Source organism: Mirounga angustirostris, unplaced genomic scaffold (assembly GCF_029215605.1).
Source record: "Mirounga angustirostris isolate CCGP_5_RB_7025 unplaced genomic scaffold, mMirAng1.0.hap1 SCAF_3, whole genome shotgun sequence".
NCBI classification, from domain to species: Eukaryota; Metazoa; Chordata; class Mammalia; order Carnivora; family Phocidae; genus Mirounga; species Mirounga angustirostris.
Genome location: NW_026991711.1, coordinates 64,097,128 through 65,163,133, shown reverse-complemented (window position 1 = coordinate 65,163,133; position 1,066,006 = coordinate 64,097,128). Strand labels below are relative to the sequence as shown.

The 1,066,006-nt window shown below is 37.5% G+C and overlaps 7 protein-coding genes, 2 long non-coding RNA genes and 3 pseudogenes across 47 annotated transcripts; 6 read left to right on the top strand and 6 right to left on the bottom strand.

The window, feature by feature from the left end:
• Window positions 1–211,424: 211,424 nt before the first annotated feature.
• Window positions 211,425–312,452, bottom strand: LOC135363843 (uncharacterized). Its single transcript, XR_010410030.1, has 3 exons — window positions 312,359–312,452; window positions 215,707–215,948; window positions 211,425–213,050 (listed from the first exon to the last, which is right to left on the bottom strand). It is a non-coding gene; the product is annotated as an uncharacterized LOC135363843 (long non-coding RNA).
• Window positions 216,325–216,952, top strand: SERTM1 (serine rich and transmembrane domain containing 1). The gene has a single exon (XM_045867526.2). It carries the CDS (start codon window positions 216,325–216,327, stop codon window positions 216,646–216,648), a length of 324 nt encoding a protein of 107 aa, XP_045723482.1. The 3' UTR covers window positions 216,649–216,952.
• Window positions 312,453–312,574: 122 nt separating the features above from the next.
• RFXAP (regulatory factor X associated protein) lies at window positions 312,575–321,054 on the top strand. The gene is made up of 3 exons (XM_045868535.2): window positions 312,575–313,316; window positions 317,735–317,842; window positions 320,042–321,054. The coding sequence occupies exons 1-3, from the start codon at window positions 312,834–312,836 to the stop codon at window positions 320,150–320,152; spliced, it is 702 nt and encodes a 233-aa protein (XP_045724491.2). The 5' UTR covers window positions 312,575–312,833; the 3' UTR covers window positions 320,153–321,054.
• Window positions 321,055–332,030: 10,976 nt separating this feature from the next.
• SMAD9 (SMAD family member 9) lies at window positions 332,031–407,321 on the bottom strand. 10 transcript variants are annotated; one of them, XM_064586180.1, is made up of 8 exons: window positions 407,184–407,321; window positions 397,617–397,829; window positions 357,806–358,442; window positions 352,945–353,208; window positions 349,205–349,315; window positions 347,258–347,479; window positions 340,381–340,637; window positions 332,031–335,600 (listed from the first exon to the last, which is right to left on the bottom strand). In XM_064586180.1, exons 3-8 carry the CDS (start codon window positions 358,215–358,217, stop codon window positions 335,457–335,459), a joined length of 1,410 nt encoding a protein of 469 aa, XP_064442250.1. In that variant the 5' UTR covers window positions 358,218–358,442; window positions 397,617–397,829; window positions 407,184–407,321; the 3' UTR covers window positions 332,031–335,456. The 10 variants fall into 10 exon arrangements, with proteins under 10 accessions (XP_064442250.1, XP_045725278.1, XP_064442251.1 ...); XM_045869322.3 differs by having other exon boundaries at window positions 397,617–397,822; window positions 407,184–407,314; XM_064586181.1 differs by lacking the exon at window positions 407,184–407,321 and adding an exon at window positions 407,082–407,097.
• A 15,563-nt stretch (window positions 407,322–422,884) lies between these two features.
• On the bottom strand, window positions 422,885–459,507 carry ALG5 (ALG5 dolichyl-phosphate beta-glucosyltransferase). Of its 3 annotated transcripts, XM_045869326.3 has the most exons (10): window positions 459,351–459,507; window positions 455,617–455,788; window positions 455,173–455,219; window positions 453,591–453,659; window positions 451,815–451,907; window positions 447,294–447,407; window positions 436,826–436,885; window positions 430,947–431,098; window positions 425,320–425,405; window positions 422,885–423,075 (listed from the first exon to the last, which is right to left on the bottom strand). In XM_045869326.3, exons 1-10 carry the CDS (start codon window positions 459,414–459,416, stop codon window positions 422,960–422,962), a joined length of 975 nt encoding a protein of 324 aa, XP_045725282.1. In that variant the 5' UTR covers window positions 459,417–459,507; the 3' UTR covers window positions 422,885–422,959. The 3 variants fall into 3 exon arrangements, with proteins under 3 accessions (XP_045725282.1, XP_045725283.1, XP_054362282.1); XM_045869327.3 differs by lacking the exon at window positions 451,815–451,907; XM_054506307.1 differs by lacking the exon at window positions 459,351–459,507 and having other exon boundaries at window positions 455,619–455,759.
• A 1,068-nt stretch (window positions 459,508–460,575) lies between these two features.
• Window positions 460,576–467,850, top strand: EXOSC8 (exosome component 8). Its single transcript, XM_045869355.3, has 11 exons — window positions 460,576–460,745; window positions 461,886–461,922; window positions 462,075–462,138; window positions 462,706–462,779; window positions 463,984–464,029; window positions 464,797–464,902; window positions 464,984–465,029; window positions 465,813–465,909; window positions 466,399–466,519; window positions 466,960–467,066; window positions 467,637–467,850. The coding sequence occupies exons 1-11, from the start codon at window positions 460,729–460,731 to the stop codon at window positions 467,750–467,752; spliced, it is 831 nt and encodes a 276-aa protein (XP_045725311.1). The 5' UTR covers window positions 460,576–460,728; the 3' UTR covers window positions 467,753–467,850.
• Window positions 467,762–507,597, bottom strand: SUPT20H (SPT20 homolog, SAGA complex component). 20 transcript variants are annotated; one of them, XM_064586177.1, is made up of 27 exons: window positions 507,353–507,493; window positions 507,093–507,235; window positions 505,175–505,271; window positions 502,256–502,291; window positions 501,527–501,585; window positions 501,192–501,258; window positions 498,018–498,147; window positions 496,939–497,042; window positions 493,801–493,917; window positions 493,523–493,576; window positions 490,434–490,573; window positions 488,585–488,741; window positions 488,434–488,490; window positions 486,510–486,581; window positions 485,712–485,869; window positions 484,365–484,391; window positions 483,775–483,807; window positions 483,106–483,223; window positions 482,496–482,598; window positions 482,191–482,349; window positions 480,187–480,493; window positions 479,496–479,650; window positions 476,566–476,621; window positions 473,406–473,525; window positions 470,610–470,715; window positions 469,039–469,142; window positions 467,762–468,269 (listed from the first exon to the last, which is right to left on the bottom strand). In XM_064586177.1, the coding sequence occupies exons 3-27, from the start codon at window positions 505,175–505,177 to the stop codon at window positions 468,132–468,134; spliced, it is 2,580 nt and encodes an 859-aa protein (XP_064442247.1). In that variant the 5' UTR covers window positions 505,178–505,271; window positions 507,093–507,235; window positions 507,353–507,493; the 3' UTR covers window positions 467,762–468,131. The 20 variants fall into 20 exon arrangements, 19 of the variants coding, with proteins under 19 accessions (XP_064442247.1, XP_045725286.2, XP_064442240.1 ...); XR_010410026.1 differs by lacking the exon at window positions 507,093–507,235 and having other exon boundaries at window positions 473,406–473,518; window positions 507,280–507,597; XM_045869330.2 differs by lacking the exon at window positions 507,093–507,235 and having other exon boundaries at window positions 507,280–507,597.
• Window positions 507,318–985,397, top strand: LOC135363842 (uncharacterized). 3 transcript variants are annotated; one of them, XR_010410028.1, is made up of 11 exons: window positions 507,579–507,718; window positions 509,729–509,847; window positions 540,121–540,147; window positions 561,299–561,401; window positions 564,149–564,328; window positions 570,457–570,526; window positions 762,876–762,924; window positions 867,046–867,186; window positions 961,395–961,476; window positions 970,403–970,778; window positions 982,243–985,397. It is a non-coding gene; the product is annotated as an uncharacterized LOC135363842 (long non-coding RNA). The 3 variants fall into 3 exon arrangements; XR_010410029.1 differs by lacking the exons at window positions 507,579–507,718; window positions 540,121–540,147; window positions 561,299–561,401; window positions 970,403–970,778; window positions 982,243–985,397 and adding exons at window positions 507,318–507,446; window positions 965,449–969,260; XR_010410027.1 differs by lacking the exons at window positions 540,121–540,147; window positions 561,299–561,401; window positions 970,403–970,778; window positions 982,243–985,397 and adding an exon at window positions 965,449–969,260.
• Window positions 603,654–612,381, top strand: LOC129045645 (elongation factor 1-alpha 1-like; annotated as a pseudogene).
• On the top strand, window positions 873,558–873,689 carry LOC123839946 (U4 spliceosomal RNA; annotated as a pseudogene).
• On the bottom strand, window positions 877,041–878,204 carry LOC123839661 (hsc70-interacting protein-like; annotated as a pseudogene).
• A 26,235-nt stretch (window positions 985,398–1,011,632) lies between the features above and the next one.
• POSTN (periostin) lies at window positions 1,011,633–1,045,767 on the bottom strand. Of its 7 annotated transcripts, none has more exons than XM_045869345.1 (23): window positions 1,045,412–1,045,767; window positions 1,043,965–1,044,063; window positions 1,039,344–1,039,408; window positions 1,037,481–1,037,638; window positions 1,035,547–1,035,711; window positions 1,034,509–1,034,655; window positions 1,033,854–1,033,995; window positions 1,032,487–1,032,699; window positions 1,031,782–1,031,916; window positions 1,030,513–1,030,661; window positions 1,029,284–1,029,420; window positions 1,028,352–1,028,482; window positions 1,027,717–1,027,847; window positions 1,027,509–1,027,611; window positions 1,027,335–1,027,402; window positions 1,026,633–1,026,678; window positions 1,023,121–1,023,201; window positions 1,020,087–1,020,176; window positions 1,019,269–1,019,358; window positions 1,018,475–1,018,552; window positions 1,018,013–1,018,096; window positions 1,013,431–1,013,472; window positions 1,011,633–1,012,396 (listed from the first exon to the last, which is right to left on the bottom strand). In XM_045869345.1, the coding sequence occupies exons 1-23, from the start codon at window positions 1,045,528–1,045,530 to the stop codon at window positions 1,012,359–1,012,361; spliced, it is 2,511 nt and encodes an 836-aa protein (XP_045725301.1). In that variant the 5' UTR covers window positions 1,045,531–1,045,767; the 3' UTR covers window positions 1,011,633–1,012,358. The 7 variants fall into 7 exon arrangements, with proteins under 7 accessions (XP_045725301.1, XP_045725307.1, XP_045725303.1 ...); XM_045869351.2 differs by lacking the exon at window positions 1,045,412–1,045,767 and adding an exon at window positions 1,044,448–1,044,590; XM_045869347.3 differs by lacking the exon at window positions 1,018,013–1,018,096.
• Between the last annotated feature and the right edge of the window lie 20,239 nt (window positions 1,045,768–1,066,006).

The window sequence follows — 1,066,006 nt, the reverse complement described above, 5'->3', positions numbered from 1 at the left end:
TTTAATGGAATGATTTATTCTTTGATCCCTTAAAGAAAAGAAAAGCTTTGGCTCTGTGGCAGAGTGGTAAGGGGGCACCTTCATCAAGGCTCACCAGAAACAGAGTGACTGATGCAGGGTTATTTGTGCTTATGGAACAGTTAAGTAGCAAAGGCCAAAGCCACCAGAATGAGCTCAGCCTAGGGAGCAAAGGTGGAGAGGACAGTGATTTAGTGGGTAGGGGATAGGGGGTGGGCAGGAAATAGGTACAGAGAAAGGGGCTTTTGAGTTGTAAGGAAGACTCTTCTAGGGCTCATTCATCATGGAAGATACCCCTTCTTCCCTAAATTTTGGGGGATGGAGACAGACCTTCTTGCCGTAACAGCATAGAGCTAAGCTTTTAGGTTTTTGAAAGAAGCTTTGCAGAATTCACACCTTCCTAGGACTCCTGTATTGTATGGATTGTTATGTTAGTCAGTTTAGGCTAAGCTATGCTGAAATAACAAATAAGGCTCAAATTCCAGTGGCTTAAAACAAGTTGGCCAGCTTGCCTATATACTTGCTTTACACCATGACTCAGAGCCCCAAGTAGTTTCCATCTTTCAGCTCTGCCAGCCTGGAGACCTCTGTTTTCAGATGCATCCGTGGATAAGAGAACATGGAGAGAGGCGCCTGGGTGGTTCAGTCATTAAGCGTCTGCCTTCGGCTCAGGTCATGATCCCAGGGTCCTGGGATCAAGCCCCGCATCAGGCTCCCTGCTCCATGGGAAGCCTGCTTCTCCCTCTCCCACTCCCCCTGCTTGTGTTCCCTCTCTCACTGTGTCTCTCTCTGTCAAATAAATAAATAAAATCTTTAAAAAAAGAGAGAGAACATGGAGAAAACACACAGGAACATATCTGCCCTCAGGCTGGAACTGCACATATTTCTGCTGACAGAGGGGCTGGAAAAAGTAGCTTAACTTTTCCCCCCCGGGAAAAGGAAATGGTTAGAGGAACACATACCAAGGGCTGCAATAGTTAACATCTCTATAGATTCTCTGTTGAATTGGAGAGTTGGGAATTAGAAACAGAAATAGCCTGGGCAGTAAAACTGCATTCTGAACTGCAATGAAAGCAAAAATGTTATTCTTCAAGCATTGAAGTTTGACCAATTACAGTCAAGGGTGGTGGACAAGAACAACAAAAGAATCAGAACAAGAATGGTATTATTACCCTGGCGTAGTGTTGCCCAGGCTGTGTTCTGGGGGACCCGAGTGCTCCTTGAGATGCTGATGAGTGCTCTTTCATGGAGGCCGGCAGGGGAAGCATGTGCATGTGAGTAGTGGTGAGGCATTTTGCAGTCAGATAAGCCTGGTGGTTAAATAGTTTCCACGATTTCTTTATTATTGGAATTAAGCTTTAACTGGCTAATGAGCTGTGGTGGCCATGATGTGTTCCCTTCAAAAGGCGATGTGAGGAGAACATAACTGATGGCGCGCGCAGCTGTTGCGCTCCGCGGTCCCTTGCTGTGTTTGCGCGGAGGAGGCCCACTTCCCTCTAGCGGCTCCTGACGACTGGGCAGAGCAGGGATACTAATGGAAGACCACTGCAAAGAGGTGTGGGATTCTGACTGGTGACTTTGGCTCCAGGACTCATAACAAACAGTCTCCTGAATACTTTCTTTCCTTTTTTTTTTTTTTTTAAAGATTTTTAAAATCAGCAGACAGGGAATACAAGCAGGGGGAGGGCAGAGGGAGAAGCAGGCTCCCCGCTGAGCAGGGAGCCGGATGCGGGGCTCGATCCCAGGACCCTGGGGTCATGACCTGAGCCGAAGGCAGATGAGTAACGACGGAGCCACCCAGGCGCCCCTCCTGAATACTTTCTTAGCACTGTACCAGAGTCTGAGTCTCTTCATCTCCAACCCTCACTTCTCCCTTCTCTCCTTCACGGGGGGGGGGGTGGGGGGGGTGCTGCATTGTGGTCCGAAGGCTCCCCCTGCCTCCCTCCAGCTCCATCCCCTTTTTCGTCTCCCAGGCAATTTCCCCAATAAATCTCTTGCGCATCTACCATCTTGGTGTCTGCTTTTCAGAGGCCCCGGACTAGCACAGAAGTCTCGTAAACCTGAAAAGGGGGGATAGACAGTGTTTCCCAAATGTACTTGGCCAGAGAAAATGTTCTTTACACAAACCCGCCATGTAAAAAAGGACACTAATATTTCAAGGAACACGGATTGGCAATGCTGCCCTAGAGAAAAGGGATTAATTAATGATTAACTAAGCCAATCTACATGTTAATTTGTATGTTATTTATCATTTGATTTGTACACATATGTTTAAATTCTCTGTTAATTAGTGTGATTCTTTCATCAACTTACCTAATTACTTCAGTTTTCTGGATTAAAACAATCCTTCAGATGTTACTAAGGACCCAACACCACTCTAGTTATTGCCCTGGGCATAGGGCAGGACAATGCTGCAGCCTTCTACCTCCTGTTCCCTGGGGGTATTCTGTTGAATGCTGGTCACGCAAATCACCAAGTTAGTGACCATATATTAAGTATTGATGCAAGAGGGATTTCTGGAATCCTTAAGAATGTTATTAGGCATTTAGAGATTTTATTATAATGTCTCATTCAGGAGGAACTAAAGTTTTGGTTTCTAACATTTGACAGTATGGAATGCTAAACATTTACAACTCCAGGGCATTGGCTTTTTTTTTTTTTTTTTTTTTTTTTACAGATTTTATTTATTTATTCATGAGAGAGAGAGGCAGAGTGAGAAGCAGGCTCCCAAGGAGCAGGGAGCCCGACGCGGGACTCGATCCCAGGACCCTGAGATCATGACCTGAGCCGAAGGCAGACGCCCAACCATCTGAGCCACCCAGGCGCCCCGGGCATTGGCTTTTTTAAAAGAATTGAGCCCCCACAGCACATACTAATATTGCATCTAGGAGAATCCTTCCGGTGTTACGTTTTGAAAATTATTCAAATATTCTTACAATCATCTATAAAGCAGCATCCTGAAGAATTATTTATACGTGCATATTGATAGTAGCATTATTCATAGTAGCAAGAGGTGGAAGCAATCCAAGTGTCAATCAGTGGAAAATGGGTAAACAAAATGTGGTATATACATACAATGCAGTATTATTCAGCCTTAAAAAGGAAGAAAATTCTAACACAGGCTACAACATGGATTAACTTTGAGAACATTATGCAAAGTGAAATAAGCTAGTCTCAAGAAGACAAAGACTGCATGATTCCAATTTTGAGGCATCTACAGTAGTCAAACTCATAGAAACAGAAAGTAGAATGGTGGTTGCCAGGGGCTGGGTGAAGGGAAAACAGGGAGTTGTTTAATGGATATAGTTTCAGTTTTGCAAGATGAAAAAGTTCTAAGAATTGGTTGCACACAACGATGTGAATATAGTTAACATTAATTGTACACTTAAAAATGGTTAAGATGGTAAATTTTACATGTGTATTTTCCTACAATTAAAAAGTAATCTGAGAATCAGCTTTACACTGATTCTTTTAAGCAATAATGTAAGATTAGTCTGTCTTGTGGCAAAATGCAAGCTTGTTAAGAGCAGAAATACTATTTCATCTATTTTATTTATCTTTGCATCCCCTACAGCTTCACTGCTCAAAGTGTGGTCCATGGGTCACAACATCAGCATTGTCTGGGTGCTTGTTAGAAATGTACAAGCACCCCAGATTTACTGAGTCTACACATGCTTTTAATAAGACACCTGGGTGATTCACGTGCACTTTATAAAGTTTGAGAAGCACTGTTCTACAGCACCTAACTCAGAAATATCAGAGAATATTAAAGTTTGGCTGTTGTTCATGGATTAGAATCTTCTATTGATAGCTGCATTTAACTTCTTTGTTCTAGGGTTGCTGTGAACTTTAGATTTCACCAATACACATCTGCTAGAAATAAACAGTGAGCCAAGATTTACATAAATTTAAAGTGGGATTTTTAATCACCTTCTATTTGATTCTCCATCCTGCACTTGGAACAAGACACTTAACTTGAAGATGGAACCATCTCTGCCACCCTCCCATTTTCTGTGACCACGTAATGACCTCTATGTGGCAGTATAACTCTGAGAAATGTGCAGAAAAGTCAGCATTTAGACTCCAGTTACCATTTCTCAGCTCTGAGGTGTCTGTCCCACACCCATGTAGGGGGAAAAGACCATGGGTGAAACCTCTGATTACAGTTGGTAGGCCCTCAAAGCTTTTCAGTCCTCCTTTCCTTCTTCTTCCCTCATCATTAAATTTCAGAGGCCAAGCTTGCCAGATCTGGCCATTATCACAGTCCTATGTACCCAACCAGCTCCTCTACCTCAACCTAGGATGCTTAACTAGAAAGGAATCAAGTTCACATCCAGGACTCCTAGCTCCTCCTCCTAGGACAGCACCCGGCTCGGGTCTGAGGGAGATAGTGGATGAATAGCCCTCATATGGAATCCTCCAGCAAGACTTCTCTTGAGCAACCCCTCGTGGTGTTTCCTGAGACTCACATGAGCTCCAGGTATCACAATATTGAGAGTGGAGGATCTAGGCAAGAATGGTTTGTATCCATGGATATGTGTCCCATGGTTGGAGAAGTCAACAATTAGTATGTCCTCTGCATGTTCAACATGCTATACTGTCACACGGAGCTTTTGTAGCTCTGGGCTGGGGAAAATAGTCATTGCCTGTGCTGACAGGACAACAGGACATGGTAATTCAATGCTACAGTGGCTGGAAAAAGAATTCATATCTTGTATGTTATTGGACCTACACTTGTCAAAGCACTTTACATTATCTCATTTGATCCTCAAAAGACTTTGCAACATCAAATAGGACAGGCGTGATTAGCCCCATTTTATAGAAAACTAACCCAAGTCTTGGCAAGTTTAGAGTTTGTAGTGGTAGTTGACAGCAGTGGCTTAAATTCACTCACTTGACTCATTCCTTAACCATGAGCAAGTAACTTAATGTCTCTGGGATGCAGTTTCCTCATCTGCAAATGGGAAGGAAAATAATTGGGTCTCGCCCACAAGGTACATGGTGCATGTGAAGACTATAGCATAGTGGTTTCCTGAACACAGTAAGAGGTGACACCTACAAGCTACTATGATTACAGACAGATCACACAGCTAATGTGTGATCATATTAGACCTAGGACTCAAACCATCTTCTTCAGGTTCTAAGTCCAATGGTCTTTTCACTTTGCAGCAGTGTGTGTGATTTTAGACACATTTGCAGCATCATCTCCTTCAGGAAGCATTTTCCGATCCCATCCCATTCCTGGCCAAGTGCCCCAACACTCTTCCTAGTTGCATTCTGTACATCACTAGCTCTCCACACTGTGTATGAATCCACTGATTGTAAGCTCCCTCAGAGCTGGGATCATGCCTCCTTATTGGTCTTGGTATCACCAGGGCTCGATCATTGCCAGCACATAGTAAGCACAGTAAGTGTTTGTTAACCTGAACTCCAGTATGGCTTAGTGATGTGGATTTTGATAGGAAGCAGTCTTGCATTCAATCTTTGCAGCCGAGATCACACTGTATCCCCCTCTGCCTGTGTTTCTTTGCCCTTTTGTCTTTTTAGCTCTTCTCCTAGAGGCCTATTTATTATCTATGTCTATAATTCTCCAGTTCTCATGCAGAGTTTGAATAAAATCACAGTTTAGCGCCAGCTGTGTAGATTTCTACAACCCAATATGAAGCTCCTGCTTGCTGCTGAGAAAACACACAGATGCAATTTATAATCAGATTTCAGGGGAATGCGGCACGTTGTTAAGGTTTCATTTCTGGCCCAACAGGAGGGAGGAACTAAAAATGGGACTGCTAGAACAAGATGAAAATGTCAGGTGCTTAAAAGGAAGTGCGAAACTCAGACTTCAAACAACTAGATGATGCCACAACGGCCTTTTATTTATTTTTGCTTTGTCTGTCTAATTCGGGGGAAGTGAATTATGTTTGAGCAAATCAGATTCACTGCAGATTATACGTATATGAATACACAAAGATATACACACACATATGGATATAGATGTACGTATGCCTTTGTTTTCTGGAATTAGAAATGTTCATCCTAGGGTGCCTGGGTGGCTCAGTTGGTTAAGCGACTGCCTTCGGCTCAGGTCATGATCCTGGAGTCCTGGGATCGAGTCCCGCATCAGGCTCCCTGCTCGGCGGGGGGTCTGCTTCTCCCTCTGACCATCTTCCCTCTCGTGCTCTCTGTCTCTCATTCTCTCTCTCTCAAATAAATAAATAAAATCTTTAAAAAAAAAAAAAAAGAAATGTTCATCCTATGTAGCAAAGCCTCGACATATAAGCCCATCGTGTCATTTAATTGGTGTTATTACTACAAATAAATTATTCAAATTTCTTACTGTGATATAGTAAAAGTCATAATCACAACCCATTGTCAAGCATTAGCTACTGCTATTGTACACAACACATTGAAAGATGTGTCCATTAGTCATTTATGAAATGGATCTCCATTCTAATAAATTAAACAGTTTTAAGGAGGAATTTCATAAGTTTAGGGCAGTATTTCAGGGCAACAATTCATTAAACAAGTATCAGCAATCTTTTTCTTCCATACTAGAAATCTTGTTGCTTTGGACAATATATTGAAAAAATAGCTTCTACTATTTTTGCAAGTCATCCATGAGAAGAAGAAGAAAAAAAAACAGCGATTGCTCAATTTGAAACTTCTAAAAGGATGGAATATAATATTTAGAGCTAATTTAATATATGAAATACAAATAAAGGCTTTCTGGATTGGTACAACTATTTTTAAGTTCTTCTATCCTTATGAGAATAACAATCTTGCTTAATTTAAAACATCACACCCCCTGAATTTCCTTAGTTTGAGAAAATATAAGCAGATTTGACTTCATATTATTTGGCAAGAGCATGGTTAGCTGATGAAAGGTGGGATGTGACATGTTAGTCAATGACAGCCAAGATAACCATGAGATCATCAGAGTAGTTTTTAAAATCAATTGGTAACACAGTCCCACTGCGAAGTCAAGGGATAATTTTCTCAGACACCTAATGTTTCAAAAATTGTTACGCTATTAATTTTGATGATGGTCGTAATTTAAACTGGCTCTCCATTTTAAAAATGATTACATAAAAGCATTAATTTGGTGCCTGAGACACATTTCCTCAGAAAGCACATTGAGGTGAAATGAGCAGTTTTTAAATGCGCAGTATACATTGTCTTCACTTTAGGAAACAGCTAGGTTAATACATTCTTCTCTAATGGATTCTAGCAACCCAAAGCTTTATTACATTTGTGTTTATATTAATATTATTATCACCTAATTTCTGATACTGGATTAGCTGCAGTATGAGAAAAAAGAAAAAAAAGTTGTTTATTTTCTGTGAGTGACTCCAACAACCCTCAGTCTCAAAAAGAGAAATGCTGAAAACACTAACACCCGAGTTGTGCCATCGGGCCTTGAACATGCTCTTCTTTGACTGTGTGGTTAGAGAAATTTGCAATGAGAACAAGAACTGCTTGACATCCTTCTGGTGGTCTTTTACCTAATGTTTGCCCAGAGGCCAGATTTAATTTGAGTGATAGCTCCTGGGGTCTCAGTTTATGTAATTTTCATTGAGGTAAGAGAAAGATGGAGGAAGCACTCCACATTTAAGAGATGTCCAAGCTTTTAAGTCACCTGGGAGACTATCAAAAGAGTTCCATGTTTCAGGGGTTCTGGAAGGCAGGATTCCAGTCCAATTTGGAGAAAGGAGAACAAAGAATGAAAAAAAGAAATCCAAATGAAAATAATTGAAGCCAAAACTCGGTTGAGAATTCAAGACTACAGTTCAGGAAATCTGTTTGAAGTATGAATAATAGGTTGTTGTTAAGCCTAGACTTAAAGACTCTCAGAGGAGCCCCGATCCAATCTTCATTTTAGACTCACCTTGTCCCTGGACTCTTTACTTGTTGTCACTGTAGAATACCTGACTGATAATTGCTACAGCTCACTGAATCAACTGGGATTTTCCCACTATTTCTTAGGAGAGGTAAGAATGTGAGGAGGTGAAAAAAGGACCTTAGTCAGTGATGTGCTATTAAGTGTTTAACAACTGGCTCCGTGAGATGGGGTTGGGGGTGGGGGAGTATGCCTATGTTGACATACATAAGTTTACTATAAACCATACTGGTGTAAAGGATATGTAGCACACAATTTATTAATAATAATAAAATACATAATACTCTTTGTTGTAAATCCCATGCAGTTAATTGATTCTTACAGAATATTTTTGTTGATTTGTGCCAAACTGTTATACCTATAGCCAATCTATAGTTGCAGTTGAGAACCAGATATGGTTCTTACATGAATGTTAGTGGATGTTTTCATTTAAGTCAGTGAGTAAGACTAAGTAAAACAAGAAAGATGTATGTTGGAACTCACTTGTCAATGATTTGAGTACTGGAGGAATACTGGAAGAATATCTCCTCAATTTTTTATTCACAATGTAATAACCAGACATGACACGTTTAAAAAATTTAATCTGTATTATTTAAGTTTTCTCTACCACTTTCTTCAGTCCAAACCAGGGATTGGCCAACGTTTTCTGCAAAGGGCCAGATAGTAACATTTTAGGTTTCTTAGGCCATAAGGTCTCTATCTTAACTATCTCTATCTGTACAACCCGGCCATCACAGTATGAAAGGAGCCAGAAGCTGCATGTAAGCAGATAAGCATGGCTGTATTCCAGCCAAACTTTATTTGTGGACACTAAACTTTGAATTTAATGTAATTTTCATATATCCGGAAATATTTTTCTTCTTTTGATTTTTTTCAACAATTAAAAATATAAAAGCCATTTTTAGCTCATAAGCCATACAAAAACAGGCAGTGGGCTAGATTTGGTTTATGAGCTGTAGTTTGTCATTCCCTTAATCTTGTCCAGCCACAAAACAGTAAATTAAGCTCTGATTTGCAGCATTTGCCAATCCCGTGGTATAAAGATTACCACTATGGCTGATTTCAAGCTACCAATGTGACACCATTGAATGTTGGGAAGAGATGAGAAGTAGCACAACATTATATTGTATTTCCACCCCATAGATACAATGGGTAAGAATAACCTCAAGACCTCTCATGCTCTCTGTCTCTCATTCTCTCTCTCTCAAATAAATAAATAAATAATCTTTAAAAAAAAAAAAAAAAAAAAAAGAATAACCTCAAGAGCATAGGTAATAGTAAAATAATTAGAAATTCCAAGTTTTGGGTATTTATTACCTTTTATATTATTCACTTATTTGTAAGATTATATGATTTCATTTTTAATAATGGCAACAACCAACTTGCAAAATTCTCAAAAACTTAACTATTGGCTTCTGCAAGTTGGTACAAGCTGGTTTCCCAAACCACTACCTTTAGCACTTATTCTAGGGGATACTGCAACTCTTCACTCTGATATTCCCCCACCAACACTGATTCATCTTCTTTTTTTTTTTTAAAGATGTTATTTATTTATTTGAGGGAGACAGAGAGAGAGAGAGGGAGAGAGACAGAACAAGCCGGGGGGAGGAGCAGAGGGACAAACAGACTCCCCGCCGAGCAGGGAGCCCGATGTGGGGCTCGATCCCAGGACCCTGAGATCACGACCTGAGCCGAGGCAGACGCTTAACCGACTGAGCCATCCAGGCGCCTCAACACTGATTCTTCTACCATAGAAGCAGAATTACCTTTTAGAACTGCCCGCAAAGTAGAGAGCGTGCAAGGAATCCTAGGCCTTGAGTCCATCTAAGAAGCTTTTGCTGATTCTGCCTTCCACGTAGAAATGAAATGATGGAAACCTTCACGGCCAGAGGTACAGTGGGTCTTGACTTATCTCCCAAATGGAAGAATTGTTATAATAATCATAATAGCTCGCATTCCTTGAGTATTTACTCTGGACCAGGCACTGTTCTCAACTTTTACCTGTTCCAATTCATTGGATTGTCACCCAACCCCAAGACGGAGTTTCCATCATCATCATTTACATTCAAGGATAATGAGACACAGAAATGTGAGGCTCCTTGCCAAGGTTACAGATGTGGAAAATAAAAAGTTCCAACTTCCTTAAACGCTAGCTCATTTTCTCTCTAAGTTGTACTTGTGGAGATCATGTATCTGTATTTTATTATTCACTTATTTATCAATCCAATAAAAGGTTATCAGTAAAATTCAGTAGGTCCCAGGGCACCTGGGTGGCTCAGTTGGTTGAGCGACTGCCTTCGGCTCAGGTCATGGTCCCGGGGTCCTGGGATCGAGTCCCACATCGGGCTCCCTGCTCTGCGGGGAGCCTGCTTCTCTCTCTCCCACTCCCCCTGCTTGTGTTCCCTCTCTTGCTGTGTCTCTCTCTGTCAGTCAAATAAATAAATAAAATCTTTAAAAAAAAAAAAATTCAGTAGGTCCCAAACTGGACCATCATCTTTCCTCCCCAAATCTGTTTCCTCTGTTCTCTTTTCCATGTGCTTGCTGTTCCTGGTACCGACATGACACTAGGCACCCTGGCATCTTGGACTCTTACCTCCTCATTCTACACAGCTGCCAATCCTGTCAATAGAACCTCTAATATTACTTCTTGGGCCTTCTCCTTTTTATTTCCATTCTCCTTCTAGTTCATGACTTTGGTACCTCTCACTCAGATGATTACAGAAGTACCCTCACCATCTTGAAGTATTTGTTCCAAATGACATACTGTGTTGCTAGAACATGGTATCAGTCTCTTGCTCATAAGCTATAATGATTGCCCACTGCCTACTCCTCAAAGCTTTCCCCTTCCTCCTCCTCTTCACTCATTTTAAGCTGCAAGCTTACAGAACTTTTCACCATTTTTCGCAGACACTCCATGCTTGACCCACCTCCACGCCTTTGCTCAAGCTGTTTCTTTTGCTTGCAGTGCCCTTCTCCATAACTCTGTATGCCTGCTCTCTATTCTTTTTTTTTTTTTTCCAGTTTAAATGACCCAAAATTTCCTTGGTCTCCCAGCCAGAAAGAGCCTCTCCCTCTGCTGAAGTCCCATAGCATTTTATCTACCTGTGCTTTTCTTGTGGCACTTTTAGCTCTCCCCATCCTAATTATTCTTTTTTTTTTAAGATTGTATCTATTTATTTATTTTAGAGGGGGTGGAAGGAGGAGTAGAGGGAGAAGGATAAGCAAACTCCACACTGAGCATAGAGCCCAACACAGGACTCAATCCCACGACCCCGAGATCATGACCTGAGTTGAAATCAAACTGACTGAGCCACCCAGAAGCCCCCAATTATTCTTATTTGTTGTTTCTCTTATCTCTCCTGCTCGACTCTGAATTCCCTGAAAGCATGATTAGTTTTCCATCTATCCCCTATGGTTGCTTGTGCACTAGGTGCTTAGCCAATATCAGATGGTTGAATGAATAAAATACAGCAAAGGCAACTTCTCACCACTTACTATTAATATTGTTTAATATTCCTTTTGTGCAACTGATCATGCACAATATAGAGCTGCATTGCCCAACATGGCAACCACTAACCACATGTGTCTGTGGAGCACTTGAAATGTGGTCTAAGTCCAAAATGTACACTGGTCCAAATTGAAATGTGCAATACGTATAAAATATATACTGTACTTTGAAGTCTTAGGATGAAAAAAAATCTCAGTAGTTGTTTTACATGTTGAAATTAAAATGTCTGTAATACACTGGGTTAAATAAAATATAAAAATTCCACCTGTTCATTTTTATTTTTAAAAATGTGACTACTGGGGCGCTTGGGTGGCTCAGTTGGTTAAGCAGCTGCCTTCAGCTCAGGTCATGATCTCAGGGTCTTGGGATCGAGCCCCGCATCGGGCTCCCTGTTCGGCGGGAAGCCTGCTTCTCCCTCTCCCACTCCCCCTGCTTGTGTTCCCTCTCTCGCTGTGTCTCTCTCTGTCAAATAAATAAATAAAATCTTAAAAAAAAAAAGAAATTATTAAAAATAAATAAATAAAAATGTGACTACTGGAAAGTTTACAGTTACATACATGGCTTGCATTGTATCTCTATTGGAAGCTCTGTTATTGAGTGTACTCATGATCCCCTTGAAACATCTCTGCTTTCTAGACTGACAGTGTGTTGTCATGGAAAGGGGTCTGGGAGCTTGTCCCAGTTCCTTAAACTTTTGGAGGCTTTGTTTCCTTGATTTTAAATTAGGGGTAACTGTGCCTTCCTGACAGGTAGTTTAATAAGGTAATATGCATTAAGCTGCCGGACATTTTGTAGATACTTGGTAAGTACGGGTTTCTTCGACTTTCTGAGCCAGCACAAACATACCACATGCATCATCCCCACTCATCATTGTCAGTATATTAGTATCACTGCACTGACCAGTACTAACCATTGTTGTAGGTCAGCTCTATATATCTTTCTATTATCTCTTACTGTTGCTTTAAGTCTCATACACCTAGCAAGAATACATGGTAAATGCGACTGTTAACCTGAAAACAAGGAGAATTTGGAGACCTTATCCTGCTTACATTGTCAGGGTCTCGTTCCAAATTACCATGTAAGCAGCCTGAGGCTCACCTCTCTGGAGGAAAGAGATATCCACATCTGCCACGTTGCTCAATTTGAGGGGGTCGGTTCACATTATACAGTATCCTATGTTGTACACCAACAGTACAGTGTGAATGGTCCTTTCTGGAACTGTGCAACACTGGAATATTGAATAACTTGCTGTTCTCATTGGTATTATATGATCAATGGCGGGGGAGTAGGGAGATATGTACAAATTGTTCTTCATTTTAGGCAAGACCACGAACCTAGGTTTTGAGGTCCTTAAAGATTATGAGGTAATTATCAAAAAAATGAAAGGATTATCAATGCTATATATAAGTGTCAACATTATTTTCAGAACAGATATTACCATTATAATATACTGATATTAATACTAATCAAGGATTTCTGGGAAAATTTTCCTTCATCAATAAAGGATAGAGTTGTCATTGCTGTCATGTTCTATGGGGATGCATGTCCTGCATCTGCTTGTCTCCTTCACAAAAGGGCTTATATATCTAGAGAAGGTGAGGTCTTCACTATGGGAAGAGGAAGATTTTAAGTCTTCATTATCAATGTAGGACAAGTAATTTTAGATCCCAAAATAACCTAACAATAGAGTGATGATGTTGTTTATCATCTTGGGCTGTTGGTGCATGAATATTATTAATCATCAACTTAATCCTGAATATCTTGGGGCTGCAGCAGAGTTCCAGGATTTCATTTCTTAATGTCTTCGTTACAGCTGTAAATCTCAAAATAAATACAATAATTACAAGGAAGCATCAGCAGCTGGGGTAATTAAATATTACTTGCCTTCTGCTATGCAGAGACTTGCATTAAGCAAAATGTATGCTCTTCATTACAAAAGAATTCTTTACAGGTAAATGTTCCACAGTAGAAATGTCACTCCTTCTGCCAAAGGGAGCAACTTATCAGGGAGGGTGCCATCCCTGGGGTCCCTGGATATCCAAATAGAGATGCTCAAGCTCAAATGCAAAAGAGAAATGGGACATGAAATCTTCAGGCCCCTGGGGCTCCACTAATCAGATGATTGGGCACAAAGATGGGTTTTCTCTTTTCAGAATGAAAATGTATTTGCCATGGAAAATCAACCAAGTAATCAACAAATATTTACTGAAGACAAACCATCATTGTCCTTGTCATCAACTACAAAAACTTATTTTGTGTGTAACACACACATTACCCGGATTAGACCACAGAAGAGCAAAACTCTAGATTGTAATAGGGGAAACTAAATATGATACAAAGATAATAACACATAAATTTCAACAGAAAGTACTATACAGTAAGAGATATAGGGTAAGAGATACAGGGATAGCCACTTTAGTGGGCATTATTCTAGAGTCATGATACATTTAATAAGAAATATAAGAACTGATCCCTGTGCTTAAGAAATTGCTGTTTAATTGGGGGATGAACTAAACATAAAACTATAAGAAAGCAATAGGATATAAAGAGCTAAGTTACAGATGCAGAATGAAAACCTGTGAAGATTGGAAAGAAAAAAAGAGAGCAGGCTCTATGGTGTCAATAGTCAAGGGTGGCTCCATGGAGGGGAGAGAGTGCTTTAGAAATCCTTTAAAGTCAGAGACAGTTTGGATAAATGAAGGGGAGAAGGGAGAGTTCAAGGCTTCAGGTGAAAATATCTTCAATTTTGGTAAACTTTGGAGAGTTGGTCAGCACAATATTTATTCAACATCAGCGTTCTGATGGAGGAACTGGACTATTTTGAATGGGAAATGAAAAACAGGTCCTTATGTCTGTAACTGCAGGTTCTACTGATGGGCACACTCTTGGGTTTGGAAGTCATCCTTCTGTTCGTTCAGTAAACACTGACTGAGGACCTGGTATACACTACGATTATACTAGGCTATATCAGGCAAGACAAGATACACATCAAGGATATGGAAAAGTTAACAGGTTTAATTACATACAATGTGGTCCATGCTCTTAGAAGGACAAACACAGAGTTTTAGAGGAGAACCCCCAAACTCAGGCTTGGGAAGTCAGGAAAAGTTGAGATGTGTAGGATAAATAGGGGTTATCCTGGCAAGGGACATGGGATTGTAGGAAGCATATCCAGGTTGCATGAATAATTTGGGTAAAAAGCTGACCTGGCTAGGTTTAAGAACCCAAAGTTGTTCTGTTTGGCTGGAATGAAGAGGCAAGAGTTGAGGCCAGGCATATAGGCCAATGCCAAATGGTAAAATACTTTCAAGCAGTGATAAAGAATTTGGACTTTGTCCTGAGGACTGTGGAGAGTCAGTGAGTAATTTTAAACTAGGGATGGACATGATTGCATCTGTTCTGAAACCTCATCCAGGCTGCAGTATGGAGAATGGATTGGATGCTCCAGGGTCAAAGCTGATATTATCATATAGCATTTTCATAACCACATTAAATGAGAAAGGGAAAAATGTGTGTAGTCTAGTCTCCTCTGCCCATGCCTATCGTCTGGTTCTTGACTCAAGATTGCAGTCTTTATCCTTAGTGGCATGGGATTCTGATCCTCAATATCTACAAGAAGGTTTTCCTGATTCTACCTGGTTCTACCCCAGCAATGGATAGATGACTGCTCAAATTTCTATCTGCTCAAGTCCTAGCCTGATCCGAAAGGAGGCCACTTGCTAACACATGTAACAATCATACAATTCAGCACAATTATGTTGTGGAGGACAAAGCATCAGGGAATTATAGTGATTCAATTTAATATCTGCTGAAAGCTTTGATAAAGGTTTATGTGGCTGTTCAGAGAAATTGCATGTGGTAAGAAAGCCATTGCCATAACCACTGAAGAACACTTGGTATTTTGACAAAATTTAAAATGCCCTCTCAGGAAAGATTCTATTCTTCCCTTGAATAACTTTTTAGATCTTGAGGTAAAGGCAAGGGATATGTGTGGTAAGGAATTATGTTCATATTATACACAGCTCTCAGCTTGAATTCCAGGAGCTCCAAATTTCTTTTTTCTTTTCTTTTTTTGTTTCAGTCAGTATAAGAGCAAAATTGATCTGACTTCACAAATTGTGCTTCTAGCAAATTTTAAAAGTACTTAAAATGTTATCTTTGAAAATCAGATAATAAAATGAGACATCTGTGCATTCTTTTTATTCTGGGCATCCCAGCAGCCTTCCAGGTAAATAGAATCTATGTGTGATTGCAGATGTTTAATATGCATAATTAATTAAACGCTGATCCCAATCATCATGCTGCCAGATATAAATACTATCTGGGAAGGGCTGTTTCATAAGATGACAAGTCTAATAGTGCAAATGTTGCAACACCATTCAGAGGAGGAAGGAAGCCATTCTGGAGTTTTACTAAAAATAAGATGCTTGTACCGAAAAAGGAAATTATAAGTGCACGTTCTACCCACCTAAGTTGGCCATCTATTCCATTCCAAAGAGTAGCACTCACTTCCAAACCACTCTCTGAGATAAAAGGAGCTGCAATTGAGGAAGAGTAAGAAATTGACAGATCTTCTGTTATTTGGATAAATGATCCTTTCTCCTTTCCTTTCATATAATTGCACTCCTTGAATTGAATAAACAAGAAGTTAGTGGATTAAATAAACATTAATAAGAGGGCCTAAGCATAGAAACAAAGGTTGCATCCTATAATATTTAATATGTGCTTCTTAAAACAGATATACACATTTAATTTTACTTTATGGACAGATTATTTTTCAGTTGCATTTTGGGAGCTGTATTATTGTTTTGATCCATTACTTTTAGGTTCTTACCCTAACTGCATGGAACTATTTAAACATGAGAAAAAGCAGTTTATTGGAGAGTATATCCCATTGAAAAGCAATTTATTTCTAGCATGGCAAGGATACTAAACTTCCTTATTGTTGGCACATTTAATCCATTTTTAGAATCCTAATTTTTGAAGCTGAACCGAAAATGGACTATTTTCAGGGGAACAAGAATTGAAATGGATAAATCACTTCTGAGAATTCTGCAGCAATCCAGGTGAGAGATGGTGGCAGGAGAATAGCAGATGGTGAGGAGTAGGTTGACTCCAGATACACTTAGAAGGAAATGGTGCAAGAAAAAGAGAGGACTGAAGGATGATTCCAGCATTCCTTTGAGCTGCTGGATGGTGGTGGTGCTAATAAAAGAGATGGGGAGGGGCGCCTGGGTGGCTCAATTGGTTAAGCGTCAGACTCTTGATTTTGGCTCAGGTCGTGATCTCAGGGTCTGTGAAATTGAGCCCAGGTCAGGCTCCACACTCAGTGGGGAGTCTGCTTGAGATTCTCTCTCTCCCTCTGCCCCTCCCCCACTCATACAAGCGCATGCAAACACGCTTCGCTCTCTCTCTTCTCTCCCTCTCTAAAATAAATTTTTAAAAAAAGAGAGAGAGAGATGGGGAATATTTGCAGATGGGACAAAGGTTGAGGAGAGAGCGGTTGAATTCTGCCTTGCCCTCCCTGCCTCTCTCCCTCTTTTCCTCGCTAGCTCCCTTTTAGCCTTCCTTCCTTTTTTTCCTTTCAAGCAAGGCGGGAAGGTGACTGGACAGAGGCTGGAACTCTCATGGCTGAGTATTTTAGGGGTCGGGGGCCCTTGGGGGGCTGGTGTCGACACAAGGAGATTGTGAAGAGGCAGCCTGGTAGCAAGAGACTGGCTCCATGAGGGGGATTAAGCAAATGAGTAAATAAACTGGTGGCACCTGGAGCCAGGTTTGTTATTGTTGGAGAAGGTACAGATATGGAAAGGGGGAGAGCTAGAGTGAACCCGATGGTGTTGGAGGGCAATCAGATGTATCTGTGTGAACTCATGGCGCGCGTGTATACACACACACATATATACACACATCATATGTATACACCTAAATGTGTACATGTATATGTATTCACATATGTGTGTGTATATATATGTACATATATTTCCTAGATCTGGCCGACATCCATAGTAAAAAAATACAAACAAAAGGCAAACATTTCCCCACATAAAGCTATATTGTGTAGTAACTAGAATACTGTTCAGAGCTGCAGCTAGAATTAAACAGTACAACAATACACAAAAAAGAACCCGGTAGCAGTGAATGCCCTGGTAGCAATGGACGCATCTTGGTTTCTAAATAGCACTCTCCGCTAAAACAGTGAAAGGAAACGCTCCTTAAAGAATTGGCTGACTCCAGGCCTGGGCAGGGAAAAGAACAAGACGAACTTAGAACACCTTTTTGTATCAGAAAGTAAGGAAGTGCTCACAGAATGATGGGGCTATGTAAAAAAGACACAAAGCCTTCTTGAAGGGCTTCCTCTGATAAGTCTGGGTCAACCTGAGCATCAAAATAAGTAATGACAGCAGTGGATTATAATTCATTAAGCAATAGAGGAATATATGAATTTACACTGATCTAAGTAAATGGCTAAAAAAGGAGAAACCTTCTTCACAAGGGAATGCCAATTAATAAATGTAAAAGTAATGACAGGATTAAAGAAACCCCATGTGTTAACCATCATAATAATAATTGATTCAGGCAAAAAAAAACATTGATGATGCTAAAGCTAGTGGTGAAAATGGGATGGGGAAGGGAATTTTATTATGGTCTCAAAATATCTCCCTATGATATATAATTACTAAGGGAGAAGTATAACTTCACAGTGGGGAAAACTGCCAGAACCTTCTTCATCAATTCACCAAAGTTAAAATATGAGGAAATGTCAGACAGACTCCCACTGAAGGTCATTCTACAAAATAACCTACCTGCAACCTTACAGGTCAGGAAGTGAGGAAGGTCAGAGTCACTGAGAAGAAGACAGAAATGCGGCAATTGAATTCAACGTGTGATCTCAGTTTGGGTCCTTCTGTTATCAGATGCTAGCAACATCACTGGGATAGTTGGGAGAAATCTGAATGAGATTTTTGGTGAAGTTTATTCAGTTCCTTACACCCTTCAACTATTCTTTAAGTTTGAAATTATTTCCAAATTAAAAGTAAAAAAAAGTTCCGTTTTGATAGGGTATGTGTGCAGTAGATACATGTGAGTGCGAAATATTTTTTCTTTTTAAAAAATTTTTATTTCTAGATTTTTTTTAGACCTCACATATTTTTATACAAGACAATCTAAAAGTGGATGGTGTTTTCTCAGTTTATTTTCCCTCAACACCACTAAATGAGATCTGCAGACCAGAAGCAAGGCCATCACCTGGGAACCTGTGAGAAATGAAAATCAGGGGCCCCAGTCCACTCCTGCTGGCTGAGATTCTCTAGGGACTGATTGGGATCTGTATTTCATCAAGCTCTCCAGGTCACTGATGCTTACTGCAATTTGAGAAGCCCTGCTTAACACTGGATAGTGATCAGCTTTTCATTAAAAAAAACCAAACTTACAGCTTTATTTACTTATTCTTATTTTCAAGCTGATACCTACATACAGAAAAATATACAAATCCTAAGGGATATTTTTATTTTAATAGTTTTACACATATAAAAAATAGTTTGACATATATTTCCTCCTAATACACATTAAAATAAATAGCACACCAAACCTGCAATTTCACAGATATAACTGATTAAAGTAATTATTTACATTTAAAAGTGAGTCCATTTGGGGTGCCTGGGTGGCTCATTTGGTTAATCGACTGCCTTCGGCTCAGGTCATGATCCCGGAGTCCTGGGATCGAGTCTCACATCGGGCTCCCCCTTCTCTGTGGGGAGCCTGCTTGTCCCTCTCCCTCTGCCTGCCACTCCCCCTGCTTGTGCTCACTCTCTCTCTCTGTCAAATAAATAAATAAAATAAAATCTTAAAAAGAAACGAACTCCTGCTCTCTAAAAGAAATAAAAATAAAAAAATAAGTGAGTCCATTTAAATAAAAATAATAGGTAAATAACAGGGCAGGTGGTTCACAGACAGGGTGGCTGTCACATGACAAAAGCTTGGGAGATACCAATTTTACTGATCAGATTAACTAGTTACTTGAAAGAGAAAATATGTAAGAAAGACATGTTAGCATGATAGTGGGAGCAGAGCTGGGGAGACAGGATTATGGGGGGTGCCATTGAGTCCTGCGTCCCTGAAATTTGATAAAACATGTCAGCACATGTTTAAGGGTTGTAGTAAGGGAGGGGGGATAGAAGATGAGGAGGGCCACAACACACAGACGTGGAAGAAACCATCTTTCTTCATGAAGTTGTGCAGGGCTGGCCTGGCGATGGTGAGACAGTGAATGGCAAGCTTTTTTCTGGGTGGTGAATGTCCAGCTTACATGAGCAAAGAATAGGTCCTTGCATATGTCTTTGCAGTTAAGACAGACACTCATTAGACGGGATTGATTTAGGTACCTGCCTATTGCAAATGCTGCCCAGGCATCCCCGAGGGCATTTCGGCAGACTGATGGATGAGAATTCAATGACAAGCAGGGTAGGTGAGTAGGAATTTTGTTTTTGCGCAATAATAGCTTGGGGACTTAGCTGGCAATAGCATTTCCCTGGCTGCCGTTTTACATCATAAATGTTCATAACATCTTTGGAAATGAAATGCCCCAAGTTCGGAAAGGGTGCTGGTCCCTCCTGGAAGCAGCTGCTGACCGTGCCTTTGCAGCCCTGCCTTATGATTCGGGGTTTCCTGCAAACCAACGCTTTCCTAAAGTTCTGCCAAGCCACCCTGGGGCCGTCCTTATTACTCTGTGTGCCGAAAAATAATCTCAGCCTGGAAAGCAATCTTCGGTTTCTCACCGCCAAGGTTCAGCAGGCTGAGGCAGGAAAAGCTCAGTCACGAGTGCCTCGGAGCTCCAGGCAGAGCTGGGGGACTTCCGACCTCCCAGTGCAATGTTCTGAAGTGTGGATTGAATATAGGAAAAAGAGAGTTCATGACTTGACTGTTCTAAGGCCAGTTGGTTGTAAGGTTCAGATGTTTCCCCCGGTAAGAAGACCCGAAAACCAAAGCTGCTCACTTGCAAATTAACTGCTACAATTTGGCTAATGTATCTAAATGCCCTTTAGAGGAGTGGCATTTTTATTCCTCAAGGTCAGCAGAACTGTGTAATTAAGAGTTTCAGTTTTGTGACTACACAGAGAACTGCCAGGCTGGGTCAGGCATGGCCATTAACTAGCTGCAGGCCTTGGGTGGATGCTATCCTCTCTGGGCCTTGGTTTCCTCATTTTAAAGTTAGAAGTTTCGAGGAGATAATTGATAACTGCCCTCCCACTGTAACAAGCTGTATGCCAGCACCTTTCCAAAGGTGCTTGTCAATTTGTTCTGATGTGTCAGGGGCAGGAAACTGGGGCTCAGGGAAGGAAATGGAGAAGATATTTATGTCTCACACACACAGAGGAAGGCTTTGTGCATGTCTGGCGGTAACTGGCCAAGGTCAAAACTGTATAGTCATCTGATATAGCAGGCACTTCCTTGTGGGCAATGAATAAATGAATGTTAACAGAATGGAAGAACAAGTCTGGGCATAGAAATGGCCTCTGACAATGGCACAGGTGGATAATTGCATCTTATATGCAATGAATACCCCTTGGGTAAGGCATTATTCAAAATAGTAACCTAAAAGCTTTTCTGTTTTGTTTTGCTTCTTAAAGCTTCTTTGATTTGTCCTTGTGTCTAAAAAGACTCAGCCATTATCTGCCTGTTTACTCTGAGTAAATTTGTACCCTAAGGAAATGTTTGTGTTCATTCTGCTCGAACACATGGACATTCTGTGTTTGCTGACTGCCCATTCTCATGGACATTTTGTGTTTGCTGACTGCCCATTCTCATGAGGGGTCAACCCGTAGGGCAGTCTTTAAGGAGTCAGATGCAAGCCCTCCTTCTCCGAAAGAACTTGGAGCCTGAGTAAGAAACACAAATCCTGTTTGTAAGCTTTTTCTACAATTTCAAGAATTGATCTCCTACTGCCTATTATTTTGGAATTTTTATTCCCTGCTTTTAGGTCTTCAAAGACTATATATTTATTCATCTATCCATTTATTTGTAAATAATTAATTCCAGTTTGGTGCCAGCCCCTCTGCAGTACCAGAGGTGGAAAAGTGAACCTGCCACAGTCCCCAACGCTGAGAACTCAGCCTTGAGTTTGGGAGGAAGTCATGTAAACAGCTCATTAAAGAACTATATTAGTCAGGACTCTCGGTTTGCTTGTGACAGAAACTCAACTTCAAACAGCTCAGGCATACGGAGGAATTTATTACATCAAGAAAAGAAAGAGGGGCAGCCAACGTTCAGATTTTTTTTTTTACATAGAAGTCTGAATTTTTTATCTTTTTTTTTTTTTTTTTTTAAATAAGGTATTCTAGGAAGACTGGTCTGCATTTCTGGAAGAAAACTATAAGCTATAGCTGAGGAATGGGTCCCCTTATATACGGCACAAGTGCTTTCTTCTTGGCCCCAACCCACTATTCGCACTGTGTTTGCATATATAATTATACTCAGCCCTCTGGTCATTCATTTGTGTTTCTTTTTCTTCTTCATAAGCATCTGAATTATTAGACCCTTGGATCAGAAGAAGGTCAAACTGGAGGTGGGACAACCAGTTGGTAAGTTATTGCAACACTGTCTTCAAGAAGAGATGATAGCAAAGCAGATGGAGAGTCAAGAATAGTGGCAAGATATTTTGGTCATGGTGACAGAACTTGGTCACTGGAGGATTACATATTTTTACTTCTTCAAAAATATTTTTGGAATCTTCTGGATTTATTTCCTTTATGTATTTATTTCACACCGTTTAGAGAAATCGTTCAGACATTATGTATTATTTTTTCTCAAGGAATAAACCAGGACCCTGGAGAAAATAAGTCACAGGTGGTCCAGAGGGGGACTGGCTAAGTAAGCATCCTTCAAACAGTAAGCTGGTCTAGGCCCAGGTCCAGTCCGGGGAGACTTGCTAAGGGAGGTGTAGGCAGCTTTTTTGACTTAGGGAAGCAAAGTAAGATCCAGAGACTCAGATGTCAGGCACAGTATCAGGGGTTCAGGCCATAAGAATCTGAGGCGTTGGCTTTAGGGTCAGTAACAGGTCAGAATCTGTTGAAGAGTCTGAGTAACTACCAGTCATGGTGTGTGTGTGTGTGTGTGTGTGTGTGTGTGTGTGTTTGAACTGAACTAACTTCCCTTTTTACCTATTCCTGCTCCCATTGACATTTTGGTCCCCTGTTCCTACTTCTGTACTTCTCATAGGACTATCTAATACAGACTTTGGCATTCCTGCTATTTGGTTTCTAGAGACTATTTTCTCTTGATTTCTCTGTTCTTGCCAGATTGGGGCCCATGGATTCCCACTATTTTGTACATATTCTGTTTCCCTCTGGTATATTGTCTCTTGGGATCTTGGCTGGATCTTGGACCCATAGGGTTCCTAAATGTGGATGTGAGTAACTTTGCCTTGAGCAGGCAGAAAAGACTTCATTCACATAGGTTGAGGTGACATAAGAGGGGGGGCTTTGAAGATGAGAAAAATTCAAGGTAGAGATGAGAGAGGACAAAAGGTATTTTAAGGAAAGAAAAAAGTATAGGGCATGGTTTATTTAGGTAATTTTGAGAAGCTTAATGTCAGTGAAGCAAATGGTGAGTAAAAGGTGAGGTCCAAATTTATTCTTCAGTGAGGCAATTTCTCTTTTTCTATCAGTTGTTTAGCATGAGCCAATGGAAGGTAAAAATAACTCCCCTGGTTGATGTCCAGAACCACTGGAAGATAACTATAGTATTAGAAGAGAATATCTCAGTTCTGATACAACCAGATGGAAGAGTTTGTGTATTTCCTGAAGAGCTCTGGGAATAGAGGAGGGTTCCCCAAGATTTTTTTGGGGGGCGGGGTAGAGGGAGACAGAGGCAGAGGGAGAGGGAGAGAGAGAATCTTAAGCAGGCTCCACACCCAGCACAGAGCCTGATGCAAGGCTTGATCTCATAACCCTGAGATCATGACCTGAGCCGAAATCAAGAGTTGGACGCTTAACTGAATGAGCCACCCAGGTGCCCCAAGACCAAGACTTTTTATAATTCTTTCCAACTATTTTCTGAATCTGTTGGTCAAAAGCTTCTTCTTCTTTCCAACTAATATCTGATTTAAAAAAAACATTTTAGGTAGAGTTAAAAAAGTTTCCAAAAAGCTTAAATTGTCTTTTAGGTGTTTAAATATTTTAAACTTATTTTAAATGTATACTTTAATTTCAAAACATTGGGAAATTACCAATAGTCCCACCATCTTAATATACTGATTAAGGTTGTAGAGTATTTCCAGTCTTTTTCGTATGCTCAATGATTTTTTTTCTGAATTAAAATGAAATAGTTTTCTATATGCAATATTTTTATCACTTGCATTCTTAATTTTTTTTAAAAGATTTTATTTATTTATTTGACAGAGACAGAGACAGCGAGAGCAGGAACACAAGCAGGGGGAGTGGGAGGGGGAGAAGCAGGCTTCCTGCTGAGCCGGGAACCCGATGTGGGACTCGATCCCAGGACCCCGGGATCATGACCTGAGCCGAAGGCAGTCGCCTAACCAACTAAGCCACCCAGGCGCCCTTGCATTCTTAATTTTTTTAAGTGCGAGTAATGTAAATATCTGAGAAAAAAAACTTTGTCTCTATTGTGCATTTTTTCTCAAGTATTTGGAGAAAAAAATACTTGGATTTTTAAAACTGGACTTCAGATAAGTCATGGGAAATGATGTAATGTTCCAAGTGGTTCAGAATAAAATATACCTGAAGCTTAATACCAATTTTTGTCAATTTTGGATTTTTAGTAGAGATTAACTAGCACTAGAATTTAATTTATCCTGGCTCTATTACCCACTATCTGTGTGACTTTGGACAAGTCATTTAACCTGTTGTGCCTCAGTTTTCTCATTATTGAAATGAAAATATAATAACTTAGTAAATTAATATAAAGTCTTTAGAACAATGCCTAGCACTTGATAATTATTCAATAAATGTTAGTTACACATATTTTAAAAAATTTTACCTCAGACATCTCAGGAATTATTATGTGTGTTATGCTATAGCTGAAAGTAGTAAAGTCACAGAGTAAAAATTTGAAACTACTTTTCAGTGTAATAAGATTCAGAAATACTCTGAGTATTAAAATTTTAAATAAATTTGTTTAAAATATATTAAGGTTTTCGGGCGCCTGGGTGGCTCAGTCGTTAAGCGTCTGCCTTCGGCTCAGGTCAAGGTCCCAGGGTCCTGGGATCGAGCCCCGCATCGGGCTCCCTGCTCGGCGGGAAGCCTGCTTCTCCCTCTGACCCTCCCCCTGCTTGTGTCCCTTTCTTGCTATGTATCTCTCTGTCAAATAAATAAAATCTTTAAAAAAATAAAAAAAATAAAAATAAAATAAAATATATTAAGGTTTTCCTAATGTCTCCCTGCTAGGGAGAAAGCTTTCACCTCAGTTGACAGGGTCAAAGAATGTTCTCCCTTCCATTAATATGCAGGCAAGTTTCCAACATTCTAATCGATTCTGAAGAGACAAGGAATGCATTCATATTCTCTCACATTCACATTCCCAAGAAATGAAATGTAGCAAAATCTAGCACCATTAGCCTCTCCTCATTAAATTTAAGAACAGAACTCATCCTTTAATTGAATTCTTATCTAATGACTCAGAGCTTTAAGTCAACCTGAGAACTTTAATTCTGAAGTTTATTATCTCTCTTAATTAGGACAGAAATCAGTATTATCTAATTCTTGTCTACCTCCTTTCACCTTGGCCCTTCTATACCATATCACTTCTCACATCCAAATATGTTTATTGTTGATTAATGAGAGTGAGCATCTTTTCTGAGAAGGACATATTAGAACTACAGGTATCATTTATCCTTCCTTCTGTCTCAAAGGATTGGTGATTTAGCTCTTGGGCTGATTGGGTTGAGAACAGAAGCCATGGTAAGGTAAACAGCAGTGATTTGGGGGTTCTAAAGGCTAGTGTTCAGGGAGAAGGTTGCACTCTGAAAGGGAATAAATAAATAAACGAATTTACATGACCCACTCAGGCCTTAGGTAATAACAGGAAGACCTTAAGTAGCCATGTTGCAGTGAAACTTTACATAGTTGGGTCTAATGGGAAAACATACTGACAAGCAGGAAGTATATCTGTACAAGGGACTGAAGAGAGGAAGCAAACTATACACCAAAATAAGTCTGCAGCCCAGAAATTCAGATTTATCACTTATACATCGAAAGGTTGAGCTCTTCCTGGTCTTTCAGCATGTGAGTTTAATGCTAAGTGCCACCTGGCAAAATGTCTGTGAAACTTGGGAATTTTGTTTAGTCAAAGTATATAAGTGTTTTCTTGCCAGTATACATTTACAGTGCTAATGGCAACAGTGTTTCTTAAGCTGTGTCTCCTAAGACTATTAATTTGTGGAGTTTAATTCTTTCCTTAGATCTCAGGATCTCACATTCTTCCTGTATTCATCTTACAACCTCTGAAGTAATGGAGTTTTCCCCAAATAATTCTTTCCTAGTTCTGCAGTGGTTGTGATAGCTGTGCTTTTAGCTACTTGAGAGACCAAGAGTATTTGGTAGATATGCTGATTTGTGGGTTCTGAGAAGTTATAGAAGGAACCAGAAGTCTTGAAGCTGACTTACTGTAACTCATGTTACTCAGCTTCATTATAAGATTGCCAAGCTGCACAACCTTTGTTTGTAGATATGGGGTTCCCTCTTCTCAGGTTCCCTTCTTCACCTGCTCCACTCTGTTCCCAAGACCCTAGGGCAGCACTGTTCAACTGAAGCTTCTGTGGCAGTGAAAACATCCTATATCAGCATTGTCCAATACGGAAACCACTAGCTACATGTGACTACTGAGAACTTGCAATGTGGGTAGTGTGACTGAGGAACTAATTTTTATTGAAGTATAATAGGCACACAATAAATGACACATACTTAAATGTATAATTTGGTAAGTTTTGACATATGAATACACACATGAAAACATGACCTAATTAAGATAATGAATATACCCATCACCCCTAAAAGTTTCCTTGTAAACTTTTTAAATCCTTCTGTCCCCTTCCCCATCTTCAGGCCACCACTAATCTGTTTAATAAACTAAGAGTTAGTTTATGTCTTTTAGAATTTTATGTAAATGGAATAATAAAGGGTGTACTCTCTCTCTTTTTTTTTTTTTGCCTGTTTTTTTTTTTTTTTTTAAATTTTATCCATGTTGTAACATGTATCAAGGGTTAATTTATTTTTATGGCAGAGGAGTATTCCATTGTATGGACATACCACAGTCTGTCTATTCACCTGTTGATGGACACCTGGACTTTTTCCAGTGTCTGACTATTACATAGAAATCCATGAACATTCATGTACAAGTTGTTGAATGGACAGATGTTTTCATTTCTCTTGAGTAAAAGCCTAGGACTGGAATAGCTACACCATATAGTAGATGTATGTTTAAATTTCAAAGAAATCGGCAACCTGTTTTTTACCTGCTGTTTATGAGACTTCCAGTGTCTTCACATTCTCACCTTAGTTGGTGTGTCTAATCTTTTTAACTTTGGCCATTCTAACAGATATGTACTGGTATCTCATTGTGGCTTTAATTTGCTTTTAACCTAGTGACTGATTGTGTTGAGCACCTTTTCATGTGTTTACTTGCCATTTGTATATTTTTGGTGAAGTGTCTGTTTGGATCTTTTCCCCATTATTTCTGGGTTGTTTTCTTATTAAGTTTTGAGAGTTCTTTTTTCTGGATATAAGTACTTTATCAGATATGCTCTTCAACAGTTTATCTTAGTTGCACATCTTTTCATTTCTTAATGCATCTTTTGAAGAACAGAAGTTCTTAATTTGCAGAAAGCCCAATTGAAAAATTTTTTAATGGATTGTTTTTACTGTTCTAAGAAATCTTTGCCTAACTTATAGTTGCAAAGATTTTCTCCTATGCATTTTCTAGAAAGTTTCAAGTTTTAGATTTTACATTTATGTCTATAACCTATTTTGTGTTAATTTTTGTATATGGTGCAAGATACAGATCCAAGTCTTTTTTTTTTAATTTGGATATCCAATTTTCCCAGCACCATTTGTTGAAAGACTATTCATTCTCTACTGCATTGCTTTTGAAACTTTGTAAAAAGTCTCTTTTACATATATGTGTGGATTTATTTCTGGCTTCTATTTTGTTTCATTGATCCATTTGCCTATTATGCCAAAACCATCCTGTTCTGATTACTATAGCTTTATAATAATTCTTGAAATCATGTACTGTTGCTCTCCAACTTTGCTCTTCTTTTTCAACATTGTTGATTATTCTAGGTTATTTGCATTTCCACATGAATTTTAGAAAGTATATCAATTTCTATTTTTAGAAAGCCTCCTGAGATTTTTATTGTAATTGTATTGAGTTTATATATCAATCAACTCAATATATCAATATATATAATTATTATTAAGACTTTACATCTTAAAATTTAGCCTCCTGATACACAGATACAGTATCATTCCATTTATTTGGCTTTTCTTTATTTTCTTCTAGCAACACTTTGTAGTTCTCAGTGTCATTCATATCTTTTGCCAGATTTATCTTTAATATTTTTTGATGCAATTGTAAATAGCTTTGTATTTTTATTTCAATTTTGGATTATTCATTGCTAGACTAGAAATATATTTAGTTTTTGTAAATTAATCTTATATCCTGCAACAGTCTTTAGATATTCCATTAGGTTTTCTACGTATTCATGCTTCAGCAAACCAAGATAGTTTAATTCTTCCTTTCCAACTTTGATGCCTTTTCTTTCTTTCTTTCTTTTTTTAAAGATTTTATTTATTTATTTGACAGAGAGAGAGATAGCAAGAGCAGGAACACAAGCAGGGGGAGTGGGAGAGGGAGAAGCAGGCTTCCTGCCAAGCAGGGAGCCGGATGCGGGACTCAATCCCAGGACGCTGGGATCATGACCTGAGCTGAAGGCAAACAATTAACGACTGAGCCACCCAGGCGCCTGATGCCTTTTATTTCTTTTTCTTGTGTTATTGCAATGACTAGAACCTTCAGTTCGTTGTAGAAGTAATGAGAGTACAATGCTTGTCTTGTTCCTAATTTTAAGGGGAAAGTGCTCAGTTTTTCTCCATTAAATATGATACTAGTTGTAAATTTTTCACGGATGCCCCTTATAATGAGAAAATTCCTTTCTATTCTGTTTCCTAAGAGTTTTATCTGGAATGGATGTTGGATTTTGTCAAATGGTTTATATGCATGTACTGAGATCATCATGTGCTTTTTTAAAGTTTATTTATTTATTATTATTTTTTAGAGGTGGGGGTGAGGGGCAGAGGGAGAGGGAAAGAGAGAATCTTAAGCAGGCTCCATGCACAGTGTAGAGTCCAAAGCAAGGCTTGATCTCACAACCCTGAGATCATGACCTGAGCCGAAATCAGGAGTCAGACACTCAAACTACTGAGTCACTCAGGCACCCCTAGTTTATTAATATATGAATTACATTGATTTTGAATGTTAGAATAAACCTCACTTGGTCATAGTGTTTTTTTAATAAATTTTACTTGCTAAATTTTGTTTAGAATTTTTGTATCTGTGTTCATGAGGGGTTCCCCTCCAGCCCCCCAGTTTTTCTTCTCTCTCTCTTTTTTTTTTTTTTTAATAATGTCTTTGCCTGGTTTTGGTATCAGCGTAATGCTGGCCTCATAGAATGAGTTGGGAAGTATTTCCTTCTCAAATTTGAAAAATAAAATTGTGTAGAATTGGTATTATTTCTTCCTTAAAGGTTTGGTAGAATTTACGAGTGATGCTATCAAGGCCTGAGTTTTCTTTGTGGAGAGGTTTTAGCTTATAAATTTAATTTCTTCAATAGGTCTTGAGCTTTCATGTTTATTCTTGAATAAACTTTGAAGGTTTGTATCTTTCAAGGAATTTGTCCATTTTATCTAAGTTGTCAAATTTATTGGCATAAATTTGTACAAAATAGTCTTCTAGTTGAGTCACTATATTGTACACCTGAAACTAATGTAATACTGTATGTTCATTGGAATTAAAATAAAATTATTTAAAAAATTTAAAATTCCAAATATTCTTCTAGTAACCTTTTAATATCTGTAGAATCTATAGTGACATCACCATTCTTATTCTTATGTTAGTAATCTTTTTCATGATCAGTTTGGCTAAACATTCATCAATTTTATTGATCTTTGAAAAGAATCTTTTGGTTTTGTTGATTTATTTCTTGTTTTGTTGCTGTCATCTCCAACTGTAACTGTGAGTTTCTTCAGTTCTCCTTCCAATTCTATCAGTAGTTCATGTATTTTGGAGCTCTATTATTAGGTGCATAGACATTTAGGAATTTTATGTCATCTTAATAAATTGACCATTTGTTTTTTATGAAGAGACCATCTTTATCTCTGATAATGTTCTTTGTTCTAAAATCTACTTTATCTGATATTAATGTAGCCACCCTAAGGTTTCATTTGGTTAGTATAAAATAATATATCTTTTCACATTCTTTTACTTTTAACCTATCTGTGTCTATATATTTAAAGTGTTTTTCTTATAGACAGCATATAGTGATATGGTATCTTTTTTTTTTTTTTTTTTGTAATTTTGGTAGCTTAGTTGGGATGTTCAGACCATTTCCATTTAATCTAATTACAGATTTGATTATCAGTGTATCTATTATTTTGCTATTTATTTTCTATTTGTCTTATTTGCTGTTTCCTTTTTTCTCTTTTTCTTTGGATTAATTGTATATATTTTTATTATTTCATTTTCTCTCCATTGTTGTCTTAATAGTGGTTACTCTTTGTTTTGTTTTGTTTTCTTCAGTTGTTGCCTTGTAATCTATAGTACACATAGTTTGTCACATTCTAGCCTCAAGTAAGATTATATGATTTATCACAATAGTAAAAAAGACATACAATATATACTTCCTTCCCTTCACTCCCATACTTTGTGCTATTGTTGTCACACATTTCCAAATTATATATATTAACCCTGCACTGCCTCCTTATTATTTTTATTTAGAAAGCCAATTATCTTAAAGGATATTTAAATAATAAGAAAAAAACATATATTTACCCCGGTAGTTACCATTTCTAGTGTTCTTCATTCCTTTGTGTACATTTATATTTCAATCTGATATCATTTTCCTTCTGAATAACTTGCTTTAAAATTTAATTCCTTTTCGGGGTGCCTGGGTGGCTCAGTTGGTTGGGCATCTGCTTTCAGCTCAGGTAATGATCTTGGGGTCCTGGGATCAAGCCGCATCAGGCTCCCTGCTCAGTGGTGGGTCTGCTTCTCCCTCTCTGCTCCTCCCCACTGCACGAGCTCTCTCTCTCTCTCAAATAAATAAATAGAAAAACTTTAAAAAAAAATTTCCTTCCTTTGCATTTCTAACAGTGTGGGTGTGCCAAGGATGAATTCATTCATCTTTTGTATGTTTGAAAAAGACTTTATTTTGCCTTCATTTCTTGAAAGGTATTCTTGCTGGGTATAAAACTCTATGTTGGCCATTTTCTTCTTTCAGCACTTTAAAGATGTTACTTTGCTGTCTTCTCACTTGAATTTTCCAGTGTCTTAAAAATCATTGTTTCATACATTTTGTTCATTGTATGTTTCTAATGGGGCAATAAATCAACTTTCCTGTTATTTCATGTTGTGCAGAAACATGTCTGGAAGTAGACTTTTAATTTAATTTAATTTATTTAAATTTAAATAGTCACATATGGTGAGTGGCTCCCATATTGAACAAGACAGCCTAGGGAATGAGGGGAAGTGAACTGCTTGAAGTGAAACAAGCCTGTGGTTTGGTTTCATGAGACATACCAAGAGATGGTACATTAGACAATGACCTCTGTGGGAGCACTCAAGAAGTGTTTCCAATTGACTGACAGGTCAGTGCAATGTTGCCATGATTTTATGTTTATGAAATGAAAGTTCATCTCTTCCCACATGTTAAGGAGTTAAGAATTGATGCTAGTAAATGAGATACTGATATACACTCACAAAGATTACTAGTCCCAGACAACTTAAAACTTAAAAAAGAGAGCGAGAGAGAGGGAGAGAGGCTTGGTTTTATTTCTCAAATCAAGTAGCACTTGCCTGCTTAATTCATTTCAATTAAGACAGTTCAGATTGTTTACTTATTCATACTGTTGAGTCTCAGTCTACTGTCTAGTATTAAAAGGATATCATGTGCTTTGATGTGGTAGCTTCTCCGAATCATAAGTCTGGCAATAGATTTTTATTACAGTTGAGTATACTGGAAGGACTAATTCTATTTTGATGCCTCCATCAAAATAGAAGACATGTTTGAGATTGATCCATTCATCCAAAAACTATTTATTAATTCTTTACTATGTTCCAGACATTGGAGATAAAATAATGAACCAAACAAATGAAAATCCCTCACTTCATAAAGATAATATTCTAATTGGAGAAAATGGTCAATAAACAAATAAATAAAATATATATGATGTGAGATTTTAATAAGTGCTATGAAATAGAATAAAGCAGAGGGGGAAGTAGAGAGTTCCAGATGGCTGCAAATTTTAACAGTGTAGTCTAGAAAGGTCCACTGAGGAGGTGATATTTGAATAGAGGACTGAAGGGGGTGAAGGAGTGAGCCATTCAGGTATTAGGGGAAGAACAACTCAGGTAGAAGGAATAGCAAAAGTAAATGTTCTCAAGCAGGAATGTATATGGCAGGGGTATGTGCAAGCCACAGCAAGGGAATATTTCAGACAAAGGGGCACACCTTGGATTTTCCAAATGTGTAACAACAGACTCTGATGATAACCTCATCATTCATCCTCTTACTATTATCATATATGCATGTACAAAGTCTTTAACTTATGCATAACTTTAGGTATTATGGATTTACTTTTTATACTTTTTATTCTAAAAATGTCTATGTAATTTGTAGCTAGACCTTTTGTCTTCTGTTTCTTTTCCCTTGAACACAACCATTAATTTTCCTAAAACATTGTTTTAATCGTGTTCCTCTCTTTCTGAGAAACCTAAAACTTCTTCTTGAATCAAATCCAAAATTTTAATTTTGTTGATCAAAGTCCTATGTCACCTGGTACCATTCATCTTCACACAGTCAGCCTATCCCTGTATTACCTTTCTATATGTCATATTTATTCCCACCCACACATACAATCATGCTGGTCCCCTTGCCTTGAGATCCTCCATTTCTTATTGCCAATTCATTTTCCACATATCCTTGCAATCAAAACTCAAATATACCTCACTTATTTATTCAACAAAGCGTTTATTGATTATCTTCCATACACCAGGCATAATGAAACTTCATGTGATTAACATCAGCCCTAAATGATTATTTTTTTCCTGGACTACTACAGCAGTCTAAGCTATACAAAAGCACACTGTATTTCATGAAATACAATTTCTTGTTAAGTTTCTATTTTCAATGCATCTGTTCTCTACAGGTAAGTTGTAAATTCTTCAAGGGAAGTAGCTTTGTCTTTTGTTACTTTGCATTTTCCACAGTGCATAGTATAGTAGAAACAAATATTTATTCATAGACTGATTTAATTCCAAAAGGTTTTTAGAAACTGTCACAGCAATCCTCTGAAGGTCTTCTTTTTAAATTATATTTAATTACTCTTCTATCTTACTGATTAAGTAAAAATTGCACCTTATGCAAAACTTTGATAAATGGAGACTATTTCATTGGCCAGAGAGATCATCCAAGTCTCTTATAACAGTGAATGAAAGATGTATCCACTTTCTCTTTTCAGTTGATGCTATTTTGATCTGTACAGAAAATACAGGACATCAACTACTTTAACAGTGATAAATGTGGGCTAAAGAAGATAATGTAGAGTGCTGTGCTCCAGATGAACCCATTCATCACATGTCCATCTCTGTGGGTGGGTGAACAAATCCCCAGGTCCCCTTTGTTCATGATGGGACAAAACAAACATTTCTGTGTCTTTCACAGTGCAGTATGACTGCTGTTTGAATTTTCATGGCAAACTGTGCCTTACAAGATGATTATATGCTGCAACTAGACTCCAGCCACACTGGGCTCCCTTCTTTTTCTCAACTATGTGCAGTCCTTTTCTATCCTCATGCCTTCTAACTTTGCTGTTCTCTCTGCCTGAAATGCCCTACTCTCAGTTCTGCAAAGGCTCATGTTCATTCTTCAGCTCTCAGCTCAAATATTGCCTCTTCTAGGCAGCCTCCCCTGACCACTTTTATTAAAAGAAGATGTCCTCCCCTGACCTCTACCAACACCCTGCACTGTTATGTCACCTCTTTACTTTTTTCACAGTGTTTATCCCCATATAGTCTAGCAGAGGTCCAGTGCTTAGAAGATCCTCAGTAAAAATTTGTTGAGTGAAAGAAAAACCAACTTGTAAAAATAGCCACATGTTATCTACCAGCATTGTAGTGATTGAACTAAGATTGAACTACTTACAAAATGTAAGTGATTGAACTAAGGTCACATGGGTAGAAAATGGGAGCGAAGGCACAGATGGGGCAAATGAAGCTCTTGCTGCATCCAGAAGTGTGATCTCATGGCACTCTGAAAACCTTATTGTCTGTGTCTTCCTGGATGGTGACAGAACAGACCACCAAGAAAAGGAGCTCCTATATTGTGTGAACAAAATCATCAGCCTCCACGCTTGTCATGATCACAGAACTGCGATGGTTAGTTTAGAAAAGCAGATCTGTTTCCATGCTGTCTGCTATGTCTGTTTGGTTTTCTGTCCTTCCCCAGCTGCCTTCTATTCCTTTTGTCAGTTGGCTTCTATTTCTCTTAAGTTATTTTGGGCATTCTGCCATCAGCCTATCTTTCTGGATGTTCATTATTAATTTAAGAGTACATAATATTATATCAAAAGTTGTGCTTCCATATGGAAACAAAATTTAACTCCCCCCCCCCAAAAAAAACTTCCAAAGTACAATTTTCCTCAATAATGTTTTTGAGATTTTTTCTAAAGCAGAATTACCTAAAAGAAAGAGAGAAGGGGGCCGGGGGAGTCTAAAAGCACGTCCTAGTTAAAAAAAAATTATATATATATAAAAATCTATTAGGCTCACCAGGAAGATGAATTATGTCTGTGATTGCATGGACATGGACATCCACATTTTCTTGTTCTGGTATATGGATGTCAACACTGGAGGTGTTATTGAAAGAATGCTGAGTAGGATTGAAAGGAATCCTCTAAGCCTGCTGAGCCTGCCAGGAAAGGGATCCTTTGGCTTCTTTAATGCCTACCTGACATTTGGGGGGGGGGGGCTCTGCCTCTCGGGCCATGTAACTGCTGTGCCCAGAAATCACACGGGGTGTGGCTAGCCCCAGCCCCTCACTGACTGGGTTCTTGAGTCAGTCACCTTTCCTTTCTCCGTCTCAGTTTCCTCTCCTGAGGCAATATCATCACTGCCTACACTGTTTGCCACAGTGGGAGAATCAAGTGAGAAACATATGAGAGACAGAATTTTGGCATTCATTAAAATGTGCACAGGAACAGGTTTTCTTCATGTTATTAATTCAGATATAGGTTACTTCCTGCTAGTTCTGCTAATGACTTCAAAACGTCCTTTTGGCATTTCTTCAGCTCTGCCTTTTAATGGTCACTTTATTTCAGCTCAGAATATGAAAGCTGCTTAAGGATCCTGCTCTCATCTGTTCTTTCCTATGTCTGGACTGGTGAGGCAGACTTGTATTAAATATAATTTTGGTACTGGCAGTCCAGCTGCTGTCGAGGATATCATGCAATGAGACCTTACATTGCCTACAGATGTTAAATACTGCTTGCAGGTGACCCAGCAATTCTGTCCATGTCTCTAGTCTGCGTACTAAGTCTCTCCATCCCTCAGAAGCAAGCATGTAGGGTAATCTGTTTTGCTAAGGGTCCCATAGGAATTTGCTGTTATTGCTGACATAAGAAAAAGGCAAAAGGCCAATTTATTTCCAGGCTTTTGCAAAGTAGCAGATGTTTCCTGTGCAAAAGTAATATAGCAGCATGTGATATCTGCAAAGGATCATATGGTTTTAAAAAATAACTTTAATAATTATACAGGGAATCATGAATATATTCTCATTGAAAAAAATTCAAACAATATAGAAATATATAGAGGAAATGGCTTTTTCTGGGAAAAGAAGAGGAATTTCAGGTGATGTGGGAGGTACTGTTTGAAGGAGGCTCTCTATTTTGCCTTTATACTGAAATTTTGGCATGTATCCTTTTATAGTTTTTATAAGCATCTGTATACATATATGTACAGATAAAAATATATGAAGAAAAATCTTTAACATAAATGGAATAATACTAAACATATTGTTCAGCAGTGTTTTTTACTTGGTATGACTTGAAGAGCTTTCTAATTCATTACAAGTGCATTTGCTGCATTAAAAAATGCATAGCTAAATGGTATTCCCAAGATATGCCATTAATTAATAATTATAATATGCCATTAATCACTTTCTTATATACGGAAATTTATTTTGAATTTTTGATATAATAATGTTGCCATAAATATCCTTGTGCATACATCTTTCTGCACATGTACCAGTATTTCTCTTGGTAGGACAGGAAACTGGAAGCAAAATTGCTGAGTCAGACTTCAGTCAAGTTAACTCTCAGAGACTCGGTTTCTTTTTTTGTAAAATCGGTTTACTATAACCTACCCCAAGGGTGATTTTGAGGATAAAACATTAAAATTAAATGTTTAAATTATAAATGCAAGTTCATTCTCTTTATTGAAGTCTTTTTAAAAAAAATAATTTAAAATCCCCCCCTACTTTTTTCAGGATCATTTTTATTCCTCTTTATTTGTTCTTATATACTAAGATGTTTGATGTGCCGAAGAATAAATTGAACAACTACTGATGCTTCTCTCCTCCACCTTCAATTCCATTCTGTTTCTCTTGGGAAGGTACAGAGTACTCTGAAGAATGGTGGGGTTCTGTATTAGTCTGCCCTCCCTTTTCCAGTTCTTGTATGTTATCCTGTTTTGCAATATTCCAATATGCTAACCTGTTTAAAGTCCCCTGTTCAATGTAAGCATGTATAACACAGATTTTCCCCTTAAACCTTTTTCTCTCCCTTGAAATTCATCATATTCTCTATAGATCATTTCTTAGCATCTTATGTATGTTTTGAAGGGAAGGATTAAAACAAAGCTGCAGCCTGTAGTCTCAGGCCACCTCCGATTAAATGAGAACATTTTCATTGACGTTATAACTAGAGGTATGGATTTGAAATAGCTCAGAAAGCTAACCTCTAATTCCAGGGCTTGGCATAGGCCTGAGGCAATATATGTTAGCCAGCAGGTTAAAATAGGTCCTGGTCCTTTTCCTTGTGGCACTCAGTGCTCTACATATGGATGCCCCTTAACCGCTGAGATGGGGAGGAAGCAGGGCCCTCCAGTGAGGCCTTTAAAGAGAGATGATCTAAGCTGCCACTAAGGACTTTAGATGCTAGCTCCCACTCTGAGCCTTGTGTCTTCATATGACCGCATGGTTTTCTCTTCATTCATCTGTTCTATTGTCTGAGTAGGCTAGTGTCATCTCTATAGACTGGAAGTCCAGAGGGAAGGACTTCATGGGGTCACTTTGCCTTGCCTCCACCCTAACAAGCACTTGATATGTTTACTAAACCTTTTCAGTATAAACAGTGAGGAAGGGGAAACGTGGCAGACCCAGAGTTAGCCCTTTGATCTCTCAATTCTTCCCTGAGAACCTCTGCAAATGAATCCGTGCTGTTCATTATGCTCCCCCAAGGAACATGATGAGCTGTTCTTTGAGGCCAGATTTTCAACCTACGATTCTCTGAGAATAGTTCCCATATTGTGGAAGAGATGACTATCTGGTCCAATGAGTCAAGGAGGATAAAAGCACAATCCATTTGAAAAAAAGACATGGTTTGGTGGCTAAAGAATGAGAATCCAGCTTTTATCCTGGATATGACATTTAACTCAGTGCCTTAGGCACACCATTTTATCTTATGTTACAGAAAACTGAGGAAATGTCACAGCTGCCTAGGTGCTGGGTTGTTCCCAAGAGTTATGGCTTCAATATGCTTTAGATTTTAATTCAGAGAACGGAATCACAGAGCCACAAATGCTAATGTAAGTTTTTGGCTTTTCGATTGAATTTAGGAAACTTGAGACTTCCTTATATTTTGTTTCTAGGCTATCCTTAGAATCACATGCTACTCCTCTGCATCTTGTTCTGATCACACAAAGAATTCTCTTGACATTATCTCTGACTCTTTTTGCCTCTTTTGTCCCAGGAGAACAAAGTTTTGAGTCCCTGCTTCTGTCTCCTCCTTCTTGTCTTCTTTCTTTCTTGCTTTTCTCAAGATTTTTTATTTATTTATTTGACAGAGAGAGAGAGAAAGCACACAAGCAGGGGGAGTGGCAGGCAGAGGGAGAGGGAGAAGCAGGCTCACTGAGCAGGGAGCCCGATGTGGGGCTCGATCCTCGGACTCTGGGATCAAGACCTGAGCCAGAGGCAGACGCTTAACGACTGAGCCACCCAGGCGCCCTTGTCTTCTTTCAATATCTGTGAAAACACCAGTCTTTATACCCCGAGAATTCTCCCACTTTCCCCCCAGTAATAACTCCTCTTACCTCTAATCATCCTATCTTACTCCACTTTACAAATTTCCTTCACTCATTTAAAATCATTTACAACATTTACATTAATGGACTTAGGCAAGAGTTCTTTCACCAGCCATGACAAAAACATCTCCCTTTGCTTTCAGTACTTAGCACATTGCCGACCATATACTACATGCTCTGTAAATATTGCTTGAATAAATTAATGAATACCTGTCCCTTCACCAAAAGAACTTGATTATAAAATGTGGAATCTGAATGGCAGCTGCATGCCTGCTTACTGGGACAATAATGATATCACATCCAAGTGGCATAGGACTCTCTGCTGTGCAAGAAGCATATTGTTGCTTCTGTCTGGAATGCCCTCACCTCACTCAGGGGCTCCCCAATTCCTCACCCCTGAGCACTTCTTACCAGTCTTTCAAAACTTGGTTTAGGGTGTCCTTCAGAAAGCTTTCCCCAGCCGCCAAGGCTGAGTGAGGATTTCTCCTATGTACTTCCAGAACATACACTGCACATCTCTATTTAGCCCTTATCTCCTGGGACTTCTGTTAACTTTTGTCTCTTTCCCCTCATCCCAGTAGAACAACTTATTCTTTCTTCACTGAATCCCCAGTGCCTAGCAAGTGTCCTGGAACACAGAAACAAGCAATGAAATTTTGTGGAATAGATAAATGAAGCTGGTGGGGATGACTTTTGAGAAGTGGGGGTGAGTAAGAAGGGAGACTGGAAGCCTTTTAGAAGAGGAAAAGGAGATGGGGAAATGCTTATTAGGGTGGGAATGAGACCACATCTGAAGGCCTCAAGAATTTTCAGGAGATGAGGAGGCTCTCTCAAACAGTCAGAGACTGAGAGGTGAGGGCTGAAGACAGCACAGCCCATTTCTTCAGATTACACTAAAGTATGCTACCTTAGTGTTTCTTCTCTACTGGGTTTTCTGTCCCCACGGTATACTGCAGTGTGGAATTGTCTTCTCTTTTCCTGCTTGTGAACGATCCACAGGCAGGAAAGAACAATGTCCCGGAGTTGTGTTATACATGGTTCTGCGGGCCAAGTGACTGCTTTCTCCTTGACCAGTGTTTCTTGATTGGCTTCCTTTAGGGAGAAGGGGACATCTTTTGTCGGCACAGAACCTACATTCCAGAGGTAAATTTTTCTGGCAAATGATTTTTACGATTATGTTTGTCATGGGTATTTTATAATTAAAGCCCACAATTCTGTTCTCTAATTGGTGAAGGTTCAGGTGGCATGGCTTACATATACCCTGACTGGGCTGCCCCCTGACTCCTTTCTTTTACCCTTATTTTCTTTCTTTTTGAGTCAAAGAACCCCCAGTAGCTGCTCAGGACCAAGGATGCTGTCAGGTGTCCACACTGGTTTCACAAAATATTTGCTTCATCCATCAGGGAGAGAGGCTGTATTTGGCCACGTAAGAACTCCATCACTTTAATATTCAGAGTGTACCTTCCTTTGAGTTAATGAATAATTTAAAATTTTCATCTCATCTGTTTATTAATTAGCTGCCTGTTTTCAAAAGCTTTAAATGACACCAGCTCAGGCATCTTGTCCTTCGTGGTAGGGCTCTGAGAGAGTGTATGTCGGAGAAGCTTGGTTTGGAACCCCACTGACTTTTCTGACATTTAAAATAACAACAACCCCCCCCCACACACACACGCACACACACACACACCTCTTCTCCAGTTTTGTTTTGTTTTTTTAAGTTCAGGGAACTTGAAATGCTAAAAGCAGATGCCCAGAGACACATAGACTATAGGACTTAGAATTTTAAGAGGCATTCCAAAGCTTCCAAGAGACAAATCTGGCTTTAGAGTAGATGATTCTTACTTTTCATAAACCATGTATCCAGTCCCTAGTCACAGTCAAAAATAATTTGTATTAAAAAATACAAAGTCAAATATGAAGTCATGAAATAATCAATTCCCTTTCAGCCTGTATTCTTGCTTCCGGTGTGAGACTCTGGGCTGTATTCCTAGCACTGCTCTAGTCACTGTGGTCTTGATAACTCAGAATGAAAATTTCTCTGGGGTTTATCCTTACTGCCCTAAGACTCTACTTACACCATGAAAAGCCAATGGTGCAGAATGTTTGAGCTTGCATTTCTTGACTTTGCTGCTATGTAGAGAATTTGTATGTTTGGACATAAATTTGGATTCATCTAGATCAGTAGTTCCCTGGGACGTACAATGATGGTAGCTCTGTGTGTGTGTGTGTGTGTGTGTGTGTTTTAGGGAGTGGTATGAGTATTATTTTCAAGACTTCAAAAAGCTTGAAGGAAACAGCTCATGTGTGTGAAATCAAATTATACAGTCTAACTAAACAATGTGTTTCTTGGCTGTGGACTAGAATTCTATTTGGAGAAGCAGGATATAGAAAGAATGGATACATTTTAAAGCCAGAAAGATTTGGGTTCAACTTGCAGCTCAGTCATTTTCCCACTGTGTGACCTTATGCAAGTTATTAACCTCTCTGATTCTAAGTTTTCCCACTGGGAAAGTGGGAATAATACCCACCAGGCTGAACTGTTGTGAGATTAAGTAGAATTCTATTTGTAGAATGTCCAGTACACATTAGCCACTAAACAAGTGGGAGTTATGGTTATTTTGATCCTTGTTCCAAAAAGTACAGTAATGCATCACATTTTGGTCAGAAACTTCAATAACATATAGCACTACCTTTTATTGTTCTCTCTGTTCTAGGTCCCATGGTAAGAGATTTTCATAAATTATCTCATTAAATCCTCATAACAACTCCACAAGATAGCCACCATTATTATCCTCATTTTCTAGAAAACAGAGGCTTATGAAGATTTATAATTTTCCCATCACAAAGGTAGTAAATAGTATAGTCAATATTCAAATCCAGCTGGTCTGACTTCAGAACCCTTACTCTTAACTAGTGTGATTAACTGATGCTAGAAAATTACCCAAAATGAAGGGGAGAGGGAGCTATTGTTTCTTAAGATGTACAGTTTGCTATTTAAATTCTTTTAGGGGCAGCTGGGTGGCTCAGTTGGTTAATCATCCAACTCTAGATTTCGGCTCAGGTCATGATCTCAGGGTTGTGAGATTGAGCCCCACGTCGGGCTCTGCATTGGGCACTTAAGAATCTCTTCCTCTCTCTCCTTCTGCCCCTCCCCCCACTCAATCTCTCTCTTTCTCTCTAAAATAAATACTTTTTTTTCCCCCCAGAGAGGGAGAGATTGAAAAAGAGAGATTGAGAGACTGAGAGAGAGAATCTTAAGCAGTCTCTACACCCAGCCAGGATCCCAACATGGGGCTCAATCTCATGACCCTGAGATCATGACCTGAGCTGAAATCAAGAGTCGGATGCTTAACCAACTGAGCCACCTGGGCACTCCAATAAATAAATCTTTTTAAAAATTTTATTTTAAAACATGAGGGCCACAGGTAAAAAATAATGCAGTGGGTCTTAGGTGATGAAAAGGTTGTGAATGGCTGCTTTAATAGAGCAGAAATGCTCTTGCCTCTAGAATAGTTTGAAATAGGCTATGAAAGAAAAACCCAGGGCATAAAATGGGTTCAGATCAAGTTTTCTGAAGGAGAGAAAAACAAGAGCAACAGAGCCTCCGATGTAAAACATGTTCCTAGGAAATGTAAAACCTGAGCCTGGAGGAACTTGATGTGAAAATTCTCTATGACGTGGAAAGTGGGGCATCTTCTAAAACCAAAGCCCAGGATGTTCACTTACAATAGTCAACTGTTAGTCGGGCTCTTTACAAGCCACACATAAAATTACTAGATGTTAAAGAAGCATCGTGAAATTATTATTTATTACTCTGCGGCCTGAAATGTATGGGTAATTAATGTACAGACAACTAAACATTTGGGGAAAGGAATTACTAATTGTTACCTTCTATATTCCTGAATGATTCAGTGGACTTCAAGGTCACCGGGTCTCTCTCAGTGTGACAAGCCACTGTTCAGGCTGTTGCATATTACAGATCTATAGCATTAGGTCATTGCAACTGACATGCAAAGAGGTGGGCATTATTATTAATTTAAAATCTACTGAGGTTTTATGTACAGTAGGTGGCATTCAAGTGTAGATTTGATGGTTCTTAATATCTGTACACACCATCAAATTATTGTCACAATGAAGGTACAGAACATTTCCATCACTCCCAGAAGATTTCTTGTGCCCCTTTGTGGCCCTTCTGTCTCTCCACTCCTGGCCATGGGTGACCACTGATCTACTTTCTGTCACTCAGGTGAGTTTGCATTTTCTAAAGTTTTATGTAAATAGAATAATACAATATGCATTCTTTTTTCTCTGGCTTTTTTTACCCAACCTAATTATTCTGAGATTTATTTATGTTTATTGCTTATACTAAGAATTCATTCCTTTTTATTTTTGAGTAGTATTTCATCTATCAATATACTTTGTTGTTATGAACATTCATGTATAAGTCTTTGCGTGGACATTTGTTTTCATTTCTCTTGGGTAAATACCATAGGAGTGGTCATATGATAGGTGTATGTATAACATTTTAAGAGACTGGGGGATGCCTGTGTGGCTCAGTAGATTGGGCGTCTGCCTTCGGCTCAGGTCATGATCCCAGGGTCCTGGAATCGAGTCTCGTGATGGGCTCCTTGCTCAGCGGGGAGACTGCTTCTCCCTCTGCCTGCTCCGCCTGCTCTCCCTGCCTCTCCCCCTGTTTGTGCTCTCTCTCTGACAAATAAATACATTAAAAAATCTTAAAGAAAAAAAAAGAGACTGTCAAATGGCTTTGTAGTGTTACCTTTTCTCTTCCTAACAGTTGTGTCTGAGACTTCCAGTTGCTTCACATCTCACCAATACTTGATATCATCAGTCTTTTAAATTTTAGCCAGTCTAGTAAGAATGAGAGGTCTCTTGTGGTTTAAGTTTACATTTCCTCAATAACTGATGATGTTGAGAACTTTTTATGTGCTTGTTAGCTACTTATATATCTTCTTTGTAAAATGTCTGTTCAAATCTTTTGCATATTTAATGTTCATGGATTGGAAGAACAAATATTGTTAAAATGTCTATGCTACCCAAAGCAATCTACACATTCAATGCAATCCCTACCAAAAGACCATCAAGGTTTTTCACAGAGCTGGAACAAACAATCCTAAAATTTGTATGGAACCAGAAAAGATTCCGAATAGCCAAGGGAATGTTGAAATGTTGAAAACGAAAATCAGAGCATCACAAATCTGGACTTTAAGTTGTATTACAAAGCTGTGATTATCAAGACAGTATGGTACTGACACAAAAACAGACACAAAGATCAGTGGAACAGAATCGAGAACCCAGAAATGAACCCTCAACTATATGGTCAACTAATCTTCAACAAAGCAGGAAAGAATATCCAATGGGAAAAAAGTCTCTTCAACAAATGGTGTTGGGAAAATTGGACAGCAATATGAAGAAGAATGAAACTGGACCACTTTCTTACACCACACACAAAAATAAATTCAAAATGGATGAAAGACCTAAAAGTGAGACAGGAACCCATCAAAATCCTAGAGGAGACTCTAGAGGAGGTTGCTAGAGGTTCTCTGAGAGGAGAACACAGGTAGGAACCTCTTTGACTTCAGCCACAGCAACTTCTTACTAGACATGTCTCTGGAGACAAGGGAAACAAAAGCAAAAATGAACTATTGGGACTTCATCCAGATAAAAAGCTTAAAAAGCTTTTGAACAGCAAAGGAAACAGTCGACAAAACCAAAAGTCAACCTACAGAATGGGAGAAGATATTTGCAAATGTCTTATCAGATAAAGGGCTAGTATCCAAAAATCTATAAAGAACCTATCAAACTCACCACCCAAAAAGCAAATCATCCAGTCAAGAAATGGGCAGAAGACATGAACAGACATTTCTCCAAAAGAAGACATACAAATGGCCAACAGACACATGAAAAAATACTCAACATCACTCATCATCAGGGAAATACAAATCAAAACCACAATGAGATACCACCTCATACAGAATGGCTAAAATTAACAACTCAGAAAACACCAGATGTTGGCAAAGATGTGGAGAAAGGGGAACCCTCTTATACTGGTAGTGGGAGTGCAAACTGGTGTAGCCACTCTAGAAAACAGTATGGAGGTGTCTCAAAAAGTTAAAAATAGAACTACACTAAGACCCAGCAATTACTAGGTATTTATCCAAGGGATACAAACATAGTGATTTGAGGGGGCACATGCACCCCAATGTTTATAGCAGCAACGCCCACAATAGCCAAAATATGGAAAGAGCCCAGATCCCCATTGATAGATGAATGGATAAAGATGTGATATATATATGAATAAATATGAATATTACTCAGCCATAAAAAGATAGAAATCTTGCCATTTGCAACAACATGGATGGAACTAGAAGGTATTATGCTAAGTGAAATAAGTCAGTCAGAGAAAGACAAATATCATATGATTTCACTCATATGTGGAATTTAAGAAAAAAACACAGATGAACACGGGGAAGGGAAGGAAAAATAAAATAAGATGAAAAAGAGAGGGAGACAAACCATAAGAGACTCTTAACTATAGGAAACAGAGGGTTGCTGGAGGTGAGGTGGGTGGTGGGATGGAGTAACTGGGTGGTGGGCATTAAGGAGGGCACTTGATGGAATGAGCACTGGGTGTTATATGCAACTGACAAATCACTAAATTCTACATCTGAAACTAATCATACAGTATACGTTAATTAAGTTGAATTTAAATAAAAAAATTTTTTAAATTGAGATGTTTTATTACTGAGTTGTAAGAGTTATTTATTCTAGATACAAGCCCTTAAAAATATATATATATTATATTTTTGAAAAAAATACATAATATTTAATCCTAATATGTGGCTTGTCTTTTAATGGTGTCTTTTCAGGAGCATATGTTATTATTTTGTTATATGTTATTAATTTTAATAAAGCCCAATTTATGAAAGTTTTCATTTATAGTTCATGTTTTCTGTATTCTAAGAAATCTTTGCCTACTCCAAGATTACAAAGATTTTCTCCTTTGTTTTCTTCTGTCTTACAGTTTTAACTTTTACATATCAGTTTATGATTCATTTTGATTTTTTAAAATGTATATTATGAGGTGTATTAGTTATCTATGTATTGCTGCATAACAAATTACTCTAAAATTTAGCAGCTAAAACAATAAACATCTACTATCTCACACAGTTTCTAAGAGTCAGAAATCTGGGCCTGGCTGTTCTACCATCATTTGTTGAAAAGATTCTCTTTTCCCTATGGTTGGCATTATTAGTCCTACTTTATTTTCTAGATGAATATCATTAATGGTTATAATTCAAAAGTAAACTGAATTTTTAAAAAAGTCAAACCTATAGCAAAAATGATTAAAAATAAAGTTTATATATATATAAGGTTTATATATATAGATGGAAAAATTCAAATGATGGCATTAATTTCTAATAATGTAATTTCTACAAGTTTGTATTTTCACTCTGCAATTGCAGTAATTAGTACAATCTTGGGATATTAATGTTGGAAGACCTCAGAGACATTAGCTAATTTATCTCAATTGTTTTATGGATATAGAAGCAGGAGTGCTGGGAGATGAAATGCATGACTGAGCACACAATACAACACAGAGGCAAATCTGAAGAGTATTAGCTATTTTGTCTCCAGGACCAGTAATCTTTCTGATACAGCAAAAGCTGAAAAGTCCTTGACATGAAAAGTCAAAGCCTTAGGCTCTGAAACTATCACATCAAAATCCATAAGAGGCACATTTAACCTCACTTTATTAATTACATACCTATGAGGGTCAGTCTTATTCCTTCCATTCCTTCCCTTATTCATTTGGTTTCACCCTTCCACCCATCCAGCCAGCCACTCACTTACTGATTGTTTAATTCATAAATATTTGTTGAATATCTTCTATGGGCCAAGCATTAATTCAAATACTCGGGATCCAAATACTGTAAGCACACCATCTTTGCCCTCAAGAAAAACAGAGTCTAGCTTTCTCCTGTGAGCACCAATGTATCATTTCTCTCTGTGGGATCAGCTTTTAGACTCCAGCGTCATTTGTCTGTCAAGTTACCACTTAGTGTATTAGTCTGCTTGGGCTGCCATAGCAAAATACCATCGACTGGATGGCTTAAACAATAAAAATGTATTTTCTCACAGCTCTGGAGGCTGGAAGTCCAAGATCAGGGTGTTGGCATGGTTGAGTTCTGGTGAGGGTCCTCTTCCTGACTAGCAGATGGCTGCCTTCTCACCGTGCTCTCATGCGACAGAGAGAGGGATCTCTTTTTCTCTCCTGATAAGGCCACTAATCCCATCAGGAAGGCTCAACCTTCATAAACTAATCTAACCATAATTACTTCCCCAAGGCCCCATCTCCAAATACCATTGGCGGGGGGCGGGTTAAGGCTTCCACATGTGAATTTCAGAGTGATATAAACATTTAGTCCATAATACCCAGCAACCAAAACCTCTGAGAAAAATAGTTTCCTAGAATTATGAAGATTGCAAATGCTTGCCAATACTCTATGTGAAGGAACTACAGAAGGACAGAAGCCTTCTGTCATCAGAGCACATTTTCCCCCAGCTTTTACCAAACTTCCTAAAGAAATCTGCAAAAGAAAAAGCTAGGACTTTGGGGGATTAGTCCCAGAATATATCACTTGTAGTTGGCATAACCGGGGTATCATCTGTGCTGAGTGCTTGAGTATGTGTTAGATATTTGAGTTACAAATCAGCGATTCACGCTGACACTGGAATTAAGGGGCTTTGGTGGGGTGCAAGCATAAAAATTGCCCCTATTCATGATGAAACTCTGCTTTCCCAGGGAAATTGTACTTTGTGAAGCTTTATTCCATGCCTTTTATGATTCAGCCATCATCAAAGCATGGTTGGAGGAAGGCTTTGAGGTATACCATAGAATGGTAGCTTCCCTCTGAACTCCTTCACCTCAGGCTGCTGTTCATAATTACCCTGGATGGGTATCCACTAACAGAATCCTCAGGAAGCAGTTAGAGTTCTTCTTTCTCCCAGCTAATGTGAATACAGAATATTAGTAAATCCCACCCATCGTTTTGGAAGAGAGGTCTATTTCCACAGTTGGTACAGTCCAGTCATGGTACAAGTTGACCTAATGGGGCTGTTCTTTTGAGGATATAGCCACTCTGTGATTAATACGAGGGACAGCTCAGGGGCGCCTGGGTGCCTCAGTCATTGAGTGTCTGCCTTTGGCTCAGGTCGTGGTCCTGGGGTCCTGGGATCGAGCCCTGCGTTGGGCTCCCTGCTCAGCGGGAAGCCTGCTTCTCCCTCTCCTGCTCCCCCTGCTTGTGTCCCCTCTCTCGCTGTGTCTCTCTCTGTCAAATAAATAAATAAAATCTTTTTTTTTATTTTTTTAAAGATTTTATTTATTTATTTGAGAGAGAGAGAATGAGAGAGCACATGAGAGGGGGGAGGGTCAGAGGGAGAAGCAGGCTCCCCGCCGAGCAGGGAGCCCGATGCGGAACTCGATCCAGGGACTCCAGGATCATGACCTGAGCCGAAGGCAGTCGCTTAACCAACTGAGCCACCCAGGCGCCCAATAAATAAAATCTTAAAAAAAAAAACAAACAAAAAAAAAACGAGGGACAGCTCAGTGGAGGGAACAGAGGCATAGATAGGCCACCCTAGGGGAGGCTTAACCTGAGTTCTACTACTGATAGAGAATAAAAATGAAAGTTAATTGGCCATACTGTCTATTCCTTAGAACTGGAAGGAAAAAATGGAAATTAAGTGAATGGAAGTAGAAAGTTTCAAACCCGATCTCTGGACTTGTATCAGAAGGCGAGGGAGTACAACTTTCATTCTAAAGGACGTGACTTTTCCTCTGAGAATAGTTTGTGACATCCCTTATGGAAGGACAAGAGGGTTCTTAGTTATAAACAGAGACTAACTCTGGAAAGGAATTTGTCAAAGGGGTACTACATGCTCACAGAATCTTGGAGAGAACCAGGCTTGGGAATGCAGCCATGAAAGAGACTGGAAGTCACACTGTGGAACAGGCTAGTGAGAACCCTGTCCTGCAGGTGCCACGCATTGGATGGAGCAGCTTGCGTCCTGTTACCACTGGCCCCGGACTTTGGGTACCTACTCCTATTATCACCAAAAGATCCTGAGTCCTTCCTCCTTTGCCTTAATGGCTCCCAAATCAAAGGCTAGGGTCTGACTGATGAAGCACCCAAGTCAAAGGCTAGGGTCTGACTGATGAAGCACCTGACTGTGCTTGACCACAAGGGAGGCTGGGAAAATGAGTATAGTATATAGCATTTCAGCTTCCATGTGGAAGGTAAGCCCTGATTCTCTAAAATTTATATGGGATAGACGAGTGGGGATTCACCAAACATAGGTATAGTGTTCAGAAACTGGGCAACTCCCTTAAGAAAAAAGTCACCTGGGGCACCTGGGTGGCTCAGTCGTTAAGCATCTGCCTTCAGCTCAGGTCATGATCCCAGGGTCCTGGGATCCAGCCCCGCATCGGGATCCCTGCTCGGCAGGAAGCCTGCTTCTCCCTCTCCCCCTCCCCCTGCTTGTGTTCCCTCTCTCGCTGTGTCTTTCTCTGTCAAATAAATAAAATCTTTAAAAAAAAAAAAAGTCATATAGATTTGAAAAGTTCTAGTTTCTGATGAGGAAGAAGAGGGTAGTGGTGGCGTCTAAGTGTAGCTGATGACTTGGCGGGCGGGGGGTGGGGGGTGGGGGGGCAGCTCAGTAGAAGAAAGTTCCGTGTCCCAGGAAAGGATTTGGGAAGGATACCGTTCAGTGGTTATCAACCCTGGTCTCAATTAGGATCACTTGGAAAGCTCTTAAAAACTACTATTGCCAGGGCTCCTTTCTAGACCAACTGAGTCAAAATTCCTGAAAGTGAATTATGTTTTAAAATCTCCCTAGTGATTCTAATGTGTGGGCAGGGTTGAGAATCACTGAATTACACCTAAGGCACCTGGGAAGAGAAACAGATGGACTTTACAAGATCATGGTGGGCAGATGCCATGAGGTGCCCCTTTCAGCAAGTTTGGTATTTTTGTGATCTCGTGCTGCTGAGTAACAGAGGGAAGCATCTTGTAACTCACCCGCATTTTTAAAGGCCTAACATGACGCAGGCATGTGAGGCTTTTTCAAATCGCAAAACATTGTTGCATGCTTAATAAAAGCTCTCTTCTCTAGGCAGTGGAGGAGGGGGTAGCTGTGTAGGTTGAATCCCAGCTCTGCGGAGCTGTGGGCTTGGAAACCAGAGCCAGAGCCCACCACCCAAACTCTTCTTCATTTGTCCCAGAATGACTCATTCTACTTGAAGGAGGTGCGTGGGTGCAGAGCGAGCAAAACCTGGGTTTGGGCCTTACAAGAGATGCCCCAGTGTGCACCGCTGGGCAAAATCCTCCAAGCAGCCCAGGTAGCCTGTTCAAGAAATTCAGAGGGAGGCAACAGCAGGGGAAGCCATCTCTAGGCTGAATGCCTTTGTGAATCACACAGACTTCCTGGCCCAGTGCAGCCTTTGCCTCAGCCAGGAAAGCTCTGGAATACCAAATGCCTCCAGATTTATTTAAGAACATTACCTGGGTAAGAGGGAGCTTTGGAATCAAAGTGAATTTCCACAATGCTAAATTTGCTCCCTAATTTCAGATGGAAGATGAAGGAAAGTAATTAAGCAAAGAATGTATATCAAGGAGCCAAGCATTTAATGAAAAAGCCAGTGGCAGCAAGGATCAATATTTGCTTTCCAAAGCAAATAGCTCAGAGGAGATGTCTGGAGCAAGATGGGAGAGGTACTGAGCACAGCAAGCCGACTGTGAACAGCCCTGCCCTATGCGCTGAGATCCCTCATCAGTCTCTATTTGCTGGTTAGGAGTGTGATGGATGAAGCCACTGTGTGAAAAGCTGCAGTCTCTGCCCTTTGCGCTGCCCCATTAAGGTGGTTTGGATGTAACCTCGGAGGGTAGATTCTAAAGGGCACCGTGGTGATCGATGCTCCCAATTCAGCTACCTGACAGCCACCACCAGGGAAACCACTCAACTGCTCACATGTCCATGCCTGCTTGCGTCCTCTTTTGAAATGTAACAGTGGTGCTGGAATTAATAACGACAACAGAAGCCTTCTGAGTGCTGGTTTATGTTTTTGGAACAAACTATTGGCTGCAAGAGGAAATTGGAAAAAAAAAAGACCATTAGGAAGACAAGTGGAAATGCATGGGAATAATTAGGCTGTGGTAGTATAGAGCACTGAGAATTTCTAGCCCTTTTATATACTTCTAACTTGACAGTGACATTATTTAACTTCATGAATTTGAGAAGGAGAAATAGTCCTTCAAAGGGTGGGTGGTTTTCTTTGATATTTATGGTAAGGTTTGGGTTTGGCACATAATTTAACAAATATTTATTGATTGTCTACTATGCTATGTACTGTTGGTACAGAATGAACACTTCAAAGTCCCTGTTCTTGGAAAACTAATATTCTATTATGAAAGAGAGAAGCATAAAAAGTTAATTTCAATCAAATAGAGTTAGTGATAGGATTGAGGAAGCAGTGAGAGATTGTGGAGGCAGGGCGCAGGTGATATATAAGCAGAAATCTAACCTGATAACTTCTTTGAAGAAGGAAGGGAATGACATCTGGACAGTGTGTGTGCGCGTGTGCGTGCATGTACACACACGTAGGGGGTAGGTCTACTGCAAGCAGTCTGTTACTTATGCAGCCTAAAGTGCAAGTCAGGAAGTAGTAAGGTTAGGAGATGAAGATCTAGGAAGGGGTGCGTCTCTGAGGGCTCTCCGTGACACGCGAAGCAGCTTGAATCTTTTGTGGTACATCAGAGGATCTTAAAATTTATTTTCATTAGAATCGTTTAGAATCTGACAAACACTACCACAGCCATGTGATCAAGGTCAACATCAATAGTGAGAAATCATGTTGGTAGTGTGTACCCTTGGTATGATGTGATGAAAAGGGCACGTTGTCTATGGTCTTCCTCCCTAAAACCCATAACCTCCGTCTAATCATGAGGAAACACCAGACAAATCCAAATTGAGAGACATTCTGCAAAACACCTGACCAGTACACCTCTAAACTGTAAAGGTCATCAAAAACAAGGAAAAAAAAAAAAAAGAATTACTTAGGATTTTGCCACTCAGAGTGTGGTTGCCAGAGCAAGAAACCATTAGAAATGCAGAATCTCACCCCAAATAGCCACACAAGCAGAATATGCATTTTAATAAAGTGATCCCGTATGTTTAAGAAATGTTCACTGAAACAGCTTCTTGGAAAAGGAAGATTCTGTTATTCTCAGAGTTTTGTTCACTGGACTTAGGGTATGGCCTGGAGCCTGCATTTCTAAAGTGCATCCCAAGTGATCCAGCTGCAGGTGGCCCAGGATTTTAATGACCCATACTCAGGCCTTACCTAACCAATTAAATCAGGACCTCAGATTGGTGAAATCTAAGAATTAGTATTTTTTAAAGCTCCCCGGGTGAGGTATAGGTAAAATTGAGGACCACCAAATTAAAAGGTTGTAAGCAAGGATGTGACAGGGCCAGATTTTCATTTTTGATAATGTTTAAAAACAAAATTCAATTGAGTAAATTTAAAGATCTAATTGGTTTTGTTCAATGATTCATGAATAGGGGCAAAATCCCATCTAACAAGTAAAAGGAGCTCTGAGAAGCTATATAAACTGAAAGGTTTTAGAGAGGAAGACAGGTGAGAGGAGGAAGTTATTAACAAAAGAAAAGAAGGGATTAATTTCAGACAAGGTCACTTTCCCTTAGGAGAAGGCAGGGGGTCTTAACACAGACTACTTCACTAGTGATGATCAAAAAATTCCAGACTGGCGCCTGGGTGGCTCAGTCGTTAAGCGTCTGCCTTCGGCTCAGGTCGTGATCCCAGGGTCCTGGGATCGAGCCCCCCATCAGGCTCCCTGCTCTGCGGGAAGCCTGCTCCTCCCTCTCCCACTCCACCTGCTTGGCTCGCTGTGTTTCTCTCTGTCAAATAAATAAATAAAATCTTCAAAAAAAAAAAAAATCCAGACTGATTGGTTTAAGATTTCACTCGCTGGAGAGGTTGAGGTTAGTATTAAGTCTTGGTGGGGCTTAACATAAATGACTCAGTTTTGGTCCTTTTCTTTTTAACAATAGATGTCTTTCGTTTTTCCAACCTTTCACATCTATTATCTCAATATTCCTTAATGCTCTGCATATGTGATATTGTGATATTATTTATTTATTTGTTTGTTTGTTTGTTTAAGATTTTATTTGACAGAGAGACACAGTGAGAGAGGGAATACAAGCAGGAGAAGTGAGAGAGGGAGAAGCAAGCTTCCCGCAGAGCAGGAAGCCTGATGCGGGTCTTGATCCCAGGACCCTGAGATCATGACCTGAGCCCAAGGCAGATGCTTAACGACTGAGCCACACAGGTGCCCCGATATTGTGATTTCTAACAAGATGTGTATATTTGATCTTTATTCACAGTCTCTAGCACACTGCTCCTAAAACCCTTGCAATTTCCTATATAGGAGCAACAGGGGCATCTTTGGTATAATTTAGTTTTGTTCCTAGTTCCTGAAATAGCTCCAGAGAGATGAAAGTGAAATGGGAATCTTGTTATTCATAGCAAGTCCCTTTCAACCACACCTGAGTTTCTGTCAGCTAGGTGACTTTTGGAAAGCCCCTAGGGATGAGGGAGTGGTGGTTGCCAGGGGAACCAACCAAATGATTAGAGGAGGATTGGAACTTTCGGCCTACCTCTGACCTCTAGGGATGGGAGAAGTACTGGAGTTCAACTTAATCACCAATGGCTAGTAAATTAATCAATCATACCATTGTCATGACACCTCTGTAAAAATCTCAAAAGGAGAGTGTCCAGGATGGTGAACAGGAGGATGTGCCGGGAGAGTGGTGCCCCCAGACAATATATGGAAACTCCATGCCATTCCTCACATGCTTTGCCTTATGCATCTCTTCCATTTGGCTGTTCCTGAATTATGTTCTTTTATAATAAACTAGTGTGGGGGTTCAGAAAGAGTCAACTGAAGATGTGCTATTTTGATATGCCAGTTATTTTGAGCTGAGAACAATCAAGGCCCCAAAGACTCAGGAAGAAACTTGAACCTTCCACCTAACTGCCTAAAAGTATTTAGATAGAGGACCTGCTCCAGGAAAAGAGCCATCACTGTAGATAACTACATTATGATATGAACTAGGTGTGTACACAGGAGAAACCTAGTAAGGTCTGTTTGATAAAAGTCCTCTCTATGTCCCATTGTTTCTGTATGGCCTAGCAAATATTTGTTTTCTAAACATTTACTCTTTCCATTTTTCCTGTGAATTGTCTTCCTTTCCTTTGAAGCTCCCCCCTACACCCTTCTCCTTAGTTGAGGATGACCTATATATTTTATTTTGCCCTTCTATAGAGTCTCATTGTTTATGGGGATTCCCTGTATGTTTATAATTAAATTTGATTTTCTCCTGTTAATCTATCTCATGTCAATTTAATTCTTAGACTAGCCAGAAGAATCTTGAAGGGTAGAGAAAACCTCCCCCCACCCCAACATTGTAATCTAGTAAGTAAAATACCTTAGTTCTGTGACCCCCATCTAACAAATTAATCAAACCTCAGGAGGGGTTTGTGGGAACCTCCAATTTATAGTCAGTTGCCCAGGTGACAACCTGGACTTGCCACTGGAATCTAAAGTGTGTGTATATGGGCGGCGGTGGGGGGGTGGTGGTGAGGTCTTGTAGGTCTGAGCCCTCAACCTAGAGTCTATACTAATTTCATGTAGATAGTGTCAGAATTGAGTTACATTGCTGGACACTTAGCTAGTGTCACACAATTGCTTGGTGGAGAAAAACTCCCACACGTTTGGGATCCAGAAGTGTCAGAAGTAAAGTAGTGTTATAGTAGAGTACTGAGAAAACACACAGGGACACACAGGAAATGTTTTCCTTAATAATGTGGAAATAATTCTATCATGCTGCAAAACCTTGCCAAGAAGACTTATCAGTTATAAGGACATTAATTATCTTCAAAAGTTGATTTCATATACCACCATCATCTGCAGTGATTCTAATTCTAAATAAAGATACAGGGGATAGCTCTGGGGACAATTAAAAGGTATTTCTAGGTCTCCTATTACACAAATGTTAGACCACTTGTCTTTTATACTCTCCAACTGAGGTATTGTTACAGGATTTCTTTTCCCTTAATTCCTGTGGTTTTTGGTCACGCTGCTTCAAAGAATGAAGAGGTAGACCAGACAAGAGTGGTGGGCAGCAAAGCAAAGTTTATTGAGAATACAAAGTTCCCAAAGAGGGAGGGGACCCAAAAGAGTTGCCACCAGTTTCTAAGTCTAGGGCTTTTTATGGGCTTGTTGGCAGGCTGGTTGAATCTGCTTAACCCTCCCTTGTTCCTGTTACCCAATCAGATTTTTGTCATCTACCTATCACTTTGGGGGGAGGCAGGGAGGAACGCAAAGGGTGGAGGTGCCTTGTAAAATCCTTTTAAGGGTAGTTTCCTCTTAGGGCGGGGGGGGGGGGGCAGAGGGGGGTTGTCCCTGCCTGCCTTTTTTCTGACTATCCGGCATTAGTATCATGAGTAGAATTCAGCGAGCCTCAGGACCAGTCCCATCTCTGCCAAGTCTGTGTGACTGGGGATGGGGTAAGCTCCTGACTTCAGCTAATTCATTTCTTTTCTTTTTTTTTTTTTTTAAAGATTTTATTTATTTATTCATGAGAGATAGAGAGAGAGAGGCAGAGGCAGAGGGAGAAGCAGGTTCCCCGTGGAGCAGGGAGCCCGATGTGGGACTCGATCCCAGGACCCTGGGATCATGACCTGAGCTGAAGGCAGACGCTTAACCGACTGAGCCACCCAGGCGTCCCTCAGCTAATTCATTTCTAAGATGAGAATAATAAAACTTTACCACATTGTGCAGTTGTGAGAACAAAATATTATTATACACGAGAAAATATATTATTAACTGTACAGTTCTCATAAAAGCAAGAATTCTGAGAATTATTGTATGAAATAGGCAAAGTTCAAAAATACTATACAAAGGTCCTAACTCTAACAAAAATAATTTTGATATTAAGAATTAGGATAACCACAAAGGCTTATAATGTGTCTGGAACTGGGTTAAGAATTTTTACTCTCTTTACCTCATTTAGTCCTTGGAATGACCTAATAAGGCGGTTTTTTTCATTATTCCAATTTTACTGAGAATATGAGTAACTTACCCATGCTCACACAATTAGGAATGATGAAACAAGGATTTGAATCCAACTCTATTTGATTCCAAATCCTACATGTTTAAGCAATTTGCTAGAATGTCTCTTTGAGTTTTATTTGAATTTAAGCTTTATGTTTGGGATGTGCATATAACACCATATGATCCTTCACTTAGGATAGAATGGTAGTCCCACTTAGTATTGGCTAAAACAAAAGCTTAGTCCATAAACTCTATACCCAAGGACCTGAAAGGCAGCTCTGACTATGGAAAGTCTGGCTAGGACCTGAGACCCAAAAGTTAATGGGAACAAGCAGAAAAGTGAGTCTAGACCCACATTACCTCACACTCCAGCTGATTACAAGTAATCTAAAAGCAGTGACTATGATATTTAATTTATCCAGGTACATTTATGGACAGACTTACTGGTGTACTCTGAATGTTGGCAGGGAAACTAGAGTTTCAAGTAGTAGAGGCCCATTAGCAGCCCAGGATCATGTCCCGAGAGCCAGAAGTCAGCCAGGAACAGCTCAGTGAGGATGGAGAGGGTCTTCCCAAGGAGCCTGCAGACACTCTGACAGTAGGCCTGGAGAAAAATAGCAGGATTCTAGGGACTGCCCAAGAGGAAGGTAGAGGTAATCAGCCAGACAAATAGCACTAACACTCTCATGTTGGGGGAAATGGATTATTCAGTTTGTACACTCCTTCAGACTTCAGCCAGACTGATGCTTAGGCAACTCAGTTTCCATCTCTGGAGCAACACTACAGTATATAAGGACTATACCTATGGTTCTGGGGATAATAGATGGGGTACCTGGGCATCTTTGTTATGGTAATATCACATATGCTATGCCCGTGGCCACCCAGGAAAGCAAACAGGGCAGCTGCTTTTTCCATGTTAATTAATTAGTCAGCAAATCGTTGAAGAGTTAAGATGACAGAATAGTAGGGGGACCCTATGCTTGCCTCTTCCTTTGAACATAGCTAGATAAATATCAAATCATTCCAAATACCCAACAAATCGATCTGAGGATTGAAAGAACAAACTGCACAACTAGAGGGTGAAAAGAGGCCACATTGTGGAAGGTAGGAGGTGAGAGAAAGAGAGAGAGAGAGTAGCACACATGGGATCACATAAGAAAAACACTTCCCCCAAACCATTGGCTGGGAAAACAAGAGCGGCTGATTATTGTGAGCTTTTACGGCCAGCAGAACACAAAGACTGAAGTTATAGAAATCTGCACTGTGGCTTGCATGGAGCCCAGTGGGCGTAGCAGTGCTCCTGTGGGAAAGGAGGGCAGAGGTCTGGGAGCAGATAGTATGGTGTGAGGATCCCCTGGGTCACACTGGGGGGAGACAGTTCCCCTTCTTGGAGTGTATTTGGGAGAGGTGGCACTGCCTCTCAGGGGACAAAAGAGCCAGTGGTCACCATTGCGCTACCCCATTCATTAGCATAGGGACAAAGACACCTGCTGAGGGCAGTTAACCTGGATGCTGGCTTTTTGCTGTGTTTTATTCTAAACTCCAAGCTCCTGCACCTTCATGTGACTTCCCTTCTGGGACAAAACAGCACCAGCCCCAGCATGGCAAGACCCTCCCCCAAAGGATCAGCATGGGTCTGTGCTGCACTAGGTCCCTAAAACTTGGAGTTTTGAAACTCATTCGGCGTGCTGCTGGGTGGGCAGACAGCCCAGACACAGACAGGGTGAAGGCAGAGATCGGAGGGATGCGTGGGACACATGAAGGGAGATTGTACACTCTTCTGTGAGGGCTTCCTGGACAGTGGCGGGCATGAACTCCCCTCTCCAAGGAGGAGAGAGAGGGCTGGTGCCATTTTTATCCACCCACCAGCATAAAGGGACTTCAGTAAGCAGCAGAGCACCCAGTGCAGGCTTGAGCCACTTATACCAAGCCCTATCCCCCTGCACTCTGCAGGTGCTTTTTTACTGGGGGAGGAGTGCCTGAGAAGCAGAGCAGTGACAAGACTCTCCCCCAGAAGACCAGCTCAAACAACCCCCCCCCCCGACATACACCGAGTCTACTAACCATAAAGTGCCATGAAGCTTCAGCTCTAGTGGAAATAGGATCAGGCTTATTTTAACAGGCAGACCAAAGCACACCTAGTTAAAATTTGCCACACACTGGACAAGGTCCAAACACTCTCCATTGCAGGCAAGGAGAAACTCTGCAGAGGACTGACTTGAGGGAAAGAGCCGCCAAAACACAACAGCAGAGTGCACATGGCGTACACCAGAAACACTTCCTGAAGCACAAGGCCCTGGACAGTATAGGACTTCATCTTAATAAAGTCATTACTCTCAGGAGCAGGAAACATAACAGGCTTTCATAACACAGAGTAGAAGACAGAGACCTAGACAAAATGCCGAGTCAGAGCAATTCATCACAAAAGAGAGAACAAGAAAAAGTCATGGTCAGGGCTCTAATTGAAACAGATCTAAGTAATATGCCTGACCCAGAATTTAAAACAACAATCATAAGGATACTAGCTGGGCTTGAGAAAAGCAGAGAAAACACCAGGGAGTCATTTACCACAGAGATAAAAGACCTAAAATCCAGTCAGGCTGAAATAAAAAAGGCTGTAACTGAGATGCAAAACCAACTGGATGTAATGACCACACAGATGGAAGAAGCAGAGGAATGAATCAGTAATATAAAAGCTAAAATTATGGAAAATAATGAAGCTGAAAAGAAGAGGGAAAGAAAAATACTGGATCACAAATTTAGATTAGGGAACTCAGCAACTCTATAAAGCATAATATTTCTAGCAAAGGAGTCCCAGAAAAAGAGAGGGAAAAAGGGGCAGAGGGTTTATTTGATCAAATTATAGCTGAAAACTTCCCCAGTCTGGAGAAAGAAACAGACATCCAAATCCAGGAAGCACAGAGAATTTCCATAAAAATTTAAAAAGCAGGCCAATACCAAGGCATATTGTAGTAAAAATCACAAAATACAGAAATGAGGAAAAAATCCTAAGAGCAGCAAGGGAAAAGAAATCCCTAACTAGGGGCACCTGGGTGGCTCAGCCGTTTAGCGTCTGCCTTCGGCTCAGGTCATGATCCCAGGGTCCTGGGATCGAGCCCCGCATCGGGCTCCTTGCTCAGCAGGGAAGCCTGCTTCTCCCTCTCCCACTCCCCCTGCTTGTGTTCCCTCTCTCGCTGTCTCTCTCTGTCAAAAAATAAATAAAAATTAAAAAAAAAAAAAAAAGAAATCCCTAACTAACAAGGGAAGACAAATAAGGTTACCAGCAGACCTATCATAATAAAGGGGTCTATCCAAAAGAAGATCTAACAACTGTAAGTATTTATACTTCCAACTTGGGGGCACCTAAATATATAAATCAATTAATAACAAACATAAAGAAACTCACTGGTAATAATACAATAATAGTAGAAGACTTTAACACCCCACTTACAGCAATGGGCAGATCATCTAAGCAGAAAATCAACAAGGAAATAACGGCTTTGAATGGCACACTGGACGAGATGGACTTAATAGATATATTCAGAGCATTTCATCCTAAATCAGCAGAATACACATTCTTTCCGTGTGCACATGGAACATTCTCCAGAATAGATCACATACTGGGTCACAAATCAGGCCTCAACAAATACAAAAAGATTGAAATCATACCATACATATTTTCCAACCACAATGCTATGAAACTTGAGGTCAGCCACAAGAAAAAATTTAGAAAGACCACAAATACCTGGAGATTAAAGAACATCCTACTAAAGAATGAATGGGTCAAACAGGAAATTAAAGAAGAAATTAAAAAAAAAAATACATGGAGGGGTGCCTGGGCAGCTCAATCGTTAGGCACTGGCCTTTGGCTTAGGTCATGATCTCCAGGTCCTGGGATCGAGACCTGCACTGGGCTCCCTGCTCGGCGAGAAGTCTGTTTCTCCCTCTCCCACTCCCCCTGCTTGTGTTGTCTCTCTGTCAAATAAATAAATAAAATCTTAAAAAAAATAAAAATAAAAAAATACACGGAAACAAATAAAAATGAAAACAGGACAGTCCAAAGTCTTTGGGTTGCTGCAAAAGTGGTCATAAGAAGGAAGTATATAGCAGTACAGACCTACCTCAAGAAGCAAGACAAATCTTAAATACACAACCTAACCTTACACCTAAAGGAGCTAGAAAAAGAACAATAAAGAAAGCCTAAACCCAGCAGCAGAAGGGAAATAATAAACATTAGAGCAGAAATAAATGATATAGAAACAAACAAACAAAAAACCAGTAGAGTGGATCAATAAAACTAGAAGTTGTTTCTTTCAAAGAGTTAATAAAATTGATAAACCCCTAGCCAGACTTACCAAAAAGAGAAAGGACCCAAATAAATAAAATCATGAATGGAAGAGGAGAGATCACAACCAACACTACAGAAACACAAACAATTATATGAGAATATTATGAAAAATCATATGCCAATAAATTGAACAACCCAGAAGAAATAGATAAATTTCTAGAAACATATGAACTACCAAAACTGAAACAGGAAAAAATAGAAAATTTGAATAGACCCATAACCAACAAAGAAATTGAATGAGTAATCAAAAATCTCCCAACAAACAAATCCCAGGGCCAGATGGCTTCCCAGGGGAATTCTACTAGACATTTAAAGAGGAGTTAATACTTATTCTTCTCAAACTGTTCCCAAAAATAGAAATGGAAGGAAAAGTTCCAAATTCATTCTATGAGGCCAGCAATTACCTTGATTCCAAAATCAGACAAAGACCTCACTAAAAAGGAGAATTACAAGCCAATATCCTGTATGAACATGGATGAACATGGATGCAAAAATTCTCAACAAGATAATAGCAAAGTAAATCCAACAGTACATTAAAAGAATTATTTACCAGGATCAAGTGGGATTTATTCCTGGGCTGCAAGGGTGGTTCAATATTTGCAAATCAATCAACGTGCCATACCACATTAATAAAAGAATGGATAAGAACCATATGATCCTCTCCACAGATGCAGAAAAAGCACTTGACAAAGTACAGCATCCATTCTTGATAAAAACTCTCAACAAAGTAGGATAGAGGAAACATACCTCAACATCATAAAGGCCATATATGAAAGACCCACGGCTAATATAATCCTCAATGGGGAAACACTGAGAGCTTTTCCTGTATGGTCAGGAACAAGACAGGGATGTCCACTCTCACCATTGTTATTTAACATAGTAATGGAAGTCCTCAGCAATTGGACAACAAAAAGATATAAAAGGCATCCAAATCGGCAAGAAAGAAGTCAAACTTGCACTATTTGCAGATGACATGATACTCTATGTAGAAAACCTGAAAGACTCCACCAAAAAATTCCTAGAACTGATACATGAATTTATTAAAGTCACAGGACACAAAATCGATGTATAGAAATCTGTTGCATTTCTATATACCAATAATGAAGCAGCAGAAAGAAATCAAGGAATCAATCCTATTTACAATAGCACCAAAACCCGTAAGATACCTAGGAATAAACCTACCAAAAAGGTAAAAGATCTGTACCCTGAAAATTATAGAACACTGATGAAAATTGAAGATGACACAAAGAAATGGAAAAACATTCTATGCTCATGGATTGGAAGAACAAATATTGTAAAAATGTCTATACTACCCAAAGCAATCTGCACATGTAATGCAATTCCTATCAAAATACTACCAGCATTTTTCACAGAACTAGAACAAACAATCCTAAAATTTGTATGGAACCAGAAAAGACCCAGAATAGCCAAAGTGATCTTGAAAAAGCAAAGCAAAGCTGGGGGCATCACAATTCTGGACTTCAAGTTACATAACAAAGCTGTAGTGATCAAGACAGCATGGTACTGGCACAAAAACAGACACATAGATCAATGGAACAGAATAGAGAGCCCAGAAATGGACCTGCAACTATATGGTCAAATAATCTTCAACAAAGCCGGAAAGAATATCCAATGGGAAAAAGATGACCTCTTCAACAAATGGTGTTGGGAAAATTGGACAGCAACATGCAGAAGAATGAAACTGGACCACTTTCTTACACCATACACAAAAATAAATTCAAAATGGATGGAAGACCTAAAAGTGAGACAGAAAACCATCAAAATCCTAGGGGAGAACACAGACAGTAACCTCTTTGACCTTGGCCCTAGCACTTCTTACTAGATATGTCTTCTGAGGCAAGGGGAAAAAAAGCAAAAATAAACTATTGGGACTCCAACAAAATAAAAAGCTTCTGTACAGTGAAGGAAACCATCAACAAAACTAAAAGGCAACCCACAGAATGGGAGAAGATATTTGCAAATGTTTTATCTGATAAAGGGCTAGTATCCAAAACATATAAGGAACTTATAAAACTGAATGTACAAAAAACAAATAATTCAGTTAAAAAATGGGCAGAAGACATGAATAGAGATTTTTCCAAAGAAGACATATAAATGGCTAACAGACACATGAAAAGATGCTCAACATCACTCACCATCAGGGAAGTATAAATCAAAGCCCCAGTGAGATACCACCCCACACCAGTCAGAATGGCTAAAATTAACAAGACAGAAAACGAGAGGTGGTGGCGAAGATGCAGAGAAAGGGGAACCCTCTTACACTGTTGGTGGGAATGGAAACAGGTGCAGTCACTCTGGAAAACAGTAGGGAGATTCCTCAAAAAGTTAAAAATAGGACTACCCTATAATCCAGCAATTGCAGTACTAGGTATTTACCCAAAGGATACAAAAGTATTGATTTGAAGGGATACATGCACCCTGATGTTTATAGCAGCATTATCAACAATAGCCAAATTATGGAAAGGGCTGAAATGTCCATCAATAGATGAATGGATAAAGAAGATGTGGTATATATACACAATGGAATATTACTCCTCCATAAAAAAGAATGAAATCTTGCCATTAGCAATGATGTGTATGGAGCTACAGAGTATTATGCTAAGCTAAACAAGTCAGTCGGAGAAAGAGAAATAGCATATGATTTCACTCATATGTGGAATTTAAGAAACAAAAAAGGTGGACATATAAAAAAAGAGAGAGGCAAAGCAAGAAACAGACTCTTAACTATAGAGAACAAACAGGGTTGTTAGAGGAGAGGTGGGTGGGGGTGATGGGTTTTAAAGAGGGTTTTGTTGTGATGAGCATTGGGTGTTATATGTAAGTGATGAATCGCTAAATTCTACTCCAGCTGATGGGGATGCTCCTGACTGCAGCGGTCAGCCCCTCTATGAATTGCCCATAGATGAAAAAGCTCCCTTGCCTAAAGTCATGCCCCTCCCCTGGGGAGGCTGCATACAAGGATGGATACATGCAGGCCCCCCTCACCTCAGGGTGAAGACTCAGAAGGGCCATCCTAGTGTCAGAGTCCCTGAGTGGTTAACTACAGCCCTTTTCATAAGTGCACTGAAACTCAACTTTTCCCTGGGCTCATATCTCTGGTCACATAGGAGCTCTCTCACAACCACCATTAAGAAAAGACAAGAAACTGGGGCGCCTGGGTGGCTCAGTCATTAAACGTCTGCCTTCAGCTCAGGTCATGATCCCAGGGTCCTGGGATCGAGCCCCACATCGGGCTCCCTGCTCAGCAGGAAGCCTGCTTCTCCCTCTCCCACTCCCCCTGCTTGTGTTCCCTCTCTCGCTGACTCTCTCTGTCAAATAAATAAATAAAATCTAAAAAAAAAAAAAAAAAAGGACAAAAAACTGACATTGGTTCATGGATGGTGTTAAAAGATAAAATGAGGCATATTAAAAAATTATTAAGTTTATTTGAGCAAAAATTGACCTAAATTAGGCAGAGCCAAACAGAGTCATCAGAACTCTACCAATAAGAGCTAGGGGAAAGACTTATACAGAGAAGATGCAGAAATAATGAAAGGAAATTGTTTGATTGGTGCTAGCTTAAAGCCTAGTTCCTGTTTGTAATTAGTTTTCCTTAGGTTTCAGTTTTTTTTTTCTTTTTTTCTATAGAGAGAGAGTGTGTGCCTCGAGGGGGTGGGATGTGAGGGTGTGGGGTGGGGAGAGGCAGATGGAGAGGGAGAGAGAATCTTAAATCTTAAGCAGGCTCTACACCCAGTGAGGAGCCAGAGGCAGGGCTCGATCTGACGACGCTGAGATCAGGACCTGAGCCGAAATCAACAGGTAGACTCATAACTGACTGAGCCACCCAGGTCCCCAGGTTTCAGTGTTTTAACTTTAAGTAATTTACAGGCTTAGGTTTTGGTTTGCTTATGTAGGCCACCAGAGCATTAGAGCTACTTCAGTCTAATGGACTCCTTTTTAAATTAATTTAATAATGTGTTTACTTGGTGGGAGGGAGCAAGACAACAGTCAAGCATAGGTTCAGGACTCCCACTCAGGGTTTACCTTGGAACATGGTGGCAAGGGGAAATCCCCCCCATGAGCAGAACCCATTGACAAAAGCGAGTCACATAGCTAAGCCCCAAGTCAATGGGGCACAGCTGTAGACTCTGCTTCTATGGGAGGCAGTAAAAGCTACACAGCAGAGTCAGGTGTATGATTTTATTACAGGAAAGTAGTGAAGAATTGGGAACAACCTAATCTATCACAGGTTGGGTGGACAGTACAGATACATAAATATTTTTTAATAGTGTACGGGAAGCATGATGATGTAGATTTGTAGAGGGTATTACAGGGATATGGGCATCTACCCCAGTCTGAGCTGAGTAGCAGAATAAGGAAAGCTTCTGCTAGGAAGGCATGTCTGAAATAAAACAATAAGATAACTCCAGGCAAATTACAGTGGAGGATGGAGATCTAGAGAGGTCAGAGATGAGGTTAGAAAAATAGGGAGATGACTAGGTCACGCTGTATTCTGAAGGCCTCACAAAGGAATTCGAAATTTGTTCCAAGACATTGGAGAGCTACTGAGAGGTGTTAAGCAAGGTTCATGATTAGATATAGGCTTAGAAGTAATTTTTCTGGCAGTGAGGTAGGGAATAGATTGAAGAAGAAAGCCTGGTAAAGAAATAGAGAAACAAATTTGCAAGTTCTGGCAATGGTCCAGGCAAGAGATAGAGCAATAGGCCATCCATCACCCTTAAGAGCTCAGGCTTCCTGAGACAGACTGGCCTGAAACCCAGCTCTGCCATCAGGGTTGTGGGACCATGGATGAGCTAGCCACCAAGCTAAACCTTGGTTTCCTCTTCTTTAAAATCAGTATAGTAACAGCCCCTATTGATAGAGCTTTTGTGATGATTAAACCAGCAAATGTCTAGAAGGGGATTAGTTCAGTGTCTGAAACTAATATGCCCTTCCATGTTAACTGTCATCAGAATTCCTGGAGGGTGTGAGCTAGTATAGAAGTCAAAGGGCTTGAGAGGAGGGAAACTGCCACTCTCCAAGAATGTACACAGTGTATGGAAAAAGGAGGTTAAAGGATCGTCCAGAGCATGAGTAAGGAAGTACAGTTGGTTCAGGCCCATAACCTGGCTCTGCTCTTAGGAACATCCATCCCTTGATTCAGTAAATATTCCCTGAGCATTTATACTGTGCCATGCAGTGGGTTGGAGTCGTGACATGTACATGAACAGAAGACTCTTGTGCTAAGTGTTCTCCCCTCAGGGAGGGACTATGGCCTTGTAAACATCTCTAGACTGACAGTACTTGTTTAGCAATGTCTTCATTTCCATCAAGTGGGAGCTTTACTATCCCAATTCATGTTTTCTTGACAATTAACAGAGAAAAGATAAATATATTTTTTCCTCCTTTAAAAATCACCTGTGGGCGGGTTGTTAACTATTTGAGGATGCAAAGGTGTTGCTTGGAATTCAAAGCCTTTCAGCTGTTTGCACTGACAGATAATTAAAAATCTTAAAAGCAACTGTGGAAGTAATTGCAATGAAGTGATTTGCTCCTGATCTACAAGCATTTACAAAGTCCAATCCGTTTAAATTGCTCATGGTTCACCCAGTGTAATTCCAAGTGGTTTTGCATTCTGTATATGCAGGTACATTGTCGTTTCTTGGCTGTTGGGACTTGTAGAAAATAGATAGGCTGACAAGATCTATAGCAAAATCTTTATTTTAGGATGGTTTCTTATTATATTGGTTCTGTAATCTTTCCTCAAGAGCCAAGTATTGCTCTCTGCTGGCGTAAGTATGGGCTCCTTCATCTGTACTACAGGAATCTATGAGATGTTAATGATATCAAATTTAATTGTAGGTATTAAAACCCTTCAATTACCATGTTTCTTGCCTGTGACAATACATTATTTTACAACAATTCTGTAACCAGTAAGCTTGCTGGAAATGTGTAAAGTAGATTATACACTTAGCCCAGCTTTCTTTCCCAGTGAGGAAAGGGTTTGGAAGACTAAGGGCACATAGAAGGTTTTAGCCTCTGCACACACCATTCTGTCTGTCTGTGTGGTCATCCCAGCTTCCTACCCAGTTTTTTTTTTTTAAAGATTTTATTTATTTATTTGACAGAGACATAGAGAGAGAGCACAAGTAGGCAGAGCCGCAAGTAGAGCGAGAGGGAGAAGCAGGCTCCCCGCGGAGCAGAGAGCCCGACATGGGCAGAGCCCCAGGATCCTGGGATCATGACCTGAACCAAAGGCAGACGCTTAAACGACTGAGCCACCCAGGCAGGCACCCCCACCCAGCTTTTTAAATCCTGCTTACCTGCAAAGCACAGCTCAGATTCCATCATCCTTGTGCAGACTGCTGTGCTTCTTTCTCTTCCTGCAATACTATGGTAGACTATCTCTATGCTAGAGAGGGAACGTATGGAGGCACACAGGTCAATGTGAAATAAACAAAGACCAACCAAAAAAGAACAGGCAATGGCTATTTATTCAGAGCTTGTTCTAGCAAGAGAGTCAGCCATCACTCTCTGCAGACACAAAGGCAGGCAGAAGAGTGGGAAAGCTTTATAGTGAAAAAAAAGGGAGGGCTTCACTTATGCCCTTATTGGAGGCTATTGGCATGGGAAGCTGTAGGTGGGCTAACTGGAAGTGGGGCATCCTGTGTGACTGGGTAGAGGGTGCATATTTGGCTTTCTCTGGTTGGTTCTAAGTTGGAAATGGGACAAAAATTAGGGAAACTTTCAGTTATTAATCAAGTCTTGGCTGTTTGGGGCCAATTGTTACAGAAGTTATTGTTGGGCTTCCTGGAATGCTGCTAGAGATAATGTTTTGACTTCCTACAAGTCTGACTTGCAGATAGTAGACCATCTTCCTGGGCTGGTTACTGAAAATCATGGGTTGCTTTTCTGGACTGACTGTTGCAGACTGTGAGTCAGCGTTCTGTCTTTACATATGGTCTGGCCATTTTCTGTTTGTATATTTAGTCTCTCACCTGGCAGGAAGCTCATATAATGGCCCAAGTGAGTTACTGAGATCAGTGGGAATACAGGGGAAGAAATAAAAGGACAGGTGAGGGTAAGGGAAGAATTCAAAGACCAGAATAGTGGTTAAAACTCTATTGCTACCAGATTGCCTGGATGTAAATCTCAGCTCTGCCAGTCACCTATTGAATGTGAAGATAATAATACTACCTAATGCATAGTGTACTATTAGTGCTGAATATAAATTAAGTTAGCTATTATATGTAAAGGGATTAGAACAGTTCTGACCCAAGGTAAGTGTTAGCTGTTCTTAATACCCTGGAACAAATCATTAGCTAACAACCTATCAGGAGGAAGAGCAGTCTTTGAAGCAAACTTTTTTTTTCTTTTTTAAAGATTTTATTTATTTATTTGACGCAGAGAGAGAGAGAGATCACGAGTAGGCAGGCAGGCAGGCAGGCAGGCAGGCAGAGGGAGAGAGAGAAGCAGGCTCCCTGCTGGGCATGGAGCCTGATGTGAGGCTCCATCCCAGGACCCTGGGATCATGACCTGAGCCGAAGGCAGACGCTTAACCAAGTGAGCCACCCAGGTGCCCCGAAGAAAACTTTTGAAATGGTTAAACCTCCAGGTGATATTCAGGAGTGAGACTGTTTTTTTTCCAGGATCTTATATGTTCCCAACATCACAGAGTGTGTGTTTGCTAAGGACTAAATGTTTGTTTCCCCTCAATATTCATATGTTGAAGTCCCAATTCACAGTGTAATGGTATTTAGAGGAGAGGCCTTTGGGAGTTAATTAGGCCCTCATGGTGGGATTAGTGCTTTTGGAGACCAGAGAGCAAGCTTTCTCTCTCTGAGCGTACACACCAAGGAAAGCCCATATGAGGACTTAACAAGAAGGCGGCTAGCTGTAAACCAGGAAGTGGGTTTTCACCAGACATCAGAATCTGCCAGTACCTTGATCTTGGATTTCCCTGCTTCCAGAACTATGAGAAGGAAATGTTTGTTGCTGAAGTCACCCAGAATATGGTATTTTGTTATAGTAGTTTGTAGTACGACAGTATTTTCTTCTGTTTTGGTTAAGCTGTCTCCTTTAATTGTAATGGTTACTGTAGGGTCTGTGGTTTTTGTTTTTTTGTTTTTTGGGGTTTTTTTTCCTTCCCCCAAGGAATTAGTGATATTACTCCTCAGGCAAACAGAATTATTGGCCTGAAAACTAAATTGAGAGAATAATGAGTAAAATGTAAAATGAATGAAAAAAATTAAAAGATTGATAATTTTAATCATAAAGATATCTTACATGTGTTTAGTGCTTTACCATGTACCAATCATTTTCTGTTAGTGATCTCAGGCAAATAAAAATAATTATTTTTGACTGCTAAGCATGCAACACATAGATACTAAATTACAAATTCAGTCAACTCCCTCTGATACTTGGTTTTCAGTTAATTAGCATCCTAGCACTTCAAATTTACACTGGTGTTCTTGACTGCCATTTCTAGATAGAAACGGATTTACTTTTCAAGTATGACTCATAAGCATATATTAATGCTAACAAGTTATTTACTAGCCTTGCATCTTATTAAAACACCTTGTCTCACCTATATTTATTTGTTTACATAAGTTTTACTTTGATGAAGTGAAAGGGAAAGATTCTGTGTAAACATGTACTTTGTTAAAGTATTATCTTCCACATGTGCTGAAGGGGCAGGGATTTTTAGGAGACTTCTCCAAGAACAAAAGAGCTGGTGGTTGCCATTTCTCCACCCCACAAACCTAGAGAGCCAGACACCTGTTGGAACCAATGGGAATGCTGTTAAACATACCTTGCTAACACAACATACCCTAAGCCTGCATTCTTCTGCAGATCCTTCTCATCCAACCTGCCCTACTTGGCATGAGTCTCTTCAAAGTGGCTCCTGCCACATCTCCTCCTGCAAGCAGCCCCAGCAGACACCAGCACCACTCCAAGTCATTCCTGCCCTGGGAAGAGGGGACTATAACCACACACACTAGTACACTAGCAGTTCCAGTAGCCAAACCTTATAATTGGCAGTGCAGAGAGAGTGCTCTGCTGATCAGTGTGTCTGCAACCCCAGCAAAATGACTGGGAGCAGGCATCTGGTGTGACTGCTGGCCCCACCCACCAAGGAAAGCCTCTCAGAGGACAATGCAGGAAGAGCACTCAGCAGTTCAGTGTAAACAAAGCTCCAAAAAATGGGCTAAGGACAGGCATGTGGTCTGACTACTGACTCTGCCCAACTACAATGGCCCACAATGGCCCCAGACTGGCCCCTTAACAGCATAAGGACCAAACCTAACGCACAACAGTGGGTCGTTCCAGCCAACTGAACTGAAGGCAAATGAGGCTCAGCCACAATAGTAGGGTACATGCAATGCACATAGGAGACACCCCTGAAATGCTCATTCTAGTGAACAGGGAATACTGCTCTACAGGACACCATAGGACCTATTCTTCATAAGTCAACTACTTTCAAGTTCAGGAGACATAATAGATTTTCCTGATACATAGAAACAAACACAGAGAGTTAGATAAAATGAGGAAATAGAGGAATATGTTCTAAGTGAAAGAACAGGACAAAACCATAGCAAAAGAGCTAAGTGAAATAAGTCAGTCAGAAGAAGACAAATATTATATGACTTCACTTATATGTGGAATTTAAGAAACAAATGAGCAACCAAACAAAAAAAGAGACAAAAAACCCAAAAAAACAGAGCCTTAAATACAGAGAACAAACTGGTGGTTGCCAGGGAAGAGACTGGTGAAGGGATGGGTGAAATAGATAAAGGGAATTAAGATTACATTTATCTTTTTTTTTTTTTTAAGATTTTATTTATTTATTTGACAGAGAGAGACACAGCGAGAGCAGGAACACAAGCAGGGGTAGTGGGAGAGGGAGAAGCAGGCTTCCTGCTGAGCAGGAAGCCCCATGCGGGGCTTGATCCCAGGACCCTGGGATCATGACCTGAGCCGAAGGCTGACGCTTAACAACTAAGCTACCCAGGTGCCCCAAGAGTACATTTACCTTGATGAGCACTGAGAAATTTATAAAATTGTTGAATCAGTGTATTACACACATGAAACTAATACAACACTATATGTTAATTATACTTGAATAAATAAATATGTAAAATTAAAGAGTAAAAAAAAGTACTATGTTCTATCCTTCCATCATTTTACTGTAGATGAGGAAAAGGAAAGGATGTAGTAAAACTCTGAGAATCTTAAAATTCAAACCTCTTTGTATCCATGTGAATTGCAGCCTTTTATATAAAAGAGATTCAAGAAGCCTGATAATTTATTCTATGCATGTAAGGTTGAATTATCATCCATAGTATGGATAGCCCTGCTCAGAAAATAAACAAACATTAAGTACTAGCTGGTGTTATTAATTTTCCCAACAGCCATAAACATACATTAAAGATGTAATGAGCAAGAATTTGTTTTACCATCATTATATAAAACAAGAAAGACCATTTAAAGAGGAATTTAAATACTGGATAAAGGCCAAAAATAGGCTCTGTTTTTCCTCTGGAATTTCTATGTTAGGCTAAAGACACATGGCAACTAACCATTCAATTTGCTTTGCTACCAATGAGAGGGAAGCAAGGAAAATTCCCCCCAAAATTTTTATGGTGACTTAATAGATGTGCAGAAATACATCTCGTTCTTACATGTCTTACAAAATAATCCAATGCACCTGTGGTTTGTAAGTGCTATATTTTCCAGAATGTTAGCCAATAATGCAATTAACTTGCCAGGCTATTTCACTAAGGAGTTTGATAACATCTGTTTCTGGACCCTTACCCAACCATTTAGAGCCACTGTTTCTGTGATTATAACCATTCAGCAAAGATAATTTCGCAATTAAAAAGAAATTTCCTGTGAAATGAGTTTTTTTTTAATTTACTAATGTCACTAAACCCTTATTAGATGGTAGCCTGTATGTGCAGGTATTTTAATAACAAGGCAAATAAATATTACTTGAATCACCAGCTGATTAAATGAATCTGCCTCAATCCTGTTGCTCCTTTCATGGCTACTAGTAAAATTAGCTGGTTTCTAGATGGATTTAAATTTCCAGCCAACAATCTTCAGGGTGCCTTTACTTTGCTTAACAATATGAGAAACACTAATTTTGATGGGGTGGCTAAGTCTGGATAAAAGGAACAGCTTAGCTTTGTCACCCTTTGGGATTTTGCCCAAATTTGTAATGTTTGCCCTTTTATTTCAAAAGATGATTGGCTTACCAAAACTCACTCAAGTCGTTGATTAAACCCCATAAATATTTGCAGTTTCCAAGGACCCGCAGCACCTTCTTCGTGTGTTTCCAGACTTGGTTCTTTCCCTTCCTGTGAATTTTTTCTGTCTTTGGCCCACAGTGGATGAGACTGAATATTTGTGTCCCTCCAAAATGCATATGTTGAAATCCTCACCGCCTAGATGATGATCTAGGAGGGGAGCTTTTGGGAGGTGATTAGGTCTTGAGAGTGGAGCCCTTATGCTGGGACGAGTGTCCTCATAAAAGAAGCCCTACAGGACCCCCTTGTCTCATCTGCCATGTGACGTTGTAGTGAAGACAGTGGTCTAGGAAGTGCGCTCTCACCAGACACTGAATTGGCCAAATCTGCTAGTGCCTTGGTGTCCCAGCCTCTGAACTGTGAGAAACAAAAATTTTTAAAAGATTTTATTTATTTATTTGAGATAGAGCGCGCGCGAGAGAGCACAAGCAGAGGGAGAAGCAGGCTCCCTGCTGAGCAAGGAGCCTGATGCGGGGCTCAATCCCAGGACTCCGGGATCATGACCTGAGCCGAAGGCAAATGCTTAACCAACTGAGCTACTCAGGTGCCCCAAGAAATAAATTTCTATCATTTCTAAGCCACCCAGTCTCTGGTATTTTGTTATAGCAGCCCAGATGAACTAAGACATGGGTTGAGAAGAGCTCTGGTAAAGACAGAATGAAGGCAGTTGACACGGTCATCTTAGCTAAGTTTCCTGAGCCGCTTGAGTTTTACATTTCCAGTCTTTCCAGCTCCAGGATTCCATGAAAAATGAGAGAGCTTATCATACACGGGAAGGAGTTTATCATACACTAGAATTTAATGAGTGTGCACAGCTTTATCCGACTTTCTATTAGACGTGTTTGGCCAAGCTTGACTTCAATAGCAGAGTTTCTGATACAGTCTGATGGCCAACTGAATTTTAGAAAACTTAAGCTTCACAAAAGTGATGGCACAGGACCTAATTTTACAAAATGAACACTAATAACTGATAGTAGCTCTGACTATAAATTTTGTAAGCCATGGAACTGAACTTCCATCTAAGCGTATCTTCTCATGACTGTTATTTTACATAGATTAGGTAGATAGATAGGGGGACAGACCAATAGGTAGATAGAGATAGAGAGAGTGTATGTACATGCAATCCAAAAGAATAACATTCAACCTCATCGGGATCCTTTGCCTTTATCAAGAAGAGATAAAAACTGTCAATAATCTGGGTACGTGGTAGGGACTCTGGATTCATGAAATTAGTGGATTAGTGATGACATTTTATTCTCCCATATCAGTAAACAACAGCTTGGTGCAAATACCTTTCTCTTGCTGTTAGAAGAGGCAGCTTGTTCAGGTAGCAAGCAAGAACAAGACCCTGAAACAGTATGACAAAGTGGTCACACAGGCTCTACCCACAGCAGACCAGAGTTTGAATCCAACTGCAGCCTCATATTAGCTGTCGGGTACTTGGCCCAGCAACTTAACCTTGCCATGCTTCAGTTTTTTTTTTTATCTTATCTGGAAAATGTAGATATAAAAATACCCATCTATAGGATAGTTCTGAGTGTTAAAAGAGATATTACTGTGTAAGTAAGCAACCTTAGCCTGGTGATGGGTATTAAAGAGGGCACGTTCTGCATGGAGCACTGGGTGTTATATGCAAACAATGAATCATGGAACACTACATCAAAAACTAATGATGTAATGTATGGGGATTAACATGACATAATAAAAAAATAAAAAAGAATTAAAAAAAAGATACTTGTTTTTAAAAGGTGAATTACAATCCTTACCTTTCAAAACACACCTATCTTATAAACAGCTTATAATTGTTACATCTTCTCTTGCCTGGTAGTCTGGGTAAGAGGGTACCCACACTTGCTACAAGGGTAGCATGAGAGCCCCAGCAGAGGAATTGGAATTTGGAGGGTGTGTATTATTCGTGCATGAACATTATTTCCCAGGGAGCAACAAGCCAGGCAGCACTGGCTGATTCCTTAGCTTCCCTGGAAAAGGAGAAACATACAAAGGAAGGTCTTTTTGGTCAGTTTTCTGGTAGGAGGACCTCACCAGAAGTCTCACAGACATGGAGAATCAAACTGAGCAGAGACCAACAAAACGCGAGGCCACCCGATTTTCTTCCAATTGCCTTACCAGTCCATGCATAATGAATTAGTCCAACTAATGATAATGTCTCCCTTCTTAAGTTGCAAAATAATGCTGAAATTTTAAAAAGGAGAAAAGCAGATAGCAACTCTCAGGCTCTTCAACTTGCAGCAGCTGTTACAGCTTTCTAAATACTTTCCAAATGTTAATTTATTAATCACTCTTACTTATTTATCATCTTTCCAAGCAATCTTGAAGTCAATAAATAGTGAAGTTGTACTCCTTTGATCTAATACATGAAGATACAGATACAGCACAATCAGAGTAAATTTGTGGCAGAGAGAAGAATATGTTTTGCTTTCCAGTCCTTTCTGGTAAGCACCAAAGACTGCTTCCCATGGGATAGACAATATCTATCTACTCTCATATTTGGAAATAAGAAGATTGCATTTAGACCACTTGATAACAGTGCTTTCAGCACTCATACACACTCCCACTTGCCACTCTGGAGACTCATAACTCATCTGGATTATTTGTTCTTGGAAGAAACTAAGCACAAAAACGCAGAAGACATATCACAGGGACATGGACAAATATACCTAATTATAGACTGTGCTATTAGCATGACATGAATTGCTGTTTCTGAAAATGATGTGACAGCCAGCAAAAGCTCCCCTGTCACTGGCTAGCCTGTCTGTTAGCAAACGGGGCTCTGCAAAGAGCAGTCACTGCTATGACACTCTCCCCAGCTGGCTCTGTGGTTCTGTGCATCAGGGTCTTTTTCCCTTTGCTTTGCTCATGAAAATCAGTTCCATATTTCAAGTTAGTTCTTTTTTTTTTTAATGGATTAAACATAGCTGTAGGCATCCTCATGCTTTCCTAGGTATTGTTGATGTTTCTCAGTTTATTTAATCAACAGTTAAAACCCACGTAGACACAGAGTAAAGGCAGAGTTCCATATATTTAAGGCCTTTGGTTCACCCTGCATGGAGAATTTGCAAATGCACTCTGCAGCACCTCCTGCATAGGGAGACCTCTTTGTCCTTTATTTGTTTGACCCTCACAATTCATTTAGATCAAATCACACACTAGTTTATGCAAAATTCCCTGTGTTTAGTGACTACCAAGTGAACATTTATTTGTCTTCTTTGGGTTCTATTTTTTTTTTTTAAGATTTATTTATTTATTTGTCAGAGAGAGAGAGAGAACAAGTAGGGGAATGGCAGGCAGAGGGAGAAGCAGACTCCCCACTGAGCAAGGAGCCCAATGCAGGACTCAATCCCAGGACCCTGGGATCATGACCTGAGCCCAAGGCAGACGCTTAACTGACTGAGCCACCCAGGTGTCCCTTTGGATTCTTTTTTATAACACTGAGATCAGTGATAAAATTTCCCTCCTCTGTTTACAAAGTACCAACCCCATTCAGGAAAAGAGGTAAATGATTTTGGTGCTTGGTCTAAGACCTGTTGTGTGTTAACAGATGTACCTGGCATACAGGAAATGTGCAAAGGATTCTCAGCCTCTGGCTGAGTTTACTTGGGAAAGAGACTCTCTTAAAATATTCAGGTATAATTTTAAAAACAAATATGGAGCATGTTGAATCATTGGTGGGGGGAGGATTCCATCTGCAACAAGGATAAGTATTTAAAATTTGTTAATGTGTTTTCTTTTTGCCTGCCTGAGTTCTTCACCTTGGTCTTGGTTGGCCAAAGGTACCTATCTGTATGCAGGGATGGGGAAGGGTTTGGGAACTCTTACAGAAAGACTGCAGAGAGAAAGCTGGATATAATATTTACTGCTCCCATGCAAATTAGGATTTTGCAGCAGAGCAATAGCCCTGAAAGCCAGGTGACTGTCATGATAGAATATTTGCTAAATGCATTTACACATTTACTCTCATCCACCTTCACGATGTCAATAGCCATGCCTGAAAGACTCATATTATTGGGTTTTCTTCTAGAAAGGAGACAGCAGAGCCAGGAGGCCCAAAAGCTAATGACATAAAACCTTCTTAGAATTTGGGCTTGGAGAGGGACAGGTTCACTGGATAAGAGATGATACCATCAACAACTCAGGAAAGAGGACCTCTTAGGATGCCCTACTTACCAACAACAACTTACAGGCCACAGGGTCAGACAGAACAGAGCTCTCAGGTTTAGCTTACCCAGCTACTGCCAGTGCTCATAGGCCATGGGTACCAAATTGATAGCCAGTGGAACTGCCAGTCAGCCTGCCGTGACTACAAGGTAGCTCTGTAGCAGAGTCTGGGAGGGACCAAAGTTGTAGCAGACACTCAGGGGTCTACAGATAGCTGGAGTCAAGGAGAGTGACTTCCTCCATGGAGAGCTTCTGGGCCTTTGCCAAGTTAAAGAGATCATGTCATAAGCTAATTCAGCCAGTCTGAGGGCCAGCAGTACCCATGAGGGACAGGAACAGCACTCTGGAGAAGGGAGACACCAGCTAGCACATAATCAAGGACTGCACAAGGCCAGGGAGTCTCTTATCCAAAGCGACTGAAAAAGAAGTAAGACTCTTTTACACAAAATTGCACTCTATCTATTGTAGGTAGAGAAGCAGGGAAAGGGGAGGAGGAGGGCTATCTAAGGGACTAAGTATTTTTCCTAAAGTGCCCAAAGATTATCTGAAGGGATGCACATGCACACACAACGGATCAGATTAAATTTAAACTGGATTGGACATTTAGTTAACAACGTTCTTGCCAACTAGTGGGTAGAAGCTTGGAAGAAATGCTGGTTCAGAGTTCTGCTAAAGGGTTTGGCAAACAGGCAGAATTACACTTCTCATTTGCAAAAAAGATGCCACTATCTTTGGGACGAGCTGAGACATTCTACCTCTTTGCCAAATTTGAGTACCTCTGAAAGTGATTTTCTTTTCTTTTTCTGATTTGCTTTTCATTACTTTTCAACCTGTCTTTAAATTTTATTTACTTATTTATGTTTAAGGATTCATCCTAAATCTTTTCAAGGAAAAAGAAAGCTCATATATAGCCAAATTAAGCTTTATTATAAATATCCCAGGATGTTCTATCAAGTTAGACAAGGGCAATTGTTTGCAATTATTTGGGTTGTCACTTGGTTTGCTCAGAAGAAGCTTTGGGCTGGGTTTATTTGGGAAAGAGGTTCTCCTGAAATTTTCTAGAAATGATTTTGGAAACAAATACAGAATATGTGAAATGGGTGCTTAGTTATGGAGCTTCCACAAGTAATCTCATACAATTTGTTGAAAGATGAGAGTGACATGTTTCCCTGATGCCTGAGAGCATGATCTTGAGGTCCCATGGGTTCTGGTTCTCAGGTACTCCTTCCCATGGAAGGAGGCAGTTACCAGTTCAGAGTCAAAGGGACCTAGTTTAATTATTAGCCCCTCGTCTCATTGCACTGATACATTAAATGAGATAATGCACATAGAATCAAACCTTCTACAAATGGAAGCTGTTATAATTGTGACAATTTTTTTTTTAATGTGGCACCTTAAGGCCACATTGTTTATTATGAAAGGTTATTTGAGTTTTACCCAAACAGTGAAAGCTGAAACAAGCAAATTTCTCTAGCCAACTTACTTTCAAGCTTCCATCCTATCCTAGGGATAGGAAGTCCAGGAAAATGGCAGACTTTATATCCATACATAAGATAAAGTGATGACAGAAGAACCATAATTGCTAGTGTTATTGGGTACTTAGTATGTGTGAATGTCTAAGCACTTTACAAGACTATCCCATTTAAGCCCCAGAGTGACTCTATGAGTCAGGTGCTCTTTATCACTCCCATTTTATAAATTAGAAAACAGATTTGGAAATATCAAATAACGTGCTCAGGATCAGCAGCTCAAAAACCCAGGAGACTGGAGTGACAGCTGAGTCTGACACCCATACAGCCAGCAATCCCAGGAAAGTCAAGGCCACAGTCTTCTGTCTCACATGGGGCAGAAACCTGTTGTCCTGTCCCCTCCACCACCTTACATTCAACAGGACCCTGTATTTAACTCTGCTACAGATTAGATGTGCAGAGAAAATATAATGTCCTCATTGTGTCTACAATCTGGTCTTCCCACTGGTGAGCAAGGACACAATAAATTAAGGGTTCCATCCAGAAAAGCTATCACAAAAAAGTAGATTGGCCAGAAGGAAGGAGAACATAGATTTGGAGGGTCTCCTGGAAAACAGGAGGACTTCTGAGTTGCCAGACAAAAAGCCTATGAATCCCACGTACCTATCAGGAGAAGGAGAGAATCCTGCAGAATGGATGAGGGCCAGAGAGAGAAAGTGATAGGTTTAAGAGCTTCCCTCACGTAATCTAGAGATGCCTGCCTGTGTGCATTTGTGCTGTAAGTAAAGGCTACGCAATCACAGAGAGAGGAGAGATCCAAGAGGGAAGGGGCATGCAGGGTAGTTTCTATTATTACTATAACCACTCACATTTGTATACCACTGAACAGTCTGCACTTTACAGTCTGTAATACACTTTCATATACATAATCTCACCAGCTACTCCAGTAATAGGTGTTCCAACCTATAGGTCTTTTCTGTGTGTGGTGTCAGTGGAAAGCAATTAGCATGTGCATGAAACTAACACTGTTTACACTTCGTGCTTCAAAGCTAATAATCTCCTAGTAGTTTTATTGGTTCATTCATGTTAATGTAAACTGTTCATTGTGAATAGAATTGGGGACAACAAGGGTTACAGCATATCAAAATGTCCTCAATTACTTGAAAATGCCGATACTTGTCCTCTGGGTAGGCCCTGCCTGAGACAGCACTTACATGTGCCAAAGCTTGTAAGTGAGTCACAAGACCCTACTTTAACACGTCATTCACTTTGATAAGGGAAGCACAAATAGACCCCAGTTGAGAGTTTTCTCACTGTTCTTTCAAGCGGTTTACAAATTCTAACAGGTTTTGGTCATGGATGGTACTGGGTAGCTGTAACATATGCTATTCTGCGAAGAGCGGGTATAGTTAACCACCAACTGTCCACACATGCATTACCCAGATGGCAAGGATCATGCTTTCATTTCCATCTGCTGGATCACCCTGAAGGCAGGGATGTGTGGTTCTCCCAGCTTCGCTCCTCCACCCCAAACCAGCAGGAAGATTATCTGGTTCTCAGTTACTCGCTAAAATGCTTCCTTCCTTGGGAATTGTCTGCTTATATCCCTCCAACTCATCCCTCATATCAGATTAATGACAAGGCAAAAAAAGATGTGAAACAGTGATTATTTCACTGAGATTCAAAGGGAACAGCAGACACCGAGCACCACTTCATTTAAATTGTCAGATTTCCACTTGGGGCTTCATTTGCCAAATGTTGACATGGACAGCGTTGGCTGCCAGTGTGAGCTGAGTTCCCATCATGGTTGACTGGTGGTGGTGGCACCTCCCAGAGGAGACTCCAGATGAGGCCGACTGTATGCTTCCTGCTGGGGCAGACCATGGGCTTTCAGAGAGCAGGTGGGCCCCTCATGGGACCTAATGCAATGCCACCTTTCCCACTTTTTCCAAACTCCCCCACGAGTGCAGTGAGGTGTTAGGGGTTCTCCCACCTCTGTGCACAATTGTCCTGATTGATGTTTAAAAACAATATATGCAAATGTATATCTATCTAGCTATATGAATATATGCATAAATACATGTATGAATCACAAAAACAATCTTGTCAAAAGTGAGACTATGAGCCATAATTAAAATCTCATCTTAAAAATTGTTGGTGTTGTTATTCTATTTTGGTTCCTAGCGAATTAAATATTTGTTCTTCCTACTTTTGCCCATTTCCACTTGAGCAAACATATACCTCTTCCCAGGGGACCAGAAAGATAGCCTCTTAGATTCACCCCTGTAGGTGGTAAGATTTTCTCAAAGAGGAGGTAGAGGTACTGCGTGGTACTTGCCAGGGACTTGGAGGAAAGCAATTGTAAAGCAAAATTGTTCATGCAAACTAGTTTCAATGTATTGGGAGGGGACATAAAACCACCAGATCTAAAAGCTGATTTACATGTATTTATTCATTTGTTCACTCAATGCATATTTATTGAGAGGCTCTCTATTCCCTCTGAGGACACAGACAAATCAATGTGAGACATTTCCTCCCAAGTAACTTAGGATATACACAGAGGAAAGAATTCCTCTAGTACCACCTTAAATCACCCACTTGGTGTTTTCCAGAGCATTTTCACATACCTTGTCCCCCTTGATCTCATGAAAACGGGCAAGACTGGCATTATTCTCCTCTGACTGGTGAGAAGACCAAGGCCCATCTACCCGAGGGTTTGCTGTAGTTGTTGCGGAGCCAGCCCCAGAACACTCACTAATTTGTGACTCAGGGCAAGTTTTCGGACTGCTCTGAGCCTCAGTTTACTTATCTGTGAGAGGGCATGAATAATACATACCAACTTAACAAAATAATGTTTGTAAGATATTTGGCACCATGCCCAATACATAACAGGGGCTCAATAAACAGTAGCTGTTCTTAGAAATCACAGCTATTCTAAGATAGACTCTTAATTATTGCTGTTGTTATAAAGGTACTCTTATGAAGATGATGGTGCCACATGGGGCTGGCTCTCCAGATATTTTCTGAAGCAATGGGTAGCTCACTTTTCGCCTCGGGAGTCACCAATGGGTCTTAGTTGAGAGATGGTAAAGCAGGGTTAGTGGGCAGGATTCTCACTCCCTTTTTTCAATCCACCCACAAACATACACACACATGTGTGTATGTGTGCATGCACACTCATACTCAGGGCCATCTCTAGCCTCATATCACTTTGACCCTTTTCAGGCTGTGGTAAAAACAGGGTCTGGTAACTCCAAGGAGAAGGTGCTGCACTGCCAGAGGCCTGCAGGGATCTGAGTGGTTGCTAGGTTACCATCCCTGGAGACTGGTCTGCTTCAGCCGGCCAGGAGACTCCAGAGATTCAAGCTGATGCACAGTAATCCCTGCCGGTCAGCCCCCAGTCCTGAGGTCTTTGCTTTAAGGTCTCCCAGGAACATGTATCCCCATAAAAGCTGATTTGCCATAAATGTATGTAGGAGGCCTACTGAACCTGATTCCTGTGGCCAGGCTGACTCGAGGTGGGAGCAAGGAGGACAGGGGCAGGAGTCCCTGCATCTGCCTTTGTTTCTTGGCTCCCAGAAAAAGGCTGGAGATTAGTGGGCTGTGCTTTGTGGAAGAAAGAATTTCAGGGTTTTTTAAAGTGAAAAGGTGTGAGTGTGGATTGATAGGGGAAGGGGAAGGCCTTTGGGAGTTGTTCTTAAGTAGCTTCTGTGGAAATCATGGTGATGAACGTGGTCGTGCCCTTCATCAGGAAGCCTTAGAGATGGTAGGACAGAATTCTTGATGCAGCTTGAGTCAGTTGCTCGACTCTGAACCTAGCAGCTATTTTTCACTCATTTGCTCAGAATTCGGCAAAGAAGTCATTTTCAGTTCCCCTCAACAAATATTTACAGAGCACTTAGCTCTATGCCAGATGTGGTGTTAGTTATAAGGATACAGTGGTGAGTGATGCACACAGGGCCCTGTTCTCATGGAGCTCATAGTCTAGAGGAAGATAGAAACTGAACCATAACGAAAGTATGATGAGTGTTAGAAAAGGCAAGTATGTAGAAACACACACCCAGGAGCAGGTGGAGAGACAGTATAGCCTGCTGTTTCGAGTGTGAGCTCTAAAGCCAGATAGTCCCCATGTGAACCCCACTCTGCCATTTACTAATTATATACTTAGCCTTGCTTAGACTCATCTGTAAAATGCAATGTTAATAATAACACTTACTTCATAGGGTGCTGTGAGAGCTAAATGGGTTAATATATATATAAAACAATTCAATCAGTGTGTGGCATGTAGTAAATACCTAACTGATATGAATTATTATATGAGTTCTTCCTCATAGGAAGATGTAAATCACTGTGTAAGAATCATATCCTATTATCTCTTTGCAGGGTGGGTGTTAACTTTAGGAGAGAAGGATAAACTGCTTTCTGCCTCAGCTATAGCTAATTTTATCCTTGACAATCTTCTTGAGGAATGGATTTGGGTTGAGGTTGGAACAAAATCCCCAATTGCTATCTTTTATGCAGAAATGAAGCAAAGGACATCCAGTTTTCTGAGGGTCAAGAAAGAAGTAGGTCTGTGAGTGTTGTCACTAGCTGGTGACCTAAGGCCAGCCCCCAGGTGGAAATACAAACAGATAACTGGAGAGAAGAGGTATGAAGTCATTAAAATGAACGAGTGTGATGAGTGAGACTAGAAATTGGCCTCAAGGGTAGCACTGATTATAAATTCTCATCTTAAATGTGACTGAAGGCATTTTCCAGAGAGAATAAGGGTCAATTAAGAAAGATTGACTGTTGTTCCTGGCAATGAGAGTATTAGGGCACTTGCTGGGGGAAAACAAAGTGATATGGAGTCAGACTTAAAGCCAGATGTTGACGGGGCACAGGACCATCCATACAGCACAAGCACTTTCCTATCCTTTCCCTATCAATGGAGAGAGCACATATCTGCCAACATTTTATTCAAAGATCTTGCAAGACTTTAAAAGGGCACATCAGAAATGTTTCTGATGATGATGCAGCACCTGCGAACAAGGAATTCAAGTGTGTTTCCTGGTCACTCACAGAACCTCACACCAACCAGGAGAGCTGTCATTGAGGTGAGAGACTAAGTCTCAACCCTTGAACTCAAAGACCTTTCTCCTCCTTTTGTTTCCATAAAATAAACATTCTGATGCTGTCTTAGTCAGTTCAGACTGCTGTAACAAAGTGTCATAGACTGGGTGTCTTACACGACAAACATATATTTCTCACAGTTCTGGAGGCTAGGAAGTCCACGATCAAGCAGATCTGGTATCTGGCATTACCAAAAAGGGATTAAGCTAAAGGATATCTTAAGTTCTACTTCCTATTTCGTAGATGCTGTTTTCTGCTTGTATCCTCACCTGGTGAAGAGAGGGGAACAGCAAGCTACCTGAATGACTTGACTCTTACTAGGGCACTAATCCCATTCATGAGGACTCCACCCTATGATCTCATCTAAACCTAATTTCCTCCCAAAGGCCTACCTCCAAGAGGTTAGGGTTTCAACATGAATTTTGAGGAGACACAAACATTTAGCCTGTAACAGATATATTCATTTAGAGGTCATCCAGAGTTCCAGTTTGGGAGGACCTTAGGAATACCATTAATTCAAACCCTCTGTTTTATGGAGGAGGCAACTGAGGTCCAGAGAGGGGGTGACTTGTCCAGAGCTCCACCTGGTAATGCCAAGGCAAAGACTAGGACCCAGATGCCATTAATGGTCCACACCCACTTCTGACATTTTGGGTTTTATTTGCCATCTGTGGGCTGGTTCTCTGGCCATTGCCAGGCTCCATGTTGTTTATAAGCAACTGCAAGGCAAGGATGATGCCATGGGGTGATGTTTGCCATCAACTGATGGTGTCAGATTCACAGAGTTAGCACTCTCTGGGTGGTTTATTATTTTTTTTAGCTGCTTGATGGCTAATGGTGGACAATGTCTAAGACTGCACGGTTTTAATAATTAGGCTTTCCTCTGGGAGAGTTTTCCCCCTTCTCACATGTGGTTCCTCACCCTGTAGCACTCTTCCCCAGAATGGCTGCTTCTCCTTCAGGTCAACTCAAATGCAGAGGCTGCCTTGATCCTCCATCTAGATAGACCCAGTGCTCCTTCTTTTGGGCTTTGTCTACTGTTTAGATCTGTCCCTCAGGAAGCATGAATCTCATTATCATATTTTTTTACTTGCATGTTTTCCCATTAGATCATATCCTCCATGGGATCAGAGGCCACAACTTTTAATTTTGTTTCCCTGGAGCCTGGCCTGTTGGCTGAAGGACAGTCCATCCATCAGAGCAGGAGGAGAGACAAAGAGTCTGGCCACTGGCTCAGAAAAGCAGATGAGATGCTAGGAACATATGAATGTTCTCTCCTGGTTTCCTCTGTTCGCTCTGTGAAATAGAAAGCAGCTATCCCCACCTGAGAGTGAAGATGGAATAGGGGGAGGTCTGGAGGTCAGGAAAGAGAAGGTGTGAGGCAGGACAGGGACTAGACCAGGGAAATATAACAGTGTCTCTAAGCAGCACAAGGGCCCACTTGAGGATAAAAGTCAAAAGTTTCAAGTGAGACCACAGACAAGGCTGGATGTGTTTTCCAGATGCATTCATTTGTGCAGATGGGATTCAGAAATGATAGAGGGGTGTACTTAACAAGGGTCAGGGTTTTGCCAAGCGAGAGCCACAGTGGGGAGAGAGGTAAGGATGCAGTGGAGTAACGTCAATGAATCATTATAGTGATGGACCACACAATCTCAGCTGAGTGGGAAACAAGGTAAGACACGAGCGGGTGGGAACAATGGTTAGTCCATATGAGGGTCAAACAATTATTGAGATCAGTCTGCTACTGGGGAGACAGAGCAGACACCTGTGAGGAAACTGGAGAATGGCTGGAGGATTCACTCCATGAAGGCTGAAGAGGAAACAAATTCTCCTCTTTAAATGCTGTCATCGAAGGCAATTCAAATGCTTTGGGGTGGCCATATTTCAGGGAGCAGGAGAATGACTCCCATAGGTACTTGCCTAAAGAGTATGGGGTTCTCCTTTCTATATTATTTGTTCACTCCTTTATTCATTCCACAAATACCTATTAAGACCTAGTAAGTCAAAGTCTTGAGATGTGTTAGGGTAGATGAGTTACAGCAGGCAGGAGCGCCACCCTAGGGCAGAGGGTGGGGAAGCTCACAAGGAGCCAAGCATTGTTCCCTCACTTTCCTTTAGGGTATTATTCACCCTATTTTACAGATGAGGAAACTGAGGTTCAAGGAAGTTATATTACATGCCAAAGTTCACACAGCAAGTATATGAGCAGGGTGCTTGGCCTCATACCCACTTCTGTCAGGCTCTTGGTGTTAGGCTAGAGAGAACTGGGCCACTGCACAGATAGCCCTATTCCACTTGAAATGCATTTATCTCATACATTCTTTCAAGTTGGAATTTTTTTGTTATCTCCCAAGATTCTGAAAGATGGCAGATCTGAATGGTTTAGAGAGATATAGATCACTGGTTTCCAAAAGCTTGGCTGTAGCACTGGTTTGTGACAAAACTCAAAAATAGAGAAAATGTAATGTTGATGTATATAGGACAGGAATGACTGCCTCTTGTGCTGAGCTTGTTCTTTGACTTTATAACACTTTGGGATTAAGATATCCTTTAGCTTAATCCCTTTTTGGTATTAAAACATCCTTCTTGTTATGATATGCAGGCAACGAGTACATAGGCTTTTGTCGATTTGCTTGTTTTAATGTCCATACTAGGAAGAAGAAAAAGTTGGAACTAGATTAGTCCTATGTTTTCAGCCATTTTGCCAGCCCACGAAATTAGAAGTCTGGGAAGCTCTTGTTTAGAGCAAGCAGAGCTTCTGAGCCTGTCCTGAAGTGACCCAGCACCAGCGTCTGCAGGGCAAGGACGTTCTTTGCCTTGTGGCTTCTCTGTCTTCTTTGAGCTGATAGAAGTCATGGAGACACTCATAGGCTTGAGGACCATTCAGTTTTCCTCAGTGTGTGTACAAATCCATGCCTGAGTTCACTTTCTGTATCATTTACCCTACAAGCAGATTTGAAGTTAGGTGTCCTCTCTTTAGTACCTGAGTACTCTGAGGATGAAGTGTCCAACACAGCCTGACATCAGGACCAAATCTCTCAGGCTGGGGCTGCCAGGAAGCTTCAGGGGAGGGCTGTGGAAATCAGAGCTCACAATAGCTGCTGCCTGGGGGACAGTGAACGCTGGCCCTCCTCTCCTGTCAGCGGTTTGTTTCCTGATAGTGCCACATTGGATATGCTGGCAAATGTTTCCTCGGTCCTGTGGTAACCAGCAAGCAGACCCATTGCAACTAGTACTCGGACAGCGAGTAGCTCAAGGTCAAGGAGACAATGCTTTCTTGGATCAGCTGTGGCACATTACCTTAGTTTTGCTTGTTTGCGCTCAGGGAGGGCTATCCATCACATCCTAATGGGAAAAGATGAAAAGATCAGAGGACAACAAATGACTTCTGCTCAGAAATGGCCACTGAGTAATGGCTGTCATGATGGTTTCCCTAACCCAAGTTGCAACTTGGACACATAAATTGCTAAGCTTGAAAGAAAAGGCTTTGTCGTATTTCAGTTTCATCCTTTGTTTCTCTCACATTCCCTCCTTCACTAAAATCAATGTCATCTTCTCCTCCTTCCTTGTTTAATTGATAAACCTCTTTTCATCTAAGCTGGTCATCATACACAGCACAGTGTGGTGGCCCTGAGAATAGGATCTGGATTTCTGGGATTTTCATACTGTTGCTAACACATACCCATGTTTTGATATTGGGCATATTATTTAATCTCCCAGGGCACATTTCCTCATCTGTAAAAGGGGATAACAAGAGCATTCATTTCTCTGGTGTTGATGTGGGTATTAAATAAAAAAAATGCCTGCAAAGCCCTACAAGTGCCTACCATAGAATAAGCATGCGATGAATGTAAGCCATTATGATTCTCTCTAAAAGTACAGAATATATGAGGAATGGGTTGTACAGACTCATATCAACAAGCATTTACTGAACACATACAATTGTCTTGGTGTTTTGGGGAGTATAGTAGAACTGCAGATGTAGTTCTCGCTCCCTATGTCATGCTATCTGTCCCACTGGTTTTTGGTTATTCTTTAAGATATGACTTACTGTCTCCCTAGAGTCCTTCCTTGGGTTCTCAGTTGTGGGGACAACCTCTAGATTATTATCCCCTCTTGCTTCCTGGTCCTAAACCCTCAGCCAGGCAGGTTTCTAGTTTTAGTACCAAATTGGAGCTTTTGGGAAACCACTTTATACATCCAAGTAAAAAGTATCCAAGGTACATGAAAAGAAATCAGTGTAGCTTTCAAAACTCTCTACTTTGTTCTATTGATAAAAGCAGAAAATCTGACTAAGTTCTTTTTTTTTCTAAAATGCATGAGCCTATCTTATAGAATAATTCGGTTCTCAGTTTAGACCTAGCAGCACTGCTTCCATTGGGACAGAAATAGGTGTAGTTAGAAGGGATGATATATTTGCTAAAACAGTAAACACTGCTCTAACTCCAGTAGCACGTGAAGCCTAAGACACTAGAGAGTATATACCATGCTGGCTCTGTGAGGTGTTCAAGGGCTGAGATGAAATAGGTTTGGAAAGCTTCAGTGTATTGGGTGACCCTGAGCAGGGACTGCATTCCTAATGCGCATCCTCATTAACAGAATGGCTTACTAATTTGGAAACACTTCATTGCTGCCATTTCATCTACAGATTTTACCAGGAGAGTTCATGTCGCATTTCATTAATTTAAAAACATAACATTTGTTCACAAATGCAAAAGGAGTCAAAATTTTAATTTATCCTCAAGTGCTCAGTAGCACGTCCATCTTTGAATAAATTGATTTTAACTTTGTTTTAAAGCAAGATGATTTTGCTCTCATAAAATCATTGGAGATGTGGTGCTCTGATCGATAAGCTTTTGACATGAAGAAACACTTTCATTCCAAATACAGTGCAACAACTGCATTTCAGTGAAGCCCCAATAGAACAGCCCTTTCAACTGATACAAACTTTAGACTTGTTCTTTGATTTGAAAAACCTTTACAAGAAAAGAAAACCAAGTGAAAAGATCAAGTAAACAAAATTTCAAATATTTTATCTTGAATTCTATATGGTTAAAGGCTCTGTTTGTGATCCACAGGGAAGAATATAGGGCTTTTTTGATCAACCATGAGAATGAAACTCAACAAACCATGTGTTCTTTCAGGGTTTAAAAAAACCCTGGGAACTCTGTAGAAAGTGGTAGAATTTTAATTATGGTATACAAAAAGTCTAAGTTTTGTGAATTCTGTACCATGTATTTTTATTTATTTATAATTACATAAAAATTAACATAACCTAAGTATCCTAACTTGTTTTTCTTAATTTTTACTATTTTGACAAGCATCCGCCTTCCTCACCCTGCAAAAATGCCTGAGGCTTCATAAACAAGGATCTTTTTTTAAAACTTATTTTTTAAGTTTCATGTAGTGAAATGTACTCTTTGTGGTGTACAGTTTTATGGGTGTTTAATAATGTACAGAGTCATGTATCCAACATGATAGAGATCAGTTTCATCACCTCCAAAAATTCTCTTTGCTGTCCCTTGGTGGTCAACTTCCCAAGGCAACAACAGATCTGTTTGCTGTCTGTATAGTTTTGCCTTTTCCAGAATGTCACTTAAAGGGAATCACATAGTATATAGCATTTTGGGTCTGGACTCTTTCACTTAGCAAAATGCATGTGAGACTCATCCATGTTGTTCCATGTATGAAGATTTCATATTTCACCATTGCTAAGTAGTATTCCATTACATGTACATATCACAATTTGATTTTCTGTTCACCTGTTGGTGGAAATTTGGGTTGTTTTCTGTTTTAGTAAACAATGAATAAAGCTAATTATAAACACTCGCATATGGGTTTTTATGTGGACCTAAGTTTTCATTTCCTTTAGGTAAATGCCTCTAAGTAAGGACTACTGGATTACTTGGCAATTGCATGTTTAATATTGTAAGAAACTGCCAAACTATTTTCCAAGAAAGCTGTACAATTTTGCATTTCCTCCAATTACATATGAGAATTCTATTTGCTCTGCATTCTTGTCTGGACTTGGCAATGTCAGTTTCTTTATACTTTAGCCTTTCTGACTGGAGTATAGTGTATCTCATTGTGGTTTTACTTTTTATTTCCCTATGGCTAACAATAATTGAGCATCTTTCCATGTGTTTATGTGCCTTCTGTAGATCTTCTTTGGTGAAATATCTGTTCAGATTTTTTGTCTATTTTTTTAATTGGATTGTTGTTCTCTTACTGTTGAGTTTTGAGGGTTCTTTATATATTCTGGATCCAAGACTTGTCAGATATGTGATGAGTAAATATTTTCTCCCAGTCTGTAGCTTTTTTCATTTTATTAAAAGTATCCTTTACAGAGAAAAAAGTTTTAATTTTGGTAAAGTCCAATTTGTTGCTTTTTCCCTCTTTGATGTACAGATCATGTTTTTGGTGTTGCATGAAAACTTTTTCTAACTCAAGGCAAGAATTTCTTTTTAATGCCAAAAACTTTCACAACCCTTCAGAGAATTGCAGTTGAACTCTTTAGTATCCATTAATTTAAAAAATACATAATGACAATTTCATTAATCACTACAGGCTCTCTATGCTTTTGAAAAAAAAAAAGATTATCTCTCCACCTCTCATAGATTTGAACCTTCAGTTTCATATGCAAATCCAGAACCCTCATTATTCTAATTGTGAATTCCCCACTTGACCTCCTCCTGTCTCCTTGCATCAGTTAGGACTCTCGGGTAGCAACAGAATCAGGCTCTGGTCTAACTTAACTTTATCAGGAGTTCATAGGATCAGTGAAAAGAATAGAGAACAATGCTTGAAAATAGGCAGGAATTAAGGTGGTTCTAGGATTTTTAGGAAGCTATAACTACCAGCTGATAAAACAGCCTATTAGTCTTGCTCTGCCGCTGTACGCTCAGGCCACTATGGTTTTCATTAATTAACTCCTGCCATTTTTAGATTTTTTGCTCATTGACTCAATATTCAAATTCCAGGCTGGAATGTGACAAATTGCCCTTGTAGCTGTCCCTTTATTAGAATGTGGCACTCAACTATAGATGCCCAGGTACTAGTCTTATGTTGTAAAGTGGGGTCCTGGTATCAGACACTATGGAAACAGAAACATCTTTTGTTCATTGAAGCAGGAAGCTGGAAAGTCCTATCAATATTCAATTCAACAAACATTGATCAAAGGTCTACCACTGTCTGAGCAGGGATAATATAAGTACTATACAGTTGGTATATACCACAAAAATGCTCAAAATGTGTTTAGGGCACTGTGACTCTTCCTAGGAAAGTCAGGGTAGAATTCATAGATGATGTGACATTTGGAAGGAAAGTAGGCATTACCAGGGGCAGAAGAGAAAGAAAAGGTCTTTCAAGAAGAGAAGGATGAATAAGTTGCTGTAGCATGAGGAGAGGGTTGGGGGGACTGGATGGTTGGGGAGAAGGCTGAAACAATAGGACAGAGCTAATTGTAAGGGGTCCAAGTCTGGACTTGCTGCTATCAACAAGATGGAGCAAAACCCCAACCTGTCCACTTGGGAGTTACACAGAAATTGCTATAGCAATAAGGAAGCCTAAATTTTCTTATGTGTTGTCCTTGAAATGTAAAGATGCTATTGTTTTGATAATGTCTTCCTGTCAAAGTTCAGGATGGAAATATCACAGAACTACAAAATAGATGTGACTTTAGATACTGTCTAGAGGGATCTAACTTCTTTTTGTTTCAAAAAGAGGAATTGAACCCCAGAGAGGTGCAGGGATTCACCCAATGTCATCTATGGTAATGATGCCGGGTCTGTTCTGTGGCCCCAGCTCACAAGGCCCTGCATCACTCCCAGTGGCAGAGCTGGGTTCATATGAGAATGCATGACTTGATGCTCCTGATTCCCACTTTCCAGGAAATCCTAAAGTGGGCTATGAAGGACATTATTTCTAAGAGATATCTGCAAGGCAGGGGTTCTGAGGTCACATGAGTTGGGAAATGCTGTGCACCCACTCTCCAGAGTACACTAACATATTAGAGATTCCAAGGAGGTCCACAACAAAGATACTTGTTTAGCTTGAGCAAGATTTCCCATGTTTATTTGCCTGTAGGATCAGTCTGTCTAACACCTATTAATATAAAAAATGACCAGTCACAGTCCAGAATTGGGAGATGGTGAATCTTCAAGCAGAAGTCCTAGGTGGTTACCAATCCTGGAGGAAGAATGAAGCTCTCGAAGGCTTACATTCATCAGCCTCTAAAAATGAACAAAATTCCTGTTTCTTCAAAATCCCAAACATAACTGATTAGTTTTCTTTTCTTTTTATGAAACAGATGGAAGATAAATTATCAATAGAGTTAATATTGAATATATATTTATGAATTAATCAGGGCATAACCTTATAATTATACAAGATATTATTTGAGGCCATACTCCATATGTACTTATGGCATATGGGCTTTGCTCCTGTCACTTCATGTTGGAGATGACTATGAGTAAGATATGGTGCCCCCAATGAGGATCTCAGAGCCTGATATGCTCAGGATCAACGGAGAGAGGGTCGTCATTTTCTTGGTTCTAATGTCCATCTAATGCCCAGAATCCAAGTTTCTGAAGAGCCCAGGGCTCCTCTCCTTGCAAACATACTAGTCACAAGGTATGAAAGAAACATCTAATATCAAGCAAAAAGCAATGATAGAGTCTGATGCCTTTCTTTCAAGGTTTTCAACGTCCTCTCATTTCTGGCTCAGGCTCTCCTGCTGCCATCTGTGGGTCTCTCCTGGGGATTCTGCTGCCCATTCCTCTGGCAGGAACTTCTCTCAGGTGGGTCTCTGGGCATAGCTTCCTGCCAGCATGCTTCCTGGCTTGCTGCCTTCTTCATGCTGAGCAGCAGTCTGGAACTCTTCCCGGACATTACCAAAAGAGTCTCACTTCTAATGGAGTCACTGCCAAGCTTGTTCAGAGAAATAAATGGCTAGATTGATGGCCTTCTCTTCCCATATCTGTTTGATTGAAAATCTGCCAGGCCCTATGCTAGGTGGTAGATACAAAGGTAGATAAAACACTGTTCCTGCCCTTGAGGAATTTATGGTCTATGGGGAAGTAAGTCGTACTCACATATCACTTAAATTATCTGGCATGTACTACAGTAGAGATATAAACAGTATTATGGCCACTGGACCTAGTGTGGAGTTGTAGAGGGATGCCTCCTGCCTCCCATGCAATTTCCTCTGCTGGAACATGGCCGTGCACCTGGCATACAGATGGTCACTGAAAGGTAAGATGTGTTTCCTTAAAGAGAAATAATGTCAGATTTGGATTTCCTTTTTCTCTGATTTCACTGTCACAGACTCCATCCCCATTAATGGTATCTCCTCCTCTAGAGGACTGGTGTTCTTTGAAACCCTAGAATTCTGGCTTCAAAGGATCACATCTAGCTGTGTCTGAGGGTTGGCTCTGCTCTCCTGGTGCTTATCTGTTCCTTCCCTTGAGGCACTAAGACAAAAACACTCACTCTCAAATCCACCATTGTTTATATTGCAAAAAAGATTAAATAACATTCAGTGTAATTGCAGTGTAAATGTCAGGTTTATACTGTGCTCTAAGTCTGTAAAACAGTCATCAGAATAAAGTCTTCAAGATACTATTAAAGTAATGACTTTTTAAAAACAAACATCAGAAGCTACATATGCAAATAATTGTCACTCTTTTTAAGATAGTTATGCAGAGCAGTTATAGTCATTAAAATTATGCTATCATAGTTTTATATAAATCTCACAGAAAAATCAGTTTTATAAAATTTTTATCCTGTTTATTGATGCAATGTTACTTACTATGATCATGCAAATTATTTCTGTCTTTGATTCTAAATGACTTTTCATTTTTTCTAAAAATAAAGACTAATCTTAACAGATAAAGTGATAACTCTTGTGCTTAATATTCACCTGAAGCTGACTTTTCACTGTTTTTCAGATAAGGGTTAAAATCCTTAGCATTCTTAAGTAGATTGTATTATTGTTACCAAACATTTGCTATTCCTCCCATCCCATTGACATTAGGCTCAGCCATGAAACTTGCTTTGTCCAATGCAGTGTGTGTGGAAGTGAATATGTCAGTTCCAGACAGATGATTTGAAAGCTATTTGGTAGCTCACCAAGGTTCTTTCCCTTCTGCCATAAGGCTTGTATGTTCCAGTTAGGAGTTATTCCTTCGGTCCTGAATGAAGATGTGGAGAGGGTCATAGTCGCCTTCCTATGAATATGTGACATGAGCAGGGAATAACCTTTTACTGTTCTGAGCCACTGTGATTTGGGGAGTATTTGTTACCACAGCATAATGTAGCTTAATGCTGACTGAGACACATGCTTAGAAGGCTTTGTATCATCTGCTGCCCTCATTCTTCCCAAGCACCTTTCTCTCTTCCTCTCTTCATAATTCCAACCCATTCCATACATTCTGACCTTCTCTATATATCTTGAAAATTCCAAACTCCTTTCTGCTTGAGGGCCTTTACACATGGTATTTATTCTGCCTGGGATCTGACTTTTTTTTTTTTGGCTGCATTCTACTGCTCTCCTACCTCCCTCACATGGCAAATATTTACTCATTCTTTAGGTCTCAGGGAAGCTGTCTTTACCTTCTCCAGAAAAAGTGTGAAAATAGTTATTATATATTCCATATGTTCAAAAACTGAGAGACATATAGAAAAAAGACCCACATAGAATTTCAAGAAATGTAAGCTACAATGTCTGAAGTGAAGTGAAAATATACCAAATAGCATCGAATGGATTATCTATTGAAGAATAAAAGGTTATTGAACAAAGCAGAAAATCAGCAAGGATATAGATGAATTAAGCAATACTATCAACAAACTTAACCTAATTCATAGAACACTCTACCCAACAACAGCAGAATACACATTCTTTTCAAGTGCACACAGAACATTTATAAGATAGACAACATTCTGGGCCACAGAACAAGTTAATCAATTTAAAATAATTCAAGTCATACAAAATATGTACACTAACACAGCAATTAAGTTAGAAATCAAAACAGGAAAATTCTGGAAAATTCCAGAATATTTGAAAACTAAATAACATATTTCTGAATAACCCATAGGTCAAAGAAGAAATCAAGAAGGAAATTAGAAAGCATTTTGAATTGAATGAACACGAAAACACATCAGATTTTGTGGAGTGCTACTAAAGCAGTACTCAAGGGGTATTTAGTACCAAATACTTGGAAAAGAAGAAATGCCTCAGATCAATGACTTCAGCTTCCACTTTAAGAAACAAGGAAAGGAAGAGCAATTGAGAATCTAAGTAAGCAAAAGAAGGAAATAATAAAGGTTGGGGGAAAATCAGTGAAATAAAAAATAGAAAAACCATAGAGAAGATCAATAGAATCAAATGTAGAATGAAGGAATTCTACAGATATCTGGACTACAAGTTCTACAGATATTAAAAGCATAATAAAGGAATATAATGGACAACCTTATGCCAATAAATGTGAAAACCCAGAGGAAATTAACAAATTCTGGAAAGATAAAAATTAACAGAACTCTAACAAGAAGAAATATATAACCTAATTAGCCCTATTATATACTGAAGACACTGAATTTTTAATTAACCTACCACAAAAAAGAGCAGTCCATGTGATAATACTGATGAATTCTACCAAAAATTTAAGGAAGAAAAAAATATCAATTCTATACAATATTTTTAAAAAATTGAACAAGATGGAATAATTCCCAACTCATTCTTTGAGGTCAGCATTACTCTGATACCAAAACTAGATAAATGGCTCACAAAAAAGCAAACTACAGACCAATATCCCTCATGAACAAAGATATAACAATTATTCAAAATTTTTAACAAATCAAATCCAACAAAATATAAAAACAAATATACACCATGACCAAGTGGGGTTTATGCCAGGCATGCAAGGTTGACTTATACAAAAACAATTGATATAATTCACCATATCAACTAAGAAACAAAACAAAACTGTATGATCAGTTAGACATAGAAAAAGCATTTGACAAAAATCAAATGTGGAATAGAAATGAACTTCCTGACCCTATAAAGGTCATCTATGAAAAACACAAATGGGGCACCTGAGTGGCTCAGTCTGTTAAGCATCTGACTCTTTGATCAGGTCATGATCTCAGGATCGTGAGATCCAACCCCATGTTAGTCTCTGCACTCAGCACAGAGTCTATTTAAGATTCTCTTTCTCCCTCTCCCTCTGCCCCTCCCCTCTCTCTCTCAAATAAATAACTAAATGAATAAATAAATAAAATCTTTAAATAAAAAAAAACACAGCAAACACACACACACAAAACAACATACAAGTAATATACTTAATGGTGAAAGACAATATTTTCCCACTAAGATCAGGAATAAGGAAAGGATGGCCACTGTCACCATTTCTATTTAACATTGAATTCAACATTAAGCTGGAGGTTCTGGCCAGTACAATTATGCAGGGATAAAAAAACAAAAGGCATCCCAATGGGAAAGGAAGAAGTAAAACTCTCTGCAGCTAAAATGATCATCTATATGAAATTCCAACGGAATTGACCAAAAAAGCTGCTAAATTAGTAAATGGGTTTAGCATGATTACAAGATATGAGATCAATATACAGAAATCAATTATATTTCTATAGGATAGCAATAAAATACTGGAAATTAAAATTTAAAATATCATTTATAATAGCATCAATCAATATGAAATACTTAAGGATAAATCTGAAAAAAATGAATGTGAATAATCTGCACACTGAAAAATACAAAACATTGCAGAGAGAAATTAAAGAAATGAATTGTAAACAAATTGTAGTACATCCACACAAAGACTACTACTCAGCAAGAAAAATGAATTAACTATTGATACATGCAATAACATAGATAAATCTCAAAATAATTATAATGAGTTAAAGAAATTATGATGAGTTAAACAAAAAATGTACATTATTCCATTGATATAAAACTTGAGAAAATGCAAACTACTCTATAGTGACATTAAGCAGATCATTGGTTTCTCAGAGGGCTCAGAAAAGAAGCCAGCAGGAGGAAAGAAAATAGAGAAACTAAGTTTCATAAAGTGAGAATTCTGTTTATCTTTTTAATTTTTTGCATTTCCAGTGCCTAGTATTATGTCTAGCACAGAGTGTGTGTGCATTATATATGAATATAATAAATTTTTGAGAGAACAAATATTCATGTGCAGAAATATTCTTTGATTGGCATAATGATTAGGAGTGTAGATTCTAAAATCAGATGCATGGGGCGCTTGGGTGGCTCAGTCGTTAAGCGTCTGCCTTCGGCTCAGGTCATGATCCCAAGGTCCTGGGATCGAGTCCCATATCGGGCTCCCTGCTCCGCGGGAAGCCTGCTTCTCCCTCTGCTACTCCCCCTGCTTGTGTTCCTGCTCTCACTATCTCTCTCTCTGTCAAATAAATAAAATCTTTAAAAAAATAAAAATAAAATAAAATCAGATGCACGATTCTGGCCTACAAGCTGTGCAAAATTGGGAGTGTAATTTAACCATACCATACTTAAAAAAAAACCCTGATTATTAAACAGGAGAAAAGTATTACCCATCTCTCATAGGTAATTATGATGATTAGATGTGATAATTCGTTTATAAGTGCTTGGCACAGGGTGGTTCAACAGAAGGAAAATCAACCAATATAATACATCACAGTAATAGAAGAAAGGAAAAAATTATATGATCTCAATTCTCAGAGAAAAGGCACTTGATGAAATTCAATAGCTTTCATGATAAAAATATTCATAAAACAAATTCCTACCTCACACTATATACAAAAATTAATTCAAAATGAATCAACAACAAAAATATAAGAGATGGGGTACCTGGGTGACTCAGTCAGTTAAGCATCCGATTCTTGATTTTGGCTCAGGTCATGATCTCAGGGTTGTGAGATGGAGCCCCGTGTTGGGTGCGCACTTGTTCTCTCTAAAATAAATAAATAAATCTTAAAAAAATATAAGAGCTAAAACTATTAGAAGAAAAGATAGGAGTAAATCTTTATTACTTTGGGTTTGGTTATGGATTCTTAGATATGACAACAAAAGTGTAAGTGAGCAATAAAAGAAAAAAAAATTGGACATTGTCTAAATTAAAAACGTTTGCATCAAAGGACATTATAAAGAAAGTGAAAAGACAATCTACAGAATTGAGAAAATATTTGCAAATCATATAGCTGATAAGATCTCGCATCCAGAATATGTAAAAAACTCTTATAACTCAGTAATAAAACACAGATAAATAACCTAATTACAAAATGGGAAAGGGACTTAGACATTTCTCCAGAGAATATATACAAATGGCCAACAAGTACATGAAAAGATATTCCGCATCATTAGTCATTAGGGAAATGCAAATCAAACAAGATACCACTTCATACCCACTGGGGTGGCAACAGCCAAAGAGAGAAAAAGAGAGAGAGAGAGAGGGAGGAAGAATAACTAGCGTTATCAAGGATATGGAGAAACTGGAACACTAATACATCACTGGTAGGGATGTAACATGTTCCAGCTGCTATGGAAAGCAGTTACCTTAAAAAGTTAAATGTAGAATTACCATATGACCCAATATGAACCAACACTTCTGCGAGGCATATACCCAAGAGAACTGAAAACAAATGCACAAACAAGCACAAGTACATGCAAGTTCATAATAGTACAATTTCCAATAGCCGGAAGCTGGAAAAAAACCCCAGAGTCCACCAGTAGATGAATGAATAAACAAATCATTGTATATACATACAATAGAATATTGTTTAGCCATAAAAAGGAATGAAGTACTAATACATGCTACAACATGGATGAATCTTAAAACATTATGCTAAGTAGAAGAAGCCAGACATGGAAGGCAGACTCCTATTGTATGATTCCATTTATGTGAAAAATTCAGAATTGGTAAGTCCATCAATAGAATGCAGATTTGTGGCTGTCAGGAGCTGGGGGAGGGAATTAGGATTAACTGCTCAATGGGTACAGTTTTGTTTTGAGGCAATTAAATTTTTTTTAAGATTTTATTTATTTATTTGAGATAGAAAGAGCGAGAGAGAGAGCATGAGGGGGGGCAGAGGGAAAGGGAGAAGCAGACTCCCCACTGAGCAGGGAGCACAACGTGGGGCTCGATCCTAGGACCCTGGGATCATGACCTGAGCTGAAGGCAGACACTTAACTGACTGAGCCACCCAGGCACCCCAATTAAACTGTTTTGAACTGCATTAGAACTAAACAGAGCTGGTGGATGCACAACATTGTGAATACGCTAAATGTCACTGAATTGTTTATTTTGAAACAGTTAATTTTATGCTACATTTTATGCTACCTCAATTTTTTAAAAACAGGAAATTTAAAAAATTAAGGTACATCCACATGTTGAAATATTTTGCAGTCATTCAAAAACATGTAAAGGATATTTAGCGATAATGGAAAATACTCAGTTCAATATTTGTAACCAGAAAACCTCAGTAAGTATTATGTTTAAAAGCTTGTTCACCATGCTTTACATTCATCTCAAGTTTGATTTTTAACTTTCCAAAAAAGCCAAAATATTCAGTTTCACAAAGTAGAACACTCAGAATCCACATCAATTGAAGATTAAATGTATTTTTTGATCTTAGATTGGATTCAAGTCCAGAAGCCAAGACTTGGCATCTGATTTCCAGTTTGTACCTGGCCTTGCCTCTCAAGCTTTATTTCCTAGAATCTCTACTCCTTTTTATGTACCATTCTGTGTCCTGCCCACTCTCAACTGAACCAGTTCTTCCTCTCCCTTACCAGAAATATCCTTACTTACAGTGCTATCACTTCCTGGAGGAACCCTCTTTAACCCCAGCTGCCAGCAGTCTCTATATGTCCAAGGCTCTCTAGAGATCATGCAAACTTCTCATTGTGTCAGGCATTGTGATTACTCCTGCACACGCTTTAATTCCCCTGACAGGCCAGGGCTGTGACTTACTCATATTTATAATGACTAAGGCATCTGGCAGAGCACTCTGCTTTGATCGTAGTAGGTGTTCAATAAATGTTTATGAAATTGAATGGAATTTCTGGAACAGATGGGTAACGATTTTGATGTCAGGATATAAAACAAACTGTTTCCTATAGCGCCCGTGTTTAAACAGATAGTGCTCTGCTCTCTGCATTGTAAATGCTGCCACATGCTTATTCATTATAACATTCATCAACACTAAGCGATAATGTCACAGAGACATGTAATGGACCAACCGGGGATGATTTATATAATTTATAGACAAATCACCATTAGCATTTACCACTTTTCACGTCAAATCACCATCAAGATCCCCCTTCCTCTTTCATGCTCATGCATACAGAAGGCTCTTCTCATGGTCACATAAGCTACCCACTAGATTACTAGACACACTGATCAAGTTACCTTCCTATGTATGGAATATAGAGGCTGCAATCCACAAATTCAAAATTAGTAACGCTTGTTGGTTTGCTTTGTTGGTTTTTCAGATTGACATTGGAAGAATGAAAGGTCTCATTAGGGACTAGAAAGCTGAATTTTTTTCTAATTATTCTATAATTAGAATTCTATAATTAGAATAATTTCTAATTTCTTGTTAAATTTGTGCAAAGCTAGATTAAGACCTGTGGGGTAGGTTTGCTGGGGTGCCAAAACATTACTGTGTTTTAAAATGGTGCCTGTTAACTCATGTTTCTGGTGAGCTCCAGCTTATCTTGTTCCCTCTGAACCATCCCATTTCATGTAGATGAAATAATAATAGAAATAATAATAATAAATAGGATAATAGTAGTAGAGTTAGCAATAATGCAGTAGAAGTGATGATATTCCTCTTCCTCTGCTGACCTACTTCTGTGCAAGGCGACCCCACCAGCGGGGATGCCAGCACATTGACAATTGATTCATATGGCAACTGTGGTCACCAGAATTCTGAAGCCAAATAGTACCTAACTTAATGCTGTTTACTGGACATGAGGTATTTATTTTAATATCTAAAGAGAAAACACTTTTAATATGCCTCCCAAGACACTCTTTGGTTCCAAAGCTAGCAAAAGAAAACTGAAAAGAGTTGTACTGGCAAGAGAGCCAGAAAGAATGTTCAAACATAATTTGAATTAGACTTTTTAGCTATAATCATGTAACCGCTACACTTCATGAACATAAGGGACCTACTGCTACAATGAGGGAGGGGTTCTAGGGAGGAAGTGTGTGGGCTCTGAAGTCAGACCAGCATCAATCAAATCCCATTTCTACCACTTGGTAGAAGCTGTGTGTCTTTCGGCATGTTATAAACCCTAGGTCTCAGTTTCATCATTTGGAAATTGGGGATTTCCAAATGATGGTACCTACCACACAGGGCTGTTGTGATTATGAAATGAGATAAATCGTATAAAGGAATCAGTACTCAGCAAATAATAAGCACTCAGAAAATATTAGTCTCTTATTATTCAATTACGTTTTTTGTTTTGTTTTGTTTTTTTAAAAAGATTTTATTTATTTATTTCAGAGAGAGAGAGAGCATGCACACAAGCATGAGGGGGGGGGGAAGGAAGGGGAGAGAGAGGAGCAGACTCCTTGCTGAGCAGAGAGCCCGGATGCAGGCCTTGATCCCAGGACCCTGGGAGATGCTTAACTGACTGAGCCACCCAGGCACCCATCTTATTATTCAATTACAAACTGAAAACTTATGAAATGAAAGATAACTACAAATAAGTTAAAGAGTTATGTTCTGCATATTTAATGTAGCTTTTTCTTCTATTATAGAAAAGCAGTTTCTTTCTGCTTCTCTAAATAAGTGTTCATCAAACACTTGAAGGATTTAGGTTTTTGTAAAGGTACCAAATTATTAGCTTTCCTGAGGTACACACAATGCCTCAGTCCAACCCTGAATGTGGGCAATATGGCTCATTGAAAAGTAAATATTAAAGGAAATGAACTCTAAAGAAAATAATTTGCCAAACAAAACAACAGTTCTGAACAATTTTGTATATTAAATCAACAGGACCCCCAGCTGACTAAATCTCCAGCAGGTCATGCCATTTCGTCTGCTGGAAATGACTAAATCCTAACAAAACAGTTCCTGTTTCACATTATAGATTCATCATTTTTCACTTCAGTTCTTAACCTGTTTATGACAACGGATCTGTATAGACCAAGGATCTCAAGCCCAGGCAATCCAGGAAGATGGCTTTTTGTTGTTATAGATCTCAAGTGCTATCTAAGGTAATTCTCATGAGACCTGCACAGAAGAGGATACAAACTAGACCATACTGGCTCATTCCTCAATACGTGCCTATGCCATCCTGGAGATGATTCATGGGTACCCAGGTTTGTTTTAAAAGCCTGGGGGAGCAGAGGGTAAGGTGGAAGGACACTTCCAACACTGCCTATGTGATCTTGGACCAATTACAATTGTTCAGTTTTCTCACCTGTCAAACCTGGATAACAATTTTCATTTACATACTAAATTTGGCATGAGGTTTAACTAAAATAAAGTATATGAAATGTTTCTGAAACTGTTAAACTCATGAGTGTTAGTTACTCCTGGAGAGAGAATAGCTCTCTGCCCCTTTTCTCCCTCTCACCCTCCAACATCCACACCCACACATACACACAAACTAGCTCCAAACTTTCTCTCAAGGCTATGAATCTTTCACCAGCACCCACATGACTTGGTCTTCTGCCATATTTAGAGCAGTCAGAATCCAAGATGGATGCATAAGAAGGAGCTGAGTTCATCTTCAGTTATCCTGGTCAAGATTTCTGGTATAAAAAGAAACCTAGTCCTTGGGTGTTTTGTTTGGATGATTTAAAAGAAGGATTTATTGTGCCTGCCACCACCCTTCTTTTTCAGGGTTATGGTCAATAATGTACCACTCCAGAGAACAAATAATAAATGGGATCCAAAGCATTTATGTTATTTATCACATAATCTCTTATAATCTCCAAAGAACTCTGCAAAAAAGCAGGAGACATGGCTTGAGACCTGAAGTCATATTGGAGCTTCCTACTTCCTCCTCCACAGAATGGAAGTCCCCGAAGCTCATGAAGTAGGTCTAACCTGTCTAACCACTCAGGCACAATGGCTGCCAGCCTATTGCATGAGGAACACACAGAGGTATTCTGTGCTTTCAACATAGGGTGAGACAACATAGGAAAACCCAATTTTCCCATCAGGAAGGCATAGGTCTTTGTGTATTTTTCCAGAACGGAATGGATATGGGTTATGGCTGGCCACTCCATCTCCATTCTCCTCCCTGACACCTCTATGAGCAAGGGCACTGGCAGGATAAATGCTGGAACCATGTTTATAATCTGTGGCCATGGGACAAAGAAGCCCAGTAGATAACCACTGCTTTATCACATATAATTAAAGGAAAAGTAAGGCTTTGAGAGTCTGTCTTTAAATCCTCTTCATTGAGTATGAGTATTTGAAAACAAAATCTTTTTTTTTTTTTAAAGATTTTATTTATTTATTTGACAGAGAGAGACACAGCGAGAGAGGGAACACAAGCAGGGGGAGTGGGAGAGGGAGAAGCAGGCTTCCCGTGGAGCAGGGAGCCCGATGCGGGGCTCGATCCCAGGACCCTGGGATCATGACCTGAGCCGAAGGCAGACGCTTGACGACTGAGCCACCCAGGTGCCCCGAAAACAAAATCTTTTTAGTTTTAATTCTAAATTTCAAATTTTTCCCTTTGGATGAAAGGTACTGTATTAGTCAGGGTTCTCCAAGAAAAACAGAACCAATCGGAGATTTTGGCAATTTCGAGCAATTCCCAAGATTGGCAGGGCGAATTGGCAAACTAGGGACCCAAGAGAGTCAATGATTTAGTTCCAGTCTGAATCTGAAGGCATGAGAACCAGGAGAGCCAGTGGTGTAGTTCTAGTCCAAAGGCTAGAAGGCTTAAGACCCAGGAAGAACTGATATCTCAGTTCAAAGACCACCAGGTACGAAGAATTCTCTTACTCCAGGGAGGTCAGCCTTATTATCCTATTTGGACCTTCAACTGATTGGATGATACCCATCCACACTAAGAAGACCAAGAATGAAGGGAGGGAAATTGGAGGGGGAGACGAACCATGAGAGATGATGGACTCTGAAAAACAAACTGAGGGTTCTAGAGAGGAGAGGGGTGGGAGGATGGGTTAGCCTGGTGATGGGTATTAAAGAGGGCATGTATTGAATGGAGCACTGGGTGTTATATGCAAACAATGAATCATGGAACACTACATCAAAAACTAATGATGTAATGTATGGTGATTAACATAACATAATAATAATAATAAAAAGAAGACCAACTGTTTTGCTCAGTCTACCAATTCAAACATTAATCTCATCTAGAAACACCCTCACAGACACATCCAGAATAATGTTTGGTGAAATGTCTGGACAACTGATGGCCCAGTCAACCTAACATATAAAATTAACTATCACAGATAATAATTAATATTTACAACTTAAATTTCTTATCTAAGAGCCTTAAGTACTAGCCCTACAAGTTTCTTACTATTCATATTTTCTTATTACAAAATTGAGGAGAAACTACTTGACTGTCTACTTTTTAAATTGTTAAATGATCAAAGTAACTTTCTCCTATTTTAATTACAGAAGAAGTTTTTACATTTGCACTTTCTTACTTTTCCACCCTGCTGACTCTGTTTCCTTCAGAGAACGCCTCTCACAGGAACTGATGACTGAGTATTCGAGCTTTTTTTATACTTTCTGCTCTGGGTAATATTTCAATGGAAGACCTGCAAATACATAAAGTTATTGCCCAAAAGCCTCATCAAAATTCTGGATACAATAAACTCTTTTCAATGGGCTCTCAAGAGGTGATAATTAGCTTTTGTTAAACATAATAAATATTAATGCTAGCCAGAAACAAAATACCGACAGACTCATACTATACACATTAATAATGCAAAGATTCAGTCTTTGGACTACATGGAGCTCCCTGGGAACAATAGGTAGTCTAAGACAACAGTGAAGATCACTGATTTACACGAAGAACGTTCCCTTTTCATGTGACAGCACTGAAGACTGACTTTGAGGTTTGAATTCAAAAGTAATTGAGGTATGCACATATTATTTTTTAAGTTCTTCTTTAGCTCTGGTTCTACAGCACTGTTTTGTTTTGTTTTTTTTTTTCTTAAAAAAAGAAAAAAAGTCTATAGCAAGACATCAGGGACTTGTATCAATTAATATCAATATATACTTAAATAACAACGTATAAGAATGCATTGAGGGGTGCCTGGGTGGCTCAGTTGTTAAGCGTCTGCCTTCGGCTCAGGTCATGATCCCAGGGTCCCGGAATCGAGCCCCGCATCGGGCTCCCTGCTCAGCGGGAAGCCTGCTTCTCCCTCTCCCACTCCCCCTGCTTGTGTTCCGTCTCTCGCTGTCTCTCTCTGTCAAACAAATACAATCTTAAAATAAATAAATAAATAAATAAATAAATAAATAAATAAATAAATAAAGTTGATTTTTTTTTTTTTATAAATTTATCTTTTGTAAATTGGCTAATGACTTGAACAGGCACTTAACAAAAGAAGATATCCAAATGGCCAATGAGCATATGAAAATATGCTCAATATTATTACTCATCAAGGAAATTCAAATTAAAACCACAATGAGATGCTACTACATACCCACCAAAATGGCCAAAATTTAAGTTTTGACAAATTTTGGCAAAGATGTGAAGTAACTGGGATGCACATACATTGCTAGTGGGAGTAAAATGGCACAACTACTTTGAAAAACTGTTTGTGGAGATTTCCACTAACACTGCCCACCCTATGAACCAGCAATTCCACCAGTAGAGACGTGTACAAGAGAAATGAATGCCATCGTCCACCACAAGGCGGACACAAGAATGTTCACAGTAGCTTTATTCATAATAACCCAAAACTGGAAACAGCCCAAATGCAAATCAACAGAATGAATAAATAAGTTGTGGTATATTCTTACAATGAAATACTATACAATAATACAAATGAGTGCACTACTGCTTAGCCACATGGATGAATCTCACAAATACTATGTTGAATAACAGAACCTGACACCACAACCTCTGTATGGTTCCATTTAGTTCAAGACCAGGCAAAATTAAAATTCTTGTCCAGGATGAGAAGTGAGAAGCTAATTTTTATGATAGAAATCAGAATAGGGGTTACCTCTGGAGCGGTTTAGACTGGGAAAGGACAGAGAAAAAAAAATTCTGGGGTACTGAAAAAGTCCTATATCTTGCTCTAGGTAGGGTTAGAGGACTGTATGCATATTTAAAAATATCATCAAACTAAAAAAAATCATCAAACTGTACATTTAACATTAGTGCACTTTACCATATGCATATATAGACATCAATTTAAAAAAACCCATTGGGACCTCCTAATACTTGGGCATCTTCTGAAGTAAGAGTAAAGATACCACTGGTGATATCAAGAAAGGTCAAACACTGCATTTGTTAATATGAGACTCCTTTTTACTAAAGTGACACACAGTGCACAAGAATATACAATAAAAATTTATTTTTTTTAATGAAACAAAGTTTTATCTCAAATTCAGGTAGAAAGATTCCGAAGTAATATTTGGACTCCAAAAGTCCCTTGCAGTGATTAAAATTGTTAAATATTTTCTTATGACAACCACCTTGTTCCACTCATGCTCCTGCAATACTCTTCCTTTATTTTTTTTCCTTGATAGGTTTAAGATATTTTCTTCAAGGTGACAGGCACCTTGCCCTGAGATAACTCGCTTCTCTGCGGGGAGGTGAAAGATCATTTGGTAAACAAAGGCTGACAGATGTGAAGAGCAATATTAACCTACAAAAAGATCATGGATATTTGGGAATTCAATCTCCAGTCTTGTTAAAACCTGACAGAGCCTGGGGAAGGAATGCAGATTGGACGAGAACAGATTTCTGCCGATCAAGAAAACCAAAGGAAGAGCTCATGAATATTGATTCTGGGCCTGCCTTCTCTCTACGGAGAGAAATGCAGACACGGTGCAATCCATATTGCAGTGCCTAGATCAAGTTCAACAGCACACTGCTGCTAGGTTATAAACAACTCATCAAACTGCAATCTAGACGCATTTCTTTACTTTCATATCATGTTTCTGAGGATAGAATCCATTTCACAAAATTGTTGATGGGCCCTATTCTGGGAACTTTAAGTTAGAGCCCAAGCAAATTAGAGTCTGCTACATACAAAGTGCTCAAAAAATGCTTACTACAAAAACACCAACAGGGCAGAATCTCCGATCCAATCTATTTTGCAGGTGGACGATGGTGGATGGAAATGATTCAGGAAGAAATAAATGGAAAGGGGGCAGAGCAAAGAGTTGTTGGCTGGTTATGAAACACATTTTTAAGAGCCTTTTAACTTTTTCATCATGTATCAGAGTTCTTTTGTGGAAGATGTAATCTGTCCCTAAAGAAAATGGCAGATCTCATAAATTTGGATTTTTTTTTCTTGTTCTTCCCAGGAAATGTACAATCTAATTGGTACTATATCCAGTTTACCAAGGACTGAGTTGGACATTTCTCTTTAAAAATGCCTGCTGAATAGAAGCCAGGATTCAAACAGTACACATGGTGAGTGTTTCAAGGCATACTGTTGGTAATGAGTTATTAGCACTTACCATGTTGAAAAAATTCAATTGATTCACATCAAAAAGAAAGAAACCCTAGATGGAGATTTTTACCATTATAAACAAAAATAGTCTTTTAGTCTTCTTTGCTCAAAAACTGCCATTTGTTATTCCCTGTATTTAAGCAACCATAGTGTTTCAGAAGGTAAAGGGACAGAGAGCAAATCTTGTCTTTTTTTGTACATAATTGCCTCTCAAGTATTTGAAGGCAGCTAACGTGTCTCCCCTTAAAACTTCTTCAGGTCAAAGATCCCCGGTTCTTTGAATTGTCTCTTGAAGAACACGTCCGTTCTTGGCCATCTTTTTCCTGGAGGCTTTCAGTTTGTCAGTATCCAGCTTAAATTGGGTGTCCAAAATTGAAAGCAATATTCCACCTTTAATTACACCAGTGAGAAACCCAGTGGGATTATATTGTTTGTGATTTGGACACACCAGCAGCCTATTAATGCAATTGGGATTTTCAAAATTTTAGCAGCTACATCTAATTGTTGGCTTATGCTATGGACAAGCAGAATCCTCAAATCTTTTTTCACATAAACTGCTGCCAAACCACATCTCCCCGTTTTGTACTTAGGCAGTTGAGTTTTAAAAGGTAAATACGATAACATTTGGATTTTGCCTATCACTCCAACCTGTCAAGACTATTTTGAATCTTTATTTTATCATCAATCATATTCACTCCCTTTTCCAGCTTTCTGTCATCTTCTAACTTGATAAGCACGTCTTCTATGACTTCAACAAGTCACTGATAAAAAGTCTCTAACAGTACAGAACTCCATAGTTTGGCTCTAGAGATTTCTCTCCAAATTAATGAGCTTTTCCACCAAATATTTCTGAGCACCTACTATGTACCAGAAACCATGTCAAAAAAATTCTAAAAAATATATAAAATAAGGTTTCTGAAAAAAAATATGATCTCTGAGTTTAGAGAATTTTTTTCATTTAATAGATTGTACAGTGCTATCAATATTTTTAGGGCAAAGATTTTTAAGCAACAATTATTCTATGAAATTTTGATGTTTTTCCATTATATCACACATAAGAATACCCTGAGAGACATGGTCAAGCACCTAACTAAACCAGATACATTAGATCTCTATACTTAGAATATTATCAAAAGATAAAGTAAAATTATTTTGGCCAACATTATCTTAGTAAAACTGTATGGACCCTTACTGATGCCCACATTTTTTGTAAAATGGGCAGCAAGTATAGGATTAGAATTCTAGTTCCAGCATCTACCAGCTGTGTGACCTTGAACAAGGACTGATTCTCAGACACAAAGTTTCTTCATCTGCATTGTGGTAAGAGCAATGAATACGTCACACAATTGTTATGGGGATCAAATTACAAAAATACGTAAATTATCATGAAAAATTAGCTTTCTTGGGGGGCCTCAGTGGCTCATCTGTTTAAGCATCCAACTCTTGATTTCAGCTCAGGTCATGATCTCAGGGTTGTGAGATAGAGCCCAGCGGCAGGCTCTGCGATTAGCGGGGAGTCTGCTGGAGATTCTCTCTCCCTCTCCCCCCCCACTCCATCTCTCTCTCCCTCAAATAAATAAATAAATCTTTTTAAAAAATTAGTTTTCTTTCTCCTAAAAGTTCATTCACCATTTGATAGTCTTTTCAAGAATTTTTCCAGACCTCAAACTTGTTAGTTTATATTCTGAATTCAACCACTTCTGAATTCATCCATCTTCTGCAAAGTAGGACAACATTTATCCATCTTCAGTGTTTTGGCCTTTCCCCATTCTCCATGATTTTGCTATAAGATCTTGGATGGCTGAGATCACATCTGTGGTTCCCTCTGGGCTCTGGGATGTTCTTGTCTGGCTCTAAAAATGAGAATGCTTCTTCTAAGTAACCTTTCTACAACTCCTCAGTTTTGTTGGGTGACAGTTGCATGCTTTTTCCACTTTTCTATTTGAATTCCTCTCTCCTCTCTGAAAACCATGAAAGTAAAAACAGGAACTAAGTGGTTCAACCTTCTTTCTGAGATCAACTAACTCAGAATGGCCATGTTAACTTTAAAAGCTTATGGATCTGTTAGCCTCTATAACTCTAAAAGCTTATGGATCTGTTAGCCTTGTTAACTCCAAAAGCAAATGGATCTATACTTATGGATTTGATTTCCAGCTGCTTGTCAGGGAGTAAAGTCTCACCATTGGTGCCACCCAATGCTTTTCAAAAGTTTGGTTGAGAGAAATAATATTTGTAATGTTTTGCCTGAATGGTTTGCAATCCATCCATTCCTCTAATACCCAATACTTCCATCTCCCTGCCCCTCTCTGGAATTTTGTTTGTATATTCTTATTTAACATTGTTCAGGTTAATAATACTTACATTCTATTCAGAAAATATAATTTCCATAGTGATCAGTAATCATTCAACAACTAAACAAATTCATTGCTCATTATGAGCCCCCTTCCCCTATCCCTCTATTCCTGAGTTCTTCATTTTGAGTCTTTTCATTGTCTGGATTTCTTGTCTAGCTGTTTTTCTAAGAAAATCCTCATGTACTAAACTCTGAGCTTCTCTCCTGAGAAGGCCTGTTTCCTTTATACTTGAATGACATCTTCACTTCATATGATATTCTTTGGTTATACCACTTTTCACATGTCTTACTATAAACTCTTCCACTGTCTTCACTACAGAAAAATCTAAGGCCAGCCTGATTTATTTCTTCCTATAGAATAATCTTCCTTCCTTCCTTCCTTCCTCCCCTCTTTCCTTCTTTCTTTCTTCTTTCTCCTTCCTTCCTTCCTTCCTTCCTTCCTTCCTTCCTTCCTTCTTCCCCCCTTTCCTTCTTTCTTTCTTTTTTCTTTTTTGTTGTTAAAGATTTTATTTATTTATTTGACAGAGAGACAGACAGAAGAGCACAAGCAGAGGGAGTGGCAGAGGGAGAGGGAGAAGCAGGTTCTGCATCGAGCAGGGAGCCTGATGCAGGACTCGATCCCAGGACCCTGGGATCATGACCTGAGCCAAAGGCAGATGCTTAACCATCTGAGCCACCCAGGAGCCCTTTCTTTCTTTTTTCTTTCTCCTTCCTTCCTTCCCTCTCCCATCCTCCCTTCCTTTATTTCTCTCTTTCACACTTCTCTCTCTCACCCTTAATGAATGTGTTAAGAATTCTTTCTTTATCCTTAAATTTTAGTAGTTTAGCTATGATATGTATCACTGCTGAACATGCTGTATTGAAGTTTCTAGAATCTAGTAATATTCTGATCTATAAATTTTTTGGTTGGGGAAATTATCTTGCATTTTATCCTTGAATACATTTTTTGTTCCATTTTTTTTGGCTGCTCTACTTCAAAGTTATCAATTATCTTTATGTAAGGCCCTCTTGTCTGTATATTATATCTATCAGCTTCTTACTTGGTTTATTCTGTGTATTTTTCATCTTAATTTATTGTGATATCTCAAGCCTCTCTTCTAATTGTCAGAATTTAATTTTAATGGAGTCTATTCTCTCTCGGTGTTTTAATTTCATTTATTAGTCATTTTAATACTCTATTTCCTTAGTTTTACAATATTTTCTTAATCTCGGTTCAACATCCTTGTTTTTCAGCTTATTAATGTTTTTATTAAGTTATTCTACAGTATGAAGCAATTATGTTACATTTCCTCCTGTACCTTGACTTGTGTTTTCTTCTAGGTCTAGTGTTGTCTTTTGTGTTTATATATATCATATATATATGATTTAGCCATTGATATTGCAGTTTTGCATATTTGCTTTGCTGTTCCTTTCCATCCAATTCATTTTAGAGTGATTCTGTCTAGGCATTCTTTTGCTCTTGTCTCTCTTCCTACTCAATCCAACTAGAATGTTTTCTACTTTTTGTACTTCTAACCTTGTTAAGGACTCAACGAATCATATCCTAACTACTTTTCTATAGCCTGAGGAAATGGGGGAAGAAGATAAACTGTTGTCTGCATTCTCCTTTGAGATTTTGTTAGAAGTCCTATACCTGAGTTTGCTGCACTTAATCTGAGAATGTATCTGATTGCCAAGGAGAATATCCTCAAACTTTTCATGCTGTGGGGCTCCAGTGCCTTTCTTTCCCGGTTTCTCTTTAGCTATTATTCCCATTATTCCTCATTCAGGAAAGTAAAAAGATAAAAGATAAGAATACACGCTCATTCTTCTTCTCTCCAGATTGGAGGGTATTTGTGTGTACTCTCAGCATTCTCTCAACATGTCAATTGCCATCTGGAAAAAAGGGGCAAGTTAGGAATCTAGCTGTACTGCCCTTCTACACTGTACTCCAAAATCTGTATCTTTCCTTAGCTTCCAGGTCTTAAAGTTTATTGCATTAGGTTTTCCCACTCCTTGTTAGGATGCTGTTGGGGAATTTTGTTGTTGTTAGTTTTACTATATGTTGTTCATTATATTAGATATTGAGGAAGGAAAAATCTGGGGTGTCATTTCAGCCCTGCATTTACTTGAAAGCCCTCAATGCTGTCATTTTGAAAATGCATAGCAGAGATTTCTCTCCAGCCACAGGACAGGGAGAGCTGCACTTCTAAGCAAAGGGTTTGTCTTTATCTCATGGATTTGGAGAAACTGAGTAACCAGTTATGTTTGTCACTTAGAAACTAATTTGAGACCCATTTTTAGCAAAGTGAATAAGATCATAGCACATGCGATCTGAAGAGAAATGTATTTTAATACTTTCTGTATACCTGACTTCACCTTATTTCCTTATCCTTATTTCCCTTTATTTTCTCACTTCTTAAAAGATCTTGCTTTACTCTAGGTGTCTCTGTTTTTGTTTGTTTGTTTGTTTGTTTTGAGAGAGAGAGAGAGAGAGAGCAGGGGAAGGGCAGAGGGAGAGGGAGAGAGAATCTTAAGGAGGCTCCACGCCCAGCCCCAGCGTGGAGCCTTACTTGGGCTCAATTTCATGACCCTGACTGAGATCACGACTTGAGCCGAAATCAAGAGTTGATGGTTCATCCACTGAGCCACCCAGACACCCCAACTCTAAATGTCTTTGTAAATAACCTTAGATCCTTTGTGGAAGAATGTGAAGTATAAGTATATAAATAAACAGTTTGCACCAACATTCTCTCCAAGGTGACAGATCTATTTCCTTGTTTTTTGACAAAATTCTTTGACAAAATTCAAAAACAAATGCTTTGTTATCAGTACCCATTGGGAACCGGGGTTACTTTAGCTCTCCTGACATTAGTCTTAAGGCTGATGCCAAAATTATGTTTCTTCTTGGTTATGTGCCCTTTCTTCCATCTGCATTGAAATACAATTTGCTTCTACTTTTCTTAAAATATCTGGTTCTCTTTGCATCCTAATACCGCTTAAAGATCCATAAGCAGCTTAGGCATAGGGTGGATAAGATACCTGGATATTAATAAACTATCTAAAAATATTTGTAGCACAAAATTTTGAGACTTGAAATTATTGGTCTTTAAGATGGAAAGCTATATAAGTGTTTGATATGCCATCTGAAACCTTGGTAATAAACAGGACCAGAAAAATATTTTAGAATTCTAACATGTTTTATCTTTTAAAAATAAAATAAAACATTGCAGAAAAAGTTGAAATCCCCTTGACCCTACCCTTACCCCAGTCCCATCCTTGCTTCAGACTCTGATTATCATGAATTTGATGAATTTATTTGTGTCAATGTTTAACAGTTTTGTACACGTAAATGTGTCCCTAAATAATACAAACCCACACACTAGGGTTTCCTTTCTGTTACTATGGATAGATTATTGTGCTCCAACTTAGGGCCAGTCCTCACCCTGAGCACTGGATCCATCCAGTCTTGTTTTATCCAGGGACGCCTGGATGGCTCAGTCAGTTAAGTGTCTGTCTTCGGCTCATGATCCCAAGGTCCTGGGATCAAGTCCTGCATTGAGCTCTTGCTCAGCGGGAAGCCTGTTTCTCCCTCTGTCTGCTGCTCACCCTGTGTGTGCTCTCTCTCTCTGACAAATAAATAAATAAAATCTTAAAAAAAAAGAATATCACTCCACCAATTATTCCTTTGTCTTCAGTATCATAAAAATTTCCCCTCTCTATTGAATCATTACCAATGGCATACAAATGTGCTTAAAAATTTCTAGGGGCACCTGGGTGGCTCAGTCACTTAAGCGGCTGCCTTCGGCTCAGGTCATGATCCCAGGATCCTGGGATCGAGCCCCCGCATCGGGCTCTCTGCTCAGCGGGGAGCCTGCTTCTCCTTCTCCCTCTGCCTGCCACTCTGCCTACTTGTGATTCCTCTCACTCTGTCAAATAAATAAATAAAAAAAATCTTAAAAAAAAATTCTATCTTAAAACAAGCCTCCTCTAACCCACATCCCTCCCCCAGCTCCCATCATGTTCCTCTGTTCTCATTTACAGCTCCTTAAGTTATATAGACACATCTATCTAATTCCTCTTCTTTCTCACATACCCACTGTAGGTTTTCCTACTCACCCCTCCACCAAAACAGCTCTCATCAGTGGCAGCTCCCTGTTGCCAGATCCAGCCATCAGTTATCAGTCCTGATATTACTAATTGATCTGAATAATTTTACAAAGCTAATTAGTCTTTGCTTCTTAAATATCTTCTTCACTTGGCTTTCAAAACTCCACTCACTCTTGACTCTCTTGTTTTACTGGCCTTGCTTTCTGTGTTTCCTCAACCTCTAAACAATGGAACTCTCAGGACTCATTTTCTTCTCTTCTTTCTCCATACGTATTCCCTAAGTGATCCCACACAATTTCTTGGCATTGTTACCATCAACACACCAATAACTCTCCAAATTTGCACTTAACTGTCCATTTCCCACCCACTCCCCTTTTTTTTTCTGCTGGAAGTGAAAATCTCCTCTCAAAACAATCCATCACACCAGATATCTAATAAGTTTCTTCTGGAAGATAGTCCTCTTGTACTGGTCTTTTTGTTCTGGCCATATTTTTCCCTAATCCACTGCATATTTTCACTCCAAGATCTCCTTTCATCTCTCTTCTGTCTTGGATTTCTTGTTTCATGGACCACAAAGATTTCACTTTCATGTTTTATCTTCCTACTTGCATAGAGCATAGTCCCCAGCTGCACTTGTAGAAGGGAGGTAAAATGTTTGAGATCTTTGCATGCCTGAATATACCTCCATTCTGACCTCACCTGGTTTGAATTTTTGACTTAGCATTGATTTTAGTTTAAAAAGTATGTTCATCAGGGCACCTGGGTGGCTCAGCTGGTTAAGCGTGTGACTTCAGCTCAGGTCATGAACCCAGGGTCCTGGGATTGAGTCCCGCGTCAGGCTCCTTGCTCTGTGGAGAATCTGTTTTTCCCTCTGCCTCTCCCCCCACTGGTTCTCTCAATCTCTCTCTCTCTCTCTATTTTCTCTCACTCTCGCTCTCAAATAAATAAATAAAATCTTTTAAAAATTTTTTTAAAAGTATGTTCATCAGAATGTTTTAAAAATTACTTATTCTTAAAGTGTCCAGTGTAGCTATTTTCCTTTGTATATGACCTGGGGGGGGGGGGGGGGGCGGGTTAGTGGTTTTTTATAGGTGTTTTTTTTTTTTTTTTTCCTCTTTAGAAGTCTTAAAATTTCTCCTTGAGCCCAGTTCTAAAATTTTATGATGATGTGTCCTGGTGTGGATCTTCGTTCTGCCATTACTCTGGGCACTAGTTGGGCTCTGCCAATCTGAGGACATGTGTCTTCTGGTTCTGAAGAATGCTCTTTAATTATAATAATTAATTTCCTCCTCCTTCATTTTCTTTCCTTCTATTTCTGGTACTCAGGTGTTGGGCCTTCTAGATTGGCCTCTCATTTTATCTTTTATATTTTTCATCTTTTTAACTATTTTCTACTTTCTTAGTGATTCTTCTTCATTTTCCAAACCTTCTATTTGACTTTTCATTTGTCATATTATTAATTTCCAAGTGTTCTTTTTTGGTCTCCAAATATTGTTTTTAAAGGAATTCTGATTCTGCTTCATTGCTGCAATATCTTATATACTTTTCGTTTTTATTTTTTTTAAACATTTCTTCACCAATATTGCCTCTATCTTCTTTAATCCTTTTCTAGTTTTTGTTAGTTATTTGGGGGAGGAGAGAATTTCTGTTTTTCATGTTGGAAACTTTCCTCTGCTGGTGGTCAGTGGCTCTCCAATCATATTCAAGAGTAGTGCAGTCAAAAGCTGATTAGAGCTTTTGAATAAATTAGTGAGTCTGTAGGTGATTTGACCAGGCTGTTTTACTCTGGGACACACCACTGTCAGTATCTTTAGATCTTTACTCTCGGCAAGTCAGAACTCCTAGGGAAGAATTCCAATTTCTGCTTTAAAGATGTAAATATGGCTGATTTAAGCAAAGGAGGAAAGGGGCCACTCTTGTTTCAGAATGTGAATTTCTTCCCATTTCCAGTATTGTATCTTTTCCTGCCAATGGGCCTTGTGTCCCCTAGTCCAGCATCCTTTTGGTTTACCTTCTTCAGACGGTCAAACCTCCAGTCTTCTTCCGGGGTGAGGAAAGGGCCTTCTCCCAGTTACTAATAAGGAATGGATTATAAAGATCTATGAGCTCCCTTAGACTTTCAACAATCTCACCTTTGGGCCCCCAAGTTTCCTTCTTTTTTTCAGTATCTGGTGCTACCAATTCCTGAGCCTGTGATATCAAAATATTGTTGCTATGTCCTTCTCTCCTTATTTCTTTGTCCGTGTGAGGTTTCTACATTTTTTATCCTTAAAATGTTATTTAGTGAGATTTAGAGAGGTAGTAGAGGTAAACATGTGCTTTCATTCTGTTGTCTTATTGCTTATTAATTTTTTAATGATCCCTCGTATAGATCTTTGTAATTTTGATATAGAAAAATGTTTTTAATATTTTCTTCTGTGAATTTTTGTCTTATTTAAGAAACACTACCCATCTCAGGTATATAAAGATTTTTGTTTGTTTTCTTTAAATAGTTAAAGTATTTTCACAGGTAGATTTTCTAATCCTCTGGAATTATTATTTAAATAGGGTGTATTTAAAAATACTTTTTTCCGTATGAGAATGTAGTTGTCCCAATACCAACAACTGAATGATTCCCCTTTCTTTCATTGATTTTTAACACTACTTCTATTATATTCAAAGTGTTCCCACATATGATTGGCTCTGTTTCTGACCTTTCTGAACACTTACTTTGATCTGTTTGTTTCTACATCACTATCACACTGTTTTATTTACTATAGTTATGCAATGAATTTGATATCTGGCAGAGCAAAGCTTATTCTTTGCTTTGATTTTAGAATCAGATGTCAAAAAAGTGCCATATGATTTTTCTGGAGTGATAGGGACTTGAATTAGTAAATCAATTTGTGAAAAACTCATATCTTTATGATACCAAGTTTTTGTATCTATAAAGAATAACTGCCCCCCATTTATTTAGGTTTCCTTATTTCCTTCAATATATTCGATTGAACCATACGAAGTTGCCATACTTGATGATTTTCGATCTACCAAAAGGGAATTTCATATAGTTTGATCTAATAGTTTAAAAATATTCCAGAAGGCTCTTATACTACTTGAGATAGATCCTTTTGTGTTACTTTTTCCACCTTGCTATTGGGAATAGGGTTTTTCTTATTATGTATTCTAATTATTTACTAGGAGAGCTACTGATTTTTTTTTTAATTGATCTTATAGCAAGCAACATGAACTATCTTGTTAGTTTTAATAACTGGCTCAGAGATGGAGAGCTTTCTTACTTTATTCTTTATTTTCTGGAAGAGTTTTATAAAAGAGGAATAATCATTGCAGGCTTAATAAAATTCACCCATAAAATCATCTGATATGAGTGTAATTTTATAGAAGAGATTCTAAAAATCAGAGTTTTTTTTTACTTGAATAAATAGATTTTCTATTTCTTGAATGAATATTTAAGAATTCATATTTTTCTAAATGTTTTACATTTTATTAAAGTTTACAAAATCATTGCCATTAATTTGTTTATAATAGTCATAATTTTAAGCCCATTGTATTGTAGTTCTGTTACTTCATTGCTCTAAATTATTTAACTTCTCTCTACTTTTCTTTTTTTTTTTTAAAGATTTTATTTATTTATTTGACAGAGAGAGAGAGAGAGAGCACAGATAGAGTGGCAGGCAGAGGGAGAGGGAGAAGCAGGCTCTCCGCTGAGCAGTGAGCCCGATGCGGGGCTTGATCCCAGGGCCCTGGGATCATGACCTGAGCTGAAGGCAGACGCTTAACCAACTGAGCCGCTCAGGCACCCCTCTCTCTACTTTTCTTAATCAGTCTTGACAAAACTCTATTCTATTTTTCAAAGAACTGGCTTTTATTATGTTGTACTTGATTTTCTTTTTTTTTTTAATTAAATGCATTTCTGCTTTTAATTTTCTAATTCTTTTATTTTACTTTATTTGGGTTTAATTATTAATTACCTCTAATTCCTTGAGTTGAACATATAGATGATTTCTTTTCAAGCTTTCTCTTTTTAAAATAAATACATGTACATATAAAAATTCTCATTTATCTGCATTCCATGAATCATTAATATGCATTTTTGTTGTTCACTTCTAAATATTTCATATTTAATCAATGAATTGATTACTAGAGTTCTGAGCCTTCTCTTTAAAGCTGGTATCTAATTTTATTGTATTTTTTTTTTAAGATTTTATTTATCCACTTGGTGGGTGGAGGGAGAAGCAGATTCCCCGCTGAACGGGGAGTCTGACCTGGGACTTGATCTCAGGACCCTGAGATTATGACCTGAGCTGAAGGCAGACACTTAACTGACAGAGCCACCCAGACACCCCTGATTTTATTGTATTGTTATCCTTTTTCCCTATGAATGCAATCTGCTTTGAGTTCTACTTGGACAAGTATTAACTTCATTACACCAGTTTTCTTTTGTTAGTCTTTCCCTGCTATTATCTTTTTCATCCTTTAATTTTCTTTCTTTTTTTTTTTTTTAAGATTTTATTTATTTGAGAGAGAGAGACACAGCGAGAGAGGGAACACAAGCAGGGGGAGTGGGAGAGGGAGAAGCAGGCTTCCCACGGAGCAGGGAGCCCAATGCGGGGCTGGATCCCAGGACCCCGAGATCATGACCTGAGCTGAAGGCAGATGTTTAACGACTGAGCCACCCAGGCGTCCCTTCCTCCTTTAATTTTCAACCTTTTCTTTGGTATCATTGTGTTTCATAAAGCTAGAGTTTGTTCATTCATCAAATTGAGTCTTTTAAGAGGTGAGTTTAACTCTTTTGTATTAGTTTTAGTTACTGAAATGTTTAGACTCATTTTATCATTTTACCTTCACATAGTGACCATGAGTTCTCTTTGCTTTTCCTGATTTCCTCCAGTCATTGAATTGTTACAATCAAGTAACATACCTTTTTTTCAATTATGGATAATTTTCAGACTTTATCTCTTCAAAAGCTTCCTTTTTGCATATTCATCTTTACCTATTTCTAAGTTTCTTATTAATTATGCTAGATCTTGCAATCTATCCACCATCTCTCTTAATTTATCGTCAATATTTTCTATCACTTAACTCCTCTCTGTTGTGTTCTTTTGTTTTGTATTAGTAGGTTGATTTTCTCTTCAACTGTATTAAATCCACTGTTCATTATGTATCTTCTCTTTTTAAAAATTTTATTGAAATTTTCAAGATTTCCAATGTCATTTTTTGTTTATACCTGCATGTTTGTGTTAATAATCTTTCTTTTTCATTGGAAGGATGCTAGTAGCTTTAAAAAAAAAAATCTCTACACACAGTCTCAGCATACAGATTTTATAATCCTTTTTAACTTTATTATTTCTATCTCCTTGGGTATGATTTCTTCCATTTGTTACATCAACTGACTACGTCTCTTAATGATGCATTTCCTCATGTGTTTATCACTTTTGTCTGAGATCTCTTACAGAGCAAGTTACAGAGAAGTTTTTCCTCTCATGCAAACTCCTCATTTCATGTGTTTTTTTTCAGTTGCCTCAGGAAGGCCCTCCAGGTTGAACAAACAAATCTTTAGCTTGAGGTTTGTATGCTTTTTCTACATGTGCAAAACTAGTTTGGATGTCATGCCCACATACCATCTTGGCTAAGGTGTTCTTGTGGCTGCTTTTCTTTTCTTTCAAGATCACAGGAAAGTGGCATATTGTTGCCATGTCCTAGGGCTTCAGATAAAATTAATTCAGGCCATCTCACTATTAGTAGAGCTATCTGGCACCCAGCTCCATTCTGCTCTTTGGCCATAAAAAGGTTATGGCCATCAACCATTTTGGTATGAACCTTTTAGCTTTCAAATCCATTTTCTGCATCTATTCACTCTTCTCTGTGGGGTCCCATCTTTAATCTCCACTATGCCCTCTTTAGTGTTCCTTGAACACGGAAATTCCTCTACTGTTCCTTTTAAACAGAGCTATTTATTTTAAATATTTTAATGTATTTCATATTTAATTTGGGTATTAATAAAATATTAAGTATATTTTAATATTTTAAAAATACATTTCATTCAAATTTCTGTTCTTTGAGAGCAAAAAAGGGATGATTTTGTAGTTGCTCATTCAGCCATATCAACTGATGTCCAAATCCACTTAACAAATATCTTTCCTTTAAGAGTATTATAGGTACCAAATTGTTCCTGTTTACAATGATAAGAAAAAAGAAGCCAATAAAGCAACTTTGGAATAAGAACCAAGTTCCCACAAAACAAAAGTAAAAACAAACAAAAAGAAAGATCTGAAGAATCACTATTATACTTTTGTTTTTATGAAATTTTGAAATATCATAAGACCATATGCATCACATAAAAATAAGAATAGCGATTTCTTTTTTTCCCACTTGGACATTATTAAATATAGATTTGTGTTTTTTCATGAATATTTTCATATATCTTTCTTTATAGTAAACTGTCAAAGTAATTAAAGCAATGGATATAATTCTAATATTTTGAAATTATTCTTCACTTAATAATAACTGGAGATAGATCTATAGTTATTTGGCTGATTAATTATTTGATTAATTTTTCTTAAGAATATTTTCCCTCTGCTCTAAAACTTCACATACATGTACCCAGGGAAGTTTTACTTGGAACATTACAACTCCTTCCTGCAATAAAGGTTTTGTTACAGAATGTGTTTAGTGTACACACATACAATTCTCCCATGAACTTTTTTGAACTTTACAGTGGATGATAGTGCATAAGATAACTCTGATCTTAATGAAGAATAGGATGAAAAATCTTAATTTTCTTTCTTTATGACTTGCTTACCTAAAAATAAAAAATAAGATCTCCTCGCTCCCTTAAAATCTAGGTATTATAGTTTAGATACATTTATAATTTAGTTTCATAGTTTAAATTTTAAGCACATAGCAGAATAAAAATCTTATGACTCAAAAAGGATTTATAGAGTAATCCTTATTTGTTTTACTAAATATTACCTATTTCTATTTATGAGTTCCCAGATACAAAATGAGATTCTAAAAATGGTTTGAGGCCTTTCACTTATTATCTTTTTAGTCTGTAGACTCTGAAGTAATAACCTGTCTTTCATTTCTTGTATCGATGATTAGTGTTCTCTCTCTTTTCTCCTGATTGGTCTAGCTAAGTGTTTGTTGAAATTAATCTTTTCAAAGAACTATTATCTGACTTTGTTAATTTTCTCTGTTGCTTATTTTTACTACTTTTTTTTAAGTTTTGTCCTTATCTTTATTATTTCCTCCTTTTGGTTTACTTTTGGTTTAATTTATCCTTCTCTAACTTCTTTTTTTTTTCTTTAAGATTTTTATTTATTTATTTGTCAGAGAGAGAGAGAGAGCACAAGCAGGGGGAGCAGCAGAGGGAGAGGGAGAAGCAGGCTCCTCACCGAGCAAGGAGCCCAATGCGGGACTCGATCCCAGGACCCTGGGATCATGACCTGAGCCGAAGGCAGACGCTTAACGACTGAGCCACCCAGGCATCCCCTTCTCTAACTTCTTAAGGTAAAACCTTAGGTGACTGATTTTATGTTTTTCTTTTTTTAAAAATAGAGGCACTTAAAACTATTTTTCCTTCTACTCACATATTTTGATAGGTCACATTATCATTCAATTCAAAATATTTTCTAATTTCTCTTACATTTCTCCTTTGACCTATGAATGATTTAGAAGGGTTCTTTTTAACTTCCAAATATTTATAATTTCCTCTGAAATAAGATTATTCCTACTGATTTATTTTCAATTTGTTTCAGATAATATACTTTGTATGATTTTAACTTTTTTAAACTTACTGAAATTTGTTTTATGGTCCAATATATAGTTGGTATTGAAGAATGTACTTTGAAAATAAGTTTATTTTGCAGTTCTATAAATGGTGTTCTATAAATTTCAATTAGATCATGGGAATTGATACTGTTGCTAAAATCTTCTATGTCTACTGATACTCTTTTGTTTTTGTTAGATTTGATTTATTTGACAGAGAGAGACACAGCGAGAAAGGGAACACAAGCAAGGGGAGTGGGAGAGAGAGAAGCAGGCTACCCACTGAGCAGGGAGCCCGATGTGGGGCTCGATCCCAGGACTCTGGGATCATGACCTGAGCTGAAGGCAGACGCTTAACGACTGAGCCACCCAGGCACCCCTGTCAACTGATATTCTTAAAGTCCAGAGGCTGTGTTAATTGCTAAGAAAGGAGTCTTAAATATAATACTATGTGGAGTTGTCTATTTTCCCTTTTATTCTGTCCACTTTTGCTTTATGTATTGTGAAGTTCTGTTATTATGCCCATGCACATTATAATGTCTACTGATGATTTATCCCTTTTCTTATAATGAAATATCCCTTATCTCTGCTAATATTCTTTGTCTAGAAGTTTATTTCATCTGATATGAACACAGCCACTCCAGCTTTCTTATGCTTACTTTGTGCAGAGTATATTTCTTTCCATCCAACTATTTTCAACCTAGCTGTGTGTTCTATTTAAAGTACTTCTCTTATGAGCAGCACATATTAGAGTCTTGCTTCTGTCCATTCTGATAATCTCTGTCTTTTAATTATAGTGTTTTAGATCACTAACATTTAATGTAATTATTGATATGGCTTGGATTTAGGTCTACTACTTTATTATTTGTTTTCTGTTTGTCCCTTCTCTTTTTCTTCCCTTTCTTTTGGATTATTTGAAATTTTTTTTTTAAAGATTATTTATTTATTTATTTGAGAGAGAGAGAATGAGAGACAGAGAGCATGAAAGGGAGGAGGGTCAGAGGGAGAAGCAGACTCCCTGCCGAGCAGGGAGCCTGATGCGGGACTCGATCCCGGGACTCCAGGATCATGACCTGAGCCGAAGGCAGTCGCTTAACCAACTGAGCCACCCAGGCGCCCCTATTTGAATATTTTTAAATATTTCTGCTATGAAGTAAATGTGTTCTCCTAAAATTCTTATGTTGAAGCCTTGATCCTCAATGTGATAGTATTTAGAGACAAGGCCTTTGGGAGGTAATTAGGTCATGAGAGTGGAGCCCTTATGATGGGATAAGTGCCCTTATACGAGGCACTAGAGAGATGACCTCTGTCTTGGCTGAGACAGGTGTTTATAAAATAGGAAGAGTGCTCTCACAAGACACCAAATCTGCTGGCACCTTGATCTTGGACTTTCCAGCCTCCAGAACTATAAGAAATAAATGTTTCTTGCTTAAGCCACCCCATCTATGTTATTTTTGTTTGTGACCTGAACTAAGACAATATTATACTTTACCTATTGGGGCTGTATACTTCTTTAACTTTTTTATTATTGTTTCTTTTAGTGTTTGTCTGGGGATTATAATATACATGCCAAACCATTCATACTAAGAACATGGTTCCACTTCTTACAGTATGCAGAAATCCTGCAACTACATAAGGCCCTTTAATCTTCCCATCCCAGATGTCTTTTATGAGTCTACTGTAATAGGCATCATATCTACAAACACTAAAAACCCCATAAGACAATGTTATAACTTTTTGTTTTAAACAGTCATATGTATTTTTAGAGAATTCAAGAAAAAAAAGTCACATATTTAATTTCTGACGTTCTTCATTCATTTCTAAAGATCCAGATTTACTTCTGGTACTGTTTTGCTTCAGCCTGAAGAATTCCTTTAGCATTTCTATTAGAGTAAGTTTGCTGTTCTTCATTTTAAGATTCCAATGGGTGATTCACAATGGAAAGCAAAAATTGATGTTAGAGATTTTTTTTTCTTCTAAAATGTATTAAGTGTAAGTAAAATGCTAAACACAGTGCTATGGTTATTTTAATGTTATGTGATTGATTGCCTTTAGGAGATGATACATAATGAAGACACATGTACAATCACCTGAAACAGGAAAATTTGAAGCTCAATCCATGCACAGGTAGCATTTTTTTTTTCCTAATAAGTGTCTATTTAAGATTTAATTAACAGTAAATAAAACTTAAAATTCAGTTTGTCTATCTCATTAGTCTCATGTTAAGTGTTCAATAGCCACATGTGGCCAGTAGCTGCCATAATGGAAAGTGCAGACGTGGAACAGTTTCCTCATGGCAGAAAGTTGTATTAGACAGCATCACATAGAGGCTGCACCATCAAGGGCTACAGTTCTTTAGGAACAAAGATATGGGACACCCTACTGGATAAGGAGTACCAATTAGATGAGGTATTAGCTTTCATCCTGGAATGATTCAGTGCCTGAAGTGTTGATAATAAAAGCCTGTTTCATGCTCATGAGTAAAGTATCCACCAGTGTCTATTGTCACTTTCAAAATCACCCACTGGGATTTATCAATAGCAAAGACATAAATGAGAAACTTGCTCCTAGAGGCCTGATGGGTCTGTCATGAAGCTTTTCTTCTCCTTTCTATGCTTTGCTTTTGTGCTGTTAAATCCTTTCCTCGGGCGTCTTCTTTCCTGGAATCCCAAAATGGATGGCTCTGGCAATTCTCAAGGCTCTAGGCTTCTTTCTTCAAGTCAAGATGGGAAGACGGCATCCGTACCCCAGCATTCCAAGCAAAAGTCTTGAGACTCTAACAAGACTTACAGGTTTTCTTTTTTTTTTTTTTAAGATCTTGTTTATTTGAGATAGAGAGAGCGAGCACAAGCAGGGGGCGAGAGAGAGAGAGAAGGAGGCTCCCCATTGAGCAGAGAGCCTGATGTAGGGCTTGATCCCAGGACTCTGGGATCATGATCTGAGCTAAAAGCAAACGTTTAACCTACTGAGCCACCCAGGTACCCCAAGACTTACAGGTTTTCAAGTTCTCATTCCAAGCCCATTCCCTGTGAAAAGATGTAATTTAATGTGCAGATTGGCTTAAACTATTCAAGGTCATCTCCAGGAGCTGAGTGTGGTATCAATCTCATAACCATAACTTTGACACATGTCTATGATACATTTTCTAATGCAACTCTAATGCAAAGGTACACTGACTTCTAAGTGGTATTTTGTCAGTATATTAAAATGTGAAAGAGTTAAGAAAGTTGGGGAAACAACAGGTTACAGGTTATAGTTGGGCTTACACCAGGTTATACCAAAAGACAAGGTGCTGTAAAAGCCAAAATTATGGGCTCTGAAAATTAATGTAAGACAAACCTTAATATATCATTCATGATGCTATCAATATCCCCCGAATATGCCTCGCTTTCTCAGCTCAGCTGAGAATTAAGAAAGAATAAGCATATGTCCACACAAAGACTTTTCATATATATTTTTAGCAACTTTACTTGTAATAGCCAGAAACTGGAAATGACCCAATTGTACAAACCATACATACTGTATATCAGGTGAATGGGTAACAAATTGTGGTACATATATTATATAGAATATTTACATATAATATTAACATATTATATTCTAAAATATATAATACATATTATATGGAATATTACTCAACAATGCTTTTTTAGTGAACAACTTTTATTTAGTCTTTTCCAAGCATTTAGTTTAGTTTTCATAGAAAAAACTTTTTATTCACTCTCATATGAAATAGTGGCTTATATATTATTCAATTAAATCATGAATAACATGACCAGAAACATCACCATGAACAGATTTTGGAAGAAACGTAACTGACTTATGTTGAGCATAGAATTCAACAAGTGGAAGTGAGAATATGCAAGCAGACCAGGGAATAGCCTCCTACGTGCTCTGCACAAGGTAGGCATCAGTCAGGAGGTTTTACAGAAGAAAGAGGATGGCTAATCTGGCAAGGTGGTTAAATGGTGGTCAGTTGAGAGAGCCTTTGCTATATTGCTAAACTGCCCTTCAGAAAGTGGTATAATACAATTTACACCTTCACAATGAGATTAAGAAAGTTCTCATTTCTTATAACCACTAAGTGTTTTTAAATCTTTGGTTATTTTAAAATAGTTAAAAAAATAATATCCCACTGTTATTTCACTTTGCATTACTTAGATTCCTAGTGGTCATCTGTAGTACTTGTCAGCCATTTCCCATACAATTGGGACACGGAGATTGTTCACAGCAAGGCATCTTGCTGTCTTCTGCACTTCCTGGTGGGGCTGTAGGCAGTGGCAGCCATACAAAATATAGGGGTGGGAAGAGGCCTGGAGTCTCTCTGTGACTTGGGCATTGTAAAGCTCAGTAGTTAGTCGTGTAGTTTTGTATAACTTTCTTTTACTTTATAATGAAGTATTAGCTCTAGTACAGCTGATAAAAAAAAATCATTAAACTTGGACTCTACTAATTTTTAAGTTCTGAACTAAAAGAAAAAAAAAATCAGGTCCCTCACATGTTCCAGTTTTCTTATCCTGAAGCCTGTCATTATTCTATTATTATGAGTGTTTGCAGAGGAGAGGAGAAAAAATAGATTATAGTTATCTCACATTTATTCCTTATAAACCTTAATTAGAGAGGTTTCATGGTAATGTTTTCAGCTTACCTAATCCATTTCTTCCTCATAAAGCTTTTAAACTTTGCACAGTCAGGAATGTTTTTTATCTGGTGCACAAATAAAATCAAAATAAAAATGCAGATTGAGCTATCAGCTACTTAATACCAATAATCCTAGTAGTGCAGAGCAGCAGGTGAATAATGATAGACCCCAAAACTGGCCGAAAAGGAAAAACAAGCTGTATGCATTCACCAAACTCCCCAGGATTCTTGACAACAAATCAGTTCACTCTCTGAAATATTTTCTTTCTTTCTTTTTTTTTTTTTAAGATTTTATTTATTTATTTGACAGGGAGAGAGAGAGAGCACAAGCAGGGGCAGCAGCAGGCAGAGGGAGAAGCAGGCCTCCCGCGGAGCAGGGAGCCCCATGCAGGACTCGATCCCAGGACCCTGGGATCATGACCCAAGCCGGAGGCAGCCACTCAACCGACTGAGCCACCCAGGCTTCCCTCTGAAATATTTTCTTGAGGGCTTATTTTATTGACGTCACTGAGGAATTAAAAAAATATCCTGTTCTTAAGTATACAATTTAGATTTTCATACTGTGTGTAAAGACAGATACAACATTATCTAGTAGCATCTTGGAGGTACAACAACAGTACCATACAGTATATGGGTATTGGTGGGTGTTTTAAAATGTAGTGTATTAATAGAAAAATTGAGGTATAGTAAGGCTAACAGATCAGAAGATGCTTGCCATTGAAAACACAGTTTGTTACTCAAAGTTCTCAAGAGAAGGGGGCATGCCACACCATGGTGGGCCCCACAGGGAAGCTCTGGAGTTGGTCAGGAGACAGAGAGAGGGAGGGACTGTGGATAAGAGCCTTTACTGCAGTTTCCATGAGAAGGAACAGGTGAGGCAGGGCAAGCAGTTTAAGATTGGCTAGTTTGAGTAATTTCAGCAGGTTCTGAGGTGTCCCTAGTTGCCTGGTACCTGGCCCTGGGGTGACAGGAGAAGGGAGGTACTGACCCAGTGTGAGAGCCAAGAGAGGAGATGGTTGGGGTGTGCGCTCTGGATTGGTTAGTTTGTATTTGGCAAGCGTGCTTTAGGGCCAGTTGTTCACTGTCTCCAGGAACAGGCTCACCCTGGGAGGGGCAGCCCCTCCAGGGTCAGCAAAATCCCATATGTCTAAACATCAGAATACAGAAAATAAAAGACATAGCTAATACAGTGGGTGTTCAATATTCATAATCCCACTCATCTGTGTATCACTTTGCAATTCAGTTATTCTAAGCACAAGCTAGATTTCTACATTTCAGCGTATGCAGTATTTACTCAGCGCTCTGGGTCTCAGAGAGGCAAACAAGGAAAGCTTTCTGTTTACTTAAGCTGGATAAAAAACAATAGCAGCTCTGGAAAAAAAGTTAATTCTCTACATTTTCATGATACTATACTTGCTGTAGAGAGTAGAAATTGCATAAAATAGAGCATCATTGACATGAAGGCTTGAAATACATCCAGAAAATCACAATTACACACAACAGAAAAGAGATGAGAGAATTTTCACATTATCTATCATCTGCTTCCAAGATCAAGAGCAGCTACATCTTCTCACCACCAAATTGAAACATTTCAAGAAATACACAGGAATAGTCATCTCAGGACTCACATGGCCCATGGAAGATACATGGTACTACAGAGAATCTGAACATCTAAGAGATAAACTTGACAATTCCCCTTTCACCTCAGACCAAATACATGTCACTTGGGTCACAACCTATTTCCAAGAGTGGTGTCTAAAACCCCGCCTTGTGGGGAAGGGAGCCAGGGTGGGGATGGGGTGGGGTGGCCCAAGCAAGCATACTGCCTCATTAGTAGCCGGGCCCTCAGAATGGAGTCTCAACAACATAATAAGCTCTGGTTTAGTAGCCAGGCTTCAGGAGTTTCGAAGTATGTCTTGACGTTTCAGTCGCGCTTTTACACTACAGGAGATAAAGAAAAAAAAAAGCTGGGATTTAGAAGAGGAGTGGCACTGGGCACCTTCCCCAAAGGCTCATGGAGCTGACACGTGACCAGTGGCTTTTTGAAATCCCTGACTGACAGTATTATGAATGCCAACCAGATCCAAATGTGGCTCTGGTAACTGTGGTTACAGGGTTGGGAGAAATGGAAAAAAAAGAAAATACTGTGACAAGACAAACTAGGCTGCCTTATTCAAGTGAGAAAGAGAATTATAAATTTCCTGTAATTTGCAACATCATGATGTTGGGCTGCTCCTGTGCAATCAGAAGGGGAAATCTGACATATTGGGGAGGTTGGAAACACGGTTCCTCCCTTCTCTGAGTGACATGGTACAGTTTGCAAACTGGGGAAAACCTGTCTAGTAAATAGAAACTAAGACCTGGCTGATGTCCTCCTTATTTGCTAACTTCCCAACAGTAGGCAGAATGCTACCATCTCCATCATGTGGAGGGAACAGAGGCTCATGGAGGTTAATGACAGATTCAAGGTCAAGTGTGTAACAAGGAAGTCAAACAGATCTCATTTCATATCACAGATTCTTTTCACTAGACCCTAGCTGTCTTTCTGGCCATCAGTTAACCTATTACAAATACCATTTCATCAGAAAACAGGGGGTAGTATCAACTGAGTAATTTAACACCCAAAGCAAATACCTTAGAAATTATGAAATAATTTCTATACTGGTGAAAGGACAAGACTTAAGAAACATTTAACAAGAAATATGGAACTTTGGCTTCTACTGCCAAACTTCTGTTACCAAAGGATTTAAAATATTTATGGGGGATTTAAAAATACACCAGATAGAATGAAAACTCAGACAGCTCTTTGAATAAAGGGTCTCTTTATATAATAATATGGCAGTAATTATTTAGCTTTCAATTTTTGTTCCAACACAATTCCTCCTCTTTATAGATTTTACAAAAGGCAAGAAAAATACCAGTAAAATCAATTATTGGCCATAAAGTTGATAGGCTCTCTCTTTTATCTTTAGTCTTATAAAATAGTGAACAGAATGGCAAAATACATACTTGAGGTTTGATGTCTGAGTTTTACAAACTCCTTTTACATTTTTTTTCCTCCTAATCTCTTCTTGTTTCAGCCACCAAGATATTCTTTTTGCAATACCCTCACTATCTTGAGAACCTAAAATTCTTGTGTCTAAGAAAAATCTACACAGCCCATCAAAATGGAAGAGGAGGCACAAGTGTGGGTCAGAGATAAATTTTGAAATGCACACACATTTTGAAATGCACAATCTACCTCCTCCACTCATCCAGGCGCCTCCAGCCACATCACAGGCAAGCAACACTGTTCTCTTAGGTCACCATTTGAAATCCCAATACAAAAGGCAAAATACAACTTGGAAATGTTTTCTGCATTTTCTCTGCTTTTCTTTCCCCACAATTTTTGAGGATTTAATTCTGACGGGAATGTAATGAAAGAACTGATTATGGTTGAACATATCTAGGAAATATATTTTGCAGAATCCAATTTTCTCAGAGATTGCACAACTCAATTCTTTTTCATCAATCATCTTACTATCTAAAAAAATTTCTAAATTGCCATATTTATTTGTCTTATTTTTACTGTAAACTACTCTAAAATTCCCAAGTTTTAAATACTCATAATAGCATTTCTGTTCTCATATTCAAAATATGAAGTAGTCTCAAGATCTCTTACAGGAAAAAAATTGGTAAAAGCTAGACAGTACACAAAGATACTACCACAGAATGCAGACTCATACCCAGAAAAAGTCTGCGATGGCTCAAAAATACATTATTTAATCTTCTTATACTTAAAAAAAAAAAATCTCTTGTTATTTGAAGCCAGTCTTTAAAGGGCTCAGAAATCAAGAAAGAAAATTGATAAATTAAGGCTGTCAAAAAAGGGGCCCTTAAAAATATGGTTAAAATTTTGGGGAGAAAGTATATACTCAATGTCAAGGAAGATGCCCTAGCTCCCTCAGATTATTATAGAATTACTTAACAGGATGGCTAGAGGTTTTTGCAGCTAGAATAGATTTCCGGACAGTATGTTGTAAGAAACCATGCTATTCTGGCACATACAAGGACCAGATGATCTGTTAAGTCTTCCCACCATCTCACATCTCTAATATCATGATGTGCAGGTGTATAAAACCCTTATATAAACTTCTGGGCATCGCAAAGTATTCTGAAAGGAGAAGATAGAAGCACTCCATTGATCTTAAGGAAACTCATGTCTGCACATATTTCAACACCAAAGCAATTTCTAGCTTTATGCCAAAATGGATTAGGTTTTAGTCACATCTATAAATTCTCTGAAGAAGCTAGGGATTACAGTGGTTTAGAGTCCTTTAAAATTACTGAGAGCAGAAACAGATGGGGTGGGGGGAAGTAGATAGTTCTAGGAAAAGGGTCTTTGGCCACCACAGGCCCTGGGGTTCTGAATCAGTCCCGCTAGTCAGGCAGGTGATGAAATTGGAGCTGAAAATTAATTCGACATTATTCCATACACAGATTTTGATCTCATGTGTATTTTTTACTGCATTTGTGGAAGAAAGACATAATTTTCCGAAAAACAAAAAACAAAAAACAAAAAAAACCCCTAACAACAAAAAAACCTGTTTACAGCAAATCAAGAGTAATCCGAATACATTTTTAAATTATATATATAAAAGTAATCAGATTCACCCTAATACCCCAAATCATTTTGGGCTCTCTAAGAAGACGAAGGCCTTATCCTTTTCAGGGCTGTACTTCAGCTTGCTGGCTCGTTGTAAATCCTCTTGTGATGTCCCAACCAGAAATCACTTCTCCATCTGAAATCTCAGGACTTGGGTTTATTCTTCTACGGTCATCAGGCTATTGGTAAGCTCTTTAACTGTCTCAGCATTTAGCTTTTGAAAACCACTTTTAAATCACCATCACCACTTATTATGAAGGAACAAAGAAAGGGGACTGACCTGACCTCAGGTCAGCATCAAAGCTGTAAGGGGTCAGGTCAGGCCAATGGCCCTGCAGACTCTAATCCCAGAAGGTTATTTCTTTAAGGCCAATTCCACAGATATTATTTTGGACAGATCTTGAGTTCCCTCATCTCTAATTTTTTGAACAGACTTTTGGGGTTTAAATGTAAAGCAGTTAAATTCTTGACTTGTATTGGGATATATCAATGGATATAGCTAAATAGATGATTATTCCAAACTAAGGTCTTTTTTCCAAGGGCATAATTTAAAAACAATAACAAATATGTTTTAGGGTTTGTCCTGTGGTTCTAAAGTAATGTATTATGAATGTATTTCAGAAGAGTCATGAACCCCCTGAAATTGTACTCAAAATTTTATACATATCAACTATGTGCAATTTTCATCAGAAACTCAAAGAGTTCTCTGGCCTGTAACAGAGTTAAGAACCACTGCTCTGGGGCACCTGGGTGGCTCAGTTGGTTAAGCATCTGCCTCCGGCTCAGGTCATGATCCCAGGGTCCTGGGATCAAGCCCCAGCCCAGGGAGCCTGCTGCTCCCTCTCCCTCTGTTGCTCCCCCTGCTTGTTTGCTCTCTTTCGCTCACTCTCTCTCAAATAAATAAAATCTTAAAAAAAAAAAAAGAACCATTTCTCTGAGGGAATATTAGCTTCCCAAACAAATAATGATATCATTTAATTCAATTCTGCAAATAATACCTAAGTCATCTCTTTGCTGGATACTTTGCTACCTAGTGGAGATAACAAACATGAATAGGAAGGGAAAGTAGTTTATTAAACTGCTACTGTGTGTCACACCCAGGTCCATGGCATTTCTCATCTCCTTTAGTACTCACATAAGTCTTGGGATTGATTATAATTATATGGAATTTACAGATATGGAAGTCACCTGCCCAAAGTCACAAAGTATAAGAAGGGGAAAGAGGATTAAAAATTAACTTGATCTGAATCATCCATGCTTGCTCGTGCCATATTACCTTCCTGATGATGTGATACAAGGTAGAATGGATGCACTAAGTGCTGAATAAATGCAAGCAAAATGCTACTTCCAAGAAGATCTCTCTTTTCTCTACCCCTTTCCATCTCTGCTTCACCACCCTAATTGGAGTCATTATATCTTTCCCCAGGATGAAGGCAGCAGTGCTTTTATGTGGTTTCCCTGCTTCCACCCTTGATGGGTCTAGGGTCGTTCTCCACACAGCAGCCAGGGTGATAACAGATCATGTCACATCCTGGCTTAAAACCTGAGGATAGCGGTGATCATTTATTATATACCATACCACCCTTAGACCAGGCAAGTGAGCTCCTCAGAGGACCCCTACACTTTGGGGTGTCTTCCCTGAAAGTTTCTAAGAACCCCCAAGTTCCCGAGACCAGTGGAGGCCAAAAGAGATGTCAGGGTGGGGTGGTCTTAGCCCGGAGAACTATGTGGGCACTGGTCTCATTTTCTCTCCCTTGGGAGTACTCTCCAACATGCCTATATGATTATCCTGAGCTGGTGCTGACCAGATTCCAGGAGGGGGAACCTGGGGTGAGAAGATTCTCCCACTGGCCAGGATGATATTTCTTCTAAGAGACCTTGCCAGACTGGACTGCCAGAATGGTGCTGGCATGCTGATTTGGGGTGACACTCACATGGAACAAAGGACAAGTCTAGGGCTTTGTGGCTGAAAAACAACACAAATTTATTATCTTGCAGTTCTGTAAGTCATAAGTCTAAACTGGGTTCACAGGATTGCACTCCTTTGGAGGCTCCAGGAAAGAATTTGCTTCCTTGCTTTTTTGGGCTTCTAGACTCTGCCTATATTACTTGACATGAGGTGTTTTCCTCCATCTTCAAAACCTCAAAACCTCTCCTCTCTGATCTTCTCCTTCCCTCTTTTAGGACTTTGTGATTACTTCAGGTCTGCTTGGATAATCCAGGATCATCTCCATATCTCAAGATCCTTAACTTATTTACATCAGCAAAGTCCCTTTTGCTATATAAAGCAACAGTCACAGATTCTGGGGATTAGGGTGTGGACATCTGTGAGAGGCTGTTATGAAACTTACACAGCTCTGGACTACCTATAGTCTACTGCTCACCCCTGTGCTTGGGATGGTGTTGGAGGGTTGGCCCTTGCCTATTTGTGTTCCCACCAAGGTACTGCCTCTTGTCTATAGCACCTGGGGGCAGCAGGCATGTGGCAGTCGTCCTTTGCCCTGTCAGTCACTCTAAAGATAATAGCTTAGTCATCAACCTCCAACCTATCTCTGCCCAAGAACTATACATGTGGCTCTGACACAGCTCTATGGTGGCATCCTCTTGGGCTGCTTCAATAAAGTGAATTGTTTTGAAACCTACCAGATTACCTGCTCATACCCCTCCCAAATCTAATAATAATTATTCCTAGTGTTTTTTTTAGATTTTATTTTATTTATTTGACAGAGAGAGATAGCAAAAGAGGGAACACAAGCAGGCGGAGTGGGAGAGGGAGAAGCAGGCTTCCCACTGAGCAGGGAGCCCAATGCAGGGCTTGATCCTGGGACCCTGGGATCATGACCCAGGCCAAAGGCAGATGCTTAATGACTGAGCCACCCAGGCACTCTATAATTATTCCTAGTTTTAAAAAGCTAATGTGAAAAGAAAAATCATAAAGCTTTTTGGAAGAGACTATAAGATATATCTTTATGACTTTGAGATAGGGAGGAATTTCTTACATAAGATACAAAATCACTCACTGTAGAAGGAAAGGCTGCTCAATTTGACATAAGAACATTTCCTCATTGAGACACTATAAAAAGAGTGAAACAATAAACCATAGAGTAGGAGAAGATACTTGCAGCATATATAATAGATGAAGGATTAGTATGCAGAATACATAAAGAATTCCTATAATAATAATTATAATTTAAAAAAGAACAGATGACCCAATTTTTTAAATATCCAAAATTCTTGAACTGCTCTTCACATGAAAGGAATCTCAATAATCTTTTACAAAGAAATGTACTCAACTTCATTAGTAATCAGGTAAATGCAAATTAATCCCACAAGGAGACACCAAAACATACAAAATTAGTAAATATAAAAAAAAATCTGAAATTATTTGATGTTTGCGTTTGTGTGAATGTAGACCATCAGATACTCTTATTTACTGCTGGTGGGAAAGTAATGGGAACCACCACTTTGGAAAACAGAGTGGTGTTATCTAGTAAACTGCAAGATATAAATATAATATAACCCAGTTATTCCATGTTAGGTTTATTCTCTGGAGTACATGCATTTATGTGCAGGACAATACATGCATTAAGTATGCTTACAGCAGCATAGTTTGTAATTTCTCCAAACAGGAAACAACCCAAATGTCCATTAATAGAAAGGACATATAATAATACACACAGTGGGACACCATACAACAATGAAAATCAAGAAACCCAATGCTCAGTCACTCACTCCATTCAACATTTATTGAACTTCTTTATTCTAGGCACTGAGGCAGCAAGTCAAAATAAGTTAAAACAGACCCTCTCCTAGAAGAAATCTCAGGGGAGGGGGGGAAGCAAACAAAAACATATAATTCAGTGTGATATTATTATTATTATTATTATTTAAGTTTTTAATTATTTATTTGACAGAGAGAGACACAGAGAGAGAAGGAACACAAGCAGGGGAAGTGGGAGAGGGAGAAGTATGCTTCCTGCCTAGCAGGGAGCCCAATGTGGGGCTCAATCCCAGGACCCTGGGATCATGACCTGAGCCGAAGGCAGATGTTTAACAAATGAGCTACCCAGGCACCCCTCAGTGTGATATTAGTGAAGCACTACAGTCAAAAAGAATGCTTTGTAGATTTACCACACTATATCTTTTCCTCCCTCTTCTAGCTAAAAATAAATAAACAAACAAAATTGTTTTTCTCTTTATTTTTCTCTTTGAAATTAAAACAGAAGCAAGCAGAGGATACTATATATATATATAGTATATTAGGGAAAGAAAATGGCAAATTACAACACAAGAACAAATGTTAATGGCTTAAATACCATGGACTTTCAGGGTAATTTCTGTTGTCTAATGATCAGACATAACCATGCCTCTCTGGAGCAATTGCTTGGCATTTAATATTATGGGTTCTATGAATTGTGACACTAACCAGGTCTCTTATGAAATGGCTTCTAGATGATTAGAATCGAATTTCTGTCCACCCGACAAGCATAGATGATGCATTTTTATAAGTCACATTCCTTGACCTCTGTTTTTCCCTTTTCCTTCTCATCTGCTTCTAATGTATCTTATTGCATTGTATTACTTACATTTTATGTAGAAAGGCCAGAATAAATCCTTTCTAGACAAGCTAGGGGATGTATGAATGAGGAGGACAGGATATAAGATAGGATAGGATAGGATACTGTCTCATCCCCCTTAAAGGACCAGCAAGTGTTTTGAGGGAGGAGACTGTGTATTATTCATCTTTATCTCCCAGCCCAAAGCCAGACGCAAAGTTGGTGTTTTAGTCAGCTTTCCCTAGATTATGCTACAGGATAAACAAGCTCAAAATCTCAGTAGTTTAAACAACAAATATTTATTTCTTGTTCATGGTAAATGTTGTCTGCAAGTCAGTTGGGCTCTGCTAGGCTTGGCACCACACATCTCATTCTGGAATCTTGGCTGAAGAAGTCAAGACTAAGACACAGTACTGGGGGCCAGCTGTAGCCATACCATGCAATGGCATTTAAATCTTCTGTTCAATCATGGCAAAGGTCATGGTAACTGGTAACTGGTAATTCCCACTGGTGAAAGCATGCCAGTGGAGAGAGATTGTGAACTGCTGGTGTTCAATAAATGTTTGCTAAATGAATATTGCCATCATTACTGTGGTAGTTTCGTTATGACACATGGTGAGATTCCTGCGCTATGAGCAATTGCTTTCAGGTAAACACCCCCTCCCCTGCCCTGGAGAGTTGCCTTACAGAATATGAGTCCCAAAAGAAGGACGATTCCAGACAGTTGGAGTGAAGTATTTTCTCTATTTCCTCATAGCTCAATGAGCAGCACCAGTGAAAAGTGAGATAGAAGAGTTCATTGGCTAATTAATTCTTCATCTCTTAGAACAAACTTCAGTGTGGACAAGAATCACCTGGGGAGCTTGTTAAAAAATATAGAGTTCCCCTGAAATTGAATCTATGAGACCAATTGTTTATATTTATAGGCTCTCCATGTATTTCTGAAGCATAGCATGGTATGGGAGGCCTGCTTAGGAGCCAGGGGCAACTTGGGCCTTGGATGCATAGAAATTCTCAGTGCCCTGCCACTCTTGAACCTCAGGAAGGAGCAGCCTTATCTTTCCCAGCCCTCACTGCCCTCTACTGCAAAGAGGTGTGTGGAGAAGAACCAGCTCCCAACTCCTCTGGGCCACCCTCACATCTGAGCATGCCTCTGTCATCCTGAAATTGTATGACTGTGTGTGTCCAGGTCGGTGAGCAACTGCCTGAGTGCTGGGAATTTGTCTTGTTTGCCTGTGCATGCCCAGTGCCCACCCCAGACTTAAACTCAGTAAATCCTTGTTGGATAAATTAATCAATCTCATTAGTGATCCCTATCTATCACAACAGTAGTTCTCAACATTTAGCACATGAAGAATCAGCTGGAGGACTTGTTAACAATCACTGGCTTTACCCCCAGAGTTCCTGGTTCACAAGATCTGGGGAGGAGTCATGAACTTGCACTTCTAACAAGTTCCAGGTAATGGCTACTGGTGCTACAGGCTCCTACTGGAGAAACCCTGCATCAGAGTTCTTTACTTCAGCTTTTCTGGTTTATAAAATTAGAAAAACAGGACCAGCTCAAAAGGCTAAACAATAGCTTTCAGAATCATAAAACACTCTGCCAAGGCTCTAAGTGTCCAATCACAACAGTCCACGAACTTCTATGTGACAAAATCCATCTTTGATACTCTATTACTGAATTCATTCTAGTTCAAAAGTTCCCCAAGGGCAGGAATCTCTGGTCCTTGCTGTATCCCAAGAACAGTCTTGACACATAGTTGGTTCCCTTATAAAAGTTCGTTGAATGAATGAACAAGTGATGTGGGCCATATCCTCTGGTCTTCGTGCCTGGCTTGTTCTAGGGGTCAGGCTATACCCTGCTGCTCCTGTCACCAATGACCTTGGAGGGTGAGATTTCTGATATATTCTTTTGGCAAGGGTGAGACCTCAACCTGGCACACAGCCCTCAGTAGAAAGATGTTGGTTCTCTACTCTTAGAGGTCATAGTGAAAAATCTCTAATTCATTGGAAAATAAATAAATAAATAAATAAATAAATAAATAAATAAAGTACAACTCTTACAAATCAAAAGCCTTTGGCTTTTGATTCATTGTTTTAGCTTTGAATTTCATGCACCTAATTTGGAACTCAAAGCCAAAACTTGGCCCTTTGTTAACAATAGGTATTTTTCTATCCTTGTACAGCAAGGAGTCTCAGGCTTACTTTTATAAGTAAATGGACTTAGGCCTGTTTAAGAGCTATAATAAGTAAAAGGAATAAAAGAAAAATGCATCAATTAGTATTTCAAAATATTATCCAACTCTACTTTATTTTGCTTATATTATATAAGCACATAAGATATAGTATCATCATCATGTTATATGATCATATTATCATCATTACAACAAAACAAAATTCCATAGAAAATTTTTTTGTGTACATACCTTACACACCTTTTGGTTTTGAGGTTTGTTTTTTTTAAAGATTTTATTTGTTTGTCAGAGAGAGAGAGAGAGCATAAGCAGGGGGAGCAGCAGAGGGAGAAGGAGAAGCAGGCTCCCTGCTGAGCAAGGAGCCTGATGCGGAACTTGATCCCAGGACCCTGGGATCATGACCTGAGCTGAAGGCAGATTGACTGAACCACCCAGGCGTCCCCCTTACACACTTTTTTTTTTAAAGATTTTATTTATTTATTTGAGAGAGAGAGAATGAGAGAGAGCACATGAGAGTGGGGAGGGTCAGAGGGAGAAGCAGACTCCCCGCCGAGCAGGGAGCCCGATGCGGGATTCGATCCCGGGACTCCAGGATCATGACCTGAGCCAAAAGCAGTCGCTTAACCAACTGAGCCACCCAGGCGCCCCCCTTTACACACTTTTGAAAGGATATGGTAACAGCATCTAGCACCAGAGGGGATCAATCCATCCATTCTCTGCCAAGCTTTCCTGGTGGAGCCTGAGGCTTGGAAGGAAAGCTCACAAACTCATTAATGGTGCAAACAATTCATTTCTCCTCAAGGAATTTCTCAAGGGAACATTCTCTCAGGAAGCCCTCCAGCCACAACCTGCTCTGTGGCAGTTCATCACAAGTAACATGGTCAAAAATACAGGTTTGCTCTGATGTCAGGAAAAATGAAAACTGGCAACAATAGCACTTGCAAAGGAACATACCTCCGGTTACCATCTCTGTCCTGCTATTATTAACTCAGACAAAAGAAATTCAGGGCATAGACCAGGAGAGCTTGAAAGAAACGGAACGAAAGAGGTGCTCTGAACTATGGGTACGCTGGTGTGGCTGGCTTCTGCTCATCCCCCAGAACACCCAAACTGCAGGTTTTGGGGGCACTGGGCAGCTCTGTAAACACTGATGGAAGATGATGGAAGAAGGAAGAGACTATTTAGTGTCTATCACATACCAGAATTATTTAAGCACTCTGCAGACATTCTCCTATTTAATCATTAAAGCAGCTCAAATGCGAAACCAGTGTTGCAGGGACACATTTTACAGATGAGAAAACAGAAGTTTGTGGAGATTCTGTAAATTGCCCCAGACTACACAAAGCAAAATTTAAGCTCTGGTTTGCAACGTCAAGCCTGTGCTTTCCATGACGGTGTGAGGTTTCTGCCTTCAGTGGTCAGAGTTTGGTTCAGATGAAAGAGCACAGAGCAGCCAAGGAGACCAGGCCCTTGTCAGAGGCCACAGTTTGTGCTGGGCTTCCTGTGTGATGCTGTGTCTGGTTTTTCTTCCCTGTGATGCAACTGAGTGCAGGACGAGGAGGGGGATCCTGGGCATAGTCAGAGAAAGAACCAGGATTCAGTTCTGTGGTGGCCTTCTCTGTCAGAGGTGGGAGGAAAGGGCAGAACGTTAAGGAGAGGAGGCCACACTGAGGGAGAAAAACCAGCAAAGGAGCTCTCCTTGGTACCTCTTTCAGAGAATTTCGGAGATTGGCTTTATACCACTCCCACCTACCCCCAACCCTGCTACTCCCCAAGCATGGAGATCTTTACATTGAGTTCAACATTGTTGATTCTCCAGGTATGGGAATGAGAGGAGGGCAGGATGTCCTTTTTCTATGCAGCAGTAGAAGGGAGTTTCCTACGGCACTGAAAAAAGCAAACTAGAACAAAACTCATGGGTTTATTTGGAGAGACTCGTCCGAGTGAGCAGGGACAGCTTAAGCATAAACATTCTTTAAATTTCATTTGAGAAAATGTACTCCTTCAGTCTCTCCATACTGTGACCTCAGGTGACCTCCCTGACTTGGGTGGGTTTCACAAAGAACCCATTTCGGAGTGGTGACAGCCTTGAAAAATCTTGCCCAAGCTCTGAGGCAGTCTGACTGAGAGCTTCCCAAACTTTCTTCCTTGATCTTCACTATGCGTCCCTAGGTCAGCCTGTGCAAGGAGAGGTGGGCTCACCTACGGACAGGTCAGGAAACTGCAAAGTCTTTCAGCTGGTGTGGGGGCAGCTGATGCTCCTGCAACATCCTTCTTAAAAGAGGTACTCACCCTCAGAATGGTGCCCCTTCTAATGGCAACCTCTGCTCTCAGATGTCTTTTCTGTTCCTACTGCTCTGTTTTATGCCAGCCTGGCCTGCATCTTTCCACATCCGCACTTCATCAGGTTCATCTCTGTTGGATTTACTTGTGAGAGAGCCCTCACACATTGCTTGCATTCCTCCAAAATAACCTGAAGATCATATTGTTTTTAGTTGTTCTTTTTCTTTCCTTCGTGGAACATTAATCTCTCTTACCAGACTTCATAATAATAAACTCTGCTGTTATTTGTTAAATAATCTGTTTAGTAACTATCTGTTATTAGTCTGTTTCTCTTGAGGTTAAGTATGATGACGTTAACATTCTCTTTCCCAACTTCTGGTAATGCAATGTGGTAGAAACAGAATGGCTATTAAATCAAAACATTTATTAACCAGATGAGTTTGTGAAAATTCCACAACCTTCCTGAGACTCTATTTCCTCATCTTCAAAATGGGTGTATGAATAGTTAGTTTATATGGTTGTAGGAAAGATTAAATGAGATAAAATGCTTATCACAGTGCTAGGTTAGCAGGTATAGAGGGTAAACATAAATGTTATGCCCTTTTCTTTTCCTCTTTAAAATATATACATTCCATCTCCTAATGTCCTCCATGCTATTCCTTATGTTCCACAAATAAGTGAAACCATATGATAATTGACTTTCTCTGCTTGACTTATTTCACTTAGCATAATCACCTCCAGTCCCATCCATGTTGATGTAAAAGTTGGGGATTCATCCTTTCTGATGGCTGAGTAATAATCCATTGTTTATATGGACCACATCTTCTTTATCCATTCGTCTATTGAAGGGCAGCTCGGCTCTTTCCACAGTTTGGCTATTGTGGACATTGCTGCTATGAACATTGGGGTGCATATGGCCCTCTTTTCACTACATCTGTGTCTTTGGGGTAAATACCCAGGAGTGCAATTGCTGGGTCATAGGGTAGCTCTATTTTTAATTTTTTGAGGCACCTCCACACTGTTTTCCAAAATGGCTGTACCAGCTTGCATTCCCACCAACAGTGTAAGAGGGTTCCCCTTTCTCCACAACCTCTCCAACACTTGTTGTTTCTTGCCTTGTCAATTTTTGCCATTCTAACTGGTGTAAGGTGGTATCTCAATGTGGTTTTGATTTGAATTTCCCTGATGGCTAATGATGATGAACATTTTTTCATGTGTCTGTTAGTCATTTGTATGTCTTCTTTGGAGAAGTGTCTGTTCATATCTTCTGCCCATTTTCTGATTTGATTATTTGTTTTTTGGGTGTTGAGTTTGAGTTCTTTTTTTTTTTTTAGAGATTTATTTATTTGACAGAGAGAGACACAGCGAGAGAGAGAACACAAGCAGGGGGAGTGGGAGAGGGAGAAGCAGGCTTCCCGTGGAGCAGGGAGCCCGATGCGGGGCTTGATCCCAGGACTCTGGGATCATGACCTGAGCCTAAGGCAGACGCTTAACGACTGAGCCACCCAGTCGCCCCTGAGAAGTTCTTTATAGATCTTGGATACCAGCCCTTTATCTGTAGTGTCATTTGCAAATATCTTCTCCCATTCTGTGGGTTGCCTCTTTGTTTTGTTGACTGTTTCCTTTGTTGTGCAGAAGCTTTTTGGGAGAAGGAAGGGAAAAATGAAGGGGGGGAAAACGGAGGGAGAGATGAACCATAAGAGACTCTGCACTCTGAGACACAAACTGAGGGTTTTAGAGGGGAAGGGGGTGGGGGGATGGGTTAGCCCGGTGATGGGTATTAAGGAGGGCATGTACTGCATGGAGCACTGGGTGTTGTACGAAAACAATGAACCATGGATCACTACATCAAAAACTAATGATGGGGGCGCCTGGGTGGCTCAGTTGGTTAAGCGACTGCCTTCAGTTAGGTCATGATCCTGGAGTCCCGGGATTGAGTCCCACATCGGGCTCCCTGCTCGGCAGGGAGTCTGCTTCTCCCTCTGACCCTCCTCCCTCTCATGCTCTCTGTCTCTCATTCTCTCTCTCACAAATAAATAAATAAAATCTTTAAAAAAAAAAAAAAAAACCCAAAAACTAATGATGTATTGTATGGTGACTAACATAACATAATGAAATAAAATTAAATATATTTATTTAATTTTAAATATATTTTAAATATATTTAAATATATTCCAGAAAATGTCATGGTTCTTTCCCTGAAATCTGTCTTTACAACCCAACAACTCATACCACATTGCTATCAAGTAGAGTTTGCAAAGCTTGCCTTCCCAAAGAACTCTGTGCAGACTCCATGTTCAGGAAGCATAAACTCTTCAATTTATCTCTTCCTGGGCCTGCATATCTGAGAGCCACGAGAGAAAAATTTCAATGGCCGGTCTGTCAATAAAGCCTTTTCTAAAGAAAAATCCTATTAAAATAACAGTTATTGGTTTTTCAAATGGGTTTAATCAATGGGGTAAAACCACAAACACTTTTACATTTGCACTTTCAAATATCCTGTCCCCACCCATCCCTTCATAATAGCTGATATAGTGCCCACAGCTTTCCTATCACTTCCAGCTATTTTAAAGGAAGAAAAAGTCCTATTCAGTGCCTAACTGACTTTTGAAAATTAAAAGATCTGATCCCATCTTGTATCAAACTTGAACCTCATAGCCATTTCAAGGCTTCTCCCCTCCATCCCCACCAGCTCAGGGCTTACCCTTGGCTGAGAACTTCACAGTGGGGAAGAGCTGATGCAAGAATTTTTGTTCTTTCTCCATCTAATCTCCTGGCTCTTTCAAATTTGGGAAAGGGACGGGGTTAGAGAAAAGCAGGCAGAAGGCTAATGTCCTTAGTGCTCTCTCCTGGCTAGTTGTCTGTCATCTCTCTCATCTGGCAGGCACACAAATGCTGATTTTGTCATGGCACCATTTAGAGTTCCTTGGAGTCCTCCCCTTGGCCCTACCCCATACCTCCAATACATTCGTGTTCTCTGCCATAGATAATAAACTCTTCAGCAGATCTTTAGAGACCTCTTTCTCTCTTAACTCCAGCCCCTGGCAGCCCACCCTAACCCTTCTCAGGGCCACAGCTGCTCAGCTCAGCAGTCAGCCCTTTGAGCAAGGCCCATCAAGACAGCTGGAGCCTGGTAATGGTCAGTAACTGTCACATTCTTTTGGACTTGAGGAACTCTTGCATCTTTTCACAAGAAATGGGGGAAAGCCTAGCTCTCTCCTTGCCCTACGCCCATGGGTTAAAGTGCTTCTCAGGCTGTCTTCCAACTGTCAGAGCATTCTAGGCAGAAATCAGTAGTCTTTATATTTATGCCCCTAGTCCATGGGAAACACATGCTAACCTCTTATTGCAACCTACTTCCTCCACTCCAGGGCACCTGGTGGGCTTGAGAGTGCCTGCAACTCAGTGAATGTAAAGCCAGGAGTGAGATGCTAAATGTCTCTCCTTTCAGTACCCCACTCTTGGTGAGCATATCTCTCAGACCCTATCACTTGGCTTGGAGGGTTGGAAATGCTGCTTTGCTAATCCTGCAAGGCCAAGAGTTCTCTTTTCTTGGTGACCATCTTTTCTTACATAGGCTGATGATGGCTGGAGGTGGGGGATAGTTCCTATGGTTACCAGACCAGACCTAATATCATCGAGTAGTTCTGGCCTAGATGTACTCACTTCATTTAGAATACAGAGGCATCTTTTGCCTAGTTTCTCTGCTTTAGGGCTTTAACTAAAATTCCAAGAAAATAGAAAGAACATTCCCACTCCCCCACATCTCATTATAAATTCAAATAATAAATGACATCATAATTACTACTTATATACAATATACAAACCATATTTTGTTTTAGGATACAACGAAGGAAAGATTTTAAAACAGAACCCAACCATCTCTCTCAATTCAATCTTTTAAAATCACTGCTTTATGAAAACTTGTCTTTAACTTCTACTTTAAAGAATTTAAAGCTTCCGCAATATATGTTAAGGAAAAAAAAAAAGAAGATAGCGGGAGGGGAAGAATGAAGGGGGGGAAATCGGAGGAGTAGATGAACCATGAGAGACGATGGACTCTGAGAAACAAACTGAGGGTTCTAGAGGGGAGGGGGGTGGGAGGATGGGTTAGCCTGGTGGTGGGTATTGAGGAGTGCACGTTCTGCATGGAGCACTGGGTGTTATGCACAAACAATGAATCATGGAACACTATATCTAAAACTAATGATGTAATGTATGGGGATTAACATAAGAATAAAAATATTTTTTAAAAAAGAATTTAAAGCTTCCTGTATATGGTGCCAGGAATGAGTCATCTAGCTGCTAGCAGCAAGCCAATCATGATAGTAACCCTTTTTATTCAGCACCACATGTTAAGCATATATTAGATGCTTGACTGATATGTCCAATTTTTAAAAACAATCTTGCAAAATGGGATTTTCCCTCCATTTATTTCATTTCACAGATGAGGAAAATGAGACTAAGAGTAAATAACTGGATCAAGGGCGCAGAACTGGAATTCTGCTTATCTGACTCTAACAGGTATAGTCTTTCCATGTCAATGTTAGAGCCCAAATAGCTGCTTACAGCTCTGCCTACAGAATAATAGCTTTTAAAGAGTTTTCCCAAACTGCAATGCACCAAGCACTATTCAACAAGAGGTAAAAAAGGGTACTGGGGAGAGGGGAGGGTATTCCAGGACCAGATAAGTTTGAGAAATGGTGGGTTAATAAAATTAAATTATTTATTTATTCATTTATTTTTTGAAAGATCTATCCATTTATTTGAGAGAGAGACAGTGCAGTGGGGAGGAGCAGAGGGAGAGGGAGAGAGAAACTCAAGCAGACTCTTGTGGAGCCTGATGCAGCACTTGGTCCACAACCCTGAGATCACGACCTGAGCTGAAACCAAGAGTCAGACATTCAACTGACTGTGCCACCCAGTTGCCCCAATTAAATAAATTTTTTAATTGTACCATTTCTTAGAGGATTTTTTTTTTAACAACTTTACTGAAATATCTTGAGATATCTTTGACATATAATAATTGTATATATTGGGGCACCTGGGTGGCTCAGTCACTTGAGCAACCAACTCTTGGTTTTGGCTCAGGTCATGATCTCTTGGGTTGTGAGACTGAGCCCCAGTTGGGCTCTGCACTCAGCACAGAGTCTACTTGAAGATTCTCTCCCTCCCCCACTCATGTGCACTCTCTCTCTCTCTCTCAAATAAATAAATAAATCTTTAAAAATGTATATATTTAAGGTATACACTTGGTATTTTTATATACGTATACATTTTTTTTTAAAGATTTTATTTATTTATTTAACTGACAGAGAGAGCGAGAGAGGGAACACAAGCAGGGGGAGTGGGAGAGGGAGAAGCAGGCTTCCCGCCGAGCAGGGAGCCCGATGTGGGACTCCATCCCAGGACCCTGGGATCATGACCCGAGCCGAAGGCAGACGCTTAACGACTGAGCCACCCAGGCGCCCCTATACGTATACATTTTGAAAAGATCACCACAGTCAAGCTAAATAACTTATCCATGTGTGTGTGTTGAGAAACTTAAGATCCATCCTCTTAGCAAATTTCAAGTGTACAATACAGTACTATTAACTATAGTCACCATGCTGTACATTAGATCTCCAAAACTCATTCATCCTGCATAACTGAAATTTTGTACCCTTTAAACAACATCTCCTTATTTCCCTCTCCCCCTACTTAGAGACTTGTTTCTTTAAAAAAGAGAATTTATTTATTTGAGAGAGAGTGGGGGGAGCAGGAGAGGGAGAAAGAAATGTAAGCAGCCTCCCCACTGAGCACGGAGCCCAATGCAGGGCTTAATCTCATGACCCTGAGATCAAGATCTGCGGCAAAACCAAAAGTCTGACACTTAACCGACTGTGCCACCCAGGTGCCCCTAGACTTTAATATACAGATAAATATTTTGTCTGGTTGCAAGGGGTGAGGGGGAGATAAGCAGCAAGTTACATTTTTAGGACAATCTTGTTGACCTCTCCAGGAATAGAACTCTGGCTCAGTGACCACTGGATCTGTGTAGAAGTGGTCAGTGGCAGACAGAGAGTTGAGTTGGGCAGGCTCTTCCATGTAGCTCCAATGATAAGCCATGTTTTGTCATTTGCTTTTTGGTGAGGTCTCCCTCAAAATCTCCTTCCCCTGAAACCTCTATTCTTTAACCTTACTTCTTCCAGATCACTGACAAAAGACAGAAAGAGCATAGCTTCTCTTTCTTCCCAGCACATCCTTTCATGTTGTCTTCTGCTCTATATATGGTCACTTAGGCACCTCTTTTGCCATCTTGGTGAAATTAAAGATTTCTTTAATTTAAAGTAAATTTGATAATCTGGTTTTCATTCAGACCTTACTTTTTTCTTTTCTCTTTGTGTATATTTGGGGACATTTTTCTGACATGCAGAACAGAATAGTTCTAAAGCATAATTATATAAGCATTTTTTTACTCTGATCTACCACAGCATATTGACCACAGTGCTCACCTGCCATCCTCTCCTTCTGGGAATCTACCCTACTCACTCCTGTGGCCCTAGGCTACCCTCTTTAGAGGCCAGTAACTTGAACTGCATCAGTTGACTTACAATTCATGATACTCAAATTTGTTTTTATTTTTACTTGTTTATTTTTTTAAATATTTTATTTATTTATTTGACAGAGAGAGAGAACACAAGTAGGCAGAGCGGCAGGCAGAGAGAGAGGGAAAAGCAGGATCCCTGCTGAGCAGGGAGCCCGATGCGGGGCTCGATCCCAGGACCCTGGGATCATGACTTGAGCCAAAGGCAGACTCCTAACTGACTGAGCCACCCAGGCGCCCCTCAAATTTGTTTTTATTTATTTAATTTTATTTTTTTTAAAGATTTTATTTATTTATTTGACAGAGAGAGAGATAGCGAGAGCAGGAACACAAGCAGGGGGAGTGGGAGAGCGAGAAGCAGGCTTCCTGCCGAGCAGGGAGCCCGATGTGGGACTCGATCCCAGGACCCTGGGATCATGACCTGAGCCGAAGGCAGACGCTTAACGACTGAGCCACCCAGGTGCCCCAAATTTGTTTTTAAATAGACTTCTTAATTTATTTTTTAAAGATTTTATTGATTGACTGATTCATTCATTCCTTCGAGAGAGAGAGAGTGCGTGCACCTGAGCAGGGGGAGCAGCAGAAGGAAAGGGAGAGAAAGAATCTCAAGCAGACTCCCCACTGAGTGCAGAGCCCTACATGGGGCTCAGTCTCACGACTCTGAGATCATAACCAGAACAGAAATCAAGAGTCAGATGCTTAACCAACTGAGCCATCCAGGTGCCCCAAATAAACTTTCTATTTTAGAATAGTTTTAGATTGACAGAGAAGCTGTGAGAATAGTACAGAGTTCTCATATACTCCACACCTACTAGTGTCCCCTACTGTTATCTTACATTAGGATGGTATATTTGTCACAATTAATGAACCAACACTGCATCATTATTATTAACAGAAGTCCCTATGTCAGACTTCCTCAGTTTTTACTTAATGTCATTTCTCCACCCCAGGATCCCACATTACATTTAGTCATCATGTCTCCTCAGGTTCCTCTTGGCTGTGTCTTTCCTTGTGTTTGATGACTTTGACAGTTTTGAGGAGTACTGTTCAGGTGTTTTGTAAAATGTCCCTCAATTGGAATTTGTATGATGTTTTTCTCATTATAAGACAGGAGTTATGAGTTTTTTAGAGTAATATCATGGAGAAAAAGTACTATTTTCACCATAACATATCAAGGATATGAAAGGACAATAGTACTAAAAAATGACTCATTACTGTTGATGTTGACTTTGACAATCTGGCTGAGGTGTTTGTCAGTCTTCTCCACCAGAACATTTCCTTTCTCTCCTTTCTATACAATATTCTTTGAAAGGAAATCACTATGTGCAGCCCACACTTATGGAGCAAGAGTTATGCTCCACTTGCTTGAGAGAAAAGCATCTACACAAATTATTTGGAATTCTTCTGCATGGGCAATGTGTCTCTTCTCTCCTATTTATTTATTCATCACTTATATCAATATGGACTTATTTTATACTTTGATCGGTAAATCCAATACTACTTCCATTTATTTGTTGCTCAAATTGTTCTAGCTTTGCCCATTAGGAGCTCTTTCAGTTGGCTCCTGTTTGTCTCTTTTATAAACTCCATCATTCTGTGTTTTTTCTTTTTCTCTTCCTTTCTTCCTTCCTCCCTTCCTCCTTTTCTTCCTCTGAGTGCTTCCTTACTTTCTGACACTACAAGTTGCTCCAAACCCATCTTCTGTATTCCCTGATGCCATGCTCTAGTTTGCTCTGTCACTTTTCTCCAGATTTTGTGCCCCCATCTCATAGTGCTTAAGTTAGAAACACAAATCCTGCAGTAATTAGTATGTTTTTGAATTAGTACAATGATTTGATACGACAGACTGCTCCGGTAATCTTTAATGTTAATGAAACTGCATTTAGAGAAGATAACAATTAGATTCATTATGAATTATTTACTTATACAGCCAATTATGAACAGTATACGCATGAATGGAGGGAAGAGAAGATAATGGAAAAAAAGAGACATGCAGAAGAAATTTCTGTTTCACTTGAAATAGTCAGATGCCCACAAGTAGATGCCTGCCTAATCCCTCCCTGAAAACTTCAACCAAGTGGTGGGTCCACTTATCTCTATCCTGAGATCTGGCTGAACAGAAATTGAGGAAGGCCTCAGTTTCTCCAAAGACTATATAAAATAAACATTCAAGAATTGCTAAGAAATGACACATCAAAAAATAAGGCTATTGTAAAAATATTGCATATTTTATCTGGTTTATTTTAAAACATCTGGTGTCAAGCCAGGGACTCTAGTTTGATGCATAATTTTACAATGGACCATTCCTTACTGTCTCTACCCCAATCCAAAACCTTCCCATTCAAACCCAATTTTCATAAAATGGTTAATGATGATGGTGAACAAAGGAGTTCTCAGTATCAGGAAATCTGATGATCAACAATTAAAAGTTAAAAGACTGGAATTGTTTTGGTGAATTGATACATGTGGCAAATTAAGAAAATGTTAATTGCTAAGTTATATTGCAAGAAAAGAAATAAAAGATTTTCTTAAATATTTTCATTTTCTAAGAAAGCAGAATTATATGTAATATTGTGCCTCTGCTAGAAAGAGCCAATATGACAATATGGAGTAGTCTCTAAAGAAAAATGGTCAGCTCACTAACTATGGTCTGAAAAACAAATGAGTTAATCTCAACTCTTAAAAAACCATAGACATTATTGTAAGCAGATACTCCCCCACATTTAATTAGTTTATAGGATTGTTACCTATGCCCAGTTAATACTTTTAGTTTCTCGGGACTACATTTTACAACTAATTGATACTGTCTGGATCATCAGGGAGCTCCTTATGCTTTAAACAAGATTGTCTTGGCAGAATCACAAAGCAACTTAATTTTGCTCACTATCACTTCAATTTTATTTACCTGAGATGGTTTTTTCCCTCTTTATGAAGTCTCTAGCAATATCACAACATTCTGGTTACTCTCAATATTACAAAGTCCTATAATCCCTCTAAGGGGCAAAACAAAATTTCAAATCAGAAATTAGAAAGTTCACACTCATGTATTAATCAAAACTTCCAACTTCATTAGAGTAACAACAGTTTCCCCTCCCCACATTGAATCATGTTCTGGGAGAAGATGTTACCAGCTTCCTCTCTCTTACTAGCTACTGTTTCAGAACCCCCTGAGCCTAGAGGGAAGAGAGAAGATTAGGGGAACAGAAAAGTTCCTTCTTGATTGGTGCTGTCTTAGCTGGCCTTAACATTTTGAGTCTGGCTGATGTTTGAGGGCAGTGCATTTCTTCTGGATGCTTTTGTGGGTTCTTGGGCTCCTTGTGCCTCGTTCACTGGAGATTTCTCATCTGCACTTGCTTAAGGCCAGTAATACACTCTGCTCCAGCTCACCTTTACTCTTGAGCATCTAGCAGTCTGTCTCTAGCTACTTTCCTTTGAGGTTCTATCACTTCTCGCCCTAGTAGACAGGGCCTAAAATAACCACAATGGAGCATGAAAAATACTCATGCTTTCTTTCCTCTCACAAACTTGGAGTCCAAGCTTATCCCTTTGGTTGCCATCTCTTCTTCAGCTCTGTTGTCATCAGCTAACTAGCCCATCATTATCTATGGGTTTCTCAGTAAAGAGTTAGTCACCATTATACCATGACCTTCCAATTTCAGGGAACACATACATATCAAGCTCTGTAAGTGATCCCTCTGCAGGCCTTTCCTCTTGATTTGCAATGAAGAGATAAATACTTCCCACACCCTCCTCTGATGGGGGAATAGGACCATGCCACAACTCTCTCCAAAGAAACTTATTAAAAACTGTTCTTTATCTCCAACTGCTCAACTCTTTGATACCCTCAATGTGGATGAGGGTTTTATTTAAGATTTTTTATTTATTCATTTGAGAAAGAGAGAGAGAGAGAAAGAGCACACAAGCAGGGAGAGAGGCAGAGGGAGAGGGAGAAGCAGAATCCCCGCTGAGCTGGAAGCTGACGTGGGGCTGGGTCCCAGGACCTGGAGATTATGACCCGAGCTGAAGGCAGACGCTTAATCATCTGAGCCACCCAGGTGCCCCAGAATGAGGGTTTTAATAGTGTGAAATATTTTGATATAAATCCTTCTTGCAAGTTCTACTTGGTGGTCTGGCTCTCAATTCACTTTGGATTTCTAACATCTGACAACTGTCTGAGCCAAAGCTACTATCTCAACATCTCTAAAGCACACTTGCCTAAACTCATATAGTCCATGAAATATTTAATGCTAATTTTCTTCAGCCACCTTGGCTTACTGGGAATTTATATTCCTACAAATTTTCAAAATAAATAGAATGTTAGCTGGGATGTAAACCCAAACTTTTGTCTGAGCAGGAATGGGAAGTGGGTGCAGTTTCAGGAACTCACCAACATTTAAACTCTAGCTCTGTCCTTTAAATTCTCCTGTCTTATCTGTTGGTTGACCATGTTTCTCTTTAGGGATGGGCAGCTGTTCTCACATCATCATTCATTATATCCTACACTTGGTCTTGGTATAAACTCTATCTCCAATCTCATTCAAGGTCTCAGCTTCAATAAAACCTTTATCTTTCACAAATTTCGGTATAAAGAGACTTGTTATTTTGATTATTGTTTTTACTGTAGGATTATAAAAATTTATAATTTGAAATTCAAAGATAACCAATGGCTTTCTTACTCTGGCTGCATTTTCTTATTCTCTAAAGGCAGTGGGCATGGAAATATGGTTACTCACCCTAGATTTAGGGAAGAAGCATAGTGGTTACAAGGATGCCAAAGAGAAGAAAGATTGGTTAATATTTCAAATTAATTTAGATGTTTTTTATAAGCTGACCTCAAATTTTAGAGGATATGTATTATATAAACATATACATTAATAAGCCAAGAACCAAATAAATAATGTATTTTAATTTCCTGGTATCAAGTTGAAAGAAACTTCCTACTCAAGTTTGTAAGAATATGGAAAAATTATTTCAATTTATTGACTCAACAATTAAAATTAAAGAACAGACTGGGATTTTCTTTTTTTTTTTTTAAAGATTTTATTTATTTATTTGACAGATAGAGACACAGCGAGAGAGGGAACACAAGCAGGTGGAGTGGGAGAGGGAGAAGCAGGCTTCCCACTGAGCAGGGAGCCCAATGCGGGGCTCAATCCCAGGACCCTGGGTTCATGACCTGAGCCGAAGGCAGACGCTTACGACTGAGCCACCCAGGTACCCCTGGGATTTTCAATGAGAAGACCTGGTATCAAATTCTGGTTTCACAATTTGCTGGCTATATATTCTTAAGCAAAGTACTTAATGTCTCTGAGACTCAGTTATTTCATCTGTAAAATAGATGTTATAAAAAAAGTAGTCCATAGTGTTTCCATGAATATTAAATTACTCTTCAGCATTGTTATTATTACTATAAAAATACCAAGATTTAAAGGAGATGTGGCGGGGTGCCTGGGCGGCTCCATCGGTTAAGCGTCTGCCTTTGGCTGAGGTCATGATCCTGGAGTTCTGAGATCGAGCCCCACAGTGGGCTCCCTGCTCAGTAGGGAGTCTGCTTCTCCCTCTGCCCCTCACCCTGCTCATGCTCTCTCTCTTTCAAATAAATAAATAAAATAAATAAATAAAATAAAGGAGATGAAGCTATCTTCCGAATTACACTATGAGAGGCCATGTAGGAGGCATAGGAAATGTGCTGGAGGCTGGGGGGTTATATGTTAAATTACTTTTAATATAATAATAAAATAGTATAATAGTAAATTATTTCTAATAAAATAGTAAAACTCAGATAGGTAGTTGGAACAAAAGAAAGGGAGCACAAAATTTGGGGAAAGGTGAGTAGAGGTGTGTCCAGGACTTGGTTTGATGGGTAAGATAGAATTCTGGTGGGTAAGATATAAATGATGAGGCAGGCAGGTCAAATAAGACAACAGCATCCTCCAGCCCTAGAAGCTAAGGGAGTACAGGGTGTGGATATACCACAGTCAGATTCAGATGGCTCGTTAATTTCCCATATCATTTAGAATGCTTTTGGCTACAAGTAACAGAAAGTCTCCATGCAACTGACTTGAACCATGTGGAATTTATAATCTCAGAGGACAAGATGTGTGTGTGTTTGGGGAAAGGTAGATCATCTCCAGAGGTGACTAATACAGCAGTGCAATGATTTAAACAAAGTTTCAACCATTCCTAGTCTATCAGCTCATCTTCTGATGGACATCCTTATGACAACATCCAGAGGTAGAAAGAAGAACCTTTTCTCCCTTGGGTCTCCTTTTTTTTTTTTTAGATTTACTTATTTACTTTGAGAGAGAACATAAGAGAGCATAAGCAGGGGGAGGGGCAGAGGGAGAGGGAAAGACTCTCTAGCAGACTCCCTGCAGAGTCCAATACTTAACTGACTGAGCCACCCAGATGCCCCTCCCTTAGGTCTCCTTTTAAGATCCAAAAGGAAATGTTTCTCAGAAGCTACCTGTGCAACTCCCTTTCCTGTGTATCACATTCTCAAGCTTTGGCCGATCACTGGCAAGAATTATTACTGCTCTGGGGCTAGTGATGGGACTCAATTCCAGAAAACAACTGGCCACTCAGAGAAAGGCAGAAACCTGAGCAAAGTCTGAATTCTGTTAGGAAGAGGAAGAGAGTTGTCAGGCAAGCAGTGTTGCCTTCCCCTGATTGTGGAGATGGGGCTGAGAGTTCTGGAGAAACCCTTCTAAGGCATTCCCACCCCAAAGTTGTCTTCAAGTATCAAGGCAAATTGAGTAGGCATCATCTTTCAGAGGTCTCTAGGAGAAAGTCCCATACACTCAGAAAATCTCCCAACCAGAAAAATTTTTCTTGTTTTCTCTAGACATATTCTTTTAAATAAGAGCAGAGCCTTAAATTTCTCATAAATGTTCATTGCATTCTACATGGATGTCATCCCCTGGAGCACAACATGGAATTCAGTAGTGATGCGGTTCCCTGGAATTACTTGTTAAGAAAACCATAAAACACAAATCTTAGAGGATATATGTTGACTAAGGTAGTACTCTAGGATAAATAAATTTCCATCAACATATATAAAAACATCATATTGTATCCATAACAATTTTGACAGTGGGAAGAAGGTAAAAGAACAATAGGTCACTGGTAGGGTCACTGCCAGCCTTTGTGTACTTAGAAAAAGGCACCTCTTCTTCCTGGGTGGCAACCCCATGTGAGTACACGGAACACAGCTTGCCTAAGACCTGTGGCCCTGGTTATGGAATGCCCTTGAGGGAAGGTAATTTCCACTGAAAGAAGGAAAAGGTATTTAAAGGAAGACTAGGAATGGAGAAAGTATTTTGTTTAGAGTTAATCCTGTTTCCTTCCATTGTAGTGATACATTCTCATCATCTAGCTGCACTGAGGTCAGACTTTTATGAAGCCTGGGGCTTGTACATATCTTTTTCACCCACATGACTATCTTAGGGCTACATCCTAGACCTTCTTTTCCTCTCAACCCACATATTCTCCCTGGGTTAATTCACCAACTCTCCCATCTTCAATTCCCATGTATCCACTGGGGACTACCGATTTGTATATCCAGCCAACCCAGGCCTCTCTCCTGGAATCCAGACTCATCTATCCAACTATCTCCTGATGGCTTCACTGGAGGATAGAAAGGTGGTTATAATGATTTCATTATATTTTTCTGTATTTTCTAAATTGTCTAAAATGAGCATGTGTTTCCACGATAATCATAAAAAAAATAATGTTATTAAAAGGTACAGCATACAGAATATAGTCATTGGTATTGTAATAGCATTGTCTGGTGACAGATGGTAGCTATACTTGTGGTGAGCCCAGCATAGCGTATAGACTTGGAAATCACTATGTTGTACAGCTGAAACTAATGTAACATGGGTATCAACCACACTTCAATTAAAAAAAAGAATATACTTCAAAAAGGAATGTGATTATACTGGGGATATAATGTAGAACACTGTTAACAGTAGTTAGCACTGCTGTATGGTATATTTGAAAGTTGTTGAGTGTAGATCCTAAGAGTTCTCATCACACACACACACACAGAAACCCTACATTTTTTTTCTTTTGTATCTGTATCAGGTGATGGATATTAACTTATTGTGGTAATCATTTTCACAATATATGTAGGTCAAGTCACTATGCTGTACACCTTAAATTTATACAATGCTGTATGTCAATTATATATCAATAAAACTGGAAAAATTTTTTAAAAACTAAAAGAATGAACTAAATGATTTAAGGTAATGTGATAAGAACTGTTCTGTCCCTTACCGCAAAAACAACATGTTATTAATTGAAAAATAAAATAGACATGAGAGGATGTTAAGTTACTCTTTATTGTCTGGCTGTTCTACAACAGCTGTAGTGCTAAAGTGTGTTTATTCTGGCATGTAATCCCCTCTACAACTGTATTACCTGGGAATTATTATCTTCATGTAACAGAAGAAGAAACTGAGGCTTGGAGAAGCCATGGACACAGCTAACAAATTACGGAGCTTGAATTGGAACCTAGAATTGTCTGGCTTCAAAAGCTTTGCTCTTTCTAGTGCATGTCCTTTCTCAGCAACAGTGCAGACTCAGTGGGGAAGAAAACAAAAACAAAATTTAAAAAAATCCAAATTATGCACATTTGTCTAAAGTCTTTTACTTAACAGAACCTCATATTTACTATCCTTCTTTGATTTTTATTCTCAAGTGTTAGTCTTCTAAGCTCCTCCAAATAGTTGACAAAATGATCTGGACGACTGTACCTCCTTGCTCTTTTCTAAGCAACAGCCATGGACTATTAATCTTTACTGTTCAATCTGAAATTCTATGTCTTTTATTTTTAACTTAAAAATAATTTATCCTATCATTCGAATGCATGGATTACTTTCATGAAACTGTACTACTGATCAAGCAGCTATAAACCCCCATAACAGTTCAAAAACATTCACTGAGCATCTGCTTTATGTCAGGCACAGAGCATGGGGTGGGGTTACAAAGATGAATAAGACAAAGCACATGTTCTTTGCCATGGAATGGGGCACAGAAGTGAATAATTGTGATATAACTCAGTAAGTGATTAAACCAAGGTAAGCCCTGAGGAAAAGACACCTAGATCCCTGATGGTCAGTGAAACTTTTGTAGGAAATGACAGCCAAGCCAAGTCCTGAAAGATGAGCAAACTAGGATGTACATTTGGGAGCCATCAGCAGACAGGCCGTGAATAGATGAGGTGGCCCAAAAAGGCTATGTGAATAGGTAAGTCCAGCAGTTGAGGAAGGAGCTCTGGGGAGATCAAGAAATTGGGGATGGCCAGGAGAACAGGAACTATGAAGGAGAGATTAAAGAAGAGTAAGAGAGGTAGAAGAAGAATTGATAAGAGATTTTCCCCAGAGGCATGGGAGTAGAAAATTCTAGGGAAGTAGGGAATAGCCAACAGTATCAAAGACAGCAAAGACATTTAATAACAAAACTGAAAATTATTGTTCAGATTGGATATTATGACATTCATTCATGGTCTTTGCCAAAGACATTTTAGTCAGGAGGTACAGACAAGAGGCAGATTACAGACAGTGTAATGCAGAGCTCAAGAAGTAGACATAGCCATTGTAGATTAACCTTTCAAGAAGCTTAGTTGAAGGGAAGGAGAGGTGGGGGCAGTAAAGGGACAATGCAAGCCCAAGGGGAGAGTTTTTTGGGTTTGAGAAACTTTACTTCAATCTATTTTTATAGATTTTGTTTTAAAAAAAAAAGCCAATGATGAGAAAAGTTTGAAACTATAAGCTCCAAAAAGGTAATTGATGGAGGAACAATGGCATTTGGAGAGCAAATGGTGGGGGCTGGCCTTGTACAGGAGTAGGGAGAGATCCTTTGAAATTAGAATGCAAGGATGAATACAGGTACAGTAGGTAAGTTTGTAGATGGGAATGGGGGCAACAAGTAGGAAGTAGGATAATACATGGAGAATGAGAAGTTTGAAGGTCAGGGAGTAGGGAGGGAGCTGGAGGACTGTGGAGGTTTGTGACAGGTGTCAAGGGGAATGAGTGGGAGAACAAGATTGACTCTGGGGAAAACTCCAGATGTATGGGGCAACAATCTCCAAAGTTCAGTGATTTATTATTATTTTTATTTTTATTTTTTAGCTTTGTTCAGTTGTCCCAGGGTAAGAGTAGAAGATTGTGGGAATGATCTGGGGCTGGTGGTGTACCTCAGAAAAGAGGCTGGTGTGAGCGAGGGACATGAATGAGGCTAGATGGGGCTGATGACCAGTTATCACGTGATTATCCACAGGGAATTTAATCAAGAACGAGACACAATGTATCTATGATACTTAAACCTTATCGCAACAATCACTCTCCTTAATTAATTGTTAAAGCCACCAGAAATCCCCCAAGGTCAATCTTAATCAACCCTAAACATACTTCAGAATCACCTTGGGAACTTCTAAAAAATATAATATATAGATTCCAATGACAATCATCTGGGATGAGGCCAGGGTAAAGGCATTTTTCAAAACATCCCAATGTTTCTAATGTATATCCAGAATTTAGAGCCAATGGTTTGGATAGCCAGTCTTCAGTTATCCCTGTCAAGGGCAAGAGGGGAGAGAATTGCAGGGTCTGAGAAGAATGCAGATAACTGAATTCTATAGACATCCTCAAATCTCATTTTCACTAATGGCTTCAGCCTTTTTATTTTTTAACTAGGTGGTAATTAGTACCAAAAATTGACTATCATGATTTTCTTCCTTTATTTCTATCATTCATGATAAGACAGAGGTGCTAATCAATAGTGAAATGGCCTGAAGGCAGACAAAAGGCAAGAGAGAAAAAGGAAAAGAGAAAGCGTGTAGTCCCATAAATTGGATCTTCTTCACTGTAATAGCAGGGTTAACATGCATATGGAACTCACTATAAGCCAGGTTCCATCCCTGGAATTCTACAAATAACTCAGTTCTCACAACAACTCTATGAGGCAGATTCTTTTACTGTGCCCGTCTTACAGCTGAGAGAACTGTAGCCCAGAGATGATACTGCACAAAGTCATAAAACTAGCCAGTGGTGGGGATGAAACTGCGCCCAGCTTCTCTGATTCCACAGTCCTCCCTTAATTACTGCACATATGTGTTCAAGAATCTAGTAAACTCATTGAGAAAAAGAGGTGAATATATTTAAGAAAGGAAAAAGTGAGAGAATGATGTAGTTATTGTTCAGAAATCTAAGAAATATATTTCTTAATGGATCTTGAGTGCTAATGTTTTTCCGGCCATATTGCCAATTCACAACATAGCATTAGCACCTGAACTAACACTTTAAAGAAATCACTTTTTCCAATGCAAAGCTAGTTTTTTAATTAAATATTTCAGTCCCCGGAAAGGTAACACAATACACCTTAAAACTAAATTCCTGGGTAAAGTGGTTGATAGATTATTCCAACTATACTAAACATACCTGCTTAAATGAACAGATTAAAAGTAATCATTCCACACCCCCCACTTGTACAGTTTTCCTCAATAATAAAAATCCATCTCACCTACCTCATTTGTATTCATTGTACCTATCAGGTAACATAACCTTGATTCAATTAGGGTTTTATTAAACCCTCATCATGTAGTTAATTCTATCTCTCAAAATGTCAAAATCTACCATCTCATTGTGAGTTTATTAGTGACCTAGGTGTTCATGGTGTGCTTTGCTTTCCTTCATGTTAATTATTGCAGATTGTATAAATTATTGCAGATTGTCCCAGATGATAGAGATCTGGCAAATGTCAGAATGCTCATTAATACTTTTTCAACACTTAGGAGAAGAAAAGCATTGATATTTTGTCCATGGTCCTCTCTTTCTCTTAAGTGGTGCTCTACCTTGAAGCACAACAGAATTGCCTATAGAGTTTAAAAAAAAATAGTGATATCTGGGTCCCCCCTCCCTTCCACCCTTGCACAGAGATTCTGGTATCATTGATTTGAGCATAATCCTGGGCATAAGCATTTTTTTTATTCTTATGTTAATCCCCATACATTACATCATTAGTTTTAGATGAAGTGTTCCATGATTCATTGTTTGTGCATAACACCCAGTGCTCCATGCAGAATGTGCCCTCCTCAATACCCACCACCAGGCTAACCCATCCTCCCACCCCCCTCCCCTCTAGAACCCTCAGTTTGTTTTTCAGAGTCCATCGTCTCTCATGGTTCGTCTACCCCTCCGATTTCCCCCGCTTCATTCTTCCCCTCCCGCTACCTTCTTCTTCTTTTTTTTTTCTTAACATATATTGCATTATTTGTTTCAGAGGTACAGATCTGAGATTCAACAGTCTTGCACAATTCACAGCGCTTACCAGAGCACATACCCTCCCCAGTGTCTATCACCCAGTCACCCCATCCCTCCCACCCCACCCCCCACTCCAACAACACTCAGTTTGTTTGGGCATAAGGATTTTAAGAGCTCTCTGGTGATTCTAGTGTGTAACCTGGATTAGGAATCCATTGTTCAAGAGCCACTAAAACTGTAGGTAAAAGTAATAAATGAGACTAGGTATATCTTCCAAAGTCACCCACATTTTCTTTTTACATTACCTGGGCCTGTCAAAAATCTCTGGACCTGCCACCCAGAGGTGACAAACTTTTTTTTTTTAATGGGTATGACCTTAGTATTTTATTTGTATTTAGTTCCCTCGGGTAATCGTACTGCTTACTTATAAAATAATTCAACATTTCACTTGAGTCACTGAGATATCATGTAAACCTAAATTCTTTAGGATTAGCTTGTGTATGCTAGAAGCTCTGAAGCATTTTGACTGGGAGATTTTGCTTATGGTCCTCGTGGTTCAAACGTCAGAGAAGCACACTGACAAGCAGACAGGCTGCCATGAGTGCTCTTGAAATGATGTGAGGTTATATACCTGTGCATATCCATTTTACTTATCCTAAGTAACTGATTCAACAAGATTTTGTAGAGCAAAAATCAAGCGTGTTTACCTCAAACAATGACTAAAAGACATGCATGTGTTCCTTCTCTAGTTTCCACAGTCCACTTTCAGGGAAATGACACAGTGTCCAGGAGACTGTTTATTGTCACAGACTATAAGGTCTTTTCACATTCAAACTACCCTCCCTGCACCCCACCCCCCATGACTTTAATAGTTGTGTGACCACCAACTAACAGATGGGCACAGTAGCCCATCTGTGCCTCAGTTTTCTCATCTGAGAATGGAATAATAGTAGTCCCTATATCATAGGCTGCTGTGGGTTAAGTAAATTGATACATGTAAAGTTCTTAAAACATATCTGGACACATGGTCAGCACTTAATAAATGTCAGTTAAAATAATACATTTTTTTTCAAGGCCACAGTATTGGAAGCCATCAATTTCACCCAACAATTTAGCTGCCTCTACTTAAAGCAGAGCTCTAGAAAAGGTTGCAGAACTGGCCCTGGTAAACATAAGGGGCAGGAGATCCAAAGACCCCCAGCAGGAGACCTTGGCCTCCTTCCTACTGATATTTAAAGGGATCAAAGGGGCATCTTCTCCACCTACTAGTCCCATTCCATTTCTTGAAACTCATGTACCTCACTCTTCAGAACTGTAAGGTCCATGAAAGCGGAGATAATGTGTGTTGTATTCACCAATATGCACTCATAGTAATTAGCCCAAGGTCTGGTGCCCAAGAAGTGAGCAACAAAATACTGGTTAATCTGGAAGTCCCAGGGGAGGGGTAACATATTATCAGCTATTAACACTGTAGCTTAAATTAGACCATCCAGGGGGCACCTGGGTGGCTCAGTCGTTAAGCGTCCACCTTCGGCTCAGGTTATGATCCCAGAGTCCTGGGATCGAGCCCCGCATCAGGCTCCCTGCTTGGCGGGAAGCCTGCTTCTCCCTCTCCCCCTCCCCCTGCTTGTGTTCCTCTCTCGCTGTGTCTCTCTGTCAAATAAATAAAATCTAAAAAAAAACAAAATTAGACCATCCAGTTTAGTTCTCTCACCTAGTTGTTCTCAGTTGTGTATAGAGAATGAAGGAATTGTGATGAGGGCACAGGAGACATAGGGACAAGAATAAGCTTGGGGGCTACCTGGTGTCCCATCCACAGGACAAGCAGCTTTCCATAAAAACAAAAGATAGCATGGGGCTATGGGTCACCCAGGAGCAGCCAAAGGAGTAGAAACCCAATCAAAAGACTATAAATGCCCAGAAAAGGAAGGCAACCAAGACAGGAGAGTCTGCGAGAAGCACAGTGGAGACAAAGAGGTGAGATCAGTGTGTCAGTTGTGGAGAAGCTGAAAGAGAAGAGTGCAGAAAATAGAAGAAAAATACATCATCAATTAACCAAAAATTTCATTAACCAGGTTTATTAGTTTGCCCAGGCTTCCATAACAAAATATCACAAACTAGGTGGCTTAAGAACAGAAATTTATTTTCTCACAGTTCTGGAGGCTGGAAGCCCAAGATCAAGGTGTCAGCAGAGTTGGTTTCTCCTGAGGCCTCTCTCTCTGGTTTGGAGATGGCCACCTTCTCTGTGTCCTCACATGGCCTATTCTCTCTGTGAGCACATCTCTGGTATCAATCTCTCATTTTGTAAAGACACCATTCTCATTGGATTAGGCCCCCAATTCACTAGGACCTCATTTAACCTTAATTGCCTCCTTAAAATCCCTAACTCCAAATACAGTCACACTGGGGGTTAAGGCTTCCACATATGGATTGGGGCAGGAACACAACTCAGCCCATAACACTGTGTCTATGTGGAAACAAGCTCCAGAGTAGCCGCTCTCAAAGTCTGGTCTCCTGTCTAACAGCAACAACATCACTTGGGAACTTGTTAGACATACAAATTTTGGGGTCTGCCCCACATCTAATGAATCAGAAACTCAGAATGGGGCCCAACAACTTGTTTCAACAAACCTTCTAGGTGATTCTGTTAGTATCAAGACTAAAGCTTGAATACTACTGATCTAGAGTAAAATACCTACTCAAAAGCATGGGCACAATGAAATTGGTCCTATATCCTAGTGAATGTGATGTGGTAGGAAAAGGTACTGAAAAAAAATCTTCACAACAACCATGGAAGAGATGATATTTTGAAATCTGATTTACATATGAAGAAACACAGGAACAGTTCCATAACCGAGTTACCCAAGGCCATACGTTCTTGTACCATGGAGGCAGCAGTAGGACTCAGGTCTTCTGATTTGGTGGCAAGACAGTCAACGCTTCCTACCCATCTCCTCTGATACATCCGCTTCTACAAATCGCCAATTAGTGGTCTCCCTAGGGCAGCTCTTTTGACAGTTTTGAGTGTGACCAAGCCTACTCACACAACAATTATCAATCAAATTATTATCTTTTTTCAAATGAAAATTTCTATCTATCTAGCCATGACTTCATGATCAAAATAGTAATTAATAAATAGAGCACACAAGTCTCACTAAAATTAATTTAGGATTTCATGTTTACAGTTGAGAATTGGATGCAGAGAATTTTGACTACATCCTTAGAACACTGTGGAAGAAATCAGTGAACACAAATTTAGCACAACAAAGGTAGTATTAGAACTATGGGGTGAATTTTGAGAAATAAGAGAGAGACAGGACATTTGAAGACTGTTAGTCAGCACTTTAAAAAGATGCATTTAGGGCGCCTGGGTGGCTCAGGTTTAAGCGACTGCCTTCGGCTCAGGTCATGATCCTGGAGTCCCGGGATCAAGTCCCGCATCGGGCTCCCTGCTCGGCGGGGAGTCTGCTTCTCCCTCTGACCCTCCTCCCTCTTGTGCTCTCTGTCTCTCATTCTCTCTCTCTCAAATAAATAAATAAAATCTTTAAAAAAAAAAATTTAAAAAGATGCATTTAAATCTGGTCCTTCTCTACTGGGAGCATCATTTGGCTTTTGTTTTCTTCTGAGAAAATCTCCACCTCCATCAGCCTGCTCCAGGAAGTCTATAATATGCGAGAACTGAATTCAAACCCTGGGGAAATGAACATTTGGGGAAGCCAAACGTTGTCTTGAAAACTGGCAAGGGTAAGAAAATTTGGGGGCAGCGCGAAACAGTAAAACCATTTCCCAACTGCTTCCAAGTCCTTCCCATATGATGCCTTTTTGGCATGCCAGGGGTTGTGCTGGCAAACAAACAAAACAAAACAAACTGTAAAATGCACTTCTGTGCCCAGAATTTTCACAGAGATTAAATGCTCATCCCCTAAATTTCTGCCACTGACTTGCTGACTTACTTAAAGTAGAATAAATCATCTATTTTTACATATGTCAGTTTAAATATACTTTAAGGTGGTGGTTATCAACCTTTACTGCACATCTGAATCAAGTGAGGAGTTTTTAATAATCCAGTGCTCAGGCTGCACCCCAGGCTAATCAGTTCAGAGTTTCTGGGGTGAGCTCCAGGAATTGGTATTTTGTAAACTTTCTAGGTGATTCCAGTGCACAGCCAAAGTCTAGAACCACTGCTCAAAAGTAATATTTATTTTTCTTCATCTCTCTCACAACAATTACAAAAAAGAAACAAGAAAGGAATTTAATCAACAAAGAAAAAATTAGAAAAATTCACCCTATAGAGAATACAAAGAAACAGTAGTAATTATATCATTTTCAGCCCTTACCAGATTAATGACTATGTCAAATCCAACTTCTTTAACTAGTACAGCCCTTACTGTTTTATTCCCTGGCAGCTGGCTAGAATCTAATCTAGAAAAAAAAAAGAAAGAAAAATTATAGAAATCTTTCCATAAGATGCATCTCCTAGCCTAGGGGGAGGAGCACTGATCAATTATACCTTAAGAAGAAAATTGAGCAGACTTCAATGTAGCTGGAAGGGTTTCCTATAGACATGCACTCTCATTTGGTCTCAAAGTCTTCATTCTAATCATCAGTCAGTTTTGATCATTCCTAAAATACTGCTTTTTTCCAGGCCAATGAGAAACAAAAATCCTGGCTAGTTTTACTGTCTCATTCTTCTACATCCTCCTGAAGAAAGACCAGCATCATGTGGGAGGTTATGCAGGAGAATCCTGGAGGAGGAGAGGACGTGGGGGTAATGTTACTGGAAGCAGGGAGACCTGAAGGAGATTCCATGAGTTCCTTCTGCTCCCGTACTGGAAAAGGAAATTGGATGGGGAAGAGTTGGCAAATCCCTCCACTCCCTTGTAGAGATGCTAACAGGTACCAGAACTTCTAATGGGGGTAGATCAGGAATGCTGTGGATGGTTTCTGCTGTGGCCATGGAGGTGTGACTAAAGACCCAGTGCTTGGCCTTGGCCCAGAGCAGCAGAGCTGCCCACCCTCTGGGACCATGTGGCCTGGGACACAGTACAGTCAGAAATGAGAGAGGCTCTTTCCTAGATGCTGAAACACTCTGTCCACCTAGACATAAAGGAAGGGGACTCCATTATAACTGAGATGGAATTTGCTGCTATCCTGGTGGGATAGGGGCCTGAGGAAGATTAATCTTGACTTAGGGTTTTTAAAAAATGTGAAATTTTTACACTCAAAATTGTAGAGCAAAATTCACACTGCTATCTTGGTACTTCAAAGACTGACCTAGTTTTAAGAGTTGAGGGCTGTACCCATCAAAGCATATCTGAATTCTAGTTCCATGATGAAATTGCCGACATAAAGGGAATGGACTCCTACACAGCCACAGTTGCCCACTTTTGGAGACACTGTCGGATTTTTCAGGATAGGCCTGAGACACAAAGATTAATCACCAAACCCAGAAATGCTGTATCTTCTTGATAGACATAGTTCCACTTTCACCTCTGGCAGTTTCTCTGGGAACTACTATGCACAGCTAAGTAGGGAATGTGGACAAAACTTGTAGCTTCCTCTCTACAAGCAGTTCTCACTTACTCATCCAGTAAACTTTTCTGGGTATCTACTAGAGGCCAGGGGCTGGGGAATAAAACCAAGAGCTATACTGGCTAAAGAAGTGGGATTTAACACAGGTCTTCCCATCTGTTCCCTCTTTAATTCCCACTAATGACAGCTAATGACATAAACCACAAGAGCAAAGAGCATTGTTGCTGAGGGACAGTAATGAAGACATGGAGGCTAAAAAGCAAATGGAGAAGCACCTGATACTTTTGACCTTAGACAGCTGAAATCTATGCTAGCAGAAGTGAGAACTAGGAAGCAATGTGATCTGTACCACAAATCAGGAATTGACAGTACCAGCTACCTCTAAAAAGAGGGGTAAAAGTAAGGCTAAAAAGGGCAAAATTGGTTACAAGAGTATTTAAGAAGCAGCTTAAACAAAGACTAGAGGTTTACTCTCGGGAAGGGCAGTATTCTGGACTGGGGCACAGTATAGCTGACAGTGGGTGGGGTTATCACAGTGAGAAGAGGAATTAGGTGTAAGTGTACTAAATGGCAAGACCCCCTCCCAGCTCATATCCTCCACAGGCCTCCTAGGCCACTGGGAGCCAAGCCCCAGGTAGGAGAGTGGAAGATAGTTCTGGGGGAAGAATCTGACCAGCCCAAGTGAGAAGGATTGGGGGTTCCCAGTGAAAGGGGACCAACAAGGTCACTCAGACCCTGGAGTCAAGCCCAATAGGCTACAAACCCTTACCTCACATTTAGAACTTTCAACTGACAACTGGATAGCCTCATTCCTTAAATATGACCAGACAACTAAATCTTTGCAATTTGGATGTTTGAAATACAAAGCAAATAAATAGGGGGAAGAAGGTACTGAGAAGAAATAGGAACAACACAAAGAGAAGGTAATTTAAAAAGAAAGTCTGGGGGTGCCCGGGAGGCTCAGTCATTAAGTGTCTGCCTTCGGCTCAGGTCATGATCCCAGAGTCCTGGGATGGAGCCCCGCATTGGGCTCCCTGCTCCGTGGGAGGCCTGCTTCTCCCTCTCCCATTCCCCCTGCTTGTGTTCCCTCTCTCGCTATGTCTCTGTCAAATAAACAAATAAAATCTTAAAAAAAAAACCCATAAAAATAAAAAGAAAGTCTGTCATTAATATCTCAGAGACATAAGAGATTGCACTGATGAAGTAAGAACAGAAAGAAATATTGAGAACTAAAAATAAAATTTTAATAAAAAATAAATGCAGAGAGAGTGCTTTTAAAAAATAAAAAAAATGATAGTAGGAATGAAAACTTGACTAGTAGGGATGCAAAATAAAATTCTGAAACTCTCCAAGAAATAGAACAAAATCAAGAGAAGGAAAATAGGAAAGAAAGGATAACAACAACTAGAGCCCATCCAAATAATAAAAGTTCCAAAAAGATAAACAGAATGAAGGCAAATACAAAAATTTTCCCGCAAGAGGAATATGAATTTGCAGAGTATTTGCTACTCACAGTGGATTAATGCAGACCCAAACCAAGACACAGCATTATAAAATTTCTGAATATTGGGCTCAAAGAGAAAATTCTAATGCTTTTCAGAAAAAGAAAAAAGAACAGGAAACATACAAAGCAGTGGGAATCATACTGACATCAGGTTTCTCAACAACAACACTGGGAGCTGGAAGATAGTGAGGCTTGCCTTTAAAAACTAAGGGGGAAATATTTCCTTCCAGAGTTCTATACCCTGAAAAACTTTAATCAAGTGGTGGTCTAAAATATTTTATTACCATGTGCCCTTTACTCAGGAAACAATCGAAGGGTATGGTACTACAAAATGGAATAATAGACCAAAAAAAAAAAAAAAAAAAAAGGACAAGTGAGTAGAAAAGAACATGGACTCCAGGAAATGGGGCATCCTAGAAGGGCAAAGGGAATCTCCAGAATGTTAGTGAAGCGGGGGCCAAGCCTAGGACAGGCTGAGCAAGAGACCAGTTCAAGTTGGAATAAGACAATAGAAAGAAGCCATGTCTTCAGGAAGGTGGAATCAAAAAATATATGGTTATTTTGGGGGAGATGGGGGCAAGAGAAGTGGTTAGAGGGGAATGAAAGAACTAAATCCTTATCTCCCAGAAAGGAGAGTCAATAGAGAAAAATCTAAAATGTAAAAATCAAGACAAAGAAGTGTAAGCACAAAGTAACTGCAAAAAAGAAACAGCCAAGGCTTTAAAGTGATTGCCTGCTAGGGTGGAGAAGGAGATGGGAAGGGTGGGGGAGACAGGACACTTCTCTCTTACTCAGTACAGTTAGACTGACAGAAATTTTAGAAAATTCCACTCCTACCTCAGACATCTCTGTCCCTTTGTCTTTGCAGAGGTGCGTTCAGTGGTGCACAAAATTACTCCTCAGCATTATCAGAGCGATCAGAAACAATCAATACATACTAAATATGATGGATTACTGTCAAAGAGGCACAGATATGCAACATGCTCTGTTTTAAAGTTAGAAGGTACATTACTTTTTGGATGAGAAGCTAAGGCAGTAACCTTAAGAACAACACTGAGAAACTCTGTGTTCTAGACCTAATTTAACTAGCATGTGGTATAACCTGGGGCAAATCATTCTTCTTGCTCAGAAACCAGAGTTCTAAAATAAGGACTATAATAATATTGACTCTGTTCATAGGAAGGTTATTAGGATTAACTTAGAAATAATTATAAAATGGCTTTGCAAATACTGTATTAGATCAGAATACCTAACCCCAGGCAACATATCTGTGCAGTTGAAATAAAGTTGAAATATCTTTGACTGTCCATTATGGCCATAAAAGAGAATGGAATACAAAGAAATTAGCAAATATTAAAGTTGCCCCTATTGAGTTCATTTGTATTAATGGATTACATTGTTCATGGCAGCTATACAAATCAACAAAATTTCAGTTGAGTGTACCAGGTCAACGGCCAAATTCAGACAATTTTTTAAAAGATAGTTGATGGTTTTTGTCAAATAAATTAACATTGATTTTAGAATAGATCTGAATAGACAGAGTTCTGGAAGAAAACACAGAATCCAACTTGGGTGGCTTAAGGAACTTTCCTTAAAATGTGGGCCAAGATAAGGAACTGACCTAAGGTGTTGATGCCTCTGGAAACTAGCCACAGGGGCAAGGGTAGGTAAGCCATGTCGGGAACTCGGGGAGAACTGAGCTGTGGGAGAGCGTGTGGGAAGGAGCACAGTTGACAAATCCAGACCTTGCCAGATAACTCTGCTCAAAGTGGGAGAGAGAAGGGAAGACTCGGCCCAACTTCACTCTCCCACCACTTATCACATTTCATTCAGTATTTCTATTGAGTTGTAAAATCTTTGCTGATGCAGATCACAAAATCCTAGCCCTGCTGCCTTTGCAAGACAATGAGTAGATCAGGTCTTACAGAGTTGATGCACAATTAGGTATGTTTGGGAACTAAACACACATTCAAGCTAACAGCATAATTGGGCTAACTTTGAGAAGCAAATATACTAGTATTAAACTGTACTGACTCTAGTCACTGGATTCAGAAACACAAAATAGTTATTCTAAAAAGGAAAATCTAGTTCTTGAGTTAATATATTACTTGCTGTACCTCCCAACCTCCATTCTCCTACTGGTGCTTCTCACTTGTTGAACCCAAATAGAAGCCAGAGGGTCAGGGGATACAATTCATAGGTCAGCCTCTTAGGGCACAGAGGAGGCCTGAGGGGACAGAGAATGTATCTGAGAGGCAGTAATGGAGAATAACCAGCATAAATAAATTCAACTCCCAGAATTCTGAATATACCCTATCAGCCCAGCTTTAAAAATAAGGTTTGTGTTCTGGTGCCGCCACTCTGGAAAACAGTATGGAAGTTTCTCAGAAAGCTGAAAATAGAACTACCCTACAACTCAGCAACTGACTACTAGGTATTTATCCAAAGCATACAAAAATGCTGATTTGAATTGGTACATGCACCCAGTGTTTATAGCAGCATTATCAACAATAGCCAAATTATGGAAAGAGTCCAAATGTCCATCAACTGATGAATGGGTAAAGAAGATATGGTATAGACACACACACACACACACACACACACACACACACACACTGGAATATTATTCAGCCATCAAAAAGAATGAAATCTTGCCATTTGCAATGACGTAGATGGAGCTAGAGGGTATTATGCTAAGCTAAATAAGTCAGTCAGAGAAAGACAAATACCACATGATTTCACTCATATGTGGAATTTAAGAAACAAAACAGATGAACAGAGGGGAAGGGGAGGAAAAATAAAATAAGATAAAAACAGAGAGGGAGGCAAACCATAAAAGACTCTTAACTACAGAGAACAAACTGAGGGTTGCTTGAGGGGAGGTGGGTGGGGGGATGGGATAACTGGTGATGGGCATTAAGGAGGGCACTTGTGATGAGCACTGGGTGTTATATATAAGTGCTGAATCACTAAATTCTACTCCTGAAACCAACACTACACTATGCGTTAACTAACTTGACTTTAAATAAAATAAAAAGACTGAAAAAAATAAGGTTTGGCCTTCCTTTTAACTTATTCATCATTATTCATCAGCCACTTCAGTATTCTACTCTACATTATTCTTGGCAGTTAGCAACAAATTCTGTATGAGCCTGGGTTTTGATTAGGCATGCACTTTGATTAGGGATTGGTACACGACTAAGTAACAGAAGACCCAATTCCAGTGACTTAAATTAAGTGGGAGTCACCCATAAGAAGCTTGAAGGCAGTGGGCTACTGGCATTGTCAGCACTCAAAGACATCAGGGCCAGACTCAGCTATTCTCTGAGCTTTTACCTTATGCATTTCACCTCAGAGTTGCAAGATAGCTGCTGCCGCTTCAGACATCAAGGCTTCAAGGAAGGAAAAAGGCCGAATGGAACAGAAAGCAATGCCTGCTGCATCTGTCTATTTTTATCGGAGAACAAATGCTTTCTTAGAAAACTCAGCCAAATTCCACCTTTGTTTCATTGACCACAACTTCAACACACTTCTAACTGCAAAAGAGGCTTTGTAAGCATGGATTTAGGTGAATGTTCCTACCCTTAATAAAATCTGGGTTCTGGCAGCAAGGAGGAAGTGGGGAGCTATTTAATAGGTGCCTAAAAGTATCTGCCACAGTTAAATATCATTTATGTATTTTATAATTCATTACATTAGATACTCAAAAGAAGCTTATTAATACTGATAACTCAAAAGAAGCCCATTGAAAACTCATTAAACATTAGATAAGAAAAAGCAATGTCCACTTACTCTTTTGCTTCTCTAATGAATGAACCAAAGGGGTAGGGAGTCTGTCGTTTGAAAGTGGTTAGGCTGTCCACCGCCATCAACCCATTTCTTATAGCCGCTAGGAGAGAATGGATTTAAAAGAAGTAGCTCAACTCAAGAACCATGATTCTGTTGTTTTTAGGTTATTTTGTGTTCCTGTATCCTAGTCATTGCTAGGGCTTATATTTAGCACTCATAGTACTAATATATTTGCTCCTCAAAATTAGCCCAATTATGCTATTATAAAATCTTAATAGTTCCCAAATACACCCAATCTTGCATCAGTTCTGTAAGACTGTGGTCTGCTGATTGCCATGAAAAGGCAGCAGCACAAAATTTACAAATCTGAATTGGCAGAGGTTTTATTATAATTAAAAATATTGAGTAAGATGTCCTTTGATACAGCATTTTGATCAGTTACAAAGGATAACATGCCATAGACCAAGAGATATTACACTTCAATTATTGCCTTATATCCAGTGATCCTACTGCTTGTGATAAGGAATAGCTGCCAAATAATAGTTATTTAACAGAGCAGGGGGACACAGAAACTACATTTCAGACTTATGGCAGTAATTTATCCTACTTGTACATCCCCAGTGTGATGTGTGACCTTGAGGTGCTATCATTTCAGTGGGTTTTTAATTTTTTTGAACATTATTTTATTCTGTATTACATTGCATCTATTATTCATGTGAATCTTGGAACAAAGCTAATCTTCCTGCCACATCACCTTGTTTTTTGTCATACTTCCTTTCTGGCCACTTCTGCCCCAGAGCACTCCTGATGCAAGCATTTGTTATACAATCTGACTACAATGTAAACCTCGCCCTATGGGCTTAAGTCGGCACTGACTTGCAAAGGGGAAGGAAAACCATATTTTGGAGTGAAGACTAAAATCTGAACAATTCTGATACACCCATAACACTGACACAACAATGTTTCAAGGGTAGCTTCATGCAAAACACTGAGTGATAGTCAATTTAGTGATATTGTTCTGTGTTTTAGTTAATCAGTATTGTTGAATTATAACAGAAAAAGAGGATTTCATAATCATAGCAAGCCATAGTAGACTATAGGCTATAACTCTTGTGATGCTTGAAAAATTAAAAGTTTAAAATGGAGTTGTGTGGGGGCGCCTGGGTGGCTCAGATGGTTAACCGTCTGCCTTTGGCTCAGGTCATGATCCCAGCGTCCTGGGATCAAGCCCCGCATAGGGCTCCCTGCTCAGCAGGGAGCCTGCTTCTCCCTCTCCCTCTGCCTCTCTCCCTCCTCATGCTCTCTCTCTCTCTCTCTCTGTATCTGTGTCTCAAATGAATAAATAAAATCTTTTAAAAAAATAAAATAAAATAAAATGGAGTTGTGTGATAATGAAAGTCAGTCCTGTATTTATTATGGACAAAATTACCTCAGGCATCTCCTGAGATGTTTCCCTAAAAGACAGCCAATAGGACATGCCACTATTTTGCTCTTTTTTTTTTTTTATTTCCACTAGTCTGCCGAGGAGAACATGGCTGGAGCTCTTGGCACCATCTTGGATCATGAGGAGGAAGGTCACACCTTAGGAATGGTGGAGTAGTGAACTGGAGGAGTCTGGGTCCCTGAGGACCTTGAAGACCAGCTCTGGGTTTTCTACTTGAAGATCTCTATGTGAAAGAGAAATACGCTTCTATCTTGTTTAAGCCGTTCCTGTTGTGGGTCTTTAGTATTCACAAACACATTGCTAACAGATAATAGCTCAAGTAATAACACTAACTTTGTCAGATACCATGCTAAGCACTTTATTTGCACTATCATCTTTAATCTGCATAACACTCCTGTGAGGCAGGTACTATTATTTTACAAAGGAGAAAATGAGAATTTGAGGAAGTTTACTAACTTCCTTACAAGGTGATGCAACCAGTAAGTGGTAGAAATGGGATTGAAGCTCAGGCACCTGACTCCAGCACGCATGCTTGAAACACTAACCATGGTGGGAAATATCTTTGTGACTGAGTCATGGCCCCTCTATATAGCTCACCTATATCATTTCAAGCACTATTTTGTTTCAGCTTTTGATCCTTTCCTCTTTCCAAATGCCCTACCTATTAAGCAAATACTTTAATAGGTTACAATACTCTATGTTATCTAAGGTTAAGGAAGGGAGGCATGGCATTTATTCTGATAAAGCATATATATAATTGGCTTGTGCTTTGCAGCAAAAGACAATTTAATTTTTCTTACTGCTGTACAAGGGGGAAAATTAGTAGAAGATAGAGAAAACATCTTGAAGAGTGAATCAGTAAGGAGGGATACGGTCAGAGAACAATCTGTAGCCAGTGATGTTTCAATACAATCCTCTACAACATAATATTTAAAGTACCTTGTAGGTCAGAAGCTAGAGAAAGAAAGAAAAAATAAGCTGAAAAATGCAGAAAGAGAAGTGTCTTGACAAAAAAAAAGTTAACCAGAACAAGCTTTGGTAGACTAGACCACAATTTCTTTTTTTTTCTCCATTATTGTAATGAATTCATTACAGTGGCTAGACTGGGATAAATTTCTTTCAGCCTCTTCCTGGATTTTTGACAAAAGTTTGAAAGATGTTCTGGTTTCTACCAATGGTATGTTTTCCCTTCATTCATTATTTTTAGTAAATATTTATTGGCCCCCCCATAAAGTGCCAGGCATTGTGTCGGGCTCAAAGATGAGTATGGAAATAAAGAAGACGTTGCCAATGCTCTACTCTGTCTGGGGAGACAGACAAGGAGAACATAGCGTGGGCTGGTGGCCAAGAAAGGGTATAACACGCAGGGGCTAGAACACAGTGGGCTATTCTGACTGGCTGAGAGGTCTGGACACCATCAAATGTCATGGAGAGCCACCAAAGGATTGTAGGCAGAAGATTAACAACAGTTTTGTTTTAAAACTCTAATTCCACACAGGAGCATGAAAGATGGATTAAACGAGATTAGAATGGAGGCAGACATTCCAGTTAGGAAGCAAAACTACAATAATCCAGGAGAAAGATGATTAGGGCCCAAACCAAGGCAAGTGAAATAGGATAAAAAGGGGACTGAATGCAGAGAGATCTCATAGAGAAAATTAAAAGGTTAGTGTGTGAAGAGATGAGAGAGGGGACTGGAGAGGGAGAGGAAGGAGTCTCTGAAGATTTTCAGATGTATGGCTTGCTGGATTGATTTTGATATTTTATAGGTAGCTGAGGTAGAAGATACTGCACCTACCAACTGTGGCTGCAGAGAATTTTTTCCCTTGACTCTGTCTTTTAGCAGCAGCTTAGACCTCTGTTTACTCATCTGTAAAATGAGAATATTTTTTCTTAGGATTTTAAAAATGAGAATTAAATAAGATAATATAAGAAAAGAACAAACAAAATAGGCCCTGGAATGAAATAGGACCTCTGTCAGTCAAGATTCAGTTCAGGAAAGAGAAACCACACAAGGTATATCAAGCATAAAGGTATTTAGTAAAGGAAATGAGACGTCTGCAAAATAATTACAAAGACTGGAGGAATGACTGACAGCCAATAGGCTTTCAGGTACACCACTACAACTATAATCTGGAAGTCAGAAAGCTGGTGTTGCCACCACCCAGAAGTCAGGAGGTTTCAACAGCTGTCAATGTCACATGTGCTGTGTCACCACCAAACTAATAATTGGCAGTGAAATGTAAAGCCCAGTCACTGCGTACATCTGCCAAGGGCCATGTGTCAACCACCACTGCATCTGGAGGGAGAATGGCTCTCCCTCTCTTTCACCTCCCAAACACGTGCATTTGTTTGATAGAAGATCAACTGCATCTAGAACCCTACATGCAATTCCCAGGTTTCTGGGTCCTCAAATACAAGGCAAAGTATAGAAGAGAGTGGAACTGAAAAATTACCAACAAACAATACCTGGCTCAGTTTGAGAATGACTGGCATTACTTCTTTAAATATTTGGTAGGGGCGCCTGGGTGGCTCAGTCGTTAAGCGTCTGCCTTTGGCTCAGGTCATGATCCCAGGGTCCTGGGATCGAGTCCCACATCGGGCTCCCTGCTCGGCGGGAAGCCTGCTTCTCTCTCTCCCACTCCCCCTGCTTGTGTTCCCTCTCTCGCTGTGTCTCTCTCTGTCAAATAAATAAATAAAATCTTAAAATAAATAAATAAATAAATAAATATTTGGTAAAATTCACTGTAGAAGCCATCTGGTCCTGGGCTTTTCTTTGTTGGGAGGTTTTTGATTACTGATTTAACCTCTTTACTCATTATTACTCTTCACTCAGATTATCTATTTCTTCATGATTCAGTCTTGATAGGTTGTATATATCTAGGAATTTATCCCTTCTTCCAGGTTGTCCAGTTTGTTGGCATATAATTATTCCTAGTAGTCTCTCATGAGAGACTTCTCTCCATTTATAATTCTCTTCCACTTATAATTTTATTTATTTGAGCCCTCCCTTTGTTCTTGGTAAATCTAGCAGAGGTTTGCCGATTTTATCTTTTCAAAATACAACTGTTTTGTGAATCTTTGTTATTGTTTCTCTATTCTTTATTTTATTACTTCTCTGATCTTCATTATCTCCTTCCTTCTATTAACTTTGGGCTTAGTTTGTTCTTCTTTTTCTAGTTCCTTGAGGTATAAAGTTTGGTTATTTATTTGAGATCCTTCTTTTTTGTTAATATAGGCGATTATGATTATAAACTTCCCTCTTAGAACTGCTTTGGTAGCATCTCCATGCTTTTGATATTTTGTGTTTCTGTTTTCATTTTTTTTCAGATTTTTTTTTAAATTTCATTTTCATTTCTCCTTTGACCCACTGATTGTTCAGGAGTGTGTGGTTTAATTTAGATGTATCTATGAATCTTACAGTTTTTCTCCTGTTATTGATTTCTAGTTTCATGCCATTATAGTCAGAAAAGATACTTGGTATTACTTCAATCTTTTTAAATTTGCTAAGATTTGTTTTGTGACTTACTATGTGATCTATCCTAGAGAATGTTCCATATGCACTTGAGAAGAATGTGTATTCTGATGCTGTCACAGATGGAATGTTCTGTATATGTCTGTTAGGTCCATTTGTTCTAGCTTGTAATTCAAATCTAATGCTTCTTTATTGCTTTTCTGTGTGGATGTCTGTCCATTGTTGAAACTAGGGCACTAAAGTCCTACCATTGTATTGTTGTCTACTCTTCCCCTTAGACCTGTTAGTATTTGCTTAATATATCTAGGAGCCCACTGCTGGCTGCATATACATTTACAATTTTTATATCCTCTTGGTGAATTGAACTCTTTATCATCATGTGATGAACTTTGTCTCTTGTTGCTTTGACTAAAAGTCTTTCCTGCCTTTATATAACTATATAAAGACAAAGTATATGAGTTTAAGTATGTAAGTATAGCTACTCCCACTTTCTTTTGGTTTCCATTTGCACGGAATATCTTTTTCCATCCCTTCAGTTTGAGCCTATCTGTGTCATTAAAGCGGAATTGAGTTTCTTGTAGGCAGCATGTAGTTAGGTCTTGTTTTTTAATTCATTCAGCCACTCTGTGCTTTTTGATTGCCAAAGCAATTAGGCAAGACAAAAAAATAAAAGTATCCAAATCAGTAATAAAGAAGTAAAATTATCCCTACTTACAGATATTATATTACATATAGAAAATCCTAAAGACTCCACCAAAAAGCCATGAGAATTAAGAAACAAATTCAGTGAAGTTGCAGGACATAAAATCAACATACAAAAATCAGTTGCATTTCTATACACTAACAATGAACTATCTGAACAAGAAATAAAACAATACAATTTACAATATCAGCAAAAACAATAAAATATGAATAAATTAATTTAACTGAGGAAATAAAAGATCTGCACATAGAAAACTGTAAGACATTGATTAAAGAAATCGAAGAAGACACAAATAAATGGAAAATATCCTGTGTTCATGACTCAGAATATATATATAGATATAGATAAGGTATTGACATAAAAACAGATACATAGGCCATTGTAGAAGCAAGAGTCCAGAAATAAGTCCAAGCATATACAGTCAATTAGTATTTGATGAAGAAGACAAGAATACCAAATGGGGAGAAGATAGTTTCTTATATAAATGATGTTGGGAAAACTGGATATCCATACTCAAAAGAATAAAACTGGGTGGGAGAAATGGGTGAAGGTGCTCAAAAGATACAAACTTCTAGTTATGAGATAAATACGTTCTAGGGATGTAGTGTTCAGCAATGTTGACTATAGATAACAATACTGTATTGCAATTTAGACTTAAATCATTATGTTGTACACCTTAAACTAATACAATATTACTGTCAGTTATATGTTAATAGAACTCAGGGTGGGGGGTAAGCACATCAATTAACACCCACACATGCACACATATATACACACAAACAAAAGGAAAGAAACTGCACCCCTCTCTTACACCACTCACCAAAATGAACTCAAAATGTATTAAGAATTTAAATATAAGACCTGAAACTCTAAAACTCCCAGAAGGAAACTTAGGGACAAAATCTTTGACATTGGTCCTGTCAATGATTTTTTGGATCTGACACCAAAAGCACAAGCAACAAAAGCAAAGATAGACAAGTGGGACTACATCAAACTAAAAAGCTTCTGTACAGCAAAAGAAACAATCAACAAAATGAAAAAGCAACATATGAGATGGGAAGAAAATATTGACAAATCCTACATCTGATAATGGATTATATCCAAAATATATAAGGAACTCATAAAATTCAATAGCAAACAAATAAATAATCCAATTTAAAAATGGGTGAAGGACCTAAACAGACATTTTTCCAAAGAAGACATACAAATGGCCAATGGATACATGAAAAGGTGCTCAACGTCAATAATCATCAGGGAAATGCAAAGCAAAACCACAACGACATACCACCTCATACCTGTTAGAATGGCTAGTATCACAAAGACAAGAGATAACAAATGCTGGTGAGGAAGTGGAGAAAAGGGACCCCTTGTGCACTGCTGGTGGGAATATAAATTGGTGAAACTTGAGGTCATTATGCTAAGTGAAATAAGTCAGACAGAGAGAGACAAACACTGTATGATCTCACTTAATGTGGAATAAAAAAGCAAACTCAAAGAAACAGTAGATTGGTGATTGCCAGGGGCTATAGGATAGGGGAAATGAGGAGATGTTTGTCAAAGGGTGCAAACTTACAGTTATATGATAAATAAGTTCTGGGGATGTAATGTATAGCATGGTGACTACAGTTAACAACACTATATTGTATACTTGAAATTTACTGAGTAGATCTTAAATCTTCTCACCATGACAACAGCAATAACAAAAAGATGGTAATTATGTGAGGTGGAGAATGGGTTGACTACCTTTATTACAGAAATCATTTTGCAATATATACACATATCAAATCTGTACATTGTACATCTTAAGCTTACACAATGTTATGTCAATTTTATCTCAATAAAGCTGGGAAAAAAGTGCTAACCAATAGTCAAACAAAGAAAAGAACTAAAAAATTTTCATTAGCTTTATCAACATGATGTCATCTTTACCTTGGCAGGTTAAGTGTCAGTGACAGAAGCAAAGTTAGGTTTCCATGTTGTGAGGACTGGGAGTCTTTGATATAGACTCCTTCAAGAAGCATAGCCATGGAGGAAAGAGATGGGACAGGGAGAAAAAATGTGTTTTTTAAAAAATGGCTCTACATCATAAAATGAACTACTAAGATGTTAATAAAGTTCTTTTGCCTTCCAACTATCTTTGGTAGCTATGTTTCTGTGTTATGTATTCTAAAAATACTTCCTTAAGTCTAGGATGATGATCGCCAGCATTATCATGGCTATTGATATCATTTTTTTCACTTTTTTTCTTAGCTTGAATTTTTTATAATGAGCATAAACTGTTTAAACAAAAGCAAGTGTCATTATCCCCTAAAGAAAAATAAATTTTCTCCATACCGAGGGTGAGTTGGTACTTAAGGTCATTTTATACAAATGGTATTTTTGTTGATAAAGCCTAGGACAAGGAAACCCAGTTTCTATGTAGGTATCAAACTTTTTCCTGGACTCGGGGTTTTTAAAGGTAATTATGCTATTGGAATATCTAAAGAGAAATACAGCATGAAGGAAACTGGAAATTAATCCTAAAACTTATTCCACATGGCTAGAACCTTTTATTGAATACTAGCTTCACAAATTAAGATTCAGAATTTTGAGATGGAAGGAAATAAAGAGACCATAATCCAGTGCCTTAAAGTACAAATGGAAATTGAGCCCAGGAAGGACCGGGCCAAAACCACGCAGCTGGAACGATGAGAAGTCAAAAAAAAAAAGAATGAGAGGTCAGACCCTCGAGCCTCTGACAGACTTCACACGTTAGGCCAAAGGCTCATGAGTGATGCAGAGAATTTGGAGAGCCTCAGGAAGGGCCGAGGACTAGAAAACAGATGTAGAATGAAAGGTTGGAGAATTTGGGATTATTTATATTGGAAAAGAAAAAACTGAAGAAATGCTTAGTAATTTCCCAGTACAAAAGGAACATTTTTTTTATCTCTCCTAGTGAAATAGATAATAAAGTTTTCTCCACACTTTGTCCATGCTGTTCTTTCCATTTAAAATAATGCTTTCCTTAAATATATATTATATATAAATATATTTAATATATATAAATATTATATATACATACATATATAGAGAGAGAGAGAGCTGTATATAGCTTTCCTTTACTCCCCACCTACCTAAATACAACCATCCCCACCCCAATGCTGCCCAATGTCATTAGATGAGTCCCACTCTTTCTGAGCCTTCCCCAGATGAACTCTATCTTCTCAGGTCTCCTCCTTTAGCACCCACAGCTGGGATGGGACCACAAAGACTGACACATGCATTGACATTATGCCTAACTGTTTCACTAGAGTGTTTCTTTCTCCTTCTGAAAGATCTATCCCAATCCTTCAATCTGTAACCCTCCTGACTTCTGTCATGGCCTAATAGAACACTGAACTTACGGTAGATAATTAATATTTGTAGAATTTAATTAGATCATGGTTTGTAATTTATATTAAATACAAAATATAGTCTTCTAACGGCAAATATTATTATTAAGTAGGATACAAACACTCTGCCCACTACTTTTTTTATTTTATGTTTTTATTATGTTATGTTAGTCACCATACAGTACATCATTAGTTTTTGATGCAGTGTTCCATGATTCATTGTTTGCATATAACACCCAGTGCTCCACGCAATACGTGCCCTCCTTAATACCCATCACCAGGCTAACCCACTACTTAAAAAAAAAAAAAGATGGGGGCACCTGGGTGGCTCAGTCGTTAAGCGTCTGCCTTTGGCTCAGGTCATGATCCCGGGGTCCTGGGATGGAGCCCCACATCGGGCTCCCTGCTCAGCGGGAAGCCTGCTTCTCCCTCTCCCACTCCCCCTGCTGTGTTCCCTCTCTCACTGTGTCTCTCTCTGTCAAATAAATAAAATCTTTAAAAAAAAAAAAGATGTATTATCTAGCTAGGAAATTTAAGGAACAGAAGCACAAGGTTGCACAGATGAACTGCAATCCTTTTTCAAGTTTGAACCTTATGATTCTGTCAATATCTATGTTGAATTACAAAGTATGTTTATCTCAAATATACTTCATCAAGAGATGAATGCAGACGTTTCAGCTCTCTGTAAGGCTGATTCAAACTATTGCAAAATCAAACTGATGAATCACTCAGTTGATGAGATATTTGTAATGATTTTCCATAACATATAAATAAAATAAATAAATCATCTGAATGATGGATTCAATGATCATATGATCAGAATGTTCTAGCTCTAGCCCAGTAATGAGAACCACATGTGAAAGCCACCTGTATTGCTCTAATGTTACAAAAGATGATGAACTATAGATGTGCTCACTGTTTATGAATGGCTAATCTATTTATTACCTCTAATATTTATAAAATGTAATTTTTTCACCAATTTTTCTGTAGCCTATTTTTTTTTTTTACATTTTCTTATTTCTACTCATGCATTTACTGAATTCGGCGATATACTGGAGAAGACAGGCTATCACTAAATAACCTTGGCAGATGGAAAGAAAAAATCACTTATAAGATACTGCATTACTGCATATTTTAAATGATTACTCTTAAGGATCTTTACTATTGTTTTAACTAAAACCACTCTAATTTCGTGCTTCTAAGATTTTACTTTCACTATAAAAACATATGCCTGGGGCTTGCTCTTTTACTAGAATGTAAATCTATTAATATTATAAACATGATATTTGGGATAATGAATTACCTGCTCTCCAGTAGAGCTTACTAAAATGTTGTCTATAAAATTGCCTTCCTGAGAGGCAGACCTCTTTAAAAAATTAATGGGAGTCATGAATTGAGTTTGTGAAATTTGTAGCATTTCCTTTTAGTAATAGCTACGCCTTTCCTATAGACAAAGATGGCATTTCGTGCCCTCTGGGATGTTTCCATGTCTAATGATATTAAATATAATATAATTTTGGAATAAGTAGAGCTTTTAAATGTCATTTGAAGTATGACACAGCTTAATGAAAGGAAACAACCAAAGTGTCTTTGTCACTTCAACATATTTCAGGCTTCTACTTTGCATGACTTAAGGTCACTTAAAAAATAGCCATGCTGTACAGCAGGATTTGAGAGGTGACCATGTTATTTAACAGAAAGTTCTCCCAACATAGAGATGTATCTACAGTGAAGCTAATGAAGCTGACCCCTCAGGGACCTCCTTTGCACAGTGATGTGAATACCACAGCTGCTGTGTTAGAGTGCCCTAGAAGGGAGTGTAAGCCAGCTTCTACTCAGGAAACATTCCTATGTGCTCATTTCTGCTAAGTTGCCTAAAGAGATCTCTGAATCTTCAAGCCTTCCATAATTTGTTGTGATTTATTTTCTCATTTTAACTCAGATCACTTTTGTAACTTCATATATTTTTTCCTAGAGGGATCCCCAAATTATGTCACTTTCAGGCCCTATAAAATAACAAGCAGGATTTTTTGCAAAGAAAATTTATTTTAAAGAATCTTTTCAGTTGACATTTTCTGAGTTTCATTAGCTTCACCAAAGCCCCCACTGTAATTTCTGTGAATGTAGGTAGGCAAATAGTCTGCATAAATCATTACTAGGATATCAGCAGTTAAACCCGAATTTCCAGGGTGCCTGGGTGGCTCGACTGGAAGTCTGCCTTCGGCTCAGGTCACGATCCCAGGGTCCTGGGATCAAGTACTGCATCGGACTCCCTGCTCAGCAGGGAGTCAGCTTCTCCCTCTGCTCCCCGCTGCGAATGCTCTCTCTCTCTCTCGCTCGCTCTCAAATAAATAAAATCTTAAAAAAAATAATAAACCCCAATTGCCAAAGGCAACTAAGTTGCAGAGGCAAATGAAAGCCCTACTTTAGATGTAGCAGCACAGACCCTTATAACAACAGGTTAATCAGTGCAGAAGTGACCCAGCAGGATGTTAATTCCAACCTTACTAATAGGTAGGGTATTGTCACAGGGTCCGCATGAAGTTCTGAAGCATCAAGTAAAAGTCAGGGGGCATGCCAATGTTTATAACAGCAATGTCCACAAGAGCCAAACTATGGCAACAGCTAAGATGTCCATCGACAGATGAATGGATGAAGAAGATGTGGTGTATATATATACAATGGAATACTACTCAGCCATCACAAAGGATGAATACTTACCATTTACATCGACATGGATGGAACTGGAGAGTATTAGGCTGAGCAAAATAAGTCAATCAGAGAGAGATAATTATCATAAGGTTTCACTCATATGTGGAATATAAGAAACAGCCCAGGGGATCATAGGACAAAGGAGGGAAAATGGAATGGAAAGAAATCAGAGAGGAAGACAAACCATAAGAGACTCTTAACTACAGGAAACAAACTGAGGGTTGCTGGAGGGGAGGGGGTGACGGGATAGGGTAACTGGGTGATGGGCATTAAGGAGGGCACATGATGTGATGAGCACTGGGTGTTACATGCAACTGATGAATTAATGAACTCTACATCTGAAACTAATGATGTACTATATGCTGGCTAATTGAATTTAAAAAAATAAATAAGTAAATAAATAAAAGTCAGGGTAAAAAGCATGATCTACCCTGAAATCTGTCAGCAAAAACTGAATTCAGTGATACAGAAAGCACAGTGCACACCATAATGAATAATGTGACACAGAGATTCAAACCAGTATGAGAAAAAATATATCAAAGAATTGCAGGGGCCTCTGAACATCTATCATACTGACTCTATTCTCCTGAGCTGAAGCATCACAACTTGAACATGGATCCACTTCTGGCGTACTGATATTTCTCAATTATCCTGTAAGAGGTGGGCTAAGAACACATAAACAGTTAGCACCCAATAAGGAAAAAAAAAATTTCTTTTACTTTTAATTTCATGGCTTACTAGCATGTCTTAAACTGCAGTTAAGATAAAGTAGTTACTTTTAAAAATAAATTATTTTAAAGTAATTTATATCATCTGCATGAAATAAACTTTCAATATTTAAAATAAATCAGTTTTCTAAAATTTTCCACAAAACCAAAGTCAGAAGATAATCTCTCCAAAGAAAAAAAGTTATAATTGCTCAGTCTAATCCTTAAAAGACATTGGTGGTGGGAGATGTTAAGGGTGGGAATAGGGGAGCAAGAATGGGAAGGGGAGGGTATGGAGATGGGAGATAAAGATTAAGGTTAAATCTTGTGAGAAGACTTTTTCAGGAGAAATTGCCTTCTGGCCAATGCTTTAGGGCAGCAGTATTCCACATAAAGCCCACAGAACTCTGAGGGTCTCTGAGACACTTTCAGAGAATTTAAAAACTCAGAACTATTTTTATAATAATGCTAAGACATTACTTGCCTTTTTCATTGTGTTGTTTTGCATCAGTGGTGCCAAAGCCACAGTGGGTAGAACTCTTGGTGGCTTAGCACAAGCAAGGCAGTGGCCCCAAACTGTAACTAGTAAAAGGTACTAGTTTAATGTTAAATTACTGTACTAGTATAATATACATTATACTTCACTGACACTCACTGGCAGGGGAAAAAAAAGAATAGAAAAGAGTTTCACTTTAAATAAGTCAAACAGAGAAAGACATGTGTCATATGACCTCACTGATATGAGGAATTCTTAATCGCAGGAAACAAACTGAGGGTTGCTGGAGTGGGGGGTGGGGTGGGAGGGATGGGGTGACTGGGTGATAGACACTGGGGAGGGTATGTGCTCTGGTAAGCGCTGTGAATTGGGCAAGACTGTTGAATCTCAGATCTGTACCTCTGAAACAAATAATGCAATATATGTTAAGAAAAAAAAAAGAAGAAGAAGGTAGCGGGAGGGGAAGAATGAAGCGGGGGAAATCGGAGGGGTAGACGAACCATGAGAGACGATGGACTCTGAAAAACAAACTGAGGGTTCTAGAGGGGAGGGGGGTGGGAGGATGGGTTAGCCTGGTGGTGGGTATTGAGGAGGGCACATTCTGCATGGAGCACTGGGTGTTATGCACAAACAATGAATCATGGAACGCTTCATCTAAAACTAATGATGTAATGTATGGGGATTAACATAAGAATAAAAAAAAAGTAAAAGAAAAGAGTTTCACTTTAAATGTCTCTTATAAAGCAATACAAATTATTAATTTGTATAAATATCAGAACTTTAGTATATATATATTTTTTATTTCTATTTTTTTTAAAGATTTTATTTATTTATTTTATTTCAGAGAGAGAGAATGAGAGAGAGCACATGAGAGGGGGAGGGTCAGAGGGAGAAGCAGACTCCCCGCCGAGCAGGGAGCCCGATGCGGGACTCGATCCAGGGACTCCAGGATCATGACCTGAGCCGAAGGCAGTCGCTTAACCAACTGAGCCACCCAGGCGCCCTATATATATATTTTTAAAGATTTTATTTATTTATTTGACAGAGAGAGACACAGCGAGAGAGGGAACACAAGCAGGGGGAGTGGGAGAGGGAAGCTGGCCTCCCGCGGAGCAGGAGCCCGACGCGGGGCTCGATCCCAGGACCCCGGGATCATGACCTGAGCCGAAGGCAGACGCTTAACGACTGAGCCACCCAGGCTCCCCAGTGTATATCTTTTTAATATTCTATTTGATGAAATGGGAAGTATGCAAAAAAACACTTTTACTACATACTGAAGTATGATAACTCTCTCAAAGAAAAGCAGTTGTAAGATTGAGTTGCATGCTGAACTAGCCACTTTTTTGAGAGAATATCATTTTACTTGAAGAACATGTTTATTTAGACTTGGGTATTTGGTAGACATTTTCTTAACAATGAGCCAAGTAAGACTATCACTTCAAGGAAAACAACTGATGGCTTTGTTGTCAATGATAAAATTCAAGCTTCAAACTAAAAATTAGAATTTTAAACAAACTGTATCTGCCAGTGTAAGCTTGACAGCTTTCCAATGTTCAAAGACTTTACTGATGACATAGTAGTGATATTAACAAATATAAGATTTTATATTGTATGGTGAAATATACCAGCATTTGAAAGATCTATACAACTCAGTGAATCAATATTACAAACGACCAATGTATCATGTTACAAAATCATACATGGGTAAAAACATCCATTCAAAGTATAAGATAAACCAATAAATTCTGATATACCTTCAAGGTTCAACTACTTCCCAATACGGCATTAGGCTTCTTGTGGGTCACAGACCATGTATCACATCAGAATTTGGCTAAATCTGCCCCACTGCCTAAATAAAGTTTTACTGGAACACAGCCAGGCCTATCTGTTACACATTGTCTGGGGCTGCTTTAGGCTACAATAGCACAAGTTAAAGTTGTCACAGAAACTGTATGACATATGACCCAAAAAATTTTAAATAGGTACTATTTGACCATTTACAGAATAAGTTTGCTTACCCCCATATTAAATTTTTAAGATTTTATTTATTTATTTGAGAGAGAGAGAATGAGAGAGAGAGCACATGAGAGGGGGGAGGGTCAGAGGGAGAAGCAGGCTCCCCGCCGAGCAGGGAGCCCGATGCGGGACTCGATCCAGGGACTCCAGGACCATGACCTGAGCCGAAGGCAGTCACTTAACCAACTGAGCCACCCAGGCGCCCACCCCAATATTAAATTAACATTCTACCCTTCTTATAAGGACACCAGCGTACTGGATTAAGGGCCTACCCTATTCTAGTATGACCTCATCTTAAATCTTGATTACATCTGCAATAAACCTATTTCCAAATAAAGTCACATTCTCAGGTACTAGGGGTTAGGACTTCAACATATCTTTTTGAAAGATGTAACTGAACCCATACATTCATAAATTTAAAAATTATCTCTAAAAGAAAAACTGAAATGAAAGGAAGAAGTATGAACAGAGAAGTTTGTAAACATGTGAGTAAAACTAAAGAAAAATTTGACTACATAGGATCATGAAGAAATATCTAAATTGAGTGTTAAAACTAAAATAGGAAAAAAATTAAATATAAGATAGGGTAGCTATCTAAGGTATTTAGGAGAAGAATAAGGATTTCAAATAGTTTTAGACTTTCAGTCAAATATCTAGTTTAAGATTTTAAGAGTAACCTCTGAGAGAATAGAAATTGAGAGTATATCGCCCAGTGATTGAGAAAAAGTGTCATTTTAAAAAAAAATCAGGGGCGCCTGGGTGGCTCAGTTGGTTAAGCGACTGCCTTCGGCTCAGGTCATGATCCTGGAGTCCCAGGATCGAGTCCCACATCAGGCTCCCTGCTCGGCAGGGAGTCTGCTTCTCCCTCTGACCCTCCCCCCCTCATGCTCTCTCTCTCTATCTCATTCTCTCTCTCAAATAAATAAATAAAATCTTTAAAAAAAATAAAAATTAAAATTAAAAAGTTAAAAAAAAATCATTCCAGGGGCTCCTGGGTAGCTCAGCTGGTTAAGTGTCTGCCTTTGGCTCAGGTCTTGATCCCGGGGTCCTGGGATTGAGCCCCATGTCAGGCTCTCTGCTCAGCAAGGAGTCCTAGCAACAGTAATCAGACAACAAAAAGAAATAAAAGGTATTCAAATTGGCAAAGAAGAAGTCAAACTCTTTCTCTTTGCAGATGACATAATACTTTATGTGGAAAACCCCAAAGACTCCACCCCCAAATTACTAGAACTCATACAGCAATTCAGTAATGTGGCAGGATACAAAATCAATGCACAGAAATCAGTTGCTTTCTTATACACTAACAATGCAACTGTAGAAAGAGAAATGAGAGAAACGATTCCATTTACAATAGCACTAAAAACCTTAAGATACCTCGGAATAACCTAACCAAAGAGGTAAAGGATCTATACTCTAGGAACTACAGAACACTCATGAAAGAAATTGAAGAAGACACAAAAAGATGGAAAAACATTCCATGCTCATGGATCGGAAGAATAAACATTGTTAAAATGTCTATGGTTGAGGGGCACCTGGGTGGCTCAGATGGTTAAGCGTCTGCCTTCAGCTCAGGTCATGATCCCAGGGTCCTGGGATCGAGTCCCACATCGGGCTCCCTGCTCCGCGGGGAGCCTGCTTCTCCCTCTGCCTCTCTCTCTCTCTGTCTCTCATGAATAAATAAATAAAATCTTTAAAAGAAAAAAAAGTCTATGGTCGAAACAAACTGAGGGTTTTAGAGGGGATGGGGGTGGGGGGATGGGTTAGCCTGGTGATGGATATTAAGGAGGGCACATATTACATGGAGCACTGGATGTTATACGCAAACAAGGAATCATGGAACACTACATCAAAAACTAATGATGTACTCTATGGTGACTAACATAGCGAACTATAATATAACATGATAAAATTAAATTAAATTAAAAAAAGAAGAATAATTTTGAAAAACTGTGTATCCTCCACACATTTTTTAAGGTAACATCTAAATTTCACATTATAAGTTGAAATATGACATACTTTTTGACATATAATGCATTTTGACATCTCACTTTTTAGAAAATATAACCGTCAGAGGCCATTGGTAATGCTATAACAGAATAGTACAGACTGGATGGCTTATAAACAACAGCATTTATTTCCTCATAGTTATGGAAGCTAGGAAGTCCAAGATCAAGGCATTGGTAGATTCAGTGTTTGGTGAGAGTCCACTTCTTGGTTCAGGGATGGCCATCTACTTGATGTGTCCTCACACAGAGGAAGGATTTGGGAGCTCTCTGCATCTCTTTTCTAAGAACACTAATCCCACTCATTAAAGCTCCACCCTTATGACCTAATCACCTCTTAAAGGCCCCACCTTCTAATGTCATTACACTGAGAACTAGGTTTCAGCTTATGAATTTTAAGAGGACGAAACATTCAGCTTATAGCAGTAACCAATGAATTTTAATACCATATAAATTTGGTGCTCACCATCATTAAAAATACATTTAGAAGTGCTTCCTAAATTGAAATTTCACATCATTTTCCTTCTACTTGAACTTATACTTCCAGTATACTTACTCTCCCTGACAACTGAATTTTATAACATATTTTTATACTCACAAGTTTTTTATTTATCACCTTCACACATTTCTCTGCAACAAACATGTATATAAACTGAAGCTTAATGTAATTTTTTAATCTTCTTTGAGCGTAAGCTTCTAAGTGTTGAAATTTTTATTCCAGATTATCATTATAATTATTATTAATATACAATGAACTAAAATAATTTTCATATATTAAAACTTTTTACCAAAACATAAATATATTTTAAAATTTGATAAATAACTATTAGACATAAAAACTAACATTTTATTGAAAGTTCTTCTCTTAAGGTAAATGAGGACACTTTTTGCCAATTATTTCACCCATTAGTAAATGTCACTTATTTTTAGATTAAATTGTAGAAAATATAGGCCATTTATTATATTTTTATTTTTCATTGTTATACATATGCACTGAGAAACTTTTTTCTCATAACTAAGTAGCTAGAAAGGGAAGAGTTTATAGCAATGCCACTCATCTCTTTGAAATCCTTCTGAGTTGAAAAGCAAAAAAAAAAGGTCATACAAAGATCTATCATAAGAAACATAATAATCTATCATCTGACAAGTCAATTTATTGAAAGCAAAGAACTGGAAACCCCCAAACTTGCAAAGGGGTTTGTTATCTAGTTATTAGAAGCATTTTCCCCCCTCAATTTCTGGTAGTATACCAAAAAAGCTTTGCTAAGTCTTATCTAAATATAAATTATACTTGCTACTCTTTCACTTAGAGGCACTTTGTTTAATCCAAAATACTCAGAAAGAAATTTAGAAAAGTGAACATTATTAATTTCATTGCTCTTTTGTCAATGCAGCATGTTTGATGAAATGCTACTTAATTATGCTTTTCTCATTAAACTTCTTATTTTAATGTAACTGTAGTTTCACATGTAGTTGTAAAAAATAATACAAGAAGTTCCCCTATTTTCTTTATTTGGTTTCTCCTGTAATCACATTTTTTAATATATTTTCATCAGTACATCCAAGCTGCAGATCTAGCTTATTGAGTATATGGAAAGTCTTTCACACAATCCAACTGACAAAGCCAGTACTCAATGTCAAATCAAGCAGCAATATCAGAATTAAATGCTTTCAGAAAGAGGTTGACTTCACTTTAAAATCATGCCACATATGCATTTTTAGGATTTTAAAATAGTGAGAAAAAATTGCAGAATATGTTTTGTCAACTAGATTACTTGCTTCTGCAGATAAGGTTTAAATGATGTAGAATTAATATAATTATTTCATAATCATTTTATAATCAGCTATAATAAAAACAAGACAATAATATTGTTTCTTGATACTTATTTTGTAATAATGCAGTGTAATGGCTAGCTGAAATGGTAATTTTTTATGATATGAGGAATTTGATAAAAACACACAGCCCTACTTTGATAAGTAAATTGTATATGTGTGTCAAGCTTTGTTTTTTTATCCTTTTGGAGTGTTTAAAGGAAAATTAATATAAAATCAGAAATAACTATTAATTTTGTTAGACACAGTGATCTTAAATATAAATTCAGACCTTTTTTCTGAATTTATTAAAGGAAAAATATACTAAAACCTTACCAGTCCAGCAGTCAACATATAGTATTATTTTTTGTTCATAGGAGGTAGAAATTATTGAATATTTTATAAGATGAAATAAGATGAATATTAACAGTAATTGAACACATATTTCATGACTTAGCAAAACAATTATTTTTAGCTATCTTATTGAAAAGTGCACATGGGCTTATATCGCAATTTTTTTTACCATAAATATCTTGAAAAATCAGTAGTCTTGGAAAGCATTCCACTGATATTTATATGAATCAACATCATGAACCTATTCTCCTTGGGCAGTTTAAAGGTTCTTTTTGTTTCAGCTAATAAAAAGTCCCAGAAGTGGGGGAAAAGAGTAACTTTATAGGGGAGAGACCTGACAAACACTACCTGAGCCAGGTGATCAGGTCGATTTTTTGTACCCTGGATATGTGTTGAAAATGACATTTTACCCCTACAGCCTTCCTCCCCAAATCCTATAATTCCAGTCTAATTACGAGAAAAATATCAGACTATTCCCAGCTGAGACACATTCTACAAAATAGCTGACCAGTCTTCTCAAAACTGTCAAGACATCAAAATCTCCAAAGAAAGTTGGAGAAGCTGTCATAGCCAAGAGGAGACTAAGGAGACATGATGATTAAATGTAATGTGGGATCCAGGAACAGAAAAAAAATATTAGGTAAAACTAAGAAAATATGAATAAAATATGGGTTTTAGTTAATAATATTGCATCAATATCGGTTCACTAATTATAAAAATATACCATAATAATGTAAGATGTTAATAACAGGGAAAACTAGGTGTGGAGTTTATGAGAATCCTGTACTGTCTTTGCAATTTTTCTGTAAATCTAAAATTGTTTTAAAATTTAAAAACTTTAGTTCTTGAATACCTAAAGTAAAAAAATTTAAGTATATTTTTAATTTTCAGCATTTTTTCCCCTTGCTTTGCTCTCATACAATTCTCCTTCCAGACTGATAACAGACCTGAGGTAAAAGAGGCAGAATCATTAAATGAAAATTGTTAATGCCACCATTCCATTTCCATCCAATATCTGAATTCAGAACATCCCAACATGGCATATTGTTCATACTTATATTGTTTATAAGATCATGTTTCCCCTTAACCAAAATATACAGAAGACAGGGAAACCAGGAAAATCTTAAGTGTTTTAATTATTTTTTTAGCTTTCCCAAAATTAATATTTTGATTTATTATTTTATTTGGCACCCTGAGGTTTTACAGTCCAGTTGAACACACCCTAGTAAGGTTTGGGTAGGGTGTGTAGCAGGAGAAGTACTATAAATGCTTCTCATGTGTAGCAGGAGAAGTACTATAAATGCTTGTGAGTTCTCAGGTAGATCAATTTAAGAAAAATAATCGATATGAAGATTGAGGGTTTCCTTAAAACCATCCCTGCACAAGTCCTCCCTTGGAAAGTCTTCCTGTACCTTATGGCCACCTAGTTTGAAGACCACTGGAATGATGAACTGTGGAACCTCAGATGGGTAAGGAGGGAAATGGGGATAAGAGGGGGATGATCACTTGTGAAAACCAGTAGGGCCACTGGTTTGGAAGGTTTGATGGAATCAAAGTGGAATTCTTGGCAAGGTAGGAAGAGAAAACAAAACAAGAGCAAGATGATGGGAAACCAAATTTGTTTTAAAAAAGAGAGAGAGAGAGAGAATACAAGAAAAATCAAGCTGGGAGTGTTTGAATGCTATCTGGTGGGGGAAAGTACCAGGACCAGCAGCATGTTCTGGAAGGTCTGTTTTCTCAGACATTCCCATGATGGACCAAGTCCACTCCTGCTCAAGTCTCTCTTGTTCGTGACTGTGTACAAGTTCCTGGCACATGAAAAACACTCAGTAATTATTTGCCAATTAATTGAATGTATTTAGGAAGTTCAGACTGCAAGGCACTATTCACGGAAAATTTTCTCTACCTATATGTCTTGCATATTCATGCTAGAAGTGAAAATAAGATTACCATATTTATAGTTTTATAGCACCATTTCCCAAAACATTTTAATTACATGTACTTTGTATAGAAGTGCCTCCTTGAGTTTTTCTTTCTTTCTTTTTTTTTGGTGGGGGGGACTTTCTTGGCAGAAAGTAGATGCTTTCGCCTACTGAGAGGTCTGAGTCCCCATAATTTGAGAGAGAGAGACAGCAAGGAGTGCACATGCGTGGAGGAAGGGGAGGAGGGGGCAAAGGGAGAGGGAGAAGGAGAGAGAATCTTTTTTTTTTTTTTTTTTAAGATTTTATTTATTTGTGAGAGAGAGAATGAGAGACAGAGAGCATGAGAGGGAGGAGGGTCAGAGGGAGAAGCAGACTCCCTGCTGAGCAGGGAGCCTGATGTGGGACTCGATCCTGGGACTCCAGGATCACGACCTGAGCCGAAGGCAGTCGCTTAACCAACTGAGCCACCCAGGCGCCCCAAGGAGAGAGAATCTTATGCAGACTTCCCACTGAGTGGAGAGCCTGGCTGGGCTTGATCCCATGACCCTGAAATCACAAACTGAGCCGAAACCAAGAGCCAGTTGCTCAATTGACTGAATCACCCAGGCACCCCTCCTTGAGCTTTTCTAAAATGCATCTTTAAGATATGAGAAAAATAGTTCACTCCGCAATAGTAACCCTATTGGTTCTGCTGCTCTTCCTCCCCTTTTCCCCGAGGGACTTGTGGAAGTCTCATGCTTCCTAATTCTGCACACGTAATACTCTGCTCATACTTACTGTACTGAAAGAACCAAGGTCCAATTCTGTTTTCTTTTCTTGACTTTAGAGCACATTTGCTCACGATGCATATTTTTCCAGGCTACTGATTGTTGATTCATTTTCACCTGGATGTCTGGGGAGGAGGTGCCTGCACACCAGCTCTCCACCTGACAGTCAGTGCCATTCATACACAACACTCCTGATAAGAATCCCTTTGAGTAAAGCCACAAAATAAGGCAAAGGACATAGCAGATGTGTTCAGCTTGGAAACATCTCAGTAACAATTTTCTATTTTCTTACAGATGATCAACTCTAGAATTGTTAAACCATACTGCTGTTTCTGTTCTTGTTTTAAGTAGGCTCCACACCCAATGTGGGGTTTGAACTCATGACTCCAAGATCAAGAGTCGCATGTTCTACTGACTGAGCCATCCAGACACCCCCATACTGCTGGGTTTTTAATAGTTTTTCCTCAAGAGCAAACATATTTTAGTCATGCTGAAGGCTCCTGCCTAAGTAGATTTTCCCCATAGTATTTGAGGACTACCCTGAGAATGGATAGAAAAACGATCTTGCCAGGCACTGGGAATTCCCACCCAGTGCCAGATATTATGAGGTAGAATTTAGCCTAAATATTTCACACCCCTTTAACTCCTCCCCAACTCAGCATTCCCCTCCCCACCACCACTGCCCAGTTTGTTAATTCCTCCAAAGTTAGCTTTTCTATCCTAATACCTCCAGTTGCCATTTTGCTGTTATGAAATTCTAATCCATGTCAAGGAAAACCTATCTTTGAGAAGTACCTAAGTGGCACATTATGAACTGCAAAGCTCCCGCAGAGCAATTTAAAATGATGAATATCCTTTTCAAACATCCTTTTCAAAATTGCACATGGACTTCAGCCAGTCACAAGACAGAGATGTGGAGGATGCATTAAACTCCCCATCTGCTCTTCACATTGCTCATCATTGATTTATAACCCACAGTAAGTCATCTGGCCACACCAACAGAGCTGACGGGCAAGTACAGCACCCAGCGGCTGAGGTGCATACCCTATGAAAAGATGTGTCCGTGGCATTAATATTTCTCTCCTCCCTGCACCCTGATGTGACTCACTACCATTCCAAGTACAGTTCTACCCACTATTCTCAGAAAAACACACAAACTCTGAGGTACGTTTTAGACTTCAAGAAAATAAAGCTCTTTAGGGATAACTTCAGACTTCTGCTTTCATTAAAACAGCTTTGATGCATTTTCTCTCTTTTCAAACACAGCAGCATGTGTAAATTCCTTCCTACCTGGGTCATGTCCTATTAACAGAATCACTTTTTTGCTTTCCAGACTATGTGCCATTCACTGATTAGGTGCGACATTAAGATATTTCCCTTCTCACAAGCCATGAGAGGGCACTGTGTGTTGTGAGAGATAAAATAAAGGCCACGGACTCGATAGCCATCTTCCTCTGCCACTTCAGCCCAGCCCCATCTCCTATAAAAGCTGAAGGATAACAAAAATTATACAAGGTCATACTCTGGAACTGGCAGAAGGCAGACTGTGAAGTGAGAATGTTTGGTGTTAGTGTCCTCCTTGTTGCAAGGCTGCCATTTTGGCCCTACTGTCCCCTGGCACTCTACACTGGCTGCCACCAGCCTTCCCTAATGGGAATATTCCATAGGACAGTCCTTTAGAATGTTCCAGGGACTCTCACTGCCATTTTCTATTATCTATACTCCACTCTTCCCTCCCGGTGCCCAATTTTTCTGCTCTATACCTAGCTGAAACCCTAACTATCAGACCTCTAAGAGTTCAAATTTAAGAATGAACTCATATGATCTGCTCAGATGTTAATGGCTAATGTAGAGAGAAATACCTCTGGCTTTTCACTCCCACAAGAAACTAGAGTACATTTTAAACAGGGGCTTCTGATAAACCATTAATTTTTCAGCCCAGAGGAAGGTTCATCTGCTGGAGATTTCAAGTAAGATAGGAAAAAAAGAAAGTACATTTTTAGAGAGGAAGATCAGTGACTTCTGAGATATACTATTTGACTGTTGTTTCCTGGGTCCTAGCCATACCATGCCCATAATCTTTGGAACCCTCTGGTCATATAAAATACAGTCTTATCCTGGTTACCTCAAGGAATAAGGGAGTTACTATAAAGAATAAAGATATACATCGCAATAAGAGCAACTGGAATTTCAAAGGAGCCCAGAAATAGCCAGGGTTACTCAGGTTCACAGAAATGGAAACGTAGTTTGGAAATTGGAAAATAGTTGAGGATTCAAGGCAAATCCAGGGACTGGGTTAGCCTGGAGTCCCCTTGAGAGCAGGGGTTCACCTATTCCCTCACCATCATTGGGTCTCAGTTTCTCTTGTTTCTGTTTCCTTGCTGCTCTCAGCCAACCACCTCTTCCTCTCCTCTGCATGTATGTAGATTTCTGCTAACTCATAACTTTTGCTTATTCATAACTTCTGCTTACTCATAATTTCAGCCTACACACAGTCCTTGCTGTCTCATAGTCCATGGGTTGTGTTTTTAGCTTCTGCTTTGGATTCCAATTGACCAACTCTAATATTTCCAATTTGAATGTCCTAGCCGGACATTAGTTAATTAGCATTCTTCTTGTTGAGGTAGAGCCTTTATACCAAGCCTCAGCCAAAGTATTCTTAGTAGCTAAGAATCAATTTGGCTGGTTTAAGCAAAAAAAGAATTAAATCAAAAAATATTGTATCAGAGAGATGCTCAGAAAATGAACAGAAACAGGGAGTACGCAGAATCCCAGCCAACCATATCTCCAAATGAGACAAGTGAGAACACTATTACCATCAATGAGGACTAGGAGCCATAACTTGCAACTGACACCTGGGCACTGGAAACCCAGTTTCACTGCTTGTCCCCCTGCTGGCCCTGGAAACTGGACATTGTTGCAGTCACTGGCACAGTGAGTCTCCCACACTGGCACTGGTTGAGTCTCATCTCAGCTCCCTTGAATGACTTGCAACTGACACCTGGGCACTGGAAACCCAGTTTCACTGCTTGTCCCCCTGCTGGCCCTGGAAACTGGACATTGTTGCAGTCACTGGCACAGTGAGTCCCCCACACAGGCACTGGTTGAGTCTCATCTCAGCTCCCTTGAATGACCAATTCCCAATTCTAGGTGTAAAAAAGGTACATTTGATTAGCCAAATCGAGGTCACATGCACATGCTCTCACCTTAGCGGCAGCGGGGGTTCGGGTGGACATGGGAAAAATAAGAATGTGTATATGGCCCTTTTTGGCTTCATCAACTAAGCCCATCCTGAGTCAGTGAGCTCTGCTCAGGAGACAGAACATGGCCCCTCACTCAGCAGAGGACTGTGGCCAGGATGGGCATTTTGATTGGCTGGTCCAACACAACCCCATAACTGAAAAAGTAAAGGAAATTCTTTCATGTGCAGTATTGGCTTGAAGCCCCACAAGGCACACTTATATTCAGTTTAGGTATTTATATGTCTGCCTGTCTGATTGGACGTAAACATTTTAGGGCAGAGACTTTGTCTTTATTTTTATCTCCCTAGTGCCTGGGGCACTGCTTGGCATATAGCAGATGCTCCAAAAATGTCTGTTGAATTTAATAGTATTTGTGGTCCAGGAATTTTTCCTTGGCATTAGATAACATAAATTTTTCCATGTTTTCAGGAAGACCATGATTTAAACAAACAAACAAACAAAAAGGACTTATTGACACATCATGAAAATGCAAAAGAAGTAAGAATTTTTATGACCTACCCTCTCTCAGAGTTATCGCAGTTCCTCTACAGGGCACAGAGCTCTGAGATTGTGGCAGGTGGAAGGTGAGAACTGCTTGAAAGAAGAGAGATTAAGGCAGGAGAGAGAGGATCGAGTTTGGGGAGGGAACATCAAAAGGGGGGCAGAGATGAAGGAATCAAGGAAAGGGAGCAGAGAATTAGTCAAGGGAGTATTAGAAACAGAACACAAGTTTCCTGATAACCTAGAAGGAAATTAGAGAATGGACAAAGTAATTCTGAATGTTGCTTTGATGACAGCAAAGAAGGAAAGACAGAGCTAATATTTTTATGCAAGATAATAGCTAGGAACTCTGGGTGTGTGTATGTGTGTGCGTGCGCGCATGTGTGTGTGTATTTAAACTTCACAACAACCTATTAAGGTGATACTATTATTGCCATTTTATAGATAAGGAAAATGAGACTCAGAGAGATTAAGTGACTGGCTTAATCAAAGTGACAACATCAGAATTTAATGATTCTCCATCTGACTCTAAATTCCTCACTTAAAAACAACAACAACAGAAAAAACCAATCCATCCATCTCTGAGTAAGACAGAAAAGGACTGGGGGTTAAGGTGGGATGATCATGCTCACTAGAAGCTAGGACCATGTCTCCAAATTGCCTGTGAACTCCCAGGAACTTGAGTGGTGCCTGACCTACTTTTGAAGATTTTCTATGTAAGTAAATTTTACAATTAACATTTTCTAGGTCATTTATACATGAAATTAAAAAAATAAAGACAAGAGAAGGTTTGCCTCTCCTATTAGTTTTTTAATAGTTCATGATCATTTGTTACACCAGTTCTAGGCAAATAAGCTCAGGAAATGTCAAGAAAAGACTTACAGATTACTTATTTATTATGAACTTATTTTGTATTGAAATACAATTGGTATATGACAAACCAATGATTTCATGGATATTACTACTTACAATGAGGCTAAGTAAAAATTTAAGGTAAAAGATTGAGTAGAAGCATCCTTTCTTGATCAAAACTCTTCAGAGTATAGGGATAGAGGGTACATACCTCAATATCATAAAAGCCATCTATGAAAAACCTACAGCAAATATTATTCTCAATGGGGAAAAACTGAGAGCTTTCCCCCTAAGGTCAGGAACGCGGCAGGGATGTCCACTATCACCACTGCTATTCAACATAGTATTGGAAGTCCTAGCCACAGCAATCAGACAACAAAAAGAAATCAAAGGCATCCAAATTGGCAAAGAAGAAGTCAAACTCTCACTCTTTGCAGATGATATGATACTTTATGTGGAAAACCCAAAAGACTCCACCCCAAAACTGCTAGAACTCATACAGGAATTCAGTCAAGTGGCAGGATATAAAATCAATGCACAGAAGTCAGTGGCATTCCTATACACCAACAACAAGACAGAAGAAAGAGAAATTAAGGAGTCGATCCCATTTACAATTGCACCCAAAACCATAAGATACCTAGGAATAAATCTAACCAAAGAGACAAAGGATCTGTACCCAGAAAACTATAAAATACTCATGAAAGAAATTGAGGAAGACACAAAGAAATGGAAAAACGTTCCATGCTCATGGATTGGAAGAACAAATATTGTGAAGATGTCAATGCTACCTAGAGCAATCTACACATTCAATGCAATCCCCATCAAAATACCATCCACTTTTTTCAAAGAAATGGAACAAATAATCCTAAAATTTGTATGGAACCAGAAAAGACCCCGCATAGCCAGAGGAATATTGAAAAAGAAAAGCAAAGCCGGTGGCATCACAATTCCGGACTTCAAGCTCTATTACAAAGCTGTCATCATCAAGACAGCATGGTACTGGCACAAAAACAGACACATAGATCAATGGAACAGAATAGAGAGCCCAGAAATGGACCCTCAACTCTATGGTCAACTAATCTTCGACAAAGCAGGAAAGAATGTCCAATGGAACAAAGACAGTCTCTTCAACAAATGGTGTTGGGAAAATTGGATAGACACATGCAGAAGAATGAAACTGGACCACTTCCCTACACCACACACAAAAATAGACTCCAAATGGTTGAAAGACCTCAATGTGAGACAGGAGTCCATCAAAATCCTAAAGGAGAACACAGGCAACAACCTCTTTGACCTCAGCCGAAGCAACTTCTTCCTAGAAACATCGCCAAAGGCAAGGGAAGCAAGGGCAAAAATGAACTATTGGGACTTCATCAAGATAAAAAGCTTTTGCAAAGCAAAGGAAACAGTTAACAAAACCAAAAGACAACCAACAGAATGGGAGAAGATATTTGCAAATGACATATCAGATAAAGGGCTAGTATCCAAAATCTATAAAGAACTCATCAAACTCAACACCCAAAGAACAAAGAATCCAATCAAGAAATGGGCAGAAGACATGAACAGACATTTTTCCAAAGAAGCCATCCAAATGGCCAACAGACACATGAAAAAGTGCTCAATATCGCTCAGCATCAGGGAAATCCAAATCAAAACCTCCATGAGATACCACCTCACACCAGTCAGAATGGCTAAAATTAACAAGTCAGGAAACGACAGATGTTGGCGGGGATGCAGAGAAAGGGGAACCCTCCTACACTGTTGGTGGGAATGCAAACTGGTGCAGCCACTCTGGAAAACTGTATGGAGGTTCCTCAAAAAGTTGAAAATAGAGCTACCATATGATCCAGCAATTGCACTACTGGGTATTTACCCCAAAGATACAAAAGTAGGGATCCGAAGGGGTACGTGCACCCCGATGTTTATAGCAGCAATGTCCACAATAGCCAAACTGTGGAAAAAGCCAAGATGTCCATCGACAGATGAATGGGTAAAGAAGATGTGGTATATATATACAATGGAATATTATGCAGCCATCAAAAGGAATGAGATCTTGCCATTTGCAACGACGTGGATAGAACTGGAGGGTATTATGTTGAGTGAAATAAGTCAAACAGAGAAAGACATGTATCATATGATCTCACTGATATGAGGAATTCTTAATCGCAGGAAACAAACTGAGTGTTGTTGGAGTGGGGGTTGGGGTGGGAGGGATGGGGGGACTGGGTGATAGACACTGGGGAGGGTATGTGCTCTGGTAAGTGCTGTGAATTGTGCAAGACTGTTGAATCTCAGATCTGTACCTCTGAAACAAATAGTGCAATATATGTTAAGAAAAAAAAAAAGAAGAAGAAGAAGAAGAAGAAGGTAGCGGGAGGGGAAGAATGAAGCGGGGGAAATCGGAGGGGTAGACGAACCATGAGAGACGATGGACTCTGAAAAACAAACAGGGTTCTAGAGGGGAGGGGGGTGGGAGGATGGGTTAGCCTGGTGGTGGGTATTGAGGAGGGCACATTCTGCATGGAGCACTGGGTGTTGTGCACAAACAATGAATCATGGAACACTTCATCTAAAACTAATGTTGTAATGTATGGGGATTAACATAAGAATAAAAAAATGAAAAAAAAAAAAGATTGAGTAGAGGGATAGACAGATGTAACAAAACTCATGAAAGTGACATATGAACGAGTCAAATTTAGAATGCAAGCGGAAATGTGTTGGGAGAGAAGCAGGTCTCTGAATTCCCCCCCCCCCCCCGTTTTTCCATGCAGCTCATTCCACCGCCCTGCATTTTAGATGATACAAAAAGATTCACATAGAAAAGATGAACACAAACCCATAATTCCTCTGGAGGAGGAAGAGGGAGCGAGAGAGCCTTTGCTCACTTACCAAGGGGGCCTAAGAGTCTCTGGAGAACTACTGACCATGGGCACAACTAGCATAATCCCAGGAGATGGGCACTGGTAAGTAGGAGTATTTGTACAAGTTTAAATGGTCACTAAGACTTGGGCATCATTCTTCTATATTGATTTGCATGATTAATTTTCCTAGCCACAGGTGGACCGGGCTCGGGGTGAATGCAGCAAGACAGGAGGGAGCAGGGGGTAGAGGAAAAGGAGCCATACCAACACTTCACAGGGGCTCAGCCCTTCACCAGGCAAACAGGCCAGAGAGCCAATTGGATTGTTGAATGTCAGAGTAGAAGAGACCGAAGACATCAAATGATCAGTTGAGAAACAGGAATCCAGAGTCTTTAAGTGAAGATCACGGGTCTGATTGGTAACCGAAGTTAGTTTTGTCAGTTAAAGGCTCCCTTCTCAGAGTTCTTTTAAGGTCTGTGACTCTCTCTAAGCCAGTTACCCAGTAAGGACTTCTTTGGTTGCCTGTTTCCCTGGCAGTGATGGAACTCCAATCCTATTCATTTCATCTGATGATTTGGCAGAGGATTCAGAGGGGAAAGAAGAGAAAAGCTTGTAAGGAAAGACGTGTGAGGCCAAGCTCAACAGAGGATGGGGCGATGCCCTCAGGCAGCTCAGAGCCGAACTTGATGTGATGGACCGGAGCTCCAGGTTTGGAGTGGGGGCTGAGCGGGACTCGTAATAGATGTTTAAGAGGGGAAGAGACTTGGCAGAAAGTAGATGCTTTCGCCTGCTGAGAGGTCTGAGTCCCCAAAGAAACTGCACCCCCATGCCCCCCCCCCACAAAAGTTAACGGCACCACACCTGCCTTCCCCAGATGGGGCTCCCTGTGCGAACGCCTCTTCGTCCTCCAGATTTTCCAACACTGGCTCAAGCTCCTCCCTCGCCCGAGAGGGGCTGCTGTCCTAGAGCCAAGCACCAGCCAGAGCAGCGGCTGGGGGGCGGCGGGGAGTGGGCCCGGCTCTTCGCCATTGGTTGTGCGGACCAGAGGGGCGGGGGAAGACCCACGGTCCCGCTGATTCCGCGGCCCGGGGCTCACACCCCAGCTGCGCCCGCTGCCCGCCAGTGCGCTTCGACCCCGCGCCGCACGCTGAGCCCGACATTCCCGCGGACGGCTTCACGGGCGCGCATCGCCGAGACAGGGGCGCCTACGAGGAGCTCAGCGCGGCCCAAACCCCACCCGGGGTGCCGAAGCGCGGCCGGGGAGGTCCGCGCGTCCGGACCCGCAGGTCAGTGAGAGGCTCCCGAAGCCTCCCTCGAGCGGAGGCAGAGGAGTGGGGAGCCGGGGACGCGCGAGGTGCCGAGCTCAGGAGGAGGGCTCGTCCTCTGCGTGGAGCGCCCAGACTCCTCTCCTGGGGCGGCCTCGAGTTCTAGAGCTTCCACTCCCTCCGGAACCGCACCCCCCCCCCCCCCCCCGCCCCAGACTCTCCCCGGCTCCCAGAGGTTTGGCTCCTTCTCTGGACTCCCCTGAATCTATCCCCTTTGTGGCCGGCCGCTCCCTTTATGATCCCCAGCAACCTCCGCAGGTCGGCTTTCCCGATGGTCGGGATGACTTCGCTGGGCTACGCAGTGCCCGTGGCCCCGGGATGACCCGCTTCAGTCCCGGACACAGAGCCGGGAGGATTTGCCCTCGCGTCCGCCGTTGCAAAGATTGATTCCTCCGTGCAAGTGTAGACAGGTCTACACTTTGCAGAACGTGTTTCTAGGTGCATTCTGTTTGCTTTTGCCTTTGTGGTATGTGCGGTCATTTCTGTTTTGCGCCTATCTGGGCACTCGCCACGCGCACACTGCCTGCTTTGCAGCTTAATGGTGATGCAGGAGTCTTTCCACCCATCTTAGTGGCTTCAAATCCAGGGAAGTTTTTACCTGGCGCTGAACACTTGCGTTCCCCAGCGGTGGTTTCCGAATCCCCGAAAAACCTACTAGAAAACCGCACCAGCTCCTGGAATCCTGTGTTTCCCTGTCGAGGTGCGTGGATTATGGGCAAATTGAGTTCTGATTTAGGAGGGAGGTGTGTGATGGGGCCCGCTCTGGGTAGCAGAAGGATCCCTGCACTCACAGAAACATCTGGTTAAGGACCAGGTTGGCGGGCTGTACCTGCGCGCTTTCTGCCGCTGGATGCCTGGGGCCGCCCAGGCTGGTTTGGTGTCAGACTCCGGAGGCAGGGTCTGTTTCTTAACCTTCATTTCCTCTGCCTGTTAAATTTCCTTTGGAAAATTTTTTGCGAGAGTGTTGAAGTACTTAGGTGGTTCTTTGTGGTGGATAGTAGGATCCGATGGCTCTGGACATTCTCAAAGTCATCGCATTTGGTCGGGTCCACGGTACTGGTGCAAAGGGCACGGAATGGGTGGTGATTACGTCCCAGGGCCAACCCGAGGGACCACCGCTCAAGATAGTTCTCCTAGGGAGCTTTTTGCTTTAGATTTTTCTAGATTCATTGTCAGCAGCCGATCAACAGGAAAAAAGATAAGTGATACTCCTTTCTAAAAAGGTTTGCCTCTTAATGCAGTCTTGCTGCCCAATGCACCCCCTTTTTTTTTTAAAAGGTATTTAATTAGCTTATGGTATGCAACTAATCTGTGTTTTAGCTTATTTGTAACCTATCTCCTACAGATTCTTAAATCTATTTTGTGACTAAAATGCTTCATTTCGCTTAGAGGCATCTTGCCCCTACCCCCCACAGTCTCACACACTTTATAATCAGCACCTAGTTGATCCCTTAATGCACATTGCTTTTTGAAGTGTATATTAGTGAGTCTGCCTTGTAACTGAGTTACACTGACACCACTCCCACAGGACATGTCCTTCAAATGCTGGGCATTGTGGGGATGGAGAACCATCTGCCAACCTCCGAAGTATTCTGAGAATACTGAGTTCCAGAAAATGGGTGGGGTATTACATTTTTGTGATTTGATTTTGAGGCTTATTATTTGGCTTATGTATTTATTTTTTGGCTTATTATTTGGCTTATGTATTTATTTTTGATTCCTTTACATAAGGCAGAGTGCTCTGAAGAGCTTGACACGGGTTCATGGTTCTCTTAAAGAAGCTTCATGTAAGGTAAGATCCATTCCCTTTTCCCTGCTGTTATTTCAATTCAACAGATTTTATTGGAGGTCTATGATTAAGAGATAAATAATGGTGTGATGACACGTGGCATCAAATCCATCAGAGGATTTATTTGCAGGTTTCCTAAGAGTTTTTTTTTTTTTTAATCAGGGCAGATGAAGGATGACAGTTGATTGGTAAGAATGATTAATCATACTAATCATTAAGTAATGTGGAGTCACACACTTATTCTGAGAATGAAAGAGTAACCCATCACAAGCAAAACTCTCTGATTTGGCCTCTATTCAGATCTGGTCTCAGCCCATTTGCTAATAATATTCCTTCTTCTCTAGGCTTGCTCTTCTCCCTGCACTTGTATTTTAAGGTTTTTTTTTTAAGCTGTAGACTTTATTTAAATAATTTTGTATTTAATTTGTTATTAGGGAGAAGCAAAATGTAAAATTATGACTGAATTTCTGTGTTTTGTTCATTTGGGTTTTTTAAATAGTAATTTAAGAACCTGGAAAAATACATTCCTAAAAGGCCCTGACGTCAGGCAGTGGGTAGGTCCCACTTGTCTGGCTCTTGGCACCCATGAGCCATTCAGTAAACATCTGTTAAATGAAACTAGAAGCCAAAAAGTAGTGTTGCAGAAGAATGCCATTTTCTTCAAATAGACATGTGTGGAGCTTATTGTATTATCATATTACTATGTCAATATAAATCATCACAGGCTTAACTTTTATTATTATATATTATTATTCTTAATGACAGCTAAAAAATAAAAAGCCTTTAAGTTAGTTAATGGAATAGGGAACCTAATAAAGAAGAAGCTCAAACTAAGTGCATGAGTTGGCGGGATTCCTTTTAGCTAACAGAGGTACCTAGAGAAATCAAGCCACAGGCTTAGGTGCAGAAGTCCATGATACATGCACATGTGGACCAGCCTTTGATTTAGAACTAAGGAAGTCTATCTGTGCATTCACTGACCATTTCAGATACACGGTAGGAGGAGAATGAGCCAAGTTCTGGGACCCCTTCAGTTCTGATTCTCATTTGTGGCAGATGGGTCCATGGTATATAGTGTTCTGAGTTGCTCAGGCTCAAGACACAGAATGCCTCCTTCAGGAGTTCCTAACGTATAGGATCCATGCTCCTGTACACATTTGGAACCAGGAAATAATCACTGTTTAGTCTAAGTTTTTTTGGCAACAACAATAACAAAAAATGGAGATTCTGAATATCCAAGTAGCCCTATGCAAGTTATAGTATCTCTAAGCATGAAATGGCACAACCTGGCCAAAACAGTGACAATATTTCAAAGCTCTGAATTCATATCAGGAACAGGATAGACTATCATTAATATTTCCTGAGTTCCTGGCTTCTAAATTCTCATCTATTAAGTTATATGGGAAATCAGTCAATCCAGATTTATAATTTGCATTATGAGCTTGATTGTTGATGCCACTGATGTTGATATTGTTGATTGTTTGATATTGTTATAGACAATAGTGAGAGGGTATGGAAGTTGTAAGCCTCTAATACTTGTTAAACAGGGTAACTTATGGTAACAGACCTGAATACCATTTTTGATGGGAAACAAAAGGATAAGATGGCTTAAGAACCTGTTTCAAATTCAGAAAGACAGGAAGATGACTTACACCACAGTTAAAACATTAAGACAATTCATTCAACACATAGATTCACTCCTCAGGGAAAGCCAAAATAGCAGCTTTCCTGATTAATTTGACACATTAGTCTGGTACTGATTAGAACTGCCTGGTAATCTATTAACTATTGTCAATTAAACTGGTTTGGTTCTTACTGAGTTTCAATTTCCCTGTGCCCAGGATTATAGCAGCTGGATCTACTCTTCTCTTTTCTTAAAGAAAACATTCACAATAGCCCATAAAATGCAACTATAATACAAAGAGCAGTTAAGCCCTACTGGGCAGATTGACTTTATCTCAGCCAGAGTCTTTTTTTTTTTTTTTTAAGATTTTATTTATTTATTTGACAGAGAGAGAGAGCACAAGCAGTGGGAACAGTAGAGGGAGAAGCAGGCTTCCCGCCCAGCAGGGAGTCCGATGAGGGGCTCAATCCCAGGACCCTAGCTGGGATCATCACCTGAGCTGAAGGCAGATGCTTAACCATCTGAGCCACCCAGGTGCCCCTCAGCCAGACAGTCTTAAACTTTGAAACAGGAGGTATATATGAACCATTTCAAAGGTTTTGTTAAGTATATGCAGTACAAAAAAAGGAGGAGGAGGAGGAGGAGGAGTGGGGATGGGGGAGGGAAGGAAGAGGGGGAGGAGAAAGAATTCTGGGCTTAAAAACCAGTTGCATTTTCACTACATATGCTCTTATTAAATTTTATTTCTATTTTTTCTTTTTTTTTTTAAGATTATTTATTTGACAGAGAGAGAGACAAGCGAGAGCGGGAACACAAGCAGGAGGAGGGGGAGAGGGAGAAGCAGGCTTCCCACTGAGCAGGGAGCCCAATGTGGGGCTGGATCCCAGGACCCTGGGATCATGACCTGACCCAAAGGCAGCTGCTTAACGACTGAGCCACCCAGGCACCCCCTTATTTCTATTTTTTCTAATGAAAACACCTTTATTGTTTTTTTTTCTGATTATAAAACAATATATTTTCTTTGTATCAAAATTCAGATACATGCACAAAATAGGATGTAAACAAACCTACCCACATCACCTGCTAACAAAAACTGTTAACTTGGTGCATAACCTTGTTTAGTTTAGTTTTCTTTTTCATGCCTCTAAAATTGTATATGTGTGCCTAGTAGTAGTAGCAGTGCTATAGTAGTTGTTTTACAAAAATGGAATCATACTATGCACTATTCTGAAGCTTACTTTTTGACTTAGCCATACATGTCCAGCATCTTTCCATATTAGAAAATGTCGTCTTTTTTATTATATCAGAATCCTCCATTGCATGACTCTTCTACCATTTAACCAATCCTTGACTCATGGACATCTTGGTAGCTCCAATGTTTAGCTACAGAACACATCTTTGTGCATGTGCCTTTTAAACTTGTCTAATTTTCTCCCATGGGGTAAATTATCAGAATGTAAATAATATTGTTAGCCTACAGTACCATACATTTTTGGATGAAAAGGGAAGCACTCAAATAATTCATCCAACAAGTAGTAGACATTCCTCGCTATGACCCAGAATATCTTTTATATGCCTGGCACATATTTTCTTCCCTTAAAAAAAACCATTTTTTATTGATGTTTAACATTCTTTTAGAGAAGTACACAGTCATAAGTATATAATTTATGATTCATGTGTTCAATTTGAAAACACCCTTGTAAATGGAACCCAGTTCAAAAAATATGTATTTACTAATACTCTCCTTGATGGCCTTCATATACCTTGGCAACCTGTCATTCTAACTATTCCTCAAGAGAAGGTCCTTGGTGAACTTGTTGACCTCAATTTCCATCAATCAAGTGCATGATTAAGGGCACTGTGACTTTTAGAGTGACAGAGGAATACTGACAGGTTCTCAGACCTTCAAAAGGACTACTTGTCAACAAAGTTGGTCTGCTTCACTGGAATCAATTTCTGAGATCTCTCCTTCTGTCCCCTGTCTCTTTATTAACCTTATCAGTTTTGGTCTCAGATTTGGACCCTGTGTGGCACATATTTTGATTCATATGATGAATTAACCTCTGGAAAACAAACGAAACCGAATAACATGTCTTTCATCTAATTTCTTCTTGTTGGCCACCCAGCTCAGCTCTGAGTATAAAGTGGATTTGGAGCCAGAAAAGGATCCTGAGCTCCTGATTTGTGGTTTCAGTCACCAGCTATCTCCTTCTGCTATCCTTTTCCAGAAGGCGTATAAACAATGACCTTCAAAATTTAATTTACTTAACTTTTAGAGACTTCAGTTTCCTGGTTTTTAAGGACTTCTAGCTACCCAATTCTATGAAAAAATGTTTTCCTTTTATGATTGCTTATTTAATTTTTGTTTTGGTATCTTTTGATTTTTTTTTAATAGTGGAAAGTTAATATTTAGAGAGACCATAGGGAAAGAAGGAATAACTTAAATACATGATAAATGTTTTAAGTCAGTTCCAGAATGAATGAAAAGGAAAAAAAAATTGCTTCTTTTGTGCTCATGTGCTTTCATTCCTTTTATTATTTTTCTAAGAAGCTGAGGTCTGGATTAATTTCCTAGCACAATACTGCTTAGGATATCACCGTTCACATCATCATGGCCATGATCTAGATGAAGTGCTATTCAAAGTATGGTCCATGCACTAATGCCAGCCCTTGAACTGTTAGTTACTCACGCACCATGAGATACAGAACTTGAGCCAGAATATAAATCAAATAAGGCACTAAGCACACTTTGTAGTTTAGCTGACTTTTTTTTTTTTTTAAGCAAGATATTCTGGGTACGGGAAGCAGTGCTTTACAAGTTCCTCATCTCACAAGGACTCATAACCCACATATTCCTGAGGGAGGCAAATGGCTACTTTGAGTAGCAATGATCTCCAGTGTGGGGCTTTGTAATTAAATTGTGAAATTTATAAAAATGTAAACATTTTCCTTTTCTATGCTGATTTTCTATTGAATTTTGTTTCGTTCTGTTTCGGTTTCTTTGGAGGGGAGGGTGAGTTAATCCTCGAGATAGAGTGACTAACATTAGAGTACCATGGCATAGAATGTTCCTGAATATCATAAATTATAATAGCCTGTGGTGATTGGAAAGCAGTATTGTCCTTGACCCTTTTTATCTCTACAGATGAGCACAGTGCCAAGGACTGTGATTATAAGGGACTTAGTAATTTTCAAAGGAGGGATTATCATGAAGTTTAACTTAAAGAACAATTTAAATTAAAAACAACAAATTCTGGGGTGCCTGGGTGGCTCAGTCAGTTGAGCGTCCAACTCTTGATTCAGGCTCAGGTCATGATCTCAGGGTCCAGAGATTGAACCCCGTGTCAGGCTCTGGGCTCAGCACAGAGTCTGCTTGTCCCTCTCCTTACCCCCGCTTGCAGTCTCTCTCTCCCTCTCTCTCTCAAATAAATAAATAAATAAAATCTTAAAAAACAAAAAACAATGTATTCTGTCTCACATCTAGTCAGGTCTTCATTGACTATGGTAAATAAACTCTTATAATTTTTGTTGTGCTCTTCAAAATACATTTGCAACAACTCCTCAGCTATGTTCACAGTAATGAATTTCAATATTTATAGTGGATTCCTCCATTCTTTCCTTGGTTATCCCAGTGGATACTTGACTAAATAAAATTTTTGTTGAAAGACACAGTTGCTTGATAAAAAGTATGCTTAGAGTTTGCTCTGGAATCTGAAACTATAAATTTTATTGCCATAACTAAAATACTTATAAAATTTAGGGTATGTTCATCATTATTCTTTAATACTGAGTACTTACCCTTTGAGTAATTGATATGATTTTATACGAGATCATTTATTCATTCATTCAATAATTATTGTGCATCCCAAAATAGAACAAATATGGAATACCTCTCCAAGAAGCTTCAAATTTCTTCATTCCTTTACTCTTTTATTCATGAAACCATCCAACAAATGCTTATTGAACATGTCACTTTTCCCAAATTTCACTGGCCAAAACAAGTCATCTGGCCACCCTAAATTCAGAGGGAATGGGAACATGTAATCCTACAACATGCCTGGAAGAAGAAGGAACAGCAGAAACATGCAAACAGCATGGAATGACCACAAGTCTTGAAATTATCCCTCTTTTACCCTCAGGCTCCCTGGAGAGAAGGAACGTAATGAACATAGAGCATTTGGAGACATAGGGATATAGATTTGAATTCCAGTCCTGCCTCTAAGTGGCTGGGTGACCTTGGAGTAAGCTTTTAAATTCTCTGATCCTTAATTTTCTCATCTGTTAAAGAAAGATCTGTTAAAGAAAAATAATAACTACCTTAAAGAGCTGTGAAGATTAGAGAAAATACACATGCACCATGTGTACACATGAACACACATACAAAACTAGTATATGTTTTTATTTAATAAATACTGGCTACTGTCGTTCATGTTGTTACTACTGTTTCCCCAAACTGTTGTGCTGGACATTCTTTCTCCTACATAACATCCTGGGCATACTACTGCCTATCATGTTCTGAAGATATTACCATTCCACAATGATGTGGGGATGCTCCTGTCACCTTTCTTTCCGCTCTACTTCCCACAACTTTTCTGGCATGATATGGCCCCTACATCCCAGCCCACACCATTAAAATAAAAGAGAATTAAAGACTAGATATAAGAGTAGTGGGTGACATGTGAACATGTGTTTCTGACCAAAGCTAAGTGAATAAAAAACACAGAGCCTACAACCTTAAGGGTAAGGTAGAGAGCTCCACTCTGATAAAGGACAAAGTCAGTTAAATCTCATATAAGAGATACTCATGGTTTCCTTGAATAAAACTATATTTATTTATATTTTTAAAAGAATATATAACTATTTCAGTAGTCTGTTTACTATAAGTAATTCCTAATTATTTCTCAATTTCACCTCCTTATATTTTTTAAAAGATTCTATTTATTTTATTTTAGAGAGAGAGAGGGAGGGAGGGGGAGTGTATCGGGGGGAGGAGGAGAAGGGGAAGCAAGAATCTCAAGCAGACTCCCCACTGAGCACAGGGCCAGACTGACGTGGGGCTTGATCTCATGACCCTGAGATCATGATCTGAGCTGAAACCAAGAGTCAGACGCTTAACCCACTGAGCTACCCAGGCACCCCCACCTCCTTACATTTTTAAATTTACCACATTCTGGGAGAATTTGAGCCCACACTTGTTTATTGCTTCCCTTTTGTCTTTGACAGATTCTCGTCTTGAGTTGTTATCTAAAATGACAACAAGCTGCTGAGGACTTGATTTCCTCCCACACTTGATAGCCTGCCATATCATTTTGTTCCATGTTACAAGGAACATGTAGACATTCTCTTTGTTAGCCAGACTTTTGAGTTTACTGTATCGCCTGAGAGAGAGAGACAAACAGAAAAAGAGAGAGATAGAGAGCCTTAAGGCAAGCTCTGCTATTTGATTCACACCAAGAATTAGCAGGACCATGGGAAATCCCACATGGGAACATGCTTTCCTGATGAAGGACATAATGTCCTGTTCTGTCCCCTGCCCTCCCTGGTATACCTGGAAATCCTGGTAGATGAGTAATTTCAGAGCCGTAAGAGAGCACTTTGTCTCCTTATAGGATTGGTGTTTTACGTAACCTCTGTCTAAAATCTGACTCATCTGGTACTCATCATTTTAGGGTACCTACCTATATTTGCAGCCATATAATTGTTGATGACTGGCAAAAGCACTATTAGTATCAGTGTCCTCCATTTTTTCATTTGTAGATGCATTTTGCACGATGATTCAATTTCTAAATTGTTCATTGGCCCCTATTTCATAAAATATGGACCCTGGACTATAATAGAGTTCTTGTGGTCAGGCTTAGCATCTTGCCACACTAGAGGACTCACCCAAACTAGGATGATCAGGGAGGTGGCTGCTGGTTTAAGAGATGTAAAGGACTGTAAGTTCTTTGATGTGCGGAACTTACTGTTTGAAGCCTGTTTGACACTTGCTGCCTAAATAGTCTCCCACTTGTACTTTAGTTTATTTGCTGCTATTGTTTCCTGCAGTCCGCGTGTAAAATCTGGGCCTCACTGACTACTGTGGGCTCCCACTGGGCTTCCCTGGAGTCCAACTGATTTGTTCTGTTAGAAAACTACTCGTGTGCCTGAGGGCATTATGCTAGATAAAATAAGGCAGAGAAATACAAATACCATAGGATCTCACTTATATGTGGAATCTAAACAAAACAAAACAAACCTGAAGTCAGATATAGGGAACAGACCAGTGGTTGCTGGAAGCCGGTGATGAGGGCCTGGGTGAAATATGTGAAGGTGTTTAAAAAGTACAAACTTCCCGTTACATACTAAGTAAGTCATGGGGATGTAGTGTACAGCATGGTGACTGTAGTCAATAATACTGTATTATTTATTTGAAAGTTGCTAAGAGAGTAGATCTTAAAATTTCAAATCACAAGAAAAAAATTGTAACTATGTGAGGTGATAGATATTAACTAGACTTATTGTGGTGATCATTTTGCAATATACACAAATATCAAATCGTTATATTGTGCACCTGTGTGATAATTGTGATTTTATAATAAATATATATTCCGTCTTCCTCTCTGTTTTTGGCACCCTAGGAATTTCCTGCCTGATGAATGGCACAATGTGTCTTTTGTTATGTTAATGAGGTGACTTTGAACCACACCTAATGGTGGGGGCTCATTGTTAGAGGAACCCACCTTGTGATTAGAGGGTTGGAACTTTAAGTTCAACAGGAAGGGGAGGAGAGAACGGAAGGAGGTTGAATCAATCTCCAGTGATTGATGATTTAATCAATTATGTCTATGTAATGAAACATTAATAAAAACCCAAAAAGACAGGGTTCAGAGAGCTTCCGGGTAGGCCAACACAGGGACATGGTGGGAGAGCGACACACTTAGCATGGAATCTCCGTGCCCTTTTCCCATAGCTTGCCTTATGCATCTCCTCTGTCTGGATATTCCTGAGTTATATCCTTTTATAATATACTGGTAACCTAGTAAGTAAGATGTTTCTCGGAGTTCTGTGAGCTGCTCTAGCAAATTAATTGAACTGGAGGAGAGGGGCTTGGGAACCTTTGATTTATCCCCAGTCAGAAACACAGGTAACAACCTGGGGCTTAGGACTGGTGTCTGAAGTGTGTATGTTGAGAGGCAGGGTCTTGTAGGATTGAACCCTCAACCTGTGGCATCTGATGCTATCTCCCAATAGATAGTGTTAGATTTGAGTTGAATTGTAGAACACTCAGCTAGTGTCCCTAGAATTGCTTGTTGGTGTAGAGAATGGCTCCTAGTCCCGCCTCACAAATTGAAATTGCTATCAGAACCTATATAACCTGAAACTAATATAATGTTATATGTCAATTATATCTCAATTAAAAACAAAAACAAAAAGAAAAGAAGACTATTCTCTCTTGACCCAAGATGTCTCCAAAGTCCTTATCTTTGGGTATTTCCACTATAGGACAGATGCCCATGGCCACTTCTGAAGATGACTGATGATATAAGATGAACATAATTGGATTCCATGATTCTGGAGGTCCATATTGAGATTCAGACCAGTGAGTGATAGCAGCAGTGAAGTCATGAGTAAGGCTGGCTAGTGAGTCACCATTCCTGGTCTTTAGGTAGCATCTCCCACAACCATGGATCCAGTTTCCTGGATATATTAAACTTCCTCTAACTCATCCTCTCATGCTTCACCTCTGGTACCCATGGCTTAGTGGGCATAATGAGCTGATGGTAGCAGCAAATAGTTGAGCTTTTCCAATGCTGTTGGAAAGATTCCTCTGAAGAATCAGGCTTCTATCATTGTGTTTCTTTAGAAGCTTCCAACATTTTAGCTGATTTACTGCAGATTATGCCAAGCATATTTTTTCTTTTTTTTAGATTTATTTATTTATGTATTTGAGAGAGAGTGTGTGCGTGGGGGCAGAGAGAGAGAAAGAGAGAGTCTTAAGCAGACTCCACACTGAGCGCAGAGCCCAATACAGGGCTCGATCTCATGACCCTGAGATCACGACCTGAGCCAAAACCAAGAGTCAGACATTTAACTGACTGCACCACCCAAGCACCCAAGCATATTTTCTTAACATCCTTGGGGATAAGTCATTTTTTCCCCAACTTATATGTTGAGAAATTCCAAATCTACTGAAAAGTTGCAAGAATAATAACAACAGACACCTATATATTCTTTAACCAGAGTAACCAATTGTTAACATTTTGACATATTTGCTTTATCATCTTTCTGTATCTGAGGAATCTGCTTAGATTTAGAGTGGACTTCATCAAATGGCTGCTGAGAAACCAAATTTCCGGGCTCTACCCTGTTCTCTTACAGCAGTTTTAGAGGAATCCAAAGTTCCCTGGCACCTGAGAGTAGACTAGAGATACCTAGTGGTCTACATGTAAAGGTTTAAAGAAAATTGTAGTAATCACAAAATTAAGTTTATAAGAACAAAATCTTTCCCAGTGTCATACTCTATGAGCAATTTCTGATTAGACAAAAAGTATATTGAATATAAATTATTTTAACTGCAGAGGGAGAATGAGAGACAATGGAAAAGGAGAAAACACCATTCCATTCTTCTACCTGAGCAGGGTTTAATGAGAATTTTTAAAAAATGTGTCTAGCCTTATTAAAAATAAGTAAGATTTTTTGTATACTAGTGCTATGATTTAACCAATTCTAGCTGCTCCAAGAATAACAAATGTTTTTCTTACTACACTTGTAACATACTGGAAATGATCAGATCCTAGTGGAGGGAGGGAAATGACCTGAAAGCCCTTACTAAAAATACTGTAACATCTTGAAAGGCTAGTCTTGCTTCTTACCTTCTTTCTTCCACACTGATTCATTTTGACCTTGCCTATGTTCTTCAAGTCATTATTTCTCTGGCTATTTGCTTTTTATTTAAATGAAGTGTTTAAACCAGTGACCTTTTCTCCCGCTCCCTAAAAGAGATTTTTATTGTTCTGCTGCTTCTTAAACAGCTTGTGTTTCCTTCAACCCTCAAGTTGATACTTTTCTCATTTTGATTCAGACTCATAGTGTTAGCCAAGAGGGGCCCAATATCCCCAAAAGGTAGGACAGAGCCCTTCCTGGTCTTTTCTAAACATCATAAAAGAATCATGAAAATGCTGTGCCTACACCTGGCTTTGTATTTGACCTGTTTTTTTAAACAGAACATCATCCATTTAAAGTATCTTATTCTAAAACAGTGTTATTCTTAAATAATTATCCTTCCTAAGGCAGTGTTTTGGACATAAAATCTTCACATTGAATATAAATGTAACATAAATTTATTAAGACTAATACTTTGATTTTTCCAGAAAAGCAGTGATATATAAATGCAAGGGAGGTTATATCTACAGTTACATTTGAGGTTGTACAAGATGGATGGCCAGTCATTTTCATATCTCCTTTTGAAATACTTTCTTGTGTTTGAGACTTTTTTTTAACTTCACTCAGTACACCATTTTGTGTATTAAGAAAGGAATATTCTGAATATTTTGTGAATTAATAGCTTATGTGGATAACTAATTTTTAAAGAATTAAGACCAAGTAATTGATCTAGCATAAAAGCATTCTGAGTATAATTTAGTTATTTTGCTAAGGAAATCTTTTACTGGGCCTGAGGGTAATCCAGATAGACAAAAGTCATCACAAGGGTAGAAAGATATAGGAGACTGGTCTGAATCCAAAGCAACGTAATGACCTATCCTAGAAATGGATTTTTAAAATATTTTAAGATAATTTTTTAGCTGATACTAAGCTATTACTTTGTCATTTTTAAAATTTTCACCAAAATACAATGAAAAAACTCTGAACTTATTTTCTGATCATTCATTTGTGAACAGTGGGTAAAGAGAAGTGTTAATTTTAATTTTTTGTCTTACATTATCCAGTTTAGATCCATGACTTCCAGTGTATTATTCAGACTCTTCATCTTCTGCATGTCTTCTCATAAGATGGTACTCAATTCAATATTTAATAACAGATAGACTCAGTTTATTTCCTTACTTGATTTTATTTTTTATTGGACTGTTACAGGGAATCAGAAACAGAATTCACATACAATTCTACTCTCCTAAAACATTATACTGATAAGTAAGAGCAGTTCTCAAATATATGGATGGCTGAATCATCTTTGAATAAGGATAGCACATAAGATAATAAACTTTATTTTCATTATTGCAAGCCCAATGGGTAAGTGTTTGCCATTGACCGCAAGTGACAATTTACATTTAGAAATTGTGGGAAGTATGTATGTCAGCACCAACCTTCTCTCATCAGCCAAAGAAAAAGCATTAAGAGAGAAGGTAATTGTGTAAATGCTAAAGGAGTGGCTTGAGATCTCATATAAAGCATACTATTTTCTAAGTAGAACTAAAAACAACTTTACTTAAATGTGATAAGGTCCCTACTAGATTTTGGAAATGGTAATCTCTACGTGTCCTACAGAGAAAGAGATCCAATATATCATTATAATATCAAATTTTATATTTGTAGACAGAAACAAGCATTTTACCATGTCATATTAATACTTTATCTGTCAAATCATTACTAATGGTTTGGGAGGACAGCCTTTTGGAGAATGACAGCAGGACTTGATAATGATAAAATGTTGATTCGACATCCTAACAGCCAGGGCACAAGGCAACAAAGCGGCTTATCCCAGTTTTCCACAACAAAAAAAACCTTTCAGATAGTTGTTATTCACATAGACACGTATTTGAAAAAAGGTCAAAGTCAGAAATTGCTGTGCCAGATTTGAGGCTGACTGTAGGCTTAGTTTCATACACCATTATTTTACAGACGACAAAGCCATGGCATAGGCCCCACGCACTCACTGGCCACCAGAGGTCTTGCAGTGCCTGTGTGAGCAGACTCAGAGATGGGGGTCTGTCAGCTCTTTTTCCTTTTACCAGGCATGAAGGTACACGTCAGAGAGTACGCTTTTGTTCTTCTAAAGCTTTACAGTTCTCATCATCACCCCATGGGAAGGAAAGCTTCCATTCTCAGGCATGGCGCAGAGTGTCGTGGAATCAGAGACCCCCAGGTTTGCCTCTAAACTGTCTCTTCATCTCCCCACCTCACTGGGCTCATGGAGACCTTCCATGTCCACTCTTCCTCACTTCAGTGCCTGCCTTTTGTAGATTTCTTCCCAGCATGGGTTTTTATTCCGAGAGACAAAGGGAAAGCAGCTGACCGTGAACCACAACATTTACACAGATCTTCATTTATAATGTTGTGATCCAGCTGTCTCATTTTCCTTTCTCAAAAATCACTTTCGGAGGATGGCTCAGAAAAAAGCATCATCATGCCCATGTGGTTTTAGGTGCCATCGAAATGGCAGTACTCTGGTGCTGCCCTGACACAGGTCAAGGCTATGCATTTAAGGTGAAGTCTCTCTCTTCTTTTCTTCAAACCTAATCTGTTTGGAGAAACAGCCCAAGAAGCATCATCTTGAAACATACTTGTTTGATTTCATTTTCACTGCGCCATTTTTGGCCCCATTCACATGGTCACAAGTCCTGAACACGTACAACTGGCCTCATCCTGAACATTATACAGACTGTCAAAACGTTCAGCAGAGAGAAAGAGGATTTATCAGTTTTTAAAAATTCAGTAAGAAAGTGAGAATCAATGGCATCAAATTAAAATGATCTCTAACAGTGCATATATTCTGTTGTTTCAAAGTAGAACAGTGAAATGAAATTTGCGTATCTGTCATTTAGAATTACAACATATTCTGGAAATGATATTAAATCTGAAATACTGGGAGGAGAATATTTAAAGAAGAAAATATTTAACTGAGAAATGTCAAATAATGACACGAGCTTTCATTTGTTCATTTCCACCATTCTTCCAAGACCACTTGGAAGATCAGATGCTTTCCCCAAATCTACCTAAGTCTCATTTCCATAGACCACTGAGGCTCAACAGTGGGCCTTTTGTTTGAAAGAAGGAGATCCTCAGGATATGAAAAGTATTCTCGGAATATTTACATGTAAAGAAATGCCTTTGTTTTAACAAGGCGTCTGGTAGCCAGTTGTGAGTTCTGCCACTAAATTGCTGATACTCTCGTGACACTGTCTGTGCCTCCAGCCACACCCCCAGAAAATGACAGATTTGGGTAGTGAATCCAATTCCAGCTGAATCTGTGACCTGCACATGCCAGAACTGTAGGACTAGCAGAGACTTGGAAAGTTCCTCAAGCCTTTCTAAGCGTTCAGAAGGAGCTGTCTACTGGGATGGCCTTTTATAATTTTCTAAGGATGCTTATGGAAATGTTCTTATAGCCTAGCTCAGGACCTCTTAGCGAGGTAGGAAAGGTAAGTGTTATTGCATAAATGGGAAGACTGAAAAATCAAGACTAAACTGTGAGCTAGCCCAGAGTAAGTAGCAGATAGGAACTAATGACGCAAGTCTTCGTAATTTTCCTCTTCCCATTACAGTTGACAAAACTAAGAACACAGTTCAGGCGTGGAGTCTAGTCCCTCCTCTGTCACTGTCTAGATGTGTACCCTGAGTAAATCATGTCTTTGTGGCTCAGTTTCCTCAAGTGAGAATAATAATTCCTGCTCCACCAAGGAGCTGTGAGGAACACACAAAATGCATAGTCCCTTCTTCACCCATGCTAGGAAAAGAGGATGTAAAATCCTTACTACTCAAATGATAGGAAAATTGAGACCAGACGGTACAAGGAGTTAGGATGAGCAGAAGCCCAAAGTCCTGGGCTATCTTCTAATAAGATATTTCTTTTGTCAAATCAGTTAGCTTCTTTGTCTCTCAGTGTCCTCAGCTAGACTTAGGAGGTCTTTCCAGAATAAAGAATATTTCTTTCTATTCAGCCCATAAGGTTTCCATCCTAGTTTTCTCTCCTATACATCATGCTGCCTCTGAAACTCTATTTTCCCTAAAGATGAATGGCTGAGACATTTACATGCTATAAAAAGGCAAGGGATTGCCAAATCAGTGTGACACATTTGAGTCCCACTGTGATTCTCTCTCTCTTTTTTTTAAGGATCGTTAGGAGCCTGTAGCAGCCTAATGGAATTAAAATCACCAAGCAAAGCATAATGAGGAGTAGGAGTCAAATTATTTTAGGAACTACTAAGACACTGTATGTGGCCTACTCAGAGGAATTCACTAAGATCATTAGCCTGCATGACACCCAGCAGGGACAGCCATCTCAGAAGTGTCCCCTCCTTCCCAGGGATCATTAATGCTGCTCAGCTCAGACCACAGCGGCCAGTGTCAGCCCCTCAAAGAATCAGCCACTTAATTAGATCTGGAGAACAGAAGGGAAAGGCAAGTTTTCAAGGTAAAATGCAGGGCAGAGTTTAGGAAAAGGGAAAGCCAGGGGCAGAGTGGATCTTTTCACATTAGCATTTTACTACATCTGACACAAGGAGATATAAAATTTTACAACAAATGGATTGAATGCCATAAGGAGCTAGGAAGAGCATCTTTTCTGGACTTGGAAGAGTCATCTGCCCGGAGGGATCATCCTCCCTCAGGCTGCATTCCTCGCCCCCGTGTGGACTTTGTGGGCTGGAGGCCCAGGCAGAAACTGGCTGTGACTTTTCCAGTGATGGAGGAGAGGGTGTCTGAGACACACTGCACCCACACTTGGAGCCTGGGGAATCATGTGGTATCCCGCTTGCTACCTGCCTGTCAGTCTGCTTTGCTTCTGGTGTTCCTCACAGGGACCACATTAGGAGGGAGAATATGGTGAAGAGTATTCTTTGCCTCCTGGCTGAGAGAAAATTATTCCTTCTCCACACCCATTAACACACATACACACACCATAACCTTATTTTGGCCCAACCCTTTATAATTCACAAAGTGCTTCCATGCCTATTTTCTTGATCCCTGAATAACACAGAGAGGGGATGGGGCAAGTGCTATACATTTCACAGATGAGAAAAGTGAAACTCAGAATAATGTAGGCCATTTGCCCAACATCCCAAAGGTAAAGGGGAATTCAGGCCTCCTTCAAAATTACATCTCATGACAGCAAACCTTGTACTTTCTACCATTCAAAAGGAATCCAACCTTTTTTCTTCTAAATTAATCTGAAGTTTTTTGTTCAGTACTAAAGTATGCAGAACAAGGTACACAGGTAGATCGAAAAGAAGAAACATGAAGAAATGGCCCCACATTTCAAGAAAATGAATTTTTATAAACAAATTGAATTATAAATGTTCAACAAAAAGCAAACTTACATGTGCGGCGTGATTCTTCAAAAGTGTGGTTAGAGATAAATACTGGCTGGGAAGGTGCTAGTGGGCTGGAGGTGCGCAGAGTTAATTTTCTGGAGAAGGGAGGTTTGGCGCTGATTTTTGGGTCCTATTCTCAGAGCATCTACTTGGAGCATCTGTTGAAATCACAGCAGATGGAGCACATCAAAATTGTGTTTTCCTTTTTATTTATTTTAGTTCCTTGGAGAAGCCTGGCACCTTAGGTACTGTGGAGGTAAAATAAAAGTTCATTTTTATATCATCATTTGTAATATAATGATATAAACATTATCTATTTCTGGAAAAGTAATTCTGTTCCCTTCCCTTCTTGAAGTGAAAACTAGAAATGAGATTTAAATGTGTTATTTTGCGAATAATGCACTCAGCTGTTTTTTTGTTGTTTGTTTGTTTTTGCAGTGCCAAGGGACACCTGATCCCCTGCTGCCTTTGAAAACCAAGAAGTTTTGTTGTGCTGATTTAACTGCCTACAATCTTTGCTGATGCTATCATAAAAAAAAAAAAAAAATGCTGATTCTGTCCTTTTTAACCCCTGTGTGAAACTGACTTTTAACATACTTGTGCATTCTTTGACCCTCCATAAAGATGTCTGAACCTGACTCTTCATCTGTATTTTCGGGTAACGTGGAGAATGGAACTTTCCTTGAGCTATTTCCCACATCCCTGTCCACATCAGTGGACCCTTCCTCAGGCCACCTGTCAAATGTCTACATCTATGTGTCCATATTCCTCAGCCTTTTAGCATTTCTGCTTCTGCTTTTAATAATTGCCCTCCAGAGGCTCAAAAATATCATCTCCTCCAGTTCCTCCTACCCGGAGTATCCAAGTGATGCTGGAAGTTCTTTCACCAATTTGGAAGTCTGTAGTATTTCCTCTCAAAGGTCCACTTTCTCAAACCTTTCCTCATGAAGAAGATGGAAGAATTCCTGAATGCTGCAGCAGCCTAGGTTTTCCCTTGCAGGAAGTGTCACATGAACCAGCTGCTTCATGAAAGAAATAACCCCTTTCTTTTGCAACCAATTAGACCTGTTTCTCCTCCTTCACCCCTCATTTCTTGTTCCATTCATGATGCTTTTCATTTGTGAATGTAGGAGTTGATGCTGACTCAGAGAAATGTGTGCAAACCTCGAGGGGCAGAATTTCACACAAACCACCTGACAAATTGGAGCGGACCTCTTCAAGGTGGATCAGTTCATTTCACTCTGTGGGACACCTGAGGCAGAACTTATCTGAGGTTGCCTCACAGTGGGTGCTGGATATGGACTCTTGTACTTCATTTCTCTTTCAAAACCGTGAAACCAACTGAGCTAGCAGAAACTGGCAAAATTAAGTCTGAGCTACTCAGAAGATATTCTCCATATTTAAAAGATAAAGTGGAAATACCAAATTAAAAAAAAAAGTCAATTTAGATTTAATGTATAACATTCCTAAAACTGGAGGCAAAATATGCTAAATGTTTTATTTTCACTTTAACAAATGAAAATCATATTAATTGATGAATTAAGTCATCATGGAGAAGTTTTGGAAGAGTTTAACTTTTAATAGCAAGACAAATACGTGTTATGATGCAGACTGTAATGTATTTTTGCCTCTTGGGTTTTTTTTTCTATCTACGTTATAGTCATAATACCCCTACTGTTGTGGAATTCTTTGTGATAATTGCTGTTACTAAGCGACACGCCCTAAGAGACAGCAAGAAGTTTTTATTTTATATTTATACTTTCCATTAGTGGAAATGAAGCATATGGAAAATAGTCACTTAGTTCTGTTTTCTGCAGTAATAACTCCTAGCAGTCATGTTAAGCATGTTCCTTTATTCAGTTTCATAGTCTTATAATTTTAGTGCAGAATTCTGTTAAGGCTCCCAGATGTCAGATGTTTGCTCACTCACATTAGGTTGCAAAACCTAAGTGACTGAATTGCTAATATATATGTTGTTATATGCTCCATGAATGTTACAGGTCTCTGATAATTAGTTGTTCTATGTTAACATAATACTTTGCATTAGAATTCCAGGATGTGGGTTTTTATTAAAAATTGTAGACATTCAAGTTACATCGCTGCTGGGAGCTTAGTGATCCTGGGAGCCACGATACTGTGGTCACCCAAGCACTGAACTTGGGGGCTTTGTCCATGAAATGAGGCATACATGTGAGCACAGACTTGGAATATGGAAGAAATCAAGCTCCCCCTAAAAACAAAACAAAGCAAATAAACTACAGCTTCTTCAGAGTAAGAATTTTAATTTAATTTTAAAAACAAATGGCCCACAGCATAAACACTGAACTTCGTCAGCCTACAGAGCCCACTGCATCAACATGCTCTGTCTTCCCATGGCAACTGGATCATTTCTTGTTCAAAACATTTTCTAGTCTTAAATAGTGGAGCTTCAGTACATGCTTTGGATTGATTGTGCAGGCGATACCCTCTAGTAACTCACATGGGATAAAGAATCGACCATTTTTACAAGGTATATATTTGTCATTCTAAAATGCTAAGAGAGATGATGAGGACTGGTAATGAGGATCTGAAGGTTTCTTTCCTTTTTTTTTTTTTAAATCCATAAGCTTCACTTAAATCAGACCACATTGACCTATTTATATCAAAAATGTCCCCAGACACTGTAAGACCTACACAGAGTTGCTGTCCTAAAATGTGTAATTAGTGAAAAATTTGCCTCTGCTGCCATTTAAAGCATGGCAGTATGTTGCAGTGTTATATGTAGTGTAAATGTTGGACTAGAAGAACTCCACTATTTTAGATCATTATCAGCAGTCTCTCAATATGTGTGTGTATGTGTGTGTACTAATGTATATATATATTTTCACACACTCCCAATTAAAAGTTGTGTGAAAGCTACAGGATTACAGAGGCACTTGTGTTATCACTTTTGTTTTTTGATTAATTTTGTGCTACTTTGGTTATTGGGGAAGAAAGGATATGGATACAGTGATTTAAAAAATAATAATAAAGGAGCAAGTTTGCCATACAATAGGACAATCTCAGTATGATCTGTTCTAAGGGGTAACTTTATACTCTATCCTTCTGAAAGTAAAACTGCTTTTTAAAAAAATCTGCAGGCCTACCCCTGCCCACCCCCACTGCTGCAATGGTTCTTGCTCTCCAGGTTAAGTAAAGTAATTAGAACCAACATTCACGAATGAAAATTAGGACTTGTCAGTTTTGCCAGGATAGCAGATTATACAATTTGAGATGAATTGGTGTTGTCTAAGAAGTTCAGAAAGGTTGGAAGACTGGTTTATAAATAAAGAAGTAGAGCCCATTGAAAGCCTGGTTCTTCTCTTACTGTTTTCAGTGAGGTGGTACAGTCTTCTCTCCTAGGAAGGCTTTTCCACCACTCTTTTTCTACACATCCTCTCTGAAGCAGGGTCAATAATGAGTGACCCCAATGTTAGCCTCCCTCCACCCCTGCAAGAGTCCCCTAGCCTTGGGGCACTGAGTTCCACACTTCCCTGATCAGAAGATTCACTTGGATGTTTGGAAAATATCCTGGTTCCCAGGCCACAGCCCAGACGTGAGGAGTGGAGCCAGAGAACTGGTATTTGTAACAAGGACGCTGGGTGATGCTCGTGATCAGTGGGACACATGGTGGCAAAGGAAGGGTCACATATATTGCTCTAGTGTATTTGTGGAGATAAGAGGTCTTACCTCTCATCCACTGCCTAAGCAACTGCTGTTTCTCCAAGCTAAGTTCCCCATCCATGCACAGCTCACAGCACCCCCACCCCAAAACTACTCACTTTCCTGCAAAGGTCTGAACTTCAGGCCCCCTTCTCAGTGGAAAACTGCTGCTATCATACTGGGCTCAGTATAATAAGGACATGAGGAAGGTCGCATCCCTTCTTCCCCATAATACCACTTTCATAAGACCATGTGCAAATAACGGATGAGGACTGGGGGCTAACTGAGGGATTTATAAAATGAGAGAAAATATTTTACACTGTATTAGTATACCAGACTATTCTCACAATCCAAACAAAACAGTAGCACGACTAAAAAATGAATCATTCTTGGGGCGCCTGGGTGGCTCAGTCGGTTAAGCCTCTGACTCTTGGCTTCAGCTCAGGTCATGATCTCAAGGTCGTGAGATCGAGCCCAGTGTTGGGCTCCATGCTCAGCATGGAGTCTACTTGAGATTCTTTCCACTCCTCCCTCTCCCTCCCCCTTCTGCTCTCCCCCTGCTACTCATGGTCTCTCTCAAATAAATAAATAAATAAATAAAATCTTGGGGGAAAAAAAAAAAAGAAACATTTTCAGGGAGAACTGCCAGTTTCTAGAATTGACTCTGCCTGAAGTCTGCCTTTCCCTGTTGGAGGCTGCCACTTCAAGTCAATGCCAGGTCTCACTCTGCTTTCGAAAGTCCTCTAGGATCCATCCCAGTTGATACAACATACAGACCCAAGTCTTCAGTACCGCATTTCCCAGAGCCTGAGTTACTCAGGATAGAATGCTCAAAGGGTGTGTGTGGAGGGGGTGAGTGTGGGTGGGTACTGGAGGGGAGGCTGTGGGGGAAGCTCAGAGTCTCCTAGGCCAGCTCTCTTCAGAATCTCTCCATCTGTGAGAGAACAATCGTGCTTCTCTTTCTTCTGGTTATCCAGTGGGCAGCTCTTAAATCCCACATGTGTCTGTGTTCGTGTACACAGACTCATACACGCAGAAACTCACACACATACACTTTCTTCCACACACATATAGCCCTCCCATTGAACAACAGTGTTCAATGTTTAGAGACCACACCTCAATTTTCAAAGTCCATTTACCTCAATTTAACCCTGCCTTCAATGGCAAGCAGAGTACAGTAGTTCCCCCATGTTCATCCTTCTACTCCAAAACTGTGCCTACACACCTTTTTAAAGAGACAATTACTAGTAATACTCCTTTTTATTGCAAAAGAGCTCACTGACCCCCTCCCCTAGTCACATCTGATTATATGAAGACCTCATCAAACCACTGCAAGCACTGACTGCTTTTCTTATCTCTGATAAGATCCATTCTGAAGTAGGGTCTTCTCCACCCTGAACACTGTAAGGAGACCTAAGTCCCTTGTCACTAGACATAGCAAGCAGATATGGTTCCTGCCCTCATAAAGCTTACAATCTAGTGAAAAAGACACAAAACAAATGAACAAACAAGATGCATAATTACACTTACCATTAGCACTATGAAGAGAATAAAATGGTGAAACGATAGACAACAAGGCAAAGTCACCTAAGATAGGGTGGTTGGGGAGGGCCTTTTTGAAGTGTGTTGGGAAGAATATTCTCTCAAAAGGAGTAGCATGTACAAAGGCCTGGGCAAGAAAGCTCAGCTTATGGGAGTAGAGAAGTCAGAGTGTTGTGGTGCAGAGAACGGAGTTAGAGGTGTGCAGGGACGGATTATGTAGGGATTGGTAGGTTATAATAAGAGTTTGGGTTTTATTCTGAGTGCAGTGGGAATCCACAGAGGATTTTAAGCAGAGCCATTAAATAATTGAATTTATGTTTAAGAAATATTACTCTAGCTGTTTTGTGGAAGATAGGCTAGAGATGGACAAAAAGCCCTATTCAGATCCAACCTGGGTGGAGTATGGGAGTGGGTGGAGAGTTGTTCTCCCTGCTACAAATATCATATCTGTTCATCTTCTAGCCATGGAAACGGTCTTAGCTTAGAATTAGTGTTAGCATGCAACTCTCTTCCTCTCCTCCTCCACCACACACTCACCTCCCTTCTTCCCTCCCTCCGTCTCTCCGTCTCTTACACACACACACACACACACACACACACACACACACACACACACACCTACCTCCCATTCCCCCTCCTCTCCTCTCCTTACTTGTCCCCATTTGGCCCTTGATACACTCTTTCAATCGTTTTCAGTCCATGGTAACTCTTTTTCCAGCATTTTCAACATGATGTGTGACTAATATTCCAATAAAACTCTAATATTGGAGCAAAGTTAAAGCATTAAAGCATTTAAAATTTTGCTCCTTTAAAAATTCCATTCCCAAAAAAGCTATCATTTTTTATGCACTATATGGCTTATCCCTCATGATTCTAGCCTCTTGTGAATGGTTGACATTTTTGAATAGTTTCTCCTCAATTACCTGCCTGCCCTATTTAACTAAGTCTACGTGCCAGAGGACACAGGGTGTGGATTCAGACAGACCTTTGTTCAAATCCCTAAGCTCTAAATATTACCTCTGTGACCACAGGCAACCTCTCTGAGCCTCCAGATTTTAGTAACCTAAAGAGAATAGTTATTTCCTTATAGGTTGTAGAGGATTAAGTAGAAATTGTATGTAAACTATCTAATACTACATTGCTTATTACGTGGTAACTAATATTGTATATGCAAACATGAAGCAAACATCATTTAGAACTTTTGGCCCCGAAGGTTCAAATTTTCCCATTTTTTTCTGCTTACCATCTACTCTTCCTTGCCTCCATGAATTTAATCCCTCTTCCATTCTTCTTTATTCAACCTCTACTGTTCTGCTTTTACCTAACCCCTATCTGAGTCTCCCATGACCTCAGTGAAGACCCATGAAGGGAAGAACTCACACAGCTGTTTCCCTCAACAGCAGTATTTACTTATTTCAGCCTATCCCCTTCCCAAGGACTGTGCATGTTAGAGACAGTGTAATGTGTCATAATGAGAGCCATAATGGTGGAGAGACAGATCAAGAACCAAGACTGCTGGTGAGCACCGTTTGATTTATGAAGCATCATAAATATGCTGGAGGGATTTGGGGTTACAATCAAACGAATGATTTAGGAAAGTCAGATTGGGATGTGTCAAGCAACACTGAGGCCTCTGTATATTTGCCCAAATCATCCAGTGTTGGCCCAATTAACAAGCACTTCTGGACTCCCAGTATGAGCTGCTTGGCTGCACAGCATATTGTTGGTCTCCAAACTGTCTTTATTTCCTTATATTTGGAGTAGTCTTTGTACTACTTATCCCTTGCATTCAAGAATATAAACTTATTGACGCATTTTTGCACATTGCTACTTCTAGATTACTACATTTAACAAAAGTAGCTTCTAGTTTGTTTTTATAATAAAATTCACTCAACCCCAGAGCTGTAGTAACCCTGATAATTCAGAAGATAATTCAAGATCTCCCAGTGACCCAGACATATCATTATAAACATCATTTTTGTGGTCTACATGCATAAATTCCAGTCCAGAGGGAATACTGGTTAATAAAATGCCAAATTCATTTACTATAATATCAGTTGCAATAACATTAAAAGTATCTAAACATATTTACCACTAGTAATAAAAGTAAATTCGTTTAGCTCAAGACCATTATTCAAGCAGGAATAATAATAAACAGTATTAATTGCCAACACTTAGAGAGTCATTGTGTGTCAGACAATCTTTTAAGTGCTTTATGTATTCACTCATAGCACTCCACAAGGTAGGTACCATTATTATTCCCATTTTACAGATAAGGAAACTGAGAAAGGTCACAAAGTGAGTGGCAGAATCAGGGCTTCAACTAAAAAGAAATCAGGCTTTAAGTTCTACAACCTCATTATTATGCTTTACTCCTCTCTTCCTTTCATTCAGAAATAGTCACTTTTAATAGAAATTGGGAAAATGTTTACTCACAAAGGCAGGTTGAGGAATAAATAAATAACCAAGGGTTTAAACTTTATAGTACACCCCAGACCAGTATAAACATGTACTTACTGAAATGGAGAAAAGAGCATAAGTTATTGCTCTTTTACCTATGGACCCCGGTTCCACACAGCCCCTTTGTCACTGACCTGCCTGAGGCTGAACCTGTGCATACTGAGCAAGGGCCTGTTTCTGGAGTGTGGACACAAAGACATCTCAGCCCCGTGGACAGCCTGGGAGCATGGGGACATATATGCAAGATGCACAGGGAACCCCTTCTTGCAGCAGATTCATTTCTGATGAAAAGACAAGGTGTTCATTCATTAAACAAACATTTATTGAGCACCCATTATATATACCAGGCATTGTTTTTTGCTCTTGGGATCCAAGAGTAAACAAAGCACAAAAATCTTTCAAGAAGTTTACATTGTAGTGAAGGACAGACAATAACAAGATAAATAAGTAAAATAGATAGTAGGTTTGATAATTTAAGTGAATAGGAGAAAAAATAAAATAGGAAAAGGAGACAGAAAGAATTAAATGTGACTGAAAGTTTAGACAGGGGTAGAAAGGGAGATTTTTCTGAGAAGATGCTATTTGAGTTGCAAAGAGCAACTTTTTTGTGCCCTTCTTCCCCCAAATTAAATTATAACCCAAAGGATGATCATCTCAAGATTACAGAGTAAAAATGGTTATTGAACCTCTATTATTTCAATCACTCAGAGTCAGCCAACATAAACCTATAAACCAAACAAAGCTTTCATAGATTTATGTGGGGCGGCGGGGAGAACAGAAAAAAAAAAAAAAAGATTTCTTACACATTGAATTGACTTCTTGCTCTGTCTTCCATCTACTGATGTGGTCTATGTGCCCTGCTTACTCACACAAAGGATGTATGTATGAAAACAACTGGTTGGCAAATTAAAAATAATATTAACCATTTGCTTTTGCTATCCAATTTCAAATGTTTTGGTGATTATTTTCACTTAATAGAAATAAATGCACACTTTGGTGTAATGCCAACCCAGCCTCAGCTAAATGACTAGAAGTGGGAACAAACTGCTATTAGCATTTACTAGCTATAAAACTAGCTCTAATGGAAGTCAAAAGGAAGTCTGTTCCCAAGTGGAGGATGCTTAAGCCAGCTGTTTGCTATATGTGTGGGTGCTGAAGAAAGCATTCCAGTAACAACACCAAGTCCAAAGGCATGGAGGTCTGAGAGGGCTTATTAGCAAGTCTGGGGAACTGTATAGTGTTCCACATCATTAGCACATAAACACAGGCATGAAGACAGACCACCAAAAGACCACCTTTCAAAATGTCTCAGCCTTCCATTCCTGGTGTGACATCTTAATTCTTGGTGTCCTGGTGTCTGAACAGCACCTCAGAACCTGTAGCTAGATACCCTCTGGGGCACTTTTACAGTGGAGACAGGGAACCTGAAATCCAAGATCAAGGACAAAGAGTTTATGTGAGGAGGTCACTCCTCCTTTCCATCTTACCCCATACACCTCCATCTCTGAGGATGTGAGAGTAAACTTCTACTGATGACCCTGGGACAACAAAATTGCTAGTTATGGCTCTTCCAGGGGCTGGTGGGAGACGGTCCCAGACAGCCAGGGCTTAAACCTAATGACACATTCAGGCATTATCCTATAGCTGGGGATTGCTGCTGAGCGTTCATAAGCAGGGGAATGACATGATCATATGCTTCACACATTTATTTTAAAGTTGGAATAATAATATATTTGAAAGTACTTTGCAAATCTTAAAATTTTATTTTTTTCCCCAGTTCTTGGCACATAGGATGGCTTAGTAACATTTGTAGAATGAATGAGGGAGGGGCACCTGGGTGGCTCAGTTGTTAAGCGTCTGTCTTCGGCTCAGGTCATGATCTCAGGGTCCTGGGATCTAGCCCCGCATCGGGCTCCCTGCTCAGCAGGAAGCCTGCTTCTCCCTCTGCTGCTCCCCTTGCTTGTGTTCCCTCTCTCCCTGCCTCTCTCTCTGTCAAATAAATAAATAAAATCTTTAAAAAAAAAAAAAAAAAGAATGAAGGAGGGAGTGAAAGACAGACCAACCACGCAGAAACAAATTCCCTATACTCCCAGAAGAACAGCTTTAGAGCCCTTAAACCTGTGAGCAAAACTGATCCACAGTGATTTCATGGGCACCATCTAAAAACTTGATGGAAACTACTTGAATTGGAGAGCTTCTAAGGATCTTTCCAATGTTCTATTTCATCATGGAAACTGTAACAAATATTCTCTTGCTTAGAAAAGTGAGCGGAAAGAAGTCAGACTGAAAGATATGTAACCACTGCTTGGATCACTGACTTTTTGAATTGAGAAATAGTTTGATAAAGCAGGGCATACCATATGCCAAGAAAATGTTCATGAGGACACGAGGAAAGTAGGAATAAGCCAAAGAACCCAATAAATTGTGGAACAGGAAAAAGGATCCTATTCGGTTCAATAAACCTGGCATTTTTGGAACTTTAAACTTTTCTTTCTGTCTGTACTATTGCAGCTCTCAATCAGTCATTCCATATAAATATCAAAGTATTTCAAGCTTATTTGTACTCTTTGCTTCAGTGACCATGCAGACAATTTATGTTTACAAGGCTGAATGAAATCCACAGTTCTGCCTGAATTCCTTTTCCCCTTTAGAGATTTTGCTGCCTTCTGGTTTGGGTTCCCTCCAATTTGTGAGAATAATGTGTTCTACCACATCCTCTCTCCCCCTTCCTTCTGATGCTATCCTTCATTAACTGCAAAGTTTCCTCTCCTCCATGGATTCCACTGGCTTCTTCAACTTTTCCCAGGGACAAACAGCCCTCTCACTTAGGGACTTGTCTACCTTGTGCTCAGAATCAGCAACATCTGCTAGCTTGTTCTCCTACACCCTGGGCTACTTACAACTGTCCTGACTTGTAATCCCAGCAGAACTAAGGTCCAAGGGGACATTTATGCCCCAATCTACAAAAAGCTTCTCCATAGGATTTGATTTACAATTACACTGACATGAGAAAGCACTGATGGAAAAAATTGACTTATGAAATCAGTATGCACGCTCCAATCATTTGTGACAGAGCTCACTATCTCAAGATAAAAAAAATTTAGAATGATCAGGTTTGCTTTGGTGACGGAATGGCTTTGTCTTACTCTTAGTACTACTTCTGTTCTAAAATATAACTAAAATATGATCTTAATAACACTCTTTCTTCCTACATTAATGCCACATTCAGTATCTCAGATTTGACACAATAGCTTAACCAAAGAATGTCATCATCTATGAAGAGTAGTATTTTTAAAAAGTGCTCATTTCCTTATAATACACTGTTATTCTCTGGATGGGCCTCCTTGTCCTAATTTAACTTGGGAAGGAGAGAGCAGGTAGGAAAAATGATGAGACCTTGGGAGCATAACTCAGGAGGTAGGGGGAGACCAAGTTTGCCATGAAGAGGCAGAGCAGTTGTGGAGGGAAATTATCCAGTCGATAAAAGCTGGTCCTTAGGAAGGCACTTGAGTGAGTTAATGCAAGTTGTCCAAGGCAGCAATGGGGATCTTAGCTCTCACTCTCTCTCCTCCTCTTGCCATCTAGACTTTATGAAAGAGTTGCCTCCCCTTTCTTGGCTTTATTCACTCCTCAATCTACCACACTCTGTTTTTTGCATACACATACACCTTTGACTGAAATTGTTGTGCTCTTTGACAGTCACCAACTTTTTTGTTGTTAAATCCAGCAGACATGTCTCAGTTGCTCCATTGTCTGAATTCCCTGCAGCATGAGACACACTGTTGAACATCCCCCCTCAAAACTCTCTCATCCTCTTGCTTTATAACCCCTTTTTCCCCAGGTATTCCTCTGGCCACTGTTTTCCAATACCTTTCTCTGCATCTTTTTTTCTTTTTTGACTCTTCTTTTAAATATCAGTGTCCCCCAGATATTTGCCATTGGTCTTTTTTCTTTTCATTCTATGTACTTATACCTACTCACATGGAATTCGTTTCCATTTTCTTGCTGATGACTCTCAGCCAACCTATAATCCAACTTTCCCCTGACCTAAACTCAGCAATCTAAAACTAAATTCCTCATCTTCCTGCCAATGCCCCCCAACCTGTCCCATCTCTTGTCTCTACCTACTGACTCTTCCTACTGCCTCACTGGCACTCAGTCACAAAATCCTGACCATCAGGCCTATAGGTTCTAGAATTCAGCCACTTCTCCCTTAATTCCATGTTTTCTTTCAGGCTACTTTTCCCCACTGGGTCTTCCAACTTCCACTCTCATTCCCCTTCAATCCATTCTACAGTCTGCAGCCAAAGTACTCTTAAGAAAATGCAAATCTAATCCATCATTTACCATTCTTAAGTGACTTTCCATTAAACTCAGAATAAAGATAAATTTTCTCTACTGGTTATAAGGCCTTCAGGCATGGTCCTTCCGTTCCTTATCTCTTACTATCCCAGCCTTCTTCTGGGTCCTCCCACTCAGTCCTGCCCACGTGTTCCACCCACCTGAATATGGAAGGAAGGAAGGACTTGCAATTTCAATCAATCTCAATTGATCAATCTCTCTGTCTCTCTCTTTCTTTTCTCTCTCTTCCCTAGATCATTGCACATGCTGCTCCTTACGTCTGGAAACACCAATTCCTCTCCCTATCCCTGATGTCAGTCAGTCAGATAGATTGATAGATAGATAGATAGATATAGATATCCTTTACCTTTTCACTTAGATGTCAGTTCCTCCAGGGGTCTTCTGTGACCCTCCCAGGAGGGGTCAGGCATCCCTTATAGGTTTTATACCTCCCCTTGTTGGAATACACAGCACTCATCACTGTGTTGGTTCATGTGTCTCCTCTCACACATGATACGTGGAGCTCCTTGCAGGCAAAGCTGCAGTTTATCCTCACAGCCCTAGGCCTAGCATATAAGATACCTTCAATCAAGGGTCCACAAATAAACAAGTGCTAATCTAAGAAAAACAGAATTAAATTTTCCTCATGCACATTAATATTTCAATACTGAATTTAGAGTAACAAAACCAAATACAATTTACTTCTACATGTTTTTTTTTTATAAGCTACACAATACCTCATAAAACAAGTGAAAACAAGAAAAAAGGTCTAAGTTTAAATGGCTTTTCCAAATCATTTAACTGCATAAAGCTCAGGGTAGCCTTTCTCAGTGTTTCAGCTCTTCTGACCTGTAAGCTACCCAAGGCTTTGGATCTATTCCTTTTAGCTTCTTTTGAGGCTAGAGAGCTATTAAACACTTCACTCCATGCCCTTGCTATTGACTGTGTGTGCCCCCAACTGTCGCTAATTCTCTTTTGGACCTACTTTCTCTTTGTCAAAGGAAGCTCTGTGACTCACCAGCTTACAACCTGGCTTCTTAAGCTAGTACACCTGTTTGCTCAAAGAAGATGAACATAATTAACCACTACACACCACACAATTAAATTAGGAAAACACTGAATAGACAGATCTCTGCAGAATCAGAAAATATCTGCTTAGGAGCTGCAGGTATCTAGAATCATTATTTTTTCTCAGCATGAGGTCACAATTCAGCCACACTTGTCCACATTGTCATAGTGAATACTAAAATACAACAAATAATTGCTCATGAGGGAACTATGCTCTTAGTGCTCAGTGCTTTTTTCCCCGCACAGGAAAATGATATTTTACCAAAAATAATTTATACCTTGGCATCTGAAGTAATGCAAATTGATGAAAATATAAGACTCCATTAAAATTAAGGATAAGAAATACTTTGGCTTGCACAATGGGCAGATTGAGAACTCTGGTGAATGTTAGAAATGTGGGCCGCACATTGTGTTCTAAATGCACTAATAGAGGTTAGTCTGTTCCCAATACATGTGAAAACACACCCTACATAAAAACCTTAATGTATATTTACTGCAACAACTGTATAGAATTTATCCTAAATTTGTACTTCTTTGTACTTCTGAAAGTAGGAATACAAAAGGCTAAAAGATTGGCAGCCTCAAAGATTTTTATTTTAAGATTTTATTTATTTATGTTTGTGTGTCAGAGAGAGAGCAAGCAAGCACGAGTGGGGGAGGAGGGGCAGAGGGAGAAGCAGACTCCCCACTGAGCGGGGAACCCCATGTGGGATTTGATCCCAGGATCCTGGGATTATGACCTGAGCTGAAGGCAGATGTACCACCCAGGTACCCTAGCCTCAAAGATTTTTAAACACAGATTTAGAGGGTCTATTTTTTAGGTCCTTGTTATACAGGTTCTATGATTCACTAAATAATTACATAGGTGTAGACCCTATCCTCAGGTTGCTCACAGTGTGATGAGGAGAGGAGGAGAAGGAAAGGAAAAAAGAAAAAGAAGAAACAAACATTTGCTGAGTATCAGCTATGGGCCAGGAACTATATAAAATGTTATATATAATTTCATTTAATCTTCATGAAAACTCCATGTGGTTGGGATTATTAGCTCTGTCTGTCACAGAAAGAGATGTTCAGTGAGATCTGCTTTCAAAGATTATCTTGGTGGGAACTTGCTGAAGAGCAAGGTGATAAGAACTGTACAAGCTACAGAAGGAGGCAGGCCTGTGTAACCCAATGGATGATAAGAAATAAGAGTGTGGGAAGGAGATTTGCATGGTTAGACCTTAAGAATTTGGAGATCCCCATTTTAATGTCTCTGTTCTGAGAAGACAGCTAGAAATATGGGTCTGGAGTTCAGGGGAATTCAGGGCTGAAGGCATGAATGAGATCCTTAGGGATTAGGTACAAATCCAGCAGAGAAAAGGCTGAGGACTAAACTTTGGGTTTAAAAACAAAACAACACAACAACAACAAAAACACCACTTAAGAAAGAAGAGGAATTCACCAAAAAGGCTAAGATGGAATTGTCTGAAATGCAAAAAAAGGAACAGGAGAACACGGTGTCATGGAACAAGGACTGCAAAGTAGAAGCAGATGTCCAAGGAGGGCTGCATAGACGTTTATGTCTCATATGGGGCGGGGTGGGGGGTGGGGGAGGCTGGTTGAGTGATGGGCTGAGGAGAAGTCTGCTGAGATGGAGGGGCAGAAGATGGACCAGAAAGCAGATAACTTATTGGTTTACAAACTGGCCCCCATGCAGGGAGGTCAAGGAAAGACCAAAGAAAGAGGCAGACCATTCCAGACTGGTAGGTAGCAGCTTTCATAAGCAATAAGAAGTAAGTAAGGGAACATAGGAGTCTTGTCCTGGAGGCTGCAAGATGAGTAGATCTCCACATCTGCCTGCTGGAAGTTTATACAGAGGCCTTAGCTGGGTTCAGTCATGTACCGTCCAGATGGTCTCAACAATACCTTACTATCTTAAGGCTGTGTCCCTGAGGCAGCATCTAGTGCGGGGAAGGCAGGTGGAATGCACACCCCAAGGACAGGTGAAGACGCTGGGGTCCTCTGATTACCTGGGTCCAACTCTCAGGCAACCAAAGGTCACATCCTCCTCTCGATGACCTCCTCCAACACAGTTTTCTCCCAATGGGTGGCACACTCCAAACCTAGCAGAGGGCTGTGTATAGAGTCTCAGAAATGTTTGTTTAATGCCTGAATGAAGGATTTAATTAATTAATCCTTGAAGGACCCCAGAGAAAATGGGAGGAAATGAGATCAAGTGCTGAGATTCAGCCCTGTACAAGAGGGACGTCACCTCTTCCTTTGAAGCTGGCATCACCAACAATAAGCATGTTGTTGAACAGAAGAGACACTCAACTGTTTGTGGAAAAAGGAAAGAAATTATATTAAGGGTGTTATCAAAATATAGGTCATCAGTGTTCCTTAATTTCAGTTAGAAAATCTTATTTTAAAAAATTTCTATCAGTGCTTGCTTCGGCAGCACATATACTAAAAAAATTTCTATCAGGGACACCTGAGTGGCTCAGTCAGTTGAGCGTCTGCCTTTGGCTCAGGTCAGGATCCCAGGGCCCTGGGATGGAGTCCCCATCGGGCTCCTTGCTCAGTGGGGAGTCTGCTACTCCCTCTGCCTGCTGCTCCCCCTGCTTGTTCTCATTCTCTCTCTCTCTCTCTCCCATAAATAAATAAATAAATAAATCTTAAAAAATAATATTTATCATTTATTTATTTAAATAAATAAATGAAGCCAGCAATGGAAGTTGAATTTTGGTAATCAACGACAATTTTGTAGTAGGCATGCTAAAATGGCCTTCTCTTGATTCTTCACCATAAATGGCACAAGCCTTTCACTGTTGATAGTTTAATACTATGCTTAAAAGGAAATAGATTATTGAGCATTATAGAAATTAAGTTATTTTAAAATATGGTGATGATTCTCATGCTGCTATAATATAGGATATGTTCATGGATAAAAAAAAGATGAGATGCATAAAAATAAGAATGAAATGTGGAAATTTGTTCTTCTAACTTGGTGTTTATCCAATGAGTAAGGACAGAGCCATAGGAAGAAAAGATGTTAAGAAACTCTTTAAAAAATATAACCATACAATGGGCTTAAAATCCTATGGCTATGTCAAAAGAAATGTAAACCTGTAGAAAATTTAGATATTGCTTAGCAGGGTTTACCTGTTCTATTCATGTCCTACAAGTGCCATCTGAGACAGCACTGGGAGTCCAGCCCCAGGTAAGAGCAAATTCTGCAAGACGTAGCTCTCTGTCACAGAAACGCCAGCTACCTCATTTCCCTCTTCTCTGACTTGGAAAGTCTGCATTCCACACGTATTGGCTTCTATGCTCCCTGTCTAGGCTTCCACTGACAGGAATGAAAAGCCAGACATTTTTAAATGATGCAGGTTATGGAACACTGGAAAATCGTGTTGTATTCCCAAATGTTCAGAGGATAAACTTTTTTAATTATTCTGAGATTCCTAATGAAACACCAATTTTCTCCAATCCCCCCCCCCACCAATGTTTTCAAGGAGTGATATCTGGATAATGAGAGGTAATAAACTAATTTCCTTTTCCTCCCCATTCTCATTGTTACCACATGATCAACTGGAATTGAATAACTACAATAATTTCAAAAACTGCTACAATCTGCAAACTGCTTTCTTCCATGTCTCGTTTATTCTCTACTGTGCTGCCAGATCAATCTTCCAAACACATGCATAATTTACCATGTTGAGGCCCTGTTGAAGAACCTACAATGGCTCCTATTGTCTGCTACATTAAGTCTTAATTCCTTGTGCAGCTTCAGATTTTGGCTCCATTCCTACTTATATTTATACTACTTATACTCCTGCACTCCAAGGCACTCTCCTCTTGAACATAACCATCTCCTTTCTGTTCAGGGCCATTCTCATCTTTGACCCGTGCCTATCCTGTCCTGTCGCCATTTCCATACCAGTTGGAATGCCTTCTTTTCCCCTCCAACCCCCTCCCAACTCCTTTTCCACCCCTCCAAGGCCAGGGTAAGCTCTACACCTTCCAGAGTGTTCTCTAACTCTTCCAGTCCCAGTTGGGCACCCTTCCTGCCAGTGGCAAACAAAGTCAAAACTAGGTAGTATTTGGGAAGGAGATAGATAGTATACTTAATTGTTCTTTGTTGGGGCCTCTTTGGAAATACATCTTAAATTTCTTTCTGATTCCCTACATAATCTAGGAAAGGGCAAAGCAAGTAGGAGACCTAAATACTTACTGAGGCCTTGAGTGTAGAGTATGTACCTGTCCTTTAGCTCTGAGGTCACAATGGTTTATCTCTGGCTAAATGTCAGCAGCTGGAGAACCAGTTACTAGCATTCTTACTACAAACCCAATTCTCACATTGTATCTTTAGCAAATGCAAATCTATAACTGGTTCAGTCAAAGAGAAGCATTTAGAACTGCATTCAATTTTAACCAAAATGAAATGTTTGCCTCTGGCTGGTTTTCACTGTTTTTTCAGAAAAGTACTGTTGGTTTGGAATTTGTGCCCTAATTTAAGTGTGATAAGAAGCTAAAGAGAAGAAATTATGTGGGAGCTTATGGCTGTGGAAACTTTAAGCCTTGGTCATCCCCAACTCTTTTATGTCATTTGTTAGCCTGGGCTCAATTCCTGTGGTCATGTTGCCTGCAAGAATTTCCATTACTTCAGATGGCACCCTTTCAGGGCTACTGACATTTAGTGCCTGTTTTAATACTTTTGACTCATTTAGGAAAGACATGGCTGATGTGGAATGAAATGGAACTTGGGATTCTTGGTTGAACTCTTAGAGTCCTGTTCATCAGATACTTAAAGAAGACATAGGCCTTCCCTAGACTCTCCTCAATCTATTTCCTCAATCATTTCAAATATTAGAATTAGCTCCCCCCTGAATTTTTATTTTAAATGTTAATTATATATTAACAAAAGAACCAGAATAAATAGCATTTATATTTTTGGTTTTCTGTGATTATTTATGTCTCTGCCTTCAGAATGAAATCATTTCCTTCCTGACTAATCAGAAGGCTGAATTTAGGTAACAGAGTATAGTTGTGGACTGAAACTAGATTTCTAAAAAGAAAAATAATTTCATAGCTGACTATGCATGTCTTAATTGAATGCCATCCTACACTGCCTGGCAACCACATAGTCATTCTTCAAGACCAAGTTCAAATGTCTTTCTCTCTGTGAAGCCTTCTCTAGCTTCCCCAAGCAGAGTTTGGCATCTTTCCTTCATATCCTAACAGCACTTTTTTTTTTTTTTGTGAAGTCACAAATATTTACTGAGCACCTACTTTCCATTAGTCAGTGTCTTATACCCTTGCCATAATATACTTTATGGAGGTTATCAGCTCGCCCATCTGTCTCGCCCTCCCACTCAACTTCCAGAGGGTGAGTACTACGTTTTACTCATTTACCTATCCTTCTGCACAATGCTTGCACACAGTACATGCTCAATGGAATGATTTATACCATAAACTACAGGAGGCAGTGGTTCCTGAGCAGCTACATGAGTAACATCAGAGACAGGGAGACCAATTCATCAAGTCTGTGGTTTTGAGGTGGAAGAGTTTGTCTGGGCTTCTAGCCTTGGGCACCTGAGGTGAAGGTTGGGAAGATGGAGTTTAGGCCTGAAAGTCTGAGCTGTCAACAGAAATCATCTAAATAGCTCCTGGATTTGCCTCCTATTACCTATTACCACTGCTTCTAACTTCTTAAGACATTCCTCATTTCTTGCCTGAATTTACTGATGACCTCTAAATTGGTCTCTCTAACTCCATAGTATTCTTTTCCTCCCTAGTTTCTTCTAATCCATCTTTAACATAACCATTAGCCTGATCTAAAAACAAATACTTGTTTGCCTAAAATCCTTTCAACCCTTAAAATCTTTCAGTGATTATACATACACATACACACAGGTCTGTGTGTATTGCCTTCAATTTGAAATCCAGATGCCTTGTTGTGATGTTCAACTCCATCCATGGTCCAGTCCTTCCTTCCTCATCACTGTTACTCCTCCACACATACCCTTTTCTCCAATTATACTAAGCTACTGGAAGTTCCCTGAAAGTTCCAAACCATCATACCTTTACTCCTTGGCATATGATGCTTCCTTTTCCTGGATTGAAATCTTTCATATCCTTTGTCTTACTCAACTCACTCTAGCTCAACTTTTCAGGTTGGTGGTACCTCATCTGAGATGCTTTCCTTAACCATCCCCCCACATCCCAACTGGGTTAGGTGCCCAGTGCATGAGCTCCCATACCAATGGATGCATTCCCCTAATACAGAAGGTCTTACAATGGTACAGCACTTGTCTGACTTGTCCAGGACACTGAGCTTCTTTTTTTTAAAGATTTTATTTATTTATTTGACAGAGAGAGACATAGCGAGAGAGGGAACACAAGCAGGGGGAGTGGGAGAGGGAGAAGCAGGCTTCCCGCCAAGCAGGGAGCCCGATGCGGGGCTCAATCCCAGGACCCTGAGATCACAACCTGAGCTGAAGGCAGACGCCTAATGACTGAGCCACCCAGGCACCCTGACACTGAGCTTCTTGAAGATAGGCACACTTTCTTATTTGCATCTGTCACTGTCTCAGTGGGTTGTTCCCTGATCAGCCCACTTAATACACACACACACACACACACACAGGTTTCCTATTTGCATTCCCTGCTTTATATTTCTCTCTGTAACACTTATCACATTCTAACAAACTATATAATGTACTGACTTATTTTATCATATATTTATGCACTAGAGGTAAATTGCACGAGAGCAAGAATTTGAAAGTCTGTATTTTATAAAACTCTTTTGAATTTCCCTGGTCTCATGGATGGCTTTTCCCTTCTACCTGGCTTTATGTTATGGTCACGTTATTAAGAAATAACCACTTACACCTTTCTGAGGGAAATTGCTGGAGTCCTTTTTTTTTTTTTTTTTTTTAAGATTTTATTTATTTATTTGACAGAGAAAGACACAGCGAGAGCGGGAACACAAACGGGGAGTGGGAGAGGGAGAAGCAGACTCCCTGCCCAGCAGGGAGCCCGATGCGGGACTCGATCCCGGGACTCCAGGATCATGACCTGAGCCGAAGGCAGTCGCTTAACCAACTGAGCCACCCAGGTGCCCTGGAGTCCTTTTGTTCTTGCATGTGCCCACATACATCACTAATATCCTGTTTTGCTAACGTTTGAATGCCAAGATGCTTGAAACTGTGCTCTAGTTTTTATTGTCAGAATTTCTGTTACCTCTTCATAGATTGACTCCTTCTAACAATATAAAATTCTGTCCCTGCTTAGTTACTTCAAAGCAGCTGCTTTAGAAGGCATCTCCCCTGCTGCCAGTCAAGTTAATAAAGAGAAACATTTATTTCTCCATTTTGTTTGTGTATTTTTTTTTTTTGCTTGTCTCAAAAGATTTTGTCAGTTTCCTTCATTGTTAAATTCTGAGAGTCTAGAACAGTGCTTGACATAGAGCAGGTGCCCATGAAATATTTGTTAAATAAAGAATTTGTATCTTCCGTGTTTGGTATGACACCTGGCACATAATAGACCCTCAATACATGTTAATAAGCTAATGGAGGATTTTAAGAAACAGGGATGCAAAATCAATCAAAGACAAAGTGGATAAAAATGCCATTCTAGACTTCTCCTTCTTCCCCATGTTCTGTATCTAATCAATTGCCACATTATGGTTTACTTCTTAAAAACCTTCCTAATATTTTCTATTCTTTTCCTGCCACTTCCACTATTTCATTCATGTCCCTGTCATCTCCATTATAGACTATTACAGTATTCTTCTAGTTAGTTTCCATGCCTTCAGTCTTGTTCTCCTCCAGTCAATCTGACTCTAAGTGATGTTTCTAAAATGTGTGCAGGAGCATTATTCCCCTGACTGGTGAATCCCATTATCTGAGGGATCACATTTAGATTCCTCTGTAAGAATGAGGTCCTTCATGACCTGGCTCCTTCCCATCCTTACCTTCTACCCCACTCTACCCTACCCCACATGTACTCTGAACTCCTGCCTTTCCAAACAATTGTAATTTTTAAAGCACTTCTTTCAGATTTCTGTGCCTCTGTTCTCTTTGCTTGGGGCAGCCCTCATCTACTTTGTACACCTGATGAACTTTATCTTCCAAAAATTAACTTAATGTTGCTTCCTCTTTGAAGTCCTCTTTGACCCGCGAGTAAAACTGTTGCTCCTTCCTATGCTTCCTAAAGCACTCATCAGCCTGTAAACCGTCACAGCCCATTCATTATCACTCTTGGCTGTGACACCTGAACTCATATGTCTTGAGAAAAAGCTCTTGTTTGGATCCATCAAAGGCTTCCTTCTCCATGAGTAAAACCATCTAAGCGATCCATTTAAAGTTTTCAACATGAATTAGGAATTCTTTCTCAGAAGGCACAAAGAAACTGAAGAGATTTCTTACCTGAGTGAACCTTATTGAAACTGGCAAGAGAAAATGATGCCTTGCTTTGAGATTGTGGAAGTTTCTTATTTAACTGCCCAGAGCAGTTATCAAAGAGTTTAAGAAACATGTCAAGAAGTCCAGTGTAATATGAGTGACTGAGTGAGAACTCTGATTATAAAACTGGGAAGAATTTCTTTTCCTGAGCCACTCAATATAAAAGTATTTAAGTAATCACTTCAAAGAACAAATTATAATGGCATAAATAAATTGTAACAGCAGTAAGCATATAGTAGTAGTATTTTGGCACTTCATTTTTTTTTTTTTTTAACTGAACACTACCTATTCCTATAGATGGCCTTAGAAAATACAAATAAATATGGACTCTCTTTCTAGCACAATCACTATCAGGGAGAACATATTGTGCACCTCCAAAAGAATCTCAGTATTTTTCCTCACTTCCTTTTAAACCAATACTGTTGCTAAAGTTTGGTGAATAAAGAAAATATGTCCTATTTGGTAACCATTTGCAAATAGTGTACTTTCTTCTCTTAAAACTGTTAAGTGGAATCTATTTATACACCATAATTAGGCTTTCATATGATGAAGTGATTATTTGGGCTTGGATTCTCAAGAAATTCCATTGCTGTGCTGAATAGTGGCTGGTCAAGAGATGAAAGGGTGGGTTTTAAAAAAATTATCATATCTCTTTATTCCCAGGGTTAAAAAAAATGACTAGAATAGAAAATTATATCCTGATTCCCAGATCAAGAAATGCCAGTGTAACCAACATCACTATGTTAATGGCAAGTAAGAACCCACTATGAACAGAGAAGGGCATAGTGGTAGGACACAAAGAGATTTAAGGGATGGGAAATGTCATCAGGGAGTTTACAACTTCTTCCTATCACTAGCTCTTTCCTGCCTCTAGACCTTTGCCCAGGCCATTGCTTTTATCTTCAATAGCTTTCCCAGACCTCTGACCTGGCAAACTCCAATCTGTCACTGTCAGTTTAACACCACTTTATCAGAGTAGGGGACGAGGGTTGGGGTTATTCCCCATCTCTCTAAGACAAGATCCTTCATATCTAGCACCCTGTGCATTACTTCATTGCATCTTCATAATTGTTATTATATATAGATATTTGTAAGATTTTTTTAACTGGTGTCATTTAATGATTATCTCTCCAGATAGACTGCAAAGTCCATGAAGATAAATGATCTTGCTCACTCCTCTACCCTCAGCCCTAACACCACTATGTGGTACATAGTGGGGGCTCAGTGAATATCTGTAGAGTGAGTAGCTTTATTAATGACATGAATACAAATTGCCAAAAAGCACTTCATGGTAGCATGACTGAGGTCCAGATGATAGCTGCCTTGTGAGATTAAGGGAGGGAATCCAACCTGAAGCTGAAACGGTCACTATCAAGAGAAAAGCTGAGATGGATCTATAAGAAAGAAAATGATTTGTTCAGAGAAGATCTGGGAAAGTGTCTCTGGCTGTAGAAAGAGAATAGTGTGTATGGCAAATTGAGGAGTGGGGGAACATGAGAACACTAGGTATGGTTGAATAGGAGGGTCTATAGGAAAGTGGTGGGATTAAGAAGTTGATTAAATTTAGGCAAATCTAGGCAATGATGGTCCCATTAAAGGTTTTGAGCAAAGTAATTACTATATAAATCTAATGTTTTGACATCTAAATTACAAAGCAGATAAAATAAAGGGTTTAATTTCCATTATAAAGATCTCTTGGCTTTACTAAAAGATTATGGAAGTATTATTTTAGACAACATCACTTTGGATAGATTAAAATATTTGTTTACAACTAAAATAGAGATAGAGTTGTGAGAGATTAATAATTAATGAGCAGAGTGGCTAAGTTAGTAACCACTGCTAATTAAAGATCATTTAAAAATTAAGGTAACACTTCAATTCTAATCATGAAAATTGACATTTGTGATTTAATTTACAAAATTTTAATTTATGTAAAACTTCAAAACCACATCTACTGCATTTGGCAAAGTATCTTTCAGATTCTAAAATACCACTTGCTGAAGAAGATTTCAGAATATTTTCTATTTGACTATTTTTAATAGTCAATTAGTTACTCTGCTAATTATAGAAAAATAGAAATGCAGCTCAGATGCCAGCTGAGGCACCTTGCCTTCAAATAAAATTACAGAAAAATACCTGACTTCTTCTTGGCTTCCCTGGGGATGATGGGGGACAGCTTTTGCCTAGAAACTTCTCTCAAGAGAGAAAGTAAGAAAGTAAGTCTTATTTTCTTACAATAAGCTGTCTATTTTAAAAAATACATTTCTCCAAATGTGGAACATGTGACACCAACTTGTTTTAGGGACTGATCACTATAAAATAAATGAAACTATGTAAAGGAAATAAATGATTAACATCCACCCAAACTCTTGATTCTTAGACCAATTCCCCCTGAAGTACAGTTCCCCCTTTCAACCTCCATAGAACATGTCTCCACCCACCACTGGAGAATAGTAGTTTCATACTGTTCAGTTTCATATTGTCTTTCCCTGATGAGCCATGTATCTGAAAAATGACTTGATGTGGTCAGAGGTTTCGGTAGAGAAAGTCAGAGACACATTACATGTCATGTCTTATTCTCAACTAAAGGCATAACTTCAGTGATCCCATAGCAAATCCAAAACATCTGACATTAAAATATACTCTATGAAATATACTTCTGAAATATAGTCACCTTTTCAAAAGGGATTTCAGTAGGATTCAAAAACTTAAAAAGCACAACTATTCTGTTATAGAACCTAAATACTTGGCGGTGGAGAGACAAAATGAAAATGATTTTCAAGCTGAGATGTTTACAAAGGTAATGTATCATGGGGTAAGGACTACTTGAGCAGAAATGAATATAATTGACTAAAAGAAGTTTCAGTGTTGTCTGACTACAAATTGTGAATTTAGACCGAGCATCTTCATTAATTTAGTACTCAACCACATCCACTGTGGAAATCTCTAGGGTTGGGAGCCTTTTTCATCCCAGGTACTGCCTTCCTAGGTATGAGCACTAGAGCCTGCGTATGGGAAAAAGCTGAGTTGGAAGATGGTGACTCTCATTTACACACATGGAAATTTGCCTGGAGATCTCTATTCAAAATGGTCTCCTAGAGTCCCTCCTAGGAAGAAGGAAAAGCAGCTAATTCATCACTCCTAGAATTGACTAGAATATCAGATTGATGTGTATACTGTGAATTTAACTTCAAGGAAGAAAAGCTTAATATTGGAAATGTGAATATTTTAAAAGCATCATAACAGATCCCTAAGGATGGTTTCTTTGCCTGGAGAAACACGTGACTTTCTATTACAATATCCCAGACCCAGGACTTCCACTGTCTCACAAAATGGCACCTGGCCTTTTGAGGGGTTGTGCTACTCTTATAACAGAAGAATATGTAACACAAAGAGCCCAGTACACTCTAAGAACACGTATAAGACAATCTGGATCTCTCCCACTCACAAATACTCTAAAACTGTGCCATCCAGTGCAGCAGCCACTAGCCACATGTGGCTACTGAGCACCTGAAATGCAGCTAGTCTGAACTGAGATGTGCTGGAAATGTAAAACACACACCAGATTTCTAAGGCTTGTACAAAAAAAAAAGTCTCAATTTTTTACACCAATACATGTTACCATGACAATATTTTATCATATGATGATATTTTAGTTTAAATTAAATATACTACTAAAATTAGTTTCACCTTTTCAAAAAGGTGGTTACTAGAAAATTTCAAATTATATATGTGTCATGCATTATATTTCTACTAGACAGTATTCCTTGTAAACTGTGAAAAACCATCTTCTTCCTAACTACTAGGGCTGGATGGAACCCAGCAGGCATGCCAGCTTTGAAAGTCTGAGCTGTAACTTTTGAAGCTAGATGATGTAATGAAGGCTTGTGCAACAGTGCAACAGAATTTACTCTGGTAAGAAGGTGATGGGCGAAGAAATGGTCTAATGACTGTTTCCATGACTGTTTCAGAAGGGAAGCTGTGGTTCTCGAATTGTGGTCCTCAGACTAGCAGCAGCATCAGCATCACCTTGGAACCTGTTAGATACGCAATTCCTCAGGCCTGTCTTTGACCTACTGAATCAGAAACTCTGGGGATAGGACCCAGTAATTTTTGTTTTAACAATCCCTCCCAGGTGATTGCACTCTCAAATTTAGAACTAATGTTGTATCTCATTTAACATCCCACATGCTTTGGCAGTTGCAATTAGTTACCATCCCACTTAATGAGTAAACTGTGTGACAAAGAAGTTAAGAAATGTACCCTAGTTACATAGCTATTAAGTGGCAAAAAAAAAAAAAAAAAATCAGGCTTTCAATTCCTGTGTTTCTAATCCTAGAGTGGATGATCTTAATCAGATGTCAAATTGGGATGGGGAGAGGGTGGAAGAGGAGAAGAGAAATAGGGAATCTAGATCAGTGGTGGTTAAACTTTTTGGAGTAATCAACCTAAGAATCTGATGAAACTATGGTGAGTCTTCCACAAAAATGCACTTTTACACAACACTGATACAAATTCAGGTCTGACCCTTGAGGGCTCTGCCTGCATCAAGTTTTATAACCCCTCATCTAGAGCCCCAAATTGGATGATGAGTCATTATTCATAGTAAACAAGTCTCCCTTTATAGGAATAGGGTTTGGATATATAATGCTTCCTACTAAAGATACAGCGAAGGGAAAATTTGGTCTTAGATGTTGAATGAATAAGAACTATGTTTCTTAACATAGGCATTAATCTCTTGGACATCAGCCTTAGCAACATATATACAGATATATTTCCTCAGGCAAAAGAAACAAAAGCAAAAATAAACTATTGGGGCTATACCAAAATAAAAAGCTTTTGCACAGCAAATGAAACTATCAGCAAAACAAAAAGGCAACTTAGTGAATGAAAAAAGATCTGCAAATGACATATCTGATAAGGGATTAATATCTAAAATATATAAAGAACTTATACGACTCAACACCAAAAAACAAACAATTCAATTAAAAAAATGGGCAGGTGACCTGAATAGACATTTTTCCAAAGAAGACATACAGATGACCAACAGATGCATGAAAAGATACTCAACATCACCCATCATCAGGGAAATGCAAATCAAAACCACAATGAAATGTCACCTCACACCTGTCAGAATGGCTAAAATAAAAAACACAAGAAACAACAAGTGTTGGCAAGAATGTAGAGAAAAGAGAACCCTCGTGCACTGTTGGTAGGAATACAAATTGGTGCAACCACTATGGAAAACAGTATGGAGGTTCCTCAAAAAATTAGAAAATAGAAATATCATATGATCCAGTAATTGCACCACTGGGTACTTACCCAAAGGAAACAAAAACACTAATTCGAAAAGATATACTAGCTATGTTTATTGTGGCATTATTTACAATAGCCAAGATATAGAAGCAACTCAAGTGTCCATTGATAGATGAATGGATAAATAAGAGGACACACACACAAACACAGAGGAGTTATTACTCAGCCATAAAAAGGAAAGAAATCTCTCCATCTATAACAACATGGATGGATCTAGAGGGTATTATGTTAAGTGAAATAAGTCAGACAGAGTAAGACAAATACCATATTATTTCACTTATATGTAGAATTTTAAAAACCCAGAACAAATGAACAAACAGTTTAAATAGAGAACAAACTGGTAATTGCCAGAGGGGAGATGGGTAGGGAGAATGAGCAAAATAGATGAAGGGGATTAAGAGGTACAAACTTCCAATCAGAAAATAAATAAATTATAGAAATGAAAAGTAGAGCATAGAGAGTAGTCAATAATAATAACTTTGTATGGTGACAGATGGTGACTACATTTATCATGGTAAGCAATGAGTAATGCAGAACTGTCAAATCACAACGCCATTACCTGAGACTGATATAATATAGTATGTCAATTGTACTTCGATAAAACAAACAGTGTTTACTCCATTGGTGTAACTAGGTACACAATGTTCATTAGTGGTTTTAGCTTTTAGCAGAGAGAGTAGCAAGCACTGATCTTGAAATCTGAGAGGGGCAGGGTCTTGAGGTGAGAAGGAGGGCCATAGGCCTTGATCACATTTGGCTGTAATGTCAGAGCACTGCTACAAGACAGGTAAAAAAACCTTGCTAATAGTGTCTGTCTTTCCCACTTGAAGATAATGTTAATGACAGGAATTTCTACCTGTGTTGGCTTTGGGAACAAATTAGGCTGAAAATATGGATGTATAATGAATGTGCCTTTCTGTTTGTGATGCAGAGGGTATTTGCAGAGTCTGAGGCTCTTTGATAAGCACAGTACAGCTCATTTTTAACCTGACCTGGAAATTTTATAATTTATTTCCAGACAATGGTGATCAAGTGCTTGGAGATGGTAAGGGAGGGGAGGCTGGTCTCTTTCTGTCAACCTGCAAAAATAAAGCTGAACATTTTATTCTTTCATAAAAGGGAAAGTAGGTTATCTTGAACTGTATTGGTAAATCCTTAATGTTTCTTTAATAAGTAATCCTACATTTCAGAAGATAGGAAAATATTAAGGGTGAATACATACCTCTGTTCATTTGGCATTTATTTAATGCCTTGAAGTAACAGGCCATCACTGATTTAAATGAATTGAGTGCTGAAAGTTTGTACTGGGGAGAATTTTCCATAAAAATTATAAATACTGGGCGCCTGGGTGGCTCAGTTGGTTAAGCGACTGCCTTCGGCTCAGGTCATGATCCTGGAGTCCCAGGATCGAGTCCCGCATCGGGCTCCCTGCTCGGCAGGGAGTCTGTTTCTCCCTCTCCCACTCCCCGTTTGTGTTCCCTCTCTCGCTGTGTCTTTCTCTGTCAAATAAATAAATAAAATCTTAAAAAAAAAAATTATAAATACTATTATAATTACATATATATACACATTATTATAATCATATATAATTATAATTATATATAATTACATTAATAATGGCTTATATTTGTTTTTCTAACTACATCAAAAATTAGTTAAAATATATGCTTTTGGAATCAACCTGCAAAATCTAACCATTATTTATGGCACTATTTCCGTGGGGAAATACAATTAATGTTAGAAACCTATTTAAACCTACCATTGGCAAAAGGAGGGACTTTTAATACCTTCTGTGACTCTGGAAAACAGATCAGGGATTTTTCTTTTGACTGGCTCTGGTGGAAGCACTTTCTCCTCTTTGGCAGCTAGTTTTGCAAAAGGAAAGGAATTCGCCCCCTGGTGGTGATCACATACATGCATGAAATATTCATAAACAGGTGTATATTACAAACTGCCTATGCATTCCTTTTCTCCCCCACCATGAGATTTTTAAGTACATCTTTAATTTTCACTGCCCCCCCCACTGCCTTTACTTACAGTTTTCCTTTGGCCCTACTGCCTAGGAAGGGATTCCCTTTTTCTTTTATACTGTATTAAATCTCATGGTCTAACACTCCTACCCTCTGGCAATATGAATAGTCATTCTTTTCTTTCCTGAATATTGAAAACCTAGAACATGCAATGCTAGGGACTGTGATCCCTCCTGTATTAAAAAACAAAAACAAAAAACAAATAAAAAAAAACTTTCTGTCTGAATTACCCTACCTGGACTATATAATTAGCACCTTCTTATATATTACCTTATCTCTAATTTTTTCCCCACACAATTCAAAACTTTATTATGTCATGGTCAGATGTTTCTAAATTAGATTATAACCTCCTGGGTAGAAAACTTTCTTATACTTCTACATTTATTCATTCACTTCAAAAATTATCACATTTGTTCATTCATTCACAACATAATCCACTCATTTGAATAATGAATAAATAGGACACATGAATGAGATGCTTTTCTTTTACCTTACATTTTTAAAAAAAATTTTTTATTGTTATGTTAATCAGCATACATTACATCATTAGTTTTTGATGTAGTGTTCCATGATTCATTGTTTGTGCATAACATCCAGTGCTCCATGCAGAACGTGCCCTCTTTAAATCCCATCACTAGGCTAACCCATCCTCCCGCCCTCCTCCCCTCTAGAACCCTCAGTTTGTTTTTCAGAGTCCATCTTCTCTCATGGTTCATCTCCCCCTCCGATTTCCCCCCCTTCATTCTTCCCCTCCTGCTATCATCTTCTTTTTTTTTTTTAACATATATTGCATTATTTGTTTCAGAGGTACAGATTTGTGATTCAACAGTCTTGCACAATTCACAGCACTCACCATAGCACATACCCTCTCCAATGTCTATCACCCAGCCATCCCATCTCTCCCAGCCCCCCCCCCACTCCAGCAAACCTCAGTTTGTTTCCTGAGATTAAGAATTCCTCATATCAGTGAGGTCATATGATACATGTCTTTCTCTGACTGACTTATTTCGCTCAGCATAACACCCTCTAGTTCCATCCACATCGTTGCAAATGGCAAGATCTCATTCCTTTTGATGGCTGCATAATATTCCATTGTATATATATACCACATCTTCTTTATCCATTCATCTGTCAATGGACGTCTTGGCTCTTTCCACAGTTTGGCTATTGTGGACATTGCTGCTATAAACATCAGGGTGCACGTACCCCTTTGGATCCCTAGATTTCTATCTTTGGAGTAAATACCTAGTAGTGCAATTGCTGGATTGTATGGTAGCTCTATTTTCAACTTTTTGAGGAACCTCCATACTGTTTTCCAGAGTGGTTGCACCAGCTTGCATTCCCACCAACAGTGTAGGAGGGTTCCCCTTTCTCCGCATCCCCGCCAACATCTGTCGTTTCCTGACTTGTTAATTTTAGCCATCCTGACTGGTGTGAGGTGGTATCTCATTGAAGTTTTGATTTGGATTTCCCTGATGCTGAGCGATGTTGAGCACTTTTTCATGTGTCTGTTGGCCATTTGGATGTCTTCTTTGGAAAAATGTCTGTTCCTGTCTTCTGCCCATTCCTTGATTGGATTATTTTTCTTTGGGTGTTGAGTTTGATAAGTTCTTTATAGATTTTGGATACTAGCCCTTTATCTGATATGTCATTTGCAAATATCTTCTCCCATTCTGTTGGTTGTCTTTTGGTTTTGTTGACTGTTTCTTTTGCTGTGCAAAAGCTTTTTATCTTGATGAAGTCCCAATAGTTCATTTTTGCCCTTGCTTCCCTTGCCTTTGGCGATGTTTCTAGGAAGAAGTTGCTGCAGCTGAGGTCGAAGAGGTTGCTGCCTGTGTTCTCCTTTAGGATTTTGATGGACTCCTGTCTCACACTGAGGTCTTTCAACCATTTTGAGTCTATTTTTGTGTGTGGTGTAAGGAAATGGTCCAGTTTCATTCTTCTGCATGCGGCTGTCCAATTTCCCAACACCATTTGTTGAAGAGACTGTCTTTTTTCCATTGGACATTCTTTCCTGCTTTGTCGAAGATTAGTTGACCATAGAGTTGAGGGTCCGTTTCTGGGCTCTCTATTCTGTTCCATTGATCTATGTGTCTGTTTTTGTGCCAGTACCATACTGTCTTGATGATCACACCTTTGTAATAGAGCTGGAAATCCGGAATTGTGATGCCACCAGCTTTTCTTTTCTTTTTCAACATTTCTCTGGCTATTCGGGGTCTTTTCTGGTTCCATACAAATTTTAGGATTATTTGTTCCATTTCTTTGAAAAAAGTGGATGGTATTTTGATGGGGATTGCTTTGAATGTCTAGATTGCTCTAGGTAGCATTGACATCTTCACAATATTTGTTCTTCCAATCCATGAGCATGGAACGTTTTTCCATTTCTTTGTGTCTTCCTCAATTTCTTTCATGAGTATTTTATAGTTTTCTGAGTACAGATTCTTTGCCTCTTTGGTTAGATTTATTCCTAGGTATCTTATGGTTTTGAGTGCAATTGTAAATGGGATCGACTCCTTAATTTCTCTTTCTTCTGTCTTTTTGTTGGTGTATAGGAATGCCACTGATTTCTGTGCATTGATTTTATATCCTGCCACTTGACTGAATTCCTGTATGAGTTCTAGCAGTTTTGGGGTGGGGTCTTTTGGGTTTTCCACACAAAGTATCATATCATCTGCAAAGAGTGAGAGTTTGACTTCTTTGCAGATTTGGATGCCTTTGATTTCTTTTTGTTGTCTGATTGCTGTGGCTAGGACTTCTAATACTATGTTGAATAGCAGTGGTGATAGTGGACATCCCTGCTGCGTTCCTGACCTTAGGGGGAAAGCTCTCAGTTTTCCCCTATTGAGAATGACACTCGCTGTAGGTTTTTCATAGATGGCTTTTATGATATTGAGGTACCCTCTATCCCTATTCTCTGAAGAGTTTTGATCAAGAAAGGGTGCTGTACTTTGTCAAATGCTTTTTCTGCATCTATTGAGAGGATCATATGATTCTTGTTCTTTCTTTTGTTAATGTATTGTATCACACTAATTGATTTGCGGATGTTGTACCAACCTTGCAGCCCAGGGAGAAATCCCACTTGGTCGTGGTGAATAATCCTTTTAATGTACTGTTGGATCCTATTGGCTAGTATTTTGGTGAGAATTTTTGCATCCATGTTCATCAAGGATATTGGTCTGTAATTCTCCTTTTTGATGGGGTCTTTGGTTTGGGGATCAAGGTAATGGTGGCCTCATAAAACGAGTTTGGAAATTTTCCTTCCATTTCTATTTTTTGGAACAGTTTCCGAAGAATAGGTATTAATTCTTCTTTAAATGTTTGGTAGAATTCTGCTGGGAAGCCATCTGGCCCTGGGCTTTTGTTTTTTGGGAGATTTTTGATGACTGCTTCAATTTCCTTAGTGGTTATAGGTCTGTTCAGGGAATGAGACACTTTTGATGATGTCATCTTCCCAAGTAATAACCTTGTACTCCTATGCCTCAGCTACATCCCCAACTCCATACTTGTTCCTCTGACAAACTCTCCTCCTCATCTATCACATACCAATGAAGTCATCATTGTGAGTAACTTCATGGAGCACATAAACTACGTCCTATGCATACAAAATTAAAAATCTCTAGGGGCGCCTGGGTGGCTCAGATGGTTATGCCTCTGCCTTCGGCACAGGTCGTGTTCCCAGGGTCCTGGAATCGAGTCCCACATCTGGCTCCCTGCTCAGTGGAGAGCCTGCTTCTCCCTCTGCCTCTGCACCTTCCCCTGCTCATGCTCTCTCTCTGTATCTCTCTGTCTCAAATGAATAAATAAAAAAAACTTTAAAAAAAAATCTCTATCAGGCCTCACCCGCACCAACATGAAGTGGGGTGATGTTGGTGTAAAGTCCCTTGGTATCTTTACTGTCTTTGAGAAGGCTGACGTTCACTTGAAGGAACGTCAAAAATCCTCATCTTTGTCCCTTCTGTTGATTCCCCCATGTGTGCAATGGGAATTCCCATGTGCAATGAGAAACATGAGAACTCTCTCAAGATTGCCATCTGAGCTACCAATCTCATGGCCCTCCTGCCCAAGATTATCCATAAAACTTTCAAATCGTGAAGGAACTCATATTCACAGTCCATGCCATCAATCCACCCAGAGACTGTGGGTGTCCCCTCTGGCGTACCATGATGTGATGGTCATGATGCTGCCCAGAGTATCATCCTTGTAACCAATGGCACTGCCAAGAGTCTGTCATGGATCTGACCTACCATCTAAAGAAAGCTGCTAAGTTCTACATCAAGAATGTGGTAGAACAGATGATGGAGGGTTCCATAAGAGAATCCTGAGCAACACCGAAGACTAGATTGTCTCCCATGACTTTAACAGAGTCACCCACTCCTCTACCTTGATGCAGGGCCTGGCATTGCCCTCAATGACCACTTGGGTAAGCTTATTTGTAGGTATGAATTTGACTACAGCAACCAGGTGGTAGATGACTCATGGTCCACATGGTTCCATAGAGTGAGATTCCCCTGGACAACAAGCCCAAAAGCCTTGAGGTAGAGAGCTCCTCTCAGCTTCTGGGAAGTCCTTGCCTTACCTCTAGCCCCCAACATGCTGAGAAACTCCCAACCATTCATGGTTCCCATTCCAAGCCCCTGAAGAACCCTACCTTGTCATGTACCATCAGCACAATCAATACCATACACTGTGCCCATAGAAGGAAAATCTACACGAGTTCCCCATTGAGAATCACATCCAAGCTCTTTAGTATGGCCTTTTGCTTCCTTACTAAGCTCTCAGATTACTTTTCTGTGCTCACCTCTAATCATTCATCCAACCCAATATCCTGTACTTCAACCATACTGGCCTTTATGTTGCCTTTTACTAACTCTGTTTTAGTGAATACTGTTTCCTTTTCTTGAATGTTCTTTTTATGATCCTTGTTTACCTGACAAGATATAGATAATCTTGAGGTAACTGGTGTAACAGTGTCAAAGAAAAGTCAGAAGGGGCTATGGAGAAAGGTCTTGATAATGAAGAGTTAGCAGCATGTTATTACTTATTGATGAAGCAAATCCCTGATGACTGTTGGTTGTGAAATAGCTAGACACATGACGCTACGAAAGAGGGATGACCCAAATGTCACCTCTTCTCCATTGCTTTCCTTAGCCCTACTCCCCACCTCCCAATAAAATACCTTCTTGCTAGAATTATTTTCCCCTCTACTTTTTTGTATTTTTTATTTTTTGAACTTTTAAAATCCTCTTTATTTGCTTTTTTTATTATGTTCAATTAGCTGACATATAATGAATCATTAGTTTTTGATGTAGTGTTTAACAATTCATTAGTTGCGTATAACACCCAGTGCCCCTCACCACATGTGCCCTCCTTAATACATCCCCTCTACTTTAATGAGAAAACCATTTATGAGTGCCTTCATTTCTAAGGTTCTAATGAAGAAATAAAGTTTCTTCATTTCTAAGATTTACTTAAAAAAATTCCATGTTCTCTGAGTCGTTCTTGTAACATTATAGTCATCTTTACCCTCTTTATTGGGGTCTTCCAGTCTATCCACAAATATGCACAGGTGCCTATACCCCAATCACTTGACATTAGTGTCAATGATGACAACGATGACAAAAAAATCAAGATACCAAATGCAGTGCCTTATTTTCAGTTTTCATTCAACCTAGGTGATCTATCCTAGCTCTTGAAATGCTCTCCTCTTAGGCTTTCAGGGCACCACAACTCCTTTGCTTTTCTCCTACCTTTCTAAGCATCGCCTTTCAGACTCTCACATGGGTTTCCCCTCTTCCTCCTCCTTCACCCTAGATATGTCCTTGATTCTCTTCTCATTCATCAGATATTTCACTTTCACAACCTTAACCACTATATTCCTGCACGGACTAGTCCTATATACAAGTCTTGACCTCTCTACTAAGCTCTGGTTCTGATTTCTGTCTGCTTATGGACATGACCACCTACAGATACCATCAATACCTGGGACAACATCCCTACAACTAATTTTCATCATCTCTTTCCAAAGATACCTTTATGTCTATCTCTTACATTTCCCTTCCAGCAGAACCACATTAAAACCATAAACAAGAGATAAAATGTCTCTTCTACTTAAAAGGTTTCCAGAAATTATAATTTCCTAAAACTTCTTTGGCAAACAAACTTTATAAACCAGGCTACAGAGAACTAAAAGGAAAATGATGTTTTTATACCTCAAGCTAGATACAGTTCTGCAATTTAAGGCTATAGATCAAAAAAGTCTCATTTTACAAAGAAAATCACTTCTAGGGAAGCACATAAAGAGGGTTAGATGGATTCTTAAAAGACTAGAGAGGCTTAGGAGTGCTTATGGTAGAGGAATCGCTTGTTTAAGATATAAGGCAAAAAGAGATCTTAGAAAAAATAAGATGCTGTATGAATGCAAAGATTGTTTCTATTCTAATTATGTTAACTTAATTCATTTACTCCATGGGGATTATGCCACTCAAGAGTTCAGAAGATTTAGTCATCTTCTTCTGTTACAGATTTACTTTAAATCTTTATTCTTTCAGCTGTCTACCTTTTGGTCTAGTGGCCTTTTGTACAAAATATTCCCATTAGAAGAAATATTTCTGACTAACACTTTAAAATATGAACAAAACAGCATCTTTTCTGGATTGCTAGCTGCTCTTTGAATAATAAGTCTTCCTACAGTTAAAAACGGATAATTAAGGCCTGTTTTAGAGACTTGATTTCAAAGAAAGGAAGCTCAGTAATTAAAGTAAAAATGAAAATGGAAACTGATCAGGAGTGAATAATAATTTTCCATTTAACAGAATCTCTCAGGCACTACGTTTTATTCAAATTACCCAGGAGGCTACTCCAACTATTTGCTTCCCAAATAACCTCAGATTTTGCATAAAGAAAATGTAAGCCATGTTATTTTGGTTCTATAACAGAAATAGGAATGAAATGCAATTCAAAGTTCATGCTTGCAGCGGAGGTTGAAAAAGATGAAAAAAAATTAAAAAAAGAGCAAAGGTGTGTTGATCAGGAGTAACTGGCCAAGCCTCTCTGCTCCCTCCCCACGATAGCCTCTTCCTGGGAGAATCCCAGCAGGAAAGGTCACCAAGCAGTTTTCAGGTTGCTGTGCCTTCAAAGCCCATTTGCCTTTCAACCTCCACAGCTGGCAAGGAACTGCTGACCATTAAGGGGCTGCTGCAGTTCTCCAGGATGGCCTCTTCTGGCTGAGGGCCACAGATATAACTAGCCTCAAAGATGTCCTTTATCTACTTTCATGGTGTGACGGTCAAATATGTTCAAAATCATGGTGCTTTCAGTTCAGCCCCAACAACAGATGAGAAGCACTGAACACCACAGGCCTGGGAGAGAAACCCAAAACACCCGAACCATCCTCTCCAAGAAAATCTCAGAATCTCATAGAAATGAACAGGAGAGGACCACAAGATGAAAGTAAATCTCACTTCTTTTTTTCTAGACTAATAATGTTTACATTTCTAATTACAATCCATAACATTCACACCAAACTAAAGTGATTAATTTATCTTACTTGTCACCTTCATAAAATTTATGTCATCTCTCTACCTGAGATGGAGAACAGCTTTCAAAAATCAAACAAACAAAAACCAAAAACACTAATTGCCCAGTATTATTTGAAGGAATTTCACTTTTCATATAACCTTTACTTCCAAAATTCTGTTTAATGAAGAAACTAAAGTATTACAGACATCAATCCCTGTAGGCTTCAGATACTGTGAAAAATCTAGAGAAAACCAGAAAGGCCTATTATTAAAGGTCATGCATGGGAGAGTTGGTAGGAGTGGGGGTGGAGTCTCCAAACAGCATTTGGCTTACATGTATGTGCAAGTGTTCAATCTGTTTGATGATCTTGCACACTCTATGTTAACCATTGTCTTTGTATTAACCTTTTTTCTCCCCAGATAGCTTTGAGTGTTATAAAGAGGTATCTTTCCAAATGATTTTCATATAATAGAAAAACTGTACCCAAAATATCAGATGGTTTATTTTTGTTCCATTATTTTCCCCCATATATGCACAAACTCAATTGGATTAACATACTTGAAACTTCTCATAGTAACAATGCATTTTTAAAGATATCGTAGCATTGTACATTACAGAACAGTATAGTGTGACAAGTAGAAGGCACAGTCCCTGATGTGAACAAAGTTTTATTTGGATAGACAACCAGTCTTGAGCAAAGCAAACAATTAGGAGATAACTACACAATTATGAAATATATGTCTTAACATAAGCAAGTATATTATGACTTAATTTGAACATTCTAAGGTCACTGTCATGTTTTGTTGGATTTACTTCTAATTCTTCGTATTTTTTGCTATTCTAAATGGCATGTTTTATTTAACCATATGTGTTAAATATTTATTTCTTATATGGAATGCAATTTATTTTTTATAGAATGTGTATCTAGTGAACTTGCTGATGTCCCTTACTAATTTTTTCCCCATTATCTTTGCAAAGCTTTATTGAAACCTGTATGTCACGGTGACAGTAATTCAGCGTCTGGAAAACAGTGACAAAAAACGGGTATCCCAGACCTAATAAATACTGAAAAACAGGGAGCTCCTTCCTCCATCTCCCAGCAGGAACATAGGGCATAACAATAGCTTCTGCTGACTTGGGGACAGGAACCTGCACTAACGTGGTGTCCCTTATCAATGATAATAATGTGCTATTACTTTTTTTTTTAATGTAGACAATCATTATCTATAATTACAACTTGATTCTTTCTTTCTTATCTTTATATCTTTATATCATTTTCTCTTTTCTTATTTATTAACTGGGGCCTCCAATTCAATGTTGACTTGATGCTTCTGTAGCAGGCATCCTTGTCTCATGGATTTTAAAAGAGATGATGTTTTTAACAATGTAACAGTACGGATGATATTTGCTGTAAGTTTTTGGTAGATACATTTTATTTTTAAGTTATTCATCATATTTTTTATTCACTGATACTTTTTAGAAACTTAATATTTATAGATAGTTTAAAGTCAAGGCTAAGCGTCTGCTTTCGGCTGGGGTCATGATCGAGCCCTGCATCGGGCTCCCTGCTCAGCGGGAGGTCTGCTTCTCCCTCTCCCACTCCCCCTGCTTGTGTTCCTTCTCTCACTTCATCTCTCTCTGTCAAATAAATAAATAAAATCGTAAAAAAAAATCAAAGTTAATATGTCCACCCTTATCTAACAAAAAGATCTTAGAAAGCTTTACCTAAACTCATTCAACTCACCAGATATTCTTACCCCATTTCTAATTCTCTCTTAACTTTGTTACCTGCAAAATTAAATATTTTTGTCATAGACACATTTTAGAGTTATCAATGTTAAACTGTGCTCATCATTCCTTCTTGCGTTTCACACACATCTTTCTTTCTTCTTCTTCCTAAAGTCCTTTAGAAGCTCCCTTAAAGAGGGTCTATTGGTAATAAATACTCAATATTTGTTTGTTGAAAATATCTTTATTTTGTCCTTTATACTCATTTCTTGAATGAAATTTTAACTAGGTATGTATTGCCATATAGACAATTCTTTTGTTTCAGCATTTTGAAAATAATTTTCTCCATCTTAGTACCTCTCTCCACTGTTGATGTTGAAAAGTCAGCCCTCTCACTAATTAATAGTGCCACCCAGAAGTGTGGTCTATGGAACTTGTTAGAAATGTAGATCTCAGGGGCGCCTGGGTGGCTCAGTTGGTTAAGCGACTGCCTTCGGCTCAGGTCATGATCCTGGAGTCCCGGGATCGAGTCCCGCATCGGGTTCCCTGCTCGGCGGGGAGTCTGCTTCTCCCTCTGACCTTCCTCCCTCTCATGCTCTCTGTCTCTCATTCTCTCTCTCTCAAATAAATAAATAAAATCTTAAAAAAAAAAAAAAAAGAAATGTAGATCTCAGATCCCATCCTAGACCAATTGAATCAGAACCTTAAAATAGTGGGGACATGCCTATATGCTTATTTACTAACTTTGCAGATGATTCTGAGGCTCATTGGAAGTTGAGAACCTAAGAGTAACTTGTGTATAGGCAACTTTAACTCTTCCTACTTTTAAGATCTTCAAGACATTATGATATGACTAGATGTAGACTTATTTTATTTATTGTGCTTGGGAATTTTTATTATTCTTGCATCTAAAGATTCATGCCTTTCATTAATTCTGGGAAATCATCAGCCATTATCTCACCAAATATTACCTTTCCTACATTTTTCTCCTTCGGTAACTCCAGTAACGTGTTCTAAACATTTTCATTTTTCCTTCCCTATAGTTTCTAATGTAGATCTCTATATATTAATATTCCTGTTGTTTTCAAAGGAAAACAATTTCTGAATAGGGGTATCTGTAAATGACTACCTCTGCAGAAATTTAATTCAACAATTACCCAATGGATACTGAGTGGCCTGCACACACACTTCTAATCCCAGAGTTAGGAAAGAACTTTCCACTAAAATAGTATAGTACTGCAGTACCTTAGAGCTTAACCAGAAGAGCATTACCAAAAAATATACTGTAAAATGGAATAACTGACCCTTCTAGTGTATATTTGTGAAGTAAAATCTTAGAAGACATTCAAGACAAGTTTATATTATTTATATTTTCACATCTCAATGTGGTCTTTTACAAAAATGTCCCTATGTATCATATCTTTGTCAAAATGCAGTAACTTATTATTAAAATACTTCTCAGTGAAGAAACAGTCAAGCTGAAAAGAATCCAAGATATTTTCCTTTGACTTTAAAATTCATTTTGTTAATAGCTGTATTCATAGACTTTACAGAAAATCTGTTTTCTGATTATTTCGGGGAACTTTCATCAAATTTGGTGATTCAATTATTTTCACAGAAAAGAATGTCAGCAGTTTTAGAATGCTGGAACAATAGCTTCATCTGAACCTCTGGGTGCTTCCCCTCCACTTGAAAACATGAGAAGGACAAAGAGCTTGAGCAGAAATGGGGGAAGGGGCATATTTTTCCTTAACATGCTGATGGATGAATGAGAGATTTAAAACTTGATTGTTTTAAAAACTAATGCTTTTGAGACTAATTATCTGTAATGATAATATGTCTGTGTGCTATGTAAATAAGAGCCTACAATGAGACACATCTGTCATAATGAAATGTGACTAAAGAGATTAGACTAAAGCTTTCCTTACAGTGAGTTTTTAGGTAAACTTTTTCTCTGATTAATAAAATGTCTGTCCCATTGTTTGAGACATTGGCAGTGAGACCTGGAAGAAATAGGACTGGATTGTTACAGGAATTTTTTATGGATGAGTTATGCAGATTCAACCTGATTATTTCATTTATGCTCAGCAGAGGCCATGATTTCTCCAACTGAGTCAGACATTGCCATGTTCTTTGTAGACGCACAGGATCCTCTAGGAACTGAAGACTGGTACCTGACATTAATGTATGAGTTTATTTACATCAAGAAGCTCATTCAGAAGAAATTCTTTTTCTCTCTCTCTCTCTCATCATCTAGAGACTGTCATAAAACAGACAGAAATTTATTATCTGAGCCCTACCTTGTCTTACTCTCTTCCCTCACCTGTAACTTCCACGTGTCCATTTCTGCTGACTCTTTCCCATTAGTCTAGAAATGTGCACATGTCTCAGTCATCTTAAAAAAATAAATTAACAGAAAACAAAGAAAGCCCTCTTTGAATTCTGCCTATCCACTTCCCACTCGACTCACTGAAAGAATAGCACATTTCTCCATCTTTGCTTTTATACTTTCTTTCCATTCTCAAATCCCTTTGTCATCTGGCTCCTGCCTGGATTAGAAATCTTGTTAAGACCTCTAATAGGAACAAGTGCCTATTTTTCAGTCTTTACCTTGTTTGACTGCTTCAGTGTACCCAACACTATTGATGACTCCTTCTCTTCATGAGGTTCTTTACACCCTTGGCATCTAGAACTCCAGTTTTCCTGCTATATCTCAGTTCTACTCTCTTCCCTGGTCTCCTCACCATCAATCCTTCCACTAAACATTGATGAGCCCCAGACTTCCATCATGAGGCCCCTTCTCTTCACATTCTGCCTGGGCAATTTCACCCTTGCCCAGCTTCTCCTTAAGGCTGAGAATTCCAAAATCTGCATCTGCTATTCAAACTCTCTCCTTAGCTCCTGAGCTCCAAATCTATACATCCCACAGCTAACATGGATGGTAAATAGACAACTCTACTCAGTGTAACCAGAAAAGCTTTACTTTAAAAAAAGAAAGGGTTTTTTCCTATTGTATTCTTTACCTCTCAGTTCTTCAACCAGGAGCTGAAGAATCAGCTTTGTCTCTTCTCTTTCCCCCTTGTCTGACCTCAATATCACTAAGTCCCTATCCCCTTCTTCCATTCTCAATGCCTTACCTATCCCCTTATCTTCCTTTTCAATGTCACTACCAGAGTTCACACACTCATTATCCCTTGCCTAGAATATTGTCTCCTAACCAGTCTCCCTATCATTATATTTGCTCCTTTCCAGTCCATTCAATTCACTGTCAAAGTGATCTGCCTAAAATTGTAAATCTCATTCTGCTGTTGAAAACCCTCTACACTGGACATATCTTATGCACCCCCCCAGATCTTTCAGCCTCCCTGTCTTCCAGGCCTCTGCAGCCTGCTCTGCCTTAACTACAACTACTTCAAACATCTTAATGCATGCCTATAGATACCTTCTGCCTGAGGCCAAGGCCTGGAGCTTCTAGCTCCCCTCCACCACTTCCTGGCTCAGATGAAGCACCACATGCTAGTCCAGGTTCTCCAAGAAGCAAATACCAAGATTCAATTAAACATGTGTTGCAGATCTGATCCTGACTGAAGGAGAGAAAGAAGGAAGGAAGGTTGTATAGAAACGTCTTAGACTCCAGTGCAATTCTAAGGAAATGCTGGCAGGGCCACCAGAAGTCCTCAAGCTAAAATCTCCTCTTAGAGGAATCCCTGTCTCCTAGGAATAGACCTGCCTTACTATCTCTGCTATGATCAATCACTGGGGCAGACTGAGGAAGTGTGGACTCTGTACAACACAGCAGGCTCTCAGATCCACCAAATTATACTGTTGGATAGACACAGCAGCAATCTACCGTATGATGGAAGTGGCACGTTTGTGATGGGGCTGGAGCAGGTCCAAAATTATGAGTAAATTACTGTCAGCTCAGACTCCCTGCCACCCACTTATACTACATCAATGCTTCTCCTTCAACCCATGCATTTCTAGGCTGACTAAGTCTCAGAGGAAGAAGACACAGGACTGGCTCATAGTGTGTCAGAGTGCTATGTTGGTATAGCTGGAAATGGACAGTTACCATATTATAGCCCCAAATGTGGGTGACTCTGAAAGATGGTCTGACATCATGACCCTGAATAGTCTCCTTGACCAGCCCAGTGCTTGTGCAATAAGCCACAGAGTAGATGGGGTAGCAGGGATGAAGACTGGGCATGGGCCTAATAACAAGGTCTTCTTGTCATCATGACCAATCTAGCTACTGCCACTTAGGAGTGGCCAATGTGCCAGCATCAGAGACTAAAGATGTACCCTCAGCATATCATCATCCCTGTAGATGTCATCCAACCTACCTAGCAGCAAGTTAATTTTTCCACGTTGGAAGGACAGTAATTATTAACCCATACCAAAACTGATACATACTCTGGATATGTGGTTGCCTTTCCTACCTGCAGTGCCTCTATTAACATCACCATCATAGCACTTATAGAATGCTTTATCCTTCAACATGTTTTCCACACAATGTTAGCTCCATTGTGGGATGTTTTTCTACAGCCAAAGAGGTGTAAAAGTGGACTTATTACCAGGAGACTCAAAGATAATACTATGTACCCCACCATCTAGAAGCAGCCAGACTAAAAGAATGACAAACAGACTGTAGAAGGCTAAACTATGGATCCAATATCTTGTGGGGTTTGAGTGATGTCTTCCAAGAAGTGGTATACTGGCCAAATCAATAGCTGATATATAGTACCATATAACAATAAGAATACATGGGTTCAGGAAGCAAGAGAAGTTCAAGTTGCCCCCTCATCATCAAACACAGGGGTCCATTGATAGTATTTGTGCTTCTACTCCCTGCAATCTAAGGTCCTTCCCAATTAATATTCCCAGAAAAGGGATACTTCTGCTACTGTATATAATAAGAGTCCCATTGAACTTAAAGTTATGACTACCACCTGACCGTTTTGAGCTTTAATGCCAATAGTCCAACAGGTAAGGAAAGGATTTACTGTCTTACTGAATTAATTAAAGAGTTGGTATTACCACCACAGAATGGCTTCAAAGGGGATAATGTCTGAAATCCAAGGGATCCACTGGGTCTCTCTCAGTACTTACATACCCACTGCTAGTGGTTAATGGAAAAATGCAGCAACCATGACCTAAAAAGTACAGGGCAAACAAAGGGTCAGACCACTTGAAGTTCTAGGTCACCTCACCAAGAAAGCAACATAGACCAGCTAAAGTTGGCCCAGGATGAGGGAAGTATAAAATGTGTGACAGAGGAGAGAGATGATAAATATCAATAGAGCCTCAGAACCAGCCCCAGTACAGAGATTATAGCTTATTTCACTAACCTACTTGCCTTCTTTCTGGAAATCACAAGTTACCTTCCTGGGGGGAATTCTGTGACTGACTGATTTGTTCTTCCTTTCTGTGGGGAAGCAGTAAGAGCAATTTGTTCTCACAACAATGGAAGCCCAATATTATATCAAAGAAGCTACATATAGTGGAAGGTCACAAGCATATCTGAGGAGCGCAAAAGGTCATCTGTACTGGGCATATCTTAGGTACTGCTTCAGATTCTCTCAGCCTCACCTGTCAATTAGCCCTTGGCTATTTGTTCTGTCTCAACCACTGCCACAATGACCAATTCCAGACTCAGATGGAGCACCATACTGCAAGGCATACAATCTGGCTCTCTAGAAGGTCCCAATGATGCATTCCAAAAGTAGAAGTTAGTTAATACCCCATGGATTAGCTCTGTTCAACGGGAGACAAGAGAGAAGAAGATTCTAGCAGAAAAATTCTCTTTCCATACACCCTCTGATGGAATGCTCTGAGGCACAACTCTTCTATAAAGCCTATTTGGAGCTGTTTCATGTGGCTGAGAAACTGGCTCTGTTTGTGAAGTGATGGCCAGCTTCATAATGAAGACCTTGTGTTACCTCCCATCCTTCCCTGACTTATTGCACTTTCCCTCAGACTCACTGCCCTCATATTACCTCTCCAGGAAAGCATTAGCATTTAATCCTCACCTAGGTTCTGTTTGATAAAGAACCTGGGCTAAGTTTCATTTTCATTGCACGCTCCACCTAAAGAAAACCTCAGATCTGGCTCCTGCTGTCATTTTCAATCTCATCACCTATGGTACCCTCATGCTCATCTTTTGGTGATCAAGCAGAGTTATTCACAGGTTTCCAAGCTGCCCACCTTTTTCACAGAATCATAGTTCTGCATCTGCTCCTTCCTCTGCTTGGGGAGTGCTCTCCTACCCACTCCTTCTAGTGAACTCCCCACAATGCCATGGGTGAAGTCAGACAACAGTCAATCCAGCACTTCACAAAACTTCACTACAATTAATGAAAATGTTTAGAAGCCTCTTTTGAGTCTCCTTGCCTAATACTGAAAGATTAAAAATTTTTAAAAAGCCATCTATGATTGGGTAAATACTTATTCTTCCTATTATGGTAAAAAAAAATACTTGAAATACAAGAAAATCACTATGGAGGCAAACTGAAATGCATTCCTTTATCAGCAAATGTAACTGAAAGATTCTCAGCAAACATTGCTGAAGATGTAAAGAAATAAGCATTAAAATAAGTTATATACTACACGTTTTCTGTATAGACAGAAAAAAGTAAAGATATTGCTAAGAAATCAGCTTATGATATTATTAGCCTGGTTTAAAAAAGAAATACAAAATTACTCATTTTCTTATGAACAACTAAAGGAAAACATACGCCAAAGAAGATATATTCTCAATGTAACTTCTTTAATAGAAACAATGATTTATGAAAATTTTTGCTTAATGGAACGGAATGGCTACTCTAAGTGGAAGAAAAAATATTCTGGGATGAAGTCATAGAAACATTTTCACATATGAAATCCTGCACTAAATCATTCATGGTCAAGATGTTCCGGCAAAGAAGTTGAAGCCAGAAGTGCACCAAGTGCTAGAGATGTCAAAAATGTAGTTAACTTTCCATGAAGACAAGATCTTTAAAATAAAGACTCTTGTACAATACTTTGTAATGACATGAGAAATAACCACGGTAATCTTTTGAATGACAAAGAGGGTTTTTTTTCTCTATTTGTGACAAAATACATCAAAGATTTGTTAAATATAAAGGCATTACATATCTTTTTTATATAAAGTACCATGCTCCAAATTTGCCATCTCTTTTGGGATGACAAATAGCTGTAAGAATATGGTGTTTGGAAGATACTTTCAAAGACGTAAATACCCTTAATCACTTCTTTCAAGGTAAAGCTGCCATTTTGATAATGAGAAAATAACAGTTTCTTGAAATAAACATACTCTGGGGAGAGTATTTTGAACAATGGATGTTTGAAATTATTTCCATTATTAAATGATCATATAACTGACAATAATGTATGCCACCTGTAACAACTCTCTCATGTGCTCACATTTTAAAAGTTGACAATAAATTTTTCAAAACTGTTTCAAATCGTCCACATGTGGAATTTCAGTGAATCTATACCCACTTACAAAAATACATAAAATTCAGGACCTTTGAATGAGTTTGCATAAACAACTGATTGATATCATGGAAGATGGACATCTCATGGGTGCTTATAACTAAAATCTTTGCATAATTGGTGAATGGAATTAAAAAATCAGCATTGTGATTGAGCAGGCATAACCAACAATGTACATCTTCAATTTGGATATATGTGTCTTTGTGAGGTATTTTTCTACTATGACCACCATTAGAAACAACGATGGAAAGAAACTGAGTTTGTTTGTTTGTTTGTTTGATTATTGAGAGAGAGAGGGAGAGAGAATAAGAGCATGAGCAGGGTGATTAGCAGAGGGAGAGGGACAAGCAGACCCCTCGCTGAGCGCAGAGCCTGATGAGGGGTTCAATCCCACGACCCCAAGATCATGACCTGAACCAAAATCAAGAGTTTATACACACACACACACACCAGAACACTATTCAGCCTTAAAAAGGAAGGAAATTCTGAACAAGCTACAATATGAGTGACCTTAAAGACATGTGATGTGAGATAAGCCAGACACAGAAGGACAAATATTGTATCATTCCACTTATTTGAATATTTAAGTACCTAGAGTAGTCAAATTCATAGAGACAGAAAGTAGAATGGTGATTGGAGAGGCTGGGGCTAGGGGAGAATGAGAAGCTGTTGCTGAATGGATAGAGTTTCAGTTTGGGAAGATGAAAAGTTCTGGAGATGGCTGTACAACAATGTAGATGCACTTAATACCACTGAACTGTGCACCTTAAAGTGGTTAACTTTTATGTTATGTCTATTTTACCACAATAAAAATAATAATAAAATAATAAAAAAGAGTATATGACTAAAATGTCTGTACATCTGAATGTCAGATGGTATGGATAGATGATGGAGCATTCTTCCTCCTCAGCACAACTGCAAATGTTCAATTACTGCTTGTGAAAGGAGAAAGGAAGGAGGGAAGGAAGTCTACCTTGGAATTAAGACATGGAGGCATTATGTCCTGTGTATCTCTTTGAAAGACACAAACATTGGGCACCCTGGAATATACCACCAACATGTTCTAGAACATGGAGACTTTTCTTGACATCTAACCTGCCCTTCTCCATCTTCCCAAATTCTGTCCCCATGGTGTTTTCAACTTCACAATAGCTGCCCTATTTGTAAATGCTAAGTGGAACTTCTGATAACTGATAAGCATGCCTCAGTGAATACAGTAGGAAAATCCATACTACCTTTCCCAAGCTGCAAAAAGAGCTGCATTCAGGCAAAAGACTCCGTTGATATAATGTACAGAAAAAAAGGGAAGTCTACCCACATGCCTAATACCACCCACAGACAGGCTCAATGTAGTAAGTATCTTCAAGTTTGCTGAGCCATGATCTGGAGCCTAAGCATGATGAATTAAAATAAGTAAACTTTGCTCATTTTTCTCCTCCCAAATTCTATGTTTGGGATCTTATTTTAATTGAAATCTTTGGAATTAAATACTATTAACATTGATATACAATATATGGTAATTCTTTTAAAAGATAATAAAGTTTAAAACTCTGCAATGCTCTCAACTTAAAATATTATTCTATGCCTAGGGCAAACCTCAAAGACAATAGTCTCCTTTTATTAAAGATCACCTGGAAGACAGATAATATTTAATATGTCTGATGATAAATCTACAAAGAAAAAGAAACATCAAAAGGCTGCTGCTAGAATCTATGGTATCCTAGTGTTTAAACACTGAAAAACCAATAAAATGTCATTTCATATTTAAAGCAAGCATGCTAATCTCCAGATACAGGAGTTATAGGAATTCTTTCTTCCTTTAAAAGGAAAATGATATTCTGACAGTAACTTCTTATATTAATATTAATGCATTTTCTTTTTCAAATAAAATTAATGCCAGCAGCTCTGCTGGCTAGGAAACAAAATTTAAAAGCAAAGGGAGGAAATAAAACAGGAATATGGGATGGAAGAACCCTTGCTTTGCCACTATTTTAAAATCTCCTCATTTGAAAGTAACTCTATGAGGGCAGAAGCCATATCATTTTGCTCATTTCTATATCCTCTCAACAATGCTAGCACATAGTAGGTATTTCATAAATATTTGTTAAATGGATAAGTAAAAGTACAAAGTTAGGCATCCATTAAATGTATTTCAAAGAAAAAATTGCCAAAAATAGGCCAAAAAGTTGGTTAGTTACAGAACTGAAACCTCATCTCACTAGGATGACACGATTGGCATATGACTAGTTAGTGGCAGAATTTCAACTTACACTAGTGTCTTCATTCCTTTCCCCAGAAATTTATGCTACAGCTTACAGGAGCAAAGTGAAGACTGCCCCTCTGTGTTGCTACATCAGCCCTTCTCTAGCTATTCTCCAACAGCAGAGATAGGAAATGAGACACAGAAGGATGAGTGTCCAGTTTTCTTCAACCACTAAGAATAAAGGGGGAGAGCAAAATGTCAACAGGAGTGGAAGTAGATCTTGAAAGAACAAGGGAGAAGAGGAAAGGACCAGAAAGAACCATACTTACTAGATCTGAAGATTTAGCATCATTTCACAACTCCCTTCATTTGGTCTGAATTAATGTTCTCTGGGGTCCTTCTCAATACTAGCCTTCAACATCAAAGAACTGATTACAATGCTAAATGTTTTTTCCTACATCAAAAGTGTACCATATTATTGAGCCTAAAGGAGATGTACCACTATACACCAGGCCAAAAGTAATGTTTCATACAATCAGGATTTTATTTTTCCAACTACATAACTTTTTGGGTAACAGATGTAGTTACTTCCCAAGGCTTACTAAAATGACTAAACAATTTCTACTTTACTGAAAAAAAATAGAAGTTTCCATTTTTATTAAAAAACATGTCAGGGGAAACAAAAACAATTGTAAAACACAGACAATATTTAGATGCCAAAGAAAATAGGAATATTGCATTTGCTTTTAAATATGTTATAAAAAGAGATGATCTAGTTAGAAAGCACTGGTCAGTGTACATGGTAGAAAAGCAATATCTGTCCTCTGTCCTGTCATCTCTTCAGTTTTAGTAGAGCTAATGCTAAGATTTCGCATCAGTCATTACCCAAACCCACCTGTAGGATTTCCTAATTCAGTCATGAATATAAGCATAGAGTTCAGGTACCAGGGAAGCCCTCTTCCTCTAATTTGCAATTATTATTATTATTATTATTCAAAAGTTTTAAAGACCCTGGCTTAAAGAAAATTAGAATGATTTGTTTGCTACCAGCTTTTCACAGTCCCTTAATAGGCTAATGTGAATAGAGAATCTCCAAAAAAGGGATCTAATATGAACTGTTTTCCAAACTTTTTTGGCACCTTTTTTTTTCTCAAAGCATCTTGGGGAGAAAATGTCTTTCTCTCTTTGCCTGTGTCAGAAAAGGCACCTTAAGCCATTCTTAGCTTTAACTTCCTAGTGGAAATCAATTCTCATGTTACTTCCCTATTTAAAATATGTCAGCAGTTTAAAGTACTTCAGGTTAATTTAAGAACATAACATAAAATCCTGATTTGGGCTTGTAAATCTGACCCGTACCTGAATCTGCAGCTCCCTCCCTTAACCTCCCCCAGTTAAGACCCTAGAAGGTGCCCTGCTGTCTCTGCGCTTGGTCATTCCACTGCCTGCAAGAGCTGCCTTCCAGGGAATGGCACCTCCTGGTGTCCTGGCCTGGCTGATGTCACTGTGCCCAGTCTGGTCTGGGTTCCTCCTGCCTGTGTTTCCATGCCTGTGCTTCGACCATGCCACAGTTCTAGGGACTGTTCACTTCTGTCTTTCACATGCCTTCTGCATAATAGGCACTGGATAAATGTTTGTTAAAATGGTGGGTGAATGAAGAGTTCTCACCTAACACAAGTGATGGGGATGGGGGGAGGGATTTAATGTCAACAGACTGTTAAAGAACACTCTGCTGCTAAACCCTTGGTTTTCCATGTGGCATATTGTGTAGCCTATTTAAATCACTAAGGAACTGGCCAGAAACCTAACCATTTATGGTAAAGAGAAAATTTCGCTTTTATTTTTAACCATATTAGACATATAAACAACCTATAGCATAAAATCTACACACATATATTCTTCCATCCACTGGTGAGTCATTCATCTATGATTCTACTTTTCTATTACTACTAGATTCCCTTTCTTGACATTTGAGGATTCTAATCAGCAAGAAGCTGATTTTTTTTTTCAGTATCGTAGAAAAGGGAAAGGAAAAATAATGATTCCAAATAAATATCAGACCACTGTAGAGTGGTACATTTATGCCTTATGAAGCAGGACACACAGGTCCCAATGGGTTCGGGATGTAGAAACTAGGATACTGTCCTATGCAAATGAACTAACATGGCCAAAAGTCTCTGACTGCATGCTTGCATGAAGCCTCCAAATCCTTATGAGCTCCCTCGCTGCAGCCAAGAGCTGCAATCTGACAGGGCTGCTAACAGCACTACCGAATTGCTAATGGATCTTCCTGCTTCTCTGCTCAAGTACAACAGAAAGGTTGTGTGCTAAAACTTCCAATTAGTAAGAGGAAAGAAAAAGAACAATAATTTTCTGAAATCATAAACTAGCGGATTTACTTTTTACTTCCTCATCCCGTTGCTTTTGTTTCCCTCTTCAGTTTAATACAATCCTGAAGTCTAATTTAAGACATTCCTAACTTATTATTTATATGGATTATGGTAATCAGAATCAGGCTTACACTTATACATGGAGGAAGTAACCATCCATTTGGTGTGACCACCTATACGATGTGCTTCCCTTCTCAAAAATAATACCACTTCTGAAAGCCTAAAAAACTGAAAGCTAGAATATAAGATATTAAAGGCCTACCTTCTTGGAGAAGTTTATTGGGTTTGGCCTTATGCAATATAATACTTTATATTAACATTATGTTTGACACTCCTCTCTCTATATACCCACAGTCCCACAAGTATGAAGGCATTAGATACCTAAAGGGTCAAATTGTTTTGGGAAAATAGAAATGTATCCCTAAAGACTTTACCTACTTCATAGTTTTGCTTAGTGACAGAATTTGTTTAAATTACATATGTACATAATTCATTTTTGTCTGCCCATTTAATCTATCATAGTGCTAAGCACTCTATAACTATGTGGTGAATTGAATAAATCAATGTTTTTGACAGACAGAATTTAAAAATGTTTAAAAACAAAATGAAGCAAAATCAGAACATTTTTCTACAAAAAAATGTTAAAATTAATTAGTGTTAAATGTGTCAGAAATTTTGATTCACTGTAACTTAGAAGGATGGCCCTTGGAGTTATGGGATGAGTATGTCCTGATCTTGGGATAATGCAGATCCACTACACTGAAAGAAGCAGGTCTGGTTTGATTCTGCTCTGAGCATAAGGTAATTCCTGGCTGGTTTGTCCAATACCATATCTCTGTGCTAGTTACTGAACAGAACATTGAATTAGGTATGATCTTTGCTTTGTATACACTGATTTAGCACTAGTTCTATTTCACCAATCCTGAGGCAAACCAAAATATTTCAAGTTGAAAATATTACTCATGACTCTTAAAAACACTTATTCCAAGACATTGTGGTAGATCGAAAAATGGCTTCCCAAAAGATGTCCATGTCCTAGTCCCAGGAACCTGTGAATATTACCTTATTTGGGAAGAGGGTCTTTGCAGATGAGATTAAGTTACAGATCTTGAGACAGGGAGGTTATGCTGGATTATCTGGGTTGGCACTAAATGCCATCACATGTAACCTTGTAAGAAAGATATGAGAGGGGCACCTGGTGGCTCAGTCAGTTAAGTGTCTGCCTTCAGCTCAGGTCATGATCCCAGGGTCCTGAGATCAAGCCCCACATCAAGCTCCCTACTGATCGGGGAGCCTGCTTCTCCCTCTCCCTCTGCCATTCCCCCTGCTTGTGCTTTGTCATGCTCTCTCTCTCTCTCTCAAAATAAATAAATAAATAATCTAAAAAGAAAGAAACAAACAAACAAACAAGAGACAGACACACAGAGGAGAAAGTAATGTGAAAATGGAGCAGATCCTGGAGTGATGCGGCCATTAGCTAAGGACTGCCAGCTGCCACCAGAAGTCAGGAGGGCCAAGGGAGGGTTCTTTCCTAGAGCTGCCAGAGGGAGTGTGGTCTTGCTACCACTTTGATTTCAGACTTCTAGCCTCCAGAACTGTGAGACAATTTCAGAGTTGTTTTAAGTTGTGTTGAGCCACCAACTTTCTGGCAATTTGTTGCAGCAGGCACAGAAAACTATGGTGTAGTTTTCCCTAAAAAGAAATTACAGACAAGGAAGGGCAATAATGCAGGTTCATACATAACAACAGTATGAAGTAGCAAGTCACAAGTACCCGAAGAAAGTGCAGAGGGCTATTCTTGGAAGTTTACTCTTGTAGAAATATATAAGATGGGGGAAAAAAAACAAACTCTAGCTGGCAATAGGAAGATCTCTTTGAAAAGTATGGTTTTACGGCAACATACTAGATAAGTGCCTAAAACTTACCCTGTTCAGTTTGAAACACACTAACTGTAACATGTTGGCAAGACATGTACATGATAATGAAATTCAGGAAGCAGGAAATGTGGAATGGCCCGAGAGAGAGGCTGGGGCTGGACATGTATGTGGGAACATCATCTATAGATGTGATTGTTACAGCCAGTAGATTGGGTAAAACTTATAAGAGATAGGGTGTAGAATACTCATTCTTAAGTAGAGAGGGAAGTATGGAGAACGTCTCTCTGGGGAATGCAACAGAATTACCCTGGGTTTTTCAAAGATATGCCACTGTGAGTCAAGGTGTTACAGACCCATCCCTCAGGTATGCTGAGGAGGAACAAGGCTGAGAGGAAATGGTATAGACAGAGCTTCCCAGTCAGCATGTCCATGACACTATGCCTTAAATGGGCTGCAGGTCTGTGGCAAGAAACTTCAGTATGGCTAGCAGATTTTTTTTCCCAGTAGATTCTTGAGGGGTCAGAGTTCTCCTGTCTCCTTCAGCCATGAACAGCTTCAATGTGAAACTCCTTGCAGAGTGGCCAAAGCAGAGCAGGATCCGGTGATGTGCCCTGTGGAACCCTCACTCTTCCATGGTAGCCATAAAGAATTTGAAGAGATCATCATTTTAAAAGTCTTGGTTAGAGGGAGACAAATCATAAGAGACTCTTCACTATAGAAAATAAACTGAGGGCTGCTGGAGGGGGATGGGGTAATTGGGTAATAGGTATTAAGGAGAGCACATGATGTAATGAGCACTGGGTGTTATATGTAACTGATGAATTACTGGACTCTACATCTAAGACTAATTATACACTATATGTTAATTAATTGAATTTAAATACAATAAGTTATTTAAAAAAGTCTTGGTGAGGAATTGCAAGCCATCCAAGTTCATTCTATGAGGCCAACATTACCCTGATACCAAAATCAGGTAAAGACTCCACTAAAAAGAGAACTACAGGCCAATATCCCTGATGAACATGGATGCAAAAATTCTCAATAAAATACTAGCAAACCAAATCCAACAGTACATCAAAAGAATCATTCACCACAATCAAATGGGACTTATTCCTGGACTGCAAGGGTGGTTCAATATTCACAAATCAATCAGTGTGATACACCACATTAATAAAAGAAAGGATAAGAACCATATGATCCTTTCAATTGGTGTAGAAAAAGTATTTAACGAAGTACAACATCCATTCATGATAAAAAAAAAAAAACCCTCAACAAAGTAGAGATAGAGAGAACATACCTCAATATCATAAAGGCCATATACAAAAAACCAACAGCTGATATCATCCTCAGTGTAGAGAAACTGAGAGCTTTTCCTCTATGGTCAGCAACAAGACAGGGATGTCCAATCTCACCACTATTATTTAACATACTACTAGAAGTTCTAGTCATAGCAATCAGATGATACAAAGAAATAAAAGACATCCAAATCGGCAAGGAAGAAGTCAAACTTTCACTATTTGCAGATGACATGATACTCTATATAAAAAACCCAAAAGACTCCACCCAAAACCTGTTAGAACTCATATACAAATTCAGTAAATTCGCAGGATACAAAATCAACGTACAGGAATCTGTTGCATTTCTAAACACCAATAATGAAGCAGCAGAAAGAGAAACGAAGGAATAAATCCCATTTACAATTGCACCAAAAACATAAGATACCTAGGAATAAACCTAATAAAAAAGGCAAAGGTAAAAAGATCTATACTCTGAAAACTATAGAACACTTATGAAAGAAAGATTACACCAAGAAATGGAAAAACATTTCATGCTCATGGTTGGAAGAACAAACATTGCTAAAATATCTATATTACCCAAAGCAATCTACATATTTAATGCAATCACTATAAAAATACCAATAGCATTTTTCACAGAGCTAGAACAAACAATCCCCAAATTTATATGGAACCACAAAAGACCCTGAATAGCCAAGGCAATCTTGGAAAAGAAAAGCAAAGCTGGAGGCATCACAATTCCAGACTTCAAGTTATATAACAAAGCTGTAGTGATCAAGAGAGTATGGTACTGGCATAAAAATGGACACACAGATCAATAGAACAGAATAGAAAATCCAGAAATGAACCCACAACTATATGGTCAATTAATCTTTGACAAATCAGGAAAGAATATCCAATGGAAAAAAGACAGTGTCTGCAACAAATGGTGTTGGGAAAACTGGATAGCAACATGCAAAAGAATAAAACTGGACCACTTTCTTACAACATACACAAGTTCAAAATGGATGAAAGACTTAAGTGTGAGATAGGAAACCATTAAAATCCTAGAGAAGAATACAGGCAGTAAACTCTTTCACATCGACTGTAGCAACTTCTTACTACATACGTCTCCTGAGGCAAGGGAAACAAAAGCAAAAATAAACTATTGCAACTACATCAAAATAAAAAGCTTCTGCACAGCAAAGGAAAACAATCCACAAAACTAAAAGGCAACCTACGGAATGGCAGAAGATATTTGCAAATGACATATCTGATAAAGGGTTAGTATCCAAAATACTTAAAGAACTTATCAAATTCAACACCCCAAAAACAAATAATCCAGTTAAAAAATGGGCAGATGACATGAATAGACATTTTTCCAAAGAAGACATACAGATGGCCAATAGACACATGAAAAGATGCTCAACATCACTCATTATCAGGGAAATACAAATAAAAACTATGATGAGATATCACCTAACACCAGTCAGAATGGCTAAAATTAACAACATGGGAAACAACAGGTGTTGGTGAGGATGTGGAGAAAGGGGAACCTCTTACATTATTGGTGGAAATGCAAACTGGTGTAGCCACTCTGGAAAATAGTATGGAGGTTCCTCGAAAAGTTAAAAATAGAACTACCCTATAATCCAGCAATTACACTATTTACCCAAAGGATACAAAAATACTAATTCAAGGGATACATGCACCCTGATATTCATAACAGCATTATCAACAATAGCCAAATTATGGAAAGAGCCCAAATGTCCATCAACTGATGAATGGATAAAGAAGATGTGGTGTGTATATATACAATGGAATATTACTCAGCCATAAAAAATGAAATCTTGTCATTTGCAATGATGTGGATGGAGTGAGAGAGTATGATGCTAAGCGAAATAAGTCAGCCAGAGAAAAGATAAATACCATATGATTTCACTCACATGTGGTATTTAAGAAATAAAACAAACAAACATGGGGGAAAAGGGGAGGAAAGCCAAGAAACAGACTCTTAATTATAAAGAACAAACTGATGGTTACCAGAGGGGAGGTGGGGGGGATTAAGGAGGGCACTTGTAATGACCAACACACATTGTAAGTGTTGAATCACTAAATTCTACACCTAAAACTAATATTATACTGTACGTTAACTAACTGGAATTTAAATAAAAACTTGGGGGGAATAAATAAATAAAATCTTTAAAAAAAAAACTTGGGGGGGAAAGGAATTGCAAGCCATTCAAGCATAAAACCTATTGTAAAGAAGTTACAGTCACAGAAGCAAACTCCAATGTTTCAATAAGAAGTTAAAAATGTTTATTTTGGAAGGTTTTCATTCTATTTTTCTTATATATATGTAATATGAGGAAAATACAAGTTGTTTTCTGCTAAACCTCCCATACAGCCACCTCCAAATCCCCTCCTGTTTACTCTCAGTGTGCTGTATTATTATTTTATTGTGTGGGCCATGATATAAAAAACGGTTGAGAAGCACTGATAGAGAGAGACAAGGGGTATAAAATCAAATCCATCTGGAATAGCTACATTATAGGAGAGGAAGCAGTGAAGACAAAGCACAGAGAGAGTAGGTATCCAGCATTAGGGAGCCAAGCCCTGCCTCTAAAAGTGTAAAATTCCCCAAAGGAAATGGATTTAGATGCTGGGCCACCAAAACAGATAATACTTGTCCAAAATAAGTGAGGACTGCCAAATGTCAAAGAAAAGTGAAATAAAGACTGGAGCACTAGAAAAGCTAGCAAGGTCAGTGACAGGACAGGTAAGGAAAGGCCACACAACAGGGAGCTGGGGCATAGATGGGAGAAGGTGTGGACAGGAAGAATAAACTGCTCTTTTCAGAAGGTGATTGTGAAAAAAGTAGTGGAAGTGGAGGGCACCAAGATCAGGGGATATCAAACTTGGGTGTGTTTCTACCATAAAGTAAATAGCCAGCCCAGAGGCAAATTTAAAGATGAGATATTTGTAACTGCAGACGAAGGCATACACTTGATAGAGGAAGTTCCTGAAGAAGCTGGAGGAAATGAAATTGAGCTCAGGTAAAAGGATAGATCTTGGATAGATGTCCACTGGCTCAAGAGAAGGCAGACAGGGATGGTACAAATAACTTTACCAATCAGAAATTAGGAAGTTGGGTGGCTGTGCCTGGGATATCTCTTTTCTCTCTGTTCCAGGGATATAGACAGAGGCATATTAGAAATGGAAAAACTGGGTTTGGCAATTAGAAGTTCATTTGTGACATTTGCAAAGGCAGTTTCAGTGCTTTATTGAGCCAACAGGTATTTATCATACTAGTGAATGAGATGCTAGACTAGAGGTCCTGAGACAGGAGTCCTGGATTTAGCTTTTCACTGAATTAGTTCTTCACACGTAAAGATACCTTGTGGGGACTTATTTGCCCAGTATGAAAGGGTTGGAGAAAATGATGACTTCAGCCATGTCCAACATTTATAATATTATCTAATATATATAAGGCACAGGGCTGGCCAAGTATGAAATACAAAGATGCAGTAAGAGGCAGGGATTGGGCCCTCAAGGGCACTATCATCTCCAAAAGCAAATTATTACTAGTAATAAGTCATCTTGTTCCAGGAAGTGCTCCTTCCTGGGTCAAGGTCAGCTGACATGGAAAAAGCATTGAAATTTATATATGAAAGGGAAAAAATGTGACCAATTTCTAATATGATTTTTAGATCGCCTCAGTATCAAACTTGGACTGAAAATTTCAAGACCTTTGGCTACCTAATAAGGTTATTTCTCAACATGAGAAATCTGAGAAAGAAATGAGTGACAGATTTAGGGGTCTTAATAAGTGGAAAAATTTGGTATTAATTTGAATACCCTGAGTATTTTCTGACTCTGTCCCCTGGATGTGTAGCACAACACACTAAATGGAAAGTTGTGACTGCACATGTTATATTTTTTTAAGACGAAATAGATTCTGCCAACTCCTGAGCTAAAGAAACAGAAAATATAGGCACACATAATGAAGACTGTCGAAATTTGGTATAAGAAAAGATGTATTATGTTATCTGATACATCTTCCCATCAACATGTTCAGTATAATGCATTCTTTTGTGCTATCCTATTCAGAATTTCTAGCTGTCTGTTTGTACATTGATTTTGCACCTCCCACCACAAATCTTAGAAACATTGACAAGCATCTTCCCATACTCTAAAATGCTGCAGTATGAGGAGGAGGACATTTCCATTGCTTTACTCTTCATAAAAAATGCTCATGTGGCTAATTCAGTTACAAGTCTTTGGTATTTTGTCACTCCTTTTGAATATAAGGATGTCTAGGATGAGCTCCTTTTCCCAAAAAAGATCCTTAGTATAGCTCTGATTAGATTCAAAGTGCTACAAAGCTCTTTGTAGAAGAAAGAGTGTACAGATTATTCCAGAGGTGTGTCCATACCATTCCAATCCATCATTATCAAGATGTGCAATTCACCCACCACTGGTAATTAATTCTCTATTGTGGCAAATTAGTTTGTGATCTTTTACCTCACCTCCTCCCAAAGTCCCTGCTTCTATGTCAAACATCTCTGAGATTCTCCCTAAGGGGATGGAGTTGCTTCCATTTCATGTCCAACACATGACTGTGCTGAATGAGAAGCAGTTGGGCAGCCAACTGACTGCAGAATTGAGTTCAGAAGACCTGACTGCAAGCCCCTTTCCTGCTACTTAGTAGCCTTGTTTATCAATTACTTAATCAGAAACTCAATTTATTCCTCTATAAAAGAAAGATTTATAAAACCCACCTGATCTACAACATGGGGCTGCTGTGAATAAAAGGGAATGATTGATACAGAACATGTTATAATCTATTCTTATGACTTGACTTGCTATGGTAGGACAACAAAGGCAAGCAACCTGAGCACTGGTTTTCTTTCCAAAGTAGACCAGACCTTTCCTTCTGCCTGGACTGCTTCCTCCTTTGAGCAAGACCACCCGGGATGACCCCTTGAAGGTAAATGGATGCAGGGCCCAACCCTGCTACCTACATGCCTGTCCTTACATTCTAGTGTCTCAGGGTGGGACACTGAGGCTGGGTGGGTTTTTTTGTTTTTTGTTTTTTTGAGTAGTTTGAAATCTTTGTTCTGGAGCCTTATTTTTCAGAATTATGGAAGTCAGAACAGTAATTTTAAACAGATTTTTATCTTCTATACAACAAAAAACACTGTTCAACAAGGAATCATTGGTGTTCACATCAAACAAAATTATGACATTTAAATTGATCAAAAACCTCCTGTTTCTGTTCAATGTACTTTTTAAGTCAGTGCACAACACCATCTCATTTTGGAATCTGATATGAGACCAAACCCAGTCCAAGAGTAGCAGAACATGATAGACTATTGGAATTTTTCCCACCAAGTACACTGCTGTTACCTCTATATAATCTGATGAGCTTCAATTAAAATTCCTGAAGTAAATTTTCAAATATTCTGAACCCACAGTTATCCCCTTAGTCAAATTAGGATTCCAATGATAGACAAATTTCCTATGTTAGTCAAGATCAGTTATGACCGTGTATCTGTATCTATCCCTGGACTGAAAGTTGAGCCATTACAACTTCAGAAAATAGCATCCAGCATCATCAATGTGAATTACCCTATGAATATGTCTAACTTCTAAAAAAAGAGCTATTGTCTCAAAAATCAATGTTTTTTTAAAAAGTTATCCTATATTAATCTTTTATAAATAATATGAGACATATTATGATGCCGGATTATAGTATACAATTACTTCTTTTAGAAAGTATTTTTATTTTTTTCAATTTTATTTTCACCACAATTCAAAACAAATAGCATTCAATTATAAACAATGTTGTCAGATGTATTACCTCATTTTAATTTCAAATTACTGTCCCTATCTCACAGATAAGGTCTCCATGTCATAGCATAATGCTGGTGCAAAATAGATACCTGAATGAATGAATGAATGAATCAATCAATCAATCAATTTTAAGTGACTTGCCCAAGCTTTAATAGCTAGGAAGGTCAGACTTGAGCCTAACTTTGGGCCACTATTCTATCCACTGCATCATACCCCCTCTGCTCTTGCTAACAAAAAAAGGTCAAACTAATTGTCCCATATAATATAGATTTACAAGCACCCGATTTACCTCCTTTTGAGCACACATGGAAGCGTTGATTCCAGATTCCAAGAGCATTTACTCAAATGGTGTTCATTATGATTAAGAACTAGAAATTCTCTTGTCTTTATCTCTTCCCTGGATATGCTCCAAAGAAAGTGTAAATTTTATTATTTTTTTAAAAGATTTTATTTATTCATTTGAGATGCAGAGATACAGAGAGAGAGCATGAGCAGGGAGAGAGGCAGAGGGAGGGGGAGAAGCAGACTCCCCGCTGAGTCAGGAGCCTGATGTGGGGCTCGATCCCAGGGCCCTGGGATCATGACCTGAGCTGAAGGCAGACACCTAACCATCTGAGCCACCCAGGTGCCCCAAAAGTGTAAATTTTACTTTTCAAAACAGATTATCCCTTATTCCAATCCTAGAACTATTACCATTGTTGAGAATCCCAGCAAATCACATGTAGCCATGCAGTTGTGGGCTCAGGAGTTAGGTGGGAAAGTAATTCAGCAACAACTGCTTTAGAAATCAGCCAGATATGTTATATAGGTTGTGCATCTCTTTCTCAGTAAGATCTAATGTAGGAAGGATATACAGCAATCATGGAATAAAGAGACATCACTCTCCTTCCCAAAGAGCAAAATTTCTTCAAATATCTGAAGGCCATAATTGAGAGGACTCCTTTATCAGGAGTTATAATATCATCACACTGTCATGTTATAATTTATCATGTTATAAAATCATCACACTGAACAGAGAGAGAACAGAATATAAAGCATGATAAGGAACAGAATGACCACTAAGGAGGCCAGGAGTCCAGTTCTTAGCCCTTTCCATAACATTTTAAGTATAATCACAAAGCAATCTGGGCAAATACCAAAGTGAAATAAAGTACAGCCTGATACCTCATTACATATCTTTCACAAAATAATGATCTATTTTCTCCTGCATTAAGGTCAGAAGAACAAATAGCACTACATTACTTGATGAAATCACACCCTGAAGAACGTAACTTCAAGCATACACCATTTGTTGACTGGCATTGAAAAGCAGGTAAAATTTTACTTTCTGAAAAAAAAGATAATCAACAATCTGTATGTGCTATATTCATTTTTTTAATTTTATTTTTATTATGTTATGTTAGTCACCATACAGTACATCATTGGTTTTTGATGTAGTGTTCCATGATTCATTGTTTTCGTTTAACACCCAGTGCTCCGTGCAATACGTACCCTCCTTAATATCCATCATCGGGCTAACCCATCCCCTCTAAGACCTTCAGTTTGTTTCTCGGAGTCCATAGTCTCTCATGGTTCGTCTCCCCCTCCGATTCCCCCCCCTTCATTATTTCCTTCCTTCTCCTAATGTCCTCCATGCTATTCCTTATGTTCCACAAATAAGTGAAACCATACAATAATTGACTTTCTCTGCTTGACTTATTTCACTTAGAATAATATCCTCCAGTCCCATCCATGTTGATATAAAAGTTGGGGATTCATCCTTTCTGATGGCTGAGTAATATTCCATTGTATATATGGACCACATCTTCTTTATCCATTCATCTGTTGAAGGGCATCTCGGCTCTTTCCACAGTTTGGCTATTGCAGACATTGCTGCTATGAACATTGGGGTGCATATGGCCCTTCTTTTCACTACATCTGTGTCTTTAGGGTAAATACCCAGGAGTGCAATTGCTGGGTCATAGGGTAGCTCTATTTTTAATTTTTTGAGGAACCGCCACACTGTTTTCCAAAGTGGCTGTACCAACTTGCATTCCCACCAACAGTGTAAGAGGGGTCCCCTTTCTCCACAACCTCTCCAACATTTGTTGTTTCTTACCCTGTCAATTTTTGCCATTCTCACGGTGTAAGGTGGTATCTCAATGTGGTTTTGATTTGAATTTCCCTGATGGCTAATGATGATGAACATTTTTTCATGTGTCTGTTAGCCATTTGTATGCCTCCTTTGGAGAAGTGTCTGTTCGTGTCTTCTGCCCATTTCTTGACTTATTTGTTTTTTGGGTGTTGAGTTTGAGAAGTTCTTTATAGATCTTGGAAATCAGCCCATTATCTGTAGTGTCATTTGCAAATATCTTCTCCCATTCTGTGGGTTGCCTCTTTGTTTTGTTGACTGTTTCCTTTGCTGTGCAGAAGCTTTTTATCTTGATGAGGTCCCAAAAGATCATTTTTGCTTTTGTTTCACTGGCCTTTGGAGATGTATTTGAAAGAAGTTGCTGTGGCCAATGTTGAAGAGGTTACTGCCTATGTTCTCTTCTAGGATTTTGATGGATTCCTGTCTCACATTGAGGTCTTTCATCCATTTTGAGTTTATCTTTGTGTATGGTGTTAGAGAATGGTCGAGTTTCATTCTTCTGTATATAGCTGTCCAATTTTTCCAGCACCATTTATTGAAGACACTGTCTTTTATCACTGCATATTTCTTCCTGCTTTGTCGAAGATTATTTGACTATAGAGTTGAGGGTCCATATCTGGGCTCTCTATTCTGTTCCATTGGTCTATGTGTCTGTTCTTGTGCCAGTACCATGTTGTCATTTTTTAAAGCAAGAGAATGCTGAGATCAATTTTCAAGTTTTTACTCACACATTCATAGACTCAGAGTGAGAGTTAGGACTCACAACCAATTCTTGAAACATAATGGGTCAAATGGGATATTAATGAAGCCCTAACTATGACCTTGATATTCTTTATAACCAGTCACCAAACATACTGGATCCACTGCGATGTGGTTGTTATTAAAGACATTCAAGAATGGAAATGTACGACTTTTCATTTTGTCAGAGAACTTATAAGAAATGTATCCTCCATCCCACCCTCTCTGCTCCAATAAAATGCAGAGAAACACTCCATACTTGTGTTGCTCACTTCCATGAGATGTTGCCCTGAGTACAGCAAAGCCTTGGACTGTGTATACACTTACAGGGTTCCTCTAAGGAGTGGGCTGTGCTGGGAGAATGCATGAGAATCACAGACTTATGTGGTTTCCAACTGCAAATCTCCTCGGCAGCTTCCTGGATTGGGCATGTGTGCAACCCTACAGTAAATGAGTGAAAGGGCTATGCAAGTCTAAACTTGATCCTCACTTCCATATGGAATCTTCTTCCCCTTGCTCCCCTACACACAGAAAAAAGGAATAGACATCATACGTAATACTGGTTCATCCTTGATCTTTTAAAAATTAATGCTGATTGTCAAAATTGTAAAGATTTATTTTTATAAGTCAAAATCAGAGATTAAGTCATATATCTTTTAGCAGAAACAAGTATAAAATATGCTATGACCTAACTGAGCAAATTAAAAAACAACACACACTTAGGTGATAAATTACTTTGGTTGTGGTATTTTCCAGCTAATTAAATCTTTAGCAGAAAGCCTTGTTTAAATGCTTGTTGTTTTACATATTTCTACACTCTATTAGTTGTTTTCCTACCTTAATACATATGGTATATTAAAACTGCTCTATAACAGGATTACATAGTTCACAGGAAGAATGGAGATGGTACCATGATGAGTATCATACAAGGTGTTAAGATTGAGTGTAGACTAGAAGCAGAGGATGCCCATCAAACTCAAAGGGGGTAAAGGTGCAGGGAGAGGGTCTCTATGTTTCTAAGACAGTGGTTCTTAATGTTCTGATGGCCATGAATCCCTTCCCTGCCAAATTGTATACACAGATTAAATTGTGCATATAATTCCACCTGAAGCTATCCATGGAAACTGGGTCATGTTTCTTAATTCTTAAAGTTCCTTTATTTATGAAATGTATAAAAACTAATTAAATTCCCATTTCCCATTTCTCCAAAGGGTGACATACAGGAAACAAAAACAAAAACTTCTCATCTTCATTTCTAATTAATAAAGCATTAATTTTAGCCCTACATTTGCCTAGTTAATTTTCTTCACAAAGTATTTATTCAAAGATGCTTTTTAAACTCCTCCAAGACCCCAAAAAAGCAGGTGGGGAAAGCAGTGTTAATTTATACTTCATAGGTCAGACAATAGAGAGCATGGAATTAAGTTCAGAGATAAGACTAAAACTCTTTGCCCTCTGGCTTGGCTTTCTTTCTGCTAGGTCAGCTTTCAAACTGCCCTCTGAGCACTCCTTTGGGAATCCATGGAGATGGGGAAACTCGATGTTTGGGTTTTACCCAGGATAGCTACTTGTTTCTTGGTTTTACATGTTGGGTTCCTATGCTAGTATTTGAATAAAGAGCTAAATTTATTTGGTTACATTAAACATTTCTTAATTAATGCACTTATTCCTTCTTTATTCCATATGGTATTTATTATTTACTGTATAATGTGAAAAATGTAAACATTTGGGTAAAATATCAAAGCTATGATATAAAAACTACATAAAGTGTCATCATAAAACCCCAGATTAAAAGAAGCTAGGCCCCTTCCTTGGTAAGATTCCTGAACTTGCAGGAATGAACAAGTTGAAATGAAACAAATCCAAGGACTGATCCTGGTCTCTGGGAATAGTGGGTGCTGAAGTAATGGGCTAAGTCTCGAGTACAGCTTTCTTTCCTGGATAGATCAGACCAAGCCTACAGAAGGCAGCAACCAAACCAAAATGGAATAAAGAATTATTAAGAAAAGAAGGAAAAGTGCAGGAAAACTTAGGCTGGTGTTGGGAGGATGGTGGAGTGTGGGAAAACAGTGCAGAAAATTGATGAAAAGAAAATCGAAGAAAAAATAGAAAAATATATGAGGAATTAAACAGGATAGATTTATGACTCATTGTTTATGGGAGGGAGAAGGAAAGAGAAAGGAAAAGAACAATTTCCCCATTTTCAGTTCCATGGACTAGGTACGTGCTGACAACTAAGACTGGAAATAGCAAGTAGAAGTGAGTTTGGGGAGGAAGATGAAGAATTTAGTGTGGGATATGCTTAAGGTGAGTGGCTGTAGGATACCCATGGAAAGATATAGATCTGACAATAACATGTATGAATACCTAATGGAAAGGTCTACTGAGCTGAAGATAATTTAGGAGTTACCAGCATCCACATGCCTATTAGAGCTATGAAAGCAGAGGAGAAAAGTCAGAAAGTACGTGACATGAGAAGAGAGGAAGGTCACAGTGAAAGCCAGGGAACACCATAGAAAGGCCTGTAACAGAAATGATAAGGGGAAGCCTAAGAGACAGAAGAAAAAGCAACTAAGTAGTATAAAGGAAAAGGGCATTTCAAGAAGAAGAAATTCACATTCAGCAGAAAGGGCTGTTAAGCATTGAAAAGAATCCTTTGAATTTAGTAATTAAGAAACTCTTGGGAAACTTACTGAGGGCAGATTGATAGAGTGTGGAATGTTGGAGTTTAAGAAATTCGAAATGGAAAATTCAAATGATGATATAAATCCAGTGGGGAGAAGGGTACCTAAGGGTGCCATTTCCAGAATGGAAAGTAAGTAAAATCAACAGAGTTAAAGTCACAGAACATAAAACTAGATGTGCTGTTGAACTATCCCAAGATGGTTGTTTGTGTAGTTGGGAGTGGATGAATAAAGTGCCAAAGTCTCCAGTGGAGGTTGCAGATAACTGGCCCACCTATCAAAAGAGTGAGGAGGAAGGGATAGGGTGTACTATAGTCACATTGCCTAAACATTAAAAGAGGACAGGAACTGACATGAGAACAGCAGTAAAATAATGGGAATCAGCAAATGAGGAGCCTGGTTGATGCTGAACAATCCTACCTCCACCACTAGCAGCAAGCCTGAAATTTCTTGGGTGTGGGAGAATAACAGTTCCACTGGAGCTGAAAAAGATACGGTATCTTGTAGGAATGACAGGTGAAGAGAATGTTCTATGAAGATGTCAAAGAAACAGAGGGTGTTCCTTATAACAGAATATTATTCCCCAGTAGCTAGTTGGAGGATGTGATCCATTAAAGTGTGAGAGTCAGAGGGATGGGGCACTGAGCTGAAGAGTAGTGGATATGTATATAAGAGATGATAGGTGATAAGGATGAGATGTGGAGGAACTTGACAGGAAGCACGGATGGAACTGACTGGCCTCAACCTCCCAACACAGGCTGTTTGGGTGTCCAAGTGGACCTGACATCCCTCATGGCTACTGGACTCAGATGGGATGGGAGGGATGGTGTGCCCCTTCTAGTTGCCTAACTGAATTTCCATGCTTCTGACCCTGAAAGAAAATGGTTAGAAGAAGTGAGATTTCACAATTGCAAGTTTTGTCTCTAGGATGGTTAAGTAGAGAACAGTATAAATAGAGACCAAAAGTTCATCTCAGCATTTGCACATCCTTTCTATTCCCTTAGGGTTACTTTTTTCCTCCTTAAATCATTATCATGACACTTTTTCATAAAACTGGTTTTCATTTGCCAACATGGCTTCTTTGAAGTCAATAAAAGATATATCAGGTATCCATCCCACCCCGATGCCCAGAAGCCAAGGAACAGTAATTGAGAGGAGAGGGAGAGGGGAAGGTCAGTGGATTCCTAAGGGGATGGTCTAGATGGGGAGATGTCATCATTAGAGGTGCAAGGTTCTTTCCTTCATTCCAAATTGTTTATATTTTACTGCAACAAGGATCAAGAAAGAGTTCTCACTACTCTTAAGAGTCCCATGTGCTTTTTCTCATCCAGCCCCTTTCTTCCAGAGTCCTCAACAGTCGCCCACCATCCCCTGTCCTTCATGCATACCTCCATACTCACTGGGTATTTTTGCCTGAGCATAGCACTGAGCTCATTGCTGACGGGAGCATATCAAAATGTCCTTAGTGTAAAGGGGGCAATGATGGCTGAGAGGCAGTGGGGAAATAGAGCCCTGGAGATGGAGTACGAAGGTGTGAGTCCTCCTATTCCATTTAGTAACTTTATGGACTGGGCTAAGATACCTAACTGGATTACTTCAATTTTCTCATTTATCCAATGGAGATAATAATATGTACTTCAGAAGGATTTTATGACAATTACATGACATGTGCTTTTTTTTTTTTTAAGATTTTATTTATTTATTTATTAGAGAGCGAGCGAGAGAGAAACAGCATGAGAGAGGAGAGGGTCAGAGGGAGAAGCAGGCTCCCCGCTGAGCTGGGAGCCTGATGTGGGACTCGATCCCAGGACCCTGGGATCATGACCTGAGCCGAAGGCAGTCGCTTAACCAACTGAGCCACCCAGGCGCCCGACATGTGCTTTTGAAATTATAAAACCCCTACAATGGAGTATGGTAGGTGGAAGAATAAAAGTCCAAATAGAATTGTTTGGATATTCATAGAAGAGAGCACACTCCCCACTACATGTCACAGCTGATACTTTCCTTATGCTTTTACTATTTATTTATTTATTTTAAAAGATATTATTTATTCATTTGAGACACAGAGATGGAGAGAGAGATGAGCAGGGAGAGAGGCAGAGGGAGAAGCAGGCTCCCCACTGAGCCAGGAGCCCGATGTGGGGCTCAATCCCAGGACCCTGGGATCATGACCTGAGCCGAAGGCAGACACTTAACCATCTGAGCCACCCAGGTTCCCCATGCTTTTACTATTTATAACAGATACAGAAAGACCTAAAATCACAGTTCCATGTAAACAGTCTCAGAATTTCTTCTCAGGTAAAGTAGGCCAACAGTTTGTTCAATAGTATTTTGTAAGCTAAAACTGTAAGTCACAAATACTTATTCTCTATTCCTAGTAAAGGGCTTAAATCAAGGCAAGATTCAAATAAATAACTTCATTTATTGAATCATGGGATAGATAGACCAAAAAGTTCCCATAGAGCCAGGAAACTCTTATATGTCCCTAGCCTCAAAGAACTTTTGATTGTAACCATATAAACGTCATTCTGAGAACTGAACTTTTTCATGTATTGATATCCTAAAACCCCTTACACCATTGTAAAGTCCCTTCTGACTCTAAAAATCTGAATACATGAATAATTTTTGAATTGCAGCAAGTTTTCACACTTGTGAGTAAAAGCCAACCTCATTAAAAAATTGCAAAATAATACTGATTCCAGTCCAAGAAAGGCATTTTATCTGAATTGCTTAGAGCACTCCTTATTCATACTTGTGAATCATGGGTGTAAAAATATAGACAAAAAAAAAAAAAAGTCAGAAAATGTGAATGTCTTTAAAAACACCTTTATGTGAGAAATCATTAATATAAGATGGTGAGGCATGAAGTAAAAATGAACTGCACAGATAAGGATAAGCAGACGTTATTCTTAAAAGAACTTATGTAGGATTTGCATTTATTTAAAATTAAACGATTGCTAACATGTACTGACTATCTGCTTTGTAGTAGGTGTAATTATAGCCACTATACCTTTATTAATTTGCCAAATCCTCACAACAACCTTCTGGGTTTGAGGAGCCACCAAGCTGTTTTCCACAGTGGCTACATCATTTTTTTTTACTTCCTTTTAAGGTATTCAGTTTGAACATTGTAAATAATGCAACACAGTATTTTGATATTATAGTATTAACATAGTGCTTGATTAAAGATCTGTAAATCTTTGTAGTAACATATTTTAAGTTGAAAAATTACCTCAGAAGATATATATGAAATTGCCAAACTCAAGCAGAGAGTAGAATGATTGTTGCCACAGGTTAGGAGGAGGGGTAAGATTTAGGGAAGTATTACTCAAAGTTTCAGTTACACAAGATGAGTAAGTCCTAGAGATCTACTATACAATATAGTACCTATAGTTAATAATACAATGTATTATATACTTAAAAATTTGCTAAAATGGTATATCCTTAGCCTCAAAGAACTTTTGATTGTAACCATATAAATGTCATTGTGAGAAGTGAACTTTTTCATGTATTGATGTCCTAAAACCCTTTACACCATTTTAAGTGTTCTTATCATACACACGTATAAAACATACAATAGTAAATAATAAGGGCAGGAGAAAATTTTTGGAAGTGATGATTATGTTTATGGCATAAATTAAGGTAATGGTTTCAAGGGTTATGCTTACTCCAAACTCATCAAGTTGTATGTACTAAATGTATATAGCTTTTTGTATGTCAATCACACTCAATAAAATCATGGGTTTGCACGACAGGAAGCAAATGACCACAATAATTTCAGGTATCTATTCTAACTGGTGTAAGGTGGTATCTCAATGTGTTACACTGTTGGTGGGAATGCAAGCTGGTACAGCCACTTTGGAAAACAGTGTGGCGGTTCCTCAAAAATTTAAAAATAGAGCTACCTTATGACCCAGCAATTGCACTCCTGGGTATTTACCCCAAAGACACAGATGTAGTGAAAAGAAAGGCCATATGCACCCCAATGTTCATAGCAGCAACGTCCGCAATAGCCAAACTGTGGAAAGAGCCGAGATGCCCTTCAACAGATGAATGGATAAAGAAGATGTGGTCCATATATACAATGGAATATTACTCAGCCACCAGAAAGGATGGATCCCCAGCTTTTACATCAACATGGATGGGACTGGGGGAGATTATTCTAAGTGAAATAAGTCAAGCAGAGAAAGTCAATCATCATATGGTTTCACTTACTTCTGGAACATAAGGAATAGCATGGAGGACATTAGGAGAAGGAAGGGGAAAATGAAGGGGGGGGAATCGGGGGGAGAGATGAACCATGAGAAACTATGGACTCTGAGAAACAATCTGAGGGTTTTAGAGGGGAGGGGGGCGAGGGGATGGGTTAGCCTGATGATGGGTATTAAGGAGGGCACGTACTGCATGGAGTACTGGGTGTTATACGAGAACAATGAATTGTGGATCACTACATCAAAAACAATGATGTATTGTATGGTGACTAACATAACATAATAAAATTTTAAAAAAATTTTTTAAATAGCCAATAAACATATTAAAAAGAAAAAGAAATTTTCAGGTATCTAGATGTTCCAAATGTGAAATAATTTTGAAAAAAATCAGGAAGCTGCAATATGCAATCTTAATTTTTTTAAGGGATTGAGATGCTTCATTTTATCTCCTGTCTTGATTGTTGATATCTCTGGTCCTTCCAAGAGAACACTTGTTAGAGGAGAAATAAGATGATTCTTTCAAGGATCTGAGGGCCTCATTACAATCCAAATCTGTTGTACATGACTACTATGGGGGCTTTGATAAAAACTCCAGGTATCAGCACGGGAGTGTAGGTGGGGAGAGTGTTGCCTGTTTCTTTCTGGCACTCCTGCCCTTTCACTGCTTCTATGAAATCCCAACATCCTTCCCATAAACTGTTTTCTATAATCTCAGCCAGAGTGGGCTTCTGCTGTTGTCACCAGAGAAGTCACCATTTTCCTGGCCAGCTCCTACTGTTCTTTCAGGCCTCAGCATAGATGCTGGAATTTTTATCCTGCCTTGTACAAGAAGCAGAATTTCATCTGCTTTTACTTCCATTCCTTTCTTCCCAGGCTTCAAATGGTTAATGAGAAGAATGAACCCATTTTACTTATATATAATTATTCATTCTCATAGCCCTGTGCTTCTTATTTTCAATAGTTTTGTTTTATATTGAATTTTGTGATTACATTCACAGTAGTTATTTATGCCTCAGTTCCTGTACTTCATTGATTTTGGTTTTTCTACTCTTTAATTCTTAATTTTGAATCCCTCAGTCAGCAGGGTATACACAAGCAGTTACTAGGTCTTTGTCTCTGCACAACAACTACTTTGGCTGAGAATGGAATTCTTAATTACATTTCCTCCTTTTAAAATATTTACAAATCTTCCATTATCTTTAGGAAGTCAGTATTGCAAAGAAGTCTGAAGAAAGTAACTTAATTTTAGTCTCTTTTAAGGAAAGCTGTTTTTCCTCCTCCCTGGTTGGATATTTTCAGAATATTATAAATATTTTTTGAATTTTTTGACAAGGCATGTCTACTTTGGATATTTAGAATTAATTTAGAATTTTCTTTGACTATAATGAACCATTCTTCCAAATTGATTGCTTTTTTTTTTAGCATATTAGAATTATTATTTCTCCTATATCAGTCAGGGTATAACCAAAGATGCAAAACCAGAGGGGATATTTTTTATTACCAGCAGAGAGGCTTTAGAGTCTCAGGAAAGTCTTTTCTTGAAAGAGGCAGAGTTTTGGCTGCATTATTTCTCTCTTTCTACTATGGTTTTTCACCTAAGTTGGCAAAGATAATAAAGTTCCATGTATTTCACAGAATAATGGCATATGAGCTTCCAGCTTTAAACTGTTAATGTCAGGCTCAAATAGGTATTACCAGATCTTACTTCCCAAATTCTATTCTACATTCAGAGCAAAAGAGGATACTTTAGAAAGATTAATCTTAAATGAGGCTTGTCAACAGTCTTGAGTCACCCCAACTATGCAAACTCAAGTTGGCCCCAAATTTGTTAATTCCATGAGTTCAAACCCAGGTTTTGAATTTTAGGTTTCACCCTACAATTATGGACTCAACCATAAAAGGATGACAGATTTTATTAATAAAACAATAAGAACAAATGGGCATTATTGAAAAATATGTCATCTTCTTAGATTACACTAGAGAAATAACTGAAAGAAATTACTGCTGATCAAAAGAAAATAAAAATGCTGACAGTTTTAGAATGCTGTCTCTAAAGAACATGTACCACAAGTACCACCGTAAAGCAGAAGAGAAATTAAAATAAAGAAAAGGAAGAGACAGGTTAAGATAGAAAATATTTCCCTAGAGTAAGGTTGAATCTTAGGAAACATATTAAAGAGAAATTAAAACAGAAAAGGATATCTTAATGGCCGTCAGGTATAAAAGAGAAAGGAAAATGCAATAAGGTCTAACTGGTATTAAAGAGGATATCAGATATAGGGAAGATGTTTAGTTATTATTAGATCAGAAACCAATGAGTCCAAAGTTTTCAAAATTATCCTAAAAATCTATTATGGACTGAACTGTGTCCTTCTAAAATTTGTATGTTGAAGTCCTAACCTCCAGTGTGACTATATTAAGAGAAAAGGTCTTTAAAGAGATAATTAAGGTTAAATGAGGTTATAAGGGAGGGTCACTTATTCAACAGGAATAGTGTCCTTACAAGAAGAGGAAGAGATACCAGGGATGCAGGCACAGAGAAAAGGCCATGTGAGGACACAATGAGAAGAGACACCTGAGCACTCATGAGCTCTCACTCTCTCTATCCATATGTGCACAAAGAATAGGCTATGTGAGCACAAAGCAAAATGGTAGCCACCTACAAGCCAAGAGGAAAGGCCTCCGAATGAAATCTACCTTGCTAGCACCCTGATCTTGGACTTCCTAGCCTCTAAAACTTTAAAAAATAATTTCTTTTATAAAAGCCACACAATCTGTGATATTTTGTTATGATAGCTCTAGCAGACTAATACAAAATCTGAGAGGGGAAAAAAAGTACACTAAAATAACACTTTTGAGAGAGCTAGGGTCCAGGAAAATATTAAAAAATAGATTCTTAAAATTGTTAACAGAGAATCTATAGTAAAATCAATTGATTTTCTTGCTTCCTATTCTACACCCCTCTATCCACTCATTTCTAAGAATCTGACTGTGTCAGTCCCTTACTCTGAACTCCACACGTGCACACACAAAAACTCAAACTAAATAGCTTGGAAGGTAAGCCTTTCCAATACCTGGTTTCTATGTACCTCCCTGAATTGTTTCTTGATAGATCCCAACCCTGCACCCTGGTTTCCAGTTGCACCGAACTATTTGCAGGCCTCCGAGCATTATTAACTTTATCATGTAGTCCTTCTGTCTGATAGGCCCTTTTATCCTAGTCTGCATGGATCTTGCAAGACTCAACTTAAGTATCATTTCTATGAAGCTCTTCTTTACTCATCCAGATAGAATTACACATGCATTCGTACCACCTATAACATTTTATTTTTCTTAAATATGTCACATTACATTTTAAGCCAGTGGTTACCAAAAGATGTGATACAGCCCTCTAAGAGGCATTCTGAAAATATAAGGGACGCTTTTTTTTTATTTAAAAAATTTTTATATTTATTTATTTATTTAAATTTTACTCAGTTAACACAGTGCAACAATACTGGTTTCTGGAGTATAAGTCAGTGATTCATCACTTACATACAACACCCAGTGCTCACCACAAAAACTGTCCTCCTTAATACCCTTCACCCATCTATCCCATCCCCCCACCCACCTCCCTTCATCAACCCTCAGTTTGTTCTCTATCATTAGAGTCTCTTGAGTCTCTTATGGTTTATTTCCCTCTCTCCCTTCCCCCCTTTCCCATATGTTCATCTGTTTTCTTTCTGAAATTCCACATATGAGGGAGATCATACAATATTTGTCTTTCTCTGACTGACTTATTTCATTTAGCATAACACACTCTAGCTCCAACCATGTCATGGCAAATGGCAAGATTTCATTCTTTTTGATGGCTGAGTAATATTCTACTGCATATATATATATATATATATATGTATATATATATACATATATTTTATAATGTATGTGTGTATACACACACACACACACACACACACACCCCACATCTTTATCCATTCATCAGTCAATGGACACTTGGGCTCTCTCCATAGTTTGGCTATTGTTGATAATGCTGCTATAAACATAGAGGTGCATGTACCCGTTCAAATCTGTGTTTTTGTACCCTTTGGGTAAATGCCTAGTAGTGCAATTGCTGGGTGGTAGGGTAGTTCTATTTTTAACTTTCCAAGGAACCTCCATACTGTTCTCCAGAGTGGCTGCACCAGTTTGCATTCCCGCCCACAGTACAAGAAGGTTCCTATAAGGGCCATTTTTGGTTATCACAAGATTGCGGGGGTTGGAGGAGCACTATAAACATACAATAGGCTGTGCCAGGGATGCTAAACACCTTGCAGTATTCAGACAGTCCTCTATTTAAAAAAAGGCATCATGTCCAACTTTTGAATGTTCTTTTAGATTTTCATGTAGGTGAAAAATTTATTTATAACTATCTGAGCTGAGATTCAAACTCTGGTTTATATATCACCAAAAATATGATTGCATGCTGTTATATAATGAATTCACAGGAATATAACTACTATATAAATTGAGGAAAAAAATGTACTTGGGTTTTGTTCAGAACTTTACCAAGTTTCAGAAAGTCAGGTCACTGACAATAGCACTATGAGGGTATTTGAGTCACCAAAACAATACAACTAGATCAGTCCGTATTTGTAGCTATAGAATCATGGTGATTCTAAGTAAATTTACAAATTTTCTTGTTTGGATCTTATTTCAAATGTCAAACATAAATTTAAAATATGGGCAAATATTGAAATTGGGTTTTACAGCTATTTGAACAAATGAATAGTCACCAATGGGCCTTCTTTGCCAACTCATTTTCCTAATCAAGCTAACGAACCCATCAAGATTAAGTGAATATTTTACAAAGGAACATGTTGATCTAATTGGAAAAGATATGTATATATTTCATACATATATATATTGAAAAATACTGAAAACTGCAATACCATCACTGGAATGTTTGACAATGTTCTATGCAAAAGAAGATAGGTCTCATTGTTTCCTTCAGAGCAAAGTAAATGATCACAAAATATGGTATGCTACACAATATTCCAGAAAAATTAATCTTAACAGCTGTGTAAAAGACTACTACAAAGATGATAAAAATACATATTAAATGATTTCCTCTATTCCAGGGCACTGTTGCCTTAAGAAGTTTACAAAAGTTGAAACCAACTGAATAACAAATCTTTATTACAAGTAGATGAAAGCATCCTGTCTCACAGAGGCTTTACCATTTGCATATGTCAATTTGTAACGACAGAAGAATCTGTAGAGAAAGTGTTATTTTCAAAATTACTGACAGTGAATAAAAAAGAATTGTCAATTTTGAAACCCTCAAAATTACTTAAAAGAAAAAAACACTTTTCCAACATCATTGCTTAAACAAATAGAGCAGTAGTAATGATAGTTTAGAGCCAATTTTAAAAAGAAGCACACATACACACAAAAACCTCATGGAAGAAAAGATCAGGACTTGTGATTACCAGAGGCAGGGGATGAGAGGAGGGGTAACTGGAGGAAGGTGGTCAGAGGTACGAACTTCTAGTTATAAGATAAATACGTACCAGGGATCTAAAAGAAAACACAGGCAGTAATCTCTTGGACATGGGCCTTAGCAACATATTTATGTGTATGTCTCCTCAGGCAAAACAAACAAAAGCAAAAATAAACTATTGGGACTATACCAAAATAAAAAGCTTTTGCACAGCAAAGGAAATCATCAGCCAAATGAAACAGCAACCTACTGAATGTGAGAAAATATCTGCACTGATAGATCCAATAAGGGGTTAACATCCAAAATATATAAAAAACTTACACAACTTGGGGCGCCTGGGTGGCTCAGCCGTTGGGCGTCTGCCTTCGGCTCAGGTCATGATCCCAGGGTCCTGGGATCAAGCCCCGCATTGGGCTCCCTGCTCCGCAGGAAGCCTGCTTCTCCCTCTCCCACTCCCCCTGCTTGTGTTCCCTCTCTCGCTGTGTATCTCTCTGTCAAATAAATAAATAAAATCTTTAAAAACAAAACAAAACAAAAACAAAAAAAAACCTTACACAACTCAACAACAACAAAAAAATCAACAATCAAAAATGGGCAGGCAACCTGAATAGACATTTTTCCAAAAAAGATATACAGATGGCCAACAAACACATGAAATGATGCTCAATATCATTCATCAACAGGGAAATGCAAAATCACAACGAGATCTCGCCTTACACCTGTCAGAATGGCTAGTATCACAAAGACAAGAAATAACAAGTGCTGGCACTGATGTGGAGAAAAGGGAACCCTCGTGCTGTGTTGGTGGGAATATACATTGGTGCAGCCACTGTGGAAAACAGTATGGAGGTTCCTCAAAAAATTAAAAATAGAAATACCATATGATCCAGTAATTCCACTACTAGAAATTTACCAGAAAACAAAACCACTAATTTAAAAAGATGCATGCACCCCTTTGTTTATTATGGCATTATTTACAATAGCCAAGATATGGAAGCAACTCAAGTGTCCATCAATAGATGAATGGATAAAGAAGAGGCAGTATACATATCTATATATTTTTATATAGAGATATATATCTATATCTACATACACACAGCCATAAAAAATGAAATCTTGCCATTTGTGACAACATGGATAGGCCTAGAGGGTATTATACTAAGTGAAATAAGTCAGACAGAGAAAGACAAATACCATATGATTTCATTTATAGATAGAATCTAAAAAACAAAACAAACAGACTCTTAAATACAGAGAAGATAGTGGTGGTTGCCAGAGGGGAGGTGATGGGGGAATGGGTAAATTAGGTGAAAGGTACTGAGAAATACAAACTTCCAGTTATAAAATAACTAAATTACAGAGATGAAAATTACAGCATAGGAAATATAGTCAATAAGTAACACTGTAATAACATTATATGGTGACAGATGGTAACATATAATGTAATAACATTACAGACAGATGACACTTATCATGGTGAGCATTAATGCACAGAATTGTCAAATTACTGTGTTGTACATCTGAAACTAATATAACATTGTATGTCAACTATACTTCAATCATAAAAAATAAGTACTAGGGGGGCGCCTGGGTGGCTCAGTCAGTTAAGTGTCTGCCTTCGGCTCAGGTCATGATCCCGGAGTCCTGGGACGGAGCTCCAGATCAGGCTCTCTGCTCCCTGCTTCTCCCTCTCGCTCTGCTCCTCCCCCACTCCTTCTCTCTCTCTCTCTTTCACTCTCTCTCTCTCAAATAAATAAATAAATAAAATCTTTTAAAAAAAATAAGTACTAGGAATGTGAGTACAACATGTGTCTACAGCTAACACTGCTGTATGATACATAGGAAAGTTATTAAGACAATAAATCATGTAAGTTCTTATCACAAGGAGAAAATTTCTTTCCTTTATTCTTTTCTTCTTTCTTTCCCTTTTATTGTATTTATATGAGAAGAGGAATGTTAACTGAACCTCTTGTGGTAATCATTTCACAATATATGCAAAATAAGCCATTATGCTATATGTCTTAAACTTTATATAGTGATGTGTGTCAATTATTTCTCAATAAATTAGGAAAAAATATATAGCAGAGACATTCCTAAGTTTCCTTTTGCTTCTAAAACTTTATAATGTCATTGGTTTTAAAATAGTGTGCGTTTAGTTCATTAGAAAACAGTACTACTTTCCATCTCCACACATTTAACCCTTAACAAAAGGTATGATTATACTAAACCTCTATCTGTAGAGAAGATGAGTTCAGAAAATGAGCTTAACAACACAAAACAGTGTGCTTACTTTGGGAGTAAATAAAATGATATATGAAAAAGTGTTCTGTTACTCTTACTTTCCTCAACATGGTGCTGAACTTTGCCTACCTGTCAGGAATACAACTGAAAATGATTTTAATATCTGAGGTATTTCCTCATCTTCAGTCATTCTCATACACTACCACAATGTATACCTTCTTGGGCTACCACCTGGAAGTATTTTTAAATTCCACTCATGTTTAACTCAGCATTTATGTTAAATGCAATAGTCATAAGATCATGAACTTGATGTGCTAAACTTGTATTACTCATCAAAATAAAACTATTATATTAAAGTAAAATAAATTACAAAGCAGTGATCACCAAGACAACATGGTACTGGCACAAAAACAGACATATAGACCAATGGAACAGAATAGAGAGCCCAAATATGGACCCTCAACTCTATGGTCAAATAATCTTCGACAAAGCAGGGAAAAAAATGCAATAGAAAAAAGACAGTCTCTTCAATAAATAGTGCTGGAAATATTGGACAGCCACATGCAGAAGAATGAAACTCGACCATTTTCTAACACCATACACAAAGATAAACTCAAAATGGATGAAAGACCTCAATGTGAGACAGGAATCCATCAAAATCCTAGAAGAGAATATAGGCAATAACCTCTTTGACATCGGCCACAGCAACTTCTTTCAAGATACATCTCCAAAAGCTAGTGAAACAAAAGCAAAAATGATCTTTTGGGACTTCATCAAGATAAAAAGCTTCTATACAGCAAAGGAAACAGTCAACAAAACAAAGAGGCAACCCACAGAATGGGAGAAGATATTTGCAAATGACACTACAGATAATGGGCTGGTATCCAAGATCTATAAAGAACTTCTCAAACTCAACACCCAAAAAACAAATAATCAAATCAGAAAATGGGCAGAAGACAGGAATAGACACTTCTCCAAAGAAGACATACAAATGGCTAACAAACACATGAAAAAATGTTCATCATCATTAGCCATCAGGGAAATTCAAATCAAAACCACACTGAGATACTACCTTACACCAGTTAGAATGGCCAAAATGGACAGGGAAAGAAACAACAAATGTTGGAGAGGTTGTGGAGAAAGGGGACCCCTCTTACACTGTTGGTGGGAATGCAAGTTGGTACAGCCACTTTGGAAAACAGTGTGGCGGTTCCTCAAAATATTAAAAATAGAGCTACCCTATGACCCAGCAATTGCACTCCTGGGTATTTACCCCAAAGACACAGATGTAGTGAAAAGAAAGGCCATATGCACCCCAAGGTCCATAGCAGCAATGTCCACAATAGCCAAACTGTGGAAAGAGCCGAGATGCCCTTCAACAGATGAATGGATAAAGAAGATGTGGTCCATATATACAATGGAATATTACTCAGCCATCAGAAAGGATGGATCCCCAGCTTTTACATCAACATGGATGGGACTGGGGGAGATTATGCTAAGTGAAAAAAGTCAAGCAGAGAAAGTCAATCATCATATGGTTTCACTTACTTCTGGAACATAAGGAATAGCATGGAGGACATTAGGAGAAGGAAGGGAAAAATGAAGGGGGGGAATCGGAGGGAGAGATGAACCATGAGAGACTATGGGCTCTGAGAAACAAACTATGGGTTTTAGAGGGGAGGGGGTGGGGGGATGGGTTAGCCCGGTGATGGGTATTAAGGAGGGCATGTACTGCATGGAGCACTGGGTGTTATATGGAAACAATGAATCGTGGATCACCACATCAAAAACTAATGATGTATTGTATGGTGATTAACATAACATAATAAAATAAAATTAAAAAAAATAAAGTGAAATAAAAAACTTATATAGGTTAAAAAAACCCCAACTGATTGAAATGATAAATAAATGACATATTACTTTGGGTAATTAGTTTTATAAGTTTGTTCATTTTTCTAGTAAATTCACATTAAAATAAATGCCAATTTTGAATGTCATCATCAGCATAATTAAAAAGTAAAACTATATATATTGAAATACAGCTTTCTACAAAACTAAACAGTTTTTCTTATAAATGTTCCTTATTTCTGCTCATATAACTATAGTAAAATTCTTAACTTAGTAGGGCAATTATATGTCAGATTTTAAAATTATATATATAATTCTATAAAAAATATATATGTATCACAAATGCATGTAGAAATAATTCATTTCAAAAATATATTTCTACTTTCTAATGTGTTCTGATCTGAGTTATTATGTGTCATTAGTATTCCCTATAAATATCACAGTTTGCAAATAACTGAGGTGCATCATATATATCTAATACTTAAACTGAAGAACTGATTTTTCACAAAATGTATGTCCTAAATAGAAGAATAAAAGTATGCTTTTTGTATATATACCTTATACTAAATGATAACTATATTTGCAAGTCTGAATATTAAAGGAAATCAGGAAGAAAGAAGCACCAAATGTTTTTAAAAAGTCATTTTGTGGGGTGCCTGGGTGACTCAGTTGTTAAGCCTCTGCCTTCAGCTCAGGTCATGATCCCAGGGTCCTGGGATCAAGCCCTGCATCAGGGTCCCTCCTCAGCAGGAAGCCTGCTTCTCCTTCTCTCACTCCCCTTGCTTGTGTTCCTTCTCTCGCTGTGTCTTTTTCTGTCAAATAAATAAATAAAATCTTAAAAAAAAAAAGTCATTTTGTTACTCATCAGCAATATTTAATTACTGAGAATTATTGAGATAAAGTCCACGGATCAATGAATGTTCAAAAATAATCCCTTCAATGATAGATTACCCCAAATCTATCAAATGTCACTGAAGAATCTGAATGTCTTATCCAAATAAGATGGTTCTCTAACTAATTAAAAAAAAAAAAAAAGATTTGGCTCACATTATGGAGTTCTGTGGAATTTTTGATATAATAAATGAAAAAATAAATATCAAATTTGAAATAATGCAAAAGAGTGAGGTATATCTTCCAAGCCATATTTGAAAAGGTCCTTCTCTTTATTCAATTTATAATTATTTTAATTTACATTTTATTTTTTAATATGTATATTTTTTAAATATACAGAAAAGCTGAAAGGCCAGGACAATAAACACCTATATCCCCACTACCCAGATTCAACAATTTTAAGTATTTTGCCATGATTGGGTCCTATATATATGTATGTATGTATGTATATTTTGGCTAAAACATTTCAAAGTAAAATGTAGATATCATGCCACTTTATGCTTAAATTCTCAAGCATAAATCTCCTACATATAAGGATATTCTCTTACATGGCCACAACAGCATTATCACATATACAACAATTTGGAATAATTATCTAATGTCATTTTCAAATGTCTCCAATTGTCCCCAAAATACCTTTTATAATTATTTTTTTGTTGTTTTTAACAGGGATCTAATCAAGGTTCACAGTTTGCATTTGTTTGTTATACAACTCTTCCAGTCTCTTTTAATCTAGAAAATTTCTTGAACCTATCTTTAAAAAAAAATAAATAACATTGAGTTTTTTCCACTAGGCCACTTGTGTTTTACAATTCCACATTTGGATGCTTCTGATTGTCTCCTTATGATGTGGTTTAACTTATTCCTCCCTCTCTCCCCTGTAAATAGGAAACTCATTCTATAGGTTTAATTGGATTCATGTTAAACATTTTTAACAGAACACATCATATGTGATGCTTATCCTTCATATTCACTCACATAGGAGGTAGGAAAGAGCAATTCTTACCCTATTAAACTAATGCTATCTCATGGGTAAAGAGGAACAGTCAGATCTCCCCATTGGAAAGGTACATTTATATCAGTGAGCTCCTTCTTAAACCTTAAGGAAAGGGGACCAATCTCATTAAAACTGAAGGAATTCTGGTGGCTTTTTCAACAAATGAAATACTTAAAAATAACCTTGCTTACTGGAGATTTTTAGTTTTCAGCTTTGCAGTATAATCTAACATGAAGACAGATTAAAAGATACTTGACTCAGAAATATATTGCTCTCATTTGGATGCAATGATAATTAGACTCAAAGACAGTTAACATTTTATGATAGCAGATTGGGTGGTTTTAAACAGATGTGAAATATGTCAGCTAGCATTTTCAAAAGAAATTAATTGATCTTCAAAAGGACTTGAGGACAAACCATGATTTAATCATCTAATTAAAAAGGTTTAGGATCCAGCTAAGACTTTCACACCCACCTATTTGAAAATAACCCAAATGATGACAGCATTTCCTGCTATCTATATAGTTGAGAGTGGTTTCAGTCAGTATGCTCACTGCAAGTCATGAAAACCAACTGCAAAGATGTGACAGGACATTTTAGGCTAACTTTAATAGACTCAGTAAACAAAATATTAAAACATAGACATCTCACTGAATTTCAATGAAAGTTTTCAAATATTTCATATTTACATATGTTAAAAAAATTTTAAGTACTCTTATAAGACATACATGTTATAAACTTACATTTTGAAACTATGTGTTTATTTTTTGGTTACTTGTTTTGTTTCCAAAAACAAACTCTGATATCGAGGCCCCAGAGAGAGGCATAATCTCTCCATAGCCTCTGTATGACTACTTCTTTTACCAGTCTATTTTTATTCATTGCTTATTAAAAAATAGTCTTCAACATATTTTTAATTTCTAGAAGCTAGGTATATAACTTAATAAATTATGGAATCTTTTTTCTGAGATACTCTTACTATTACTCCATGTCATAATATAGACAATTATTTCACCATTCATTTATAAATAATGCCAACTCATTTTTTGTCATCTTCTTCCTTTGACAGCTTGACAGCCTATAATTTCTCTTCACATGTTTTCCCCACTTCATTTAAATGTTTCTCCCTCTTTCCTATCACATACAAACAATTGGTTTGTTTTAGCTTATCCTAAACTATTCCTATTCTGGGGGCCACCCATGCCTCTGCTCTTTTTTGTGCTGTACCCTTTGTAGGGGAAGACTTCTAACCTTCATTTTAGTAGATGAAAGCATCTGACTACATCATTATATTTTCCAGCCTAATTGTGCCTGAAAATTAAAATGTTGGATACACACATTATTTGATTATATATTACTTTCTTTTTATGTCTCTTTTATATTAGATTTAGGACAATGTTGATTCTTTTAAAATTGTCGTAAAATGTATATAACATAAATTTTCCATCTTAACTGTTTTAAACATACATTTTAATAGTATTAAATATATTTATATTGTTGTCCAACCAATCTCCAGAACATTTTGATCTTGCAAAACTGAAACTCTATACCCTTTAAACATCTCCCCATTCCTCCCTGTCCCAGCCCCTGAGGACAATGTTGATTTTTAAACTATGTGCATAAGTAAATTATGTTAAATGTTAATTAAATTAAATTAAAATTCCTTTTTGGGGGAGAGAATGAATTTTACAAACTATTTTTTTTAAGGAAGGAAGGAAGGAAAGAAACAAACAAACAAACAAACAAACAAAGAAAAAAAATGGAAGAAAGACCAACCTTGGGTCTTACAGGGTGTGATGGTTAATTTTATGTATCAAGTTGATTGGGCTAAAGGATAACCCAGATAGCTGGTAAAAAATTATTTCTGAGTGTGTCTGTGAGGGTGTTTCTGGAAAAGATTAGCATTTGAATCAGTAGACTAGGTAAAGAATATTGCCCTCACCAATGTGGGTGGGCAACATCCAATCCACTGAGGGCCTGAACAGATTAAAAAAAGGCTGAGGAAAGGTGAATTTGCTCTCTGTTGAGCTGGGACATCCATCTTTTCCTGCTCTAGGACATTGATGCTCCTGGTTCTCAGGTCTTAGAACCTAGATGGAATTACACCACCAGCCTGCCCAGTTCTCCAGCTGGCAGAAAGATCATCATGGGACTTCTCAACCTCCATAACTGTGTGAGCCATTTCTATAATAAATCTCGAGAACTCTAATACAGAGGGTCAAGGACCACTACTCTAAGCTATTTGAAGGAAGAGTGTCTTATTTATCTTGGTATTTCCAAGGCTTATAGCACTGTGTAAATAATACAAGTTCAATAAATGTTGTTAAAAACAAAACCACACACTCTGAACAGAATCACTTAGGTTAAAGATAGACATCACAAGGTCCCAAGTCAGTAATCTAAGACTTAATATCTAAGTGTAGTTTCAACCCACCAGAAATATAACCTTTAACCAGTCAACATGGGAATTTCCTGGTCAGCACTAGGAAATTTACTGACCGACCCCTTTGATTCCCCTTAGGAGGGTGACTTTGCCTAAAACAATGGGTTGTTTGTTTGTTTGTTTGTTTCGCGAATAATTTCTTTATTTCCACTCCCTATCATTAAAAAACCTTTCCTCTTCTGTAGCCCCTTAGAACTTCCCTCTACTTGCTAGATAGGATGCTGCCCAATTCATGACTCAATTAATAAAGCCAATTAGAGCTTTAAAATTTAATCAGTTGAATTTTTATTTAACAATTTTATTGAAAGAACTAATTTTTTATATGCTAAGTGAAAGAAACCAATCACAAAACATCACACTTTGTATGATACCAAGTAATGAAATGTTTAGAATATGAAAATCAATAAAAAATTTGATTAGTGGTTACCTGGGCCTGGGAGAGGGAAGAGAAGAGAAAGAATGGGGAGTGACTACTAACAGATATTAGGTTTCTTTTCAAATTGACAAAAATGTTCTAAAATTAGATTATGGTGATGCCTACATAATTCTAAACATACTTAAAAAAAAGTTGAAATATATACTTAAAATGGGTGAACTTTATGGTATGTAAATTGTATCTCCAAGTTTTTTAAAAAAAGAATTTCTGATTGATTGAATAAACTGTATAACTTGTAGTTCCCATCCTTGACAAGTCATCTAGGACTTTATCAAAGTCTGGCCAATTATGATTTTATAATTTCATTTGAAACGTTAGGTATTCTCAGATTATAAGAGATACAAATACATTTTATATCCAAAGCAAAATATAAATTACAATTTTATTTTACTTAACCATTAGGAATAAACTTTATCCAATGCACCAACTCAGCAGCATAATGTACATTCTAGAGAAAGGAAATATGGAGTCCTTTCCTCCTATATCAATAACTTACGTGAAGCTCAAACAAGAAAATTATACTTAAGAAGTAAGGAATAACTTGTCCAAGGTGGATGCCTTGCAGGTAGAGCTCCACAGAAATCTGTTATAGCTAAGTGCATAAGGAATAAACACTGGCCAGTCACAAGGATTAAATCCTTGCCTCTGATATCACCTTGGGAGAGTTGGGTGTGTCCCCAGCTGAGCTGGAGCCAAGATTCTGCTGAGTCACATTTACATTGGATTTTAGTTCCTTACCATGCCAGGGGAGGAGCCGGTGCCCTGTACTTGCAATTTAAAGCCCCATAGCCCAAGGGCCTTGGTTGGATCCCTCTCCCAGTATCAGGGAGGTTAAATAACATGCTACTAATCAATGAATGGGTCAACCCAGAAATTAAAGAGGAAATCAAAACACACATTGAGACAAATGAAAACAGAACAGTTCCAAACCTTTGGAATGCAGCAAAAGCTGTCCTAAGAGGGAAATGTACAGCAATACAGTCTTCAGCCAGACTCATTAAAAAAAAAAAAAAAAAAAAAAAAAGGAAAGAAAGAAAAAGAAAAAAAGAGAAAAGAAAAATGAGAGAGAGGACTCGAATAAACAAAATCAGAAACAAAAGAGAAGAAATAACTGACACCAAAGAAATACAAAGGATTATAAGAAAATATGAAAAATTATATGCCAACACATTGGACAACCTAGAAGAAATGGATACATTCCTAGAAACATATAATCTACCAAAACTGAAGCAGGAAGAAATAGAAGATTTGAAAAGACACAATTACCAGAAATGAAATTGAATTAGCAACCAAAAGACTCCCAACAAATAAGTCCCGAACCAGATGGTTTCACAGGTGAATCATACCAAACAGTTAAAGAAGAGTTAATACCTATTCTCCAACTATTCCAAAAAACAGAGGAGGAACGAAAGCTTCCAAATTCATTCTATAAAACCAGCATTATCCTGATATTAACATCAGATAAAGACACTACAAAAAAAGAGAACTATAGGTCTATATCTCTGATGAACATAGATGCAAAAACCCTCAATAAAATATTAGCAAAACAAATGAACAATACATTAAAAAAAATCACTTACCACAATCAAGTAGGATTTATTCCTGGGAAGCAAAGGTGGCTCAATATTTGCAAATCAATCAATGTGATATCACATCAATAAGAGAAAGGATAAAAACCATATGATCATTTCAATATATGCATAAAAAGCATTTGACCAAGTACAACATCAATTCATTGATAAAAACTCTCAACAAAGTAGGTTTAGAGGAATTACACCTCAAAATAATTAAGGCCATATATGAAAAACCCACAGCTAACATCATACTCAATGGTGAAAAAAAAACTAAGAACTTTTTCTCTAAGATCAGGAGCAACACAAGGATGTCCACTCTTACCACTTTTATTCAGTATAGTACTAGAAGTCCTGGTTACAGGAATCAGATAACAAAAAGAAATAAAACGCAGCCACATTGGTAAGGAAGAAGTCAAACTTTCACTATTTGCAGATGACATGATACTATATATAGAAAACCCTAAGACTTCACCAAAAAACTACTAGAACTGATAAATGAATTCAGTAAGCTCACAGGATACAAAATCAATATACTGAAATCCATTTCATTTCTATACACTAATAATGAAGTAGGAGGAAGAGAAATTAAGAAAATATTCCCATTTATAATTGCACCAAAAATAAAGTATCTAGGAATAAACTTAAGCAAAGAGGTGAAAGACCTGACTCTGAAAACTATAAACCACTGATGAAAGAAATTAAAGATGACACAAACAAATGGAAAGATATCCCATGCTCATGGACTGCAACAATATTGATAAAATGTCCATACTACTCAAAGCAATCTACGGATTTAATGCAATCCCTATCAAAATACCAACAGCATTTTTCACAAAACTAGAAAAAAATAATCCTAAAGTTTGTATGGAACCAAAAAGATCTCGAATAGCCAAAGCAATCTTGAAAAAGAACTAAACTGATAATACCTCAATTTCAAGATATACTATAAAGCTGTAGTAATTTCAAGATATACTACAAAGCTGTAGGAATCAAAACAGTATGATACTGGCACAAAAACAGACCTACAGATCAACAGAACAGAAAGCCCAGAAATAAACCCACAATTATATGGTCAATTAATCTGCAACAAAGGAGGCAAGAATACGCAGTGAGAAAAAGACAGTCTCTTCAACAAATGGTGTTGGGAAAACTGGATGGCCACATGCAAAAGAATGAAATTGGACCACTTTCTTACACCCTACACAAAAATAAACTCAAAATGGATTAAAAACCTAAATGTAAGATCTGAAACCATAAAAATCCTAGAAGAGAACACAGGTAGTAATTTCTCTGACATTGGCCAGAGCAACAATTTTCTAGATATGTTTCCTCAGGCAAGGGAAATAAAAAATAAATAAATAAATAAACTATTGAGATTTCATCAAAATGAAAAGCTTCTTCACAGCAAAGGAAACAGTCAAGAAAAATAAAAGACAACCTGCTGAATTGGAGAAGATATTTGCAAATGACATATCTGAAAAAAGACTAGTATCCAAAATACATAAAAAACAAAATAATGAATATATAAACACCAAAAAACCGAATAATCCAATTAAAAAATTGGCAGAAGACATGAACAGACATTTCTCCAAAGAAGATAACACAGATGGCCAATAGACACATGAAAAGATGCTCAACATCACTCAGCATCAGGGAAATGCAAATCAAAACCACAGTGAGATATTACCTCATACCAGTCAGAATGGCTAAAATCAAAAACACAAGAAAGAATAAGTGTTAACAAGGATGTGGAGAAAAAAGAACCCTCTTGCACTGTTGGTGGGAATGCAAACTGGGACAGCCACTGTGGAAAACAGTATGGAGGTTCCTCAAAAAATTAAAAATAGAACTACCATATGATCCAGTACCCTATCGGGTATTTACCCAAAAAATATAAAAACACTAATTGGAAAAGATATATGCATCTTATGTTTATTGCAGCACTATTTACAATAGCCAAATTATGGAAGCAACCCAGGTGTCCATCAATAGATGAATAGATAAAGAATAGGTGGCACACAATGGAATATTACTTAGCCATAAAAAGAATGGAATCTGGCCATTTGCAACAACATGGATGGATCTAGAGAGTATAATGCTAAGTGAAATAAGACAGAGAAAGACAAATATATGATTTCACTCATATGTGGAATTTAATAAACAAAATAATGAACAAAATAAAAAAGAAACAAACCAAAACACAGACCCTTAAAAATAAAGAACAACCTGATGGAGACCAGAGGGAAGGTGGAAGGGGGGGAATGGGTGAAATAAGTGACGGGGATTAAGAGTACACTTATTATGACGAGCACTGAGTAATGTATAGAATTGATGAATCAGTATACTGTACTGCTGAAAGTAATACAACACTGTATGGTAATTACACTGGAATTAAAGAAAATAAAAATAAATAAAATTTCCCAAATTTAGACACTTAACAGCCATTCATCATCCAAAAACATACTAGTGCTGCCTACCTGTTTGTCTCTCTCACCTGTCCTTCTTCCCTCACAAAGAGGCTGTGACATTTGCTTAGCTTGAAGACTGACCCCATACAAAGTTTAAAAAGAAGGCAAGATTGGTTTTCGGTACTCTACTTTTCACAGAAAGTCCCCTATAATTTTGGAGGCAGACCTATTGATCTACAGGATAAAGGGGTTTCTCTGACCTTGCAGGAACATTCGAGTTGTATTTTGACTGAAACCAGGTCTGTGGGTGGTATGGAGTCAGTGTTTTGGCTTGGGTGTTGTAAGACCAATTCATTTTATGTGTTTGATGGATTCCAGAAAACTCTCCTGTTCAGTTCAGTCTCCAGAGAGACATTTCTCTCAAGGGGTTGATTCCACCCTGCTCTGTCTTCCAGAGTAAAAATTACATGTGTTGCATACTTTCCAGGTCACCATTTGTATGTTCTCAGCTCCCTGACATATTTCTGTAATTGACCTTTGATCACCTTCATCTATACAAGATTATTCTCTAGTGCTCAGACCTCCTGGAAGCCTTCAGAATATTGCATTTCAAACTTTTCCTTGGTCACACTACTTCCATAGGGAGTCCATTATTTTTAGTCAGAAGGTCCCTATTCCCAGTTTAATTTGTTCTAGCTGTGTCTCCAATCTAGCTTCATATTCTCAGCTTTCCTCTTGGAATCATTGTATTCATTGCCTACTGCTTTTAAAGATTTTATTTATTTATTTGACAGAGAGACACAGCGAGAGAGGAAACACCAGCAGGGGGAGTGGGAGAGAGAGAAGCAGGCTTCCCGCGGAGCAGGGAGCCCGATGTGGGGCTCAATCCCAGGACCCTGGGATCATGACCCGAGCCGAAGGCAGACGCTTAACGACTGAGCCACCCAGGCGCCCCATTGCCTACTGCTTTTGTGTCTTCCTAAGAGGTAGTATCTTCCTTCTCAGAGATGAAGGTCCCTTTGCTAAAGTCCTCTAATACGTAACTAATGAAGAAATTAGTCCTCTTATGGTATGGTTTCTAGGCTCAGCAGGTAGGGACTCTCTGAGGGCAATGAGGGGCCTAAAATATTTTTATTATCCTTTTATTACTTTCAAATTCAGTATTATCTCAAACTATTACCTCCCTCCTTTAGTGCAATTCATGCAAAGCTGTCTGCACAGATTTGACAATAATGATGATAGTAGCATAAACTGAAGGGACTGGGATTGCTGGTGGAGAATGGTACAACAAACTGGGTTGATGAAGGGATGACTTAGCATTAGAGCCCTCCTGAATGAAAAATGGCAGGGATGAATGAGAAAATAACAGTAGACCATGAAAAAAATATACGGACAATCTAAGTGGCACAAGCTGCAACTTCCAAAATTACAACTACTTTCCTTCCTGTTGTCTCACAGTTCCCAGTGAGCCCCCAAAGATGAGAACAACAGGTGGTGAGTGCCCACATAGGGGCCAGGACACCAATGTGGTTCCAAACTGGTTCTGTAACCTGAAACCCATCCCTCCCACTTTACATATAAGAGAAGTTAAGAGTGTGGCAAGAATGAAAAAGATTGAAGAGGACTTTTTTGAAGGGAGTTGCTGGTGAACTATGTGTTTCCCTCATTGCGTCTTTCAAGATGAATGTGCTGAGCTTAAAAAGAACATTTCAGAGAAATTGCACATATACCCTAGAGATTAGGGGGTGACAGGGATTGTTAACTGACTCTTCCTTAAAAATGGCTGAAGCTGCCTTCCTAACACAATGAAAAGCTAGGAGCAACAGAAACCAGCCACTCTTCTATCCATGATGGGGCAAGGTGGCTGGCCTTGAGTTATCCTGAAAGGACTGTGTCCTGTGTGCTGAAGTATACTGATCCACCAGCAGAAATGAAAATGGTATCACCAAAATCAGGAGAAAAGAACTCACTGAAGAACCCACCAGAAATAAAGCCAGCATTAGGGCATCTGCTACGTGAAGGGCTATAACTGTGGATTACAGTAACACCTGCCACATAACCTTTTGTTCTTCAAAAGTTCCCCTTTATCCCTATGCCTGACTTGGAGGGGTCAGAAATAGCAATTGTAAATGGGGGAGAAAGTGGAGGGTGGGAAAATAAAGAAACCAAGCACACTTCTGCCCACCTCCCCCCCCCCCCCAATCAGTTTCACACTTCAGTCAACCTTTAGTTATGGAGGAGGTGAGAAACTTTAAATGGGGAAAAAATGAATTTTTTTTTTAAGATTTTATCTATTTATTTGAGAGAGAGAGCACATGAGAGGGGGGAGGGTCGGGAGGGTCAGAGGGAGAAGCAGACTCCCCGCCGAGCAGGGAGCCCGATGCGGGACTCGATCCAGAGACTCCAGGATCATGACCTGAGCTGAAGGCAGTCGCTTAACCAACTGAGCCACCCAGGCACCCGAAAAAAATGAAATATTTTAAAAAGATTTTATTTATTTATTTGACAGAGAGAGACACAGCGAGAGAGGGAACACAAACAGGGGGAGAGGGAGAAGCAGGCTTCCCGCGGAGCAGGGAGCCCGATGCGGGACTCGATCCCAGGACCCTGGGACCATGACCCGAGCCGAAGGCAGACGCTTAATGACTGAGCCACCCAGATGCCCCAAAAATGAAATTTTGATATTAAACTTTCCTGGGGTTGTTAAAATCTGAAAATGAGACCGTTTATTAGTGAACAGAGAAACAATGGGATATTCCCAAAACATTGTCCAGGGGTGGGAAAGAGCAGATACATCAGGTTTAAGGACAGTAGCAAGAGAACATGTTAGTACTTTCCAAACCCTACCAATTCAGCTCATTTAACAAACTGCTTATCCTGATGTTATCCTTAATTGAGCACTTACTAAGTGCTAGAATCTTATGTCATTTAATACTTACAGTAAATCTATGAGACAAGACAGTCCTCACAGTCTCCTGCTTATTTAGGAATAATATTTTTTTGGAGCTTATTAAAAAGAAATCTTAAAGTGATTTCATAAAGAAAGAAAATGTAAAGATGAGCTCCAATGATGAGAAGCCAGCACAATCATGTTTTCAAATGCTTGGATAATAGGTAATCCTTTCTCTAAGGTAATTCCAAACCCAATCCTCCTAAGTGGACCCTTAAACTCAGAAGATTTCTTCTCTGAGAGGCAAAGTACTTATCTGGACAAAGTACTTATGAGTCGAGGTGGATTTACACGCAAATGATGATGGCTAAGCTCCAAGTCTTTCCCTTTCTTCCTGTAAGGCTGGGAGGGCAGGCAGCAATGTATTGACATGGGCATATGTTTTTGTAAAATTTGCAAAAGAAAGTAACTGGTTTAATCTTAATTGAGACCCCTGTTTCCTTCTACTTGGACCTTCCTCCTGTCACATTTCTTCTTGTGCTGGGTGGTGTTGAAGAGGTTCTAGACATGTGGGGGAAGTTGAGTTGTGATACAATTAGTTTGGGTTTAGTGGGATATATTTGTGTGGTTCATAGTCAAGGGACTGCTAACTCATTCTCTCTCCCACTCTCCCATTTAGCAGAGGTTTTTAGGAATGTTCCTACTGCCTATACTGTACTGACTCACTGGGCATCAAGAAAGTCCTGTACGATCAGAGGTTGAAGTACAATATAAATGTGACAAATGTGTCCTATGGCTCTTTTTTTTTTTTTTTTTTGATGTCTGATCTTATTTATTTGTCACTCATAGAAAATCTCATTTTTGACTGGACTCAAGAGGTAGAAGCTCTCAGAGAGGACAGCCTCCGTCTCTTGGCAATATGTTCCTGGCGTTTTTCTTTGGCCTCCTTCATTCTCTTGGCCAAAAGTTTAGCGTATTCTGCAGCCTCTTCCTTATTTTTCTTAGTGCGCTGCTTCTTCAAAGCAATACGCCAACGTTTGTGCTAGAGGACACGTGGAGTAACAAGACGCTGAATCTTAGGCGCTTTGGTTCTAGGTTTCTTACCTTCTTTGTTTAGGGGCTTTCTCACAACATACTGGTGGACATCATCCTATGGCTCTTAACATGAGACACTGAAGGAGAAAAATGGTTTGAAAGGTATGGAGCCAGAAACCAATCTGTGGAAAATTATTCTAGTTATCAAATGTGTCAAATCATAAGCACAGATTTGGTTTCCATCAATAGCTAGTCAAATAGAAGTTCTCTCCTGTTATGAATATGGCATGTGCAATTATAAACATAACATGTATTTTTTCCCTTTTTTGATGGGAATTGTGTAAGACAGAATTTACCAGAATGCTGTGTTTTTAGGCATAAACTTAGCGGTACTACCAACAGTAATTACATCAACAGGTGAAATGCATGTTTCAGGTATCATGTGACTGTGACTCTTTCCCCAGTTCCCTATTATATATCATGTGTCCTTTCAAATCACCTCAGACTCCCTTGAAGCTGTCATGCTAAGACTTATTCCAAAATAGAGCTTAATGCCACCAGATTGAGGTGTCTCAGAACAAACATTACTTCATACATGTGCTACCAGAGTTAGCCTCTTTAATCTGTCATTAGAATGCTGTTTGTTTGTTTTGTCTAAAAATTATCTACTAGAATGGACCTTTGATAAAGTAACCTACCCATACTTCTGAAGATCTCTCATCTCTGGAAAAAGTAATGTTTCTATAAATTGATGGGGTGCAATGCCTTATTTCAGTTAATCTTAAAAAATCTGAATTAGAAAAACAACTTAGTTGTATAATTTAAATTAAATCATGAAACCTCCAGGAGTTTTTTACATCCTCCCCATCTCCACACATAGCTCAAGAAGGATGAGAAGATAGCCTGTTTCTCAATGGAATCCAGACTTTTACTGCCATAGCATATGGGTCCAGTTGCTAGCTCTATGTTCACATAGATCAAGTCCTGCCTCTCATTGTTCTTCCAGTCACACAATTTGCACGACACCAAACTTATCTGAATTACTTAGAAATAATTTTAAAAATGTTTCCCTGCATATGTTCAAATGAGGACTCAGCTTGGTAGTGTATCTGATAACATCACAAGTGTTACGAGTACATATCACAGGGGATAGAGGAACTCTCATTGTTGTAAAGGAACCAGAGGAGGTCATCTTGTAGATATTTCCCTGCTGTTCTGTATTTTATTAATATTTAGGTAATACATTTGGTGACATTTATGTTAGACTAGATTCAAGGGTGATTTGGGGTATGAAAGATCAAATACATAGATATTTAACCTCTGACTAAAGTCAAAACGTCAGCCACTAATATCCAGGAATATTTCCTCCTTTAAAGGTCCTCTACTCTTACACTGATATTGTTATTATCAAAGTACTACCCAGCAACTCTCTGAAATCATCTTTCAAAGGAGGTTATCTCCTGGCTCTCCTAAACAAAATGCAAACAATATATCTGGAAGTCTAAGCATAGTCTGTTTTTTGCTGTAGTCATGCATTATGTATGGACTGGTAGATGCAAGAAATACAAATATGGGCTCATTTTTATTTTCTTACTATGCCTTTTACCTTTCTGGAAGTAAAGGATAAATTATTTTTTAAAAAACTCATTAAATAAAAAAGTAATATAAAATATAACATGAAATATAGATTGCCATGAACAAATTTCTCATGTCATGATGACTCGTGTCATCAACAGAGTTCTCATTGGGAAGAAAGAAGATACTAATGTGGAATGGGGGAAGGCAAGAAAGACTACTGGGGCTAGTATCTGAATTGGAGTTATCAGTAATCAGCATGAATTCATGATTAGATATAGATATATACGTATAAATATATACATATTTGGATTTTTTCCCTTTATCTCTAACTGCTAAAAGTGCCTAGGAACAAGGAGCACATCTAGCACCCAGATCTTGGTGTCTAGATATCATCCCCTATGAAAAGGAACCAGAGATCCTAAGAGAGGAGAAATGGACTGGAGCTGGGAAGGTACAAGACACGTCTGGAATATCTTCTTGTGCCAGAGAGCAAGGGAGTGCTCAAAAGGATATAGGAGGCAGCTTGAAGGACTACTACCAGCCAAATCTAGGAAGTCCAGCCAAATCCAGAACAATTTGAGCAGCAACATCAATAAGGTAAGTAAGAGATTACAATCTATTAAAGAAAACATTAATCCATGAGCCCATACTGATAGTATATAAACAATAAATATATAAAGTAAAAGGGAAGGCTTTTCCTTACAGTAAAATGCCAACTCATAAATACAGAGGAAGTGGTAGAGTTGAAAATTATCATTTTGTAATGATCATAATATTCATTCAATCAATATCACAAACATGATGTACAGTACAGTTAAGTACTTATTTTCCTCTGAAATAATAAAATAAAATCCAAGACCTAAAGATTTATTTCCATACAAGTATTCTTAGATAAAAATGAGGGTTATAATTGCTTTTAAGACCACTCTACTATGCTGTGATAACAATGATAAAGTTCTCTTCTGGTGAAAATTGGTACTCTGTGAACACCAAGTTTCATAGTTTGAAAGAACACCTAGGGTGACTGAAAAAAGGAAATGAGAATGATTCCTTTCCTAAGCTCCAAACACACAGCATATATTACTTCTCAGGAAAGCATAAAACTGTTGTCTAAAAGCAAGAAAGGAAGAAAAAATAAGCTAGAGAAGGTGAACTAGTCTACAGAGTTTGAAATAGAGGAAAACAGATGTGGAACTCTGGTTCTAGGTGTAAAATAATTTATTTAAATTACAAATCACATAAAAATTAACCATACATGGGCGCCTGGGTGGCTCAGTTGGTTGAGCGACTGCCTTCGGCTCAGGTCATGATCCTGGAGTCCCGGGATCGAGTCCCGCATCGGGCTCCCTGCTCGGCGGGGAGTCTGCTTCTCCCTCTGGCCCTCCCCCCTCTCATGTGCTCTCTCTCATTCTCTCTGTCTCAAATAAATAAATAAAATCTTAAAAAAAAAAAATAACCATACATCAATTTCTTTTTTTTATTTCAAGTTTTTATTTAAATTCTAGGTGGCTAACAAATAGGGTAATATTGGTTTCAGGTGTAAAATTTGGTGATTCATCACTTACATATAACACCCAGTGCTCATCACAAGTGCCCTCCTTAATACCCATCTCCATACATCATTTTCTTAAGCAAAGGAAGAAGCCTAAGTCAGAGTTAAATTACATTAACATTGAAAAATGGAATATTAAAGCAGTACTACAGGTGTCAATTGGTCCCTGCTGGCCTATATCATTACGTTGTATGCTTACCATGGGTGGGCTTCATATGTAAATTATCTCTCAATAAAATTAAAAAAAAAACAACAACCCTGCTGTCATTTATTGAATACCATAAGAGGAATTTGTACTAGGATTTAAATAGCACTGCCCTCAGTGATATGCTGGTAAACTTTTAAAAAAGAGTTAACTGATAGAAAAAATGCTTAGCACATGATTTACAAATAATGATAAAAATCACAAGACTATTGTAAATTCCATACACCCACACTTCAGTGTGACTTGCTACTTGCAAAATCCACTGTCAGTTTTTACCAACAGCAGTGTCATGAATTCAAACTATAAATAAATGCTTGATTTTTATCCAAATCAGCAAAGAAGTTAGTCACATTACTGACAGTGTAGTTCTGGCATGAATGTTGGCTGATATTTTTGTTTATATTAATGAGTAAGATAAAAGTGAAACAATGAGATGTATGCCAGGACTTCACTTGTTCTTCAGTGATGTAAGCAGCTACTTTGCTGAAATCATGATGGTTTTCAAATACTGAAAGAATATTTCCTCAATTTTGGGAAGCTATTGACGATGTGACAGCTACAGATCAAACATTTTAAGTTTAATCTTCATTAACACTTTTACTATCACTTTAAGTCTGAAGACAACTGACAGTAAATCAAGCTCTGCTTTGTTTCATTTGACAATTTCCATAGTGTAAATACTCTCACCATGGCTAGTTTCAAGCAACCAATGTGACATCACCGAATGCAGAGTTGAGAAGAGATGTGCAGTATCACATCAAGATCTCCATAGTATTTCCACATACAGATACAATAGACATAAATATTCTTACAAGCGTGGCTAATAGTAAAACATTGGAAAACAATTAGAAAGTGATGAGTTTTGAGGTTTTTAACTTCTGTTTTTAAAATAATTTGATATAATTTAATTTTTAATAATGAAATTGTTTAACCTCCAGCTCATTAAACTCCTGATACTTTTTTAAAAAATATTTTATTTATTTATTTGACAGAGAGAGAGACAGCGAGAGAGGGAACACAAGCAGGGGGAGTGGGAGAGAGAGAAGCAAGCTTCTCGTGGAGCAGGGAGCCCGATGCGGGGCTCGATCCCAGGACCCTGGGATCATGACCTGAGCCGAAGGCAGACGCTTAACGACTGAGCCACCCAGGCGCCCCAAACTCCTGATATTTTAACAACTGGCTCTCATCGACCTGGTCTAGCACACCACTGACTGCCCCTTTCACCCCTGAGAAAGCCAAAGCTCAGACAGGCTGTCACTAACTAGGCCTGGTCACACGGGACAGTGCCACCCAGGTCTGTCGAATTCCAAACTTTCTCCCATCCACTGTGCCTCTCTTTGAATGCAGTTGGCGATCTACTCACACATCAACACCCAAACACCTTAATGTGAGTGGATTTATCATTTGTTGGCTAATCATTGCTTTCCTTAGCAACAGGTGGAATGCAAAACCCGACCAGGCAAGGAGGCAGGAAAACACGGAAAGAGCACAACCACTTGACAGTTTCGTTCAAGACCTGGCGTGATCGGTTCCCCCGTGAGATTCGGCTAATTTAAGATTTAGCAACCAGCAACTGTGCAACAACTGGTAAAAATGATAGATCATTTATTGGTTTTTTTTTTCTGTTTGTCATTCATTGTTGCTTTTCACACATTTTCACTGTATTTAATGAAAACGTTATTAAAGACTTACCTCAGCGGTCATAGCAAAGGACAAATATTAAAAATCAAATAAGTAAGTTTCCAGGAGAGAAAGACAAATCTATCAAGAACAAATCACTTAGCTCTCAACACAAACAGAACTCTGGCCCAAGTCTGGCCCACTCCTTCTCCACTACAGTATTTTCAAATGGGCCGCCTCTGCCGTCCCTGACTGCTGACTAGCGGTCCCAGGCTGTGACATCACCACATCCCAGCGTCACATCTCCCACTTCAGGCAGTTAGGGACAAAATATTATGATAATTAGCGTCCGAACGCCACAGGTCACAAAATCGCTCAGGAACAATCCTAATTTACCCTGTGGAGTTCCAGTTCACAAGTGTTTTGAAACGTTTTAAACACACTAGGTTTCAGCAAAAAAGCTCCGCCTTACCGAGCGCCCCGGCCGCTTCACCTTCACACACAGCCTCCGCAGCAGCGGCGGCGCTAGCGAAGCGCTACGCCTCCCGCCAGCGCCAGAGCCGCACATGCGCATGCGCAGTCAGTTCCTCCGCTGGAGGCTCAGCCCCGCCCCTCAGAGACGCCGAGTTCCCTGAAAGGCACCCGGCGTGGAAAAGCTCGCGCGCAGGCGCAGTCGCGCTGCCTTCGCGGAGCCGGAGATTTTTTTCCTGTCGCGTGTCCTGGGTCTTTGGTTTGCGAAGTGCCGTTGGGCCCTACAGGTGCTGAAGGGCTGGGGTCGTGGAGCCCCATAAGGTGTCAGCAGCACGGAGGTGCAGGGTGTTGTCGAGGGTGCGGGGCCGGGCGCTGCCAGCGGCGCGCTCCGCCCCGGGGCCCCCGCCCCTGCTCTGGGCCAGGCCCCGGCTCCAGCTCCCGTCCCGGCCCCGGGCTCGCAGTTTACCCTGCTGGTGATGCACCCCTGCGGAGGGCAGGACGACTCTGCGGCCGAGGGCGTCCTGAGGCAGGCTCCGGCCCTGGGGGACGGCGCCGGTGCAGGCAAGCCCATTAGGTACCTGTGCGAAGTGGCGGGGGCTGGCGAGGAGGAGGCAGGAGAGGACGAAGCCGACCTGCTGGACACTTCCGACGCCCCGGGGGGAGGCGAGAGCACCGCTAGTTTGGAGGATCTGGAGGACGAGGAGACCCACTCTGGGGGCGAGGGTGGCAGCGGGGGAGCCCGGAGACGGGGCAGCGGCGGGGGCAGCATGAGCAAGACCTGCACGTTCGAGGGCTGCAGCGAGACCACGAGCCAGGTGGCCAAGCAGCGGAAGCCTTGGATGTGCAAGAAACACCGCAACAAGATGTACAAGGACAAGTACAAAAAGAAGAAAAGTGACCAGGCCCTGAACTGCAGTGGGTCCGCCCAGCCTGGCAGCGCGGGAAACGTCAGACTGGAGGTATCAGACCTTAGCTGGGGTCTTGGGGAGTGGGAGGTGGTTAGAAGAAACTCCACTCTTACCGCGAACCATATGGGCCAGGATGCTGGGGCTGGACTTGTGGTTGAGAGTGAGTGCTTGTCCTAAATTAAAGTTTATAAACACATGTGCAAAGCCTTAACAGTTCTGTTGCACCCTTGTAATAGATGAGTAAATGTCAGTGGAAATGATGTGATATACATCAGCAGATCTGTCATTTCAAAGATCTGGGATATAGGCTGGAAGGACAGATAGTAGGTGATGGAGCTGGTTCATCGCCAAAGGAGGAGGCAAAGAGACTTAGGAACCTACATGAAATTGTAATTTGGAGAAGGTAATCTCTTCCTGATTTCATTACCGTATTCACAGCATACTGTTATCAGTATCCCTATTCTTAGTAAACTGTTACTAGTACCCCATGCTTAGTACAGTGTTCTTAGTGTCCTGTTCTTGGTTAATCTTATTCTTTGTACTCTGTTGTCAGTAATTCTATTCTCAGTAGCCTCATACTTAATAGACCTGTTCTGAGTACTCTCATGCTTAGTACCCTGTACTTTTAATACCTTGTTCTCAGTGTCTCTGTTCTTAGTACCCTGTTCTCACTAGCCCTTTTCTTAGTGCCCCTAGAAAAGAAAATGGAATAATAATGGGGTGTAAGTCTCAGGAAGATTTTTGGAATGTTTGATTTGAACTGTGTTGAAGGGTAAAGCCAGTGCTTTGGTGTTGGACTTCTGGCTATAAATCTTCATTCCATCATTTGCTGGCTGTGTGGCCTTGAACAGGTTATTAAACTCTTAAGCTCAGCTTCTTCATCTGTAAAATAGGTATTAAAATGGGACCTGGTTCATAATGTTGCAATGAATATGTGAGATATTCCATATTGAGTGTTCACACAGTGTCTAGCAGATAGTAAAAGTCAGGAAATCTTAGCCACTATTGTCATTATTAGTGGTATACTTTGAAGTTGTTATAGATAAGCAGATGTTTCATCCTGTGCGCTTTCCTCCTTTTAATAAAAGCTATAATCCCTCAGTACATTTTCATTGAAAAATTGAATCTTGTTAAAAATGATCCAGAAAATTTTTTAAACTGAAAGCTATCCTAGGATGTATTCTAAAACTCTTTAAATTTCTTAGTTTTTGCTGGATTTGAACAGCTGCCTCATTGCTAAAATTTTAGACTTTAGAATTGTTAAAATGTGATGTTCTAAATTTTTAAAATTTATAGTCATCAGCATGTCACACTTCATTCACACTGATTAGGGTCTGCTTTTATCCCATTGAGTCTTAATCTGTTTAGGGTAAAATGCCCTATCTGAGAATCTGATAAAACCTAATGAACTCTTTTCCCAGAAAAATACACATAGGTAGGTAGGTATTTAATTTTGCATACACGTTATAGAGTTCAGGACCCCTGTGGATCTTAGGTTTAAGACCTGTATCCACATCCTTGTAAAATATATTTTATCAAATCTTGAATTACAAGTAATTATGGAAATAATCATCTCACTTATTACAGAATGAAAGTGAGGGTCATTGTTTGTTCTCTGTACATTCCAAATTCACTTCAGAATTCTTCACAGAGGGAGAATATACTTCTTTTCAAGAAAAGAAGTACTTTATCTATAGCTACCTTCTTTTAACTGTCCAGTTTTACATCTGCAGTTTGAGGAACATGTATAAAAGGCAAATAGATACTGAATTAAGTCTCCCCTTCCCCCTCCCACAGAAAGGATTTTCCTATTCTAAAATAATTTGCTTATTCTAAAATAATTTGCATGACATTTTTAGGAAAGAGAAGTAACTGCTATAAGCAAAAATTAATACCCTGCTATACCATTTGTCTTATGTTATGGGACACTTGACCAGTTCTGAGGAGATTTCAAGAGCTGTCTTTGTCTTTGTCGAACTGAGTGTAAAGAAAACAACCAGCAGTTACCATCAGGATATAATAAGGGCCAACTGTATAATATTATTTTAATAGTGGAGAGGAGGATAGATCATTATAGGCTGAGATACTCTGGAAAGGTTTTGCAGAGAAAATATAACTCAGTATATGCCAGAAAGGGTGGCTAATAGTTTAAGCTTCATCAGCTAAGTTTCTTATATGCCAGGCACTGTGCTAAGCTGTAAATGGAGTCTCGCACCCTTCAGCAATGGTACATAGATGCTATATTTTACATGCATGGAAACTAAGGCACAGAGAGGTTAAGTAACTTGGCCTACGTCATACAGCCAGCAAGTATTCAAACTCAGGCAATCTGATTCTAGAGCCTTCACTCTATCCCCATATTATACTGCTTCTTTAAAATTTTGGTAGATAAAGAGAAACACATCTTAGTAAAGAAAAGGAAGTGGGAATACAGAAGACACTTTTGGGAAGAAGCAAGGGGACCATTCTAACTAAAGCAGAATATTTAGGTGGAAAATTCATGGAAAATAAATTCGGAAAGAGAATTTGTAGCCAGTTTTTGTATGGTATTGAATGCCAAACTATAGGACTTGGGTTTGGAGTCTTCAAACGAAGTTTCTAATTAGGAAGTAACAGGGGCTATACTCTAATGGGGTGGATTACAGCTGAGGCCTATAGATTTAGAGATTCTTTAGGAGATCATTATAGTAGGACTGATAAGTGGTGATAGGGGTCTTCTGTAGTGTGAAAAGCAAGATTAGAAATAAAGGTATTTAAAATCATTTACATAAATCAAGTTAAATAAGGAACAAATGTATATGACATTTAGTCCATGCATCTAAAAAATATGCTATAGGAGAGACATAAAGGAACTAGGGATAAAAGAATAGACTTATGGGAGTGATCATTATCCTTAAATATCTAAAAGGCTATCATTTGGAAGAAGCAGTAGGTTTATTTTGCATAGTTCTATGTAACTAGGACTTTTAAGTAAAAATCACAAGAGATATATATTTCAGCTCAGTCAAAATAAAAGCTTACCTAAATGTTGGATTTATTTAAAACTAAACGGGATGCCTCAAAAGTTGGTAAACTCCTTAGGGCAAAAGGTGTTGAAAATTTTTGAAAAGGGAATCCCAAAATTATAGAAGTTTGGACTAGCTGACTCAAGGTTATTTCTACTACAAGTTTCTGTGATTTTGTGACATAACATTGTGAATCTGCATAGTGCTTTATTTGGGGTTGTGAGAATATAGGGTACTCTGCCATCAAGTCAGTTTCGTGGTTCCATTTCTTGTGCAAATAAAAATGAAACAGTGCCACACATAGTTAATCCTATGGGGAGAGAGGAAGAAATTATTTTTGTTTCCTTTAGGTATCAGAATGCTCTTTTTACAGTTTTGTTTGTTTTTGTTTTTTTGTTTTTGTTTTTACATTTCGTGGCCTATAATGTTTAGGGATTGAACATTTTTGTCACATTGGGCTGATAAACTTCCCATAATGAAAGAGAGAAAGTGGATATTCTAAGAGAACTCAGAGGCCAGTAGAGAGAGAGGTCGAGAGAAGAAAACAGCTTCTAATCATCTAAATGAAGAGCAAAGAGAGAAGAGTAAATTTACATATGACATGGCTTTATGGTAAAACATCTATAGTTTTATATTTGCTTAGCATTTTTGGATGTGATCAGGATTGTATTGTGGTTTTATAAGAGTCAGAATATCTCAGTTAACTACAGTATTTGGTTATGCCAGGAAAATTGTGAATATTTAAGATTCTGTCAAGGAATTGGAGATACATATTTGGCAGTTAGGGCTGCTGAGTTTATTTGGGTAAGGATGTCTCAGAGTACGGTTTTCTTTTTAGGACTTAGCTATTTTGTCTATACCAGTGGCAGGAGATTATTTATACCAGTGCTTTCCAGTCTTTTCAAAGCCAGTTTGTCATTTTTTTCCTAGTGACTTCCAAATTTTGAAAACTTTGTCTATCAGTTGCTTCTTTAATATTTTACTGTCTACCCCCCTGTTTAATTGTTGCTGTTAACTGGACAAAAAACTATTGAAGTGTCTCCAACAATATGTAAATTGCCTTTGAGTTTATGTATTCCATCCAAAGGCAAGCAAACTTTGTTTTGGCCTGGATAGCTGCATCTAAAGAGAATGTTCAATTTCCACTTGGCACTTTTTGTAATATTGAAAATAGCTCCCAAGTAACTCTTTGCTCCTCCCACCTCTGCCTCACTATTGATTTTGAGACCTTCAAGAGACTGGAGATCTGAGGTTGGAAACTGGAGGGGGAGGGAGTGAGGAGTGTTCTATAAAATTAAGTGCCAACATTTTATCTATGAGGGATTTTCCCAGAGTTTCACAGGGACTGGGCAAGAAGGAAGAGAAGCTGAGGACCCATTCATTACATCATTGAAAGCATACAATAACGGATTATTATATTATGTTAATTGTTAACCCTGTTTGCATTTTTATCATTTATCCCAGGAAAGTACAGATAATATACTCTCCATTGTTAAACAAAGAACAGGAACCTTTGGGGATCGTCCTGCAAGACCTACTCTTTTAGAACAAGTGTTAAATCAAAAAAGACTGGTAAGTATCTGTAAAGTACTTACAAATTTATTATCAGAAGTTGTTAAAATTATTTAGATTTTTGAGATTTTAAAATTTGCTCAGCTGGTCATCAGAATTGATTGTTCTCTGCCGGTACACACTGGAATCTCATAATGCTCTCCCAAGACAAACCTTTATTCCTGACTAAACCTTGAATATGTGAGCAAAATGGGGTTTTAAAACAGACTTTGTACTGAATTCTGTGGTTTATGGACAAATGCGTTAGTAGTATGGAAGTAGAATGAGACCAACATTTAATAAGGATCTCTATTCTAAATCTGCTAGAAGTCATCAGATTTCGGTCAGAAAAGGAGAGATTTTTCAATAAATAAGGAAATAATTGGGTAATAATTTTAAGACAAAGAGAATTTAGCTCATCATATCACTACACATCAAACTAAATTCCTGATAAAGATACTTAAAATTAAAATAAAAAAATAGAATTGAGACTTAAAAATCTTTTTCTAGCTTAAAAGAAATAGAATTACAAAGAAATGAATACTGTAGTCAAAAATGGTGGTAAAAATGCAAACTTCAAACTAACATAGGAAAAATATTTGCAACACATATAAGACACTAATAGTTAATGTGGTTGACATTTTTAGTTTACAAAATATTCATATAAATTGACGAGGAAAAAATGTTGGCTCCAAGTACATTGCAAAAAATATAAACAGGACTAAAAGCAGAAATGCTACCATTAAATGATGTGAAAAGGTATTCAATATCAGTAAAAATCACAATAAACAATACAACAAATGAAAATTATTTAAAAGACATCACAGTGATGTTGGGGGTTTCATGAAATGGGCACTCTCATTCTGTTGGTGGTATTGTATATGTATCAGACTTCTAGAAAGCAGTTGGGCAGTGGTATCAGCAGTCTCTAAAATGGTCATCCCTTTTGGGGCGCCTGGGTGGCTCAGTCGGTTAAGCAACTGCCTTCGGCTCAGGTCAGGATCTCGGTCCTGGGATTGAGCCCCGCATCGGGCTCCCTGCTCCTCCGGAAGCCTGCTTCTCCCTCTCCTGCTCCCCCTGCTTGTGTTCCCTCTCTCGCTTTCTCTCTCTGTCAAATAAATAAATAAAATCTTAAAAAAATGAATAAATAAATAAAAAATAAAATAAAATGGTCATTCCTTTAGCTCAGCAGGAAATAAACCCTATATATGGATAAAGTTAAGCATAAAGATGTTGCCAGAAATGTAATTATCACAAATAGTAAAATAGTAGTTAAAACAACCTAAATGTTCAACAGTTTTATAAAAGCTGAGTAGATTATTGTGCATTCACTTAATAGAATATTGGTACATCTTTTCAAATAATTTTTTATTGAAGTATAGTTGACAATAAATAAGTTTTAAACAAATAACTAGAAAATGTACCCTGCTCTAATGTTAAGTTTTAAAATCAGTGTTTAATGATAGTATTTCCACCTCACTTGGTTTATCTTTTTTAATTTTGGGGGGACCAAGGTTTTTTTTTTTCCCTCATCAATTTATAGAAGTATTTTATTAAAGTAAAAGCATATTAACTATAGTCTGTTATATTTGTTATATGACTGTATTTAGAAATGGTATGTGTACAAAACTATTGGTTTTTTTTAGATCATATTCTGTCTTTTCTGAAATTTTTGTAATGTGCTAATACTACTTTTATGAATACCTATATATGTATACACACACACACACACACACATTCTTTTTAATTTCTTCAGAAAGACTTAATAGGCTAGTGGGAGAAATTGAATCCTTACATGGATTTCCAAACTGGCATCCAACTGCTATTTTCACATGTGGCCCCTTTTCATATCCTTGTTTTTCTTGCTGTCATCCTGGGCCAGTGCTATTCTTGGCTGTTTGCTCTTATGTTTCAGAGATAGTATATATGCTGGCGTAACATAAAGCATTTCCTTTGTGTACAAAGTCACCGATAAGATTAGGCTTCACCCATTACTTTAGGTCTTAGTATTTTGATGTATGACATCAAATTTTATTATTATTAGTTTGCACTTTAACACAGTGCATCAGGTGCAAGTGTGAATTCAATTCAGGTGTGTTTTGTTTTGTAAGCATATTGTGCCTTGTATAGAGACATATCAGAGTAATTTTATAGCATGAAGACAATCTAGTCCCGTAAGCATAATGTTAATAAATATATTTTTTCTTTTTTCTTTTCAAGTCATTACTAAGAAGTCCAGAAGTGGTGCAATTTTTACAGAAACAGCAACAACTATTAAATCAGCAAGTTTTGGAGCAAAGACAGCAGCAGTTTCCAGGAACATCAGTGTGAAGGAATTTATCAAGAAGATCCACATGTTTTTTATTTTGTTATAGAAGATGGACATATTTTTATACTAAAGATAAATGGGGTTAGATATGCCAGTAAAACATAAACAGTCATTTTCCTGTAAATGTATTTGTGCATTTGGGGATAAATAAGTATTGCACTTTGTGCATCTAATCCTTTCAGATTACCATGAATTTGAAGAAACAGCTTACCTTTCCAAAATAACATTTAATTACAGTTGTTTTTTTAAACAAAGTATTCCTCTTCAGTCATCGTTACTGAAGGTAATGAAGCAGTTACTTTCTGTGGAAGTCACAAAGTTAATAGATATTAATTTTTGATCATTTAGTTCAGTGGTTCTTATCAAGGGGCAGTCAGAAATGGATGAACATGTTTTGGGTTGTCACAGTGATCTTGAAAACTCCTGGTTTTTAGTGAGTGGGTCAGGAATCCTAAATGTTCTACAGTGTCTGGAATGGCCTTTCACAACTAATAATTATCTCACCCACAGTGTCAATAATCCTCCTCTTAAGAAACACTGATAGTTGTGATGGTAAAATGTAGTTGGGGCACCTAAAATTGGGTTCTTGAAATAACTTTTTCTTTACAGTTAAGACTGGAGCTGTCAAAGAGGTAAGCGAATTTTAAATGTATAAGGAAAATGATCATTGTTAATTATCTGTGAAATTAGGATGTGCATTTCTTTTCAGAGATGTGCTGGTAAAACCTAGGAGAGGGGTTAACTAAGTACACTGGAATGAAAGCATCTCCTAAAATTGGCCTCTCATTTCATGTTACCTATTAGTGTTCTCTCTTTTAAAGCAGACTTGTGTGTTGAATTTGTGAGCAGTATAGATGTATCTCATTCCACCAATGTCAGGACAAAAACAATTTTTTAATACGAATTTCCTTTTCAAAAAGAGATTCTGAAAGTAACAATAACGCTCCAACATTTTGTCAATGTTTTTAAAAATTGAGCAAATTTAAGATTGTGTTATTCTTAAAGTAATGTTCAAAGAATGATGATAGATAATCTGGATGGATACTTTTTTCTTGTATTGTCTCCTAGGAAAACTTTGAAAAGACATACCTTCCAATAAGAGTAACAAATCAAATGTCAAGAGAGTATTTCCAATGTTAGATAATAAATTTATGTCTCTTTAACTGTGCAAAAATGTGTTCATTTCTTGGGTTTTAAGCCCTGAAATATATATCAAGTTAAACTTAGTCAAGGCTGTTCTAAGAAGTACTTAAGGAGAGAAAGAATCTTTTTGTTCATCTTTTATGTGTGTTTTGTACCTGTGTAAATGTGCAAAACCACAGATTTTACCAAAATTATTCATTAAAGTCCAGTTGTAGACCTTTCAGTTGTCTGATTCACTTATTCTGTTCTTTAGTTTTTTCATTCTGTATGCAAAGGAATTCATTTACACTTGTTATTAACTATTAGTTCTCTTACTCATGGTGTTGGAGCTTTATCGAATCCCTACAGTATAAGTTAATTTTTATAGTAAAAAAAAAATCAGGGGCGCTGGGGTGGCTCAGTCAGTTAAGCATCTGCCATCAGCTCAAGTCATGATCTCAGGGTCCTGGGATCGAGCCCACATTAGGCTCGCTGCTCAGTGGGGAGTCTGCATCTCCTGCCTGTGGCCCCCCTGCTTGGGCTCTCTCTCACTCCCTCTCTCTGGCAAATAAATAAATAAAATCTTTAAAAAAAAGAAAAAAGAAAAAAATCAGATTATCTTTCAAATGTAATAGGAGGGATAGGAAAAGAGGGAAAGTAATAAGCCAGGGAGTGCTGAATTAAAATAAGAGGGATTGAATTGTAAATATAAATATCTCAGTTTATGCTTACAGACAGCTCATTAAAACAGTACAGTTTTTACTTATTTTGGGTAGATTTATTGCAGTGTATCCCCACTTGTTTATCCCTTCATGTACTCCAGACTTGTACAATATGACTTTTCTGCTTCTCCCACCAGGAAGTTGACTTTATTCACCTACCCCTTAAATCTGAAGGACTGGCCTTGGGACTTGTGTTAGCCAATAGAATGCAGAAGAAATAATATATGCCAGCTTTGAGTAGATTTCCGAAGATTTTGAACACTTCCACTTGATCTTTTAGAACCCTACTCAGCTGCCGTGGTGAACAGCCAGACGTGTGAGTGAGGCCGTGCTAGACTAGCTCTCCCCCAGCCACCCTGCTAGCTGACTGCAGATGCATTTGACCCCAGCCCAAATCAACCAAACCTAGCCCAGATTTGCAGAATGAGCCAGCTGACCTGTAGACTTGTGAGCAATAATAACTGTTTATGATAGTAAGCCACAGTGTTTTGGGGTCATTTGTTATGCAGCATTCTTAAGAGCGGGTAACTGATACACCTAGCCATATAATTATTGCTGCTTAACAAGTGACCCCCAAAATTTAGTGGTTTATTAATTTTTTATTATCTCACAGTTCTGGATATGGTTACTATAGTTTTTAGTAGCTGTACAAATGCTTTCAAGCTAGGTGTGCTAGACTGTACTTTCCAAAGATGGCTACTACAGGGTCTCCCACTCCACATGCTCTTATGTGATGTGGCTCATTAAGAACGGGATTTTATTTTTCTACCCCCTTGAATCTGGGCAGGCCCTGTGACTGCTTTAACAGAATATGGCAGAAGTAATGCTGGGCCACTTTGTTTGAGGCTAGAGGAAAGGAGATATAATAAATATAGATGTGGTATATTCGTAGTAATAACAGCATAAAGGAATTCACATTTTCCAACAAAGTCAGAAGTCAACTGCCAAGGGGGAGTGGAAGAGTTGATAAAAAGCTTTAGGAAATGGGGAGAAGTTAGGAAGATAAATGAAGTCAGTGAGATGGCTAATAGCTAGTAGCCTGTCAATAATCCCCTGATAATCTGTTTTTCCCTTCTTTCATAGTAATAGAATTTTGTGTTGGGAACATAGCCACACAACAACGTAGCTGATTCTCATATAATACCATGCCAAAGAATCCAGACACAATGTGTGGATGATTCCATTTATACAAAGTACAAATGCAGGTGAAGCTTGCTGTTAGAATTCGGACGTGGTTAGCCTTGGGAGGGGGCAGAGTCCAGGAGGAGACATGAGGATGCTTCTGGGGTTTTGGTATTACTCTTCTTGTCCTATATGCCGGGTATGCATGTGTATTCTGTTAATGAAAGTTCAGCAAACTAAACATTTTATACATCATATACATGTGATTTTTACATTTTTCAATATTTTGTATGTCAATTTTTTTTTTTTTTTTGAGACTATTTGTTGGCTGCCCTTGCAGCTCAGTGAGACCTCGTGAGTAAGTTAATGGCCAGTAGGGTAGAAGCAGAAATGATGTGTGCAACTTCCAGCTAGTGCCCTCTAAAAGAAAGCAGGCAGCCCACTTTCCCCCTCCCTCTATCTAGCTCCTTAGAATGTGGACCAAGCAGCAGATCACCTGTAGGCCAAATGTGGGTAATTCACTGAGGATGAGGGAACAAGAGAGAAGGAACCTGTGTCCTTGGAAGGCCTCAAGGAGCAGAGCTACCATCCTAGCCAGAAACTGATTACCTGCAAGGGAAATGGAATATCCTATGTCTGCCCTGATTATTACGATGTCTTCGTTACATGCAGCCAAACTATAGCCTAAATAATACTGCAGGTGAAACTATAGCCTAAATAATACTGCCGAATGGCATTAAAGATTTGGCATACTGGAAGCCAGGACTCTATAATTCTGCATTCTGCAGTTACGTGACACTATTTTGTGGGGCTCAACCAGCCATTGTAGTAGGAAAGATGTATTGCAGGTTTGATCTCAGGTTCATTTAGTGGAAGAAGAGGACGAGATTAGGATGCTTTTGAGAGAGTACTTTCAGTAACAGAGTTCAGGCTGAGCAGAGGAGAAACGAGGCCAACAAGGAATGGGGTTTTCTATGAGACTGCCAGTCAAGTGTCAGAAGAATGAGGGAGCATGAGATATTTAAGCTAGGACACTAGCAGTACTCATCACAATGGGTTAACGATGGCCCCAATGTTATTAACACTCCGTAATAACATATGTTTCAGTAAATCAAGCTCTTTGAAATCTTGTAAGACCATTCCAGGCTTCTACTTGAGTGTGATTCAGAAGGGTGGGTAAACAAGCCTGCAGGATTTAATGACAGAAACATCACTCCAGGAGGGCTCACTTCAGGGAGAAACCCAGTGATTTACTTCAGCTCATCAGCTCATCAGCTCTAGAGTATTGCAAAAACTTGCTAAAAAGTGATAACAAAAGAAAGAAAACTAAAAAATAGATCTTTTGCTTCAGAAGTAGTTAATCCAAACTACTGTGGAGAAAAAGAAGATGACCAACCAGATGGCCCTCAAAAGAATAGTCAAAGGCAATATTGGCCAAAAATTTTAAGTGGTCTATAGTCAGACTTAATTATGAATAGGCAAATGTGAAAGGTTCTAACAATCTTACCAGAAATTATATATAAAAATATATTTATACACACATACAAGCTTGTATACAAAACTGGGAGTTGCTTCCATAAGGCAAAATTGGGGCACTGATGATATAGAGTAGCAGAATGGGGGAGTTCAGTGGTTAGGAGACCATCGTTTATCAAAATAATCTTTTGTACTGCCTGAATTTTTACCAGTGCATGGATAACTTTTTCGAAAATGTTTTTATTGCAAACTGAAATCTTATTACAAATTAAGAAGAGTACTCTGTTTATGCTTTTTCCTTTGCTTTCTATTTCAGTTTACAGGAAGAAATGTTTTTACTAATAAATCTTCATTTCCATATATTTAGCACTTATTTGTAGTGCAGTTTCCCCCTGTAGTTTCCTACCATCCATTCTGAGGCCCAAATGTAAACTTCCCTCCAGGAGGTGCATAAAGAAATACATTATAATCTAAAGACAGCATGACAATGATTTTCTAGCATTTTATGATTTTCTAGCATTTTATGACTTTCTAGCATTTTATAATTTTCAAAAACAATTCCAGCTACTTACTCTTCCGACAATCCCACAGTGTATGCACAACAGTTATTTTGTAGATGCGGAAGCAAGCTTGCAGAGGTTGTCACTTGCTCAAGATTGCACAATTAGCTGTATTCAAATCCAGGACTTCTGACTCGAAGTTACTTACTGCACACTGTTGTAAGTCGTGTGAGCCGTGTATGTATGTAATCATGGTGAGGCCAGTGCAGTTTTTTTTTTTACTAGTCTTTTTTTTTTTATTCTTATGTTAATCCCCATACATTACATCATTAGTTCTAGATGAAGTGTTCCACGATTCATTGTTTGTGCATAACACCCAGTGCTCCATGTAGAATGTGCCCTCCTCAATACCCACCACCAGGCTAACCCATCCTCCCACCCTCCTCCCCTCTAGAACCCTCAGTTTGTTTTTCAGAATCCATCGTCTCTCATGGTTCGTCCAGAGGCCAGTGCAGTTTTAATATGGACTTCACATTTGACAGTAGATGCACTATCATAAATAAATAAAGCCTTTGTACACTAACCCTTGAGTTTTGGAACATGTTAAAAAAAGACAAATATTATTTACACCTTAATTATACTACTTTAGAAAGTACTTCCATATGCTAATTCATTTGAACCTCAAAACATGGTAAGTATTGTCCCTGTTTTTGGATGAGGAAAGAAACTCAGAGAAGTGACTTGTAAAACAGGTCTGTTGGATGCAGAGCCAAGACTTGAATTAAATTTTGTCTCCAAAAATGATGCTCTGCCTACAGTAGAATATTGTTGCTAAAGTAGGAGCTAACACTTCTAAGTGCCTAGTTTCAAACACGGTAGGCACTTCAATATATGCTAATTTTTTCAAGTTTCTGTATGCACACATATAATTTTATATAAATACATCAATGTCATCATATTGTGTATACTGAGGATTTCTGGTTTAGGTTCTCCCTTTTGTTTCATTTTTTGGCTTCCCACCCTCAGTCTTCCACGTACTGCCCACCTTCCAGTATGTCAACAACCTAGCATGTATTCTTCCTTATTTTTTTCTGTTTTGCAAATCTTAAACACACATAGGCACATATATAGCAGCTGTCAGTTACATAAAAATGTGGGCATATTTACACGTCAGCATATTACTTTTTTGTGCTCCAGTACTGTGTAGATAGAAGTCCCCCCAAGTCACTTCTCTAGCTCTGATTCATTCCTTTAGATGGCTCTAGAGCATCTCATGATAGGAATGTGTCATCACATTCAATCATTCCACTGTTGATGGCATTCACTTGGTGTCCAGTTTTCTGCCACTATGAACAATGCCGCCTCCCTGTAGTGTATCCTTATGTACTGGTAGGTACTGGTGGTTCAATGGCCTTGGAATAGATTCTTGTAATTGTTGGGTGGAGGGAAATATATAGATAGGTGTTTTCTTTAGATATATGTCTTTCCCCCCAAAAAGGCTCTAGCACTGCAAATGTCTACTAGCAACAAGGGAGAATTTCTTTCCCTCCTATCTTTGCCAGCAGGAATTACTGTTCTTTGTTAACTCTTCCTTGATAGATATGTACTGCTAATTGTTACATTTATTAACATTTCTCTCAATAGTGGAAAATTTGAGTATCTCTTCATATATGCTTGTTCATTATTTAGATTTGTTCTTCTGTGAATCAACTAGTCATATATTTAGGCCTCCTTTTTCTACTCAGTATGCAAAAGTCTGGTGAATATTATAAAAATTAACCCTGTCTGGGGCGCCTGGGTGGCTCAGCCGTTAAGCGTCTGCCTTCGGCTCAGGTCATGATCCCAGGGTCCTGGAATTGAGACCCGCATTGGGCTCCCTGCTCGGTGGGGAGCCTGCTTCTCCCTCTCCCACTCCCCCTGTTTGTGTTCCCTCTCTCGCTGTGTCTCCCTCTGTCAAACAAATAAAATCTTTTGAAAAAATTAACCCTGTAATTTTTTCAAAAGATTTTTTTTTGAGAGAGAGAGAGAGAGAGTGTGTGCACGAGTTGGGGGGGGGGGGAGGAGCAGAGGGAAAGAAAGAAGCACACTCTTTGCTGAGCAGGAAGCCCAATGCTTCCCAAATCTAAAATTTGCCTACTTACTTCTTTTGTGGTATTTTGCCATACAAGGTTTTAGTTTTTATATATTTTAACATATCTGATATTTATTTTGTGGCTTTTGGGTTTCCAGGGTTGGTTTAAAAGATCCAATTTGGGATCTTTCAAATGATTGTTGCTTTATAATTTCCTGTTTCTTTTTCTAGAATTAGAAAACATAATTAGTACAGGTATTGTCAAACTGTCCTAATTTCTTTTGTGTATTTGACATGGAAAATTTAGTATTCTTTTATCATTGTGACTCCTTCAGCTCATTTTCTTTAGCTATGAAAATGAATATTATAATCATGACAACAGATGCTGTTGAATGACACATACATTCACCTGTTTTGATAGCAATTTATTAAAAAAAAAAAAGATAGTGATTTATTTTAAAATGGGCTGAACTGCCCCACTATAGAAAAAGATCTGATTAAAATGCTGCTTTTATTGAGTTTTAAAGTTAACATGTTTTTAAAACTATCTTAGTGAAGATATTTGAACTGTTTAATAATTAGATGAGTTAATCTCATCTCCTTCTCAGGACACGGACTACTTTCCTGTATTATCCTAACATTTATTACTTACCCTCCAAATAATCATTTGTATTATTCTAAAGCATTAGAGATTAATGGTTTTTTGTTATTGTATACTGCAGCAAAATAAACAAATCTTCCCTCTAAAGCTATGAAGAGGGAAGTGATATAGAAACGCGTAAGATGTGTGCTTGTTGGTCAGAAAGCACCCAGCCTTCCTCTCCAAAGTGAGCACCTGAGAGTTGTTCCCTGTGTCTTTCTTAAGATGTGAAAAACAACCAGAAGAGAAGTTATGACTAGTGAGATTTTGTTTTCCTCTCTTATAACTGCACCTTGTATCATTTACTGTCCTCAAATTGGAGACCACAGCCAGCACTAGTAAGATTTTATACCAGGTGCCTTTGAAGATCTAGTAACAAACAGGATATATTAATAGTATTATATTAATATTAAGCATTTGCACAAAAATGTATTACTACTTATTATAATTATATAAAAATACACGTACATACCTGAACTTCCCCATCATGTTGATTAGAATAATCTGTGGGGGGATTGTAACTGGAACAACATCATTTCCTTCAGAAAGTGAGGGAATCGGAGTCTTACAGAAATCAGTATTTTTCTAAGATCATCAAAAGTTGTCTGCTACTATGAAAACTCAGGTTTGTTTTTAGCAGGGTAGTGCTCAGAGACCGTTTTTTTTCAGGCTCCTATTATACTTACAAAGCTGGCCTTTTCTTTCTAAAAGAGACTTCATGGGGGGTGCCTGGGTGGCTCAGTCAGTTAAAGTGACCTACTCTTGGTTTCAGTTCAGATCATGATCTCAGGGTCATGAGATCCAGCCGGTGTCGGGCTCTGCACTCAGCATGGAGTCGGCTTGAGATTCTTCCCCCTCCTTCTCCCTCTCCCTCTGTTCTTCCCCCTGCTCGCACTCCCGCTCTCTAAATAATTTTTTTTAAAAAATAAAATAAGGGGTGCCTGGGTGGCTCAGTCGGTTAAGCGTCTGCCTTCGGCTCAGGTCATGATCCTGGAGTCCCAGGATCGAGTCCCACATCGGGCTCCCTGCTCAGCAGGCAGTCTGCTTCTCCCTCTGACCCTCCCCCCTCATGTGCTCGCTCTCAAATAAATAAAATCTTTAAAAAATAAAATAAAATAGACTTCATGGCATGAACACCCTGCCTTTTGTGCTAGTGAGTGGACCCGTGTGTCCAGGAAAGTGAGAAAAAGCCAAGCATTCCTCTCATATTGAGGTACCCTTTTCTCTTCCTTACATTGAAACGATATGTTCCTGTTTCCCGTGTCTTTTCTATTTCTCCTTCACACCAGTGAACAGCAACAGTTGAAACTGTCCTATACTCACTAGTCCCAGACATTTGCTGCCTGTAAATAGGGCACAAAGTCCATCCAATATCTTATTTCTCGAACACTTTCGGCTTTGTCTGCAATTGGAAAATGACTACAGCCCCTGCCCAGGATGGGCATTGCCTATCCTAAACCAGTACGAGAACTTAAAACTGAAACTCAGGGAGCAACTCTTAGGTGCTCACTTTGGAGAGGAAGGCTGGGTGCTTTCTGACCAACAAGCACCTGGCCCTGAACTCTACTAGATGCAAGTGGAAGGTCAGATGCTGGGGTCACCAACACATCAGCAAAGGGACAGCAGGGTCCTCAGAAGCCAGTGCTGCCTTCCTGTCTACACTGTACCCTCGCTGGGAAATGGAATAGCTCACCTCTGCTATTAATAATTAGAAGCAGGGATTGATCTATTTCGAGCAACCAAAACAGCAAGCCTTCCCACGTAGTCTAGGAGAGAGATGCAAGTATTCTGAACATCTCCTACATAGCTGATGTACTGGCAAATCATCTCGAGCCAGGATACTGATCAGAACCAGAGGAGCAACCATACAATAATACACGGGAGGTGCTCCCAAATAGGCATGGCTGCACTTTGTGAGAAGAAGCAACTCTCACCTGAGGCCTCCTGATGAATCAAAGACAAGGTCTCATCAACATTCCAAACATAAGAACGATGGTGAGGAGCACCGTTTCCGTTATCCAACACACCACACACACCACCTCAAAGCATGGTGGCTTAAAATAGGCACCTTTTTGTTGTTGTCGTTGCCCACACGCTGTGGGCTGGCTAAGCTCAGCTGAGGGGTTCTGCTGGTCGGGCTTGGGGTGTCTCATGAGGCTGCTTACAGAGGGGAGCACAGCTGGGGTTGGAAACTCAGGGTGGCCTCTCAGTCCTCCAAGCAAGACTTGGCAAACTATGACACCCTGCCCCGGGCCAAATCTGAAGCACAGCCTGTTTCTGTTCTGCCGCAGGCTAAGAATAGTTTTTACATTTTTAAATGGTGGAAGAAAATCTAAAGGAAAACATTTCATGACATGTGAAAAATAGTGAGATTCAAATTTCGGTGTCCATAACATTTTACTGGCGCCCGGCCCTGCTCACTGTTTGCACACTGTTTACAGCTGCTTTGGCACCGCAATGCTAGAGCCACATCAGAATTCCTCAGGCTTCCTCCTAATCTTTACCGAAATCTACATTTTGAAAATAAGCGCTTGGCATAAACACAACTGTAACTGTTTAACCGTCAAAGCTACCTTTCTTTGCTACAGCAGTGCAGCTGAGAACCTATTCCCAAACCAAATCATAAGCAGGTTTCTCTAACCCCACCAGCTACAGCATGCAATTGGAGGCTTGCAATTATTTTATTTCAAAGAGGAGAAATGAGGGGCGCCTGGGTGGCTCAGATTATGGTCCCGGGGTCCTGGGATCAAGCCCCAGGTCAGGCTCCCTGCTCAGCGGGAGTCCTGCTTCTTCCTCTGCCTCTTCCCCCTGCTTGTGCTTGCTCTGTCTCTCCAATAAATAAAATCTTTAAAAAAAAAGAGAGAAATGAAATATACGCTGATTTTTTAAAAAGGGGAATTGGAAACAAATATCATTTCTGCTTTTACAATACGAACCCCAAATGCCTTTCTAAACAATAGCCGGAAAACGATGAACATGAATAGATACAATCCTGTCCCTTAAAGAGCTCCCAGTCTGGCAGACAGTTGGACAAGTAAACAGTGCGGTGCAGGAATTAATATCTGACCACTGAGGAGCACAAGTATGATGGCAGCACAGAGAGTAGGCACCCAGCCTGGCTCAGGAAGGTCTTGGGTGACTTGCTCAGGGAACTGATGGGAAGGAAGACAAGCGGGATTGGCCCAGAAGCCTTCCCAGGTAGCCCCTTACGGCCTGATGGAGCGCAACCTGCCACAACCAATGATGCACTGCCCTTGACTGGCGTACTCATTCATCTTCCTCCACAAACCTGCAAATCCCTTTAAAGGCAGAAACGGTGTTATTTGCCATTTCATCTTCAGTGCCTGCTCTATTATCTACAGTGGCTGATGCGTAAGAACAATCTGATAAATGAATATGCACAGGTTTCTAGGATGAAAATATCTCTTCTCTAAAATAGGTTACTGTTTAAAGACTCTCTTGTATGTCTATGCCATGCTATATTAAAAAAATCTGTACTAGTGAGTGTTTGAAATGCCAATACCAAATATCAGAGGCAGGAACAGGATCGGGAACCATGAAGATGCAAAAGCAGACAAGACATAATCACTGTTCTCCATAAACTCACAGCTTGAACGGGAGGTCTCACAATCGCCACCTACAACTGAACCAGAATAGCCTTTCACTTGTTTATAGTTTGGCAGTCGACAAATACCTCTTTTGAATAAAGGGAGCATTTCTTAAAAAAATTAAAAAGGAAAACCTTGATCAAGTTAATGAGAAGGCTAAGCTTTCCTGAAATATTTACATATTTTCCCCCTCCATTTTAAGACTAAAAGGAAATGGAGGGAACTGAGAACTTCCTCCTGGATTTTATCTTACTTTTTCCTCACTAGTCATCTTTAGCACTTTTCCTGATACTTAATATATATGTACAATGAACAGATGTTTACAATAATAAAATTGTTCCTTCTTATATGTCGCAATATCACCTAATATTTACCACTATCCAGAAAAAAAGCTTCTATGCATATCCTCTCTAAAATTACCACAAAATATCTCCAAGATTCTATACTTAATGCCAGGGATACCAAGATGTTTAATTCAAAACCATTACCTAATTTCTGTATAGCATGTTGGATTTTAAAAGCATCTCATTTTCAAAATAAGATGGTTTAAATCACTTTAAAGACCCATATACAGTGACCTTTCTATGATGTTTGTAGGGAAAAATGAGCCAGAACCATATAGGTACAGTATTGTTTATTATAAACAATCACATAACAGTATAAGTGTGCATTTGAAGGATAATTGAAGCCTAGATATGATCATCAAAAGCATTACTTAAATAGAAATGGTTTCTTTTCTTGTTGGTTTGTGTTACATTAATTTGAACATATGTCAGGATCCCCTAGTCTTGTCATACAGTTCAACTGCTAAATCATAACAGGGGAAGACAAATTTGGAATGCACATTATAGTTTGCTTTAGTTGTTGAATATACATACCAAATATTCAGGACACATTCAAAGTTAAGCAGGTGCTTAAAGTCTAGCAGGTGATATTTAGAAAATGCTTTTGTTGTTGCTTCTAATCCCTTAGAAGACAATGAAAAGGGGATTCTAAGTGCTAGTGCTATGTTGTTGTTCAACTTTTCCTGATTTATACTGGATGTAAAAAAAAAAAAATAAGGTAAATGTGTTGAAAAGTGACATCTTTATAGTTCCAAAGCACTGGCAGGTAGTAAAATATCATCTAACTAAAGCAAACTTCTCACATCTCAATTTTTAAACAGGAAAAGAACAGAAAACAGGCTTGAACAACACAACAAATGTTCTGGGTCTTCAGAGCAGGCCAAAACGTTGTTCTGTATTGCACGACCCTTGTCCATGGCAACCTTAAAAATGTTTGGCATTGTTGGTGCCTTTAAATGGCTTAGCATGTCCACTTTGCTAGTTATCCTATAAAGGAATGCTATTACATTTTGGGGGGATTGTCCATCTAAAGGAATGAATGCTACATGAGCAAACGTGGAAGTCTGAAAGAAAATGCTACATTACAACTTTGGACAATTCCTGCCAGCAAAAATGTTAAAAGCCTGATGAGAACGTGACTAGTTACAGTGACCGGAGGGTTAACTTTTCTGAATTTCACTCGTATCCTAATTCGGACTTTTGGTGAGAGAGGACCGGTGATGATGCAAATGTACCACTTTAATCATTTGTTTTTCAAAGGATTAACACAGGCTCACTGGAATATTTTGTCCTGGTTTTACCAAACCTGCATGAACATCCAGGTTTGTTATTTTTTTTTAATGTAATTTATAAGTGACCAGTTATGATTAATTCTGTAAAGGTATAAGGTTATCAGAGGATGAGTTTGAGCATTTGTGAAGAGATCAAGAAAGCTATGTTAGGTCTCCGGAGCAAAAACCATGTGTACTTATGCTCTCACAGAGCTGTACTCATGTGAGGAAGACTCACCGTATTAATGCCTTTTCCAAGAAAAGAGGAAATGGGAAAAAAACTGGAAAATAGGGAAGTAAGGGGAGAAAACAAACAACTTTGGGGCGCTGAAGAAAAGTAGAATTTCTCCAAGGAAGACTTCATCTCTTACCTGATTGCTCAGAAGAGAAGGGAAATAAGTTTCAAAATAGAGATAATTAAGAAATCAGTTACATTTTTTCGAGCGGAAGAAAGATCGTTAAGTTTTGTTTTGTTTTAAAAGTTCTGAAACATGAAGATGTCTACACAGGTTTCCTAACAAGACTCTCAGCTCCAGAGTCTGGGGCTGTCTCTGGTTTACATTTGAGTCCACAGTACCTAACACTGTATCCGGCCTGTATAGGGGCACAATACATAGTGGAACCAATGAACTACGGGGTTTTCTAAACACTAAATGGACCACCTAGTTTTAACGTAGAATGTACTACTTTCTATTGCATATATGAAAGTTTCTATTAGGTAACACTAGTCCTTACAAGAGGTGACAGTAGGAGCTCACTCGTATATATCTTTTTCACAGGATCATGTCTACCTTGAATACAATTTAATGAGAAGCAACTATTGTGTGCTCTAATGCTAAAAAGAGTTGAGATAGAATGCATAAATGAAGAAACCTCTTGGATTACCGAAGTACCGTCTGTTACAAGCATAATTACCTTCTTAAATTATACATTTTTAAGAGGGTGTGAAATATTTTTCGAAGCATTGCAGTGTTCAGTGGGTGAGAACTATATATATATATATATATATATACACACACACACACACACACACACACACACACATACTTATATATGAAAGTACCTAGAAATGTGGGGAATTATCCTCTCCTCTCTTTATCATCCAAGAGTAAATAAGAACAGGTTTTTAATACCGTACATATATATTTTAAATGTCCCACTCTTCAGTACCACTGCTCCCCAGAAATTATAGGGGTTACGAAATTATTATTTTATTTGGGAAGTTATTTCCAGGTATGACGCTTCAGCTTTATAAGAGGCTACCAGCTGTGACCAGCAGATCGAGACACTAAGTTATATAACTCATAAATTTGACCCCAGCAATGTGTCCAGATTTTCCCAAAGGCTTCACCACTGTTTTAGTCATCTGTAAATAGTATGTGCCAACATGTAGGGGAAATAAGGCAAAAGGAATGCCCTCGCCACAAAGTCTTCCAGTGGGAATGTGAGAAGGTGTGATTAAACATACGATGCTTTTGTCCAACCCTCTTACTTTACTGCTTTTTCTCCACCTAGGATTTACACACACGGTCCTTTAGCTCACTATGCAGACTCGGACATCAGCCAGATTGCTTGACTGGAATAACCAGGAAAACAGGGGCCCGATTTCTGATGTGGAGGTCACCCTGGGTGATTCTCGGACTCAGTTCTGGTTTTATTTTGCAATTTGGGGATACAGCTCATTTCATGCTATTTTCATATGAATCTTCCCATGTATTGGACTCATTATTTTTATTTTTACAGTGGTAGATCATGAGGCAACATGACTCCCAGCTTCACAGTCTCTTTTCCAATCACAGTTTAAATCTGTTTCAAATGTACCATTAATATCAGCACAACAGTCCAGTTATAGGTATTTCAACTTGGGAAATAAAATAATTTACGTGACTTATCTTACATAATTAATTTTACAAGCTTTTTTTTTCTTCTTCTTCTTGCCAATAGCACTAAAAGTGAGATTGTTTGAATGTTACGGGTTTGACTGCTTTCTTTTGTCTGAAAGTGTCACTTTCTCTAGTGCTGCTAGTACCCTGATTTGTAAGATATAAACAGTTTTGACATTTTTCTGGTAGGCCACACAGATGCCTTTAATGACACGGCTGACTAATGCTGCCTCTTTTTCCTGCCAACATTTTTCAAATTCTATTGACGCAATTGCCTTTCATTTATTTCCCCCCACAAAAGAAGCCGCTTCTTCTTATAGCATAGGCACGAAAAAACTGCTTTTCTAATCATGTTGTACTGGCATCAGGTTAACTAGAAATTCTAGCACAAAACAACCGGTGATAAAAAATACGAATAGTATATATTATATGTATTTACATTATGTACTTAGAAACTTCAGTTAATTGCAGATCTGAAATGCTATATAAGCCACTGCCTGCAATAGCATCTATTCTATAGAAATGTAGCTTAAGACATGACTGGCTGTTAAGACACTGAAGAAATCGGGTTATGTGGAGAGCCCATCTGAGTCAGAACCTTGTCCAACCACTGCAGTGGTCCATGAAGATGAATCTCAATCCAGCAGGGGGTGCTTGTGACATCCTGGCGATGATACTCAGCTCCCCAACCCTGGAAAGCAAGAACAGAGCCAAGAGTGATGGGGCCAGACTTCCAGGTCAGCCTCTAGACGTGCGAGACAGGTGTGGGTGCACACAGAGCCCACACCCCAGAGCAGCTCCTGAGAGCCGGGAGAGCGTGCGCTCCACCTTCCTGTAAGTACAGGACCATTTTTGCATCACCCAGACACCCGAAGATGAGTCCAAATCAAAGGATTCCCTCTGAGCTCACAGCTCAATACACGGACCTAGAGAGGTCTGGTCTCTAGGCACGTTGGAAACACTGGCAAATCATTTTCTCTTCCACAAGGGAAGGAGCCTGACTTTACGTTCAATCCCTTCCTGCTGAAGACAGTGTTTTGCACAAAACAGATGCTCACTACAGACCAGTGAGTGGATGTGAAAGGTGTAAAGACAGAAGTGAGGGCGCTCTTGATTATTCAGGGTTGGCTAACAAAGCGTGTTTCTCCTCTCTCTCTTTTTGGCTCACTTTTGGCAATTTCTAATTTATTACCATTCGTGGGAGAGACAGTAAAAATAAATAAAAAAATAAATTGGTCTATCTTTTTTCTCTGTATGTTATACATCAGTGACAAGTAATTTTAAAAATGAAGAGACATAACACATCACTGTTATTGGGAACAGTGATTATCTGTAGTTCTTAAAAAATTGGATTTCAACACAACCATGCTGCCTGGTCACACTTTACATTCGTGACCACAAGCCTCAAGTGTATCTCTGATGCCACCTGCAATGAATGACACTCCCCCAGTCCCTGTGCTCTCCCACTCCCCCCACACGCCAAATGACTGCTCACTCCTGCTTCTGTTCCCTAAAACGTCTAACACCTACTCCCCAGTCTGTTTGTGAATGATAACCTTTTTAAAAAAAAAATATTTATTTAAATTCAATTTAGTTAACATATACTGTATTATTAGTTTCAAATTTAGTGATTCATCACTAAAATTTAGTGATTCATCATCAGCTGCATATAACACCCAGTGCTCATTACATCAAGTGCCCTCCTTAATGCCCACCACCCAGTTACCTCATCCCCCACCCACCTCCCCTCCAGCAACCCTCAGCAGTTTGTTTCTTCAGAGTTCAGCATCACTTATGGTTTGCCTTCCTCTCAATTTTCATCTTATTTTAACGAGACATGAAGCAATCAGAAGAGTTTCCACAGCACCTGCGCCAACATACTCAGCCTTTCTACTTCTCACCACAGATTATCCATCTTCCAAATAAGCCGGTCCATCCAGTTGTGCATAAGGCTCCACTGCCTTCCCAAGGACATCATTCCAGCAAATCTCCCCATTGTCTCCTGCAATATTTTGTTTTCTGCTGGATCATTCCCATCAACATAGGAACATGCTGAAATATCTCCCATCTTCAAAACACTTCTCTTGGCCCTAACACTCCCACCACTTACTGCCCAAATTTTTGACCCCCTTTCTAGCAAAAACCCTCAAACGAGTTGTCCGTACTGGCTGTATGGACAATTCCTCTCCTTCCATTCTCTCTTAATTCTATTCTGATCAGCATTTAAACCCCAGCCTTCAATGAAACTATTCCTGCTAAGATCAAAAAGGACCTCTACATGCTAAAATTAATGATCAGCTCTCAGTCTTCCTGTTCCTTGGGCAGTACGTGATCTCCTCAACATACTTTCTTCTTTTGGTTTAAAGAGCGCCTTACTTTTACTTAGTTTTACTACTACATTGGTTACTCTTTCTCAGTTTTCTTTTCTGGTTCTTTCTCTTTTCCCCTATCTTTTAAGGTTGAAGCGTCCTAGGGCTCCGTCCTAGAAGCCCTGATCTTCTCTGTTAAACTCACACTGTTGGCAATTCCATCCAGGCTCATGGATAACACTGTGCAAACGCTTAAATTCCCCAATTGACATCTCCAGCCCAGCCCTCTCTCCCTAAATCCAGACTCATACATCTGTCTACTCAGCATCTTCGCGTGGATGCGTGTCAAACATCACGGAGTTATTCTCACTAAAACTGAAGTCTTAATCTTCAATCTACACCTGACCCACCTGCATCTTCTCCCTCCTGGGTGGAGGCAACTTCATCTCTCTAACTCCTCCTTTCACTTACCCCCTCACCCCCATGGAATCACCTGTGCAACTCAGAATCCTTCCCCTTCTTACACCTTCTGAGAATGCTCCTCCTAGTGGGCGCAAACTTCAGCTCTCATTTGAATACTGCAATGGCCTCCAAGCTGGTCTCCTGGCTTCCATCCTTGCCTGCACAGTATCTACAACCCACATAGCAGCTATAGTGATCCTTTAAAAATATAAGTCCGATTATGAAATTCTCGGCTCAAATCCTTTCAGGGGCTCCCCATCTTGTTAGAGTAAAAGCTGAAATCCTTGCGGTGGATCTCACACCCCCAAGCCCCACCCCCGGCTCCCTGACTCATGCTCCTGACTCCGGCACCCTGGCCTCCCCGCTCCTACAAATGTCAGGGGGTAAGCTCTTGCAGTGTGGTTTGCCCTTCCTCTGTGTCTACTGCTTCCCCTCCACATACCCTTATGACTTAAGTCCCCTGTCTCCTTCAAGTCCCCACGGAGGCCCACCATGCCCATCTTTTTAAAACTTGCAACCCACCCCTACCCCAGCACTCCAATTCCCCATATCCTGCTCTATGTTTCTCTTTCCATTCACATTCTTTATTATAGCTGTTGTTTAGTGCCTGTCTCTGCCTATAGAATACTGAGTCCATGAGGGCAGAGATCTTGAGGAATCAGTGATGTATCCCAATGCCTAGAATGGCACCTGGTGTGGTCCATGGTAGGCGCTCAATAATATCTTATTGACTGACCGACTGAGTCCTGGAATCAGTAAAAATCAAAGATAAAAGATGCCTCAAAGATGATCTAGTCCATCATATCTCAGTGGTAGCCACCAGTCTTTAGTCCTATTTCTTTTTTTTTAATTTTAATAATGTTTTATTCAATTTGATCTATCTAAAATATTATCCTATCAATACATAATTGATATGAAATTACTAATGAGATATTTTACATTATTTTTATATGTACTCTCTTCCCCCCCGCCCTGGTTTTGTTGAGCTATAATTGATATATACTGTGTTAGTATTAGGTGTACACGTAATGATTGGATATATGCAAGATGATCACCACTATACATTTAGTTAACATCTATCCCCTCACATACTTACACATTTCTTCCCCATGATGAGAACTTTTAAATTTCTTTTAAACTGATTGTCTGTTGTGATATTTGCAGTATTATTGTTTTCTGTGAATTGTATAGCTTTATGAAATAGATCGAGCTGATCTTAGGACAATCAGCTGTCTATGCAAGCTTATGTGAGTGAAATAATTACCTCTGACGTACTGGCATTTCATCCTAATTTAAAAACATGGACCTGGAAAAAATAACTGTGAGTCAGATGGTTGTTCGTTAATGGCAATTTAATGCCCTCTGCTGGCCCCAAAGCATCAGAACATTTGGAAAGATTTCCAGGTAATTGCTAATAGCTTTACAATATAAAAATGCTTTTAAAGCTTAGCAGTAAATTTGCTTTGTCATCATGAAAGAAATGGTTTCAAAAAGCCATTTTCTTAACTGGAAACTATATTCTTGATGTTATTTTTAAAATATTTACTAAAATTATAAATACAATAAAAATTAGAGTATAGAAAAATAGGACAATTCTTTTTCATGGTAATCTTAAAGAATTAATAAATTTTACTTTGAAAAAAACCTGGAACAAGCCATACTGATTTCTTGGATGGATATGCGGCAGATTTAAAAGTGGATTGCACCCCATGTTTACAATAATTACTGAGGCTCTCTTGTACTGCTCCTTCTGTCACTCTCAATCTCACGCTTATTCACTCCAAGAGTAAGGGCTCACAATATTAGAGGCAAAGTAAATACACAATGCAGAAAACATCACAGAGTCCTTTGGGTCCATGTATCAACATAAAATAGAAATTGGGCACAGATAGTATCGTGGAAATGCCAGAGTTTGATAAACAAGCTCAGATTTGAAATATCAGAACTTTTTGCAAGTGCTTTGCAAGAGATGGAACAGCCAAAGACTTCAGCGTGCAAATCCAGTTGGTTTTCCTTCCCACTAACTTCCTCAGTTCTCCGAAACCTTCACATTAACGTTAGTAAGATCTAACTTGAGAAATTCGATAAATATTCATAAACAGAACATCTACTACTCACTCAGAGTTAATCATACACAACATAATATTTCTATCCCAATTTGTTTATGCCTTTATAACAGCACTTAATGTACACTAGCTTGTCTTAGAGCCACCACTGTCTATTTTGTAGCTTATTTATAAATATGATCTCCTCTGTTGGCCTGTATGCTAAGAGTAAGGGCAATGTTGTATTCAATTCAGATACATTCAACAACATTTATGGAGAGACAGCAGTGCTCAGGAATTTGAGAGATGAAAAAAAAAACGGCATCAAATCCTCTAAAATTATCATTGTCACTTCATCTTCTGCATGAAAAAAAAATCCGATTACTACCTTAACTTGTTCTTCCTTCAAAAGTAAAACGCTTAAGAATTTCCTTGTAACTGCTAAACAAGAGAGTTGATACTCCTGGAGGAGCTCTTCTTGGAAACAACGGAGCCAAGTTCCAAGAGAAACCCCCGCCAAAACAACAACAACAAAAACCCGGTTGCCTACTTGAACGGGTGGAATAGCTGCCACAGCACCCAAAGAATGCTTTGGGGGTTGTTTTATGTTGTTTTTCACCTTCCAGCTTACTATCTGAAAGCAAGCACGCCTCACCTTAACAAAGCTCATGCGGATAGTGCACATCTTAGTCAACTCATAGACGACTTCAAATCCGTGGTGAACTGACTGAGCCAGCAGCTGAGCAAAGAGCTGGTTGTTGAAGATCTTGAGACTGCAGCCGCTGGGGATCTTGCAGACGGTGGCCGGGTGGAAGCCGTGCTGATAGTTGCAGTTCCGGCTCTGTACAAAGATGCTGCTGTCGCTCACACACTCCGCGTACACCTCGCCCCCGACGTAGTATAAGTGCACCCCTGCGAGGTAAACACAGCATGCCTCAAGCACCAGCAGCCTATTTAGTTTAGGATTCACACCATTCCCTTCTCATTGCAACCTCAAGGTCTGTGACGATCTATTGAGAAATTAATTTCTATCCCAATTTGTTTATGCCTTTATAACTTTATAATTATGAATTATGAATTAATTTTAGTATCACCAGCCGTAGTAAGAAGTGTGATCGAGGGCGCCTGGGTGGCTCAGTTGGTTAAGCGACTGCCTTCGGCTCAGGTCATGATCCTGGAGTCCCGGGATCGAGTCCCGCATCGGGCTCCCTGCTCGGCAGGGAGTCTGCTTCTCCCTCTGACCGTCCCCCTCTCATGCTCTCTCTCTCTCTCAAATAAGTAAATAAAATCTTTAAAAAGAAAAAAAAAAAGAAGTGTGATCGAATGCCCACTTGTTCTGATGATACTCTGTGGTGTTTTTTTCCCATGAATCCATTTAAAAGTGGATTGCACCCCATGTTTACAATGATTACTGAGGCTCTCTTGTACTGCTCCTTCTGTCACTCTCAATCTCACGCTTATTCACTCCAAGAGTAAGGGCTCACAATATTAGAGGCAAAGTAAATACACAATGCAGAAAACATCACAGAGTCCTTTGGGTCCATGTATCAACCAAAAATAGAAATTGGGCACAGATAGTATCGTGGAAATGTCACTGACGTGCATACACTAAACCCACTTCAGAGGAAACAATAAATGAAGTTTACATTTTATTCCAACAACAATTACGGATCCATTTGTCTTAATAAATACCTCAAAGAGATCTATTTCATTTTAGAACTTGTCACCTGCTATTATAGATCACAGAAATAATGCCTGTATTTTACTTAGAAACAACGAAATTCTTGCCACCTTTTCAGATATAAAGACTCATCATCAAAATGTCACTTATTTTAACTTTACCTCACATTTTTGGACTAAAAAGCAAAACACCACCCTGAGATTGATGCTGCCCATACTAACGTTCACTCCAGATTAAACCTGAGCTGACTCTCTCCCCCAAGTGTCTGGGTTTAAGACTTAACATACATTTATAGCCTTAAGGGACTGGGGTTAGATAAAATGAAGATGTTCTAGTCTAGTGAACATTAAATCCCAGCAGTTTTCCTCCAGCCTTTCAGCAGAAACCAAATTCTCCAGCATTAGGGGTCAACGTGATTGCAAATACAATCGCCATGCGGTCACAAGGGGTTCACAGAAAGGATCCAGAATACACGCACATGGATAGATTTTGGGTCCCCTCAAACTGAAAATACCCATTTTTAAATAATAGAATTCACAGACCTCTGGGGGCTTCTGCATAGCCGTGCATTTAGAAAACCTCACTGAGAGCGCCAGCCACCGGCTGCCCCTGTCAGGCTCTCAGGAGCACCCGAGGCGACAGTGCATTAGCTGTGACTGCCTCCCAGCATATTTATTGTTTCCGTTTCCCATCTCCTTTCCCTTAATAGAATTTTAGAAAAGAATGGTTTTCAGCGCTGCGTATTCCAGCCACGTCACTGAGGAGACTGGTCAGGAGTCACAGAGCTGAAGCACGGCACTGGATGCTCAGTCCAGGCGGGATGCTCCTCACCAGCTGGGACATGGCTACCAGCTGCACTGACCCATTGGAGGGGAGGCTGGGGCAAATACAAGCAGACTTCCTTTCCCAGTCCCCACGAGCTCCCGGGGGGGAAGGTCTGCCCCTGCGGTGGTTATGGTTGTTCAAAAAGAGGGTGAGCCAAGGTGGAAAGAGCCAGAGAATGAGATGGCCCAGTGTTCAGGATGTATTTGAATTGAAGGACCTTCAAATTTATAATCCTCCCAGAACCTAAGTTGAATCGATAGGATTTTTGTTATCTGACTCTGGTCTTTATTTAGGGGATGATTTTCAACCCTGTGAAAGTATTATCCGCAACCACAGGCAGAATAAGGAAAGCAGAGAAGAGCCTGGGCAGACAGGCAGGAATTTAGTGCCCTGAGCAAAAAGAGTGGGCAGAGTCAATGGGATGAGCACATGGAGGCCTGAGTCGGCTCTGAAGGGCAGGACAAGGGTGGAATTCAACCCCATTGTGAAGGAGGCTGGGCTTTGGCTAGAGACAGTGGCATCTAAATAAAAGTCAAGGGTGCCTGGCTGGCTCAGTCGGTTAAGCGACTGCCTTCAGCTCAGGTCACGATCCTGGAGTCCCAAGATCGAGTCTCATGTTGGGCTCCCTGATCAGCAGGGAGTCTCCTCCTCCCCCTGACCCTACCCCCTCTTGGGCTCTCTCTCTCAAATAAATAAATAAAATCTTAAAATAAAAAAGTCAAGTAGGCAGATATTTTATTTGCATCCACTTGATAAGCCAAAACAGTGGCTTTAAACGACTTGTATTTTAGATTCAAAATCTCCATAGAGAACAGTGAGCAACAGGATAATGCCCTTCCTGAGATGCCAAAGAGGACCTGGGCAGTGTGGTCCTCAGGCAAGCTCTTCCAACATCTCTTGGGCTGCATCCCTCTCTACCCAGGCTTCCCATTTGTGTGTGACTGCCGCCTGTGTTCTATAAGATGAGGGAGTGTGGAGTCCTGTATTGTGGTTACTTAGGGCCAGAGACACTGTGGTTCTCATTTGGGTCTGCTAAGTCAGACTGCAAGTGTGTTCCCTTTGGGTCCTCTTCCATAGTCTTGAATGAGACAAAGAAATGACAGGAAAGACTGGGAGGAAGGTGGGTTGCTTCGGTTGGTGAGACGGTTCTGAGGCTCTGGACTCTAACAGAAGAAAGATAAAGTTAGAGTCCCAGAGTGGAAGGAATGCTGACTGGGAGGAAGGGACAAATACCAGCACAGAATGTAAGTCTCATTACCCCATCACCCTGCTCAGACTCTGGTGCCTCATCATTCCCCTTAGAATAATCCCAAACTTCCTGGCACAAACTCAACACCTTATCATGAGTTTGTAATCGATCTCCCCCTTGCCTTTGTTGCCCTGTCTTCTGCATACCATTTTAAAAACACGGCTGAATATCAGGATCATTCAGAGCTTTAAGGAAGTGCCCATTTCTTGGTGTAATAATGGTACTTTTATTTAGAAATCCCTTATATAAATATATAAATACTCAAATCTATGAAGAAAGGATATGAAGTCTGAGATTTACTTTAAAATACTCTCACAAAAGTACTGTGGAGAGATAGAGGATAAGAATGCACAGACTGGGGGCGCCTGGGTGGCTCAGTTGGTTAGGCGACTGCCTTCGGCTCAGGTCATGATCCTGGAGTCCCGGGATCGAGTCCCACATCGGGCTCCCTGCTCGGCGGGGGGTCTGCTTCTCCCTCTGACCCTCCCCCCTCTCATGTACTCGCTCTCTCTCATTCTCTCTCTCTCAAATAAATAAATGGGATCTTTAAAAAAAAAAAAAAAAGAATGCACAGACTGTGAATCATTACTGAAGCTGGAGAGGGTGATATGAATATTCATTACACGATTCTGTCCACTTCTGTATATGTTTGACATTTTCCAAAATAAATAATGTTTTAATGTATGATGAGAAAAGTAATAATATAAAAGCACAGATTTCCAGATCCATGCCAGGGCTTTGGTTCAGAGGACAGGCCCTCAGTAGAACGATGCCCGCGGTTGTGCACTGCACAACTCCAAGGGTGTGCCTCATAGCCTTCCAGGATTTATGTCATCATTATAAAGCTTCTCCAGAAGATGGCAGTAGCTTCTCTAGAGAAAGAGGCTCCTCGTACAAAGCCATACAAAGCCATCGCTAGGCTGGAGGCAAGGTCAGTCCCCCAAATCTGAACCTGAAAACTTTAAATCTCTTTGTACAATATGATGAGCAAACAGACTGGGGCCCAACTGAACTCCACGGAATGGCCCACCTCAGTACTCACACTCAGCTGCTCTGCTGGGCTGGGCTGCACGGAGATGCTTCTCAGCACTGCTGCAGCTATCCAGGCCTGCCCTGACAGGTCACGGCCCACACCCCGCCCATCCTCTCATGAGCAAGAAAGCCCACGAGAGACGACTGAGAAAATACAGAGATGCAGAGAATAAAACTCAGCCACAAAGGCACAGCCCAGAAATAATCAAAGCTAACATTTGTTATAGAACCTTTCAGTTTTCTCTTTCGTGCGTGTTTTTAAACCTCTCACCCTTCCCCCACTAAACAGTTTAATTTTACTGTACTAGCTTTAAAAGGGAATCCTTTTAAAGTGAAAATTCAGATCTGTAAACTCTTGTGACCTGGTCCTATCCCCTCTTCTACGACTTCCCCAATTCCTTACCCATTGTATTCCACTCACCCTGGCTTCCCTGCTCTTCTTACAAGGTATATACCAGGCAGGCTTCAGGGCCTTTGCACCTGCTGCTCCCTCTGCTTCGAAAGCTCCCCCTCCATGTGGCTAATTCCCTCTTTCTCTTTCTGCTCAAATGTCACCTTGTTAGGAAAGCCTTCCCTGGCTATCCCATTCTACTTTATAACAAGCTCTCCCCAATCTCTTCCTCTCCTGTGTTTTCCTCTAGACGAATCCTTAGACATATATAACATTTTTCCTTCTCTGTCTTTCCTTACTTATGTGTAACCCATGAAAGCCAGATTTTTTTGTTTTTGTTTTTGTTTTGTTTCTTTGATTCCAAGGAAACATCCCTAATGTTTCATCCCTAATGGTGGGACAGTCTGGCTAAGAATAGATGCTCAACAAAGATTTGTGAGATGAATGCCTATCTCCAAAATCTAAGCGTCTTGATTAATTAACTCCAAAGAACAAGTTAACTTATTCACTAATCTAGGAGGCATTTTGCTGCAAACTTATTCAGGAAGCCATGCTGCTCAGAACCAAATAATCCAAGGGAGCACCCTAGAAACAGTCCCCTGACTTCGTAAAGACTGATAGCTCTTCCTTTAAAAATATTCTAAGCTGATTTTTCCCCATGCTTTATGGCATGGCTTAGAGCTCCTCTAACTTTATTTTTTTCTCAGTAAAGCACTTCCAAAACAGCATTCTGAGAATACGGACTTCGCAGTGGGGACCACAAGAGGGTGGAGTGCCCTTTCATCCAGTGAGCACTTAGGTGGATGTCCTGGTTTTCATAAGAGGCCGTCAGTCCTAGCTCTTGTTCCTATGGTTTCTTAACTCGGGGATTAGCTCTCAGCCAGTAACACACAGAACCTCAACTCCCATGTCCGCATCAGCAGAACTTTTAACAAGATACTTGCAGAAAGATTCGCAGAAGGCACTCAACACTCCTTTCGCGTTTGAATTCTATCTTTGGACCAAGTGGCATTAGCCAAAGTCTCATACACAGACCAACCTAGAAAACAAAACCCGTCAGCACACAGCCCCACAATATTATGTTTTAATGTTCTGCCTTTAGATTTCACCTGAAGATTCTTATAAAAATCATTTGAAAGTAAACCTGTAGGAACTGAGAAATTTATTTAAGAATTCAGTCAAAGGGAAAGTATTTCCTTTGAAGAACGGCTATGTTTCCTTCTTTGGGATAAAATTACACTACCTTTGTGTTTCCACTTTTTGTCCTCCCTGTCAGGAAACCTAGAGCACAATTTTAATCGCAACCACAATGCTAACCTTTAGTTGTGTTCTCCTTCCCTGCTGCCCCCAGCCCCCAGTTTCTGATTTTCTATTTTTCATTTATCATTTCACTGCAAAGGTTTCCCATAAGCCACCTCAAAGCCATTATGGAAAAATACAGGGTATAAATAAACATAAATATCACCATTAGAACATCAATGAATAAATTCAGCCTGTTTCTAATCAATGGCTTATAGGTTTTCTATAACAGGGGACATTTAGGAGGTATGTTAGGAAGAATATTAGAATGTATCACCAAGTACAATAATGAATCTGCCCTGGAAATCTAAAAGAAAAGATTTGTGTCTACCTTCCTGAGGTGGCCTGAGGGCTGGATGGAGAGCGAAAAGATAGAATGACGCTAAAGGTTCTGTATAACTATGACTGCATGGTAGTCTGACAGAATAGTGGACAACCAGGTATCGAACACTACCAGCTACTCTAATACAAAGAAGATGATTTAAAGATACACAAGGAGACCTCACACTCAGCTGGGATTTGCTACCGTTGATCACACCGATGAGATAGACTTCAAAACTTCATTGGCCAGACCTCAGGGAGGCCTGTGTCCATCTGGCTTCCTAACAATGCCTGACCACAGGAGAACCCCAATCACTACCAAAGGTTTCCCTACATAAATAGTCATGATTTTCACTACCTAGCTTCTAATCTCCAAAGGTACTTTACCTGATATATATAATCACCCCGCCAGAATTCCTCTTCTGAAGTTTCCTTATTTAAGCATCTTTAAGGCAATTCAAACATTAATTCATGATACTTCTATTTAATAATTTCATCCTGCTTTCATATTTATCCTCTTGTTTGTCTTCATAATACTTATCCTACGCCACCCGCCGAAAGATGCTATGCTGACCCTAGAAGCAGAGAGACCACGAGGCTGCAAGCCTCTGTACCTTCTGCCAGCTCACCCCCTGCCACCAGCCTGCCAGGTTACGCGGGCAATACGGGGCTTGTTTCTCTCCCCACGTTTTAGCTCCGAAGAACACATAAAGGAATGACATATTTGCCTTTACCCTTTCCTATGTGTCTCCTGGTGTTTTCTATTGTTGAGTTTCTGTTTACATTAGAAAGAAGTCCAAGACAGAATCGATTCCTGTTATTTGAAGGGTCTGTGAATCCATCGATAAGCACGCTTCGGGAGGAGGCCTGGAATGTCTCCCCAACCCGGTTGTTGAGTTCATAGTAGGCGACTGAGCACCAGTGTTGTGGTTCCTCATAGCAAACTGGCCGAAAGTCTGGAAGAAAAAGAACCAGAGAGCACATCACTCCCGTCATGCCCGGATTCCCATCTCACGATCCCACCTGGACACTTACATTCATGCTGTTAACCAGGAGAGGTGGCTGCCAGACGAGGATGCTCTTCGTGATCTTTCCAAACCTGTCACTTGATGAAAGATCTGTGTGGTGAGCTCATCTGGTCACCACACGTGAGGCACAGAGGCCCCGATCCCTGTGACTCTCCCATGGCTAGAGCATCTGTACTCATATGTATTAGTATTGGGAGGGTGTGACAAACAACGCTATGAACAGATCAATGTAAATCCCATCACCCCGAGAGGAGACAGCCCCAAGGAAGGGGGCAGGTCACCTCCTCTCTACATGTGAAAGAGAGGGTATTACTGTCACTGGACCAAACGGAATCCCGGTGACAAGAGTATCATTTTCTAACAAAGGATGAAAAATGATAGTTTGGATATGATGAAAGCCAAATCAAAAACACTGGACAGGACTTTAAATTATTTAAGAAAGAAAAAAAAACTTCCACATAGAGTCACATTCTCCATTGTATACATATGTCATAAATACTTCTAGGTCATAAAATATTTTAAAGACAGCTTTATGTTTCATTAGGAAATCCATGAACGTTATGTTTTCACGTCAAATTTTTCAACGCTAAGTAAATTGCCAGTAACCAACCAAAGTTCAGAGTTCTTTCTTTGCCACCCACATTCTTTCTCTGTCTTTTGACTGATTATATTAGCTCTCTTTTCTTTGAATATTCTTGTAATATTTGTATCTACAGTGTGTTCCTATGTGCACTAAAACATAAATTTATGAAAAATTTAGGGGTTATTATTTGATTTACAAAAGGATCTTTACTTACAAAAGACTTCACCCCCGGCAGACTTGAAATCGTAAGCTCCGTTAGACCCTCTCTACTCAGTGTGGTTCCTGAACGGCTCTGCCTCACCTGGGAGCTTGTGAGGAATACAGATTCTTGGATCCCACCCCAGATCTAAGGACTCCAAATCTACATTTGCCTAAGATCACCCTGTGGTTTATATGAACATTAAGACTGAGCAACATTTGGGGCACCTGGGTGGCTCAGTCGTTAAGCGTCCGCCTTCAGCTCAGGTCATGATCCCAGGGTCCTGGGATGGAGCCCCGCATCGGGCTCCCTGCTCGGCAGGAAGCCTGCTTCTCCCTCTCCCACTCCCCCGCTTGTGTTCCTGCTCTCACTAACTGTCTCTCTTTGTCAAGTAAATAAATAAAATCTTTAAAAAAAAAAAAAGACTGAGCAACATTTATTTACCTAGCCTATTTTAAGAAACAGATACAATTCTGTAAAAACCCTATTTACATATTTATGTATATTTCTAAGAGCACCCCTCTAAGCTAAATCAAAGACACCACTACAAAACTATAGTAGAAACACAACTGGGACAAAATTGCTAACTCAAATACCCATTTCTGTACTAAACATCAAGAACTACAAATGTCTAAATGTTAGGTTAGAATAAAAAATTAACTTATTCTAGTAACCAGGATGATAAACAAACATTCACTCTATGGTGCTGAGGAACGCCAAAGTTAAAATGCAAAGCCATGCTATCTGCCCCTTCAAAGACATGTGAAATAGCAGGCTAGCACATTTTTTTTTTTTTAATTTGTTTTGTTTTGGGGTAATAGGAAATGCTCTTGGAAAACAGCTACATTGAGCTGTTCATCTACAAATTTACCTCCATTAGGCACTGACAGCACTAAATGACTATCAGCTGTGGCATCTACGGGTCGGCCATTCTGGGTCCCTGGGGCTCCTGTGGCATGATAAGGCGGGGGTGGTGTGTCAACTAAAAGAAAGCAGTAAAACAGAAGCATGTCAAACTGATACACTACACAAAGACAGTCAGATCCAACCTTTCTTGCTGTGAAACTCCTGGGCTTGGTACATAGGGTTATTGCTCGAGAGAGGCCAGTCATGTCATAAGGCTATTCTGCAGTGACATTGTGTCACACAGAAGCTATCGGTTGTCCTGACACCCTCACTAAACGGTTGATTAGTTTTCCCTCTGACTTAGGAGTTATCTCAGAGTTTTAAGTTCCAGTGACTGCATGATAAGATTTTCAAATCAAGGAGCTATTCTCCTAGCTTTCTCAATAGTGCAGGGGTCTGTTGTCTGGCTTTCAAAACAGAAAGCCAAACCTTCTTTGAGCTTAGTTTTTTAAATTCCTGTTGTCATGGATTGTACAACGGCCACAGGGATGCACTGTCTCTGAGATTGTTCCAAATACACCCCCAAAATGCACAACAGCTGAAACCTGATTATAACCTTGTGCCCAAAGCATGCGGAGAAGGGCTCCCCTCCCCAAATATCAGTTCCTGTAATTGGACAGTGATCATGGTTAGGCAAATGCTGTGCATTCAGTAGATAATTTCGTATCAGAAAGTAATTCGCAACACAATAAAAACTCCTGCAGGAGAGGGAAAACTCTTTAGTGAGAACCTCAGAATAACTGAGCCCTCCTGTATACATTCCTAATGTCAGTTCAGAATCGACTTGTTACATTAGCAGTGGGTTGAGTTCAGTGACATGAAAAGTTGAATCAGTCTGCTTTTGTTGAATTGAATTTTGTAGTTCCCACACTTAAGTGTGCATAAAAATCACCAGTGAAACTTGTTAAAGATGCAAATTCCTGGTCCCACCCTCAGAAATTCTGAGTCTGGAGATCAATTGTTGGGTGTAGCCACGTACATTTGCCAGGCACTGCTGGCAATTCTAAAACAGACCACATTGTGTGACCATGGATAGGCATTTCCTTGTGAGAAAATAAACTACGAGCCTAGTGGAAAAGGTATAGAGCAAGGTGGCTCTTCTGCAGGTCCTTGAGTATGTCTATCTATAAAACTCAGAGTTTGAACACAGAGTTACCATATCACCATATCTGCTCCTAGGCATATGACCAAAGGAGCTGAAAGCAGGGACTCAAGCAGGTGCTTGCATGCCAGTGTTTAGAGCAGCATTATCCACACTAGCCAAAAGGTGGAAATAACCCAAATATCCATCAACCAATGAATGGATTTTTTTTAAATGTGGTATATCTATATAATGGAATATTATTCAATCACAAAAATGAAGTAAATAACACAGGCTAACAACATAGTTGAACTATGAAAACACTATGCTAACTGAGATGAGCCAGATACAAAAAGACATATATTGCATGATTCCACTTTGAGGTACCCAGAATAAGCAAATTCATAGAGACAATAAGCGGACTGGAGGTTGCCAGGGGCTGGAGGAGGGGGGAGAGGGAGAATTGGGAGCTACTGCTAATGGGTACAGAGTTTCTGTTTAGGTGGATGAAAAAATTTTGCAAATAGATGGTGGGGATGGTTGCACAGAACTGTGAATGTCCTTAATGCCACTGGATTGTACACTTAAAACGGTTAAAACGGCAAATTTTATATGATATATATCTTACTGCAACTTTAAAAATTAATGTATGAAAACCACTACATTGCACACTTTAAGTGTGTGGACTGTATGATATATGAATTATATCTCAATAAAGCTGGTAAAAAAAAATTAAGGGGCTGAACCAATTAATTTCAGAATCTCCTTTTAGTCTCACTCATCTAAGGGTCTGTTATTCAGGTTGCATTTTGCTGTTAATCGTTCAGAAAAGAATTATTTTCTTTGAAATTAAAAGAGCCATTCCCTCCATGAAAACTAACCAGCTTCCGCAGGGGTGTTGGGGTCCATCCTTCATGGGTGGGAAGAGGGAACAATATCAACCTGTTAGCTTCACCAGTGCAGGAAGACAAGCTCAGTACAGGTGATCTTTATAGCACAGATAGGTTTCAAGTAAATACGTATTCTGTGACATAATTATCCTCCTGTCCCTTAGCCACGGCTCTGTCTTCAAATGACTTCTCTCCCTGTTGTGTCCCTTTCTCGGTGAATCCGGCCCCTTGTAAGACGGCAACCATCTCCCCCTCTCCCCGTGTGGAATGACCCCTGAGGAGTCTACCTCCTCAAATTCATTGTCTTCTCTCCATCCCCACATCCCTTCCTTAGCTCACGTCCTTATCGTTACCTGCCCGGACCGCGACAGCCTCGTTGCTTACTTACATGATTCTTCTCAACAGTTATTACCTCTTGAAGGTCAGAAACTATTGTCAGAATCAATCATCATTGTACCCCCTGCAGTAGCACAGTGCCTGGCACTTAGCAGGTGCTCAGTCATTACTCACTGACTCAGTAACATCAACAGCTATAAGCCTGAGCTCTAGCCCAGTTCCAAATGCCTGTGTGGGGATTCGTTTACTCGGCAATCAACTGATGAGCAACTACTGTGTTTTAGGGTCTGTGCAACACATGTAAAAGAGAAGATGACTGGCAGTCGAATGGGGGAGATATACAATGAGGAATTATATAATGCAGTGTGATAAATGCAAGAGTAGATGTGTATGAATATAGTTGCTGTATCGCTGAGAGGGCAAAAGGAAGAACTGACTAACTCAGAAAGGAGGCAGCAACTCCTTTTCTGTCTTCCCACATTTTGTAAGTTCTGTGAGGACAGGGACAATTTTTACCAATCTTTTAATCCTCCTTTCAGCTCCCTAAGGCAATGCTTGTATATAATAAACGTTCCATAAATAGCTGTTAAATAAAGGAATATATGCACACATGAATGAGGAGGCACATTGTAACATCTAGCACCAAATGAGCTTATGCATGCCTCGGAGAATTTGTCACTCAGGATATGGTTTAGCTCACACATATGAGGTGCATATAAATCTTTTCTTCATGATCTAACTTAGACCCACTTTACAGGCGTCGCAGCACATGGAACTGTGACAATGTGCTTGGTTCTCCCTTTGGCACAGGATTTCCCTTCCATAGGTTTTTTCAGCTCAGCAAGCGTTTACTGAACAGCTCCATCTTCAGGATGCTGTGCTGACTTCACACAACACAAAAGGAGACTGCACTGGCTAGGGGAGCCCTGACTCTGCCCCAGTGAAGTTAGGCATACTTCTTTTGGAGGTAGGGACTTCCTGTGTTTATTCAAAGAGACAGCCAGAAAAAAGGCCAAGCAAGGACCCCTCACATTGCTTGCCCTCAGGCCAAGTCTTCTTGCTTGGGTTAGAGAAGTATTTTATAACCTTATTTCTGCTACCTTAAAAAAAAAAAAAAAAAAATCCCTGGAAATTCCCAGAGACGCTGTTCAAACCCATTTAGCTTCTTCCAGAGGATGAGAACCAGAAACCAGAGCAAAGATATGTTGTAGCTCCAGAATAACTGCTCCCAGATGGCCCTGATCTTAGAGGAGGGCAGGGTCTGAAGGCCCACAGGACATGGCCATGTAAACGGCAAAGCTCCGTATGAACGTAAGAGTGATTGTAATTATGATGGTCCCACCGTAATTGATCGTGTTGGCTCATACCCCATGTGGACGGACAATGGCTTTTACTGACCTGAGTGTTGATAGGGGCTCTCTGGCTCCGAGGGACTTCCTGGGGAGTGAGGGTAGCCGGCGGTGCATGGGGACTGTGAGAACACGTGCCCGGGCCCGGGCGAGGGAGGGAAGGCAGAGCACGGAGGCTGCTGGAAAGAGTCCGGATAGATGGCGTTGTGCGGCATGAGAGGCTCACTGTGGAGGGAGGCGCTGCGGAACTTGGCCAGAAGGCTGAGCTGGGGGTTATATTCACTGTGCCTTGGCACGAGGACAGGCGGCAGCACTAGGATGAGAAAGGACCCAGTGGATTAGAACTGAGCATTGGCCCGTTGGCACAAAATCCAGTGGATGCTTGCTGTTTGTGTCTGTCCATTTTTTCATGATAAAACTCTGTTTTCTGGGAACTGCCCATCCACTATTCTTTGTGCTTACTGTAAAACTGCCAATTAAGGTCCCATCATTTCCCAGAAAGTGAGCTGGTGAAGCAAGCTAAACACCAATGTTTAGCTCTTAAACACTCTTCTTGCAAACTGAATATTAAACAGAGTGTCACAGTAAAAAGTTTAGAGGAGAATCATTCTGATGTCAGCACTCTAAATGGACTGCCTATTCATTCCTACCACAGAAATTACCAGAGCTGCCCTATTATCTGGCCTTCTGCAGGCCTAATTGTTTGTGTCTTCCTTTGATTCTGCCAATAAAGTGGTTTGTTCTTTTTTTAAGGCAAAATTGGTTTCTAAGTGATGCCCAGAATATTTTTCTTTCAGAGACACGTTGAATTATTCAGATGGCCAGCCTAAATTTCAGGCTCAGTAGTGCTGCTAAAGTAAAAAAAAAAAAAAAAAATCATCTACTTGTCTTTACCAGAAAGATCTAAAGGTACCTAAAAATTATTAAGTAAAATATAAACAGAGCGTAATAAAAGTGAATAAATAAAAGATAAGCATCAATAAGAAAACTTGTAAATAAAGCCCTATGTATGTTTCTTCTGGGTTCCATACTTTAAAAAAAAAAAGTGTTTTTGATCCTGAATCTATATACAAAAAGTTAGGAATGGATGCAATTCTCAATGGCAAGTATTATCCAGGCCTTCCTAGTTCCTATTGACTTTTAAAGTGTCACAGTGCCTGGCAGAAAGAAGATAATCAATAAATTGCAACCTGTGACCAACGTAAGTTCCAGAAAGAGAAGCAGAGAAAACAGGGAGGAAGTGGTCAAAGGCAATTGCAAAGCTCTTCTAAGGGAAAATAATTCTTACCCCAGCTCCTATGATGGAAACCAGTACAATAGCCAAAAAATAACATAAACCATAAACTAAAATATAGATATCAGAGATTTAAAAACAGTGAAGAAGTTAATATAAGTTAGCTAAATCTTTTATATTAGTCAGTGAAATTATCTCAAGGTGAAAAGTTTAGAAACAGATATATAAGCATATTATGTAGGATTACCTCCATAATTTCTAGTAATTAATGTATAAATATATTGTCTAGGTGTATAAATATGTTATCTAGAGTTATCTCCGTAATTTTTAGTGATAATGGAGGGGACATGTAAAAGAACTAGCCAAGAATGATTAAAAGAGGTTGTTTCTGGAGATGGATGGGCTAGCTCTTGTTTTTAACAACACTACTGATTTGTTACCACATGCAAGTATTGGTAAAAACTTTCATAAAAAATAAATGTTTTGGAATAAACAGATGACAACGACAGCGACAAAATCACAATAACATCGGTCACAAAGCCTACCACTTCCCCGCCATCATACATTTACCTCTTTCTTAACAAGCAACAGTCTTCTGTTCTACAGGTAGAAAATAAACTCAAACAGGTAAATGACAAGTTTTAAAACTAACGACCACAGTTGAGGGTGGCAGAGAAGCAAATTATTTCTTCCCCCTTTAAAAGCCAGTATGTGCATCTACGTGTGTAATATATGACATTACAGAACACTCAACATCATCATCCAAAAATGAGCTGGATGATAAGCCGTCACATTTCCTTTTATGTGTTCCATGAATATGGAGGAGTAAAAAGACGACCTGCTTCATGAATAGTCTGAAAAGGAGGGCCCGACAGAGTAAATGGTATATGGCTTCTTCTGCAATGACACTTCTTCATCACAATGCTAACATGGTTCAAACAAACACTCATTTTTCTTTTTTGGATGAAGAAGAACTGGAATAATCTCTGTGACTTCAGTTGTACCGTAAAATATCTATAGTGTATTCCTAACATTGTTAAACATAATGCCTCACACCCTCTGAATGCAGAGACTTCTATTTCTTCATGGGCCGGAGATCTGAGACATTAAAAGAAAAAAAAAAGGGGGGGGTTAGTTTTCTTTGTTTGAAATAAATGTCTTCATAACGTATTTTTACCATCCACGTAAAACCAAAGGCAGTGATTTCTGTAAAGAAAACCGATGGTATCATCCTGGTTGTTATTTGGCTTGACTGGCTAGTTTACCTTAGATTTGCCCTGATCATATTTTTAAATACTTCCACTCCAAACATAGCTGTCTTAGTCCATCTGGGCTGTTATAATAGAAATACCATAGAGTGGGTGGCTTATAAACAATAGAAATGTATTTCTCACAGTTCCAGAGGCCGGAGTTCTGGGGAAAGCTCTCTTTCAGGCTGCAGACTGTGATCTTTTGTGCCCTCACATGGTGGAAAGGGATGAGGGATCTTTAAGATGGGGGCCTCTTTAAGAAAGGCACTAACCCCATTCGTAAGGATCTGTCCTCATGACTGAATCACCTCCTAAAGCCCCCCACTTCCTAGTACCATCACCTTAAGCATTTTTGGTTTTCAACATATGAATTTGGAGGGGAGGGCATAAACGTTCAATCCATAGCAATAGCTATTCTTAATTATTAAATTCTATTTCTAGATCATAACTGCTGCTTACAAATATGACATAGTGAGATTACAGACATTGGTTTCAATTTTATGCCACCTTTTAAATATAACACTATCTTAACAACTAAGCATTACATGGGGGAGAACAGTGGCAGGAGTTACTCCGCATATGGGGTGCAAAGCAGAGCTGAAAAAGCTTTTGTATCTCTTTCAAAAGTCATGTGGTTTTTATATATGGGTATTTTATGTAAAGAAGAAATTATACTCCTGAAATAAGCTCCAGTTACATAGAGTAAAATCATCACACACTACAAAAACACTTTTTGCATAGAAGCTACAAGACACAAGCCATGCAAAGTGAGATTTGGGGACTGGTAACACTTAACCAGATGCTAGGTACCAGTCAAGGAAGATACAGTATTGAAATTGAGAGTGAACGTTTAGAAACTTTAATAGCAACTTGACAGAGTAATTTTATATCTGTTAAAATGCAGATATAAAATATATTGTTATAGTAAAAAAACAAAACAAACCTAGACTTGCATTTGTAAGTCTTCTTAAAATTTCATTTGTCTAGTAATTCATTTGTATTACAAAAGTATTGATATTTAAAGGATTGAAAATTTAAAAATTAAAACTTGACCTTCACTACAGATAGTTAGAAAAGAACTTAAATAAATGATATAAATGGTTGTGTGAGTAAAAAGAAAATCAGAGTGCAGCCTTCAATGGTCCTAAAATGAGGGGTGGGGGTGTCAAAATATTTGGATTTCAAATGCAAAACTTAATTAAGCTTTATGGTAACTAGGAACCCAGTAAACTCACTTAATATTAGCATCCTCACTGTTCTCAAAATATTTACTTTAAACATGGCCAGAAAGTTAAATATAAATTTGCTTTTTCTAATAAAAAAATCAAAGTTAGGAATAAAAAAATCCTGGATGGCTTAAATATTACCTTAAAATTAATACAATCTCCACCCATCTTTCATTTTGGAACCTCAAACCTAAACTATGAAATTTTTGTTTCAAAGATTTGAGTTATATTAAACATTCAGAATATACCCAATGAAAAAAATGTTCATTAAGAAATCATCTCTGGGGCGCCTGGGTGGCTCAGTTGGTTAAGCGACTGCCTTCGGCTCAGGTCAAGATCCTGGAGTTCCTGGATCAAGTCCCGCATCGGGCTCCCTGCTCGGCAGGGAGTCTGCTTCTCCCTCTGACCCTCCCCCCTCTCATGTGCTCGCTCTCATTCTCTCTCTCTCAAATAAATAAATAAAATCTTTAGAAAAAAAAAAAAACCTGCATTCCTGTAGCCACAAGAACACTCAATCCAAATAGAAATGGAGTCAAACTCTTACAGCCAGTGTGAAGGACAAAGGTAACACCAGACTTCAAAAAGGGGGGGAAATATGTGCCCACGCACACACATATGGGTGTGTGAAGAGTTTCAGAACGATACCTTCTTACATTTAAAGCCACATTTAAGAACGATTGCCAATCCCTCCTAGCCCCTGGTGCTTTCCTTCCTAGGAGGATTTCCAGCAGTTCTTGCATCGGCTGTTTGCAGACCCAGGGAGAAATACTTCCATGTACCTGAGCTCGCGCAGAGTGGCAGTGAAAACCCTTCTTTAGCTTAGTCCGGTTTCATTGAGGGAGAGAGGATGGGAAGGAGGATGTTTATTTTTTACAGTTAATCATATCAAGGCCGTATTAAGACCTTCGAAGACCCCAAGAACTAGAAAAACATTGACGATGATAACTCTGAAATACATCCAAACTTCATTTTTCAAAATCACACAAAACTTACATGTATACTGAAAGTACCTTCTTTCTAGATTTTTCTGACTATAAAAGTCTGGATTACTTCCTCAAAACTGAACCTTTCCCTCTTCCTTTTCTTTTGGTGGCGGTGGTGGGGGGTCTTTGTCTTGCTGATGCCCCATCACTCCTCATCAACTGGGATACAGTTTCTCAACTTTTAAAATAAACCGTGATTATCAGGGAGAAAACTCACCTGGAGTCTCCACCCGGCGGTAGTGATAGGGGTTAATGCACACCTCTTTCTGCTTGGAGCCAAATGGGAACTCACAGCACTCCAGCGACTTCAACTCGTGGTGAGACTGGAGGTCAGGCCAGCGCCACACTCGGCAATAAATGACATGGGGCAAACCCTTGCGGTGGGACACCTGCAGCCGCCCGTCCAGGGACCGGGGAATTGTCACGCATTTGCTGGGCTGCCCTGGACAGCTGAGGGCCCTCTCCAGCTCATCCATGGCTCCTTTCTTCTTCTTTAATTTCTTCACTAACGAGTCTACCGCCTTCTCTGCCCACTTTTCCTCTTCATCTCCTTGCTTCCAGCCTAGCAGTCTCTTCACTGCTGGGCTAGTGAAGGAGAAGAGGGAGCTGATGGGGGTGCTGGAGTGCATAAGAGGTGAACTGCAGGTGTCCAAGGCAAACAGGAACTGGATAGACAGCCCGTTATTGCCTGCAGGGCCTGAGGGATGATTGCAGCAAGTAACACTCCAGGGATGTCATAGGTAAGAACTCTCCAGGGATGTCATAGGTCTTTCTTTTCTTCTGGAAGTAACTGACCAATTGCAGTTGGGAACTGGGTTGACTTTCTCTTAGGCTCTACAAGGGGCTGGCCAACTCTGAAAAAAAAAAAAAAAAGCAAGACAAAACCCTAATTAGCTTTATTGGGATAATTTTCAGAAAAAATTAAAGGTCGGATATAAGGGAGAAAGTACTCTTCAAATGTTTTAGACTTAAAAACTCTTAGTCATCTTTGACTCTTCCCTTTCTACATCGCCTTACCAAGTCTTGGTAATTCTGCTTTCAAAATGTCTTTCAGATTTTGAAATTTCCTCTCCATTTCCACCAATACGTGAGGCCTAGCCCACCTCACCATGCTCCTGGATTACTGCAACAACCTCTGAAGTAGCTCCTCTCTTCCCATTCTAATCAATTTACTCCCCAATACAATTTTTACCGAGTCATTTTCCTATTTAAGAAATTACAGAGGCTCCTTCCTTTCCCGAGTATAAACTTCTCTGCCTGGATTTTGAGGGTCTCTATAATCTTTCCTCAACATGCGCAGGCTTCTTCCTTTCTCAATTAGAGTTTGTACAGGTAATCCATCTTCACTGTTGGCAAATATATATAAATGGAATAGAAAAAAAATGAGGACACTAATAATCTCACCACTTATATATATTCTTCTAAACTACTTTATAGGACAGTGGTTTTCAAAGGACCAGAGAGTTCTCATTGGGGGCCCCAAGGTCCTATCTTTTCTTCAACTTAAAAAAATTTATCACAACAGATGATATGCAAAAACAGGTATGAGAATCCAAGTGTCATCTCTTGTACCAGGAATTAAAGAGATTTGCAGAGATATAAAACTGTAGGCTCCCTGCTCGGCAGGGAGTCTGCTTCTCCCTCTGACCCTCCTCCCTCTCATGCTCTCTGTCTCTCATTCTCTCTCTCAAATAAATAAATAAAATCTTTAAAAAAATAAAATAAAATAAAACTGTAACAGTCTTTTCAATAATTCTTTTTAAATACTGTTTTTTAAATAAAAATGTTTTGTTAATATACAATGGGTTTATCATTCTCTTTTAATGAATCAATAAATATTTTTAAGTTTCTCAGTCTTAATTCCCAAAATGGTAAAGATTGATAGATTTAAACTGCATAAACAAAGGTTCTTTGAAGTTCTCAGTAATTCTTAAGAGTAGAAAGGCGTCATAAGACCAGAAAGTTTGAGAACTGTATTTTTTAGAAGTTCTCTGTGTGTACAGTCATGGTACATAAACATGTACACAAAAAAGTATTGCTGTCACACTTGTTATTCTGCCTGAAAATCAGTTGAATGCTTCTTGGCCCTGTCATCCAAAGGAGACATTCTTTCCCAGTTATTCAACAGTCCCATTTAAATTTCCTGAGGTAGAACCGTACAAGTAATCCATCTTCACTGTTGGCAAATATATATAAATGGAATAGAAAAAAAAATAGGACACTAATAATCTCACCACTTATATATATTCTTCTAAACTTCTTCTGTGAAATAGTTGGCTGAAACAAAACCCTCTCTTTCCAGATTTTGGAAACCGAGCTACCTTATTAGCGTTTAAAGTACCTGTTTGTAACATTTTAGAGCAAGCAAACTCATTTTAGTATTTTAGAATCAATCTAGCTCGAAATCTCTAACGATTGCTTGCTTAGTATGCAGTAAGTATCATTTTCTCTTCTGCTTCCCTGGACAGAAATTTGTACCTGAGTACAATTATCTAATCTTCTCCCAGGGCGCCTGGGTGGCTCAGTCAGTTGAGTGTCTGCCTTTGGCTCAGGCCACGATCTCAGGGTCCTGGGACGGAGCCCTGCATCAGGCTCCCTCCTCAGCAGAGAGCCTGCTTCTCCCTCTCCCTCTGCTGTTCCCCCGGCTTGTGCCCTCTCTCTCTCGCTCTCTCTCTGTCAAATAAGTAAATAAAAAATCTTATATAAACTTCTCCCAACAAAAGTGCTACATAAAGCCCTGCTGTCATGATCGGTGCCAGGCACCCCCAGGGGAGGAGGATGTCAGCCGGGTTACACACAAATTGATGAGTTTGATAAATATAAAGCAACACCTGCAGCATTTATTCTTCACATAGACTTTATTTAGCATGGTATAGAGAGGTAAACTCTGACGCAAAGGAGACTTGAGAGCTGGGTTTTCTCACTTGGCAGTTTGACTTATACTCAGTTTTATTTGGAAAGGTTGATTTTGTGGCTTAACGATCCCGAATTTATAAAAAATAGTTAAGTCACTGTGTTCAAGTTCTGTTTATTTAATCAAGACAGGCTGCCTTGGGACACATGGGTGGCTCAGTCGGTTAAGCGTCTGCCTTCGGCTCAGGTCATGATCCCAGGGTCCTGGGATCGAGTCCCGCATCGGGCTCTCTGCTCCGCGGGGAGCCTGCTTCTCCCTCTGCCTCTGTCTCTCATGAATAAATAAATAAAATCTTTAAAAAAAAAAAAAAAGGCTGCCTTAAAGCAATGGTTGAAGAGGATTAGGAGAGGATTAGGATTACGATGCAGAATAACCTGAACCCCCAAAGAGCTTCGAATCTGCTTAGTTTTACATGGGACTTTTATGAATAAATTGTGAAATAAAGCTTTAAGTTTAGGTCAGGGATAGATAAAAGCTTTTTATAAAATGTTCAGCAACGTTAAACCAAATACACCCTTTAAAAAAATGTTTGCTCCGTGAGACAAATAACGGTTCTCTAAACCGGGGTTCACTGTTGTTTTAAACCATGGGTTCCTATCTATTAATGACACGTGAAATCAGTTTGGTCAAACAAAATAGCTTTTGTACAACAAAATAGACTATATTACAGTGCAGCTTACAAAGAAAGGGTATTATTTCATTAACACCTTCATTCACAGGTATGTGCACTGTGTGAGTGTGTATGGACGTACACGCGCATATGCTGAGGGTCACCGTGCAACTGGCAATGCACAATGCAATGCAATTTGCTACTGTGGGTTACAATCAAGAAAGACAGAAAAACACTACCCTTAAACCAGAGATCCTCAAACCATGTGTGTTTGAGGTTCACCTTGATGAGTGACTTCCTGGGCCACCATCTCTCCTCATCCCTTGGGGAAACACACAAGACTGGTCAAGAATGTAAGGTCTGTGGAACCCTGGCTCTGCAGTCTGATCTCACTGCCACATTTGGAATCTTCATAATAGTCTCAAGTGGCTCCAGAACTATGCTTTTATTGCTACAAAACCCAGTGCCTGCTGCATTACACAGAGGCCCTGGCATGGAGGGAGACCCCAATGAGTCAAATTCAGAATCTCAGAGTATTTAACAGCCTCTGGGTATGGAAGAAAGAGGATAGAAAATATCAAAAAGTTAAGGTTTAGTAAAGCTGATGGGTGGGTATGCAGATGTTCAAATAATATTCTCTACACTTGCTCCTATGTTTGATATATTTTTTAATAGAAAAAGTAAATTCAAAGAGTGAATCGGACCTGGACTCTCACTAAGGTTTCAGTTCCTATTTGTCCAGGGTACCACTTAAGGCTCATTAAGCTATTCCATTCTCACTCATATAAAGTTTTCGCCACTAGTAGAACAAAGGGCCCCTTGTTTATTTCCAGCTGGCCATCACACTGACATCAACAGTGTAGCCAACCACCGCCCCAGCCCCGCACCCCCTGCAAGCTTGTTTAGTAGTGTCAACCTGGCTCAGAACAGCTTTCCACTGTCAGATAATTTCAATGCCCATAGACTATCTGCTCAAACTTACCATGACTTCCCGAAAACACCACTGCCCAGGCTCACCCTAATAAGTAAAAGAGAGCACTCCCAGGGAGGTTATTAAAAAACAGTTCCACAAATAGGAGGGGGTTTGTTAATATTGCTTATAGTTACTTTATTCGTATAATGTACAAAGAAGAATGAAAAACAAAACAGACTATAAAGATGAATGTATGTGAAGGATTTATAAAGAAAAACCTGACCAGATAATTTCTGCAAAATCTAACAAGAGCTATGGAAGAGAGATGCTAAAGGTGGTTACACGAGGAAGAGTCCTTGGCCCAAGCCTGGGGCTTCTAGAAGGATTTTGGAGATGATAACTGAGTTGCACTTAGAAGGATTTAGGTCACAGTTAAAAAATAAACTAACTTAGCAGATTAGGATAATTTTCTACTAATTCTTTTTGTGATTAAATTCTCACTTTCCTAAGAAAACTGTCTATCCCTTGCCACAAACCAACTATGTGGTCTCTCTGGGCCCCCTCATTTCCTCATCTGCAGATCAAGGGGTGCTCACCCTCAGTGTAAGGGTCTGTCTGGGCAAGAGTTCCATGACTCCAAGGTTGTTGTTTTTTTAATTTTTTCTATTTTGTTTTGTTTTGTTATGTTATGTTAGTCACCATACAGTACTTCATTAGTTTTTGATGTGGTGATCCATGATTCATTGTTTTCACATAAGACACAGTGCACCATGCAATATGTGCCCTCCTTAAGACCCATCACCGGGCTAACCCATTCCTCCACCCTCCTCCCCTCTAAAACCCTCAGTTTGTTTCCCGGAGTCCACAGTCTCTCATGGTTCATCTCTCCCTCTGATTTCCGCCCCTTCATTTTTCCCTTCCTTCTCCTAATGTCTTCCATTCTATTCCTTATGTTCCACAAATAAGTGAAACCATATGATAATTGACTTTCTCTGCTTGATATATTTCACTTAGCATAATCTCCTTCAGTCCCATCCATGTTGATGCAAAAGTTGGGTATTCATCCTTTCTGATGGCTGAGTAATAGTCCATTGTGTATGTGGACCATATCTTCTTTATCCATTCATCTATTGAAGGGCATCTCAGCTCTTTCCACAGTGTGGCTATTGTGGACGTTGCTGCTATGAACATTGGGGTGCATATGGCCCTTCTTTTCACTACATCTGTGTCTTTGGGGTAAATACCCAGTAGTGCAATTGCTGACTCCATGGCTGTTGGCAGTACCTGACACGTGGGACAGTGTGACTCATTTAGCTGCCATTGACGCTACATTGCTACTCCCCTCCCCCACCCACCCCCAGAATAGTCCAGTCTGAGACTGAAACCTTCATTCATGAAGCTATATTCTATAGAGCAGAGCAAAACAACAATTTTTTCCCCCACAGTTGTCAAATTGACCCTTTTTATAGCAAATGTCACCTACCAACACCACATGAACTTCACTTTTCTTTCCAGATTTTTGTTTCTTTCTAGCATTGTTTTTATTGCCACGAAGGAATGAGTGAAAATGTATGCTTGGCATTACTGTGTTTGACATCACTTGCAGCACCTTCATCAAGGACTTCATCACCCCAGATCTCCACAAATGCCATCTGTTGGCCATTAGAGCTTGCCTTCTGTGGACGGAAGGACAAAAGAACCATGCCCATCTCTCTTTTGGTTCACTCGTGGTCCACTTCATGCACAGCATGAAACAGGACTTTCTTTTTCGGGCATATGAGTTTTACAATAAACCCCAAATGAGGGAACAAAAATACTTCTCATTTTCAAGTTTTTAAAATAAACAGGACCACTTAAAAGAAGAGCAGCACTGACCACATGCAAACACCATGATTTAACTGTACATAATTCTACCTTAAAATCCAGTTTGCCAGGCTGGATAAAAGTTTGAGAGACACGAACCTTTCATTTTTAAGCTGTCAGTTTAAATCAAACTCTTGCTAGCAGTTACTCAAGATTATTTTTAATTACTGGCCTCCTTAGAAGAGTCAATTGGTGATTTTAATTCTGAAGAAAACAAAATTCAAAAAATTACCATTTAAGATGATTATGTTGGCTATCTGCCCTGGAGCATGCCTATGCACTGTACACAAAGAACCTCTGAACAATCCTTCATGGGCCCTGCTTCTTGGTCAGTGTGGCCAAGAAAAGTCTACTTCATCTACCAGGTTGTACGCTATAGTCAGCCCAGGGGATCAGGAGGCATTTGTCCATTCCGCAAGGGCCCACTCCAGAAACATTCACCAAGACAAAATGTTATTCTTTCATTATTTGCTTTTTTCATTTTTATTTATTTATTTATTTATTCATTTTTTAAAAAGATTTTATTTATTTATTTGAGACAGAGAGAATGAGAGACAGAGAGCATGAGAGGGAGGAGGGTCAGAGGGAGAAGCAGACTCCCCGCCGAGCAGGGAGCCCGATGCGGGACTCGATCCCGGGACTCCAGGATCATGACCTGAGCCGAAGGCAGTCGCTTAACCAACTGAGCCACCCAGGCACCCTTCATTTTTTAATCTTACCAATTTTGACCCTCTCATCCATGGTATCCCTTCTATAAAACAGTGTATTAACCAAATTCAGAACTAGAACACACATGCCAAAAGAACATTTAATCTCCTTACAGGAAAACACTGTTTCCTTGACTACTTTTATAAGCACTTTTTGTATACTAATAATTAATATGGTGATAACAGGTGCTTTAAAAGTATAAAAACAGATCCAAAAAATGTCTATCTAGAAAATAGTTGGCTTTTATTATCCCTATTGACACATATATATATATAGTTATTACTATATATATATAGTAATAAACACACTCACACTCAAATACATTGGATGTTTATTTCATTAATTTGACTTTGTCCTCACTTAAATTAGTCTGTCATCCCTATGTGTTTTAATGGCAATTACAAGTTTGCTTTGTAAAGTATAAATAACTACTCCATACACGCACCAGTTTAGTGTCACCAGATAAACATATCAGTTGTGTAAACATGGAAATGGTATCATGATTTCATATTCTGGGAAAGAGGCTTTTCTAGCTGTATTCAGAGTTTTCCTACAAATCCGTGAGAGGGCAATTCCTGTTCACAGTCTAGTTAGCTTCTTGTTGCAGGAGAGAATATCCTCTGACCACAGTACCAAAGGAAGCGACAGAGATGTATCTTTATAAAAGAAGCTCTATTCAAGAGGGCCATGGTGGGACTTCAGGTCATCTATTGGACATCTGAATTGTCTGCTCATTTTGAGTGATTGTGCATATATGGATTTTTCTAGAGAGAGAGTCCATAAGTATATTTCTTCAAATTCTTAACAGAACCTGGGACCTCCGAAAGGTTAAAAAAAAAAAAAAAAAAAGCACTGAGAAGAAAGAAGAAAAGAAGGTAAGAGAGAGAAGGGGAACAAGCTGAAGGGACTAAAGAGAGTTGTTGACTATTCGAAGATGGAGGAAAGCCCTAAAAAGACTAGAGTCGGAGGGTTTTGGAAAGATGCTGGAGTATGAAGCACCAGGAATCTGTCTCCCCATCTAGATGATGATTATTACACTAGAAAGATCTGTATTAACGTAACTATTCTGGAACTCTAGAACCAGTTGAAGGATTACAGCTTCCACAGGAAGGGCTGGATGGTAAATGTGGCTAATTTGGGTTAATTTCAGTTCTTACCTCAGTAGCAGTGACCAATACCCTACCCCTTGGCAGGCAACTGTGCATGTGTTCCTGCAGCACCCTGCACTCACTTTGTAGGAGCCAGGGAAGGCAAAATGGACCCTGTCCTTCGAACATCAGGGATCTGTGCTCTGACCACTGACTGCTGTTTTTTTGGGAGGGTAGCCACTGCAGTTGTACTTACCCCACACTCTTGCAAGTCTCTCCTCCTCTGGCTAAAGTGACTTCCGGGGCATTTAAATAGGGGCAGCACACTTCCCCCCCCCCTTCTTTTTTCTTTTTCTTCTTTCAGGAGCCAGACATTAAAGGCTAGGATATTCAAAAGCAATTGCATATTTGGGGAAAATTAGAAAGTGATTATGTATATCTAGGGAAAGGAGCAGGCTCAGAGAAGACTTGAGAAGACCTTGAATTTATACCTCAGGCTGATCCTTGGCACAGAAACAGCTTACAATATTAAAAAACAAAACAAACCAAAAGCAATAACAAAAACCCACAAGCCCTGGCAAAGGAAGAGAATCTGATTTCCAGATTTACCACATCATCAGATTCAGATGTTCAGGCTTTGACAACAACAAATCACAGGCATACAGAGAAATAGGAAAGTATGGCCCATTCAAATTAAACTGTTCTGGAGAAAGACCCAATGGCAGATCTACTAGACAAAGATGTTGACTCAACTATATTAAAGATGCTCAAAAAAAGACTAAAGGGATATTTAGAGAAATTCAAGAAAATGACATATGAACAAATGGAAATATCAATAGAGATAGAAAACCTAAAAAGAAACCAGTCAGAAATTCTGGAGCTGAGGGCGCCTGGGTGGCTCAGTCAGTTAAGCGACTGCCTTCGGCTCAGGTCATGATCCTGGAGTCCCGGGATCGAGTCCCGCATCAGGCTCCCTGCTCAGCAGGGGGTCTGCTTCTCCCTCTGACCCTCTTCCCTCTCGTGCTCTCTGTCTCTCATTCTCTCTCTCTCAAATAAATAAATAAAATCTTTAAAAAAAAAAAAAAAGAAAAAAAGAAATTCTGGAGCTGAAAAGTACAATAACAGAAATGAAAAATTCACTAAAGGGATGCAAAATGGGCCAGTAATATTCAAAGTGCTCAAAGGGAAAAACTATTAACCAAGAATCTTATATTAGGAAAAACTGTCCTTTGAGGGTGAAGGAGAAATTAAGACCGTCCCAATAAAGAAAAGCTAAGGGAGTTCATTACCACTAGACCTGTCCTGGAAGAAAAAGAAATGATCAAGGGAGTCCTGCAAGGTGAAATGAAGGACTAACTTGAAGCCATATGAAGAAATAAAGATCTAAATAAAGGTGAACACATGGGCAATTGTAAAAGCTAGCATTGCTGTAACAAAGGTTTATAACTCCACTTTTTGTTTTCTACATGATTTAAGAGACTAATATATATTTTTTAAAAAATATTAGTCTAAAAGCTAGCACTACTGTAACTTTGTCTTGCAACTCCACATGTAGCTTTCTGTATCATTTAAGAGACTGATCCACTTAAGTATTAGTTTATGTTTTGAGGAATACAATGTATAAAGATGTAATTTTGTGAACAACTGAAAAGGATGGGCCTGGAACAATAAAAAAGCAGAATTTTGTATGTTATTAAAGTAAACCTGGCATGAATTCAAATTAGAGTGTCATAACTTCAGGATGTTTAAAGCAATTCCAATGGTAACCAAAAAGAAAACAGCTAAAGAATATATACAAAATGAAATTAGAGAGGAATTAGGAATATTTCACTTAACAAAAAAATCAACATAACACAAAAGAAGAGAGTAATGCAGGAAATGAGGAACCAAAAAAGCTATCAGACATATATAAAATAAATAGCAAAATGGCAGAAGGAAGTCTCTCATTATCATTAATTACTTTAACTATAAATGGGTTAAACTTGCCAACCAAAAGACAGAGATTGGCACAAGAGTAGAGAATAAAAACACATGATCCAAGGAGACCCACTTTGGATCCAAAGACACAAACAGACTGAAAATGAAAGGTTGAGAAAAGATATTTCATGCAAACATCAACCAAAAGAGAGCAGGGTTAATTGTACTAATATCAGACCAAGTAGACTTTAATCAAAAAAGCTTACAAGAGATAAACAAGAACTTTATATAATTAATAAAAGACTATATATGGCAAGAAGATATAACAACTATAAACACTTATGCAAATAATGGCAGACCAGCAAAATTTATAAAGTAAAAACTGACAGAACTGAAGGGAGAACAAGACAGTGCTAGAATAAGAGTTGGAGACATCAATACCCCACTCTCAATAATGGATAGAACAACCACAGGAAACAGAGAACTTAACACAATAAACCAACTGGATGTAACAGACATTTACAGAACAGTCCACCCAACATCAACAGCACACCCACTCTTCTCAAGTGCATATGGGACATCTTCCATGGTAGACCATATGTTAGGCCACAGATTAAGTCTTAATATATATAAAAAGATAGATTTCATACAAAGTATCTTCTCTGACCCCAACAGGATGAAGTTAGAAATCAACAACAGAGGGCGCCTGGGTGGCTCAGTTGGTTAAGCGACTGCCTTTGGCTCAGATCATGATCCTGGAGTCCCGGGATTGAGTCCCACATCGGGCTCCCTGCTCAGCAGGGAGTCTGCTTCTCTCTCTGACCCTCCCCCCTCTCATGCTCGCTCTCTCTATCTCATTCTCTCTCTCAAATAAATAAATAAAATCTTAAAAAAAAAAAATCAACAACAGAAATAAAACTGGAAAATTCACAGATTTGTGGAAATTAAACAATACACTCTTAAACAAGCGATGGATCAGAGAAGAAATCACAAGGTAAATTAGAAAATATTTATAAATAAATGAAAAAGAAAATGCAAAACACCAAAACTTATGAGATGCAACAAAAGCAGTGTTAAGAGGGAAATTTATAGCTAAAAACACATTAAAAATTAAGATCTAAAATCAACAATCTAACTTTACAATTTAAGGAACTAGAAAATGAAAAATGAACTAAACCCAAAGCTAGTAGAAGGAAGGAAATAATAAAGATTAGAGTAGAAATGAATAAAACAGAGACCAGCAAACCAATAGGAAAAAAAAATCAACAAAACCAAGAGTTGGTTCTTGGAAAAGATCAACAAAATTGATAAACCCTTAGCTAGATGGACTAAGAAAAAAGAGAAGACTCAAACTACTAAAATCAGGTGGTGGGGGGTGGGAGGGATGGGGTGGCTGGGTGATAGACATTGGGGAGGGTATGTGCTATGGTGAGCACTGTGAATTGTGTAAGACTGTTGAATCACAGACCTGTACCTCTGAAACATATAATACAGTGTATGTTAAAAAAAAAAAAAAAAAAAGAGGAAGAAGATAGCAGGAGGGGAAGAATGAAGGGGGGGAAATCGGAGGGGGAGACGAACCATGAGACTATGGACTCTGAGAAGCAAACTGGGGGTTCTGGAGGGAACGGGGTGGGGGGATAGGTTAGCCTGGTGATGGGTATCAAAGAGGGCATGCTCTGCATGGAGCACTAGGTGATATACGCAAACAATGAATCATGGAACACTACATCAAAAACTAATGATGTAATGTATGGTGATTAACATAACATAATAATAATAATAAAAAGAAATGAAGGGGCAGACATACTATTGATTCTACAAAAATAAAAAAGAGTCTAAGAATACTATGAACAACTGTATGCCAATAAATTGGATAATCTAGATGAAATGGACAAATTCCTAGGAACAAAAATCTACTGACTAACAAAGAAATTAAAAAATATGAACAGATGGGGCGCCTGGGTGGCTCAGATGGTTAAGCGTCTGCCTTCGGCTCAGGTCATGATCCCAGGGTCCTGGGATCGAGTCCCACATCGGGCTCCCGGCTCAGCGGGGAGCCTGCTTCTCCCTCTGACCCTTGCCCCTCTCATGCTGTTTCTCTCTCGCTCTCTAAAAAAATAAATAAAATCTTAAAAAAAAAAAAAAATATGAACAGATCCATAACTAATAAGAAGACTGAATTAATACTCAGAAATCTCCCAACAAAGAAGAGCCCAGAACCTGTTGGCTTCGCTGGGGAATTCTATCAAACATTAAAGAAAAACTAATACCAATCCTTCTCAAACTTTTCCAAAAAACTGAAGAAAAGGGAACATTTCCTAACTCATTCTATAAGGCCAGCATTATCCTGACACCAAAGACAAACAAAGGCACTACAAGAAAACTATATCCTTTATGAGTGTTGATGTAGAAATCCTTAACAAAATACTAACAAACTAAATTCAGCACATTAAAAGGATTATACACCATGACCAAGTGGGATTTATTCCTGCAATATAAGGATGATTCAACATACAAAAAACAAGCACTGTAATATACCACATTAACAGAATGAAGGGGGGAAAAAAACATGATCATCTTAATTGATACAGAAAAAGCATTTGACAACAATTGACAACAAAAGCATTCAACACATTTTCATGATTAAAAAAACACTGAAAAAACTAGGAATAGAAAAAACTACTTCAAACAATAAAAACTATATATGAAAAACCCACAGCAAACATTATACTCAACAGTGAAAGACTGAAAGCCTTCGGGGCGCCTGGGTGGCTCAGTCGTTAAGCATCTGCCTTCGGCTCAGGTCATGATCCCAGGGTCCTGGGATCGAGCCCTGCATCGGGCACCCTGCTCGGCAAAAGTCTGCTTCTCCTCCCTCTCCCCCTGCTTGTGTTCCCTCTCTCGCTGTGTCTCTCTCCATCAAATAAATAAACAAAATCTTAAAAAAAAAAGGAAAGAAAGACTGAAAGCCTTCCTCTGAAATTAGGAACAAGGCAAGGATGTCCACTTTTGTCGCTTCTATTCAACATAATACTGAAAGTTCTAGCCAGAACAATCAGGCAAGAAAGAAATAAAAGGCATCCAAATTGGAGAGGAAGAAGTAAAATTATCTGTGCTCACAGGTGATTTGATTTCTATATGGAAAACTCCAATGATTTCACATATACATATCAACAAAGAAATGAACCTGTTAGAATAACTAAAGTCAGCGAAGTAGAAGGATACAAAATCAACACACAAAATTTCTAAACACTCACAATGAACAATCTGAAAAGGAAATTACAAAACAATCCCATTTACAATAGTACCAAACAGAACTAAATACTCAGAGGCCTCAGCCCCCACCAGAAACCTGCTGCTCTTATCTTGTCTGTCGTGTTGCTTCCATTCTTCCCAAGTGCTTGGTTGTTTGCAGAGTTTCCAAGAGTAGGATGAAGCCCTTCCTCTTCAAAATCATTAGGAAAATATTCTTCCCTTAGCTAGATGCTGTGCAGCAGGTGGAGGAGGCCCTGGAAGCTGTCAAAAATGCTACAAATGAGCAAGACCTTGCCAATCCCTTTAAAGAGTTGGGGAAAGAGAAGGTGAAACTTAATGTAGCAGCAAGAAGACGACACAAAGAAAAGGACCCTCACCGCTGGGAGGAGATGGTAGCCCTGGTGGAAGAACACCACAATGCGGCACAGAGCCTCCCAAGAGTTTCTCCACCACCCAAATGTTGCTGCCACAAGAGCCAACTGAGATTATGTGTTTATAAAGGTCCAGGAGGCCACTGCTGGCATCTCCAATGCTGCTCAAGCCACCTTGCCCACTGATGAAGCCAAAGGCCACAGGGGCCTCAGTGAGCTGAATGAGGCTATATATGAGTTTGGTAGTAAGATAATCCTGGACCCCATGACATTCAGTGAGGCCGGGTTCCAGCCCTTTCTTGAGGAGACGCTGGAGGGCATCATCGGCCCCCTGGTGCTCATGGCCCTCTGGTCCCTCCTGTGGTGACGGACATGAAGGGATCATGGCTGAGTATAACACCCTCCAACAGGCCCTCTAGGACCTGGCTCAGTGAGTACATCAATAACCACTGTAGAATGTAGAGATGTGAGCATCTGAGGATCTCCAGCAACACTGTCACAGATGAAGATATGGATTCCTCACAAGAGAATGTGTATTCTTAGGAATTTATTGTGTTCTCCACCCTGATCTAAATATCATTATTATAGGGGCGCCTGGGTGGCTCAGTTGGTTAAGCGACTGCCTTCAGCTCAGGTCATGATCCCAGGGTCCTGGGATCGAGTCCCGCATCGGGCTCCCTGCTCTGCGGGGAGCCTGCTTCTCCCTCTCCCACTCCCCCTGCTTGTGTTCCCTCTCTCGCTGTGTCTCTCTCTGTCAAATAAATAAATAAAATCTTTAAAAAAAAAATATCATTATTATATAGACCCCAAGGAATCTTTTGATTTCACACAAAGCCTGACTGGGGAGAGATATTCATGCAGTGGGATTTAGAAGAATTTGAAGTCTGTGTATTAGTATGGGCTAAACAGAATATGTTACTTTTGAACATGTAGGGAAGATCCTTGTATTTGTAAAATACAAGCACATTCAATGTGTATCACAACACATTCCATTTTTAAAATTTTTTTATTGTTATGTTAATCACCATACATTACATCATTAGTTTTTGATGTAATGATCCATGATTCATTGTTTGCGTGTAACACCCAGTGCTCCATGCAGAACGTGCCCTCCTCAATACCCATCACCAGGCTAACCCATCCCCCACCCCCCTTCCCTCTAGAAGCCTGTTTGTTTTTCAGAGTCCATCGTCTCTCATGGTTTTGTTTTTTAATAAAACATGATCAGTTTTGAAATTCAAGGAAAAAAAGAATAAAATACTTAGGAATTAACCAAGGAAGTAGAAGACTTATACAAATGAAAACTAGAAAACATTGTTGAGAGAAATGAAAGAATACATAAATAAATGGAAACACATTCCATGTTCATCAATTAGAAGGCTTGATATTGTCAAGATGTCAATACTTTGTAAAGTGATCTACTGATTCATTGCAATCCTGACCAAAATCCCAAGGAAGTTTTTTGTAGAAACAGAAAAACTCATCCTCGAATTCATATGGAATCTCAAGGGACCCTGAATAGTCAGAATAATCTTGAAAAAGAGGAACAAAACTGGAGGCCTCACACTTCCTGATTTCAGAACTTACTACAGAACTACAGAAATCAAAACATGTGGTACTGGCATAAAGACAGACATACTGACCAACGGAATGGAACAGAGAGTCCAGGAATAAATCACTGCATATATGGTCAAATAATTTTTGACAAGGGTGCCAAGACCATTCAGTGGGAAAGCACAATCTTGCAAACAAATGGTGCTGGGAAAACTGAATATCCACATGCAAAAGAATGAAGTTGAACCTTTATCTCAGACCATATACAAAAATCAACACGAAATGGATCAATGACTTAAATATAAGATTTAAAACTATAAACAACTTTTAGAAGAAAACATAGGTCAAAAACTTCATGACACTGGATTTGGCAACAATTTCTTGAACATGACACCGAAGGCACAGGCAACAAAAGAAAAAAATAGACTGCACTTCATGAAAATTTTAAAAACTTGTGCATCAAAATAAAAAGGCAACCCACAAAATGGGAGAGAATATTTGGAAATCATATGTCTGAAAAGGGATTAATATACAGAATAAAGAGTTTTTAAAACTCAATAACAAAAATCCAAACAACCTGATTAAAAAAACGGACAAAGGACTTGCACAGACATTTTTCCAAAGAAGAGATGCCCAATAAACACATAAAAAGATGCTCGGGGCACATGGGTGGCTCAGTCAGTTAAGCGTCTGTCTTTGGCTCAGGTCATGATCCCGGGGTCCTGGGATCGAGCCCTGCATCAGGCTCCCTGCTTCTCCCTAGACCCCTCTCGTGCACTCTTTCTTTCAAGTAAATAAAATCTTAACAACAACAACAAAAAAGATGCTCAACATCACTAATCACTGGGGAAATGGAAGCCATAATTACAATGAGATACCACCTCACACCCATTAGGATGGCTACTCTCAAAAAAAAAAAAAAAAAGGAAAAGATAAAATGTTGTCAAGAATCAAGAGAATTCAGAACCCTTGTGCACCTGCTGGTGGGAATGTAAAATGGTATAGACACTGTGGAAAACAGTATAGCAATGTCTCAAAAATTTTTCAATAGAATTACCATATGATCCAACAATTCCACTTCTGGGTACATACCCCCCAAAAATGGAAAGCAGAGATCTGAAGAGATACTTGTAAACCAATATTCACAACAGCATTTTCACAATAACCAAAAGAGAAAAATAACCCGAATGTCCATCAATGGATGAATGGATACACAAATGTGATATTACATACAATGGAATATTATTCAGGCTTTAAAAGGAAAGAAATTCTAAGACATGCTACAATATGAAGACATCATGCAAAGTGAAGTAAGCTAGACACAAAAGGACAAATATTATATGATTCCATTTATTTGAGGCATCTAGAGTAGTCAAATTCACAGAGAAAGTAGAGTAATAGTTGCCAGAGGCTGTGGGGGGAGATGGTGGGGAGGGATGGCAAGTTATTTAAATGGGTATAGATTTTTAGTTTTACAAAATAAAAAGAGTTATATAGGTGAATAATGGTGATGGTTGCACGGTAATATGAACGTTATGATGGTGTACAATGTTATGAATGTATTTAACACCACCAAACTGTTCACTTAAAAATGGCTAAGATGGTAAATTTTACGATACGTGTACTTTTACTACAATATGAATATTTTTTTAAAGACTAGAGTTAATGGAAATAATAAAAACAAAGCAGAGGCTATGGTGGGCTTATGGTGGGCTATGGTGGGCTTATAAGTTTTCACATGCATTTCCTCACTGAATCACTGCAGCAGCTGTGTGTGGTTATTATAACCCCACTTCATATTTCAGAAAACTGAGGCACACTGAAATTAAGTAACTTCTCCAAGATCACACAACTAGTAAGTAGTGGTGCCCAAAGGAGATGGGAGGAAAGCAACAATGGGTGTCTCCCCTGCCAAATGCTTAGACTGGGAGCAAGAGAGCACAGGAACCCAGAGCTGAGTCTGAACTCTACTGAAATGGAGGATGATGACAGAAGAGGCATGCATGATAGGAAGGCAGGATAAAAGCCCTCCAAGGACTCTTCAGTCTCCAGAATAATGTGACTCTAAAAGGACATGCAGTTCAAGTGAAGGATTGGCTTTCTGTTATAAAAGAACAAGCTCTGTATCTAAACCATAAACCAGAGCCAAACTTCATTTGTTAGCCAGCATTCACTCATTTGTATATTTCAAGAAAAATACCTACCATCAATTACTTTGTGCCAGGCAGTGCCTAATGGTAAAAAACAGACATGGTCCTTGTCCTCACAGAGCTTAGAGTCTTGTCTGAATATTAAACAAGCAAATATTAACAAGCCATAAAGTACAATGCAGGAGACACACATAGTGTTGGGAGAGAGCAAAGCATGGGCGAGAGCCCTTCTTGGACCCACTGGGGAAGACTTCACTGAGGAAACAATAATTAAACCGAGAGGAAGAGGAAGTGTCAGCCTCCCTAGAAGCTGTGGAGTGAGAATTCCAGGCAAAAGATCTAAAAGGATGGCACAGGCGTGGGCAGAACTCGGTGCCCTTGGGAAACTGAAGGGAGGCCCGTGTAGCCAGGGAGGAGTGGGCAAGGAGGTGCACAGCTAGAGGTGAGGCAGGACCCGAGGGCTCGAGGCAGCTGTGCTCGACCTGGAAGCCAGTGTATGGAAAATGGGTTTTATTTTAAGTACAAAGGGGAGCCTTGAATGGATTTAAAAAACAAATAAGTTTACTGATCTAATGTATTCTTTTTTGGTTTTTTTAAGATTTTATTTATTTTTTGACAGAGAGAGAGACAGCAAGAGAGGCAACACAAGCAGGGGGAGTGGGAGAGGGAGAAGCAGGCCTCCCGAGACGCAGGACCATGACCTGAGCCGAAGGCAGACGCTTAATGACTGAGCCACCCCGGCGCCCCTATCTAACGTATTCTTAAATGATCACAATGGCAGTTCCTGTGGAGAACAAATGGGATGGGAGGGAAAGCAGGGAAACCAAATAGAAGACTTCGTAAAGTTCCGGTGAGAGACCGTGGGAGCTCTAATGGGGTCGTAGCTACGGAGGAAGATAGAATCACGACTGTGCTGCTTTGTTTTGTTTTAAAAACGGGGCTTCTACAGAGTATCTTACAGATGAAGAATTAATCAGAAAAAAGGAGATACTCATGTTGCAAAAGATAGAGAGGAAGTGGGACCACGGATGGAAGAGAAGAGTAAGAGGACAGTGCAGGTCTGTCCATCTGGTCTCAGGAAGAATGGGGGTATTCCCTCTGAAAGATTCTAATGTCCTGGTGAAGTCTGAGTAAGACTGGGAGGAGCAGGGGTGAGAGATTTGAGGAGCAAGGAAAAGGTGGGAAGTAGGGAGAGAATGCGAAGGCAGGAGTGTGTTCTGAACTATGGGATAGAAAACAAAAGTCACGGGGTGCCTGGGTGGCTCAGTCCTTGAGCGTCTGCCTTCGGCTCAGGTCATGATCCCAGGGTCCTGGGATCGAGCCCCGCATCGAGCTCCCTGCTCCGTGGGAAGCCCGCTTCTCCCTCTCCCACTTCCCCTGCTTGTGTTCCCTCTCTCGCTGTCTCTGTCAAAAAATAAAATCTTAAAAAAAAACTCTAAAAAAAAAAAGGAAAACAAAACAAAAGTCATGCTCCTATAGAGGCCTGTCAGCCAGCATGACTGACAACAAAGACTTCCTAGGGTCCTACTCCAAAGCACTTCAGGGAAAAAAACAGACCTACTCTTGGAAAATGAACACTGCTCATTGCCCAGTCTTAAACCTGGCTCCTCTAAGCACTGGGCTCTTTCCCCTTTATGATACAAGAGGTGACGAGAGCTGGATAAAGAAGCAGGACAGCCAAGTGCATGCTTGGACATTTTATCTATAAGGGTCACAAAAATATCACTACAATAAACTCTCAAAATATAAGTTGGTCACATTGCTTCTGAAATAGGCAGTACCCTCAGGTGGGAAACAAATGACAGCTACAAATGTTTTTTTGTGTGTGATGCGCATGCTACTCATCAGCCCTTGGCAGTCAGGAAGACAGAAGAAATTCTGAGATATAATACACAGTATTTGTGTTCCTTACCGAAAGATGTGATTAACTTGGTTGTCTTTTGAACACTTTAATATAATAGCTTAGAGGAAGGGGCTGGAGATAAATACTTTGATTACTCGTGAAACTGACATCAATTGTTTGGGGGAAAGAACTACTGGTGGCTGGAAGAAGAGTGAAAGACAGGTTACTTCTGTACTGTTTTGCATTTTATGTCAACTGCAAAATACCTCCAGAGTCAGAAAGATCCCAACAGAAAACAGAAGTGAACTATAGAAAAGCGGAAAGTATTTTGCCCATTGTTATTCCGAGCACTGATTTTTCATACTTGAATTTCTTTCTGTATAAACTTTTTATTCTTTATTAATAAAGAAGTATTATGTGGTAAACAGTACCATATAATGAGTCTCTCTGAGGGACTCCCATATTTTGGTTCGGCTCCCGTTAAAATTTTAGGAAGACCGGATTTGCTGTTATCTATACAGAAAGTGGTGTACTATCACTCTAAAATGTGGTTCCATGTTTCCTTCACTCCCAAAATCAGTCTTGCATTCCCAGGTAGACAGTAGGTGGCAACTATCTTCCAAACAGGGATGACCCAATCATCAGGAGCACTCACACTTGTCCTAAAACTTGGACCACAGAGCCAGAACTCAGCAGAGAGCCAAGATTATAAAAACGAAGTAAGCTTTTAACTCCGAGCAGGACCCAAACAGATTGCTAGAGCCTCTTCTTAATTTATACCCAATTCTAATGTGTTTTATTATTTGCATTAGAGTACTTTGATTAAAAATTCACTAGGCACATGGGGCGCCTGGGTGGCTCAGTCGTTAAGCGTCTGCCTTCAGCTCAGGTCATGATCCCAGGGTCCTGGGATCGAGCCCCGCATCGGGCTCCTTGCTCCGCGAGAAGCCTGTTTCTCCCTCTCCTACTCCCCCTGCTTGTGTTCCCTCTCTCGCTGTGTCTCTCTCTGTCAAAGAAGTAAATAAAATCTTTAAAAAAAAAAAAAAAAAAAAAAATTCACTAGGCACAAATGTGTATCATTGCATTACTGATAGCGCAATTCTTTCTTCTCTCTATATTTGTAACTCTTAATGTGTTTATAAAACATTCCACATTCTCAAGGAGAATAAGAATCAAGGCCAACTATTTCAGCATGAATGATTTATCAATTACAAATTGAAGATCCTTAGGAATCTATTTTTACTGAATTGTTCATATACTGGCGAATAACTGCTGCTTAAAAAAAAAAAAAAATCAAACTTTATGTCCCTTAGCAACCTCAGAAAGAATAAACCAGGTCTTAAGCAATACAAGGCATCTTAAAGGTGTCCTTACTCCAAACAATCCTGACCCATGAAAATTTGGGTTTACCACAAATATAAATTTGAGAAAGACTATTGGTCTGACAAAATGAATCATAATAAATATAAAAGTATTAGTCAATTTAGAAAAATCTGATTCCTATACAGCTTTTCAGGAATAAATATCTTTCCATTTCACACATATTTACCAAGTTCTTTATGTTGCAGTTCCTAGAATTAACTGCTAAACTTCACAAAGTTTACTTCTAAACATACCTAATTTTTTAGTCAGAAACAATCTAGACTCTTTAGTAGAATTAAATGTGTATCATTGCATTACTGAATGTAATGTAACTCATTTTACCTTACTACTTCTAAAATATAATTCTAATTTTAAAAACATATTCTGCCCACCTTATCTAAGCGTTTTTGTTGGGCACTAAAGAATACCTTTGTTAGCAAACTGTGGAACAAATCAGTAAAACTCTTTGCTTATCAAAACACCAAACCTTAAAACTTTAAGAATTTTATAACTGTTCCAGCTTTTTTGTAAGCAATATAGTATTATTTTACTGATGTAGTCAATAAGCCACTTTTTAAAAAAATGTTCCCAGCACATCCCTTCAGAAAACAGATAAGCTGTACTGTTCTGATATTCTAAATATCAGATGATATCCATGTAGACTAGCTTAGCACAAATCTAGAAAAGGTATATTTCCCTTTTTTTTAAAAAATAGATGTTTTAAAATTGGTTTTGTAAGTAACGAGGTATATTTCCACCTTCTCATTGTTGTAAAGTCACCTCAGGACAGCTTGGATGTTATTTTTTAACCCTGAGGAGTGTTTAGGAACAACAGAAATGAGCTTCCCTTCAACAAATACAAACTTCCATTCTCATATTCTCTCTCCCTCCCTTTCTTCTTCCCTCCCTGCCCCCCCCATCTCCCTTCCTTTCCTCCCTCTTTCTCTCAAAAAATGCAGTTCAGCCCAAATATGGGGGAATGTGATCACGTGGCACAGCAGGACTAGGACATCACAGCCACCTTACACAGATGATCGAAACATGTTTTTTCCTACATTTTCCCTATTTTTCATTCAGAGCCTCTCATACGTCAACACACAAGTAATGCATATGAGGCATACTAAAAAAATTTTTTCTTAATAACTTTCATAAGTCCAGTCTGTAATTATTTTAAACACAACAAATGACCTTTCACTGTTCCTCTTTCCCATTTCCTCTGAGAAATACCAATCTACAGAAGAATGAATGACTTACCAAAAACATTTTACTACCCTCCCTCGTGCTTAGGTGCACTAAAAAAAGTAGGAATTATTTATAAAAAAAAAAAAAAACAACTCTTAAAAATATCCTCTGCGAAGCCATCCTGAAGTAAGTTTCAAAGTTTTTAGATTTAGTCTCTACAGTGCACTGGGTGCTGTTGTGTGAGTCATAAAACTACACAGTAGTTTCCCAGATTAAAAATCTTCATTACCTAAGGAATTAAAAGAATTTAAGTCAGGATACAATGCCACTAAACTGCTTCAAAATATTTAGAGTCCTAAAAATGTAATGAAGGATACTTGTGGGGCTATTTTAGGCTTTACTAAATGGTTTATGGAAGGGTGTTGTTTTATTTTATCTTTATTTTAAACATAGGTGGCAACAGAGTCATTTCATCGTAGAGGGTCTAAAACTCTGGCCCAGCCCAGAAGCAATGTGTTTTCTTCACTGTACAGTCTGGTGAGACCCACAGTTGAAACTGATACCCAGAGGACTGTTTCCCGTTTCCTAGAGCAGAGCTGGATGTATTCTAGAGCATGAACTTGAGCTGCTCCAACTTGTTACGCTTTCTCCAGGTGGAATGCTCTGCAAATGTGGACATGGTGTAACTGAGGACAGGACACCAACTAGAGTCCTAGTATTTCTGCAAGGAAATTCATCTTCTCCTTCCACCCCACATCCCATGTGTTAACTGCCACTTTCCCACTGTGCAGGCAAGTGCTTCTTTAGATGTACAGTGTGGATTCTCACTGTGAGAAAGAATTCCAGAAACTAAACACAAAACAAAAAACTGAATCTGAGCCGGAGAAAAAGTAAGCTCATCGATTGTAATGAGCTCTGTATATTCTCAAGCCAAAAAAACAAACACCCAAAATAATGACAGAGTGCAAGACCATGCTGTAAAAATTTCTGTCAACGATGATGACAATTTTGTTGAAATATATACAAAATGGCATTATTGGATGATGAAGCTTGATTGTACCAGTGACTTGAAAGATTAAGCTGTAGGGAAGTTGGAGACACCTACATCAGATAAGCATAAGAAAAGTGCCTTATAGGGGCGCCTGGGTGGCTCAGTCGTTAAGTGTCTGCCTTTGGCTCAGGTCATGGTCCCGGGGTCCTGGGATCGAGCCCCGCATCGGGCTCCCTGCTCGGCGGGAAGCCTGCTTCTCCCTCTCCCACTTCCCCTGCTTGTGTTCCCTCTCTCGCTGTGTTTCTCTCTGTCAAATAAATAAATAAATCTTAAAAAAAAAGTGCTTATAAGGTTACAGTTGAGCACCCATAAACCAAGAGGATAGCCATGAATAAAGAAGTTAATCATTGTGCTGAGCAAAAATTCTTCCTATGTAGATTTAGTTACTGCATCCAGACTAACAGGTAGATTTTTACATGCTAACGAATCATGAAACACAGCAAAAGCCAGGAAGGGATGCACCAGCATACAGAAGCACTACCTTAACAAGCGTAAGGAAAATACCAGGAAAGACATTCTCCACCTTAAAATGATGGCAAGGCCTACAAACGAGCTAAATAAAGTTCTTACTAATGCAGTCTTAGATTTAAGGCTGGGACTATAAGGTCATATTTTGACAAGACTGAACCAAAACTTTTCGTTGAACAGCCTGTTTATATACATTTAACCAATCCTTTGAGCTTTAAAATTGACATCATCAACTGTCCATAAAAATTTCAGTCGTTTTAGAATGAAATGTGTCCTACTACTCGGGACAACATTGCTATTTTCTCAGTATGCTTAACGTTTACTTAGCAGATAATTTCTCAGTAATGCTTAACTATAAAATAATCAAGCACAAGGCCACAACTGAGATAGATCAATAGTTGCACACCTGAGCAGCAAAGTGAAGAGAATAACAAGGAAGATGTACTTTTAAGCAAAGAAAATGTGAAGACATCTTTAGGCAAACTCTCAACAGAGTATAGGACAACTCAGTATTCTCCAGTCTTCTTGAAGTCCTGGCACTTTATTTAGCAAGAAGCTTTTAGTTGTAAAATTAGAACATATGTAAAAATAATTAAATATATAAATAATTAATATATCCTCATTTAGTTTGCCAAGTTAACAGACTTCTTGTTGAAAACCTAATTTTGTCTGAAATGTCAAGGGTTGGTATAAAATCTCACAGCAGAATATTATATAGTAATAAAAACATATTAACTATACCCGCAAGGATTAATCTTAGAGACATAATGTCAAATGAGAAAGAAAGTATAGCCTAGACGACTACACAGAGCATGGAATCATTTTTCTCAAGTTTAAAAACAAAATTAAATATCATGGGGACACATATGTATGTGAATAAATTATAGCTAAACTATCAGCAGTGAAAACGCAAAATTCAAGATAGTAAATACTTGAAGCAAAGGAGTAGCACAACAGGAAGATGTAGCATTAGTAATGTTGATTCTTATGTTATTATATTACCATATATTATCATAGTGTTCATAATTTTTATACATGCATCAAATATTCTTTCGAAAGTTTCAACTATTACATAATAAAGTATTTAATTTAAAACAAAATCTCAGAGGACATGTATAACATGGTCCCTCTTGTTAATTAACAATGATATTTCTCAGCAGATCAAAATTTAAGAACCAAAGGCCAATCAAAGATTACGAAAAAGAAAAGATCCTAATCTACAATCAGAAGAGCCTTAGAGCAATGAACAAAAAGATTAAGAACAAGCATCTCTTAAGCATCCACTAAACACAAGTTATAAACTTACAAGCCACCCATGGAACACTGAGTGAGCATCTAAGAGTTAATTATTTGTTATGGATTATTAGCCCTTTCTGGCCCTCTGTCTTCATTCTCGCCTTTTGTACTTCCTGACCTCAATCTCCCCTCTTCAAAGTTCAGTCACATCCATAGAGTCTTCCTGATTCCCTACCTGAATGTGATCCCTATCATTGCTCATGATGCTCTATCCTTCCTATATGTCCCTCACCCCGTGTGACCTCACACTAATTCAGGTCCTAGCAGAGAACCCACCTCCTCTGAGTCTGTGATCCCTTTCACCTCCACGGGAAGTCTCCCTAGAAATCCTGAGCCAACCCATTAAAAGATGGCAGTGAGGGGCGCCTGGGTGGCTCAGTTGGTTAAATGTCGAACTCTTGATTTGGGCTCAGGTCATGATCTCAGGGTCCTGAGACTGAGCCCCGCCTGGGGTTCTGTGCTGAGCGTGCTGAGTGTGGATCTTGCTTAAGATCTCTCTCTCCTTCTCCCTCTGTCTCTCGTGGCCCCCACCCCCAGCTCATGCTGTCTCGTGCACTCTCGCGAGCTCTCTCTCAAAAATACATAAATAACTAAATAAAAAATAAAAAGATGGCAGTAATCTAAGCCCTTGCTGATACATTTACCACCCCAAGAACACTCCTTGGCTATGATTTATGATCAGCTCATTTACATCACTCTCTCTTTCACATTCGTGGCAATGACGGCTGTCAACGTTCTCTGCATGATCTGGGAGTGAGGGACTCCAAGCGGCCTAGCTGCCACCCACCCCATCTCCTGCAGTCACTTCCAGCCAGCACTGTTGGCCTTAGGTCAGATTAACCAGCTAGATCCCTCTATCACTCCATCAACCTTAAGTCCTCAAATCTACGTCTTCCTCGGTTTCCCAGGTCATCCTTTTTCTAATGCATCTCAATGCTCTACATCCATATAGACCAACTATTCCTCTATTATAAACAATATTGCAATTCTCTGGATATATATCCCTTACTAAGCTCCCCTAAGGGTCTAACACAGGTTTCTCAATCTCAGCACTACTGCATTTTCTCCCTTTGATTTTAACGGTTTGTGTGTGGGGCTGTCCGGTCTGGCAGCATCCCCGGTCCGCTATATGCCAGCAGCATACCCCTCTGCAAGCTGTGACAGCTAAAAATGTCTCCAGATATTGTCAGGTGTCCCCTCTGTGTCAAAAATCACCACTGGTGTAACATAAATCATAATTCTGCTCAAAAATCACAGAATCTTTAAAAATTTGGATTTAGATTATTGTTAAATGAAAATGAAATCGAATTCCAGAGAAAGATGTGTTTACTGTGGATTTAAATAATCAGGGGGAGGGAACTTACTCTGCTAATGGCTGCACATTAAGTTTTGAAATCTGGGCATAGAAAGTTTAGTGCTTTATTTATTTATTTATTTTTTTAAGTTACCCAGGGCAGTTGTTTAGGATGAAGATAATAGAAGGATTTGGATCATGATTTCTGTACTTAGATATTAATCCACTTGAAAGAAATAGCATTTTCCTGGGCAGCTTGAAACTCTGTGATTTAGTGTTATTTTGAACCACCCTGGCAAAAGCCAAAGGGCTCAGACATGAGTTTTTGCCACAGAAAGAAGAATCACGAGTTCTACCCACATCAAAGAGTAATGCAGTTACAAAATAGATTTGAAATGACTTGGTTTTAAATTGACAAATATAAAAAAGAGAAAACCGACCTCTCCCTCATTCTCTTGTTCCAATCCCACCCACCCTCTTACCAATCCTGTGGACTGTTTACTTTCTAAACATCTTTCAAAACCATCTTTTCCTCTCCATCCCTCCCAAACCTCTTCTACAAATCTCCAGGTTTCTAACACACATCTCTACTAACATTCTCATTTAAAAATGTACCAGAACTGGGGCACCTGGGTGACTCAGTCGTTAAGTGTCTGTCTTTGGCTCAGGTCATGATCCCAGAGTCCTGGGATCGAGCCCCGCATCGGGCTCCCTGCTCTGCGGGAAGCCTGCTTCTCCCTCTCCTGCTCCCCCTGCTTGTGTTCCCTCTCTTGCTGTGTCCTCTCTGTCAAATAAATAAATAAAATCTTAAAAAAAAATTTAAAAAAATAAAAATGTACCAGAACTCTCTGCAGCATGTTTGCAAATGCTAAGAAGTTCCCATCTTCTCTTACCTTCCCTGTCCTGTCTAGCCTTTCCTTCTTTTCTTTCTCCCTTCCTTCCTTAATTGGGATAGAAAGGGAGTTTTCTCTCCTTGATTTAAAAAACAATTTGTGTTCACGAATAAAAAAAAAACTGAAAATGGAAAAAGAAAGCTCAAATAACCACTGTTCATCCATAGAGATAATAATCATTGTTAACATTTTTGTGAATTTTTAAATCTTTTTTATAAATAAACATATTTTAAAAGAGCATTTGTTTATAGATATGTCTCATATTCTGCCTATTTCAATGAATGATATATTGTAAACATTTTCATATTATTAAATATTTTGGTTTTAAAGTTTTTTGGTAGTCAGAGTAATATTCAACTTTTAATTTTATTTCTAAGTTGCATTTTTGCTTCATTTGTAATACTTTCTTGTGCCATAATTTGGAAAAACAAAACAAAACACATTTAAGGCCCTCCCTGTACAGATTTTACAAGCTGGCTTTCTAGAGTTTCAGAGTAATTGCTGAAACAAAAACAAAACCAAAACCTAGATGCATTTTGCCTTTAGTCATATGTAAATCAGTTAAGTCACTTTACAGTTCTAATTATGTAAGTTTCACATCAAGCTACTATTCTATCAAAAATTAAAACATTATAGATAAGGTTAAAGTTCATCTGATCATCAACCACAATTCCCAAATCTTCATGTACTTCTTGATTTGACTACTGTTACAAGTTTGAACTTATTTTTAGGTGTTTTACTCTGCGTATTCATCCACAGATAGGTACTTACAAAAAAGTATAGCATGAGTTTGAATTTTTAAAAATACTTAATCATTCTGCAATTTGCTTGAGAGTATTTTCTATGTTAGTATTATATAAACCTACTTCATTCTTTTTAATTGCTGCATAGTATTCTGTCTTATGACAAAGCCATTTTCAGCTTAAGCCCAACCTGCCAATCAAATAAGTCCACTACAGTGCAATAAACCTAAAATATATTCATACCTGTTTTAAAACTGGCATCAACCTAAGGAATGTGGGATAACCTGAGAAGAAATTCTAAAATAAATCTGACTCTTAACTATAGAGAATAAATTGAGGGTTGCTGGAGAGGAGGAGGGTGGGGGATGGGCTAGATGGGGATGGGCATTAAGGAGGGCACTTGTGATGAGCACTGGGTGTTGCATGTAAGTGATGAATTACTGAATTCTACTCCGAAACCAATATTACACTATACGTTCATTAGAATTTAAATAAAAACTTAAATACACAGATAAATAAAACAACAACAATATATAATAAAACTTATCACACATTTTTGATGTTAACAGATGTATATAGTACGTCTGTATTTCTAATGCAATTGCTTCACAATTTTGGTTTTTAGATTACTTCCCATTTATCTTTATTTTAAATAATGTTACAATAAAAATTGTTTACCTGCCCCCCCAAAAATGCAGAATTTGATAACCTGTTTTGGTAATCTAGAAGAATTTCTATTTTTTTAATTTCAATTTTTTCCTATTTTTTATAATTTTTTTAAAAAAGGTTTTATTTATTTGACAGAGAGAAACACAGCTAGAGAGGGAACACAAGCAGGGGGGGTTGGAGAGGGAGCAGGGAGCCCGATGCGGGGCTCGATCCCAGGACCCTGGAATCATGACCTGAGCCCAAGGCAGACGCTTAATGACTGAGCCACCCAGGCGCCCCTATTTTTTTAAATGTTAATGAAATAAAGCTAACATGTGATTGGTAAAAAAGGTATATTACATTTGCATTTTTAGCTATAATTGCTTAATTCATACAGAACCTGAATTACAAAGATTTATTTATCCAAAGTTCATTAGTGGGAACATTTGGGGATGATGGAAATGTCCTATGTCTTAACAAAGGTGTGGGCTACACGGACATATACAACATAGTTAATTTTTGATCTACAGAGAAAGAAGCTGAAATTTTGAAGTGCCTTATATCTGTTAAAGAAATTGAATTCACAACTAAAAACTTTCCCTGGAAGAGATCACCAAGCCTAAATGCCTTCACTGGCAAATTCTATAAAACGTTTAAAGAAGAAATAACAGAAAGACAAATTTTTCAGAGTGTTGAAGAGGAGGGAAACTTCCCAACTCATATAATAAGACCAGCATAATCCTGAAACAAAAATCTGATTAGGATATCATAGGAAAACACAAATATTACTCAGGAACATAGATGTAAATATCCTTAAGAAAATATAAGAAATCTCATCCAGCAGTATTAAAAAGTTTAATACCTCATGACCAAGTGGGATCTAACACAGGAAATGCAAGATTGGTATTACATTTGAAAATAAATCAACATGCTTCATCATATAATCAGAATAAAAGAAAAATGCCATATTATTATCTTTTTTAAAAAATAAAATAATTTAGAATATAAAAAAAGTCTTAACTGATGGGATTCAGAGACTAGGAAGAGTCCAGATTTCTGGGGCACATGGTATATCATTCATTAACAAATTCAGGAGGAACTGAAGTTGGGGGTCAGATAGATGCAATGAGGTCTATTTTGGATATACTGGATCTGAGCTGGTAAGGCGGGTAAGGGTCAGTAAAAAAGCACTATATCAAAGTGGATTTTGGTAGGCAGTGAGGTACAGGATTTGGAGCTCAGAGGACAAGGCTGAACCAAAGGGATTTAGTTCCAAACTTATCAGCACTTAAGGGGGAAAGGAAATGATAGCTTGGGTGAAATTGTATAGTATGGAAAAAGCAGAGTCAGGACAACATTTTATTAAATTATAATAATGGCCTTCTAAGTGGTCTTCTTGCCTTTACACTTGGTCCTCATAGTCTGATCTTTTTTTTTTTTTTTAAGATTTTATTTATTTATTTGAGAGAAAGAGAGACAGAGAAACAGCATGAGAGGGGAGAGGGTCAGAGGGAGAAGCAGGCTCCCCGCCGAGCCGGGAGCCCGATGTGGGACTCGATCCCAGGACTCCGGGATCATGACCTGAGCCGAAGGCAGTTGCTTAACCAACAGAGCCACCCAGGTGCCCCCTCATAGTCTGATCTTAACACAACAGCCTGGTTGACCCTATTAAGACATAAGTCAATTTCATGATCCTTCTCTGCTCAAAACCCTCTGAAGGTTTTATTCACTCCAAATAAAAGCTGAAGTCCTTCCAATGGTCTACAAGACCCTGCAGCACTATACTTCTCAACCCTGGTGGCATGCTGGAATGACCCTTCCTTGAGCATCCACCCGTTACTTCCCTGACCTCTTTTCCTTCTACTTTCTCCTTTGCTCTCTCTACTCCTGGCACAACTGCCTCTTTCTTTGCCTTGAACATGCCGTCCTTGCAACTACCCCAGGGCATTTCTGTTTCTACAATGCTCTTCCATCACGGGGCTCTCTCCCTCATCCATCTCCTTCAGAATTTTACTCCTGTAATCTCAGAGAAGCCTTCCCTGTTTCCCCCCTTTATTTTATTTTTAATTTTTAATTTATTTAATGTTTAATTCAGTATAATTAACATACAGTTTTATATTAGCTTCAGGTGTACAAAATAATGATTCAACTACTCTGTACATTACTGTGTTCATCAAGATAAATGTCCTCTTTTTCAGTTTCTCTTTTAATTCTAGCTAGTTAACATGCAGTGTTACATTAGTCCCCTCTATTTTTTTTTTTTTAAGATTTTATTTATTTGAGACAGAGAATGAGAGAGAGCAGGAGAGGGGAGAGGGTCAAAGGGAGAAGCAGACTCCCTGCTGAGCTGGGAGCCCGATGCAGGACTCCATCCTGGGACTCCGGGATCATGCCCTGAGCCGAAGGCAGTTGCTTAACCAAGCCACCCAGGCACCCCTAGTCCCCTCTATTTTAAATTGAAGCTCTCTCTCATTTTCTCTCACTCTTTTCTGCTTTATTTTTCCCTGAGCAGACTTAAGATTAACATACTACATATTTTACTTGTTTCTCCAGATTTTGTTAAAGTGAAGTTCACATTACATAAAATCATTCATTTTAAAGTGAACTATTCAGTGGCATTTAGTACATTTACAATGTTGTGCAACCACCTCTAATTCCAAGTCATTCCCGCCACCCCAAAGTAAAAACCCATAACTATTCAACAATTTCTCCTTATTTCCTGGTCCTGCCCCCATCCTCAAGCCCCTGGCCCTGGTAATATTCTATTTGCATTCTATTTCTATGGATTTAACTTATTCTGCATATTGCATATAAATGGAAGCATACAATACCTGGCCTTTTGTATCTGGCTTCCTTCACTTGAAATGTTTTCAAAGTTCATCCACAAGGTAGTAAGTATCAGTATTTCATTCATTTTTATGGCTAATATTTTTTCATTGAGTGTGTGTGTATACATACATATATAACAATTTGTTCATCAATCCAACCATTAATTAACCTTTGAATTGTTTCTACTTTCAGGCTATTATAAATAGTGCTGCTGTGAACATCTTTGTACAGGTATTTATTTGAGCCCCTGTTCTCAATTCTTTGGGGTATATGAGAATTGCTGGCTCATAATTTTATGCTTAACATTTTGAGAAACTGCCAAGCCATCTTCCACAGCAGCTGAACCATTTACATTCCCAACAGAAATGCATGTATTCCAATTTCTCCACACCCTCACCAACACTGGTTATTTTCCATTTTTTGTTTGTTTATTCCAGCCACCCTAGTAGGTGTGAAGTGGCATCTCCTTGTGTTTTAATTTCGATTTCCCTAGTGATTAATGGTGTTGAGCATCTTCTCACATTTTTACTGGCCATTTGTATATCTTCTTTTTTTTTAAATTTTATTTTATTATGTTACGTTAATCACCATATATTACATCATTAGTTTTTGATGTATATTTGTATATCTTCTTTGGAGAAATGTCAGCTCAAGTCCTTTACCTATTTTATTTTAATTAATTAATTAATTAATTTTTTAAGTGGGCTCCACAGCATAGCACGGAGCCCAAACAGGGCTTGAACTCACAACCCTGAGACCAAGTGTCAGATGCTTCATTGCTTAACCGACTAAGCCACCCAGGGCCTTCCCCTTTATCCGTTTTTAAATTGTGTTGTTTGTTTTATGTTGCATTATAAGAGGGTTTTTTTCAACATATTCTGGATATATAGATACTGAGATATGTGATTTGCAAATATTTCCCCCTTTCTGTATGTTGCCTGCTTGCTTTCATGATAATGCTCCTTGACGCGCAAAAGTTTTTAATTTTGATGATGTCAAATTTATTTACTTTTTCTTTTGTTACTTGTGCTTTAGTATCATATTTAAGAATCCACTGCCAAATCCAAGGTCATGAAGATTTACCCCTCTGTTTTCTTCAAGGAGTTTTATGGTTTCAGCTCTCATATTTAGGTCATTAATCATTTTCAGTTAACTGTGGAAATAGTGTGAGGTAGGGGTCCAACTTCATTGTTTTGCATGTGGCTATCCAGTTGTCCCAGCACCATTTGTTGGAGACTATTCTTTCCCTACTGAATGGTTTTAACACCTTTGTCAAAAATCAATTGGCCACAAATGTTTGGGTTTATTTCTGGACTTTCAATTCTATTCCATTGATCTCTATGTCTATCCTTTGCCAATGTCACAGTTTTCATGACTGTACCTTTCTAGGATGTTTCGAACTGGGAAGTGTGAGCCTTCCACCTTTGTCCCCCCTTTTCAAGACTGCTTTGTATTTTACTTATTTTTATTATTTATTGTCTCTTTTTCCTCCCCACAACATAGACTCTATTAGGATGTGAATTTTTTGCCCACCGCTGTACCCCAGCACACAAAATAGAACCTAGCATATAGTAGGTGTTTAATCTTTGCTAAATGAATGAATGGGCTCTTGAGAAGACAGAGTCATTCACAGCTCCCAGAAAAGAATGGGAGTGGGAGGAGGAGAGGTGAGGAGAGGACGAGATAACCATGGCTGAGCAATTCCTGTCAAAGAAGAGTTGAAAGGGCAGGAAGGAGGGGCCATTTAAGGCCTCAGCTCCAGTGCCAAGGGACCCTTTCAAAACCATATTGGCAGGAGGGCATGAGCAGCAGTATCTTTCTGGTGTGTGAGTCAGTCTTTAGCAATTCAAATGTACTAAAACTAAAAATCATGTAGTTACTCTCATGTTGAACATTTTATATTTTTCAAAAACAAACCATCAGATAAGATGAAACAGAATGAATAACAACGAATTGTTTTCTGTGAATTGGAAGGGCAAATAGCTTTTGCATCTTATCTCAAGAGTCTCCACAGCTTTTAGTATATTTAAATAAGTATTCCTGATAAGTTAATGTAATTTTACAATCGTATCACACAACATTCCCTGAAATGCAAAAGTACCATACTGACCTTTAAAAAAAAATTCTGAACAAAATCTTAAATAAATACATCTATCACATTTAGTCAAATTAAATAACTGGGTAGTGACATCAGCAAGTCTGACCACTATTGTTACTAATGGGACCGAAGCCAGTGAAGAAAGAGCAGGGCTAGAGTACATGCAGGGCAGCTTACGATAAATGCATTGGCAAATTTTCTTTAGTGTTCATTACTTTTTTTTTTCAATTTGCAAAATTTTTTTTTTTTTAAAGATTTTATTTATTTATTTGACAGAGAGAGACAACACAAGCAGGGGGAGTCGGAGAGGGAGAAGCAGGCTTCCCGCGGAGCAGGGAGCCCGATGCGGGGCTCGATCCCAGGACCCTGGGATCATGACCTGAGCCAAAGGCAGACGCTTAACAACTGAGCCACCCAGGCACCCCTCAATTTGCAAAATTTTTAAAATGTAAATCATTAAGGAAGGATGAAGAGATCATTCCTGTTGAATATATATTATATAAACTTCTACTGAATAATTGTTATTTTTCTTACATAATAGCAAATACTGCTGCCATGAGATTAAACAATATATGGCCACTCCACAAATAAAGCCATATGGTTCCATCTGTTTCTAGGTTCCATTACAGTACACCTACTGGTTAATAAAGAAACTGTTAACCACATGATGCAAACATGCCTCTTATTTAACTGGTTCACAATCAACAAAGTGTTATCAATATAATTTGGCAGTTTGACTTATTGTGGGATTTAGATATGCATCTCCTTATCCTCTTGGCGCTGATGATGATTTAACACAATATGTGAAATATATAAACTAGCACTAAAACTGCATATCTCTGGGATTTGCCAGGTGCTAATTGCTCTACTCAAGCCTCAGGGAAAATACACAATTGCCCCAAGCAGTCATCCTAGGTTTAATTATGGTCTGGGAGTTTTATTCCCTGGACAATGGTGACAGCCTGGAAAGAGCTTTCCCTCAACTTGGTCTTCATCTTAGCGACTAAAAAAATGACCACAGGGCAGTTCACCACCTCCCCTGCAAAGTCCACTCCAGCAGGCAAAACTGCTATTTATCCTTCAAATGCAGCTCAGGTCTCAGAGGCCTCTGTGACTTCCCCAGATGGAATTCTCTTCTCAGTCAGTACCTCATACACATGACTATTTTCACTTTGGATCATAATTTGTTTTTTGTTTGTTCATATATCTCTTTTCTATTAAATGACAAAGTCTTTTTTTTTTTTTGAAAGATTTTATTTATTTATTTGACAGAGAGAGACAGTGAGAGAGGGAACACAAGCAGGGGGAGCGGGAGAGGGAGAAACAGACTCCGCACTGAGCAGGGAGCTCGATGCGGGGTTGGATCCCAGGACCCTGGGATCATGGCCTGAGCTGAAGGCAGATGCTTAACGACTGAGCCACCCAGGCGCCCCTAAATGACAAAGTCTTTAAGAACCTGACTGTCTTGTTCATCTCTGTAGTTCCAACCCTTTGCATCAGATTGGCATTTAATAAATATTTATTACTAATTATCTTAAATGACTATGTCACCTAGTGCTGGTGCCTGGGAAATAGTAGATGTTTAATAAATTTTAACTGCCAGAAATATTCTTCCTCTCCTCTACTCAAAATTTCGCTCCCCCCCCCCCACCTCCTTTTCATCACCATTCTGCTGTTAGAACTCAGCTCAGGCTCTCATCACCCTAGACCAGTGGTTCTCAATGAGGAATGACTTTGCTCCCTGCGAGTCTCTTGGCAACTTCTGGAGACATTTTTAGCTGCTACAAGTTGGCTGGAGGGAGTGGGTCCCACTGGCATCTAGGGCATAGAAGCCAGAGATGCTGCTGAACATCCTACAACTCAGAGAACAGCGCCCACAACAAAGAATTAACCGGCCCCCAGTATGAGTAGGTGAGACACTTCTCCTAGATTTTCATTTCTTGAAATTGACTCCTGGTCATTCCCCTCTAATCCTGTTCTTTCTTTCCTCTAATCTATTCTTCCTAAAATCTCCTTTGAGATATAACTGACATAAAACATTATATTCATTGCAGATGCACAACATAATAATTCACTATTTGTATATATTACAAAATGATCACCACAATAAGTCAAGTTAACATCTGTCACCATTTTTTTCTTGTGATATAAACTTTTAAGATCTACTCTCTTGGGGCGCCTGGGTGGCTCAGTTGGTTAAGCGTCTGCCTTTGGCTCAGGTCATGATCTCAGGGTCCTGGGATGGAGCCCCACATCGGGCTCCCTGCTCAGCGGAGAATCGGCTTCTTCTCTCCCCCTGCCCCTCCTCCCTGCTCATGCTCTCTCTCTTGCTCATATACTCTTGCTCTAAAATAAATAAATAAAATCTTAAAAAAAAAAGATCTACTCTTTTAGCAACATTCAAATATACAATACAGTATTATTAACTATCTCACCATTCTATTCCATTCCATTCCATGATTTACTTTATAACTGGAAATTTGTACCATTTGGTCCCCTTCACCCATTTTGCCCACACCACATCCCCAGCCTCTGGCAACCACGTAAATATTCTGTATATCTGTTTTGGGTTGTGTTTTTTTTTTAGATTCCACATATAAGTGAGACTAAAAATATTTATCATCCTTTTCCTGTTCAAAAGGTCTTACACTGTTTTTTCATGTCTTTAGTTTTTGGTTTAGTTGCTGCTGGATTTTCAACGCTATCAATACATCAATATGTCAAAAGTGGAACTGGAACCAAGTCTTAAAAATTCCTATTTTTAATGTAGGTGCTTTACAACTCTCACGAACCCTTTTAAATGAGGAGGACACTGAGGGGGAAAAACAGACTCTAAGAGATGGCAGCTAACTTTTCTTCAGTGATGCAAATTTCTAAACCTACAAAGGCCAACTCTCCCTTCTAATTTCATTTGCAGTTTAAATGCTGTGTCACTGAAAGTTATACCACATACTGAACTGTTACCTCTTATGCTGGCTAGATATCCTCTCATCTAACCTTGATTTGTTCAAAATTAATGTGATCTAAGACAGGGAGGCTTTAAAAGCAAAACATTTTTTAAAATATGTGATTCCCTTTATTTATATGACCATATGTTATGAAATTCCACAGAATTAATTCTTAAATGTAAAAAATCACATACCGAAGTAGGTGGAAAAAATATTTACAAGATTTTCTAGAAATTTGCCATTAAAAATAGCATTCCATGTAGCTCATGGAGCTGATAAGGGATTCACATCCTGACTATATAAAGAACTCCTATAACTCAACAACCAAAAAACAAACAATACAATTCAAAAGTGGACAAAGCACTATGAGTAGACTTTTCTCCAAAGAAGATATATAAACGGTCAACAATATGATTGCATGATAACATAACATCAATAGTCACTAGGGAAATGCAAATCCAAACCACAATGAGATTAGCACTTCACAATCATTAGGATGGCTATTATCAACAAAACAGAAACTTAAAAGTGTTGACAAGGATGTGGAAAAAGGACAATCTTGGTGCGTTCTTGGTGAGAATAAAAAATGGCTCAGCCAATGTGTCAAACAGTTTGGCAGCTCCTCAAAAATTAAATGTAGGATTACCAAATGACCCAGGAATTGCACTCCTAGATAGAAACACACAAAGGAATTGAAAACAGGTACTCAGATACTTGTACACCAATATTCACAGTAGTATTATTCACAACAGCCAGAAGAAGAGAAACAACCTGGGGCACCTGGGTGGCTCTGTCGTTAAGCGTCTGCCTTCGGCTCAGGTCATGATCCCAGGGTCCTGGGATTGAGCCCCGCATCGGGCTCCCTGCTCAGCAGGAGGCCTGCTTCTCCCTCTCCCACTGCCCCTGCTTGTGTTCCCTCTCTCACTATGTCTCTATCTGTCAAATAAATAAAATCTTTAAAAAAAAAAAAAAAAGAAGAGAAACAACCTAAGCGTCCATCAATAGATGACTGGATAAACAAAATGTGGTAGGTGTGGACCATGCAATATTATTCAGCCTTAAAAAGGAAGGAAATTCTCATACAGGCTACATAATGAATAAAACTTGAAGATGTTATACGGATAAAGTGAGCTAGACACAAAAAAGCAAATTTTGTTTGACCCCACTTATAGGAGGTAATTAGGATAGGCAAATTTGTAAAGATAGAAAGTAGAACAGAGGTTACTAGGAACTGGGAGAAAGGGGAATGGGGAGTTCTGTTTGATAGAGACAGAGTTACAACGTGGGAGGATGAAAAAATTCCGGAGAAGGCTGGTAGTGATAGTTGCACAACACTGTGATGAATTTAATGCTATTGATTTGGTACTTAAATGGTAAAAATGGTAAATTTCCTGTATTTTTACCACAATAAAGAAAATCGCACTCCAAATGTTATAATAATTTGCTTCATCACTACCTTCAAGGGATTTTTACAAATAAAGTCTCCCTCTACCAAAACCTGAAGTTTTGTTTTTTTTTAATCTAATTTTGAGATGGAAAATAATGTGCCATTGGTACATGGAAGCCTTGAAAGAAATTAGAATCCCCCATAACATAGAATGCTAGGAAATCCCACACTCCCCAGGCCTAATTATATAGGAGAATCTCCTTCCAACAGCCCATACTCATTGAAGGACACGCATAGTTTTGTGCACTCCCTGGCATTCTGCCTGCCTTTCAGATCCTTTCTTCCACTTAATGCTGATTCATGTAAACATATCAATTTTCTCTGATGGTTGTAGCTTAGGAGAGAAAGGAAGTACTATTTTTAAAATATCATTTGCTTCTACACTAAGAAAAAGGGGAAATTATGGAACAATGTCCAGAAAGATTATTTTTTTAAATGAAATCTATTTTCCATCCCAGAATCAACCAACAGCAATTTTACAAACTGTCAATCAATGTTATTGAGCTTTATTTTCTTGGAATTTATGTTATTTTTATATTATAAACTATAAAATTCCTTCAAAGCAAATAATTCCATTCAACAAACACCTATAGATCCAACAACCGTGAGCCTTCTGAAAGAAAGCAGAAATATAAGTCATTTCATGCACTAATACATCTGGTATTTATTTATTTATTAAAGATTTTATTTTTATTAAAGATTTTATTTATTTATTTGAAAGAGAGAGAGCATGTGCGTGGGGTGGGGGGGTGTGGGGGTGGAGCGGTGGAGGTGAGGCAGGGAAAGGGAGAAGGACAAGCAGACTCTGCACTGAGCAGGAAGCCTAAAGTGGGGCTTGATCTCTGAGATCATGACCTGAGCCAAAACCAGAAGTCCAATGCTTAACCAACCGAGCCACCCAGGCACCCCACATCTGATATTTAAAGTTGTATTAAAATCTACTAATACTCCAAAATCTGTATGCCTTCAAATCCATTAGAGGGTCCACAGATTTTGAAATTCATTCTTTCATAAAACTGACTTTACGGTCCCTCCCGGAATAGGAATGTAACAGAACCTGCTGCATGAAAATATTATTGGGTTAATAAATTTATTCTACAGTACATAACAAAGTACAAGAATATTTGAAGTTAATTTTTATCATCATTTCTGGATTTGGGTGAACTGTGGCCCAGAGTCACTACATAATGACTGCCTGAGGCTCATCCAATAAAAGCCCACAAATATATCAAAACCCTCATAGTGCATAAAGCACACGTGCACTCTCATTTTAAAACAGAACTCTAAAAACAGCTTGATTTCTTTTTATATTAATACTGAATTTCACATAAAACAAAAGGCCCTGACTAAAAATGATATATGTTGCCTAAACCAAGACAGGGTTACAATAGGCAGCCTTGTGCTCACGACATGAGGTGCTGAGGTAAACTGGCGTCATTGGCATTTATACCGAATAAGCCACCGGGAAAGTCTTGATTTACGTTCACCTAAATCCCCGGGATATGGTTTCTCGACCACTCATCTAGTTTGATTTTTCAGCTAGAATGTCAATGTAACAAGGTAACTAGTGCCTCCAGGAACAAGATGCAACATGATATAATTACTATCTGGAGGAAGAAGACCTGAGTCTGAATGCTAGCTCCATCACTAAGTGTGACCTTTAAGTAATTAACCACTTGGATCCTGTTTCCTCTTCCGCAAAGCTGAAACAAAAATCACTACTTTTCATGCTGAGAGGAAGTGTACAAAAGCAGTTTGAAAACTGTAAACTAATGTAACGATACTATTTTTTATTATTAACAAGTAGTTCTACTTCTGCTTTTTCCTCCTGTGTGCCTTATTGTAGAAGAAAAAAGTGCCAAAAAAGAAAAGAAAAAAGAAAGAAAAAGTAAAAGAATCTCAGAAAAAAAGATCAGAGGCAAAAGAGAAAAAAAGAGGATAAATGTTCACATAAAAAGAAAAACTATCTCAACATATTAGCATCGCGTTAGGAATCAAAATTATGACATTTTCTTCCCAGAAATGCTACTATTCACCGAGCAGAGCTGGTGGGTAGGTATTTCTGAGGCCATAATATAGACCTTCTGTATAATTCCAGGCAGTCAGGAAGAGGGAGAAGGCGAGAAGATAAAGGGACCCAAACAGAAATGAGGTGACCACTGTATAAAATTTGACTATCCAGCAGTTCCATCTCAAAACTTAATTGAGAACAAGCGACAAAACAAAAAAGGTGTTTTGTCACCTGTCAAAATAGGTGTTACCAAGTCTGTACAGAAAAGATCACACAGGACCTACCTGCAGCTATTTTGGGCTACGTTTAAACAAGCATGTTTATACGATTTCCAAGTTTACAGCAAACCAGAAGAGCACACTGGGAGAAGGAAGAGGAGAAGCTACAAGGAGGCACACGACAGCAAAGTGAAATCAAAGCTGGCAGCTGGACCCCAAGGAAAGGGACCAAAACAAGCCGAACAGAGGAATACAAGCAAACAACAGACAGCAGGTCTCAGAAGCACAAGAGTTTGAGGTCGCTGCCTCTGGGAATGACCAGCCCTTCCTTCCAACTCCAGACTTGCTTACCGTGCAGTCTGTAAACAGTGTTCTTCAGAATTCTGGAGACAGCAGAGAGACTCAGTCAGTGGCAGCGACAAGAGAGCAGCAGGGCGGAGCTGGATGCCAGGGGAAGGGCAAAGCCTCAACTCTGTCCCTCTGCAGAAGCCACCATCCACCAAAGCAGCCCTGCCTCATTCAGCTTTACTTAGTGAGGCTTCTTTGATGAAAGGGCCCTGTTGGCTTAAAAAAAATTTTTTTAATTAAAATTTGACCACCACTGACTTCCACACTCCAGGATCCTTAAATGCAATACGTTCCAATGTAGTAATGGACTCTATGCCAGGAGTTGGGGAGAGGGAGGGATGGACAGGTAGAGCAGGGAGGACGTTTAGGGCACTAAAGCCATTCCGCATAATACTATAGTGGTTGATAGTATTATGTGCACATGACACAGCTGCACAAACCCACAGAATGTACAACACCCCGTGTACTTGGAGTGATAATGATGTGCCAGTGTAGGTTCATCAGTCGTAACAAATGAACCACTCTGGTGGAGGACATCATACTACCTTAGACTATGCATGGGGGGGGGGGCAGGAGGCATATGGGAACTCTCTGTACCTTTCGCTCAATTTTTTCTGTGAACCTAAAACTGCTCGAAAAAATAAAGTTTACTATTTTTTTTTTTAAAGAGAAAGAAATGGAACCTATTAGCTTTCTTAAACCAGTTTTTCTTCCTGCATTCCATATTTTCTGGTAGCACCACTCCCAACAACTTGCCCAAGTGAGAAACAGACTCAGAAAAACCCCATGGAAATCTTATTCCTCTTCTTCCTCAAGCCCACATTCAATAGGTCATTAACTCTCATGGATGGACCCTCTTACATATTTCGTAGCTGTGCCCCATCCCAGACGTCCCTAATGGGTCTGCTCCATGCAGGCAGCTCTGTCCTACTGGGCCTCCCCCATCCACCCACCCCCCAAGAGACTACCCTCCCTGTTGGGCCCCTAATGCCCTGTCACTCCAAGTCCAGAGCAGATCCTGTCACACTCTTTAGTGACATATCCTGCTGTGAGACTGAAGCAGAATGGGACACTATTTCCAGGGGTTGGGATTAAAAGTATTTTATTTGTGCTTTAAAATGTTTGTCAAAAACATATATGTGTATATATAAATTTGTCACCAAATTTCTTTTTTTTCCTAAAGATCTTATTTTTCTTTTAAGTAATCTCTATCCCCAACGTGGGGCCCCAACTCACAACCCCGGGATCAAGAGTTGCATGCTCCACTGACGAAACCAGCCAGGCACCCCATCTCCAAATTTCTACTATGTGCATGCATTTATATATTTTAATCTGAAAAAACAAAAACAGTATCCTGGGTAAGATTTAATGCTTTTAGCGTCACTTTCAAACCAGGTTCTGCTTCTCTGGTTCACAATCTTTCTCCTCAAACTACATTCCCTTCTCATCAATCCTCCTCATTCCTTTTGTCCTTCACTGCCTCCCCTCTGCCCTGAGGCCTGTGTGCAGCTACATCCTGGAAACCTTCCCCACGGCCCCAGGCAGCAGCATTAATGAGCTCTCCACAGCTCCTCCCAGCTTCCCCAGCACCTGGCATATACCTTCATGAAAGCACAGAGGACGCTCCCTTCCTTACATTTGTTACTTGTTTTCCCCAGAGACACCCAGCCCCTTGGCAAGGCCACAGGCCATGCCACAGAGTGGTCTGAACAGTCTTAACACTACAATAAATGTTGCTTGAGTGAAGGTAAAATCCAGCTTTATCAATCACGTTAACTACTGTATTATTAAGCCCATGTAATTAGGCTACCTTTTGACCTACAGCCCATTGCTTTGCTGATGTAATATAACAAATTCCTTGGACAGGCAGAAGCATATAATGCATTCCCTCCTTCCTGTGCATTTAATAGTCTTTCTACTGAAGGTGCTGTTGTATAGCACACTAACCTGGACGTGAATACCTGCAAAGTGTTAAATGGCTATAAATAATATTTTAAATGTTTTTTTAAATGGTATGTGGGTAATTTTTTTAACATTTTATTGATGCGTGTGTGTTGTGGGAGGTTGAGTTTCCTGGCCAAGGGCTGCCTGAGTGGTGGAGGTTATAAACTGATGGAGAAGAATCACTCGTAACTGTGTTAAGGATTGCCATTTGGGGTAGTTCAGATTTTTAATTGCCAAAGATATTCATGAAGCAGTGGAGATGCGTCAACACCATCTCACCAGCTTTGCTAGGTGTCCATATGGCTATTTAGAAGCACCACGCCCCTTCAATTTGTCTTCAGTCTCTTTCAAACACATCTTTGATGATGTGATTCTCCTGTTCAAGCCCTTTAGTATTTCTCTTTTGACCACAGGTTAACATTTAATAGTTTTCTCTTGCCTACAGATTAAAATCCAAATGCCTTATCCTTCCTTCTGCCTTATTCTACAAAACACCAAAATATGTTAGGGAAGAGAAAGGACGGTGGTTGAAGGAAGAAACTAAATGTAACAAGTATCAAGGATGAGCCAGAGACCTACGCCAGGCGCTGGTCCTTTCCCTCTCCAATAGTATAGTCTACAGCGGGAGATAAGAATCTAAACACATTATTGCCAGACAGGTGATACATTATTGTAACTGCTATTAAAAGGGCCAGGGGCGGTTTCCTGTAGGAGGGGCCATGCACACTCACTCTTGAACCAGTAGAGGGTAAGAGGGAAAGCCAGAGAAGCAAAAGCTCTTCTCCTGACAGACACAGTAGTACAATTCCAGGCCCAGGGATGTCTTCCGCATCCTTCAGTTCTAAACAAGCACCTACTGCAAGAATCTCTATTCCCCTTACACTTTGTATTTCACTTTTATTTAGAGTCCTAAAACCCCAAATGGGACCATTGTAAGTATCTTTGTCAAGAGTGACTCAAAATTCACACACAGTAAAAATGGAAAAATATAGAGAAATCCAAATAGATTACTTTTTTTTTTTTTTGCATAAAGAAACTATTGGATAAATATTTTGATATTTGCTTTCCTGACCTCTCTCTTTCTAATTAGGCTATGAAGTCCTGATTTTATTTTCTTTTAGTACTTTATTTTGTTATATGGTCCCTAGGGTTTGGGGTCTCGTAGGCAGTGTAATTACAATAGGCACAGAGTAAACAATGATTGAATGAATAACCTATATAAGTCCCCCAAACTTATAAGTCCCACTTTCTAGCGCAATGACTACATCCACAAGATCACATTTTAAAATCCCAAACTTAATCCATACAATATCTTGAAAAAAATTTAAAATGTGTATTTGCAAGCAATTTAAATCAATGACAACAGAAAGGAAGTGCCACTCCTCTGAAGTAACACCTAGGCACCAACTTGCCATTGTTTGCAAACACGGCCAACACCTAATGACTGTTTTGTGTAAACACAATTAACCAATAAGCCCCAAGGGAAGCATTTCTGTACACAAAGGTTTCCCTATGACAAACACCTAATCTAAATTTTGCTCCTAGAAGTGAAATTCTACTATCACCAGAAAACAGGGAAAGAATGGTATCAATGCACCAACAAGTGAAGGAAAACCACAGGAGAACTAAATTCTTTTTAGCTTTAACACATTTTCTCATCTTCCACATTCACTGGCTTCTAATAGTCACTCATATCATTAATCATAACCATTAATCATAACCGTAACAATAATCTCCTATCATTCATCATAACCATTAATCCTTGGCAGTGCCACTTAATGAACAAGTTGTGCCAATTTCTGGGTAGTCATTTGGAAACTGGAATTCATTTTCCCAGAGAAACAGTGTTCTGAGTGCTGACAGATTCCCTGGCCAGCCCACTGAGACCCTCTGAACTCCTAATACAGGCACCTTTAATACTGCTAACACCAACTCAAGTAAGCAATGTGTGCCTTTGGCATGAGTAAGCTTGTCCAAGCTAACGTGTCTCAGATCCTCACAACCGTCCCGATGTACAAACTTTTCAACGAACTCCTCTTCCTATGCCAGCCAAACTCCAGTACTCTCCTGTGTGATTCCCAGCAAAGAAAAAAAGCAATATGAATTAGTGGATTAGTGGATTTATAATGAAACATGAATAGAAGTCAAATATTCTACCATGAGATGGAAAACTCTGATGGAATCTGTGAATCCTTTTAGGAGTTAATTTCTGAAATGTGTGGCTCCCAAGTCAGTTAAATTTAGATACAAGAATTCAGAAAGCAACTCCCAGCACTTCAGTTGAATTTCACCATCCATCAAACTCTGCATTAAAAAAAAAAAAAAAAAAATCTGCAAATCTGCTCCAGACCTTCCACAGCCTGTTAATACTTAGGACAAACTCCTTCAAGGCTTCTGATAAACGGTCCCAAATGACAGTTCCGGATCTATCTCCTACCCTACCCATGAGACAATTTCTGCATTTCATCAAATCAAATCAAAACATAGAGTTAACATACACACTAACCAAAGCAAATCTACATTTGATCAGCTTCCAAGCAATTTAACAGATTAAAGTGAAAAATATTAGGCTACTTGGAAGAAGATATTCCTCAGGATAAAGCGGGGCTGGGATCCAGTGGGCTCACGGCCCAGTCCCCCTGGGGAAGCACTCTCAGGCACGGTGAATGTAAGTAAGCTGTTGCTACTCACAGTGTTCACACCTCCATTACTCCCAATGCCTCCCTCTAAGCTGTTTCAGAAGGAATCTCCAATGTCAACCTGTCTGGGTGGCCCCCAGAGCACATGTACACTTTACAGATTATTTGTCCAGTGGTCGAAAACTGTGGAGTTTTTGCCAGGTCACTGGAATTCTAAGATGAATGATCATCCCTAGTGATCTCAGTGTTTAATAAATCAAAGACTGCTTTTCATTAAACCCATTTCATGACTGAGGAATACATGTTTTCCATTTATAGTCCTTCAAAATTAAATTTGAAAAAGGGGAAGAGGAAGTGACCAAATATTAAATATTACATATCCCCAAAGGGAAATTCATATATTAAAGCAACGACACCAATGATATCCGGTAATCTGAATACAAAAGAGAGAGAGAAAATTTGATATTTAGTACGCCCCCCCAAAAAGAAAATCAAAATTATCTTTACAGGAAAAATCAGATTTTGTAGGACTCCTTTACATTTATTTTTTGGGTTAAATTTTTATCTTTGAATTAAATATGGGTTAGAGAATGAAGGGGAAGAACCAAAATCTTTTCAGTGTTTATGACTTCTAAAATGATACAGAACGGTACACATACATTTGTAATTTGTTTCTTACTATTTCTGCATTTCATCTTAAGTTCTGAATTTAAATTTTATGTCAGTGTCTCTTAGAGTCTTAGAAAATTGGTTTTGAGTTAATTAGACTTCCCAATTAAAACTGTAAAACTGAATGTATTATAGAGGCACGATATTTATACACAAATTATATTTTTTACATTACACTATATCTATTAATTCTGAGTCACTTAACAGAGTATGATGCATTTTAAGAAATGATTTAGTATTGCTTATTAATACAATGAACACTGCACAAAATGGAGATTCAGCTCTCTGACAAGGCCGATAAGAAGACCCTTCATACATCCAACCTGACCAAAACAGAAGCTCATCTCAGTAGCAGTCTGCTTTTTCTTTTGTGAGCATAGTTTGAAACATATACACTAAAAATGGTATCAATTTTTATGTAGCTATGGGGGATGGGGAGAGGGGTCAGCATATCATGTTAGCGATTTTCTGTGGAATCACATTAGAGTTTCATTGTGGTAGCCATATCACATTAGAATCTGGTTTTTTTGTTGTTGTTGGTTTTTTTTTTCCCCCCTAAATGGTTTCCATTGTGTATTTAGTGAATCTGATATGGAAAATTGCTAATGCAATGAGTATCACATAAGCTTTCCTGACTGTAATGCTCAGCCACAATATTGAGAAGAGGCTCAACTGGACCAGAGGCATTTCAGGGCTAGCTCTCCACAGCCTCTGAACAAAGTCCTCAGCTCAAGTTCAACACTGGCTTCTTGAAAGATGGACCGCTAAGACCTACTGTATGGGGGAAACTCTTTTACAGATTTTGTTTCAGAAAAAAACATGGGTTCAGTGATAGATGTGTCATTTAATTAATATTTATTGACTGACCACTATGCTGGTCATTGTGGTCGGCATTAGGGGAATGAAAAAGATAGACAAAACATGGTCCATTCCTTCACAGATTTTGAAAGCACTGACTGATTAGAAGAAATAAATTAGCACATGAGTAACTTAATACAAGGAAAGGAAAATGCAAAGAGCCGTAGCAGCTCAGAGGAGGACACACCTGAGACAAGGGCCATCAAAAAGTCCTGTAAAGGCAACACCTGGTCAGGACCATAGCACGTGAGGAAGACGCAGATATATCTGAGGATCTGATGCTAGGTTGGGAAGCAGGGGGTGGCATTCTAGGCCTTAGCATGCGTAAAGATGCAGAGAAGAGAAAAGCCAGGGCATGACGGGAAATTATAATTCATTATTTTAATGACAGCATAAAATCTGGAAGGAGTGGGATGATAAACCTGGAAAAGTGGTCTGGGGTCAGCCTGCGGCTGCCACCACAGTAGAGTAGTACAGGGTGTTCCAGAAGGTTTGGGATGGAAGTGTCAGGATGCAGTCCACTGGCAAGATTAACACCTTCTGATGCTAACAGATTTTGTGAAATCTTAAACTTTAGTTAGCACACGTTTCTTAAGACAAAATTTATAGGAATATTTATTTTAAAAGGTTAGTTTGTTGCCAAGGGATAACTGTTTATTTTTGTTACGTGACTACTCATGACATGAACATTCATGAGCTTAACAGAAAAAGAAATCTATAAAGCATGCCCAAACTGTTATAAATACTTATGAATTTACTGTTTGCCCCCCCCCTTTTTTTTTGCTTTAGAATAACTTTTCAACTCACTAGCAACAATAACCAAGGAAATATAAATCAAACAGCCTAGAATTACAACTATTTGAAGAGATTCATGCTTTCAATGTACTGCTACATTTATTCTTTTATTCTGGACACTTCCCTGTTTCTGAATTCCTCTCCAAATGTTAGAAGTAATAAACAAAATCTGCACTAAGGTTTGTTAGAGGCTTAAAATGTAATTAGTATGTTTTGCAATAAAAAAAAAAGTCTTCATTTTCCATAACCTTTACCTTCCCTTAAAGCAAAGTACACTCTGTGGATAAGTATTATTTTTGACATAATAAAGCAGAATATGATGAAATATTGCAAAGAGAATGTTAGATATAAACTAGTTACCTAAGTGCTACAGACCCCTCCCGAAACATCAGCTCTCCAAAGGAATTTGCACTCATTAATCAGAATTAAACTATTTGTAACACTGAAAGTGAATATTTTAATCTTTATGAAGTAATTTCTTGACAGATTTTTTTTCTCCTCCAACAGACCACATGCACAGAAAGGATAAACAAATTTGCCAGTTGTTTATTACTTATATATATCCTTGGCAAGGTTTCATTAAAAAAAAAAAAAAAAAAAACACCTCTTCTTTCTCATTCCATGTCTTGGGCAATCAGGGATGCAGTAGTTGATATCTGTGAACATTCTCTGATTAGCCATTAACTGAAGATATAGAAGTAAAAGAAAAATATTTTAGAGAGAGAAAAGCCAAATAGTTCATGCTGACTTTAAGATACTGATGACAAAGCTGTGAGAATTATAAAGTACTTAGGGGTTTAACCTAAAATTTGTTTATACCTTTGATCTTTAGTAAACACTGTACTGATAAAAATGAGTTTGTTCAGATCAAGAATATGCTGGCATTCTCTTAAACATAGCTTAAAACCACAGAGCTGAAGCATAAAACAACTTGGACAAAGATAGCCAGTCAAGCATAAAAATGGGAGTTGGTTGTGTCAGAATAGATTAAGAGGCTGAAGGCTGTCTGCTAAAGACAGTTGTCTTGCCATCAATGAAGGCAATTATCATCACTAAAAGTTCTTTTTCTGATATATTATTTTAAACTTTTGTCATATTATATTTAAAATGCTCCTTATTTATAAACTATTACATCATTTTCTTATCTGCAGTGTCCTTCTTGGATAACCACAAATTTGAAAACAGTCCAAAATCTTGTTCATGGTTTCCTACAAGCATAGAAAGACTCACTTAGTGTATTTGGAGTTAGGAGAATGTGTTTGGGTTTTACTTTTACTTCCTTTTTAAATATAGATCGCTATTTTAAAAATATAAACATCCAATGGCATTCCCTCACACCAACAGGACTCCTAAGGCAGAAGATCTGTTCGTAGCATGAACATTTCACTCACTCAGAAGGATGCCCCAAAAGCTCTGCTCAGTTATGGCCAAGGAAGTAGCATTATCAAATGCCTCATGACTTGACAGTTATCCTCTATTATTCCTGCTAAACCACACTTCCAAAAGATCATCCGAGAAATCTGGCAAACCACTGTAATGACACTTGTAAATTGGATCCATTAAAAGCAATCCACAGTGTCCTGTGGGTGTGCATCCGACTGTTAATTACTGGGTAAATAATTTACATGCAACTTGATTCCGAAACTAGATATGTTATTTGTAGGCTATTTTTCAGGAGTACCAGTTCCAACCCAGAAACAAGTCAACGGAGTATTTCTAAATTATCATTTGAAATTTCCACTGTCAAGGGTGGGAGGAGGAAGAACAGTAACGGGAAGACTTGTCAGCGATTAGCCATCCATGAAAATGTTTTCCCCCGCGCTCCTCCTTCCGATCACAATGCTGGCGTCAGTTAGTCTCCTGTATCTGTTCCCCACCTCGCCCCCCTCCCCTCTGCGGAGAGCTGGCACCGAATGGCAGGCGAAGGAAAAGACAAACATCCCAGCTCCCAACACAATCCAAGCGCTAGCCCGGAGACACTTGAACAACATTCCTAACTTTTTTTTTTTTCTTCCCACTTCGCGAGCTTCAAAGGTAAGCAGAGTAAAAAAGCCTATGAGACAGAAGGCCAGGGAGGCCAGCGGAGTCACAATTACTACCCTCCACCCCGATTTCTCCACAGCCCCCCACTTTCGGCCACAACAAACGGTTACTCAGCTCCGAGTCTGCGTCTCCACGGCGCCTGTCCTCGGTGCTCGACCCCCGCGCGGCGCCCAGCCCGGGTGCCGCAGAGCTAGCGCGCATCCCTGCCCACGCCCTGGGCCACAGCCGCGCTCGCCCGGCGCCCCCGCCGCGGCACGAGCATCCTCCTCCGGGTCCCAGGTGCCCGCCGCCCGGGCGGCTGCGGCGGCCGGGAGGGCGCGCGGCCAACTCTCCGGAGCTGTCCCCTCCGGCCCCACCCCACCCCCAAACAGGCTCCACCAAGAAATACGGGGGTGGAGAGTACAAAGAACCAAGCCACACACCAACGGGCCTCGGAGACTTCCGTCGGGGAAGAACAACTTAGCCGCACAAGCACACGCACACGCTCTCGCCAGCGCGCGCCGGGGAGGGCATCTCTTACCTGTCCCCACGATGCCACTCATCCCTCCCCCACCCCAGGTCTGGCTGCCCCCCACCCCCGCCGTGGGTCCCGAGCCGCCCGCTCCAAGCGCCGCGCACTCACTGCGTGGCTGCGCGCGCCCAGCGGCTGCAGGGCCCGGCGGCGGCGGCGGCGGCGGCGGCGGGGACCGAGACAGCGGCTGCAGCGGCGGCGGCGGCGGCCCCAGCCGGCGTCAGTCAGACTGGAGCCGCGAAGCCTCATCGCCCGTATTAGTGCGCCGACCTGGAAAGCGGCCAGGAGCCCTGCGCACGGGTCCGCCCCCGCCCGCCGCCGCGCGCCCTGGCCGCTCCCGGAGCCCGCGAGGCGGGGGGAGCGCGGCCCGCCCCGCGGCCACGTGCGCGGAAACTTGCGGCCGGGGCGCCTCGGCGCGGCCCTGCGCCGCCCCCTGGTCCTCCTGCGGGACCCCAGGCTAGCGTCTGTGGGTGACTAAGCCCCGCTGGCGGGCCGTGCTGAGGAGGCTCGGGCCAGCGGGTCACCTCGCGTCTCTCTCTCTCTCTCTCTCTCTCTCTCCCGCCACCCCTGACATTTCTTGTGTCCGCCTGGAGCCTGAGGCCAAGGAGGGTTGTTACCAGAGCGAGAGATACAGGACCAACAAATCGGTTTGGATCCCCTTTGCCCCCCCCACCCCCCCACCCAGCCACTCTTTTCTGACACGTTTCTGGGCCCCGATGGTTGCTTTTACTTGCCGTTTGTTCTTTACTAGCTTTTCAGACTAAAGGGATCATTACACCCATCAACAGCACCAGAGCAACTGGTTTGCACTGGCATGGGCAGAAGAAAATCTAATCACTGTGAGTGGTGAGTGGTGGTAAAAACTAGTCATGTAATTATGTAGATTGTCATTTCTTTATGTGTATTTATTTGCTTAACAGCCTAGCATATAATAATATAATATTATCTAATCTAATAAAGATATGCACTGAACAGCGTTAATGTACAACCTTCTTGCCTCAGGGGCTGGCTACCCCCTAGGTAGCCTGTTTTTTGAGGTCACTGTGGACTCCTAGAACCCACTCAAAATACTTTTAGGCAATGCCACCAACATACCGATGGCCTTTGATTCCCCATCAGCCAGTACCTCTTCACGGAAAAGGCATTTAACTGCGGAGGCAAAGGTAGCATTAAGCGACAAGAGGACAGTATTCCTTTTGCTCCTATATATGGAAAAGGCCTCCAGAAGGCCTTGACACCCCTGAAATGTAAATGCAAGGCTTTGAATTTAACTGCTTGTTTCTAGTTCTCACACGCACTTTCTTCCCCGGCGGATGCCAGTTTTGCATTATCGTACTTTTGTGGTTGAGCGATGACCTTGTTTAAAACAGCATTTGTGGTTGAACCTTAAACTCGAATTTAAGTCCTCATTCTACACCTGGCCCATTTACCTCCACCGCTGCTCCAGGCTGGGTGTGCAACACCAGGAAACATTTGGACTGCTAAAAAGCTACAGATTGTGCTTGATGTGCCCTTTATGACAGTAAACTAATTAGGTCCTCAGAATGAATACCCTGTGGCTCACATTGTTTTTTGTTTTGTTTTTAATGCTATTGAGAAAAGAAACGGCCCAGTCACTATTTCAGTTTCTGTATGTGCATTAGACAATGCTGAGGACACAACGCAAGAAACTACAACCTCTGCAATGCTGGATTATGCTTCTGGCATGGAGTCTTTTTAAATTCACAGAATTCCCTTGGCTCTTGGCAGGATCTGGATTTGCAGATTCTTTGAGTGTGTGTAGTCTGCTTTTTCTGTACATTATCATTTACATACCAAGAAATTTTGGCACCTAGAAGTTAGCCTGTCACTTATACAATTCCTATCATTTATTCCTGAAACCTAGTATAGATCCATTATATACAAGGACAATAAGATCTGGTGAGTTCCAAGAAGAAAAGGCCCACTCCAGGAAAGAAGGCTCAGTGTTGACATTCCATTTTTCAGAAGCTGACTATCCATGTAACTGGAAATCCAGACTCTGCTGGATTTTTTTTTCTTCTTGATTAGCTGCAATCTTAGGCTTGCTAGAACTTTCACCAGAAAACTATGTAATGGGAATCATAGGAGGGGTGAGACTCAGTCACAGGTTGTGATTTAGTGGAACAGCCAGTAAAATTTTGGTTCAAGACCTGAAAACCACGGTGAAACTAAGCTCCCCCTTTTCTGAATTGCAATGACTTGGTGCAACATGAGCTCCTGCCACCTATAGAACAGGGATAGGAGGAGGAGTGTCCTTACCCATGAGAGGATCCGTCCTTTTCTCTCGTTAGATGCTCAGCATAGGACCTGATTGTGACAAAGGCTGTAGTAATCCATGGATACCAAGATTCTGCTCTGTGCATCAGCTGTACCTGATGTTTGATCTAGCATTATAATGGTTCCACTCGGAGCCGTAACTAGGAATTGTTGCCTACGGACCCCTTCCACTTCTGGTTTCTTTCGTACGTTTCATCTGTAATTCTGTCCTAACTCTGCGCTTTTTCTGACTCTCCCTTGAACTTCTCTTCAAGCCTTCATTCAGCCCATAACCAGTATTAGACACTTTCCTGAGCACAGGTGCCTGGACTAATCACGTGGACACAGAGCACTGGTCCTAAGGAAACTAGGTCTCACTAGGAAAGACACACATGTCAGTGATTATCATGCAGTAACTCTGTGTGTCATTTAGGGGTGAAGGCACAAGGGAGGTGTCAGGGAATCAACACAGAAACAAAATTTCAGCTACATCTTGAGAAGTGAGGATGAATGACCACTACCTCATAGCCAAAGAACCCCCATACCCACAGTCTGGGGGGAGGCAGCTCTGTGGGTGCTGGCTTTGCTGCAGAGGACAGCTGTATTGGAAAGGCAGTCCAGAATGCCTGCTCTGTGCAGAATAGTAGGTTTACGTATGAAAACCCCAGTGTTCCTGAGAACAGTCAAACTCGTTGGATAAATAGGAAAAATAATGTTATTTGGTCAGACGAGAGAGGGTGCGTTCAGGGTGGTATGGTCATAGACAAGATAATGTTAGTAGGTAGGAATATCACCAAATAAGTATTCTGGGATTGCAACAAGGGAGTCCTGAAGCATCTTGATTTGGTGGTGAAGAGTGAAAGCTATCTCCTGTTGTGAGATTCTTCCTGCCAGGACCAGGTTAGGCTTTATGCACATCATCTTGTTTCACCCTCGTGACATCTCGGGTTGAGAATTATTATCCCATTTTGCAGTTGAGGAACCTGAGGCATAACCAAATGTTCCCAAGTGTCCGACTCAGAATTCAAACTCCAGTCTGCCTGACTCCAAAACCCAGACATTTAACCACTACACCTCAACTTGAAGTTGAATTGAAAAGTGAGCAGATGTGATATGGGCACAGGAGAATATTGGAATAAATCAAATTCATCCATTCATTCAAATTGTTGTTTAGTAACATGTTCTTTAGGGACTAGATGAGACTGAAAATTTTTTTTATCTTCTTAACCATTTTAAGTATACAGTTCAGTAAAGTATATTCACATTGTGTACAACAGATCTTTAGAACTTTTTCATTTTGCGGAATTGATGATCCATCGCCATTAAACACTAATTTTCCCTCTTCAGTCCCCCCACCCAACCCTTGGCAACCACTTTTCTATTTCTATGATTTTGACTATTACAGAGACCTCATATGAGTGGTATTATATTGTATTTGTCTTTCTGTGACTGGTATTCACTTAGCATAATGTCCTCGAGTTTCATCCATGTTGTAGGACAAGATTTCCTTCTTCTTTAAGGCTTCATAATATTCCATTGTATTTATATACCACATCTTCTTTACCCAGTTCATCAGTCAGTGGACATTTGGGTGGCTTCCACCTCTTGGTTAATGTGAATAATGCTGCAGTGAACATGGGTGTGCAAATACCTCTTTGAAATCCTGTTTTGAATTCTTTGAATTCTTTTGGGTATATACCCAGACGTGGGACTGCTGGATCATATCGTAATTCTGTTTTTAATTTTTGAGGAAACTCCATATCGTTTTCCATATGGTTGCACCGTTTTACATTCCCACCAACAATACACAAGGGTTTCAATTTCTCTGCATCCTTGCCAACACTTGTTACTTTCTTTTCTTTTAATAGTGGCCATCCTAATGAGAGTGATGTGATAGCTTATTGTGGTTTTGATTTGTCTTGCTCTTAATTTTAATAATGTTGAATATCTTTTCATATGCTTTTTGGCCATTTGTATATCTTTTTTGGAGAATTGTTTATTCAAGTCTTTTGCCCATTTTTTAATAGGGCTGTTTGGGTTTTTTTTGATGGGTTGTGGGGGTTCCTTATATAGTCTGGATATTAACCTTTTATCAGATATGTGGTTTGCAAATATTTTCTCCCTTTCTGTAGGTTGCCTTTGCACTCTTGATTATTTCCTTTGATGAACAGAAATTTTAAAATTCTATGTAGTCACATTTGTCTATTTTGCTTTTGTTGTCTTACTTTCCATGTCCATATGTTCACTGCTAGTATATATAAATACATTGATAATTATATGTTTGTCTTATATCCTGTGACCTTGCTGAACTCACTTTATTAGTTCTAGGATGCTTTTTTAAAGATTCTCTGGGATTTTTTATGTAAACAATCAATCACGTCATCTACAAATATGGACAGTTTTATTTCCTACTTTCTCACCTATATCCTTTTTTTTTTTTTTCCCCGATCTTCAGCCACCTAATATATCCTTTTATTCCTCATTCTTGCCTTACTGCATTGATTAGAACTTTCAGAACTAGGGGTGTCTGGGTGGCTCAGTTGGTTGAGCAACTGCCTTCGGCTCAGGTCATGATCCTGGAGTCCCGGGATCGAGTTCCGCATCGGGCTCCCTGCTCAGCAGGGAGTCTGCTTCTCCCTCTGACCCTCCTCGCTCTCATGCTCTCTGTCTCTCATTCTCTCTCTCTCAAATAAATAAATAAAATCTTTAAAAAAAAAAAGAACTTTCAGAACTATATTTAATAAGAGTGGTGAAAGTGAGCATCTTTGCCTTGTTCCTGACTTTAGAACAAAGCATTAATTTTTTTTCACTATTACATTTAATGTTATCTGTGGATGCAGATTCACTTTATCAAGTTGAGGAAGTTCCCTTCTAGTCCTATTTTTCTGAGGGTTTTTATCGTGATTGGATGTTGAACTTTCCAATTTTTTTCTGAAGTAATTGATAATTTTTCTTTTTTTATATATTATGATGTATTATGATGTATTATTTATTATACATGATTATTATATTAATTTTCAAATATTGATCCACACTTGCATCCCTGTAATAAACCACACTTGATCATGGTGTATAATTTTTTTTACATAAAGAGGAATTTTATTTGTTAATATCTTATTAAGGATTTTGTGTCTATATTCATGGACGCTATCGTTCTATAGGTTTTTTTTTTTTTTTTGGTACTTTCTTTGTCTGGTTTTGATATCAAGGTAGTATTTCATGAAACAAATTGGGAAGTGTTGGGAAGTGTTTCCCTCTTCTTTATTTTCTAGAACAGAGTATGTAGAATTAGTGTTAATTCTTTAAATGCTTGGTAGAATTTTCTAGTGAAATTATTTAAGTTGAATTTTTTAAATTTCATATTCAATTTCTTTAATAGTGTGGGGCTATAGCTATTCAAATGGTCTGTTTCATACTTGCCTTGTACTGTGTGTTTTTCCAAGAAGGTGGCCTATTTCATCTAAGTTGCCAAATTTAAACAATTTAGAGTTGTTTATAGTATTCCCTTATTATCTTTTTGATGTCTGTAGGGTCTGTAGTGATACCTTCTCTTTCAGTCCTGATACTGATAACTGTATCTTCTCTTTTTTCTCTGTCATTCTTGCCAGAGGTTTGCCAATTCTACTGATCATTTCAAAGAAGATCTTTGTTTCACTGCTATTCTCTATTTTTTATTTCTGTTTTCAATTTCATTGCTTTCTGATCTTATCTTTATCATTTCCTTCCTTCTGCTTACTATGGGTCTATTTTGCTCTTATGTTGGGTTGTTGAGGTGGGAACTTAGATTATTGGCTTGAGACTTTCCCTCTTTTCTAATGTATGCATTGAGTGCTATAAACTTCTCTCTCAGCACTTCTTTGGCTGTGTCTCACAAATTTTGTTATGTTCTATTTTCATTTTCATTCAGTTCAATATATATATATACATATATATATATATATATATTTAAAATTTCCCTTGGGACTTCCTCTTTGGTCCATGCATTATTTAGAAGTGTGCTGTTTAGTTTCCAAGTGTTTATTTATTTATTTTTTAAAGATTTTATTTATTTATTTGACAGAGAGAGACACAGCAAGAGAGGGAACACAAGCAGGGGGAGTGGGTGAGGGAGAAGCAGGCTTCCCACGGAGCAGGGAGCCCGATGCGGGGCTCAATCCCAGGACCCTGGGACCATGACCTGAGCGGAAGGCAGACACTAAACAACTGAGCCACCTAGGTGCCCCTAGTTTCCAAGTGTTTAGGTGGAGATTTTCCTGTTCTGTTTCTGCTGTTAACTTTTAGTTTCATCTGTTGTATTGGAGAGTACACTCTGTATGATTTCAATTCTTTCATTTGTTGAGGTTTGTTTTATAGTGCAAGATATGATCTATCTTGATATATTTTCAATCAGCATTTGAAGGGAATGTATATTCTGCTGCTGCTGGGTGAAGTTTTCTATAAATGTCTATTAGATCCTGTTAGTTGATGGTGTTGTTTTCTATATTCTTGGTGATTTTATGTGTATTTTTATTTATTTATTTTTATTTTTTTAAAAGATTTTATTTATTCATTTGACAGAGATAGACAAAGCGAGAGAGGGAACACAAGCAGGGGGAGTGGGAGAGGGAGAAGCAGGCCTCCTGCAGAGCGAGGAGCCCGATGCTGGGCTCGATCCCAGGACTCTGAGATCATGACCTGAGCCGAAGGCAGCCGCTTAACGACTGAGCCACCCAGGCGCCCTATGTGTATTTTTTAAATCATTTTTTGAGAGAGGAGTATTGAAGCCTCCAACTATAATTTGTCTATTTTCCCTTTCGGTTCTATCAATTTTTACTTCACATATTTTGTGACTCTTTGGTTTGTGGCATACACATTTAAGATTTCTAGGTCTTCTTGGTGGGTTGAATCTTTATTATTATTATATAATGTTCCTTGTAATTTTTTCGAGTTAAAGTCACTTTATCTGATATGATAGCCACTTCTGCTTTCCTTTTTGATTCAGGTTTATATGATATATATTTTCCTATTATTTTAGTTTAGATATGTCTATATTGTTATATTTGTAGTGAGTATCTTGTGGATACTATATAGCTGGGTCATGTTTTTAAATCCTCTCTGCCAATCTCTGTGTTTTATTTGTTTAATTTAGACCATTTGCATTTAATGTAACATATTATTCATATGTTAGAGCTTGTCTGCTATTATGTTTTTTGTTGTATGGTTGTTCTGTTTTTTTGTTTCTCTGTTTTCTTTTTCTGCTGTCCTGTGAGTTACTTGAACAATTTTTAGAATTCCATTTTGATTTATTTGTAACCTTTTTGAATTTATGTTATGTATAGCTTTTTTAGTGATTGCTCTAGATATTACATTATGTATACATAATTTATCACAGTCTACTATTATTTTACCAGTTAGAAGGAATTACAGAAACCTCTGTTCTTAACCCCTCTAACCTCCCTTATTTATAATTATATAATTGTGTTTTATATTCCTCTACATACATTTACAACATCAGACAGTTACAATATTTGCTTTCACCATCAAACATAATTTTAAAAGTCTAGGAGAGTAGGAAAGTCTTTGTATTTACCAATATTTTGCTTACCATAAGCTTTCTTCCTTCCTAATGTTCCAAGGTTCTTTTAATATTTTCTTTCTGTTTAGAGAACTTTGTTTAGCTATTGTTTTGGTAGGTCTATGGATACCAGATTCTCTAAGCTTTCCTTCATCTTCATCTGAGATTGTCTTGATTTTCCTTTCATACTTGAAGGATTTTTTTCCCTAAGTATAAGAATCTGTGTTGATAGTTCCTTTCTTTTAGCACTCAAAAAATATTGTGCCACATTCTTCTGACCTCCATGGTGTCTGATGGTAAATTCTGTAATTCTGATTATTTTCTCACTACAGGTAACATGCCATTTTTTTTCTGATGGCTTTCAAGATTTCAAGAGTTTTCTGTCTGTAGTTTTCAGAAGTTTAATTATGATGTGTCTTTGGGGAGTTTATCCTATAAGGAATCTGAATCTGTAGGTTTATGTTTCTTGCCAGGTTTGAATTTTTGGCCATTATTTCCCCAAGTACTTTTTCAGCCCTTGCAGGAACTCTGATGATACAAATGTTAGATCTTTTTATAGTTTCATAGGTTCCTGAGGCTTCTTTTTTTTCATTTTATTTTCTTTCTTTTGATCAGATTAGAAATTTCTATTTATCTTTCAGGTTACTGACTCCTTCCTTCATCACCTTCATTCTACTGTTGAGCCATCCACTGAAATTTTTATTTTAGTTATTGTGTTTTTCAGTTCTAAAATTTCCATTTAGTTTTTGAGATCTTCTTTTCCTTTACTGAGATTTTCTTTTGTTTTCTTTTCTTTTTTCTTTTGCTTTCTTTCTTTCTTTCTTTTTTTCTTTTTTGCTAAGGCTTTTTGTTTTTTCATTAATTTCAAGCATGCTTATAATTGCACTGTAGCATTTTTATGATGGCTGCTTTAAAATCATTGTCAGATAATTCTAACATTTCTGTATTCTCAGTGTTGGCATCTACTGATTATTTTTATTCAAGTTGAGATTCTTCTGATTCTTGTTTTGACATGTGATTTTCTCTTGAAACCTGGACATTTTTTAAAAAATGTTTTCTTAGACTCTGGCTCTCATTTAAACCTTTCATATTAGCTAGGTTTTTCTGACACTACTCTGGCAAGGGAAGGGGGAGTCTTGTTATATTGTCAGGTGGAGGTGTAAGTACAGATTTCCCACTTGGCCCCTATAGATATCAAAAGGAAAGGGGGGCTACTTATTACTGTTGGAGGGATGGGAGTTCTGGCTACATGGTCTTCAATGTGACTATGGTAAGGGTGGCTTTATTACTGCTGGACCACCAGAGAAACTGAGGCCTCCTCTGACACCATCTCAGTGGGGGTTGGGGGGTGAAGCAGCTTGTTACTCAGTGAGGAGGGGATGGGAGTGAAAGAGAGGCTCCGTGCTGATCTCCACTGACGTCATGATGTAGAGGACTCATTACTGGCTGGTGGGAATGAAAGTCCTGCTCCCTACTTGGCCTTCTCTGACTTCACCCTGCTAAGGGTGTTCAGGAGCCTTATTACAGCCTCATGAGGGTACCAGTCTAGGCTCCCCATTCAGCCTTTGCTGTTGTTAGCAAGGGTGGGGTCATCATTTTTTTCTGTAGTGTTTGATTGGAATGGAGCAGTTACTGTCTGAAGGTTTTCTGTTTTGCTGACCTTGCTCCTTTCATGGTCTTTTGGCAAGAGAGAGAGGCATTTTAGGGACTTTTTTTTTGTTTGTGCCCATCAGCATTTTTAGGTGACTGCTTCACCTACAAGTCTGGGATATATGAGACAAAAAGAAAACCCAAGGAGGGGCTCAGTCATTAAGCATCTGCCTTTGGCTCAGTTCATGATCCCAGGATGCTGGGATCGATCCCCGCGTTGGGCTCCCCGCTCCGCGGGAAGCCTGCTTCTCCCTCTCCTACTCCCCTTGCTTGTATTGACCCTCTCGCTGTGTCTCTCTCTGTCAAATAAATAAATAAAATCTTTAAAAAAAAAAAAGAAAAGGAAAGAAAACCCAAGGAAGTCACCACCATGTCCTTCCATATGTCTCAAGGTCCCTAGACAGTCTGCCTTCTTCTTGCACCATTCAGAGTCTACTTATGTTTCTTTTATATATAATGTCCAGGGGTTTTATTTGTACTTAGCAAGAGAGATAGATAAAGTCATTTACTCCACCTTTCCAGAAGTGGGAGTACTTATTTTAATTTTTTTGCAATAGAATAATTATCCTAATTTAGCTGGCCCTTCCACTAAAATTTTTGAGAAAATATTTCTTTAGATCTCAAGGAATACAGTGAAAACAATAAATGAGTAGGACTGCTATTCTAAGTTTATTTCAGAAGAATGACAAAGAGCAAAAGGAACTGAGAGGATATAAACTATCTTCCCAGATGGAGGTGTTTTTACTTCCATCGAAGTTGTACATTGTGCATGGAGAGCCCCATAGAAATATAATAATTTAGGGAAAGTTCTCCTAATTTTGAACTGCAAGATTTAGTTTTCCTCAGAACATATCTGGCCCCTTGATTTTACATTATTTGAATTACTATATAAATGCCACATTTTCTTTCCAAGTTGACTATTTGAGGGTAGACACATTTTAAATGTGGCACTGCAATTGATTTTCTCCTTATTGTATAATAAATCTACCCAACAATGCTTGGAAGCTAGGCATTCAATATGCATGTACTTAGTGAATGATAGAATGAATGAGTGATTTATAAAATGTATATATATATTTTAAGATTTATTTATTTATTTGAGAGAGAGCACAGTGGGAGGGGTAGAGAGAGGGGAAGAGAGAATCCCAATCAGGCTCCTCACTGATCCCAGGAGCCTGAGATCGTTATCCGAGCCAAAACCAAGAGCCAGATGCTCAGCCAACTACGCCATCCAGCGCCCCAAAAGATATTTTTTTCTAAAGACTTGACAGTGTATATATTGTTACTTTAAGGACTTGTACTTTCTCTTCAATTTTATTTTGGAGGGTTCAAATTTCAATTCATACCACTGTTCGGTTGGAGCATGTTTGTGGGCACTATGGCTTTTGGGGCCTGGGTTTTACTGTCCCTGTTCTCATAGTGGAAGGAGTTATATTGACAATCACCTGCCCTCTACCTTCATCACAGACACACACATGCACACATGTACACGCACACGCACACAGATGTGTGAGCACATTATCTTGTTAATGTCAACATTCATGGGTCAGAGAGGTAGTATACATAACTTCATTTCCCAGCTGTATTTCTGAGGTGCGTTGTGATACTTCTCAGATGAGGATCGCTGCTGTCACTCCTGGTCCTTTCTCTGCCCTCAGTCATTTCTGTAGGACTGTCTCCCTTTTGATGTAGCACTGGAAGCAGGCTTCTGCTGATTTCCATAGGAGCCCTTGCCCTTCCCCATCGGACCCTCCCAGGTAGGGGAAGTTGCCCACAGCCTCTGCAGAAGCTGCAGTGAGGTTTGAACCCCATGCTGGTGTGCCTGACTTTTCACTGGGGTTCCTAGAGGCTGTGGGTAGAGATAATTCCCTGGCATTCCCACCTGGAAAATGGGAAACAGTTTCTCCACAGAAATGGCATTGCAAAGCATGGTTAGGTATTACTACGGACTAGTGCAGGGTAGTTCAGGTATATTCTAGACTTATATATGTTTCAGACTGCTGCAAGGACTTAACCATACTTTTCTGATACTATTTTCATGGGAAACATCTTATGGGTTCCAAACAACTGACTTTTAAGCTGCCTTGGCTTTATAAGTTGAAGACAGGCAAATGCCTACAGGCGTGTGGTTCTACAGGTAAGATTTGCAGGCATCATGTCTTTAAAATGCAAAATCCTCAGAAGGCAAGGATAGGATCTGTTTTGCTTGCACATGTAGAGCACTCGATCACTATATCAAGTGATCCTGGGATGAGTTTTTAAAAAAATCTATATATCTGTTATTTGTATCTATCCGTCTATATTCTGTACAGAAAGAACATCTAGATGGGATCAAATCTGTAAAGATACTGCTTTTATGTGACGATCAAAATACTACCTAGAGTTTTATTCAAAATGGGTGAATTACAAATGTATCACTTCATAGAGTCCTTTATTGGATTAACAATAAAATCATTAATTTGTGGGTTTGCTGGATTTTGAGATTGCACAAAAACAAAACAGCCTTCTAGACTGCTACTTCAGGGGATTTAGCTGAAATAAAGTGGATAAACTCATTCCTGTAATTTTTTTTTTTTTTTGACAAATGAATTGAAATGGTGGCATTAACTTTCTGAAAACCTTATTGAACAGTCACAATTTAGGATGCTGTGTAGACACACACATAAAAGGCAAGGTTTCTTTTTTTTTTTTTAAAGATTTATTTATTTATTTGAGAGAGCGAGAATGAGAGAGTACATGAGAGGGGGGAGGGTCAGAGGGAGAAGCAGGCTCCTCGCTGAGCAGGGAGCCCGATGCGGGACTCGATCCCGGGACTCCAGGATCATGACCTGAGCCGAAGGCAGTTGCTTAACCAACTGAGCCACCCAGGCGCCCCGCAAGGTTTCTTCTCTTAAGGAAATTATAATTCAATAAAGAAAATGGAAAATAGAACTGGAGAATCAACCATGAATGGTGGAGTACATAACTATGGAGAGACATGGAATTACAGATGCCAACAAACACATTATCATCTAGATGTAACCTTAAGTCAACTTCCATATTAAATATTCTGTAAGAACAAGTCAGAAGGTAGAAAATAAATGGTCAAGTTGTCTGATAGTAATGAGCTTATCCTCTCAGTTTTAATCATGTCCCATGATCCTTTATATTTCCTATTTGTTTTTTTTATTTAGAGGAAGTACAACTACTGGCTACTAGTGGGACCTTGGGCAAATTACTTGACTAAGCCTACTTATTCATTTCTGAAATGTGGGTAATTATTCCTACATGACAGATTTGTTTGATCAGACTAATGCATGTAAAATTCTTTTTTTTTTTTAATGTTTTATTTATTTATTCATGAGAGTCAGAGAGAGAGAGGCAGAGGCAGAGGGAGAAGCAGGCTCCCCGCCTAGCAAGGAGCCCGATGTGGGACTTGATCCCAGGACCCTGGGATCATGACCTGAGCCGAAGGCAGACGCTTAACCATCTGAGCCACCCAGGCGCCCTGCATGTAAAATTCTTATCAAACTTTCTTATACATAGGTAAAATAATAGTAGCTGATATTTTCACTTTTGCTATGGCTGCTTATTTTTGTTAGCAGGCTCTGTAATGTCAACAAAAACTACATTTTCTCTTACAGAGTGCTTCTGATTCTACACTATGCTGTTATCCTAGGTGAATATGGGCTTAGAAAGGTAAATTGGCATCAAGGATATCAGAACCCTTTCTTAATAGTGTTCATGGATGAACCACGTAAGTATTGATACTTCCCTCTTAAAATTCCTATATGTTTCAAATATGCATTTTTATCATTAGCTCGCAAAGAGCCATACAGGCATACCTCAGATAGATCGTGGGTGTGGTTCCAGACCACTGCAGTAAAGCACATACTGCAATAAGGTCAGTCGAATGAATTTTTTGGTTTCCCAGTGCATATAATAATTATGTTTACACTATTCTGTAGTCTGTTAAGTGTGTAAGAGCATTATATCTAAAAAAAATATACACACCTTGATTAAAAATTATTTCATTGCTAAGAAATGCTAACCATCATCTGAGCTTTCAGTGAGTCATAATCCCTGATCATAGATCACCGTAACAAATATAATGACAAATTTTGAAATGTTGTGATAATTGCCAAAATGTGACAGACATGGATTGAACAAATGCTGTTGAAAAAATGGCACCGAGACTTGCTTGACACAGGGTGACCAAACTTCTCATTTGTAAAAAAAATATGAAATATCTGTGAAGCACAATAAAACAAGGTATGCCTGTAAATTATTTTATTTTTATTATAGTTTCATGAAGGATCTTATTTTTGGTTCAGGTTTGTACTTTAAACGCTTTTAAATGCTCATGATCATTCTACTATTGGCTTTCTATCATTTCTACTTGCATAAGCCTTGCTTTGTTCTCTTCATTTCAGGGACTTAAATTTAAGCTCTTAAAATCTGGTAGTAAATGAAGTTTGTTTATTCACTTAATCAGCAGTGTCTACTATAGGCTAAGCACTGTGCTGGGGATACTAATGTGAGTAAGAAATGGTTTCTGTTTTCAAGGAACTTATTGTCTACTGCAGATGTGATCATATCACTGTTGTTGAAACTACTAGGGAGGAGTCGTTTTTCAGCTTATTTACTTTTTCACTTAAGTCTTTATTTATTTTAAAGATTTTATTTACTGGAGAGAGAGAGAGTGAGTGAGCGAGAGAGCATAAGCTGGGGGAAAGGCAGAGGGAGAGAGCCCCGATGCGGGGCTTGATCCCGGGACCCTGGGATCATGACCTGAGCTGAAGGCAGATGCTTAACTGACTGAGCTGTCCAGGCGCCCCTAAGTCTTGTCTTTAAAATGTTTTATTTAGTGTACTTCTGAAACTTTCTACTTCTCCATCTCCAATTTTCATAGCTTCAGAAACTGAGGTAGCATAGTCATTAGGGTATAGGCTTTGGACCCAGACTACCTGGGCTAGAATCACGACTCCACACTGTTTCTTAGCTATGTGACCTTGGGTAAGTAACCACTTTATGCCAGTTTCCTCTTCCATTATAAAAGCGAGTGAATCATTACATACTAAATGCTTAGAACAGTGGCAGGCATACAGTAAGCACTCAGTAAATGTTAGATATTGCTATTAGTTCTTCTAAAACATCAGAAACAGTCTGATTCTGAATTTTAGGGGTAAATTATAATTGCTATTCATTAGTCTTTATAGTATATCAAAAACAGGCTTCTGATGTTAAAGTGTAGATATTTATTAATATTACAGAACATTCTTTTTCTTGGGCACCTGGGTGGCTCAGTTGGTTAAGCGACTGCCTTCGGCTCAGGTCATGAGCCTGGAGTCCCAGGATTGAGTCCCATATCGGGCTCCCTCCTTGGCGGGGAGTCTGCTTTTCCCTCTGACCCTCCCCCCTCTCATGCTCACTCTCTTTCTCATTCTCTCTCTCTCTCAAATAAATAAAATCTTAAAAACAAAAAAACAGCAAAAAAAACCCCACCTTTCTTTTTCTTAAGTAATCTCCACACCCCGTGTGGGGCTCGAACTCACAACCCCGAGATCAAGAGACCTATGCTCTACTAATTGAGCCAGTCAGGCGCCCTCAAAACTTTTTTTAATAAAGAATTTCCAGTTTCTAATAACATGAACTCAAGAGCCAGGTGTTGCCCAGAGGTAAGAGAATAAGTGCAGTGTGCGTCAGTAAAATTGGGAAGGAGAGAAATAAGACCATATAAGGAAGTGGATGCCTTTGTGACAGAACCTACATCCTTTAACATAATTTTCTAGAGTTTAAGAAGTTGAAATATGGACTTAATACTGATAAATTTATATATAAACATATGCTAATTTGATTTTTAAATCTCTGAGCACAGATACATGATTGTGGTTTATATTTAAGTTCATGAAAATTATACAGGTACTTTAAAGTAAGAATAATTGATTTTCTCTTCTGTTTAAAAGTTTTATTTCTCAGAATCATAATGATAATTGATCTAAATAAACAAAATTGCCAAAGCAAAAGAAAATCTGACTTTGTTATAAATACCTTACTTTTTTTGGTCCAAAAAAGGTATAAGCATTTTTAGTTACGGCAGTTAATTCTTTTTTTTTTTTTTTTTTAAAGATTTTATTTATTTATTTGTCAGAGAGAGAGACAGAACACAAGCAGGAGGAGAGGCAGGCAGAGGGAGAAGCAGGCTCCCTGCTGAGCAAGGAGCCCGATGTGGGACTCGATCCCAGGACCCTGGGATCATGACCTGAGCCGAAGGCAGCCGCTTAACCAACTGAGCCACCCAGGCGTCCCATGGCGGTTAATTCTTAAAATTACCAAAAGGCAGACAATGGCATAGGTTTACTTAAAATTTTAATTTCAAATGAAATGTGTGACACTGATACATAAGGATACAAAGATGGCAAATAACCTAATTCTTCTTCTTGGTTTGTTCAAGCCTCCAGGCACCAGTCAAATATCGAAGTCGTATAAAAAGTAGGTCCTTGCCCATTTGTAGCCAGCTCCAAAATGGAACTAATTTAGAACCTGCGATTTAAAAATAATTAAAAATGAATTAACTTAAATAAACTCTGGAGAAAATCTATCAGTTTAAAATTACATTTTAGGTCAGTCAAATGACCTTTGTGACTTTCTAGTCACCTTATTTTTTATATTATGTATGCATGTATGTATTTATGTATATATTTAATTCCATCTACACACTTAAAAATGATTTTTTAGGACAAATTTTCATGTTTTACATGCTACCTTTCAGTCTCCGCACACAATATAAATTAATAATCTGGGATAAAATCCAAGACAAAAACCCAACTTTTATTCTAATTCTCCCAAAGATTCTCAATCAGCTAAAAGAAACACAGTCTTAGCTAGGACATCTTGTCCAGTGGTGGCCAAATGGCAGTGTGCCAAGCCAGCTGACTATAGGAGGTCTGCCTCCTGGAGCATGTTTTTTTTTTTTTAAGATTTTATTTATTTATTTGAGAGAGAGAATGAGATAGAGAGAGCATGAGAGGGGGGAGGGCCCGAGGGAGAAGCAGACCCCCCGCTGAGCAGGGAGCCCAATGCGGGACTCGATCCCGGGACTCCAGGATCATGACCTGAGCCGAAGGCAGTCGCTTAACCAACTGAGCCACTCAGGCGCCCTGGAGCATGTTTTAAAAGCTTGTCTTCCTTGATTTTATCCCATGGAATTTTTTTATTAAGTCACGAGTAGACTGCAGGTCAGGTAACTGGGGTACTGGATGGTGAAGGGTCATGGCCAATATCAAAATACTAATCACTGACAATTTTCTAGATTTAAGCCCAAATACTCTAGCTCCTTCCTCTTCTCCTCCCCCTCCCCCCACTTATTGAGGTATAACTGACAAATAAAATTGAAATATATTCAAAGTACAGAATGTATGGATTTGATATATATATATATACACAATGTATATATTTCTATACACATACTGTAAAATGATTACCATAGTCAAATTAATTAACACATCTACCTTAATTTTATTTGAATCATTTACAAAAGAATTAAACATCTTCAAAGCTAAATTGAGTCGTTTCTCTAATAACACAAACAAAACATCTTGGAAGTTAAATGAAACTGGGAAGGACCTAAATTGTGGAGATTTCAGTTGGCCCTATTATAGAGAGGAGGGACTGAGGGTATATGGCCAAGGATTCTGGGAATGACTAATACAAAACTATTCACTGAGTGCCCGTTAATGAAAAGTAATACATAACTATCTCTGAAATGCACATGAGCAAATGATGTAAATATGAAACACATTTTTTACTTTCTCCCACTTCAATTTCCCACAGAGTCTATGCTGGACATAGATCAACACAGATCAACACAGCAGATCCCTCTAAGTCTGAGCAGTCCTTTATCGGCTTCTCAATCCCCTTTGATCTCAGCAGCTACTATGGAGAGTAGTTAAATTTGATTCAGCAAGACTCCAAGAGGTTTGAATTTGTTCTAGACTATATAGTTTGTATGATCCCCAGACCTTCTCCTGTCCCTAAACACCCACAGTTACAGAACAATAATGGCATATTACAACAAAGACTTTCTGGGAGGAGGCCATGCTCAGCAGGGGCGGGGTGACTCTGAAAGTCTCCAGGTGATTGTTAACTGCTTCCACACTGTGAATTAATTTTGGAGCATTCTAATGTAAGTAAAGAGAAAACTAGAATATATTTTAAGTTCTAAAATTATAAGCAGTCTAAGCTTTTTCAAACAGGAATTATTAAGAATTACGACAGATTTCTCATTATTAGAAATCTTAGAGATTTTCACATTTTTTTGGATATATATACTGGCTCTGAATGGACTGTGGGCATTTGGAGTAAAAACAACTATAATTCCTTATTTAGCTCCGCATGGTGGCTTGTAGGTACTCAATACCTACTGAGTAATGAAATAAGACCATACTAAATAAAAGGTGATACAAACAAAATTTATCTCAAAAGACTGATCAGCCTTGTGTCTAGCCTCAGATTGCCATGATCCTGTCTGCTGCAGAAGTTTTACTGAATTTCTTGGGCCAGGTAGTCAGCCTACTGAAGACCCAGGAAGAGATTGCAGGGAGAAGGCAGTAAGCCATTTGGAGGGTGGAGGGGATTAGGAGGGTAACTCTCTATGGAACTGCCCCTCTCAGTCAGGTCAGCTGAGTAGGCCCTGATGGGGCAGCCAGCTTACTTTACTGGTCAACTGTATTGTCACCAACCCCCCACCCCACTTAAGATCAGCTGTAACATGAACAATATGCTCACCTTCAATTTCAGTCCAGTTGACAGCAATTTCTGCTATTGGAATTTTAAAGAACTGTGCTATGTAAAGTAATTCTACATCAAATGCCCTGAAACAGAAAATATATTGATTTTTATTTTTAAAAAGACAAATAGAGTATAATTAAATCTCTACCTTGGCATGTTTTACAGAAGCTTATAAGGCAGATATATAGCTTATATAACTGAAAGTCAGATTCATAGAAGGTCAAATAAAAGGTTAAGTAGTTTAGGAGCTTCAAGGTAAATAGTGTGTCACTGCATAACATTTAAATGAGAAATATAGTGTCTCTATCATAACTCAGAAACTCTCAGAGGTAAAATTGGCCTGTTGGGCTCTAAGAGAAAATTTAATCATGCAAATTTTCAAGATTGATGGTTTTCAATCCCAGGCTTAACTAGCTCAAGGTACAGAACTGATAGCATTTTCAACTGATTCAGAGAGCTGATAAAACAGAACTCTGAGCAGCTCTTGGAGAAAAATGTTGTCAATCACCTTAGAGTTGCTTGATTACATTCATCCACCACCAAAGGATCAATTTCTTTTTTAAATACAGGGTTGCCTACGGCCTTGTTTTTTCCTTTTCATCTCCCCATGCCATTCTGGGCAAGACAGTACTACCAGCCTTTGAAGTGAAAAGCCACTTTAGAGTAGTCTGAAATTCTCTTTGGGTATAACTAAATACATACATGGGAATTAGATATATTGTCTCATTTTAACTTACACTGTTAAAATCATCTCTAGTCTGAATTCCCAGTTCCTCCTTCCTTCTCCCTATGAAAGGCTCTGAAAGCTCCTCCTCAGTTACCCCTTGGTTTAGGTGAAATCTGCTTTCCCTAAAGTTTCTGAGCCCTGACTTAGAAGTTTTCTTGGATTCTGCTTACAAATTCTCTGAAACCAGTTTCTTCCTCTCAGTGGCAGTGAGCTCAGGGAGAGAAACAGCACTACCTATTAAACTTTCTTCATGCCCTTGTAACCAAAAGCGCTGGAGGCCTTTACTGTTTTGCTTTCTTCTTGCTCTGTTAAGCAAACCCCTGCCCCCCCCACTTTCTAGACTGCATGGAACACACTTCAAACTTCCAGGGGTTGGTTTTAAAATATTAGCACAAACAAAAAAATACCTAAAACCCACTTCTATTTGATTTTCCTGATCCCAGACAACTTGAATTTGGGAGCTTTGTCTTTTTGGCCACAAAACTACTACTGTCCATTCTGTGACTAGTTTAAATCCCAAGTATTTGGATAATTCAATATGAAAACTATTTTTTTAGAAAACACTTAATGCTTTTTCTTATCCTAATAAAATATTTACTTAAGATGATAAAACCATCTACAAAAGCGTTCTTTGTGTTGTTAAAAAGACTGTGTAAAACTTCTGTTAACTAGCCTGGGACACTCAAGAAAGGAGGAAATTATTTGACTATTAAGCCTGGTTAACCCTTAATCCTCTCCTTTAACACAAAACAAAACAAAAAATACCTAAAAGGCTGAATTAGTTTTAATGATAGTCAATAATCTGAACAAGATTATTAAGTATTGTTCTAAGGATATCAGCATATAGTGACTTATCAAAGACATAAAACAACATGAGAATGATGAGTAGGAAGGAGTGGGGGAAAAAGCACTGATTAATTGAATTTATATTAAAAAAATTGAAAGGGCTATTCGTCTTCTACTATTACTTTTACTCTATCTTCCTCTTTTAACATTTTAAGACATGAAGATGTTTACTTAAAAAAAATGCGTAGTTCACATCACCATATTATAAGAGACTAATCTGTTACCAAAGAAAACAAAATTAAAATACCAAGTATTTCTGGATAGAGCCTTATGCTATTGTACAGAAACAGTATAAGGGTTAGTCTCCAACTCAGATGCCTTCATGTGTTTTTGTAGATGTAGGGAGGGCAGAACCACTGTTTTCTTTTGTTACTCAGTTCCTGGTAAAGCTGTGACCTCACAGATATATTTCTGAAGAACAAAGAGCGTGTTGATGCTCTGTTAAAGACAGCAGACCCACACATACCCTCCTGGCTCCCTCCTGAAATCCCACTAAAATTAAAACAACAATGATGGAATAAACACGTAAGAACAAAGAAGGGATGAAAGTAATAAAAAAAATATGAAACTTAGAAAGTAGCTGGACAACTGGTAACTAGGAAACGGAGGCTGTGACAATGGGAGAAGCCTAGAACAGACGAATGGGTACCACAGAGTCCCCCAAAGGCTCCGGCATCACTGGCCTCGCTGCAGATGATGTCTGCAAGTGGTGCAGGTGGGGCTTCAAAAGGTAGGACTCACGGAAAATCTCTAGGAGGTTCTCTTTTGCTCAGGTTGTTTCTGTGAATGCTGGCAGCCAGGCTCCTATCTCCCAGGCAGGAAATCCAGAGATCCCGCTTTTGTGAAAACAACCAGCCCAAAAGATAATGACAGCTGGGAGTTTCCCACACCAAGTGGCCCTGCTACTTAATCTGTAGTGACATCGACCAGTTGATCAGAGTTCTCTGATCATGCACACAGCTTCCGATGAGCTTTTCAGGACCATACTAGACACGTGAGGATAGAGGTTCCACATCTGTTTTATAGGAGGGAAGAGAAAAAGGGTATGGGTTTGCAGATTTGGAGTAGCTACTGCATGCTTGACAAGATGCATGAAAAAGAGCCACACTAAGTCCCTGAAATCATGGTATTTCAAAACACTGTGGAGAAAAAGCTTCCAAAAGGAGCTGGGAACAACATGCATAGACAAAGAATTGAGATTCAGATTACTGTCAGAATTGGACTTCTCCACAGAAACACTGAGTGCCAAAGACAATAGAGCAATGCTTTCAAAATCCTGAGGAAAAATGACTTCCAACCTAGAATGCTTTCTCCAGCTATTAGGCAAATGGGAGGGGAGACTAAAGGTACGTTTCACACGCAGGGTCTCAAGGTTTCTTTCTCCAATGTTTAGGAAGTTTAATAGAGGATGTGCTCTACTGCAATCGGGGTGCAAACCAAGGAAAAGGAAGAACAGGGACTGTGCAGCAGACCAGAGAACAACTAGAAAGGTGAGAGTCAACAAGATGTCTCCAAGAAAAAGGTGAAACTGATGCGTGATCTGGTGCATGGGAACATAGGGAGATACTTTCTACTTCGCACAGAGTGTGAGCCTAAGTGACAGGTCCATAGTAAAGTGGCTGACAGAAACTCCAGATATTTATTATCCTCAGGAAAACAGAAAGTACAAGACAGGTAATATAATCATATTGCATACTATGGCTCAAATACGAATTATCTTCACACAGCTTTACCAATCAGTTGTGATCTAACCACAAATTATGTAGAAACTGCTTTAGGAGGATACGTGTGAGGGTGTACAGGGGTTTAAGAAAACTACATACTTATCTGTTGATTTATTTTGGAAAGTAGTATCTAAAACTGAAAAAAGGAGACAGGGCTATGCAAACTCATTATTTTGAATATGAAAGCAAATACCACAAAAAAATAGCAGAGAGTTGAGAGTGACTATAGTTAGGAAGTAGGAATTAGGGACAGAGGGAGATGGGGCAAGGGATGATGACTTTTTAGTATAAGCCTTATGGAACTGACTTTAAATTATTAGCATGTATAACACTGATTTTAAATAAGTATTCATCAGGGTGCCTGGGTGCCTCAGTTGGTTAAGCGACTGCCTTCAGCTCGGGTCAGGATCCTGGAGTCCCAGGATCGAATCCCACATCGGGCTCCCCACTCAGTGGGGAGTCTGCTTTGCTTCTTCCTCTCACCCTCTCCCCTCTCATGCTCTCTCTCACTCTCTCTCAAATAAATAAATAAAATCTTAAAAAAAAAATAAGTATTCATCAGAAGAAAGTACATTTCCAGGAATCCATTTTTTTTAAAGATTTTATTTGAGAGAGAGAGAGAGCACGGTGAGGGGGAGAGGCAGAGGGAGAGAGATTAAATCTTAAGCAGACTCTCTGCTGAGCAGGGAGCCTGATACGGGGCTTGATCCCAGGACCCTGAGATCACGACCTGAGTGGAAGAAGGCAGATGCTTAACTGACTGAGCACCCAGGCGCCCCTAAAGGAATCTATTTTTAAAATTACTCATAAATTGGGGCCAATTATACTTCAATATTAAATGTAAAGAATTTACATGAGATACAGTTCTGAGGATGGAGATTATGTATACACTTATATATTTAACATTATGCATATCTTTAATGTTTAGCATAACCCATACTCAGGTCTGTAATTTTTTTTTTTTTAAGATTTTATTTATTTATTTATTTGAGAGAGAGAGAATGAGATAGCACAAGCAGGGGGAGTAGCAGAGGGAGAGGGAGAAGCAGACTCCCAACTGAGCAGGGAGCCCCATGTGGGACTCAGTCCCAGGATCCTGGGATCATGACCTGAGCTGAATTTCAGGCAGACACTTAACCGACTGAGCCACCAGGCACCTGCCTGCCCAGTTTTTTAACTATAGCTTGATGATCTGGTCTGGAGAGTAAGGGTTGGCTGCTCTAAGGAAGAACTGAAAAAGAAGTTGAGAAGGGAAGGGTCCCCATTTGGAGACAGATTATGCAGCACCTCTAAAGGCCACAGGAAGGCACTGGGAAGCCACTGAAGGATTTTAAGCAAAAGAGGTGCATTTGATTGATCACTTTTAATTTTTGAAAAGACTCCTTGGGCTACAGCATAGGCAATGATGGTGTCCTGGATGGTGGTGGGAAGATGAAGAGAAATGAAGGGACAGCTTCTGTCTATCAGTGTTATTCACTAAACAGGCAGAGAGCTGAGGTGAGCTCTAGGATAATGACAACCCGGAGGACCAGGATATGTCAAGAGAGAGTGCTCAGAAGTATGGAACACTGCTGATGGGTTCATTAAGACACTAAGTGGTCATATCAAACTTGACCACTGGGTTTCATGACAGGAGGTCCCTAGATGCTGAGATGGAGGGATGGGGAAAATCCATATTGAGGTGGGGTGAGGCATGAGTGGGAAGAGAGAAAACAGAAGACCTAGAGCACTCTTTCAAGAAAAGACTGGCTGTGAAAGAAGGCTGGAGCTGGAGGGGGGGTGTCAATGGAGAGAGGGTTTTTTTTTTAATGGCAAGAGAAATTTCAACTTGTTTTAAAAACTGATGGGAAAGATATGGTTGACAGGAAAAGACAAGACAAATAAGCGAACAGGATGAAGTTCTTAAGGAGGTAGAAGGGGATGCAGAGGTCGAAAGACTGGTTGGTCACAGGCAGGAGAGGGAACTTACTACTAAAAAGGAAAGAATGGAAAGAAAATGGGTGCCCTCTTCTGTTCTGATATTTCTGAGCTTTTTTTTTCTTCAAAGGAAAATACAGAAGCCTAAGGAAACAGGATGTTTTCAGGCCTTTCGATTTGTACTGTCCATAATTAAGGTGAATAAATTAACTCTATGCCTTATGTTTAGTTTGAGATTTTGAAAATAAGATCCAACTCCATAAAAGAATAAAGCTATGGATTACCTTTACATATATACATGTCAATTCTGTTTAAACCTCAGTGTTCATTCTGAGAATATAGGGCTGCTTCTCATGACCTGGAATAGCAGCCGTGTAAGACATGCCCAGTACATCCGGTTAGGAACTCACCATCGTTCAATGTGTAGAGATGAGAACGTCTGTGAAGCTGCTTCTCGTGTAAATAATTTGAACCCACACTGTGTGTCTCTGATTCCTTTGACACAAAGGAACCACACCAGAAAGTGGAACCCATACATGAGCAGAGTACGGAAGTAAGAACGCTGAAACAAAGACAAAATATAAATGACTTTTCAATTAATCTGTAAAGGACAATTGAAAACACCTGGCTGTAGACAAACTGCATTTCAATATTTAATTGGCTGGGTAGATCTTACATATGAACACCATTGTTTCATTAGTTTCACTGGCAAAGTATATTACAGAAACTTTGAGGATGCCTATTGCTTAGAGCAGGGCAGAGGTACCAGGGAAATAATTATTCATTTCCTGCAGGTTCAAGAAGAATCAAACAAGAATCACAGTACCTGTGAGAGGTCAGGGCTTTAATCTACCGGGAGCATACTATAACTCTTTTGGGCTGCTGTGAGCAAGGAGAGCATCTCATTCATCTATACATTTTGTGCCTCTTTGCCCAGATATATTTCAGGTTCAAAAAGGTGACAGCTGGGGCTCCTGGGTGGCTCTGTCAGTTAAGCAGCTGCCCTCGATTCAGGTCATGATCTCCAGGTCCTGGGGTTGAGCCCTGGGTTGGGCTCCCAGCTCAGTGGGAAGTCTGCTTCTCCCTCTCCCTTTGTACCCTCACCCCCATCCCCCCCCCCCACCGTGCTTGCTTGCTCTCTCTCAAATAAATAAAATATATATATATATATTAAAAAGGTGACAGTTACTGGAATATCTTGGAGATATAAAACACTATGATTTAAACCTAAAGTTCTATGTCTAGTTAATGAGAATATTGATCAAAGAAGTACAGCAAAGTGTCAAAAAGTCACAGACTGAGAAGGAATTTGAAACAATAGTCTCTCCAGTTAGGTATGACAGATATCTGATAAATATATTTTAATGATTTTCAAGTTTCTTAATACTTTGGATATTCAACTTAAGTATTCTTTAATCCTGAGTATTCATATTATTAGTAATTAATTTTATTAGTAGAACATGACATAATATTCCAATATTTATTAAGTATTGCAAACTTTAAAACATCAGAATAATAGATCATGAATTATCATTGTATTCAAGACTCTCATGTTTAGGATTAAAAGAAAGGATCTAAAAAAAAAATTTTTTTTCTATAACGTAATAGATCCATGGAATGATACACTATATGTGGACATTGGCAACCTACTGAGAGTCTATGTAGAACATTTACTATTTCATACTATTTAATATTTCCCTTCCTCCTTTTGGATTTTGCTTTTGAGAACTGTAATCTTTAGTATCATTCTTCATTTACTGGCTTTTTCTATCATCATCCAGAGATGACAGAACCATGACTAAGCGGTGATAACACGACAAAGCAGAGAAAGCCACTGACCTGAGCAGACCTGTATTTGAATCCTGGCTGCATTAATAATTAGGAGGGTGACCTTGAGCAAGTTACTTTGACTCTCTCCATCCCACTTTCGTCATCTATCAAATGGGAAAGAAAATGCCCACCTCACAAAGTAATTATAAAGATTAAATAAGATAACAGTTAAGCCTTTAGCCAAGTGTTTGGCACAGACAGTAACAGGAACTCAATAAATGTTTTTAAAAAAGGATGAAAGCGGGCGCCTGGGTGGCTCAGTTGGTTAAGCGACTGCTTTCGGCTCAGGTCATGATCCCACGGTCCTGGGATCGAGTCCCGCATTGGGCTCCCTGCTCTGCGGGGAGCCTGCTTCTCCCTCTCCCACTCCCCCTGCTTGTGTTCCCTCTCTCGCTGTGTCTCTCTCTGTCAAATAAATAAATAAAATCTTAAATAAATAAATAAATAAATAAATAAATAAATAAATAAATAAATAAATAAATAAATAAAGGATGAAAGCTTGAGAGCTCCCTTTAACCTCCTGACCACAATTTCACTTGTGTATTATATAGGGCAGGAAGGGAAGGAAGAATAAAATACTTATCTATAAGGTATGTGAAACAAATTTCTTTTTAAGCGTGTGTGTGTGTGTGTACTTCTCTGTGTTTTTATTATATTTTGTGTCAAAAAGGAAAAAGTCAAATAACACAGTAAAACAAAATATCTGCAGTACATGTAATTGAAAATGATCAGTATCCATTCTTTCTTCATTAGAAAGATAACATTTTAGAACTCTTCAGAAATAAAAAATAAAGAGTATAATTCCAAAGCAAATTGGACAGAGCCTAAGAGCAGCTCACAGAAAAGGACACAAAAGAGACTTTTAAACATATAGAACAATGGTCATTCTCATTAGTGACCAATAAAACCAAATTTTAACTATAGCATGATACCATGTTATACCAATCAAACTGGCAAACACTAAAAAGAATCACAGAATTAAATCTTTTGTTAGGATATGGAGCGATGGGAGTACTCCACTACTGGGAATATAAATTGGTTACCACTTTGGAGAGCAATTAGGCAAAATGTTTATAAACTGTAAAACAAACTTTTTGAAAGGATCTAGCACTTCTCATTTATCACCTAGAATCATTAGTTATGTTCTGATGTAAATAGGTCTTACCTCTCTAAGCAGATAGGGCAGAAACCTCATCTTAAAATACTTTGGTAATCTCACAACAGCTTGCTCATTGCCTTCCATATAAAATATTTCCAATAAATACTGGTTGACTGATTAAACCTCCAAAAGAGCATTTATGCTTAGGAAAGGAACAAATAGAAATTGAAAGATAGAAAAATTAAAATTAAAAGGTAGAAAAAATAATGCCTATAAACTATTCTCCTTGAATGATTTTTAATGTGACTTAGGTGAGCTTACTGGTTAGCAAATGAAAATATCCCACGACTACTTTTGCTTGGATCTTAATAGAAGACTTTTGTTTCCTTTAGGATAATGGTTATTTTTTAAAAAACCAGAAACACATGGAGTTCACACGAAGACCTTATTTGGTTTCTAACATATTTAAAGCATAACAAGGTAAACTACAAACAAGAGGTTGTCCCTTTAATTTTTAGAACCTTGCAAAATATCTTAAAATTTACAAGACATCTAAAAATATACTATGGAACAGAATTAGTTCAATGAAACTAACAAAGTCATGGAGTAACATTATATAAACTTCTGAAGTAGACATTTAAAAATATGAAGAAAAAGACATTCACTACTTTAATATTAACAATAATCTCTCTAATGTTGATGAAATGTAAACAAGGAATTCAGGTGAAATTGAAAGCTGACTGGTACTTTCATGATCTTAAAATAAATTCAAAGTCCCAAGACATAAGCCAAGACTCTTCAAAGAAAATCTAAAGACATCAAATTAACACTCAAGGGTTCTATTTTGAATCCTTTAAAAATGATAGATGCAATACCCAGACAATAGAAACGTTCCTGTTATAACTGTTATACAGCACACATGGGCATATGGATACACTGACGATGGTAAGGAGTCCAGCGGTGCTGTATCATGTTTGTCTTCCGAGAGAGCAGCAGAACAGATGGTAGGATTAACAAGAGGATATGTCTAAAAGTATTCAGGAAAGAGAGATCTGAAAATGAGGCAATTAGGCTGTTGACGTTGCTGCTCACTATCGATCGATTCTTTTGTAATTTTCTGTCTACAGACTGATGACCATGCAAGGGGTTAGACTATGTACAGCACCTTAGGAGACAACTGGAGTGGCTCAGGAAGGGAAGGCCATACAGCACTGTCCTGCGGCAGGTGGAGATGACCTTTTATAAGGCAGGCAGGGTTCTATGACAATAAGCAGGACCCGAACCACAAGCCTACTGAGCAGCAGTTATGTGTAACATCTGCAGTGGACAACTGCTGCTTTCTCGCCAGTGGATCAGTTTATCCTTCCCTTCTACAGAATGGCAGCTGATTCTGTGGGCTTCAAAGGCACTAAATCAACCAATAGGTTTTAAAGAGAGAGGAACAGATGAATGGATGACAAAATAAATGATAAATACATAGATCTTGGGATAGATCCCTTGAGGTCTGACTAAAAGCAGTACTAGATACAAAGATTTAGACCATAGCACAGTCTTATTTAAATACTATCAGTAGGAAAAATTCAGTTCTCAACTAATGGAAGTTCTAAATGAAAAGAATTTACGCCATTAAAAACAAAACCAGAAACGTGGTTCCTTTCTCCTGCCACGAACAATAGATACAGGTCCCAGATATCTCTTGCCTAGAGATTACTTCACTAGCTTCCTAATTATTACTCTCTTGCTTCCTATTTTGCCATATCATTTTTTCCTTCACCAAAGAGATTATCCTTTTTTGCCTATATTTTTTTTAAAAGGAAAAAAATTATACACAAAACCATTAAATTAATACTAGCCTAGTCTTAAGTGTTTTGTTTGCACTAATATTTTTACATAAATAATTATGCTGTATTTACAATACCATATTCTTTTTTTCATACAACCTAATACTTTGGGTATTTTCCCATGTTATTATATAGTCTCCATTATCGTCTGTTTTATTTGCTGCATGATATTCCATCCAGGAGAAATATCTGTAATATTTTCTATTGTTGGAATTTAGTATTTTATAGTTTCTATTGTTTTGTAATTATAAAATAATGTAAACATCTTGGACATACACTTTTCCTTTCCTTATCCCCTGTGTATTAGTAAAGTGATGAAGCTGGACTAGCTAACCTCTAAGCAGTCTTTCAATTTTAATTTCTAATAGTATGATATTCTTTATGGTTAATAGATTACCTTTTTCAAATACCACTGAGCGTCCACAGAGACACAGAACACTGGATCAGACGCTGAAGATATTAAAATACTTTATTTCTTAAGAAAAGAAGAATCTAGGTTTCCACACTTGAGCATAATCCTTAAGAGGTTTCTATGACCCTGCCATCAGTATATCTTGAAAAAAATATATAATTTCTTTATATCTTACTTCAGAATTATTGAGGGAAAGATTCAGCCTTTTATTCCACTGGTTCTCAAACTCTGGTATGCATAAAGTTGACCTGGGAAATTGTTAAAAATGCAGATTCCTGGTCTATCCCTATAGTCTGGATTCAGTGTGTCTGGGATTGGCCTAGAAATATGCATGTGTAAAACAAAACAAAACAAAACTCCCCAGGCAATTCTGACCTTGCATTGAAAAATATTGCTTTATTCTTGATCTATCTGGCCATTCTAGTAGATGAACCATTAAGAATATAATGGACAATTACTGGGCTTGAAACCCTGGACCCAGATTTTTAAGTGAAAAAATAAAGTAATTTTAAAAAATTGCACAGAATAATTGTTTAATATATTTTTTTCCTCCCAAGTTACTCCAGCTTTTCTAGCCTAATATACAAATTACAAAATGAAGAATTTAACATCTTCATTGAAGGCAGTCACAACTTGTTAAATTTTAAGGTGCAATGTTTTTCTAAGAGGAATAAAGTTAAAAAACAAAACAAAACAAAAAAACTTTAAATGAAACCCAAAATATAGTACTTAGAGTGTGCCAAAATGAGAAACACTAAAGGCAAGTTGAAGGGTTCAAAAATGTATCATTTAGAAAAGTTTGCCTTATATCAGAACTGAATGGGAACTCTTGTATCTTAAAAAAAATAAAATAAAAAAGGGCTGCTTGCATCCTAAGTCAAAGTGAAGTCTACATCCTTTTTGTATACTCATTAAAAAACAACAACACAAAAACTCAATTCCTAAATGTGCTTATCTTTCACGAACCTTCCGATATTAAAAAATTTTTTTTCCTTTGAAAGGAAACTCATTTTTATGAGATTAAACATAAAAGCTTATTTTTTTGCTAATGAGTATGAAAAAAGGAAAAAAAACCCTGCTGATCATGCCTGTCAGTGAATGCCTCACCTGAGCAATTGATTCTTTTTCCAAATGAGCTCGAGATCCACATGCAATAGCCATTTGTTCCTGAGGAAAAAGCAATAAAATGACTTTTCAGTATTTGAATATTCTAATTGAATACTAATAATTAAATATAATCAATAAAAATATTTATTTTCAATGAGAGTGTCTCATTTTTTAGAACCCGATTTTTAAAAAAGTCACATTAAATATCTTTAAAGGTTTACTCAGGTGTTCAGAATATATACAGCTTCAGGAAACCTAATTATACTTACTAAAAGGATAATATTCAGGGCTAAATAGCAGGGGCATGTACGACTTGAAAATTCTTATTTTAAATGATTCCTCTGATTAAAAATACTGTATTAACATAGTTAGAAGGAAAAATAGTGGTATTAGAAAAAAGTATCTGTAAATGGTATGATTATACATAATCATTACATTCTGGAAAATCCAAGATTATCAACTGAAAAACTACTACACATATTAAGGGAAATTAAGAAGATGAGTGGGCACAAATGAAGATATATATAATACTTTAGTCTTCATATGTATAAACAATAATCAGAAAATATAATGGAAGACAGTATTTGTAACATCAATGAGAAAGGAAACTCTGGAAATAAACTTTACAAAAAATGTGGCAATACCTAAATAAATAACACATATATAAGCTACCAAGGGAAACAAAAGAATCCAACACATAGAAAGGCATCCCATGATCATAGATGAGCAGATGTGATGACAATATCAAAAATCAATTCTCCTTAAAATTAATCTTTAAATTTAAGGTCATACCAATAGATATATCAAAATAATTTTTCACTAAACTAGATAAGCTAATTTTTAGAGTTAATATTGAAAAATAAAGAACCAGAAGAGCCAGGAAAATTCTAAGAATTAGAATATATATTATAAAGCTATAATAATTAAAACTAAGGTACTAGAATGTGAATAGATAAATCCATGGACCAGAATGGAAAGGCCAGAAACACACACACACACACACACAAATATGGATACTTAGAATATGCTAAAGATGACATTTTCAATCAGTAGGCAAAAGATGAACGATAAATGCTGTAGGACATCTGGGTAGCTACTTGGAAACCAAATTAAGCTGAACCTGAGCCTCATACTAAATAGTAGGATATATTTTGGATACATCAAAGATTTAAGTGTAAAATATCAGGAACAATTTTTAAATGATCTCAAGGAAAGCATAAGTACACAAAATCTAGAAGAAAAATTGATTCAACAATAAATTTTTAAAAAACTGTGGCAAAACAAAAATCTAAGCATATTCAAAATTAAAAGACACATAAATTGGGGGTAAATATTTGTAATTTATATTACAGACAAAAGGATCATTTCCAAAATGCTGAAGTGCCCCTACGAATTATTATAAAGTACTCTGAGAACTCAGTTGGAAAAGAGGCAAAGGTTATGAACAAAGTGTTCATAAAAGAGGAAGTGAAAATAGCTCTTAAACACCTGGAAACATCCTTAATCACATGTATCCCAAAAGCAATACAAATAAAACCTATCAGTGTTTACAATATGGTGCCCATAACCTGGCTCAACAATTATCAGTACATTTAAAGAAAATAAAATGAAAAAAACCCCCCAAAACAAAAAACTAATACATGGCCAATCTTGCTTCCTCTAAAGCCCCTCATCACTATCCCACCCAACAAATTCTGGCATCACATTATAAATTGCTGTATATTTCAATCACAATAGCACTATCACAACTAAAACATTAATAATTCTTTAATACCATCAGATACAGTTTTCAAATTTGTCCAATTATCTCATAAATATTTTATTTGAATCAAGAGCCAAATAAAATTCATACAAATTGGCTGATGTTTCTTTTACCTGTGTGTTCCCCCCTACTTCTGTTAATTTTTTTCTTTTGCTTTATTTGTTGAAGAAACTATGTAACTTGTCTTGTAGACTTTCCTCAATGTTGGATTTTGCTGATTGTACCCACACTGGTGACATTTATCATGTTCCGCTGTCCTCTATATTTCCTGTAAACTGGTTGTTAGAAGATAAAATTCAGGCTTACTTTTCAAGAACTTATAGCAGTGTTGCATGTCTGTCTTTCTTTTTTGTGTCAATGGTGAGGGCAATATTATATTTCACCATAAAGATTTACCATACTTTCACTGTTTGCCTATGTGTTGACTATTTCTATTTTCATGCTTTTAGAACGGTGCCCAAAAGAACATCTTTGAGTATAAAACTCAATTTGTATTTTGGATTTCCTTCTTTGGAAAAAGTCATAGAAACAGAATACTAAACTGCAAGTATGAATGTTTTAAATGTTTATGAGCCAAATTATTCTTTAAAAGGCTCTTTATATTACCACTAAATGGGTATAATATTGACTACTTCATCAAATGCTTGCCAGTTCTAATTATTCTCATTTTAAATTTGCTAATTTTATAAGAGGAAAATATGACCACATGTGATCTAATTTCCTTTTCTTTATAATAAAAAGGTAAACTTGGGGGAAATTTTAGTGGCCATTATATTTTCTTTTGGAAATTATGGTTACGTACTTTGCCTACTACTTAGTAGTAGGAATAATTTCTTCTCTTTTTCTGGCAGACGTACTTTGCTCAGGAAGGGAGAGAATGCTTTTCTTAAGGAAGAACCATGTAAAAAGTTCAGACTGTATATGGCAAATAAGCTTCAACATTAAATCCAAAAAGAGCAGTAATGTTACTGAGTATTAGATGGGAAAAAAAAAAAGAGCCCCTCCCATCTTTCAGAGACTGAGTAGAATTAAAATGTCATTTAATTAAAAAATAAAAATAAAATGTCATTTAATTAAACTAAAAACAAAAAAAAGAAAAGCCTTCATTTAAAATCTTTTTCTCTCAGTGTAAGTCCCTAAAGGCTTTTAGGAGAAGTTTGTATATCTACGGTTCTGATGTAAGAACTGAATCGCTGGGACTGATCTCACTGTCAAAAGGAATTCATCTAAACAGCTTTTAGAACAGTTAGCTGTTCCTCAGGAAAAGATATTCTTGCTTTTAAAACGGCTAATATTAGAAAATGTATGTAAACATGAAGTATCTTTCTTTTAAGCCTCTTTCAGAGTATCACTAATTTTATTGTGGGTGTTGAAAAATGAATACTTCAGTTACTATGACAGCTAACTTTTAAAAGTGGTAAAAAGTGGTACCATATTGTCTTCTAGAAAGAAATGCTCCATCAGAGGGGCGCCTGGGTGGCTCAGTCGTTAAGCGTCTGCCTTTGGCTCGGGTCATGATCTCAGGGTCCTGGGATCGAGCCCTGCATTGGGCTCCCCGCTCCGCGGGAGGCCTGCTTCTCCTTCTCCCCCGCCCCCTGCTTGTGTTCCCTCTCTCACTGTGTCTCTCTCTGTCAAATAAATAAATAAAATCTTAAAAAAAAAAAAAAAAAAGAAATGCTCCATCAGAATCTTTCTTACCTAGTACTTTTCCATTTAAGTATTTCCTCACAATTCATTGCAAGGAATTGTGAGGAAACAGACTAAAAGGAACAGACTAGAAGAACTAGGTATATCTAATTCATATGAACAATTATAAACAGTAACATTAGAATTAGCTCTGAAAATCAAGCATGAAAACTAATGTTAATAATTAGAGGTAATGGTTATTGAGTGCTGAACATATGCTAAACACTTGACCATACATTTTTTTTTTAAAGATTTATTTATTTATTTTGAGAGAGCGAGAATGAGAGAGAGAGAGAGTACATGAGTGGGGGAGGGACAGAGGGAGAAGCAGGCTCCTTGCTGAGCAGGGAGCCCGATGCGGGACTCGATCCCGGGACTCTGGGATCATGACCTGAGCCGAAGGCAGGCGCTTAACCAACTGAGCCACCCAGGCGCCCCGACCATACATTTAAAAAAATTTTAATCATTACCTCAGAATTTGAACTCAGGCTCACTGTCCGTATGTCAGTGATGAGGAAAATGAGGTGGATGGATTCACTTGCCCAAGGTCACCTGCAATTTGAACTCCGCACCCAAAGTTAAACATACTGAAGTGGAAATGGGAATTGACACAGGTACTCCATAAGGCAAACGTGACTCCAAATGAGGTAGATAGCATATAAAGTGAAGTACTGAGTTAAGAAAAAGTTTTATTTATTAAAAAATTATGTTTTGACTTAAAAAAAATCCTATCCCCATTTTTTCCTCAAAAGCAATAAACATTCGTTGTTAAAAACAAACAATAAGGGGTGCCTGGCTGGCTCAGTCAGAAGAGCATGCAACTCTTGATCTCGGGGTCGTGAGTTTGAGTCCCATGTTGGGTGTAGTGATAACTTAAAAAAAATTAATCTAAAGGAAAATAAAAATTTGAAAAGATATCCACAGTCCCACTATCCACAGACAACTGATGTTAGCACATTATTTATTAGATAGATAACTAGATATGGCTATAGCTATCGATATATATATATATATATCTCCAGATGTTTAAAATTTATTTTTTCACTTAATTATGTATAATGAATAGCATTCTATATGATAATGAATTTAACCTGTGTAAATGAATACTTAACCTGTGTAAATGAATATTTAACACTTTAAATCATTTCTAATTTTTTCCTTTAACTAAAAAAATAAAATATATTAAATATAAATATATTTTTAAAAAGCAAAAAATCCTTGAAAATTTATTTTTATACACATTCTTAAATTTCCTTAAGATAAATTTCTCAAAGCTGTGTCAAGGGATATGTATTATTGGATCAATGGATATGAATATTTAAACCTTTTGATTCTTTTTTTTTTTTTTAAAGATTTTATTTATTTATTTGACAGGGACAGACACAGCGAGAGAGGGAACACAAGCAGGGGGAGTGGGAGAAGGAGAAGCAGGCTTCCCTCTGAGCAGGGAGCCCGATGTGGGGCTTGATCCCAGGACCCTGGGATCATGACCTGAGCCGAAGGCAGACGCTTAATGACTGAGCCACCCAGGCGCCCCTTGATTCTTATTTTCAACTTGTTCTATAAAAATATTGTATGAATCTACACAAACTCAACAGATATGGTTATGGAGTGCAGATTTCCGGTCAACTATTTTGTTTAGGGAGTTTTGATTCTATTTTTATAGTTAAGCCACCTAACAAGTGATCATCACAGATTTTGCTTAGAAAAATTACTGTAAAACCAAGCATATTTTATTAAAAGAGGTAGCATAACTACTGGTTAAGAAATTGAGAAGCTGGGACTTAAAGAAAAAAGATAACACAGATAAAATATCTGGAACTAAATATAAATCCCTATTTTATTTGTGTGTCATACAAAGCTCTACTTAAATGACCTATGTCTAGTTTAAAACCTTAAAAGACCTTCTTGAGAGAAGAAATTGCTAGCAACTTTTCTAAATTCATTAAGGATAATCTGAGCAGAACTGTAAGTGGAAATACAAGCACAAAGTAGTAGTAAATTTCTTTTTGTTGCAACTAAAAATAATATCTGCTGAGAAAACATTAGAAGCCATTACAAACATCCTGGAGTCAATACACTAATGTAGAAGATATTTAAGTTAACTACTGCCATCTAGTGAGTTAGTCATGTAGTCATTACAGGATTTGACTACTTTGAAACTCATGTTCTTGTTTCATTACTTCCAGAACTGTTCTAGCCAATTTTTATTATGTCTTAAAGGAACATATACAAGTCATGCTTATCAAATTTGTGACTTAAATGAACTGAGAACAGAATGGCAATTGCATTAAAGATAGGAAAAAAGCCCTACACCCTGACAAATGGAAATCAAACATGCTAATGTTTAATACAGTCACACTTCCATTCCTAAATAAAACAAGGCAAAACAAACACAGTTTGAGGATGCATCTGTGCCAGTTGGAGGATGGGAAGACAAGGTGCAATGGCAATGCACACCGAAGAGTTGGCGATACGAGGCAACTATGTAAATGTGGTAACCAGATCCACACTAACTGAAGCATCCTCAGTGGAAAATGATCAGGATGGTAAGAAAAAGAAAAATGCTATTTTAAAACTTGAAAGAACTACTGACAGCCCAAAATAGAGAAGCCACATGAAAAGCAGCTTTAGGGGCACCTGGGTGCTCAGTCATTAAGCGTCTGCCTTCGGCTCAGGTCAGGATCCCAGGGTCCTGGGATTGAGCCCCGCATCGGGCTCCCTGCTCAGCAGGAGGCCTGCTTCTCCCTCTCCCACTCCCCCTGCTTGTGATCCCTCTCTCGCTGTGTTTCTCTCTGTCAAATAAATAAATAAAATCTTAAAAAAAAAAAAGAAAGAAAAGCAGCTTTAACTCTCTAAAGGGCTGTCACAAAGAAGTACAAGAGACTACTTTGTGTAGCTCTGAAAAACAGAACCAACTAAAGGGGGTGATTAAAAGGAGGCATGTTTGCATTTAATGTAAAGAGGAACTCTGTAACTGAGCTGAGATCGATGGGCTGCTTGGGCATCACTATAGCTATGCAAGCAGAGACTGAAAGATCACGTGGTAGCTATAAAAAGTTTCCAATATTGGATAAATGATTGAATTAGACCAAGGGTCTGTGATCTATAGCCCATGGCCCAAATCTGGCCTGCTGCTTGGTTTTGTGAGTAAATTTTTCTTGGAACACAGGCATGATCATTCAATTATGTATTATCTGGGTCTGCTTTTGTGCTACCACCAGGTCTGAGTAGTTGCAACGGAGACTATATGGCTTTAAAGCTGAAAATACTTACTCTATGGCCCTTTACAGAAAAAGTGTGTCAACACCTGAATTAGATAATTAAGAAGATTCCTTCTAATTCCTCTATGAATGTTAGCTTCAGAGTGCAAGTTTTCTGAGAGCAATGACTGGCTACTTAGAAGCTTTATCAGAAAGATGAGTAGACAGGGATCCCAATTCAAAAATAATCATTTTTTGAAACTTTATCACTTACCTGCCTCCTTCCCATCTCCTTCAAAAAGAGTTATAGGATGCATACTGACAAAAATTCTTAACAGAGTTTAAATTTATTTAAGTGAGTTGTGATACTCTTAAATAATTAGGCATACCTTCTGTGCTGTAGACCAAGGCTGTGAATTAAATGCTTAATCATAATCAAATGCTTTAGTTCTTTAAAACTCAACATTTACAGTAACAATGCAGTAAATTGGATTATGATAAGGAAAAAAGATGGCATCAAAACTCCTTTCCTTTTCAGAGTTGTATAAAGGAAACTGGATTCACAGAAGGTTCAGATTTTTCTCCTGTTTATTGTTTTGTTCACCCTGTAACTTTAGCTACATCATTTTTCTTTGCCCTACTGCAGAATGACATAAAGTCAGCTGCAAATAATTTGACACCTTCCACCCTCCCTCCCACTCATGGCCCCCCCAAGCTAAAGGCATAATGCAGAAGAAACATTTACCAAATCTTTGTGGGGTCTCTTGGGAGACCTAGAAAATCAAACCCAACAACTGTACTAGTTGGATTTTTTTTTCTTTTTTTTTTTTTTTAAAGGTTTTATTTATTTATTTGAGAGAGAGAATGAGAGACAGAGAGCAGGAGAGGGAAGAGGGTCAGAGGGAGAAGCAGACCACCCACTGAGAGGGAGCCCGATGCGGGACTCGATCCTGGGACTCCAGGATCATGACCTGAGCCGAAGGCAGTCGCTTAACCAACTGAGCCACCCAGGCGCCCTAGTTGGATTTTCTTTTAGCTTATCATGATTCACTAAGAGGTGGAAGAAATACTTTTTTAGTAATAGTGAACATGTGACATATCCAATAATTATTTCATATTGTATGGTATAAAGCAGTAATGTCCAACAAAACTATGATGATGGAAATGCTCTATATCTCTGTTAGCCAATAAGATAGCTACTGGCCACAAGTATATGAAATGTGGCCAGTGAGAACTAGAATTTAAAATTTAGTGAGGAACTAAAATTTTACTTAATTTTAATTAATTTAAATTTAAATAGCCATATGTGGCAGGTAGCTACTGTTTTGAATAGCACAGGTAAAAGGGATATTTTCAGAAATAATTCTTTTAAGAATTATATTAGTTAATTCATTTAGTGTCTTTAAAGACAAACTACTAGACAGAAAAGGGAAGTGGGTGATGGTGAAAGGAGAAATGGAACACTTGTGAAAATCCATGAAATTCAAATAAATACATATTTATTTATAGGAAGGAGATGAGGTTTTTTAATTATTAAATGTTCTGCTTTTGGGGGTTTTGCTTTTTTTTATTGTTCAGTTAACAGGGATTATTTTAACAAGTATATAATAATAATAATTAGTTCTAAATTAGGTCTATTTCATTCATGGATAGTTCTATTTATTGATCTTATTTTGGCCCTCAATTTGCTTCCTTATTTCTGTAATTTCTCTTTTAATACCATTCTGTTGTTTTGTCATCTCTCTTTCCAATGCCTGTGTTGCTGATTTCTTATTTTCATTATTTCTAGAGCAAAAATACCTTCATGCAATTTTATCCTTTTTCTTGGATTATACCTGCTTTCATTTGGAGTTTATCCTTCTTTTGTATGAAACTTCAATTCTTTTTCTATAGTAACATGCTGGCGTAGCTGACATTTCTTTTGTTTTGTCATGACTAACATGGGTAGCTCTCGTACAGTACAAGGGAATTTTCCTTGATATGCAGGTATCCCCCCGTTTTCAAAAGTTCATGTTAGGCCATGCTGCTTTTACGAAAGACCAACATTAGTAGCTGTTCTTGCTAACTGAAAGAAATATGAAGAGGAATTTTGCTTTTACAAAAAAAAAGCAAAAAGCACAAACAGCGTTCAACATTTGTGTTGTGGCAAACTGCAGAGGCAGCGCTCGCTCTGAGCGGCGAGACGGGCCCCGCCAAGCTCCTGCCCCAGAACCACACTCAGCATCGCAGCATCAAGCCACCATAGCTTTGAACTATGTCTGTGAGCATCGCTGCTTTATCCTGATTTATTTTGTGTATCTGTTAGCAAGATGTGTCTTAGGGTGTCAGAAAAGCCTGAGAGAGGTTATTTTTGGGTCTGGGAACATTAAAAAAAATTTTGTGGTATACATTAATGGTAATTGCTTCTTTGCTTTATGCCATTTGGCTCACGAATGAGATAGCAGGGGTGACTTGTATTTTACCTTGTGTAGCACCTGTTTGTCCCCTCTGAACTAGAGTTTCAAGGCCTGAATATTATACCTGGGGGAGGGAGGGAGTGCCCCTAAAGCTCAATATAGCTTTATTGGGTTATTTGGGTTCCTTGCTGTTGACAGATTTTGTCATGTCCTATACAAAGATACACTCCACTGAGGAATGGATTTAGTCACATGGATCTGTGCCCTAAACTTATCTTGAAGCCCCGAAAACAGCAAGCTCTAGCAATTTTTCTTGCTTCTGCTGAAATTCTGTGTGATGGTAGGTAGGTGTACTGTTTAATGTTGTCCAACGGTGCTTACTCATTCTCTCAGGCTGATTCTCTCCAGATTGGGATTATTTGGTAAAAAGTTCAGAATTTGGTTAAATTTGTCTTTTCTAAATGGCCTTTAAAAAGTGGAAATGGCACCAGAATTTTTCTTTCCTTAACTTCCACTTTTTCTTTCTTTTTTAAACGAAATGTTGATACTGGTTTTATTCATAATTGCCAAATGCTGGAAACAACCCAAATGTCCTTCAACAGTTGCATGGATAAACAGTCATACTGCCATACAATGGAATATCACTTAGTAATTAAAAGGAAAAAACTATTGATAAAGACAGTAATATGGATGAATCTCAAATGCATTATGCTGAGTGAAAGTCAATCTCCACTTTTTGAAATTTATGGCATGAAGTTGCACATAATCTTTTCTGAGCAGTTGCTGCTTGGGTTTGTTTCATCAGAAACAAGCGTTCTGTGATCCAGTTTCGTTTCACATCTTTACTTGGGAGGCTCAGTCTATGCTTTTAAATAAAAGCCTTAGCTGAATATATAATAAATATTAAAACTCTGGTAGTGGTGATTGAAAATCAAGAGACATGGCTAAAATATTAAATAAATAATGTCAAGTAAATCTCAGACCATTGGTAATGTTTATAATAAAATGATTAGCTTTTCTGTGGAGCTGTATACAGGAATTTCACACCAGAAGAAGCACCATTTTTTTTTTTTTAGTGTTAATAGGCTTTTATATTTAAGATTTCATGAACCGAGTGGCCATGGACTCCTTAAGGCCTTTGTCATTCCAATACTTAAATTAAAAATGATCTCTGAATGCCTTCAGAGATAATTTTCTTTTCTTTCTTTCTTTTTTTTTTTTACATACAATGTATTACTTGTTTCAGAGGTACAGGTCTGTGATTCATCCGTCTTACACAATTCACACGCTCACCATAGCACATACCCTCCCCAATGTAGAAGCACCAATTTTTAAATTTATATGTAAATTCCATTTTAACGTTACTTTAGACTACCTGTTTTCTTGATTGAAGATCATTTAAGCTATATTCTTATACTCACGGGCCAAGGCTGTAGATCATTCAGTCCCTTTTCTAATTTCTCAACATCTGGAAACTTTGTGGCTCCATCAGCATCTGCCATCAGGATCTTTTCTCCTCGAGAACTGAATATACCCTGTATTTAAACATTTTAATTAAAAGAAAGTTGCTTAAAATTAAGGTTAAATTCAATGACATGTCAGTTTGTTTTGCTTTACTTAAAACAGCTAATATTAGATAGTCTAATATCTAATATTAGGTGTGAAATGGCAGGAGGCCAAAGTTCCCTGAAAACACATTACATTGATAAGATCCTTCCAAACATATCTAATGCCTATTTAATGGTTTTAAAAACTTTGTGAGGGCGCCTGGGTGGCTCAGTTGGTTAAGCGACTGCCTTCGGCTCAGGTCATGATCCTGGAGTCCCGGGATCGAGTCCCACATCGGGCTCCCTGCTCGGCGGGGAGTCTGCTTCTCCCTCCGACCCTCCCCCCTCTCATGTGCTCTCTCTCATCCTCTCTCTCTCAAATAAATAAATAAAATCTTTAAAAAAAAAAGAAAAAAAAAAACTTTGTGAGATCATACCACTAATACCTTATAAAATATGGTAAGAAAATAGATTTGGACAAAAAAAAGATGTCCTACATCAATAAAAACAAAAAAAGTAAAATAGCTATCATATATGTTATATATGTATTGTATATGTATCCAGGCTATTTTAGGGCAGCATTTTAGGCAGCATATTTATGGGTGGATTGAACAAATGTAATATATATAAACTTGCTGTGAAACACATCCTAAGATGACAGGTCTTTAGTATTCTTTATTATGGAATCTAAAGGTTTTTTTTTTTTTTTTAATTTTATTTATTTGAGAGAGAGAGAGAGAGAGCAAGCATGAGTAGGGGGGAGGGGCAGAGGGAGAAACAGACTCCCCGCTGATCAGGCAGCCAGACATGGGGCTTGATTCCAGGACCATGAGATCATGACCTGAGGTGAAGGCAGACGCTTAACCAACCTTATTCCAGGTGCCCCTGGAATCTAAATTAGTTTAAATTAATTACTGAATAAAGAAATATGCAATATCACTAAATTTTGGGAAATGTAGATATATCCAAATACTATTTTATGTTATTTGAGGGATCTGACACTTAGCAAAATTATGCCTCTCAATATTGAATTGATTGGTTTTTTGTGAATATGACTGAGTGTATATTTCACATGGAAATAAAAACTCTTAATTCATGGTCCATTTGAGTGAATTCATTGTTTCTTAAGTATAAATATATGTATGGTTTGATATAGGAGAATATAGCCTATGATATCACTTAACAGTATGAATATAGATAAGAGAAATGTAGACAAAATTTTGATCATTTATTCTACAGGATAAACGCACTAATTTCTATAATTTAAAAAAAATCATATCCATTAGAATACAGGTGAAAAAGCAGAATAAAGGGCACCTGGGTGGCTCAGATGGTTGAGCGTCTGCCTTCGGCTCAGGTCATGATCCCAGGGTTCTGGGATCAAGTCCCACATGGGGCTCCCTGCTCCGTGGGAGCCTGCTTCTCTCTCTGCCTCTCTCTCTCTCTATCTCTCATGATTAAATAAATAAAATCTTAAAAAAAAAAAAGCGCAGAATAAAAATATTTTATTTAACATCTAGACAAAAAGCCACCCCCCCCCCAAAAAAGAACCAAAGGATTATTTCAAAGATAGATGTTAAGAGCGAACTGGGGTAATTATTTAGCATTATGGAAAAATGCCTTTGGCTTTCAATCTTGTTTAAGCCACTTTATTATTTTTTAAAAATTTTTTATTGTTATGTTAATCACCATACATCACATCATTAGTTTTTGATGCAGTGTTCCATGATTCATTGTTTGTGCATAACACCCAGTGCTCCATGCAGAATGTGCCCTCTTTAATACCCATCACCAGGCTAACCCATCCTCCCACCCCCCTCCCCTCTAGAACCCTGTTTGTTTTTCAGAGTCCATCGTCTCTCATGGTTCGTCTCCCCCTCCGATTTCCCCCGCTTCATTCTTCCCCTCCTGCTATCTTCTTTTTTTTTTTCTTAACATATATTGCATTATTTGTTTCAGAGGTACAGATCTGTGACTCAACAGTCTTGCACAGTTCACAGTGTTCACCATAGCACATACCCTCCCCCACCTTATTATTTTTAAAGGAGGTTCTTTAATGACTGCTACTCTCCACTGTACCAACGATGGCCTTCACTTCACTGCCCAACTTGTTGAAAAAGCAGCCTATGTTGGCGCCTCCCATTCTTTTCCATTCAATCCCACCCTATCCCCTCTCACTGCTCCAACGGCTCATCCTTACATGCTTGGTTTCCCCGAGGCTTGGTTTCCGGTTGTCCTTTTTCTCTATACCTCTTCCTTGTCACCTTAACAGGTTCAGCTATCATCTGATGCATGTGAAGTACTCACTCACACTCTACCATGCTCTTCTGGACACCACTACTTGGTATCTCAAGCTTAATATGGCTCAAACTCAATTAATGATACTGTCTTTTAAACCAGCTCCTCCACCAGTGTTTCATTCCTCCTATGAATGACATCCTCCTCCTCTCAGTCACCCAAGGCCAAAGTTAAATTATTCCTCTCCCCGATCACCTGATACAATTCTACCTCATTTTTAACAACTCCCCCCCCATTTGTCCTCTCCTCTTTGGCTGCTGTGTCACCATCATGATCCAGGTAACAATTCCTTGCACCTTGCTTACATTACCGTGCTGGCCACTGTCACTCTGTCTGAGGTCAGAGTCAGAACGTCCCTAGCCTAAAAGTTCAGGGTCTGAACCCATCTCCCCCTCTGACCTCATCCCTATAAAGTCAACCCAAGGCACCACTAGCAGCTCCTTACTGTGACACTTTCTTTCATATCTTTGGTCATGTCCCTCTTCTGCAAGCTCCCTGCCCCAACTTGTGCCTGGATAATTCCTAGTCCTCCTTGAAGATTCAGTGCAGAATTTACCTCCTCTGGGAAGTCTTTGCTGCTGCTCCCCCAGATGGAAGGCGAAGCCAGCATTTTGCATATACTTCTAGTACAGTGTTTACAACACTACTAAACGATATCCTTAAGGATACAATGTTTGTTTTTTTTTTTTTTAATTATTTATTTTAGAGAGAGAGAGAGAGAGAGCATGCACACTCAAGTCGGGAGTGGCGATCTTCAAACAGACTCCCCGCTGAGTTTGGAGCCCCCATGCAGGGCTTGACATGGGTCTCAATCCCAGACCCATGAGATCACAACCTGAGCTAAAACCAAGAGTCGGGCACTCAACCGACTGAGCCACCCAGGCGCCCCTGGTTGACCTGCATCTCAGTATCTCTAATGAGGTACTAGGCATGTAGTAGGCACTCCAGTGTTGGCTGAATAAATAAGTGGATGGATAGATTTAAAGGCCACCATGATATATCATGCCCCACCTATTTTCTTTTCTCTCCTTTTTGCATATCCTATGACCCAGTCAGAGCAAACTCACTGCTCCCAGTACATATTCTAAGAGTTCTGACTTCTGTCTTCTTACTTTGCTGACTGGCATGCTCTTCTCTCAACTTTTCCCACACACTATCAGAGAGGTTAGGTTAAGAGTGTGGATTTCAGGGTACTAACCTAATAAATCTTCATTCTATCTATTAGTAACTATGTGACCTTGGGCAAGTTACTTTACCTACCTATGCATCACTTCCCTCATCTACCTAATTGAAATAATAGGACCTAACTCATGAGACAACATGAGGAGGATTAAATGTGATAATTATGCTGAAGTGGTTAATTTACTCAAAATAACCAATCAAGTGGAATAACCAAGTGGAAGCCAGCGTTCATCACTGTGGGAGGCTTGGCTTTGGTGACATCTCCTTTGTCAAGTCTGCTTGACACATGCCCGAAATTGCTAGTTACCTACTCAATATCTATTCTTTCCTTCTTTTTTACTAATGGATCTCTGATCAGGTCAGAAATGAACATGTTAGAAGAAACATTTCTCAGCTTTCCTTGTGACACTGTTCTGGCTAATGAGCATTAAGTAAGTCACTGGGTGCAGCTTCTGGGAAAGCTCCCTAAAGGGGGCAAACCAGCCAGCATATATCTTCTGCCTTTGCCCTTCTCCTTCCTGTCCGGAATGTGGGTGTAATGGCTAGTGCTCCAGGAGTCACCTTGTGAGCATGAGGAAGAGGGAGTGCAAACTTAGGAGGCAGGGTTTCTGATGACACCATGTTCAACAAGGCCCGGACTGCCATTACTTAGAATGGTAACATTTTAAACTTTGATTAAGATAAGCACAGTCTCCTGAATTACCCAATATGTTATAGATATGGCATGATTTTTAAGATTTGATCACATTATATATACAAAATTGTATTAAGTTCTTACTAAAACTAATTTACCACTATCTTGAAACGGTGGTATTCAACTAGCTAGCTATAAAATGCAAATGTACTATAGTCTGCAAAAGAAGTCATTAAAAAAATGTTTATATTTTAGATACAAATGTTGAAACTATGTATTACCATCCTAATAGCTCCGCCTTTCCCACGATTCTTCACCAGCGTTATCACTCGTACCTTGTCACTTCCGTAGTTCTGGCAATATTTAAAAGCTACCTGTCAAATTATATAAAAGTCAGAATAATATTAACTTGGATTCCAAGACAGTGACATAAGCTGCGTTTCTGAGTTTGGCTTAAATACTGCTATTCCAGTTGCTTTCTTCTTGTGACTAGATTATACTCACTGTACATTTTAGTGGCCCAGAGTTGTTGAATTCCTGGTGCCAAGAACCAGTAATGACCTACTAGGTTGAAGTCACAATTTGCTTTCCTGCAGAGGTACCACCAGAACAGGCAGTGGCTCTTTCTTATTCTGCCTCCTTTATTTATGCTAATGAGCTGCTAGAGAAAATAAAATCGATGCACTGATCGACTGGTACACACTTGTGATTGCCACCCCCCTCGTACTGCTTAACGACTTGTTTACTTGTCAGCAACTGATCTTACTACCCAGAGTTGTTGTTCATATCCTGGACCATGTTCCCCAAAATCTTTCCACTCAACTGCCATTACTTTTTTTTTTTTTTTTTTTAAAGATTATTTATTTTGAGAGAGAGTGTGTGTGAGTCAGGGAGAGGGGACGCAAACTCCCCACTGAGTGTGTATCCCGATGTGGGGCTTGATCTCACAACCCTGAGATCATGATCTGAGCTGAAACCAAGAGTTGAACGCTTAACCCGCAGAGCCACCCAAGTGCTCTTGCCATTACTTTTTGATTTATAATCAAAGCCATGAAACGGTGATCTGTATTTGCTGTGTATGTCTTTTCATCACTCGATTAGGCATCAATCCACTGTGGTAAGAGAAGTTAAGGAAAGTAAGAACCCTTTGCTTTTCCACACAGCTTTTCTATCTTATCTCTCTTCATCAACAGCATCCTCTTTCTCTCTTTTTTATTTTTTATTTTATTTTATTTTTTATATAGGCTCCATGCCCAGTGTAGAGCCCAATGCGGGGCTTGAACTCACGTCGCTGAGAGCAAGACCTGAGCTGAGATCAGGAGTTAGATGCTTAACCAACTGAGCCATCCAGGCGCCCCCCACCCCCCTTTTAAGTAGGGCTCCATGACCAACATGGGCTTTGAACTCACAATTCCAAGATCAAGGGTCGCATGCTCTACTGACTGACCAGCCAGGCGCCCCAATACTCTCTCCTTTGACCCTCATTTCCATAGGGAGTGTGAAGTTATTCTCACTCCTGGCAGACGAGCTTTTATTTTTTCTAGCAGCTCAGTAGCTATAGGTCTAAGAATGCAGGACTGGGAGGGGACCATGCTCTTAAGACACTTGTTACATCCCATGGGTAAATCTAGATGGAGGTATGACAAAGGACATATCTGATACCCAGTGCCAGATATGAAGGCATCTTTCTATTTGCATGACTGCTTTAGAAATTGTAAGGCAAGGTGGAGCATAAAGAAAAAAATTGTGCTTAGGAAAAAGGAATCATATATTGGTAGGCAAAGAAGGCTCCCAGTGGCCATGGTGAATTGTGCATGTTTTCTCCCGACTTGGTGATCTTCAGAGCTTCCCTGGTCTTATGGAGTGGTGGAACAGCAGGTATATTTTCCAGCTTTCCATAGGTGAAATCCCTCTGCCTTTCTAACTACCCACGCTGTAAGAATAGAGTGTGCTGGCACAGCTCTGGCAATCTCTGAGGAGTGGAAATAAGACTTTACATCTGCTAAAGTACTCTATTTTTTCTACCTACTGGCAATCCTAAAAGCAAGTTCACTTACCTTTGAAGTCTGGTCTTTGCTGCCATCATCAACCACTATCACCTCATAAGTGAATGTAGGATCTTGCTTCTGCAAGAAACAAAAATGAAATACCACAATTTGGCATAAATGTCATCAAGAATTCTGATAAAATTGCAAGGAGTTTAAATAACAATTGTTTTAGTGTGATACGTATAAACATGAATATGAGTAAGTGTACAAACCACATAAAATAAAAAGGCCAAGAACCAAAAGGAGGAAAGATGCTGGACAGGAGCAGAAGGCAAACACGAACTGAACATCCGTGAGTGTGTCGTCACCTCCCCCCCAACCCCCCATCAAATCGGTGGGAGCAGCCAGGTGCTTGTGGTGCTAAGCACTTCTGAGAGACGCTACAAATGTGTATGAGAAAAAAGTCCGTGAGGTTGGAGGTTAGAACATGTAATTCTAACCTGGCTACACTATTTCTTAGCCTTATGATCTCCTGGCCTGTTTTCTCATCCATGTGGTTAACACACATCATAGAAGAGATAGAAGCCTCATATGTAATAAAGGCTCCATTCCCTCCCTCTTTTACTTTTTCTTTTTTAAAGATTTTATTTTTAAGTAATCTCTTCATCCAACATGGAGCTTGAACTCAGAAATCAAAGATTAAGAGTCACATGATCCACTGACTGAGCCAGCCTGGTGCCCCTTTCTCCCTCTTTTCTTTAAACTCAAGTTTTGAATGTGGCCCCCTCTCTTTTAATGAATCTTCTATCTTCCTTTTACATGTAAAGCCTAAAACCAAAGTAAATCAAAACAAGGAATTTTCTTAAAAAAAAAAAAAAGAACCAGCCACAAAGCTCATTTGTTTCCTTAAACTCTCCAAGAAGATTCCAATAGCAGCTAATCTGATTAGATATAAAACAAGGACACATATTACTTTTCTTCTCCTCATGCGGGGAAAGAGAAAATAAATGAGGGGAACTCCTCTGAATAATAAAGAAAAACAAGAATCATTTCACTCTCATTTTAAGTATTTTTTTCAAATAAACATCTTTTTAAAAAGTCACAAATGGGCGCCTGGGTGGCTCAGTTGGTAAAGCGACTGCCTTCGGCTCAGGTCATGATCCCGGAGTCCCTGGATCGAGTCCCACATCTGGCTCCCTGCTCAGTGGGGAGTCTGCTTCTCCCTCTGACCCTCTCTCCTCTCATGCTCTCTCTGTCTCTCAAATAAATAAATAAAATCTTTAAAAAAAAATAAAAAGTCACCAAAGTAAAAAGATCATCGTGTGACCACACAAAGTCTGCAGACATATTCAATTTTAAATACATCACCAAGCAAGAAGATAAAAAGTGGGCGGGAGGGTCCATAACAAATTTCAGCTTTCTGTTTGTTCTGGGTTCACCCACCTGCTTCTGGAGGCAGGGAGCCACGTGCTGGGCTTGCTTGCTAACACCTGATAGCAGGCAGCAAGCTGAGCATGGGAGGCCCGGTGACCTTGATGACCCAGGCTTGGCTGGCACTGCCCCTCAGAGAGGATCTAGCCTGCAATCTACAAGTTGGTGATCTAGTCTAGTTTTAATTAGAGACACCATATTGAAAGAGAAAACACGATACCTGTCTCTCCTCTAGATAGCCCAGAGCTTCATCCATCATTACAGGCACTTAAAGAAAAAAAAAATGTATGAAAAATTGCTTTTGAAAACAATTTGCCAAGGCACCAAGCATGCAGTTTACATATGGAAAAAGTCTGAATGGTCTAACAGGTCCCTCTGGGACTTCTCCTTCAGTGGCCTTTCCCATCTGGAAGGTCTGTTTTCTGTTCACATCTGGCTTATTGCTTCTCTAGAACACTTCAGGCCTATGACTTCATGATGCTGACCCTATCCTTTACAGCTAGTATTTGTTTCCCCTCTTATGAACTATAATTTCCCCTCTTATGAACTATGCACTCACCATAGCCCACATCTATTAACGTTCTGGCAAAGACAGTAAAGTCCATACTTTAAATTTCCTTTTCTTCCCAGTGACCCCTTACCCAAAAAATGAAATCGGGCTTACACCGTTTTTCTTCATTGTATGAAGGCACGACAACAGAGAGCCGTTTGGTAGGTGAGTCCCAGATGCTGGGCAATGTTTCCTTCTGTCCTCTGGCATTTAAGAAGAACCTCTCTTCTTCATGTTGATGGAGGTGTGGCATTTTTGTAGCAGTTATAAATGCAACAAAGGAAATCTAAAAGCAGGATGTTAACAAGAAATTATGCTATGTTCACTTTTTTTTTAAGATTTGTTACATAAGAATACATCATTTCTGTGGTGTTTTTTTTTTTTTTTTTTTGGTGGAATATTTACTCTCAGTTTTTAATCCATTAACAGTGGTCTGGAGGTGACACCAAAATTCAAATCCCTTACTTAGGAACTCATTATTGTCCTTTCTTCCATTGGTAAGGAACTAATGCCTTAGGAGGCTCCCTGTCTCTTCCCACCTGTCATCTTCAGGCCTCTGTCATCCTAGATCTAATAGGGAATAGTCACTACAGAAGTACAATCCACTCTAAGATGCCCTGAACCCCCAATCCCTGGCAAACACACTGTGAGGTGCCATTCCTACTTGGAGCCTATATGTGACAGAGAATAAGTTCACAGTGCAGGTGGAATGTATGGAGTGAGGGCGGACCTCCCATCTAGGACCAGACTGACCCAGGGTATGAAAGGAAGACCCCTCTATCCCCATAGTAGGGACCAGTAATGCTTAAGAATATTCTTGACACTTATCCCAGATTTGAATTCAGAATACATTATTTTTTGAAGTAAAGTATCAAACTTGTAGGCTCTGGCACCATTCACTACTAACATTAGATAGCCCCCTTCCATATTTATTTGGGAACTAGCTTTGGAAATAACCATTCTTTGTAACATTGTTTCTAGTGGTACACTTTCTGCTTTTAAAATAGTCAATTCACAAATTTTTAGAATGCTACTCATTTTTAATGTGGTGACCATTTATAATATTCCATCGGGTACATACTGAAATTGAATTTGCTTTGATTAGTAGGAGCATGGAGGCAGTATCCTGACTAGTGGTTAAGAGTTCCTATTCTGGGGCGCCTGGGTGGCTCAGTCGTTAAGCGTCTGCCTTCGGCTCAGGTCATGGTCCCAGGGTCCTGGGATCAAGCCCCGCATCGGGCTCTCTGCTCCGCGGGAAGCCTGCTTCTCCCTCTCCCACTCCCCCTGCTTGTTTCCTCTCTCGCTGTGTCTCTCTGTCAAATAAATAAATAAAATCTTAAAAAAAAAAAAAAAAAAGAGTTCCTATTCTGCACCCCAGTGTCCAGATATTGTGATTTCTAAATTCAGTTTCCTACTGAAAGGAATCAGTGCTCTTTGTAAGATGCCAGAGAATCATCTCATTATTTTGAAAACTTGCCTTTTATAAAACTTACCTTTTATATATGAAAGATATTTCAGAGTAATTGAATAGCTGAGAATGAAATTTTTTTCATTACAGAATTCTAGGTAATACATGAAAAAGGAATTATACAATTAGAATCTGCACTTTGCAACCCCCAGAGAAATATGGATTTAGGTTGACAAACTATACAATTGGTGAGTCAAGCTAACAAAATTTCTGAATCCCTGGATCCATCTTAACACCAGAGAAAATCAGATATTACAAGCCTTCCGATATAAGAGGAAGTATTCAGCATCAGTCACATACTTTTTTTTTTTTTTTAAAGATTTTATTTATTTATTTGAGAGAGAGAGAATGAGAGACAGAGAGCACGAGAGGGAAGAGGGCAGAGGGAGAAGCAGACCCCCTGCTGAGCAGGGAGCCCGATGTGGGACTCGATCCCGGGACTCCAGGATCATGACCTGAGCCGAAGGCAGTCGCTTAACCAACTGAGCCACCCAGGCGCCCAGTCACATACTTTTTTTGATTAAAAAATTCAAACATGCATTTGATTAAGTCTCTAAATGTTACTACCAGTTTATAGGAAATTCAGGGGACAGAGTAAGGTGTTAAAAGTTTCCAAGGGGATGCAATCAATAAAATCCAGAGTGTGAGAAATTCTACAGGACAAATGACCACTTATTAAAGACAAGGGAAAAAAAGAAAACAAAAAAAAGGACAAATTGTTACAGATTAAGATACCTGAGACATCAACACAGTGCTAAGTGTGTGTGAATGCTTAATCGAACAAATGACTATACTAAAACATACATGAGGCATCTGAACTGACGGGATGTTTGAAATCATTGAATAATGGTTAAAATTTTTTAAGAATCCATTATAACTTTATTATGGTTACATATAAAAAGGGGTGTCTTTAAAGATAAATGTTGAGGGTTTACAGATAAAGTGTTAGATCTTGGATTTGCTTCAAAATAATTCAGAAAGGAAGTGGGGTGAGGAAGAGTATGTATGGAAAGTGGATATATATGAAACTAGGTTTTTTTTTTCTTTTTAATAATGATTTCCTGCTCTGGCATTTTAAACAAATGAAGGTCCACTAGCTGTGTGACATTTTTATACATAATATACTTAATATACATAATATAATTTTCATATGTACATACACACTCTCCAATCTCAGTCTCCTCATCAAATGAAGCTAATGATGATAACATTTATGTCAGCATTGTTTTAAAGATACACAAGATAACCCCTGTTAAACACTGAATACAACACCCAGCATATTATAAGTCCTCTATAAATGGTAGCTCTTATAATCACTTCAAGCTAGTGGGATCAAATACTTGCAGTACACCCTCATAATGCATCCATTTAACTCTGTGCAACAGAGATTTAACAAGCAGATTCAATCTAGGATTCTGTCAAAATTCTGCCCCACCAACAACCTGACTTGCTCAAAAACCTGAAAAGACCCCTTTCTCACCCAGAAACAAATCACTGAAGAAGTCAGGACACACTGGTTTTTCTCTATTAAATTGCTTCTACACTGTGAGTTTGCAAACCTGGCAAGATGGAAGAATGGCCTTCCTAGCAGTGCTATCTAGGTGGCCCATCTGGGTGTCGAGGAAGCTGAAACCTCTCCATGTACGAACTGGATGGCAGGCTATTTCCAAATTATATGGGAGAAAGCTCACTTGGCAAACTGTCTATTACTAACGGATCAGCAAGTGTTTACAATGTTTCTACTTCCAGAGTAATGGCAAAGAAAATCCGAGTTTGAATTCTATTGTACTGCCTCCTTTAGAGGCAGCGAATATAGGATGTTTAATTTGGGGACGTAACGACTCCGACATATGGTAACACTAGGCCTGTGTGTCTTGGTCTTACTGTGTCGCTACTGATCTTCTGGATCCACTGATTTATTCCGATCTGTAACAGATGGTTCTCGTCAATGCTCTGTCACCACCTTCTATCTGCTTAACCACATCAGGAAAAGGATGAGTCCTGAGGGCTCAAGACCTTGCCGGGTGGAGCTGCATAGGCTGCAGATCCGGGAGGAAGTCTTGGAGACTGACAGGAAGCCGGGACTGACAGGGCGGGTGGACAGAGGTCCGGGGACCATGCGACGAGTGGAGACTGGGTGAGCACGTCCCACAGTGAACAAAAGTACAAGGGTCTGGGCACAGAGGGAGGTAAAGCTCCGAAATAAAAATAAAGGGAAGAAAGGGGGTGTGAAATTCTAGGAGAGGAAATCCTGGGGTCAAGGTTTGGGAGAAGGGATACGTCGAAGAGTGGGCTGTGCAGAGGGGAGGATGCGTGGCGGCCGAATCTCCAAGACCGCAGGGAGCCCAGGCCCGCGTCGGTCCCCCATCCCTCTCCTCACCAGTATCAGGGCTGCGGCCGCCAGCGCCACGCCGAGCACCGCCAGCTGCAGCAGGAGCCAACTCATCCTCCATGCCCAGGCCGCCGCCCGCCCTGCCCAGCACCTACACACATGCGGAAGCGCGGCCGCGCAGCCCCGCCTCCCGCCGGCAGAGGGGCAGCGCCGGCCTGGCGCCCGCCGCCCACACCGCCCCCTCGCGGCAAGGCGTTGCGTTCCACTGTAGGGTTGACAGAATCCGCAAGTAAAAATACAGAATGTCCACTTAATTCGAACTTCAGGTAAGCAGTAGACAGTTTTTTGACAGCCTTGTTAAAATAGAATTCACACACCATACAACCCACCCATTTAAAAGGTTTTGGGGGGCGCCTGGGTGGCTCAGTCGTTAAGCGTCTGCCTTCCGCTCAGGTCATGATCCCAGGGTCCTGGGATCGAGCCCCGCATGGGGCTCCTTGCTCAGCGGGGAGCCTGCTTCTCCCTCTCCCACTCCCCCTGCTTGTGCTCCCTCTCTCTCTCTGTGTCTCTGTCAAATAAATAAATAAAATATTTAAAAAAAAGGTTTTGGTATATTACACGAGTTTTTAAAAACTGTGATACAACATAAAATTTACCATTTTAACCATTTTAAAGGTACAGTGCACAGTGGTACTAATTATATTCACATTTTTCTGCATCCATCACCATTATCTATTTCTAAAACATTCTTCGCTGCCCCCAGCCCCTGGTAACAACTAATAACATGTACTATTTGGCGTATACTCATAGGGAAAAACATTACTTTGTTTATCTGACATTCAAATTTAATTGGATGTCCTGTATTCTGTCTGGCAACCCTACCTAGGAGGAAGGTGGGGAGGCCTTGAGCCACAACACAGCCTACAACACAAGCGGCTCCTTTGGAGCCCGCTCCGGGGGCCTGCAAAGTGTAACCTGGTGCGGATAATGAGCACACAGAAAGTTTACGTAATTCTCCAGTGACTGAGCAGGGAGTCCTTTACTTGGGAGGAGGCAAGCCCAGGGCCCAGCCTAAGATGGAGGCGGGAAAAGGACGCGGAAACTTTGGAATAATGCTCCACACTCAATACTCAATTCTTGGCAATAAGGTCGGTTTTCTCTTAAACTCCTGAACTACCAGACTGTTTCTCAAGAGACACACTCTCTTTCCCAATAGCAGATTCGTCAAGACGCATCCAAGGCAAAGACGCCTAGACGCGAGCGGGGCTAGAGGCACTCGGAGCAAAGGCGGGCCGGGAACCAGCCCCCCCCGCCGCGCCCAGCCCTTTGCGTCTGAAGCAGCGGGAAGAGGCGCGGGCGTCCCTGTCGAAAGTTTGGAGGCGGCGTAAGCGCGCGGCCCGTGAGGCGCACGCGCGCGGGCGGGAAGATGGCGGCCGGGTTCAAGTGAGTGTTGGCGGCGGGCGGGCTCGTGTTTGTACTCTGGTGGTTGGAGGCTTCCTTTAACCCTTCGCTCGGATATTTCTCACCTGGAGGCCACCCTGCCAGAGTCCCATTTCTTTCCCTCACGGCAGCAGGCGACGGGCGGAAGGACCTGGAGGTGGTCGGAGTGAAAGGAAAGGGGGCTTTTTCTCCGCAGTGAGAGGGGAGATGGAAGGGACTGTGTAGAGTTCAGTACCCGCGGCAAGCGCCTGTGGCCTGGTGTAGTGGACTTGCGGCCCCGGGGGACACCGTTGTAATCTTTTACAAAAGTGTTGGGTCAGAACCCCAGGCCACCTTGTGCTTCCTCTCCTCCGTGATTTATTTCTAAAAGGATTGTGCCTTCTTCGGAAGGTTTTACTTTAGCCTTTTTTGTGCCACTCTGGTGAAGCCTGTAGATTTTTGTTCTCAGAGTCAAGTTTTTAAATGGATAAAGTACATAAGATTTCAAAGGAAAATAATTGTATTGACGCAGTTATCTTTCTTTTTGTATAAACGCCGAGTTCTTGATACAGTGATATATACGTGCTCTTTGAACAACATTCTTAAACTCTAGTGGGGAGTCTGTAACTTAAAACTCCTGGAATTCCAAGTTAACGAGTACGAGTCTTCACGTAAGCTTCGACAACTATAAAGTAAAAACGGAAACATTTAATCTCTGTGGTTGTTAAAGTTGCAGGTACTAATATTTTATAAAGGTTTATTGCCCACAATCATAATTGAAGAATATGCTAAATTTCAGTTACAGGATAGTGAAAATAAAGATGTAATTTTTTCCTCTTAAGAATCCCTGCTTCAGAGCGAAAGTGACATTATTATTTTAGCAACTGGATTAATTCTTTTAAAGATGCCCAAAGGCTTTGGGCTCCAACCTGTAGTTGTTTAAGGTAGAGTTAAGGACAGCAGTTGAGTGTGATTATTGCTGCAAGAGTACCTCTTTTTAGTAGTTATATGTGGCAACATAAACGTCCAGAATTCACGAAAGAAACTTAGTTTCAAATTGGGGAGATTTATGCTGCATCATCACACTCCTAAGATCTTTGCCAGTTTTTGGATTTATGTTAAGATTCATTAACTTACCTCAGATATATTTTTAACATGTTTCAGAACTGTGGAACCTCTGGAGTATTACAGGAGATTTTTGGTGAGTAAAGGTGGTTATGTACAGGTTGTACCTTTTGGTAACAGTATCATGTGCTTTTCAAATTATATGAATTAACGGGGTTTAATGTGTTTTCCCTGGTGTGTGTAAAATATAAATGTAGATGTAATTTACTTTCATGTAAATTTATTTAGAAAGAGAACTGCCGTCCTGATGGAAGAGAACTTGGTGAATTCAGAACCACAACTGTCAACATAGGTAAGGATGTTTTGAGTTCTAAAATAGAATGCTGAAGTTGCTTCAGACTTTCTCGTTTTTTTCATGTATTTTATTTGCGATGTTTTTTAAATTCACTATTGTTTCAATTGTCATGTTCTTCTTTTTAAATGTTAAAGTAACTGTAAAGTGTTTTCCTCCCTTTCTTCCTTCAAAACCTCCAAGACATGGTTTTCTTATATCTTACACTTACTAAACTTTCTGTTGGAAACACAAAATTTTCCAGTGTAACCTGTATGACATTCTTGAGTTTTAGCCTGAGCCATTTAAACAATATTTGAGCCAAATTCTACCATACCTAAGGGAATCCAGTGATTTTGTGTCAAGAGATTTTTTTCTGTAGGACAGTTCTGTGACCGAATGCAAATGATTCAAATTCAAGAATAGGTGAATAATTCCTAAAACACTAATTTTAAAATAGTAACATCATTTAAAAAAGACTTGAGCTAGGAATAAATTTTCATAAGCAACTGAGATATATAGCAACATAAAATTTTATGTAGAAAATGAAAACTTTCCATGGACTTTTTCATTTTATTATCTTTTCAGGTTCAATTAGTACTGCAGATGGTTCCGCTTTAGTGAAGCTGGGAAATACTACAGTAATTTGTGGAATTAAGGCGGTAGGTTTAATATGTTACTGAGATTCGAATTACCAAATTAGCTTCATGTTCTTATTAGATTGTAATTTACACCTATATTTCTGTTGATCAGGCAGTCAGGTGTCAGTTTTTAGTATCCTTCATTTCCTAAAATGACCCAAGTCCAGTGACTCTTAATTTATGAACATGCATCAAATGGGCTGAAATGAAACCATTTAAAAAATCCTCACTACCTTTAATTTTTCAAGAATTTGGTTGTTATTGAGATTTTTGGTGACATCCTTTTATCCAGTGATAGCATTTAATCTGTGCAAATAATGTAGAAAATTAAGACTGCTCCCGAGAAAAGCTTGAGGGAATAAGAGCCATTGTTTACTGAGTACCTTTTATGTTCCAGGCACCTTAAATTAGATGCTTTATTACAGAATTACCAGTTTAATCATGAGAACAATCAGTTGAAGTATAATTTCTGTCTTCTGTTTTACATGAGGTTCAGTAACTTGTCCAGGAACATAACTAGAACTTAGATATAACTTTGACTCCAAAGCTTGTGCTTTTTTCACTATGTTGCACTGCGAATTACTTAAAGTAACCTAAGTTGAGATTCTTCCTCAGGGTGATAAAGCTGGGGTGATTATCTGACAATATGATCTGAGCACTTAATTGTGCCACCTTTTATGCTGGGGACATTAACAGTATCTCATTTGACCCTCATTAAGAATCCCTTAAAAGTAGGTCATATTAAGTTCTCATTTTGCAGATGAGAAAGTTGAATGGTAAGAGGTTCTATGATTTGACTAAAGTCCTTCAGACAAAAAAAAGTGTGGGTCTGACATTCAAACCAGGTCAGTGAGTCCCAGGCTTTTGCTCTTACCACTTTATCACTTCCTAAGTCTGGCTGTGTAAGGATCACCTTGGGTTTAAATTCAGATTCTTTGCTACTAAATGAGAGGAAGAAAATCAATTACTATATTTTTTAAAAGAGCCCCATATAATTTTGGTTAGTAGCACTAGAATGTAGGCAACTAAGCTATGCTGCCTTTTTAACCTTGCAGACCTAATATGAGGATTTGTGCCAGTGTCCTTATAGCCCAGTAGGACTCCCTACCCTAATAAGCACAGTAGATGGCTAAGATGGTCTTTGCTGCAGGTTTCTATAACTGATTGCTAAGCTGTCTTCACAATTATCGAATAGCTTCTTTGAAACATTTGTTTGCTTCTCTAGGAATTTGCAGCACCACCCACAGATGCCCCTGATAAAGGATATGTTGGTAAGTTAAATGGTTTTTTTAATTTTAATACAAATACTTTAATAACACATTTAATGATAATATTGTAGTCCAGACCTAGTAGCTGAATTGAAGAAAATGTAAAGATTCAGAAATATATTGGAATGAAGCAGATTCCTGAAAAGTTTAGTTAGAAGATAGCCTAATAAGCAAGATAAAGAGAATTTTGTAACATTTTCAGCTTTGATCAGTTGTTTATGCATTCAGATGTCATCAACCAAGAAAACAGAATCTCTTAGGAAAGGGTTGTAATCACAGACTTTTGTTTCCATAAATATTCATTTATACCACTATGCAATTTTCTTCTTGCCTTGGACCATCTTTTCTTTATGGTAGGTGCCAACATTTTAAAAATTTCTGTATGGTAGGTACCAACATTTAAAAAAAAAGGTTTTTTTTAAAAATTTTAAAAAATCAGTTGGGTATGAGTACAAAGGCTATCTGCTGTTAGATTGAGGTATATTGGAAGAAATCTTATTTTTTTCTGAAGGATTTGGGGATTGAAGCCTTCCTTAATAGATGCTTTTTATATTTTTGGTATTTGTGTGGAAAAAAAAAAAGTTGGAAATAGATTTTATCTAAGCCTGAGAGTATTACAAAGACCAGAAAAGAAATAATTGGTGTATTACAATGCTTTCCACTTGGCAAATCCTATCTATGGCTACAGTCACCTTTGCAGTGGATTGAGAATAAAACTTTCATAAACCAGATGTGAAGTTTAGTTAATAGCTGCAGAGTGTTTCTTTCAGTTCCTAATGTGGATCTACCACCTCTGTGTTCATCGAGATTTCGGTCTGGACCTCCTGGAGAAGAGGCCCAAGTGGCTAGCCAGTTCATTGCAGATGTCATTGAGAAGTAAGATCATCCTGATAACATCTATCATTCATCTTCATAGTTTTTGACATTTAATTTATTGTGCTTTATTATTAAATCAAGTTCACAGATAATTCAGAAAGAGGACTTATGCATTTCTACAGGAAAGGTAAGATGAATAAAGAAACTATGAGGTTTTATTAATTCTGAATTGTTTTTTAGGGGAAGAGAACAGGGAAGTTAAACCAGTGGCCTTAAATATGAATGTCTTAAGATGGAATTTATTTTTTAAAAAATCTAGCTTACTCTGTAACTATCTAAATAAACCGTGTATTTCATAAAAAAAAGTTTTGAGTAATTTATTACCTAATTGGGAGCTACTTTTTAAGCTGAGGTAACTTTTTTCCGGTTTCCAACAAATAATTCAGTCAGTTGTTTATTCCATATAGATTAGTATCTGATCAGCTGATGTGTTTAGGGTAAATCGACACTATACATTTTAAGTCTAAAATTTAGAACTAAGTTGACTAGGACCTAGAGGCTTTTGTTATTCGATTATATACAGATTTATTAGCATTGTAAAGCCTAGCCATTTCATATATTAAGGTTTCTGTGGGAAAGTATGTTTTGCACTTCATTTAGGACTTCCAAAAGCATTTCTTTGATCTGCTAACTTAGCAAGAATGCAAATTCCTTCTATATCTGTAGCTCTCAATGGAAATCTAGATGTCACTTGTCAGCTTGGTAGTTAAAAGCCAGCTTTTTTTTTTTTTAAACCAAACCCGTCTACTTTGTTGGTTATATACTTTGTAGAGTTTATTTTAAGTTTTTGAGCCTTGAAGATCATCATGCTTGTCTAACCAAGGATTCTGTGGTTTGTGAGTTGAAACAAATACCATGCTCTACCCACCAGAAGGCCTTTAATTTACACTTTGTGTAAATTCTGTTTTAGCTTTCTTGGGTTCTGTACTGTGATATCATTTGCCTTGACTATGATGGGAACATCCTGGATGCTTGTACATTTGCCTTGTTAGCAGCTTTAAAAAATGGTAAGCAACCTTAATAAAAGGCACCATTCCTTCTGTCAGAATACTCAGTTTTGTTAAACTTTGTATCAAACTTTTTAAAGGTTTTTGTTAATATTAAGTGATCATTCATCCGTTTCTAAATTTAAAAAGTTTATTTCCACTAAATTTACCTTAATTACCCTAATTTTTATATTTATTTTTTAAAAAATATTTTATTTATTTATTTGACAGAGAGCACAAGTAGGCAGAGTGGCAGGCAGAGGGAGAGGGAGAAGCAGGCTCTCCGCTGAGCAGGGAGCCGGACGTGGGACTCGATCCCAGGACCCTGGGATCACGACCTGAGCTGAAGGCAGCCACTTAACCGACTGAGCCACCCAGGCGCCCCAATTATTGGTCCTAATTAAAAAAAAAAATACTTCTAAAAAATTTAAAGAGGGAAAAGTGAATTAATAAAGCATAGAAACCTGTATTTGTTACAGTGACTTACTTCACATTTTTGCCTTTTTCTAGTACAGCTGCCAGAAGTTACTATAAATGAAGAAACTGGTTTAGCAGAAGTTAATTTAAAGAAGAAAAGTTATTTGAATATTAGAACTCATCCAGTTGCAACTTCCTTTGCTGTATTTGATGAGTAAGTTAATCAGATGTATAAAAAAATTATGTAATTAAGGTAATGGATTGTTACTCAGCTTTCTAACTTTTCAGGAAATGCCCACAGTGACTGTACATCCTAGTTTGCCCTGGACACCTAGGTTTATAACTGTTGTCCCTGCAGAATTATTAGCTAAGCCTCATACTTTCAAAACCATCCTGATTTGGATGATGAATTTTGTGTTCTGTTTCTTGGTTTTCTTATTCCTGTGTAATGTTAATTATTTCACAGAAGATTTACCTTAGGCTGCCTTCTTTAATATATTCATAAATTTGAAAGGTAAAGATTCTTACAAGTAGTAGAATGTTAGGTTGCTATTAACTTTTCTGGTTTCCCACCAGTTCTGTCCTAGGGCTTAAATCTGACATCAGTACTGTTCCATGGATTGATAATTTATATTTTTCTTGTATTTTAAATAGCACTCTGCTCATAGTTGACCCTACTGGAGAGGAGGAACATCTGGCAACTGGAACCTTAACAGTAGTAATGGATGAGGAAGGCAAGCTATGTTGTCTTCACAAACCAGGCATGTTTCTTTCTTTTTTTTTTTTTTTGCGAGAGAGAGAATGAGAGACAGCATGAGAGGGAGGAGGGTCAGAGGGAGAAGCAGACTCCCTGCCGAGCAGGGAGCCCGATGTGGACTCGATCCCGGACTCCAGGATCATGACCTGAGCTGAAGGCAGTCGCTTAACCAACTGAGCCACCCAGGCGCCCTGTTTCTTCCATTTTAACCCTAAACATGTAAAATAAAAACTTAGTGTGAGCTTCTTTGTATTAGGGAGGGCCAAATGGAATGTGAGAGGTTTTACTGTTAACTGCAGTTTCTTTGTTATCTCAAATTCCTCACTTTTTTATATTGTCTGCCAGTGGTTCTTAAACTTATGGTATGCATCAGACTCACTTGGCAGGGCTTGTTAAAACAGAATTTGCAAATCTTGAAAGAGTCTCACTGGCTTACATTATTGAATTTTTTGTATTATAACTTGATGTTGATTTTTTTTTTATTTTTTTATTTTTATTTTTTATTTATTTATTATTTTTTTTTAAACAAGTAAAATAACAGACATTTTAAAGTGTTATCACAATAATTTTTCAGGTGGAAGTGGGCTGACTGGAGCTAAACTTCAGGACTGTATGAGTCGAGCAGTTACCAGACACAAAGAAGTAAAAAAACTGATGGATGAAGTAATTAAGAGTATGAAACCCAAATAAACCACCACATTTTCAAAACGGATTTGTAAAAACTGTATTTGTTACACTGTGCACAAACCTTTTATACTAAATAAATATCAAACTACATTCTTCAGAAAGATGTTTCTAGTATTTCTTAGGTCACTTCCAGATGTAGTATGTACAGTGAAACCATTTTTAAAAAGCAATGACTTAGGCAAACCAACCCTAATGGTTCGTTAAACCATTTCCCTGTTTTTAATGAAAAATCATAGGGTTGTGCTTTTGTATAAAGTTTGTACATCTAGCAATGTAAAATACTGACACATTTAAAAAAACAAAACCAAAAAATGAAGTAGAAACTCAGAATCCTTTGATTCAATGCTCTTATGCTTTTAAAAAAGAGAAAAAAAAACATGACTCAGAATTTTGGAGTGGTTGGCGTGCCTCTCTTCATTTTACTTTTTGACTGGCTGCCTGTATGCCGATGACGATGTAGCTGAGCTGTTTGTGCTGCTGCTGCTGCCATAGCCATTTGATGCTGCAAGAATCGCAACTGCTGCAAAAGGGAGGGGAAAAAGAAGTCAAGTTATGTTAAATGTAGGCAAGTATGGAAAGGTGCTTTTCCTGAGAGATGAAAACAACAAAACTGAAAGGGAGAAAGCACCAAGATAACAAAAAGGGACTATATCACACTGAGACAATGCACAGTCAAACAGCACCAGTGGCACAGAAGCCTGCTGCTGAGGGCTTTAAAAACGGGTTCTTGGTAAACTTCAAAAATATTTGTTACTTTGCCCTGCCAGTCTATACTGTAGTAACTCAGCAACTTCAGTTACTATTTTGTTGTATGATAGTTTATAGCAATATAAAACCACCCTGCATACCAAAGATAGTCAACTATAATATGCAGACTTCCTACAATCATGGAATAACATTTTTCTAAAACAGATAGAGGACATTTACTAATAGGAACACTGCTATACTTGCCTTTCTCTGCAGTACATTATCAAAAAGTTAACCATTGGCATTTTCAACTGTCTCTGTTGCAAAAAATACTGGAAACTACAAAATGTATGTTAATGTGCCACCAGCACTTCATGTAAGATTTTAAATTAGGAAGAGTATGGCTTAAATGTACAAGATCTGTTCAGTGCTCCAAGTTGACTGGCTAAAATGTCAGACTTTTAAGTAAAATTTGCTAAATTATTTACCTACTATTGTATAGTCTTAAAAGACAGTAAAATAAAACTAGAGTAAGGTATGCTGAAGTACTTTTGGAGCAGAGTATCTTTAAAAATGTAATCAGAGTGAAGTTGCTGGATTACTTGTATCTGTTGCTGCTGCTGTTGAAAGGCAGAGGAGAGCTGGAATCTCTGCTGAGGAAGGCTTTGCTCAGGTCTGTTCTCGGCAGAGCCAAGCTGAGACAACACTACAGAGAGGAGAAGGGGAAAGCAGGCCAGTCAAAAAGTTTGAAAGCTACCAGGGTTAGAAAAGGACAACACAGAAAATGAAATAATAGAAAAGTTATCAGTATGATTAATCTTAAGTATCAAATCACAGACATTTCAGAATAAATTTAGTATAGTCTCCTGTTAGTTGAGGGTACCACTGATTACAGAACCTCCTGGATATGAAAGGGAAGGGAGTGCCTGGGTGCCAAAGCACTGTATCCCTTTTCTTCCACACAATGAAATTTGATACTAGTGCTGTTTTGTTGAAAAGGCTTTCTTGCAAAAATGTAAAATACAGTATGTTGTTTTAAAATCTAATCAATGAAGTAAGAAAGGGAGGGGGAGAAGTCCAAACTCCCGTTATGACAAAACTGATGGACAAATGCTTTAAACAAAAGATGCTGCAATGAGTTTCAGACTACACTACTAGCCAACAATGGTGGTGAACTGAGACTTCAATATTCTATTTCTTTTCAAGCTGAGGGGGGCCAGAGTAATCAGTTTAACCCTCTCAATGTACAGATGAAGAAATTCCAGGCCAAGATGGTCTGAGTGATTCACTCAAAAGTAATTATTGACAGGTCTAGAGCTAGAAACATTCTCATGATTTTTCAGCCTAGAATTCTTTCCACTAAAATGTACAACAGCCACTTTAGAAGATTTTTAACTTGAGTGTAAAGGTTTATGATCACAAATTTCCATTTGGAAATTCACAAGCTCGAAGTACGGCATTATGTTAAGACCCTGATTATTCTAAATTCAGACACTGGGAGTTGTAGAGCTATGACAGTAAGCCCAGTGATAATTCACAATGTTGACACTGTGTTCACTCAATCCTCAAACTCTATCATAGCTTACTTATACATGTGGCTTAGTGACTTTAATTAAATGTAAAGTTATAATTACTGTCTTTAAGTGACAAGGTATCTTCATTAATGGTAAATCTTTGGTTCGCCATTTACTGCTGGAAGTGGTGAGCAGTCATTTAGTATAATCTCATTTTTTTTTGACAAATGATAAAAGTGGCTTATAAAAGTTATGCTGACCAGTCTTGATTTTCATGCAATTGCAAGCTACTACAATGAGACCAAAGACATGCAATCAAGAAAAATGCAGTCTCAATAACCCAGGAGAACTAAGATTTAACAGCTTTGGTAGCTTCCTAGTAAGTTGGATAACTGTATAAAATTTTACCAACTGTAATGTGAGGAAAACCCAACTGCTATTAATATATGTAGGTGAAAACATTTTTAATCAACTGTCAAATTAACAAAAAAAATCTCAGGGCCATCAACCAACTTAATAGTTCATGCATTAAATAGAACCATATTTTTTCCTCAGTTACTGCTCCTAAGAGAAGGAAAAGAAATAATTAAAATATTGAGATCCCTATGTGATCAGTTATTTTTAGTAAATTCAACATATGAAGGTATAAAGATACCAACCAGCTGCCTGTGATTGCATAAAACTTCCTACTCCAGCAAGGTTAATAACAGCAGCGTGCTGAGCAGATAAGGCCTGTTCTTGACTGGTTGAACCTTGTTCAGAACCCTGAATAAAAAAAAAAAATACATGACTGTACAAAAAGAAAAACAATTTTGAGTTGGTGAAAATTTTTTTCCCCTGGTATGAGGAAAAATACCAACATTAGATTAGGTCTTGTAAAAAGAGTAACAAAGTGGGCCCCTGGGTGGCTAGTTGGTTAAGTGACTGCCTTCGGCTCATGTCATGATCCTGGAGTCCCAGGATGAGGTCCCACATCAGGCTCCCTGCTCGGTGGGGAGCCTGCTTCTCCCTCTGGCCCTCCCCCGCCTCTCCTGCTCTCTCTCAAATAAATAAAATCTTAAAAAAAAAAAAAAGTAACAAAGTGTTCATGGACTGGAAATTTCACATAGTAAAGATGGTAAAGTCACTTTCAAAATGACCTACAGGTTCAACTCAATTCCTCTAAAAATCCTAACAGGTTCTTTTTTTCCTCTATATCTATAGACAAGATGATTCTAAAATTTAGATGGAAAAGAAAAAGATCTAGAACAGCTAAACAGTTTTGAAAACTAAAATGGGAGGAATCACACTGCCTGATTTTAAGACTTACTATATAGTCTACACTTATCAAGACAGTGTGGTACCAACACAGGGATAGATACACAGATAGGTGGAAGAGAATAGAGAACACGGAGAGCCATGGAAATACATCTTGACAAAGGTGCAAAAGTAATTCAACTGATTAAGGTTGGCTTTTTCAACAACTAGTGCTGTAGCAACTTAACACCGATCCCTTTCGCCCCCTGCCAATAAACCTTGACCTAAGCCTTAACGTTAACCTTATACAAAAATTAACTGGAAATGGATCACAGATGTAAATGAAAAGCTACAAAATTGTTAGAAGACAACAAGGAGAAAATCTCTGGGCCACAGGGCTAGGTGAGGCATTCCTAGACAACACATAAGGCATGATACATAAAAGAAAAATTGATAACCCAGACTTCATCAAAACTAAAAACTTTCACTCGGAAAAAGACATCCTTTGCTACCACCTAAAACAGTGTTTGAAATAACATTTTAGTAAATAACATAAGTCAAACATTTTTCAAAAGTTACAAGACCCTTATCTTGAGAGGATTTCCCTGGATATTGATTTAAAAAATGGGCAAGAGGACCTGAGTAGACATTTCTCCAAAGAAGATATATAAACAAACAGCAAATTTATGAAAAGATGTTCAAAAGCATTAATTAGGGAAACGCAAATCACAATGAGCTATCACCTTACATTCATGCGGATGGTAGGCTCCAGAAAATAACAAGTCTCAAAACTTGTCAGGAATATGGAGAAACAGAAACCCTTGTGCCCTGCTGGGGAGAATGTAAAATGGTATACCCATATGGAAAACAGTACGCAGAACCTTCAAAAAATTAAAAATCCCACTCCTGGGTATTATCCAAAAGAACTGAAAAGCAGGGACCTGAAGAGCTGTTTGTACACCCATGTTCATAGCAGCATTATTCATCACAGCCAAAAGATGGAAGCAATCCAAATGTCCATCGAAAGATGAATGAATAAACAAAATGTAGTATATACATACAATGGAATATTATTCAGCCTTAAAAAGTAAGGAAATTCTGACACACACTAGAACATGGAAAAACTTTGGGGACATTATGCTAAGTGAAGTAAATCAGTCACAAAAAGACAAGCACTGCCTAGAGTAGTCAAATGCAGAGAAACAGAAAGGAGAATGACGGTTGTCAGGGCTAGTCAGAGAGGGAAATATGGAATTACTGTTTAATGGGTAGAGTTTCAGTTTTGCAAGATGAAAATGCTGTGGAGACTCGTTGTCTAACAATAAAAATATACTTAACATGCACACTTAAAATGATGAAAATGGCAGATTATATATTACATGTATTTTACCAAAGATGGCAAATTATGTATTACGTGTATTTTACAATTAAAAAAAAAAAAAGTGCAAAACAATTTTATATCCAGCCAAGTAATCCTTCATGTGTTTAAAGAGAAACTGTTTTGCATGTGCCCTTCCTGAGAATCTACTAGAGGATGAGCTTTACCTAACCAAGACTTAACTGGGGAATCTTTGTGAACTGAGAAACTCTGGGGAGTGAGACCCAAGAATCACTATTGTCAGTTCCCAGATAATCCCAAAGTGTAGCAAAGGTTCAGAAAAACTTGTAGTTCCTTCTCCTTTATTTATTTAATTTATTTATTTGACAGAGACGGAGAACACAAGCAGGGAGAGTGGGAGTGGGACAGGGAGAAACAGACTCCCCACTAAGCAGGGAGCCCGACGCGGGGCTCGATCCCAGGACCCTGAGATCATCACCTGAGCCAAAGGCAGACGCTTAACCAACTGAGCCACCCAGGCGCCCTCCTTCTCCTTTAATTTACTGCAGTTCTTATTCAATTTCATTATGTTTAACAATATACAAATATTTATTTGTGTCTATCTTCCCTTTGCCCTAAGCTTCATGATAATAGGGACATCTCTGTTCCAACAGAGACAAAACACTGCAAACAGAAGGATGATGACATGCAAAAAATGCATGGGCTATAGGAAGAGAAAAAGAATTTGAAATAGGCACCCAATAACTATCACTACTACTGATACTAAAAGCAGAACAGGAATTGTCTGTCTGAACTAAAACCATGCCAAATATGCTTGGGAAAAAAAAAAAAAGTTACAATTCTGTAATACAAAGCAAATGGAAGGCTGGAAGGCACATACCTGCTCCCCTGGCTGTTGCGGACTAGAAGTTGTAGGTTGCTGAGGCTGCTGTGGCGTAAACTGAGAGAGCTGCTGTTGTTGCTGCTGCAGAGTGTTAAAAATGAGTGAACCACCTGGAAGCTATTAGAGAAGAATTAGCTCTTTTCACATTATTTAAATTTATTTATTCCATAAACACTTTTAGAACATTCACTATGTGTCAGGCATTCTTCTGTGGATTGAGGAAACAGGTGGATAAAAACCACACCAAACCAATATCCCTGCCCTTAAAAAAAAAATCTTCTTAAAAACAATTTTTAATTGCTATTACTTCGGGCTCTCAAATATGTAAGTAATCTCAAACATCCATGATTCTGCTTAATAGTTAGCTATCCAAATGTACATACTACTTTTATTTAACTCTTCTTACACATCAGTATAAAATAGCATTAAATGCTTTACAAAGTATAAACAAGAAACTGGTGATAATCAGATATACATATTAAGAAAACTTCTCTAATTTGTTCTAGCTTTACCAAAAACCAGAAATGCATGGATTTTTATATAACACAGTAAGGAATTCCAAAGCTGTAATGGAAGTACATTAGATATCCGTATTTTTAGTTCAGAAGTACTACTTGCTGCTCTGTCATTCTGTACCTAAATTACTTCAAAAACCCCCAAACAAAAAAAAAAACCAAACACTTTTTAAAGCATCCAGAAAATTCCATGTTAAAAATTAAAACTATGGTTTTCAAATGCATCAGGAAATAAATGGTTTTTCCACTTATCCTATAGGGGTTTAAGCTATAGTAATCTCCCTTCATGCATAGTTTTGCTTTCCCTGATTTCAGTTACTACAGTCAACTACAGTCCAGAAGCAGATGATCTTCCTGACATGGTCAGGTCAAGAGTAGCCTAACACTACATCACAACACCTATGTCATTCACCTCACTTCATCTCATCACCTAGGCATTTTATCATCTCACATTACAAGAAGAGTGTACAGTACTCTGTACTTACTTTAAGAGACCATTATTTACTTAACTTTTATTATAGTGTACCTGTTACCACTGTTCAATTTTATTAATTATTGTTAATCTCTTACTGTGTCTAATTCACAAATTAAACTTCATTGTAGGTATTGTGAAAATAGAGACGACTAACTAGAGTCCGGAAGCTCAATGTCAATTATAGGAAGATTGTCAATTACAGATCCCAGCAAAAGAATCCTCAATAGGAAAAAATCGTCAGTGACAGGCCCCAGCAGGGAAAGATGTACACTGCATCTCCAACAAGAAATCGACCACTCCTGAAACTCAGCCAACAAGAAGCTGTCGTCAGCCTGAACTCTTGCTTTTCTCCAATGGACTTCATTCAAAACAACCCTCTCCACTTTCCTCCTCCTCCATCATAAAATAATATTCCTCTCTTTTGTTGAACTTGCCAATGGTTTTGTCATAGCTTGCTTGGCCCAAATTGCAATTCTCTGTTATTCCCAAATAAGCCAATTTTGCTGGTAAAATAACTGAGTTTTATTTTTAAGGTTAACAGTACGTATGTAGAGGAAAAAAACAGTATATACAGGGTTTTGGTACTATCCATGTTTTCGGCACCCACTGGGGGTCTTGAAAATATATCTACTGCAGATAACGGGGGACTACTGTACAAGCACTCTGAAGTCCTTAAGAGAAAGTCCAAGCAAATAAATACCCAACTACAAAACGCTTAGGTCTGCATAGCCAAAAAAAAAAAGGTGTCCTCAGATCAGTATCTCTAAACCTCATTGTTATATAAATCTGGACTTAGCATAGGCCAACTGTTACTTGTAGCCTTACTCCTTATGATTAGTGCTATTAAGGAATTCCACTCATTTCCAACACCAATATGCAAGGAAGTTGGTTAAATAAACCAATGTGATCCGTGGTCTGTCCATATTACAAGCGGACTGTTCTGCGATTACATTCTGTAAATATAGACATTGTGTGCATCTTGTGTAACAAATGTTTTTTAAGTTTTGGCTTAAAATACATTTCCTGATTTGTTATTCCTGAAAACCAGGTTGGGTTGATCTGTCTGGTACTTGTTTTTTTTTTTTTTTTTTAGACCTTAGTTTCTTTATCATATTTTACTAAAACAATTCACATTTTCCTTGTGGCCCAGAGTTGAACACAAACCTGAGACCACATGGTACTATATGAAATTAATTCTGCAATGACTGACTTATAAGGACCAATTAATTTTTTTTTATTTGTTTTTGTTTTTTTTTAATTTTATTTATTTGGCAGAGAGAGAGAGGGCACAAGTAGGGAGAGCAGGAGGCAGAAGGGAGAAACAGGCTCCCCTGATGATCAGAGCCCGACCTGGGGCTTGATCCCTCGACCCTGGGATCATGACCTGAGCCGAAGGCAGATGCTTAACCGACTGAGCCACCCAGTACCACCTGTCTGGTACTATTATTTCCTAATAATCCAAAGCTCTGCCATTTTGTGTCCACACATTCATGTCTATCTTTTCTAAAGGTTCTCTGTAGACAATCCCACTCATTTTCCAACCTGGTAGCTTTATACTGGACCTCATCCTTAAATTAAAGGACCTAGCGTAACACCCAGAATATTGTTAAGTTCACAATGTGTACTAAATTCTCCACTTTCAATCTTTTTATATGCTAACATTGATGACATGTAAGTAAAGACTCATAATTAGACACAAACTGTAACCTAACGAACATTTAATGAACAACTATAAGGTGCCTGGCATTGTTCTAAGAAATCATTCTGCTTAGGAAAAGAACACCTGCCTATTTTTAAAATTTTTCTTCAAGCAAACAGTAATACATATACATACATAAAATGCCTGTTTAAAGAGGAATTATTTTCTAAGTATATCTATTACTGCTATTGTAGGCAAGTGTACCCCTTGGTAGTTGTCAATTCTCCCCATTGGAACAGCTAGTGCTCGATTAGGCAGAGTGCTGGAGCCAATGAGAGTGGTATGTAGGATACAGATTCTTTCTCTATCCGCTTCCCACGTGATCATACAAGAAAGCAATAATTAACCACACCCTTAGAAGATTTCGAACAGATTTCAACATTTCAAATGCTTATATGATCAGATATACATCAAAAAAAAGATATCAAACATAAAAACTTCAATCAAAAGCCAATATATCACATTTACCTGGAGTAGATTTAAGGGCCTGAGATTTGAAGTATTTTTTAAACCAAATGGAACACCTGTTAAATAAAATTCATGGTTATAAGAGGGAATTAAATTTTATTACACTTCAAAATATTTTTATACTTTGGTATCTATAAATACATTTTAAGTACCTTCTGCATAGATGTGGTTATTTTTTCTGTACTTTTAAAATAAAAAAACAAAAAAAAAATTCATCAATACCTATTAACACTAAGATCTTATTCAAAGATGTGGAGCACCAGATGTACATTTTATAGGCATACCTCAGAGATATTGTGGGTTCAATTCCAGACCACTACAATAAAGTGAGTACTGCAATAAAACAAGTCAAATGAATTTTGATTTCCCAGTGAATGTTATGTTTACACTACACTATAGTCTATTATATGTGCAATAGCATTATGTCTAAAAATACAATGTACCTTAATTAAAATATTTTGTTAAAAAATACATTAACTGAGTTTTCAATGAGTCACAATCACTGATCATAGAGGACTACAACAAATGTAATAATGAAAATATATGAAATACTATGAGAATTACCAAAATGTGATCCAGAGATATGAAATGAGCTATTGCAAAAATGGCATCAACAGCCTCGTTTGATGCAGGGTTGCCACAAACCTTCAATTTGTAAGAGAACATGCAGTATCTTTAAAGTGCAATAAAGCGGGGCGCCTGGGTGGCTCAGTTGGTTAAGCGACTGCCTTTGGCTCAGGTCATGATCCTGGAGTCCCTGGATCGAGTCCCGCATCGGGCTCCCTGCTCAGCAAGGAGCCTGCTTCTCCCTCTAACCCTCCCCCCTCTCATGTACTCTCTCTCTCTCATTCTTGCTCTCTCAAATAAATAAATAAATCTTAAAAAAAAAAAAAAATAAAGTGCAATAAAGCAAGGTATGGCTGTATTCTATTATTTCAGAAATGATAACGTCTTTTACCACTATTTTGACTTTTGGCTAGAGAAAGTAATCAGGAAGTATGCAGACACCATGAATATAATAAAACTGTCACTGTTGTGCAAATACATTTCAGGGATTGACATCTACTTAAATTTCTCAGTGCTAAGTAGTATAGGATAATAATCCTATCTCCAAGAACCCCTGTGCTGTTTGCTATTTTTTCAAATACAAATGGTAATATTAACAATGTTAAAGAACACTGAATTTTGTCAAAAGTGAAAGTCAGGAAACAATGCTGTTACTCCTGAACTTAGTCCCCAAAATATGTGATGCAACAGAGCACATAAAGCAGGGGTTGGCAAACTTTTTCAGTAGGCCCTGTGGGGCACATATGGCCTCTGTGGCATATTCTTCCTCTTCATTGTCTCTTTTTTTAAACAAACCTTTAAAAATATAACCATTCTTGTAGTTTGTAGGCCATAGTCTCAAAGTATGTGCATATTCTGCCAACAAAATATACCAACTTGAACATTAATTAAAATGTATCTAGTCCTCTCAGCAGATAATTGAATTAAAAAAAGATAAAAGGCAGAACATTCATAGGTGATGGTATCAAAGCATAATCACATTAAAATATTACAGTATTGGTATTACTCATCAGGAAAAATTCTTATGAAAAGATATGACATAATTTCCTCTATTTATTTATTTTTAAAGATTTTATTTATTTATTTGAGAGAGAGAGAGAGCAGGAGCCTGGGGGGCGGGGGGGGGGGATAAACAGATTCCCCACTGAGCAGGGAGTCCGACGTGGGGCTTGATCCCAGGATCCTCCCTGAGATCATGACCTGAGCCAAAGGCAGAAGCTTAACCAACTGAGGCACCCCCATAACTTCCTTTAAAAATGAATGACATCTATCTAATGCTTATGGCTTATTAAAGGCACTTTCACATCACTTCATTAATGTCTCCTAAGTACCATCTAAAGTTAGATATTTTTACTCCCACTTTAGAACAGATGAAACTGAGGCCAAGGGAGAAAAACTAAGTGACTTATTTTAGGCCCCACAGTGAACATCTGGAGCCACATATAACTAATTGGTAAATATAAGCACCCTAAATTCAACACTTGATTCCATCTCCAGAGCTTCTGCCATTAACATTTATGAACATTAAAATGAGTTCATCAGCTAGAATTAGGAAGTCATAGCAATGTTACCTGCTTAAATTATACTCCCTAGGTTTGACTTCTCATAACTCAGAAATTTTCTGATAAATTATTCTTACTATGTCAAGTTTGTTTTTCCTGCTAAGTTTTTTCTCAGCAGTACGAAATTGGATTATTCCAAGATATTACAAAACATTATTTTAAACATTAAAAAATAAAGTTGTTAGAACTATTTTCCAGTACATGTAATAGTAATTACTACTGCACTGAAACTATCACTGTTTATGATGAGGATGGCAATTTTTTTTGAATGCTTATGTCTCAGGCAATTTAAAATACATCATCTGTATTTACTTATTTAACCTTCACAACTATGAGGCAAAGCATTATTTTTCCCCGTTTTACTGACAAGGAAAGTGAGGTGACTTTCCCATGATTATACTATTCAGTAAGTTGCACAACTGCGATTTCAAACTTAGGCAGTCTGGCTCCAGGGTCTAGGCTTTTTATTGCCATTCTATGTTGCCTTTCTCATACAATCTATGTTTCTAAAATGTATTTCTTTTACCTGAGAAAGGAGGACTACACTGACAACAAGGTTATCAAAATTAATTTATGTTTGGAAGGCAGACATAAGTTGCAGAAACTTACCAAGTTTCTTCATTGAATTGCTAAATGGTTTTTAATTTAAATATCAGGACTTCAAGGGCTTTTTAAATGAAATAGTGCAACATAATGCTTCAAGAAATAAGGACATTAAGTGTATATAATATGCTTAAAATGACATTTTTGTATTAGCATGTACTTTAATTTTTTAGAGGTTATTATTTCCAATATTCTGACCTGCTTGAGAAGCTGCCTGCATTGCACCGGGCAATGCATTTGGTAGCAGACCGCCTGAGGGTAGAAGGCCACTCAGGTTTATTCCTGCAGGAGTTATGGCACCAGTGTTACAGCCCAGCATAGGGTTTGAACCACTCATCAAAGCCTGAGCTCCACTGCGGGAGAATAAGACAAAGCATTAAACTTGCACTATAAAAGAAAATTTCAGTCACATAATAATTCCTTGGATTAAAAAACAAGCTACTAAACAAACAATTAGGTATTTTGGTCTTAAACATCAGTTTTAGGGCTCTGTTTCATTTTTATGCTATAGAGTAACAGTAAGATTATCTAAAATTAAGTACTGTATATTTATCAAGGTTTAAAATATAATTTGAAAGAGTAAAAGCATTAATCAAGGGATTAAAATATGGTAATGCTGAGGATAAACAAGAAAATCTATACTGCTGTCAATGTGAAGTAGTATCAGGTTAGTGCATATAATACATAATTACCTAAAATTAAAACATACTTGTTGAGATAGTTTCTATCCATATCTAAACTATTTGTTTTTCAGTTTCAGAAATATGCAATTTATTAATTTCATAAGAATTTATTTAGATCAATGAGAATATCTTAAAAAACAAAAACAAAAACAAAAACAAAAACACACACACAAAGAAACAAAATCAGGGCATCAATGCAAACTTACCAAACAGAGCCCACTACATTGATGAAGTTAAGTCCAGCAGAGTTTGCCATGACCTGGGTGGCCGTGGTTCCTGTAGTTATGGATGTTACCATGGTGGAAAGAGGAATGGTCGTTACAGGCATTGCCTGGCTCAGAGACCTTTGCTGCTGAGCAAACTGAGTTAACAAAGTGGGCTGAGGGGTGAAGCCTGAATCTTGGGGAGTAGGGGTGGCTGAAGGGGTAATAGGAGTTGAGCTCTGAGCATCAGGAGGGTGTGGGGTCGATGAAGGGGTTGGTGTAGGAGTAGATGGCTTAGGAGTTCCAGATCCTGCTCATTGAGAAAAATAAAAATTGCTAGTTTGTTATAAATGGCCAGTCCTTTTTAAAATAAGGTTAATGGAATCTTACTTAGCACTGACAATTTGTTCCAGTTTTAAGCAGTTAACTGCAAGTGTTAATTTCTACACATGATACATGAGTGTTGCTACACTCAATTACAATTAAGGATGCAGTATATCACCTAAAAATTCCATCAGAGATGCTATTACAGTAACAGTAAAAATATACATTTGTATACTACCACAATACCCATTTAAAAGTTAATTTCCTACATGCTACCTTTGGCCTAAAAAGTTTAAGAGGAATTCAAATTAATTTTTGTTATTTACGATTTCACTAATTTAGAACTTCATTTAAAAATATTGCTTATTTTCTGTAACAGTCTGAGATAAACTCTGAACATATTTAATTACATATGGTTAACAATCATACTTGGCACCTAAATGTACATGTTTAATTCCTAACACATCAAGTTTATCCTGACAAACAAATTTACAAAACACAATAATAAAGCAAATATTTGATAGATAATACTGCATCTTTAACAGTAACTGTGTACTTCTGTTTAAATGTAAGAATGTATAGAAAATCTGTTGTGAATGAAGTATGCACAGTTTATCAACTTTTTAAAAACAAAAAACAAAAACAAAAAACAAAAACCAAAAAAATAAAACCAAAAGCTCTTGAGGTGTTTTCTTTTTTAGCTTTCATGTCCTGCAGAAAGAAAGGAAAGAAATGTGAATGTCCAGAAGCTGTCACTCAACCCTTACTTAAAGTAACAACTGTGTGCAGTAGATTAACATAATCCATACCCACAACATAAGAAGTGTGAATAAGACTTCCAGGAAATTTATAAATTTTTCTTTGTGCAAAACAAGAAGGCAGAAAAATTACACCTTTTGAGCTATCAAGATGAAGATGTTTATATCTAAGGCGAAGACCACCCTATCACTGTGCAGTGTACTAAAACTTTCAAGCACACTTTAGTTATCTATAAAAAAATCTAAAAAACTGGAATGCTTTTTTGCAAATTGATACCTAAATATCTCAGAAAACTCTAATTTGAAGAAATTATCCCAATCGAATGCTAGAATTCTTGCATAAGTTTTCTTGATGTTAAAAAAAAAAGTATTTAGTAAAAATTACGTTTTAATATTTTCAGAATAATGCCTTATGATTATTACCACATTTTAGTAACTGATTACAATTTTTAAGAGTGTAGGAGTGTTTTTGAAAAATCAGCTTTCAGTTTATCACCACCTTGGAACTAGTTGGTTTCTTACATATACAAAAATAGGACTGCAGCAACAACTCTTATGACTTTTTTTTCATATCAGCTACATAGTTTACATAAAATGTAACATGATCCTAGGGAACACTGGAATAAAAAATATTTTGGAATCTTATTGCCACATTCAACTAACAGATTATTTTTTTAAGGAGATGTGTAGGTTGTAAATCTGTAAGGTATACACACAGTGCATACACAGATACAGAAAAACAAATACAATTACAATAAACACATAATACATACAATTAACAAGAGATTCGCCTGAAGCTTCTCAAAACTTATACATTTTGGGTACATAGTACATTCAGATTTCAATATTTCACTGGTCAAAAAAAATAGCTTTTTAAAGAAATACTAATGCAAAAAGCCAATGAAGAATTTAAGTTATAACTCACTTTGTGATGAGCTGGCAGGTGACAGGGCAGCTGGAGAAAGCATGCTAACTTGATTGAGATCCACAGATGACTTCCGAGAAAGACTTGGTGGCTTGGAAGCAGGAGGAGGAGTTGGAGATTTAAGAAAGCTGCTGGCCTGCTGTGGTGTAAAATAGTTACCTAGAAGAATATAAAAGTTATTTCCTACACTTATAATTCAAAATTCTGTGAATTAAGTAAATCATAATATGAGTATAGTTTTAAAAAAAGATTATGACTGTATGATGTGTTTTACTCCAGATGACAGAAATCAAAGAATATAATACCTGAAGAACTACTTCCTGAGCTTGAAGGAAGTTTGATGGGTGGAGGTCGATGTTTTACTCCCTTTCCCAATACTGAAGACTGAACTGACACAGTCTCGGGCTGCTAAGAGACGGACATTGAATATACTTGTTAAACTTAAGCTCAAATCAGAAACTCATAAATTAATACCACTATAGCTTCTAGATGAGAACACACACTTTAAAACCCTGCAAAGTACTCTTAGTGTTATAGGTTGGGTGTGACAGATGTTACAAAAAAAATACAATTTCACATAAGAAGATCCATGAAACAAATTACAGTACATATGTAAAGGATGAAGGAAAGATTTCTAAGTAATAGGATGGGGAAAAACTTTGAAGGAGAAGAGCAGAAAGGTAAACTGAAGGCAAAGCTTCCACTCTTAAATCTTTCCAGGGATAAGAGTAAATTGTTGAAGCCAGGTGATTAGTATACACAGGTGTTCATTATACTTTTCTCTACCTTTCTGTATACTTGAAAGTTTACAGAAAGTTAAATACTACACAATACCCCCATCCCTCAAAAAATAGTCTTAAACATTTCTCAGATTCCCTGAAAAACAATTAGGCACAAAAAAGTAATCAAACATACTTCTGTTTCTTTCCCTGGAGAAAGCTGACTCAAGCTGGCTGAGCCACTAGAGCTGTGTGACATTTTTACTGGACATTTGGCTTCATTTTGGACCAATTCCTGGTATTGATTGACTACCCTGGAATATTAGGAGTAAATGAGTAAGGATTAGCTAACTGTTCTAAACACAAAATTTATAGGAAATAAATAATAATTGTTAATAAAAGAATTTCCATCAAAATTAACACAAAAATTCAAACTAGATAATTTAAAATGTTTGTGCCAAAATTATATTCTTCTAATCTTTTTAATGACAAGCTAATGCTCAAAACATTTTGCTAATAAACAAGCTAAACATACAGTATCTTCCTTTTAATACAGAAAGTACAGGGATTATTTAACCAATAAGCAGCCAAAGAAATTACTCACTGACTTTCACTCACATTCTGATTAAAGTACTACTTAGAAATTACTTTCCTTAGCTACCATAGATATATCTATGCTTTCTTATTTAAAATACACTGTATTTTAAACATTATTGTGTTATTTTCCTAATTCTATAAAAAATTCTAATAATACCTAAGGTATAAATAAAATCAAAATTGTGACTCTTAGTGGAGTACTATGTCCTATAAAAGTGAAGTTTTTCATATCCATCCAGATTAAAGATAAAGACACAAATATTTTTACCTCTCAGCATCAGTCTTTGATCCAATAATAAACCTGGAATGTTTAAAAGAGAGAAAAGTATTATGTTAAGAGTTGTCTTAAGGAACCTTGGGATTACTTTTGAAGGCTTCCATATTTTAGTGACTGCAGTTTTATAAAATGTGTCAAATTACAAAGATTATCACAAAAATTTTTTTTACATACATTTAAACTTATGAAGCAATGACCAAGTTTTGCATGCATTATAAATATCCTGTGAATAATTTGGCTGATTTAATTTAAGGGAGATGTATTTTGGCATAAAACTTATGTATCAAAACAAAATCTGGGCTCAAAGTTACCAAGTGCTATACATCCTTGCAAGTGTCTGCCCTACAGCAAAATTCACTGAACTACTGTGTGCAAGGCCTTTGGCCTTCCTCTCACTTTAACCTTTGATTTCTGAAGTCATTAATAATGTCTACAGAGCAGATCTTAGAATATATTTTAGACAGGGAAGGTAGTTTATTGCCAATTCAATAAAATGTCTTTAACAAGTCTTTTTAAAGAATTTGACATTTATATGATTTCTTAACAGATTAAAATAGTGAGTTTGTTTATTTTTTAATTACCAATTTGAATGATCATCTGTGGAGGAGCTGAAATATAAAATGTAAAAAAAAGAAAAAACTTGGTTAATGCAGCTCAAACTTTAACTTCATAGTTATTAACTCAAGTAATTTATGAATATGGAGGAATGACTGGAAGTAACAAATCATGCGGTATTTTTGCAGCAACTCCCTGATGTAAAGGCAAAAAATTCAATTCTCTTCTTGTTAGATCTAATCAGTTGGCTTTTGAACTGATTTTTTTTAAAGATTTTATTTATTTATTTGACAGAAAGACATAGCGAGAGAGGGAACACAAGCAGGGGGAGTGGGAGAGGGAGAAACAGGCCCCCCGCGGAGCAGGGAGCGGATCCTGGGATCATGACCTGAGCCAAAGGAAGACACCTAATGACTGAGCCACCCAGGCACCCCTGAACTGATTTTTTTTAAATGAGAAAAAGAACATAGCTCCTTGTGTCTGAGAAAAGTTTGTAATTTAAAATGACCAATGTACGTCTTAAAGGGGGAGATTTTTAAAAACACAGGTAATTAAAACATCTGATCTACGTAGTATTCAACAACAAAAACTGCTAATGTGAAAAAATTACCAAATGATTCTGACTGAAACTATTTCTTCCCATTAACTTTTACTTAGATATTGGTGAGGTTGTTCTTTAAAATCCATTTCTGCTATAGTTGCAATTAGCATCTTGTGTTAAGTAAAGACTTTATATAAGTAATTTTAACATAGGCCTGGCCCCTGCTTTTTTTTCTGTTGAGCTCCTCTTTGTAGTTTCTTCTTTTTGAAACAGCATCAACTTGATTGAAAAACAAAATCATCAAACTAACAATAAAAACAAAATACTGTTACCTTGTACTAAATATACAGTCCATAAGTTTTAGAAGATCAAATATGTGTATTTTTTTTATAGCCAATAACTACATTAAGCACTGAGTCTCTGTCCTTACATGCAGTGCTGCAATACCAAGTACATTTAACAGCTTCTTCGTTTATTGTAAACTTGCTACCCATTTAAACAAACTACTTCTCAGAAACACTTCAACTTCCTGCTCACAGGTTGAAGTCACAAGTGTCAACACATAAATATAACAAGAAGGATATATCCTTTAAAGCAAGTATGAAAATAATTACACCATAGGTTTTTAAAAAGGTATTATTTTAAATAACTCCTGGACAACATGGTTATTGTAATTTAGGTTTACTTTTGTCCACTGACAAATCTAATTGGAGTACTTAAATAACAAATGAACCCCCAAAGGGAAGTTTTTATTCATTAATGGTTCATCAGTAATTGCTAGATAAATTCTGATGCCTAATTTTGTCAATTACATGTATTTAACAGAACTCACTGGGATGGAGACACCTGGTTGTCATTTTCTTCATCTTCTTTACATGGCTGTATTTTACCATAATAAAGTGGATCACCAAGTGACTGCAAAATGGTCAGCTTTGTTTTCTGATACTGATTACCAGCTTCACATTCAAATACATAATCATCTTTTACATCCTGAAAAAGAGTGTCCCAGATAAATACCTTCTTCAGTAAATACATAATCAAAGTTAACAAAATAAACGACACACTAACTTGTATCTGTCAATATGAAGACACATCACATTTTGACTATAGACCTGTTTAAGACCATCAAAGAGAATAAAGCCCAGGATTCTTCTTTACATAGCACTTTAAGAATGAGAGTCCAATGGGGTAGTTAACCAAGCCCAAGTGAAATATGGCAGAATTGCATATAGTGAACATATGAATGCAAATACTAAATATTAAAGTGGTAAAACTTTTGAAGACAGATCTATTTGTCACATATAAAAAATATTACTGCACTTAGGGAAAATTATACAGAACATTTAAAATCATCCTTAGAATATAACTAATTAGAAACAGAAAACAAATCAGAACTACCAATATGCAACTGAAACAGAAATAAAAATGCAGTTATATATTACAACTGCCCTTTAAAATGGAAACCATACTTTATGAAAAACAAAACTAAACAACTATTCTTTCCTCTAATTCACTAAATCCCCAGAATGTCCTTTAAATTAAAAAAAAAAAAATCTAAAGTAAAGGCACTTTATGTTTAATAAATTCAGAAACAGCCTCATCAGAAAGAAGACTGCAATGATGGACTTACATGGGCTGGCCAGACTGTTGGTTGTGAGTCATCAGATTTGATGGACTTTTCCACTTTAGCATATTTCTCCACCTAAACAATCAAATCAAGAGACAGCAGATGTAATGGAATCAGTATTGTGACCAAGGAGAAAAACCTAAGTAATTCCTCAAGACAATACAGTTTCAAGCACAAAAATTCTTGAATTGCTAGTATCACCAACTGTTTATGCTTAATTTAAAACTCTCCTGATACAGTAATTCAACCAATTGGTTTTAAAAACACGATTAGAATCTCTTTTGTCATTAAATAGGCATAATAAACACAGCTGTTTTGGACAATGCCTTTTCTTTTTATCCCATAAACTGATATTACATTTATCCTTTAGGGAAGTTGGAATGATACAGACATAATCAGGACCAAGATCTTTTCCTTTGGCTCGGTTTTTAAATCACTTTTTTTTTTTTAAGATTTATTTACTTGAGAGACAGAGAGAGAGAGAAAATGGCTCCCCACTGAGCAGGGAGCCCGACATGGGGCTCCATCCCAGGACCCCAGGATCATGACCTGAGCTGAAGGCAGACACTTAACCGACTGAGCCACCCAGATGCCCCCTATGGCTGGGTTTTAATGGACAGTTGGGACAAAACCGGAGGAAGACTAGGGAAGTTATATTAAAGTTGATAAAATTTTTGTGAACCTTTTCCCTTTTCTAATTGGACATGGACCATACATTCTGTATTATCACCTACTAGTCTGTGTGAATCAAATTTTCTCATCTTCCTGGTAACCATGACCTTACGATAAAGCAGACTCACCCGGGAAATTGATAAAAAATTCAGATCTCCATGTCCTTTCCCTGGAGATCTGACTAAATTAAAAGGTCTGAAGTGGGGCCTGAAATCTACATTTATCTGGTATTCTGGATGATTCTTCTGATCAACTCAGACTGAGAAACTTTGTATTAGCGTTTTGCTACTCAGATGTAGGCTGTGGACCTCAGTACCATGCAACCTGAGAGCCTGGCAAAACTGCAGCAGCTCCGGTTCTAGCCCAGACTTGCTGAATTAGAATCTGCATCTTAACAAGCAAGCCAAGGTGATTAGGATGTACATTAAAGTTCAAGAAGCACTGTTTTAGATATACAGTCTACCCTCCAAAGCTAATAGATCCCACCCTTTGATATTTACACTAACATCTCTTCTCAAGCTGCATTCCTCCAGAAACACATTAAGTTATAAAAAAAATAATGTGGCTTATATTCCCTTTAGTCATATACATAGTGTACTTCTGATGGTTTTGGCTTTGTGCTTTTCAGAAATTTTTCTCTTAATTTCAGAAAATAAGAATAGTACATGTGCTAGCCTAAGAAGGATGCAGAAGAAAAACAAACATCAGTTAAAATAACTAGCCAATTATAAAGAGTTGAGTGAAAAACAAAAAGGAACAAAGGAGGAATAGGGAAGTAAAAGAAATATGGGACTAGTCATCAAAAGATCTCTTTCATGTTTTTGATCATTTATAGCTCATGAATATTATGGATCAGCAGAGAGTAACAGGCAAAGTTCCTAATCTTGGTCACTGATTTGAGAAAAGCAGCATTATCAGGAAATTATAATGGAATATTATGAAAAAAGAATACATTTTATACATATTATGTAATAATGTACCATCTTTTTCCATATTTCAAAATTCTTTGGTTATTATATTCCTACTCTAAACACAGACCTTTTAAAGCAATACATAGATGTATTAAGGTGTTATATTCTTACACAAGTAAATGTGAAAGAATATTCTAAAATATTCTAAAAATGAGCAATTGATTTAAAAAAAAAACATTACTCTGTTTTTAAAACAAGTCTTTTGTTTTCCCAGAGTATAAGCTGCTACTAGTTAAATTTAGGAACTTTATATGAAAATAAGTGCAATTCATGAACTGACTTACATCCACTTCAGAAGGTATGGCCAAATTACAGGGACTCCGCTTCCACATATCTACACACTGAAAATTAAAAACAGTATTAATATGCTGAAAATTCAAAATGAGCAATGCTTTTGGCATAATAATAAGCTTCATTTAAAAAACACATACTTACATTTCCTGCTTTAGATATCTTGAGGTCATAATGTTGACCTGCTTTTCTTTCCTTCCTTTTTTGTAAGAAATCAAGTAATTTTAGCTGCGGAGGAGGTGGACAATGGGACAGATCCTGTTGCCGGTTCAGAGAGGACCTGGAATACCTCTTGAAACACCTGAAATATTAAGAGAGTTGAACTAAACAAAATAAAAGAAACTCAGAATAAATCTGGATTCAAATCAGTAAGCATTATATATGTAAATCGCAAGTATCTGTAGAACACTATTCCTTGCCAAGCAAAATCCCAGGCACTGGTAAAACAAAAATGAACAAGACAAACAATTCCTGCTACCATGGAGCTGATAGTCCAAAGGGCAAAATAGACATTTACAAGTAAACAGGTAAGATCATTTCAGACAGCACTGATCAGGAGGAGGAAAAAGACAAAACAAAACAGGGTCCTGTGGTGAGTCAGTGACAGAGAGGGCAGCATTAGGTAAGAGAAAGGAAGGACTGGACTCTGAAGAAATGATGTGTGAGCTGAGCCATGAACGGCAAGAAGGAACTGCCTATGAGAAGATCAGGGAGGGCACCTGGGTGGCTTGAATAGTTGGGCATCTCTCTTTGGCTCAGGTCATGATCTCATGGTCTTAGGATCAAGCCCCGTGCTGGGTTCCCTGCTTGGTGGGGAGTCTGCTTTTTCCTCTCCCTCTGCCTCCCACCCCTCGTGCTCTCTCCCTCTCTCTCAAATAAATAAAATCTTAAAAAAAAAAAAGAAAAAAAGAAAAAAGATCAGGGAATGAGTATTTGAAGCACAAAGAAGAATTTAAAAACTAAAAAAGAATTAAAAACTTAATTTGTTTTAAAACCAGAAAATAGGTGTGATTAGAACATGAGGATCCACATAATAGATGAGGTCAGAGAGTGAGAAAGGGGCCTTACAGATCAGTGGTAACGTGTTTAGATTTAATGTGGAGTACAATGGGAAGCTTTAGGGAAATTTAAGTAGTGGCATAATCTCCTTTGAAGTTTTTAAAAGATTATTCCAGTTTGCTTACGTGGCAAATAGATCAGAAAGGAGCAAAGATAGCAGCAGGAAGACCGGTCAAGTAGGAAGATGATGCTGACTTTAACTATAATTTATCAGTGGGCATGGAGATGTGGAGAGATACAAAGAGATTTTATAGGACTGCTGACAATATTATATGGACTTATTTCATCATTTCTGAAACTGTACCTTTTTCTCAGCGTATGTTGTTTACATAGTAAATTAAGGAATTTAAAAAATGGATAGGTTTTGAACTCCTCCAAACTTGAAGATTATCCAAACTGGGCAATTCAAACAATTATGTCAGAAGTACTTAATGATGAACCAATTATAACTGTAGTCCAAGTTAATATTAAGTAAAAGAGATAGTTAAAACATTTAAAGACAAATTACCATGGTATAAAAAGGCATCTGGTTATAAACTGACTTGTCAGACATGTTTTATCATATCTCAAAAATAAATTACAAATCATTTCTTTAAAAGGAGTATTAACAAAACAAATAGGTTATTGGTTATTAGTAATTAATAAAGGAATTATTGTTTATACTTGTCTCCTTCTCAGCCTCTTTTTGGTAAACAGACTAAACTTTAGAAGTTTGTTCTTTCACAAAATGCACAGAATGCACCACTTCAATATAAGGCAGACAGTATTAAAAAACCTAATACACAAAAAAAGTAATATAAAGCCATTAAAATCCTATTTAAAAAGAAGTCAGAGCACTTATATACTTTAGAGGGGAAAGATACCATAAAGAGCAAAATTTAAAGCTACTTGCCTAGGAGCATCTTTCGGTTTACCTATCTACAAAGGCAATTACCGTTTCATTGGGCGTGTGTTCATCTTTTGCTTGTTATAAAGCAGTCTGTTTGCAGTGCAGGTTACTGCTATAGAAGGATCAAGACACAATGGTTCTGCTGTAGCTAGAATCAGCTGGCTCTCAAGCAAAAGTTTATCTTCCTAAAATGTGTAAGAGCATATGTCAGTAACAGATTTAAGTTTTTCAAATCACATATATCTCTTAATCTAGAAATATTCCTTGGAATTCTGTTATGTACTACTATAAAACACAGTATTTCAAGTTCCAACCTTTGTGTAAACTTCAAAAACTTGACAGCATAATGAAACCATTAATGGAAATTCAGTAATTTGTACAGTGTTCAAAATGGTCAAGTTTTAAGAGTGCCTATTCATTAATTCAACAAATATTTGCTGAGCACCTACTGTTAGGCCCTGTTCTAAGAGTTGAGGATTAAGTCGTGAACAAAACAGATAAAATCATCCGCTCCCACAAAGCCTACAGAATCATGAAAGATCACAGCACTTTCAATAACAGAGATTAACAGTCCCATTCTATACATAGCTTAACTTCATTACAAGAATAAAAATGATTACACTAATACTGCGTAAACTCTATTTACCCAATTCCAAAGTGTATACAGGTCTTTTACTGGTATCACGTAAGGAATACTGCTTTTTTTTTTGGCTTAATCACTGAAATATTTTAGTAGCAACAACTACATTTTTTATGGTCAAATGAGTCAATCAATACTATTGCTGAGTAAGATTTTTGCAAAAAAAACACTGCTGCTTTCAATACTTCAACTTTTTATTATGGATATTTTCAAACATACACAAAAGCAGAAGTGTGGTGACACCCATGTACCAACACTCAATTTCATTAACAACTGTCTCTGTAACTTACGCTTTTGTTTTGCTGGAGTAATTTAAAAGACATCTTTGATGTTGTATTATTTCGTCTGAAAATACTTCAGCACGCATTGCTAACTGATAAGGAGTTCTAACATACAGTCTGGCTTTAAATTTTCCATTATCTCAAGAGTCTATTTTTAGTTGGTTTGTTTGAATTTGAACTCAAACAAGGCCAAAGATACCTGGTTTTTATCTGTTTTAAACATCTTTTTTTGTTCTGTAATGTTATCACCTCCTTCTCCCAACTTTTTTTCCCCTTTTCTCATGCAACTGGTTTGTTGGATTTGAGCAACTACTTCCTTGCGGACTTTAACTGGATCTGACTGGCTGCTTCCTCAGCTTATACTTATGTCATTTAATAGTTTCTTTTATTTCCCCGAATTCCCTGTAAACTGTTAGATCTAGAAGCTTAATTTAATTCTGGTTCTGTTTTTTTAGACAAGAATTCTTTATTGGTACTATTGTGTACTTTCTCTTGCATCATACCAGGAGGAATACAATGACTGACTATCCCACTTTTACATCAGTGGGGTTAGTCATATCTCTGCATCATAAGTATTCCTATGAACCTACAATCTAATGGTTTTTATACCTAAGAATTACATCTGTCTAGATTCATTAAGACTTCCAAATTGATTTTTAAAAAATCTATCATTTATTTCTTTTATACCTATTAGCTGGAATTATTCCTATATATTATTCCTATATATGTGCAGGGAGTGCACCTTCAATTGTGCACTCCACACAGTAAGATTACCCATCTGGCAGGAATGCTATGGAGCCTACATCCACATTTAATGGTATAAAACTGAAGGGAAATTAAGTTGAAATACTATTAGTATCTACAATATGTGAAATCACAACTAAAAATTTCTGCTATTTGGAATCCTTAATTACAAAGACCATTTGTATGCATCTCACCCAAAGAAATTCAAATCTCACCAATATCAGAAATGTTAATGCTAAATTGTCTTCTATACTTCCTGATTCTTACTGGAACCTTCTTAAATAAATCATTATTAAGCATATTTGTGTTATATTCTCAAAAGTTAACTCTAAATCCATGATTATATGAAAGAAATTAAGAAAAATAAACTGTGTAAAGATATAGGTGGTAGTTTTCAAAGAATGCAGGTGATATTTTTCAAAGACAGAAACTACACATCTGCCTGTAAGAAATGTCCTCTACTAACATTTACTTTGTACCAGGAAAATTCTGTTTGTTCTCCCTCTTTTCTACTGAGGCATACCTGACATATTATTTTCAGGTACACAAGTGATTTGATATTTGTAAATACTGCAAAATGGCCATCACAGTAAGTCTAGTTACCCACAGCAACAAAAATTTTTTTTCTTGTGGTGAAAACTTTCAAGATAATTTTCCTGAAGAATTTCCTCCTAGTTACTATTTGGCTATCTAACATACAGTTCATACAGGAAAAGCAGAATAAAAGGCTACAATCTCTCCCTTTATTCATCAACATTCAGAATAAGAAACTAACACCCTAGCAACCTCTTATGGTGACCAATGAGGGTTTTTTTTTGGGGTTTTGAATATTCTTTCGATAGCTTTTAACCTTGCATGCGAATAGATTGTAGCCCAAACTAAAACACAACACTTGACAGTTACTGATGACTACATCTTATTCATAACCACATTTTGCAGATAATTTTCATTACTGATATTTTCTTTGGTTTAGTAACTATTCCTCTCTATAGTAGCAGAGAAATAAGTCAACACTCTTGTGAGTGGGCACCAAATATATACTGAGCCAGCACTGGAGAGTTAACTGGCTAGTCTCAAAGTTCTAGCGCTACAACTGGTGTGAACGGCAAAGACAGGCTAGACCTGCTTTAGAATCCTAGATTATAGAAAACCAGTATCTATTTGTATCCATGGTATAAAAACAAGTATTTTTCTTCTATTTGAGAGGGGATAAAAAACTAAGTTTCACACGTTGGGCAGATCAGGTCAGCCTGACCCTGTTTCACCATGGTCCTAAAGCAAATGGGATGGAACTGCTTAGTTCCTTGAGCGATTATCGCGTGGATGAAGAGACCCCCGATTTCTACAGCTCATAAAGGGGAATCCCCAAATTTACTCTTGAATAAAATTACGACTAAAATATCTTTTGCTTAGCTTAATGTTAAGTATTGTTCCTTTATTTGCCTGTTTGGGATTAAAAAACAACTAACCTGGGTCCATTTGTGGTTATCGCTTGTTATTGAATGTACATCACAGATCAAAGTCTACAAAAAACAAAAATTAAAAAAAATACAATATACAGACACAGAAACATATGAAGATATTTAATAAGTAAAACTCTAAATAAAAACTAAAATTCCTTTATTTAAGATTTTATTTTTAAGTAATTTCTACTCCCAACTTGAACTTACAACTCAGATCAAGAGTCACCCACTCCTCCACCAACTAAGCCAGCCAGGTGCCCCTAAAATACTTAAACATTCCTTACCTGCATTGTTGGTCGTAAGAGAATATGCCTACTTTGGTAACCAGGAGACTTCATATTACTGGACTGCCTGTAGTCACGTATTTCTGCTATGACACATCCACAATGAAAAATATTAACCTGTTTTGAGTGAAAACACTTAAGTAAATGTCATTTTTTAAAAGCCTACATAAGAGTGCTTACATTCAATGTTTCAGGTTCTTTACATCCTTATGCAATACTTCTGGCCACTCACATAATCTCTCTTTTTTTTTTAAAGGTTTTATTTATTTGAGAGAGAGAGAGAGAGAGAGAGAGAGAGCATGAGGGGGGGAGGGTCAGATGGAGAAGCAGACTCCCCACTGAGCAGGGAGCCCGATGCAGGACTCGATCCCGGGACTCCAGGATCATGACCTGAGCCGAAGGCAGTCACTTAACCAACTGAGCCACCCAGGCGCCCGCCACTCACATAATCTTAAGTGGCCTTCCTTACTGGTGGATTTACCACTATATAAACTTTTCAAGGAATTATTTTATGTTCATCACTATGACTCAAGAAGCAGTTTAAGGGGCGCCTGGGTGGCTCAGTTGGTTAAGCAACTGCCTTCGGCTCAGGTCATGATCCTGGAGTCCCGGGATCGAGTCCCACGTCAGACTCCCTGCTCAGTGGGGAGTCTGCTTCTCCCTCTGATCCTCCCCCTCTCATGCTCTCTGTTTCCCATTCTCTCTCTCAGATAAATAAATAAAAAATCTTAAAAAAAAAAAAAAAAAAGCAGTTTAAAATCAACTTAATGAATTCTAGTTATGGATTGAGTTTTGGCATTTATATACTATTAATGTTAAAAATCACTAGAAATGCTCTTCTTGATGCTCACTGGCTCACAGCTATACTTTGCTAACTTTGTCATTTTTATGAATTTTGTCTTCGTTACAAATTGTCAATCAACCCTGCCAGAGTTTCAGTTTCTGGATACGACTACTATTTGCTCTGCTAAGATTTCCAATAAATATGACTTTATTAATAAAAGGAAGAAAGCTAACTATAAATTCAAATAATAATTTTCAGCTAAACATATTGTTTTCTAGTCCAAAGGTAAGAACCTTTTTCACTCAAGTCTTGCTAATCACAACCTGCCATAGGCACTTATAATACTATGTTTTTTCGCCCTTTCAGAACTTTTACTGGGGACTTACTTTGCTATGAGTTGTTATTATGCTCATTCTCTTTAACAAGTATTTATTGAGCCACGACAATGTGAACTATATGCCAGGCACTATCCAAGAAGCTTCACAGATACAGTGGTGGTGGGAGAACATTTGCTCTTAGTGTGGGAAGACAGGCAATAAACATATACAGAAATAAGATAATCTTAGATACTGATGAATGCTAGAAAGGAAATAAAATAGGGAGGAGCTAACTTAGATTGTGGTTTCAGATAAAAACTTCTCTGAGGGAATGACTTTTTAGGTGAGGCCTGAATTACAAAAGGGCCAAACACCCGGCACTGATCATTCCAAACACAAGGAACAGCAGATGAAAGGTCTTAAGGTAGGAATAAGGTTAGCATGTTTATGTATGTAAAGAACAATGGATGGCTGCAGCGTAGTGAGTAGGGATGAGAATCAAGAGATGAAGACAAGGTCGCAGGGGTTTTGTACAGTGAGAAGACACTGAAGATTTTAAGCTGAGAATATTTTTTTTCCAATTTTTTTTGTTTTTTAAGCTTAATCTAGCCGTCTGTGGAGAATTGATTTCTGGGGTTTTAGAATGAAAGCAAAAAGTTCAGCAAGGTAATTACAGCAGGTCACGAACATATGTATTTTGAAGGTACAGGTGACATTTGCTGATGGACTGATTGTGAAAGGGGAAAGCAGGGTCATAGATTACAAAGACTGAAACTGGTTTGGGGGGTAAGAAATAAAAATTTCTGTTCTCATCATGTTAAGTTTGAGGAACCTATTACATATCCTAGTAAATATAAGTTTGGAGCTTGATGGAATAGTCATGGAGAGATATATAAGCAAAGGGATTAAAAGTCATTTTAAAACTCATAACACTGGTTGAGATCATCCAGGGACAGAATGTTACTAAAGAATAGAGGGTGTAGGATTGAACCCTGAAACCTTCACACATTTATGAAGGGAACAGAGATGACAGTAAAGAAGATGGAAGGAATAGAGAGAAGAGGAAAGCCAGAATGTGATGTATCAGAAGACAAAAGAAGAGTGTTTCCAGGAGGAAGCAGTCATTGCATTGAATTCTGTTGAGATCAATTAAGATGAGAACAGAAGGGACACCTGGGTGGCTCAATCGGTTAAGTGGCTACCTTTGGCTCAGGTCATGATATCAGGGTCCTGGGATTAAGCCCCACATTGGACTCCTTGCTCAGCAGGGAGCCTGCTTCTCCCTCTGCCTGCTGCTCCCCCCTTTCTCTCTGACAAATAAAATCTTAAAAAAAAAAAAAAAAAAAAAGATGAGAACAGAAAAGTGACCAGAATACAAGTAGAGGAGATTTCTTAGGTATAGCATACTTCATCCACTTGAACAGAGAGGCAGGCAGAAAGTGTGAAAAGAGATGTGGATGCAGTTGACTAGGACTAGGAGAAAATGGAAATTCTATTCTTTCTCCTAAGTACATAGTATTGCTGGAGTGAAACCAAAGAGTAAATAGTTTCTCCCATAGTCTTGATTTTAGGTATAGACAGATTTCCAACAAATGAGCTAAATGTTAAAGCAATTTTAGAAGAATTAACTAAATCTACACATTTCAGTACAGCCTAAAAGGTGAGTATCCCATAATAAAATGGGTTACACCATATAACTATGCCTAATGTCTCACTTCACATTCTAAGCACCATCAAGAACTAAGTATCATTTATAATAAATGCCACAGAGTTGACAAATCTAATGGCATTTTATTTATTTTCTTCCCCAAGATTTTATTTATTTGAGAGAGCACGCACGAGCATGAGTGGGGTGGAGGGGTTGCGGGGGGAGTGGCAGAGGGAGAGGGAGAAGCAGACTCCCTGCTGAGCAGGAAGCCCAATGCAGGGCTCAATCCCAAGATCCTGAGATCATGACCTGAGCTGAAGACAGACACTTAACCGGCTGAGTTACCCAGGTGCCTCTCTAACGACATTTTAAAGAGAAAAATTTTGTACCTGAGATTTTTCTAGGAGATCAACCAAAATAGGAGGTAATTCTTCTGCATCCAAGTATTCAAGCAATTCTCCTTCTTCATAAGGCAGTCGAATGGTCTCAGAATCTTAATATTAAAACACAAAGTTTCTGAAAAATGTTCAGGCTTACTGCAAAGCTTAGTTGCATAATTTGAGTTTACGTAAAAAAAAAGAGAGAATAAATCCCAAAGGCTTTTCAAAAGTCTTTCTTTATTTAAGTCTTATAAATGAATCACTTCACATACTACTGAAAGACTTGGTGAACTGTATACAATTTTAGGCCAGAAAGGAGAAAACCCACAACACAGTATGGAAAAAAATCTGGCATAACAACATAATGCAAATCACAGCCAGCAGTACAATAATCAGAATACGATAAAATTCCAACACTGGTAACGGAAAGTCCCTTGAAGGCTACTTAATCTAATCTGAAAATCTGTATGATAATTTGCTATCTCATCTGAAAAATGGTCACTTAAAGAAGAAAATTCTCTGTTACGTTTTATAATTATCAACAAAAGAAAAAAATCCTTAACTGGACTCACATCATCACCACCATATCAAATTTCTAGATGTCTCTTTAGTGAAATCTAAGAGTGCTTACATTTCAAAACTATTTTCAAGTTTACATTAATAGAAATAAATGTTACTAAATAAGAAAGTTATTCAAAAGGCAGCAAATCTGCTTTATTTTAAAGGTTTCAGAACCAAGAGTATACTCAAAATACAGTAGAAAAACACCTCATGCTACCTTAAAATGTAAATAGCAATAGAAAGAAAATTGTGTCAATTATTTAAAGGTTAGGTCTTATATAATTTAACTTCAAAGACCTATCTCAATTAGAATTCTCTTCAAGTGCATATGCATGAAGGTAATCATCTTACAGATACTTTCTAACAAAACTTCAAAAAGAGGAAAATTTGGGCTCATGTCTTCTTTATCAAGTCATCACTGATCTGAGGGACAGACCACTTTGCACTTTAAAAAACTACTTCTAAAAGACAGCACATCCTTTCTTGCAAAGGGATTTTTGTGGCTGCAGCTCTCTGAAGGTTCTTACCTGATCCATTTTTTCCCCTGAGCATCAGAGAATATCCCTCATTTCCTGGGTATAGGTTGACCACTAAACAGGACAATGTCTCTTGCATAACAAGCTTCTCTAACAAATTCACATTTCTTCTTAATTTCTGCTTTAAAAAGAGGCAGAGCTCATGAAAATAATCTGGCGTAACCTTAACAAAAATGCTATGATTTAACAAAATCAGACCTGAATTAATCTTTTAGTGCTCCTTCCACATTATGATCCAGAATATATGGGTAAGAGTCACAAACACTACAGCCACCAAATGTAAGACACATCTATGTAAACTCAATTTTGGTCTATTACTACATTTTATACAAATGAGTTCATACCATAAGTAAAAAAGTGATATATAAAAACGAAAACTGATACATAAAATACATGTCTTTGCATATAAGCAAAATATAACAAACATATTTAAATGAATAAAATGCAAAACCATGAAGGCAAATATATAAAACATACACGTCATATACTTAGTTTCTATTAAGTATAAGTCTACACATAAAGAAACTGGGGTATCATCTTTGATTGTACTGTTACCGGTGTCCACTTTTTAAAATATTTTCTGGCATAAATTAGATCCAAACAAATTCAACAGCTCTAGTTAGCTGTAACATTAGGCTCAAAGACACCTAGCTGGTAAGAAGAAATAAGGAATTTAAGCAATTTCCTATAAATTCAATATAACAGCTCTTTAGAAACTATTTTTTTTCTAAGATTTTATTTATTTACTTGAGAGAGGGAGTGAGTGAGAGAGAAAGCATGAGCAGAGGGAGGAGCAGAGGGAGAGGGAGAAGCAGACTCTCCTCTGAGCCGGGAGCCTGATGCGAGGCTCAATCCTGGGACTCTGGAATCATGTCCTGAGCCAAAGGCAGATGCTTAACCAACTGAGCCACCCAGGCACCCCTAGAAACTATTTTGTAGAAAAAAAAAAAAAAAATCAGGAAACACAATAAACATACCTAAAAATCCATTATTTTAGAAATGCATGTGTTTTAAAATGAAACCCGCATATATAGATATTACAATTTATTTCATCAAATTTTATTTATAAAAAATTGAGTCAATAGAATAGTTTTGCAGGATCTCAAAGAACAAACCCAAGTATTTTACATTAAACATGTAATATATACAATTACATGCAAAGACAAATGATAAATTGATTTATTTTAACCATGGAACAAAAACCCCCAGAATTTTGAAAATTTTTTAAAAATGAGCAAATCAACAACTATTTAAAAAAGAATCAGTAGAGGGGCGCACCTGGGTGGTGCAGCTGGTTAAGCCTCTGACGTGGTTTCAGCTCAGGTCATGATCTCAGGATCACTGAGATCGAGGCCCGTGTCAGGCTCCGCACTCAGCGCAGAATCTGCTTAAGATTCTTTCTCCCTCTTCCTTTACACCTCCCCACTGCGTACTCTCTCTCTCAAAAAAAAACAAACAAAAAAAACAAAACCCAAAACAAAAAAAACTTAAAAAAGAGAAAAAGATTAGTAGAGAGAGACTAAAATTTTAAAGTATTTTCAAGTGTAGAGCAAACCTTCTAATTTGACATAAGACAGAACAGATAAATTGTAACAGGACTGAGTATCCTTTCAAGACAGCAAGTTGGTTCCTACTTAGTTCTGGGGTGAGCAAAAAATCAGAGGTCAGAAAATTTCTTACTTAAAGGGCTAGAGAGTACTTTAGGCTTGCAGGCTGTGTATGGTCTGTGTTGCAAATACTTAACTCTGCCATTGTACCTTGAAATCAGCCACAGATAAGACATAAATGAATGGCTATGGCTGGATTCCAATAAAACTTCATTTACAAAAACATTCAGTGTTTCAGCTAGATTCAGCTGGCAGATAATGATTGCTAACCCCAATTTAGAATTTTTATGTATCCTTAGTTCTGTTCCTGAGATGATGGACATGTTCGTTATACTGACTGTGGTCATAGTTTAATGGGTGTACATGTCAAAACTTACAAAATATATACTTTAATAAACACGTTCAATTTATTGTACATCAATTATACCTCAACAAAACTTATGAGAAACGTACTGTAAGATTTATTCAATACTTATCATTTTTCCCCATGTTAAGATTTTAAAGGCTAGATATTATTGGCATTCCACTAATTTTTTTGCCTAAAAGGTAAAAAGGTATTTTTCTTTTTAAGAGAGAGAGAGAGGGGCGCCAGGGTGGCTCAGTTGGTTAAGCGACTGCCTTCGGCTCAGGTCATGATCCTGGAGTCCCGGGATCGAGTCCCGCATCGGGCTCCCTGCTCGGCGGGGAGTCTGCTTCTCCCTCTGACCCTCCTCCCTCTCATGCTCTCTGTCTCTCATTCTCTCTGTCTCAAATAAATAAATAAAATCTTTAAAAAAAAAAAAAAAAAAAAAAAAAGAGAGAGAGAGAGCACAAGGGGCAGAGGGAGAATCTTCAGCAGGCTCTACACGGAGCTCAATCTCAGATCATGACCTGAGCCGAAATCAAGAGTCCGATGCTTAATTCACTGAGCCACCGAAGAGCCCCAAATGGTATTCATTTTTAGCTTATGTGCTGCCATAGCGAGCACAATGGTATTCATCTTTAAATTAAAGAAGTTCATAGAGCTTTTTAAGGCTCTTATAGCCCCCAAATCCAAAAGATATCAAGAAATCAACTTGTTACATTTCTATTGCCCATACTTTTATACTAAATAAAAATGAGTTAAGTTAACCTAGCCCTGAACTAATTTTTGTGACCAAATTCATCTTTTATTATCATACCTGAATTTCCTACACGTCCTTATAACCTTTCCAGTACAAATCACCCTGAGGAAACAGCTACTTTTTTCCTCCTGCCTTTGGCCTACAAATCACTTATCAGGGGGAAAAGAAGCAAAAGATAATATACACAGTGACTTCACTTCTTTGGGCTTCTCAAGGAAATATTTTCCGTTACTTGGCAAACACTGTTCACCTCTCTTACCTAAGCAGGTGATCTCTACCCAGTGCCAGATTAGCCAAGGTTATGGGTCAGCTGCAGAATTGGCTAGCTTGGCTGGAAAAGATGTTAGTTCACTCACAAAAATATAAATCATGATGTGCTTCAAATTTAACTCCTTCGAATGTCTCTCTTCCTCTACATTTCAAAAGCAATAATAACATAAAAAATTTATACTTACCTTAACTTCAGGCTCTTTTTCACATTCTTCAATATATAAGTCATAAAGTTTTTGAAATACAGATTTTCTAAAATTTAATGAAACAAAATAATGTGACTATTATAATCATCATAAAATGAATGCTATTTTGAAATTTTCCCTAATATTTTCCCCAATTTCCCCCGAACTGGGGGTGAAGTGGGGTTGGATATAGTAGCTAATATCAACTTAGAAATTTCTAATACATGTAAAGTGCCTCTAACATTTCTAGCACAGTGCCTAGAGGGAATGCAGTAAGTGCTAGCTATCATCATATTTTCAATAATCAAAGATATCGATCAATTAAGTATTCATACCTTCCACTAGACAGGTATTTCCTTTTAGGAGGTCTCTGTCGGGCACTTTCAATGACATACTAAAAAAGAAAAGTTTATGTAAACAGCTTGCCTTTTGCTTAGTGCATGAACAGCTCTATTGTATGAACAGCTCTATTGTAAGTATACCTAAAACATGTGTTAAAACCAAAAAACTAGTCACTCAAGTCTCTGATTCATATTAAAATATACCTTAACTACTCATACCTTAAACTACTTAATGTCTAAATTTATGTTACAAACAAGTGAAATTTAAACTGTTCTAAAATTTAACACAATATTTCACTGCTATGATATAAGCAAAATCATATAGTTTCAGAACTGTGATTTCACAGGTCAGAATTATTTTCAAAATGTTTTATGGTTGTTCAGAATATGCACAGCATATCCAGTTGCAAAAACTCCATGTATTTTTGAATTATTTTCCCCTTTAATTGAGCAATTAGAAAACTTAACAAAAAGGAAAACATAATTTTAGAAATTCTATGTCTTTGTTCAATAATTTTTATTCTACATTATCTAAGAATTCCAAATAAGAGATGACCCAAACCTCATCACAAAGTATTTTTATTTATAGCAAAATTATATGCATACTTATCCTAAAATTACGTTAATGTACTCCTTTGAGAACCACATACAAACATCTCTTAAAACTGAGTTTTGTTAATTAAGACAACACTATTTCAACTTAGTAACTTAGTCACACCTCACCTCAGCACGATCCAAAGCTAGTTCTAAAGCTTGTTGCTGTAAAAAGCAAATAGTGTATTTGGTATTAGTTATTTTCACAAAAAATAATATAACACTTCTAGTTAAATGTTTATATATGTTTTTATTTTCTAAAACATGTCTAACATATTTTCCCTTATTTTATATCCACCCACCCCACTTTATGTTCAAGATATATTACAAAGAAAAATCATGTCAGTCTTGGGCACCTAATTATGACAATAAATTATATAAGAAATGCTAAAATGGTTTTCTCTGGCTAGTGTTTATGGAGGCTAATACATAGCCAATGGTTGGATATAGAAACTACTACCATTCTACAAACTTCCAAGTTCTTCAACATTCTAAGAACACCATTCAGGAAAATATACAGCCATCAAGTATGCACTTAAAGTGAAGCAAAGATTAACTCTCCCAATTTGCTAGGAATCCTGAAAATCGGGGGCGCTGTTATACTGGTACCTAACACCAATTTAGAAATTCCTATTATCTTAATGCAGAGAATCTATAATACAAGGTTTCTAGGTCAGTGCCCAGTAGAAATGCAATAAATGATAGCTATCATCACCACGTTTCAATGACTTTAAGATACCATCAACTGTAAGTATGCATCAGTATCCTAGGTAATATTAAGAAAAAATGGCAGCCAATTACAACTGCAAGATGTCCTTAATTGTAGACTCATTGACTCAGTAATATTAAAATGTATAAGAAAATGCATCTAAAATTAATGAAATAATAGTTTTATTACTGCATGTCGGGCTTGAAAATAAAGAACAGATTCCCACCCTTCATCCATTTCTTTGAGACCCTTTTATCAAGGCAAGAGAAGAAGGTAAACTCTGTTTTCCTCATTTGTAAAATTTTCTTTTGTAATGATATCTAAGAATAAAGAGTACTAGGTTTTAAATAAGTAAATTTTTTTTTAAAGATTTTATTTATTCGACAGAGAGCAAGAGCAGGGGGAGCAGCAGGCAGAGGGAGAAGCAGTCTCCCCACTGAGCAGGGAGCCTGATGTGGGACTTGATCCGGGACCCTGGGATCATGACCTGAGCTGAAGGCAGTCGCTTAACTGACTGAGCCACCCAGGCCCCCCTAAATAAGTAAATTTAACACCAATGATATCTCTTTCTAATTTTATGGTTTGGGTACCATATAGTGTTACAGTATTTTTCATTCACAGTGATAGTCTTTAATTTTTAATTCCACTGAGAGGCAGAGAACTTTCATTTTTTATTAACAAGGGCCTAAATTATTTTATTTTGTAGACTGCAGTAATACTACCTACTAAATTCTATGGGGTAAAAACTAGCACCCACCAAAATCCCAAGAAAGCAATGGGAAAAAGAAATACTGCCAGCCTTTGGAAATCATGGAAGGATTTAAGTGACCCTGCCACCCTAGCTCTAGGGATGGAGGATTCATATGATGACAAAAATAGCTGGTCTTTTTAGACTGCAATAAACAAAACAAAACCCCCCCAAAAAACAACAACAAACCACTCACATTACCAAACATCTAAAATGTAAAAGTGAAAAAAGGCTAAAATACGCCATCATTTCAAAAAGTTCAGTTAAAATAAATTTATACCAATTTAATTTATGAAAATAATCTTATAAGCAGCAGATTCCTAATGAAATTGGTTCCCAGGATTCAAGATGAGATTCTCGAGTATAAACCACTTTCCTGCACAAAACTGTAACTCTAAATATGCCCTTTTAACAAATATATAAGGTTCTTTTAATTCTTTTGGTCATAAAACTCTTAAAATAGGGCGCCTGGGTGGCTCAGTCATTAAGCATCTGCCTTCGGCTCAGGTCATGATCCCACGGTCCCGGGATCGAGTCCCACATTGGGCTCCCTGCTCAGCGGGAAGCCTGCTCGCTCTCTCCCACTCCCCCTGCTTGTGTTCCTGCTCTCACTATCTCTCCCTCTCTGTCAAATAAATAAATAAAATCTTAAAAAAAAAAATCTTAAAATAAGTTCATATAAAAAATTATAATAAACACAATCAAATGTATACTCTAGGACAACTGCCTATTGTTAGTCTTCTCAAGTAAATGCCTCATCCTCTGAAATCAAAACTTAAAACGCTCTAGTGAGATATAACTGCTTATGTTTATAAGCATCATTTATTCACTACCTCCTTCTAACACTTGAGAGGAAAGTGATAGCTAATATGGATGCGAGATCTTAAGTGAGGTCAGCTCCTCATTTTGACAGCTCTACTTTTCTCTAAGAGGCAGTGGTGGATAGGCAAGATCAGAAGAGAGGATAAACGTTTTCAAAGGTTTATTCAGGACTGTCGTCAGTGTTTATTTTTTCATTGTTAAATGCTGCTGCTTCTTTCAAACACAATAAAGTGATTTTTTTCCCCCTTTGTTTTTAAATATTTTCATGGCAAAAGGTAAATGCCCAGCCCCAAGTATGCTTAACGACTGTTAAGTCAGTGAACAGAAATGTGCCATTAGAAGGCTAACATTGATGCTGCTTTAAATGCTATTTGTGGTAAGCAGGTTACATTTGTTTTTAAACAACAACAATCTAAATTAAGAGGAACTTTAAAATATGAGAAACGTGTGCCCCCTCCAAGTCATTCGTATTTATACCCATCCTCCTTGCCAGTGATTTGACTGTGGCAGGTGAAGTAATATTTTTTAATGCTTCACAAACATAAGGACAGACAAATTATCTTTTTAAGTTAGACATAATTATAACATTGAATTGAGAGATGAGCTCCCTATTTTCTAGAGAAGATTTTGCAGGTGAGCGCTAAGTAATTTCCTAGGTAGGGTAACTTAGGCATACATGAGTATTTCTGTACCTGTAATACAGATATTTTTATAGAGATAAAGAGAACACTCTAAAACACAAATAAGAACATAATGAGCTACAGCTTACCATTGTGGTATAAAATAGGGGTCCAAAAAGAAGAGATAACTTATGTGCGTTGATGAAGAGGGGTGAAAACCATGTCTTTAATATCAATCTTATAGTGCTAAAAAAGCAAAAACAACAAAAGCCCCCACATTAACATAAAGTGATTAAGAAAAATCAGATTATCTCGTTATTAAGGAAAATTACTTGAGAAATAGAAATTTTTGAACACATTTTTAAATAATCAGCAACAATAAAAATCACATATCACAGTCTTTCCAACTGTTGAAAAGTACAGTTTTAACTAGGTAAATTATAATCATTACTTGCTTTCTTCAAAAAATTTAACATCCAGGAGAGAAAAGAATAAATGTCTTCAAATTTCTCCTCTCCATCACCACTGTTGCTACTGTCATTGTTCCTATGGATTATTCTAACAATCTATCCACTAACCTGCATCACTGTACAGTTCACTTTACAAATCACACATTTCATCACACCTGCTAATAAAAGTCCTCTGAAGATATTCCCCCAAATATCCTAAGCTACATTTGGCAGATACAGCTCCAGTCCCTCTAGCCCTTCCCCTCTTCAAGCAAACTGGATACATTGCTGAAGAATCTCATTCCTCTAACACATGGGTTCTCACCCTGGCTACACAAGAGAATAACCTGGGGAGCTTTAACAAGTGGTATACTCATGCAGTATACACTACTCATGCAGGGATTCTGATTAACTGGTCTGGAGTAGGGCCTACGGATCAGAATTTTTTGAAACCTCCAGGTGATGCAAGGGCTAATTTTACCTAACTCCCTCTAATTTGTGTGTCTACACACCACTAAACTATAAAAACCACATCCTCAAGTGACAGAAAACAGTATTTTCCATGTGAAATTTTTGTTTTTGGTAAACCCAAAGCTTAGGTTTTGCCAGTTTGGGTTTAAGAAACAAACAAAACAAAACCAAAAACACCAAAAAATTACAGGCACCATCCAAGTTCCAGGAATAATAATTTAAAAAGTAAGACATTAATCCTACCTTCCAACAGCTCATGGATTTAATATAAGTTTAAGTTAAGGTGAAAATTTCTGACCACTGAATCTAAAGATGAAGGACACCAGGTACAGGCAAGATGTGATGACTCTAATCTCTGTCACTAAATTGGGGAGAAGGATGGGAAGAGAAAGGCTTCCCAACTTTATTACAGACAAAAGCCATTAACTACGTATACAATTTACAAACCAAACATTATGACCGCGTACAGCATTTACCAGACCCTGTGAAAAAACCATTGTAATTATCGTCTCCATTTTACAAAATAAGGCACTCAAAACGAAGGAATTTCCCAAGACCACACAACAGACTGGAATTCAGACCTCTAAATTTTTAATCTTAGATTCTTTCTACTAAAGCTCACGACCTTCAGACCATTCAATCCAGCACCCGTTTTTAGATTTTAAATCGGATTCTGCTCAGACTAATGTACATTTCCCCCCTTAATTTTGATCTAACTTCATATCATGGTTCCCAACCTTCGTACACTATACTCAAATCTAACTCGGAAAATCTTGCTAATCACTATTTTCCTACCAGGAACTTTAATGTATGGTACTCAGGAAAACGCAGTCCCTCCTGATGCGATGGTTACAGGAGATGGCTTCCAGGAACAGCTAGCTCTTTATTTCTCAACTCCCGGTAACCATGGCAAGGACCAGTAATGAATCCAACTGTAAAACTAGCAACCGATTCCACTGCTTTTCCTGATCGACCTGACGCTTCAACTGTTCGAGGTTTTTTTTTGTTTTTGAAACAACTTAGGCTTTACCAACCTATCGCCACAACTCAACAGCAGTGCGAACAGCCTTTATTCAATATGGATACCAAGAAACCCTCCCCCAAAGCGCTACGCGAAATTCTTGGAAATTTCCGGAAATACCCGTACCTGGAATCCAAAAGTCAAACTACAACGAAAAGCGTTGCTTGGAAACACTGCCAGAAGCAACTAAGGCGACTACCCGGGGTGCGAGGGCTCAGCCCAGTCCACCCTCGTCTCTGGGAACACCTTCCTTCTGCGGGATGCCGGCTCTGTGGAAAGCCGCGAAAAGCCACTCGGGAAGCCGCTCGCTTACCTTTGACCCCGGCCAAGATCTCGCGCGCCTAACCGTCGCTGGGGGCCCGCCACTCCCACCCGCCACCGCCCACCTGTGCGGAACGCCGCCGCGCTGGCCTCATGACGGCGCGTCTGGCTCGGCCGGAACGCGACGTGCGGGCAAGGGCCGCGCGCTGCAGGCTGCAGGTTCGTTCCGTAGGTCCCCTCGCGGGAGCTTCGCAGCTCAGCCATAGGCCTGTTCCGGGGCCCGCACTTCCGATTGGCGCGCTGGGCGGGGCGAGCTGGGGACCGCAGGCGGAAGAGGTGGAGTTGGGAGGGTCGGGCGGCACTCGGGAGGCTTGTGCGCCGGAGTCTGGTGTCGCCGGGGCGGGTCCCCACAAAGACCTTGGGGACTGAGGCCCGGCGGGGGGGGCACAAGCTCCTTCGCGGGCCCGGCATCCAGCCCCGTAAAATGCGAGGTAGGATGTGGCTATTTGGAAGATAGGGTGCCCTTCTGAATTTCTGGAGTGAAAGAGTCTTGGAACGAGCTTTTATTCTCAGCCCATCCAAACGGAAAGGGAACTTCACCATTTCTACAGTTAATAGTTCAAGCCATTCAGCCCTCGATAGTGTATATCAAATGCCAGTGAATTTAATGTTTAAAAAATTCCAAAAAACAAACAGAAGCAACCTCACTGAGGAGTCCTAACAATTCATAAAGGAAATAACCAGCCTACATTACAATGTCTAATTGCAGTTCTGCACCTCTAAACAACTTTGGTTGTTGGGTATAAACTTTATTCTTATTGAGGTGAAATTCACAGAACATAAAATGAAACATTTTAAGAGTATAATTCAGTAGCATTTAGTACATTCATGATGTTGTGCAACCACCAACTCTAATTCCAAAACATTTTCATCACCCCCATTAAGTATTAACTCTCCATTTTTCCCTCTCTTAGACCTCAGCAGACACCAATTACTTTCAGAGTCTTTAGATTTACCTAATCTGGATATTTCCCCAAAATGGAAAATGTGACCTTTTTTTTGTGTCTGTCTTCTTTCAATTAGCATAATGTTTTCCAGGTCCATCCACCTTGTAGCAAGTATCAGTACTTAATTCCTTTTTGTGGCTTGTATTCTGTCCCATTGTATGTATATGCCACAGTTTTATGCATTGGCCCATTGATGGCCATTTGGGTTATTTACACCTTTGGACTATTGTGTATGGTGCTGCTATGAATATTTGCTTTGTATTTGAGTCCTGTTTTCAATTTGGGGGTGGGTGGGTAATACACCCTAAAAGAAAACCAGAGCCTGACATAGTTCAAGTGGTAAAAACAGATTTTATTCGGGAACTATTGCAAAAGAGGGAAAGAGACCTCAGTAGAGAACTAGACTCAATTCCACATATACAGCATGAACAAATAGTAATTTATAGCCAAGGAGCAGAGTTGGAGAGTAGTGGACGGAAGTTTCTTAACAGGAAATAATAAGGGTCAGGGGGCATTCTGTCTAAACTGACTTGTTGGGATTCTGACTGAAGGCAGATTAGGTTGATCAGGCACCAAGGGTGGGGACTAAGAGTTTGATCAGATATTGAAGGTGATCAGATATCCAGGGGGATCCAGATACACAATTCTTTGTAAACTGACTTAGGATCCTTGCTACAACTGGTTGATACATGTCCCACAAATCAGACTCGAATCATGGAGAGAGCTTATCAAATACCTAGGAGTGGAAATGCTGGGTCATATGGTAATTCTACTCTTAAATATTTGAGAAATTGATAAAACTGTTTTCCAAAATGGCTGAGACATTTTACATACTAATAGCAATCAATATGTGGTGGTTCCAGTTTCTCTACATCCTCACCAAATTTCTTTTTTAAAAATTATACTCATCCTAGTAGGTAGGAAATAGTATCTTACTGTGGTTTTGATTTGTGTTTTCCTAAGGCTAGTGATGTTGCACGTCTTTTCATGTCCGTGTTGGCCATTTGTGTATATTTGGAGAACTGTCTATTCAAGTCCTTTGCCTATTTTTTAATTGGATTGTCTTTGTTGTTTAAGTTATGAATTCTTTCTGTATTCTGGATACTAGACCCTAATCAGATATATGATTTGCAAATATTTTCTTCCATTCTGTAGGTTGTCTTTTCACTTTCTTGCTAATGTCCTTTGATGTACAAACTTAAATTTTTGATGAAGCCTAGTTTATTTTTCTCTCTTATGGCTTGTGCTTTTGGTGTCATACTTAAAAACCCATTGCCAAATCCAAATTCATAAGGATTGTCAAAAACCAAACTCTGTACACTGAGTAAAATAAAACAGAAAGATGAGTTTGTTGCAGTGGTTTTGACCTGTAAACTCGGAAACTCAAGACTAAGAGAGCAATGAGTTTCAAGTTAAAAGGTGTTTATGGGATAAACATGGAAGTTATTTGACTTTTTCAGTTGATTGGTTGCTTGGTCTTCTTATTTGTGTCAGGGTAGCTGAGTCAGAGAAAAAAGAAAGTCCAAAGATGGCATGAACAGACTTGGCATTTGGGGGTATCACTGTCCTGGGCTGATTTCTGAGGGGAGCCATAAGTTACTACAATTTGTCAGGTAAGGCTAAGTTTTGTTTTTCTTTAATGTGCCTCCATTGACCAACACCATTTTGTCCCCATCATAAGTGACTCCATTTTAATTTTGATTTTGTAGGATTTACCCTTAGGATTTCTTTTAAGAGTTTTATGATTTTAGCTCATGTATTTAAGTCATTGATTCGCTTTCAGTTAGTTTTTGTATATGTTGTGTAATAGGGATTTCATTTCATTCTTTTGCATGTTGTCCCAGACCCATTTGTTGAAAAGCCTATTCTTACTCCCAGTGAATGGTCTTGACCTCCATATCAAAAATCAGTTTGCCATACATGTATAGGTTTGTTTCTGGACTGTTAATTCTACTCCATTGGTCTTTATGCCTATCCTGTGTCAGTGTAGGTATCCCCATCTTTTCAAAATTTGTGTTATGCCACTTTGCTTTTACAAAAGACCTACATTAGTACCTGTTTTCATTAATTGAAAGAAATCTGAAAAGAATTTTTGCTTTTACGACAAAAGATTGAAAGAAAAAAAGCGTTCAGCGTTTGTTTTGTAGTGAGCCTTTATAGAGGCAGCATGCACCCTGAGCAGCAAGAGTGGCACAACCAAGCTCTTTCTCTGGGAACTACATCTCAGTATCAAGCCACCATAGCTTTGCACAGTGTCTGTGAGCATCTGTGCTTAATCTTGATTTATGTTGTGCATCCATTTAGCAAGATGTGTTCTAAAGTATCAGAAAAGCCTGAGAGAGATTGTTTTTCCATGTAAAATTGTAATTTTCCATGTAAATTAATGTTAATTGCTTCTTCACTCTATGCCATTTCAGTTTATAAAAGGTTTCATAGGAACTCTATTTTTGGATAGCAGGAAGAAATCTGTACCACACTGTTTTGATTACTGTAGCTTTGTAGTAGTTTTAAAATGGGGAAGTGTAAGTCCTCCAGTTTTGTTCTTCTTTTCTAATATTGTTTTGGCTCCCTTCCAACTTTGTATGAATTTGAGAATCAGCTTTTCCATTTTTGCAAAAAGACGACTAGGATTTTGATAGGGATTGTATTGAATCGGTAGATAACTTTGACAAATATTGGTGTGTTAAATAGTCAGTTTTCCAGCATGATGTCTTTCCATTTATTTAGGTCTTCTTTAATTTTTTTCAGCAATGTTTTGTGGTTTTCAGTACACAAAATTTTCATCTCCTTGAATTTATTCTTAGGTATTCCATCATTTTGACTGCTATCTTAATCGGCTTAAGTTGCTATAACAAAATGCTGCATACTGGGTGTCTTAAACAACAGAAATTTCTTTCTTACAGTTCTGGAGACTGGGAATCCAAGATCAAGGCCAATATGGTTTCTGGTGAGAGTTTTATTCCTGGCTTGTAGATAGCTGCCTTCTCACTTGGTCCTTCGATAGTGGGCAAGGAGAGAAAGAAAGGGAGACAGGGTGTACTCTGGTGTCTATTCTTATGGATACTAAGCTATCAGATCAGGGCCCTACCATTATGGCCTCATTTAACCTTAAATTACCCTTTTATAGGCCTTATCTCAAAAACAATCAAATTGGAGATTAGGGCTTCAACATATGGATTTTGGAGGGACACAATTCAGTCCATAGCAGATGGTATTACAAGTGGAATTATCACTTAATTTCCTTTTTGGGTTACTCATTGTTAGTGTATTTAAAAAAAACACATTTTTTGAGTGTTGATCTTGTACTCTGCAAATTTGCCAAATTTATTTATTAGCTCTAATAATTGTGTGTGTGTATATGTGTGTATGTTCTTTAGGATTTCTATAGACAGAATCATAGCATCTGTTAATTGAGATAGTTTTACTTTTTCCTTACAATTTGGATGCCTTTTATTTCTTTCGCTTGTCTAATTGCTTTGGTTAAGGTCATTCTTTCATTTGAAGGAATTGGCTCATGCAGTTGTTAATGCTGGCAAGTCTGAAATTTGTAGGGCAGGGTGGTAGACTGAAAACTCAAGCAGGAGTTGATGTTGCAGTCTTGAGAGAGACTTTGTTCTTTTCCAAAAAAACCTCAGTTTTTGCTGTAAAGGCCTTTGTGTATTATGAAGATTGATTGAAAAAGGCCTACCTATATCATCAAGAGTAATCTTCTTTATTTAGAATCAATCAATTTTAGATGAAAAACACATCTACAGAATTCTTTTCACAGTAACACCTGGATTAGTGTTTGATTAAATAGGTGGATAGCAAAGCTGACACATAAAACCAATAATCACACCCAGTGTGGTAGATAGTTTTATTCACAATTTTTTAAATAAAAAATTTCACTTTTGTCATGGCTTCAGTTTGGGTAGAATATACTTCCCCCACCCTAGTGACTTTGCATTTTGCCGTATGACTTGCTTTGGCCAATGGAATGTGAGTGGATGTAACATATGTCCACCAGTTGGGAAACTAAATGTGGTCTTAGAGAGAAGGGGAAGGCCTGTATATTCTGAATCCTTTAGCTTTGTGTGTATGTGCATGTATTTGTATGTATGTGTTTCTGCAGGCAGTGATATAGTGTCCAGCTTGAAATGGCTCCTACTGGCAAAAGAAGAAATACTTGGAGCACCAAGACAATTAAAAAGTGTTTGCAATGGATTGAAACTCATTAAATATGTTAAAAATACATGAATTCTTAATATTGCTTAAAAAAAAAGCTCACTAGTCACATTGAAAATTGCTAGGACACCAGTTCATTATTCTGAAATTGGTAAATAATGGTTAAAAAAGCAAAACAATTAACCTACTTTTCCTACATAAACTGAAATTCAGAGTAACCAAATTGTTGATGAAGAAAAACTTTTATGGAAAACGTCTAATGAATAAATGAGGGAGGAATGATAATAATATCACCATTTTGCAACCCATAAGAAAATAATGTTTCTAAGAAATAACAAGTCCAGTTCCACATATAAGGAGCTCAGAAGTGGCTACTCCGTCCCAACAATAAATAAAAAGATGATCAAACTGAAAAATCAACAACTCTTTTTAGATCTGCAAGAGAAGTGAGGTCACAGGGCATATAATGCCCGCCAAATAGAGAGACTGACACGTGAATATAGAATCACAGTGTATTGGAGCAGCAACCTCCATGGGAACCAGTGCCCGGGTAGGGAAACCTGAACTGCAATTGATGAATTGCTGGAGGTTCATTGTGGACAATTCTGACACTTAAAAGCTCCAGGGGGACTGAGTCATGAGGCAGCCCTCACACTTTTGTAAGTTTACACCTCCAAGAACTCTACAAGGTTCTCACAGTAAATATCAGAGAAAAATCTTGTGCTCCAACAGAAGGAGAGGAAAAGGAGCCATCTGAAAATAAACCAGAGAACTCTCTTCTTCTTTTTTTTTTTTTTAAGATTTTATTTATTTATTTGACAGAGAGAGACATAGCGAGAGAGGGAACACAAGCAGGGGGAGTGGGAGAGGGAGAAGCAGGCTCCCCGCAGAGCAGGGAGCCCGATGCGGGACTCAGTCCCAGGACCCTGGGATCATGACCTGAGCTGAAGGCAGTCGCTTAACCAACTGAGCCACCCAGGCGCCCAAGAACTCTCTTCTTCTTAGTAAGGCTTGCCCTCAGAGGAAACTCGTTAACCAGAGCCTAACTTGTTGGGGTTTTATCAGAGCCTAGATAACCTGGGGGAAAGGAAATACTCAACTCTAGCCCACTCTAGTCATCCTATCCCACATATGAGAGGATGGGGGCAGAAAACTGAGAAGCACTTGTGAAGTTCACATTCAGAGGCATAGGCTCACTGAAAGACTGAGACCTACTCATGGGACTGTAGAATGCTTCACCTCCCCTAAATCTCACTACTACATTATGAAAGGTCTGTTTACATCAGTTCTTTTTATATGTCCAGCAATCAAGAAAAAGATAGAAGACATCCCAAAAGACAAAAAACATTGTTTGAAGAGACAAAGCAAGCATCAGAACCAGACATTGCATGGATATTGGAATTATCAGATTGGTACTTTAAAACTGTGATTAGGGCGCCTGGGTGGCTCAGTCGTTAAACGTCTGCCTTCGGCTCAGGTCATGATCCCAGGGTCCTGGGATCGAGTCCCCACATCGGGCTCCCTGCTCCGCGGGAGGCCTGCTTCTCCCTCTCCCACTCCCCCTGCTTGTGTTCCCTCTCTCCCTATCTCTCTCTCTGTCAAATAAATAAATAAAATCTTAAAAAGGGATGAAGTAGACAGCATTCAAGAGTAGATGGACAATATAAGCATAGAGATGAACGTCCTAACAAAGAACCAAAAATAAATGTTAGAGACCAAAAAATATATAAAATAAATGAATGCCTTTGATGGGCCTATTAGTAGACTGGACATGGCTAAGGAAATAATAACTAACGTTTGCCAAATAACCATTCAGTGGATGGTTGAAAGGGAACTTTATAAAATGGATCAGACTGACAACACTTGATCAATCTTAATAGTACTGCAAGTGAGATGATCAAGTATTGTGTACCTCCTGATGTGATACATTTCATATTGTTACTCTCTTTGAAATATTTTCACAAAACCAGAAATTGATTCTAAATCTAATGAAGCCTCTAGATCTGACTGCTGGTTTACTTGAAAGAGGAAGGCACAGAGTAACATGTTAAGTAATATCATAATAGAATCCACCCAGTACATAATATGGTAACCCCTGTAGGAAAATAGAATGTAAACTGGCTATGTTAACTGTTATGGGCTGAATTTTGTCCCCTCCAAAATTCTATGCTGAAGCTCGAACCCCTAGTACCTCAGAATGTGACTGTATTTGTAAATAGAGTCTTTAAAGAGGTGATTAAGTTAAATGAAGCTGTTAATATGGGCCCTAATCTAGTATGATGGGTACCCTTGTAAAAAGAGGTTGGGGCACATAGACACCAGAGATAAGAGCACAACAAATCTGTGGTATTTTGTTATGGCAGCCTCAGCAAATTAATACAATAACACTAGGTGGAATAATGGTTTTTTGGTTATAGGAGTAACAAAAATGGACCTTATCTATTAGAGATATAAATGTAGTGTTTACAGGTAAAATGAATTTTGGGATCTGGCTTGAAAATACATGGTAGATGAAATAAGAATGGCAAATTTTTGTTAATTATTAAAACTGAGTAAGAGGTATTAGAAGTGCATTGTATCTTCACCTTTGTATATGTTTGAAGATGTCCAAAATAAACAGTTAAACATGTATGCACATGCACACACATACACATACATGCAATATGCCAATATATATCATATGTAAATAGAGTTTTTCTCAGAATTCTGGCTCAAATTCATTCACTCTCATGGATTTGGCTACTGCCCATATGCTAAAGACTCTCAAGTCTACAGCTTTACCCATTTCTGGTAACTCAACATTTTTACTTGCTGTACCAGAGGCCTTTCACATGTGAAGTGTCCAAAATGAATTCTTCATCTTTTCCTTCAGATTTTCCATGTTTTCCCTGCTGGTGATCATCAACTTCCCACAGGCGAGAGTCTGGCTTAGAGAGCTCCTCTCTTAGGCCCCATATCTCACCAGTCCTCAAGTTCCTGGAATTCTGTTTCTAAATACCTGTTGGGTCTGTCCTCTCCTCTCTTATGTTGTCCCTTCCATGGCTCGCATTCTGGTTCACTGTACTCTTACCTGGATGGCTGTAGGTCCCTTTTACAGGTCTTTGCTTCCTTTCTCATCTTGGGTTTCCCTCTGCTAGCTTTGTTCATGTTGTTGCTAAAGTTGTCTTTTTTTCTCATAACTTTCTTTAAATATAATGGACAGATAATATATTAACATGAAGCAGTGCAAAAGTGTATAGCTATAGAAAAGTGAGTCTATCATTGTGGCACAATTTATGGTAGCGCAGATCTAGAAGGAACCAAATTTCCATCAAAAGGTAACCCAAGTAAACCAAGGTAGGGCCACATAATAGGGTAATCTGTGGCCCTAAAAAGGAATAAAGACTATATCTGTCTATAGCATATATTGTTGTGTAAAGAAAGCCCCACACCTATAATGAGACCTGATTCCTTTTAGTGGGAAAGTAGAGCACAATAGTGGCTCTATTACCTGGCACTAATAGTGTTCATGGCTTCTGGATTAGTCATTGTTTCTAGGTATTTCAGTGGACAGTGGTAGGAAATAAATATAAGTATAAATAAAGTAAAAAATAAATATATTAATATACATCATGAAATTTATGGGCCTTCCAGTTTAAATTCAGTATTTTGGGTTGTTATTTAAACTCTTTATCTTACTTGTGTATGGCCTTTCTCCCACAGTGAAAAATGCTGGTCTGCAAGTGCACCAAAATAATGACTCGTTGCTTTGTCCTACATTACATTTGCAACTGTCTCAGAATAACAACATCAAAACTACCATCAACAGTATGATCACTGTAACATTTAAAGATTTTTTTTTTGTCCTTAGAGTATATATTATAAAAAATACATATACAAATTCTGTTTTTTTAAAAAAAAGACATTTGAAATAATTTCTTTCAGGTTGGTTTTGTTTTGCTTTTGTTTTTAGGAATTGATTTTTTTTTTTTTTAATTTGCGAGAGAGAGAATGAGAGAGAGCACGAGAGGAAGGAGGGTCAGAGGGAGAAGCAGACTCCCTGCTGAGCAGGGAGCCCGATGTGGGACTCAATCCCGGGACTCCAGGATCATGACCTGAGCCGAAGGCAGTCGCTTAACCAACTGAGCCACCCAGGCACCCAGGAATTGATTTTTTTTTTAATAATTTACTTTTATAAGAATGTGAAATAAATATATGACTACATATTAAATCTACAAAATTAGGTTAAGCTCAGAAACTCTAGCTTCTATTCCAGTTCCCTCATTCTGTTCCACCTTCCCTATATTGTTAAGCAATATATTTTAGTTTAATATAGTTATTATATGTATGTATGTTACACATGTGTTAGTTATTATATATTACATATGTATATATGCATATATATATCTTTTGTTACTAAATAAAATAAGGGAACTCAGCAACACCATCAAGTGTTAACACCATTTCATTATAGGGATCCCTTTAGGAGAAGAGAAGGAAAAGGGGGAGGAAAATTTCTTTGAAGAAATAAGAGCTGAAAACTTCACTAAACTGGGAAAGGAAACAAATCCAGATCCAGGAGGCACAGAGAGCCCCCAACAAAATCAACCCAAGGAGGTCCACACCAGCACACATAGTAATTAAAATGGCAGAAAGTCATGATAAAGAGAGAATTCTAAAAGCAGCAAGAGAAAACAGTTACATACAAGGGAAACCCCATAAGGCTATCAGTAGATTTTACAGCAGAAACTTGGCAGGCCAGAAGGGATTGGCATGATATACTCAGAATGATAAGAGGAAAAAGTCTGCACCAAGAATATTCAGCAAGGCTATCATTCAGAATAGAAGGAGAGATAAAGAGTTTCCCAGACAAAAGTTAAAAGAATTCATCACCAAGCCAGCCATATAAGAAATGTTAAAGGGGACTTTTTGAGTGGGAAAGAAAGACCATAAGTAAGAGTAAGAAAAGTAGGAAGCACAAAAACAGCAAAATTAAGTATATCTATAAAAATCTAGTCAAGGGATTCACAAAAGAGTGTAAAATATGACGTAGGATGGGGAGAGGAGTGAATATTTAGTGCTTTTAGAATGGATTCAAACTTAATCAACCATTAAATTAATATAGACTGCTCTATGCTTAAGTTGTTATATATAAACCTAATGGTAATCACAAATAAAAAAAATCTGGTAATAGATATGTAGAGAAAGAGAGAGAGAGAGAGAAAGAGAGAGAAAGTATTGCACTTATATCACTAAAGAAAGCCAGCAAATCAAGAGAAGAGAGCAAGAGAGGAAAGGAACAGAGAAGAACTACAAAAACAACTGTAAAACAACTAACAAAATGGCAATAAGTATGTATCTATTGATAATTACTTTGAGTGTAAATGGACAGAATGTTCCAGTCAAAAGACATTGGGTGATGGAAAGGATAAAAAAGCAAGACCCATCTATATGCCGCATACAAAAGATTAATTTCAGACCTGAAGACACATGCAGATTGAAAATGAAGGTGTGGAAAAGCACTTATCATGTAAATGGAAGTGAAAAGAAATATAGGGTAGCAATATTTAGACAAAATAGGCTTTAAAACAGAGACTTTAATAAGAGACAAAGAAGGACACTGCATAATCATAAAAGGAACAATCCAACAAGAAGATAGTAATAATTGTAAATATTTATGGACCCAACATGGGAGCACCCAGATACATCAAGCAGCTATTAGCAAACATAAAGGAAGTAATTGATAGTAACACAATGACAGTAGGGTACTTTAATACCCCATTACATCAATGGATAGATCATTTAAACAAAATCAACAAGGAAACAGTGGCTATAAATGACACATTGCACCAGGTAGATTTAACAGATAAATTCAGAACATTCCATCCTAAAACAGCAGAATACACATTCTTTTCAAGCACTTACAGAATAGATCATGTGAGGCCACAAAACAAGTCTCAGCAAATTAAAAAAGATTGTAATTATTTTATGCATCTTTTCTGGCCACAATGCTTGAAATTAGAAATCAACCCCAAGAAAAAATCTGGAAAGAACACAAATACATGGAGGTTAAATAACATGCTACTCAACAGTGGATGGGTCAATCAAGAAGTCAAAGAAATAAAAAATTACATGGAAACAAGTGAAAATGAAAACACAATGATCCAAAATCTTTGGGATGCAACAAAAGCAATTATAAGAGGGCAGTTTACAGCAATATAGGCCTACCTCAAGAAGTAGGAAAAATCTCAAATAACCTAACTTTATACCTAAAGGAGCTAAAAAAGAACAACAAACAAAACTCCAAACCAGCAGAAGGAAGGAAATAATAAAGATTAGAGCAAAAATAAATGATACAGAAACTTAAAAAAAAAACAACAACAAAAAACAGTGGGACAGATAAACCAGGAACTACTTTGAAAAGATCAACAAAATTGACAAACCTCGAGCCAGACTCATTAAAAAATAATAATAAAATGAGGGGGCGGAGAGTGACCCCAAATAAAATCACAAATGAGAGAGAAAAAAAACCCCAACACCACAGAAATATAAACAATTGTAAGAGGATATTATGAAAAATTATATGCTAACAAATTAGATACATTCCTAGAAACATAACCTACCAAAACTGAAGCAGGAAGAAATAGAAAGTTTGGACAGACTGATTACAGCAATGAAATAGAATCAATAATCAAAGAACTCCCAACAAACAAAAGTCCAGGACCAGACAGCTTTACAGGCAAATTCTACCTAATATTTAAAGAAGAGTTAATACGTATTCTTCTCAAACTGTTCCAAAAAATAGAAGAGGAAGGAAAACTTCCAAATTCATTCTATGAATCTAATATTACCCTTATACCAAAGCCAGATATCACAAAAAAAGAGAACTATAGGCTTATATCTCTCATGAACATAGATGTAAAAAAATCCTCAACAAAATCAAGGGCGCTTGGGTGGCTCAGTCAGTGAAGCGTCCAACTGTTGATTTTAGCTCAGGTCATGATCTCAGAGTCCTGGGGTTGAGCCCTGATCTCAGAGTCCTGGGGTTGAGCTCTACACTAAGCAGGGTGTCTGCTTCTCTCCCTGTCCCTCTGCCCCTTCCCACCGCTCGTGTACATGCTCTCTCTTTCTCTAAAATAAATAAATAAGTCTTTAAAAAACAAATGCTCAACAAAATCCTAGCAAACTGAATCCAACAATATTCACCACGACCAAATGGGATTTATTCTTGGGATACAAGGGTGGTTCAGTATTCACAGTTCAATCAACGTGATATATCATATCAGTAAGAGAAAGGATAAAAACCATATGATCATTTCAAAAGATGCAGAAAAAGCATGTGACAAGATACAACATCCATTCATGATAAAAACCCTCAACAAAGTAGGGCTAGAGGGAACATACCTCAAAATAATAAAGACCATCTATGAAAAACCCACAGTAAACATCAGACTCAATAGGGAAAAACTGAGAACTTTCCCTCTAAGGTCAGGAATAAGACAAGGATGTCCATTCTCACCACTTTTATTCAATGTAGTACTGGAATTCCTAGCCACAGCAGACAACAAAAAGAAATGAAAGGCATCCAAATTGTCAAGGAAGAGGTAAAAGTTGCACTATTTGCAGATGACATAATACTATATATAGAAAACCAGAAACACTACCAAAAAACTGCTAGAACTGATAAATGAAATCAGTAGTGTTGCAGAATAAAAAAATCAATGTATAAAAATCTGTTGCATTTCTCTACACCAATAATGAAGCAGCAGAAAGAGAAATTAACAGTCTCACAACTATATAAAAATAATAAGATACCTAGGAATGAAGCTAACCAGAGATAAAAGACATACTCTGAAAACCATAGCACACTGATGAAAGAACGTGAAGATGGCACAAAGAAATGGAAAGACATTCCATCCTCATGTGTTGGAAGAGCAAATAATGTTAAAATGTCAATACTGCCCAGAGCAATGTACACATTTAATGCAATCCCTATCAAAATACCAATTGCGTTTTTCACAGAACTAGAACAAATAATCCTAAAATTTGTGTGGAGCCACAAAGACCTCGACTAGCCAAAGCAATGTTGAAAAAGAAAAAAACTGGAAGTATCACAGTTCTGAACTTTAAGTTATATTACAAAGCTGTAGTTATCAAAACAGTATGGTACTGGCATAAAAAAAAGACACACGTAGATCAATAGAATAGAAAACCCAGAAATGAACCCACAACTACATGGTCAATTAATCTTTGACAAAGGCGGAAAGAATATCCAATGGGAAAAAAAGAGAGTCTCTTCAACAAATGGTGTTGGGAAACCTGGACAGCTACATGCAAAAGAATGAAATTGGACCACTTGTAACACCATACACAAAAATAAACTCAAAATGGATTAGAGTCCTAGATGTGAGACCTGAAACCATAAAAATCCTAGAAGAGAACGTAGGCAGTAACATCTTTGACATTGGCCATAGCAACATTTTTTCTAGCTATGTCTCCTTAGGGAAAATGAAAGGAAAAATAAACTATTGGGACTGCATTAAAATGAAAAGCTTCTGCACAGTGAAGGAAACAATCAATAAAACTAAAAGGCAACCTATGGATTGGGAGAAGATATTTGTAAATGACATATCTGATAAAGGTTTAGTATCCAAAATCAATAAAGAACTTACACAACTCAACACCCAAAAAGCAAATAACCTAATTAAAAAATAGGCAGAAATGCACAGACATTTATCCAATGATATCCAGATGGCCAACAGACATGTGAAAAGATGCTCAACATCACTAATCACCAGAGAAATACAGATCAAAACTACAATGAAGTATCACCTCACACCTGTTAGAATGGCAAAAATCAAAAACACAGGAAACAACAAATGCTGACAAGGAAGCAGAGAAAAAGGAACCCGTGTACACTGTTAGTGGGAAGGCAAACTTATGTAGTCACTGTGGAAAACAGTATGGAGATTGCTCAAAAAGTTAAAAATAGAACTACCCTATGATCCAATAATCACACTACTGGGTATTTACTCCAAAAATACAATACTAATTCAAAGGGAGACATGCACCCCTATATTTATTGCAGCATTATTTATAATAGCCAAATTATGAAAGGCCCGAGTACCCATTGATAGATGAAGGGATAAAGAAGAGGTGGTACATATATACAATGAAATATCTCTCATCCGTTAAAAGGAATGAAATCTGTCATTTACAATAACATGGATAGAACTAGAAAGTATAATGCTAACTGAAATAAGTCATAGAAAGACAAATACTGTATGATTTCACTCATATGTGGAATTTAAGAAACAAAACAAACAAAAAAGGGAGAGAAACCAGGAAATAGATTCTTTTTTTTTTTTTTTATTTATTTATCTGACAGAGAGAGACACAGCGAGAGAGGGAACACAAGCAGGGAGAGTGGGAGAGGGAGAAGCAGGCTTCCCACAGAGCAGGAAGCCCGATGTGGGGCTCGATCCCAGGACCCTGGGATCATGACCTGAGCCGAAGGCAGACGCTTAACGACTGAGCCACCCAGGCGCCCCAATTACAGAGATTCTTAATTATAGAGAACAAACTGATGGTTACCAAAGGGGAGGTGGGTGGGGGAATGGGTGATGGAGTAAAGAATACACCATCCTGATGGGAAAAAAATTCACACACACAAATAAGAAAATAGAAAATAACAAGTATTGGCAAGGATGTGGAGAAATCAGAATCCTTACACATTGCTGGTAGGCATGTAATATGGTGCAGCTATTATGAAGAATGGTATGGTGGTTCCTTAAAAAGTTCAATGGAATTACTGTGTGATCCAGCAATTCTAAGGATATTCCTAAAAGAATTGAAAACAGAGACTTTAACAGATACTTGTACACCATTGTTCATAGTAGCATTATTCACAATAGCCAAAAGGTGGAAACAACTGAGATATCCATCAAAAGATAAATAAACAAAATGTGTTGTTTGCATACAGTGGAGTATTGTTTAGCCTTAAAAAGGGATGAAATTCTGATACATGCTAACGTAGATGAACCTTGAGCCTTATGCTAAGTGAAATAACCTAAACACAAAAGGACAACTATCATATGATTCCACTTAATGAGGTACCTAGAATAGTTAAATGCATAGAGACAGAAAATAGAACAGTTAACCAGGGGCTGTGAGGAGAGAGGAATGGATAATTGTTGCTCAACGGATATAGAGTTTTGATTTCATAAGGTGGAAGAGTTCTGGAAATAGAGAATGCTGATGGTTAAACAACATTTGTGAATGTACTTAATACCACTGAATTGTTCATTTAAAACAGGTAAACATGGTAAATTTTACCATAATAACAAAATAGTAAAAACACCTCCAAAACAACTCTCCCATTCTTTGTTTCAGAGGAATTTAGTTCATGCTGTGTTCTGATCTCTTTTACCTATTTCAGTGGCCTTGAATTTTCTTCCCTACCTTTTTAAGTTTGGGGCAATTTTTGCTTTGACAGTTCATATTTCTGGCATTGCATTGTATGTACCATGTGTTATATTTAGCTTCTTGAGCACACATCTGTTTTTCTGTAATATTTGAAGTCCTTTGAGGTTGGGAACCTGTTAGAGCTTCAAAAAATGTTGGGAGGCCTGGGTGGCTCAGTTGGTTAAGCGTCTGTCTTTGCTTGGGTCATGATCCTGAAGTCCTGGGATCGAGTCCAGCATCAGGCTTCTTGCTCAGTGGGGGGCCTGCTTCTCCTGCCTGCAGCTCCCGTTGCTTGTGCTCTCTCTCTCTCTGACAAATAAATAAATAAGATCTTAAAAAAAAAGTTTGCTATGGGGCATCTGGGTGGCTTAGTTGGTTAAGGGTGTGCCTTTGGCTCAGGTGATGATTCTGGAGTTGCGGGATCGATCCCGACATGGGGTCCCTGTAGTGGGGAGTCTGCTTCTCCCTCTGCTTCTCCTCCCACTCATGCTCTCTCTCACTTACTCTCTCTCAAATAAATAAACAAAATCTTTTTAAAAAGTTTAAAAAATGTTTGCTGAAAATAATTAAAATTGTTTCTATTATACATGGAGAGTTTTCTTGTATATAAGTGACATCTTGTGGCACCAAGTGGAATAGTCAGCACTGTATTGATAAATTGTTCTCTTTTTAAAAATCCAGATTCTATATATCTTCTTTAAAGTTTACCTGAAATAAGCATGATTGCAATCAGAGGATAATAGAAGAGGATAGTAGACTAATGGCGTTGCTAAAGGATGCTTTTGTGTACATGGGTGAGGCCTACTTGGGACAATTCCTAAACACCTAGATCACCACAACCTCTTCCAGGTCTGGAAACTCACCATACTTTTAAGAGATTCCCTAAATCAGAATTACTAATTTTTTAATAATAGGCCTAAAGATGGATAGTTGAGCTGTACACAGAAAACTGCAAGACATCAATGAAAGAAATTGAAGACATAATTACATAGAAAGATATTCTGTGTTCATGGGTTAGAACAATATTGTTCAAATGTCTGTACTACCCAAGCAAGCTATAGATTCTTTGCAATCCCTATCAAATTTCCAATGTCATTTTTCAAAGAATTAGAATAAATTATCTTAGAATATAGAACCAAAAAAAGACTCCAAATAGTCAAAGCAATCTTGAGAAAGAACAAAGCTGGAGGCATCACTCTTCCTAATTTCAAACTATATTACAAAGCATTAGTAATCAAAACAGTATGGCATTGGCTTGAATATGGACACATATCTTGATGAACAGAATAGAGAGCCCAGAAATAAACCCATGCATATATAGTCAATTAATTTACAACAAAGGAGCCAAGAGTATATAATGGAGAAAAGGAAGTCTCTTCAATAAATGGTGTTGGGAAACTGGACAGCCATATGCAAAAGAATGAAACTGGAACTCTGTCTTATGTCATATGCAAAAATCACCTCAAAATGGATTAAATATTTGAACATCATACCTGAAATCATAAAACTAGAAGAAAACATGGGAACATGAGGCTAGGCTCCTTGACAGCAGTTTTGGCAATGGTTTTTTGGAAATGACACCAAAAGCTAAGGCAACAAAAGAAAAAATGAACAAATGGGACTACATCAAACTAAGAAACTACTTTACAGTGAAAGAAACCATTAAAAAAAATGAAAAGGAAACCTATCAAATGGGAGAAAATATTTACAAATCATTTATCTGATAAGGGCTTAATATCCAAAAAGTATAAAGAAATCGTATAACTTAGCAAAAAAATCCCACAAACAATATGATTTAAAAATGAGGAACTGGGGCTCTTGGGTTGCTCAGTCAGTTAAGTGTCTGACTCGATCTCAGCTCAGGTCTTGATCTCAGGGTCATGAGTTCGAGCCCCACATTGGGCTCCATGATGGGTGTGGAACCTACTTAAAAAAATTAGGCATTTTTCCAGAGAAGACATACAAATGGCCAACAGGTACATGAAAAGGTGCTCAGCAAACCAAAACCACAATAAGATATCACTTCATACCTGTTAGAGTTGCTGTCATCAAAAAGACAACAGATACAACTGTTGGTGAGTGTATAGAGAAAAGGGCACCCTTGTGCGCTGTTGGTGGGCATGTTAATTGGGGCAGCCATATGTAAAACAGGATGGAGTGTGCTAAAAAAAAAAATTGAAAATAGAAGTACCTTATGATCTAGCAGTTCTACTCTGTCATATATCTGTCAAAATCACTCTCTTGAAGATATATCTGCCCCTCCTCCCAGTGTTCATTGCAGCATTATTTACAATAGCCAAGACATGGAAACAAACCTAAATATCCATCAGTGGATGAAAGAAAATATGGTATATATTCAAAATAGAATATTATTTCACCATGAAAAAGAAGGAAATCATGCCATTCACAACAACATGGTTAGACCTTGAGGGCATTACACTAAGTGAAATAAATTCTATAGAGAAAGACAAATACTGTTTGACCTCACTTATAAATGGAATTAAAAAAAAACAAACAACTGAACCCATAGAAACAGAACAGATTGGTGGTTGCTGGAGGGGGTGTAGCGGGTGAGGGAAATGGGTGAAGGTAGTCAAAGGTAGTCAAAAGGTATAAATTTCACATAAGTTCTGGGGATGTAATATACAGCATGATGACTATAGTTAATATACAGTACTTGAAAGTTGCTGAGATCTTAAAAGGTCTCATCTCAAGAAAAAAATTGTAGCTATAGGAGGTGATGAATATTAACTAGACTTATTGTGATCATTTCACAGCACATATACATATCAAATTTATTATGGTGTATACCTTAACCTAATACAATGTTATATATATAAGCTAATACAATATTATTATAATATTGTATATTGTATATATATACTGTATATATCTGAATTATATCTCAATAAAACTAGGGGAGAAAACCATGGTAAAACTGAACTTCAAATTCCCCACCAAGTCCTCTCCTGTCACCTTTCTCTTTCCCGGATGGCATCTCCATTTTTCCAATAGATCAGGCTAGAAAACCGTGGCCATCTTTGACTCCTCTCTTTTCCTCACACTCACATTTCGTCATCACATTTACTCATATTTAGTAAATCCTGTCAGCTCTGCTTATGAAATATAACAGAATATGGCCACTTCTCACTGTGCTGTCCAAGCAACCATTTATTATCCTATGTAACAGCAACAGCTTCCTAACTGGTTGCTTTGTGTTTACCATTGCCTGTCAACAGTGTGCTTTCCATGCAGAATGACTTTTTAAATAACTAAATCTGATTATATTACTCCTCTGCTAAAAATACTCTGGTGGCTTTCCATTTCACATAGGCAAAGTCATTAAAAATCCTACAAAACCCTATGTTATCCCACACCCCCATGACCTTTTTTTTTTTTTAGAGATTTAATTTATTTATTTGACAGAGAGAGACACAGCGAGAGAGGGAACACAAGCAGGGGGAGTGGGAGAGGGAGAAGCAGGCTTCCCACGGAGCAGGGAGACCGATATGTGCCTCCATCCCAGGACCCTGGGATCATGACCTGAGCCAAAGGCAGACGCTTACTGACTGAGCCACCCAGGTGCCCCTCTTTTTTCTTTTCCTTCTGGAATGGATCTTAGGTGGAGCAGAATTTCCCACATTCTAGATTGGTGTTGTTTACCTTGTTTATCTAGCTTTTTATTTTTGCTAACTTGGTTGTTGATTAGACTTGGAGGCTAGATCAGATTCAAATCTGATTTTTTTTCTTTTTGTAAATATTTCATAGGTGGAACAGTACATTGCCTATTGTATTACATTAGGGAGGTTATAATACCTGTCTTTTTTGATGTTAAGATTGTTCAGTATAGGGGCGCCTGGGTGGCTCAGTCAGGTCATGATCCTGGAGTCCCTGGATCGAGTCCCACATCGGGCTCCCTGCTCGGCGGGGAGTCTGCTTCTCCCTCTGACCCTCCCCCTTCTCATGTGCTCTCTCTCATTCCTCTCTCTCAAATAAATAAATAAAATCTTTTAAAAAAAATTGTTCAGTATATTCAATTATTGAATTAATTCAATTTAGCCACTAGAGGTCAGGACTTTATTTTAAAAATATGTACTACACTGGACTTCGGGAAGGATCTAGACTTAAGTTTGGTAAAAGAGTAGAAAAATCTTTGTTAATGAGTTGTCGTTATTAGGAATTTCTGGGTAAACTTCTTTTGTCTCTTAAGTATAAAATGTTGGTTGTCTTAAAAGGTTATATATAGTTTTAGTGTAATTTTTCCATTTTCAACCATTATCACTATAATTAAAATTATGTTTCCCAGATTTAAACACTTCTGTACCCTAGAAGTTTAAGGAAATATACTGGTGAAACCAACCATGGAAAAAGGAGATGTGCCTTGCTATTGACTGGGTAGCCTTATGGGTCCAAAGATGTTTTTCAATTTAATCATAGTAAGAATTTTTATTAGAGATGCTGGTAGAGGTAGATATGAGTTATATGTGTTTTTCACAAGTGGGAGAAATTGAACTCAAGTAGTGAACTATTATGGTAAATTACTGCCAAAAACCTGATGTCAAGACAATAATGAGTATGATAATAGCAATAATTTATACATTTTGAGAATCACATCTTTACTTCAATTATTGTCTTACAGGGGTGGAAAAACAAGGACTAAATCCAGATAATCTAGGGTTTAGATTCTGGCACTATTTTATTATGGCATCTTGTAACATGACCACTTTGAGTGTCTGTTTACCTGTATGTAAAGTGGGACCAATAAGACCTAAGACTATAGTTAATAATACTGTATTGTATATTTGAAAGTTGCTAAGAGAGTAAATCCTAAAAGTTCTAATTTCGAGAAAAAAAAACTAGAACTATGTGAGGTGATGGATGTTAACTAGCCTTTTATTATTATCTACATCTGGGCCTGATCTGACTCATGCTGAACTACTTGAGTCTAGTTAAAATGGCCTTAGGAATTTCTTAAATACTTAGCTAATGTATTTTTCACTTATTTAAAAGGGAAGTTTTAAAATTCTCTACTATTACCCATTTCTAGTAAGTTACAGAAATTAATTTTAGGAGTATATCTCTTCATTTCAGCTGATATCAATATTAAACCTTTAGGTTTAATTTTAGCTACTTAGAAGAATATTCTGAACTACCCGATTTTTTATCCAGATGTACCAGAATATACTTGGAAACATTTAATAGTTTTTGTTGTTGTTGTTGTTGCATAAGGTAGGGAATTGGTGAGGTAGAGAAGAAAATGAAATGATACCTTTTTTAAAACCAGATAATTTACTAAAATAACTGAAAGCAACATCAAATTTTTAAGATATTCCAATGTTTTTAAAGTACGGATAAAGTCAGTTACAGAGTTTATATATTAGTTGGATAACTAATTTTATTCCAGCCATATATTCATTCATTAGTTGAATGAAGGAGAAACCGTATCACATTTAAAAAGTATGGCCCTTGCAGTCATGAAATTATATTGAGTTGAATTAAAATCTCTGCTTATAAAAATTAAGTGAGGTTTATTGTCTGTCTGTCTGTCCATCCATCCATCCATCCTTATTGAATGGATGAGATTCAAATAAAACATGGTAAGCTTTTAGTCTAGTGAAGAAGCAGATAATAAATCAGGGTTCACAGTTCAATTTAATTATAGTGTGTGTAGATGCTATGTCAGTACAGTGGAGGAGATCTAAATCAGATAGGAATAAGGAGGATAAGCCCTTTCTCTGAGCACACGAAAATAAGGAATGTGGATGCCCTAAGAAAATTGGGGACGGATGGGTCATGCATTAAAAAAAAAAAAATGCCATGTCTATTAAGAAAAAGGCTCTGGGAGATTGGTTTCTAAACAATAAGATTATTTTAAAATTTAAAGAAATTTAAGCATGTTTGGGTTCTGCCAATGGCAAGAGAGAGATTTCATATTCCAGAAAGAGAAAATCTTTGCTATCATTTAATAGGGTTCCTGAGTATGTTGAAGAAGAGGGATTACAATGAATAAACTAAAATGGGAAATAAAAGCCTGTGAGAGGTACTTGGAGTGATTGATGGATAAACACTCTGGTATGTTTATATTTGGATTGAGTAATATTTTAAGCACCTGGATTTTAGTTAATCCTGTTTCCCAAAGCAGTAATATTCTCTATATTTGTATAGCCGCCCAAAGTAGACAAAGAGACTGCCAGCACTGAGGCTAAATCAGGTTTTCTTTTGTATCAGAGTTACAGAGTTAAAGTTGTCTGTGTTGGGATTTAAGCAACGCATCTTTCCCCTTTAATTTCCCTCACGGAAAATGTTAATATGAATGTGGAAAACTTAACCTGGAAGTTATAAAATACTCCATGTTGAATTTTGTAAGAAAAGGGGCATTCGTGTGGTGAGTAAAAAGAACTTCATAAAAATAAAGGCTATTGAATGCTGTAATAGGTTACCAAAAGGTTATAAAATTTTCTTGTTGTAAGAGCCTTAAACTCATAGATCGATTTAGATAACATTTTAGAACAACCTCTGGCTTTGTGTACATGGTCATACTAATGTACTTTCTATGAACTAACTCAATCACTACTTTCCCCAAGAAGCCTTTCCTTAGTTATCCACACAGATTTGACTATTTCTTCCTTAGTATCCTCATGTCACACTATCACAACACCTATAAAATTTTAGGACAGTTCTTTATGTATCAGTCTCCTTTTACTAGTTCTCTGAGGGCAGAGTTGTGTTTCAAGTTTCCAGTTGAATGCTGAGAAAAGATAGACTGTCAGTATTAAATAAATCCCCTACCTCTCATTCTAGCTAAGTTTGTCATTTCATTATTCTTCGAGCTGGCCATGAATATTCCAATTTTTTGTGTTTATACCATTTGCCTCATTTTGGTGTACACTTTCCTCTTTACTGTTTGTATGAGTCTTATGTGTTCTTCCAGGTCTAGCACAAGTCTCATTTCCTTCATAGAGACCCCAGGAGATTCAAGGCTTGAGTGAACATTCTTTACTTGGAAATTCTAAAACATTTATTTACAGATTTGGTAAATATGAAAGCATGTGACTCCTCAATTAATTTGTGAGCATCTAAAACACAGGGATCATGCCTCATTTCTACTGTCCCTAATACCTAGCACAGTGCTTTTTTTTTTTAATTTCTTTTTTTAGTTTAAATTCAGTTAGCCAAGGTATAGCACAGTGCTTTATTTTAGAGTAGCTGGGGTAATGAAGGGGGTGTGAAAATGGCTAATTTGATCACTTAAGGAACTTTCTGTTGAAGACATTAATGTTTCTAAAATCTGTACACAAAAAAGGAGAAAGGGGACCAACATTTCCAATACTATAAAATAATGATACAGGTCCCCATTCCTTATCCAGAACCCCTGGGGCCAGATTGTTTTGGAATTTAGAATTTTTCCTTTTTACTGAGTAGTACTTTCCATTAATATGTCATAATAAATGAGTAAATAAAGACAATAAAGACTATAAATATCCTCAGTTCAGATCAGGTTTAGTTAATAAAATGAACCTTGGTAATCTGAATTGCATAAGCTGTGAAGTCCAATTGTTTATCAGATGATTAATTTGTAGGTTATACTGTTGACCTTGTAAATTGGTCATAGTCTGAAATTTAGCCTTTGCAGTTCATTTAGTATTTTTTTTTTTTTTAGTTTCAGTGGGGAGTTGCCATGTTAATATAAATGTCATAAGAAGACTATAAATCAGGACCTCAGTATTCTACAAACAATAATCCTTAGAGTTTGGCTGACTCATACATGTAGAGTAATATATATGCTTTAGCTATTTTTTTTTAATTTTAAATTTTTTTTAAAGATTTTATTTATTTATTTGACACAGAGAGAAACAGCGACAGAGAGAACACAAGCAGGGGAAGTGAGAGAGGGAGAAGCAGGCTTCCCGCCGAGCAGGGAGCCTGATGCGGGGCTCGATCCCAGGACCCTGGAATCATGACCTGAGCTGAAGGCAGTGGCCTAACCAACTGAGCCACCCAGGTGCCCCTGCTTTAGCTATTTTTTGATGAAAATTCTAACAAGAATTTTTAAGGCTCCTTATTCAAAAGAAACTACTGGTTCAGATAGAGTGAGAAAGATAATAAACATCTAAAGTGGAAAAAACTTTAGTTAACTAACTCTCTCAGGAGCACACTGCTGCTTTTCTATTTTTTAAGTGTTTAGAGAGGATTCAGAAATTAACTGCATTTCTATTTGACCTGAACTGTATATAGCATTTTTAACTTTCAGCCTCTACTCTTCTTGGCTAGAGTGTAATTATATTTTCTAATCCAACACTTATGGATTTAGTTGAGCAATCTCTCTTGGCATATATTTAGGTCAGTTTATTTGTTCACAAAAATGAAGTCATGGTCATATGGAAACATTTAGTGTATTTTTTAACTAATAAATTGGAACAATGATACCTAGAAAGTATTTTTATCAAGTTAAGCTATCTAACCACAAAGTTTTCTCCTTTTCACTTTTATCATAAAATTGCTCCTAGGAATTGTGCTATAGTATACAATTTGCTTTTTCAAACATGAAGATTTTATTTTTAAAAATAAAAAAACCTCAAATTTTGATAGGATGGACCCCATACAAGGTCGTGACCAACTGGACTTTTTGTTTGTTTGTTTTGTTTTGTTTTGTTTAAATTTTATTTATTTATTTGACAGAGACACAGCAAGAGAGGAACATAAGCAGGCGGAGTGGGAGAGGGAGAAGCAGGCTTCCTGCTGAGCAGGGAGCCTGAAGTGGGGCTCAATCCCAAGACCCTGGGATCATGACCTGAGCCGAAGGCAGACACTTAACGACTGAGCCCCCCAGGCATCCCTTAACTGGACTTGTTAAAAAAACTTCTCAAAAGAGAACCAACTGAGAAAATGGAGGAGAGAGATTAGAGGTGGTAGGTAAGGAGGAGGAGGAAATACTGAGTGGTGAGGAGCCTGATTTGAATACAGTAGCAGCAGATTTGGGAATATATTTTAACATTATTAGGAGCCACATGATGAAGAGTGACTGAGGACTGTTTTTTTTTTTTTTTTTTTAAAGATTTTATTTATTTGACAGAGAGAGAAAGAGACAGCGAGAGAGGGAGCACAAGCAGGGGGAGTGTGAAAGGGAGAAGCAGGCTTCCCGCTGAGCGGAGAACCTGATGTGGGGCTCGATCCCAGGACTCTGGGATCATGACTTGAGCCAAAGGCAGCTGCTTAACTGACTGAGCCACCCAGGCGCCCCAACTGAGGACTGTTTTAACCAGACCTATGAAAGGTGTGATTGTTGAAAACAAAGTCAGCATCAGACCCAAGGGAAATATTTTGAAGCAACTGATTATGATAGTGGATCAAAACAAGTTGGTAAAGGAGAAAGGGCAAGTTTGATAGAAATGGGGAAATTGGGAAGGGACAGTTATTGGTTGTGATAGGTGATATGTTATGTCTTACTGTAAGTTTCAGGCTGCTGACGGTAATACACGGTAGTTTTGTATATATTTCATGGCCTAACCATGAAAGAATAAGATGGACCATGTTGACGAAGACAGGTGGCTTTACTTCTGTGTTGGGATCAGGTCAGTCACTCTGCACATCTATGTGGCCACACCTCTCCACAAATTACTTGAAGGCAGCATAGTGTTTAAGAATGTTGGCTAATTGGGAATATTGTCACAGTTATTTAGCTAGTTGAGGTAAAAAAAAAAAAGTCAGAAAAGAGAAAAGAAAGAATATAATTTCTGTGCCGCTGTAAAGTGTATAATGGTGGAGAAATATTTTCCCTTACCTAAAAATGACTGTGGAGTTGTTATGTGAGAATGGAGGTAAATTGGTCAGGATTCTTTTCCTTACAAGTGACAGAAAGCTAACTTTAATAAGACTGGAAAAAGAAGAAAATTTATCCATTCACATAACTGCAAAGTACAGGAATTTACTACTTCAGGCATGGCTGTCTCCAGGTGCTTAAATGATATTGTCAGGCATCTGTTTCTTTTTCCATCACCTGGCTCTATTTTCTTTTTTTAAAATTTTCTTTCTTTTTTTTCTATTTTCTCTTCTTAAAATTTTTTATAATAATTTTTTATTGAGGTAAAATTGGTATATAATATATTTGTTTTAGGTATACAACATAATAATTTGTAATTGTATATACTACACAGTGATCACCACAAGAAGTCTAGTTATCATCTGCCACTATACAGTGACCCCTTTCACTCCTTGTGCCCACCTCCCACCACTCTTTCCCTCTGACAAACACAAATCTGCTATGAGTTTTGGTTTTACTTTGTTTTGTTTTTTTATTCTACATGTAAGTGAAATGATAATGGTTTTTGTCTTTGTCTGACTTATTTTACTTAGCATAATACCCCCAAGATCCATCTGTCTTGTCACAAATGGTAAGACCTTTTCTGTTTTTATGGCTGAGTAGTATTCCGTTGTGCATATGTACCATAACTTCTTTATCCATTTATTTGTTGATGAACACCTAAGTTGTTTCCATATCTTGGCTATTGTAAATAATGCTGCAATAAACATAGGGGTGCATATATATATATTTTTGGAATAGTATCTTTGTTTTCTTCAGATAAATACCCAGAAGTGGAATAGCTGGACCATATGGTAGTTCTATTTTTAATTTTTTGAAGAATCTTTATCCTGTTTTCCGTAGTGGATGCATCAGTTTACATTTCTGCTAATAATGTATGAGGGTTCTCTTTTCTCCACATTCTTGCCAACACGTGTTTCTTGTGTTTTTGATTTTAGCCATTCTCACAGGTATGAGGTGATATCTCATTGTGGTTTTTATTTGCATTTTCCTGATGATTAGTGATACTGAGTATCTTTTCATATGCCTGTTGTCCATCTGTATGTCTTTTTTAGCACAATGTCTCTGCTGATTCAATCCTTTGCCCATTTTTTTTTCTTTTTTACTTTACATGCTCTACTGACTGAGCCAACCAGGTGTCCCTGCCCATTTTTTTTTTTTTAATCACCAGATACTAATTACAACAAAGCACTCCTTAATCCCCAGCATCTATTTCAGTCATCGCCTCTCCTGCCCTCTGGTAACCATCAGTTCTCTATAGTTAAGAGTCATTTCTTGGTTTTTCTCTCTCTCTTTTTCCCTTTGCTCAATTGTTTTGTTTCTTAAGTTCCACATATGTGTGAAATCATGTGGTATTTATCTTTCTCTGACTTATCTCACTAAGCATTATACTTTCTAGCTCCATCCATGTCTTTGCAAATGGCACGATTTCATTCCTTTTTTATGGCTGAATAATAGTCCATTGTACATATTTATAACACATATTCTTTATTTCTTCATCCATCAGTGGACACTTGGGCTGCTTCCACATCTTGGCTATTGTAAATAATACTGCTATAAACATAGGAGTGCATGTATCCCTTTGAATTAGTGTTTTTGTATTTTGTGGGTAAATACCCAGTAGTGCCATTGTTGGATCATAGGATAGTTCAAAATTTTTAACTTTTTAAGAATCTCCATACTGTTTTCCCCAGTGGCTACACCAGTTCTTATTCTCACCAACAGTGCATGAGTGTTCCTTTTTCTCCACATCCTTGCCAATACCTCTTGTCTCCTGTGTCTTTGATTTTAGCCATTCTGACAAGTGTGAGGTGATATCTCATTGTAGTTTTGATTTGCATTTCCCTGATGATAAGTGATGATGAGCATCTTTTCATGTGTCTGTTGGCCATCTGGATGTCTTCTTTGGAAAAATGTATGTTCATGTCTTCTGCCATTTTTTAATTGGATTATTCATTTTTTGGGTTTTGAGTTGTGTAAGTTCTTTATATATTTTGGGTAGTAACCCTTTCTCTGCCAATTTTTTAAGTCAGACTTTGTTGTTGTTATTGAGTTATGAGTTAAAAAAAATTTTTTTTGTAGTTTCACTTTTTAATTTAAATTCCAGTTAACTAACATACACTATAATATTAGTTTCAGGTATAGAATTTAGTGATTCATCACTTACATACAACACCCAGTGCTCATCACAAGTGCCCTTCTTAATACCTATAACCCATTTAACCCATCCCCCTGCCCACCTCCCCTCCAGCAACTCTCAGTTTGTTCTCTGTAATTAAGAGTCTGTTTTATAAAGCATGAGTTCTTTATATAGTTTAGATATTAGTTCCTTATCAGCTATATGATTTGCAAATATTTTCTCCTATTCAGAATATTGCCTTTTTATTTTATTAATGGTTTTTTTTTTTGCAGAAACTTTTTAGTATGATGTAGTCCCATTTGTTTATTTTAGCTTTCATTGCCATGACCTTTATTTATTTATTTAATTTTTCATTGCCATTACCTTTAGAGTCAGACCCAAAAAAATATTGCTGAGAGTGATGTCAAGGAGCTTACCACAGATGTTTTCTTCTAGGATTTGTTTGGTTTCAGGTCTTACATTCAAATCTTTAATCCACTTTGAATTTATATTGTGTGTGATGTAAGAGAGTGGTCTAATTTCGTTCTTTTGTATGTGGCTGTCCAGCTTTTCCGACATCATTTATTGAAGAGAATGTCTTTTCCCCATTGTATAATCTTGCCTCCTTTGTTGTAAATTAATTAACCATATATGTATGGGTTTATTTCTGGGTTCTCTATTCTGTTCCGTTGATCTATCTGTCTGCTTTTATGCCAATACTGTACTATTTTGATTACTGAATCTTTGTAGTATAGTTTGAAATCAGGGAGCATCATACCTCTAGCTTTGTTCTTCTTTCTCAAGATTTCTTTGGCTACTACTTGTTGTCTCTTATGGTTCCATACAGATTTAAAATCATTTGTCCTAGTTCTGTGAAAAATGCCATTGGGATTTTGATAGGGATTGCACTGAATCTGTGGATTGCTTTTGGTAGTATGGACATTTTCACAGTATGAATTCTTCCAGTCCATAAGTATAGAATATCTTTCTCTTTGTGTCTTCTTCAATTTCTTTTATCAATGATTTAATAATTTTCAGTGTATAAGTCTTTTACTTCCTTGGTTAGATTTATTCCTATGTATTTTCTTCTTTTTGATGCTTTTGTAAATGGTATTATTACTTTCTCTTTCTGATATTTCATTATTAGTATATAGGAATGCAACCAATTTCTGTATGTTGGATTTGTATCCTGCAACCTTACTGAATTCATTTATTACTTCTTCTAGATTTCTGGTGGTCTTTATGGTTTTCTATATATAGAATCATGTCATCTGCAAACAGTGACTGTTTTACTTCTTTCTTTCCCATTTGGATGCCTTTTTGTTTCTTTTTCTTGCTTAATTGCCATAGTAGGAGTTCCAGTTCTATATTGAATAAAAGACATGGACATCCATGTCTTGTTCCTGATCGGAGGAAAAGCTCTCAGCTTTTCACCATTGAGTGTGATAATTGCTGTGGGTTTTTCATATGGCCTTTTTATGTTGAGGTACGTTCCCTCTATCCCCAATTTTTGAGAGTTTTCATCATAAATGGACATTGCATCTTTTCAAATGCTTTTTCTGTATCTATTGAGATGATCATATGATTTTAATCCTTCATTTTGTTAATGTGTATCACATTGATTGATTTGTGGATGTTGAACCATCCTTGAATCTCTGGAATAAGTCCCTTTTGATCATGGTGTATGATCCTTTTTCATAGACCCTATTTTCATGAGGGACTATTTTCTTTCTTTCTTTTTAAAAAAATTTTATTTTAGTGAGGGGGGAGGGGCAGAGGGAGAGGGAGAGAGGATCCCAAGCAGGCTCCTTGCTCAGCACAGAGCCTGATGCAGGGGAGATCATGACCTGAACTGTAAGCAAGAGTAAGATGCTTAACCCAACTGAGCCACCCAGGCACCCCTCATCAGGGACTATTTTCTGTTGGCTTCACTTCTATTTCAGGTTCTTGTTCAAATGATAGGAAGGATGGTTCTTAGTATATTCAGACCCAAATGGTCCTTAAATCTCTACTCTAGTATATGGTCTACTTTTTTTGCATCCATATTAATCCCTGAAGGAAAGAAAAAACTCTGAGTGAACACTTGGTGTTCCTTGGTGTAGGGCCAATCAACCATCCATTGAGTCCTGGGGAATAGGATACTTTGACTGGCAAGCTTAGGTCTTGTGGCTGTTTTCTGGGGTGAGAGGGTAAGGTCTAATGATTGGCAGGCCCCACTGGAATCACATGGAATGGAGGAAGTGGGGCCTCTGAAAGGAAAGGATGTGAGGCTGAAAACCACAGGAGGGCTTAACATTATTAAAATCAATATAACAAAATAATATTGGCATTTGGGAGATTGGGAAGGAGAGAAACCTAATCAATGCTCATCAAATAATTCAGGACTGAGCCAAAGCTTAAGGAAAGAAAAAGCTTCATTAGATAATTTCTCTGGACAGTGCTCATAGATTTCTGGATATATTTGCAGTTTAGAATGGCTTGAAAGTTCTTAGTAGTTTGATATGGCTCAAAGACTTAGGCCTGACTCTGAGAATCAAACATCTAGCCAATCTAGGAGTAGGGCTTTGTCTTTCTTACTTATGTGTAGAAGCAGGCAAGCCTGTGTTGAATGGGACAGAACTTTGAGTTCAAATAAATAATAGCAATGCAGCAGATGATATGTCTAGTAGAGACAAATTCAAGTTCTAGAGAGAAAGGGAAGAACTTGCAGAATACATAGGTACTATGGGCTTGGGAAGTCAGAGAGAGAGTAGGAATGGGACTAAACACATTATGGGTGAATCTTGACACTAAGGCAGAGGCAGTTTGCTTCCTTTCTATAGATTCCTCACTGCTGCAGAGTCTCTCCACTTGGTCAGCAGTTAAACAGATTCCAGCCCCCTTTCTGACCCACTTACTGAGTCAGGGTTTCTGGGCAGAGGCATGGGAATTTGAATTTTTATAGATACTAGGCAAGCCTAAGTTGCTTTAAGGCTCATGGCCATAGGGAAGATGAGGACATTTGGTTCACACTGACTTTTAGGAAATGTATGGATTGAATGACACAAGTCTGATTAGAAAATGAGACTGTTTCACAAAGATATTATAAGCTCTGCTACTACAGTATCTTCCCTAGTCTCCTTCCAGTTTTGTCCCCTCTATCACATGAAAATATTCCTCTCATTAAATACCAAGGTAAGAGGGAAAATTGTGGAACTTATTTTCTAACTGACATCCCAAAGTTCCTAGCACCATTCCAGACTTTCCAACATCAAGTTTAACAGACTGTATTTGAAGATTCCTTTTCATTTTAGTTTCAGAAGACTGGATTCTTACCATATAACTATTGACCTGAAAGTGTGTGTAGAGTGAAGAATGCAAAAGGAAAAATACTCTTAAATCATTTTAGGACTCAAGGCAAAAAAGAAAAATCATTGCAGAGAATTTGGGCCAATTCAAGGCTCTGAGGAGATAATGGTAAATCTGGGCTTTCAGCACAAAGGAATATTTGCAAGTTTCCTATTGTGATGCATAATTTTATACGTCAGCTTGGCTGAACTAGATATTTGGTCAAACATTATTCTGGGTGTTACTATGGAGGTGTTTTTGGATGGGATTAATATTTAAATTATTGGGTTTTGAATAAAGCAGATTGCCTTCCACAATGTGGTTGGGCTTTATCCAATCAGTTGAAGGCCTGAAGAGAACAAAGACTGATCTTCTTCAAGCAAGAAGAAAACTGCCTTTAGACTTGAACTGAAACTCCTCCCTGGATCTCTAGACTGCTGGCCTACTCTGCAGAATTTGGAGTTGCCAAGCCTCCATAATCACATGACCAATTCCTTAAAATAAATCAACCTCTCCTCTTTTTGCATATATAAATATATATATACACACACGCATACATATTTGTACATGTGTATGCATATGTATACACATATATAGAGAGAGAATATATATGCACATATACATACAGATGTATATATATGTACACACACACACACAAATACACACATCCTACACATCCTATTGGTTTGGTTTCTCTGGAAACCCCGACTAATACATCTGTCAATGCACTTAATTCTTTCCAGTTCTGATTGAATACTAGGATTTGCAGAATTAAGACTAATAATCCCAAGTCCTTAATTCGCTGTCCTTTCCCCACAATACTGAAACTCCAGCTAATAAGGACCATCCTCATTGACCTCTTTTTGGTGTTCTTCCCAATGTGCCATGGTGTCCTGGTGGACTATGAATGAGATACAGGTGTGTCCCAGACAGTGAACCCCACAGTCCTCAGTGCGGCTAGGTGAGGCCTGCTCTGCCAGAACCTCTAGTAGTCACCATCAGCAGTGGACAACCCTTGGCCAGAATTCTTCCAGGACCTTCGTGAGCCAAGTGTACTCTGGCAGCCTATCCCATGGTCCTTGAAGGTGTCTAATGGGATGGACATCATCTCACATTTGCTGCTTCATCAAGGAGGCCCTTTACTTTTTGAACATTACCCTAACAGCCAGTTGCAAAATGCACTCCTTCTCTGTCAAACATAGGGAGCAAATGAAGCTGCTGAAGGAATGTTTAATAGTGTTTCTTCTGAGTATGGAAGTGGTAGGGGTCAGAAATTCAGGATGCACAGAGGCAACCTGGTGATGCAGCCCAGCCACTCTGGGTGTGATAGGCAGCTTCTGAACTTCTGAAATGGCTCCTAATGATCCCCACTTCCTGTTCTTCATGCCCTTGTGCAATCCCCTCCCTTTGGGTATGGGCTGGTTCTAGGGATGTGTTTTTTGTGATGACAGTACTGCAAAAGTGGTGGATGTCACTTCTGAGATTAGGTTATAGAAGACTGTGATTTCTATCTTGCTGTCATCCATACTCTTTTACCCTCTCTGATGAAGCTATCTGCCATGTTGTAAGCTGTCCTATGGAGAGGCCTACCTGGCAAGGAACTGAGCAGCAGCTCATGAGGAACCAAATATTGTTGATAATCACATGTGTGAACTTAGGTGCTTCTTTGGGTAAGCCTGAGATGACTGCAGCCCTGACTGGCACCTTGATTGGAGCCTTGTGAGAGACCCAAAGCCAGAGAAAACAGCCCAGTTTCCTGACCCACAGAAATAGATGTAGCAATAGATACCTGATACACTTGGAAAGTAACTCATCAATCCCAGGCAGCAGGAACATTGGGAATCCCAGTGGAATTGGTAGGCCATGGTTATGGAAGGAGCAGCTGTGGGATAGCTGAGAAGGAACAAGAAGCTGAGAATCAGTGTATAACCCTAGCTTCTGGTTTACTAGAGTTCTTTCTCTCTCTCCCCTCTCTCTCCTTCCTATCCCTTCCTCTTGACCTTCTGTCTCCAGATCTTTTGTGGTCTCCTCTTCTTGAAGGTAAGCATATCAGGCAAGTTTGGAATTGCCTAAATTGAGCAGGTAAGTTAAACCATGTTTAAAATTGAAGAAATACAGAGTCAGAATAAATATTGTTGACACAAGTATAAGAATTCAAACTGTAAGACTGTGGCGTTTGCCATTCATTTCAGATAAGAAAGATTAAGGAAAGACTGAGTTTTTTTTTAATCTCCTATGTTATAACCTATAATATTAAGACTGTGTTAACCTCGAGGCTTATTCAAATGTTTGTTGTAGGAAATTGTTGGATCACTAAAGTTACAAGCTGTATTTGTCCTAGGAAATTGAATTTGCTTACCACCTTGAGATAATTAGCCTACTGACTATGACCTCATTGATGTTGCTAAAATTGATCTGATCCATATTTAAACTCTGTAAATTGTCTTCACATAAGAAATTACCTCAGATTCTGTGTAGATTTTTATTTTTGCTACTTGTATAGTTAAAATTCTCATTCCTAATCTTATTCCTACGCAATTTCAAATGAGGTTCCAATATAGTTTTTCTAATAATAAGGGCTATATTTCAATTCCTGCCTGACATTTTTTCATATATCTTGATCAATTCTGAATCTGGAGAGGAGGAGTATGATAAATTGGTCTTTTTGAATCCTGACATAAGTAAATTTGGGGACTTGTTTTCATTGTAACATGCCATGTAAGGTTGGGGAAGAGGGCATGAATAGCTCTATCATTTTATAACATGGGCAGATACAAACATTTCCATAAAGACCCTGCAGGACATCACCATGGCAATATAGGCTTCTGAATTTCCCTCTTCCCACAGATGCACCATATATACAACTACACATGGATCAATAACCTCTGAGAGAAATCCAGAAACTAGTTGAACGACTCCCACACATTGGGTGGCTGAGGAAATACCCACAATGAAGTGGATAGGAAGCACTGAGGCATACTCTGATCATGAATTCCACTCTTGGAGCAGTGTCTTACAATTGGGAGGGAACTCTCAATATCCAGCTTTTCACGGAGGAGCTAAGAGTATGGACCACACATATAACAACCCAGCTTTTAAGACTGACACCTAAGGAACAGGCCCCCAAATCACCTAGCTCTGAGAGCCAATGGGGCTTGCATTCATGAATCTCACAGGACTATAACAAACAAAAGAACAATTGGCAGGCATATAAGCACTCCCCATGTCTGTGTCCCTGGACTCAGTGCAGAGAGAGCAGACAAAATTGCCCACTTCTCAGTTTTTCCATTGAAGGAGTTTGACTTCATACTTTACCAGCGGCTGTCTGAGGGTCCAGCTTCTATTTAAACCACATTTAGGTGCTGACTGGATACCTTCCTGGAGCCTGAAAGAACTGGAGAGCACTTTCCTTGCCTTTTCCCTTTGGCTTGTTCCATCAGTAAAACCAAGTTACCAGCTTCTCCCTGGAAGGAGCTTTCCCATACATATAGCACCCACACTGTTATGGTTGCCACCCAAGGGACTGTTTCCCAAATGACCCATGCCTAGGAACTTACAGACCTTGGCATTCATGAATCACCCAGGACCACGTAAAACAAAGAGGCAGTTCTATTTGGGCATGAGCACTCCGAGTAACTATTCCCTCTGGTTTAACACAGAGTGAGTATGCAAAAACATTCATTCCTGATTTATCCCTAATAGGGATTATACTACATATCTAATCTCCTAACTTTCCCAGCTGCTACCTTAAAGTTGAGCTTCCAGTTAGCCTCCATTGGGGAGCTAAAGGGGTAAGCAATTAATAGTTCTCTGGGGACCTGAACAGGCATATTGGTATTTCCCACACTTTGGGACACTGAGGGTCTTGGCATACCCACAATTACTGGGAACCATTAAGAACAAAGATGACAGCTTGAACAATCACAAAGGTTTGAGAGGCCACCAGGAACTTGAACTGGGGTGATTGATGAAATGCAGCTCCTGCATGAGAGGTGTCTGCTATATCTAATGCTCAGAAATAAACAGAGAGTAAAGCAAGATGAAGAAATTGAGGAATATATTCCAAACAAAAGAACAAGATACATTTACAGAAATTGTACCTTAATGAAATGGAAATAAATGACTTACCCAATAGAGAGTTCACAGCAATGTTCATAAAGATACTCATGCGATCAGGAGAGGAATGCATGACCAAAGTTAGAATTTCAGCAAGGAGACAGAAATATAAGAAAATACCAAAGAGAAATCATAGAACTGAAGAATACAATAACTGAACTGAAAAATTCAGTAGAGGGGTTCAGTAGCCCAGTAGATCAAATGGAAGGAAGGATCAGTGAACTTGAAGGCAGGGCAGTGGAATTCAATAGAGGAGCAAAAATGAAAAAAGAATGAGGATAGCTTAAGGCACTTATGAGAAACTGTCAGGCATACTTGTATACATTATAGAGGTAGCAGAGAGAGAGAGAGAGAGAAAGGGGCAGAAAGCTTATTCAAAGATATAATGGCTGAAACTTGCCTAACCTGGGAAAAGAAACATATATTTAGCTCTAGGAAGGCTGGAGAGTTCCAAAAAAGACTCCAAAGAGACCCATTCTGAGACATATTATAATAAATTGTCAGATGGGGAGACGAACCATGAGAGACTATGGACTCTGGGAAACAAACTGAGGGTTTCAGAGGGATGGGTTAACCCAGTGATGGGTGTTAAGGAGGGCATGTATTGCAATGAGCACTGGGTGTTATACACAAACAATGAATCATGGAAACTACATCAAAAACTAATGAAGTACTGTATGGTGACTAACATAACATAATAAAAAAAAAGTTAAAGGCAAAGAATCTTAAAAGCAGCAAAAGAAAAGAAACTTTTTACTTACAAGAGAATGGTACCCCCTTCCCCCATAAGATTCTAAGCTGATTTTTCAGCAGAATCCTTGGAAACCAGAGGTGAGTGTGATGATATATTCAAGTGCTGAAAGAGAAAATCCACCAACCAAGAATACTCTACCTGCCAAGGTTGTTCTTCAGATTTGAAGGAGAGATAAAGAGTTTCTAAGACAAACGGAAGTTGGAGTTCATCACCACTAGACTAGCCTTACAAGAAATTTTAGATTTTTTTAAGCTGAAATTAAAAGACATAAATGGTGACATTAAAAGTATGAAAGTTTAAAACTTACTGATTGAAAACAGTTAAATTCATAATATTCTAATGTTGTAATGGTGGTAGGTAAATAACTTATAACTCTAATATAAAGTTTGAGACAAAAGTATTAAAAATTACTGTAACTACAATAATTTGATGAATGTATACATAAGATAAAAAAGATGTAATTATGACATCAAAAACAAATGTGGGGTGGGAGAGGAGTGTAAAAATATAGAGGTTTTGTGTGTGTTCAAATTTAAGTTGTTATTAGCTTAAAATAGACTGTTATAACTTTAAGGTGTTTTATGTAAGCCTCATGGTAACTACAAAATAAAAATCTATAGTAGATACACGAAAGATATAGAAGTCAAAGCACACCACTACAGAAAATCATCAAATCATGAAGCAAGATTGCAGGAGAAGAAAGAAACAAAGGAATTACAAAACAGTCAAAAAACAATAAGTTAACAAAATCTCAAAAGTAGGTCTATACATAACAATAAATAGTTTATGTTCATATGGGCAGAATTATCCAATGAAAAGACATAGAATGGCTGAATGAATAAAACAACAAGACAAAACTATATTCTCCCTACAAGAGAGTCACTTTAGCTTTAAGGATACATGTAGAGTGAAAGTGAAGAGATGGGAAAAGATATTCTATGCAAGTAGAAACCAAAAGAAAGTAGAGCTAGCTATTCTTACATGAGAGAGAAAATAGACTTTATCCAAAACAGTAATGAAAGAACAGAGAAGGTCAGTATATAATGATAAAGAGATCGATTCATCAGGAGGGTATAATAATCATAAATAAATACACCCACCATTGGAATGCCTAAATATATAAAGCAAATATTAATAAATGTGAAAGGAGAAATAGGCAGCAGCCCAATAATAGTAAGGGACTTAAATACCCCACTTTCAACAGTGGATAAATAAGACAGGATATCAATAAGAAATCCTTTGACTTAAACCACATGTTAGACGAGATGGAACCATCTGATCTATACAGAACATCCCATCCAATAGCAGCAGTATACACATTCTTAAGTGCACATGGAACATTCTCCAGGCCACAAAAGAGTCTTAAGAAACTTAAGAAGATTGAGGGCGCCTGGGTGGCTCAGTTGGTTAAGCGACTGCCTTCGGCTCAGGTCATGATCCTGGAGTCCCGGGATCAAGTCCCACATCGGGCTCCCTGATCGGCAGGGGGTCTGCTTCTCCCTCTGACCCTCCCCCCTCTCATGTGCTCTCTCTCATTCTCTCTCTCTCAAGTAAATAAATAAAATCTTAAAAAAAAAAAAGAAACTTAAGAAGATTGAAATCGTATCAAGCATCTTTTTTGACCACAGTGATATGACACTATATATCAATTACAAGAGGAAAACTGGAAAATTCACAATTATGTGGAGATTAAACATGCTCCTGAATAATTAACAGGTCAAAGAAGAAACTGAAAGGAAAATTTAAAAATAATATAGACCAATGGAAAAGAGTAGAGAGCCCAGATATGGAAAAAAGACAGTCTCTTCAATAAATGGTGCTGGGAAAACTGGACAGCTGTATACAGAAGAATGAAACTTGACCATTCTCTAACACTGTACACAAAGATAAACTCAAAATGGATGAAAGACCTCAATGTGAGACAGGAATCCATTAAAATCCTAGAGGAGAACATAGGCAGTAACCTCTTTGACATCAGCCACAGCAACTTCTTTCAAGATACATCTCCAAAAGCTAGTGAAATAAAAGCAAAAATGAACTTTTGGGACTTCATCAAGATAAAAGCTTCTGCACAGCAAAGGAAACAGTCAACAAAACAAAGAGGCAACCCACAGAATGGGAGAAGATATTTGCAAATGACACTACAGATAAAGGGCTGGTATCCAAGATCTATAAAGAACTTACCAAACTCAACACCCAGAAAAACAAATAAGTCAAAAAATGGGCAGAAGACATGAACAAACACTTCTCCAAAGAAGACATACATGTGGCTAACAGACACATGAAAAAATGTTCATCATCATTAGCCATCAGGGAAATTCAAATCAAAACCACATTGAGATACCACCTTACACCAGTGAGAATGGCAAAAATTGACAAGGCAAGAAACAACAAATGTTGGAGAGGTTGTGGAGAAAGGGGAACCGTCTTACACTGTTGGTGGGAATGCAAGTTTGTACAGCCACTTTGGAAAACAGTGTGGAGGTTCCTCAAAAATTTAAAAATAGAGCTACCCTATGACCCAGCAATTGCACTACTGGGTATTTACCCTAAAGACACAGATGTAGTGAAAAGAAGGGCCAAATGCACCCCAGGGTTCATAGCAGCAACGTCCGCAATAGCCAAACTGTGGAAAGAGCCGAGCTGCCCTTCAACAGATGAATGGATAAAGAAGATGTGGTCCACATATACAATGGAATATTACTCAGCCATCAGAAAGGATGAATCCCCAACATTTACATCAACATGGATGGGACTGGAGGAGATTATGCTAAGTGAAATAAGTCAAGCAGAGAAAGTCAATTATCATATGGTTTCAGTTATTTGTGGAACATGCTAAGGAATAGCATGGAGGAAATTAGGAGAAGGAAGGGAAAAATGAAGGGGGGAGATCAGAGGGAGAGATGAACCATGAGAAACTATGGACTCTGAGAAACAGGGTTTTAGAGGGGAGGGCGGTGGAGGGATGGGTTGGCCCAGTGATGGGTATTAAGGAGGGCACATACTGCATGGAGCACTGGGTCTTATACGAAAACAATGAATCATGAATCACTACATCAAAAACTAATGATGTATGGTGACTAACATAACATAATAAAATAAAATAAAATTAAAAAAATATCTGGAGACAAATGAAAATGGAAATACAACATACAAAACATATGTGATACAACACAAGCAGTCCTAAGAGGAATTTATAGTGGTAAACACAAACATTAAGAAAAAAGAGAGATCTCAAATAACCTAACTTCATATCTCAGATAACCTAACTTCACACCTCAAATAACCTAACTTCACACCTCCTATATAAGAGGAACAAACAAAGGCCAGAGTTAATAGAAGGAAGGAAATAAATATTAGGGTATGAATAAATGAGACAGAGATTAGAAAGACAATAGAAAAGTTCAATGTAACTAGGAGCTGAATTCTTGAAATGATAAACAAAATTGACAAACCTTTAGCTATTCTAAGAAAAATAAGAGAAGACTCAAAATTAGAAATGAAAGAGGGACATTACAACTGGTAACACAGAAATACTAAGGATCATTAAGAAATGACCATGAAGAATTATACCAGCAAATTAGATAACCTAGAAGACATGAATAAAGTTATACAAACACACAACCTACCAAGACTGAATCATGAAGAAATAGAAAGTCTGAACAATTACTAGTAAAGAGATTGAATCAGTAATGAAAAACTGCCCAATAAAGAAAAGTCCAAGACATGGTGGATTAAGTGTTGAATTTTACCAAACATTTGAAGAAGGATTAATACCAAGCTTCTCAGCCTCTTCCAAAAATAGAAGAGAAGGCAACACTTCCAAACTCATTCTCTCAGGCCATCATTACCCTAGTATGAAAGCTACACAAGGACACTACCAGAAAAGATTGCAAGTCAATATCACTAATGAACAGAGATGCAAAAATCCTCAACAAAATATTAGCAAACCAAATTCAATAGTATATTGAAAAGATCATACACCATGATCAAGTGGTATTTATTCCTGGGATGCAAGGGTGGTTCAACATCTAGAAATCAATAAATGTGATACACCATATTAAAAAACATGGATAAAAATTATATGATCAGGGCGCCTGGGTGGCTCAGATGGTTAAGCGTCTGCCTTCGGCTCAGGTCATGATCCCAGGGTCCTGGGATCGAGTCCCGCATCGGGCTCTCTGCTCCTTGGGAGTCTGCTTCTCCCTCTGCCTCTCTCTCTCTATCTCTCATGAGTAAATAAATAAAAATCTTAAAAAAAAATTATATGATCACCTCAATAGGTACAGAAAAGCCATTTGATAAAATTCAACATTTTTTCATGATAAAAACTCTTAACAGATCAGGAATATATGGGCTATATTCAACATAATAAAGGCCATGTATGTCAAGGCCACAGATAATATCATACTCAGTGGTGAAGAGCTAAAGGCTTTTCTTGTAAGGTCAGGAACAAACCAAGGATGCCCATTTTTACCACTTTTATTTTAACATAGTATTGGAAGTCCTAACTAGAGCAATGTTTGCAGATGCTGCATTGTATATGGTAAGCCCTAAATACTCTACCAAAAAACTGTTAGAATAAAAAGTTAGCTAAAGTTGCAGTATAAAAAAATCAGCATCCAAAAATCAATTGTGTTTCTATGCATTAACAATGAGCAATTTGAAAGAAAAATTAAGAAAATAAGCCCATTTGTTATTACATCCAAAAGAATAGAATACCTAGGAATAAACTTAAGGTGGTCAAAGATCTATGTACCAAAAACTATAAAACACTGATGAAATAAGATGCAAATAAGTGGAAGGTATTCAGTGTTCATGGATTGCAAGAATAATATTATTAAAATGTCCCTACTACCTAAAGCAACTTACAGATTTGGTGTAATGCCTATCAGAATTCCAATGGCATTTTTGACCTAGGATGTGATCTTTTCTGGAGAATGTTCCATGGGCACTAGAGAAGAATGTGTATTCTGTTGCTTTGGGATGGAATGTTCTGAATAGGTCACAAATCAGGTCTCAACTGGTACCAAAAGATTGGGATCATTCCCTGCATATTTTCAGACCACAATGCTTTGAAACTAGAACTCAATCACAAGAAAAAAGTTGGAAAGAACTCAAATACATGGAGGCTAAGGAGCATCCTACTAAAGAATGAATGGGTCAACCACGAAATTAAAGAAGAATTAAAAAAATTCATGGAAACAAATGAAAATGAAAACACAACTGTTCAAAATCTTTGGGATACAGCAAAGGCAGTCCTAAGAGGAAAGTATATAGCAATACAGGCCTTTCTCAAGAAACAAGAAAGGTCTCAAATACACAACCTAACCCTACACCTAAAGGAGCTGGAGAAAGAACAGCAAATAAAGCCTAAACCCAGCAGGAGAAGAGAAATAATAAAGATCAGAGCAGAAATCAATGAAATAGAAACCAAAAGAACAGTAGAACAGATCAACGAAACTAGGAGCTTGTTCATTCAAAGAATTAATAAGAGGGCACCTGGGTGGCTCAGTTGTTAAGCATCTGCCTTCGGCTAAGGTCATGATCCCAGGGTCCTGGGATTGAGTCCCACATTGGGCTCCCTGCTCCACGGGAAGCCTGCTTCTTTGTCTCTCACTCCCCCTGCTTGTGTTCCTGCTCTCACTATGTCTCTCTCTGTCAAATAAATAAATAAAATCTTAAAAAAAAAAGAATAAGATAAATCCCTGGCCAGACTTATCAAAAAGAAAAGAGAAATGACCCAAACAAATAAAATCATGAATGAAAGAGGGGAGATCACAACCAACACCAAAGAAATACAAACAATTATAAGAACATATTATGAGCAACTCTATGCTAGCAAATTAGATAATCTGGAAGAAATGGATGCATTCCTAGAGATGTATCAACTACCAAAACTGAACCAGGAAGAAATAGAAAACCTGAACAGACCCATAACCAGTAAGGAAATTGAAGTAGTAATCAAAAATCTCCCAACAAAAAAGAGCCCAGGGCCAGATGGCTTCCCAGGGGAATTCTACCAAACATTTAAAGAAGAATTAATACCTATTCTTCTGAAACTGTTCCAAAAAATAGAAATGGAAGGAAAATTTCCAAACTCGTTTTATGAGGCCACCATTACCTTGATCCCCAAACCAAAGACCCCATAAAAAAGGAGAATTACAGACAATATCCTTGATGAACATGGATGCAAAAATTCTCACCAAAATACTAGCCAATAGGATCCAACAGTACATTATTCACCACAACCAAGTGGGATTTACCCCTGGGCTTCAAGGTTGATTCAACATCTGCAAATCAATCAATGTGATACAATATATTAATAAAAGAAAGAACAAGAACCATATGATCCTCTCAATAGATGCAGAGAAAGCATTTGACAAAGTACAGCATCCTTTCTTGATCAAAACTCTTCAGAGGATAGGGATAGAGGGTACATACTCAATATCATAAAAGCCATCTATGAAAAACCCACAGCGAATATCATTCTTAATGGGGAAAAACTGAGAGCTTTCCTGCTAAGGTCAGGAACACGGCAGGGATGTCCACTATCACCACTGCTATTCAACATAGTATTAGAAGTCCTAGCCACAGCAATCAGACAACAAAAAGAAATAAAATGCTTCTGAATCAGCAAAGAAGAAGTCAAACTCTCAGTCTTTGCAGATGATTTGATATTTTATGTGGAAAACCCAAAAGACTCCACCCCAAAACTGCTAGAACTCATACAGGAATTCAGTCAAGTGGCAGGATATAAAATCAATGCACAGAAATCAGTGGCATTCCTATACACCAACAACAAGATAGAAGAAAGAGAAATTAAGGAGTCGATCCCATTTACAATTGCACCCCAAACCATAAGATACTTAGGAATAAGTGTAACCAAAGAGGCAAAGAATCTGTACTCAGAAAACTATAAAATACTTATGAAAGAAATTGAGGAAGACACAAAGAAATGGAAAAACGTTCCATGCTCATGGATTGGAAGAACAAATATTGTGAAGATGTCAATGCTGCGTAGAGCAATCTACACATTTAATGAAATCCCTATCAAAATACCATCAACTTTTTTCAAAGAAATGGAACAAATAATCTTAAAATTTGTATGGAACCAGAAAAGACCCCGAATAGCCAGAGGAATGTTGAAAAAGAAAAGCAAAGCTGGTGGCATCACAATTCCAGACTTCAAGCTCTATTACAAAGCTGTCATCATCAAGACAGTATGGTACTGGCACAAAAACAGACACATAGATCAATGGAACAGAATAGAGAGCCCAGAAATGGACCCTCAACTCTATGGTCAACTAATCTTCGACAAAGCGGGAAAGAATGTCCAGTGGAAAAAAGACAGTCTCTTCAACAAATGGTGTTGGGAAATTGGACAACCACATGCAGAAGAATGAAACTGGACCATTTCCTTACACTACACACAAAAAAAGAATTCCAATGGCATTTTTCACAGAAGTAGAAAAACAATCCTAAAATTTATGTGGAACCACAAAAGATCTGAATAGTCAAAGCAATCTTGAGAAAGAACATTGCTGGAGGAATCACCTTTCCTGATTTCAAACTATATTACAAAGCTATAATAATCAAACAGAATGGTTGGCATAAAAACACACACAGATCAATGAACAGAATAGAAAGCCCAGAAATAAACTCATGCATATATGGTCAATTTATTTTCAACAAGACGCCAATAACATACAATGGAGAAAGGATAGTCTTTTCAAAAAATTATGTTGTGAAAACCGAATATCCACATGTAAAATTATGAAACTCGATTGCTATCTTTCACCATACACAAAAGTCAATTCAATATGAAATCATGGATTTGTCAGTTTCTGTTATGTGAGAACTGTGAGAAGCTGAACAATTACAAGCATTACTTGTGATAAAAAAAAAAGTCAATTCAATATGGATGAAATATTTGAACATCAGTTGCAAGACTACAAAACTTCTAGAAGAAAACATAGGAGGTAAGCCCATTGATATGGATCTTTCTGATTTTGACACTAAAGTCAAAGGCAACAAAAGAGAAAAATAAACAAGTGGGACTATAGCAAACTAAAAAGCTCTGTACAGCAAAGGAAACCATCAACAAAATGAAATTCAACCTATTGAATGGGAGAAAATATTTGCAACCCCATATCTGATATGTGTTAATAGCCAAAATATATAAGGAACTCATACAACTCAGTAGCATAAAAAGAAATAACCCAGTTAAAAATTGGCAAAGAACCCAAATAGACATTTTTCCAAAGAAGACATACAAATGGCTAATAGGTACATGAAAAGGTGCTCAACATCATGAATTATCTGGAAATTGCAAATTAAAACCACAATGAGATGCCATTTCATACCTGTTAGGATATTCTAAAAAAAGCAAGAGATAATAAATGCTGGTGAGAATGTGGAGAAAATGGAACTCTTGTATGCTGTTGGTGAGAATATAAACTGGTATGGTTATTATGGAAAACCGTATGGCCATTCCTCAAAAAATTAAAAACAGAGCTACCATATTATGCAGAAATCCCACTTCTGGATATGTATTTGGAAGAAATGAAATCACTATCTTGAGATATTTGCACTCTCATGTTCACTCCAGCCTTATTCACAGTAGCCAAGACATGGAAACAAACTAAGTGTCCACCAACAGATGAGTGGGTAAAGAAATATACACACATATAATGCAATATTTTTCAGCCTTAAAAAAGAAGGAAAATCTGTTATTTGTGACAACATGGGTGATTCTGGAAGGTATTATGCTAAGTGAAATAAGCTAGACAAAGAAATACAAATACAGCATGGTATTATTGAATGTGAAATCATTGGATGTAAAATCTAAAAAAATCAAACTCATAATAATAGAGAGGAGGGTGGTGGTTGCCAGGGTCTGGGGGATGAGGAAATGAGGTGAATTTGGTAAAAGGATACAAACTTATAGTTGTAAGGTGAATAAAGTTGGAGGATCTAATGTATAACATGGTGACTACAGTGGATAATATTGTATCGTGTATTCAAATTTGCTAAGACCAAAACAGGTTGATATGTGGTGATGGATGTGTTAATTAACTTGGTGGGGATAATCCTTTCAAAATATATAGGTATAGCAAACCATCACACTGTATACTTTAAATAGATTATAATCTGATTTGTAAATTATACCTCAATAAAGCTGAAAAAGATAAAAAAGAACCTGCATTTCCTTTTTTTTTTTTTAAGATTTTATTTATTTATTTAAGAGAGAGACTGAGAGAGAGAGAGCATGAGATGGGGGAGGGTCGGGAGGGTCAGAGGGAGAAGCAGACTCCCTGCCAAGCAGGGAGCCTGATGTGGGACTCGATCCAGGGACTCCAGGATCATGACCTGAGCCGAAGGCAGTCGCTTAACCAACTGAGCCACCCAGGCGCCCAGAACCTGCATTTCTTAAATGGCCAAATTGGCTTTGACCAGTTTGCAACACATCCTCCAGGATGAAATCTAAATTCCTTAGAATGTCACATGCGCACCTCAGTGATAGAGCCTTCCAATAACTCTTCCAGTTTTCACTTCCATTTCATTCTCTAATACTTACTATGTTCAGAGATTGTGAGCTTGGAGATCATGTTCTTTCATATAGTGCCTTGTCTTATACTTGCTCTTTTCTCTTAGAATACCCTGGCTCTTAAAGGCCACACAGTTTCTTGCTCACTATTCTCTGCTCAAATGCCACCTCCTTAAGGTAATCTTCCATCATTCTTCCTCTCCCTTCCCTTCCAAAGCTTCATTCAGTGCATTATCTGAGCTTGTATATCCTGGAACATGTGTCTACAGAAGTCATTGCAATGTTGTGATTAAGTGTACAAAATTGTTTCTGCTTTGTTAAATAGATTGTAAGTTCCCTGGGTGCGGAGATTGTGCTTTTTATTTTTATAGTTTTAGCGCTTGGTATGCTCTTAATGAATATTTAAAACTGAGGGTTACAGAAGGGAGTAACCAGGTGATGGGTATTAAGGAGGGCACGTGTTGTGATGAGCACTGGGTGTTGTACACAACTAATGAACTGTTGAACACTACATCAAAAACTAATGATGTACTATATATTGGCTAATTGAACATAATAAAATAAAATAAAGAGCATAAAAAAGAAATTTACTTTCCTACAGTTTCAGAGGCTAGAAGCCCAAGATTAAGGTGTTCAGGTTTGGTTTCTCCAGAAGTTCTTTCCTTGACTTGCGAATGACCACCATCTCATTGTGTCCTCACATGGCCTTTTCTATGTTTGAATACTGGTGTCTGTTCCTTTTATAAGGACACTAGTCATATTGGATTTGGGCCCTGCGCTTATGGTATTATTTAGCCTTAATTACTTTCTTAAAGACCCTATCTGCAGATACAGGCACCTTGGGGGTTTAGGCTTCAATATACAAATGTTGAGGGGGACACAATTCAATCCATAATTTGTATTCATAAATATATGTTATATGGATTTTTTATATTCACACTCTAACATACATATACATATACATGTGTGTATATGTGTGTCATTATATGTTGAATGATGTGTGTGTGTATTAAAAAACTCATTTTGAAAATAATATAATGAATACCTTTCTTTTTTGGATGGAATAATCTAAATAGGTAGTAGGAGATGTTTTATTCAATCTCATACTGGCAGATTATTTTATTTTAGCTTTTTAAACAATCTCATTACTCTATAGCATTACTCATTCAAAACACCTAAAACTTCTAGTCCTTGTCAAGAGAAGTCCTTCTTTGAGCACCACATTTTGAGGCCTGTTCTAGTCCTCTTTCTTGTGGGGAAAAAGTGCATAGGCTCAAAAAGGATATGTAGGTACCTGAGACCTTAGAATTTCCCACCCAAATGTTCCTGAGCCTGCTCTGGGGTCTTTTCCGAGTCTCTATCCTCCTGAGTGTGGTCTACCCCACTGTGTGCACACGCCTGGGCACAGGGGGTACCTAAGGGCAATTTTGCTTAGAAGAAAGGTTCTGGCTGTCTTCTAATTGCCATATTCTTGTGTGGAACTGGGAGGAGTCCTGGGTCACTATGAGACTATATAAATAATAATAATAATAATATATATAAAATAGATACAGTAATAAATAGTACATATTTTATTTACCTGCTTATTGACTTGCTTATATACCTTCAAAATATTTAGAAAATATAAAAATATAAAATATGATATATATAAAATATATGCTGTTGAAAACTTTCTCCCTGACCAAACTTTAGTTAGGCTCCTTCTAGCCTTCTTCTTCTTCCTTTTTTTTTTTTTTTTTTGCTGTTAGGCTTTCACCATATGCAGGTCAAGTATGGTGGGGTTTTTTTTATTATGTTAATCACCATACATTACATCATTAGTTTTTTTTTTTTTTTGAAGATTTTATTTATTTATTTGGCAGAGAGATAGCGAGAGCAAGAACACAAGCAGGGGGAGTGGGAGAGGGAGAAGCAGGCTTCCTGCTGAGCAGGGAGCCCGATGCAGGGCTCGATCCCAGGACCCTGGGATCATGACCTGAGCGGAAGGTAGACGTTTAACGACTGAGCCACCCAGGTGCCCCTACATCATTAGTTTTTGATGTAGTGTTCCATGATTCATTATTTGCATATAACACCCAGTGCTCCATGCAGAACGTGCCCTCTTTAATACCCATCACCAGGCTAACCCATCCTCCCACACCCTGCCCTCTAGAACCCTCAGTTTGTTTTTCAGAGTCCACCGTCTCTCATGGTTCATCTCCCCCTCTGATTTCTCCCCCTTCATTTTTTCCCTCCAGCTATCTTCTTCTTCTTCTTCTTTTTTTAAGATATAATGTATTATTTGTTTCAGAGGTACAGATCTGTGATTCAACAGTCTTGCACAATTCACAGTGCTCACCATAGCACATACCCTCCCCAATGTCTATCACCCAGCCGCCCCATCCCTCCCACCCCCCACCACTCCAGCAACCCTCAGTTTGTTTCCTGAGATTAAGAATTCCTCATATCTGTGAGGTCATATGATACATGTCTTTCTCTGGTTGACTTATTTTGCTCAGCCTAACACTCTCCAGTTCTATCCACGGTTTTGCAAATGGGAAGATTTCATTCCTTTTGATGGCTGCATAATATTCCGTTGTATATATATACCACATCTTCTTTATCCATTCATCTGTCGATGGACATCTTGGCTCTTTCCACAGTTTGGCTATTGTGGACATTGCTGCTATAAACATCGGGGTGCACATACCCCTTCGGATCACTACATTTGTATCTTTGGGGTAGTGCAATTGCTGGATCGTAGGGTAGCTCTATTTTCAACTTTTTGAGGAACCTCCATACTGTTTTCCAGAGTGGCTGCACCAGCTTTCATTCCCACCAACAGTGTAGGAGGGTTCCCCTTTCTCTGCATCCCCGCCAACATCTGTTGTTTCCTGACTTGTTAATTTTAGCCATTCTGACTGTTGTGAGGTGATATCTCATTGAGGTTTTGATTTGGATTTCCCTGATGCTGAGCAATGTTGAGCACTTTTTCATGTGTCTGTTTAGCCTTCTTCTTGACTAGGCCTTGACTTTGGGGCCCAGTCCTTGCTAGACCTGCATAGCCCAGCTTTAACAAGATTCCTGCTAAGTCAGTTGATGGAGAATCTCCCCATTCTTATCACCTTTGCCTACCTTCAGCACGATTTCTGTTAAGTCAGTTTAGTGAGATTCTGATGTGTTTTTCCTCTTGGTAATTTTCCATCCACTGACCACCTCATCTCACTCTTTGGCTGTAGATTCCTACTTACCTTTCTTTTATTCAGCATTGAGCTGAGTTCTACACTGAAGTCTCTTTCCCCTAGTTATAATAGTTTCTGTGTAAAATTTATCTTTACTGCTTTGACCAGTGTCTGTCTTTAGATATTTTTGACAGTATGTGTTGGGGGCCTATAACTGGTGTATTAAATTAAGAATATGCAGATTATGACCTTGTGAATGAAGAGGCACAAGCCACTCACATGGGGTCAGCAGGTAGCTCTGTCGGCATCTGAGCTCTTACTTGGGGAAATGAAAACCTTGGGGTCATTTGTATTGAAAGTGCGATTTCAATACAGTCACACAAAGAAAAGTAAAGTCACAAGATTTATTACTTAGAGATACCAGAAATGGGGAGAGTGCACAGTGAGCCATGGGTAATTGCAGTCTTCCATCCTAGGTCATGAGGAAGCATGAGATAGAGAGCAGGGTAGCAAACACCTATTACTTGTAAGGTAGTTGGGATGGCAGTCACTAACTTTTCATGGGCTCTACTCTGAGTGTTTATTTTAAAAGGTGCCCTGGGAATAGTTTGAGGAGAATAAGTACTAATTCTTCTTCAAATGTTTGGTAAGGAAGGCTTCCAAATACATTCTGTGAAGCTAGCATTACCCTGATAGTAAAACCAGACAAAGACACCACAAAAAAACAAAAACAAAAAACTACAGGCCAATATGCCTGATGGACATAGATACAAAAATCTTCCACAAAATATTAGCAAACTATATTTGACACTATATTAAAGGATCATTCACCAATCATAGGGGATTTATTCTGGGGACACAAGGATGGTTTGGTATTCACAAATCAATGTGATACATCATATCAACAAAACAAAGGGTAAAAATCATATCATCTCAGTAGATTCAGTAAAAGCATTTGACAAAGTATGACCCCCATTCATGATAAAAACTGTCAATAAAGTGGGTTTAAAGGGAACATACTTCAACATAATAAAGCTTGTATGTGAAACCCACATCTAATATCATTCTCAGTGGTGAAAAACTGAGAGCTTTTCCTCTAAGATCAGAACAAGAAAAGTATGTCCCTCTCACCACTTTTATTCGACATAGTACTAGAAGTCCTACTGATAGCAACCAGATAAGAAAAAGAAATAAGAGGCATCCATATTGGTAAAGAAGAAGTTAACCTATTACTATTTGCAGAGAACATGATACTATACATAGAAAACCCTAAAGATGCCACCAAAAAATTACCAAAAGTAATAAATGAGTTCAGTAAAGTTATAGGATACAAAATTCACCCAGAAATTGGTAGCATTTCTATACACTAATAATAAAGTAGCATAAAGAGAAATTGAGAAAACAACTCCATTTATGATTGCACCGAAGAGAATAAAATACCTAGGAATAAATTTAACCAAAGAGGTAAAAGAGCTGAATTCTGAAAACTGTAAAATGCTGATGAAAGAAATTGAAGATGACACAAACAAATGGAAAGATATTCCATGCCCATGGATTGGAAGAATTAATATCGTTAAAATGTCCATATTACCTAAAGCAATCTACAGGGTGCAATCCCTATCAAAATACTGACAGCATTTGTCTCAAGACTAGAACAAATAATACTAAAATTTGTGTGGAACCACAAAAGACCCCAAATAGCCAAAGCAATCTTGAGAAAGCAAAACAAAGCTGGAGGTATCACAATTCCAGATTTCAAGATATACTACAAAGCTATAGTAATAAAAACAGTATGGTACTGACACAAAAATAGACACATAGATCAATAAAACAAAATAGAGCCCAGAAATAAACCCATGACTCTATGGTGAATTAATCTGACAAAGGAGGCAAGAGTATCCAATGGGGAAAAGACAGTCTTCAATAAATGGTGCTAGGAAAACTGGACAGCTACATTTAAAAGAATGAAACTGGACTACTTTGCAACACCATACACAAAAATAAGATGGATTAAAGACCTACATGTGAGATCTGAAATCATAAAAATCCTGGAAGAGAGCACAGGCAGTAATTTCTCTGACATCAGCTTTGGGAACATTTTTCTAGATATATCTCTTAAAAGGTGCCCTGGGGAGAGCAAAGTGGGAACTTGGGTTGGGAAACATAAGCTCATGTCCTTATCTAAATCTCCAGGTGTGAGCAGGGTTGTCATACTGTAAAATACCTAGGCAGCAACTCAAAATTGCTGTTTTCTCATCACATAGTACAATAGACTTCATTTATATTCCTCTCCAGGCTCCACAAATACTAAGGTTGGGCCTTTTTATTGAGCATTTATTATTTACTAGTCACAGTGCCCAGTGTCATTTATTATTTGATCCATACAGTAGTCAATTGGTAGGTTCTGTTGCTGACCTCAGTTTACAGACAATGGAACTGGGGCATAGAGAGGTTATGTAGCTTTGTCAAAGGTCCCCCAGCTCAGAAAAGGCAGAGCTAGGCCTGGAATGGAGCTCTGGCCTCAGAGACTGAACTTTTAGCCACTGTACCCTACTATAGGGCTATTAGAATGGCAATTGTGATGCTCATTCATTTTGAAGGGAATAAAATATAGACTCATTAATCACAAACAATGAGGTTGTCTGGAGATAATAGTTGTCTGAGAATTGCAACAAATTGTTCAGGCCCCAAGATTTGCCATTTCAGAGATGAGACTAATTATAAAAACTGCTTGCATTATCCTGTAATGAGTTCTGCCTTAAGTAGTATATAACTGCAACAGCTGGGAACAGTAGGTAGCCTCACTCAGATGGGAGTTTCCTCAAATAGAGGAGCAAAGGAGTCAGGAATCCACTTAAAACCTGAGAAGAAGTTGCTCTGTATCATTTATCAAGGAGTGTAAAAGGTGTGAGGAAGTTAGTCTTTTGCTTATCTTGAGATGTAATGACAGTGCTCAAGGATTCCACCAACTTATACATATTTTTACTCTTCATATTTAAAATGTATACTATTGCAGGCAGGATCCACACCATGTGTCTTCAAGTTTTGAATATTAGAACAAATTTTTACCCACACAAATGCTAGAATTGTTATCTTATTTAAAACAGGGTGTTTTTCTGTTGCTCCTTGTTGGAGCTTTGCCCTGGTGGAAACTTTACAGACCTATAGGCAAGGCTAGTTTAGTGGCTTGCTTCCTTGCTCATCATATTGTTTGTTCCTAATAAGATCAGTTTTTAATTTGGGAAATGACATCTTTTTTGGCTCTTCACATGAGCATGAATGTCCCAAGCTCCTGATGATTTGTAAACCACAAGATACAGCAGCTGAAATGCATTAGTTTAATAATAAATACAGGAAATGGTTTGATCTTATAAAGTATGCATTATGCAAATCTCTCACACTGAATGGCAGTCTTAATAGTGGCAGTGTTTTAGCCATAGCTGATTTTCCAGTGTACTTCAAGAGAGTTTTTGCATGTGATTTTAAAATTCCAAGTTATTTCCAGGATAACTCAGTCTGTAAGATTTTTCTGTTTGCCCCTTACCATGTTTTAGCTTTCAGTGTTGCTGAATAGTTACCTAAGCAAAGCATGGAAGAAATATTGAAGTATCTGTGCTATCTCAATCTCCTAAAAGTGGGGAAAGGGGGAAGTATTTAGGGTGGGCTGAAGGACAAAGGAGACCATCAAAGGACTTCTTGGAAGTAGATAAAACCAAATAATTATAGAGGAGTCCACTGAATATGACTGCTGTCTTTTAGGCCTCCCCATAAGCATTTCCTTTTAGATATCTGTGTCTTGTAGGCATCTCAGACTTAATACATGCAAAACCAAACTCTTGATCTTGACTGGCCCCAAATAGGCCCTGCCAAGACCTTCCTCATCTCAGGTTATGGTAACTTCCTCCTAGTTGTTCAGCCCAAACATTAAGAAGTCATTTTTGACTTGCCTCTTTCTCTCCCATTCTCTGCTCTTGTTGGCTCTACCTTACATTCATGTGTTATTTTTCATCACAACAATTATCATCTTCTAAATAATTTAATTTACTTATTTCTTTTATTTATTTGCATCTACCACAGTATAGATTCCATGATAGTAGGAGTTTTTATCTATTTGTTCACTGATATGACCTCAGAAACTAAAACATTATTTGGAATGTAGTAGGTGTAGGTGCTTAATAAATAAATGTATGAATGAACTATACTGAAATGTGACTGTGGCCTAATCTCTCCACTATTTAATTCTGGCATGATAGCCCCAGGCAAGAAGTAATAACAGCCATTTCCAGTTGGGTGTTTATGTATCAGAACATGTTTAAGGTTAGCTGTTAGTAGGGGTAGAAGAAAATTGGTTTGTATGATTTGATAATTTTTCCTGTGTTGTATTACTCCTCTCTTTCTATAATAGGGATAACAGATTGACTATGGGATTTTAGAGGTAAAGATGAGATTTATTTATCTAGAATTTCTGAGTCGAATCTCAAACCAATGAACAAATGAGTTCAAAGAAATGCAGTGGGAAGACTTGAGAACTTTTTTATCAAGATGCATATGAAGGGGTGCCTGGGTGGCTCAGTCATTAAGCGTCTGCCTTCGGCTCAGGTCACGATCCCAGGGTCCTGGGATCGAGTCCTGCATCGGGCTCCCTGCTCTGCGGGAAGCCTGCTTCTCCCTCTCCCACTCCCCCTGCTTGTGTTCCCTCTCTCGCTGTGTCTGTCTCTGTCAAATAAATAAAATCTTTAAAAAAATAAAAGATGCATATGAACAAGTCTGTATGTATGCAAGGGCTGTGGGTAGTGATGCTGGTACTGCTAGACTGGGGTGAAAAACGTAGGTTTCTGAATTTTTGTGATTCATCTCTGACTGGAAAAGTAGTACCATACTTGGCTGCTCTATCCTTCTAGTAGATCTCATAATGGACCTAGGGAATCCTTGGTATAGAAGATGCTCAAAGAAGAGAAAGGTGTGAAGGACTTTGGATGTTCCACTCAACTATGCATTAATAAAGGAGCCATCCTTCCTTCTTTTCCCCCTTTAGTTTATAAAGATCTCCCTGCCATTTGCAAATTTCTTTTTGTTTTTTCATTTCTTTATAACAATTTATGACTTGTCTGGATTTTCCATTAATATTTTGTGTTGAGGGACACAGTGTTTTAAGTCCTGTGATTATCCTGTGCCTAAAGTAAGTTTCTAAATTATATCATACATGGGAACTGTAGCCAGGAGTTAAAAATCTGGCAGTTAAAAATTTGGATTCAGTACAGGTTTTCTAATGTTCCTTGGAATCACTCAGTATGACCTCTTGATGGGTGAGTGTCTTGCTTTCTCTTTTACAATTCCTAGGGGTTTCAAAGTTGGAAGTCAGAGAAATACAGAACTGATGATGCAACTTTATTTGGAAAAGGTGTCATTTTATTTCTACATATTTCAGATGTGTGTATATGTGTGTGTGTATGTGTGCTTGTGTTTTATGACCAATTAAAGCTGTAACTATATTAAGAGAAAAAAACTACATATAAATCCGTGCATATTTAAAAAAACCTCTTAGCTTTAAAGCATAAAATGTCTTCTGTCTTTATGTGTTAGATTACAGTTTCTTTTATTACTCTATAGGAGATTCCCAACCTGGGAGCAAAAGCATTTACACATGTGTTGCTGAAGATTGGTTCAGAAAATGGAAAAAAGAGGAGTTAATGGCAAAGAGCTAAGAGAGAAGGTTTGAGAAGCTATTATTGTTCAAGTACTATGGTAGATGCTCTGCTCACCTTATTCCCTTTAATACCACAATGCTGTGAGGTAGCTGTTTATTCCTCCTAACTGGGTAAGGGAAAATAACTGTTTTTTCCCTTTACTGGTAAGGAAAGTACGTATGAAATTATGTAGCTGATCTAAGGTTGTGTAGAGATTGTAGCTGTACCAAGGTTGAAGCTGCCTAGGCTTGTGTAACTTGAAGCTCATCTTCTTTCAACTTCATTATGCAAAAATGAGAGTCCCAAGGGTTTGAATAATAAAAATATTCTTGTTTTCTGGCCCAATCATTGGCTCACCCGCTTCCCTAGCCATTGTCTCTACACGGTTTATTGTGAATCATGGTACCATCTCATAGGCTTTTTCTCTGCCATCTCTGTAGTCATTTCTTTATTGAGTTTTATCAAGTTTTTTTGTTTTTGTTTTTCTGTTAGTTAAATTGAAATGTCTTTTTTTTTAAAAGCTATCCTTTTTCAATCCCCCCCCCCCCCACCCATGGAATCCTTTAAGTATAAACAGGATTCCACATAGAAGCTCTGGTAAAACTCTGGCTACACAAAGATTTAAGTAAGATTTAATGAAAATACAGAGAGAAACCAGACCTAAGTGGTTCTGAGCACTTTATCAGAAGAATTGGGATAAGCACTAACACGAAAAGCTGTATCATTTTATGGATATATCCCCCCTTTAATATTCTCATGGTAATCCACATCACAAATAACAAAGAACCCAAGATCATTTCATTTTATGAGGTATGGTAAGGAGATGGGATAGGAGCTGAACACATTGCAAGTTAATGTTCCTAAATTTTCTAATCTGCATCAACCTAGGTAAGAGAAGGAGTGAGTATAAGGTATGGGAGGGCGTAGAAGGTTATACAGTGTTTCAAAATATATTGTTTTATTTAGTCTTTATAACAAATGCATGAGGTGGGTAGTGCAGTGTATTAATTGGCTTTGCAACAGTAACAACTCCCAAATCTCAGTGGCTTACAACATTAAAGTTTATTAGTCATTTACATTTTATGGAAGATGTAGAACAGTATGTGTCCTCTTCGTTCTAGAATCCAGGCTGAAAGGGCAGCCTCCTTATGGGTGTGTTATTCTAAAGGCAAAAGTTGGGACGAGTTTCACATTATATTGGACAAAACATGCTGTATGTCCAGGTCCAAAGACAGTGTGTGTGAAAATGTATACTCCTCCCATGGACAGATAGTAACATAGTATACCACAGGCAAATTTTATTATTGTGATTGTCCTTATTTTACAGAAGTAGAAACTAAGGCATAGAGAAGTTAGATGAATTGCCCAAGATCACAGTACTGACAAGTGGTCAAGGCCAATTTGAAACACAAGTTTGACCCAACATCATTACTTTTTGTACTATACCAACAAGAATGGCATTTCTTTCATTTATCCATTTATCTTTGTTGATGACATTTGCCTTGAGAATGGTTTTCCTCCTAATAACCTACTAGAAAATTTATGTAGTTAACCGAATGTCCATTATGCTTCCTTCTCTTCCAATCTTCCAATGAATGGCTTTAACATCAGCCTTTGAAATTCAGATGATTTCTGTGTGAGAGAAGTTGGTATTTAAAAGTTACAGATAGTCCAGTTTTGGATGAAAGTGTGAACTAAAAAATAAAATACCTTTTCAAATCTGGAACTGAAAAAATTATAGTTTAATAAAAACATTTATCCTGAATGCCATATTTCTTTGTATCAGTTAAAGACGTTGTCTATGAAAGGAAGCCAAATGTAATTTATAACAGTGGTTGTGTGGACTTTCACTGATAAAGAATTTTGTGAGCATGCTCAGAACAAGGAGCATTATTAACTGAAGTGGTGATGTGACCCTGGTTTGTTTTCAGCCCAGTCTCCCCTGAATTCTCTAAACCTCAAGCTAACAGGGCTGCTAACTTCCCAGAATACTTAGATCTCTCCACTTTCTTGTCTCTGGGTCTTGGCTTAGTGTATTGTTCCCTCAGCCTGAAATACTTCCAGCCTGCTCCACCTTCCCAGTCAACCAGGTCGGATCCTAACAATCTTCCAAGGCGTGCTCCAGGAAGCCTTTTCCCATCTCATCAAATACAAATAGAAATCTTCAAAAAATGCTTTGCTTGAACTCTGGTATTCCTTCTTCCCCTTTTGCCCAGTATTTTTCCCCTAACAGATATCTGTGCAACAAGTCATTCTTCTTTTAAATGGCAGTAAACTGAACTACTGTATTTGCTAAATTGAAGTTTTCATGTGGAGTTGATGCATGCATCTATTTATTCAACAGATGGTTATTAAATGCCTAAATTTATAAGGCACAATTAATTTGCTAAAGGTGACTTAGCTATAGAGTGATGAATTCAGGATTGAAATCAAGGATTGCCTGATTCCATAGCCAGTACTCTTAACCACTACATAGATACCAAAAGCTAGAGATTTTTGAATGCTAGATAGCTTCACTGTTGGGCAGATATTAATCTTCTTTCTTTTCCTTAAAAACTGTATATTTTTACCAGTGCCTTTTTAAGCTCCTATTTAGTCTTGTTTTCAAAATTGCCTTTAAAACCATTTTTTCCTATTAATATAAGTTGTTCCCGTTAAATGTAAAATAACATTTTCTTTATGGACTGTTTTGAGTAAATTATACTACCCAGAAGCAAATTCAGGTTTTGTGGGTTGTGAGCTTACACTTTTTTTTTTTCTGGCCATCTTTAAGAAAAAAAGAAGAGGAGAGGAGGGGAAAGATGGCGGAGGAGTAGGGGACCCTATTTCAATTGGTCCTCGGAATTGAGCTGGATAACTAACTACCAGACCACTCTGAGCACCCACGAAACCAGCCTGAGATGTAAGAAGATCCGGATCTCTACAAACAATATCGCAGGCAGTTGGTTTTGAGGTACGAAGCGGAGAGCTGTGATCCTGCGGGCAGATATCGGAGGATAAACGAAGGCGGGAGGGTGCCTGGATGTGGGGATCCTACACCACTGGTGAGTGACAGCCTCGGGCGCTGTGGACGGGGCACAGACTCGCAGACCGGTAGCGTTGGGAAAGGATTTTAGGGCAGCCCCCGGGGTGGAAAACCAGACCGGCGGGGTTGAGCGCACGCGAACTGCAGCCCCCCAGACAGAAACCGGAGCGACGATCGTGCGCACGCAAACTGCAGCCTCCGAGATGGAAACCTGGTGCTCTGGGGTCGTGCCGGTGAACTACAACCCCCAGGGGTGGAAACCCCAAGTGGCGGAGTCACGGACCCATGCTAATTGGGAACGGCTGGTGGTTTTAGAAGCACAAAGGGCAGAGACGTGCCCCGACCTGGAGGCAGGACTGGGAGCGCTGCGGAGGGGCGCACAACCCAGGACGCTGTAGTTTATAGCAGCACGGACAGAAACGGAGACAGTGTGGCCTGGAGAGCTCACTGAAGAACAGACTGAGGTCTCTCTGCTCTGAGGCAGGGGGTTGGAAACAGTTTCTTCTGCTCTGACTCGCAGAAGAGACACGGAAAGCTGCCAGGGAAAGGCGCCAGAGAACAAAAGCCCCAAAGACTGATTCCCACTGAGCCCATCCCCCACCACAGGGGCGCAGGGCAACTCTGCCCAAACAGGGTTTCCTGAGTAACAGCGCAGCAGGCCCTTCCCGCAGAAGACAGGCTGGGAAAACAAGAGGCCAGCAACCCTAAGGTCCCAAGAAAACAGGTGCATCTTGCTTGGGTTCTGGTCAATAATTTTGACTCTACATTCCCTCAAACACCCATCAAAAGAATGACTAGGAGGAGGAGCCCCCCAAACAGAAAAGACTCAGAGATTATGACTTATGCTGCAGATTTACAAATGGATGCAGACATAACCAAGATGTCAGAGATGGAATTCAGGCTAGCAATTGTGAAGACAATGGCTAGAATGGAGAAATCAATTAATGGCAACATAGAGTCTCTAAGGGCAGAAATAAAAGGTGAATTGGCAGAACTTAAAAATGCTATCAATGAGATCCAATCCAATCTAGATAATCTAACAGCTAGGGTAACTGAGACAGAAGAGAGAGTAAGCGATCTGGAAGACAGTATAATAGATAAAAAGGGAAAAGAGGAGGCCAGGGAAAAACAACTCAGAATCCATGAAAATAGAATCAGAGAAATAAGTGACACCACGAAGTGTTCCAATGTCAGAATAATTGGAATCCCAGAGGGTGTGGAGAGAGAGGGCTAGAAGATGTATTTGAGCAAATCATAGCTGAGAACTTCCCTAATCTGGGGAATGAAACAAACATTCGAGTCCTAGAGGCAGAGAGGACCCCTCCTAAGATCAAGGAAAACAGGCCAACACCTTGGCATGTAATAGTAAAGCTTGCAAATCTTAGAACCAAGGAAACCATCTTAAGGGCAGTTAGGGGGAAGAGATTCCTTATGTACAGAGGGAGGAACATCAGAATAATGTCAGACCTATCCACAGAGACCTAGCAAGCCAGAAAGGCCTGGCAAGACATATTCAGAGTACTAAATGAGAAGAACATGCAGCCAAGAATACTTTATCCAGCAAGGCTTTCATTTAGAATGGATGGAGAGATGCAGAGCTTCCACGACCGGCAGAAGTTGAAAGAATATGTGACCACTAAGCTGGCCCTGCAAGAAATATTAAGGGGGGTTCTATAAAAGGAGAAAGACCCCAAGAGTAATCTACAACAGAAATTTACAGGGACAATCTATAAAAACAACGTCTTCACAGGCAACATGATGACAATTAATTCATATCTTTCAATAATCACTCTCAACGTGAATGGCCTAAACGCTCCCATAAAACGGCACAGGGTTGCAGATTGGATAAAAAGACAGGACCCATCCATATGCTGTCTACAAGAGACTCATTTTGAACCTAAAGATACATCCAGACTGAAAGTGAAGGGATGGAGATCTATCTTCCATGCCAGCGGACCTCAAAAGAAAGCTGGGGTAGCAATTCTTATATCAAACAAATTAGATTTTAAACTAAAGTCTGTAATTAGAGACACAGAAGGACACTATATCATTCTTAAAGGGTCTATCCAACAAGAAGATCTAACAATTGTAAATATCTATGCCCCCAACATGGGAGCAGCCATCTACATAAGCCAACTGTTAACCAAAATAAAGAGCCATATTGATAACAATACGTTAATTGTAGGAGACCTCAATACTCCACTCTCAGCAATGGACAGATCATCTAAGCAGAAAATCAACAAGGAAACAAAAGCTTTGAATGATACATAGGACCAGATGGACCTTATAGATATTTACAGAACATTCCACCCTAAAACAACAGAATACTCATTCTTCTCGAGCGCACATGGAACTTTGTCCAGAATAGACCATATACGGGGTCACAAATCAGGTCTCAACTGATACCAAAAGATTGAGATTATTCCCTGCATATCCTCAGACCACAATGCTCTAAAACTGGAACTCAATCACAAGAAAAAATTTGGCAGAAATTTAAACACTTGGAAGCTAAAGACCACTCTGCTCAAGAATGTTTGGGTCAACCAAGAAATCAAAGAAGAACTTAAACAATTCATGGAAATCAATGAGAATGAAAACACATCGGTCCAAAACCTGTGGGATACTGCAAAGGCGGTCCTAAGGTGGAAATACATAGCCATCCAAGCCTCACTCAAAAAAATAGAAAAATCCCAAATTCACCAACTAACTCTACACCTTAAAGAACTAGAGAAAAAGCAACAAACGATGCCTAAGCCACGCATTAGAAGAGAAATAATTAAAATTAGAGCAGAAATCAATGAATTAGAAACCAGAAACACAGTAGATCAGATCAACGAAACTAGAAGTTGGTTCTTTGAAAGAATTAATAAGATTGATAAACCACTGGCCAGACTTATCCAAAAGAAGAGAGAAAGGACCCAAATTAATAAAATTATGAATGAAAGGGGAGAGATCATGACTAACACCAAGGAAATAGAAACAATTATTAGATATTATTATCAACAACTATATGCCAATAAACTGGGCAATCTGGATGAAATGGAGGCCTTCCTGGAAACCTATAAGCTGCCAAGACTGAAACAGGAAGAAATTGACAACCTGAATAGGCCAATAACCAGTAACAAGATTGAAGCAGTGATCAAAAACCTCCCAAAAAACAAGAGTCCAGGGCCCGATGGATTCCCTGGGGAATTCTACCAAACATTCAAAGAAGAAATAATACCTATTCTACTGAAGCTGTTTGAAAAAATAGAAACAGAAGGAAAACTTCCAAACTCATTCTATGAGGCCAGCATTACCTTAATCCCCAAACCAGGCAAAGACCCCATCAAAAAGGAGAATTTCAGACCGATATCCCTGATGAATATGGATTCCAAAATCCTCAACAAAATCCGAGCTAATAGGATCCAACAATACATTAAAAGGATCATCCACCACGACCAAGTGGGATTTATCCCCGGGATGCAACGGTGGTTCAACATTTGCAAATCAATCAATGTGATAGAACACATTAATAAGAGGAGGGAGAAGAACCATATGGTCCTCTCAATTGATGCAGAAAAAACATTTGACAAAATACAACATACTTTCCTGATTAAAACTCTCCAGAGTATAGGGATAGAGGGAACATTCCTCAAGTTCATAAAATCCATCTATGAAAAACCCACAGCGAATATCATCCTCAATGGGGAAAAGCTGAGAGCCTTTCCCTTAAGATCAGGAACACGTCAAGGGTGCCCACTCTCACCACTGTTGTTCAACATAGTACTAGAAGTCCTAGCAACAGCAATCAGACAACAAAAAGAAATAAAAGGTATTCAAATTGGCAAAGAAGTCAAACTCCCTCTCTTCACAGATGACATGACACTTTATGTGGAAAACCCAAAAGACTCCACCCCCAAATTACTAGAACTCATCCAGCAATTCAGTAATGTGGCAGGATACAAAATCAATGCACGGAAATCAGTTGCTTTCTTATACATTAACAACGCAACTGTAGAAAGAGAAGTTAAAGAAACGATTCCATTTACAATAGCACCAAAAACCATAAGATATCTCGGAATAAACCTAACCAAAGAGGTAAAGGATCTATACTCTAGGAACTACAAAACACTCATGAAAGAAATTGAAGAAGACACAAAAAGATGGAAAAATATCCCATGCTCATGGATCGGAAGAATAAACATTGTTAAAATGTCTATGCTACCCAGAGCAATCTATACCTTCAATGCCATCCCGATCAAAATTCCAATGACATTTTTCAAAGTGCTGGAACAAACAATCCTAAAATTTGTATGGAATCAGAAGAGACCCCGAATCGCCAAGGAGATGTTGAAAAAGAAAAACAAAGCTGGGGGCATCACGTTGCCTGATTTCAAGCTATATTACAAATCAGTGATCACCAAGACAGCATGGTACTGGCACAAAAACAGACATACAGACCAATGGAACAGAATAGAGAATCCAGATATGGACCCTCAACTCTATGGTCAAATAATCTTTGACAAAGCAGGAAAAACATGCAATGGAAAAAAGACAGTCTCTTCAATAAATGGTGCTGGGAAAATTGGACAGCCACATGCAGAAGAATGAAACTCGACCATTCTCTAACATCATACACAAAGATAAACTCAAAGTGGATGAAAGATCTCAATGTGAGACAGGAATCCATCAAAATCCTAGAGGAGAACATAGGCAGTAACCTCTTTGACATCGGCCACAGCAACTTCTTTCAAGATACATCTCCAAAAGCTAGTGAAACAAAAGCAAAAATGAACTTTTGGGACTTCATCAAGATAAAAAGCTTCTGCACAGCAAAGGAAACAGTCAACAAAACAAAGAGGCAGCCCACAGAATGGGAGAAGATAGTTGCAAATGACACTACAGATAAAGGGCTGGTATCCAAAATCTATAAAGAACTTCTCAAATTCAACACCCAAAAAACAATCAAGTCAAAAAGTGGGCAGAAGAAATGAACAGACACTTCTCTGAAGAAGACATACAAATGGCTAACAGACACATGAAAAAATGTTCATCATCATTAGCCATCAGGGAAATCCAAATCAAAAGCACACTGAGATACCACCTTACACCAGTGAGAATGGCCAAAATGGACAGGGAAAGAAACAACAAATGTTGGAGGGGTTGTGGAGAAAGGGGAACCCTCTTACACTGTTGGTGGGAATGCAAGTTTGTACAGCCACTTTGGAAAACAGTGTGGAGGTTCCTCAAAAATTTAAAAATAGAGCTACCCTATGACCCAGCAATTGCACTACTGGGTATTTACCCCAAAGACACAGATGTAGTGAAAAGAAGGGCCACATGCACCCCAATGTTCATAGCAGCAATGTTGGCAATAGCCAAACTGTGGTAAGAGCCGAGATGCCCTTCAACAGATGAATGGATAAAGAAGATGTGGTCCATATATACAATGGAATATTATTCAGCCATCAGAAAAGATGAATACCCAAATTTTACATCAACATGGATGGGACTGGGGTAGATTATGCTAAGCGAAATAAGTCAAGCAGAGAAAGTCAATTATCATATGGTTTCACTTATTTGTGGAACATAAGGAATAACTTGGAGGACATTAGGAGAAGGAAGGGAAAAATGGGGGGGGGGGAACTGGAGGGAGAGATGAACCATGGGAGACTATGGACCTGAGAAACAAACTGAGGGTTCTAGAGGGGAGGGGGGAGGGGGGATTGGTTAGCCCGGTGATGGGTATTAAGGAGGACATGTACTGCATGGAGCACTGGGTGTTATACGAAAACAATGGATCGTGGATCACTACATCAAAAACTAATGATGTATTGTATGGTGACTAACATAATATAATAAAATTTAAAACTACAAAAAAAAAGAAAAAAAGAAGAAAAAAAACCATAAACATTAAAAAAATGACATATTAAACATAGGAAAAGAATCATGACAAGTTACTTGAACTTGGAGGTTCAAATCCCTTTTTTTCTAAGTTGTCTTGAGGCAATTTACCAAAAATGCTTACATTAAAAAGCTTCCTTATTGACACCTGGTTTCTCCTTTTCACCTAGAATACTTCACAGCTCCTGGCCACTCCCAGCACTCCAGAGACCCTGCATGTGAGGTTTTATTCACTTCCCAGTAAGTCCACCTCTGGCCTTGGCAATTTAAAAATGATGGTCAAATTGCATTGGGTTTAGTCTCAGATGAGTTTTTGAGTTATTTTTCCGGACTGCTTATTACTTTTTTCCCAGGAAGTGGAGATATTTATTAGGAATGGCTTTTTGAGACACAAGTTTCTTTCTAATTAAAAATATTTTTTCCATAGTATTGGATGAACTATTGTCATTGTAGAAACCATTTGGTATGAATATAGTCTCCTTTTGGAAATACTTACATAGAACATAAATAATGAAAATCTGTTCTTAAATGAATAATGCTGTCACTAAGGGATTTAACTGAAGTTTATGTGGCTCAGACACTGTGTTCAGAATAACATTACCCAGAATCAATCACTTTGATTTTAAAAAATCTTGTAAATGACTACATTTTGTTGAAGGATTTAAGTCATTTTTTCCTTAAAGCTTTGTTGAAGTATTGGCCCTGCAAAGACAGACACGCCTGGAAATTAGTCTTCTTTGGTGTAGTATTAAAAAATGGCAGCAGAGGGCCTCATTGCAATGTGCTGGATTTTTTTTCTTCAAGAAAACATTTTCTTTTGATTGCTTAGCATCTGTTCTCTTATTTTGAAATTTGAAATATGTTTATTTGAAAAAGAGATCTTTTAAATGCCAATTTTACTATATTGAGAATGGAGGGTGCAATTTAAGCCTTAAAAACTATTACCTTTTTTTTTTGGTTCCTCTGAAGATGTTGAAATTTTGACATCTTTCTTCATTTCCTTCCACAATAGTAAGGAATTGTATACTCTCTTTGGACTTTTCCTTGCAGGCTGTTACTTTCTTTCTTAATAAGCTCATCCAGTTTGTTGGCATATTATTATGAGAACACATTCGTGTGAATTATGATACTTTATTCAAAGGATCAGAAAAATTACATGGTAACAGTTTATAACATATTATCACACTTAATACATCTTCCAGTTGCCTTTCAGCTAATTGTGCTCAGGTTCTAACAAAATTATTTCCCATAATTAAAAAAAAAAAGCTGTAGGTTAAAACTATGTCAGATATTCAAAATGAATGAGGTTGAGTATGTGTGATCCATTAAGTAAAACAGCCTTACATATTCTGTGGGCTCATCTTGTGATTAGTGACTGTGATCAGGACAGATAATGGCACAGAAATAAAAGGATTGGCTGAGGTACAGGTTAGTGCACGCTGAATGTGTAGAAACAGGTTTACACTTAATTCCAATGAGTTCCTTTATAACACTATTGTCTAGCAGACCACAAATATTTTTGATAAGTCTGGGTTCTGTAGTTGAATATATTTATTTTTGTAGTCTCAACCTGGTTTCTTATAATTATGTTCATAGGGGATTTTTTTATCTTCTCCAACCATCCTTCATTCTCACTAAAAGTACATTTCTAGAATCCTGCTTTTAAAAAAAAATTCTAATCATCAAAAAGGACTTGTTTTGAGATGAAAGAGTTTCAGAATAATGAATTATTGTTTATTACCGGATTTCAGAATTCTTGTGTCTTAAGGAACTTGAATAATTTAACTATTAGGGAATATAAACATTGTATAGAAAAGAACCAATATTTTATTGAGGTTTAATGAACATGTAACATTATATAGAAACATGTAAACATTATATAGAAACACATAGCATAAACATATAAACATTATATAGAAATATTATATAGAAATGCTATGTAGAAAAGGCCCTTCATATAAATTTTAGATTGGAAGCATTTAAACATTATATAGAAAAGGGCCACTATTTATTGAGATTAGGGGAGCATTTATTTTGTATATATTTGTTGTAATCCACAAAACAAAATGCTAATAATAATGGCTACCAGTTAGACATTTAGAATATGCCCTACTATTAACTTTCTGTGATAAAACATCATATACTCTGATCATGTTTTCTGATAAGGCATTACATAACAATAAAACTGGACAAAATTGTCGAAAACAACCATTTCAGGGCTTTTGAATTGACCAAAGACATACGACAAATTGAGAAGCAATTTTGTATGAAAAAAATACTGAATGTCAAATAAGAACAGTGGGAGTCTGGCATTTTTGCCTGGGGCTTCTCCCATCCACACCCACACCCAAGCTGGATCTGAGCAGAAATGCACAGGGCACTGCAAAACAAGAAAGCCATTAGCTTCCTTGCCAGAGGGGTTTGGAGCAGAGCATTACTGAAAACTGACTGATTAATTCAATGATACAACTTTCTTTAGATTATTTAATTAGGTCTAAAATGCCATGATAAGATTATATAATTCCTTCTATTTTTGTAAATTCCTTGTAATTTCTAAATATTTAACTTAGAAATACACTAAAATAGGGAATAGTTTCTTAAACTCTGAATTGTGAGTCTTTGAAATCTTTCTCTCCACCTACAGGTAAAACTCCTTAAAATATTTTTTTTTTGAAGATTTTGTTTTTATTTATTTGACAGAGAGAGAGTACAAGCAGGGGGAGCAGCAGACAGAAGGAGAGGGAGAAGCAGGCTCCTGCTGAGCAAGGAGCCCGATGTGGGGCTCAATCCCAGGACCCTGGGATCATGACCTGAGCCAAAGGCAGATGCTTAACCAGCTGAGCCACCCAGGTGCCCCCAGAGTAAAACTCTTACTTACCTTTACTGCTTCTTTTAGGGTTAGAGCAGTATCAGTAGAGAACTTCAGAATGTTATAATGTCTAATAATATCTATTATTAGACCAATGCTATGCTGACTTTACACATTTTATGTCATTTAATTCTGCAATGTCCTTATAGTAAGATTACTCCCATTACCTGGTGGGGAGATTGGAGCTTAAGTAGAATAAATAACTTTTCCAAGGTTACAAAAGCTAAGAAGTGGAATAGATGGAATGCAGCTTGAGACGATCTGATTTCCAAATTCATATTCTTAAATACTATGCTATATTTTCAGATGATGGTGATATAGAATATAAAATATTTTCCTATGATGATAATAACATAATCTCATAGTAATCAAGTTAACTTATGTATAGTTATTGGTACATTAAGCAGGTATATACTTTATAGTTGATCCTTTAAAAAAACCTTTATATTAAGGAGAATTTCAAACAGATAGAAAGTAGATAATATAATAATCCTTCATATATGTATCCATCACACAGCTTTGAGCTTCTGCCATAATGCTAATTACTGCTTGCTGTGCTAATCTTTATTACAAAAGGGAACTAATTATAAACCAATTTTTGTAGGGTAAACACTAATCACTTTTAAATATGCAATTAAAACTTTCAATAATTGATTTTGGTAAAAAATCATTATTCAGTGAATATTTCCTTTTGGATTGGACACACATAATATGTTGTCAAAAGTAGGCAACTCAGTGAAAACAACATATGGAGTAGGAGGAGTAGGCAGGTGGAAATATTCAGTGACTATTTTGACATAATGGAGTAAACTAGGAGGTAGCTGAATGAAGCTGTAGAGTTTGGTTTCTTTAAGACATTGTCTCTGGACTATATGGGTCCTTCAATCACCCATGGTCTAGTTTTCTTTTTCTTTCTTTCTTTTTTTTTTTTAAGACTAATTTTTAGAGCAGTTTAAGTTCACAACAAAAACGTTGAGCAGAGAGTACAGACAGTTCCCATATATCCCCTATCCCCACATGCATAGCCTCCCTCACTGTGGACATCCCCTACCAGAGTGGTTCATTTGTTACAATCAATGAACCTACATTGACACGTTATCACCCAAAGTCCATAGTTTACATTAGGGTTCGTTCTTGGTATTGTACGTTCTTTGTGTTTTGACAAATATGTAATGACATGTATACACTATAATTGTGTCATACAGAGTAGTTTCACTGCTCTAAAATCTGGATTAGTCTTTTGTTTATAACATTTTCTCTTTTATACACCTCAGGACTGTTCTTTCTTATTTTTCTAATAATCATGTCAGGCTTTCAGCGACTTTTGGGATGGGTAGATAACTGACAACCAGTTGGAATTACTGCAACCTCTGCCCAATGGTACGCAATAGAGGTGTGGTGGCTTGTGGAACTGGAAGGAATTAGTATGATCAAACCTCATTCCTTTAGGCCACCTACAGAAGTATTTTGTGTTGCCCAGAGCATTTAACTTCTTTATTTCAAACTTTAGGACCCTTGAATAGAATGTGATATTTTAAGCCATATGTTTCTGTAATAGTCTTTAAATTCCAAATGTCAAATCTATTTACAATAATTCTGGCTTATGACAGAAACCATTTTACAGCTCTTCCTCTTCTTTGGCCTTATACTCTGTCCCACATTTCAGTAGTGAATGTCATTGGTAAAGCTTTGATTTATTTCTGGGAAAGTCTTCCTGGCTTTTTCTGCCTGGTTTCCTCAAGAGATTGGAAGCTATGCATATCCAGACTGTTTTCATTTTATTTGACAAATTGTTTGCATTAAAAAAATTTAGAATAATTTCAGTTACTAATATCTAACTTGCTTCTCTCCTAGGCATCTGGACTCTGGTTTGCCTAGAAGCTTAGAAACTGTACATTTTGATTATGCCCGTAACTTCTTTACTTGGCCATTTAAAATATCATTGTCTTTTTCTTTTCAAGAAAACTCAAAATCATGTTACTTAGGTTATCTCCTTTGACTTCGTAGATCTGGAGTGGGTGAGCCCACTGCTCATCAGAGTAGTTTCAGACAATATCCCTCTTCTACTCTATAGCACAGGTTGCCATGTATACAATAGAGTTGTAAGGATCCCCCAAATTCTGTTCTGCTCGAGTTATTGCTGCCAGACTGGGAGGATTTTGCTCAGTTTTAACATAATTTGCAGATTCCTTTTTGTGTAATTATGGAATTTTCAGATGAATTCAAATGGAATGTTTTTCATTGTTTTTAATTATTTATTTGAGAGAGAGAGAGAGAGAGTGCAGGGGAAGGAGCAAAGGCGGAGGGAAAAGGAGGGGAAAAGAATCTCCAGCAGACTCCATGCTGAGCATGGAGCCCGATATGGGGCTTAATCCCATGACCCTGAGACAATGACTGGAGCTGAAACCAAGAGTTGGATGCTTAACCGACTGAGCCACTCAGGTGTCCCTGCAATGTTTTTCATTTTAAAGGTCTTAGGGGGTGCCTGGGTGGCTCGGTCATTAAGCGTCTGCCTTCGGCTCAGGTCATGATCCCAGGACCTGGGATCAATACCCGCATCAGGCTCCCTGCTCAGTGGGAAGCCTGCTTCTCCCTCTCCCACTCCCTCTGCTTGTGTTCCCTCTCTTGCTGTGTCTCTTTCTGTCAAATAAATAAATAAAATCTTAAAAAAAAATAAAAGTCTTAGAAAAGGCAGTATTGAACACCAGTTAAGAGTTCAGATACTGTATTATGAAAAATAACATGTCAACAAATTGGGCAATCCAGAAGAAATGTATAAACTCCTAGAGACATATAAATTACCAAAACTGAAACAAGGAAGAAATAGAAAATTTCAACAAAATGATAACCAATGAAGAAATTGAATCAGTAATCAAAAAACTCCCAATAAACAAAAGTCCAAGACCAGAAGGCTTCAAAAGCAAATTCTGCCAATATTTAAAGAAGAATTAATACCCATTCTTCTCAAAATATTCTAAAAAATAGAAAAGGAAATAAAGCTTCCAAATTCATTCTGAGGCCAGCAAAATCAGATAAAGACAGCACCAAAAGACTACAGACCAATATCTCTGATAACATAGATGCAGAAATCCTCAACAAAATACTAGCAAACTGAATTCAATAATACATTAAAAAAAATCAGTCACCATGGTCAAGTGGGATTTATTCTTGGGATGCAAGGATGATTTAATAGTTGCAAATCAATCAGTGTGATACATCACATCAATAAGAGAAAGGATAAATACCATATTATCATTTAAATGGATGCAGAAAAGGCATTTGACAGAGTACAACATGCATTCATGGTAAAAACCCTCAACAAGGTAGGTTTAGAGTTAACATATCTCGACATAATAAAGGGCACATATGAAAAACGCACAGCTAATATCATCCTCAATGGGTAAAAACTGAGAGCTTTTCCTCTATGGTCAGGAACAGAAAAGACTGTCCACTCTCACCACTTTTATTCAACATTGTACTGGAAGTCCTAACCACAGCAATAAGACAACAAAAAGAAATGAAAGTCATCTAGATCAGCAAGGAAGGAGTAAAACTTTTACTATTTGCAGAAGACCTAATACTGTATATAAAAAACCCAAAAGACTCCACCAAAAAACTACTAGAACCAATAAACAACAGTAGTGAGAGTGGGCATTCATGTCTTGTGGATCCCCAATTTTTTGAGAGTTTTCTTCATAAATGGATGTTGCATTTTTTCAAATGCTCTTTCTGTATCTGTTGAGATGATCATATGATTTTTATCCTTCATTTTGTTAATGTGTATCACGTTGATTGATTTGTGGATGTTGAACCATTCTTCAGCCAGAGTGGCTGCCTGAAATCTGACCCATGGGCTTTGTCATTATATCATTATTTGTCATTACACCATCACCACCATCATCACCATAATCCCATTATTTCCATGTTATTCTTCCAAAGCAGTACCAACTGCCAGGAATACAAAAGGGTCAAAGATAAGGTTCTTTCCTGGAAGGACTTAAAATCATCATGAGCAGATCAAACAAAAACAAAACATAAAACAAATAATTCAAAGTAGCACATGTTAAGTGTTCAGTGAGAGATACACATTATAATTGTGGGTAGTAGTTACGAATGAAAAGCACAAGCATTGCAATTATCTAGTCTTATTTTACATTTAGCCATTTATTTGCTCTGTGCTCTTGGTTTAATTTTTATTCTCTGTTACTGAATTTTAAAAATAGGCCTTTTTTCCACTTGGGAGCTGCAGAAGTGGAAATGCATAGAATGTGTTGGGGTGCCTGGGTGGCTCAGTCAGTTAAGTGTCTGACTCTTGGTTTCCACTCAGGTCATGATCTCAGGGTAGTGAGATGGAGCCCCATGCCTGGCTCCACACTCATTGCGGAGTCTGCTTGAGATTCTCTCTCCCTCTCCCTCCCCTCTGCCCCTACCCCTGCACTTTCTCTCTCTATCAAGTAAATAAATAAATAATAAATAAATAAATAAATAAATAAATAAATAAATAAATAAATAAAATCAGTAAATTGTTGTTAACAGTCCTGTAGAAGAGAAGGCCACCCATGGAGGTTGGAGATTTCCTAGGAGGAGAAAAAAAAAAAAAGCATAGTAAGGCCAGGATTAAAAATGGCTTCTGTACACATTATCTCAATTTCCTGGAATCAGTTTGCAAATAACACAGGATTGGGTGGTATAGAGTAGGGAGGAATATGTGGTGTGTTACTGAATATCAGGTGCAGAATTATATTCTCACTCATAGAAATTTTTGGTGAATGTTCCTTGAATAAAATATAACATAATTTTTATCTATCAACTTTCTGAAGCCCAAGTTGAAATTCACATGCTTCATTGTCAAAGAGGTAATTGATATAGTCAATGAAAATCTGTAAAGTGGAACAGTGTTGTGCGATATCACTGCAGTCAAAGCTCTTCAAATCAGTACTTTTGTAATTACTATAATATGCCCCTGGAAAACAACAGTATCTTGATGACATTTTCCAAATATTATTTGTAGCTAAAATAAAAGGAAAGATTCATTTTTAATGTTTTGTTTATTGGACTAGGTAATCCCTATACATATTAAACAATTCACAGAGTAAAAACTAGTCTACAGTAAAAAATTTTTTTTCTGTTCCTTTTCTTTAGTTCCCAGGTTCCCCTTCTCAGAAGGAATCCCTGATCTCACTGGTATCTAAATATATCCCCCTGTTTTTAAACACACAAAAAATCTATAGTGTGCCTATTCTTGCATTTTCACTTAATATTTCTTACACATTTTATATTTATTCTTCAGGCTCTAGATCCTGAAACATGCCATTTAAAAATAGAGTTACTCTAGTGAGATGCTATAATGATAATAGCTAAAATTTGTTGAATACTTAATGTGTTCCATGAAGTTTGCATAGATCATCTCATTTATTTTTCATAATGACCCTAGAGAGTGGGTGCCATTATTGTGCCCATTTGAATAAATGTGAAAAATGAGATCTAGAAATATTAAATATCTTGCCTGTGATCACAGAGCTAATAAGTTGTGGAGTTGACTCACATAAGGTGGTCTGACTCCAGAGCTCACACATTAAATGCTCTCTTGCCTCTAAGATTTCATACTCTTCATTTTCAAGAAGACAACTAACTATAAATTTTATTGTGTAAAAAAATAGAAGACAATAAGAGAAGAATGATGGTGGTGACAGAAATGGCTAATGCCTTTGTCAGTGCTGAAAGGATATCTAAGAAGGCAGGAAGTTCTTGGTAGACGAGGTAGCTCTGAGGACCGAAGAGGGCAGATGAAGCTGCAGTAGGTGCTCAGGCTCCTGCCGTGGTGTCAGGGGTACCAGCAGCTATGGAACTCAAGAGTCAAAAGATGCCACCAAGTCTGAGGAAGTTGTGATAGATTCGGGCACATAATAATTCATAATAGCTGGCACATAATAGTACTCTTGTGAAGATGGTATGATTAGTCACAAGTTCTAGATGAAAAACTGAAGCTCAGATAAGTTGCCCTGTGTCTCACAGAGCTGGAAAGTGACAGGACCCAGGCTCACAGTCTGACTCCAGTACTTCCTAGAAGGAGTTGTCCTGCTTGCAGCACCTGGTAGGCACACCAGCCTTGAAACCATAGCTTTGTGTCACTTATTGGAATGGTTTCAAACTTTCTCCTTAAATTTTTGTAACATGTTTTAAGTGAAAGTTTGTAAGAAAACCCAATATGAGATTGAAGTAGGAGTAGGTGTATCCCTGTCATCCTCTTAACATTGTCTACCAAGAACTTCCTGCCTTCTTAGATAGCCTTCCCTTCCTCTAGGATCCCCCAAGGGAGTTCCATGTAATCAAATTTGAAACTATAGTTTCTACTTCTGGGATGATAATTCTTCCTTCCTTCCTTCCTTCCTTCCTTCCTTCCTTCCTTCCTTCCTTCCTTCCTTCCTTTCTTTCTTTCTTTCTTCTTTCTTTCTTTCAAGATTTTATTTATTTATTTGACAGAGAGAGACACAGCAAGAGAGGGAACACAAGCAGGGGGAGTGGGAGAGGGAGAAGCAGGCTTCCCGCAGAGCAGGGAGCCTGATGCGGGGCTTGATCCCAGAACCCTGGGATCATGACCTGAGCTGAAGGCAGACACTTAACGACTGAGCCACCCAGGCGCCCCTGAAAATTATTTCTGACAGCAAAACATGTTGGAAGGACTGTTCTTCATTAATTAAAAGGCTGATATGGTCTGGTCAGATTTCATGAAAACTTCTGTCCTCAATTTTGCTTTTGTAATGTTAATTTGGATGATATTATTGTTTCAAAGGACATAATCTGGAGCTAGAGAAAGATGCTGTTTGTTCTCAGACTGTAGTTAAGTGCTTTAACCATTCTGAGACTCTAACATAACCCTTAAGATAATAACAGTATTTGGCAGGCCTTTGTTTTTTTTCTATCATATGATCTCAAATTCCAACAACCCAAAGGGCTAGTCTTTGCTTTGTCTAGAATGGTGAATGCTAGAATAGTGTCTACATGCTAACTTAATTTCAGAAATATTTTATACAAAGCTTCTCTCCTCTGCTATTGTAATGTTCTTATGAACATGAAAAATTTTACTCAAGGACCACTGGCTTTGGTCCTAGCAGTCTGGAAGCTGTGAAAGGTGTGCTGCCAGGTGTATTACATGGCATGCCTACACAACTGAGCAGAAAAACAGACTCTCATGTGGAAGCAAGTGAAATAATGAAGGACTTCCATAAATCTCAAAGATATCATCAAAATTATTGTATGCAATTACTTACACCAGGCAAAGGGGAACACAGCTGCATTTTCAATGATACTTAAAAATACCCTTTAAAATACTGGCAATGGAAGAGCAAATTAAAAATTTAATGTAATATTTGGTTATACAGTATATTTTATAAACCCATAGTCCTTTCTCATTACTGATATAGTGAAAGGAGCTTTGGTTGTAGATGGAGAACTGAGAAGAACTCAATTCAAGTTCTAGATCCTTTATTTAATAAATATGTGACTTTGGGCCAAGTAATGTTTCTGAACCTCAGTTTTGTAAATTGGGGCCAATATTCTACATCATCTGTTTTTTGTGAGGCTAATGAGATAATATGTATAATCTATAAAGTACTCAGCACATGAAGTATATTAATTATATGCTTCCCAGCATCTAAAACTTATAATCATAAAATCATATATCTAAAAGGAACATTAGAGGACATCCATATATGCATATTATCTTTAACATTTAAAAATCACTGTCCCCTCTTTGGACATTTCCAGCAATGGGCCCATACTATTTAGGATGGAGACCATTCCATATTTGGCAAGTGTCCCAGGTTGGGTTCCTCTAGAGGCAGACTCAAAGGGGGAAATGAGGGTGCAGGACATTTATTAGGAAGTGCCCTTGGCATCATCACCTGAGGAAGAGAGGGAAGGAGGCAGGATTGGGCAGAGGGAGAAGTCAAGCTGTCATACAGTCTCAATGAAAGCTCCTGTTGAATCCACAGTGCACTCAGGTTTGCAGTGGCCCATCAGAGTTGTCATAAATTGGGCTAAAGTACTGGGCCTTTATGGCCCATTATTGGCCAGTCATTGGATTTTGGGCAAGGCAGTTTTGTTCAGCTGAAGCAATCCTCACAGAGGATAAGAAGCTGAAGATCATCTTCTGTAATTAGTGGAACAAGTCTTTTCTTCCTCAAGGGGGACCTGGGCATCACAATATCAATTAGATCATCCTGTAGACAAGACAAAATCTTTCTCACTATGGCTGTCATATAAGCCACTCTCATTTGAGTCAATTCCAAGTCTCATCAATATTTTTCTAACAGATAATTCTTTAATATATTTTGACAGCAGTAGTGCTATAGTACTGATACATACATATATATGTATATATTTTACATATATAAAGTGATATAAAATTATATACACAAATACATCATACAAAGCCCAAATTTATATTTATACACATATTCACATACATATATACCATATTCTGAAAAAATATACTTTGAGTACTCTGAGGATATGTTAACAGTTGAGTGAATGATGCTCAACTATACTCAACGCCTAGTTTTTAGTAGCCATAATAATGTCATTTATTGTAGACAATAAAATGAATCTGCTCTCCCAGGAGAACTAGGTTGGGAGATCATAAATTCTGCCTTGGACATGTTGCGTGTGAAGCCCTCTCAAGATATCTGAAGGAAAGTGTTGGGTAGGCATTTGAACATATGTATCTGGAGTTCAAAAAGAAGTCTACACTAGAGATAAGTAAGTGAGAGTTGATATTTATATAGTAATTATAGCTAGGGGCAGCATTTCTGTTGCATTACTACATGTCAGTAATGAACTGGAGTTCAGTTTCCAGTGTAGATGTATATTTTCCCTTCACTGGAGAACTTTTTCTGGTCTGCTTCATTGTATTACATTACCTGCCTAGCTTCTGTGCACTCACTGGTAGAGGATGGGAGGAGAAGGGGACCCATGACTGAGACTTGAGAAAATCCAACATTTAAAGGTTGGTAGATGAAGAGAGGTCTGAAACTGAGCTAGAAAAGGAGTGGCCAGAGAAGTAAAAGGATGAAATAATAGAAGCAAGGGAAGAAAGAAGTGGTCAGCAGTGTAAATTGTTTCAGGAAAATGAAGATGAAGATAGTTGATGATCTTAGGGAGGGTGGTTTTGGTGAGACTGGAAGCCAGATTGGAGTGGGTTGAAAAGCAAATGAAGGGTGAGGAAATGAAGAAAAGTATGTACACAATGCTTTTGAGAAGTTTTTTTTTTTTTTTTTTTAAAGATTTTATTTATTTTTTAACAAACAGAGAAACAGCGAGAGAGGGAACACAAGCAGGGAGAGGGGGAGAGGGAGAAGCAGGCTTCCCGCCGAGCAGGGAGCCCGATGCGGGACTCGATCCCAGGACCCTGGGATCATGACCTGAGCTGAAGGCAGACGCTTAACGACTGAGCCACCCAGGCGCCCCGAGAAGTTTAGTTTTGAAAGTGAGGACAGAGCTAGGGATTAGCTGGAGGCAAGTAAGATTGTGTTGAAATGGGGCTAAATAGGTGGGCCCGGGAAGGGTAAAGTGAGGAAGACAAATAGGAATATCCCCCATACATCAATGCTTTAAATATCCTCTTTTACTTTTAAGTGATTTGAACTATATTCTGAAACATTAGAGAAATGAAAGATGAAAGATGCTTTATTAAAAACAAATATAACCAAAGTACATGGGTTGTGTACAACTTCTATCAGATTGTATAGCTCAAATTGAAAAGGAGAATGAATATAAAATAAAGGATTTTCTCTTTGAATTATTCAGCGCAATGCTTCCCATGGTCATTTTGCTTTTAACTAAGAAAATCTTGTCTGGCATGTTATTTAACTTATTTATCATTTTAAAAGAAGTCTTTTAATTCAAGTCTCACTTATTGTCCAGATAAACAGTGTCTTTGACAAAAAGGAGAGGAGGTATTTTTGCATGATCTTAGTGCAAAGATGCATTCTCTATGTGACCGATGCCCTAGTTCTTTTTTTTTTTTTTTTTTTTTAGGTGTTCAAGTTCATGGAGAAGATGACTCTCCATCTAGAAGATGGGGACCCTTTTATACACTTTGTTTTTTTGTTCATTAAAACTGTTGACTATCCATCACAGCCTAGTTGTCTGTTCTGGGCTGGGGGGTGGGAGCAGCTCATTAGGCCCAGGGCCTGGTCTTCATCAGCAGCTAAAGCTCAACCTGTTAACCATACTGTCCTGACAGCAAGATAGGCCCCCAAGTGCAGAGTGGGGAGTCCAGGCACTTCCGATGCACTAGTTCTAAAAACTTTTTTCTGGGGCACCTGGGTGGCTCAGTTGGTTGAGTGTCCGACTCTTGATTTTGGCTCAGGTCATGATCTCAGGGTCATGAGATTGAGTCCTGCAAAGGGCTCCATGCTCAGTGCAGAGTCTGCTTGAGATTCTCTCTCCTTCTGCCCCTCCCCCTGCTCACATACTCTCTCTCACTCTAAATAAATAAATAAATAAATAAATAAATAAATAAATAGCTTTTAAAACTTTTATTTTCTTATATATGGAATAGGAATGGAAGTGTGGCTCTGGCTCTATGCTCAGCAGGGGCATTCAGGTCCCATGGCAATTCTCTGAAGGGTTCCTATGACTCCCCAGGGAGTGTTTCCAGGTACTTGGCAATATTTCATGACCTTGTGCTGCTCTGTTGGTCTGTCCTTGGCATGGCATGGTAGCTGCTGGGGCTGCCGCCCAAACCCTACTGACTTGCTGATGACTTGTCTTACTCCAGACAGAAGGTGCTCCAGAGTCCAGTTTTTCATACAGGTGGTGGCCCAAAAGCCTCAGGCTGTGATGATTTATGGTGGAATGAGGGAATGGGAATGAAAGACCCTTTCTCCTTTTGTGTTAATGTCTGTTAGAGGGCTTTAGAGCAAATTATCTTAGGCTCCAGTGTGTTCTGTAGGGAGCAACTTTTTCTTATTGTTTATGGTTCTTCTTAGAGTCAGAGGTCTGTGTTCAGGGGCTAGACCAGAGATAGAATTTCTCCACCTTAAATTATCTTTGAACAGAAGGGTCATGAGAATTAATGGATTCTCAATTTCCCCTATTGAATCACCAATGCAATAAGTTTCTTTCAGGCATTTGCAGTTTTATCAGTTTCCAAAGAGGGTTGTGATCAATAGATTGATTGATCGATCGATCTATCCATCCATCCATCCTTGGTTAAAACCATTGCACTGTCTATTTATTCATACCATTGCTTCCTCTTAAGAAATAAAGGCAGGCATTGCTCCATCTTCAGATAGTTTCTATACTGACTATAAAATGTATTTATTGCTCAGCTCTTAGTTCTTTACCTTCTTCAACCAACAGGACCATTTTAAGCATAGATCCCCAGGATAGATCTGAGTGACAGCTATGCTTATGAACTTAAAGCCGTCACATTCCATATTATCTAGCTATCTTTCTAGATTGAATATTTGTGTCCCCCCAAAATTCATGTGTTGAAATTGTAACCTCCAAGACGATGGTATTGGAGGGTGGGGCCCTTTGGGAGGTGATTAGATCATGAGGGTGGACCTCAAGAATGGGATTAGTGCTTTTATAAAAGAGGCCCAAGAAAGCTCTCTTGTTCCTTTTCTACTATATGAGGTTACAGTAAAAAGACAGCCATGTAGGAAGTGGGTCATCATCAGACGCCAAATCTGCCAGCAGCATGATCTTGAACTTCCTGGTCCATAGAACTTTAAGGATAGATGTTTGTTGTTCATAAGCTACCTAGTTTATGGTATTTTGTTACAGCAGCGTGAATGGGCTAAGATTTCTTTTTCTTTTTCTTTCTTTCTTTCTTTCTTTCTTTCTTTCTTTCTTTCTTTCTTTCTTTCTTTCTTTCTTTCTTTCTTCTTCTTTCTTTCCTTTCTTCCTTATCTATATAAAATAATAATTTACATAATATAAATTTATGTATCCATTTACATTATATTTATTTATATTTATTGAACACCTGCTATGTGCTAGGTACTGAGAATACAATGGTGAGCATAGTAAACCTGGTCCTGGGTTTCAGGGGAAAGAAGTCATTAATCAAATGTTTACACAAATATATAATTATATACTGTGATAAAAGCCACAAAGGACTATGTGAGATTGTCTAAGAGCTTTGTATCCAAGAGCTTCATATCTGGGATAGTAAGATCAGGGAAGACTTTACTAAGAAAATAACCTTAAGCTAAAAGCTGAATGGTGAATAGATGTGCTAGGGCTATTGGAGGTGGGCATGTATTTTTAATCATTTCCTTAAATGAATCATCCTGCATTTCCTATCAGAAATGGAATTTCTGGGTCAAAGTTTATGACTTGAAAAATTATTTAAATGTTTTTCTTATAATTTTTCTCTATTTTTAATTTTTACAATGTATTTAAAATTTTTATGTAATTCATACTTTCATAGCAGTTGCAAATACAGTACAAAAACCCTTTTTTCCCCTGAACCATTTAAAAACAAGTTTCCCCAGCACTCCAGAATACTTTATGTGCATTTCCTTCAAATACAGGTGTTCTTTTATATAAGCACAATATGACCAAATTTTAGGAATTAACATTGACTTATTCAGACCACTTAATCCTGAGACTCCGTTCATTTTTTTCAATTTTCCCAATAGGGTTTTTTATAACAAAGAATATTGTCCAGAATCACATGTTGCATCTAATAGGTCTCTTTAGTCATCTTTTTAAGAATATTTCCTCAGACTTGCCTTGTTTTTTATGACCTTGACTCTTTTGAAGAGTACTTCCTAGTTATTTTGTAGAATGTCCCTCCAATTGGATTTGTCTGATGATTTGTCATGATCAGGTTCAGGTTATGCATCTCTGGCAGGAATATCACAGAAGTGATATTACACACACACATATATTTCTTTTTTTTTTAAAGATTTTATTTATTTATTTGACAGAGAGAGACACAGCGAGAGAGGGAACACAAGCAGGGGGAGTGGGAGAGGGAGAAGCAGGCTTCCCGTGGAGCAGGGAGCCCTATGCGGGGCTCGATCTCAGGACTCTAGGATCATGACCTGAGTCGAAGGCAGGTGCTTAACGACTGAGCCACCCAGGCGCCCCCACACACATATTTCTATATTTGTTTTTGGAAACCTTGACTTCACATAATATCCCCAAATCTAACAACATGGAATTTGTTCTAGTTTTCTCTCTTTCTTTGTTTGTACTTCTCTTCTCTGATAGTGAGAACTCTGGCTTCCATTATCTTAACATATTACTTGGAGGCTGCATGTAACCAATATCCAGTTGCCACTGCTGTCCCTCCCCTTATGGATGCTCTCCTCAACCAACTCAGGCACTGACACCCTAAACTAAGTTACGACTTCTATTAAGCTACAACATGGATAGCCTCTGTACCCTGCTTGGGATCTAACATCCTGGACCAGCAGCCTGTCTCTTGTTTATGCCCCCTCCTTACTTGTTCATGGTTTGACAGTCAATGCTTGACTTCCTCTCCTCATCTCACCCTACATACACCCTCATCTTCCTGCTCAGGCTCCAAAATTCTAATCTGAACTGCCTTCCATGTAGATGTCCTCCTCATTCCACTTGGGTTTCAACATTCCACTGAAGAGCCTTTCTGTAGTGATGCTTTTTCAGCCTGCTTAGACTCTGGTGTACTGCTTCATGCTACTCTTCTGAGTGAATGCACTGCTTACCCTGTTTAACCTTTGACACCTCTTGCTGAGCCACATTTTATATGTAGACAGCCTCCTCATCTTGCATGAGCTTTGACACCCAATGCTGATACCACCTCGTGCCTGAACACCCTCCTGACCCCAAGTAGGCTCTGATACCCTGTTCTCTGTGTAGCTTGGAGCTCCCTCCCATCCATGGATCTTCCATCTTTTGCCATTATCATATTTCCTTTTTATCATATTTCCTTCTAGTATTTATGCATTTTTATATATTGCTGATAATGAACTGTAGTTCTATTTTGATCCTGTTTATACAGCACAAATTTTCTCAAATCATTAAGAATATTTCATAAATATAACTTTAAATGACATTACATGAACATCACATTATTTGTTCACAATTACAAGTTAATGCTTAGCATTGACTCCTAGAAGAAGAGTTCCTAGGTCAAAAGTGCCAACATTTTTAAAAAAGATTTTACTTATTTATTTGAGAGAGAGAGAGAGAGCACGAGCATGGGGAGGGGCAGAGGGAGAGGGAGAAGCAGACTCCCTACTCAGCAGGGAGCCTAATGTGGGACTTAATCCCAGGATCCTGAGATTATGACCTGAGCCGAAGTCAGATGCTTAACCAACTGAGCCACCCAGGTGCCCCAAAGTACCAACATTTTTAAGGTTCTTTTAAAAACATATTTATTTAAATTCTAGTTAGTTAACATATAGTGTAATATTAGTTTCAGGTGTACAATTTAGTAGTTCAACACTTACATACAACATCCGGTGCTCATCACAACAAGTGCACTCCTTTAGCTCTATTACTAAATTAATCCAGTCCCCAACCCCCTGCCCTCTGGTAACCATCAGTTTGTTTTCTATAGTTAAGAGTCAGTTTCTTGGTTTGCCTATCTCTGTCTTTTTCCCCCTGTGATCATTTGTTTTGTTTCTTAAATTCCACATATGAGTGAAATCATAAGGTTCTTGATACACATTTTCAAATAACCATTTCAGAAAGGTTATTCATTCCATTATTTCCTTTTTTCATTCAATTAACTTACAAATGTAATACTGTGCCAATAAAACATATTGTCAGATTTTAAAAAAGAGTCAAATAAGTTTATTATAAAGTTTGTTTAGAAGAATAAACAATAAATGGCTAGAAAAATTTTTAGAAAGAAAAGCAATGGGTGGGTATGGGAGAATTACCCATATCAGCTTTTCTAATTAAAAGAGTATGGTATGGGTTAATGAATAGGCAGACAACCAGAAAATCCAAAAATAGACCTAAGTTTATGTTGAAATTTAGAATATGAAAATGGTGGCATCTCAAATCAATGTGATATATGGTATTAGGATAACTGGATAAAGGATAAGCGGCAAATGCTTCAAGGAAGTAACTATAGCAAATGAAACCATACACTTACTAGAAGAAAGCTTTGGTTCCTAATAGGAACCAAAATTAGATGCATAAACAACTCATAAATTTAACTACATAAAAAATATTTACCATACCAGGGGCGCCTGGGTGGCTCAGTAGGTTAAGCGTCTGCCTTCAGCTCAGGTCATGATCCCAGGGTCTTTGGATTGAGCCCCACATCGGGCTCTTTGCTCAGGGGGGAGCCTTCTTCTCCCTCTCCCTCTGCCTGCTGCTCTGCCTACTTGTGCCTGCTCTCTCTCTGTCAAATAAATAAAATCTTTAAAAAAATATTTACCATACCAAAAAATATCATAAGCAAGTAAAAAGATGAATGACAACTGAAAAAAAGTATTTGACCCTCATTTCAAAGACAAAAGGCTAATAAATCTAATATATATATGTATATATATATATATATATATATATATATATATAGAAAAGGACCAAAATCTTAATAGAAAATTGTTAAAAGAGAAGAAAAGTTTACAGAAAAATAATGCAAAATGTCCATAACACACATAGAAAAATGTATCATTCCTAATAAGAGAAATGCTAAAATTACACCAATGTGCCAATTTTCAATGATCAGATTGACAGAATTCCAAAAGTTTACAATATTTTGTTGGTGAGACTGTGGAGAATGAATGCAAGATGGCACAACCCTTATGGAGGGGAACTTGAAATTATTTAGCAAAATTACCATTAGCCCCCTGACTAAAACTGAAAAATGTTTTGCTACAATGAGTGAAAAGTTGGAGAGAATCAATCATTCTGCATAATCAATCTTCATAATATTACATAAGAGGCAATAATAAACTGAATTACATACAAAACCACACTTCATGCTTCAAAAAACAAAACACAGGATAGTTATTGTAAGTGGAACTTCTGGACAAAACTTCCAAATGAGATATAGGTATCATGGAAGAGAGAGATTTTAAGAAATTTTTTAGTTTTTTTTTTTAGATGTGTTTCTGAAGGATGGTTTATCATGGCCTAGGGGAGATTTAAGAAATGAAAACATTTAAAGAAATAGAGTAGATGTTAGCAATTACTATCAAAAAGGAAAATGGTTCATAGCACAGATATCTTAGAAGGTTGTGCAGATGTAGTAAAGAAAGTGATCAAGATTCATGTGATGCCCTGAATAATATAGAACAGTAAAAGAAAAGCAGGCAAGAGCATTGTAAAAATATAAACTCTGAAAGCTAAAGTGGAGTCTGTTGGCCAAGATCCTTTTGCCAAAATGCTTAATAACATGAACTTACCCTATTTTCCTTGTGGCATTAATGTGTACTTGTATATATGTGTATGCATGTTTGATTTTCTTCATTCCTTCAGAGAACTGAGAAAATTTAAATACTTTGCATTTCAGTATTTACATGTCTTGGATGCTGTATGTATATACATGTATATTTCCTGCCTTTATATACAGTGTATCACATATCTTTGCTCTGTGTAGTATGTATGCTTTTTCTTCAGTACACAGAATTTTTAGGATATATTTCTCTTTCCCATTCAATCATCTTTCTTATAACTTAAAGCCATGAAATTGAACTGTTTTTCATTATCAATGCATTAAGCCCTAATAGAAAGACTTATTTTCTTCCTGTCACATTCTGGCATTCTTCCACACAATAAGCAGTTGTGTAGTGTTGGCAAATGTCCATGAATCTAGTTCTAAAAAAATGTGTCCTTCATTGTGTATCTCCCATTTCCTTTTGACCTGACCTCTCTCTTTGACCTGGCTTGATTTATCGAAGTATGCTGGTGGTGCCAAGTTCCTTCTGCTCTTCCCAGTACACACACACACACACACACACATATATGTGCACAAATCCCTAGGGAAAGTTATCATGTTGACTTTTTGGGAGGATGGTTATAAAAGTAGAATGAGGAAGTTGGAGAGTAATGGTAGGAATTCAGAAAGATATTACAGGACAAATTGATTCAAAAGATGAGTTACTCCCATATTTTGAGTAGGCGACATGGTATATTCACTTCTTTTCATGTGGCAAGTGGCTCCTCGTGTACACAGGGGAGAATCGTCCATGTCTGCTCTGTTTCCTGCCCTATGATTCAAGCTACATTATATTGCCAAAACCCAGAAACGGATGGAGCCATTGTTTGCTGATATAGTCCACAGAGTTCAGTTGGGAATAGGGGCAGCCAAATGCTTCCAGAGATAGAGGTGATGCAGTTTCTACCAGCTCACCAATGTCAACCTACCTTAAAAATTTACTTATCTATTCAGGACTGCAGTTGAAATACAGAGCCCTCTCCAATTTCTGTCATCATTGCCATCTCCAAAAAACAAAGTTTCTTTTAGTGATCTAGCACAGTATTATTATTTTTTTTGCCAGGAAGAATACTTTTCCAGCCTTCTGTAAAGGTCTTTTTGTCTCTCTCCAGTCAGTCCATAGATTCCGTTACCTGTAGCGTTGCCTGGAATATCACTGATTTATGGTGAATTTAATCTTAGCCATCATACCACCTACCTACCAGCCTTTTTTTCTTCCTCCCTAGCCCCCCCTCCTAGTTTCCTTCTTTTTTCCCTCTCTGTCTTCCTCCCTTCCATTCTTACTCCCTCTCTTTTTTTTTTTAATTTTTTTTTTTTAAGATTTTATTTATTTGCGAGAGAGACGAGAGACAGAGAGCATGAGAGGGAGGAGGGTCAGAGGGAGAAGCAGACTCCTCGCTGAGCAGGGAGCCCGATGCGGGACTCGATCCCGGGACTCCAGGATCATGACCTGAGCCGAAGGCAGTCGCTTAACCAACTGAGCCACCCAGGCGCCCACTCCCTCCCTTTTTTAAATTCAATACATATTTAGGATCTATCAGATTAATTCCATGCTAAACGCCAAGGACACAGTGGTGAAAATGTAACACCAGGAAGCTACAGTGTAGAAGGGAAGAAAGATATTTTAAAAATTAGTGAATTATAGTTGTAATATGTGTTACATAGGGGAAGTACAAGATAATATAAGCATGTATAATAGGATAAAGTAACCTGCCTATAGAAGTGACATTTAAAAGGAAACTTGGGGATTGGGTAGAAATTACTGGACAAAGGGTATAAAATTAGGGTTGGAGACCATGGGAATTTTATCAGGCAAAGGGAATGGAATATGCAAAGGCCCTAAGACTTAAAAGAAAAGGACTGACTCAAGAAATTATGAAAAGGCTAATAAGGCCTGAATTCAGAGTGAAGTGAGTCTGAGATGTTACACAGAGGCCATAAGGACCAGATTAAGAGTCATAGTCAGGTTAAGAGTTTAGGATTCATCCCACTGTAATAGGGTGAGTTTTAGGGTTATTCCTATTGTGGTAGGGTATCTGAGATGGCACTAAAGAAAACAGACACAAGGCACACAGATACTTACGAGGGATAAACTCTTATTCTAATGTTGTCAGCAATTTTATTTCTACAGGTAAAACTATCAATTGATCTTCTTGTTTTGGGAAGAGCTGTCTTAGTGTCTCAATCAAAGTTGGAAAATACTCTTCCATGGGAAGTATAATGGGAGATATTTTTGCCAAGGAATCACCTCATTCTTGCTCTATAGAGAGTCATAGTGCTTCTCTCCAGTGACCTCAGGCTTGTGGATTTAAAGACAGGAGGATGAAGAATTGATCCACTTTCATAGGAATTATTGGACTTTCTGGGAGGAAGAGTTTGAAGTTATTATACCCTATTTGAAAGATTAGAGTAGTCTCCACTGAGGCCATTTAATAGGAAAAAATAAAGATATTCCTCCCCTTTTCTCTCAAAGGATGCATAGATGATCTATAGTCTGGATTTGGACAGAACACATAAGGCATGTGTACATTGTGAATGTGAAGGGTCTCAGTACTGGAAAGTGGAGACATATAAATGTTGAAAGCCCTTCAGGAGCAAAAGGAAGGAAAATTGCACTGATGATATCATCCTACAGCAGTGATTTCAGTGATTCTCAAAGAAGCTCAAGTTACTTGGATCCCCAGGTCTGCTAACGTGTCTATCTGCAACTGCCTAATAGGGTAACAGCCTCTCCTGTTCTTCTGCCTTCTAGAGCTCATGCAAGTGACTCTCACTGGCAGATTTTAACTTGTAACCATACAAAGAAGAGGATTCTGGAAATGTGGTTCCTGGTTTCTCTTCTGTGATGCATAGGAGAACTTTGATGAGGTGGCTGTGATGTCAAGTTGACAATGAGACCATCCAGCACAGGTGGTAACTCTGGCTCAACAGCAAAGCCTTGGCTGTTGTGAGAGAAAAAGTTCACAGTATAAAAGGCTGCCACTCTGCAAGTGTAGATGTGCCTTGATACTTCCTATATTAGGCTTCTCTGGAGAAACAGACCCATAGGGTTTGTGTGTGTTTATGTGTGTGTGTGTGCGCGTGCGTGAGCGTGCACACGCACACATGCGTGAGGGAGGGAGAGAGAGAGAGATTGAGAGAGATTTTTAAGGAATTGGCCCATGTGATTATGGAGGCTGGCAAATCCAATATCCGGAGGGTGGGCTGTCAGGCTGGAGACCCAGGGAAGAGTTGATGTTGCAGTTCAAGTCTGAAGGCTGTCTTCCAGTAGAATTCTCTCTTGTGCAGGGGATGTCGTCAGTCTTTTGTTCTATTAAAGCCTTCAGTTGATTGGATGAGGCCCACCCACATAGTGAGGGACAATCTGCTTTACTCCACAGCCAGTGTAAATGTTAATCTCATCCAAAAATACCTTTATGTTTGACCAAATATCTGGGTACTGTGGTCCAGCCAAATGGACACATAAAATTAATCATCACACTTCCCCTTCCTCATTCATAGCTGAGAAGCTACACCACTGGTAGATGCTGTTTTGGAATAAACAAAGTGTCATATCAATATGCTTCAAATGAAAAATTCATGATCTTTTTATGTATATATGGTTCAGTTCAGCCCTTTTAAAACAGAGCGTGATGATAATTATTTTGCCCCTTTCCCATAGATTTAGAATAGAAACACCCTCTCAATATTCATTCATTCATTCATACATTCATTCAGTCTTCCAACAAGTGTTATTAAAGATATCGGCACAGAGGATAATGCAGTAGTATAGATAAAATATCAGGTCCAGAAAATAAGATGCCAGTGCTCTAACTTGTGAAAACAAATAAAGGAAAATGCAAGAGCAAAAGATATTAGATTCACAAGCCTGCAAAAGCAAAAAACTTTATAAAGGGAAATTTTACAAGCAGATTAAACAAATCAAAATTTACAAGTCTTAGTAACTCTTGATGTCTGTAGGCATATTTCCTGAATAATTGAAGAGGAATAAGGATGATTGTTTAGTCAAGCAATTTAGTGCCAACTAATATGGTTTGTTTAGGAAGCAAATTCTTTTTAAAGAATATAAGATCCTAACAAATTTAATGACTTTTCATTGCTCCCCCAATCTCCTTTTTCTGTAAGATCCTGATCTTATCAAGTGTTGTCTTGCCAAACACTGTGCTTTTCGGGAGGATGACAGCCATGGTCAGGGGAGGATTTCTATGTTGAGAAGTTGCCGAGAGAGTAGTTACCTGCCATATCAAAGTGCACGTTTCATGGCATCATGACCAATCTTACAGTGTGAACAAAATTAAAATAAAACTGGCAGGTAGATTTCTAAGATAACTTCCAATGACCCTTGCCCTCATATAATCCTCTCCCCTTGGGGTGTGGGTAGAACTTGTGAATGTGATGAAGAAACCATTTCTGTGATGATGTTACACTGTGTGGCAAAACAAAGATTATCTTTAGTGGGCCTAGCCTAATCAGTTAAGTCCTTTAAGAACAGAGAGTTTTCTCTAGTCAGTCCCAAAAGGGGATGTCAGAGTTTCAAAGCAGCAGAGATATACCCCAGCTGGCCTTGAAGAAGCAAATGCTGTCATGGAAAGGGCCCCTTGGCAGGGAGAAGTGGGAGGCCTCCAGGAGCTGAGAATGTCCTATTTGTAGCCAACAAGAAAAAGGGACCTCATTCGCAAAATCTCCAGGAACTAAATTCTGCCAACAATTAGAATGAGTTTGGAAGTAGATTTTTTTTTCTCTCAGAGCCTCTAGATAGAAACTCAGCTCAGCTGACACCTTGATTTCTGCCTTGTGATACCCTGTGTAGAGGATCCAGTCACACCATGCTAGACCTCTGAACTACAGAGTTGTGAGCAAATTAATAGGTATTGTTTAAACAGCCAAATTTGTGGTAAGTTGTTGTGTGGCGAAAGAAGACTAAGGCAAAAACAAAACAAAACTTTTTAAAAAATTTTATTTTATTTTTATTATGTTCAGTTAGCCAACACTTTTAGCTACTTTCATATCTTTTGGGTGTGATATTGTGCTGAGATTGGTTTTGAGGTGCCATCACTCTATTTAGGTCACATACAATAAAGTGATTTCAGTGGTGAGATGACATAGCTGGGAGTAGATCTCTCATAGTGGAAAGGTGGTTTCTTTAGAAGAGGTTCACTTCAAACCTTGCAAAATCTAGGAACAGGTTAAAGAAAGGATTTTTTTTCCCCATAAACATTCTGAATGTGATTGGGTGTATTTAGGTTCACTGTTTTTTATCATTAACATTTCTATGAACATGAGGTTTAGAATAGTCAGCTAATTCATTAGTCACTGTTAAGACTTGATAAATAGTTCATGTTTTGACCTCAGCAAACTCAAGTATGTAACTCAGATAACCACTTTGTAGTGTTTACTTTAGAGTTGCTGAGGGCTAATTCATTATTTTGGTAAAATGTTTTATGTTGTTATTTCTTTAGCCGTAAGTAATTTTCAAAACTTTTTAATAAGTTCAATATAACAATTTGAAAACACAGAATTATATTTATTTCAAGAGAGGTAGGTGGAATAAAGACCCCAAATGTGTAATGTTAAAGATCTCTTGAGAAAAATATAAAATTCATGTTTAATGTTATACCTTATACTGTATTTTCATCCCCTATTATGAAATGTTTAAATATTTAATTTTTAAAATTTTAACACTGATCTCTACACAAGTTCTTTCAACTCTGCTGTCATGCATTTTATTTTGGGAGTAATTTCATGTTGTATTAAGACAAAATAGATTAATGATTTCTTTGTTTTTAAATTGAAGTATAGTTGAAAGAGAATATTATATTAGTTTCAGGTGTACAAGATAGTGATTCGACAGTTATGTACATTATGTAATGCTCACCATGTTAAGTGTAGTTACTGTCTCTCACCATAGAAAAGATAAATAATTTCTTTAGTTACTTATTGGCTGGAAGATTAAAGTTACAACTGTGGTTCCTCTTCTCATTTTTCTTTTCTCTGTGACTCAGACTTCTCATCTCAAAAACCTCTTTTTTCACCCCTTATTCAGGTCCTTCTTTTCATCCTCCTGTTCCTTTTAATTCTCATCCTTGACTTTTCCTAATCTTAATTTTCCATGAGAACTTCTCTTATTCTTTTTAACCATTATTTTATCTGCCTTTTTAATATCTTCGCTCCTGGATAATTTCTTTCCACCACTACCACCCTGCCCTGCTTAAGAAATTAATGGATTTCTTTCTTCTTCTTGGTTTTCCTTTTCAGAAAATAATTAACCCTAGAAATTTATAATTTCCACCGAGAGATTGAGCCAGGATGTAAGTGATTTATACAAGTTCAAGCCTCTTTCCTCATTTTCCTCTTATTAAGAAACTTCCCCAACATAATTGATAAATATATTCTGTTTATCAGCTTATCTTTATCTTTTCTCTCAACTTTTACCTCCTATTTCATCACTATAAATTGCTGACGATCTGGGTGTAACCCCAGAACTAAGTTATGCAGAAGTTGGAACATGTAGAATGTTACTTAGGAATTTCACCTGCATTTTCTGGGCTCCTATCAGAGATTTGCTGAAAAACATAGGAGGATGTATAGGGTTCTGCTAGACCAGATAATGCTATCTTGTCCATGGGCACAAGCAACCATGTGATGTGGGTGCAAAGCTGGTGAGCAAGAGGCTTTCATGCAATTTAGAATAAAGGTGCCCTTTCCTCTGGGGGGATGTGGTCTTGTGTCAAGGATTATGGCTTGTTAGGTGGGCACACAGGCTGCCTTTAGCCTCAGCTCATCCCCTTTGCTGGGCCCTTTTGTGCAGTGAACAACCTTCACAATCCTATGTGGCTGCCCTTGGAAAATGCACTTGAGTAAATGTAAAACAAACAGAAGATGAAGTGCAAGGCTTATGTTATGAAAGCTAACAACAACTCATATTTCCTTGGAAAGAATTAGTCTATTAAAAATCTTTTCCAAGCCAAACTAAAAATTTGCTAAATGTTCAACAAGGTTTATAATAAATAAGATGTTAGAAATATGTATTTTAGGAGGAAATGTGAGTAAAATTGTGAGAGTAAATAAAGGTAGATGGAGTATAGAACAATGTTGGACAAACTTTTTGTTAAAGTGCCAGATAATAAATAGTTTAGGCTTTGTGGACCATAACAGCATCTCTTGCAACTTTTTTTTTTTTACTTTCTTTTAATTAAATTTTTAAAAGAGTTACTTATATATTTGAGAGAAAGAGAGAGGGAGCACAGTGGGGAGGGCAGAGGGAGAGAGAGTCTTAAGCAGACTCTTGGCTGAGCACAGAGCCTGACATAGGGCTCGATCTCATGACCCTGAGATCACAACCTGAGCCAAAACCAAGAGTCTGACCAACTGTGCCACCCAGGCACCCCAATTAATTTTTTTTAATTGAAGGATAGCTGATATACAGTATTACATTAGTTCTGTTGCAGCTATTAAATTCTACTCAGAAGCAGCCATAGAAAATATGTAAATGAACGGGTATGGCTGTGTTCCAATAAAACTTTCACAACCTGAGCCAAAACCAAGAGTCTGACCAACTGTGCCACCCAGGCGCCCCAATTAATTTTTTTTAATTGAAGGATAGCTGATATACAATATTACATTAGTTCTGTTGCAGCTATTAAATTCTACTCAGAAGCAGCCATAGAAAATATGTAAATGAACGGGTATGGCTGTGTTCCAATAAAACTTTATTTACGAAAATAGGCATGGAGGAGTGGATGATGGTATAGTTTGCAAATTCTTGGTAGAGAGTATTAAGAAAAATGTTCATTGAGGCGTTTGTTTGGTGTGAATCTGATGTTGATACAGAAAGGGCTCTAAATCTGATTAATAAGTAAATCATCAGGCAGATACATTCTATGCAGGATGAAAACAGCCTTTTGATAACCAATTTTAGTTTATAGACCTACAAACAGCAGTAATGGAAGTTTTATTTGTCTGGCATTTGTTTCTCTATTAAAGTTCCTGTAATGTATACATTTGGAAAGATTAAAAACTGGGCCAGTAGCCTATATATTTCACATAAAATGTTATGTAAATGTAATGTAGGTCTTTACACTTTAATGTTACGCTTTTTAATCTTCTCTTGCAGTATTCAACTTAATATTATAATAGATATATTAATTTTTGGGTCAAGGTGAATTTAATTCCTTTTCTTTTGTAGCAACTAGCTGATATCAGGAATGATATTTGTTGAAGCTGGCCTTACTAATGGAATTCATATGGTTTGCTCAGATAAGTAATTTTGGGGGGGGAGAATCTCATTGTAAACAAAATACTTGAAAAGATATGAGAAAGAGCAACAATTAGGCTATAAAAAACAGACTTTATCTTTTTCTGTGGAAAAAATTTCAGGGTCCTAGCGTTTTACTTATGTCCTAAGTATCTGAATGTGTTATGGCATAGCATAAATACAAAGGTGATTTTGTTTTTTAAGGGAAAATTGCCTGAGTTATCGAACTCTCAAATCTTGAAAAAGATCAATCTTGAAAAGATCCATATATTCTTTTCTGTGGTGTCTGCTCTCAAGGTGAGTATAGACTGTTCCAGCAAAGTTTTTTAATAAAACTATGTGGAATAAGTGAGGGCTGATGGTTTATTGGGCAACTGAACATCTGGGCCTTAATGTTTCGTGCAGGGAGCAGGATTCCTTTGGCCACACCAGCCCTCTCCAGCATTGCTTATTGTAGTCTGTAACCTCCCCTTTCACCAAAGCAGGCAAATTTATGAAGGAGTTCACACAGCTGTTCTGGGTTCTGAAGGCAGCTAAGGCCAGCTGGAATACACTTTATTCATTGTAATACACTTTATTTTGTAAGATTTTTCTATTCCAGTGAAAACTAACAGTTAAGAGGTCTTAGGGTTTAGATTTGGATTGTCATTTGTCACGGCTAGAAAGAAATTAAACAAGTTCTAGTAGGATCAGACCTCAGTGAAAATAAACTTTTCACCTCCATAGCACATTGATGAAAAGAAAACTCAGTTACATTCATTTTTTTTGAGTTCCACTGACTCTTCTTTACTAATTAGTAGCATGATGTATTTAAGAATGCATCAAGTAATTTGATATTTGCTTTGACTTATTAATTTTAATATCACTCTAATATCCCATGGTATCTTTTAGTTCTAAACTTGCTGCTGACAAAGACACAAACTGTGGACAGGATGAATCTTGTTTATGTACAAAACAAAGTTTTGTTAATATCATGTATTTGGAGTTTGTTTCTGGGCAGTTAAATGTAGGAAGTAAATAGTACCTTCTTGATAAGGCCATTTCGAAATTTTAGAAAAAAATGTATGTGATAAAAAGTTGATTTGAGAATGCAGTGGGTGAACTGATTCTGAATCCTACTCGTGTGTGGAGCTTGGTGGATTTTCTGGTACTGGTTTTGGGGGTGGGGATGGTATATTTCTGTGGGGTAGAGTCTAACAGTTGCTCTCATGTACTTTTTCTGTCTATGCTTGCTCTCTCTGGAACAAGTAACCTAAAGAGAGTGTGCTATTGAAAGATCTGGCAGGGATGGAGCTAATGAATATTCAGCAACTTGGCTCTACTTATCTCCTCACTTTGTTTCAGATGTGATGAGAGAAAAGGGTGAATTCACTGTGTAGTGAGAGAGCTATAATTTCATTCCTTACTTGAAAGACATTATTCCCAGCAGCCTCGAGATTTGTCAGCAACACCTCAGAGCGTGAGTTCAGGCCTGTGCTATTAAACTGTTCCTTGTTGAAGAATCACCCCAATGGCTGCTGGACGTAGAGCTCTGCTGCTTCAAGTAAATCACTGATTTACATCAGATTTTTAGATTTACGGACCATCAGAACAAGATGCTCCAGATGCTATGCAGAATGAGAGGCTATACATATAGGCTTGGGTTATTTACTTTGTAGTAGAAATATTCAGTGTATTATGGGTTCATGTTAAGATTTGGGAAAGTTTTGTTAAGATTTCTTCAGAATATTGCTGATAGCCATTTTTTTTTCCCTTTTAGTTCACCGAAGGTAAATTCCTGTAGGCCCTGTGACTAACTTCCCTAGATCCAGAGATTATCTAATGAATTCTTCAGAAAACTGTGGAACAAAATTGATTCAAGATATACTGAGTGACTAATGTAATCATATCTCTGGGGAAATAAGCTGGCTCCTAATTTACTGGTTAGTTGCAAAAAATTCTGGCAATGAACTGAAACAAGGATAAACATCTATTATTAAGAAAAAAAAAAAACCCATCAGGGGCCCTTGATGTCCATATAAGACATAGACAGCCTCAGTTTTAAATTTTCTTCCAAAAACATTCATTTCTTCCTTGGCCATCAACATTTATCTGTTGATAAAATTCACCATGTGCATTTATGAAAATCTGATTTATACAAGTCTAAAAGCTTTCAATGGATTCTTTTTGGAGGAGTAACTGTGAAAAGGAATGTTTGCTTAGAGCACAAGTTGGGAAAACATATATAACCACGAAGAATATTACCGGAAGAAAAGAAAAAGGAACTACACCAGGTTCATTTCAAACTTTGATGCATCAGATTCAATCTGTGTTCCAGAAGGTATTTTAAATTGTCATAGGATATTTTTCCATCAGACATTTTCATATTTAGATAATACTTCCAACGTTTTAAAAGAACATAGAGATGCTGTGGGAAAAAAATGAGAAACATCTTCACTCTGTTTCTAAATCCTAAATGATCACAACTCATAGACCTGGGCAGAATTTTGTTTTGTTTTGTTTTTGTTTTTAATTGGTAGATAGTTCTGACATACAGTGTCACATTAGTTTCAGATGTACAACATAGTGATAGGACAAGTTTATAGATTATGCTTTGCTCACAAGTTCAGCTACCATCTGTCACCACCCAATGTTATTACAATACCATTGACTATATTCCCTGTACTGTACATTTTCTCCTCTTGACTTATTCATTCCATAACTGGAAGCCTGTCTCTCCCACTCCCATTCATCCATGTTGCCTATCCCTCCATCCTATTCCCTTTGGAAATTGTCTGTTCTGCTTTTGGTGTATTTGCTTGTTTATTCATTTGTTTTGTTTATAGATTCCACATGTAAGTGAAATTATATGACATTTGTCTTTCTCCATCTGACTTATTTCATTTAGCATAATACCTTCTAGGTCCATCCATGTTTTTGCAAATGTCAAGATCTCATCCTTTTTATGGCTGAGTAATATTCCATTGTCTATATCTATACAACTTCTTTATCCATTGATCTATCTATAGACACTTGAGTTGCTTCCATGTCTTGGCTATTTTAAATAATGCTGCAGTACACATAGGGGTACATATCTTTTTGAATTAGTGTTTTCATTTTCTTTGGGTAAATACCCAGTAATGATATTACTGGCTCATATGGTGATTTATATTTTTAATATTTTGAGGAACCTCCATACTGTTTTCCACAGTGGCTGTACCAATTTACATTACATTCCCACCAACAGGGCATGAGGGTTCCTTTTTCTCCACATCCTTGCCAATACTTGTTATTTCTTGTCTTTTTGATTCTAACCATTCTGACTGGTGTGAGGTGATATCTCATTGTGGTTTTGATTTGCATTTCTCTGATAATTAGTGATATTGAGCATTTTTTCATGTATCTGTTGGCTGTCTATATGTCTTCTTTGGCAAAGTGTCTATTAAGAATCTCTGTCCATTTAAAATCAGATTACTTGCTTTTTTTTTTTTTTGCTGTTGAGTTATATGAGTTCTTTATATATTTGGATACTAACCCTTTATGGATATATCATTTGCAAATATCTTCTTTAATTTAGTAGGTTGCCTTTTCATTTTGTTACTGGTTTCCTTCACTATGTGAAAGCTTTTTATTTTGGTGTAGACCCATATGTGTCTTCAAATTTTTTCAGTAATATGTTATAGTTTTCAGTGTATAGGTCTTTCACCTCCTTGGTTAAATTTATTCCTAGATATTTTATTCTTTTTTATGCAGTGGTAAGTGGGATTGTTTTCTTAATTTGTCCTTCTGATAGTTATTAGTATATAGAAACACAACTGATTTTTGTATGTTGATTTTGTATCCTGAAACTTCACTGAATTCGATTGTTAGTTTTAACAATTTTTTGGTTGAGTCTTTAGAGTTTTCATTATATTATCATGTCATATGCAAATAGTGACATTTTTACTAATTCCTTTCTGATTTGAATGCCTTACTTTTTTTTTCCTTGCCTAATTGCTCTGGTTAGGACTTCCATCCAATTTTGTTCTTGATTTTAGTAATTTGAGTCACTTCAAATGCTCTTTTCTTCTTGATATTTTATTTGGAACATATTCCTCTCTTTCTTCATTTTTCTTGCCTTTGTGTGTTGCCTTTTATGCATTAGATAAAGCAGCCACCTCTCCCATTTTTGAAGGAGTGACCTCATGTAGGGGATGAACCTTATCATTTAACCTTGCCCTACCTTGTAGTTGTCTCTCAAATCTTTGTGATTATCTAAGTAGCCTACTTTGTTCTTAGTGGCTCCCAGTAGTTGAGGTTGTGCCAACTGTTCCAAAGGGGAAGATCTCAATCAGCACCTAGATGCAGCTGATTGGAAGATAGACTCTCAGGAAGTAGCTTTTAAAGTGCAAATATACCTGTTTCAGGGAGGACTGGAAGATGGTCATTTCTGTCTGCTCCCTCTTCGCTGAGCTCTGACATGATAGCCAGTTAAGAACTGTTTTTTGTTTGCTACCATCCCTTCAAACACATGAACACAAGCTCTGCTGGCCACTAGAACCAAGGCATCAAGGGATGTTTCCTCTTGGTGGCAGCCAAAAAGCTGGGCACCAGACATGTGCAATAGTGTCTGCATTTTAATGCAAATATATGCAAAGAAAAATTATAAAACTTCTTCTTCATCCTCTCCCCATTCTCCTCCCATTACTACTATTTACACTTAGTGTGTATCTTTTTAGTCCTTAACACACACAGACATTAAAAAAAAAATAAAGGTACTTTGATTTCCAATTCCACTATCTTTTCATTTCACTAATATTAGTCTCTTCTTTTTTTCCAAAAAGAATAATTACCATCTTTTTAAGATAAACATATTGGTCTAACAACCAGAGTAAATATAACCCTTGGTATACAGAAATAGATTTTGAGTTTCAAATGTCTGAACTTGCTAGACTACTCACGTAAAACTCTTACTACACTTCATGTTATGGGGGGCTTGTAAAATACTGTACTGAGTTGAGTGGTGGCCTCCAAAAGATTATGTCCATGTCCTAAGTCCTGGAATCTGTGAATGTTATCTTTTTTTTTTTTTTAAAGGCTCTTTGTAGGTATAAATAATTTAAGGATCTTGAGATGAGGAGATCATCCTGGAATAACTGGGTGGGTTCTAAATTCAATGACAAAAGTTTTTTTAAGAGAGACACCCAGAGGAGAAGGCACACACAAAGGACAAGACAATGTGAAGGCAGAGGTAGAGAATGGAGTAGCGTGGCCACAAGCCAAGGAAGCCAAGGGATGCTGGGCACCACTGGAAGGTGCAAGAGGCAAGGAACGATTCTTCCTTAGAGCCTCTAGAGAGAGTGCAGCTCTGCTGACATTTTGATTTTGGACTCCTGGCTTTCAGAACTGTAAGAGAATAAATTTCTTGTTTTAGGCCACCTAGTTTATGGTAATTTGTAACAGCAGTTGCAGGAAACTAATATAATAACCAAAATACTATATCCCATCATAAGAAATAGAAGAAAATAACACAATTGACTAATAATGTCACTCTCAAGTAAACAACACTAACAACTTTTATTGTTATAAAACAATATCCCCAAATTATAATCTGATAAGCTTTTATTTGGAGTTTTACAATTACTTGACTATACCACTAGAACTAAAAGATTTATTTCTGTATTAATAAGAAAGACTTGTTAAATAGCACCAACAAAATATCAAAATAAAATTAAGACTTAAAGATAGACATTTGGAATTGGATTCCAATTAAACTCATAAAATGGAAGCAGTCTATTAATGAGATATTTTTACATGTATGTTTATAAAATACTACCTTTAGAATTATAAATCTATCAAGTTTCTATTTAAACTATTATATAGTTTCCTCGACTAAGAGCAGGAAAATCAAAAAGAAAAACATTCAAAATTATTTTAGAAGGACAAAAAAATTCTTGCTCTATGTTTGAGTTATTTTATTGGACTTGTTAAAATCAGCAAATTTACTGTAATTACACTATTTACAGTATAATAAAATGGAAGTGACTTACAAGATTCACATTACAATAATCACTATACTAAGAATTATAATTCTATCAGATTTCCATTTAAGCAGTTGTATATTTACTTAGCAAATAGTGATAAAACTAAAAGAAAAAAATAAAAATTAATTTATGAGTCACAACAGAACACCTTTCTGTGATCCTGGATCTTTAGAAGTAGGCTTATTGGAAGGTTAGATCAACTCACTTCTATTTTCAGTTTATAGGACAAAAGACAGAATACAGTGCTGGGGGAGAGACATTTTTTGTTGCCAGTGGATGGTGTCCTGGGATAGGGAAATCACTTGGTGGGGAGGATTCTTGGGAAGGTCCATACTAGTTTTCCAGGGGAGAATAAGGGACAGGAGGTCTTCTTTTCAGGAATTGTCCCTTGACAGTTTCTGCAGCATCTTATCTCTGACTGAAGGATGTAGTGGAGGAAGAGAATCTGGACCAGCTATGTCCCATTCAGGTAGGAGCAGTGAATCAGGCATACTTAAATGACCAAGACTACCTGTGGTGTCATTTCTACTGAAGATTTCATTTCTGAAGATGGGCCTCTATGTTATCAAATGAAGGCATAGTAAAACTTACAAGTTCTGTTGTTTCTGAGAGTAGGGAGCACCAGGAAAAGTTCTGCATTGAACTTATAGAGGAATTGCTTGATCCAGGATAGAGTTGGCCTGATGGAAGGATCCTTTTCCTGTGGTTCTGTTCCCATGAGGATGATGTCACTGGATCACTGAACAATCCAAGCTATATTAGTTTGGTATGGTTGCCAAAACAAGATACTCCCATTGGGTAGTTTAAACAATACAAATGTATTTTTCTCATAGTTTTTGAGGCTAGAAGTCCAAGATCAAGGTATTGTCAGGTTCAGATTCTTTTGAGACCTCTCTCCTTGGCTTGCATATGACTGCCTTCACATTGCGTTTCTCATTGTCTTCCTCTGTGCATGTGTGCCCCGGTATCTCTTTGTGTGTCCAAATTTCCTCTTCTTATAAGGACATCGATTAGATTGGATTGATGGCTTTATTTGAACTTAATCACCTCTTTAAAGGCCCTCCTTCCAAATACAGTCACATTCTGAGGGACTGAAGTCTTAGGACTTCAACATGTAATTTGGGGGCATTATAATTCAGGCCATAACACCCACCTAATGGTACTCCTTCTTTGATGATCTGGTAATCCAGGGACTTCTGTAGATCCTGATTCATGGTGAGACTATTTTTCAATTCTACTCAGCACCAAGATTCAAGATAAGCAATTTTGTTCTGGGGATCAGGGATGGCTAGTATAGCAGATGCTATATTGCCTTGCTTAGATTCTAAAGGCCTTGTCAGTACTGTGTTTTCTGGTTGACTTCAGCTGCCAATACTAGATGAGGGCTCTCCATGCTATGGAAAGCTTTTTCCTTGTGAGCATGGCAGGTTGGACATGCTGAGGAATGAACAACTCCTAGGAGTTGCTTTCAACTAATGACAGAGAAGTAAGTATGTAAATATTTCAGCTTCTTTGGCCTTCAGGTAGGATAATTCTGATGCATGTATTTTAAATCATTTTCTAGATATTCCCCAAATGATTAAACTCCATTTATTCACTATGATATTTAGTTTGATAATGCGTCCTTCATTGACTGTCTTATTTTCCCTATCTCACATCCTCCCCTACCCCTTGTTTACTGCAACTCCTGAATAAGTATTTGCATTTTATTATTTTCTTTAGGTCTGCTTGTGGATGGTGGAGAATCCCAAAATAAGGAAATTTATACCAGAAATTGTTCTAGAAGGCAGATCTTCAAGATGGATTCTAGAATTAGATCTCTTGACATTGAGACTCCATTGCTAGTTTTAGGTAGGGTGGACTTAAACTCTGGCATGTTGTAGCATTACAATCACTAAGACTTTTATTGTGGGGACTTGGGATGGGATGAGGTACAGAGTGATGCACTCACTGTCTTATGCAGTATCTCTGGAATTTGAGAAATGTTGGTATTGGTAATTTTTAGGACTATGGATTTAGTCACTTGCTGTTAAATGGGCATTGATGTGCTGAAAAAAGAAAACCACACACTCAAACCAGCCAGTCATGAACCATGGGTATTTTGTGAAAGTTAGAAAATCTCTTTGACAGTATTTAAGGATGCTGTCATTTTCTAAAGCTAGAGGATAGACTGTACTGAAAATTAGGCCCAGGATTCTGATTCTCCTATACTAGAATTACAAAGAAGGCTGAATAACAGCTCTGGCAAGTCTCTTTCTAAAAGTAGGAACCCAGCTTTTTTGCAGTGGGTTTGCCCCCAGAACACAGGTGTTGTGAAAACCACCACTCAACCTAAACCAAAATGGGAAGGGAAAAGACTCACATCAACATCATCGTCATTGGACACGTAGATTTGGGTAAGTCTACCACTACTGGTCATCTGATCTACAAATGTGGTGGGATCGTTAAATGAACTATCAAAAAATTGGAAAAGGGGGTGCCTGGGTGACTCAGTCATTAAGCATCTGCCTTTGGCTCAGGTCATGATCCCAGGGTCCTGGGATCAAGCCCCGCATAGGGCTCCCTGCTCCGTGGGAAGCCTGCTTCTTCCTCTCCCACTCCCCCTGCTTGTGTTCCCTCTCTTGCTGTGTCTCTCTCTGTCAAATAAATAAATAAAATCTTAAAAAAAAAAAGAAAAATTGGAGAAGGAGGCTCCTGAGATGGGAAAGGGCTCCTTCAAGTATGCCTGGGTCTTGGATAAACTGAAAGCTGAATGTGAACGTGGTATCACCATTGATATCTCCCTGTGGAAATTAGGGACCAGCAAGTATTATGTGACCATCATTGATGCCCAGAACACAGACTTTATCAAAAACATGATTACAGGCACATCTCAGCCTGACTGTGCTGTCCTGATTGTGGCTGCTGGTATTGGTGAATTTGAAGCTGGTATCTCCAAGAATGGGCAGACCCATGAGCATGCCCTTCTGGCTTACACACTGGGCGTAAAACAACTAATTGCTGTGTTAACAAAATGGATTCCACTGAGCCACCCTACAGCCAGAAGAGATACGAGGAAATCGTTAAGAAAATTGGCTACAACCCAACACGGTAGCATTTGTGCCAATTTCTGGTTGGAATGGTGACAACATGCTGGAGCCAAGTGCTAACATGCCTTGGTTCAAGGGATGGAAAGTCATCCGTAAAGATGGGCCAGTGGAACCACACTGCTTGAAGCTCTGGATTGCATTCTGCCACCAACTCGTCCAACTGGCAAGCCCTTGTGTCTGCCTCTCCAGGATGTCTACAAAATTGGTGGTATTGATACTGTCCCTATGGGCCGAGTGGAGACTGGTGTTCTTAAACCTGGCGTGGTGGTCACCTTTGCTCCAGTCAATGTTACAATTGAAGTAAAGTCTGTTGAAATGCACCATGAAGCTTTGAGTGAGGCTCTTCCTGGGGACAATGTGGGCTTCAGTGTCAAGAATGTAACTGTCAAAGATGTTCATGGTGGCGGTGTGGCTGTTGACAGCAAAAATGACCCACCAATGGAAGCAGCTGGCTTCACGGCTCAGGTGATTATCCTGAATCATCCAGGCCAAATCAGTGCTGGATATGCACCTCTCCTGGATTTCACACAGCTCACATTGCTTGCAAGTTTGCTGAGCTGAAGGAGAAGATAGATCGTCGTTAAAAGCTGGAAGATGGTCCCAAGTTCTTGACATCTGGTGATGCTGCCATTGTTGATATGGTTCCTGGAAAGCCTATGTGGGTTGAGAGCTTCTCTGACTATCCTCCTCTGGGCCATTTTGCTGTTCGTGACATGAGTCAGATGGTTGCTGTGGATGTCATCAAAGCAGTGGACAAGAAAGCAGCTGGAGATGGCAAGGTCACCAAGTCCACCCAGAAAGCTCAGAAGGCTAAATGAATATTATCCCCAATACCTGCCACCCCAGTCTTAATCAGTGGTGGAAGAACTGTCTCAGAACTGTTTGTGTCAATTGGCCATTTAAGTTTAATAGTAAAAGACTGGTTAATGATAACAATGCATTGTAAAACCTTCAGAAGGAAGGGAGACTGTTTTGTGGACCATTTGTTTTTTGTGTTTGTGTGGCAGTTTTAAGTTATTAGTTTTTAAAATCAGCACTTTTTAATGGAAACAACTTGACCAAAAATCTGTCACAGAATTTTGAGACTCATTAAAACAAAAGTTTAATGGGAAAAATAAATAAATAAAATAAAATTAGGAACCCAGAAAGAGTGGAACCCTGATATCTAGAATAGATTGACTTGAGAATATTGAACTTCTTTAAGATCTTCATGAATTCATGGACTTGAAGAAGTAGCCTACTGAATTTCTCTTTAAGATATCCTTGAACTCCTGGGTCTGCAGAAATTACTCACTCTTTTTATAAGAGGATAGCAGTCACTTCCACTCCCCATTCTGCCTTGCCTGGACATCATGCAGAGTCTTCACCTGGGGCAGATGTTTCACAAGATAATATGCTTGCAAGTATATTTACCTCAAGATTTGCTCAGAGTGCCCCTAAAGTATGTAAGCCAATAACTAGTCTCAACCTCAGCATGGCCCAACTGGGGAAGTACTATCTCTGACTGGGAAGAAAAGTACTATTCACCAGATGAGTTGCAGGACCTGGCTAAAAATATATTATCAGGAAAATGTGCCTAGAAATCAGTCTTGAGAATGCTGCACCAGGAATTAAAAAATATGTCTGGATAAAGGAGAGTTTACTGATATGAATGTTCTCACATGGCTCAGGATTTAGCATCCTGGCAAGGACACCAGGAATCAGTTATAATCTTCTATTTGGATAACAGATTCTGGAACTGCTTTGGCAAAGTACTGAAGGAGGAGTCAAGAGACTTAGAGAGGTGGGCATGTTAGAATGGATTTACAGTCCTTGCTTTACATGGTACTGATATGCATGAATTTCAGTTACCATAGTTCTGCTAAATACCAGTGCTCCAACCACACAGTTCAAATTTCAGTTATCAAGATATATTAACTGTGAGTAATTGCATAAAGTACACACTTTTATGCTAGCTCTTCAATGCACAGAGCACTTCATAAATAACAGATGCACATCATGATCTAGGACTGTGTCATTTTTTTTTTTCAAAATCTGTAGGTAATTGGTCACTGAACATCTGTTACTCAATTTACATACAGATGGCAAATGTGTAGTTGTGTTGTCTCTTTATCGCCCAGTAAGAAAGCCATGTAACATTTTGTAAAAATGGATAATTGAAAGAGGGAATTGGCCACCACAAAGTACAGGAAAGAAACTAGAGTGATAATGCAAGAAGTGAAATTCTAATTGAATGTAAGTGGGGTTATAGAAGAAATAACTGACTGTGGGAATATTGACACTGCTGCTGTTTAAGAGATTCCAGACTTGTCATGATGAGCACTGAGTATTGTATAGAATTGTTGAGCCACTTTATATTGTATACCTGAAACAAATATAACACTATATGTTAACTATACTGGAATTAAAATAAAACAATTAGAAAAAGAGAGATTCCAGTTGTGCAGAGGAACTTAGTGAAGGCAAAAGTGGTCATGACAAAAAAGATGAAAATAACTCAGAGAAAGTGATGCTAATGGAAAGCAGAAAGGATAAGATGCTAGAAGCTGATTCAAATTTAGGAAGTAGTATGACACAATGTGACCTTATTTGGTGAGAGGTTATTAAGTTGAAATATGACCAGTGTCTTTATAAAAAGGGATTTTGGATGCAGAGTCAGACAGGGAGAAGAAGATGGCTGCAAGCCAAGGAGAGAGGTTTGAAACAGATCTTTTCTTCATAGCCCTCAGAAGGAACCAAACCTGCCAACACCTTGATCATGAATTTCTAGCCTCCAGAATGACGAGTCAATACATTTGTGTAGTTGAAGCCACCCAGTTTGTGGTACTTTGTTATGAGAGCTCTAGCAAACTAATGCAGACTCACAAATGAAGTCATAAATGGAGTCCTGGCCTGAGTCCACCTCTTAGTGAGTACAAAGACTTCTGTGGTCATTTCCTAGTCCTTCAGTTCATACTCATGATGAACCTATTTAGTAGCTCCTAGAACCCTTGCACTGGCTACCTGATCTGTAGAATGAGAGCAGCCATGGTAGGAAAGGCCAAGTGGAAGCCCTTGAACTTTCTTTACCTTCTTCCCAACCAAGACAGAAAATCAGGAGAAATACTGAATCCCAGATGGAATGTCAGAGATAAAAAAAAAACACCCTCAAAATATGTTTCAGGTGGCCATCATCACTAGTCTTGTTTCTGGAAGAAAAACAACAGATGGAACAGAGTAGATGATGTAGACCTCTGAAAACTTAACCAAGTAACATACTCAATTCCAGCTCTGTGCTGGATGTGTATCTTCACCAGAACAGATCAATACAGTCTCTTACCTTTGGTGTGTAGCAAATGATCTGGAGAATATGTTCTTTTCATTCCCTGCTAGAAAAATGGGTCAGAGGCAGGTCACATTAATTTGAAAGAGATAAAAGTATGCATTCATGAACCTGTTCAAAGTTATGTTAGCTCTCCTACTCTCAGTAACAACATAGGGTAAAGGCAACTTGATTATCTGAACATTTTGCAGAAAACTCATGTTGCTCTACCATTTTTATGACATCATGTTAATCAGAGAGGCCATAAGTAATCTAGATGCCTTGGTAAGACACATGCCATAGTGGGGGAGACAAATTTTACAAAAATTTAAGGGCCTGCCACATTGGTGAAAGTTTTAGAAATTTTGTGGTCTGGGTATGACAAGACATCCCCACCAAGGTAAAAAAGCTATCATACTTTCCATTTCCTAACAGTGAGGAAAATGCACAGTACTTGGAAGGCTGGGTGGTTAGGGATCTGGGAGGAGTGAGATTGGAAGATCAGTTAAAAAGAGATTTGGGAAAGAGGAATGTGGATTGATGAATAGGGATGGGCACAAAGTATGTGGATTTTTATCTCACAGCAGTACTTACCATCAGAGAAGACACTGAGTAGAAGAAAATAATGATTTTTCTAGGAGAGGTTAGTGAGCCTCTCTTCTTGGTCATTCCAGCATGTGCATAATGGGCTCAGGAATGGAGTAGTCTTGTGGTAGGAATGCAGTTGACACATCGGCCCAACAACAAAGGCTCTCTCTTACTAAGGCTAATCTGGCTATCACCATTGTGGAAGGTTCAAATTGTCAGCAGTAGAAACTGATGCTGAGCTGTTGGTATGGTCATGTTGGTATAGGGTGAAGACACCCAAGCTAGAGGAGGCAGCCATTTATCCTTACTGGATTGATGCATATTCCAGTTATTTGTGTCCTTTCTCTGCCCCAGTGCCTTAGTCAGCACTGTCGTCTGAGGGGTCAAAGTGTCTGACTTATAGTTATAGTATGTCATATTTTTTTTAACAAAAGGACTGATTTATGGTAAAGAGTAAGTACATATGTGTGGGATCTACTGCTCCTACTCTCTAACTCCCAGAAGCTCCTAATCTGAATGTTGAAAAGGCCACTTAAAGGTAAAGCAAAGGCATCTTCTTGGAGTTGTCGGATGCTATCTTTAAAGATATATTCCTTGAACCAGTACATACTGCTATATATCTCCCTTAGATTGAATACATGGATCCAAGGCATGGAAGCAGAAGCTGCCCTTATACCATTACTCCAAGTGACCCACTTGGGAGAAAGTATGCTTTCTATTCCTACAACTTCAAGATTTGTAGGATTTGAGGTCTGGGTTCCCAGGAACAAAGTAACATTCCACTAATCTTCAAGTTAGAGCACCTGCCTAGTCATTTGGGGTTCCTCATATGAATAGACTAGAAGGAAAAGAAGGGTTAGTATGTTGACAGGAGTGATTGACCTTGATTATTATAAGGAGGTAGGATTGCTGCTACATAATGGGAACAGTGAGAAACATGTCTGGAACTAGGAGATTTACTTGGATTTGCCTTCAAACCCAGTGATTACTGTAAATAGGAAATTACAGGAGCAGTATCCTGATAAAGTTAGGTAGCCAGAGGTGCAGATTTCTCAGGTGTGAAGGTATGGGTTACCCCACTGAGCAGCCAACTTGGAAGAGCAGAAATGCTATTCAAGAGTGAGAAGAATTTAGAATGTGTTTTAGAAAAGAGAGATGATGAATATTGGTTGTGGCCTTGGGGCCAACTGCAATAGCCAGCCAAAACAGTAGGTTATACCAATATTAAGCTGTAATTTTTTTTTTAAATCAGAATTATGACTGGGTACCACTTAGAAGAAACAGTAACTAGACAAAGTGAAATTAATATGAGGATAGAGTACATCTGATTAGTGCAAGGGATGGGCTATAGTAGATAGAGTCAGTTCCCCATCCATATCTCTGGGAAATCCTGCTCATTTATAACTGCTAATATCTGAATCTATGACTAAGGCTCTTTTTTTTTTTCTGCAGCTGTGGAGAGCTGCCCGTACACGTGACAGACTAGAAATGCCAATGAATGAACAATTTCTAGAGGGTGCCCTCAATTAGTGACTCTCATAAGTAGGCATATGAAAACTTGAGCTCCCCTTCCTCTTTCCTAGAGCTGGACAATTCTGAGGTGTATTTTTTGCATGCATTCTCAGAATTTTCTTATGGGATTAAGCTTTAACTGTTCAGTGTGGTAACTTGGTGTCATAATAGTGCATTTATGAGATGCTTTCCTTTCCCAATATTAATTTTTCATTCTTTACCAGTGTTGTTTTTGCTGTCCAACTAAACTACTGTCATTCGAATTCCTATTTCAGGGCCTGCTTCTGGGAGAATCCTAAATAAGACCATTCCTGAAACCTTAATATATTTACTAATTGCTTTATCATACATGGAGTAGTTACAAATTATACCAGTATTGCTAACAATAAACCTAGTGAGACCATTTTAAGATTTCTTTGCATTATAGTTGTCCTTAGACAATACTATGCTTCTGATGTAAAATCACAATACTATGTTAAAAAAGATACATGCTGTTTGAATTAAAACACATTAACTCAACATTTCTAGTTGTCAGAATTGATGGTGGGAGGGAGACTGTATTTTTTTAGGCAACCATTTTGCTGGGAAGTTCAATGACATGACATTTCAATTATCTACTGTTTGTTTTCTAGTCAAAGGAGACTGCCAGAAGTCAAATGAGGAAAGAGCAGGAGGTGGAGGGAGTGAGGAGGGGGAGGCAGGGGAACAAGGATCACAACACCCAGAGTTGGGACTTAACAACAGTCCTGTGAGTCACATCAGCCTTTTAACATAAAAAATTTAGGGCTACGGGAATAACAGTTGGTTAGTTAAAAACCCAAATCAAAACCTCACTGCCATTTTTTTTTGTTGTTAAATGGCTGACCACATTTAAAGATGAATGAAAATATACAAAAGAGCCAGCATAAAGACTATAATAAAAATGGAAAAGAACAAAACAAAATGGAGATGGAGGATATTTCTTAAAAGAGGGGTTTTCCAGGATAACAGAATAAGAATTTACTCAGACATAAGAATTCTCTTCAACTTACAGAACTCAGTATTCTCTTTCTATACTAGCAAAAACCAACAAAATAAGACAATAGGCTATAATAAGTCATTTGCAAAAGGAAAACAATAAAGCTGTATAATATAGGAATTAACCTAACAAAGAATTAAAAGAGAAAAATCTTAGAACTTGATTGAAAGACATAGAAAATATCTAAATAAATGAAGATATATGCCTGTCTATATCATCTATCTGTCATCTATCTATCTATCTATCTATCTATCTATCTATCTATCTATCTATCTATCTATCATCTATCTATCCATTCCGTCATTTATCCACACATACAGACTTAAGAGTAAACATATCAACTTTTTCCAAATTAATATATAAATTTAATGCATTTCCAGGAAATTGCCTCAATTGTGGGCCCTACTGAAAGTGCAAGTTTTAGGCAGCCATTTGTATTGTATGACTCCCAGTGCCTGCAACACTCCCTATACTAAAGCTACCATTAGAATAATACCTCAGATCAAAGAGAATGTAAATGTCTACCAATAAACATCTCATGATATGTTGTTTGTAGTAAGAATGAATCCTCACAGAGACAAAGCTTTGATGACCCTGTGCAGTGTTGATTCAGTGCTCTCATTTTCAGGAATATTGTCTCTAGTGTTAAGCAGGGTATGGCTGTATTTGACGTAGGAAATATGAGGACAGGAGGTAGTTGTGGGAAGGATGCATGTGGAGAAGCTAAGAAGTAGAGTCAGATACACATAGAAAAAAGAGATACAGAGTTTACACAATGATCTATCATGTCAAAACTAAAGTGAGGATGAAAAAAAGCTGAAACCATGAAATAGTAAACATAATACAAAATGAAGGAATGGATAAGCCAGTAGTGTAGCAGGAGATAACTCAGAAAATTGAAAGCCAGAGGAGAGAGAACCTGAGAGACAAAATAATTGGTTCCTACAGATTTATTAGTTCCTGGCTGCTTATCAGTTAACAGTTGTAGTTCTAGACCTTATATATCCTTACAATGAGCTCAATTTTACTTAAGGTAGCCTGAGTGTCTCTTTTACCCTTTCTTTTTCAAAGAAATAATTTTCCTCAGGATCTCAGCTCATTATTACTATTGATTAATGCAAGCCACTTAAACTTTGATTTTGTTATATTTTTACATACCTTTATTTACATTCTCCTTCCCTTATTCTATTTTATGTTTTATACTTACCATTTCTTATTTTCCAGTCTCTTTCCTTACATTCTCTTCATCTAAAATCTTCAATCCTAGTCCATGTTTTGTATGTTTTTAAGCTTCTTATAAAATATGTAGTGTCATATGTATGTATTTTTTCTTAAATGGCATTGGGGTTTAAGTCTTATTCTACTTTTTTTTCACTCAACATTATGTTTTATTTTTTTTAAAGATTTTATTTATTTATTTGAGAGAGAGAATGAGAGAGAGAGAACACATGAGAGGGGGGAGGGTCAGAGGGAGAAGCAGACTCCCTGCTGAGCAGGGAGCCCGATGCGGAACTTGATCCTGGGACTTCAGGATCATGACCTGAGCCAAAGGCAGTCGCTTAACCAACTGATCACCTAGGTGCCCTCAACATTATGTTTTAAAGATCTATTCATATTGTTGTATGTATATGTATTTTGTTGTTTCTAATCTCTACATATTATTTCATTGTACATATTTACCACACTTATCTGTTTATATAAAGTGTTAGAACAATGATTTGATGAACACCTTGTCTGTGCTCCTTTACTGAGCTGATTAAGAAGGTTTTTTTGTTTTTGTTTTTGTTTTTTTGGATATATATCACAAAATAAGGTTGCTGCGTTTAGAGTTTATGCCTATATAATTCCATTAAATAATTTTAGTATTTTCTGCCAGGTTACTCTCAAGAATGGTTGTAGAATATAAGAGTTTTTGTTTCCTTTTATTCTCAGTTGGTTCCATCAAAATTTCCATTTTCTTTTAAAGATTTTATTTATTTATTTATTTATTTATTTATTTATTTATTTATTTATTCATTCATTCATTCATTCATTCATTTGAGAGAGAGTGCATGAACAGGGAGAGGAACAGAGGGAGAGGGACAAGCAGACTCTGCACTGAGCATGGAGCCCTATGTGGGGCTCAGTCCCATGACCATGAGATCATGACTTGAGCCAAAAACAAGAGTTGGATGGATGCTTTAACCAACTGAGCCACCCAGGCATCCCCAAATTTTCTAATTTTAGCCATTCTGGTAGTATAAAGTGGTATCTAATTGGTGAGTAACATATCTTTGATTACTAATAAGTACTAATAAGTTAGAACATCACCTCATGAACACTTAGGTTAATGGCATTAGGGCTTCATATTCTGCAATTGTTTATGCATATCCTTGTTTTCCATTGGGCTTCCTGTCTTTTTCTTTTCACTTTGCAAGAGTTCTTTGTATGTTTTAAATATTAATCCTTTGAGGTTTTTAGAAATTACAAACATCTTCTTTGCTCTGGTAACTTTAAGTTGATTTTCACTGAACTGAAATCTTTAATTTTGATCTAATTAGTTCCACGGAGCTTTTAAAAATTATTCTGTTTTATTTTGTGGTTATGTAACTAATCCAATGTGAGTTTGCTCCTTGGTGAGTCAAAAACTGGACCAGGTTGAGTTATTGCACAAAGAAAACTTTATTTGTAACAAATAAGAAGATCACAAGGAATAATTTCCAAAGCCATGATTCTGGGCTGGCTGATGGTCTTGTCAGGGCAGTGGCTATCACTCCAGGGGTGGTTTTAGTTTCCATTTGCCTGAGTTAAGAGATAAACTGGAAAGAAGGGCTTAAGGAAAAATGTGGGACAAAGGCCAGTAAGTACAAGTAGGAGGTAGGCAGGAAAGATTAGGTCTTGGGGTCTAGTTGGTGATAGTTATAATCAATAACATTAAACTTACCATCTTAAACATTTTTAAGTGTACAGTTCAACAGTGGTAAATATATTCATATTGCTCTACAACAGAACTCCAGAACTTTTTCATTTTTTTTTTTAAACATTTAATGTATTATTTGTTTCAGGGGTACAGGTCTGTGATTCATCAGTCTTTTTTTTTTAAAGATTTTATTTATTTATTTGACAGAGAGAGAGAGAGAGAGAGCACAAGTAGGCAGAGTGGCAGGCAGAGGGAGAGGGAGAAGCAGGCTTCCTGCTGAGCAGGGAGCCTGATGCAGAACTCAATCCCAGGACCCTGGGATCATGACCTGAACTGAAGACAGATGCTTAACTGACTGAGCCACCCAGGCACCCCTGTGATTCATCAGTCTTACACAATTCATAGCACTCACCATAGCACATACCCTCCCTAATGTCCATCACCCAGCCACTCCATCCCTCCCAACCCCCCAATCCAGCAACCCTCAGTTTGTTTCCTGAGATTAAGAGTCTCTTATGGTTTGTCTCCCTCTCTGATTTCATCTTGTTTCATTTTTCCCTCCCTTCCCCTATAATCCTCTGCCTTGTTTCTCAAATTCCTCATATCAGTGAGATCATATGATAATTGTCTTTCTCTGATTGACTTATTTCGCTTAGCATAATACCCTCTAGTTCCACCTACGTCTTTGCAAATGGCAAGATTTCATTTTTGATGGCTGCATAATATTCCATTATATATATATACATTTATCCATTCATCTGTCGCTAGACATCTAGGCTCTTTCCATAGTTTGGCTATTGTGGACATTGCTGCTATAAACATTGGGGTGCAGGTGCCCCTTCGGATCACTACATTTGTATCTTTGGGGTAAATACCCAGTAGTGCAATTGCTGAGTCGTAGGGTAGCTCTATTTCCAACTTTTTGTTTAAAAGATTTTATTTATTTATTTGACAGAGAGAGACACAGCGAGAGAGGGCACACAAACAGGGAGAGTGGGAGAGGGAGAAGCAGGCCTCCCACAGAGCAGGGAGCCCGATGCGGGGCTAGATCCTGGGATCCTAGGATCATGACCTGAGCTGAAGGCAGATACCCAGTGACTGAGCCACCCAGGCGCCCTATTTTCAACTTTTTGAGGAACTTCCATACTGTTTTCCAGAGTGGCTGCACCAGCTTGCATTCCCACCAACAGTGTAGGAGGGTTCCCCTTTCTCCACATCCTCACCAACATCTGTCGTTTCCTGACTTGTTCATTTTAGCCATTCTGTCTGGTGTGAGGTGGTATCTCATTGTGGTCTTGATTTGTATTTCCCTGATGCTGAGTGATGTTGAGCAGTTTTTCATGTGTCTGTGGGCCATTTGGATGTATTCTTTGCAGAAATATCTGTTCATGTCTTCTGCCCATTTCTCGATTGGGTTATTTGTTCTTTGGGTGTTGAATTTGATAAGTTCTTTATAGATTTTGGATACTAGCCCTTTATTTGATAAATCATTTGCAAATATCTTCTCCCATTCTGTCAGTTGTCTTTTGGTTTTGTTGACTGTTTCCTTTGCTGTGCAAAAGCTTTTTATCTTGATGAAGTCTTAATAGTTCATTTTTGCCCTTGCTTCCCTTGCCTTTGGCGATGTTTCTAGGAAGAAGTTGCTGCGGCTGAGGTCGAAGAGGTTGCTGCCTGTGCAGAACATTTTCATCTTGCAAAACTAAAACTTTATGTCCGTTAAACACTAATTCCCCATATCCCATCGCCCTAGCCCTTGGCAGCCACTTTTCTACTTTATGTTTCTATGATATTTTAGAAACTTTATGTGAGTGGAACTATATGTATTTTTCCTTTTGTTTTAGGTAAATAATAAGTATAATATCTTTAAGGTTCACCCATGTTTAGCACATGACAAGATCTACTATTTTAGGCTGCATAATATTCAATTAAATGTGTATACATATTTTCTTCATCCATTCATCTGTACTGTTTGGAATATTACTCAGCCATCAAAAAGAATGAAATCCTGCCATTTACAATGATGTGAATGGAACTAGAGGGTATTATGCTAAGTGAAAAAAGTCAGTCAGAGAGAGACAAATACCGTATGATTTCACTCATGTGTGGAATTTAAGAAGCAAAACAGATGAACATAGGGGAAGGGAAGAAAAAATAAACAGAGCGGGAGGCAAACTATAAAAGACTCTTAACTATAGGAAACAAACTGAGGGTTGCTGGAGGGGAGGTGTGTGAGGGGATGGGTTAACTGGGTGATGGGCATTAAGGAGGGCACTTGATGTAATGAGCACTGGGTGTTATATACAATTGATGAATCACTAAATTCTATCCTTGAAACTAATAATACACTCACTATATGTTAACTAAATTGAATTTAAATTAAAAAATAAAAGAAGATATCTGATGACAACATGTTGATGAATGTATAATAAAATATAGTCTGATAATCTTTGTTTTGGTTTGTGAGGTTAACCTTATTTACATTTATATATTTATTCTATTAGAACATCTTTCTGCCATATTACTGTTTTTTTCCATTTGAATTAGTAGTAGATTTCTTCTTTTCTCCTTCCTGTATTCCATTGGATAGATTTAATCTTCTTTTGCTGATTTGAAATCCTCCATTTTATTTTTATTTTTCTAGTGATTATGCCTAATATATTAAGATCCATCTTATTTTTACTTTTCCTTTTCAAGGACTTGAAGTTATCAATATCCATTTAACTCTCTTCCCCTAATATATTGTCCTTCATCATACTTACATCTTCTTTTGTTCTCCATACCTTTTCCCATTCCACTTCTGTGATGATGGTACCCAGAATTTTGGTTCTGTATTTTTTTAATATACTTTTATATGTTTTTTTCTCTTAAAAAACTCTAAACTTGGGCGCCTGGGTGGCTCAGTTGGTTAAGTGACTGCCTTCGGCTCAGGTCATGATCCTGGAGTCCCAGGATCGAGTCCCGCATCGGGCTCCCTGCTCGGCAGGGAGTCTGCTTCTCCCTCTCCCACTCCCCGTTTGTGTTCCCTCTCTCGCTGTGTCTTTCTCTGTCAAATAAATAAATAAAATCTTTAAAAAAAAACAAAACTCTAAACTTTATTAAATTATTTATTCACCTGTTTTCCAAATATCTTATAGTACCTCATCCTTCATGATTTATTTCCCTTCTTTTTGGAATACTTCTTCTAAGAGAGCTTCCAAAAGGCTTTGTGTAAAAAAATGTCTTAAGGCTTTATATGTATTTTTTTGTTTGTTTAAAGATTCTATTTATTTGAGAGAGAGAAAGAGTGAGAGAGAGAGAGATCACGAGCATGGGGGAAGGGTAGAGGGAGAAGCGACTCCTTGCTGAGTAAGGAGCCCGATGTGGGACTTGATCCCAGAGCTCTGGGATCATGACCTAAACCGAAGGCAGACACCTAACTGACTGAGCCATCCAGGAGCCCTTGAGGCCTTGTATGTATGAGATATCTTCATTTCAGTCTTACATTTAAATGATAGTTTGACTAAATATACAATTTTAGGATTAAAATTATTTTCTTTAAACATTTTGAGGAAACAATTCCATATCACTATCTCTGTAATATAGCTGGTGAACAGTCTGATGTCAGGCTGATTCTTTTCTTTTGTGGGTAGCCTGATTTATTTCTTCATATGGCCTGCATTATTGCTTTCTCCTTTTTCTTTTTCTTGTTCTTCTTATTTTTTTTAAAATTTTTTTTAAAGATTGTTCTTATTTTAAAAAATTACTTTATTGAGGTATGATTGCTATATAAAAAGATGTACACATTTAATATATACAACATGAGTTTGGAAATAAGTATATGTTCAAGAAACCATTATCAAGGGGTGCCTGGGTGGCTCAGTCGTTAAGCATCTGCTTTCCACTCAGGTTATGATCCCAGGGTCCTGGGATCGAGCCCTGCATAGGGCTCCCTGCTCTGCAGGAAGCTTGCTTCTCTCCCACTCCCCCTGCTTGTGTCTCTCTGTTAAATAAATAAATAAAATCTTTTTTTTTTTAAGATTTTATTTATTTTTTGACAGAGAAAGAGACAGTGAGAGAGGGAACACAAGCAGGGGGAGTGGGAGAGGAAGAAGCAGGCTTCCCGCTGAGCAGGGAGCCAGATGTGGGGCTCGATCCCAGGACCCTGGGATCATGACCGGAGCTGAAAGCAGACGCTTAACGACTAAGCCACCCAGGTGCCCCTAAATAAATAAAATCTTAAAAAAAAAACCCATTACCACAACCTATGCCATAAACATATCCACCTCCAAAAATTTCCTCCTACCCTCTTTTTTATGATTATTATTATACTGCTTTCTATAGAGGGTTTTTCTTTTTTGACTTCCATCGCTATTCCTTACAGGGAGAGAGGCAGAGGAGGAGCTTTTAGTTCACTTGCAACTGTTATCTGCTGTTCTCATCTTGATTCAGAGGACTATTTTTTTTTAAGATTTATTTATTTATTTGAGAGAGAGAGCATGCACAAGCGGGGGGAGGGGCAGAAGGAGAGGGAAGCAGACTCCCCGCTGAGCAGGGAGCCTGACATGGGGCTGGATCCCAGAACCCTGAGATCATGACCTGAGCTGAAAGCAGATGCTTAACTAACTGAGCCACCCAGGAGCCTCCAGAGGACTGTTTCCTCTGTGGTTTTGGGCTGATGCTGTGGTTTTTCTGTCCCCCTGTGACTACAGGCATGTTAATGTGGCAGAGAGTGAAGAGCAAAACTAGAAAAATTTCCCTGAACCTATACCTACACTGTATGCCAAGCTTTTTGGCCAAGCAGTTGTTTGCCTTCTACCCTACACCAAGTTCACGATTGCCCGTGTCTCTACAGGGGCTCCTCACAGGCTCTCCTTTAGTTCTTCAGATTAATGCACTTTATTTCTGTGGCATCAACAGTTGGTTGGGGCAGGGGACCAGTAGCTAGTAGGAGTTTGCTATCTTGCAGGAACCCTTGAGAGTTTCTTTTTTTTATAATTAAGTGGCTAAGAAATGCATGAAGTAGGAGCTAAAGCCATTCCATTCAAATATTAAAGGCAAAAGGATATCAGAATTTTAAAGATCTACTGTTAAGTCTACTTGGAAAAGTCATTCCCTTTCTGATATGAGGAATTCTTAGTCTCAGGAAACAAACTGAGGGTTGCTGGAGTAGGGGGTGGGGTGGGAGGGGTGGGAGGGATGGGGTGGCTTGGTAATAGACACTGGGGAGGGTATGTGCTATGGTGAGCGCTGTGAATAGTGCAAGACTGTTGAATCACAGACCTGTACCTCTGAAACAAATAATACATTATATGTTAAAAAAAAAAAAAAGAAGAAGAAGGTAGCAGGAAGGGAAAAATGAAGGAGGGGAATCGGAGGGGGAGACGAACCATGAGAGACTATGGACTCTGAGAAACAAACTGAGGGTTCTAGAGGGGAGGGAGGTAGGGGGATGGGTTAGCCTGGTGATGGGTATTAAGGAGGGCACGAACTGCATGGAGCACTGGGTGTTATATGCAAACAATGAATCATGGAACACTACATCAAAAACTAATGATGTAATGTATGGTGATTAACATAACACAATAAAAAAAAAGTCATTCCCTTTCAATTATGTAGCTTTGGGGGGAAAAGTACATAGAACTATGTAGGAGAAGGGAACACAAACCTCATTAGCCTGGGCAGACAAATCAGTCAAGTGTGATTGATCAATAGCATAGTAAATGTTACAGTCAGATACCCTCACAATCTGGTACTTGGTGACCCGTTAAATGAAGAGATGAAGAAGAGAAAGGTAAGAATGAGATTTCTAATCCAGATGACAGAGATAATTGGGTCACAGCCATTAACTGAGATTTGAAATATAGGAAGAAGAGTTGGTAATATATATGTAATCCACAAAAAAGAAGAAGACTTTCACAGTGACTGCAGAATTCTCTGGAACATTAAGAAAAACAAATTTAAGATGATTTGATAGAGATGCTTTTGCTGCTAATGAAATGAAACCATGACAAAAAATCCCAATAATTTTTTTAAACACTTGACAACGATTGTGCCAAATTGTCTAATTTATAATTGAAAATAATTCAGAAAATCTGGTAGTGTTTTGATAGGTTGATATTACCATGCCTTTAGTTTTGCTTTGATTTCTTTTTTTAAGTTCAAGTTTTTATTTAAATTCTAGTTAGTTAAATTTTTTTTAAAGATTTTTAAAAATTTATTTATTTGACAGAAAGATAGCACAAGTAGGCTGAGCGGCAGGCAGAGGGAAAGGGAGAAGCAGGCTCTCTGCTGAGCAGGGAGCCTGATGCAGGGCTCGATCCCAGGACCTTGGATAATGACCTGAGCTGAAGGCAGCCGCTTAACCAACTGAGCCACCCAGGCACCCCTTAGTTAGTTAACATATATGGTAAAATTGGTCTCAGGTGTAGAATTTAGTGATCCATCACTTATGTGTAACATCCAGTGCTCATCACCACCAGTGCCCTCCTTAATACCCATCACCCATTTGGAAAAAAACTACAAACTCAGTTTCAAGGGTGTATGTTGAACAATTTCAGACTCGAATTGTTTACAACTACTAACTTGTGTAATGGTTTCCATTTGATGTTATAAATCTCCACCTTATATGGGAATCACTTGGAATTCATTCCAGATGTGTGATCCTCAGAGATTTTCAGTTAGTTAGAACTCTGAAACTGTTGAACTTCCAGCCTCTGTTGGAGTTTTAGTTCTAGTGAGCATTCTCCTCAAACACTATAGGAGCCAACTCTTTATTTCTAGTGTGGATGTGTGGTATAATTTGTAGGGATGGAAAGTTTTACTAATAAATTATGTTAAAACATTTTCACAAAGTGGTCCAATTAAAATTTACACATAATACACATCATATATAACATTCTATTGATACTTTCCTAATGGCAGACAAATGCATTAGCTGAGAATGAACATAAACATATAGGCATGTTATGATATCGAAACTGTATTCATTGCAAAATGTTTTATGGAAATATATTTGTTTCAAATATGATATGTGCAATATAGCTATAATGAGAAAAGTTTTTTCTGTCAAAATGTTTTTTGTGGAGGTTATCTGAAGAGCAGCTAGGGAGGGCAGGGTCCCAGAGAAATCTGCATCTATATTCTAGGTTAACTCTTGTAGTGTTACATCTCTCTCAGGGAATACCTTGAAGTGCTTTTGTTTCTCTAATTTTTTGTTGTGGACTTAAACATCTAATTGTGATATTTAAAAAAAGTTGATTTCATGATTTAATGAAAATATTACTGAACTAGAGTTCAGGGGTTCTTCTTTCTTTGGCATCAAGGATATGTCCGTGATTATTCAAATTCACGATTTCCTAAATCTAACTCTACTTGGTCTATTGTATTTTCTGTCACACATATTTCATGCACAGCTTTGCTGTGTGCCTTAATCATGTCAATTACCTGGATAGCCACTCTCTTTTCTTATGATTTATTTATAGCTGATGACTCCTCTTTTAGGTGCCACATTTTTCCTTATAACCTTTCTCAGTAAATTCTGACATTCCTGTTTCTCTTCACTTTCTGGCCACTTATTTTATATAATGTCTTTTTGGCATTGTATTGTATACAAACTGATTTTATATTTTGAAGTATTTCATGTATATAAATCTTATTGACTAGAATGGTATAATTCTTTGAGGGTAAAAATATGAATCATAATTTTTTATTAATACCTGCTTTTCTTTTAACACTGCTAGGAATATAGGAGGTACAACATTAGTTTGTATTGTTGAATTTTGTGGGCCTAATTTCAACTCCATCATAAACTGTGTGACTTTTGAGTGGATTTTATTTTTTATTTTTATTTTTTAAGTTTTATTTATTTAAGTAATTTCTACACCCCACATGGAGCTTAAACTCATGACCCTGATGAGATCAAGAGTCATGCACTCCACCGACTGAGCCCGCCAGGTGACCCTTGATTGAGACTTTAAATTGAATTTATTTTATATAGATATAGTCCTTAATTTATATATCAATTTTGATTATAAATCATTTCCATTTTTTTAATCTCTAAGACTTTTAATTGATTTTTAGGGGTGATGAAGTGGCATGGTATGAATCCCAGCTTTTAAGAATCTTCTTAAACTTCACCTTTCTGAATCTTACCCATTCTTAATCCACTGCTCTAAGCTTTCTCTTCAGTGCTTCTTTTTTTTTTTACTTCCTCCCATAACCTCATTTATAGGAAGTACTACCTGACATTAAAAGTCTTAGCCATCTGACTGTTTCCTCTACCATACTCTGAATTTATTGAGGACAGGGACCAATATTTTAATTTTCTATTTTGATATCTATAGTCAGTGCTTAATATAGAATAGGCATTCAATAAGAATTTGCCACATAAAAATCATTCTTAAAACAATTCTGTGTGATAGGTACTATTTTTATAGAAACTGAAACTCAGAGTCTAAGTGACTTCTCCAAATTCATACAGCAGCAACTGCACATACAAGGATCGAATCCATAGTTCTGATTTTAGGTTCAAAGATTTCTTCTATATAGGATACCAATGCTGGAAATGTACTTTTCTATGAGAATCAGCCTTCTTTATAGTTTCTAATTGATTTGTAATTTTTTTTTTTAAGATTTTATTTATTTATTTGAGACAGAGAGAATGAGAGAGACAGAGAGCACACGAGAGGGGGGAGGGTCAGAGGGAGAAGCAGGCTCCCCGCCGAGCAGGGAGCCCGATGCGGGACTCGATCCCGGGACTCCAGGATCATGACCTGAGCCGAAGGCAGTCGCTTAACCAACTGAGCCACCCAGGCGCCCTGATTTGTAATTTTGAAACTAATGAATACATTATTTGTATTTTTCTTATTCAAGGTAATTCTTAAGGTATTCAAGTATTTGTGCTCTGTAAGTTTAATGTCTCTTTAACCACCTTTAGAAGTAATTCTTTTAAGTGATGTCAATTGGTTGGGGTGCCTGCCTCACTCAGCCGGAAGAGTGTGCGACTCTTAATCTTGGGGTTGTGGGTTTGAGCCCCATACTGGGTGAGATTAAAAAAAAAAAAGCGTGTTGTCAGTAGGTTAATTATTTCCATTTACAGAACAATTAAAATTAACCTTGTAAGTGATTTGTGGGGAGATATTTAAGACTGTGAGGAGCTGAGTTTTGTAAATGTGCAAGTAGTGGTTATAATATTATCACTTACTCAGCTGTGAGAAGTAATATTTTTAACCTTTAAAATAACTCATGTTAATCTCTGTTTCAATCCCTTATGGCAGACACATAATCTTAATGGTTCTGGGTAAACTCAGCAATTTCACATTTAAGCCAAGTAACTGTACTTTTAACTCTTACATGATGGCATTGGGGAGCCCGGCTGACCGACCACTGGCTGTTACAATCTATCCAGTCTATCATCTGTTGAGATAACTTGCTCCATCTGTCACCTCAGCATGTTCATCCCCCTTCTGATGAGGCACTGGTTCACTCACTGTGGTACTCTTATCTAACAAGAAAGTCCTTTAAGGGCCCTATGTCTCAGGGACATAGGGAAATTTGGCTACTTTCCTACTTCCTCCAGAACTGCAGGAGACCTGGTTGGTTGGTGGCAGGCACTCTCTGCCTTTATCCCACCTGCCGCCAGCCAGCTTCTCTCCTCCATTAGGGCGGTATTTTAGAAACTGTGATGCCTGTGAAGAAGAGAGCACAGGTCCTTTCTACCATCATAGCCCCAGACTCCTCTGAAGCTTCTAATTTGCTCTTTCCTTTTGAAGTAACACTTGTTTTTTAGGGGTGAAGGAGAAATGCAGGGTACAGAGACTCTTGCAGGAGTCTGTTTTTTTTTTCTTTTCTTTCATCTCTTTTCAGAACGAATGTATAATATTTAGGGATACATCTACTACAGTCATATAAATACAATAATATAAAAATATGTCTGAAAAAGACAAATCCAAATTTGAATAAAAGTTACTTCTTGGGAGGGAGACAAAACAGGATTGCAGAGGGCTACAACTCCATTGGTAATATTTAAATACTTAAAGATCTAAGTCAAACATGGTAAAAAAAATTAAGACTTCATGGAGTTTGGTGTATGTTTTATGACTCCCTGTAATTATCTGCATTCTTGTAACATTTCATAATGAAATTATTTCTAAAATAATAAAGAAGAACTCTTAGTCTAGTATACTCTCATATACTAGTATATGAAGATATAAACAATAAAAAAGTTGAGTAAACATGAAGAGGCAGTCCAGTAGAGATCTCATGTAGTGCTTTGACAATAGAAGAGCACAGCTCATAAGGAGAGTAAGCTAAAAGGAACAAAATATTGCTGTGGACTTATTTGTTTATTAAATAAACTTGAATAGATATGTGGTGAATATTCCAGATATTAGAATAATTATGATAATAACTTAACAAAAGAATTTAAACATTTGTTGATAACGTAATTGTATAACTTTTGGGTTTTGACAGAAGATAGCCTTCTCTTTATTAGCTGCAATAGTATAGATTTTATACAGTGACAATCATGCCATCACTAATTTATTAAAAAAATTTTACTGTACATGAGATGTGTGGAAGTTAAGGTTAGGATGGAGCAGATTGAAATTTTCTTCAGCAATCAAGTAACTACTCCAACACTGAGTATCAGTGATCTTGAATGAGATCATATATTGATAACACAGGAATATTGTATTGAGTTTGGGTCTTTATTCTCAATTATTTTATTATATATTTGATGTTGCTGAAGAAGGTATAATCTGTCATAATGAATTGGATTAGTAGAAGTTATCTCCTACATTGGTTAAAGAAAAAGAATTTATGGGATATTTGAACTTATTAAGATTTTATATCATAGCATCATTCTTACTTTTATTTGCTTAAGGGTAATGAATAGTTTCTCAGTCTGGACTCACTCTCCTACTGTGCTTAATCAGAGTGAGTTAGTAAAGTAGGGAATATGCTATTTCAACAGGAAGTTGAACAACAAGTTAAAAAGAGTCAAAATATCCTGAGTACCACTATAAACACAGCTGACTGATGAAGACATGGCAAAAATAATGAGTCCAAGGACAGTCTCAGAGAATAATGAAAAACAATTCCCTAAATTTACCTTCAAAATCGGGGTAATTATAATCATGTAATACATTCCAAGCCTGAAAGGACATGAAGTTGCTGTCAGAATCTGTCTCAGGGTATTTCAACTGTGAGTAATTGTAAATTTCATTTCTAGTAAAGAGTGCACATATTCAGTTGGAAATAATTTTGTTTCCCATAAATAGGCCAAATTAAACCAAACTGGTACATTCCTAGTGCAGTAATATGCATTTTTTCCATAAATTCTTCTGAAGTACAATATGGTGTTAACTGCTTAATTTTTAAATGGCTAGAGCTGTCAGATGGGTTTTAACTTATGTGGTACTGCCTGAGGAGCTGTGTGGAGAATGATTTCCAGGCTGGTCCTGCCTTCCAGGAAAAAGTGCAGCAATCAAGTGATTAGTACCCACTTTGTGGTAGGGGACAGAGTGGCAGCTTGTCCCGTCTGGCCTCCTGGTACTAACAGAGGTGGCCTACAGGTTCACATATTTTAATTTTGATATGATTTTGTAGATAAACTGCAACCAAACAATAGGGGATGGGAGAATTATTTTGAGGAGTGAATAATTCAATATTTTGCTATTAAAATCATAAACAAAATATTGGTCATTTGCTTTATCCCTTATTGAAGTGTTGCTTATTTATCCCTCTGGGCTGAGCACAAATGCTGTCCTTGTCCTGAAGTCTTCATTGACATGCTCATTGAACTGTGATCTTTTCTGAAATGGACCACTGTAGCAATTTATTTGTACCCTTTGGTGATGCTTTTCACATTCTGTCTTGTATTAATTGTGCATATGTCCTTCTTCCCAATTACTTTGTAGTGGTAATACTTTCTGGTATTTGCATAGTTTTGATAGCTTTAGAAGTTTACTTATTTAAAAATTTATTCACATTATCTTACCAATTCTCACATCGGCCTTAGGGTTCAAGAAATCATCCTCATTTTATTGTTATGAGGAATGCGAGGTGGTACAATGGGCCAGCATGAGAACACAGATTCTAGCTTCTACTTTATTATATATGAAATTTGTGATCCATGAATAAGCCACTTACAATGTGACATTTTAACTATCTCTTCTGGAAAATATATAAGGGGGATGCAGGGCTGTGAGGGTCCATTGTCATGTGACATTAATCAGATTGGATAACTTTAAAAATACCATTAAAGTGGCCATGAGAGATTGTAATCTCCTTGGAGTTAGGAACTGTGTCCCCTTTTCATCTTTCTGTTTCCTAAACAGCGTTGCACCTAATGCTCAGTAGGTGATCAGTAAGTGTTGGTTAAGTGGATGACTAGTACAGGGATCTGTAAATTTTTTTCTGCAAAGAGCCAGATATGGACCATATGGTGTCTGTGGCAGCTATTTAATGCTGCTCCACTGATGGTATGTAAAAAGCTGAGCATGGGCATGTTCCGGTAAAATTATTTATGAACACTGAAATTTGAATGTCATGTAATTTTTCACATGTCATGAAATACTCTTATGATTTTTTTCAAGCATTTAAACACGTAGAAATCATTCTTAGCTCATAGGATGTACAGAAACATAATGTGCCTGATTTAGCTTGCAAGCTGTAGTTTTTTCCCAAGCCCTGGAATAAAATAGGAATATTAGTTATATTTAAAAACTGGACTGTATTTTGTTGATTTGTTGTGGTAATTATAAGAGCATATTTTGCGTCATAATGCTGGGATAGACAAGAATATTTAATCATTCACTAATAATATTGTGACGATAAGAATTGTAGTTAGAGGCAAAATTGAACATGCTTTATTGGGTTAAATATAATTTTATCTTTCTTGTATTATGCTATATAGATTTTTATCACATGTGGAATTTTCATCTCATTTCTGGACTCATTTAAAAGTATACTGGAAAAAAATTGAAAAGGAAAGCATTTATTGAGGAACAATTGATGAGGCGATTAGATGATGTAAATTGCTTGGTGTTACAGAAAGTCATGAAATTGTGCAGACCTGCTCACTGCAAATTCATGCTATCTAACTTCGTTTGGGCTCTTAATGCTACTTGTCAATAAAGAATGCAACTTTCTTTATTCTTTGCTTGTTAAATTCTCGTTGCATTCCTCATGGCAGCTGTTTTAGATTTTCCACACTGTTCAACTTCCAATCCTATGACATCTCCCTCACTCTAAGAGATGACCTCTGCACCTCCTGTACATGTCATCCGACATGAGCTCCAGCAACTTTTCTGCCCTTGTCCTCAGATGGCTCTGCTTTCACTCTTTGCCCATAACCTCCTATTGCTCTGTATCTTCACCTCTTTTTATTCCCTCCAGCACAGCAGAAAAATGTATCTCTTCTATTTCCATGCCTAAATTGTCACTTGTGCTCTCTGTACCATTATTTTTTAACCTCTTTTGTAAAATTTTTCAATGATCTCCTTTATATCTTATGTCTGTGTCTCTCTGCCTCTTTCTCTTCTTCCAATAGACATGCTCAGTTCTCCCTGTTCTTAAAAACAGGGCTCATTCAGCTTTTCTGCACTGCTCATTCAGCTTTTTTGCAACTTGCCAGCCAGCATCTATTCTGATTGGTCAGTCTCCTCTTCTCACTGGGAAGTGCCTGGGTATATCACCCTTTTATCTTTGCCTTAAAACAATCAAACAACAAAATCCATTATCAAAGCTATTCACCGCTTGGACCTTCTGTCTATTTAAGCCTACCGTCCAATATCTTTTATGGTCAACCATTTAATGTCTTAACAGTATGGTCTATACTCGATGCCTTATACTTGATGATTTACTCCTTTAGTCCTTGCCGTCTGCCTTCCTTGTTCTCCATTTTTTGAATCCGTTGCCAGGAACCACCAGTGAGCTTTTAGGAGATAAATACAATAATTTTTATTAATAATGATCTTTTTTCACTTCCTTAGCATTATATGCCTTAGACACTTTTATTCTTTGGTCTTTGGAAGAGTGCTCCCTTCTTATCCCAGATTGTTCTTTCTCTGAATATGTCAGTTACTCTTTTTCCATCCTGTTTCTCCAAAGTGACATACCAGTCCCTCTCCTTTCTTTTCCCATCCAACACCCTACTCATCCACATTCTATCTTGTCACCTTTAAGCTGATAGTTTTCACATCTCTCTAGCCCTCTCTTTCATGAGCTCCAATTCTGCATTGTCAGGGGTATGGTGGATATTTCCACCTGGATATCATATAAGCATCTCAAACTCATCATGCTTAAGACTGAACTTAAGATCTTTTCAACAAATTATCTCTCACTCTTCTAATTTATTTCCTGATTTTTATAAGGGAAGTTCTCTTTCTCCAGTGATGAAATCTGGGAGCCATCCATGACTTACTCCTTTTTATTATCTCCCAAAGAAAATCAATTCCCAAGTCCTAACAAATTTACCTTTGGAATATTTCTGACATCTTTTCCTGCCTGTACTTTCCCACTGCTACTACCTTAATTTAGCCCTTAGTCACCACATCTTTAAGAATTGGTGGTATTCTCTTCATTGGTCTCATTTTTTAGGGTTACCCTTCTCCAGTGTATTTTGAAACCTTCCTAAATCTTTGGCTTATATTATTTCACTTTGGTTATATTACTTTAAGCTCAATTCTAATAGCTAGCAAATATGGAGGGCTTACTATCTGTTAGGTACAGTTCTAAGCAGTTTATGTGGATAGACTTAATTAATCCTCACAAGAATCTTTTGAGGTAGCTAGTATTATCATTATAATTCTGGAGTACACTGAGCCTCATAGAGTTCAGCAACTTATTTAAAGATCAGATAGCTTATAAGACACAGAGTCAGGAATCAAACCATGGATGTATGTGAATGTGGGGGTGGTGGTGGTGGGGACAGCAACTAGACTCTTAATTACTATACTGTAATGCCTCCTTTAAATGACTGAGTAAACTTCAGACTCACTAACTTGGCTTTCAACTCTCTGATCTCCAACTTCTTTTAATTTTCAGAAAAATCTAACATAAAACTAGTGTAATGGCTCATCTGTTCTATTCCTAATTCTCATATATTTGCACTGGGCTTTTGGGTTCTCATAGTTTTATTTATAGTTTTCTTTAACCCCTCATGTTTCCCCTCATCCCCCACCAAACTTAAAGTCTTGAGTATAAGATACCTTCATTATCTTTCAACACTTATTTAAGCACTATAGGGTCTGCTTCACCTAGGAGTGACCCTTACCTCTGCCTACCAATTATACTTGTTTTAAATACATTTGTAATTACAATGAATTTTGTCATTTATGTTTCACATACATTAGGTGGTATTCTGAACATTGATGTTTGTGTGTTATTCTCAATGAGACTATAATTTTTGCATGTATTAGAACCATATTAAATAGCTATAAAATAATTGAAATGGATCAAATATATTTTCTGATTATCATTTTTAAAAATCCAAAAATTCACTGAATAAAGAGAAAGAAACAGTAGCTTTTTTTTTAAAGTTAATTTTATTTTATTATGTTATGTTAGTCACCATACAATACGTCACTAGTTTTTGATGTAGTGATCCACGATTCATTGTTTTCGTATAACACCCAGTGCTCCATGCAGTACGTGCCCTCCTTAATACCCGTCACCGGGCTAACCCATCCCCCCACTCCCACCCCCTCCCCTCTAAAACCCTCAGTTTGTTTCTCAGAGTCCATAGTCTCTTGTGGTTCATCCCCCCCTCCAAATCCCCCCCCTTCATTTTTCCCTTCCTTCTCCTAATGTCCTCCATGCTATTCCTTATGTTCCACAAATAAGTGAAACCATATGATAATTGACTTTCACTTAGCATAATCTCCTCTAGTCCCATCCATGTTGATGCAAAAGTTGGGTATTCATCCTTTCTGATGGCTGAGTAATATTCCATTGTATATATGGGCCACATCTTCTTTATCCATTCATCTGTTGAAGGACATCTTGGCTCTTTCCACAGTTTGGCTATTGCAGACATTGCTGCTATGAACATTGGAGTGCATATGGCCCTTCTTTTCACAACATCTGTGCCTTTGGGGTAAATACCCAGAAGTGCAATTGCTGGGTCATAAGGTAGCTCTATTTTTAATTTTTTTGAGGCACCTCCATACTGTTTTCCAAAGTGGCTGTACCAACTTGCATTCCCACCAACACTGTAAGAGGGTTCCCCTTTCTCCACAGCTTCTCCAACATTTCTTAGTTCTTGCCTTGTTAATTTTTGCCATTCTAACTGGTGTAAGGTGGTATCTCAGTGTGGTTTTGATTTGGATATGGATTCCAAAATTCTCAACAAAATCCTAGTTAATAGGATCCAACAATACATCAAAAGGATCATCCACCACGACCAAGTGGGATTTATCCCCAGGATCCAAGGGTGGTTCAACATTCGCAAATCAATCAGTGTGATAGAACACATTAATAAGAGGAGAGAGAAGAACCAAATGGTCCTCTTAATTGATGCAGAAAAAGCATTTGAAAAAATACAGCATCCTTTCCTGATTAAAACTCTTCAGAGTATAGGGATAGAGGGAACATTCCTCGAGTTAATAAAATCCATCTATGAAAAACCCACTGTGAATATCATCCTCAATGGGGAAAAGATGAGAGCCTATCCCTTAAGATCAGGAACACAACAAGGATACCCACTCTCGCCACTATTGTTCAACATAGTACTAGAAGTCCTAGCAACAACAATCAGACAACAAAAGAAATAAAAGATATTCAAATTGGCAAAGAAGAAGTCAAACTCTCTTCACAGATGACATGATACCTTATGTGGAAAATCCAAAAGACTCCACCCCCAAGTTACTAGAACTCATACAGCAATTCAGTAATGTGGCAGGATACAAAATCAATGCACAGAAATCAGTTGCTTTCTTATACACTAACAATGCAACTGTAGAAAGAGAAACTAGAGAAATGATTCTATTTACAATAGCACCAAATACCATAAGATACCTCAGAATAAACCTAACCAAAAAGGTAAAAGATCTGAACTCTAGGAACTACAGAACACTCATGAAAGAAATTGAAGAAGACACAAAAAGATGGAAAAACATTCCATGCTCATGGATCGGAAGAATAAATATTGTTAAAATGTCTATGCTACCCAGAGCAATCTATACCTTCAATGCCATCCCGATTCAAAATTCCAATGACATTTTTCAAAGTGCTGGAACAAACAATCCTAAAATTTATATGGAATCAGAAAAGACCCCAAATTGCCAAGGAAATGTTGAAAAAGAAAAACAAAGCTGGGGGCATCACGTTGCCTGATTCCAAGCTATATTACAAAGCAGTGATCATCAAGACAGCATGGTACTGGCACAAAAACAGACATACAGACCAATGGAACAGAATAGAGAGCCCAGATATGGACCCTTAACTCTATGGTCAAACAATCTTCGACAAAGCAGGAAAAAATATACAATGGAAAAGACAGTCTCTTCAATAAATGGTGCTGGGAAAATTGGACAGCTATATACAGAAGAATAAAACTCGACCATTCTCTAACACCATACACAAAGATAAACTCAAAATGGATGAAAGACCTCAACGTGAGACAGGAATCCATCAAAATCCTAGAGGAGAACATAGGCAGTAACCTCTTTGACATCAGCCACAGCAACTTCTTTCAAGACACATCTCCAAAAGCTAGTGAAACAAAAGCAAAAATGAACTTTTGGGACTTCATCAAGATAAAAAGCTTCTGTACAGCAAAGGAAACAGTCAACAAAACAAAGAATGGGAGAAGATATTTGCAAATGACACTGCAGAAACAGTAGCTTTCTCCCTAAATGCCAAATGATCTCAGATGATGTCACAGTTTCTGGTTTTTAGTTACTATTAGATCTCAAGTACTGTTACCACAAGAATGGAGATTTTCCAGGAGTTCTAAATAGAAGTACAGTGCCAGAAATCTGGCTTGAAGATCTGGTCTCGTGAAACTTCTGGTCCTAATGGTTGAACTTTTTCATACTTCTTGCTAAATCTTTTCAAATGTGCTCATCATTTTCTATCACACAACTAGTTGGGACTCTAGAATATCAGTCCAAACCACAATCAGAATGGATGGAAACCAAAGTTTATGAGACTAAAAGACAATCTCCCTGAAAAATAGGGCTGTCAGGTTTGTGAGATATGCAGCGATACACAGAGTAGGGTGATGAAGAAGTATCAAGCTAAGATGATGCAGGACTGTATTTCTTTATTTTAACTACTTTAAATGCCAGTTGCTTTTGCCCTTGGAAAACTGGTCTACTTGGAGGACATAGTTGTAACAAGATAAATTTTGATTCAGTTTTTCCCTACTAAGCTTGAGGCTAGCCAAACTAAACACTTTTTATTAGTGGCTCCTTGAAAATCATATTGTTTTCTGATTTTTTGTTGGCCATGAACGTCCTAAAATTAAATTCAGAAAGATAACAAGAGCTACTAAGCTTGTGAAAGTCTAAATTTGATATGTTTTAATGTTTTTAATACCCAGCCAAGCATTTGTACTGTATCTCCTAAATGCATTCTTGAGTGGAGTTTTTTAGTTTTCCCACTTTTGAAGTAGAATCAGCAAAATGGGCAAATTTTACATTTTATGGTTTGTATGGCAACCCAGGCACTTTGTAGATTTCAGTAAATGCTTGTCAGCTATGCCATTTTAAAAAGCATACTGTTTTTGTTTGTGGTCAGTGGAAGAATACATTGTCAGAGGGGAATGGGAGCAATCCCTTTTCTTATATGGGATTCAAGAGCTTCTATTCTGGTGTTTAGATAATTCAGATGTTTTATTCCATCCAAGTTGCTTTAACCTGGATTCTAATTTTTTTTTTTTTGTCATGCTTTTTCCCATCTCAGTATTCTATTTAGGGTTCTAGGTTAGAAGGCATAGTATGAAAGGAAAGGTACCTATAGAGGGCTTGAAGCATTTCAGATGTTGAAAAGATGAACTTTTGGTGGAGATGGAGGTTAGAGAAGGCTTTATAAAAGAATTAAGGCCAGGAGGAAAAAAGACCTGGCCTGATAGTAATATACTCTGAAGTTACAAGTCAGTGTTTGATACAACTAGGTATTTAGTAAACTGAATAGATAATCAGTGTAATACCTTCTAGGAAGATACTTAAAGCCAAGTTTAAGCACACATAAAACTACATACCTCATAAAGCTTCTTTAGGTGTTAGCCATTAGTTAATAGAACATGTTTTCTGTCATCTACCAGCTTAAAAATAGTACTCTTAAAAAAAAAAAATTGGCACATACACTAAAAAGGATTGAAAGAAAAAAAAAAAACCTTCCACCAGTCCTTCAAACAAACTGTAAGTCAACATTACATTGACTAGGAAAAACCTGCAAAGCATCTACCTTATGTGTATTTTTTGCCACATCTCTCATTAAGATTGATATTTTTTGCTAGGCAGTTCAAAGGATCATAAAATTCAATCTGTGTTTTAAATTATTTATGATTGAACTTAGCCAAAATAAATGCTTTCCAAGTGAGGTATGTGCAGAATTCCCTTTAAATACTTAAGAGACTCAGTAGCTTACTAGATAGAACATGGTGACCAACAAAAATAAAGGTTTTGTTTAAGTGTTTCCGAGGATTTACATCTTCAAATTTAAAAGGTTTTCCAGTTATAGTCACCTAGATGCTCAAACCTCCCTCAAGGGTCAGTGATGCAGGTCTTTTGGGGGTAAGTGACCACCAGGGTTCATCATACTGACCTCAGGCACTACCAAGAGTAAGAGAGGACAAAGGTTGGGGACAAACCTTGTTCAAGAGAGATGATGAAACTACCTATATTTATGATTAAACTAGATGACAGTACTGTGGTTCAGAACAAAATCTGAGCAAAATGGTGAGAATCTAGGTCAGAAATGGAACAGTAGGCAGGGTCAAGTTAAGTAGTCCAACATAAGTCTGTGAACTGCACCAATATGAGTCTGAGGATGTTTCTATGGATACCTATCACATGACTTTTTCTTGGGTTGTTCTGGTTTACAGATGTGGGGTAAGACCAGAGAAATAACTGGTGATAAGACAAACTGGACAACTGACCAGATAGCCAGCTAGTCTCTGGTCAGACTAACTCCTCCCTGAATATCACCCTAATTCATTAATTTAAAACTCTCCATTTTCTGGGGCCCCCTGGGTATCTCAGTTGATTAGTGTCTGCCTTCGGCTCAGGTCATGATCTCAGGGTCCTGGGATTGAGCCCTGTGTCTGGGCTCTCACTCAGCGGAGAGTCTGCTTGTCCCTCCCCCACTCCTTTTGCCCCTCCCCCTCTTTCTGCCTCTCCCCCTGTTCATGATCTCTATCAAATAAATAAATAAAATCTTTTTAAAAAAAGAAAACCTCTCCATTACCTGATTTTGATAGTCCCCACCTCTGCCACTTCCTGTCTTTTAAGTTACTTTAAACTATTTATACAGTTCTCACCTTTTTGAGAACCTAACCCTCCACCTGGCCTTTCTTGTCTGGTAACTCCTATTCATCCTTTAAACAGCTCAAGCAACACTTTCCAAACCAGTCCTAGGCTGGTTTGGGTAATCCTTGGTGCTTCCATAGAATCTCATGTCAGTGGTCTCACATTCAGTGTCCACCTGCAAAACACTAAATATAGAGTTCTCAGGGCCCCACCCAGAATGAACAAATCATAATCTCTGGATGCAGGACCAAGAATTGCATATGTAGCCCAGGTGATCCTGATGTACATAAATGATTGGGGTCTTATCCCCATGGTTATCATATTTATTGTAATTATCTCTGTGTAACTTCCTCTGTCTCAGTTGAGCACACTTTCAGTGAAGAGTCAATGTTTTGGTCATCTTTGGATGCTTAGAATTTAGTTCCAAGCCTAGAACATGGTGCACACAAGTATGTATTTATTGATTCAGTTAAAAATTCTTTACTTAACAATTATCCATTTTTAAAAACTATGTAGAAGCTACCCAACTGGTTTGAGATTTGATTTGCTACTCTCTAAGTAAGCACTATTTTATTTTTGGTCCTTAAAGGAAAGGTATTTGAAAAGTATAGTTCTTTCTGGTCACACTTCATTAGCTACTAGCAGGTGAATAATTAAAGCATAGCATATATTGGCATTAGACTATTTCTATGAAAGAAACTGTACAAAATTTATTAGTTTAGCCCAAAGGCAGAGCATTAAAGGGCAGATGAGAGTTAGTTGCTTATTACACCATGCTACTTTTATGTTTAATTCTGCTGCTAAAAGCCCCTGAAAATTATGATAATTTTGTAAATCTCATCCTCATCTTCTGTCTTTATCTACTTTCTTCCTTCAAAGATTATCTAATTTCTCTTCTCCCCTATCCTCTAGCTCTTTCTTTTCTCTCGAATCTCTCGTACAGTGATAATGTGATAATTTGAAGCAATATATAGTTTTATATAGCAATATATTGCAGCAATATAGTTTTATATAGCAATATATTGCAGTGATAATTTGCAGCAATATATAATTTTAATTAATCTTATTGAGGTATAATTTGCATCAAGTAAAATTTATCTTCAGTGAGTTTTGACATATGTCTGTGGCCATGAGCCCACTGCCACAATCAAGTTAGAGGACATATCCATAGGCCCCAAATTTCCCTCATGATCCTCTTTTACATTCCTTGCCCCCACCCCCACAGCCTCTGGCAAACACTGATTTGCTTTCTATTGTCATAGATTTGATTTGTCCTTTCTAGAATTTCATAAATAGAATTATATACTATGCACTTTTTTATGAGTGCTTATATAATTCAGCATCATGGTTTTAAGATTCATTCATGTTGTGTATTTCAGTAGTTCATTCCTTTTTATTATTGTGTAGATATGCTACAATTTGTTTATTCATTCATCTGTTCACACAGGTTGTTTTCCTGTTTCTGGGTATTCTGAATAAAGCTACTGTGAACATTTGTACCTAATTCTTTGTATGGACATATGTTTTCATTTTGCTTAAGTAATTACCTGACAGTTGATTTGCTGGGTATATGATAAATTTATATTTAACTTTATAGGAACTTTTCCAAAGTGGTTGTGCCATTTTACATTCCCATTAGCAATGTATGGCAGTTCCAGTTTTTCCATGTCCCCGTTGACATTTGGTATTTTTAATTTTTATAATTTTAGTCATTCCAGTAAGTGTGTAATGTGATACTTATGGTTATTTGTTCTGCATTTCTCTGATGTCTAATGATATTTACCATCTTTTCATGTGTTTATTGGTCATTTGTATACATTTTAAGTGGCCTAGTTTAATCTTTTGTCCATTTAAAATATATTTAGTTTAATAATCTTATTGTGAGTTATAAGAGATCATTATAGATCAGCAATACATAATTTGTTTCTAATTTAAAACTTCTGTTTTTCTGTTCAATCAGAGTGGACAAATCCCTGACTTAATTCAACAATTCTTGTTCTTTTGCTTATATCTAAGTCAAGTGCAAAAATTAGCTACGTACAAAATCTGTCACTTCTATAAGATGCTTCTTGATAATTGTCTTTGACCTTTGCAAAAGACCTGAACCTGTCATAAATATTATATAGTAATATAATCAAGAGAAATACATCAGTCAATGAGTAGTTTACATAAGCCAACTCTCCCACATGGCTTGAATGATTTGATAAATACTCTTGTGTAGCAAATAGAGAATTTGATTATAAAAAACTAGATAGCATATAAATTTGTGCAGCTAAATTGGCAAACAATATAATAATATTGAAGTGTATGTAAAAATAAGTGCATGTAAAGCCTGGGGGTAAGAATTATCTCTGTCCTTTTAGAATGGAAACTTAAGTCACTGTGATACCTCAGTCTCATCACCAATGTCTAGATATAGTGGATTCTTGATATTTGTGGTAGTTAGGTTGTATAAAGTTGCTGCAAACACTGAATTAGTACACACATTGAACTAGCTCCTAGGGGAGACAAACAAACAAATTTATATATCTCACATACTGTATAATATTTAACCCTAAAAATAACTCACCCTACTAGATGCTATTCTCTTTATTTTACAAAACGGAAAACAAGGTGTAGAAGTGCTCAGTGACTTGCCTGAGGCTGTCCCACTAAACAGGTGCCAGAGTTGGGATTCAAACTCCATTCAACTGGCCCCCAAGCCAGGGCTTCCCACATTACTGCACTGCCCTACCATCTCCATCCTCTCTGGTCATCTCTTTATTAGAGTGAACAAGAAAGGAGAGCATTGTCTTGTTTGGCTCAGCTGAAAATGAGTGCTTTGGACAACTTAAATTATTTTACTGCTCTGAGCATGTTCATGGATTATCACAAAAGTGATGGGAATACTGATTTTTGGGTTCACAAATAAATTTTGGAAAGCAGGTGAATTTACAATTATGAGATCTTTTGAAAAGTGAGGGTTGAATGTATATATGAGAGCATAAGTGCAGAGATTCACATACATACAATTATATGCACTTTTAGGAGGGTGGAAGTGGGGAAGAGCAGGGTATCAGTATGGTACCAGACAATGGTCTCTGAACTCTTTGCACTCTACCTTAAATTGGAATCCAGTGAGATTTTTTGATCATCTTTTAGATCTCTGGCTTATGTCCTGACTATGTCTAAATGGCTAATTGACTTTTTGTGGGTCAAAATGAAGCAATTTATTGGCTAACAGAGCCACAAAATCTGGGTCGTATAAATATCTAATTATTTACTTGCCTTTTGTATAGCTTCACATCTCAAATTAAGCAAATGTTGGTAGATTTGGTCAGTGATATTGATATAATTTGAATCACAAAGCATAGAAGAATTTCACTAGCTATCATAACTTTACTTTTTTCACTTCTTTATTTGAGGTCATTAAAGGTCTGCTTAAGATGATTCCAACTATTTCCATAGCTCAGTTTGAGAAATGAGGTAATGACATTTGGTAGAAACATTAAAGCTATACTAACTTCATACAACTGCTAACATTCAGAATATTATTCCAGACAACTTGGACATAGGAAGCAACTGGAAGAACTCAATGAATCACAGAATTGGAGCTGGTGAAAATGTCTCAAGGTGGAAAATCATTTAGGTATAAAATCTATTGTTTTAGATTTTCCCCCTCATCCTTATACCCTGCATTTAATACTTTTGGAAAAGAGAAATATTTTTGGAACAAGACTTTTTTTTCACTTAAGTTTTTATTCTTTCTAGAATGTGCTGGCTATAATTTGAATGGATGAATGAATGAATGACTTTGTTGGATTGTTATTTTATTTTTTAAAAAGATTTATTTATTTGAGAGAGAGAGTGTGAGAGACAGAGAGAGAAAGCACAAATGGGGTAAGGGGTAGAGGGATAAACAGGCTCCCCATTGAGCAGGGAGTGGGACTTGGTCCCAGGACCCTGGGATCATGACCTAAGCTAAAGGCAGACACTTAACCGACTGAGCCACCCAGGCACCCTGGCTTGTTATTTTAAAAGTAAAAACATTGCCATGCCATTGTATAAATCATAGGGAATAGAAATGCCATTTTTAACCTGAAGACTATTTAATAATTTATTTAATAAACATTTATTTAATATTTAAGGGACATTTCTAGACATTATAGATATGAAAATTAATAATGTGTTGTGTCTGGTTTCCAGGGATTTACAGTTGAATGGCAAGATTACAGAAACTGCTCTGTACAGTGTGGTAGGTGCCCTTTTGCTGTCACAAGCCAATATATCTCTTATGAGCTATAGTAGCAGCTAAAACCATGGATAAAGTTTCACAGAGGAGAACTTTAAAAAATTCATGAGGCATAAAATGGAAAGATGGTATATATGGGGGGGCATTTTAGACAAAGGGAACACCATTTAAAAAACACAAAAGCATAAAAGGTACTGTTTGGGATTATGCATTATAATGTAGGGTATGGTACATGGGGAGGGGTTTGTGGAAGATAAAATTGGAAAAAATAAGTTGGAATGAGATTGAAAGTGGCTTTAACAGCCATATTAAGAAGTATAAATTCGGGCGCCTGGGTGGCTCAGTTGGTTAAGCGACTGCCTTCGGCTCAGGTCATGATCCTGGAGTCCGGATCAAGTCCCGCATCGAGTCCCGCATCGAGTCCCGCATCGGGCTCCCTGCTCGGCAGGGAGTCTGCTTCTCCCTCTGACCCTCCTCCCTCTCATGCTCTCTGTCTCTCATTCTCTCTGTCTCAAATAAATAAATAAAATCTTTAAAAAAAAAGTATAAATTTAATCTAAGGCAATGTGAAGATCTCAAAGATCTTTAAGTGATAGTAGACCCAGTCATATTTGTTTTTTAGAGATAATTCTAATGATATTGTAAGGGATGTATTCAAAAGAGGAAAGTTGGGAACAGGGAGACCAGTTTGGAGGCTGTTACATTGTTTAGTAGGAGAGGATGAGGACCTGAGCTAGTGCTATTGGAAGGGAAATATGGAGAAGGGAATGGATAGGAGAGAAATTGTTTATGGAGAATTGTCTGGGAGCAGTAATGATCTGTTATGGTAATGAGAGCCCGAGGAACCAGGGAATGAGAAAGCATTCTTGATAGAATGGACAGGGAAAAAGCCATTTGACTGAGTAAGGGCAAGAAGATGCAGACGTGTAGTTTTGTTTGTTTTGGTTGAGAAAGAAGGACAGTTTTCACTTTTTTTTAGAAAGACAAATTTTGTTCTTGTTGTTTTAAGATTGTGTCAAAAAGTGCTCAGAGAGAAGGATTAGAATATATAGGGGAAAGAGACATCAAGCAACACTTCTTGGTCTCTTGTTAGCTATAGATTGGGCCAGCCCATACAGAAAGAATGTCACAGTGTATGAGCAACGGTCTAGAATTAATGTTCACTTGGTTTATTTGGAACATATATTTCTACATTATTTTATCACGATACCTTGCTATTCACCTTTATTTCCTGTTTTCTCCTATCTGGTTCTGGCCTAGTCTGCTTCCTCACCTGTGACTTATCTCCTTGAACTCTGATTACATTAATCTGATTATAGTGAGCTAGAAGAGAAAAATGAAATTTATTAGGAGAGTACAGAGGTGTCTCATAGAACTCAAAGGCAGGCAGGGACTGGATCTGGTTACTAAATAGCCAGGAGGATCCTTACTTACTAGGCTCTGTGTATCTGCAACATTATGTTGTCTCTTTGCAGAATGGATTCTATGTTTTGCTGAAGCAAGTATGATAGGTAGAAGATGCTGACCCACAGTACCCAAGTTTCACTTGTATGTAGTCTAGTTACATGAAGAAAGACTAACTTCTTTCTCTTAGTCAGTTCTGAAAAACCATTTTCAGAACTTCTTGTAATCTTGTTATCTCTCAGTCTTCAAACAGTTGAGATATTGTACTTACTCTGCATAAAAAAAAACTATATGTTTTCATTGGAATAATGAGCTAAAATATAAATTAATTACAACCTGGGATTCTAGGCTTCCCTTTAACTAACATGTTTTATTTGTCCATATGAACCTAAAGTAATACAGAAATTTCTTTTAAGAGTCCCTAGTACCCTATACTGTAGCCATGCTACAAGGTTCAGTTAAATGACTGATCCATTAGTCCACAATAATTGGTGACGTTTGCTAGATCTCAACAGGTCATCTTGAATTGAGACTGAGACCTGAATTTCAGAACGTACTACAATTCCCCATCTGCCCCTTCCCCTCCATAATTTGGCTCATGTATCAGATGGTTATAGGCATTATGGACTTCAAACTCTAATACTTCCCATATACCGTTTCTTTCAACTCATAAAAAACAAAGAGACTGGGAGTAGGAGGAAACATCTGGGACAACTCAAGTTTGAGGAAGGAGGCCCTGTGGTTTCATTAGATCAGAGACACGCTAGGGGAGGTCTCAGGCCATTAAGTCAATTATTACAGTTAACTTATATTTCTATAAAATATAAGTAAACAGTAGTATGATAAATGATATTTGGGAAACAACTTTGCTGTCTCCTTAAAAATATAGGTTGGTAGATATAATGTGCCTTTATAATAGGGAGACTGGCACCATATTGTAGTGCCTCTTCCTTTTGTGGTAAGTCAAGCTTCATAGTATAGAAAAATGACAATATTATAAAATTAGAAGTCAATATATAAGTCAATAGATATTTATACCCAATAAAAGCACAGAAGAAAATCAATCCTTAGACACATTTTTAAATTCCTCATATATGATATATTTATATTTTATTGATTGAGTTGATCTCCACTCTCCACTTATACCACCCCATCCCAAATGGGAGGAGAAAGGATACAAAAGATGAAATACTTGCAGGGAGATCTGATCTGACTCATCAGCAAAATCGCAGATGCTTTAGTCTGGAAAAGACTTTTAATATGGCAGAAACTTTTTGTGCTGTGATTCTGGTTTTGTCTTTTTATAAAATGTCCAAATGGATGTCTAGTGATGTGACTGATGATGTGTCAGCACTACCTTCTTGACCTGCAGAGGCAAGCCCCCTGTCAGGAATGCAGGTCGTTTGGGGAGACCTCCCTTCTAGCAGAAACCCCAGAGGCTGTTGTTTCCTTTTTTTCCCCTTAGATAAGAGAAAAACACATCCAATTTCTGAGGGACTGAGTGAAGATGAGAAACAGGCAGTGGAAACCTGGCTCTGCAACTCTATAACGTATTTTGCATGCTGTGGGTGAAGTTTGCCTTTGCCCTATTATAAGGACAACTGAATTTAGAGGAGAAAGTATATTTCTAACCTTATGCTTGAAAGTTACATTAACTTAAAAGTAGATGCCCTTGCATACTTTCCTCGAATTTCAAGAATACAACCAACAAGTCAGAACAATCAGAGCTGGAATTATATAACATTCATTCACTCACTTATTTATTCAACAAGTATTCAGTGTTTTCTATGTGTTAAGCTGTGCTATTTCCCAGGGCTATAATAAAATCATAGAATGAGGAACCATGACTTAGACAGAAATGGTTAGGAAACACCATGCAGATGATGGCTAGGAGTTACCTAGTAAAAAGAGGGAAGACAGAGAGAGCAAAGAACTCCAGACAGAAGACCTGATAAAGAGTCTAAGATGGGAAAGGTCATAGGGGATAAAAGAACTAAAGACTAGAAATACTTGGAGTAGCAAAAGCAAAAGTGGGGATGTGGTAGACGTGAGGCAAGAGAGATGGGCAGATCGTGCAGGACACTGTTGCTCATTTAAGGATTGAGGTTTCTTAGTTGAAAGACAATGTGAGGGCACCTGGGTGGCTCAGTCGGTTGAGCGACTGCCTTCGGCTCAGGTCATGATCCCAGGGTCCTGGGATCGAGTCCCACATCGGGCTCCCTGCTCTGCGGGGAGCCTGCTTCTCCCTCTCCCACTCCCCCTGCTTGTGTTCCCTCTCTCGCTGTGTCTCTCTCTGTCAAATAAATAAATAAAATCTTTAAAGAAAAAAAAAGAAAAGAAAGACAATGTGAAACCAAGAAGGATTTGTATTGTAGTAGTGTATTGTCTGTTTGCAGGATAATTGTTTAAAAAGATAAAATCATAATTTTCATACAAATATAAAATAAACACATGTCAGAGGTATTATTTAATTCATTAATTAATGATGTTCCAGCTGGTTCAAAGGAGAATCCAAAAGCAGATATGTATATACCCATAGGCTATCAGGAATGATGAAATGCTCTATTATAGTCATTGAGGAGTCACTATCACACTCATTCAACTTATAAAGTTTGGAGCTCATCAGGGCTCTGTCCTGAGCCATTTTCACTTCTATGTCTACAATTTTGCCTTGGTTAATTTCATTTACTAACATAACCTTTATGTGCCGTCTACCTACTGAACACTATCAAATTCTTAACACCTACTTGTTATTTCCACTGACTTGTCTTCTGGGTGGCTCAAAATTAAGGTGTAGCAAATAGAACTTATGATCACTGTTTCCCCCTCCACATCCCATTGGCTCTTCCCCCAGATCTCCCTAATCTAGTCTATAGTACTTCTATACACTTGGTAGATCATACCAGAAAGAGGAAGCCATCTCCACTGCCCCTCTCTCCCTCTCCTTCATATCAAATCTGTTGCACATACACACTTCTTTCCATACCCATTCCCACTGTTCTGGTTCACAACACTGCTGTCTCTTCAGTGCAATGCATTCTTTTTCTTTTCTTTTTTAAAACATCTTCTTGGAGATATAATTAACATACCATTAAATTCACCCAGTTAAAGTGTACAATTGAGTGGTTTTTATTGTATTCACATCTTTGTGCAACCATCACCAAAGTCTAAGTTTAGAACATTTTCATCACCCTAAAAATAAATTCCTAATGCATTAGCAGTCACTCTGTATATCCATCTGTACCCCTTCTAGCCTCAGGCAACCAATAATCTACTTTCTGTTTTTGTACATTTGCTTATCCTGGTCATTTCATATAAATGGAACTCTACAATATGTGATCCTTTGTAACTGGCTTCTTTCACTTAGGATAAGGTTTCCAAGGTTCATCCACATTGTACCATGTATCAGTACTTAATTACTTTGTATAGATGAATAATATTCCATTGAATGCATATAACACATTTTGTTCACTCATCAGTTGATAGACATTTGGCTTATTTCCACTTTTGACTACATTGAATATGCTGCTGTGAACATTTGTATACACATTTTTTGAGTGAACATTTGTTTTAATTTCTTTTGGATATATATCTTGGAGTGGAATTGTTGGGTGATATGGTAACTCTATGTTTAACTTTTTGAGGAACTGCTAAATTCTGTTACAAAATCACTACACCAGATTTACATTCCTAACAGCAGTGAATGAAGGTTCCAGTTTCTGTCTTTACCAACACTTACTAATGTTTGATTCTTTTTTTTATCATAACCATTGAAGATGAATGAATTGTAAAGATTAAAATTCATTGTACTTTTGATTTGCATATTCCTAATGATCAGTGATGTGAACACTTTTTCATGTGCTTATTGGCCATTTGTATATCTTCTTTGAAGAATATGTGTTCAAATCCTTTGCACACTTTTTAATTGGATAATTAGTGTTTTTATTACTGAATTGTAAGGATTCTTTATATATTATCACTATAAGGTTTTTATCAGTTATATGATGTGCAAATATTTTCTTTCATTCTCTGGACTATCTTTTCAATTTCTTGATGGTTATCATTTTCAGGACAGAAGTTTTAAAATTTTGACATACTCCAATTTATCTAATTTTCTTTTCTTTCTTGTGCTTTTGGTGTTACAGTTAAGAAACCACTGGCTAATCCAATGTCATAAATATTTACACCTAGTTTTATTATAAAAGTTTTATGTGTTTAGTTCTTACATTTAGGTCAATAATCCATTTTGAGTTAATTTTAGTTTTAATTTAAAATAGGGGTCCATTGTCATTTTTTTGCATGTGGATATTCATTTGCCCTGACAGTATTTGTTGAAAATGTTATTATCTTGGCACCCTTGTCAAAAATCAGGTGACCCCAACTAATCTTTGACAAAGCAGGAGAGAATGTCCAATGGAAAAAAAACAGTCTCTTCAACAAATGGTGTTGGGAAAATTGGACAGCCACATGCAGAAGAATGAAACTGGACCATTTTCTTGCACCACACACAAACATAGACTCCAAATGGTTGAAAGACCTAAATGTGAGACAGGAGTCCATCAAAATCCTTGAGGAGAGCACAGGCAGCAACCTCTTTGACCTCAGCCACAGCAACTTCTTCCTAGAAACATCACCAAAGGCAAGGGAAGCAAGGGCAAAAATGAACTCTTGGGACTTCATCAAAATAAAAAGCTTTTGCACAGCAAAAGAAACAGTCAACAAAACCAAAAGACAAGCGACAGAATGGGAGAAGATATTTGCAAATGACATATCAGATAAAGGGCTAGTATCCAAAATCTATAAAGAACTTAACCTCAACCCAAAGAACAAAGAATCCAATCGAGAAATGGGCAGAAGACATGAACAGACATTTCTCCAAAGAAGACATCCAATGGCCAACAGAAACGTGAAAAAGTGCTCAACATCGCTCAGCATCAGGGAAATCCAAATCAAAACCTCAGTGAGATACCACCTCACACAAGTCAGGATGGCTAAAATTAACAAGTCAAGAAACGACAGATGTTGGTGGGGATGCGAAGAAAGGGGAACCTGTCTACACTGTTGGTGGGAATGCAAGCTGGTGCAGCCACTCTGGAAAACAGTATGGGGGTTCCTCAAAAAGTTGAAATAGAGCTACCCTATGACCCAGCAATTGCACTACTGGGTATTTACCCCAAGGATACAAATCTAGGGATCTGAAGGGGTACGTGCACCCTGATGTTTATAGCAGCAATGTCCACAATAGCCAAACTATGGAAAGAGCCAAGATGTCCATCGACAGATGAATGGGTGAAGAAGATGTGGTATATATATACAATGGAATATTTTGCAGCCATCAAAAGGAATGAGATATTGCCATTTGCAACGTTGTGGATAGAAATGGAGAGTGTTATGCTGAGCAAAATAAGTCAATCAGAGAGAGACATGTATCATATGACCTCACTGATATGAGGAATTCTTAATCTCAGGAAACAAACTGAGGGTTGCTGGAGTGGTGGAGGGTGGGTGGGAGGGGGTGGCTGGGTGATAGATATTGGGGAGGGTATGTGCTATGGTGAGCCCTGTGAATTGTGCAAGACTGTTGAATCACAGATCTGTACCTCTGAAACAAATAATACAATATATGTTAAAAAAAAAAGAAGAAGAAGAAGATAGCAGGAGGGGAAGAATGAAGAGGGGGAAATCAGAGGCGGAGACGAACCATGAGAGACGGTGGACTCTGAAAAACAAACTGAGGGTTCTAGAGGGGAGGGGGTTGGGAGGATGGGTTAGCCTGGTGATGGGTATTAAAGAGGGCACATTCTGCATGGAGCACTGGGTGTTATACGCAAACAATGTATATGTGGAAAACCCAAGAGACTCCACCCCAAAACTGCTAGAACTCATACAGGAATTCAGTAAAGTGGCAGGATATAAAATTAATCCACAGAAATCAGTGGCATTCCTATACACCAACAAAAAGACAGAAGAAAGAGAAATTGAGGAGTCAATCCCATTTACAATTGCACCCAATCTAACCAAAGAGGTGAATCTGTACTCAGAAAACTACAGAATACTCATGAAAGAAATTGAGGAAAACACAAAGAAATGGAAAAACGTTCCATGCTCATGGATTGGAAGGACAAATACTGTCTATGCTATGTCTATGCTACCTAGAGCAATCTATACATTTAATGCACTCCCTATCAAAATACCATCAACTTTTTTCAAAGGAATGGAACAAATAATCCTAAAATTTGTATGGAACCAGAAAAAAACCCAGAATAGCCAGGGGAATGTTGAAAAGGAAAAGCAAAGCTGGTGGCATCACAATTCCGGACTTCAAGCTCTATTACAAAGCTGTAATCATCAAGACAGTATGGTACTGGCACAAAAACAGACACATAGATCAATGGAACAGAATAGAGAGCCCAGAAATGGACCCTCAACTCTATGGTCAACTAATCTTTGACAAAGCAGGAAAGAATGTCCAATGGAAAAAAAGACAGTCTCTTCAACAAATGGTGTTGGGAAAATTGGACAGCACATGCAGAAGAATGAAACTGGACCATTTCCTTACACCACACACAAAAATAGACTCAAAATGGTTGAAAGACCTAAATGTGAGACAGGAATCCATCAAAATCCTTGAGGAGAGCACAAGCAGCAACCTCCTCGACCTCAGCTGCAGCAACTTCTTCCTAGAAACATCACCAAAGGCAAGGGAAGCAAGAGCAAAAATGAACTATTGGGACTTCATCAAGATAAAAAGCTTTTGCATAGCAAAGGTAACAGTCAACAAAACCAAAAGACAACTGACAGAATGAGAGAGGATATTTGCAAATGACATATCAGATAAAGGGCTAGTATCCAAAATCTATAAAGAACTTCTTAAACTCAACACCCAAAGAACAAAGAATCCAATTGAGAAATGGGCAGAAGACAGGAACAGACATTTCTGCAAAGAAGACATCCAAATGGCCAACAGACACATGAAAAAGTGCTCAACATCACTCGGCATCAGGGAAATCCAAATCAAAACCTCAGTGAGATACCACCTCACACCAGTCAGGATGGCTAAAATTAACAAGTCAAGAAACGACAGATGTTGGCGGGGATGCGGAGAAAGGGGAACCCTCCTACACTGTTGGTGGGAATGCAAGCTGGTGCAGCCACTCTGGAAAACAGTATGGAGATTCCTCAAAAAGTTGAAATAGAGCTACCCTATGACCCAGCAATTGCACTACTGGGTATTTACCCCAAAGATACAAATGTAGTGATCTGAAGGGGTACGTGCACCCCAATGTTTAGAGCAGCAATGTCCACAATAGCCAAACTATGGAAACAGACAAGATGTCAATCAACAGATGAACGGATAAAGTTGTGGTGTATATACACACACACACACACACACATATATATACATATATATATGTATATACACACACACACACACTGGAATATTGTGCAGCCATCAAAAAAATAACCCCGAAATATTGCCATTTGCAATGACGTGGATGGAACTAGAGGGTATTATGCTAAGTGAAATAAGTCAGTCAGAGAAAGACAAGTATCAAATGATCTCACTGATATGAGGAATTTGAGAAACAAGACAGTGGATCATAGGGGAAGGAAGGGAAAAAATGAAACGATGAAACGAGAGGGGGAGACAAACCATAAAAGACTCTTAATCTCAGGAAACAAATTGAGGGTTGCTGGAGTGGCGGGGGGTGGGAGGGATGGGGTGGCTGGGTGATGGACATTGAGGAGGGTATGTGCTATGGTGAGCACTGTGAATTGTGTAAGACTGAGGAATCACAGACCTCTACCCTTGAAACAAATAATACGATATACCTTAAAAAAAAAAGTAGGAAGGGAAAAATGAAGGGGGGAAAATCAGAGGGGAAGATGAACCATGAGAGACTATGGACTCTGAGAAACAAATTGAGGGTTTTAGAGGGGAAGGGGTGGGGAGATGGGTTAGCCAAGTGATGGGTATTATTGAGGGCAGGTATTGCATGGAGCACTGGATGTTATACACAAACAATGAATCATGGAACACTACATCAGAAAGTAATGATGTAATGTATGATGACTAACATAACATAAAAAAAGAAAATAAAAAAAGAAAAAGAAAAGAAGTGGTGAAATGGAAATGTTCTTGTCTTGTTCCTGATTTTGGGGGGAAAGAATTCAATCTTTCACCTTTAACTATGAAATTAGATGTTGTTTTTTGTAGAGGTCCTTTATTGGGTTAAAGAATTTACATTCTCCTCATTTGTTGAGTGTTTTTTATTATGAAAGTGTGTTGGATTTTGTCATTTTTTTCTTTGTCTATTGAGGTGATCATGTCCTTTATTTTATTAATATGGTGTGCTATATTAATAGATGTTTGGATGGGGGTGCCTTGGGTGGCTCAGTTGGTTGAGTGTCTGACTCTTGGTTTCAGCTCACATCATGATCTCAGGATTATGAGATAGAGCCCTGCATTGGGGTTGGCATCTACTTGTCCCTCTCCCTCCCACTCTGCCCCTCCCCTGCTTGCTCACTCGCATTCGCTATCTAAAATAAATAAATAAATAAATAAATAAATAAATAAATAAATAAATAAATAAATAAATAAAATATTTTAAAAAGATGTTTGGATGTTAAACCAACCTTGAATTCCTGAGGTAAATGCCACTTTGTCATGATGTATAATTGTTTTTTATATATTGCTGCATTCTATTTGCTAATATTTTGTTGAGTTTTGTATCTCTATTAATAACAAATATTTGTCTATATTTTTTTCTTTTTTTGTGATGTATTTGTCTGGTTGTGGTATCATGGTAATACTCTTCTCAAAGTGACCTTTTCTGTCCTATTTTTTGGAAGCATTTGGAAGAATTGGCATTAATTCTTCTGTAAATATTTGGTAAAATTTACTAGTGAAGCCATATGGAAACTTTAATTACTAATTCATAATTTTACTTGTTATAGATTTATCCAGATTTGCTATTGGCGGGGCACAGTTTGTGCCTCTCTAGAATTTTTCTCTTTCATTTAAGTTATAATTTGTTGGCATTCTATTGTTGGTATTGCCCTCATATAAACTTTTAAAATTTTTCTGTTAGGGGGCGCCTGGGTGGCTCAGTCGTTAAGCGTCTGCCTTCGGCCCAGGTCATGATCCCAGGGTCCTGGGATCGAGCCCCACATCGGGCTCCCTGCTCCGCGGGAAGCCTGCTTCTCCCTCTCCCATTCCCCCTGCTTGTGTTCCCTCTCTCGCTGTGTCTCTCTCTGTCAAATAAATAAATAAAATCTTTAAAAAAAATTTTTTTTCTGTTAGGTTTTTAGTAAATCCTTCTTTTTCAGGAATTTGAATCTTTTTTGTCAGTCCAACTTGCGGTAGCATTTTTACTTGCCTCTTAGTCTCTACTCTTACTTCTTTCTAATCCATTCTTTTTTCAGCATTCAGAATGATCTTTTAAAAATGAAAATAAGATCATGTCCTTTCCTGCTTACAAATATTCATGGTTTTATATTTAATAATGATAAAATAAAAATCTCTTATCTAGGCTTACAAGATCATAGATAATATGGCCATGGACCTGCTTCTGAACTTTATTTTGTGCCATTTCCATTCATTCATTGTGCTTCTGCCATACTGGCTGTTTTTTGTAATCCTAAATATGCTGAGTTTTTTTTCTCCTTGGCCCCTGCATTTATTTACTTATGTCTGAAATGCTCTCTTCCTCTTTCTTAAACTGAAAAAATTATATTCATAATTTTCGTGTTGGTTTAATTATCAGTTCACATAGAGACTAATAGATCCAGTGTAAATCCTTCTTGTTCTATTGCCACACTTTCATCATTTATAATTATACATTGTGGGACTATTTGTTTAAAATTTTTCACCCATATTGAACATTAGGCTTTATGAGAGTATAGCTCATGCTGCTATGTAATCAAAGCCTACCATTATACCTAGCATATGGAAGATATTGAAAAATACCATTGAATAAATGAATGGGGAACTTATTATTTAAATCCAGTGTATAGTTTTGTTAATAATTTTAATATGAGATATGCAATTATACAGCTATACCATGCCACTTTTTTGACCATTGTGGGGGTCATTATATATATATAGGAGCAAGAGGCTGCCAGCCAGGAGGCTACCCAGCTTTTAACCTTAACTCATCTCTGCTACTCAGTAGCTGTATAGGCCTGGTCAAGTCACTCTTCTTTAGGTTTCCCTTTGATTAATTAGAAGATAGATGAAGACTCTTCCTTAATGACCTAAGTAACTAATTCTAATGTTTCTGGATTCTAGATTTTGTGATAGCACATTTCAAAGAACTGGAGAGAAAAATTCCTTTTTTAAAGATTTGTTCTACTCAATTTTTTTATATTATTATCTTTGTTATAAAAGTGGGAAAATTTTTTTGAAAGTTTTCAGTTTATTTTATATGTTAGGGAAATTTCAATGTATAAAAAATACTTCCTGTAGCTTTTTAATAGTATAAGATGTTTAATTGATTGTATAAAATGATTCCTTATTTCTAGGGCTTTAAAAAAAATAACTGGGGCGCCTGGGTGGCTTAGTTGGTTAAGCGACTGCCTTCAGCTCAGGTCATGATCCTGGAGTCCCGGGATTGAATCCCGCATCTGGCTCCCTGCTCGACGGGGAGTCTGCTTCTCCCTCTGACCCTCCTCCCCCTCATGCTCTCTGTCTCTCATTCTCTCTGTCTCAAATAAATAAATAAAATCTTTAAAAAAAAATAAAAAATAAAAAAATAACTGAATATGACCCATATTGCTGAAGCAAAAAGATAAGTTTTAGAAAATAAAATGTTCAAGTCCTTCAACTACTGCTCCCTGTTTTCTTGCTAATGTAGGTTATAAAGTATATACTCATACACATGTAGAATGTAGAAAGTTTAGGCACTTTGAAATTTTGTATTTATGTACTTTTTCTACTGTTGCTGTTGGAAAAATTCCTTCTCATTTTCTACTAGCCAGACGACTGGCCATAATGTTATCTCAGAAAACACACATATACATACATACACACACACAGTGATCTTACTTTTTGATGCTTAAATGAAGAAATTGAGTGGACACATAATGCAGTCTGATATACCAATTTCTTATACTTAACTTTGCATTTACAAATAATGGCTTTCTGGTGATGTCAGTTCTTTCAGTGCTTTTGGTTGCCTACATGTTATACTCTCAGATGAGGTTCAAGTCTAATGGTCTTTGATTGGAAAGTGCCTGACAGGGATAAGCACATGGAAGGTGTTTTAACATTGAACATAATTACTGTTAGCCAGTGTACTTTTCCCTCAGAAAATAAAGTTATGAGGGTAGACTCTGATGATTCCAGAATATACTTGAAGAAATATTTTTATTTTTTGTTTTTTAAGATTTTATTTATTCATTAGAGAGAGAGAGAGAAACAGCATGAGAGGGGAGAGGGTCAGAGGGAGAAGCAGGCTCCCCGCTGAGCTGGGAGCCTGATGTGGGACTCCATCCCAGGACTCTGGGATCATGATCTGAGCCGAAGGCAGTCGCTTAACCAACTGAGCCACCCAGGCGCCCTTGAAGAAATATTTTTTAAAGAAGCCTAAATATGGGGTGCCTGGGTGCCTCAGTCGTTAAGCATCTGCCTTCGGCTCAGGTCATGATCCCAGGGTCCTGGGATCGAACCCCGCATCGGGCTCCCTGCTCAGCGGGAAGCCTGCTTCTCCCTCTCCCTCTGCCTTCCGCTCCCCCTGCTTGTGCTCTCGCACGCTCTCTCTCTGACAAATAAATAAAATCTTAAAAAAAAAAAAGGAAGCCTAAATATGTTTTATACAAACATGAGAGCCTTATTTAAAAAGTCCTAGTCTTTTGTATAACACCCAGTGTTATATGCAAACAATGAATCATGGAACACAACATCAAAAACTAATGATGTAATGTATGGTGATTAACATAACATAAAAAAAAAAAGTCCTAGTCTTTCAGGGTGCCTGTGTGGCTCAGTTGGTTAAGCAGCCAACTCTTGATTTTGGCCCAGGTCATGATTTCAGGGTCATGAGGTCAAGCCCCCTGTTGCACTGTGCTGGGCATGGAGCCTGCTTAAGATTCTCTCTCTCCATCTCCTTCTGCCTCTCCCCACTCCTCTCTCTCTCTCAAAAAAAAAAAAGAGAAAGAAAGAGAGAAAAAAACTAGTTTTTCTTATCTAACTGTAAGAGATCAAATAAGTCATTTATTTTCTTTTGGTTCAGTTTCTCTTCCTAAAAATTGAATCCATTAAATTCTCACTTATTTTCAAATTGTTGTGGAAACAGAGCAGAGAATCTTCTCTTTGTTATTTATTCCTAGGTACTTGTAATTCCATGGCAAAATTTATTAACTTGCATTTCCTTCTCTTCCCCTACGAAAATATATAGCTTTCTAAATTTCATTGAAGGTATTTCAGGTCTCCTTATGTTACATTTTAAAAGCTTTTTTAAATATATAATCAACATATTAGTGTATATACTCTTGAATCTTTATAATACACTGCAAGGTAAGTATTCATAGTCTTATTTTGCTGTGAAAAATGAAAGATTGGTGAGATTAAGGGATATTTCCCAAGGCCAAAGCCATAAAAATTAAGATTTAAACCTAGATTTGTGTGCACAGCTTCTTTTCTTTTTAGAAGTTCTTTTTTCTTCTCTTTATTGGACTTGGTGAATCAGAAAGGCAAGAATTTGATTAGCAGGTGATAAATTCTAAGAAGGAATCTATTAATATCTTTTATTTGTGAAAAGAATGGTGAGCTCTACTGTATTTGGTTCTTGATGTACTTTGAGAAATTTACTTTTGTCATAAGTTATGGATGATCTGTAGGTCATCTTGGTGGAATATGAAGACCTTATCTCTTCTCTTTGGAAGATTTGTTGAAAGCATAGAAAAATTATTGCATTTATTTTTTCTGTAACTAATTCTTGATCAACATCTCCAAGGAAGCAGGGCTAGAATCAGTTTCACTTACTTGTAGATGCTTTTAGGTATAAATGCCAATAAAAGGCAGTGAGGTGGACCTTTGTCACTTGTTTAGTCCATGCAGCATCTGAACTATTTTCTACTTGGGAGAGGCTCCTCTTTTTGAGTGGGATGAAGATGATCTGTCCTAGAAAAGCTGAAGATGCTAAATACACAGTTTCTCTTGTAGCTTCACCATCGCACATACCTATGAAAGACTTTGAGGAGATAGCAAAGAGACAAGTGATAGTGAACTCTTTTTCTTTCTTGCAATTGACATTAGAAGTGCTTATAAGGTCAAATTTTTAATATAGATTGTGCTTTAATGCTGGTGGCATTAACAACTGGAATACATTTGTGTTCCTGACAGAGAAGTTAGAGTAGTGAAATTGTAGTATTTAGTGCTTGATTGTGAAGATAAAATTTTTCTCATCATTAAAGGTCTCTGGCATATTATTTATTTAGTTTGATTGAGAGAAGTTATTTGTAATACAAAGAACAAAGGATTATTCTCTAGACTAATTCTAGGCTAATTATCTAGAAGAATTTCTACATGTTAATAATGAAAAGACTAACAACAAGGAAATCCAACTAGCAAATAAACCTATTAAAATTATGACAATAATGTGATTGTCTATCACATCCTCCACAATGGTAAATATTATATAACGTCTGGTACCTCTAAGGGCTGGTAAGGATGTGGGAAAGGGGTTCAGTTAAGTATTATGATTAAGAGTGTAAATTAGCATAACACAATTGGAGAGGCATTAATCAATATCTAATAAAATTGAAGATGCACACACCTTACATTCAGCAAGTGTATCTGCCCTAGATGTATCTACCCTAAAGAACTCTCATATATTACAGAAAAAGACATGCAAAATATATTTATTGTAGGTGCTTTAGTAATAACAAAAAATGGGAAATGATCTAATTACCCATCAATCTAAGGACTAATAAATAAGGTGGTTTATTATTACTGTGGAACACTTCACAAAAAAAATGAAATGAATGAACAAGACCTACATGCAGTCAACATGTATAAATACCCAACATATTTTTTTAAGTATATAACAAAAGGCTTGATATATTTCTTATATAAATAAAAACAACCAAATATTAGTAGAAGTTGTTAATGGATACACATGTATGGACTCAATGTATAAAAACATACCAACTTCAGAAGAGTGGCTACTTTTGGGGAAGAAAGGAGGAAAATCATGGGGGAATTACTTATTTTTTCTTTAAAATCAAAATAGAAGAAATGAAGAAAAGTGAAAAATGTTACTAGGTGTTTAGCTTGACTGTGGGTTCATAGATGTCTGTTATATTACTCTTATGTTTAAAATATCTCAAAATTAGAAATTAAAGAGTAATCTGCTTTAAATACTTTAAGATGACACAATGATCTTACCTTATTATTAATATAACTCTAAAGACTATTACTAGACAGTTAGAAACTGTATATGTAGATATACATACCACACACGTTACATGTGTATATATATGCATATTTGTATACACATATATACATATTTGTTGTTTGTTTTAAGTTTTTATTTAAATTCCAGTTAGTTGGGGCACCTGGATGACTCAGTCAGTTAAGTGTTGACTCCTGATTTCAGCTCAGGTCATGATCTCAGGGTCCTGGGATTGAGCCCCATGTGGGGCTCTGGGCTCAGTGGGGAGTCTGCTACAGGATTCTCTCTCTCCGTCTGCCCCTTCCCTGGCTTGCTCTCTCTCTCTCTCAAATAAATAAATAAATCTTTAAAAAATTCCAGTTAGTTAACCTACAGTGTAATATTAGTTTCAGGTGTACAATGTAGTGATTCAGCACTTCCGTACACCAGCCAGTGCTCATCACAGTGCACTCCTTAATGCTTATCACCTATTTAACCCATCCCCCTACCCACCTTCCTTCTGGTAGCCTTCAGTTTGTTCTCTATAGTTAAGAGTCTCTTATGGTTTGCCTCTTTCTTTCTCTCTTTTCCCCTTTGATCATTGCTGTGTTTCTTAAATTCCACATGAGTGAAATCATATGGTATTTGTCTTTCTCTGTCTGACTTATTTTGCTTAGCATAATACTCTCCAGCTTCATCCATGTCATTGCAAATGGCAAGAGTTCATTCTTTTTTTTTGGCTGAATAATATTCCTTTGATATAAATATGACATCTTTATTCATTTATCAGTTGATGGACACTTGGGCTGTTTTCATAATTTGGCTATTTGTAGATAATGCTGCTGTAAACATTGGGGTGTTGGTATCCCTTTGAATTAGTATTTTTATATTCTTTGGGTGAATACCTAGTAGTGCAATTGCTGAATCAGAGGGTATCTCTGTTTTTAACTTTTTGAGGAACCTCCATGATGTTTTCCAGAGTGGCTGCACAAGTTTGCATTCCCACCAACAGTGCAAGATGGTTCCTTTTTCTCCACATCCTTGCCAACACCTATTGTTTCTTGTCTTGTTGATTTTAGCCATTCTGACAGGTGTGAGGTGACATCTCATTGTTGTTTTTTAAAGAAGATTTATTTATTTATTTTAGAGAAAGAGAGAGAGAGAGTGAGCACGTGAGTGGGGGGGGAGCGGCAGAGAGAGAGGGAATCTTCAAGAAGACTCCCTGCTGAATGCGGAGCCAGAGGCAACTCAAGCCTCTATCTCACAACCCATGAGATCATGATCTGATCTGAAACCAAGAGTTGGGTGTTCAACCGACTGAGCCACCCAGGTGCCCCTCATTGTAGTTTCGATTTGTATTTCCCTGATGATGAGTGATGTTGAGCATCTTTTCATGTGTCTGTTGGTGATCTGTATGTCTTCTTTGCAGAAATGTCTATTCATGTCTTCTGCCTATTTTTAATTGGATTATTCATTTTTTGGGTGTTGAATTTTATAAATTCTTTATATATTTTGGATACTAACACTTTATCAGATATGTCATTTGCAAATATCTTTTCCCATTTGGTAGGTTGCCTTTTAGTTTTGTTGATAGTTTCTCTTGCTATGCAGAAGTTTTTTATTTTGATGTAGTCCCATTAGTTTATTTTTGCTTTTGTTTCCCTTGCCTCAGGAGACATATCTAGAAGGAAGTTGCTACACCTGATGTCAAAGAGGTTATGCCTGTGTTCTCCTCTAGGATTTTTATGGTTTCAGGTCTCAAATTTAGGTCTTTAATCCATTTTGAATTTGTTTGTTTTAGATAGTGGACAGAGTTGATAATTTTGAATAAGAGATCTGAGATCTGGGTTTGAAACTGGATACTTGATCTCTTTGAGGCTTAGCTCTCTTTATTTTGTTTCTTCTAAACTTTTCTCTCACCTAACTTCAGAAAAGATACACTCATACACTCAATATGTTGCTTAACTCATTGGAGACACATTATTCTTGTGTGTAAATTTGAATACTATTAATTTATCTGGAAGTTTGTAAGCATTAAATAACATCATGTATCAACATTTTAAACTCTAAAAGGCTATATTAAAGACAGATATTAGCATTTAAAAAATTTATGTTTCAGTGCTCTTGGACTGAAAACCAAGAAATTCATACACATTTCTTTTTTATTTTATTATGTTGTTAGTCACCATACAATACATCATTGTTTTTGATGTAGTAATCCATGATTCATTGTTTTCGTATAACACCCAGTGCTCCATACAGTACGTGCCCTCATTAATACCCATCACTGGGCAAACCCATCCCCACACCACCCTCTCCTCTAAAACCCTCAGTTTGTTTCTCAGAGTCCACAGTCTCTCATGGTTCATCTTCCCCTCTGACTTCCTCCCCTTCATTTTTCCCTTCCTTCTCCTAATGTCCTCCATGCTATTCCTTATGTTCCACAAATAAGTGAAACCATATGATAATTGACTTTCTCTGCTTGACTTATTTCACTTAGCATAATCTCCTCCAGTTCCATCCATGTTGATGCAAAAGTTGGGTATTCATCCTTTCTGATGGTTGAGTAATATGAAAAAAAATTCATACACATTTCTGTATTTACTTATCGCATGCCTAATGCATAGAGTACAAAATTCATTGGTGTCATTATGTGAAATTGAAAAAAAAAAAAGTAGAAACTACTCAATATGTTTGTCTGGAGAAAACCAGGATTGTAATTCAAGAATAGGAATTGGCTTATATGATTCTTTTTTTTTTTCCCTAGAAGGAAACTGTGGACTACTTAATGGGAATATAAACCTCAGATCCTTCTTTTGTAACATAAATTCCAAAAATGTAATGATTTCCTAGCAGACTTCAGGAGAAAGAAAAATAAATTTTCTTTGAGTATCTGAGACCTTGAACAGTATTTCTTTTACTGTGGTTCTTTTGGTGACAAGTTGTCTTAGCTTATTTTATTGTAGAAAATATCTGTTGTTTGCTTTCATTTTTAGAGGATATCTCTGCTGGATAATAAATTCTAGATTAGCAGTTTTTCTCCTCTTTAAGCATTTTAAAGGTGCCATCTCATCATCTTCTAGATTTTATAGTATCATTGAAAGGTTAGCTGTTAGTCTTGCTGTTACTCTCCCAGAGATAGTGTGTCTTTTTTTTCTCTGGTTGCTTTTAGGTTGTTTTTCTGTTGTTGGGGTTTCAGCAGTTTGATTATCATGAGCCTTGGTGGGTTTTTTTGTTTGTTTGTTCTTCATTTATCATGCTGTAGGCTTGATGAGCTTCTTGAATCTTTGTGTGGCTGTCTTTTATTAGTTTTAGAAAAGTCTTGGCTATTATATTATATTATATTGATATTCTCCTTAATTTCTTGCATTCCTCTTCTTTTGGAGTTCAATTTATGTGTACATTAGAGCTTTTGATTTTGTATTATGTGTTTCTTATGCCCTGTGTTTTTGTTTTGTTTTGTTTTGTCTTCTAACTACCATAGACCATTGGGGATTTTACTTTGTTTCCAGTTCAGACCACCAGGCTTTTATGCTACTCCAGTACTTAAAAATCAGCAATTCTTCCCAGGGACGAAAACATCTGAAGATCATCAGCTCAGTTATAAACACTAGATTTTTAGACTTTTTAGTCATCTTTGTTTTCATAGTTTTATAATGCCTTTTTCTTGTAGTCTATCTGTTTTTTCCTAGCTGCTGCAGTGGGAAAGTTGGCCTGCTGCCACTTACAAAATGGAAATCCTATGGCATAATTTTGGATTGTGTTCCTAGAAGTCCATACTCAAGTCAGGTTCTATAGCCTTCTCAATGTTCTCTCAAGCCTCAGAAAACCTTTTTATAGCTCTTCATCCCCACCTCCCTATCCCACCCCCTGCCCGCGGCCCCCCCTCCCCCCCCACGGCCAATTCAGGCAGAATCTCCTGTTGTTCATGACAAAGAAACTTGACTATTACAATAGAGTTTGAGGATGGGAAAAGAAAGTGGTGAGAAAATCACTGGTCATAAGATGACTGAGGTTGGGATAAGGAGGTTGTGGGCATTTCAGTACTGGAAGCAAAATGACATTATATTATTGTCAGCAGCATATATGAGTCTAACTTTAAATAAACTGAGTAGGAGCAACCACATCTCTAGACATACTACTTTAGGGTATGCAGTGACCAGGTAGGCCAGGGTACATCTTAGCAGGTACAGTGAGAACAGTGGTCACTGCTCTGACCAAATGGGTTGACTCATGCAGTCAGAGGAAATCATGAGGACTAGACACTTCCTACCCTTTGCTGATTGGAAATTTAAGTTTTTCTAATACCTAGAGGCCATGTTGGGAAGAAGGAGTTAGAAGGAAAGCACAAATCTAGAAATAAGTAATTATTCTAAATAGACTATTTTCAAATAAAGCCACTAGGATACATTTAGTTGGCAAAGTTGGAAAGTCAGCTTGAGAGCCAGGATGAGGTAAGTAACTTAAAATACAGAAAATCATATTTCTACATGTCTAACTATATAAACTGTAGATTTCAACCCCTTGGCAGTACATGGTGTGACATAGTCTAATACTGGTGCAGAAAAAATATATATTTTTTACTTTAGCTGTGGTAGACAAGAACTAAAAATTCAGTAAAAGGTTATCAAAAATATGTACAATCTTACTAACCATGGATTTTACTAACAAAAAATTTTTTTTTTTTTTTGCCAAATTGCATTTTATCTGAAAAGGTAATACAGAAGTATTTGTTTACTGCAAAGTGAATGACTACAGAAAACATTGCAAAGCCTATCCTTTGATGTTTCCATATAAGAAATGCATGAACTCTAAGAATACTTGGAATTTTCATAATTATTGGTTTTTGTCATTTAAAAAACAAACGGAATTTTCTTTGTCTGCCCCACCTACAAAAAAGTTGATGAAAATGACAGCAGATTATCTTTCACTGATGTAAATTTTTCAATCTTTCATTGAATTTAAAAAAAGGGAGATGAGAGAAAGCTATAATATCACCTCCCTATTTATCTAAGAAGTTATCAACAAAATAGGCAGTCTAAATGAAAATATCAAAGCTCTTCTGTTTGAGCTCTTCCAGAGAATAGAGAAACAGTTTATGTTAATATGTGAATGAAGATTTATTTTAAATGTAACTTGTTTATTAAATGACCCAGACTTAGTGGTGTACAACTAGAAAATAACCATCTCCCACCCTTTAGTTCCCCCCCACCCCGCTTCAAATATGCTGTATCACATTTCCTTCCTTTCCCACCCCTGAATGACAGCTCAGGAATATCCTATAACCTTTTATTAACTGTCAGCCCTGAGGATTTTCTTAATTTCAAATAACATACCAAGAATGTATTATTATACTAGTAATATACTAAATATATATCCAGCCCAGACTACACTGAAGTTTTAATCTTATACTAAGTTCAAAGATTCTGCCTCTTTTCACACAGTTCCAACTTCCACTCTTGCACAGCCAGATCTGGGGCTCAATCTTCCTGTGTCTCTTCTTACCACTCTACTTTCTGGTTCATCCAGAGTCTAGGCAAAGAGAATGGGAGTTAGAGAAAAAGGTAAACACCTCTTACTTAGCTGGGGCTCTTCCTCCTTTGGCTCACACTGGCTGAACATGAAGCCTTTCTTTATGGTAGGAGTCCAAATGCTTTCTCTTCAGTGTGATGTATTACTAGGTTTTTCTTAGACACTCCCCTTTCAACCCCACCTCCAAACTAATGAATTCCCTGATGTAGGCAGTGCAGTTTATGGCTAACTTACTGTAATACCCTTTCAGAACCAGCCCTATTGGGTACCTCTTCAGTCTTTTACTGTGAAATTTCCTGCTTATCATCTACCTTTCTTGGACAAGGTCTCTCAAGACACTTGAACTACTTTTGGAGGGGTCTACCTGCCCTTTAGCTTTGAGAAGGAAGGGGATATTTAGAAAACTAGGGAAGTACTTTGGCATGAAAGGAACTCTTAAAGTGGTTTAAATTAGCAGCAATTAAGATTCCACATTAATTCTTTAGGAACCAAGAAACAAGCCCATTGTAGTCTTTCTACTTAATTTTCAGTTCTAAGATTGAAAGATTTCTGTAATTCTGTATCTGTAGTTTAAAAACTTGTACATTCCTTATATAGAATTACTGAATCACTATATTATACACCTGAAACTAATGTAATACTGTATGTTAACTATACTAGAATTAAAATAAAGATAAAAAACGGAATAAAAAAAATGAGTGCATGCCAAGGAGAAAATTTTTAAAGATTATTCAGTATTACATGGTTTATATTAGTAACAGTAGAAGAAATACTGCATATGCCCATAAATTAAGAATGCTTCAAGAAATACAGCCATTAGATGGACTATTAGATGGAATATTATGTGGCAATTAATAGAATGGATGTATATTTAGTTCCTTGAAAAGGATCTCTGAAACCTAATAAATAATTTTAAAAAACAGGTAGAAGAGTGGTCTGTCTTTAAGTCTATAAAAAATAATAAAAAAACCTTTATATATTCCTAAGGGGGTGGAGGAAAAAAATGCAAAAGTGGCCTAAAATCTAAAAGAATAGCAGGTAGTCTGCATCTTTTTGGAAGAGTGGGAAGTGTTTCTTTAAATATTAACTCAATAAATTTTTGATATGTGTACATGAATTTAAAATATTTCTACCTAATGAGCTCACTTTTTGTTTCCTTATTCACCTTTAGACCTTGAAAAATTACAAATAATAGGTGACATGCGGCTTTAAATAAAGTTAAATATATCTGACAGAGGGTTTCACCCAAGCCACTATTATTTCCTTTGGAGGATATTTACCTTTTACCATATTCCCCCTCCCCAATTCCATATTTGTTGCCACAAAGCACTTTTGCACATTTTTCCCAGAAAATTATGCTCTATAGAATAAGTCTAAAAGAAGAGAATCTATTATACTCAGCTTTGAAGCAGACTCCATGCATAAAACTTTCCTGTGGCAAAGCCAGATACAAATACAGAGTGATTAAATAACAGAAATGAGAAACACAGAACTTGACCACGTGTATGGAGTTTCTTCTTCCCTATGGGAATTTATTTAAGCAGTTGATAACTTTTTTGGGAAAAAAACCTTCCACAGTATGAAATGCATTTATCATGCATGTGTCATGGAGCATGTTTACTTGGGCAAGAAATTCCTTTGAGAAATTCAGACTCTCTAGAACAAAATAAACAACTAAAAAATGAAAATAAATATACCAAAAGTTGTCTTTACTTTTTAAAAAATTGTATGCTTAATTTTGCTAGCCTTGGAAGTGTGTGTGTATATATATATATATATATATATATATATATATATATATATATATATATATATATATGCATGTTTATATATATAGTATGCTTCATTGTTCAGTTCTTTTGCATGTGAACATTTTTGTTTCTGATAAACTAGAAGGGCATTTTAATATCCACAAAAAGAAATAATAATTTGCAATATTCTATAGGCTGATTTCTTTCAACTTGAACATAATATCTCTTTAATACCCATTAATATCTCTTTAATACCCATTAATATCTCTTTAATACCCATTAAATATAACTCAAATTCTTGAATGCTTTCTGTATGCTAGGAGGTTGTTCATAGCAATTTACATGTATCTAATAATATAATCTTGACAGTAACTATGAAGTAGACACTAATATTATTTCTGGGTTTTTTGGCTGAGGAGGAATGGAGAAAATTTCTCGGGGTCACTGAGAGAGCTAATATGTGACTAAGCCTGGATTGGAACCACGCCACATGTCTTCCAATTGTATGTCTTTAAGTTCTACCCTACACTTAAGTTGTAAAATGAGAAGTGGACATCAAAAACATTCTGATCAATGAGAGTCAGTAACAGTCGGTAGGCTTATATTAGGTCTTTTGCTTTAATCGCCACTTGTTTTCATTGGAATTGACATTTTATTTTGATTGCTTATTGTTCTGGCAACTTTGAGACATAGCACACAAGATAAAATGAAGAACTAGAGGAGCACAGTTGGAGCAGGGATTGACAAAGTTTTCTCAGAGACTGCTAGCACCACTTATTAAAAGTACTTATTCTGACGCATGGAGATTCTGATTTGGCTGGTTTGGGATGTGATATAGGTATCTGTCTATATTTTAAATCTCCCCTGGAGGTTTGGGTGTGATTTAGATCATAGAATTCCAATTCAACTTTTTTTTTTTAGTTGTTACATGGTTATTATTTCAGTTTCTGAATTTTATGGTATTACTTAAACTGTAATCCAAAGTTTTAAATTTTAACTCATTTTTAAAAATAGATTTGTTTTTTAAAAATTTAATTAAATTGATTAATTTTGAGCATTTTCTATGAAGGGACCAATGTAGTGTTGCCCTGGAGAGAACAATGATTTATTTTTTATTATTATTTATTTTATTTTATTTTATTTTTTATTAGCATATAATGAATTACTTGTTTCAGGGGTACAGGTCTGTGACTCCTCAGTCTTACACAATTCACAGCGCTCACAGCAACACATACCCATATCCCCAGTGTCCATCACCCAGCCACTTCATCCCTCCCATCACCCTCCACTCCAGCAGCCCTCAGTCTGTTTCCTGAGATTAAGAGTCTCTTATGGTTTGTCTCCCTGTCTGGTTTCATCTTATTTCATTTTTTCCTCTCTTCCCCTATGATCCTCTGCCTTGTTTCTCAAATTCCACATATCAGTGAGATCATATGATAATTGTTTTTCTCTGATTGACTTATTTCGCTTAGCATAATACCCTCTAGTTCCAGCCATGTCGTTGCAAATGGTAAGATTCCATTTTTTGATGGTTGCATAATATTCCATTGTATATATTTACCACTTCTTTTTTTTCTATTAGAAACACATTTTATTTATGTATTTATTTTTTTTTGTAGTTTTTAATTTTATTTTTATTATATTATGTTGTCACCATACAATACATCATTAGTTTTGATGTAGTGATCCACAATCCATTGTTTTCGTATAACACCCAGTGCTCCATGCAGTACGTGCCTTCCTTAATACCCATCACCGGGCTAACCAATCCCCCCTCCCCCCTCCCCTCTAGAGCCCTGTTTGTTTCTCAGGTCCATAGTCTCTCATGGTTCATCTCTCCCTCCAATTCCCCCCCCCCATTTTTCCCTTCCTTCTCCTAATGTCCTCCATGTTATTCCTTATGTTCCACAAATAAGTGAAACCATATGATAATTGACTTTCTCTGCTCGACTTATTTCGCTTAGCATAATCTCCTCCAGTCCCATCCATGTTGATGTAAAAGTTGGGTATTCATCTTTTCTGATGGTTGAGTAATATTCCATTGTATATATGGACCACATCTTCTTTATCCATTCATCTGTTGAAGGGCATCTCGGCTCTTTCCACAGTTTGGCTATTGCGGACATTGCTGCTATGAACATTGGGGTGCATATGGCCCTTCTTTTCACTACATCTGTGTCTTTGGGGTAAATACCCAGTAGTGCAATTGCTGGGTCATAGGGTAGCTCTATTTTTAAATTTTTGAGGCACCTCCACACTGTTTTCCAAAGTGGCTGTACCAACTTGCATTCCCACCAACAGTGTAAGAGGGTTCCCCTTTCTCCACAACCTCTCCAACATTTGTTGTTTCTTTCCCTGTCCATTTTGGCCATTCTCACTGGTGTAAGGTGGTATCTCAGTGTGGTTTTGATTTGGATTTCCCTGATGGCTAATGATGATGAACATTTTTTCATGTGTCTGTTAGCCATTTGTATGTCTTCTTCAGAGAAGTGTCTGTTCATTTCTTCTGCCCACTTTTTGACTTGATTATTTGTTTTTTGGGTGTTGAATTTGAGAAGTTCTTTATAGATTTTGGATACCAGCCCTTTATCTGTAGTGTCATTTGCAACTATCTTCTCCCATTCTGTGGGCTGCCTCTTTGTTTTGTTGACTGTTTCCTTTGCTGTGCAGAAGCTTTTTATCTTGATGAAGTCCCAAAAGTTCATTTTTGCTTTTGTTTCACTAGCTTTTGGAGATGTATCTTGAAAGAAGTTGCTGTGGCCGATGTCAAAGAGGTTACTGCCTATGTTCTCCTCTAGGATTTTGAGGGATTTCTGTCTCACATTGAGGTCTTTCATCCACTTTGACTTTATCTTTGTGAGTGGTGTTAGAGAATGGTCGAGTTTCATTCTTCTGCATGTGGCTGTCCAATTTTCCCAGCACCATTTATCGAAGAGACTGTCTTTTTTCCATTGCATGTTTTTTCCTGCTTTGTCAAAGATTATTTGACCATAGAGTTGAGGGTCCATATCTGGGTTCTCTATTCTGTTCCATTGGTCTGTATGTCTGTTTTTGTGCCATGCTGTCTAGGTGATCACTGATATATATAATATAGCTTAAAATATAGCTTATATATATAATATAGCTTGAAATCGGGCAACGTGATGCCCCCAGCTTTGTTTTTCTTTTTCAACATCTCCTTTGCGATTCGGGGTCTTTTCTGATTCCATACAAATTTTAGGATTGTTTGTTCCAGCATTTTGAAAAATGTCATTGGAATTTTGATCGGGATAGCATTGAAGGTATAGAATGCTCTCGGTAGCATAGACATTTTAACAATGTTTATTCTTCCGATCCATGAGCATGGAATATTTTTCCATCTTTTTGTGTCTTCTTCAATTTCTTTCATGAGTGTTTTGTAGTTCCTAGAGTATAGATCCTTTACCTCTTTGGTTAGGTTTATTCCGAGGTATCTTATGGTTTTTGGTGCTATTGTAAATGGAATCGTTTCTCTAATTTCTCTTTCTACAGTTGCGTTGTTAGTGTATAAGAAAGCAACTGATTTCTGTGCATTGATTTTGTATCCTGCCACATACCTGAATTGCTGTATGAGTTCTAGTAACTTGGGGGTGGAGTCTTTTGGATTTACCACATAAAGTGTCATGTCATCTGTGAAGAGAGAGAGTTTGACTTCTTCTTTGCCAATTTGAATATCTTTTATTTCTTTTTGTTGTCTGCTGTTGCTAGGACTTCTAGTACTATGTTGAACAATAGTGGCGAGAGTGGGCATCCTTATTGTGTTCCTGATCTTAAGGGAAAGGCTCTCATCTTTTCCCCATTGAGGATGATATTCGCTGTGCGTTTTTCATAGATGGATTTTATGAACTCGAGGAATGTTCCCTCTATCCCTACACTCTGGAGAGTTTTAATCAAGAAAGGATGCTGTATTTTGTCAAATGCTTTTTCTGCATCAATTGAGAGGACCATATGGTTCTTCTCTCTCCTCTTATTAATGTGTTCTTTCACATTGATTGATTTGAGAATGTTGAACCACACTTGCATCCCAGGGATAAATCCCACTTGGTCGTGGTGGATGATCCTTTTAATGTATTGTTGGATCCTATTAGCTAGGATTTTGTTTAGAATTTTGGAATTCATATTCATCAGGGATATCGGTCTGAAATTCTCCTTTTTGATGGGGTCTTTGCCTGGTTTGGGGATTAAGGTAATGCTGGCCTCATAGAATGAGTCTGGAAGCTTCCCTTCTGTTTCTATTTTTTGAAACAGCTTCAGGAGAATAGGTATTATTTCTTCTTTGAATGTTTGGTAGAATTCCCCAGGGAATCCATCAGTCCCTGGACTCTTGTTTTTTGGGAGGTTTTTGATCACTGCTTCAGTCTTGTTACTGATTATTGGCCTATTCAGGTTGTCAATTTCTTCCTGTTTCAGTCTTGGCAGCTTATAGGTTTCCAGGAAGGCCTCCATTTCATCCAGGTTGCTCAATTTACCGGCATAGAGTTGTTGATAATAATTTCTAATAATTGTTTCTATTTCCTTGGTGTTAGTCGTGATCTCTCCCCTTTCATTTATAATTTTATTAATTTGGGTCCTTTCTCTTTTCTTTTGGATAAGTCGGCCAGTGGTTTATCAATCTTTTTAATTCTTTCAGAGAGCCACCATCTAGTTTCTTTGATCTGATCTACTGTGTTTCTGATTTCCAATTCATTGATCTCTGCTCTAATCTCAATTATTTCTCTTCTAATGTGTGGCTTAGGCATCGTTTGTTGCTTTTTCTCTAGTTCTTTAAGATGTAAAGTTAGTTGGTGAATTCGGGATTTTTCAGGTTTTTAAGTGAGGCTTGGATGGCTATATATTTCCACCTTAGGACCGCCTTTGCAGTATCCCATAGGTTTTGGACTGATGTTTTTTCATTCTCATTGGTTTACATGAGTTGTTAAAGTTCTTCTTTGATATCCTGGTTAACCCAAACATTCTTGAGCAGAGTGGTCTTTGGCTTCCAAGTGTTTTCTTTCAAATTTTTTCTTGTGATTGAGTTCCAGTTTTATTTTATTTTATTTATTTATTTATTTATTTATTTATTTATTTATTTATTTATTTATTTAATTCATGAGAGACAGAGTGAGAGAGAAAGGCAGAGGGAGAAGCAGGCTCCCAAGGAGCAGGGAGCCCGATGCGGGACTCGATCCCAGGACCCTGAGATCATGACCTGAGCCAAAGGCAGACACTTAACCATCTGAGCCACCCAGGTGCCCTGAGTTCCAGTTTTAAAGTATTATGGTCTGAGAATATGCAGGGAATAATCTCAATCTTTTGGTATCGGTTGAGATCTGATTTGTAACCCAGTATGTGGTCTATTCTGCAAAAAGTTCCATGCACTCTCAAGAAGAATGAGTATTCTGTTGTTTTAGGGTGGGATGTTCTGTATATATGTATGAGGTCCATCTGGTGCAGGGCATCATTTAAAGCTCTTGTTTCTTTGTTGATTTTCTGCTTAGATGATCTGTCTATTTCTGAGAGTGGAGTATTGCAGTCTCCTACAATTAACATTGTTATCAATATGACTATTTTGGTTAACCGTTGGCTTATGTAGATGGCTGCTCCCATGTTGGGGGCGTAGATATTTACAATTGTTAGATCTTCTTGTTGGATAAACCCTTTAAGAATGATAAGTGTCCTTCTGTGTCTCTCACTACAGTCTTATAGTTTAAAATCTAATTTGTCTGATACAAGAATTGCTACCCCAGATTTCTTTTGAGGTCTGTTGGCATGGAAGATGGATCTCCATCCCTTCACTTTCAGTCTGGATGTATATTTAGGTTCAAAATGAGTCTCTTGTAGACAGCATATGGATGGGTCCTGTCTTTTTATCCAGTCTGCAACCCTGTGCCGTTTAATGGGAACATTTAGGCTGTTCATGTTGGGAGTGATTATTGAAAGATATGAATTTATTGTCATCATGTTACCTGTGAAGACCTTGTATTTATAGATTGTCCCTGTAAATTTCTGTTCTGTATCACTCTTGGGGTCTTTCTCCTTTTATAGAACCCCCCTTAATATTTCTTGCAGGGCCAGCTTAGTGGTCACATATTCTTTTAGTTTCTGCTGGTCTTGGAAGCTTTGCATCTCTCCATCCATTCTAAATGAAAGCCTTGCCGGGTAAATTATTCTTGGCTGCATGTTCTTCTCATTTAGTACTCTGAATATGTCTTGCCAGCCATTTCTGGCTTGCCAGGTCGCTGTGGATAGGTGTGACATTATTCTGATGTTCCTCTTTCTGTATATAAGGAATCTCTTCCCCTAACTGCCCATAAGATGGTGTTTCCTTGGTTCTAAGATTTGCAAGTTTTACTGTTACATGCCGGGGCATTGGCCTGTTTTCCTTGATCTTGGGTGGGGTCCTCTCTGCCTCTAGGATATGAATGTTTCTTTCATTACCCAGGTTAGGGAAGTTGTCAGCTATGATTTGCTCAAATATATCGTGTAGTCCTCTCTCTCTCTCTCCACCCACTGAGGGATCTCAATAATTCTGACATTGGAATGTTTCATGGTGTCACTTATTTCTCTGATTCTATTTTCATGGATTTTGAGTTGTTTTTCCCTGGCCTCCTCTTTTCCCTTCTTGTCTATTAATTGGTCTTCTAGATCGCTAATTCTTTCTTCTGCCCCACTTACCCTAGCTGTTAGATTATCTAGATTAGATTGGATCTCATCAATAGCATTTTTAAGTTCTGCCAATTCAGCTTTCATTTCTGCCCTTAGAGACTCTATGTTGCCATTAATTGATTTCTCCATTCTAGCTATTGTCTTCAGAATTGCTACCCTGAATTCCATCTCCAACATCTTGGTTATATCTGAATCCATTTGTAAATCTGTGGCATAAGTCATAGTGTCTGAGTCTTTCCTATTTGGGGGGTTTCTCCTCCCAGCCATTCTGTTGAGGGGTGGTTGAGGTAATTTATAGAGTCCAAATTATTGACCACACCCCAAGCAAGATGCACCTGTTTAATAGGGACCTTAGGATTGCTTGCCTCTTGTTTTCCCAGCCTGACTTCTGGGGGAGGAGCCTGCTGCACTGTTACTCAGGCAGCCCTCTTTGGGCAGAGTTGCCCTGCCCCCTGTGACGGGCGATGGGCTCAATGAAAACCGGTTTTGGGGGGCTTTTGTTCTCTGGCCGCTTTCCCTGGCAGCTTTCTGCCTCTCTTCCAAGAGTCAGAGCAGAAGAGATCGTTTTCAACCCTCTGCCTCAGAGCAGAGAGATTGCAGTCTGTTCTTTAGTGAGCTCTCCAGGCCACACTATCTCTGTTTCTGTCTCTGGTGCTATAAACTGCAGCATCTTGGGTTGTGCACCCCTCAGCAGCTCTCCAAGTCCTCACCTCCTGGTCGGGGCATATCTCTGCCCTCTGTGCTTCTAAAACTGCCAGCTGCCCCCAATTCCCAGGCACAGCCCCGCCGCTCTTGTTTCTGACCGGGGGTCTGCCCTAAAGTCCTTTCCCTGTCGCTACCAGTCTGCGAGTCTGTGCCCGGTCCCCAGTGCGGGAGGCTATCACTCACTGGGCGTGTAGGATCCCTATGGCTCAGCTCCCTCACCCTTCCATATATCCACCAACATCTGCCCACAGAATCACGGCTCCCCACTTCCTACCTTGAAACCAACCACCTGCGATATTCTGTTTATAAAGATCCAGACCTATCTTCTTACATCTCAGGCTGATTTTGTGGGTGTTCAGAGTGGTCTGGTAGATATCCAGCTAAATTCTGGGGACCGTTTGGAAAAGGTCCCCTACTCCTCCCCCATCTTTTCCAAGTTCCCAACTTAGATACCTTTTCTTATGTTTGTTGCCTTGAATTTCCTCTTTTGTGAAGTGCCTGCTTAAGACTTTTGTCTATTTTTTTTTTTTTTAAGATTTTATTTATTTGACAGAGAGAGACACAGTGAGAGAGGGAACACAAGCAGGGGGAGTGGGAGAGGGAGAAGCAGGCTTCCTGCTGAGCAGGAAGCCCGATGTGGGGCTCAATCCCAGGACTCTGGGAACATGACCTGAGCTGAAGGCAGATGCTTAATGACTGAGCCACCCAGGAGCCCCGACTTTTGTCTATTTATTAATTGGACTGTTTATCCTTACATTTTGATTTGGAGGAACTCTTTATATGTTCTGAATAAACCTTTTGCTGGTTATATATGTTGCAAATAGTCTCATTTTGACTTTTGTTTTCATTTTCTGAGTAGTTTCATTTGATGAACATCAATTCTTAATTGTAATATAGTCCAATTTATTTATCATTTATTTTATAGTTAATGTTTTTTATGAATGGGATATTTTCTCAATACAAGGTCATGAAGATATTATTTTAAATTATTTTCTAAAAGCACTATTGATTTGGGCACCTGTGTGGCTCAGTTGGTTAAGCGTCTGCCTTTGGCTCAGGTCATGATCTCAGGGTCCTGGAATTGAGTCCCGCATCATTGGGCGTCCTGCTCAGTGGGCAGTGTGCTTCTCCCTCTGTCTCTTCCCCCTCTCATGGGCTTTCTCTCCTTCTGTTCCCCCACAAAAAATAAATAAATAAAATCTTTAAAAAAAATAAAAGCACCATTGATTTTGACTTTAGCATAAACCTATTTTCCCTGACTTATGTTTCCCATATGAGGCAGGGGTCACGTTAAAAACAATTTTTTTTTTCATATGGATAACCATTTGTCCTAATACTTTTTAGTTGGGTTGTCTCTGCAAAGTAACCATCATCATAAATTACAAGTCCATATGAGTATGGGTCTGTGTCTGCACCTCTGTTTATTCCATTGTTCTTCTTGTAAGTCTTGATTTTCAGTACAGCAGTCTGCTTACCCTACTATTTTAAGGTTGTCTGAGCTATCTTGGCCCTTTGCATTTCCATATAAATTCTGAAATCACCTTTTATATATCCTTGGTATTTTTATTTGGATTGCATTTAATTAATTTGAGGATGAATTATAATAATACTAGTATTCTAATATACAGTTATAATTTACCTACTTATGTAGATTTTCTTTAATTTCTTTCAGTATTGTTTTAAAGTTTCATATGCAGAGTTTTGTAAATATTTTACTGGATTTATTTCTGGGCATTTGATATTTTAGGTGCTATTATAAAGTTGCTTAAAATTTTTATTTTCTGACTTGAAATTTTCTATGTCATAGAAATAAAATAGATTTTTGAATGTTTACTGGGAAATGGCAGATCAGATTATGAAGCAATTGGATATTTGGCTTTTAGGAATCTTTCAAAATGGAAAATCTTCCTGCCTCACTCAGTATTTTAATACTTTTATTTTTCTAAAGTGTCACAATATATAAATACAGCTCCCATATATTAGTTTCCTATTGTTATTGTTACAAATTACTACATACTACAAATTTATTATTTGATAGTTCTGGAGTTCAATATCTAAAATTGATTTGTAGGTTTGTGTTCCTTGTAGAAGTTCTAGGGGAGAATCTTTTTTCTTGCCATTTTTAGCTTCTATGGGCCACTTGCATTTCTTGGTTTGTGGCCCTGCATAACTCTGATCTCTGCTTCTGTCATCACTTCCCTCTCCTGCACTTAACTTTCCTGTCTCTTTCTTATAAAGATCATGGTACATTGGGTCCACCCAGATAATTCAATATAATCTCCCCATCTCAAGATATTTTTTTATTGAAGTATAAGTGACATAAATGCTATATTAATTTCAGCTGTACAACATATTGATTTGACATTACCATACCTTTCTGAATGCTCACCACAATAAGTATAGTCACAATCTATCACCAAATAATATTATTATAATAGTATTAACTATATTCCCTATCTTGTGCTTTTCATCTCTGTGATTTATTTATTTTGTACCTGGAAGTTTGTACTCTTAATCCCCTTTATTTATTTTGCCAATCCTTCCCACCTGCTTCCCCTCTATCAACCACCAGTTGTTCTCTCTATTTAAGAGTCTGTTTGTTTTATTTGTTTGTTCATTTGTTTTGTTGTTCATTTGTTTTGTTTTTTAGATTCCACATATAGGTGAAATCACATCTTTGTCTTTCCCTGTCTGATTTATTTCACATAGCGTTATAACCTCTGGATCTACCCATGTTTTCACAAATGTCAAGATGTCATTCTTTTTAATGACTAATATTCCATTATTTACATATTTCACTTCTTCTTTATCCAATCATTGATTGATGGACACTTGGGTTGCTTTTACATCATGGCTATTGTAAATAATGCTGCAATTTTGAATTAGTGATTTTACTTTCTTTGTGTAAATACCCAGTAGTGGAATTACTGGCTCATATGATGCTTCTATTTTTAATTTTTTGAGGAAACTCCATACTGTTTTCCACAGTGGTTACACCAAATGACATTCCTACCAATAGTGCACAAGGGTTCTCTTTTCTCCAAATCCTCGCCAACATGTGTTATTTCTTGTTTTTGTTTTTGTTTTTTTTGATACTAGCCATTCTGACTGTTGTGAGTTGATACTGTGATTTTGATTTGCATTTCCATGATGATTAGTGATGTTGAACATCTTTTATGTGTCTACTGGCCATATTTATACCTTTGGAAATGCTTCTTCATGTCTTCTGCCCATTTTTAAATCAGGTTATTTGTTTTTCTGGTGTTGAGTTGCATAAGTTCTTTATATATTTTGGATATTAACTTCTTATCAGATACATTATTTGCAAATATCTTCTCCCATTCACTAGGTTACCTTTTTGGTTTGTTGCTGGTTTCCTTCCTTGTGCAAAACCTATTTATTTTCTTTTAAACCAATAATTTATCTTTGCTTTTCTTTCGGTTGCCTGAGGAAACATATCCATAAATATGTTACCGAGGCTGATGTCCAAGACATTACTGCTTGTTTTCTTTTTAGCCATTCTATCGCTTTGGATATCACATTTAGGTGTTTAATCCATTTTGAGTTTATTTTTCTGTATGATGCAAGAAAGTGGTCCAGTTTCATTCTTTTCTATATAGCTCTTTTACATATAGCTGTCCAATTTTCCCAATAGCATTTATTGAAAAGACTGTCTTTTCCACATTTTATACTCTTGCCTCCCTTGTTATAGATTAATTGACCATACATTTGTGGATTTACTTTTGGACTTTCTATCATGTTCCATTTATCTATGTTTATATTTGTGCCAGTACCACATACTTTTTTTTTTTTTTAAGATTTTATTTATTTGAGAGAGAGCGAGTGAAGGAGAGAGAGAATATGAGTGGGGTGAAGGGCAGAGGGAGAAGCAGACTCCCTGCTGAGCAGGGATCCTGATGTGGGACTTGATCCTGGGACTCTGGGATCATGACCTGAGCCAAAAGCAGATGCTTAACTTACTGAGCCACCCAGGCACCCCATATTTTTCATTACTACAGGTTTGTAGTGTATCTTGATATCTCGAGTTGTGATATCTCCAGCTTTATTCTTATTTCTCAAGATTGCTTTGGCTATTTGAGGTCTTTTGTAGTTCCATACAAATTTGAGGAATATTTGTTCTAGTTTTGTGAAATATGCTATTGGTATATTAATAAGAATTGCATTGAATTTGTAGATTACTTTGGGTAGTATGGACATTTTAGCAATATTAATTATTCTAGTCATTGAGCATGGTAAATCTTTACAGTTGTTTGTATCATCTTCAGTTTTTTTCGTGTCTTATTATTTTCAGAGTATAGGTCTTTCTCCTCTTTGGTGAAATAATATATATAACAAATATATTATTCCTAGTTATTTTAATCTTTTTGGTGCATTGTTTATGTGATCATTTTCTTAACTTCTCTTTCTGCTACTTCATTATTAGTTTATAGAAATGCAATAAATTTCTATATATTTTTGTTTCCTGAAAATTTACTGAATTCATTTATCAGTTTTAATAGTTTTTTGTTGGAGTCCTTAGAGTTTTCTATATCATGTCATGTGCAAATAGTGGCAGTTTTTACTTCTTCCTTACCAATTTGGATGTCTTTTCTTTTCTTTCTTTCTTTATTTTTTTTAAAGATTTTATTTATTAGAGAGAGAGAGTAAACACAGAGGGAGCAGCAGGCAGAGGGAGAGGGAGAAGCAGGCTCCCTGAGCAGGGAGCCCAATGTGGGGCTTGGTGTGATAGAATTTACTTGTGAGTCTATCTGGTTCTGGACTGTTGTTTGTTGGGAATTTTGTTTTATTACTGATTTGATTTTGTCACCAGTAATTAGTCTGTTCAGATTTTCTACTTATTCCTAGTTCAATTTTTGAAGGTCATATATCTCTAGGAATTTATCCACTTCTTTGTGGTTGTCCAGTTTGCTGGCATATGATTTTTCATAATATTCTCCAATAATTCTTTGTGTATCTGTGGTGCCCATTGTTATCTTCTCCATTTCTGACTTTACTTAGTTGAGTCCTTCATCTTTTTTTTTTCTTGATGAGTCTGGCTAAAGTTTTATCAGTTTGGTTTATCTTTTCAGCTCTTGATTTCTTTGATTTCTTTCTTTCCTTCTTTCTTCCTTTCTGTGTCTATTTCATTTATCTCTACTTTACTTAGTATCATTTCCTTCCTTCTACTAGCTTTTCTAGTTCCTTTAGGTATACAATTGTGTTGTTTATTTGAGATTTGTGCTTGCTTGTTTCCTAAAGTATACCTGTATCACTGTAAACTTCCCTCTTTGCTGCATCCCAAATATTTTGGACCATTGTGTTTTCATTTTCATTTGTCTCCATGTATTTTTTTTTAATTTCCTTTTTGATTTCTCCATTCATCCCTTGGTTGTTTAGTAACCTGCTGTTTAGCCTCCATATAGTTGTGTGTGTGTGTGTGTGTGTGTGTGTGTGTGTGTTTTAGTTTTTGTCCTGTAATTGATATCTGGTTTCATACCAATTTTGGTTGGAAAAGGTGCTTGATATGCTCTCAGCCTTCTTAAATTTATTGAGTCTTGTTTTGTGGCCTAACATGTGATCTGTCCTGGAGAATGTTCCATGCACATTTGAAAAGAATTTGTATTTTGCTGTTTTGGGGTGGAATGTTTTGTATATATTTGTTAGGTCCATCTTGTTTAATGTGTCATTCAAAGCCACTGTTTCCTTGTTGATTTTTTTACCTGGATGATCTATTTGCTGATGTAAGTGAAGTGTCAAATTTCCTACTATTTTTTTCCCTTTATGTCTTTTAATATTTGCTTTTTATAATTAGGTGATCCTATGTTGGGTGCATAGACATTTACAACAGTTATATCCTGTTGTTGGATTGTTCACTTTATCATTATATAGTGCCCTTCTTTGTCTCTTGCTACAGACTTTGTTTTAAAGTCTACTTTGTCTTATATGAGTATTTCCACCCTACCTTTTTTTTTTTCTTTTTCATTTGCTATGGACTATCTTTTTCGTTTGCTATGGACTATCTGTTTTCATCCCTTCACTTTCAGTCTGCATGTGTCTTTAAGTCTAAGGTGAGTCTCTTGTAGGCAACATATAGATGGTCTTGTTTCTTTTTAATCATCACCCTATGTCTTTTGATTGGATCATTTTGTCCATTTATATTTATAGTAATTATTCATAGGTTTTTATTTATTGTCATTTTGTTAATTGTTTTCCAGTTGTTTTGTAGTTCTTCTGTGTTCCTTTTTTTCTTTCCTTGTTCTCTTCCCTTGTGGTTTGATGGCTTTCCCTTGTGGTGTTATGCTTGGATTCCCTTCCTTTTGTGTGTGTGTGTGTCTGTTATTGGCTTTTGGTTTTTGGTTACCATTGGGTTCATATATAATGTCAAGATACTTAATTACATCTGAAAAGTCTGTTTTGCCATGTATACCACATATTCACAGTTTCTGGGGATTTGAAGATGAACATCTTTGGGGAGCCATTATTTAGTCTACCACATTCTCCTTGGCTTATTGACCTTATCATATCCTTAAGAAGATTAGACTTCTGTTAAAAATAGTGAATGAAATTTTAAAAATTATACTCAATAATTATTTTTTCTATGTATTAGCTTGAAAAGAAACATTTGCTTGAAAAGTGCTGCTAAAATATTTGGAAGTCTCTATGGACAGTTATTAGTGACCTTAATTTTTGGAACACTTAGGTCAATAGTACATAAGTGGCAACAGAAATCTTAGTTTGCTTGGGACATTGTGTACTCATACAGCCTTCTGCTGTTTGTTCAAAATGTCCTGGGTTTATTTAGTTATTATAATCATTCCCTGGGATTTACAGTATTTTTGTGTCTAAATATTTAAAAAGTGATAGATTTTACTCATGGAACCTCATTTATTTGTAAACCATCAATTTTGTCCTTTTGTTTGAGGTTTAAAATGCTACTACATTTTATGTGCTTCCTAATGATAGAACTCTCTTACCATTTTGGTCTGCCAAGTGACCAGTTATGAGCCTGACATTTTATTGTGATCTCATACTTGAATTCTAAAAATGTTTGCATTATTCCATACCCTATTAGGGTGTAAAATAAAGAAAAAAACTATTTAGAACTATTTATAAGTTATATTGCTCATACCTTTTTGCTCAGATATTTTAATATAATTGAAGTTCTAGAAAGATGTTACATTATTTTTATTTTTTACCACTTGACATACCACTGAACCCCACGCCCCCAAATTTTTTTTAACCTGAGACTGAAAAGCACAAGTAGAAAATTATGGAATCTAATTCATAAAACCTGGATGCTGCTAATTACCAACTGTGTAATCTTGGGAAAGTCATTTGCTATGGTTGGAATGCTTGTGTTCCCTCTCATTCATATGTTTAAATCATAACGACTGAGGTGGGTCTTCGGGTGATTATTAGGTCATAAGGTGGGTATGGGTATGAGGTGGGTCTTTGGGTGAGTAGGTCATGAAGGTTCTGCTATCTTGTTGAGTTAGTGCCCTTATAAAAGAGTCCTCAGAGGGCGCCTGGGTGGCTCAGTTGGTTAGGCGACTGCCTTCGGCTCGGGTCATGATCCTGGAGTCCCGGGATCGAGTCCCACATTGGGCTCCCTGCTCGGCAGGGGGTCTGCTTCTCCCTCTGCCCTCTTCCCTCTCATGCTCTCTGTCTCTCATTCTCTCTCTCTCAAATAGATAAATAAAAAAATCTTAAAAAAAAAAAAAAGAGTCCTCAGAGATGAAGGTTTAATTTTGCTTTTGGTTCCTTTGCCTGAAGAGACATCTTTGGAAAAATGTTTCTACAGTCAATGTTAAAGAAATTATTGCCTGTCTTCTTCTCGGAGTTTTATGGTTTCAGGTTTCACATTTAGGTCCTTAACTGATTTTGAGCTTGTTTTTCTGTATGGTGTAAGAAAGTGATCCATTTTTGTTCTTTTGCATGGTCTAGTTTTCTCAGCACCATTTGTTGGAGAGACTATCTTTTTCCCCCAGTGCATAGTCTTGCCTCATTTGTTGTGGATCAATTGATCATATATGTATGAGTATTTCTGGGCTTCCTATTATGTTTCATTGATCTATGTGTGTATTTTTGTGCCAGTACCAACCTGTTTTGTTTACTACAGGTTTGTAGCGTATCTTGAAATCTGGGATTGTGATACCTCCAGCTTTGTTCTTGTTTCTTGAGATTACTTTGATCTTCGGGGCTTTTTTTTTTTTTTTTTTTTGTGGTTCCATACAAATTTTAGTATTATTTGTTCTAGTTCTATAACAAAATATAAAGCTTTTGCACAGTGAAGGAAACCATCAACAAAATCACAAGGCAATGTACTGAATGGGAGAAGATATTTGCAAATGATATATCCAGTAAGGGGTTAATATCCGACCAAAAATATAAAGAACTTATACAACTCAACACCAGAAAAACAGACACGTGAAAAGATGCTCAGTGTTTCTAATCATTAGGGCAGTGCAAATCAAAACCACAGTGAGATATTACCTCATATCTGTCAGAATGTGTAAAATCACAAGAAATAACAAGTATTTGTGAGGATGTGGAAAAAAAGGAATTCTTGCAAACTGTTAGTGGGAATGCAAATTGGGGCAGCCACTGTGGAATACAGTATGGAGGTTCCTCAAAAAGTTAAAAATAGAAATGCCATATGATGTAGTAATTCCACTACTGGAATTTACCCAAAGAAAATCAAAACACTAATTCAAAAAGATATATGCACGCCTATGTTTATTGCAACATTATTTACAATCACCAAGATATGGAAGCAACCCAAGTGTCTATTGATAGATGAATGGATAAAGAAAATTGATAGACAAACACACATGCACAGTGGAATATCAGTCATAAAAATAATGAGATCTTGTCTTTCAACAATATGGGTAGATATAGTGGTTATAATGCTAAGTAAAATAAGTCAAACAGAGAAAGACATGTACCAGATGATTTCACTCATACGTGGAATTTAAGAAACAAAACAAAGACAAAGAAAAAGACAAACAAAAAACCAGACTATTAAATATAAAGAACAAACCAGTGGTTGCTGGAGGGGACCTGGGCAGGGGAGGGGTAGTTGGGTGAAATAGATAAAGGAGATTAAGAGTACACTTATCGTGATGAACACTGAGTAATATATAGAATTGTTGAATCATTATATTGTACACTTGAAACTAATATAATGCTATATGTTAATTATACTTCAATAAAAGGAAAAAAGGCCTCAGAGAGTTTGCTAGCTCCCGTTCCCCCATGTGAATATACAACAAGAAGTCTATGAGCAGAAAGAGGGCTTTCAACTCGATCATCCTGGCTCTCTGATGTTAGACTTCTAGCCTCCAGAACTTTGAGAAATACATTTCCGTTGTCTATAAGATACCCAGTGTATTTCTTCTATCAGAAAGTGGTATTTTCTTTCAGCAGCCTACACAAACTAAAACACCATTTATCCTCATCTGTAAAATGGGAATTGTAGTAATACTTAACAGAATTATGACAATAAATGTGGAAAAGTTGCTATGTAAACTGCAGTGGCTCTGGTTTTTGTTTATTCAACATTGTTCCTGAAATTGAAGTTTGATTATTAAGGGCTTTTCTAGGGTCAATTGATAGTAAATCCAACCCAAACTGGGTTAAGATAAAAGGGAAGCTTATTGGTTCACATGACTCAAAATTCCAGAGGAACATCTGATTCCGGAGCAGTTTGATGAAGAGGCTAAAATGTCATCAGGACCTACCATCTATCTCATCAGCCTGCTCTTCTGTATAGTTTTGTTTCATTCTACTTTCATGTGGTATCAGTATAACTGTCAGAAGTTTTAGACTTGTAGTCACCTATACTCAACTCCAGAGAAAAAGAACATATCTCTTTCAGATAGTTTTTGTGAAAACTCTAGAATTTGCTCTAAATTGGACCAGTCTGAGAGACATGCCCATCCCTGACTTGACGTGATTTGGTCATAAGACTTAGACTGAACCAACATGAATCACACCACTGATCTCTAGAGCCTAAAGGGATCTCTAAACCACAAGTATCAGGAGTGGCAAAAGATTTGGCGTGTTATAATCAAAAGAAGGGGGTGGGAGTGAGTTCCAGATGATAAAGTGTCCATTCCATATGTACTTAATGTTTCTAAAAAGTATGTCATTTTATCATTAGTTTGTCCTACTCTGGAGAGAGAGTTTTCATGGAAGAAACTATGCCTTTTTGTTTTAATATATTCTTTCTCCCTTTGTTTATCCAAAGCTCATAATTATAACATGCTCTATATCTTTCCTTTCTTTCTGGCAACCGACTTGCTACCATCTGTTTTTCATTGAATGATGTATAGGAAAGCCACATTTTCCTAGCTGGGAAAGTTTGATGAGCCGTTCTCTGTCTTTATGCATTCCGTTTAACACATTCCTATTTTTAGATTTTTGGGAAGATTTATACATATGATTGGTAGCCAGTATTTGCTCTTAAAAACTCTTTTTTAGAAAATTTAAGGTTTCACTTATTCTTGAGCACTCTTCCAAGCTACTTAGGACAGTGTTCTAAAAATATATAAAACTCTAGTGGACATAGACACACTGTTTAATATTTTATGGACATAATATGAATTTGTATTTTTCTCTAGCTAATTTATTTACTCATGTTTTTACAAATACTAAATGCAGACAAATAAAACTTAAATAACATTTTTTTTTCCTTTTCTGAGTAAGGCTAAAAGTGATCATAGATAGTTTAAATGATAAAGCTGAATAATTCATTTTTAGATAGAAGCATTGGAATTTTCAGCCTCCATCACACTTCATTGTTACCCTTGTTAAACTTCACTGGAAGATGGTAACTTAATTAGATCACCATTGGTAGTACTTTTTCTTCTAGTACATTTTCAGTTTTACAAGGGGAAGTTTTTGGTGTTTTGATTTTATAATCTCATTCAGTAATTAATGCTTTTGATTAGATTATTTGTGAACAAGTGCATAAATAGCTCAATTGATCAAAATAATTTCCATTTGTATAAGCAATATATATATTTTTACTTCACTGAGTTGCATTCATTCAGTTTTCTCTTCAAGACAAAGCTAATGAAACAGCTTCTTTGATTCACTTTGCTTTTGCTAGTCTGTCACAGCACGTGCAAATGAATAAGTGGCATCTGCCTGGGTTATTCATCATGAATATAGAAGATAATACATGAGATGAAAACTATTCAGTCACCCCTCCCATCACCCTGTGGGATATTCTGGCAAAAGTGTAGGGGAAAAAATTTGAAAACTTTTCTTGAATCCTTATCTAAACACACAAGTTGTAAGAATCAGGTGCTGTAAGGTACTTCCATACCTTGGATTGAGTGTATTTTGTTTATAACTTTGAGTTTACCAATTCCTGTGGGAATTCTTGATTTTTCTGTTCTAATTTTCCTTATCTTTAAAATGAGTATCATAATATAGCTTTTTAGGCCTGTGGTTATGATTAAAGGAGTTATACCTGTATGGTATTAAGAAGAGATAGTATGTATTCTGTAAATGTTGACAATTATTATGGAATGGAATTCAGCATGGCAGGTAAGAGCCAAGGCTTTGGGATCAAATTTGCTTGATTTTTTTTTTTTAATTCTTCCTTGGGCAAGATACTTAATCTTGCTGGGGCATAATTCTCTTACTTGTAAAATTGGTATAATAATGGTACCCAAGTCATAGGGTTGTTGTGACTTTAAATAAGAGACTATATACAAAGCACTTAGAATAATAATCCCTGGGCTATGTAAGCACTCAAAAAATATAAACTACTATTATTATTATTTGGAGCATCTGTGTTGGATTATAAATGCCACCAGAACACATACAAGATATTTACTTAATTTGCATAGATTTTAAGAGAGAAACTTTATGGGTAAATGCTACCAAATGTTAAGTTTTAAATTTGGATTAGCTGTGCTTGATTTTTTTTTTTCCACTCCATCACCCAGTATTCTGGTAAGTGGTTGAATTCTTCTAACAAATATAAATAAACACACGTGTACTAAATATGAAACAGTTAAACAGCAAAGCCCTATGTTAGATAGACTAGGCTCAGCTCCAAGAGAAAATGGATCCTGAATCATACAAATATTTGTATCAAACATCAGGAAATAAATAAAAAGGAAAAAACTTTATGGAATAAAGGAATGGAGGAGAGTCTCAGAGAAATCTTTTAGTACAGACAAGAGTATATTCACCTTAGTCCTTCCCTCTTCAGTGGCATAGCACAGAGGATGTTCACAAACATTCAAGCAGTCTGTGATGGATAGACCTAACTTCTGTAGTTTTTGCATTGTGCATATTAGTGCAAACAGCCATAAAGTGAAAAAAGAAGTACTAGCATAAAAGTGATCGAAATACAGTTGATGAACTACATGTAGATGAAGCACTAAACTAAATACTTTGTTAATTGAACTTTCAGCAATTGCAGACAACAATACTTTCTTTTTTCAATTGATATATCAACATTGGTATCAAGACAATAGCCTGCCCAATGGGAATTAGCTTAGGGAAAACAAACCTCCCCAAAACCAAAAATTTCATGCAGGCTGAATACTACTGGAATGACATCAAAAGAGCAAAATCAAGACCAGGGCAGTGGTATGACCCAAATTACTCATAACCAAGGGTTTTATATCTTTAGTGGGTACTTAGTAACTACATACCAGGTACTGTGCCAAGTGCTTTAGATATATGATTTAATTAAATCTTCATTTCAACCTTTTAGACACTATTATTATCAACTCCATTTTATAGGGGTATAGGCTTTTAAGTGTTGTTTCAAGGTTAGGAATGGTTGCACTGGGGTGAAAATTCAGACTTATTGAGTCGAGAATCCATGTCTTAATAGTTGTTCCAAACTTCATACAATCCATTAAAGAAGAGGAATTCGGAGTTTTCCAAAAACAACAACAACAACAAAAAACCCTACACTGTAGTTATAGCCATGTTTAAGTTCATTGCTGATGAGATACTTAGAGTTAATGATTCAGTTTCCCAGATGAACAGGCAGGACAAGCAGCTCTGCTAGCCAGAGGTTGTGGTCCCCTTTGGGGTAAACAATGGACTAGTGGATTAGCTGGGAATTTAATAGGGGTTTCTAGGAAGTGCAACAGTCATAGGGTTTGATAAGTTCTCCATATATCTCAGGTTAACCAGAGGCTGTGTTCATGTGCAGCAGAGACAGAAATGGGTCCAAGTCATCCATACATTCCTGGGCTAATAGAATGTCACATGCATACGGAAGATTCCAAAGAGCTTGGTAGAAAGCAAAAGCTGGAGGAGGCTTGAAACTGGCCTGAACTTTGAATGTACTCTCTAGGCCACACACAGATCCACCAGAAGAATAGATAGCCTTATTGGCTTGAAGTCTTTGAGTACAACCTGTGAAAAATCTTTGCATGAACAGTAAACTATATGACTACTCAGTGACTCCTGGGAAACCAGGATTAAAGATAAAAACAAGAAAAAAATTAGTAGAGACATAATGAGATACACTTTACAGATTTAGTTCAGGCTAGTTATCAATCAACAATAACAACTCTCAGTAAAATAGTAATCTAGAGTTGCTATAATATATTATATAAAATTTCCAGTACTCAATAAGAAATTAGAAGATGTGCAAGAAAACCATAAATTATTCCATACCCAGAAAAAAGTCAAGTGAAACTTTCTCTGAATTTCCTGAGATTTTGCATTTAGCTTACAAAGACTTTAAGCAACTCTGATAACAATATTCAATGACCTAAACAAAATCATGTCTATAGAATGAAAGTGAACTATGATAAGAATGATTTAACAAAATATGAGGAGATAGAAATTATTATTTTTTTTAAAGATTTTATTTATTTATTTGAGAGAGAGAGAGAGCACATGAGAAGGGGGAGGGTCAGAGGGAGAGGCAAACTCCCCGCTGAGCCGGGAGCCCAATGCGGGACTCGATCCTGGGACTCCAGGATCATGACCTGAGCCAAAGGCAGTCACTTAACCAACTGAGCCACCCAGGCGCCCTGAGGAGATAGAAATTATTAAAAAAAAAAACCAAATGGAAATCCTGTAGTTGAAAAGTATAGTAAGTGGATTGAAAATTTTGCTAATGGGATTCAACAGCAGATTTGATATGGAAGAAAAGAGAATCAATGAACTTGAATATAGACCAATAGAAGCTATCCATCCTGAAGACAGAAAAATAATTGAAGAAAATGAACAGAACCTCAGAGAGCTGTGGGAGAACATAAAGCATACCATATAATGGGAATCCCAGAAAGAGGAGAGGAGATAGTTAGAAATAACATTTCAAGGAATAATGCCTGCAGATTGTCTACATTTGATGAACATTGTTTATTTACAGAGTCAAGAAGTACAACAGAATCCAAGAAAAACAGACATAGTTATAGACCTAGATACATCATAGTCAATCTGTTGAGAAACGAGAAAGTTTTGAAAGAAGCAAGAGAAAAATGTTTCATCAAGCTCAGGGTAATAACTAAAAATGTAATGGCTAACTTCACATTAAAAACAAAGAAGCCAGAAGTCAGTGGGATGCCATATTCAAAATGTTGAAGGAAAAAAACTGTCAATAATTTTGTACATAACAATGTTGTTCTTCAAAATGAAGATGCAATAATGAAAACCAAAATAAACAAAGATGGAGAGAATTAGTTGCCAACGTATGTATCTTACAAGAAGTACTAAAGAAAGTCTTTTAGTCTGGAAAGAAGTGACACCAAATAGTAACTCAAATCCACTGAAAAATGAGGAATTATAGAAATGACAAATGTGTGGATAAATATAAGATCCTATTAATATATTTCATTTCTTTTTAAAACTTCTTCAAAAGACAGAATTATATAAAGCAATAATTACAACACTGTAATGCTGAATTTTAACATATGTAGAGGTGATAGATATAATAATATTAACACTAAGGAGTAGAGAAGAAAAGGAGATATATTGGAACGAAGTTTAAATATTTTGCCAGTTAAATGCATAGAGTTAAAATTAAAATGCATAGAGCAGCCACTAAGAAAATAACTTAAAAATATAGTAAAAAATTAACAGAGGAATTAAAATAGTACAAACACAGACTCAACACAAAATTAGACACTAAACAAAATATATTGAATCAAAAAGACTTGAGACGTATAGAAAACAAAGAGAAAATGCAGACATATATCCTAACATGTCAATATTATTTTAATGTGAATGGACAAACACACTACTCAGAAGACAACGATTGTCAGACTGGATAAAAATGCAAGGCACAACTATAAGCTGTCAGTAAGAGATCTTAAATTTAAGACATGAATAGGTTGGGAGTAAAAGAATAGAAAAAGTCATACCATGCAAACAAGTAACCATAAGAGAGCTAGTCATTACATTAACATCATACTAAATAGACTTTATGAGAAATATTACTAAGAAAAAGAAAGACATTTAAAATGACGAAAGGGACAATGCAGTCAGGGAGATGTATATGCACCTAACAATAGAAGCCTAAGTACATAAAGCAAAATGTGACAAAATTGAAAAGAAAGACACAACAACCATAATTGGAGATATAAATACTTTATTTTTAATAATTAATAGAACAGTTAGAAAATCACCAAGCTTAAAGAAGACTGGAACAACATTATCAAGCAGCTCAACTGATGTATCTACCCAATGACTACAGAATGCACATTATTTTTAAGTGCACATGTGGCATTCTCCAGGGTAGGCCATTTGGTGTACCAAAAAACAAATCTCAATTTAAAAATGTTGAAATTATAAATATGCTCTCTGACCACTGTGGAATTTGGTTGGATCTCCACACAGAAAAAATCTTAGAAACTCCCATATATTTCTAAATTAAACACACTTCTATATAACTCAGGGGTGAAAGAGGAAGTAACAATGAAAATTAAAAGTAGTTTGAATTGGATAGAAACAACAATACAACATATGAAAATTTATAGGATGCAGTTAAAGCAATGCTTAGAGGAAAGTTTAAGGTTCTAAATACCTATATTAGAAAAAAAGAAACGTCTTAAATCAATAATACAAACTTTCACCTTAATCTTAAAGATACTCAAGCTAAATATAATATAGAAAAATAATATGGAATATAGGGAAATATAGAAGTAAAAAATATATAGAATATAGAAATACAGAAAAAGAAGAGCTATCCCAAAATAAATAGAAGGAAGAAATAATAAAGATTATTGTGGAAATCAATGAAATAGAAAACAGAACAATAGAGAAAATCAGTGAAACCAAAAGTTGGTTCTTTGAAAAGACCAACAAACTCAAAAAACCTTTAGTTAGGATTGCAAAGAAAGAAAGGAAGAAAGAAAGCAAGAAAGCAAGCTCAAAATAACAAAATCATAAATGGCATCACTATTAATTCTACAAAAATTTAAAAAGATTGTAAGGGAATATTATAAAAAAGTACCAACAAGTTAGACAGCTTAGAAGAAATACAAATTTCTAGAAAAATACAAATTACTGGAATGGACTTTATAAGAGAGAAAATCTGATTCGATCTACAAGTACAGATATTGAATTAGGTATTGAAAATCTTTTCATAAAGTAATGTCCAGGCCTAGACTGGCTTTATTAGTCAGTTCTATCAAATATTTAAATAAGAATAATACCAAATGCAAACTTTCTCAAAAAACAGTAGAGGAAGGAACAATGTTCCAGTCAATCTCAACTCAGTACTACCCTGACATAAGAGCCAGACAAAGGCAACAAAAGAAAACTACAGACCAATATCCTTCATGGACATAGATATTAAAATTCTTAAAAAGGTATTAACTTCTCAAATATAGCAAAATACAAATGAATTAATATGCCTGGGTTTTATTTTTGGATATATTCTATGAATGAAAGATTGATTTAATATTTGAACATCAATTAAGGGGAAAAAAAGTTACATGATCATGTTAATGGACACAGAAAAAGCACTTCACAAAATCCAACATCCATTTATATTTAAAAAACCCCACATGCACACAAAAACTAAAGTTGGGGTATAAAAGGAAATTTCCTTTATCTGTTAAAGGTACTTGATAAAAAGCTATTACCAGAGCCAGTTACATGGCCATGGACCTATGCAGTCACATACAGTCTGTGTCTAGCAGGACTCTAAAGTCATCTACTTGAAATTCTTAATATTTTTTCACCATTGCATATTTTTTCCTGCTTTGTCGAAGATTATTTGACCATAGAGTTGAGGATCCCTATCTGGGCTCTCTATTCTGTTCCATTGGTCCACATGTCTGTTTTTCTTCCCGTACCATGCTGTCTTGGTGATCACTTGTAATATAGCTTGAAATCCGGCAACGTGATGCCCCCAGCTTTGTTTTTCTTTTTCAACATTTCCTTGGCAATTCAGGGTCTTTTCTGATTCCATATAAATTTTAGGATTGTTTGTTCCGGCACTTGGAAAAATTTTGTTGGAATTTTGATCAGGATGACGTTGAAGGTATAGATTGCTATCGGTAGCATAGACATTTTAACAATGTTTATTTTCCCGATCCATGAGCATGGAATGTTTTTCCATTTTTATGTGTCTTCTTCAATTTCTTTCATGAGTGTTCTGTAGTTCCTAGAGTATAGATCCTTTACCTGTTTGGTTAGGTTTATTCCGAGGTATCTTATGGATTTGGTGCTATTGTAAATGGAATCATTTCTCTAATTTCTCTTTCTACAGTTGCATTGTTAGTGTATAAGAAAGCAACTGATTTCTGTGCATTGATTTTGTATCCTGCCACATTACTGAATTGCTGTGTGAGTTCTAGTAATTTGGGGGTGGAGTCTTTTGGGTTTTCCACATGAAGTATCATCATCTGTGAAGAGAGAGAGTTTGACTTCTTTGCCAATTTGAATATCTTTTATTTCTTTTTGTTGTCTGATTGCTGTTGCTAGGACTTCTAGTACTATGTTGAACAGTAGTGGTGAGAGTGGGCATCCTTGTCGTGTTCCTGATCTTAAGGGAAATGCTCTCATCTTTTCCCCATTGAGGATAATATTCGCTGTGGGTTTTTCAAAGATGGATTTTATGAACTTGAGGAACGTTCCCTCTATCCCTATACTCTGAAGAGTTTTAATCAGGAAAGGATGCTGTATTTTGTCAAATGCTTTTTCTGCATCAATTGAGAGGACCATATGGTTGTTCTCTCTCCTCTTATTAATGTGTTCTATCACATTGATTGATTTGTGAATGTTAAACCACCGTTGCATCCCGGGGATAAATCCCACTTGGTTGTGGTGGATGATCCTTTTAATGTATTGTTGGATCCTATTAGCTAGGATTTTGTTGAGGATTTTGGAATCCATATTCATCAGGGATATTGGTCTGAAATTCTCCTTTTTGATGGGGTCTTTGCCTGGTTTGGGGATTAAGGTAATGCTGGCCTCATAGAATGAGTCTGGAAGCTTTCCTTCTGTTTCTATTTTTTGAAACAGCTTCAGTAGAATAGGTATTATTTCTTCTTTAAATGTTTGGTAGAATTCCCCAGGGAATCCGTCAGGCCCTGGACTCTTGTTTTTGGGAGCTTCAATCTCGTTACTCATTATAGGCCTATTCAGGTTGTCAGTTTCTTCCTGTTTCAGTCTTGGCAGTTTATAGGTTTCCAGGAAGGCATCCGTTTCATCCAGGTTGCTCAATTTATTGGCATATAGTTGTTGATAATAATTTCTAATAATTGTTTCTATTTCCTTGGTGTTAGTCATGATCTCTCCCCTTTCATTTATAATTTTATTAATTTGGGTCCTTTCTCTTTTCTTTTGGATAAGTCTGGCCAGTGGTTTATCGATCTTTTTAATTCTTTCAAAGAACCAGCTTCTGGTTTCATTGATCTGATCTACTATGTTTCTGATTTCTAATTCATTGATCTCTGTTCTAACCTTAATTATTTCTCTTCTACTGCATGGCTTAGGAGAACTTCTCAAACTCAAGACCCAAAAAAACCCAAATAATCCAGTCAAAAAATGGGCAGAAGACATGAACAGACACTTCTCCAAAGAAGACATACAAATGGCTAACAGACACATGAAAAAATGTTCATCATCATCAGATCAGGGAAATTCAAATCAAAACCACACTGAGGTACCACCTTACACCAGTGAGAATGGCAAAAATTTACAAAGCAAGAAACAACAAATGTTGCTGAAGTTGTGGAGAAAGGGGAACCCTCTTACACTGTTGGTGGGAATGCAAGTTGGTACAGCCACTTTGGAAAACAGTGTGGAGATGCCTCAAAAATTTAAAAGTAGAGCTACCCTATGACTCAGCAATTGCACTCCTGGGTATTTACACCAAAGACACAGATGTAGTGAAAAGAAGGGCCATATGCACCCCAATGTTCATAGCAGCAATGTCCGCATTAGCCAACTGTGGAAAGAGCCGAGATGTCCTTCAACAGATGAATGGATAAAGAAGATGTGGTCCATATATACAATGGAATATTACTCAGCCATCAGAAAGGATGAATACCCAGCTTTTACATCAACATGGATGGGAGGAGATTATGCTAAGTGAAATAAGTCAAGCAGAGAAAGTCAATTATCATATGGTTTCACTTTTTTGTGGAACATAAGGAATAGCATGGAGGATATTAGGAGAAGGACGGGAAAAATGAAGCGGGGGATATCAGAGGGAGAGATGGAACCATGAGAGACTATGGACTCTGAGAAACAAACTGAAGGTTTTAGAGGGGTGGGGGTGGGGAGATGGGTTAGCCCAGTGATGGGTATTGAGGGCACGTACTGCATGGAGCATTGGGTGTTTTACGAAAACAATGAATCATGGATCACTACATCAAAAACTAATGATGTATTGTATGGTGACTAACATAACATAATAAAATTAAATTTAAAAAGAGAAATTCTTAATATTTTATCTTTAAGCCTATGTTTTGTAAGTTAAGTCCAATGGCACAATGTAACATTCATGTGAGGAGATCTTGTGCAAGTATGTCCACTGTTTCTGGCTGTCCTATTTATGTATAAGTTGTGCAATGCCCCCATTAACATAGAATTCTTATGGATTCACAGGCAGTTCATGAGAGTCAAAGCATGTACAAGATAAATGTATTTCATTACATCTGCAACAAGTAAACAGGAATGCTGACAGTCCTGAGGGGTCATGCTTTCCATTTGAATGGGTACTTGCAAAACCAGAAAGAAAACAATGGCATTCTAAGAAACACAAACAACCAAGGAATTATATCATTATCTTTTCTTACTTGTGTTACTTCCAAACACTTATGCTGAATATGATGACATAGAATGAATTTTTAGAAAAAAACATAGGAGCAAATCTTTGTGCCCTTGGATTAGGTAAAGATTTTTCTTAGATATGCAACCAAAAGCTTGAGCCATAAAAATAAAAATTGAAAAATTGGATTTTATAAAAATAAAAATTTTTATTCTTCAAAATATTCCATTGAGGAAATGGAGAAAAAGCCATAGACTGGGAGAAAATATTTGTGAGTCATATATTTGATAAAGGACTTGCTTGAGAATATATATAGGGTTCTTAGAAGTCAAGAATAAGCAGATAACCCAATTAAAAAATGGGCAAATACTTGAATAGGCATTTAACTAATAAGTATGAATGGCTGAGAAGCACATGCAAAAGTGCTAACTAACATTATTAGCTGTTAGAGAAATGCAAATTAAGGCCAAAATGAGGTGCCACTACACACCCAATAGTATGGATATAATAATAATAAAAAGATAGATGATACCAAATGTTGGGGAGGATGTGGAGAAACTGGAATCTCCATTTGTTGTTGGTGGGAATGTAAAATGGTGTAGCCTCTTTGGAAAATTTTGGTGGTTTCTTAAATAGTTATAAATGTAAACTTACCATGTGACCCAGAGATTCCACTTCATTTCTGTACTCAAGAGAAATGAAACCTATAGAGAAATGAAGACCTATACACAAAAAGGTGTGTATGCAAATGTTTATAGCAGCATTAGTCATAAAAGAGAAAGACTAGAAACAGTCCCAGTGTCCATCAACTAGTGACTGAAAAAACAAAATGTGCCTTATCTCTACAATAGAATGCTATTTATCAATTAAAAGGAATGAAATACTGGCACATGCTGCAAGATGGGTAAACCTTCAAAACTGGTAAGAAAAAGAAGGCAGATGCAAAACACTGAATATTATGATTCCTTTTTTTTTTTTAAAGATTTTATTTAGTTGCAAGAGAGAGAATGAGAGAGAGCCCGAGAGGGAAGAGGGTCAGAGGGAGAAGCAGACTCCCTGCTGAGCAGGGAGCCCGATGTGGGACTCGATCCCGGGACTCCAGGATCATGACCTGAGCCAAAGGCAGTCGCTTAACCAACTGAGCCACGCAGGCGCCCTATTATGATTCCTTTTATATGAAGTGTGCAGAAAAAGAAAACTTACTGTCCTAGAAAACAGATCAGTGATTGCATGTGGCTAGGATGGGAGCACAGAATAACAGTAAATGGGCTGGAGAGAATTTTTTCAAGTGATAAATATGTTTGAGAATTGGATTGTGGTGTTGATTGTACAACACTGAAGTTTTGCTAAATAAATTTACTAAAAATTACTGAGTCATGTACTTACAATGGGTAAATTACATGATACATAAAGTATTTATCGTTAAACTTGTAAAAAACATGGCCACCAACACAAAATGCCAAATATTATTGATTAACCCTGAATGATGGGCCCTAGTGACATGCATTTACTATTTTTATGCTCCAATTAGGAAAATACAGAAAACTCTTTCTTTGAGAAACACTCTTAATAAAAATTAATGAATCACCTTTTAATTAATTATTCTTAATTATTCTTATTAATCAATCTTCTTCAGTAGATAATATTTATCCAAATTCTAACTTTTCTCACTTTGAAACCTTTTAGTGTCTACTTTGATAATGATATTTGCACGTGTGATGAATTTATGGTATTAGAAAAGTCTCTGTGAGTATGTCTTTAGGAGTGGTTGTATGTTGATAATGGGAGTAAAGGAATGCTTATTTATTTATTCCCTCAGTAAAAATTTATTAAAAAAAGTATTTACTCAGTGCCCACTATCTGCCAAGCTCTTCAGAGAAGGAGATATAGGCCAATAGACAAAGAAGGCTTACTTAGCAAGGTTCAGAAAATCTAGTCACAATCTGAAAATTTGTAGTTTGTGAAGTGTGTGTGGTTGAAACATCAGCAGCAGGATTTCCTGTTTAATCATGACATTGTAATGCTATGAGTGGGTGTGTACATTAGTTTTTCTAATGTTTAAGTGCATTGTCCCTGCTAATCATTATTTAAAGAGAAAAATTAAAAAACACATGTATGCTTTCCTCCCAAATATCTTTAAACTTTACTGTTCAATTACAAGTTTCAACAGGAAAAGATTTTATGAGGTATTAAAATAATAAAATGAGAAGTACTACAGTATTTATGAATTATGATGGAGTGGAATGTTATTACACAATAATTAATTTATATAATTTTATGCCTTGACAGTTCATTCTCATGATGGTACATTTTTGTAGACTTATTGTTCCCAGAAGAATTTAGATAGACAAAGCTGCCAAATGTCTATTTGATGTATTTATTTGAAATGTTTCATAATTCAAATATTACATGCTTAGAAAAAAAATCAGAAAAAGCTATATATCAGTCATACAGAGTTCCTGGCCAAATAAATTATTGCTGCTTGAATATCTGTCATTTAAATTATTTTCTTCTATGTATAATTTCTTCTGACATAATTGCAATCGTGTTACATAAGTGCTAAACAGCTTACTTTAATTAGTCATAATTGCTTTTCATGTCATTACACAGTCTTTGTAAGTCATCCTGTAAAAGAGTTGGATAATCATTGAGTTTAGGTACCATAGTTTAACTATTTCTGTATCACTGATCATTTAGATAGTCTTCAAATTTCTATAGGTAATATATGTATACCTTTGCTGGAATTGACATTATTTCGTTGAAATAACTTTATAAAGTTGGTGAATATTTTCTCATTTTTTAAAGGATTTATTTATTTGAAGATTTTTTATTTATTTATTTGACAGAGACACAGCGAGAGAGGGAACACAAGCAGGGGTAGTGGGAGAGGGAGAAGCAGGCTTCCCGCTGAGCAGGAAACCTGATGCGGAGCTTGACCCCAGGACCCTGAGATCATGACCTGAGCCGAAGGCAGATGCTTAATGACTGAGTCACCCAGGTGCCCCAAGGACTTACTTATTTGAGAGAGAGAGAGAGAGGGTGTGTGTGTGGCAGGGAGAGGCAAAGGCAAAGGGAGAGGGAGAGAGTCTTAAGCAGACTCCTCACTTAGCGTCAGAGCCCACCACAGGGCTTGATCTCACAACCCTGAGATCATGACCTGAGCTGATAACAAGAGTCGGCTGCCATCCAGATAGTTTATCATTTTGATACATGTTAACAAATCACTTTCCATAAGATAGTATTTTCCACTACCACTAATGTATATAGTTAATTTTCTTTTTTGTGAGTTATTTGTTCATGTCCTTTGACAGTTGAACTTTTTTTTAAAGATTTATTTATTTATTTGAGAGAGAGAGAGAGAGAAACAACATGAGAGGAGAGAGGGTCAGAGGGAGAAGCAGGCTCCCCACTGAGCCGGGAGCCTGATGTGGGACTCAATCCCAGGCCTTGGGATCATGACCTGAGCTGAAGGCAGTCGCTTAACCAACTGAGCCACCCAGGTGCCCCTGACAGTTGAACTTTTAATGTCTTACTATTTCTCTCATCAATTTGTAGGTTATTTATATGATTAAACTGTTAAATACTTGCTATAAATACATTTTCTAATCTGTTGTTTACCTTATAATTTTGGTAATTTTTTTATATTGTCAGAGAAATGTTCACATTTCTATGTAGTCAAATCTTCCAATTCATTTTCTTTTTTTTCCCATTAACTTTGTAAGCACTTCTTAGGGATGTTGATTACTATTGTTCTGTCTTTTGATTTTTCTGTTTGATTTTGGAAGTACTCTATATTACTGCACAATGTTGAGTTGAAGGGATATTTTTTTCTATTCAGTTGCTAACCAATTATTTCAATGTCATTTCCTCCATAATTTTTTCTTCTCTGTGAATTTCTGATAACACCCTTGTCATTGGCAAAATGTTTACATATAAAATAATGTTTCTGATTTACTTGTGATTTTTTTATTAACATATCTGCTGTCTATTCTTATATCAGTATAAAAATATTTCTAAAATCCCATCTGGAAAAAAAATAAGTAAAAGCAGGAGGAAAAAAGCCCTACAAATTATGTTTATTTTGCTTTGCACTCATTCTTGGTTCATGCCTAGAACACTGCCTTTCACAAGATAGGCACTCAGTTAAGTACTGGTTAGTAATCGAATGGATGAAAAATAAACTCAATAGAAAGGGATTAACTTAGCATGATTTTGAAGATTTTAGAATGAATATCCATCAATAATATCTTTTCAATATATCTCTCAGCTGATTTCTCAATAACCTATAGCTAGAGATTGAATCTAGATGAGAAACTGGATGGCAATCCGTGATTACTGACTAGTAATCACAGACTGTGGACTTCTGGTGGACAGAGACAAATTTGTCACTGTTATGCATGACTTAAGAAGTTTAATCTGAATTCTTGACTGGTAGAGGGACATTTATGGAGTGGTCAGGTGACAGGAATAATTGAAATTGTGGTACATCCATTTGTGACAGTTTTCATGAGTTTCCCTAAATAATGTTTCATGAAACATTGCTAGTGGCATATATCCCATTTCCCAGCAGCATCTGCAATGTCTAAAACGTGGGACAAACACACAGTTATGTTAAGAAATTTAAGCAACATAAAATATGGGTCAAACACAAATCTATGGTAAGAAACTTTAATTAAAAGAAAATACTATATTACACACCTAATATTAAGTATGTAGACAAATTTCTGGATAAACAATGGCAGCCATAAATAAGCAACAACTTTCCCTTTAGTGATATATAAAACTTGTGATGGTTTCTGGTTGTCCCCCTGTGACCTCACATTTTCCATTTTGAGTAGGTCTCCATTATAATACTCCTTATGAGACTGACAATTCTGTTAGCCTTTGCTGGTCTAACTAGATCTTACAATGAAGTCTACATTTTCTGTCTTCAAAGATACTCAGCTAAAGAAGGATGATGTCTTTAGAATCTGCTGCCAATTGTCCATACATTGGAAGTGGGTGAGAGAAAGCTAATGAGTTTGAAGTAAAAGGTATTAAGTTCAGTAATTATAATGAAGTCTCAAATGAGAAACTTATTTTAGTTTTAGAAGGTAATTCATTGGGGCACTTGGGTGGTTCAGTCGGTTTAGTGTCTGCCTTCAGCTCAGGTCATGATCCCAGGGCCCTGGGATTGAACCAAGAGTTGGGCTCCTTGCTCAGTGGGGAAGCCTGCATCTCCCTCCCTTTACCTGTTGCTTCCTCTGCTTGTGCTCTCTTTCTCTCTGTCAAATAAATAAATAAAATCTTTTTTAAAAAAGAAGGTAATTCATTATTGTTTCTGTTATTTAATATCTATATTAGGAGATGGAGCAGTAAGGTTTCAACTTGAAAGGACAGCACAGAGACAAATTAGGATAAATTAAAGAGGTGTTATTTACAAAGGGACTATTTCAAAGGTTTGGACACAATGTAGGGGAACGAGAGGGATAATTCATAACCTATGGTAGAAATGGTGGGGGAACTGTGTCACTACTACTTGGAAAGGAATAAGGGAAGAATCCAGAAGCAGAGAGTTATGAAGAGGCGGCAGTCTTGAGAGGTACAGTGACTATGGAGTATACAGCCAGGGGAATAAATATCCTGACTTATCTTCCCCCTCTTTCTGATTACCTGACTTGGCTTTTCATTGGCTGAATCCAATAAGAAGCCAGAGGATGTGGAAATCTGTTGATGTTGTGTACACAGATCACCCTCTTGGGGCCAGAGATGGGAATGGAGAAAGAATTTGGAGAAAGAAATGGAAGTGTTCAGCATAGATGAGGGGGTGGGGGTGAGGGCCAGTGGTGTAATTACCTGATTTGCATCATGTCATGTGCATGTTCTAGGCAAATAACCTCAACTATGAAATGGGGTTTGATAGTATTACAGCTTGGGAACTCCTTACAAAGTATAAGTCTGAACCACCATTCTGTGAATAATTCCCCATACATAAGATATAATTATTATCTTTATTATTTTCAATAAATTAATAAATAATATTTATTAATAATAATTAATTTAAATTTATTCATTCAAAATATTTGTTTATCATGTCTTTCGGAAGGATCTAGATCAGTTTTCATATGGGTTGGGTTACATTTCCAAAACACAAATGCACATTAAATTCTTGGTAGAATTTAACTTTAAAACATTGAAAAAATTTGAGTTTCCCCAGTGTTGGCAAGGTTGCATTGAGACAGTCTTTCACAGAGTCCTATGGGAATTTGTACTGATACCATCTTTTTGGAAGTCATTTTGACAATACAAATTAGTAACCTTAAAACAGTTCATACACATTGAGTGTAAACTTCCTTTAGTTCCACCAGAGAACTTAAATGTTCAACATTATAGCTATGCTTGAGGGCATTATGTATTATCCATGAAATGGACAATTATTTCATTATTTCAGTGTAATTTCATTTAGTCCCATCAGAGAGAATGTCAATGTTCAATATTATAGAAATGCTTGAGGCATTATGTATTATCTATGAAATGGACTATTATGCAGCTACTTACTCTGTTTTTTTTAAGTTCTTAATGCATGGGAAATGTTTATGATATCTTGCTAGGTTAAAAAATATAAATTATATTTCCAATAATGTGAATAGAAGAACGGACATAGATAAAAATGCCAATAGTGACTGTCTAATGGTAATGAAATAATGGGTGATTTCTATTCTTTCTCTCTACTTTTATGTTTCTTATAGTTTTGTGTTTTTTTGTTTTTATTTTGAAGTGAGCATGTTTAATTTTTATAATATACAAATAATCATAAACATATTTTTAGAAAGTTGTTTCTTTCTGTTGCCAGTTCTGTGAGCAAATGTAAAATGTTTGACAATCAGCTATAGGCATTGGGGTTTTCCGTTCTTTCTTTGTAAAGAATAAGAGTGGAGAAATTAAATCCAAACCGTTTTGGGCATGACATGGAATTTGAAAGCCCCAGAAATATTTATATTTATACTCTTTTTTAAAAATACAAAAGTTTTGAGAAAAGTGATTTTAATATTCTTGTTAGTTTAATGTGTTTTCAAAGTGACTATAATGAACATGTCACTTTTTAAATTAGAAAACCAGTTTTATATAAAATATAAATTATGTAAATTAATCATGGTAGGAATAATTAAGCAGTTAGGTACATGAAAGTTTTTCTTTTGTGTACTTTGAAAATAATTTTTAAGCTCATCATAACTTTATTTATTGTATTTTGTTATTTTAATTAATAGAGTATTTTAGAGAAGCAGAATCCGTGAATAGCTACTCTCAATTTTGTGTGTTACTCCGATGATAACCACATGATCGAGATTTTCTTTTGCTTTCTGAAGGCCTAATGCAGGGAAGAGGTATAGAAAGAGGAGGACATATGGAAAAGCTTCTTTTCTCCTCTTACTATCTTATTTTTTAAAAAGATTTTATTTATTTATTTGTCAGAGAGAATGAGAGAGCAAGAGAACGAGTGAGCACAAGCAGGGGGAGTGGCAGGCAGAGGGAGAAACAGTCTCCCCGCTGAGCAAGGTGACCAATGCGGGACTAGATCCCAGGACCCTGGGATCATGACCTGAGCCGAAGGCAGACACTTAACTGAGCCACCCAGGCATCCCTCTCATCTTACTATCTTAATATTGAATTACCATTTGGGGTAAATAGTGTGTGCTTCAGAGAATTAAAGAACAGAAGACATTAGATTTTTAAGAAAATTTATTAAGAAAGCAAGTATTATCCATTTTTAGATAATACTCAGGGGCATGAGAGGAGAAGGGGAGAGGTCAGCTGTAATTCCTCCTTGTTTCCTCTTTACTGAATTCTTCAGAGTTTCTGATACTGCCTAATGAACTCTCCCAGTCCTCATTTCTTTTTGCTCCCTGCCAATTAATTTCCATCTTCTTTTTTTTAAAAAGATTTTATTTATTTATTTGACAGAAAGAGACACAGCAAGAGAGGGAACACAAGCAGGGGAGTAGGAGAGGGAGAAGCAGGCTTCCCACGGAGCAGGGAGCCAGATGCAGGACTCGATGCCAGGACCCTGGAATCATGACCTGAGCCAAAGGCAGACACTTAAACGACTGAGCCACCCAGGCGCCTCCCATCTTCTTTTTTTTATATGTCTCAATTTCACTCTCTTGCCCTTTCTCCCTCTCCTATTCTCTCTCTCTCTCTCTTCCATCCTCTCTCCCCCTCCTCTGTTTCTGGATTTTTTCTCTTAATATAGGCCTTTTAGTTTCCTAAGGCTGTTGTAAGAAATTACCATATACTGGATGGCTTAAAACAACATAAATATATTCTCTCACAGTTCTGAAGATCAGAGGTCCAAAATCAAGGTGTCTGCAGGGTTGTTTTTTTCTGGAGACTCTGAGGGACAATTTGTTCCATGCATTACTTTTAGCTTTTGGTGGCTGCCAGAAAACCTTGGTGTTTCTTGTCTTCTAGATGCATTACTCCAATCTCTGCCTCCCTTGTCTTCATATCACCTCTCCTCTACATGTTCTCCCCTTCTCTTTCTATTAAGGAGATTTGTAATTGGATTTAGGGCTCACCTAATCTAGAATCATCTCATTTTGAGATTCTTAATTACATCTGAGAAGACCTTTTAAAAATAAAATCACACTCACAGATTCTGGGTAGACATATCTTTTGGGAGCTGCCATTCAGCCCACTATAACAGGAGATCTTTTCTGGTAGCATTTCTTTCTACTTCATAACTATTCTTTCCTTATTCCTACCCTCCTTTTTGCTATTCTTCCCTCTGTTGTGTAGGACTTGGAACTTATATTTTCTTTTGCAGAGTTTCATGGCACAGCTGTGCTACATATACTGTCTGGAAAGTTCTAACATCAAACCAGTTTCGGAAATGCTGCATTTTCTATCTTCCCGTTGGAAATTCATGACACAAATTACCATATTGAGGGGCTGAGAAGTCCTCTGTCCTTACTTTCTAAACCATGGAACTCCTCCAGCATAATATCTAGTAGAATCTTGTGAAACTCTGCTTTGTAGGACACACTTTGGGAACAGCCATGGGACAGGTTCCCCTTCTGCTAACTGCAGTACTATTTTGGTCGCTTTTTAAAAAATCTGTTTCCTGCATATCTCTGAGCAGGTCTCAGTTTTTGTTTTTCAATGCCTTCCTACTTTTTTGTAAAAATTATTATTTTGTCCTTAGAATTACTACCCCACATTTGTGTAGGTGATGCTAAATTCACATTTCTAGGTTTCTCCTATATTAGCTTAAATTTTCTACATTTCCTATCCAGTATTAGCAGAGAATAAGTAATTCCTTTCTTTTTCCAGTGGTTTAAAACTCTTGTTTCTAACTTTAAAACTCTTGCTTTCTATCATTTTTCAAAATAACAGCCTTGAATAATTTAAAAATAATTTTTGCTTCGGGGCGCCTGGGTGGCTCAGTCGTTAAGCGTCTGCCTTCGGCTCAGGTCATGATCCCAGGGTCCTGGGATCGAGCCCCCAGTTGGGCTCCCCGCTCGGCGGGAAGCCTGCTTTTCCCTCTCCCACTCCTCCTGCTTGTGTTTCTGCTCTCTCTCTCTCTCTCTAACAAATAAATAAAATCTTTAAAAAAAATAATTTTTGCTTCAAATTTTCTGTAGAGAGACAGAAAAAAGTAATTGGTCTAGTACTTTTCATTCCTATATGTGAACCAATAAAGCTTCAAAATGTTTTAGTAAATGGCTTCTAGAGCAGACCACATTGTATCACTTGAGCTTCAGAAAGAAAATGTAAAATGGCTGCATATTTAGACACATCGTTCAGGCATTTAGGCTGCTGCCTTTACTCATGGGCTTTTCTGCACATTTTGAGTTGGTGTTGCTAGTTTGAGTTGGTATTGGAAGTTTAAAAGGTACTAGGCAGCAGTACATTGATATTACAGAGCTCATTCGTCTTTATAAATTCCATGTTTTATAGTTACTTTTCCACATAACTGATAACTTTTCTTTCTACAGAGCTAAAACAAAGAAGTTTAGGCTTTAAAAATGACTCTAAAATAAAATTTAAATAAAATCTCTTAAATAAAGTAAAAATATTTCTCTTTCAGAAATAATATGCCTAAATTACAGTGCTCTTCTGAACTATATAACACCAAACAACTGTGTGGTGGCTGAGACTATTCTCTAGATAGTCCTAAAACCTTTAATACACTGACAAATGTAAAATGCTGACAAATTAGAGTATCATGTAACTTTCTGATCCTGAGTTTCCATTATCATAGATGACACATACATTTGGTTTCCTTTACATAGACCATTACTCCATTTATTCCATGGTATTTGAGCCCATCTACAAGCTTCTGGTTCTACCCAGGGGCAGTACTTTGAGTGGCTTGCCAAGTTCTTATGAAATACTTAGGTGTTTGCTGAGCCCTGTCTGACAGCTGCTGTTCTCATTTAATGATTTTGCCATGGACTCAGTAACTCACTTTGCCATTGGCTTGTTTGCATGTGTTCTCGCTTCTTATAATTTTAAAAGTATCCCAGGTTAAACCAAATGAAGAGAAACCTTACCCTAGGGAATGAGGGAATACTGTACATAGCACTTTGCCAAAATTTTGATATATTTATGAAATATGAGAATCTTTAGAGATAGAGATTAATAAAATAATTCTATCAAAATGGCATTTGGGTAATGATGAAACTTAAAGTTGAATTTAATTTCCCCTTCTCTTCCATTATTCCAGAAATTGACTGAAAGAGGAGTGATCAAATTCCAAGGTATTTCTTCATGGAGCTGAAAACTTTAAATTTTCTTTATAAATAAATTGGGGATAGAACTGAGTGGGTTATTCTGGACCCATGCAAACTAGGAATGGTAGACTTACTGAACTGGTTAGTTACTTTATGACTTTTGAGAGAGAATTCTCTATGGGTCTCTCCTGCATCTGTACATCTTGTGAGCAGAGGTACTAACTGCCCTTTTATTCCACATTATATTTTCAAGGATATCTGTATAAATAGCTTTGGGAGAGGGGCGCCTGGGTGGCTCAGTTGGTTAAACATCTGCCTTTGGCTCAGGTCATGATCCCGAGTCCTGGGATCAAGCCCTGAGCCTGCTTCTCCTTCTTCCTCTGCCCACCCCACCTTGTGCTCTTTCTCTCTCTCAAATAAATAAATAAAACCTTAAAAAAATAGAATGGCTTTGGAAGATAAAGATAATGTGTACTTCTCTAACAGACAGCAGATGTGCTTATTTTCCAGTATAATAAAGATAATATTTCCTTCCAGAGCAAAGATCAGGCAGGTTTGCTTACTGCTCATTATAAAACATTTCCTCATTATAAAATAAGTACAGTGTTCTTCAACTGTGACACTAACCCACTGTATGTGTAGCATCCACCTGACCCCCTTTGCATTATTCTTATGGGACTTGGGGGTTAGGGGGACAGACAAAACCATAAAGTTGAGTTTTCATGAGTAAAAATGTCTTATGTCTTTGATGCAGGGGTCTTTTCTCAGATCCGTAAGTGTTGATTCTTTTTTTTTTTTTTTTGAAGATTTTATTTATTTATTTAAGAGAGAGAGAGAGAGAGAGAATGAGAGAGAGCATATGAGAGGGGTTAGGGTCAGAGGGAGAAGCAGACTCCCTGCCGAGCAGGGAGCCCGATGCGGGGCTCGATCTAGGGACTCCGGGATCATGACCTGAGCCGAAGGCAGTCGCTTAACCAACTGAGCCACCCAGGCGCCCCTGTAAGTGTTGATTCTTTGACTAACTTTGAAAGGCAACTAAACTTTCTCTATTTCCAGGGTTTTAGAGGGCTGTTCATAATTGTCTTTTTTACTGTTTCATAGTACTCAATTCAGATGACTAAGAATTGAAATTGTTTCCAGTTCACTGAGAATTGGATAACTCTAAGGCAGCTTCATCCTTCATCCTCCACATGATTAACTCAGGCTATTCCCATTTTGGGTGTTGCCATCTGAATTTGTGTACTCCTGATGGCAAATAAAGCAGGGGAATAGAGTAAGTGGAGAACTCCCACCCACCCTTTTTTGCTTTGATTCCCATCACTTCCTGTTCATTGACTAGATCTAGTCACATGACTCCACCAAGATGCGAAGTGATTGAGAATTTTAGAGGAGACCTTGGACATTTAGTAAACAGTAATGTCTCTGTCAATTTTCTGGATCCCTTTGCAAATACTTTTAAATGTAGGTTGGCTTGCCTGGATAATCTCATGCTAGCACTGCATTTTAAAAATTATTATAGTCTCATAACAAATTTCAGTAACTGCTATGTGTGAATCCCTACTTCCTTTAAAAAAAAAGTGTCTTTGCTATTTTTGTCTGATTATTCTTCCACATGAAATTCAAAATCCTTTTTGGGCATTAAAATTTTATAAAAAATTTGGCATTTTTATTGGAATCAAATTAAAGTAATTTGTAAAGTAATTTAGGAAGAACTGTTATTTTACAGTATTAAATGTTCAATGTAGAAACAGGACTATATGCTAGTTTATGTAGCAATAAAAATTTATAATTTCCTTCATAAGATTCAAATACATTTCTAGAATAATTATTCATAGGTATTTTAGGTTTTTTTTTTTTTAAGACTTTATTTATTTATTTGACAGAGAGAGACACAGCGAGAGAGGGAACACAAGCAGGGGGAGTGGGAGAGGGAGAAGCAGGCTCCCCGCAGAGCAGGGAGCCCGATGTGGGACTCGATCCCAGGACCCTGGGATCATGACCTGAGCCGAAGGCAGTCGCTCAACCGACTGAGCCACCCAGGCGCCCGGTATTTTAGGTTTTTAATTGTTCTTGTGAATGATATTTCTTATTGCTTCATACATTTTATTATGAGAACTGAAATATGTTTCTTTGAAAACATTTACAAGCTAGATAAATCTATAGAAAAGTGAATCAAGGAAATGTGAAAGAAAGAAAAACAAAATATTGAAAACAAAATGTAAATAATTATATACATATGTAAAAATAATTTGAAAATCAAAAGTAAATGTTATGAACAATCATATACTAATTAGAAAACCAAAATGACACGGTCACATTTCTGGAAAAAATATAAAATGCTGAAGTTGGTTCCTCGTCAAATAGCAGTAGAAATAGAAAAGAAGCAGGAAAGTTGAAAAGAAAATGACCATAAAGTAAATTGAAGTGGCAATCAAATCCATCCCTCTATAAAAAGCACCAGGATAGATGATTTTTCAGGCTAGTTCTACCCAACTTTCAAATGATACATAATAACCAATACCACCTTATTTTAGGATATCCAAGAAAATAGTAGAAGAGGTAAAAATTGCTTGATACTTTTTATAAGCCTAGATAAGATGCCAGATACCAAATTCTCAAAAACAGAAAAAAAGGAAAATCATAGGTCAATTTCATTTATGATTAGAGATGAAAAATCTACAATAAAATCATACAGTAGTAAGTGAATGAGTTAAACCTACAGCTTTGACATTTTGAAGCATATAGTAAGATAGCTATAATGGTAAAAATACATTGGAATTAACAATATCTTGATTCCCCAACACTTTCTTTATATGTAGAGTATGTAGAGTTAATTAGGTGCCTATAAATGAAAGAATAATGGGTATAGTTAATATTAATGTGATAATTTCTCTCAGAAAATGGGAATGTGAACAACACCACTGATTGTGTGGCAGATCATTTTGCAACCAGTTGGTTTTCTGTTCTTTGTTTTCAACAGTATTGGGGAAAGACCTAATTGAGTTTCCAACTGATTTATTATGAAAAGTGATTTTTTATTTTTAGATTACCATATGGTTTTAGTGATGTAGTGCAAAGAATTGAATGACATTTGCTAAAGAAACAAACTCTTTCCATTATTTTCTATTCGTTCATCTGATTAAAGTTTCTTAGCACTTGTATCTATAAAAATGGAAAATAGACATAGAATTGACTGTTACCTTATTTTAGTAATAATTAAAATTCCACCATGGATACATTAATACATTAACTTATTGGAAACAAAAAAAAAACCCTATTTAATTAAGAAGCACATTTCCTATAAATTTTACTTTCTTGTTTAAAATGTATTTATGAAAATTTGTAATGTTTTGATGAATTGTGCATTAATAATAATATTAACAAATCAATTCAAACTAAAGTCTTTAATCCAGTTTTGTTCCCTGTAAGCTCCCACTTAATTATGAAGCGCTGATTTGGGTCTACTCCTCAAGAAGCAGGTTCTAATATGCTTGGGAAGTTTTTAGTTGGATGGAAAATCTCTGTCTCACACAATTAGGGCAATAAGGACACTATGGTCCTGTGTGTTCCAATGAGGTGAGGCACTAGGGAGTCGTTCAGAAAAAAGTGAAACTGTAAACACTAACCAAAGACTAATAAGTCAGACACTTGTGCGTGAGGATGACATGAAGTTGACATGATCAGAAACAGAATTTAGTTTTCTGGAATCAATACCTCATGAATTAAAGCACAAAGTGAGGGAAATTGTTATTTTTGCACAGCCAACTAACTTTTTCTTTATTTTCTAAAGTCTTTTGAAGTACAATCTTACTGTCTGCTCTTAAATTAAGCTGGATCAAATACTTGCTTTATTCAATGATGCTCTCAATATAAGCTTGTTGAGTGATGTAGCTCAAAACAGTCTTTTCATGTGTGTAGAATTCAGGCAGAATTTGAATATACCTGTACTTCTTTGACTTGAATTAGAGGTGAGAGTTTTAATTATGAAACTCTGAGTATACATTTTTTTAAAAGATTTAATTAATTTATTTAAGAGAGAAAGAGAGATCACAAGCAGGGGGAGTGGCAGAGGGAGAAGCAGGCTCCCAGCTGATGTGGGGCTTGATCCCAGGACCCTCGGATCATGACCTGAGCTTGAAAGCAGATGCTTAACTGCCTGAACTACCCAGGCACCCCTGAGTACACTTTTAATAACCTCATTACTCAGTATAAAAATTTACTGTGTACATGTCAAATTGAATTGTTAAGCTTACAAAATGAGCTAATGATAAAAATTTTATTTACAAATGGACTAAAGACTGTAGTTACTAAGAAGTAAAGCATAACTGCTAACTTATGTCACTGATATTCCGAATCTGGATGTGTATCTTGAAAATATTTAAGTTGTGATGTCCCCATGTTGGAAGGATTCCTGGAAAGGCTATTCCTGCCTTGAGGCAACTTTATACTTAAATAGTTCTAGTGGGATATTTAGCATTTGTCTGTTTTTGTGGGGCAATTTAAACTTTTGACATTTTTTACTCCCATGATGGAGCCTTTGCTAAATTAATAGACCTAGTAGAAATTTGTTCCACCTGTTTCACAAAGAGAGTCTCATTCTGAATTGTGTAATAGCAATTTGAATGTGGTTAAGAGAACAGGCTCCAAAGTCAGACTGCTAATGTCGAAATTCTAACTCTATGATTTAATAGTTGCTTAATCTAAAGCAAGTTTCTTAATTTCTCACAGCTTCTGTTTTTCTCATCTGTAAATTGGGAATAATAATTAGATTAATTAAAATGATACATGTAAAACATTTAGCGTAGTGGGTGGCATAGATAAATTAGTAAATGCTAGCTCTTCTTGTTATTGTATGTAGCCATCTTTTCCTTTATTTTTTCAGTCTATATTTATTGCATTCCCAGAGGTGAGGTGCATGGATATCAGAGATAAAGATTTTACCCCAGTCATCAAAGAACTCAGTGTCTAGTTGGAGATATAGACAAGTAAAGAAATGAATACCATTCAATGTCGTAAGTGGTAAAACAGAGAATATTATGAGCCTCCGAATTTGGATGGGAAGTGGAGGCCATGGAAGATTACTTGGAGGAGGTAATATCTAAATTGAGGTTTAAAGGACGAGGCAGATTTATAGGGCAGTAGGTAAGAGTGTTCTAGGCAGAGGGAATGGGACTGGTGACTGAAAATGTATCTGAAATGACTCATTCATGTAAAATCTTGTTTTAAAGTTTATTGATAGGATTTGTGGAATTTTTTTTATTTTTTTATTTCTCAACCTCTCTCACTCTCCTATATTTAATTTGATCCTACTGGACCATGAGCTCCTTGAGATAGGATGGTGCCTCAGTGACAAATATAATGGCTGCACATTGTAGGAGATAATAGGTATTTATTGAATCAAATTAAATGAAATTAGTCTTAGGAGGGGAAGTCTTTTAGAATTAAAAATATAAACCAGAATTTCTAATCCCAGGAAGGGTTAGCAAGGAAAAGATTAATTACAAGTGTATTGTGTGTTGCAGTGGGGAGGTAACTCAAATTCAGGTGGAAAGAGCCAGCAACTTTCTAACTTCTTTTGGAGCAGAGCAAGCAAAATATATTTCTGGAATATCAGATAACTTTAAATACAAGCACAAGAAGCATTTTAAAGGTAATTTAAAGTATTATCAATATTTCATTTACTTCCATATATTAGTATAAATAATTGAGAAATATGTATGTCTCATATATTTGAGGTTGAAAATAAATATAAGAACATAGTTTAAAACATGTAAAAGGATGTCTAATGTAGTGAGCATTAAAAGATAATCACATTTAGGGATGACAGTCTGAGAAACCTTTCGAATTCTTTGTTTTAGAATAAAATACTGTATGACTGAGAAACAGTTTTCAATGTCTGTATATTTTCTGAACAGTGTAGAGTCTAAATAGATAAATCTCAAGTGAGAAATTGTGAACATTTAGCTGTATTGAATATGAAGGTCTGAAACAGTAAATTGACCTTCAAAGGAAATTTTTAGACTTCAGAGAATTTGTACTTATCTTTTTATCTTTGTGCTAAATACAACCCCTGTATAACTGTGCTAACAAATGAAATAATCTCAAATATTCTTTGTGACCTTGATGATTATTCAATTGTATATTTTATTATACAAGGCAAGCTGAGTAAGGAGAATAGGATCTAGACATTGGTGATTTGCATTTAATTTACTATCATAGTTGGTGGCAAATAAGATGATGGAGTCAACCTTACTGTTCTCATCTTGAGTAGACTTTAGACAGGTTCTTTCTGTATCTTGGTCCCTGACCTTTTTCTTTGAGCATTTACACTGGAAAATTTGTACTGTCATTTTTTTCTCTGCTTTATTGAGATGTACGTAAAAACCTCTTGCCAGTTTTATAACCCAGATGTTGTCTTTCTCAAGGACCTGGGAGCTGTCATCTATGGCCTGTTAAGAGGAACATAAATGAATTCTTATTTAAGATAATGAAGTAAAGCCAGACTTAAAAATCTTTTTCCCTCCAGACACAGCTTGGGAAGATGGTGGAGTAGGAGGACCATGATCTCACCCCATCCCACGTTTTCAACTAGATATTATCCACATCTAAGGCAATAAACTGTAGAGCAATCCAAAGACTGGCAGAACAAATTCCACAACTAAATATAGAGAAAAAGCTGCATCAGAAAGGTTAAAAAGGTCAGAAAGGTGGAGGGAGGCTGCCTGCAGGAGGGAGGGAACATGCATGCATGCACAGAGAGGGCAGAGAAATGGGCCTTCACACCAGGGAGTTCACAGGGGGAAGGCTAATCCCCATCCCATTTGGCTTTAAAAACCAGAGGGGCTGAATTCCATGAGTTTGTAAAACCAGTGGGACTTGGAGCCTGGAGATTGGAAGTCAGCTGGCTTCCAATCTCCAGGCTCCAAGTCCCACTGGTTGAGCTTGGAAGGCAGTGATAGCTGGGTTGCCCTCCTTAAAGAGACAGTAGCCTGAGAGAAGCGGCACCATAAAAATGGCAGTTTGCACAGTGCCGGGGGCAAACAGGAGATAGATATGTTCATACTGATTTCTAAGCATGTAGGGAGACTTCTCTGAAAACACAGGAGCTGGCAGGTGGCACTTTCCTCCCCATCCCCCAGCATAAGCACAGAGACACTTCTGGGAGGCAGGGCTGCACAGATACTTGCTACCTAACCTGCTAACAATGTGCCATGCCACAAGTTCTCCTGAAGACCCATCCACTCCAAGCCTGCTAGTCTTAGCCCTGACCTCAGGGCAAGTTTTGTTAAAGCCCAGCCTGCCCCCTGCCTAGCTATTGGCTACACAGCTGTCACCCCATGCTTCATTGTGCTGCACATCCCCTGCCATCACAACACTTCAGGGGATCTGGCATAGGACTCATGGTCCAACATACATTTTGCTAACACTGCTGCCCTGCTCCCAAGTGCCCTGGGGTCACGCCCCCCCCCCCCCAACACACACACAGCTGGCCAGCCTGGATCCCACTAACAGCCTGGATCCCAGAGCAAGCACAGCCCACAACAGGTAAGAGTCAGTGCAGACAACTTCACAGAAAAGAAGAGTGACTCAGACACAAAAGCAGGGCACAGGCAACATACATAGGTACTCTCCTGAAGTACCAGGTTCTGGTGAACAGGGGACACTACACTGCAGAGCACTCCAGGACCTCTTTTCCATAAAGTCACAACTTTCAAGACATAAGTAACTTCCTTAATACACAGAAATAGAGGGACAGACAAAATGAGGAAACAGAGAAATTTATACCAAATGAAAGAACAGGACAAGGCCACAGCCAGAGATCTGAGTGAAACAGATGTAAGTAACATGCTTGATAAATAATTTAATCAATGATCATAAGGATACTTACTAGACTTGGGAAAAGAGTGGAAGATATGAGTGAGACCCTTAAAACAGAGATAAAGAACAACATAGCAGAGATAAAGCGTACAATAAATGAAATGAGAAGCATGTTTGATGGAATGAACAGATGGATGGAAGAAACAAAGGAATGAATTAGTGATCTAGAAGACAAAAGTAATGAAATGTAATCAAGCTGAACAAAAGAGAAAATAATTATGCAAAACAAGAATAGATTTAGGGAACACAATGACTCCACCAAATGTAATAACATTCATTTTATAGTAGTCTCAGAAAAAGAAGAGAGAAAGGCAGGGCAGAAATAGCTGAAAACTTCCCTAATCTGGGGAAGGAAACAGATATCCAGATCTAGGAGGCACAGAGTACCACCAACAAAAGCTAACTGACATCAAGACATATTGTAATTAGATTTATGAAATTGCAAAATAAAAAATTCTAAAAGCAGCAAGACAAAAGAAGTCACTAACTTCTTTTGGGAAAATCTGTAAGGCTAGCAGGAGATTTTTCAACAGATACTTTGCAAGCCAGAAGAGAGTGGCATGATATATTCAAAGTGCTGAATGAGAAGAATCTGCAGCCAAGAATACTCTCTCCAGCAAGGCTATCATTCAGAGTAGAGGAGTGATAAAGTGTTTCCCAGACAAATAAAAGCTAAAGGAGTTCGTAACTAAACCAGTTCTGCAAGAAATATTAAAAGGGAATCTTTGAGTGGAAAGGAGAGACCAACAGTGCCAGTATAGAGGTAGAAAACACAAAAGCAGTAAAAGTGAATATTTCTATAAAAAAACAGTGAAGGAATTCACAAAGAAAGGATATAAAATATAATAACATATACCTAAAACATGAGGAGGAGAGGAGAAAAGAAAGGGTTCAAACTTAAATGACCATCAACTTAACATTGACTGCTATGTGCAGAAGAGGTTATTACAAACCTAATGGTAACTGTGTATCAAAAGCCACTAATAAATATGCAAAGAATAAAGAGGAAGAAATTCAAATGTATCACTAAAAAAATCAGCAAAACATGAAAGAGAGAAAGGCAGGGAAGGATCAGAGAAAATCTTCAAAAACAACCACAAAATATGTAATAAAATGACAATAAATACATATCTATCAATAATTACTTTGAATGTAAATGGACTAAATGCTCCAATCAAAAGACGTAGGATGGAAGAATGGATAAAAAAACAAGACCCGGGCGCCTGGGTGGCTCCGTCGTTAAGCGTCTGCCTTCAGCTCGGGTTGTGATCTCAGGGTCCTGGGATTGAGCCCCGCATCGGGCTCCCTGCTTGGCGGGGAGCCTGCTTCTCCCTCTCCCTCTACTGTTCCCCCTGCTTGTGCTCTCTCACTCTCTGTCAAATAAATAAATAAAATCTTTAAACAAAACAAACAAAACAAAACAAGACCCATCTATATTTTCTGGCCACAACATTATGAAACTAGAAGTCAATCACCAGAAAAAAAATCTGTAAGGACCACAAACGATGGAGGTTAAATAATATGCTACTAAACAATGAATAGGTCAACCAGTAAATAAAAGAAGAAACAAAAAAGTACATGGAAACAAATGAAAATGAAAACACAATGGTCCAAAACCTCTGGGATGCAGCAAAAGCAATTCTAAGAGGGAAGTTTATAGTAATAGAGGCCTACCTCAAGAAGCCAGAAAAATCTCAAATAAACAACCTAACCTGCACTTGAAGGAGCTAGAAAAAGAAGAACAAACAAAATCTAATACCAGCAGAAAGAAAGAAATAAAAAGATTAGAGCAGAAATAAATTATAAACTAAAAAATAATAGAGCAAACCAATGAAACCAGAAGTTAGTTATTTGATAAAATCAATAAAATTGATAAACCTCTTGCCAGACCTGCTACTGAGAAAGAAAAGAGAAAGGACTCAAATAAATAAGATCACAAATGAGAGAGGAGAAATAACAACCAACACCACAGGAATACAAACAATTATAAGAGAATATTATGAAAAACTATATGCCAACAAATTGGATAACCTATAAAAAGTGGATAAATTCCTAGAAACATATAAACTACCAAAACTGAAACAGGAGGAAATAGAAAATTTGAACAGACCAGTAACCATCAAGGAAATTGAGTCAGTAACCAAAAAACTCCCAATAAACAAAAGTCTGGGACCAGATGGCTTCACAGATGAATTCTACCAAACATTTAAAGAAGAGTTAATAATGTTCTTCTCAAACTATTCCAAAAAATAGAAAAGGAAGGAAAACTTCCAAATTGATTCTGAGGCCAGCATTACCCTGATACTGAAACCAGATAAAGACACTACTAAAAAAGAGAACTACAGACCAAAGCCAATATCCTTGATGAACATAGATTCAAAAATTTGCAATAAGATACTAGCAAACTGAATACAACAATACATTAAAAAAATCATTCACCACAATCAAATGGGATTTATTCCTTGGTTGCAGGGGTGGTTTAATATTCACAAATCAACCAATATGATATATCACATCAATAGGAGAAAGGATAAGAACCATATGGTCATTTCAATAGATTACAAAAAAGCATTTAACAATGTACAGCATACATTTATGATAAAAATCCTCAAAAAATGGGTTTAGAAGGAACATACCTCAGTATAATAAAGGGCATCTGTGAAAAACCCAGAACTAACATTATCCTTATTTGGGAAAAACTGAGAGCTTTTCCCTTAAGGTCAGGAATAAGATAAGGATATCCATTCTGTCACCTTTAATCAACATAGTACTGGAAGTCCTAGCCATAGCAATCAGACAACAAAAAGGAAAAAAGGAATCCAAATCAGTAAGGAAGAAGTAAAACTTTCACTCTGTACAAATGATATGAGACCTCATGTAGAAAACCCAAAAGACTCCACCAACAAACTGATAGAACTGACAAGCAAATTCAGTAAAGTCACAGGATAGAAAATCAATATACTGAAATCTGTAGTATTTCTATACACCAGTAATGAAGCAGCAGAAAGAGAAATCAAAGAATCAACCCATTTACAATTGCACCAAAAATAATAAGATATTTAGGAATAAACCTAATCAAGGAGTTGAAAGACCTGTTCTCTGAAAAGTATAAAAAACTAATGAAGAAAATGCAAGACAACACGAAGAAATGGCAAGACATTTCATGCTTATGGGCTGGAAGAACAAAAATTATTAAAAAGTCTATATTACCCAATCTATAGATTTAATGCAATCCTTATCAAAATATCAACAGCATTTCTTTACAGAACTAGAACAAACAATCCTAAAATTTGTATGGAACCACAAAAATCCTGAATAGCCAAAGCAGTCTTGAAAAAGCAAAGCAAAGCTGCAGGCATCATAATTCCATATTTCAAGTTATATTACAAAGCTGCAGTAATCAAAACAGTATGGTGCTGGCACAAAAACAGATACATAGATCAATGGAACAGAATAGAAAATCCAGAAATAAACCCACAACTGTATGGTCAATTAATCTCGACAAGGCAAGAGAGAATATGGAATGGAAAAAAGCCAGTATCTTCATCAAATAGTCTTGGGGAAACTGGACAGCAACATGCAAAAAAATGAAACTGGATCACTTTCTTACACCATACACAAAAATAAATTCAAAATGGATTAAAAACCTAAATGTGAGACCTGAAACCATAAAAATCCAAGAAGAGAACACAGGCAGTAACTTTTTTGACATTAGCCATAACAACTTTTTCTAGATATGTTTCCTGAGGCAAGGAAACAAAAGCATAAGTAAACTATTGGGATTACATCGAAATAAAATCTTTGCACAATAAAGGAAACAATCACCAAAACTAAAAGGCGACCTACTGGATGGGAGAAGATATTTGCAAATGACATATCCATGATATGTCATGGTAGTATCCAAATATATAAAGAACTTACAAAACTCAGCACCCAAAAAATAACCAAATTAAAAAGTGGGCAGAAGACATGAACAGACATTTCTCCAAAGAAGACATCCACATAGCCAATAGACACATGAAAATATGCTCATCATCATTCATCATGAGGGAAATGCCAATCAAAACTACAATGAGATATCACCTCATATCTGTGAGAATGGCTAAAATCAAAAATAAGAAACAACAGGTGTCAACAAGGATATAGAGAGAAAAGAAAACTTGTTGGTGGGAATGCAAACTGGGGCAGCCACTGTGGAAAATGGTGTGGAGGTTCCTCAGAAAGTTAAAAATAGAACTACTGGGGCACCTGGGTGGCTCAGTCGTTAAGCGTCTGCCTTCGGCTCAGGTCATGATCCCAGGGTCCTGGGATCGAGCCCCGCATCGGGCTCCTTCCTCAGCGGGGAGCCTGCTTCTCCCTCTCCCACTCTCCCTGCTTGTGTTCCTGCTCTCGCTATCTCTCTCTGTCAAATAAATAAATAAAATCTTAAAAAAAAATAGAACTACCTTACAATCTAGCAATTGCAATACTGGGTATTTACTCAAAGTATATGAAAATACTAAGTCAAAGGGATACATGTGAAATCTTGCCATTTGCAATGACATGGGTGGAGCTAGAGAGTATAATGCTGAGTGCAATAAGTCAGACGGAGAAAGACAAATACCATATGATTCCACTCATACATGGAATTTAAGAAACAAAACAAATAAGCAAAGGAAAAAAATGAGAAAGAGAGTCAAAACAAGAAACAGACCTTTAATTATAGAGAAAAAACTGATGATTATCAGAGGGGAGGTGGGTGGTAGGTTGGGTGAAGTAAGTGAATGAGATTAAGGAGTGCAGTTGCTGTGATGAGCACTGGGTGATGTACAGAAGTGTTGAATTGTACACATGAAACTAATATTACACTGTCTGTTAACTGGAATTAAAGTAAAAATTAAAAAAATAAAAACACCGGGCGCCTGGGTGGCTCAGTTGGTTAAGCAACTGCCTTCGGCTCAGGTCATGATCCTGGAGTCCCGGGATCGTGTCCCGCATCGGGCTCCCTGCTCAGCAGGGAGTCTGTTTTTCCTTCTGACCCTCCTCCCTCTCATGCTCTCTGTCTCTCATTCTCTCTCTCACAAATAAATAAAATCTTAAAAAAAATAAAAATAAAAAATAAATAAAAAAAATAAAAACACCTACTTCACTTACAGAGCCATTTTGTAAGACATTTATACATAGGAGACTCCCAAAAATAATTTCCTCAGTAAAACAAACAAACAAACAAACAAACAAAACCTTTCTTCCTCTGAAACATACTGGAATAACTAAAAATCATTAGGAAAAAAAGACCTGGGCATAAAAATGCTGGTATGAACTAAACAATGCAAGCAAAGGGCTTGTGGCTACTGAAGGAAGAAGTGAAGTTTCCACAAGTTAGGATGTCATTGCTTGGAATAGCTCAGAGCAGCTTCTGACTTTCTCATACAGGAGCACTGAAAGTACAGGTCAAGCAAGATGGAACTGAGGAAAGGGCTGGGCATAAACAAAATCCTCCAAAATCTAATGCGTCATCATCTAGTAGTGGCAGAAGTAGAGACAGAGAGAAGATGTGGGCAGCTATGGACGAAGATGTAGAAATGTACTTGAAATTAAAAACCTCTTTCCTGCCTTTCTGTTTGCCCTTCAGGGTCAGGGAAAATGAGTTTACCATATTTGGAGCCTGGTTGTTGGGAATGAAGAGTAAGAAAAAAGATGAATGTGTCCTAAAAATACTTAATACCTTTTAGTACAGGAATAAATAGAAATAAGGGAGAGTAGGAGATCTAAGACTAGCTCTTCTAAGGGAGGCAGGGAAAGAGATGAACTTAGAGGTAAGAGCCTCTGGTAAAGTTCCCTTCACCAAACTGTGGACTCTTAACACAGGGGCCAAAAGACAACACAACCCCACCGCCTGCAAGCCCCACTTTCTTCTCCTCCTCTTTTGGAGAACAGGAGTGGCTGATGGAAGAGTAAAAGTGAAATGCGGTTGGGGAAAAATTCAGGCTGATCTTGATGGAGCTAAGTTTCCAGACATTGACATTGAATTTGAGGAATTATTTGAATTTCAAATTATTCAGACGGGTTTAAGATAAACTCAAGATTATGTAGAGAGAACTGGAACAGAGAATATTTAATAAAATCTCTGAAGACAGAGAAGAGCCCAGTCTTGCTAACAAAAACTATCCACACAGCCCCAACTGAAACTTACTTTTCTCCATACCCAAACAATAAGGCCTGAGGATACAGTAAATAAAACTGAAAGTTCAGTGTGGAAAGGGAGTCAAGAAGAGTTCATCCAGATTCTAGCAGACCAAACAACAGATGTTGACTCAGTTGTTCAGTCACCCTCCTTGCATGAGCAACATACAAATGAAACAAAAACCAGTTCGCCAGCTTGGGGTATATGTAAATAAATTGTAGTAAATATATTGTGGAAAAAGTGGGAGGAAAAGAAAGAAAACATCATTGAAGCCAAGATAATGGATTTAAAAAATTTATTCTAAAAGTAAGTATAAGCCAGTGAAAAGAAGAAATATCTCCATGAAAGCATCTTATCATTAAAGAATTTACAAAGAATATGAATTTAAGAAGACAGTCTCAAAGATAAGAGCATAAAATCAGACTCAAAATGAAAAAGAAAAGATTGTCCAGAATAGGAGTCACATTGAAGACAGAGAGTCACTATTGCAGAACTAATAAAAAAATTGCAAACAGGAAAGATATGACTTAAAGTTTTTTTCATAATAAAATACTTAAGGTAATGAAAATAAAGGTAGAAGAAAAACACATGAAGATTAAAGCAATTAAAGAAGCTTAATTAATCAAAAGAAGAGATAAAGATGATCCAACAAAAGGATAAATGATGTCCCTGAAGCAGAGAATTCAACAACTGGAACAGTGAATGTACTCAAGGCATATTATGAAAGACCTTTTCCTTAATTGAATTGAAAACTGCCTCTGTAGATTGAAAGGAACACTCTGTTCTAGGAAAAATTGATTGCATTAGGAGATCTACTTATATGGACTTTAAACCAATAAACTTTCATGGTAGTTGAGTCTAATTTTGAAAATATATTTTCTCTTCTGCCATTTGATTGCTGGTACATTTAATTTGAAGAGAACATAACAAAACAAGATCCCACCCAAAACATGTTTATAATTGATATTTGGGGCTAACCTGGATTTTCCAAAAATGGTAGAACTTAAGCTTGTTAATTCTGAGGGGGAAATCAATGAAATGTTAAGTTATTGCTAATATTTGATGTACAGATTTGGTGACCATATTTTCAGGACTTGAAGTAAGACAGATGGTATGAGAAATATGTTCACATTTTTTTCTACCTGTTCTTTTTGGTCTTTGAGCATTAACAGACCATTTTAGATAGGGGTTTATCAAAGTTGAGGCAACTGTGGCATTGACAGGTTCAGTCATTTAAAAGCCCTTTGCCGGATGCTATGTACAAGTGTTTGTGTCAGAATCTCTTACATTAGGGATCTTGTAATGTAATATGTGAGGCAAATCAGAAGAGGCAGTTGCAATGCTGTGTAATAAGTAACAAGGTGTGCTGTAGGAGCATGGGTCTACAGGACCAGGATATGCATTATCCTAGAGAAGTTGACTTCTGGGTAGAATCTTACTCAGGACATGATTTCCATTATACTACACAGCTTCCTTGAAAAACTAAGCTTTAGAAGGATAAAGATTTGATATTTAACTGAGGAATTGACTTTCATAACTTTCAATGTATTTCTGTATATCTGAAAAAATAACAGAGTTCCACTTGTTTTACAAATAAACTCTAATTTAAATTTCTCTATATGTAGGACAAGCCTTTTTCCCCCTTCATTCCAAGGAGGCATATAATTAAAAATGATTTAATTATGGAGAAGTTACTGAAGATAACACTGTCCCTGAGAACAATTTGTTTTCTCCACGATGCTCCTACAGTATCTTGTTCATTTTCCTTTTATAGTGCTTATAGATTGTATTTAATTATTTATGCACATCTTGATTCATCCTTCCAATATCTTCATCCACCAAAGACTGTGAGTGCTTCCAAGGAAAGGAAGATACCATACTTGATTTTGTGTCTTATAACATAGTAGAGAACCTAACACATAAGAGCTCTCAGACACCCTGCCAATACAAGCCTTGTGGCCAGGGGAGTCTTACTTTTCAATAAACATTAAAGTACAATATCTTGGACTAAACAGATGACATTTCTGTAATACCTTCAGATGACCAGAGAATTATTTTATATGTAAAGTAAAAGGGAAACCATGGAATCTTGTGATTTTTTTACCCAGTGGCAGGGAAAATGTTTCCCCCATTGAAATGGAAGGCCAAGAAAGTGGTGTTTTCATTATATCTCAGTTTGTTCTTATGTAATGTAATGTAATAATTATTATTACTTCTTTTAGTAAGTTTTCTATCTTCCCTCTCCTCCTTTCAATTTGGCTAGAGCCTCAGTAAGGAGACTGTGTAGATCTGATCTTGTTTTCTTGAGAAGGGAACTGGTAACTTCTGTTCAGTGGTGGTGTTTTGAGCATGTGGGAAACCCAGCGACATATCTGGGTGATTAGATGTAGTAAACAGGAGGCCAACTTTCCAAAAAGCAGGGCAAGGAAGGAGGAAGAGGCTGTTTATACATCTACTATATATCTTCCATAGCTTTCTAAGTCCTAGATAGGCTCTGTAATAAACTCCCAGTCACAGGCTTGGAGCATAGCTTCAAAAACACTTTTGAATTTAAGATTCAAGACTAGGAAGGCAGAGTGCTGGGCAATCATATTTTCCTTTAAGCTGTTCTTTTGCAACTTTAGTTTAATTTTTAGACAAATTGTCTGCTCCAAAATTAAAATAGCAAAAAGTCTGTGGAAAAAGCATGTGCGTACTAAGCCAATGGTAAGATAGAGCATGTGTTGCCCTGGGAATATTCTATCAGCCTCATAATTGACTTAGTGATTTTATCTCATGCCAACTTGTGGTCTTTATCTTTCAGACTTGGAAATGAGATTTTGGCAGCACCAAGATCAGATATATTTCACAGAGGGTATTCTCAGAAACCAAGTTCAAAACACTGATATCTAAAAGCAAAATGATAACTTGATAATTCATAATGAGAAGAGAAGAAATCTCATGGGGAATAGAATATTTGTACTGGCATCAATGCTCTTTTCTTTCTGCCATCAGGAAACCTGGGTAATAAAATTATAAGCAAAAGTTGCTTGGTACAAAGACTCAGCATGAAGCGACATTGATTGTGGGCTTCTGCAGTCCCAGCAATGTCCCCACAGATGGTGGTTATGAGGCTGTCCCTTTTAATCTATTTGTTAGCTGCACAATTGTTTTATGCATTCTTCTGTATACCCGATATTTCACAAAAGATGTTTAAAAAGGAGTATACACTATCTGAAGTTGTAAAAATATTGTTTATGTATGAAACTATAAGGAAAAACATTAACATAGTAACACCAATGATTCCTGCTAGTATAATTATTTTCTTCCTTTTTTTTTTTTTAATTTTTTTTTATTCTTATGTTAATCCCCTTACATTACAACATTAGTTTTAGATGAAGTGTTCCATGATTCATTGTTTGTGCACAACACCCAGTGCTCCATGCAGAATGTGCCCTCCTAAATACCCACCACCAGGCTAACCCATCCTCCCACCCCCCTCCCCTCTAGAACCCTGTTTGTTTTTCAGAGTCCATCATCTCTCATGGTTCGTCTACCCCTCCGATTTCCCCCACTTCATTCTTCCCCTCCCGCTACCTTCTTCTTCTTCTTCTTTTTTTTTTTTTCTTAACATATATTGCATTATTTGTTTCAGAGGTACAGATCTGAGATTCAACAGTCTTGCACAATTCACAGCGCTTACCAGAGCACATACACTCCCCATTGTCTATCACCCAGTCCCCCCATCCCTCCCATCCCACCCCCCACTCCAACAACACTCAGTTTGTCTCCTGCGATTAAGAATTCCTCATATCAGTGAGATCATATGATACATGTCTTTCTCTGTTTGACTTATTTCACTCAACATAATACCCTCCAGTTCCATCCACGTCGTTGCAAATGGCAAGATCTCATTCCTTTTGATGGCTGCATAATATTCCATTGTATATATATACCACATCTTCTTTATCCATTCATCTGTCGATGGACATCTTGGCTCTTTCCACAGTTTGGCTATTGTGGACATTGCTGCTATAAACATCGGGGTGCACGTACCCCTTCGGATTCCTACTTTTGTATCTTTGGGGTAAATACCCAGTAGTGCAATTGCTGGATCATATGGTAGCTCTATTTTCAACTTTTTGAGGAACCTCCATACAGTTTTCCAGAGTGGCTGCACCAGTTTGCATTCCCACCAACAGTGTAGGAGGGTTCCCCTTTCTCCGCATCCCCGCCAACATCTGTCGTTTCCTGACTTGTTAATTTTAGCCATTCTGACTGGTGTGAGGTGATATCTCATTGAGGTTTTGATTTGGATTTCCCTGATGCCGAGCGATATTGAGCACTTTTTCATGTGTCTGTTGGCCATTTGGATGTCTTCTTTGGAAAAATGTCTGTTCATGTCTTCTGCCCATTTCTTAATTGGATTCTTTGTTCTTTGGGTGTTGAGTTTGATGAGTTCGTTATAGATTTTGGATACTAGCCCTTTATCTGATATGTCATTTGCAAATATCTTCTCCCATTCTGTCGGTTGTCTTTTGGTTTTGTTGACTGTTTCCTTTGCTTTGCAAAAGCTTTTTATCTTGATGAAGTCCCAATAGTTCATTTTTGCCCTTGCTTCCCTTGCCTTTGGTGATGTTTCTAGGAAGAAGTTGCTTCGGCTGAGGTCAAAGAGGTTGTTGCCTGTGTTCTCCTTTAGGATTTTGATGGACTCCTGTCTCACATTGAGGTCTTTCAACCATTTGGAGTCTATTTTTGTGTGTGGTGTAAGGAAGTGGTCCAGTTTCATTCTTTTGCATGTGTCTATCCAATTTTCCCAACACCATTTGTTGAAGAGACTGTCTTTGTTCCATTGGACATTCTTTCCTGCTTTGTCGAAGATTAGTTGACCATAGAGTTGAGGGTCCATTTCTGGGCTCTCTATTCTGTTCCATTGATCTATGTGTCTGTTTTTGTGCCAGTACCATGCTGTCTTGATGATGACAGCTTTGTAATAGAGCTTGAAGTCCGGAATTGTGATGCCACCGGCTTTGCTTTTCTTTTTCAATATTCCTCTGGCTATGCGGGGTCTTTTCTGGTTCCATACAAATTTTAGGATTATTTGTTCCATTTCTTTGAAAAAAGTGGATGGTATTTTGATGGGGATTGCATTGAATGTGTAGATTGCTCTAGGTAGCATTGACATCTTCACAATATTTGTTCTTCCAATCCATGAGCATGGAACGTTTTTCCATTTCTTTGTGTCTTCCTCAATTTCTTTCATGAGTATTTTATAGTTTTCTGAGTACAGATCCTTTGTCTCTTTGGTTAGATTTATTCCTAGGTATCTTATGGTTTTGGGTGCAATTGTAAATGGGATCGACTCCTTAATTTCTCTTTCTTCTGTCTTGTTGTTGGTATATAGGAATGCCACTGACTTCTGTGCATTGATTTTATATCCTGCCACTTTACTGAAATCCTGTATGAGTTCTAGCAGTTTTGGGGTGGTCTTTTGGGTTTTCCACATAAAGTATCATATCATCTGCAAAGAGTGAGAGTTTGACTTCTTCTCTGCCAATTTGGATGCCTTTGATTTCTTTTTGTTGTCTGATTGCTGTGGCTAGGACTTCCAATACTATGTTGAATAGCAGTGGTGATAGTGGACATCCCTGCCACGTTCCTGACCTTAGGGGGAAAGCTCTCAGTTTTTCCCCATTGAGAATAATATTTGCTGTAGGTTTTTCATAGATGGCTTTTATGATATTGAGGTATGTACCCTCTATCCCTATACTCTGAAGAGTTTTAATCAAGAAAGGATGCTGTACTTTGTCAAAAGCTTTTTCTGCATCTATTGAGAGGATCATATGATTCTTGTTCTTTCCTTTGTTAATGTACTGTATCACATTGATTGATTTGCGGATGTTGAACCAACCTTGCAGCCCAGGGATAAATCCCACTTGGTCATGGTGAATAATCCTTTTAATGTACTGTTGGATCCTATTGGCTAGTATTTTGGTGAGAATTTTTGCATCCATGTTCATCAGGGATATTGGTCTGTAATTCTCCTTTTTGATGGGGTCTTTGTCTGGTTTGGGGATCAAGGTAATGCTGGCCTCATAAAATGAGTTTGGAAGTTTTCCTTCCGTTTCGATTTTTTGGAACAGTTTCAGAAGAATAGGTATTAATTCTTCTTGAAATGTTTGGTAGAATTCCCCTGGGAAGCCATCTGGCCCTGGGCTTTTGTTTTTTGGGAGATTTTTGATGACTGCTTCAATTTCCTTAGTGGTTATAGGTCTGTTCAGGTTTTCTATTTCATCCTGGTTCAGTTTTGGTAGTTGATACATCTCTAGGAATGCATCCATCTCTTCCAGGTTATCTAATTTGCTGGCATAGAGTTGCTCATAATATGTTCTTATAATTGTTTGTATTTCTTTGGTGTTGGTTGTGATCTCTCCTCTTTCATTCATGATTTTGTTGATTTGGGTCATTTCTCTTCTCTTTTTGATAAGTCTGGCCAGGGGTTTATCAATCTTGTTAATTCTTTCAAAGAACCAGCTCCTTGTTTCGTTGATCTGTTCTACTGTTCTTTTAGTTTCTATTTCATTGATTTCTGCTCTGATCTTTATGATTTCTCTTCTCCTGCTGGGTTTAGGCTTTATTTGCTGTTCTTTCTCCAGCTCCTTTAGGTGTAGGGTTAGGTTGTGTACTTGAGACCTTTCTTGTTTCTTGAGAAAGGCTTGTATTGCTATATACTTTCCTCTTAGGACTGCCTTTGCTGCATCCCAAAGATTTTGAACAGTTGTGTTTTCATTTTCATTGGTTTCCATGTATTTTTTTAATTCTTCTTTAATTTCCTGGTTGACCCATTCATTCTTCAGTAGGATGTTCTTTAGCCTCCATGTATTTGAGTTCTTTCCGACTCTCCTCTTGGGATTGAGTTCTAGTTTCAAAGCATTGTGGTCTGAAAATAGGCAGGGAATGATCCCAATCTTTTGGTACCAGTTGAGACCTGATTTATGACCTAGGATGTGGTCGATTCTGGAGAATGTTCCATGGGCAGTAGAGAAGAATGTGTATTCCGTTGCTTTGGGATGGAATGTTCTGAATATGTCTGTGAAGTCCATTTGGTCCAGTGTGTCATTTAAAGTCTTTATTTCCTTGTTGATCTTTTGCTTAGATGATCTGTCCATTTCAGTGAGGGGGATGTTAAAGTCCCCCACTATTATTGTATTGTTGTTGATGTGTTTCTTTGCTTTTGTTATTAATTGCCTTATATAATTGGCTGCTCCCATGTTAGGGGCATAGATATTTACAATTGTTAGATCTTCTTGTTGGATAGATCCTTTAAGTATGATATAGTGTCCTTCCTCATCTCTTATTACAGTCTTTGGTTTAAAATCTAATTTGTCTGATATAAGGATTGCCACCCCAGCTTTCTTTTGGTGTCCATTAGCATGGTAAATGGTTTTCCACCCCCTCACTTTCAATCTGGGGGTGTCTTTGGGTCTAAAATGAGTCTCTTGCAGACAGCATATCGATGGATCTTGTTTTTTAATCCAGTCTGTTAGCCTGTGTCTTTTGATTGGGGCATTTAGGCCATTTACATTCAAGGTAACTATTGAAAGATAGGAATTTAGTGCCATTGTATTGCCTGTAAGGTGACTGTTACCGTATATTGTCTGTGTTCCTTTCTGGTCTATGTTGCTTTTAGGGTCTCTCTTTGCTTAGAGGACCCCTTTCAAGATTTCCTGTAGGGCTGGTTTTGTGTTTGCAAATTCCTTTAGTTTTTGTTTGTCCTGGAAGCTTTTTATCTCTCCTTCAATTTTCAATGACAGCCTAGCTGGATATTGGATTCTTGGCTGCATATTTTTCTCATTTAGTGCTCTGAATATATCCTGCCAGTCCTTTCTGGCCTGCCAGGTCTCTGTGGATAGGTCTGTTGCCAATCTAATGTTTCTACCCTTGTAGGTTACATATCTCTTCTCCCGAGCTGCTTTTAGGATTTTCTCTTTGTCTATGAGACTCGTAAGATTTACTATTAGATGTCGGGGTGTTGACCTATTTTTATTGATTTTGAGAGGGGTTCTCTGTGCTTCCTGGATTTTCATGCCTGTTTCTTTCCCCAAATTAGGGAAGTTCTCTGCTATAATTTGCTCCATTATACCTTCTGCCCCCCTCTCTCTTTCTTCTTCTTCTGGGATCCCAATTATTCTAATGTTGTTTCGTCTTATGGTATCACTTATCTCTCGAATTCTGCCCTCATGATCCAGTAGTTGTTTATCTCTCTTTTTCTCAGCTTCTTTATTTTCCAGCATTTCATCTTCTATATTACTGATTCTCTCTTCTGCCTCATTTATTCTAGCAGTTAGCGCCCCCATTTTTGATTGCACCTCATTAATAGCCTTTTTGATTTCTACTTGGTTGGATTTTAGCTCTTTTACTTCTCCAGAAAGCGTTTCTCTAATAACTTCCATATTTTTTTCAAGCCCAGCTAGTATCTTTAAAGTGATGATTCTGAACTCTAGATCTGACATCGTACTAATGTCCATATTGAGTAGGTCCCTGGCAGTCGGTACTGCCTCTTGTTCTTTTTGTTGAGGTGATTTTTTTCATCTCGTCATTTTGTGCAGAGGAGAATAGATTAATGAGAGAACAAAATGCTAGCAGAGTAACCACGTCCCCAGAAAATATACTCTAAACAAATCAGAAAAGACCTGAAGCAGTGGGATAAGAAGGGGAAAGAGAGAAAAAAGAAAAAGAAAAAAAAAGAAAAAGATAAAGATAAAAACAACAACAAACAAAACAAAACAACAACAACAAAAGAAAAACCAGAATGTGATCAAATATGATCTATATGGTATATAGATCAGTGCCACACACTAGATTTGGGGTGTGTTTTGGTCTTTTAGAAGAAAGTGTCTCCCAAAATTTTAAAGAAAGAAAAACTTATATATGTACAAAAATAAGGGTTGATACGATGAAGGGATGGAAAATGACTGTAAAAATGGAAATTATAAAAAATTTTATAAAAGGAATTGATAAGAAGTTGTTTGAAAAAAGAAAGAGGATTTAAAAAAAGAAAAAAGAAAAAGAAAAAAAAAGGGAGAGGATGTGATCAGGCAGGGGAATAGAGAACACCATATACTAGAGATTTAAGGTATATTTTAATCTGTTAGAAGAAACTATCTCAAAATTTTAAAGAGAGAACAACTTATATATATAAGCCAAAAATATGGGTAACTACTATGAAGGGATAGAATATGACTCTAAAAATGAAAAATAAAAATGTTTTTTTTAAAAAAAGGGGATTGATAAGATGTTGTTTGAAAAAGGGAAAAAGAAAAATTCAAAAAGAAAAAGACAAAAAGTTAAAAAAAAAAATTAACTTTAAAAGACTAAGGAATCATGGTAAAAAAGCCGTGAATTCTATGTGCAGTAGTCCCTTAGCGCTGGAGTTCTGCTGTTCTCATTGATCGGTAAACTTGGTCTTGGCTGGCTGTTCTCGCTGATCTTCTGGGGAGGGGCCTGTTGCCGTGGTTTCCAAATGTCTCTGCCGGAGGCGGAATAGCCCCGCCCTTGCCCCCTTCCGGCTAAGTAATCTGCTCGGGTTTGCTCTCTGGAGCTTTTGTTCCCTGCGAGGTTTCCGTACAGCTTTGGAGGCGGAGAGTGAAAATGGCGGCCTCCCAATCTCCGCCCCGGAGGAGCCGAGAACTCGGGGCCCCGCTCCTCAGTGAGTCCCCAGAGAAAAGCCGTCAGTCACTCCCGTCTCCCCGGTCTCCGGCTGCACTCCGTGCTCAACCGACCTGTGACCGCGCGTTTCTATCTCTGGCACTGGACCCAGTCTGGAGTCTCCAAACCCAGCAGATCCCTGCGGTGCACTCCCGTGCGGCTCCTCCCGGGGGAGGAAGGTGAGTCTCCCCAGATCTGCCGCTTGTTGGGTCCCTGCTGGAGGAGCAGTGGCCCGACTGTGCCGCGGATCACGGTTTATGGCCACCCCGAGCTGAGGACCCGCGCCTGGGCTCCGCCTCTGCAGCCGGCTTCCCCGCTCCGATACCTGGGAGCTCTGCCGCCCTCAGGCACCCCCGGTCTTTCTGTGACCCCGAGGGTCCTGAGACCACACTGTCCCTTGAGGGTTCCACCCCCCGCTTAGCCACCGGAGTGACGTCCCTCAGCGGAGCAGACTTTTAAAAGTTCCGATTTTGTGCTCCGCGGCTCTATTACTTGCCAGAAGCGGCCGACGGAGGCCCCTCCCCCGCCGTCTATCCTCCCGAATATCGCCTCGGATTCCCTTCTCCGCACGTCCTACCTTCCAGAAAGTGGTCGCTTTTCTGTTCAGAGAGTTGTTGCTATTCCTTTCTTCGATCTCCTGTTGAGTTTGTAGGTGTTCAGAATGGTTTGATCCCTATCCAGCTGAATTCCTGAGAGGAGACGAAATCCAGGTCTCCTACTCCTCTGCCATCTTGCTCCGCCCCCTAATTATTTTCTTCTTTATAATTTTTACAGTCTTTAAAATTATTATATGTGGGTTTTTAAAAAATCATTTTGATATAGTCTAGCTTCATTGGCTTCTTTTTAAAAATGTTTAAATCAATGTAATTAACATATACTGTATTATTAGTTTCAGAGGTAGAATTCAGTGATTCATCAGTTGTATACAACACTCAGTGCGCATTACCTCAAGTGCCCTCCTTAATGCCCATCACCAATTACCCCATCCCTCCAGGCACCCTCCAGCAACCTCAGTTTTCCTCCTATAGTTAAAAGTCTCCTATGGGTTGCCTCCCTCTCTGTTCATTTGTTTCTATTTGTAAAATCCTATTTTAGAAAGGGAAATGAGTCTAAAAGTTTTGAGCAAAGGAAGAAAATTTTATGAAATTTTTGTATGCCTTTATATTGTACCAAAAACTCTCAAATATTTAAGAGATTCATTGAAGGCTTGAAGAAAGAAAAATAATGAGTGTAAGCTTTATACTATTTTTTATTGCAGATGAACACTGTGCTAATTTTAGTTCTGTGTTTACCTAAATCATTTTTTCACATTCATCAATTTTTTTAAGGCTCACACTATGTCTCAAGTCATGAAAACTATAATGAAATGAAAGAAAATAATGGAATAGAATACATCATTCAAACATCCCTTAAAATGCCAAAGCTTTTATTTTCATCTTTTGAAAATTTTCTTAATATTTCAGTGCTATGGGTAGAAGTGGAACTCACAAACTAAGACAAATCAAGCCTACTAACTGGCAGCCAACTTCTTTGCCTGGTGTGATTTCCATTTTTCCCTGGCTTATATTAACACAAATTGCATTTATATATACTTCTTCCTTCAAATGGCACAGCTTCAAACCTGCAGCTCTAAAAGTGGGAAGGATAAGCAAAAAGAGATTCTTCAAAGTAGCTTTTGTGCTGGGTTGTGCTCTTGCCTCCCAAGGAACAGCCTGTTTCCTGATGGTGGAAAGGTAGGAGCAAAAATGAGCCCTGCCAGGACTCTACTTCACTGCATCTCAGGTTAGGCTGGCAACAAATCCTCCACCTGCTGTGAATCCCCCAGACTGAGACAAGCAGTAGCACCAGCTGGTCTTTATAACAGAGTCTGACTGTCTGGACAACTTCTGTCCTCCTACTTAAGCTTTTTTCTGGGGCAACCTAGGTTCTCAACAACTAGAACAGGACTGGTCCAGAGCAAAGAAGCAGGTGAGAGGTACAAAGTGTCTAAGGATGACAAGGAGAAGAAGAAAGGAGGTACTGATGGATAGTTAATCTTATCCCTGGTTCCCTTTCTTAAACCAACAATTCTTCTCATTCTTTTAATCTTTTTAAGCTCATAGTCATCTTACATGAATGAGCACGAGATATAAATGCTAACCATAGCTATAGATTATAATCTCTAAAACCAGGGGAAAAATACTTCTGACAAAAATAGCCCAGCACATTTAATGATAAACATGATGACATTGCACTGTATGGTAATTTGGAATGAATGAATGAATGGTAAGATGTTCCTAAAAGCTACTATAATTTCTGTTACTTTTTATCTTAATCTTTTAACCTTGTGACTTCTCTAGCCACTGTTACCATCATCAATATTGATGTTATTCCCTGAAAATCTTGTGTCATTTAATCATCTTGTGTGTATGTGCACACCACACTCCACACCACACACCATACAGGTAGTTTTCTTGGCTTTTACTTCTATTCCCAGTACATTTCAAGGTCTCATTCTGTATCCATATACATATTCTGTACTGGCCATTCTGCTCCCTCTGAGAGCCTCTGTACCATGTAGGGAACTTTGGAGATGTTGAATGATTTGGGTGAGCAGAAACAAACATCATAAGGCTGTGGACTCCCTGACCATAGAATGACAGTATGATCACCTTCCTCAGGAGTAGGAAAAGAAGATTCAGGTGGAGTGATGGTACAGGAGAGAGGGTGTTTTTGAGGAGGTTGAGCAGGGAAGATAGGCATTCATGTCCGGAATATAGCATGAACAAAGGCCAGGAGATGTAAGAGCTTTTTCTGTTCAGATGATGTTATGAGTTAAACTGTGTTCCCCTGAAAAAGATATTTTGGAGTTCTAATGCCTAGTACTTTAGAATATGACCTTATTTAGAGATAGGGCTTTTACACAGATAATCAAGTAGAAATGTGGTCCTTAGGGTGGGCCCTAATTCAGTATGGCTGGAAGAGGGGAAATGATATGAAGAAACAAAACATGTGAAGACAGGCAGAGATTGCAGTTATGCAGTCATAAGCCAAGGAACCTGTGGGGCCACCGGAAACTAGAAGAGACAAAGAGGAAGCTTTCCTAAGCATCTTCAGAAGGAGCATGTCCCTCCAACACCCTGATTTCGCACTTCTGGTTTCTGGGTCTGTGAGACAATATATTTCTGTTTTAATCCACTCAGTTTATGGTACTTTGTTATAGCAGCTCCAGGAAACAAATACAGGTGAGTACAGGTGGTGTTCTAGTGCTGGGATGTAAGATATGTAGGATCAAAGTCATCAGGGCTTTGAATGACATGCTAAAGACATTATATTTTATTCTACAGACAAAAATTGGATGGGAGAAAAAGACTAAAGCAAATGTTGAGCTATTGAAGTTATTAAAGAGAGGAATGTCATCATCAGATAGATGTATCCAAGGAAGCATATTTGAAGGTGCTCTGGCAAAAGTATGTTTTATAAACTGAAATTTTCATCAGCATAGATATTCTGGCTACAGATGGTGAATTAGAAAGGGTATATAATAGTGGAACAGAGCCTAGTTAGGAAGCTTTTGTTGTAATTCAGGTAGTAAGGAAGTGGCATTGTACTAAGGCAGTGGCTGTGAGAATGAGTAGGAAAAGGCAGTTTTCAGAGACATTATATAGGATGACCTAGAGAACTTGATGATGGATGGATGTTTGGTTTTGAAAGAATTTGAATTGAAAATACCCCACATATTTTAGCTACAGGAGAATGATTAACCGGAATAATGCTCAAAGAAGAAGGAATATGTTTGGAGAATAGATAATGAGTTCAATGTTGGAGTGCCTGTGGGACACAGTGACATTTAACTGGCCATTTGGAAACTTGAATTTAGGGGAGACTAAATTCTTCCTAATCCAAGGCACTTACAGCTTATCACACTGGCGGTGAGAGGAACTGCTGGACTACTGCTATATGGTGAAAAGTATATAATAAACACTTTCTTATAGGCTTGAATATTACAATGAAAACATTAGTATATTGTGATCTTGTGGTTATTTAAAGCACATAGATTGTTCCTAAACATGAACTGCTTTTGGATGGACAGTATGGGATATAAAGCATTTTAAAATTTCTATATTTTTTGTCTCTGATGTCCTTCAGACATGTGATAAATAAGAGTGAGGAACTAAAAGTAATTATTTCTGTGAAACCAGAACTAAAATGAGTAATAAGGCAAAAGTAGGTGGTTTTCTTTGGGGGGGGCTGTTAAAAGAAATTCTTGAACTTGAGAACTATGAAGACCTATATAAGAATAGGAAAAATATTGCTAGGCAAATTCCCAAGTACACTGGATTTACAGAATTTTGGAACCACAAGAGAACATCTATTGATATTGGACACTGCTTAAATTCTCATTTGTAAAAAAATCTTAAATTCATATAATTCACTTCTATTATTCATTTAAAAACTAACCAAATCATGAATGCAGTTGAGCAAGTTGAATTGTCTGGGATACAGTATGGATTAATGGCATTTTTTAGAAAGTACTAAAAGAATAATAATATTTCACTCTGCTTTAACATGTAAATAAATAAGCAAATACTGGGTAAAATGTATATCTATTTGTAATGTCGTTTTCTTTCTTGCCTTTTACCCTTGTTGGTCTGGAGTACCCTTCTACCTGAAGGATGACTAAAGAAATAGACAGCCTCTGACATCCAAAATAGGATATTGCAACAAGCAACTAGTCTTGCAAGTTAGATTACTCTGTTGAGGCAGGCCTTTAACAATTCTGTTTTCTCTCCTTTGGGATCATCAGCAACAAAGCATGGAGAATACAGGCTGACAGAATTCCATTTCCATACAGAGATGATATTCTGCCTATGTCAGTAAAGCCATGAAGCCTCTGCCCAGTGGGAGAAGGTGGGCATGACACAGGGGAGGTAAAACAAAAGGCTATCTGCTTTCCATCATGACAGAATTGGGAGGTAAAGAAGAGAGACCAATCAGGCAGATATATGTTCTGATTTTCTACTCTCCAAGCTTTGGCCTTGAAAAAGAGGCACATTGAGTGGAGGTAACATGAGAGGAGGAAGCTTTCCTTGACCTCCACCATTTCCACCCTGCTTCCAGACCTCACGCCACCGCCCCTCCCCCTCCTGCCAACTATAGTGCCCACTTAGATTTCTGGGAAGTGATGACCTTTGGGTGAAACCAAACTGACTGGGTGATACTGTAGGGAAGCAAAGGGAATACCTGAGGCTGTTTTCCTCATCTGCCTTTGGTTTCCTAGAGACATAGATGGGTCTCAGAGGAGAGTCTGGCTGGGTTGAGCTTGTCAGAGAGGATCACCTTAGCAGGGGCGAAGCAGATGGCCAAGGGGGAGAGAGAGTAAACTGCCCAGACTGTGGACAAGTGGGACTCCTAACTGACTTTAAAGAGTTATTAGCATCTGTGGGGGCTGAGGCAAGGCTGAGTCAACCAGGCAGTGCTAGTGTGGACTTTAACAAGCAGATAGAAAATGAGTAGCCTCAGGAACAGATTTTGCCATGAATGCCAGGAGGCAAGCAGCACCAGGATGAAAAAGGGCATTGCTCTGAGACCAGAGGAAGTAGAGGACTACTGAAGGTGATAAAATTCACAGCCCTCCTTCAAATGCCCCTATCACATCATAGGGAACCAAACAAGGGGGGAGGAAGGTTTTCTGAGAGATTGAGCAGTTTGTCTAAGAGAGTACGTCAGCTAAAGGAACAGTGTAAATGTTTAGGTCAGACTAAGTTTAAACTAGACTGGACAGTTGTTTCATCCTCCCATGTCCATTCTTTGCTCTGCCTCTAACCAGAGGGTTGAAAATAACCATGAGGGAGATCCGATAATCTATGGACAAAATTAACAAGTTAAGTTTTCTTCATATGCATGAGTGGCATTTGATAATATCTAATTTACTAATTGTGTAAGTAGAATTTGTATTTCATCGAACACTAGTGAGGCTAATTGTGTCTTCCCAGTGATATCGTTTTCTCTTCCATGCATTGCTTATTTGTGGACTTTGCTCTTTTGTCTATTGACTCCTGCCTTTTCTTGCTGGACTGAAAAATACTTTAGTATATTTTTAATACAAATCCCATGTCAGCTTTTGATGTCACAGATAACTTTCCCCAACTGGTCTGATGAATTTTCATTGATGATGTTTATTTAATAGATAACTTTGAGGTAATCAAATCTATATAGTTTAGTTTATATATTTTGTTGTTGTGGTTGTTGGGGAAATCACTTCCCACTCTGAGCTTCTAAAGGTATTTTCTGTATTTTCTCCTGGGAGCTTCATAATTGATATTTTGTATTTAGACCTGTGAGCATTTTCATGGAAGGCCATTTCTGCTCACTGTTTCCTGTATTCTTCATGGACAATCTTGTTAATTCCAAAGGTCTGTCTCCCTTATGACCTGTTTTCTGTACTTCTCCTTTTTCTATTTATTTAATTTATGAATTATGATCTAGTCCATCTTCTCAGTTTATAGATGAAGAAATCAGCCAGAGAGACCAAATAGCTAAAGGATGACAAAGACTCCAGTGGATGTCTTCTTAAATACTTGCTAAGGGAATTCCTTTGCCCAAAAGCAGCTGTTTTGGACTCATTCATATGTTTAAAAATACAGATTTAAGGTTTGATTTTTCAAAATATTGTCTTGGGGAAACTAATATACTACAAAAGTGGGCAAGGATATAAACAAACAATTTATAAAGGGCAACCAAAATAAACTTCACTGAAGAGCTATTAAGAAAAAGAAGTATCTGAGAGTACCGAGGTACCTGTGTCAGAGCAAATGAACCTTGCATAGTGTATACATACAGTTTGGTGTACAGCAATGGTCCTCAACCTGGTGGGGGGATGATTTTTTCCCCTTCCTCTACTCCCCTGTTCTCCCTGGACATTTCACAATGTATGGAAACATTTCTGGGTGTCATAAGTGGGAGAGAGGGTGGTACAGAGAGTGTTGGTCCTGGCATCTAAGAGGTAGAGACTAAGGATATTGCTAAATATCTTACAATGCACAGGACCATCCCTCACAACAAAGAATTATCTGTCCCCAGTTGTCAACGGTGCTGTGGTTGAGAAATCCTTTCTAAAGAGATCATTCAGTGCTTGAGGAAGCAGTGACCCAAATAGGTGACATAAAGTGAGAATCGTAAGAATGAGGATAATTGATTGGGAAGTGTACCTAAGTTGAAGGCGATGTGAACTGATGAGTGTCCTTTTTGGGAGACATAGCCTTAAGCAGAAATTTAAAGACTAAAAAGGCCAAATCCTACCTAAAGCAAAATCATGTATATGTGGTTATTTATGTTAAACACCTGCTTTAGAATTGCTATAACAGACCATACAAGATGACCTGCAGTCAGTCACACTGCCTCTTTTGGAGAAGCCTTAGAATGCTTCCCGCACCAATATTGTTTATGTACATGTTGCTATGCTCTTGTCTTAGTCTGTTTGGACTCCTATAACAAAATATAATAAACTGTGCGGCTTATGAACAACAGAAATTTATTCCCCATACTTCTGGAGGTTGGAGGTCTAAGATCAGGATGCCAGCATGGTCAAGTGAAGGCCCTCTTCTGGGTTTCAGACTTCTCATTGTATCTTTACATGGTGGGCTCTGTTGGGCTTCTTTTACAACAGCACTAATGTCATCTATGAGGGCTCTGCTTTCATGAGCTAATCTCCTTCCAGAGACCCCACCTCCAAATGCTATCACACTGAGGATTAGGTTTCAATATTTCAATATTAGATTTAGGTGGGGTGGGCACATAAACATTCTGACCATAGCAGCTCTATTCCCTGAGAATCTCCTTTTTCCACCCTCCCCACCACTGACCTCTGCTAAATTCCACCAGACATGGATACCTAACTCTATAAATTTTCTAGCTGTAACATTTCCAAGAGCCAAAATGTGATCTTTGGTCACTGATAAATGGCAGCCTAATCAGATTCATTAATGGGAAAGTTTGAATTTTGTACCTGTACAGTGAGACTTGATTAGCAACTATGCAGAAAGAGGAATTGTTTCCTGTGTGTCAAATTAAACTGAAGTCATTAAGAATGGGCCAAAATCTATTATCAGCCAGGTTCAGTTCCCAAAGACAGTATAGCAGATAGCTTCTACCGTGGTAGAAGTCATGGGACAGCATCCCAAGATCCAGGGTAGTACCACTAAATGGGGGAAGAGAACCAAAAAGAGAGGCAATAAAAAGTAGTTGCTGGCTTCCAGGTTGAAGCAGGGTTCTCTCTATAGGTGTCTGTGATAGTGACTTTGGTAGTAGATAGGCCACTGGTTGCTCTGGGCAGTCTGCCTTGCTCCAAAGCATACATACCTTTTCCTAGACCACATTGTGGGAAAATATTTCAGAAAAGTACATCCTAGGTGCTGAAGGTTTAGAGGCAACTTATTCAATCGGTGATATAGTTCTTCGGTTTTCATAAACATTATTAAACCTATCAGACTATGGAATATTGCTAACAGTTATGGAATATTGTTGATAACTCTCAACTTTAAATTCTAGATGGCATCATTATCATTTACTGAATGTTTCCTGTGTGACAGGCATGGTTCTAAATTTTTTCAGTGTATTAACTCTGTTCATTCTGATACTGAGCCTGTGAAGTTAGGACTATTTCTTATCCCCATTTATCCCACAAGTTCTGGAACTGATGTATAAAGACATTCTGCAACTTACTCATGGCCACATAGCTAGCAAGCAGCTGACTAGGATAACATCCAGGCAAGTCTATCTACAGAGCTTCCTAACTCAGCTCTACTTCCTCCCTAAGGGCAGCATCTTAGTATTCATGTTCATCTAGCACCATGAGGTACTAGGGGTATCCACTCCATCTCATGGGAGCTGGTTAGCATGCCCATTTTGGCTTTCAAGTCAGGGGATGGAGCCTCTTCCCACCACCCAATAGGTATTCAGGGGATATCCTTGATGGTTGCTAAAGTTCAGCCTATGTGTGGCTCTTTCCACAATAACTGGGTAAAGTATTTTGTGAATAAGGAAAAGTTCTTACTCAAAAGGTGACATTGGCTAGCTAGCTAGGACTGTGCTACAACAGGACCTCTAAACATTTGAACAGTGGCCACAGCAGCAATTCTTGTTGGTCTCTTGCCAGTACCTCCTAAGGCAACACCCCATTCTTGGAACTCTCTTAGCTTGCAGGCCCCTGGCAATTAGATTCCTTCTTCCTGCTGCCTTTCTTCTATTACTTTTTAAGCATCCTCACTTCTGCTTTCTCCATGGCTTCATTTCCCTATTTCTTTTCTTTTCACTGACCTGGATATCTGATCTGGAAGATCTGTGATCTCCCATTTAAAATTGCTTCCAAAAATAATTGCAATAGAAAACCTGACTTCCCCTCTTTTTAGGTAGAGAGAATTCCACTTTAGAAACACAGTATCTGGTTCTTACTCCCTGAATCTGAGGGCAAAGTTCCAAATTCCATTAAGGGTAAGGTTGCCTTGCCCTTTAGACCAAATAATAAGTATATGGAATACAACTAAGGTTTTATATGTAAAAATAGGTTAAATATTTGTGTTTTGTTATAATTTGTTGATAAAAAGTTATACAGAATCTTAAACTCCTTTATACCTCTTAAGAGGGTATTATCAGAGAAGTTCAAACAGTCCTTATTCTACCATACTCTAAGAAAAAGATGGTGAAGAAGTTCAGGACATGCCATCCCAAAATATGCCACTTTGGCATATTGATTATTCTGAGCTAAAGTCACTTGAAAATCTAGTATAGGAAGGACGTTCTGATCTCCCCTTTTCTTCCTGAAGGCAGACGAAACTCCCATGTGAAAGATGCCCTCCCAGTACCAAGAGGGAAGAGACATTCTTACCATTAGAGATGTGGAATCTAGATGAAGAGGAATTTGTACAAACAGATCTTGTTAAAACAACTCTTATCTTCCTTCGGTCTTCACATATATTTTATCTTCGCATATATTTTAATTACTTTTCTACAACTGCCACTCTTTGTTCAATCTGGTATCTAAGCACTTAGGCCTAGCCACTTCTTTGGATCTTCCTTTTTCTTGTAAAGACTCTCATATACATATAAAAACTACTAAATAAAATTTGTATGTTTTTGTATGTTTTTCTCCTGTTAGTTTAATTCTGAGGCCCAGCTAAAGACCCTAAGAAGGTCTAGAAAAGAAATTTTTCCTCCCCTACACTGGAACATACCTGGATAGTAGACAGAAGTTTAGTCAGATGGTTTGGGATTCAAATCTTTATTCTAACGGTTGAGATATATAGCTCTTGAATAAGTAACTTGAAGTTTTCTAAGTGTCTGCTTACAACACTGATTATGATCATGTGGTGGTGTGTGTTGGGGTTGGGGGCAGGAGGACACTTACTCCTTGCTCTAAGAAATCCTTCCAAGTGAAAGGAACTTTATTAGCATATGGCTTCCCCCTGCCCCAAGCACCTCTCCAGGGAAGGAGTGGTTTATGATGGATGAATTAGAGTGAGGAACTGGGCATGCTTAAGTCAAGCCATCCTTCCCATCTATTCCACCCCCTTGACTTTGGGTCAATCTGACTAATTCTGTGGCTCAACAATACCTAGCCATGTTCTCTCACATAGCCTTTGCCAGTAATGAGGTGATACTTCAATCTCTTTCTGTCTTAACAGTTTACTTTTTTTTTTTTTTTAAGATTTTACTTATTTAATTGAGAGAGAGAGAGCATGAGCAGTGAGGAGGCAGAGGGAGAGGGAGAAGCAGACTCCCTACTGAGCAGAGAGCCAAATGCAGGGCTCCATCCCAGGACCCTGAGATCATGACCTGAGCCAAAGGCAGACGCTTGACCATCAGAGCCACCCAGACGTCCCTTAACTGTTTGCTTTTTAATGGGTTCTGATCTTTGGCCAGGAAAGGGGGAAATATTTATGGATGCTCTCAAATTCTAGGAGAGTCAATATATTTATAAGTGACCAATTTTTAAAAGGGTTTTACAAATGTTAGTTTCCTTTCTCTCTGCCTTTCAGTTGACTGTTTATTTAGGAAGTCTTACTATCAGTGATTCCTGACATGTATCTAAACCAGTCTTTTTTACCACAGACTGTTTCCTCTTATTCAGTTGTCAGAGGAAATAAATTGATGGTGGAAGGAAAACAGCTTGTTGCAATTTCTTTGAAGTCTTTTAATCAGAAAATTCCCTGGCTTATTTTATTTGGCTTCTTTCTAGGGCATGACTGTTTAGATTGAACATTTAAATAGCTTTCTCAAAACTTCCACCAAAGATTTGCAACCCAAAGGGTATGAACTTAAAAACTAGAATTGTTAGTGGAGATGAAAGGTAAGACTTAAACATAACTAAATTAAAGATCCTCCAGTGTATTTAAACTCAGTTATTATATAGCTTAGGAAACTAGAAATATTTGTCCTTGGGGACCATTGTACTAATGATACATTTCTGCATTCTAATATACTACATTAAAAGGGAAAGCAAGTAATAGGTTATTACTGTATCACTGGGGACTTTGTTTCTGGAGTTTTCCTATGCCATAATTGAAACTTTTTTGTGACTTACACTGCTTTGTTTTAAATTTTTGTCTTAAATGCTTCTCACTTCTATGATATTTATTCATGCATAGTCTGACTTTCTCTGTTTAGGTCAAGAGAAGTGATAGGAAAAGCCCTACAACTGAGAATTAAATAAATTCCTTATTTAGATTTATCAAGCTGACTATAGCTGCTCACATTTACTGTAACCACTAGTACCCAGTTTACTTTTGGCAGATACAAACTCAGTGACAAAAGAGCAGAAAAAAATGAAGTCACACAGGGACACCACGTATTAAAAATTAACATATTATAATGTTCTCTCTTTCCACTTAGTTTTAATTCTCCAGCCTAGTCTCTACAGTACACAAAGTGATTTTTCTTTTTTTAAAATATTTTTATTGTTATGTTAATCACCATACATTACATCATTAGTTTTTGATGTAGTGTTCCATGATTCATTGTTTGTGCATAACACCCAGTGCTCCATGCAGAACATGCCCTCTTTAATACACATCACCAGGCTAACCCATCCTCCCACACCCCTCCCCTCTACAACCCTCAGTTTGTTTTTCAGAGTCCATTGTGTCTCATGGTTCGTCCCCCCCTCTGATTTCCCCCCCTTCATTCTCCGATTCCCTCCCTTCATTCTTCCCCTCCTGCTATCTTCTTTTTTTTTTCTTAACATATATTGCATTATTTGTTTCAGAGATACAGATCTGTGATTCAACAGTCTTGCACAATTCACAGTGCTCACCAAGGCACATACCCTCCCCAGTGTCTTATCATCCAACCACCCCATCCCTCCCACCCCACCACCCACTCCAGCAACCCTCAGTTTGTTTCCTGAGATTAAGAATTCCTCATATCAGTGAGGTCATATGATACATGTCTTTCTCTGATTGACTTATTTTGCTCAGCATAACACCCTCCAGTTCCATCCATGTCGTTGCAAATGGCAAGATCTCATTCCTTTTGATGGCTGCATAATATTCCATTGTATGTATATACCACATCTTCTTTATCCATTCATCTGTCGATGGACATCTTGGCTCTTTCCACAGTTTGGCTATTGTGGACATTGCTGCTATAAACATCAGGGTGCACATACCCCTTCGGATCCCTACATTTGTATCTTTGGGGTAAATACCCAGTAGTGCAATTGCTGGATCATAGGGTAGCTCTATTTTCAACTTTTTGAGGAACCTCCATACTGTTTTCCAGAGTGGTTGCACCAGCTTGCATTCCCACCAACAGTGTAGACGGGTTCCCCTTTCTCTGCATCCCTGCCAACATGTGTCATTTCTGACTGGTGTGAGGTGGTATCTCATTGAGGTTTTGATTTGGATTTCCCTGATGCCGAGCAATTTAGAGAAATTTTTCATGTGTCTGTTGGCCATTTGGATGTCTTCTTTGGAAAAATGTCTGTTTATGTATTCTGTCTTCATGTCTTCTGCCCATTTCTTGATTGGATTCTTTGTTCTTTGGGTGTTGAGTTTGATAAGCTCTTTATAGATTTTGGATACTAGCCCTTTATCTGATATGTCATTTGCAAATATCTTCTCCCATCTGTTGGTTGTCTTTTGGTTTTGTTGACTGTTTCTTTTGCTGTGCAAAAGCTTTTTATCTTGATGAAGTCCCAAGAGTTCATTTTTGCCCTTGCTTCCCTTGCCTTTGGCGATGTTTCTAGGAAGAAGTTGCTGTGGCTGAGGTCGAAGAGGTTGCTGCCTGTGTTCTCCTCTAGGATTTTGATGGACTCCAGTCTCACATTGAGGTCTTTCACCCATTTGGAGTCTATTTTTGTGTGTGGTGTAAGGAAATGGTCCAGTTTCATTCTTCTGCATGTGGCTGTCCAATTTTCCCAACACCATTTGTTGAAGAGACTGTCTTTTTTCCATTGGACATTCTTTCCTGCTTTGTCAAAGATTAGTTGACCATAGAGTTGAGGGTCCATTTCTGGGCTCTCTATTCTGTTCCATTGATCTATGTGTCTGTTTTTGTGCCAGTAGCATACTGTCTTGATGATGACAGCTTTGTAATAGAGCTGGAAGTTTGGAATTGTGATGCTGCCAGCTTTGCTTTTCTTTTTCAACATTCCTCTGGCTATGCGGGGTCTTTTCTGGTTCCATACAAATTTTAGGATTATTTGTTCCATTTCTTTGAAAAAAGTAGATGGTATATTGATGGGGATTGCATTGAATGTGTAGATTGCTCTAGGTAGCATTGACATCTTCACAATATTTGTTCTTCCAATCCATGAGCATGGAACGTTTTTCCATTTCTTTGTGTCTTCCTCAATTTCTTTCATGAGTATTTTATAGTTTTCTGAGTACAGATTCTTTGCCTCTTTGGTTAGATTTATTCTTAGGTCTCTTATGGTTTTGGGTGCAATTGTAAATGGGATCGACTCCTTAATTTCTCTTTCTTCTGTCTTGTTGTTGGTGTATAGGAATGCCACTGATTTTTGTGCATTGATTTTATATCCTGCCACTTTACTGAATTCCTGTATGAGTTCTAGCAGTTTTGGGGTGGAGTCTTTTGGGTTTTCCACATAAAGTATCATATCATCTGCAAAGAGTGAGAGTTTCACTTCTTCTTTGCCAATTTGGATGCCTTTTATTTCTTTTTGTTGTCTGATTGCTGTGGCTAGGACTTCTAATACTGTGTTGAATAGCAGTGGTGATAGTGGACATCCCTGCCGTGTTCCTGACCTTAGGGGGAAAGCTCTCAGTTTTTCCCCATTGAGAATGATATTGGCTGTAAGTTTTTCATAGATGGCTTTTATGATATTGAGGTATGTACCCTCTATCCCTGTACTCTGAAGAATTTTGATCAAGAAAGGATGCTGTACTTTGTCAATTGTTTTTTGCATCTATTGAGAGATCATATGATTCTTGTTCTTTCTTTTGTTAATGTATTGTATCACGTTGATTGATTTGCGGATGTTGAACTAACCTTGCAGCCCAGGGATAAATCCCACTTGGTCGTGGTGAATAATCCTTTTAATGTACTGTTGGATCCTATTGGCTAGTATTTTGGTGAGAATTTTTGCATTTATGTTCATCAAGGATATTGGTCTGTAATTCTCCTTTTTGATGGGGTCTTTGGTTTTGGGATCAAGGTAATGGTGGCCTCATAAAATGAGTTTGGAAGTTTTCCTTCCATTTCTATTTTATGGAACAGTTTCTGAAGAATAGGTATTAATTCTTTAAATGTTTGGTAGAATTCTGCTGGGAAACCATCTGGCCCTAGGCTTTTGTTTGTTGGGAGATTTTTGATGACTTCTTCAATTTCCTTAGTGGTTATAGGTCTGTTCAGGTTTTCTATTTCTTCCTGGTTCAGTTTTGGTAGTTGATACATCTCTAGGAATGCATCCATTTCTTCCAGGTTATCCAATTTGCTGTCGTATAGTTGCTCATAATATGTTCTTATAATTGTTTGTATTTCTTTGGTGTTGGTTGTGATCTCTCCTCTTTCATTCATGACTGTATTTATTTGGGTCATTTCTCTTTTCTTTTTGATAAGTCTGGCCAGGGGTTTATCAATCTTGTTAATTCTTTGAAAGAACCAGCTCCTAGTTTCGTTGATTTGTTCTACTGTTCTTTTGGTTTCTATTTCATTGATTTCTGCTCTGATCTTTATTATTTCTCTTCTCCTGCTGAGTTTAGGCTTTATTTGCTGTTCTTTCTCCAGCTCCTTTAGGTGTAGGGTTAGGCTGGGTACTTGAGACCTTTCTTGTTTCTTGAGAAAGGCTTGTATTGCTATATACCTTCCTCTTAGGACTGCCTTTGCTGCATCCCAAAGATTTTGAACAGTTGTGTTTTCATTTTCATTGGTTTCCATGAATTTTTAAAATTCTTCTTTAATTTCCCTGGTTGACCCATTCATTCTTTAGAAGGATGCTCTCTAGCCTCCATGTATTTGAGTTCTTTCCGACTTTCCTCTTGTGATTGGGTTCTAGTTTCAAAGCATTGTGGTCTGAAAATAGGCAGGGAATGATCCCAATCTTTTGGTACCAGTTGAGACCTGATTTATGACCTAGGTTTTGATTGATTCTGGAGAATGTTCCATGGGCACTAGAGAAGAATGTGTATTCCATTGCTTTGGGTGGAATGTTCTGAATATATCTGTGAAGTCCATTTGGTCCAGTGTGTCATTTAAAGTCTTTATTTCCTTGTTGATCTTTTGCTTAGATGATCTATCCATTTCAGTAAGGGGGTGTTAAAGTCCCCCACTATTATTGTATTGTTGTCAATGTATTTCTTTGCTTTTGTTATTAATTGCCTTATATAATTGGCTGCTCCCATGTTAGGGGCATAGATGTTTACAATTGTTAGATCTTCTTGTTGGATAGACCCTTTAAGTAAGATATAGTGTCCTTCCTCATCTCTTGTTACAGTCTTTGGTTTAAAATCTAATTTGTCTGTTGTAAGAATTGCCACCCCAGGTTTCTTTTGGTGTCCATTAGCATGGTAAGTAGTTTTCCACCCCCTCACTTTCAATCTGGAGGTGTCTTTGGGTCTAAAATTAGTCTCTTGCAGACAGCATATTGATGGGTCTTGTTTTTTAATCCAGTCTGATAGCCTGTGTCTTTTGATTGGGGCATTTAGCCCATTTACTTTCAGGGTAACTATTGAAAGATAGGAATTTAGTGCCATTGTATTGCCTGTAAGGTGACTGTTACTGTATATTGTCTGTGTTCCTTTCTGGTCTATGTTGCTTTTAGGGTCTCTCTTTGCTTAGAGGACCCCTTTCAATATTTCTTGTAGGGCTGGTTTTGTGTCTGCAAATTCCTTTAGTTTTTGTTTGTCCTGGAAGTTTTTTATCTCTCCTTCTATTTTCGGTGACAGCCTAGCTGGATATAGTATTCTTGGCTGCATATTTTTCTCATTTAGTGCTCTGAATATATCCTGCCAGTCCTTTCTGGCCTGCCAGGTCTCCGTGGATAAGTCTGTTGCCAATCTAATGTTTCTACTATTGTAGGTTACAGATCTCTTCTCCCAAGCTGCTTTCAGGATTTTCTCTTTGTCTCTGAGACTCGTAAGTTTTACTATTAGATGTCCGTGTGTTGACCTCTTTTTATTGATTTTGAGAGGTGTTCTCTGTGCCTCCTGGATTTTGGTGCCTGTTTCCTTCCCCAAATTAGGGAAGCTCTCTGCTATAATTTGCTCCAATATACCTTCTGTCCCTCTCTCTCTTCTTCTGGGATCCCAGTTAATCTAATGTTGTTTCATCCTATGGTATCACTTATCTCTCGAATTCTGCCCTCGTGATCCAGTAGTTTATCTCTCTTTTTCTCAGCTTCTTTGTTTTCCATCATTTGGTCTTCTATATCACTGATTCACTCTTCTGCCTCATTTATCCTAGCAGTAAGCTCCCCCATTTTTTTTAAAGATTTTATTTATTTATTTGAGAGAGAGAGAGAATGAGAGAGAGCACATGAGAGGGGGGAGGGTCAGAGGGAGAAGCAGACTCCCTGCCGAGCAGGGAGCCCGATGCGGGGCTCGATCCAGGGACTCCAGGATCATGACCTGAGCTGAAGGCAGTCGCTTAATCAACTGAGCCACCCAGGCGCCCGCTCCCCCATTTTTTATTGCACCTCATTAATAGCCTTTTTGATTTCGACTTGGTTAGATTTTAGTCTTTTATTTCTCCAGAAAGGGTTTCTCTAATAAGTTCCATGCTTTTTTCAAGCCCAGCTAGTATCTTTAAAGTAATGATTCTGAACTCTAGATCCAACATCGTAGTAATGTCCATATTGAGTAGGTCCCTGGCAGCCGGTACTACCTCTTGTTCTTTTTGTTGAGTTGATTTTTTCTGTCTTGTCATTTTGTCCAGAGGAGAATAGATTAATGAGAGAACAAAATGCTGACAGGGTAACAATGTCCCCAGAAAATATACTCCAAACAAATCAGAAAAGACCTGAAGCCGGGGGAAAAGAAAGGGAAAGAAAGAAAAAAGAAAAATAAAAAAAATAAAAATAAAAATAAAAAGATAAAAACAAACAAAAGCAGAACAAAACAAAACAAAAAAAACCAGAATATGATCAAATATGATCAGGTTGGTGCATAGATCAGTGCCACACACTAGATTTTGGATGTATTTTGGTCTGTCAGAAGAAAGTGCCTCCCAAAGTTTTAAAGAAAGAAAAACTTATATATGTACAAAAATAAGGATTGGTATGATGAAGGGATGGAATATGACTGTAAAGAAAAAAATTATAACAAATTTTATAAAAGGAATTGATAAGAAGTTGTTTGAAAAAAGAAAGAAGAGGATTAAAAAAAAATAGAAAAAGAAAGGGAGAGAATGTGATCAGGCAGGAGAGTAGAACAAAACCATACACTAGAGATTTAGGATATATTTTGATTTGTTAGAAGAAACTATCTCAAAATTTTAAAGAGAGAACAACTTATATATATATGCCAAAAATAAGGGTAACTACTATGAAGGGATAGAATATGACTCTAAAAATGAAAAATAAAAATGTTTTTTAAAAAAGGGATTGATAAGATGTTGGTTGAAAAAGGGAAAAAGAAAAATTCAAAAAAAAAAAAGAAAAGACAGTTAAAAAAAATTAACTTTGAAAGACTAAAGAATCATTGTAAAAAAAGCCATGGATTCTATGTGCATTATTCTGCTAGCACTGGAGTTCGGCCGTTCTCATTGATGGTAAACTTGGTCTTGGCTGGCTGTTCTCACTGATCTTCTGGGGGAGGGGCCTGTTGCCGTGGTTCCCAAATGTCTTTGTCGGAGGCGGAATTGCCCCGCCCTTGCCAATCCGGGCTAAGTAATCTGCTTGGGTTTGCTCTTGGGAGCTTTTGTTCCCTGCAAGCTTTCCATACAGCTTTGGAGGCTGAGAGTGTGAATGGCAGCCTCCCAATCTCTGCTCCAGAGGAGCCTAGAACTTGGCCCTGCTCCTCAGTGAGCCCCCAGAGAAAAGCAGTCAATCACTCCCGTCTCTGTGGTCTCTGGCCACACTCTGTGCTCACCTGGCCTGTGACCGAGCATTTCTATCTCTGGCACCCAACCCCAGTGTGGAGTCTCCAAACCCAGCAGATTCCTGCAGTGCGCTCCCATGCCACTCCTTCTGGGGGAGGAAGTGGAGTCTCCCCGGATCTGCTGCTTGTTGGGTCCCTGCTGGAGGAGCAGCGGCCCGACTGTGACGCGGATCATGGTTTATGGCAACCCCGAGCTGAGAGCCCACTCCTCGGCTCCGTCTCTGCAGCCAGCTTCCCTGCTCCGATACCTGGGAGCTCTGCCGCACTCAGGCACCCCTGGTCTTTCTGTGACCCTGAGGGTCCTGAGACCACACTGTCCCATGAGGGTTCCACCCACCGCTTAGCCACTGGAGCGATGTCCCTCAGCAGAGCCGACTTCTAAAAGTTCCGATTTTGCTCCGCTGCTCTATCACTTGCCAGAAGCGGCTGACAGAGGCCCCCCTCCCCCGCCATCTATCCTCCTGAATATCACCTTGGATTCACTTCTCTGCACGTTCTACCTTCCAGAAAGTGGTTGCTTTTCTGTTCATAGAGTTGTTGTTATTCTTTTCTTCGATCTCCTGTTGAGTTTGTAGGTGTTCAGAATGGTTTGATCCCTATCCAGTTGAATGCCTGAGACCAGATGAAATCCAGGTCTCCTACTCCTCCGCCATCTTGCTCCGCCCCCACAAAGTGATTTTTCTAAACATTAATCTGTTTATGTCATTCTGGCATAAAGCTCTTCAGTGACTTCCTGTCTCCCACAGGGTCAAATTCCAGTTTGTGAGCTTTGCATACAAAACTATGCAGGAACTGACCTCTCATCAGCACATCCTTTCCAAACGTGTTAGTTGTGAGGAAGGCAAATATCATTGGTTCCTTTAGTTAGCAGGTGAAGATGTGTGGGAAAGTATGGGAAGTCTCATAATCTCTTATCCAGCCTTTTGGGGAGCAGGATAAGATCAGCCCAGCTCACTCAATAGCAATCCCATTGTCAGTTCCTCAGAAAAGGGCAGTTGTGGCCTCTCTTGTAAGGTCTATCATCTGGTCTCAGTTTCTCTGTCTATGCTTTTCTTTCCACTTGCTTTGTCTTTGTGCTCTTTTTCTGACTTCCTCTGCCAGGGTCTCTTTCTGTTGCTCACTGTCTGCACGTGAGCAACAGAAAAAGCAATGAAGGAGTAGTAATGGGGCATCCTTTCCTGAGCAACTTGGACAAGGGCCTTTTTCAAAAGATCTCTAGATTTGATTACTCTATAATGGGACTCAAAAGAGGAGATTGATTGCACTACCAAGGAACTCATGATCAGGTACTGGGCCATGGTGATCCTTATAGGCAGTTCTGTTACGTTTCACATGATGATGTCTCTGTGACTGATGCAAGTAACCATTCCCTCCTTCTCTCCCAGTGAGTCTGAGATGAATTGGACAGCTCCAAACACCTTTGCCCAGAACTCTTAGCTTTACAAATAAGCAGGAGTAGGGGTTAGGTTGAGGTCCTCAGCCCCTCAAGGGGACTGGAGTTCTTATGCCAAGGTCAGGGTTCAGTGGGGATGTGGGGAAGAATTGAACTTCTTGGGCCTTTCAGATGCTGTTTCACAGGTGACTGTGATCCCCACAATTCTTGGTACCAGAATGAGGTGAAACAGATAATAGTTTATGGTTTTAGTCTCACTGAGACCTTTACCCAGGGCTTGACTATGTATGGGTACTTTGGGGTCCCTATAAATCTCCATTGTTATGACCTATACTACCTAATGTATTATTGGTTGAGATGTATTATTTATGTGCACTCAGGCTCATCTTCACTTCCAACCCCTAATGGGAATTACTTCAATAAGGGCCATCTTAGTGGGGCATGTAGAAGATCCTGGACCCACCTGACTACCAGCACTTGGTGCCATTGTCATCCAAAAACAGCTGCCTGGGGGAGAAGAAGAAATAATGGCCCTGTTGCCAAGCTTAAGAAAGCCTAAGTGAAACTATTTCTCCATTTAAAAGTCCCATCTGGCCTGTGTGCAAGACCTTGGGTAGCTAGAGAATCATCACTGAGGGGGCTCAATACTACAGTACTGTCCTTGGCACTGGGTGGAGCTGATACTGTGACTGCCTGTAGGCTATTGCACAAGCCAAGGGAACTTGGTATGTGGCAGGTGATATCTACAATGCATTTCTCAGCATCACTTTCCATCTAGATCATTTTGCCTTTATTGGAATGGGTTGTAATATACCTTTAATGTCCTTCCACAAAGTTCCTAAATTCCTTGGCTACCTGCAATGAACACGTATGCTGTGATATGGAAAAAGTCCCACTCCCTGAGGGAACACTGGCCTTCCACTATATGGACCTCCTGATGGGTCCAGACAAGGGCACTGCCCAATAAGGACTGGATACCCTGAGATCACATTGAGACAAGCACAACATAGCTGAGCCATTAACACTGACAAAGTACAAGGACCTACTATACTCAAGTAAAATTCCTGGGGATGATCTGAGAAGGGGTACCATATCTCATTTCAGAGAAACAGTTGCCAACTTTTGGCCATCTCTGCCTCCACAAATAAAAAAGGGGCCCAGTAGTTGGAGGGTCTAGCTGACTACTGAAGCTCTTGCATAGCCCATGAGAGGTCTTGATGACATCTGTTTAGATCATGTTGGGCCTCTTGTCCAGTCCAAAGGGTTCTGCCTGAGTCTGACTGCATTTGACACTTTTTAGGTGGTTGACCTAGGCATTCTTTTTTTTTTTTTTTTTAAGATTTATTTATTTGACAGAGAGAGACACAACGAGAGAGGGAACACAAGCAGGGGGAGTGGGAGAGGGAGAAGCAGGCTCCCTGCTGAGCGGGGAGCCTGATGCGGGGCTCGATCCCAGGACCCCGAGATCATGACCCGAGCCGAAGGCAGACGCTTAACGACTGAGCCACCCAGGCGCCCCGACCTAGCCATTCTTATATATTCCACTGACTCAGGCCACACTTTCTGGTACTACAAGACTACATTTGTTTTCTGTTTGGGTACCTTAAGCACATTGCTTTTGATAATCCAGAATTTGGCCTAAGGTACACATCAGTGGGCCCAATAGTGGGGCATATGATGGACTCTTTATGCTGCATAAAACTCCCAAGCTGCAGGGGTGGTTGAGCATTATAATGGATAATTAAAGGATCAGCTTAAGTGGCTGATGGATGGGGACTAGGTAGCCTCTGCCAGGATTATATAACTCAGTCAAGCAGTGCATGTTTAAATAGGATGTGCACCCCTTTTGTTCAGCTGTACACTTTTATTTTATAATTTGATAACTCAGTCTCCATTGCGACCCTCTAAGGGCCTTCTACCTCCTTCAATTCTTTCTTGAAAGATTAGGATGGCTATTAAATAGCAGTTGGTGAAAGTCAGTAACCTTATTCATTTATTTTCCAGATGCAGAGAATGTTTTTTTTGTTTGTTTCCTACACATACCTAAAAGATAATGACCTCAATTTGAGGTCTTGAGTTTAATATTTCCTTTAAAGTGCCCCTGCTTTTGGCTCCAGGTAGCCCCATGAGATGAAAAACAGTATATAAAATAGAAATTGTTACTGAATGAAGAGAGAATCCAATCCAGAAGATTTGGGTTCACTACCCTGAGGGTTGGATCAAGAGCACTATCCTTGCCTATGGTAAAGGACAGATTGCCCTACATCACATTGATAGGTAGAAGTCCTCTCAACTGGTAGGATGTTAATTCTTTAGGTTCCAATATATCCCAGATATGGTAGAGGGAAGGGAAGGAGATGGATACATAACCTCTCTTCTCTCTTTGTCTCTCACAGGGTAGCCTGTATGACTCCTCATCACCAAATTCATTGATATGCCTTTCATAGGCAGTTGCCACCAATCTGAATTTGGTGAACTATTGGATATATAACCTACCACCTGATCTTACAGATAAGCATCTGGTTGCTGTACTGCTAAATACCACAAGTGGACATTTCTCTGTGGATCTTTCTGGTACCTTAAATATCCAACGTATTAAGCTAGACTTGATGCATTATTGCAATTAGACTCTGACACTGCATGAGTGAAATGACTTTCTAAATGTCAACTCTCTTCTGTTAAAGTTGGTGGGAACTGAAACATCTGTAGGAAGGGGTGCAGGATTCACTGTTAGGGATATTTTAGTATGATGATGTTGTCCTTCTCTTCCCCTACATTCTTCTCCACCATTACTCAGGGGAGTTGTCAGGTAGCATTATTTACTCTGCTCCTGTGTATACTCTGGGCAGTTCTTCCCACTGTCTAAGTCATCCAATTAGATATGTTATACATAACTTTTCCTTCATTTTGCTGATTTTATCTATTGTTTTTCTCTTTTCTATTTCATTTATTTCCATTTTATCTTTATTATATCCTGGATCTGAATGTCTGTTTTCTTTCCTAGGTTAGGGAAGTTTTTAGCTGTTATATTTTCAAATATAATTTCTTCCCCTTTTCCTCGCTCTTCTTTTGGGACCCCTATAATGTGAATGTTTTGCTGCTTGATGTTATTCTGTAGATCCATTAAGCTGTCTTCACTTTTAAAAATTCTTTTTTCTTTTCTTTCTCTCTTTTTTCTTGCTTGCTTGCTCTGTTTGGGTGAATTCTACTGCCCTGTGTTCTGGATCACTGATCCTTTCTTTTGCTTCATCTAGTCTGCTGTTGAACAAAACCCTCTAGTGTATTTTTAATTCAGTTATTGTATTCTTCAGCTTTGTGACTTCTTATATTTTCTAATACTTATATTTTCTGTCCCCTTGTTGAAGTTCTCAGTGTGATTATTCCTTCTTCTCCCAACTCCTCAACCATTTATGACCATTACTTTGAACTCTTTGTCAGATAAGTTACTTATCTTCATTTCATAAAGGTTTTTTTTCCCCCTAAGGTTTTATCTTGTTCTTTCATTTGGAACATATTTCTCTGTTTCCTCATTTTGCTTCACTCTTTGTGTTTGTTGCTGTGTGTAAGGCAAAACAGTCTTGAAGGAGCAGCCTTGTTTAGGAGTTGAACCTTATTGCTCAACCTTGCTCTAGCTCTTGATTGTTTCTTAAACCGTTGTGATTGTCTAAGTAGCCTGACTTATTCATGATAGGTCCCAGTTCTTGAGGTTGTACCAAGACATTTCAGTGCTCCAAGGGAGGGGTCTCAGTCAGTGCCTAGTTTCAGGGTGATTGGAAGCCAGGTTTTAGGTAGCAGATTTGAAAGTATGCAAATATATACAGTCCCGTGGGACCTTAATTGTAAACACTGCTTCCTTCTACACCAGATGATCTGGAGGTGTCCCTTGAGTTACAATTGCAAAAATTGGGGCTCTAGATAAGTGTTTAAGCTCGTTTCTGGGAGGTACCATTGGGCTATAGTGAGGCCAGGGGAGAGGACAAAGGTGGCATCCCCTGGCCTATATTCCTTGAAAGCACATACATAACCTCTAGGTTTGTGCAAAATTGAAGCCTGGTTCTCAGGCTGAAGTTCCAAGACAAATAAATAGGACTTTTTCTACCAGAAGACTGGAGACGTGTTTCACTCTATTGTCTATGCAGTGCCCAGGGATTGTTACCTGCCAAGAACAGTCTCTCTAATTATTCCAAGCTCTTGGGGATTAAGAACACAAGCCTTCTTGGCCACCAGAACTGGCAATCAAGGAGCATTTTTTGTGTGGACTGTGCCCATTGACTTTAGTGAGGCTGCAGGAGAGTGCAGGTCCAGAGTGCACCTACTGGCTTTTAGTGAGGTAGTGGGCAAACGTAAGTCTGCTCTGCACCTGTAGGCTTTACCAAAGCAGTGGGATAGTGCAGAGGCAGGGCATGGCTGCTAGCTATAGTGGGGTAGAGAGAGAGCACTGTGACTGTCCATGTCTGTTGGCACTTGCAAAATAGAGGGAGAGGACAAAAATAGCACCTGCCAGCATCTCTGTCCCTAGAGAGAATCCTGACAGGCCCCTGCTCCTCCAATAGATGCTTTAATATTAGCAAATGAATTTTCTTCATATATGGTCTATGCACTTTTCAAACTGCTGCTTTTGTGCTGGGTTCTGAGGCAAGTGAATTTGTGTGTAAGCTCTCAAAGAGCAGAATTTCAATTCCCTACTTCCCTTTGAGTCTCCTGGATGTAAGCCCCATTGATTTTCAAAGCCAGACATTTTGGGGGTTCATATCTTTGGTGCAGCTCCCAAGGTCTGATGTGGGGCATGAACCGCTGGCTTTTCAGGGAGAAGCTCCATATTTATGAGATCCCTCTTGATTGTGGGTTGCCATGCTGATGGTGGGGTGTTTGGCGAGACTGTATCTCTGTCTCTCCTACCTATCTTGATGTGGCCCTTTTATCCTTTGGGATAAGGATACTTCTTAGGCCTTTCCAGAGGGAATTTTTCCTTATGTAGCTGTAATTTGGTGTGTCCGTGGGAGGAGGCGATACAGTATCTTTCTATACCACCATCTTGAACCACCTCTCAAGATGATTTCTATTGACTATTTTCTTCTGTGTATGAATATACTTTCCTATTTTTTGTATGTCTCAGAATTTTTGTTGTTGTTGTTGAAAACTGGACATTTAAAATAATAGTATGAAGCAACTCTGGAGCTCACATGTCCCTTTAGTGTTTGTTGTTATTGCTATTCATTATTGTAGTTGTTACTGATACTTGCTCATTTGTCTAGTGACTCTCCTGAACAAATTTGTAAAGTCTCTATTCTTTGTCATATGTGGCCATGGAAGTATCTGTTTTGCTAGCTTTGTTGTCAATTAATGATTGGACAGAGATTTTTTAAATGCTTTCAATCAATACATCTCCAAACCTTTGTGGTAGGGCTGTGTGCAAGTTAGGGCATGCCTTCAGTATTCCAGTAGTCTACAACTCTGTCTTAGGTTTTATTTCCTGCTTGTGTGGAGATGTGAGGTCAGCCTGAGGCAAGAGATTATATGTGAATACTTTTCAGGTATTTCCTTGCCATGCCCATATGGCTGTCCTCTGTTCTTTTATGTGATGGTCAGTCAGGCATAGCCATAGAGGGGACACAGGAGAGTCTCAGTTTCAATAAACAAAATTTATTATACTCACAGATTCTATAAATAGGAGTCCTGGCACACCACACAGGACCACGTGAGAAACACCAGGTTGTGGTCAGGAGACAGAAGAGAGGAGCAAGGGGAAAGTCTAAGCCAGAGCTTTTATTGGGGTTTCCTCAGGAAAGGTAAGACAGGGCAGAGTAAACAGGTTAGGTTGACTAGTTTGAATAATTCCAGTGGATTTTGGGCTATGGAGATAGTCTCTAGGTACTGTTATCTTGCCTGGGACTGTTGAGGCAGAGGAATTTGCTTCCTGAGCTATTCAAGCCAGACAGAGGATGTATGGCTCTGGACCAGTTAGTTTGCATATTAAAGGCATGTTCCCCCTGAATCCTTTGCTATCTCTAAGAAATGGCTAGTCCCAGGAGGTGCAGTCTTTCTCCAGCCAGAAATATTCTTAAGATATCAAAACATCATGATATACATAAAATAAAAAACATAAACCATACATCTGCATATTCACATGGGCTTCTAAATTCCCAGATAATTTTGGAGCTTTTCACAGCCTACTATAGATACTGGATTCCTCAGCTTTTCCTTTTGATTTTTTTGGTCAGCCTCTTTTTTGCCTCAACTGTTATTTCCACCTTATTCAGCCGTGGTGTTAGACAATTGCTTATGATTGTTGTCAATCAATATTGCCCTGGGGAAAGCTGTTTACAGCGAACAAGATCTCAGTTATGTCACATAGAGATGAGTACTGCAAGTGAGGGCTTCTAAGGAGCTACTAGACAAGTCAAATAATGACGAGTTTATGGGAATTGGGATATTTTAGGAGTTCCAAACCTATACTTCCCTCTCCAGTGGGAACTTAGCAAAGTTTATGGTTTTTGCAGCTACCATATATGTGAGGCTATTGGTTTTCATGGTTACTGTGAAACTGGGGAGAGGAGAATGAGAATAGGGTGAGTTAAAACGTTGTAATGCTTGCTGTTCTTTCTTCCTTTTCCCTTGAATATTCTGTCTTCTCCCTTGAATAAATTCTCCTAATATTGTTGCAAGGTTCCAGTTAATTTCTAGAGTTCTGAAAATGTTGATTTTTAAAAATTTTGATATTCTTACTGCTTTTAGGGAGGAAAAGATTTTTTGAGATCATTACTTGGCCATTTTGGAAGTGCTCTTCATCAGATTTTTTTTTTCATAGTCTGAATGTGTTCTTTTTAGAGCTCTCACATCTTTCAGATGATGAAATTGATATAGGGAAAGCAAGAATGCTTCCCCCCCCACCAGTTTACATATTGTTTACATACTACTGAACTGACCATGTCCAGGAATTACTCTGAACTCTATGATAACATACATTAAGTTTGAAACTGGACCTACTCTTGGCAAGTTCACAAAGTAATAGGCATGAGATGATTTATCTGTACTTCAGTGCAACATGCATAGCTTTTCTTCAATTTCTGCTTCTAAAGATGAAAAATGGCCAGCCTCATAAAGCAGTTCACCCTGATTCTTCAGTGGGAGATGAAACCCCCTTTCAACACTACCATTTCTCCATTTACTCTTCTACATAACATGCATTTTACCAGCCTTTTAGAGATAATTTACTTTAGTTTTCCAACTCAGATGAGGGACTCAAGTGGTGAATCCATGAAGTAAGGTGGATAAAAAGGTGGGAAGTACCAAGGAAAGTAAGAGAAGCAAAACCACATTGAGATAATTTAGATTTCTGTGATGTCTCTTAAGTCATACTCTCTAGATCATTGCTTATTACACTATGTTTGAGGCTAATTAAGTCTATATAAAATCGCTCTGTCTCTTAACCTAGGGTATAATTTGTTCTTTCCAAAAAGAAGTCTAGAAATACTTTTAAAAGTGAACCAGTCAAAATTCCAAATTAATTAATTGCATTAGCCAAATTTGAATTAAAACTTCTCTAGCTAACCACATCATGGAATTGCCAATGAAAGCCGCAGGAAGTGGCAAGCTGTTTAAGAGGATCTCAGGCATATTTGGACTTGCTTGGCATTGGTATTTGTTTCTAATCACTCCAAGAAGTGGTGTGGTAGAAAATAAATTTGAAAAGAAGTGTGCCAGAAAAGCCAAGCGAGCCTCTGGGAACAATCAAAACACAGGCTAAGCCTTATGGTTCCTGATATACCTTCAGGACACCGTGTACTGCCTCTCTGAGCTATCATTTCACAAAAAAGAAGGCCTGCTTTCTTTTACTTCAGCTTTTATGTTGGTTTGAGTCCATAGATTATCTCCTCAAGCATTTAAAATGCCTCATGTGCATGCCTGCAAGGGAGTGATTATCATTGGGTTATCCTGATCTGTGCAGTGTCAAAGGAAAATCTAATTTTGGTAGAAGTTCCAAGGTTTGGGCTTGATGAAGGACATATACACAATGATTTTAAGGGTGAACAAAAACCTTTTACTGATGTACTAGTCATTTGGTGTTAGTCCTTTAAATTGTTCCCTGAAAAGGTGCCTTGAAGATTAAACACATCCTTTAAAATTGATTTTAGAAGAGCTGTTATGAGGGCGCCTGGGTGGCTCGGTCGTTGGGTGTCTGCCTTCGGCTCGGGTCATGATCCCGGGGTCCTGGGATTGAGCCCTGCGTTGGGCTCCCTGCTCTGCGGGAAGCCTGCTTCTCCCTCTCCCACTCCCCCTGCTTGTGTTCCTGCTCTCACTATGTCTCTCTCTGTCAAAAAAATAAAAAAAAATAAAAAAAATCTTTAAAAAAAGAAAAGAGCTGTTATGATATCAAGTAAATTATTTTATTTTATTTTATTTTATTTAGTATGATTGACAGTCCAATAGGGTTTATTTTTTTACTTTTGTTTACCAAATTCATTTTTTTAAAGTTATGATTGTTTTGATATCTGATACTGATAATGGCTGCTGAGCAGCAGAATGAAATAAGTCGGTCATACTTGGTTCAAAATATCATTCTACCTCTTCTTTCCTATGACTCCTTAGACAAATTACTTAACCTTCTGAGCCTTAATTTTACTTCTTATAATGTGGTTGTTTTAAGTACTAAATTATATTAAATGAAATTGTTTGTGAACGTATTAACTCTTGCCTGACACAGAGTGGGCACTTTATAAAAGTTATTTTGAATTTGAATCTAATCTCTATTGCTCATCCCTCCCCACCTCCACGGACAATCTAAATATCAATGGAAATCTTTTTCTGAATCACCTTTGTAATCACAGGGTTACTAAATGGCCTTATTTATCACCAGTTATGTTTAGGAAGCATACTTCTTCCTCCAGCCCTTTAGAAAAGTAAGAAGTGTAGAAATGAGCATACACCTAATATATACTAAGTTTTATGGTTAGGAAGACAAATATTTGTTGGTATCTAACTGGTATTGTTGGCAAGTGCCTAGATTATGGTAGGTTGTTCCATAAATAGTCTGCTACCTGATTGGCCCAGTGTCAGGCTCCTTGTACATTGCTGATGGTGGAGGAACATCATATCCATAGGCTTCATCTTTCTTTATAGAAGGAGTTCCATGAGAATAAAACTGGTGTTTTATTCTACTCTTTTCCTCAATGCTCCTAAGGTGATTGGCAAGGTTGGAAAGATTGGCGAGTTTGGAAAGAAGAATTTTGCATATGTAGCCTAATTCTTTTTTTCCCCCTCTGGATTTGCCTGCAGAAAACATACATTCTGTCATGACCTTCCATTGCAGACTCTGCCCCTGTTGGGGAGGTCTGCAGCCTTTAACACTTCTGTGCCAGGATGGTAACTCTATTTAATTTGGGGAAACTCATGATTAATGAACACCCAAACCACATCTCCCAATTCATTAGTAATAAAATTGGTGTTTTGTTTTCTTCCTTCCTTCTATCACTTGATCATTACTGAAGTTGGGAGGGGAAAAATTGATTTCATTTATTAGCTTTCTAAAACTCCAATATACATTTAGCCCCAAAACTGCTGATGTGCTAGCCTCTATCTGTATAATAGCAAGATCTCAATCTATCACTCTAAATATATTGCTCAAGTTATCTCCACAAGTGGGTGCTTCAAAATGTGCACATTCTAGATGTAGTTGTCACTTTGTTCTTGTTGTCACATTCTTATGTTCTAGCTCAAAAGTATATAGAATTACTGCCTGAGAAGGCTCACTTGCCACTTTACATCATGAGAGCACTAGTTTACTCTAAGAAAAATATCTGCAATCCTTCTTAAGCTATAGCCCTTGAGCTGACAAAGTATTGTAGGATTTTGGGCAGTACTGGGAAGAATGGCGTCTTCTTCAATTTTATGCCTCAGCATTTAAAAAATTGAAGTGTCAGAGAACCTCTTCTTGGGTCCCGTAATTTACAGACTCTTTTATACAAAACAGTTTAACCATTTTTGGACCCTGCCCCACTAATCATAGGGTTTTAAACATAGAACAAAAGTTCTGTTGGGAGCAAACATGATAGCATCTTTGCCATCCTTCTCCTTTCTTAGTATTAAACTTCAACCACAAACTCCATTCTTCTATTCTACTTACAAAAAAAGGAACTCCTATGTATATAACTTTACTGAACAAGGATACCTGGGGAGTGGGTGTTGGAGTGAGGGTTGATGTATGCTGGTCTGGTGATGTAACATAGGAGCTCCATAGATTGTGTAGTTTTGTTATTTGTTTTCACTGTTCCTCTACATACTATTGGATGTTTACTGCTATTATAAAGGACAGGTTGTATTTGTCTGTATCTCTATAACCTGAAGTATATTTTTATTCATGGATACAAAGATGCATAATATTATGTACCATTTCTTAACCAAGTGCACTTCCATGAAAATTATCCTATGAAAATTGTAATGTTTATTTCATTAAGTGGTTGTTGGTTAGAGAGCCACAAAACATGTCTCTGCTCTCCTAGTTAGGTGCAGGTGTTTGGAAGCAGCCCAAGACTCAGATTTTGTGATCCAAAAAGAATTAGACTTAAAATTGCCTCTTCTTTTTCCCTTTGGCTGACTTCATTTAATTCATGAAATTGGTCTCTTGTGAGTCTGAGAATTTGTTTTAAGGTGGGGTGTGTTTGCATGTGAGAGTTAAGAATGAGATACATGAGCAGAGCAGTGAAGAGATAGAGTGACCTAAATGTCTGGAAAGTAGTTTCTATCCTTGAGTTTCTTATTGCCATGAAAAATAGATAAAATTGCCGGTACAAATTCACCCTGTGCAACCTTCAGCTACATATGAATTAAATAATTTTCAAGTAAAATGAAAAACTCATTAATAAGAGGAGAGAGAAGAACCATATGGTCCTCTCAATTGATACAGAAAAAGCATTTGACAAAATACAACATCCTTTCCTGATTAAAACTCTTCAGAGTATAGGGATAGAGGGAACGTTCCTCAATTTCATAAAATCCATCTATGAAAAACCCACAGTGAATATCATCCTCAATGGGGAAAAGCTGAGAGCATTTCCCTTAAGATCAGGAACACAACAAGGATGCCCACTCTCGCCACTATTGTTCAACATAGTACTAGAAGTCCTAGCAACAGTAATCAGACAACAAAAAGAAACAAAAGGTATTCAGATTGGCAAAGAAGTCAAACTCTCTCTCTTCACAGATGACATGACACTTTATGTGGAAAACCCAAAAGACTCCACCCCCAAATTACTGGAACTCATGCAGCAATTCAGTAATGTGGCAAGATACAAAATCAATGCACAGAAATCAGTTGCTTTCTTATACACTAACAATGCAACTGTAGAAAGAGAAGTTAGAGAAATGATTCCATTTACAATAGCACCAAAAACCATAAGATACCTTGGAATAAACCTAACGAAAGAGGTAAAGGATCTATAATATAGGAAGTACAGGACACTCATGAAAGAAATTGAAGAAGACACAAAAAGATGGAAAAACACTCCATGCGCATGGATCAGAAGAATAAACATTGTTAAAATGTCTGTGCTGCCCAGAGCAATCTATACTTTCAACACCATCCTGATCAAAATTCCAATGGCATTTTTCAAAGTGCTGGAACAAGCAATCCTAAAATTTGTAAGGATTCAGAAAAACCCCAAATCACCAAGGAAATGTTGAAAAAGAAAAACAAAGCTGGGGGCATCACGTTGCCTAATTTCAAGCTATATTACAAAGCAGTGATCACCAAGACAGCATGGTACTGGCACAAGAACAGACACATAGACCAATGGAACAGAATAGAGAGCCCAGATATGGACCCTCAACTCTATGGTCAAATAATCTTCGACAAAGCAGGAAAAAATATGCAATGGAAAAAAGACAGTCTCTTCAATAAATGGTGTTGGGAAAACTGGACAGCTATATACAGAAGAATGAAACTTGACCATTCTCTTACACCATACCCAAAGATAAGCTCAAAATGGATGAAAGACCTCAATGTGAGACAGGAATCCATCAAAATCCTAGAGGAGGACATAGGCAGTAACCTCTTCAACATCGGCCACAGCAACTTCTTTCAAGACATGTCTCCAAAAGCAAGGGAAACAAAAGCGAATATGAACTTTTGGGACTTCATCAAGATAAAAAGCTTCTGCACAGCAAAGGAAACAGTTAACAAAACAAAGAGGCAACCCACAGAATGGGAGAAGATATTTGCAAATGACACTGCAGACAAAGGGCTGATATCCAAGATCTATGAAGAACTTATCAAACTCAACACCCAAAAAACAAATAATCAAGCCAAAAAAAGGGCAGAAAACACGAACAGACACTTCTCCAAAGAAGACATACAAATGGCTAACAGACACATGAAAAAATGTTCATCATCATCAGCCATCAGGGAAATTCAAATCAAAACCACATTGAGATACCACCTTACACCAGTGAGAATGGCAAAAATTGACAAGGCAAGAAACAACAAATGTTGGAGAGGTTGTGGAGAAAGGGGAACCCTCTTACACTGTTGGTGGGAATGCAAGTTGGTACAGCCACTTTGGAAAACAGTGTGGAGGTGCCTCAAAAATTTAAAAATAGAGCTACCCTATGACCCAGCAATTGCACTCCTGGGTATTTACCCTAAAGACACAGATGTAGTGAAAAGAAGGGCCATATGCACCCCAATGTTCATAGCAGCAATGTCCGCAGTAGCTAAACTGTGGAAAGAGTGGAGATGCTCTTCAATAAACGAATGGATAAAGAAGATGTCGTCCATATATACAATGAAATATTACTCAGCCATCAGAAAGGATGAATACCCAGCTTTTATATCAACATGGATGAGAGTGGAGGAGATTATGCTAAGTGAAATAAGTCAAGCAGAGAAAGTCAATTATCATATGGTTTCACTTATTTATGGAACATAAGGAATAGCATGGAGGACATTAGGAAAAGGAAGGGAAAAACAAATGGGGGGAAATCGGAGGGAGAGATGAACCATGAGAGACTATGGACTCCGAGAAACAAACTGAGGGTTTTAGAGGGGAGGGGGTGTGGGGACGGGTTAGCCCAGTGATGGGTATTAAGGAGGGCATGTATTGCATGGAGCATTGGGTGTTATATGAAAACAATGAATCGTGGAACACTACATCAAAAACTAATGATGTAGTGTATGGTAACAAACATAATAAAAAAAAAAAGGAAAAACTCAAGAGATAAAAATTTCATCCTAAAGTGTGCCCACTTTTAGCTGAAAGTATTCTTTTACAATTGCTTGCATATTTTATATTGGAATTACCCTAGAAAAAAAATTACTGGAAAGTAAAAAATACAGAAATATGTTCTTTGCCATGAATATACATGCAATGCCATGAGTCTAACATTTATTTAGCTCCTCCAACCCTCCTTTTTTTTGGGGCCTAGAATTTCAGTAGGGACAATGAAAAGCCCACATAAATAAAATTCAGAATATCTACAGTAATGGAGAGGGAGGAGAAGGCAAATACTCATTGATAATTAGGGTTTTGAGGTGATTATCCAATATGATGACATAAGGCAACTTAGAAATATATTGATACACCATTGGTGTTATTACAGCTGGTGTTTGAGCTAGTAAATATTAAGTAAGTCCCTATTATGAGCAAGTTAACTTGCCTAAGGTAGTGGGGGAGACAAACTTTGAACTATGCTGTATCATTCCACATGCTATGTCCTTTATAATTCAGTATGAGGGATTTTGCTTACTAATCCTTCATATTCATGTGACCTGGATACATATAAGTAGTTTGCTTTTAAAACAACTATGAATATGATATATATAGGACAAATAATACATTATCTAAGTTGGTTTTAAATGTATGTTTCTTTTCAAATAAATGGGTGTCCAGAGTTGTTTGATCATTTATGACTATTGTTCCATTCTTTTCCCCTTTACTAGAGTTAAGAGGTATTGGGGGAGAAAAATGCTTGAGTAATCTCTTGGTTTGGATCATGAGACCTTAGGCACATCTCAGCAACAAAAGACAATCACTAAGTTGTTAAACTTGACACAAGAAACTTTTTCCCCTTCTTGAGATGGAGGGAGAAGAAAATGAAAAGAAAGAGGAGGTCAGTGAAAAACAAGAGCAGTTAGCAGGTTGGGAGACTAGATGAGGTGCTGGCTAGAAAAGGGATGAAGTCAGGACCTCCAAATTCCATTACTGCCAGAGAAATTTTGAGAAAAATGGTATCTGAAAGATGAATTTTAAAATTGGAGCTATGCCATACTCTTTGAATCTTTTGAAATCTATAATCTCTATTTCTCATAATGATCAGTGTGAATATGATTTTTAAAAAGGTAATATTTGTTTTAATTTTTTTGAAACCAGTAAAAGGTATGAGTTCACAATTTGGTTGACACAGTGAAACACCAAAACAGCACATGTGGAAGTAGAAGATAAAGGTAGAAAGGGATCATGGGGATGTTTAATGCTTTTACAAGCTGTGGAAATAGTGAGTTTAAGTCATTCAATCTAGAAAGGCAGGAAACTGAACAATAATTTCAACTGATACAGCACAATTAAAAGAGATTATCCTGGGTGCCTGGGTGGCTCAGTGGGTTAAGTGTCTGTCTTTGGCTCAGATCATGATCCCTGCATTCCGGGATCAAGCCCTGAGTTGGGTTCCCTGCTCAGCAGAGAGCCTGCCTCTCCCTCCCCCTCTGCTGCTTACTCTGCTTGTGCTCTCTCACTCTCTGTCAAATAAATAAATAAAATATATATATATTTTTAAAGATTTTATTTATTTATCTGAGAGAGAATGGGAGACAGAGAGCATGAGAGGGGGAGGATCAGAGGGAGAAGCAGACTCCCCGCCGAGCAGGGAGCCCAATGTGGGACTCGATCCCGGGACTCCAGGATCATGACCTGAGCCGAAGGCAGCTGCTTAACCAACTGAGCCACCCAGGCGCCCCTAAAATATTTTTTTAAAAAAAGATTATCAATGTAAGTTTAACAATTTTCTTTTCAGTTACAATTTTCAGACCACGAGTTTCCCTACTTTGCTTGAGAATAGTGTAGTTTTCCTCATAAACCTCTTCGAAATTGCCATGTCCTTCAGCAATCTTACTATTACACTCAAATTCTTTTTAAAAGGTCTTATTTATTTGACTACAGTAGAGATATTATTGATTTACAGTTACAAGCAGGTTTTACCTAGATCTATCCTTCTTATGACTACAAATGTGGTGTTTTAATCCCAGACTCTCTCTCTCTTTTTTTTTTGGTAGCACCAGTCAGAACCTCTGCTTTAGCATTCGTCATACTAATGCTAAAATGGTTCTCATTTTTTAGTGACTTCCTTAGAGGCTGAAATGATCACTTCCATGTCTCAGCTCTCTTTCTCTATCAAAATTTTTTTTCATAGGTCTAGTTAGATTTGCTCAGTGTCTTTTCAGGCTCCATTAGTATCTCTCTTCATTTTATCTATCTATCTATCTATCTATTTATTTTTTTTCAAAAATTTTTAAATATTTTATTTTATTTTATTATGTTATGTTAGTCACCATATAGTACATCATTAGTTTTTTCATGTAGTGTTCCATGATTCATTGTTTGCATATAGTTAACATATAGTGCAGTATTGGTTTCAGAAGTAGAATTTAGTGATTCATCAACTTACATATAATAGCTAGTGTTCATCGTAACTAGTGCCCCCTTAATACCCATCACCCATTTAGCCAATCCCCCACCCACTTCCCTCCATCAACCCTTAGTTTGTTCTCTACTGTAAAGAGTCTCTTAGGGTTTGTTTCCCTCTCTCTCTCTCTCTTTTTTCCTCCCTTCCCATATGTTCATCTGTTTTGTTTCTTAAATTCCACATACGAGTGAAATCATATGGTATTTGTCTTTCTCTGGCTGACTTATTTCGCTTAGCATAAATCTCTCTAGCTCCATCCACATCATTGCAAATGGCAAGATTTCATTCTTTTTGAAGCTGAGTAGTATTCCATTGTGTGTGTATGCGTGTGTGTATGTATGTATGTATATATACCACATCTTCTTTATCCATTCATCAGTTGATGGACACTTGGACTATTCCATAGTTTAGCTTTTATTGATAACTCTCTTAATTTTAAATCATGAATCTTCTTTATGGTTCTCACCCAAGAGAAGGGAGTTCTAAGCAGCCTCATTTCTTATTTTCACGTATTCAGAGCAGTTGTGGTTAAGAGGAAAAAGCTTTGTGCTGGGGTTGGGGGCATAGATTCAGGTTCTGGCTTCAGTTTCTGCATCTACAAAATATAGTCTGAACACCTATTCTGGTGAGGATTAAACAAAATAACATGGGGCAGCACTTTGTAAATTATAAATGGCTATAGAAATTGTAGATATTATTTTTAAAGAAAAAGAAAAATATTTCAGTCAAGAGTGTTCTGGATTGAACCAAACAACCTATCTCTTTTCCCTCTTAAACCCTTTGCCATTGGAACATGAATACTGGGAGAAATCTTAGCTCCTTGGCAAGTAAATTGACCTGGGGAGCAGTCTTTCATCATTCCTTGCCTCTTATGAGAAAGGTTAGAATCTTTGAATTTTTACTGAGATGATTAAAAAAATAGAGTTACAAAATGGGGTGATGTGGAATTCCAAGAAAACATGAGAAAGCACAGCAGAAGGTAACTGACCTTTGTTGGAGTTAACAGCTCACAGTAATTTTTGGCTCTTTCCTTACTCTTTGAGGAGAGGTATATAAACGTGATTTTACTTAAATGGATGTGAATTATATTTATTTAGAAAAACTATACTGTTCTAGTTATAAGAATTTATCTGTCAGGAAATGTATATATATGTTTTGGAAATTGGATCTTAATAGCATCATTAGTCATAGAAATATTAGTGCATGTGATATAACTGTTTTATATATCTGTACAATCTTTGAAGTTCACAGAATTTTAAAAATTAATTTTCCTTTACACATTTAGGAACCTTCTGATATCTTCAACTGTTCTGTGAAGTCTACTACAATATACTGTAAGTAAAGTGATTTCCTACTTTTTGGGGGAGAATATCTTGCTCTGCATTTGCCACATACATGCATCTTCATGCTTTCCAGTTTCAGATATAATGGATAAATGTCACATACTTTTAAAGTAGATACACAGACAACCCTCAGTTATTCATAGCAATGGAGAGAAGTAATATGGAAGTTGTGGCAAGTGCAGGTTTAGATATGTTGAATTAATTTGTTCTCTTTCTTTATGAAATCTTTCTTATTGGGGGCAAAATTTCAAGAAGTGCTTATATAGCACCTTTAAAAGTGTTTTAAATAAATTAACACAAGTAGATATAACAACTATATGAATAAATAATAGTTTTAGGAATGAAAAGTATACTAGTCACTATGCAAAATGCATAGCAACACTATTCCTAACTAGTGACTTTGCAGTTGAGGAATAAGAAGGTTGAAGGGAGATGGCAGAATCTGGTAGGATACATTTGTGCTTTAAGTAAAGTTTTATTTCATTTTTTTTTTTCACTTTGTGGAGCTGTGAGCCAAGGTTTCTTTTTTTCCTAGCATAAAAGGGAAAATATTTAGACATATGGGTCACAAAAGCCACTTATGCTCAAAATATCTCAACTTCACGATCAAAATATCTCTGGCATCATGAGGTCCTGGAAAAACCCGGAGTGTATTTTTCTGATTAGACCTGGGACAGTGTCCCAGTGGTCCTGTCATCCTTCCTCCACCTGGCTGAGGCACATTCTCTGCACAGTGTGTGCAATACTGTTTGGCTGCTGCTTCATCACTAAGTAGTGTCAGTTGCACATGTGGGCTGGCTGCAGGGGGCCTGGACCCACGGAATACTGTCTGAGTGGAGTTTTCCACTCGATGTTTGGTTTGGCCTAGTCCACGTGATGTCTTGCCAGACCTGCGAACTCCTGTCCGAATTCACTCATTCCCGGATGGGAAATATTCCTCATGCTGTTGTCAGAGAACCCTGATCTTTCACTGTAAACCTGGCAGGATGTCTGTTGGCCAGACCAAAGTACCAAGAAGCCAGATTTTTCTCTATGAAGGATGTGTCTGCAGTGGATGGTACTTGTTCTAGTAAAAGTATTTAAGGTTGTGGTGTTGGCCAGGTTTATCCACTTAAAAAATAAGAAACTCATAAATGTAGCACTGAAAAGCCCTCCATTTCAAATAATGGAGGCAATGACTCTTCCAGGTCGGCAGCCAAAGTAAAACAAAGTATGGTACAGGATGTTATCTTAGAAACAGAATTTTGTGTTTAGGTCTGCAGTCTTAGAAAGTTAGCAAAATGTTCTTTTATAAAGCAAGCGTGGTACATGGACAGCTGTGCCAAGGGTGTGGTGATCCTGGTGCAGGCATCAGGGCTGAAGATTTACCCAGCCCTCTTGCACCTGTGAGGATGAATTGGTTTTTATATTTTATTCCTGTGTCAGGATCTCCCCTCCCCCCGTTTTTTTGGATGTACTGTGTCTATGGCAAGTGAAGTCCATAAATTAAATCAGTAGATATTTATTTCCTTTAACTAACATGGTACTGGGCATATAACTTAATATTGTGTAAAGTAAGTACACAGATCATATTATACAACATATATTATAAATTTTCACAGAGTGAACACACTCATATTAATTACTACTACAAGAAATAAAGCAATTTTCAGTACCCCAAGAGCTCCTCTTGTGCCCTTTACAGTCACTACCCACTCCTCCTCTCCATAAATATTCTCCATCCAGTCTTATGAACTTTATATAAATGGAATCATATAGTATAATGTTTTGGGGGGAACTGGTTTTGTTTAAAATTAAGTTTATTTGATATACCCATTTTTGTAAATAGCAGTAGTTTTTCATTTTTCATCATAGGTAACCTTCCGTTGTATGTATATAGCAAAATTATTGATTTATTCTACTCTGAATGGCTATTTGGGTGGTTCCCAGTTTTGACTATTATAACTAATGCTGCTGTGATTATGTATGTATAGTTTTTAATGACCATTTGCAAACATTTCTGTTAGGTATTGAATTAAGTAGAATGGCTGGGTCATAGGATGTGTATTTTACAATAATAGAGGATATTACTGAAATTTTCCAAAGTAGTTGTATCATATTGTGCTTCAATAAGCTATATATGAGAACTCCAGTTTCTCTTGGTCATAGATATGTCTTACTATTGTCAAGCTTTCCAATTTTAGCCATCCATACTTGTGAGGTGATATCTTGTTGCATTTCTTTAATGACTAATATGGTTGCGCATTTTTTTATATCTTTAATGGTCATTTGTATGTGCCCCATCCCTTTTTTAATGATTCTTCAAGTTTCCTATGGGTTTATCTTTTTCTTATTGATTGATGTGTTCTCAGATTATTTGGAATCAAATCCTTTGTTAATTATCTGTTCTTCTACTCTTTCTATTGTCATAATCGTGTTTCTTGATGAAGAGATGATTAATTTGTGTGTGTGTGTGCGTGTGTGCATCCTGCTTAAGAAATCTTCCTGTATTCCAAGGTCATGAATATATTATGCTATATTATCTTACAGAAGCTTTACTCTTTTATCTTTTACATCTGTATTTCTCTGGCTACTTTAAAATGTTCTTTTCATCTTTGTTTTTCAGCAGTTTTACTATGTTTTTGTTTGTTTGTTTTATTTTGTGTTTATCCTGCTTGGATTTCATTGAGGTTCTTAAATTTGTGGATTGATGTCTGCTGTTTCTGTAATATTGTTATTCAACATCATATAAGATTTTGCCTCACTATCTCCTCTCCTTTTAGGACTTCAATAATTTGTCCAATAGATCTTTCATATACCTTTTCTTTATTTTTCATCTTTTCCTCTCTCTCTTCTTTAGTCTGGATGTTTTAAAGATTTTTTTTATTTATTTGACAGAGAGAGACACAGCGAGAGAGGGAACACAAGCAGGGGGAGTGAGAGAGGGAGAAACAGGCTTCCAACAGAGCAGGGAGCCCCATGTGGGGCTCAATCCCAGGGTCCTGGGATCATGACCTGAGCTGAAGGCAGACACTTAACGACTGAAGCCACCCAGGCGCCCCAGTCTGGATGTTTTAAATTGACCTAACTTCCAGTTCTAATTCTCTTATCTCCTGTTTAATGTCTATAAATTTCTTAATTGTAGTAATTGTCTTTTGCAGTTTAGAATTTTTGATTAGTTTCAGTTTCTGGTCAATTTCTCCATTTTCTCATCTACTTTCTGAAAACATTAATCACAGTTGTTTTAACATCCTTGTGTGAGAACTCCGAAGTTTGCATCATCTTGAATCTGTTTCCTTTTTTTTTTTCTAATTTTTTTCTTGATTTCTGAGCATTTAACTCTCTATCCTACCATGCTTAATAATTAGAAAAATTAAATGCCAGATATTGTATATGAAAAATCATAGAGATAAGTTTGTGAAGTTCTACCTAATGTTATCTTTCTCCAGAGAGGATTTAATATTAATTTACTCTGCACTTTGAGCAGGAACAGATGACCTTTACCTGGTTTTGAATTGAACTGGTCAACACTGGATTTTTATGAGAACTTTGCCCTTAATCCTAAAGTCTGGCCCTTTCAAAGTCCTTTTGGAGGTCTGGGCCTTTTATCAGGGGCTGTCTGATTTGCAGGCCCCTGAACTCCAGTTTTTATCCCCTTAGTCTCATTAGACTGTTCAAAACTCAATTCAGGTTTTTAGCATTTGGCTATTATTTCTACTTTGCCTCTTAGCTTCTTTATCCTGCCCTTCTTGTAGCCTAACAAATATCTTGAAGGGAAAAGTACTACAATATACCTCCCTTCTCTCCAGGATCTTGGTACTCAAATGATTCATTTTCAAACACTTTTTTTTTTTGTTTTTTCCAACTTTTCTAATTATCTCAGATTAATCCTGTGGAAATTTTGCTCTGCAGCTAGCCACTCCACCAACACCAGGAGCAGGAAATCCTGTAGGCTTTTTCTATGACAGGGAGGACTAGACTAGGTATATTGTATTCTCAGTGACTTCTACAATCCTCAGTACATGAATATGCTCGGAAATTTTTTCAATGAATAAAAATATGCAAGAGAAACAGAAACAGGCCCATTTTAAAGGGGACATTTTTGGCTTAATGAAATAGCTAAGAGTTATTCAAGATTCTTTAGTGCTTAGTTTAATGCCAACATATTTCATAGAATCTTTCTTCACAACTTGAATTCTCTTTTATCTTTTTCCCCCTCTGTAAAACATTTGGAACCCATTCTACAATTTATCTCCTAGTCTTATATTGTCTTAGTAGTATGTTTGATGTTATAAGCTGGCAAATATGTCTGTGATATTAGCATTAGGTAAGCTCTACAAGACAGGCTCTGTTACATTTCTGCTACATTCTTCAATATATCTCAAGTGGTGCTAAACACACTGATGTGATAATTCTTCAAAATGTAAGAGGCAATCAAAATTGAAGTGCTACATTCTACACTCAAAGGATTCATATAATGTATATCTCAGTATATATTTTTTAAATTAAAATTTCAGATGTGTACATTTAGTAGATTTTGTATAGATTTTCATGTGTAGATTTTTTTGGGTAGGCTGCATGCAGAGCACTATGTTTATGAGTAAGTGTCCCAGTGTTCCGTCAGTGTCATTCAGTTGCCACCATGGCCTAATTAGAGGACAGAATCATCATTGTTATAAGTAAGGAGATCTGTTTACTGTGTTCTTAATATGTGATGGATGCCATGGCAATTATTTTACATAAATTGTCTCATTTAATCTTCATAATAACCCAATTCAAAGATACTATTGTTATCCCAATTTTTAGGTAAGGAAACTGAGGCAGAAAAAGGTTAAATCACTTTTCCAAGGTTATAGAGCTAACAAGTGGAAAAGTGCTTGGATAGTGCTTGTGGTAGTATGAAGCCCTAACAAAATATATTACTCTATTCTACTTTCCATTGGAAATTCTCCAGTCCCTTGTCCTGGTAATGAAGGGGAAGCAGAGAGAGAGGTATGATTCAGTTTATTGTCTCATTGCCCTCAACACAGCAATACTGAAGAGAGGGGAAGTAATGCTTATTTTGAAGTTTTCTTTCGTCGTAGGCATATATAATTATCCGTAGGAAAGATGTTTTACAATAAGCATGAGGATTTGTTTCAACAATTTGTTTCTTTCATATCCTGAGTTCTTTTGTTTCTTCATTTTTCACTGGAAATTTTTGTTATACGCAGGAAATTTATAACATAATGTTGAAAGTGCCAAAGAAGAACACTAAAAGAATCAAATGAGAGGAGGCACCTGAGTGGCTCAGTCAGTTAGGCCTCTGACTCTTGATTTTGGTTTGGGTCATGATCTCAGGGTCCTGAGATTGAGCCCTGTGTTGGGCTCTGCACTCTGTGGAGAGTCTGCTAGAGATTCTCTCCCTTTGCCTCTCCCCACATTCTCTCTTAAATAAATAAATAAATAAATAAATAAATAAATAAATAATAAATAAATATGTTTAAAAAAGAATCAAATGGGGTAAAAATGTCAGTGACAGACTAAAACATTAGGCTTCTTTAGTTGAGAAGAATAAAAGTTGAGTTGTACCTCTGAAACAAATAATACATTATATGTTAAAAAAAAAAAAAGAAGATAGCAGGAAGGGAAGAATGAAGGGGGGGAAATCGAAGGGGGAGACGAACCATGAGAGACTATGGACTCTGAGAAACAAACTGAGGGTTCTAGAGGGGAGGGGGTGGGGGGATGGGTTAGCCTGGTGATGGGTATTAAAGGGGGCACATTCTGCATGGAGCACTGGGTGTTATATGCAAACAATGAATCGTGGAACACTACATCAAAAACATGATGTAATGTATGGTGATTAACATAGCATAATAATAAAAGAAAAGTTGAGTGAATGTCTTTAAAGTCTAGAAAATCACAGAGTTTTTTTAAATTAAAAATAACAATACATGAAAGGATAATGTTGGTAACATTTGAAATGTTTAGAGAAGGGAAAAATCATGGGTTTTCATTAGGAAGAATTGAGAACCAGTTAGCTATATGAAAGTGATAGAGAAGTCTGTTTTCACAGAAATTCAAAATTGTAAAAGTGAAGATTGTGATGGGTTTTGTTTTTATTGGATTGATTGTAAGAGTGGAGGAGCATCTCTGTTTCAGAATTATGGAGATAAATAATGTCCTGAGGATAACTGGGAACTTAAAAACATGCAAACAGGGCACTGCATACTTTCAGGCCACTGCTGGTTATAAAGTGTAGGCCTTTCAGGAGAGTGGATTTTAATTCAGCTCATGTGAGTCTAGGTTAATCTCATTCCTCTAAAATGTTTTCTTCATTCAACACAGTTATGGTAAAGTTCAGTGGTGGATAAAAAAATAATGGTAACTTTAAAAGTTAGAAAATGATTTTTCTCTCACACAGAAGTAGGATCAGGCATGTTATGGTAGCTTTGCTTTACAAAACATTCAGGACTCAAGGCTTTTTCTAGCTTATTGTTTTTCTATGATAGCCTCTATTCCCAAGCCACCTTCTGGTCAACAATGGCTTCTTCCCCCGTTAGTCAGCATGTTCAAATTCTAGCTAGCAGGTAAGAGAGAGGACAGAGGAGAAGAGAGGATCATGTGCCAGCTACCTAAGGAAAGTTTTCAAAATTTCAATAAATTTGTGCTTATATCTTATTGACTTGAAGAACCAGGTCATTTGGACAAATCTACTTGTAAAGAAGTCTTTATTTTGGGTGGTCAAATGCCCAGTTAAAAATCAGGTGTTCTGTGGGAGAACAGAATAATTTTTGGAGGAAATTAGTATTTAATTAGTATTCTCAAGAATATATAGGGTCTCTAAGATCATAAGTATTCTGGTTGCCCTTTTATAGGTAAATTTAGTTTTCAGTTGCCTTATGGTCCTTCTAACAAACATAGTAATCTGGGCTGCATAGAAATAGAAATGGAAGTGGAAATGAACAGAAATGTTGCATGCTTTGGTTTTCAACACAGATAGTAGGAAACTGTTTTACAATCAACATCTTCACCATGAATTATAGGTATAGGTAGGTAAAAAGTTGTCCTCTGCCTACTCTGGTCTTCCTATTTTGTGAAGTGCAAGAATTCAGGATGCTTTCAAGTCACTTAACAAATTTTCAAATGTTTTCTGAAAACATTTGATTCTTCTAATATACATGAGAAATTAATGAAGGAATGTGTCTTTTTCTTCCTAATTGGCTTCTTTAAGGTAAATATTTGATCAAAATCATGATTATAATTACCTACTATGTTATAGTCACTGTGTTAAGTGCTTGACACACATTATATCTTTTAAAACTCTCAACAATCCTGGAAGGTAGGTATTTTTGTGTCTATGTTAGAGCTGTGAATACTGATGTTAGAGATTTAAGAAACTTATCCCAAATCTCAAAAGTCATGTCAGGGTTGGGATTAAAATTCAATTCAAAATCTGTACCTTTAATCACTATACTGTATTGATTTTAATTTTCTGCCCTCTCCTAAAATAAATTAACATCAGTTAAAAAGAAAAGAGATAGTTTTCCATTAGAGATAAGTAAGTATTTTTGCTTGAAATATTACACTGCTGTCTATATACACACATACTACACAGACACAAACACACACACACAATCCCCATGTGGGTCATTGCAATATGAAACATTTTTTCTGAGCATCTGCATTATTGTCAAAACTGTCTTTTGGATATGTTTATAAGGCCAGTTTTATAAGTTTATAAGTTTCATAGATGAAAACTTTTAGATCTTCAGTTATTACCCATGGATTTTGGGGCTTTGTGAAAGTATACAGTACAGAAAATTTCTGCAAGTCTAGCAGAAATCAACTTTATGGGGATAGACTGGGTAGAAAAATTAATGGAGAGTATAAAGCCACTGCAGAGTCCTTGGATTACTGGTGGATTTGAAAATGAACAAATATTTGCAAGAACAGTAGTTTGACTGCTTATTATACTTTGCTCTCTTCTCTGATCACATTACATGATGTAACCCAATGAATCAGAAATTGGATCTGTATGGGGAGATGTGGATGACCACAATTCCCTACTAGTCACTGCTTCTACAAATGAGGTATTCCAACATTCCAGGAATCATTTTGGAAATCAACCAGAACTCAAGATTTGTTAGGGAAGTTTGCTAAAATACTTACAGATAGAGCATATAGTGCTGATCTGATGCCTGCCCCAGAGATTTCAGCACCTGACCTCCAAATAACCTTCTGGATTGAAGTCCTTTGTCTTACACAGCCCTGCTTGCTGTCCTCACTCCAAAAATGCACCGTATCTCTATGATGTCAATATTTGTTCTCAGGGACATAACTATCTTAAATTCTACAGTCTGTATGCCTCTAAGAACTGGTCTTCATCCATGTTGTCTGTGTTATGTATGCCTGCATTTATAATGCAGAACCTGGTCTAGCTGGTGGGATTTACTCATGAATGAAGGATAGTACTGATATGTACACTCTCTCTATTCTTACGATAGTTTCTAAGATTTTGTTTTCATTACATATAGCAGCTTTTGATTTAGATATAAATTAATTTTCTCTTAGTGTGTTTGTTGGACTGTTAGCACCAAAATCACCAAAAGTGCTCATTAAAAAGGTAGGATTTTAGGCACCATTCAGAACTTATGGAAGCAGAATGGCTGAGAATAGGGCTCAGAATCTGTATTTTAAAGAAGTTTCCCAGATGATTTGATGCACATTAAAGTTTGTAAACTGGTACCTTGGAGGAATAAGTACCTGTGTCAAGGTGTTTGACATAAGGTGCTTAGAATTGACATTATTCCTTCTTATTTTATAGGAATTCCTTCCTTTTCTCCTTACCTTCATTTTTTCTCTCCCCAAATTAACAGAAACTTTTGGAAAAATCTGTGACCATAGGGAATTTCAAGATCTATTCTACAGCTATCTTTTGACATTCAATACATGTTAGATCTGGGGCTGATCATATATAATGGGATGTTTAAATGATTTGAAATTTAGGACATTGCCAGGTTTCTCCTTTCTGAGGGATCTAACCTTTTAGCCTTCCTTGGCACCACCATTTCGCTCCTCTCAGAAATGAGGGAATTTTTTATTTATATTAAAAAAAAGTGTCATGTCTTTGGGTTACATGATGGCTTTCACACTTGTCCAGTTACAGAGTACATGGCAAGCATAAGGTTCTAAAAATCTTTCAAATTCAAAATAGTTATGTATTATATATATAATTATATAGTAGTTTATGTTGAATACTATCTGCTTTGGTGAAGAACTCAGTTTTTGGATTACAATATTTTGATAGTGGAATGCTTCCTTTAGACTCTTGTGGTTTGAGATTCAAAGGAGAGAAACGGGAAAATATTATTAGTTGTTGATAAGTTTCTATGATTCATCAGTGTTACCTATGAAAGAAAAGCATTCAGGATGGTATTCATACCTTTTTGTAGCTCTAACAAAAATAATTGTGGGTATGTTGCCTGAATCTGACATAATATGGTAGCTGTTTCTGTGAGACAGTTGCCATAAATACTGGCCTAGACAATCTGTATATTACATTTCCCAGGCTGTGATCATTGTCTTGGAGTGAGTGTATGATCCAAGCTGATAAAATCAGCATGAGTCTCAGAGCTCTTGGGGACCTATTGGAGAAGTGGCTCTCTTTTTCTGCTGTAAAGATATGAGATCATGGTGGTTAAGCTATCTTGTCTCCATAAGGTGAGAGCCAGTTTGGATAATGCAGCCAACCTAGAGAAGGGAAGCCAAAAGATGAAGACAAAGGAACAAGTTTTGGGTGAAAACATTTAAATTCCTGCATCAAAAATCACTTAAAGGCAAATGTATGCCTGAGGTTTTCAGTTGTATGAGCTAATACATTCACTTTTGTTTGTTTGTTTGTTTAAGTCAGGGTGTGTGTGTGTGTGTGTGTGTGTGTGTTCCAGTTAGCAATTGAAAGAGTTCTAACTGATTTACCTTCTACCAGTGCTTATCACATTTCATTATTATTGCTTAGCTTAGGTAAGATGTGACTTTCTTGCTAGACTGTTACCTCCATGAGGGCCGGGTCATGTCTCTCTTGTCTGCTGTTGTGTCCCCAGTACCTACCACAATTCTAGCAGAGAGTAAGCATGCAATAAACATTTTAAAATGTGAATATACAATTTATTATACTTCTTGATAAGGCTAATATTACAACATTTTTGTGTTATAACAATTTGTTCCTCTATATTTTTTAAAGAAAAAAATACCCCTACATCCTACATCCAATTTCTCTATCTTCTGTACTGATCATGATACAACATCTTGCCACCAAATTGTTTTCTTCTCTACCTTACTATAGCATTAAAATGAATCAAAGCAACTCTTTTTTTTGCCTATTAATTTTTTAACCAGTTACTTCCTGCTTTTTAAAGCCATTCCTTTGTCTGTGTCCATACAACATTTTATTTATATTTCAACTGCAGCAGATTTTATGGTGTATTATAATTAATAGTTTATGCTTTGCTTCTCTTCCTCAAATTATATGTTCTTTGAAAATAGCAAATCTTTTTTTTACTTTTATATTGCCAGTGACTATTATAGCATTTTACATTTGTGTTTTAAAAATGCAGGCATTTTTCTTTAGTTTCTGGCTCTACTCTCTTTAGTGTTTTATGCCATTATAAACATACCTGAACTGAATATTCCTGGAATTTTTGTATTCCCATTTGAGGGTTGTCATCTATGTGGTTAACTCATCAATTGGCATATTGGGTATTCACTCCAAAAGGGATTCTAGCAATGGCAAAATTACTGTGGAGGGAGGCTTGAAAAAATTACATTTTAACAGTAACCATTCATAAGCACCAATTTTGATGATTACTTGGAAATAATAGCCCATATGAAAATGGAAATACAAAATCCAAGAACTAAACTGTAAAAGCGGAAACGCTTGAGAATGTTCAAAGTAAGGAAAGAGCCCTTGTGTTAAAGATATTTTGGACTACCTAGGCTTTCAAAAATGCTTCATTGATAGTGAGGTTCTAGTGGTAGTGACTGTTTTATTGCCTATTGAATGGTCATTCCCCAGCCCTTCTTTCTTGACAGAGAACACACATCTGTTCAGGGAATGTACAGGTAATGCATTCCGAAGTATGTGCTTAGGAAGGTAGTTTCCTTTTCCAGCAGTGGAGAGGACATGTTTTGAGCCAGTTATGGGAGTGTCATACTTCCCTGCCAATGACTTTTCTAATGATGAGCATGTAACCCAGCCCAGACTAATGAGATATGGGGGGAATTCCATCTGAGGATTATGGAAAAGTTTTCTTTCCTAAGGGAGAGAGACGAGAGAGAGAGAGAGAGAACCCACCAAACTTTTGCAATATATCATAGATTCCAAGGTGAATATTAAATATTAAGGAAAAAGAGAAATAGGTAAATATTAAAAGAGAATCTATCAAAAAGGGATTTTTAATAAATTGGGAACTATTCAGTGGTGGCAGCTGGCTATAGCTCTAAGATAGCTAGCTCTAGGAAATAATAGACTATTGCTCTACTTGTTATCAGAAAGTCCTCACCCTGAGATGTAACCAGTCTAAGAGAATTTATGAACTTAGATATTGGTAATAGCTGCATAATATAACTGAAAGAAAAAAGATGTGGTAATATTAAGTATAAACAAATGGGATATGATTTTTTTATTCCAGATAAAGGGGATAGAAAGTAAAAATATGTCATTATATGTTCAGTATTACACAAGGAGAAAATAACCTGAGCCACTGACATGAAGATCCTGGTTGGTTTGGCACTTACACTCCCTAGAGTGAGAAAGGTAGAATCAAAAGATTACTATGGCTTAATAAAAATATATTCTTCATTTCAGTTTGCCTTGACTTGCTTATCATTAAGCAGAAGTCTGATTAGATTTCCCAAGTATCTTCATTCTAGTATGGTGAAATTTTTATTATCTGACCATACAGATGGTGAATCCATGAATATTGATTAATCATAAAACAGTAGGCCTTCTGGTTGCTATATCTACTTCCTATTGATTAGGTTATCATGAAGTCTGTTCCTTAGAGTCTGTTTTAGAGGTATAAATTGATGCTCTCATATACTTCAGTGTTTCTTTCAGTCATTATTCACTGATCTCAGAGCTTCAGGATGAGCAGTAGGGAAGCACACAAATGCTTGCCTGCTGGCTTTCAGAAGCATTTGAAACAACTCTAGTTGCCTCTCAGAACATTTTAAATTCTTTTTTTTAATTATTATTATATTACGTTAATCACCATACATTACATCATTAGTTTTTGATGTAGTGTTCCATGTTTCATTGTTTGCGTGTAACACACAGTGCTCCATGCAGAACATGCCCTCTTTAATACCCAACACCAGGGTAACCCATCCTCCCACACCCCTCCCCTCTAGAACCCTCAGTTTGTTTCTCAGAGTCCATAGTCTCTCATGGTTCGATTACCCCTCCGATGTCCCCCCCTTCATTCTTCCCCTCCTGCTATCTTCATCTTTTTTTTTTTTTTTAACATATAATGTATTATTTGTTTCAGAGGTACAGGTCTGTGATTCAACAGTCTTACACAATTCACAGTGCTCACCATAGCACATACCCTCCCCGATGTCTATCATCCAGCCACCCATTCCCTCCCACCCCCCACCGCTGCAGCAACTGAAGGTTGCTGGAGTTTCCTGAGATTAAGAATTCCTCCTATCAGTGAGGTCATATGATACATGTCTTTCTCTAATTGACTTATTTCGCTCTGCATAACACTCTCCAGTTCCATCTATGTCATTCCAAATGGCAAGATTTCATACCTTTTGATGGCTGCATAATATTCCATTGTCATATATATATATATATATATATATATATATATATATATATATATATATATATACCACTTCTTCTTTATCCATTCATCTGTTGATGGACATCTTGGCTCTTTCCACAGTTTGGCTATTGTGGACTTTGCCGCTATGAACATCAGGGTGCATGTACCCCTTCGGAACCCTACATTTGTATCTTGGGGTAAATACCCAGTAGTACAATTGCTGGATCATATGGTAGCTCTATTTTCAACTTTTTGAGGAACCTCCATACTGTCTTCCAGAGTGGCTGCACCAGCGTGCATTCCCACCAACAGTGTAGGAGGGTTCCCCTTATTCCGCATCCCCGCCAACATCTGTCATTTCCTGACTTGTTAATTTTAGCCATTCTGACTGGTGTGAGGTGGTATCTCATTGAGGTTTTGATTTGGATTTCCCTGATGCCGAGCAATGTTGAACACTTTTTCATGTGTTTGTTGGCCATTTGTATGTCCTCTTTGGAGAAATGTCTGTTCATGTCTTCTGCCCATTTCTTGATTGGATTCTTTGTTCTTTGGGTGTTGAGTTTAAAGTTCTTTATAGATTTTGGATACTAGCCCTTTATCTGATATGTCATTTGCAAATATCTTCTCCCATTCTTTTGGTTCTCTTTTGGTTTTGTTGACTGTTTCTTTTGCTGTGCAAAAGCTTTTTATCTTGATGAAGTCCCAATAGTTCATTTTTGCCCTTGTTTCCCTTGCCTTTGGCGATGTTTCTAGGAAGAAGTTGCTGCGGCTGAGGTCGAAGAGGTTGCTGCCTGTGTTCTCCTTTAGGATTTTGATGGACTCCAGTCTCACATTTAGGTCTTTCAACCATTTGGAGTCTATTTTTGTGTGTGGTGTAAGGAAATGGTCCAGTTTCATTCTTCTTCGTGTGGCTGTCCAATTTTCCCAACACCATTTGTTGAAGAGACATTCCATTGGACATTCTTTCCTGCTTTGTCAAAGATTAGTTGACCATAGAGTTGAGGGTCTGATTGCTGTGGCTAGGACTTCTAATACTATGTTGAATAGCAATGGTGGACATCCCTGCCGTGTTCCTGACCTTAGGGGGATAGCTCTCAGGTTTTCCCCATTGAGAATGATATTGGCTGTGGGTTTTTCATAGATGGCTTTTTTGATATTAAGGTATGCACCCTCTATCCCTATACTCTAAAGAGTTTTGATCAAGAAAGGATGCTGTACTTTGTCAAATGCTTTTTTGCATCTATTGAGAGGATCATATGGTACTTCTTCTTTCTTTTATCAATGTATTGTATCACATTGATTGATTTGCGGATGTTGAACCAACCTTGGAGCCCAGGGATAAATCCCACTTGGTCAAGGTGAATAATCCTTTTAATGTACTGTTGGATCCTATTGGCTAGTATTTTGGTGAGAATTTTTGCATCCATGTTCATCAAGGATATTGGTCTGTAATTCTCCTTTTTGATGGGGTCTTTGTCTGGTTTGGGGATCAAGGTAATGGTGGCTTCATAAAACGAGTTTGGAAGTTTTCCTTCCATTTCTATTTTTTGGAACAGTTTCAGAAGAATAGGTATTAATTCTTCTTGGAATGTTTGGTAGAACTCCCTTGGGAAGCCATCTGGCCCTGGGCTTTTGTTTGTTGGGAGATTTTTGATGACTGCTTCAATTTCCTTAGTGGTTATAGGTCTGTTCAGGTTTTCTATTTCTTCCTGGTTCAGTTTTGGTAGTTGATACATCTCTAGGAATGCATCCATTTCTTCCAGGTTATCCAATTTGCTGTCGTATAGTTGCTCATAATATGTTCTTATAATTGTTTGTATTTCTTTGGTGTTGGTTGTGATCTCTCCTCTTTCATTCATGATTGTATTTATTTGGGTCATTTCTCTTTTCTTTTTGATAAGTCTGGCCAGGGGTTTATCAATCTTGTTAATTCTTTGAAAGAACCAGCTCCTAGTTTCGTTGATTTGTTCTACTGTTCTTTTGGTTTCTATTTCATTGATTTCTGCTCTGATCTTTATTATTTCTCTTCTCCTGCTGAGTTTAGGCTTTATTTGCTGTTCTTTCTCCAGCTCCTTTAGATGTAGGGTTAGGTTGTGTATTTGAGACCTTTCTTGTTTCTTGAGAAAGGCTTGTATTGCTATATACTTTCCTCTTAGGACTGCCTTTGCTGTATCTCAAAGATTTTGAACAGTTGTGTTTTCATTTTCATTGGTTTCCATGAATTTTTTTTTAGTTCTTCTTTAATTTTCTGGTTGACCCATTCATTCTTTAGAAGGATGCTCTTTAGCCTCCATGTATTTGAGTTCTTTCCAACTTTCCTCTCGTGATTGAGTTCTAGTTTCAAAGCATTGTGGTCTGAAAATAGGCAGGGAATGATCCCAATCTTTTGGTGCCAGTTGAGACCTGATTTGTGACCTAGGATGTGATCTATGTGATCTATTCTGGAAACTGTTCCATGGGCACTAGAGAAGAATGTGTATTCTGTTGCTTTGGGATGGAATGTTCTGAATATATCTGTGAAGTCCATTTGGTCCAGTGTGTCATTTAATGTCTTTATTTCCTTGTTAATCTTTTGCTTAGATGATCTGTCCATTTCAGTGAAGGGCTGTTAAAGTCCCCCACTATTATTGTATTGTTGTCGATGTGTTTCTTTGCTTTTGTTATTAATTGCCTTATATAATTGGCTGCTCCTATGTTAGGGGCATAGATATTTACAATTGTTAGATCTTCTTGTTGGATAGACCCTTTAAGTAGGATATAGTGTCCTCCCTCATCTCTTATTAGTGTCTTTGGTTTAAAATCTAATTTGTCTGATATAAGGTTTGCCACCTCAGCTTTCTTTTGGTGTCCATTAGCATGGTAAATCGTTTTCCACCCCCTCACTTTCAATCTGGGGTGTCTTTGGGTCTAAAATGAGTCTCTTGCAGACAGCATATTGATGGGTCCTGTTTTTTATTCCAATCTGATAGCCTGTGTCTTTTGATTGGGGCATTTAGCCCATTTACATTCAGGGTAACTATTGAAAGATAGGAATTTAGTGCCATTGTATTGTCTGTAAGGTGACTGTTACTGTATATTGTCTGTGTTCCTTTCTGGTCTGTGTTACTTTTAGGCTCTCTCTTTGCTTAGAGGACCCCTTTCAAAATTTCTTGTAGGGCTGGTTTTGTGTTTGCAAATTCCTTTAGTTTTTGTTTGTCCTGGAAGCTTTTTATTGCTCCTATTTTCAATGACAGCCTAGCTGGATATAGTATTCTTGGCGGCATATTTTTCTCATTTAGTGCTCTGAATATATCCTGCCAGTCCTTTCTGGCTTGCCAGGTCTCTGTGGATAGGTCTGTTGCCAATCTAATGTTTCTACCCTTGTAGGTTACAGATCTCTTCTCCTGAGCTGCTCTCAGGATTTTGTCTTTGTCTCTGAGGCTCATGAGTTTTAGTATTAGATGTCCGTGTGTTGACCTCTTTTTATTGATTTTGAGAGGTGTTCTCTGTGCCTCCTGGACTTTGATGCCTGTTTCTTTCCCCAAATTAGGGAAGTTCTCTGCTATAATTTGCTCCAATATACCTTTTGCCCCTCTCTCTCTTTTTTCTTCTTCTGGGATCCCAATTATTCTAATGTTGTTTCGTCTTATGGTATCACTTATCTCTCAAATTCTGCCCTTGTGATCCAGTAGTTGTTTATCTTTCTTTTTCTCAGCTTCCTTATTTTCCATCATTTGGTCTTCTATATTACTAATTCTCTCTTCTGCCTCATTTATCCTAGCAGTTAGAGCCTCCATTTTTATTGCACCTCATTAATAACCTTTTTGATTTCAATTTGGTTAGATTTTAGTCTTTTATTTCTCCAGAAAGGGTTTCTCTAATAACTTCCATGCTTTTTTCAAGCCCAACTAGTATCTTTAAAATCATCATTCTGAACTCTAGTTCCGACTTCTAACTAATGTCCATATTGATTAGTTCCCTGGCAGTCAGTACTGCCTCTTGTTCTTTTTATGAGGTGATTTTTTCCATCTTGTCATTTTGTCCAGAGGAGTATAGATGAATGAGAGAACAAAATGTTAACAGGATAACAACGTCCCCAGAAAATATACACTAAAGAAATCAGAAAAGACCTGAAACTGGGGGGAAAGAAAGGGAATGAAAGAAAAAAAGAAATAGATAAAAACAAACAAAAAGAAAACAAAACAAAAAAACAGAATATGATCCAATATGATCAGGCTGGTGCATAGATCAGTGCCACACACTAGATTTTGGGTGTATTTTGGTCTGTTAGAAGAAAGTGCCTCCCAAAGTTTTAAAGAAAGAAAAATTTATATATGTACAAAAATAAGGGTTAATACGATGAAGGGATGGAATATGACTGTAAAGATGAAAATTATAGAAGATTTTATAAAAGGAATTGATAAGATAAGAAGTTGGTTGAAAAAAAGAAAGAAGGGGATTTAAAAAAAAATAAGGGAGAGGGGCGCCTGGATGGCTCAGTTGGTTAAGCGACTGCCTTCGGCTCAGGTCATGATCCTGGGGTCCCGGGATCGAGTCCCACATCGGGCTCTTTGCTCGGCGGGGAGTTTGCTTTTCCCTCTGCCCTTTCCCCCTCTCATGCTCTCTCTCTCTAATAAATAAATAAATAAATCTTAAAAAAAAAAAAAGAAGGGAGAGAATGTGATCAGGCAGGAGACTAGAACAAAGCCATACACTAGAGATTTAGGGTATATTTTGATCTGTTAGAAGAAACTGTATCCCACAATTGTAAAGAGAGAACAACTTATATATTTATACCAAAAATAAGGTTAACTACTATGAAGGGATAGAATATGACTCTAAAAAGGAAAAATAAAAAAGATTTTTTAAAAAAGGGATTGATAAGATATTGGTTGAAAAAGGGAAATAGAAAAATTCAAAAAAAGAAAAAGAAAAAATTAAAATTAAAAAAATTAATTTTGAACGACTAAAGAATCAGGGGGGAAAAAACCATGAATTCTATGTGCAGTATTCCCCTAGCGCTGGAGTTCTGCCGTTTTCATTGATCAGTAAACTTGGTCTTGGCTGGCTGTTCTTGCTGATCTTCTGGGGGAGGGGCCTGTTGCCATGGTTCCCAAATGTCTTTACTGGAGGCAGAATTGCCCTGCCCTTGCCGATCAGGGCTAAGTAATCTGCTTGGGTTTGCTCTTGGGAGCTTTTGTTCCCTGCAAGCTTTCTGTACAGCTTTGGAGGACGAGAGTGAAATGGTGGTGGCCTCCCAATCTCTGCCCCAGAGGAGCTGAGAACTTGGGGCCCCGCTCCTCACTGAGCCCCCAGAGAAAAGCAGTCAATCACTCCTGACTCTCCGGTCTCCGGCCGCACTCCATGCTCACCAGGCCTGTGACCGAGCATTTCTATCTCTGGCACTCGACCCCAGTGTGGAGTCTCCAAACCCAGCAGATCCCTGCTGTGTGCTCCCGTGCCACTCCTCCCAGGGGAGGAAGGGGAGTCTCCCCAGATCTACTGCTTGTTGGGTCCCTCCTGGAGGAGCAGTGGCCCCACTGTGCCGTGGATCATGGTTTATGGCAACCCCGAGCTGAGAGCCTGTGCTTCGGCTCCGTCTCTGCAGCTGGCTTCCCTGTTCTGATACCTGGGAGCTCTGCCACACTCAGGCACCCCTGGTCTCTGTGACCCTGAGGGTCTTGAGACCACACTGTCCCAGCGAGGGTTCCACTCCCTGCTTAGCCACCTGAGTGACGTCCCTCAGTGGAGCCGACTTCTAAAAGTTCCTATTTTGTGCTCAGCTGCTCTATCACTTGCCAGAAGTGGCCAAAGGAGGCCTGCTCCCCTGCCGTCTATCCTCCCGAATATTGCCTCAGATTCACTTCTCCGCACGTCCTACCTTCCAAAAAGTGGTCACTTTTCTGTTCAGAGAGTTGTTGCTATTCTTTTCTTTGATCTCCTGTTGAGTTCATAGGTGTTCAGAATGGTTTGATCCCTATCCAGCTGAATTCCTGGGACCAGATGAAATCCAGGTCTCCTACTCCTCCGCCATCTTGCTCCTCCCCCCCAGAACAATTTAAATTCTAAGCTTATGGGTATGGTCTTACCCAACTTTTCTTTTGGGCATATTAGGATTATTTGACTAAGGGTTGAAATGAAACATTCAGTCCTTTTCCTCACTGGGGTCTTTGTAGATATTGGGGAAATATTAAAGCATCTGCAGGACTATTTAAACCACACTCTGAAAAAAAAAAATCCCACATAGTTCATTCTCCTTTTGAAAAAAAACAATGCATTACTGCCAGAAATCAATTCCCATTGATTTTTGTCTTCTCCTCTCTTTTCTTTTCCTTTCCTTTCTTTTTTTTTTTAATTATAGTTACCATCTGCCACCATACAACATTGAGTAGTATTGTTTTCAAACTAAAATGAAGGAACTGAGAGTTACTAGAGGTAGATGGCCTCAATGTTCCCCTCAGCTTGACTAAACTTTAGATAGGCTTCTTCCTGACTCTAGGTCTTGACCTCCTTTTCTCTTAGAGCATTTTTGTTATAAAACTTGTAAGTTCTTTTTCTACTTCTTTGAGATGTAAATTTTTACAAAAGCTTCTTGCCTGTTTTACAACCCAAAGAATGGGTTTCTCAAGGACTTGGGAGACATCTCTTTGAAATATAATCATCAAAGAAAGTAGCACCACTATTCCCATTTTCTGTGGTAGAGTCAGAGTTTAACTTTGGCAGTTTTATTTATTTTAAAAATAAAAATTGAATCATGAACATATAGATTAGAATTTCCTTGGAACTCAAGTAGGTATAAAAATGAAGAACAGAACAAGGATTGTAGAGTTAGGAATATAATATTAACTTTTTTTTTTTAGATTAAAACCATTTGAAAACTGAAAACTAAACTCTAAATGCCTCCAGATTGTTTACTCCTACATATTTTATAATGTGGATTTTAATGATTGAACAGTGAATTTTTTCAACACGTACTAATCATACAAATAAATGACAACAGACCTTATAGAGGATTTTCTGTCTGAAAGCTTTTAATAAATCTTGACTGAACTGAATGAAAGTGATCTTACCTACAGCTTAGTGACCTTGTCTTTATGTTTCCTATTCGAAATAACCCATATATCTATTATGAGTTTTGTTTTGGTTTTTGGCCATGACAGAGAATAAAGCAGATGTTGATTTAAACAATTAGAACTGAATGAGATTTTCTTTAAGTAGAAAGATGTTATTGAATATATTAAGTATGAGAAATAAATGTCTCAGTTATCCTTATGTGCTAATATTTCCTTTTTAAAAGACTTTTTTTTCTTTTTTTACACATTGAAATTTTTTTATTATAAAATAATTTGACATGACCCTAACCAAAACAAAAGAAAACAAAAACAAAACACTATAAGCTAAATTATAAAGTAAACCACAGGCTGAGTGAAAATACTTGCAAATATTTACCTAAAATGTACTTAAAAGAGAACAGCAAGAAAACAACAAAAAAAAAGACAATTCAATAAAAAAAAAAGTGCAGAATATAGACAGGCAACTCAAAGAAGAAATATAAACCCATTAGACATATGAAATATGAAAGATTCAATCAGTTTTAATAAAAGACTTTATTTTCATGGAACTTTTAGATTTATAACAAAATTGAGAGGGAGGTGCAGAGACTTCCAGTATATTCCCTCCCATGCACAGCCTTTCCCATTATCAACATCACTCACTAGAATGGTACATAAACAAGGGTGAAACCACATTGATACTTTGTAATCACCCACAGTTCATAGTTGACGCTATGGTTCATTCCTAGTGTTGTACATTATTTGGGCTTGGACAAATGTATAATGACATATATCAATCATAATAATATTTTACAGGGTATTGTCATTGCCCTAAAAATCCTCTGTGCTCCAATTCATCTCTTCCTTCCCACTGTTGGCAACCACTGGTCTTTTTATTTTTCCATAGTTTTGCCTTTTCTAGAATGTCATATTCTTGGAATCATACAATATGTAGCCATTTCAGATTGGCTTCTTTCATTTAGTAATATGCATTTAAGATTTCCCCATGTGTTTCTGTGGCTTGATAGGTTACTTTTTTTTAGTGCTTAATGATATTCCATTGTCTGTAAGTACCATAGTTTATTTATCCATTCACCTACTGAAGGATATCTTGGTTGTTTCCAAGTTTTGGCAGTTATGATAAAGCTGCTATAAACATCCTTGTGCAAGTTGTGGGGCATAAGTTTTCAAATCCTCTGAGCAAATACCAAGGACTGTGATTGCTGGGCACTTTTGAGAGTGAAAGAGACTACTAACTGGTTGGAGGCTAAGACAATAGATATAAACTTGAACTCTCCCAGGGGTGCATGGTCACCCTAGATATGAGAATCTGAAGTTTATTTATTTATTTTTTATTGTGAGAATCTGAAGTTTAATGGAAAGATTAAGCCTGAAGATGTAAGTGTGGAAGTCATCAACATACAGAGTGTTTAGCAATGGGACTAGATGAGATCAATAGGAAGTGAATATATATAAAAATGAAAAGAAGTCAAGAGACCAAGAACTGAACTCTGGCTACAAAGTTTCAGTGTTGAGAATAAATTTATAAAAAAGAAATAAGGATGATTGTGAAAGAGATCTGAGACAGAATACCACATTATATAAAATCAGCAAATGGTAAAATTAGGTCTAGAATAAAAATCTGTCTTTTTACTTAAGTTACTTTTATTACTATAAGTAATTACTATAAGAGAAACAAGAACAACATATTTAGAACAAGAATTCTCAAGTTTATTTTGTTTTCTAGTTATTTTAAATTTTGTAATCAAAGTATATTTTGGTAACAAATAAAATATTACTGTATCAAAACATACATGAGAATCCCCCTTCTCTACTACTTTGTATGACTTAAGCTTGCTCTGAAAGACAATTATTTTCACCTTTTTCTCTGGCCTTTATATTTCTAAATGTTAAGTATAATGTGAATAATAATGGTACCTACCTCTTAGGGATTTTGGAAAGAGTAACCTATAAGAGCTACATGTGTTAGTTGTTACTGTTACTTTTTAATCTTTAACTTACTATTATGGAAGAAGAGGACTTGGCTTTGACATTTTCCCTACACACATTTCTTCCCTCCATCTTCTTAAAATACTTATATTGTGGTTTTAAAGTAAATCAATATTTAGTGTTAAGAATAGTACAACTCTAAATATACATATGTAAACCGCATATTATATCATGATCACTTTCTTCTGTATATCATTTTATTTTTCCTGCACTTAATAATTACCTCAGTTTTTTGTTTGCTTAGTTTTCTGTATTATTCTCTAAATTCCAAACTCCTCTCAATAGAACCAAAGACAGCAGGGTATTTATTCATTGTCTTTAAAGAATCTTTTAATAAACAACTGTTTAAATTTTAGTGCAGTCAAATTTGTAGTTTTTTCCTCCAAAAGCACTTTCATGTCTTTAAAAAAGACATCCTACCCTACCCACCCCAATACAAAGATAATGTCCTATATTTTTTATAACATTTTAAAATTTTGCTGTTTAATTTTACTTTTATAACCCATATGGAATTGACACTTTGGTTTAATATTAGATAAGGATCAATTTCTCTTTTATACAAATAAGCAATTGAACCAGCATCATTTATTGCATAGCACTGCATTTTCCTACTGATTTACAATGTGGTTGTCATAAATCAAACTCTCACTTTTTTTTTTTCACCACTGATGTTAGGGTTTGAAGCCGATGGCCAAGAAAGAATGGTTGAGATGTTTTTGGTGCAAAAAGGTGATTTTATTAAAGCAGGGGGACAGGACTATAGGCAGAAAGAGCTGCATTGGGGTCATGAGGAGTGGCACATTATATACTTTCAAGTTGGGAGAGGGTTAGGGATAGTGTAAGTCTCTAAGGAATTTTGGAAGCAAAGTTTCCAGGACCTTGAGGGAGCTAGCTCTTGTTGGGAAAAGATCATTTATTGCCATCTAATAAAACCTGAGTTATGAGACCTTTCAGATATATATCAGTGAGTCATATGCTTGGGGGATGATTGCCAACACATATCTTGGGGGGTACAGATGAAGTTTCCAAAAGAATTTTTAAATGTTAAAGTAGACTTACAGGATCCTGGGGTTTGGGCTAAGATTGCCTTTTGCCCTTAGCAAAGTATTAACATCAAGGCAGTTGAGTTCCTAGAGGAATGTCATTCTGCCTGTTTCAAGGACTTGTCAGTGGGCTATAGATAGTAAGGAAATTTAATAATTTTTCTTTTTCCTTTGTTTCCCACATCAACTATCACATTTAAAATTTTTTAATAGTTCTTTTTTGTTATGTGAATATTTTAAAACATTTTTGTGGCATCCCACCCTTGTTTCATAGATGCAATGTCTTATCTGAGGATCATAATTAAGTTTTGAAAAAAATAATTTTTCTTCTGCTTTCTGCAGCATCCTTACTTCTTTATTTTGGTGAATATCCTTCAAGTTGGATGGTGTACTCAAATATTGAGTCATTGTAGGCTGTCCATTTATATTTAAGAATGAGGCATTAAAAAGATTATTGGAAGCCATGTGGGTTGGTGCATCTACTGGTGAGCTAAATTGTAGGGCTGTCAAGTGGATACCCCCAAATGTTTGTTTCTGTGATTCTCTTCCCCTGTGTTAATCATTTTCTTTACAATCTTCAAATTTCCTGCCTGTGAGTACAAGGACACTCACGCTCTTACTATTTTAGTGTATTAACTTCTAATTAATCTCCCTGGTTTTGCCTTGGCATTTCTTCTTTGAATTTAGCTCTGTTGTCTTTAGCTCAGAGCTTCTCTAGAGAGTACATCTCACATTTTTTAAAGATTTTATTTATTTGCAAGAGAGAGAATGAGAGACAGAGAACATGAGAGGGGGGAGGGTCAGAGGGAGAAGCAGACTCCCTGCCGAGCAGGGAGCCCGATGCGGGACTCGATCCTGGGACTCCAGGATCATGACCTGAGCCGAAGGCAGTCGCTTAACCAACTGAGCCACCCAGGCGCCCAATCTCACATTTTTTAGCCAGGGCAACAGAGGGATGCCTGGTCTTGCAGGATTGTGAAAGGGTTTGGGAATCTTTTGATTTTTAAAACAAGTTTTTCTGGTGTTATGCCCAACCCACACCAGAACACCTGATGTTTGCAGGGCTTGCTGCAGCACATATTGTCATCCTTCCCTTTTGGGCTTTCTCAGATTAGCTACATTAGGAGCACTCGCCCTTTTGCTTTTCAACTCCAAACTTGTTTCTTTCACTTATTTGCTATCTTCTTATCTCCCATTCTTTTTTTTTTTTTTAACCTTGTGATCTTATCCCTTTTAAAGATTTCTTGGTTCTCTGTTAGTATGATTTTGATATGAAGCAGAGATAAATATGCACATTTAATCTACCATGTTTACCTGGAATTATTTCCTTTTTAAAAATTTATTTTAAACTTCTTCCATAAGGTTTTAGACTCAGGGATGCATTTCATATTTTTGTTCTGTGGTCTGCTAATGCATCAACCTGAAATTAAGACTTCTCTTTTCAGTAAACTGGAATATGATCATGACCTATATAGTTCCTGGCTACATCCAATCACCTATTGTGTGGAATTGCTGCTGGAAGTAATTTAGGCGCTGTGAGAACTGAGCATCTTCATGAACTTCTTCTGTATTTTATGGTTGAGAATGATATTAGTTTTCTTTATAAGTCAATGTGTGTTTGTAGGTATAAAAGTATTTTCAGTTCATTTAATTTCTATTGATACTAGAAAAATGCTCTTGACACATATTTGCCATCAAGGCCAAAACTTTTAACACTGTAAGGATTTGACTGCTTGGTAAATGGACTGGATACACCTAATTCTCAGTGGGATCTTAATAATGGTTAAATAATAATAGCATTTGGGTAAAAAATGACTATGGATTTGACTGAAGAAAATTTTACAGAAATACTTTCAAGCATTAAAAAAAATCCTTGTTAAGTTTAACAAAATGTACAGTTGAAAAGCTATGGTTTTCACCAAGGGAAATGAATGGAATATGTTATGTATTAAGCCATTCCAAAGACAGCATATTTGAGAGCTTGAAAAATCAGTTTGGCACTGTACCATAGTTGATTTAGCATGGAAGAATGTTTTCTAGTTCTGGCATACTTGCTTTCTTTATTCTTCTGTATCTCCCCATGTGAGTCTATTGAACTGCAAAGAGCAAGTTTAAAAAAGTAATCAGCATAACAAACCAATGCAAACTTCCCAATTCATTTAAATTTGCTTTCATAGTTGTGGGCTCAGATTTTACCAAGTTTGAAGAACTTAACCAGTTCAAAATACATTAATGCTGTGTCAGTAAATTTGCCTTTTTAGTATTCCTTTTGGCAAAGCTACTGATGATAGTAACTGTTTTAATTCTGAAATTTGCATTTACAATACGTATTGGTAAATGATACTAAATTCAGCTCAGCAGAATTAGATTTATTTATTAGATGCATTCGTGTTCCAAACTCAGCCTATTCAGAGGATAAAAGACAGAAGAGTAGCAGTAATGGAAAACTTTACTCTTTGAATGGCAATGCCAGACATTCAGTCTCTTGTGGTTGTTCTCTGGAAGAAGTGCCTTCCCATTTTTATATATTTAGATCTGAGTGGACATTTATACTCATTGTACCGATCATAGACTTCAGTACCCAGAAGCAAAATAGTTCCTATCCCTGATAGGATATTATGCTGGACTCTGGGAGATTAGGTTTGTGAATTACCTCGGATTATCAATTATTTAGTCTCTTGGTAGTCTTAACTGTGGAACACAATTCTAAATATAAACTAAGCAAAAAAGCCCACTAAGAAGTCAAAATTACATTCTCAAAGTACTAAACCTCATATTTTTATCCTAAAGGCCCTCATTCAGAGATTATATCAATGAACTAGTTTGGACATGATCTTAGTATGTTTTGTTATATAGTATTTCAACTTCCTGATGGTTAGTGAGATGAGAGGTGTGAGGTAGTAGAAAATCTTTTAGAGGTTGAAGTGATTAAGTGATAGCTAAAAGTTTGTTAGTGAAGGGAGATACAATTCATGTAAGTTAACAAAAGAATTATAAAAGTACAGAAGTTTTGGGCCACAAAATGAAAGTAAGCGTATCTGTATATCTAAACCATTGTTGCATATCTTTTCAGAAAAATGGAATGTTAATTTATGTTTAAATAAGAATGATAATTATTAGGGCATTGCCATGAGTTGGCTAGAGTCCTTAGGGCCAAAAGAATTTTTTTTTTTTTACCTCCAGTCACTGTCCATTTTTTCATACAAGAACTATACACTAGACAAGCTGGACACTTGTTATTTCCTGGCCCTGCCGTATTCTTTTATGCTTTTATGGGTTTGTTCATCCTGAATTCCTTGTTTGGAGCTGGTCTATTTGCTGAACTCCTGCATTTCTTAGAGACCAGCACAATTTCCTCTGACACTCTGCATCCTCACTCTCCTCTGGCAGAATGTGTATCTAGCATTAAAGTTCAAAACAAAGAAACAAAAAATACACATACACATTAATATATGCCTATATATGTTACGTTGAACTAATGAAATTACATTTTTATAGGTCTATATAAAATCAAATGGCAATTTCATATAGTTCTTTGCCATTTGGCCATCCTGATTTTGGAAGATAAGTGCCAATACTTGATGAATACATGAACAAAATAGATCTATATTTGCTAATTTTGATACATGTTTTACTAATGCTTATAATATATAGGCATTTCAGAATCAAAATAGGAAAGTGATTCACTGGTAGACACTATTCTAGATGACATACACCCTAACTTGAAATCCTACCACGTGGAAGGCAAATGTTTATAATACTTAAAAAGATCTAGGAATCCATATCCTTAAATAGATTATGAGGAATAGAATATAGAAGGGAAAAATACATACATATGTTTATATTATCTTATTATAAATAACTTATTATAAATAACTTAAATTCGTTATGCTTCTCTTTCTCCTATTATAAGTTCCCTAAGAGAAAATACTATATCCTGTTCACTTTTGTAGGATCTTTCTCCCCGCCCCTATTTATTTATTTATTTATTTATTTATTTATTTATTTATTTATTTATTTTTATTTTGATGTAGTGTTCCATGATTCACTGTTTGCATTAATACCCAGTGCTCCATTCAATATGTGCCCTCTTTAATACCCATCACCAGGCTAACCCATCCCCCACCCCCATCCTCTCTAGAACCCTCAGTTTGTTTCCCAGAGTCCATAGTCTCTCATGGTTTGTCTCCCCCTCTGATTCCCCCCCTCCTTCATTTTTCCCTCCCTACTATCTTCTTCTTTATTTTTTTTAAACATGTAATGTATTATTTGTTTCAGAGGTACAGGTCTGTGATTCATTAGTCTTACACAATTCACAGCACTCACCATAGCACATACCCTCCCCAATGTCTATCACCCAGCCACCCCATCCCTCCCACCCCCCTCCACTCCAGCAACCCTCAGTTTGTTTCCTGAGATTAAGAGTCTCTTATGGTTTGTCTCCCTCTCTGGTTTTGTCTTGTTTCTTTTTCCCTCCCTTTCCCTATGATCCTCTGTCTTGTTTCTCAAATTCCTCATATCAGTGAGATTATATGATACTTGTCTTTGCTATTGTTATTTTAATAGGGATTGCATTAAATGTGTGGATTGATTTGGGTTGAATAGATGTTTTAACAATATTTGTTCTTCCAATCCATGAGCATGGAATATTTTTCCATTTCGTTGTGTCCTCTTTGATTTCTTTAATTAAGTGTTCTGTAGTTTTCAAAGTACAGATCTTTTACCTCTTTGGTTTATTCCTAGGTACCTTATGGTATTTGGTGCAATTATAAATGGAAATGATTCCTTGATTTCTCTTTCTGCTGCTTCATTATTGGTGTATAGAAATGCAGCAGATTTCTGTATGTTGATTTTTTATCCTGCAACTTTGCTTAATTCATGTATCAGTTCTAGCAGCAATTTTTGGGGGGAGTCTTTGGGGTTTTCTACATAGGGTATCATGTCATTTGTGAAGAGTGAAAGTTTGAGTTCTTCCTTGCCAATTTGGATGCTTTTTATTTCTTTTTGTTGTCTGATTGCTGAAGCTAAGACTTCCAGTATTATGTTAAATAACAGTGGTAAGAGTGGACATCCCTGTATTGTTCCTGACCGTAAAAGAAAACCTTTCAGTTTTTCCCCATTGAGGATGATATTAGCTGTGAGTGTTTCATATATGGCCTTTATGATGTTGAGGTATGTTCGCTCTATTCCTACTTTGTTGAGAGTTTTTATAAAGAGTGGATGCTCTACTTTGTAAAAAGCTTTTCCTGCATTTATTGAGAGGATCATATGGCTCTTTTTTGGGGGAGAAGCGATCATATGGTTCTTATCCTTGCTTTTATTAATGAGGTCTATCACATTGATTTATTTCTGTATATTGTACCATCCTTGTAGCCCAGGAATAAATCCCACTTGATCGTGGTGAATAATTCTTTTATTATTCTGTTGGATTTGATTTGCTAGTATCTTGTTGAGAATTTTTGCATCCATGTTCCTCAGGTATATTGGCCTGTAATTCTCCTTTTTAGTGGGGTCTTTGGTTTTGGAATCAAGGTAATGCTGGCTTCATAGAATGAGTTTGGAAGTTTTCCTTCCATTTCTTTCTGTGGGAACAGTTTCAGAATAGGTATTAACTCTTCTTTAAATGTTTGGTAGAATTCCCACTTGGAAGCCATCTGGCCCTGGACTCTTGTTTGTTGGGAGATATTTTGATTACTGATTCAACTTCTTTGCTGATTATGGGTCTGCTCAAATTTTCCACTTATTCCTTTCAGTTTGGGTAGTTTATATGTTTCTAGGAATTTATCCATTTCTTCCAGATTGCCTAATTTGTTGGCATAAAATTTTCATAATTTTCTCTTATAATTTGTATTTCTGTGGTGTTGGTTGTGATCTCTCTCATTCATGATCTCATTTGAGTCCTTTCTCTTTTCTCTTTGATAAGAATGGCTAGGAGTTTATCACTTTTATTAATTCTTTCAAGGAACCATCTCCTAGTTTCATTGATCTGTTGTAATGTGTTTTTTGTTGCTGTTGTTGTTACTATATCATTTATTTCTGCTCTACTCTTTAATATTTCCCTTCTGTTGACTTTAGGCTTTATTTGCTGTTCCTTTTCTAGTTCCTTTAGTTGTAAGGTTAGGTTGTATATTTGAGACTTTTCTTGTTTCTTGAAGTTGGTCTGTGTTGGTATGTACTTCCCTCTTATAACCACTTTTGCTGCATCCCAAAGGTTTTGGACTCTTGTGTTTTCATTTTCATTTGCTACTGTGTATTTTTTTTATTTATGTATATTGTCTGTGTTCCTTTCTGGTCTATGTTGCTTTTAGGCTCTCTCTTTGCTTAGAGGACCCCTTTCCAGATTTCTTGTATGGCTGGTTTCGTGTTTGCAAATTCCTTTAGTTTCTGTTTGTCCTGGAAGCTTTTTACCTCTCCTTCTATTTTCAATGACAGCCTAGCTGAATATAGTATTCTTGGCTGCATATTTTTCTCATTTAGTGCTCTGAATATATCCTGCCAGTCCTTTCTGGCCTGCCAGGTCTCTGTGGATAGGTCTGTTGCCAATCTAATGTTTCTACCCTTGTAGGTTACAGATCTCTTCACCTGAGCTGCTTTCAGGATTTTCTCTTTGTCTTTGAGACTCATAAGTTTTACTATTAGATGTTGGGGTGTTGACCTATTTTTATTGATTTTGAGAGGGGTTCTCTGTGCTTCCTGGATTTTGATGCCTGTTTCCTTCCCCAAATTAGGGAAGTTCTCTGCTATAATGTGCTCCATTATACCTTCTGCCCCTCTCTCTCTTTTTTCTTCTTAGGGGATGCCAATTATTCTAATGTTGTTTTGTCTTATGGTATCGCTTATCTCTCAAATTCTGCCCTCGTGATCCAGTAGTTGTTTATCTCTCTTTTTCTCAGCTTCTTTATTTTCCATCATTTGGTCTTCTATATCACTGATTCTCTCTTCTGCCTTATTTATCCTAGCAGTTAGTGCCCCCATATTTGATTGCACCTCATTAATAGCCTTTTTGATTTCTACTTGGTTAGATTTTAGTTCTTTTACTTCTCCAGGAAGGGTTTCTCTAATAACTTCCATGCTTTTTTCAAGCCCAGCTAGTATCTTTAAAGTGATGATTCTGAACTCTAGATCTGACATCGTACTAATGTCCGTATTGAGTAGGTCCCTGGCAGTCGGTACTACCTCTTGTTCTTTTTGTTGAGGTGATTTTTTCCATCTTGTCATTTTGTGCAGAGGAGAATAGATTAATGAGAGAACAAAATGCTAACAGGGTAACAACATCCCCAGAAAATATACTCTAAACAAATCAGAAAAGACCTGAAGCAGTGGAAAAAGAAAGGGAAAGAGAGAAAAAAGAAAAAGAAAAAAAGATAAAGATAAAAACAAACAAAAACAGAACAAAACAAAACAAAAAAAACCAGAATGTGATCAAATATGATCAGGGTGGTATATAGATCAGTGCCACACACTAGATTTTGGGTGTATTTTGGTCTGTTAGATGAAAGTGCCTCCCAAAATTTTAAAGAAAGAAAAACTTATATATGTACAAAAATAAGGGTTGATATGGTGAAGGGATGGAATATGACTGTAAAGATGGAAATTATAAAAAATTTTATAAAAGGAATTGGTAAGAAGTTGTTTGAAAAAAGAAAGAAAAGGATTAAAAAAAAAGAAAAAAAAAGGGAGAGAATGTGATCAGGCAGGAGAGTAGAAAAAAACCATACACTAGAGATTTAGGGTATATTTTGATCTGTTAGAAGAAACTATCTCAAAATTTTAAAGAGAGAACAACTTATATATATGCCAAAAATACGGGTAACTACTATGAAGGGATAGAATATGACTAGAAAAATGAAAAATAAAAATGTTTTTTAAAAAAGGGATTGATAAGATGTTGGTTGAAAAAGGGAAAAAAAATAAAAAAAAAAAAGACAGTTAAAAAAAAATTAACTTTGAAAGACTAAAGAATCATGGTAAAAAAGCCATGAATTCTATGTGCATTATTCCCCTAGCGCTGGAGTTCTGCCGTTCTCATTGATCGGTAAACTTGGTCTTGGTGGGCTGTTCTAGCTGATCTTCTGGGGGAGGGGCCTGTTGCCGTGGTTTCCAAATGTCTTTGCCAGAGGCGGAATTGCCCCACCCGTGCGTGGTCCGGGCTATGTAATCTGCTCGGGTTGCTCTCCGGAGCTTTTGTTCCCTGCAAGTTTTCCATACAGCTTTGGAGGCAGAGAGTGAAAATGGCGGCCTCCCAGTCTCTGCCTCGGAGGAGCCGAGAACTTGGGGCCCCGCTCCTCAGTGAGCCCCCAGAGAAAAGCAGTCAGTCACTCCCGGCTTCCCAGTCTCCAGCCGCACTCTGTGCTCACCCAGCCTGTGACCGCGCGTTTCTATCTCTGGCACCCAACCCCGTGTGTAGTCTCCAAACCCAGCAGATCCCTGCAGTGCACTCCCGCGTGGCTCCTCCCGGGGGAGGAAGGTGAGTCTCCCCAGATCTGCCGCTTGTTGGGTCCCTGCTGGAGGAGCAGTGGCCCGACTGTGACACGGATCATGGTTTATGACAACCCCGAGCTGAGAGCCCGCACCTGGCCTCCATCTCTGCAGCCGGCTTCCCTGCTCCGATACCTGGGAGTTCTGCCACACTCAGGCACTCCTGATCTTTCTGTGACCCCGAGGGTCCTGAGACCACACTGTCCTGCGAGGCTTCCACCCCCAGCGTAGCCACCGGAGCGACGTCCCACAGCGGAGCAGACTTCTAAAAGTTCTGATTTTGTGCTCCGTGGTTCTATCACTTGCCAGAAGCAGCCGCTGGAGGCCCCTCCCCCGCCGTCTATCCTCCTGAATATCGCCTTGGATTCACTTCTCCGCACGTCCTACCTTCCAGAAAGTGGTCGCTTTTCTGTTCAGAGAGTTGTTGCTCTTCTTTTCTTCGATCTGTTGAGTTTGTAGGTGTTCAGAATGGTTTGATCCCTATCCAGCTGAATTCCTGAGAGGAGACGAAATCCAGGTCTCCTACTCCTCTGCCATCTTGCTCCGCCCCATCAGGGCCTTGTTTTTTTTTTTAATCCATTTTTATACCCATCATCTTTTGATTGGAGCATTTGGTCCATTTACATTCAGAGTAATTATTGATAGATATGAATTTTTTTTCAAGATTTTATTTATTTGAGAGAGAGATCATGAGCATGGGGGAGGGGTAGAGGGAGAAGCAGACTCCCCACTGAGCAGGGAGCCTAATGTGGAACTGCATCCCAGGACCCTGGGATCATGACCCAAGCCAAAGGCAGACACTTAACTGACTGAGCCACCAGGCACCTGATAGATATGAATTTAATGCCATTATATTACCTGTAAAATCAGTGTTTCTGGATATTTTCTCCATTCCTTTCTAGTCTTTGTTGTTTTTCATCTTTCTTTTCCACTAAGAATCCCCTATAATATTTTTTGCAGGGCTGGTTTAGTGATCACAAACTCCTTTAATTTTTGTTTGTCTGGGAAACTTTATCTCTCCATCTATGAATGCAATGCTGAATGACAGCTTTGCTTGATAAAATATTCTTGGCTGCATTTTTTTTCCCATTCAGCATGTTGAATATATCATGCCACTTTCTTCTGCTTTGCCAAGTTTCTGTGGAGTGATCTGATGCTAACCTTATTTGTCTTCCCTTGTAGGTTTTCTTTTCCCTAGCTGTTTTCAGGATTCTTTCCTTATCTCTGTATTTTGCTGATTTTACTATGATATGTCTTGGTGTTTTCCGGCTTTTGTTGATTTTGATGGGAGTTCTTTGTACCTCTTGGATTTGGATGTTTGTTTTCTTCCCAGATTAGGGAAGTTTTCAGCTATAATTTGCTCAAATAAACCTTCTTCCTCCTTTTCCCTCTCTCCTTCTGGGACTCCTATGGTAAAAATGTTATTATGCTTTATGGAGTCGCTGAGTTCCCTAAGTCTGCATTTGTGATCCAATATTTTTCTTTTCCTCTTCAGCTTCATTATTTTCTGTAATTGTACCTTCTTCATCACTTTATTCATTCCTCTGCTTCTTCCATCCTTGTGCTTATTATTATATTCAGTTGGTTTTGCATCTCAGTTAACAGCATTTTTTATTTTGGCCTGACTAGTTTTTAGGTTTTTTATCTCTGTGGTAAGGGACTCTATGGTGTCTTCTATGCTTTTCTTAAGCCCAACTAGTATCCTTATGATTGTTGTTTTAAATTCTGCTTCAGACATATTACTTAAATCTGTTTTGATTAGATCCCTGGCTATGACCTCTTGTTCTTTCTTTTCCATCTTGGTATTTCATCAGGTTTCCATGTTCTGTGTGTTATGAAAGCCTGTTATGTTTCCTGCTCCTGAGAGTAATGGCTATATTAAGAAGAGGTCCTATACTGTCTAGGGCCTGGCTAGTCAGGAAGTGTTTCTGGTATATGCTGTATGTACTCTGCTGTTGTGTTTTGGCTTCTCTATCTCTCAGGAAAGTAGCCTGCAGAGTTTCTCCTTGACCTTCCTTGTCCAATGTGTGGTGAGTTTTAACTAGGTGTTTTGGTCTGCTTGTTAAAAGAGGCTAGATCTTATTTCCCCTACAGCTTAAACTTTGCAGCACTCTATGGTCAGTAGACTTGGTGTGTGTGGGATTTGTGCTCATCTTCTGGGGGACAGGCCACTGCTGCTGTGACTCTCAGGCACACTTGCCCTAGTTCAGAAGCACCTGTAGAGCACAGGTGTGGGGGTGGGGTTGGGGTGGGACTTGGTGTAAGTGGCTCAAATCTCCACTGTGGGGTGCTGTGCTGCTCACTGACATCCATTGGTGCTGATAGGTGAGAGAAAAATGACATCAGCTGGCTCTTCATCCCTGGAGAGGAGAGTTTGTGCCTCTTGCTGTTCAGGAAGACCTCACAGAAGAGTGAACAATCTCCCCTCTTTTGTCCCAGGCTTCTCTTAGATCCCTCCCTTCACCCTGTCTGTATCAGCAGTGCAATACTCCTGTGTTTTATCTCAAGCCCATGGGCTGGGTTTCAAAACTCCAAATTTTAGGGACCTGGCATGGTGTGGATCCACACTGATCCTCTGGGGGAGGGTCTGGCTGCTCCCTGGCTGGTACCAGTTTGTCCCAGAAGGGAAGTTGCATGAATACACAGTGGCTTTGGGTTTGATGGTACAGCACAGCAAAAAACCAGCATCCAAGTTAGCTGCCCTCAGTAGGCATCTCCACCAGCTCTTTTGTCCCCAGAAGCCACCTCTCCCAAATGCACTCCAAGAAGGGGAACTGTCTCTTCCAGTGTGACCCAAGGGATCCTGAGACCACAGTGTCTGCTCCTGGGTCTCTCCTCCTTCTCTACAGAAGCACTCTATGCCCAGCAGGCTCCACCCGGCAATGGTGTGGACTTCTAAAACTTTATTCTTTGATCTCTGCTGCTTGTAAAATCTTGCAATTATTAGCTCCTCTCATTTTCACCATCAATGGTTTTGGGGAAGTGTTTTTCTTGTGCAATGTCCTGCACTCTGTTCTCTCTCTCTCTCTTTCTCTCCTCTCTTCCTCACCTCCACAGCACCAGCAATTCCTTTCTCTCCCAAATTACATATCCGCGTCTCTTACCTTCCACATGTAGCCTCTTTCCTCCCTCTAGTTGAGCCGTTTGTTCTCTCAGTCCTCAGATTGATTTCCTGGATATTCAGAATGGTTTGATATTTACCTAGCTGTGTTCGAGGGATGAGGGAAGCATAGGGTCCTCCTACTACCCTGCCTTCTTAACTCCTCTTGCCAAGTCTAAGCAGTTTTCTTAAAGAGCATTCCATGGTCAGATGTTTGGGAAGATTATCCCTTTATTGGAAATTCAAAATTCACCTTTGAATAAAGACTGTGAAAAGGTTTGTGAAAAAAATTCTTAAATTCTGTTAATTTTTGACAGCTCTCTAGTTATAGAGTAAGTGGGGGGTATATGAAAAATGGAGCAGTAGTCTCAACTCTGTATAATCTCAAATCATGCGATATTCTCCTGGGGCCAATTCAGATCATGTTTCTGGTACCAGCTGCATTTCCCTTGTCTTACAAGGTGGGTCCTATATGTAATGATGACAGATGTCAGTTTTTAATAATGCAGTGGGATTTGAATTCTCTTGACCACATGTGCAGGGCATGTCAAACCTATTTAAGGAGACTGTTAGACCAATTGGTACTTAATTTGTAATATATTAATGAATTGGGGTATTATTAATTTATTATGGATATTATTTTTTCTTTCTGGATAATGTTTATACATCCAGATTTCTTTAGTAGTTGGAATAGTGGCAGTGAAATTATGCTTGGCACTATATTTAGATTGAAAGTGTGGTAGTCATTTAAAATCAACAGGAAGGATTCTAGGAATATATATTTCTGATGATCTTTAAAAATACTCAGTCTCCATCTTTATAACCAATGGCAGCATGCACATTTTAGGAGCTGACTTCTACCATTCTCCTAATGATTGAATTCAGTGAAATTCTAGCTTACTACTTTGTACTTCAGAATTATAGATAAGAAAAGAAAGATTGAAAGCCTGTAAAACCAACCACTTTTGGCTCCAGGTACTACTTCCCTGTAGCTGTATAAATGTATTATATCAATTATAAATAATTTAATCAATGTTAGTTAATCTAATTACAGAATTCATAGTGATTTTTAAAAACAAGTATCAGAATATGACACAAAATACAAATCTCTTTCTGCTGTTTTACTTTACAAAGACTGGGCTGAACTTTAATTCTGTAAAAGGAAAATGCCTTTGCTTAAAAGACTTATTTTTTATTAATTGTGGGTATTTTAATCTGAAATTTGACACAAGCAGCATCTTTTTTTTTCTTTTTAAAGATTTTATTTATTTGACAGAGAGAGAGACACAGCGAGAGACGGAACACAAGCAGGGGGAGTGGGAGAGGGAGAAGCAGGCTTCCCGCCGAGCAGGGAGCCCGATGCGGGGCTCGATTCCAGGACCCTGAGATCACGACCTGAGCTGAAGGCAGACGCTTAACGACTGAGCCACCCAGGCGCCCCGACACAAGCAGCATCTTGGTGTAGTGGAGAGAGCATTAGATTTTCAGTTAGAATCCCTAGATTCTAGACTCTGTCCTGTCATTTATTATGTATTTTCCCATTGACAATATCTAGGTCTCTGTTTCTATGATTTTTTTTTATTCCTCTATATCTTTAGTGTTTTATGATTATGAGTTATATTGGTTGAATGAAAAGGAAACACATGTCCAAATTTGGATTATGTGTACATTTGGATAATCTGTTGAAATTGCTTCAGATTTTTAAGAAAGATGAATTGGAGATTTTACTTTTCTTTTAATTCCAGAGAACCCTTATAGAATGAAAGATGGTCAACTCCTGTGTCAGAGAATGTAAATTTTGTTCCACCAACAGCCCAATTCTCCTGACGTGTGTTTTGTTTTTGCTGTTGAGGGGTCTTTTGAAGTTTCTTGGAAAGAACTTTCATGCTGTGTGGAGAGACAAGCCAGGGCAAGCAAAGTTAGTAGGAAGAATGTGGCACATGTGCTTAAGGCTGCTAGTGCTGTTTGTCATTTCTTGCAAAAGACTGGTGAAGCTTTAGTTGCTGGGGAGTGGAGCCTGAGGTTCATCTGTTCATGGAAACATTAAGCCTAAAGAATTGTCATTTTAGCTAGTACCTCATTTTGTATACTTTAAAAATACAAACTGTTCTTAATCATTTTTACAATCATTTTTATGACTTATCTGTGTTGGAAAACACTGGGGAAAATAAGGATAATCAATTCTAGATTTGGGGGCACGTTGTAAATTTCTAGGTGTTTTTTGTTTGATATTTTAAAAATTACTCTATTGAAAAGGAGATCAGGAGAAGTTAATGTTTCAAAAATATTTGCAGTTCTTGATATGTGAGTCAGAAATGAGTAAGACTAGGGATAGGTTTGTTTTATGTGCAAAAATCTATTTTAACATTACATGAAAAAAACCCCAACTCTTTGATGTTGGATATCAGGAGTCTCACTAAATATTTTTTGTTGAAATAGATAAGACCATTATAGGCTCTGGGCTCTAGTTCTTAGGCTAGTTTGTGTGTGGGTATAAACATGTCCTTTTTCTTTTGAAACCTTTGGAGAATATTTTCCAGATACAGTTTTTATTCATTTTAGACACTGAAAATATTAAATGTCTAGTTTATACTAAGAGCTCTGAGAGCAGTCTTGAAGAAGAAAAGTGAACTCTTGAGTAAAGTTGCCTTGAAGGAACTCACAATCTAATTGGGAGGCAATAAGCAAAGAGTCAACTTTACGAAATAGTGTTAAATTGTGGACTATAGGAATCCTAGAATATGGGAATATAAATAGGACTCTGCTACAATTTCCTTTTAATTTATTTCCATTGTTGCAGCATGCAATATCCCATATAGCTACATTTTTCAAATAATTGAAATTTACCACTTTGATATTTTAATTTAAATTATATTGATGATGTTTTAATAAAATATATAACATAATCTCTTTCTAAATAAAAATCTTCCCTTAATGTATATCAGGATCATCATTAAGGACATAGATTCTTTGAGCTATAAATAAACTTGGAGATGATCTGGTCTACTCTCTTCATGAGTTATGGAAACTGAATCTCAGAGAATTTTCCAAGGGAGAACAACAGGGGCTAGAATCAGATTTGCCAAGTCTTGGGATTTTATTATTGTATCATATTGTGATTTTGATATTATCTTCTGGGGTCTCTGATATATGTAGGGCTCATTTTTCCCCATGGTAAGTGATTCTAGACTGTTATACTTTTATAATTTTTTCTCTTTGTTATTTATGGTTTTTATTACACTTTTCTCCACCATCAGCCCAACAGCAGTAATATTTTAGGACTGCAATGTGCCCACTTTAAATATGGAAATGGGTTCTAGTTGTCTTCAAAATAAAGCCAATAAGTACTATGAACAAAGGTGATGCATTTTATTCCATGGATTTGGGGGAAGTTTGGGCATGTGGATTCCTGTTTTCCTCTCCACTCCAACTTCTACCTTCATCCTGGGTGACTTTAAACAGCCATGCTGATGATGGAACCAAACTCTGGATTCCCAGTTCTAATAGTTTGTGCTCCTTCACTTCAACCACTTTCTTGGCATTATCCTCAACAGCCTGAACCCATTTTCCTTCTTTGTCTGTGGTAAGCAACTTTTAGTCAGTCCACCTGTCTCCTTTAAGTCTCTATGAGAAAATTATTGGAAAGTTGAATAGCTCTAAGATTGGTGCCGCCTTATATTCCAAGTCTCTAAATTCATATGGTATTTTAATACTACCCAGAATTCTTCTGCATTTCCTAGCCAACTCTTATTTTCTTTCAAAATTCTCCCCCTTTCAAACATGTTTTTCATTTTTTTCTTTTTTAAAAAAGATTTTAGTGTATAAGAAAGCAACTGATTTTTGTGCATTGATTTTGTATCCTGCCTCATTACTGAATTGCTGTATGAGTTCTTGTAATTTGGGGGTGGAGTCTTTTGTATTTTCCACATAAAGTATCATGTCATCTGTGAAGAGAGAGAATTTGACTTCTTCTTTGCCAATTTGAATACCTTTTATTTCTTTTTGTTGTCTGATTGCTGTTGCTAGGACTTCTAGTACTATGTTGAACAATAGCAGCGAGAGTGGGCAGCTATATACAGAAGATTGAAACTCGACCATTCTCTAACACCATACACAAAGATAAGCTCAAAATGGATGAAAGACCTCAATGTGAGACAGGAATCCATCAAAATCCTAGAGGAGAATGTAGGCAGTAACCTCTTTGACATCGGCCATAGCAACTTCTTTCAAGATACATCTCCAAAGGCTAGTGAAGCAAGAGCAAAAATGAACTTTTGGGACCTCATCAAGATAAAAAGCTTCTGCACAGCAAAGGAAACAGTCAACAAAACAAAGAGGCAACCCACAGAATGGAAGAAGATATTTGCAAATGACACTACAAACAAAGGGCTGATTTCCAAGATATATGAAGAACTTATCAAACTCAACACCCAAAAAACAATCAAGTCAAAAAATGGGCAGAAGACATGAACAGACACTTCTACAAAGAAGACATACAAATGGCTAACAGACACATGAAAAAATGTTCATCATCATTAGCCATCAGGGAAATCCAAATCAAAACCACACTGAGATACCACCTTACACCAGTGAGAATGGCAAAAATTGACAAGGCAAGAAACAACAAATGTTGCTGAAGTTGTGGAGAAAGGGGAACCATCTTACACCTTTGGTGGGAATGCAAGTTGGTACAGCCACTTTGGAAAACAGTGTGGAGGTGCCTCAAAATTTAAAAATAGAGCTACCCTATGACCCAGCAATTGCACTCCTGGGTATTTACCCCAAAGACACAGATGTAGTGAAAAGAAGGGCCATATGCACCCCAGTGTTCATAGCAGCAATGTCCACAATAGCTAAACTGTGGAAAGAGTGGAGATGCTCTTCAATAGACGAATGGATAAAGAAGATGTCGTCCATATATACAATGGACTATAACTCAGCCATCAAAAAGGATGAATACCCAGCTTTTACATCAACATGGATGAGACTGAAGGAGATTATGCTAAGTGAAATAAGTCAAGCAGAGAAAGTCAATTATCATATGGTTTCACTTAAGTGTGGAACATAAGGAATAGCATGGAGGACATTAGGAGAAGAAGGGAAAAATGAAGGGGGGAAATTGGAGGGAGAGATGAACCATGAGAGACTATGGACTCCGAGAAACAAACTGAGGGTTTTAGAAGGGAGGGGGGTGGGGGGATGGGTTAGCCCAGTGATGGGTATTTTTTTTTTTTTTAAGATTTTATTTATTTGACAGAGAGAGACAGCGAGAGCAGGAACACAAGCAGGGGGAGTGGGAAAGGGAGAAGCAGGCCTCCCGCCCAGCAGGGAGCCCGATGTGGGACTTGATCCTGGGACCCCAGGATCATGACCTGAGCCGAAGGCAGACGCTTAATGACTGAGCCATCCAGGCACCCCCAGTGATGGGTATTAAGGAAGGCATGTACTGCATGGAGCACTGGGTGCTCCATATGAAAACAATGAATCATGGAACACTACATCAAAAACTAATGATGTATTGTATGGTGACTAAAATAACATAATAAATTAAATTAAATTAAAAAATGAAGATTTTATTTATTTACTTGTCAGAGAGACAGAGAGAGAGAGAGCACAAGCAGGGGAAGTGGCAGGCAGAGGGAAAAGCAGGCTCCCCACTGAGCAAGGAGCCCGATGCAGGACTCGATCCCAGGACCCTGGCATCATGACCTGAGCCGAACGAAGACAGATGCTTAACTGACTGAGCTACCCAGGCATCCCTCAAACATGTTTTTCTCTTACTTTTGCTCTTACTCTCAATGAATGGTCTTGCCTCAGAAAAAAGAAACCTTCAAGTAAGGGTACCCTTAATTTCCTGTCACCAACGCTAAAACATAGTAGCGTTTGCAGTCTTGTTTCCTTTATCCCTTTGGTTATAGTGTGTAGTGTGAGCTAAGGATCTAACTTTATTTCAGTTTTTCCCTGTGAATAAATAATTATTCCACTATCTTCTTTCAATTAAGTCATTTTCCTTAGTTTATCTTTTTGTTTAAGATGTCATTAGTGTTATACGCAAACAATGAACCATGGAACACTACATCAAAAACTAATGATGTAATGTATGGTGATTAACATAACATAATAAAATTAAATTTAAAAAAAGAAAAAAGATGTCATTAGTGTATATATATAATAATCTATATATGTTATAGATTAGTATACATGTATATATGGGTGTATACTAATTAGCAGATATTTTCCTTTTAAGCTTGGTCTGTTTCTGATTCTCTATCTGGTTAATCAGTCTATTTTCTCTCACAGTATTCATTATTACATAGTTCAATTACTACAGCTTTTTTCTTGATATCTGGAAGGGTCTGAGCTCCTATACTTTTCTTCAAAATGATCTTATTTATTATTGGGGCTTTCCTCAATGTAAGTTTTAGAATCATATTGCTGAGTAACCTAAAAATAACTTTTGGGGATTTTTATTTGAATAGCAATGAATTTATATATTAACTTGGGAGAGAACTAAAATCTTTATAACATTGAATCTTCTAGTCTATGAATACAGTATATTTCTCTAGTTAGGTCTTTTATCTCCTCTAATAACACTTTATGGTTTTCTCCATAGAAGTTTTTACAATATTTTAAGGATTTTTCTTGAGTGTCTTATAGGTTTTGAGGCTATTTGAAAAAGAATTTTCCTACCAGAGTCATCTTTCAAAAAAATATATCTGTTCAAAGCAAAATAGCTGCCTAAAATCCTTCAATGGATTCTTGTTGGTCTTAGTATCAATATTTAGACTCTAATACATACATGTTTCTCATAAACTGCTTCTTATTTTTCTTCTTAGCTTCATCTTTCATGCCAGCCTCATCATTTTCTTTAAATTCTAGCCACATATCTTTTTTTTTTCTTAGTTCCTCATGCCTACTGAATCATTGACAAATACTGTCAACTCTGTATCCAAAACTTTGTATTGCAAGTCCAGTCACATTTTGTCATTTCCCCTGCTTTCATTCTAAACCAAGCCAACATTATCTGTGTCTTAGCTGATTATAATATCCTTTAATTGATTTTCTTATTTTCATTATCACCTCCCTATAATCCATTTCCTACATAATAGTCACAGTAATCTTGGAAAAATATAAATCAGATTATATATCTTCCTTGCTAAAACCCCCCTGGTAGGAAATAAAATTCAAAAAATTTACTCTGCCTGACATAACTCTGTAGGATTTGATTTCTGACTACATGTCCACTTTATTGCAGATCTCGCCTCTTGGTCATACATTCCAGCCCTGCCCATTCTTTGTTCCTCAAACAAGTCAAGCCTTTGTAGTTTTTTACTATTTCTTCTGCCTCAAATGTACTTTGACCAAAATGTAAATAGTAGGAGAGCAGAGGCCTTTTCTGTTTTCCCCATGGCTCCATTCCCAGCCATGTAAGGGTTCAATAAATATTTTTTGAAAAAATAAATGTTTGCATTCCTTTTTGATTCCTCAAATGCATCGGTTTCTTTTTAACTCATCTCATTATTTCTCCTTGCCTAAACCAACATCTTTCTCTGCTTTTCCCTCACAATCTTTCCCACCTTTTCCTAGAAATATTATCATCTAAATATTAGTTTAGTTTCAGCCCTTGACAGCTTTCCAAGATCCCTACCCTGCTATTTTTGTCAGGGAGTGATGGAAATAGGAGTCACTGCTCTGTACTTCTGGATACCCTGTGGTACTTTTATATCATTATCCCTTCTGCTGGACTATAAACCCCATGTGATAGGGGTTGCTTTTTCCCCACTGTATTTGCAGCATCTAGCATGTATCTTGCTCATGGTATAATTACTCAACAAATGTCTGATGAATTAACAAAAGAGTAAATGAATGACTAAATCTGATTTCAATTCCCAGAGGCCATTTTATTTTCATTTCTTTTCTATCTTCCAAAATAATATGTATCTGAAAAATAACCTCTAGAGAGAAGATTGCTGTATTTCATTTGCAGTGTCTTTTATCTAGGAATCCCAGAATTGTTTAGAAATCTTATCTGTACAATGTCTATTTTTCTGACTTTGTAGTTTACCCATCCCTAGTGAAGATAGATAAGAAAGTGTTGTTGATGGGAAAAAATAATACTTCTATGGAATTAAAGTTTTAATTTCTACAATTATTTTTTTTAAGCCACACTGACACCTTTAATGACTCCAGAATGTCCTGACTTAGGGACAATGAAACCCTTATCAAGCAATTCTGTTATAGTGAGTATTCTGCAGTTTCGAATCTACAAATGTTCTGAATTTGATATCTTTCCTCTATCACCTGAAGATTGTTTCTGAATGATTCTTGCCACTTTTCTTGTGCCTTTGCCTTTCTGGTTTTTCTCTTGGTTCTCTGAATACCTGTGCTTTTTTCATCTGTTGAACTGTGGTTTAGACCTGGATGCAAGCCTTATGTTTGCATGTTACTTTCCCTTTTTTTCTGATATCTAAGATCTGGACCCTGCCAGTTACTTCCCAGTTCCCCAAGATTCAACAAATTTTCCAGAAGAAAAAAGTATTAAGAAATCTACATTTATAGAAATACTTGTTTCTTGTTACTTATATAAGATTGGTTAGAAATTTATGGTTTTTAAAAATGTAAGTAATAATCCCTGTTTAAAAGTGGTTTCACAAAATGAATCATGCTTATTTTTGAGATTTGAATAATAAAATATTATCAAAATGACTCTATAGATCAATTTTGGCAGTTAAATAAGGAGGATTATCCAAAAGGATGACTTAACAATTAGAAAGATACTAAAATCATACCTAATTATGTGAGAAAACTTCATTAACCAACTTTGTACAAAATCAAGCAAAATTTAATTTGTGATAATTATGACAATGATAAACTAGTTTGGTACCTATTTATAATAATGAAAAGTTAAGTTTAAGTTCTGCTTACTTGGCTTTCTCAAATATGGCATACTGGAGTTATTTTTTACCTTAGCTTCAGCTAAAGTGGTTCCTTCTAGTTTTCAGGAGGAAACCTTTGCCAGGAAACAGATTTCACTGTCCATCTTCTAATGAATTACTGTGATTAGTGAGCCTATTTTTCTTTAGCTTAGGTAATATTTTACCAGCAACTTTAAAAACATAAAATATGTTTAAGTTACCTCTCCTCCATGTAATCAGGCCTAATAAATTTATCTCATGATATAAACTAGTTTAAGAATAATTTCAAAACAAGCATTGCATTTTAAAAATTGCCTAGATGTCAAACATGCACTGATACTCAATTTTTCAGCTAGGGTGAAGTAAAGCAACAAGAATAGATACATTTTATCTGACACAAAATAATGCTAAGTAGTAGTTATCATTATTATTATTAATTACCATTATTTTTTTAAAAATGGGATTGTTTTCCAGTTGACTGTGGGTATTAAAAAGTTTAGGGATTTCATCTTGCTAAAGACCAGCACAATTAATCATTGCATATAAAATCTTGCAAAACTGTGCATATAGTTGAAACACTGCAACAATTCTATAGGTCAGAGCTGGGAAGAAAGGTAGAATGAGGAGGGAGAATGGAAATTTTGAATGGCTATTTCTATAGAGGCTGAGGGAAAAAAATAATTTCTTTAGGACATGAAAATAGATAGCCTTGCATAATTTTTTTTTAAACGTGGAAACCCCCACAATCCTGGGGAGTAATTAATCCTGTTATTCCTTTCCACTGCTTTTGCTAGTGACTGTGTGAAGACAATTTTGAGGATATTTAACTTCAGCATAAATTGCTATATCTTCCTTTACCAATACTCTGAATCCTGCCTCCTGCTGTTTCAGAGGGGCATTGCTTTATGGATCATTGTTTCTGTTTTCTATATCTAGGGCACAAAATGGAGAATATTTCTTTTTCTTTAGTTTATGTGTACTAGCTCATTTTTTTTAAGCATGTGAACATTGTCAGAAACATTTCATTTTCACAAATATAATCCTTTGCTTAGCTTCTCTTGTGTGTCATAGTGCCTTGATTTTACTATTTACTATTACGCAGTCTAAGGAAAATTTTTGAAAACATTATACTGTTTATCTGAGTAAACTCTCTCTTTCCTATAGTTAAAGGAGCCTATAGTTAAAGGAGTCTATAGTTAAACTGAGAGGTTTGCTCCCTCTCAGTTTTTATCTTATTTTTCCTTCCTTTCCCCTGTGTTCATCTGTTTTGTTTCTTAAATTCCACATACAAGTGAAATCATATGCCTTTTGTCTTTCTTTGACTGACTTATTTTGCTTAGCATGATACCCTCTAGTTCCATCCACATCGTTGCAAATGGCAAGATTTCATTCTTTTTGATGGCTGAGTAATATTCCATTGTGTATATCTATTATATACGCTATCTATGTCTATATCTATATATCTATATCTATATCTATATCTATCTATATCTATATATATCTACACCACATACCACCTCTCCTTTATCCATTCATTTGTCAGTGGACATCTAGGCTCTTACCATATTTTGGCTATTGTGGACATTGCTGCTATAAACACTGGGGTGCATATGCCCCTTCTAATCACTATGTTTGTATCTTTTGGATAAATACCTAGTGGTACAATTACTGGGTCATAGAGTAGTTCTACTTTTAACTTGTTGAGGAATCTCCATACTATTTTCCAGAGTGGCTACACCAGTTTACATTCCCATCAACAGTATAAGAAGATTCCTCTTTCTCCACAAATCTCCTTTAGGGTGCTAGGGACTTTCTTTTTTCCTCTGACTGAGGAGTAATGTGACAATCTCACTCATTTATTTCTGATCTGGGTCAAATAATTATAAATTAGATAATTAGGTCAAGGCCTTTTGATTTTATTTGCTACCATTTATTCATATTTGTGTCCTTGACAAGGGTATAAATTAAAGGTTATTTTGATATTAAATTATCAGAGTAATCTTCAGTACAAAGCATTTAATAACCCATGTTTATTCAGTTATATGGTCATTTATACATTTTTCTTGGGGAAAAAGAAGTTGCATATTGAATCCTAGCTTTTAACACCTTCAAGACTGGAGTAAAATGAAAAAAATGCCATTATCAGAAGAGAATCTTTTTTATTAAATTAAAAAAAAACAAAATTGATGTTCTCAGAAAGATATGGGAAATATCCTAAAATACTTCATGGGAAGTATTTTATTGTTGATTTGATGTAATGAGCAGTGGGTGTTTTATGCAACTGATGAATCAGTAAATGCTACCCCTGAAACTAGTAATACTATTGTAAAATTGTCCAAAATTGTTGATGGGGAATTTATATTCTCAGAGAGATATGGGAACTATCCTAAAATACTTCAAAATAGAGGGAAAGTAGTATAGAGTTAAAAAAAAAAAAAGAGATTCTGGAAATTAAAAATGAGAGCAAGAATGAAAAATTTAATAAAGTTTGGAAGATGTTAGTGAAATTTTGTAAAACTGAAACAAAAAGATAAAGAGGTGGAATAAAAGAGAAAGGATAAAGGACAAAAGAAGTGGGTAGTCAAGCTAGGACTCTACTATTCAACTAATTATAGTTTCAAAAAGAGGATAGAGATTATGGAGAGAAGAGAAATAGAGACATAATACAAGAAAATATCACATAACTCAAGGCATGAGTTTCTAGATTGAAATGTTGTACCAGTATTCAACAGTGTAAATGAGAAGGGACTCATGCTGAGTCCCATACTGTAGAAGTCCAAAATACAAAGGAGAAATAGAAAATCCTAAAAATTTCCAGAGAGAAATGAAACAGAATACATATACCAAAAAAACAAAAACAAGCAAACAAAAAACCCAACAACCAGTAATTAAAATGACTCAGACTTCTTTACAGCAATAATGGTAACTTTGAGAAATGATCAAGTCTGCCATGGACAATAAATTTTTGACCTGGAATTCAATATCCAGCTAACCTGTACATTATACATGCAGTTGGAATATGACAATTGATATATGGAAATTCCACAAGAATTATTCTTCCAAGCATTTTTCTCATAACAGATGATTTTTACAACAAAAGTAAGGAGAGGCCATCGATGAGGAAAATCTGGGATCTAAGAAACAGAAAATGAACAGGAGAGAGGCTTTGGAAGTGCCAGGGTGATGGTAAGGAGAAATACGATGGCAACGGCTGAGCAGCAAGCATATTCTGACAACTGACCAGGCTGGGGCAGGAGGAGGAAGGGTTCCTGGAGCAAAGCAGCCCACAAAAGTACAATGGAACAGATGGATTAAGATGTGCTACCTTAAGATGTGTGTTCAATTATATTGAGAGGAGTTTTACAGTTCTGTCAGAGAATTTAGGGAAGAATTAGTGACAGTTACAGAAAATAAGGCAAATGAAACAACTGGCAATTCCAGGAAAAACAAAATTCTACTTCATGTTGTAGATCAGCTATGGATAATATTTAAATTCTATTGATGGAAGCTATGACAATTGACTTAACCTTTGTGATACTGAGAAAGATAGTGGCTGTGGAAAGAGAGAATCTGAGAGAGAGACAGAGATGGGGACAGAGATACACACACACATACACACAAATGAGAGACAGAAGAAGAGAGAGAGAGAGAAAGACTGTGGGAATATAAAACAGCTAAATCCTCATCTTTCATCACAGGAAGAAAGTATCTGAAACTGTCAGGTTAAGAAAAAGATATATAAGCACGTCATTTAGAAATACAGAGACAAATACCAGAAGAAACAGCTAAAGAGAACAGAAAGTGGTTTCCTTTGGAGAGATCCTGGGAGCTCTGAATGGGTGTGCAAGAGACTTCCTTTTTTCTTTTTTCTTCTTTTTTTGCCTCCCCCCCCCCTTTTCATTATAAGATTGTAGTATTACCTTTAAAACTAGGCACATGAATTCTCTTGATAAAAATGCAAATGCATTTTAAAAGATAAAAGAGTGTGTGGTTAACCCCTGAGTTTTTGTTCTCTTTTGTCTGTCTCTCGCTATGGAGCCTGTGTGGTAGTCGATTATAGGCTGGTATTGGTTTAGCGCTCTGCCAATGAAATACGAGGAGGTAGTGCGAAGTGAGTAGGCTCCCAGGTGAATTCTGGCCTTGTCATCTCCTTTATGTCCGGTGTAACGGACGCTCAGGATTTCAGTATTTACTCTCCCGGCTGTTGGCAGCACTGCAAACAGAGCCCTCAGCTGGCCGCACCCCGCGGGGATGGCCCATGTGAAGAGAATCGGCCTGAGACACCTTGTCCGACTGCTTCATTTTCCTTCATTTTGATCACTTTTTCGCTTCAAGAGATGATCTGGAAAACCTACCTCAGACGCACTTCTACAAGAAACTGTTGTTTAAATGGTAATAAAAAGATCGTGGAAATATGTTTTTTTATCTATATGGCTAGCTCCATCGTTGTGAAGTGTGGTTATACCAACTTTGAAGACTTTCCTTGGAGTAGTACATGTCTAAATGTACTTGGTGGGTATTATATGGAGGAAGAGAAGAAAGGAGCAAAAGGAAACTGATCTCCCTTCCACATCCTGGTGTAAAGTTTGAGCGGCCCGTTGAACTCAATGCAGGAAAATTGTTTTAAATTATTAACTCAGAAAATAACGTCCTACTTTTGTAAGCACAAAAGCTGATAGAATTATCACCACATAACTCTAATCTAGAGTTTGGGCCTGAAGTCTCTTCTAGGTTAGATTGATGAGCATGTTCAACCAAATTGTCAAATAGCTATTTTTCCTCGGCAGCGCAGGATTTCCAAAAGGGGCGGTAAGTCACTGTGAGAAAGGTTGGAGCTGCACATCCTCAATGAGGTGCTATTTCTGCCAAGCACAGAAAATTAAAAGTTGAATGAGACCCACAGCTAAGAAACAGCAAGTCAGGTCAAATTAGAAAATGTGGCAAGTAACTGTGATTCATATAGTTGAATTTCATTACTGATCTGCAGGGAAGAGGCAGCTGATCTGTCAAAATGAACAAAAGAAGTAGCTGCTAAGTTGGCCTCAAAAGGAGGAATGGAGGGCTTTCCAGAGTTCAGACTTCTTGTTTGTAGATAGAGGAGCACACAATTGTGAGCCTCTTTTCTTGAAATTAAAAAAAAATGAAAGTAACATTTTTTCTTTTCAATTAACAAATGATTACTATAAATTTTGAACATAAATATAATTTTAAAGATTTTTTTATATTATAAAAGTATATTTCAAAAATGCATATAAGCAAAAGTAGAAAATCACTAACAAAATTTAATATATATCTTTTCAGAAACTTTTCTACTTATAAATCAACTTTTATCAAGATAGATACATGATTACACAGTGTTTATTAATTTTTACCTACTTTTTTCACTTTCGAATGTCAATTCTGTTCCCTAAGGACAAACCTTAAGTGCTGTAAATGTGACAGGTGCCTAGAATCATCAATAAATTTATGAGGTTATTTGCCTTTTAAGCTTCAGAGGGATTTTTCTTTTTCCTTTTTTTAATTTTTACTTTTTAGAAGGGAACATAGCATTAACCAAACCTAATACAGGATTTCTTTGTGGTTTGTAATGTGGTTAAGCTAGGAGTTAAGCATAACCTATTAATCTATCATTCCAAATGTGGGAAATTTTCTGAAGCATCTGTGATATTCAATTTATGTAAATATGATACAAATAGCTTATTATTTATTTAAATTATAAACCTGATAGTCTCTACTGTTTAAGGGAGACAATTGAGTAATACCATTTTAATATGAAAATAAGTTTTATATGTGAATACCTACATATGTATTTAAATATATATATATATTTAAAGATTTATTTATTTATATTAGAGAGGGAGAGAGAGAACATAAGTGGGAGGGGCAGAGGGAGAGGGAGAGAGAATCCCAAGCAGACTCCATGCTGAGTGCAGAGCCCTATTTAGGCTCAATCCCATGACCCATGAGGTCACGACCTGAGCCAAAACCAAGAGTCATATGCTCAACTGACTAAGCCACCCAGGCGCCCTGACATGTGAATATATTATTAAGAACTTAAAAGACATGTGCTTTCTAGACTCCTATCTCATGTTTTACTCTAAGAAACATGGGATTACTGTATGGATGTCAGCACTGGATTATTGTGTTCTCCAAACACTTTTTTCCTAAATATTAGAGGCTCTTGATTGACCTTTATTTTTCTTTGAAATAAGGAGTAATAACAAGACAATATATTCTAGGATAAAAAAAAGCATTTATGAAAATTCTGCCTTTTCTACTTAAAGAGCTTTTCTTGTAATCCAGCTTTAGCTTTATTTGAGGGGTGATAGAGATGGGCTTAGTTTGTGTGTGTGTGTGTGTGTATGTGTATGTGTGTGTAACAATGAAAAAATAGCTGTTAGGTGATACTCTTCTGGTTTTCTACTATTTTCTTTCTCTTTTTGAAAATAGGAGCCTTGCTCATTAAAAGGAAGTTATTCTTTTCTTTTTCACCCAAATTACCTCTCCCCTCTGCATCAATGAATCAAGATAATTTGCATTCATTCATTCAATTATTCATTCAACAAATATTGATTGAGGGCTATGTGCCAGGTGATCCAATGCCTTCTTTGAAATCCAGTGATTTTTTTTAGAAGAAAAAGAAAAGCAGCCAAGTAAAAAGACATCACTTTCAATGCCTAATTTCCTGGGGAGGAGAGAAAACAAAGGGTTCTTTTATTTGAAAAATAGTCAAGAAACTGATTATGTGAAAAATTCTTCATTTTATATTAGTACCAGCAAAGAGTAGTTCAAATAAATTCTTTTAAGTTAATGGCATTCCAGACTATAAAACAGTAAGATATATAATACATCAATGCCCTTCACTCTGTATTGCAAAGTGTTGTGTGTGGTATTGTTTATTAATATTGAATATATCAAGGACATGTGTTTATTGTTCTTACCCAGTTCTTTAAGCATTAATATTTAAAAAATATTCAATAAATGTGGTATGTAATATTGTGTAAGTTTAAGGTATACAGCATGTTACTTTGGTACATTCACGTATTGTTATATGATTGCCAATGTAGTGATATTTATCACATTACATAATTATGGTACAGTATTATTGTCTATATTCATTATACTATGCATTAGTTCTCTATGGCTTATTTACTACTAGTTACAAGTTTGTATCTTTAAACACTATCATTCTTACCTCCCCCACCCCTGTCCCCTGGTAACCCATCATTTTACTCTCGGTTTTTTATAGGTTTAACTTTTTTAGATTTCACACAGGACTTGTCTTTCTCTGTCTGACCTAATATTTTTAAAAAAGCTTTATCTCTCAGGATGTATTAAGATGACATAAATTCCCATACTCTACTGAAATGCTATATTGATTTCAGTTCATATGTTATATGACATTTTTTCTAATTCTCAATATTATTAAAAACAACACCAAAAAAACACAATAGTGAAGTCAGCAAGCTATCTGAAAGGTTTACAGTCCACAGCACACAGCTTCTTTGGATAGTTTTGAATTTCACAACATGGGAACATAGGTCCTGAGGGAGCTAGAAAACATATTAGCCAACAGATGATGGGATGTCGTATTTTGACTCTGTGTAGATTTCAAATATTAATGATGAAAAAGGAAAAATGGGATGCAGTTCTATGTAAGCTTAATGTGAGGCATCAGTGACATTTAATTTGATTTTACTTTAAATAACAAATTCCTTTGCATGCCATTTAATGTCTTACCAGTGCTTTTCTCAGAAATATGAATCATTGCTGGGTGGGTCCCTAATGTGAGAGGCGGTTTTCCAAGTCTCGGCCTACCTGCAGGGAAGTCAGTAACCATGTAGTGTTAATAAAGCTGTTTCCTTTAGGCATGCCATTGACTGACTGTGATGGGCAGCGAGCAGACTGAGGTCTGTTTGCTTTGTATTAGCACAGCGGGCTGAGGATATATGTTCTGGCACTGCTTCTTTCCTTGAATGTCCTGCCAAGGCATTTCCACCTGAATCTACTCAGACCAAAGATACTGTTTTAGAGAGAAATTTGTTTTCCAAGCCAGATTAATCACTGACCTTTTCACTGAATTTCAGCTCTCTGTGACTGTGCTAGAGAAGCTTGTTGCCAGAGGCCTGTATGGACAAGGCCTCAACAAGTTGCCTTCGACTTTCCTTCCCAACTTTTTCTTCATCTTTGGTCCTCTAGCCCTATGAAATCTATTTACCTCTCTGAGAATCAAGCAATTATATGTGACATTCAGGTAAAATTTAAAGTATTAGCTTTATTATTGCTAAAGGTAGATTGGAAAATGAAGCTTAAATCTGTGGTCACAATGAGGCTTCCTACTAGACTTTACCTTAGGTCTAGCTCTCAGAGCTCACCTGGGAAACCACAACATGGCAGATAAGGTACAGCAGGATGCACAGGAAATCGTAGCCTGCTCACACCCCTGGAAAGAGACCTGGGAACAGGAATATATAAAAAGATAGGAGCCTGCTGACCTACCTCACAAAGGTAGGAAAGCCTGCCATTTGTGACAACATGGGTGGACCTTGAGGGCATTATGCTAAGTGGGATAAGTCGGACAGGAAAGACAAATACTGACCCACTTACATGTGGAATCTAAAAACAGAGAGTAGTATGATGATTACCAGGGTTTGGCAGGTGGGAGAACTGGGGAGATATTGTTAAAGGGTACAAACTTGCCACGAGTTTTGGAGATTTAAGCACAGCATAGTGATTATAGTCAATAATATGGTATTACATACTTTATGGTTGTGAAAAGACTAGATCTTAAATGTTCTCTTCCCCAAAAGGAAATGATAATTATGTGATGTGATACAGATATTAGCCAAAGCTACTAAGATGGTAATCATATTGCACAATATGTGTGTCAGATCAGCACATTGTACAACTTAAACTTATACAATGTTATATGTCTTTATATCTCAGTTAAAAAAAAAAAAGACAAACTCAGGGCCCTGACATGGTTTGCTTATGATATGGAAGAGTCCAGTGGGAAGAGGGCAATGAACTCTTCTATGTGTAAGCCTATCCCCCAAGCTCACTTCTTTTCTTCAATGTCATCTTTTGGGAAGCCACCTTTCAATATTGTGTGATTGTGTGTGTGTTGTGGTGTTTTAGTTTTGTGGGTTTTTGGTGGAAAATGTGGCGAGAAGGGGAAAAAGTGTACTTCTATATCATTCTCCTTAATCATCAACTTAGTTCAGGCTTTCAAAATATCTACACTGAATTTATGACAATTCTGAATGCATTTAGTGTTACCCACCAGAATAAGTGTTCTTTTATAAACTTGATCATGTCACCTCTCAGTTAAAATTTCCTGACTGGTTTTCCATAGTTGCTTAGATAGAATCCCAAATCCCTGCCATCTTGCCATGGTATCCTTGGCTCCTTATAATCAGGTCCCTGATAAACTATTCAGTCTCATTTTTCATCACATTCTCTTGGTGAACTTTTGCCTCAAGTTTATCAAACTCTTTGAAGTTTCCCAAACATCCATATTTTCACCTACCTCTTCGCCTTCATGTTTGCTTTTCCCTTTCCCAGAAATACCTTCCCCTACTTTCTTTACCTGCATAGATCTTATTGAGTCTTCAAAACTCAGCTAGGCATAATTAGCTTTTACTGGACACCTTCACTAAATTATTGAGACACATCTACTCTCAAGTTGGCTTAGGTACATTCCAGTGTTCCTTATTGTATTTTGTGCTTATTCACTAAGAATAGGGAACAGGTCTTTCATATCTGCATATTCATACTGGATGCAGTGTCTGGCCATACGAGGCAGTCAATGAATACTGCCAGCATCTCTCACATAGTTTCCTTTCTTAAACAAAGCCATGGTTTTGAAATGTGTTAAGCTTTCAATTATGCAATACAATAAGAACTGCATTGATTTTGATAGAAATAGGCAAGAAAATTATTTATAAAAATCTTGGTAGCTTTAGGATATTGGTAGAATGCTTTTCTCACTAAGTAATAGTTTTGCTTTTCTGTTACTATTCTTTCAAAATACAAATAAGCTGCTTTTAATAAATCTGTCCTAGTGTTTGTGAAATAGTCCTCAAAATAGTAACAAAGTTATTATGTTTTTGTTATTCAAATGCTGAGATACTTGTGTTTAACGATTCTCAAAACCTTGTGAAGTCAAACATGTACCCTGGCCCAAGTGGTTTGGATGATGTGATTGTGAACTGGATTTTTTACCGATTTAGTTACATGTTGTACAAGGTGGTAAAAATGAAGACATCATCATGGAGGAAATAGAGAATGTTATGTTAAGTTATTCTGCAAGGCATTCTTACACCTTTTTTGAGAGGATGTTAAATATTTAACACAAATTCGTGCACCTTGCGAGAGTTAGAGAGGTAAGAGCTGATTACACTGAAGTAGAGAGTGATTGCCTGTTTAGCCTTGTGACCTAAGGTTAAATCCCCTGGGGTGAAAGGTCTTAATGATTGTGGGGATAACTTGACTTGTTTATCCTTGTGTTCAGTTTTTTCCAATCACGTAAAAATATTTGCATGGTGTGTATTATAATATGATTATCTAGGAACTGAAAAACGTGGTATGAATTATAAAGCCTGGATTTCCAATTTTTAATAAAACCTTCACTGTTTGTTTCACAGTTTTTTCCAAACTTACAAAGAGCTTTTATATTCATAAGAAAATAAGTTTATTCATCCATTCTTTAATAAATCTAATAAATTGAACATCTATTATGTGGTAGGCATTGTTTTTTCATGAGAAAAATCATGCACATATAAAAATATTCTATTTTTTTAGTAAATTTTTAAAAAGATTTTATTTATTTGAGAGAGAGAGAGAGCATAAGAGGGGGGAGGGTCAGAGGGAGAAGCAGATTGCCTGCTGAGCAGGGAGCCCGATGTGTGAGTTGATCCCGGGACTCCAGGATCATGACCTGAGCCACCCAGGCGCCCTTTTTAGTAATTTTTTTTAAGTAAGCTCTTAGGCACAACGTGGGGCCTGAACTCACCACCCTAAGATCAAGAGTCACATGCTTCACCAACTGAGACAGCCAGACACCCCAGTTTTTTTGTAATTTTAAATTTGATTTATTTTATAGTTTGAAATGCAAACTTAGGGAAAAGTTGTTAGAACAATAGAAGGAACTCTGGATATTCTTTAATTCCTGTTCACCATTGTTCGCATTTGCCTCATTTGCTTTATTATAATTTATATTTATATTTGCATGTACATAAATACAAACTTTATACTATAATTTGTTATATATTTTATTAAATTTATCGTATAAAGTCTCTATTATATCTTATGAATATCATTTATATTTACATATATTTGTAAACATATATATGCATATATGGATATTTATATATGTTTATATTTTGTTTTCTGAACCACTTAAGTATAAGTTGGAGATATTATAGTGATATTGTGCCCTTTTACAATAATTTTTCAGTGTGTACTTGCTAAACATATTTTCTTACATTATCTAGTACAATTATTGAATTCAGGTCATTTAATAGTGGAGCAATACTATTATCCAATCCACAGTTTATATTCAAATTCCATCAATTGTCCCAATAATTTCTTTAATAGTTTTTTTTCCCTGATGTAGGATCCACCCAATAATTGATTAGTAATGGATCAATCCAATCAGGTACTGCATTCAGTCTTTAGTCAGCTATAATTTAGAATAATTTATCAGTCTTTTTTGACTATCTTGACTAGCATTTTGAAGAATATGGATCAATTTTTATAGACTGACTCTCAATTTGGGTTTTTCTGGTATTTTCTCCTGATTACATTTAACCTCTCTCTTTTTTTTTGGCAGAAATGCCACAATAATGATATTATGTCCTTATTGGTGCATTGTATTGGGAATTATATTATGTGGGTTTGTTCTAATACCACTGATCGTTAAGGTAACGCCAGCCAGGTCTTTCTGTTGTGAAGTTATAATTTTCTTTTTGGTTTCATAAGTGTTTGTGGGGAGATAAACTGAAACCATGTAAATGCTGTTCCTAAAAACTTTCATCTACTAGTTTTAGCGTCTACTGATGATTTTCTTTCTTCTACGTTTATTGGAGTACTACCCTTCTCTAAGGGAGAGCTTTTCCTTCTCCCCCATTTGTTTATTCATTGTCCCAGAATTTATTCATGTCTAGTAGGAACCCTTTAATCTGGTTGCTGTGTCCTTTTACTATGTTTGCATAATTTTTGAGTGCTTTTTTGTACCATGAGATATTCTAGGCTTAATTTGTGCTCTTCTTGCCCCAGCCCTGGAACCAGCATTTTCTCTAAGAAGTACTTTTGTGTTTTAGTGTAGAATGCTGTATAGAAACTAACATCTGAGTGCTAGTTTTGTGCATTGCTACTGTTCTGTCATTGCTTCTTGCCTCTCTCAGCAGACAGAGCTAGGGAACGTGTGTGTGTATGTGTATAAGTATAATGCAGCTATATATATATTTACGTCTATGTCCATGTCTATATCTATTTATTAAAAACCATGTGTTTATAGGGATACCTCTAACTTCAATCCAGTATCACAGGGTACATTATAAATTCCACCATTTTCATAGTTGTAACTCCTTTTGCGGTGGTCGATTTTATGTGTCTAGTTGACTAGGCTATGGTACCCATATGATTGGTCAAACACCAGTCTAGATGAAGTTGTTTTTCAGATGTGATTAACATTTAAATTAGTAGACTTTGAGTGAAACAGGTACCCTCTGTAATGTATGTGGGCTTCATCCAAATAATTGGAGGCCTTAAGAGAAAAGATTGAGGTCACCCAAAGAAGAGGGAATTCTGCCTCCAGAATGCCTTCAGAGTCCAAACAGCAACATCCATTCTTCCCTGGTTCTCCAGCCTTTCAGCCTGCCCTGCAAGTTTCAGACTTTTCAGTCCCATAATTATGAGTCAGTTCCTTAAAATCTCTCTCTCTCTACACACACACACACACACAATTGGTTCTGTTTCTCTGGAGAACCCCAACTAATACACCCTTATAGCCTAGAATATCTAGAAAATAGTTCCAGAATTGCTAAACTACACTACTGTGAAAGATTAATCTCCTAACTAGAGTTCAATATTTGTTTACAAATATTTTTGGAGGTAAAATTACATAAATAAAAGATATAAATCTTATGTAAAAGAGAGCTTTTCCTTTTCTCTTACATTAAAGATATGAAGAGTTATACCTTCTCTCTTACATAAAAGGTATAAATCTTGAGTGCACCATACAATAAATAATTTAGGCAAATGCACACACCCAAGTGAAACAAATACACCTGCCAAGATACAGAATATTTCTGTCACTCAGAAATTTCCTTCAAGCTCCTTTTGTGTCAATGCCCTTCCCTCTCATGCAACTTTTTTCCTCTGATTTTATTCACCAAAGTTTAACTTTACCTGCTCTAGAATTTCATATATATGTACTTTTATATTCAACTTCTTTAGCAGAGCACAATATTTATAAGTTTTATTCATGTTTTATAATCAATAATTAGTTCTGTTTTATTGCTGAAATGTATTCCATGCTGTGAATATATTATAATATGTTTATTCTATTAATGGACATGATTTTTTAAATTGTCATTCAATTCAAAATATTTCTTCTTTTTCATGTGATTTCTTTTTTGATCCATGAGCTACTTAGAAATTAGTATTTTAAATTCTAAATGTTTGGGGAATTTTCCAGATGTATTTTTATTAGTTAAATTCTGTTGTGCTCAGAGAACATGCTCTGTAAAATTTCAGTCTTTTACAATTTAATAAGAATTATGTTGTAGCCCAACACATTTCTGTTTTGGTGAACATTCCATGTACACTGAAAAAAATGTGTATTTTGTAGTTGTTGGATACATAAATGTGTCATTGTGTAAAATTGGTAGATAAATATATTGTATGTCTTTGCCTTTTTAAAAATCTCATTGTTCAATAAATTACTGAGAGTATTTTTATTTATTTACTTTTTAAGATTTATTTATTTATTTTAGAGCGAGAGTGAGAGAGAGAGAGTGCACAGGCATGCGCAAGCTTGTGAAGGGGCGAGGGGCAGAGGGAGAAGGAGAGAATCTTAAGCAGACTCCATGCTGAACGCGAAGCCATAGGCAGGGCTGGATCCCACGACCCTGAAATCATGACCTGAGCCAAAATCAAAATCCCAGGCTTAACCGACTGAGCCACCTAGGTGCGCCTACTGAGAGTATTTTTAAAAGCTTCAACTATTATTGTGAATTTTTCTATTCTCTGGCTTATAGATTTTCTTTTTTGTTTTGTTTTGTATGACAGTTGAACTAAGTACCTTGTGAAAATGTATGTCAGCTTTTAACATTTTTCATACGATAAAGACAGTAGACAGCAATTACAAATATTAAACAGTGTGAAATACTCCTTAGATATGCCAGTTAAAGTCACTATATTTATTCATACATCAAACCTTTTTAGAGTCTACTTTGTGCCAAGTTATATGGTAGATACAGATAACAGACTCTTGCCCTGAGAATCTTCCTCCTCATATAGGTAAGTAAATAATATAAACTCTTAAAATATAATATTACATATTGTACAACAGAGAAAATCATTACAAAAGATAATGATTATGTAATTAAGTAAACTCTATTTAAATCAATCCATATTTATTCCAATTATATTGGAATTTAGACATTACATGTCTGGCATAATGAAAAATATCTTAGTTTTATAAAAATACTATTGAACTTGGTGCTAGAGGTGAGTTTGAATCCAGACTGTATCACTAACTGGTTGCTTAACCTTGGGTAGTGGCCCAGTTGAGTCTCAGTCTCCTCAGTTATTAAATGAAACAAATATTAACATATATATGAGGTAGTTTTTAAGATTACAAGAAGACTATTTAAAAGACATCTGCAAAGTGCTGCCTAACGTAAGCCATTATTAATAATCCTAATGTAGATTGCTTCATGATCATTCCAGTTCACAACATGTGATTGCTTTAGGCATTAATAACATATTGCTTATCAATCAATATACTATTGAAAATGGACTGATGAGGAATGTCAAAATATTTGCTGTACTACATATGAAATGAAATGGTAATGATCTTAAGTGTTTCAAATGAGATTTCCAATTTAATTGGAAATGTTTAGAAAAGGGATAACTTAGAGGAATTTTTATGACTTGACTCAAGTTAGAAATACCACCATCATGTTACCTCAAATTTAATGAGTCTAAAATTGAACCTAACTATTCCTTCAAATGAATTTTCATTCTCAACTTCTTTTAATCACTATTATTTCAGCCTTTTAGTGCGAGAAACCTTATAATATCTTTGATTTTCTTTTCTCCTCAATCCCTAGTTTTAGTGCTTAGCCCTTTATTTTCCTTTTGTTTCCACTGCTTCCTCCCAGTTCTCAGGTCTGTGCATTGGCTATGACATTCCACCATCTTACCTCCGGATTATTGGAGCATCATTTGTATTGGGCTTCCAGTATTTTCCTGCAAGATGAATATCCCTAAAATACTGCTTTAATCACTTCTCTTTAAAATTTGTGTTTTCCCAATGTCAGTGATTTGGTCCATGGTGTGTTGCATCATGTGTGCCAGTCTTACCTGTTCAATACTATATATCCTGTGATTTTCCCCACATACACCCTCCTAATTATCCTCTACACCATGGCCGTCAGATTCAGTGGTGTTCTGCCCTCAGAACAATTTCTGTTTACTGTTAGCATCCCAACTCTGGCACCTCCTCTGCTGATGACTTCCTTTTGCATCTGGGAATTTGCTCAGCTGTAGGCAGGTACAACCCAAGGCAATTTTCAAACAAAAGTAAGGGCAAGAGATCAGTGCAGTGTGTCTCAGGTTCTCTGTCCTTGGTGGTGGAGTGAATGATTCTGAAGTGTTTCCACTTGGTGGGTACAAAGGCAGAATAAGCACCCCCCCCCCCCTGCAATGTCCACATCCTAATCCTCAAAGTCTGTGAATATGTTACCTTACATAGCAAAAGAGACTTTGCTGATATGATTAAATTAAGCATCTTGAGATGGGGCTTTACCCTGAATTATCTAGGTGGTCCCAATGTAATTCTGGGAGTTCTTATAAGGGAAAAGAGGGAAGCAGAGTCAGGAAAAGAGATGTAATGATGGAAGCAGAGTGATACCATTGTGAAGGGGCCACAAGCCAAGGAATATGGGCAGGCTCATGTTTTACATGATTTTTATATTTGCCTATTCAGTCTATATTTTCTGAATATAGATTCTGAAAGTCAATTCTTATGAGAATGGACCATATTAATGAGTGAGACTACCTGAGCTGACTAAGAACTTCTATCATTTTCAGTCAAACTCAAAGGTAAATGTTGACTGAGGGTCTTCTAGTCTTCTATATTATTCCAGTTCTGGAATTAAAAAAACAAAGCCCCTTTCCCAAATCCCTGCCCAAAGGGAGCTTTCATACTTGTGTTGGAACACATACAATGGCAAAATAAATAAGTAAAATGTTTTGTATAGTAGATGGTGATAATGGCTAAAGAGAAAAAGATAGCAGGAAAAAGAGGATAGAGACTAGGTATGTGATAGTTTTAAATAGTGGCCCAATAGAAGGTCTAGATTTGAAGGAGGCAAGGGACCAAACAGAGGATATCTTGGAGAATGTTTAAGGCAAAGAGAATAGAGGTGAAAACACTCCGGACTGAGAGTGCCTAGTATATTCAAGGAACAGTAAGGAGCACCATGTAGCTGTAGCAGAGTGAGCAAGAGGGAAACCAGTAGAGGATAAGGTCAGAGAGTTAATGGATGCCAGATCCATGTAGATGAAATACACTTCTTAGTTTGCTTAGAAGATTCCCAGTTCATGCCTGTTGTCCTAGTTATCAATAGTACCTTTTTAAAACTTTACCCTTAGGCCTTATAGGGAGTGGCTTTTGTGCTGACCATGATGAAAAGACATGAAAGTAGTTTCTCATCAGAGGAATGACATTATTTGATTTACACTCTAACAAGATCAATCTAGCTGTTGTGTTGAGAAAAGAATAAAGTAGTACTTCTCTTTTTTCAGAGAAAAAGGATGCAAGGCCATCAATGCATGTGCAGACAGGCAGCAAAATGTTGGTGGTTTGGGGAAGAACGAAAGGAAGGAATGGCTAGAAATTGAGATTTGGTAGGTCTGTAAACATTGGTAGTGACAAATTCTAAGCTATGACCATGAGAGTGAGTGGTTGAGGCAGTGTGAAGGATGAAGTTATTGGAGGAGAAAGGGGATTGAGGTACTGAGAGCCAGAATTTTGGAAAGGACAACTATATTCAAACAAATGTAGTTAGAATCATGTTAGAAGATTAATATGGTAAAAGTAACAGTAATTAATAATAAATGCCTTCCAATGTAGAATGTGATTTCAAATGTGATTTTCTGATATACTCTTCAAATGCCATCTGCAAATAAATAGAAGAGAATGAGTTTTAAGTTACAAATGAAGGGTCAAGGGAGTCAGTATCATATAGGATCAATATTTGTGTCAGCACAATAGAGTCACTCAATAAAATGCCTCCTCTGTAATTGAAATTCAGCTATATTGGTTCATTATAGTTCTCATCTTCTGAAAAAAATTCTGGCAGAAAAAACAAAAGACGTATTGGGTTTAGTTTTCCAGTGTAATTGCATGCTACAATTTAGTTTCCAGGCAATTTGTTCTGAAAATTTGGAAAAATAAGCATAGCATTAATAAATGTGGCGGGATCTGGAAAATCATGACCATGTGAAGAGCAACATCATCATTTATAATTCATTGAATTACCATGTACAGGGCTTGTGTATTCTTCATGGCATTATGTTGTTACAGTCATAAACAACCTTGTAAGGTAGGTGTCTTTATCCTCATTTCAGATAATAAACTACGAGATAGGTTAAAGTGATTTGCCCAAGGCCCTCCACCACTTCTGTCTTATTCTAAATTTATTCCTTTATTTAGTCAACAAGTATTCATTATTCAGTATGTGGCAATGCTAAACACTAGAGTGGGCAAAAAAAAGACATAGTCCCTGCCCTCATGTAGGTTACAGTCTGTCAGGAGAAATCTTTATGAAACATTCAAATATTGTAAAATGATACATCATTCGATTACATTCATGGTATCAGAGAAAAGGGTTTGACAAATTAATTGATTTACTTAGCTCTTATCTAAGAGTTTGTGTTGCTGAAATCCTCTCTGCATTCCCAAGCAGTGTTCTTCTGCTGTTAGCAGTGGTGTAAACTATCTATAAATCTTCATGGCATTTGGAGGCCACTGCTTTTGTTTTGAAGATGTTGTGAAGGAGGTGTGGAGAAATGTTCCACATTTGAGTATCAATCATGAATATCAATCATGAAGTAGATTTTCAAGGAAATGAGTTGCACTGTGTCACAGTTAGGTTCCTATTCTAGTGACAGAGGCTCCCATGTGTTTCTTAATATGTTTTGTATGTGCACACATATGTGTGTGCTTGTGTGTGTGTGTGTGATATGCGAAAATGTCTAAAGTGAGGGGTTCAGCAGAGGTCCCTCTTCTGGGTCTAAAGGTAGTGCTGATAGGAAACATGACTGGAGAGGTATGTATGATCAGACCTTGTTGTAACCACATCCAAAATTTTAGTTCTCACCATAAAAGCAGTGAAAAGCCATTGGCATTTGTTAAGATCACTCTTATTGTGGAAAAGAAACTAGAGGAGGAATAAAAGTGATTTATACGGAAACTGGATATGAAACTATTGCAAGAGAAAATGGTGACTTGGACCAGGGGATTTGGTAATACCGATGCAGAAAAATCCATTGATCTAATATTTAGGAAGTAAAATGGACTTGCAAAAAGACTGTATATATGGGAGGATAAGGTAATATAAGGAATCTATGACCACTGTGCAATTGGATAGACAGTGGTGCCATTTCTAGGATGGGAAACACTAGAAAAGATTAAATTTGGGGGGAGAAAATTATGACTTAAAACTTTGAAATGGTGATTTTGAGAAAATTGAATGGAGATGCCAAATACTCCATTAGTTATAACAGTCTAAATTTCAAGGGACAGATGGTGGTAGGAAACGTAAATGTAAATGATTCATGTGCAGGTGGTGATTGAGGTAATGGAAATGGATGAGCCTGCCTAAAGAGAAGGTACAGAGTTCAAAGAGAATTCAGCACTGAGTCTTCTGGAGCACTGAAATCTCAAAGCTAAGCACTTTTCACTAACCCCAGTGCTGCAAATTCCAGTCTAAATTGCCATCATGTCTCACCTGGCTTATAGCCTCAGCCTCTTTATTGTCTGGAAGTGACAGTGGAGGACCAGTAGGATACCAACTCTCTTAGGCTGAGTGGCTTAAAGAACAAATATTTTTTCCTCAGTTTTGAAGGCTGAGAATTCCAAGATCAATGTACTGGCTGATTCAGTTCCTGTTGAAGACCCTCTTCCTGGCTTGCAGATGGCCACCTTCTTGCTTTATCTTCACATGGCAGAGAGAGAGGTTGAAAGCTTTCTTGTGTGTGTGTCTCTCTCTCTTTTTTAAAAGATTTTATTTATTTGACAGAACAAGAGAGTAGGAGAGCACTAGTAGTGGAAGCGGCAGACAGAGAGGGAGAAGCAGGCCCCGCACCGAGCAGGGAGCCCAATGTGAAGCTCAATCCCAGGACCCTGGGATCATGACCTGAGCCAAAGGCAGTTGCTTATCCAACTGAGTCACCCAGGCGCCCCTTGTGTCTCTTTTTAAAAGGACACTGACCTCATTCAGAATGACTCCATTGTCATGACCTAATTATCTCCCAAATCTACCTCCAAATACCATCACATTGGGCTTTGCCATATGAACTTTGGAGACATAAACATTCAGTCCATAATACCAACATTCCCTCTGCACCTTCCTAGGAAAGATGACAGGATTTAGGAGGTGGAACAGGTACAATTTGAATTTTTGATATTAATCAATGAAAACAAGAATGAAAAATATGGCAATTTAGTATCGTCAGTCTCTCTGAGGAAAGATATTGGGCTTGGTGCCCAGGTAACATTTTTCCAAAGGTAACTTTGAATGTACTTCTTGTACATTCTACACATTGGTGTTCTAAAGTCACCAAACATTTATTGAGGAGGTCTTTATGTTAGTAGCTATCAAACTTCAGTATGCATAAGAAACATCTGGAGAGCTTATTAAAAGTGTAGGTTTTGATGATCCACCCAGAGTTTTCTATTTTGGAGCACGAGGAGTGAGATCTACAAATCTGTACTTGGACGGTTGACACTAGGGCAGGTGGTTTGCATTGTTTATGACACAGGCACTATACTATGTCTGGTGGTGCACATATAAATAAGAAATATTTCTCAATTTCAAAAGACTTAGATAATTGCAATACAATGTAGTAACAAAATCTTTCCAGCATTTCATGTGGCCCAAAGCAGAATATTTACTTCAAATTAAATATAACTAAAATACACTGTATTTAATACAAACGCTTTTTTGTACCTGTGTAGATTTTGCTGCTACACCTTTATTTTAAATGATTCTGTCATTATTTTCAGTTGTTACTATATTATACAGATGTGGGATTATATCACCATCTGATTTTTGGAGTTCTTGAATGTTAGCATTAAATGAATTTGGCATTCCACATTTGGTGACTTCTATTATTGTGCCTTTTAAAAGAGAGTTATTTGTGATCTGTATTTGCTTTCTCGTGGGCTTCTGGTTATTATCTTCAATATTCAATATTTATTCTTAAAAATTATTATTTCAAATATTCAAATATTTTGAGAAGTCTCATTCAGACCTAGCTATGTTACTAAGACAGGCTGATGACGACATGGAGTAGTTTAATGATTGTATATTTGACTTTCTTTTCTAGTAAATTAATTAGTTACTTTACCACATGAAATCTAGGTCAGGCTCATTCTGAAGGAATTGTCTCCACATGTTGATGGAAGAAATATTTTTTACTGTCATGATTCACCCAGATTAGAAGATGATAGGATGAGAAATTTCAGACTAAATATGGTTTTAAATGTTATCGTTTAAAATTCCCTGGAAAAATGACTCTATTCAATAAATACAAATGATGATCTCATCATTAAGGGAACAATTTCCTTATTGGAAAGAAAAAATGTATTTCTAGTTCTAAAGAACTCTTTATTTGAAGTGCCTTTAGAGAGGACCCTGCAACCTTATGGAGGTTGGACAAGGTGAAGTTTGGTTAGTGAGTGTGGGTGATAGAGAAAAATGTCCAAACATCTGGATAAATTTATCCAGGAAATGAGAAAACCAGTAAAATAGAATAATAACAATTCCACCAGTCTAAGAGAGGGAAGTCTAAAGAGACAGCAAATGTTTAAAAACTGATTAACTTCATTTTGATGAAAAATTTTGTGTTAACTTTCAGATGTAGTGGGCTTCATTCTCACTGACAGACTTTTCAAAAGACCGGAGGAGAACATGGGAGCTATTGCAGAAAGGGCTGTGGCTGGTCACTGGTGGCAGGGGTTGTCTGCAGCCTAGTGAGCTGTGTGTGGGTGACCATGTCTGACATTCAAAAACACAGTTTATGTAGATAATCTGGAGGCCATTACAGCATGAATCAATAATACATAGTCTCAACTAAAGCTCAATGTGATATGTTTCTAAGTAGAGCATATTTAATAAATTAGCATTACTGAGTTGTCAATCTTTTACTATTTAATTGACAAGTTCACACCACTAAACATGGAATGTCATGGGTCTTAGACATAGTGAACTCCAAACTGCATTTCTCTATTCCCTGCATCTGGTTCTAAGACCTGTTAGCCAATGAGCACATGTCCACTACTGCCCCTGCTTTAAGCTCCCCAGCTGAGCATGTGACTTGCTTTCAGGGAGTCACTGAAAATGACATAACAAGTCTGTAGGGATTAACTACTCTCCCACAATATTACCGTTAGACTAATTGTCTCTTTATTTTTTTTATTTTTTATTTTTAAAGATTTTATTTATTTATTCATGACAGACAGAGAGAGAGAGAGAGAGAGAGAGGCAGAGGGAGAAGCAGGCTCCCGAGGAGCAGGGAGCCCGATGCGGGACTCGATCCCAGGACCCTGAGATCATGACCTGAGCCGAAGGCAGACGCTTAACCATCTGAGCCACCCAGGTGCCCTTTATTTTTACTTTAAGGGAAGACTTGCATCCTTTAGATAATTGTATGGCAGAAACTTCTGATTACTTTTTAAATCTGGGAAAGATAGCTAAAATAAATGCTAGATTATTATTTTTTTAAAAGATTTTATTTATTTATTTGAGACAGAGAGAATGAGAGACAGAGAGCATGAGAGGGAGGAGGGTCAGAGGGAGAAGCAGGCTCCCTGCCGAGCAGGGAGCCCGATGCGGGACTCGATCCCGGGACTCCAGGATCATGACCTGAGCCGAAGGCAGTCGCTTAACCAACTGAGCCACCCAGGCGCCCCTAAATGCTAGATTATTACAATTTATTTTAGACGGCATTTTACATCAACATAAGATATCGCTTTGAGGATGAGGAAGCTACATAACTTTTCAACTCTATCTTAGTCATTTTCATAGTGTGATTTACTGTTTCAAATAGTGCAAATTACAAAAAATGTCAAACACACATGCAAAAGTAAGTACAAAAGGATATTCCAAATTACATGGCGTATCTGGTATACTGGATTTTCTTATCCCATGATTTTTTTCTCTAGTAGAGTTTGAAATCTAGTCTTGTATATAAATATATACATAAACTTTATATATTCATATTCTTTAATATATGTTATACTGGAAAATATATTGATGGTTAATACATATTATGCAGTTAAATAGTGAATACAGCCTCACACAAGTTACCTAATTCTTCTGCCAGAAAGTTTTTAAAAAATATGTCAATTATTTAGATATTTCTTCAAATTGTTTGATATTGGCTCTTTGGTGTGACAAAGATTTTGGAATTATAAATTTTGAGTGGAACTTGAAAGGTTTTCAAATATAGTAAAATTACATTATATAAAAAAATAATGCTTTTATAAGATTATTCTAGGGAAAACTGAGACTCAGAGAGAGTAATGTACTAAGTTACACGCTGATAGTCTGAGATTTTATCCTTTTTTTCCCGAATCAAAATGCTGTATTCTTTTCTATTTCTATGGAGCTCTCAAGGGTTTAATGAGCAGTCAGGTATTCAGTTAATTGCCTATGTGATTTTAGACAAATAAAAAGCATCTTACTTTATAGGGAATGACATTGTTGATTATCTAGGTCTCCATTCCAGTCCCTCTCTGTATACTGATCTCCTTCTAATAGTAGCTTACCATGGAGGGGGAAAGAACATGAGTTTTGAAGGAAGATAGGTTTTGGGGAATCTCACAAACATTATTTACTATTCTGTCAAATGCAAATAAAATGCCCCTTCTAGAGCTTTTGTGAAAATTATAGACAGAGTTTGTAAAATTATCAAATCCAGCGCCTCATCTTGCCTCCTTCTACCACTGGCCTCCTTCCATCTTAGGGTCCTTTCTAAAAACTCATTGCTTTGTATGGAGCCTGAATTTTTCTCGTTAAGGCAAAGAGAAATCCAAGGAAGTGTTACAGGGAGTAAATTTTTGTGCTTGGAGAATATTTCCATTTTAAAAGAGGACAGAATGAAGAGAGCATTTTTTTTTCTTTTCTTTTTTTTTTTTTTTTTTAGTAATTGGTAATGGTGGAATATCAGGAACCAGGAAGATGAAGAAAACTAATAGGCTAGTTTTTCCTTTTTAATGTTTTCCAAAGAACACTAAGTTGACAACTAAGTCATCTTCCAGTGCACAAGTCACTTGTGCTTGGAGTATAATGATTCTGATGGGGAAAGCAGCAAGTTGATAGCACCATATCTTCAATTTAAGAAAACCAGAAGTTTAAATTACCCTTCAAGTTGACTAAATCAATGCCCACAAATATCATATAGGAATTAATTCTTTATGAGTTATATTCTTAGAAAATAGTTTGGATATATAATTCACTAGCTTTTCAAATCTTATAAGAACATAGAATCAGAAAAATAAGCTACATTTCCTCCCCATCTTGAATGTTGGTGTTCTGTGTGAGGTTTGCTGGTTGGTAGCTTTGCCAGGGCTCCATTTCTGATATACTAGCCTGTTATTCTCAAATATCAGAATTTATTTTGGATGCAAAGCTTTGTGTAACATACAGGCTATTAGTATATGTTGAAAAATCTTCAAGTGTTTTCACTTTTTTCAACAAACATTTGGTGTCCTTTGTGTATTTGGTGATGTGATTTACTGTTCTTGAAGAAGAGGTCAGTAGTTCAGGTGGAATATGAGAGTTTGGCATACACCTAGGTTCCAGGGCTACAAATAAACTATCTTTATTTCATTCAAACATTGAATGCAGTGGTAATTTTATGAAAGAAAACAAATCCAGAAACCAGAATATGCTCTAAGACTCATGAATATATAAAATAAGAGTTTAGATGACAGTAGCTATTGGAGAGAGGTGCTGATTTTAACTGGAAACATTTTTGCATGAAACATTCTGAAAATACATGAGTTGACACTTTTTTCCAAAACTGTTTACAAAAGTATTTTTGCAAAAGTTCTACCAGGAATTTGTATGCGTATTACACATATTCCATTATGTGATGAGAAGACACACCACGAATTTGAAAGCCAAGACCAATGGAAATGATTGTGAAAACTTGCTTTTTGGTCAGACAGATATGGACTTACTTAGGAAACTTTTATTTTTGCTGAAAGGTTTGTTTACAAAGTTTTCCTACTATAGTTCTGTTCACTGAGTTAGATAATTACTAGGTAGTCCAATATGGCATGCTCTGAAATTATACCTTTACACATAGCTCCCAGTAGAAATCATAGAATCCTTTCCTCCCCCTAATTAGTGTCAAGCGCTCCATCTTATCTTAGTTATGTTTTCTGATTGATAGAATCTTAGAAATCATATCAAGAGGCAGCATAACTATGGCCCATGGTCTTTGGAGTCAGGAAACCTAAGACTGAACCCCAACTCTGTCTCTGTACCACCATCAGCAATTTATTTGATCTTGCAAAGCCTCAGTTTGCTCATCTGCAAAATAGAGATAATAATATTTTGTACCTCCTAGCATTTTTGTGAGAAATAAATGAGATATTCCATGTAAAGCATGTAGTGACTGGGACATATTAATTCAGTAATGAATGATGATAGTGGTGATGATGATGATCTAACTTAATATGTTCACATTGTAGGTTATTTGTGAGTTTGTAGGAAACGTATGTCACTACATTTTCTTTTCTCCCAAGACATGGAATTGACTTAGAATGATAATAGTGAATAATCTGCAAATGAAAGTGACACATGGTAAAATATATCAAATAAATTCTTTCATATTTTTATATTTATAATAAAGGTTCAAATAAAAGGTTCAAATCCCTTTTTTTTTTAAGATTTTATTTATTTATTTGACAGAGAGACAGCGAGAGAGGGAACACAAGCAAAGGGGAGTGGGAGAGGGAGAAGCAGGCCTCCCGCTGAGCAGGGAGCCCGATGCGGGCTCGATCCCAGGACGCTGGGATCGTGACCTGAGCCGAAGGCAGACGCTTAACGACTGAGCCACCCAGGCGCCCCTCAAATCCCTTTTTATGTATAACTTTTAAATATTCAGTCATCTAAGACTCCAGAATTTAGTAAGTAGCATATATTATTTCTGTCAGTATAGCTGAAGTTGCACGTTTTAGGAAGTTAAAAATGTAAAGAAATCATATGAAGGCTTAAATGAATATTTTTTTACAGAATTAAACTTACTTGGTTAACAGGTTCAATTTAAACAGGTAAAGGGAAAGGGAAGAGTGAAATAATTACATTCTTGTAATTGAAAACAGAATCAGCTTGGTTTGTGCAAGTTCCCAAATTTAGCAGCTTTAACAAAGTGAATAATACCGTTTGCCTCTGCATGTCAGGAAAGCACTTATCCCCACTTCCGTTGTGTTGAAGAGCCTCAAATAAACAACTAAGATCCTTGGAAGATTTGAGTTAGAGACCCTTGGAAGGAGAAAGTCTGTCTGTAGACTTGGGACTGTTACCTTTCACTTTGTGGCAGACATTTAGTGTTGGTTGAATGAATTATTAAGTGGGGTCTAGATTTTCTAAAAAAAAAAAATAAAATAATGCACTGATTTGGTAAAAGTGGTTGAGATAATTTTGGGCAAACAGATATTAAAATACACACTGGCCATCTGTGTGACTTACGTGACAATCTAATCCTTCCAGCATTTCTTAGGAAATTGACTATTAAATCTGTAATGAATAAATGATTGCAAAATGATTGAATTTTTGTAAATTAGTGCTTATTTATGCAAATTGTTTTGCAAATAAAATACTTTCTAGTGTAATTCATAATCCTTTTAAAAATACTTTGTTATAATATCTGTTTTCCTTTTGACAGCAGGAAAATTATTTCCTTTACATGCATAATATAATACACTGGGTAGATATGATTTACTTAGGCTGCAGTTCGGCTTCTTAAAACCAAAAAATATATATTTTCATAACTGTGATTATCAGTTAGCATTTTGCTTAATCAACATATTGAAAGTCTATTCTGTGAAACAAAAGATAAATCCATATTTATATGTCTCTGTGACAGATATGGAAAATTCTTATTTTCTCTTTCAAGCAGGGTCAGATTGCCAATGAAATTCTTCGTTTCCCCTTTTTACTTACCTGTCCTTTATTCAGACTCAAAATGGTTTTACTGTTCCTCCCTCTCCCCTTATACTCAGCAACCTAACCCTGTTGAAAGATGATGCATCTTATTTCTGTGCTTTCCCCCCAGTCCACAATATCAGCATGTCTCATCCTCTAATGCAATCACCTTTTGTCAGTCTTGCCTCCACTCTGTGCCCACAACTAACAGACTAAACTCCCCACGCACCAGAGCACACCTACCTATGCTCAAGGGTCCTGAGGACTTCCTGTTTCCTGAAGAAAACTTTCAAATTTCAAACTCACAAATATTACCATTTGTACTTGTCTTCTCCTTTAATGCTTCTTACACAGCCTCCTGCTCCTGCCAAAGTGGTTACCTATGCTCCAGTTCTTGATCTGTGCCTCACTTCCATGACACCATTCCTCCCCTCCCTTTGAAGATGTTGACATCCTCCCATCATTCTGGATCCAGTTTAAGGTTATCTCTTCCAAGAAAGCTTCCCAGACTTCCCTATGATTCCTCTTTCCTGATTCCCCCCCCTTTTCTAAGTACCAGAAATCTTATTGTGTCTGTCACTAAATTGGTAACTAGCTTTTGAGAGGGAAGGTGGCAGAGGGAGAACAAACATCTCTTGAACATCTGTCATGAAGCACTCTGATGGCGCCTTACACATGTGTCAGCTAATTGTCACCACCTGTGGAAACAGAGGCTCGGGGGAGGGGGTCAAGTGATTTTTATATAAACATATAGCTGAAGTGGTTCCTTCAGGGTTTGAAATCAAGTCATCTGATATCAAATTTCAAATTCTTTTTATATGCCATCTTAGTCAATCACTCAAAATACAGTAAGTTAGAGACAGTAAATAGTGTCTTTGATTTGAAATGTCTACTACTCATTAATTTGGCCGATACATATTTAGTGGGCACCTATTATGTGGTAGACACTGTTGTCTATGCTTTGAGAGGATTCAGATGATGATGAGGAGGAGGAAGAGGAGGATGATAGTGGTAGTAGTTAACATATTTATAGTAGTTATGTGCCAGGCACTTTTCTAAATACCTGATTTGTTCTTTGCAATGATTCCATGAGGAAGGTTCTAGCCTTATTCTTTTTATACATGAGGAAACAGGTATAGAGAGGTTAAGGGACTTGTTCAACACCACACAGCTAGTAATGAGCAGCACTGGATTTGAATTGGGAGCACTGGCTCCTAAGCACACCATTACCCTGCTCTACAAACAAAGGAGACCTAATTCCTGTCCTCAAGATGACAGGCTTTTGTATCAGTTTATTCTTATTTCTGTCCATGAATAGCTAAGCAGGACAATGAGTAGCATGCATAAATGTTTTATTATTTATTTTGTAAGATTTGGATTCAGGACTTTCTTCATTCTTTTGTATAACTTAAATAAATGATAATTTAAATGGGTAACTTTTCCCTCAACCTATAAAAAGTCAAATTACAGATACAAATTTCAGATGCAAACCTTCCCTAGGACATCATTTGTCCCATGGCCATGGCAAAGGTTGAGTAAACATTTATTCATTGACTAACATCAACTTCCCTCAAGTTGGCAAAATCAGCAAATAATGCCAGAAGTAAGCTGTTTTCTCATCTAATTTGGATTAGATCAGTGATATTCATGAAGACTTTTTTGAGTATGAATATATATATTCTCCAAATTGTTTGCTTGTGTTATCAAATCCCAACCAAAACAAAGGTTGACTAAAAAAGCACTTGGTAAAATGCTGTAAAATAATAAATGCTATATTTAGCAAACTTTTTAGAGGACACATGCCTAGTGAGTTCTTTCTCTCATGGCCTGAAGCTATTGCTACAAAAAAAAAAAAAAAAAAAAAAGAAGAGCGGAGAGATTTTCTTACTTCTGACTGAGGAGATGTCTGCCCACACTTGGATAACATGACAGCCTATACCTTCACTCTCAAGGCACTTCTGGCTTCAGTCAGATACTGTGAGAAATGTGTAAAGGGTACTCTTTTCTTTCCAATGGCTTCAAAACCTCTTTTCTATCACAAACAGTATATCTACTCTGACTCATATGTTTGGGTGAACTCTTCTTTTTATACTCATGTATATGATAATAACAAAAAATTTTTCCAGGAGAAAAATGAACATTTTTGTGTGTGCATTAGTTTGTATTTAGAGGCTATGTTATTTCCTGGATTCTAGAGTTATGGTGCATTTTGAAGGATAGCCTGGCTGGAATTTTGGTTAGACTTCAACGGTAGGGCAAAATACAAGACTGTTGGTAGATAACCATCCACATCCGTTTTCTTTTCTTTTTTTTTAATAATGTTAACCCTATTTTGTAAAAAAACATTATTCTCTCTCTTTTTTAAGATTTTATTCATTTATTTGAGAGAGAAAGTGTGTGAGAGAGAAAGCACGAGGCGGGTAGGGTCAGAGGTAGAAGCAGACTCCCTGCTGAGCAGGAAGCCCGATGTGCAGCTCCATCCAAGGACCCTGGGATCATGACCTGAGCCGAAGGCAGATGCTTAATGACTGAGCCACCCAGTCCTATCAGAAGAGTCATTTTTATTTTATTTTATTTATTTTTAAAAAGATTTTTATTTATTTATTTGAGAGAGAGCGAGAGAGCACATGAGAAAGCACAAGCAAGGGGAGCTGCAGAAGGAGAGGGAGAAGCAGGCTCCCTGCTGAGCAGGGAGCCCAATGCAGGGCTCCATCACAGGACCCTGGGATCAGGACCTGAGCCGAAGGCAGGTGCTTAACCAACTGAGTCACCCAGGTGCCACAGAAGTGCCATTTTTATTTTCACATCTACCATCAGGCTTAGTAAATAAAGGAGGCAAGTAACATTTATTAAGCATAAGTCCCTGTTGTAAACTACACCAGCTCTTGATGAGCACATCACCTTGATGATGACTTTAATTACTCCTAGGACCTTATGAGATTGGCATATTATTCATTTTATAGAGACACAAAATGAGAGAGAGTTAAACTTGGCATAAAAGCAGCATATTGGGGATGATACAAACCTAATTCAATTTAACTTTAACCAAAAAAAGAGAGTCTGGGGCAGTTAGCTCTACCTGGGGAGAGTGGAGAAGGAACTGTATTCAGAGTCATGGATGTTTTCTCTTGCTCCCATTTCCACTCACCTCTTTCTCCTTCTCTAGCCTATATCTCAGTTACATTTTCTTCTGTGAGGTGGCCTCATTTTTTTCAACTACACATGGGCCTTCTCCATCAAAGGCAATTGATAAGGAAGCTGAGTTGCCATTAACTATGTGAGACATTGGTTGAGAGCCCTAAGTCCTCTCAGGAGCCTCATCTATAAGTTGAAGGGCTGACACTGGGATGACCTTCTCACTCTCATTCTTAGATGCCCCCAGGGACCATTCACATCCTTCTTTCTCAACTCATCTTCCTTTTATATATTTCCCCTAATAGTTCTTTTTTTTTTCTTTTTAGATTTTTTATTTATTTATTTGATAGAGAGAGACACAGCAAGAGAGGGAACACAAGCAGGGGGAGGGGGAGAGAGGGAGAAGCAGGCTTCCCGCTGAGCAGGGAGCCCAATGTGGGGCTTGATCCCAGGATCCCGGGATCATGACCTGAGCTGAAGGCAGACGCTTAATGACTGAGCCACCCAGGCACCCCTCCCCTAATAATTCTTGATTTACCTGTAGCTCCAGGAACTAATGCCATCTAAGAGAGAGAAACTACAATAGCCTGCCTTAGTTTTACTATTTGAAATAAAAAAGCTAAGCTCTAAAACTGAAAGGGAAAACAAAATTGCAAATACAAAACATTACCATCAAAGAACTTGCAAATCATTGACCCACACAGTCTGTAATGGGGAAAAGGTGAAGAATGAAGACAAGTCAGAAAACTGAGCTTCAATTTAAATTTACTGCTTATTTCCAAGTGGCTTTGGCATTGTTCTTTGATAAGTGTAAGTGAGAATTTTTAGGATTATTTCAAATTGAGAAGGTGGCAACCAATTAGTACCTTGATGGTCACCTGCCCAATGGTCATCTCAATGTAGCTGGACAGGTGGCTCCTTTAGGTTTAGCTACTCCAGCAGACAAGACATTTCTCTTTTAATGTCTGAAAATATCACTTCAAGGAAAGGGCTTTTATTGACATGCTTGGGTTTCATACCTATTTCTGGACCTATCACTGCATTTAGGATAGGATACTGTGATTAGTCAGGCCTGGGTCAGGACAGGGGTTCCTCCTGGTGGGTTGTATGCATGAGTACTTGTGTGCGTGTGGCTTTATTTCACAATAAAAATTTTCCTGAAAGGTAGAACTACTCCAATTTATGGGAAGAAAATGTTACTCTGTGGATCATTAATTATAACAAAGAAAAGTAAATTTCCAATAGAGTCATTGTATAGATATTTTCACATATACTAATTTCCCACTGACATTGAATTTTTAGACAGCAGGACAACCTGAAACATTCTTTTTTGAAGGAGGGAGAGTAATTTCAGATTATAATTACTATTATTATTTATGCTTCTTGTGTGCAATCTATTTTTAAAGATAAAAGCCTTTTCCTAAGAATTGTTCCTCAGAGTATATAACTGAACATGAAAAGAGAAAGAAGGTACTGGTCAGCATCCTAGACACTCATATGTACCTTAAAAATAGGATTTGGCAACTTCTTAAATTTTTATAAAATATAATTTTTGTTTTGAATTAATGTTATAAATGAGCAGTCTGATATGTTTTGAGGTGATCTAGGTGAAATGAATGCAGCAGGACCTTCAGATGCAGAAAAGTAGTAGGTAAATAAAGTGACTAAAGTTTCCCATCACTTTTTGTCAAGGCAGGATATTTTGCCATGAAAAATGACTTCAGCCATGGTCAGAGGATGCTAGCAAACCAGACTCTGAAAACCCAGACTGATCTGGAGAAATCATTAACCTATTATGATTGTGGTCAGATTGAAGACAAACTGAGAGCATAGCTCTGTCTAAAACATATATCTGGGCCATCTGACATATACTACCAAGGGAGGAGTTGTTCCTTTGGAGCTAGGATTTAGAATGGGCTTTGATTCCAAGCTATATACATACATAAGCAAAAGTAAGATGGACTCTTTGACTTAGCTTTGTGGGATCTTATCTGATTCTATTACTTTAACTGCTCCATTAGTAGACTTATTTCTAAAATAAATTCATTCATTTAGTAGATCTTTACTGAGTAGCCGTTCATACCAAATCTAATGGGATATTCAAAGATGAATAAGAAATAGTGAGATGAATGCTGTTCAATTTATGGAGTGCTATCAGGCTGCTCTCATAGAGCTTATGTTCCAGTGTAGAGCAGTAGAAAACAAACAAATGATACCTATGCAATTATGGGGTGATCAAGGGGTGATAAGTGATAGGGATTAAAATCAAGCAATGTAAGGGGATCGAGAGTGACCTGAGTCAGTGCTGTCTTAGATAGGGTGATCTGATGAGGTGAGACTGAATTCAGTGAAAAGAGCCACATTAAAGATAAAGGGAACGCCAACCTGGATATAGAGCATGCCAACCAGAGGAGAGAGCAAGTACAACAGCCATGAGGCAGGACCATTTTTTTGGTGGATTTGAAAAGCAGCAAGGGAGCCAGTATGATTGTTGGAAAATAAGGGGCACTGTGGAAGAAGAGGAGATCTGAGAGGTAGCTAGTGAACTTGGGTAGGGCTTTGTATTCTGAGATATGGGCTTTGGTTTTATTCAGAGTGAAACAGGAAGGTATGGGAGGAGAGAGCCCAATCTAAACATGATCTGATTTAAGTTCTACAAGGATCCCCATAGGGTGGGGTGAGGGTGGGGAAAGCAGGGTCAACATCTGGCAGCTATTGCAATGGTCCCAAGGAGGATAATTTAGTTTGGATAAGAAGGATTAGTGCTGGAGTGGGAAGAAGTGGTTGGATTCAGAATATATTTTGAGGGTAGAGCACAAAAATTTGCTGATTGATGAGTTGGGTATATGATGTGAGAGAAGTAGTCAAGGATGACCTTAAGACTTTCATCTGAGATGTGTAGTTATCATTTGCTAATATGAATAAGACTAAAGAGAGACAGGCAGTTGGGGTATGATTAGAAATCAAGAGTTCAGTTTTGGATACATTAGGTTTGCTCACACTCATGTACATACACACTTACACACACTTAAGTAGAAGTATTTGCATAGACAGTTGAACACATAACTCCGAAGTTCAGGGACTAGGTACACCTGGAGTGGGAATTGTCAGTATATAGATGGCATTTAGGCCATGGGACCAGATTAGGCTACTCAGGGACCCAGAGGGTGAACTTTACATCACCTTCAGATACAATAGACTATGAGTAATAAAGTATGGGAAAAACACAATCTCACACTACCTTTAGGTTATTTATATCAAATTAAAGATTCATCCATTCTCATTCGTTTATTAGTCTGCTAACATTTACTTAATAAATATGTATTTGGTGCCCAGTCAGGCACTGTACCAAGAACATAGTGAACAAAAGCAGTGACGCACTTGGCTTGGACAATTCTATACTATAAAACTCATCTATAGGGACACCTGGGTGGCTCAGTCAGTTAAGTGTCTGCCTCTGCCTCAGGTCATGATCCCACGGTCCTGGGATCAAGCCCCTCATTGGGCTCCTTGCTCAGCAGAGAACCTGCTTCTCCGTCTGCCTGCCACTCCTCCCGCTTGTGCTTGTGCTTGTGTTCTCTCTCTCTGACAAATAAATAAATAAAATCTTAAAAAAAAAAAAAACCTCATCTATAGTCTACTCCAAAGTATCAAAACCATTATGATATCAATGATTAGCTTTTAATAGATATTCCACTTTTAATTCCTATTTCTTTTATTAACCTTTTTGTCCCTAAAAAATAGCATATATATCTTTTGGTCTCCCAGAGAGAATGCTGAGCTTGGAATCCTTGGCTGTCTTTACTGAAATAAAATTCAGGGGGAAAAAATGAATTTATTGTAGTATAGGCCAGGACTGTCTGAAAATAAGTTAACTGCACATTTTCCATACAGTTTATAAAATATGATTTCATGACTCATGAGACAAGGCAAGCTTTAGTAAATCCACTGGGATGAATAAACATGAGTTTCTAGAAGAGATGAAGTAGCAGAAATAGAGCAGGAGGTAACATGAAAGAAATGTGAATGATGATATTTATTTATAGTGTAAAAACCTGGCATAGTCTGATTGAGATTGATCCATATGTAGCCTGATCTTTTCTCCTGTAACTGAGGCTCTTTCCCAAGGGATACCCAAGCTTGAGGCCAGAGTCTTTCTAGCCAGACTTTTTTCCTGGCTCGGAGAGACTGCCATCCACTTCAGTCCAGAAAGTGAAACATTAATGACTCTTCATGTAAAAAGTTATAAGATTACTGGAAAGAGAAATTGGACAGATGCTCTGGCCCTTTTCAGATATTTAAAAAACTGAAGTCCAGTTACGACTTTTCCAGCAATAGGTCCTGCTCAATAGGTCACAAACCACTTCCATATGGTTTTAGCTATAGACTATGTATCCCTAATTATCTGTGATTTTAATTCATTGAAGTAGCCAATCAGTCGTTGCAGTGAGGGGAAAGACACACAGAACACACTTAAACACACAAAATATAAACAAAAATAGCCAAGATGCTTTATTTGATTTACTTGCTTGGACATTAGTTTACCTGTATACTATAGAAGGTTACATGTCTGCCCCTGTGGGCTCTGTTTTGAGCATTAGGTCTCTAGCCTTTCTCTCATCCAGATGATTTTGCACCATTCTGCCAGAATAATTATCCCAGCATGTTAGCAAACCAAAGAGGCACAAGCTAAGAAATCTTTAGTGCTTCTTCATTGTCTACATAATAAAGTTATATTTTTTAGCCTGGCATTCAAAGCCCTTTACAACACTAAGTACCTTTCATTTATTTAACAATTTAGTTTTTAAGCTCCTGCTATACACCCAGCATTGTGCTTGGAGCTGGGTATCAAGCAACGAACTAGAGTGTCATATCCTTATGGGACCTTATAATCTACTGTGAAAAGCCTGGCATTAAACAAATGGCCACACAAATAATTAATTACAAAGTAAAAACAAGAACATGCAGTGAAAACTGAAAGGACGCTTGGCTTTGGCAATTAAGTCATTAATATAGGTCTCTTAAAAGTTCTGTTTCGGGAGAAGAAGACCAGTTTTAGGAAGATGAGGGAGAATCTAGAAAACATACAGGCTTTGGAGGGAGAGGAGTATGAATTTTTGATACACCAATCCCTCTGTAGCCTAATCTGGCTCTTTCCTTACATTTGCTTTGATATAGTGTATGTCTTTCTATCACTGTTTAGCAGTTACATGAACAAATGTCACTATTCCACAAAATGTTTACAACATGGAACAAAAATATATCTAAAATTCTGCTGCTCAAGCTGGGGTGGGGTGGGACTGTTATCTCCCCAGAAACCACCAGTTCCTAGAACTTGATCCCCTGCATCTTCCTATGCTCTAACATACCTTTTGTCAGAACACTGGTTGTATACTTTGTTAATCAAATACAATAACAAGTACTTTTGTTCATTTAAAGGAATACTCTTGAATTACCCTGATGCAACTGATCAGCTAGCTATAAAATGTATGCTTTCACATAGGGTATGTTTGAAAAAAATTTCTCGCTCTTTAGGATGATTATCATTATTATCTTCCCAGCTTGGCAATGTAGAATCTATAAATCTGTGTTGAGACAGTTGGGTGTTATATTTCCTATTCTTACAATGCTCTAAGATAACTTCTCTAGGGCTTTCGTTCTAATTAATGCCATTATGACCTTAAGGGACATGAGATCCTACCCTTTTAAATCTCTGGGCTAACTGGATAGTACCCAGGTGAGACCAGGCTAGAATATTAAAATAAGACATAATTAAATGCTTAGGGCAAACAAAAAGGAAATAACTAGAGAGCAGTGTGCACCGAGAGAAAATGATTTATAAGACAGATTCTGTTCATCCTCACTTGTAGCTTCTTACAGTGATGACCCTCTCTCACCTAGGCACCTACCTTGATCTGAAGGGCAGAGAGTGCCTGCGATCCTTGACACTGCCAGTTTATTGAATAAGTTGGATTCTATGTGCAAGAAGACAACAACATGTTTCTCACTAGTCTCCATTAAATTCACTTTGTCAAATAGCTCTTACACTGCATCTGGGTCTTGATCAAGTGCTATGATGTTTCTGGTTATTGTTAAACAATAAAACATCCATTTATTTCAGTGTAATCACATTATCTTGCTCACTAATGCTATTTCAGGTTTTTCTCTTCACCCAGGTCAGGCACATTTCAGGCTTAGAAGACTGTAGCTGAAGGGGGTTAGTAAGGTCAGTGTCTTTTCTTTTTTCCCATCTTCTGCTCTACTCATTCTCCATCATTCTGTATCTAGTATTGATGCCCTCTGGATGTTGCTGATTCACAATGATGATTTTTGGTGTTGTTGCTCTAGTGTCTTTTGTGATTCTTCGGGGGGTCCCTTCTCAGTTCCTTTGACATGGTAGATACTGCCTGTTGCTAATTGTTTATAATCTTCCTTCAAGGCCCCTGGATTCTGATGGATGGCTCTAATGATCCTTGCCACATCCTCTCATGCCTCCAGGCCCTCTTCTTCATCAGAGTCCTGCTCAGGATGAATCAGCCCAGCTTCTTTCTCTGGAGTCTACATCCAACCCCAGGGAAATTCACACAGACTTAAAAGCACAAGCCATTCCCAATTTAGCCACCTCTTCTTGCTCTAATGCCCTAGGGCAATTGGCTAAACTAAAGCCTTTGTTTTTAGGAAGGAGACCAATATCAGCCCCTTGTCTCTTAAATTTCAGGGAATGTATATCGGGCTATACAAAGTTGTCTGTTCCATGGCTTGAGAGAAGAGGGAGGCATCCCATTTCTCCTCCTTTGGAAGAGGGAAAAAATACACAACACCCTGACAAATATCTGCAAAGAAGTTCTTACTACTGCCACACTCAAACTCTTTAAAACCTCTCAGATAAGTTCATCTGCCTTTATTCATTTAGCCCGGAGATGAATGATGGGCAGAGGATAGAATTTGCTCGAAAATCTTTTAGACCTCCCTGCATAAGTAGCCCAGTCTTTGCTTTAAGATATGAAGGTACTTGGTGTTTATTTTTTAATTTCTCTTTTACTGAACTCTCATCTGAAACTCTAAGAAAACAGAAAATGATACATTTAACATCCTGTTCCATTTTCCAGGTGTATTTTAACATGAGTCTAGATCATTTAAAATCCAAAGTCAAGTCTTAGGAGACCCTACAAGAAATGGAATGCCCCTCTCCAGCCTATTTGAAGTCTGCTTTTGAAGTTCTAATAGTTCCTATATGGATCTGCTTCTTATCCATTGAATTATATCAGGAATACCCAGGTGCCCCTGTATTGGTCTTTCTTTTAAGGTCTCAACAGGACAATGTATCAGAGTACAATGCAGTAAAACTTGCAGGTATGCAAAGGCATAATAGCAACTAGTTCTCTTGTTCTAATGATTCTTCTTGCCCATTGGCTTGTTCATCTTCATGATGTTTGGCTATGTTTAAGTCTATGGTACATTGTCACAGAATACCATGAAAAAGCTAACTGGTCCACAAGGGGATTGCAACTGGCCTCATAATTCTCTGCCAAACTGAGCCAGGCAGAAACAGCCTCCCTGTAAAGGGAATATATTCTCCTCAGTTAATGGTTGGATTCAAGACAAAAAAAATATTTAAAAAACTAATTAGTTTCTAACAAATTGCCAATATTTTAAAATAACTGTGTTCCTTAAAAGATTAATGTTTTTAGAGATGCTTTTCAAGAAAATGGGCATGGAAAGTACTTTTGTGGAGGAAATAGTTTAATTTCCCATAGTATTTAACTAGTATCTTGCATTCCAAATAAATGAACTAATTAATCATTCTACTGTTTGTACACAAATTTCCCAAGATACGATTTTTCCACTGGCACTTTTAAACACTGAGCAACTGCAGTGTTGTGATAATATTTTGGGAAATTTTTATACTAAGCCTTGAAACTTCTAAAATCAATTGTAGTTGTCCTACTGGTCAAAGTATATGTCTCTAAATTCTGGAGAGAGAAAATAATGTATTTCCTCAATGCCCATAAGCATGGATTTAGCTGAGAAATTTTATGTTACAATGCTTTAAGAATTATTTGTGTCTGTGTTCATGCTAACAGTAAATGTTCATTTGTCTTATTTGGAGAGAAAAAAACCAGGCAGATTCCAATGTTACTATAAAGTTTAGCTCTGTTTTTTCTGCCTTTCTCATTTTAGTGACTCCCACAGTGGAGTCACAGTGCCCCTCACCTGCAAGCTCATCGTTAGCTGAATTCCTAAGTCATTCCAACTGTGTAATGGAGCCTGGATCCAGATTTCAGAGTTCTAGGAATGAGGGTGATCTATGTGATTCCATTGCATTTCTTCCTCCTTCTGCTTTTGTCCTGTTTGATGGTTAGGTGCCTACTTGGTTCATCAGGGGCTTGATACCCTGTCTTTTCCAGTGAGCCTTGCCTTGAGCCACTAGATCTGTCTTTCACAGCCTTATTAACTGCTTGGAACTAAGGACCTCCCTGTTCCCTATGTTCTGACTTGATGTGGAACCTAATCCTGACTAGACTGGATTAGATCCCATTGATATTGATAATTTGCAAACCACATCTGAATTCAACTTGTCCCAAACAGCTATTCTTAGAGAGTTTACTCTCTACTTCCTCCCTTTATTCTCTGCCTCCCATTTCTAAGATTTTGGAATACTTGTGTCCAAGCTCTGACAATTAAGGGAGACATCATAAAATTATCATTATCATAGCATATCTGGAATTTCTAAGGATTTCAAAGAAATCCTTAAGCAGGAAAATCTTATTGACAAAAGGGAATAAAATAGGTTTTCAAAAGTACTATTTGATGGTCAGTGTCTTTTGATAGAAAAAAAAACAAAAGCTTTATTGATAGATTTGGGTTTGAATTTCAATACTGCCAATTTCTAATTTTGTGATTTTGGGAAAGTTACCTTGCTATACTGAGCTCCATTTTTTTCCATCTGTCAAAAAGAGGCTTGTAATAGGTAGCTACCACAACTAATATGAAAATTAAATAAGATAACATAGGTACAAGCTCATCACTTTTGGTGATCATATACAAGGTGTCTAATAAATGTTTGTCCTAATGCTAGCCTGGAGAGAGGTCTCTAGTGGTGTCCAGGGGATTTAAATTTTGGTTTTAACTTGTTCAGTATTATCACCAATGATCCAAATGAAGATATGCCTATGAAATATTTAGATAACATAGAAACAGGAATAAAACAAAGTTAGACTGAGGTCAGTAGATAAAACTTTGATGGAATAGAATCTTGGTTTGCAAGGAGGGGAGAGGTGGAATGGTTTATATGAAAGTGACTTCATGTAATTAATACATTTAATATTACTGATTTATAGGAAGTTTCCATTATACTCTTTGTATATATAAGCTTGAAATGGCTTTATTTCATCCAAACTGGCCCCCAACTGTGTTAATCAACCTTTTTTTCTCCCTCCTGAATGGAAGGTCTCATAAGAACATCTTGGGCACCAGTATGTATGTGTAAAAGTGAATTACTCATTTGGAGAAAGCCAAGTAGACAGGATCAAGGAGATTCTCTTTTAGGAGGTATTGAGAGGTGTTATATAAATGAAACAAAAATGGCCTCTGTGTATTGGCCCCTAGATTGTTTATTTCTTCCTGCAGGCTGAGACCTGTTAACTCAAAAGCCTGCCAGTGCCAAATTCAGACTTTTCCACATTCAAGTATTTAAAAAATAGCCCATACAAGCATAATTTTAGCTGTTTAGAGCCAGCCTATTTTGCCCACCTTGCAAAACCTCATCCCACACCACTGCTAGCAATACGTAAGCCCCAGCCCCAGAGCTGCTATTGCTCTGTGGAACTCTCTGATCCAGAGACTCCCCATTTTGTGAGCAGAGATCACCTAAACATAAGCTTCCTCTATGATTCCTTTCTCCCTCAGGAGTTCCCTGCCTTCCTCCCCTTTTGCATAGGGTTCCCTGCATTATAGCATCTGGGCAGACTGCTACTGTGGGAGATTTCCCCCACATGCTAACCTGCCCAAGGGTTGCCCAATAAAGCTTTGTGTGTTACTGCCTTTTGTAGTCATTTCTTTTTTTTCTTGAATAGCTCCCAAATCTTCCAAACCTCCTGACCTCTGAAGTGAGGTTGGAGAAGAAATAGAAGTTAGCTTCACTTATATGTTATGCTGATATGTTGGGGTATTTTCCATAAAGATTGCAAGCAAGAAAGGAACATGTTCCCCTTTATATTTTAGGAAGCTCATTCTGGTTGTGTTGTGGAGAATGGGGTGAAGGAGGCAGGAATGGTGGCAGAGATAGTGATACCATATTATCTTATTATCTATTATCTATTACTTTACCATGTAAAGTAATGCAAGAGACCAGAGCTAAGGAGAAGCGGTACATAGGGTTTGGTGGGCAACTGGAGGTTGGAGGTGGGTGGTTGAAAGAGAATGAAGAGTCAAAATGACTCCACAATTTCTGGCTTGGGTGTCTAAAAACTGGTGCAGTCACTAACCTGGAAGAGAGAGTAAGAGAAAGAGCAGATGAGGTGAGAAGGATAATAGTAAGCTTAGGGTAAGTTGGTTTTCATAGGAAGAGGGGAGCTGACTCCTTAAAAGTGAATGAATCCTCTCAGAAGAGTCGGCACAGTGTGATGTTAAGGGGATTAAATACAGAAACTTAAGAAATGCTAGGATTTAAGAAACCTGCCAAAGGCGATCAAGAGTCCACACATGCAGCTCGGAAAGAAGGATGTGAGAGGTAGGGGGAAACTCAGAATAAAGTTTTGTTGTAGCAGCTAATGGTGGAATATTTCAAAAAGAAGAAAAGATCAGCAACAGGTCAAATGCCACAGAATTCAAATCACAGAAGGACTGGAAATTGTCCATGTAATTTTGGCAGCCCTGCCGATATCAGAGTTTTTTTGGGGAGCAGTAGAATTTTTATCTCTGATTACTTCTCTGAGAAATAGACATTACATAATTAACATTCATGAATAATGGTGAGAGATGTGAATAACTGTCAATATGTTGGGTAACTGAAATGGTTACATCAACCATGTGAAGTAAATATCACATGAAGATAAATTAATAGAAATGTATAATTTATTGCATCTGAGAAGAAAACAGCACTCATGCATTTCTTCATCTGAACTTTGCATTTGACCTAGTAGATTTAGACCCCCCTGAATATATGAGGCAATATGGCAAATATGGGCTACATTCTTTCACATTAACATACGTGCCTAATTATGATGGTTGCCATAAAATGTTTTAAAGAAGAATTTTCCACAAGAGTTCATAATATTTTGTACCATTACACCTTTAATTGTTGCTATAGATATTTTATTTGTTTTACTAAAGTTATTTTCAACCTTTATGTTTAAGCAGTAAAATTTGCAGTAATGATTTTTCTTCTTAATTCCCTTACTATATTAAAATATGTACATGTAGTCATATTATATCAAATGATATAGTATGTATTTTTTTCCCAAATTACAGTATGCAGATACCATCTCAAATAGTACCTTGTCATTATGTTTCCAATTGTTTTCTTTCAGCCAGACTTTTGGTTATAGTAAATATTTTTCTTGCACTTGAAAAAGTGCTCTGGATTGTATCTGTATGTTAGTTGCAAACCACTTCTAAGTTCTTACTTTTCTTGGGGTGGGGGGAGGAGAAATGGAATCATATAAACCTGAAAAATCAAACCACCTAAGTAAACAAGAGGGGATTCATAGGTATGCAGTGTTACTGTGGTAAATATTTCCAGTCTGTGTGTAGAATATCCTTTCTCTCTACTCTCTACCCCCATTCCTTGCTCTTTAACTTGCAAATCTTTATGTATTCTTTAAAATATACACCATTTAGGGTATTATGCTGAGTGAAGTAAGTCAATCAGAGAAAGACATGTATCATATGACCTCACTGATATGAGGAATTCTTAATCTCAGGAAACAAACTGAGGGTTGCTGGAGTGGTGGGGGGTGGGAGGGATGGGGTGGCTGGGTGATAGACATTGGGGAGGGTATGTGCTATGGTGAGTGCTGTGAAGTGTGCAAGACTGTTGAATCACAGATCTGTACCTCTGAAGCAAATAATACATTATATGTTAAAAAAAAAAAAGAAGAAGAAGATAGCAGGAGGGGAAGAATGAAGGGGGGGAAATCGGAGGGGGAGACGAACCATGAGAGACTATGGACTCTGAGAAACAAACTGAGGATTCTAGAGGGGAAGGGGGTGGGGGATGGGTTAACCTGGTGATAGGTATTAAAGAGGGCATGTTCTGCATGGAGCACTGGATGTTATATGCAAACAATGAATCATGGGACACTACATCAAAAACTAATGATGTAATGTATGGTGATTAACATAACATAATAAAAAAATAGAAAAAAAATATACACCATTTCTGTTTCTCTATAATGTCTGCCCTGTCTCACCTAGGCAGTATTGGTTGCCCCACCCCTTATGCTCCTATATTAGTACACTCACCACATTGGTTTTGCTGTTTGCATATTTGTATCTTTCTCTAAACTGTGAGCACTTTGAGTGTCTTTTCAAACATATGTCAACATCTGCCAAAAATTAAAAAAAATCCAACCTAATTATTTTAAATAAAATTTTGGTCTTAACTGCTTTTGTTGCCCTTTACAATGATACTTGTAAATAGCAAGGAATAAAACTAAAGCTTTAAATTCCAGTGTACCAGATGGACTGAGTTATGTGAGTTAAGGATGCAGTTTATGACTTTCAGTCTAAATCTGAAGAACAATCAACACTTAATATTTCCTTTAATTATGGTTTGGTAACATTTATTTCTAGAAGTACTTTTTAGTGAGTTTCTGTATTCAATTATGCATGTGGAAACTAATAAAAGCTGAGCTCCTATTAATTTAAAATATTTTATAGGTGTTTTTTGGCACTAAATGAGGCAAGATATTGGAATCACATTTATAACTCATCTAATACTGTTTAGCCTATGACACTTTGTCTTCCATATCCCAATGTAGCTGTGTTTACATAAATGTGCTTACTTGATTTAGAAATAATTCCAGGTATAACTTCTTACTATTAAGCATCTACTACTTGACTACAGAGAATTCTTCCATTCAGAACCTTAGGAGACAGTATAATCTATCATTGTTACAGTAAGTAGATACACCTTTTTTGTTGTTAAAAGTAAACAAAAGGTACTCTGTGAATGTGTGCAAGTTTCTAGGAGTGAGAGAATGCTGTAGGAATGACCTGCTATCAAAATTAAATAAGCTTAAGCTACACAGAATTGCTCAATGTTTGTTCAGAGAGGGTAATGAAGTTGGCCAATATGCTTTACGTTTTACAAACTAATATATAGCAAACCATGACAATTATAATTTTCTGTTAAGTCAATCAGTGCAATCTGTCTTCAAAATAACAAATTTATGTATCTATTTTCAACATGTGTGGAGATTCATAACACACATTTCTCTTACTTTAAACCCTATGATTAGTAGCAAAAGACTTTTTATATTATATTATATTATAACAATATAGGAATAGATGTAAATTCTGAAGCATGAAAAAGAACAAGTCTACAATTTGTATTTTTAAAGGCACATGGGATGCACTCACCAATCAGCATGGATGAGGTTTGGGTTATAAAGTGAATCTTTTAATCTTCTCAAGTCAATGCCTAAGATATATTTATTATAAGTGTGTGAGATAAATTCTTTCTTTTGGATACATTGCAGTAAGGCATCTGATAAAGTATTTGATTCTGATGAACAGAATCAAATTCTGAGAAACAACAATTTAAACTAGAAACAGAGAATGAAATTACAGATTGAATTGAACTTAAAAAAAAAAGTAAGGGGGGCACCTGGGTGGCTTGGTCATTAGGTGTCTGCCTTCGGCTCAGGTCATGATCCCGGGGTCCTGAGATTGAGCCCCGTGTGGGGCTCCCTGCTCAGCAGGAGGCCTGCTTCTCCCTCTCCCATTCCCCCTGCTTATGTTCCCTCTCTTACTGTCTCTCTCTGTGTCAAATAAATAAAATCCTTTTTTTTTTTTTTTTAAAGTAAGGGGTAAATAGTACGTGATTCTTGCCCTAGCAAGGAAAAAGTGTAAGATATGGTAGAATGCTTCCTTGTTAGGTGCCTGCATTGTAGAGACCTGGCTTCCAGGCCAGTCCTTGTTTGGTGCTTAGGATGTGTATGAGAGTCAGGTACCTCCTGCATTTGGTGCCAAAAGAGGTTCCTCACAAAGCTTTCAAGGTAAAAAATAAATATCTTATATGGAGAAACTAATTAATGTTAAGAACTGTCCTTTAGGAGCACCTGGCTCAGTCGAACTCTTGATTTCGGCTCAGATCATGATCTCAGGGTTGTGAGACTGAGCCCTGCTTTAGGCTCTGTGCTTGGCGGGGAGCCTGCTTGAAGATTCTCTCTCTCTGCCCCTCCCTACTCCCCCCCCCCTTGCTCTCTCTCTCTTTCTCTCTCTCTCAAATAAATAAATAAATAAATCTTAAAAAAGAGAACTGTCCTTTATACTAAAACTATGATCTTTTTGGTATTTGGTGCAATATACAGTTTCTTTTATTAAGTGAGGGGAATAGTAGATGCTAGGGTGTTTTGTGTAGTTTCTTTCTCCTTCTCAACCTTCTCCTTATCCTTCTCTTCCTTTCTCTTTCTTGTTCCTCCTTGTTTTAATTTATTTGTTTCTGTGTGTCTTAACTTGGCAAGATAAAAAATTCACACCTGATGTCATTTCACTGTTTTCCTTTCTTCCAATATTTTACTGGTTCATGAGTTTAAAAGCATGGAAATCTTTGATCTATTGTAACAGTATGGGTTTCTGAAAAATCTGTGTTAGAATTACCTATCCAACAATAACTTGTCTGTGAAAAAATAAAAATGTATACCTTCTCAAGGTTGGTATGAGAAACAGATAAGATCATACAACAAAACACTTAGCAAGCTGCTAGTTCAAAGTAAATTATCAGGAATGTTAGTTTCCCTTCCTTCTTCTAATGGCATGGGAAACAGTAAACGTCCTATCCCAGGCAGTATGAGTCAGTACAACTGTACTACATAGAGAGATTTATAACATAAACTGCCTAATAGTTAAGAGCTTGGACACTGTTTTCCGATGACTTGGTCCAATTTTAAATCCTAACTTAGCAAATTTTTTGTTATTGTTGTATAACTTCAAATAAATTACCTGAGTTAGCTCACTGATAAAATGGGACAATAGTAGCTCTCAGTGATAGAAGAATCAAGTAATTGAGTTAATCCAAATCAGAACTGGCTCTGTATTCTTTATTTTAACATGAAAAGTGGTGATGCATTTTATCTTAACCCAAGACAAAACAAAATAAGAGAGCAGCAAAAGTATGTACATTTAAGAAATATATAATAATTTGTAAATAAATAAAGACTGTATTCTTCAAAAGAAGAGAGGAAAACATAAGAGTGAGTGTGTATGGGGTTGGGTGGGGTAAGAATACTTTACTTTCATAAGGATACTAAATCATCTCCATTAATTTTTATTTTGGGGGGAACTCATTGCATTAGTTTCTATTATCAAAATCTTAGTGGTTTTAAAGAAAACAAAGGTATTCTCTTAGGGTTCTTGAAGTTAGAAGTCCAAAATCAAAATGTTGACAGGGCTGCATTCCCTCGGGAGGCTTCAGAGGGAGAATCTATTTCCTTTCCTTTTTTTAAAAAAAATCTTATTTATTTATTTTGGGGGAGGGGAGAGAGGGAGAGAAAGAGTGCACGAGTTGGGGGAGGGGCAGAAGGGGAGAGAGAGAGAATCTCAAGCAGACTCTGCACTGAGCACAGAGCCCAACCCGGGGCTTGATCTCGCAACCCTGAGATCATGACCTGAGCTGAAATCAAGAATCACATGATTAACCAATTGAGCCATCCAGGCACTCCTATTCCTTTTCTTTGCCAGCTTCTAGAGGTAGCCTGCATTCCTTGGCGCATGACCTCCTCTCCGTCTTCCAAGTCAGCAGTGGCTTGTCATGTCTTTCCCCCTCTTCTTTACCTAACACTCCCTTTCTGTAGTAAAATTTCTCTCTGCCTCCCTTTTATAAAGACCCTTGTGATTACATTGGGCCAACCCAGATAATTGAGGATAATTTTCCCATCTCAAGATCCTTAACTTAATCACATCTGCAGAGTCCTTGTTACCATGTAAGGTCATACATTCATAGGTTCTAGGAATCAGGACATGGACATCTTTGGGAAGCAAGATGGTTGGTTACTTTGTACTCAGATATCTCTTAAAAATAAAATTGTAGGATAGAAAAAATACCTTTAGGGTAAAAATAAAGAGTAACATGAATGTTCTCTGAAATATATGTATTGTCAGAATAGATAGCCTGGCATTTTGGCTAAGATCAAGTGTAGAACAGATGGAAGATTCAAAAAGGTATGACCTTGTCTCCCATCTCATTTGGTGCATGTATAGAAGGCAAATATTTAGGATTTATCCAAACATAATATATGACTCATCTTTTTTCATATCTTTACTAACTATATACTCTGTTGAGCCAATTGGTTAGCTTTTACCCAAAACTATAATGTTGAAATATCATTTCTAATGGTATACTTTTTTTGTACTCTGGAATAAAATCTCATTATACTGAAAGACACAAAGTCACTAACCAAAAAAAGTATAACTTTCTAAGTATTGTTTGGCAAAAAGATGTAAATTGTACAGTTGTTAAAAATTAGTCCTTATTTATTAGGAAGTTTATGTTAGTTAACCTAAAATGTTAAATTAAGTACAGAGAGCAGAAGCAAGGGTAGAAGATGGCAGAGTAGGAGGATCTTACCTTGTCCCATGGATACACCTAGATAACATCCACGTCAGCGTAAATAAGCCAGGAAACAACCAGAAGACTGACAGAACAGACTTTCCACAGCTAAATGTAGAGAAGAGGCCACACTGAAGAGGGTAAGAAGGGCAGAGACATGGTTCAGAGCCAGATGGACCCAATAGACTACCCATGGGAAGGAAGGATGCCATGGGTGTGGAGAAGGGAGAGGAGCAGAGCCCACATGAGGTGCCCCAGGCATGAGGGACCAGCACTGGGAAGATTAATCCCCATAACATTTGACTTTGAAAACCAGAGGGACCTAACACTGTGGTTCTTACAATCAGTGGGGATAAACACCTGGAACCTTAAAAATCAGTGGGCTGTCTTCTGGGAAAGCCAGAGGATGGTAGGAAACTGACTCCCTGCCCTTAAAGAGCTAGCACAACAAATAGGCCTGCTGAGATACAGCACTGAAGCAGCAGTTTAAAAAATGCCTGGGGTGTTTAGGAAGGAGATTTATTTACTGATCTCAGAGCATGTGCTGAGGGGCAGGGATCTTTGGGAGACTTCTTCAAGAACAAAAGGGCTGAATGGGAGAAGATATTTACAAATGATATTTCCAACAATGGGTTAGTATCTAAAATATATAAAGAACTCCTATAACTCAACACAACCCCCCCCCCAATAATGCAATTAAAAATGGGCAGAAGACATGAACAGACATTTCTCCAAAGAAGACATACAGATGGCCAGCAGGCACATGAAAAGATGCTCAACATCACTCATCATCAGGGAAATGCAAATCAAAACCACAAAGAGATACCACCGCCCACCTGCCAGAATGGCTAAAATAAAAAACACAAGAAACAACAGGTATTGGTAAAGATGTGGAGAAAGGGGAACTCTCTTGTACTGTTGGTGGTAATGCAAACTTGTGCAGCCACTATGGTAAACAGTATGGAGGTTCCTCAAAAAATTAAAAATAGAATTATCATGTGATCTAGTAGTTGTACTACCAGTATTTACCCAAAGAATATGAAAACACTAATTCAAAAAGATATATGTATCCCTATGTTTATTCTAGCATTATTTACAATAGCAAAATTATGGAAGCAATCCAGTGTCCATTGATAGATGAATGGATAAAGAAGAGGTGGTATATATATTCAATTGAAGATTGCTCAGTCATAAAAAAGAATGAATTCTTGCCATTTGCAACAACATGGTTGGATCTAGAGAGTATAATGTTAAATGAAATAAGTTAATCAGAGATAGACAAATATCATATGATTTCACTCATATGTGGAATTTTAAAGACAAAACAAACAAACAAAAAAGAGACAGACCAAGACATAGACACTTAACTATTGAGAACATACTGATGGTTACCAGAGGGGAGGTAGATGGGAGGGTGGGTGAAATAAGTGAAGGGGATTAAGAGTACACGCATTGTGATGAGCACCGAGTAATGTATAGAATTGTTGAATCACTATATTGTGCACCAGAAATTAATAAAACACTGTATGTTAATTTTGCTGGAATAAAAATAAAAATGAAATAAAAATTAAGTGTAGAGAGAAATTCAAACAAGCCACAGAAGAAATTATTGATAACTATATCCAGCATTTTAAACACTTAAATACATTTTGAAATCACTGTTGCCTGTAACCTCCATTTATGCTTATAAATCTTTAAATGTCCTGGAGAAGAATCCAGAGATGCACAACTTTTCCTTCACGAATCAATTTCTGTCCAATCCATATTACTTTGTAACAAAAACTGTCAGAGGGCCTTCTGCCCAGTCCCTGCTGAATATACTCTATTCCCCATAATTCCATTTCTTCCTGTCCTTAGCTTACAAATGGTGGCACCAAAGGGAGAAACATGACCTAAATTAGGCCATTTTGTCTCCCAAGAATTGAACTGATGTTGGACAGACTTGCTCATTTTACTGTGCATATGGGGTTATAAGGTATCTGAGTGATCATGACCATGTTTGGGACATGTGACTGGTGGAGCCAAGGTGGAGGGAGAGAGAAGAAAAATCAGACAAAAAAGAAGCAGATATCAGACATTTGGTTACAAAGGGAGAAAAGCAGAAAGTAAATAGTTCCCAAAAGATTCCCACCCCCCCTGGTTTTAGTTCCTCAGTTCTTTTAATTTAATTTTTATTTTTTTTGTTACATTCAGTTAGTCAGCATATCGTACATTATAAGTTTTTGATGTGGTGTTCAACAATTCATTAGTTGCATATAACACCCAGTGCTCATCACAACACATGCCCTCCTTAATAACCATCATCCAATTACCCCATCCCCTTACCCCCTCCCTTCTGTAACCCTCAGTTTGTTTCCAGGAGTCCATAGTCTCTCATGGTTTGTCTCCCTCTCTGATTTCTTCCCATTCAGTTTTCCTTCCCTTCCTCTGTGGTCCTCCACGCTATTCCTTATGTTCCACATGTGAGTGAAACCATATGATAATTGTCCTTCTCTGCTTGACTTACTTCACTTAACATAATCCCCTCCAGTTCCATCCATGTCGATGCAAATGGTGGGTATTCATCCTTTCTGATGGCTGACTAATATTCCATTTTATATATGTACCACATCTTCTTTATCCATTCATCTGTTGAAGGGCATCTTTGCTTCTTCCACAGTTTGGCTATTGTGGACACTGCTGCTAGTGATGTTGAACATTTTTTTCACCTGTCAGCCATTTGTATGTCTTCTTTGGAGAAGTGTATGTTCATGTCTTCTGCTCATTTCTTGACTGGATTTTTTGGGTTTTGGGTCTTGAGTTTGATAAGTTCTTTATAGATCTTGGATACCAGCCCTTTATCCAAAATGTCATTTGCAAATATCTTCTCCCATTCTGTGGATTGCCTCTTAGTTTTGTTGACTGTTTCCTTTGCTGTGCAAAACCTTTTTATCTTGATGAAGTCCCGAAAGTTCATTTTTACTTTTGTTTCCCTTGCCTTTGGAGATGTGTCTTGAAAGAAGTTGCTATGGCCAGTGTTGAAGAGGTTACTGCCTATGTTCTCCTCTAGGATTTTGATGGATTCCCGTCCTCAGTTCTTACTGCATTTTACTTTGGGTTCTGTGAAGTACCCATTTAGTTTCCCAATAAATTTATTTTTTACCTAGATTTAAGTTATTTGCATTCAGCCCTCTCCTCATTAATTTATAGGGGAAATCTAAGCACAGACAGGTTAAGTATTTGGAAAGTGCAAAAGCAAGTTATCAGAAGAGCTGGGAATAGATTCCACGACTTGAGGTCTTGTGTTCTTTGAATTCCATAGCAAGGGAGTCATGGGCTGGATAAAAAGGAGGTAAAAGTAACCTCTATGATGTACATCTGGATACTTATATAAAGGCTATATGTTTCCCTGAGAATTCTGTGAATGACATTTAATTTTCTGTATACATTTTCTCACGTGTTAGTGTTTGGTAGTCAGGTTACCCAGGTTATTGATTCTTGAGCCTAATTCTCTTGTGGAGATTAAATTTGTAATCAGAAGTGGAGATGACATTCCTCTCTCTAAGTGTTTAAATGCATGCATTCCTAGAATTAGCAAATTGGGCAAATGAACATTATGAGAGTCAACATCTCTAACATAACAGGAAAGTTATAATAATATAAATACCATATATATATATATATATATACATATATTCTGATGGTATATAAGGGATTTAGTGCAATAAAAGTAATTATTTTTATATATGAAGCATTTGCAGTTTCTTCAATGTACATACCTGAGATTTTCCATATTAAAATAAATATTAAAATAAGGCACAGTTTAGTTCCCCTATTTTCCTACCAACTGTTTAAGAAAATAAGCTCTACTGAGTTTAATTCACAAAATATGGTTACCATCTGAATTCTTACTTTGGAAATTTAAGAGTAGTTTTGAAAATAAAGTGCAATAAAAATACTGTTAGATCTGACAAATAGCCATGTAGAAAAAAATTTATTCAAAAGTAGGACCAATTGGAAACATAATTTTAAAAGTGAAAATGATAATCATTCATTAAGACAATTTAGACTATTTCCTTTTCTGGAATTAGAATTTTAAAAAAATCTTTTATTTGTATTTGTCTGCAATTGCTAATTGAGCTACGCTGGCTCCCCATACGGGATAATATCCCTTTTCAACTGCATTACAGACTACTCTTTATTTCACTCCTGGAACTAAAGATAAACACACACATCTACATATGTAAATATATAAAAATATATTTTCAATGAAAACTTGACCATAGTTTGATTTGATATTAAAATAGTTTTAAGTATTGGGAGAGTTTTTATGTTTTCCATTTTGCTTTCAAATTATTTAAAAAATAACAGCTAATGAGTGTTTTACTGTAATTTACTGAAGAATTAAGAAGAAGACAAAAAATTTCACATAACTCTGTGTCTCAGATAAGCCTACTGACATGAGACAAAGGGCAATTTAAATTCATAGCCAAAAATTTTAAACAATTCAGAAAGTGTTCAATTATTAAAAACCCAAGGGAAGTTCTGCACTTAGCCATGGTTTGCCAAAAATGTAATTAACAAAGGTTAAAAAAGAAACCCACAAATGAATGTAAAAGAAGATGAAAAAATCTGGCTGAAGTCATTTTTGAAAAAGAATTGAAGGCATACTTAAATTACTAGATATTAAAATATCAATCTCGATTGGATCATTTCCATAATCATACTAATATACTTTTAAAAAACTAATATATTTTTTATGGGTTAGCCTGGTGGTCGGTATTGAGGAGGGCACATTCTGCATGGAGCACTGGGTGTTATGCACAAACAATGAATCATGGAACACTTCATCTAAAACTAATGATGTAATGTATGGGGATTAACATAAGAATAAAAAAAATAAAAAAAAAAGAATAGGCCCCCCCCCCAAAAAAAACTAATATATTTTTTATTTCCCATTAAAACTATAGAGCAACTACAATAAAACTTTTCTTTCCTCACAGACTCCTCCAGGAACTTGCCCCCTTCATGTCTCTCACCTCCTATTGTCTTTATTTCCTCATCATCCATTTACTCTTCACCCACTCCTGTCTGGCCTTCAATGCTCATTACTCCATCAAAAATGCTCTTGTCAAGGTTTACAGTGACTTGCCCGATGAGCACTTCTTAGTCTTTATCTTATTTGTCTTCTCAACGTCATTCAACACAATTGATTATGCCCCCCCACCTTCTTCTTTTTCTTCTTTTTTTTAATCTCCTCTCTTCCCTTCAGGGACACTAAATTTCCTGGTATTTATTTTCTAATCATTAGTGTCTCCTTCATAATTTCTTTTGTTTGCATCTTCTCTTCTACCAAATGCTAAATGCTGGAGTTCCTAAGGACTTGGCTCTGGGGTGTCTTCCTAAGGTCCTTCTGAGCAATCCCATTCATGTCCATAGCTTTGAACATCATGTATATTCAGACACCTCCCAAATTTTATAAATGCCACTATCACTTTTGATCTCAGGTCCAAAAATCACATATTCAGCTGCTTGTGTGACAGCTACATGTGAGAATTTCAATCTTAACTTGTCCAAACAGAATTTTTGACTTTTTTTCCTTCCATCATACCTGGTCTAAATCTATACTTCTCTATCTCGCTAAATGGCACTATTTATTAAGGTCAGAAGTGGGGTTTTTCTTTGACACCTCCCTTTCTTACCTCATATATTTTATTGTGAAGCACTACCCACCAGCCAGAAACAAATGCTAAATCTGTCAACTTCTGAACTTCACTGATAGGATCTTGCTCAAGCCACAACCATCTCTAATTACACTGTTGGAATGGCCATTTGTGTTCAGTCAGGATGGGCTAGGTTACGCTATAATAAAGGCCCTGAGAATCCTATCACAATGTATATGCATATCAAATCATTGCATTGTACACTTTAAATATCCTACAAATTTATTTGTCATTTATACCTCAATATAACTGGAAAAAAAATAATGGTCCCCAAATCTCAGTGGTTTGTTATAATAAAGATGTACTGAGGACATGCTTTTTTGTCCACCATGAATAGACTGAGATTCTGTTGCACATCTCTGGACTCTATGTCCCAGACAAATGGATCAGGCATCACATCTAACGTTGCCAGTTGTTGTGTAGGGAGAATGAGTGAGAACCCTGGATGATCTCACACTGCCAATTAAATGCTTCAGCCTGGAACTTACATGTTATTCCTTTCACGACTCAGTAACTAGAATGTTACATGGTCTCTCCAAGCCACAAGAGGGCCAGGAAGTGTAATCATTCCATGTATGTGGCAGATAGCACTAATAAAACTGTCACTTTCTAATGAGACTCCCTACTTCCAGGGTTGTTCTCGTATCAATTCTCTGAATAGTAGCCAAAAGGACATCTTTCCTTTTTGTTGTATTTAGGATTAGATCCAAAATTTCTGTGGACTACAAGGCCCTATGTATTCTAACTCTGTCTATTTTAATATCCTAAACCTCTAGCCACTCCCCTGTGGTGTTCTCATCAACACAGAAATTATGCTCAGTCTTTCTCTCCTAGGACATGAAAAAAACAGGTTGTCCTCATCTGGCTCCTTCATTGTGGCTGCCTTCTTATACTTTGATTCTCAGCTTAAATGTCTAATTACCAAAAAAAGATCTTCCCTAAACTTACTATTAGAAGAATGTTCTCTGTATTATCTTTTTTTTTTTTTCCTATTTAAAGATCACTGCATTCCACTTATTTCCTCTGACATGCTGCTCTACCTTCTGGAATTGTTTTAATTGCTTATTTACTAACCATTTCCATCACTAGAATGTAATAATAAAGATAACTTCTCATTATCCTTATCACCTAACACCCATAACTAACTTGTATAATATTTTTAATCGAATGAATGAATGAATAAAAATCTAAACCTATGAAAGCAGTGATATTGCCCTCATAGATATAGAAGTGTTAGAAAAGAAATGGAATATATATGAGAGCATGGCCAGATCCCAAAATATATTCCAGATAGATTAAAAGATTTAAAAATTATAACATTAAGAAATGCTATAGGGCGCCTGAGTGGCTCAGTTGGTTAAGTGACTGCCTGCAGCTCAGGTCATGATCCTGGAGTCCCTGGATCGAGTCCCGCATCGGGCTCCCTGCTCCGCGGGGAGTCTGCTTCCCCCTCTGACCCTCCCCCCTCTCATGTGCTCTCTCTCTCTCTCTCTCATTCTCTCTCTCAAATAAATACATTTAAAAAAATCTTTAAAAAAAAAAGAAATGCTATAAACTAGGGGTAAAAAAGAAAAACTATATTAGTAAAAAATGCTGAATGTAAAACTTTGTATAAAATAATGTATAAAAGATATATAAAAGAAATCAAGGGGAGATATCAGGGTATTATCCCCTAATAATTTAAATATTAGAAGTAAAAAGTCAATAGAGAAGAGAACAAATGAAAAAATATTTACAACCAATATGATAAAAATAGTTGATATTATATATATACTTATTTTATAATATATACATATACATATCCTTTGGGAGTCCTTCCTAGTGCTGCCTAGGAGCCAAGGGAACATGGAGTTTGTAGTAAAGAAAGGAAGTTACAAATTATATGGCCTTGTGATCATTTATAGTACTGAAGATTAAGCTATTTTTTCCCTTTCTAGTCTGTCACATATTTAGTTATATATTACAAATTTCCCTCCTTTTGTTCTATTTTCACTAACATTTTACACAAGAGTAGTGGTGGTATTGATCATAATAATTATAGGATATATATTTATAGGATAATGAGAGAGGAATGAGACTAAATTTGAGGAGGGCTGATCATTCAGAAATGGTTGCGATGTTTGATTAAATTTTGAATTTCCTATTTTGAGGAGAAGGTCTTTTCCACTTTTGTGAGGTAAGTTGCCTTATGGTTAGGCAAAGAACATTGCTATTGTTTAGAGGTTTAAGTGTGGGAGTTAATGACCTTACTGATGTTGAGTATCCACAGTGTGTGTTATGATACATAATATAATTGGCTTATTGAACATCCACTCATACTCCCTTGCAGCAAGACTTCCTGGAAAGATCAAAGATGAAATACTGGAAAGATAAAAGTTACATTTATCAGATGGCCCTTCAGCTATGATTGTGCTTATGACCTACGTTTTGGCCAAGTGGGCATTTCTACTGTGGCAGTCATGAGGGAAGAGACACGATATTTTGGCAAGAATGGGGACAAGAAGATTTGGCTTTTCTTGGGCTCAAATAATTACAACAGTTTCCTTATTTGCTTTCTGATCATGGGGCAGAGTAATGGCAGCAGCTGCTCTTTTAGCTGGAAAATTTTGCCATGTGATTCTGGAAATTATATAAAAAAGTCACTTTCTATTTATTTTTTAATTTCATTTGTACCAAAGATAAAGGGAACTAGCTAATAATTTTCCTCAGGTCACCTAGAGTGGATTCTGTTGTCTGTAAGAACGCTGATCAATACAGATATTCTTTCCATGTTCATTGAACAAATATTTATTACATCCCTAGTATGTGCCAGTAGTCAATAAATGTAATAAGTAAATCTGAGAGTATGTTAAAAAGTGCTAAATTAAATGGAAGGAAATTTTAAAAAGTAAACCAAAGAAAGGAGAAAGAAATGAAGAGGAGTTAGGAGTGTGGAAAGCAGATTATAATTTTAAATTGGGCCATCAGAGTAACTTTCATTGCAAAGGAGGGAATGAAAAAGATCTTGAAAGAAATGAGATTAAATCGTTCCAGGCAAAAGAAAGAGTCTGTGCCAAGGCCCTGAGGTGGGCACATATCTGATATGCTAGAGAAAAACAAAGAGGCCAATGTAAAGTGAGCAAGACAATGATATAAGAGAGGCAACAGTAAAAAGAGGGGGAGGAAGTAACAGTACACCATTTAAATGAATAAAGGAATTTGGCTATTTCTCTAGTGAAATTGGAAGCCTCTGGAGACTTTTGAAAAGTGAGATGTCATTTATGCTGTAAAAACATCCACCTGGATATTTCATTGAGAATAGACTGTAGTAGGAAAAGGACAGAAGCAGGAGATTATTTAGGAGTTATTGTTGTAATCCAAGTGAGATATGATGTTGGCCTAAATCAAGGTGGAATCTGTGGAGATGTGAGAGGTAGTAGAATCTGGATGTATTTCAAAGTTAGAGGCAATGACATTGTCTGAGAGATTGGATATAAGATATGAGAAGAAAGAGGATGACTCTAAAAGTTTCAGACCTGAGGAAATTTAAGTACAGAATTGCCCTCAGTTGAGATGGGTGGAGTAGTTTAGGGCTAATGGCTCTGTCAGGGAGACAGTCATTGGAATACAGGTGGCATTTAAAGTCTTGAGACTGGATGAGATCACCAAAGAAAGGAATTAGGATAGAGAAGGGGTCCAAGAACTAAGTCCTGGAAGAGTCTGCCATTAGAAGTTGGAGAAGAGGAGCTAACCAAAGAGGTAGAAGGAGCCAGTGAAGTAGTGAGTGAGGTGTTCCTGAGATGCAAGTGAAAAAAGTGTACTTAAGAAAAGGGGGAGAGCACCTATGTTGAATGCCACTGAAGAAAGATGAAACTTGAGAAACAAGTTTTCCCACCAACATGCACAAGGGTTCCTTTTTCTCCATATCCTCACCAACACCTGTTGTTTCGTGTGTGTGTGTGTGTGTGTGTGTGTGTGTGTTTAAGCCATTCTGACAGGTGTGCAGTGATATCTCTTTGTGGTTTTGATTTGCATTTCCCTGATGATGAGTGATGTTGAGCATCTTTTCATGTGCCTGCTGGCCATCTGTATGTCTTCCTTGGAGAAATGTCTGTTCATGTCTTCTGCCCATTTTTAATTGCATTATTTGGGGGGTTTTTGGTGTTGAGTTATAGGAGTTCTTTATGTATTTTAGATACTAACCCTTTGTTGGAAATATCATTTGTAAATATCTTCTCCCATCCAGTAGGTTGTACTTTTGTTGATTATTTCCTTTGCTGTGCAGAAGATTTTTATTTTGATGTAATCCCAATAGTTTATTCTTGCTTTTGTTTCCCTTGCCTCAGGTATCTAGAAAGATGTTGCCACAGTCAATATCAAGGAAATTACTGCCTGTGCTCTCTTCTAGGATTTTTGTGGTTTCAGGTCTCACATTTAGGTTTTTAATCCATTTTGAATTTATTTTTGTGTAGGGTGTAAGAAAGTGGTCTAATTTCGTCCTTTTGCATGTAGCTGTCCAGTTTTCCCAACACCATTTGTTAAAACAAAACAAAACTGTCTTTTTCCTATTGCATATTCTTGCCTCCTTTGTCACAGATTAATTTACCATATAATCTTGGGTTTATTTCTAGACTCTCTATTCTGTTCTTTTGATCTGTGTGTCTATTTTTGTGCCACTACCATACTGTTATAATTACTACAGCTTTGTAGTATATCTTGAAACCGGGGATTGTGACACCTCCAGTTTGGTTCTTCATTTTCAAGAATGCTTTGGCTATTTGGGGTCTTTTGTGGTTCCATAAAAATTTTAGGATTATTAGTTCCATGAAAACTGCTATTGATATTTTGATAGGGATTGCATTAAATCTGTAGATTGCTTTGGGCAATATAGATATTTAACAGTATTTGTTCTTCCAATCCAAGAGCATGGATTATCTTTCCATTTGTTTGTGTCATCTTCAATTTCTTTCATCAGTGTATTATAATTTTCAGAGTATGGATCTTTCACCTCCTTGGGTTAAGTTTGTTCCTACATATTTTATTATTTTGGTGCAATTTTAAATGGGACTGTTTTCTTAATTTCTTTTTCTGCTACTTCATTATTAGTGTATAGATGTGCGATGGATTTTTGTATATTGATTTTGTATCCTGTGACTTTACTGTATTCCTTTATGAATTTGAGTAGTTTTTTGGCAGAGTCTTTAGAGTTTTCTATATATGGTATTATGTCATCTGCAAATAGTGAAAGTTGTACTTCTTCCTTACCAATTTGGAAGGCTTTTATTTCTTTTTCTTGCCTGATTGTTGTGGTCAGGGCTTCCAGTACTATGTTGAATAAAAGTAGTGAAATTGGATATCCTTGTCTTCTTCCTGACCTTAGGGGAAAAGCTCTCAGTTATTCACCATTGAGTATGGTGTTAGCTATGGGTTTTATGTTGAGGTATGTTCCCTTTAAACTTACTTTGTTGAGGGTTTTTATCATGAATGGATTTTGTACTTTGTCAAATTCTTTTTCTGCATCTATTGAAATGATCATATGTTATTTTTCCTTTCTCTTGTTGATGTGATGTGTCACACTGATTGATTTGCAAATATTGAACTACCCTTGCAACGTGGACATAAATCCCATTTGATTGTGGTGAATAATTTTTTTAATGCATTGTTGGATTTGGTTTGCTAATATTTTGTTGAGGATTTTTGCATCTACGTTCATCAGAGATATTGGCCTGTAATTCTCTTTTTTGTAGTGTCTTTATCTGGTTTTGGTATCTGGGTAATGCTGGCCTCATAGAATAAATTTGGAAGTTTCCTTCTTCTGATTTTTGGAGTAGTTTGAGAAGAACGGGTATTAACTCTTTAAATGTTTGCTAGAATTCACCTGGGAAGCCAACTGGTTCTGGACTTTTGTTTGTTGGGAGTTTTGTGATTACTGATTTAATTTCATTGCTGGTAAACAGTATGTTCAAATTTTCTGTATCTTCCTGGTTCAGTTTTGGGAGGTTACATGTTTCTAGGAATTTATTTATTTCTTCTAGTTTGTCCAATTTGTTGGCATAATATTCTCTTATAATCCTTTGTATTTCTGTGGTGTCATTTGTTATTTCTCCTCTTTAGTTTCTAATTTTGTGTGAGTCCTCCCTCCCTCCCTCACTCTCTCTCCATTTTTAATAGGTAGTATGAAAATCAGATTTAAAAATTATGTGACAAATATAAAACTATTTAAGATAATCAAAGATAAAAATGTTGGTGAAAAGCTTTATATTTGAACTCAAATTTAATAGAGCTTCATTCTAGTAGCTGGCATGTTGCACAGCTCTCATTATCCAAAAATGGAAGCTTAGAAATTTGTCAAGTATATTTATATTTATATTTTTAATCTGGCTCTGAGATTAGAGGGCATTTTTATGTGGATGTTTTCATAAAGGACAAAATGAGTGATGTATTTGATGATAGCTTTACAATTAGAAACAGTTTATGACAACTGAAGGTATAATGAGATCAAGCACAGCATGTGGCTTTATGGATATCTGGTTTAATGTAGGAATCAGGTTTGGAGATTTTGAGAGTATATTGCTGTTATATCAATTGGATATTTGGGTCAGGTATTTACCATAAGTGGAATGCATGATTTGAGATGGAAGTTTCTGGTAAGAAGCTAGAGCAGGTAAACTAGAGATTCATGTTGGTTGTGTAGATGGCAGAAATAATATTCTGATGGGGACATTTCAAACCTGTGTTCTTTAAAGAGAGCTATCCCATCTCTTCATAAAGGTAGGCCAGAAAAATGCTTGCAACCACATAGTACTTTCCCCAATTGCAGTTTAGAGCCTTATAAATAGTTAAATAAGAGGCAAAATGTTTACATCTAAATAATATCAGAATGCCTTTATCTTCCATGGCAGAAACTTAATATGGCTCTTGTAACACATTTATTTCCTGCTTTATGTAGAATTGCAGAATTGCAAAGGAGTCCTCTAAATAATTAATGTGTTAACATTTGGACAATAGATGGTTTTCTATGTAGCTGACATACTGAATCTGCTAAAAAGCACCACAAACAACAACTTAATTATGGCACAATTTGATACTAGATCTTTTTCCAGAGAAGAATTAACATAGATATCTAACATTAGTTGAGCATTTACTATGTGCCATGCCTAAGTGAAAAACATTATAGAGACTATATAATTAGATCCTTACAACAACTGGAAATTGTTTTATTCCCCCATTTTACAGATGAGGTTAATAAAAACTTGCCTGATGTCTCACAAATAGTAATTACAGGCCAGACACTTTAATTCTGGAACTTAAATTCTTAGTCACTTAACTGTCTTACTTCCTGTGTCACCTACCTCTTGGATGGTTCTGGAAACATGAAATTTCAAGTACTAGTAGCATTCTTATCTTCCTATTTGCTATAGCTGAAGAACATATGAAAAACTGACCTGTGTATACTAGGTAGACTAGGTACAGATTAAAAAGTGGTGTGTCTATGTGGAGGGGATGGGGATGTGTTGTGGAATGTTTGGAGCAGGACATAGAGAGAGGAAGAAGAAGCAGGGACTACAATTATCCCTATATTACTGCCTCTTAAAATAGGAATTAACTCTAAAAAGTAACCTCAAATATATGAATATCTATTAAATTGAGGGTTCCTAAGAGTGAAGATCTATTGTTGTTGTTGTACTACCAATTGGCTATAAAGAGAATTATTTATATTACTGCACTGGAAAGCAAAGAGTATAATAATTTTGAGGGTGGACCCTGAAATCAGATTTCCTATGGTCAAGTCTTGGTTCTGCCAATATCTTAGCCCCTCTAAACCTTGGTTTCATCTTTTCTTCCTAGGTCAAAGGATCATGAGAAATAAATAAAACAATCAGTACACATGAGACTTTTATCACAGCATCAGTCATGTTTATCTCTTATCATAATGAGAAATTTTGACTTAATATTGGGAAGTTATTTCTGGTGACTTTTAAAAAAGTCAACTTGTTAGGAAGGATGGTTGTACTCCATAATCTGAAATGACTAATGTGTAATTTTGTCTGCATTTGGGTGCACATCTCAGATGTGTTTCAGAGGTCCTTTTTAACCCTTTGGTCTATTTCTCTTTTTCATGTTACCTCTTTTCTCCATTTTTGTTGGTTTCTTTTCAAAATATGGTTATGTAATTCATTCCATTTCTAATAACTAAAAGGAATATTTATTAATGCACACTCATAAACTTATGGACTGTTTCAGTTTGAACTACACAAAAAAACACAAAACAGCCAAACAAACAAAAAAAGAAATGTTCCTTTTTAAAACAAAATAATATATTCAAATAATTTTAAATAAATTTAAATAAAATTTAAATTCTAAATAATAATGGGGAAGTTGCAAAAAAGCTAGGTAGAAAATGACAGGCCATTGCATTTAGTTATTCTCTTGTATCTTTATTCACTCACTAACTCATATATTCATTTGTTTCTAGACACAATGATCACAAATTTACCAAGTGACCACTGCATGCTATGTTGGCTGCCAGGGAGGATGCAGATCTGCACAGCCCATGATTCTTGCCCTAGGGGAGTTTGGAAAAACTTTGAATGTGAAAGCCGCATGACATACAAAGGTAAATAAAATTTTGAGAAAATAATGCAGAAGGTGTTTTAAGATAGCATAGGATAGTTTTCATTTTTCTTTCAAAATATGAATAAACGTAAGAATAACCACAGCTCATTTAGCTCAGCCATAATTAGGTCAGCTTCCCTCTTTTGCTTCCTAAACACATGGAACTCTTTATGACACAGATTTAATTTTATAGAATAATTTGTAAAAGGCCTAACCTGCTTCTCTCAAATTAAAATCATTATACTTAAGCTGTTTGGATGAATTAGGGGCAAAGACCAGAATAATACTTAAAATAAAAAATGTAGACACATATATACGAAATATATGAACTGTGATTTGAATCTTACTAAGGTTTTCTCTCTTATGAGTTGTCATGCTGGGTAAAGTTTTTGATAAAGCTGTTTATCTCCATAAAATATGAGAGAACAAAAAGTCATAAATGCATAGGAACATAAAATTGTTACTTTTTAAAATTCATTCACTAGACTAAATGTATACTAATATATACTATGTCTGGTGTCAGGTACTACTAAAAAAAAAGGTGATATATTCCTCATCTTCAAGGAAATCATACTAAAGTATGCATATACACAAAGACAATTAGTGTGTTAAGTAAGATGGGGGCAAGAGAATGATCAACTTTTGGGAAACTTGAGATGGTGTAGGCTTGTAGGCCCCTTGCAGGCCCAGATCATTTGAGGACTGCACTGAGGTTAAGGACGGCCAGGCAGGCCTGGGCCAGGAGGAGAAAATGTTCTCTTCCCCTTATCTCATGTTGCAAGTTCTAAATGCCTGGATCAGCAGGAAGTGGCTCTTGCCTAGCTTAAAGTGTATCTTTCTAAACAGAAGTGTTCTTTCTAAAGACAAAGAACATGTTGTCTCCAAAGGAAGGATGGCTAAGAGAATTCTTTATTCTGCAAGCATAAACAGGATGTATTTTGTTCTTGTTGAATTTCGTGTATCTTACTTCACGGATGTTGGGTTGATACTTTAAGTACACATTGTTATGTTTATCTGATCACTGCGAGTATATAGCTATGTGAGTAATAAACGGCAGTATGCAGTTGCAAGTGCTGCCTTTGCTCTGCATCCCCTGTGTCCTGGTGATTTCGTAGACCCTTACCCAGGGACCCCAACGCACTAGACGTTGACAGAAACTGATATAATATTTCACAGAAAATGAGATATTATGCTGTACCTTGAAGAAGTGTTTCAGGATTTTATTGCTTTTGTCCATGTTTGAGCCTCATCAATCCCTTCTCTAATGAGTTAACATAGTCTACAGTGCTTATGTTGTTCATGGGTGGGATTAATACATTAACTTCAGAAATCATTAAATAATAAACATGCATGGTAAAAGTTCAAGCGTTACCAATTAAAAAGAACAAATTGTATATATCTACAAGGAAAAAAATTGGAATAAGAAGAAAACAAAGAAAAAAATACTTAACCCCAAAAAGGAAGGACAAAAAGGGAGAGAAAAAGTGGTAACAATATAAAGCAAGCAAGATGGTAGCACTTACTTAATCACAATATACATAATTGGGTTAAATTACACAATTAAAAGAAAAATGATAAGATAAAGTGCAAATTTTTATCATATGATATTATTAAGAAGTATATCTAAAACAAAAATAAACTGAAAAGTTGGGATGTAAAAAATGAAAAAAGATTTTCTGGGAAGTACTAAGTAAAGGAAAACTAGAGTAATTATATTAATGTAAAAAAAAAGGAGTAGATTTTAAGCTTAAAAAGTCCAATAAGATATACAGAGAGGCATGGCCTAATGACAAGGATTTTAATTTATCAGAAGCACAGCAGTTCTGGGCGCCTGGGTGGCTCCGTCGTTAAGCGTCTGCCTTCAGCTCAGGTCATGATCCCAGGGTCCCGGGATAGAGTCCCACATCGGGCTCCCTGCTCCCTGGGAAGCCTGCTTCTCCCTCTCCCACTCCCCCTGCTTGTGTTCCTGCTCTTGCTGTTTCTCTCTGTCAAATAAATAAAATCTCAAAAAAAAAAAAAAAGAAGCACAGCAGTTCTAATCATATGCTCTCAGGAGAACATCTTCAAAATGTATTAATTAAAAATTTCCGGAAGTGTCTGGGAATAGTAAAAAGAGGAGAGTTAATATTATATTGACAAAAGAATGAGAAAATAAACATATATCTTTCCTTATGGTTTTCCAAGGAAACAAAAACATCCCTTGGGTCAAGAATTTAATACACAATTAAATTTTCATTTATCTATAAATTCAACAGAAAGACATCCTCAGACCTGGATGGCATAAAACAACTTATTATATACATACTAAGAGATGAGTAAATTCAACATCTCAAGAATTGGGAGGTTTGTAAAATTAAAGGACTTAGATGTGAACACTAAACCGGTAGAATACAGAGGTATGCCTAACTAGTAGTTAGAGAATATTTCCACTCTCAATATAAATAGCAAATCTTTGATTGGCTGAGTAACATTTACCAAAAAAAATTTTAGTTGAAAATTTCAGCATTGTAGGGTAAGTATAGTCCTGATTATTAGTGAGAATTCAATCAAAGAAACAAAACCAGTAAGAGACAGTCTGTCTGTCTATCTACCTATCTATCTTAAGGATTTTAACCATATGCAATTTTTGGAGCTGCTTAAACAGTCTCTGCAACATTTGTCTTCTTGTCTGATGCTGGAGCTTGATACTTATAGGGCAGGCATTTGGGAAACAAAGATTGATGTAAAGTGAGAGAGAGCCAGAACAAGCTGGAACAGAAGTGCCAAGGAAATTCAGTGGGGAAAAGGATAGAATTTGCAAGTGGTTCTGGGACAATTGGACATCTGTTTGGAAAAAAAAAAAGAACTTAGACTCATACCTCACACCATAAATAAAAAATAACTCATGATGGATTATAGAGCTATATGTAAGAGCTAAAACTTCTAGGTTGATCACATAGGAGAAAAACTTTGTGGCCCTAGATTAGGTACAAAGATCTTAGAAATGACACCAAAAGCAGACCAAAAAAGAAAAAATGATAAATTTTTAAAAATTTTATCATAAAAATTATAAATTTTTATCATAAAAATTAAAAATGTCCAGAAACACTCCAGCTATAGACTGGAGAAAATATTTGCAATTACGTATGTGATAAAGGACTTGCATCTGAAATATATAAATAACTCTCACAACTTGATCATAGTAAGACAACCTAATTTAAAAAATAAGCAAAAGACTTGAACAGACCTTTCATCAGAGAAGACATACAAATGGCTAATAAAAACCGAAATAGGTACTCAATAATCATGTTATTAGAGAAATGCCCATCAAAATCACAGGGTACCAATGCATGCCTACTAGAATAGCTATAATAGGAAAGACGGTTAATAACAAATATTGGCTAGATGTGGAGAAACAGGGACCCTCACACATTGTTGGTTGGAATGTGAAATGGCATAGCTACTTTGGAAAACAGTTTGGCAGTTTCATAAATAGCTATATAAACTTACCTATCATAGAATCCAACATCTATTTCTATGAATCTAATGGCAACATATGTTCATGCAAAACCTTGAACAGAAATGTTCATAGCAACATATTCAAAATAGACAAAAATCAAAAACATTTCAAATTTCTATCATGAATGTATAAACAAAATGTAGTATATTCATATAATGAAAAAACCAAAACACTGATACATTCTGTAACATGCATGAACTTCAAAATCATTATGCTAGATGAAAGATGTCAGGTCCAAACGACTATATATTGTCTGAAGCCATTTATATGAAATATTCAGAAAAGGCCCTGTTAGAAATATTCTAAAACTGGATTATGCTGTTGGATACACAGTTTTGTAAATTTACTATAAGTCAATAAATTGTACACCTACACTGTGTGAATTTTATGGAATGTAACTCATACTTCAATAAAGCTGTTTTTTAAAAAGACCAACCTGGAATGCACAAGCATGAGCTGGAGCCACAAGGATGAACTTAAATGTGTTAGTTTTTGTGCCCCTGAACTTGATGATGTGGATGTCATGCAGAGACCGGGGCCCTTTATCACAGAGCTAAACCCACGTGTCTTGCCACCACAATAAGGGACAGATCGAACCTAAATTTAATTTTTTTTAATCATATAAAGGGGTGACTTAAATGAAGTACATTTATTCTTTATTTTGAACAGCACTATAATGAAATATGTTTAGAAGAATCTTTAACCTCTACTGCCAGAAGATTTCCAAGAAACTTAAGGAGTTAAAAGCAAATAAAATATAGTCCATGTAGCAAAAAAGAATGCAAATAAAATATCAAGGAGAAGAAAAGATATCTTAAACATGGAAAAATGCTTGTGACATAATTTTAAATATAAAATATGTTAACATTTTATAAAATGTAGCAGAATATGGTTTTGTTAAAATTTCTATGATGGGATTATTTCTTCTTTACACTTGTATTTCATACATTTTTTGAACTTTTAAAAAAAGTGAGATTAATTGGGGTGCCTGTGTGGCTCAGTCAGTTAAGTGTCTGACTCTGGATTTCGGCTCAGGTCATGATCTCGGGGTTGTAGGATCGAGCCCCGTGTGGGCTCCTGTGCTGGGGGGGAGCCTGCTTAAGATTCTCTCTCTCCCTTTCCCTCTGAATCCTCACCCCCTGCTTCTGTGCTCTCTTTCTAAAAAAAAAAAAATTGTTTTAAGTGAGATATAATTGACATCTAACATTATGTTAGTTTCGGGTGTACAGCATAATGATTCAGTATTTATATATATTGTGAAATCACCACAGTAAGTGTAATTAAGATCCATCATCACACATAGTTACAATTTTTTTCTTTAAACATTTTTTATAATAAGCAAATATTATAAAGAAGATGATATTGTGATTTTATAAAATACTTGGTCTTTAACTCCAACCAAATAATCAGGTTAAGAGTGTTTATTAAATAAAAAAATTATTTTGCTTAAATGTTAATACTTTTTTTACAATATAAAAATAGTGACAAATACAATTAATATAGAAATGTACAATTGAATGCTTTTATTTTTAGCTAGTTGTGACATAACCACTAGAAGTTATTTCAGCCCTTCTAAAGGAGTAAAATACGTTTTGATAATAGATCATAGCAGCATTGTTTGTGGGCACATGACCAGTGGAGAATGCAAGTCAAACAAAACTTTCCAAGTAGTCCTGCTTTTTTCTTTTTACAAAAATACATTTTGTAACAGTTTATTCCCACTTCACTGGAACATACAAATCACATCTTTATTTATTTATTTTTTTTCTCTGAATACCCAACTTTTACATCAACATGGATGGGACTGGAGGAAATTATGCTAAGTGAAATAAGTCAAGCAGAGAAAGTCAATTATCATATGGTTTCACTTATTTGTGGAACATAAGGAATAGCATGGAGGACATTAGGAGAAGGAGGGGGAAAATGAGGAGGGGGGAATTGGAGGGAGAGATGAACCATGAGAGACTATGGACCTGAGAAACAAACAGGGTTCTAGAGGGGAGGGGGGAGGGGGAATTGGTTAGCCAGGTGACGGGTATTAAGGAGGGCACGTACTGCATGGAGCACTGGGTGTTATATGAAAACAATGGATTGTGGATCACTACATCAAAAACTAATGATGTATTGTATGGTGACTAACATAATATAAAAAAATTAAAAACTACAAAAAAAAGAAAAAAAAGAAAAAAACAAATCACATCTTTAAAAAAAAAGAGAGAAATATGCTAAATGGTTGGAGAAGCAATTATGTTAGATGAAGAGAATTGAATTTTCAACAGATTTTAGAGCATCTTTTAGGTTGGCCTTTTATAATCAGTTCTTGAGGATATATTCAGGAAAGATATATTCAGGAAGATGGGTGTGAAGCCTTGCTTTGGTGCTACAGGGTTAGTGCAAGCCTCTAAACTCTGGGGTGAGGAACTGGGTTAATCCAGAAGTCAAGCAGGAAGATCCTGGTTGCTCATGGGGCAAGTTGTTCTTTTCTTACCCATCTCTGCCCCTTAAGGTACAGAAGGGAGTAACATGTCTTAATCATTCTTGGAATCTCTTTGCTGAATGCCTGAATATTACAATTTCTCAGGCCTCTAGACAGATGCTGTGTCACACTGCTAAGGAGCATAGTATTGAACTTCCGGCTAGCTAAGGCACTATCAGCATGTAAGCATCTTTGGTTTTCTGTTTTCCTTCTGAACAGTTGGCATAAACATGAGAATAAACCACAGTTTCTCTTTGTACAGCAATAATGACCTCACTTTCAACTTGTCTGCATAATCATGCAAATATAACTCAATACACATATTTTAAAAACCAAAATGAGTCTCATGTGATCTGGTCCTGCTTCCCATGAAGGAAATCATTGAAGATGTTCACTGAGCTTTGCGCAGTGGCAGTATCGTAGCCAATGAGGTTTATCCGAGGCGCGATTATTGCTAATTGAAGATGTGCACTGAGGGACACAATAAGAGAAAATAAGTCCCTACAATTTGAGTCAAAGTCTTCTGAATTAGATGAACAAAATAGACATTAGATATAGCTTGAGTGGTAAATCTTATGTGAGCATCTGATAATCTTCTTTTCAGAAATACCCCCTTTGGGCCTCCTCAGTGTCTCCTGACAGTTTTGTCCCTCCTGTGGCATCTCATAGAGAACCAGCGTGTTTTAGGCTCATACCAGTGCTTTGCACATACTCCACTCAAGTAACAAGTACTTACTTAACTCAGATGTGGCTCTGACAACTGTCAAAATTTCACACTTTACTTTAGATCTAATTCAGCATATTTATAGCTTTCCTTCATTTTGTAAAGTTTGGAGAGTGGATTTGAGCATCACCTCTGTGTGTAGATTAGACTATTTATATCCCTCCCAACTCTGAGATTCCATATTTCTATGGCTTGATACTTAACTCATCAATCCCTCAAAAATACATTTCAATTGTTTCCTTCTTTTTTTGTTAGCTCTGTCTTAGTCATTAGTAAATAATTAGTAAATAAGTTTTGTAATAATTCAGCTATCGAGAGCCAAAATAACAGTGGTTTAAGTGGAAGTTAGGATTTAGAGTTCAGTAAAGGCAGGATGGCTCAGTAGCTAACTGAGACTCGGGCTACCTTGAGATTTCCATACTGTCATTCCTAGGGAATGATATTTACTGTCCTGGTCTAAATTGTACCTCCAGCCATCATATCTATGTTTTCAGCAGGAAGGGGAAAGGGAGAAGTAGCTTGCACTTGCCTTTAAGGTATGTCTCAGAACTTAATTTACATCATTTTTCCTAACATCCCATTGATCAGAACTTTCCACAGGGTCACAGCTAGCTGCAAAGGAGGCTGAAAAGGTTTTTCCCATGGCACATATGTCTGCACCCTTATCCCTGCCCCCTGCTCCCAGAGTAGCCATGTGTTAAACTGAGGATTTCTATTAGTATTGAAAGAAAGTTAGAATGCTTATTAAAATATACACAGGACACTCATACTATACACACCCAAACACATACACACACATGCACACAGGTTTTCCAGAACATGTCACCATTTTTACACTCTTTAGCAGAGTGGGAGGATGTATTTTCCAGATGTCTATTAAAATTTAATTCAATAGAAATGAATTACATGCCTGTTTTGACTTGCAGCTTATTTAATGTGGCACATTTTGCCATAGGTAGCCTTGGTGTTCCCAAATACTGCTGTGTGGTTTGAGCAGGCTAATCTCTGTGATTCTCCATTTCCTCACTTGAAAATGGACATTATAATATATATCTTGTGAGGTATCATCATATTTAAATGATATAATTTATATAAATTTCTTAAAACAATGCTGCACACATAAATACTCAATGAAGTTAATTTAAATTAAGTTAATTTAAATGAAGTTAATTTAAATTAAATTAAAAAAATTCTCAAGTACTGTGAAAGTAAAAGATAAATGAGTCACAGTCCCTTCACTAAATGACTTTATGGGCATTAGGTCAGCTTAGTGTAGAGAAGAAAGAGTGAAATTAAGAAGCAGTGAAGAAACTTGTAATTCTTACCTAACTGTATGAGCTTGAGCAAGTTATTTCTCTTGAGTATGAGTTTTTTTCATTTGAAAATGACATCAATTATAACATATATCAGAACTTCTTGAATATACTTGGCAGTGTATATGATATACTTTGAAAACTCAGGAACACTACTTTAAGGTTAGAAATGATATAACAGTTGCTATTAACTAGAATTAATTCACATCAAAATTGTGCTGAAATCTTTATACATACTATCTCATTTAACCTGTTTAAGACTTCTATAACATGGATATTATTATTTTGGTGATTCCCCGGGGAACCCATTCTGATTCCTCCAGCATGAGGAAAACTTAAAGTTCCAGGATCAGAGTACGGTTTGTTGGAGGAGCTAAGCATTCAGACCCAGGTATACTTGTTTCTAAAGCTAATATTATAAAATACATTTTATGGTGCTTCTATCGATGGAGTAGTTCAGCGCATGGGGAGAATGTGCTGGGAACAATGGATGGTTTAAGTTAGCCAGATGATAGAGAATAGAGCGGAATAGTGGAAGTCAAGGCTGGTGGCTATGCTGGAGACAGTATTTGAATAGCTTTAAATATAATAGTGAAGATTCAGTATGTAATTGAAAAAGAAATAAAAAAATTATGGAGGATTCTTATCAATATACAAGCTATGGCTTAGAAACAGTAGAAGAGATGAATTAAGGAATGGAGAAAGAAAAAGCAGGAGATGATCAAGAGGCTATTTTAACATTCTGGTATGGATTACAATTGGGGCGCTGATCATGGGAATGCTACATAGTGAGTCTTGTCTAGGAATGTTAAAGTTCTCACATATCATTTATTAGGCAGTGTGTTCAAGAAATTGTTAATATGCCATTTTAAGGCAATCCTCCTGTATTATCAGGAAGGCACCAAAATTATACCACAATCAGAATTCTGGGTTTGCAGAGTTCTTCCTGAGCTAGACCTTTGCCATATTCTCCCTACTTATAGCTTATCTCTTGTTTCTTCTTGCTTTCTTTAAATCCATTTTGGATTTTGGCACCTTTAGTTTTCCTGGACTTTGACCTCTTTGTTGTAAAATGTAGATGCTCTTATTCAGATATGGTGAGGTCAACAGATCAAGCAAAGATTTCCATTGGAAAGATAGTTTGTTTTTTTTGTGTGTATGGAAATAATGCAAAACATTTATTTTCTATATCAGACAAGAACTCAGCTAAGTAATCCAATTCTACTGCAGCATTATAAAAATTATCCCTTCACCACAGTGTAAGATTTAAATGCATCTGCACACGGGTGCACACTACATAAAAGGAATAAAGTTGCTGCTGCCCTGCCAAGCACTTCCAGTCCCTACCCAGGTCCTACTGCAATACTGGTGGTCACAATGGTTTTATCCAAATAAATTGTATTTAAAAAATAAAGCATTTAAAAAGACAAGTCAAAATGCCTCAGAAACCATATCTCCAACTCAAACTTCATCTATTTAAATGTTATATTTGCCTCCCACTAATAAACCTTTATTTCACTCAAACTGAGCAATAAATCTTCCACACTGAGGTATCTTCCTTGCCCAATTAATCCAAAGGAAAAAAATTGAAATGATTAGTAAAGAAAGATGTAGAGACTAACATACCCTTTTAATATGTTTTAAAATATTTTTAAGGTTTAAAGTGTTTAAAGTTTGTAATTCCTAGTAGAAAAACATTATCTGAATGAATACCCTAATGGCAAACCACTGTAGAATGTTTCAGTTGCATGTGGGGCAGAGGGGTAGGGATTCTCTTCACAGCACCCCAGCTTTCTTCATGAGAAGGTCAGAGGTACACTGGTTTGTATTACTGTGGCATCCATTAGGTGATCGAAGTTACTTTTCCTTCAGCAAGGGCTTTATTTGTCAGAAGGGCATTACGCTTGACCTCCAAATTTGGCTGACAATTTACTGATGAGATTCATAACCTTTGGGTTGCTCTGATATTTTGACATATTCGCTGGGTTCTGGACCACATCCTGGAAAGCCACCATAACTTCTGGATCCTGCATGGCTGCAAGAACCTCTGGATCACTAAAAATTTCATTGAGCCCAGACATTCCTACCATTCCAGGCATCCCCCCTGCCATTCCAGGCATTCCTCCAGGAAAATTACCAGGCATTCCCCCAGGAAAACCACCTGGGAAAGAGCCATACTGAGCTCCTGATTGTCGTCTGGCTTCTTCCTCCCTCTGGGCTCTCTCATGTTCTTCCCGAGCCTTCTTAACGCTTTCTATTCTTTCTTTGATCTCTCACTCTTCACGTTTTCGCTCATACTTTCTCCGATGTTCAGCAATTTTATGGGCCCTCGGTTGATCTTCTTTCAGCATTGCACTAGCATCTTCATCGTAATCCAGTTTATAAGCAAGGGCAAGATCATGTGCTGCTTCTTCCCAATGGTCCAGAAGTCTGTGTGCTTTCCCTTGCACTTATAAGGCTGAGCTGAATCAGGATTTATTTCAATAGCTCTGTCACAGTCTCAAATGGCAGCATTTGACTTCTGTAATTTGATGAAGACACTGGCTCTCTTGGCATACAGAATGGCCAAGTGAGGATTCGGTTTGATGGCATCTGTGAACAAGTCAATGGCTTTCTGTAGTTCACCGTCATTTAGGGCATCAATGGCAACCACTTTTTTATCATTTGCCTGATCCATCATTTCCTCGGTTATCTCTACATTTTCATCTCCCATTTCTTGAGGGGCATCAGTATCTGGTTCAATCACACCTTCATTGTCAATTTCTAGATCACTTTCCTCACTTGATGGTTCATCTGTCTTTATGTTTTCCTCCACCTTCTTACTATCTGCTTTTTCTTCCTTGATATTGTCTTCTGATTTAGTTTTATGAGTAGCAGGTGGTATTTTATCCCCCATGCTCTCCATCCACTCCCGTAGGAAGAGCATTTCCTCGGTGTGCAGAACGCTTGGATCCTGCTTACACATTTTCACGAAGGCCCTAAGCTCGCTCACTTTGCGAGGGTCCATGGTCCAGAGCCAGTGGCAGGCGGCAGGCACGGCTGAGGTTGCGGCCCGATTCCAAGCGTGGGTACTAGCTCAGTGTGATCGTGTGGAAGGGGGAGGCTGCCGCGAGACAGAACAGACTAGAACCTCCCCAGCTGCTCGGAAAGATAGTTTGTTACTCACAGTTCCTAAGAGGAAGGGACATATCACACCACACAGGGCCACATGGGAGATCCACCAGTGTTGGTCGGGAGGCAGAAGGAGAAAGGGGAAAATGTGGGCAAGCAGAAGGAGAAAGGGGAAAATGTGTTTTCCACAGGAAGTAATGGGCAAGACAGGGCAAGCAGGTTTAAGATTGGCTTGTTTGAATAATTTGAGTGGGCTCTGGGGTGTAGAGGCTGTTCTTAGGGTGACCAGACAAGGGCCTGTTGCCCAGTGTGCATCAATTCAAACACTGACACCAGTGTCTTTTGCAGCAGAGAAATAGGTTTTATTACAGGGCACCAAGCAAGGAGACAGGAGAGGATTTCTCAAGTCCACCTCCCTGAAGGTGTATTTCTCAATACACCTCCCTAGGTTGGTGTATTTAAGGGTAAGGGGTAGACTGGAGTATGATGACTGGATATAGGGACAAAGGGAGGTGTCCTTTCTGAGCATGTGTATTCAGGAATCATGCCTCTTAATGTGATACATGTTTAGAAAATGGTGGCATAAGCATGATGAAGGGGGAAAGATCTCTAGGTGGGTCATCAGAGGTTACTTTTGTTCTTTCCTTGTCCCTTCTGCACAGCTGTAAGAATTCTTCCCAGTTGGCTCCAATCTTAGCTAGTCTCATTGGTGGTCAGTCAACTTCTGCAAAATAGGCTCATAAATCAATCAAGTTAGCCAGTTTCATTAGGCTAGAATGATAAAATATTTGTTAAAGTGTGTTGGTTTCATTAGTTGTCTGTTTCCTGGCTCTGGGGTGATTAGGGCAGGGGAATACTGGCCCAGAGAGTGAAAGCCAATAAAGGAGGTGGTTGGGGTGTGGGCTCTAGATTGGTTGGTGAACATAGGGAAGGTACACTTGCAGGCCAGTTCTTTACTTTCTCTAGGAATTGGCTGGCCCTGGGAGGGGCAGTCCCTCCAGGGCCTGTGAGACACTGTAGAGGAGAAAAAAATGATTCCTCCTCTACCTTTGTAGGTTCTTGTCTGAGACCCTTCTATAATAAAGGGCAAATTAACAGGAGAAAAGCAAACAGAAGTATAATAACATGTATATTATTTCCTCCTATGTACATACGAGGTACACAGGAAAACTGAGTAATAACCTGAATGGCCCAAATCACCACTTTAAATACCATCTCCAACTAAAAACAAAAGATGTTGGGATGGGGGAAGCCAGTTATGGGAGGTTATCAGGCAAACACAGTAAAGAAGGGTATAGTTGCTATGCAGATTTAAGTCAGCATCTTATTCAGGAGTTTCTATAGATTTAGGTGTTCTCCTGTTCCTGATACTGAGAGGAAGACGCCCATACAAATGGAGATTTCCCTTGCAAATGCAAACGTCTTTAATAATTTCTATTGGTTTCCAGAGCTTTTCTCATCTGTTTCTTAAAAATAATCAGCCTAGGGGCGCCTGGGTGGCTCAGTCATTGGGCATCTGCCTTCGGCTCAGGTCATGGTCCCAGGGTCCTGGGATCGAGCCCCACATCAGGCTCCCTGCTCAGCGGGAGGCCTGCTTCTCCCTCTTCCACTCCCCCTGCTTGTGTTCCCTCTCTTGCTGTGTCTCTCTCTGTCAAATAAAAAAATAAAATCTTTAAAAAATAATAATAAAAATAATCAGCCTAAAATAGTCTTTATACCAAAGGGACGTGTTTTGGGATGGCATATTCTGTTTCCCTTTAATACCAAGATGTCAAAGTGTCAAATATAGAAACTAGGAAATGTCCTTACACGCTGACCCAGTACTTTTCCTCCTAACTCATAATTGATCCTTCTTTTCTTGACTCAGCTAAGTCAGACTTACTAACAAGTGCTTTTTGAGCTTTCTGGCTTAGTCAAAAGCACTTCTTAATGGGCAGGCAGAGGTAGGGTAAAGTAGATCCAATGAGCAAGGCCTCAGATCAATGTAATGGCTAAATTCTTGGCTTTACAAACATGAAGACTGTGAGAAATACAACTCAGGTATATTTAAAATGGTGTGTCACAATCTGTACATGACACTCATTAGTAGTTAACATACAGAATCCGTGTATGTTCTATACAATCATTTATGCAGTAAAGTAATGCTGTATTAGATGTCAGGAGAATTTAAACTGTTCTCTGTATTGACACTATCTATGTGACTCTGAGTAAGTTCCTTTACTTCAGTGGCTTTCAGTTTCCTCTTTTGTAAAGAGAGGACTGGATTAGGTGACCTCTAAAGTCCTTCTAGCTTTAGCATTCTATTACGTTGACACTGAAAAATAAAATCATGGAATACATATAGTACACTATCTATAGGGATTTCTTTTCATTTTTAACTTGATATGCCAACTAGACAGGCTCTTTAAGCTTTTGGCTCAAGTATTCTATTACATCCCTCATCCTTCCTGAACTTCAAAAGAAGTGCGTTGTTAGGGAATTTATTACACATAACAAAACATGTGTTTATGGTTCAGTATGAGAGAACCCACTGTCCTTCCCCACCCCCAATATTGGATAAAAAACAGCAGCTTAATCAGTGATTGTGAATTCTGAGGTCAGCTTTCCATTTACAAACAGTGAGGCTGAAAGCTATAAACATTGTGACTTCTGCCTGGGGGGAGTTGAATGTTCCAGGAAATGTACATTGCACTGGAAAATCCAGGATTAGTTTTCAATTCCGTAACATGCTGTTTCCACAATTACTCCTCAAGTTAGCAGAATGTCCTCAGGATTTTGGATATTACCACGTCCTGGCAGGACTCAGGAAGCTTCGCTTCCTCAGAGCTGGACACATTGAAATAAAGCTGTCAGGGAGTTAGGAACTTGTTTAACATTACCCTCCCACACTTTTTAAAAAACTTTCTTTAGTTGAAATAAGGTGGGCAAAACAGTCTATTGACTTGTAAAAGCCTAAAAGATATATCTTTTAAAAAAATCACTTTATACATATATTTACATCATGGATGAGGAGGGGCAGGGCTGCTTATTCATACTGGTTGAGTAGCAATCTTCAAATTCATATGATAATTTTAATGGCCAAAACAGTGGAAGGAAAGTAGTTGAGTTTATGAATGGTGGTGATGAGAAGAAATACAAGGAGGGAATACAAAGAAGGCCTAGTTGAATTCTCAAGGGACATCTATTTGATAATGTTTTCTTAACTTGAATTACAGGAAAGCTCAGTAATATTATTTCTTTACTTATAAATTGTTGACAGAATATCTTGAAGGTTAAGTGTTCAGAAATGCAAATTAACAGACTTTTAATAGTGGATGTTTCTTTATGAAAACTCTAGTCCCATATTTTTCAATACCTCTAGGGCAAAGACAATGTTCTAGGGATTACTTGAAGGTAGAGAATAAATTTTCCCATCTTCTTGGAATATCAGTTTTTACTTGAGGATTATTTTAATATTGTTAAAAAGAAAACCACAGGCCCAAGGTGGAGTCACTTGCCCTAGGTCAGCAAACCAGGATTTAGTTGTAGTTTTAACCTCTCCAGGACTGGGATTTAAGCCAATTAATCTGGAATTTTCTGGTCAGAACCAACGAGGTCATCTGTCACATGGACCCTCTCCATGCCCCCCTTACCCCTAAAGGAAGATGAAGTAATCTACCTAAAAAGACCCCCTGCCCTAAGGGAAAGTGACTGGCCTGAAATAACCTTTTCTTTTATTTTGCTAATAACTTCTTGCTCCACCCTCCTTCTTATAAAAACCTTCCATTTTGCACAACTCCCCAGAGCTCCCCTCTACTTGCTAGATTGGATGCTGCCTGATTGATGAGTTGCTTAAGAAAATCAATTAGTTCTTCAAATTTACTTGGTTGAATTTTGTTTTTTTTAACAATATTAAAATAAACATTATGAAAACAAAACAATGCCTATACTTAAAATAAAACATAAAACTTGAATAAAATTTCCAGTGGTGAGAGGCAATTTCTGGTTATACTCCCTTACCCTCTGTAGGTAGTTTAAGTGTCACTGATTTAGATCACCTTTTACTTTAGAGTTTAGGAAATTGTACCATATACAGATGTTAAGTTGCCTTGGCAACCCAGATCTGGAAACTCCAATGCTGTTCATTCATTTGCCCAATAAATCTTAAGCAACCACTCACCATGTCCAAGACACTTCCTTGGTTTTTCTGTCAGACAGTCTCCACCTTCACAATCCCGTGATGATGGAAACCATGCTGCAGACCTCACAATGTCTCACTTTCACATCCAAAATAAGAAACAAAAATCTGTTTTCCACAAATAACAAGAAAAGTTTGCATCTCATTAGTTCTTATTAGATCATGTGCTTATTACAAAATCAGTCACTCTCTGGAGAATTATAATGCTTTGATTTGCTTATGCCAGGTCAAATGCTGCCTCTCTTACTGGGAGGAAGGAACCCATTCAAAGCATATGGTCAGAAAATAGGGTACAGGTAGGTTTCCCATAAAGAAAAGTGGGTTATGATTATGAAAGGCTGAGTGACTAGATATTGACTGGCAAAATAAGAGGTGTGCAGTAATAATACTCCTATGACCAAAATAATGACAATAATTATTATTACTTATAATTCAAGGAGCTTGGTTTTTCATAATATTATGGCAGAGATTGTAATTTAACAGCCTTTGGGCCAAATTTAGCCTGAATAGTGTTCTTAAAAAGTAGGTTTGAATGGCTTTAGAGGTAGTATGCTTCCACAATTCACTCCTTTTTGTCTTCTACCACTAGCAGCTTCATTCATTCATGTTGCTTATGATGACTGACTCCATTGAAGGAATACTCTAGGAACTCTTTGAGAGCATAATTAACTAACCATGATTTTAAGAATGGTTGTTATCCTACAGAAAGAAATATGACACTCTCCGTGCCAAAGTGATTTGCTAATAACCTGTCCCCTACCCCATGACTTTTTATGTATCATGGGTCAATTCTGTTTTGAAGAAAATGAAACCTTTAGCATAAGCAAACAAATGGGCCCATGGGAAGGTCTCAGACTCTGTACCAGAACATTCTCTCATTGCCTATATGTTATTCCTTACCATTTTATTGAGTTACCCAGAAGCCCAGCAGTCTGTCTTTTTTTGCCACATCCCATTGACCTTGAGTAAACAGAGACTGTGTCTGGTAGAGCTCACAAGTGGTCTCCTTCACCAAGCAATATTGTTTGGTGTCACATAGAAGATAACCCTACTAGAATGTCAACTCCATATGAGCAGGGTGTTTCTTTTGTGTACCATTCTTTCTTCAGCTCCTAGAACAGTACCAGGCACAAAGCAAGTGCTCAATATTTATTAAGATGACTTAATGAGGAATATGTACCTAGTGTATGACACCAGAGTAAAGAGTATAGAGATGGCTTTTCTTCTTTCTTTACTTTCTTTTCTTCTCAATGTGAAAACTTGCCATTGTTGTCTTTCTTGCTTTTTCCTCTCCTGCTACCAGAACTGACCTTTGTCCTTATTCCATAGCACTGATTTCTATTATACATTTGGGCCAGGTTGGGTTAGTCTGGGGAGGTTGGTGTCATTAAAAAGAACTGTGTTCATGTCTAAGGGTAGTGTACCACACTGCAGTCATGACCTTTATTGCAAAATTCTGATATTGAGAGGTACACTAAAACCAAGACCAGAAGAAGTGATCTCTTACACATATTTACAGTTGCCTATGTGTTGAATAATTTTACCATATGTTAAAAAAGGTGTATGTTTATAAAGCTGGGCCTTGTAGATGGACTGGAAGCTGGACTTTTAGATAAAGACTTTATTCTTTCAAATACTTCATTCTTATCTGTATAATCCTGGTGTGGATTTGGGGGTTCAGCAGTTTACACCTCTCTATCTTGGACATTGTGACTGGTCTCTCTACTCTGTATCGTGATGGAACTGTCTTTGTTTTGTGACTCTATTATCAATAACTATCAAATTCTATCAGTAACTCTATCAAATTTAACTAAGTTATTCTATGTTTGGGAGTTCTATCAATCCAAGCCTATGATTGATTGATTGATTGATTTTTTACAACTGACATTTTTAATGCAATGGTTATTTAGTCTGACTATGGTGATTACCTGAGTTGGTAATAAGCTTCTTCCTTTCTTATTAAAGAAATACGAAAAAGACTTAATATAATAGTTGATCTAGACTGAAATCAGAAGTACTTTGTATGAGTTCCTCATTTACAGATAAAGGAACCAAGGTTAAGTGGCAGAAGAAATTCAAACTGGCCTTTCTCATTTTCTAATACAATAATATGGCTAGAGTAGGATATTCATATATGCTTTTAATACTATGAGTCAGTCATTCAATTTTATTTTGGCAATTAACACAAAGTTACTGCTTGTGGAAAATATATTTCCTTCTAAAGATACTATAATGCTTTTTATATTTTAGTAATAACCTTGAAAACAAAGAGGACATATCTTTTAGTTTGTTTATAACCACAATGACTAAGTAATGATATTTTAAGGGAAACAAAGATAGAGAAAATTGACCACAAAATTGAATAGAATTCCTTTCTGATAAAACAAAGCCACTTTTTTGGATTAGTGGAAAAATAAGTAACAAAACAGTTTGTATCTCTGGCTAATATATTCTTTTAACTTAAACATGGAATGACTTTCTGCTCCAAAAAGGGTACTAGCACTATGTGGAGGTTCTTGCTCTCTTAGCTGTATAGTGAATTATACTCTACAGAAACAAAGTTAGGGCACTGTTTAGATCAATCGTGTGTGGATTTAAAATATGGTATAAAATAGCTTTCAAGATACATATTTGTTAATGAATATAACTGATGTTCATAAAACTGACTTTTTAATATATTTTCAAACTAAAACACATTTTTATTCCTTTCTAAAAAACAAAAATTCCTCCTCCAAGTTGAAGCTTCAATTACGTATTTACAAGGAGGAGATATGATCCAGGTTTCTGAGTAATGTGATTTTAAATCCAAATCATAGAAATAAATATGACTACCAATTAACATTTGACTGAGTTCCCACTAAGTGCAAAGAAATGACCTAGATTTCTGGGCATCTTAGGCTGGTTATTATTTCAAAGGGAATTATTACCCTCTAGTTGAAAATGTTTATTAAAAAAATAGAAACAAATGGGGTCACTTCCATGATGGGTCACCTCTAACTTCAGAATCTGAGTTTGCTTTCAAGCTAATCGTGTGTTCTGCCAGCAGTGGCTTGGGTGGGGAGTGAGGAAGGGCTGTGGGTTATGGAAACTGTGGAGATTGTGGGAAGCAAAATGTAGAAGAAGGCAAGACAGAGATCCACAAAATTAGAGATGGCAATGACACGAGTTGGTAAAACAGGGGCGATCCCTGCTGGCATGTATGTTTTCTTCCACCAAGCCTTGGTCTGGGCTTTGTGCTCTCAACATTCCCATGCAGCCTTAGATGTCTGTCCCTAACTTTAAGAAAAGGCCTGATTCAAGGGAAATTCTAGATGAGGCTTGATGTTCCAAGTACATTGCTGTTACTTTTTGTCCCACCATCCTTCATTTCATGTTGAGTATTTCCTCTGCATGCAAATGTGGTTAAGGAGCCAGATACCAACTAAGCACTAAATGCATGTGACTGCAAATGCTAGTTTATTCAGGTCTGGTTTTAAGTAATGCTTTTTCAACTTGGTATATAAAGACATAACAATTTGAAAAAAGAGTGAAAAGTTTTGTCAATTCTCTTATTGTTTTGAAATATCTAATTGTATTTCATGTTATAGCCCAAATATCTACCTGGCTATTTTTGTCTCTTTCCACATTTTTTGGAGTTCAGTATATATAGTTCCAAACTCATAATTGCCTCTTAAGTATTCACTTTAATCATTTAATGTAGAATAGATATTCTCCAATTTCATCATTCACATTTAAGTAATGTAAGCCCTTGTAAGTGCTGATTTAAAATTTCTTTTTTAAATATGGAAACTTATTCCTCTTGCTGAACTTGACCTAGGTTTAAATTTAGCCTAAGATAGAAACTAAGTCCTCAAGGGTTAGTATCTTTTGCAGTTGTTGATATATGTGCCTCAAATTTGATTGTGGACCCAGAAGATCAGACAAATTTGAATGTTAGTAATGGAAAAACATTGAGGTGACATTTATTCAACATTCTCAGCACAGCATAGCCAAGTAGGAAATCCCTTGGTTCTCTTGGGGGAATTTCTCAACTTCCTTTCCTAGTTCACAGAGTTATGAATCAAAGCATAGAAGAATATTTTAACTTGACTCCATCTGTGACCCTTGCCTATGTCCCCAGCTTTCTCTTCACTGAAATTAGGATGTCATTTTAAAATTATGTTTGTTGAAGATTATTTTTCTTTCACCAAGAATTACATATAAGCCCTTCTGTTTTAGCTCTGTCATCTGTATTTTCCTCTCAGTATTATCACATTATGATAATGCTCAATAGCATAGAAGTTGGTATTTGATTGGGGATATGGTGGTTTTGTGTGATTGGCAGAACTACAATTGTGTATTCACCCAGCTCAGCCACATTTCCTCCTAAAAACTTGGGCCTTCACAGAAAGCTATCTATTCTTTTGGTGTGCTTAATACAAATGTCAAACAAAAAAACAAACAAAAAAAGGGAACATTTCCATATGAACACACAAAAGTGTTAATACATAGTCCATAACTTAAAATAGTACTAATATAATAGTTTAAGCCAGAACATAACCAATAATGCAATAGATTTTGGAAAAACAGATAAGTAAGATATACTTTCAATTGAGAAGTCTTTATTGAAAGAATTTTTAACTGGGCATTGAAAAATAAGTAGCATTTCACCAGAAATAGAAGGAATAGAGGGGCACAGTGCATAAAAATATATGGCTTTTTAGGGAATTGAGTAAACTACAGTGAGCCTGAGCATAGATCAGTGATAAGGAGTGGTGTGGTTATAATGGGAGAGGAATGGCAGGACAAATTGTGGAAGACTTTGAATGCCATTCTACCGACTTTCACACTTAAACAATGGAAAAAATTTTAAGATTTTGTTACAGAAGTGACATAATTTTTGTTTGTTTGTTTTGGTTAATGCATCAGTTATGAAACAGATGGCATATTCCAATCAGGTAATTCAATAGAGTTTAATAAAGGAATTCTGCAAAAGAATTTGGCAAATGTATGGAAATCAAAGAAATATAGCCTCTAGGCCTTGAAACTGGGGCTGGAGGCAGGGTTTTACCATCTACAACTCTAAATAATAAAATCTGGAGAGAGATCTGTGTAAAGAGCACCACCTGATCGAAGACATCAAGGCAGGTGAAGACCCAGATATTCTGATCCAAAAGGTCTGGGGTGCAGCCTGAGAATGTCTAGCAAATTTCCAGGTGATGCCTCTGCTGCTGTTTCTGGAATAGCACTTTGAAAACCACTGTGCTTTGTATACTATAGCCACCTTCCTAACCTTATATTATTTGTGTTTATTTTTCTGGGGTCGTTGTTACCCTTTTAGCATTTTGTTCTCTCATTCATCTATTCTCCTCTGGAAAAAAATGAGAAGACAGAAAAACTCATCTCAAAAAAAAGAACAAGAGACAGTACTGACTGCCAGAGACCTAATCAATACAGATATTAGTGAAATGTTGGAACTAGAGTTCAGAATGATGATTATAAAGATACTAGCTGGGCTTGAAAAAAGCATGGAAGATACTAGAGAATCCCTTTCTGGAGAAATAAAAGAACTAAAATCTAACAAAGTTGAATCAAAAAGGCTATTAATGAGGTGCAATAAAAAATGGAGGCTCTAACTGCTAGAATAAATGAGGCAGAGAGAGTATTAGTGATATAGAAGACCAAATAGAGGATAAAGAAGCTGAGAAAAAAGAGATAAACAACTACTGGACCACAAGGCCAGAATTCAAGAGATAAGTGATACCATAAGACAAAACAATATTAGAATAATTGGGATCCCAGAAGAAGAAGAAAGAGAGAGAGGGGCAGAAGGTATATTGGAGCAAATTATAGCAGAGAACTTCCCTAATTTGGGGAAGGAAACAGGCATCAAAATCCAGGAGGCACAGAGAAACCACCCTCAAAATCAATAAAAATAGGTCAACACCCTGACATCTAATAGTAACGCTTAACAAGTCTCAGAGACAAAGAGAAAATCTTGAAAGCAGCTTGGGACAAGAGATCTGTAACCTATAATGGTAGAAATATTAGATTGGCAGCAGACCTATCCACAGAGACCTGGCAGGCCGGAAAGGACTGGCATGATATATTCAGAGCACTAAACGAGAAAAATATGCAGCCAAAAATACTATATCCAGGTAGGCTGTCATTGAAAAGAGAAGGAGAGATAAAAAGCTTCCAGGACAAACAAAAACTAAAAGAATTTGCGAACACCAAACCAGCCCTGCAAGAAATATTGAAAGGGGTCCTCTAAGCAAAGAGAGAGCCTAAAAGTAACACAGACCAGAAAGGGATAGAGACAATATACAGTAACAGTTACCTTACAGGCAATACAATGGCACTGAATTCATATCTTTCAATAGTTACCCTGAATGTAAATGGGCTAAATGCCCCAATCAAAAGACACAGGCTATCAGACTGGATAAAAAAAAAACAAGACCCATCGATATACTGTCTGCAAGAGACTCATTTTAGACCCAAAGACACCTCCAGATTGAAAGTGCGGGGGTGGAAAACTATTTATCATGCTAATGGACATCAAAAGAAAGCTGGGGTGGCAATCCTTATAACAGACAAATTAGATTTTAAACCAAAGACTGTAATAAGAGATGAGGAAGGATACTACATCCTACTAAAGGGTATATCCAATAAGAAGATCTTACAGTTGTAAATATCTATGCCCCTAACATGGGAGCAGCCAATTATATAAGCCAGTTAATAACAAAATCAAAGAAACACATCAACAACAATACAATAATAGTAGGGGACTTTAACATGCCCCTCACTCAAATGGACAGATCATCTAAGCAAAAGATCAACAAGGAAGTAAAGGCTTTAAATGACATACTGGACCAAATGGGCTTGGCACAGATATATTCAGAACATTCCATCCCAAAGCAACAGAATACACATTCTTCTCTAGTGCCCATGGAACATTCTCCAGAATAGATCATATCCTGGGTCACAAATCAGGTCTCAACTGGTACCAAAAGATTAGGATCATTCCCTGCATATTTTCGGACCACAGTGCTTTGAAACTAGAACTCAATCACAAGAGGAAAGTTGGAAAGAATTCAAATACATGGAGGCTAAAGAGCATCCTTCTAAAGAATGAATAGGTCAACCAGGAAATTAAAGAAGTATTTTAAAAATTCATGGAAACAAATGAAAATGAAAACAAAACCCTTCAACATCTTTAGGATACAACAAAGGCAGTCTTAAGAGGAAAGTATTTAGCAATACAAGCCTTTCTCAAGAAACAAGAAAGGTCTCAAATACACAACCTAACCCTACATCTAAAGGAGCTGGAGAAAGAATAGCAAATAAAGCCTAAAGCCAAGAGGAGAAGAGAAATAATAAAGATCAGAGCAGAAATCAATGAAATAGAAACCAAAAGAACAGTAGGACAGATCAACGAAACTAGGAGCTGGTTCTTTGAAAGAACAAATAAGATTGATAAACCACTGGCCAGACTTATCAAAAAGAAAAGAGAAACAACCCAAATAAATCAAATCATGAATGAAAGAGGAGAGATCGCAACCAACACCAAAGAAATACAAACAATTATAAGAACATATTATGAGCAACTATATGCCAGCAAGTTAGACAATCTGGAAGAAAGGGATGCATTCCTAGAGATACATAAACTACCAACACTGAACCAGGAAAAAATAGAAAATCTGAACAGACCCATAACCAGTAAGGAAATTGAAGCAGTCATCAAAAATCTCCCAACAAACAAAAGCCCAGGGCCAGATGGCTTCCCAGGGGAATTCTACCAAACATTTCAAGAGGAATTAATACCTATTCTTCTGAAACTGTTCCAAAAAATAGAAATGGAAGGAAAACTTCCAAACTCGTTTTATGAGGCCACCATTACCTTGATCCCCAAACCAGACAAAGACCCCATCAAAAAGGAGAATTACAGACCAATATCCTTGATGAACATGGATGCAAAAATTCTCACCAAAATACTAGCCAATAGGATCCAACAGTACATTAAAAGGATTATTCACCATGACCAAGTGGGATTTATTCCTGGGCTGCAAGGTTGGTTCAACATCCACAAATCAATCAATGTGATACAATACATTAACTAAAGAAAGAATAAGAACCATATGATCCTCTCAATAGATGCAGAAAAAGCATTTGACAAAGTACAGCATCCTTTCTTGATTAAAACTCTTCAGAATGTAGGGATAGAGGGTACATACCTCAATATCATAAAAGCCATCTATGAAAAACCCACAGCCAATATGATTCTCAATGGGGGAAAACTGAGAGCTTTCCCCCTAAGGTCAGGAACACGGCAGGGATGTCCACTATCACCACTCTATTCAACATAGTACTAGAATTCCTAGGCTCAGCAATCAGACAACAAAAAGAAATAAAAGGCATCCAAATCAGCAAAGAGGAAGTCAAACTCTCACTCTTTGCAGATGATATGATACTTTATGTGGAAAACCCATAAGACTCCACCCCAAAACTGCTAGAACTCATACAGGAATTCAGCTAAGTGGCAGGATATAAAAATCAATGCACAGAAATCAGTGGCATTTCTATACACCAACAACAAGACAGAAGAAAGAGAAATTAAGGCGTTGATCCCATTTACAATTGCACCCAAAACCATAGGATACCTAGGAATAAATCTAACCAAAGAGGCAAAGAATCTGTACTCAGAAAATTATAGAATACTCATGAAAGAAATTGAGGAAGACACAAAGAAATGGAAAAACGTTCCATGCTCATGGATTGGAAGAACAAATATTGTGAAGATGTCAATGCTACCTAGAGCAATCTACACATTTAATGCAATCCCTATCAAAATACCATCCACTTTTTTCAAAGAAATGGAACAAATAATCCTAAAATTTGTATGGAACCATAAAAGACACCGAATAGCCAGAGGAATGTTGAGAAAGAAAAGCAAAGCTGGCGGCATCACAATTCCGGACCTCAAGCTCTATTACAAAGCTGTCATCATCAAGACAGTATGGTACCAGCATAAGAACAGACACATAGATCAATGGAACAGAATAGAGAGCCCAGAAATGGACCCTCAACTCTATGGTCAACTAATCTTTGACAAAGCAGGAAACAATGTCCAATGGAAAAAAGACAGTCTCTTTAACAAATGATGTTGGGAAAATTGGACAGTCGCATACAGAAGAATGAAAGTGGACGATTTCTTTACAGCACACACAAAAAAATAGACTCAAAACGGATGAAAGACCTAAATGTGAGATGAGACAGGAATCCATCAAAATCCTAGAGGAGAACACAGGCAGCAATCTCTTCGATCCCAGCCACAGCAACTTCTTCCTAGACATATCGCCAAAGGCAAGGGAAGCAAAGGCAAAAATGAACTATTGGGACTTCATTAAGATAAAGAGCTTTTGCACAGCAAAGGAAACAGTCAACAAAACCAAAAGACAACCGACAGAATGGGAGAAGATATTTGCAAATGACATATCAGGTAAAGGGCTAGCATCCAAAATCTATAAAGAACTCATCAAACTCAACACCCAAAGAACAAAGAATCCAATCGAGAAATGGGCAGAAGACATGAACAGACATTTCTGCAAAGAAGACATACAAATGACCAACAGACACATGAAAAAGTGTTCAACATCACTCAGCATCAGGGAAATCCAAATCAAAACCTCAATGAGCTACCACCTCACACCAGTCAGAATGGCTAAAATTAACAAGTCAGGAAATGACAGATATTGGCAAGGATGTGGAGAAAGGGGAACCCTCCTACACTGTTGGTAGGAATGCAGGCTGGTGCAGCATTCTGGAAAACAGTATGGAGGTTCCTCAAGAAGTTGAAAATAGAGCTACCCTACGACCCAGCAATTGCACTATTGAGTATTTACCCCAAAGATACAAATGTAATCTGAAGGGGCACCTGCACCCCAATGTTTATAGCAGCAATGTCCACAATAGCAAAACTATGGAAAGAGCCCAGATGTCCATCGACAGATGAATGGATAAAAAAGATGTGTGTATATATATTGGAATATTATGAAACCATCAAAAAATGAAATCTTGCCATTTGCAATGACATGGATGGAACTTGAGCATATTATGCTAAGCAAAATACGTCAATCAGAGAAAGATAAGTATCGTATGATCTCACTGATATGAGGAATTTAAGAAACAAGACAGTGGAGCATAGGGGAAGGGAGGAAAAAATGAAACAAGATGAAACCAGAGAGGGAGACAAACCATAAGAGACTCTTAAATCAGGAAACAAAATGAGGGTTGCTGGAGTGGAGGGGGGTGGGAGGGATGTGGTGGCTGGGTGATAGACATTGGGGAGGGTATGTGCTGTGTATGGTGAGCGCTGTGAATTGTGTAAGACTGATGAATCACAGACCTGTACCTCTAAAACAAATAATACATTATATGTTAAAAAAAAAAAGAGAGAAGATAGTAGGAAGGGAAAAATGAAGGAGGGGAGAATCGGAGAGGGGGACAAACCATGAGAGACTATGGACTCTGAGAAAGAAACTGAGGGTTTTAGAGGGGAGGGGGGTGGGGGGATGGGTTAGCCTGGTGATGGGTATTAAGAAGGGCACTGGGTGTTATACGCAAACAATGAATCATGGAACACTACATCAAAAACTAATGATGTAATGTATGGTGACTAACATATTAAAATAATATTTTAAAAAAGAAAAAAAATAAAAACAAAAAATCCCAAAGGCATCTAGGCAATAAATAACCTGGGTTCACTTTGTTTACCCTTTGAACTCCTACCAGCATTTCTCATTGGTAAAAACCAATGGGAAGCTAAAGGACAAGAATTCTTGTTGACATATTCCATATAGCTCAGCTTCCAGGGGGACATATTAATGTGTGTAAGGGTAGAGAGTAGATTTGAAGGGACAAATGGGAGAGATCCAGCATAGTTGCAATTTGGAAGGTAGTTTGGGATGGCAAAAGAATGAGCAGAGCAGTCAAGTGAATAAAGGAAATTCCTGTAGTAGTTCAGGCAAAGCTACTGAGGGTCTGAAACAGATCAGCATTAATGACAGGGGAAGAAGGGAAGAGAGTATAAATGGCATATGGAGATAGATCTATCAAGACTTAATATTTTGGATGTAGGAGCTGAAAGAGAAGAATAAAACAAAAATGACTATTGGATACTCTCTCATTTCCTCAAAATATAGGTTACAGAAGAAATAATTGATGTTTTTAGGGACAATAACAAGTTCAAGTGTGGGTAAGTGAAAATTGGACATTTTTCTCTGTGCTTAAGAAAAGAGGTCAGATCTAGGGAAAAATACTTAAGTAGAGTTTGCTTTGGAGTTGACAACTGAAATATGTGAATATTGTCTAGGGAGACGATTTAGAAGATGTGAATCAGTCCAACCATAGGAACTTGGGGAATGCCACCCTTTAGGGGAAGGACAGAGATGCGAATCAGTAAAGGAAGCCAAGAAGCAGTCATTGGAAAGTATGGGAAGAGAGCAGTCAGATTCCAAGGCAGAAGCCATTGTGTGACAAAAATTTCAATGATGAAAACTCATAACTTTTATATATACTTTACAGTTAGAAAAGGCTTGGGAGTAGGTTCAATCTTGTTTTCTTCAGTGTAAAGTTTTGGATGACTTTGCCGTTTATGATTATTGGCGATTTCTCTTTGGAGAGTAGTTAATAATTTAATTTCTTAAACAAGTTTCTATTGAGCATGTAACTTTGCATTGAGCTCTAAGATAAGCAATACTGAGGATATAAAATTGACATGGAATGTACTGTTGCTCTCTAGAGACTTATAATCTTAATGAATTGCAACTCCAATTGAGACTTATTGAAATTGCTGGCACATAATGACAAGGCAATATACATAATAAAAGATAAATGGAATATTTTTAAATGATAAAATATATGGTCTAGAGAATTCCATTGTCAGTCAGAAGAAGGGAGAGACTAGTTTTACTTCAAGGTATTACAAAATATGCACCAGGATCTCCAGCTCACAGTTTACTTGAATATGAAATGAAATAGTGCTAACATTTCTTTTGTATGACAGTGGTTTCTTTTCCTCACAAAAGTTGAAAAAGGTAAACTGAAGCATGAGTTAACAATAGAAACTGCTTGTGATGAGTGAAATGTGAAGCGGTAATTTGGACAGAGGCACAGACACGGGGAGAACTTCATATGAAGATTGGAGTTGCAACCACAAGCCAGGGACTCCCAGAAGCTAAAAGGGAGGTCTGGAACAGATCCTTAGAGCCTTCAGAGGGAGCTGCCCTGGCCTACACCTTGATCTCAGACTTCTAATGTCCAGGATTGTAACACATTACATTTCTTTTTAAGATACTTTGTAGTACTTTCTTAATGGCAGTCCTTGAAAACTAGTGTGCCATCTTATCTACACCTAGGGCTTCAACTACCATCGTAAACCTTCAATTTTCCAGGGAAGAGATTACCAAAATGTGTGCCTCCACACACTGGTCCCTGAAGAGACTCCACAAAGAAAGATGCTATGGGCAAACACCTGGAGTTTTAGAAAACACTGTAAAAAAATGGTTTCATAGGAGTCCTGCAGTGAAGAGTCAGAATTCCTCCCATATGTGACATATAACACTTTCTCACTACAGCATGTCCTGGGAAATTTGTTCTGGAGATATGGAGCTCTAGTGCAATGAACTGCAGTCTTTCAAATTGTTACTGTTGCTTGATTTAGTAAACCTCCCAATACAAAGCAATTGATGCCATAAATGTATGTTTTAAATGTATATTTTTAAAAAATTTGGACAATTTTAACACCCTTTGTCATAACTTTTAGTGCTTTTGCATTTCTTCAAACACATTTTGCTCATTGCTGTTCTAGATACATCTTAAATATGATTTCAAATGGTATGCTGTGTTCTCTGGGTGTGTGTATATGTGTGTTCTAAAATACACAGTTACATATTTTGGATCTGCAAAAGCACAATAACTTTTACTTAAAGTGTGACTTGTCTTAATTTATTTTTTAAATAAATTGGAGAGTTGAAATAATTTGGAATGAACACACGAGCCTAAAATTGTAGTTCTCCGTTTATTTTTTTTATAAACACTGCTTTAAAATAAGCATATTATTAAGATAAACCTCAAGTGTCAACTTTTCCTATCTACAGGATAGTACCAACCTCTTGCTAGTTTTTGTCCATCATAATTCTGAATAGGGTAAAACACCAAGTTTTTTCTTGGGAACATTTCTTTTTATCTTCAATAAGAGGAAATTTTCCCTAACCAGCATCTTAGAAGTCATTCAGTTCTACTTAGAGTTAATTGGTGATCATTTCATTTTATACTCATTTTAGATAGTTACATTTTTCTGTTTTATTTTGTTTTATCTTGTTTTTTTATGTTTATAGCAGACATCTGTTATATTCTATTTGCTAAACTTACTGCTAATTTGCTTTTTTGCCCCATGCTGTTTGTGTGGTGTCTGAATCAGCTGCTCTACAAATGTTTCTTTAGCCACATAGATGCAACTTTGGAACAGAATAAATAGGCAAACATGACCATATAGACACTGAGAATGTAGAGCAATAATAATCAGTTCTTTTTTTTTTTTAAAAGATTTTATTTATTTATTTGACAGAGAGAGACACAGCAAGAGAGGGAACACAAGCAGGGGGAGTGGGAGAGGGAGAAGCAGGCTCCCCGCAGAGCAGGGAGCCCGATGCGGGACTCGATCCCAGGACCCTGGGATCATGACCTGAGCTGAAGGCAGTTGCTTAACCAACTGAGCCACCCAGGCGCCCAATAATAATCAGTTCTTAAATCAACCAGGTTTTGCTCCTTTAGGCATACATTTTGCATTGCATCACAATAATAATTTGTGACAAATATTTGTACCAGAAATGGAGGGAAACACCCATAGCTTTGTATACTTTGCATTTCTTATGAAGGCTTAGCTGGTGAAGTTTGCAGACTTGGATTTTATTGAAGAAAACAGCTAATGATCACACCATTCTTTTCCTAGATAAGTAAGGAAGTTTTAAAAGAAGTCTAGCATTGCCTCACACATAGCAAAAGAAAGCCAACAAGGACAGAAGATAATTTCCAACTCTACATGACCCTGTGGGTCCCATGTCTATAAATATGGATGTCTCAAAGCCAATAAAAATAAACATCATATAAAACTCTTGGCCTTTTATGTATTAGTACTATTGACTATTATTAGGGGAGAAAGAGCATAGCAAACTAAGCTTGTGGTAAACTTAGTTTACTTTATGATTAAAGGTTTTGACTCCAAGGTTTAGTATTTTCTTAACCAAACATCTTTTGACTACAGAGTCCTTCTAATCATTTTGTTCTGCCCACAGTGAGGTTGCTTTTCCCTTCCCAATCTACATATCATTCACAGTCTGTAGGGTATAAGAGGCATGCCTGAGCATTTATCATTCTGCACTGTTAGCACAGAGGTGACTTTAACAATATATGTACTACTTGAGGGGTTAATTTTGTGTGTTTGGAGTTCCCTGAGTCTGTTAAATTCTTTCATTAGCTCTTTGCCTGCTTTGCTACTGTGGCAAACTTTTAAACTACAACCATTTCTAACCCAATTGTCAGGGGCTTGGCAGTATTTGAGGGTCAACTTCTCAACTTCCAGTTGGCCCTCAAACACTTTTCATAGATCCTCCCGTAGAGTGGTCAAAAGTTTAGGGCTGCATGTGATGGATTGAGAAAGCAAGAACCTTATATTTCCTATGAATTCATGTCAGTCTTTGTGGTAAGGATGAATTTAGCTTTTTCTTCACCTTGCTAACCTAACTTTTTACAAAGAAATATGCAGTACCCTGTCATAATGCAGCTGCTGGGCAGATTACCTAGCTTTTTTGTTGTAGAGGACAGTGGGCAATCTGAATGGATTTTACAAGGGATGTGTGTTTAGGTGTGTGTGTGTGTGTGTGTGTGTGTGTGTGTGTGGCCTGTGAGTGATTGATGGAATGAATGAAGGAGGGAGGGAGAGAAGAGGAGAGAGAATGAGAGGGGAAAAAGTGGTAGCTTCAGTCAGGAGTTGAAATGGGGTGAAAGAGCAGAGATGCATAAAGGAGATACTTGGAAAGTTTGTTCATGCACAATATATTTCCCTCCTCTATTTCCCCAAACAATAGAGTAGAAATCTGTGTTTCTTCATTTCTGCTGGTTTTGCATTTTGAAAATTTAAAAAATGGAACACTTGTATACCCTTTATATAGATCCACTTATTTTTATGATTTTGCCACATTTGCTTTTCTCCTTCTACACACAAATGTCATTTGGTGAATCATTTGAAAGTAAATTGCGGACATCATGGTACCTCAACCCCAAATATTTTAGCATGTAACTTCTAAGAATAAATATTCTCCTATGCAGCCATTATTGAGCATAAGAAATTTTAACAATAATTCAGCAATATAAAATATCTCATATTCAAATTTCTCCAATGGCTTCAAAAATATTTTAGAGCTAGTTCTTTTATATATATATTTAAAATCCAAGATCCATTCAAGATTCATATCTTATGTTTGAATGGCTGTGTCTTACCTTAGTATCTTTCCATTTAGAACAGTGTTCTGCCTACTCCCATTTTTTCCCCCTGACATTGAATTTTTGAGGCATTTAGGCCAGTTGTCATATAAAATGTCTCACATTATGGGTTTATCTGATTATTTCTTCATGATTAGATTAAAGTTAAACATTTTTGGCAAGAATTCTAGATGATGTTATGTAATTTTTATTGTATCACATAATTACCAGATGTCCAACTGTTATTTGGTTAATCTGCTGACTGCCAGATAGCTCCATTGTAAAAGCATATTCTCTCCTTTCTAATTGTAAGTAATTTATAGGGCAATAGCTTGAGTCCATGTAAAAATTCTGTTTTCAACAATTTTTCACTCAACAGTCTTACATCTTTGATGAGTCAATTATTATATTGGAGGTTGTAAAATTCATTTTTAAAAAATTCTATCAATTTTTCCACATTTATTAGAGTTTCTCTCTCTCCCTCACTCTCTCTGTCTCAACTATCTCTATTAACTCATGGCTTCCTTGTATTATTATCTATAACCTTTATTATTATTCTTTTTTAATTTAAGTATAATTAACATTATATTAGTTTTAGGTGTACAGTATAATGATTTAACAATTCTATACATTACTCAGTGCTCTTCAAGGTGAGTGTATTCTTAATCTCCTTTATCTATTTCACTCATCCCCCTACCCTCCTCCCCTCTGGCAAACTTTAACCTATAACTATTATTTTTTATGCTCAAAGTACACAAAACATTTCCAGTTGAAGACTTCAAATCCCAGTCTTTTTTTATTGTGGTAAAAAAAGATATAACATAAAAATTACCATCTTAATTGTTTTTAAGTGTACAGTATAATAGTATTAATTATGTCCACTTTGTTGTGCAACAGATCACTAGAACTTTTTCGTCTGGCAAAAGTGAAACAACACTCACTGAATAACAACTCCTCTTTTCCTCTACCTCAGCCCCTAGTTAATGCCATTCTACTTTCTATTTTTCAGAGTTTGACTACTTAAATACCATATAAGTGGAATCATGCAGTATTCATTTTTTTGAGACTGGCTTATTTCACTGAGCATAGTATCCTCAAACTTCATCCATGTAGTAGGATATGACAGGATTGTCTTCTTTTGGAGCCTGAATAATATTCCATTATATTAACATACCACATTTTCCAAATCCATTCATCCTTCAGTGGACATCTAGGTCACTTACATCTCTTAGCTATTGTGAATAATGATGCAGTGCATATGGGCGTGCAAATATCTCCTTGAGATCGTATTTTTAGTTCTTTGGGATATATATCAAGAAGTGGGATTGCTGGATCATGTGAAAATTCTGCTTTCAATTATTTTATGAATCACAGAACTGTTTTCCAAAGTGGCTGCACCTTTTTACATTCCCATCAACAGTGCACAAAGGTTTTCAATTTCTCTATATCCTCATCAACAGTTTTTATTTTCTGTTTTTGATAGGGCCATCCTAATGGGTATGAGGTGCTATTTCATTGTTGTTATGATTTGCATTTCCATAATGATCAGTGATGTTGAGCATCTTTTCTTTTTTTATTATGTTATGTTAATCACCATACATTACATCATTAGTTTTTGATGTAGTGTTCCATGATTCATTATTTGCATATAACACCCAGTGCTCCATGCAGAATGTGCCCTCTTTAATACCCATCACCAGGCTAACCTATCCCCCCGCTTCCCTCCCTCTAGAACCCTCAGTTTGTTTCTCAGAGTCCATAGTCTCTCATGGTTCGTCTCCCCCTCCGATTTCCCCCCCTTCATTCTTCCCCTCCTGCTGTCTTCTTCTTCTTTTTTTTTTTTTTAACATATAATGTATTATTTGTTTCAGAGGTACAGATCTGTGATTCAACAGTCTTGTACACTTCATAGCAGTTGAGCATCTTTTCTTACACTTTTGACCATTTGTTGTATCTCTGTATATAACAGATATATATATATATATATATATATATATATATATATATATATATACACACACACACACACACATATACATCTAAAATTTTTTACACTTTTTTTTGATTGGGTAATTTGTTTTTTTTTGTTGTTGAGTTGTAGTTCTTTTTATATTTTTGATATTAACCCTTTAAGATTTATAGTTTACAAATATTTTCTCCCATTCCACAGGTTGTCTTTCTATTTTGTTGATGGTTTTCTTGCTGCACAGAAGCTTTTTTAGCTTGATGTAGTCCTGCTTATTTATTTTTGCTTTCATTGCATATGCTTTTGGTGTTATATCCAGGAAATCATCACCAGACCCAATTTCATGAAACTTTTCTCCTAGTTTTCTTCTAGGAGTTTTATAGTTCCAGGTCTTAGGTCTTACAATTAAGTATCTTATCCATGTTGAATTAGTTTTTGAGTTATTTGGTGTAAAGTAAGGGCCCTACTTCCTATCTTTGCATGTGGATATCCACTTTTCCCAGCAACATTTGTTGAAGAGGCTATCCCTTCCCCATTGTGTTGTCTTAGCACCTTTGTTGAAGATCATTTGACCATATACACAAAGGTTTATTTCTAGGCTCTTTATTCTGTTCCATTGGTTTATATGTCTATCTTTATGCCAATTCCATACTACTTGGTTTACTGTAGTTTTTGCAGTATGTTTTGAAATCAGGAAGTATGAGACTTCTGACTCTGTTTTTCTTTCTTAAGATTGTTTGGGCTATTTAGGGTTCTTTGAGATTCCATATGAATTTTAGTGGGTTTTTTTCCTATTTCTAAAAAAAAATGCCTTTGGGATTTTGAAAGAGATTGCATTGAATCTGTAGATTGCTTTTAGTAGTATGAACATTTTAACAATATTAAGTCTTCCAATCCATGAACATGAATGTCTTTCCATTTATTTGTGTCGTCTTCTCCTCCTCCTTCTTCTTTTAAGCCAGTGTTTTGTCATTTTCATTGTATAAGTCCTTTTTCTCCTTCGTTAAGTTTATTCAAAAGAATTTTATTCTTTTTGATGCTATTGTGAATGGGATTGTCTCTTAATTTTGTTTTTGGATTGTTTTCGTTGTTAGTGTATAGAAATGCCAAATTTGCTGAATTTGTCTATTAGTTCTAATTTTTTTATGGAAACCTTAGGGTTTTCAATGTATAAGTTCATGTCATCTGCCAACAGATGACTTCTTACTTTCCAAATTGGGTGCCTTTTATTTCTTTTTCCTACCTAATTGCTCTGGCTAGGACTTCAAGTACTATTCTGAATAGAAGTGGTGAAAGTAGGCATACTTGCCTTATTCCTGACCTTAGAGGAAAAACTTTCAGTTTTTCATTGTTGAATATAATGTCAGCTGTGGGCTTTTCATATATGGCCTTTATTATGTTGAGGTTCCTTCTATACCTAAAAGGAGGATTGTTTTTTATCATGAAAGGATACTGAATTTTGTCAGATGTTTTTTTCTGCCTCAATTGAGATGATCATGTAATTTTTGTCCTTCACTCTGTTAATGTGGTGTATTATATTGGTTGATTTTTGTATATTGAAACACTTTTGCATTCCAGGAAAAAGTTCCACTTGTTCCTGGTATATGATCCCTTTAACCTGCTCTTGAATTCCACTTGCTAGAATTTGTTGATGATTTTGCATTAATATTCATCAGAGTTAGTGGTCCATGATTTTCTTTTCTTGTAGTATCTTTGTCTGGTTTTGGTATCAGGGTAATGCTGGCCTCATAAAATGAGTTTGGAAGTGTTTCCTCCTCTGCAATTTTTAAAGAGTTTCAGAAGAGCTTTTAATTCTTCTTTAAGTATTTTGTAGAATGCTACTTGAAGCAATCTGGTGCTAGGCTTTTCTTTGTTGGGAGGTTTTTGATTAGCAATCTAATCCGCATATTATCTTTAAGTCTGTACAGATTTTTTATTCCTTTATGATACAGTCTTGGGAAGCTGGATATTTATCCATATATTTTAGGTTATTTAATTTGTTGGTGCATAATTGTTTATAATAGTCTCTTATGATACTTTTCATTTCTGTGACATCAACTAATATTTCTGCTTTCATTTCTGCTTTTTCTTATTTGGATCTTCTGTTTTTTTAGTCTAGCTAATGGTTTGTCAATTTTGTTGAACTTTTCAAACAATCAATTCAAATCTCAACATTTGTGTGTGTGTGTGTGTGTGTATGTATGTTTTGAAGCAATATCATGGAATGGTATTGATACTGGATGGCACCCAGTATTTCAATTACATTTGGATCATGCCTTTTAAAAAATTCTCATTTTTCTTGAGAAAAAACAGAATATATGAATGGAACAGATATCATAAGAGAAAAATGTTAATGTAAATGTCAAAAAGTAAGTAAATAATCAGAACCAAGGTGATACCAAATAAAGAATATGTTACATGGATGTATGATAAGGCAATTAATAGCATGCCATCTGGAAGCTCATAAAACTGCACAATTTTGGAAGTAATTTTGGTGAGTATTTTATCTTGTGTTTCTCAACCTTATCTCAATCTCTCTCTTGTACTGTGGTGCCTGGCTTTATCTGAACCTAAGCAATCACTTTCACATGTTGCCAGTTTCACTCCAAAGTTCTTGCCCTCACCAAAACCCATTACCTTGGATGTTTTTCCCATGTATTTTCTATGCTAAATGCTTAGACTATATTATCTTTATAGAGTCCTAAAATGACTTCATCTACCTAAGACATGGCTTCATAGTCTGTTTATGGGATCCTGCTTCCCAGGTTTCTTTTCTAGTCTCTTGTGTATCTCATTTGTCCTTTAGTCATTTCATGCTCCTCTTTAGCCTGCCCCCAGCACAAACCTTATTTCTGTTTTTTCCCAAGTGTTTGTTCCTTATTTGAACATTCTAGAGGAAAAACTAGGAGCCATATTTATGGAGACTTAAAAGACAAGGGTCAGTTGGGCTATGTATAACAATTTAATATTAAAAATGTGATGAATACATATGAGAGACCAAAAAATTACAAATAGGATACATAGCTTTCAAAAAGTGGAATTAAAAAAACTATATTTAAAAATATGGAAAGTAGAAATATGAAAAAAGATGGTAAAATGAATCTTTTTTTTTATTAAAGATTTTATTTATTTATTTGACAGAGAGAGAGATAGCGAGAGCAGGAACACAAGCAAGGGGAGTGGGAGAGCAAGAAGCAGGCTTCCTGCCGAGCAGGGAGCCTGATGTGGGACTCGATCCCAGGACCCTGGGATCATGATCTGAGCCGAAGGCAGACGCTTAACGACTGAGCCACCCAGGCGCCCGGTAAAATGAATCTTAGTATAGTTGGCCTCAATGAAAATATTAAACCTAGTGATTTGGTTTTTAAAACATATACAGAAATATGTTGTATTTTAAAACAATTAAAAGGATACTGAGAAGTTTAATAAAGGCATGAAAAATAAGTACTTATACCAATATAATAAAATAAAACCAAAGTAGCAAAGTAGAATTTTTTTAAAGTCAGGTAAAATAGAATCTATAGGGGAGAATATCATATGGGACAAAAAGGAATGTCATACTTTTGTAAAAAGCACAATAAAAAAAGATGTTATATCAAAGTTGGGATAGGCAGAATTTTAAGATGATGCCCTTCCCAGTGACCCCACCCATGTGTAATCCTCTCTCCTTGACTGTGGTCAGGCCCTGTAACTTGCTTCTAACTAATAGAATATGACAAAGATGAAGAAATTAAGACTTATAACCAGTTGACTTAAAGTTGAAGGGAGGTCTTTCTGGGTGGGTCTGACCTACTTCAGGTGAGTTCATTAAAAGAAATCTCATGCTTTTCATGAATTCAGAGATTTGAACCAGCAACCTCTTTCTTTCTCTGTCAATTTCTCTCTATCTCTTGTTCTCCTTTGCTGGCTTTGAAGAAACAAGTTGCCATGAATTCTATCATTACAAGAAAATTAATTCTGCCAATATTCTGAGGAATCTTGGAAGTGGATAATTCTCTAATCAAACCTCAAGATGAGAATACAGCCTAGCTGACATCTTGAGTTTAGTCTTGTGAAACCCTGAGTAAATAATCTAGTTAAGTTTTACTTAGATTCCTGACCCACTTTAATATGTGTTATTTTAAGCCAATATGTATGTGATATTTTATAATGCAACAATAGATAATGAATACAAAAGTTGAACATATATGCAGCAAACATTAATAGCCCCTAAATATGTAACTCAATAACTGATAGAAATTTGAGAATAGATGAGTCAAAAATTGATGTGAAGAGTTTGGGATACTTTTCTCGGAAAATAACAAAACAAATTTAAATATAAACAAAGAGATAAAAGCCTTAAATATGATCAATAAACTAATATATATTTAAGTTACAGTCTTATCTGAACCCTGTAAGACCAGATGAATTTCAGAATATAGATTTTTTTTTGTAATAAAGAAAAATGATATAAAACATATGCTATATACTATCCCTGGAGAGATCTAGCACAAGACTCCATGATCAAATCTTAATATTTCTACAGCTAAAAAACTAAATAAAAAATAAACACTAAGTACCTGCCTATCAGGTCAGGATAGGTTTTTGTCACTGAATCCATTCAGGGCAGCTTAGATTTTTCCAACAAATAAGTTTTAAAAATTCTTAACTTTGGAGACTTTTGACTTTTAGAATTGCAAATAAAAGATTATAGACCTGCATTTTATATGTAACTTTACATGCAAAAATATGAGAATCCATATTCTTTTTGAGCACACAGAGAATGTTTACAAAAATTGGCCTTGTGTCGGACTTCTAAAAAATCCTCCATATATCCTAAACAGTCAGAAACAAATAGACAATGTTTTCTGAACTTGGGGAAATAAAAATTGAAGTTAATAACAATATGATGGCTTAAAAAAACCAAAATCTCATATGTCTGGAAATAAACTGTTAAATAACCTTTCAATAGAATAGGAAATGATAAGATATTTATGGAATGCAGCATAGCAGTACATTAAGAGGCTATTTATTATCTCGAATGTATTTATAAGAATATAAATATATTTAAAAATAAGCTAAGAATACATTAAAAACCCGGAAGAAAGGGCAACGGAGAAAAAAAGGAGAGGGCAATACAAATGTTGGCTGAACCATCAGAGTACCGCCTGCTTAGCTGAATGGGAGATGGAAAGTCAACCCTACAGAATGGTATATATGAAAGCAGTTAGGGGAGTAAGAGTTCTCATCACAAGGAAAAGAAACATTTCTATCTTTCTTTCTCTCTTTCTTTCTTTCTCTCTTTCTTTCTTTCTTTCTTTCTTTCTTTTCTCTTCCTTCCTTCCTTCCTTCCTTCCTTCCTTCCTTCCTTCCTTCCTTCCTTCCTTCCTTCCTTCCTTCCTTCCTTCCTTTTCTTGTGTCTGTATGAGATGATGGATGTTTAACTAAACTTACTGTGGTAATCATTTCCCAATATATGAGTTCAAATCACTATGTTCTACACCTTAAATTTATACAGTGCTGTATGTCAATTATATCTCAATAAATCTGGGAAAAAAGATTGAAAAAAAAAAGGAAAGAAAGTCACCTTTCCACTCAGCCCATCTGACAGTATCCCAGCAGTGAAACTGGAGTACCACCTGCTTCTGGCAATGGAGGATTGATTACCTCCCTTTTAGGGCAGGGGAATACAACCTCCTTCCATTTATTTGGGGTGTGCGGTAGAAGACCAGCTCCTCACTTAGCCTGTTGAACCTGCAAGATGAGGGCAAGGAGAAGGGTTTTTCAAGGTGTTTGGCTGGAGTAAAACAGGTATTGCTGCAATTGTTAGGCTACCCTTTCTTCAGTCCCTTGGCTAGTGGAAACAGGCCTTTCTTGGAGCTTACTTTGTCTATCTGTTGCTTGTTCAGGCTTGGAGGCTTCTACAGCACCTCTTCTGAGGTGCACATGAGGCAGCAAGGAAACTCAGGGAACCCACAGAGCTCCATGATGTTCCTCAAGTTCTGAGGTCCCCAATTTGTCAGGTTTCTTTTGTCTTCCTTTCAGGTTCTTCCTGTATTTGTTTGTTGAGTTATATCCAGGGATTCTAGTTGTAAGAGGGAGGACCTAGGAGGAATGAGGCTACTCCGTCTTGGTTGAACTGAGAGTTTTCCAAGTGCTGTGATTTTTATTGTTGGGGAAAGTGGAAGGTCACTCCATTCCTTTTTCCATGGTATGTATTGTTGAAGAAGAGGTTTGCAAATCATGCTGCTCTGTTGAGTTTTTAGTGAGAGATTTGGGCATTGTTCCTTCTAGTTTCTGTTTTCTCTAGGATCTAGGAATGCTTCCAGTGAGGGAGGGGCTGTTTTGGAAACAAGCACATGTTATGCCATAATCAGAATTACCCCTGCCCTTCTGGTTCATTTTTACCTTGGAGTGAATTATCTCAGGAGGCTTGTCAGCCTTCATCCAATAAGACTTTAGTTTGCCTAGCCCAAGGTTTTTTAATCTCTGCACTATTGACATTTTGGACAAGATAATTCTTTGTTGAGGGGGGATTTCTTGAGCATTGTAGGATATTTAGCAACATTCCTAACCTCTATCCACTAGAGTCCAGTTGCAATCTTCCCCACTCCGGCAGTGGTAACAACCAAAAAGTCTCTAAACATTGAAAAATGGCCCCTGCAGGGTAAAATTGCTGATGGGAACCACTGGTCTAGCCTCTTTGCCAAACATGTCCAACATATCTGAATGTCATTTGAGTTTAAGGTATGATATTTCTTTAATGAATTCTGCAAGTAATAAAAGCTCACACCTATCATTATTTTGAATATATATTCTTACTGACTTGGGTAGAGATGGGAGGTGATTATTTAGAAAAGCCTATCTATACTTTTGTAGAAAAAAGTTCTCCACAGACACTGTTTGTGCCTGTGACCAAGTTACTTAAAAAAAGTAATTCAATAAATTCAGCCCTCGCTCTATGCAGAATGGAAGGAATGGTTTTAGTAGTATTATGAGTTGGTACTCAAGAGCATATCCATATATGATTCTCTGGGGAAGTGCAGACTTTCCTTGGGAAATCGGTGCAGCCTGGGAGTTATTGAAAAGAAATTCTCTCTTCCATTAAGGACAGACCTAATTGAAGAAGAAATTTGAAGAAAATGGCAAGATTTTATTTCCTTTATTGTTTTCATTGAGTTCCTCTCTCTAGGCCCCAGATGGAAAGAGATTTGTATCCCATATTGTGGCTTTATTTCTGGGAACCCCAGAGCCTCTCTATTAGTCTCTACTGCCTTTGCTATTTTCTTTGTAAGTTAAACATTTTTTTTAATATTTGGGAAGCTTTTTATGGAATTTCATTTTATCCTCTGAAGAATTCTATGCATTCCAAAATATTCCAAATCAATATGCCTAAATTGAATAAAAAATAATATACCTAAATTTAGTATAAAACCATAAACACAACTCATTATAAAATTATATGCCTAAATTAATTTCTAAAATGAAAAAAAATGTTAAAGCACAAGTTGTACATTCTGTAGCCTAGAATAAAACACAGACAACACCTGAGCCTATATTTCTGTACCCAGTGTTAGCAGTTAGGGCAGCATTTTATTTCAACAGGGAATATGATTTTAAATTGTCACTTGAGAGGTGCTTGGAGATAAGCTTGACCAGCAGGCAGCACACCCTGGAAATCTAGACCCAATGACGAGGTAAGACAGGGACTTAGACACAAAAGAAGACCTAAATGATAAGTGATAGTTCCATCTGACAGGACAAATAACAACTCCAGAGCATACGACAAGGTAAAATACGGAATAATCTGGGTAGCAGGGTGTATGATATTTCTAAATAGACAGGCAGCAGAAAATGGTACTGAGACTCCAAAATAAAAGTCCCTGTAGGAATTGTCACACAGCAAACACAGGGTTTATGAACTGTTCTTAGTTGGGATTTAGTTCTTAGTTGGATTAAAGATGGAAATAGTAAGGTCTTAGAGGAATGGGGAAGATTGTAGGGTAAGAAATCTTACTTAGAGAGACCAATAGATCTAGTCCATGAGTGGAAACCAAGGAGGGTGTTATTTCAGAAGCAAGGTAGAAGTCCTATCACAAAAATTTTGTGGTTGAAGTAAGCCTATTGCTGACTCATGTGAATTATTGAACTAAGATTTCTTAACTTCCCTACATCATATTCAAGACTGGATTGATGTCAGATCCTGGGTGAGTACTGAGCCTGCAGGTGAGGGTCACATTATCGCTAACCATGGAGGGAGAATTCTATGAGAGTTGTCAATGTAAAATTGCATTAGGCAGGTGAACTGGTAAGAAAGACTTTATTAAAGACTTTTGCAAAAGGAAAGAGATTGAACTCACCTCCATCAAAACAAAAGGTAGGAAAGTTTTTAAAGATTGGAGTGAGCTAGTGAAAATGTACTGGAGGATATTAGCAGGGAAGTTGGTCTATGTGATTAGGCCATCTGTGTTTGTTAATTGTGCTTATTGAAGTTAGACTGCAACCCTCCCACAAAGACTAGGAGACAGGGGCCCTCTCTTTAAAAAAAAAAAAAAAACACTTAATTTTTTTAGACCACTTTTAGATACACAGCAAAATTGAGAGGAAGTTACAAGATTTTTCAAATAACCCTTGCCCCTACACATGTATAGCTTCCCCTTATCAACATCCCCCACCAGAGTTGTACATTTATTACAACTGATGAAACTACATTGACAGATCCATCACCCAAAGTTCATAGTTTATGCTGTAGTTCACTCTTGGTTTTGTACATTCTATGAGTTTGGACAAATATATATTCCATCATTATTTAGAATCAAACAGTATTTTCACTTTCCTAAAAATCTGTGCTCTACCTATTCATCCCTTCTTTCTATTCAAACCCTAGCAACCTCTGATATTTTTACTGTTTCCATAGTTTACATTTTCCAGAATGTCATATAGTTAGAATCATATGGTATGTAAATTTTTCAGATAAACTTCTTTCACTTAGTAATATGCATTTAAAGTTCTTCTATGTCTTTTCATGGCTGGATACCTCACTTATTTTTAGTGCTGAATAATATCCCATCATGTGGACATATTCAATTAGCCATTAACCTACTGAAGGACATCTTGGTTGCTTCCAAGTTTTGGCAATTATGAATAAAGCTACTGTAAACCACCCTGTGCAGGTTTTTGTGTGGCCATCAGTTTTTAATGGCTTTGGGTAAATACCAGAGAGTATGACTGCTGGATCTTGTGGTAAGAGTACGTTTAGTTTTATAAAAAACTGCAAAACTGTCTTCCAGAGTGGCTGTACTGGCAATGTATGAAAGTTCCTGTTGCTCCACGTCCTCACCAATATTTGATGTTGTCAGTGTTCTGGATTTGGGCCATTTTAAAATCCTGTGATTTTTAAAATTTTTTAGCCTGTTGATGTGCCTGGATTACGTTAACTGATTTTCAAATGTTGGACCAACCTTACATACATGGGATAAATCCCACTAGGTTGTGATGTATGATTCTTTTTATATTTTGTTGTATTCAATTTGCTAATATTTTGTTGAGGTTTTACACATTTATGTTCATAAGAGATATTAGTCTGTAGTTTTTTCTTGTAATATCTTTGTCTTATTTTGGTATTACAGTAATACTGGCTTCATTGGATGGGCTAGGAAGTATTCCTTCTATTTCTAGTTTCTCAGAGAGATTAAAGAAAACTAGTATAATTTGTTCCTTAAATATTTGGTAGACTTCACCAGTAAACCTATCAGCCCCAGTGCTTTCTGTTTGGGAAGGTTTTTAATTATTGATCCAATTTATTTCATAGATATTGGCTTGTTCAGATTGTCTATTCTTATGTGAGTTTTAGCAGCTTGTGCCTTTCAAGGAATTTGTCCATATCATGTAGGTTATCAAATTTGTGGACATATAATTATTTATAGTTCCTTTTATTATCCTTTTAATGTCCATGGGATTTTAAATGATGTTTCTTCTTTTGTTTCTGGTATTAGTAAGTCGTCCCTTTTTTTTTTTTTCTTATACCTTGCTAAGGGTTTGTTGATTATATATATCTTTTTTTTTTTAAAGATTTTTATTTATTTATTCATGAGAGACAGAGAGAGAGAGGCAGAGGGAGAAGCAGGCTCCCAAGGAGCAGAGAGCCTGATGCGGGACTCGATCCCAGGACCCTGGGATCATGACCTGAGCTGAAGGCAGACTCTTAACCATCTGAGCCACCCAGGCGCCCTGATTATATATATCTTTACAAAGAAGTAGCTTTTAGTTCCATTGATTATTGGTTTCCTGTTTTCAGTTTCATTGATTTCTGTTCTAATTTTTATTATTCCTTTTCTTCTACTCACTTTGGATTTAATTTGTGCTTCTTTTTCTAAGTTTCCAAAGGTGGAAATGAAGATTGCTTATTTAAATTTTTTTCTTTTTTTTCTTTATTTAAATTCAATTTAGTTAACATATAGTGTATTATCAGTTTCAGGGGTAGAATTTAATGATCATTAGTTGCATGTAACACCTGGTGCTCATTACATCAAGTGCCCTCCTTAATGCCCATCACCCAATTACCTTATCCCATCAACCACCTCCCCTCTAGCAACCCTCAGCTTGTTTCCTATAGTTAAAGGAGTATCTTATGGTTTGCCTCCCTCTCTGTTTTTATCTTATTTTGTTTTTCCTTCCTTTCTCCCCTGTTCATCTGTTTTATTTCTTAAATTCCACGTATGAGTGAAATCATATGATATTTGTCTTTCTCTGGCTGACTTATTTCACTTAGCATAACTCTAGTTGCATCCATGTCATTGCAAATGGCAAAATTTCATTCTTTTTGATGGCTAATATTCCATCATATATATGTGTATATATGTGTGTGTGTGTGTGTGTAGTTTTGTTGATTGTTTCTTTGGCTGTGCAGAAGCTTTTTATCTTGACAAAGTCCCAATAGTTCATTTTTACTTTTGTTTTCCTTGCCTTTGGAGACATATCTAGGAAGAAGTTGCTGTGGCCAAGGTCAAAGAGGTTACTGCCTGTGTTCTCCTCTAAGATTTTGATGGATTCCTGTCTCACATTTAGGTCTTTCATCCATTTTGAATTTATTTTTATGTATGGTGTAAGAAAGTGGTCCAGTTTCATTCTTCTGCATGTTGCTGTCCAATTTTCCCAACACCATTTGTTGAAGAGACTGTCTTTTTCCATCAGATATTCTTTCCTGCTTTGTTGATGATAAGTGTCCATCTCTGGGTTCTCTGTTCTGTTCCATTGATCTACATGTCTGTTTTTGGGCCAGTACTATACTATCTTGATGACTATAGCTTTGTAATACAGCTTGAAGTCCAGAATTTTGATGCCTCCAGCTTTGCTTTTCTTTTTCAACATTCCTCTGGCTATTCGGGGTCTTTTCTGGTTGGTTCCATACAAATTTTAGGATTGTTTGTTCCAGCAATGTGAAAAATGCTAGTAGTATTTTGATAGGGATTGCATTGAATGTGTAGATTGCTTTGGGTAGCATAGACATTTTAACACTATTTGTTCTTCCAATATATAAGCATGCAATATTTTCCATTTCTTTGTGTCTTCATCAATTTCTTTCATAAGTGTTCTATAGTTTTCAGAGTACAGATCATTTACCTCTTTGGTTAGATTTATTCCTAGGTATCTTATGGTTTTTGGTGCAATTGTAAAAGGGATCGGTTCCTTGATTTCTCTTTCTTCTGCTTCATTATTAGTGTATATAAATGCAACTGACTTCTTTGCATTTATTTTATATCCTGCTGCTTTGCTGAATTCTTGTATCAGTTCTACCAATTTTTGGATGGAATCTCTCGGGTTTTCTACATAGAGTATCATGTTGTCTGTGAAGAATGAAAGTTTGACTTCTTCCTTGCCAATTTGGATGCCTTTTATTTCCTTTTGTTGTCTGATTGCTGAGGCTAGGACTTCTAGTACTATGTTGAACAACAGTGGTGAGAATGGACATCCCTGTCATGTTCCTGACCTTAAGGGATAAGCTCTCAGTTTTTCCCTGTTGAGGATGATATTCACTGTGGGTCTTTTGTATATGGGTTTTATGATATTGAGGTATGTTCCCTTTATCTCTACATGGAAAAGGGTTTTTATAAGAAAGGATGCTGTATTTTGTCAAATGCTTTTTCTGCATCTATTGAGAGGGTCCTATGGTTCTTGTCCTTTCTTTTTTATTAATGCAGTTTATCACATTGATTGATTTGCAGATGTTGAGCCACCCCTGCAGCCCAGGAATAAATCCCACTTGGTCATGGTGAATAATCTTTTTAATGTAATGTTGGATCCTATTAGCTAGTATTTTGGTGAGAATTTTGGTATCCATGTTCATCAGGGATATTGGTCTTAATTCTCCTTTTTAGTGCGTCTTTGTTTTGGGGATCAAGGTAATGCTGGCCTCATAGAATGAGTTTGGAAATTCCCCTTCCATTTCTATTTTTTGGAACAGTTGTAGAAGAATAGATATTAATTCTTCTTTAAATATTTGGCTGAACCCCCCTGGGAAGCCATCTGGCCCAGGACTCTTATTTGTTGGGAGATTCTGATTATTGATTCAAATTCTTTGCTTGTTAAGGGTCTATTCAGCTTTTCTATTTCTTCCTGTTTCAGTTTTGGTAGTTTATATGTTTCTAGGAATTTATCCATTTCTTCCAGATTGCCTAATTTGTTGGCATATAATTGCTCATAATATTCTCTTATAATTGTTCGTATTTTTTTGGTTTTGATTGTGATTTGTCCTCTTTCATTCATGCTTTTATTTATTTGGGTCCTTTCTCTGTTCTTTTTGATAAGTCTGGCTAGGGGTTTATCAATCTTACTAATTCTTTCAAAGAACCAGCTCCTAGTTTCATTGATCGGTTCTACTATTCTTTTGGTTTCTATTTCATTGATTTCTTCTCTAATCTTATTAATTCTCTTCTCCTGATGGCTTTAGGCTTTGTTTGCTGTTCTTTTTCTAGCTCGTTTAGCTGCCAGGTTAGGTTGTGTAGTTGAGACTTTTCTTGTTTCTTGAGGAAGGCCTGTGTTGCTATATACTTCCCTCTTAGAACCACCTTTGCTGCATCTCAAAGGTTTTGAACTGTCATGTTTTTATTTTCATTTGTTTCTATGTTGTAATTCCTCTTTAATTTCCTGGTTGACCAATTCATTCTTTAGTAGGATGTTTTTTAACATTCATGTATTTGTGGTCCTTCCAAATTTCTTGTTGTTGACTTCAAGTTTCATAGCATTGTTGTATGAAAATATGCATGGTATGATTTCAGTATTTTTGTATTTTTTTATTTAAGATTTTTATTTATTATTTATTTATTTATTTGAGAGAGAGAGAGAGAGAGAGCACAAGCAGAGTGGGGGAAGGGCAGAAGAAGAGGAAGATGCAGGCTCCCCAGTGAGCAGGGCACCTGATGTGGGGCTTGATCCCAGGACCCCAGGATCATGATCTGAGCCAAAGGCAGGTGCTTAACTGACTGAGCCACCCAGGCACCCTAATATTTTTGTATTTGTTAAGGTCCGTTTTGTGATTAGTGACCCAGTATGTGATCTATTCTGGAGAATGTTCCATGTGCACTTGAAAAGAATGTGTATTCTGTTGCTTTAGGATGAAATGCTCTGAATATATGTTAAGTCCATCTAGTCCAGTGTGTGTCATTCAAAGCTCTTGTTTCCTTGTTGATCTTCTGCTTAGATGATCTATCCATTGCTGTGAGTGGGCTGTTAAAGTCTCCTACTATTATTGTGTTATTATCAATGAATTTCTTTAATTTTGTTATTAATTGCATTATATATTTGGCTACCCTCAAGTTGCAGGCATAAATATCTATAATTGTTAGATCTTCTGGTTGGATAGACCCCTTTATTATGATATAGTGTCCTTCTTCATCTCTTATTACAGTCTTTGGTTTAAAATCTAGTTTTTATGATATAAGGATGGCTACTCCAGCTTTCTTTTGATGTCCATTAGCATGACAAATTGTTCTCCACACCCTCAGTTTCAAGCTGGAGATGTCTTTCGGTCTAAAGTGAGTCTCTTATAAGCAGTATATAGATGGGTCTGTTTTTTTTTCTATTTTGATACCGTATGTTTTTTGATTGGAGCATTTAGTCTATTTACATTCATAGTAATTATTAAAAGATATGAATTTAATGCCATTGATTTAACTGTAAAGTCACTGTTCCTGTAGATTGTCTCTGTTCCTTTCTGGTCTTTGTTACTTTGGGGCTCTCTCTCCACTCAAAGGATCCCCTTTAATATTTTTTGCAGGGCTGGTTTAGTGTTCACAAATTCCTTTAGTTTTTGTCCTGGAAACTCTTTATCTTTCTCCCATTCTGAATGACAGCCTGGCTGGATAAAATATTCTTGGCTGCATATTTTTCCCATTTAGCACATTGACTATGTCATGCCAGTCTTTCTGGCCTGCCAGATCTCTGTGGACAGTTCTGCTGCCAGCCTTATGTGTCTATCCTTGCAGGTTAAGGACCTCTTTTCCTGAGCTGCTTTCAGGATTTTCTCTTTATCTTTATAATTTGCAAACTTCACTATAACATGTTGAGGTGTTGATCTGTTTTTGTTGATTTTGAGGGGGGCGGGTTCTCTGTGCCTCCTGGACTTGAATGCCTGTTTCCTTCCCCAGATTAGGGAAGTCCTCAGCTAAAATTTGTTCAAATAAACCTTCTTCCACTTTCTCCTGCTCCTTATCTTCTGGGACTCCTGTAATACAGATATTATTTCACTTTATAGAATCATTGAGTTCCCTCAGTCTGCCTTCATGATCTAATAGGTTTCTTTCCCACTTCTTTTCAGCTTCGTTATTTTCATCATTTTATCTTCTATATCACTGATTCGATCTTCTGCTTCATTCATCCTCATTTTTACAACCTCAACTTGGGACTGCATCTCGGTAATAGCATTTTTATTTTTGGCCTGACTAGATTTTAGTTTTCCTATCTCTACAGTAAGGAATTCTCTAGTGTCTTCTATGCTTTTTTCCACCCCAGATAGTATCTTTATAATTGTTGTTTTAAATTGTAATTCAGACATCTTACTTATATCCATATTGAATAAATATCTGGCAGTGAGTACTTCCTCCTGTTCTTTCTTTTGGTGTGAATTTCTCTTTCTTGTCATTTTGTCCAGAAGAGAAAGGAAGAAAGAAAAAGAAAAAGAAAACAACAAAAACTTAAGGAAGTGTTTCTGATGTATGCTGTGCACACTCTGCTGTTGTGTTTTTCTGCTCTTTTCCACTGGTCCACCCTCTACAGAATTCCTCCTTGCTTGTAGTGGGGAGTGTGTTTGGACCTTTAACTAGGTGTGCTTTGATTTGTTAAGAGAAGCCTGAAAAAGAAAAAAGAAAAAAAAAGAAGCCTGATCCAGAACAAAAGAAAAGAAAAAGGAACAAAAATGTAAACAAACAGACAAACAAAACACTATAAGCCTGATTCCAAAGAATAGGAAAGAAAGAAGTAAAAAACAGTAAGGAGAGAAGAAAAGAGAAAAAAAAAATAAGAAGCCTGATCCAAGAAATAAGAAAAGGAACAAACAAACCAACAAATGAACAAAAAATTATAAGCTTGATACCAAAAAAAAAAGAGAGAGAGAGAGAGAGAGAGAGAAAGAAAAAAAAAAAGAAAAAATGTATGTGGGTGTGCATATATACATATATATAATAAAAGATAAAAAAAGTAGAAAAAATAAAAAATTTAAAAATTTAAAAAATTAAGAAAAGAAAAAAAAGAAGCAAGCCTGGTCCTATTTCCACCAGAAGCTGACATTTTTTAGCATTCTTTAATCAGTAGACTTTGTACATGTGGGAGGTGGCCTGTTTTGGTCTTCTGAGACTCTCCCTCAGAAGAGGAGGCCTGCTGGGCAGACTCACAAACTGACTTTCCCTTGTAAAGATGCCCCTGCCTGGCCCAGGGGGGCACGATTTAGTGTAGGGGACTCCAGCCTCCACTGGAAGTGTTGTGTTTCTCTCTGAAATCTGACTGTGCTGATAGGTGGGGGGAGGGAAGGATGGTATAGAAGGATGAATATGGTGTCACCCTGCCCTCTTGTCCCTGGGGAGAGGAACTCTTGGCCACCACTGTTTAGGAGGTCCTCAAAGAAAAGCGAACAATCTCCTATGTCTGGGGCTTTCATCAGTTCCCTGCCCTTAACCTGTCTGTTCCCAGACCATTGGTGTGCCTGGCATCATAGAGCTCCTGTATTTTATTTTAGACCAATGGCTAGGATTCAAAATGCCAAGTTTTAAAGGGCCTGGCAAGGTGCAGACCCATTCCCCTCCCCCAGAGGAGAACTTCAGTCACTCCCAGCACCATCCTATCCTAGAAAAGCATTTGCACAGTTTGTGCACAGAAGCTAAAGTTTATTGTAATGCTCAGTGAAAAGCTGGAACCAGGTTATCAGCCCTCTGCATGCAACTCAGTCCCCTACTCTGTTCTGTCCCAGAAAAGCAGTCACACAGAGGCTCAAATTTATTGTGGCAGACTGCAAAAAGCAGCAGCCAGGTTATCTGCAGTCTGCCCCTGTCTCTGCTCTCTGGCTCAGTTCTGTCCCAGAAAAGCAGCTGCTAGGCGGGCACACACAGAGGCTTAAGCCTATTGTGGCTCTCGGCAGAAAGCTGTTAAGAGGTTTTCTGCCCTCTACACACACCTCTAACCCTGTTGTTGAGCGCAGCTCAGTGGCTCCCAGCTGGCCTTTTATCCTTGGAGAGGCAAAATACGCTCTTCTAATGTACTCCGAGATAGGGAACGATCTCTCCCAGTGCGACCCAGATCTCCTCACCACAGCTTATTGTGCAATCTCTACCCACTGCGCTCTCTCCCTCTCCCTGACTTTGCTCTGCAGAAAGGGTTCCTTCTCCTTTGCTACCCCGTGGCTTTCCTCTCCCCCAATTCATGGCTCTGAACCTCACATCTGCCACTTTCTCTCCCTCCAACTGTGCAGATTGTTTTCTTAACCCTCATATCATATTCCTAGTTGTTCAAAATAGTTGGATGTTGATCTAGCTGTGTTTGAGGGACAAGGCAAGCTCAGGGTACCCCTACCACTTGCCATCTTAACCCTCTCCCCAGAAAGTCATATATTTTGGTGAAAGTTCCATGTGAGGTTGAGAAATATGTGTATTTAGCTGTCGTTGGATGAAGTAGTCTATATATGTGAAGATGTTTATTATATCCAGTTTATTGATGGTAATTTTTGTGTTCAACTAAGTCATTACTGTTTTCTGTCTGCTGGATCTGTCCATTTCTGGTAGATTGGTGTTTAACTCTCCAATTATGATAGTGGATTCATCTATTTCTCCCTGTAGTTCTATCAATTTTTGTCTCAGGTAGTTTGGTGCTCTGTTGTTAGGTACATACACATTAAAGATTGCTATGTCCTCTTGGAGAATTTACCCCTTTCTCATTATGTAATATCCTTCTTTATCTCCGATAACTCTCCTTGCTTTGAAATCAGCTTTGTTTGAAATTAATATAGCTACCCCAGCTTTCTTTTGATTTCTTGTTAGCAGTGTATATTTTTATTCATCCATTTACCTTTAATCTGTATGTGTCTTTACATTTAATGTAGGTTTCTTATAGATAACGTAGAGTTGGGTCTTGTTTTTTGGTCCACCCTGACAGTTTTTTCTAATCAATGTGTTTAGAACATTGACATTCAGTATGATTATTAATATATTTGGATTAATGTCTACCATGTTAGTTACTGTTTTCTAAATGTTGCCCTGTTTTTTGTTCCTATTTTTGTCTTCTACTCTTTTTTGAACTTCTGTGGTTTTAATTGAATATTTTATATGATTTCATTTTCTCACATTTCTTAGCATATCAGTTATACTTATTTTTAAACTTTTTTAATGATTTCCCTAGAGTTGGCAATATACATTTACCATAAATCCAAGTCTACTTTCAAATAACACTATACTACTTCATGGGTAGTGTGATTACCTTATGGTAACAAATAATCTTATTTCCTTTGTCTTGTCCCTGGTATTATTGTTGTCATTCATTTCAGTTATATATAAGCATATACTATTAAATATCTCTTTTGCTATTATTATTTTGAACAAGCTATTTTTTGTTAGATCAGTTAAGAAAGAAAAATAAGTTTTTATTTTATCTTCATTTATCCCTTCTTCAGTGCTCTTCTTTCATTATGTATATACTTGTTTCTGACCTATGTCATTTTTGTTTTCTCTTAAAAACTTTTTCAGGGGTGCCTGAGTGGCTCAGTCGGTTAAGTGTCTGACTCAGGTCTTGATCTCAGGGTCATGAGATTGAGCCCGGCATCAGACTGCACTGGGTGTGGAGCCTGCTTGAGATTCTTTCTCTCTCTACCTCTGCCCCTCCTCCACCTCCTCTCACTATCTCTCTCTCAAAACAAAACAAAACAAAACAAAACAAAACCTTTTTTTTTAACATTTGTTGTATGGCAGGTCTACTGGCAACAAATACTCTTTATTTTTTGTTTGAAAGTCTTTATTTCTCCTTCACTTTTAAAGGATAATTTCTTAGGGTTCAAATTCTAGTATTTTTTTTTCCTCAACACTTTAAATATTTACCTCTACTGTCTTATTTGCATGGTTTTTGAGAAGTCAGATATAATTTTTGTCTGTTCTTTTATTGGTAAGGTGTTTTTCTTATGGCTTCTTTCAGTATTTTTTCTTTATCTCTGATTTTCTGTAGTTTGAATATGACATGCCTAGGTGTAGATGTAGTTCTTTTTGCATTTATTCTCTTTGGTGTTCTCTGAGCTTTTTGGATCTGTGGTTTGATGTCTCACATTAATTTTGGAAAACTCAGTCATTATTGTTTCAAATTTTCTTCTGTTCCTTTCTCTCTTCTCCTTCTGGTATTCCCATTATGCATTTGCTCTACCCTTGTAGTTGTCACATAGTCCTTAGATATTCTGTTCTGATTTTTTGTTTGTTTGCTTGTTTCAGATTTTATTGTATTTGCTTTTAGTTTTGGAGATTTCTTTTGAGATATCCTCAGGCTAAGAGATTCTTTCTTCAGCTGTGTCCACTCTACTAATTAGCTCATCAAAGGCATTCTTTATTTCTTTTACAGTGTTTTTGATTTCTAGCATTTCTTTTTTTATTCTTAAGATTCCCATCTCTCTGCTTACATTGCCCATCTGTTTTGTGTTCAGGTAGAAGAATTTTCTCTGCCCTTCAAGGTCCTTCTAGTTGGACTAAGAATCAAATTGGCATGAGACAGATTAACAGGAGAAAATTAAATTAATAGCATACATATAAGGGAATCCACACAGACATGGGAATTCCAAAGACAGTGAGGTAACATAATCCTCATATGAGCCAAGGAAAGGAATAGAGGTCTGAGGATGCAAAGGGAAGAAGGACCCTTAGCAGGAATATGAGAGGAGATGTTTAGAAAACAGATTGCCCTATTATGCAGATAAGTTTTTTAGGTAAAGAGGAATTTCTGTTAATAGCTCTCTTCCTGGTACAGATAGGCAGTTGAGGAGGAGGTGAAGAACTTTTACTGAATCTGATAAGGTTTGATTGATTTTAACTCAAAATGTTTATGCCAAACTAGACCATCTTGAGGTGGCCTATCCTTAGTCCCTACATTTGTAAGCCTACAGTGTTCATTAGAGCCCTTAGCATAATAACTATAGTTTTAAATTCCTGGTCCTTGTCTGGTTCTGATATTTATTCTGTCTCTTCAAATTGTATTTTTTGCCATTTGGTATGCCTTGTAATTTTTCCTGATAGGTCAACATGATGTACCAGGCAAAAGGAACTGCTGTAGAACTTTGAACTTCACAAATGTTTCTGTCTTTTTCTCCATGTGTAGGTGGGATAAGATGGCTAGAGTGGGCTGGAATTTGCTATTTACTTCTCCAAGGTCAGTTAAGCTCTGATTATATCCAAACAGGTTAGCCTCTGGTTAACCAGTTTTTTCTGAGGTCAGTCCTTCTTAAGAACACAGTGCTCTGGAATATTTCTAAGTGGTTCCTTTCCCTCTCCCCCTGCAAGAAGCATGAGGACTAAGCTCCTTATACATGGAACTGGTCCTGGAAGTCTCCCTATCTTTCTTGATGATTACATTTCAAAGGAATGGCTCCCATGTCCTTAAGAAAGGGTTGTAAAACTGGCAAGAGACTGGAAAAAGATTTACATATCAAAGAGAGAGAGAGAAATTCACAATTGCAAGTTTTCTAAAGTTAATGCTGTAAGAAAAGGGAAGTCAGGACTTACAGTTATGAAGAAATCTATTTAAAGTTTAGCTAAACTGACAGGAACTTTACAACAGGATGGAGTGGAGAGGAGAAAATACTACTTATTATATACTGAATATGAATTCTATAAAGTAGCTGTTTGTTTACAGAAAAAAAATTTTTTTAAAGATTTTATTTATTTATTTGAGAGAGAGAGTGAGAGTGAGCATGAGTGGGGAGGTAGGGGCAGAGGGAGAAGGAGAAACAGATTCCTTGTTGAGCAGGGAGCCCGAGCGGGGCTCAATCCCATGACCTGGGATCATGACCTGAGCCAAAGGCAGGCGCTTAACTGACTGAGCCACCCAGGCATCCTGAAAAAGTTATTTTTCAAGAGAGATTAAGAACCTTAAGTTATACAGCCAGTAGGAGATGCAGGCAGTATTTGAATCAGATATCTCTGACATTTGCTGTACTAAGTAAATCATATCTTAACTCTTTTGAACTTCAAAACTATCTGCTTTGTTTGCTCATCTAATTATGATGGAAATTTCTGCATATATCTATCTATCTATCTGGATATTATTTACATATATTTCACCTTTTATTACTTTTTTTTTAAAACAATCCTGGCCCGCTCCTATTCACATTTACTTATGGTATACACTGATTACTTATGAACACTAAAAAATCTGCCCCTATCCAGGAAAATTTAAAATCTGTTATTAACATATGGCAATGTGTCATAGGATCATCCAGGATGTTTGGAGAAGGTTTGAATTTTTTCATCCCATAGATCTGAAAAAGGAGACTGTGACTTCAGTTGGAAAATAAAATATTGTGTTAATATAAATATGTGTCTCATTATAAGACTATTGTAGACATTCAGTGATGATTGCTTACAGCAGTGCCATGCCACGAACTCACATAATAACATGGATTTCAAGCAAGAAAATCTAATTACACCTACGGGCATTATGGCTAAAATAGTACTGACATATGTAGTTCTTTATCCAACATCACTCTTGCATTTCATAGGGAAAATGAAAAAAAAAATGCAGCCAACATTAAGAAAAATTTCCTACAAGTGTTCTAGAGTAAACTGTTTACACATTTTTATTTTGCCCTTCCACAGTTGTTTAAACAGAAGTAAAATGAGAGAAAAGAAAAGAACTTCACAATAATCACACGTCAAATCTAATTTATATAATGATGTCACCTAGTTTGGCAAAAAATATAACCAGACATGGTTGTCATTGTCTAAATATGCTATTCCTGATGATGTCCCAAATTGTAAATAAGACAAAAGCATTATATTTATAAAAATAATTTATTTTCAAAGAATTTCAGTAACTAAGAAGGACAGAGATATTGACATTTTAATTAGTGATGAATAACCAAAAATCATTTTCACCTAATTTTAGATAAATGCTCCTAGAACATATCTTTTTTCAAGTGCCTTTTTTAGTTCTAAATTAACATTTATATTTACTTCTATCTTAGGTGTTTGTACTTACTCATGTGGGTTCTTTTCATTCCTGAAAGGAAATTCTCCGCTTCATCTGTCTTGTTAGTTCATAATGCTTTAATGAAATAATTGCAGTTTGTGATGTTTTTGAATCATCATACTCCATTCTTACGTACTTGTTTTTGATGAGGAACATTAGGGTTATGGCCTATAGCTTTTTCCATTCTCTGATCTAGTAAATTAACAGCTTGCATACTTATAAACTGTGGCAAAGATCCTTGCTAAAGACCTGCCAAATCTCCAGACCCAAATCAGATGTCATCTGAGCAGTACATAAGGGAAGGGAGGAAAGCACAGAGTCAGAGCCATGGAAAATGCACAGTAGCCAATAGAGAGGGTAGCTGTTGAGTCATTAGGGACACTCATGATGAATATAATTATGAAATGGGCTTAATCTCCAAATCTCAGAGGATTAGTTCATATTCAAATCTTGTTTGCTTTTTCTATAAAATACAGATGCAGTAGCATTTTAGAAGTAAAGTCTATTTTAATTATTAACAAGAAAACTAGACAGAGAGAGAGAAGAGATTGGAGTCTTAGCTGTCCTAAGCAATAGCTTCTCCACAAAATAAAGTTATGATACAGTTCCTGTAAGATCACTTCTGCATTTCAATTTTTATAATTTTATAGGTCTATAATTATAATAACTTACATTTATATATAAATCTGAATTTTACAAAAAACATTTTTATGTTCATTTTATAAGCAGGTGTACAAATTCAGAATCTGAGCCCCAATATTTTTGAATGTTGTTTCTTCTTACTCTATTTCTGTTGTACCCCCAATTTTCCTTCTTTGACTTACTTTTCTGAGTCTTTCCAAGTATAGGAAAAGCCATCCATTTGCATGTCAGCCCTGGCACTGAAGATCACTGTACTCAGGAAATTCTATCTTACTGCCCTCCTTCTAGAAGGGACTCTCCAATGAAATTTGCTTTGTCAAGGCTTTGATGAATATGTGGGAGGTTGCTTCTTTATAGTTTTGCTTGAAGTATGATTGAGGAATGATTTTAAATATGAATGTTACACATATAAATGAGGCTGAATATGGACTTTTCACTGTTCATAGTTAAATGTGTAAGCAATCCTACATTGTTTTTATAAAAATAAAAGAGAATAGAAATCAGGGAAGTATAGTGTTTGTAAAGAATACAATGCTTAATTTTGTATTGTTTTAAATAAATAATTTGGTATTTTTCTTGTTTTATCATTTTATGTCTAGGTTTTACTTATTTTAGTATTTGGTATTCAGATACAATGTTGAGTCCAAAAGTAAGCTTGAAAAAAACAAAAACAAACAAGAACAAAACAAAATTAAGCCTGGAACAATTCTGCATCATTGGTTTGACTGGAAATCACATACACATTGAATATTTATTTAAGATTCATTGTCTCTTACAATATGTTTCTTTCTTTCTTTTTTTTTTATTTTGAGAGAGAGGAGATGGGGAGGGGCAGAGGGAGAGGGAGAGAGAGAATCTTAAGCAGGCTCCTTGCCCAGCATGGAGCCCAACTCAGGGCTCAATCTCACGACCCTGAGATCATGACCTGAGATGAAATCAAGAGTCAGACGCTTAGCCAACTGAGCCACCCAGGCGCCCCTATATTTCTCTTATGTCCATCTAACTCCTCTACTCCATTCCTCCTGCCTCTTTCAGGCTCCCTTTGCTTATTGTTTAGGTCATTGCCATGGCTATCCAAGTTATCTCTCACTTCAGTTTTCCCTTCCAATTCATTCAAGACATAACTGTCTGATTAATGTTCCTGAAGCTTCTGGCCTACCAGAAAACCACCAATGGCTCACTATTTCCAAACAGATAAAAGGTATACAACCTAGCTTGACAAAGACTCAAATCTTTCTTTGTAAATTTTTTGTCTCACTTTCCTCCTAATTCCTCTGAATTAGTATAAGGTCATGTTAATTATATTAATTGTAATATCTGCACATTTTACGAATTTTCTATCTCTATTTCTTTGTTCAAGTTCTTCCTGTCCCCTGGAAAATCTCTCCTTTCCCATGTCTAGGTTCCCAAATCATGGCTATAACTGGGAAGCAGATTACATAGTGTCTCTGAGGCTAAGATCTTTCAATTTTCTGCTCTTCTATAGTGACTTTAACTATATTCTTTTTTTTTTTTTTTGATGTAGTGTTCCATGATTCATTGTTTGCGTATAACACCCAGTGCTCCATGCAGAACGTGCCCTCTTTAATACCCATCACCAGGCTAACCCATCCTCCCTACCCCTCCCCTCTAGAACTCTCAGTTTGTTTTTCAGAGTCCATAGTCTCTCATGGTTTGTCTCCCCCCTCCGGTTTCCCCCCCTTTAACTATATTCTCTTAATGATACTCAGTGCTTTCCGGGTTGTATATTAATCATCTGTACATTAGGACCTTCTTCTGGGAGACCATAGCTTCTTGGTAATAGATTTAAAGCTCCTTCATTTTGTATTTGGGATTGAGAAATACTTATTTTGTTATATCCTAAAGTGTCCAGATACTCAATAAATGTCTGATAAATGTTTGAGGTATCCCTTGAGTAGAAGGATGAATAAATAAATGAGGAAGATTATTTTGAAATGGACATTTGAGTATGTTTTGAAGTGATGGCCTTGTTTTTTCCCTCTGAAGCAGTTATAAGATTGTTATTATTTAGAGAGAAGAAGGAAAATGGGAGAAAGAAGTTTTAGGTGACAGTTGGACATTTTTAAGAACAGATGTAGCTTGTGGTCACATTATATTTAATAAATGAATAACAGTAAATTCTACTTTCCATTGTGGTTAAAGCTGAAGTGGTTCAGGTTAACTTGGCTTCTAAATTTTTTTCCCATAAGAGAGGCAGTGCATAAAGGAAGAATCCTATAAGTTTAATTAAAAATCTGTTTTTATCATACCAAAAATAAAGTCTTTTTGTTGATGTATAGGAATGCCACTGATTTCTGTGCATTAATTTTATATCCTGCCACTTTACTGAATTCCTGTATGAATTCTAGCAGTTTTGGGGTGGAGTCTTTTGGGTTTTCCATATAGTATCATATCATCTGCAAAGAGTGAGAGTTTGACTTCTTCTTTGCCGATTTGGATGCCTTTTATTTCTTTTTGTTGTCCGATTGCTGTGGCTAGGACTTCTAATACTATGATGAATAACAGTGGTAATAGTGGACATCCCTGCCATGTTCCTGACCTTAGGGGGAATGGAGCACTGGGTGTTATACACAATGAATCATGGAACACTACATCAAAAACTAATGATGTAATGTATGGTGATTAACATAACATAATAAAAAAATAAAATTAAAAAATAAAGTCTTTTTAAAGACTTAAAATAACTATAAATGGATAATATGGGGGAATATAGGAATATAGCCAGAGACCAAGGGAATGTAAATGGTAACAAAAAAACATGTTATATCCAATAGGCATTGGGTACCAAATTTGACAGGGTGTGAATTTATATGGTTGTCCATTCTTTATATACTTAGAAAGAGGTCAGGAGATATAGCGAGCTGTTCATTCAGGTTAGGCAGTTAAGTTCATCCAGGTTGAGCTACCATCAGAAGAGCAAGCTCTTTGAACTGGAAGGGTGAATTATCTATCTCTTTTGGAGAATCAAAGTGCTATTTGGTAGTGCTCACTTCAGCAGCACATATATAAAGTGCTCTTTGATAAGTAGTGTCTCCCTATTTCTACCTAAGGGTAATAGATTATATTTCAATGGATTTCTCTTATGGGTTTGTGCATATGTGAGACTTTAAGGAATAGTGATTGTTAATGAAGAGAGAAAGAGAAAATTACCTTGGTCATTCATTTCAAGGAAATAATTTGGTAAATCTAACTCTTTTTCATGCAGGAGAGTATCTCTTAAGGGACCTATTTTCAGATTAGTGCCTCACCCTCTTAAAAATTCCACAGAGGATGATTGGAAAATGACGTGTATTCATGCAAATGGGTACAATGTCTGTGTCATTTTGAGAGCCAGAATCTATCAACTATAAATTAAAATTTCACATTTATTGACCAATATGTGCCAGAAACCATATTAACTGAACACGTATTGATCCTTACATAATTCTATATTTTAATTCCCATTTTATGAACAAGGAAACTCAGAAAGCATGGAAAATAATGTGGAAAGTACAATTTTGTTACTATTGTCAACACTGTACAATATTTATATGGTGCTTTTTCATCCATATTTTCATTTGAATCTTGGATTAATCCAGTAGGATAGGCAAGGCAGGAATTTTGCAAATGATAAAAATGAGGCATTGCCCAAGTTTACCCAACTCATATATGACTGAACCTACCTACAGACAAACACAAGTCCTTTGATTGTTCAATAATCATATCTGAATCATACCCAAGTGGTTAAACCCAAATGAAATAGAAGTGGGGAGCAAAGTTTGAGGAAGAAAGCTTGGATAAAGGAATCCCGACCTTGAATAAAACTTTCTTCTGAATTAGGCTTCTTTTGAAAGGAAGCATGTGTTTGCCCACTGCTCTCCATCAAAAAGTACAAGTCAGGTCACTGCTTAAACTTCCTGCTTTGGGTCTGTGTATTATACTTTGAGAAGGACACAAGACACAGATTATCAGGAGGGGAAAAGTCAGCTTCATGAAAAAGATTTGAATCTCTATCATGTCTGAGAATGTTAGAATCACCAGGAATGCTCAGCCTGAGGAATAAAAAGTTTTGTTGAGAAGAATCAGCATCATGTGGACAGAATAGATTCAATCTTCAAACCCTGTGGAAAAGTCCAGGACAGATGGTTAAAATTACAGAGAATGAATTTTTCTTTTAACCCAGAGAGTAACTAAAATACTTTAATTTCTCAGATGAGGAGACTTTATTTTAAGTTATCAAGAGAAGGCTAAACAGCAACATCAAACAATAATTTCACTGGTGTTATTACTACTATTATTGAAGCAATGCTAACTGTATAATGTAGAAATTTACTTGCACTTATAAGTGAGAACCTGAGGTTCAGAGAGCTTAAGGTTCACTCAAACATAGCTAGCAACTAGCTACAAGAGTTTTTTGTACTAGTTGTGAGGTTAGACTAGATGATCTTTCAACAGTTAGCCACTGTTATTCTATAAAATGCTGTCTCACTTGAATGCTCCTTGAAGAGTCAACCTAAAAGGCACTCAGGGGTCTGACAAATAAATAGAACACTATTGACAATGAAACACTGATCCTTCATAAACCAACAGTAGAGATAGGTGCGGGTTCAAGAAATTAATAAGAATAAAGTGATAACCACCATCTGTGTCATTCCCCAAAACATGAAGTGAGAGAAGGTACAGACTTGGAAAGGGCTACTTGTGAATCATGGGACTAATTTTTAAGTGGGAGAGATGTTCAGCTGATGGTTTCATAAATAAAGAACGGACAAGGAGAAATACATAGTTAGAAAATAAGAAAACTAGAAAAATTGCTCAGGTGTGTACACTTGATATGTGGTTTCTTTCTTTTTTTTTTTTTAAGATTTTATTTATTTATTCATGAGAGACAGAGAGAGAGAGAGAAGCAGAGGGAGAAGCAGGCTCCCAAGGAGCAGGGAGCCCGATGCGTGACTCGATCCCAGGACCCTGGGATCATGACCTGAGCCGAAGGCAGACGCTTAACTGTCTGAGCCACCCAGGCGCCCGATATGTGGTTTCTGATAGCTCTTTATACATAAGAAGGACAAAGCAGCAAGAGAATGAGCCCTGAACCAGGCTTAAATTCAAGAGACCATAACTTTTGTGTCTGGTAAAACATGGTCAAATGTCTAATCCTGATTTTACAATTATATCTGTAAACTGATCTTGGTCCAGCACCTTGCCTCTCCCCCAGGCCCATTTCCACCCCTTGATTCTTGTGGATACCAGTAATAGAACCCAGCGGGTAGTACAAGAGCAATGATTTTAGAGATTTCAACATTAAAGTCCAAATGGTTTAGCAAAAAGTCTAAGTCATTCCTTAGAACAATAAAAACACAAGATTATCAGAACTATGTGTGTGGTGACTCTCAGACATCTGAAGGCTAGCATATGAAACCTGGCTGTTCATGGGAAGAAGTAGCACATAGCTTCAGCTGCTTACACCATTGACCCAAAATAACAGTATCTTAAACAAAACAGAGTTTCATTTCTCTCTCATGTAAAAGTTGGAGTAGAGCAATTCCATTTGGCTGCCAGTGACCCAGGAGATTTCATCATGAGGCTACAGCATGTCTCTGGTGTTCTCATCCTTCTGGTTTTCCGTGCTTCCTTTCCACATCCACTTTTCAGGTGGAAGGGTGGAGGAAAGGGGAGGGTTAGGACATGTCTCTCCACTTTAAGTTGCAAACATCCCATTAGCCAGAACTTAGTCAAATGCCATAGCGACCTGCAAGAGAGACAGAAATAGTTTTTATTTTAAGTGGTAATACGATCCAGATAAAAGTTATTATGAAAGGAAAGAATGGATTAATGAGGTAAACGAGTGTCTCTATGGAAACTTGGCCACCCTTGCCTAAGCATAGTTTCTCTCTGTATCTCTTTCTCTTTTTAGCACTGTAGTTCTCAATAAAACCACATTCTAGTCATTTTCTAAAAAGTACTCATTAGTGTTCTTCCTCTACAGACATTCTCAGTGTTTTATTTGGCCAGTTTATTAAAGGCAGCCTTTGGGGCAGGCCATATGGGTGTATTTAGCTGCAATGAGCCAGTCGTTTTAGTAAAGGAAATGTCTGTGCAACGAAAGGACATTTCTGAGAAAGCCTAGTATGACTCAAAAGGACAAATGCTGTCTTTTGCAGACTACATAAGATGCAATGATTTTTGGTCAGGTGGGTGAAATCCAATGCTCTAATTAGGGAACTGATGAATTATTGTAAATTTTAAATCATGCCCCTAAATAGGCAAAACAAACAGGCTTTTCTTGATGTAAATGAATCACAGTCTCAGTGATAGCTGATAATGATTAGACTGGCTGGAGAACTATTATGAGACAGAAGGGACAATCTAAAAATATTAAGAAGCACTCAGTATTAGCTGGGGAGGGGGAAAAAAACTTGAAAGCCAAGGCAGTAATAAAATTGAGGAAAAACAAGTGGTTCACTAAGGAGTCCAAAATTGGCAAGAATACCATAATATTCTCCAGAAATTTCAACCCAGTAGAGCCCACTGACAAAGTGATACTCTATCCTGTACATTTCACAGTATTTTTATGTTTTCATATTTCAACCTTAGAAAATAAGAATAGCCATGTTCTGAGCAGTTCATTAAGTATAGCCAACCTTTGTCAATTATATTAGCAGCCTTTTTAGGAGAGTTACATTTCATGATGATATTATCAGAGGTTGGGGATTACTTAAGCTCTTCTTGACTCTTTCCTTTATATCTCTGAACATTTAGAGAGTTCTTTTTCTTGCCAGTGAAAGCACCTGAGAAAATAAAATCCTTTGATTTTTATATGGCTTCTTCCGAATATTTTGCTGCAGATGACTTTTTATTAAACTTGGATTCACTAAAAAGGAACTTTATAAATACACAAAGATGGCTTTCATTCTGCTTAAATCCATATGTGTACATTGCACACATATGTGCAGATGCCACGCGAAGGAGAAATTTGCTAATTACTTAGCAATTGCACACAAATTTTGCTGAATATATATTAAAATGTTGCTTTTTTAGATAGTCTAGTGAATTAGGTTTTGTCTGAATTATGATAAACAATTGAGTCTATTGTCACACCTGAAGAATACCATCAGAATTTTCTCTTCAAAAGTTGGCAGTTTCAAAGAACTAGGATGAGAACTGTTTTTGTCTCCAGTTATAGGTATTTTAAATAAACTGCTAGGTAAATAATTTCTGATGAGATTTTTAAATAATTCTTAATTAAGATTTTCTTTTCCTATAAATAATGACAGAAGCTATTTGTTTCAATTCTGTTTCTCTCCAACTCTGTGTTTATATGAGTAATTGAATTTGTGTTTTTCAAATTCTACAAGGCATGAGTACTTACCATTAGCATTTTAATGTTTATATATCTTTTTAGTCAAAATTTTATGATCATGGTTAAATGGTTTTTTTAATTAAAGCAGTATTCTAATTTGAAAACAAAAATAGAGGCGGCTGAGTGTTCATTGTGGGTTATAATCTATTTCTGGAAGCAGTCAGCTGGAAAATAAAACAAGAAAGGCTTCCAAGCTTTTGATCAGCATCTTTAAAATATAAAGACAACATTTCCCTCAGGGAAACAATGAAACCAAGTAATGTAAAATCACTTAAAAAGCAAACAAAACAAAGAAAGAAAAAAGAAAACTTCAGTGGAGAACTTTCACAAACCCTTAAACCATAAAAATCAACTTTGAAAAGCGTGATTTAACTGTTTCTCCTTAAAAAATGAACCAAGATAGTGCAATATGACTTACAAGTAAAATCAATTGAATTTTTGTCTTATGTCATTAGAATTTGAGAATGAGAAAGTGAGACAGTAAGACAGCAAGTGAGAACAAAGCCATGGGAAAGCACATTCTCATTTTTGTGGGTTCATTTCTTTCCTTCAGGGGTGTAAAAAGAATATTTCTCTCAAAAGATTCTGATATTAACTAGCATGCTTTAGGAAGAGATCTTTTTGTATACTAAGTTCAGACTTACTAAAGCAATTGCTCCCAATACTATGTTGAGAAGCAGTAAAAGCAACTGAGGAATAAGCAGGCTTATTGATTAGCTCACTCCCTTTTCTTCTCCTTAGCTCTCTGAAATCACTGTTGCATGCAAACCAAAACTTAAAAAACGAAAACTTCCGTGAGAGTCAGCCATAGTGTTGCCCAAGCAATGCCCCATCCTCACCAACCCACTTTCCAGAAAGTCCTCTGGTGGCCTCTGCTCACAGTGCCCTTCAAAAAGGGTGTTCTCCTGACACTAGGTGGAGGCCAGCCATGTTCAATAAACACAAATTCTTTCCCGTTACAAATATGTCCATCCCCATATGTCTTTGACATTGAAATGCTGTTTCTTTGGTCAAAATTGCCTAATTTTACCTTTTCCTTTTGAAGCCTAGATTCTTGAATTTTTGAAAGGAATTTTGTGAGTCTGTAAGATATTGGTTCTTTACTTGTGAGCTGCCTGTTTGTTTACTAAAGCCCCCCTGATTATAGAATAATGCAGCAAAAATCTATCGGACAGAACACTATCAGAGACAGTGCAGCCAGAGAGAGATCCTCTGGCATGTGGAGAGGGACCCACCCAGTTCAAGTAACCTGTATTTGGGGAAAACAACACTGTATCATACAGAACTTCATTCCAGACGTATGGGCAATTAATGTATTTTAAATGAGAAGGAGAATGCAAGCCTGTAAAGTGATATAGAAAAATTAGGTGATCTTTTTAGCAGAATTGTTGGCAAAGACTGCGCTCAGCTCTTTGAAGGGAGTCATTAACAACTGAGTTGCTAAAGTCAAAGTTGCTGATGCTCTGTCATGGTCACACTGAGAAGAGCTCCTTTGCAGCCGATCACCTCCAGCCAGAGGCAGCCTTGTTTGCTTCATGTGTGCTATGTCAGGAGAAATGTTGGTAAACACAGCCATGAGGTAATAGACTCTGTCAAAAAAGAAGCAAGTCACTTAATTGGAAATATCTGAGCTGCAAAGACTCAGAACATCAAAAGAGAGCCTGCTCTTTTGTTGTCCTCAGAACAAAATGAAAGATAGACACACATACACACAGACATGCTTACCCCTTTATCCTTCTCATCAGAAAAAAAAATGTATTGGAGATTAATACAAACAGGGAAGGAATAAACCGACCTTTGAGAAGACATCTGATCCTCTCATTGCCAAATGACTGAAGCATGCAATAATGGAAACTTGGGAATTAAAACAAAATTTAGAATAAAAAACCAAAATTCACCTTTCACTCCATTGATCAACAGTACCCATAGAACACAAAATATTTCAAAAAAATTATTTGACTCAGAAGCCTATTTTTTCTTTAAAAATGGAAAAGTAAAAGGCATTGCCACTTCATTGGTGTTTCAATACCAAAGCATTCAATACCAAAGGTCATTACCTAGGGATGGAATTCCTCATTCAATTTAAATGTCCCCTTTGAGATAGATGTTTTGGCAATTCCTTCTAGGCTTTTCATTTTGAATCAGCTGGGCAAAATTTCTGTATCCTATTTGCCTATTTAAGATGGGATGAAATTTCTTTAGATTATTCTTGGTTTATTCTTGTGGTGAAGATATGACATTAATGTTTTGGAGTTAGAAGGAAATCCCATGTTTGGGTTTCAATGTCTGATTTAAAGATGTAAAAGGTCTTATGTGGGCAGAATCTAATCCTGGTCCAAGCAGACCTTTCAACTCAGATGATTTGGAAGCTAGGCTGAAGTAAGTATGTCTGATTTCGAGGTTTCTCTTAGTCCTGCTGCTTCCTATCATACATCCTGTCACTAATCGTACATGTGTCTGAGTGATATAACCAGGATAAAATCTAAGACAGTGGTGAGCAACTTTATTTTTCCGCATTGCCCAATGACCTCACTCCCCACTCCTCAAAAAACAGTATCTGACCACATTTTAAAATTCAAAATGAATAAAAAAAAAATTGAGTCCCATAGGTTAACAGTGAATTCTTATATCTTAGATTGTCTTCATTGAATAGATAGATTTCAATGGAGGAAGTTGGCACTCACTTAAGACAATAAAATTGTACCTCAGGCCACCTTTAAGAATTAGTCACAGGGAGGCATTATTCCATCATTTATCCTGTAAATTCATTTAGTTTTTTTTTTAAGAATTTATGCGTTTACACTCACTTTTATTTCATCTTCAGATTAGGAAGTTGAAGCTTAGAAAGATGAAGTGACCATGACTCACACTAAGAGCTTCCCAAAAAAGGTAGAGTTAGAATTAGAGTGTGGTTCACTAATGGCAGCGTTCACCCAGAAGATGTGTTTGGCACGATGCCCAGGCACTGATGACCCATTCCTGAATAAGACATTGTTATTGTCAGCCCCTTTAAACTGAGTCTGTTGATGGGGTTACTCACCCTTCCCAAGGTTGTTTCATGTCCTTTAAGTTTTAGCTTAGCAGGCCAGTATCATCCTAGAAGGCTGGGTGCTGAGGCATTCTGGCTACTCTAAAAAGTTACCCTTTTTTGGGCTGGCTCATAGAGCCCTGGGGTCAAGCCTGCTATGGACCTCACTCGTATCCTGTCTCAGAAGCAGTGGCACAGTGTTTATGGCCCATGGGATGATCTAGTCCTTAAATCTCTCATTGTTTCCCCTGGGCTGAGAAATCACCCTGAGGTTTTTTTCCCCGTGATATTTACTGGATGAAATATCTGGATGTGGTGTGTGTAGACCAAATTCCTTTTGAGATGAAGTTTGCTTTTAACTCCCTCCTACTTTTCCCAGGCCAAATATTGCTATTTTATTTATGCTCTTTAATATCTTACAGTCATATGTTATTTTATAATGATCAGTTTTCACATACATCTTTTCTTTTAAACTCTAATATTGTGTGACAAATATAATCTCTTTTAAGATTAGGGACCATAGATTATAAGTTCCTCCAGGACAGGTACCTTATCTGTCTTGTACACCATCGTGTCTTCATGGCCTACCATGTTGTATGTGCTAAATGATTATTTGTTGACTGAATGAGGAAATGAGGAATGACTTGCTCAGGGCTCCATAGTTGACAAGGGGCAATATGGCCTTTTATCCCTGACAAGTTGTTATTTAACTTTTGCTCAAACATATTCGGTGATGAGAAATTCATTACCTTCCCAAGTAGCTGTGGTGCATATTATTTTAATTTGGCTTGGTTTGGTTTGGTTCATTTTTTTTTCCTGTTTGTTTTTGCCTGCATAGCTACCTACTGTCCTCTCTTCTGCTTAGAGTGATTCTGCTGATGTCAATCATGGTTGCTGTGATGTTAGGAGTAGGCACGAGACCCAGGATAGGTCTCTCATAGCATCTATCCCCCATTGTCTATAATGATTGGTCTAAGAAGTAACTACCTTGGGAGCCAAGCAGACCCAATTACAGTCCTCCTATAACTCACAAGTGGAAGATGGGAAATAGAGGGCTGCTTTCTTTTCTCTGTAATTTCAAGCTCTGGTAAGCCTGGTTCTTCCAGTGGCTCTTTTGGTTTTCCTGTATCAAGAAGTCACCTAAGAAAGAAACCAAGCAAAAAAAAGATGAAACTCGGAAACGGACAGCATAATGACACTTTTTGAACCTCTGAATGTACTATGTTCAAAGGTTTTTGAGTGTGTGGGTCAATAAATCCCCCCTTTTTCCTTCCTTTTTTTGGTTTGTTTTCCCACTTGTGAGCAAGAGACCTGACTAATATGGCAACCTCTCCCATAATGATGCAGTTTTGACTTTTAGAACGTTTTTCTCTATATGAAGCCTAGATGTCCTTTTTTGAGATAAGCAGAACAAATGGGGCTCTTTTTTCAATAAACAATGTTTTCAACACATAGAGAAAATTGCTTTTTTCCCTGGCATTTGCCTTAGTTTTCTTTTCTCCAGGCCCTATGTTCAGTCCTTCAATTTTCTTCATGTGATATAGTTTCCCATACCACCTTATTTGCTAGCTTTTCAGTGTATTCTCATTTGCCCATAGATATCTTAACATAAGGGAGAATCAAACACACTTGTCAGAGCAACGTAAAGTAGGGTGATAATTTTTTTTTAATGCATTGTATTCTTTCACTGCTCCTAAAAGTCTCACTGGTCTTTTTGTTTGTTTGTTTGTTTAATATTGTGGCACATAATTGACTCCTTTTTTAAAGATTTCTTAAAAATTTATTTATTTGAGAGAGAGAAAGAGAGAGAGCACGAGATGGGGGAGGGTCAGAGGGAGAAGCAGACTCCCCGCTGAGCAGGGAGCCCAATGTGGGACTCGATCCTGGGACTCCAGATCATGACCTGAGAAGAAGGCAGTTGTTTAACCAACTGAGCCACCCAGGCACCCACATAATTGACTCTTAATAGAAGTATCATTAATTGAAACTCCCAAGCTGATAAATTTGCTGTTAATAAAATATGTCTCCCATAATTTTTAATATTTTTTCTTTCTTTTTAACTGATTTTAAATTTATTTCAACTTCTATTTAGATATGCTCCATCTTTTCTACTCATTGATATCTATTTTAAGTCTATCAGGAAATGTATTTGCTACTTCCTTTGACTTTCTATTTTCACAAAGCTAGATTTAAAGATTATGGTTTTTTATTTTTATTTTTTTGTTATAGCATCAAGGAAGTTAAGAACTTCTATTTATACATCCAAGCTAGCATTTATAGTTTCCTTAAATGAATGTAAAATCTAATAAATTTACTTGTGAATTTTCACTTTTGTAAATCTTTATTTACTTTGAAGTTCTAATGACTATTAGTGTAAAAATGTGATTTCCATTCAGTTCCTATCTGAGAGACTGGGGAGAGAAAAGCCAACAAATAGCTTCTTTGCTTTATTTTCCAAGTATTTTGCACAGTACTTATTTTGTATTTTTTCCCATATGAGGTGTAAGAAGAGACTTGTTGGCACATTATAAATAAGCAATTAATGTAGAAAAAGGAACGACTTCTAATGCCCGCATTTCTCCAGGAAATAAAGAAGAGATGAGATCAGTGCCCCGGAGATTCTACAAGTGTCTTTATGTATTTTTTTCTCCGTCTCTGCAGGATAAAATAAAATTTGAGAACAAGTCCAGATAATTGGAATATATGCACTCTGCTTTAGTTATCTCAGTTTTTCATACAAAAAATATACTTGGCTTGGATTATATTATTAACCTCCATGTTCTAGTCATCTTCTTGTTCATTTTTAAAAGAAGGAAAAGGTAAAAAATGAAAGGAAAGACATTCTGAGTTGTGTGTGTGTGTGCACGGGCGTGCACGTGCGTACTTCAATAACAGGAGCATAAACACAGTTCAAGGCCATTAACCACAGTAGTAGCTTTTAACTTAAAGCAGTCCTCTTTAACTAATAGTTAATTATATTTTAAATTCTATTAACTTTGTAAGCTGATTAATACAACTGTGTTTTTAGTTTGATCTTGAGACATGTTTTTGGAAAAAAAATTCTTCAAAGAAGACTTATTAACAAAAATAAGCTTTTTAAAAATAAAAAAAATGAGTTACTAAAATGAGATTGAGAGAGATGCCAGTAAACATTCAGAAATGGTCACTCATTTTGCATGTTATCTTAGTCATTAATTTGTAATAAAAGGCAAATAGCTTTTTTCTTTTTTGTCTTTCTTTCTTTCTTTCTTTCTTTCTTTCTTTCTTTCTTTCTTTCTTTCTTTCTCTGTCTCTCTCCTTCTCCCTCCCTCCCTCCCTCTTTCTGTCTTTTCTTGTGCTTCAGGTATTTTTGTATTAAAAAAATCTATGTGCTTCTAAGAAAATAAATAATTTTTTATGGCTTTTAGTAATTTTTGGATATAAAAAAGATACACTTAATTGTATAGACATATCTTTGGAAAAAAGTGAGCTATCCAGTCTTAATTTGCATTCTTATGATTGAAAAACAACTTCCTCTCTGGCAATATTATATCCATAGATAAAATTTTTTTCCATAAAAATTTATGATTGAGAGCACCATGTAAAATGGGAATATATTTCATATTTCTTTGACATCCGTACTAAAAAATCATGTATCATAATAAGACATAAAGTCTTCAGAGCTTATGTTAGCTAAACATATGTGAGCTCCAAGATATCATTTGACCCAATTTGGTGCTAGGTGTGGGTTCACTCCATCCAGGGGAGGCCTACAGAGTCGTCAGTGAAAGAAGTCACCCAGGCAGAACAAAGGAGATAGAAGTTTATTGACTACACTGCAAGGGAGCGGCAGGCAGGACAGCAAGGGAAAGACTATCTGCCAGGAGACAGGGGTTGGGGGCTGTAGTTAAGGGGCAAGGTGAAGGGGTAGGGGAAGGTATGGAATTTTCCTTTTTTTGGTACCAGGTCCTGGGTGTAAGTAACCCATTGGTGAACTAGGGCTTATGGATATTTTGAGGTGGATCTCCCAATGGGCTTGTTTATATTCAGCCAAGGGCTTGGGGGTCACTGTGGGCCCTTCTACCTTACTCAGGTGTCCATTGTTCAAACTGGTGGCCTAAAAGCAGCCTCTACACTAGGTAAGAAAATGCCAAAATTGCTGGGTAATCCTACGGTCTCTTTTTAAAGATTCAGTCCATGAAGTTCATGGTATGTAACCACTATTCTCAATAACAAATTTAGTGTTACAGGATTTAGTTTTTTTGACTATAATGGGCAGCCTATGGAAAGTTTAAATATAATATAAAGGAATTATATAATAAAGATCAATTAACATGTCAAGGGAAGATGGTACTATGACAGTTAATTAGATAAATTTGCATTTCACTGTGTCCCAGATTAAAGCTTTTCTCTCAACCCCAGGTTTCTGCACTTACATAGGTGGATTCACCCTCTTACAAAGTTGGGTAGGGATATTTTCATATCTCTTCATTTCAAATCCACTCGACACCTTAAGTGAACAATATAGATTTAAATGAAGATTCTGTAGGAGAGAGGGTGACACTTATCCCATACCATAAACTCTCCCTCATTAAATATTTGTTTATTCTCTGAACTCTCACTTCTATCATACCACCTCTGGTGTTTTCCATTTTCTTCTTTTTGACAAGCCTGTGTCCCTTCTCTCTGGCTCCATTATTTTGTTACTCAGACTTTTTCTTCAGAATCTCAAATCCTTCACCGTTTCCTGTCTGGAGTAACTTCCCCACTGCCTTTTGTTTAGGCATGCAATCCTTCCCATCACAATTGGCGTATTATTTTGGCTTAGATATCTTCCTTCTAAATAAGTACAAGGTTTTTCCTGAGAAGGATTTTGTTTTCTTTTTCTTTGTCATTACAGATTCTTTTATCACAATTACAATATTACATATTCTTTTTTTTCTTTTTTTAATTCTGTAGTTGAGGATAATTGTAAAAACCAAAAAAGCAGGACCTGGAGCTTATTTCCCCAAACTCATTAACTTTATTATTCTGGAACTAAACTTCAAGAATTTTAAGAAATTTACCAGTATGGTGCCACCTCTAGCGATAAATCATCAATAGTTTGTATGTAGACTTTGCTTCTTATATGGCCAACTGTTATCTGAAACTGTTTTCTAAGTGTAAAGGTTAAAAATAAGTGCTAGTCTAGATTCTTCTTAAGGTAACTTCTGTTCCAATCCAGGATTTCACCACAATCACTCTCTTGAAAAAGGAGTTAGAAAACGATAAATTGGCAGGATTGCTGTTTAATTGACATTTAACTGAAACTGATTTCCCTGAGGGGCACTTGGGTGGCTTAGTTGTTAGGCATCTGCCTTTGGCTCAGGTCATGATCCTGGGGTCCTGAGTCTGGCGCCCTGCTCAGCAGGGAGTCTGCTTCTCCCTCTCCCTCTGACTCTCCCTCCTGCTTGTGCTCTCGCTCACTGTCTCTTTCTCCCAAATGGATAAATAAATAAATAATCTTTAAAAAAAAAGAAACTGATTTTCCTGAGAAGAAATTGACTTAAGGCCTTTGTGTGTGATGTGTTTATATGGAGATGGCCTCTAAGATTACAAACCCGGTAAAACAGGAGGAAACTTTGAAGTACAGAACTTCTAGTGCTCTTCAGCATATTCCCTGGTGGAATTTTAGTTTTGTATCATGCTTTTCCAAGTTTTCCTCCAGATGTTACATAGTAGTGTTTTACTTCAGGGAAATATGGCTTGGAGTATGATGGTTTAGACATCTTGTGTACAGACATTGAGAACAAGAAATGGAGACATGAGCTCAGTTTTACAAAAATGTCTTATAGTATCTTATTAAGGAATGTTGGAATCATTCAAGCAGCTTCTTCTACCCAGTTTCTACACTCTCCTCATATCCTCCTTAAAGTACTACTTAACCTTTGGCCTAATGCCTATGTTAAGGAAAGAAGACCAGTAGTTAAAGACTTATTCAATCTTTCTGAGGCTTATAAATACTGGTTAATTAGCAAAAGAATCAAAAGAACAAACATTCTCACAAAAATCATACAGATGATAGAGTGCCTAAAAATCTTTTTAAAAACTGTGAAATATAGGTCTGTTTAGTATACAGTCTATAGAAGAGGGTTGTTAATTATATATTGGAGACTGGAATTATACCTCAGGTCATCATGCATTTTTTATGGAAAATAGAGACAGCTGTCAGGTTTCAAATCACTGGAGACAGAGACCTAAGCAAAGGTATGGAGAATCTGAATGAAACTAAATAGACAAATTTGACTAGAGACGATGCTATGCTAGTAGATATTGGAGTGATAGTGTAAATTTAAGATCAATGCATGTTAGCTGGAAAGAAAGGATGACAAATTAATATCCTTTTCCTTCTCCCATTTGAACAGTATAATTAAGTAGGACATCTGTCTTAGTATCCAGACAACATTTAACCAGCCTATATTAATTTAGTTCTATTAATAAATTTGGCCCCCAAAAGCCAAAAAGAAAATCAAAAGGAACAAGAACAATGATTTTCAACTCCAATCATATATAATTAATTTTAAAAATTTAAGCAGGAGATTTTTGTTATATTTAAGTGGGAAAGGGAAAGGAGGAAGAGAGAGTCCCTATTCTTGGAGTGCTGCTCTTTCCCAGGTACTATAACAGTTATAATGACCACATTAACTCATTTACTATCTTAATAGAAGCTGCATTAACAAAAATGAATGAGTCCTTACCTGATGGGCTTGCTTTTGTTTTGCCAGGATACCACTGATAGGAGAATAGTCAACACACTGTTTATTATAAAACAAGCTCTAGTATACAGTTTTGATATATTAGTATACGCTTTGAATCTGTGGCTTTGGGGTTTAGAGAGGACAGTTTCACATGTGTTTATGTGCTGACTCCAAAGTGTTTTCAATGATTGTTCTGAAAGGCTTCAGTTTCTCATTTACATGGGCAGATGGATGCCTTCTTAAGTGCTCACTGGCTCTTGCAGGCCTTCTCTCTCTCTCTCTCTCTCTCTCTCTGAATAGGGTGAGCTGAAAGAGGCATTTGGTAGAGTGGAGGCCTTGGCAGGAGAAACCAGAGATTTCAACAAATAAACACATGCATCTGTGAATTGATAGATGATTATTTTTTCTCTGAAATGACTTAGAGTCCAGTCTTCATTAAAATTAGTAGGTGGTGAAAGAGAGAGAGAGAGAGAGAGAGAATTCTATTGGTGAAATGCTTAGGTTTAAACTAAAATAGGCCTAAGATTGATGAGGCAAAAAGAAGGTATATGCATGGATTTGGAGAAAGAAACAACGCAACTCTCGGCAAGGAAACAGAAGTCTGGCATCTCTAAAAATATTTTAATCAGCTGAGATCAGACTGGTCATTAGGGTCAAAATATGATCTTCATTCACATAATCCTGATAATTTAAACCAAAAATGGCTAGGATTTATGTATAAGAAATAGAAATATTTTGTGGGACTTGGTCTGCCAGCATTAGTTCATTTATTTGCTATTCAATTAGTTAATTAAATTATCCAATAAATATTTATTGAACATCTCCTTAGGCTGGGCAATGTTCTAGGCAATGAGGACAGAAGGATGGAATAAAGAATGAGATAAATAAGGCCATTATGGAACTTATATTTTACTGGAGGATTTTTCTATCTTTACTGGAAAATTTTCCCACATACCTTTAAGAAGTAGTTGTAGTCTACAATTTTGTGTTTCTCTCTTCTTTCCATAATTTCTCCCTCTTTTGCCAATTTTAATAGAGCTTGTGAATATTTTAAAGAGAGATAAAAGTGATTTTTAAGTGAAGTACTAACATTTAGGACCTTTGACTTTTTGTACTTAAGGTATAATCATCTTTTGTCCAGAAGAGAAACTGCATTCCTGTGGTCCTGGCTTACTGCCGAAATCCTCTTACAGGTTCAATGGCATTCAGTGTTGAGTGTGAGTGCTCCTTCATTGGTTGCATTGCTTACCTCCCTAAGAAATCTTGTGCAGGCCACAGTTTCTGCCTCCTTAAATAGGTAGCTAGATCTGAGCTCTCTTTCCAACCTGAAATTTCCCCTCCCATTGCCATTAAGTCTTTCCCAAGTACTGGGGAAATTCAAAGAGGGAAGGGAATGTTGGCTTTAAATGATTATATCTGTTGTTTTGCAATTAAATATATTAATCTAATACCTGCTATTTTTCTTCATGATATCCACACTGGATTAGACATCAGTTTACATTTTCCATCAGCAACTTTGTATTTTCCCTTGTACTTGAAGGAGGTAGTGTTTATGCTACTTAAAACAAGTGAAAAAAGATGATTAAAATAGACTGAATGCTGCTCAAGCCAGGAACAAGTTGCAAATTAGAGGCAGCATAATGTAGTTAAGACCACGGACCATGGACCATGGGACTACTACTTTAGTTTAAATCCCAATTGATCTTGGACACACAGTTTGCTTATCTGTCAATGGGAATAACAATACTATGGACTTCACAAGTTAGTTGTAAAAGTGAAATTAGTTCTCACGTGTGAATCACTAAGAGAATTGCTTGGCATAGTGTAAGTCCTATTTATTAAGACAGGATTACAGTCTGAAATAGTGGAATGATGGTCCTGAACTAAGAGGACAAAAATTTAAGCCTTTATAGAATAAAGTTTGGAACTGACTTACAGGTTATCTCTGATTGCTTTGATCAATGACAGAATATTCAGTATGACACCAAATAGGAAACTAATTTTAATTAATAATGTGATTATTAATTTATTAATTAATAATTTATTATTTCATAAAAAGAAATAGCATATTGAATGTCCATTTGGGCTAGGAATTATATAACTGACAATTTGAGTTTCCTCTTCTGTGAATTGCTTTTTTGTATCCTTTGGAAAGTTTCTATTTTATGTTCTCTTTTTATCACTGCTTTAGAAGATTTCTTAGTGTACTCTGCATATTATGGCAGGGCCTCCACCTTTCTTTCTTTCTTTCCTCTTTCTTTCTTTCTTTCCTCTTTCTTTCTTTCTTTCTTTCTTTCTTTCTTTCTTTCTTTCTTTCTTTCTTTCTTTCCTTTCTTTCCTCTTTCTTTCTTTCTTTCTTTCTTTCTTTCTTTCTTTCTTTCTTTCTTTCTTTCTTTCTTTCTTTCTTTCTTTTCTCTCAGGAGAGAGTGAGAGAGAGAGTACGTACATGAGTGGGGTGGGCAGGGTAGGGCCAGAAGGAGAGGCAGAGAGAGAGAATCCTAAGCAGGCTCCATGCTCACCACAGAGCCTGATGAAGAGCCTGATCTCATGACCCTGAGATCATTACCTGAGCAAAAATCAAGAGTTAGACGCTTAACCCGCTGAGCCACCTAGGCACCCCAGACCTCCACATTTCTGACCTAGTTTTTCCATGTGATGAGGTGTCTACAGAATTGACATTTTTGGTCAAGTGTAGGACACTTAACACAGGTCTGTTCTGTACTATGTAGCAAGGACCCCATCCTTATGGGAGAAACCCATATTTGTCCAGCTGTGCCAGCACCAGGTGGGTAATTCTAAGTCAGAATGAAGTATTAAAAAACTCATTTGACTGCAGATCTAAAACTCATGTTTTCTTTACTATTCAGGATCATGGTAAGAAATAGATGGACATTCAGGTCTTTCAAGAGAGTTAATAAGAGACCACTTATGGAGATACGGACAGGTTAAGGAAACCAATGAAGAGTGGGTAATACCCTAGTGATTTCAAGCACAGGAACCATTACTACAGTAAGACCTAAGAGGAGAGAAGTGGAGAGTAGATGTAGGAGAAGAATGCCTGGTGGAGCTATGTAGATGCAGGGGACAAAGCCCTATCTATTATACTAACTTTTCAAGGTGATGCCAGTTTAGATATACTCTAGTATACTCCAACCTGAAATCTAAATTTGGTGTTTCACTGTTTATTTTAGCCATTTTGATAGGTGTGTAGTTAATATCTCATTGAGATTTTAATTTACATTTCCCTGATGGCTAATGATGTTGAGTATCTTTTTAATGTACTTATTTGCCATCTGTATATCCTCTTTGGTGAAGTGTCTCTTCAGAATGTCTTTTGCCTATTTTCCAATTTGATTATTTGTTTTTCATTACTGAGTTTGAGACTTCATGTATTTCAGATACTAGTCCTTTGTCAGACACATGGTTTGCAAATATTTTCTCTCTGTATGTTCTCTCTTCACCATAACAGGGTCTTTCTCAGAGCAAAAGTTTTAGATTTTGGTAATGACTAGCTTATCAATTTTTCCTCATATGGATCATTCTTTTGTTGTCAAGTCTAAAAATCTTTTTGTGTAGAATTGTCAAATCACTCACTATGTTGTACACCTGGCATTGTATATACATACATTGTATAACATCATATGTCAACTATACTTCAATAATAATAGTAACAATAATAATAATAACCTTTTGCCTAGACCTAGATCCAGAAGATTTTCTCCAAAGTTTTTCCCAGAACTGTTGTAGTTTTCATTTAATTTAATTCATCATCAATTTTGAGTTAATTTTATATGAAACATGAGGTTCAGATCAAGGTTCACTTTTTTTGCCTATGGATGTCCAATTACTCCTGCACATCTGTTGAAAGACTATCTTTCCTCTATTAAATTGCTTTTGAACATTTGTCAAAAATCAGCTGGGCATATTTTTGAGGATCTATTACTAGGTTCTCTGTATTACTTCATTGATCTATGTGTCAATTCTCTACCAATACCATGCAGTTTTAATTATCATAGTTATATAATGTCTTGAAATTGAGTAGCCAGATACTTCTTACTTTATGCTGCTTTTTCAAAATTATTTAGGTATTCCAGCTTCTTGACCTTTCCATATAAATTTTAGAAAATTTGCTTATAGATACAAAAACATCTTGTGGTGATTTTGATAAGAATTGTGTTAAACTTGTAATTTGGAAAGAATTGACATCTTTACTATGTTGAATTTTTCAATCTGCAAGCACAGTATGTCTCTCCATTTATTTATATCTTCCTTGATTTCTTTCATTAGCATTGTAGTTTTCAAGTCCTATACACATTTTGTTAGACTTATAACTGTTATGTAATTTTCTAATTTTGTATTTGAATTTTTCATTTTGATTTTCTATGATGTTATGACAAATCATGCTCCTATTTTCCAGAATTTAGGCATATCTATAACATCTAAGAAATAAAACTTCTTATGTCTTAAAAATAAAAAGTCTAAAAAAGTAACACATTTCCCCCCTATGTTTTAAAGTGAGTAGCTGGCACATATTTCAAAAGCATCTGAACAGTATTTAAATGCTGTGTTATTGTCCTATTTATCATTGTGTTCTCTTTTGCTATCACTTAAGAAAACAACCTTATTTAATGTTGATTTTTTCCTACTATCTCTTCCATTAACTTGATTTAGCATGAAAACAAAGTGGGATTATTAAACTGATATTGTTTTCTTCATTTTAAAGTATGTAAGAAAACTATGATTTAAGAAAATTTCTCTATGAATCATACATTTTCCCCAAAATTTTGTTAGCTAATTTTCAAAATATCACCCATATCTTTGAAAGAGGGAAATGACTAATAAAAGACCTTCATATCTGAGTTAGGGCCTATATCCTGAATCAGAGTAGGAATTTGAACGTTCACTACTTCCAGCATTTTTTTTGCTGACTAAAGAGCATGTGAAAATTGTATAAACAGTTTTCCTAAATTAATTCATTCCATTGAGAATGCTATTTATCTTTTAAGAACAAAAAATTGCTGTTAATGGTTATTCACTTTTTCTCTCATTCTTTTGGGATGTTACAGTCAGAAATTGAACTTGCAGAGGAAGTTCTATTTATTGTGAATCTCATCTCTTTCAAAGTTCAAATTGTCTTCTAAGTAGAGTTATGGCTATGTTAATGCAGACAAAATTCTCACTAACACTGGCTTTTTACTAATTAAACATCAAAACAACAATAGAAGTCCTGCCCATTACTGGAGCTCCAGTTTAAAAAATGGTAATATTTTATATGCAGTAATACCTTATGTTTTCTCTTGGTATGTTTAGGGGTAGATAAGGGATAACATTAAGCCTTTCCTTCTCATTTTTAATAAGAACATTTCTAATGACATAGGCATGTTAAAGATTTCTTTAAACATTTCTTGAATTTCTTCTGATTCCTTAAAATTCAATTAAATCAAACTTTTCTAACATTATATTGGAAATGAAAGAATGAAATTTGCAAAAACCCAGTGCAAAATTAATTCTTGGAAAGATTTTTTTATTTAGTTCAGTAGGGCAAGGTTGATATATTTAAACCTGAAAAACAGTAATAAATTGTCAGTATTGTCAGCTAGACTGATAAAAAAAAATTTAACTCAAGAGTATGGGTTATTGACCATTGGTTTTATAATAATTTTGACTTATTTTTCTTACTCTGAAGAAATAAACACAATTTACACTTAAAATAGAGATGAAAATAAATAGCTTATTCCATGAGAATAAAAACAAAAGGAAGAGGAAAGGAACAAATACATTTTTACTTTAAGTAGATTGATTAGGGAACAACAAATCAGACAGACCTGGTTCTGAACTTTGGCTCTGTCATTTACTGAATGTGACTTTGAGCAACTTAACAATGTTCTTCTGTATAAAATGCACTAACAATACCTTCACCAAAAGGTCACTGAGCTGACTAATCAAGGCAGTGTATTTGGCTCATAGTGAATGCTCCCTTGGTAAAAAGTATCTGGTATGATTGCTATTTCCATGTAAAATTCATGATTAGCTAAGTTTCATTTATTTTTTTTCCCCTCCTACTGACTTACACTATAGTAAAAGAATTGGTAAATTTCCTAGTATGTTTACTCTTGCTCAGTCAAAACATACAGTAATTAGTGTGATTAAACAAACTAAAATAGGTGTAACCTATGGAAGCTGATATAAAAGAAAGTGAAGAATTTCTAAGTTCTTAAAAAGTGTTATTTTTTATTTCAGGGAGAATTGATTTCTAAAAGCTGAATAATTATAAAAAGGCAGTGATCAATAAAACCTATGGCCTACAAATCCTTTATTTTACTTTTGTGTATCTTAATGTTAAAGTTACCTGTGCCTAACAAAATGTTGAGCTTATAAAACTTTAATCAGGGCACCTGGGTGGCTCAGTTGGTTAAGTGTCTGCCTTCGGCTCAGGTCATGATCCCAGGGTCCTGGGATCGAGTCCTGTATTGGTCTTCCTGCTCACCGGGGAGTCTGCTTCTCTCTCTGCCCCTCCTCTGCTGTGCTTACTCTCTCTCTCTCAAAAATAAATAAATTTTAAAAATTTAGAAAAATCAAAACTTTCATCAAATGCCATCAAAGCATATAACTATATTTTTGGCTCAAGATTCTGGTTTGCTCTGAGTCTTTATGAAGTTATTCCATTAATAAGTATAAACATTTTGAAAAGTGATCAGAGTAAATTTTCCTTTAAAGAGAACACCATAGGCCCTGAAGAGGAAAAGAGAAGGATTAGATTTCCAGTCCACTGGCTTTTTTCTTACATTAGGGTGGGACTGCCAAGATCTGAAGACATAGTATTTAAGTGTTTTACTTTCTGTTAACACGGTAATGAAAATAGAGTGGCCTTTGATGACACAGAAATACTTCTTTATATGCCTTGTTTTCCAGACTTATTTACCTAATCTCACCCCTTCCCAGGATAGAGCAGTAAGCATGGACATTTTGCACTGCTTCTTATTTCTCATGTTCCTTTCTATTTGTTGTGCCTCTTTCACTTTTGCATGTTCCCTACAGTTGGCATTTGGCAGCCAGAGGTACTTGGGAAGAATTACTTTGAATTATTTGCTTTTATACATCCTTTTAACACAGAGAGCAGAGGACTCATAGCTTCATGTAACCAAATCATGATGTCTAAGTCTCTCTTCTTTTTTTTATAGTTCCCTTCACTGTCCCACTGGCTGTCTATTGTGATGGAAAACTTTATTTTTATACATATTTTTGTGTTGACTTTAAGATCCATTAACACTTTCTTTCTTTGCTGAATATTTCAGCTTCACATAAAGGGTTCTGTTTTGCACTACAGTTGTCTCTTCCCTGATATAATTTGAATCACCATGAAAGTAAAGATGATATCTTAATATTATCCTGGCATGGCTAGCACTGCTGCTGAATGTGTAGTTGGTTCTCCGTAAATTAAAATTTAATTGAGGTTGGAAGACATGCAGTCTTGGCAGGATCCTCCGTTTATCAAGATCTAAACCATGTTGCATATGGAATTATACATAGCCAAGCACATATCCAATGTACAGGCTGTTGCAAGCAGAAGTTGGAGAGAAGGGAAAATCCAATAATATTGACATGGAAAAAGTCCAACAGCACTGACTTGAATGCACATAAATATTCCTGTAGAGAGATGACAAATAGGGAGAATTTCATGTAGTGGCTTCAGTTTGTGCTTGCAGAAAACTCCTCCAAGATTAAAGTAGGCAAAGGTGCCCATAGCCCACCAACTAGGAAATCAAAGACAGAACTTTTGTTTTAAAATTATTTACTAAAGGTACAAGCGACTTATAAATGCATCTGTGCCACTTCCTTCTTTTCATTTAACCTAATTTGTCTTCATTTCAGAGCCTCTTAATTAGCTTACAAGAAATAGTGAAATTCTACTTTTTATTCATTCTGTGATGAGCAAGGACGGGATGAGAATTATCCAGATTTCAGACTAAATTACGCAAGAATCTGGGTGATACATTAGAAAATTCTGAGGAGAAGTCTGGGAAACTCGAAGTCAAAAAAAATCTTTCAGAAGAAAGATAAGCTAGATATACAAAATTTTAGATAAAATAAGCATATGAGCTAAGAAGTGTTTCATTTCTATAAAAAATTAGAGATAAGAACAGCCTCCTGTAACAAGCTTAAACTTTGGAGGAAGAAAGTAGTGGCTTAAATAGGAATGATGCACCCAACACTCTTTCCTTTTGTGGAAAATCCACTGGTTTCATCCTGAAGGTATGTGTATATTTAAAAATACATGTTTCTTTCCCAATTCCCTATTTTTTTCCTTTAAATTTTCTAATTTGCTGTTCTTTCAAATCAGATAGGTATGCTCTTGTTGCATCCTTCCCAGTTATGTTCCCTTTCTTCTCATTGTTCTCAGTTTTTTATTGTGATTCTTCCTTTTCTAATTCTCAGCCTAACCAGGAAATTTCAGCTCATGGGAGAATCAGACATCTAGAAAGTGGTGGTAGTTTATGATGAGGGATAGAAGCAGAAAAATATTCACCTTTAGCCCAGAAGGCTGACCTATCGCCTGCATAGTTCCAATAAGGATCAAATACATCCTGGTTGCTGCATTCTTAAAGGGTCTCATGACTGCCTATACATCTCACCAATGGTTAATATCTAGTTGAATGATAAGCACCAGAGAAATCTTGCAAAGGTAGTTTTATGAGTAGAAATTTGAAGAAAACATTTATGATCTAATACTCCCTGCACAGCCCCTCCTCCCTGAACACTAAGCATCTAATCACCAGCTTCATACAACAAAAGTGTGGCTCTTCCTGCCCACAGATCCCATTCCTCTGCTATAATAAAAGCACTTTTTTGCTCCAAAAGCATCTCAAGAATTCTTTGTTTTTTAAAATTTTATTTATTTATTTAAGAGAGGGAGCACGAGTGGTGGGGGGGGGTGGTGGTAGGGAGGAACAGAGGGAGAGGGAGAAGCAGACTCCGCACTGAGTGGGGAGCCTGACACGGGGCTCCATCCCAGGATCCTGGGCTGAAGGCAGATGCTTAATCGACTGAGCCACCGGCGCCCCTCAAGAATTCCTTTTTGACTATTCACTCATAGTCCCACATCAATTTGAACTGTCCCTACGATGAAGAATCAGAAGCTTAAACTATTCTGATCTTTATGCTAAGATAATTTGGTCCTCTTTGCTGAAAAGAAATTCCAAACTTTTGAGTCCTCGATGATGACTGTGTAGCAGAAGGCTTAAAAGCATTTGTTGTTCATTTCATTCAATGGAAGTGATACAAGTAAAGGGAAGTTTTGGTTGTGCTGTCTAGGGAATTAAGATCTTGTTGTGAGTCACCATATTGACTAAAAATATGGAAAACTTCAAGTTAATATGGTGAAATCCATATGATGGATACATGAACCAAGATAAGGGTGGGCAGCAATGAAGAGCTGGAAGATATGCCTAGCAGCACACCATTATGTGGTATGTCTACCATACAGTCACAATGAATATAAATAAACTCAAGAGCATAGGTAATAGCAATATCATAAAAATAATTAGAAAATGGTGAGTTTTGAGTATTTGTTATCTTTGTTTTTAATGTAATTCATTTAATTGTAAGTTTATATGATTTGTTTTTATTCTATGATTAGCAACCAGCTCTTAAAATTCCTGAAAATGTAATAGTTGGTTCTTATGAGCTGCCACGAGCCAGCTCCAGCATGTCCCCGTCTCTGGCTACTTTCTCAGTTTCCCTGATTATGGTATATTAATTGTGTGCCTGCATTTAACATGGTCAGAACTGACTAAGTTATCAAAACTTTTGAATGATGTAACTTGAGTGCTACATGTAAGAAACATACTGGGGCCTAATTATATTAGGAATATAGTATTTTTCAATCAAAGGAAAAAGATTTCTGTGTGAGTAAATGATAGGAACAAATGAGCCACAATTGGGTCCACTAATGAAGACATTGTTTAATATATACTATATTAGGAGCAACAGAGGCACAAATTCTGTCCTATCACACATGAGCTATTGAAGTCTCTAACATCTGGCTAGCAGCTACTTTTCATACAGGTATTAAAATCTTTTTAATATGTTCTGTATTTCAAGGGCTCTTCGGGGCACTGATTTATAATGATTGTGTGAGTGTGGTAGGAGCAATAGGAGACATTTAACAAGCAGTTAGTTGTACTCTCATAAGCTCTTTGGTGGAGGAATACAGGTGCTGTAGGAGAACAGAGGACTTGACCTAGAAGAGTCCCGGCCCCCTATCGTCACCACCACAGACTCAGCCCTGCCGCTAATACCAGCAGAAAGCCTATGGCTAGAGGAAGACAGAGTAGAAGACAGTCAGGTTGGAGGCAAGAGAAATGAGAGCACTGCACATAAACAGAGCTCCAGTTAGGACTGGGTGTAAAGTGCTCTCTGACAATAGATTTGAGCAAGCATCCATGTCAGCAGATGTGATCTGGAGCCAGTAGTTATCATATCATCTGTGAGCCAGTAGTTATCATATCATCTGTGAGCAAACTTGTCAGCAGATAGTGATCTAGAGCCAGTATTGATCAGATAATCTGTGAGCAAACTGGTAGTATGAATATAGCACTCGCTTGAGAAGGGATGATGAGTGAGAAATATCCACAAACACAATTATTTCAGGAAGGGCTGTATAAGGATGTACAAGATGGTAATGCAATTCTTGTGTGGTTGGGGTAAAACTTTTATTTTATTTAAGAAGGCTACAGAAGAGATATATTTTCAAAGTCCTTAAGTATCTGAAATTTTGTTGTTGTCTGAGATAAACTCCAGTCTGGCTGGGTAACCACAATCACATGCATTCAAAACCCTGTTTGTGCTAAAACTTTCTCTGTTGTTACCTGAATTTTGAAAGCTGCTTGGGGAGATCTTGAGTTTTGTTCTTTAAATAGATCCTCACATTTTTTGAAAATTTCAGTTGCTGCATAGATGCATGAAAGTATACTTTTAATATTATGAGATAGGCTATTTTTCCAGGCTGTATCTAATTTGAGGGTCTTTTTCATTGTCATTTCCCCTCAGAATATAATAAAACATCTTCATCTGTATGCTTAGGTAATTTTTTAAAACTCAGCAATGTTTTCTTCATTTTATCTTTGGATATTATTTCTGGTTCACTTACTCCATTTTTCTACAGGAGCACCTGTCCTTCTTAGTTTGCACTTCTGTTCTCCATCCTCCATTTATATTATAATGTTAAGCTTTTTCCTTTTCATACAAACTTTGGGGCATCTTTTTATATTTGTTGTCTATATCATAATTTCACTTCTTCAAAGATAATTCTGTTCTTTCTAATTCAGTACAAATTTTGATTCTGTTATACAACAGTTTCCTTGAAAGCCTTAATCTTATTTATTATTACTTCCATACAACTGCTCAAAGTGGCCTATTCATTTGAAATGTTTTCCCAACTTACATTGTCTTTCTCATTGATCTGCATTTTAAATTGTCTTCAAAAATTAGCCCAAATCCAACCACTTCATATTTGTTAAATGAATCTAATCTAATTGTTTAAAAGTTAGAATTATATGTGAATATTTAAGAAAGTGTAGGTTTTAAACATTTAAAAAAAATTCTTACTGAAAATATCTGTGTATCAGTTCTCTGTACTTACCCAATTCTTATTGTAGTCTTTTCCTTTTTTGGATGCAGACAAATTGTTAAACCAAGAACCTTCCCAAATTAGAAGCACAAAATACCATTCAGATAAGTCAATTTACACTGTGTTCTGCTATGTAGGTTGGATTTTCTCACACTGAGTAAAATCTATTGCTTACAGATGTGGGAAAATAGCTTGTACTTTTGAAACTCACTAGAAATGTAATTTATTTTGACTTAGGCTCAACCTGAACACTCTGGTACGTTAACTTTGTTTCTGACTTTTTTTCTCTTTTAAGGGAAAAACTTGAAAATTTGGTTTAACTGAAACTCTTGACCATTCAGCAGTTGTTAGAACTGTATAAACATAATCAAAGAGTTGATTGAATATTGTGATTCAGTGGGAAAATATTTTTATCTTGACCTCACACTTTAAAAGTTGGCTCAGAAAATTTTTTTTCTTATTTTACTAAGTACATTTTCATCTTCTTTCTTTTATATCCAAAGCACATCTAATTCTTCACCCATTTTTGCCTCCTCCCCTCCCAACTCAAAGGACAGGGAGTCAGCACTTGACAGCAGGGCTAACCTTTCCCGTCTTTTGGGGGTTGAGAGCATGGCCTTTGTTATCAGTCCTGCTCCACAATTTATAATGTGTATAGCCTGGGCAAATTATTTAATCTTCCTGTCATAATTTTCTCATAAAGTAAACAGTTTACTCTAAGGACTTACTGAGATGCTTCTGTAAAGTGGGAAGGGCCATGACTGTCAGTGGCTGCCACAAAGTAAGCATGTTGGTAGGTGTGCTCATGACAGTGTTCTTTTCTGTTTCCATTAGAAATTCATCCCTGTGCACACACTATTTTTCTTCAAAATCTAAAGTCTCTCCTGTGAAGAAAAGGCTCTAGGATTTGTTTTCCCAAATGTTTATCTTACTTTTTGTTTCATTCACTAAGAGGCTTTTTCACCCATATGGTTTACACCCACTGTCTCTCCTTATGACTTAAGCCTTTACTCTGTCAGTGTCTGTGTTTGTTTCTTTTCTTTTTTTTTAAGTTTTATTTATCCATTTGACAGAGAGAGACACAGCAAGAGAGGTAACACAAGCAGGGGAGTGGGAGAGGGAGAAGCAGGCTTCCCGAGGAGCAGGAAGCCCAATGCGGGGCTCGATCCCAGGACTCTGGCCGAAGGTAGACGCCCAACAACTGAGTTATTGCTGTTACAACAAAATGTCACAAAACAGTGCCTTAAAGCAACATAAATGTATCCTCTTACAGTTCCAGAGTTCAGAAGTCTAAAACTCAGTTTCCAGGCCTGTGTTCCTTCTGAAGACTCTAGGGATGAATTCTTTCCTTGCCTTTTTCATCTTCTAGAGACTGCCTGCATTCCTTGGCTTGTGGCCCTGTATCCGTGTGACTTCTAATGTCACATAATGCCTCTCAATCTGATCCCCTTGGCTTCCTCTTATAAGGATCCTTATGATGGCATTGGATCCATCAGAGTAATCTAGGATAATCTCCCCATCTCAGGACCCCTAACTTAATCACACATGCAAAGCCCCTTTGGCTGTGTAGGGTAACATAGTCACAGGTTTTGAGACTTAGGGCATGGGCTCTACAGGGGGCCATTATTCAGCCTATCACAGTCTGTTTTCTGCCTGTCTTTTCTGGCCTTGTTACAGGAATATTGCTGACTATTACTTAATCCTTGGAAATCTCTTGCCTCTTGTCCTGTGTGAGATTACTATCTCTCCTCCCAGGATATCCTGCCTCTGATGCTGCTTTTCTGACTCTTTTTCACTCAAATCTTTGTTTCATATACTTCCAGATTTAATGTCACAAAATACTTGTTAAATCATATAACTCCTCCATGCTAAAACTTCTAGTAGCTTCCCATTATTACTAAACTATTCCACTTTGTTAAATTAACTTCACACATTCCACAGGCTTTCAGTGGGCACTTGTTATATCCCAGGTACTCTGTTTTCTTTGATAAGGCTGCAGAGATTCATGGAATACCAACTGTCTTTAAGAAGCTAATGGCCTAATCAAAGAAACAGGCAAATAATTACAAAGCTATTAAAAATGTGAAAATTGAGTATGGAGATGAAAATATACACACAGTATTATGGAAACCCTTGAGATAGCCCTCCAACTTAGCCTGAGGATGTTAAGGCAGGCCTCTTGGAGAAGCTAATACTTGAGCTGGTCTTTAGCAGAAAAAAATGCAAATGAAACATTGGGGAGAAAAGAACAAGGACAAAGGTCTAAGGCATACAATGGCATTAACTGTTCAAGGGATGGCAGATTGGTATTACAGAAATGAAAAGTCATAGGAAGGAGTAATTCAAAATAAAACTGGAGCTTGAAGGTGACTAAGAAGCAATGATGGGAGAGAAGTAAGAGGAGAGGGTAAACTGGATGAGAAACTGCCTTTTACTGGGTGGCATTATGAAAGCAAAGTGATTAGAGGACCTCATTAAGAAGGTCAGATAGTATAAACATCATATGATATGATATCACCTTCAAGATAGGTGAAGTTTCATCTCCTTTCGTTCTTTTTTTTTTTTTTTCCTTTCGTTCTTTACTGGGGAGCCTGAGGGTTAAGAAGAATCCCTATCACCAACGTGTGTCACTGGACAAGGGGAGCAGAAGTTAATGAATGAGAGGAAAGGAATAGAGTTAAGGGTGGACTATTATATAAGAATCTTGGATTTAAAAGAAAAGTATGAGAAAGAACATCCAGCAGGGAGAAATACATGGGCCAGGAGGATATTTATTAATATGAGATAGAAATAAGAATGTTTACAGGCTTTAGAACAGATGCTAAAAGAGAAAGAACATATGAAAATAACAGGACTGAGCAAATGATTATCTTACTAGATTGCTAGACAAAGAAATGAACCTGGGAGAAGCATGAAACATTCCCCCCACCCGCACCCCCCAAGCCTGGTGGAAAAGGAAGAAAAGGTTGCTCCACATATAAGATAGGGAGCAAGAAGCTCAGGGAGACCATGCTTGAGGGCCTTGATTTTCTCAGGGAATTAGGAGGCAAGATCATTATTGAAATAGGTACTGGTGGTGGAGTAAAAGACTTAAGAAGAGGTGCAAAGATTTATTACAGCCACTGGGGAAAATGGGAAAGGAATTTGGCCAGGAATAGTGCTTGGCAGGGCTAAAGACCTGGCTGGGGTCTAAGACCATTGCTTTATGGTGGCACCAAATGCAGATCCCTATGATTATTCTGGCAGCACTCAGCCCCCAGGTGTGGGTGCAGAGGTATGTTTGGGAATTGATAGCAATATTGAAAGCTTGCAGGCATTTTGGGAAAAAGACTAGGGTGTGAGAACATTGCAGGTATTAGAAAAAGAATAATGGATTATGAAGTCCAGGCTGAATGGAGACTGTAAAGGAGGTTATATGATAAGGAGGATCACTATGGAGTAGGAAAATAGGGAAGGGGAAAATGAGGTGAAGTTTTTTGTTTTTGTTTTTGTTTTTTAAAGCAGATATACCAGCAAGTAAGGGAATGAGGAAAGCTAGAGAGATAGAATGCTTGATCAGATAGTAAAATGTTGGAATTTACAATTTCACAGATGATTTGGTATGGCCAGGTGATGACAATGTCATAGATGTGACCATAGAAGTGGAAATGTTCTCTGTATTGTCCAGTATGGTAGCCATTTGCAACATGTGGCTATTGAGAACTTGAAATATGCTAGTGTGACTTAGTGACTGAATTTTAATGTTTATTAAATTGTCATTAATTTAACTGAAATTAAATACCCAAATGTAGCTATTAGCTACCATATTGAACAATGCAGTTCTACACTATCTTTCTGAGTGATCTATTTGTTGGAACTATCAACTAAATATGAAATTCCAGGCCAAAACACTGTTCTGAGATTTTGGCAAGTCTATTGGGAACCTCTACCAGAGTGTGCCATAGTCACCTAAACCAAGTCAATTACTAGTTATTTTCTTTGAGAACTGTTTCTTCTTCCTGTTTTTTTAGCTCAATGAATAGCAACATCACTATTTCCAGATTGTTACTCAGATATTATTCTTGACTTTTCTCTTACCCTCATTTTCAGTTTCCAATTGTAAACCAATATCTAAATTTACCTTATAAATATTTCTTGAAAATATCCCTCCTCTTTATTTCCACTCACTTAGTTGAGAACCTCATCTCCTCTCCAGAACATAACTCAATAGGCAAACCTTGAATTATCCTTTTCTAGTTCACCTCCACATTGCTTCCAGAATTATTTTTGAAAGGAATCATCTATTCTTATATTTATTTATTAAAATAGTATTTTTTGGATTTATTATGTGCTAAAATCAATCTTAGTATTACAACAGTGATCAATATAGATATAACCTTTACTTTTACGGGCATTTGCAATTTAGAGGAAGCAAGAAGTGTGCATTCAAAAGATATGATTTGATTTATTTATAATTAAAACAAAAATTAATCAATGTTTTTGACTCTTCATTCTACTGGTTTTGTGTATAACTTACTCTTCATCCTCGCTAGGGTTAAGAACTCTGCATCAGTCTATACAGGCTGCCCTGAGACATCCCCCATCTGTCTGCAGGTCTGGTTGTTGCCTCTGTGATGTTTCCATGCAGTTCTTGGGCTAGCTCTCCAACCCATACTCAACCCCTTTTCCTTCCCTAGGTCTAGAAGAATTTTTTATTGTTTGTTCTGTGTTTAATGTATATATAATACAAATTAACAAAGATTAATGTCTCAAAATATGCTCAAATCATCTGTAATTATAGTAAATCATTTACTGTGGGAGTATTACCAGGGGAACCAAAAATAATTTAGAAGCCAGACTTCTAAGCCAGCTTCCAAGAGAATGTATTGTTTATCTGGATCCCATCCATCTTCTTTGCTTAAAATCTTTCAATGTCCTGTCATCATGGATGAATTCTACAGCTTTGGAGTTTAGCTCACAGGAGGCTTCAAAGTCTGTCCCCTTCTATTCCTTTCTGCATAAACACTGTGTGTCTTCCATGCTGAATTGTTTGTGGTTTTACCAAGGTCCCAGCTTGGCCATCTCTTCTTCTTGTTCCTTTCCTTCCCTTCCTTCATTACAGTTTCCCATATATATGTTTGTCAAACTGAATTATTGCCTTTCTTCTTTCAGACTATTCAAGTGACAAAAATTTTGTGTATGGAAAAGTCTTTTTATCATCTGGCTCATCACAAAATTGTCCATTCCTGTATCAATTCATTGATACTTAGGCTAAGGATTGTGTTTTTGTACACTCTGTTTAGCAGTGTACTTGGTTTGTGGTAGGCATTTGACAAGGTGTGAAGATTTAGTGTTAACTTAAAGAATATTTTTATTTATTTATTTATATATTTAAGATTTTATTTATCTATTTGACAGAGAGAGACACAGCGAGAGAGGAACACAAGCAGGGGGAGTGGGAGAGGGAGAAGCAGGCTTCCCGAGGAGCAGGGAGCCTGATGCGGGCTCGAGCGGAAGGCAGACACTTAACGACTGAGCCGCCTAGGCGCCCCAAGAATATTTTTATTTTCGAATAAATAAAAAATGTTTCTTTTTCCCTCTCATCATTTATTTGGTTTCATGGGCCTTCCCGATTAGGGACATGCTTATTTTTGTTTATTAAAGCAATATTATAACAAGTGGAGATGTTCTACAGATGAACAAAGAAGAAAAATCTATGAATAAAAAGTTTTATACCTAACAATTAGGAATTGAGGTTTGGAATTAGGAATTCCAGAGTTTCAAAGTAGAACAGTATTTATTTTAACCCAGACATCTGTAGGACTACAAAGAGGGCATTAGTTGGATATTGGTTGGACTCTAACTCTGACTTGAATCATACAGTTGTTTGACTTGTATGATGAGCCATATCTAGAGGGGAATCAGGATAACACGCCATCCATTCAACACTTCGACAAGACTGTCTTTCCTTACATTTTCTGTGCAGCAGGCTCTAGACTTTCTAGATCTGGTAAGATTGAAGTTCAATTTTGTTCAAACCACTTCCTGTTGTAAAGCAGGATGAATGAATTAGATTGCTTTCCAGATCATCAATGATGATTTTATTTGGAGAAATTTTTACAAGTATAACACCATCTGATTAGAAAACACCAGGTAACTAGATTATTCCTATGTTGCTTTGGAGAATTCCCTGGACTAATCTTTCATTCCACAGGCATGTGTCCAACAAATTTATGTGCTACACTTTAGAGTTTTTTAAGGTGCATACACCCACACACACACACACACACTTGTGTTAATTCTACTATATGTAAATATATATGTCTTAGTTTTACATACATACACACACACACACATAATTAACTGTATTCCCAGGATAATATACACTTCAAAGGTTGTCATTAATACAAGTTTATATGAATTCATATTTTAAATAGTCCTCATAAAATTGCCATTTTCCTTCAAATTTTTGTCCACATTTTTCTTTTTTTTTTCTTAATTGCACTACATGGGTGATTAAGAAATTGTACTAGGAGTATCTTTTCAAGTCTCTTTCCCATTTAGAAGGCCTGTTTAGGTGAGAAAAAGTAATGGTACCCATAAACCATTTACCTGCAGCCCATCTAAATGGTAATACATTTCAACACAAATGACTGATGGTCCTACTGTCACTCTTGCCTCAGGATGCCGCTTCACATATGAACTGAATGAAGGTGCAGGTGTTGATCCATATGTAATTCTGGATTTTTTAAAAACTTTTTTAAATTAAAAAAACACAAGTTTTCAGGTATCTTTTTTTGTTTTCACACATTTCAGGGTATACTCTTTGCAATTTTGAGACCATTTCTTTGCAAAATAACTTTGAAATTTGAAACATATTACCCAAATATTTCTAAGTCAATAGGAATTTCAAAAATGCAAGCATGCTTATAGGAGCCCTAGGACCCAAAGGAGATGGATTTAACTTAGGAGTTTTGAATCTTCTGCCTATCCTCAAAGAAATGTTCAGGTGCTTTACTGTCAATAGTGTATATTTTAAACCACAGGTATTTTATTTCAAATATAAAATTACTTTTTTAGTGTTTTTTTAAAAGATTTTATTTATTTGACAGAGAGTGCACAAGCAGGGCGAGCGGCAGGCAGAGGGAGAAGCAGGCTCACTGCTGAGCAAGGAACCCGATGCAGGGCTTGATCCCAGGACCCTGAGACCATGACTTGAGTTGAAGGCAGATGCTTAACTGCCTGAGCCACCCAGGTGCCCCACATTTCAGTGTTTAATATTCCTTTTCAAACTATGGTTCTCTCTGCCTCTCAACCCACTTTTCCCAATTCTTTTTTGTTTGTTTTTAAGAGAGAGAGAGAGAGAGAGCACACACGCGAGCAGTGGGGAAAGGCAGAGGGAAAGGGAGGGAGAGAATCTTAATCAGGCTCCACACACAGGCAGAGCTGGAGGGGTTCTAAATCTCATAACCCTGAGATCATGACCCTAGCCCAAAACAAGAGTTGGTTGCTTATCTAACTGAGCCACCCAGGCACCCTGTCACTTCTCCCAATTCTGACTGCACTTCACCCTGATGATCGTGCCACCTTATGCCCTACCTCAAGATTCATTCTATAGTGCCGAGATTTTCAATTGGGGCCAATTTTTACCCTTCAGGGATCATTTGGTAATGTCTGGAGATAATTTTGGTTGTCACTATGGGTAGGGAGTTTGGCATCTAGTTGGTAGAGGCCCAGAATGCTGGTAAACATCCTCAAATGCACAGGATAGTCCCCACAGCAAAGAATTTTCTGGTCCAAATGTCACAAGTACCAAAGTTGAAAAACTGTAATGGGATAATTGCTGGGTTTGAGATTTGCAGAAGGGTAGAGACAGAGCAAGGTATCTATGAGAGAGGACTAAACATTTTACCTAGAGATGAGGGGGCTAATGCAGAGTGATCTAGACCAATGCTTCTCAAAGTTTAATGTGCACAGGGATTTTGTTAAAATGCAGATTTCCATTCAGTATGTCTAGATGAGTCCTAACATTCTGCATTTCTAACAAGCTCCTAAGTAACACTGATGTTTCTTGTTTGGGGCCTGCATTTCAAGTTGCAAGGAGCTAGGTAATTCAGTCTATGGCTACTTAGGAAGATGTCTGAGAAAAAGGACTATAAGGGAGGAATAATTCCATTATGTCTCAATTAGAGATCTGGAATATCTGTAAGAACTATCTATCTATCCTAAGAATATTAAGTTTCAAATATAATAGTCTCTTCTTCCTACTCCCAGTTCCTACTCTACACAGTTTCAACTAGTCTAGTGACTTCTTTTGGCACTTGAATCCCTATTACTAAATAACGTTCTGATACTGTTACTTGCTGGGTTTTTGGCTGGGGACACTTAACTGATTTCATACAAAAGAGAATAGGATCAAACTCTTATGGCCCAGCTTTTCTCCTCCTCACATGCATATATTTTTCCCAACCCCATTCTCTGGAGGAGTCTCATTGTAATTTTTATTAGATTGGCATTCCCACCCTGTTATACTATAAATTATGAATATATAATTATAATTCATAGTTAAGCTACTGATCATGATTACTTTTCTTGAACAAAAAATTTGTTTCATGAAATTATTGCTTATTTTTTCTTAGCTTAGTAATATCCATACAGAATTAACATGCAAATTCTCTGATGAAGTCTGATTCACTTTTCTTATCTATAGGCACATGAGGCCTTTAATCTATTTCATCCTTTTTAAGAAGAGATTCTTTCTGGAGCTCTTATTTTTCTGCTTCACAATTCTCCAGACACCCTGAAAGTCTTTTATTCTAGATTTTCTTTCACGTCACCTGGGGCATCCCTGACCTCCCTCTGTACTTTTCCCCATCTCCTAATTCCATGTCTTCCTTTTCCTTGGCTAATTTCCTTGTATGATATAACATATTATCTAGTAACTTCCTGACTGAGGATCCATGGGAGGAAAATACTTTGAGCATTAGCATGCTCCAAAATGTCATTATTTTCCTCTTGCAACTGATGGATGGCTTGACAGGGTATAGCTTTTAGGGTTGAAAAATATTGAACTGTTGTTAGTGAAAGCATTGATCTATTATCTTCCAGATCCTGATGTTCTTATCAGGAGGTCCAAATCTGTGCTTTCATTTCCTAGGTCTTTCTGAGCTTTGGTGTCTCTTCTAGGCTTTCCCGACTGATAGTGTTCGGCATTTTTTGATAGACTAGGCAGATCACTACTATTCCAATAGTTTCTCAACTTCCAACTGTTGCTCTCCTCTTCTATAGCCTTTGTCCTCATGCCTCTTCCATAAAGGTATGAATCAACAAGGACAAGATGGATTCAAGAAACACAGTCTAGAAACCATAAAGATAAAAGAAATTTGAGATTTTCAGGAAGGAAAGGATCTGTCCTGAGCCTAGTCTGTGACTGGTGCAGTAAGTCTGTCAAGTTCCCCAACAGGAGGTAAAGTAACATTCTTTAAATACCTGTATGCTGCATTCTTCATATATGTAATGTCATTTAATCTCTTTAATAATTTCAAGGTAAGATACGGGTGCACAGAGAGATTTATCAATTTGCTTAAGAAAGAAAGTGCCAGTAATTAGATGCAGATCCTTTCCCTGAAGGACTAGAATAAAAGATCCTCAGTATAAATAGAAAGGCAATGCCTAGAACACAAAGATGAAGTCCTAACTCTGCTGAGGCATGACTCACCAACATGTGTTCTAACCAGTGCAGCAGACATTTTTATACTTTTATCCATTGTTCCAACTGATGGAAAACTTTTTAAAACTAGGTTTCTTTGTCCGGAGCTTCATAGACTAAATACATTTTTATTCTATGGATTTCTTGAACTAACACAGAATCTTTTTAAGAAAACTCCTCAATAAATGTTTACTTTTCTTTACTCTGGTGATAATTTTTTGTGGTACCAGTAGTGAGGAGGTTAGGGAATGTGTCCATTGGATAACATGTTATTATTTTCCCCTGCTCCCTCAAATGGTCCTAAATTCCCATTAGCTGCCATCAATCATGTAATTGATGTTTCTTGGAGGAAACTTCTATGAAGTAGGAAAAGAAAAATCACAAAATGTAAGATCATCAGAAGAGCAAGGCAACTAAAAACCCATATCCTTATTTTGGAGTAAAGATGATGTTTGAGGAATACAGTAACAAAAATTCTTCATCATGGGTGGAGAAGTTTGGAGAAAGTGCATTCATTGTGTAAAGTAATTGAAACCAATAAACCGCGGGATGGGCCAACCATGGACTGTCATCAGACACTCATGGTCATGTGGTAAACACTTGTGGCTGGCTGAGATGTGTTTCTTTGCTGAGTGAGACACTCCAGGGTTTATGCCCAATATATGATTCTTTCTTCCTTTCAGGTTTCTGTCCCACAATTTTCCAGTGATTCTACAAGGAGCAAAATTCATAAGCAAAAGTTTTGAGCTAAATACGTAACCATCAGTAAGTATTTAAGATGCGTTTATTTTGTGTTGTTTTTATTTTCTTCATACCTGATATGTTAGGCAAAAAAACAGAAAAACAAAAACAAAACCTGAAAAATTCTATTTCCCCAAGTTCTTGAATGATAAGGTATTTATGATTTTGACTCTCAGTGTATTATTTGTCCAGGTATATTCCTATTTTCCTTCTTTTATTTTGCAATATTCACTAGGATGTTAGTATGGAAAATAAAATATGACTTATGTAGGTTATAAAGATAGATTACATGTGTAAAAAAATTCTAACCTCAAATTAGGAAGATGAAAATTTCCTATAATTTATTTTTACAAAAGTTACTGGAAACATTTGTAAGAATTTTTTGAAAACCTCTCAAAAACATGACTAATTTATTCATATTAGTAGAAAATTGGAAAAAAATGGATTTTGGCAAAACCACATATAAGATACTATTGCCATCTCAACTCTTGTATGCTAAAATGGTGACAGAATCAAAAAATATGAAGACTAAAAATGATATATTAAGCAAGGAACTTCTTAAAGTTATAAAAATGAAATTAGAATCTTAATTTTAAACCAAAAAATGATGTTCTAGATTCCAGTCGCAGATGCAAGTGGTCACTTAACAATTTACCTTAGCCTGGTTGACTAACATCAGTGAAAACTTAAATGACTCAGAAACTGTAGTGAAAATTCAAGTAAGAAGTTCTGGAGTGATAATGGGAGTCCCAGTAGACACCTTGAAAAATTTAGACCCTCCTTCAACTTCAATCTGCTCTGCTGTTAGGTTCTACTACTAAGATACTAATTTTTGAAAAAGAGGATGAGACTAGGAGTATGAGTAAATAGGTAAATGAGTAAAATACTGGAGAATCTTGGGCACCAAGAATAAACTACTTGATCACCAAAAATAGCAGTAAGAATATCCCCTTCTCAATTTGTACTAGCATCAGTCATCATCTTGCCTAGAATCCTTAAGGGATTTTGTTTTATTTTGAAAAAAAAATTCAGTTATTACTAGTCCTCTTACAATGATATTTGTCTCATTAATATCCAATTTCATCTCTGCCCCTCTTTCCTTGACTCTAAGAAGATGAAATAATGATAAATGCAATATTTTGAAAATATTGTAAATGGAAATAATATGAAATACATGAAGTACGAATAAGCACATAACTCAAGTGAACAGATATGAGCAAGTTCATACATGTGAGACACAAGGAAGTGGCAATTTCATCATAAGGATGCCTGGATGATAGTGATCATAAGCCAACTTTGGTTATAAGATGCATCCTGATTTCAGAGATGTTAAAATGTGAACAATATGTGCGTATTAGAATTGATGAAATATGACAATTCTCTTTTCGTGTTGGGTTTACAGTTTGGCTTATCTATTGAAAATAACTTTTTTTATTTTAATGACTTTTTTTACGGCTTTATTGAGCTATAGCTTACATAGCATGAAGTTTACCCATTTAAAGTGTATTGATTCAATATTTACAGACTTGTGCAACCATCACTGTAATATAATTTTAGAACATATTAATCAGCCCTCAAAAAATCTTGTACCTCTTAGTCTTTCTCCCCATTCCCCTGACTCTCCTTCATCCATTTAATAAAGTTCTTATTTAAATATAAATGTTACTAAATAACGTTCTGATACTGTTACTTGCTGGGTTTTTGGTTGGGGACACTTAATTGATTTCATACAACAGAAAATAGGATCAAACTCTTATCAAACAGGATCATAGGGGAAGGGAAAATAACTAATTTATTTTGTACATACACACTTGTTACCTGTTAAGAACTATTTATTTACTTGTTATAGTCTAGTGTGCTTCATGGACACAGTCCCATTGGCTTTCAGAGCTAGGTGTTTTGTGTGGGAAAGGAGGGACTCATCCTTCAGTGGGTGTCTTAAAAGCTGGAGCCCCAAATGTGGGGTCCAACCCTTTGCACCATAGGGAGAAGTTGGGAGTTTCTTCCCAATTGTATGGTGTTTTGCAGGTGGTGGGGTTTGTGTCAGGAGTGTGTCTCAGCCTTTCCTACCCATTCTGATGCGGGTGATGGTATTTTCTCATTCATCTGATATTTAGGAGCCACTTAGCTAGTTTCTGGATTTCTTTCAGAGGGAATGGCTCTGTGTATAGCTGTAGATTTGCTATATCTGTGGGAGGAGGTACATTCAGGAAGCTTTCATGTTACCATCTTGGATTGGAACTGCCTCTTTGATTTTTTTGAAGTCTAGGTATTTATTTTAGTTTGGAGTGTTGAAAAATAAAGATCTGGTAAAGCTTTTTGTAAGGGCTTGCAAGGCATGATGTTGTTTCAAAAATGAATATGTCAGTAGTATGTAGGATGCATTAAGGAGGATGAATATAGGATCAGAAGATTTGTCTTGATATTATTGTAGTGGCGTGAATTACTAAGGATCTGAAAAAAAGTAGTAGCAATGAAATAATGAAGCTGAATATCAAGAAAAGTGAAGTTTTTGGCTATCCTAGCATTGAAAATTATGGTAATGGCCTTTTAATTGATATTTATTTCCAAGTTTCTCTACTATTTCACTCATCTCTCTTAGGCTATAATAGTCTAATTTCACTTAGGACAAACAAAAAGCCAAGTTGATATTTCTGAAAGCCTGGCATATATAAGAGAATATGTCCAGCATTTCGTGTATAGTTGTTACCCAAAACTGCGTTTGTCTCCCGATGGGTGCTGAGTCAAAAGACACAATCAAAGAAGCTGAAGAATAGGAAAAGGAAGGGTTTTACTTGCAACAAGTAAAAGAGAACACTGGATCTTTCCCAAAGCAGTGTCTCTCTCCCTGAACAACAAAATTGAGGAATTTTTAAGCTAAAGGTGCATACATATTCATGAAGGGGCTTGTGCAATGGGGCATACTGCATAAAATTGGGGCAAAAGTCATCTTAAGGTGACTGAATCCGGGTCAAAGTCTTGGGGTTGGCAAGTGTCAGCATCATCAATTCTCTGGCTCCAGTTTGTCTAGTATCTGAGTGCTCAAAGGGGTTTAGGTCCTGCAAAGACAATTTAGGAGTGTGCTTCAGGTCATCTTCACTTTTGAATATGATTATATGTTTAGAGTGTTGGGGTTCAGAGCTGACAGTCAAGAAAGAATTCTTGAGACATCTTTGGTACAAAAAAGGTGATTTTGTTAAAGCACAGGGACAGGACCTGAGGGCAGAAAGAGCTACTACACTGGGGTTGTAAGGAGTAACTAATTATTAAGATTTTCTATCCTGTACAAACGTAGTGATCCAAAGGGGCACCACACCCCAATGTTTATAGCAGCAATATCCACATTTGCCAAACTATAGAAAGAGCCCAAATGTCCATCGATGGATGAATACACACACACACACACACACACACATATATATTCCATTCCATACACACAATGTAATATTACTCAGCCATCAAAAAATGAAATCTTACCATTTGCAACGACATGGATGGAACTAGAGGGTATTATGCTAAGTCAAATAAGTCAGTCAGAGAAAGACAATTATCACATGATTTCACTCATATGTGGAATTTAAGAAATAAAACAGGATCATAGGGGAAGGGAGGGAAAAATAAAATAAGACAAAATCAGAGAGGGAGATAAACCATAAGAGACTCTTAACTATAGGAAACAAACAGGGTTGCTGGAGGGGAGGTGGGTGGGAGGATGGGGAACTGGGTGATGGGCATTAAGGAGGGCATGTGATGTAATAAGCACTGGGTGTTCTATGCAACTGATGAATCACTGTACTCTACCTCTGAAACTAATAATACGCTATACGGAAAAAAAAAAGATTTTCTATCTATGGAGGGGAGGGTGATATTGAGTGTATAGGTTTCTAGAGACTGCTTTTTTCTTGTGAATCATTAAGACAGTTGCAAACTGAGACTCGTGTACTGCATGACTATGATTTCTCTCTGCTAACCATTTGTCCCTTCCCTTTGTTCTAGGATGGCCAGCAGTGCCTGAGGAATGTCACATATATCCCACCTTGCGGATTGGGGGATATGGTGGGGTGTTAATTTGTGCTTTGCCCTCAGCTTGCCTTCTCCTCTCTCATCAGTTAGGCTCTCTCCTGGCCTGATAGTGGCTGATTGTTCTTACATTCTTTCACAAGATGGCTGGGGGCTAAAATGACTTTTCTTATGTCAGGAAAGCTATGTCTTTCTGTCTTTATCTGGAGAGTACTAACTCTTTCTGCTTACACAGTGTCTGATTTAATGCTTACAACAGTCCTGAGATAGATGGTGTGGTGCCCAACTGCAGTGTCTCTTGATCAGATGGGGGTCTCCATATGTGGGGTGACTATCATGTGGAAGACCACAATGCAGGAGGTGAAAGAATTCACCTAAGGCAGATAGGAGATAGAAGTTTCTCGACTACTCCAAAGGGGAGCTGTAGTCAGGACAGCAGAGGAGAGGTTGTCTGCAAGGAGGCAATGGGTGGGGACTGTGTTTAAGGGGAAAGATGAGGAAGTATGTCGACAGAATGGAATTCTCCCTTTTTTGGTAACTGTCCCTGGTTGTAAGTAACCCACTGGTCAGTTAGGGCCTATGGATATTTTGAAGTGGGTTGCCTGATGGGCCTGTCTATATTCCATTGCTCAAGACTGTTTGCCTAAAAGCAGCTTCTACAGATGACATATCTCAAATCAAAGATGAAGCCCATAGAAGATTATCAAGATTAAGGAAATGGAGAAATAGACATGGATCCAGAATTGAAACCAGGTAGTCAGGTTTTAATGTCCAATTCATTTCATTATTCCATGAGGCTTTTAAAAAAAAACTATTTTTTAACATAATTTCTTTTCAACAATCTAACCATACTGAGATAGGGAAACTGAAGGACTCCATAAAAATCTGCTTTTTTTTCTCCTTTCTGCTTCTATTCTTGCTAGGACTTGCACCCCTCACTTTACATGTTTCATAATGCACAGAGTATATGTCCTCCTTGTAAGTGACAGGAAGTTAATGATTTCTTTAGAATAGATAACATCTAAGGAAGGATCAAGTGAGAATGACTGGACAAAGCCAGTCATGTGCTCATTCCAAATCACTGGAGCTAGACATCTCGATGCCAAGACCCCCAGGCTCCGAGGAATAATTGATTTATGAAAGACACCTGGGCGCTCATCTTTGTTCTAAACAGTTCCTGGATGCCTGAGAGGAAACATACATCAGACCACAATCCTCAATAAAAACCCCAGACATCAAGCAAAGACGATACTCTCTCTCCTTTCCTTTCTGAGTCTCCCAGACATTCTGTCTGTATCTTCGCACTCTTTATACCTTCAATAAACTGTGCTCCCACCTCCTGCTGGCTTGCACGTAGCACTTGATTTCTATCCTGCACGTAGCCAGGAAGCCTCTTGGCTGGACCTGTGGGAACCCTCTCTGGGTCCTCTGACCCAGCCTGCCTACATCAGTATGATCCAGCAATTCCACTCCTGGGTATTTATCTGAAGGAAACAAAAACACTAACTTAAAAAGACCTGCAACTCTTATGTTCATTGCATCATTATTTACAACAGCCAAGACATGGAAGCAACCTTAAGTGTCCATTGATGGATGAATAGATACAGAAAATGTGATATAGATAAATAAATACACACACACACACAAATCACACTATGGAATATTATTTGGTTATAAATAGAAGGAAATCCTGCCATTTTTGACAATATGGGTGGACCTTGAGGGAATCATGCTTTGTGAAATAAGCCAGACAAAGAAAAATACCTTATGATCTCACTTATATATGGAATTAAAAAAAAAAAAAAGAACTTACAGATACAAAGAACAGACTGTAGATTGGTAGTTGCCAAAGGAGGAGTTTGTGGGGTGGGTGAAATGGGTGAAAGGGGTCAAAAGATTTAACTTCTATTATAAAATAAATAAATCATGGGGATATAATATATAACATGGTAACTATAGTTAATAAAACTCCACTGCATATTTGAAAGTTGCTAATTTAAAGTTCCCATTACAAGGAAAAAACTTTAAATATGTATTGTGATAGATGTTAAATAGACTTATTGTGGTGACCATTTTGCAATATATACAAATATTGAATCATTATGTTGTATGTACACCTAAAACTAATATAATGTTATATGGCAAGGATACCTCAATTAAAAAAAAAAGAATAAAAACCTAAAATGCATTCATTATTTGGCCAAATTATACTGTTGTAGATAAGCTATAACCATGGCCCTTACCTAATTACTCTCTAATCTACATGGTTTTCTACCTTTGGGTATTTATGGCAGCCCTCATAGGTGTAAGAACACCTATCACACAGATGTTAGAGCATTTCATACCTGAGAAGCTCCACTTCTTTCACAGAGGTGTAGGTCGACCTTGTCCTGGAGATTGGTTTTAGAATGTTTTGTGGTTGCTTTTTTGTTTTTGTTTCTGTTTTTGATGAGAACAGAGCCAATTGCCTAAGATATTAAGCTTTGTTCATTATTAAACAAAAGCTGGAACTCAGGTCTCTTCACTCAAACTTTATATAGGAGATGTCTCCCTTTAGCTCTGTTCTTTCCTCATGAGGGAATATCTTCTTTTTTTCTGAGTACATTTTTCATATAATCCGTTCTGATAATGGTAACCAAATTGCTCTTTCTCATTCTCGCCTATTCTAGCTGATGCTGATGAATTTAGCATTTAACTATGAACTCTCTCTTATATTTAGATTTTCATATTTTCTTATTTCCTACCTAGACTGTCATACACATTTTTTTTTTTTAGATTTTATTTATTTATTTGACAGAGAGAGACACACAGCGAGAGAGGGAACACAAGCAAGGGGAGTGGGAGAGGGAGAAGCAGGCTTCCCGCTGAGCAGGGAGCCCAATGTGGGGCTTGATCTCAGGACCCTGGAATCGTGACCTGAGCCAAAGGCAGACGCTTAACGACTGCGTCACCCAGGCGCCCTTGTCATACACTTTAACATTTTATCAGTTTCATGTTTTTTGACATATATATATATATATATATATATATATATACTCCAATCAAGACAATGTATACACTACAAATCAAGATAATATTTAACACCCTGAAAAATTTCCTGTGCTATTATTTAGTTCATTCCCCCCCACATCCATTTACAGGCAAGCACTAATCTGCTTTTTGTCACTGTAAATTAGTTTGCATTCTTTTTTTTTTTTTTTTTTAGATTTTATTGATTTGAGAGAGAGACAGAGATAGTGAGATAGAGAGCACAAGCGGGGAGGAGAGGGAGAAGCGGGCTCCCCACAGAGCAGGGAGCCCGATGCGGAACTCGATCCCAGGACCCTGGGATCATGACCTGAGCCGAAGGCAGACGCTTAACCCACTGAGCCACCCAGGCGCCCAATTAGTTTGCATTCTTAACAAGATGATATAAGTATATAAATATATATTAGTGAAGTGTCTGTTCAAATTTTTTGCCTATTTGTTTATTGGATTGTTTATTTTCTTATCGAGTTTGAAACTTCTTTATATATTCTAACTGCAAGTCCTTGATGATAAATGTGTTTTGCAAACATTTCTTGGAAGTTTGTGGTTTTTGTTTTCAATCTCTTTCAAAGATAAGAACGTTTTAATTTTGATAAGGTTCAATTTACTATTATTTTTCCTTTTATTAATCATACTTTTTGTTTTTTAGACATATATATTGTAATTTTTCTGTTTTCTTCTAGCAATGGCTCCAGTCTTATTTATTTAAAAGATTATTATTTTTCTATTGAAATAACTTTGCACTTTTGTCAAAAGTCAGTTGTATATATTTTGTTATTGAGTGACTATTCACTTCAGTTTGACCTTTTTTTTTTTTTTAAAGATTTTATTTTTTTTTATTTATTTGACAGAGAGAGAGACACAGCGAGAGAGGGAACACAAGCAGGGGGAGTGGGAGAGGGAGAAGCAGGCTTCCCGCAGAGCAGGGAGCCCGATGTGGGGCTCGATCCCAGGATCCTGGGATCATGACCTGAGCCGAAGGCAGACGCTTAACGACTGAGCCACCCGGGCGCCCTCAGTTTGACCTTCTTGATGATTTCGTATGTCTATCACTATGAAGTATCCCCTCTTATCACTGATATTTTTTATTCCAGTATTTCTTTACTTTATATATATTAATACAGCCACTGCAGCTTTCTTCTTGTTAGTATTTGCATCTTGTAACTGATTGTATCCCTGTATTTTAAGCTAGTTCTGTGTGCATATACATAGAACTAGGGTTCATATTTATATTACACTTGGGAGTGTATTTTTATATCACAGTTATAGAGACAACACATACTTGGACCTTGCTTTTATATCACTGCGGACATTCTAGGATTTATAATCTTCATCTTTAACTTATCACTGTATACCTCTATATGAGAGTATGTTAATTACACTTGAATTAGAAAAAAAAGTATACATGCACATTGTAAGAACCTTTTAATAGCATACTTCTTTCATCCTCTCATCCTTTGTTATTATTATGTATTTTAGTTCTTCATATCTTGTGAGCAACAAAATACCATTTTTTTCATTAAGCCATCAGTTATATTTAAAAATTTTTTTAAAATGAGAAAATAAGTCTATAATACTTATACAGTTATTAATCATTTTTAGCACCTTTAATTTTTGTTTTTAATCTAGGTCCAAGTTTCTGTCAGGAGTCATTTTCTGTTTGCCTCTAAAACTGTTTTTATGATTTACTGTAGTATAAGTGTTTTGGCAACAAATATCCTAGCTTTCATTAGTCTGAAAAATCTCTATTTTTATTTTTCAGGAATATTTGTTTAGCTACCAATTCTAGTTTTCAGTTCTCTTTTTTTCTTCTGGCTTCCATAATTTCTAATAGAAATTCTATAGTGATTCTTAATTCTAATTACTCTTTGAAATAGTATGATTTTTATTCTTCTGGTTTTAGGAATCCATTATTACCACTGGTTTCTAGCAGTTTGATTGTGGTATGTCCTTGTAGAGAGCAAAATGGAGTCTCTCACGTCAAGCAGGAGCCCATGTCAAGCAGTGATGCAAGCAGTTAAGGTACTGCAGCTAGGAGATACCGCCAGGACCAACGTCAGCTGACACCCCAGAACTGATAATGAGCAGAACCAGAGGAGGTCTGCAGGGACCCAAAACTGATTAAATCCCTTTAAAAAAGAAAAGGATTTTCAGGTCAGACTCTTCAGACCTGACCCCTCTATGTCTGACCACTTAAAAAAGGCAACTGGCACCGAAGGCTCTGCGCGATGGATCTCTGAACAGAACCGAGATCCTGCACAGCTTGAACGTCAGAAGCAGTAAGTACCGAGAACCGACCCGGACCAGATCGAGGCCTTATCTTAACTACACGCTCACAGACTGACTTTGTGTTTGGTTCCTTAACTTCCTACACCCTCTGTTACCTTGTTTGTTGTGTGGCTTGTCTTCTGTCCCACTGTGTGCTGTGTAAGAAGCCAAGTTTAAACACATGGTGAAATGTCTGGAATCCTGAACCTGCTTTATCATTGTGATTTAACTTTGCCTTATTCAAGCTGACATTGTGGAAAGACACAGCTCGTGTGTGTGCCTTCCTAGTGTGCTCATGACAGTCCTGGTGTGAATAATACTGTGTATTCTGCTTGAGGTTCATTGAGCTTTGTTGGATCTGTGGGTTTATAATTTTCAAAATATTTAGAAAATTACTGTTATTATTATTTATTCAAACATTTTTCTGTCCTCTCCCCCACACTGACGTATACTCAAATCTTCTGAGATGACAGTTACGTGAATGTTAGATTGCTTGATACTTTCTAGCTGGTCACTGAGGCTCTGTCCATTTTTTTTTTCTCCCTGTTTCAATTTTGTTAATTTCTGTTGTTTTATATTCAAATTCACTAATCTTTTCTTTCTTCTGCATTGTCTAATCTACTCTTTATTCCATCCTGGAGTTCCCTATTATTGACATTTGGTTTTTATCCTTTCATTTTTGAATATTTTCCATTTCATTCCTCATGTTTAATTTTTCTTTTAAATCCTCAAATAAATTTTGCTAAGCCTTTGCTTTTACTTTGGGATCTGGTTCTATTGACTGTTTTTTTGGTAACAAGTTGCCTTTTCCTGCTTCTTCCTATATCTAACAATTTTTGATTTGGTGCTGTGTAATTTGTTTGGCATGTAGCTCCTTAGTTATAATTTTCCTGATTATCTTTATGACTGGCAGAAAAACCATGTCAATATTTTTATTTTAAAATTATACCTTTGCGGGGCGCCTGGGTGGTTGTTGTTAAGCGTCTGCCTTCCGCTCAGGTCATGATCCCAGAGTCCTGGGATCGAGCCCCGCATCGGGCTCCCTGCTCAGCGGGAAGCCTACTTCTCCCTCTCCCACTCCCCCTGCTTGTGTTCCCTCTCTCGCTGTCTCTCTCTCTGTCAAATAAATAAATTAAAAATCTATAAAAAAATAAATAAAATTATATCTTTGCCTAACAATCATTTATTTGGCATATACAATATGTAAGACATTAAGTAGAATCAGCCAGTCCTTTGTGGAGTCCCTCATTACTACTTACTATACGTACCTAAACTATTGGTAGTCCTGGTGAATACATTCCAAGAAAATATGGAGAACATATTGACATGGACTTATAGCAAAACAGAATATACTCCAATAATACACTTTCTTAAAGGAAATACTTTTTAAGCTTTCAAGTAATATAGCAGGTAGAGAGCTATAGGATAGATTATGCCTGTAGAAAATGTTTACTATTTAATATTTCTGTACAATGGATTTTTATATTTCTTGCAAATTTGTTCTTGTTTGTTTTCAAACAAGCAAAATACTCTTGCTTATTCAGAAAATGCTTATTAAACAATGGTATACATAAATCTACTTTTTAATAGTAGAAATATAAATTATCTTGCTTATAAAAATGTGTTGGGAAAATGTTTTGGGGAATTATAGATTGCTAAAGAAAAATTAGAAGTCGAATGTTTCCAAATCATTTGAGGGAACCTAAAGCTACCCTATGACCACATATTTAGGCCGTATTTGTTTGTTATTGTTGTGTTGTAAGGGTTGGGGTTGGAGGAGGCAAATTATTATATCCCTTTTTTTCAGGTTTCAAATAAATTGAGAATGGACCATAAAGTCAGATAGGGATAAGAATACAGCTTTAGCAACGGTAAGGCTTGATTGGAGAATATGGCTTGGACCAGTAATGAAAATTGGTGCATACTATGGCCCATCCTGCCATAGACAGTAGAGAGCTAGAGAGTTTCTAGTGGCACTGCAGGGTGGGGAAGCCCTGCAACTGTGAGTTAATCAAATGTAGGAGAGTGGTGAGGAGGGGATGGCAAGGTTCTTGTGGAACCCAGGGGTTAGTCAAGTATTAATGGCATTCATTTTCCAGTCTTATGTCATATTTCTTTTGTGGGAAGAAATGAATAACTTGTGGGGGAGATAAAAGCTTCTTCCCCAAAACTTCATTAAGACAGTGGAAGACAGGGGAGTGAAGGGAATATTTCTCCTTCCAATGGCCATTTTGTTAAAGCAAATAGGCAGACTTTAGATTCTGCTGGTTTTCTGCCCATCACAATGTGTTGTGATCTATAGAGAAAGATAAATGACTATTCACAAAAGTATAGTGAAATTGTCCTGGACAACTCAAGTTAGTAACTTAGACTTTAATGTTTAAATGCTTGAATATTTCATGTGGTTTGAGTTTTCTAAAAGGAATTAAATTATCAGGATAATTGCTTGGTTATTTGCTGTATTACCCTAAGTTATGAAAATAAATAAGGGTAGAATTTTTTCTACATTGCTTATAATTAAGACTTACTACTAATTGTAAAATTAGTCACTCCATTATTTTAATATATTTATACTCAGATTTTATACTTAATTATATATTAAATTATGTACTATATTTATTATATTATTACTTGTTTTATTATTGGCCTATGGGAAAAGAAATGGATATTATTCATCTGAAACCTATTCTACAATGAAATTTACATATTTACACAACTGAGGTAACAGCTGAAGATTAAAAAACAATTAATTGACGTAGCTTGGAGATTGAGGGTCACGTTCCTTAAGAGATAACATGAACTATTCAGAGTTCAGAAGACTATAGATCGAAGTCTTAAAATAACATTGAAACCCATATTTATAATTACAGAAAGATAAGAGGAGCGTCATAAGTGTAGCAAAGATAAAAATCTCTCAATCAGATCTTTTTTCCTTTAACATGGGTCTGGAGATCTCTCTCTCTATATATATGTATATAAAAATTTTTTTTCTTCAATCTCTCAGCCTTTAGTTTAAATGTTTCTAAATTACCACCCTGCCCAGATTTCTGCCTCAATAAATAAACTTATCGAAAAATCTCTTCTCTTTGGAAAAATTTTTCCAATAAGGTAATTAATTAGAGGCTCTGTGGATCTGATATATGCCAATATTTACTAGTCTACTTTGAAACCATGAATCATATGTATGGCTAATGGAAAAGGACTTTAGTATGGATGATAGTTTCCATTCAATGATTTTAATTATAATTACATCATGACTACAAATTAATTATAATTTCCTACCTTACAGTATAGACATTATCTTCAAGATTAACCTCTCCAAAGTTTCTTCAATCATCTCAAAACTCCATGGACATTTCTTCATTATGTCATCTTAACAGTACAGTCAGTATTTGTATATTGTTTTGATCTTTCTTAACATACCCAAAGCTGGAAAAATCATATCCATGTGCCTTTCTTTCCCCAGCTAGATGGACACATGAGAGCAGAGGTTCCTTTTTCTCCCTGTTTTGGATCACTTCTAACAATCTAGTCTGGAAATAGAAATTAGTGTGATGAAGTTGCTTTGTCATGTTGGATACCAACCTAAATCTGTGGGCAGATTTATTTGGCATATTGTGGGTTTCCATTTGGTAAGCATTCTTAGGGTATATCCAAAGTTTGAATATATCAAATGCTTTTGGCAAGTACATATTCCTCATACTTAATGTAGAGTCATGGTTTGCAAATCACTATGCTAGGCATTAGGGAGTAGTAAATAAAGATTAATATAAAGATGGTGCTGTCTGCCTTCAAGGTGAGATGAACTGAAAAGGGGTTTGGGGTAAAGTAGAGCATATAGATTGAGAAGCAGGCAGTGAGAAGCAGGCAGCTTAACTTTTCAAGGGAAACAGCAGTGGTAACTTGTGTAAACCACTACCTCTCATAATGGTAAAAGAAAGTGAGTATATTTGGAATTATGACTCTGAGTTGAATACATACAAAACCACACAATTATAGAGAAAAGTTTACTGTCTTTATTTTACTATATCATTATGAGTAAGAAGGGATCTGTGACATCTTGAAAAGAGTCAGTTATTTATTCATTAGTTTATTAATGCATATACTCACCTAGTTGTCATCTATTCATTATGCCAAAGTTTATTGAGCATCTACTACCTGCTATGTTCACTTCTAGGTGTTAGGGATACAAAGCAAATTAATATATCGTGTTTACTGTCATATGTGGTTTCACAATCTACTTGGGAGAGATTCATAATCTACCTTGAATAAGAACAAGGCCAGTCTTTGCACTGGAGGACCAGCAATGGTCTAGGCCAATTCCATTGCCCCAGGATATCAATAGCAGCACATATTTTCCCACCATTATTATTCCAATCTTTTAGGACATCAAAACTTTTCCTCTTTATAAAATCCTTTTTAGAACAGAAATAATCATTGAAGGATCACATTCCAATTATTGCTAGCTAATTTTAATGATCTGGCAAAATTTTGGAAAGAATTCATTAGATGCTCAAAATAAAAATGGAGATCAAAATAGATTTTCAGCAGAGGTCACGACGGCACTAACAGAACAGGTAAAGGTGCCAATTCATTTGTGATATATTTTAATGTTCTGTGAAGAAGAAAATGACAACAATGAAAAACAAATGATGGTGTCACCATATAGAGAAATTATTAAATGCTATCTTAGAGGTATTATTATTAAGGAAATATGTTTGTTCACAATATGTCCTAAGTGAAAAAAAGAATTTTTAAAAAGTGCTACATTATGAATATTTACTTTGTTGAAATACATATATAACATATGAATAGAAAAAATCGAAAATATATAGACCAAAAATTTGTTAACCCTGAACAGTTGGATAAATTTATGGCTGATGTTTTAAGATTTTTCTTCTAATATTTGGAGCCTGTTTTACTCCGTACTTTTTCTACCATTTTGAACTTTTTAATTGGGGTATAATAGAAGTATACAAATGTGTGCAAATCATAAATGAATAGCTTGATGCCTTTTCACAAATGGAGTACGCCTGTGTACACAGTGCCCAAATCTGGAAGCAGAACATAATCAATATTTCAGAAGCAGCCTATCTCCTTCCACTTCCTTCCATTTACTGCCTTGTAAATCATTTTCGTAAAGGTATTAACTTCAATCTTGAGTAGAGGTCTGTGTGAACATACGGTGTTATGTTAATGTACAAATCGCTGAATTCTTTTTGTGGTTAATGCATGTCAGGTACACAAAGTTCCAAATATTTAACTGAATCGGTATTTGTGAATGTACTTGTAAACCTAAAATACACCATGCAAATGCAAGTAATTATTATTTTATACTTCTCTGATCTGAGAAGCAAAGATATTAACCGACTTGCTTCTGATTTTGTTTCTCATTTTTTTAGTTAACTGATACTTATTTCACACAATTTCAGGTTATTCATGTAGTTAACAGAATACAGTTCAAGGCTTTTTAAATGACGGTATTTTCCTATTCCAACACAAGGACCGGAGATTTGGCCTTTTTTGTCAAAGTGGATGACTAGTTTGGAAAGATTACAGTTTAGATTGGATGCTCTTTTCTGAAAGAATCTGTGCTTGTCAGCTTCCCAAACCGGTCAAGTCAGCAACCAAATCCCCATGAGACTGCACACATGTAAATGATATTTGTAAAGTCTCTCGGAGTTAATGAATATGAAATTTATAGCAGACTCTCAGTTGGGGAACTGGCTTTCTGGATGGATGTCAGGTTTAACCCAGTAATCACTTCTCTGGATTTCTTCCAATTCCTCTAAAAGCACAGTATTTTCAAAACTGGAAGCCAGCCATATATTATTTGAAATCATGATTCTCAAATTTTCAATTAATAAAGTACAACTAAAGTAAATTATGCCAATTTTGAAAATGTATTATTTTTATCATATATGGTAAATATGAAAGGAAGTTAGTTATGGGAAGATTTAAGATACTGACCAAGAGGGGCACCTGGGTGGCTCAGTCATTAAGCGTCTGCCTTCAGCTCAGGTCATGGTCGCAGGGTCCTGGGATCGAGCCCTGCATCGGACCCCCTGCTCCACAGAGAGCCTGCTTCTCCCTCTCCCACTCCCCCTGCTTGTGTTCCCTCTCTTGCTGTCTCTCTCTCTGTCAAATAAATAAATAAAATCTTTAAAAAAAAAAAGATACTGACCAAGAGCTAAAGAAGTTTATCTTTTTACTTCCTTCTTTAATAACAATTTATACTAACTGACAAACTATGAGACCAGCTTGTATCAAAGAAGAACGCTTCTACAAAACTTAGGAGGCTTTGAAAAGAATGAAATAGCCCTGTATGTAGCAGTATGGAAGATCTTTACAATATAGTACTATTTAAAAAAAAGATTGGCACAGGAAATAGTTTTAATATGCTACGTTTGATGTATAGAATGAATAAATAGATAGAGATAGAATGATAGGTAGAGATAACTTCTTATTTCTGGGTAAGAAACAGTTAATTGCAGACAAGGGTTTCCATAAAAACAAGAAAAAGCTGAAGAAGTTACATAAATCATATTTCATAGGGAGCTTTAGAAAGAATGAGTACTAGATGAGATAATATTCCAGAGAGTAGAGAAACTTTCTGTTCCTCCAACCCTAGGGACATTTGCTGATTCTTTGGGAAAGCTAATGATTGGGCTTAATCTTGATGAAAGTTTTGTTGGGAACTGGAAGCTAAAGTAGCACTGTTAGTGGTCATGCTAAGCTACAGTGACAATTTGGAAAGTTGAGACATATTCAGGGAGCATTTGATGACTCTGGGGCTCTATAGAAGTTGGAGAGCTAGGATTTATCTTCCAAAAAGACAGAATGAATCTCTGACAGTTTTACATCTGTTTAGGAAGCCAGCCCTACAAGTGGGAAGAGGCCAGCTGAATCTCATTGACAATCTCCACCTCAAGATATCTGCCAGATTTTGAAGCCATATTGGCAAGAAGTTGGAAAGCTTGGCTGGAAATCTTTAATATGCATTTAATTTTAAATTCAAATATTAATTATTGTTTTTCATATTTAATATTTTAAATGCAGAATTTGAAGACTGATGAGATAGATATCTTCCCGTTGTTTTCAATCTAAAACCAAGGACATATATGCGAGAAAAACAGAATTGACCCAGAAGTAGATAGATTCTAACTAAGTCTCTAAGGAAATGCAGAGCAAGCTTATTCTCAGACTTGATATAGACAGCAACTTAGATCCTATTTGCCTAACAGAGGAAAAGGACAACACTCTGGTGGAAGATATCATCTGTAGTCTCAAGTTTTCTTCTGTGTATGGATGGTATTTATCCTGTAATCAAATATTTATAACAATCAGAAAATTATAAAAATATGACAACAAATGAAAATTTAAAAAATAACTGACAATAAAGGCACAGTTAATCCAGATATTGTAGTTAGCAGTCAATGACTTTGAAATAACTTGATTATGATATTCAAGAAAATAAACAAAAGTTGGGGCAGCTGGCTGGCTCAGTTGGAAGAATGTGCAAGTCTTGATTTGGGGTTGTGAGTTTGAGTCCCATGTTGGGTGTAGAGATTACTTAAATAAATAAAACTTAAAAAATAGAAAAAAAGTTGGACAAAATAGATCAAAGTACAAAAATAATATCAGAAGATTATAGAATGAGTCATATTGATATTCTACACCTGAAAAACATGTAATACCTAAAATTAACAAGTCAATAGATGTGTTTACCAGCAAATTAGATGCATTAGAACACACAATTATTAAAGTGAAAAAAGACACCAATAGATCATATCTGAACTGAAGCACAGAGTAAAAAGCATGGAAACCACTGAACAGAAGTGTCTGACATGCTAGAATAACATATCATACATTTAACTGAATTCTCAGAAAAAGGGAGAAAGAATAAGGAATAAGCAATATTGAAGAATTAACAGCCAAGAAATTTTAAAAGCCAATGAAAGATACAACACACATGTTCAAAAAGACCAGAGAACCCAGAGCTAACAACAGCAAAGGAAGCAATCAACAAAACTAAAAGGCAGTCTATGGAATGAGAGAAGATATTTGCAATGATAAAGAATTAGTGTCCAAAATCTATAAAAAACTTATCAAATTCAGCACCCAAAACCCAAATAATCCACTTAAGAAATGGGTAGAAGACATGAATAGATATTTTTCCAAAGAAGACATACAGATGGCTAACAAACACACGAAAAGATGCTTATCATCACTCACAAACAGGGAAATACAAATCAAAACCACAATGAGATACCACCTCACTGGTCAGAATGGCAAAATAAAAAACACAAGAAACAACAGGTATTGGTGAAATTGTGGAGAAAGGGGAACCCTCTTACACTGTTGGTGGGAATGCAAACTGGTGCAGCCACTCTGGAAAACAGTATGGAGTTTCCTCAAAAAGTTAAAAACAGAACTACCCTATGACTCAGCAATTACACTACTAGGTATCTATCCAAAGGTTACAAAAATACAGATTCAGAGGGGTACATGCACCCCAATGTTTATAGCAGCATTATCATCAATAGCCAAATCATGGAAAGAGCCCAAATGTCCATCGATTGATGAATGAATAAAGATGATGTGGCATATATATACAATGGAATATTGCTCAGCCATCCAAAAGAATGAATTCTTGCCATTTGCAATGACATGGATGGAACTAGAGTGTATTATGCTAAGTGAAATAAGTCAATCAGAGAAAGACAAGTACCATATGATTTCACTCATGTGGAATTTAAGAAACAAAACAGATGAACAAATGGGAAGGGGAAAAAAAAAGAGAGAAGGAAGCAAACCACAAGAAACTCTTAATAATAGAGAACAAACAGGGTTGATGGAGGGAGATGGGTGGAGGATAGGCTAAATGGGTGATGGGTATTAAGGAGGGCACTTATTATGATGAACACTGGATGTTTTATGTAAGTGATGAATCACTGAATTCTACTACTGAAACCAAAAAAAAAAAAAAAAAGAAAAAGTAAAAGAAAAAGATATATAATCAAGTTGCTGAAAACCAAAGACAGAGAAGATCTTAAAAACAATCAGAAGAAAAAAAGGCATATTACTTATCAAATGAGCAAAAATTACTAACTTCTCAGCAAAAATGTTGAAAACCAGAAAATAATATAATGACATATTTAGTTGGCCGAATTATTATTCCATACCCTGCCAAGATATCTTTCAAAAATGAAGGTGACATAAAACATTTTCAGACAGAGAGAATATGCCAATATCCAGCCTGAACTGAAGAAAAGAAACCAAAGGGATTTTTTTTTTTCAGGCGTAAAATTAAAAAGTTAAAAACATGAAAGAGCAGGAGGGAATAAAGAACAAGAGAGTAAATATGTAAACATAAATGAATATTGACTTTACAAGCAATTACTGTTATGCCAAAATTATGTGTGGAATTAAAATGCCTGACAACTCTAATGCAAAAGTTCAAAGTATAAGACAATAGAGTTGAAAGGTTTTAAAATTTTAGTAGTATTAAGGAATTGGAAACTTCCTTTGTTTTTATCCCTGTGATTATTCTAAATTTCTGTTCTTCTCCTCTGACCAACACTTTGACCAATCCTTTTCCCTTTAAACCCATGATAATAGATGAATTTACTTCATATCATAAAGAATATTCTGGCCTTTTCATTTTGGTAGTTACAAATACTAGACTACTACAAAAATAGCTGTTTTTCTTTAGAAATGGAGTATGGAAGAGACATATTCTTTATACTGAAATAACTTATGTACCTTTGCATTGTAAAGTCTTATCAGGTCTGGTTTCTTATTGTGTGTTAAAGCCAGATATTGCCCAAATTGGAACTGACTTTCTCGACATAGTTCCTAGACTTCAAATTTTTTTTTCTCATTTGTGTATTGTTAAAGCACTGATGACTGATGGTATAGTCTAGGTATATATAGATGGTATAATCATATGTTCTCAGGCTTTGGCTTGAGTAGACTACCCCATAGCCTCTGAAAATTGGAAGCAATTAATATATAAGCTTGTACAGATGGTAATCGAGTGATGTTTTGGTTGTCTTGAATCCCAAAAGGAAGATCTCAGAATGTAACGATTTTTTTGATGATGGCTCATGAAACTTTGTGGGTGTTCAAAAGCTATGTGGTTATTTTTTAGAGAAATGAAAAGGGATCCAAACTTGAGAGTCTAGATATTGCTTCCGCATATAGAAAAAAAATTATAGTTTGGAAACTCTTTATAGAGATTATTACAGGTAGTGGAAAGAAATGTTCTCTTCTTTAGTGCATTTTCCTCCTTTTTTTCCCCCCTACTCCCTGCTTACACTTTTAGTACCAATGACACATAAAGCTGGATTTAATCTTGATTTTTTAATATAATAATCCCAATAGTCAATTTTACTTCATTGTATTAAGTGCCATAGAAAAAATTTAGAAATATTTTTTCATCAGAAAAGAAGTATTTTTTAAAAATCAGGGTGTTGGGTAATTTAGTTTCACAAATTTTGCATTTGCCTGAATTGTCCAAATGAAGATCTTGCCTGCCCCAAATGACCCTGACCATAAAAACTAAATATCAAGTATAAAAAAGAGAAATAAAAGAACACCACATATCTAAAGCAAATATTTAAAAATGCATACCTGACTAGAGAAAATTGTTTTAGGAAAATTATTTCCTAAATTTAATTTTAATAATTTTCATTTTCTTTAATTTAGTATAAAAAACCCTTTCTTTAATTCAGTATAAAAAACCTAATTTCTATATGTTTACTATATTTCTTGACATGTAAATTACATTCTTGGAGGGAAGCTTTATTTGTTGTTTATAAAATAATGTAATCTCATTGTGGTGGCAATTGATAATTCTCAGCCTTGAATGTAACCAAGATGACACAGCTGTTTTGAGGACAATCAGAAGTTAGGTTCCTCAGTTCATTTCTCATCGATCCATGAACCTGGCTTAGGAACAGGATGAGAACTGAGTATGTGCTCTGAGAATGAGGTGAGGGGCAGACTTAGAGATTATGGAGGTGGAGAGAGTCATGGGCAAATAAAGAAGATGGCCTCAAGGATGTGGAGGGGATCAGAGATGGATTCATCCAGACCTGTCAGAAGTGAGAAGGCAGGAGACCTATAAATCAATTGGCTTCACGTTAATAACTGCAGCTCTAGTATTGTGTTGTCCAAGAGATGCTCAAACTTGTGTCTCACTGTGGTTTGTTCTAAGTTTTCCTATAGCAAGATGGTGGGTCCTTTTAGAAATCAACTACTCAGCCCATATATCATTATGATAAATAATTCTCAAAATGACAAGCAAGCTCTTTATGTTTGGGACCTATAAACTAATCAGAAGGTTACAGAATAAGAAGTTGAATTTACTTTCTTTTCCTTTCCCCTTTTATGACAATCTGAGTGTAAAAAACAAATTCTGAGTGTATTTGCAGCAAGTAGATTGCTTTGTCACCTGTTGTTCATTTGCAGAGAACAGAAGGTATGAGAAGAGAACTTGACAGAGGTGAATGGAATCCATATTTTGAAGGCCTAATCAATTTTGAAAATGTATACATAATACTGTGCCAAAGGAGGGGAGCCTGGGTGGCTCAGTCATTGAGCGTCTGCCTTCGGCTCAGGTCATGGTCCCAGGGTCCTAGGATCGAGCCCCGCATCGGGCTCCCTGCTCCGTGGGAAGTCTGTTTCTCCCTCTCCCACTTCCCCTGCTTGTGTTCCTGCTCTTGATATCTCTCTCTCTCTCAAATAAATAAATAAAATCTTAAAAAAAAAAGACTGTGCCAAAGGATATTTTTGTTTTTATTTTGCCATATTATTTAAGGGATGAAGACCTTTAAACATTTTCTTTTGTTTTAACAGTAACATCAAAAAATATGCCACATCAAAACTTGCAGTGATCATTTTACTTGGATTAGCCAAATAATAAGAAATAAAACTTTTCTTCAAAAAATATGCAGCCTATTTTGAAGAAAATATGGTTATTATTAATGTTACTTTTAATTTTCCTCCAATCTTCTATCTGGTTCAAATAGTGAATTTAAAATTTTTGTTTGGTAAGTTATTGCAAATGTGCCAGGATTTGACATCTGCAATTCTTAGTATATGCTATGTTAAGAAAAACAAAGTGTTCTTTTAATTAGGTATGATTTCAGACCCATAAACAAAACAATGAAGTAATTTTTTCCTTTTGCTTCCCAGGAATGAGATGTTCATCCAGATCAGTAGTTCTCAAATAGTTCTCATATTGAAATTAAGATTCATTCGGGGAATGTCTATAGATAGTAAATCCTTCTTTTCTCCCCGATACCCTTTCTAGCTTCCTTTCAGCTATTTTGCTCTACCCTATGTTAAGAACAGTCGCCAGGCATTATGCTTTGTCCCGGTACCACAAAGTTCATAAATCTTTGCCCTTGTCTTCAAGGACCTTCTGTTTCCTTCCAATTCTGACAAGAAAACCAATGATAGGATACAGTGAGATGAATGCTATGATACGTAAAATGTACTTTATGGAATCGGAATCTAAAACAAACTAACAGACTAAGGAAAGCTTGCCAGAAGAGGTGACATTTGATTTGAGAGATGAGTAAATGTCAAAGGGGCTTTTATGGGAAAGGCTGTGTATATTTACAGGTATGGTTTGAGTATTGGGATTATTGCAGAGAACATTCTAAGCCAATGTGTATTCTAAGCATATGCAAAAGTATGAAAGAGGGAGTCAGAATATATTGAGTACATCATTGTAGTTTGGACAAATGGTGCATGATGAATGAAGTGGGAGGAGATGTTCAGTAGGTAGGGGCTGATTTAATGGTTTAAAGTAAGGAGTTCAGCCTTTATCCTGAAAACTTTAGATTTGGCCTTAAGAAATAGTGATACATAATCATATTTAAGATATTGAAAGGTTACTGATAATAGAAAAACAAGGCTAGAGGCAGTGAGAGGCTACTGTAGTAATCCAGATGAAAAATTATGGTAGAAAAATTAATATCATAAGGGGGTAATGAAGAAGAGGTGACAAAAAGTAAATACAGAATTTATGTTTACCTCAACTGGATGATTTTAAAACATCTTTTACATGCATTTTTAAGTTATCTTCCAGAAAATTCTCATTAACAGTTTGTAATGTAAAACATCTTGCTTTATATAATACTTATAATTTATATTAATTGCTTTTACTGAACCATTTCAGTAACAAAAATTATAATGAAAGTTTTCCCTTAACAAATCACTTCCCTTGATTTCTCAGACCTCTTCAAGGACTGCCTCATTTTCTGTTCCCTCCAAAGACAAATTTGTTGGAAGGTATCTATTTCTGCTGCTTTCATTCTCTTACTTTTCATTTTCTTGTCATTGATGTTTGGCTTCTGCTCCCAGTGCTGCCCTTGCCAGGACCCACAATGGCATCTCTGTTGAGATATTCAATGAGAGTACTTCTGCCATCCTCTTTCTTATCTGCCCACTCTGTTCTTCTTGAGACATCTGCTTCCCTTGAGAGTATGATCTTGGTTTCTCTCCCACCTCTGTTGCCGCTCTGTCTTAGTCTCCTTTCCTAGCTCCTCCTATTCCACTTGAGCTCCAGCTACTGAAGTTCTTCAGGACGCATATCCCTTCTTTCTTTTCTCTAACTTGTCCCCTAATTGAATTCATTTTATAAATTCAAAAAACAACAATGTGACAATACCTACATAGTTTATATCTACTCCAGTTAGAACATCTTCTCTAAAGTCCAAATTCCTATGTCCAAAACCTATTAGATATACCCACTTGTATGTTTATAGAGATCCTGAGAGTTATAAAGTACAAAATTTATCTCTTGATTTTTCCGTTGATCTTTTTTCTCCCATTTTCCTATTTTAATAAATGACATAACCATCAAGCCAGTTGCTCAAGCCAGGAACCTGGGAATCAGCCTTGATTCCTTTCTCTCCTTCCACCTTCCACCCACTCCAGCACCAAGACCTGTCATTTCTACCTCTAAAATATACTCTAAAACCATCGTCTTCTCTTCATCTTCATTGCCACTATCTTTGTTCGGGCCACCAGGATTTCTCACCCAGGCTGTCTCAGTAGCTTTCTATCTGGTCCTTTTTTCTTTTACAGTGGACACTATATGCCCAATGTTCCTACCTCTAACCATTCGAAGAAAATTTTACAGAATCTTTGCATCTCTTTTCTGCTTTTATAAACGAATGATAATCCTTGTCTTTATAAACAGAAAGTAATACCTACCCTAACTTTCCCTTTTATAAAATGAAAGAAATGTTCCCTACCTGTCCTTACTTTTCCCTTCATAAATATCACCACATATTCTTTCACACTTGGATGGAGTACATGTAAATATATTAGAGCATGAAATTAAATAACTGAAGATTAATTTCTATAACTCTTTTTTATTCTAATAGCAATGTATCTTAGTTTTTAAAATTATGTAACATAAAAAGTATGATGTTACCACTAAAGATAATCACTTTTAAAATATTGCCAAAGTTGTATTTTTTCCTATGCATACATATTTTACTCAACTGGATCCATTCTGTATGTTCTTTGTAGTAACTTGTTGTATAACATATTATTCTATTGTTCTTCAATCATTCTGTCAGATTCTTTAATAAAAGCATATTAAAACATTTTCTGCCTGAATATTATTCTAATAACCATAATTTAACCATTCTTTTTAAGTCTGACATGAAGGTTATTTCCATTTTCCACGATTACAAATGAACCCGTGGTGAACATTTTAATAAGCGTGTATTGTGCTTTTCTGATTATTTCCTTTGAATAAATTATTGTAAGTTGAATTACTGGGCCAAAAAGTTAGCATGTTTGTAATTTAAAATGACCCCTAGAAAAACTGGCTCTATTTCTGCTTTTACCACCAGAGTATGAGGGTACCCAGATGCATTGTCAGGATGAGGTGAGAGGAAATAAGCAAAACCACATCATATAAAGAACATTACTAAAGTTAAGAATATAAAATATTTTATAACTTCTGTGATATGAATAACTTTTCTGTTAATAGCCAGTCATCAGAGAGTTGTTAACTGTTGTGGTAGGTATGTGGTGGTCATAAGCCTGTAAGTGTCAGTGATAAGTATTAGGGGAAAATGTCTAAAATTCATGAGAAACAATAGTATTCTACTAAGCAGATACTAGTAAGTCTCAGCTTGTGACTTTATAGACCTGGTAGTTCTTTGGAAATTTGCCTTTGGTTAAGAAGTTAAAGCTTATGTTTTTGGTGATGAATATTAAATCTAACTTCCAACAAGTATTTTCTAAGATAGGAAAAATCATTTCCTCTTTATATTATATGATATACTCCACTAAAATATTCTGTAGCTAAAAGGATCAGAGAAGTTGATAGTGGATTTTTAGATCACCCAGGTATAAATAGACACCCAGGTATGCAAAGAACTAAATATGACCTTGATGATTTCTTATAATTGATATATATCTTCATATGCTTCTAACATTTTGAGGAATAATGTTTTAAAAGATTAAATTTTGCTTTAAAACATATAAGAATCAGGGGCGCTTGGGTGGTTCAGTGGGTTAGACATCTGCCTTTGGCTCAGGTCATGATCCCCTGCTCAGTGGGGAGCCTGCTTCTCCCTATGTCCCTCCACCTGCTCGTGCTCTCTCTCTCTCTCAAATAAATAAAATCTTTAAAAAAAAGATATAAGAATCAGAAATTAGAATAAAAGTTTTCACTCACATTTCCTTACCTGAACAAGGGCACCTGTTTAGAAAAAACAGTGAAGGCAGGTACAAGAGCCATCAGGTAAAGAGGCTAGTGCCACATAGGATGGGTGCAACATTTACAGCGACAGATGGGGAGGCAACAAAAGAAACCTCCAGCACCTTTCATCTCCCATATTAGGAAAATGTCTGAACTATTATGAACCATTTCAGTGCCCAGAAACTGTTTTACCTAACCATACATGTTAAAATAGTTTTGCACTATTAAGCTCCCATGAAGTTCATCCAAACTTCACTCTTTCCGTGAAGCATGATTCTCCTGATTTACTCGCCTGTGTTATCTTGGACTTTCTCTCCTGATTTTATCACAAAAGTCCCCAACATGTTTCACATTGTTGTACATTGTGATAGCTTTTTCTTCAGAGACAAAAACAAAAAACAAAAACTCCAGGAAGAGCTAGACCTTATTTGCACTGAGTTTCTAGTCCAGTTTCTAAGGTGCTGGTCTGCAGCTCTATTTCTGAAACGTAGGAGCTATTTTATTATATTTACTAGTCTATAAACTAAAACGTTTTTGCTTTGGTTCAATTTATTATGAGTTGACTTTCTGTTGTTTACAAGCTAATGAATCCTGAATAATAAACACATAAATATAAAAACTAAGAAGTTTGGTTTAAAAAAAGTAATGTGTAATATTCAATTAGATAATGTGAGAGCATAACATTTAAATTAATTTTTTCTAGCTCTTACTTGTAGTGATTCATAATACTGAGAGCAAAGGCATACTGCATTAAATTTAGTATCTGTGTCCATGCATTAGTATATGCTCTGTGCACTGACCTGACAAGTATTTATCATTATGCTTATGAATAAATAACGATTTTAGTATTTGTAGAATGAAATCCTATAGGTTTATGAATTTTCAGGAGCTTATATTTGTGATTGGGTCTTTGTTAGTGAGATCAGCTTCAAAACGGGGCTATCATTTTGCCAAATGCAATTGCTCATTAACAACACATTATTAAGAACCAAATAATCTCAGGGGCACCTGGGTGACTCAGACGGTTAAGCGCCTGCCTTTGGCTCAGGTCATGATCTCCGGGTCCTGAGACTGAGCACCAGGTAGGGCTCCCTGATCAGTGGGGAGTCTGCTTCTCTCTCTCCCTCGGCCTCTCCCCACTGCTCCTGCTCTCTCTGTCAAATGAATAAATAAAAACTTAAAAAAAGTTTTAAGAACCAAATATTCTTTCAAAACCCCCAAATGGTAAAAATATGTAGTGATTTCAAAGTAATATTCCTGTGTGAATTGTTCTTCTTTCTGAAGGAAAGAAAAAGGGCATCTGGAATTCCCACGACTATGTTCAACCAGATATCGATTATGGGTTTTTACACTTTACCAATATAAAAAATGAGCAGTAAGACTCAGAGCAGGAAGCCAAGTTTTGTACATGGGATGGTCTAGTATACCCAGGACCTAATGATGGTTGGCTAATATAAAGACTGTAAAGAAGAATTTAAATAAAACTTGTAACTCTTAGACATTCTCCTGTGACCAATAATAACCAACAGATGTGTACAGATGAACAACAGCTTGAGAAGATTCTGAGACCACTTTTTCCCCACAAATGTCTTGTTTACAGCCTTATTGTTGAGGAATGACTGCTAAAAATGGAGACAAATTGGACAGATTCACAACTGGAAACACTACAACTCTGATTTAGGGAAATTGCTGAAAAATATTCAATAAAATTTTGAATAAATACAAGTATTTATTTTCATCATCATTGATTAAGTATAATCTACGTAAGACGCAGCTAAGAGCTATAGGGATATTAAGAGGACAAAAAAAGTAACACTTTCTTTAAAATCTAAAGTTTTGTAAGAAAAAGGGCATGAATATATAGCTTTATGTTTGCAGAATAAATTAACATGGGAGAAATTAAGATTGGCTATAATGTGTGACAAAAGAGAGATTCCCCCAAAGCAGCATGTGAGATCGGAAGATGACTGGAGAAAACAAGATGGATGCCATGGACAATGTGTCATGGATTGAGCTGAGCCTTCACAACATGAAGAGAAAAGAAATGTGGTAAATATCAGACCAGGAGCATCTAGGAAGTCAGGCATAATACAGTTAGTTTGTATATTCAGGCTTTGTCACGTTAGTGTGAGGTTAGGTTAATGTTGAAGGGCATCTTGTATGCCTGAACAGAAGTTTAGACTTTTTTCTATAGTTAAGTGAAAGTGTTCAAAGTTGCTGAGCAATGGAGTGATGCTATCAGAATTGGATTTTAGGAAGAAAAATGAGTTGATTATTTACACATGAAATAGGACAAAGAGAGAGACCCAAGAAAAATGATGTCCAATTGGGAAACTGTTGCTATAGTCCAGAAAATAAATCATAAAGATCCAAGTAATAGTAATGAGACTCAAGGCCAGATTCAGGGAAAACTGAGAAAAGAGATTGAGTAAACTGGAGGACAGGACCTGAAATTAGTCTTGCCATTAAGACAGCCTAAAAGCCTTTGCATGTACCCATGTGTTAATAATACTACAAGACTTTTCGGCCACATTTCTACTAAGAAGGAATTACATTAAGAAGGGATTAGATTTAAACAAGAAAAACAATAGTGAAAACCAAAATTTATATACCAAAACTAGACAAAAGTATGGTATCTTTGTCTGTTGATATCAGCACTTTTCCAATTGGCTGTCTAAGTGTGTCAAGAGGGACCTGAGGAAAAAAAAAGAGGGACCACCTGAAAATAAAATTTGATCTTTTCATTAAGAAAAAAAAAAAAGAGCAACATATAAGGTAACATGAAATCACCAATCAAGATATTCATATTTAAGATGATATTTATATAAGATTAAAAAGAAAAAGTTATACATTCTATCACATACTGATATGTTGAAATTCTTGAAGATTATAGAGTAAGTAGGTGCTTTTAGTTTTGTTTTCCTATGCACAGAAGTTGAACAATTTTAACATATTAAGGAGCTGATCTTACTAGTTAAAAATTGAGATGAGTTAGCATTTTAAAAGTGTTGCCTTTTCCCAGAAGCCTTGAGATTATTTCTTATTAGAGCCATGCATTAGTATATAATATTAATAATTATATTTTATATAAATCCATGTTGCTGTGCAGGGCAGGGCACCATCGATGTTACAGTGAAGTTCCTGGCCTCTAATAACTCATTTGTTAAATAAAAATAAAACTCATGTAGTTCTGAAAATAAGTAAATATGCAAATTTTATCTTTGTATTTACATTGTACTATCATTTTCAAAGTAGTTTCTCTGAGTATAAAGTCCGGTAAAGTGTCTTTCCCTTATATTCAGGGTCCGCCTCTGAGCCCATGTGTAGTGATGTCTCCTGGGAAGGAAAACGCTCCTGATGCCTGAGGACATCCTTCCATCCACAACTTAACTTAATTCTGTTAATTCTGTTGTCAGAATTTAGCTCCTTTTGCTCAAAGCATTTTTTATAAGTAGTCTATCATGTAATTAAGAGCTCAGACTCTAAAGCCATGCTGTGTGGATTCAAATTCTATTTCTGCTTTTGGCTAATTTGGGCAAGATATTTAAACTGATCCAGTTTCCTCTTCTCTAAACTAGATAAAAATCATACCCACCTCATAGAATTGTCAGGAGGATTCATAAAAAGTGCTTAATAGGTCCTGTCATATAATAAGCGCCTAATAGATGTTATCAATTTTAAAAACTATTCTTATTTTATAACTTCTGAGTTCCACTGGAAATGTCAGATGCTCTGGGTGGTGATGGCTTGTAAGCGTGAGAAGGAGAGTCCTAGGAAAGCCGCTTCCCAGTGTGAGTTCATTGTGAAAAAACATATATATTAAATATTAGCAAGTGATAATTAAGAAAGATGGACAGATTTATTAGAACAAAAGCACAGAAGCGTCTGGGTGGCTCAGGCGGTTAAGTGTCTGCTTTCAGCTCAGGTCATGATCTCAGGGTCCTGGGATTGAGCCCTGCATGGGGCTCCCTGCTTAGTGGGAAGTCTGCTTCTCCCTTTCCCTCTCCCTCTGTCTCTCCCCCTGCTTGTGCTCTCTCTGTCTCTCTTTCTCTCAAATGAATAAATAAAATCTTAAAAAAAAAAAAAAAAGAACAAAGGCACAGATGATGATGCAACAGTGGAGGAGACAGAGGGCAGATGACCAGGGAACCTAGAAGAAGGAGGCAAAGGATTTGTCCAGTGCAGATGATGTAAGGCATTTAGGGAAACTAAGTGTTAAGTATTAGAGGTAGATGTTGAATTTTTCCTTTTTGAAGTTCAATTCTTGTTCAAGGGCATGTCTATCGTCTTTAAGGAGGTCTGCCCAGGCTCCTAGTTGAAAGTGCAGATTCACTCAGGGAAGTTACACTTTGAGTTATCACCCCTAATTTATGTTCTTTTGTAATGATATTGTTTCTGCCAGTCCTTGTGTAAGGCAGTGGGGGCACACATGTGACGAAAATAGACATCTTTTTCTTGATAAGGAGACATCAGTGTTTTATGTAATGCAAACTGTGGGATACGTAAGAGAAATAAGAACATGAAATATATATTTGGTATATGGTATGTTTAGTGGAAAGAGGAGGTGGAGAGAAGAAAATGTGCCAACAGTACCCTTTGTACTTCAATTTTCACCAAAATTTAGTATTATTATTTTTAGTTTTGCCCAAGTTTAGTATTATATTTTAAATATTTGCCCTCTTAGGATGGTGGTGTAGTGGTTTTTGGGTTTTGGCAGAATGAGACTGAGAAATGAATATAGAACTTTGTTCCTAAGAAGGGCAAATGGAACAGTACCACAGCATGGGCCAAACTGGTTAGAGACGAGGTAAGATTGTGTCTACCTCAGAACATGACAATGTGGACAACTGAAAAGAGCTGAGGAGCAAACAGATCATCTAAGTAACATCGAAGTAACAGTTGTCTCCAGTTTCCATGCGTACATGAGAAATTCCATACCTTCCCTCCCTAGCTTGAAATAACCGCAAATGCCACCTGCAACTAGAGACTATGCTGGATATCTAGGAAGTAAGTGGAAGAAACATCTGCATTCGAATCTAAATGTCTTCAGAATACTTAGAATTGACCAAGATTCAGTTTTCTGCCATCGTACAAAATGTGGCTAGAAACAGAGACTCAGTTAAGTCATCAATAAGAAATAAATTCTATTTCTTGGATACCTGAGTTGGAGGTTTTAAAACCTCATACAAGCAATACCTCCTTTAGAAATGATGTTTCAGAGGCATCTGGGTGCCTCAGTTGGTTTCAAGTGTCTGCCTCTTCATTTTTGGTTCAGGTCATGATCTCAGGGTCCTGGGATCGAGCCCTGTGTCCAGCTCTTCACTCAGCAGGGAGTCTGCTTGAGGATTCTCCCTCTCCTTCTGCCCCTCCCCACTCTCATGCACACATGCTCTCTCTCTAAAATAAATAAATAAATATTTTTAAAAATGTTTCAAATTTGGCCACAGTTCTAAAGGTGCAGATACCTGAAGACGATTGCTCCCTCAGCCCCCATCACTGACATATCCAATGTTGGATAATAGTGTCCGTAAAGAAATTAATTATCATTTCCTATGTCTTACTGATTATATGCAAATTATATAGAATTAATCTTACTTTACTTCATACATTGGCATTCTTTTTCTACTGTTGAAAGCATATAAGAATTCTGAATTACCAGAAATTAATATAAAGTCATCAACTAACACACAACTCTCTTTAAAGCAGGGCTTACATTTGTGTAAAAAAGGACTGATTTTTACATAATATTTAGTTCCAACCTGGTGCAAAAGTATGAATTCAGTATGTGCATTAAGCACAAAATTATAGAAAGATTCCCCAATTTGGCATCTATACCAGAGATTGGCACTTTTCTTTCAATAAAGAGCCAAGCAATTAAGTATTTTGGGTTCATGCTCCATACTGTTTCTGTCACAGTTCTTCAACTCAGGACTTGGAAGCATGAAAGAGGCCAGAGACAGTACAGACACAAATACTAATGTCTTATTTGTTTCAATAAAAATTTATTTACAAAAACAGGTAGTGGGCTGGATTTGGCCATAGTTTGCCTACCCTTTCATCTGTGCTCAAACTGGATTAAGCTACTTTTTTTTTTTTTTTTTTAAGAGAGAGAGAGAGCTCGCGCACAAGCAGGGGGAGCGACAGGCAGAGAGAGAAGCAGACTCCCCCCTGAGCAAGGAGCCCGATGTAGGGCTTGATCCTAGGTCCCTGGGATCATGACCGACCCCAGCCGAAGGCAGACGCTTAACCGACTGAGCCACCCAGGCATCCCTAAATCAAGCTACTTTTTTTGGTTTGGTAGAACTTCTGTAATTACATTCAAGATTATATCACTTTTGTTTTTAAAGGAATGCAGCAAGTTAACAGTCCTATTTCTCTGACCTATGTAAAGGCATACCTATAAACACAAAGATAATAAGGACTGAGGAATTCACCTAAATAACGCAGGCATAAAAAGTATTTGAATATTCAAATATTCAAAGAGTATTGTAGCATAAGCTGTGTTAATTTTCTCTTCAGTCTTGTAGTACGTTGCATTAATTTTTCCAATGTATTTCATGTGTTTGGCCATGAAATTAGACAAAATTGTCATAGTTAAACAAAATCCATGGGTTTATTTTCTCTTCATGCTTGTTTTTCTGAAGATCTATTTATATTGCAACTAAGAAAGTGGTGAATATGGGAGAGCAACTTTGGGTTCACAGTGATAATGATGTAGTTATGTACAGTTCCAGCAGGTCACTTGCTGTCTCTGATGGCTGTTTACATGCATGCCATCAGTCTCAAGGATGTGAGAGATGGTCATTTTATTGTAGTAAAAGAAGCAAACAGAAATTGTGGCTTAAGTGTTTGAAATTCAACTATTGGTGGCATTTAATGAACTTTAGGAAAAATTTGAGCTCTCTTAGAGCAGGATAAATTAGTGAGTTTCAATCTTCTTTTTTTTTTTTAAACCAAATGATGTTTTATTTTGCCATATTAAGATAAAATCTAGATTGATTTTTATATTAAAATTTTAGCCTAATAAATAGTTTCTGAAGTTTAGCCAAATTAAGTTGGGACTGTTTTTCAGAAATAATTCATTCAGGAAGCACTTGTTAAAATTCCTTTAATTGAACTGAATACTTAATTTATACATTGTTTATTGATCCTATTTCTGTTCAGTTTTATTTTTACTTCACATTGGGTATTTCTTTTTTTTTTTTTTAAAGATTTTATTTATTTATTTGAGACAGACAGAATGAGAGAGACAGCACATGAGAGGGGGGAGGGTCAGAGGGAGAAGCAGGCTCCCTGCCGATCAGGGAGCCCGATGCGGGACTCGATTCAGGGACTCCAGGATCATGACCTGAGCCGAAGGCAGTCGCTTAACCAACTGAGCCACCCAGGCGCCCCCACATTGGGTATTTCTTATATTTTCAAGTTAAGTGTTCTTGTCTATAACTTGAAGCTTGAAATTATGGAATTGTTTGATTTGTCTTTCATGGAGTTCCATAACTACTCTTAAGTTTTCATATTTTTCTGTGTTTCCATAGCTTTTTGTGAGACTTCATAAAAGTTTAGAAAATACATTAGTTAATTGCATTAGTCCTAAAAGTGAAAGTCATCTAACAGCCTTATTCACATATGGTCTAATTTTCCAACTGTTGTTTTTGGAACTTAGGTTGGTTAGAAAATTACCAGTCTTTTCTCATCAGACTGTAGAAATCAATGAATATTTATTAGATGTTATGTAAAACCTTCCAAGACCCCACAGAAGTGAAGACAACGAGCCTATTTTCAAGAAAAATGGATATGCTTAAAATTTTAAGAACTATTATTTTCAGTGTTTATGGATGAAAAGAAATATCTGTTCAGTTAAATACAAAAGAAATCTCAGTAAATAAAATTCAAGTACTATTTCCTTTCAATCATTTCTTATTGGTTTCTGTGTGAGTACATGTGCACATTGTAGCAATGATACTAGATCTAAGATACTTTATCCTAAAATCCTTTTCTGTTACTTTGATAGATCTGTGTGCATCCCATCAACATTTTCCCATCTGGCTATTCGTATGATGAGCATTTTCCAGTAGGTTGCTCCTATTTAAAGTTGGAGTTTATATTTTGGTAGGGATCACATTAAAATCTATAGATTGGGTAGGATAGACATTTTAGCAATATTTGTTCTTCCAATCCATTAGCATAGAATGTCTTTCCATTTCTTTGTGTCATCTTCAACTTCTTTCATCAATGCTTCAGAGTGCAATTTTTTACCTCTTTGGTTAGGTTTATTCCTAGGTATCTTACTGTTTTTGGTATAATTTAAAAACAATGGCATTGTTTTCTTAATTTCTCTTTCTGCTGCTTTATTATTAGCATATAGAAATGCAACAGATTTCTGCACATTGATTTTGTATCCTGTGACTTTACTGAATTCATTTATCAGTTGAAATAGTTTTTTGGTTGTATCTTTCAGGCTTTCTAAATATAGTATCATGTCATCTGCAAATAGACAAAGTTTTACCTCTTCCTTACCAGTTTAGATGTCTTTTATTTCTTTTTGTTTTCTGATTACTGTGGCTAGGTTTCTAGTACAGTGTTGAATAAAAGTTAAGAGAGTGGACATCCTTATCTTATTCCTGACCTTATGGGAAAAGCTCTCAGTTTTTCCCCATTAAGGATAATGTTAGCTGTGGGTTTTTCATACATGGCCTTTATTATCTTAAAGTATGTTCCTTCTAAGCCTACGTTGTTGAGGGCTTTTATCATGAAAAATTCTAGAAGAGAGCACAGGCAGCAAGGTGTCTGACATTGGCCATAGCAACATTTTTCAAGATACGTCTCTTGAGGCAAGGGAAATAAAAGTAAAAATGAACTATTGGGACTACATCAAAATAAAAAGCTTTTGCACAGTGAAGGAAACAATCAATAAAACTAAAAAGCAACATAGAGAGTGGGAGAAGATATTTTAACATGACATATCTGATAAAGAGTTTGTATCCAAAATATATAAAGAACTTACTCAACACACACAAAAAACCCAAAAAATCCAATTAGAAATGGGCAGAAGATGAACAGACATTCCTCCAAAGAAGCCATCCACATGACCAAAAAGACATGAAAAGATACTCAATATCACTCTTCTTCAGGGAAATGCAGATCAAACTAAAGGAGATATAACCTCACACCTGACAGTATGGCTAAAATTAAGAAACAGCAAGCGTTGGAAAGAATGTGAAGAATGAGGAACACTCTTGCACTTTTGGCAAGAATGCAAATTGGTGCAGCCACTGTGGAAAACAGTATGAAGATTCCTGGAAAAGTTAAAAATATAACTTCCTTACTACCTAATAATTATACTACTGGATATTTACCCCCAAAATACAAAAACATTAATTTGAAGGGATACATGCACCCCAATGTTTATAGCAGCATTATTAATAATAGCCAAACTATTTCAGCAGCCCAAGGGTCCATCAATAGATGAATGGATAAAGAAGAGGTGGTATATATTATTCAGCCACACACACACACACACACACAAATGAAGTCTTGCCATTTGCAACAACATGGATGGAGCTAGAGAGTTTAATGCTAAGTGAAATAAGTCAGTCAATGACAGATACCATATGATTTCACTCGTATGTGGAATTTAAGACACAAAACAGCAAAAGAAAGAGAGAGAGAAACCAAGAAACAGATTCTTAACTATAGAGAACAAACTGATGGTTACCTGAGGGAAGGGGGTGGGGGGTGGGTTAATTAGGGGATGGGGATTAAGGAGTGCACTTGTGATGAGCACTGGATGATGCATGGAATTGTTGAATCACTATGTTATACATCTGAACCTAATATAACACTCTACATTAATTGTACTGGAGTTAAATTTTTTTTTTTTAAGATTTTATATATTTATTTGACAGAGAGAGACACAGCGAGAGAGGGAACACAAGCAGGGGGAGTGGGAGAGGGAGAAGCAGGCTCCCCTCAGAGCAGGGAGCCCGATGCGGGACTCGATCCCAGGACCCTGGGATCATGACCTGAGCTGAAGGCAGTTGCTTAACCAACTGAGCCACCCAGGCGCCCTGGAGTTAAAATTTTTAAAAATAAAGGAATAAATAAGTAAAAAAAATAAAGTTACAATTCATTATTATGAAATGGAGTTAATACAATTTAATTAAATTATAGAGGAACTTTCACTTCTGGGAAAATGGAATAGTAGAAACCAGATTTACTCTCCTGATTGAAACAATTAAAAAAATATTCAGGGAATGATTTTCAAGACACCGGGCATCAGGCAACAAATGACAATAATGCCTGAGAGGCAGGATACAAATGAAGGAAGCTCTATGATTGTCTCAGCATTGTGGAGATACTTTTTAGTCCATACTGTAGGGAGTAAGAATACAGGTGGAGGGCGCCTGGGTGGCTCAGCTGGTTAAGCGACTCCCTTCGGCTCAGGTCATGATCCGGCAGTCCCGGAATCAAGTCCCGCATCGCGCTCCTTGCTTGGCAGGGAGTCTGCTTCTCCCTCTGACCCTAACCCCTCCTGTGCTCTCTCTCTCTCACTCTCTCTCTCTCAAATAAATAAATAAAATAAAATCTTTAAAAAAAAAAAAGAATCCAGTTGGAATTCTGCTTACTGACAGAGGTGGTGAGATGGAGCTGAGTGTGAAGGGAGACCAAGATGAGTAGAGTTCACAGGACAGAGGCCCACAGAGGAGAGAGCTGCACAGAGAGAGAACTCCAGAGATCTGCAGAAGGCCCCCTTGAGTATTCAGCAGAGTGCTGATGAACACATGTATAGATGGAAAATAATAGAGGCCAGAGAAAGAGCCACCTGAAAGGATTAGAGGGGACAGAAACTCACACTCACACATGGCCTGAAATAACTGACATCTGTTCCCACCAGCCAGATGGGAAAAATCTCATAATTCACTGGAATTTGGGACTAGTACTCAGGAGAGCCATGCCTAAATAGCAGGGAGTAATTAGCTCCAGACAATACATAGATCTAGCCCTGCCTAACAAATCTTAAAAGCAAGAACCCAATGGATCAAACTGTTTCATTAACTTAACTACATTCTAGAACAAAGTTCAAGAATATTCATAGGAGTACAAGATATCCAGCACCCAACAAGGCAAAATTTACTGTCTCTGGCAACCAATCAATGATGGCCAGGCATGCAAAGAAACAGGAATATATGGTGAATAATGAGAAGAAAAATCAATCAATTGAATTGACCCAGAACTGACACAATTGTTAGAATAGCAGAGGTTATTGAAAGATTTACTATAATTATATTCCATATGTTAAAAAATTATGGAGAGACATGCAAGATATAAATATATCCAAATAAAAGTTTCTAGAGAGGAAAACTATGTCTGAAATGAAAAATGCAGTATGGGCTAGGGGTCAAATTATGTTATAGAAAAAAAGGTTCGTGAATATGAAGACACAAAAATAGAAGCTTTCTAAAATGAAAGGCACACAGATAAAATAAGAATTAAAAAAATGAAGAAGCAATAGTGAGGTGTATTACAATTTAAGAGCAGCTTAATATATATGTAAAGAAGGGGACAGAACAAATCATTGATGGCTAAAAAAAAAGTCAAATTTGATAAAAATTCTAAACCCACAGGTCCACGGAATGCAATACATCCTAGGAACAAGAAACATGAGAAAAACCACCCCAGTGCACATCATAATCAAAATTTTCAAAACCAGTGATAAAAAGAAAATTCTAAAGCAGTGATAAAGAGAGAAAAAAAGACATATACAAAACAAATAAGAAACAAGACAAGCAAAAATATCAGTGAGATAACATCTTTAAAATAGTATAAATAAAAATTGTCAACCTAGAATTACATATCCAGCAAAGATATTTTTCAAAAACAAAGGCAAAATAGTGATATTTTTCAGACCAAAAATTTATTGCCAGCAGATTTGCACTAAAAGAAACACTAGGGAAAGAAAAATGGGTGTTACACACAAACAATGAATCATGGAACACTACATCAAAAACTAATGATGTACTGTATGGTGACAAACATAACATAATAAAATAAAATTTTAAAAAAGGAAAAGAAAAATGATACTAGATGGAAATATAGATCTACCAAAGGAAGAAAGAGCCCAAGAAATAGTTACTACATGTGTAAATAGATAATATTTTTTATTATTTCAATTTCTTAAAAAGATAACTGACTTTTTAAACATAATTAGAAAGAAAATTAGAAAGTACTTTGAAGTGAATGAAAATTAAAATACATTTTAAAAATCCGTGAGATACCACTAAGTAATACTTGGTGGAGGAATTTATACCACTAAACTCTGGTATTAGAAAGAAGAAAGTTCTTAAATCAATGACTTCAGCTTTCACCATAAGCAAAACTAGAAAATCAAGATCAAATTAAAATTAAATAAAGCAGAAGACAATAATAAAGAGCGAAAATCAATGAAATAGAAAACAGAAACACAGTGCAGAAAATCAATGAAACTAAAAGCATATTCTTTGAGAAAACCAAGAAAATTGATTGATGGTTAGCTAGAATGGTTAGGAAAAAGAGAAGAAAATTATTACAAAAATCAGGCAGGAGAGAGGTGACATCACTAGTTAAAGGATAATAATGGAATATTTTGAACAATATTATGCCAATAAATTTTAAAATTGTTTGAAGTGAACAAGCTCCCTGAAAGATACAAAGTACCAAATCCCATTCAAAAGGAAATAGATAATCCAAATAGCCCTATATGTATTAAAGAAATTGAATTTGTATCCAAAAATCATTCTTCAAAGAAAATTCTAAGAGCAGATGTCTTCACTGGTGAATTCTACCAAACATTTAAGGAGGAATTAAATTATCAGTTCTACACAGACACTTTCTAAAAACCAAAGAGAATTCTCCCCAACTCATCTTGTGAAGCTTGCATTGCCATGATACCAAACTCAGACAAAGAGATTGCAACATGATTGTCAATGTAGAAAAATGATGTAATCTAAGGGAGGGTGGAGCAAGATGGCGGAGGAGGAGGAGACCTGGATTTCGTCTCCTCTCAGGAATTCAGCTGGATAGGGATCAAACCATTCTGAACACCTATGAACTCAACAGGAGATCGAAGAAAAGAAGAGCAACAACTCTGTGAACAGAAAAGCACTTTCTGGAAGGTAGGACGTGCGGAGAAGTGAATCTGAGGCGATATTCGGGAGGATAGACGGCAGGGGAGGGGCCTCCGTAGGCCTCTTCTGGCAAGTGATAGAGCCGCGGAGCACAAAATCGGAATTTTTAGAGTCTGCTCCACTGAGGGATGTCGCTCCGGTGGCTAAGCGGGGGGTGGAACCCTCAAGGGACAGTGTGGTCTCAGGACCCTCGGGGTCACAGAAAGACCGGGGGTGCCTGAGTGTGGCAGAGCTCCCAGGTAACGGAGCAGGGAAGCCGGCTGCAGAGGCGGAGCCCAGGCGTGGGCCCTCAGCTCGGGGTTGCCATAAACCGTGATCCGCGGCACAGCCAGGCCACTGCTCCTCCAGCAGGGACCCAACTAGCGGCAGATCCAGGGAGACTCACCTTCCTTCCCTGGGAGGAGCTGCGCGGGAGTGCACCACAGGGATCTGCTGGGTTTGGAGACTCCACACGGGGTGGGGTGCCAGAGATAGAAACACGTGGTCACAGGCCGGATGAGCACCGGCCGGAGACCAGGGAGATGGGAGTGACTGACGGCTTTTCTCTGGGGGCTCACTGAGGAGCGGGGCCGAGTTCTCGGCTCCTCTGGGGCGGAGATTGGGAGGCCGCCATTTGCATTCTCTGCCTCCAAAGCTGTACGGAAAGCTTGCAGGGAACAAAAGCTCCCGAGAGCAAACCCGAGCAGATTACTTAGCTGGGAGGGAGCAAGGGCGGGGCAATTCCACCTCTGGCAAAGACATTTGGGAACCACAGCAACAGGCCCCTACCCCAGAAGATCAGCGAGAACAGCCAGCCAAGACCAAGTTTACCGATCAATGAGAACGGCAGAACTCCAGCACTAGGGGAATACTACACATAGAATTCATGGCTTTTTACCATGATTCTTTAGTCTTTCAAAGTTAATTTTTTTTAACTGTCTTTTTTTCTTTTTCTTTTTTTGAATTTTTCTTTTTCCATTTTTCAACCAACATCTTATCAATCCCTTATTTATTTATTTATTTATTTATTTATTTATTTATTTATTTTAAAAGATTTTATTTATTTATTTGAGAGAGAGAGAATGAGAGACAGAGAAAATGAGAGGGGGGAGGGTCAGAGGGAGAAGCAGGCTCCCCGCCGAGCAGGGAGCCCAATGCGGGACTCAATCCCGGGACTCCAGGACCATGACCTGAGCCGAAGGCAGTCGCTTAACCAACTGAGCCACCCAGGCGCCCTCAATCCCTTTTTTAAAAGAACATTTTTATTTTTCATTTTTAGAGTCATATTCTATCCCTTCATAGTAGTTACCCATATTTTTGGCATATATATATAAGTTGTTCTCTCTTTAAAATTTTGAGATAGTTTCTTCTAACAGATCAAAATATACCCTAAATCTCTAGTATATGGTTTTTCTCTACTCCCCTGCCTGATCACATTCTCTCCCTTTTTTTTCTTTTTTCTTTTTTTAAATCCTCTTCTTTCTATTTTCAAACAACTTCTTATCAATTCCTTTTATAAAATTTTTTATAATTCCAATCGTTACAGTCATATTCCATTCCTTCATCATATCAACCCTTATTTTTGTACATATATAAGTTTTTCTTTCTTTAAAATTTTGGGAGGCACTTTCTTCTAACAGACCAAAATACACCCAAAATCTAGTGTGTGGCACTGATCTATATACCAGCCTGATCATATTTGATCACATTCTGGTTTTTTTGTTGTTGTTGTTTTGTTTTGTTCTGTTTTTGTTTTTGTTTTTTTTTTTTTTTTTTTTAAAGATTTTATTTATTTATTTGAGAGAGAGAGAATGAGAGACAGAGAGCATGAGAGGGAGGAGGGTCAGAGGGAGAAGCAGACCCCCCGCCGAGCAGGGAGCCCGATGCGGGACTCGATCCCAGGACCCTGAGACCATGACCTGAGCCGAAGGCAGTCGCTTAACCAACTGAGCCACCCAGGCGCCCTCAATCCCTTTTTTAAAAGAACATTTTTATTTTTCATTTTTAGAGTCATATTCTATCCCTTCATAGTAGTTACCCATATTTTTGGCATATATATATATAAGTTGTTCTCTCTTTAAAATTTTGAGATAGTTTCTTCTAACAGATCAAAATATACCCTAAATCTCTAGTATATGGTTTTTCTCTACTCCCCTGCCTGATCACATTCTCTCCCTTTTTTTTCTTTTTTCTTTTTTTAAATCCTCTTCTTTCTATTTTCAAACAACTTCTTATCAATTCCTTTTATAAAATTTTTTATAATTCCAATCGTTACAGTCATATTCCATTCCTTCATCATATCAACCCTTATTTTTGTACATATATAAGTTTTTCTTTCTTTAAAATTTTGGGAGGCACTTTCTTCTAACAGACCAAAATACACCCAAAATCTAGTGTGTGGCACTGATCTATATACCAGCCTGATCATATTTGATCACATTCTGGTTTTTTTGTTGTTGTTGTTTTGTTTTGTTCTGTTTTTGTTTGTTTTTATCTTTATCTTTTTCTTTTTCTTTTTTTCTTTTTTTCTTTTTCTTTTTTCTCTCTTTCCCTTTCTTTTCCCCCGGCTTCAGGTCTTTTCTGATTTGTTTAGAGTATATTTTCTGGGGACGTTGTTACTCTGCTAGCATTTTGTTCTCTCATTAATCTATGCTCCTCTGCACAAAATGACAAGATGGAAAAAATCACCTCAACAAAAAGAACAAGAGGTAGTACCGACTGCCAGGGACCTACTCAGTACAGACATTAGTACGATGTCAGATCTAGAGTTCAGAATCATCACTTTAAAGATACTAGCTGGGCTTGAGAAAAGCATGGAAGTTATTAGAGAAACCCTTTCTGGAGAAGTAAAAGAACTAAAATCTAACCAAGTCGAAATCAAAAAGGCTATTAATGAGGTGCAATCAAATAAGGGGGCGCTAACTGCTAGGATAAATGAGGCAGAAGAGCGAATCAGTGATATAGAAGACCAAATGATGGAAAATAAAGAAGCTGAGAAAAAGAGAGATAAACAACTACTGGATCACAAGGGCAGAATTCAAGAGATAAGCGATACCATAAGACGAAACAACATTAGAATAATTGGGATCCCAGAAGAAGAAGAAAGAGAGAGAGGGGCAGAAGGTATTATGGAGCAAATTATAGCAGAGAACTTCCCTAATTTGGGGAAGGAAACAGGCATCAAAATCCAGGAAGCACAGAGAACCCCTCTCAAAATCAATAAAAATAGGTCAACACCCTGACATCTAATAGTAAAACTTATGAGTCTCATAGACAAAGAGAAAATCCTGAAAGCAGCTCGGGAGAAGAGATATGTAACCTACAATGGTAGAAACATTAGATTGGCAACAGACCTATCCACAGAGACCTGGCAGGCCAGAAAGGACTGGCAGGATATATTCAGAGCACTAAATGAGAAAAATATGCAGCCAAGAATCCAATATCCAGCTAGGCTGTCATTGAAAATTGAAGGAGAGATAAAAAGCTTCCAGGACAAAAAAAAACTAAAGGAATTTGCAAACACAAAACCAGCCCTACAGGAAATCTTGAAAGGGGTCCTCTAAGCAAAGAGAGAGCCTAAAAGCAACATAGACCAGAAAGGAACACAGACAATATACAGTAACAGTCACCTTACAGGCAATACAATGGCACTAAATTCCTATCTTTCAATAGTTACCCTGAATGTAAATGGGCTAAATGCTCCAATCAAAAGACACAGGCTATCAGATTGGATTAAAAAGCAAGACCCATCGATATGCTGTCTGCAAGAGACTCATTTTAGACCCAAAGACACCCCAGATTGAAAGTGAGGGAGTGGAAAACCATTTACCATGCTAATGGACACCAAAAGAAAGCTGGGGTGGCAATCCTTATATCAGACAAATTAGATTTTATTTTATTTTATTTTATTTATATATTTTTTAAGATTTTATTTATTTATTTGACACAGAGAGAGAGATAGCGAGAGCAGGAACACAAGCAGGGGGAGTGGGAGAGGGAGAAGCAGGCTTCCTGCCGAGCAGGGAGCCCGATGTGGGACTCGATCCCAGGACCCTGGGATCATGACCTGAGCCGAAGGCAGACGCTTAGCGACTGAGCCACCCAGGCGCCCGACAAATTAGATTTTAAACCAAAGACTGTAATAAGAGATGAGGAAGGACACTATATCCTACTTAAAGGGTCTATCCAACAAGAAGATCTAACAATTGTAAATATCTATGCCCCTAACATGGGAGCAGCCAATTATATAAGGCAATTAATAACAAAAGCAAAGAAACACATCGACAACAATACAATAATAGTGGGGGACTTTAACACCCCCCTCACTGAAATGGACAGATCGTCTAAGCAAAAGATCAACAAGGAAATAAAGACTTTAAATGACACACTGGACCAAATGGACTTCACAGACAGATTCAGAACATTCCACCCCAAAGCAACGGAATACACATTCTTCTCTAGTGCCCATGGAACATTCTTCAGAATAGATCACATCCTAGGTCATAAATCAGGTCTCAACTGGTACCAAAAGATTGGGATCATTCCCTGCCTATTTTCAGACCACAATGCTTTGAAACTAGAACTCAATCACAAGAGGAAAGTCGGAAAGAACTCAAATACATGGAGGCTAAAGAGCATCCTACTGAAGAATGAATGGGTCAACCAGGAAATTAAAGAAGAATTTTAAAAATTCATGGAAACCAATGAAAATGAAAACACAACTATTCAAAATCTTTGGGATGCAGCAAAGGCAGTCCTAAGAGGAAAGTATATAGCAATACAAGCCTTTCTCAAGAAACAAGAAAGGTCTCAAGTACACAACCTAACCCTACACCTAAAGGAGCTGGAGAAAGAACAGCAAATAAAGTGTAAACCCAGTAGGAAAAGAGAAATAATAAAGATCAGAGCAGAAATCAATGAAATAGAAACTAAAAGAACAGTAGAACAGATCAACAAAACTAGGAGCTGGTTCTTTGAAAGAATTAACCAGATTGATAAACCCCTGGCCAGACTTATCAAAAAGAAAAGAGAAATGACCCAAATCAACAAAATCATGAGTGAAAGAGGAGAGATCACAACCAACACCAAAGAAATACAAACAATTATAAGAACATATTATGAGCAACTCTATGCCAGCAAATTAGATAACCTGGAAGAAATGGATGCATTCCTAGAGATGTATCAACTACCAAAACTGAACCAGGAAGAAATAGAAAACCTGAACAGACCTATAACCACTAAGGAAATTGAAGCAGTCATCAAAAATCTCCCAAAAAACAAAAGCCCAGGGCCAGATGGCTTCCCAGGGGAATTCTACCAAACATTTCAAGAAGAATTAATACCTATTCTTCTGAAACTGTTCCAAAAAATAGAAATGGAAGGAAAACTTCCAAACTCATTTTATGAGGCCAGCATTACCTTGATCCTCAAACCAGACAAAGACCCCATCAAAAGGAGAATTACAGACCAATATCCCTGATGAACATGGATGCAAAAATTCTCACCAAGATACTAGCCAATAGGATCCAACAGTACTTTAAAAGCATTATTCACCACGACCAAGTGGGATTTATCCCTGGGCTGCAAGGTTGGTTTAACATCTGCAAATCAATCAATGTGATACAATACATTAACTAAAGAAAGAACAAGAAGCATATGATCCTCTCAATAGATGCAGAAAAAGCATTTGACAAAGTACAGCATCCTTTCTTGATCAAAACTCTTCAGAGTATAGGCATAGAGGGTACATACCTCAATATCATAAAAGCCATCTATGAAAAACCTACAGCAGATGTCATTCTCAATGGGGAAAAACTGAGAGCTTTCCCCCTAAGGTCAGGAACACGGCAGGGATGTCCACTATCACCACTGCTATTCAACATAGTATTGGAAGTCCTAGCCACAGCAATCAGACAACAAAAAAATAAAAGACATCCAAATCGGCAAAGAAGAAGTCAAACTCTCACTCTTTGCAGATGATATGATACTTTATGTGGAAAACCCCAAAGACTCCACCCCAAAACTGCTAGAACTCATACAGGAATTCAGTCAAGTGGCAGGATATAAAATCAATGCACAGAAGTCAGTGGCATTTCTATACACCAACAACAAGACAGAAGAAAGAGAAATTAAGGAGTCAATCCCATTTACAATTGCACCCAAAACCATAGGATATGTAGGAATAAATCTAACCAAAAAGGCAAAGAATCTGTACTCAGAAAACTATAAAATACTCATGAAAGAAATTGAGGAAGACACAAAGAAATGGAAAAACATTCCATGCTCATGGATTGGAAGAACAAATACTGTGAAAATGTCAATGCTACCTAGAGCAATCTACACATTCAATGCATTTCCTATCAAAATACCATCTACTTTTTTCAAAGAAATGGAACAAATAATCCTAAAATTTGGATGGAACCAGAAAAGACCCCGAATAGCCAGAGGAATGTTGAAAAAGAAAAGCAAAGCTGGTGGCATCACAATTCCGGACTTCAAGCTCTATTACAAAGCTGCCATCATCAAGACAGTATGGTACTGGCACAAAAACAGACACATAGATCAATGGAACAGAATAGAGAGCCCAGAAATGGACCCTCAACTCTATGGTCAACTAATCTTTGACAAAGCAGGAAAGAATGTCCAATGGAAAAAAGACAGTCTCTTCAACAAATGGTGTTGGGAAAATTGGACAGCCACATGCAGAAGAATGAAACTGGACCATTTCCTTACACCGCACACAAAAATAGACTCAAAATGGTTGAAAGACCTCAATGTGAGACTGGAGTCCATCAAAATCCTAAAGGAGAACACAGGCAGCAACCTCTTCGACCTCAGCCACAGCAACTTCTTCCTAGAAACATCGCCAAAGGCAAGGGAAACAAGGGCAAAAATGAACTATTGGGACTTCATCAAGATAAAAAGCTTTTGCACAGCAAAGGAAACAGTCAACAAAACCAAAAGACAACCGACAGAATGGGAGAAGATATTTGCAAATAACATATCAGATAAAGGGCTAGTATCCAAAATCTATATAGAACTCATCAAACTCAACACCCAAAGAACAAAGATTCCAATCAGGAAATGGGCAGAAGACATGAACAGACATTTTTCCAAAGAAGACATCCAAATGGCCAACAGACACATGAAAACGTGCTCAATATCGCTCGGCATCAGGGAAATCTAAATCAAAACCTCAATGAGATACCACCTCACACCAGTCAGAATGGCTAAAATGAACAAGTCAGGAAACGACAGATGTTGGCGGGGATGCGGAGAAAGGGGAACCCTCCTACACTGTTGGTGGGAATGCAAGCTGGTGCAGCCACTCTGGAATACAGTATGGAGGTTCCTCAGAAAGTTGAAAATAGAGCTACCATATGATCCAGCAATTGCACTACTGGGTATTTACCCCAAAGATACAAAAGTAGGGATCTGAAAGGGTATGTGCACCCCGATGTTTATAGCAGCAATGTCCACAATAACTAAACTGTGGAAAGAGCCAAGATGTCCATCGACAGATGAATGGATAAAGAAGATGTGGTATATATATACAATGGAATATTATGCAGCCATCAAAAGGAATGAGATCTTGCCGTTTGCAATGATGTGGATGGAACTGGAGGGTATCATGTTGAGCGAAATAAGTCAGAGAAAGACATGTATCATATGACCTCACTGATATGAGGAATTCTTAATCTCAGGAAACAAACTGAGGGTTGCTGGAGTGTTGGGGGGTGGGAGGAATGGGGTGGTTGGCTGATAAGACACTGGGAGGGTATGTGCTATGGTGAGCACTGTGAATTGTGCAAGACTGTTGAATCACAGATCTGTACCTCTGAAACAAATAATGCAATATATGTTAAGAAAAAAAAAAAGAAGAAGAAGACGGTAGCAGGAGGGGAAGAATGAAGGGGGGGAAATCGGAGGGGTAGATGAACCATGAGAGACGATGGACTCTGAAAAACAAACTGAGGGTTCTAGAGGGGAGGGGGGTGGGAGGAAGGGTTAGTATGGTGATGGGTATTGAGGAGGGCACATTCTGCATGGAGCACTGGGTGTTATGCACAAACAATGAATCATGGAACACTACATCTAAAACTAATGATGTAATGTTTGGGGATTAACATAAGAATAAAAAAATTTAAATACAAAAGAAAAATGATGTAATCTATAAAAAGAAAATGATAAACAAGTATCTTTCATGAACATACATGTAAAAATGCTTAACACAGTTTCACAAACTGAATATGTCATGACTAAGTGGAATTAATCCTAGAATGAATAAAATAAATGGGATGAGGATTTAATATTCAAAATTAAATCCATATAATTTACCATATTAACAAACTAAAAAAGAAAACCCACATGATCATATCAAAAGGTACAGAAAAATCATTTGGTAAAATCCAAAATTCATTCCTGATAAAAATTCTCAGCAAATTTGGAATAGAAAGTGCTTTTGTCAACCCAGTAATGGATATCTATGAGAAAACAGAAAACAGTGGTGCTAACATCAAATTAAACATCATACTTAAGGTTAAAAACCTGGATGAATGTTTTCCCTTTAAGATCATGAAGAAAAAGAATGGTCACTTTTACCACTTGTATTCAACATTATACTACTATTCAATATCAACCAATGAAATTAGACAAGAAAACATCAAAGGCATCCAGATTGCAAAAGAATTAAAGTTGTCTTCATTTGCACACAACATGATTATCAATGTAGAAAATATGATGTAATCTATAAAAAGTTACTAGAATTAATAAGTGAGTTTAATAAGGTTGTTAAATACAAATCAATACACAGAAAATAAACCATGAGCAATTGAAATAAAATCAATGCCATTGGTAAACCACAAAAATTAATTATTAAGTACTTATGGAGAATCTACCAAAAGAGGTGCAAGATCTGTACACTCAAAATAACAAAATATTGGTAATGTAACTAAGGAAGAGCTATATAAACTGAGAGATGTATTTTGTTCACGGTTTGAAGACTCAGTATTGCATATTTTAATTATCCTCAAACTGACCCATATATTCAATACAATCTCAATTCAAAGTTAAGCAGATACCTTAATTTTTTGTAGAAATTGACAAACTGATTTAAAAATTCATGTGTAAATGCAAGTAACTTAAAATACCCAAATCAACTTTGAAAAAAGATAAGCAAAATTTACTAACCTTACCTGATTTCATGACATATTTAAAACTACACTAATCTAGTTAGTATGGTGTTTCAATTACAAGAGAGAAATAGATTAATAGAACAGAATAGAAAGAAGAGAAACAGAAATAGATTCATAAATACATAGAATTTTGACAAAGATGTAAAGGTGTATCAATAGACAATAGTCTTTTTAGAGAATGGTGCTAGCATAATTGGCTATCTATAGGGGGGAAAAACAACTTTGATCCATACCTTGTACCATTAACAAAAACTAATTCAAAATGAATTATATACCTCAGTGTAAAACCTAAATCTAATAGGGCTTTTAAAGGAAAACAGATTAGAATTTTTTGTGAACTTTGGTTAGTAAAAGATTTCTTAGATATGACACCAAAAGCATAATCCATAGAAGAAAAAAATAAGATAAATTCAACTTTGTTATCTTCAAAAACACTACTAAGAGAATGAAAAGATAAGCCACATACTGGGAGAAAATATTTGCATCTTATATAGCTAATAGAGCTATATAAGCTGTATATATATATGGAACTCTCAACACTTAATAATAAAAAACCAAACCAATTAAAAATCAGCAGAAGATTTGAACAGACACTTCACAGAATATATACAAATGTCAAATAAGCACATGAAAGGCATACATCAGGGAGATGCAAATTAAAACTACAATGAGTTACCACTACACACCTAGTAGAATAGGTAAAATTAAAAAGATTGTCCATATCAAGTGTTGGCAAGAGAAATTGGAACTCCCATATACTTCTGGTGGGAATTTAAAATAGTAGAACTCCTTTGGAGTATTGTTGGGCATTTTCCTAAAACGTTAATCATATACTTTCTGTGTGGTCCTATCATTCCACTCCTACATAGAATCCCAAAGAAAGGAAAGCCAAAGAAGGAGCCATGCACACCGTGTGATTCAATTTATATAAAAGTCTAGAAAATGCCATTATCTAGAGTGACAGAAAGTAGATCGGTGGTTTCTTGGAGACTGTTAAGAAGGCTTATTTGAAACTGCAGTCTTAAGTTCAGTGTGCTCAAACCCATATGCCACTTAGGTAGAGGATCATTAGAAAGAGCTGAAATCAGGTAGTACAGAGTCAGCACAATTGTGAAAACAAATGTGTTTGCTATTCCCAAGTTTGCACTTGTTGAGTAATGAACATGAGGTAAGTTGATTGATGGCCTGTTTTAAGATTACAAGGCAAAAAAAGTTACATAAACTAAGTGAGCCTCATTTTTTCCTATAAAACTGGAGATAATAAAAGTTCAGAATTTTTAAAGGATTAAATATTGCATGTAAAAGCATATACTACTCTGCCTCTTCAATTTATAGAAAATGTTTGAGTAGGATTTATTTATATTATTTATTTATTTATTTATTTATTTATCTACTTTTAAATTCTTATTTGGGGGTTTAAAATTATTTTTTTATTTTCATATATTTTAAATCTTGTTTTTTTAATTTGTATTTATCTTTTATTAATAATTCTTTAAATTTCATCTTTAAATATATTTACATGTATCATTTGAAAGACTGTGTTCTTTACCAGAGAGTTTTGCTAGATTTTTGTATGTGTACTAACCAAAACTGATTTCTTTTTTCTCCTTTGGTTCAATTAAAAAAAAAAAAAAAAGGCAGGGCATTAAAGTTAGCAGTCTTTAAAAAGACTTTAACCTCATTCCTATTGTTCCGGACTACCATAATCAAAGTCCAACTCAGGTACACCGGGCTCATCATCAAATGAAAACCCTGAAGGGGGCTAAATGTATAAGCCGACCTACTATTTGTTCTATGTAATTATCTTGGGATCTTCTAGAGGATCATGAACAACATGCTGTCTGGAATAGTCATCTTTGTTGATGATGGTGTAGTATATTCTACCAGTACCACCTTATATAACCATCTCCTCTGAATCACTTTGAGATGATAATGGCCACACTCTGTCCAGTTGAGATTGAAGTCCTAAATGCTCTAGATGAGTACCGAGCTGCTAGGGCATTTTGCTTCCTGACAAGGGCTTTAAATGCTATACATAAATCTCACCACTGTTTCAGACTAGAAAACATTCTGGAAAACCAAGACTTCCTCAGTAAGAGTCACTGCCAGAATTTTCTATTTTACTTCCTCATCCCAACTGCATCTCAAAGGCCCAATGCTTTCACCTACTCAAAAAAATTTCCAGATCCTTTAGTGGTACTTTAGTACCGAGTCTCCAATCCAAGCTGGACATCTCTGATCCAGACTGGTATCTTCAGTTTGGCCTTCCTCAGTTTTAAAAGCATGGTACAGTTTATTACACCGTCACCACTCAGCTTCTCATCAGTATGGATTCTGTTCCCTGATTGCTTTTATTTCAGTTAGACCAAGTGAGGATGATACTTGTTGAGATCTGACTAGATCAACTGATCTCTTTACGATTCTCTGCAAACAAGTATTTTTCTTCCCCTCTTTTGCTATACAATGGACACTCACATTACTTCTCTTGGTTAAGGCCATCTCTGGGGCTTTCCCTGTATCTAGCAAAAGCCTAGGAAAAATTGATTGCTGTATTGGTGTTTGTGTAGTACTTTTTATTCTTCTACTATAGCTCATGGTGCATTGTGAATTATTGGTGATTTGTCTCTTTACTCTTTGAGAACAGTAACTGTCTGATTCATGTTTTGGATCCTCACAATTTAGCATGGTTCTAGGGTTATATTAGGCACTCAGTTGAGGCTTAATGATTGTTTCATTGTGTAATGATTCTTTATATAACATAATAGTTTTAAAAATTCAAGGAACACTAAATTCATTCAATTCCCTTTAATGAGTATTTGTTATAAAAAAAGAGGTATAAAGTCCTGTTCCCAAGTCCAAACCACTTATTAATTTAAACCTTGAGTTTTCTGAACTACCCAATTTAAAGTAATTCTGTTTATAACTGAAAAAAAATGTCTTATTGAAATGTTTGAGATAAAAATATGTATTGCAAAAAGCATATGACAAACATTTCAAGAGTACAAAATTAGTTGTAGAAATAGCATAATTTACTGGTAAACCCACATTGTATTAGAAATGTGCAAAGCCTTTTGAAGTAAAAGTTTTGTTATTTTTTAATAGTGAGCACCCATTTTTATAACTTAGCTTCCCATGGAGAGGTACCTGCTTGCATACATTTTATCTATCTCTTAGATTCAAGGCTCAATCTTCTCAATGGAATGTGAAATTTAAGTTGTAATAAACACGTTGACAAGAATTTTCCTTGATGGATTCTAAAGTTAGCCAGAATTTTTAATGTCAAGATGTAAAAGCCTCTATGCAAGGTGTTCTATTTCCTTCAGTTCCTATCCCACAGGAGACTAACCCCACAATTTCATTCAGAGAAAAAAAGATGAAATTTGTATTCAGAAGTGTTCAATGCTTTTTTGTGCTGGTTGTTCATTTCCTGAAGTCAATGTGGCCCTCGTAATTTTCCTTTAAGATCAGGTTATTCATTTAGGGTTGTTTAAACTTTGTAGTCTGGTTACTGGATTTTCACTGAGAATGACCTTCTCTTGATCGTCTTCTAGATCCTGATAGGAAGAAGGGAGAACACATAGATTGTAAATGTGACGAAACTTTAGAATTTAATAATGTGATATTCTGTGCATGACTGTATCTATAAAGACCATCATTTCTTATTGTAATAAACATTAGATTATGTTTTCTCAGTCATATCCTCTGTTTATGATGATGAAATCAAGGTTATCTTTTGATCAAAAGTATATGAAAATAGTCATTTATAATTCGAGGATTGTAGTTCTTTTGAACATCTGGATGGATTAGGATGTTTAGAAGAAATCCCTGATAAAATCTTCAGTTAGAAATTATCTATGCAATTGATTTTTTATTTCAAATGTCTATATTGGATTGGCTTAAAATCAGATATGCCTATAATGCATTTATAAGCCTTGCAATTTTTTGACTATTAATATGTAATTATTTTAAAAATTCCAAACTTGTAATTTATTCTAATTTCTACACAGGAAATCTTTGATTATGTAATGTATCAGAATGCAAGGTAACCTAAGTGAAAGATTAGAAAATGCACATAAGTATAATTATGAAGAAAATTATAGTGCATGAGTGATACATACATGTGTATAATCTACATGTTATATCAAAATTTTGTACAAAATTATATTAATAACTTTCTATATGTGTACAGTTTTTAATTTACTTATGTTTCAAACTGTAGCCTGATCTCAAATAATAACACTTTTAGAGAGTTCGGGTAGCAACCAAATTTTTCTTGGCTCATATTCACAGATTTCTTTTCAACTTAACTCTACTTGAGTCTACCTCGGTGCTTCCAAAAATCTAGCAGTTTACATGAGTATAATTGCCTTTCCTTTAACATTTGTTATCCTTGGATTTTACTAACAGTGCAGAGAATGAATAATCTATTTTCTGATTTTTATCATCAAAATAATTTGCCTCAAATTTGCTAACTTTTCTCCTTAAAAGACAGCAAAGTCCAATAAAATATATCAAAACCCTATTCTTTGATTTCTCTTAACATAACAAAACATGTGTCCCATATGCATATTACTATCAATACATTTACCTTGAACTCTTTTGTTGGCTTGTATCTTCCTCACAGGTGTGTCTAAAATTAAATAGTTGTAGTTAGAAATACTTGAAATTATGGCTAACATCAGACAAGAGACCGTAAGTAAAGAAAAGTATAAAGTTTTAAAATAAGCTTCACTTAAACATGTAGATTTTCTTTTGGAACAGTGAGACTTTTTCATTGGCCAAAGACAGACATTTGTTTTCCACATATCATAATGAATGCTCACTATTTGCAAAACATTGTTTCATTACGGCATTTGGAACCCCATATAATGTATCATTTTTGCATAGAGTGAGTGACTTACATGACGTTTTCACCTTTTTTATAGAAAGCATTGCTTTGGGCGCCTGGGTGGCTCAGTTGGTTAAGCGACTGCCTTTGGCTCAGGTCATGATCCTGGAGTCCCTGGATTGAGTCCCACATCGGGCTCCCTGCTCGGCAGGGAGTCTGCTTCTCCCTCTGACCCTCCCCCTTCTCATATGCTCTCTCTCATTCTCTCTCTCTCTCTCTCTCAAATAAATAAATAAAATCTTTAAAAAAAAAAAAGAAAACATTGCTTTATGATGAAGGGATATTTAACATTATATAAAGGTTAGCAGAAGTATCTTCTCAGAGAGATCCAGTCATTTCTCCAGTCATTCCTATCTGTGATATATCAGACTTCTGCCTCTGTAAAATTCTCCTTGTAAATTAATTCATAATTACCTTATAGAACATGAGGACAACAAATAGCATTGGCCTAGTAACTCTAGAAATATAATATTATGCAATTCAGGAAATATGTGCCAACATACTCCCAAATTTAACTCTAATCTTACAAGACCATTTATAATACTAACTAGTTAAAAACAATAAAAGCTTTCATATTTAAGAATTTCAAGTGTTTCATAACTATGCAGTTTTTTGTTGTTATAGTTACAAAATATTTTCCAATTCCTTGTTTTTCTTTAACTCATCAGCAAGACCTAATTCACATTTTCACTCTGCTATTGGATACTTAAGATCAAAGAGTAAATGTGGTTCCTACAGTGACTTCATTTTTCTGCTTACCTTTAAAATTTTTTTTTCTCTGAATTTTGACTTCTTGCTTTTATATATTATCTATGCCCAATAATCAGGTCAAAATTTTTCTATTATATATATTTTTTCAATTCTCTGAAATTCCGTTAAAAAGTAAAGCAAGAAACTACCACCAACAGTATATTGGCTGTATGTCACCTAGAAACATTTTAAAAATGTTTGAATAAGTTTGTTTCTATGTGGCACATTTCCAACATGTTTTTTCCCACAAAATATAAGATGTATAACCATTTATAATATCTTGTTAATACTATAATACAGAACTGTAGAAAACCTCATTACATTGGATAATAGGGGAAAGTTTGAGATAGGGTTATTATGGAATATGCTCCAACTGATATATTTTCATGAACTTCAGGTTTATTTGGTAACAGAATGATGGCTTATAAAATATAGTCAAGAAAAGATGGATTCAATCTTTAAGTGACTAAGACCATTGTTTATAATGGACTTATTAAACTCCAAATAACAGTTATTGTATAATTTAAAACAAGGTCACAGAAGTATTTACAACATTACATTTCAAAACAAGCACTTACACTCATATTTTGTTTTATACACTTGTCAGCATCCAATTAATGAACACCCAATTAAGTAATTTGTTAATTTATTACTATTTTGCTATGGTACTAGTAAAATAAGAAGTATTAATTGTGACAAAAAAAAAAAAATCTTTAGAAGAAAGCCTGAATAAAGTGCAGAAAGTCAGATTTGTTCCCAGTGGCTCTCTGCTATCTCAAAATGAATGAGAGTCATATCAAGTCATGCTTCAAGAAGCAAAACGTGGGAAGATAAACGAGTCATATGAATGATCCCACACAAATGCCCCTCTCTACCATGTTTCATGAAATATGCAAAGTGCTTCAGCCCAATTATTTATAAGACTTTTGCATATTTATATGGCTATGGCTCTCAGAAATTTAAATTAGGTGTAAAATACTACTTTCTTAAGTTTATATTAATAAGTTTACTATGTAAATATAATTGGCCATGATACTGATAATAGTTAACATTACTGGGAGCTTGTATTTGTCAAGCATTATTCCAAGCACTTTCCATACATTAACTCATTAAGACGTAAGTAACATTATTATTCTCATTTTCAGAAGAAGAAACCAAAGCAAAAAAAGAATCAACTTACTTAAGAAGTTTGAGTTGGAGCCCAGATCAAAAGCCAGACCTACAAGCTGATGCCTATTCTCTACACAGGCTTTACATTTTGTATTAGCAGATTTGTCAAAACCATCCAAAATGACATCTTCTTTGTTCCTTTCTCTATAGGTGGATATTCTCCCTTAATTACTTTACCTAAGCGTGAAATTCTATGCATTTCATGAGAACGTTTTTTGAGTTAAGGGCTCTGAAGCACTTCAGTGATAAACCACAATATTGGTACCGAAAGGACCACTTAGCCATGTTACTAGTCATGACTGAAATAATTGAGGAATAGACTCAATTCATCAGAATGTACTATATGTACCACTATGAACAGTCTAGATTGAAAACTCCAAACTTTGAGACGAAGACTGTAGTTGGGATAGAGATCAACTATCTATATTCTGAAGGAAGGAAGGCCAGTCTTGCATGATGCAATCTTTATTCACAGCAGCTTCTTTGTAAATAGGTATCTCAGGATCTAGACACTTGTAACTCAGTGATGGCCCATTGATTTTACAGGGCTAGGAAAAAACCCTACTGTGTCCAATTAGTGTTCAGTAGTTATACTGAACTCTACTAGTTATACTAGCTATATATGAGTTATACTAGTAACTATATTGCTCATATTGTCTTTACTATGTGAAAAAAAACCTTGGAAATGTTTTGATAAAAACTTAGGATGTGGCATTGTGGAAATTAATGCTTTATAGACATGTAGAGAAACCAAATATTGGGAACTAAAGGAATCCACCCTCTGGGATAAAAGAAAACAGGAGTTAAAGAAAGATTTCATTAACTAAAATTAGAATATCATATTCTTGTAGCAGATATATTTTCTTTTGCCTGAAGTTATTGTTATGTACTTAGTTCCTTGTTTATAATCAACTTGTGGAGCAGGGCTTATTAAAGGAGAAGAAAACATACTTACCTGAAGTTTAAGCCTAAATAAAGTAAAGCAATGTATATACAGGTACAGCTACTAAATGATTCATTCTCTAGAAAGCACTGCCATTCTACAAAGCTGCTTACTATGGTAAGGACTTAAAAAAAAAGAATTCAATTCAATCTTCATAATCTCTTCCCCTCTTCCCTCAAATCCCTGTTTTCGTAGCAGACAGTTAAACACTTGTGGGTAGATGAGTGAATTCTGTGTGAGATAATACAGAAAACCTTGGTTCTTTTATGGCTCTGGCTTTGCCGCACACTCCCTGCAGTCTGAAATGAAATCTTGTATTTTTCAGACACATATTTTTCTATTGAGGGGAAATTCAATCATTGGTTCAATTTATTTTTACTATCGCTGAACAGTCTCAACACTATATAAAGAGATTTTTACCTAGGTTAAAATAAAGAATAAAGAAACAATTGCCTATAATATGTATGGTTCCAAGAGAATTTACATCTTCTTGAACAGAGGGATACAAATTTAAGCAGAAAAGCCATCTTGGATGATATTTTGGATAAATGCCAAACTGTAGTTGTGTTTCTCAACTCATAGTATATTTCAGGAAGCATATTTGATTTTTCTGAATAATTTAAATATTTGTTTCTCTGAAGCAAGTTGTCGTCTAAATACTTTTATTGTTAGTAAAATGAACTAGAAGTTCATTTATTCAAATGCCAATTACCCAAATTATATTGTATTAGCATTTACTGTTTCTTCAAATAATTATCATTTAGAGTTTGTGTAAGATTTTGAATTCTTTTTTTTTTCTCCTTTGCTTTTAAAAGTAGGTCCTTTTAATGTCATAGACAGAGAACATTCCATACTTTAAAGATTAATTTCATATGCAAAATAATTTCCATCTCCAGTTACAGATTACCACTCAAACTGTTAGAAGAAACAGATATCCATTCTCAGGAATGTAGTTTAGAAAAGAAAGTTACTAAATGCACTATTTTTTTTTTTTTTGCTAGATGTATGCACTTTAAAAAATCCATAAACATGCCTTTTATTATTGTTCTGGGGGCAGTGAATATATTTTTTTAATATAATATGTCAATTTCGGCTTCTTTAAAAAACTACAGATTTAAAAAGTATTCCCCTGTCAGATACTTAAAATATCCTTTGATTATCTGTATCAAAGAAAAAAAATATTCATTGCTCCCCAAGTTTTATATCATAGAACTTTTTAAAGACTGTTTAAACTAGTAATCATTTGTTCATTATTATTACTTAAACTACTATTGAACCAATCAATCTCTTAAGACAACACACCATGTTGTCTTTTTCTAACCTTACTAAAAGAAAAACCTGAATGCTCAGTCTTTAAAAAGTTGAAGAACTCAGTCTCCAGAACCTGTTAAGTGGGTTAGTCGTTTCCCTTTTACTAACCTCCCTGAAGCAGTCTTTTAATTTCTTCATCTTCAAATAAATGACCATCACCACCTTCAATGAATTTGGTGACCTTGGTGACCTCTGAGAGGATACATGTTTATAGCAGAAATTGGTTTATGTAATAAAAGCACAGGACACTTGATGTGATATATAATGGCATCTGGCTAACAATGAATTCCAGACCAACACTTGATCTTTCTCTAGTTTTAGTGCTGTTTCGATAAGCCAATTTTCTAAAGCTATTGAACAATATATAACAAATATATTAACAAAACAATCAACATGACTGTCATTTGAGTTTCATTGTTTATCTTTGAACATTTTTCATATGTTGGCATGGAATTTGAACAAAAGAATGAGATAGAGTAGAAAATATGTAAAAGGCCTCAAAGACTATTTTAGACTTTGAAACAGATAGCTTAGGTAAAGTCACATTCTTATGTTTCTAGACATGCTGACCTTCTTGCAACAATTTCTTCAGAGTTTCTTCTGTTTCTCCACCACCAGTAGAAATCCTAGTATATTTTATTTCAGGACCTGAAAGAAAATTTTTTTTAAAAAGGTCTAAAATTGTGGTAAGCAAACTTCCACTCTAAAGGGCCAGCTAGTAAGTATTTTAGACTTTATAGGCCATATGACTTGTGTTGCAGCGATTCAAATAGTCACTGTAGGGTAAAACAGTATAGACATTAAATGAAGGGATGGTCACACTGGGTTCCAATAGAACTTTACATAAGTGGGTGGTACAGGCCATAGTTGCTGACTGCTCATTTAAACAAATACTTGTAAAATAGCTGAATTCGGAATTTTAGACTAATTCATTGGTGGGAGACTGACACAGAGGTTTACTAAAATTAGAGATCAGTTATCTTATACAAACTTGTATATATTTTGGTATGTAGATGTGTAGACCTTAAGCTAAACAGAAAATCAAAGGAGGGAATGGTTTTTCTTCTAGGATTTATTAACTCATTAATACACAGTTAAGTGAAAATATTATATAACATGTATGAATCTGCATAGTAAAAACACATGCTTATAGATTTGTCCACAAATTCCAATTCAGAGAAAAACATAAATTGCATATTTAAGAATAATATTATTTCTGCCAAAAAGAGATAACTTTAGTAACCACCATGAAAATGACTTAGTCGATTTCTCTCATGATTCTTATAGAGAGAGCTATTTTAAGATTTACTATGGTTTTACCTTTATAATTCAGGCATAGTTCCATATATGGAATCAAAGATTACCTGTAATGATTCGTTCTTCCCTTGTCTCTTTTTCAGTTATTTCCACAGGCACTCCATCAATGATTTTGGTGTATTTTTTAATAATTGGCTCTAAAAGTAGAAGGAGAAAAACGCATTTGATGTATCCCTTTATGGATACATAAGCTAGATATTTTAATGATTAAATATAGTTCTCAAAGCAATACGGCTTAGAATTCAATCCTAATCATTTTGAGGACGTATCTCAAACAGAGTCAGATCAACAAATGTCTAAATGGTAGAGTTATGTCCTGAATCTTGGGTGAGGGAGAGAGCCAGCTGGCAAGTTAACTCTCCGTGTCTTACTGTCATACTTGTTTTTTATTTAGTGAGAATCCAGGGAATTCTACATCATTAGAGTGGGAGCCCTATATTCAGTCTCAGCAGTGATTTATTAGTCAATCTTAACACAATGGCCATTTTTTTCTTCTAAGTCCCATAGATTACTTTGTATTGACATTATTGTTATTCTATTTCATAATCATCACTGGCGTATGCACAGTAATGACGGTTTTGTTGGACCTGGTGACTTAATGGGTAAATTAATTCCAAGTAGGTTAAATTACTCTAACTTCACTAAAGGTAAATTGTATTTTATTTGACTGGAAAAAAATTAAGAAAAATTAAAAAAACAAAAAACTGCAACACCTAACAGGATGAGCCTGTGAGATGAATATTCCCACAATTTATATAAAACAAAAGCCAACAGAAAACATCAGATGTTCAATATATTTAACCAACACTGTTTCAAAATAATCACAGTGATCCTAACTAGGCTTTAGGAAATACATATAACGCACCTCCATGGATCACTTCAGTTACTGTTTCACCTTCTTTAATCAGTCTGAACTCAGGTTCACCTTCAATTTTGACCTTTGTCACTGTGGGTCCTGAGGTATTGTTTTAGGAGACAAATTATCATGTTAAAGCAGTTCTTTAACTTCAGCAGAACAGGAAATTTATTTCAACATTTGTTGTTATTCAAACGTCAAAGTGGTTTCAGGCTTTATGAAATCAGTTTTAAACATTTCCCATTGTCTATAAATTAGGCAGTATTTATGAGAACAAATGACTCAGTCTATTGGGGTGCTGCTAAAATTAACTTTCATCTGTTTTAGCATTTAGCATAAGTCCATCCATTTATTTGTAGTCGTAAAGTAGGATCACACAAGGTATTATGTACTTTATGAATCATACAGTATGTACGAAAATGAGTTGTTCTAATGATAACTAGTGTAGATCTTACTTGACTATACTGGTATCATCAATTACTCTTTCCTTATTAAATTTAATTTAATTTTTAATTACTCAGTATTGTCCACTTTCTATCAAATGGGCATAAGACTGAACATTAAAAAATCTCAACTTTATGCCTATAAAGACACTGAATTTCAGATTTTATGGGAAAATAGATTTGAGTACTTACCTTATATATGAAAATGATGCAAAAATTTACTAATTAATAATTAAATAGTCCTTCAAATGCAAGAGTTAAACAAGTGTTGCATTTGACTTACAAAATGATTTCACTCCCAGAGAAAATCATTTTGAATGTTAGAAAGCTGATTACTACATTAGTCAACCAAGACTATTTCATAGAGAAGAAAAGTAAAGTTCAGTACATTTAACTCATACTGTAACACCCTTCAACAGTTGAATATCACTATATTTGCTTATCTTTGAGAGGATTTATTTGCTTGTCCAGAAATTGTTAATGTACACCATTACCCAGAATTAGTCTAAAACAATCTAAAATAGTGAAAACAATTGTTCTTTCAAATAAGGAGTGCTTCATACCATAATATTTGATCTATGGGATCAAGGGATATTGAGTATCAAATGCAAGGTCCGGTTTTTAAGGTTTAGAAATTTCAAAAGGAAAATACCTTTACAGAGTTTAAGAACAAGAAATGAGTTAATAAAATATCCAAATCGACATTTCTTTGGAAGAGCCTAAACTGAAATTTCAGAAACACCCTCTATCATTATGCTTTATGAAGGCAGGAGCTGTTATCAAATCTTTTTTTCATATTTACTCCCTGCACCTAGGAGAGTGCCCAGCACAATAGTAAGATGCTCATTAAGTATTTGTTGAAATGAATTTCAGTGGATTAATTCTTAATTCTATGATCTGGTTAAGGTTAACATTTTATAAGAAATATCTTAAAATTGTGTTTTGGAGCCTAATACACTTAGAGGGAATTCAAGAATCATCAATGGACCGCAAAAGCTCAATGAGAAGGAAAAACCAGTAGCAAACTTAAAGCTGGACAATTGTAAATGGCTGCCACAATATTTATTTGTTTCCTTCAGGATGTTACACAGAAGTAAAACTTCTGAATTTTTGAACTGAAGAATTTTTAACACATAGGTGACATGACCCCATTTTTCATCCTTGTTCCCTTTATAGGCAGAACCCAGGTAGATTTGATGCTTCACTGTGTTCCTAATTGAAGAAAGATTAATACAGTTGATTCCCACTGACAAAGATTGGGAAGATAAATGGGTTGAATGAAGAAGCTTGAAAGAAAAGGTAGGAATCTTTGAAAACAAGAATAGCACATGTGAATGATTTTGATTATAGAAGCTGTGTACAAGTGATTATACAAAATTTTAGGGGATCTAATTTTAAAAACAGTACAGGAATGTTAAAATCAAGTGTATTACTGATCATTTTTTATTAAAATGATCAAAAAGCATTTTGTCAACAAAACATTTCTATGATTTAATTTCTTAGGACACCAAATTCTCATCCAAATACAAAAGCAATCCAATGACCATAGGTAGAGTATTTTTTTTTTTTTAATAAGCACAGATTTCAAAGACTACATCAATTTTAGGTCTCAAGAAGAAATAAAAATATGAATAACTAATTAGCTAGGAAATAAACTTTTGCATTCAAGTTTCCAATATCTAGATATAAATCATGGCTTGCCTTTAAAGGAATAGATAAAAATATTCAAGAAATTGCCATCTCACTTCAGAGAATGAGAAGAAATATAAAAATAAAAAAAATTAAAATAAGAGTTTTTTTGAGATTCAACTGAAAATATGATTTTTTTCCTTTTTTGGAAGACCGTTTCTATCCTTCTTACAGAATAAAGAAGAAAACTTAAGTGTTTTCTCTGTGGCAAGTCACCCCATTAAGATGCTTAGACATAAAAACAAATCATTCTTAAGGTCTGACCCTTGGTAATAATTAAAATAAATGAAATGAAGATGGCATCAAAGATGTTGGATGGAGTTGGCTAACATAGTCAGTAAAGGTAGAAGTTCAGGACTGCAATTAAGAATTCTAAGGTTTGACTCACTGCACCAGCTACTTACTCCCTCTTCTGTTTCTGGTGGTCTAATTTAAAAATATACCACACGTGGTTGTAATTTTAAAAGCTTTCATCAATGTATAGCTTCAATGCTCTCTTAGGTTGTTGAATGAAAAATGCCTGTACTTTTTGGAAGAGTAAACAAGACATCATGTGGGGAGATTGGAGATAAACCTACAAAAAAATACTCTGAAGGAGTCAACTGCAAAAAAAAAAAAGCTCAGGATTTGTTTGTTTGTTTGTTTACTTATTTTTTTATCTGGGTACTAGTGCTAATGCAATGGCCAATTAGGTTCAAATGAAATCAGGTACAAGCAAATGTACTGAAAGTATTAGGAATGCACCATCTACTCTGCTAAATAATTTGCATTCCGCATTCTACAATTACAGGAGCATGCCATTGATACAGAAATATTTAGCATGTTAGTTTCAAAAAGAATGTAGATACATTCATAGAAATCAGTCTATTATTTGGATTTTTTTTCACAATAAAAGGAACCATGATTTTTACCTTCAGTTTTGATAATAGGCTGAAGACTGCCTTCAATCACTTTAATTTTTGGTTCCACAACTTTGGTTATAATTTTAGTTGCTGAAAGTATAGAAAGTGGAATATAAATGACATTTACATAAAAACAACCTGAACAAAGTTGTCCTCTTTTTTTTTTTTAATTTTTGTTAGGTACTGAGGTATAAGTTGTGGTAATATGTTCAGGCAGTCAGATACAGGAAATATTCATGGCACATTATCTATTTATCTTCTCGGGTCCAGATGGTGTACTCTGAAGTCCAGTGACTTGGGTTTGTTCCAGTGAAATATATATACACTAAGTGAGGAATGCTATCTAGAAATCTGTAATTTTGAACTGCACCACTAAAGCTCTTTACCTTCTTTTGTACTTCTTGAAAATATTGGCTGCATAGCAACAGAAGACAAACATGATTAATTTCATGCAATTCATAATATCTTAAATTGCATTGTTGGATTCTTTCTCAAAAGAAAAAATTGAAAGACAAAGACAAAATATTTTTTCATGCATCTGATAACAGTGATATAGAAAGGAAAATATGAAAAATAGTTCAGAATAATTAAAAGTAAAAATAAATTTCAGCCAGCCAACTATGAGCTCTATGCAACAAACATGATATGATCAGTATTTAAGTTATCGGCTAAAATGTCTTTAATTTTCAGCTTTAATATCATGATCATTTTTTTTAAGATTTTATTTATTTGAGAGAGAGAGTGAGTGAGAGTGAGAGAGAGAGAGAGAGCACGAGCAGGGGAGGGGCAGGAGGAGAATAAGAAGCGGACTCCCCGCTGAGCAGGGAGCCTGACAAGGCCTTGATCCCAGGACCCTGGGATTATGACCCAACCCGAAGGCGAGCCGAAGGCAGACGCTTAACCGACTGAGCCACCCAGTCGCCCCCCTATCATGATCATTTCTTTAAAATTTAAAACTATGTGTTTTAAATGTGTGTCATTCACCCAACTAAAACAATAATATGCAAAATTTCTTTAAAATAGCAAACTGTTTGGCTTTTGGTTGTAGAGACTAACTGGAAATGTGCCTCTGGAGCCTACAACAAGGGCTACTGGCTTTTTGTCATTTCTAATTAGAAGCCTTAAAAGATAGCTCCATTAGATAGTGGGGCTGTGCTAAAACTAACTGTGCAATCACAACAGGTTGTGTTGACACATTAGAGGTGAGATGTTAGCACAATTTGGGTTTCTGTCACATTCTCACCTCAGGCTTCTGAAATATCAACTTTTTAAAATTCATATGGGTTGGGCACCTGGGTGGCTCAGATGGTTAAGCGTCTGCCTTCAGCTCAGGTCATAATCCCAGGGTCCTGGGATCGAGTCCCGCATCGGGCTCCCTGCTCCTTGGGAGCCTGCTTCTCCCTCTGCCTCTCTCTCTCTCTCTCTCTCTGTCTCTCATGAGTGAATAAATAAAATCTTTAAAAAAAAATAAAAATAAAAAAATAAAAAATAAATAAAATTCATATGGGTTATAGATCTTAATTGTGACTATGTTTCAGTCATATCAAATTTTTTATTTTGAAATCTTAAATTATGAAGCCCTAAAATATATCACATGTAGGCATCCAATTACTGATCCCACAAGTGGTCTTGCTACAGAGGAACCTTTCCATGAAGGTGAAATCCACAGAGGTCTCTGCTGCTACTATCAAATTGGGGTAATTACTTTTAGCTTAAATTTTTACTTCTTATTAAGGAACTTGAAGTGTAGGATGTTTAGTTGGTTGGAAGTTCTCTTTCAATCTTGCTTGCCTGAAGAATTAAATAGTTTTGACAGGTCCCAGACTGAGGATTAAATACTGATTTTATTCTGCTGTGCCTGAAATGTTATATCTTTGGCAACGTATACTACAGAGCATTTTTCCCCCGTACAATTAAAATGTATGATATTCTGGGGACAAGAATAATATGTAGCAAGGAAATCAAAGAAGTTTTAGAGGCAAGTCAATCAAGGAACATAAAAATGGCGTCTTAGTTTTAATTACTCTCTACCTCTATTTGAAGTACACTTCTAAATAGCAGCAAGCCCATCTGGGCAGGAGTTAAAGAAACATCTGGCGTTGGAATGCAAATCTCAGAGCTGTTTGTTTCAAGAGCTTTGAGTAGATGGACAAGGTTTACTAGACTTGCATAATTTCATAAAATGTAACTTCTTTTCTGTGAATGCAGATCCAATTTTATTAGAGGAAAATAAAGGAACTATAAGATTTTGGCTCATTTAAGCAAAATATTGCATTGGCATTGATAGAAAGTAGTGGACCTATCATGGGTAAAGTAGGAAAGGGAAAGAAATGTAGTGCAGATATACAACTTTAGGGAGAAAGATGACATAACATTTCTGATGAATAGAGCCCATAACGATTCTTTAATTTATTTAAAAATATATACAAGAGTGTATACTTCCATACTGGAATTTATGCCATGTTGAATCATAGCTATTCCAACTAAATCTTTAAAATAGTGCTGAGCTGGCCTGATACTGGATTTGCGTATGTTATTATTACATAATTGAAATCAGTAAGAGCAGAAGACATTTTGTTTTGCTCCTCACATTATCTTCATTCTTTTTCCATATCTAGTGTAAATCCTAAGGAAGATTTGTTTAATTCAATAACAGAAGGCTCAGAGTATAAAACAGAATTATTTTCTAGCAAGGGTAAGAGTGGGAATTGAAGTAATGCTTTTGCTAATGGTACATTTTGAGTGTTTAAATGTAGAGTCAAAACAAAATGAAAAGAATTTCTGCTTTGAAACTATGAAGAAAGAAAGAAAAAAGACAAATGAAGAAAAAACCACATTGAAAAAGGAATACTACAAGTTACATTTATGAGACTGGAATACCCTTTCCTGTTACTAAGTAGTAGAGATTTAATATTGATAATCTGGTACAGTCAGGGGTAAAAGAACCTTGGCATCTAGAAATTTTAGGCTTATTGTCTGGCAAATTCTTTGTTCCTTCACCCAGTTTTGGATGGGGAGAGTTTTTGAACTGCCAATTCATAAACATTAGGATTCTCTGGCACACCACAGCCACCCTGTCCTGAGCTGACGGCTTGAGGGTGGAATGAGCTACAAATCCTTCAGCAGTGTTACTTCTGTGTCTACACAGCTGAATTTTCAGATAACTCTGGAGTGCCTTTTAGCTGTCTCTCCTCTTTGTATGTTTGTATGTCTTTTTTTTCCCTGCCTCTTTTCCATGCTAGCTATTATATTTTACTGCTATTCTCATATCTTATCATTCCTGTTTATTTGGTGAATGGGGAAGTTCAGTTCAGTTCATAGGAGCTGAAGGGTATAGCCCTGGCTGAGAGGTCTCATCCAGACCTTAAGCCTGCTTCAAGTGGGATGAAATTTGCCATTGTTTGGAATTCTAAATACCAGATTATCAATAATTTCTGCTTCCAAGTACAAAGAAAATTATTGTGTTTTCTTATTTTTACATCTTGCCACTGGTATGGGACAAATATTCATTATGTACTTACTGTAAACAGTCATGGGGATTTCTTTGAAGGTGCTACCACGAACAAACTGAAAATAAATATTTGTATTTAGTAATGTGAAATTAGTAGTTTTATTAACAAAATTATGGCACCACTTTAATTCATTTTGCAATCTCCTGTTACTGGGCCAGATGGCATAAAAATTATTGGATTTGATCCTCAGAGTCTTAAAAATTATAAAATAGTTAATCTAAAGTTAAATAGGTTTTTAAATAGTATTTCATATGTTTTCTGATACTTAGACCCTACAAGGACAAAGGAGCAAAACACTTTTTTGCCTTTAACCACTGTGATTAGTGACAACTTTTTACAAGTAAATACTTAACTTATATTCTGTCGCAAGGGTATTTAATAATAGAAAGATTATAGCCTTTTTATCGTCATGTCTTTTCTTTCCAACTGGACTGTAAGTTTTTAAATAAAGGGCCATCTCTGATTCAACTTGTATTTTCCATTACACTTAATACACTGCCTGGACCCAAGTAGCTTTTAATAGGTATTTGTTGAATAAAACCATAAAGAAATTATGTCATTTACTCCAGGTGGGCCAGTGATACGTAATCAACAAAAAGCAATCCAAGTCCAGTGTATACCTACCTATTAATTTATACATTTCTAGTCTTTTGTGTTAAAATTGCAATACCAATTCAGCACATTATAAACAAATCCAATAATATTCTGTACCTTAATTTGGATGTATTTGATCAGTTTATTAAGTATTTCCAGCAGCTGATCATTTCCAACAGGTGTGTCTATGAAGAGGAAGATTAAATAAATATTAGTAAGAAAATGTGAAATAAAAATCTAGGTTTCTTTTGAAAAAGATTCAATTCATTAATGAGTTCAATAATTACCAACCTGCTGGGTAGAGGAGTTTATCTACAACATGAATGACACCGTTTGTTGTCATGATGTCAGATTCTTTTGATTTCACTTCGTTCACCAGAAGTGTATCATTTACCTATCAAAACAGTGGGTAATGTCAATGAGAATGTAATGAAAAATTAACATTAAGATAATTGAACAATGGATGAATGCTACCATAAATTCATTCTAGAGAACTTACTCCTTTCAGATAGATTTTGCTTCCTTGTGTGGTCTTCAGAATGTTAGTAACACCAGGTTCGAATCCTTTTCCAATGAAAACTCCTGGTGTTAGGTGATAAAGGATGATGTTTTGAAGGGCATTTTTGTCACCTGGGGGGGGAATGTATATTTATAACATGTCATATTTTTTGATATTTTGATGCTAGAAAGATTAAGGATAGAAATATTTCTTTGTCTTTGTTTTTTCCACACTGTAATTTCTCATCATGTCATTGTTCTTTCAAGTTGCTATTAATGCCCTGTCGAGACAGTCACTTCAGTCTGTTCAATCAAAATATTAGCCAACTTACTGGGAGGAAAGAAAATCAAAATATTTCTGAGATTGTGACTACTTTCTTTGTCACCTAACTGTGTGGACTTTAATAGAAATAGCATAAGTGAACATCTAGCTCAACAACCACGAAAGCAAGTAGTTAATTAAGAACATTAGTGAGTGACCCTCCACATATTCCAAGTGGAATTAAAGGAAACTAAGGCTAACCATGAATACTAAAGAGGGGATATTTTTGAGGCTGACTTCTGGGCAGGAATGCCTGAGGAAGAAATGAGATCCTGAACTCTAGGGGCAAATATCTGGTATTCACTTCTACTCACGAATCAGAATTTCCTTTTCTTCATTTGTCATTCCCTTGAAGGCATCATTGGTTGGAACAAATAAAGTCCAATCCCCAGGTTGTGTCAGGAGCTCTTTCAAGTCTGCAGCTTCAAGTAGGCTGAGGAAGATGCTAAGCAGGAAAGACACATGTTTATCTGTTAGACTTAGATTTAGGTATGTATGGAATAGAATAGAATCCATTTATGGTGGAAAGCATGAGAAATTGTTCCTGCATTTTCTTTTTTAAAAAAGATTTATTTATTTATTTGAAGGGGTGGAGGAGGGGCAGAGGAAGAGGGAGAGAGAGAAGCCCAAGCAGACTCTGTGCTGAGCGCGGAGCCCGACACAGGCCTCGATCTCACGACCCTGAGATCACGACCTGAGTCAAAACCAAGAGTCGGACACTTAACTGACTCTGCCACCCAGGCCCCCTGTTCATCCATTTTCATGTTTCAAATGCAATTTACCTGTTAAAAAAGTTTTATCATGGGGAAATTATTTAAATATACATATGGTTTTTAAATTTCCTAAACTCGGTTTTTATCTTATAAAAGTTGACAAGGTCACACTTCATAACAAAATAGAAGTGTGTGTTTTTCATTTAATATTTCACAAAATAGTCTTTGCTAGTTTACTGTCATTTTTTCAAAAACTTAAATGTAAAAACATTGCAAGGAGTAGATCAATCTATTAGATTGTTTCACTCACCAAATCATATTATGGTGTACCAGGAAGCAAAATAGTGTTAAGAATATATTTCAGTTTTGAAAACATTTGCATGGACTTCTTAGTCTAAATTCTATTTTCAGTAATACTGAATACTGAATGCCTTTTGGAATACTAACTGTGAGACAAAACTATATCAATAACTCTCACGGTGGTTTTTTGTTTTTTGTTTGTTTGTTTGTGGAGATAAAACCAATAGGCTTACCTAAAGCGCTTATCTTGTTTTAATTTTTCATGGAGGGATTTCTCTGCTGGTTTGATGATCTCTCGGAATATGTGAATGGCACCATTTCTTCCTTGTTTGCTTCCTCTCACCATGCATGAATTTTCAATGCAGACAGCCTAGCAAAGAAGGGAAAGATACAACTGTCCATTTCCCTACTTGAAATATCCTATGTGGAAGTAGATGCATAGTTGAGTTAATGGATTGACTCTTCTAAGAGGTCTCCTGACCTCTCCAGCCTGAGGAAATAGCATCTCACATCTGTTTTTAAGGTTGGGCACTACCTGACCTCACACTTCTTATTCAGTCAGGTTTTCTACTACTAGTTAAGCTATCCTATGTGTCAGGCAGGTAGTTTCATCTGCAATTAACAAAAATTCCGTAGAATTCCAGGTCTATACTTTTCATCATTCTTCTCCAGGTTTGAACCATTCATCCACACCCTCTTTAAGAAACTTTCACCCTTTAACTCTTTAGGATGCTCTTTAACCATAAAGTTTCCTGACTTCAGTGCCTTTTGTGATCTCCGTAGATATTTACTATATTTTCCTGACTATAAGGTTCTATCAATCATGTCACATTATTGATTTTGTTATAGTGTTTTTGAACAAATATATGTATATGCAGCCCATTTTCTGCATCCTGTAAAACGTGTGTCTTGGGATTGTGGAACCATCGTGAGCAGCTGCTGTGTATCGTTATCAGGTAATGTTCGACTTCCTGTGAAATCTTTGAGCTCTAGACGCATCTGTTGCCTGGACAGAAATTGAACAGCACCACTACTTGCATTGTAATTTTCATAAGCAATGTTTTCTAGAAATATTCCCTCAGATGAAGTATGTTAGAACCATTTTATAGAGTTCAGAGATCTTTATATGTCTATAAAAAATTACCTTGTAAACTTACAGGACTCCATAAATCAAAAGCTTATTTTAGAGGAGTTTCAGTGATTTCTAGAATTGAAATAATTAATTCTTTAGAACAGAAAGTTATTTATAATTAAATGAATGCAAATTATCTGAATTATTAATACTCACCACTTTTTGTATCCTTTCCTCACAGTCTTTTCATCTTCCTATGAATATTTACTATTACTAAAACCACATTAATAAAATTCTGGAAACATTTGTTGTAACAATATTCTCAGACAAGGACATTGCATTTGACATTTAGGCCATTGTGGATATTTTATCTTTTTCTGATTCACTTACTGTACGATAGACGAAGACTCTGAGCTGTTTGCCTCCAATGGTTTCGAGCTTTTGTCCGTTGTAAAGCTCATTAAGGCCAACTTTTACTTTCAATATGTGATTCTGCAGAATTAATTTAAGAAGCCGCTGATCCATGCTCAGAGTATCATCTATAAATAAATTCATGAAGAAAAAGGATTATTTAGAAAGCATTAAAATTCCTCCTGATAAGAGAAAATCATGAAAATGAATAACCCCTAATACTATGGATATTATGGGTTTTTTACTCATAAAATATATGAGTCAACTAAATGCTCAAGGCTATGAATTCCATGCACCAATTAGAAACTCTGTGAGCTCTTCCATCAAATGACTGTAACATTATTCTAAGGGGTTCAAATAATGGATCCCATCTCTGTAACATAGTTTTATGTGGTCATTGGCAAAATTAAACTCTAATATTGGCCAAGATTTTGATATACATTGGTCATATGAAATACTACTGACAAATCATTTGTAAATTTATCTTTACTTCTGAAAAGAAAACCAAAACACATCCACTGTCCTAAAGGTGGGTTCATGTCAACACATCTGAATATAGTTATTACAAAGAGGGATAATAGCATTTCTAGGAATTTGAATTTTTATTGATAATTTTATGTATCACAATTCAGCATTTGGAAAAATATTTTTAAAATAATACTTTTTAATTACTAAATTTTGCCTTACAATTTAAATATGTCTTTGTGAAATCATTTTTCTGGAAAAAGTGGCAGGTTACATTCATCTAAACACCATCCTTGAGGAGCAGCTACTAGATAAAATACTTATAAAATAATTTACATCATAATATAAAAGTTATAATAAAACAGTCTCTTGTTTTTATTTATTTATAATTTGACATCTTATATCAAATTTTGAGATGAAAAATGAAACTATTTATTCTTAAATATTATGTTGGTGTTAAATAAACAAATCAGATTAATTTTTCTTAAGATCTATTAATATAACCCTTATGTGTGCTGGAAATATGATTAGATTCATAGAATAACTGAATACCCTTAATTACAAACTTTCACTCCCTATAGGTTAATATCTATTATAATGAAATGTTTTGAAATGAAGGACATTTTAGTAGAGACAATATAGGGCTAATGATGTGTACCCAATAAATAATCAACACCTTGTAAAACGTCTGTTATTCCTTAATGCAAACAATATGGTGAAGAGAAAAGCTGTGTGAGGATTGGTGGGGGAGGGAGAGTAGGAATGACAGTGTCCAGTACATACCTGAAAATGCATTATTCACAGGTGCCAGCAAAGTGTATTCTCCATCTGGCCGAAGGGCGGATGCCAAGCCTAACTGGGCCACGAGGTCTGTGAAAGTGGTTTGCTGATTTCCAGCCAGCTCAATAACTTGTTTGGCTGTGAAGTAAACCATCACCATACCAACAATGTCATCTTTGTTATTATCATCATCCTGAAATTAGTAAATCAATTCTTGGCTCTTATCTATAAACTATTTGCTGCAATGACAATGTGATAAGACATCCTGCCCTTCCCTAGTAAGAGTTCCAGATTCCTTTTTGGGGGTTGATAATCACAGAGAACTTCAGAAAGAAAATATTTTTCTGGCTTCTTATTCTCATTGTCTTTAATTCTCTATTGCTTACCTCCTGTCTCTGTTTTGAGTGCCATAGCCCTTTCAGTTATCCAAAGCTGACCATTTGGTTATATCTTTCCTTTCATTTTCAAGAAAAACTGTGGTACTGTGAGACCCTTTATAAATATTAAGTGTTAGAAGCCCTGGAAAGCAGGAGTTCCTTGCATGGAGAGCCCATAATTACACAGGCTACTTAGTACTAAGTTCAGTAGGCTGTATTTGTGCTTCACATGCCTTTCCTTATACTACTCATTCATTTTTCATGGATTTAGTCTTGAGGCATCATAACTGGTAAACAGTAGTAGGTGAAAGAATCTGAAACTGTTGCTCACCAGAATCAGGAATTAGGACCTGATCAATCAAATGGATGACACCATTATTTGTCACAATATCTTTTTTGTTCACCATTTTGATTCCATTTACTGTTATGCTGTCACCGTCACATCCTATCTCAATGGTGTTTCCTTCCAGAGTCTCAAAGACTGCTCCTCCCATGATAGCTTCAGAACACTGGAGGGTGTTCAAAATGTGGTACTTCATGAGAGCTGGAGGACAAATTAAAAGCAGCAGGTTTTGAGATCAAGGGAAATTGCACTTAACCCTTAAAAGACGTTTCACTGTGGACCCAAGTATTCCTAAGAAATACAATACACATAAGACCTAAGTATTGACTGAAGGTTTTTAAATTCTGTTTATGTTCTAGGAACACTTTTTCTTTTCTTTTTTTTTTTTTTTGGAACACTTTTTCAATTAACTATAAGAACTATACAATAGAAATAGCTTAGCTCAGTAGGAAGTAAGAAGAGAAGTTCAGTTGCATGAAATGATTTGTGTAGTACTTAGAAAATGCATTAGAGCAAGTTCCCACTATCATAAGAAAGTAATTTCAGATGTGAAAACAAGAAGAATGTTCCTGTATTTATTAGAGATACCTATTCCTAAACACCCAAGCAGCGTCTTGCATTAGCTGCTCATAACAGAATAACTGCATATGATTTGTAAAGAGATTAATAGAGGGGTAGGGTAAGACAAATAATTCCCTACAGAAAACATCTGGAGAGTAGCCACAATAAAGATGATTTCTTGGAAGATATCTGAAGGTATCTATCCCTCAACTGTATTATATCTATATCTGTATCATCAAAACTTCTCATTTTAAATTGGTTAAATGTATTTTGGGAGAGGCTGAGTAAGTTAAATGTACTACTCACAATGTAAAATCTATTTGAAAGTAGAAAGGGAAACTAGAACGAAGCTCAATTCTGTGTATAACTAAGTAATAGCCCAAGAGAACCATGCAATTTTCTCAACTTAATTATACCTTTTAGCATAAATTTAGAATTAAAAGCATTACATAATACGTATATGATATTAAAATTTGATGATCTATTATTTCTTTTCAACAGTGGCCAACCTTTCAATGCCTGCTACTTACTTACTTGAAAGCAGTAAGAAAGAATGTGATCTTTATAATATACTTATTTTTAAATTAATTATTAATTATTCAATTATTCTGCTGACTCTTTCAAGGACTTTGTTTTTTTTTTAAGATTTTTGTGGTCCACCTCAGAACAAAAGTTTTTCTTTGACTTTGCTTATCAAAGCTGATAATACTGTCATGACTTAATTTTTTTTTTAAAAATTTTCTTTTCTTCTTGGAATTCTGGGAAGCTTCTCATAGAAGAGGACATTTTAGTACCTTCAGAAGCCACTTTGTCTCCCATGATCCTTTCTAGGACACCTCGTGGAAGTTTCTCAAAAGCCTCATTGGTGGGAGCAAAGAGTGTGAAGTGACCATCTCTTCCAAGGGACTCCAGTATATCAGAAGTGATAGCAGCTGCCTGAAACACAAATGTGCTTTTCAGAGGCTTGCACATTGCAAATCCAAAAGAAAATTACAATACACTTAACCTAGGTTGTCATGAGGGAGTTGATTCTATAGAAAATTATGGAAGTTTGCTTTTGTTAGATCTTTAAAATATTATTTTTTGGCAAAACCAACTGCATCCTTTCCAACTTTCCTCAAACCTGTTTGTAAGAATTGGAATCCTGCCCATGTTTGTGTGACTGTAGCAATATCCAACAGTACATGTAACTGAGATGGACACATACTAAATGCAGTAAATACACTATAGGCACGTAACTAAACTTTCTATATCTATCATGTCCACACAGGTATTATTATGTCATATGGGATGTCCTCTTCAGTGTAAAATAAAACTCTTTTCATTTCAAGAAACATATTTGTTACAATTCTGCCATATTTTTAAAATAGCATTTTTATTGTTAGATTCTGACAGAGAAAAAGAAATTTCAATGGTGCAAGACAATCTGCTGTTATTTCTTGTGCTTACCCTAAAAGATGAGAGGTCATCTTCTGCTTCAATGAAGTCTTGAATTGAGGTACCAATTTGTGTAAGGACACGGTCAATGACATGTACAACACCATTTGTTGCAATCTGGTTCCCATGGATGATTCGAGCGCAGTTAACAGTGACAACCTATAATTGTTTGGGAAAATCAAAGTGCAGAAATCAGAGCCATCAATTGACCACTGAGACTGTAAGACCATTATCTATTTTTCATTTCTACCAGTAAAGGTAACATGAAGAAGCCAACATTCTAAATGTAAATGTTGAGGATAAAGACATATATCGCTCTGTCTAAAAAAGAAACTAAGAGAAAACAAGACCAGTTGAAAACCCAATCCAGTTGCACTTAACATACAAAAAGCATTTTTTTCATTTGACTTATTGCGTTTTTTCTCTTCTCTTCTCTTTATAGAGATAGTCATAAACTATTTCAACTGCAGGTCAGTGAATTACATGAAAAAATATATCAGCCCTAAAGTAAGTTCTGAGAGAGAGAAATAGTTATTGCACAAGTATAATCAGTTTTATTCCAGTGATTTCCCAATTATTGCCTCATCACTGACCCTTTTTGTCCCTGGAAATTTGTTGAAAGAACCCTATGACCCTGTTGAAAGTTTCCCACAAAGACTCTTATCTACACACACAAGAACCTAAATCAGTATAATAGCTAGAGGAAGAATAAAGAAATACCATTCTCTGATTATTCTTTAATAAATTCTTATTTACTATTTTTTCTTTGGTTATTATTTTTCAAACACATCAACTACTAAAATGTCCTTTTTTAAGGACATCTAAGTCTACTGTCAATCAACTGTGAATTTAATTTCCTCCTCCCAATCATTCTCTAGTAGAAGTCAGCCAATGAATTAGAAATTTGCATGCTCTAAATGTGAGAAAAAAGTATAATATAGTACTTACATTCACTAATATTTTACTATTTCTGTGAACATGATATAAAAGGTATAGAAAATATTAAAGGTGATATTGCTCAGAAATGTATTTTTTATTCATGAAACTTACCCCATTAGGATAATGGTTAATGAAAAGCCCCAAATTGTTATACATTGAAGGAATAATCATGCCATTTTTTAAGTCCTTGGTCAACATTCTGTTATTAACCATATGGCTATGTAAAGCATTCAATAATTCAACATTTACATTGCTCTCCAAGCCTCTCCGGATATCCTAGGAAAAATTGAAATGATAGAAGTTTATCTTATTGCAGTTCATCATTAAAATACTTATAATCACACTATGGGTCAAATAAGGAAAGGCAGCTATTCAAGGCTTGGGGATAGGCCTTAAAGGGTAAATAGGGTAGGAATAGTAGTGATCATTCTAAGTCCAGTTGCTGACACAGGGGTGAATGTTGGGAGAGCAGGTGTTGTACATTTGGTTAGCACATACTTTTATGTTTCTTAGATAATATTAAGAAGGAATTTTAGAAAAGTATGTGGGACGATAATGTGGAAGACTTTAATGCCTGAGTAAACTGGCAAAAAGGAGACACTGAAGATTTTGTGGCATTGGAATATAATGATTAGACTGGGCTTTGGGAAGGTTAATCTGGTGATAATGCATAGCAAAAATGAGGGAATTAGACAGGAGGATGAAACATGAGACCTTGATGACTAACAGTAGTTTGTAAGAATTAGAGCAGAAGCAGGATGACTCACCATTTTCAAGTCTAAACACTTAAGATAGGTACTGCCAATTATGGAAAAAAAGACAGCAGAAAAGCAATTGTTTGTGGGGAGAAAGAAAGTGGCACATATTTTAGATAACTTTTTGTTTAAAGATGCAGTGGTGTATCTAAGGAGAAATATTAAAATGGACATTAGAAATATTCTCCTGAGTTTCCAAGAACAGCTTCAGAAACAGATTTCATGGTTATATGCACTAAAGTGATAGCTGAAGCCATTAGAAGTGTAAATAAAGAGCAAAGTCTAATTCCCAGAAGAGACTTTAATAAGACTCATTCTCAAGTGAAGGAAGAAGAGGAGTCAGCAAAAGGAACTAGAAAGGTGGTTAAGAGATGCGGTCAAGGACAACCAGCAGAGAGAGTTCTGTAATGCAAGCAATTAACCACACGGTTAATGTAGCAAGATAATATCTAGAGAAATCTGCCTAAGTTTTACTAAATATTATTTGACTCTAGTAGTAATTATCAATTCATCTTCATATCAAGTAGAAAGCAGGAATATACCAGTGTTACAGATTGGAAATTTTGTGTATTACAGACTATGCACAAAAAGTCTGAAAATCAAATGCGTTGCTTATAATACTTCATTTAAATATCCATACACGTTTATAAATAGGTCAATATCCGAGCAGCCAAGTATATTTACATATAATTAAAAATAATTAATTATATCTTTATAATATGTCTTATAATATTTTTTTTTTAAATCTTATTTACTTATTTATTCATGAAAGTCAGAGAGAGAGGCAGAGGCAGAGGGAGAGAAGCAGGCTCCCCGCCTAGCAGGGAGCCCGATGCGGGACTCGATATCAGGACCCTGGGATCATGACCTGAGCCGAAGGCAGACGCTTAACCGTCTGAGCCATCCAGGCGCCCCTGTCTTATAATAAATTTTAAATTCCACTAGGCTTCTTAACTTACCTTTCTATTACATATGTCATCTAAAATTCAATATGTTTCTTCCCAATCAAAAAGGAAAGAGGAAAAGAGTAAACTAGAATAATGATAAACACCAGTTCAGTCCACTCTTGGTTTGCCTTTTTTTAAACAGTCTATGAACCTGCTGGGGAGTTATTCCATTTATGGATGTATTAAGATGCTTTCATCCTTACACTTAATAACTCATTCTTTTATGTATCCTCATATATGTATAACAAAAAAGATATAAAATTTCTATTAATTTCCAAGTTAATAAACCAATTAAAATGAAACAACAATAAAAATGATGATATTAATAAAAATAATGAATTACAGAATCCAAGTTGTCCCAAGCCTCATTACTCGGTGCAAAGTAAGTGAATGATCCCTTCCCTTCAATCTCTTCTCTCAGTCTTGAGACATCGGAATAGCGCTGTGTTGTGGTGGTTCCCACGATGCCCAGAGTGCCATAAACATGGTCAATTGGCAAAACTGAAACAATCAAGAAATGAAGAATTACTTAGGATAGTATTTCATGAATACTATCTCACAATCCTTTAAACTTTACACTAAGTTCCTCAATACATTTCACTGATAATTTTAGCAATAAAATTCTATGAATTATCAATTTTATATAAAAGTTGCCTTGTGAGGGCTAACTAATAAAATACCATTGAAAACTATTATTTCATATATCCTGTGTGTTGAGGGAAAATGAATTTTAAATTATCATCCTGGTTAACATCTAGTGTATGTAGGTGTGACTCTTGCTATGTCAGTAATAGTTCAATTATAATTATCAGTAAATATTTTGATTCACTGAAAAAAAAAAAGATGTTCCTCACTTCTCACTGAGGATGGCAAAGGTGATATTTTCTTCCATGTTGGCTTAAACTCCTAAATAGCATAGTATTGTTTGGTACTGGGAAATTAATCTTTATAGATTTGGGTTTCTGAAAGAAACATGTAGATCTACTTCTTTCAGCATAATTTCAGGAAGGAAATAGATGGAAGTATCTAATGCTTCCAGAATATTTCTCCTGAACTTCAGAAGAAATATTAATATATGAATGTGAACCTGAAAGTTGATGCAGCTAATTTATTTATCTTTTGACCCTATCTTATTTGAAAACTCATATGATTTGGATAATATCGCAGGAGAAATGGTTACTACATTTGTGAATATATAAAGATGAAGTGACACAATTAATAAATTATAAAATCAGGATTTAAAAAGACCCCAAAAAAGATGAAGAAAACGAGTCAAAATTAACAAGTTAAAGGTAACAGAGCTCCATGTATGTCCTTATGCCCAAGTGGAAAAAATAAATCCTAGAGAAAGGCCTGACTTGATATGAAGACCTGTAATTAATTTTAATTGATCATAAATTCATTATGAGCTAATGATAAGACATGGTTACCAATGACATTAACCAAAGTTCAGGGGACCCCAAAAGGGAAGTATTTGTCTTGATTTTATTCTCTCTGCTGCTGGGACACCCAGGGAATACAGGCACCAGTCTAGGATCATGTTCAGAAAGATGACTGGATTAGAGGCTTTTTATGCATTTGTGTCCATGATGGTGAGGGCCCCAAAGTTTATGTTATATTAGAAGAACTTGGGGGGGGGGTGATTAGCTCAGAGAAGAGAAATCTGTTGAGAAAGAGAGGTTAGCCAGAGGAAGTATGTGATGATTGGTGTTAAATATCTGAATGGCTGTTATTTCAAAGAGGAACTGGATTTTTGACAAAATTTTTAGAAAACTTAGAAAATTTTTGGCAAATTTAGAAAACCAATTTTCAATATGAGGTAAGTTTTAAAAATCAGAGCTGTTCAATTACAGCAGATTATCCCTTCCCAACTAGTCCACTCCATGTTTCTAGACAAATTCAAAGATGGTTTTTGTAGAGAGGATTTTCATTCCTGAAGGAAAGTTGAACTAATTTAAATTTATGATCGATCTTCTGTTGTCTGGTCCAACATTTAGTGCATGAGCAGTATGTTTTAATACTTTGTCATCATGATTAACACAAAGTCATGATTAACACAAGATGGTGGTATATCTTAGGATTTACCATGGTGCTAAATACACACACACACACACACACATTTGGCTTTTCTATAAGCTGAGCTACCTCAAATCTTTTTCCTTACACAAGACAAGTTCCTCATTTATTTCAATAATTGAAATTTTACCTGCTGGACAGCCTTTCATTCCTTCCATTCTCATATAACCAGGGCAACATTCATATAACACAGTCCTGTATAGCAGAAGAAATTAACATTAAAATGAGGAACTACATAGAATTAATTTCCATATAAACTTAGCAAAAATATGCCACTTATTGCTATAATTTATGAGATTCTATAATTGATACCAAGTTATTTATATTAGTTTGATTTCTCTATGTAGTGTCATGACATTGTAGAAAAGTTCCAGGATCTTGAGGCAGATGAATGAGGTTTGGTTCCCAGCTCTGTCCTTGGTAGATGTGTGACCTTGAGCAAGTAATTTAACAAATTTGAGTCTCAGTTTCTGCAACTATTTAACATGGATGTGGTAACTATGATACCTACTCACGGGCTAGCTGTGAGTCTCAAATAAAAGGATGCTTTTAAAATCATTTTGTGAACTATAAATAGAAATGTTTATTAGTATAAGGTTATTAGAAACTAGAAACATTAGTAAATACATTAACCCATTCCAATCAATAAAAGCTATTCCACTGCTAACTAAAATAATATTTTAGATTTGAATTGCCAATAGAGCTATTAGTTTGATCATGTTAAATACAATCTTTAAAATCTTCTACAATACAATATTCAAGAAAGTGCTATTTTTTCAAAGTTAACAAAGTGTATTTATATAAAGGTATAATTAAGGTAACAAACCAGAAAATTCAGCAAACAAAGATATATCCAAAATAAGTTTGTTTAAATTACTCTATTTTGTGGGAAAATAGTAACCTAAAATCATCTATATGTTTTTATTTCTTACTTCGTTAAAAATATAATCCCGATCTTCATTTTATCAAATTCCATTTGACATTTTCTGGACTTCTTCAAAATCTAGCATAAATAGTATTTTTAATTAAATTTTACATAATTTTATTTGTTTGTTTCCTCTCAATAGAAATATGAAGGTGAATGTACAAAACAAAAATTTTAAAGGGGGGGATATTATAAGTAAAGAGGAAATACAGACCATTTGTCATTTTTAATTGATAAATTCCATGTCATGCAGTTTAAGATAATTACTTATAGACTGATTATCTTTAATTTAGTAATTAAACACGCATTGACTAGTTCAGATATTATTTATTTCTGTTCTTTTTCTAGTTGTGATAATCATATTCAAAAAGTATGAATGAATGAGATAATTTGGATATATTTAAGAAAAAGATCACTATAAGAATAAAAAACTTCTTCTTAGTATGATAAAAATTACAATAAAAGAAAGCTTGTAAAAAGTAGAATTATAAATGCTTTAAGAAATGGTCTTCTAGGGGCGCCTGGGTGGCTCAGCCGTTAAGCGTCTGCCTTCGGCTCAGGTCATGATCTCAGGGTCCTGGGATCGAGCGCAGCATCGGGCTCCCTGCTCTGCGGGAAGCCTGCTTCTCCCTCTCCCACTCTCCTTGCTTGTGTTCCCTCTCTCGCTGTGTCTCTCTCTGTCAAATAAATAAAATCTTTAAAATAAAAAAAAAAGAAATGGTCTTCTATAGTTTAAAAAGTAAATAAGCTTTTCAAATTAAAGCCAGGTCTATTAATTGATTATCCACGATTTGTGGTCTTGTTTGTGATCTTAGATTCCTATTTCTCTATTTTCTTGATGTCCATTTAAAAAGCACAACATAACATTATTTATGCATATACATGTATGCAGTAAAATATGAAAGATGAATGAGAAAAAAATTTCTGGCATGGAAAACTGACTCAAAGATAGTTGATAGATTAAAAAAATGGACAAAATTAAGTGGGACATGCCAATTTCAAATTGTTCTTCAATTTTAAAATAATTTCAAAAATACTTGGTATTAGAAACATATGGAAAGTGTATGGGAGAATTATGCAAATCCTAAAAGGGCCCCTGAAACTATTTATTTACTTAGATCCCCATATAAATAAATATGAATATTTGGATGCCAAAGGATTGATTCAGAATTGCTTACACGTTAGCTTTAGCATATATTGTAAACAATTTAAAAAACTGAGATACATATTTATTGGTCGTATTGATAGTACTAACTTGAAGTAAAAGAGTGAATAAAAGAGGAAATTAATGTAACAAAAATTTCTGTAACACATGCTAATATGAACCAAAGATTAGCCTTAATGTAGACAATTGGTGCACCAGATGGAATAAAATTCCAAAACAATCAGATGCAATTTCAGCTGATAGTTGAACAATATGGTTATCTGAGTTGATATTTTAAGAAACAAAATGTAGGTTTTTTCAGGAGAACATTTATTCTACACAAAACTTAAATTTCCCGCAGCGTTAGTAGGACAAAACAGAGTAAAGAAAAATCATTACCATGCACATCTCTGAAAGTGGAAAACTTATCTTCATTTTCTGATTAGTTATCTAAAATCTCATAAAAATGCCAGCTGAAAAGAAGTATACAAAATACTGTACTGTTTGGCCAGTATATGTTGTAGGAAATATCTTAAACTTAGGAAATTCATGTTTATCATCAGACCTGCATAATTACTTCCTTCAAATCTGCAAAGCAACTGTTCCACCAAAAGACAAACATTTCTGTCAACTGATAACAAAAAGTCCTAAAGATGTCTCTGGAAACGTTAGCAGCTGCAAACAGATGGCAAAACAGGCATTCCTCTTGTCAATGTTATTGATTTATTTGATTATTTGAAACTAGCATCTAGCATTTACATTTATTTCAGAGCACAGATGTAAATGTGTTTGTGAAAATTAAGCTACTCGGGGGAAATTAGCTAATATAATTTAACAAAGGAGACACTGTTATGTCTCTGGTAAAAAGCCAGGCTTCAAAGCAGGATTTTTTTTTTTTTTTTAAATGGAGAACAAGAAAGAATGTTGGAATAACCTTTGTACAAGCCTTGGCATCTCTAATATATTTAGATGGTTAAAGTGAGATTATATCATACTTTCCTAACTTCCAGGAAGGATGTGATAAAGATATCCCCTGAATAATTCAGAGAGCAAGTCCTTATGTAGTTGGTGTGCATTCCAAATATGCCTCATGGTAACCACGAATATGAAGAACAAAGGGAAGAGAATCCCGAGTCTCGGAGTTCCCAACTGGGGCCCAGCCTGCATCATGGCAAGATCATTGCAACCACTGACTTACATTGTAATTGTGTGAATGACTCTCAAGTCTAGCAGATGTCTGCAAACTAATAAGAATAAGGTCTAGGCCAAAAAGTATCATCAGTTGAAACTCTATTAAGCAAATGAACAGGAACAGGGAGCAAAGTTCTGTGGTGTCCTAGATTTAGTGACCATGGAGAAGTAGAGTCCAGCTAAGGTTATATGCATTGAATACATGTTTTTTATCTGGAAATAAAGATAATCTTAGGCATTTTAGGTAGGCAACTGGTCACAACTCCTTTTCCCACCCACACATATCCATTTGTTTAAGTACTTTAAATTTAAGGACAATTGATATCATGAGTTACTTAGCAATTTCACATTCATCAAATCATTCTACCCCTAAAAACTCTGTAACTATGAAATCCACATATCACAGGTAAAGAAACAAAGGCTCCAATAAGTTAAGTGACGCTATGTTTAGTATTTGTACCAGCATTATTAAATTAGGAATAAGTTTTTAACAATCCCTCAATCCTTCCACCTATTTAGGGTAACTAAGGTTTAATGATGATGTAGTAAGCAGGTTCTCGTTCAGATATTTGGTTCTCAAGGCATCTTTCATTGGGAGTGGAGTCCAAATTAATAGGAAGCACTGTTTTTTTGACCAGCAGTGGTATCTCTAATTTTTCTGATATAGTAACTTACCGTATGACTCAACTCCTTCACTTTAAAATGAAGAACTTGGACCACATGGGTAATTCTCAACTTTTATATGCTCAGGATTGTATTTTCCTACCAACATTTATTGACAGATTAAATCAATACACAGTTCTATCAAGTAATGAAAAATATTTTCTGATTTTAAGTTAATCAGTGAAATATCTAACTAAGTAAACGTAATTGTCTATTTGGCTATTGAAATAGTATATGTAGTGACCGGTTTTATCAGCTTTGTGGACCCCTGTGGATCTGGTAGTTTGGGATGGGATAACTGGATTAAATGAAGAGATGAAGCTTAAGTTCTTTCCTACTTCAAACATCGATGAAAATTTTGAGGCAAACTGGAGTATTTCAGATAATTTCCAAATGAGTGTAGGAAAACAATAATTAGTGCTTCAAAAATCCTGATATTTTAGATCAATTTATTCTTCTGGCTCATTTTTTTTAATAAAATGAGGAAACTGAGGAAACCATTTTTATAAAATGAGGCATAGTGATAAGTATCTTAATCAAAAAAGAGGGCCAAACCAAGGGTAGAAATGACATAGTCACACACTGATTCTATACATCGCCATGCGATTGTTTCCTTTGGACCTCCATGACACAAAAATTCAGGGCTCATGAGAGGTCCACTAGCAGACGGAGAAATGCAGGGAGACTTCCTTTATTCACATTTATGATCCAATTTTTGTTTTAAAGCTTGCAATTTGGGAGAGTATTTTCAAGTAAAATGGTGTATATGTCCAAGGAAAGACACAGACATCTTGGGGACTGGTGCATTAAGAAAAAGACGAGACTTACGTTTTCTTTCCACAGATGGCACCTTGGTACCAGTTCCTACAGGTGCTGAAGTATTTCTTTTTGGTGCCTAAAATCTGTTGAAGGGCACAGACATTTGGGCTGGAACACAGAAGGAAGAAAAGAAAGTTAGTTCCTAATGACAATGAGTTTTTCATATCTTCAGGTCAGATGGTTCAGAAAAGAAGTTAACATGCGGACTCAATTTTCAAAGATGTGATTCTAGTCTTGCAAAAATCTGCTTCTTGTTCCAAGCATACTGAATCATCAGAAAAACTAAAGTCTATGGGAGAGAAAAATAGAGAGGAAATTATACATCCTTAAAAGGAGAACACCGGTGTTTCAAAAGTTAGTCTAGGGGGTATAGCTCAGGGGTAGAGCATTTGACTGCAAAAGTTAATCTAGTAGGAAAATTCAAGCAGCATTAAGTTCAACTTAATTTTGTTTTCATTCTTACTACTTTTAATAATGAGACAATCTACTGACCCTTTTTAAACCAAACATGTGCTCATTTTGGACTCTAGTCTGGAACAACGGACTCTGGAACAATGAGGAATCAAGAGAGGAAAAGAGACAGGTTTTTACCAGGTCCAAAGACACGATATGCTGTAATTGTCTAGGTAAGTAATCACAGAAGTAAATGAGTGCTAAAATTAACTGAATAATATGGCTGCACAAAGGAAAATCTATTTCTTTGAGTGGAAATAGTAGATCAGCAACATCCTCTGCCAGAATTTTAAGTGTCTTTCTCTCTTAAAGAGATAGGAAGTCTTATTTGCACTGTAAAGCAAAGGAACTTTTGAGCACTGTGAAAATCCTTCTGAGACATTAGAAGAAGTGCCAAGATCCATTTCAAAAAAAAATTATAAATGGTTGGTTAAGTTACTAAATTATGCCTATTAACTTTAAAAATGCTAAGTTGTAGTTGAATTTATTCCAAGAAATATGTTATGTTTGCAAATTTTACAGAATGTAGAATTTAAAAGCATGCTTAAATGCTTTAAAATATTCAAAGAACATTAATCATTACTTAATTTTCATACAGAACTTAAATGAAAATTTCCCTAACATCATGTGAGATAATGCAAAGTTTACATAATGAAAGCCCTAACCATATATTTTTAATTTTGAAAACCTCATTCAGATTTTTGGAAGGAAATAAAAATACAAATAAATGAAATAATAATGAAATGCCCTGTTAAATGTTATCAATTAGATTAAAATTATATAACGCTTCAGAAAAAGCAATCATGTGCAAATTATTTTGACAGTAATTTTTAGTTTAAAACACATATACAAATCACAGAATACTCCTTTTTTCCTTTTTCTTATTACTTTTTGATAAGTAGAAAAAAACCCTGGCGTATTTAAGGAACTTTAGAGATACTTATATGTATAACAAGCTAAGGAAAAAAAAAAAAAGATTTATAAAACCTAACCACTGACTTACCCCTGATCCCGGCCCCTGATTCGGCTATGAGCCAAGATCTTGTCATAATGGCCATTGGCGTTTGCAGGGTTAACAACAACCAGCAAGAGTAGAGAAAATATGGGTAAGAAAGGAATCATCTTTAGTCTCTCCGTTGCAGTTAGTTCACGAAGAGAACTGGCAGTGGGCTTTGGAGAGCTCAGAGTTTATATACATGTCAGAGTCGTGGGAGGGAGCACTGTATAACCTGGGAATCTGAGCTCGCTCCAAAAAACATCAGCAACTTCAAGTTGGCAGCTAACATCCACTTTTGTTAGTGATGTTTACTGAACACATTGAGCTTCTTTTACATCTCATTCTGAAGAAGATATTTATTTTTATTCTTAAATTATTTATTTTCCTCTTTAATAACTGACCCTTTGCATGTTCATATTTCAGTTTTATTCTTTTGTACTTTGGAGGGGCTTATGGAAAATGGTTTTGTTTGGGTTTGAAGGACTCTTCTGCAATCCATCCCTTGCAGAGTATATGTCCTTGTGCTCAATGAGATCATTGTTTGATCTTATCACATCTCTCGCATTTAGTTCACATCAGAACTGAAGGGTTATTATTTTTCACCAGAAAGCAAATGTAGATTAGGTTTGATAATCATAAGACAGTAATGGCTGTTGATTAAAAACAGATGTTGGATAGATTTAAAACTTGTACAAAATATGAAATAAGAACTCTAATTGCTGACAAAAAATATAGGATAGACCACATGTTCCTTGCAATACTACTAAACTGGGGAGATCCTTCCCATTTCACTCCTCCTTTCAAATATCAAGGAGTAGATAGAGTTAACATAAATCTACTTCTGGCAAGTTTTCCTAACTCTTGAAATGAAGCAGACAAAAAAAAAAAACAGTTGTGCTTTATTGTTTTTTCATTACATACTTCACATGATGATGAACTTGTCTAGGCGGCACATCTCATAACCACTGGACAAAAGCAGCCCCTGTTGGAAACAAGTATTACTAATCTAGCTGTAATAGATTAAAGACATGTTAAGAAACAAGAGTATTGCCAGAAATCTTCCGATTTTTATCAAGAGTAACCGAAATGTCTTACTGCTACACCATGCGATTCCAATCCAAGGGAATATGAGCTCTTACCCCTCCACACATGGTACATCAAATGTTCAGAACCACTGGGTAAAAGAAATCCAAATGTCAGATGTCAACAATAAGCCGAAACGATAACCTGCAGTGAGTCTTCTTGAATACATAAGTTGCACGCTATCCTAAAATAAAAGTGTAATTCCAGTCTTGTTGCAAAGCGTTCCTTCTGTTATGGCACATCGGTATTGTTTCTTCACTGGCAATATAGAGAAATTTGATAACTTCCTCACCATGTTTTCCAATTGCAAAGTCTTTAAGGGGAGGCCAGATTGGCCCGAGATGATTCCAGGTATCAGGAGAGTTTTATTAAACTTGCTATAGAATTTTGCTTTGAGGCACCAAAATCATTCTGCAACTGGCAGCTAGTCTATTAAGAAAGCCTACAATTAGACAATATTCTGAAATACGATTCAGAGGCCTGCTTTCAATTTGAAAATCTTGGTATGAAGGTATAGAAAATGAAAGAGGAATTCAAAAGGAGACCTGGAGAGAAGAGGGCATAAAAGATAAATTCTGTCCCTGGTCCCTTGCAGGAAGAAGATTTATCTAACATTTATATATCTTTGAATGGAATTATTCTAACTGCATCTGTATGTTACTGGTTTGCTTTATATCATAAGTTTTTATTATTCTTATGTGTGTAAATTGTTAGGTGGTCAGTAATTGTTTTTTTTTTTTTTAAGATTTTATTTATTTATTTGACAGAGAGAGACACAGCGAGAGAAGGAACACAAGCAGGGGGAATGGGAGAGGGTTAGAAGTAGGCTTCCGGCAGAGCAGGGAGCCCAATGTGGGGCTTGATCCCAGGACCTTGGGATCACGACCTGAGCCAAAGGCAGACGCTTAACGACTGAGCCACCCAGGCGCCCGATAATAAGTTCTTCTTAATACCAGTAAGTTAACTGTTAGAATATTCTTGGTAACATAGTTATATAAAAGTCTTCAATTCTAGACTGATTAGACATTATAATGTAGATTACTTATCTTCTAAGACATAATAATGGAATTTTGGAATTATAGAAGGATAAATCAAACTTATAATACAGAGGTGTCTCTGACAACACCATTATAAATGGTCATTCATTCTTTACTGGGATGCCCACTGCTATTAATGCAACCTTTTTCCCATTAGATAGCTGCAACTATTTATAAGCTTTTCTGTAATGAAGCTGAAATCTGCTTAAATACAATGGGGTTTGCCTGGAGAGGAAGGACTGAGGTATTGAGAGAAAAAGATAATGGACTTGGATAATGTGTATCAAGGCTAAAAGATGTCTTTAAACACAGTCCCAAATGATGACAAAAAGACTTGATTATAAGTAAAGGGGTGAAGGTAGAATCAGTAATTTCCTGTTACCTACTTTCTTCATAGTGTCTGCAGGACATTGAGAATATATTATTTTTAAGAACGATTTTGACCTAGTTGTTCCTTGTGACCATTGGAATCAATGGCATCCATTCACCTAGACCACTGATTCCCTCAGTGGTCTAAATGGACAAATAATCGCATGAGATGAGTAAGAAAAATAAATATGCATTCATATTTCAAAAGAGGACTGCTCCTTTCTGGCTGGAGATACAGGTTTACTTTTTATAAAAAGCATGATATATGCTCATGTACTAAAAAGGCTCTGAAATCTTTTTTTTTTTTTCAGAGTTTCAAATAATAGAGTCTTAAATCTATCCATCCTGAGCATCTTATTGGAAATTGTGTAAGCCCCATAGAAGTCAACAAATGCTAGCCCTCAGCAAATATTTACATTCAGGGTAAGTAAGGCCATCAAGGAGGATCTTGAAAATGAGGGCCAGATTGTACATATAAACTACATGTAAATTTAGAGGTTGCAGAGCATTCCAAGAGAAGGAAAACTTTAGGGTAAATATAAAAACATTGAAAGCACTGCGACTAAAAACGCCAAGCTCAGCCTGGATGGAAGTGTGATATTATACAGTATTATGGAGTGGTCCAAAGTCCAAACAACTGCTTTAGCCAAGATCCTAGCTTCTGGGAGGCTAATAATTGAACACTAGTCTATATCTGGCAGTGCAGGGTAGGGTGAGGGAAGAAAATAGTTTCAGAGAATGGGAGAAAAGGTAGTCTAAGATGTGGAAAAGAGAGAAAAAGCTTGAGAAGGACAACATTCTTTCTTTTCAGAGCACTCAGCAGGGATCAATCTCTCTCTCATTCTTTCTCCCCACACAGGGCCCTTATTCTTCTGCTTCATGAAAGGATACTGCCCCTGGGTTGGCTACGTAATTTTATTAGCAGTTTTGAGGAGGATTGAAATCTTGGCAATTGAATCTGACCTTCAGGGTTGTAAAGTCTGACCTGGAAATGTAAGTCATTAATGAAAAGGAAATGGCTTCTTATGCAACCAAAGAAAAATAACGTGTCTGAAAGACAGAGACATTTGTTTCTAGCTATCAGGATGCTAATTTATGGGCAGTTTGCAAATTATCCAGGGGATCTTTGTAGCAAGTCTTATAGCCTCTGGAGACTAAGTCATTGTAATATCATGTTTACTCTCACTAGCATGTAACCAACATGGCCTACACTCTCTAGGATTGGACATTGTCTATGGTTTCAATAAGTCTGGATACCTGAGCCAAGAGTAGATTTTTTAAAAGGCTTTTCCTTGGTTTTGAAAATTCGGAGTAGTTATTTGCCCCAAGTCATGTCTAAACTCCTGCTTTTTAATATATCATCTGTGGGATCTTAAAAACATTTCTTGAGTATCACTGCTTTCTTACTGGCTTATTTATAAACTATAGATAATAGAACTTGATTATAAAACATGACAAGGCCTTGAAGTTAATGCCACACATTCATGGGGGCAGCATGTCTCAGCATCCAAGTGCAAAATCTTTAAAAATAAATAAATAAATAAAATATTAGCTAAAATATAGTTAAAAATATAGCTAAAATAAAACTGAAAATCACCCAACTTAAAGAAGTCAAAGGGCAATATATAGGCTCGGGTATTTGTGCTGACACAGTGTAAAGCCTACAAGAAGTGATACCTCCTTGGAAGCCATACTCCCAATGTATCTCCAGTGGAGGAAACCCATGATACGTGAAAGGTAATGAAATCACATTCAGAGAAAGAGATGACTAACTTGGCCCCCAAGTAACCATTATATGATGTCTCTTTAATATTAATTCATTTGGAAGTATATAGAAGGTTTTCTGTGATAAATGTGGGTAGCATGCCATCGTTCTTTTTAAAATTTAGACTCTGATTTCCTTTAAAAGCCTATCAAGTGACAAATCTCACTTTCCTTCTAAGTAATCAATGTAACTATTGTCCCTAATTGAACCGAATACTGAAGTTTTTAAACTGGGTGCTTATTAGCAGCATTTCTTATTAACAGTATTTACTTGTATTTCTCTGGAGACATCTAGTGGAGAAAGTACAGTATATGTTTCTAGAAGCACAGATACCATTACATTTTGATTTAATAATTTATATGAAATTGATATGAAAAAAAGCCTTAAACATCTTATATACATTTCAAAATGCCAAATAACTAAAGATTAATAAAAATCTCTAAAATATTTGAGAGCTGATTTAGATCAACCAAAATGAATGATGCCAAATGTAGATTAAAAACTGAAAAATCTAGTCACATTTCTTTTATGTGACTGAACAATAAATTGCTTTACTTTTTATCTGAGATTTATGTTGCTGTTCCATACTGACATAGACTAGTGACAAGAATAAGAAATTGTGGCAGATTTTTCCACCTCACATAAATGATCAGAAATAATCACTTCCACGGTCTGATTTCACTCGCTGGTTCCCTTCACATTTATAAAGCCTTTCTTTCTCATCTCTGGCACGCTTGATACTGTTACCATTGGGCCTTTCATCTTTTCTCTCATTTAGATCTGGACAGCTTTGTTTCAGAGACAGTTAAGACCCTAGTCATCATCTGTCTCCCATTCAACAAATAACTAATAATCTTCTAATAACTTCTAAAAATCAGACTGAAGATAAGGGAGTGCATAATTGCTGCAATTAGAAGAAATCTGTAGATGGCCAGAGCTTACAGGATGAGAGTTTCTGGCATTTTCAGTCTGATGAAAGAATGGTCTAAATCATGATAACTTTATAATTGATAATCAGACATTTATCACATTCTTGGGCCTTTTCCCTCTGAAATAGAAATATTCTCAGGTCCATACTTAGACTTTCATCTGCTGGTATCCCCTCTGTTTATTTGTCCATGCCAACGTTGTCCTCAAATTCTCTTCATCTTCTATTTCCAGTGTTTGTAATACATGGTATATATTCTCTCTCCCTCATCTTCTAAAAAGCTCCTGTACTTCTTCCTGGGGGGGGGGGGGGAACACAACAGAAATTGAGTTACTTCCCATTTTCCAACCATAACCCATCTGTTATCCTCAAAGACATTGAATGTATTCTGTTCTAAAATAAACTTGTTCTGCTTCTCCAAATATTGGTCTTAAATGATTTATTTCCAATTGCAGAGATTCAGTATTGTTACTGTTAGAGATTCTTTCTTGTTACTCTCCTGATATATCATGAAGTTTCCTGCTTTCTTATGCAAATTTACTTGAAAATTTCAATTCTCCTCTAAATGTGTGGATCTGGTAAGCATTTTTATTCACTACAGTTTTCCTATAGGTAAACCAATATGGGGATGCTATGGGGGAAGAAAAATGGAAAAGAACTGCTAGTTGTTTTATGCTAACAAATGTGCAACATTCTTTATATTTTTATTCTTTTTCTCAGTGGCACCCATACTTATGGGAAAAGTGGAATTAGACAAAGCACAAGATCTCAGGTTATATCTGGTTATGCATGACCTGCACAGGAGTTTGGACAGCTTAGCTTTCCGGTATATAATGAACAACCAGAAAGAAGGTGACATTATTAGAAACAGTTCTGGGGAGGAAAATTATTCAAGTAGACAGAGAGATTAATTCTGTGGTTTTTATTCCGGAAAAATAAAAGCCTATAATAGTGAAATCTTTGGCCTTTATATGAGAAAAAACAAAAAACATTGATTCTTTAAGTCCTTTAAGCTTCATAGAAACACACACACACAATGGTACATTTTTTTGCCTTTAGCAAATCATTTTCAGTTAAATAGAATAAACTCTTTTAAGTATGCAAAGATCGGTTAAAATAATAATACCAATAACAGATATTAACTATAATGGATATGGTTATATGCATTAGCACTGTTTGGAATTTATTCACAAAGTGAAGTGTGGTAGGGAAACTGCTCTTGGCTGGGAGCTCATAGTGCTAATACAACAAGAAATTTTAAATCGCCAAACAATGTACAACTATAGAGTTTGCAAATTAATAACTCTTCAGTCCGAAAGAATAATTTGGGAACTTCACTTTTGGAACATATTATGTCAAATTTTCAGTTGTATTTAAACATCTATCAGCACATATTTTTTTTAAGATTTTATTTATTTATTTGAGAGAGAGAGAATGAGAGACAGAGAGCATGAGAGGGAGGAGGGTCAGAGGGAGAAGCAGACTCCCTGCCGAGCAGGGAGCCCGATGCGGGACTCAATCCAGGGACTCCAGGATCATGACCTGAGCTGAAGGCAGTCGCTTAACCAACTGAGCCACCCAGGCGCCCCAGCACATATTTTTACTATGCAGCCACTTACTCTCCAGTTTTTCCCCCATCCCCTACTCTTACAAGGTTAATAGCCAGAAGGTAATTGAGAAGAGCAACCAAATCATTTGCCCCTGTGCACCCACATTTTGGATATTTCTGCTTTGAAAAAAGCCCAGTTGAAGAAAGGGAGCTCAGGTTATTTCTCTGGGTGTTCCAGTTATCTATTTCTCCCTAACACATCACTCCATATTCAGTGACATAAAATAGGAATCCATTTATTGCACTTCGGCTTCAGTGGGTCAGGGATTCTGACTGTGCACAATGGGGATTGTTTATAAGCCATCCTGCTCCATGATGTCGGTGGCTTCAGCTGGGAAGACAAGAATGGCTAGGGCGATTCCAGTGACTACCAGATGCCATCTGGAACATCTTGGACTGGAGGCTCCATTTCCAAGATGGTGTCTTCACTCATGTCCAGCGCATTGGCGACTTGAAGACTGAGCTCAGCTGGGACTACCAGGGGGAGCATCTCCATGTGGTCTCTCCAGTACTGTGGCCTCTGAGTAGTTGGACTTCATGCATGACAGCAGAATATGCATGATCTTTTTTGAGCTGACCTCCCGGCACACATGGAGAACTGCCATGTGTGCTAATGGTTAGAACTGGAACGAGTCAGCCCAAATATAAGAGGAGACCACATAGACCGCACCCTTCAAATGCAGGAGGATCCTAATATTTGTAGCTATGAGAGAATGTCATCTAAGCTCTTGAGATGCCTCATAGACCTAGAAATGCTTATAGAGTCCTCTAACCTATGGTTAAATTATATAATGTATATGGAAGTAATACATATCTAATATTTACTTTATTTTCATAAAATCTTCAGAAAATCACCAGGCTGTTGGTGCTTCATCTTTCTGTGTTCCTAGACTGCACTTCTCTTGGAATTTTGCAGCTTGGCTTAAATACAGTGTAAAACACCTCTCCATCCAGGGAGGGAATGCTTTGAGCTTTTTGAAAGGAAAGGGCTTTTTTTTTTTTTTTTAAAGATCTTATTTATTTATTTGCTTTTATTTTTTTATTATGTTATGTTAATCACCATCCATTACATCATTAGTTTTTGATGTAGTGATCCATGATTCATTGTTTGCGTATAACACCCAGAACATGCCCTCTTTAATACCCATCACCAGGCTAACCCATCCCCCGACCCCCTCCCCTCTAGAACCCTCAGTTTGTTTCTCAGAGTCCATAGTCTTTCATGGTTCATCTCCCCCTCCGATTTCCCCTCCCTTCATTTTTCCCTTCCTGCTATCTTCTTCTTCTTCTTCTTTTTTTTTTTTAAACATACAATGTATTATTTGTTTCAGAGGTACAGGTCTGTGATTCAACAGTCTTATACAATTCACAGTGCTCACCATAGCACATACCCTCTCCAGTGTCTATCACCCAGCCACCCCATCCCTCCCACCCCCCACCACTCCAGTAACCCTCAGTTTGTTTCCTGAGATTAAGAATTCCTCATATCAGTGAGGTCATATGATACATGTCTTTCTCTGATTGACTTATTTCGCTCAGCATAATACCCTCCAGTTCCATCCACGTCGTTGCAAATGGCAAGATCTCATTCCTTTTGATGGCTGCATAATATTCCATTGTAATATATATATATATATATATATATATATATATATATATATATATACACCACTTCTTCTTTATCCATTCATCTGTCAATGGACATCTTGGCTCTTTCCGTAGTTTGGCTATTGTGGACATTGCTGCTATAAACATCAGGGTGCACGTACCCCTTCAGATCCCTACATTTGTATCTTTGGGGTAAATACCCAGTAGTGCAATTGCTGGATCATATGGTAGCTCTATTTTCAACTTTTTGAGGAACCTCCATACTGTTTTCCAGAGTGGCTGCACCAGCTTGCATTCCCACCAACAGTGTAGACAGGTTCCCCTTTCTCTGCATCCCCGCCAACATCTGTCATTTCCTGACTTGTTAATTTTAGCCATTCTGACTGGTGTGAGGTGGTATCTCATTGAGGTTGTTTTTTTTTTTTTTTTTCTTCATTGAGGTTTTGATTTGGATTTCCCTGATGCCGAGCAATATTGAGCACTTTTTCATGTATCTGTTGGCCATTTGGACATCTTCTTTGGAAAAATGTCTGTTTGTGTCTTCTGCCCATTTCTTGATTGGATCATTTGTTCTTTGGGTGTTGAGTTTAATAAGTTCTTTATAGATTTTGGATACTAGCCCTTTATCTGATATGTCATTTGCAAATATCTTCTTCCATTCTGTTGGTTGTCTTTTGGTTTTGTTGACTGTTTCTTTTGCTGTGCAAAAGCTTCTTATCTTGATGAAGTCCCAAGAGTTCATTTTTGCCCTTGCTTCCCTTGCCTTTGGCGATGTTTCTAGGAAGAAGTTGCTGTGGCTGAGGTCGAAGAGGTTGCTGCTTGTGTTCTCCTTTAGGATTTTGATGGACTCCTATCTCACATTTAGGTCTTTCAACCATTTGGAGTCTATTTTTGTGTGCGGTGTAAGGAAATGGTCCAGATTCATTCTTCAGCATGTGGCTTTCCAATTTTCCCAACACCATTTGTTGAAGATACTGTCTTTTTTCCACTGGACATGCTTTCCTGCTTTGTCAAAGATTAGTTGACCATAGAGTTGAGAGTCCATTTCTGCACTCCCTATTCTGTTCCATTGATCTATGTGTCTGTTTTTGTGCCAGTACCATACTGTCTTGATGATTACAGCTTTGTAATAGAGCTAGAAGTCCGGAATTGTGATGCCGCCAGCTTTGCTTTTCTTTCTCAACATTCCTCTGGCTATTCGGGGTCTTTTCTGGTTCCATCCAAATTTTAGGATTATTTGCTCCATTTCTTTGAAAAAAGTGGATGGTATTTTGATAAGGATTGCACTGAATGTGTAGATTGCTCTTAGTAGCATTGACATCTTCACAATATTTGTTCTTCCAATCCATGAGCGTGGAACGTTTTTCCATTTCTTTGTGTCTTCCTCAATTTCTTTCATGAATATTTTATAGTTTTCTGAGTACAGATTCTTTGCCTCTTTGGTTAGATTTATTCCTAGGTATCTTATGGTTTTGAGTGCAATTGTAAATGGGATTGACTCCTTAATTTCTCTTTCTTCTGTCTTGTTGTTTGTGTATAGGAATGCCACTGATTTCTGTGCATTGATTTTTATATCCTGTTACTTTACTGAATTCCTGTATGAGTTCTAACAGTTTTGGAGTGGAGTCTTTTGGGTTTTCCACATAAAGTATCATATCATCTGCAAAGAGTGAGAGTTTGACTTCTTTGCCGATTTGGGTGCCTTTGATTTCTTTTTGTTGTCTGATTGCTGTGGCTAGGACTTCTAATACTATGTTGAATAGCAATACTATGTTGAAAGGAAAGGGCTCTTAATAATGAAAGAAAATTTAGAAAATATTTTGAAAATTGGAAACAGAATTCTAAACTGGATTACTTTAGTATCTGAGCATCATATTGCAAATTTAAATGTCTGACCTCTGCTGGTCGCAAATAATTTTGCAACTGTAAATCTGTATGCATTTTTTTCTTTTTTGAGATGAATCTTCACAAAGTATTTTATGCTGTTTGATGCTATTACAAATGGTAGATTTTTTTTCCATTTAATTTTTTAATTGTCCATTGCTAGTGTTTTTTCCCTATGTTTTCTTCTGGGATTTTTACCTGTCAGGTCTTAAGTTTAAGGGTTTTAATCCATTTCAAGTTAATTTTTGTGAGTGTTGTAAAATCGGGGTCCAATCTCTCTCTCTCATATGTGAATATCCAGTTTTCCCAACATCATTTATTGAAGAAATTATCCTTTACCCATTTAGTATTCTTGGCTTCCTTGTCAGACATTAGTTGACCATATACACGTGGATTTATTTCTGGGCTCTCAATTCACATGAATCTATGTGTCTATTTTTATGCCAATACCATACTGTTTTGTAATATGCTTTGAAATCAGAAAGTGTGATGCTTCCAGCTTTCTTCTTTCACAAGATTACTTTGGCTATTCAGGGTTTTTTGTGGTTTCATACAAATTTAATGGTGTTTTTTCTATTTCTGTGAAAAATGCCCTTAGAATCTTGATAGAGATTGCATTGAAACTATAAATAGCTTTGGATGGTATGGACATTTTAACAATATTAACTTTTCTGAACACAGGATGTCTTCTGTTTATCTTCAATTTTTTTCAGCAATGTCTTATATCTTTGAGTATACACGACTTTCCTTGGTTAAATTTATTATTAAATATTTTATTATTTGTGATGCTATTGAAATTGGGTTGTTTTCTTAATCTCTTTTTCAGATAGTTTATTGTTAATATATAAAAACACAGCTGATTTTTTAGATCGATTTTGTAACCTGAAATTTCACTGAATTTATCAATTAGTTCTAACAGTTTTTTTGATGGAGCCTTTAGACTTTTCTATAGACAAGATCATGTCATCAGCAAACAGGACAATTTTACTTCTTTTCTAATTTGGATGTCTTTTATTTCCTTTTCTTGCCTAATTGCCTACTTGCTCTGAAGAGAAGTATATATAAATAAGAGGAAATCTATTTCTCAGGGCACCTGGGTGACACAGTTGGTTAAGCATTGGACTCAAGGTTTCCACTGAGGTAGTGATCTCAGGGTTGTGAGATGGGGCAGGTGTCAGGCTCCATACTCAGCCCAGAGTCTGTTTGGGACTCTCTCTGCCTCTCCTGCTTGTGCTCTCACTCTCCCTGAAATAAATAAATCTTAAAAAAAAAAAAAGGAAATCCACTTCTCTCCTAAGGCCAATAAATATCTCAAATATTTCTATTTTTTTCACCCAATTTCTGTAAAACCACCCATCACTCATTACTATTTGGCATGTGTAGAAACTAAGATTTACTGAGGCATCGAAGTCACATTGGGAGGACTCAGATCCTGTTTATTATTCCTATAATCCCTTTAGAATATTTAAAAGCAATCTGTTTATAAAGAGTTTTGCTTATCAATGTAATTCAGTTAGAATATTCACTAGCATTCAAGGAAGTGTTTTATTTTTCTTCTACCTGTTTCAACTTCATGCTGTGTTCACATTTATGAACCAGCATCTAAATTTTTAATCCCAATTCTATACATTAATTTTGAAAATAACAGGTCAAAGATAAAGCTCAAAGATCAGCAGGAACCTGGTGATTATCTTGATCACAGCTTTTTGGGAATGATTGTTCAGCTGCTTATCGTCCCGGCATCCAGCCCATGTTAACCTTATTAAAAAGTTCATGAATGACCAGTATAAAAGTCCAACATACTCTGTTTATCAAAGATTCCCCTCATCATATTATCCCTATAAAAGTAGTTCATGAATAATTTTATATTGAAATCTACAAGTGTTCCCTTGTCATTCGATCAATGACATAGTCATTTGTTGAGTTAAGTTAATCAGGCATGAGTTGCTCTTAGTGAACCCGTGCTTGAATCTTGATAATCATGGTTTCTTCTTTTATATACTCAAAAAACTATTAAATTTAATAACAAGAGGCAGAATCGCATCTGTAGTGAATACCACGTTCCCAAAACTTTCTTCTTAAAATCTGAATTTCATTTGCTTGTATGCCATCTCCCAGCATGTGCCTTGTTCAGTCATAACCCATTATAGACCAACAATAGCCATCCAGTGGTCTCCTCTGGATGCACTTTCAGTGGCATGGGACAGAAGTTATTCTGGTGGATGGATTTAAACATATTTGAGACAGTTAGGTACTCGCTTTTTTTTTTTTAAGATTTTATTTATTTATTTGAGAAAGAATGAGAGAGAGAAAGTGCATGAGAAGGGGTAGGGTCGGAGGGAGAAGCAGACTCCCCACTGAGCAGGGAGCCCGAGCAGGGACTCGATCCTGGGACTCCAGGATCATGACCTGAGCGGAAGGCAGTTGCCTAACCAACTGAGCCACCCAGGCGCCCCGAGGTACTCACTTTCTTAACACCTACCTAGACTTCCATTTTTCTTTTTTTTTTTTTTTTTTAAGATTTTTATTTATTTATTTGAGAGAGAGAAAGCCAGAGACAAAGCATGAGCGGGGCAGAGGGAGAAGCAGATAACCTGCTGAGCAGGGATCTGGACATGGGACTCAATTCCAGGACCCTGAGATCATGACCTGAGCTGAAGGCAGACGCTTAACCGACTGAGCCACCCAGGTGGCCCTAGACTTTCATTTTTCTATAATAAATGTGGTTTTTTTTTTCCCTATCAGATTGGAGAAAGACACTGAGAAGAACTTTGCCTATGTGAAAGATTAGTCACTAGGAACAGATCTTTTCCTTTCCCGATTTGTTTTTTTTCTGTGGAAAGATATGATAAAGCCTTTTGTAGATACTTTTACAATTTTCCACAAACCACAATTCACTTTGGGCTTTGGCCTTTGTCCATATTCTTATTTTTTTTAAATTTTGTATCTTCTCCTTTAAATTCAGAGCTCTTTAGACAAATACCCTAACTTTTCTTAGGTTCTTTTCTTTTTTAACTTTAATGAAGCATTATATAAATTACCATAGGAGTAATATTTTGAGAGTTCCTTTCCTGGGCTATGTTCCTTTCCAGAGTCTCTAGCCAAGGCCTAGAGATTTTTATTCTAAATGTTTAAAAGAAAAGTCCTAATATTTTGGATACTTGTCTGATTGTGTTCAGACTTGCCCTTGTAGAGATAACAGCCTTTAACACAACATGGCATTTTCTCCGAGGGCTCTCAAAGTTTTAATATGCTGAATAATTTTATACCAGAATTAGGGCTCTTTTGCTAAAGTGAATTCTTGGACAGCTCAACATGTATTCACACTAATTAAAAACCTAATATTTTCTAATTAAGTGCCTTCTTGCTAGTGCTCAGGAACATACTCAGAACATTTATATTTTATTTAAGTATTATATACATGATCATGTAGCTTAAAAATCTGATCCACTCAAGAATAAAAATCCACTTGTTTTTACTTTGTTTTTAGCATCATTAGAAGTTCTTGATTTCTAGTCTTCCAAATTATTAGTTTTATTGTAACAACTCTTCATTAATGTGTTAGTAAAACAAAAATAAGTGATTTATTTTTCTTTCAAAGCTTCAAGAAGAGGCATTTTCTTTGTAGCTTATTCAGATATAACTAACCTAATTCCTTTGAGATTTTATTGACAAAATAGCAAATCTAGGATGTAGCAGATGAAAACTTTTTGGTAAGCTATTAGTAACTAAAGTCTTAGAAGATGACTTTTAACTTATCTATATATCCAGTTTAAAACCTTAAAAAAATTTAAGGATTTTTATGCTTACTTAAGAAAGAAAATATTTTGACTATCATCCAGCTAATTTGGGCTCTAAAGCATTTTTATATAAAATGTCTAAATCAGAGTTTGTGGACCCTACCTACACATTAGAATGACCTGAAGAGCTTTTAAAAATACAGATAGCCAGACATAATCCCAGAAACAAATAAATCAATACTTCTCCGAGAAAAAATAATAAGCAGCCAGGATAGAGAACCACTGGTTTTGGTGACTCTGGCACAAAGTATATTAGTTGGATTTTGTTGTTGATTCTTGTAAGTTATTCTGAAAAAATGCTTTAAGCTTCTAATAAATTGAGAATGTAAAAATCTCTTGGATAAAATATTTAGAACTCAATATAAAGATTGTGGGTTTCGATTAGTTCAAAATAAAGCAATTAGTTTAGATGGTTCTTCAGATCACTTTTGATTCAAATAGTGTTCTATACCTTCACACAGTTGAAGATATTAAGATGGGATAGATGGTGTTTGGAGTTAGCCTGTCGACTGGTAGTGACCCTAACTATCAAATCTAAAAGCTGAGCAGTAAAATTCTTACTGGGTGCATTCTCAGAGACTAGCAGAGACACTCTCCCTTCCTTTCCAAATTTTTCACACTTCTTAGGTCTTCCACCGTTTGATGTAGCCTGAAATTTTACTGCATGAAAGTCTTTGTTTGTTTTTTAAGAATTTTATCTGTTAAGGTACACCTCTGAATGCAGAAGTAAAACTTAATTCTGTTATCAGTTGCTTAATTTTTAAGGTAAAAATGAGTTTATGATCTTTTTGTTTGAGATCAGATTCTGAGAAGAAAAATTTGGAAAAACTCTAAGTAAACTTATGAAGCTGGTACCATGTCTATCTCTTAGCAAGTTATTTTCTCTTCATTTCTCTCCTTTCATTCCTCTCTGTAACCTTTGTATTAGATCACTTTCATAGAAACTTATACATTACTGTTAAAATTTCAAAGGAGGTTTGAGTATTAATAAAAGTAAAAAGACTTGAGTAAAGAAATTAAAACTTAATGACTTGAGGCAAAGAGAGAGACCATGCTGTATATTTCAGGAGGTCAGATGGCCTGGGTTGAACCCTTGATCACCCAGTCATCAGCTGTGAGATCACCGGGAAAATCTTTTACATCCCTATTCCTCAATCCCCTTAGCTGAGTAATCAGCTAATAATATCTGTCCTTTGAATGCTTCAGAGATGTTTTAGTAGTTAGTTTTAAAGAAGGAGGAAGATTTTAAGTAAATGTCCGAATAGAGTTAAGTTCTGTGCCTTTTCAAAATTGACAGAAGCTAGTATCACTCAAAATTGCCAACTCCTCTGTATTTATGTCAGGAGAGACCCTCAAAGAGCACACAGAGACACTTAATTTTCGCCTTGACAAGCATGGTGATGGACCTCCAGACAGTGTTGTGCAAAAGCACCAGACACAACAGTGAAAATACCCAGAGTTAATTTTTGTTGAAGATGGAGTGAACTGTGTGTAAAACTACTTTTTAAACTGTAAAGTATCTGAAAGATTTGGTGTTTTAGGATTAAGACACCTCTGGAGGAAGGAACATGTGTAGAGGCCTCTACTCAGCCTATTCAGGAAATCCCGTCTGGGGAGATACAGAGGGATAGCCTGGCTCTTTCCCAGTAGGGAAGAAAGGGCAGGCTGAATGAACAAAGACAAAGTACTTGCTGAATAATTTTACTGTGAGTGTTGTGAGGTTAGGTCACAGTGACACTGAGATGCTAAACTGACCAGTCTTCAAAATAGAACATACCCAAATTAAAGAGGGGGAAAAAAAAAAAAAATATATATATATATATATATATAAACATAAAGGAATATTATTCAAATGTATCAGGGTGATATATAATAACTTTCCACTTCATCTGTAAATAAATGTAAATTGTCTTTAAAATCCTTTTTTTGTCTTTTGTTTAGAAAGGTTTAAGGTATTCCATTGTTGCATTGTTTGGTTTCTGATGTTTGATTTTTGTCTGCCAGGAGACATAGACTGTTGCCACTCCCTTAGAAGTAAAGAGTACCTGACAAGGTTTCTATTCTACTGGTGTGCTCTGAAAAAGCAACAATCTTTTGCTTATGCTTTGGGTCCCTTAGCAACATGTAAAATGCACAGTCTAAAAAGGAGTTTCAGATTATTTTGCAAGGTGACTTTGAGGGGAAAGCTTTATATAACCTCCTTATGAGGTTGCATTAAATTGTAGCTTAGGTGTTTTGCTTAAGGTCTTTGCAGGTCTTACCTATGTGCCATGTGGTGTATCAAGAGCAAACTAACCCTATGAGTATGTCAAGATCAGGGTTACTATTTCTGTTAGAGATCATATTACCGATGTTACTATAGTAATATATTCCCTGTGGCTTGTAAAAACACTTATTGTGCTTAAATGCTATTTTTATTTTATTCAAAATGAAATAGAGATGAAATTATAATTTCTTTTCCTTCAGTCGTAATGGTAATTTTGGGTAGAAGAACAAAGGTAATCAATGCAATCAATGCATGTCTCTCTCTCTCTCTCTCTCTTTTTTTTTGAATTTTAAGTTTTTATTCCTAAAACAAGAGAAATAAATGTCCATGTCATCAACATACATTTGACAGATGTTTATGATCTGTTTTCTCAGCCCCTTTTGTTCCCCCTCTTCAGTTCCCTAAGAATTTCAAATGAAAACATTTCACCTTTAGAGAATAGTTTGTGATCGTGGCAGGTGAATCTTGATTAGTGAGTTTGTTAGGGCTGAAAGCTGTGGTGGGCATGAGCATAAGGGTAGGTTAGGGCATCTGCTGACCCTCACTCTAGATCTAGCAACTATATTCACCAGAGCAAGATGAAGTATTCTCTCGGGATGGTGGGAATTCAGGGCTTGGATGGAAGAATATGTCAATAATGGATAGCTCTTTGGGACAGGGATAGTTTGTGTGGATTAGTAGAATACTACAGAAGAACAAGGAGACTACTGTTGCTTTTTGGGGGGGTGGGGGGACAAGATGGTTGTAGCACCAAGTAAATACCAATAAACATTCTTTAGTATTGAATTACCTATGAGTGAAAATATGGTAACTTGACAGTAGAAATGATCTGGCAATGTTTTGAGGTTTTTTTCTCCCTGGGGCTTATGACAGAGCTACTGGGGTTACCATGGATCACTGCACTGAGACATTCATGTTGGGAAACACTAAACACATTTTTAAATTTCCTGGGACTAGTATTCCCACGATTCCTGACAAAGGAAGTTCTTAGTGCTTTGAAGATGAAAGAACTCTAGGCAATCACTGATTTTGCCATGTAACTGTAATACTTGATAGCAAGACACCCTGCATGTATGCACACACATCTACAACAGACACATGATCAAAATTCCATTTCGCACATTTCTCTATTTTCTTTTGATGTGCTAATCCTAAAAATTATTATAATACTTAAAGGTATTTTGAGACAGAACAGGTTTATATCTTGACTCTACCTCATACTAGTGGTGTGAACTTGGAGAAGCTTCCTTAGTTGTAAAATATAGAAGTAAATTATTGTGAATCTTAAACAATGGGTTTAAACTCTGTAGCACAGTAGCTGATCCACAGTAATGGCTTTGGACATACAGAAGACAGCTACTAGACCTTTGTTTCTTGTTTTCTATACTATATGTCATTGTTTCTTAGTAATTTGATGAATGTAGATCAATGCCTGTCTCTTTTTAGCAACTTTCTTTTACTTACTGTGTGCTGGCTCCTCAGGTCAACATCATCATTAGCAAGACGATGTGAATGGAAATTAGTGCCTGTGTATATTTTATTTTCCCCTTGGATTTGTGGTTGCCCTGAGGGCAGGGGCAGGATCAACTCCACTGTTCAAATTTGGTCTGGATATCAAGACAGATGATGCCACACTGGCACAAGGAAGGTATAAAGAAATGCATCACTTATGTAATAAAGTTTTCTCTCGGAAGTAGACTCTGGAGAAGGTTCAAAAGTGGTTTGGGAGAGTAGGAAGGGGGAACTGACTTTGAACTTTTACTGGAGTTAGGGTGTAGGGCCAGGGTGAGTGGTCTCACATCAGACCCTGGATTTACCTGGCTTGAATTTCCTACCAGACCAAAGGCGAGAGAGTGTTGTGGGCTTTCTTACTGGCTTGTCTAGATGGGAGTTAAGAGGAGAAAAAGGAAGGGCTGTTAGTGAGCAAACATCAAAAATGGAGTCAGACTATTTATGGTCTTTTTTGTGCATCTTTATTATCTAAGCAGACACTAAAGACGTGAATGGAAATTGTGTGTGTGTGTGTGTGTGTGTGTGAAAACAATTATCAATAAGAGAAAATGACAATTTGCCCTTGTTAAAGATTTCATGTGTTACTGGGATGCTTGCTTGTGGAACTATCATAAGACGCTTTTCTGTACCAACAGTGAAGACAGGTGAGGTCATGCCTAATGTTAAGCAGCGCTCTCTACTTTCTTATTCCTCTTCATCTTCCTGCACTTCCTTTTTCTTTCTTCATGCAGTTGGTGGATTGAAGATGAAACATTACCAGCATAGAGAAGTTTAAGTCGATTTCCTTGTTCTTTTTATTATTTATTTATTTTTTAAAAAACTCTCCACACATGGCATTCCCCTTATTCCCATAGAAACTCAATGTTTATTGGGGCGCCTGGGTGGCTCAATCATTTAAGCATCTGCCTTCGACTCAGGTCATGATCCCAAGGTCCTGGGATCAAGCCCCATGTGGGGCTCCCTGCTCAGCTGGGTGCCTACTTCTCCCTCTCTCTCTCTGCTGTTCCCCCTGCTTGTGCTTGCTCTCTTGATGCACGCGTGCTCTCTCTCTCTGTCAAATCAATAAATAAAATCTTTTAAAAAATTAAAAAAATAGTTAAAAAAAGAAACTCAATGATTGTAAGTATACGTGTATGGTAAGAAAAAATGTACAATGTTTTGTTTTTTGTGTGCTCATTATAAATTTACACAATTGTATTTTGCTACAGATATGTATATTTTTACTCAGTACTATGTTTTAAAAATCATTCCATGTAGTTATGTGTAGATTTAGTTTGTTACTTCTGACCATTGCGTAATATTTAATATTACACTTATCAGACTTGTAGATATCCATTCCCTTGGTGAGAGACATCTAGGAATCTCTTCATTAGCCTATACTCTTTTTATAATGTCCTAGGCTAACATTCTGTCCCCAAGCTCCTACATCTTTCAATGTCTCTCTTGTTTTTGTGGCATCTATAAGTTGAGTTCAGGCAAGATAACCAGCCATTGGCCTATGTTTGTTTACCGCATTTTTGCATCTCAAAAAACTTTCGAACACTTGACTTATTTGATTCTCATTATTAGTAAATCAAATGCTACGATTAACTCCATTTTATTGCTAAGCCAACTAGCTTTCGGTGAAGACAAGTTGGAATAAGGCCTAAATGATGGATTCTGGAGTAATTCCAAAGTCCTTTGATTTTTGACACTGTTTTAGATTAGTCAGAATGACCTACTATCAACCAAATTGTGATCAATGGACCCCAGATTGTGGTAAATGCTATAGTATAGTTATTGGTGCTTACTAGTACCCAGAAAAAAAAATTCGACCAGGAGATGAAATACTACAAATTATTTATTTATTTATTTATTTAGATTTTTATTTCTTTATTTGAGAGAGAGAGAATGAGAGAGAGCACATGAGAGGGGGGAGGGCCAGAGGGAGAAGCAGACCCCCTGCCAAGCAGGGAGCCCGATGCGGGACTCGATCCAGGGACTCCAGGATCATGACCCGAGCCGAAGGCAGTCGCTTAACCAACTGAGCCACCCAGGCGCCCATACAAATTATTATAATATAAAAATTCATTCATAAACTTCCTGAATTTGACTTGGTATAAATGTCATGCTTACATACCACGACATAGTCTCCAAACATGGCTTAATTCTAGGTGTGAGGTATTAACCTGCCACAAGTTCACAACAGGTTCTGAGCAAACCCAATCAGATCTCATGCAGTATGAGAGCTTTATATAGGAAGCTCTAAAATACAGCGTTTGATCAGTGTTAGGTGCCGATCAGTACAATTCCTCAAGACTGCTCATGTGGGTAAGATCTAAGAGGCTGGCTTAGGGATCTGGGAACTTGGATTTCAGTGTTGCTTCCGTCTCTAACTTGCTGTGTGAACTTATGAGTATAAATTCACTTCACCAGACCTCAGATAAAATTAGAGCGCTAGAGTAGATGATTTTAGAGTTCCTCCAACTTGAAATTCTGTAGCTACAGCACCTTGTTAATTTAAATGAGATAACAACTCTAAAATATTCCTCTGAATAATGAATTTTATTAAAAAAATCTATAAGTTCATACATTTTGGTACAAGATATAAGTGTCAATGATTCTCTATTGTTTTGACAAATAATTTTTATAAAATTTGCACATTTTAAGAGTATATAAATTAGAATACTACTGCACAGCAATGTGTTAGGTGAGATAATCAATTAGGATGACAGAATTTTTAGATATAATATGCTACTTC

Excerpts from the sequence above, each read along its gene's own strand:
- SMAD9 (XM_064586180.1), bottom strand. The coding sequence starts at position 358,217 with ATGCACTCCAGCACCCCCATCAGCTCCCTCTTCTCCTTCACTAGCCCA. Across the intron at positions 347,480-349,204 it reads GCTGTCAGTGCCTAATGGAG|ACTTTCGGCCAGTTTGCTAT; the intron begins GTAAATTTGTAG and ends TTTTTCTTCCAG. Across the intron at positions 340,638-347,257 it reads CAGGAGACACATAGGAAAGG|GGGTGCACTTATACTACGTC; the intron begins GTAAAGGCAAAT and ends TTTACCTCGCAG.
- SUPT20H (XM_045869330.2), bottom strand. The coding sequence starts at position 507,491 with ATGGCTGAGCTGCGAAGCTCCCGCGAGGGGACCTACGGAACGAACCTG. Across the intron at positions 480,494-482,190 it reads ACCTGCCAGCTCATCACAAA|GATCTGGAACTCCTAAGCCA; the intron begins GTGAGTTATAAC and ends CTCAATGAGCAG. Across the intron at positions 468,270-469,038 it reads AGCAGCAGCAACAGATACAA|CAGTTGCGATTCTTGCAGCA; the intron begins GTAATCCAGCAA and ends TCCCTTTTGCAG.
- RFXAP (XM_045868535.2), top strand. The coding sequence starts at position 312,834 with ATGCACCCCTGCGGAGGGCAGGACGACTCTGCGGCCGAGGGCGTCCTG. Across the intron at positions 313,317-317,734 it reads CGGGAAACGTCAGACTGGAG|GAAAGTACAGATAATATACT; the intron begins GTATCAGACCTT and ends CATTTATCCCAG. Across the intron at positions 317,843-320,041 it reads TGTTAAATCAAAAAAGACTG|TCATTACTAAGAAGTCCAGA; the intron begins GTAAGTATCTGT and ends TTTCTTTTCAAG.
- POSTN (XM_045869345.1), bottom strand. The coding sequence starts at position 1,045,530 with ATGATTCCTTTCTTACCCATATTTTCTCTACTCTTGCTGGTTGTTGTT. Across the intron at positions 1,027,848-1,028,351 it reads AGAAAAGGAAATTCTGATTC|GTGACAAAAATGCCCTTCAA; the intron begins GTGAGTAGAAGT and ends TTCCCCCCCCAG. Across the intron at positions 1,018,553-1,019,268 it reads GGAAGAACGAATCATTACAG|GTCCTGAAATAAAATATACT; the intron begins GTAATCTTTGAT and ends ATTTTCTTTCAG.
- ALG5 (XM_045869326.3), bottom strand. The coding sequence starts at position 459,416 with ATGAGTTGGCTCCTGCTGCAGCTGGCGGTGCTCGGCGTGGCGCTGGCG. Across the intron at positions 453,660-455,172 it reads GCTATCTAGAGGAGAGACAG|AAGCAAGATCCTACATTCAC; the intron begins GTATCGTGTTTT and ends TGTTTCTTGCAG. Across the intron at positions 451,908-453,590 it reads GCAAAGACCAGACTTCAAAG|GTAGCTTTTAAATATTGCCA; the intron begins GTAAGTGAACTT and ends ATAATTTGACAG.
- EXOSC8 (XM_045869355.3), top strand. Across the intron at positions 462,780-463,983 it reads TAATTTGTGGAATTAAGGCG|GAATTTGCAGCACCACCCAC; the intron begins GTAGGTTTAATA and ends TTGCTTCTCTAG. Across the intron at positions 467,067-467,636 it reads ATGTTGTCTTCACAAACCAG|GTGGAAGTGGGCTGACTGGA; the intron begins GCATGTTTCTTT and ends ATAATTTTTCAG.
- SERTM1 (XM_045867526.2), top strand. The coding sequence starts at position 216,325 with ATGTCTGAACCTGACTCTTCATCTGTATTTTCGGGTAACGTGGAGAAT.